Genomic DNA, 940,917 nt, shown 5'->3' with positions numbered 1-940,917 from the left:
TTACGTAACGTTTCATTCAAATCCCGCAGCATCTTAAACGCAATTTGTCCCAAAAGTCGGCAAATATATCAAAACATAATAAGAAGAAGATAACTCGAAGAAGCATCTGTAGCGCATAGAGCAATGATTTATGGCGAAATAACTGTGCTGCGAGGCAACGATGTTTTATTAATGCTCCATGTAAGATTAATAAGGGCAAACGAGGTGGTACATTAAGTGTGGGCATTAGTGTAGAAAAAGGCAGCGATCGCCTCGTAACGTGTCCCGTCAGAGTGTTCTTTTGTGGCCGCATACATACACATCGGGGACCGAGTCTCTCCTCAATGATCCGCGCATGAGATTACTTTGATATACGACAGTTTAGCCGTCGAACACGTTGGGTTGTCGCAGGTCAGGTCAATTCAGGTCAACGTACTCCTTATCCTGTCTGCGTACGTCCTCACTTCCCGTCTTCGAAACTTTCCTCTTCCCACTTTTCTCCTCATTTTTCTTGCTTCTCTCTACTGTTTTTGTTTCTCAAGTTCCCTTGATTTTTTTTTCTTTCATCGTACGTACTATACTTTGTCACTTGTAGATTCCCACCTTCTGAGATAGGAAATTTATAAGGTCTGTAAGTTTATGGTATATATTGTTTTCGATGGTTAGAATCGGTTATACCTTTCGATTTATTGTAAATGAATAGCATACTTTGTATTAATTAATGTAATCGACTTTGATAGATTTGACACAAGTGCTGGAGGTTTTGCTGCGAACTGGCTTTAAAGAACTGGGTTCTGTGCTGGGAAATTAGGAACGTTTGCTGATTTGCATATTGAGGAATTTGGACTTGTTCTTGTCTCTGGATATTGCGAAAATTCTTAGTTACAGATTTGTAGAGTAATTACAGGAAGAAGAATGATAAAGAACAACGAAATGTTTGTATCGTTTTTGTATCAGAATCTTACAGGAAATTTAAAAGTTGAAAAAAATTCATTCTTCATTTTATTTCATTCTACGCCATTTAAATCATACATAGTCACGTTTGTATAGGAAATTTGGAAATTGAAAAGATTCAGTTCTCATTTTTTATCATTTCGTATCGCATTTAATCACGATATTGCAGGAAATGTAAAAGTTGAAAAAATTCGTTCTATATCATTTTATATCACCTCTAACCACAATTTTGTAGGAAATGTAAAAGTTGCAGAAATTCATTCTTTACTAGAAAAGATAGACAACGTTGTTTACGTAATGGTAGGTTGCTGAAACATTTTTTTTTCACATATGTATGTGATTTATGGTTTTACAAAAAGAGAAAGGAGATGGACGGTGGATGCACGCCTTGGTATGCCGTTTCCATGTAAGCGACTGGAAAGTAAATAACAAAACGCCGCTCGTTTCAGTGATATTTACGAAGAATAAACAATCCGACATACGTACAATGTATAGCGAAAAGAGATTACGATCAGCACCACTGACTTGCGACCTACGCGTAATTGCCGCTATGACGCACTAAATTGATACGTGGCACAATAATTTGCATCAGCCGTGCGAAGCTGCGTGAGAAACCTTCGGACGAGTCTCGTTTCGACTGTTTCAGAAATTTTCTAGACTCCAAAAACGCGGGAAACATTTCAACGTTTTATATTGATTGGCCCAGCATGATCGAGCTAGATTTAGAAAGCAGACTGACACGTTTGCTAATTTATTTGTTAATATTGAAATATATAAAATTTAACGCGAGATCATTACGAAGCGTCGTTTCCTTCCTACAAAATTATAAATATCGATTGTTTTAAAAAGAGACAACTCGAGGGGTGAGAAATTAAAGTAATTATAATATGACACTACGAATCTTTGGTTTATATTCGGAGTTACAGCGCAGATTGTTTTACACTACTTTTGCTAATTATTGATAATTCTCTGTTTGCATTAACGTGGACAGACGTGACATTCGGAAGACAACATGCCATCACAAGTAACGTAATTAACATTCTCAGTGCTCAACCTCACTTGACCCAATCCTATCCAAAATCTACGATCCTTCTCCATCTCTTTAAACACCACTCTCCATCAACCCCTCGGACAACCAATCGTCTATTTCCTTTCGTTTTCTTCCATTTTCTCCCAAATTGGGTTTGATCGTGCAAGTCACAAGTATCCGCCATCTGCTCTACAACAATCGGATCGAACCCCATTACGAACGTATCGTCGTTACCTCCTCCACCTGTAGTATCAATTAGTCGATGATTACTATCCCGAATCGCATTATTCATCCGCCGAGAGTTCTCCGCGTGACCCGCTAATTAAATCCCCAGAAACCCGAATCAACTCATGTATCCTTAACAAGCAACCAAAAATATTGACTTCCAAATTTCCTTTTCCCCTCGTTGATACAGCCACCGTAATAGAAAACGAGCTTTCCATCCGATCTTCCTTTTAATCGCTCTACAGTTTCGCGTTTGCCTCCGCGAGGAATAGTCGAATAACGCGGTGATTCGACACATTGATCAACCAAACTGTGCGGTTTGTTTCCTCGAAATTCCTACGTGTTCTCCATTCTATAGAAATTCTATTTCGTTCGTTACGTAACCTTTCGGAAGCTAAACCGTTCGACTTGCCTTTTGAAAAACAATGTTTGTGACGCGATCGCCTTTCCTGTGCTTTCCCATGTATGTGTTTTTGTCGGAGTTGATCGATATGACTTTTGCATGGCTCGTGTGTCGTTATTGCGTCTTTGTATGGAAATAGAATAGAGGGAAGAAGCTGAGGAAATTCGTTTCGTACGCGTGTTTCTTTGAGAATGCGAATCCGATTTTTAGTGTCGCAACTACGAAATGAGTTTGCGTACGAAACGATAGTTGCGGACACGTTAACACTGTGGTGAACGGTGACGCTAGCTTAACGCCACGTAAGTGTTAATTATTAGCGCACAATCTACAGTATTTCTTTGTACACAAAAAGAGAACGTCACTATGACGAGTAAAAATATCTGCGAAATAATCTCAAGAATTTCAAAAATTCGTTTAATATTTTTTTGGTCGCCGTTTCTTGCCAGATTCTCTGATTTGTGTTTTAATTTAATGTACATTCCAATTTTATAACGTAAAGTGATCGTTTCAAACGTATAAATTACTTTTCCCAGAGAAACGATTCGAATTTACTATGGAAAACCTTGAAAAAGCTATTGTTATTTATTGCAACTGAAATTGCGATAACTAAATGTAGGTACGTGGAAACGTGATTCATATTTCGCAAACATAAATATAATTGTGTATTTTATATCTTACGTTAGTTTTATATTTATATTTATACATATACATCATATTTATATCGCATACTGTATATTTTACATTATTTGACACGTACATCTTACATAATATGACGTGTTCCCTACGTAGAACTTGAATATTCCGACACGATCTAGCCACATTTGAAAAATCCGCAGTCTAATTATCACTGCTCATCTGGTCTTACGTTAACAAACTCGTTGTCCGTTTAATCTTCGAGTATCATCGTTCCGTACGTTCGAATTTCATACGGTGGCAGAAATAATAAATAAGTGGAACACAGAGACACTGGTAACTCCGGCTAGGAGGGACGAAGTGGGGTGGTGCGTAAAGCATACACGTGACCGTGGAACGTGCCTCCTGGTGCACGTGGACCGGAGTACATCCCCCTGGCGTCGAGCTCCGCTCACTCGCCGTGCCTCGTGCTTTCAACCCTCTTTTGCTCGAGGCGGAGGAGAGGAACCTGTTCCTCTCAGTCATCCTCGAGCCTCTTCGGGCTCTACGCGCGCGTCCATCCTTCCTCGTCGATTATTATTCGCGTCAATTTTTGGTGAAACTTCTATCAACACGAAAGCTAGTCCTACATTGCCGTTCTTTCTTTTAGTTCTTTCTTCTCGTTTTCGTTTTCGTACGTTCGTTGCTATAAGGAACGTAAGAAAGGGGACGTTGAATATAATATATATATATATGTATATATATATATATATGTGTGTGTGTGTATATATGTATACATATATATATATACATATATATACACATATATATATATACACACGTGAATGTATACATATATATATACATATATATATATATACACACTATTGTCCGTGTGTATTACATGGTTATATATACGTTACATTCGAGTGTATTACTGTTGGTTATAATTATTTGAACTACGCTATATAACTTTTATGCTATTTTTAATTCGTTTCTGCTATAAGAGTATAGTAAGGATCTTTCTTGATTAATAACGCTATTATTACTGTAACATTTGTCATTGTACAGTTGTAATAATCGTAATTATACGATTCTTTATTCTTTGTTCTCTGTATTTAACACTACAATTTGATATTAAATATAAATTTTAGTTTCGATTGTATTGACCGTCCTAGAAACGTACTTCTCAAATCTCAAATCGTTCAAGAAATAGTTCTATTGATGTTTGAATAATTATGAGCAGTGTACGCGTACGTATACTTATAGCCGTATAAATCTACGTTATATACGCGAGGTTATATACTCGATACGTTCGTATACTATACGCATATGTGTACCTCGCAGATATATGTGCGGACGCGTGGTGTGAGACAAGAGCCAATTTGGTTTCTTAAATCGAGCTGGTTTCGTTGTTACCTTGGACTTGCGCGATTTACCTCTGATTCCTCGTTGCTTTTAGACGTTTTCGCGAGATACTGTGATCCGAGATCGGTGTTCGAGGTCCGTTTCTTTTTCTCCAAAAATTTAACGAGATAATCGTCGTTCTGGATCGTGAATTCTAATCATGAAATTTATGCGGACAGAGAATGGAATTTCTTAAATAGAAAAGTGTGTCGACTTCGGACAATCATTCTTTCTTCAGTGACATTTAGTTTGTCGTTGAATAAATAGAGTAATTCCAGTTTAATTCGAGATTAATTTCCTTTTTTTTTTTTGTTTCGTTTGATCGTGGAAGGTTTAACGAGATTTGCGTTGAATTTTGATGAGATCAGGACGCCCGGTCGGCATGAAAAATTTATAGTCTGGTGAAACTGGCGTGGGCAGGGGATATCACGATGTATTAACATTGGCTAAGAGGTATTGTTTCTCGATCCTTTGCCGAAGGTTTATGTGCGGGTCCTTGGCGACTCGCATGCCGTGCTCGTTTCTCGATATTGCGTCTCGTGCGTCGTTCCTTCGATTAAAATCGACGTAATATCCTGCGGTCGAGCTGTGTAATTTTCGTGAAAATTCGTCGTTAGATTCGGCGTCTCCTTCGCGAATTTAACAAACATTTCTAGTAGGGAAAATAGAAGGACTGTGCGGTACCGCTCCGGCAATAAGTTTGTTTTATATTTTTTATTGAATTTTAAACCAAATTTGATTAAATTCAAATGAACAGGAAGAGATTTACAGTGTAAATGGAATAAATGCAACGATGATGAATAGGGAAGTCTTTTTTATAGTAGTATAGTAACACTGGTTGATAATTCGCAAGAATAAAAATATTGTGATTCGTAGCGCAAGGAATATCGTTGCCCGACACATCAGTAAGAAGAGATAGTATATTATTTGAATTAGAGAAACTGAGAAACAACAAGTCAGCTCTGAAAAATAACTGTCTGCGCACTGAACGTCGACGAGCATTAATGTCTCAGAACGTCGGCGAAAATTAAGCAAACAACATGATTTCAAAATATGTTACGCAGAACCGTATTATTCGTTCGTATTAATCACTCGCGTACTAGTAGGAACGAGAACTAGCTTTTGATACTGTGTACCTTTCCCCATACATTGAACCCTTGTGCTCCGTTACACGGTTAATAATTTTCGCATAAAACACAGGAATACCATCGCCTCGGTATCCTCAACAAATTTCAGTGTTCTGCTCAAGCTGCAAATACCGAACGCATAAAAATTTCATAGTGTATCTGCAAGTGTGAACATAAATCAGAGAAGACATTCCCTCGAGGACGAATAGTCTACGAACTATCGATAGACAGTTCTGAAGAATCCAACGAGGAATTGAGAGTTTGTTGAAACGCGTAAACAAAAAAGCAACAGAGGAAAGGGGGAACGCGTGTATTTAGTGAATCGTGCGAGTGGAAAGAGAGATAGATGATCGGAGTGTTTTAAACTGGCATCGAGGAGAGATCGTTGGCCGTGGTCCGAATGGGAAGCGAAGAAGGCGATGGGATGGCGAGCGTGGATGCCGCCGCTTCCTGGCAGCAATATTATACCTGGTGTGGCCCGTACTCTCACCCGCATTCTCATTCACACCCTCACAGTCCAGCTACGGGTCAGCCACACACTCATTCCCATCCTCACTATCATCATCCGAATCATCTTAATCAGTATCAGACGCCAGGCCAGTATCAACAACAATCGTTGGCGGCATCCACGGCGAACGCATCCGCCCACTATTCCACTTCTCAGCAGTATCATATGCAGTTACAACCCGCCCAGACGCCACCCTTACACCAACAGCACCAGTTCCACCCTGTTAAGGGACAAACCGCGCCGAGGAGAGCCGCTCCTTACGACCGAACAGGTATCCAATACTAATTTCTTTATGGCTTCTCGTTACGGACCGTGCATTGTTAGGTATTTGCGTAGTTACTTGCGTATGACAAGGGATATTTCTAGAGGTACAGGTACTCATGAAAGTATTTCAACACCTGTTACGTCGCCTGAAGTATTTTCGTGAGCCGGTGAGTACAGGTATGAGTGTGAAGGTGTGGGTTGCTGGAAAGAAGACTAGCGTGTTATTACGCGTAGTTTAAACGTGCACTCGTTCCTCAATTTACGCGGACTAACTGTTCCACGTGGACTCGTTTTGGATGAAAATTTGAATAAAAACCTCGAGAATAAAGGCTGTCAGTAGGAAAGAGAAAAATATGTACACATACGATGACTGCCGCAACGTAATGTGCTCTTATCTTTATCTCATACAGCACTGACGCGTTCTAACATCGCCGAATAGCTATTGTATGCACTTGTTACTTTGAAAACTTCTAGCAAAATGTATTTTCTGGCCGCGTGAACTAAAAACCGCGCGTAAAGACCATCGCGTAAATTGTGTTATTTTATATGATTGGTTATTTCGTATAGACTCGACACAGTCGTAAACGTAAGGAGGCGTATTGGTCGAACGAAACGCGCAAAGAAACGATACCGAAAGAAAGTCTGCTTTCCAGCAACGCGCGGTAGGTAGATTTGAGTAATTTTCGAATAATTGTTTCAACGAAGGTAATAGACGTGTGTATTTGGAAATAAGGGCGTGTACGAACAGGCGATTCTCAATGCACGGTCGTAAGGTTGTACGCAGAGTAGCGGACACACGACGTGGTCCGTGAAATGGCTGCGTAATGCGCTGATTTTTACCCGGGAAGCATCTGATTATTTAAATAGAGGTGCATACGTGCAAATAATTTTCATAACGTTATTTTTCCACAAAGATTCTATTTTTCGCAAAAATTTCACGTCGTTGATTTGCCAAGCGTGTGATTGTTTTAAATAATAATGGGAAGCCAGGAATAAGTATGTGAGAAATATACGTTGTATCGATGTAAACCATACGCTTGCAGAAACTTGCATGTAGAATTGTTTTTTGTGTAACGTATTATCTTAATGCTAATACCTTTTCAGTTTCTTATATTAATTTACATTTTTATTTCTAGCCGAAAGATTTGAACATCGAAATCTTTTAATCGTGTGGTTTTATCGCAAATTTTCTTTACGTTTCCCGATCGATATCCTTGATTCAAACGGTAAATGAGCCTCTGCGACTGATATTTTCCATGAAAATTTACCGATTGTTAAGAATTATTATTGAAAGATTTATTTTATCCTTATTATCAAGAAATATTCGAAAGAAAAATTCGGCGAATTCTTTTCGCGATTGTTCGGATTCTACCGAATCTTGTCCTTGGCTTCCGTATAGTTATTATCCTGCTCGCAACCCTGGAGGATTCGCCGCAAAATTACATAAGCGACGGCGTGGTTGAACGTCACGCGACGTCAATCACCAAATGGCTCGATCTTTCTCAAGGAATTAATAACGTCGGGCAGTTTACCATCTCTTTCGTGTATATCGTCCTGATTAAAATCCCATTCTCTGTTCTTGTACATTTTGGCCTGGTTATACCCTGGAGGATCGCGTTTCTTGCAGGCTAAATCTCTTGGTAGCGTCGAATGAATGCGGTTGAAAAACCGAACAGATCATCGATTACAATAATCGATATCTAATATGTTCCTAATAAACATGGAGTGAATTATATCGCATAATTGGCGAGTCGTCTTGTTATACAGATTAAATCGAATTTTCTTTCTTTTTTCTATTTTCATTCTTCCAAAGGTCGAAACGTTACTATCACATTAAATTTAAACGTTATATCTACATTGGTAAATTTATAACGAAATGTCTTTTTGAGTTCTCATTATTGAACTCTTCTTTGCTCATAATAAAAGGCTGTAATTTTTCTTGTTAACGTTACGTCGAATTTAGCTACTTTTAGCGACGCATATTTCAGGATAAAATGTACAAATAAAGAATAATATCATTAAATACTAACATCAGTTATTCTTACATATAATAAATATTATATTTTGTCTATTGATATATTAAAAGTAATTTTTCGAGTTCTCCAAACTTCCCCAAGAAGCTCTCGACAAATCTTCCCTTTAAAACATTCCAATCGTTTATCAAATTTTATTACTTATCATTTACTTGTAATATTAATAGGTCGAAGCTTAAAGTTCGCGTCAAAGAAATTCTCAACAGAATATTTTCCTAAAAGCTGCTTATCAAAATATACTATTATTTATTTTTAACAACAACGATAGTCCCTCGAGTTCTGCAAAGTTCAAAATCTACCGCACGAATCTTTCAAAATTTCCCCCTAATAACTCCAGTGAAACTTATCAAATTTTTTAGTCGACTCTGCATAATAGTGTCTACGTATGTGTAATAAAATTCCATCGCCAACCCTCTAATCAACGTTACACGCACGATTTTCATCGATGCAAACCGTTTCTATCGGTTTTTCCTAAATAAATTCAAAGTACAAACGACAACGCAGGGGTGTCGAATAAAAGCAACAGATTCCCTATGAATAATTCAGCGTTCGTTTTCAGCGACGGTTGGGTCGAAACTTCTTCTTCTTCTTCTTCGTTCCTCGTGTTCATCCCTTCGTGACAGTCTACCAGACAGGGTGGATTTACTCGAGTCGATCGAGTCGTTTTCGTCGACATTTTTGTTTCTCGGCCCGTTGGATACGTAAGAGCCTGTAACTTCCATAGATTATGTGTATGTGCGTCGGTGGCTCTCGGTTACGCAAACGTTCCTCTCAGAAAACCCGCGTCTTTCGTGTCGCATCTCCGTCATGCTGACGCCCCCAAGTGTCTAGCTCTGTCAAAATTGTTCCTTCGCTTCCTTTTCTTTCTTTCTTTTCTTTTCTCTTCTCTCTTTTTTTCTTGGTTTTGAATGTCGGTGTTCTTTAGAATAAATTGTTATTTAGAGTCGCATCAACTGCAAGATTATTACCGACTACTTTAGGTTAGATAACGCACATGTGTTATTGGATGCTGCTCTAAGGGTGTCCATAGATTATCGATATATGTATATCGTCAATGTTTCAAGCTTATTAACTAAAAGGATCGATGTATATTATAGATGCAATATTATCGATAGAATCTGTTATAAATATTTATTGCAAATACTTGTTGATGATATTGACAAAATTTGGTATAAATATTTATTATAAGTATTTATTGACAATATTGTATTGATAATACACATTGATCCTTCTAGTTTAGAACTTTGAAATATCGACAATATACGATATATTGATAATTTGAGGATATTCTAAAAAGTGTAGGAAATACAAAGATCGAAATAATCACGCTTATCGCTCTAAATCGCATTTATTCTGTTAATAAGTACATATACACAGTTAGGAACGTAAGTATTGGCGCGCTTTTTAAAGCAGAATGACTTCTTTAATATTGGGCCAATCAATGTGAATTCTTTCGACAAGTTAGAAGAATTAATTTACTAGATGATGTGTAAAATAATGTTGGAAAAATTGCAGTTGATCGTAATCGCCAAGTAATCGTCATTAAACGTCACAAAACATACGCGACCGAAGGGTTAAAGAGTATCTTCAGGTTGGACAAAAGGTGAAAAAAGCCTTATGGATATGCATAATTTCGCATTTTAATCCTTCAAAATTAAACATCTTTCTAAAATGTTAGAAATCTTTTCTATTTGCTAAAATAAGAAGAACAAGGTTGAACTATAAAAATTGGAGGATCGTGGTAGGGTTAAGCTGTGTAACCCGCTTGCTTAACTTGGCTACTATGACCGAAGGAAGTGGCTCATTACAGGTTACGATGGTCATTTTCTGCAAGATTGCCTTCGATCATAATGATTATCGCGTGGCCGCCGGTGGGCTCGATTCTTTGATCTTATATCGATTTAATGCAATAGAGCTGCTAATTCGTTGTCGATTCTTTGCTAGATTTTATTGTTTCCATTGGGGATTGCAAATATCAAAGGTGATTTATTTATTATTATTTACTATAATACTGTTAAATTTTTCGTTTGTTTGTTTAATAAATTTATTTAACCCTCGTGTGTCAAATTGAAGCCATGATAAAACATCGATGAAATGTGAAGATAAACAATTAATTTTGCTCTTTGTCGTTCCTGTGCATTCACGTTAATTCTTCTTCAGAAGTATCGAATCTGCTTGGCACGTCAAACTCGACAAGTTGCAGAGAAATTGTTCTACAAAAGGCCGATTAATATAATCTTTTATCGAAAAATAGTGTGAAATTGAAACACAAAGAGGAACGAAGGTTCAGATGTTGGTGTAATAAGAAATGCAGACATTGAGAAGGTTATATGGTGATGCTTTCGCTTCGCGAGACACAAAGGATGAAGTTAAATGAACAATCACTAGCTACGTTTTAACGTTTTTAATTAATAATTCCAGCAACCTGGTAACTTCCAAATCTTACCTTTTGCTCGTTCTTCCACTATCATCGTACGAACTTTTTTACATTTAAATGAACAACCATATGCGTAATAAGTGTAACGAGACACCTCTATCACGGTTATATTGGTAAAATTCGAAACCAATTAAAAAGTGCATATAGAAGTGACAAGACGCTTAAACGTTAGGTGCTTTATAAAATGTTAGTATAAAAATACGAATACTCATTGTAAACATATTTATGCTTACATAAGCGACATATAAAAATATGTCGAAGGTCCAACTAAGTATCAAGATAATTAATGTGATGTAAAAATTTCATTATACTAATACTATCTATGGTTAAAGCATGAATCTTGAAGAAAAATGAAACTTGGAAAAAAAAGAAATGTACATACAAAATTATATAACGCAAAGAGAGAGAGAGAGAGAGAGAGGAGGTCCTGCCTTCATATGTAGTTTACAAAAAGTTAATCAAGTTTCCAAGAAATGGGTCGTTGTAAAGCCGGATAGACTCGTCTGCCAGTCCACACATAAAGCTATCCCTATTTTTCTGCATCTTCTCGTTCCACATTCTGGAATTATTCAGATCTGTGTACATTTTTCGACAGCGTCGTCGAAATAAACCGAAAGAACGAGTGTTTTCATAGCAGGAGACCGTTACGAATAACGTGGCAATGCATGCACGCGGTTATTTTTCTCCCATGGAAATTCACGATAATCCCGTCGGTGAAATAAACAGCAACGTCCATCATCCGGAGTGGCGGTACATGAAAACCGTATCTAATCGTTCGCCATTTCCATCAGCTGTACTGTCTTCTACTGGCCTGTCCTGTACTTTTATGTTATTCTTTTATTCAAATCGTGTGGCCAGTATCCGCTAAGTGTGCGCGAAAGTCCATCGATCTTTTTCTTTTACCTCTTTCCACGATCCAGGAATTTTTCTTGGAACTTTTCTTGGACTTTTCTCGTTTCTTAATTATATAATAGCATCTTGGATCTGATATCTATTTTCTTGTGTTCGATAATAAACACGGTAGAATCTCGATTATTCGATCGTAATGTGGACACGAACCTAGGAATAATACGGAAGGGTGCATGGTTGTTACTAAATCGTGCAATAAGGTTATAAAAAGAACGATATTGTACATGTATTTAAGTTCCATTATTTATTATTCATATTATATATATTACTCATTGGTCGAATTGGTTATATTTAATTGATTGGAAATTTGATCAAGTGTTTTAAGGCTACATTGACTGTTTACATATTTGTATTCTTTTATCGTATTCGTTTTAAATTTGCGATAGAAGTGAAATGTATCATGGTAAAGTTCAAAGTGCTTCGAATAATACGGAATTTTGGTTAAACCGGACTCGAATAATCAAAGACTTCACTATATATCCTTTTTTAGTTTTCGTGATGATATATACTACATTTCTTATATAATACAATAGAAAATGCAAAATAAGTAGTAAACGAAAACAATTTGTTTCGCTAAATATCAGAAATATAATTCTCAATTAGTATAGAATAATTAATACGATACATAATTAAAAAGTTATAATGAAAATATGAAATCTGAAAGATGTGATAATGATAATAATAATTGTAGCGATTATAATAAGTAACAGTAATAATACAGTAATCAACAATAATTAATCTCCTGTGGGTTCGGGGGTGGAATAGGTCCAACGTAATTCCTGCGTGTCGTAAAATTACCATTTACTTAATCGTTATTTAATTATTCACTTTGCGCTGGAATAAATATCAATATAAATCTCATAAGAATTGACGAGTTACAGATTGTAAGTTGCTATTCACTTGATTGTTAATTTATTCATTTTGTACTGCGATAAATATCAGCAGAGCTCTGTTGCATAATAATTCATCAACTAATGATATTAAAGAATTAACGAGTTACAGATTGTAGGTTATAGAATACATTTTAATAATTGTCGAAGACTGAATAGAATAATAAGACAATTTGTAATTTGTATTATTTAATGCCGTGGAACAACATTTATTATCACTGGTAATTTGGTTTCGTGACTCGTAAAATTGTTATCAATAACATTAATTCAATTGCGTAAGAGTGTCTAAATATCCTAACATTTATGACCGATATATGTCTATATATCAATATGTATATACCGATATATTATTATCACTAAAGCCAGCAATGACTAAAGCATAATACTCGAAAGAGAATAAAATAGTGAAAGGATCAAAATTACAAAAATCAAAGAGAAAAACAAGACTCTACTCTTATTATATTAGGTTGTCCCAAAAGTTTCTGTCACTTCACAAGAAAACAATAGATGCACAATATTTTTTGTTTTATATTATTTACTTATATTATTATAATATAATTACACATTATTACATTAATATTATTCGTTCCAATAGAACAGAATGGACTATACATAATTCAATAAAATAATATAAAACAAAAAATATCGTGCTTCTATTATTTCCTTACAAAACGAAAGGAACTTTGGGACAACCTAATACTTCACAGAAGAATTAATCAAGTTTCCAATTCGCGATATACGTATCGATAGATACGTGCATTTGCACAAAAGTATTTCTGACTGGAAGGGTTAGACAGGGCTAAGATCAATCAAGATATCCGAGTGTAAATATCAAACTGGATACCGTCCCTGCTTGCAACCGTTCGAAAGTGAATACGAAGCTCGCTTTCCAGCGAATCCTTGATCGCCAAGTAGGCGTTACATGAGGGGGAAAAAAATCGCGTCGTAGCTTAGAAAAGAGGTGGAAACGAATCGCGGAACGAATCGAATCGGGACAGAAAGATACTCACTCGGTTTACCTCGTGTTAATCCGACGGCGGGAGAGATTCACGATTGACAAAGTGGGAGAAACAGGAGGTGGAAATCGATTATTCGCGTATCCTGCGATTTCCCGCTTAGAAATCAACATCATCGAGACCGCGGAGTTATCCTGGAACGTTGCATTATCCTCGGCAACGAGACGGAACGCGCGCGTCCTTGAGATACGTTGCGAACACAGACCAGGATCCATTCGATTACACACGATGCACACCGAAGTAAAAGATCTGCAAAGGATCTACGAAAGATCTACGAAAGATTGTTCACTGGATCTTCTTGTCCATTGAATAACCAAGGTGGAACTAATTGTCGCGACGTTCTCTGTAATCGTGTTGACATTCGGTAATTTCTACATACCTACACGTGCGGATTTGTCCTGTTGCTTGCAAAGTCCCCGAGGAGCAAATGACTTCCGCTGTTCATGGGGATTTTCCATGTTTTTTCCCTTCCTTCGGGTTGCTCAAGGCTTCGATACTTACGCGACGCACGGCTCTTCTGTCTTCTTCTTTGGGTTTCAGACTTTTGTCTCTTCGCATCGAACACGATTGAACGTTAATCGCGCTTATGTAACAGGCACATTAATTGTACAGTAGAACTCGGTTTATACGAACTTGTTGGGGGATAAGCTGATTCATGTAACCAGGTCGTTCATATAATAGAAGTCCATCTGTTTCTCCCCGCCATCTGTGATTCTTGGTTCAATTAATAGAAGTTCGTGTTCCGATGAGAGGATTTCACGAAACATTTGCTATTAAATTATATATATATATAATAATGTTGCAAATTTGTATCGGCCGCGAAGCACAAGAATGTGTCACATAATGTCTACTGCGTACATTGTCAGATGTTCATATATGAATGGACCGCTAAAGTTCAGTTAATTAGCCACTGCTAAAATTTCACTCATATAAACCAAGTTCCACTGTACTTGTATAGTGAAATTGAGAAATTGAGAAGTCGACAAAAAGTGGAGTTGATCAGTTTGGCTTCATAGAACCTCACAGGATGGCGGATGTTTTATAGCAAACATTTCTTACTATACCGGCAACAGTCGTTTATCCTGTGGTACATATTATATTCATTCGTTGCTCCTATTAAATATAAATGCACTCTTTGAAATTATGCTGCCTTCTTCAACCTCTTATTTTACAAACTTCCTCCTGTTCCAGTTGTTCACCGTGTGTCAGGATCAATTGAGATCTTTCTATGTAGGTAATTTCTTGAAGTATTATCAATAACAAATATAAAAAGTAAAATGATGTGAATAATATTAATACAAACTTGGATATAACGGAACTGACTTAGTTAGCCACACTAGAAGTTATAGTTAACAAGTATTTCGTCGGTTTCTAGAAAAATACAAGTTCTGGAGGAATGATCGCAACTAGAGAAGATAGATTTTTAGGACACTAGATTCGAATCATGGGTCGTCGTTCGTGGAAAATCGTGGCTGTGATCCCCTGGCCAGGCTGTGGCCCATGAAGCTGCATCAGTGCGTGCATCTGCTTGCACATGCGAGCCATGAGCAGCGCGTGTGGGCCGATCTGATCTTCCGGTGGATTTCGCGCGATGACTCAGCCCGCGACTCGTTCCTTGAATCGTGCGACACTCTACGAAATATCGAGAAAGTCAAAGGAAACCTTCGATCGATCACAATCGTAAATCACAAATTATGTCATATTGTAGGGATGTTGGGTCGAATCCAAATTTTCGCATATTAGTAATATATTTAACAACAAAATAGAAATAAAAGAATTTTTAACTTGAGCGTAAAGTGAATTTGATTGAATATGAGCTGATTTTCGTGTCTTTGAGGAATCACGCAGGAACCTCAATCACATTGTAGCAACAATTCAATTGATTTCACGTTCTCACTCATTAATATAAAATATTAACTATTTACAAAAGGATAATAATTTAATTTTGAAACGAATCTTATTGGATACGATTTTATTCCCTGAACTTTGATCCTTTCCCAAATCTTCAAGGATTCACTCAGGAATTTCAATCATATTGTAGAAACTTTCGGTTGAGTTCAGGTTTCCGCTCATTAATATAAAGCGTTAATTATCCACAAATGTATAGTAATTGAACTTTAAACTGGATTTCATCGGATACGATGCTATTCTCCAAACTGCGACTCTTTCTCGACTCTTCGCTCAGGAATCTCTTGTTTATTTATGTTTTGTGTTTTGTTACGTTGAGAGTGATATATTTACTCATCGTACGGAGTAAATTTAGTTGGTCGGATAATTTACTCAATTATATCACCTTCTCAAAGATATCATGCGCGTAGCACACGTTTTTGCCACGTGCGGCCAAGCTCGCACGTGGCATCGTGCATCCTGAAATGTGTTTCATTTACCAAATTACAACGGCGAGTAGACAGCGCGAAAGATTTTATTTCACAATTCGTTATTTTATTTCCAATGGAAACGCGCCGATTATTCTCGAAAACGAAGGAACAAGAAGTAGATAATTGTTAAGGTAATTGTGAAATCTCGTGCGTTGACTACATTTACTGTATATTTCTCGCGTATCCAAGCATTGAAAGGAACAAGCACGGTCGTTTATTGGAACCTGGGTTCCAAGGGGGAAAACATACGATAACTCATATTCGCGATTAAAGCGAAACCTCGGCTAGTTAGCGTTGCTAGGCACCGGTGTAATTGCATCCTGACAGTGAATAGATTTACACTTCTACTCGCGGCTTCCAGCTTCTGCCAATATCATTCTCTCTAATCAAGCGTTTGCATACGTTATTCATTCATGGTGGCTGATGTCTGCTCACCGGTAGCTGTTTTCTTCTCGTTTATTATTCTTATTGTGGCTAATACGCCGACTTTCCCGATAAATAATAATTTTCTTAGTTAGAAGATGAGAGGTTTTTAACGCGCTGAATATTTAACATTATTTTCAGGCAAATTGAGGCTTTCGGTTGGAACGAGAGGAAGGTATAATTTGCACCTGGTAATGATCGGTTGGCGAGAGTGATGACAAGCGCACGTTTTTGGAGGTTTATTTAACTCGGTTTATAACAGGCGTCAGGATCGCTGCAGATTATTTTCCATTATGAATCATTACTTACGGTCCGTGCGGGCTCTTATTCATAGAGCGAATTGTATTTTTAATTTGCGAATCTTTCAAACTTTTCAATTTCTCCAAACGTTTGAATCTTCGAGTCCAAACGCTCCTCCTAACAATTTACTTTACCAATACCCTTGTCGCAATCCTGATCGATCTCACCTAGCCTTCCACACACTACGTTATCTTCGAATTTGCAAATTACCAAAATTCCTTTCTCTCCGAAATTTCCCCTAACTTTGGCCAACTTTCTCTTAACCTCGGGAATTCTAAAACTAATCTAAAAGAAATCTGCGTGCAACTGCTACGATACTCCGAATGAAAAAACCATCAACTGCAGCAGCGAAAGGGACACGTCGTCATTTCCTTCTCGTGTCACGATACGTCGCAACGAATGACGATATTTTTTTCCGGCGAAAGGGGACGAGACGAGACAAAGCCTAATAAAGGGAATGAGGACGTACGTAGAGAGTGAAACGCGAAGAATGAGGCTGAACAAAGAGAGAGAAGAAGAAGAGGGGTCTGCTTTGCGAAGGTTGCCGTCGCGAAGACAGTTTGCTAAGCGCGTCCGTATACGAATACTCCCACTTGCGTATTATGCGAGAACAGAGATAGGGTATCTCTCGCGAAAGGAACATTTTCCCGTTCTTTTCTGCGGCGAACGCTGATCTCTGACCCCGAGTCCTCCGAGATCTCGGCCCAGAGACCCTCCCTGCTTCGTTGTGCTGGGCCCACGCGTCTCACGACACGATCCTGTGCGACTACTCTCGCTCTCTTTCATCTTTTCGCCAGCTGAAATGATATTCCGTCACGAACGATAGACGTAAATGCAAGATACGGAGATGTTCAACAGATACGGAAAGATCATCTTCGCTGCTTCTTTAGTTTCAGGTATATACAGCCGAGACATTTCATTTAGCGCGCGTACAGTGGTGCTACTGGAGAGTATTTGCATGCAACCGTATTCTCTAACGAAGCTTTTGGTCCAAGCGTTGCACACATTTCACCCTTAGACTATCAGATATTTCTGGTCGTATGAAGATCGAATAATGAAAGTCTATTACTGTATATATATATATTACCACATTATCAATATGTTATGACATTATTATATTACTATATATTGAATACTATTGAACGATACGAAATTTAATATACTTTGGTTCTACATAGCCAACTTTGTATGTAAATAAATGCAATATCTAAATACAATAGTGTGCATATACTATTTTGTAGTCTCTATACGATACAAGTATTTGTTCGCGGTTTTTATATTCTATATATGTGGCACCGATCGTTAGATACATTGGTACAAGGTGCGACACGTGTATTTTACAAAATTATCTTTTTCAGCAAACCATAATAAAAACATGGATCTCGCCGCAATCGCGATCACCGTAGACGCGAGAAATTTCAACGTTCTGTTAACGATTAGATGTATATAGTAAGCTAAACAAGAAACAGATTAGCCAAAAAACACGTCTTCATCTTCTCTATTTCTTTGATCTTTCATTGTCTCTGTTCTCGATATAACTTGTATCGAAATTTATATCAAAGATCTCTTTTCTCCTCTTTTTTTCATCCTGTCGCTCTTTTTATAATCTGTCTATTTATCTTTCTCATTATCATACATTGACGTTCACGCAAATACTGTACTTGTATCATTTTCAGGTGACCCCATGATAACATCCTCTCTGAAGGGTAAGTGACAAACGACAGCTCATACATTTCTTCTTTTTTTTCTCTTTCTTTCTTTCTTTTCTTTATATTCTTTTTATTTTCTTACGCGTTTTTGCATCCACAACCCCGGACGAACGATCCACGCAATGATCGTCGTTTACCACCATAAATCTTCTCTCCTAACTTTTCTGGAACGAGGACAATAGTGGGACGTGTTCTCTCATTTGCATGAGTTTTCTTTCTTTCCTCAGTTTTCCATTCACGCTTTTACTCTCTTTCACACACGTAGGCATTAGAAACGTGCATCGAAGGGTATCGAGAACTTGACGCGACGTTAATGAGATGTCCAGGATCTTTCGTTCCTTGGACGCTGTTTCGAAATTCTGATATTTGAAAATCTCCAAGTTTGAAAATCTGCAACTACGAAATTTTTCATATTTAATCTGATGCTAGAAGAATTTAAAAGTTTGGAAATTCGGAGCTTCGGAACATTGGATATTCAAAAACGTGGAGCGTTAAAAGTTTCTAAGTGAAAAATTTGAAACGTTAAAAATTTGCAATTTGATCTATTTATAATTTTATTTATATGATTTGAGATATTGAAGAATCTGTGACTGAAAACATTTGGAACATTGAGAAACGTGTAATTCGGGACAAAACATTCGAGACATGGAATGTTTCAGAATTTCTAATTGAAATATTCGCCACATTGAAAGATCTGCGATTTAAATATTTGAAAGATTTTGAGCTTTGATACCGCGAATATTTGAAAATTTGGAGCCTCTGAATATCACAAAATTTGAAAGTTTTCAAGTGTAATGATAGTTGTCCTACGAGTCCAAACTTTTAATTTCTGAAATACGGTTCTCAGAACGATATCGATGCACTTGCAAGCGATTAGGAAATGTAGGTAGAAGCAGCTTAAGCATCCGTTTATTTTACGATAGTGAACCGATTAGCTGTAGAGAAGAGACAAATGTAGTGTAGTGAACACGACGAGTAATTTCTCTAAACACGAAACACGAAACATTCTACTCTACTACAAATTCAGAAAATGACAAGACAAGAAATCATTTTATTTTACTTAACACCTTTTTACTAAAAATTTTTTGCTATAAGGATTTCTCCAATAAAAAATTGAAAAAATGATCTCTTGACGATTAATTCATAGAAAAACTATAATTATAAAAAGTAACAGCTGTTTGAATGAATTAACCTGCGTGTTGTAAGAGGTGTGACAAATCACGAAAAAATCTAGAACTTGAGAAACGATACAGCCATGAACTAAAAAAGGAAATAAATAAATAAGGAAAAAGCAAGAGGAAAATTAGTAAGAAAATATAATAACTAAATTAGTAAGAAAATAATTTTCAGTTTGAATAAGACTAAAGTTTCAAGTTGTACAGTCGGATATAAATGGGATTGGCTCGTGGACAAAAGCTGTTTAATATGTACATTAATTCAACGTGTATCATCGTCAATAATTTATAAGTCGCGAAGCTATTAATTACGCATCTCAAACGTACGCACAAGTATGCGGAGAAGCCGTGGCGATTGGTTGCGTGCCATTATAACAACAGGGATCTGCATGGACCTCTTTTCTCTTTTCTTCATACATATTAGCTATCGGCGATTTTCAATTATTTTCATTATGTAAATCACGATAACTATACTTGTCGTTGTTTATCTTATTAACGCATTATTAATACATTGATCGCCGCGGTGGTCGTCAGTGACCCACATTTACCCCATTTTTCAGAATGATTAAGACGATACTAAAGACTGAAAGATTTTCGACGACACGAATGGCTTGGATAAACATTGGTTAAGAGCGGGCTAATATAATATTTTGCAAGAATATCACGTTGCAGTGTGTTCGAATCTATCGCGGGGAAAATTTGTAAAATTTACGTGGCAATCGACGTGTTGATCCGGCGATTTTCAATCGGCGTGCCGCAGGAATTTTTAAATTGTGCAATACCTGACTATCTATTCAGGAATATTGAGTCTTTTTCACTGGTTTTAGTTTGTCAAATGAAAATAATATTATCCATCCGCCTATGAATATCCTGTCGTTTAATAATTTTGTATAATTTTCAATTTTAATTTTAGTAACTAACTTACGCATGCCATAAGACGAAAAAGATCAAACAAATCGCCGTGTTAATCTATCGAAAAGCAAATCCGATATATCGTACGTAGCGAAGGATTTGAAGAGCATCCGAAAATTATATGCTGAAATTAAGTAGCATAAACATATTATGAGAATGAGGCAACTAATGCTCGTCGGAGTTAGCTCGGCTCGAATAGCGTGGATTACGCGTTAAAAACGTCCTCGCAGATCGTCACGTGGAACGATCGTTTTACGTGTTTCTCGGCTGTCGATCTATGCAGCATGTCTGTCGACATTCGACGAACAGATATTCTTGTTTCACCGACAGCACAACATCGCCGTACTCTTACATTTTATCTCGCAAGATGTGGCAATGCCGTGTTATGGCCTAGCCACGGCTGACGTTATGGAAGGATAATCCCATGCGGTCGACGCTTGGGTCTCAGATTTCGCGCTGAGACCATAATCTGGTGTGCAGGGGAAACGGGAGGAAACCTGGACGCCAACCGGCTCACCCCGTGTAAACTTGGTTGCTTCCACAAAAAAAATCGTATAACACGTCAGAAATTAAGCCGACCCCGCGTTAACGTATCTTATTATAGCGAGAGATGTTCCCCGTTTTGCTTTGGCTTAGCCGTAGATTAGGTTTAACGTGGTTAATAGGTTGGTCATTGTTACTGTATCGAGTAAAATACGGCGCGCAAAATAACCCGCCGTGTTCTCGTAAGATTTGCCCTTCGATCTACCTACAATGATGAAATCGCGGCCAGCGAGAACCTACGTATTCTGCTAGGCAGATCTCGCTATAAAAGGGTTCGAAGAGGGAATTGTAGCGCGAAGTGAGACAGAGAATCAATCTTTCGAAGGAGATTTATTATGGCGATAGTGCGGAGATAGTGCAAGAAGAGTAACACGGAGAGTTCTAATAATAAAGAGGAGCGAGTAAAGGAAAAGAAAACGAATCGCAGCAATAAATCAGAGAACTTACGGTATATACTTGCACGTTATTGTATTTATTATGGCATTTATACTAATTAATTAGATACGGAATCTGGCCGAATAGGACGCGTAAAAGCGGGCACGACTAGATTTCTTCTAATAAAATATGAATATGTAATACCATTTTTGTCATTCTCAGCCTAATTTTCGAGAATTATCGAGTTTGAAAATTTATCAAGTACGCTTGAACATGGATAATTCCGGACTAGATAGGACTGAATAATAAACAGAAGGTTATCCTACGTGTAAAAACAAAACGAGAGTGTAGAATCAAATTTTTCCGTCTAGGGCTTCATTTTCCTAGAGTTTAGCCGCTAGTGTACACGTGTGGCAAATGTTCAAATTTATTTCCCTCGGAAGCAAAGCGTCTTTTGAAAAAATTTTATTCCGCAACTTTGACTCATTTTCACGCGTAGACCTGCTGCCGATTATCTAGCCCTATCCAGTCTCCAAGCCGCGAATGATAACGTGTTATTCTATATTTGTTTTCTTACTTTTCCACAAGGAATCACACCGCGACCGCTCTTACACGTTTTATTCGGCCGGACACTGTATGAAACTTCATAGGCTCGTTTAATTTTAGTGATTTAGTAATCACGTTTCACATGACTACAAAAATTTAATGGTGTGCGAATGAAACGCAGAAGCTGATAAAAACGGCAAATGCTTTTTTCTAGCCATTGGACATAATTTTCACTTTGGAAGAACAGCAGCTTTTAAACGAAGACGCATATGTATTCTACATACATATGTAAGAAATAGACGATACGATGCGTTTATTGGAATTTAACGAGCAGTTTAGTCGCTGAAAACACGTCTCTTCACGCTGACATCGCTTTATTCATCTCGCTTCACCCTGTTATTCAAATAGTTTTCCATCATTACCATAGGGCGGCTCGTTATGGACATGTATAATTACATTCGGTAATAATAACAGCGTATTGATACGTCGTGCGTATTCTCGTTTCGTATTGCGCCTGATCGTTTCATCAATCCTGTTTATCGTTACGTTAATACGCGCCCAAGGATACAAGCGTGTCAAGCTGGTTGGTTTTTCCCATTACTTATTATACTGTTAAATCTTCTTTCCCCGCGTGATCGACGCATTGACTTCTAGACATTTCGATGGAAAATCTTTGATAATAGTTGCGTGAAGTTTCCATTAAAAATTTGTCTTTCTTCGATCTTCTTATTTCTTTCTTCGATCTTAAAATTAGAATCGAAAATCAGGACTAAGCTCGATATCGTCAAGGTAGAATTACGATGGACATTAAAAGAGAATCAGAAAGTCTGTGGTAAAATATTAGGTCATCCTATGAGTGACGCAGTCGTTGATTTTCATATACTTTCATATACAGATGGAAATAAAAAGTTACTCGTTGACAATCGATTTTTGTAATTCATTACTTTTCCTATTAAGTTTTGGAAGTTCCTCCAATTTTCTGTCACTCCGATAGTAACAACTCTTGTTGTTTTAAATTGGCCCCTTAAAAAAAGCGCATTGTGGGATGACTCGATGCATGTGGTTACAGGAAGATAACGAGAAAATCGCAACTTTGATCTACTTTTTTCTCGGTTTGTTGAAAGAAAATTTTTCTAATTTCGAAAGAATTTTCTAATTTCGAGGAAAATTATTTCCATCGTATCGCTTAGAGATTTTTAAATATTCGTTAACGTCCATAGAAAATTTTCCAATTTTCCTCTTCTATTATCTTCGATAAGAGTTTGTTTCGTAAGAGTAAGTTTCGTATTTAATAAGAGTCTAATAAACGAGAACTAGAAGAATTGCTCGAGAGTAAAGACGTGGCGTATCGATGTTGGAAATATGATTTCGAAGATAGAGGAATCAGACAAAAAGGGAAAAGCAGAGTGCTTCGGAAAGCGAGAGGCACAAGAACTGACAGAATCCTCTATACAGCTATATACACGAGTTTAAATCTCCTTTGTCAGCCAGAAGTCAAAGGTTGATCTCCGGAGAAATTCAAGAAAGAGCTGACTTCGAATTTACACCGACCCTCGGTATTCCAAGATAATAGAAATTTATCGACGTACAGAATATATAGGAAAAAGTTCAGCAACATAGTCTTTCATGGTTCTTCAGCTTTTGTATCGTACGACATCTACGAGCTTGAAACCGTTTCACGTACTAGAAATATGATTATTCGGCTTAAGGATACGACAAGCGTATTGTGCATAGTTTACGAAAAACTAGACTGTGAGGATGATTAAAGTTAACATTAATTAGTTTGACTTCTGGGTATATTAGATAAGAATAACGAATCGAATTTTATGGCATATTTGTTGAATTTTCTATATTAATATCCTTCTATTTTAAATTCAGATTTATGGTCGTGTTGACTATTAAAGTCATGGACGACTTGGCACAATTATATTTATCTTCGTTGTAGTACATGCAGATTGGAAAATTTGTTTACCTGTCTGATTTTGCGTGATACTTATAATGAAATTACACATAATAAATACATATAATATAATACATACATATATACAGTCACACACTGAAAGTCATAAGTTTCAAAAAAGTTATTCTCTTTTGAAGATCGTTCGAACACTTTTCTTCTATCTCGCTTCTGTAGTTCAGCATAAATTTTGATTTTTCTGAAGGATGCAATTACATTGTGACCTTAATATTTTCACATGAGTTCGTGATTTCTTTTATATCGTCACGTTAATGTTCGATTTAGTGCAAAGTTCTTATTGGAAAGCTCGTCGTATAAATCTTACAACGCACCTAAAACATCATACTTTTGTAGGAGGTGCGAATGTGAATAGAATAGTAGGATTAACGAAACATTTGGTTTGGCTTTAATTCAAACGGGCGACTGGTACTATCTTAATTTCATTCATTAAACGAAAGACGTCACATCGGTTGCCAAGTGTTCGTCCCTGAGAAATGAATTTATTTCTCTTTCTAACAGCCAATTCGGATAATGTGATTTACTCTTGGCAGTGTTTGGACAAGATATCGAAATTAATCTTGATCTTGAATAGTTTGGTAAAGCGAAGAGGCACGTTAAGGACAAAATTTCTTTCCGACTATTGAAGATCCTTTCATGAACTCTATTAGATTTGGAAAGTTTAAGGTTTGTACAAACTACGAACCGCTATTACAAACCTTGATGATCAATTTTTAGGTCAATTCTCAAGCATTCGTTTTATAATAACAATTTTTCAGGATCCGCGACTCTTGAAAATCCATTAATAAAATTAATGGGAGCATCTGTTAACCTCGACATAGATATCGCCACGTTACAAAATTCGAAGGGTTGGATTTTCAAATTATCTCACAAGCGCCCCAATTTTTATTCTTAACTTTCCCGAATTTTCCCCTTACAACATTCCAACCCGAAGCATTTATTAGGTCATCCCATAAGTTCGTGCCGTTTTTCGAGCGGTTATATATGTTAAGATTGTTCACATACCTTTCAGTTTCATGAAAAAATGTAATGCCCCTCTCGTTGTACAACTTCTTCCCATGTTTCATTATTCCGTCTCGATAAAAGTTCTCTTGTTTTTCTTTAAAATATGAAATGTATACACAAAGGTCGGCACGAACTTATGGGATGACCTAATAAATTTCTTAGCACGACAAACCGTGGAATTTCAAAGATTTCTCAGCAAACTTCATCAAAGTGATCAACGAAAAACAACGCCAATTACCGAAATCTAAGTTTTCCAAGCTTTTCGCTTCCAATAAGTATGCATTCCAATTAAAAAAAAAAAAAAAAAAAAAAATGAAAAAAGCGAAACGAGCAGAAAGGGTTGGAACGCACAACTTTACGTAACATCGGAGATTACGACGCGTCGCAATGGACACGACCGACTTTCGATAATTGATCCCCTCGATCCATCTGAATAATCACGATCGTACAAAGGAAAACCGCGTTATCATCTGCTCGAATCGCGTTCCCTTCTAACAAATCCCTCCCCCACTTTTCTCGATATCTCTAGCAATTACCATTTCTCGCTACTCTAACCGATTATATAATCGATCGAGGAGAACAAAACTATTTTCACGACAACCGGGGTTGAAACGCTTATATAATAAAATTACTATTCATCTTTGTCGTTCACACGATTTTTCCATTCTTTGCATTTGTTTCTCCTTTTCTTTTTTTCCCCCATTCGTTGAACGGTGATTGATTATAATTATAAGCCTCTGTCTATGTACTCGAACGAGCTAACGAGCTTACCTCGGGAGTGCATAACGAGCCAGTCCCATCGCCATTATCGCGATTTACTCGGAAAAATTCATCGATTGTCCCGAACGTGTGTGTTTCGTCTAACGAACCGTTCTCGTTTTCTCGACCTTTGACCAGAACAGAAAAATCACGTTTCTCGCCTTCAACGGCTCTCCTTCTTCTGTCTTTCCGTTCGTTAGCTCTGATTAGGTTAAATATATAGGACGACAAGTATGCCAATTATACCACTAATGGACGATTCTTCCTTGTGGCTCTTCGTTATGCAGATGAATCGGAGAGAATTCGATGGACGGGTGGATAGATGGAAATTTTAAGAATGGATAAAGGACGAGGGATGCTGGACGACGAAGATCTGATCGAGGATTGACAAGAAGATGGAATTAATCGGGTCCTGGTGTGTGACATAGTTTCGATTTTCCAAATTGATTGCTTGGAAGATTTAAGTCAGGCGAGGTATTACTAACTATAATTTATTTTCATAGGAATAGATTTTTAATCACGGTATAGTTGAGATTTTCCGTAGTTGTAGAATCTATATGGGATAATAGCATAGAAGAAAACTCATGGAGATTATTAACGCGCTGCACGAGGATCTTTTTTCGCTAATTACTCGCACGAGCCTCGTCAATTTGATGTAACACCTGAGGGTGTTCACGCTATTACTTATTATTATAGCGTTCTTCCCGTAAACTATAATTATAAGGAGAAAATTAAAGAGGAAAAAGGCGAATGATTCAGAGTGATTTTTTTTTTAATGGAAACCTTCCTTTCTTTTTTTGCATACATCGAATTCTCTCGTTGTTCTACGAGAAAGAACGTATTAGGATAACAGGGTCGAAAACTGATTACTAATTTCAAAGATATTGTTACTTGAATTTTGCAAAATAATAAATTAATGTTAAACTAATCACTTTTCGACCATGTTACTTTAATACTCTGGTATCCATTTTGTAGAATGACGAGAGGATTCATGGGAAAGAAAAGGAAGGTTTCCATAAAAAAAAAAAGTGTAACTGCAAGAGATGATGTCATTCTGTCATTTGTAGAAAGATCGATCCGGGACTTTGTGACTTTTATCTTTTCTGGTATGGAACATATACATTTAGTATAGTTTAATGGCAAAACATGCGACAGAAAGGTGTGACAATGTTTGTTACATAAAGGACCCTGTTTATCAATTTAACATTATTCTTATCGAGTCTATTGATAGCTAGTATATCGCTTTGTAATTACGCCTGCACGATAATTATACATTCATTGTACAACTTCTTGAGAATGCAGCTAGACGTGTATAGCTTCGAGTATCAACATTTGGTGTGAATATGAAGAAGGGAGGAAGAGACGTTTGTGCCTTCTCTTCGTGCTTCTTCTCGCTGCAAGACAAAGCTGAGATCATCAAGATGGAAGCAATGCGAGGTCGAAAACGTGTGAATGAAATCCGTGAAGGAGAACTAACGCGAATGCGTGTGAACGACGAAGAGGAAAATGAATTATTTATCTCTTCATTTTTCATATCGATCTTCTCATTGTGTCAATTCGATGCGCGAGAGACACAGTTGCGAAAATGAGCGACAGAGAATTAAAATACCTACACACGCGGACCAAATAAACATTCTGCGTTGTCATCCAATTTCGACTCACAACTGCCTTCCTTGTCAGTTCGCTTCTCTTGCGAATATTCGTAAGCTGTCTCTGTCTTTGATCAAGTATCGTTGAATTGATCGAAGTTGAATTAATCGAAGAACAATTTATTGATGATAATGGACGATAATAGAATTAGTCGATAATGCTAAGACTCCAAACTAATAAAGAAACTGACCGAATAATTTACTTTTAATGTCACGCAAACCTTCTTTGTAAATGAATATAAAAAGTCACGGCGAGAAAAGAACATGCTTAACGGCACATTACTGAAACGATCGTATTCACGTAAATGATAATTGCTCGCGGACGACGTTGTAATTAATAGTTTTAAACTTCACCGCAGCATTACGGCACTTCTTTGCAAACATACGATCACGTTCCATACTAAGCACATGTTTCATATACTACCTTCATTCCTCCATCTCAAATGCAAGATATTAAACTTTGTTATCCGCTAGACCATAGTCTTTGAGAGAAAAATGCCCGAGACAACGTATGGTCCCATTTATTATATATTATTCAAAGTGATTTCCCTATAAAGACAGTGTATTTTCGAAATCTTTTTCCTACCTCTAGCACATTTTTTGTAAATTTCATACGATTAAAATACGGTTATTCGAAACGTTCTTTGTCACATGACTGCAAACGGCAGAGAACTAGCGAGTCGCGTTACGTGGGACACCCTGTATAGGCGATATGACCTTATTTTCGAGTTATAGCTTATTTTGTGTTGCAGCAATCTTTCGTGTAGATAAGACCAAGAATTGGAATGTTGATGTATACTGCTTTTGCTACGTGGTTTGAGTGTCGTGCAAGCGCCGCGTTATGAATGGAGCAGTCAGTGTAAGGCTGCGTGCACACAGGCGACCGTCTTTCTTTCTTTCTTTTCCTATCAAGAAGAAACAAAAACAGACATACATATCACAGCGATATCGCACGGTAAAACATCGCCTGTCGAGTTCCCGCGTAAAAGACTCGCACGTCCGGTGCAGCAAGATTATTCCGAATTTATGGTAGTGGCGTCGTGAAAATGAGTTATTCACAGAAATTGCGAAACGACTGACACGCGTCTTACGTATGGATTTGCTGAGCGTATTGCCGTAAGAACTAGGTATTTGTATAATATACAGTGAACGGTTTCTGAAATGCCATTTGCCCGAGTGGGAAATGTTTCGAAGAAACAACGCGAAAGAAGCTGCAACTCGAAAACCAAGTCGTATTTGCTGTACGCTTATGCAAGTTTTTCTTCTTCGCTTACCCCGTACCTTCGATCCGTATAGACTGAAACAGCCTGTATAATTTATATCAGAAATTCTATAGATTTCAACAAAACTCGTAGCAAATGGAAAAAGCTTGCTCTGGCTGGTCATTTAAATGGAAGAAAAATTTATTTGAAAGATCGTGCGTACAAGTAGATGATTCGTTTTCAAGGATACAAAGTAATTCCGAAGCTCCGCGATTTCTACCGCTTTTTACATCAGAAACGTGTGTAATTATCGGAGACGAGGAAAGAGTAATTACGCTCAACGTTCGCATTTAATTGGTTGACTTTGCGTTGGCGAAATAAGAGGCACGAACTTTGCCAACAAAAAGAAAAACGTGTCACTTTTAGAAACTAATTGGACCGAGGAAAGAAGTTTGCTGCTTTCTGAGAAAACTTGCGATATCTTTCAATATTAACTTGTAATTATCGCCAAGCTTCTGACTAGTAAGAGGCTAAACAAGGGGAGATCATCTGTTCTTCTTCCATGTTATATTTAAAACAGTAGCATAATTTGTGTCTTTACCGACCGTTTTTAAGGCTAGATTTAAATAGACCATCCTTAATAGAGATAATAAAGAAAAGGAACTCTGGTATTTCTAATGTTACGTAATTGATTAACATAGATAATTAATATATAAAGCAATGACGCAAATTGAAATCATTTCAAGTTTCTCGCCTTGAGATGTGTATAATAATATTGAAATTTCGTAATTTTCTTCGAAATTTGTTTTCTCAATCCTCGAAAACCGATGCTTCACGCACAGTGAAATACATTTTCATCCTGGTTCGATCCTTGGACGCGATCTCAGCTCGCTGCCTCGTTAACGTGCATTCCGTGATCACAACATATGCTCTGTACACGTCGTTTCTTTAATTGTCAGGTGTCGGTAAAACATACAGGCTCCTCCGCGCAATTTATAACATAAACGCTTTATGACGGTAGCAACATCTGCTCGTCAGCTGTGAAGTTATCAATTCTCGAGTCTCTATGGTGAAGAAAAGTCGTAACCCCTTTGTCCATAGGATATAACGACTATAAGGAAGGAACACGATAAGTCACATTTGCTGTCTTTTTTCCGCAGAAACACCTTTGACATTCAGTTTGCTGTCAGTTGGTAATAAAAATGTTACCAAAATTGTCCTTTAATTTTAGACATAAATATGTATGTATTTTTTAAACTTTCAATGTGTTCAAAATTTTGCTGTTTAGTTTTTACGTTGCTTGCCTTAAATTATACATTTGACTTTTACAGCAGTATACGTATTTTTACACTGTATGTATTTTTCTATTCCATTCTAAATTGTCAGCATATCCTAACAATTTATACGTTTTATTTAATTTGAATTTTAATTTAATACTGATAATTATGTAAAATAGCTTTCTATTGCTCTGTATTAATAGCTATACACATAATTTCCATAAAACTGATAATATTTTCTCATTGCTTTAAAATATTGCTTAATAATTATATTTTTGGTTTCTACAAAACTTGTTCAATTTATCAGCATCACGCGTTCTTAGAAAATCTACGTTTCCGAACCCAACAGCTCGTTTTCATTTTCAGTTATTTCTATTCGATCACAGAGTGGTATTAGAATAAACAATTCGATAAGAATGTGCTCGTCATGTTCTTCTTATGCGATCTTCATATACGAAGCGTCGTTCTTAATAGATTTCGTTGATCAGCAGGTTTAGACAAGGTCAGTAAAGTGGCGTTAATGTATTTTAGAAGAAGAATAGAAACAAACAAGGGGAAATATCGTTGGACGTTACGAATATCGTTTGGTCATGAGCATTGTGATACTATTTTTAAGCGTATATCGAATGTTCCACTTTCGGACGAGCACATAATAAATTGCTTTCTCTTTTGTCCGCCACGATATTTTTGGATATCGTCAATGTAATCGTGGGTTTTGTCGATTAAATAAGTCGCGAAACGTCACTTTTCAAAACGAAATATAATTGCTCGATTCTATTCTTCGTTCTTTCCCTTACTTCCTGTGTATGGCTCGATTATAAAAATTATTTATGATCGATCATTGTTCGTATAAAAATTGCAGGTGATAAGGATTTTACGAGTTGATAATTTCTTTTCTTATTAAGTCATTAGCGTTTGGATTTTATATTTCTACGTTATCAGGACTTTACTATTTATCATTACGTTACGTTAATATAATTATTGTAATAGCAATTGTCCGTATCTAAGACACGAATATTTAACGTTCTTGTTTCTACATGACTCGTATTATAATTCTCTGCTTCTAACGTACAATTTCGAGTATTTTAATTCTCTATACGCAGTCCCATATTTGTAAGCTACCAAAGTTTCCACTTTTAATTCTTAAATCCCTGGTATATAACAAATGAACAAAAGAAACATTCGTATCTTTGAAATATTAGTTAGATCAACTTTCATTATATAAATAATTTTTTAATATTAATAGCGACAAATGTTATTCAATATTAGTAGCAACGTTAGATCCATAATTAATCCAAATGTTACAAACGAATAAAAAAAAGACATTCACAACTTTGGAAAGTTAGTTAAATCAACTTCAGTTGTATGAATCATTTTTTAATATCAATAGTAATAAACGTTATTTAATAACACATTTAATAAACGCCAAAATTAAATCCATAGACTGTTATAAACGAATAGAGAATGCATGAACAACTTTCAACAAAAATTATATAGATCAATTTCAGCTATATGAATCATTTTTTAATATTAACAGCAATAAACAGTGATTCGTATGAAACCTAAAGCTATTTTTACCATTGATTCGATTATATTCAACATATTTCACTAAAACAAAACAAAAAACAAAAAAAAAAAAAAAGAAAAAAGAGAAGAAACAAAAAAAGGAATCAGAATCAAAGATCTTTACCATAAGTGTCCACGATTTCACGGGAGTAGAATTTCACATTTGTCAGAGTAGAGTTAGCCTTGGAAGATCCAGGGGCCAGACATGTGAAAACGAGAACTTTCGGCAATGGACTTTCTCCTCCTAGTGAAATGTGCCTTGGCCGTTTCTCCTACCGCGGCTCCGGAATCGGTTCGCCACCTCCATTCGCCCTCTTTCTTGTTTTTCTCGCTTGGGAAGGGCCGTTCCCAAAATTTTGTCAGTAACTCGGCCACGAAAAGCAGCACGCTTGGCCGAAATGGGACCGCTTTCTTCCGAACACCCGTTAGACGAGTTCCACATTCTTATTTTTTTTTTTTTTTCGCGCTCACGTTAGCCACTCCCGGTGAGCAAATCTCGATTGAATAAATCTGCTCGCATACTTTCTTCCCTATTATTTTAATCCTCTTTTTCGGATTCTTTCTCCTCTTTGATTTCTGTAAGAAACTTTTAAGGCGTTGCTTGTTTGAAAAACATGTGTCGATCAGATTTCGAATTTTGGAATTGTAGAGGATTGGACAAGACGTTGGGAGCTTTTAATTAATAAAGGATTTTTCGTAGGATGTAGTAACATAGTTTTAAAAAATTTTGTTTTAGAATTTTTTTTAGAAATTTATCGATGATCGAGGTGATTAGCTGGAAAATTTTTAGAAATTGCTTGGTTTATTATTAAAAGATAATTTTTAGAAATCGATTGTAAAATATTTACTCCGATTAATCTGATTTTTATGTAGCTTATTATATTAATTTCAACACTTTGCTACAAAAGATTTAAATTACATAATCTACAAATTAAATATAATATCTAATACACACTAACATAAAACATCTCCATTTGCTTTAAATATACTCTGAACTCTCCAACAAAGATCGAGCAAAGTGTTTAATACGTAGTTTCAAAGAATTATAGTAAGTAAAGATCATAACAACGAAATTCCATCGGAAACCGAGAAATATCTCTAAAATCACAAAGCGTAACCAAAAATTCTAACAACATGATTTCTCTATCCATGATTTACAATCGCAACAAGTGTTTGATCCATCGGTATAAATCGTTCTATTATCGTGGAATTGAAAAAAAGCTGGCCTAATTCACAAAGCATCCCTGATTCCCGGGTTGCTTACGAAATATGAAGAACGTGTTGCGGTAAATCAGTCGGAACGTCTCGCCTCTTTTCTCCTTCGTTCGTGATACACCAGGAGTGAAAGGAAGCGGCAGGATCAACAGGTTGTCTCGATTCCCATTTCGTGTAGCATCGTTAGACTGTAGCAACAGTTTAACCTTTAGCCGGGAAACGAAAGCGTCTTTGCCCGCATCGAGATCTCCGGCCCCGTTCGAAAAAACCAGACATCTTGTTATACTAGTTTTCATCGTTTCGGACGTTGTAGTATTGGCACAAAGTAGAGTACGAATTGATACAATAATACTTAAAACATTCATGTAGATACGTTTATATATTTCTTTTGATAAGAATAGAATCATAATTGAGTTCATGATTGACGGGAGAAATATAGAGAGATGTTTTGAGTGAACTGTTGTGAGCCAATATAACTTGATACAGATTTAACATAGTAATAGTAAAAATGTATTAAGATTCAATATATTTGATATAAATTCAATGTACTTAGTATCAGATAGAGATAGAGATCATAGTTGATTTTTATAATTAATAAAAAAATGTAGGGAAATTTCTGGCTAAAGTGTTAAGATTCAATGTGCTTGATTAAATTTGATATTGATTTGATTTGAATATATGTACTTTGATAGGGATAGAATTTTAAAATAAAGTATGGCAGTGATATTAATTTATGCGATGCAATTTTATAATTTAATATTTTATAATATAATCTAAACAAAATACAGATAGAGATAGAGATCATAGTTGATTTTTATAATTAATAAAAAAATGTAGGGAAATTTCTGGCTAAAGTGTTAAGATTCAATGTGCTTGATTAAATTTGATATTGATTTGATTTGAATATATGTACTTTGATAGGGATAGAATTTTAAAATAAAGTATGGCAGTGATATTAATTTATGCGATGCAATTTTATAATTTAATATTTTATAATATAATCTAAACAAAATACCAAAACTGTGATATACAGTTCGTCAATCCTAAATTAATGATTAGATTGCGGATTCTTATGCAAATTTATATTTTTATAAATATAATCAACATACTGGAATCTAAGTAGAAAATTGTTTTACCTACTAAATATTATAGAAAATACTATGCTTTCGGTATTTTATATATTTTTGCATGTTACTTGCATTTTTTGCAACTTTAAATTTCTGACGAATGCATAAAAATCTGCAGTTTACACAAATAATATTTAGACTTGACCTACACTGCATTTTTCTTTCTCTCTCTTTTAAAGCTCTTCGCTATCAATTCTCTATTGAGAATTCTAAGTAGGCTTGTTAACGTTAATTAGCGACGCAAAGGCAACTTAGATGTCTATTAGACTAGACTATTATCATAGTATATAGCTATTGTAGTATACATACATACACATGTACATATAATGTATGTATATAATAGGCAAAATGTAAGTAGTTAGATCTGGTAGACAGATTTCGGCCTGGGGCTAGTACTTTAAACTTGATAATTTCCACTAAAAATTTCCACAAACAATATTGAAAAATATTTGCGAATATCCTCGCAAATTTCCCTACTTATCTTCGACCTCCACGAGTAAACAAGGAAAGAAGACTAATATTTTCTGGATCCATTCATTGTGAAACACGTTACCTCACCTCGACACGTTCTCCCATTATCGTAATCCAATTAGGTCGATGACACAGCAGAAGTTGATTCATCGTGGCAAAACAAGCAATCCAACCAAAAAAGGTATATCATCTGTTGGCTGACAAAAGGGAGGATGTACTTTTGTTGGTCGGAGAACACGAAGGCGACGGCGATGAAAATAAAAAAGGGGGAAGGAGAAGGATGAGTAGAGAGGATGAAAGAAGGAAGAATGGGCGAATATAAGGAGGAAAAGACGACAACGAAACGGAGGAGGAGAAAGGAATCCTTCCGTGACCCGCGCGAGGACTGCTGGCTCCTCGTGGTTTCCGCGTTCGCACAACAGGCATCGCGTTTTACGGGTACGGGACCGGTTCACCGGTGATTCAGAGCTTTATGCCGGTTCCAGCAGAATTAACGTCGGCATCTTCCCTCCACCGTTGCTTTTTTTCCCTTTCTCCAGCGAGGGAGCGACGAAGAGAAAGGTCGTCGATGCGAACGAAAACGAAATGGGAACTCTTCCAAGTTGTCCGGTGAAGTAAGAGCCATCGTTTTCTTCCAGCCGTATTCGACAACACCAAGATATTGCTCGTTTTCTTTGATTTTCTCGTTTTTCTATCGCGATGATGAATCGTTTAATGGAGTGTAGGTGTGGTAACAGCTTGCTTTAGGAATAGTTTACGATTTAGTCGGTATCTACGTTCTGTTTTTCAAACTTGGATATACCGAAAAGGGTTATTTAGGTAGGTAAAATATCGTTTCAAAAAGTATTGCGAAAAATTCGAAGTATTTTTAATATCTACGGTAAAACTAAATTTGAGGCTAATCCACAGCTAATGAAGCGACAGAAAGTAAATGGTAAACAGTTGAAAAAGAAGTTTAATTCAATGTCTATTAATAAGATATTCAAATAAGGAAATTGGTAACGTTAAAAAAGTTCAACTTGTGGTTTGGCTTTGAGTTATATTAAACTGTAGTAGACGAATCAGGAAATAAAAGTGACGAAATTTAATACGGTTAATGCCAGATTGAGGTACGGGTAATTTCTAAATTGAAATGAAAGTATTTATTATTGTTTGAAAAAAGTCGAAGATACCGACTAAATTGTAAAGTATTGCAGGTGTTGAATAATTGAAAGATCTTTTAGTCATTCATGCTCTATATTTGTTTTAAATACTTGAAGATTACTTAATACTTAAATACTTCGAGAACACCCGCCGTTGAGGTGGTAAATGGTGTATTCATTAGGAATGACAGAACACAGGAGTAAAACGTGTGTTGCGCATAAATATTTTGTATAATCAGTGCAGCATAATTGCACGTACAAAAGGTAAGAAGGGGTAGTAATACTTAGTAATATTAAAACACTGAGCACCATCGGAATTACGAGGACTTTTAAATATACCTGATTCGTGATTCTAATTCGTGATTCTGATTCGTGATCGTATCACTTGGACGGAAGTGATATTTTAAAGAATTCTCACATGTTCGTGGAAGATGCATTTGTAGATACATGTAAATTCTTCTAATCAATGTGAGGGAATTCTACATTACGAGGATGAATGAAAAGATGCGATTTGCTAAGATAAGGGGAAATTCCCAAGTGACGTGATAAATTACAGAATTAGTTTCACATTAAATACGTTAATTGCATTGAATTATAATATATATATATATATTATTATAATGTTCAGTTGGAAAATTCATAGACAGGAAAACGCAATTTTGAAAGTTTCCGAATCGGATATAAATCTTTTTTATCGATCATAAATTAAGAATTGAAATTGGAAATCGAAATTAGGAATCGAAACTAAATATCGGAATTAGAAATTGAGACTAGAAATTGAAATTAAAAATTGAAATTAGAAATCGAAAATAGTCGCCGATACTTGAGACGATCTAAAGAACAAGCGAATAGAAGGAGGCGACAGTGTGGTGCGTGGCCATTAGAATCTTTCTTCGGCGAGGAAACTCTCTCTGTTCCCCACCTTGGAACCACCATGAAACGGGCCTGTCCCCTCTCGAACGCCACGGCGTCGCGGTATTTCGCCACTTTCGATTTTACACGGCAAGTACAGCCGCTCCGTTACTGTTAATTTCATGGATCGGTCACGATCGAAACCACGCACCAGGAAGTGGGTCGGGCCCGACATAGAAAACGGGGACAGCATCAACTATCCTCTTCGTCCGAAACGTCGTTTGTTCTAGTTTTCCCTTTTTTCTAACTCGTCACGCCATCGAAACGGAAAGTCATCTGTAGTGGCCTTTCGATAATTCTATGAGCCACGAATTTTGAAAAAAGTATTTACAATAGCTGAAGGAGGTATTTGAACGTTTATTAAAAAATTCTTTGATGCATATATCGTGTATGTATTATATTTAAAATATTCTGAAATTTCATTAGCGCGGTGTCATGATTATATTGGTGAAATTTGAAAGCGTCTTAAAAATGTAAAAAAATGTATACACAAAAGTGTATTTGGTAAAGAATTAAAGACTTAAGAATTATTAAACATATAATCAGCGCTAAATACGATATTTGGCCTAAATATCGAGGCTTATCAATTGCAGCTTCTATGTACATTTTTAGATTTGTTTCAAACTTCACCAATGTAACGATGGCAAATGAATTTCAAAATCTGGAGCTATAATACGCGTATAATAGGTTCATGAAAGGTTTGTACAGGTGCTCGAATACTTTCTTGACTTATTACGTGTTGTAATCCTGATTTTCGAGCACGGATCTTGTTTGATCCTACCGCCGCGAGTTCTTACCAGTAGAAAGTTCCGAACTGTGGTCAGACACCTTCGGTAAGAAGCTAGAGGAATCAATCTGCCATTTTTCTTCGATTGTAATGGTTTTTGCGCTAGAATTAGCAGAACGACGAGTCTGAGATTTCTCATCGTTGCTATTTTTGTTTTATAAATTTAACTTTATCCACTTTTACAATTATTTATATACTTTGATTTCAACGTTGAAGATTTCTAGGTTTAGTAATATCCACGACTGCCCAGCGACATTGCTTGATAATATAATGAAATGTACACGATTTAATCGAATAATTTTCGCGAAGAAATATCCGAAAATAATCGGACCTCGAAAAATAAACAAACCCATCTTTAACCTACCATTCTCGCAACGTCAGGAACAGAAAAGTAGGAAATACAAAAGACTTCATCAACGTCATAACGGAACTCTGCTGGAAGACTTAGAAACTCCGAACCAACTCAACGTCGCTGTGCTTGCCATTCTAAAACACCCAGAGAGACCACCGCGGCCCGGGGTTTCGCCTCGGAACACGGAAGCCCCGTTTGCTTGGAAGCCCATTGGCTGTCGTTATTCTGCGAGGAAAACTGAGAAAACCACTGGCGGAGAACGCGCAAAGAAACAACCAGTCGTAGAACCTCCCTCGAAAGACCGCGACCTAACCTACACTGTGCGAGAAACTACCCTTGCCGACTTTCTTATTCGCTTCACAAAACAATTCTCCTATAACCTAGCAAACTCTGCACGTATAAGAAAGAACAACAACAAAGAGGGACAAAGATGGATAGAGTAGGAAGTGGCAGAACCTTGCGCGTAACACTCGAGTAGGGAGAGAGAGAGAGAGAGAGAGAGGGAGAGAGAGAGAGAGCGTGGAGAGGGTGTATGGTGGGAGGTGAGGGCGGGTAAAAGCGGATGTTTGGTGAACGCGAAGAAGACGACGGGTACGGACGGGTTGTGGAGGAGGGTACGGACGTACGCGCGTGTGTGCTCGCGAGAGAGAAACGTCGCGTGGTCTCTTGGTAGGGAAGCTTGGATGTATCGAGAGAGGGAGTGACACGGAGAGAAGGGAGAGAAAGAGAGAGATAGAGAGAGAAAGGAATACAGATAGCGCGGTGGAACATAGGAACGTTGGCGAGTGGCAGTGTCTTTCCGGACGCCGCAGCTTCGAGTCACGCACGCACGGTTTCTCCCTCTCTTTCTCCCTCTCTTTTTCTCTTTTTCTCTCTCTCTCTTTTTTTTATTCGTTCCTGTCTACCTGTCCGTCTATCTATCCACCTATCTGTCCCTCCCTGCCCCGTTCAACATTTTACCCCCTCTCCATCCCCTTTTGTATACATACATGCGCGTATCCTCTTTCTCCCTCTTGGTTAACGTTACCCTCTCCCTTCTTCCTAAGAAACTCTGTCCATCCCTCTTCACGGTCTCAGTTAGTCTGTCTTGCTCTCTCTGATTTCCCTTGGCGGCACCACTCTGCCCTTCCTCGTGCTGTCTCTCCCGGTCGGAACTTCGCTTCTCAGGACGACGTCGAGGCGCGTGATCGTCTCTCCCCCACCGTTAGGAACGCGGCCAGCGAGCCAATCGGAGCTACGCTTCCGGCTACGGTGACGGCCCAATGGGCGAACACCGGCCACGGATAGACGCTGACGATCGCTGATTTTGACAGTCGACACACGACGACGATAGTAGTACACCGTGCCCGTGGCTGGCCGCTGCCTTCTCTCCTTCCCGGCCGAGAACCGAATCTGCTCTTCCTCCGGGAGGTCCTTCCGCGGCCCAACGGATCAGCGGTACGTTTCAGTTCTCCGACGAGGTTCAGTGTGTTCGAGGCGCGTACCTCGGGACTCGCGCGCTCTGCGTCTCGAATACCGGTTCATCGGCGAGCGACAGAAATCCTTCCATCGGTGTGTTGATTTTGAACCAACGAACTGTTGATGTTGATTTTGGACGATGATCTTCCGCATATGAATTCGGTGAACGGTCGAGGACACCGTTGCAAGAGGGGAGAGATAGGAAGAAGGAAAAGTGTGGTCGAATAGAGATCACGTGGCCGAAGTTGAGATACAAAGATCCCTGGGAAGTTGCAAGATTTTTGATAGCGAAAGACCGTTCTGGCCCTTTGACATCATCGGAGTTGCGATTTTCCTCGTAGTTCTCCTCGGTTCGTCCTCTCTCCAATTCTCTCCCTCTCTTGTAGACGATTCTCGGCCTGGTGACAAGTGTCCGTCCAGTGGCAGCGCAAAAAGACTGCGCGGATGGCAGCGAGCGGATAAAATTACGCGCAGATGCTGAGACAAACAGAGACAGTGGCGACCGCGAAGCCTCGGTAGTGTATCCCTAAGACGATCCTTGTCAGATCTGATAAGTGCTCTCTGCTTATTTTAAACGAATATCACTCTAAATCGAATATAGCTAGTCGATAGAGGCGAGAAAATCAAATTGTCAAACTTTCTGCTTCGATCGTCAGATCGACCGAGGGAATCAAACTCCGTGAGTGAATTCGGTTGTCGTATAGTAAGAGGAAAAGACTAACTGAGTGACAAGGGAGACAAAGTAAGGGGTGATTTAAATGCTCGCGTGAAAGCAACCGAATGAGCTGCGTTATGGAGTACCAGCAATTGCCGCCACCGCCGGTACCAGGCGTGCTGCACCAAGCGCATCATCAACAGCATCAGCAACAACCGGTGCAACCGCCCCATCCTCACATCGTGGTCGCGCCTGCGCACCAACAGCAACCCCAACAACCACCACCGCCACCGTTACCGCCCACTTCGCACGGCCATCAGGTGCACGCGCCACTTCCGCCCATCCACGAGGACAGCACCAGCTCGCGTTGGAGCCAGTACCAGCATTTATGGAGGCAGCATCATGTATACGTAAATGGTACGAGGATTCTGTGTTTCGAGGGATTTGAACAGCTTTTGTCAGGTTTCAGGTTTGGTAGAAGGACGTTTGCTACGATTGTTAGGATTACGAGGTTTCCAGTTTCAGCATTTGAATGGCACTTTTATGGTTACATGACGCGAATTTCTTGGTTTATGGACTTTCCGGATTTGTAAATTTTGATTTCCAGGATTGTAGAATCTTAGGATACAGGTTTCTAGATTACATGATGTTAGTATCGTTAGCTTTCAGATTAGATATCCTCGAAAGTTGATCTTTAAAATTGTTGAGTCTTACGAGGAGACAACGAGAACTGCGTAACATCGAACGAGTCGGCCGTTTCTGCACATTCGATGCTCTATATTGAAGTTGATAGAACAACCTGAAATGAATTTGAGCGCGTGACTTTTGTTCTCCAGAAATTAATCGACGAATTGTGTCTCCGGTACGGCAATTTCGTATATTTTAAATGCTCTTATTGCGATTGCCAGACACAAAATTGAAAAATATACGAAATATAAATATATATAATAAATAAAAATAATCGAGAATTTTTCAAAATAAATTACAAAAATTTCAAAAAATATATAGTAACAAGATAACAAAGTGTATAAGAAGATACAAGAAAATTTTATTAGTTTCTCAAAGTCATGCACTTAAATCATTTTAGGGCTGTTTTGCCATTAATCTAAACCATCGAATGCATCTGCAGTCAACACATTCGAGAGTAGTTCCTGCTAATTCCTTCTGGTTAGCTTCTCTTACTACATCGGAATTACAAGATTGTTAACAAGGTGATGCAATTTCGAAATTTGTGTATTTAAGCTTTCAAATTGTAAATATTTTTAGCGTTCGATTTTTAATATCGTGCAATCTTAGTTTGTTAGTTGTAGGAATTGTAAAACCATCGATCTCTTAAATGTTTTTAGTGTTCCAGAATCTTAAATTTTGACTTATAGGGTTGTAGGTCTTTCAATTCTCGGTATTTTAGTAATCTTGGTTAATTAATCTTAGCAGAATCATAGATTCGCGATCTTTTCATTTATAGAATCGCCAGTGTAGCGGTTCTTAGAGTCGCAAAATCTCAATTTTCCACCTCGTGCATTTATCTATCTTCCCGCGCAGTAGTTCCTAGTTAAAATCCCGTTAAGCAGTATATAAGATCAGGAATCTTCATAAATCTCTCTATAAACTCCTGTAACAAGTCGTAAATCCATATCTTAAAAAATACTCCGCTGCAACGTGCTGATTCTGCTGCTTTCCAACCAGTTGTATTTTCTATCGTTAAGAGTATCACACCATCGATATATCGAATCAGTCTGATTTCCAATTCAGAAGAAACTTCGAAATACGAAATTATTCGGCAACGAGAACAATCTTTCTGTTCTTACGTTTTAACTGATAGTTTTTGGATCCTCTCGTAAAATATCGTTCATACGTTTAATATTAAAAACGGGGTTAAAGTAGTCCTTTTTAAACCGTGAAATTATTCCACGAAACGATAGCACGATTTTAGGCAATTTCCGTGATGCATCGCATTTTTAACAAACCCACGATATCGATTCTTATTCTCGATTAAAGGCACATTCCTTTGTTTTTCGTTCTGGTGCACGTTTACGATGGAAATAACTTTATTTATATCGATAATAGCAAGTTGATTAGATGTAGACTGTCTGGCACTGACATGTGCGGCTGCAGATCGCATTGTCGCTGTACGTGTGCGCTGAAAATGGCGATGCTCTGAACACCAGCCTAAAGAAAAGCAATAAAAAAGAAAAGGAAAAAAAACAGACTCAAAGATGTAGAGATAGAGAGGGTCACGTAGGTTTCGACACGTGACAAACGTGGAACAGGTTTTCGTCGTTTTTCTCGGCCAACTCTGTTGCAGGAAGAGTCGAGCATCGCCTGTCGATTTACCTTTTGTAGCAAAAATTACTGCATCGTGTGTCTGTATTCGCGTTATCTCGCCATTAAACATGTAACTTAATAAGGTATGAATATTAAAAAGTCACGGTCGCCTTGTTCACGTACAACAGTTGGCAACTTGTCTAAAAAAAAAAAAGAAGAAAAAAGAAAAACTGCTATAAATCACAGACAAGGATTGACGACGTTCTATAAAAAAAGGAAAAAAAGGCAAGGTTTTTTGAAACTAGAAAGGACTTGATTTCTCAACCTTTTATTCACATCACAGTTTCTTCCTGCTTTTTTTAGAATCTTTCGTTAAATTAGAACGTGTAAGATCACAGAGTATTTTCAGAGTATCTTCAATTCACAAGCCATTGATCATTTAATGTGATCAAAGATAATGGTGAATCCAAAATAAAGTTTAATTTTGTTAATATCCCTAAAACATTATCATTAAAAGACTACCTGCCTACCTTCTTATTTTAGTAGACAAAACAAATCCATATTCATTCTCCATTCCTTGATTCACCAGGAGTACGCGTAAACGTATAATCGATTCGTACACGTGTTAAAATTGTTCAGCTTGTTTTACAACTGGTTTCGATATCGTAATAAAAGTTGGAAGGAAAGATCGATACACAACGATAGATTCGCCTAGAGGAGGCAGAGTGGACCATTTGGTTAATTCGAAAACATGAAGTTGATTAGAAAGTCGGAGAAGGATAACGCGAGTCCGTGATAAAAGGAGAGAGTAATCGCGGAATAGAAACGCCCACCTGTTGCTTACACCAGGTTGCCTACATTTTATCCACAATTATCACGACGTGATCTATCAGCTTATTTAGCTTAGATCATTCCTGCAGAAACTTTCTCCTTTACTCTTTTTCCTCAACTTCTTCATATCGCGAATCACGATCTCGTAATATAGATAATTCCGATGTTTTCTCCTCGGCTGATATTTTTATCGACTTATCGTCCGAAAAACTGCGTTTCGTACCGATCGAGATTGATAGCGTGATATGCGATGTTTAAAATCTTGGAATTTATTTCATTTTGAGTTTCGAAATTCGGTTGAGTTATATCGGCGCTTGGCATTGATAGCGGCGCAACTCATAAAACTTCAAATTTGCTTTTATCGAATAGAGGGTCTTACATTATGTTTCTATATTTATCATGTGAAACGGTATATTCATAATTCCATCAGTTTTGCGTCAGAAGGCAAAATTATTACTTGTGCCGCAATCAACCTGGCCTTAGCTTTGCAACAACACTGGCTCGTTTTCAGTTGTTTTGTGACGCTGCAAGTGGCGTATCTCGTGTCAACTCAGCCTTATTATGTCGTTCAAATGACTCACGAAGATTTCTTCGTACATTTTAAAAAGCCTCTCCTATAAAACGGACGTTTTTTTTTAAATTGTGTCACGAACGTTTTTTTAGCGTTGAAAGGCTGGAAGGAAACGCGATCACAAGGCTCATTTTCATAATTCCATAAAAATTGAGGAAATCAGAAGATTCTTTATTTTATCACACAGATATTTATAAAATTATATCAAAATGTATTTCCGGGCGAGAGCTATTTCTGTATTCGAGATTAAAAACACAAAGTCAAGTCACGTACGTAAAGAACTCGAGAAGGCGATAAAGAGCGTAATTTCGGACAACTTGTTGAATCTAGAATTGAAGGATCTAGAAATATAGGAGAAGAATACATATTTATTTCTACAAAGGATTAAAAGAACAATCTCGATATTGACTATTGGAATTTTAATTGCTTGCTGTGTGTTTGTCCGTGATCTTCATACGTAATTCATTGCATAAATGAATCTTTGTTGGATTCATTTTAAAAAGAGAAGATGCACTCGTAGCATTCTCTTTCAAAACTTTTTGCTTCATGAAATTCTCGCGACAATAATAATGATTTGTCATGTTGCAGGTAGGAGTTTGATCTCGGCCTTTTATTTTTTTCTCATACATGGTATTCTCGTATTTGTAGTTTGCACTTTGAGTTTGCGATGAATCTATTAGTACTGCGAAAGTTAGTTATTAACCAAGCGGAGGTCCGAGTTAACGGGTTCGAAGATGGAGCGTGAATGAATCATACGTGTCCACATGCGAACGTGTGAATTCACCTATGCACCTATCCTACTTGCGACGGAATCGACTCAAGGCTATTAACATTTGCATCCTCCCACGTTTCCCACTTGAGCCTCTCTGTTTTCTGCGCTCGTCTGTTTCCTCTTGGCGTTCGCTTGCTCGTACAAGCATGTAGAAACACGCTGGGAATTAAAGATCCTTTCATGTACCTTGGAAACTTAAAAGCTTCTGAAGCTTGCTTTTAAAAGCGGTAAAAATATCGAATATATCGGAATATTAAAAACTGTTCCTTCGTAAAAATTAGAGAATTATTCTTAAAAACAAAACTATTCGCTAAAAAGGATTTATTTAAATTTACGTTTTAAATATCAGATAAGTTTTATGAATAATTTTATAAACAATCTTATAACCATATTGGATTATTCGGGAAGAATTATAGATTATAGGACATAGAAAAATCTGGAGGAATTAGCATTTCGTTCGAAACGACGTGTGTTTCTTTTCACAATTTTTTCTTATTTCCCGAATACCACCGTGACAACTTTGAAATTTTATCCGACCGTCTATAAAGAAAATTGCAATTATGACGAGCAACTGGCTGTTTTTCTTGGATTCGAAGTAGATTCAGCGACTAAGGTTGGAAGCTTCGCGAGAATCCGGGAAATGAGTCGGAAAATCCAACCGCGTGAAAGGCGATGGACGCTGTGAAATGGCAATCGTGCAATTGGCAGCAACAGGCTGGAAGAACTTTTAGACCTCTGTTATTTTTAACACGTTAACTGCTTCAAGAAGCTAACGTGCGCATCTCGCTTGGCCGCGTTTAATAGGCCTCGAAATATGTCGTATTATCGCATGCTGGCAAGTTCAATACGATCTTCCTTTTGCTATTTTCCTCTATCGAAAAATATTACACAAATGATCATAATTTTTCTTTTTGCTCGTAATAACTTATTATTGCGATGCAACATATGTTTATATACTTCGTTTAATAATCAACGTAAGAACAGAAGGAATTTATATTACAACGTGATACATCTTTTTGAACTTTGTATTACAATTTTCAAAATACATTGAAATTTTTTAATCATATTATTATGACTTAATAAAACATTACAATTTATATGAAACAGCTCATAGATCGAAAATTCCGAATCACCGAATACAAAGTCATAAAGAAACTATTTGCTGACATTATAAGTAAAATGTAAAATAAAATATGGATGTTACTTGGAAATCATATGTGGTGTTGTAAATGATAGTAATTTTGATATCTTTTATCAGACATACCTAATCATAGGGAATCCATCGTTTGAGTAGCAAAATATTCATGCCTCCATCTAAAAACAGACAGAAATTATAATTGTAATTGCAATTCTCTTCGCAAGCACCACCTCTTCGAAATAACTTCAAATCGCTTTATTAGCTTACTTGACTTAAAACTCTAAAACTTTCGGGGAGAATTAACGGCATAATCCATAATTAATAACCTGTTAATTTACCAATCTCGATAATTTCTAAATTAATATATTTCCCACTAATTTCCCTAATTAATATTAATCTCCATCGCTGGAATGGTAAATATCCTTATCTCCATCTAAAAGCAGATAAAGATTACAAACTGCAATTCTTTTCACCTCTAGTTCTTAAAGATCACAAATCATTGCATTACCTTATCCGATAAAAAATTCTGAAACTCTCACGATGAAAATCAAACGCACGATCTCTAACCAATAACTCGTTGATTCGCTAGTCTTAATAATCAATAAATTAACATCCAAAAGCAACAAGAGATAACAATCGTAACCGCGATACTCTTGGCAAATAAAAATCTCAAATTCCTTATTAAAGATTACGAATCACCGCGTTACCCTGTTAAACTTCAAATTAAAAAGGCTCTCAGAGCTATGATCAAACACACGATCTGTGGCATTTGACTTCATCGATCTTAATAATCTTCAATCTTGATCCATCGTCCGAGATAAAGTATAAAAACAAAGAAAGATTACAATTAGACCTGCGATCCTCTTAAAAATCAAAAATCACCCCCGTTACCCTGTCTGACTTAAAATTTTAAATCTCTGAGACAGAATCAATCTAGACATGATCTATATCTAATAACTTGTTGGTAAATCGATCGAAAGTAAAGGAAAGAGAAAGGAAAGCAATCTGGATTTGAATGTGAAGCGGCAGAAAAAGGAAACTTTGGTAGACGAACGCGTTGATCGATCGTCATTCGACGTCGTTTAACCGCTCATTTAGACAGTACATAGTTGCGTCCATGGCGTGTGTGCAACACGCTCTTCTAAACATTAAACGACCTCGTGAGCTCATTGCAACGGCAGTGTGCCGGCGTTGTTGTCGGGTGTGTGCGCGTCGAATTGTCGCCGGACACAATGGATCCCGAATGGGACTGCTTTCAGGGGCACAATGCCTAGGGATGGGCGGACCAGCCCGTCCTGCACTTTGACGTTCGTTCCAACATGACAATGACGAATCCGGGGATCGTGTCATTCCTCGAAATACGCACTTTTTAATCTATTACAACATTAAACTGTCCTTACGTAATGCTTGTTCTACGTTACGTTTAATTAGAAATGGTTTTGTGGTCTAACGACCAATAGATGAGAAACGTCCATAAGAGAAAGTAAGGGAATATATTGGTTTATGTGAAAATTTGCCAGTTAGCAGCGAGTTATCGTTGTGTATCATCTTTGTATATTTTGTGTCTTTACGATACTATTTCGGCAGAGGAATTTAGATGAACTCCATAGCATAAACTAGGATTTCTAAATACGAATTTCTGTTCGTCTTTTTCTTTTGTTTAATCCATTGAAAAACTGATTAGAAGCAACCCGAAAGTATAGATTTAAACTAATGCTAAAAATTAATTGAAGTAACTGTCACTTATTTGTGAAAAATTTAAAGATGCGGATTAATTATACAACAATATATAAAATATGCAAACTATAGTATCTGTTACAATATATAGTAGGTAAAATAATTTTTTACCCATGTCCCAGTCTTTCTAATTATATTCGAAAAAATACAAATTCGTTTAAATACCCACTGTTTGACTATTATCAACGTGCGAGAACTTCATCAACATCAAAATCCATAGAATTACTTATATACAAATTTTCCAGGCTGAGGGGCAATTTAAGAAAAAGGAGATTTCATTTCTGAGAAATACGTTCCTTTTTTTAAACATTAGCACTATCTCTACGAAGAACCAATTGATATTAAATAGAGAGACTTGGTATTCCAGTCTGGTATGACTATTACAAATTCGATTGCATCATATTGCAAGTAAAGTAACGCTCAAGAAGCATAGCATACTAACAATAAGTTTCGCAGCGATGAGTTTTTAAGGAAACGTTCGCTCTGGCTTCTTTACCGATGGAATAGTATAGCGGTCTCACTTGTTTACTTAGATTTCCTTGTCTGCTCATATGCTGGCATTGAACCATCTTTTCTTTCCGTAGTAAAGTGGAATTCTGTACTGCGTTTCAATTTTTTTCCAACGTGTTTTTTGAAATTCAGGATCACGAACTCTATTTTATTTATAATAAATTAGAATTTCATATTTCTCTTTAGTTTCTGCTGTGATCATCGTAGAATTCAGAATAACAAAACTTCGCTTCGTTTACGATATTATCGGCTTGCTTGGGAAAAAACGATCTAAGTATAAGAGTACAACGTAATATAAGTGTCTCCGCGTCATAATCCTTGACTAATTAAAACGACTATAAAATTCTGCCGGCAAATGAAACGGTCAGTAAACACACGAGACAAGGCTCTAATATAATCGATAGTGCAAGTCGATAGAAATTAATATCGGGAACGTAGGCAGTTTCTCTGACGCAAAGTGTAGGCCGACCTGCGACCTCGATTTATGTAGCCGTTTACGTCGCTGATTCGACGACGAGTTTTCCTAAAATCGTGTCTTAAATTAAAGCCTCGTTGACGAGTCTTTGCGAAACGAAAATTATGCTTTACAGACGTTCTAAAGTTCAATTCTGTTCTCGTACGATTGATACGATTCCTAAGAAACCGCGTAAAAGGTGCATAATGTATATGAAAAATATTGGTGATTGGTTTTAAATATGAAAACTCGGTACAAGTCGCATAAAAGTATTTAATTAAATCTCCATTTGATTTTTCATATTATTCGTTCGAACATATTTCATGTTCTGTAAACTTAAAAGCAAAAATAATTATATATTTATTTATAAAATGAATTATCCCTTGTGAAGAAAATAAATAATATGTAACTGATTGAAGAATACGAAGAAAAAACAGATATGTGTGCTTATTAATTACGTTTTATTCCTTACTACTTTCCGACAGTAGATTCGGTCGTTCGCGCCAGACACTACAACTACTCTATGACTCGAAGCATAAAATAGAAATGTCAAAAGTAGCTTCTGAATGTAATAGAGGATATTCCATACATTCTAAAAAAAAATCGTTCAAATATCAAAAATGCTTCCATATGAAAAATTATTCAAATACCAAAAGTGTGTTTGTGAGAAATGACGAAATGGTGATTTTGACTATTATCGTAGGTGTATAGCATTAAACGAGCGCGATCGATCGGCGAAGGGCCTGCTTTTCTAGAGCAAGTGTGTCCCGCAACGAGTATGTCACAACGAGTTAGCTTTTTCCTGAAGACCGTGGCACATTGGCCGTCACCTGACCTTCCCGAAGGCCGCGCTTTAATCCTCGGCCTAAACGAAGCCGTAAGAATTCGCTTCGTATCTCTCTCGAGCACGTCCACTCGCGTTACGTGCGTTCATTTTCATGCACGTGTTACTCGTGTGCACGCGTTGCTTTAAACTTTACACACTGAGTGTCTCAATTTCATGTTTTAGGATCTTCACAATTTTTAATTAAAATTAGCATATTTTATACAATTTTTATTCTTTATGTATGAATTTTTTTACTATAACTTACTAATTTGATGTGGAAAGAAGGAAGGATTTGAAAATGCTATTTTTTGATAAATTGGTATAGTTTTGGTAAAATTTGTTATTTGGCAATCTATGTATTGATAAATTTTGATGTTAATAATTGATTGTATTTGATATTGCTTTCGGTATTTGATAATTGGCTGGAAAATATTGTTTGGTATAATTTTGATAATTGTTAAATTAATAAGTATTGGTGTTCGATAATTTGGTTATACAATATTCAAAAAGCCATCCTTTAGGATAACGATCGATACAACATATTGAATTTGAGATTATTAAATTCCTTCTTTTCGATAAAATTGGCTTTGAAATATCTAGTTACTTCAGAAAAATGCAACGCTTAAGGAGACACCCGAGAAGTGCGATTAGAATTTACGTCGTCGCGCTGACTTTGCTGTTTATTGAATAGTCTATTAAATTTCTGAAACCAGCAAACATTTTCAAAAGCTGTTCAATTTTCCGCCTAATACCAATGAATGTTCTTCGAGACAAATTTGGAGATTGTGAGAACATATTGATAATAATAATCAAGCAAAGATCTTAATTGAGTCTGATAGTACTATAATACTACATATATATTACTTCAAAGTTTACGAAAGATAACAGAAGCTATGACGACTAGAGATTTGGACGCGTCTTGTGATACGGACTCAAGATCCATTTTATGCATAGCATGCAACTCGTGATGATAAGAGTAGGAGATTATGACGCTAGCATATGTTTGGAAAAGTTTATAAATCGAAATCGTAGCAAAAATTGCTTTGAAAAAGCTTTCTCGTATGTAACTTCGCACAGTGTCTTTTTCTTCTAAATAAAAGTGTAGATAATTTTATTTCATAGTCAGAGTGTATGGAATTTTACTTCAATCAACGATGAAATTTAATTCAAGTCCATTGTCTAATAAATCATTCAATTAAAATTATTATTGAGACATTTCGATACAAAATAAGAGTATTATATTGAAAGAAAAAAAAAATATATATATTTATAAATTGCATTTTCTAATGAAATGTTCTTTATAATGATTTTCCTTTATAATAATTTCTAGTATCTGTATATACCATATATAAATATATATTATTGTATATATACGTAAAAATATATTATATACATGTAGATACTGAAAATTCTTATAAAAGGAAATCATTATAAAGAATGGCATTCCTTTAAAGTGTAATTGAAATTCCCATACGTCTTAATAAATATTAATTTTCGTGAAATCATTATCGTTGAAATGTCTCGTTAAGTACGAATTACTGAGTATTAAGTACGAATCGTTTGATCTACGATTAACAATGCTACATACATATTAACACGATTAGATCCATAAAAGGCGGTGGAACGAGAACTGTTCGCAGTCCGTGCATTTCGATTATTATCTGTGTTTCCTCTTACGTTCATTACGTCGGATTATCGAGTTTTGCTGCATAACAAAGTCATGAACGTACGAGTAGAACCAATGACAATCATATAGCTGTGCGTATGTGTCTGGACACGTGTAACATAAACCAACAATTATTGTAGAAAGGCAGGGGAAGGAGAGAGGATCAGGAAACAAACACACAGCGATTTATTCTCCCGGTTTCATATAAACATCCGTACGCGGTTTTTTAGAAGCTCGGATGCGATGAACTTCATTAACGACCTGCTATTTGCAGTCTAATATATTCGTTACTTTTTTTTAAAAAAATATATATAGATTCAACATCGCATCAACTGCAAGGTTATTAGCGAACGAGAGGGATTTCATATAGTTTCCTTTTCTATGTTGCAATATTTTAAGATCTTATGCAAGTTGATTATTCTCGTTTAGTTTAGGTGGTTGGTAACGGAATTGTTAAAATTGTTATGGTTCTTCTTTCTTATTTGCATTTGAGTAGGAGAAATGGAATTTTCATGGAGAATATAACAGGAAACAGAATTGTTGGATATTATTAGAAATTTGTCTTCTTTCAGTGCAATTTTTAATTTTTCCAAAGCTCGAACGGTTCTAAGAGAAAATACAAAACATTGGTCTTTCCGTGTTTTGGAACTTTATTGCCTTTAACGTCTCCAAACGAGGAAAAGTGAAAGATTTTGCACTGCTACGTTTACAAAATTAAAAATTCTGCGAAAGAATGTATTGATTCAAAAATTAAGACCAGGAGAAATCTTTAAACATCTCCATAAACACTTGCACCTCTATTGTATCTACTAAATTTCTAAACGTATAAATGGCAAACTTCTCAAACCAATCGCGCTCTTAGTTTATAAAAAAAATAAGAGCAGGAAGAAAAGAATGTATAACTACGAGAAAATTTCTAAAATCCTCTGAAAAATTCGGATTTTCTCAAGCAAAGAAGGAATTACAGGATTACTTGCAAAACTCAGAAATGGCTTATGGCTAGGATTACGAAGAATCACGAATCTTCCTTTCATATCTATTCATAGAAAAGTCGTTAGGCACGGTATTAGCAGAACTTTTGATTAACAATGTGTTATTCCTCGAGTTGACGTTCGAAGAAAGAGAGATAGAAAGAGAGAGGCGAAGAAAGAGACAAGTATATACTCTGTATATACATATAAACAACGTGCAGCACGCGTGCATCCACGTGCTCGCCCGTCCACGGAATCTGATCCGCGAAATTGGATTTTGCTTGAGAGCATCGATCGCTAGAAAATGATTACTCAGGAGATTTTGCGCTTTTTTTCGCGCTTCTCGCTTCTTTCATGGACGCTGTCCTAATCCCGCCATCCGATCGTTTTCAAACTAGTGGATAATTACATTCTATCGAAATTAAAACGGAATTGAGCGTTATACGAATAGGATGTTGTTAAACGATTTAGCGTTAGATCTTATTTTTAGGAAATTCTCGATATTATCTTCTTAAAATTATTATGCTTTTCGATACGGAAATTTATTCGTCGGAATATTTCGATTTATTTAGAAATTAATGAAATGATTTTCCTTTCGAGATTTTATCTCTCTGGGCGTTATATCTCTTTCCTTTTTCATGGATATTTTTTGCTACTTAATATCGTTCGCTGTATTTTGATTTGCTTAACAGCGATTTAGTTAAATTTATATTTTCCCTGAGATATTATATTTTTACTTGGTAGATTTTTCTAATAATCAGAGCATAGTTCATGCTCTCAAGACATCACGATACGCGCGCGATATTAGTTTTTATAATAATACTTTATAATGTTTACACAGCAATGAACTTTACGTACATAAAGTTCTACAACATACGGATAGATTCTGCGGTAATACGTACAGTAGAAATTAGGTCAGCAGTGGATGTCTTAATAATCTCGTATAGCTTGTTTAAATATCTGCAATATACAATAGATAGATGAATATGAATGATCAAAGGATACAGGAAACATCAAATGGCAGAGTTATTTAGGTCAAAATTTTATCAATCATCTGCGTGGTATTGTAATTAACAAATCTTCTACGTAAAAGTGATTCTAATATCAAACCGTAATTATCATTGTCCATTTCTGTCTTACAACCAGTCGGTTTTCTGCGATATTAATGAAGCAACGTACGATTTTTAATTCGATAAGGTACCTTAGAAAGAATAAAATAAACTGTACACGAGCACGATCGACGTAGAAGAAAAGCTTCTGTCGGTTAACATCATACGATGGAATTACTGTTAACAAGCTGTTATTAACTGCTTGAGCAGGAGGAAAATAAGAAAAAAGAGAATGCGTATTGATCGAATGTAAAAACAACGGAAAATAACGTTTCGCGAAGATAGACGGATAAATAAAAGTTAAACAATCGTTCTGATGCATACACAGGATGAGCCAATAGGCGGTACTATTTAAAATAACTAGCTACATATTGGTTTTACCGAAAAACGTCTTAAATTATTTACGTTGCATTTCAAGGCATTCGACAACTGGATGCAATTTTATTTTCTGATATTTTATATTTTCCTATATATCGAGGTGATCTTGAATTTCTTAAATGGCATCGTATATTTATTATAACATTAGTCGATCCAGTTGGGCATTCTCTACAAAAAAGTATTATCTTATTTTTACCGAAGAATCATTCGTCTGGCGGATATTTTAACTTATATTTGTTAAATTTAACGTACAAAAGATAAAGACAACGTAATCATAAGAACTCCGCCTGGCGTCTTTCTTTGACAAAAATAATGTTAAAATATCTGCCAAACTATTGGTTTTTCGGTACAAATAGAATATTCAGAATATTCAGTTGTATCGATTAATGTTATAAAAAATATACGGTGCCATTTAAAAATCTCAGGGTTACCTTGATATCTCAGAAAAAGCAAGATATTAGGAAATAAAATTGCGCTTGACGAGTAGCTTGAAGCGCAATTTTATTCATTCTAAGGCGTGTTTTGATAGAACCAATAGGTAACGTGTTATTTTAGATAGTATTTCTTATTGACTTACACTGTGTCGCATATGTTAATTAATCGATAAAAAAAATTCATTTCACTTGTGAATTCTCAGCTATGCATTTTCAATAACCCCATTATAGGAACGTATTTCTTCCACTAATAAATCTTTTTCTTCTTCGTACACCTTTCCTCTCCATGAATTATTCACGTGCTATTTTTTTATCTGTTTCTTTTTCAGGTAAGCTGCACACATAATGAAATAACCCCAGTCTTACTTACATGTAGAATCCTTCTGGTGTGCGTATGTAAGTAGATCTTTGCATTCTTTTCGGTCACGGATTATCCAACATTCTATTCTCTTCCATGTCTTATTCTCTATTTTGCGTTGAATTTTTATCCAGACTTTCTTCGAATTTACCTTTTTTATTCGCTTCGATATTTGTTGTTGTCCTGTGACGTTTATAATTCTGCCTTAAGAGAGCCGAAAATAGTTGTGCAAATTTTAGAGTCTAAGAATGGTAAAACTTCATTTTGAATCTTACTCGGTGTTTTTGCGTTTCCTATGAGAAGTCTGTAACCTTTGTTAATTGATACTTTACTCTTGTGGAAATTTGGGTCCATGTCTCTCCACACCGCCAATATTCGTTTCTTAAGATTAATTATTTTATTTATTTTAGAAGAACTATGGATAGATAGATAGATCCACATAATCTAGATGTGAAACAATAATCGAATCTCACTCGAATTTTCGAACATTTTTAATCATGTTATTCATATAAAAATCAAGGAATTTATAGTAATAGCCTTTGCGTAATTGTTCGATTCAACTTGACGCGAGACACCTTCAATGCTAATAATTTGATCATCAGCATTAATGAAATGTGTAACGATGAAAAGATATGATCGCTACATCCTCAAATAAAAGAGCTAGAGGGAGAGTATACCTTAGCGATTCGAGCGATATAAAGTCTATTAAGAACTCGTAAAAGTATTGCGAATTTATCCGGTAGAATTTATCGTGTCAACTATCTCGTACAATATAAAACAAATATCCTCCCGATATCGTAAATCTAAGCAAACTTTTTAAATTTTCTAAAGCAAGCTTAGTAAAGTAACTAACTTACTAAACTTACTTACTAAAATAAAGTTACTTAAGTAGACTTAGTAAAGTAACTAACTTACCAAACTTACTTACTAAAGTGAAGTTACTTAGGCAGACTTACTAAAGTAACTAACTTACTAAAGTAACTGACTTACTAAAATAAAGGTAGACTTACTAAAGTAACTAACTTACTAAACTTACTTACTAAAGCGAAGTTAATTAAGCAAACTTAGTAAAGTAACTAATTAAATTTACTTACTGAGGCAAAGTTACTTAAGTAAACCAAAAATTTCGATTCTTTCGTATTCGCAACCTACGATACTTAAAATTGTTTGACACACGCACACATACACATATTTGGCGTTGCAAAGAAAATGAGCGACGATGCACGCGGAATTGAACGTGTTGGAGGGTTAGTGCTGATAGACATACCGCGACCACATAAATAGGCAGTCAATGTTATCGAACGAGACCCGGCTTGCACGATAACGTCGGCCTTCTCGTGAACCTCGACGATAAACTTTTCATTCGTTCACCAGTGATGGATGCGATCACTTTTACTCGAAGCTAATTAAAGTTACACGTTGGAAACAGACGGTTTCGTGGTCGTGTCCAACTTTCATTATTCCTACGTCCCTCGTTCGTTCTTTCAATGAAATTCGATGAATGAAAACGTACATCACTATCGTCAAATCAGAAAAGATTTTCGAGTCGAGGATTCGTGTTGGGGATCGTGTCGAGAAACCATCTCGTTTCGTTTCATTGACTTATCGATCGTCGAACGAGATTATGGCTTTCATTATTGAGGATGGTTTTTGCGTTCTTTGTTATTTTTCTCCAGGGAGGGATATCAAGGAAAAGACTCTCTTAAATATCTTTGGTTTTTATCTATTGTTCATGATAAAATTCATCTGATAGAGGTTAATTATCTACCAAAAAAAGTAAAATACTGATGGAGAATCTGTTAAATCTCGTTTGAGTTAAATCGGTATGAAGAAGGAACCGGTTAATTAATATTAAGTCGTTATGTCTTTCTTTGATAGACTATATTTAGTGGAGAAATTTTGTGAAAATATTTATCTGAAGAATTTCAAAAATTTTATCAATAGAGATTTCAATGAAAATTTATTATAATATAATTTCTTTATAATTATATATTTATATGTATGTTATTTTTATATAACAAGTAATATATTTATATTAATACGTCCAGATATTTTTGGTTTAATCTACTATATACTTCTCGTCATGGGAAAGTTCTTTGGATTATTCAAAAATCTTCTCTATTTATTAATAAAATTGGGAATAATCATTTCTTTGAGGTTGGTCTAACGGTGATTACTCTATGTCGTGACCTTGTCACGAAAGTTTAGATTAAATTAATGTCAAGGTCCCGCTTATTACATAATCGTGTAACCCCTTGAACCCTGTAACGTCGATGATAAGGGCGTTCTTTTTCCGGGATTATCTCTAATAACTTCTAATCTCATATTTCTTCAAATGATTAAGTCGATCATTAAAGCTAATATATAAATATTTCATTTTTTTATATCTATTAGAATTGGAAACAAAATTTGTCAGTTGATCGAACGTTTGGACAAAATTCGAGGAAAGAAGCAGCGTAGCGCAAGCGTTTTTGCAACGTTTAAGCTTATCAAAGCAAAAAGGAAAGTTTATCGAAGACAATTGGCTTATTTCAACAACGAACCCATTTCAATAACATTATTAAAAAAATAGCCTGACTGACCATGAACGAAACATTATATACGTCACGAAAATATTTCAACATTTGCTGAGAAAACTTTTTACAAATATATTAAATGTATTACACAGAATATTTTAAATTATAGAGTTTCACTAACACTGCAGTGACTTGTAAGAAATGTGACACCAGTACAAGTCGTGTAAAAACTAGTAGATTGATGCTAGATTAAACTTCGATAGTTAGATGCTTAGATAGTTTAAAATAAATTGGATTACGAGATAAATAATTTAGAAAAATTATCCACAGAAACTCTACGATCGAAAATCCACTCTTCTAAGTTGTCTTGTTTTGCGACAATTTATTCGTTTGAAAAATAGTTGTGCTCGATCTTAATGATTGTTATTTACTTATTTCATTGTCTCAAATTTATGAAAATCATGGACCTTAGAATTAGAGAATTCTTCGAACGATATTTTTACAGTCTTTCTATTTCTCGATAGACGATCTTAACGATTATTATTTACTTATTTCATTGTCTCAAATTTATGAAAATCATGGATCTTAGAATTAGAGAATTTCTTCGAACGATATTTGTATAGTTTTCCTATTTCTCGGTACTCGTTAGTTTCCATGTTCGTTAAGAGGATTGTATAAATCGTTTAACACACACGGAACTCATTTGCTCATTTTCTTTACTTTTCCTGTTAGCAAATAGAATAACTTACTTTCATTCGAAACGCTGTTTCTCCAGCTGTTTGTCATGGATTGGCTTCAGTAATATTTCTTAAAACATTATTATCGATGGCATTTCCAGGTCTTTCTTTTGATTTCTTTTCTAATGTAAAATTACCAGAACCGACCAATGTATTTCACAAACCGATAATACACGTTTACGTAAGCTGCTTCACGACGCTAAATTGCAATTTTCAGCAACTTTTTGTCACACTTTTCCCGAGTTTACATTTACGTAAGAGATTGAAATATTTTATATTTTGAAAAACTTGTTACGTATGTATGTTACACGCCGTTCTTTTTCTTCTATAATATTATAATATGATGAATAGAACGAAGGTCAAATGCCCTGGAATTATCATAAAAAATATTGAAACGCCGAATGTCAAAATGTTCATCTGACAAATTCCCATATTATGCATATAATATCATCTTTATAAGAATAATTAGACTACAGATGTTTATGCACATGTGAATTTTAAACATGCAAAAATGCACACAACGCATGTAATAGCGAAAACATATAAAATCTTGAAACATACATGTTATAAATTAAAAAAACATACTCGTGACGTTTTGTTTGTTCGCTAAACGTAATTTTCATACGTTTCTATACAACCAAACATACTCACATACACCCGTATGTGATCAAACAAACCTTCATCGAGGTTTTAAAAATTCTTTAAAAGCAATAAATAAAAGAATATGAGATTTTCGAAATATAATGCTATAATATACTTATCCCTTATTCTTTGCAATTGTTTCTTAAAAACGTTCTAAAAATATCTCTTCAGTGATCGTTATTAGATATTATTGCAAATGTTAATATTTGCGTAAATTGCTATTTTTGCGAACACGTGTAAAGAAATTAAAACCAATATGATATTTACTTCATTATTTCATTATTTAATTAATAAACATGATACTTATTTCAATTTCTTTAGCGGAGTTCATAAAGATAGAAATTTGCAGAGATACAAACATCTGCGATAATATCTAATAATAATCATTATAAAAAAATTATTAGGACGTTTTTTTTAGAAATAATTCATAAAGAATGGGCAAATGAATGAATGGCAGAAATGTTCACGAACGAGGCTAGCTTTCGATAGCGGTTTTCCCGGGGATACCGTAACGCGAGTTACGTGTAAAAGTAAATTCCGAGTGCAATGTCCTCGGACAATTTCACTTTCCACGGGACGAAAGGAAAGAAACTGTACTTCTCATGCGCTCTCTCGCACGAACCGCAGTCCCAGTTGGCTGATCGTAAAAAACCTGAGCGCAACTAATGCGTGCGCCGTTCTGCATTCGCAATAGACGCTATTATTTTGCATTTTTAACGTTGCACCGTGATTTACATACGTTACTCGACGATATTTCATCGGCATTACGACCAACCACGTACGTGTAAGGAAATTTTTATCCACTGGAAGAAAGTTCGATCTTATCTTCTTCTCGCTGAAGAATGATTCTCAATTTTTTCACAATATATTTGCCTCTTTCCTGTTTCTTATTTGAGATATTTCACGAAGCGATTATAGGAAGTTTGTGTGAAGTTCATTTTGGATTGTTTTAACTATCGTAAACATTGCTTCAATGAAAATATTGCTTCATATTTAGTTCAGGAAACTGTTCATTTCGAATGAACATATTTCATAAAGTGGAAGCTCGATCATATCTTTTCTTGTTAAAAAGAATGATCCTCAATTTTTTCATAATTTCTGCTTCCTTTCTTTTTTCTTTGCTAGTAATATTTCTACGGAGAGATCGCAGTAAACAAAGCATAAATTAAGTTTGAATTGGATTAGGTTTAGGTCAGGTTCTTCTTTCATTAATAATATTTTATAGCAAGATCATAGCGAATATGGTTATCACGATTTGTATATTTTTTGTCACTTTTTATCTGACCTCGTTAACTTTAATTAGTTTACTTTGCGGAAAATTTCTTCATGTAGGAAAATTCCCCTATTGGTCAATTTCCTTGGCATACCTTCAGAAACTTTCTCTCGACAATTACTCATCTCTGGCAACGTAATTTCCAGAGCTGTCCAGTAACGTTTCCTTATCTTTGTTATTATACAATAATTGATGCTCGATTCACTTATCGATTCCCTTATGTTTAACCACTCGTATACACCTACAACCACCTTTTATCTATAATATAAGCAAATTGATTGCTTATAAGTGCTAATACATTCTGACGACAAGTTAAGTGGCCGTTTTAGTATATATAAATTTCTCATCTATTAACGCAGAAACTCGGCTTCTGTTCACTTTTAATTATTTTCAATGACTCCTTTTTGGGGGGGGGGGGGAGAAAGCTATCTTGTTTTTGCTTGTTTAGATTTATCGTTATAATGCCGTGAAAGACGCGAATATAAATCATGTCCTGAACTTATAATGTTATGTAATTTCTAACATATTCGCACGACATTCCATGATATTTTCTTCGTATTTCAATGTTCTATGAAAACTGGAAATTAGCGAAATATCTCGGATCGTATCGTAATATGAGTAGTTCAAGAGCTAACTTCGGTTCACTTGAATTGAATCTATAATCGTAACGTTCGATTATTATAGGTACGCGAAAGAGATCGGGAAATCGTTTCATGATTCATCGGTATAAAAGCTGCGCACTACGCGACTTTCATATAAAACCACACGCGTCTCTCGATGGCGTTTCGATACGCAGGAGGATATTACGAACGTTGTTATTAAGGAACAAAGATACCTCATTAACGTGGCATCGACGTAAGGAAAAATACGATCGTTTTCGAGGAATATCTAATTACCGGTTCGACCGCGACATTACATGACGTTTTCATCCTTTTTGTATACGTATACAGGGTGTTACATACGTGTTACTTATTACACTGTCTTTTTAAGAGTGTTGAGAGGTGGCAAACGTTTCTCGATTAATAATTATCAAAGACCCCGAAATCAAATTTTTTACGAAAGCAGTCAGATATCTGTCTTTTCTTTTAGAAATACGTTAAACGTTCCAGCGTTAAGAAGAGCAAAGAATGTCTTGTTTTTGCCAATTAATGATCAACCAAGTTGCTAAAAATTCAATGAAAAATAACGGATAAGAAATTTGTTTCCATCCTGAACCTAAAGCAAGATTGCGTGTCACGTTAGCTTATGTTTTCCTCGAGCTTTGTAAGTGTGCGACCGTTTACGAGAATCTTAGCGTAATATCTTGGAATTTTTCTTGCATCGGATTCTTTTTCTTTTAACACCCTGTATAAAGAATTCACGTTGCCGATCGCGACAATAAGTAGAAGTTCTCTCATCGCAATGCCACGCATTCACGTTTCATGATCTAAATCCTAGCATTATTATGATCGTTAGCAGCAGATTGTTCGATAATTAAAGATTCCTTTTGCGATAATTGCGTGTATCCGTCGCGTGCATTTTTACTTCTGGACAATTAGCCTACATCGGCTGCTTTTGTTTTATCTCACGGTGACTATCGAAATTTCGCGTTCATATTTTTCAACGAATACATATTTTTCAGCGTCAGGTCAGAAGAATAATGAAATTTCTTCCTTCATAGATATTTTTTTATCTCTATGTTTTGTACTAAGATGACGAGATCTTCTTCAATTTGAATTAATTTTCTCCAACACGGATTATTAATCAGAATGAAGAATCTACAAGTGAGAAGAATTTCTTTTTGTTAGGTTTCTGAATGTAAAGTTTCTTTTGTTAAGACGTGGATTTTTGAAGAGTAATTCTAAACCTATGTTTGAATGAATGTAATGATTGATAATAATGTTAATCGTAGTGTTAATATTAACTTAGGTATTAATAATAAATATATTTAGTCTGTTGAAATCTAATGAAAGGATTAAGACGCGTATTAGAGTAATAAGTACACAAACTGCGTTGTCTATATTAATATCGTATTTGGATTAAAATATGGATAGGATGTAATTAACGTAAATAACGGTAATTATTGCTGTATCAAGGTTGCATATTGCACGCTAGTTGGGTCAACAAGGCCATCGCTTGGAAGACCGTCCTCCACTGACCCAATTTATATTTATTTTAAACGTTAGAGCAACTGGTTCAAACTTCAAATCAATCGATTTCAAATTCCAAACTAAAATCATAAATTTTAGACTTAGAATCAAACTCGTTCACACCATTCAAAACTATAGTAGATTTTGAATTCAGAAACAATCGATTCCAAACTCAAAATCAGTAATCTTAACCTTACAATCAAAAGCAAACACACACGTTCAAACTTAATAAATCTCAGGTTCAGATGTGATTAATTAAAAAATGAAAACTGATGAAATTTCAAGCTTTAAATCGAACAATATCAAACTGAGAAGCAATCGATGCTTTCTGAGTTTCTTCTCGATTGCAACGTGTACCAGTTCGATCGCGATCTCCGATTCCAGGAGGCTTCAGCTTCTGTACAATCTTTTTTCTCCTCTTCGTCGTCGTTATAATCACTTACGTATACACACACGCCTCAACGTGTCTGCCACGGTAAAACCGGTTACTGTTTCTTACGTTACAGGAAGTTTTGCCTGGCGCAATTTTTCCGATGCCCTGTTTCTTCTCCTTTTTTTCTCCCTCTCTCGCTGCCTCCCTCCACTTCTTCCTTCATTCTTTCTTTTTTGTCCGATTTCTTTTTTGCCCGATCTATTTCGCCCCGCGCTTTGCCGTTATTCGTTCCGCCAGGATCTGCGTCGTTTTCTGGAAAGCGAAGCGCACGATCGTGCGGCAAAAATGCCCGCCAATCCGAACTTTCTCGCGACACTCTCTTACATAAGCGATGCACAAGCCATCGAACATCGTAATTTGTAACGTTACACGGTTCGTATGGCGATAAAAAAGTAGTTCTCTCGATAGAGATTATTCATTGGATAATTTAATGTTGCATGGGAAATATCTGACCAATTGCCCAGATTACATATTTTATTATTATATGCTTTAAATGTTTAGAAATATTCATTTATGATGGCCGATCGTTTTATCAAGAATTATTCGTCGAATAATCTCATGGTAAATGTAAAGCAAAGAATCTTATGAATTGTCCAGATTCGAGATTTCACGATTACATGTTTCAAATGTTAGAAATGTTTAGATATTCATTTTATGATGATCGATTGTTTTAATAGAAATTATTGATTGAATTATTCATATTTAAATGTAAAGTGAAGCAGCTTATGAATTTTCCAGATTCGAGACTTATGATTATATATTTTAAATGCTTAAAAATATTCATTTATGATGGTCGGTCGATTTGATAGAACTTATTTATTGAATTATTCATATTTAAATGTAATGCGAACTATCTTATGATATGTCTACATTCGAGATTTCATAATTATACGTATATACCTACATATTAAACGCTTGGAAATATTCATGCGAAGAAAAGAAATGACAAAAACTGTTTTAGAAAATTGTAGAAATTACGCTATATTTTCTTGCGATATGTACGATAATTCTTAGACCTGCAGTCTATAAATGTTTATAAATTTGCTATTCTAAAAATCGTTTAAAAATAACGCTTTCATATTGCGTATTCCTTTAACAATGCTTTTATTATACTCTAACAAAAATCTGCTATTATTTTAGACAATACACCCAGCTCGTTATTTCGCCCTTCAAAAGTTAAGAAGAAAACTTGCGAGTAATTATACTTCCTAGAGGGAATAATAACTTTGTTAATTTTTGGATTAAAATATTAATTTCCTGACTGGAAGAAAGATTCATCCAGATTATTACGAGACTTTTTGTCAGGAAAACTCGTTAGTTATTAAAGCAATAACGTTACTTTTAATGGCAATGACGAACCTGTATCATGACATTTAATCATGCAAGAGCCATGTCTCATCTCGATCGGTATCGCTATCGTAAATAAAAATCCAGGTATTCGAGTCGCCTAATCAGAAACTAGTTTCCACGAGTCGGGCCATAAATCAACGATACATATTCTCGACGCAGCTAGTAATATTCGCACGCCAGGTTTAATGAGACGCACATACGTCGTTCATCATCGAAACCAACAATTTTCATTGTCATTGTCGTCGAAAACTGCCATCTTGTGCATTTACATTCGGAACTTAATATTTTATCCGTGATATAGGAAACAAAAAAATTTTTTGGAACAAGAAGAGAATGAAAATTATTCGGTGTTATTCATGTTGATTCTTATTGCAAATCATTAGTCTGCCGCCGACGATATGGTTTTACATTAACGTGGTCAGCGGTACGAGTATTTCAGTCCTTGACCTGATTTTGTTATTGTTTTGGGCTTAAAAAATGTCTGAAAAATTCCGAGCTACTAATTAGAGTCCCTAATTTATAACACAAGCGATACTTTAGCCGAATGTTTAAACCTCTTTGCAATAAAAATAGAAATTTGACGGAAAGTTACGAAAAGATTTGTTTGAAGGTACACACTTTTGTATGAAACAAATATTCAAAAGAATTATTATGGGGTTTGATCCATAAGACTATGATTTTTCGAAAAAATACAAGGTGGAGTGGTAATCGTAGTACAATCGGGCAGGGGATGATCCTATGTGACAAAATAAGAAAAAATTGTAGTAGGACATTTTTTTCATCGTTTTCGAGAAAATCGACTTTGAAGATTTGACAAGTACAGTTAAATTTGGCGAATCCCTGACTGAACAAGACGAATTAATCAACAGTGATATAAACTACATTTGAAAACAAGTCGAAAATGTAGAATAAATATTTTTCCTAAGATACTTCATTTTCGAGAAAAATAAATTTAAAAATGTATCGTGCGCACATCCGTAAGCAACACGTTTTTAATTAAACACGCTGAAGCGTTACTTGTCTGAAAATGCGGCCTTACGCGGAAAGATTTTATTTTACATTTTTTATTTATTTTTTTCAAATGAAAGTAATTATGTATGTAACATAAATATAATTATGTAAAAAAACTCATTTACTTAGCAAAAGACAAACGTAGACGGCAATATGAGTCGTTGAAAGCACAGTGCTCGTTTCACTCTCGTGGTATTCGGAACTTAATTCAACGAAGTAAATAGTATTTGCACAGTCAAAGTTTTGTAGGTTTCTAAGATTTCTAAGTTCTTTTAGATGCGAGAACCATGGTCCGATACCTTAGTTTCGAAGAAATGAAACAATGAGAAATTTCGTCTGGATCTCAATGACTCATATCGTCTGTAAAGCGTCAGATCGTTTTTGTCGACTCCTTGAGTTTTTTCTTTTCTACATCAGATTGATTGACTTTTCGAAAACTTAACGTGATTGTACTATGTTCATACGTTAGATATCTTTTTTGTGATTGTATTATCTCGTTGTACTATATTGTACTACTTCATTCACGGTAGATATTGTGTATGCTTTAAATTACATTTTTATTACGAAGGATACGATGCTGATAATAATCATCGTAATAAATAATAATAATCTCCTGTGGTCTCGGAGGTAGAATAGGCTCAACGTAATCCCCGCGTGTCGTAAAAGACGACTAAGAAGGAAAACTCATGAAAATGGTGAAAAATGTCTAATGATTATCATGATGCTAAAAGATTCATATATATGTATTTATATGTTATATGTATATAATATATAAATATATAAGTATAATAATATGTATGTATGTATACGTATTTGTTTAATATTCATGAAATACGAGTGCGGCAGGGTCTCCCTTATCCCAACAAATAGGGAAATGGTTTCATTGCAATAAAGTACATGCGCGTTCGGATAATGAAATCACTTTTCTCATATGAAATTTCATTTGTTCAAATACAGATTAAGATTAGTAGTATCTTCAAATATTTAAGGGTGCTATACATTTCTGGCTGGCAAGTAACAGAATTTTTTCGACGTAAGTGACTGCATAGAGTTACATTGTTTTCGTGCTTCGAGCCATCGAAGCCCTTTTTCGAATGCTACGAATACTTTGGCATGAGAAGCCACCTCATCACCACTTCCTTTTGTTGTTTTCATTTGTACAAAATCGTCACTTGTACTTGTACTATCGTCTTCATCGCAATGAAACATTATCACACTTCGTTGCATCAGTATATTTAAGGCTCACCTGCCGTTGCCAGCATCCTAGCAATCTACGTGCTTTAGATTATCTAAATTTATTGAAAATTATTTCGATATCATGTTTTTATCTTTTAATATCTGCAGTTCCCGACTTTTCCAACACTTACTTTTGCTAATTCTGTTGCACGTACGTCATTTCCGAATTTTTTCAACATATCATATTTTCTCTCGACAGTTGGAACGTCATTGGTTTCATACTAAATTCCTATAATCGAACGAAATAAAGAATGTTATATAAAAGTATAAAAAATTATATTATACAAAATTACAAATATTATATTATACAATTATGCAAAAATTTCAAAATGAGCATAAGCTCTGTTATCTTTTCATTATATCGGCTGTCGTATATTTTACTGTATATTATATGCTATTTTATATTAACATTCTGCAAAAGTCACAGACAAATTTTAGAGAGCGTAGCGCTGTAAATTCGGCTAATTTTCAAACCTTGTATTTTATCTGCGTACCCATAAAGAATTTATTAATGAATGAATATCACGCCATTCTTATGTACATCCAGAGTGTTTTAAGGTTTCGTGAGCTGCTCGAATAATTCGGGTCGCAGACGAATTTCTCTCGCCGAAAAAAAGTAAGAAAAAAGAAAAGGAAGAATGGCGAGAGGAGAAGAAAGAAAAAGGGCCCCGAAAAAAGAAAGGGGGTCCAAGGGAAACGTGTTCGCGCACACCGACGAACATATACAAGCTTGGGAAGGATCATTTTTATATTTATCCCCGTGTAAAGGCGTATAAACGAACACGTACCTAAGGAATCGTCGTATGTGCGTCCTCGTTATTTCGGTGAAAGTGAAAGTTGCGTGGCGTGCAACTTCCCAGTATGATCGTGTATCTTTGTCGAAAGGGAAACGTACACATGTATAAAGTCCACGAATAATTCCGTTAAAAGCTTCTTCGAATTTATTTTCCGGCCCTCCAGATGAATTCACAATTTTTTCAATTTTATTATTTTTATTGCTATAAATATGATAACACACAGTAATAATTACGATCGAATCTCGCAATTAACGTAAGTGAAAATGGTTCGTTCGGACATTGTTTATATTGCAAATTGTTATGAACAAAATGATACGCAGCGATTCCATTACAATGTCACATTTTTTCCTAGATATTTTTATTATCGTATTGTAAGAAAGTTTCATAATATTTAAAATAATATTTAAAATAATAAAAAATAACGTGAACAAGTCGATGATGAGCTTAAAAGTCTATTTCGGAAATGAACCTTTGATTTCGTTTGTCCAAAAATTTAAAAAGAACAGTATTTTATGTAGTCTACTGTCCAAGTAGATAAATAACGAATCAAATATTTCATAACGTTTAATAAAGTAGATAATTAAAGCGTTTACTGACACAGTGGTCATCGGTGACTCACGTAATCTCCTTGGAACGATTAGAATGAAATAAAAAGCTTCATAAATATGATATAATATTTTGCAAAAATTAAATATTCTAGCGTAGTATATTTTAATTTATTTCGCTATTCACGGCGAAATACACAAAATTCGTGTGGCAGTGTGTACGTTAAAAATAAAAAGGAGTCGTTCCAGAAAAAATTCTTCGAAACTGTTTTATCCAAATATTTAGAAAGAACAAAATTCTTAAAGGAAACAATAGAAATGTTTATCGAAGCTTAAAAATTTGTTTGTCTAAAAAGTAGCCAAGGTTTTATCTATTCTGCGGATAGAAGAACGCTCGTCTTATGTAGCTTAATTCTACGTTTCGACCAGAAAACGATTCATTGTAGTCATTTGTCGAGCGCTATATTTAACGAGGATTTAACGCTCGTGCTATCTCGATTAAATGCACTCAATCACCGGACATGATAGCTCGTAAAAAGTCGATCAACAGGGCGCAGGAAAGCAGAGTCCTCGAATAAAGGTGACGAAAAGAGAAGAAACGAAAACCCGGTCTCGCGTTCCGCGAAACAAAACCAGGTTTGATTTATTACCTGGCAGCGGCGGAATAAAACGAACACCGACTTCCTTAACGCAATTGGACTTCCTGCATAATATCAAGATCGAGTTTCTATTTTTTTATTACGATTCTTTTTCATTTCTTTTTCTTTTTCTTTTGGTTTTCGTACACTTGCTGTCTCTCGATACTTTCTTGACGTCGATTTATATACATATGTAGCTATAAACAGTTTTCGAGGTATTTAATTCTGCTTTATTTCATTTCTGATTATCTCGTTTCGAGTTTCGAGTGTGAATTGCTTCAGAATTTTTCTTACGATGTTTAATTATAAAATATAAAATATGCTATTTCTTTCTATGAAAGAGTATATCCGATTATTTTTGGAACTGTCAGTTTTTAAACTTTCGTTCTCAATTTCTATTTGTAAAATCTTCTTAATTCTATAAAAATAAATCTCGTGAAAGAATATTTAACACTTATAGCTTTTGTAAACTTATAGCTTTTGTATGAATTATTCAATAAACGAGTATTATTTTTCCAGGATAAATTCATACAGCTACGAATTCATCAAGAATTAAAAAATTGCTCTCTTTATTTCAGAATACTCTTCTACTCTCGTTATTTTTAATTAATTTTCAAATATTCTATTTACAATATTTCTTTCTCAGTTTTTATTCATAAAACCTTGTTAACCTAACGTAAAGAGATTTTTCCTGAAAAGATTCCCTTTTTCCTCTTAAAGTTTATACGCTCTATTTAGCGTAAATTTTCGCCCTCTTTTCTCTTAAATAATTGATAAAGTATGCAGATTGTAAACGTTACTGAACGATATCGAAGTATTTTCGTGAATGGCCGACGGCGTATCGTGCGAGAAGCAGCTACCGATAATTATCTTTCAGCGACGATTCGACTCTTATCTGGCCTCGAGTTCAATCGGGTATATAATTTACTTGGACGATAATTGACAATTACCGACGCTTCCTTTCTACGTTCGCCGGACCAGCTTCCGAACAGCAAGCGATTTTAATTGATACGCTTCACTCTTCACGGGACACTTTTAATTGGACACGTCTTAGGAACGATAACGAAGATATGCCTATTATTTCTCAGTGTAGTCACGTCATTCGACTTGCCTCTCTTTTCTTTTCCTTCAACAATATTTTTTTCTTCAGCTCGATGTTTTTCCAATTTTTTTTTTTTTAGATCGAATTACAAGCGAAATAATTTCTTTTATCCACTTGGCCGCGTTTCGATTGTTAATCATTTTTTCGTGAAGATTCTTAACAAAAAATTAAACAGGTGAATTTATAAGTTAGAATTAGAACGCTCCTATTAATTAAAAATTACTTATTAATTAAAAATTAAAAATTAATACTCGCTCTGTTGGTCAAAAATTAGAAATTCGGTATGCGTCTTCTGGGAGCCAGAAATGCAAAATAAATAAACTTAAAAATCTGTGATTTCAGAAAGTCCTTTGGCAATCTTAAATTTATTGCGATCCGAAATTTTCGAGAACCACTCAGAGTTCATCACTAGGGAAATTACAGAACCGTAAATAACCACTAGAAAACTCTAATAACTCTAAAAATTGGCTACAAAATTTACTTTCTATCGTCTTACATAAACTACACAGAAGCTGGGCAGATTCTTGTGATTGTTGACTCTCATTATCCTAACTTATTACTTTGACTCATATTACTCCAATACTTGTTTTTCAAGTCCATAAAATATCAAGCTTATCGTGGCTATTAATCGTTTTAATATCCTCGAAACTGCCTGGTATTTAATGTACCGATAAACAGCGAATTCTGCGCATTATACAGTACGGTCTCTGTTTACGTATATCAATTTCGCTTATTTTGACAACATTATAATTAGTGGTGAATTAAATGAACTTTGAATCTACACGTGTATCTGAACGCGAAGATTTATTGGACATGATCGAAGGCTTTTATTATATGAATTTTAATTATACAAATGATTTGTCCTCTTACAAGTTCATATAAATGGAGTTCTACTCCTGTAGCTGGAGCGTACATGTGGTTAGGCGAGATGTGTCAGAACATCGCCATGCAGAACTGACATTTGGATGGCCTCCTTTCTCCGCGTGGCACGTGGGCACAGACTTTTCGGCGTGCAACGAGAAAGTTGTTAGATATACAGGGTGATCCTGAAGCAGCGAAACCGCTTGCACCATTTAAACGCTGGCCAGACTTTATTTAAGTTAAGTGAAACGGGTTTCTCCCACTCAAGCGTCGTCGTCGTCTTGCTTTGAAATTTGTTTTGAAATCGAGATAAAAAGGAAAAGCGGGAAGCGATGTTAGATCTGTCGTAGACCTCCTTCTGAGCTCTGCTTTTCCTTTTTAATACCGATGCCTTGGGTTAGAATGTTTCGCAATTTCATATCTTCATAGAGAAATAGAACCTAAGTAAATAGATATACAGTGACGTGAGTAATTGTAAATTCAACCCCGTTTTCTTATTTTTCATGTGAATGTTAAAAAGCTGAAATTGACAAAATCTTTTATATAATTAAAGTAATATAGAACAAAATGGGAGACACAACAAACAGAGGTTTTCTTCTTCTGAAGCGTGAAGAAGTTAAATTTTATCTTAAAATTGTGTTTTTGACTGGGAAAAAATTGTTATCTTTCCATTCAATATTTAGTAGATTTTCATGTATTTTTGATTACTTCTGTTAATCCGTTAGCCACACTACCCACTAATTTATTTAAAGTTTCGTTTGGAATATTCGCCCACGCAGATTTTGTTGCTTCTTTCTTTTTTCTTTTTTTTTTTTTTTTTGTAATTTAATAATATTTTCCTCTGATTTCTCCTGATCGTAAACCTTTTTTGCTACGATTCCCCGTAGATTCTCGATCAAGTTCAAATCAGGAATGAATGCTAATAATGGTAATACATGGTAGCGTAATAATCCATGGCAATAATTCTATTCCGAAATCTTGGAACCTTTGTAATGTCGGCTGCATGAATAGGAGCATTGTCTTGTTGAAAAATTGTTTTCTCGTCTCCTCTTTCAGTTGTGAAAGGCAATAATTTGCCATGTAACATCTTCTGATATCCTGTAGCGTTCAATTTAATCTTTACGAAAACAATTTCACCTAATGTTCCATAATCTCCAGACATGATCAGTGATTTCATGAAAATATTCAGCAAATAATGCAAAAAATATGCTTGAATCTGTAATTAGTTACACCACTGTAATATAGTTTCACTCATTTTTTCACAAATTTATAATTAAGATATATATATTTATACAAATTCATATCTTCTTGTAAATAATTAAAAAGAGTAAAATCTCGGTAAAGATTTGTTTCAGTTGTTAAATATTGCAACAAATACTATCTACTTTTGATGTTTTATATATTTTCGTCTATTACGATGCGTTTCATTAATTTTTCTATATTTCAATCTTTCATAAACAATCCCAGTCTAATTATCACGAATATCATACTTTGAAACGCAGTCTAACTATATATAATGAATACTATACTTTGGTCTAACTACATACTATACCACGGTCTAACTACATACAGTGAATATTATACTTTGAACCGTATTTTAATTATAATGTATAATATTATATACATTATCTATTCATGTATAATGTATATAATGTATAATTTAGCATATTATTTGCATTATGTGCGCTTCTATATATTCCACTTTCCTACGAGTGCATAAACATTATTCAACAAATTACACGTATAAACTTCTCCTAATTTACACGATTGCTAAAAAATTTGAAGGACCTTTGGTAGTTGATAAGAGAAGTAAAATTTAAAAAGAATCCAAGAAATAAGAATCCAAAACAAATGAAATTTAATCTACAAGTTTATCTGTTAGATCAGCATTACGGATCGCTGAAATTTAAAATTTTCCAACTTTTTGTCCAATTACATGGTCAAAGGGTAGTTCTAATGGAAACATTTAATTCTATACTTGCGATTTATTTTCACGCGTAGAGCAATCTTCAATCGATTATTAGTCCAGTCCGGAATTAGCCACGTTCAAATATACTTAATAAATTTTCAAACTCGATTTTCTCGAAAACTCAACCGAAAACGAAACAATTTCTTTGCATACCTTTTTCTTATTTTTAAGCAATCAATCACATCTCTCTTTTATATGTCTTACTCGTTTGGACCCTGTATATGATTGCCTGAAATAATATCAGTGGCGAAAATTAGATTCAAGGACTTTGTTTCAAGTATATTTCACACATTTGCCATAATTTGCAAATATCCAAACATTTATAAACGCTAGTGTACGTCTAAGATGGATGAAAGGGCGAGAAGAAAAACGAACCGGTCCCTAATCGTCGGAACTGGCAGAAAATGACGGCGGCCATCGCGGCGCTCATTGACTCGAATGAAGTTGACCTAGTGAGGCACCCACTGGTTGTTTAATCTAAAATTAATTCCTAACAGCTGCAGCCCGTTAGGCGACACGCTCGCCGCCGCTTCGTCCACACGCTTCTTCTTCTCCCTGTCTTTTATTATTCTTATGTCGTGTCAAGGCCGCATTCCAGTTTCATTTGAACTTTCAGAGGAATCGTATTGTCGTGATGCGGCTTGTGGGAGAGACGATGTGTCTCGAAAGGATCGCGAAAGTAAGCGAAAGGAGGAAGCCAGTCTTGGACCAGGTGTTAATCGATGCTATCGACGCTGTGATTATGTTAGTTATCGACGATAGCGTGGTAGTCTTTTTTACATAGATTTTTTTTTATATTTTACCGCAGAGTTCTTAGATCGATCGCAAATGTTTCTTCTCCGAAGGATTTCGAAAAGTAGTATAGAAAGTTTTTGGATTTATGTACTATGTAGAAACTTTGAGATAGCAATACGTACATGGAAATTTACATACTTACACTCCCGTCCATTGATATCTGAACAGTAGATATTTACAGATTTCGTTTATTCGATCATTGTTTCGATAATTATCTTCCTTCAGTTTGTTTTATGAATTTATTATATAATCTGGATATTATTTTTGGACAATATTAGGCGATATTTATTAACAAATGATATTGATAAAATTGTTATAAAGGCCTCTTTTTTTTTAACTGTGCAATCTATTTTATATGTTTATTTCTTGTAAAGTTTAGGCATCAACCATTTCAGATTGATAAACACGAGAGAAGAGCAATGCAGGTGTTCAAATGATTTTTTATGATTTTCTGTCTACGCACGTTTTCACTTACCTATCTTTATGTAATCTATTTATATAACTTTATCAACATTATTTGTTAATAAATATTGGTAACTAATATTGAATTATTTATCTATGTATTATAGTATTGTATTATAAATATTAATTAATAATGTTATTGTTAATTGATATTATTCAAAAGTAACATCAAGATCGGGGAGAATATAATAAATCACTAAAAGAAATTGAAGTGAGGTAATTATGCGAAATTCGCAAATATGTAAGTTTATACTAAAGTTACACTTACAAACTGGGGTGTAGGCGTGGAAAAATTTAAGTCTATAGGTCTTTTGCTATTCTTTCTATTGTCGGAACACATTGAAGATTTTTTCTGCTCGAAGAGAACTTAAAGAGTTGTGTAGACATTAAAGTGTGGAATTTTTTTGATTTAACGCAATTTTTTTTATTTAGCACAATTGAAGATTTGCGATACGTGTACATAGAAATTTAGAGATTAAAAGTGAGATCTCTTTGGATACACTGACGCCATAAGGTATTTACACGCCATTGTATTTATTGTAGCGTTTTACATATTAATTAAATAGCTTCAAGTATATTAAGTAATTTATAATAGTACTTTCATATAACTATAAAAATGTGATACCATGAAAATGGAACGTAGAAGCTGATAAACAGAAGCTTTATTAAAAAAAATAATGGTACTTTTTCTAGTCACTCTATGAAAATTTTGGAATATGAAAGTACTTCTATTGTATCGCCTTCACAGCGTGTCTGATAATGAACTACTCGTTCTACTTAACGCTGTTCCTCGATGTATCTGTACCCAATGAATTAATATAATTCCAAACAATTATTTAGTTTTCTGATAAAAGTAATTTATGTGTAGTATCTTCTTTAATGTTGACGTTATTATTGTTATTACTTATCGGTTGCGCTCTTAATGATGTAACAGCTCAATGACGCGTGCAGTTTTCTCGGGAGCAGATTAGTGTACCATTCAACGTTAACATAATGTAATACTCTGCTACCAATACCACGCCTGTTTACGGCACTCCACCGAATTACACAATAAACAACACAATGAATGACTTGTTGATTACGAAGTTGCAAGCAACATTACAGAAATACCAGATCTTTTTCTAAGACAATTGGACATGAAATAAATTTCGATTTAGTATTCGCTAAGAATGCTAGTATAATATCTTTTTATAATAAACTGTCAATTAGCAATTGAGCAAATAGCAATGAGCAATTAGAAACTGGCCATTCTTTAAAAAATACTAAAATAAGAAGCTGAGTTCCACCGACATGTTAATAATAACGACAGAACAGAAGGCATAGAGAGTACATATTGCATCCACGTTACTCAATAGAAACATGAACATGTTAAAAATAGGACAAATATATTTCACAAATATTTCCTGCAGAACAAACCAATGTTTTTACTGTATTTTTACACGACGATTAAAACGTAAAGAAATACCAATGATAAAACAAAAATATATACGGGTATCTCCTATAGAACGATGCAAATAATTTCACTATCCTAGAACACGAAGAAATATTTGCAAATATTTCTCAAATATTTTCTATATAATAATTCAAAAATTGTATATACGTACTATATTTTTACTAGGATTTCATATATACTTTATCCAATGAAAACGCCCAGAAATATCAAGTATAAGGCAAACATATTTCGCGAATATTTCTCAGAAAACTGTCAAAGAGGCAGTCAGTATATTTTTAAAAGATAATTAAGATTCGAAGGAATGTCAAAGATATTTCTCAGACATTTCCTACCAAACAATCCAAAAGTATTTTACTGCATTTTTACACGGACTTCGCGTGCAGGTTACTGAATAGGAACTAGCAGTAAAGAAGCCACAGGTTGTCGCCGCCACGATAACGGTGACGATTGTACATAGTGAAAAGCGGGAGAGAGAAGAGTATAGGAAGACGATAAAAAGCATGAGAGAGATAGAGAGAAAGGCGAGGAGAAAAGGCCCGGGGAAAAGGCTTGGAATCGTCGTCGACACTTCCGCGATCTATGGCGATCTTAGGCGTTTCCCATTCGCGTGACCGATCTTTTCCACTCGTGTGGCCAACCAACTCGTTCTTCCCGTATCGCGTCTTACGTCATTGGTTCACTTTTGCGTCGCCGTCGATCGGTTTCGCCGAGAAAGTTCCCTGACTGCTTTCGCATCGTTTCCTTTGACATCGCCGCCATCCCGATTTCGTTTTCAAATTGCAAGTGGGTTTTTCGCAAACTTTACCTTCGTGTCATATTTTTTCCTTTCTCTCTTCCCTTTTCATTCCTTTTTCTTTGTTTTCGAAAAGTACTAACCGAAGAGCACTTGTAGAAAACACTGTAAGTGCGAAAATTGAAAAATTTTGACTTTTTATTGGAAAATATTCTACGTACCAATGAGAATACCATAGCACAGAATTGAAGTAGAATTTCCCTTTCTAAACAGTTATTAATAATGCTAAAAGATGACATCACAGCGTCGCCTCTATAGAGAAAAATATAAACATGAATAAATAATAGTTAATTGTTTCTTGGCTTTTGTCTATGCCATATATCTAAATGAATAGAACGTTGAGTTTTATCTACAACCAAGAGCTGCCACACGCAGAGTTTCCTACAGATACATTCCTCTTTTTTATGAATTTGGACTATATAAATGCACAAAGTTTGCTTTCCTCCTGAAAAACTTGCCTCTTGGCATTTACAGTGTTTTCCATAGACATCCATCGGTTGTAATAGAAAGTGGTTTATACGAAACATGTGATCATTGGTTCAGTTACTTAGGCACGCTGTAAACATCACATTCCACTGGAAACAACAAAAGCACGGATAGAGTTTGCTATAACATCGCGATTGGTCGGTAGTAACAGGTTTCGAAAGGCACGTGTGTCCTTCGATATTCCCGTCTCGTCCTTGGCAATGGAACGTAGACGAGCTACGTCGGATCTACGTAATCACGGCAGTCCTTTTAGTTTTAAATTCTTAATCGTTACATTCTATGCGACTTCGATCATTCGCGCAATTATTTCCCGACATTCAGCCCTTTACGTAACAACACCGTGCAACATTTGCATGGTAACCCATCTTCTTCGTTGCTCCGTCTTCGTCCTTGAAATCCTAGATCCAATGGCATACCGATCAAATTGGCCAAATTGCTCACGAACTAGACGCTTCCTTGTTGCAAAACGGAGTATTTATTGTGGTTAGAACAGGCTTTTCTTGAGTCTCAGTCAACTCTTGCATGGTCGCAGGATTTTGATCTCGGTTGCGAAATTTCAGTTTACAGTATTCAGTTCAGTATACAGTTTGCTGGATGATGACGCAACGTTCCTAACTTTTTTTTTTAACTATCAATTCTTCGTAGGAGAAGATTTCTTTCTCACTGCTTTTAGGCAAACTGCGTCGTTTAGGTTTGAGACTTAACTTTTTTAACGCTCTAGATTTTACTGCCTTAAACTTGGCAAGATTCCGAAACAGTTGTTAAAATTTCTTTAGTGTGCGATTGTTCATTAAATCGAAGTTTGAATTGGAAACTTCTTTCCGATAAAAAGAAGAATTCCGTTTAAAGAGATTCGGGAATGAAATGTTGTTTGCAGATGCATTGTAAGATGTTCAGAGTGGTACGAAAGATTAGGAAATTGCAGAATTGATATAAAAATACCAGATTCTCGATGAATACTTCATTGAAACTATCGAAATTAAGGAAAATTCCAAATAAAATTACGTCAAAGGTCATTGTGAAATATGATAAAGACTTGTGGCCAATCGCATATGTGAAAACAGCGGAGCCACTTTAGATTCTATTTTAACGTACACTATTTTTAACTTGTATGTTTAGTATGAAAGTGTTCGTACATCGACCGCACAGCGAGTTAAGGTAATAGCAATTTCCTTTCTGTTTCAGGTAAGTGACCATGAACGACAGTAGAAGCTACACCAGTACTTGTATAACTTCTTGTGGGTAATATTTACGAATTAATTTTTAACTCTCGAAGTCGTACTACTTTCGATAAATATTAATAATCCTGCGAATGCTATTTATAACTATTCTTGGTATTTCTTAGCAACTAGATATTATTGACTTCTTAAATTTTTCGGTTATTATTTTACCTCGCGGGCTATTCTATCGCGAATTTTTAGCCATTCGAGCTATGATTGGCATTTCTTCTTTACGATTATTAAAATTAGCTTTTGAAACGTACCATTTAGGAACAATTTTACAATTTTTCTGAAAACAAACTTAATTCGTGAATTTCAGTAGTACAACAATCAAACGTTCTTTTGAGTTGTTTTGTATCTCTCGAAAATTGAAACAGGAAGAAATATTTTACCCGGAACAACAGGAAATCTTTTAAAATATATCTACAAAATAACTAGGATGCAAGGAAGTATAACAAAGTGAAGTAAAGGTATTTCATAAATATTTCACATAAAACAGTCCAACAATTTTTATCAAATTTTTGCGAAGGTTAGTAGAGTGTAAAGAAATATGAAAATTAGTATGAGAATATTTTAAAAGTATTTCCTGCTAAAATAATTCGTCTACGAGCTTCGTAATAACACGTTAGCAACAACGGAAGTTACCCACGGAACAGTTGTTCCGCCAACGATAATTCGCAGTTTATCGTGTTTGTCGAAGCAATTACGCAAATCGATACGCGAAAGAGAAAGTGCACAGGGAGTCGCGTAAGTCAATCAAAAAGGAATCTAATCGCGACCACCACACGCGGCTCGGTTAACTCTTTCGTACCTAGGATATTGTTATAAGATTATTAATCTCGGGAAAAGATTGTAATTAATTACAATTTTCGATTCTAAATTCTAAAGTTTGAAAAATATAAGAGCAAATTACAAATGGTGTTTAGGTGTGCAAAGAGTTGAAAGGGTAAATAATCCTTCGTGTCGTAGAATTATTTGTATTATATTAGACATAGAATACATGACTTTATAATCAGTGCGAAATATATCGGAAAGAAGTCATTTCTACATTTAATATATGCAGATAAGATGGAATATATGTATTGTTATATTTGATATATGAATAACATAAAGGACACGAATGCATAATTAATTGTGTTATACGTCCAGAAGGAAATTAAAAAGATACTTCCATAGTTATAGTGAATAAATAATATGTGAGAGTGCAACAGTGTTGGTTGGACACACAGAGTGTTGGTTGTATTAGATAAATAATATTCAATCTACACACGCATATTTTTATCTACAATACACCAAGTACACCAAATCAGTTACATTAAATAAATAATATAAAAGAATATATTATAGAAATTACATTAGATAAATCATACGAAAAAGTGCAGTACATCAGTTACATTAAATAAATCACACAAAAGGCTACACCACATCAGTTACACTAAATAACTAATACAAAAAGGTATATCACTTCAGATACATTAAATAAATAATATAAAAGCGTGTGATGTTGGTTACATTAGAAATATGCACGGTATAAGATGCATTAGGATACATCATTAATTTTTAATAAGTTAAAAGGGCGACCCATGGAAAGAGCAACAATGTTCACGATTTACATAGGTCGTTTCATATACGCACGCGCAATTTCCCTGATGATTACAAAGTCTTGGTCGCGTCGAACTTTTCCGGTGGCGCATCGCGTGTACGGACGTTGAAATCCCTTCCGGTTCAGCGGGCCTCCTCTAAGATCACGCTCGAATTCCTCGTCAGAGATTTCTAGTTTTGATTTCCGTGTGCAAATTTCGCGAATGCACATCGTAATTACGGATTATACATTCGGTCAGACTTAATTCGATTCCTTGCTAATTCATAGCTATGATAATTACTCGTAGTTTTAGCAATTAAGTTCTACTTTCCAGGAAGTATTAAACTATCGAGTCCCCGGGTGTCTGAGATCACTTATATTTCCGAGATCATTGTTTTTCTTATTTTTCATGAAAGTTTCCTACGAGGTTACAAACTTGTCAATTTTACTTTATAATCTGGTAGTAATTAGATTAGCGATAGTAAAGTAATTTGATCCATAATCTAATACAATGCTAACAATTCCACTGTCTTTTAATTAAGTTTCATTTCTCCGTAATTTAATAATTTACTTACCAGACAGATTTACTTATCTAGAACTTCATAAATTTTATCATTCATAATTTAATTTCACCATATAAAATTAAAAAAACCTCCTATCCTAATTAAAAATACGTAGCTGACTACCTACAGTAAAATCTGGAATTTCCTGTGTCCGATCGATAATGAAAAGAGTTGGTCGGAAATAAATATTCAGTAATTTTCGAAAGTGAAAGATCCGGTAGCCCGAAAATTTCTAAACATTTTTCCATTAAAAAGGAATTTGGAAAAGGAAGAAGAAAATATACGTATATTGGGACACGCGATGTATGTGTAATGGCTCGAGAAAGTGCGATCTGTCGAGCGAACATGCGCGTAGAATTTATTGGTACGGGGGCAAGGTTTCGCGGAACGAAGATTTTTCGAGTAGATCGATTGATTCGGGGCGGTGGATCTCTGGCATTTGTAGCTGGATCGGAGCCCGGAAGTCGGCGGAGCGTTCGCTCGTTCGCCCGAGGGGAAAGTGGTTTGAGCAACTTTCACTTGCTGCCAGGCCAAGCCACGTCCTCTTCTCCTCGAGTCCTACTCGAGGCCTCGATGGTGTATTGTGCCTTGTTTCTTCGAGGAAACACCGTTATCGTCATTATATCCTCTTAATTTCTTATTTGACACGTGAACAATCTTAGAAGAAAGGATTATTCTTTTTTGCACATAAACTTCGCAATTTTACCATGGTTTGATAATCGTTACTTCTTTGTTTACCAAAAAAAAGTATTATCTTGCATCTTAAAAATATATTATTTTATATCTTGAATGTTATAAGAAGAGAATTGCTCGAAGTTGTGCTCTCACGATTTACAAATTTCTTCCTTTACTTTTCTCGAAGAAAATGTATTATTTTTAGAAACGTTCTAGGAGGTTATAAGAAAGTTCTGGATTTTACAATGGTTTATTAATTTTCGATCATTTTCGAAGAAGAAATTATTTTAGCAACATTAGTATTGGAATAGCGTAAAAGAAACTCGACATCTTTGCTTTTACGTGGAAATTGATAGCTGCACATTAATTTATTGTGTTAGTATCACTTTCTTCGCGTTTTGCAATAAGTATTACAAGAAAGGAGTTATTCATTATTTGTATTTTTCGTACGTGAGATTGCAAATGTTACATTGAGTTGGACAAGCAATTCGAATAATAATTGACCTAGCAGGATTTCTTGTTCGCCAGTAATTAGATTGATTCGTTAATCATCCCGTGTATTAATCAGTCGCTTTCTAATCGCTGTTGGTAATCACTTATTTTAAACGACTATTTTATGACTTTCTAGCTTTACTATATTTATTTAATAGTCATCTTTCTGATTTAATACGCAGTGTCGTTAAACATTATGCTATCATTGTCATTAATCTATCGTCGAAAGGTAAAATTAACTTAAAAAATCGATAAACTATTCGGATTATCTCGAGATTCAACGTAAATCTTCTGTATTGCCTAATCCGTGTCGATCTCTGCTTAATTTATTCGTCTAGAAGTATCTGGATAATATATTAATATTAATTATAATTATTATCCACTCCTTTTTTTCATCCTCTATGAAGTTGTCTTCGAAAATTAGATATGATACCAGATTTATAGCAGAGAGAATTTATATTATCATATTTATAGGAACTTTCAAATGTTCAAGCGATTAAATCATTTTTTATGATGAAAAAATAATTCTACAGTGGTAGAAACAGATCAAGTATTTACATGAGTTATTTCACCTGCTACGCGCGTTTTATGTATTTTTACAGCTTTAAATATCCTACAAGAAACTTAACGTTAGTAATTTTATTCGATAAATAATCGATTTTATAGTTACTAAAAATTTAAATGTGCAGAGATGCACAGAATTAGTATGGGAGTCAAAGAAAATGCGAAAACACGGAATTATTACGCTATATTTCCTTGTCCTTCGTACGATAAATTTTACAATATCAAATTTTATAAATTATATAATAAAATAAATGTTTTAAATGTCTTTCAAACGAATCGCTCTTCGATCTAAATACCTTGAAAAAGAAACGCATCGAATGGTGTACAAAAAAATGCACTGTTCCATTTGAAAAGTAGCAGCGGCCTTGACTTTTCATCAAGATAAAATCTTTTCTCAAGTTCTTAATATTTATCGCAATTTGTAAGCGATTAGAAATCTAGTTAACTCATTAAAGCCCCGTTAACTCATTAAGCAACAACGTTGCGCTAACGTAATAATCCATTTGCATGTTTCGATTAATTCACATCATCGAATTCTGTTATTTAACATCGTGGGAGGAAATCCCAAGAATTCGCTTAATACTATGAAATTTATAGAAACTATCATTATTTATAATATTATGACGAATCATTGTTCTTCAATGGGTTAAAACTGATTGAAACTTTCTATTGTCCGACTACCGGAGGTGCCTGAAAAATCATTAGGACTGATCTTTAAACCATCCTGTATATGACATAAATATCCGCAGCCTAATCGATTAATCAAATCATCCCTTAACCAGTCTACGTGTTCCAACTCCGTCCGTCCAAACCAAATCTAAATTCTACTTACACCAAACATCGCTACCAAAATCCTCCAACGTAATCCAACATTCTCATCATCCTCGTCATCGTGTCGAAGTAACAAACGAGCGCAATTCAAATACAGGAAGAACCGCGACTCGGTCGATCAACCGAGAGTGCAAATTAACTCGACGCAGTTCGCCAAGAAATCAGATTGCGAATGAAAGAGAAATCCGTGTCTGGAACGTGGTGGGGACTCGTGCACATGCTCCGTTATAATCGAAACAGGGGGTAAAAGCGGGGGAAGGGGGAGAAAAAGAAAGAAAGAAGGAAGCGGAGGTCCGTGGCAGGAAGAGAAGAAACGCGGCGGCGACCTTTCTTCTTTCCTCTTTTTCCACTTTCCTCCGCCTTCGTTTCTTCCATCCCCACTCCGTGCAACCCCTTTCCCTCCTTCCTCTTCTCACGGAAATGACTTCGTTATTGCGTGCCTGGAACCTATGCGCGTAACGCGTAAAATGCTTGTTCCAGCTTATCAGGAAGCGTGGAAAGCGACCGCCGACCAGTCGACACCCAATAAAAAGCCCAAAAGAATGAAATTTCTCTGCCGGTATATGTGTATACAGGGTGTGCTACAAATTCCATTTTGTTAATGCCAGCAGTTTTGTCGGCAGTTTAATTCCATTTAAATTCCAATATTTGAAGTAATTTCGTTGAATCAATTTTGATAAGTACTTAGGTTATTTCCATTTCGTTAATATCACCAATTTAATTTCATTAAAATTTCGGAACTTGGAATCCATTTGTTAATTTCATGTTATTAATGTTACCAGTTTAATTCCATTTAAATTTCGAAATTTGAAATACCTTTGGTAATTTCATTTTGTCAATACCACCAGTTTTGTCACCAATTCATTTCCATAGAAGTTGTTATAAGCGTTGAAATGTGATCAAGGGTTTGCGCACAAGGGATTAAAAAAAGACGCGGTTTATCGTTCTACAATGTCTGGACTTTAGAATGGTGAATACTAAATTCTGATTGTAAAAGTACTATGATATATTTGCAACAGATTTACTTCATACTTATTCGAAGAGGAAAGTAAAAATTGATTGATCTCTTCTACGCGTATCTCGACTTGTGAAGAAATGTCGGCACTTTATTATGTATTTTTTTCAACTCTACACCATTCCATACTAACTTTTACTACTTATCTTACTTGCTGTATTTTTAGAAGAATTTCTGTGAAACAGTAAGACAAAAGTGAAACATAATTTTTCGTCGAATCATAGCTACAGAAAGTATTGTACTGTACTACTAAATATACTTCCCATTCTATCCTGTTCTAAATTATTTTATTTTGTCTATTCTGCTTTCTATTTTAAAAGAATCCGAAGTTAGAACAAAATAAAGAAACCAATTTAATTTACTAAAACCTAGTGTAACTTACACATAGCATTTATGAAATGAGAGCAAAGAAAATGAAGAGAGATTGGAAGGTAGTAAACAGTATAACTAATAGTGTTGTTTCAGAAAGCAACGATCTGGTATTTATCGTAGAAACAAATATAAAAGTATCTTCTGAACCGTTTCTTAAAACTCGCTGTGTGTCCAAAGAGAAACGTATCTTGTTTCTTTCGATTATCTTTATCAAAGAGAAATTGTTATCGATAAGGGAGCAGACGGGGAAAGCGAGTATATTGCAGACTAATTATCGAGGAAATTAATCGTGTTTTTATTTCAAGAAAGTCGATTTTTCATCGGCGTTAGAAATTCTGGAAATATCGTTTCGTTCTCGCTTTCGTTATCCCAACTTTTGGCTTGCCGGCAATCGAGTTTTATCGCTTTCTATTTAAATATTCAGCAAAACACGCTTTCTTCTCCTCCTGTCGTTTCAAAATTTATTGAGGAAATTTCGTTTCGTACAGTGGTTAAGAAACTTCGTGCAAAAATAAAAAATCTTGCCTTCGTATGCTTTGGTCGGACCGGTTGATTCCTTCGCTAAATTAACTCCATGTTGACATCCACTACTCGCTTTTATCTGTTAATTGTTTATACTGCCGCCTGGTATTTTGACGTAAATTGAAAAGAAAAAAATGTCTCTAATATGGAATCAAATTAAAATGTAAATAAATATATAATGAAAAGATATGTATCTCCTACGCAGATCTAGTAAAAAAACATATCTTTATTAAACTATTAAGTTAGCATTAGTAATAGATTACATCTAAATTACATTTGAATATTCAAAATACCATGCACATTGTAGATTTAAATGAAGAAGGAATGAAAAAAGATGAAAATGAACACTATATGAGAAAGTATGTAATACAGGATAAACAGGCCTTTATCAACATAACATTCACAAACAATTACACAATAAAATATACACCGCAGTAAAAACATCTTTCTAAATTAAAATTTCTATGAAAAATAAAATGTTAGCAATTCTGATTACACTAATAATAAAATATCAATAATGTGATATTAATATCATTCATAATTTGTAGTTTCCCAGTATTGATACCAGTAATAAGTAACCGATCGATTATGGGAAAGTCACGAACATTTTGCTCGTTCTCAGTCACGAATAATACACGTATTCTCGATCGTACTTGAACAACTCGGTTCTGTTTCATTCGTACCGCTATTTGTTCTCGTTTCCGCGTGGATCGTGAACGTGTACTCTTTCGGTGTATCAGGAAATGCGTGTCCCCTTCTCCGTGCTCGCAAGGGAAAGTTTTCGTTCTTACCAAATTCTTTCTCCTCCTCTGTCCTGTTCCCCTTCTTGTTTTTATCCCTTCCCATATTCGAGACACTGAGAGAAACTCGAATCGCCCGGTTTTATAGCGCGTTTATTATTTCTGTCTAACCGGGTGGTTTTCGAAAAGAAACGGAAATTAAAATTCCGAAGAACCGGAGACGATAATTCAGCGAATCGAGTATGATCATTCTATAGAAGATTGAAAAGATTTTAGAGAGAGAGTTATTTTGATCCGAGATATTGAAGGCTCAAACTGACCTATTCCACTTTTTAAAGAATTCGCAATTTTAGTACTGCGATGGACGATTACTGTTGAGTTTGTGTTAAAAGTCGAGTTGATCAGTTTCGCATGTGTGTAGCTCACGTATTGTACATCCAGTTGCTAGATACGATTTTCAGATAAATTTTGATCTTTAGATCCTTGGAACTTTCTGAATTTTGTAATCTCGTAGTCTTTAACATTTTTAAATTTGCGAGTCTTTGGATCTTTCAATCTTTGAATGTTCTGCTCTTAGAACTTTCAGATTTTTCAATCTCTGAATACTTAAATATTTAAGTATGGAATACGTAATATTATAGAAAATAGATGTTTTATATATTTGAATAAATAATCACCATAAATAACCAAAACGTTCTACGAACATTATCACTTGTCACACGAATATTCCTCGAAAGATCACTAATGCAACGTGACGAGATGCCAAGTATCGAAAAAATGTTCACAAATTACAAAACCACGATGAGAATCCTATCTAATTAACAATTTCGAATCTTATTTCTTTTTTATCATCTTTTATGAAATGTCGAGTATACGATGTATACTATGTGTATACTATATGAGAGTGCATTGGCTGCGGTCGTTTCTTCGCGAATAATTTCTAGTCGACCGCGAGCGAGCGCTGTACAAGATAACGAAAGGGAAAGATAACCGTGGACAGGCGCGACCAGGCGTGAATTATTTCACGTAGACAGGTTTACGGTGCGAGAGACTCAGCTAAAAAAAAACCATCCTCGAGGAACAGGCCGCTTCTCCTTGACAGTCTCCTTCCGCAAGTGATTGACGAGCTACCGAGTCACTTTTCTGCATTCAACCTGTTAGTACCTTTGACGATCTTGAACCGATTTTATTTGTGGTTTAGAAAGCACTCGTGTTCCACTAATCACAAATTATTTAGTATTTATCAGTAATTCCAAATACTTTCTACGTTTCCTTCTAATCAAGTAAGATGTTAAAGGAAAAAGACGGCGGTTCTTGCTGTGTTCAAAACTGGTAATCTTGTTTGAACTTTTAATGGTTTCCGGATGAAGAATATTTGTTTCTTCTGGCGCATTTCCTAGTGAACGACTTGTAGTAAATTTTGCATGGGATTAATTTCTAAAAAGCATAGAAGTATTTCTTCTGGCATTTTTCATTTGTAAAGATCACCATTTTATATTGACACCTTTCTGGCGGTCGGTTCTTTTTAAAAAATATCCATTTCCTTTGGTATATAACGTCTATATGTACTTACCTTACTTCTTGTTATATTTTTTGATAGCGTTTGCAATTACGTTTGTATGAGAAAGATCGTAAAAATGATACAAAGTTGCACTGCTGTCAGTGATCTAAATACTGATTATTTATTCTTAGAGGTGGTATCAAAGTACAGAAGTAATGAAATAAAACTACGTTTGAAATCCTAACATTACATTTATTCTTAACCTGAACCAACCAAAATTTCGACATCAAGCAATCAACATTTATCAACAATCATTCTAGCTTTCAAATTGCACTAATAGGGACTTCAATCAATCATAATGTTAAACGAAACTGCAATTGTTAAACACGGAAAAGGAAACGGTCGTAGTTATGCCTTTCAATTCGTAATTTTCCAAAGTAACTCTATGCTTCCATCGAATAGATTCTCAGGATCAACCAATCTATAGCATTTATCAATCTTAGTTTCCAAATTACATTAAAAGAAGGTACGATCAATCATGGTCTTCGAAAAAATTCCGATTATAGAACTTTAAAGAAAAAAAAACGCTGTTTTTTACTTCTTATCCCTAAATTTTCAATGTAACTGTAGTTCCTGCGCAATAGGATTCTGATATCAATCAATCTATAACAGTTGTCAGTTTCTAGCTTTCGAATTGCACTAGAGGAAACGACAATTAATCACAGTCTTGAACAAAATTCCAATTATAAGATGTTAAAAAGAGAAACCGATGCTCTTCACTTTCTATCCCTGAAGTTTCAAAGTGACTCTATGGTTCCCGCGGGATAGGGTCTCGGAAACGTTTCTATGTGGTTCGCTGCATAGTCGTGTGCATCGAGGCGATAGGAAACGATTCCCAGGAGGTCTGGAGGCTATCAGAGGAGCGGCCAAGGACGTCTTCGTGGCTCGTTGCGTTTCAACCCGTTATGCACGAGCTCGTAACTTACAATCGCTGTATTCCAGACAAGGCAGACACGGATTTCCCTATGTTTATTGTTCTCGCTTTACCCTATTTCTTTTAATGTCGACCCTCACGGTTTCGCTTACTAACATTAGTTTATCGTAAAATTAACGATTCTCGTTCATTAGCGTAGAAAGTAAAAGAAAAACTATTATTAAAAGATTTATAAGAAAGTAATGTTATAGTTTTGTAATATGAAGTATTTATTTATTTTCGTTATAAATAGGGAGTAGATTTCGCTGAGCAGTTTTCATTGAAAGACAAAAAAGGTAGCGATTCTTCTAAACCGGAAACATTGATTGATCAAGAAAAATAGTCTTTCGCGAGGTTTCACCATGGATAGATGCATATCAAAGAATTGTACGGTTTGTTTAATAGAGCATTTGTGGTCCCGTTGTTAAACACTATCTTATTCCCGATTATTAATTATGTTCCGTTCTATGTTATTCGTTATTACTTGTCTAAGAATATTCTGCTTTTCAATGCTCCCTTCTATCAAAAGTAAATTACATCCTAGTTACATTTAGTGTAATTAAAATGAATCCAAGGGAAGTCGACTTGTCTTTTTCTTCTATTATTTTTAAATTATAAATTATAGTGTATATTTCAATTAAAATTAATGGTTAAATAGAACGTAAAATCTAGTATTTCATTTTCGATTTCTATTTGTCTGTTGTTATAGATCGTAGATTTAGAGATGTTTTAAATCTAAATAGAAATAAAAATAGTAGCAATAAGCAGAAATTAGGAAAGAAAAAAGTTTTTATCTTTTCTAGTCACCCAACATTATTGTATTAACTAATACACGTTCGCGATATACCTAAACTAAACTGAACTCAAACCTAGCCTAATCTAAACGATATTAGCAATAAGGTCACTAAAAAGCAGAGATAGCATTCGCGTCGAAAACTCGTTGAAATATATAACATGCTAGAATTGTTTCTTGTTTCTCGCTGACATAGTTTCACGATAAATATGTACGTGTATCTTGCTGAAAATATGCAAGGCGACATTATTACCAATAAAACTTTGACTAATTCTCCTTGTGTAATTTTTTAATTTAGCACAAAAAATATTTGTGAACTATCTTCCTCATTTCAGTTATTCAAGTATTGAATAAGTCGAAGCTTATCAGATTCTTCGTTATTGAGAGACATTCTAATTTAACTTCCAGTAATACAAGAAAGATTAAGAAATTCTATGATCCGGTAATATCTCAAATATCCATTTAAATCGTCAAACTGAACCAACGATAAAAATATAGATTAATAACTATTATTCTCGATAAAATAATTCCATCATTTATTTTCGAAAGTTCTTATTTTATGTCTCCATTAAATTTTTCGTTGAATTTTCACTTAATAAATAATTTCCTCTTAATAGATATTATTTTCGATAAAATCTTGAACATCGAAAATCTCGTTAATAATTCGACAATTTCACGTGCAATCGTGTTTCAGTATTAATTTAACACTTATTATTTCGAAAGTTCTCATTCATTTCTATATACAATTCTACTTTTCGTTTCTTGTAGCTTTCATCGAATTTCCACGTGGTTTCCTCTTAACACACGTAACATCGACGCGTAAATATAACTCCAAACAGACGGTCTCGACTTGGTAATCGGTTTCCTCTTTCCCGTGTGCAATCACTTCGAGCAGTAAGCAGTGTCAGTAATTAGAGAAGACTGCACTAATTAGAGCGTACTCGAAAAGAGAAAGCATTTTAAAGAACACACACGCAGTCGTGCGCCTACTTCCGGCACTTCGAGGATCATGAAAGATCCTTATTTTTCCCTCCGCGTCTTCGCGAGCTTTTTCATCGATATTACGTAAGTCATTGTCGTATACTATATCCCGCGAATTTCCGAATAGTAAAATTTTTTTACGACGATTTTTCTATTTTTCGACCATTAAGCGCACAACCAACCAAAGGATTTTTCATTTTCATCTTTTCTTGATTATAGCTATGGTTTTTCTGTTTTAGTTGCTTTCCTACTTTCCACAAATTTATGTTCAGTAACGTATGCTAATCTTAAATCCTTTTAATTAAGATTAAATTAAACTCTTAATTAAGAGCGTAAGTAATAAAGTTAGCGTGAAATACCGCGCTGTGTTTTAGTGAGTTGTTGAAGGTTTGAGGCAGAATTTGAGTGCTAGCGGAATATAAAAATTTTTCTGACTTTTCCGAATTTTCTGAATTTCAAATATCTGAATTTTTGAATCTTCGAAGCTTTGAAGAACGGAATCTTTGAAGCGCAGAATCTTTAAAACTCTGAGGTTTTGAACCATTGATTTGAAGCACTGAATCTGTGAAGCATTGAATCTTTGAAACATCAAATTTTTAAACCTTTGTATCTCTGATTCTTCGAGTCTCCGCACCTTTGAACCTTTGAATTTCCGAAGTTTGAATCTGTCATGTTTTTGAATCCTTGAATTTTGAGGTTTAGTAGTCACAATTTAAATAAAGAAAAATTTTAAATAAGGAAATCTCAGAGATAAACAACGATACAGGATACAACAAAACGTTGTAGAAAATAAATTTATCCCACAAATGTTTAAATTGAATGGAAGTCCCGTATTTATGGTAATGTATTACGTAAACGTTGAACGGCTGACCGCAAGTGTCTAATATATTTAATGGAAATAGGTATTTGTAGAATTTCGATTGTAAAACTGTATCCACTCGCCGAGCAGTCAGTGCAAATGCAATTATCGAGCGGCGAGGTTAATAGATTTTTAAGATAACGTGGTTTGCAGATAGTTTGTCAAGGAAGAAGACAGCGGCTTACCGCAAACATAAATTATCGGCACACGGACAACTGCGCGAGATTTACAGATCATAAGTCAGAGATTCTTTCTTCGCTCAAATTCAGTCGATTTCCTTCTTGGTCTTCAATTTTACATACAGTTGAACAAAAAAGGTAGTAGTCATCTGACTGTAGATTTTGTATTGATATTGGCACCTGAGAATATTTCCATTATCAACAACATACGATAACATTTTGGAAAAAACATAAATTCATCACAGGATGATTTAGAAAAAATAATTGTATGAAAATTCTGGTCTGTGAGAATTAGAAACTTTCTTATAGTGGAAAATTTGCACAGAATGTTACTGTAAAAATGAATACATTACAATTTGGTCAATATTTCCAGACTTTTTCAAACTTCAATATGAAAAGGGCTATTTAAATAAGTATGATATCACCAAAAAAAGTGTGGAAAATAATTATATATTTAATAATTCTACTTTAAAACTATCTAAATCTAACTTCAATTTGGCATAAAGCGCATTTAAATTCTTGCAATTCCGTCCATTAAAACTAAATCTAACCCTAAACCAAACCACATGTTGAATCTTTTTATTGTTATTTGTTATACATGTTTTATTTTTTTATGATATCTCACCATCTTATTAATGAACATTAAATGATGGTTCTCTTCTAACTGTTTACTTTCTGCCACGTAATTTGCATTTATATAGTTAGTTTTACGTTAGGTTTAACTTTAGTTTTGATATAAAATTAAAAGTACTTTGAATTTTTTGTGACACTTTTTAGAATGATATGTTACTTTTTCAAAAAGCCCTTTTCGATATATTGAAATTAACAAAAAATGGTAGATACCGATCAAGTTATAAGGTATTATCCTATAAGATGTATAGAATGTTGCTATAAATTTAGTCTGTAAATATTCTTTATATCGAAATTATTCTACATTATTATACATACATTCAACAATCATATTTGTTTTTTCGTACCATATTTTAAATCGTTTAGGTCTAATATAGTTTAGATCTTCTAAGCCGATATAAAATCAATCATTTCTGTTGCTCTAGTTGCTTTAGATCTTATACTAAGTTGATAGAATTTAATATACATAGCATATCATAGCCATCTAGAATCGAACTAGGATTCAGTTGTTCTACAAGCGGCTCGGGGTTGAATTTATAAACTTGATCACGAGCTAGGCCTTGATCACGGATTTTAGTTTCACTTCGTATTCGATCTATCGTCCGAAATAGCCGAGTATCGGTGTACCAAGGCCACAGGAAATCATTTCCAAACAAATACGGTTGTTTATTCACTTGCCAACAGTGGCACGCCATCATTGTTGTCAATTATTCCTATTCCATATTTTTTTCAACATATTTTTATGAAAAGTAATATTACGATTAGATTAGCAGAAATACGATTACTGTTATATGCATACATATTTGAATAATTTTACGATATTAATGGATATACAAATTAAATTACTTTTATTAGAAAAATTCCTTAGACGACCCGAACAAAGGAACTTAGTAATAGGATTATGTTAGAATACTTCAGAATATGTCTGACAACATACTGTCCATTTTCCCTTATCCTCTCCATTCTGGTTCTCTATTATATGCACGTCATACATGTATAATATATATAGACAACAAGTTACTATTATTTTGTACGCTGTAAAGATATAAAAACTGTATAAAATACTGTAAATTGTAATTATTATCCTTCTATTTATTCCAATCTTATTTATTCTATAATTTCTAGTATCTTAATTTATATTTTATATAAAATGTAAGATCTTAACTTAACTATATGTACGTAAATTATGTTCTATGGTCTCGTGGCTGAAAAGTGTAATTTTCATTGAAACACGCGAGTGACACGGCAAATTGAATCAAAGTATCAAGATTATGAAAGTGTAACGTTGTTGGGCCGTCTATGCCGTGAATGCAATTAAGTTATAACAAGAAACCGTGGCGGTTAATTGATATGTAACAAAGATAAGCCGCTAAAAGAGCGGAAATCATCGTTGTTCGTTAATAAAAGTGTTTTCAATTCCCTTTCACCGGCGTTTATCTGGAATCTCGCTGGATTTTCCATGGACGGACAATAGTTGGCTATACGCGAACGCAACTGCGTGAGACTTAATGGATATTTTATTCGGTTTCGCGAGTTATTGCCTATCAAGTTAATTTCACCGCCTGCTACCGCGTTCAATTAGAAACGGTGCTCGCGATTTCACGCAAATTTCTGTAAAATGTTATTGCGAAAATAGAAAGAAATGACGCGAGTTGTTTTTGCAGTTTCAAGATTAAAATGACACTGATTAATGTAGAGGGAAAATTTTTAGAATTTTCGGTTACAAGACTAATTTTTTCTTTTTGTGCGCGAGAAGGAATCATTAATCTTGGTGCACAACCCGTTGAGTATTTACGTTTCGAATTTGACGTTTGTATTGTATTTTTATTAAATAAGAGTAAATGTCGCGAAATTCTGAAAAAGAATATTCATAACAATTCACGTAAATTTTACATCCATGTAACGGTAAGTTTTATATACAAAAATTAATATACATACAAAAATTCTTCTACGCTTAACACATTTAGTTTTCTTGTATGTTCTGTCTTCTGTATTAATATTCTATTAATAATCTTTATTATATAAAAAATAGATTTAAAAAATGAAATTAAATATCCTAAAATAAAGTAACCAACCTCTAAATCCATTAATAAATTTTCGATCGTTTATTATTACTATTAATCGATTAATTCATAAAGAAACCTTTCTTTCAACATAGTCAGACTTCATTCTACGTGTCACGACGTTCCTACCGATCTTTATTATCTCAAAGATAACGAAGAATCGTTTCAATTTCCTCTTCTTCTTTTTTTCTTATTTTTTACCGCCTTCCAAGACCTTTAAATCCAATAACAAAATTGTCAGTTATTTATTATTATTACTAACCAACGAATTAATAAAGAAAGCATTCTTTTTTTTAACATGGTCTGACTTTATTCTACGCGTCACCACGTTTCTACCGATCTTTATTACCTCAAAGACAACGGAGAATCGTTTCAATCTCTTCTTCTTCTTTTTTTTTATTTTTTGCCACCTCCCGAGACCTTTAAATCCGATAACAAAAGTGTCAGTCATTTATTATTACTACTAACCAACGAATTAATAAAGAAAGCATTCTTTTTTTAACATGGCCTGACTTCATTCTACGCGTCACCACGTTTCTACCGATCTTTATTACTTCGAAGACAACGACGAATCGTTTCGATCTCCTCTCCTTTTTTTCTTCTTCATTTTTTTACCGCCTCTTGGGGCGTATACACATGACTCATTCCGTACTTGAGTCAGGTAAAACGCTCGCGTGTTGTCGATTACGTAAAGGAGTATCTTGCAGGGGAATCGGGATGACGGAGAACCATGGAGGAGAGGAGACGAGAGGAGAGAAGACAGGGAACATAGTAATTAGAGGCACGCTCTCGGTATAACGAAGGAGTAGAGCAGAGAACTGGTTCTACCGTTAACAGAAATCGTTTCTGGTTAGATTCAGAGCCAGCTTCTTTCTCTGTCTCCGCGACAATTGGCCTTTACGGTATTTCCGCTTTTGTTACGTAGCCGCCCCGAACAGGAACTCGGTCAACTCGATTCGACAAACGCGTTCATTTTGCATTCCCGTTCGCGAATTCCCTTTCAGGATCAGCGTAAACGTCCTCAGTTTCTACATCAATGTTTAGTTCATTCTAAATCTGGATTCAGCTCTGACTGATCAAGCTCTAACGCTATCGTTAATTAATCATTGAATATTTTGCTATCTGGTTATTGGTCTTCGAACTGCCTTCGGAGAGGGTTTTCTGATATCTCGGACTTCTCTACAATCTGTGAATTTGAAATTCGAAATTTCTTATTTTTGACTCGAGATTCGAAGACCATTGGAATTTATTTCTTATAGATCTATAAGAATTATGGTACTTTGTTGTTGAAGAATTTATAGCTATAATCGATTATTGATTTTTAAATTGTGTTCGAAAAAGAATCTCGATACCTTGTACTTTTTCAAAAGTAAACATTTTAATTGTAAATTTCTTATTCTTAATTCTAAATTCGAAAACTTTTACGTATCGTAGGTCAGCAGGAATTATTATGTAGTATTTTATCGTCGAAAGATTTATAGCAATATTTATTTTATTAATTTACTACTTCATTTATTTCGAATCACATCCTTCTCCTAGGATTATTGGCGACTACAGTTGTATACGATTATAATATCTCATTAGCTTATACAATATTAGGCTATCAAGCTATTGTTTGATCATAAGTATGCACGATATTTACATTGGCATTAGTGGAAATATTATGGTAATATTTAATTGCTGTTTCTGTTTGAAGCATTCGATATTCCATACAAAATTTCTTTTTTGATGTTTCCTAAATGAATAATTAATAGCCAAATCCAATACAACTTGTTCTTCTATCTTCTTTAAATGCTTTTAACCTCGTTTTCATCAGGATGATTAGATTCTCCTGGATCTCTCAGCTTTCCTCGTAGCCATCGCTCTCTGCCATTCTTCCATTTGGTTTCTTCTCGTGTTTCGCCGTCTCGTTGCTCTTCTTCACCTTCGTTCGTCACGATTCTCCCTCTCTTCTTCCCGTTTAGCCGGCTGTTGCTCGTGTTCTAGCCGCCACGCAACGCGAGATTAGTTCCGCAGAACTGGCGACGACCGACAGCCTTGAACCAAATTGCGAGCTGTCGTTGTTTAGTTGTTTAGCTCGCGTGCACGGAGAAACTCGGTGCACTTCGTACTGTTATTAGGCGTTTAATGCTGGAGCATTAGAATCATCGAAATGACCAGCTGATCATTTTTCATAGTAACTTTACAGATGTGTAATGCTACAAATTTTGAAAATTTGGTAGACTTTTGGTAAACTATAACGATTATAGTTCACTATCACTATAATCCACTGACTATAGCGACAGTACAAAGAATATCGTAAAATGGAAAATATAAAGTAGATTTTAAAGAAAACATAAGCATAGGCTTAATTTAAATAAAGATATTTTTATGTTAAATATTGAAAATAACTATGGTCGATGTCACCGATGCAAATTTTTATTACAGGTAGCAATAATCTTCTGTCGTTCGTACATATGAGCTTATTTTCCAAGACCGAAACTTATGCTCATACATTGTCTGGTATAAGTTGAGTTTAAAGTTGTAGGAGATCGTCAATGCAAAAAAGAATTGGGAAAAACGAGGCATTATATAAGGTTGCTTATCTGTCTCTATTCTAAGCTTCCTTAGGGATATACAATGATTCTACACTTCTAACCTTAATCTATCTTACGCAAATGATAAACAATATAGAAGTTCGAATTTCCTCCTAACAATTGATCCACTAGAAGCTTTAACCAACTTTGACTTAAACTTAGAAAACTTTGATCTACTCTATCTTTTACAATTTTCCAAAATTCTATAATCAGATCATAGTGTCAGTGGATGATTTCTCATTCGAATATTATTGCATCTAAAAGGATCATTTTAAATCTTAAAAATCTTAAAGCGACACTGACGAAGCAATCTTTCTGTGTTTTCAAAAATCCTTCGATATTTTTCCACTTCGCGAATTCGTTGGAACGCTGCGATTATACTTTATAGATAATCGCCGGATAATTCACAGTCATTGGAATTACAATCTGCGACAATCACGGGCATAATTCAACGATCGTTGATACTGGCGGGAGGGAACGACAGCTGAATATGAATATTAAAATCTTCGTTCGTTGAAATCTATCAGACTGTGGTGGAGGCACGACCTCGTCGACAGTCGGTGTATCATGATAATAATCATTGAATGCGGTTTTGTCGCGTTTGAACCGCACGCTCAGCCATTGGAAAAAAGAGAAGAAAAATAGAAAAACCGTTCTGTTCGTTGGTTTTGCCTGCATGGGGCCTCTAACCATGTCGATACAAATATTAACGATCTACGACGAATCTGGCATTCATTTTTATCGTTACCATGTACATTTCGCCTTTGGAAAAAAAATATGAAAATTGTTTCTATTAGAAAAATTAAGAATTTGATTATTTTATATTTTTTATGTATTTTCATATTTGGAATATCGAAGGAAGAAGTGCAGTATTTGATCTACAAATTTAGATCAGAAATGTAGAATCGAGATAAAATTCTTTATTTTATGCCAGGTTGTTCTCTTCTGAAAGAAACGTTGACTTCTTGTGGAATTTCTGGCATGCCACTGATCGACCATTGTTACTCCAACCTCGCCGATCCAAGGCTACATTCACAATTGCGTAAAAATAATCTTTTAACCCTTTATAAAGCCGTGGAATTTGGAAATCTCCTCTTAAACTTTAATTCATTTGTTTATCACTGTGTGTTTATCGTATTTCATCGACACATTTACACATGGAACTCGCATATTTCGATTTATTTTGTACAAGCTTCTGCGAAACTAATATCATATAAATTAAATTTTCAACCATGCATATGACAAAAATTCCTTAAAGATCAATTTTAAGTTTAATTTGCATCGTGGATAATTTAAAATTAATCTGAAAATTAAACTCGGCGAATAATTGGAAAACAACTGGAAATTCAAATTTTCGAATTCGACGATTTACGTCTTTGATAAAAGATATAAAAATATGACAAAGACGAAAAGAAACGTGAAGAACGTGGCATATGAGAAACAATTAACACAATCTTCGAAGGGGATAAGAAGAAACGCGGAAGAAACACTGCGAACCGAGAAGAAGAAACAGACGAGAGAAGCTGTTAGGCCGGCTCACTATTTTTGGAGGAGCATCTCCAAGGCCGCCGCCTGATTCGCATGCTCCTCTTTTTCTTTTCTTCCACGAAATAATTTCTGATGGCCGCGGCTTCCGACACCGTGCTGTTGCCGGGAAAAAAAGGTGCAAAGAGGACCGGTGGAACGGGGAGGATGTATGCCATCGCTTATTCTAAAAGGCCTAGCTTCTCTATCATACTCGAAAAAACGAAGGTGAAAGAGCTACCTGAATGGACGGAAACGAGAATTCTTTTTTAAGAAATATCAACTGAATAATGGAACTTCTTAATAGCTTGAGAGTTGGACACTTTGTGGATGTCGTGTTTGATAGAGGAATAGAATGATCTATCTTTATCCGATCATTGAGGAAATCCTTTGTCATAAACTCTTCCTTTCTTCGCGTGGACTTTTATTCCATCGTCTTTTTCATCCATTCTACGATGTAGTCTCAGCCATAACATTCACATCTTAGATGTCATCGTATATAATACAATTATTAATGCCTATTTCTTACGAAAAGTTAAATGTATGTATTTTTTTGTATCTGCCGCTAGTAATGCAAGAAATTTTATTAAATGCTAATTATTTCCTAAATCATTCAAAACCTGTCCTTTTCATAGCATCTCTCCTCTGTATGATAATTCAAGAGTTCTTATAAAAAACACTATTAAGTGCCAAAATTAAAAAATTTGTATTTCTTTATTGGAAAATATTCCATATATCAATAAGAATAGATAGAATTTCGATGTAATTTCCCTTTCTAAATAGTTATCAATAATGCAAAAATCTGGCGTCATAACGTTGCCTTTATAGAGAAAAAAAATAACTGGGAATAAACATTAGTTAATTGTTTCTTGGTTTCTGTCTATGCCATCTATGTGAACAAATGGAAAGGAATGGAAGAGAAGCTTATTTCTTACTTTTCAATCTTTTATTGGAGAAAGCAAAAGAAACTAAGTTCAGATGATACAAGATACGAGATATTATGGAAAATACGTATAAGTAAAATTTAATTGTCTTTGATGGAGTGACAGAGTTTGTAGTGAATAACGAAATGAAATTGGTGTCCTGTAGGAAAACAAGGCAAAGATGGACCGGAAGAGAAGAAGGACGCCGATGGAGAACTATGGGGCAACGTGGAAGCGCAGGCCGCCTTCCTCGGCCCAAACCTCTGGGACAAAACTCTGCCCTATGATGCCGACCTGAAGGTATTGAACCATGTATGTACAAAAACGCGATACGGTAAGCTCACAACTCGGCTGAATACGGGTCCTCAATGCTTGGATCTGGAATTATTTTAAACAATCTGGATTTTTGCATTTCTTCTTTTTCCTTTTTTCTTACATCTTCCTTCTTCGTACTAATTGTGAATGGCAATTAATTGGATCTCATTCTTTCCCAGCAGTAGGAAAAATTATCCTTTGTAGTATCGTTTTATGGAGTTCTACACAATTGTTGCTAATATATGTAGCATTACAATAGCGATAGATTAGTGGTAGGAGTTTGGATGAAATTCCATAATGCATGGTTCCTTAAAAAACGTATACGACTTAATTCCTATTTCCCCTTACTGATAATTAAGAACATTATAAATTCGCCTTGTGTTTTATAGGCTACCATTTATGATAAGAAATAACACATCGATATAGAGGCACACCACGATACAAAATCAATCTTGTCTTATTCTTTCTTTAACACAAAAGCCAATTAACTAAAAATATCTTAATTAACCCATTAAGGATTATTGTTCAATTAAACATGTTCATATTCTAACGACAATTTAACAGATCCCAGTAATATGAATTAATCGAAGAACAAGAAATGCAACGTTGGTCCTTAATGGATTAATTTTATTTCACGTAATAATCGACGTGTTAACCAAGGATCTTCGAAAGAATGTAAGGCCAAAGTCAAAAAATCCACCGAGTTAAAGAACTGTTCACTAAAATCTTGCTTCTTAACAATTCAATAAAAAAGGTTTGCAATAGCTCGTTTATTTGTTTTTTCTTTCTTTCTTTTTCGCGATTCATCTTGATACCCATGGAATGCTCGTATTAAGTAAGAACGATTGCTCGTCCCGACAACCGATGTACGGGCACTATTTTTGTAACCGAAACGGAACCAAAATGATGATGGTCTTTACTTCGTGTTACAGTACGTCGATCTTGACGAGTTTCTCTCCGAGAACGGCATTCCTGTGGACGGCGTGGCCGGCGGCGGACAGGGCACGATGCAGAGCGGGCAACTGCATAAGATCAACAACACCGAAACGCCAGGACACCAAGGACCGGCCGGTCTTCACTTAGAACCGGTCACCAAACGCGAGAGATCACCCTCGCCGAGCGAGTGTTGCTCCCCTGACACCATGAACCCACCCTCACCCGCGGACTCCAGTGAGTGAATTTCATCCCCTAATTCCTATCTTTTGCGACACACTTCACACGTCGATCTCGGTGTCGATCCTGAGCAATATTAGGGTTTTATAGATTTTATGCGACTTACGGAGAGCTGTCGTTTGATAGAAGCGGATGAAGTATAACGATCCATTATTTTAGTTTCTGATTTCATTATTTTTAGAAATTTCTTACTTTTTCGTAGAAAGCATTAATGTAGAATTTTGTCAACGTAGAATGCCAGGAACTTGGTCCTTAACATTTAATTCAGTTTTTTTAGCTTCATTATTTCTAGAAATGTCTTTTATGGTATAGAATTATATTCTCAATTATATTTTTTTAACATAGAATTATTTGTATCTGCCTTTTGTATACAATGTTGGAAACTTAATTTAGTTCGTGAGTTTCAATATTTGTTGGAATTTTATACCTTTCAATACAGAAAACTAGCGACTTTGTGGGGGGATATGCATTGCAGGCCACTGTGACGTGATTTTTAACACAGTGTGATATCAAATCACTCGTTACTCGTCCTAAAGTTTCTATATTCCTTTCCCAGAATTAATTGCTCGATGCTTTAAATTATTAATATCATACAACATAGCGTTTGCTATACATAATATTGTCCGTCTCTTTTTATTCGAGTGCTGCTTTTACAAAATCTGATCCTATCAAACGTCTTATAATATACTCTTATATGTTTGATAATACTGTACAATTGTTCGAACCGTATAGATACTTGCAGAATTGGAAATCAATGAAATCACAAGATAGAATGAAACATGTTCATGAGTAATAAAACTCTCTGTCCTGTCCCTAATATTCTGTCGAATTAAGTCAAGATATTAAGGCTCATTTCTAGTTTTCGTTTGAATCAAATCTTTGCTGTCAGGTGGCACCTTAAGTTCTAAAAGTCATTTTTCTCAGAACCACCTTTTGGCCAGATACGCCTATTTGAATTAATACAGCAATATCCAGGATCAATAGAATTTGAGGATTCAGGGAAGTTTGTAAAAGCTGACACGTAATTGTTCTTGTACGATTTATGGAAAGTAAGGCAACGATAAAATTACTACAGGATAATATTTTGACGAAGTCTCAGGATCGACTCTTGCAACAGCGACGATATATCCGAGTTTCCGGACAGCGTATGAAACTAGACTAACGTCGACATTGTCGATTATTCCTTCTCCGCGCGACAGATTCCGAGGACTCATCACGAATACAATATGGCTTGTCTCTTGTAGCGCTCTCGATGGCCTCATCGGGGCGAGACTTCGATCCACGTACCCGGGCCTTCTCCGACGAGGAGCTCAAACCGCAGCCGATGATCAAGAAATCACGGAAGCAGGTCAGTTGTTTGTCATATTCGAAATGAATATTTTTCATTCATCATTCAATAAATCTCCTTGTTCGAAGCATTGAATCAATAGGAATAGCGATCCTTTATAACATCTTTTTGTTTTATTTTTTTTACCACTACTCTTTATCTTTTCATTATATTTTCTATCTCGTTTTCTATACTTTAATTATTATTTTTTTTCCTTTCTTATCAAATATGTCCTTATTCGATGCTGAACTTCTCATATTTAATTGAATTATTATTTGGGACATATAATTATTATTTGAAATATTTCTTACTTTAAAGTCAAAGTAATGGGACTTAGAAAACAGAAAAAGAAAGTATTTGATTAAGTATGGTTATTATAATATTCCTAAAATATAAAATAAACAGAGATTCTACTGTACAACTAATTCTTTTATTTTTATCTCTTAGAGCTATATAAATAATTTATTGAAATTCAATTTGTAAGATTTAACAGTCACTCTATGATCTTTAATAGGATTTTCAATATCCATTAAGAAATCAGAGTGGGTTTTGGTTTTTCTTTACAATTCCTCATTATAGTTTTAAAATACGTCAATTTCTACGTTCGTTCTAATTTCCTGCTCTTTTCCATGCTCCGCTACCGGCTACAGTTCGTTCCGGATGACCTGAAGGATGACAAATACTGGGCGCGTCGTAGGAAGAATAATATGGCAGCGAAACGATCGCGGGATGCACGTCGCATGAAGGAGAACCAGATCGCTCTCAGGGCCGGCTTCCTCGAGAAAGAAGTAAATCTTCCCACGCCTCTAAAATTAAAGAATACACATTTAAACCAGGCTCTAAGTCTTTGCGTCGTATTGATGGAATTGCGCCAATGTAGTGGAAATCATGTCCTATGTAAAACAGAATCGTTTTTGTTATGGGACACATATGGGAACAGCATCATTCCTTTTCAAACATGCAGAAATATGTATCATAGAATGAAAGTCATTTAATTGTTTTACAAATTTATCTTTGTTTCTGTAAAAGAGAGCCCTTTACTTTGCTGTACAAATACACTAAAACCATGTTTTATGTCAAACAAAATCTTTTCTAATATCAAGCATGGAACAGTATGATTCTATCTCAACGAAAAGGAATGTATACAATGCGCAATCACTTACATATTCTACAAAAAATCTTTGCTTCTATAAAAAAAAATCCCTATCAAAAAAATCTTGAAGTATAAGTACATTTTTCAATGATAAATATAGATTAACATTCGCTTATCTTAAAAACCAAGATGAATTTTTCTGTACAAATAAAACTTCTACTATACTGCGTCAGTCTCCAATGGAAGAATCATCCTGTTCTGAGTTAAAACATCATTTACATGAAATGTTTTGTCCCTTGGGATAATATTTGTATTATCACAGTCGATAACTTACGTTCTATTTTTAATTGGAAGAATAATTTCATGAAACAAAAATGCAAAATTTCAGAACATGGGCCTGCGGCAGGAACTGGACCGGTTAAAGAATGAGAACATGCTGCTGCGTGACAAGCTGAGCAAATACACGGACGTCTAACAGTACGCCGGGCAAGCAACAGCTCGTCGTGGTATTAAAAAAGATACAGACACGAGCGTTTGTTGTGCCAGCTCCTCCCACACACTATAGTCGCAGCACTTAGGTTTTTCGCCAGTTCGGATGAAAGAAGAATAATAGAAAAAAAGAAAAAAAAAACGAAAAAAAAGAAGAAGATGAAGAAGGAAAAGGAAGAAGCGCGCCGAATCGCAAGACCATCTTCGATAAATTCGAACCAGCCCACCCATAGTCCCTAGAGGATCCCGAAGATATCCTTCGATGAGAATTTCTGCTAATTCATCTTTCTTCTCCTCTTTCCTTCGCTCTTCACATGCTCATATACATACACAAAATGTGTACACATACACACATACACATGTAATTTCTTTTAACCCATTCCCCTTTGGTCTTTCCTGAACTCCTTTCTCCCTTACCCAGCCCCTGAAAGCCACCCTCTCAAAAAAAAGTGTACATAGTTATATGTATAGTTAGATTATATATGTATACATGCATACATACACGGCCGTGTGTATGTTTGTCTGTAAGCGTGACTCTGTGCGCGCGTGTACACGCGCAACCGCATGCACACGTGTATGTATTTATACGCGTACATGTATATACCATGCAGGTGTATTAACCAGTCGGGTATATCAATTCGCTGTAACGCATTATCGAGCATTATATGTATACACATATATACAAAGAACGCGTACGTATATATCTATATACATAAAGAGACATACGCATACACGTATACACGCGGAACCGCAGGCCGCGGAATCGTTAGTGTGCGTGCCAGATGCGAATGATGCATAAACGGCAGGACACTTTGAAACTTTTCCTTTTACGTCGGGCACGTTGATCAATCAATTAAACGCTTTCTATTGAATGTGTTGTAGGAAGATTCAATAGAATTTAATCTTAATTAATTCGTTAAGTAGAAGGCTCGTAGTATTTTTTGAAGAATCCTTAATTTTTTAAACATAATAATTTGTATACTTGGATATCTCTTCCATTTCAATGCACAGTAATATTTTAATTTTAATCATAATGATTTTACAATTGTTTTTAAATAAGATTTACGTTTATAAAGACTAAAGAAACTGATCCATCTGAAATTAATTCTGATCTAAGATACTTTTTCATTAATTACTTGATTAGAAAGTTCCTATTAATGATATAGTTGGAAAATTTGAATTTACTGGAGTAAAATTAAAGGAAAAGCGATCTATTGGATGAATTATCTTAACTGTATTTACTAAACATCTGACACGCACACGGTAATCGCCACATAAACAGGGCTGGAGCTGATTAGAGTAATAAGTGAAAGATGTACGAATGTGTTAAACACAGATAGGCGCGCGTAGAAATGATCGATAGTTGGAAAATACGGCCGCATGCGGTCCTTAAGCGTCTATTTAATCACGCGCTGACTCTCGAGCTTCTGTTTGGTTCTTATACAATGCAGCCCTCAAATCTGATTATTGCGGATACATTCTTGATCTAACGTTTTTCTCGATAGTCTAATTTCAAACGAGCCATGAAGCAGCGATTTTAAGGTTCTTGAATGACGTCTAAATTGACCAAATACAATAACTAACATTATTGTATTTCGACGTGTTTTTGTAACCTATCTGCATTATATTTTAAAACACTATCCAGTGAATTTTATATTGGTTGTAACATTTTCTAATGGAACTTTTAATATTAGAGAAGAACGAGAAGCGAAAGAATATCCGTAATTGGTGATTTATTAAGAAAAAGGAAAAAATGAGAAACAAAGAAAGGAAAAAGAGTTAATTACGAACGAAGGATACTTGGGAGAACGACGCTTTTCTGCGCACGGACTAGGTCCTAGTTCTCTAAGAAACGTTAATTACAGTAGCGTATCCCACAAGTGGTGATGGTACACACACAAGTGATTCTAGTTGTTTTTATCGTAAGATAGAGATCAAGTGCTTCTTTTTTTCATACATAACGTTTTAATCTCTCTTCTCTCTGTAGCGTTTCGTTTTTTCGGCGCTCGGTTGTATGCCAGTTGGATGAGTCGCTCGAAGAGCAACATACACTTTCTCGAGTGCGGGGAAAGCGTCGCGACGCATCTTTTATTATCGTTTTATCATGCTTCGACGTAGTCGATGGCTGTCCGACAATGGATTCTCATTAGATATTGTCTATGGTGCTCCTCCTTTTTATCTTTTGCTTTTCTACTTCATCCTTCAATTTTATTAATATTCAGTATATATTTCTATATACGCAATATACGCAGTTTAGGGAAGCAGTGGTCTAGGAATTTGGAATTCCTTCCATCTTTCCTTTCTTATGCAATGGATATATTATTGGCAAATAATTTCTTCCTTCTAGTCTTTTTTTTATCAATTCTACTACTCTTTTATTCGTTTGACCTGTTCTGTTATTTCTTCTATTAAATCTAGCTCTTCATTTCTTCATTCCTATTTCTTCTCCTCTCAGTTTCTCATTGACATCGCACTATTTTATTGTTATTCTTTTCTTTCTATACTTATCTGTCTGTTGCTAATAATATATTTCTGTTATCTATCTATTTATCTCTTGATATCCATCTTCTTTATATTTCATTTGCTCATTGTTTCAGTATGTTCCCACACAAGCACCATACGACTTGGATCTTTTTTAAATGTTTATTGTTATGTGTAAATATTTTTTACTAAGTACCACCGTACTATTAGTTCTTTCTTATGGCAAGATATAATTGCATAAATCAAAATTCTAGAGAATCGTATAATGATCATTCTTAAAAAGGAGATGAAGAGTACTTTTTTATTGAAAGAAAAAGCAATTGCATGTTCCATTGTTAATGACGCCACGGCAAGAGTTATACACATGATCATAGGAATAAATCGTGTATTAAAAGGGCTACCCTTCGGACAAGAATAAATAACGTATATCTCTGTTCGTAGTTGCTTCCTCTTGTCTGACAAAGAAAAGCAAAGAAATTCAAATGCGAAAAAGAAGAGTAATCATGAGCTAAGCCCACTCATGCGCCTTTCACAAATAATACACATGTGACTAATATTTTATGTACTGTTGATGCGCTAAATGATAAGGGATTCTGCTCGTTGCAACGCTCAGTGACAATAATCGAGTATAATTATTATATACACATGTTTTTTAGCACCTTCTGCGACGTGAAATCGGCATTAAGAGCATGTTCCCGGTGGAACTTTTTTTATATTGCGCCTGTTATTCATTTGTTACATTATTGATTTGTTATTTTATCATTTTTTATTTGTTCCTTTTGACCCTACACTACACGAATTCTCAAAGAGCTTATAACGTATAATGATATATATATATGATACATCATAGATACTATCATATATATGTGTATATTTGTAGACATATACAAGATGAATTAATTTTATAGAAGGCTTTGCCAATGACAGATTCGCTTCGAAACCGCCAGTCTTTTATACGGCAATTACATTTTCTAGTTAATTAAAGTATACGTACTCTGTACATTTGTTTCTTTACTTTTGCGATCACGCATTAAAACTTCATAGAATCGACTCTATTTTATAATTGTAAATTTTAGTTGCATACAGAGTCCATGTATAATTAATCGTGTCGACGATATGGAAAATTGTTTTACGTCTTGTTATCATATATATATATATATTTTCTTTTTTTCGCCGAGATTTTATGCACGTTGTATAGTATGAAATTTTTGTGTAGTTTATAGTATATACGCGGATAAATCTAGTAACTGCAAAAACGAAATTACACGCGAATTGCTTTTTCAGTTTAGACTCGTGTTTCAGCTCCTAGTAAAATACGATTGAAGAAATTCGTTTAGACGTATCCCCTTACTTGATTGCGAAGAAGAAATGAAAGGCAAAAGTTAGACAACAAAAAAGCGATTTACGAATGTGACATTTAACATTTATAAATGCATTGCGAACTCCATGCGTAAGGAACGTGATAGAATGAGGTAATACAGATACAGATTAGATTAAGAACATACAATGCAAGGAGCATCTCCGCACTCATTGTTCAATCAGATCACACATAAAACACGTCGCTTTTTTGGCATGCAGCCTGATTACCTGAAAGATAAACAGAACTCATTAGATTGTAACATCCGATGCATCGAAAGCTATTTAAATATGAATAATGGAGAAAAATTGTTACACAATGCCTAACAAAACGTACTTTTTGTATCTTGTAACTGCGATTAGTAGCGTCTAGCGACAAATTACAACAATGCCAGGCATTTTTTGTTTCTTTTCCGATTGTTATAAATAGACTGTGGACTCTGTAAATTATATTCATAAAAATATGAATTTCCATGTATATCCGCGGTCTAATTATAAATAATCCCTGCGTCGACAGTCGCCCTGAAGATGTAAAAAAAAAAAGGAAAAAAAAGAAAGCAAAGAAAGTCAAGAATGAAAAAGAGACGCTCGTTCACGTTTCTCGAAGATCGATATTTGTATAAGTACCTTCTAGTACAAGTTGCTAATTAATTAAACTACTTCGTAGCTTTCTAAGTGACCGGTCTTGGATCTCGGCACAGTTTTCAAACAATGACAAAACGATGAAGCGCAATAGTGTTTGTTGGTTATGTAAAATGAAAACAAAGGAAATAGAAAAGGTAAACAATGTGACCACGTGCGTACGCACATGGCGTATGCGCGCGCACTGAATACTGCAGTCTGAGGATAGCGAAGCAAAAAGAAAAAAAATCTATAAAGAGAAAAAATGTCGTAAAGGAGAAATCGTAGAAAAAAAATAATTAGAGAAAAACACGGTAGATGCAACTGACAGCTTTGCTCCAATTAGAATTTAACGACGATGACAGAACGGAAGAAAAAGTGAAAAAGCAAAAAAAAAAAAAAGCAGAAAAGAAAAGAGCAGAAATAAATGCAACACAATGGGAAGAGTTTTAGGTGACGTCGCCGCGTCCATTTAAATGACACGCCATCCGATCCATTTGAAACGAAAAAAGATGAGAAAACAGTACACGCGAGAAATAAAATACGACCACCAACGTCAAAGTGTATCACATTTCGAGAAATATATGTATTTGTTATTGTTTTCATTGAATTATATTGTTATACCTAATCCCGCATTCATTTGTTCGTTTAAACATATTACTACGCTGGTAATATACGCTAAAATGCTTTAAATAGCCTGGAATATTTAATAATTCTGTCACTATTGATATGATCAGATTGTACATAACGATGATCAGTTGCAGAAAGTAGTAGGAATAATCCGTGGTTATTTAAAGGACATTAGTATATTATTTCATGTGTGCTGTATCTATATTTAATTGAAAGAATATATAGCGATATTAATTTTAAAATAGCTGACAAAAGAAACGAACAATGATTCATTACTTGCTTGCGAAACTATAATGGCTATAGAAGATATAGCACAAATATAAAGTGTATTTCATGGTGGGTTTCTGAAAATTAATCACGCTGATATAGTGGACTTCATAACCACGAGGTGGACTGGCTAGTACCAGTTGTACGATGATTCTTGAATGAAAACGGTACGAACGTTTCTTTACATTCAAAATAATGTTTGAGTGAACAAAATAATTGTAAGAAGAGTGCGCGCAAACGCACCGAAAGAATGTTGATTTATTTCTCTTGCGATTCTTTTGACAATATCAGTTCAGCGTAAGGAACGGTTCACTAACAAATGTGCACAGTTTTGTATGTGCATTTCTGTCTCCGTTGAATACCCTGAATTCACTATCGAATCGTCTGTCCTTAGAAACGTGTGTCGCACAATATCGCTTTCTCCTACTGGCATTCGTACACTCTATATCCTTGTCACACACTATCGCCCTCTCTTTTCACTGGCATTCGTATACTCTATCCTTGTCGCACAGTGTCGCCATCTCTTTCGACCATTGCTCATGTCGCTCCTTTATGAACAATATTTATCCTTAATATTTGGATAAGTCATGTGCTTCCATCTGTTGAACATGGAAAGAACAGCAGGTTAAGGCATTTATGAACAGAAGGCAGTACATGACTTATCCATAGACGGAAATTTTATTACTCGGATAAGTCATGTCCTGCCATCTGTCAAACATGGAAGGAACAGCAGGTTAGAATACTTAAGGACAGATGGCAGAACATGATTCGTCCATAGAGTAGAATCGCAATATTGTGCGACAAGGACAGACAATCGCGTGGCAATAGAAAGAGACGGCGATACTGTGCGACAAAGATAGATGATACGAGAAATGGTAGAAAGAGATGGCGTACTATGCGACGAGGACAAACGACACGGACGGTGTCAAACAAAGAAAGCGATACAATCGTGATAAGGACAGATATATATATATTTTGTGCTAGACGAAGAGAGCGATAATATGCGAGAAAAGTAAATGATATGAAGAATGTTAGGGGATAAGTGTCAGTGTGCAAAGCGGCTATTTTTAAATGTATATTTTCAAATTAGTTTTTTTATTTACTTCCCAAGAAGAATAACATAAAATATTAATATTGTTAAGTGGAAAAAAATAATTAAAATTATTACTGAGGCGCCAAAATTATTTATTATACATATACGTAATATAGGCGAAATATATCTAATTCCCATTAGTTAAAGGAATAAATTACAAAAAGTGACAAAACGGTTCGAGAAAATTGGTAAATATTAAAAAAATCGCCGTGGATACGCATGTTCCTTCCACTAATTACTTCAAAGGAAGAAACGTGCGCATAGTTCTGCCGTTAGCCGTTAGAAGCCCTTGTTCATATCGCACATCATTTTGCTGACTTTATTAATATTACATCGATGATCTCCCTATTCACCCTGATATACTTACATACAAATATATGTTGGTCATCTGGTTTTAACTATTTCTGCGGTTATGTTCCAGTGACAAAATAATGAAAACGACGCTATTATTCATCTTTAATAATTACATTCTATTTTCAATGCAAAAAGAATATTTGTAATATTTTGCTATATAACGAAATAATCGTAAAATGTAGTGTTATGTAGGGAGGTGAAACATATGTTACTAGAAAGGGGATTCCTTGGTGTACACAATGTCCTGAGAATATCTGTTTGAATATTAACGTTTATACGAATAGAAATTTGCATACACGCTTAAGATCTATTATGTTATATATTGTGTCATACTTCTACAATAAGCTGTTTCAAAGTGATATTTAACCATCGCTTATACGAGCAATAACTAAAATTAGATTTGTTTGCAGTTAAACACAATTACGATTGTTGGGTAATAGTGGGAAACCATATGTGTTAATCATATTATCTTATATTCAGTTATAAATACTCTTTTTGGTGTAATTATTCGAATTGCTGTATTTTAAGAAAGCTCAAAAAGTATTTTAAAAATTCTTATTATATTTAAAAACCAATATGGCTTGTTTGAACGATGAAAAAGTAAATTTATATGTCATTTATCATATTTATATATCATGAATTTTCAGTTATTTATTTAATGTTATAATTTGATGTATTTTAGACAGAAGCAATAAAACTTGCCAAAGAATATCAGCAACATTATTATGAACTGCTTCCTGATTGGTTTTTATATGATTCTGAAAATTATGAACTTATAAGATATAAGATCGGATATGCCTTGTTTGGTCTTCCTAAAGTTGATAAAGGCATAGAAATATCAGCCACCTGCGAAAGTGAAACATTGGGCAATAATCAGGAGAATGATATATTTAGTAAAATAGTGTACGATAAGAGAATGTGTGAAGTTATAGATACAATATATCAACAGATAATGAAGTTTGGAAGAGATAAAGTGGATAGTACTATTTATATTGGAATTATATTTAACGTAATACTTTTACAAGCAGATATAAAGCAATCCAATAAAAAAAATGATAAATCAAACAATGAATCCAATAACATAAGTAGCGTACCAATATTTAAGCTAAAAACAAAAACATATGGTATATCTTATATTGACCATGAAGCTAGAATGTATAAAACTTGGAATGATTATGTAACAAATAATACATTGCCGCAGTGTACTATGATTTTACCAAAAGGTGGTTTGTATCAGTATGATCCAAATTATAAAGTTACAGAATATATTTCAACTGCATGGATTCAGATATTAGACTCACCTGCTTGTACTGTTAAAACTAAAGTTCTTAAGGGTATTGATATAACTGCAAATACATTGTCTGTAGCTACTACTATAGGATTTGGAGTTGCTAGCATGTTAACACCTATTGCACCAGCTGTTTTTGCTGCAGGTATGATTGTATAATTGTTTTATTTGTAGGGATACAAAAGTGATTCAATTTCTATTTCCCTTTTATCTCAATTAATTGAGCAAAATTATTATCATTAGGTCTTATTCAAAGTGGCATATGTGGAACATGGATTATTGCAAGAAATTCTCATAAATTAGTAGATTTTGCCAAGCACAAACAATCCATTATTCCTACAAATAAGAAAGCATTTCCTGCCTGGCTTGGAATAGGTAGTACAGCCTTATCGTTAGGAGCAAATGGAGGAACTATGCTCCTCTCTAAAGCTTTTGAAAAAGGCAGCTCCGTAGGTGTTGCAGCTAAAGCAGCTTACAATTCTCTGATATTAAGTAATTTATCAATGAATGGCATTGGTATAGTTTATCAAGGATATTGTTTAATTGACAAATACAAAACAGAAAGGGACGTTGATTTTTTGGATATAGTTATATTCACTTCGCATGTTCTGTTCTTTAGTAATGCCCTATTAAACACCAGACTGGCTGGTGAACTCATAGAGTCATCTAAAGGTACCATTTTTGAAAAATTTAAGGCTGCTTTGAGAATCAGTCGTCTAAAGGAAGAGTTTGATAAAATGAATGCATACACTGGTAAAGATACACAAAGTAAATCTGAAGGCATTGTATACAAAATAAAGCAATTTACCAACAAAGAAGATTTCTTATATGGTTTGAATAAATTAAGCTGGAGAGAGAAATTTCCAATAAAATATCAAAATAATAACATTGTGATAAATAATAGAATATTCATAGATCCTGTTCAGTTCACAGGACATTTACTGACAATTGGCACAGTCGCATTTAATTTAATAAATTCAGATTCGCCAATAGCGTCCAAAGAAAAAAACGATGTGATGATTAAGCTAAAACTTTTACTTAGACAATTATTAAAAGATTTTTACGTAGAATCTAACGATGAACAGATGCCTGATATTAATTACTTTAATAATATTTTGCAAGAAATGAAATACTTGGATAATGCGATGGATGTACTGACTAAGTGTTTTAAAATTACTATGGTTATAGTAGAACATTGCAATGATCCCAAACAGTTTTTATGCGAAGCTATTTATTTCTCCTGGACGTATTGTAAAGCAAATTTAAAAGAATATGTTACAAATCTTAGTTCCGCTCCGAAAAATAGGATATTCCATGCATTAGCGAAGATTGTTACATTTTTATACGAATGCATCGAGGCAATAGGGAATGAATTATTCTCAGCTTTTTACGCGTACATGATGAATACAAAACTAGCTGTTGACAATCAGTATTGCTCATCGCTGTAGTGATGCCTTTAGTAAAATATCTTATTTCTGTTTCATTATTTAGAATAACGGAATATTCAATTATTACTTTATATTGCTTTATTGATGGTATTATTTTAAGTTAGAGGGAAGAATCTGATTGATAGAGTTTAATTGTTATTTATTGTGAAGGAATTTAAGTGTTATTTATTATATTGTTAATATTTGTACATTTATAAGAACTCGATGTAACAACTTGAAAGTGGATAAATAAACGAGAAGGATCGTAAGGAAATCTTACTTCTTGCACAGAAGTGAAGGCATTCGTTTATTTCGTTTCTCCCAAATATTTAGATACAACTCACACAAATATATACAGACGATACTGAGCACATTTACAATTGTTTCAACTGATCATTGGTCGCGTTATCGTTTAAGAGACATTTATAAAGCAAATGTTACAATTGTCGTCGATCTCGATCGATCGTGATTATCGTATGGGTGCGCGCATAATAAATTAAAAACCTAAGCTATAATTTATTCGAATAAATTACTTAGGTATAGGACAGACGAGTGAATAGATCACTCGTGGATTAGTATTGACCCATCGTTTATCGATCACTAAACGATGTTAATACTCGTCCACGTATTAAACGAATTTACGGATATAAAATTTTCCAATTTAATCGTATAACTTAACACCGAGCATAAATACAATGAGAAATGCTACGAATAAATATTAATTATTGAAATTTCTTTATCTACAAAATATATCGTCTTGTTACGCAAGCGTAATTAAGAATAATGGATTTTAACGTGCGATTCGATTCGATTCTGGCGGTTCTTTGGAACATGATCCAGAATATCCGACGTTTTCTTCTTTAATATTAATTATTATAAAGCGTGTTATAATAATTAATATCGTATACAGACGACTGTATAAATACATCGTGGACTATATTCGGTACATGCACGCGTTTTCATTTTTTTTTTTTTTTTTTTGTTTAACAGTTATACAATTAATTACATCATAACACGTACTTTTTAAACGATGACCACCATTCGAACTCTGGTGTTTTAAACGTTTCCCTAAATGATATTATTTAATTCGCTTATTTAATCATTTGCAAACATCGTTTACCTTATGTGCGTTGGAAGAAACAAAAAAAGGAAAAAGGATATTTTATTTCTCACATATCTGCACCACTTTTCGACTTCGTATCGTTTTATGTATGTATTTATATACAATTATCACTAACGTAGAAAACGATAACGAAAGTGCAGAAAAAATAGGTTTCCTGAATATCGAGCAAGATTACGCACGATATGCAAAAATGCAGAATATATAATATCGTTCTGTCCATTTCCATCTTTCTTTTTATCTTTCTCCCTTTCTCTTTTCTTTAATTTTAAAACTGACTGTAGTTTTGGTCGTCGATTTCTTCTTTTTCAGCTAACTATTCTACATCCGTTCTTCGATAAATAAAATAGGTTTTTACCTATCCTGTTTTGTGATTTTTGTTGAGAAACAGCCACTGGAATGTGTATATGTGTGTATAGTTTTACTGAACGTTTATTGAATGTGTTCGAATATTTATGTAGAATTCGATGGAAGCCCCTGTACGCTTCTGCTTCTGCTTCTTCGATTCGGTATCTTTAAGTAGATACAGGCAGAAGATAATACATTCTGCTTGTAATTATTCTCAAATTATTATTATCAATATTATCAATATTAAATAATATCAATATAAATATTTTATATTAATTTTATATTAATGTAAATATATTCTATAATTATTTATATTAGTAATATTAATAACATTGATAATATCGATAATAAAATTATTAACTACGATACACTTAGTATCCATTACTTAAAGAACTCTTCATAATATTCTCTTCTCTCCACGCAAGTTTGAAGGATAAAATTCCTTCCTTTTTTTCTCAGAAGATCTTGAGCTTCCAAATTCGAACAGTCTTATAATTAATTCCAGATTTAAACGTCGGCTAAGTAAATTCTTAAAATTACGTGAAACGATGACCGATATTGTGTGCATGAACGCGGCTGCTGATTATACGTACAAATGAAAATTTCGGGCAACGACGAATAACTCGGACTCGAAAAATCGCACGATCGATGTCCAAAATACGTATTCCTTTTCCTAATTGGTCGTATTCTTTCGTTGCGATTCCTGGATACGATAGAGCGAAGATGAGTCGTTTCGAAACCTCGTGTTTGGCAGCGTACTGCGGCTAATTATTGCTAGACTGCTGATATTTATGCACTTATGGGATATTTAAATATGTAAAATATATGTTATATGTAAAGATAGACAAATATCCAAACCAAACAAGTTCCTATTTAGTTGTTTCCAAAAAAAAATATTAATTTGCATAAACATTCGCAGTCTAATTACGACGATTTATATAAATTGGTAACAGGATCCAATTTCTAGTCTGTACATTCGAACGATTAATTATCCACTGCACGGATAATCGCTACAAGTTTCCATCTAGGTAACTTTAAACGCCCATATTTAAATACTGTTCGTCGTTTTCTTTCGTTAACTTGGGCCGATTTGCTTCAATTCAGTAGTATGCTCAGCAAAGTCAATCGCGTTAGTATTAGTCGTAATTTAATTTACGGATAATGCAATTTAACACATCCCATGCCCACACATAATTACACGGTTGACGAAAATAAAATATTCATTATGCGAAGAAAAATGGTATTCAAAATTAATGTACTAAGTATTCGGAGCAAGTACTATTTTCTTTTTTATTAAAATATCTATAAGTATGCCTGGGCTCGATCTGTAAAAAATTAAAATTGCACAGTGATTCGTAAATTATTTTGATAAATTTCATTATCATTTCCTTCTGCTGCTCATACTACTGATGCAAATTGCATCGATGTCTTATTATTATTATATCCATAATGTCCATTAACCTGTTAACTGGGTAGTTCCTTAACCAGAAGCTTTTTTGGCACAGAATTAAAAATTGAAGATCTCGTATTAATTTTAATTTTGATATAAAAATGCAATATTATATTAGAAATAGGAATCTTCGAATAAATAAATTGCTAAATTTATGATATTTGCAAATTGAAGGACGAGTTAACTCGTCTTTCCCGGTTAACAGGTTACGCGCTATAAAACTGGTCCTGGATGTATCCGACTGCGGCATTGTTGCACTTCGGAGATGCATTCGATTACTGTACAGAATGGCTCGTCTTCGTGGGATTAAAACTGATCAATCGTTGTAGTAATCTTTCAAATTCCTCGAGGGTTTCAATACTAATACGACCAGACTAAGTTCAGGACTTGTTGCTAGAGTCTCTTTCGTACGATAGATCAAGCTTCTTTCCGATTATATCACACTTGCGAACGCTGAAATAGGTGTTTTTCATTCTTATGTCCCCATATAGGCACATCAGGTTCTCTCATCCAAGTTTGTCGATCGCTACGGTATTATTTCGACCATATAATCTTCGATACCACTGAAATTTTTTAACCCTTTCACTCTTATTTTTCTTAATTTTGATTATACTAACGGGTTATAGCAGCTGCATATCATTTCATAAGTACTGCCCAATTATGGAAAGAAGTATAAAAACAAGCTTCTTCGTATCTTCCTATTCTGATATCTTTCAATAATAGTGATCATTCTATATCTTCATTTAGTGGAAGATCGTACTAAAGTATAATAGTGTACTAGAAAGATAAATAATAAATTTAATGTCTTCAGACAAAATGTAATAAACGTAGCGAGCTTTAAAAGTTTATGTCAGTTTGCTAGAAACTGGCTATTCAACAGATATTACCTTATTAAATAGTCGTGCAGTATAGCTGAGTATAGATGATCTGGATAAATATTTTAGATAAACGGAATGCTTGGTAAGGTTTTAATATGTTATTAAGTTGCGTGCAGTAACAGTAATTAAATGATAGAGGGAATTTACGGACAATAATGTATATCATATACCCATGAAATAGTTCATAAAGTAAATAAATTAACATACCCTACCAATATCAAATTCCATAAATAAACAATTCTGTAACTTCATAATAATCCTGCGTTCCACAAAACTCTCCCAGATACACCATTTCAAGCATTCCTCCCAGAGGATACTTCAAATCCGACCCAAACCATAATTCCTTATCTCTACTGCAAAGCGCCAATTCATCAGTGAAAGGGTTAATAATCATTAATCCAACTCCGGCAAGCCCAGCTCTTCCACGTTAAATCACAGTTCTGTCCCCTTTGGCATCACTTTGGTTACTAAGCCTAATTAAAATAGCCATAACCAAACGAGGTGATTCGATTCGTCACGAATCGTCACCGTGATATCACCGTTGATATTTTCGAGACCAGCTAAGCTAGGTAAGTCCTGGGGTTCGTTTTGGGATTGCCAGAGTCGTCTTTCGTGGTGCACGACCAGGCCTCCTCCGCTAAGCTTCCGTATCTCTGAACCCCTGGAAATGGCGGCCCGGTGCTCTGTGGTGAGTAATAACCGCCCTTCAGTTGATAATAATTACTAGTCTGTTGGTACTGGTACTGATCGCCGTGCAGAACGTTGCTGTAGCCGGAATACGAGCCATACTGCGAAGAAGAGTACGATGAAGAGTATCCTCGCTCGCTCAAGCTTCGATAAGGCCCCGGATGTTGGGGCCTACCCTCCTGTCAAACGGGCGTGCTTACTGCTGCGCTTGTTATATAGTCGATGTCACCTATACTCTTCACTCGGCGATGTCTCTTGTTGCCTGTGATGGGTCTAGGTGGCAGTTGCGGAGGTGGAGGAGAATTGCTGCGAGCGCTGCTCATATACTGGCTAGCCAGGCTTCCGGTATCCGACGAAGAAGATGGAGAGGCCTTCTCGCTTCTGGGTCGGAGTCCAAAGGCTCTGCTTAACGATCCCTGTTGAAAAAGGTGTAATATTGAATTAATTGGAAATTTGGTTGAGATAGTTTTGAGACCCATTTGTAATATGAGAAATACGGTAGGTCTCGTTTTTAACGTTTCGCGTGTGCCAAATATTGAAATATTTTCCATGGTGTAACATCGCGGAGAAAATATTCGTTTCTCTCGATATTACGGAAAAAATATTGGAATACCTTTTCTAGCTCAATATTGCAGGGATATTGGAATATTTTCCTTTGAAATATCGTAAAATTGACTGCAGTTATGGTGTAACGGCGGTAACAAGTATTTTAAAGAGAAGGGAGGTTCTATTTGCGCGCAAATTTTTCTACGGTTGGCATCGTATAAACGAATTCTGTATGCTTATTCATTTACTATTTTTTAATTTCGTTTGAGAAGTACGAGGTTTTAATTACTGTAAATAAAAAAATTTATTTTTTATTGTTACTATACTATTATTAATATAACGCTACAATGATCTCAGAGCTGAAAAAGTAGCAATTTGCAAAGTAGCAAAAGTTAAATTAGAATATTTAATTAAAACATAGAAAATTTAGCAAAAAATATTTCTGTTTCGCAATTACAATGCACTACCAATGGTTCACACAATATAGAACGTATACCAACCGCAAAAAAATTCGTTTTCATTTCCTTGTATTAAAAGATATATCTGCCCTGTCGTTCTATTAATTAGATATTAATAAAATTTGTTAAACACGTCAATACGGAGACCTACAATATTTCGAAGGATCTGTGGATCTCGACTTCCTCGAGGGGACGATGCTACGAGCAAACGAGCTATCGGGGTGTCTAAGATGACGGGTCTTGTGAAATTGCGTTTCAAAATGTTCGAAGAGAAATGGTTCTCTGTGGCTGAATTGGTTGAGTCTGCAGTATCGAAATGTTTCGAAACCGAGACTTCTTTGATAACGTTTCTCTTCCTTTGAGAAGGCATTCGAATACTTGTTAAACGAATTTCGAAACAGTTTCGTTGAAAGAACATAAAAGGAAGAAGGTGAGGGATAATTGGATACTACAAGCTGGGGATGCACGTGCAGCGACATAAGGGAAAAAAGATTTCTACGATCTAGGTTTCATGAAATTACCCAAGTCGTTTCTGAATAATATGAGATATGATCTTGCAGGATTGGAAGACTAATAATTCATCGCACTAGAGATTCACCTCGACGATTGGTTAGTCATTGGCACAGTCAAGAGAACTGAAGAAATGGTTTATCTTCTAAGAAACAGGGGAAAAGAAAAGAAGAGAATGTTTGAAGCTATAGAAATTAAAATGTTTTACGGTCAAGTTGAAAATCAATCGAAGATTGGCTAATAAGGAAATGTAATTATTTGGAAATTTATATTTATAAACATTTATTAAATTTATTAAATAATATCTCCTAAGACATAAGTATCCTTTTATTTATTCATGCAAATAAAACATTTTTCTATGGTAAATAATCTGAGATTTTTACACATATATATGCATACTGAAAGAAACTGAATGAAACGAGGATTTAACTTCCTTCGTTACAATTAAGTACATCTGATATTCGTTTTACACGGTACTTTTTTTTAACGCGCATTGGTTACAGTTAAGCGATTTTTTAATACGTTTCATTATTCCACTGTAAATGATACCAATCTCGAAAGCTTTACACGATTTAAAAGGGATTTGAGATCTTGTATGGCTTGTAAAGAATTGTTAAAAGAAAAAACAAAACATACGTCATCTCAACTGATACAGAACGGTCAGACAAAGGATATTTCCAGCGACGAAAATGATTTATTCACAATAATAAGAAAATGTTTCGTTATGTAACAAAGAATAACGATGAATAAAATGTCAATTTTTGAAGGAAATATTATTTTGATTTTCGCTAACACAAGTTTTATACCTTGTTGCAGATCAATTATATCACGATTTTTTTAAAGGGTCTTTTTACATGGTAAAATTCATCCACCGTGTAAAAACAACTGTATGTAACTTATATTACAAAAATTCGCATTTAAATTGCTATATCCATAGCACACAGTAAAAAAATTTAACATATATAATTACAGTTATCCATAATAGCGAAAGGGTCAATAGGATTTTGATGACTTGTATCGTATTTGTTAAATCCTGATTAGCCAATTTCGACGTAATTACATTCTTCATCTAATCTATGAAAGGGGCCCAACATAAAATTAGTAATGACAACTACGAGATAGTTCATAAGGTATTGTAAGAAAAATGAATATCAAAAGAAAAATGATTATCTATCATGATATACGCAAGTAAGTTATGGCCGCATACCTGTGAGCTCTTCCACGACAACTAGTAAAGGACGAAACAAGGCGGATTAAGAACCCACATTGTGAATTCCACATTGAAATCATCAGTTTATATTTACACAATGGCTCGTCATTGTTATAATCAGTGTTTTAGATAGCTAAAAATCGAACGTCCGCACTTTCTGCCTTTCGTATCCTGTTTTTTTTTTTTTTTATTCTTTTCTCTCTTTTTTATGCGATTATTCACTACAATTATCGTATTCTTAAAAACAGGACACTCTGGTTAACATACATGAAAAAGGAGAACGTGATAATCGATCGTTGTTTCTTTATGTACAGTGTTTACAAGGTGACGGCGATACAATCAGCCTTTTAAAGGAAATTTTCTAGTATTTGAGAATAATTAGGAATCACGATTTTTTATATCGTAAGTCATCGAGCTCTTTATAAAAAAAAAAGAGGAACAAAAGTTATTACCTCGAAACGAAAAAAGAGATTAGAGATTAAAATTCAGAAAAACATTGTTTTAATTAACACTTTGATATTTTCAATACTTATATCAATAGAAATTGAAGATTTCTATGGGATATTTTCTAAAGTATATTTTAGAATTTTAAATCATAATCATAATCATGATATCGTTGGATCTTAAGTGATAAAAAATGTAGGTTTTTAAGTTAAATTACTTGCAATTTCAAGTTACATGTGATAAATCCCTTCATGTGATAAAATAGAATTCAATAATCATATAAGTAACCTGCGGTCCAATAATACTAATCGAAACTTATGATAAATCACTAAAATTGTACTACTAATTTTCTAAGAAATAAGTGATCTAACACAGAGAAACGAGAAGTCAAAGAGAATTGGAAAAAAACGTTCCACTAATAAAACAGTAAAAACACGCAATATACTCACAGTTCGATGAATTACGATGGTAAAATATATTTGATCGGGCAATCAGCTAAATTTGATTATGTTAAGCTCATCGTTTGCGAAGGTCGCGAATTTTCACGATCCTCATGAAACGTGATAATAAATAATTCGCTGCGATCATACGGAGAGAATCGTCAACGAGGGTTTACAAGTTTTACAAGTAAATAACTAAGTACAGGGAGAGGACTGTTTGCGTAATTCCTACAGTTACAGGCGATACGATTTGCGTTCGTACCCTGAATCTCAGTCTTTTTCTTTCTTTTTTCAGTTTTTTTTTCCCCTAAGACAATGATAAATTCCAGACGAATAATAATATCGTATTGAATCGGAAAGAAGAAACGAATTTCTGTTTCTCGGGCTCGTCGGACCGACGACGAAAATTTTCCATGAATTTCATTTAAAATTAATTTAACGTATGAGAAAATTATTGTACCAATGATTCTCTGATTATCGTATCAATGATCTGTTCGTACTCATTTACCCGTATTTTCGAAGTCCGTGCGGTCGAGGTCGAGATCCATGAGAATCGTCTACATTTTAGCGGAGTATTCGATAGTTGCTAGTGAAATAGATTCTTTAACTTGGCAAATTATAAAAACGTTTGTGAGGCACTTCGCTAAAATCTAGACATTTGAAATAAATAATTCACGAAGAGACATCCCGGGGAAAGTCTGAGTACCGCGAAGGATGCCTCGTCGTTCTGGAGGATGCTTTAAGATAATAATGAAATATCTACTACGTTTTCTAGAAAATTTGGAACCGTGCAAGGTTGCGATTGATTGCGTTGGTTCGTTACCGTTTCCGTGACAAATCTTAGATGGGAATAGTTTCTAATTCTTATCACAGAAGGTCGTTCGATGTGTAAATGCAACGAGATATTAAAAACGAACGAACTATTTGGTTTTGTATGGAAAATTGGAGTTGATCTTTTAAATTAAATTAACAGAGCAATCATCGTTTCCTTTACGCATTCCTTCATAGATCTATTCTTTCGAAGTTTCCTCGAGAATACTTTAGAGTCGCGAACTTGATATCTCCTTCAAAAACAAAAAAGGAGACGAAAAAAGTTAGAATTAGAATTAGAAAAGAATTTGTCTAGAGTTTTCTAGAATTCCTATCTTCCCAATTTATCATAACTCATAAGCGATCTATAGAGGAAACTTGGAAGGAGTTTACTCTGTAATAAACACAACCTCTCGATCAGATTTGAAAGCTCATCATTGGAGATCCCTATGACGATAGATCGATGTATACAGACGTAGCGAAAGAAACGATGAATTTAATACAGATCTAGATACATATACGTATATAATAAATATATACATATATACCGAACCTTTTTCAAGTAAAGAAGACTGCAGGTCTGCGACGATCCACAGGATGCAGGGAGAATGATTAACGTTAGGTTAAGCACATAGCTCACAGCTTTTAACCCTTATCGCGTGAAAAGTTCAGTCACACTTGTAGCTATAGAATAGAAGTCTCTACTTTCTGCTTCCTTCATTTCGAAATCGTTAATCCTTGGTTCACGTGGAAGAACGACTAGAAATTTAACATTATACAACGATGTTTCTTTTCCTTGAAATTTACTGATGTTACGAGTTTCGTGATGTTTCGACAATAGCCGATAAAATGACTAAAGCTTGATGTTTGCGTGATGTTTAGCCGTTAACGATGATGTTCAAACGTTGTTGCGTAGCTTCTTTGATGTAATTAATTTGAGATATTTCTTTGTGTCTATATCTACAAAGTGTACACTACTTTCGATAAGGATTAAACTTATTAAAGAGGGTATATCAAGACTTAAGGTATAAGGGGCTTATTATCTGGTGGAAATACTGCGCGAGCGTCCTTACCTAAGCGATGCCATGCAATCGTGCCAATGAGAAATTAAATGAATAAAGAACTCGATATATATATGTATATACAAATGAAACGATGAGAAATTAACGTGATTTTAGAAATTTGAATGAAAATTTTTAACCAGCAGTGGCTCGAATTATATTCGATAATAAATGAAGAGTAAACTTTTGTTTTAAATGATAGATGTGGTTGATAAAGTTAATTCGAACAACCGCTGCAAATGATCATTAAATGCGTAACTATGTAATACGATGTTAGTCAGTGATGGCTTTCTATATATATACCGTTTTAAAATAATTTATTATTTAGGTATTGTAGTCTTCTTGTTAATAGGATTGAATATAGAGGAAAGTCATCCATGACTAATGTTTGTGATTACGAAATCTTTCAAAGCAGATCGCTGTTAATTAAATTTTGTCATTAATCGCGGTTCTTTGGAGCTTCGAGATAAAGATTTTTGCAATTAGTAGTATCTATTATCTCTGTCAAACATTCATAACAGTTAACAACATCGTCAATAATAATATTACTCTAAAACATAACCAAAAACATTTAGCATTTATCTAAAAACATCTTTAAAAACACTAACGCGTATTGAAATTCCAAAGAATTTGGACGTTAAATACTAAAATTACTTTGCGCTTGTTAAATAAAATCAATAGTGTAAGGAACTAAAAATTTTCGCTTTTAAAATATGAGTACTTTCTGTTTCATTCTGCTTAGGCTTTCTATTTCTGAGATAACGTTGTACGAAGAGAACTGCATTTTTTGTTGGTTCGCTATCGCTATCTCAATCACGCAATCGGATTTCTCTCTTACATATGACATTGAATATCCCAAGTTTCAGTAGAACGTGATGGTCAGTGATAGATAACGCCGAGTCAGTGGTTTCTACTATTATTACTAGACGTAAGTATTTCTAGGAGAAAGTATAGGTCACTGTGCCATTCGTCAGTTTTTATGTTTTCAATCTGTCTTTTAAAATTATTTACCTTGAGAATATATTGAATTATTGACTGGAAACAATATTTGCTACAAAGAGTACATTTCTACCTGTGTTCTAAATGATTTAATAGATCCAATAGATTCATAAAACTTATACTTAGTACAAATTACACTTTAGAAAGCTCTTCTTTATTTATAACATAATCTATCATGAAAATATATTTCTGAAAATACGAAAATCATAAATCATATCTCAAAATTATCTGGAATATCGGCTCTCTTCTAAGATTAGAAATTCTTTCAAAATACAAATTCTATCTTTCGAATTTACCCTGAAGCTCTCCTATGATTATTTATGAAGAGTTAAAATTACGAAAGAGAAAAGTGGATTATCAATGATAAACAGAAGAGAAGTTATTTAATTACATTAGTATAAACTATGAAACTGATGAGTGAAATGAACAAAATGAACTCTATCATAGTTCCATATCGTATGAAAATTTATAAGACAACTTTTTCTGCCACGATGCGTTAAATATTTCTCCTTTGCTCATTCAAGGACATAAACCCGAAGGAATTCACTAACTTTCAATAGTCAAGAGTGATATGTAATAAAATATCGCGACAAGCGATCTGCGAAGAACGAATCGTGTTCTGCACCAGCTCGAGGAAGAATATAAGGGTAAAGAAATTAGAAATACCACCGAGTTCCCGGTGCAGTAGTGAATGGACCAGGTGTGTCTTTTTGAATCTATACGGTACGTTACCCTGAGGCTGGATCTGCGTCTATCGACCGTGCCCGAGTGATTGGTCGTCATGTGCAGGGCGGACAGGGAGCTCTGATGATGCTGAAGATGTAGCGCCCTGCTTCCACGACCGAGGCTACCGCCCGCGCTCACTGTGCTCATCGGACGACCCCCGCTGGTGCTGTTCCTCGGGACCACCTCCAGCTGACTTCTACACACACGCACACCACGCTACATGCACGCCTTTCTGCGTACACGCATCCTGACCGCTTATATGCACACACCTTTGGCGACACCGCGGACACACACACGTTCAGCACGTTTTGCAGCGAACCTCTCTCCTTATTTTTTAACTTTATCTTTATATCTGTATCTCTTTCTTATTCTTTTTCTCTTTTAGTTTGATCATGCGAGAAAAGGGTGTGAAGCAAATTTCAGGTTTTCTATGGGAACGGATGTGTTTATGTGGTGGCTTAACACGTTCCGCGACGTGGATTGTTTGTGATCTTTGATGTTGTAGATGTAAAAAGATACAGAGTTTTGTTAGTAAAGGGTAGAAATATTTTTTTATTAGAAAATCGTCTTTGTAGATAATAGAAATCTATGGTAATTCCAAACAATCTTATTTATTTTTGTGGAATTTAATATTAGATATCTAGTAATGGCGGATTGAGATACGATTATTCATTCAATTTCAAAGTTCTGTTTTGAGGTCATCTTCGAGATGTAAAACGCGTTAGTAGTGAGAAAGCATTATAATATTTCGAAAATAGGAACATTACGCTTTTGAAAAATTTGATAATAGAATTTGATTTATTTAAGGGATTCGGAAGCAATTTTTGCAATTCAAATCCTAAGTTTTTCGCCACGTGGAACGTGTTAATAGTGCTAATCTAGTTATAAAGGTATTACCATCATCTAAAATCTAACAGTAGATATTAATCAATGTGAGTATTTTAAACAACGTGGAGCATCGTTTCGAAGATTCAATGAAGGAAAAATAACAAGTTTTGATACGTGTGAAAAATTCGTAGAAAATGTTTACGTCTGTGAAAATACATCTGATTGTGAAAGGGGAACTTGGTATTGAAGAAAGTTGCGATCGAGTTAAAGTTTACCAGGTCCAAGGTGGTTCCTTTCAAAGTGAGAATTTTACTGTGTGTGAACGGTGCGATGGAATATGAGAAAGGAGTTTTATTCAGGGTACAGATGAAGTTACTGAAAAACTGGTCTTGGCACACAAAATATATCGTGATCAACGTGGTAGATACTTGGCAATTGAACAGTGGCTCGCTGCAAGTGCTCGACAATAGAGAACGAGATATGTATCATAATGAATATCTAGTTACAACATAAATATACATACACAAGCATTTTGTGCACCATCGATATAGAAGAATGTATATATGTTTAAATGGACGCCAGAATACGCAGGGTCGTTCACGTAGGATCGACCGAGGCGCATCGAGCGTTGCTGGTCAGTCAATTGGATTAAAACACCGAACAGTCAAAAATGTAAATATGAAAGTTGGCAAATTAGAAAAAGATGAAAGGAACCATAATGCATACTGATGTAATCCGTGACAATTTCGATCTTTTCACCCTTTTAAATCCCTTCCTAAAAAAGTTACAAATTGAATTGATTCTTTCATGAAAATATATTTATCGGATATACTTCAAGAATTTGTAAAATTAATATTCAATTAAATGTGACAATTAAATAGAGAAAATGTATATATTGATAGAAGATTAAAAAAAGCTCGAGGAAAACTCGATGCCTTTAGAAGGAGTTTTCTAATTTTGTGATAGAATCCTTTGGCCAGGGATTACACCAGAATTACTAATATTAACGTGTGCTGTACATAGCGCAGTGCAGTGCAGGCAGCAGCTGTGGGCTACGGCTCAGCTATGAGAGACATTACCGATGGATCCGCGATCGAGTGGACTGCAGACCCAGCGAATCGCTGCGGTGCCGAGTACAATGTTATATCAATAAGAAGAAATTCCATCGAGTATACTGCATATGTTTGTATATGTACATTATGTCGAGATTGTACTGTACTGTATATACGTGTGTGTATTCCCGATATATCCAAGTATGGCGTGTGTATTACGGATGAGTACTTACATACTAGGCACCAGTCGTAAGCGATCTCGACTCTGTCCATTTCAATGGGACCATTCTGCCGGTGGGTCGAGATTGCCCAGACTAGCATGCACATTTACCTCTTTATATAGCTCTTTTCTTTCTCTCTCTCTCTCTCTCCCTCTCCCTCTCTCTCTCTCTCTCTCTCTCTCTCTCTCTCTCTCTCTCTCTCTCTCTCTCTCTCTTTTATCTTATCGTGTGTTCTTAGCATCGTAATGTCAGTGCATCGTCTCCTATTTGAATTTCCTAAGGTATTTATGATATGTATGGCGTCCAAATATGTCAAGTCTGTCGGAATGAACAATTATCTTATTCTAGGTTGTACAGGGTGATTCTAAAAATTGGAACAAGCCGTGATTTATTTCTAAGAATATAAGATATAATGCTGAATTTTTAACTTCTTTTTAAATTGAAATAGAAATAATTATTATCATCATTGAGTTGTGAAAGCTATATAAGATTTGTAACTTGACCTAATTTTTAGAATATCTCTGTATATTTTTTTTAAGAAATTGAATTTTGCTCTATAAATATTCCAAATTAATAAAGTCCAAATTAATAAAGTCTTATCTTAATCCTAATTTTCTTGTGCACACCGCTGCGTTACTACTACTGATTTGTAAATAATTCTTTGCACAAACACTCGACTATTTACAATATCCCAATAATAGTATTCCGTTCTATTAAAAAATGCTTCGATGGAAGCGGAAACCTTGATACCGATTTTAATAATATCAATGCAAGTTACTCCATTAAGCTCGGCCATTATTATGTACAATCCTCGAGATCGGGAATATCGTATTGGCTAAACTACAATATCCGTCCGAACGTGATCAACAAATAGACTAAATTGGTAGAAACCCTGAAAAATGTGAGGCCTATCCAGTTCGACTTTCGTATATAATAACAACGTTTCTTTAAAGCTAACGTTACTTTGCAAAACACATCTATCGCGCGAATTTCAATGATCAACGAACGTGTTCTCTCAACCATTGTAAAATTTGTCAAGACTAGAGAAATAACATACTCGCGTTTTGATCGTCTCTATGCATATAAATGTGTACGATTTCGTGTAGATAATTGACAATATTTCAGCGATAATTCCTAAAGTACGATATTTTTTGTTCTTTTTTTTTTTTTTTTTTTTAATTAGGTCAGGGTAGAAAACGATCCACAAAATTCTCTACTCTATCGTTCATTTTTACCACAAGCGAAATTTTGTTTAATTGATGCGTTGTAATTATCGCTACGAAGCGACTTTTCTCCTAAAATATACCGACAAGCTTTGATATTAAATTGTCGAAGCTGTCTGCTCGAAACGTTAGCTCGATTTCGAAAGAGAGTATAAAAGAGCACCGCAGCAGCATCTCAAGAATTTCTAAAATCTTACATCTTATTTTTCTTGCTTTTTGAAATTACTTGATTAATATTCATTCACTGGCAAAATCGTCAGATTATTTGAATGGTGTGGGTGACGACATGGTGTAATCTTTTTTTATTGTTAGCGTGATACTAATTCTAGAATACCCCCGTCGAGGAAAGAGTTAGTAAAAATGAAAGCTCGAAGAACGAGAATGAATCGTGTTAGCAATGTCGATCTCGTTTGTCGAACGAGGAACGACGTTTATGTCGATTAGTGAGCGTTGTCCAATGTGGCCTCTGGATGATAGTAGACTGAGTACCTTGCTGGAACGACGAGGGCTTCGAGCTCGGCGGTGAGGTGTCGTCTGATCATCTGTTTAGCTGGTGGTATACCCAAAGCTGTAGCCATGGTGTCGCCGGTGAAGGATGGTTCTAGCACGACCAGAGCGCCATGCACACCTGAATCTGCATTACAAATGATAACATTGTATCTCACTATCGTTTGATTGAGATGAATGATTATTACAAGTACTTAAATTTACATCACAAATTGAATATTACTGTGTTTTTAAGAAGGATTTTTTAGTTTTATAAATGGAGAGTTTGTATGGTTTGGGACAAAAATACAAATTCGAGAAAAATATTGGAAATTGATGATTCTTTTCAATGTTTGCTTAGAGAACTAAATTTTTCAGTTACCTTTTAAATTCTCAGCATATTCAGTCAGATCGATATTCCTCGCCCACCGAATGAACCTCTGGTTTGTCCAAACTAGAGGATCTGTGTCCATTTGTTCGCATTGATGTCTTCTAACTGCGAGTGCCTATTGTAAGGATACAATTAAGGGTACAGTGTCCTCCTTATAGTGTTTATTTAAGTGAACACTTTTAAATTAACAATAACAAATCAATAATCCTAACTTAATACTATTTCTAACTCGATTTTATTTCTAAAATTAATGTAATGGTTTGCTGAGAATCACAGTGGTTTGGACCAGCCTACTACTATTTTTCATAAGATTTTGCTTATTATTATAAATTATTACAGAAAATTGCATTCTATATATTTTTTAATGTCAAATTATAATATAATTAACTATGAAATTAAATAAATGATATTTTCAAAGGTCCAAATTTATTATTAAACTCTTTATCATTAAACTCTATTTATTATTAAACCAAGAATACACCAATTTTTCATAAAATTTAAAAAGGAAAAAACGAGTACCTGAAGTATTTTATAAAGTATACAATTTTTCATAAGCCACCAAGTATAGAACATTTCATAAAATATCATATATTCTTTTTATGTCATTACCTGACGATCGTAGTTCAACATGCGGAGTAGATGAATTCCGTGCACGATACTGGCCTGATGAAACTTCCTGGTTACTCCAAGCAGCTTCTCGAGTTCCTTTTTGCTCAGATGATCGAGCATCCGTGCGTCCACCATGTTGGTTGCGAAACTTTCAGAATACTGAGCGAGTCCAAGGTCAGGCAACCATTCTGAACTGACCCACGTGTGACCTAATTGAGCAATACATGGATATCGAACGAGACTCGGGTGTCGATGCTCTTCGATAGCTAAACGGAGCTTCTTTCTATGAAGAGGATGGGTCACTCCTAACCCTGCTTCCAATTCTGCGTCACTTAGTTCCAGTAAAACCTGGACAAGTATTACGATCAAATAAGATCTCATCATTTGTTATACTTTGGAAGACAAATATAAATAATTAAGAGGCGGTCAACATATAATTAATTTCCAAGTGTCATTATATTAATTTTCAGTTTCAACAAAGAATGTTTCATAGCTGGATTAAGTATCATTTTTAGTACCGAATACAAAATACCATTAATATATTATTTTGCATATTTTTTTACAGAAAGATTAAAAAGAAATTGTATGAACTATAGTCACTAATTTAAAAGATGTACAATGATATCCAAGGAAATAATCCAATGATTTAGAGTTAGTTCCTCCGTATTGAACAATTAATACAAAATTATGCAAAACTATTTTCTGAATTTTATAAAGTGCTGTATAAAATATCCTATTTCAGATGATTCAATAAAAATCTGTATGAAATCATACGACGATTTAATAACAGCAAATATTAATATTTATAATATTACGATTTTATGAATTTTGATATAAATTATCAGCTAATATACCATCATTAAGTAGTTTGAAATGATGTACCTTTCCCGATTTAACGTTTTCAGCGCATCGTGGACCATATTGTGGCATACCAAGAGCAACTTCTAACCACGCTAAGACTGTAGGTGCCCTCCATCTCTCCATAGGTACGGATGCGGCTTCTCTGAGTAAACGAAGCTTTTCAGCATAGCCTTCCTCCGTGAGAGGCGACCATGATCTATAAGGATCGAAACTGTCGGAACCCTCGTTACTTCCGCTTCCACCGCTCGAGTTGTTCGCTGCCTTTCGATGTCGTGTACGGGCAAACACTCTGAAAATCGAGACGAAGAAACTGTTTTTGAGCTAAGAAGATGCTATACACTTCTGTGGAGGTACTAAGATTCCAAATTAACACTTTTTATCGTTCATTTCTTGGCGAATCGAAAATGGCACACAATTAAAGAAAGGAAGAACATAAAGCAATGAAAAACATAAGCGCAACATTAATTTATTTAACTATAAAAATTTGTAAATGTATTTGTAAATTATCAAAATAATTATTTTGTGTATTTTCCAATTATCAAAACAATTATTCTGTGTACTCCTAAATTCGAGAATTACGGAAAATCTTCCTTTATCGTATAATGATTAAAAGCATAGACGATCTGGCACGTATATCTGTGAATGGTAAGCAATTTTTCCCTAATTGCATTGATTAGTAATATTTCTTTGCAGTCGTTATATCGTTATATGCGTCTTATTATATCTTATTATATCTTATTTTACAATAGGAATCTTTGTAATATTCGTTTGTTCTAACACACCTGATTGTATTATATTTGACAGAATAATTTACATATTAAATATAATGGTAGCATTAATCAACAGAAATTGCCATCTTCTGCGAGTTATTATTATTTTATGGAAATGCAGGAGTGACCCAAATAAGGTCAACGTAGCCGTCGTAATGTTAATCCTGTCGAATGGATTACGTATAATAAATTCAGTTCTCACCTAGAAATAGAACCCCAAGTGCCTCCACGAGTCGCAGAGGAGCGTGAATGCGCGGCAGGTGCCGCGACAGGTGTGCTTTGCTTGTTTCTTCTTGGTTCTGATTCTAACGGACTCGACAACTGTTCGACTGATCGCGATAACGAGGAATTGTCCATGGACCTGGAGAACGCGTTCAGAGGCGACAATGTCGGGCTGCAATCTTTCGGTGTGGTCGCTGCTGAAAAGCATAATATCAATGAGAACATAAGACAAACTTAAAAGCTATGATTCATACAAACTTTTTATCCTTTCAATTTTCCTTTCTTAAATTTTTCTGACATACTTAGATAAATATAGAACATATCGTATCTTTCGCTTTGATAAGCAAATTTATCGTTTCCCTTCGACAGATCTCTTTCGATAGAAGCATGTGCTTCACAACAATCGATGCAACATAAAGAACACACAGCTTACAATTTTCTGCACGTAAGCAGAGTCAAAGTTTCGTAGGCACTTGCTTGGTTTCGATTTATATCGTCGAGGTAGAGATGCAGAGTGTTTCAGAGCTTAGATATTCGTCGAAGCAGGACGAAGGTCTGACAAGATTACAACGAACTTCGTGTCACGAGAAATTTATAGAATGAAATTTATAGAACGAAGTTGAGAAATGAGACTAAACTATAATCGAATTAATGAAAAGTAATATTGTACATAAATAAAGAACACGTATACTGTTGATAGTATATTTGGTAATGTAATAATTAAAAATTCTTATTCGTGTACGTAGGGTACTCTAATCTGGATACTATGAAATAGATTCTGACTGCTCCAACATGTGCATGCGCATGCATCGGCCATACAACATACAATTAGCCGATTGTTAGGGCAAAACCACGACATAATGGACCTTTAATATTAATTACCGTTTGTGCTCGGATGAATGGATAAATAAACGAATAAACCGCGACAGAGATGCAATTTCTACGATCAATGACGACCGATTATTCTCAAAAGCAGCCACCTAAATAAGGGATTATGCACACAAATATACATACCACGTACTGCGAAATTATTATGAATAATTGGATAAAAGAATATTGTTGTACATGGGGTTACTTTTGTAGAAGTTTGGTAGTACAAGGTCTATAAAAAGAAATTGAATAATTGCTTTTAATTATAAACGATTTGATTCTGTAGTCTTTGTGAGTGAAACAGTTTTTAACATTTTTACTTATTGTAGAAATTATTCCATTCCGTCCTTTGATACAAAGTTTATTTATTGTCAGAACTTTTCAAAAGGAAAATTTTTTATTATGATATTACAAACTTTAAATTACGAATTAATTAGATTCTCGTGACGTCTTCATTCATCCTGTAAACAATTTAATTTTGTCCCTATTATATATATCCAGAATCATTTACTGCAATATTACTAATATTAATAAAGAAATTAAACCATTTCCCTTAATAACAATACTCATCGTTATATTATCTCATTCTATACCTCGTCACAAGTTTTATTTACTTTAAATTTCCTTACTATGATATTACCAATTTTAGTAAACAAATTCACTAATTTCCATTAATTTCTATTTCCACCTAAATTACGTAGTTCCATCCCCTAACACGAACTTCGCCTATCTCTCACACTCAAGAAAACTTCGCAAACGACAAGCAACGATCGATTTCGAAGGACCAACGAGAAGCAGGCATTCAATCGTAAAACAGAGCCGAATAAATAATCGAAAATAGAAAGAAACACAGTTGGCAGAGTAGTAATAGTAGAAATAGTAGACAGAGAAAGAGAGAAAGTCAAAGAAACACACAGAAGAAGAGAAGCACAGGAATCCTCCAGTCGAAAATAAAATAAATATAAAAAAAAATGAAAAAATAGAAAAAGAGAAGAAAAAAAATAAAACGAAGGATGACGTTGAAGATACGGGAGACGACGATCAACGATTTATGTTTGGACACTTACACTGGTACATGTGGGATGGTGCAATGGAGGAAACCACGGAGATGCTGTCCATGTCGAGACCGCTTCCCTCGACCGTAATTGTCGGTGTGCCTGCGCGGAAATATATAAAGTAAAAAAAAAATTCTTCGTTGCGTTTGATACACCGAAATCGACGTCACTTCTCCGTATGTATTTATTCTCCCGGAATAAAATCAACGAGAAAAATAGACAGGGACGTTGTACGATTGGATTTAGACTTTCAATTTATTTTCATAGTTTCCTTCGTTCTTCTCTCTCTTTTTCTTTCTTTTTTTTTTGGAGTCAGGATGGAGATCGATTTGTCAACCGAAATTGAAATTCCTTCTATAATGAGTTTCGTTAAGGCTCATTGTACTGACAGCGGGAGTCAGAATTTGTATGGCTGGAAATAGTTTAGATAAACAGGGAAGTCTGCTCGTTATTGACACTGGTAAATTCGATTTACCAATTCTATGTTCAGTCTATTGGTTCGGGAAACAGGTTACGAATATTCGTACACGTTTAGAGTTATGTAAGTTTACTATAGGATTTTAGGAATCATAGCAGTCTCTTCGCTGTCTGTTTGTTCTTTATGTTGCACATGTCAACTGCATTCCATACTTACATTGGCCAGGGTGTTGTTTTAGCAGACCTGAAGTTAAAGATTTTGGTAAACGTATTATATTACATGAAAATTGATTGTTCACCCTAGCACGTTCAATTCAATTTCATAAAAAGACCGAAGACATAATTATATAGTTGTATATAATTATATATTTAATTATAATTCAATATATGATAGGAGATTGGTTGACGACATTTTATAGTACAAAATTAAAAATTAAAAATTCTTAGTCATCCTAAGTGGACTTTACTCTTCGTATAATAGAATCATTTTATTCCGACGAATTAGAAAATACTATTTTACTCTAATTTACCTATGAACAGAGATTTGCTAAGGATTGAACGCGCTTGGATATTTCGTGTAACGTTTAATTCAGAATTCGTGCACATGCATCGTGATCACAGCACGTACGTGGTGTTTGTTCTAAACCAAATCGATCAATCGGCTTTAATGCGCAGCCACGAGGATTGGCTGAATAATATACGAAGGAAATTCGCTCGATTAGCCTGCCACCTTCGATTAGCATTCGCGGTTGATGAAGCTTATCGTACGTTTATTCTTCCTTTCATTTTTCTTTATTTTCCTTTTCTTTTTCTTTTCTCACCGACGATCCGACGGATGCACCGTAATGCACCTTAACTAGACGATTAATCTCGCCGCTCGTTGTACCTAAGCGTAAGAATCATCGCGTTCCAACCACTCGACACTCTGATGAATAATAATGGCGATTGTATTATACGCGAGATAGCTTCGCGACTGGAAAGCTACTTCATTACCGAGGAGGTAGATCACAATGCAGAGAGTCTTCCACAATCGCAATGAATAATGCAGAAAGTACCAAAAGTTACTTTTGGTACAAAAATTATATTTCTGGTATTGTCGAGTATGTTACATACTTATGATTTTAACGAAATATTCGAATTAAGAGACACAGATTTTGATGATTAATTTACGAGTATTTTTGTTTTTCGATGGACTTGTTATACTTTGGAATTTAATGAACAAATTCTGCAAAATTTTGAGAAACGTTTCTAAATTGAAACATATTTTTATACACAGAGTGATTTTCTAAATTATCTTCTCCATGTCTTGGTGCTAAATTATCATGAAACTTCAGATGATGTTCTCAAATCAATTTCTTAATCAAAGTTTAAATAGAAAGGAAATGCTGCATAATACTAAAATTGTAACTTTCCAAAGCTATGTAGGATTTCTTGCGTAATCATTTATTTCCTTCCTATATGTTGACGTATAAAACTATGGTGAGGTTGACATATAAAACTAGGAAGTATTTCCAGATCTATTCCTCACTCATAAGCTTTTAACAAGAACAAAACAAGAAGTAATAAATGAGAATGTTCCAAAGTTTCAAAGCTTCTTAATAAATTCACAAAGGATCTCTTTCCATGCCTTAACACAACCATAAAACCTCAAATTTCCTGAATTTCTACATCACAATTAAAATTCAATTCTGAATGAACCCACGCAATTTAAAAGATACTATAACTCTTCCAGTAACCTTCTTCTCTAACTTCCAAGAAAGCAATCATCTAAATATCGCTCATTTGCTGCAACAACAATATAACTAAAAGTTTCTATGCTTTTGAGTTATTGGGGTAGGAAAAAATAGTTGTTTCTTGTACTTTCTACTGGTAAAGTTCTATAAGTGAATTTAAAAAGTTCATCACGTGGAAACAGTTGTGTCGCTACTGCATCATCATCAAACTATTCAGAATATTCGAACTCGTTTCCACTAGAATCATGATTTTTGAGTTATGTCATGGTTGCAGTAAATGAGCAGTATACGGTGTATTCAATTCTGATCTATAAATGCGAAATAGACTACCTGCTGTACAAAAGATATGTTCAGATAGGAATTTAATGGTTTTAAGACTGACATAATATGGTACAATTAGTTTTCCAGTGGACGGATAAATGTTATAATATATAAAGGAAACGTACGTTTTTTCAAATGGGATCATATAACTTTTAATACAAAACCGATCAGTCTTGACATTCTTTATAAAAAATTATTAACCTATTCGCGTTGAAAAGTCATTAGTTTAGCAGATAAAAATATCTATTTAACTTTTATTTCGTATAATCTATCATATGAAACACAAGGAAGACGCAAGTCACAACCTTTGTATATGTTTCTCTTGTCCTTTTATATGATAAGTTTTACAAAGTAAAGATTGAAATATCTACCAAGTAATATCTATCTATCTAGTAATAAATATCTATCAAGTAATAATTTTTCAACGTGAATAAGGATAATAATTTTTTATATAGCATGTCAAGACGAATTGACAATCGTCAATGGATTGAAACTTATATGATTTTATTTAAGAAAACGTATGCTACCTCCATGTGACCTCTACGCATCCATCTGTAGAAAATCTAATTACACCTAGTCCCCCTCGAAACCATTCAATCCCTATCTGAACATCTTTTTCGCACGACACATAGTTTGTCAGTAACTCGCATTTATACATTAAAATCGGACAAAGTGCATACGCCAACAAGCAACAATAATAACAAAATAATGATAAAATAGTAATAATAAAATAACACAACAATAATAATAAGAGATCTAAAATACGCGTATCTCTTACCATCTGTAGTAGAATCTGAAAGATTTCCGCCCACGCTGGTTGCGCCACCGCTTTCCCTGTCGCTAGATCCTCGAACACCGCTGTCCGCGCTGCAACTTCCGCGATCGCCCGCCTGTCCACCGGAAGAGCCAGCACCTGCCGCATTGCCGACGTTCCCAACGGTCACTCCTAGCTCTGTGCTGCCTAATGGCGGTTGAGAATTCATATGAGGGATGATACCACAACCACCACCACCGCTGCTACTTCCGGCGCCCGGTGTCGCGGCTCCATTCACGCTGCCTCTCGGGAACGAGACCAAGGATTCCTGGTCGCTCAAGCAGATACCACCGCTGCCACCTCTTTCCGCCAATTGACGCTGTAGCTGTACATACCAACGTTTCTCATTGTTTTCGAGGAATTTCAATTTGAAATGGGTTCTGCAAATATTATGCGTATAGTGGGAATTTGCATGAAATCTACGGAAAGTTTGGAAAATTTTGAGGAGATGGAAATTTTGAAGAATCTCGAGCAAATAGGAATTTCTATAGAAACATTGTGTTACGTATGATACAAGATTTATTGATTCTTTTAGTGTAATTGTTAAACGGAATGAAGATAGAATTATTTTGTTATAGAAAATGGCAATTAAGGCACATAGAAGCCAAAGAAAATTATAAACTCTTAGAAACTTTACGTTTTAGTGTTGGGATAGTACTTGATATTAGACTATTGGACAATTTTTTATGTAAGGAAACTTCTAATTTCTTCTCTCAGTTTAAAGTGTCTAGTTATTATTTTGTAACAGCCCGTACTTTAATAAAACTTTATAACATTTAATATTTAAAAGATAAAAACCCTGAGAAACTTCATATACTGCGACATATCTTGAGAAATGAGAAAGTGATAAATAAAGCATCTTACGAACGATTTATCTTGATAAAATCGATCGGTTTGGCTTCTGTGGAACACTGGTTGAATTTTCGGAGATCGTTAAACAGAGACTAGAAACGAAAATTTTGGGACGTGCGTGATTCTCGGCTGACATACGTATACCGAGGAAGCCCTCGAGCCATCAGTTTTAAACTCGTTAGCCGCCGGCCCGTTTATGCACAGCGTGGAGGACAATTTTAGGGCTCAAAGCGGAATCACCCTCCGCGTAATTGCATGTGCGCGCAAAGTGCCGCTTCTTACCTAACTGCTCGTAATAATATTACGTCGATCGATCAATTTTTTGCAGAGCTCAGAGTTGACCCTAAAAATCCGTGTTTCTCGCGCATTTTCGGTAAAAGTAGAATCGTTAACTAGAATTTTAGACAAAGAAAATTCTAATTAAGAGCGAAAATTCTACAAGTAGGAAAGAATAAATTATTATAAACACTTATATGTACAGTGAAATTGTCTTACAAGATACAATTATTAAAGTTATAAAATAACGACACAATAAAAGAGACGAATATATAAGAAGAATATCTTTGTCCGGAAAGAAGTCATCGTTGTTTAAATCTATGAAATGTAAAGATTCTGAGGAATCGAGAATTATTATCTAAAAAATATATTTTTTCTACACCACCGATATTTCATTACCTTTAAATGTTAACTTTCCCATAATTAAGGAAACAAATATCGACTTCCAAAAAATCACACAGACACACCACACCATATTATTCTGAAAGCAGCCCAGGAATCAAACTTAAACGACTACAGAGAGTTCTCCCAAAAGCTGAGTCAACGTTTCCAGCAAATAATCCAGAAAGTTAAGCAACAGTCATAGCGTAAACAGGAGAAAAATGTTGCTGCTGACTCGAGGTAACCAGCATTTTTTCGGAGCGTACTCTCTTTGCAAAACACTTCAACCACAGCCTGGCAGAGAGATTAAATTCATCAAGCTGACTCCCCGTCGTGCGTAATAATGCACGCGTTGAGGACAACAGGTCAGAGAAAGAAAGAAAGAACGTAGTGAAAAAAGAAGAGGAAAGAAAAAAAAAGAATGGAGAGAAACGAGAGAGAAGAAAAAAGGGCTTACCTCTTTTATAGTCGCGTGTGCGTGCGAAAGGGCGGCTTCTTTGTCGGCCAAACTAGCCGCAAGGCTGAGACTTCGATCGGCCTCGTCCCTTGCAGCCCTTAGCAGGCTCCAACGTTCCCTTTCCCTTTCGCGTTCGCGTTCCTCCGAAGGCATGCCGACTCCTTGCTGTTGAAGGCGTCCTAAAGTCGCTTCGTTCTCTCGCATCCGCTGTAATCAACGGTCAAAGAGACCCATATCCGGGCAGTAATTCCACCCGAGAACCACCACCGTTTAACAATGCATGCAGCACAAGCACAAAGTGTCAAAGAGCCCCTTTGAACACCCCGTCCATGAAACAACAGTGGGTACGCGATGTATGATTAAAAGTTGAGCCACCGACCGTAATTATACCGAGGCCTCCTACGACGAGGAGAATCGTTCTGCAATGCGTCTCAATTAATTGGCGAAATTTCGAGTGGAGCTTCCGATACGATAGGAGTTCGATTATTTAATTTTGGAGTTTACCCTTTGTACAAAGTTGTTTGCATTGTTGTGATTGATTGGTCTTTTAGTTATTTAATGTCAAAATTAATCCTACGTATAACTCTAAAATTGCTCGCGTTGCTGCGGTTAATTGGAGAAAATTTGCTGGGGATTTTTGGAGCTGAAAAGTTTTGTTGGATTTTTGATTATTTGATCTCAAAACTGTAACTCTAATGTTACTTACATTGGTTACTAGAACTGTATAAGAACTCTAGAACTATGTACTAGAACTCTAAAGTTACAACGTTTCAAGTTGACAAAAATTTATAAAAGATATGTCACAGCCGTTTTTATCGATGGTCAAGTTTTATTAAAAAAGAATCTAATCACGTTCACGAAGAAACTTGAGAAAAATTCGTTAAGGGGTTAATAAAGGATGTGGTATAGGTTGCAACCAGAGATTTTTCCCAGGCGTTTCCATTAGCTCTTATTTTTTACTCTTCTGTTGAAGAACCCCGTGGTCATTCGATCGACAATGTCGTAACTCGATACAGGTGCAACTTATCGCTTATTTACAGGTGTCATGTACCTTCACCTATTAGCCGCTAGGATACCAGCTACGGAGAACTTAATCCACTTATCTCTCCCTCGGGCGTAAGGAACTTCAACGTACGTATAACAGGTGTTGCAGGCTGGTTTATCGGCTAAACTTTGGGACAACGCGATTACTGACACTCCAACGGGTCGGTCAGGTGTTGCCCGTTGGCAGGTCAACATTTTAAAGTTAAAAACTATCGTTATATCGCTGGCCATACGGCTTTGCCGGCTGTCACGCGGAAAATCGGACGCGTGCATGTGTGAAGATATAGAGCGTTTCATCGTGTTTCGTTTCTGTCCAAAATCTGGTATTTTGCCACGTTATACTGATTATGCGATAAATGGAATATCTGTTATTCTCGATAATTAATAATGTAAATATTTAATAAATATATTCTGTATTTCTTAAAAATAAAATAAAATTCCAAGGGGAAGTCTATATTTTAAATAAGAGAGTTATAAATAGATGCGAATTCTTTCTTATGACTACTTTTCGAAGTATTTTAATACATTTGAGAAAACTTTATACTTTACTTTATCGATCTATAATTCGCAAAATTTCCAAAAAGAAATCATCAATTTATATCAAAGCATTCTACATAAAAAGAATTTTCTAACTTTATTACATTTGAGAATTCATAAAACAAAGAAAAATAATTCAGCCAATAATCACACTGAATCATGTGAGTATTATGTTCGCTGAAGAAACCGAGAAGAATTCCTAACTTAAATCAAACCATCATCCTACACCTAAAGAATTTTCTATTCTTATTACATTTGAATGTTCAAAGAACATTGAAGAACAAAGAGCAATCGTTCTGCTCACAGGCACTCGCACTGAATCATGGAAAAATTATTATCTTTGAAGAAACCAAGCGTAATTGAAAAAAGGTTTAACGTTTTAAACTTTTTATTTGGGAACACGAGATTTCATCTAGCTTAATCGTATTTCCTCGCAATCGGGTTAAATATCATCGACGAGAGCCGTAAGACGTTTTCCAATGTGTGTCCGTGCTCCTGCATAATGACAGATGAAAGAAAATGTTCGTTGCCCCGGGGTCTTAGGACAAATTCCCACCTTCGGGTTCTTCAATTTTCTCTTGTTTTACCCTCTTCCGTGTCTTGTCGCATCGCGCATAATCCACTTCATCAGCAACGAGTGTCGACGTAACACGGTTCTCCATGAGAAATCCTCGCGTCTCTCTGTTCTTTTATCCGGCAGTGATTTAACGTCCGCTTGTTCTCTCCCTTGTTTAACCAGAAAGGTGAAACACACAGATTGATATTGCGGGCTCGCAACGGTGATAAGTATCCAGGAATTTGCATAGTAAACAAGATACGTATTTTAAAGTGCTACGAGCTATGGTGATTAACGTCGAACCCTTGTACTTTCATATTAGAATATATTAGAATATATTTACGAGGCGTGAATTAATTTTTGGATGGAATATAAAATTGCGAACCTTAAAAAATTTTGTTTATTTTAATAATGAACGCGATAATATAATATCATACGGTGTTTTAATATAGTTGAATTTCTTAAAAAAAAAAAAAAAAAGAAAAAAAATAGATTCGATTTCATTTTCAAAGTGAGATACGTAGTTTAATTTTGTCGTAAAAATATTGTTAGAAATGTTGTGAGATAGCAAAATAAAAAACTGAGCGCTATAATGAATGCAGCTAGGTGCATCCGCAACAAATAAATAATAATTAAAGAGTGTTAAAGAGTGTTAGACCACAAGTCTACTAGACACCTCAGAAGAACGTGAAAGATCGAAGAAATATCATTTTCTGTAACTACCATTCAGATTTAGCAATACCAGCTAAATGATATGTTACTGTGGTACACCGTTGGGTGTAGGTACTCATATTCAGGTCAACCTAAACCGCCATAATTAATATTCATTATCACTAAATGATAGATTGTACATATGCAAATATTTAAAAGAAGAAGCAGAAATAATGTTATATTTTTATAATATAAGTACTCCGTCTTCTAATTTTCACAGAAATTTACTTCACATTTTATTTACTCCTTCATAGAAATATTGAAATATCTTTCTATAAGAAAATGATTCTTTTAAACGTTTTATAGCCTAGTATAAAAATCGTCTACTGTAGCATTACGTGGAAGTTTACTTCAAAACTTCGATGCATTTTTCTCTAAACTGAACTCGCATAATACAAAAAATAAAGTTACGATTCAAGAAATTAATCATAGAGCTTCACACAAATAAGAAGATTAAGAGCTTTACACTGTGAAAAGTTCCGATCTTCGTAAGAAATTCCTCCGAGGAGATTTATCAAATTCACCGGTGTATCGTTGGCTTTCGCAGTTTGTTTCAGAAACAGCGCTGCTATGTTCTTTCAGCTTAAAGGATATTTACGATCGTTAATATAGAACGTGCTGTTACTGGATATTAAAGTTTGCCTTTCTCTTTGCAAAGGATCCTGCAATGATGCATCGTCATGTCCTTATGAAAATCCTTTTTCTCTCCATCTATCCAGGGCAGACGCGTCGTTTTTCGCTCGAGCGCATTGATACGCTTTCTGGAGCTTTTTCCGGGAAACATTAAAGGTCGACCTCGCGAAACGTGCTGTTATTAATCTTCTCTCTTCCTTTTTGTACATAAGAGCTTGTTCAGAAGAAAAAATGAAGAAGATGCAAGACCCGAGGCTTTCAATTTTCCTACCAAATACTTTAAGCGGTCTTCTGTAGCGTTTTTCATTTTTTTCTTTCACTGCCTCATCGTTCATTCCCTAACTCAGGCACGTCGTATGATATAATATAGTATGAAAGTTAGGCAACTTCTTAAATTTCCGACTGTAGAATCTTGGCTTTGAAAACATCGGTAGGGTTAACGGCTGTTTTGAAGTATGTGTCTGTGCTTTTTGTGCTTCTGTCTTTAAGTAACAAATTTTTAACTAGAAGATTGTAACTATGTGTGTGTGTATGTGAAATAATATGAAATTACAGATAGGGTCGTTGTAAAAACATTTTTCATTGAATGTCATTGAATTTTTAGCGATCCCGAGTTTTTATGAAACAGAGATATAGAAATATTTAATTCCGAACGTTACAAAAAATTCCAAAAAACGTTGGCTGTTTCTTTGTCAAAGGAGGATTGCAGAAATATTCCACTTCAAAACATCACGAAAACAGTGACGTTATTTGTGAAGGAGATTATATATAGAAATGAAATATTCTATTTCAGATTCCATAAAATTTGTAAACGACCTCAAATCTTAAAAAAAAGAAAGAACTATGAAAATATCTAAACTCGGATATTAATGAGTTTCATTGACACTAAATATTTTTTAGAGAATAGACATCGGCGCCAAATATTTTGTAAGAGGTTACAGAAATATCCCACTCTAAATCTCGCAAAACTCGCAATGGCCCCAAACTTTAATCGTGGCGATGATAACCTAGCACGTTCTTCAAATATTGATAAAAACATGAATACCGGAAACGATGGCTCCGTTCCAGGCGATCCGTGTTTATTTACGACGGGAAATCGACGTGGGTTGTTCATTTGCCGGAATTGGAATGACCGATGTTGCGTTGGGTCGTCGCACCGTCGTCGTTGCAGCGATAACGGTGTCGGGGAAAATGAGAAATTCCAGCAAGTTTAATGAAAGTATTTAACAAGCAAAATTGCTGCCCCGCGTACATCGTGTTTCCGGCCTGCGAACCAGAACCGACGTGAGCCACGAGAAAATTGAAATGCGTTTTCTGCGGAGTATTCGTTAAATACATTTTTTACAGTCTTTACAGTTATATTTTTCCTTTTCGACTAATAACGTTACAGCTTGACGTTAGGGCATTTCGACAATTACTTCGACCGTTAAATATCTTATTAGTTATACATTTAATTATACTCTTTCAGCATAATTAAGGCACGGTGGCCGCTTGGTCCCGTTCTTAATTTGGAGAGACGCCATTTTATTCAAAGTGTAAGTGAATGGGTACTGTAGAAAATACATATTTTTTAGCTTGCGTGATTTTGTTGAACTATAAAACTGATATATGATATTGTTGTTACAAACATTTTTAAAAGTATCCTGTTACTAATAGATATTTTAGATTACGAATGTTTGGTATTGATATTTCAGTATGAATAAATATTTGTAAAATTATTCATAAATAAAATGTGAAATAATATGGTACGCAAATATCATTAAAAATCACTCACGTCACAAGAAGAAATAAGAAGAATTCTCTATTATTTCATTGAAATTCTCGATTATTTTTCTAAGCACGAAGGAACAAAAATTTCTATCATACGTGCAACAGCATTGGTATTTAATAAAGAAGAGTATTACCTGTTCGTAGTTCCTGATGAAGTCCCGTAATTCTCGTTCCTTGTCCTCGAGGGTGCCATAAAGTGCCTTCATTTGATTAAGAAGATCGAACTTTTCGGCCTTGAGCCTCTTGCGATCAGCCTTAAGTGCCTGAAGAGCTTCTTTGGCGTGTTGCAGTTCCATTTCAAGAGCAACAAATCGTGCTTCCTCCTCGAGTGCCGCATCCTCGGAGCCAACTTCGCCGCGTGCCGCTCCACTGAATAGCAATCTTCTCAATCTTGCTACCTCAGCCACCAGACGTTCATTCTCCAGTCGAAGTCGCCTCGTGCTGGCTAGTTCCACCGAACCGGTGCTACCACCACCGCCATGAATGTTTGATAACCTCGATGCTACCAATGGATCACCGATTCCTGCAAGAACATCAATTTATATGTAAAAACACACTTTCCTACTCGTGAAAAATCCGAATTTCTCTACTCGCGAACTTTTGAGATAGCTCTCTTGGGAATAGAAATTTAACATGAATTCTTGCGGCGAGTAATTGACTCAAAAATGTGAAAACTAAATGGGAAGATGGAGCATAATAACAAATAATAAACATCCGCCATAAATCATTTTATAATTCAAACACTTCCTACAAGACAACATTTCAAAACAGAACTTCCAACTGGGGAGAAGTGTTTGCGAAGTGAGCGAGGACGAAAGCAAGCAAATACTCAGAAAGCACGGAAACTGCTTAACCTGCAAGAATGTTAAAACTCCCAAAAACTTCCAAGAAGAAGAATCTGCAACACACCCAAGATAAAGCCAACACATGCTTCCAATAAAAGAAGCAGAAGTCTATTTATCTTCAAAGAGAACCAACCCTTTCCATTAAAAACACCTTATCACAATTATTTCAAACAGGTTAAAAATTCCAAACAAACCAAGAATTTTATCAAGCATCCTTGAACGTTCAAAGAACTCCTCGATCAAGCTTCTCAATCAACCAACCACAGCGTATTATTGTCAACAATGCAGCAAGAATCCAACGACTGAAAAGCACCCTCTCTCTCTCTCTCTCTGTTCTCGGTCAGCCGTCACTCGTTTCCGCATTGAAGAAAACTCAGGGTTGAGCATTTATCTCAAGTTCAGCTCCGTTTAATTCCGGGGAATCGTCGGAAACGTAGCGCAGCCGTTGGTGGAACAATCACGAACAGTGAATGTACGGGACGAAGGCTGAAAGGGAAGGGCCTCCATAATTAAATGCTGGGTTACCCACCCAGGGAATTAGCTGGCGACGAGGGTCTGCTGCCTGGGGCTGGTCCAGGTGGTTCATTGTCCTCTTCGGCCCTCACATCACCGTCCACCAGATCCTTGTCTATATCTTTCTCCTGGTCGTTCATCTCCTTCGATGATCGCAAGGAGTCGCGGTTGCTGGCCGATATTCGAAGTTTCTCGGCGCTCGATCGATCGCTAGCGCCACGATGGAAGAAAGTTCTGTTGCTGGATCCTCGGTCCGGACTGGCGCTTCCGGAACGAGAGTCCACACTTCCGCCAGAACCACCAAGTCGCGTCTTCTCCAACGCTGGAGCGTACGGTCGACGTGCTTTTTCGCTTGGACTGCGACTTGGCGAGCCATTTCGTTTTTCTGGAAATTTGTGGTTGTGGTTTCGTTAGTGATTTGTGGCTTGGAATTGAGTGGTTTGGTCGAACGTGGATTTTCCGGGCGATTGGTAGTGGTTTTATTGGAAATATTTGTTTTTTTTTTTTTTTTTGGTATTGAGTACCTGAAGTGCATAAATGAGTATTTGAAATTTTTTGAAAGTGCTTAGAATTTTGAAGATATTTATTTGTTGTTGGAAATAGGTGTTTTTTAGAAGATGTTTTGAACTTACTCAACTTATTTGGAACTGGACGTTTCTAAGTTTTTAGAATTATTATTTGAATTTTCTAGTAACTGATGTATGGAACGATTGATATTGTCATTTCGTGTCTTCAACCAGTTGTCTTATCAATTTATCAAAAGATGATATTCTCCAGAAGCTTATTGAAACATATTATTTAATTAAAAATACAAAATTCTGAACATTATTCTTTTTGATTATATTATAATGAAAGTTTCGATAGTATCTAAAATATACTTTTCATATATTTTTTAAAATTTTACGTTCCATTACTGAAAAATGTGATATAACGAAAAGGTATTCATATGCGATATCGAAGTTCTTTTATAAATGTTGGTAACGTAGGTAATTCTTCGTTGAAAGTTGGAACGTATAAAACAAAAGTAGTGTCCATGCACAGTCTATAGTTAAAAACTTTATCTCGATTTCCGGAACATGTTGTGCTTTGTAGTATATCTCATAGTTACTTGACGTCACTTTTACGACTGTCCATGAGTCACCATTTTCCCTACAGCTTATAAAAGACTCGGAGAGCCTATCTGGACCACTTGTCATTTGTGACTAATGGAAAATCAAACTTTCTCACAACGCACATAATTTTCCCCTTAAACTTTCTATAGAACAAATTATATAGCTTATTTATCATTAGGTGAAGTCTACAAATTTTTTAGAGGGGATAAGACTCTGAAAACATTTATAATAAAATCAAGAATGTTGACACAACTTATGAAGAATTAATTTACTAACGGTTCCAAAATATTTATCATTAAATATTCCAAAATCAATATCTAAAGAATCATAATGATTTCAAAATATTTATCACGAATTGTCCTAGATATTTACACTTCCAGGAAGGGAAAACAATTCCAAAGTATCCATTCATAAATATTTCAAACCTTCCACCTTCCCAGCCACCATAGATTAAAATTAAGTGATTTCAAAATATAATTCAATTTCCAATTATATAAATTGGTACGTTTACGATAACTAAAGAAATAGAACCCAGGTAGAAACTTACCTATGTAGTGGTAAATATTATAACGAATACACTTAACTATACTTAACTATCACCTTATTAACGTTGTTCTTAATAAACTACAACATAAGTCATTCTATCAAACTCTTTCCAGAATGATTAAACAAACCACAATCGCACAAACGCATTCCAAACCTTCAAAGCCTCAAACCAAAATCTATAGAAATCCATAGAAATTCCAAGACGCACCTATAGGACTGGTTCGTCGATCGATAGGACTGGTTCTCTCCTTTCTGTCTACAGGACTGGTTCTCTTATCGATAGGACTAGCTGACTTGTCGCTGGCGGAGCTCCTCTTCTCGACAGGGCTACTCGCGGCGCTGAGCCTTTTCCCGTCCTCTTGCGGCTGTTGCTGCGGCTCGCCGCCCTCTTGTCCAGGGCTACCGCCATTATTCCCTGCACTGGTTGTTCCGTTGTTGTTGCCAGTGTTCCCAGCTACCCCGTTGTTGTTCCCAGCGCCGTTGTTATTGTTCAACACCACCGGCAAAGCGCCACGAACGTCCCTCAGCTCTCCGCGAAGCGTGGCACACTCGCCCCTGGCTCGTTCCAGCTCCCCGTCAAGCCGGGCGCCAGTCGCTGCGTTCTCCTCCACCATCACGCGAAATTTTGCCTGCAAACCAGAGACAATGGATATATGGACGTTAGAGATTTCAAGAGAGAGAGAGAGAGAGAGAGAGAGAGAAAGATCAGGAGGGAGAGAAAGAGGGTGGAAGGGAAGGTGAATGGTTGCTGAAAAGGGAGAATGTTAATCCTGCGGTAATGAGCAACATGCGAGAGGATCTTGTTACCCCGCGAAAGATTATCCACATTCGTGAAATTTAGTTCTATTGTACAGACGAGTGGAAGAGTGTTGTGAATCCCGGCGAATCTGCTTAGCTTGCTTTCGAGTCTGCCGAATGAATTTTGTTTGCAATTAGCGTGACTGAGTGAAAGAAGTTATACTGTAGATAGTATATTGAATGTATCATCTATACTGTCATTAAATGTGTTGCTTGCGTACGTTATTATTGAAAGCTTGCCTATTTTAGTAAAAATAATTGGAATGTAGATAAGATTTTCTGAATTAATTTTATTGTTTATCTATAAGTCGCTGGACACTTATCCAAATTAAGATATGGACAGTTTTATATTATGAAGTATTACAAAATATTGGATTACATTACAAAATATTATATTACAAAATAAAGATAGCATTTACCGATTATACGTAACGTTAAAAATATACTTTTCAAATAATAAATCGATGACAAGGAGAGAACTCTTCACTCCTCAGAAACAAATTCTCACCAGGTTCCGAGAATATTCATCGATCGAGCCCTCGATAAGCATCTTCCAGTCGAGCAGCGCGAAGAATCGGTTCGGAGACCGATCAGCGAAACTACTGCGTAAATTTCGCAGCTCGTTAATCGAAAGTTCCCCGCGAATTTTTATCCCGATGAAATGATATAATGGACGAAATTTCTTATTTGCTTACCTACCGTTTTGTCGCGAGAAAGAGTAGGAGGAAACGGCGAAGACAGGAGAAGAAACGGAGAAGAAAGCGAGAGAATTCGAGAGAGGAGAAAGTATTGAAAGTTCCATGAAGTTCCAACGAGGTCTATAACGCGTCTTGATCCTCGGTAGGAACTACGTTATGCACCGACGTTTCGCCAAGTTACGGACGTTAATGCGGGTCCAAAGTAAAACGAACAAACACCGAGACCGGAGATAAAAGTTTGCTTCGGCGCGAGCCGTGCAATATTAATAAGCCTACCGCGGTGGCCGCGGAACACGAATCTCATTGTAAGCCCCTTCATTGTACCGGTCGTTCCAAAAGCTCTTTACGCTTGGTTATATTGACTATGGCTCGGCAGAAGTTCGTACCTGGTTTCCCTCGACACGAGCGAGCAAGTCATGGAACAAAGGAACGCTCGGATATTTAACATGTGCTGTCTGTAAACCAAGATTAATAGACGCAGATAGAAAATAGAGGGAAACAGGATGTTGAAACATTGGTTTTGTATTTTCTAAACTGTATCTTGTTATGTGAAGATTTTGTAGAGATTTTGGGGGAGTGGTAAACAACATTGTTATTAGCACATTGGTTACAGCTCGCAATACTAGTACTCGTCTGTAACACATTTGCGGAGCTTCCGATTTTCAGTTGCTATATTACTGTATGCTACCAAATAATTTTCATACAGCCACTAACTACCTGTCTCTATATCGTGAAATTTTGGGTACGTAATTCACGTGACACATTCAAATCGATGCCATACATAATTTAAAAGTATATGTTGACTCGAATGCGCGTTGCACGCAGCAAACGTATTCAATGAAACATGGTCGATAAGTGTAATGGAAGATAGAGAAAAACAAAATGTCGAAATATTGATTTTATATTTTCTATAATATATCTCTTTTTGCGGAGATTATGGGGAAATGGCGACTAAAATTGTTGTTAAGATTAAAGTAGACTCATGGTAGTTGCGAAAATTAATCCTTTAGTAGAGGTAGTTTGCCACGCTATTTTGATGAGGCGAACGAGGAAGATTTATATACGTAGATCAGTAAATGTGTTTAGTGATTTAGTGTGTGACAAACTGTCGATTTTAGTCTAAAAAACTTAAGAACTAAAAATTTCGATTATATCTTGATATCTATTCACCTGTTCTCGTACGTGATCGTTAATCGTTAACCTCATATAAATAGAATGATATACCGAGTCGATTTCGATCGGAACAAAAGTTCTAAGAATTATCAGTTGCTTTTCAAAACCACCCACACTTTTTGAAATTCTCGGATTTTTGTAGATTTTCAATTAGCAAACATTTTACGTTTGTAATAAACTCAAAAATTGGCTCTGTTTCACTACTGTTTTCTACAATCTTCCATTTTCTAGATTTGAAAATCCAATTTTAGATTAACTGAAGATTTATTAATCAAACCAACCAAAGGGTGCGCGGTCGTTGATTACTAAAATAATTGGTAAGAACGAAGATTCGATTATAATCAAGGATAGTAGAACGAAGATGGTGGCCCTCTCTAGATGAAGCCAATTCTCAGGAATGATCGTGGAAACCCTCGAATGGAATAATAGATAGGGTTTCTCTTGTTCTGGCTAACTCAGCAACCAGTCCATTGAGATAGGTCAATGACTACGGAATGTAGCTGTTGTGGTTAGATGGGAATATCGAAACGTCTGTAACAGGCCTGTCTAAAAGGCATGCTAACCGAGATCAATAGGCCTAGGTTACCGTTTGACCTTCGAATATCGATTATTTTCTTCTGTGCAACCATTTACATTCTTGTACCATTTTATCAAATATTTAACCTTGCTGATAAATCTAGAACTTCGAAACGAAGCTAATAAATTGGAAATATTAATCAGTAGATTGAAAAAGTACAAAATTTTCAAGTTAAATTTTAATTACTAAAAGAATTACAGTACATCATTACATGATTCGAAAAATCTAAAGTTCTTAAGAATATTGCGTTAAATTTAAAATATTGATAAAAACTTATTATTTTTATAACAGATTCCATTTACATAAAAAAAAAAACAAAGAAAGAAAGAAATTTTCGATGTCAAAAAGGATCAGAATGAAAAAGATAATTAAAATTAATTACCACAATAGATGCAGTTAACATATTTATGAATACAAAGACATTAACTAACATCAAAAAACAAATAAGATTACGAGATGTAGGAAAATTCAGGAAAAAATCACATCAATCCTTGACGAAGAAATAATTAACCCCAAAGAAGGGAAGAAATAACAGATCCAATCTTGTTACACGGTCAACGACGTTTGATCATAGTCATCGTAACAGGCTGATCAGTTAACGAGATGTTTGATTGCATTTTCAGTCAGATAAGAACCTGAAGGGAAGATAGGGGATAAAGAGAAGAGAAGAAGAGAGAAAGAGAAGGAGATATTTGATGGGCAGCGGTGAACCAGCACCGTTGGCCAAGTTCCAGGGACACAAAAGGATAGCCAGGGAGGATAAAGGCATCGCGAACTTGTTGCGTTCCCAGAGGCGCCTTCCGTTTTCCTTTCGTCGCACCGAAGTCACCCCGGCTACCGTATTCACGCCCTTTTCACACCCATGAATCGTAGGATCGCCGATAAATTTCTGTTCAATGGCCCTGGCCTTGTAGAGAAAACGTATTGTGTATCTGCGACAGGTTCTCACCATTACTCTTTTTGTAATTTAGCAATTTAACATATTCAAGACTTACGTATTACAGCAGAATCTCGATTACCCGAACATGGATTATTCCGATAAATATTGTGGATATGTATTCGTCTGTTAGACATTACAGTATATTGCCTGTATTATCAACACATTCATTTTACCACTTTCAGCTGATTTTTATGCTGTAGCATGCCAATATGTTAAAATATAATCGTATCGGTTCATCAGTTTAGGCGAGACGTGAAATCTTGCGCCATATACATAAAAATAAGCAAATACTTGCAAGTGTTGAGTACAACTAAAAGCAAATACTAAATCTCTTGTGCATAATCTTCTAGTACTAGGTGGTAAGTAAGTGGTGGGAAATCTTAAGTCAAAGAAATCTATTTCTAGTAAAATTTGTATGCTGTGGAACCGAGTATTTACTTGAAAAATCACTAGTAAAAGCTTTTACCTTTGTAAAAGCTTTTGCCTTTGTGCATACTGTCCATTGATTTGATTAGGCAATGGTAAAATCATAATCGAAATCACAGTATCTTGCGGGATTGGTAAATCAACGATTTGTGACATTAAACGACGCAAGAATGATATTTTGAAGAAGATGATATCTCCACTAATGATAATCCCACGCATTCTGAAGTATTCACAGTATCAGAGATAGTCACCAGATGATACGAAACACAGCAAGAAAGTACTCGTAACGAATTACTAACTTTACAGAAAATATACAAGTTAACAGTTCAGAAGGATTGGAAGAACAAAGATAGTTATAACATATATATATATATATATATTGTAGTATCGAGAAAATATTAGATATACAATTTCTTTGATACTATTTATTATTTGTAATTTATTTACAATAAATTAGTTATACAGATATTAATGAGACAGAAAACGATGATTGTTTAATATGGAACTAATTGTAACAATCTTACTCTAGTTTGACCACTCGCGCAACTGGACAACGCTAACAACCCAATCTCTCAGCTACGCTAGTAACTCACGCAACTCCACAACGCTAACAACTCTACTCTCAACAACGCTAACACCTCTCGCAACTCGACAACGCTAAACACTCTACTCTTCGACTCCTCGATTAACTCTGACCTCTCGACTCACTCTCACTTCTCGACTAACTGCTCAACGCTCCCGATCAACCGCTCAATGCTTCTCGATCAACAACTCTTTGAATTCAAATCGTCCCCCTCCATTAACGCTATTTTTTCCTCTCTCTAATCCCATCCTGTTAACGCTCCGCAAGAACTAGGTGACTTTAGTCACATAGGCTTTTTTTTGTATGTAAACTAATAACCGAAGGATAGACGACATTGTTTTGGTTAGTTTCTAACCAGGTTTTTCCTCACGATACTACATATACATATATGTAATACATGTAATACGAAAACAATTGTAATTTTCCCCGTAGGATTTAGTTAAATACGAGTCGTCCGATTATCTGAAAAATTCGAATATCCCATCATCCTGAATGCAATTAGTTCGAATAATCGAAGCTCTACTGTATTAGAATGTATCATTACAGAGATTGATTATGTGCTTTTATAATTAGAATAAAAATGGAGGAAATTAATTCATTTCACGTTTAAATGAAGTACCCATTGTTTCCCACTTTGTTCTTGAAATTTCAAGCATTCGTCTAGATTATCTATTTTTCCTTTAATATGAAGTACAATTTTTATGTAAAAATATGGAAGGTCCAATGCACCCTTAGGGTAATAATTATGATCGAAGGGTCTGAGTTACGTCTGGGACGACAACAGAGTTCAATCTGGCTTCTACGAGAGATTTTCATCTTGTGGTGCAACGCGGCATGAAATATGCATTACATCGGGGGCATCAGCGATTTTTCGCTCGTATTGAATTACGTTGGTGTTGACTTTGCTGCATATCCTTATCATGTATGCGAACACGTATTTATACGACGTACGTATCGAGCGTTCAAGTAGATGACTAACTTTTTATCAAGCCTATTTATGAACTTTAATTCAATTTTCCTTCGACTAATTTTATTTTTAATATTGTTTACTGCACAATTGTTTATGCTATTCCTTTACAATATGTGATTTAATAGTATCGTTATTAACTCAGTAGGAGAGGTGCACATAAGTAGTTTATAACCCACTTCACTACTATATTCTAATTTTATCGCATCTTCGTGTATAGTCCTCCATTAGACTTTTTAGCGTTCCGGGATCCCTTTAGCGTAACCTATATCTTCTCTCCTTCTCCTTCTTCGTTTAATAATTTTTTAGTACCTAGTAAACTAGTTTTTAAGATATAATGAAAGCACGCATTAACCATTAAGGGATACCTTTACCCTAAAGAACCACAAAGTAACAAAAGAAAAAAGAAATTGCTTGATACTTCTATCAAGGTTCCTAACAAGCTAACAAAGTTTAAAAACGATTGAAGTTTTCCAATTACCGAAGTTCCTTATACATCGATTTGACACTTTTCAATTCGCACTGTATAAGGAAAAGGAAACAAACGCGTCAAAAAGGTACACTGATTGGGAAACACTCTTGGCCGAGATCTCTGGCAAAGTTTACAAAGTTGACAAATTGCTAAAGTTTCTTACATACCAATTGAACAATTTGCAACAACAACAACAATTTGAACAATACCTAAAAAGCGAATGGAGGAATAAAACATAAATTTTTAAATATCTTACATCAATCTTCAAAACAAAAGGATGCGTCCTCTAAAAAGAAAAAAAAATAAACCAACTAGAGAAGACACTGAAGGAGCGTTTAATAAGTGAGACCACGCATTCACGAGAAAGTCGAAAGTGTAAAATTGCATAGAAAGCACATAATATGAAAAGATACATAAAATATTAAAAATATAGTGCTTCGCGTCAAGTATAATACTTGGCAGGTAAAACAATTTTTCACCAAGTCTGTACTTTTCCAATTATATTCTCAAAAATACGAATTTGCATAGAAATTCGCTGTCTACTAATAACACCAACTAAATAAGCCTTGGGTATCAAGCAATGTCGTATAGATACACGATGAAAACGGCAAGGTAAACGTGGCTATACCGCAGCTCCATCACAATGCCTCAGGATAGTTTACGTGTTGAAAGAACTTGTGTATAGGTTGTAGCATGTCGGAGTAAAGTGCAATAGAGTTGCCAGCTATATTATCAGTAGTCTGCTTCGATATATAGGTCAACGTTTCAGAGATTACATCTTTCATGGGGAATAAAACCTTGGTTGGACTGCTGCAAGGAAACCGATATGCGGTCGATGGTATCGACGTTATCGAGCTTCGCAGAGCCGAACCACGGATATCGTTCCGCTGTTCTTTCCTTCTGTTGATTATCGATAAACCATCCGCCAGATACGCGGACGTAATTATCGTTTCTGGTACGATTGTCGTTGTGACTCGAATGCAGCGAACCGTAAGATGAGTTGATTAATTTCGTTCGATTTTCCCAATTTTTATGTTCGCCATGTTACTCTTGTTCTAATCAACAAATAGGATTTTAACGTCAACAGAAAAATTTTGGTATTGTAAAAAGGTAGAATTGCCTGAGTTAACTAAGCTTCAAAATCAATAGCTTCAAATTCGATCTTCAATTTTGCACGCAATAATCAAGCTTGTCGTATATGAGGATTAGAGATGGCGTTTAACAGTGGTTTGTCACGATGATCACAGAATCACGATCACGGTCGTGATCTAACTTCATTCACGCGCGTGACCGTGACTTTTCTATCTTGAGTGAATTTGCTCACTATGATCGTAATTCTCGATTTTGACTGAATTACTTCTTATAAGATACTCCGATATAGCTTACATAAAAGTATTTGCATGCAATGTAAAATTAAAATTTAAGATATAAAATTTTCTTTGTATAAGATTTACTTCATTTGGTATTAAAGACAAAATAATTCAATTTTCCTTGCTTTCTTTTATATCGGTATTTTAAAGAACAAAATATTGATTCTTCCTTCCTATCTCAAAATCGTGATATCCATTTGATATCGTTAATATTAAATATACAGGTTATGCGATGCACGCGAAGAACAGTTATGTTCTCCACTAATCAGAAACAATCACAAAAAATCACAGGTCACTGTGGAAAAGCGCGGGAGAGAGAGTTATGGAAAATTGTATAGTTTTATTTTCTTTCATGAATTATATAAAGCATTTAAATGTATTCTTATGTGTATTTTTAAAAATTTTTTTAATTCTGCTCACTCAGTATTTTTAAAACATCAAGAGATTTTGCTTCTACATTAAGAAATACAGAAAAATGTTTGGTGTCAAAAGGAACGTTTAAAATTGATGAACTCGATTACTTCCTATTTCAAAGCTTTTTAAGAGGACCTTCCTTCGTAAATCAATTTTTGCATCGAGAAATTAGCTAACGCCAGCTGTTGGCAAAGGGAAAATTCATATTTAAAAAGCATTGGTATAACAACAGTATAATAATAATAATACATCGTAGTAAAAGATGCAGTAATTATCATGTTTGTCATTGCATACACCAGCCACGACGAAAATAAGGGTCGAACGAGCAAAAACGAAGAGGAACTAGAGGTTAACGAAGAAAGAGAAGGGAGAACGCAGAGAATGAACATTACTGGAGCCACTCGAATTTATGAAATTGCAATTTCAGCCACGGCTTTCATCGCACTCGGAGCAATTTATCTCGCTACCAGAGCAAGGAAACTACCTAATCCTTTTCCTTATTCCCTCGGATTTCCTTTCCACCGACAATCTTAAGGGTCCTCTACGAAATTTAATTAGTAAATGTATCTCAAAGAAAAAAAAAAGGAATAAAGAAGAAAGTATAGATGGATATATATAAATATTTTTATTTTTTTTATTTATTCAATATATATATAATGTAAAATATATATTAAACAATCTGGACATCTACAAAAAGAAATTTAACGCTGGGGAAAGGGCGAAGATATGGAAATTTTATAATAATCTACTATTTTTAAATTTTACCCTAATCTTGTTATTTTTAATTCATGAATTGAATCTTCCACGGGAAGAGATATATGAAATAGGAAAAGTTTTAATAATAATTTTCAGATGATTATTTAATAAATGTTACCATATTGAATTTAGAGTTTCTGCAAGAAATTACGAAATTAAGAAATTAACGAAATATAGGGATGAGATCGACCTAAATGCCATTTAGGAATGATTTCAGTTTCACTTACGGTTGTTCGCAATGGACAAACCAACAGTGTTCCACGCACCGGTTATGTAATAAGTATTCATTTCACCGGTCTGGGGGGTTTGGGGCACATTTAATTCCGGAGCAGAATACACGAGGAACACTGTGTACGTATAAAGTACGGAAGAATTATGGCCATTCATAACCGCGAGAGCTTACAGAATTAACAGCAACGAGGCTGCGTGACACGAAACAACAGGAAACGTGGACCGCCATGCTATTTAAATCATACGTCCCTTGTCGAGCCTCTAATGTAGGTCAAACTCAAATTACTCACGACAAAGTATTCCGTGATATGTTTTCTACAAACATTACGCAGCATCTCGGTATACTGTCAGAAAATTTCACAATTTCCAAGAAAACCCGACGTCGTTGGTGAGAATTCTTCAGAGACACGCGTGAAGATTTTATAGAGGCGCTCAGTGAAAACGTAGTACAAGGGTATTCTTGCCAGAAATGAGATGTGTATATATGGAGAACGATATCAAATCTGTTTAATCTAAATCAGGATAGATTAGTGAGATTCATATTTATTTAAGGTAGAAGTTTGAAATTTATTAAATTTTATTTTTATGATAGATTAAAATTATATTATTCTATTAATTATATTTTTCTATTAAATTTTACTTGTTGCGTGATCTTAGAGTTCTCCAGACGTTCACATTCTTTTGTTTCTAAATAATATTTCTAAACACATTTTTATAATACTTCCTTACATTTTTTAAAATTAATTTATATCAATATATTATACCACTCCATTTATTTGTCTAGATTTTTATACTTGGCAGGGCACGAATAGCCTAAATACGTTTTATCGACCTTCGTATAAAGAACTTGCACCGCACATTACTCCCCCAATTTCTCAACCTAATGCAACCTTTCGCAAAAAAGACCACATTGAAACCACAGAAGAGAAGCGAATAATTTAACACAGAGAAGGCAGAAGTAGGATGAAAGCAGCGGGAAAGAGGCACGCGTGAATAGGGGTTGAGAAGTAACCAAAACTGAAGACAACCAAAGCAAAAGTACACCCTTGTTCACAAGTTAGAACTTTTAAGATAATAATAATGAGAACTTTTAAGAATCATTATCTCATCTGAAGCGTTCGGTTATAAAAAATTCATGTACAATATTATAATCTCATAATTTAATATTCAGGTTATCGTTGCATTTATTGGTATTTAGTTCCATACATGCCACGAACTATTTTAGATTTAGATTTTACGCAGACTTTTTGAAGTTTTTTAATCTGATTCACTGATTTTCTCAACAGGATTTATATAGGCAAACATATACTATAACTTATTATATTATTGCAACACTTGCAATTAGTTTCAACAAATTCTTGCTACACTAAATTGCAATATCCCACAAATACAAAATTCTGATTGAACCATAGAGACGAACCAATCTGCCATAGATAGTTTATTTTCTGGTTCTTGATATTTTTTCTCATCGCATCTAAAATACACGAAATTTTCTTATTCTTTCGTTAGTATATCAAAGACTAATAGCGTCTGGTAATATGTCTACGAGTGTAATTATTCTGCGTAACGCTTGAGGCTTAATTCTAAGGTGTTGAATCTTAGCTAACCCAAATAACGAAACCTCACCCTACTTATGAACGAGGGTGTACACAGAACGTCGTTTCGTAATGATTACGACGTTCCGGTAATAAATGCAGCAGAACCAAGCTTCTCTTAAAACTCCAATTAGCAGCAGCCAGTGATTTAATTGTTTTCGAGAAGCGTGAATGTCATCGTACTCTCGCCGTGTCGAGCTTTTCTCTCGATTCAACCTTAAACACGTTCAGCACTAGGCGCGCCAGTTATACACGTTAATTTGGCGACCGTCTTCTAATTGCACCGGTGGCGAATCGCGACGATGCTAGTCAGCCTACATGGAAAACGTAAATCCAACCTGGAGACCAAAGGAGAAGTAATTTCTAGAATTACAAGAAACGCTGAACGTCGAAAAAACCTTTGACGAAGGTCTAAGCGAAGGATTGAGTCGGCACGAATTAATTGGATTGATCACGACGGTTACTTTCCGTCTCTGTATTTCCGGTCCTTTGACTACCTTGAATAGCTACCTTGAATTTTTTGTATTTTCGGGACTTTTTAAATCTCCTACAGTTTTGTTTGAGAAAGAGTAAGTGAAAGAAGAAGGTTGGTATATTTGCTGTTGGATACTCTGTTATAATAATATTGAGGTTCATTGTAAATTGGCTTTAAATGGATCGAGAAAATACTAGACAATTTGAGAAAATTAAATCATTAGCGCGTTGACTGCAAATTTCGTACATTTTGTCCCGAAAGCAATACGTTGAAATATAGTGAATCATAATATTTAATTCTTCATAATATTTTCTGAATCATTTACATCGTTAAGAATGTTTTACTCTATGAAATTTATCTTACTTCCATCATTCTAAAAAATATATTAACGTAAATCGCCGTAGATGACCAGTTTAGAGTTGTTAACAATTTTTAGTCATTACTTCCTAATGATCTGTGTAATGCAATTTTACTTAAAAGTTAAATAACACGCAATTTCATATATTTCAACACATTTTAAAAAATGAATAAATATTAGATGACACGTTCCAACTAAGATGGACACTATACAAATAAAATCTCACACCCTTGCTGACCTCGTTCTCCGAACAATCCTCCGCTTATCTAGCAACTGTACTAATTCGAAGGGCCCACAAGCGGTTCTTGGAAGTTGTGTAAATAGGGACGCGCTACTTTTAAAGGAATGCAACGGATCCGAAACGAAATGTTCGAAGGAGAAACGGACGGTCGTCGTTAGCCAGGAGTTAATTATAGATAGGAGCGCGTAATTTTGGCCGCGTTAAGTTTATATTTATCTGTCACGCTCTGAAAAGGTTCACTGCACCCGGTTACACCGCGGCACCGGCTGATACGACGCGCTTCGCGAATTCGAAATTAAATGTTTCACCCGTTGTAACCTCGCTTCCAGAGAATTATGCTACCACTACGCCTTTGCCCGGAAACCGGCACCCGTTCGCTTTGATCTCGTCTTCCTCGCTTAACCCTTTAGCCAGGCAAGTTATTGCGACAATAACGTGGATAGCTGAAATTTTCCCTATTATTTAATCGTGTACAAGATCAGAAAATGCATTTTACAAACGAAATTTAATAACTTAATGTACTGATGATTTTATACGTTTAGATTTATATCTAATATTTCAGTAGTAGTGTTTCCAATTGGAATGTGAAATTTAATCGAATATGTAGATGGTCCTCATTGGTAGATTGTAATAAGAATTTAAGAAATTTTATAGAAACTTTAAATTTTTCAATTTACGAATGCACTCCTTTCTTTAAATCTTCTTCAAATACCATAATTATAAAATATTAGATACTTACTAATATAATTGCACGAAAAACATTTGATTCAGTAGCAACAACAATAACTACGACTGATATATAGTTACATCTGTAATAAGTAAAGCGACAGTAATTGAAATGCGTAGAACGATCATAACATACAAAAGAATATAAAACAGTATATTTTATTCCAATAACAGTATAATTTATTCCAATTTTGTGGTCGTGTTTACAACAGTATGAATTCACATAATCGTGTAACACGTTTACAGCACCAACATCAACAGAAATAACTGCCTAATCACGCAACTTTCTCCACTATACCATCAAGGAACACCAGGAAAAAAACACAGACAGATATCATGAAAACGTCGAGGAAAACGTTATCATTTAGTAAGACAATCGCCGCTCTAAACCTGGAGACAATGATTTCTCGTGTTCCCTCCACACTCTCACACAACGACCAACGATGCGAGTGCCCGGCGGCTTCACCGAGTGCATGCTGCGCAAGTTCCTCCTGCATTCGATCCTCCTTTCAATGAGGCATCGGTAATGCGGCAGCGTGAAAAGGAGAGAAAGAGAAAAAATTGTCGGGTTCGGTGAAAGATGCACGTACTAACATACATCTAGAACGATGTGTATATGGGCCATATGAAATGCATTATACCCGAACGATCGATTCCGTTGCATATTCAACGGAGCTCGAGAGGGAACAGGAGAAAGCTAAAGGTGCATTGTTAACGCGCACACAAAGTGCCGTGCTCGGTAAACATATCGGGGAAAAGACTACTGGGTCACGATGTCTACTACCTTTTTAATCGGGCTGCAAGTATATTATTCCCATCGTAATTTCAGAGGGCGAAGCGAGTACGTTCTAATGTATTAGTAGCGACGATCTTCTCGCTACCAGAAATCCTCCTGGGAAGTGGCCTCCTCGAATTCAAACACGCGAAAGATGTAAGAAAGAATTTTATAAGCCGGCAAATCGAGAAATTTTCTCCATTTCTACCTCGGGTTATACGAGGCAAGATAAGATAAAGAGGAAATAGAGCATAAATTTTTGGTGGAGTGAAAAGTTGCGTTCGGAGAAGGAGATTTTTGGAGATTATTCTTGTCGTGGTTAGTCTTGATGTGGGAATATTTCATTGGAAATAATTTTAAGAGCTTTGCAATTTGAAGGAATATTAAGGTTAGAAGATAAATGTTATGTATATATATTAATTTTAATAGTACATTAGTAATTCTGTTATCACCATTGTATTATCTATCCATACAGGCTCATGAAAACGTTCCAACACTTATCATAGAAAATTCTTATGTATATACACATGTATAATACGTTCTTACGTTAGTTTCGAACTTTTCCAACGGAATCATCATAGTTGAGTTTCATTAGAGTGCTAATGAAATTTTAACGTGGAAGTATAACACGCGTAATATATTCGTAAAAAGTTTCTACAAGTACTCGAATGTAATGTATGCCCATCTGTGACACTTTAATGATCCCATTGAAACTGTCAAAAGAAAAATAAAGGAAATAAAGTAGAAACAAAAAATAAGGAAGGACGGAGAATTTTCATCAATGCAATTACCCAAGACAATTAGAAAATTCAGGCTTAACCGAAGCTTACGAGACTCGAGGCTAATTCGAAGCTTACAAGTTCGACCGCAATTTCCCGCGAACTTGTAAAGTATGAAATTCGGTTTCACGTATAATTTGTAGCTTGTCTTTCGAGAACCAGGTCCGCATTATATTCCTTTCTGTTTGCGAAACGCCGTTGCGACTCGCCAAATTGCTTTTCCACTCTTTATCGAACGCGAAACTTCTCTCTGAACCTCTGAAAACTGCTCTCACGAGCAAGGCGTGTTTCTATTTGCATTTGAAACGTGGGCCCTCTTTTCTGGGTTCCTCTCGTTCTTCGACCAGAGCGAACCAGAGAATTGCTCATTTAATGGTGTGCATGATCCGCGAGAAAATTGAAGTTTCCAACCTGTTCGTGCGGAACGTTGTTTACCGGCGATGTTTTTTCCTCGATTTCTTTTTCGTTCGCTCTCCTGAGATGATATCTCCACTCATATTGCTCCTCTCGGCGATTCGTTTAATCGTGACTAGCTTCTGCTGTGCTGTTCGCAAGAATCGCAATCGATGCAGTTGCAGTTTCTAACTATATCTTTGACATATTAATCCAAGTTTAACTATCGCAATTCTACTATTTTTATGTGATCCTTATAATTTAATTCGTAAAGTGGGGTTTTATAATTATTATTGGGTAATCTTCATTCTTAAATTGTTAATTTATTAACAAGATCGTCATGGAATAGTAACATCATGTTATGTTAAAAGATTAGTTTTTAAAAGATACTTTTAATATTGAAATTCTATTATTGTTACGTCATTTTTATGATTTAATTCATAAAGTAATTCCATAATTATTATTCGATAATCTTGATTCTTAAATTTTTAATTTATTAACACGATTGTTATGGAATGATGACATCTTCTTATGCTAAAGGATTCATTTTTAAAAGGTATTTTTCATATTGAAATTTCATTATTTTTATGATTTCATGCATGAGGTAATTTTCTATCGTTAATATCGAATGATCCCAGCTCTATAAAATTGCAGATTTATTAGGAACGACTCGTAGCCGACTAATCGAGATACAATTAGCGAGTTGGAGGATATACAGCGCAGGGCTGCTTCGCTTCAGATTCCCCGTAGCGATCCGCGTGAGTCACGGAGAAAGCCAGAGAGAGGAAGAAATATATATGAAGAGAGAAGAGTTTTGAGTGGTCTTTTTCCTCTGTGGCCTGATTCAGCTCGCTTCGCGGTGGTAGAAATAAAGGAATGCAAATTTAATTACCGGAGTACTCGGCACGTCGACGAACCGCGGGGAGCTACATACATTTCGCAAGCACAGACCCATGACATTTCGCAAAAATTTTAGTTCCAATTAATCTTGTCACCATATTTCCCCGCGTTCTCTCTTCTTCTGCAAAATATCTAACGGTTGGCCCGTGTGTAACGTTATTACATGCGATATAACAATCGAACAAAAATGACAATGTCAATCGCGTTAATTGACACGACAGATCCCTACCATAAGTGGATAAATAATCTCCATTTAGTACTATGCAGTTTTTTTTCTACCCCTCTGAACAACGATTTAATTATTCATCCATTCAAAAGCTAATGCTAATATGTAATGCGTAATTGAATGAACTATGTCGTTGTTAAATAAAGTAGCAAGAAATTGTGCGATAATGTTTGACTAATTTTTTACATTATTTAGCTATGTTTCGGTATTCATTAATGTATAAAATATTAGACAATGTTTTAATAATTCCTCTGTGCGATAAATTTTGTAGTACGGCATATAATGATTCATGGCATGTGCTGTCGATACGGTGTCCATCACTGCCTCCATTAAACTGTCATTCTGAATCGTTCATTTTTCAAATGGAATTCGTTTTATTCAATTTTTCGCATAAAATCCATTTTTTTTCGAATTAAATTGTAGTAAAAAGTATTTTTAAAGAATCTGTGCTTTATACATATAGATAATATCTATGTATTCTCTATTTTATATACATATATATTTATAATATATAATAATATAATATATGGAGAATATATATTTATTCTGTATGTCATATATCATAGAAAATATTTTTCATAAAGAGCAAACTAGAATTAAAACTGTACTGACATCAAATGTACCATTTAATAGAACTAAGCACCGATTTTCATATCTTTGATACAGTATCACCTGAAAGATATTACTAAACCATATTTCGATGCATATCGACTGATTAAAGCACACTGCACAATATAAAATAACAATGTGTGATTAAGATAAATCCTATCTTTTATCGCCATAAATCGCTATTATTCACGTTCGAATAATCGCACGAATGGATGAAAAAGAAAAATCAGTCAAATGGGTTGCGAGCTTTCACGCGCGTGAACTCACGCATCACGCGAGCATTATGCGTGCCTTAACACCAACCGTAATGGATTAATCCCCTTTTTACTGTGCCTTCCATACAGAATCGTATTCCCAGCGCGATTCACTGTCACACCGAAGGAAATGTCATCCATCACTCGGGCTGTCTCGAAACTGTATGCTCGAAAAAAGGCTTGACAGACGAACAGACGGATATGTGTTCAACATAAGCCGATTTGATAGGGAAAAGGTGAGTCTGTATCCGTTTTGAGGTATATGTATATACCTATCTACAGTTGCAAGGAATAAAGGTGAGTTGGTATAGCGTAGAATTTACACGTACTCCGTTCGAAGCTAGGGATAAGTAGTATTAGACAGTTACTGAACGGACAAGTCGATTCTACTGAGAACATGCACGAAACACACTGCGCACGTCTGTTATACACGTGCAAATAGCTTCAGTAGCAGCTAATTTTAATGAAATATTTTATCGTATTAACGTTGGACGAAGAATCGTGGGTTTTAAAAATAAGATTTGAATTACGGTGAGTTCTATGTTAGCTTATAATACTGATAAATCTTTTAGTATCTTGAAATTTTATTCCAAAGGGTTCTTTTTATATTGTGGGCATTTGAATTGAAGTCAAGCTGTTGGAAATCAATTAGCCTCTACTTTTTGTAAATCTCAATTTCATTGTATAGATACCGAAATAATGTTCAGCTTCCAGGAAATGGATAATTCGGATTAATTCGGTCTAATAACTCAAAGAATAAAATGTAAATGGTAAATGTAGTCCATTGCTAAAGATCTCTTCGTCTTTTGAAATTTTATTCCAAAGTTCTTGCTCATATTCTGGCTACAGCAATATTAATCGCGGTGGGTGAATAATGGTCAAAAAATTGAAATTCGAGTACAGAATCGGGTCCATTATTAATTTCTTTGATCCTCTGAAATTTTATTCCACAATTTTTGCCAATATTACGGTAACAGGAATGTATTAATTACTGAGAGTGAATAATGGCGCAAAATATAAAATTTAAATAGCGGTCCATTGCTAAGTTCTCTTATTCTTTGAAACCTTATTCCAAAGCTTCTATTTATATTCATATTTCAAGATTATTTTCCCAATCAGAGATCAAATCTTTTGTTTTCTGTAGATTTCTCCTTCCTCTTAAATTATTGCTAATAAAATTCTCGCTGGTAAAAGTCAATTCTCTGGATTTTCCAAGAACTTCCCGATGCGGAAGAGCAACCTTTATACCACGAACTTCATAAAAATCGAGAATATATGTGAACGAAAAGGGGGAAGCCGCGAGGAAAAGAAAGAAAAGAGACGATTCACCGGAAAGCATAGCAGGGTACTATTCAGTAGCTTGATAAACACACCGCACGCAGGAAAGGGCTGGAAAAGAGTGGAACAGGAGTGGAAAAAATGCGGAAGAGCGTCTCCTGATCTGCATTTTTCATTTAGTCCCTGTTCCCTTCGGATAAAATGCATTAGCGAGTGCTCGCGTGAATCATACTGCACCCCACACGGACCACTGGTTACCATGGACGAGTAGCAATTCGGAATAACAGTGCAAACAGCATTGGTGTGGTTGTTCGTTCGTGACATCATCGTATATTTAATTTTGTATACACCATTTGCATATCGAGTCCGCTTTGCATCTTGCTAGGACTTCAAAAACGCTGATTTTCAAATCAGCAAATTTTCAGATCAATCAATCACTTTCTTTGCCTTTTACAAGGTCTCTGAACATCGTAGTGCAAGTAGGAGAGTTTTAATTCGTTGCCCTCTTCTTATGGAATTTATATTCGAATTAATACTTATGTTAGAATAGACCATGGAAATTGTGTTCGTTTATACGATGGAATATAAAATTCTTTTGGAATCTTCTTTAAGCGTATTATTGCTTGTAAAAAGTAAAATAAAGCAAAGTATTCATTTGTGTTTAAATTCCCAAATGGACGAATGGTACTGATGGTCGATTAACACTTTAACGAAAGAATATACCAGTTATCGGTCTACTTAAAAATTTCATTAACCATGGCAGATAATTTTTAAACCTAAAATATAAATATTTGAAATAATACGTAACTTGAAAAACATTGAAGAAATTATATAGGAATATTAATAGAAGCCTCTTTAATATAGATGTAAATTTTCATACTAATATCTCAAGCCAAAATGCAACAATTTGAAGAAAAATTGATGAATTTTTTCTTATTTTCTGAACGTGTTCCGGAAGGATGAAAATAAAACTAAGTACGTCGACGTCGGTGAAGCGTGAACCTTCTAGATATCACAGAAGTTGTACAGTTCTCTGAGGCGGGAATTACTTGAAACGGAGAGGAACCAATTTCTCTAGCTTCCTCGATACTTTCAGCGATAATTTCGTTAGAAATACGTCGAAGGAACGATCGAAATCTGAACATTACTGGCTTCACGCTCGATTTCAACTTCGAGATATGTCTCGTACAGAATTCTCTCGCGTGCACCCTCATCCCTTTTCTCGCCAGGTATTTTTCACCGGTGCTATTGATCATTCTCGTCGACAAGGTGTGAGATTGAAAACGTGTCTGTTCGTACCGGCGCGGCGCCGCGGACAATTTCCGCTGCGTCCTCGTTTTCGGCTGGAGGACCTCTTTCTGTTAATTTTCGAAAGGACTGTCAGTTCTGCTAGGAATCGTGACTAGAAAATGAGAAAAACCTTCATGGCAAGATGCAGATAATCCATTTTGTTTACACTCGTTGTGTTTATACAACTTTTTTACATTATTTTACTGTTTGGTCTTCGTTGGATTAAAGTCCGCGCGTGGCTGGGCGTGTCTGACTACTTACTGACTAATACTACTTCTCGCTTGTTATAATAGGAAATCAGACAATAAATCTTCGTTCCAGGAAAATTTCAACTAATATAAGAAATTATTTCTTGATTTCGCTGCTGTACGTTTACGTAGAGTTTAATTTATCCTTTTGGGAAAACTCCGAAGTGTTTTATGGGCATAAAAGCTTCCCATGATAAATGTTCAAATATTCTCACGAGCCAGTGTATATTTTGATAATGTCTATTGAAAACATATAGCATGCATTTCGAGTTATACAGACCCGAGTGTAGCAGGATTAACCGTTTCCTCGACTCAACAGGAATATTCAATGCCATTAACTCACTCGACGACCGAACGAAGAGGCGAAAGCCGATTCTCAAACAAAGAACGCAACACAGTGGATTATCCTTCCCGATCTAGCAGCAACAGTCACTATCCACAATCGTCGTGCAATTAATTACGTGCTGGCCGTTTAATTACGTTAATTTCAGGAACACCGCAATGATCATCGGCATGAGACTCGTTCGACAAACGTGTTTACGCGGTATGTGATTCCCTATGTTCGATAATTGCACGCTCCTGTTTCCTATATTTCCTTTAAATTTTATCATTTTTTTCCCAGAAAGATAGCTGCAATTCCCGGCGAATGCCTATGAGTAGCGAGATACGTGAGGGGAAAAAACGTATGGAGAAAAGAGTGGAAAAAGAACAACAAAAGAAGATATGGAAATAGAGAAAGAAGGGGTAAGAGAGAGAAAGAGGACGGGAGAGGGAGGAGGAGTAAAAAAAGAAACAGTAAAATGAAAATTCACGAGGGTGTGCGTGAGACGTTGCTTCGTTTCATTTCCGTGGAAAATTTATTGGATATATCGACGGGTAGGGTGAGTGGTAGCAGCCGTTTAATTAAATCAATAATAAAGGGATAAATAAACTGTGCGATTCCGTATGGATGAGTTTTCATCCCGTGATTTTCGTTCGATGAAACTCGTTACACGAGTCGATGATATTTATACGGAAACGGCGTTGCAGTGAACCCGATATAAATTTTTGATGATATAACTTTCAGCTTCGGAATTGTTGATTCGATGATTGCCCGGGTGTTTATTAAGAGCGTGGTAAAAATATCGACCATTTGCACGAGCCTTCGTACATTAATGTTTGTTAATCACAGTTCATACTCGAGGCTCGATTTATTAATATTTGTAATTTATTGGAGAATTGGAAAGATTCGAATTAATATGCACCGTTTAATTAGACGTAAAGGTGTGTTTGCTCCTCTGCCAGGCGGAAGGATATTCATAAATGTAATTATAAAAATTTTACTATCGAGCAAGCCTCACTCGCTGCGTGTAATTTTATGGAATACGAAATGTAATCGGCGGACTCACCTGTGCATCTGCGAGGATGCGCCGCATCAAAGCCAAGGTGGGGTGCGTTGTGAGGTCATCTTCGAGGGCAAGTGCTTCACCTTCTTTGTTTAAGCGGTTTAAGGTATTGAGGGCTGCAACACAATATAAATAACCTTGTAATATGAATCTTGTAACATTAACTAAACCAGCGAAATAATAAGGAGATAGAAGAAATGAGAATAAAGTAGGAAGAAAAAGCAAGCAAGCCAAAGTTCGTTTGCAGATTGTACCATTTTTAGTTTAATTAGTTGGGTTACCCAGAATTTTATAAATCATGAATTCAATTAATTTTATCGTAATAATTACAATAATAAATAAAAACTGTGTCATTAAATCTTACGATGGTCGAACAGTAACTTTCATTCGAAATATTTTTTGGTAAAATAGAAATCCCAAGATTAACTCTTTAAATCATTTTATCATAAAAAAATTCCATAAATTCGAGGAAAATACGAAAAAATCTTTGTTAAAACACTTTGACAACTGGTGTCGCGTAGACGTGACTTCGTTCTGCCATCTGTTGTCGACTGCCGTCGCGTTTACGTGACTTCAGCCTTTCTTTTAATTTATTCGCCACTTGAGCGCGAGACAAACGATTCCCGTGTTTGAAAGTGTTCTACTAAAGTAAAGCGATTTACGAATGCGCTGAAAAGATCGGCAATTTGTGAGTCTAATGATCCAGCGAAAGTGAACGGTCAGAAAAAGATTATAATCCCAATTTCTGTAACTGTATGGGACAATCAGAAAATAAATAAACATAATTCATATAACGCTTATGCGTGTAGAAAATAAATGAAGATAATATGATAAAGATTTGATAATGATGATGGTTTCAAATTTATTTATTTCGCAATTTATTCAAAAGATATATCATAATTATAACAACAGACACAATGCGACCGACAAAACGTTAACGTAGAATTTTAATTCCTTGAAACGAACTTCTTCGACTTGAAAAAAAAGGCCAAGATTATAACGTGAAAATTCAAAGGCAGGGTTAAATACAAAAGACCAGGAACCATGGAATTTGTGCTGACAAGATGGCCGTCGTTTCCTGACTCGTTCATCTCGCATTACCTTCGCCGAAGTCGTTGCTGCGACGGGATAATTGAATTCTCAGAGCTTGGTGCTCGTGGCGCGAAGGTGGAAAGGCCCGAGGGGTGCCAAACTGTTATCGACAAGCTCGTTTCGATCATAGGTCAGAGACGATGAGCCACGCCATCCCTATGTCTCGTCCTTTTCTTCCTCCTCCTGATACATCGCGTTCGACTTTCTCGAGTGCGCTTTGATGTACAACTCGCACGAGAAACTTTCGTTTGAATTGTTTCGACATCAATTCGTTGAATTCGAATCGATGTTCGATGGGTTACCAATCGACTGTTTTCGATTTTCTATCGATGCTTTCTGTCGATTCACAACACGTTCGTGGTCGAAAGTTTTGAAACGATCGATGTATGGAATGGTAAGCGAAATAAATTTGATTTTTTTTCGATTTAGATGATTTTAAGATCTTCAGAGTGCCAGGGTATACGATGTTTGGAATAATTATAGATTCAAACGCGGTTGCTGCATTATTTCTAGAATATTTCCAAGAAACCATTATTCGTGTCTGGATGTGTCAAGTGAAATCGTTTTTGTAAAGGGTAAGTTGAACGCTGGAGAATATCAGGAGATGTTACATGACGAATTATTGCCTTTCATAACTGAAATAGGAGATCAAAAGACTATTTTTCAAGAAGACAATGCTCCCATTCATACAGCCGCCATTATAGAGACGTGGTTTTAGGATTTCGGAATAGAATTTCGGGAGTCACGAAGAGGTTGAGAATTTAGAATTTTGGAAAATAAGGTAAGAAATTTGAAAATATGATCACACTGAAATGAGTTGAAAAATTAGAGTCTTCGAATTTTTTAGATGTATTTACACGTAATTTAAATGTATTCGAAACTTAGACATTGAGATAAGCTGAAGGTTGAGAACTTTGAAAGCAGAAATCGACCGACAATCGACAATTGAAACTGCGATCAATCATTGAACTTTGAAAATTGGGATCAAGTAAGAATTTACAGATTTGGAAATTCGTTTGAAAATTGGTTGATAGTGAAACTGGAACTGTGAAAACTGACCCAAGTAGATCTGTCGAAAAACGAGACTAATTGGAAGTTAGAATTCTGAAAATTGGGAACAATGGTAGATTGGCAAACTTGAACAAGGTTGAAAATATCGTTCTTCAAAAATTGAACTAAATTCAAATTGTCGAACTTTGAAAATTTAAAAATTCCAATGATATCGAATAACATCCAAATTACTTTTTTTCTAAACTTTACATACACTTAACGTTTCTATCTTTGAGTTCTACTAAACTTCATCGATTATATTTTTAAATTTAACAAGTTCTCTTAACTACTGTATATTAAAATATTTTCTTTTAGTCGTGAAAACCCATTAATATTATGTCATGTCTTTTTCTTGCGACTTTCAATTATATTCACAGCCAATATAATATTACAAATATAATATTATTAAAATGAATAACACAAGCAAACGTAATATCATTGATACATGATAAGACATTTTCAGCAAATATTAATGAACATACCCAGAAGTTTCATAATAAAAAAGTTTCCTATCGATTACCTCGATATTACGAATATTTCTGAAAGTTTTATCTTCTAGAGAGGATTCCGAGTCGATGAACATTCTCAGTAATTTCATTTTATTTCTCATCCGGGCGATACAAATAATTCATGGCGTAATTGCGTTAAGTTTATTCTGCTCACACCTTCGACCAAGTGTTACATCCTTTCATCAAGAAGTTGTACGCAGCGAGTAATTAAGCGACGAGATAAGAAATCCGTTTCGTTGCGCCCCACGTAACGAACCTTTAAACATTCTCGCTTAATTAGTTTTCAAATTCGAGCAATTACACCATGGCCGAAAGCGAACACCGGCAATTACCCGACTAACGAAGTTACCAACAATCTTTGCCGTGTAAATAAGTTGCTCCGGCTAGTTAACAGATGAAAATCAACCGTTTATTAATTCCTCGTGAATCTTTTATTTCAGTATTTAATCGTAATTTATTCGATCATTGACTTGATGACAAATGTTACAGTGGACTGAGCGTTGTAATACGATTTGTAGAGAATTCTATAGAGAATTTCCCCGTATAAAGAACCGCAGAGAATTATTCTCTAATTCTAGGATTCGCAGAAAGATTTCTAGAAAATTTCATGTTGTAAATATTATCGTCGCCTGAACGTGAACATATTAAGGGAAAAGCGTTAGGGATGAAAACCTCGCGTGAAAAATTCAGAATTTGCAGCAAGATGTTCGTAGAAAATTCTACATTTCAAACATTAATATTGTCGTCACGTCATCCGGATTTAAGGATATACAGGAACAAATTTCGTACAGAGAATTCAAAATGTGCAATAAGTTGTATATAAAATTTATTACGTTAGAAAATTTTAAGAATAAAATTTCTTATAGAAAATTATTTAAAATCCAACGAAATTTTTTAGAGTTTGTGTTTTAAAAATATCATCATCCGATGGATCTGATATTGGGAAATAAAATGTCATATTGTATGAAATTTTCTTCACATTATTCAACTATTATCAACAATGTTCATTGCGCGTTATACTACGTAATACAGTGGGAGATTATCAGGAACGATTGAGGTAATGTGTAATTGACGGAAAACATCGAAATTCGATGACATTTTCCACAATTCGGAGCACTGTACTGTTTTGGTGGATATCGATGCATTAGTACACCTATCGAACTCTCATAAACGTCAATGTAGCGAGCTCTCGAAACTCCTCTCTCTCTCTCTCTCTCTCTCTGTTTTCCAATCCCTCGTTCAATTCGATACTCGATTTATATCCCATCAAATTCTCATTTATTAGAAAGTATCGAGATAAAATTTGAAGTACGTAGACGGTTCGTTACGGAAGTGAAGTTTTGTAGATAAAGCTAACATATGATCGACGTTATATTATTGAAAATAAAAAAGCGGTCAGTTCAAAAGTTCCAGTATTTTTAAGCATTGCTCTATCGAAGAAAAGTGAAGTTTCTGAGAGTTGAGGTAAAAATGACAGATACAAAATGTCTAAAGTATCTTGAACGTTTAATTGGCCAGTTTAAATAAGATTTTAGTAGACTTTTTAATAAGTAAGAACTTTCATTGGGAGTGATCAAACAGATACGTTGAAGAATACTATGAAAACGAATATTACCGTGATCAAAAATACTACATATAATCATAGAATAGTTAACACAGAATTTATCAATGATTAAGGTATAAAACCTGTATGAAAGAAAAATTGTAAATTTAAGACATTTCTGGAAACGTACCAATTAATCGTTCCGATTTGTTTTAGTAATAAATCGCTCATTTCCCTTCTATTCCGTCGGATATTCACATTAAATCCTGCGCTTTCGTTCGTTAGAGAGTGAAAGATGTTTAAAAATCGTGGTATCCGTTTGATTGTCCGCCTTAATATCTTTTCGTATTCCTTTGGAGGAGATGGTTTTACGTTTGCAGAGAGTTAAGACAGGCAAGTACACGCATCGGGTTACGGTCAGGTATGTGCATTAAGGCACATAAAGGGCTTACGTAGACGTAGGCGACCCTCCCAGCTGGTATATAGGTCTACGTGCAAACACGCAAGCACGTTAAGTGCGCTTCCAGCACGAGGTCGCTATGAGACCAGCAGGGAACCGCGAAGGGGTTAGCCTGATATATGGGATAGCTTGATATTATGCGCCTCCGCACAGACCGGAGGAATATTCTTTACGATCTTTCCTCGAAAATGAAACCTATTCGATACGTCGAGATATACTCGACAAAATAGCCAGCTTTTATTTAACTTCGCGTGCATATTCGTACTATTTTTCCAGACAGAAGATTAACCCTTTTATTGCTATTAGGTTGTCCGGAAAGTGTCTAACTTTTACAAACACGTCTTTTACAACGACGCATCTTTATACAAATATGAAACCTAATCTGTCGAACGTTGTGATCTTTATTTTGATAGAATAAAATGGATCATATATAATTCGATAAAATAATATAAAACGGAAAATGTTGTGCATCCATTATTTCCCTATAAAACGAAAGAGACTTTTCGGACGACCTAATATAAATGGTATCATAAATATTGTTATAATTTCGCTGAGATTTTCACTAATCTTCAATTAGTAATAATTGAGTAGCTTTTAATTAGTAATAATTTTATACTTCTATTTGTATAGAAATCAAGAATGTTTCGAAATATAAAATACCATAGCGCGTATTAAAAAAAAAATAATAATAATAAAGTTAGTCTATTGTAATAAAAATAAACTTGTCTGAGCTAGTATAACGAAAATAAACTTCACTGAAAGAATATGATAAAAAGTTAAAGGTAATTTTATAAATAGCACTTTTATTGGCAATATATAATTACTATCGACTAGATCAGCGTTGTTACATCTCATCAAAAACTTTTTGCCAAGGTTTAAGGAATAAAAAGTGGCACTATCCGTAAAAAACATAGATAAAAAAGCACTAAATATAGATTACATGGAAATACCTATACAACTTTAATTTATTTTCAGAGTTTCAAGATCTCTGAAACTTCGCTGTAATACCTTCAATTACGATTTATAGCTGTGAGATCTACCATTAACCTTGCTGTAGTACTCAAATTTTTATGTTCGACTAAGAATAAGCAAGAGGAATTTTTGTTAAACATTTTAACTAAAATTAGTTAGTTTTAGATAAGGTTAAGGTTTAGCTTTAATACAAGTTAAAAAGTGTTTCTCATTTTCTGCGATACTTCTTAAAATGATATTTTACCTCTTTAAGAAGCACTTTTCAATATATTGAAGTTTGAAAAAGATCGGAGATACCGATCAAGTTGTAAAGTATTATCGTATATTAAAGCATCTTTCTATTAAAAATGCTATTTTCTACGATTTTTCTTAAACCTTTCACCCACTCCAGATACTCTTTTTCTAAAAGCAATTTATTAGAAGATTAGACACTTCTTTCAAAGTCAGTTTCAGCTGCATCCTCTACGATATTGTGCTTTATGAAATAGCAACGACCAATCACCAAGAAAGCCCCATGTGCACCATGGTAATCCATATACCACTTTTTTTTTTCCTGCAAGACTCACCTTCCTCGAAGGGCTGCGCCCGTTTAGCGAATGCCCTCGAGAAAACGCCGCGCGGTTTCGAGGTCTCCACGCCGTTTTCTACGGCTGCGCTCATTTTTCTGAGTGGTCCTTCACGGAGCTTGTGTTCCCAGGATGAATAAAGGGACCATCTGAAATTCACGTGACACTCAACATCTTTGTTTAAAGAATCCGCGGTCATGGTGCGAGAGCTTTGATACGAATCTCCGTTTGACGTTTCTGCAATCACTTCTCACCCCCTAATTAAACGATTGAAACGATTTTCTACCGTAAAATAATTCTCCCTTATTATTAGGTTTCAATTGTATAGACGATCTTCTTTTCTGTTATTAAATTTGGATTTAAGGAAATAGAAGATACTTCATGAACTTGGATTTTGAGATATTAGAAATACTTCTTATGCTTAAAATTGAATTTGCTATACGTTTAGTAATTAAAAATTTATTATACTATAATATTTTTTATATTGAATATTTGCTATATATTTTTTATCTTTGTTTCATTTTATTTTTATCTTTTTATATATTTATCATATATATTTTGCTATATAGTTGCTATAAATTTATACTTAATAGAATATGTATATATAAAAATAATAATAGATACGAATAAATCATCAATTCAATTACTGATGTGTCTAATGTTACACTATTGAAATATTGTACCACAATGGTAAACAAAATTTAATGTACCTATAGATACAGAAGCACGTAAAACCTGCAAGTCCCGTAACATGGTGTTACAGAAAATTAACGGAATTTATGTCACTACTTATTATTACAAAAAATATTACATCATGTACTCCATTTTACCATCTTGATTCGTTTCATAACGAAGAGAATACAATGTTCCCTACGATTTCACCATTTCCACTTATCACCAAGATTCCAACAGATAATAAAAAAGAAAACTCTGGACGATCTACATATCTGGTTTTCACACATTTTCTCCAACGTACACTATTATTTCCGCTGCAGTAATGTTTTGCAATTTTCCTATTGCCCCGGAATATATCACCTTGACTACGTAACAATGCGTCATATTACATCACTATAGATATTCGCACAATGTCCCTAGTTAATTGCTATTCTTCAATCAAGAGTTTCCCTTTAATTAAATGTAGATTATCTGATTACGGAGTAGAGATTACAACGAAGAACTGCCGGTGGTACGTCAAAGATTAAAAGCAACAAAGGGTGAAATCCCGTACAACATTGCATTCAAGGTTCTCTCTTTACGAGGCCTGGATAACATAGCATTAAGTCTACTCTGTTTAATTACTAAATCTTTATAATCTTCGCGAGCATTTTAATGCTGTGTCCAATGGAAGGCTGTTCTGCAAGATCTAACGATGACGTTAACGATTGTTTTAACGATTGTTTAAACATGATCAAATTGCGAGCACCGATTTAAAAAAGGAAAGAGGTAGAACGGTGCTAAAAATCTTGATACTAAATTCTTTTAACGATAAAAATATGAGTGGAGGTTGCAGAAAATGGCAGGCTGAAAATCGTAGTGATGTAGGTTGAGATTTTGAAGTTCTGGATTTATAATTACCCATTTTAATCTTCAAACGTATTACTCCTTTAATTTCATAATTAATTAAGTTATAACTTTACTCTGCGTTTGACACGTGTTCGTGATTTGGAAAAATATAATATAGTAATAATAATATTTATCATATGCTAGACTAAATGTCTATTGTACGTTTATGTTTAAACTTACGGATCTATGTCGATAGTTATTTATCTAAAACTTATTTTACACTTTCAATACTTTTTCCTTAATTCTACTCTAATCCTAAACCATATTATACTAGCAAATTTCCTTAAATATACATCAGTGTAACTTTAACCTTTGTTCTTATTTACACTCTATTAAACTCTATCCTCTTCTTTGCTTCCTGGATAAATGATTTGAAAAATATAATGGATTTTTTGATAAACACAGACCACTATTTCACGAAGAATAGGAGTGGACTTATACCACTATGATTCTCATTCCTGTTATTGAGAATAGTTGATTTTCTCTTTCGAGGTGAATCTGATTCAAGAAAATGAAAGACGATTTATGGAGCGTGAATCTCTGTGATATAAAACATTTCTATGGGAAAATAAACAAGTGAAAACTGTAGTTATATTTCTCGCGGAGAGAACAAAGATTTATAGAATGTCTGCAAGTGGTATATATTCGTGAAATGATCCTAGAAAGCAAAAACTTCTGCAATTACTTTCGCAAAGACTACACGAGTTAAATTATATATAGATTTCATTTAAAATACTTTATAAATGGTACACTCTAATTTGCAAATATTATATCACTCTTTTGGTATTGCATTAATATTGTAATTATTATTCTATTGATATGTAATTATTCATATAAACTTCTCTACTATTATATATTTTGAATCATGCAGAAACCATATAAATTAATAACACGTAAGACTTATTAATATTTAGAGTTACGTTGAAAGGTTGATAAACTCTTGCTTTAAGCTTCACAACTCTAGTTTATCGTTCAGACGTAACCCTTAGAGCGCAAGCTTTGACAACGAATATCTATAGCGATGGCAGGATAAACATCCCCTAAAAATTCGAGGCTTACGGTCCCTCGTATTATTAAGGGTACTGTGTATGTACATACACATTGTTCCCCCTCGATGGAACTCGATATTCGATCGTCATAATTTATCATTACACAGGGAAAAGGACGCGTTCGATAAATCCTCGTTGCGTTCAACCAAGTTTGCTCGTTGATTTACGCGCCTTACTGTTAGCGACTTTAGTCATAAGGGAGGCACGGTATCTATGGGTCTATGGTGGCTTCTTGTCAATACAAAGCAAAATGGAAAATAAATAAATAAATGAATGCTTTTGATCATAAGAGAGGCACGGTAACTATGGGCCTGTGATACAAAGGAGTATGGAAAATAAATAAATAATAAATAAACAAAATAAATGAAGTGGAAAATCGAGGAAGAAATCATGAGCCAATGGTCAAGTGTATTATTAAGATATCTATAATTTCATAACAATAGAAACAATAGATCGTCTTCGATTTTCTATTCGAAGAGAAATGATTTGGTCGATCAAAATATTGATAATCCAAGTGATACGAATATATTTTTGTAATCTTCGAAATAATCTATTCCGTTTGATTTTTTGTTTGGAAATAAACATATCAATAATTTAATCGCTTAAAATATTTATAATCCAGGTGACACAATTAATTGCCAATTAATTCTTTAACTACGGTGGATTTGGCTGGCATTATTACAATGCTAATAGAGCCGCGAATTTACATTTTACTGCAAATAGAATATAAAAAAAGTGAGTATTAATTTTTAATTGAAATTATTTCAAATTTACACACAAGTTATAAAGTATCAAATTTGGAAAATAACTGTTTATTACTACGAACATAATAATTCCTTATTGTTAGATACAAATTAAAACAATTGAATGAGATAATGGTACAAAAAGAAGTTCTAGTACTACGAAACTGCTGCAATCTCATTGCGATTAAAAGAGAATAATTACACACACAGGTTGGAAGATCGAAATGAATCAATTAAACAAATTAAAAGACGTAAATGAGAAGAGTTTAAGAACAATTCTGCGAAGCTAGAGATAAGCCAGAGTTAGAATAAATTAAGGAACAAACATTAGATTAAACAGACTGGATGCAAAATGAGCGAGTAATTTCGTTTATTATAGAGAAACAGCTGGAGTTGTCACGTTTATTCCGAGCCATGGCAATTTCTAATGCACGACCCCCTGGAGTTCAATTCCGAAATGGACATATACTGGTTTGCCGATCCCTTTTGTCAAATGGAGGGAGCGTTCGGCAGATGACAGTTTCATTTACAGGATCGCAACTGAAGCCACGGCAAAATAGCGATTTTCTTTCCTTTGCAAATTGCATACAAACAATAAAATAAAATAAACATTTATTTTCGCCAATAAAAGAAAACAAGCAATTTCATTTTATAAAAGAGTAATTGTGTTTTAGAAAATGCGCTCAAAAAATTTCATTGAAAAATCAGCGAATATTTAAGAGATGCCAGTTTATATATCTCAAAAGCCGAAAACTTCCTAATTAAAATTTTCATTATTAAATACATTTTAAAGATCCAAAATTCCTTAAACGAAACTACATTAGTCTATAAATGTTATGAATTTGAAATGCTACTGTATAGATTGAAAGTTTTCAAGTTAAATTCTTTTTCTTTTAACTCTGTTTCCTTCTTTTTCCTTTTTTTTAAGGCACACAAAGTTCTAAATAACGCAACTAATTTAATTTATATAAATTTCCGGAGTTCGTAAGTTCCCAATTAGATCCACAAAATGAAATCCGTTGAAATCGAATTAAAACCATTTTCACAAATTAATCATAAAATCACTCTGTTTTTCAAATTTGTAGAAGCTTCTCCTAATGATTCATTCCATATTTCACTGTTAAACTGGATTTTCCACGACTGTTTCGACTAATAGAAATTAACGGACGAAATTTTCTGCACTCGTTTAATTCAAAGTTGGAGGTAAATATAGATTCGATTCGCGAGGACGATATAAATGATGCTGAGAACTGGAGGAAGAAAAATCTCATTAGGAAATTCCATTTTTGCGCGAACAGCGGAAAGCTGACGCGTATATTCTGGCAAGCTTGTTCTTCCACCATTTCCTTTTTCACCGTTGGAATGCAAGTTGCTATAGTGGATCCTTCTTCTGTCAGAAGTTTCAGAATGGATGATAATTCTTGAAACAGAGGCGCGTCCTCGCGAAACGTAAATTTCGTGGTTTGGCTTCACCAGTCCGAGTGTACCTCGTTGCCAAGGGATTCCAAGTGTAAACTTGCTACACTGTCAATTTACAGGGATATTCGTGCGGAGAGTAGATTATCCAAGGAAAATTAACGAGGTTTCTGATCTCACATTTGGTTGCCAGTAAAGATGAAAAATTGACGATTAATTATTCTTTGTAAATTATAAATTAGTGTTGCTTAAGAAAGTAAGTTTCAAACGATCAATAGTAAATAAACGTTGAAGGAAAGAATTAAAAGAAATCAACAAATTAAGTAAATAAAGTTAAATTAATATATATAAAAAGCTACGAATCGCGGACAAGTATCGAATTTTATTTCTCTTTCAGTATCTCTTCACTATCTATGATAAAGTTGGCCACGAAATGTTATCTTTCATATATTTTACATGTACCTATACTTCGCATATTGTACACATATTTGCATATTCTATATTTTTACTTATTTTATGTACCCAATATTTTATACGCGTATCTTTTCTTACAAAAATATAGATAAAAAATGTAGAATGAAATTTTTTCCTTTTTTTTCCTAATTTTCCACATTCCTAATTTTCTCAGATAACATTCTACGCTCCACAAACGACACTCTGAACTAACCAAATCCAGCTTTACATCCAAAATTCCTGCAAAACGTAGCTTCACTATATTATCATTTCTGCATACGCAGATTTATCACTGTACTTAAGGGAACGCGAATATTTTCCCGAAGGTTCTGAAGTATTGGGATAAGGACAGATTGCAGATGTTACTGGCACATTAATTCCGAAATCTATGCGGCAATATCTCAGTGCAGATTCCTGCTATCTTAGAATAGGGTGGATAATGCCGATGTAATTTGTATTTACGAGCCTCCGCAGAGCCATTGCACGGCATTGCTCAATGGAGCACACATCCTCTTAGAAAAGAAGCATCGATCGGCGAATAAAGCTAAAGGAAAGAGCGTTCCAGAATTTCTAGTGACACGAAAGATTTCTAGCTAGAAAAATATCTTCTCTAACCGAACCTATCGATACGTTCGGGTTTTTTATACGCGTGAATCTCATTAATGGAAATAGGTTCTTTTTTTCCTAATAGAGATCGACTAGAGCATAATTTACACTAAGGTTTCGCGACGAAGGTGATATCTAGGTCGGTGAAACCTTGAGGAAAGTTAAATTAGAATTAATACGATCAAGGAGTTGTCAACGTTTCTTTATAAGCCATGTAAATTTTATTCTCTTCGAAAATAATTACTCTACTTGAGAAAGTTAAATTGTAATTGATAGATATGGAAGCTAAAAATTATTATTCATGACGCCTCGGAAAAGCTGATCTTTTATGCGTACAGAAGTATCCAGATTTTCCATTTTTCAAATTAGTTTTTTACAGCACTCGAGCAGAGTTGAATTAAAAATTGAAATTAACAGATACGATTCAAAACTTGCAGACTATCGTGTTTCTCTCGTGCATCGTGTAAATTTTCACGTGTTCTCGCTTCTACCAATTCTGATACTTCAGATAAGTTGTTCATTGGTATTAATACACGCAATTAAGGACTTGCAAACTATTTTATCGCGCAAATTTTCCTCTTCCCTTATAAAAACGGCACCATTCGTGGTATCTTCGCAGATAGAAATATTATTAATGAAGGATCATTGATTTAGAGGTCTGAGAATGAAATTTTTCAACTCTTTTGAACATCTAGGTTAATTATTTTCATGTTGTAGAATTGTTGTAGAATTGTAGAATGTTCCACAGAGAAGCTCAGTGCAAAGAAATAAAACTCTTCGGATCTTAGGAAATGCCCGAATTCTCAAATTTAATCCTAGCACACCATTAACAATTAATTAACGACCTATATATTCTCTTCTAAGTTCTTGGAAATAGGTCGTGCTTCTACAAATAAAGCTCTCCGTACAATCTTTTTACTACGCTTTCCGGAGAAGCCCTTTCTATTATTCAACTTATTCCTGTCGCAACCCATGGGTTTGAGTTTGGCCTGAATTACAAGTCCGTATACTCGTAAAGGGTTATTGAAAATTCAATTGCATCGACATTATATCAAATATCAAAGTAAATCCTTCAATTTAAAAGACTTCCAATATCAGGCTTTATAATAAATAACGATAAATCTACAGACGAACTAGTAATGAAATAAAAGTTCCTGTTAAATTTTCCAATTAAAAATAGTAAACTTTAAAAAACTATAGAAAAAAGATACTTCTAATTTAACTGAGAATTTTTTTGCTACAAAAATGATGGCACGTTTCACTATTTGTTTTGCAAATTTTATTCATTCGATTCCGTGACCCTCTTCCGATGTGGTACACAATTTTCATATCTCGTGTTTTAAAAAATGCGGTGAAATGCAATATATACAATATGGAGGGATGCGTGATCGTTACTCTTGGAATATTTTCACAGTTAATTTATGCAAAGGAAAATACGAGTTTTACAGACAGCAGCAAGTTTGGTAAGCAATAACTCGAGATAAAAGTTGGTTAATTGAAAACTTTGCTCCTTGTCTCTGTTCAATGAATATCGTCGCCTATTCCATACATAGTAAGTGCACATGCGTACGCTGTCTCTTTAATATTCATGAGATTCTGCTTAATTATCACAGCTGTAGACCGTTCGTGTAATCTCGCGGGCGTGAAGTTTCATTTAAATAAACAGAAAGAAGCTTCTTACTCCCGTAACGCATTTCTCGTTCTTCGCGGTTTCACGTGTAGTTGCTTACTTTAATAGTTAAACGCCATACTAAGAATCATGGTAATTTTATTAGGCATTTAAGTATCGCAGGTCTTGCAGAGAAAGAAATTGTATTCTGAAATTCCCTTATTATATAAAAAAGGAATTACATAAAAAAAAAGAAAATGTGGTTTCGATAGTACTTTTTGACGATTTGATTACAAAAATAAAATATCTTTGATGAACAAAGCGAAACGTAGTAGCTATTTTAATTAAAAATCATGACAACGCGATACTTTCCTTCCGCAATAAATCGCAAGATTAATGAACTGTTAATAAAAATGGAAAATGAAGAATATTTTTTAAATTTATTGTATGAATACGTAAATCTAATAATAAATGGTAACGCGGACTTTTTGAATGGTTCTTCATCATCGTTGCTAATACATTGTGAAATTTTAATAAATCCATGCAGATAAAATTGAATTTTTTCTCTATTTGAACTTTGATAATCTTTCAAAAATAAATCTTGATAAAAGATTCACCGTAAATCATTTTCTGCAGAGAACGTAATTATTATTTTAATACAACTATTATTAATTTTTATTGCAATTGCAATATTCCACCACTCTCGACCAATATTTTTCTGTCTTTACCGATTATGTTAAATAAGTCCTCAAATCGTTTTTAGCTAATATTTTACGACTTCTTCAATTTTATACTTCAAATTTATATTGTTTAACCCTTTATACCGACGATGTGTCGTAAAAAACAAAAACTACAGCGATCCTTTCAAAGGGTTTTCTTTGCGTTTTGAACAACTTTTCGTCTTTGTGCCTGCGCTTTTATTTCTGTCAAAGCGGAAGTACGACGAAAAAGAGAAGAAAATTTGGTAAAAGAAAGAAGAGGAAGTAAAGGGCGAATTTGGATGAAACGTGAAACGTGTAAGAGAGTCAGGTCGTGGATGCCGCCTAATGCAAACGTAACGTAATAATTAGCGGCTGGGTAGCTCGCTAATTAAGGAGAAAGCAGAAGAAATAAAAGAGCTTCTCGTTTTACCGGCGATGGTTAAAACGGCGCTTTCGTTCTCGCTTATTTTCTCAACTTTTCCTACGTTTGTCCTTTCCACGCCTATTCGGATGCATCCGACACCTGTTTCTTTGACAACTCGACGCTATTGAATCATCATAATTGGTATGCAAAAAAAAAAATATTTGCTTCGAGAAATACCGACGAAACGTTGTTAAGACGACAGTAGGAATACAGATTTTTTATTACAATGGAAGAATACTCATACAATTTTATTGATTATTTAGTTTATTCGCATATAGTAAAACCAGGAAGGACAATTTTAGATCTTCGACTTTGTGATTTCTAGATTTACAAATTTGCAAATATAAGAATATCAGATTTGTGGTATTTTTTATGTCGACATCTCTAAAATTAGGATGTTTAGATCGTCTGACTTTTCGGTTTGAGATTTTTCGGATTATGGTCGTTCAACACAGAATACAAATAATTTTCTAACATCCTTTATAGTTAAAAATCAAACATTGAAAATGTTCAAACGTTTGTATAAATGATTTATGAAAGATCAATCTCTTTAACCGCGCACGGAACAAGCGTTTGATCGCGAATTCCTTTTGCGAGATTGAACGTATTGCTACTGCAACGAATGCCAATTTCCTATGGAACAATTCCATTTCACACTCTATTCGTCACTTGTTTGGCGTTTTGAACTACAGGTAAATTACAGCTTGATAAATGTTGTTCGATTTAATGTTTAATAATACCAATACAATGTAACTTTATCGAAGCGATGATATCTTTGGCTGCAAGGGAAGAAATAATTGGTGAGGAAATTAGGATTGGTATAAAACAGCAAGAGAAAAACAACGATGTCTGTCCAAAGAAGCCAGTGCACTTAAGTTCGAAGAAGGAATTCACGATCAGAAGTAGTGTTCTCGATCAACCTGCTTGATTTATGTCGCACGAGAACAATAAGCGTTGGAACAATCTGTCTCGCTCGAAAGAGCATTCAGGATGAGCCTTAACGGTGAAAGCCGGACCGGAAGGATCGACGATCCGTGACCACCGACACGACAATGCAAACGGTATCTAAACCTTTTCCTTACAGAAAATTCACGACCATCTTCTCTCAATGTAACGCTATCATTCCTAAGAAGGAAGAACTGTCGTTCTAATATTACGACTAATAATAGTTGATATTAGAAAATTCCTGCAATTTCTGGGAATTCAAAGTTTCTCTGCTTGCAGTTATTAACCTCGCAAATTTGAAATGTACGAATTCCAAATATCCAGAAGCAAAGAACGTTTGTTGCTTTCGACCGAATTCCCCTTATCTAGTTCTGCAGAGTTACCCCCAAAAGAAGAAGCTATTACAATATACAGCAAAGCCGAAATAAAATACACGAGTACGATGACTGATTCCGTGAGCCAATTACCACAAACCATTCCTCGGGGAACCCTTGGCAGCTGTGTATAAAGGGTGCTGGCGTGACACGAGATGAGTAGAAAGACGGAAAAAAGGGAGAAAAAGAAAGAAATGGAAAGGCGGAGGGAAACGGGTTCGCGTTTAACGGGTGAGAGGAAAATGACATGGACGTGAAACAGAGATGACTGAGGGGGAGCAGAGCCACGAAATTCATGAATATTTATACCGTGGTTATATCGTAGAAGTAGCATGCGCTGAAAAAAAGAGAAAAAGGGAGAACGCCGGCGCCGTGAACGAATTGAACGAAGCGCAAACGCAGAAACTACTACGTACCGCGAATGAAATAGAAGAAGACGTAACGCAATCGTGTACCATTTTGCTTATGAAGATGGAAAGAGGCAATATTGCAGTTGAATCGATATAACTTAATTTACCACCTGGATATATTAGGCGAATCGTACGATCACCTCTCTCTGTAATTGTACCGATTATTATCTCTCGTTAACGTAGTGTGTTACTAAGAATAGTTATTGGTACTTGTTATCGTTGCTTTGGCGCTTGTTAATCCGTTGCTGCGATTGAATTAGTACCTGATTATAATCACGCCATTAATAGGTCGTTGTCATGCTAACGACGGAAATTTTTTTCTAAGCGAATGATCAACGTGACGATGAAGTCTACGTATATACCTACAGATTATTTTTCGACCGTTTTACTCTAATGTAATACTATTTCGTATAGGATAAGAGGAACTGATATAAAAGAAATATAAGTTTCTAGTTTAAGAGATTATACCAGCTACTTTGTTATAATTATATTCATCGAAAATTCGAATTATATATATAGGCAGTAGACAATTCGATCGTAATATAATTTGTAAAGAATAACGATAAATCGCATCCTGGAAGTCAGAAAGTCATTAATACGCGATAATACGCAGCGGAAGTACGGCTCGTGGCTTCATTAATAAACATATGAGTCTAATTATACGGAACACGAATTAAACGACTGCAATCTATATACTCACGATAAATCCACAGATATAAGAAATCTAAAAATATACTGAAATGGCTTTGATTGTTATTTCTACGTCATTTATTTAATACTATTCGAATCTCCTGAGGTTACTCAAGTGCCATACGTATCCGTTGCAACGTAATTAACTCGCACAAAACGCCCATTCGCGTGCTTCGAATACTGAAACGTCAATTAACATGTCACAGAATAAATAATATCAAACACTGTGAAAGCAAGATTGTTCCTGAAACCTGATTCTCAAACGATCAATCTCCGTATTAACTAAGCGAAATCTAGTCCATAGACCGGGTTTCTAGGATAACGCCAGTTTCATCAGGGAAATGAACAATATAATCAGAACAGCGTATCAGATTGGATCCAGCCCTGACGTCGTAATTGCTTTGTCTCCCACGCCTTTGAAGCGACCAATCACGATCACATAAGCACAATCAAACTTCGTATACGCCGATGCTCGCACGTTGTGCGCCAAAGGATGCAGCAGATTTGCATACGCGTTTCTTCTTTCTCTTTCTAACCTTCTATTCAGTCCTTGTCTCGGATTCTCCTTTTTTCTGTCTCTTATTTTTTCTTTTGTTTCTTTCTCGGTGTCCCTCTTGCTCGTTTATTCACTTATGTAAGTATAGACGCGCACATACGTGGCCTATGCACATAGGAGGAACAAACACGTGTATACACGTTAAAGCAAGTTCGTGGCGCGCAATTAAGAAGCAATTTAGTGCACCTCCTCGTGAACGAGCTTTCGCAACACATCGTGTACCACGATAAAGCCTCATCCGTGTACCCGGAAGCCCAACTATGTTGGTATTAAAACTATCCTTATAGGAGAGAGGATGATAATGTTTATGACGCTTCCGGTGCAAACATGTGTTAGATATCAAACATTTTTGAGAATCGATGGTTCTTGATTAGAGTAGAACGATAGGGTAGAGACAATCGGAGCGATTCTCGATGTGAAAGTTTGACTCCGTAAGATTTAATTATCACTGACAAAAGGTTGTCTTAATTGTTATATGTACGCAATATTATATACTTGAAATTATTTTTATAACAAAAATGGTAATGTACCTACACTGTGCTTCTATCTTAAAGATGAGCCACGTACGTATAAAACATTTTGACCATTGTAGGATTTGAATATTATCTAATATAATGATATATAATATCATCATATATGATCATCAATCATAATATAATAATTTAAAATTTCTACGTACATTTAAATTTAAACGAACATTCAATTCCTTCCATTTTAATAATCGATCGATTTCTATACCAGTGAAAGAAAAAAGGATCTCTATACCCCGATTAATCTTCCGGTCCATTTATAAAATCCCTAATTCCTATCCCAAAGGAGCCATTTCCAAATTCCATAAAAATAGAGAAAAATGATATGTGCCATATCCAACCGACAAATCCTTCCTTTTGTACCACAGAACTATCCCCTTCCGGTTTCATCCCAAATTACAATATTATAATATGGTCATATCGCGAAATATGATATCTATACACGACATTAAATGTTGGCAGTAGTTCGGTGAATGTACAATGTGACACGAACGATTTCCGGTCCCCGTAAACCCAAAACGGAAGATTAGTGTCCATCTGGGGATGTTAAACAGCAGAAACGTGCGGCATGATTGCAGGAAGCAACGCACGTGACGCACTATGCGATATAGTTCACGTTGTACGCCGCTACCTTCGCTGAATGTGAATATGGTATGAATCTGTTGTACGGAGTTCATAATTTTGTTATAACGTTCCGCGTTTCGATCTGTTTTTGCGACTTGGTGGTGTCCTGTCCGCGTCAAAAAGAACTTCTTGACTCCCTCTTATAAAGTTCTTGATGTTTCAGATATACGACCTAATACTTTGTTCATGAAGCTTCGACTTGTTCGGAAACTGTAGAACCTATGCTTCGTGTCTTTTATATAGAAATAAAGTTAGCGTTTGAGGTCGGAGTTTGAAGTCAAGTGTTATTTTAAGTAATATTGTTATAAGCGTTTCTTGTAAGTATTCGCTAATACGGTATAACAATATTCTTTAAACAATTGAAATTAAATAGATTCATATTTGACTCTCTGAAATTTAAATTACGTCGATGATGGTCACCATTTTTCCTAAGAGAAAATAAATTTTGAGCCTAACGATGGTGCCATAGAAAATGATCACTAGACTGTAGATATTTGTACAAATTCATAGTTTTATCCATATATACTAGTTAAAGAAAATGAATCTAGTTAGATAATTATTATTTTACTGAAATTTTCCAACTTTAAGGTAACCTTTCCTTTCACTCCTTAGATGTTTCATATTTATTCCTACGTTGGTAACTATATCGATATAATTAAGCAACTACCTGTTTCGTCTTCTTGTTCCGTACATTTAAGTGGAAGCAGGCAATTTCTGCCTTGTCTTCGTGGTCTTGCTTTTTTATGAAGAAAATATGGAAGAAAAAAGAAAGAATCCGCATTTCGTCGAGTTCCCTGGGAGATCTTAAAATTTAACATGTTCAATCATGTCGCGTACGTTTGTTCACCTGAAGAACCTTCTAGCCGGAATGTTGCGAGAGAGCAACCTTTACGGTAAAACGGGAACGCGACGAGACAAGTACCTTAAATGGCCCGCGGTACTTTTGCTCGTTTTCAATGTCGCGACGAGAATGTGACGCAACCGGCCGTATTATCCATTCCCCTGGCATCCTTCAATTTCCACGGAGCTTGTAACACCATGTGGCTTTTACACTGCTCTCACCAATGTGCCTTACTTCTCTGCATTTGCATATTTTCCATCTAAAACACTCGATTTTCGTTAAATATTTGTGCGATTTTAAAAACGGTGGAACAATGATTCACTTAGAAAACTGATGTGCATAGATAATCGTTATTTCGTTAATGGCTGAATTTAATAATATTAAGGATTCAAATTTTTAGAATTTATATTTCTTCCAAATTATAAAATAATTTTTAGATTATGGATTGTTATACATTTACTGTGAGCCTTATGACCATGTTGGAACCGAGCAACATTTTTTAAATTACAAAGTGAATAGAGAAATACACGTTCAATATGAAAATCAGATAAAGGGAGAATTTTGATAACGTAGGACTAATTGGCAACGTATGGAATTTTAAAACCAATTGTCCTATAAAAAGTGGATAATACGACTTATCGTGTTCTTCGCATAAAATATAGTATTTCGAATCAACGGCATATCAAAATTACACTTTATCTATGCTGCCATATACAACCGTTACCTTAGCCGTATCATCCAAAGTTGCTGACTTCCTGGCAAGAGTCGCGGGGCGTCTCAGCTCTAATTTATACCGATGACAAAATTCAGACAGCTCTATTTCTCGAAAGATCGCGAGACACATCGTCGAATAAGTAATGGATGTAAATATACATTGGGAAATCCCTACGGGTAGCAACCGAATGTCCCGAGGGATCGATATGCAGATAGCCGATTCTCATAAATATTAATCAGTCGCGATAGCTTCTGCAACAGCCGCGTAGCTTCGGTCATTTCTTTATTATTATTACCGTTATTGTTATAGTCCCTCTTCCAGTAATATCGAGATACGAATAAATGGGACGAAAAGGAAGTGAAAAAAGAAGAAGAAAAATCGAGCAATGAGTGAATCTTACTGCGCAGGAAATGTCGACTGAGATTCCACTTTGGAACATATCGATTTTTCCGTGACACGTTCCAGGGAATACGTATTCCAGGCAGCGTAAATTCTAATAAATATTTATTGCCCCTGTAAAGCGACATGCAAATACGTGGACACGCGGTGGAATCTCGATTATCGAAATGCGTGTTAACTTCCGGTTATCTGAACATTCGACAACGTGTCTCGCTGGACCTGCCAACGCTTTTCTCGTTTCGATTAGGTCGTGTTCCAGGAAGTGTTTATTAAGGTATGTATTAAGTGATGATTAATAAGTTAAATAAAGTTATTTGTTTGGAATAAATCGGATTGAAATCATAAATAACCAAAATGCAAATCTCTTTCAGGTAATACACACGAGTACAATTCATGCATACAAACAACAGAGAAGATAAAAAGAAAAGATGGTGAACTGTAGTTTTTGTTCTGATATATTTGAAATCAAGAAAAGATTATCTTGAAATGACGAAGATGTTGAGATTAACTTAATCAAAAACTACTGATATTAAATTTGAGCTTAATGTACCATCGGTAGCTTTCTTGATAAATGACACAAATTTAAAATTTACTGATTTTATAAGAGGGTACTAAGCGTTACTCTAATATGATGTCATTACTCCATCATTCACTACTAGTAATATCGCTTTTAACATTGATTTAATGCAAAATTGACGTACCAGATTATCGATAAACGCTATTAACCGCCGTTATTTCATTAATACTGACGTATCCCACCACAAATCGACCAGAATGTTCAAAGTACTTAACCTGCGATCCCACAAAATCGCGAAAAAACCTGATCCAACACCAACGATATTTCGCTAACTAAATTTAAACTAAAATATCTAAACTAAAATAGAAGGAACATCGAGAAGATCGAAACCACAGATAAGAATGTACCTGGAAGATAACAAGTAAAAAGTGACATGAAAATTGACGCAAAGGGTTGCGCTACAGAGCAAGAAAGATGTCAAGAGAACATTGAACGAGACAAACGCACGACAAGAGGACGTTTCGCGACGTTTATCAGTTGAAACTCGACGACGAGATAAAACCAGGAGGCCCATTGGTACGAAAGAAGGAGGAGCGACAGAGAGAGAGAGAGAAAGAGGAAGAGAGGGTGAAGAAGGAAGAAGTTGCCGGTGAACATTCCACGGCTCCCGGAGTCAACGAAGGCTCGGCTCATCCAGAGCGGAATCGTTCCCACGCTGCGCGAATCCGCTTGAAACACACCGAGCTATCGCGCCGCTCCTCCAATCGCGTTTCCACTTCCGTTCGTTCGTTCCTTAGTAATTATTCATTGAAACAGGACTGCCGATGCGGAAACACAATTTAAAAGCGCGACACTTTCCTCCCTGGGATTCGGTACCAAGGGAGAATGGATTAGGTTGTAAATCGTTTAGTCGATGAATGGAGACACTGTGTCTGCTACGTGATTGCTGTTTATTAATTCACGTGTCACTATTTCTGTTAATGGTAACTACGGGATTAGCCGTGATTGGCGTATTCTTTCGTGGATTATTTTGTGAATCATAATTGGCAGACGGCTGAGATTTCTATTGCAAATTATACATATATATATGTATGCAAATTCATATTTTCGACAGCATGACTGAAAGAAGTAATTGTTTTACCTACCAAGTATTATAGAAAGCTTTATACTTTGGATGTTTTATGTATTTTAAAATATGTTTTCACACTGTGTATTCTGTGCAATTTTGCATCTCTATAAATGCATACAAATCTGCAATCTATTGATCAGTAAAATGTTTATGCAAAGGTGTTCATGCTTTGTAGTATAGTTTCATAAGCACATATAGACAATCTACGTATAGAAGTTTGTTTTACGTATTAAATAGCATAGTATATATTGTGATTTGTGCTATATTTTATATATATTTTTATTTATATACATTCTATACATTTTTACGATTGCAAATTTTAATTATTGCGAATGATGGTGTAATTAACCAGATGAATTAGGATGAAAAGGTGAGGATAAAACTTCAGTATAGGGGTTAATTTTGGAAGAAATAAGAATAGGAAGTACAGAATTTAAAAGTTAAGTAAAATAAGGCAACTGTATACTATAAATCGAGTAAATAAAATCTAGAAAATCTAGGTCGGAAATGTATAATAAAATGTCTTCGTGGCAGGTTACTTCCGGAGAATACAAGAATAGAAAATCAGAGAATCAGCATATCCAATTATAAAAAATCATCTGTCATAACTGATCCCACATTTCTAATTCAGTTTACTCAAATAATGAAAATTCGTACGTTTCGTTGCATAATGAAAATCTCGCTAATGGCACCTAAGATTATCTCACAACTTGATAACATTTTCTACAAAAAAAAAGAAAGAAGAAGAAAAAAGAAAAAATGTTTAGTCCATAAAAATGAACTGCAGTGAAGATGATCTCACAGTATCCCATGATAGAACTAAATCTTGTATCAACAAGTTCCATTAATCTGTAGTTAAGCTTTTACCATTATTCACTCATCTTCATCAGAGAATGCGTCTTCTAGAAAACATCCTACAAATTACACTACTTTTTCTTCGGTGAAATGAACCAACACAGAATAAATTATGATTATAAATGAAACAATCGAGATATAAAGTTGTTCTGCCTAGTATCTCAATTAGGCGAACACGAATCGCGTTGTTTCGCGAATATGTGCTTGATATGGCCAGAGATCTGAATTACACGTTCCATATTGTAGATTCTCGTATGATGTAGCAAAAATTAATAATTCCTACGTGAAGCGACCTTTAATCTGAAAATCTATTAGATTTCACATTTTTAATTATCTTCGTATTTCCATTCCATTCCCATCCATTTCCATTTCCACAAATGGAATAGAATATTAGAGTATAATGAAATCAGAATATACTGTGTATACATTCCACTTTTAATCTTCCCACGCAATTATTTCCCAAAGTACCCATTGTTGTAAAAGATGTTTTAAGTAAAATTTCTTCTGTTTCAGGATAGGCGTCTTATGATGACTATCAAATTTGTTCAGGTGCAGGCGTCTTCGAGATTTCAAGATGACTTCTTTTTAGATAGAACTATACATTTTTTTATAGACCATTTGATAGAGTTTTTAATTCTTTACAAAAAAGTATTAAGGTATTTGTATCTGAAAATGCTTAGATTCAAAGATATTTCAATGTTAATTTCATCAAACTGAGTGTATGAAAGACCAGGAAAACATGAACATAGAAGCACGTTATCTTTCCGAATCTTTCATACGGCGGGTTTTACAAGAATGAAGTTAACATATTTTCTAAACTAGTTATTTTTCGACTCAATTGACTATACACCCTTTTATAGATAATTGAAAAATGAATCTGATGGTGCATAAGAAACGTATAATTCCATTTAAAAAACAATGGTCACCTTAATATTTCGAAGACACGTGTATCTAGATAAGGTTTGTAGCTATCACAAGACGCCTTCTTCGAAGCAAAAGAAGTTTTATTCGAAACACTTTTTCGATTAATGTATAGTTTAAAAGTTATTTGCCGATTAAAATGTGACAACCTGAATAGTAGAATATTACAATACATCGTTACTCTTGGAATAATTTTTATACAGTTTTTATATTCAACACCATTATATTGCAATGGCAAAGAGTTGTCGATAATCCCATTGTTTTCGATTGCAGTTACGAGTTCCATCGAGGAGAATGCAATTTAAGGGCACACTTTCTCGTAATCCACGGACAAAGATGCACTATGCCGGACAAATAGAAAGTGAAAAAAGTAGGCGAACGAATCGTAATACATTTATCAGTCGAGTCGCATTTACGATGCCCAAGAGTCTGTGGCTGATACTCGATCGACGAGAAATAAAGTGCAGCCGATTCTTATATCTGTCCTTTTCTCTTTTCACACGTTTCGTTTCCCCCTACACGCGTTTTCTCCTGTCTTCACCTTTTCCTTTTTATTGATCCTCTCACAATTTCATTCCATTCCATTCTCAGCTCACTTTTTGTACATTTTTAATACTTTCTTTTAGCTTCCTTCATATTCTTCCATTTTTAGTTTTCTAGTTCTTTCTATATTCGACGTAATCTTTCTACAAACTTTATATTTATGTCGTTTTCCTTAAGCTTCTCCTCTACGAAAACGAGATCTCTCGTATCTTCGTCTGTTTCTTCTCATCGTCCCGTTTTGTAATTTCTTATGTCTGTATATTTCATAATTTCTTGCAATATCTCTTGAAGAGATTTGTCTCTTATAATCTTGTTTCTTAGTCGGCTTTGTCTTGCTATTTTCTCGTGTTTCCTCTTTACTTTTCATCTTTTCACTACAAATAGATTCCTATCCTAATATTGTTATTTAATTTTTTCTCCCTTCTTGTTATTCTTTCCTTCCTCGATAATTGGTGTCTACAGATTTTCTTCACTATTGAATCAGCATATAATTTGCTTCCTTTGAACTTTCATTTTCTCGTTGTTTCTAATTCTTTTACACCATCTTCCATTCCCCTTTAATTTCATCTTATTCTTCCAGTAGATTCTTTATCTATGATCATTTAGATCTTTCCTTGATCTATAGGATCAGTAGGATTTCCCATTTCTTCACTTTCTCTCTTCGAGGTTTTTAAATACTTTTATCGCTCCGTTAATTTACTTTCGTTATTCACTTCCATTTCTATCCTTCTTCTATTTCATCTCTCCAATCAATTTCCTGTATTCAACTTCTATATCAGCTTCTTCCTTTACGAATTACATTCTTGAGCAATTCCACATTCACACGTTGTACAATGTCATAAATACTTTTCTCAGTTCTCTTCTTTTTTACATTAATTCTGCTTTTATTTTTGCGCAGAATATTCTCCGAACCCTTTTGCTTTAATTTCATTCTCTTTTTTTCCTTGACTCCCTCAATTCGATTCGACGCTGTAATATTGTTTGTTCGCTTCCGTTCCCCGAACCCACTTGTAACCCATTGAAACAACCACGATACAACGCCGATAGAGCGGAGTAGCATGTAGTGACACAAGTTAAACCAAATCTTTCCCTACGGATATGCCGCATAGATAGGTACATAGTATCGATTGCGAGTAGAAAACGATAGCATCGAGACAAATAACACACAGGGAAATACGTGTATTAAAATTCTGTTCGCCCCCGATCGAACGTCGATATTGTTGGAACAAGGTGTACCATCTGATAAAGGAAGCTGTAATATTATTAAGAGAATGAAGACAGAAAAATTTAAACAGACATAACATTTTTTAAATTCCAAGTTTCTTTTTCACTTTCTCTTTGCCTTTCTGCTGCTGTTACTGTTTTTCCGTCTTTTTGGTTTTAGAATTCGACGTACCTATATAAATTTTACTACTATTAAAACAGAGTTAATAGAGCACAACATTGATAACGTATGACGTATGTGTATACTTAATCCAACGATGAATATTTCCCCTAAAACTCGCGCTAGAAGAAACATCGCTAATCCTCCGAGGATTATCTGACCTAACCTACAGTCACTGGTAATCCCACCTCCCTCTCAGGAAGTAAAAATACAGCTAAAATAAAACGAAGTTTACTTTGTCGCAGTCATACGAGGAATATAATCCAATAATCTCGCGGCGTGTAATTTTCAACTAGTTAAAAATTACGGAGAAGATCTGCATGGAAAATGAAGGGATTTCGCTACGGATATATCGTTGCGCACAGGGAATATTAAATGAAAAAAATGTCCCACTACCATTAACTCGCTTCCGTTTCGTGAATCCACTTGTGTGCCCCCATTGGAGCGAATTACATACATCGCAGAAAGAGAGAGAGAGGATCGAGTAGGTTACGGTGTTGCAGCGAATTTCTCGTCAAACGAATCGAGGGAGACGCGAATCCTGTCACGAAGCCATAGCCGTAAACGACAACTAGACTACGAATATTTATGCAAATTTATATTTTTACGACTATAATCTACAAAATGGAACATTACGAATAAAATTCTCTGATTATCACGCAAACAGAATTAACATAGTTGATCTTTCCATAAATATAAGGGGTACATGATAGATCGGGTGATGATTCTACATGCAAAAATAAATCAGAAAGAAGGAATGACATTTTTTCGTTCAAGGTTTCGTTTTTGAAAAAAAAATGAGTTTAAAAACTCATCAGGTACATGTGCATTAACTGGAAGTTCCAAATTACCAAACTTCTGTTCATAATCGCGTATACTTCTTAATATTGCGCTACTGGAAGAATAACACTTCCATTACTCTTCTCTTTTTTATTAAATAATTATTAAATTAATTAGAATATCTTAATATAAAAATTGTATATTGTTGTATATCTAATATTCTAGATTAATTTCAATTTTGCCATCTTCATATCTCCAGTACAATAAGAATATCTTCACTAGAAAAGATTTCTCAATATTGTGCAATATTTCAGAATAAATTTCTTTCTTTTATTATGTGGAATAATAAAAACATTTTAACCTGAAGATCCCTTTATATCATTTCAAACGATTCTGTCATCTTAATGTTTCCATTATCCGCGATAATTGGAATATGCCGACTGAGAGTTTCCTTACTATTGCACAATACCGCCAGTTAACCTAAAAATTCCGGTATCTCTTCCTTTGTCATCGCAGGGACTCAGCTGTTCCGAAAAGAAGATTTCTAGGTTGAAGTGGACCGTAAATAATAACGTTTCACAAGCGGGCACGATTCATGTCATGGTGTTAAAACGTATCGGGGCGTAACCAAATCCTCGAGAGCCAGTTTCGACGAGATTGCAGTGGTACCGTTTGGTTTTCATTGATTAAAAAAAATCTCATTGTTAATCCTGGTAACAAGATTGAAATCGATCGAAATAAAGTAAACATTCGAGTAACTCTATCCCGTGCATCTACTCGAAAAGAAGAAAATATCAATATGTATTTATCGGTAAATAAATTCACTTATTAAGTAATTCCATAAATATTTATATATTTAAGTTTAAAAGGTAGAAATTTTGAAAAATTGATAAATATTATATTATTATATTATATTCATCGATGAATAGTTTATTATTTGAAGTTGTTTGATTTCCCTCTTGAAAAATTCATATAATTATGGCGCAAAATATTTGGTCACTGCTTGGAAATTTTCTGTTTGTTTCTCTTTTTATAGAATTTTAGCGTAACGATCGAAGTAAATGCAAATTTATTCAATTATCAATTTATTCTTTCATTCTAATTTAGCAATTTATTGGTATCGATCATTTCTCTATCAATGCTATTCGTTATTTCTTTAAATTTGCTACCTGTGAGCCTCGTTATCGTTTGATTTTATCTCAGAGATTCAAAATGCAATATAAGAGACGAAATTGTTTACGGAATGAGCTTACTATAGCTTCGAGATTCCGCAATTTCTACATCAATTTGTACTTGTTTCCGTGCAGTAAATTTCCTCAAACTAGCATCGGATGGAACGATCGCAAATATTCGAGCTGAGATTTGTTTCGACGTATCACGATAAATATTATGAAATTAAACAGGAATTACATGACATCTCGTAAAACGCGTCCAACTCTCAAACAAATCCGCCTGAGTTTGTCCCAATGCATGAGACTGCAAACATTCTCATATTCGACTAATATTTGCCCGGGGCAAATATAAAACTCAGCATTTCCGATACGTCTTCTGTGTAACTAGAGTGGATAAGCAAGGTTGTGTATTTGGTGCATCGATTTATCGTACAACAGCAAAACGATAGAAAAATGTATCTTGTGCTATAAACTCATAGTTAGAAAATTTGAATGGATAGTTAGAAATTTGATTTAAAAATTCAGAGAAAAATCGTACGAGTACATTTTTTTCTAAAAACGATAGTATGTAACTGGATACATGTTAGATATTGATGGATATTTTAAAACTTTTATGAATATTATTATTGAAAGAGTTAACTATAAGTAATTAAAATAGGTTTAATTTTATACAGCGATTTCTCAAATTAAACTCTTGAATAATACTGGGACGGTGTGTGTACATTTAAGTTTTGTTTAGTTGAAATATGATTCCAAATGATACAGAGATACCAATGATTACATATGTGCACACTATTGTCGCTAGGTATTTCAAAATATTTATTAATATCTGTGTCATTTAATGGACACAGTATATGAATATTTAGGTTCCGTTTAATTCAAACATTACACCAAAAGATGCAATTCCCAATGCGTTGCAAAATATTTTTTGGTATTTTGTTAATATTTGTAAATTTTGTTCTGTCTTCCTTTCTTAAAAAATTCGTCCCTGGACAAGTTAAAGATTTCGTCACTTTTTCACCGAATCCATCAATTATTTATACTTCGAAACTCACAAAATTACTTCGCTTGCAACAAATTACTAATAAAACATCCCATATTTTACAAACACAGAATGATTACACATCATTATCTTTAAAGGCTCTCGATTAAGGTTATTCCAGAGGCTGACTTTAAAGAACCATTTCGCCGAAGATTCTCGTTCACGATATACAATTCGAAACGAGTTTAAGACATACGAGTAGAACGCCTACGTTTGCACTTGGATTACACGTATACACAGAGAAGGGAAACTCAACGACACAGCTTATTCACGAAATTTTCACCTTCCTGAAATACCACTGTGCCATTTGTAAAAACAAAGATAAGCAGAACATTTCTACGTCAAATATTTCACTTAACTTGAGAAGAGAAAAAAAACTTTTATCCTCGCAAATAGATTTACTTTCCCTGAAACATTCTTTAAGATAAATCCCTCTCACAAAAAATGATTCCAAAAATTCCTTCACATGCAAACACTCATCACTTTACCCTATTAAATTTACTGATGACACGAATATTCCAATGAAATTAACTTTAATTGCTACTGTTTGCTAATAGAAAACACATAAAAAGCTTTCTGCAATATTGACTGAGCTCAATCAAGCATAAACCACGTTTATCAATATTGCCAATAATGCGTTTTGCGCGTGAATAACGTTGAAAGTTCGATTCTCAAAAACTCGCTTCAAAAATTGTGTATTTTCTACTACCATCTATTATTTACTTCTAACAAAAGAGAGAAAAATGATGACACTGCTCGTAATTCTAATACGACAGCTTTTTATATGGAGCTTCAAATAGGGAGAGATTACATCTTAGGAAGGAGTATCTGATGTTTATATGAAAATTCCTAGGAAAAATCGAATACGATATCAATGAAATATGAAATCGTGTCAATAAATCTACTAAAATTAAACACGTCACATAAATCTTACGCGCAATGTTATGATCACCTATAATCCAGTTCGATACCAGTTACCGATTAACAGAGAGAGAGAGAGAGAGAGAGAGAGAACAAAAACAGAGAGGACACAAATCGAAACTTTATCAAAACTCTCACTCAATCACTTCAATTCGAGCAATATTTTATTACACGCCGATACACTCAACGTACGCGTGCTATGATCACCCATAATCCAATGACACCAATTGAAGATAGCCGAAAAAAAGAAGAAAAGAGCGAAGAAAGGAAATAAAATCAGAGAACGAAAATGTAAACTCTATGAAAGCTCTCACGCATCGTGAGAGATTCACTCGCTTGGGTTTGAGCAATATTTTATTATCCGGTAACGCGCGCAGCGTACGCGTAGGACGGTAATTTCAGGCGAAGAATTCGAGCAAACGAACCATGGAAAAATCCTGTCCGGGCAACGATACAACGCCGTTGCTCCGAGCCAAATTCCGTTAGGAAGATTAATTGGAATCCCCTCTATATGCCCCTCTCTTTCTCTCTGTTAAAATACGCGCTTTACATCACGCCACGGAGACCTTTTTCAAAGCTCTCGAACCTTCATCGCTTCCTATACGTATATGTATTATTTCTATTTTCGCAGAGCGTACATACATACCTTTTTCATACGAAAAACGATCGAATCGGGAAAAGTAAATCGATTCCACTAGCAAACAGCGTGCAGACACACCAATAAATCGTCCAACTCACTGATAAAAGAAAAAAAATCTTCGAGAAGATAACAAAATATATCGAAACAACAGATACACATTCGCACGCGTGTGAAACGTTTCGACGTGTGGAACACACGATAACGCGGTTCGAACACCGGTTCGTCGAGAACTGAGGATAGCGGAGGCGAGACTCGAACGGTGTCGGTCGACCTGGCTGGGCCCTGCGTCGGGCCTTCACGTGGTGGGGGGAAGTCCCCTCGTTTCACGAGCCCCCGAGCTACGACTCGATCGTGCCGGGGTTACCACCGCCTGCTGTCAGATAGTAAGCAACGACTTCGCCGCACCGAGCTATTATTACAGCCGTTATTATCGTTATTATTCGCCCCGGTTTTTATTCCAGTCGTGTACGAGAGAAGGGTATAGGGATTTCAATGAATGTATTTCGGTGAATGATACGAGTGCATATATTATCAGAAGATTACTATAGAGTAACTACGACTAATATGCAACACTTGATTTTAAAAGCTTGCCAAATAGAGAAACAGCCTTTTTTCCAGTGAAACTGACCTTAAAACACGACAAAAATAATAGATATTTGTGTGTTAGTAGTTAGCTATACAGAAGGTTTAAATGTCTTAAAGTCATGGTAGACAAATATAAAAAAGAATTAAATAAAGCGATGAACAGAAACACCTAGGAATATGTATATAGAAATATTTATTTAAATAAAAATGACAAATAGGGAAATATCTTCCATTTTTCTAACTGATATTATATTATGTTAAGTTTCTGTCTTTTGCATGCTGAACGCGCAAATAACGCACCTGACACACATTCTTCGTGATCCCAATGAAAACAGCAAATACATTGCACTCATTTCTCACAATTATTGTCTCTTTCGTAATTGCCGCCATAAAATAAGCGTAGTTCCGTATCATCAACATCAGTAACAGTATCACCGACATGTCCCATATTATGTTACTCAACATGTTACGTATTCGGTACATAGGTATTTTGTCAGAAAAATAATGATTATACTAAGATGAAATAAATGTAACGATAAATTTTCTTTTGGATATTCAAACACGAACATGTTTGATGATGAATCATATAAGAGTAATATTTTTTAACTTGTCCACTGGAAATTTTTATTATTTAACTCGCCTCTCAGAAACTTTTATACGCTTTCAAACACAATAATCGACTGCACTTGACGACAGATTTCCAAGTGAAGCTAAAATGTGAATACGCTTGTCTTCTGCTTTTAATGAAATATTAATTCAAATATATTCAAATATAAAAAATGATAGAACGAAGTATAATATGACTACAATACACATAAATAATCAATACCATGTCAATGAATGAACGGGTTGTCAAAAGGTTTTAGCGGCCTGATGGAGACATTAATGAATGCATTTGGTTTTAGAAAGATTTCAATGAATATTTGTTGAGGGTAGCATTTATGGTAATCGGGGAATTATTAGGGAATTGAAGTTAGGATTTATGGTAATTGGGAATTATTGTTGCAGCAGAAATGAAAGCCTGGGGATGATGAGGTGGTAGAAGTTGGGATTAATTGCATCGTGGGATTAATGTTAGGATGACAATAAAATATTGGGGATCAGCATCAAAGTAAAAGTGAAAGGATGATACACAGATTACTTAATATGCAAGTTGAGAATGTAACTTCACTGCGACTGTCACTCATATGGTACTGCATTTTCATTTTCCACTAAGAAGTACGAAGAAAAGACTTGGTAAATACAGAAAAAGTCTCTATTAACCCGCTATTTTCCTAAGAACGTACCAATTATCCAAAATCGTCGCTCTACATATAATGACTCTGGGAAGCACATATTTTCGCAGCTCCAAGTAACTTTTCCATCGTAACTAAAAAAATACACAACAAGAAACTATTCACATAGAACACAGTAGCTGCCGCGTTAACGACCGTACCAGCGAGCACAGTATTTGATTAACGACGTTGGCGTGCAATTAGGGAAGCTAGAAAGTATCTTTAATATAAAAGCCACGATGAATCCTCGCGGATTTTAATTAAACTGAGTCGTACTCGTTTCCCTCTTTGAGGCGCAGATGTTCCGGTTTTAAAAACCGACCGAAGGTGAATATCTCGTAACAAAACAGAAAAGTAGAGGAAAAGGAGAAGGGAAAAGTAAAGTATGTGCGTATCTATGTGTGAGCGAAAGAGAAAGAAATTGATAGAAAAGAGAAGAGGAGCGGAATAACATTGCAGAACACCAAACACCTGAGCCGAGACCGGTTCACGATATCCACTACCTGACGCCAAACAATACATTATTGTGGGTGCACACCCGTGTCAGCTTGCATTCACGAATGTACATACGGAACATTTCATTCGCGCCTCTGGTATACATTTTTTTTTTTTCTCTCTCTCTAGTGTTAATGTAACGACGATACCGCGGATCGAATGGCGGCCATTGTTTCCCCTGATCATTCTCTTCATACGACATGCATTATGTTTCTACGCGTTGCAACTTGCGTGTTATGCCATCGCGAGAATTCACGTACAAGTATGTAGGTACATATGTATACATACGATTCTTTTATTTCATTTTCCTTTGCTTCCTTCAATCTGCTAACTGGGTCATTCCTTGGCCGAGAACACTTTTAAACATTGGAGTCATGAAAGATGTATTCAGATAAAAAATTTGTAAAAACGTATTCACGTCGCGTAGGTCAATTCTAATTTTAGCGAGCGTATAAGCTTAACATTTTATAAAAACGTATTCATTTCGGATATGCTGGTTTTAATTTTAATAAATGCGGATATCATGTGGCGTGTTTTTAACGAAGGCGAACGATTTTGGAGAAAATAAATTATTTTATCGAAAATATAGATGTTACGTGCTTTTATGAGTTACCTTGTTTTTTTAATTACTAAATAGGTTAATCTGCTTAACTAGACTATTTTTTCTTCTAAAAGAGAGTTTGCTGTGATTTAGTACAATTCGTTCTACGTATATTATACTTTTGGATCTCGTATGTTGAAGGATGGGAGGAAAAACTGAATTTTTTTTTTCATTGAAATGAAACTTCGTGAATAGATCACACTCACCGTGTGCGTATTTAGAGCGTGCTGTCAGCTTCTTGGAACTTGAACTCTGTACATATAGCTTTCTTTAAAGAGATACTGTAAATACGTACCTGAAACAAAAAGAAAGAATGAAGTTAGCTTTGTGTTACTTTATTTTCAAACGTTTAGTAATCTGTTTATCCTAAATTGCTTGACACATACCATTTCAACGCGACACTTTTTTTTATCAGAGAACAAATATTTTCATCGAAATAAGAGTCGGAACTCGAGAAAAACGTAAAATATGAGGCATGATAAGATGAATAAAAAATAGCATCCGCTCATGTTTCACCGTTATCAAAAATTGATGCTGTTGTTTCTCTGTGGCATACTTCCCTCCCAATTTGTCAATTTTTCCCATTAATCTCTGTTTTGAGAAGAGACTTTTTTTTACAACGCTTGTGAAGAGAATTTCAAAGATTTGCTTACAAACTCGATAACTCGTATATGAGTTTCTCTGGAGCCAAACTTAATTTCATTATACAATTACACAATTAATCTTCTTCTTCTTTCTTGTTATTTATAGTCGCATCAACTATGAGGTTATTAGCGAGTACCACGCAATTAACATTCACCTCTCGAGACACAAATGAGTTACTTTCATAAATTCATTTATCTTAAGAGGATGACATAAATGATAGTAAATTTTGAAGTAAATTTAAAAAACGGCATTTCTAACATCATCACTTTCCTGCATCCTTTAATTTATATAGTTGAGCTTAATTTATAGCTCCTAAAAACAACTCATTACGACTCGTAAATCCAATAATGTTAATATAATATTAATATAGGAATAAAAAAAGGCCCTCTGATATTAATGTAAGGTTAAAAAATATTTGAAGAAAAACGTAAGGTCACTTGAAAATATAACAATTCGTAGCAAACAGATTGGTAGGCATCAAACGTTCCATGGTGCAACTAATTCCTTCGTCAATACGATTTGCGTTATCAGTACCGCAAGACCCTCCGCTAATTCTCAAGCTGCTCGAGCCCTCTCGACCTCCATGGCCTTCTCTCCAACCCTTATCTCGAGTGCAAAGTAGCAAGGAGGCGCGATGCCAGCTCGGAGCCAATGCTTTTCCAATAAGCTGCTGAAATTCTGTACGAAAGAGAGCTTCAAAAACGGAGAATTCGCCAAGAGAAGGATCGGACCAAGACTTTAACGGGTGGTAGGAGAAAAAAAAAATAGAAGAGAAAGAAAAGGGTGGCTCGGACTTGAATAATGCACTGCGCGTATATCCTTCGCCCGACTGTTCGTGTCTTTGGACTTTCGACAACAGCGGGAATCAGCTTTCGCGAATTTCTTATCCCCTTTGTGTCTGCTCTAACTCCCGTGGCTGTCGACTGCTGTCAGACGATCGATCCGCCATGGTCTTTAATGAAATTTCTTGCGTGTTGTACCTGCATTTCTTTTTATTATTTGCGTACATACTGTATAAATGTATTTCTACTTTTTGTTTAGCTTCGGTATAACGCTATAAATGTGTTGGAATCAGACTGTGAATTTTTGTGCACGATGTAGTTTCATGAATATAAATATGCAGTCAGCGTAAAAAATATTCGTATAGTAATTAATTTCCATTTTGTTAACAACATTTTAACAAATAAAAATGCATTGTATGCAAAAAAGATGCAGAATAATTTTCATAAAAAAGAAAGATGAGCTACATGTATCCTTTGCGAAAGTATTAACAAATATCTAAAAAATGACAAACATATATACGTAATACGTATTCACACAATTACAATTTAATAAAGAAAGCTAATAAGACCTATCTAATATCTTATTTTAATTTTATTTTGATTTTATTATCGCTTGAAGCCGTCGTGGCATGGAATTTATCAACTTGATGAATATTCTACTTGCGATATTTGTCCATTCTTTTAAAAGAGCGCTCTTTAAATCATTGTTTGATGAAATATGGTGACTCCGTTTATTTTGTTTCGGATTGGTGCTCCCATATATTTTCAATAATGTTTATATCTGGAGACTGTGGAAGTGTTCTTAAGTGTTTCCGAACATTTTACAGGATCCACGGTCGCGTATTAATAGCATAATGCTTTCGATCGTTATCTTACATCAGCATGAAATTGTCTTTCAAACCATTTTTTTCTGCTCTTTGATACAGATTATTTTTTAAAATATTTATGTACATTTTATTTCATGAAGCAATAGCTGTAGAATATATTTTATGCAATATATTATTACATCTATAATTTTACCACGTGCTAGATATTCATTAATATTTTCACAACAAAAACAGGTATCGCATAGATATCGCACTTTGCTTGAAAATTATTCTGGAGATTTGTTAGAATGTGTATATATCTTTCATCTGTTAAAACTTTGTTATTGAACGTTATTCCACAGTAATTTTGTTAAAGTACTGTACGCATATTTTTTATACTGATTGTATAGATGGACAAAAGACAATGTACAGTATAAGAAGTATAAAAATACACTATGATTTAAAAAATTGTCTTCATAGTTAATGAAATTAATAAATAAACATGATACATGCCATATGTAGATTAGATGAATGCTACCAATATGGTAAAATATATCTGGTACGAAAGTTGCTAAAATTCATATGTCATTTTGAAACTTCATAACTTTAAGAACAATTTAACACCAAGTAGTCCTTCTGAATGCTTCATCTCGCGTTAATCGGAATAAATGATTCAGAAATGATAAAGTTAACAAATTAAAAGGATAATAATATAGGAATGTCTGTTCTGACATTTATCGAGGAATTTTCGTGCATCTTTAACCAGTAATAGCGGGCCGACACGAAACAAAAGGCAATAAAGTTTATGAGAAACATTTAGTGGGACAGTAAATATCGGCATAGGAGAAGAGAACACGGTATCGATGGCTTTGTAAATTTAAGTGCTTTCGTATTTATGTACCTACAAATTATACAGAACACTGTGAAATGTTCGAAACCACCCATACATAAATCGATATGCTCGTTCTCCCGAGAGAAGCTGTAAATTCAAAATACATTATCTACTGATCTTACCACTAGAATCATAGTTAACCCATCTCATTATGCTAATAGAACATTAATTTCACTGAAATTCAGTTTTCTAGGATATTCGGAGGATGTATATTGCTTAAATAAAAAAAATTGCTACTAAAGGTCTTTTCCTAACCATACCTAATCATAAATCCTATTTTCCTAATCTTGCTCTCGTTTCAATAAACAAAAAGGGCTTTGAATATTTTGAGGGAAATCTTTGGTATAAGATCAAAACGAATACATTGATTATTTTCCGAAAAAAAAAAACTGGGAGGACAGACGCGTCTGCTTATGGATTATAAGTAGTTTAGTTTAATGACATCCAGAGAAAAACTAAATTTGAAAAGTAAATCCAAGGCTGAAAAAACTAGCTTACCGAAACCGAAACAGGAACTTCCAAGATTCTTTTCTCCAAAAAGGAGAAATCAGGAATCGATATGAGACACTAAAACGGTACTTCTGAATTTAGAAACTAAGTAACCTCAACCGAACACAGCGATGAATTTTCATTTATCAGCTGTAAAATAGAAGCTTTTAAGACTCTACTCCAAAAAGGAAAAGACCAGGAATCGATAAACCGATATACCGTACATAGGAATGTATATCCTAAAAAGCCATCAATATTTTAAAATGATATTTTAAAATTTCAGAATTATATTATTAATTATAATTTATTGACACTAAAACAGAAGCTTCCAAGATCCTGGCATGCCTCTTTCTCCAAGATGAAGGAAACTAGGAATCGATGCGTATCCTTAAAGGCTATCAGTACCGTGGAACGTGGCTGCCTCCCTCTCTGTTTCTCTTTAAACTAGGAGGAGACTACGATCTCCAGATGGGCTTGTTAAGCGTTGCCCACAGAAAACAAGCCCAGGACCCTTCGCCTCCCGTAGCAAATGGTACAAGGCTTCGAGGAGCAGCTGTCGTTTCACAGTAAAAACCAGGAGGCAGCCAAGACGAGAAAGTCCGTGTGCTCGCGAGCATCTGCATAGTCCCGAGATACAGCTTGTATCCGGAGGACGATATGCACGCGTCGTATTGCCATGATGGTAGGTATATGAAAGCAACTTTGCCACCTATGAATAACATCAAGGTGTACTACGAGGCCTGACACGTTTCACGCACTTGCGAACCACCCACGCTCGATTTCCTCGTCACCACCAGAGATAACAGTCTGTAGTCTGTATGCATGGAACGTCTTAGAAATACTGGTTGGTTGATCGTGAATCGTGCCTAAGTACGAGGAAATGTATTATGGAGAGTTTCCAAATCGGTGCTATATGTACGTACAGTAAGATGGAATGAAATATGGGGACAACATTTTGCTGCATTACTCGTGATACTTTGTTCTAACAGCGAACAAAGGTGATATTTTATATTGATGATATTTAACCTGTTAAAATCGAAATTTGATCAATAAATTTGACGAGCTGCAGCAATTAATATTTGAATATACTATAACAAAAATCTATTAGTAATATTAATACTACCGTTCAAATTTGTACTCAAATGTACAAAAATTATATGTTATACTGTTCATTTTTTACTACAGACATAATGTACTGATAAAAGTCCGATGTAACAAATCTGAACAGCGATACACGTACGTACACTTTGTATTGATATCTGTTAGACCAACTGTCATGTCATTGTACGTATACATTCGAGTTATTTCTTCGCGTAAGTTTCTTTTGTTTTAGTATCAGTTTAGAAACACTCTGTATATTAAGTGGAAGTTAAATAAATGGTTTCTCCTCCGCACGCGGTAATGTGCAATAATTCTAAATTGAAACCAAGCAACACATCAAACGGAAAAGAAATCCTCGTTGACGATCGAAAGAAAGTTTCGTGAAGAAAGTGCATACCTACGCATAATCTAAAAAGCAACATTTTCACCATGATTAAGACACTTTGGAAAGCGAAAGACAAGTAAACGAAAGTCTCCGCGGATCCTACACGTAAATGGAAATCGTTAGAGAAGTAAAAAAAAAAGAAATTTCTCTTTCCCGGTAATTGGCTATTTGTCCAGAAGATTGTCCCATATTGCGAACAAAACACCGAGAAATAAGAAACGTTCGATTCCTATTTCGTTAAATCCTCCTAGAACGGATTAAACGAAGAACCATGAGATTCAATTTGAAACGAGGGAAAAAAAAGCGGTGCTGGTTTCCCGTGGGAAACAAACGGAAAAGTAAAAATATCCTAGCACGGTCGAAAGTAACTTCGCGTGTCGTTAATTCACATTGCGCTCATTTCGGGGATTAACTAGTTCGATAAATTCCAGGACGGAGCTATGGCAAATGGATTAATACCGATACGTTTCACATGGGGAATCTCGTGGAAATGGTTGTTCGTATAGAAGTGAGCCATTGAGGGGAGGGGAGGGGAGAGATTGGTTATTTATGAACTCGGAAACGCCTAAAATCTGAAAGGTCCAGGTGAACCTACGAGGCACCACCTGCTGCCTTCAGGGCCACCATGATCCCGATACGTAAGCCACGTGGGTCTCTCTTGTCCAAGATTCGTGAAAAACTGCCCTGAACCCTCGTTTCGGGCGTCGAACACCTGCACGTCGAAAATTACTTGGCAAATATCGCAACTGTCCTCGAAAGGGAACGTTTCGTTCCTTGTGAGGGATACCTTCTATAAGAATTTTATCTTTTATGAGGAAATATGCGATCAATCATTCTATGGTTCGGTACCTGAACGATTCTACCGTGGATTGTATGATCGCTGATTATATTGAATTAGTGGAAATGTCAAGTTCTTCAGAAAGTTTTCAGGATTTTTGTCGTTGATTGTTATAATTTTTTAGTCGACTTTAGTGCTATATAGATTTTTATATATTTAAGGTGTAATATCAACCGATATATAAAATATATATCGCATGTTATATATCATATATGTATAAGAAATTGATACATGCGATTTCTCCTTTCTACGCCTAAGTGATATCTAAAACATTTTTCTTCTGGGTACCTCTATTTGAAATTTAAATTTTCTGTAAAATTAACGTGTTATAGCGAACATTATGGAAATTATTTTCAATTAAAATGTTCAACTTCGAAGAAGTTGTAATGGCATTACCGATTCGGAATTTTTTCAATAAGGATTACAGTCTTTATAAGAGCATACTTTCTATAGAGAAGTATTTTATTTGCATTTTGTACTTTTCTCATATTCTGTAAAGATAATGCGTTCCGCAGGAAGAAGATAGGATAAAGGACATAAGGCAGAATCAAGTGGATCTGCGATTGTTCTCGATTTCTATAAGAATCGTAAATAATTACTCGAGAAAAAATAATAAAAAAAGAAAGATACAATAAAACGAAATAAAACTTTTTAATTGTGCAAAAGCTCAGATTGCCGAGACTGAACAGCTTCGAATGCTTCGACGGCTTAACGACAAATTTAATCGTTCGATAGTGAATTAATTTATCGCGAGACAGAAACAAAATAAAGCCCTTGCAGCGAGCTAAGCTCGATCGTAATGAAGATATCGATCGTTCGGTGATCGTCTTTTCTCTCTTATCGTCAATTCGAATCCCTGCGCTTTAATTGTCTATGCGCGATTTATTCCTGCAATTACGAGCTTCTGTTCCTGCGAAAATATCGATGCAGTAAACACCTTTCAGATCATATCCTTGATTTCCACTCTGAGAAGACTATTGTTCTACTGTAATTTAAGTTACTAGATATTATAGAGATAACATTTTAGATATTGCATGATTGCAACGGTGTTATATCATACTACATCCTACATATTATTTTGTTCAATTTTTCTCAGTTCTAGTCTATAAACCATATTTTAAGTTTTTAGAAACATAGCAACATACAGTGGTTATAAAAATTACTTTAGTTTTCTTTATTCAGGTTCTACATTTCGCTTGTATGGCATGAAATTTTTGTAGTCATACGAGATTTAATATATCTGAATAATTTCAATTAATTAGTACGTAAATGTTACGATAAATACTACAAAGCGATGTAACGATAGCTTTTTGAAACCACTGTAGATTGAGTTAACAATCAGAAAAATCTAAAAATTCGTTCAAATAATGCATTTTCAAATTTTGAAACGAGTTTATATCGAACATAAATCAATTACGTTAAAATGTCAAATGCTCCTCGAACTGTAAAGGGGCAATAGTAACCGATTCGTTTCCAAAGGAAGAAATTCCAAGCTCATTTACAAAACCCCATCAATCGTGGAATAATTAAAACTACTCAACAGTCGATGCCAATTAGATCGTCCATCGATCACCGATTAATTCGAAGCGAAAGCAATAAACGTACGACATTTGTACAACAACGAAAGCATTTGAGTTCGTACGTTCGTCACGTTTATTACTTTTCTCGTCAGACGCAATATCCTCTGTTCTATCACTTTGCGTAACTCCAGCGAGACGCTGGCGAAAGCCTGACGTAACTCTTGAACAAAATGAAACGAAGGAAAAGCAGCCCCAGGAAGAAAGGAAAATGGAAGAGAAAGAGAGAAAACACCGGGGAATCCACCGGATATCGTATTTTCTCGCAATGCATTACACCAGACACCGACTCTCCTCTACTTTCTCTCCTTTCTCTCTGGTCCCTCTCTGTTTCACCAGGATAGCCGCCCTTTCGTTTGGTCCTATACCTTTGGAGTAGAAACGAGGTTAGGGGAGAATGACTAAGTGCGCCGAGGGTGGGTCATGCGAGGGGTGAGATCAGTGCTTTCCTGAAATTTCCCTAAGACTCGTTTAACCTCCTTCTAAGGCGGTCTCCGAACGACGAGTTTTCTGAATAAAAAAAGGAAAGACAGAAATTTGCCCCAGAAAGAAAGAGTGACGATTCTAGGGGTGTATCAGGTTTCTAGAATTTCTTTTGGGGGAAAAATAAAAACTTCGCTCGAGCATTCGGTGAAGAGGATTTTACGTCTTATTTTGGGAAACATGATATGCTAATTCTATACAGACACCATATCCTGAAATCTTTTCTGAATTTCGATACGTTTCAAGCAATCCAACGGAGATATCAGCTTTTATCAAAACGATCGCCCTGAATTTATCGTGCGTTAAAAGAGCGTTGACGATTGATTTGTGAATTACGAGCAGGCAGAATCGTTTTTCGCGATTTTTTTCGTCTCATTTCCAATCGTGCTGCAATCACCATCGAATTTCCGGCGGAGCCAGTTTACTTTTCCGACTTGACATTCGTTTCGTTCGTGTTTTCGAGTCACCCTATATTCGATGGCGAGGGTGGTTGGAAAATCGAGGGTGGAACAGGGTGACTAACTGCACGAGCATGAGGAGGGTGGCTAAGAGTACTTGCTGCGAATACCAAGTATCTCTAATACAGGGTGTCCCCACGAAATATTTGCGGCATACAGCTCCACTATTGGCCAAACCTTCCCCTTTTCGCTTATGTTTTTAATGAGCCTGTGTTTCGGCTTTCCTTACAACCTCGATGAAATGAACTGTCATATAAATTATACTTGACACAGTCAACATTTCTGGAAATTCGTCTTCAAATTTATAGAGCCTAATTTCTAGACATAACATTGCTTTATTGCAATAAGAGATAAACTGTGATCTCCTTTTTTCATTTAGTCGAGCCTCTGTAATAGCAAATGACTTGATAATTACTGAGTAGTCTGTATTTTTCATGTTATTTTAACATTACTTTCTCATCGGGCAACTCATTAATAATAGTCATTAGAATCTGTTTCTAATATCAGATTAATAAACTGTAATCAATCATAATTTCCGATCTTATGAACAGAGAAAAATCAGGTTATGGAAAATTAATATATATTAATTTTTGTATTAGTTAATGTTATTCAACTTTCGAATACTTTCCAATTGTAAGAAAATTACTTCTCACAAGGAAATAAAATTCTCTTATAAATAGTTAATCATAGACACAGTAGTAACGTTGAAATGTTAAAAAGGCAACAATACATTTATTTCTTGTTTAAGAATCTAGATCCGACAATATGGTTGTCAGACACGATCCGTCAGGGACGTATGTATCAGAGGCGTTGAATGGAGCCATGCAACACTCAACACGTGACAAACACACGACCCTTACACCACCATTCTTTCCCTCTATCGATGATTCTCTACTCGTTCGTCCCTTTGCTTAGGAACTTATCAGTTTCCTCTCAAGTTCCGGGGATCTTTCTGTTATTCTATTAGCGTTATAAAGCTATGTTTGCGTTAACATGGACGATGCGATGCTTTAATAACGCTAATGAAAGTATGTGACACGTCATAAGCTGCGTGTCGAGACTATCTCTCAAAATTCCTTTTGTTAACATTTCGTTTTACACAGCTAATGAAAAACGGTGAAACATAATATCTTCATTCGAGAAACTATTGCTTTATTGAAAGATCGATCGATTTTCAATCGGAAGAATTGAAGCTGAAGGTCGAATCGACAATAATATTCTTTGTCAAGTCGCAATCTATTTTTGTTGAATCGAATAAATACAATTTATGTCACGAGTATGGCATGATATTTAAATAGCCGAAGGTTTGATAATCGGAACGTTAAATATCATAATATTTGTAATATTATGTTTTTCAATTTAGTAAAAGATTCGATAATTTTCAATTTCCGAGTAAATTTAATATCAACGAAAGGAAGAGAAATTACCAATCAACACAACGAATAATTCATAATTCCACATTATGGAATATATTCGATTAACGTGTTAATGTGTTCCTCTCTCATTAAAAAGTAATAAAGGTATTTAGAGTTGTCGGCTATCAATTAATATCCAGGAAGATTCATCATCTGCCACGCGTCATTTGCATTCGTTCTTTGTGAATAAACGCGTAATATAAACGAGCAAAATTGATTTATTAGATAGAACTGATGAACGAAATTCATTCTTCGCATTACTTTGCAGAAACTAGTCCACGTGTCGTTAACAATGAGACGAGAGGGACAATTTCGTGACTCACCCTATCCTCCCCCTTTTTCCCATAGAAATGTGACTTTCGAAAACACTGGCAGTGTCAAAGTTATTAGATGTACCAATACAAATGTATACACACGGTAACGAATTAAAATTTGAATTCATATTCCAAATCATACTATAGGTATACCGAATGGCTCTGGCTCATTTTATTATTAATCCTCTACATGTATCATATGCATGTATTGTATATCGAAAATATTTTCAAAGATTCATTAATATCTTGCTTTACAATTTTCCTAATATATATAATTTATGTAAGTTGATTGTTGATTTTTGATTAAATATTAATCATGCACTTTGACACCATATGCCGGCATTTAGCAGACAAGTTACATATTTTTAGGTTTATTTCCGTCTAATTTTATTTTATTTTTCTATTGTTTTATTATTTCATTTATTATTTATAAACCATTTTTACACTACGTAGCCCTTTATTTTTCGCATTACGATTATCCATAAAGAACTTTTTGCACAATAAACAAAAGAAATAATACATCGATGCGCTCAATATTTAATACATCTTGCCCTTTAATAATATTTCTTCCGATTTTTAGTTATGTACATATGTTTATGTTATTACACCAAGTATTTTTGCTCTTTGATTTTTTGTTCGTAATAGAACGTTGTCAATTGTTCGATACGTGACACGTCGCTTGCTTTCGAAACACCCTATAGACCAAGCTACCCCACCGCCAGATATTGATTTAGTATTACGAGAGAGAGAAAGAGAGTCCTCCAGTGTACAACAGAGCCATTCTGTCGGTTCCGTTTCTCCCATTCAACCGTGCGCGTTCTCTGCTTTTTCGAAAACGAATTCGACAGAACGTGAACCGATCACAATGCCACGTGTTTGTAGGCTTACTTCCGGGTAACCACTTTCCTCTGCTCTACTCTCTTTATCTCTTTCACCTTCTCTATCCACCGTGCATACGATTTGTCTGCGTTTACTTTGTCCCCGGTTTTCACTTTACCTCCATCTTCGCTTAATATTCCTCTAGAATCTCTAATGGTAACGTTTCGAACGATTTCTGTTTAGTCTCCCTAAAAGGTTTCAAACCCTTAGAAATATTACCACGTCGTTGCATACACGAACAATTTTTAATGAAATATTTATTTTAACTCTCGATTGTTAAGGGAATGGATTTACTATTTTTTACCTTAGTGGAATTTTTATGAGAACTGTTACCATATCAAAAAGTGGATTTTTCAAATACCGAAATGTGTAATTAGACTTTTATAAAATTTTTGTAAATAATTGTAAGTAATTTTTGTAAAATCTGTGATTGCCATCTCTTTGGCGAAAATTGAAATAAATTTTGTTTACAAAAGTCCTCGAATAAAATTGTGGCGTCTATAATGCTAGGCTATATTGTAAAAATTGGGCAATTTTATTACCAATTTATTAGTTCATTGCTATTGTTTAAAAAATTTCATAGACAATATTTTGTTATTTATTTATCTAAAATTAAATTCTCTCTGTATTTTACAGCCACACACACAACTGGAGGCTCTCAATATACTGCAAATTTAATTCGATTCTAGTATAAAACCGTGAGCTTTGCCAAATGGAATAAATTTTAGTGCAATCTAGCAGAATCACAATAAAGTTTCAATAAGCATATCCCTCGATTACTAGATAAATTGCAAAAAATTGACTAGCACCACATCTTCGTCTACCATAGAACTACGATAACACTATAGTCTCTTGGAGGAAGAGATCCTCAATGCACCGTAAAATTTAATTCAATTTCTATTCGGCTACACAGCAGAATCAGGGTTATACGTGTAATCCAAAGGAAGAACGTGGCAATAACGATAAAAATAATCGACAATGTGCGGCCAACGCGAAGCTTGCTGGCAATGGTCACGTATCTGTTCGGTCACGAAAACGACAGCTCGCACCATATCGTGAACGGATTCCACCTTTTTCAAACGATGGACTTTTACCACGAAGCAACGAAAAGCAAACCAAGAAGAGAGTTCACGGCGGAAACCGTGGAAAAGATAACTTTCCCAATCATGCTGCAGATTCAATTTATCAAAGAACCATCAAGATCAATTTTTCATTCAATTACGCTTAAGATTTTAATGACATTCTCTGTTCTTTATAATGTAACGCATTTACTTTCTCAAATATCTGTCACATTAATAGGTAGAAAGAAAAATCAGAAAGCGAAGAGACCTTTTAATTTCCTAATTAACCAAATGAAAGAGCTAATTATACTGCCATTAATTAGAGCCTCCAAAAAACAGCTGTTGCTTGCTCGAAGATTTTCCGCATTTTTTTATTTAACCTACGTTCTTTATAATTTACTATTTGGCCCAAAAGACTGCTTCCCTGTTTTCATTGTTACTTTAACACTAATTTACTGCTAAAAACATACAATTTGTGCCAAAGAAACCAAAATAAGGAGTATATGAAAATGTACGTAACGCAAGAAGGGGAAAAACTTTTACAACATTGAAATTCCTAAAAATTCACCCTTTTAAAGAAAAATTATAAATTAATTATTTCAACAATTCTGTTAATCTCCATTGTGAGGGTTGCGGAACAAAAGAAAACCGAATATTGAAAGAATAGTAGATATTTCAAAAAAAGAATTATATTTCAAAGAATCGATTTTATTTTCTCGTCTGCATACCTCGGACTAAATGCAGGGATGTTTGTCGTGAAAGAACAACGTTTCGTCTTTTTCTGAATCGGTCGTGGAATATCAGGATAATCCACGTAGCAGAAAGGCATGCGAAATTGGAAAGATTCTCTCCGTTTTTTCTCGGTTACATTCCGTGTGTGCAGGACACGGGGAATTTGAGGATTTTCAATCCTCTTCGGGATGCACGGTTTCACCTGACGAAGCGGAACGATTACCCTTACTCCAGAGAAAATGTATGTCGAGGGAAAGGAGAGGAGAGTCAAACTTATCCTTGTATCCGAATCAGTGGCAGAACAATTTTCTCTGCAACTAACTTTCTTCTGACATTTTTAATTCTTTTTTTTGTTCTTTTTTTAGGATAAGTGTACCTAGTTAAAACATTGAATAAAAAAGTATTGTACGAAAGTGCAACAATTTTAATATAATAATTTCTTTCCAACTGAATCTTTTCTTACTACCTTAAATAGAACGAATATTAAAATATTGTAAATCACGTATTTAAATATATTATGCCGTCGGCTTTTTCACGAAACTTCATGAATTTGTTATCTATAGTTGAAAGACTGTTTAAAATAATTATATATATTATAATAATGCATATATTATAATAGTTGTATTAAAATAATATATTAAAAAAGATATAATAAAAAACCCTTTAGCCACTAAATGACATCAAAGTCAAAAAATCAACAAAATTATCAATATTTTCGATGGTCACAAAGATAATTAATAATTGAATATTAAAAGCCCGGAATTATTCGTCTTCGTGAATTTTCATTGATATCTGTAAAAATGTGATCATTAAACGGTTACGCGATGTTACTTATTTTCTATCACGAAATCACTTAAAATTTTAATCGCGATATTGGACCAGGACACTGAAGTGAAACGTCGGAACGACGTTCTGTCACGGCGAGATGCTATTTCAGAAACCCAATTTGTATTCGAGGCCGTATTTTGCCGGTTTATCGCAAAAATATCTCGTTTTCTGTTTGGTTTTTCAACGCGGAGAGCTTTACGACATGGATTTCCGCGCACGGACGCATTTTCATTTCAGCTAGTAATAGTGTCCGCGAATTTCATCATACCACTGTTTACTCAACACTGTTATTTCCCTGGGCGATCTTTGCCTCGTATCCGATGATTCTCATCGACTAGAAAAAAAAAATAGATCTATGACTTCGTAAATGTAGTTTTTCATTTTTATTTTCTATCAGGAAAAGCAATTAAATTGTTTTCAGATATATAGCTATATGTATAGTGTCTGACATTCGGTAAATCTGAATTTTTGAAATTTAAAATTCTCATGGCTGCAAAGCGCATTGTTTTGAGAACAAGGAGATTTAATATTTAGATGTGAAAGCTGGTATGAAATTAATCGCAGGCGTTGTTTTTGGACCATTTAGAGCTGCTAATAATTTTAAGAGCTCGTACCAATTTAATTTTCGTTGCCATTAAAAGCTTTCCGTAGTTAATTTAAGAGATGAGTATGAAAAAAATCTGAATTTATATGTGTCTAAAAAGATATTAACATTTCATAGTATTAATACTAATATAGAAAATTTTGGGATCCTGACATTATAAATATTGAATAAAATCAAATAAAATATGTATTTGTTTTCGTGCACATTTTATCAGGGAAAGTAATTGGACTGTTTGTTCAACACGAAAGAAGAGTTATATTCGAAATATCTGATTTTCGCAGTACGAACTATTCCAAGAAAAAAGACATAAAAAATTGAAGTTTATATATTTAGAAGCTATTTTAAAATTAGTATCAGTTACTGTCTTCGTTCAAAGCTAGTTAACAATTTTGAAAGCCCTTACTAATTCAATTCCCATAGCTACCATATAATAATTTCAAACAAATCCGAAGAAATCTAAATTTGTATCCAAAGGTTGTTAATATGTTAAACAAATCACAGTGACAGGATTTAAAACGTCATTAGACAATAAAATCCAGAAACAAGGTACAAACAAATATCCAGATTTATTTCTCCGCTTTTCTATCGTATTTCCCGAAATACAGAAAGTACATTTTCACAGAAGCGTCATATGGAACTAATTTAGATGTAAAGGAAGAGATGGTGTTGCATAGGCAAGTCAATTTCCTTGCTGCAACCTCACGCAAAGAAGAATGAGGAAGAAAAGGAAAAGGACGAAGAAAATAGGAGAAAGAGAAGAAAATACGTAACGGATTCGCATAAGGATGAAAATCCTCGTGAATTTACGAGCTCTGTGGAACAACGGAATTTACAGTCGTGAAGTGGAAGAAGACGAAACGATTCGAATAGCAATCGCGTTTATTCTTTGAGAAGAAAGAACAGGAACAGATGGGGAAAGGAAGGTAATCCTTGGATAATCCTAATCGACGGATTACCACCTCTCCGGCGCGAATCCTTCATTCAACTTTCCATAACGTTTTAATGACAGTCTGCTTCGATCGTTTATGTTTCTTTAAATATTTTCCAAAGTGCATTTAATTAATCGATTCTCCAGACGTTCCAAATTTTTATTCCCTTTCCCCTTTCTGCAAATTTCAATCTTACTATCTGAAGTTTAATTCTAATGTTTAAATGGTAATATTCTCTCGTGATTTGGTAATCGTAGGAAATTGAGAATTAAACTATCGATTCGGATGAAAGACGACGCAATTGGATTAAAATTCGAAGAAAACCTTGACTTCGTGCTTAGAATCCACGTATTTACATTGAACTCATTTATTCATAAATACATAGAATATATAGAATATGATTCTCAATAATGTAATATATATATTCTATATCGTGTATATAATAAATATATATAATAAAATTATGTACAGAGTACATATTCGTACTTTATAAGACTTTGAATATAGTTCTTAATTATTATTATAAAATTCTCTAATGTAAGATTACGAGGGCCGGCTGATAAGTAATGCGCATATCTCGAGAATGAGAAGAGTTAAACATTTCTGCGTGAGAAGTCGTTTTATAGCTACATCCCTTCTTTATAAACATACCAAGTTTTAATACATTTGGTTGACGCAATCACGAACAGTGTCGTTTAAAGCGAGTTTGAATATGAATGCGACGTCAACGAGGTTCAAACAACAGTGATCGGGTTTTTAACCCTGGAAAACATTATGCCTATGGAAATTCATCGCCATTTACTGGTAATGTATGCCATGACATTAAGAAGCATTTGCGGAGACGTGAATGTCGGGTTTAGAATTCAACCGAGACGATAATGTTACAGCATGATAACATTCGGCCACGCACCGCATGCACGGCACATGATGTTGTTGCAAGTTTGAAATTTGAAATTGTTTCGAGACCGCCTTAAATAGTCCAGATCTGACTCCATCCTATTTCTTGCCAGGATTGAGGAGAACCTTGAAGGCTATTCATTTCAAGTCAGACGATGAAGTGAAGACAACAATGAAATCCTCCATCGAAAGTAAATGGGGAGAATTCTTCATTTGCAGAATAAAAAAACTCGATACGCGTCGGCGAAACTGTATTTAACTTTCTGTTAACGGCGATTATATTAAAAAATACTTATATTAAATACGATATTCTTCACCTAATGAATTAGACTTTTATTTTCTTTACGTTTCATTTCGATAATTGCTCTCGTTTTCAAAATACATGCAGGCAAACACTGTGCATATTTTATAAGACAAGAAAATCCAAAGAATTACGCTTTTATCTTCGTTCACTATCTTCGACTTCGCCTGTTTTATCTCTTCAGATTACTTGTCTCCCCAAATTATGCGATTCTACGTTTATCACGTGCCCAATGTACTTTCAGTATCAGATTAGATACTCGTCAGGGCGCATTTAAGGAACCCTCTTTTAATCGCTCACGGTGAGAAAACAGGCGAGGCTTCAACCAAGTGGAAATCCAATAAGAGATCCTGCGACAGCAATAAATGCTAGCAATATAGTTCCTTGCTAAGATATCTCATCCAAAAAAAATTATAGCAACCACCTAGAATATTCAATATTCTTTCTCATGATTAAAGTATTATAAAAATTTAAGGAATGAATATTCAGTAAGTCTGTACGTAATTATCTTACGATTATTTAAAATTCCATTCATACCGAACTAATATCGAATTACGAAGACTTAATATCAATCGATACGGTCAAAAAATTTTGTATGGACAGTATTTGGACAATTATTATAAACACTTATCGAGTAGGAAATCCTGCTTGTGAAAAACTGATTTTGAAATCGCAAAAATTCACGAATCCCATGAGAATAAAAATGGAATCCAATTTCCAATATTCGTTATCAATGGCCTCATATCAGTCTTTTCAATAAATACGTGTATAAACATGAAACTCATACATAATTCTCTACACACCTACGCTCATCGATATCTACAAGAAACTAATTCAGAAATACCAAAACTTCGAAAGCAGAAAAAATTCTTGAAAATAAGGAAGACATTCTGCTTATGATTGACATCTATATCGTAAGGGAGACCATAGAGTCCACAATAAACATATACAGAGACATGAAACTTCTAATACACCCATCAATCGATATACGAGCAAATACATCAATGCATCGCGTTATAGGTTAAGTCAGCGAGCTTTATTATTCGAAACTAATCGCGTACACGATTGCTCGTCACGAAGGTAATCGACGTCGCGTCGTCTAGTTGAACCAGTTCCGCCAGTATGTCGGTGGATCGAAGGAAAAGCTAAGTGTTTAGCCGGAGATAAAACGAATCCGCCGTGGTGATCGAACTGTAGTCCGGTTTCGATCGATAGCTTCTGAGAGTAAAATCGGAACGACGGATAACGGACGTTCGGCCTGATTTCACCGCAGACAGGGAATAACGGATGTACTGTCGCTAATAAATCGTTTTCTCGTCTTCGACGCTTCTCACGTTGCCAACTACCCCTCCATGTACATACGAGCCGTTTATTTGTCAAATCGATCGAGTCCACAAAAGAAAAAGGAGGGAACATCGGCGATATTATTATACGATAAGCATCAATCAAATAACACTAAAATTTCAAAAAGTATAGTTGACCACTTTGGTCTGTGAACGACGCGTATAAAGGAAAATTCTCCAAGTCGGTTCCGCAATGTTTCAGCAAAAATGATGCGTCTCAATTTCATATATTTTACGCTCAGAGCATAGTGCATCGTAACATGGAATTTTTGCAAAATATAGGTGGCCAATATTAAGCTGACTGTATTTCAAAGTCCCGCCATTCTGGGACGATGCATCGTCTTTTGTTCCGCTGCAGCAATTGTTTTATGAACACATAACGAGATAATCATGAAGCGTTATACAGTCCAGAAGTAAATACGTTACGTTTCCGATATCATCTGGCCATCTAGATCGTTTGATCTGTTTGCATCGAATCTCTTGTTATGGGGTTTTCGCAAAGGTAAAATGTACGTCAATAAATCAAAAACAATTGGACAGCTAAAAGCAGCGATAACAAATATACTTCTCGAAACGTGTGAAAATGTAATGAAAAATACAATCGAGGGGTCTAAAAACTGTGGTCTCTTATTTTGTTTAAAAGTTATTGACAATGGAGATCATATTGTTCAAAACTTTCTAGCGTTTTTCTTATCTTATTTTAATCATTCTAAAAGATTTAACAACGTGCATCGCCAATGGTCACTTTGGTAATCTAGGTGTTAAACTAATATTACCCTGCCGTATTCTTTCGCTAAAAAATGCAAGAGGATCTCTTTCCTGTCGCGAGTATTTTCGTGTTCTACTGTCACGCGCGACCTGGAAATATTTTCGTACACGTGCCGTAGCTAAGACTGTTAGAATAATTTAAAGAGTCTTGCGTACACATATAACAGATTAAAAATCACGATGGTGTAAATTCAGAATAATACGTGGTCATTGGTAATGAATATTAAAAGCTGGATATCTTCTTATACCGACCACGAAAAGGAAAAAAAAAGTATCTCCACGTGTATATTTTCTGTTTTTCTACTTTTAGGTAAAATGTGAATTTTTAGAATTTCCCAATTGGTTTTTCATGAAATTGATAATGAGCGTTGAATGTAATTGGAAGTTGGATATCCCTCCTACTTTAGTTTTATCGAATTGATGGAATTACAGAATTGGTTTTTCATTGGTTAGTAGCGAGTATCGAATATTGAACGGGATACGTAGATATGTATGTAGATATGTATAACCAAGTGCTTGGAAATCTTTTATTTTTGGAATTCAAAATATTTGGGGGTTTTTAAAATATCATACACCAAGTTAAACGGAAGAACTCCAAGTAATTGTATAATATTAAACAATTATAAATGGTGAAAATATTAAAGGAGAATGTGTTGCTCAAAATATTTTACTGTTAATGAGACTCATTAACTGGTAATAAACAATAAGAGCGATTTTGCGTGACGTAATAAAGAGATGAAAAGACAGTAATAAAATAAAGGAGAAACGATAAAGAACAGATAAAGTGACAAAAAGCGGATAATAAAGGAAAAGAAATAAAATGAAGAAGAGTAAAAAGATAAAGAACAGAAAATGATAAAGAAGATAAAGAAGAAGAAGAGGTTGACAAGTTTTCAACTGTTCTTACGTACAAACTCTAGCCACCAGGACGTCTAGAAGCTCTAGCTGGTGCTTTCTAGGATGGCTAAACGGTTGCCCTTAGTGCCTGATAAAAATTACCACCTAAGCTGTCACGCGAAAGAAATAACCGCGATACCTTGGGAACGAACAACGAACAACAAACGTGTTCCATTTCTCGAGACCACTTTTCAGTAAACCACGTCTCCAAGCTCTGTATCAGAACATCGAGAAGATAATTGGTTTCACAGCTACAGCAACGCGTTCGTTGCAACCTACTCACATAATTCCAACACGTAGGTAGCACACGTTGTCATTATCGGTCCAATGGCGTCTCCTAGGGTAAGGTAAAGTTATTTAAATCGGAACACTATTTATTAGATATTCAAGTCAAGCTAAGCAACTTGTACCTCGCCAATTTGCCAAATTTGGTTACAGGCAATTTTTAAACTATCTAAATTTGGAAACAGATTATTTAATTCGTTATTGGTCATGTGATAAACAGCGAAATATATCGTGTGCATTGGCAGCCCAATCGTTACGATTCTCTACGAGAATATAATAAAAAACGAAAGTTCAAATATTGTTAATATTCTCAATAGCGTGTCATGATGTAGACCTAATAGGTTATCTTCATTCTCGATTATGTACGTCATATCAAAATACTCATGTTTGATCATAAAATGACATTAAGATCAAACATTCAACAAAAATATATTTATCGTGTTGTTCCTCTACATATACGTAAAACAAGTTTGATTACTCATCTTATTCGATGCTGAAGCTTAGGCGACTCAAATAACCCTACGTTACTACGATGTATCCTACATGAGTACTATGTCACATCGTTGTTCATCGAGAAGAGCGAAAAAATGAGGGACGATGAGAAAAATCGAGAGGAAGAAAACGTTGGAAAAGAGGATGGAAAGGGCTCGAGTATCCTTTGGTATGCGTTTAACCTCCGAAAAAAAGGAAGAAATTCATCGTGAATCCACTTTTAGAGGAACGCGCGGCACTCCGCTCGAGGAAAAAGGGAGGAAAGGGACGTACAAAAGGCTTGAGTATTGTTTACTCTGACGTGGGGTGGTGCCGAAGAGAGGAACAGAGAAGAAGAGTCGCGGAGAATTCGACCGTACGATAAAGGGATGACAAGGAAGCCCTGCTCGAGTGCCACCGACTGACTTCTACCCCCATCTCGTTCCATTCCGCGAATGAAAGGCGTATAAACGAATGAAAATGAGAGAAGAAGTTGATAGAATCGGTATTGGACTGTTTCTCGCGTTTCTTAGCCGTTTCACCCGTAGGCGACACGGTCAGAATCTAAGCGGAAGATCGATTGCTATTCGATCTATCGATGCAATATCCTCTTTCGCTCTTTGTATATTGGTAACGTAAAAGTGTTGGATCCGAACAGTTCAATCTATTTTTTATGGTAACTTTGTTTCCTGAACACGAAAAAATCTTCAGTTGTCTTTCTTTGGGTTCATATAATTACGCAAACTCAAATAAATGTAGGACAATCTCGGTAATTTTTCAAATTTGTTATTTAAGTTTCATTTTGACGATAAGTCATAAAAAGAACAGAGATATTTTCCGAGATATCAGCGATATTTCAAAATATACTCCTAGCCACAACGAATAATAGAATACTATGAAAATAATATAAATGGCAATATACATAAAATGTAAAAATTTCCAGTCCAAGAATTTTCCCCCTGGGAGACACAAATCGAAAATTACGCAGTCAGACAGCGCATCAAATCGAAAATGCCAATCCTACGTCACCTTACGTTACAAATTTGCAATCCATCGATGATCAGAAGCTACAGGTACAGCTACAAGCGACCAAGCCAAATGCTCGAGTTAAACCACCAAGCAAAGTTAAAAGCGGAGTTGAAGCAACCATAAGGACCTGTCTGGCGAACTATCGAAACCTCCCTAGCATTCCTGACCGAAAGAACCCAACATCCTAAACAACATCGTTTGCTAACGAAATTTACAAACTAGTTTCGTGAAATACGTAATAGAGGCAAGCCTGACCCAAACTATAATAATCTATGTAGTGAACTATCGACACACCTCTGCATCGTGTTTTATCAAATCTGCAAACTAGCTGCGTCAAATACGTAACACGTTAAACTACTAACCAAAGGTAGAGGCAAATTCAAAGCAACCATAAGCATCCAAGTGTACTTGGAAAACTATCAAAACTACTCTATTCAAAGGAACCAAGCATTCCAAACAATATCATACTATATCAAACTCGCGAATAGACTTAGCTCAAGCACATGGTATATCAAATCACCACCCAAAATTATCAGAGCAACCATAAGTAGTTGGAAGTACTTGAAATATTATAAAAACCTTCCTAGATCACATGTTGTGTGATCACATATCAAATCATCAAATACATAATACATTACGCCGCCAACCAAAGCTGGAAGGATTTAAATTCAAAGTGAGTAAGGGATCTATCCAAAAACCGATTAAAACCTCCCTGTCCTATCTAAAAGAACCAACCACCCGAAACAACGCCATACTTTATCAAACTCACAAACAATCCTCCTCAAACACGTACTGCGTATCAATTACCAAGCTCCTCGAAACATCCAATTCCCCGTTTATCATTCCAAACACAATTTCACCCTTCAACGAACTACATACAGTCGAAAGTTAGGGACAGTGTAGCAAAGAGGACTCTAATGCTTTCAGATAGCGCGTGGACACACGCAGAAAGCACATACAGAACTATTCACATCTACCCAGTGACCAGAACCACTACAACCACGTACTACCTCCGCGTACCTACTTCTGCATATTACATACAAGCAAACACGGAACGGCCACGCATCGTTCACATCGAGCAGAAACGCGTGTCCATAAAGCGGCTCCCACGTAAACGTTTTTCTACGTCTGTACGCGTGGGTGTGCACGGATGAACGGTGGAGGAGAACAGCGGCGGGAGGAATGAGGCGAAACGGTGGTGGTTGAATACAGAGACGAAGGGGACTGGTAGGCCGGTTCACGAGAAACCTGGGTAGGGGTAGTTCGGTTTAGTTTGGGGAGGCTCTCTCCGCGTTTGGGTTCGAGTCCCTCCAGCTGCACCACCACCGTATCAACCGGCACACCACCGTTCCTACCATCGCCACAATCCTACTCCCGCAGGGGCGGAACTCGATAGACCTAAGGGGATGGGGGCTGCCTCCGCTCGTGGATCAATACCATGGCGGGTTGCAGGGCATACAGGGGGTTGCTACGTGGTGTGGCACGCGCATACGCTGCTATCCCCCCGGAGGAAGAAGGACACCGATCAACCCCGTTGCCACGTTCTATAGAAAGAGACGAGAAGATATGACTGAAGAGTAGAGAAGAGGATGGAAGATACGAACCAGAGTGGAACTGTTGATTCGCGTTTGAAATACTGTTCGGTTTTAAAGCGATTTCGCTAGTTTATTAAGGATCGAACAAACCCACCGAGGGATGATATCCTCGCGTGTCGAAGCAACTTCGAAAATCGCCAGTGCCTGGCACTGCCATAATGCTATCGAGAGCAGATTAGAAGGGCTTTGCTCCGATCGTGCTGACGTATGCTCGTTTTCGTGACACTTTGTCTGTGCTGGATTTCTTCCGTTTTTTTAGAAGAAGGATCTTGGTTCTCGAATGCATTGTGTTCCTCGTTTGGAAATATATCTATCTTTATTTGCAGAAATCTGAGGCACGCTTTCACGACGCTTTGGCTATGGCGAGAGATTACACACCATTGTATTTATTATAGAATTTATATACTAATTAATTAGGTAAGTATATTAAATTCTGTACCCTTTAGTAGCATTTTCCTATTACTACAAAAATTTGATATTACGAAAATAAAATATAGAATCTGATAGAAAAGTGCTTCGTAGAGAACTAAGGATATGTGCAAATATTTTTATTAATCGCTATATGTATTATAAGCATTTATTTATGTATTTTTATCAACTGAGAATGCTGGAGAATTATTAAAATTATTTTCGAACTTCCTATATACAATTATTGTGAGGGAATTTCCTTAAGTCCATGGAAATTTCTGCCTGTTTCAGAATCAGAATCGATTTTGAGGATTAAAGTGACTATTTCCAGGACGAGCTGCAGTACAATTACGTATTACGTATTACGTACAATTACGACTCGATAAGCATCAGGCGAATAGTTGTTATTACGATTTGTTTAATGTACTTCGGAGTTGAAATGAAGTTAAGCTAGACTATACACAGGTTTGTTATTACGTCTGCATCGCTATGCCTATTGTCCTCGGGACATTGTACTACGTAGAGTTGCACTTGTAACAAGTTCATTCACGCTAGATTTAAATCTAATAACGGGGAGATACTACGCTATATTCTATGTATATAATATGTTATTCCTTGCTAACCAACGAATTGCGTCTGCGAAATTTTATTCCGAACTTTGTCTGGAGAGGTGCTAATAAGAAAATAAAATTTAAAGTTTATAACCTTAACATTATTATACTATTCCTTATCAAGCAACGAATGTCGTGTAAGAGACTTCGTTATAAACTCTGTTTGAAGAATGGATAATAGAAAAATAGAATTTTTAAGTTTATGACCTTTCAAGTTTGTATAAAAATTCTATAAAGGGCAATATAGTGAGCAGAGGAAAACTGAGGTAAAAGGAGGAACACTGTGTCTCTGTTAAAGGGAAAACGTGTATATTGATACTGACGGGGTGTGCTGCACTTCTATACACTGCACGGCTAAAGGGCACATGTCTCATTACACACGAACGTTCTTTTGAATATATAGCCTAACAAGGATACACCTCGCTGTTTTAGAAATCAATGTCGATAGAAATTGCTTACCAACTATCATATATTATTATCATTAGAAGCAAACTAAGCATTATTGACTAAGTAACAGACCATCTTTTAATCAATCGATAATTCGATCACGAAAAAGCCCCCGTTAAACAAACGAAATAAGTGAAGGAAAAAATGGCGGAGACAAAATATAAATACATTTTTCAAAATTGTCGATCTTCCAAAATCAAGTAGAGTTCTTCCTAAACTTTCATATTTTCCACGTTTCCTAAAATTTTTACGCAAGACTTGAAATAACAGATCACCCCTCGACTAATCGACAATTCGTCGCCTAAAAGGCAAACAACGGTTGAATAAACGAGAGCAGAGAAGACAATAGTATAAGGATAAAATATAAATATATTTTTAATAAATACTACACATCCTTAGAATCAAATACGAAGGCGGAGATATTAAAGCGGGCGTCCGGTCAGGCAGACCACGAGCACAGTTCAGGTGACCATAAAATCGTAGCCATACGATTACGGCTGCAGCTTCTTTCTACCTCGTCGGCTGATCCACGGGGTATTAGCCCTAAGCCGCTTTACGGGCCGCACGGCGAAGAAAGAACAGGAACGGAAGGAGTCAGCGTGCATGGAACAAGGAACGAGCACGTTTCGACACTAACGGCGGAAGCAAAAAAGGGGAACACGACGAACAGAAGAGAACAGAAAGAAGCGGAGGGTGAGCTCTGAAACGACCTGTAGGGTGATGGCAGAATGGGGATCGCGCGGTCCTCGGATACCTGTGGCTCCACGCGACTATCGCAACGATGCCTTTTTTTCTTCTCTCCCCTTTGTCCGCCCTTTTTCCTTTCTCTCTCTTTTTTGCTTTCTCCTATTTCACCCTTTCTATCGCAGCATTCTTTTTACCTTTTCCACCGCGTCATACCAGTCAACGCGAGCATTATCGCGAATATCGACCACAGATTCGGCTACTGATAACGAGTTTTCGTCGGTGTACTACGCATACATGCGTCCAAATTCTTTTGTGACAGCTTTTTGGGGTCTTTTGACTGTGCGTGATTTCATTCTTTTTCCTGGAGCAGGTGGAGTGAGAAGTTTTTTTGACGAAGACACAGAGTATCTCGAAATATCAATATGACAAAAAGATGAATCAGTATGCAGAAATTTGCTTTTTTCTTACGAATTTCGACGCTGTCAAAAACATCTTGAATTAGCTAATAGAATGAACATTCTGCTGCATTTTTTACCCTCACTTTCTAAGACAATATAAAAATACTTTTCCTGGTTTCTTTTTTGAATAAATTATTAAAGAGATTAAAAATTGTACAAATTGTGCAGGAAATTTTCTTGCTTTTAAGTTCTTACTTAAATTTCAAAATATTTCATATAACAGGTATATTATATTTAAGACGACTGCAAGCGTTCGAGTACTTTTGTAACCCACTGTATATGAAATTAATATAAGATTTAAGTATCTAATAGGAAGTCATTACTTCCTTGTGAAGGGTCGACATAATAGACAGTGTACGCTATAGAATTTGTACAAAGCCCGCGTGATTCGTACATTCACCTACGAATAACACAAAAATAGAGCTGCGTTCTCTTTTGTAATGGAACCTAATTTTTTTTCTTGGTATTGACCGTTTCAAAAGGAAGGCTTCTCAAAGCATCGCTTGCAAAACACCGTTTTGTAACGCAATCAAAGGCTAGTAGTTGGTCAATCGCACTTAACGAGCGATAAAATGGACAGTGATCGAATTTCTGGCGCGACCACGAAATTCCAGTCGCGTTTCGCAAATATGTACTTCAATTTCCATTAACAGATCGACTTCGATGTACCTGGTTTTTCGTGTTTGGAATTTTCAGAATTTTAATCAAAGAGAAAAAGAAGATATTTCATCATTTTCTCTTGATTATCTCAATATTCTCTTCATTCTCCAAAATATGAATATTACGAATTTTCTGTGATTTTTTATCTTTGAACTGAAGTTATATTATACGAGCTATTACAAAATGATGATTGGATACTTTAAATTGAATGAACGGAAACAAAGATAGCACGAAAAAACTGATAAAGCTTGATAAAACTGATGGAATGGATGTTTTAATGAAGGACAGCTTTAATATGGACCAGCTATTGGAAACTTAAAATATTTCAGACGGAATTTTTACAAGGTCCTGCTTTCTCTAGCGTATAATTTATTTTGTGAAATAAAAGAAGAGTAGATTAGTTTTTTAGATTAGTTTTAAAATAATGATACGGAAGGAAAGTATGAAAGATGAGTTTCGTACATAGAGAAGCAATAGGAGCGAAATCGAACTCAATATTTCAGAAGAACAAAAGCGTATCGAGTGCAACGACGACCCCGATATCGCCATAAATGGAGGCAGTTTCCAATCAGGTCGTCTTACGTCGAATGTCCAAGTTTTAATCAGGCTAGATTCTGTTTTTTGCCAATCTGGCGATTCTTCATGAGGGAATCGTTACGAAAAGTTGTATAAAAATTTCATTAAGATCGTGTTTCGTCGAGGAACGAAGCATTATAATTAACGATTGTTTTATCAAATATCCGTGGAGGTAAAAATTATTTAAGCTTCTACTACTCCACAACAAAATTGAAATTTTGTTGTTAAATGTACTGCTAAAAATATAATAAATAAATTAGATGTTATTACAATATTACAATTTCGTTCGTTAAATCAAATTCACCATTAACTGTAAAATATAACAACACAAAAAGAAAAAATAAAATAAAATTAAAATTCATTTATTTTATTATTTTATTACATCTTAATTTATTTTATTACCTTCGGTTTATAAAAAATAAAAATCTACGCTTTTTCGAAAGTAAGTTTATCATATAAATTATTATATTTATCTACCTTTTGTTCGTTTAAAAATACTCTGAAAGTAAACGTTAAAAATGAAATGACAATTTCATAAAATTTCTTTACACTTTGTATGTTTCAACGTCTCCATAGGAAACTTTTACGTAGAAAAACAACTACGATATATAACAAGATAGTCGAAGTTAATGGGAAGCCAAGTCATTAATATGTTTTTTTATTAAGAATCTTAGAGCAACGGGGAAAACGAAAATTCCCAACATGGTCGAATTATTAATATTAATAAATTTCTGTAACAAGAACGAAAGAAGTTTCACCGCGTTATGTGTTCGTTATTCTTCTTCCCCGACTTATGAAGTTTTAACGATGTCATAGTTGCATTCTTCATGCAAATCCGACATCTCGCTATGGACAAGTTCGATCGAAGACTTAATATTAGACCGACAATAAGACGAAATATTTTACGACATGGGAAGAAACACGTTGCATGTAGTTTGTAATATTGATAGCATGATTTTATTATTATATTATGAGAGATGAAAAATCAAATTATAGCAGGATATCAATTACTTCAACTTTCATGATAAGGAGCATGTTTTTTAATATCGTTGGATTTCTATGCATTTGCACATTGCGCAAAAATTACATGAGAATTTAACTGTTTATTTATAATTTATAGACATGTAAGAAATTTTCATCTTTTGTGATAGAGGATACATTTACCAATATTTCCAGCTTTTTTACGTCTTTTCATTTCACGATACGAAAACCAAATTTATCACCCCGAATTCTTCGACGTACGTATAGCAAAAAACAATTGCATCAGTATTACTATTTTCTCTCTTCCGGAATTGAATTTCCCATCTCCGATTCTTTGACATTTACACGCAAAAATGTTAATCCTTTAGAATAAAAAATACAACATCATATTGTATGACCAATGATATTTCTCACGTTTTCTCGCTGTACACGAAAATTTGACTTCTCGTCTGTGATTTCTAGGCATTTAAACCAAAAAAAATTGTTGTTTCTCTGCAATAAAAAATTCACTTGTCAATATTACCACTGTTTCGCGTACATATACATCGCGACGCGAAAACTGAACTTGCCACTTCCAATTTTTGAATGCAGACAACATAGAGATAGCAGTAAAAGTTTTCATTTGTTATTACAGAAAATATACACATCAGTATTGCTTCTTTTGTCACGTTTCAATCCACGAACTGTATTTTTCGTGCTCAATTTTCTACACGTAACAATCCTCGGTTTTAATTTAGTTGCCTATCTGTATTTAAATGGAAATACATGTGTATCCTTTTAAGAATTATTTTTCACATAAATTCCGTAATGACTGACGTCTATTAATTCAACCTGTGCCCTATAGAAATTCGAAGTTTTCTGATTACGATCATAATATAAAATATCTGTATTCGATATCTTAGAACCGACAGGGTCAATTATCGTGCAATTTATAATATCCTTTGAGAGCCAGCATCAATGCATAGCACTGTGAGTCGAAGCTTATGCTTGCGGAAAGCCTTCGAATAACATCACGGATATGCATATGTGCATAGAGAAAGAAAGAGAGGGAGAGAGAGAGATCGCGAGTGAATGCGCTGTTGAGTACATCTTTCGGTTCCTCGCCCCGAATGAACCAACGCCCGCAGCTAGAGACACGTTTTCCCGATCAAGATTTCCGCAAGTTATCCACGGTCTTAAATATTTGCACACCTTCGAATATGAACGTTTCGAGAGCTCCTTTCGTTCCTCGGTCGCTCAAAAATATTCTTGTTCTTGTATCTATTTCGTTTGCTGCGGCTTTTTTACGTTACGGAAAAGACTAGGTTCCTTTTATGTAGAATTATAGGAACGTTGTTATTTTTATATATTTTTCAAAGATGTATCTTATATTAAATTTTTAATCAATTCTTTAAAACCATTCTCTAGTCTATTTTTATGTACCATTCTATGAGAAGAATTTTTCTATTTATTATATAAATATTCAATTCCTACATTTTTACGAAGATCATCTTCCCTACGTCTATTACGTACAGCCAATATCTTTCTTCTCAAAGAAGGTTATTGGTATAGTCTCTAATAATCGAATATTAAAATCTATAAAGTGCACATGTCAAATTCAAACTGTAAGAAAACATCTCGACGCTAAGAAATATAAATATCGAAGGTATTGGAGAAAGAATATAAATCCATAGCAAATTTCAAAAAGAGCAGCTATTATAAAATTAGGTTAAGGAGCCATTACGACAAAGACAGAAACCTTCAATAAATTAATATCGAATAATTAGTTTGAAACTTGTAATTAATAACTTAAACCACGGCTGATCGGAACTGGGTCGCCCCGTTGATCCAATTACATTTAATTTCGTTACAACTTCACCGAAACATTAACGCTTCAGCAACTGTGCACTCGAGAGAGAGAGAGAGACAGAGATATATAGAGAGAGGAAGAGAGACAGAGAGAGAGCAACGAGCAACATTCGTAATCGTTGTCGACTGAAAATAACTGGCAACCTTTGAGTATTTTCTGCGTAAAATCTTGCTCGTACTTAATCATTAATCGATGCTCTGATATGCAAAACCGTTTGTTTGCAATTGTTTCATAAACTCGATATCGTTGCAGGTCACGAATGACCAGAGGAACTATTAATAAGAAGAACAAATTAAAACATACTATTCATACAAATTGTTACGCCACGAGGCTTAGTATAGGTAGTATTTCTAACCGTCGCTAGCGGTCCTACAATGTCGCATGCAGATCGCCTTATCTGTCCGACGGAAAATATACAATGTATCGACAAGCGCATAGTTGTCACCAAGCAGCGAGTTCCAGAAACGTCGATTTCGGTCCGTTATTTCATCCACACAAAGAAGGTGGCATACGTGATCGTAGGCGCGAACGGTGGCGTGACCCGAGCGTAGTGGGGGTCGTCTCCCCGAGAAGACAAAGAAATGATCGAAGGGCAATCAGTCTCATTTGAAGATTCTAACAGTATACGTCGAGAGGTCTGATGAATAAAGTCGCTAAGTGTAATGAACATATCGGTAGATATCACAAAGTCGAGTCGAACTTCTGTAACACATTAACTGTATTTATCACTAAATAATTTGTGACGCTTTGTTATTATATTCATTGTTATTAAATATACAAGTTATATTAACCTGTTAATACAGTGTTAAATTCATTGAATTTACCTCTGTTATCTTAACCGAAACAGGGGAACGACTAATTCGCGGCGTCGATTATACGAATCGTAGCGAGAATTTACGCCTCTCGCTGACGCGTTTTCCTCGCGACCGCGTCTCTCCGCGAATGGTCGTAACACAAATTCATCATAAATATAAGTCTTATGTACCTTTGTCTATATCAATCCAATTTTTGGAAAAATACTTGTACTACTTTTCAATTATTAGCTTTCAGTTCTCAGAAAATAAATCTTGGATTATAAACTTTTTCTCACCGCGCAAAAGAAACTTAGAAAGTGAAACACATCTCTGTATGACCATTTGACCTCAACTATGTAATCATCATATGCGTTGATAATTATTCTAATTATTAGCTTCTATTTTTCAGATCATAGACCTCTCCCTTTCATAACTAAACAACTCTAAACAATGTACACACATAAAGGAAAATCAAAGTGTTAGACACAGCATGATTATTTTACTATAACCACATATTTCTCATACGTGTATTTCAATACTGCTTTTTAAATTTTTATTTTCAGAAAGATATTACTAAAATTCTCGTTCCTGCAGAAAATATTTCTCTCAGTTTCCCACTTTTTCGAATAATCAGAATTCCCTTTCGCCAGTTATTCGTGTACCAAATACCATGAATAAATAAAGCAAATGCTGAAATTTCGTTGCGTTTCGACGAGAAATTATCCATACGCAAATGTGCACCCACACATCTTGCATGCACCGTCCGAGAACGGATGAACGGGCAAGAAATTAATTACTTTTTGCTGGCGAGCATAGATCCGCTCGCGTGTCATTTTACAGTCGACGATCAAAAACCAGCGAAAGAAAACACGTATAACGTCCGTCTCTTTGGACGCTCGAAATTACACTGTACCATTCTATCCACGCACAAAAATTCAACGTATCTATCTTTTACCGCGATTAAGTCAGCCTCTAGGTTGATGTATTTTGACGGTCGAACACACTGCCAATAAACTTTATCCCCCGTCAATACACTGCCCGTTTTACAGCCATTTTACGATTTTTCTCGGGACAATATTCCGAAACTTTTGCCAGGATTAATCAATACGGTCGATCCGTGTAATTTTCTAGAATCGATTTTGTGTCAACGTTTTACGTCAATTTTCTATTGGCTTTGTGTAAAACACTTTTCTCTTTTTTTATACGTGGGTATTAGCGTCACGTCAGTTACATATAAAATATACAATCATGGATAAAAGGAAGTTTAAAATTATATTCGTGAACACACACCAATATTAGTAACTTCCGTAATAAAAATTTTTTACCGCGTTAGTAAAAAACGAACAATTATCTCTTTCGGTATATGTATTTTATTTATTTATTGCTCTTGTCGATCGTAATTTCGTTTTGTAAAATTCTTTTCTGCGACGCTGTAATTAAAGTTCCTTTAATTTGGAATTTAGAATGGCATTGATTTATACGTGAAATACAAACCTACTCTACGAAAATTAACTTAAAGTATGACGAAGGTATAATATTAAATTCTTGGATTAAAATTTGTACAAAATTTACAATAGTAAAATCGCGATAGTCCAACCTCCATTAATTGGACATATCCGATAGCGACTCGAATTCAAATCATTCTCCTAGTCTACTAATTACGTTTCCATTTCGTAACAAAAGAAAGCCGGAAAGGCAGTTTTTCATGAAAAAGCAATAATTGTTCGTTTCGTACAAAATTACCTCTGCTTGGTGAAAGATTTACGTAAAAGTAAAACGTTTCTTAGGTAAAAACAGCTGCCGTGATGCCCGGTAGTATCCTGCGAACCAATTTATCCAACTCTAAGGTCGGTGATCATCTTGGCTCGCGTGCATCACCGGTTCATGGTGCACATATACATAGGGAAAGCGAATAACGGAGCCAAGAGGGTGCAGGATGACTGCGTCCCGCACGGAACGTAAACGAAACTTAAATGAATACCTAAATTCCACCAGTCACGCGAACACTAAGCCGTTTGCTACTGAACATCGACTTTTACCTAGGTTTCCCACCTTAGAAATAACTTAGCACTTCGTTAACGGCGATTTCGGCTAATTGCTAGAATGCGGGAGAATTTTGTAATTTAAATGACGGTAATACTGTTAAAAATATTCTTGGAAATTTTGTAATTGGGAGATTTACGAAATAATTTTTAGATTGTTCAGTTCTTATCGATTAAGGAAAATTTGCTCTGTTTTGGTCACTTCTGAGGAATTTTTATAGAAATTTTATTTATGAGGTATATTGGAAATGTTTTTGATTTGTAATTGGAAGACTTGTATTTTGGATTGTTGGCTTTCTGTCTATTAAAAAAAGTTTTGTTATTTTTGAAGAGATTATGGTAGAAATTTTATTCGTGGGATACATTAAAAGTATTTCTGAAAGCTTTACAATTAAGGGGTTTCAGATCGTTGACTAGATCTGGGTCATTGAAAGAAATTTTAGACGAAGAAAATGGATCAAAGGCAGTACAAAAGATATGGCATGTACTAAACGTGATATATACAAATATAATTTGAAAAATTTGAAATTTACTTAATAAGAAGTATTCTTAAAACACGAAAACTGTTAAAAAATTTCCATACGAATCGAAATAAGGAAACGTCGAATATAAAAAACTACCGATTTGAATATAGCTGTCATCAAGCAATGCCCTTTGATCAAAGGCTGTCATTTAGATATTAATTTATCAGCTGCATCGAGGCTAATTGCCGATTCACGCTACCGTATCTCATAATTTAGATACAAAATGCCATTGTCTCGCGTATGACGTAATCGTTATCTTTTAAGAACGGAAGGGTTAAGGGCGGTGATTACGCCTGGCAGGAACAACGCTGATAGATCGTATGTCCCAAGGGTGTAAAACACTCCCTTCTCAAGAGGAGTGCAAGTACCTTCAACGGGTGAACAAGCATGATGCTGCAGCAAGTCTAAAGCGCTATCTAGATTCACCATCCCTTTAATTACACCCTTCACGAAAGCCGGTTCAAGGTAGCCTTTTTATTCTTCCTTCGAAAAAAAAGGGGAAATATTATAGCCTAAAGTCCTAAATCATATTCACACGATTCTATAATTATTTTACGGTTTCGATACTTAAATTGAAGTTGAATGTGTGAAATAAAGCGAAATTGAAAGATACAACGAAGCGTCGAAGGAACACATAAATCTTTCAACTTTTGTCCTTTTCTTCTGAATTAAACTTTGTACGAAATGTACTATGGTAAACAAATCAGAAAAAGCAGTTTGATAACTCTAATACTAATAAATTAGGAGAGTCTGGAGTATGCCGGATTATTTAAATTCCACTGTATTTCAATACTTTTTTAAATCTTCATAAACGTGGTTTATTCATCATCTCAGTCAATTTACTTATCATAATATCCATCCTGAAGATGTTCCATGAAATATCGACAATATCTTGAAACGTTCTTCTACGAAGGAGTTTTTCGCCGTATTTATATCTCATTTCCCATTGTAAACCCCTATAATGGAGACGATGATATAATACAAGGATTAATATACAAATTGCAAAGCAGGCAGGAATGCTCCTGTCACCGACAGGACCAGAGTGGATGCAATTGAGAAAATTGCCGGGATATCGGTTTCACCCTCGCATCACCAGGGGGATGCTGGGTACGAAATGCGGGGTTAACGTGGAGGAATCTTCCGGTCTAACGCTGGCTGACGCAGCTGCATGCCGCCAAAATAAATTTTCACGATATCTGCCAGACAGCGACGATATCGGAAATTTTAAAAGAAACACGTACTTTATTGAAATCGTGCTGTGCAACAATCCTTCTCTTTCCTACTTCTTTTATTTCTTTGCGTTCTTTAATCACTTTACAGTTTACTTTGGAATATTTTATTTGGAAGTAGCTGTTCACTTTTGAGGTACGTCGGTACATTTTAAATAAGAGTAAATTCATATTATATTCGTAACATGACGTTGGTAATCATGTAGAGTGGTAAAAAAATATTTAATCACCAAATGTGCCAGCCGATAAACAAAGGATGTAAAAACGCTTTTAGACTTTCCAACATTTCATAAAAAGAGTAGAAGGATGTTTAATGGCTATAGAATCTAAAATCAATAATTACTTGATAAAATTTAATGTAGTATATAAATAAAAAAAAACATTTGAAAATACTAAACGTAATTTTTCTGCAAATTAAGGCACGATATTCTTCAAATTTGGTATTAAAATATGTCTTTGAATTTCCTTCGTGAATTATGTTTTACGTAGATACCCAGTTCAGAACTATGTATCAGTGATGCAATATGTTAAAAGCAACCGAGCATCGTTCAGATTCCCTCGAAACTTTCTTCCACTCCGTTATCAGAGCAATTCTATCGGAAAACTTTAGCAATTCGCTGGATTTATCATTGAATCCCTGCTTAGTCTTACTCCGAGTGACTTTAAAATTTACTATTATGACCGTTTGCCTTAAAATGGTCCGCCAAGCTGTTTCGTCTCGATTTCGTCCGAAGATCGATTTTTCTTTCGTCAGATTTATCAACCAACTAAAACTTGATAAGAAGATAATGCTCCTCCGTCACTGTCAATTATTTTGTAAACTGTTAACTCCCTGACAACTCCTATCGATAATTCAAGCCTTGACACCTCCTTAACGAATCTTCTTAAACATCTGCAACTCCATATATCACAGTCATCCCTTTTACCTTACCTTCTTCAAAGTATTTTCCAATTTTTCGATGCTTTATCTTAATAAAATACTTTATATACCGTTCGCCATTTCACGAACAATTTCACAAATAAAAGATAACTAACACGTTCGTTCCAACGAACATCGTGTTCGAACTTGTTTATTGTGATTAAGAAAACACGTGTATTGTGTAAAGAAAAATTCATGAAACAAGTAGGATATTCTATCTGAAAGAAATCCAAAATAATATTCCACTGATCTAAATTTATAAAATCACATCCATTGCAATTAATACCCAACATATTGTACTTAGGAATACAGGAGTCAATCAATCGAACAATTTTAAACTTTCTCTTAAATTTTCTTCTGCTGCATACTCCAAACGATATCCAAATTTACAATAAAATATTCGACATTGTAATTGATACAAAGTAAAAGAAGTTCAAGTAGAAAATCCAGAAACGACGAACACAGAGTTTAAGTTTGTAAAAATTCATCGCATCAACTAACGCTTGACATAAGTATTTTTCTTTTTCTGTATAAGTTTAGTATCGCGACAACTGCCTAAAGAAAAATTCACGAAGCAACCCCAATAATAAGACTATCGAACACACCGTGTCCTAATTTGTAACAAATCACTCGACACCGTAATTACCCCACTCCCGAAACTCGGCATTACAAATGAGCAGGATATTCAAGGAACAAATGGGACCAGCACGGTCCGATGCGCTTCTGATTTACAGTGGCGCTTAACGCACGATTAGCGGCTAGCATGAAACACCGAGAGAATACTCGTTAACAATGATAGGAAAACAATTGGGCACAATTCGAAGACTACTCGAGCGGGTGGAATCGAGATCATTCGTCAATAGAAGCCGCGAAAATCCCTTAGTCAAGAGCATCGGGGGTTCAACAGCGTGTTGCCCGATCGACCGAGGTCACCGACAGCGTAGGGTGGTTATTTTGGACGCACAGTGGTGTAGACTCGATTTCAGGGGTTCATTGGCGAAATGAACGCGATCCGTGTAAACGCGGCTTAAGGGGCGAGGAAACTGTTCAATCTGTCGGCAACCCTGTAATTATCGCAACGTCTAACCGTCTAAGGGTTCTCTCTGTTGCGTTTAAGAGTGAGATAGTATCGATATACTGCAATAAAGGGAGCAAAAAAGCTGATATTAAAGTCGAGGAGCAAATTTTTCTGTGAATTTTAATCAATACGTATCATGGCGTGAGATGGTTGAGAATATCGATGAAAGTTTAAAAGAAAAGAATTTGAAATACTTAGTCGTAGGAAGTTATTAAAATTAATTATAAATATCTTTCTTTATGCAGTAAAAATTTGTTTCGTGGCATTATAAGACAGCGTTCTATTTTTGTAAGAAACTAATTAATTTTTGCTTGGTTGCGACTGTCGATGAAAAGATTCCTACTTTACAGAGAAGGACACTAGTGATTGCAAATTTACTGGAAATATGTGTGCAAATTCTTTTCTTATACAGTGCACACGTCGAGACTGTGTAACAGACTTTTTATACATTTGATATAAAAGACTTTCTCCTCGTGACTTGAACTGATTGCGAGTTTGCTTGCAATTGCATCGACTACGTTTGATTACTCTGTTCAATTTCTCTTCGACACACATTCGGCTTAGGTTCATAGCAGCCTATAGCTTTACTTTACTCTCACGTGTCACCAACCTTTATACCATTTTGCTCTCTATACTTTTTCCTTTCGTAGTGAAAATGTCATGACGATGTATAGTTCGTCGATAATTTGTTAACTTATCATCTGAATTATCAATATATTAGAGTTGAAGATCTATATATTTTGCCATCCTATATTTTTCTTATTCGTTGCTATATTTTTCATACATTATTACATTTTTATTAAAAGCACATCGTTGTATTTCCATGTATAAAAATTATAGCAAACTAATTCTTTTTTATTCGTATTTTAATTCACAGTGTTTCGGATCGCGATGACTTTGGACTTTTACCGTGAACGAAAAATCTGGGAAATCACAAAGATTACCTAAAATTAATGAAACAATAAAATCTAACGATAGAAACAAATAAAAATACCATTACAACTCTTCTGAAGATATGCAATCACAAGAATTAACTCAGATGCAGGAAACAAACTTAGAATTAGCTTCTGAATACAAGCACGCTAATGAATCTCCCAATCGATGGCCAAGAAACCAGCTCACTTTTCCACGACATCGAGCCAATTCAGTAACAATCTCGTAAATTTACCTCTGGCCAGGTTTAAAAGGGATTCTGCGCCACTGGCGCGACGCTCAATGAGAAAAGCTGCGTTTCCCGGAATGATCGGTCCGCGAATCGTTAATTGGATAGACCGGAATGGCTCGAGAGGACTCTCAATCCGACTTTCGAGAGGTCGTTCGACAGGAAAAAGCAGCCTGGCTTTACGATCCGATATCGAGCAAGGAACAAGGCCGAAGACTGTCCAAAGAACATTATCAAACATTTGTCTACGATAAATATCTAACGCGATAAAATAGGATCGATCAATTCACTTTCTCTCGGAAAATTTCTAAAGAATTGTGAAAAAAAACTATAGATTTTTATTTGCAATTAGCAAAGTCGATAAGAATTATTATTATAATTATATATTATAATTATAATAATTTCGACTATTGTCGAAATTGTGGAATTTTTATACTGAAAGTCAATATGGTAAGATTCTGAATCAGATATTAATTGAAAAATGATGAATAGATTTATAACAAGTGCCAGAAGCGAAGATTTTCAAATAGAAGAAAAAATTCATGTGTTTGTTAATTTTTATCCTTCGTCTGGTACGAGTTAGTTCTATTCTACAGTGTTCGTTAATATGTCCAACAGAGAATTTACATATCTTTCACTATATTACTTTAGATACTATGATACAATACTAATTTCCTATTTTTTCTAATATTCACGTTTATTAAACTCTCCTTTCCCCGAAACTAAAAAATTCCAACCCTCGTTATCGTCTTATTTTTCTACGATGCGAAACTAATTTCCCATCCTTTTTAACGTTCGCGTCATTAACCATTTGCATCCCCCTCTCCACGAAACTAAAAAATTCCAGACCTCGTTATCATTTTATTTTTCTACGATGCAAAATTAATTTCCTATCTTTTTCAACATTCGCGTCATTAACCATTTGCACCCCCCCCCTTCCGCGAGACTAAAAAATTCCAGCCCTCGTTATCATTTTATTTTTCTACTTTCCTCCTCAATCTCTTATTACGCAATCCTGTTCCTCATTAAGGGGTTGAAGAAGGGAAAAATTCCAACTTTCTGAACCCGTGAAACGGAGAGCACCCCCGAGCCTCCGACTGAAACCCCTGTGACGAGAAAATATTTTCTCTGGCCGGTCTGTAAACACGGCGCTTCGTACCGACCAAGATTATACCCCTTTCTAGTTTGAGGGTAACTTTCGGAGGATTGTTGGCACGGTTGAGAGAGACTACGGGACGAAAGTGAATCAATGGAGGTTGATTGGCCTGGCCGGCCTTCGACGAGAGTTCGGGGGGTTGGTCGATTACATGGTCCATCGTATAACTACAAACCACAATGACACCCGTGATTTTCGACTTGAACACGACGGGGTGCACGTGCGTGGGCATGTCCGTTGGTTTTCAGGGGCCGTGTACCTCTTTGTAGCTCGCGAATCTCTGCGTGTGTGACGGTATCGCGATAAAATCGCTCGATAACCCCTCGTTCAAGGGAATGCCTAATTCGTTTTGCAACAAGAATTCGGTTCAGGTGTACGAGCAGCTCATTCGATTACAGTTCGTTGCTATCATGGGATTTGTGGGGATTCAATCTTCGAGTCTTCGCGCTACGTACGGATTCCTGATTCACCTGTTTCCAATTCCGCTCGTTTTCTCCATAGATTCGAAATGTGATCATTTATTTTTACTGTAATTATGGAATTAGTATCATTATGGAACCTTCATTATAGTTTTATCGTACAATTATTGTAGTATTAGTGGAGTTATTATAATCCGATTAATCTTCGAGTGACTCATGTTAAATGAAGAATTCATCGAACAAGTTGTCGTATGTAAAGTTTTCATGACAAAATTTTATTGGAATATTCAGAGAATTTTACTAAAAATGTTATCTCTCTTATGGTATAAGACCAATGCCCTATTTTCTGATCTAGTTACATGAACATGCACGATGTTTTCGCTGAAACTACCTTAACGCTCGTTACCACATGCTTCGTGGTAATAGATGACCGCTCGTTTTGTGGTAACCCATTAAACTCTGCACGATAACGAAATCACTTACCAGCGCTTTGTATCGTAGCAAACGAAAGGACATGAATTTCGTATCTTAAACAGATAATCTATTCACAGAAATTCAAAATAAAATCTATTTATTATATATTCTTGAAAACCAGTGTATTCCCTTCATATAAACACGTATTGCAATATAATAATTCATGATAGCGATCTAATTTTGATACGATATATCGATTTTCAATATAGGTCCACTCTTCGAGCTATAAGTAACTTTTGTAATTCAATAATGTCTCGCTCGTAATACTTTATTAGAAATTTTATATTTGTCTCGAATTGACATCGTACGACTCGGCTTGGTTACAGGAGAATATTAACTAATATATTACAGAACTCCATAGGAAAGAGACCGCAGTTTACAGCAGTGAATGATTTAATATTTTCATTGAAACATTGTAACAGAAAGTACTCGGAACAAACTACACGGATCTATAAAATTTTATAGCAGAAAATTTCACGTTTAGAATTACAGAATACTACCATTCTTGCCGGTGGAATTACGCGGAAGAGTGAAAGCGGTGTTAGATGGTAGATTTCAAGACGTGTAACGTAAAACCGTGAAAAATTCGTCTGAGTGGCCAGTGGCCAGTGCCGGAAACCTTTCATTGCTGACAATTCAGACAATTCGTCGCTGACAGGTCGGATTTGCAGCGAGCGCCTGTAATTCCTGGTGTTAACGTATCTACACTTTGGTGACGTAATTGAATTTTCATATTATCATGCGTCACATAACGCTCGCCTTCCGATTTAGATGACCCAAAAATTTACGCTACGCGATCTACTGTACCGCTCTACAACGAAACTTCGCTATAACATACTGTAACCTACATTTTAAATAAATTATGCCGCAATGCAATTGCGTTGCAATTTCAAGAATCTTACAAAATTGCTTCCAGAATATTTTAAATGCTTCAAATGAAGGGGTGAAATCAAAAATATATACTATGAATTTGAGTCACCGAGTCTTTCAAGAAATTTGTCCTGTCTCTTTAACACTTTTCTAAAATAAACAAAGTTACAACAAATATGATATACGTCTAAACACGTATCATCAGCATCAAGATTCCTCTTGTGTGTGCAACAGGACAGCTGCAATAAAGAGACCGTTCCACTTCTCAAATCATTTGACTCAAAGATTAAACGACTCAAGATCAATCAGAACCAAATCACTTTCTGAAACGTGCTATGAATACATAGTCACTAATATTCATAATTGTAATATTCACCTTTGCGCTTTCGTATATACGAGCGCTATACTTTTCTTTCTCCTTGAATAAATATAATTTCAATATTACAACGATGTTAAATGTAATTGAAACGTCAGGCATTGAAGCTTTTCAATTACTAGCCGTCATTCGCCTTAACGATTTTCGACCTCCATTCTCCATCAAACAAAAACCTGAGTACACGCGGAAATAACCCATAAAGTAGCAAGTACTCGGGATGGTCGTAAAAGACGGAACAAACGAATGTTCACTCACCGAAGCCGAGCAGATTGTAGCAAAGGTAATACAATAGCCATCGACACCAGAGAAAAACCCTTGGCCGTGCGCGTTTCAACGCGACCAACATCGCCACCATTTCGCGCACGCGGAACTTTTGTATTCGACAACTCGGGCTCCACCTTAAAGAATCGACGTGTGATCCATGCATAGAGGAACCACGCACTGAAATGGCCCACATATTAAACAGCGGCATATCGGCCTGACCGCTGCATAATGTGAACCACTGGGAGAGAGCGGCAAAGAGAAAAAGAGGAAGAGTGTGTAATGATCGGAATGGAGGAACAGGGATGGAAGATCGAAAGAACGAGCCCGTATGATTCCCCTACTTGTGGACGAATGAATGACGCCATTCGTTAAATTGCGACCAAGATCCGGATGTGTCGAATCTCAAGTGTTTGTCGTGACTTAGGGAAATACTGGAATGCTTAACGTCTTTTGGGTTATTCTTATGCACAGGGAAGAGGAGGATGATATTTCGCGTAAAAGAGTGGGACAGTTTTTCATACTTGCAATAGGGGAAAACTATGATAAGTCGTATTTTTTATCTTTTACGGGAAGGCGATGTTGAAATTTAAGATACAAACAAAATGAAGTTTAAGATAAGAGAAGGAAATGTTCGTTTTAATGATCTTATATTACAAGTGTATAAATAGATGTGTCCATTTAATACATTACCAAGCAATATATTTTGACTATTGTGATTATTACCGTGCAAAATTAATTGTCTACTGTTGTTTTGGTCAATTACTGCTGATTACATCTATATTGTGATTAGTATATTTGAACTACTGTGTGAAGAGAATCGATCGACACTATATTAAGTGATTCAATCATTTCAAATACGCGAATTGTCTGTCTAACGGTTTCATATTTCCAGATAAATTCTTCTCTGCACCTTTTTAATTAACATTATGTTACGTGTGAAACTAAACCAAACTATAAATTAATTCACTAGATGGTCAATTAATTGTACAAAGGAATAATAACATTGTCATAGAGTGAAATTGTTACAAAGTGACAACCAGATTTGAAACGTTACTTAATTACAAAGAATAATAAATCTATGTAAAACGATTTCGATGGGAAAAGTACGTGAAGCGAATGAAAATGTTACGAACAGACTCTACGAATTTTCTTTCGTCTCAAATTTTCCAAAAATTATAACGGGCAAGTTTTGACGTAAAACTAGTAGCGCAGGTAAAAAGTTCCACGCCGACAGGAAGTGGCATAAGAAACACGCGAATGGAAAAAACGAGGAGAACAGAGAGCAAACATCGCGTGACTTGTCATTGTAAGTTCATGTCGCAGTTACCATTTCGCTCTAGATGCACGCACTTTATAGAGCGTACCTATTATCGTTTTAATACCTCCGCAGAGCTGTCTTGCAAAAAATGCTCATAGACTCATCGAGAATCCTCTCCACGTTCAGAAGAACCAGCAAAAATTCGTTCGAAGAAACAAAAAGCAACCCTATCCCGCTTACGATCGTTTTTATTTGCTCCAGATAGACAAAGATCCTCATGCTGTAGAAATATTCTCAGCTTTATGGGTCGCTCTCCTTATTTCCTTCGGGATTAACATTGTTCGGAGAAAAAATGTTTATTATACAATAACAAGAATCGTCATTTTTATCTTCACGGTTGATGGTGCGCGTGCCTGTTTACGATAATTGAAAGTGCACCATTCGAACCGCAGGGGAAAAGTATAATAAGTTATTGTTAAAAAGGGGAACGTACCATAGGATGTCGTTCAAAAGGGGAATAACCTGTTAGGTTAAAAAAAAAATTGCATATTAAATAGCGGATAAATTTCTAAAGCTTTCCAAAACTTTTCCGAAAGGGTTTTAAAATTTTCAAACTGTTATTGAGGATTTCTTGCAAAAATAAATGTTATGGCGTGTATAAAATTACAAATATCGTCTATAAAAATAGAAAAAGATTTCTTCCACGAATCATATTTGATACAATTTTATAATTAAAAGAAATTTAAATTGTCATTTAGTAAACTCTTAAGAGATTATCAATTATTATGTTTACCATGAGAGACAGGAAATCTGACTTACGATATTTTTCACCCGCTATTTGAAAGGGATATTTGGTTGAAACGACGTCTAGTAAATTTCATTTAAACTTGCGCGAGAAAATCAATACCGAGACTGTTTTTTAATAATAGTTTCAATGTTATTGCGGACACTAACAGATTATAACTAGATGGCAATGGGTGTTTGAAACGCGATATTGCCGGAAGGAATTTTATGCCAGATCGAACAGGTAACACTAGCCTTGTGGTCTCACCGCGAATCTTTGGAAAAATTCTAAGCCAAAGATTAATTAATCCTTTGGTTTTCACCAATCTAGAGCCGCCTATCGTCAAGCGAAAAATTCAAACAGCTCCTTTGACGATCCTTTTCATTAAAACATATTTCCTCTTTTAATAAAAGTTTCTTATAATTAATCTCTCTTGTACAATTAAATTAATATTATCAATGAAATGAGATATTTCCTACATCTAATTTTTATTCCATTTCTAGAAATTATCTCGCTCTGTTTTTCTATAAAAAGGAATTTTCCGACAAATTAATATTAGTGAAATTTCCTTCTGATAAATTTTATGTATACTAACTAAACGATACGTAAGTTATTATTTACACTTTCCAATAATAAGAGTTTAATTGTAAAATTGATACTTTTGTGATTCTGATTTTCATAACAAACATTTTGAAATTATTTGAAAATACCGGGCATTATTATAACATCTTTCCGGTTCCAGTTGCTATCATAATATCACAGTGAAATATCAAGATATTCGGACATCGTTAAAATGATGTCGGAGATATAGTATCGTTAAGATGCTTACCTAGTTACGGTTTTGCAGAGTATAAAACGAGGTGATTACTTCGGATGATTTCTGCACGTTGCGATGAGTTCACGACCGCGAAACAAGACACTGCGATACACAACTACACGACCCATCGACTTCAGAAGTGGTTTCTTCCTTCCTGGAAACAGATGCATCGTTAGTATAAAGTATATCAGAATTCATCTTCAATAGCTATTCTACAGAGAAATGTTAGACCACCCAACTAATGGAAATGTTTTGCCTTTACGAATAAATATAACAATATCTAATAACAGTCACTTTGCAATTTTTTCTTTTTCGTTCTATACAACTACTTGTCACAAGATCCAGCGTATAGAAATAATAGTTATTACCGGTAGCAAAAATAATAATGATTTGACATTGTCTGCGGTCTACTAATGACCACATAGTGATCATATTTAAAAAGAATCCATCATGCAGTGAATCCATTAAAGAAACCGAGAAAACAGGAAGACCGCCGGAAAAACAGTCGAGTGTTTTTTTCCAGGTAAAACGATTTTAGTCGCACACATTGCCGGTCAGACCGGGTAGGGTCGTTGCACTATTAACTCAGTACGTCTTAGTTTTGTCTAGATACTCGGCTCCTTGACCCTACTTTGCATCACGTGCTACGACGTGTGGGATCAGGTACCATTTATCCACTCGAACCGGTTGGCGATGCTGTAATTCAAACCGCTTCGAGGGTTGCCATTGTTAACGAACAGAGATATCAGTGTTGGCCCCAACTTAATGTAAATAATAAGCGTTACCGCGCTGCCAGAGAACTAGCAAAAATACCCTCGGGGTTGGGAACCTGACCGTTTGGCTTATTACTGGATCCTCTATGACTTATTCTCTATACGGATGCTTCCAAAGATTGAAAATTATCGTGCAACTTATACGCCTTGAGGTAATTATACAGTCATCTGTTTATGGTTTGCGGAAGAAATATAGCCAGGTCTTGGATTCAAATGTCAATTAGCAGCAATGATTGATTTACTGATACCTACGTAGGGGTCGTATGAGATGGTTTAAGTATGTTTCTTGTTAGCCATTGGAGTCTGATTCAGGTTTTGAATCTTCTGTAAATTGCTATATATTGTTTCATTCGTTAGTATATTCTTTTCTTCTTCTGAGAATAGTTTGTATTTTTGTATGTATGTTTTATTATTAGAATTCCCTTTCTGGTTCCCTTATATTCTTTCCTATTAATAGAATTTTTTCTAGCTCAGTTTAGCCTTTTTTAGTTAGTCTCTGTATTGTTTCATTTTATTGCTAGAGCTCTTTTTCTTCTATTGTGATGCAAAACTAAATCCGCACATTTATCAATATATATTATTCTTACTTTCCTAAGTTTAATCGTTGTTTCCTCTTCCTTCCACGATCATTACACGCAGCATCCACAGTATAGATTCCACTCGGCTCTCGGTTCATAGTTACCGAGTAACTTTCATCAACATTTTTTTTTCGCTTTAATGCTTCACGTACTCCACAGAATTTATCAGAAAATATGTTCCATCCAACACGCGATGATACACATAACGGTCTAATGCACCTGAAGATGGGTATCACCTTACACATTTTCCCGCATTCGCGACCTTTTTCAGTAAGGCACGCGAGAAAAGGGGGTCGAAAGATCGGGTGGCATTTATTCGGTCTATCCATTCGCAACATCGTAATTCAGGCTGAAGAGCGGAGGGTACCTATTGTCAGTGGAGAAAGATATCAGTGACAGTGAGTTTAGGTACTTAGTCGCGAGGTTGATATCAAAAGGGCGAAGCTATCCCGTGCCACAGCGATGCGTATTGTTCGTAAACGTGCCTTTTGTATTCCAATTGAAGCACGAATGGATCATCTGCGTCACGGGAAAGGTACGACGCATTCCGAGCCTTCCTTTTGTTTACGACGATAAGGACAAATAGGAAGAACCGAGGATACGCCAATGGAAGCAAATTCTCAACTTTTACGTTATGCCTTTGCCCCGTCCTCTTTCTACCACGTTGTAGACATACAGATAAAGAACAACGATGCTGGCCTTTGTTCTTAAATTTCTCTTTTCCTCTTTTTTCCACTTCCTTCGGTTAAATATGCAAACCTCCGTTTCGAATAGCGTGGGATGAATTGTAGAAAAATTGAAAATATTCCGTTTGTTATGATTTTCTTCGCTTTAATATGCAACTTGAAAGCACGTTACTCTTGTTTCTTTTATTTCAACGATGAAACGAGTCAGTGATATTTTACAAATTACTGGAAATATAAGAAATATTCTTCATAGCTGTTTTAATATGCTACATGATAGGACAATTTTTTCTGCTTTCTTTCTTCCAATAATGATGAATGAATAAATGATGCTGTCGAAATTGCAACACGGTTGAAAATATTCTTTGTAGCAGATTAAATCTTGAAATTTGAGATTTCGAATCCAAATTTTTAGAATATTTGAATAACATTCTTTTTGTTGCTCTCATATAAATAATATAAGACGAATGATTGACATCTTTCAACTATTGAAAAATTAAAAACTTTTCTCATATTGATATAACATTATGTGAAAAATACATTAGAGAAGAATTAAATGTTAATATTACTGACACATTTATTTCGACTTTATGCTCAACGCAACGAAAGCGTAAAGGAATCTGCTGGCCAAGTGGTTTGGAAAAAAATTGCTCTCAATTTCTGATTTCTCAAAAAGATGAGAGGATAGCTGTATCGATGAAAGTTATATTCCTGAGTGGAACTTAATGCTCAGCCGTAGTAGACACGAGTCTACTCTGGTAGAACGTATAAAAATACACATGATACGAAATCGTGCGTTTTCAGGCCGCACGTTCTGACCTCTCTAAATATAATTCTCATCGATAAAACTGAATTTCAAGTCGGTCGAAATTAATCCCGACCAATAATATAATCCAACCGTATAAAGCTTGGAGTCGAATAAAATACAGAAGCACTTCGCGATTCTCAAGAGAATATCAAAAAATGCATGAACCTTCCAAAGTATCACGAACCAATCCAATCATAAGATATCAACCGAAAGTGTCGATGATATTTTCTCAAATAACAAATCGAAATGAAACGAGATGGAAAATAAACTGAAAAATCAGAAGAGTTTTCGAAACAGCTTAATCAAAGAAGATACAAAATATGAATAAACTATTCCTTTTTTATCTCGTTGAGTTCAGTTTTCAGTGAGTATTAAAACTATATATAGTCCTATAACTTTGTAATAAAAATGTAACTGTATAAAGGAAAATTAGACAGAGGATTGAGAAAATGGACAAAAAATTGGAAGCCTAGTCGTTGGAGGCTACAATGTTGCAGAAAATAAAAATCTATCGAACCCATCGGTCCGCGATAACGAAATTAGTCAATTACCAGCCGTTTGGAGGCCTGTTATCGTTAACTCTTTACCTTTATTTCTTCGCCGTGTACAAGGGTATGGCATAGACTCACGTAACGCGAGCCTTACAGTCGTAATGCATGTTTTTTGTCACGGCACATAGACGGAGATTAGATTTAGCCTCTGTCTTTGCTCGAAACAAGGTCCATGCATGAACAAAAGTCGTGGTCGGAACATAATGACGGAATGATTTCATCAAATATTCTGCGTATTGGATGTTTCAGAATAAAATTTCAAGGATTCTACATATTTTCTATTGTATATCTTCTTTCTATTTTCACTATTCTACGTTTTATATTTTGTTTTCTACATTCTGTGGTCTATGACGTATGCATGTTGTATGTTCTGTATTCTATATTTCGTATTCTACAAAATTGATTGTGTTGTATTGCGACTTTAGAGTAAAAAGAAAATTTGGAATTTATTTAAAATTTATTTGGAATTAGGAAAACAAGAATTTTTATTATTTAGACCCTCTTACACAATAATTTACTAATTTACCTACGAATATTAAAAATTGAAAATTGATGAATATATCGATGACTTCAATTCTAATAGTTCTAACATATAATATTATAAAAACATTGTACAACAAAATTCTATTGTATACAACTTGTGACCTACCGACTCATTAATATTGCAAACGTGCTCAAATGATTAGGACTTTGATCCTCTCCTTTTCTCTAATTAAACTCTTTTTGTTTTAATTTATAATACAACATTTCCTGTTCTACAGAATATAAAATATAAGTAAGATACGTAAAATACACGAAATATAGAATAATATATCAAAGAATGGCCCAGAAAAGAAATTAAAGGAAAATAGACTTAAATTTTTATGAAGTATCAAGAAACCAGCATCTCTGGAAAAGTAACACATGATTTTTCTCATACATCAAAGGAAACTTCTCAAACGATCGGTATAGAACAGAGGACTATGATCGTAGACACGGCGATGCATGAGCAGGCGAGATGAGGACGCAGATTCTTGGGAAAGTTTATAGTGATCATGGTTAAAGATATTAAGGTCGAGCGTAAGGCAACGATGTAACTTTCCCTCGAAACCTTATATTCTCATATGGCATGAAAGCCGATCAATATCCTCAAAATAGAACGAATGAGTACACGCTTCATGTCGCACAAACGGAAAGAGAGAGAGAGAGAGAGAGAGAGAAAGAAAGAGAGAATGAGAAAAGGAGTGGAAAAGCAAAATTTTCCGAACCTCTGTTCACCCTAATATTGACGGAGTCCCATTATGAACAACGACAGTCACGAATATATGAATGGAAACAAGGGGCGCATGGGAAATTATCGACACATCGCTCGAAGATGTTCTAACTTACAGTGAAATGTGCCAACCTTTTTCAGGAAGCAATGATACATCCTTTGATGATTCCATTTTATTCTATCTACTCTATCTATTACTTCCCTATAAAACGAAAGAAACCCTTGGGACAACCTAATACATTTAATTCATTTGTGAAGATAAATTTCATTTGTACCAGTTTGTACTGTAACTCTCATATGAGCTCAAAAATTTCATATATTTAACCTTTGTGTATGAAAGATTCTTAAAATCGAAATTAGTTCAAGCAATTAATTTATACACTGTATTCCAATACATCTTTCTTGAATGATAAATGCGATAAGACATTTCATGTACTACATATATGTATAATATAAGTATACTAATGTAGTCATTGGTATACTAATAACAAATATTAATAAAATTCAAATATGTAGTTGTTATCAAAATGAATAGAAAAGGTATGATCTTAGTTAAGAAAGCAATACATATAAATTAAAAAACAAATAACTTTGATAAGAAACTTATCCGTGCCCACCTATGTGAATTGTATTTTAATTAATTTCGCCAAATATATCGTTTATACGGTCATTAATATCCCACATACTATTCATTTCGTTCATTAGCATTAACAACCTTATCTGCTTATCCTAATACTCGGCGCCTCTGTATCAGAAATATCGCAGTAAAACTAATTATTCCATGGAATAAATTCGGAAAATTGTAACGCGAAACTTGTATTTCAGAATTATCTATTATTCATGCATCATTCGGTACATTTGAATTAAATAAAGATAAAAGACAGAAACAAAATCGAAATGAAATTTATATAATGCTAGAATAAATCATTGTTTATCAAAATCCTGATTATTCAATCGTTGTATTAAATTAATCAAATGAAATAATTATTGTTCCATTTCACCATTGTTTGGTGTTGCTTTTATGTATCAATTTTATTTTTCAGCGCTAGATGAATTGATAATTAAATTGAATTTGTATCAAAGAAATCAAAATAACAACTACGTGAAAAGATATAGAATCGAATCTTTTTTGAGATATTCTACAAAAAATTATTTATATCTCCAAAAAGATGCATGTAAATTTATACACAGCACATATTGTATAATGATTGATAAATGATGATAAAATTGATGTATAATTGATAAATGAATATACATTGCGAATTTATAATATATATATGAAAGCGTTTATTTCAAGCATTCTGGTATTTCTAGTATTAATAAGTATTATAAACAAATTCAACGAAATATAAATATAGATAGAAATATAGATACAAATTTCCATATAAATATAAGTAAATAATTATTGAATATAAATGAACAATGTTATTTAGTTTGTCCACCATTAATCTTTAATACATTATATGAAAACCTTAATACCAGAAATTTATGGATTGAATTATCATAAAATTCAAAACTTTTGATTTTCCATACGTTATTTTATTAGCCATAACTTGTGAAAATTACTATATATGTAACATTCATCTGAGAATTACCACCTTTTTTTACAAATTTGCAAATTACGTATTAAAATGGCTATTTTCACTTTTTTCAGTTATCGCAATCCAAACTATTCAAAGCAACGCCATCCAACAATAGTTACATATATGTATATTAATCCATTAAGGACCTACGTTGCATCAACGTAACATTTCATTCATAATTTTTCTCAGATTTATAGCACTACAATGAATCATTTTCTTTTTAAACCATGGAAACCTTTCTTAATAGGCTTCTATAAGATATCTACTATTCTACTGCGACTTTCGGAAATCTCAATCAAACGATATGTAAGTCACTTTATTTACTTACTTTCAATGATATTGCGTTAGAGCTTTTACGAATTATTTCATTATTCGGACCGAATCAAAACAACTAAATTACTTTGTTTATTCACAAAATATCTACCTTTGTGTTTTACACGTTTGATTCAAGTAGCCTTGCCCTGGCACACACCTGTTTAAATTCCCAATCGTCCGTGTTCTGCGTAACAGAAACGCGCCTACACTACTTCGCGAGAATTGCAATAATTTCGAGATCTCGATCTTCGACACTAACGACACAGCGATACCGCTTTTATCTTCAAACTACGACACTGCCGATCGCGGCGCGAATTCGACCGCGATTTAAATCGCGCCACTTCGACATCGTTCAACACCAGTCGAATAATCAGCTGAAAGGGAACAAGAATAAAAGGGATAGTAGTAGTAGTAAACGAAAGAAAACGAAAATGAACGAGATGAACCGATTTCCCACGAAAAACCACGACTCGCGACACTGTCGGTTCGAGGTCGTCACGACGACTGGTGGAATTGTCGACAGAGAGCGACACGACAGCCCTCGGCCGGGTCAACGCATGCGCCCTTTACACCCTGTGCCCAACCCTGTTTTTATAAGGACCACCCTTACGCTACGAATCTCCTTTCGAATACCTGCTTTCCTATTTTTTCATTCCTTTAATCCTTCCGGATTCAAGAATAAGATTTATATTAAACCTCATATAAAATATATTTCAATATAAAATGGAATGTATATTCTATATTATATTCCAATGACAATCCTCATGATACGAATTTTCTTTCGAATACTCACCACCCTATGTTTTCATCCCTTTAATCCTCCCGTGTACGCAACAGAAGTCTTTGTTAATTATATAAAATATATTTCAACATAAAATGAAATGTGTATTCCATATACATATATACATTGCAGTGACGACCCTTACTCTACAACTCTTCTTTCGAATACCGGCCTTCCTTTTTTCTCACTGCCTTAGTCCTTCCCTAAAGACTACAATTATTATACAAATGCAAAATTTCGATACACATTATATTAAATAGGATGCATATTTATTTTAGCAAAATGGACTTATTTGACATTTTAATTATATTTTACAACTATTCACATCGACCATAGCCATTCCCATTACCCATGTTGAGCATATTTTATTAAATTAACATTAAATAATATTTAATCTTTTGTTTTGTACTCACGTGTGTATGTATGTATACGGTAATATTGTCTGCGAATGAGAATATTTGCTTTTGTGTAATTGGTGATTTTAATTAATGGAAAAAATAATTCCCATTGTTTGTTATAGTATCGTGGAATATTATGTAACAGAAAAATAATTTCTCCGATAGTTTTATTTCTAGTGACGTTGTTGCTTCGCTCGAAGACACATATCGTCCGTGGATAGCGTCACGATCGATTTAATTCGTGAGAAGCAATATCGAGTAATGAGAACTCGATTCTTTATTTCGAGATTCCGTAAACCTAATTAAATAATTTATGCATTCAAATTATTCTATATGTCCCTGAAACGTTTTAAAATCCATTTAATTCTTGAAAACTATCGTGAAAGGAAATCATTTTACATTAACCATTAATAAAATCAACCAAATGCAATTAAATATTTTATTGTTATAATGTTAGATGAAAAGTAAAGAAGTTACTATTTGTAATGATTATAAATAATATTGCGATGGTATAAAATTTTCTTGATAACTTTTAGGAATGAAATATTCATAGGAAATATTGTTAAGTAATAATTTAAACCACATAACATGAAGATTAAAGAATCGAATTAAATCATCTATATTTCTAAGCACTTTTAGAAATTAATTCTAATATAGATTGCGAGTCTGCATGCAAATCCATATTTTTAGAAGTACAGATATAAAATTTTAACTTGAATGAAAATTTTCTAATGGTAATACATATATATAAAAAAAATATATATATATATATAAAGTAATACATATTCCTTATTTTGTATATTTTATATAATTTTGTATTTGTGAACATTTCTGTATATTTTTGCATACTCACATCTGTCATAAATGCGCAAATATCCGCAGTTTACTAATAAATCATTAATAAAGTAATAAAAAAGAGAAAGAATTACTGTTGTTCATAATATAACATATATTAAAATCACAAACAAGGATATACATAGTCAATGATAAAATTTAATTCATAATTCAAATACAGTTTGTATAAATATTTTTCCAACCGCCGCATATACCTATGTCGACACGATACTCTGCCGTACCGACGGTCGACCTTACCGCAGTTTAACTTTAACGTATAACGCCTAGCATTCGTTTCTAAAGCACGGTACATTGCAATGCAATAACAGAAAGGTCCTCCGACGTAGGAATTAAATACGACATGATTACCCAAGAATGAAATTTCAAATATGGTCAATACCTTTTAAGTATACCTTTAAGAGTATAATAAATTGTATCTTATGCCACAATAATTTTTCGAGAATATATTATATGTCGGAGTGCCAGTAGGATTGGAGGTATGGGCAGGCAACGAATCTTCACCAATAGTAGCCATTGTCAAGGTATGATCCAGAGTTTATTGACACAAGTATGGAGATGTGAGGTTTGACAAATAAACTGCGGCGGTTAGGTACTCGCGATGTGAATGACAATAGTCTTAGGTCCGATAACGAATCCGCGGTCAACGGGACTCTTTTACTCTTTACTCGTCGGCAACGCCTAGGTGGTACTCTCAGTTAGCACGCGAAGTAAGCACTCTATCGAAATGATACCTTAGTCGATGAAATCGTACTCGAAGCTCTCACGGTGACGCTGTTTAGGAAAACTGCTCCACTCTCTAGCGGCACCAGGTCTTTTATATTCGTGGAGACAAGTCTTCGTTCGGAGAGTGAGGGAAATTGCCGTTATTGTTAATTGGTCAGTCTTCGGAAGTGTCATTCGCTGAAAAGACTGTTTGCCTATTTTCGTTAACTAAGATTTAAGGTTTATGACGGGTCATTAGGCTGGCTGCAGATGTTTTGCGAATATGTCTCGACAACCGGCAATCGACCTACCCATAGAATAGGGTCTGCTTATGACGAGCAACGAGACAGAAACCGTTAGTATGCTTACTGTCGAGTGCCGTTACAACTATTTCTTTTTATGGAGGGCTATAGACATTTTCATGACTTTGTTGGAAAAATGTTCGTCCCTTGACCGCAGCTACGTTCGGCGACTGGTTGTCACCTCGAACCCAAACTCATTCTCATAGATTGCAGGCAATTACAATCGGGCTGAAGGACGGTGATTGTTTAACTACGGCTATGGTGGAATCCAAACTACAATATTAGGGGTTTTTCCCCGGTTTCGAGGGAAGGCTCCGGTGTCTCTCCATCTCCGACATATATTTGTTTAAAAGACCAGTCAACCATAATTAAAAATATTATATAAAATATAAATACCTTCATTTAGATATGAAATATATAAAATATTGTGCATTTTAAATTTTGATATGCTTGATTTTAATGCTGTTAATAACTTACAGTCAATTAGAAGTAGTAAGAAGGAGAAGAGATGTAGGAAATGAAACAAGATCCGTACAGAAACACTTTATTGTAACAGAGATAGATCCTTCAATTCAAGTTTAGGAAACTGCACTCTCTGTTCAATCCATTTTGCTACAGTAAGAAGTTCTTTCTCTTTCAAAGGAGGTCCCATAAGTTGTAGAGATAATGGTAAACCACTCTTAGATAGTTTAATTGGCACATTAAGTGCTGGTATACCTGCCATATTAGCAGGTTGAGTACAATAATCTTGAATTAAACACTGTGCCTGGTTATCCATTGAAATAAAATCATTATAGGTGGGAGCTTCTGTTAAAGTGGTAGGAGTGAGTAAGAGATCAATATTGTTATTCCATACTGCATCAAAATCTTCTGAGATTAATCTTCTTATTTTCATTGCTTTTACATAATATTCTTCGTAATTTTCATTTAATAAAAAATAATTCCCGACTAAAATACGTTCTTTAACTATTTTACCAAACCCTTCAGATCTTGTCTTTTTATACATATTATGCACAGAACTCCATTCATCTGATCTGTAACCATACTCCATACCATCATAACAAGCAAGATTACTAGCAACATCACAACGATTTAAAATTGTGTAACACATTATAGAATAGTTAGTATGTGGCAATGATACTGTGGAAAGCGATGCTCCACCTTCACTTAAGTATTGAGAAATTTCATCCCAACATTCTTGTACCTCTGGGCTTAGATTTTTCTCTTTATATTCTTTTGGTATTCCAATTCTAATATTATTAATATTTATTGTGTCTGGTATGTCAAATGGTACATATTCTTTTCGTAAACAAGTAGAATCAAACTCATCTGGACCAGCTATAGTATTTAAAACTAACACAGCATCATCAACATTTCTTGTAAGAATACCAGGTACATCCATTGAATTTACAAGAGGAATAAGTCCATAGCGTGACACCAAGCCATAAGTAGGTTTTAATCCAATTAAACCACAGTAAGATGCTGGGTTTCGAGTTGAACCTCCAGTATCTGAACCAATAGCAGCATAACAACTTCCAGTTATAACAGCCACTGCAGAACCACCACTGCTACCACCTAAAATAAAATTCTTATAAAATATTTGATGAAAGACTTTAACCATATATACCTGCTATATGCCAGGAATCTGCATTTTTATTCTGTTCTGTATGTTCCTTCATTTGATTATTGCAAGAATAAAATTTTGGAAGTAAATCTGAGTTCCATAAGTTTTTTGTTGCTCCATAATATGAGTCAATAGTTCCAGAACCCATAGCAAATTCATCGAGATTAGTTTTACCAATTAACACTGCTCCAGCATCTTTTAAACGTTGATACACAGTGGCATCGTAGGTGGGAATAAAATTTGACAGCATCTTTGATGCGCAAGTTGTTAGATGACCTTTTGTACAATAATTATCTTTAATCGCAATGGGAATTCCATCGAGTTTTCCCAATAAGCTACGATCTTTTTGCCGTAAATCTGAGTTTTCGGCATGTTTCTTTGCTATTTTATCGGTAATAGTAATATAAGCATTTAAAGGTTTAATAGCCGATGCAACTTTAATAGCTGCTTTTATAACATCAGAAGGTCCCACATCACCAGCATTTATCTTTTGACTTACTTCACTTATTGATGTAGTCAGTAATTTATTCATATTTTCCTAATAATGTAACCAAACAATGATATATATATATACACACATATATATATATATATACATATGACATAACCTTAATTCATTTACCGGTAAGAAATAATTTTAAATAAATTGCTATAGAAAAGACGATATTGATGCTTAAGAAATTAGTTAAAATAGTATCAAATTTTGAATTACCTCAAAAATTCATCGGAATTAGGCTAATAATGCAATAATATTAATTAAAAGTCACAAGGTAAACATATGAACTGTTTAGAACGTGTGTTACGTGACATGTATATATATATATATATATATATATATATATATATATATATATATTCAATACAATAAATAATTTATAACATAACTTTGAACTTAAATTTATTGTTATGTTTATATTAATTCTTAGTAGCTTTTTTAATAATTGCGCAATAATAATTACAATTTTCTTGCAATAATGAGAAAAAAAGTCAACAACTAAAACAAGATGGTTTATTATTACACTATTTTCTCATTTGAAAATACTGCACATAATTCAAATATGTAAATCAAATTGTGAAATCAAGTGAAATAGATTCATTTATATTCTGGTATTATTTTATGAATTGTATTTACTACATTCGAAAATACAGAAATTATAGGACGTTTTTAAATATCTTCAAAAAGTAAAAGAATATGACTTTTTTATTGATAAATTTATTTATTGATTTGATATACTAAATCCCTTTATGTATATGATTATGGCTTATGAAGATAGTTATAATCATAATCATGTCAGAATGGACAACATATAGCATCAAAACTTGTAGTTATGAAACCTTATGATATTCCTAACTTCCACTTTCAAAATATCTATATACGTATCTCTAAATATTTTATTTTTTAAATTAAATTAAAATATCTTATTTCCTTTTATTATAAATTTTTTGCATTATTCAATGATTTATCCAATTGTCTAATCAACATATTTCTGCTAATACGTATGTAAAGCAATTTGTGTAAATAAAATTAATACTTCGAATAAGTGAAATAGATATAAAAATAAAAAAAGATTGGTCAATTTTATCCACTAAGAAATGGGTGCACATGTTTGACCACTTCCATCATTCAAATGTTGCGTCGAACTCGCTGCCATTTCCACTTGATTCTCTGTACGTTCAGAGGTTTCCAAGATGGCGAAGAAAACGTTAGCAGATAAAACACTTCAAAACGAAGATAATGTTAAAAATAATGATGATATATTTAACGACGATGAAGAGCCAAATTTCAGCGATCCTGAAGGATTTGTGGACGATATTACCGACGAAGGTAAACAAAACTTATCCTCAATGAATTTTCATCAATAGAAGCTATGCCAGGACGTCTGAAAGCATGGCTACGTATAATCGCAAATGTGGCATGCATACCTAACCTAAAACGCCACGAGTGTTTCATACTTTGTATTAAATATTACTTCATAACTTATATTGAATATAATTTTGTTCAACTTCTTTTCTGTTTAATATTTTTATTTGCAGAACTCCTTGGTGATATCTTGAAGCAAAAACCATCAGAGACAGATGGAGTGGAATCCGTAATCGTCGTTGATGGAGTTCCCCAGGTTGAACCAGAAAGATTAGAAAAACTTCAATCCGTCATTAGCAAAGTCTTAGGAAAATTTGGCACAATAGTGAATCAATATTATCCCAAAAATGAAAATGGATATACAAAAGGGTGTGTACTAATGACCTATATATTATCCTTATGCTTAAGAAATTATTTAAATGTTATTGTATTAACTATATATTTTTCATTTCAGGTACATATTTCTAGAATATAATAATCCTCTTAATGCTTTAGCAGCTGCCCAATCTGTAAATAATTACAAAATTGACAAGCAACATACGTTCAAAGTAAATTTGTTTACCGATTTTAAGAAATTTGAAGAAATTGCAGATGAATGGGAACCTCCAAAACCACAAGAATTTAAAGCTGCAGCAGATTTACATTATTATCTTTTAGAACCAGATGCTTATGATCAATTTTGTGTACTTTGTGGTAATGGTCCTTCTGTTACTGTTCAAGTCTGGCAGAATTCTGCTCCTGAACCAACATTGCTTGAAGAACGTTCTGTAAGTTATTGTATTTTATTCATTTTAATTGATCACTTATTGAGTACTAAATTTTTATATTTTCTGTAGCGCTGGACTGAGACGTATGTTAAATGGTCTCCATTGGGCACATATTTAGCAACATTTCACAAATTGGGTGTTGCATTATGGGGTGGTCCTCAATTTTTACAACAAGCCAGATTCAGTCAGAAGGGTGTTGAATGTATTGACTTCTCTCCTTGCGAACGTTACTTAGTAACATACACTCCGCGAACTGATCTTGGTTCAGATCAGAAACGACTAGTAATTTGGGACATTCTTACTGGACAAGAAAAACGTGCGTTTTTCGCAGATGGTTCTTCAGTATGGCCTATTTTCCGCTGGTCGCATGATGATAAATATCTTGCTCGTATGGGGGAAGATGTTTTGAGTGTATATGAAACACCAGTATGTTCCTTTCTTTAATGTTATAAATAGCATTATGTTTCAGCATGTTTGGGTTTTAGTAACCTCATTATAAATGTTGCAGTCATTTGGATTATTGGATAAGAAGAGTATAAAAATTCCCGGTATCAGAGATTTTAGTTGGTCTCCCACAGATAACGTTCTTGCTTACTGGGTACCAGAAGATAAAGATGTTCCAGCTAGAGTCACTCTTCTCGAAATTCCAAAGTAATACATTTTTAATATTTTTTACTATATTTCATATTTCATAAATTATTTAAATTATAAGTTGTAATACATATTTTTAGCCGAAATGAAATTCGTAACAAGAACTTGTTTAATGTAGCTGATTGTAAAATTTTTTGGCAAAAGTCAGGAGATTATCTCTGTGTGAAAGTCGACCGTTTTGCCAAACGCAAAGAGAAAACAGAACAGAAATATACGGTATTTGTTAAATTAGTTATTGAATCCATTAAAATGTATGTAGCATGCATATAACTTTATGTTTATTGACAGGGTATGTCTTATAACTTTGAAATCTTTCATATGAGGGAAAAGCAAATTCCAGTCGATAGTGTAGAAATAAAAGAACCAATCCATGCATTTGCTTGGGAACCTGTTGGAAGCAAATTTGCTATTATTCACGGAGAGATTCCAAGCGTAAACGTTAGCTTTTATGAAGTACGATACGGTCATCAACCAGCCCTTCTTAGTAAGTTTGTAACAATTATCCCATAAATTTCAATATTACCATGGTATTATGTACATAAATATTCATTGTACTCAACAGAAAAATTAGAGAAGAAGGCTTGTAATCATCTATTTTGGTCGCCATCTGGACAATTTATTGTTCTTGCTGGATTGACAACCATGGCAGGGGCTTTGGAATTCATTGATACTAATGATTTTACTATCATGAATTCAACTGATCATTATCAAACTTCAGATGTCGAATGGGATCCTACTGGACGGTAAGAATTTATTCTTATATATTTATATATAAAATATTTCATAAATATATATTTTTTAATATAACAATTATATAAATATATATTTCATTATAGGTATGTAGTAACAGCAGTTTCGAGTTGGAAAACTAGCGTAGATAATGGATACTGGATATGGACATTCCAAGGACGTATCTTAAAAAGAGTTAATCTTAATCAGTTCAATCAACTATTATGGAGACCGAGGCCACCAACGTTATTAACACCAGAACAAATTAAGGAAATTAAGAAAAATTTAAAGAAATATTCTGCACAATTTGAAAGCAAAGATCGTATGCGACTGACGCGCGCCTCAAAGGTACTTATATCATATTGCATCGATATATGTTTAATATAAACTATGCATTTACTAACAAAATTATTTTTTAGGAATTAATCGAAAAACGCTGCGCAGCGATGAAAGCATTTGAAGAATATCGTTCAAAACGTATACAAGAATGGAATAACCAGAAGAAACGACGTTTAGAATTACGTAATGGTTTGTATTGTAATAAATTTCTTTTTTGGAATTTAAAAGTGAGGTATCTTATACAATGCTAAACTCTTTTTCAGCTATCGACACCGACGAATTAGATTCTGATTCAAAGAATGTAGAAGAAGAAGTAATAGAATTTTTCGTCAAAGAAGAAACATTCATCATCGACGAGAAATAAAACTGTGTGGAAGAAGTTTTCATCTCTGCCATTTTTGGAAATCTCTAGTGCAAAACCAATTCAGTCATTTGTGAAAAGTGTCATCGAAGTAATTATCTTCCAGAGCCACATAAATTGTGGCTCACAATAGTAGACTGAAATGACTATTTTAAGTGGTTATGAACAGTTTTTCTTATACTATTTCTGCACCTTAATTGGAATTTCTTCCACTTTCCCGACGTTACGTATGAAACGTCGTAAACGTAGTACCATAAAGTTTTATCATGTTCCATACAGGATAGTATGTCATTCAACAAATAATTATTATCAATACAAACATATATGACGTACTTTTTTATTTATCAAACCCATATAGCTCGATTTATTCAGTTTCATATATTTATAAATAGAAAGAGATCTATTAATTTATATATTTTTCATAATTTAGACACGATGTAAATGATAAATGAAGAAAATTTTGTAAATTAATAACATAAATTTTAATATTCTGTTTTATAGTTTTAATTCATATGATTATTTGTATTAGAAAACGATCGTCACCGGTCTACGAATTATGACTTAGATCATAAATAGTAAACATTAAACAGACATAATACTAAAAATAATATCGAAACAGAACAACGACAGCACATACCCAACTCGGAGGAATTCTATCCCGTTCAAAAAATGTTTTATTTGTTACACGTTTTGCGCATGAAAACAAACGTTCATGCTCTCTTTGTAATTCATTTTGTAAGTTTCTATTCTTGGTTACAATAGTAATTTGAGTTTCCAAGTCTTTGTTGACAGATCTGTAACCTGGGATTAATTTTTTCTATTATTTTAAAATTAATTTCTTTTTAAATTTTAGATCTTACCAAAATTAGGGGATCCAATAAGCGTGAGACAAGGCTTTTCTTGTTCTGGTAAAGAATACCAAAGTCCTTTAGCATGATACGTCCATCCTGGCCTAATAAATTCCCACAAAATTACTCTATTCTGTTGTCCTAACTTGTTACAGTATTTAACAAATGCTTCCTCTATTTTTGTGTATGCTGCTGGAATGCAACCAGCAATGCCTTTTGCAGCTAAATATGATATGTGACATTAGTTTAAAAAGTAAATAATTTTCACTCAGTTGTGTTTACAACATAAACTTACTAAAGAAACCATTAGCAGTCGGATGTGCTGTCAACAAATGACATGTTCCTTGACAGTGTTTAAGCAATGCTTCACTGTACTCTGAAGTTAAGTTAAAGTAACCAGTTGCTAATTTGAGTGTTGTACCTGGCGGAGCTGTTTGTAAAAGTTTCAATGTTATCTGGCTATCATGATAAATGTTTAATTGACCCATCTGTACCGAAGGAAAAATCCAAGTATCTACATCTAAATCTTTCGCTATAAAAACAACCGTACTTATGCTTCAATCTTGTTGAGTTATGTTTTTATAAATATATATTGATAAAGAGTACATATGTACCTATTTTTTCAGGATTAGAATATTCTTCTAATTCTCTCTGGAACAAAGCTTTCACACTATGTGCAGCTTTTTCAATGAATGTAATAGGATCCTTAAGAGGATTGACTTTCATAGCAGGATTTAATACTGTATTTCCATCAGGTTTAAGTACAAAACTAAATTCTCCCACTCTTTGGACTAGCTCATCATAAAAATCACAAAGCTCTTCACAATCTTCAATCACAAAATAACGATCTTGTCTATTTGTAAAATAGTCATTGCTAAGGTTAGCACTAAAAAATATATTTATTTATAACTATTTGCTTAAATAACCACATAAAATTAGATATTTAACTATTTACCCACTAATTATTATGTCATTGTCTATCATGTACAATTTCATATGTTGTAATCCTATCAATTCATTAAAACGATCTGGTGTAATCATTTTTAAGAACCCACGAAGTTTTGGAGTATGATACAAGAAAATCTGACAACAATGACCATGTTTTCCATTAAGTAATGGTTCCAACATTTTACGAGAATTTAATTTACCTCTAGATCCTCTCATAAAATCTATCAAAATTTTAACTTCAACATTACCATTACTTGTAATTAAAGCTTCATTTACAGCATTTACCTAATAATAAAAATATTATTATTTATCATGTTAAAGCTTTAAATGCTTAGATCTTAGAATATGCTTACTAAATTAGATTCTAATTTTCCTGTGCCTAAATATAATGATGCAAATGTTATCCTCTTCCTTGCATTTTTACACTTTTGTACAAGAGTGGAATAAAATACACTTGGTTCATGAATTATTTTAATCTGAAAATACAAAACTATGGTTAAGTGCATTCTGAATTCTTTCTGAACTAAATATTTTTTACATCTACCTTAGATCCATTTATGGCAAAGCAAGGAGCATTTTTATATAACCATGTTAATGTATAAAATTCAGATTGAATTGTTTCAAATTCTATATCTTTCTCTTCAGCAGTCATAGTAATTGATGTAATATCATTTACTACAGGTGAAGAAGAAAATTTTAATTCTGATTGACCAGAAATAAATAGTTTCCTTGTATGAAACCTGAAATTTTATATTAAAAGATATCATGTATAAATACATGTTAATAATCATAAATGTAGAAATAAATATAACAATAAAATATTGGTAGGAAAATTATGAAAACTGCGTTAGTTTCATTCATTAAAATTCAAGTCCAAAGTCAAATAACCCACATGATATTTCTTCATTATACGTACATATAACACGATTTACGTATCGAAAAATGAATATCATTAAATTAATTTCCCAATGCAACTTTTATTTCGAATTTTTATTTTTTGAAAACATGTAAATATCAAATTCATCGTATGTCAAATTACATGTGACGAATATCCTTGTGTCAAATCAGCAAACATAGGTTAATCTACCTTTATTTGCTTTGAAAAGAATGAAATTTGATAGGACATCGATATTGGTTGGATTTTTTATATTCTACTCACCGCTTTACAGCTTTCAAGATTACGTTATGCATAGGTAAATTCTTAAATAACAAGGCATTAACAATAACAGACTTCAAATTATAAATAACTCTTCCCTCCAGGGTACAAATTGCAGCGCACGCAATCTTTTGGCCTCTTTATACATTATATAAACATATTTACATATATATATATATACTACATATATATCTATGTTGTATTCAAATACAAACAATTTTAAGATAGATTAAAATAAAAATACTCAGTTTATCTTTTACTCTAGTTTTATTAATATATTAAATATTTATAAAAAGATGTCATCACGTTTGGGTTAATAAATTCTTAGAGAAATATACGAAAGATTTTAAAGCAATGTATTTGTAAAACTAAACTAACATTCTATTAAATAATATACATATGTACCATTTCTTTAGATAACTTGTTGAAATTTATTGGATTTATGATCATTTCCTCGAAAACATTGCTTTTTTTGTCAATGAATCTTTTGTAGTTTTCTCAGACCTTTGAAATATTCGGTTTTTTATTAGAAGAAACATTTTGTAATAATCAGAATAAATAATAATCGAAGAATAAGGAAAATTTTTCGTTAAAGGTGATATTTTTTCTATTGACTAGTATTAAATTTTTCGCTTTAATTAATATATTTGATCTCCAAATGAAAACAACATTTATTTGAACAGTGTTCTGGAAAAGTTCATAATAATTTTGTTTAAATCTCATAAAATGTAGAATATATGTACGGAGAATAGGCATAAAAATCTAATACTTATATAAATTGCAAACGAAGCGCCTCTTCGCGGGGTCACTTGGAATCAATGGTCGATGGAAAATACATGTAAAGAGTAGCAAAGGATTGATGTAGGTAGAGGATTCATATCAGAACAGGCGCAAAAATGGATTTAAACGTTAAGAAATTAGTGAAAGACGCTGGTGCTGCGCTTAGTAGAGTCGTACAGGTAAGAAGTGTTTAATATAATAATTCAACAAATTCATGTTAATAAGAAAATGTACAGTTAAGATACTTGTGGCTGAACGCTGTCACTTCTGACATTTTGTACCTTTTTTCAGTGAAGAAACATTTCGATGAAATAATCATTACTTGGCAATTACTATTTCACTTAATCTCTATGAAATTATATATTTTGTAATAATTTTTATATGTGGTACGTTATGTGTATGCTTTTATTTGTAATTTTTTTTCTAGAGATTACATTTAATTATTATTGAAATGTAAGGTTAGTAAATATATAGCACATTTGAATGATTGTTTCAATACTGTGCTATTTGTTAATTTTCTTGTTTGTAACAATATCATTCTAGAGTGATATTGCTTATCTTTATAAAATTCCTTAATGTATAAGACTCCAGAATTGTTTAAGAGTTGTTAAAGAGTTTAAGTAATTAATCATTTGATGACTCAGAATATATCAAGTAAATTGAGATGACTAACACTTGTCATTTTTAATATTTATACTAATGTCATAAAAATTTAGAAAAAAGATATATTTTATTGTTAAGAAAAATAGAAAAAATGATAAAGAATTAAAAATTTAGTTGCCTTAATTTACTATAATGTTTAAAATTTGGCTGTAGTTGACAGAAGAAACATTGGGAACATCAGAGAAAACTGAATTAGATGCTCATTTAGAGCACCTTGCAGATAGAGCAAATGCAACTAAAACATGGACTGAAAAGATTCTTAGGAATATGGAGGCAGTACTTACTCCAAATCCAGGTATTATAAGAATATTATATGATACATTTAAATTATAAAGCTTTACACATATTTATGCAATGTATTTTTTTACAGGCAATAGAATTGAAGATTTTTTTTATGAGAAGATTGATAAAAAGAAACCTAACAGATTGAGCAATCTAGAATATGTAGGCATGGATATGATAGAGGCAGGAAATGATTTTGGTCCAGGAATTGCTTATGGTATACAAAATTAATTTACTTATTACCATTGCTCTATAATTTTATATAAGTTTTAAAACTTCTGCTTTAGGCAGTGCATTAAACAAGGTTGGACAATGCCAGCAAAAGTTAGGACAAATTCAGAGAAATTTCATTAAAGATTCTGCTAATTGTTATATACAACCTTTAAGAAAGTTTTTAGAAGGTGAAATGAAAACTGTTACCAAAGAAATGTCAATATTGGAAAATAAACGGTATGTATTTCATTTTTTCTGTACATTTAAATGTATATTGTTAATATTACTAATTTTTATTTTCAGATTGGACTTAGATTCATGTAAAAACCGAGTAAGGAAAGCGAGAAGTATGCTGGGTCAGCAGAGTGTAAGTTTTACTATTTATCATTTTATTTAATTATATACGGTATATATTTACTACGTGTTTTGTCCTATACATTGCTGCATCTCATAGGAGACTGGGGTATCACCCGAAGTATTACTTGATCAGGTATTAATGGAGTTGACACCTTCAATGATTCAAAATTTGCGACTAGCTGTGTACTTTTCTAAATACACGTTTAATTTTTTTATAATTTTATATTTTTTATTTAAAGTTTTTGTAAAAAATGGTAAAATTTGTAATTACAAATGGATAAATTTAAAAGTTTCATAAAAAAACATTTTATGAAACTTTCATTTGTAATTGCAAATTTTACCATTTTTGTTATAATGATGTTTATGCTAACCATACATAACTTTTATTGTAAAGTTATGCTATAAATTATTTCCATTATCTGTCACTTTATGTTGCACAAACAATTTTTTATGCTAATCAGATGCAAGGAATAAAACTCTTTATTACTCTACTCAGGCAGAGAGGGAGTTGAGAATAGCACAATCGGAGTTCGATCGTCAAGCAGAGATAGTGAAATTATTGCTGGAAGGTGTTCAAAGCTCACAGGCTGGGCACTTACGTTGTTTGCATGAATTTGTCGAGGCACAAGCACGTTATTATGCTCAATGTCATGCAACAATGCAAGATCTGCAACGTGAACTTGCTGGGTAAGATGACAAATTTTTCTTTAAAAGTTTTTTCTTCAAACATTGTTTAATTATCCTGCACTGACCTTGTACAGCTATCCCACTCTTTGGTGATCCGAGTGAGTAATGTCTAATACTTATTGGATGCTGTGTCATATATGACACGTAAAAGTATTTAGGATAAGCTTATAGAATCATTACTCATTCGCAAAGATCATCATGTAGAATATTCTACTGCTTAAAATTCTGCTCATTTTTATAAGCGCGATATATGTAATGTTTTTTTTGTTTGTTCTAAATAGTAATTGTAATTTATTTTATTTATATGCTTCACAATAAAAATGGTATCTTTGTTTTTGCTCTAGTCCTATGCTTCTTATACTTATTCATTCCTCTGATGCATTCTTTCTATTCTTTATCTTTGCCTGCATGATTGGGATTGCAGGACGCGTCAGCCGAGTCCTTTGCTGCGAGTCAACAGCGAAGATGTGATCGAGCTAACACCCTCACCTTCACAATCCCAAAATTCCTCTATAAATCCACCCCTTTCTGATTCTACTTACGTTACTGCTACCTTTGAGACGGATACTTCGAATGTTTAGCTTTACAAATTTATAATCGCGTTTAAAAAAAGGGCAATAACTACTTCGTAATAATTGTGATCTAAAATAATAAACAGAAGCTTACTGCATTTTTTCTTTGATATATATATAAGTATATACATACATGTTAACAAATACAATTTTAGAAGTATGTTAAATGATTGTTAGTCTATTATGCTGCTTTAAAACTTGTAACTATCAGAAATGAGTGAATAAATTATCTCTATGAAATGTTTATTTACCGCTAATGAATTTTGTATAGTGAAATAATAGCAATTTAGCTATGAAAATAATGGAATTAGGAGAAGAATTTTATTATGTACATTTTTTTCTTTTTTTAAATATTTTCATACTTGAGTCAATATCCAAATATGCACTGTACAGCTGATTAATGTTTGTTCCTAATGCATGTTGCTAAATTTTCTTTAGTACTAACAATGTATCTGTTAAAAGGTATTGGGATATTCTTTCTCAAAATTTCGTTATCTTTCGTTTACTATTATCTATGTTTTCCTATTTGTCAAACCGCTTATGCTTCCATATGTGTATCAATATAATTTATCAATAATTTTAATTATTTTTATTCATATGTATGTAGCATGTAGATTATATAAAATCCTAATGGTAATCAAAATTCCTGCATATTTCTTACAAAATAAAGAAAATTTTAGTATTTGTAGTATTATCAAGTTTTTTATGTTGAATTATATAGTCTACAAATACAGTCCAAATTTTAAATGTTAAAAAAAAGTTTCTCATGTTTGCACAAATAGCTGATTCACTATAAAATGCATGTTCACCAAACTCAACCAAGTTGTAATTTATCCTACCCAGCTTATCTGGGGGTCCTTATCATCCGACTACCCAATCAACATCCAATGTATCAGGAAATGACGATGAGCAACTAGCAAGGGTATTATGTGATTTTTCTGCGACAAATTCTGAAGAATTAAGCGTCGTGCAAAATGAGGTAACAAAATTTGTGATTTAATTAAGAAGAAGCATGTTTGCAGCATAGCCGTATAAATGGCATGAAACGTTATTAAAAGTGAGTTGCATTTATATTAGTTCAATTATATTTATAAAAATTTCGTGATATCAATTGGAAATATTTTATAATTTACTTATATTAATTGTACGAACTTTTTATTCCCTTAAACTCAAACGTATAATAACATATGATAAAAGTTAGCGCATTTCTTAGAATTATATTGTATGTATATGAATACAGATAAAAAATTGTGCATTTTAAAATCGTCAAATTTAGTGCAATATAAATGCGTTTTTTGTTTATTATATTATATAATAGGAAAGATATAGTAGATAACACATAATGTTACTTATATAAGAATTTTCCATGATATATTGTCATATAGTTTAAAATTATTTTATATAGTTTTTATAGTTTAGATCTTTTTGTTTCTATAATGTATAAAATAAAAGTAGAACGTTTGAAGTAGTGTAAATAAATTTTTATAGTTTTATGTATCATAAAAATGATACAAGGTGTTACAAAATAAGAAGATATATACTTATATACATTGGGATTGCATATGATACTCAGTTATCTTAAGTCTCTCTGTTTAAAAATTAGCACTTTTATATACCTGACATTAAATCTCTAAGAAAAATTATGCATGATATATATATCTATATTTTTTAGTTATAAGTTTCATAAATGTATAATTTTCTTACTTTTGTTAAATTTGTTTTTGGTGTTTAATATATCTGTTTGTTCTGATTTCATTTGTATATTTGTTTACGTATAAAGTATTGTTACGTGTACGCATATAGTAAAGCACATATAAAAAAACACACATGTACATTTATTCAAATTTTGCATGTATAAAAAATAAATTCATTCATTCTGTTAAATGTATTTTATTTTTCATAACCTTAAACATGCATCAGCAGATTTTGACCTTTCAAGTCTAGCTTTTTAGAAGTTTGGTAGATTATTTTAAAGAGAATTGTAGAATTTATTATGTTATAAAATTTTATAAAATTTAACTATCTTGTAGGTAATTACGGTTATCGAGATACCCGGTAATGAGGAGTACGTAATTGGTATAAGTGGAATAAGACGAGGAAAAATACCCACAGCATATCTAGAATTAATTGATGTTGGTCAACGAAAATTCAGTCAATAACTTTAATGCACATTCCTTGCATTAAAATGCTTCATTCTACTTTCAATTTTAACTGCAATTGCATTATGCACTATAAAATATTTCTTCCACTTCGTGCAATTAATGTAAAAAAAAATTATCAAAGTGTGATCAATTGAGAAACTACATTTCTCGGATTATATATTTCTTGCTCCTAAAATCTACATAAATAATGCATATCAAACAAGAGCAGTCAATTTTTAAAATACGAGAACACGATTATATAATACGATTAGTTAGAAAATGTTTTCATAATTGTAAATCAGTCGTTGTTCAAAGTGAAAACTGTATTCTATAAATATTAAAATCGTGATATATGCTAATAAACGTTAATATTGTCTTTAATAAATATATTCTTTAAAATAGGCGCCACTTATTCTTAAAATGAAACCCTTAATATTGTTTTATCAATTTATTAATAATCAAGAAAATATAAAATTACTTCTTTTTTGATACACCCACTGTACGACCGCGACGACCCGTAGTCTTTGTGTGCTGACCACGTACACGCAAGCCCCAATAGTGACGTAAACCTCGGTGGGCACGAATCTTCTTCATTCGTTCCAAGTCCTCACGAAGTTTTGAATCCAAATATGAACTGGTAAGCTATAAAATATAATACAATTTGTAACTTCTATTTTGTAACATCCTTAAAAATTGAAATGAAAAGAGCAATGTAAGGAATGTAACAGTATTGAACTTTATATGTTGCACGTTAATTAATTATTCGACAGACCATTTAACTTCAATGTTAAATAGCAACCTATCATGCAGTTTCTCTGGCACAAGCTACCATCTAATCCATACATAAAGTTCATATGGTTAGTCGTGAAACTGTGCATTATATAGTTAGGGATCTCTTTTTCTTTTGTTATACACACCTGTGAATATTTGCCATCAACGATATCTTTTTGTCTATTCAAGAACCAATCTGGGATTTTGTACTGCCTAGGATTAGCCATAATTGTTACAATTTTTTCAACCTAATAACAAAAAATCAAATAAATATTATAAAAATACGATAAATCTTGTTTGTATGACATTATTGTTAAATTAATTCTTACTTCTTCCTCTGAACATTCTCCAGCACGCTTATCTAGATCAATATCAGCCTTTTTTAAAACGATGTTGGCGTAACGACGACCAACACCTTTAATTGCTGTCATAGCAAACATAACTTTTCTATTACCATCAATGTTCGTGCCCATGACACGAAGAATATGTTGGAACTTCTCTGGAATTACAAGCGACTAAAACATAAATTTGAAGTAATTAGAATAAAATTTCATATGTAACTCGCACGCATTAAGATTACAATGCGAGATAACCTATAAACGTATACTGTCATCAATTAATTGTTCCGAAATTTATTTTGATATATGATAGAAAATAATATGAGAACATGAAAAATATAATAAAAGAAAAAACAATTAATTAAAGAATCTTATATTATAATTCTTGGAAACAGAAGTCATAACCGAAACATTCAACAGATAACAGAATATTATTTAACTATCTTTGAAAGGATAAAAAATATTTTCTTAACCGGTTACACGAATAATCGTTTTGTAATTTTTTATTAAAAATTTGTGTATTTTGTATAGGATTTTCTCTACAATTAAAGATTTAAACTTCTCTTGCACGAAACTCACCATCTTGCTGCAGTGCCTGTCACAGAAAGAACTAAAACGGGAACCGCATTCAAATCCTTCCTAAAGAGGGCATTGATAATCCATTATTAGCATTGAAAAATATAATTAAATAAAAAATATAATTAAATGAAAATATATTTTAAAATATTGTAAATTAATATACTTAGTATTTTAAATAATTAAATTAAATAAGGACTTTTTATGTAACGAGTATAGAATGTACTTTTATTAGAATGTTATTTTATAAAATTGACAGTTCTGCATTAATATTGTTAAAAATTTATAATTTTCAAAATTTATAATTTTTGTTATTTAATACATAGTTATACATAATATTAACAAATTCTTTTAAATTAAAATTATGAACCTGTTAATTTAATACGATTAGACTATACGTTGACATTATGTGGCAACAGATGGCGTTCTTAGTACTATATTTGTAAAGGATATATATTAGGTCATCCCATAAGTTCGTGCCAACTTTTGTGTATCAATTTATGTGTCGATTTATAAACATACGGCGATAAGGGACCAATGTACTTGAAAAATGGGAAGATGTTGTACAACGAGAGGGGGATTACATTTTTTCATGAAACTGAAAGATATGTAAACAATCTTAACATATATAACCGCTCGAAAAACGGAACGAACTTATGGGATGGCCTAATACATGTAATATAAGATGGAGTCATTATTGCAAATAAGTGCATGTATTCTCCAATTTTATAACATTTTAGTTTCTGTTATACTAGATTATAAAACGTACTAATGAGAGGATAAGTAATAAAGTGGGGAGTAAAAGTTATACAAAACATTAGACTATGCAGTGAGTTTTTGAGTCACAAAAAGTTATTAAAATCCATTAGAAATATAGTACATACTTACTTAGAATACTATCCACATTGCGTCTGCGCGAACTTCGATTGGATTTAAATGAATATACTGAAAATGAATATTGTTAGGAAAGTTTTCGAGCATAGTGCAATAAAATCGACCTCGCGGGTATAATTTCGATAACTCAATAAAAAACGAAGGACTGAAAAGTAATCGTGTATGTAGGAGGATTGCCGTTTTCCACGGGATACGATTTCCTGCTTGGTTTTCCAACGTTTGCCTCCTTTCATCCCCGGATCCAGGAGGGTGGAACAAAAACGAGCGTCCAGAGGGTAATAGGGAGAAGAAATTCCGAGGTATGATACTCCTCTGATTCGTTTTACGACGGTCGTTTCCTCGAATTAGGACGGAATAAGAAAGAATTCGTGAATCCGCTGATTTCGACCAACCCCTCTTTTATCCTGTTCTCTCGGATATACACGTACATCATATAAATATGCAAAAGTTCATGTATGTAAATGCACGACTATTTGCTGAAACGGAAGAGAGATTTTACAAGAGAAGTTGGTATACTGTTTGTTATCAAAATACAAATGGATGATACCAAATTAAATTAAGGTTATGTAATTTTTTATTTATAAGGTATATTTGCTTCCTAGTAATTTATTCTTCTTTGTTATTCTTTTATTTTCAGATTATGTAATAATTATAAACATCTATCTATAACTTTTTTATCTGTAAGATGATAAATACACGTTAGTAATTCATGTGAACAATCTAATAATTCGCAATTGTTAAAACAGAATTATCTGTAATTTTATGGTTAACTGGTGAGAACAATTCATTTTAAATGATATGACTATTATATGGGTCAGAGCATAAGGTAGATTATGCTTTCTTTTACTATACATACGTGCAGAATGTGTATATGTATGTATAGAAATGTTATTTAGAAAAGATTATTTCATATTAAACACTTAATTGGCTGTAATATTTTCGAATATCTCCGAACTGATTTCTTTTTGATCCAAGAAACAACATAATTTTAATCCCAGCACGAGAATGAAAGTCAAGACCACAAAGGTCCGAAAGTGTTAAGCGTTAATTTTCCCGTGAAACGTGAGATCGTGACGTTTGTGACGAATAAACGGGAAACTAACCGTTCACTATTCCAATAGGATGAACATTGAATGATACAGACCAGCTATAGTTATCGCCACGTGCTGACATATGGGCTTTAGGGCTTTGTCGGTATCCAGTGGTCTCTTTGCGGGGGTGGTAAATGGTATGTCATCGTGTTAAATGGCCCTGATGCCCACGAATCCATTCAAGGGCGTATCTTTACTAAGACTCAAAACCAATTCTTGCGGCTAATTTCCACCGTTTATACGTTTAATTGCCTTTTCGAGCCACCTGGACTACTAGCGCTCCATGAACCGATCTCGTTCAATGGAGTTTCAAATTGTAACGTTTACAATTTCCTAGAATCTATTGATTTCTATTGTCACTCGGAAATACGATATTATATGTCACACCATCATCCGTATTGTATCTTCTCGACTAATCTGTCCATTATTTTATTAATTTTATTATTTTATTAATTCATTATATTCATTAATATGTCCATTAATACTCCATCTGTCTTTTATCTTTACACCAAAGTTAGAATTATAATTTAATATAATTATTAAAATTTAAGGAGTGAAATATCTAATATACTAAATTGCTATATTTTTACTTTGTCTCATATCTAGGGGATGAAACATCTAGTATCCTAAATCGGTATAATTATTATTTTATTTCATTACAATCCGAAGTAGCCACTTGATTAATATCTGAAAATGATTACTAGAGATTTGAGTTAACTATTATCATTTTATGAACACGGTTCGCAATTACACAAAGTGAAACCGAAGTTATATTTTTATCGGTAAGGACCGTAAAAATAGGATTGCTTCCGCGGTAAGAAAAAGGGAAATCTACGAAACTTTGTTAAATGCGTTATAACGCTGTCTTATGACGGCGAATGGAATAAGTCATTTTTCCTGATGAGGGTTAGGTGTATATATCATCTTTATCCTGATGGTTTATCTACATTCTGTGACCAAGGTTACTTCCTTTTCCTAAAAATCCTCTTTCCGATGGACTACTGAACGCTCCTTTACCTAGCGTTATTTTATAAATCATGCTCATCTTGACGATTATTTATCATAGAATTTATCATAGGAACATCTTTGTCTCTTTCTACTTAAAAATTTTACTATTTTTGTGCATTCTAGTATCCTATTTATTTTCTATGCAAAAATGAATATAATTTGCAGTCATATGAAATATGATTTTTAGAATTTCTTCACATTAATAATTATATAGAATTTTCGAAAATTTATTGTATGAAATTTATGTTCTTCCGAATTTTCAAAAATTATTTTATTTCTTGAAATGTTTTTTTTCTTTTGGTTCTTAGAAAATTATTTTCCTTCGACAAAGCGTCTTGTAATTAACATTCTTGATTTTATAATATCTATTTTTATAATAAAATATATTATTATTATAATTAATTATTATATAATATATTATAATATATAATATATTAATATATATAATATATATAATATATAATATATAATATATAATATATAATATATAATATATAATATATTATATAATAATTAATTATAATATAATAATAATATTTTTATAATAAAAATTAATTATACATCTTATTAATGTGTTTTCGTAAAGGTACTTTTATTTTCTAGGGGCAATGATAAATTACCAAATAAATTGGTTGAGAGAAAGCAACTATAAATTTACGATGCTCCGCCCATCGAGCAACTTTCTACTCTTCATGGGGGTATAATCGACAATAATGCATAGTACAGTAGATTATCGTATCTAAATGGTGACCGTGACGAAAGTCAATTACCTGATACGGTACCATTTTCAGCCTTACCTGGTTTGCAAGAGCCACCCGCAATCTTTGTCGGCAAACAGGCACTCGTAAATAACGATAGGAACGTCTCAATGTTAGCAGGACCCTCGTTTCGCATTGTCTACGAGATACCGACGTGTTAGGCACGCACCCTGAATTTCAGTTAGTTTAAACAGTTCTTTCAGACTGAAAGAATAGGGAGACCGACATAAGAGCTACTTTCCCTTATCGAATCTTCATCAAAAATATTAGAATATTATAATGTTCAAATTTCAATTCAAGAATTAAAATCAATGTTCCACTTATTTAACTGGAAATAATTTTATATTTCCGATAATTTCAACCTTCAAATTCTAAAACACAGATCTTGTTTGATTTATATCAAAATCCAAAATCATATAATTCTAGCAATTTCTTCTTTCAATCTTCGAGCTCTAAAACACAGATGCTGTTTAATCTAAATCAAAGTATAAAATCATAGAGTTTTATATAGCAAATATTTTCGCTTTCTTTATTTAGTTTTTAAAGCGACTGTCTGAGAGAACCACGTCTGTCTACACGTGATTTCATTCGGTTCCTTCATCCTTTCTTCTCGGATAGATACGTTTCCGCACACACAGTGATAACACTGATGCGTATACCCTGAACATAGAAGCACGTAAGGCTGTGGCGTCGGGACGCAGGTGGCGGCGTTCAAAGCCAATTATGCGAACGCGCCCCGACGTCGGCGTCGTTCTCGCAAATCCCTATCCTCGCGTTTAAACCCGCGGGAGGAGAGCTCCAAAGCTGGGAGCGACAGGGAGAGTGGGAGAGAAGTTTAACTTGTCTACGCTATAACGGATTAACGGCCGCGATTTATTCGCAAGTAATTGCTTCCGCCCTTTAATTAACTCGCATTTATTTCACGTAATGGCGACCGCTTGCCAGCCGAACACGAACTTTTCAACGGAAGTGCTTCGTGAAAGAAGTCTACGCCCATGGAAACGCGTTTCGAGATTCTACATCTTTTACGGATCAGTCGATATCTGTAATATCTTATGTTTAAAATTTTTTCAAAGAAACTTTGAGAAAAGTGAATCGAGTTTAATATAGAACGGGATTTTCTAGTAGGATAAGGTTGATTTCTTGTTTTGGTCTTTAAGAAGGAATTTTATTATAATTTTCGTAGATATAATTTTTGTGTACAATAAAATATTCATGATCCATTCGATTTCTTGTAGTTGTAATAGATTGCACAGTTTAGAATAGAATTTTTTAAATTGTCCGTTTCTTTCTGATTGATTCTCAGTCTTTCGTTGTCCAGCGTCTTTTAAAACTAGAGCTATCAAATGTTACAGATAATTTTACAGTTATAATAAAAAACATACAGGTACTTTTAGCAAGATTAACGTTGACTTTTCCATTATCAATATATTATGAGCATAATGGTAACACTATAAAGTCGAAAAAAGAATCTCTTTGTAACCTGTCCTATAGTTACAGATTACGAACCATTTGTTCTCTCTATTCCAAACGAAATGTCTACCAATTCAGGAAACGTGTTTCATACATGATTCTATCAAACTGCTTGCATATCATGTTACAAAGATAAATTGCAGAAACGAAATTATCAATGAATGAGAAGTAGAATTCGATTGTGAATATGGTACCATTAGAATGCCAAAAAAAAGGAAAAAAAATAGGAACGAGATGGAATCTTGGGCGAACTGGGGATGGCCAGAGACTCACGGTCGCCATTTCTAGAGCCATAAAATTTCCTGGGGTTGACTCTTATCTTTCCTATTATCGATAGTTGGCGAAGGACCAATATGGCCACAACACTGTTGTCATGGTTACATCGGGTGTAGTTGCCTCAGGAAAGGGGATCCCATCATTCGTGCCATTATCATGCTTTGCTATAAATAAGAACAAGCTACTCTCTCATCTCGCTACGAAGACTTCTCTTTCATCTCTAACCAGTTCCTGCGAAGAATTGTTTCACCGTGATCACCAGAGAATGAATTATGCCCTCGATTCAAAACTTCAGCAAATTTGTATAAATTAAGGGAAAGTTATTATGCGTTTGATTCTGTAGAAAATGTCCTATGTATGTATATGTCATAAATCCGAAATTATAGGAAATAGAAGAACATTTCGTTAGATAAAATTGAAAGGATTTCTCAAATGTCGCAGTTAAAGTTACTTGGCAAAGTACAGGCAATTTTGCGACACTAGAATTTAAATATTCATTAAACTAATTTCCCTCAGACCTAAGTAAACACTTACCCCTTTATAGAGGTATATATTATAAGCCTTAATTGGCACAGAAAAAGATTAGTTGAAGATTATATTATTTGTAAATATCACCTGTGAAGAACAAACAGGGATGGTCATCTTTTAATCCTTTAAGATACCCTTCGCTCTTTCATCTTTTGTTTTCTATTCGTTCTTTAAAATCTAGTCTATTTTACTTATATCTCTAAAATTATATTTTAGAGATAAAAATTAAAAAAATATTTTATTCGAAGTATTGCCCATCGCTAGCTATATATTTTTTCCACCTGTCTGGCAATTGGTGGATGCCACGCCAAAGAAACTGTCGCTCTTTTGAGGCAAACCAGTCATCGAGTTATTTTCGTACATTTTCGTAAGAAGCGAAGTGCTGGTCAGAAAGTGCGTGTCCCATTGATGCAAATAAATAGTAGTCGGACGGAGTCAAGCCTGTGAGTAAGCCGCGTGCGGAAGTATTTCCCAACTGAACGCTTCAATCGTTTTCTTGACCGGTTTTGCTGTGATACTGTGTGTTTTGTGTGTGATGGTGCATTATCATGAAGCAAAATTACTTTGTGTTGCCTTTTGTGATATTCTGGTCGTTTTTCACGCAAAGCTTGATTCAAATCGATCATTTGTTGTCGGTAGCGCTCATTATTAACGGTTTCGCCAGGTTTTGACAGCTCATAATAGATCACGTTCCACGTTCCACGTTCTTCGTTCCTTACGTCAAAATTGCCACTTCTAAATTTCTTAAACTACTCAAAGCACTGTGATTTACCAAGAGCATGCTCGCCGTAAGCTTCGACAATTATTCGATGCGATTATGCAGCGGTTTTCTTCAAATGATAACAGGAAATCAATGCTGTCCGCGAATCGTAGTTTCCAGGCACAACATTCGACATGTTCAACGCTATTACAAACTATGCTGTTGTATGAAACTTGTATTGTTCTGAATCGAAAATTTTTGTGAGATGTCAACAAAGACTTTTGATATCAATGACGCAGTTTAGTGATAACTACATTATCAGCTAGGGCCATCCATAGGCAAATTCCGGTTTCACATTTACAGACCTGATATAGGAAACTTTTACATATATTTTTCTTCAATTCAATTTTCCCATCTTCCATTAAGCGTGTCGTATTTAAATAAAAAGAACGATATATTCCCAAGATAACACGCGTGTTAAACGAATACAGTTTCTTCATGGTCCCTATCTAAGATAGTCGGTGATTAGAAATTGTGACCAAATGCCTGATGAAACGAAGTAAATAAAGTTCGAGCGATGTTCACGCGCCTGGTAGACGATTCAGCCATCGCTGTAGTAGATCGATTGCGAGATTCTTTTCCGGGGGTGCCCTTTTAGAAAATGAAAAGGCCGAAGGGCGATGATATCGCTGACGAGAGCCGCCGTATTGGCTGCCACCCAATCCAATTGGGTTGGCATACTCCCTCTGAACGAGTGATAACAGTGCGTGCCGCCATGTTGGCTATTATGTGCCCCAACATACAAACCTTCGTTTCACCCTCTACGAGGGGTTCACCAGATAGATAAGGAAGCTGCAGTGCCGTAATCGACTGCCCCTGTAGCCCAGACCTTCTCCTACGAATCGCTTCACACGTTCAACATCTTCGTTCGGTTTAGTCAATTATTTCCTCTCTGATAGTTATTTTCAATGGAAATTCTTAGCTGCTGATATTTTTGTAAATCTCGGATACCTCGGAATTAAATCTGTCAATGAATGCTTGATTAATGAATTTATTTTTCATCTCTATAACTATTCGCTTCTATGTGTCTAAGAAACTGTAAAATTTGAATCGTCGAATCGATTCATCTCGTTAACGCATGAATTTTCGAAGAAAGTTTCTTTCAATTTTGAAACACTTTAAAGGTCCGAGCAATTCTACGTCACGGTGAAATGTGGAAGGTCCAGATAAACGAAGACACATAGCAATTGCGGCTCGATAAAGCCGATCCTAGTGGAATCGTGAATCACGAGGAGCAGGGTGGACGGTAGACGGTAAATTTATCGTTTTCTACGTTTTCTTTTCTTCCCCGGACCAAACACTTGATATCTGGCAATTGCTCTGTCCTCTGTCGTTCCTTTCAACGCGAAAAATAATCTTGTCATTCAGCGGTTTGGACGACTACGATTAAGTCAGTCCATCCCCTCCCAGCCCCTCCCTAATAGGCTAGCGAACTGTCCTGTTTTTGCGTCCAGGCTTTCAGGACATAAATTAAAATATCGTACATAAGCACAGCGCAACAGCGGCTTAATTTTATCTTATTTAACAATAATAATCTTAAAAAAAAAAAAAAAAGAGAAAAGAATGTAATAATGCATGGCTACGTCGTACCGGTATCGCGTATCGGTACTTTTGCCTGTACCACCCTACAATTAGAATTCAGCGTTTATTCTGGAAAAAAAATCAGGTAAAAAAAATATGTAAAAAACCTGGAATTAATAAACAAAGTTAAAAAAAAAAAAAAAAAAAAACGACTACGATTAAGCACGATGTTTTAAGACAAGTTCCTTCGGATCTTGCTCTTATTCAATTTGTGCTTCATTTTGTTTTTCTATTTCGTGCGCAAAATATTTTTTACGTGTTTGTTTTCTGCGGAATTTATTCAATTGAAATTATTGTAGAGCATCGTTAGTAACAAAATTTTAACAAATAAAAGATATATATATATATGTCGGAGATGTAGAGACATCGGGCCTTTCTTTTGGAAGATTTCCCAATACTTGGGCTCGGGGTGACATAACTGGTCGCCGAACGTAGCCACGGTCACGGGATGAACGAAATGTTTTACAAAGGAGGTTCCAGTGTTAAGGGATACGCTGTATAAACAATCAAGTCTTGATCAGGAGCAATGCTGGTTTATGTGGAACTGCCTAGTTACGGCGCTTGGGAATTTGTTGATATTCCCGATCGATATGTATTTGATATATGTAACTATATCTGTCTTTTATTTTGCAATCTCCTTGGAGAGTTTACTGTCATCGTCTTGGAGTCAGTCTTAGAGAAACCCTGTGCCTGAGCGAACGTGTCAGTGTGCTATGAAAAATATATTAAAACGTATAGAAAGTTTCCCGTTGACCGTGGATTCGTTAAGAACCCAAGAATAATATTAAAAGCATTTGTTTACTTATTGTTTGTTATCTTAGTTAACCGTTAAACTAAATATTTATCAAACTTTGTAAAGAAATATAAATTTATGTAAATACAATCTTTATTGAACATCATGATAGCAAATGCTAACGAAGAATCGTCTCGCGCTCGAAATCCAAACGACAATTCGACATATGTATATATTCTTTCAAGTGTCCAGAATAATTTTCAACAAAAAAGAATTCAATAACAAAATACATTCCTGTTATGAAAATATTAATAAATATCTAACAACAGGTAGTAATATAAATATAAATAAATTCTTCATAGAAGATCGTCAGATGAGAATAATTCCAGCACTGTGAAAGCTTGTAATCGAAATTCTTTGTCAGAGGATAATATTCGTGCATAATGTGTTTGAGTTAAAACACAGTATGAGTACAAAACGTTCAGTGGATAATGGTGCATGTAACCTTGACACAATATTTTGACGCTTCGTCCTTACAAGGATAACGAGTACCCCCGGCCCGAAGGTGGGTCCATAGATAATTCTCGAAAGGAGAAACTGCGTGACAATCGGATCTGTGAAAACTCTCCTAGGAATTCATCTTCGACTTCTTTCCGATGTTGCAGATTATTCCGCGTCTCCTGGGGAGGTTGTTGTGACTCTTTGAGACACTGTTTTGTCAACGAATATCCACCCACGTTTAGAATAATCTGTTGGAGAAACTTTTCACTAATTTCATAGAAATTATTCCCATTAAGCAAATAATTAACAAACGAATAATTATAGGACTATGGTATTGTATCATACCCTTTTACCTCGTCGATATTTGGAGTTGTTGGTGTTTAAAACTCGTATTGTTAACATTATTTCGTCCATTTATTAATCGCTAAGTGGGATTAACAAAATTATTAAATGAGCATTTTGATGGAATATTTATTTTTATCGTAACTATAATCATAATATACAATATAATATAATAATTTAACTATAATTATAATATACAATAATGAACTATAATTATAATAATTATAATATAACTATAATAGTTATATTATATAGTAATATTATATATTATTATATAGTAATATAACTATAATAATTATAATATAACTATAATTATAATAATTTAACTATAATTATAATATACAATAATGAACGTACAAGGAGCTTTAAAAAAAAGGGGATACAGCTGACAAAATTTCAAATGTTCGAAGAGGGTGGGTAATGTTATTCTATTATAATTAGTTGGTATTTAAACTCCGCTTGCCTAGTAGCACTTTAATTTACTTTAGATTAAATCCTCCGAACTTGTTGACTTTCATCCTCTTCCTCATTTTCTATTTTCACGCTTCTTTAGCGAAATTGCTTCCTCAAACAAAGCTGTGAAATAGAATAATCAACATATTTTCGATCTTGATTGCATATCTCTTCTAAAATTTTCAGAGAATCTTTCAACGAATTTTGAATTCAAAGCTAACTTTCGAACCGGGATGGTCATTGCAAAAAGAGAAAGAGAGTTGGCTCATAGGGTACGTCCTTGGAATGATCTGAGTTTTCGAATGCTGAAAAAGTCAAATAGAGAAAGAAACTGGGTTGGTGTGTCAAGAGCATAAATCTTCTTTCCGATCTAGAAGACTCGGTCAATATTTTCAAAATATTTAACAGCCTCCCTGTGGTGTTGGCACGCGCCACTTTTCGATTCAGCATGTACCCTTCTTTTTCTTTTCTCGTTTTCCAATGTTCCAGAGAACATTTTTTGACTTAAAAGGTTTCTTTTGCGATGACAGCGAATACTGGTCCTTAACCTAAAGATCGTGAAATCCTTGACGAAAGAAGAAAGTTTTATTAGGGTATAAATTGACCAGTCCAAAAAGCATTTATGACCTTTATGTCGTTCTTTTATCTTGTAACTGCTTCCTATTTAACGTGCCCCCGAATTTTTAATAGTCTTACAGCTTCTGGTTGTTAGTCATAATTTTTACGACTTTTCTTATTAATATTTAGATTTTATAGAATGTACATTTTTTTATAGTGATTGATAATCGTCAATTATAGCAACGTTAATTATATATATATTATATATATTATAGCATAGTTAATTAACTAACTAAAATTGCATTGATTCATGTCGTAAAAATTAAGAAGGTGAATCACCTTGAGGCGATTAAATGTAGGTAAAGTTTGGAATTTTTCCTCGTAAGTAATTACATAACAAATAGCTTAAATTTATTTGTATGGTATTAAATGGCATTCGTGATGATAACTAGCGCATTTAAAATAAAAAATTCTCCTTTACTTTTTCTGTCAAAAAAATCATTCCTCGCTGTCCTAAGATTTTTGCTATTCTAAGTTATCAAAGAAAGTTCTGGAATACTCATCAAGGTCTCTACTATATCATAATCATTCGCTAATCGAATGTTAAAAATTTTCTTCGATATAGACATTTTTCTCAGACAGATTCAAATACGAAATTTATTTGGATACTTTTATGATTCATTGTACTATTTCGTACTGTGAAGTTTTAGTAAATCTGCATTTTTCTCATACATTGACATTTTATTTCAGTAAGAAAGTTTAATCAAACGAGAAAGAGGGATCGACTTAATTCTGGATAGAATTATCAATTCGACTGTAACGAGAAAGGCAGCGAGTTTTAAAAAATTGGAATTTCGGAGATTAATTCGCAAAAGTAAGGGATAACTTTCACAGGACGGATGCTATAAAGCATGTTCAGATTTCGGGAGTATCAGCTCGTAAATCTTCCAGTTGCACTTTTGCCAGTTCATTTACTTACTATTTCTACTACTTTCATTTCTCACTGTTGACCAATGTCGATAAATTTTTGGAAACAGATATTGACGTTATAATACGAATTATATTATATGTTTCTTTTATGGAAGATTAGGGCTTTCACATTTTCATGAAATATTTTCAATATAAAAAGAAGTTTCTATGCTGATATTGAATTTTCGTTATTCTATTTTATTCTCTTTATTAATAAAAAATTACTGTTAGAAATTTTGTCAAGAAATAAAACTACATATTTTCATAATTCATAATAGTAATTGCTAATTAAGGGCAGCTCTTTTCTTGAGCTGTTCACTGAATTTTCTTCAAAAATTAGTATATCCTTATTGAAAATGTTGGAAATAGGTCATTCGGATTCCAAATCATACAATTTTACCATATAGCTTGTAAAATGCCTCAATATTGTCGACATATAAATACTTTCCTATATCGTTTCTGTTCTTACTAATCAGTTCACCAAATTTGTTTTCTGTATTAATTACCCAAAAAATAAATTGTTCTTGGTAGATAGCAATTATCTGCTGCGATCATTTAAACTTTAACTGTTATGTTAAAATAGAAATACGTTAACTTCTTAATGGTACCCTAAGGTGTATGTTTAGTACCTCAATTTGAACTTATAGGTTCTAATTATAAGGTTCAATTTAATTAAAGATTAGTGAGACACAGCTCCTATGTTACTTGAAAGCAAAATAACGGCGACCACCATTCAAGACCACACAGTAGTAAGACCACATAGTAGAAGGCTAAGGTTATTTTAAAATTTACAAATGGCAACACGTCTCAAATTAACTTTTTAAACTATCGGATTAACAAATTAATAGATATCAAATCGGGTTAGTTTTTTAAATCAATAAATATCATTGTGATAAACATCAACAATCCTCAAATATTTCTCACAAACCAAAAACTTTGAAAGATCTTGTCGGTGCTACTAAATTATACTGAAAATTTCTCGAAGATCTTTCCTAATTTTCCAAACAATAAACGTCATACTAACCCTCGGTCGTTTAAATTAGTAATCACAATACGAATACTAATATAGGTGATATTATCTCCCCTCCCCTCCCCTCACCCCTCCCCTCCCCTCCCCTCCCCTCAACCCTCTCCCACCCCTTCCCTTCCCTTCCCTTCCCTCTCCTCCCCTCCCCTCACCCCTCTCCCCTCTCCCCTCCCCTTCCCTTCCCTTCCCTCTCCGCCCAGTCCATCCCTAATAGGCTAGTGAACTGTCCTGTTTTTGCATCCAGGCTTTTAGGACATAAATTAAAATATCGTACATAAGCACAGCGCAACAGCGGCTTAAATTTAAGGTACAACAATAATCTTAAAAAAAAAAAAAATGTAATAAAGCATGGCTATGTCGTACCGTCGCGTATCGGTACTTTTGCCTGTACCACCCTACAATTAGAATTCAGCGTTTATTCTGAAAAAAAATCATGTAAAAAAAAAATATGTAAAAAACCTGGAATTAATAAACAAAGATAAAAAAAAAAAATATAGGTGATATTACAAATTTTCAATCTCAGATATTTCTTACTAGCCAAAACCCTCAAACTACACAGAATATTTCTCAAAATTTCTTCTGACTTTCAGATAAATGAATAGTGGAAGAGTCCACCTAAGCTGTAGCTTATTTTGTTGCATAATATTGCACTTCCGATCGACCCCGAGTGCCCGTATCTTTTCGTGTTAACTTTCGGAAATTTCTTCAAGGTTGACTTGCAGAATACTGAAAGAGTCGGACAAGGCGCAGGATGAAAGGTAAAAGCTAAGGAAGGACGGTATCCCAAAGACTTGGTTTGCGAGAGCTACCGTGCATCTAACTTTTCGATGATTTACGGAAGCTTTGACACAAAGCAGAAGGTAGTCTCATAAAATAATAAACCATCTATTAGGCCGGTTGCCTTTCGGAAACAATTGAAAGCAGTATACTCTTACGGCTATGTGCATCGTACATTCAGCTTGGATAAGACCAATATGACAGCTTCACGACTTCTTTTTATTTATAACGGTTGGAACTAATTCCTTGACAAGTCGAAAGCTTCGTGGTTATTACCGAACCTTCCATTTTTCTATAATATATAATATTTTGCATTCTAATCGACAAACCCTCTCCTATCATTAACTTAATGTCCCAATTTGTTTCTACTTATGGTTATTAATATCTACAATGACAATATTCAATCACTATCTCAATGTTGATTTATGATTGGTTCATGGTAAATGAGGGTAGATGATATACGTTTGTTTTAAAATCTATTGTTGTCTATGAAATTTGAATAAAATTTTATGTCTATCTACAATGTACATACTAGGTTGGTGTGAAATTTTGCTTTTACGAAATTTGAATTAAAATATATGTCGGATTATCGTTAGGATTTCGGGCGTGAAATTATTAATAAGTATAACAAAAGCTATTGACAATGTTCCTGGGCTCAATTATGAATCCACGGTCAACGGGTAAACTCTTTGTACAATGGAATAAATTTTGTAGCACGCAGACACGTTAACTCAGACGCTGGGTTACTTTCAGACTGACTCCAGGTCGATGACAGAAAATTCTCCAAGGAGATTGCAAAATAAAAGACAGATACAGTCACATATGTCAAATACATATCGATCGGGAATATCAACAAATTCCCAAGCGCCGTAACTAGGCAGTCCCGCGTAAACCAACATTGCTCCTGATCGAGACTCGATTGTTTATACAGCGTGTCCCTCAACATCGGTACTTCCTCTGTAAGACATTTCGTTCATCCCATGACCGTGGCTACGTTCGGCGACCAGTTATGTCACCTCGAGCCCAAGTATTAGGGAACTTCCTAAAGAAAGGCCTGATGTCCCTACATCTCCGACATATATATTAAATAGTATATTATCTTTAATTATCAACTATATTATTTTCTCTGAACTCTTTAAAATATAGACGACAGATGAGCTATACGATGAATCACATTTGTTGTCTTTTATATAGAAGAGCGATTTGAAAATTTGATATGTTGTTAACTAATTCCACCTCTAAACTATACTCCCGTATGATTCTCGGGATAAATATGGGTTTTGTCATATTATTCCTTTGTTTTTTTTACAAGATATCATGAATTTATTCGTCTATTTTTAAAAGGCTTTAAAAGGCTATATGCGCCCACAGCACTCAAAGGGTTAAAGAAAATTACAGAAAAACGAAGACTAAGAGTATGGCAAACCCATAGAACACCGGACGACAAACGCAAGCTAAACAACGCAACCAGGAAGTTAACTAAAATCATTAAAAAATTCAAAAACGACTGTTTCCAAAAGTACCTTGTCAATTTGTCCTCCTCTGCCGACTCCAACTACTCACTATGGAAGGCTTCCAGGAAACTCACGCGCCCCCCCCCCCAAATAATCCCACCAATTCGCTGTCCGCAAGGCGGATGGGCACGAAGCCCTATAGAAAAAGCCAACCTCTTCGCCAACTACCTATCCAACATTTTCAAACCACATTCCTCCAATACCGCTCCGAAAATAACAAAATACCTGCATTCTCCCTTCCAAATGTCTCTCCCCATTAAACCTTTCACTTCTCTAGAGGTTACTGAATTGATCCATCGTCTGAACCCCAGGAAAGCACCGGGACATGATCAAATAAGTAATAAAGCAATTAAGGAACTACCTGTAAAAGGGATTGCACTCATTTCTTTAATCTTCAACGCAATTCTTCGCCTTGAATACTATCCCAAAACCTGGAAAACGTCACAAATTACGCTCATCCCTAAACCCGGAAAACCAATACACGAAACTAGCTCCTATCGCCCAATTAGTCTTCTACCCACTTTGTCAAAACTATTCGAAAAGTTGTTAACGAATCGACTCCTTCCACTAATAGAGGATCTGAAAACTCTGCCAGATCATCAATTCGGCTTTCGGAAGCAGCATTCCACAATAGAGCAAATCCACCGAATAACACACAATATCAGCTAAACCCTCGAAAAGAAAAAATACTGCTCAGCGGTATTCCTTGATATTCAACAGGCATTCGACAAAGTATGGCACGAAGGGCTTCTTTACAAACTTAAAAGTCCTACCACACACTTACTACTCCACCCTAAAGTCCTACCTAACCAATAGGCAATTCATGGTTAAATACGCAGACGCCATTACCACAACTTTCCCAATAGAAGCGGGCATACCCCAAGGCAGTGTCCTCGGACCCCTTCTGTTCTCCATCTACACTGCCGACCTACCAATATCAACAGGAATAACCAGAGCAACATTTGCCGACGACACAGCACTATTAGCGTCCCACGTCAACCCGACAACAGCCTCATCCACTCTCCAGCGAGGTCTCGACTCAATAGAAAAGTGGTTCCACAAATGGGGCTTCAAAATTAATGAAAAAAAATCCACACATGTAACCTTCGCGCTGCGAAAACAAACCTGCCCACAGGTCTCCATTAACAATATAACAGTTCCTAACAAGGACACAGTCAGATACCTGGGCATGACTCTGGACAGGAGATTAACCTGGAAGCAACATATCCTAGACAAATCTAAACAACTCAGGGACAAACTCAAAAAATTTTATTGGCTCATTGGCCGTCGCTCCAATCTAAGCACGCAGAACAAAATTACGCTCTATAAGGCCGTAATAAAACCAGTCTGGACTTACGGAATCCAACTATGGGGAACAGCAAGTAATTCCAACATTGAAATATTCCAACGCTTCCAATCGAAAACCCTAAGATCCCTAATTGATGCACCTTGGTACGTTACCAACGAAACAATACACCGCGACCTCAAGATACCCACAGTCAAAGAGGAAATAGCAAAATATAGCTGCAGATATAGCAAAAGAGTCAACAAACACCGAAACCCCCTAATCACTGGACTACTTGAAACGACGGACCACATTCGCAGGCTGAAAAGATACTACCCGCTAGACCTAAACGACAGATTCAATTAGTTATTTAATATTTACTTATTTATAATACTTACTCACAAATCATACTTATCTATAATATGTATCAACTATTATAAATACTAGCCATGTTACTGAGCCATGCCAGAAAAATTGCTGAAAATTCTCAACGCGAGAATTGATTGTAATTTAAATAAAATAAAAAAAAAAAAAACCACCACAACCCATTAGTCGGCCCAACTACTGGACACGACGGACCAGATCCGCAGACTAAAAAGAAAACCCTCTAGATTAAATCCTTAGTTTCTACTAGAACCAACAATATAAAACTATTATAATCCATGTCATTGTATCACGCCAAATTAAGTTACTGAAAATTCTCAACGAGAATTGATTGTAAATATTCTAATAAATAAAAAAAAAAAATTCGTTCGTGTTCCTTCCAAGTGTGTGCAATAAAGGTTTTTCTGCTCCGAGAAGTGTGGATTTATTATCCAGATAATATAATAATAACTAACACGATCCTACCTCTCAAATATAAAATAATAACATTCTTGCCATGAAATCTTCAAATAGTCCTTTCAAATTTTGTGCCTGTATTTTATATCATTATCTATCTCAATCTGTCCCCTTTTGAACTGACTTAATTACTTTCTGTGCATGATCAGTAGGTGTGCTAATAGTCATTAACTAGCCATGAATGACCTTCGACAATCGTTAAAAACATATGTATATATATCTTTCTTTTCTGTTAATTATGGAGATCCAACGGAGACAGGGCTTTGAAAGTATATCCACAGATGTCTATCGTGGAAATCCAGGAAAGTGAGGGAGGTCAGCACGACGGTTTCAGGGCGATAATTTATTTGGCCTAGCCAGGATTTACGAAGTCCGATATTGGATAATGAATCAGGTCTCCCTTGATGGAATTAACTCACCTATAGCCCTGGGCGTTGCTCTCTCTCTCTTCTAACCTTTATTAGTTACCACGGGATGAACGTGCGACAAGCCCTTCGCCTCCTTTTACGATCGACCTATGTATGTCCTGATGAGATCTGCGGCTTTATGTAACTTTACCTCTTTATACACCTCTGGAACGACGTACACATTCGTTCATAAAGTATTAGGACGCTTACCAGTCTTATTTGTTACGTGATAATTGACATAGATTATCAATACGATTAATCGTTGAATATTTTCTATTTACGTCAGGTAACGATTGAAAATAGTTAGAAAACGTTTATAACTGTTACTTGCAGGGGTACAAGAAAATAACGAATTAACTAAACTAATTAATTAAATAATGAATAATGAATTATTAAAATAATTAATGAGTGTAATATTGAAAATCACAGGGGTAGCTATGTATATGGCAAGATTTTGAGAATTTGTATTTAATCAATTATTTCAATTCTTACAAGTATTGTTGTTCCAATTTTATAGTGAAGTTATAATCTTATTCTCTAATTAACGCCTGCAATCCTTTAGAAGAAATTCTATTTTTCATCAATTTCTTCTGTTAATGAATTTCTTATTCGTAAAATTTAGAAATATTACTTTTGAATTTTTATTACTTGAAAAAATATGGAGTGGACATATTATGTGATAGAAATTGATTCAAATGGGTGGAAAGTAAACAAAATTCGACGGCTTGGTCTACCACACTGACCAGGATGGTAGACCCCTGTTTGACCTTACGTTTCTGCGGATTCTGACCAGAAATTAAGAGAAAATGTAGTCCCTCTACGTGAGGTCACAGAAGTTGCAAGCTAAAGGTACAATCGAGGTCGTAAATGTTTTGAAAGAATGTTATTTGTATGAGGGGTTTATGCCTTTATGAACTTATCTTTGTTGTTGTATACAAAAAGAACTGTAATCAATTCTTCTTAATTTTATATCACCTAATCGGCCTTCATAAGCGTATTCACTTATTTTTTCTTTTTTCGATTTTCCAAAATTTTCTAAGACTTTCAACCATTTTTGCTCTTTCATTTTTACTGCATTTCCAACAAAGTTTTTAGCAGGCTATTGATGAATTCTTATCTTTCATCGTCTTCGTTCTCAATGCAAAATCAATCTGAAAATTATCATTATCATACTTAATTCTTTTTTTAATCTTTCGAATTAATTTTTTTCACTTGTTTAGAGTGAATCGGCGTAAAACATTACTTTTGGAAATAAATATTTTCGTCGAAGAATTCGAAAAAATCTCTGTGTACGACAATGGACTTCGGAAAGGCAGATTTTGGTAGAACTACCTTTGCAGTTGACTAAGGATGGATGATGGATGCCGATGATGGTAGAGTAACGAAAAGTCCTTGCCGTAGTAAAGCTTTCGATAATTTTATTTTTGTTTATTATCTATCGTACCTTTTCTGCTTTTTTCATTCTCTTCTTCTTATATTACAACTTCCCTGATTCCCTGAGAATAGTAACACCGTAATATTCCCTCATAAGAGGTAAGTGAAAATAAGGGAGGAAAAATCACAGCTGTACCCTTAACTCCATTCTTCCCCTTTATGTGTTTATATCGGTGCCCCATCTCTTCACATTCAAGCCATTTTCAATATTTCGGTACAATTTCATTGTTTTGTGATGTATGATTTGATGACCCCCTTTGTATGATTCTTTTTCATAAATCTTTTTGAAAGTAAGATTTGTCCTTTAAGATTTCTTCTTGAAAGTGTAGCATTTCGAATACGAAGTAATTGAAAATCTGAAAGAAAAAGCGGTACATGTAGCATGTAGATATTGTTATTATAAATATGTAGCAATAAAGACTCAGAAATTTATTGTACAAGTAAATTTATTATATTTAAGAAGATTAATTTATATTAATTAATTATTAATTTATATTAATTTATTTAATTATTAATTTTATTTGTGTATTGTATTTAATTATTAATTATTAATTTATATTAATTTATTATATTTAAGAAGATTTAATTTATATTAAATATTATATATAAAACATACTTAATTAATAAAGAAGTTCAAATTTACTTAAAAGAGAAATAATCCTTGTGTAAAAATACTGATGATATTTATAAGAAATGCTTGAATCGTTTTTTCAGTGAATTCTCTAAATTATAACATTTGCCTGTTTTAACTTGGTTGAAAACTTGTATCAGAAAAATTTATTCGCAGTCTAATATAATTTGAAAAGGAGATGAAAATATATTATTTATTTTTTATTTATTATTTCTTAGTCCGTGCCTTTCGGCTTTGGACGAACATTCGGTTTTACATCACTTATTATTTTTTTTTTTATTTATTATTTGAATTCACAATTTGTCCAATTTGGACATTTTGTAAAATTTTTTAACAGTTATATTAACACTAGGTTTACGGGACCCGCCAATTTGACGGATTTTGAACTTCGAAATGAAATATCTCAAAAACCATAGCATTAATTTTAACCGTTTTGCATCGTAAATTAATCATTTCATCTAAAGAATTTATGCACAAAATTATTTTTTCCTAGGCTTTCTAATTTTTGAAATCTGTTTGTACTATATCTATCTCTACGAGACCCATCAAATTGACGGCTTAGCTGATTTCATAAACAATCCGTTTTTCAAAGATAGTGTGCAAAAGTTTCAGTTATCGTAGACATTTCTCATTATTGTCTCCACTTATTGTAAGTACTTACAATAGGATAATTGAATTTGGGCACAGTATTTTCTTATTTTGAACTATCCCCCTTTTCTAGCAATTATGAATAAATTCAAGAGATAACTTCAGTTTCCCACAGTACACCAAGTATACATGAATTAGTTTCTCGAATTAATTCCCACAGTCGTGTGTACCAGCGTCGATAATCGATCGACAAAAGTTGATCGAAAAGTCGTAACCGAATCGGCAGAGAGGAACTTGAAAAGATTGGTCACGGTTCGTATCGAAGATCAGCTAGAAAATAATATGGCGTAGTTATTTATTGGCACCCGCCAACCATTAGGATTCGATATGCTTGCCGTTTATGAGGGAAATATTATGCTGTGAGATATCGAACTGCCGATTAGAATCCAGATCTTCCGCGTGAAATTGATTGGGGGAATCGGGTCCTATCATTATTTGTCGCTTTCTACCAATTCGATACAGATTCCGTAATTTTCATAGCGATGATACGATCTAGAACTCTTTGAATTTTGGAAACAGCTTGATCCATTTTCTGATATCGGAGAAACATGTGTTTTACATCACACGCAATATCTAATACAAAATATTTGAATTCTTCGTGAATTTTTCACAAATTTCCCGTCAGTAAAATATACTAATTAAATGTACATTACTAATTATTACCTGCAATTCATCGATAATAAAATAATTGAAAGGTTTTCCCATTCGTTGTAGATTTTGTAAACGTAAAATCGAACAATAAGAATCGGCGAAATTTTCTACGAAATTAGTTGCAAAAATTGATAAAGTCCTTTTAATTGTCATTATTCATCAGTTTCTCCGAATTCGATTCTTATACGAATTATTCAGAATATTTGAACATACTAAAATGTGTTCGATAAATGCAATCCTTTTCTCAACATCGATTATATAGAAACGTTTCTAAAGAGTCCTCCGTTTTTGTAAAATATTTCACATTTTTACGAATTTTTCCGCTAAACCATAGTAACCCATGTTTCTCCCTCTCTATAATTGTTTGCTACAATATTTACTCGAAACGACAGTCGCAAAAACTAGACCATTTTCACAAGAAGCGAATTTTTTGCAAGGAGAAAGCTTAACCCGAACGAAACACACCGTGAAAATGAGCGAGTATTTTTCTAATCTTGCGAAAACGGTGTGAACGGTAGAATAAGTTGCTTCGTTCTTCAAAATTCTCGCGACCAGCAGCAATGCTACCTATTTTTTCTAGGTCAAGATACTGTTAGACAAAAAACGGTACAAAAACCAGGGCAAAAACTGAGCCTTACAAAGTTGAAGCTTCCGTGACTGGGCTACGCGAAAAAAAATTCACGATGGAAAGGGTTAACTTCTTCGAATGAACGCTAACTGGATGCTTCATGGTCCTCGTAAAAGCGGCCCATTTTTTCTTCGTTCGTTGCAGAAAAAGCCGACGGTGCAGCTAAATCGCTCGGTTTGTACCATTTATGGCTATAACCAGCTATAAATGGCTCCTGTTGCCTAACAGACTTCTATATGGGTATTGAATCTTCATTTAGACCACTCTGCCAATTTTTATGCTTTTTCTTTGGTACATAGCATGAATTTTGTATTTTTATATATAGCTTTTATTTTATAAAATTGAGAAAATGTTTACAGCGAAATATTAAAATTCGAACTTCTCATAAATTAAAGTGACAAATGCCAATTTGTATTTATTTAGAAGATAAAGTATTTCATAAATTTTGGTGCTAAATCTTACAAATAGATTTAGGAAAAGCTAAGCTACTAGTCATGGTTCGATCACAGTAGGAAGCGCAAACGCTTCCCCTTTTTGTTCAAAACTCCACGGGATGTCCTGTAGAACGTTATGTCTCCACGCTTTCACGATTAACCGGGAACTTCTTCCAGCAGTTTTGACTTTTCAATTAGCCACAGGTTCGCCTTCACCTAAATATTGTGCCTAATGTCCCTTCGTCACGGCACCTCCCCATGAATTTCTGAAAACTCTCCGCCCAAGTCGAACGAGTTTTAAAGTTTGGAATCCATAACGCTCGTTCGTAACAGTAAAAGCGTAAGAGATGTTGCGAATTTCATGGAATCTACAAAAGAAAGAATATCATAAATATTCAGCCGAAGGTTAGGTTGAGGTTAGGTTGCGGTTAGATTTATTTAGGTCAGTCATTGTTCGTTATTTATTATCTTATTTCATATTCGTTATTTCATCTTATATTTATGAACTTTTATTAATCTTTAAATGAACTCAGAAATAAAGCAATACTTAGTTTCCTTGGCTTGTCAACAAAAGCATCTCTGATCTTGTTCCCAGAAAAATTCGATTTCTCATGGACATATTTTGCCAACACGCTCTGCTTGTTAAGCAGATCTCAGTACAACATTTCATCCAAACTTTGTTCGACATTTTTTGGTATGTTCGACTGTGTCTAGGTGGTGTAAAATTCGAGATTCGATTTGCAAGGGATACGTTTAGCTGAGGGGTTTCCATGTTTCGGTTATAGTTCGTGCCGACATGTAACTTCGTAGATCGGATCCATGGGTGGTCTATGGAGACGTGACCAGAAGCTGTCAACATTTCTTTACGCCGACAAGATAAACTCGATCACGGTTTAAAATCGCTTCAGAAATCTCGCCTTTTTCTTTTCTTTCCACGGAACAGAAAAGATCTGGTCTGTGACGCGCATTCTGCGGTCGAAACAAGACCCATCCAACCCACTTACAATACGGAAAAAGTGTAGATTTTTTCTTCAACATTTACGTTTGATGATCTTTTAAATCTGTAAGAAACTATAACTCGGGAAGATTTATTCTCTGAAAGTATGACCGTTCTTTAATAAGATTGAAAAAATTGAAAAAATTGACAAGATATAGGCTTGGAAAATGAGAAAAAAGATGAAAATAATTAGAAAATGGGGAAAAGTAGGAAAATTTGTAATTCACTTACCACCAATTAAATTGGGAAGAACTCTAAAAATTATAAAATTTATAGAAACCTATTTTATCAATAAATTTTTTCACGTAAAATACAAAGTCCCAACTAAAATAAAACGATTTAACCCAAACTCTTGCAAATCATCTATAATCCAACAGTTGCAACGAGGTGTTACGATTAATGTTTTTAATATCCTTTATATATATATATAAAATACTTTTGTATAAATTATATTAAATATCCAGAAGCTAAATAAACGTACATTCTCATAAATAACGTGTTATTATCGCTATGTGAATCTCACAGCAATCGTATGTTCATTATCTTGACGCAAGAATACTATTCGCAATCTTCCCCTCGACAATACTGCAAATAGATTGTTAAGAAACAGTCGTCTAAATGTCACCTAATGGGTCGTCAGATAAGATAATACAATTTCGCCATTGACCGTGATTCCTTGAAGAGATGGCCACTATCTAAGTTAGGGAGTGACGACCTACTGAATCGAGGGTTCCCGACGTAATTTCGAAGGGACGAGCTTGTACATTGGGGGATGATCCCTGTATCGAAGGTATAAATTGGATATTAATATTTGATGAACTCTCTTTCCCTCTCTTTTCCTCGCTTGGATCCTGAGAGAGGCAGAAAATAATCGATCCTACGCTAGGGGTTGATTTCTACTCACCAATCTTCCTTTTTTTTAGATATCGTTTCTGAAAATTATGAGATTGAATGATATATAGACTGCGAATATTTATTTATACACTTATTATACACCTATTTATACATTTATTTATACACTTTAAATTGAATTTTATTTGAACAAAATAATATTTGATATAAATTATTTGATTTTCATTTTTATTCGATATTTTGCGTAATAAATGATGCATTTTACTATGTAAGATATACAATATGAATTAATATTGGGTGACATAAATCTATTTTTTTTTGCATTGATACAAAACGTACATAGTGACACAAAAATCTATGAAATACTCAATGTGACGTACTTGTTATATTGTATTATTTTAATGAATTTGCTTCATATTATATGTATCGTATGATGTCATAATTTATAAAATGATTCTCGAGCAAAAAACAAAACAAATATTTTGAAAGTAAAAAAATTATCGTTCTTACGAAGGGAGAAGTTAGGTGAGAAAATTTAACGCGTTAATAGTTATACCTCTCATTATTTGACCGTCGAAAATGGTTAAACGCTTTAGGACCATAAGTTTTTTGGGGCGGATAGATAATATAACGCTCAAATATTTTATATTTTCTGAACGAACCTCTATATTTCGGCTCGACTGATAGCTTTTTTCTTGAATTTTTTCAATGATCTTTTTATGGGCTACCAACAAAACGGCTTGTTTTATATTTATGACGCTAGATCAGCGTGGCGAGTTTTTTTACCCTCCATCCTCCACGGTATATAGAATTTTATGATTTTACGAGTACAGGTATCTCGTCTTCTCGTTGCAGCTGGCAATGCAGTATTCGATCTTGCATCCTTGCAATTACGAACTCGGAACATTGCCTGTTAAAAAGATTTTTAAAAGCATTTTTATTATACTTCCTACAAACATTCTTATGACCGTTCTAATCCTAATAAATTTCATAATTGCGCAGTTAATTTAATTTAATCCACTGAGCTGCAATACTAAACCGAGAAATATTTTTTTTATTACTAGCTATTGAATCGGAATTGGACATTTTTAAAATCGATAAAATTATAGTCTTTTGTAAGACACTTACTAATTATATATTTTTAAAAAACAGTAAATATACATAATGAGGTTTACAGAATAAGATATACGAAGCTGAAAAAATGTAGAGGAACGTCGTTAAAACATTATTTTTTAAAATGTACCTTGTAACCGCTACTTTTTTAAAAATAAAGTACTATAGGATCTATATGGTATGTGTATATAATTAATGTAATTTTTGTATTATAATGGTTTTTTTTTAAATCATAAAAGTAATACATTTTTCTTTTTATTTGTTAGAATATTTACAATCAATTCTCGTTGAGAATTTTCAGTAACATCATTTGGCGTGATACAATGACATGGTTTATAATAGTTTACATTGTTGATTCTAGTTGGATCTAAAGATTTAATCTAAAGGGTATTTTCTTTTTAGTCTGCGGATCTGGTCCGTCGTGTTAAGTAGTTGGGTGACTAATGGATTGTTTCGTTGGTAACATACCAGACCGCATTTATTAGGGATCTTAGCGTTTTTGACTGAAAGCGTTGGAGTATTTCAATGTTGGAATTACTCGCTGTTCCCCATAGTTGGATTTCGTAAGTCCAGACAGGCTTTATTACGGTCTTATAGAGAGTAAAAGTAATAAATTACGCCGACAATTCGTTCTTAAGGACACGATACCTTGGTTTAATTTGTAATTTAGTTTATTTAAATTTATTCAATACGCATATTACTACAAGGTTTCATGTAAGCGATGATACAAGCAGAAAAGCAATGAAATGATCCTAAGGAGTGAAAAGGAAAAAGAGAACTTTCCATACGAATCTTTAATTTCAAAGGAATTAATCTAAAATACTTATCTTTGCGTTTATTTTATTAGGCAATGTAGAATATGATAATCATATATAAGAACTTTAATTTTTCCGAAATTTGGCAATATCTAACTTATCTAGTCATTAAGATCTGTTTCTTATGAATATCAACCATTACATTAATCACTTAAGTAATTAATCTATAGTACGATTCATTGAAACAATATATATGTTCACTTGTCGAGGAAATTCACATATTATTCAATTATCACTCGTGTATCGTTTTAGATCACTTCTTTTTACAATGACTTACAATAGTTATAATGCAATTGAATGGAGTAATAATATAGTTTATCCATAGATATTGTCTATAGAACATTCTCAAATATGGAATTCTGTAAAATAGGAATATATTAGATTAGAATTAGAAATATGTGTAGAACATATTCTTCATAAAATTCTTTGGTAAATAGAGATTGTAGTCGTACAAGTTGATAAGAAGATACAAATAAATAGAATGATTACCTTATCTAATTGATAAATGTAATGTTATAGAAATTAACGTTATTATATAAATTTGTCGAGGTTCTATAGGCTATATTTTCAGATAGTTTTGTTCCTTAATAAATAAGGTACGCTATATGTATAATAATAAAATAATAGACTACTCGTCGGTTATCATTTAACCTACTATTAACTTGTGTAAATTAGTTTAGTAACAATTTTTGGAAACATACAAATATATATACATATCTTTGATATCATTAGAAATTAGAAATATATATTAAATAAAAGAAAAATCATTAAATTACTATTCGTGTATTGGTGAAAGTTGAAGCCAGAGTTATTGAGTTATTTTAGCATTGACACATTCACAATATTTACTCATTTCTTCTTTCACAACATCAATAATATAAAGGAGTATTTTATATGTAAAAGTAATTTGAAAATATTGAATAAATTTTATTCATTTAATTGCTAAGTTGTTACGAAATCATTATTGGTATGAATGAATCGATACCGACTAGATAGAAATAAACAATCAGCAAGAGGTTGTTATTTTACACGCGAAATTGAGTGAAAAATTCAGATAATTATTCCATTTAAGTGAATTAAAAATTAGCTCAACTTATGTTTCTGTAAAAGAAACTACCTATGAAAAAATTATCTACATTTTCTAAATCATACAGTGAATTATATAATTATATTATATATTGTTTCTAACGCGTGTAGAATAATCTTCTGCCGACTAAAACTTACGAATCTTCAAATTCAAAATTCGTAAGCATTATATAAGAGACCTTTGACCATGTGAGGATGAACAGCCCTATAAAATATTTCTATCTAGACTTTCTTCTAATATACAATTAATTACATAAATTCTGACATGTGTAGGATAATTCCTATCGATTATGTTGAAGTGGTCACTACTTCTAGGAAAACTCCACATCTGGTCTTTTTAGCTTTCTCAAGCACTGAAGCCATCCACAGCATATAGACAAAAGAATAGCAGGGAGGCAGACCATAAACAGTAGACAGCCGACGTTGGCCTCGATGCTTTCAGTTATAATGTAACTCTGCTAGCGTGCGGATCTGGCCAGCTCAAATTGTATTTCTGTATTTCACTATTAAATCAAATATATTTTGTACCTTACACTTTATCCACGCGTTTTTCTCTCTTTATATACCGAATAACCTCAACAGATTATAACTTGCAAACACTTCTTCAAACTCAATTTTTTCCTAAGCATTATTTGAACAAATATATGTATAAATATATATATATATATTTATATATTTATATATATATTTATATATTTATATATATATTTATATATATATATATATGTATATAAATATACATATATATATATATATATATATATATATATGTATATAAATATACATATATGTCGGAGATGTAGGGACATCGGGCCTTTCTTTAGAAAGATCCCCAATACTTGCGCTCGAGGAGACATAACTGGTCGCCGAACGTAGCCACGGTCACGGGAAGAATGATATGTCCAACAGAGAAAGTACGGATGTTGAGGAACACGCTGTATTAAACAATCAAGCCTCGGTCAGGAGCAATGTTGATTTTAGCGGGACTGCCTAGTAACGGCGCTTGGGAATTTATTAATATTCCCGATCAATATATAATTGACAAATGTGATCGTATCTGTCTTTTATTTTGCAATCACCTTGGAGAGTTAACTATTATCGTCTTGTCAGTCAGTCAGTCTGAAAGTAACCCAGCGTCTGAGTTAACGTGTCTGCGTGCTACAAAATGTATTCCATTGTACAAAGAGTTTACCCGTTGACCGTGGATTCGTTATTGAGCCCAGGAACACCGTTAATAGTTTTTGTTATACTTATTAATTATTACGAGCCTAAAATTTCTAACGAAAACCCGACATCAGAAGTGGGATCAGTGCCGGATATAACAGTGCTAGAGCTCACGACCATCGTGTGCGAATTAAATCAGTCGATAGTGCTAAAATCGAGTGTGGAATCTAGCAATTTTTCGTTACCACGTTTCAACCCCTAAAGTGGCGTGCTCTGATCCCGCTGCATGGTGCGCAGCTGTTAATCAGATTATGAAGGGAAATCCTTTACAAAGCAGTGCCCTGAAAAGAAACTATAATTTCAATAACGAGCAGCGAGTCGACTTCTACCTAGTGGAAGCGTCAACGGGTAGATCAAGTCATCTCGATGAGTCGTTTCGATTTTACTTCGATTCTGGAGCCGACTATACACTAATTAAAGAAAACGTAGCCTCGAAATTTTCTGGCAAAAGAACGACTGACATAGTAGTAATGCGAGAAATAGGAAATACCTCTAATAAACGTACACCTCCAATTTTGTCCATTGTGTTTTTAATGATTTTACATAAAAGATAATTTTTCATGTCTATGCAGATAGTTATTTAAAATATGATATCGTGATTAGTCGTGAAATTTTAATTAAGGGTTTTGATGTAACATTATATAAAATAGCCTCGCTATGTGTAAAACAAAAATAATTAATGACTGTAATAAAACCGCTGAAAACGAGATTGACGTTAATGAAATTGACACTGATGAATATAGTAATGATAAAAGTCGATGAATCTTTCTTCTTGACAAATTCAAAGATTCATTCATTAGGGGTTTCCTATGTAATCGCATAAATACATGCCAATTAGAAATACGATTAATTGATTCTAACATCACCGTACGAGCAAGTCCTTTGGAATTATTAATCGGGAAAACAGCAAGGCCCTATGGTTTGTTGCTTCCCGACGACTTTGTAGAAAGGGAAGTAGATATCTCCAATGTAAGACAGCAGGCTATTCAAAACATAGAGTCAAACGCTAAATATGATAAAGGTTTGACAGAACTAAGGCTAAAGTAGTTGGATTTAATCTTGGAGATTTTGTATTACGCAAAAGTGAGGAGAGAAATCAAACAAAATTAGATCCTAAGTACAGGGGTCCATCTGTAATGGCAGAGATTTTGGAAGGAGATGGATATATTTTAAAAACAATGGAAGGTAAACGGTCGTACAATTATAGCCATGACAAGTTGAGGAAAATGCCAGATGGTTGCATTCCTGCTGAGTTGGATGTGTGTAGTGATGATAATGGCAACGACAGTGACGGTTGAGGTACAGCGATTGTGGAGGAACGTTAACACTACGACCATAACATCTAGAATAGTGGTTCCTCAGGTGTAATGTACTATGACTATAACATCTAGCATAGTGTTTCAGATAAGTAATGTACTATGACTACAACATCTAGCATAGTGTTTCCACATTCGCCCAGAGTGGTAATGTGATGAGATTCAGTGTTTCCACATACGCCCAGGGTGGTGTTGTGTTGTAATTTGGTGTATCCACATATAAGTGTAGTACTATGATATGTTCTGGTGAGAGGCTGAGTAGTCTAATGATTGGAGGATCAGAGGATGCAACTAACGTTTTGGAAAAACATCGTAATATGACAGGTTGTTGTTTGGGTTTTGTTAACGAACATTTAATAAGAATCTTTGTTGTTGTGGTGGACCCTTGGTTTATTAGAATGCTTTGTTAAATTGTAAAAGATGTCAAAATTGAGTCTAATGTTAAGAAAACCGAATATTTCAGATGCACCCGAGGACGGGTGACTGTCAGGATGGCCGTATCGGAGATGTAGGGATATCGGGCCTTTCTTTAGGAAGATCCCCAAAACTTGGGCTCGAGGTGACATAACTGGTCGCTGAACATAGCCACGTCACGTGATGAACGAAATGTCTTACAGAGGAAGTACCGAAGTTGAGGAACACGCTGTATAAACAATCAAGTCTCGATCAGGAGCAATGTTGGTTTAAGTGGGACTGCCTAGTTACGGCGCTTGGGAATTTGTTGATATTCCCGATCAATATGTAATTGACAAATGTCACTGTATCTGTCTTTTATTTTGCTATCATCTTAGAGAGTTTACTGTCATCGTCTTGGCAGTCAGTCTGAAAGTAAATCTGCGTCTGAGTTAACGTGTCCGCGTGCTACCAAATATATTCTAACCTACAAAGAGTTTTTCCGTTAACCGTGGATTCGTTATTGAGCCCAGGAACATTGTCATTAGCTTTTGTTATACTTATTAATTATAACCTAAAATTTCTAACGAAAACCCGAATCAGAAGTGGGCTCAGTGCTGGATATAACAGTGCTAGAGCTCACGACCATCGTGTGCGAGTTAAATCAGTCGATAGTGCTAAAATTGAGTGTGGTACCTAACAATTTTTCATTACCACGTTTCAACCTCTAAAGTGGCGTGCTCTGATCCCGCTGCATGGTACGCTGCTGTTAATCAGATCATGAAGGGAAATCCTTTACAAAGCAGTGCCCTGAAAGGAAACAATAGTTTCAATAACGAGCAGCGAGTCGACTTCTACGTAGTGGAAGCGTCAACGGGTAGATCAAGTCATCTGGGTGAGTCGTTTCGATTTTACTTCGATTCCGGAGCCGAGTATATACTAATTAACCCTTTGAGTGCTGTGGGCGCATATAGGTGTCTGGCGAAAGCTATCGGTGTGGACTAAGGACATATATATGCGTTTTCTATAAGTGCTCGGCATGAACTAAGGACGCATGTATGGGTTTTTCAATTTTTCCGAACACCTACACAGAAGTAATACTATTACGTTTGTGTGAAATAAACATAAATGCATTCCTTACAGCAGTAAACAAATGCCAATAGTGCCTCGTTATTGTTGAAGTGGTCACCATTTGTAAGAAAACTCTACATCTGATTTTTTTAATTTTCTCAAGCACTGAATTTTTCACACACAACTAAATTATTAACTTGTGTTATATTTACTAAATTTAGGTTTCTAGTTTATTGTTTTCTAGTTTATTACCCAAATTCTAGTTAACTGTAAATTTCAATGTTCATAATAAATAATTAAAAATAACTAAAAAATAACGCCCTTGAATCATTTAATTTCGTGCAAAAGAATTACTATAACTTATTACGATTTGGGCTTTGAATAGTCAATCAACAGAGTTCAGTCTAACGAAAAAGTATTCCGTCCACAGCGACCGTCAGCGCTAGACGCGCGCCGTCCGTACGGACGGCATAGACCGCGAGTATTCAGCACTCAAAGGGTTAAAGAATCCGTAGCCTCGAGATTTTCTGGCAAAAGAACGATTGACATAGTAGTAATACGAGAAGTAGAAAATACCATTACTAAACGTACACCTCCCATTTTGTCTATTGTGTTTTTAATGATTTTACGTAGAAACGAAACCCGACGAAAACCCGACATATAAATATATATATATATATATATATATATATTAGGTCATCTCATAAGTTCGTGCCGACTTTGTGTATACATTTCATGTGTCGATATATAAACATACGGCGATAAGGGACCAATGCACTTGAAAAATGGGGAAGCCTCAAACGAAAAATTTTTATTCTATATTTTTGACTTCTTTTTTCGCGTAGAATCACCCCCTTTCCGCTTGTACCACCAGTTACTAACCACCCTGTATATATATATATATATAAATATATATTTATATATAAATATTCTATTCTATTCTATATATAAATAAATATATATATATATATAAATATATATATATATATTTATTTATATATAGAATAAAATATAGAATAAAAATTTTTAGTTTGAGCCTTTATTTTCTATTCATATATATATTTTTTTATATATTTTATATATATATATAAATATATATAAATTTTTTCGTTTGAGGCTTTATTTTCTATTTATATATATATATTTTTTATTATATATATATATATATATATATATATATATATATGTATATATATATAATAGAAAATAAAGCCTCAAACGAAAAATATCTATTCTATATTTTCGACTTCAGATACGAGGCAAGAATAGCACCCAAACCGACTAGCAGCGGAAACGTTCAAAGCCACAAACATGGATAGAAGGCTAAAAAGGAAGCACCCAACAGACTTCACAAAGGATATGACCTAGCAAACGCGAGGATGGTAGCCCGCTAGCCACCCCGGGTAGCCACCTACATGTTAATATAACTGTTAAAAAATTCTACGAAATGTCCAAATTGGATAAATTGTGAATACAAATAATAAATAAAAAAAGATATATATATATATTTTCGACTTTTTTCGCGTAGAATCACTCCTTTTCCGCTTGTACCACCACCAGTTACTATGCACCCTGTATATATATAAATATCTATATATAAAGTGAATATATATGTAGTATCGTGAGGAAAAAACCTGGTTAGAAACTAACCAAAACAATGTCGTCTGTCCTTCAGTTGTTAGTTTACATAGGAAAATAGCCTATGTGACTAAGGTCACCTAGTTCTTGCGGAGTGTTGGCATAATGAGATTAAAGAAAGGAAAAAATAACGCTAATGGAGGGGGACGATTTGGGTTCAAAGAGTGTTGACGGAGAGGTCAGAGTGTGTGAATGAGAAGTGTGAGAAGTGAGAGTGAGTCGAGAGGTCAGAGTTAGTCGAGAAGCCGAAGAATAGAGTTGACAGAGTCAGTGGAATTGCCTGAGTTGCTAGCGTTGTTGAGAGATTGAGTTGTTAGAGTTATAGAGTTGCGTGAGTGATTTGAGTAGAATAAGATTTTTGCGTTTAGTTCAAGTTGAACGTTCGTCGTTCTCTGTCCAATTAATCTCTGTTATTCTCATTTTTCTTAAATAAATAGTATTAGGAGAATTTTACAAATCTAAATTATCCCAATCCTATCCTTTCTGATACTACATATATAAAGTGAATAGATATATATATATATATATATATATAAGCATATATATATGATGATGTGAATAGATATATATATATAATAATGTGAATAGATATATATAAAGTGAATAAATACATATATATATATATAAAGTTAATAAATATATATATAAATATATATATCTATAAATATATATATGTATTTAATTTATAAATATATATATATAATTATATAATTTATAAATATATATATAATTATATAATTAAATATATTTAATTATATAAATATATATATATATATATATATATATTCCATATTTTCGATTTCACCTCCCAATTTATCGATTGTACATTCATAAAATTACAGTTTGTTAGAGGGCAAGTATACTAGATTCCTAAGTGTAGTGTAATGCTGAATTCGTAATTATTCTTCAACGCCTTCAAAAATATTTCTGTAATAAAAGCGGTCATAACCAAATCGAACGAATGATGTCTTAAATTAACTTAAAAGTCTCTAATCAACACTTAAACACTTATCTACGTATGTACAAAGATTATTTTACATATATTCACACAATGAACCGTGCTCAGCAGGTACCATTACATCGTTTCAAGCGATGTTTATATATATTGTAGGTTCTGTTAATTTCAGTCGATTGATTCCTTAAACGGAGTCTAATCTATTTCACTCTTTCCAGTGTTTTCAACTCACATTGTATATGGTTGAAATAATGGCGGCTTGGGAGGTAGTTGAATACTGGTAGATAAACTGATACCTGTGGGTAGTTTGATCTGCTGTTGAGTGGTATGGTTGCTATTGGATGACGAGCTTTTCTCGAGTATTTGTTGTTGGTTGTTGTTGTGATGAGGATGGTGATTTTGAGCCCCGACGCAGTCGCAGTCACTGGAGGCGTCCGAGTGAACTGGACTCAAGGACTCGGGTAATAGCGTCGGCATGTAAGTGGTCGACGCGCTAGTGGGTGGGTTGCTCACCTGAAAGGCGGTATTTCCCACTGTAGAAACGCCCAAGTTCGGTAGATGTATGGGTTGTAGAGGAGGGTGAGGCTGCAGGAGATGTGGATACGCAGCCGCGTTGCGAGGATGTGGCCGATGAAGTGAAGATGCGCCCGTAGATGCTGTAGGGTACGGCGTATATCTTGTGGCGTAATAAGCTGCCGCTGTTGGGTAGCTGTGGCCCAGATGAGTAGGTGGTAGACCCGGAGCTGTATGGTAGGGAGATGGCAGACTTGCTGTTGCTGCTGCCAAGAGGGTTGCCGCTAACGTTGGATCCGTGTACATCGCGTATGGCCACGCCATGGCCATCCTTTGCCGCTTGTCTTTCATCCGACGGTTTTGGAACCAAACCTACATTTAGATATCATCTGAACATTAGATGTATATGTTTCGATGACTGTATATGATATAAGGCTAAAATTAGAATTATGAAATATAAATCGAATAATAAGATTAAAGTTAGTCTTACGTGTTGCAAGTTTTCAGAGGTTGGAAGGTAGAAGGGAACAACTTTAAGGGAACAAGTTTTAGAGTATTTTTGAGATATCTGCTGTATCAAATGTATTTCGATGGTTGATTTTACAAATTAGATAATAAAGATTGAATTTGGATGTTGAATTTTTACAGAGATGAAAGGTAGAAGGAGGATATATGTGATGTAAGAATGTTAGTGTTTGTGCGTAACGTTGTTTTATTATAGTATTTTCGAGATTTGGTAAAAATCGCGCTCATTTCAATGTTATATCCTACGAATTGTAAAGCTTAGATTTAGATGCTGAATGATTAAAGGAAAAGTAGAGGCGGAAGATGTTTCTTAGGTTTAATACATTGAAGATTTCAAAGTAAAGATGCAGGATCGGAGATACACGAAGGCTGTCCGGTGCCTAACGTTTCTACCATTTAACACCTCGATCATTTCCATCGGTAGACGGTTTTATAGCTATTGTACGGTCCAGGCAGCGCGAGATGAGAAATTAAGGGATCCATTAAAGTCAAAGGTAACACGGAAAAACCGCTAATTAAAGTGTTTAACACCTCGAACCGGATCGACCGGTCGTGGTCGAAAGAAATTAAGAAGTCACGGAAAAAGGATCAAGGGAGATTCAGAAGCAAACCAAAGACCAAGAAGCTTTTGTTTGCTCTCCGTGATTGACTGTTTGCTTGGCCGTCGGAGTGAAATAAAAAAAAAAAAAGGAGGAGGAAAAAGAATCGGCAGCGGACTCTGGCGAGTCTCCCTCTCCTCTTTTCGAGCTATAATCGCCAATCAAACATGGCAGTCTATGTAAAAACAGTCAGACGTTCTTATTCATACTGTTCCAGCAAAACTCTTAATTACTATTTAATGTACTTTTTATTATTCGATTATTATGTAATTATTATTCGATTATTACAAAATACTTTTGGTCTCCGATTCATAAACAATATAATAATCTTTCCCTCTATTTTATTGATATTTTATTTAATAAGTAACAGAGGTTTTAACGTCTTGAAGCAAAAGGTTCGCTCGACGAAATTGCGCAGGACGAAACGAAACGATATTCAAGGTTTCTTCCTGAATATATACTATCGTCATTGTCGATTACCGACATCAATTAAACACAGCGAGGTGTTAATAGAACGCTTTTCTACGCATAGTCCGAAAGGTGAGCTCATTGTTTACTAAAATTTATTGCAATATGTTTGCTAACCTTCGATAAATATTCTGTCGTAATGGCGTTCAGAGACGATTTGTATAATTGGTCGTTTGATAATTACTAGCTTTATTACCTTGATTGTTGATTCCGGCAAATGTAATTCTGCCGCCAATTCGCATCTTCTAGGCCTGCTAACGTAATTCTCTCTGTGAAATTCTTTCTCTAGTCTCGATAGTTGTTCCCGAGTAAATGCTGTCCTATATCTTCTAATATTCGGGTCCATCGACGATAACGGTTGCTGTTGCGATACCGTAGCATCTGAAGATCGATAATAAATTCGAAAATGTTTTAATACTTTCGCAAGATTACGTCGCATTTAGAGAAGTATCTCAAAAACCATAAATTCGGACAAAATCGAAAAATCATTCGAAACGATACAAAACACTCGCGTTACATCAACGAAAACGCTGCAATTTGTCCCGAAAAAAAAAAATGGTAGTAGATGATCGTTTTTAGAGTCACATAAAAAGGGAGAGAATGAATGAGAGAAAGACAAAAACAATGTTGGAGGATAGCTAGGACGGAAAGAAAACGATAGCTAGTCTTCATTTGAACTGCTTTATTTGAACACTACATTCTGCTGTTTTCTTTTCTTTTGCGCAAGATTGGTTTCAGAGTTAAAATCTTTTTCATTTAATACTGCACAGATATTTAATGCGGATTACTGTATTTTTGTTATTATATATTATATGTACATACTATATATATATATATATATATTATATGTAATACTTATATTTCTATAATGGGATTATTTTATAATCCGAAAATTCCTAGAATTAACGATTCAAAGATTCGTCATATACCCCTATTTGGGTAATAATAATAAATAATAATCGTAATTGTAAAATATATAAATGAGGTAATTAAGTAATTTGTACCCTTGAAGTGCAAACAAGGGACGACGAATACTAAAATTTTCTTTAGGAAACCCCAAATCCTTGGCAATAAATTGATCTTTTATGATGACGAAATAATCTTTCCCTAAACGATAACCATAAAATAATTTCTATAATAAAGAAAACGGTCAACAAGGAAGGCCTTGAAAAATTCTCTAGAATTTATATTTTCAAAACCGAACCACGCCAAATGGATATCCATTAGTAAGAATTTCATATTTAATCGCGAACGGCATTCGAACACAACAACAATGATCAATTACGTCAACTTTGTGTACAGTTAGTTCTCCAAACACAGTATTATCCGTTCATTATTACTTGTAAACGTTAAAGAATGTATTGATCTGTCCCATCGGTGAATACCAACTTACACATTTTCTATCGATGTAAACATACAGTGTTTGATATTAATAATAATCTAACAATTTTAATAACGTTCAAATCTATTCCAAGCAATCGACAAATAGCCTACAGTCTATAAGGACTAATGCCTTTGTTATTCTTAAAACTGACAGTTTTTAGTAAAACCAATGGAACCAATGGATTTTCAAAATTCAAATCGTTCACACAAACTATTTACTAAAAAATGTCTGACGGACGTTTTATCACAAACCTTTCTCAGGAGTCTTTGATATATTCGGCGACGGGCTGCGTGGAGGACTCATCTGATACTGTGGAGGTACAAGATCCACGACGATAGTTTCATCTTCTCTTTGATCCTATTGTTGATCATCGAAATTCCTTTGAAATCCTTACATTTTGGTTTTATTCATAAAATATGAATTCACTTACTTGTATCATGTTACACAACACACTGTTATATCTTAAAATTTGTCTTGTTACAAACTTCGTTGATTTTCACTAACATTCATCGACGATTTATACCACGTTCCACACGAATGAGACCTCGGCTGTTTACTGCGGACTAAATCTAGTCCGTCCAGCGGAACTCCAACGAACGATATAAGGCTTTGCCGCGAAGGAAGGACTGAAGTAGCGATTTATACAGCTCGCCTTACCCCGAGAAACCATTGTTCCGCTGCGTGTGGTGATTGGTAGATTCTCAGTGCATTGGCGTTTCATTGGCCAATGGTGCCGTTGGTCCTGCCCATTCTCTCCCATTCAAACCTACTCTTCCTCTCTCTCTTTTTTCACTGAAAACGCATTTTTTTTCCGCCAGATGAGGCAACACCATTAGCTTATGCATGCAAGCTTGTGGAAATTATCTGTCGTTATTTCCCTAAGCAAATTCGGTCGAATAGAACAATTGTGAACTTCCGCACGCTATTGAATCTCAATTGGTTATGATTAGTTGGCTAATATACTGACTTATAGTAAATTAATTATGTTTGAATGAAACAAAGAAGCTTCGATTGGTTGTAAAATTTTAATGAAAGTTTAATGAAAGGTAATACAGTAATCCTGTAATAAAAACGATCATTGCATATATAAGCAACAAAATAATTCTACAAAAGAAAGTATATATATATATATATGCATATACACAATGATCCCTTTTGTTACAGAACTATTTTATTATTTCGTCATCATATTATATCGATCTATAATATGTACGATATTTTCAAATAAAACATACGTATCGTGTTAAGAATACTATTAATAGACATACTGTTGTATGAATGGTTTTTCATTTATTTCTTTTTCATAATAAATCATAATATCATATATATATAATTAATGATAATATATATATATATATATATATATATATATTATGATTCATAATCCTATATATATATATATATATGTGAATATAATATTAATAAATTATAACAATGAATGGGAAATGACTGTGGCATTTCCAAGTATACATACATCAAATAAGTCCATACCTAAAAATGAATCATTTTATGAGAGAGGAAATAGCGTTTTCTGTTTTTCTACAATTTTTTGATATTACCGACAATCATTGGTCGCGGTGCAATATTTTCTCTCGTTTTCTACATTATTTCCTACATTTATATTTTGATATATCGGCTACAGATTTATCATACAAAATGAAATTTTGCTCTGAAATAGTTAATTTTCCATTCTATGATAATTTGAAAATTATTGTTTCACTTTTTCATTTTATTTCATTTACGGGAACTTTAAGTGCGCAAAAATGTGAAGAATAATTCTATTCCGATTCTTTTTCACCAATTGTGCGGAGATACAAATTTGCATATCCATAGTTCGTTAGTAACATTCGACAAAAATTTGACCAATTTTGATGTACAGGAAACCGAAACTGTTCGAAAAAACATCCAGCGACTGTAACCATTGTAGTAGGAAACATGCCTGAAGACGGAAGATTTTTGTGAAAGAGACCCAGCGCGCAATAATGTCATAAAAAGCAAAGAACTCTGACTTCCTACCACTATTACGGAGTTTTCCTCAAGCGCAACTGTCCTCGTAAAAACTTTGCTCTATTTTAAATGACCGGACAATTGTAAAAGTTGCATCGTCCTCTTCTCCTGTTGCCTTTCTCCCCTCCATGCCGAGCAGCAACATTTCGCGAAGCGTTTATTTTGTCCGCCAAAACTTCCCTAAAAATATCAACAACGTTAAATGAAACGAAATAAAAAAGTTGTTTCTTGTACTATATATAACAATTTCACAGTATAAATTACTATTTAAAGAAAAATTGCTGCTTATTCGGTTGTTCGTAATTAAATGCCCTTTTTAATAAAATCGTTATAATAATTAATAATTTTGTTACGTAACGTATGAAGAGAAATTATTGTTTGTTTATTTGTAATTCGAATCAGGTTGATCGATAGGGACGCACAAATGAAATTAAGCGTTCTAGTATGAGTCAATATTAGGCAAAAAATAGAAAATTATTTTTTGCAATAATTACAAATAACATAAAAGTGAAATGTCACCTTCGATAGCATTTAAATGTTGAGAAATATAGTAGAAGGCAAATGTGAATGTGCTATGAAATTATTATTGACTTAAAAGCAGAATATACAGTAATCCGTGATTCATAAAAATCGTTAAGCGAATGATGTGTTTTATGCTTTTTAATTACCTGCTAGTTATTATACTGCATAAATCCCATTGTTTTAACCTCTATGAAATGGACCCTGCCAAATCTTTTAGTATCCCTCAATGCTTTTACGATGTGAAAACAGAAATATAGTTCTAAAGGCAAATACTGCGTTAATGACGGTAAGTTGAACTAAAATTGACTATAAAAGATTATATTGATATATACTTCTTACACAGGTATATATCTTACTGTATAGTCCAGGTATTAATAGACGGCTATATATATATATATATACATATATATATACATATAGCATATATACATATATATATACATATAGCATATATATATATATATATATATATATATATATATATATATATGCATAGGTATTTCCTAGTAAATCAGGCAGAGTAAATCAAATTTTATTAGCTATTCTTAGCTTAATTCGTTCAATAACTCTGTTTACCTTCGGTCTGCGTAGACAATACTAATGACATATCGTTCAAAATTACATCGAGTTTACATAACATGGCTATACCTAGAACAACGAGCACAATGTTGAAAATTGGACCAGAGATTGCTAATAATTTTTGCACGACCGGCGCTGTTCGACGTTTACGACGACACCAAACTCTCTAGTTCTTGTTAATCTTTAATCAGTCTCTCTCACCGACGAACAAACTGCGATGCACGCTTTGATTCGGCTTTAATTTATCTGCAATAGTAGAAAAAAGCAAAATGATATATTATGACACGTGAAAATAAATTGAATATTTCGTGAACTTACTTCTCGAAACCTTGATGACGATTTACATCCATTAAAAACCATAAAGCTTGATAACTATGTGCATTGATAGATCGAAGAAATATTTTTCCAACAAAAAGTTATAGAGTATTTAAGTTACAATGTATTTTGGCATTAGCACAAACTTATGTAATTTTACAAATTGCTTGATGATTTTTTTTATTAAATTACTTATTAAACGTTTTAAGACTTAATTTGTTTCGTGTAATGATAGGCGATATTTATCTGTTAAGATTATTTAAATGTTATTAAGTTATTTAACTTAAAGGACAAATCACTTCAGCACATTAGCAACTGTGTTTTTGTTATTAAGTTATTGCAAATGTTAATGTAAGCAAAATGTTATCAAGTTATTTAACTTAAAGGACAAATCACTTCAGCACATTAGCAACTGTGTTTACTTAGACCACATGTTTGCTTCTACCAGGAATGTAAATATAAAACCGGATTTTTTCTATAGAAAATACACGTTTATTGTATGAAAATAATTAAAAATATTTTATTCGAAATATTGCCCATCGCTAGCTACACATTTTCCCCACCTGTCTGGCAATTGGTGGATGCCACGCCAAAGAAACTGTCGCTCTTTTGAGGCAAACCAGTCATCGAGTTATTTTCGTACATTTTCGTAAGAAGCAAAGTGCTGGTCAGAAAGTGCGTGTCCCATCGATGCAAATAAATAGTAGTCGGACGGAGTCAAGCCTGTGAGTAAGCCGCGTGCGGAAGTATTTCCCAACTGAACGCTTCAATCGTTTTCTTGACCGGTTTTGCTGTGATGCTGTGTGTTTTGTATGTGATGGTGCATTATCATGAAGCAAAATTACTTTGTGTTGCCTTTTGTGATATTCTAGTCGATTTTCACGCAAAGCTTGATTCAAATCGATCATTTGTTGTCGGTAGCGCTCATTATTAACGGTTTCGCCAGGTTTTGACAGCTCATAATAGATCACGTTCCACGTTCCACGTTCTTCGTTGCTCACGTCAAAATTGCCACTTCTAAATTTCTTAAACCACTCAAAACACTGTGATTTACCAAGAGCATGCTCGCCGTAAGCTTCGACAATTATTCGATGCGATTCTGCAGCAGTTTTCTTCAAATGATAACAGAAAATCAATGCTGTCCGCGAATCGTAGTTTCCAGGCACAAAATTTGACATGTTCAACGCTATTACAAACTATGCTGTTGTATGAAACTTGTATTGTTCTGAATCGAAAATGTTTGTGAGATGTCAACAAAGACTTTTGGCATCAATGACGCCGTTTAATGATAACTACATTATCAGTTAGGGCCATCTATAGGCAAATTTCGGTTTCATATTTACAGACCTGATATAGCTTCCATGGTACCATCCATCATCATAAGAATTCTATACTTAACAATAGTCGCTCTTGACTTATTCTTGATTCCAAGTTCTTTTTAGCTATTCGCTAATAGCTAAAATAGCTAAATTGTGATAGCTTCCATTCTCCATAATTTACTCATGTTCTCCTTCAAATATTGTAAAATAATTACCATCCACGTGTTATGTTTCTATCTTATTCTACGAAAAATTTGACACCTAAGAACATTCACTTATTGTCCGTTCGTTATTCGAATTCATTTGTGTTTCACTCATGATCGGTTTCCATTTTTTAACGGCGCGTACTCGCTTATCGTTTATCATTTATTCAAATTTTTTGAATTTTTTACTTGAAAATATTTATTGTACGTGTTATGTCTACATCTGTATATCTACATTTCTGTTCCATCTTACCATTCAACATTACGTAAGTCAGAATATTCATTCTGTAATTGTCCATAAAATTATGAAAAATTCCAAATAAGTACCTGTTGAAAATTTGGATACCTGATAATGTATTTAGGTAGTAAGGTTTACTTTACGTAGGTCATGGCTTAAACCGGAACATCTCTAATAGTGAAATTTGTTTCCGTAATTTATGCTTTGGGTATGTAAACTTATCGGTTCTTATTAGGAACAATCGAGAGGGAAAATAGCGTCGATCTTTTTACGGGTACGGTAACTAGGATTTTTCATTGAAATACAACTAGCAATTAAATCTGGAGCATCTTTTTGTTTGTTTTGTTTTGTTGTTTAGGGGTGGGGGTTGGGGCCCTGTAAACATCCGAAAGAAACGAACTTAAAAAGGACAGAAACGACGCTCGTTACAATACGACCGTGAAGCCCAATATAGAATGACTTTTCAGGTCATTGTAAATTAAAGAGACGAGTACTTAATAAAATCTTCAACATCTGTGACCTTATTAAAAATGTTCATATATAATATCAACAAAGTATTAAAATGGACAATCATAATTTTAATGTACATAATTTGGCTATTATAAAATTCATTTTTTATTTACATAAAAAATGTGAATATAAATGTAATTAATGCATTTAATTTAATAACGATTAATGTATTTAATCAATAGTCATTGTTATAATTTTTGGTTTTATTTTATAATGTGTATTCGCATAAGCTCTCGTAGCTTCCCCAATTAAACTTTGCATATTTATATTCAGTTAAATATTCATATTTATATTTTCATTCCTTTTTCTAAAAAAAAAATTTCAAAACACCTTTTCTGCGAGTCTAGAAATTAAAGACGAAATTAAATTAGGGTATTTATTAAAGGATAATGGTATAGCAACAATTTTTAGAACGTAATAATGCAATTAATTGCGACAATATCCTTGAGATGCAAAAAGTACAAGTCTAGGTTCGCAGATAGTACTGAGGCAGATTGTTAATTAAAACAAAGAGTTTCTCAGTTCCTAAAAAAGCACTAAACTCCTTAATCTGGCAAATTGCTCACCTGCAGAACAAATTAGGTGTTTTTTTCTCGGCGAAAGGTGCTCAAGGGGTTAATTCGAAAACTTTAAAGCTAAACGCTAGCGGAAACCTATGCAAATAGATTTCCAACGATGTAAAAATTGATTACACCGTAAAAATTCGATTCTTTCGCCGAAGCCCTTTCTGATTTTTTCCAATTCTTAATTCGCTTACCAGAGAACTTATACAAATAGCTAGCTTGGAAAATTTCTTTATAGCTAGGAAGAAAACTGCGTAAACTTTCATCATCGTTGCAGGATTTGTTTTCGTCTTTTTCTTTGTAATTAAGATTGTTTTTGAAAAGAAAAGACGCTTAAAAATTTATTTCCCTTTCCACGTGGAAATACGATACTACTTTTTTTAAAAATAACAACGCTGGAATAAAAAAACTAAATAAAATTGGAATAAAATTCTAAAATATTATTTAGAAGGAAAATTGACAAGATTATGCCACAGTGATTGGTAAAGTAAACGATCGCAATGTAGACAATTTTTACAAAATACGATACTGATTTTGGTTGTTGTCTTTCTCCCAATTTTTTGGAAAACATTTAGTTCGCAACAGGTGAATATGTGGAACGGTCGATTTGGGAAATTTGTGAAGCCAATAGTACGGATTTCAGTAGGTTTTATGTGATAGGCAGTTCGTAAATGAAGCTCTTTTATAAATGTCACAGTCTTCTGAAATCGATGATAAATCGTGCATTTTAGGGAGAAGATTAACAGAGTGCAACGTGTGGCAAGTCAGAACTGTTTTCATGTTTTTATTAGAGATATCATCGAGTGTAAATTATTATCTCATTCGTCAAAAATTCAACTGGTATTTTTGATTTCCTAGTCAGAAAATCTACTACGTAACCCTTTGCTGATTAATTTATAATTACATCTTAACACGTTATCTACTGAGCGGAACTCGTTGAAAATTTTCCTTTTCAAAACTTGTCAACCTTTCAAATACCATTTGAAAATCATTTGCGCGTGGCACCTATATAACCATCAGTGGTCAACTTGTTAAATGAAATACCCTTCTCCCTTCCTTTTCCGTCCTTAATTTCCTTCTTTCTCTCCTTCAATTACACAATACCACAATGTTAAATAATATCTGGGGGAAAAAATAAACGCCCGTATCACGAAAAACTAAAATAGTATTCACGCTTTCCTAATTAAAAAAGTTATTTCTCCATAGAAAACGTTTCTCTTTCTAAATGCTATCCAGTCAAGAATAAAAACGTTTCACAGGATTTTTCGGGTCGAATCACGAGCATCGAGTCCTCTATTATCTAAAAGTTTCATCCTCGCAAATACCCCATTTATACCAGTTTGCGCTGGATACGCAAATTCAGAAAATCGACTCATAAAATGATACCGTGTACACGGAATATTTGTTTTTATGAGAAAATATAACGTCTTTTACCGACACTATATAGAGAAGTTATAGAGAACGTATGGTGATCAGGATAGATCGTGGAACAAGGTAGATAACATTATTCGGTAGAACGTAAAACACGTGGAACGAGCTCATCACATCGGTCGATAGCCGCTGGTCTCTCTCTCGCGGACGTAATTTTCACGCACACGAGAGGGTGGACCTAGGCAGTTTATAGATTTCGCATAAACCAACGTTACACCGTACACGCAAGTAAATTAGGCGCTTAATCAAACCGTTTAATCAGCGGCATGATTGCGACCGCATCTGCACCGGCTGTTCGCGCCAATTATCTCCTCTCGATTCGCGAACCTACAGTCGCTTCCAAATTTCAAGGATTTCCATCGATTCGACTATATGTTATTAGGTGTAGAAAAAAATATTGCACTTTTAGTTTTATATTTTGGTATGGCTTTATAGGTACTATAGGAACTAACAATTTTTAAGCCATATCATTTTAAGAAACTATACATTTTATCGATAACAATGGTTAATCTTTTATAATGTTATGTAATTTAAAAGCTCCTAAATAAGTATAAAAAAGTATATATATAAGATACAAAATATTTAAAATATTCTATACTTTTAGTTTTATGCACTAGTATGGCGTAAGTACTGCACTCCTTTCTTATTTGTTGTTAGGAGTAACGAGAGAATTTGGTCTGTCAAACTCTTTAGTTATAGACATTGTGCCATGTCGTCATCATGAAAATAATATTTTGTGGGTGATATTATTTATTACTATATAGAAATTATATACTAATAAGGTGGGCGGAGTAGCACATCCCAACCAAGCTGCGGCAGCTCTTGTCGAGTAGTTAAAGCCACAGGAGGCCGAGCATTGTCCTGATGAAACACAATGTCCTTCCCATTTGCTAATTTCCCATTTCTGAATGGTTTTGTTCAGTTGTTATCTTTAATTCATCTAATTGTGAATAATACTTTTCGAATTTATTGTTTGGTTGTTTAGTAAAAGCTCAGAATACAGGATTTCTTTCCAGTTCCACTAGACTCAGAGTATAATTTTGTTAGGGTAAAGGTTGGCTTTTGAGGTGGCAAAATAATTCATTCCGCCTTCCCCAAGATCTTTTCCGCTCAACATTATAGTAATAATCTATCTTATCAAATCCATCGTTTTTGTTTCCGTTAAATCGTGGGGATTTAATCCATCAAAACGATATATACGTACAGCGTGGATTATACTTAATTAGTGTTTTGATCTGTTTGTTATCAGTGGTATAGGGTAATCTTCAAGGCTGGAATCACCAGCTTTAAACCTAGCAAATCGCTTTCACACAGTTCTTTCAGCTATAGGACCGTCATCATAAACAGCGCATATCTTGTTTGCTACTTATGTGGAATTTTGTCTTTTTGGTAAAAGAAAACTCTTTTCTAAAGATGTCTGAAATATCACCTTTTACAGTATATATATATAATGTTCAATACTTGGATAATTCAGGGATCGATTCTTAAGTCTGAAAATCGAGTTTATTGTAACAATACTTCGATAAAATACAGAGTTAAACAACAATTAATGATAATTAATGATAATAAATAAGAATAAATAACAAAGCTTTGTACAAAGTCTACCTGAAAATCGAGAATCGATTTTCCACGTCCTAAACTACCACTCTTCTTGGGTCAATCTTCAAAATTCTAAATAATCCTTTCTTATAATCGTGTATATTTCTGATGCTCGAAATCATTCTTCTTCTCTCACTGTCCTTTTGTGAATTGACTGTTTGGCAAATCGGTTATTCATAACGACAAATAAGGTCGCATTGTCCGTTAAACAGAGAAAGTCCCTTTGTTTATCCGCGTTTAAACTCTTAAGCAGTTTACATATATATGTATCACTTCTTCTCAATCATTCTGATATATACAGATCCATATCTACCAAGAATTGGCACGTGTATATATTTATATATATATCCCGTAAACTAAGTTTACGGTCAGAAATATACTAATTATAATAGACCAATAGGTCCAATAAAATAGCTTTTAATTACCTTTATCCCGCAATTCGAATCATCTAGTTTTCGATGTATAAACATTACATCGGAGTTGAGGTAGGTGAAAAAGTATACACTACTTTAAGAATCTTTTAATATTTAAGAAGATTAACTTGGCGATGATTACTGATCAAAATTATTCTTTTTCTTGGACACATTCGCATATAGTAGCAGGAGCTACATATGCATTATACACATACATGAACAAATATTGCATATATGATATCAAAGCCTCGCTTGACTAAAACACACCACACGAAACAAATGAGATTTAAATAGAACGAGAGGCTATTAGAAATGTTTAAATTTTAGAATCGAATGTCTTTTTAGGTTCTAAGAAAAAATTCCTTTCTTTTTATCAATTACTGGTAACAGATACATATCTTTTTATTCATAAGAAACAAATGAAGATTATAGAAAAACATAAGTGCGATAAATTGCACTGTCATATTTGAATACATGAAGATCTTTAGTAAGTTGTTCCTATTTTGCCCACAATTTTTTATCTTCTGAGACTTTAATATATCTTGTTTAATGAATAAATTTAGTCGCATTGTTCTTTAATTCCAAGTTTAATAGTATAGTAGTTACAAGCGGAGATATATTTATCATTTAGTTAATGAATAACTTATTAAAGGTGAATATTATTTATACACATTTATCGTGGAAGAGTTACACAATCGCGTAAATACACAGATAAGCCATTAGATACGCGGAAAGAAATTTTTGGCCAAATGTGTGAAGCTTGTTAATTCGAGCGTTTACCATGGAAACAGCTGACCCGAATCCAATGTATTCCGCGTATTCGACAGTTACAAAGCTATTAGCACGCTCATAAAGCCGCATTTTGTTGGTCCAATAAACATTTCCCTGCTACGTGATACACTAATTTCTGGATATTCGCCGATAATTGGCTTAATTCAACTCTACACCGCGTACCCCGCCAATAATCTGGAACAACTGATGCACTGTGCAACGCTTCACTCGATATCTGTATATCAAGCGTCGTTCTCTGGCTAATTCGAAAACTGTTCCCTGTGAATGTTATCGACCTTTTTTCATTCTGTTCAAATTGTTCCGTCCTTTTCCCAATGTCCGCGTATATTTTCCCTTTTTTTTCGTTTCAAGAATAACGGACACGGAGTTTTAATCAAACGTTGATTAAAACGTTTCACGTTTTAGTTGGGTACACGTTTGGGTTTACAAAATATTTCGTTTTACGAATTAAAAAGTGCATACTATCTTTTCTCAAGCCTCGCCTCCATCGAAGCAACAACGATCAATCTTTTTTATTGCTATTTGATGTTTCTTGAAAAAGTCGCCGTATTCAGTATGAACAAAATGTTTCTATAGGTTGTTAATTGCATATTTTACAACAACCAGTTCCAAAGGCGCCAAACATTAACCAATATCATTATGTTGTGCAGATAGACCCATGTTGTATTTTTTCCAATCTTCTTAACGGAGATAATCCCTTGCACAGAGTTCCAAGAGTTTGCGAAATGTAAACTGACCAATTAGGTTATTATGGCGGTCCTAATGTCCCAAAGAATCTTTGTTTGTAACGAACACTATGAATTGCTTAATTTAAAAAATATTTGTTTATCTCTCTAACCAGAATATTATATGATACGATACGACACAACTGATATTTAATGGTTTTATGCGTATACTGCAACATTCCATTTCCAGTTGTAAATTACTATTTTTGTTGTATTCGAAATTAGTTAAATATAATTTCTTCATCATTCGCAAACGGTAATATTCTTCCTTTTCTTGAACGCAGAGTATTCGAATAAACTATCGTTTCTTCGATTCCCTCAATTGTTACGTCGTAACAAAGAGGTTTTCCCGTATTTATCGCTAGTTTGGATTATTCATCAACGCATTTAACGGATGGTTGGACATATTATGTACTTGGTCCTGATATCCATTTCTGCTTGAACTGCTCTAAATACAAAGAGAAATCGAAATGCTAGAAATTTGATGCAAGCGCTGCCGTTTTTTGATGAAATATTCTAATATAATTGTTTCTCACAGCACAAGAAGACACTTCACTGACTTTGGTTCGAGAAATTAAAAAAGGAAGGGGCCATTTTAACCTTTGGGTAGACACTTATCGGACTATCGTGTCGATAAAAGGAAAAAATCGAAGGAAATACTCGCATATGGATATACTTGAAAGGAGTCGTGGGTTCTTCGTATTCTCGTTTCATCTTTTGTGCTTGTCTCTCACGGTTCACGACTACTCGAAACTCTCGAGTCAATCGTTGGGAAAAAAGCTAGAAGAAAGGGTGAAATGAAACGAAAACTTCTGTTTTATATGTGGTACTGTAGAAAAACGCCATGATATATCCAATTACGCGATTCTTTTCGAAATTACAAATTTTTTAACTTTACCAACTCTATACTGATACGCTATATCCTATACTGAGTACAAGCTGTATGCTATACAATTCTCGACTGTAATTTATTTATTTATTTAGTCGGGAAATAAAATAAACTCTCTGGTATATAAGATAATAAGGTGAAGATCGCAAGTAACGTATATATATATTTATTTATATAAAATATATAAAAATATATCTATATATATATATATATATTTTATATCTATATCTTTAACATATAAAACTTTAAAAATATAGATATAAAAATGAATTAACGTATATGTTTCATATACGAGTGTTTTAAGGAGACTAAGATTTGCTCAAATAGATCTATTTTCGTACGAAAGGAGTTGGTATGATCTAGCACACGATTAAAATCATTAATAATAATTGTATGACATCTTGAAGAAACATTAAGAGAGAACTTCCGCATGATATTACAACTGAGAATAATAGATTTGACTATTTTACTTACTAAGTATACCGCGGATTTTTACGCATTTATAAGAAATTCGAAAGCGCAAAGTTTCACAAAAATATATGAAGAGATATATAAAATATCCAAAATATCATGCTTTCTATAATACCTTTATCTAGTTCAAGAAATTCTACTTTTTTATGTGTATTTAGAAAGACGTTCAAATTCTCTAAAGAGCATGGTTTTTGCGATATATTCTGATAACTTGATTCTATAGAAATCATAAATCTTTGACTTCACTAATACTTTTAGTATACAATTAACGATTACAACAACTTAATAACAACGTTATTCACACTTTCATAATCTATTTTCATGATAATATACTTTACATTTCTCAATATCAAAAATCCTCTCATCAAAGATTCGTACCGTCATAAACCAAAAGTGCATTGTAAAAGCTTTAAATTTAGTAAATCTGGGAGAAAAAAGTTGTTAGAAAGATACAAAAAAAGCGAGCAACCTCTCATGAACGCAAGATATACTTATTCCTGAGGAAATATTGGGGAAGGTGGCAGAGAGTAAGCGGCAAGATGAAAGGAACCACTCGTTCTGCGTTTTTCAGCCGCACGCTTACGAGATCTCATCTGTGACGTATTCGTTTACTACCACATATTCATACATATACATATGTTACGTCCACGCGAAGGTTGAACGTATTTAGTGCATCGGCGCTAATTGGAAGACGCCACAAGAGCCTGAAATTGGAGAACACCCGGTAGCAAGTAGTAGACGTTCGAATCTCTCTTTGTCGAAGTCGAGAATCCGGATGTCCGTTTTTCACTTCACGCTATACCTGAACTCCTTTATACATTGATCTTTCTAGAAATCTTTTGAACCAACTAAATGAATTAATCTAATTGGAGGAAAGAAAGATAGCACATGTTTGTTATTATTAGATTTTCTTGATGTTAAGACTAATATCCTAAAACTTTAACGAATGATATTCTAAATAATACCTTGCAGTGGTATACTAATAATATATTGAATAATACATTATTTAATTGCAAAATTATCGAATAATTTTCTGAAAAATAATTAACACGACTATTGAATTTTGCTTTTAAATTCTTTTTATTTTCTTTAAATTCTTTATATTTTTAAACAGAAAAAAGCTGTACGATATAGTAACTAATATAACTACACATCCCCTTTTTCTGCAAGCACATGAGACATCTTTTTATCAAAGAGTATCCAAACTGCAAATTTAAATTCTATAACCATGGAATTACACTTACATTTTTTATTATAATCAGAGATTTTTCAATAAACCGAATGGGAGCAATTTGGTGAGATGATACAGGAAGAGAGAGGAGACAAAATTAGAACGAAATTAGGCAAAGCACTTAAGCCACTTAATCGGAAAGCACTTCTAGATCAAGGTGTTCCTCTTCTTAAGGACCGAATATCCTGCTTCCCTACTTCCTGCTCTTCCTTTTTTTTTCCTCGAGTGTGTCAACTCGAAAAAAAAATTTGTTCTCATCTAGCCTTCGATGCGCTAGTCGAGTTGTTGTCGTGGTGTGAGCAATCTCTGTCTCGCTTATCGTGGCAGGCAGATGCATCAAAGTGCATCCGCGATGTCCATCATGAAGAAAACGATCTTCTAAGCTTACACGAAATCTCACTTTCGGGACACGAACTGCGTTTAATTTCTCCTTATGAGAAAAACATCTTCGTCTATTTCCTATATCATACAATTGTCAAAGTCCACTAATTACATTACATCAATGTCTTTCATTTGCTCTGTTAAATCTATCAACATTTTTTAAGCTCGTTAAGTAAATAGCTTGTAAGGTTTTCTTGAAATTTATTTTTTTTAATTTCCTTAGACTTCAATGATTTTTCGCATGTGTTCTAAATATTTGTATAGAATTTATTTGATAGTTGATTCTTCTGAAATACATTTTTGAAATGTTATTACGTTTCTTCGATTCTGTTAAGTACCAACTTTTAGATGTAATATCTATCTGTCGATATTCATAACACCATTCTCAAGTATGTCTGTAATTAATTTTTTAAACAATTTCCAGTGTACACTTACAAACTTTTTATAAACATCTTAGAGCTTTGACATAATAGTCAACAGTCCTCTCGAACCGTTAAGCGAAAAGTACTCCGTGTGTATAGTAGCAGTGTATAGTAGTTAAAAATCCTTTTAATTTTATTAAGTAAGTCCTAATGCGCTTTTTGAGTAAATCTTATATTCCTACCTGTTTGTCCTCCAGATTTATAGGAAAACCATATCCCATCCCAACCTCTCCATATTTTAAAATTATCGTTACTTATGCATAGGTTTACTAGAACCTTGGTAATTTCGTTCACATATTTTTCGACCGTAAATGTTATATATCTCAATCTAATTAAAGGCTGTATCAGGCTAATTTGGCTACTCGCAAATTTTACAATATACTAGATTTTCTTTTCTCCAAATTTTTAAACGAAATCTACCGTAACTATATCTGCAACTGTAATTACTCCGTTATCCAAGGATTATATCAGAAATTATTCACCCAACCTCAGACTATAAAATCCTTACCACAAAGATCACTCAGCCTTCCTAAAATTGTTAAAGTTTCAAACTTTTAAATCTTCAATGCTGAATTTTCCAAATCTTGGCTAGAATTAAACTTCAGATATCGGGATTCCTTCCTTTCACAGAATTTCGGCAACTATATAACTTTCCTGGCTAACGGAATATCTCCTCATGGCAGCCATCATAACCAGAGCTATGGAGAGGCGCGATCGTGGGCGGAGGCACTGGAAAAGGGGGAATTTATTCTCGGGTATAATACCGAGTTTATAACCGAGTTAGCGAAATCGGTTTTGCGCCCCGCTTATTCCACAGCCGGAAATAACGACGGTACAAGGACCGTGGGTTGGGAAGGCAAGCAGTGAACGGTACCTTGATTAAATTAGGGGATGATCGCGCGAAATTAGAGACATTAAATTCTATACCGGGCACGGTCGCGAACGAACATTGCTTCTGTAGACTTTCCCTGGATTTTCCACTAGTGTGAGATGTACGTGTTGTCCGTGATAATTGTAGGCTGCTGGGCTGTAGATGTCGCTGCTGGGGTACTGCTGTATTTTCTTCTTATTTAGAATGTAGTGGAAGAAAAATCGGAACTACGGGGCGCCGGGATTTGAACCGGTTCCCGAACGTTTGTAACCTAAGGCGCTAACCACTGCGCTACCGTTGTTCGGTGTTAGTAGTGTCTAGTAATGGTATTTGTGCTGTCGAATGCCGCCACAAGTATATAACTAATATTCGACTCGCTGATAAAATCTTCGTTTCCAAAGGTGTTAGCTATGCGAATTTTAATTGAATTAGGTTCAAAAAATTGCCTTAAAAATCTCGAAATAACGATTCTTTTCTGTCTGTTTCGTTGAGTTTGATCGAATTAGTTGAAAGGAAATAAGTGGAAACACAACTAAAAAAGAAATGTCTTTCGAATCTAAAAGGAGACAAAGCAACGAAAGGTTTTACATAGCGCACACGACGGATATATAAATAAATCCCACTCTAAAAATCTCAACTAAGAAGCTCGTGGTTTAAAGTAGATTTTGGAATCAATAGATATAGAATAGAATTACTTCAAAAGAAAATCGATAGAAAGATGATTAAAGAAGAGATGTCTTCCGAATTTTAAGAGAGGCTAAACGATGAGAGGTTTCACACAGTTGACGCGACGATTATGGAAATAAATCGTATCGAAGTAAAAAACTGGGAGCTGCATCTGGTCGAGTGGGATAATGCGAATCTCGAGGCTTGAGATACTCGTCAAATTGTCGACGTATAAAACGGGTGAAGAGGTTACGATTGGCTACTGAAATTGTGAAAGCTTTACGACCTACCAACAGGGAGATTGACAGACTGTTTACTGTCAGCCGGACCTATGACATCGCCATATAGGCTCGTTAATGGTACTTCGTCGCTTATTGCGCGTTTGCCTTTCCACTCGTATGCCTCGGCTCGCTGATAATGTTATCCGATCGCTCTGGGAACTATACTCCACCATGTGACCATTTTCCAATGGGAAATATTTACGTCTTCAGCTAAATTAATTTATATTCTATCGATGATATATCAATCAATAACGTATTAGTACACTAATAAATTATTGTCTTAGATTAAACAAAAAATTTGATAAAGTAAAATTGAAAATGGAGATAATAACAGTACTATACAAATTGCTATACAATTCAAACTTTGTATTTCTTTGTATTTCATGAAACTTTAGAAACGTTAAAAAGGAACCTATTAAATCTATTAAACCAAGATCGGCTAAAAATATCTATAAAACTAAAAACATATTAGCCACAGATAAGATCGAAAACGACGAAGAATCTACAATTAGGCTAGTTCTGTTCGATCTTAAAGCTCTTTTGATTCTTACGAGTCTTGGAATATTTTTATACAATTGGAAAAGAGAAAGAAATGAAAAAAGGGATCAGAACGAACAAAGGGAAGGAAAGCTATAAAGATTGCGGGAATCCGCAGTAGAAAGTTGGGCTGTGGATTAAGTTACCCTCGCAGCTTTGGGAATATAGGTAACAGATCGTTAAAGCGAAAGATCGAGGAGGACTAGCGGTGAAATTACATTTTTTAATTATGCCCGGAGCAAGTTCATAATTGGTGCTCACTACGCGGGGGATGAAACTTATTAGTCGGCAAGGCCTTACCATCCTAAGGGATGTAACACGACTCGGCTTGCGGAAGGATAACACCTTGCCACTTCCAGGGACGCATCAGGATACTCCAAGAACTAAAAATATGCACCAAGTTAATTAATTTCTTTCTTTACCTTCTTACTTTCCTCTTCTTCATAAAATTTCTAACATATGAAAATCTTTTCTACTATTTCTTCATAATATCAGTTAAGATAATATATCTATAATTTCATATTTTTATTTTTATAATTATATTTATTTATATAATTTTAAACTCATTCTATAATTCTATATGTACTATTCTACTGATAACAATTATTATCAATTATTATGTTTCAAATTAGGACAAGAGACTATTACCAAGTAAGATCTTCTTTTTCTTCAATAAAAACAATTTTTATAGACTACAAGGTATCAAACACTCTAACTAATATCAATTAAAGTTATATGATAATAAATGCATGATTCTCTCAATAATAAAATACGAATTAAAACATTCAATAAATATGAAACATCACGAACTTCCTAAATTTCCAAGTCATCTTCCTGTAGCTAACAAAGATTTCCAGGATACTTTGAAAAATGATAACAGGCAGATGGAAGGAGGAAAAGGGTAGCAGCCAGCCCTGACACTAATCTAGAGTTAGGTGGTAGCATTTGCTCGTAGACGAAGAATATACGGAGCTTGCATGTCTTCGTATAGTATATCTACATACGCGCATGAATGCCTTTATATACATTCTTGAACATATAAAAGTGATAAACACACATTAGGTAAGACGTAAGATAAGCTTTCTGAAAACACATTTCATTTCTACATTTTCGTTTTCACTCCTTTCCAAACAAACCGAGGTTATGCCTATCTATACGAAGAATAGAATGAACGAGAAACGAAGATGAAATTCTCGAATCAGCGACAAAGTATCCGCGAGCGACGCGTATTTGTTCAGTGGAAGAAACTGGTTTTCAAATTAAATCGTTACTTTCCATTTTAAATATTAAACGCAGCAAAGGTGTTAATTTCGCTCATTAACGCTAGCTGACTTATTGTTAGTAGCATAGAAAAGTTCTTTGTGCGCTTCGGGAAGCCACGAGGCTCGTGCAGATGATCATTCCTACGTTAATGCCGTAAAATATTTCGACGAAGTACGAGAATTTGTTATTAATTGAAAAATATTTTATAGCTTTTGAAGACAGAAGGTGGATCAAAAATTTGATCGTCCTATTCATTTCTGTGTTAAATCTTGTTCAGATTATTCAAGTCTCTTCAATTCGAGTGTCATAATTAAACCGTGCGTATATAAGAAATTTAAAGGTGCAAATATACACGAAATCTACATAATGTGCGAAAATATATAAAATATTCAAAATAAATATTTGGTGGATGAAACGAATCTATATTTAAGCTTCATTTCTTCGGTTATGATGATAAAAGCATTAATTTGCAAAATTCTCGCGGTTTGCTCATAATATATTAACGTGTATGAATTTGACGCATTGCTTTTCTCGTCAAATTAAGCGAAATTCGAAAGAAAATCGTAGGCTATGTTTTACTTGATGCGGTTATCTCATTTAACAACCAAATATATAATAGATAATACGTAAGAATAGAAGACAATTACGTTACTAAAAGATACTTTATAGAAGCTCACTACACGAATCAAAGCATTCAAAAATATTTTAAAGGAAAAATAATTTGCGATAGTCACATGAATTTTTGGAAACTTCGTAAAACTAAAAAAATTAAATTATATTAAATTCCAATCATCTATCTATCTCTGTAAATTGTATAAACTTGGGTGAACTAGAATCTCTAAATCGTTATCTATTAAATTGCAATATCTAAGTTATCTACGAGAAAAAATGTAAAAGAAACGTTGCAACAATTAACGCAACTTACCCTTTCACGACTAAAATATGTAAAAAGAAAAACGTGACATTTCATCTTGATTCCATCGTTATTTCCTTTCTCTATAGTATTTCCTTTTCCTCCGTTTCTTTCTCAATCTCCCTTTCCCTCGCACGTTCACGACCACCAGGGGGGTAAGATGGGGTTGAGTCTCGTTACTGCAGCGTCTCGCTTGTGTTAGTGGAAGTTTACATGAAGAAGTAAATAGACAGGTGTGCACACAGTACGTACACAGGGGTATCGTTGGTGAAAGGTCGATGGCGCAGTGAGAGATTCAACGGGGTTGAGGGGGATGAGAGGGTAGCAAGGTGGTAGGTAGCAATAAGGTGCTGGGCACCGCGCTGTTACGACCCCTGATCTAGTGATGTCATGTATGAGGGAACAGCTTCGTGTACTTCCACCTTGAAAATTATACGAAACACTTGCCACGCGTTTCATCCAACTCACTCACTCTCTATCTTAATACTTTAACACTTTGATGAAATACGCTATGTACACATATATACCATCTTTCTTCCTCTTCTCTTCTTCTTCTTCTTCTTGTATTATCTTGAAAGTTAAATGAAAGCAAATGTCGATATTATTAATTTATTCTCGGAAATATAGTCCTTTATTTATTTACTCGAACCTTAAGATGGTCCGAAATTCTCTAAAATTTTCTATGTATTATTTGTATATATAAATTATTTATATATTGTACTTTGAAATAATACGTTTAAAATAGTAATAATAGAACTTTGATAAATAATTAAGTTAAATTTGTAATTTAAAAGTTTAGGGAGTAATACTTAAGGGTAATACTTAAGTGAATGTCAGAATGATTAATTTACTAGTTTCGAACATAACTTTCTATTTATTTTCTTGAAGTTGAAATATAAAAATAACAAGTTGAAATAGAATAAAAAAATATATTAGGATAATAAGTACGCAATAGAAAAAGTTTAGAAGGTACATGGTTAAATTATATTTGTAATTTATAAATTTCTGACCGAAATATTAATTTTCTGTTCGAACAAATTGAAGTAATATTTTTGCTACGAGGTCATTTCAAATTTGTAATTTGCAAATTTATGGCAGGAAATTTAATATTCTATTTAAGCATCGAATGGACAAAAATAAAAATGAAATAGAAGTGATACTTTTCGAAAGAAATTACTTTTAGTTCGTGCATATTCCATACGAATTAAAAAGTTTCGGCGTGGATAGTTTTTGGAATGGAATAAGCGCTAAGAGATGCATAAGATATTGTTATAGTGTTTGAAATGGAAACACGGTTTATGTAAACTGCGTTTATGCAGATTCTGAATTTAATTATATACGCGGCGGACGAAACTATCGCGCAACCCTGGTCCTAATTGCCAAAATGCTTACTAATTAACTAGCTCGCACAACCCAGATCATTATATCGGTTACTAAGCTCTAAATACCATGCTTCTCCGTCTACGGAATATACTGTACCCACCTAATCTTTATCTTACATCTTCATTTTAAAATGATAAAATATAGCATGATATAATAGAAAATTATACCTTTTAGTGCTATGGACGCATATATGCGTCCAGCGAAAGCTATCTGTGTGGATTAAGGACGCATACATACGTTTATTAATTTTGTCGACCTTTCTCGCGCTTCAGATTCTTTCATTAGTATATGAGATGATACATGTGCATTTCTTAACAACGATAATAAACACAAAAATGAAAGTCCGTTTATCTTCCGTATGCTTCGCGGAGAGTTGTAATTCTTATTACACCGCAAGAATTATACGAATAATATCCTTTTGTACTGCGTTGTCGCCGTTTGGCGACATTTTAAGTGGATCTAACAGTCCCATTGTAGCCGCTGTGGCGACATTCTTAGTGAAACTAACAGCTCCATTATCACCACTATGACGGCATTATAAATACAATTGTAAATAATCTCGGAGTAACTAGTAGTCCATGTAAAAATAATTAGGAGTTCCTGGTAGACTATCGGGGTGCTCGGAATGCAAAAGGATATTATAGTATATAAATCATTATATACTATAATATATAAATCATTATATTACTTTTTATTAAAACAAGTATTCTGTCCCTAACGATCGCAACCGATAGGCGCGTACCGTCCACGCAGATTGCTTCCGCCGAGAATATTCAGCAGTCAAAAGGATAATATTGATACTAAAATATATAAAAAATAACAAGAAGAAGACTTTAATATTTAGACTAACTTTAGAAACATAAAGAAAGTATATAGATAATTCTAGAAGTATACTTTTAAAAGCTTTCTAAATACTTTAAAGCATAATGGTAGTCAATCAAAGTTGAAAAGATGTAAACGAATGACTAATCGGCAAAATACACGGAATACTTTAAACGATCACAGAGACGGAAGATATAAAAATTCTAAGTACGTGAAATTATTATAGAAACGGAGAAAATGTTGAAAGATTCGCGATATCGCAACTAACAGAATTGCATACATTCAAAAGAGAAACAGACTCAAGATGTCAACAAAGATATGAAAAATTCGCAAGAAGATACAGAAAAATTGGAATGAAAGATCGTACAACTCCCAAATAAATATTTGAAACGTATTAAGCATAGAAATTTGTAAGAAAATTTGTAAATCAATAATTAATAAGCTTTGATAGGAGCGAAGAGGATAGTCGACGAAGACAAGTTATTTTCGCAGAATGATTTCCAAGGCGTAAAATCTTGAAAGGAGCGTCAAGTAAAAAGGAAGAGCCGCCGGGAGCCATGATGGCTCTGACCTTTCTCGCTTATCTGCGGGGCCAGAGAGAGAGAGATATCCCGGGTCAATACTTCTCGGGAGGGTTTCCACGAGCAAAGAGGGGATCGCTTGGCCACCCCTCGTTTCTCTGCTCGCCGACGATTGGCGCTGGCAGGAGGCGGGATGCTAGTTCTACAGGGGTGGAAACAACAGATAGATATTTGATTGTACGAAACAACTTTACCGAACCATCCACACTGCCACGCTTACGTTTACATTCGATAAACTGCTAAATAATACAAGAATATATCATTCGCCGAACATCAACGTTTTCAACATAGTCGTTTCTTTAACATTATCCTGTTCTTGAATGAAATTATGTAGAATCTTGAATAGACGTTAATAGCAGTTAATTGGTGCTTCATAATTAAAATCATTGTGTGATGTATAGATCTACAATGGAAGCGAGATTCACCTCTAGTCCCAATTCGATCAACCCTTATTCGATTTATTTCTCTATTAAAGTTGGAATCTTGGTTTAGACTATCTAACAAAGGATTATTCTATTAAGAATATGAAAGATAGGTGTTATTAACTTGCAGTGTGTTTATTGTAAGGTAAAATGTCTGGATCGAGTCGACCAATCCTTGATTGGTTGAGATTTTTGCTGAATGTAAAATATCTTGGTTCAGGCAATCTAACGAAGGGTTGCTTTATTAACAATCTAAATAATACATATATATTATCAATTTACAGTTCGTTTATAGCATGAAAACGTTCAAATTTTATTACCTTGAATCTCGATTCGGTCAATTCCGTCAATCCTTAACTGCTTCGGAGAAAAGGAAGCTTCTCACAGATCGATTACAAATTCTGAAAAATAGCAATACACAGTTTAATAACAATCTGAAAGAGCTCAATATAAATACGTCGACCGACGGCTTGACTTTGGTGAAACATCTCACGGAAAATTTAGTGAATTACTTTCATTTGATATGCTTTCTCTATAGAAGACCTGTCGTATAACTTGTTCTGTTTAAATAATGAAAAATAATTAAAATTAACAAAGGAAACAATACTATTCTATGTCGGAGGATATTAAATTTAATTTCGATAATCGTGATTTATCTTTTCTCGGTTAAGCTTGGCAAAGCGAAGGGAGAGGAGAACGACTTACCACACCTCGTTTCAGTCCTCGACGACGATTGGTTCTGGCAGATCCCGGAGGATGGAGATAGAGAAGGTAGCATAGAAACGAAGGCGGTAGAAAATGTTGCGGGGTGCCTTCAAAGAAGAGAAGAGGCGACGACGAAGGAGTGACAAAGACAATCATTCGCCCTTGAGATGCAAGGGGCTGAGACGACTCGTGAAACACCATCATCAAGCATTCATAAGGTGTAGTAGCCTGTTTATCAGAAAAATGCTTCCCAGTCTCCCGTGAATTCCTGACGGAATAACTGACGCGTGTCAACTTTAACAATTTTTGGAAAAGTAACCCTTTTCTAAGTTCTTTGTGGAATCGTTAACTATTCCGTTTTTTTTTTTTTTTTTTATTATTATCAAATTGAAAGATTTATAGCAATCAAGATGTAGCTGCGATATTTAAATTGTATTTATTGAAAGAGAAGAAGAGATATCAGTCAATCAAGATTGCATCTTGAATTACCTTGTTTTTTTACGCATTTGAATTACTGATCGTAAGGTATATTGTTTTATATTACATTCCCAATATAAATTAGATTTTTTTATAGGGAGCCCCATTCAACTGTTCCTGTCTATAAAATTGATGGTTCTACGAGATGACTCTTTTATCCTCTCCTTCAGAAACTAATGATGTGGGCTGAACGGTGCTCCATCCTGCAGACACGAGAAAATAATCGTCATCCATCAACATGGAATCGATATCGTGACACCTTTCGATTTTTCTTATCCAGAAAATAATCCCCACTCGATTAAGAAAAGATGCTCGAGTAGGTACTCTTCAATTATTCTATTATGTTCGACAATAACTAAATACAAAAATTTGCTCCTTAACACTTACTTGAACGATGAAAGAAACATGATTATTTTTAAGTCAAATCTATTTACTCGGTGATATTATTATTCGTTAGTACTTACAAAGAATATCGGAAAAGTTTAACTTTAATTACAAATCTTTGCTCATAGCCAGTTACGAATCTCCAAAATTAGAAGATATAAGAAATACGACTATTTTTAAATCAAATCTCTTACTCGACGATTGCTTCATTAACATTTACAAAAACTATCAAAAAAATTCACCCTTCTGCTCGTAGCCAATTCCAGACTACCCTCGCCTCTAAAAATCATGCAGTGTACCAAAATTATACCAACGGGAGCTCCAATATCGTGACGATCACCGAAACCGAGCAACGAGAACATATCGAAGCATTCGCGAAATGATTAAATCCCATGGACGAACGATGATTTCGATCGGATTTAATCGCGTTTCACTTACAGCCACGCCGTTTCTACTTGTCACCTACGGGCTACGGCAATTTGGGATCCCTGGCACGCATAAAGCTCACGAATGGTGTAACATATGTGGATATAACCCCCCACGATGCTTCGTAGGGGTTGTTGTCACCATCGGTGGCTATGTCCGTTTTGTCATTGGAATTTGATGATCCACCACCCCGTTGGGGCTAGCTACATAAATATTTGCCTGGTAATCCCTTCATGGATCCACTTGCCTCCTCGACAGTGTAATTCCCTCCGTTCGATCTTCTATATCACACCCTTTCATTTTATCGCCAGCCTCGTCAACGATGCTTTACGATTTGCGTTTTCGAATAAAAGTCCCCATCCTGGTGGCTTCACTGTAATAAAGACACGATTCCAGGATTACGATTTTGGTCTGTATACAGCCTTTATCTGTATTTTCTATATTTGCTCCTTAACACTTGTGCCATACGAGCGTTAACTACCAGTGTGCTGTATACATATATATTTATTTATCTATTTATAATTTTCAGATATTTGGAGGATATTTGATTTTGCTATAGCCTACAATTATTGCTGTTACAAATTGATCCAATGGTTCGTTCAACTTGGGAAATCAAACATCTATCTTGAAGAATTAGTTACTTTTATTGGATGAACGTCATCCTCATTTTTTTCTAACTTGGTGTAAGTATTAACTGCAACATGGTGATTTTATAAGTAATCTTACATTCAGGTACTTGGAATACTTTAATTTAATATTTTACAATTTAATATTTAATATTTAATACTTTTTTAATATTTAATAAATAAATAATTATTTAGTTTTTAATATTTGGTACCTAATACTCGACATTACAGATAGCACAGGCTTCCTGTAAAATTTGTTTCATTGGAACGATTTTCTACAAAGAACAAAAATTTCTATAAACACGGTAGACAATAAATCAAGAGAATAATTCTCTTATGGGAGTATGTAGTGACAGTGGAGAGAAACATGAAAGCTATTAATCATGTCTCGATGACTCTGTGTCACAACAGACGAAGTCACTGCATTATACATGATTATCGTTTTAAATGGGATTAGATGGGGATTTATGGAATTTACTGACATATGCTATCCTCTAATAACATATTATACTATACTACTAGTGCCGATAAATGTCTATACACTGTTATAAAGTATCCAAATAAAACTATGAAATAAAATAGAGAAATATTAGTTCATTTTACATCATAGTAAAATAATATTTTCCTGTTTTATTTAATATTTTTATTTATTTCTTCTTTTAAATATCTGAGCGGTAGATGCTAACAGATAGACATCAAATCAATCGACATAAGTTACTACTAGGGGAACGTTCTTCTTTATATATGCTAACGATCCTGTTTATTTTGCAGAGGTTCACTGCACTTGTCGAAAGGGTAATCCGTACCTGCTGTCGTCTGAAAGACAAGGGTATAGATAGGGTTCAGCATTGTTAATGAAATTAATGTACCATGAAATCGTTGAATGGGTGATCCGAGTTTATTACCTATGACGACTTTTGTTCACGCACTAGAAGAATTACTACTATTGTTAATTTCAACGTATAGAAACTTCACCTATGATGTTTTAAAAAGGAAATAATCGTATAGTTATTCATTTTATTGGATCCCCGAGACATACGATACTCACTTGAAAATTGCATTAATTGAATGCAGGTATTTTTTAAATGATTACTACGATAGCTAATAGTAATTAATTATATTCAGATACTTAATAATAATTATACTTTTATATACATTTCTAGGTGTTATATAGACGATGTAACAAAATAATAATTAAACTGTGTTTATACAAGTTGATATTTTTATAACACGATTAGAAAAGTGGAACCTATTATGCTATTTTGTATATTTTATATACTTTTATATGTAATATGCATTCTGTACATTTCTGTACCTTTAAATTTCCCATGAACGCATCCATAATCTACTAATTATGACATCTAAAAATAATAATAATATGTCTAAAAATTCTTATAAGCGAGATTCAAACGTATTATTGTAAATCCACTGGTCCCGTTATGGCTTCAACCAAAGAAGACTACCGCTATCATCGAATCAAAGAGGCAACGTCAGTCACCAGAGGCCTGGATGAATATTTTCTTGCTCGAGAACAAATCCAAAAGTTGTGGAATTAATTTAGCCGCGAGACCATCCTCCATGCACGACGATCCTCCACGTCAAAGTGTCGTCGTTATCAACGTCCTGCTCACTTCTCAGCTGACATATCGTAAATCGTGGATCGACGTGTTGCCGCAAAAAAATCGTTCCAGTGCAAGAGAGATCGTAGCTGTTTTCTCCTGCAATCTCCAGGAAAATGAACGCCATAAATAAGCACGGTCGGCCAATAATTCCGTCGCGATCGAGCAACAAGAGTTTTTCATCGGTGCAGGCAGAACGGGGTGGCGGACGCAGCTAGCGATAGGACCGACTCTGTTCGTTCTTTGTTCGATTTTATTACATTTTTTTTAGCTACTAGTCAACTAATAGTATTAGTAAATTGACAAATTACAAATTATACATTATACAAGAATATGTAGGATTATTATTATATATAGCAGTCCTATATATAATCCTGTAACTTGACTTGTACAATTTCATGAATAATGATAGTATAATTCTGCAAACGAGGAATAAAGTTAATGAAATGATCTTCCTATCCTAGCTCGATGCTATTTTCTACTTACATCGAGTAATTGTAATTGTAATTGTCACTCAAAAAAGTGTATAATCTTAGTACAAGTTAATGTAAACACCAGTACTAGGCCTGGTCCATTTCGAATCTAAAAGAACCTGTAATAATTCCTCACAATAAGCTCCGTTTGCAAATCTGTAACAATTTTCCTTTACGATTAATATTCTTTAAATACTTACAATATATATATTGTAAGTATTATATTATTAGTATTATATTATAAGTTATATTATACTTATATTATATACCTTATATAACATAATATAAATATATATAACATTATATAATAACAATATATAATATAATACAAATATTATATAACATAATATAAATATATATAATATAATAACTTATATTATACTTATATTATAAGTATTATATTATATTATATATATATAAAGACCATTATTATCTAATACTATATCATATAACAACATACTATAATATATAATGTTATTATATAATATTAACATCAATAGAGTAATCGTTGATAGAACAATCAAACCATTGGGTCAGCCGGAAAGTTCATTGCGATTTCTAAGGAATTTGGTCGACATGAAAGATTATATCGAAAAGTTTCTCGCCGAAAGACCTGAGAGGTTCTGGAAGGATGAAATTTTCAAGTTGCGTGAAAAGTGGAGGGAGGTTGTGGAACAAAATAGCATCAGAGTAATTCAATGAACGTATATCGAATCGAAATGTAAATCACTCGATATTAAATCGAATGGTTAAAGGAACGATCGTGTAATCTTAATTGAATTTAATTACTAAAATCAAGAGACGTATGTAACTACTATCTTATCTTATATAAATACTATCCGATTACATGGTCCTTTTATAAAGCGACGTAATACTTTCATTTCATAAAATATAGCAAGGTGGAGGAAGGAGTAAAAAGTAAAAAGTAAAAGCTCAACACGCGGACGTGTTGATCCCATCGCTAGTGGCAAGGGTAAAAGCACGATTGTAGGGGAGGTGGAGGAGACGATGTCGATGGTAGGAGGATAGTACGACGCGTTTTGTAATCAAATCTAAAATTCCCAACGCGGAGGAACCCGATGAAAGAGTAACCAACGAACACAATCGAATCGGGCTACGAGCTTGTCACTCGACTTCGAATAAGCGACCACTGTCCTACGCTCTCTACGTGTAGTTATCTGCACACCTTTAGCCTTCCTCCCGCTATGGCTCAACCTCAGATTTCCCTAGGGGTTGGAGAAAGACAAAAAAAAAAAGAAAGAAAGAAAGAACTATCGCACCCCTTTTACCCTTCAAATGAGTTAAAACAACGTGCAAACGCCTAAACTTTGGAATTATCAGAAAAATTGATTTTCCTAATTATAAGAAGAATTATATTTCTTTTAAATTGACTGGACATTTGTTTCGTTCGATTTCTACTTTTTTGTATTTCTGATTGTTTGCACGCTATACGAAAGATTCATAGGAATTGACACGTTTGTGTAACTGGCATAGGTATACGGATAATAAGATCCGCTGTCACTCATTTCTTTTAACTTAAATCACGATTTCCTATTAGGATCGTAAAATTAACAAGGAGGTTAACGTCTAGTAACTATATGTACGTACCTATATGTACTGTGTATATATATGTCGGAGATGAAAGAACGCCGGAGCTCCTCCTTGGATTCGCGGGAATACCGCAACTCTGTAACTTGGATTAAACGAATGCCGCTCCGATTGTTCGAGATTTATGATCATGAGCTTGGGCTCGAGGCGACAATCAGTCGCCGAACGTAGCCGCGGTCAAAGGGATGAACGTTTTATCTAACAAAGGCACAGAGTAACTCTATACCTCTCCTTAAAAGAAATAGTCGTAGCGATACGTGGCAGTAAATACTTCAATAGTTTCTATCCCGCGGCCCGCCACACGCAGATTTTGTCCTTCGGGTAAGATGATCGCCGGGTGTCGGCATGCCTTTGTGGCGTATGTTTAGCTAACGTAAGGACCCGCTATAGATCTTAAGATTTAGTCAAGCGAAGTCCGTCAAATAGACTTTGTTGCAACTACGGGAAGATAGGAGAAACCTATCGTCCACGAGCGTTGCCCCCCGTCAACAACCTCCCCTCAAGGGCGGCCAGCATCTCTTTCAAAACGCCGATATGGAGATCGACCAATTAGCAACAGCGCTAATTTCCCTCTCCTTTGGAAAGAAAGCTTTCTTTGACGAATCCGAGGATCTCATATCCTTAGACCCACCCAATATAGTTTTCCTCGACGACATCGTCGAGACGGAGATTCATTCTTTCGTACGATCTCATCGACGAATGATAGTGCCACCTTACAACCAGCGAATACATCACATCTAGTTAATAAAGAGTTAGACTTGAACTGTGCGAGAACATACGTTTACCATCCCGTGACCGCGGATTCGTTTCGAACCTAAGGTCATCATCACTAGTGCGTAATCTTGTTAATAAGCCCGTGCTAATAAACTCTCCATTGTATCACGGCAATGGCTAATTCCAACGAAAATTCATTAAACGCCCATCCCCATAATCCTGACTTTAATCCGACATATATATATACACATATGCGAACATACATATTACATGTACGCATTGATTTTAACTCTAACGTATAAATTATTTTCGCCACTGTGAAAGTTAAGGTTTGGAAAGAATTATAACTCAAGCGATCTCAAGATGGCGGTAATAAAAAAAGAAAGAAGAGGAGTCTGGTAATAGTCATCTTGATAACTTCTTCAAGGACGTCGAAATTGCGTTGCATACCAACGCATGTATTTCCTAATTATTATATCTTAGACGCAGGCCCAAGCACGACCTAGACTCTAGTTTCAGGCTTGGTTTACGACGAATTAGATATTGTTTCGGTTAATGCTTCCCTCTATTGAATAGAACTTGTAAATATATATTTCATAAGTTAAAGGAAACGTAGAAAGAAACTTTAGAATCAAATTTGAAAAATGCAAGCATGAAACTTCGCAAACTAATCCTCTTCATTAGCTTCATTTGTTAATGACAATTTGTTCGATTTGTAGGCAATGAAACACTATCACCACGTAGCTATGAAAAATTGAACTAATCGCTATTGGTATCTTTGTCACAAACTATTGCTCCCCTTGTTTAACGCTAGACATATGTCTTCGTCGTACACTATCGCCCCTCTTTGATTACGGATAAGTATGCTGCCATCTATCTATACATACTCTAAATTGCAGTTTCTTTGATCTTAGATAGATAACAGCACATGTCTCATCCAAAGACAAAAATCGCATTCCTTGCCCTGAAACGAATATCGGACGAGCCATGTACTGCAATTTAGAGTACGTACAGATAGATGACAGCATATGACTTGTCCGTAGACGAAGAGGGGTGATAGTGTGCGAAAAAGACAAAAGTATTAAAGAAAGAGAGCAATAGCGTGTTAGGAAAATAGCAATAGCTATTCCACTTTTCACCGCTGCATTTTGATAGTGTTTCACTATTCGCAAATTGAACAAATTTTCATTAGTAAAAAACACTAATTAAAAGGATTAATTTGCGAACTTTAATGATTGCGTATTTTGAATTAGTTCCTTAGCTTTCTTTTTACATTCCTTTTAACGTACGAAATGTGTGTATGAAGATTTACAAATTTTAGTTAATCGGCGGAAACACTTATAACCAATTATGTATGACTAATGCCAGGAAAAATTGTTATACAAATTATTCTAATTGCATATTATATTAATCTCGAATTATTCCTTAGGTTCTAGGTTTTTGCTTTAAGCTCTTAAATGTTAAAAAAACTTCGCTTATGAGCTGAGAGATTTAGATCTTTAATCTTCGCTATCTGCTAATTGAACATTATTAAAAATTACTTACATGATTTACAAAAGTAATTATTTTATATATGTCGTAACTCGTTTCTATTACAACTACTAATGAAACTATATGTCGATATTCGTTTATTCCAGAACAAAGTTAAACGAGTGTATTGGAAGTGTAGAATGAAGAAGAAAGCTTCTAATATTACACTCATGTGCGATGTGTGTAATACGTAACATTTCAAAGGAATGCATGCTTTTAAAAAACAGTAATTTAAAAACTATTTTTTTCTTTAATATGCATCAGGATGCAACATACAAAATAAGTACTAAATGAAGAATATAATGATAATGCTGAACATACTGATATTAATACATAGTTTCCATTATAAACCTTATAAATAAATACTATAATTTATGAATTTAGTATAGAACATTTAATTGTTTCTCTAATCAAATGGTAATATAACTTAAATACGGAATTTACAAAATATCTAATAAAGAATTTTTTGTTCTTTAATATTTAAACATTACAGGTTCATACAATTTTTATATTTTAAAGTAATAACTTTAGGTATTCAATATAATTTTCTGTATATAAATCTTATTTTAGTAAAGACCACTTGAGTTGTTCTTTCGCAGATTGTAAAACCTAGAACAAAAACAAAATATTTAATGACACAAATGAAAATCCTATGAAAGATTGTTGATAATTCTGCATTTCAGAATCACAAAAACTTACAATCAGAGACTATGCGAAGAATGTTGAATGATGCATGAACACAAGATAAAAAAATCGAAAATGTTTCTATGTGGTAAATGGTCATAAACTTTGTTATGCCATTAAATCAATTAAATATTTTATACTTAATATTAAATATTACCTGTGCGACTGTTTGTTCCCCAAGTGGGATATCATCTGTTCTTAATGCCACCCTTTGAACCACACTCGAGGCATCAGCATCAAGAATAATTCTGAAAAGTTTCAAATTTTTATTTCTCTTTTTATTAATGTTAGCATATTGTTTAAACACTTTTATTTACCCTCCATCACAAATTTCGTCCATTGCTAACATGACTATGTCTAAGCTATCTAAAACAGCTTTTCTTTCAACATTTTTTCTTAAAATTTGACTCACTGAATCATATAAACAATTTAATACACTCATTAAGATCAGCTAAAATAAAATTCAAGAATTAAAATATAACAATATCTTCTATTACTAATATAACTGAATGTTTAGGGTTTGCGCATACCTCATTTTCATGAGAACTTCCCATAACATAAAAGAATAAATCTACGTTACTTCTATAAACACATGTTAAACCATCCAGCATTATAATTTCTGCATTTGCTCTGTGCGTTTTGTTGAAAAGATTTTTTTCAAATGTTTTCTGTTCTTTCGATGTAGGAAATATATTTTTGTCATAATATTTAGCTAATATTCTGTTGCCATCATTGTCCAGAATGGCCATACCCTTGACGGTATAAAGTGTTGGTTCCTATAAATATACAATATATATATGTGTAAAAATATCTTGCTAAATCATTACTTATTAAAAAATCTTTCTCATGTATGCACCCATATAGGACTCAAGTACAATTTCGTTTAATAATTACACATGTTACGCAGTGTTACGCTGAATTGAAAGAGGTTAGAAAACACTCTCATTTAGTCATCTTTAATAAATGGGGACAGATACGGAAAGCAAACTTAAAATCAGTAGAAATCATACGCGTTGCTGAAATTCGCGATCCTGGTCACTCCGAAGCATTGGAGAGAGGTTATGCTGTACAACTTTCGATGATCCAGCACGATTCATGATTACGATTGCACGAGACGATACTTATATCAAGAATATATTAACAAGAAGTGCACTTTGCTACCAAATCTATATAAAAAAATGTAGAATACTCATTAATAAACCTACCGCTAGCTGACCATCCATGTTTACGTCAAGCTTGACGTGTCACTGCCTACACTACTACTACCACTACGTAAATCGTGCTGTTTTCCAGCCAATTAATTCAATCGTCGAATAGGTTAAACTAATTGTAAAATTTTTCATTTCTAAAGAAGTATCCTTACTACATGTTGCAACTCTTTAATTTTAGTTCCTATACTTACATCGCATTTGCCTATAATATGGTTGCAAACTAATAAAGGAATTGGTTGTAAATAACTTAATAGATATAAAAAAAAATTTCATTTATATGAAAATCAAAAATAACCAAAATTAATATACAGAAACCAATTAAATTGCACATATATGCAAATTCATTATTTATAACTTTACATAATTTTATAAAATGATTATGTTACAAAAATATATGATATATCTTCATTATATATATTATAATTTATTATTATGTATAGATATTTTCAAATATTATACATTAAGATTTAAATATTTAGTCGAAATACTATTTAAATTTTAGCTACTTCCTTCTTTTTTATCACATTTGAATATTTCCTGAAAAATTCAGGTCCATCCCATTTTCCGCTGTAAATTATAATAATTTATGAAGGTCTGTACTTTTTTCATGCAGAAATCGCAAACTTATTCCTAATTTACAACAAATTTACCGAATCATTAAGGTCCAATATAAAAGCGGGAATACGTAGGCTTTTAGTATAAACGTGAAATAATATTCTCGACCTTGATTTACAGGGAATGTTTCCAATGGTTGCAAATTATAATCAAATTCTGCCAAAATACACTTGTTATAACCAGTAACTAAAGGGCAGGATGAATAACCATTGTAGGCCATAATCATTGGTTTACCAGCCAAATCATCCATAATGTTTTTATACAATACTTTTCCCTGAGCAGCTGTGAAAAGAAAAATCTGAAATAAACTATAGTTCAACAATTATTAAAGAATGATACAGTACCTATTGCTGCCATAGTTTTAGAATTTGGTGCGCTAATACAATCTCCGATTCCGTATATGTTCGAGTACTTTGTGTGACGTAGAGTTTTAGGATCAACTGACAAAAATCCTACTTCGTTTGTTAATGAAGGATGTTTTTTCAAAACATCAGGTGGGCCCATTGGTGGACATACATGAAGTAATGAATACTAAACGGAAAGATATTGTAAATTGTAATTATATATTACACACATATATAAGCTCACTTTATATAAAAAATAAAGGTATACTTTTTCAACAAACGTTTCATTTGATCCATCTAATTTTTGAAATACAGCTTCTTCTGTAGCTGGATCTATTTTTATCAGATTAGTTTGAACATTTACAGTAATATTCCTTCTTTTGCAAACATCCCAAAGAGCATCAGCATATTTTTTAACTCCAAATATAACTGGCAAAGCAGTGTTATACACAACCTTTACATTATCGCGTACTTTTTGCTTTGGAAAAAAAATAAATATGAACATATGCACACTGAGATTTAAAAGATATTATAATTATTTACATTTCGAAAATACTCTTCTGCAATATATGCAATCTTTTGAGGTGCTCCAGGACACTTAACAGGACTGTTTGGAAAAGTAAATATTGCAGTACCACCCTTGGTTCTTGTAATTTTTGGGAACACATTTATAACAGTCTCAGGTCCATAAATCGAGCAAACACCTGACATATTATCTTTAAGACTTTCTATTAAACCTGGTATCTATATATATAAAACAAAAAATTAACTTTTTTATTTATTAATTAAAAGGTATAAAATATTTTGTCCAACCTCACTTTTTCCCAATGTAATTGCAAACCCATTGCAATGATCATGATTTCATATTGAACAATATCTCCATTGCTCATAGTCACTTGATTATGTGATGGTTCAAAACTCATTACATTTTCTTGAAACCACTTTGCATTCTTTGGTAGAGTATCTTTCATTAACTTTTTTGAATGTTCAAAAGATCTTATGCCACCGCCGATCAAGGTAAACATTGGTTGATAATAATGTATCTAGAAAATATTACTCTGTGTTATTTATATACCATAAAATACTTTATTTAATTATAAAAATATTCAATATTTTTATTATTGAAATAAAAATTTGACAAAATATGTTTTACTTCATTTGGTTCTATTATAACAACTTGGTTTTTAAATGTATCAGCGAATTTTGCAGCCATGCTGCAACCTCCAGTACCACCACCCACTACTAATACTTTACACCTAAAGCATTTTTTATTAACATTAATATTGATATGGTTGTGAGATTTTTAACATATCTAAGCTAGATCCTGCTTTTATAAATAACAATACTTACGAATGATGAATATCTCTATATCCATTCTTGATTAATATTTGTCTTTTCAATTTCCAAATATTTAAACAAGACATAGTATGACGTAGGCTCCTAATATGACTCATTTCTAAAATCAACAGAGATGGTTTGATTAAATTATGAAAACATTTATAAAATGAATATACTTAACTATGAAATAGATGTAAACTTGTAAATAAATCACTGTATCATCTTAATTAATTGATCAGATTAATAATGCAGTTAATAATACAAAAGACTTTTATAGTAAATCATAAAGAATGATCATAATCTCTATTACGTTGAAGAACGTAAAAGATATATTTTTGAATATTGAGGCAACATACCTGTATCTTTATAACAGAAATGTCAATTAAAGGTAATGTATTCTTGTTGAAATTTGTAGAGTAACTGTAGTTTGAATTATATATACTTTTTCAACCTTTTCAATTTTTTTTATAAATGAATAATACACAGATAAAATCTACTTTTTAAAGTCAGAGAATTATAGAGTGAAAGTACATAGCAGTAATCAGACTGATACTGATATTGCATTGATACGACATCGATACTTATTAATACCACTGTACGAGTTTTAATCGCATATCGAATTGTATCGAAATGTCAGAAATCGATCTCTTCGTATCGATATGGATCTCGTACTAAAAAGAATCGATTTCTTCGTACGAATATAGATCTCATTTCAAAAAGAAATACTTTTACGGAAATTTGAGTACCGATTTGAAACTTATTATTTAATATTACTAAAGAATTAATATACAATTGAAAAGCTTCATTTAATATTGAACAAAAATACTTTAATTTTTTTTGGTCCTTTAGGATATATACTATATATATTAATACATACTTTTTATGAACTGTACACATATGGAAATTGATTCTGAATGAAATAACAAAGTTCCAATTTTCATTAGCCACACATAAAAAGGAGAAATAATAAAAACAACGAAGATTTTTTTAATCATTCTTTTGCTTCTCTCTTTATTAAGGATAATTTTTTAACGCCGCCTGAAACTAGGCAAGCTTAACTCGGGTCGCGAAAATCATCAGTCATGAGAGAGAAAATAATGATTTTTCTTATTTTTCTTTGAAAGCATTGTTCTTAAAAAAGAAAAATAAAGAAATATTTACACATGTATGTATATATATGTGTATATTTATATATACATATATATATACATATATATATGTGCGTGTGCGTGTGTGTATATATATATACACACACACACATATATATATATATGTATATATGTAATATATACACACATATATATATTTGTCCAACATATATGAGTTAGTTCTTAGTATGAAATAATAATTGCACTCGTAATTTGAAAAAATATAAACACCCACCATAATCAAAGGGTGAATTTATTTGAAAAAGAAGGTATATCAAATAATGTCAGTATGTATCTTATTATGAAATCAGCTTTTTATAATTCTCTAATTCGGTTTTCTTTTTTTGACTTCTTTTTTAAATGTGAAATTATTTTTAATTTTAAGAAGGAACTTTCTCACGACTAAAGACTTCCGGATCGAGCGTGTATCCACGATACGCAAGCTCCTCGGCATGCGCGTGAAATACAAATGCACGACTTGCAAACGATGATAATAATAATAATAATAAGTATATACTCTCCACGAATCGTCGCTTCTGTTCAAATCCTTAAGAATAAATTTATTTACATCGCGGACACGGTATTTTATTCTTCGGTTATCTCCCGTTCGTCCTTTTAAAAAAATTCTTCACCTTTTACATCGATCGAACTCGTATAATATGTTTTTTTCCATTTTATTTATTCTTCTTCTTCGAAGAAAGAAACGGAAGCAACCTGTTCTCTAAATAAACGTAGTATTTTTCTTCCTAATCGAGGATTTATAGCTAAATTTAGTCTAACAATTTTCAAACGAGCCCGTTTCGCTCTTCGAAAAGATTCGATCGATAAACAAATTATTTAGTTGATAAAACAATGCCGTGCGTTCCGACGTTATTTCATTCGAAATTCTACATGATCAATTGTTTTCTTTTTCTCTCTCACTCATTCTCTGTTTCGCTCTGTAATTCAATCTTGGTAAATAGCGAAACAGTTGCGTTACAATTATTGCGCGTTATTCGCTGAACTGGAAACAATTAGCAATAAACGTCGTTTTTGTACCACACAGCCAAGAGAATACTAAAAATTTCATCTATTCTTCTCTTAAGGATTAGAAGGAGAAACATGCTACAAATGAGAAGAAAATGTTCTCGGTGCGAACGCTCTCTTTGAGAGGCAATAACGTATACATAAACTGTGTATAATTGTAATACTCTATAAGTAGAACTTTGAATTACTCTCGGCTATGGATTAAAGTCGACACGATAAAATAGGCTCGTCATTCTTACCTATCGTGTAATAAGAATGAAAAATATTCTTACAATATTATTCGACGAATGACGAAGCGGGTGATATTTTATCGCGCCGAAAATCGTTTTGGAACATTTATTGCTAACATACAATTTTGTTTTTTTCTCTCTCTTTTTTGTTTCGTTGAACAAACGTGTCAAAGGCAAATTTGACAATAGTTGAAATATAATTCACGAATCTAAATTTACACCTGATCGGCTTATCATTTATAATCAATAAATACATGTTTTTCTCCGTACACGTTTTCGAACTCGGAGTGCAATCTTCGATATGCACAATAAAAGAAGAACGACGAAGAAATGGCTATGCGTGAATTGTTTCAAAAATTCACAAACGACAGAGGTGGATCACCGTTTTGCGTTCTTATTGTTTACAATTATCAATGTGTCGTGTTATTATAATTACCATTATTTAAATGTTAATTGATATTAATATTATTATTACTATAGCTGCTCGTTTTTAAGATAACGCAACAAATGCTCGGGTATGAAATACGCGTGAAAATTAGTAATAACATTTTTCTTTTTTTTTAAATCGATACAGTACGCACGGCCGTTCGCAAATATATTTGATAATATAATTCTATTATCGGTTTCTCTTAAAAAATAATACCTACAGAGAATAGAGTCGAGTATTAACTGTGTGTTCGCTAAATATACGCATGGTTCTTTTATCTTTTGAACGAGTGAAGATAATTAATGGAATCTTTCGTGTATTACCATTGCGCGTACTGCAACTTGTACCATTACTCTGTATCTTTTTTCATTTTAATATTTCTTACATTGTGTGGTGTAACGCGATTGTATAACCGTAGTATGTCGAGTCATTCATTTGGTTTATTTTGGCATACAAAATAATTTTATTTACAGTCTGACAATAATATTAATCGTTTATCTATAGTCCTTTATGCTAAGTGGCGATAGTATAATTCGAATTACTTACTATATTATGCGGTTTTTTCGGCTATGTACACAACAAAACGGCACGAATAAATATCATTGGACATGGACCAAGTTTTTCTTTCAGTGTGCATGCTCACCGCTTCGCACAAACGATTCGTTTCTTAGGGACATTCGAACCTGTAGAAAATTCATCTTTAAAGAACAATCGATGGAGGTGGGATACTAAAAATATGTACAATTTGTACCATTAATATCTATGGAGCTACGGCGTTCTACGTTTTGATCATTGAAACGGAACATTTACTCTAAGATCTTGATTGATTCAAGGAAAAGAAAGAAAAAATAGTATGAAGATGCGGTAAGAAACGAAACTTTGTTAAATGCATCGTGAACGTAACAAAACTGAAATGATCAACTGAAACAATGACAATGAAAGTGTACTATTGAATAATAAGGTCCTTTTGCTACATCGATAAGAACGTCGCACAAAGCATTCGTGATCCGGAATTCACTGAACAGTAAAGAAAAACTTGTTACCTAAAATGTAAAACGTACAAATATTATTCTATATCCGGCTCATTCGAGCTTCAAATCTATTTAATCATGTCCCTCCCTGTCTAACGAATCGATCGACGATTAATTTGATAATTGTGAAATTTACGATGCATTGTCTCGCGTTCTTCGATGCAAATGAAAACATGGCAGTTGGATGGAATAACAAATGGAAAGTTGGAAAAAGATATTATTTAGCCCTCGAAACGAAATCACAAGTTCGACTTACATTGTATAGGCTCATGATTCAAAATGTCGTATCATTCATTAGTTCTAATGAACGATATATGTTCCTATGAAAAAATGAAGACGATCGTAGCAACTAACGATTAAATTTAAATATCGTGAACGATATATTACTCGTTTTCGTACGATAGATGCAAAATATTGGTACGATATTTGTTATAAAAAATCGGGAATCTGAGATCGATCCTGAGGGCTATGTTACCATAAGACGTATTCTTTCGATTATTTGCACATCGAGAATTAAAAGAATTCGTCTTATACTTCTACAAGACAGTATAAAAAAGAAGGGGAAAAAGGAAAGAATAAAAGGCGATATTATACAGATCGCAAGTAAAATGAAAATCGCGTAATCCAATGATCAAGGACGAAGTGAAATTCCCTTTCTCCTTAACTTACTGCGTATTTAATTTGACCTGAGTAAGATTAATTATTTTCTTTTCTTTTTCATTTTTCGTTCTTTTCTCTAGTCGAAAGCATAAATTGCTGATCGATTTACGTTAAACTTTGGCTAAGGTTAAGGCGTCAAGCTTGCGTCTTTTTGTGAATTCTCATCTTCGATGCAGCCATGTATGAAGAATTGTTATAAGAATTATTCCCTTCTTATCGTAAACTTTGGATAGAATGCTGCAACAGATGAAGCAGACAGCTAACGAAGATCTATTCTCCTCTTGATCATCTGGGACGACTGTGAGAAACGAGGACGACGTTGAAAGCTGCATTTCTTTGGAATCTCAATGCAGTTTCAAGGACGAAGAAGCAAAACGAGGTGAATTTTTCCCTTTCAGGATGGATATCAATCAGATCACTTCGGAGCACTTCCTGAAGAGACTTTTACCAACATCCTCTTCTACTGATGTCCGGATACTACGACGTGTGAGACTGCTGAGACTGTGACAGCTTGCTGGAACTTTTGTGATGGCTAGACGTGTGTTTCTCCTGAAAATACAAAGAGAACTGTGGTACTCCAATCCTTTTATAATACCTCAAAAGAAATTGTTTAAAAAACTAATAATAAATTGATCGATATTTATCCAGTTTCGTCGAAATAAAATCAAGTAAATTCTCTATTTCCTTGGTAGAATGTTTCAGAATTATTTGATGTTGTTGGTTTACTCCTTATTTGATCATTAAACGCTGAAATTCCTTTCCGTTATCTTTTCTTCTTTTCTTGTTGATCATAAAAGAAACAGATGAGGAATACGCTAATTTGCGTCAGCCTATTATAGAAATTGAATTAAAAGAAATTAATATTAATAAGATATGCTGATTAAACGTTATCGACTGCAATTCCATTTTTCGTGGCGACGCATAATTTAGGAATTAATGAATAAACACGTATTCCTCGATGCATGTTTCAGACACGTGATAAGTGTTCGTATAGCTATATGAATGAGTTACAGGTATTCAGTTAAAATAATTATGAATCCTAATTACTGTTTTTAAAAAAAAGACTCAAATGAATTCCAATTTTATGGACGCGACTAACTGAGAATTAAATCGAGAAACATCAACTTCATGAACGAATGATATTAAAGCTTCTATACGGAATGCGGATGAATATTATGTATATTCAAAAAGATCAAATAAAAAAGTGTAATAAAGTCAAGTAAACGTCATAGTATTGCTAATAGATCGCATCAAATTTTATCATCCCGCCCCCCCCAAATTTAACTTGGTATCTGTGAGAATTAAATGAAATGCAAATTAAAGCATAATTCTCGAAAGAAAAAAAAAAGAACTGAATACATGCATACAACACAAAAAGCTTGCTACCGCGTGCATGCTCATGCAAAATTACACGCACACACAATACACTTAAATATAAACAATAACGATAACAATAGCATCGACGTTTCGACGATAATGTGTAGGCAAACATTACAAGTATCCTCCACCAAGCGAGATAAAAATCAAATAACATGTTTTGTGTATCGAGATATTTTTGCCATGTCTCTTATATACTAGAAATACTATTAATTTCCACGTATGATAGCGTACAAAAATGAACTTTTACGCATGATAATAATCGTATTACATACTGATAGCTGTGATATAATGTTAGTACACAAAGAAGATGCGGCGATATATGGTGTGCGATTATTATATCTAAGATATATTCATATATGCACGTATATACATGCACAGCATTATGTATCATAGTATATGTGTACATATATTAATATGTTTTTTTATATGGTGTGTTAAGAAAGAGACAAAATAATCACTAAGGTACTTTTCGTTTCCATAGAACGTTTATTTCCGATGATTATTTCTTTTCTTGGTCGAACACATGACGCGTACGATTCCTGTCGTAATAATACGTAATTATCCGCGACGTGTGGGCTTGAACAGTCTAATTTTATAAAATTATATATAATATTATCCTTCTTTTTCTATAAAATTAAAATGTTATATATACGCGTGTATAAGCACCTGCGTGTTTTTTTCTTTTTGACAAATCGATAGCTGTGGACGATCCAAATACGGAAATTTCAATTCTATTCGTGAATATGCACAGTATGTATATATATATGTAGACAGGTAACTTGGAATGAATGGTATATTTTACAAAAATAATAACGTGGTATGTGTAATTTTTAATGAATGAAATCCCCAAAATTTTTAAGTGTATAATTAGAAATGTAGTATCACAAGATTCTATATTAAAATACACATCCATGAACGCCTAGAGTCTATTATAATAAGAATATGGCAGGAAACATACGCGACAAGTGATAGAGATATACATTGTGTACAGTATCGATGCAGTGTTCGCGAAATTTTACACATCTGGTGTTCCTCTTCTATAAATTGAACAGTTCATAAATTTTATATCACTCGTGTCGATCGCTGGTCACATGCGTGGGCTCATATATCATTATTACTATTATATTTATATATATATATATATAGATAACTCTCTTTCAACTTCTTACTATCGGAGAGTACAAAATCTATATAATTTACCTTAGCAATTATTTTGTCTTTATACGACTTGTACAACTGCACAATTTTTTAGGTAGGCCGATCCTGTTGATTTTCTCGCAGTTTCTCACTAGTGATATCTTTTTTATTCTTTGATTCTTTCAGTTCTTTTGTTTAGACATCACATATAGATCCTGCGAATTCTGCGCCACACTCTTTCTTCATTTTTTTTCCTTTTTTCGTTTACAGTGTTGTTTTGGGTTACATTTATTATCGTTGGATTAAAGGCTAGGTCTAAGAGGTTCTTGTTCTTTCCATTTGATGCTCTAAAACATATTCAGGAAGAACAAAGCATCGATGTGATTGTTCAAATAAGACACTAATTTTTTATAATCAAAGTAGAAATATATTTAATATTCGTACAATCATAGTCGTTACCGATAAAGCACTAAATTGCACGGTGAAATTCATGCGTTGATTACGATTAATAATAATTGAAGGAGAAAATTTTGGAAAATAAAACATTTATATATAATATCAGTATTTAAAGTATAATAAAATCGAAAACTCTGCGCACATTCTTCCTGAATGTTTCTTGTCTTCTTTTTTCCTTTTCTTCTTTTTTGTTATTTTTTTTTCCCTAAATTAAATTATATATATATATATCGTATTACAATACGACCTAACAAAATTCAGTATTTCGTACTGACTCGATCAATTCATTCGCGATATTTGTTCGTAACATATTCTACGAAAGGCCCACGACAAAGTTTAAAAGTATACACGTGCCTTTGAAAAATAATTTCTTCTCCTGTGCAAATTTCTATACAATGTATTCATCTCTTTACACAAAAGTCATTCGATTTACAGGCGGAATATTTACTCTCTAAGAAAAAAACTTCACAGTTCCTTTTTTTTTTAATTCTTTCCCTCTCTTTTAAACTACAACTAAACATTCTTTTTCTTTCATTCTTTAAATACAAGACATTCTGGTCTCGCTAAAAAGGTAAGATGTAAAACAAACTACAGAATTTTGCACTGAGAAGTCCAGAAAGTGGCAACGATCATAGCAATCACACAGTACACATGTAATGATCTATATTCAAAATACTAGGTCCTAATTGTGACAATAATTATAACAATAACAACAAGAACATGAATTGGTGCCACAGCGCTTAGCGGTCCAATAAATTTTTGTTTGTCACAATGGCTGCACAACACACGTGTGTACGCGTGTGTATATTTTATGTAAATACAAACGCATTCTTAATAGATAATATATATCTTTTTTAAATATATTAATCACACTATCTCTCGTTCGTTCACGTTCCTGAGATAATATCCATTCTATATTTAATCTTTTGCTTACATATATACATATATAATATATATATATTATTTATACTATACATATATGTAATATACATATATGATATATATTATACACATATATAATATACATATATAATATATATATTATACATACATATAATATACATATATATTGTCCAACATGCGACTCATACATTGTTAAGAATTGAGTGAGAGAGAAAAAATGAGAAAAAAGGTCTACGCGCGTCCACGATTATTACAAATAAATATAAAAACAATCTACATATACACTTAAAGACGCTCAGTGATCAAAGCTGAAATCATTGTACAAGAGAACGTAAAAAATAAAATCTTAGGTAAGAAAGTTCTTAAGTAGTCGCATAAATAGATGGACCATTTTGTTTCGGTAATGCTTAAACTCTGAAGAAAGAATTCTCTCTTCAGATTCAGAGAACTTAATATGAACAAATCTGATCGTCTCTTCATCGATATCTAAAAAACTGAAAAGCTAAATAATATCTTTATCCCGTCGCATGTTTCCATCTCGTTAATCCTCATAAGCATGCCATCCTCTCAACTCTATAAACGTTAGTAAAAAGACTCTCTTTATACATTCGTGAATATCTGATTGGAAATACCATTGATGTGTAAGAAACGAGCAAACAACGTGAGGATGTGCTCATCGGTTTTTAATAGGAAACTACACACGGTTAAAGAATCATCGTTACATCGTTGTTCTGATTTTTTAAGGTTCGATATAGACGAATTGTGATTTTACGTCAGTAACGCTGAGTAATTCGACAGAATAGGTAACATGTAACATGATCAAATTAAGAAGTCGTTCTACATGCAAAAATGAGTTAAAGATATAGAAATTGTAAAATTCCTCAAGCAAAAAAATAATAAGAAAAAAAAATAGCAGAATTTAATTTTCTATAATTTACAAAAAAATGATTCTACAATCTGCATCAAAGTTAAATATAAATTAAGAAATGATTCTAAAGAACACAGACAATATAGCGTCCGAATTTCCTTAAAAATTGTGAGAAAACTTTCTAGCCTTAGAAATAACATTTCAAATAGCGATATTACGATTTAATCAACACTCCATCATCAAAAATATAAAAGTTGTCGAATAGCAGCTCTTCTCAGCAAATATCAATAATAATGCACAACTCGTCTAAATCAGACCTTAACCAAATTATCAATCGCGATTTTCTGACCAGACTTCAATGATGGCCGCGTATTCTAATTCGTATACGAGAGATAAATGAAAAAAGAAATCGCGATATTAACAAATCTATAATTATCCTGTATTAACAATGAGAGCAAATTCTACGAAGTCCATTACTTCATATCGCATCTATTATAATCATAATTATATTTCACAATTCTTGCTTAACACTCTATGCCGCACATTAACAAACGACAGTCATATATAGAAGTCGCATCTTTTTTGAGCTATTGTTCCAACTTTCGTAATTATAGAATTATTTTTCTTTTCATACTATCAGAATTAATGCAACTTCCTATTGCACGCAGAACAACGCAATAATAACCCTTTGCGTTCCTTTCGAATCCTACGATAATCGAACAATAAATGTGCTATAATAATTATAATATCGTGGTGCATTGTATTCGTTCTTCTGGATATGTTTTAAATCATATACATATAAAATGTTCGGTGGAGAGTTCAATGCTAGAATAAGAAAAGGATAGTATTGAAAGTATCGCACAGAAAGCTTAGCAAATATTAGCTTCGGCTGACACGAAACGACAAAAAGATAAGTCGGACTGCAAAGGGTTAGTCGGAAAGAATCTTTGTTAATATTATTTTATCCGCGTATAAAAACAACGACGATGTAATACACATGTTAGTTTCAACAAAATTATATGTACCTTTACAAATACATACACTTTTAAATTCGTATTAATAATACATTTATTTTTTTCTAATCACTCTCAATCACTTCACTGCATACAATTATACATTAATTCTTTTTTCCTTTTCGTATTTCTTCTTTGTAATTTTTTTTATTTTTATTTGTAATTTATTAAATTTTTTATAGTTTTTAAGTAACTTCGTAAGTTGTTCTAGCCATATTACCCGTTTATGCAAAGATTTGATTTCATATGAACGCAACACTCTGCACACCACCCTTTCTCCGAAATCCTTTGCTAGAAAGGAATTGTTTTTTTTTTCAACTACCTTGAACTTTATTCGATCGAGTACCATCGCAAAAAATTTACTAATTGGTTACAGCTAATATGATACATACACAATAAGAAAAAGAAATAAGGCTGAAAGAGTTTACTCTCCTTTTTTCTAGATTTTTTTTTTAGCATTCTCTATCTATCGACATTTGACCATTAGCGCAAAACATAGTTACTTTCCGAATTCTCATCTGGCAGTGTTTCGTACATTAATATTCACGACAACCTTTTCGACAATATTGAACTACTCTATTCGTAAGCTCTCCAACTATGTGTATCATACTAGCCTGTGATTGCTGTCCTAAATACTATATTTCTTTTTCCCCTTGCCTCTATCTTCCTTTTTCAACAAAAAAAAAGAAATTTTAACGCGAAACAAAAGATTACTATTACTTCTGAGAATTGTATCTTCCATAATATATAATTACTATATATAATTTAGAATATATACAATAAAGAAAATGATCGTCGTGAAATATTCTCCTTTTTTCTTAGATTCGAGGATCTACCTTGAAAATATCTCATAATCAAATAATTCTTAATTGATTTGACAAAAAAGTAATTGAAGAACTTCTTCAGTGTTCTTGAGTAAAATGATCTGATATTTTCATTTCCTTTCTACATATAGCACATCAATTCGCGACATCGTCGTCTTCGTGATGCAGTTACTTCATCCTCCCTAGGTCGCGTGGACCTCACAAGACTTTTGACTGTTCGTTTTTACTCCTCAATGAAGGCTCATACTCATTTAACTACTCTAAGGAGCTGCGCTACAGGTACAAAGGTGGAAAGATCGAAATGATAAATTTTAACACTAGGGGAATAGAGATCGTTTGACATGCTGCTACTTCTACCATTCACAAACTGGAAGGGAACAGAGAGGATAGAGGCAAGGTGAAAGTGTATTCCTTCAAGATCGAAAATTCATTCTACGGGAATCTCCAGCCACTTCTTTTCCTCGTTTTCCATCCTATTATTTAGCCCCTAAAACTCCAAACTGCCTTCTCTTATAAAATAAATAACATTCATTATTTTTTCTTTCAAAACCTTTTTATGACACGATATTATTGTATCTTTTATACAAAGATACTTCAATTGATATTGTATATCATTTACACAAAGATATTCAATGATGATACGCAATCAATGGAATATTCAATGAATGTTGAGTATAGCAAAATGAATTCTAAAATATCTCATGAGAAAATTGAACGTATTTAAAAAATCAAGTAACATAATGAATAGAAAGAAGACAATTGGAGGGCTGAGAATCGTAGTGATATAAATCAGTCCACTAGTATTTTTCATAAAATATCGTTCTGTGTTTATTAATATAAAAAGACAATGAATTATGAAATTTTTATGATGCGTGATAGGATAATGCTTTTCGGAGTTGAAGCGCCTATGACTAAATCTAAATTTTCAAAATTTGAACATATACTACCATGATTCCCAGTCCGTCAATCATTTAATATAAAAGAAAATGGAGCAAGAAGTGGCTGCAGTTACTACCGCTACTTTGGAAGCTACCTTTAAAGTCCACTACAAGACAGGATTTCCGTACGAATGTTATTCCGGTGGTGGAGGTGGTGGTGGTGAGGAACTAGGAGGTGGTCCGCTCGGTAACGGTGGTGGTGTCTTGGGTTCCTGCCGAGCAGACGGAACTGGCATCATGCTTTGATTTTGTCGCATATTCGGTGGTAAGGATGGTGGCGGTACAGACGTATCAATAGCACCGTCTGGTGTCATAATGACGTTACCCGCCGGATACATCGGGTACTGCTGCTGATATTGCGAATAGTACATGACAGGATCGTAAATGTATCCGGCAGGGTTGAACATCGAGGGTGGCGGGTAATTAGCAAAAAAATAAGAATCTTGTTGGGTCTGATTTACGTGGCCAGCCCTCGAGTAGCCTGGATCACCACGAGCTGAGGATGGATGAGGATGATGTGGATTACGGGCATTGTTACTATTGTAGGTGTCTTGCTGATAGTAGCCGTCGCGCTGGCCGGGAGCACTGTAATGGCCCGCCGATCCTGCTGGTGGTGGACCACGCCCGATATACTGGCGGCCGCCTCTACCGCCTCCACGTACCTTGTTATTGCTGCCTGAACTATAGTGTCTGCCGTTCTGCCGTTCGCCTAGTCGGTGTTGCCCGTAACCCGCTGAGGAGACCTGCGATTGCTTCTTCGTTGGCGGAACACTAGTCGTCGGACTCTCCTTCATTTCAGAACGATCGCGCTTTCGACTTTCGTTCGTGAACTCTGGAACGATGCTGCTCGAACTACCCGTCGTCGAGGGCGCGCCGGAACTCCTCGAGATTCCATCCGTTCGGATTTTAATCTTTAACGGAGCCTGAACTACGGACTGACCCGGTGAACTAGATACACTGTCCGTACCCTTCAGCCGTTCCTTAGGAATAATGATTTTGATACTAGTGTTTTGAGGCGACTTGTTCTTGTCAGTTGGCACTGTACTCGCACCGGTGCTTCCTGTCGATTCTGTGCTCAGATTTAATTTGTCTTTAGGAATTGTGATTTTGATAGGTACCGCAGGCACAGTCTCTTCTCCTTTTTCTTTTTCCTTCTCTCGATGCTTTTCTTTGTCCTTGTCTTTATGCTTGTGTTTATGCTTCTCTTTACTCTTCTCCTTGTCTTTATGCTTATGCTTCTCTTTCTTCTTCTTTTTTTCGCTCTTGTGATGCTCCGATCTCTTCTCTTCTACAGGGGGTGCGACGGTTATGGTAGTCGATATTGGTATAGAGAGAATGGATTCTGTATTTGTTTGTACAGGGCCAGAGAGAGCACTTATATCTACGGTCGAAGCTATCATTGGTTCGGTAACCGATGATAGAGGCAGACACTGACTTTGAACGGGTTCCTGCTGTGCGAGCAACATCGAATGAGATATCGATGGTTGATGTTGAGGTTGTAGTGGTTGTTCATGTTGAAGTTGCTGCTGTTGCAACTGCTGTTGTTGAAATTGTTCCTGATGAACTTGCTGTTGAGGTGGTATTTGACTAAATTGTTGCATATTTTGTAATAACGATGGCATAGGTGCTAAAGGTTCCTGAAGCAGAGCACTTATACTTTGAGCAGATTTCATTGGAGATAAATATTCTCCTTTAATCTGATGTTCAGCCTTTATTGGTATATCTGTTTTATAGGTTTCCTTTTTAATTTGGAATTCTTGAGGCTCTTGCTTCACTAGGTTAGTATCCAGTCCATTCGTCAAACCCTGCTGATTTGATGATATCTGTTGCTGTGTAGGTATTGTGCTAAAACGTGATATCGTTGGTTCAGAATCGAAAGGTTTAATGAGTTCCGGTGGTTTCATATCATTCGCGATTTGAGTGGCTCTACCATTCGCCGATGGATTGTCTCTAATAGGTTGTATCAGTTCTGGTACTCTACCGAGCATCTTAACCGCCTCGAAACTGGACGTCGTATCATCCATTTTTATTTTCACTTGCTGTCCACTTTCACTAGTGCTACACGTACGATGCCTTTTATGGGACGTTGCAGAAACATCGTTAGCCGATCGTTTAACCGACTGCGTTTCTTGCTGTTGCAAACCTGCTGGGCTTGCAAAAGGTGATACTAAATTAAAGCCTATTGATGTGTCTGGTACGCGTTCTTGTTTAGGAACTTTTACAGCCGAAGGCGGCGTCTTTTGTTTAGTCTTAAGCCTCTGTGAATGAGATTCCCGAGGCGTTGGTACTTTCTCTGGACTGAATATCGATTTTGGCTTGCCAGGGGGGGTTTGTAACACACTTTGTTGGATATCGGACGAACTTTTGTCTGTGTCATCATGCCGTGGTCGTTTTTCAGTTTTTGGGTCATCAAGATTATTCAACGATGATAAACTCGACGACTGAGAATTACTATTTTTAATCGTGTCCTTTAATATCTGTGATACACCATGAGCTGTATGTTGACTGGATATTGTCTTCGAAGATAATGATTTTTGACTAAGCAATGAAACGGAGCTACTCGGAGACTTTTCTTGCGGAAATGAACTCTGGCTAGTACTAAGCTTCACATCAGTCGGCACTGCACCAGTACTAACTTGTAACTTTTCTGACTGATTGTATTTTATATGATGTGACGACGGTTTCTGTGTATTTGAACTATATGGTACGTCAAGCGTCGGTTTAGGTGGAAGTATTGACTTCTCAATGAGCTTCCTAACCTCTTCACACCTTTGCTCCAATGTATCAGACTTTCTTTGTCGATCAATTCTAGTTGGATCTGGATATTTATATGGCTTTTGTTCACTATCTTTCCTATGTTCTACTGGTTTATGCCTTGGATCATACATTCTTTTATCATGACCCTGATGTTTACTTTCTACTCCACTTAATCTGTGCAGACTATGATTATTATTACTAAGTTTCTCCTGTATATTCCCATGAGATGTTGGTTCTTGTAATGATCCAACATCCGATCTGTGAGTAACGGAATCGGTTATAGAATTATCCAAAGTTGGTTCTTTTGATACAACGTGACTGTGAGAATGGAGAGCATTACCACTACTACAACTACTGCTACTTATACCAGTGTTCGAATTGTACTCTCTTTGTAACCTCTGCCTATTGGGATCGCGGTTTGGTTCCCTAGCTTGAGTACTACTCGAGTGCCTCTGAGGTACCGGTTGTCCAACTTTTATATCTGGTCTATGATGATGATTGTGATGAAGTGCCTTCTGTCCAAGAGGCAACGGATGTTTGTTCAGCACGTTTGTACTAGATACAGGTTTATGGTGATGAGAATGATGCTTATTAATATCCGATACATGACTTTGCGCAACTGATGTTGGAACTGATGCCTTCTCTCTTTCCAAACGCTCGCGTTCTTTCTTTTCTCGATATTCCCGATAATCTACAGGAGGTCTCGCAGGTGCGGGAGCATTCTGTTTCTTTTCTTCTTGTTTCTCCACCTGATGAGGTCGATTTGTGTGGAATGTAGGTCCACCATCGGCCGTCGTCGCAGGAGATTGTACCTTGCGAGGTTCCGCATCCTACACAAAACATTGAGTAAAATTATCTAATAAATTGAACTTATTATATTAACTTTAATGTAGGATAACAATTCGTCTGTAGTATTTAATATGATATTATGATATGATATATTTAATAAAAATACTTACAAAGGGTGAGTTCGGTAAACTAGGATGATTAATGCTTGGACTTTGATTAGCAGATATGCTCATTATTTTTCTTTTCAATCTTGACGGGCACTTATCAAATATATGGAGGAATTCTGCTGTAAGCTCTTGTAATAGTTCGGATGTCACACTTCTGTCGACGTACCAAAACCAGTGCTTCCCTTCCGTACTTTGTGGTATCTATAAGCAAATAATTATCATGTTATAATTAGCCAAATACTTTTCCTAAATCATATTAATAATACTTACCTCCCAATTAGACCATTTACATGCAAGATGAATGCAAAAGCAGGCAACTACCGTTGGCTTGTACTGCAGACACATGGTTGTTAAATGTAAACTGGAAAGAAAAAATTATCTTATAAATTTCTCTTATGAACAGTGAACAGTGAGGACGAATTCTTCGTCAACGGTTTTTTTTTCTTTTTGACGAAATATAACCCAGGGCATAAAAAGAACTGTACTATAAAATCAGAGTACTAGTTCCATTAAACATGGGTAATATCGGGATAAAACCAGGACGAATTTCTTACGATTCGTTGAAAACAATTAACAATATTTCCAATTATATCTTCCGTAAACGGAATTTAATTCCAAAGAGTACGTTTCCAAAACAGTTAAAAAAATAGCATGTGTGAATGTGATACTTTTTCGCGATGAGCTACACAAAAATTTACGCATAAATGTTATTAGCTAAAGCAATATGCGATGTTTTTCCACATAATAATTATAAATGTAAGCCCTACAACACTCTGTTGTATCGTAACAAATTTACCGAAGTTTGGCCCAACATAATCCCATGATAAAGAGAAGTTTAATTTAGTTATGTTAAGCTATATATAGACTTGAAATTGAACACTAAAGTTATCAGAATTTCTGAAATTTTTTTGTTTGAGAACGCATTATTTCAGGAAATAAAATATCTTATAAATTTGCGCTAAAAATTATTTCTTAGTAAAGAAAAATATATAAATCTTCAAAAATGATTTCTTTGTAACAACAGAGATATATTAAGGCTTAATCTACATTGATTATTTAGTCGTAATTACAATCTGTTCAAATATTATTGATTAAATAATATTTGAATGGATTATAGTAAGACTATAATGGATTATAGTAAGACTAGACCGTACCATAATTTTACTATTTGATTACTATTGTAAAATACAGGTTGGTTGGTAATTGGCGGTACAAGCGGAAAGGGGGTGATTCTACGCGAAAAAAGAAGTCGAAAATATAAGCTTTGTTTTCGATAAAATCGACTTTGAATTTTCGCTCCGTACGCGTGCACTTTATCACGTCTCGTTATAACGGATCTCACTGTAGATCGTTGTCTCGATGCATATTATCGCAGTTTAAGTTTGTTTTTGCCTTAACGGAAAATTAGGAATACATAATGAAATAATATGAAGTAATCATAAAGTTTATTATTACAAAAACTGCTGAAAATGTTGCCCATTCTGCCGAACACATATTTCTGCTCTTCCAATTAAATTTCTATGAACACTTTCTAACGTATTCGATTGTTTTAAAGTATGAAAGGCTACAATAATCTTTTCTTTCAATTACTCGCAACTTGCGATTTCTTCAGAATAGACAATTGATTTAATATGGCTCCATAAATAAAAGTCGTGCGGATTTTGTTTTCCAGCTTTGTTCTCGAAAACAAAACCTCAAACAAAAATTTTTTATTCTATATTTTCGACTTCTTTTTTCGCATAGAATCACCTACTTTCTGCTTGTACAACCAGTTACCAACCACCCTGTATAATTTAATGGTATAGTTAATTATCCTTCTTTTATCATTAAATGTTTTTGGACATTCACTCGTCATTACATTAATTCCACATTCATTTCACTCACGCTTAATTTATTTTGTGCATTTACTGCTTAGAAATGTATATGTAAATATAAAAATAAAACCTGGACAATATACCGCGATGTAAGAGAAAACGATCAGTCCTTAAGAATAGTTCATTTACCTTCAATTAAGAAATCCTCATCGTGAACTTAGTTTACGAAATAAACTTCGTTTCGCTTTGGCATACGTTCTCTTTAGAATCAGACATTACCGCGACTGCAACGCAACATTCCTCCCCAAAAGTTACTGTTGACATTTAAACATTCACATGAAGAAAAAAGTAAATGAAGTCAAAGTAAACTTTTCTATACTAAATTTCTGTTTCATTTTCATGCTTTGATGTAATATTTCAAATTCATTCATTCAAAAACGATCCCTTTGAAGCAAAAAATTGTATTATTTATCAAAGATATTTGCACAATTTTATTCTACGTTTACTTTGCTTTCTAAGAAAGATATAGGTCAGAATGTTGCGCCAGTGGCTATTGCCTGACAGTCTTAGCTTGGAAATATACTTCAGCTGGCATCTATTTGACCAGAAGACTGCTAAGAGTAAGTGATACTAGGAAATAATGTGTAGCCACCTGTTAGATGCCATGAAGTATGAAGTCTGGGCTAAGTCCTTGCTCGCTGCAAAAAAAATGCAAACATTTAACTGAAATATTTTATAAACAATATCTAAAGTTGTAATATTTTATAGTTTACTATGTCATCTAAGCTTATCGTTACAGAATCAATATCTTCACAAAAAATATAGGAAAAATGTAAATGTAGTAAATTAATATTATACAATCTTTTTTAAACATAACTTATGTACCTTTAACCAGTTGACAACATCTAACAACATGTGTGTGGGGATGATCAATGGCGACATCAAACCCCAATGTTTGTAGTAGAACATTTTCATTGAACACCAGATCTTGAGCTTGCTCAAGGTATTGCTATAAATCAAAATACATTGCAATGATTAAATTTATCATAAACTACATACGTGTTAGTATTGATATTAATCTCATTTATTTTACCTCAGACCTGACATCAGGTGGGGGCTGATCTCTGTGGAGACACATGTGTGCCATTTTGATAACATGTTCCAACTTGCGTGGTTGTTCTTCTACTTTTGCTGCTAAAAATAGTGCTGCTGCTGCAATTGCATTCCTGTGGAAATGTGACAGCGAATGGAATACATAAAATCTGTGCATATACACTATTGCTGTGTTGATACATAATTGTGACCTATATTTATCTAATTAAGGACAATATTAAATAAATAATGTATTATTAACATATATAATAATATTTATAGTCAATTATTTATTAAATTTATTAAAATTATATTAAAATTATATATATTGTACAAATTTCAGGAATATTTATGCTATTAAATATAAATCATGGACAACAACCTTTCTTATTACAGTCCATTATAAAAAAAATATTTTCTATACTAGATCTTTGTATCTTATTATAAAAATATTGTTATATAATTATTTCAAATAACTACAAAAATAATATTTCAATTATTTAGGAATTAATATGTAAACAAATAAAATAATAAATTACATTAAATATTTTTCATTGGAATATTAGTCACATATTTATATAATCTTTTAATATCTAAAAAATATCTCAACTTCCCATAATAATAAATATAAATAAAAATTACTAAAATAATAAACATAATTGAAACAGTTCTTAATGATTATTTTTAAATTATTAAATTATATGGTAAGATTAAAAAATGGAGGGCACAACAGATTATACGTAAAAAATTTTATTTAATCTCTATATTACATTAATATGAAAAATTTGGTCAAATAAATCACATAATTTTGATGCATATTCTTGATTTTCATCTGTATTTTACTTATGTTAAAATCTTCTTCATTTATGCTTTCTATCATATTATTAATTTTCATATCTTAATTATTTGTTATTTTACTAAAAGGAAAATATACAAATGAAGAATTCAGAGCAAGTTACAATACAAAAAATATAGAATAATACGAAAAACAAGTATTACACTATATATTAGACATCATTAATGTATTTTGCCTACAATAAATATTATTATACATGCACTACAGAAAAGTAAAACTACAATTTATTAATATGACTATCTTTAAAAGAGTTCCACATTTGTAAACTTTTAATTTCAAATAATATGAAGACTATGTTGAAGTTCTCACAATTGGAAAGATAATTAATATGTTTATGATCTTTATAAATATATATCTGAAACATAAAAATATTATAGGAAATAGAAATAGAATTTCTACATACTACATTGGGAAAATATAGCTAAAATATTTCTTAAATAGAAGGTATTATCAAATATCTAGTATTATTAGTACAAGTTTAATGCAAAACTAGTGTAAATTTCATAGCTAGTTAATAAGTTAGTATATGTTAAATTTACTATATTACTTTTTATGCGAGCAAAATAACATCTGATCTGTTTGCAATGTTCACAGTTAATTGTTTTGGTACAGCGTGATTTTGAGAATGAAGAATACTACTCGTACAAAATTTTTATTGTGCCCTCTTTGTAACCTTTGTCAATTACTTCTATTACTTCTTGTACTGATATAATAAAACATCGACAATGCATTATAGTGTAGCATTGATGAACCACCTTCGGTCCTAATCTGATCTTAAGCACACACACATATATATATGTGCATTTATATACATATATGTACATACATATATGAATGGAAAATATAATAAATAATATACTTGCGTAAAAAATATAAGTAGAAATTGTAGCTCTGGTTGGTACTACTGTCAAACATAGCTTGGCAAACAATGCTACTTTTCCATGACCCTATTCTCTGCCCTCCTTTTGAATACTAAAATTCTAATAAGTACATTTATTGACTAGCATTATTCTACTATCAATATGAATATACCGAATAGCACAAAAATTCCAAAATTCAACGTATACTAAAGGTAACGTGGTAAAGTTCAATATGGAGAATCGTAATCATGACGCGTGACCTCTTCTTTCGCACGTCACTCATGTTTACAACAAGATAGGAATTTCACGTGAATACCGAAATTTCAAGTATTAAAAGATAAATGTGTAAAGAGAATCCACTCACGTAATCGTATATGATAGTTTGGGGGTGATTTTGAATTGATAGAAAGAATAAAGGAAACGTAAAACGACAATGGGGATAGGGGGAAAGGGAAATTGAGAAACACGCAACTAAACATGCATTCGTTAAAAGGATACACCACAAGCCGCTGTCCCATATCCTGAATGAAATTCGCTGCCTGCTGCCTGTAGCTCAGTTCCTTATCCGCGTCGATGCCGCATCTTCTGCTCGGTGTATTTATTAGCTGTTCTTTCGTAAAGTACCATTTTTCGTCAGCCGCCATTTATATGTACATACAACTCGGTACTAACGATGCGCACTTCACGGTAGTCAACACGGCTAGCGGCGAGCACAGAATGCACTAACAGCAACACGTTGAAAACTTCACGTCACTACGCTAATCGAAAACCACTCCAAGTTCATACTTGTTCAACTTTGTCACAGTAAAACATAACCGCACATTGAATAAATGTCTCTCTTTGTAATATGAAGCTACTTTTTCATAAATACTTCAAATTAACTTCTCTGTTATTTTTCTCATTTATTTTATACAATATGCACTTTATATTGGAAAAGTTCCATTTTGAATTCCGGAAATGGCGTCTTCTTCTTTTTTGTCCTTTGATGCGCATGCAACTTCACGGCACTGCTTTGGAATCATACAACAAATGAAAAATCAACTTGAGAAATTCTTTTGTAGGCGTTTGTTATATTTTATTCATTTTATGACATGAAACTGCCGTAGTTTAAAGGTTAATACGAAACTTGGAAATATTGTTAAAATTAGTTTATGGACGTTTTATTTGTTTAATAGTTTACAAAATTAGCCTCTTTTCCGTATAATAGTTGTAATAAATTAATAGAATCAATGTTTCGATAATGCATCACAGTAACGAGATTTATTTTTTAAGGTTTGTCATGAAAACTGCTGCATTTTTACGTAAAGTTCCATAGATTTGTTATTTATAATTAAGATAAAGTTTAGAGCTCGATATACGTTAAACATTCAGGATAATCAATTATATACGACATTATTTACTGTACGGAAATATCTCTCGAATTTTCTATTTTTATATTATCGTACACCACATTAAAAAACTTGATTTATTAATTTTTGGCAGGCCATGAGGTTGGTTATGGAAATAATACTATTACTCTTTCGAATAGTTATAATTGCAATAACAAAAATAAAAATTCTGTAATATCTTATCTTGCTTGAGGTACTAAGGTTATTTAACCTTATCACAACATTTGTGCACTTATAAAATTTATCCCATTTCATTAAAAATAAAAATTGTAAAACGTTAACCTTGTCGATGTATTGCACAACAAGTTGTAATATCTTCTGGACACCAACGAATGTAATAGATGTATACTTGAATTATTTTAAACTAAATATCAGTATAATTCTGCACAGCAAGCACGTTGTATTGGTTAACTGTAAACACACGTGTGTATCGTAAATTCAACTTGGCTAATATTTTATGACTAACGTCATAACCTACCTGGACTTTTTCTCAGTCTATGATAGGTATGAATCACGTAGTTTATCAATTAGAAGTTTTAGAGCTTTAAACTCCCGGAAGTGACGCAGTGGTCGTTGAGCTAGTAGTATGTGTTCGCAGCCAATGTTACCCCTGTAGTAGCGTCCCGTTATCTTGGTCCTATTGAAGGATCCAGTGAGTCATTCGAGTTATTTATCATTTATTTGTATATAACTTCAGACTAGCTGCACAATCGCCAATAATTTATATTTCACGATATCTTAATCTTTTTTTGATTCTCTTGATATATCCAGAAATACGCTGACGGTGACAAGCGTGATTCAATTGGCACTGTCTTTCCTTCACGGAAGAATTGATGTAAGAGATCACAGTAAGTTTCTAATAGAATAATGCTTCGCGGCTTTTTTAAGTCCCGCTCAGTTTCGTTTTATTCGAATTTTCACAAAAACCAATCACATGTCCGTCTCATTCTTTCGAAATCCGTACATACATTAATGAGACTTCATTCAACATCTCACGTATAAAATGGTGACGACTACCACTTGTTACAAATACGTTTTATATTACAATTTTATTTTATAAAATGGATGTAAATTCGAACATTTGTAATAAGTTATGTATACTATAATTTTTTATATTTAAAATATCGTTTGTTATCGAAATTATTTTCAACGAATGAAATTAATAAAATTGTTTTGTTTTCCGCTGTAAATTCTCGCGCCAAATTTGAAATTAGAATATGAGAAAATCACACTATTTTGAATCTTATTTTCAGAAATAATTCATAAAATGCAGTTATCTTGCGATTTTTTCTTATGCGTTATGAGGAGCTTATAATAAAATTTTATAATTTTTATTTATTTTATAGGTAAGTTATGTTCCGTATCCCAAAAACAACAATGCCTGTGACTATTGTAGCCACAAAAAAGCCCAAACAAATGCAAACATGCTTATATTCATCTTATGAATGCTCACAACCTTGTCTTGATGGATATACTTACTGCGCCAAGCATATTCTTGAGGATCCAAATGCACCTTTCAAGCAATGTGGCTTTGTATATAATAGTAATGGCAGAAAATGTCAAAACCCTGCACCAAAATTGGATAGAAGAGATATTTTGTATGTATCAAATGTAAATTTATTGAATATTTTGTTTATTATATATTTTAAATTACATATGAAAAATCTATCTAATATATATATACAGATATTGTACTGAGCATGCTAGAAAAGCCCAAATAGCACGTATAAAATCTACAGCAAGACATTCTTTACCACAGACACCTGAAATGCTCTTACTTAATTTAAGTCACTATGTTAAGAAAACAGATTCAAGTACTGAAGATACCGAAGATGAAGAAGGAAAAATCAAAGCATTAGACCCTTTTAGTAAGCTTTGATCTGTAGTCTGTTAATAAAGGAAAAATTAAAGCTAATTTTAAATTAAATGGGAATATCATATTAAAATCGTTTTTTAGCTGAAGTTGATGCATACAGAGTAAATGCAAGTGGAAGTGATATTTTGGATTATGCAAGTTCCTCTGATAGCGATATTGAACCTACAGCAGTAACTGATACTTTAAGAGGAAGTTATCTTGATGATAGTGATAATGAAAGTTTATATAGTGCACAAGAAGATCCTTTAAAGTAAGAATATACTTATATATAATTACTTAGACTAATTTATTATTTTATTCTGTTCCGTAGAATAACAGCTAGCTTGCTTTGGCTTGAGCAAATCTTAAAAATGAGATTATATCAATTGTCTTTATCTTTACTTACTTTCCTTTCGTAGTTGCTTTTTGCAAAAATTAAACAGTAATTTCTATGGAATCATTAGTATTAATTTTTTAAGGCATGCTGGAATTTTTACTGCTGAGGAGGTGATCTACATTGCACGAGAAAAACTAATTAGACTGCAATCACTTTACATAGATCAGTATAGAAGACTGCAGTACATATTAAGAGAGAAAAGACGAAAGTATTTACATGCCCTTAAAAAGGAAAAGGAAACGTTATGTAGTATACATGATCAACCAAAAGAAACTGCAAAAGAAAAGAAAATTTATGAAAAACTAAAAGCCTTAAATCGTTATCATAGACGAAGTGGAGCTGAAGCTATATTATATAGAAAATCTTTAGAACGTAGAGCACAGGTTAAATGCAATTTTATTATTTTGTATAATATATAATGTTAATACAATATACGATGATAATAAAAATTATAATTATGTATTCTTTATAGGCAACTGAAGGACCCACACAAAAAATACCAAGTATATCAAAATGTATCTTTACAGAAGGTGGAGTAAAATGTGGAGAGAGAACTCTTCCTGCTGCAAAACATTGTCGCAAACATATCCTTAAAGTAAAATAATTTTATTTAATTACATAATCATGATATAAAAAATGTATAAAATATTTAACAAAATTTATTATATCAATAGGATCAACATCAAGTTTTATTCAAAGCATGTGGAGCAATTCGAGCAGATATAGAGTGTCATGAACCAGTACCTGTAATTTTTGATACAAATTGTGTGTTTCACATGAATTTACCATCTGAATGTAAATTGGAAACTATGAAGGTAAATATTTAAACAGATATTTTCATTGATAAATGTGAATAAAAATATTAATTTTATTTACTATTACACAATATTCAGTTTAAAGAATCAAAACCTGAAACACAGGAAATATCAGCAACAGATAATCAATCTGTAGAAATTGATGTAGTAGGAGAAATTCAAGAAATTGATCCAGACGATGATATGGCAGGATTAATGAGAGAGATGAGTGATGCTGCACATATGAAACCAGTATTTAATGAAAGTTTAAATAGTGAAGCTAGTACAGATACAGCTTTTAGTTTATCAGCACAGATGAGTGATAGAGATGACCTTGTTTCTGTGTGACAAGGTTTTTTTCTATGACTCCAAATCATAAAATATTAATGTTTGTTGTTACATAATTATGCAAATTTTATTTGTGAATTTTATTCAACTTAATTATATTCTTACCTGTATATTAAGTGCCTAAAATTAAAAGTGATATGAAGTCAAACATGATTATTGTGTGACAACAAAGTATATGTGTGTCATTCAGAATAATCGTAGCGTATCTCCAATTTTATTAAAAACAAAACTATACCACAGACATGTTCAAGACGATTTTGAAGTATTAGTATAATAATGAAGTTTCTCCATATGTACTACATTTACCGTATTAAAATATTGATAACATTTCGTTACTTGTATTTGATTGATCCAAGAACATTTCATAAAAGCTTGTTTTTCTTGAAAAATCAATAATGGAAGTTACACTATTATTATTCTAAACTACTCATATGTATTAATATAATTTATATGTTCATGTATCTGTGTACATGTGCAGTTACCAACAATCACTTTCATTTGTAAATATTGTGACAGCCACTGTCACCTTTTCATTGTACAACTTTAAAATAAAATACAAATGCACCTTCTTAAATGATTATTTTATTTCCTCTATTATGATATTTTTCCAATAAATTATTATTTCAATATTATTTATTTTTTGATGTTGTGTTTCGTTTAATACTAAAGTTAACTGAGGAGAATATAATGTTCACTACAAATAAAGGATTAAGTATAACATCTTAGAATAACTATTAATAAAGTAGTTATTAAAATGTATTACAGCAAATAAGAACAAATTTGCTTAAAAAAAACAATGAGCTCAAAACAATGAAATATTCCTTTTCTAATATAAAGCAACAAATTTACTATTTCCACTTATATGTAAAAGAAATTAAAATCTTCCATAGGATAGAGTAATATATGAACATTTTTCCAAAAACTAACGTTTATGCTTTCCATTTAAATTTTTACAAAAAGCGCAAATCATTTAGTTAAATACACTAGTATTAATATAAGATATAATGTAAGAAAGTATTTTGTTTACAAGAATATAACGCTTTTTTTCAATTTTTACATTTTCTGTAAAAAAATACATAGTTATTGATCATGGTATTAATCATTAACATACAAACAAAATAAATGTAACTTACAATAAATAGATGAGGTTTTACCATAATTTGGTTGTTTAAATAGTAAATTTTTTAAGTAATAAAAAAGTGCACAATATATGTTTTGAAAATGAATGTTCCACTTCATTACAACAATAAATGCACTGTATAGAAATAATTGCAAACAAATTTTGTTTAAAACGCAGTTTTAGAAAATTGAAGATATTTCAGTTTTTTTTACAATCGCAAATAATGGTTGTATTTTCTTATGTAAGTACAGCTAAAAATATTTAGCTCAGAAATTTTAATTGTGTATTATCTTAAGACATGCAGATATGTACATATAATTGTAATTACCAATTCAACAATTGATAATTATTGTGGCAGTATGAGTATTTAAAATTTTTAATATACTCAATTATGAATAGTGATTTACCGCCTCAGTTTATCTGTGTCCATACTTGATGAATTTACTTTGTGCACAAGTGTATCTATAGTTACATATAACTAGAACATGTACTCTGTGACATTATCAGTAATCATTTTATTTGGTAGTTAGTTACTGAAACACAAACTTATATATATGCACTTTCTTGATAGTATTGTATAATATTTAGAACTTTATGCAAATGCAAAATAATTACAACAAAACAATTTGAAAGAAATAAGCACCAAAGATTCAAAAAATAAACATTTTCATACTAGTTTAAAATGCATTTATGATCAAGGTGTCTAATTTTCCATAATTTAATAATAAATGACTTGATAACACCGCTTTTTCTTTCTGATCTTATAATTCAACTAATATATATCTATTTCAGCTTAAAATTATCATAAAGCATATAGAGCACTTTGTTAACTTTTATAATAATACATTCATGATAGAATTACGTATAACATTGATTCAATTACAAAGTATTTATATAAAGTTGTATTTATCTAAATTATTATATCAAAATAAAGAATGTAATTATTAAATATATCACAATTAAACTTGGGTTCTGATACAATGATAATTGTAAAACACATACATATCATGTAAATGCTAGGTGTCTGATAACTAAGAAGATAACATAGATTTTAATTATAATCGTTACAACAGTCAATACATATTCATACTGACATGTATCTCACCTAACTACAGAATGAAAATGTTCATATTGTTTATAGAGAATCGGGTACATTAAACTAAAAATATTTTAACTAAAATAAATGTCAATGAAGTAATAGCTATTCAAATTTTGTACATAATTTTTCTTATATTAACTAGAACATTACATCTCTCATTTTTTACGATGTAAGCCAATCATCATTTACAATTAATAGACCTAAAATAAAGAACTGCATGGCATTTTCACAAATTTATGTGGTTTTAGTAATAAAATATAAAAAATTATCTGGTAAAAAGTGATTACAATTACCTATCTTTATAATAATTTATCAAATAAATTGCAAAATTTTCAACTTTTAGCTTGAATCCTCACTGTTTTTATTGTTTTCAAAGAACGCAATATCTCAAATATAATTTTTAATAAGCATACTTCAAATATTGTCGTTGCATTTGAATTACCTAACTTTCTTAAAGTTGTTTAGCTCATTTGTTCTTGTGCACTGAATACTCTTAATATCGTAAAACATTTATTCCATTATAGTACCTTCTTAAGTTTTTAATAACAAACTATGTTGCTATCAATAAGAAATCTTATGTTAAATGTGAGAAGGAGAAAAAGTAAATTATTTATATTATAGTAACAGTAAATATTGTTTCGGTAAGAATGGGCAGTCAAAGCTTTATTGACTTAATTGTTGACTGTAAATATAATTCTAGGAAGTACTGCAAGCTTACCATTGTTCAAAAAACTTGTCAGTCTTTGTAGATTTAATCACTGAATATATTTTTAAGATCGTGTTCATAGAGCGCTATAATTAACATTATTCCAAGGCCACACGATAGCCCTAACGCTTGTAAAATACATTGCCATTGAGAACTACGCTCCACAGAGTGACTTGAAGATAATTCTGGAATCTATATAAAACATTTGACGCTTAATTATAATTACGATTAATTAAATGAATTAAAATTATACTCACCATATCTACTAATGCTATATATATAAACATTCCTGCAGCAGCTGCAAATATCCAACTACTTATAGCAGGAGTGCTCCCTAATAATACTCCAAATATCATACCAAACAAACAAAGTATGGAAGATAACACATTATAAAAAACAGCCTGTTTAGCACTCATACCAGCTTTTAACAAAACTGCAAAATCTCCTGTTATAAAGGAATAAAGGATAAAAATTTTGAATATTTTATAAGATTTAATAAGTTATTTATTTACTATAAGTTATGTTTTTATAATATACCTATTTCATGAGGTAATTCGTGACAAAATACAGCTATTGCTGTGGAGAAGCCACCCGCTATATTTGCTGAAAAAGCAGCGCCTATAGCCATACCATCTGTGAAGTTATGCAAACCATCACCCATTACTACCATCCAAGCAACACTAGACATAGATTCAGGTGCAGAATGAACATGGCCTAAACAAATTTTTCAATTATATCGTTTAACAAATATTATATCAGAGATAAGATAATATATTTAATAGTACCATGTGAATGAGTATGACCATGATGTTTCATTTCATGTTCGCGTATAATAACAGTATAACTTTCTGATTCATTTAAAGGTATATCTGCACCATCCGTATTTTTCTTAGTATTTACAATTGAATCGTCTAATCTCCAATCTTCGGTTGGTTTCTTCTCTACATCATTCGTCATAATTTTTGAAACTGAATTGCAGTTAGACGTCAATGGTTTTTCCTCCTCAATCACAGGAGGTCTCTCATGGTTATTATGTTGACGGTTATGATGATTATCTGAATAATAAATATCCTCTTTACCATAAATAACATTCTTTAAAACATAGAATAAAAGCATTAAATATTTCATTAAAACCTTGACTAAATCGTGGCATTATACCTTGATCCGTGCTAATTTCACCATAACAATATGGATACGACGAATATTTGTGTTTGCAAAGTTTCTCTCCAACAACATTGCTGTTTGGTCCATCAGTTTCTCTCATTACTCGAACACGTGATGGAAGCTAAAATTACAAACAGTTTTTATTTAAAAGTTTATGTATTTTATAAACACATTAGAAAAATTTATATATTTTTATTTGTCCTAATATCTTTTTAGACCTAATATTTACTTTATTGCGACGTTGTCGAAGTTTCCTCCATTCTGCTAACATAGTTAAAGCTTTCTCCGTAAAAAAGAATAGTGCAAGACCCATCATTGCAACTAGCCCTTTCCACATATTCATGTTGTCTTCCTCTTTAGAATCTAATTCAACATGGTCATTATGAATATGTTCGTGATTATGATGTGACATCATCGCCTAAGAGAAGAATAATTCTTTCTTATGTAGTAATATAATTTATTTTCTTTATGTTAAAAAATTATACTTATATTATATAACATCTTACATGTGGCAAAAGATGAATAAGAGCATCACCACACAATGTTCCTACAGCAAGTGCAACTAAAAATTGCAATAATTGATGATAATAAATTTTACCCATGAAAGGTATAACAGCTACACCAAGTAAACCACAGAGACTGATTATTAGAATACTGATTGTTGAATAGGCCCACACTAAATAGGAGAGTCATGTATTTAGAATTCTATAATACTTAAAAATATCAAATTCTAATTGATATTATATTGATTATATACCTTGCATCATATTTCGAGCAACGTCTTCTCCATGATATTTATTAATTATTGGTTTATAATTCTCTGGTACACGAATACATCCATTTCTCTCTGAGCTTGATTCACCTGCTAGTTGGTAAACAAGAGCTGGACACACGCGTTCAAAAAGCCAACTTGGTAATGTTGAATTATTATTAGTGATCAAATTGTATGGCATATCTCTTGCAACAGTACTTAATAATTCTTTACTACTTAAGCACTGAAATAGCGAGATTGTCATTTATGAGAAATATTTAATTACTTAAGAAAAAAATTAATTTATTTGATTTCTGTATGATAGATTGTAATCTTAATTGTTACAATTTATCTCACCCGTTCCTTTTTAGCTCCATTTTCATATTCTGGTAGGCCATTATTTTGTAAATTCTTTGACTTGTCTACACAAAGAAAAAATTATATATTTATTCATAGTACTGAAAAAAGACTTATACTGCAAAGTTTTGCATAATATTTATTTAATCTAAAAACACAAATAATTCATATAATAAATGTGTTTAAAAAGGACAAATTGGAAAAATATTATAATACAATATAATATAATACAAAATATAATACAAATATTATAATATGTATCTTCATAATAATAACATTTTTATAATAGGATGTGACTGATAATAGAAAAATGTCAGTTATCTACATAGAGGATAACATTACACATGATATGATTATTTAACCACTGATATCTTGTACAGACAATAGAAGTTTTATCAAATTTTGTTTATTCATTCATAACTGCAGAATGAATGTTACAGATTCTTTTTAATTATGTTTTTCTAGCTTTATTTTATGCATTAAATACATTTATTTCATAAGATATCATGAATACATTTTAATATAATTGTAAATAAGCGTTCAATGAAATCAATAAATAACTCTATGAATTAATGAATCAAGGTCAATTGAAAAGGAGTTTGAACTCTTAAGTTAAGCTAAATTATTATGATCAAGATGATTCTCATATTGAATAAAGATAAAATATTATCAGCTTATATATACATAAGAGCAGATGTAGCTTTATTTCTTATTATGATTGATAGGTTGGTAATTGGTAATTAAAAGTAGTATACCATATATGTATAATATAGACTGATCTTCAAATAAATTCTTAAATATAAATTTTTTTTTAATTATTATTAAATTAATTCAAGTTCTTCAATTCATTAAAGAGATATGTTTCTAATAATGATTTAATCAATAAATTAAAAAACTTACCCAGTGAATTTTCATTTTGACCAGTAACAGTATTATGATTTTCTAAGCTTGATATATCTGTTAATAATCTCAACAGTCCTAACTTTTTTAATAATTTTTCAAAGCCTTCCATTGTTATGCTTGTACCATCTCCATAAGTTTCAAAAATCTTTTTAATGAAATATTTTTCATCTATAATATCTACATTTCTTTTTGTCCTAATCCTGTTAAGAGGATTTTGATCTCCGTTAAATTGTGCTGCATTTAATTCATCATTGTGCATAATTTCAATTTGGCCTAGCCTTTCTAATATTTCTATATCTTCTAAGCTTTTTGGATCTTCCCCTATTATTGGGATTTCAACATTTTCGTTAACTTTTACAATTTCTGTGTTTTTGTTTTTAGTATAGATTTCATTTGTGGCAATTGGTACCAATAATATAGTTTTGCTTCTGCTATTGTTATCTAACACATTCGAAAATTCAACAGCACCATTGTTATAAACACCTAGATTATTTAAATTTAATTTTCTCACATTCCTCTGCTGTGTATCTTTGGATTTTATTAATAACCAAGATGGTTGTAATTGTTCATTAGGTCCTAGCTGCTTCTCAGAGTTAACAAAATTATGAGTTGTTTGTCCCGCTGTTGAGAATTCAGTATGTGCTGAACATGGAGTGTGTGCAGCACATAAAACACAAACTACACAAACTGTGACAAAATGATGTGACATGTTGTATATTCTGTAAAATGAAATAAAAGATTTTGATTTAAATATAGTTAATTTATATGTATATGTACATATGTGTAACCTTATATTTACCAACCTTTATTACCAAATAATGTTAAAGTATATTCAAACTATTATACAGCATTATGGTCTATTCAAAAAATCATTACATCAGAGTATAGGCAATAAGATATTACATCAAATAGGAAGTAGCTATCTATGCAACAATCACAGTGATAATGAATCCAATTACAGCTAACAATGTTACTGATTATATATCATATATTTGTTTAAAGAAGAAAATCATACATTACATTTATAAATTCAGAATATATTATAAAATGTAACTAGTTGATTAGTTAAGTTAATAGATTTTATTATGAAAAATAAATAACAACATTGTGAATAACAATAAAAATAAATATTTAATATTTAATTTTTCTTATGCAAATGATAAATATAATTTACAATTTTTTATAGTATTAATATTTAATAAAACAAATTCATCATTGCCTTATGAAATCATAGATATAAATTATATATTTTTTACACTGAAATGTAATTTGCAAATGTTACAATGATAATTTAGTGCTTTTTCAATGTTCCTTGCATTATAACTTCTAAAAGTGTATACTACAAATATATTATTATTTCTATTTATAAAAATACAGATTAAATTTTGATCAGCACATTATTCTGTATATTACAGATATCAATACTGTAGATAAGATTAACAAAATGAATATGCTCTACAATAATAGCAATTGATCTAAGCTTAAGTAGTGATTAATTTCATTCTAAAGAATGAATATATTTTCATAACAATAGATATAACAAAGACTAAAATTAGGCTTTAATATCATCTCCTCAATGAAATTTTAATAATTATTACAATATATCAAATAAAAAACGAGTATTTTACTTAATTATTGTTATACATCTACTTTTTTGCTACACATGAAAATTACAAATACATAATTATAATTTTTATCACATAAATTAAAATTGTAAATAAAAAAGAAAAAGATTTTAATCGCGCACAAAACACATAATTTAGCTATCTTGTCAACTGATTCTATCGACGGCGGTATGTAATGAATGACAAATTCAAAGCACACAATTTTCATTTATAAGTCGTGTATTAATCCATCGTAAATTACACACTTTCATTTAAATGTTAAGTAAAAAAATTACGAATGCACAACAACTCGATAGCTCCCACTCGATATGGAAATGTTAATCAACTAATACAAATATAACTAATCGCAGTTTATAGAGTAGAAAAACACATAATAAAGTAAAAGATGAAAAAGCGCGCATTTTATGAAACAAAACTATGTAAACGAGCCAGGATGCATGCGCGACGTATCGTATCCGAAATAGTCAAGGTGTTCGATGTTGCGGTCGCTCCTTCAAAAAACCGTATTTTTAGCTGTCAAAAAGAGAAGGAGATTCATGGTTATCGCCCTCCTTACCCTACCCCGCATTCTGTCCATGACAGAATTTAGAATTTAGGTTAGAAAGGCGGTCTCCCGCTTTAATACAAAAAAAAGAAGTGTCAAGTTTTGGCTCGAGACCCGACTGTTTTTTGTCAGTATACGATATCAGATGAACGGTCGCCGGATTACACTATAATAGCACACTGTCATCTAATTACCTTTATTCAATCAATGAAACAAAATTCCCGCTAGGAAGTGGCATATGCTAATTGATCGAGACGCGCTCACCAGCTTGCGGAAAGCTCGCGAAGTCCCACGTTAACGTAAGAAGAATCTTCTACTTCTACTCTTGTCTCTGTCCCCTTTCTTCCCTCCTCGACCAACCGCCGATCCAACTCCACCGCGTGCAACAAGTATACTCTGAACATAGTAGACTGACGAACTTCGAGCCAGGACCGACAAACTTCGAAAAATTCTTCGATATTACGCGATCATTGGTTTAAGGTGGTACTGTCGCGAGTCCGTACGTTTCAACTGGCTTCAAATTTCAACGGGTCATATTGCCAGCACTGTTCCTATGCGGCGCTATCTTCCAACCTATTGTAATAAAAATTCTTGATCAAGGACTTGTCTTATTTCAGATTCAACTTATTTTTTCTCACGACATACATTGAAAACTAACATTTTTGGCAGGATTGTTTTATTTCAATATATTTAAAAATAAATTTAAATTAAAATAAATGAAATACTTTTCCTTCAATTAAACTTGATATAAAATTATTCATTTCTGTAGTCATAGGATAAAAATTAAACATGTACATGGTTCAGTTCATTAATAAAATTATAGAAATATACTAATTGTAAATTATTAACAAAATATGAATATTTAGCTGATTTTCATTGTTGAAACGATATATTAGACGATATTAATACATAAAGTTATTTATTTCTTCATCCATATTATGTAGGAATTTAATAATTTCCCCACTAATTCTGCATTTTCCTATTAATATCTTAAAATTTTCAGCCGATAATGTTCTTTTAAACATTAAGCTTATATTATTCAAAGAAGTAGGAATTTAAAAATCAGAACTCAAGAAATTATTGAACATTTAAGGTATACTTTTATTTAAAGTATTACAAAACAAATGATTTAATCTTCTTCTTCCTCTGGAGCAGCTCCTCCGCTTCCCTTACGCAAGTTCTTCCTCTTGACACGACCAGGTCTACCACCACCAAATGGAGATTTTAGAGAGAAGTCAATGTGCTTTTGTGAATCCAATCTCACAATGAAAGATGGAATGTTCACCACTTGTTTGCGCACTCTGAAATAGGAATATATGTTATGTTTCGTATTTCTACTTTCCAATAATTTGTATCTTTAACGTTTTAAGATATTAATTTATGACTCTACTTAACATATAAAGAATATACCAATTATATATTTTTAACGCGAATACGTATCCGTAAGTACACGACAGACGTTAAGTGCTAGTTTCCTAACACTCAAGTGGCCTGCCTGAAAGAAAATATTAATACACAGTGCTGCATATTCTTGAGTATCATAGCTACCCAGCCAATATTTAAAATCACATTTTTTCTACTGTTTTCATTGGACAATCAGGAATGTTTGAATACCTGCAGTAGCCAAAAGACTATTACTCTCACATTTCATTATTAGAAGAAACTAAAAATTGTCTCCAGCTATGAAACCAAACAAGTATTTACTCCTTATTTGGTGATTAATCTGGAATTTACTATTGCCTTAAAGATTAGAAAGAATCTGTGTATAATCAGATATTTCTTGCCCATTTTTTAAGGCATATGAAGTATTCTATTTAATGAAATTTACCTAATATGACGTTGACGAATAAGCACACGGGCATGATGAATAGATTTAGCAAGTCCCAATTTGAATACTTGAGTTTGAAGTCGTCTTTCTAAGAAATCCTCAATTTTCAAGCCAAGAACATAATCAAGTTTCATACGGCTTTCATCTAACACTCCAATTCTTACCAAGCGACGCAAAAGAGCATTTCCTGATAATTACATACTTTAATAAATAAAAATTAAAGTATACAAAGAAAACATTAAATGCATGATTTCATCAGTAGAAATAAAGAAATAACATCAAAATGATCAGACAAGAGGTGTCAGAAAGTAATTCATCATATAAATCTAGTAAAAAGTTTATTGAATGAAAGATATTAGTAAGAATTTATGTAATACCTTCGAACAAACGTTTAGGATCCTTTTCTTCCAAAGTAAGAAGCTCACGAGCAGCTTTTCGAATATTTGCTAGTGTGTATTTAACTCTCCATACTTCACGCTTGTTACGAAGACCATATTCACCAATAATTCGCAACTCTTGATCTAAACGAGCCTTCTCATAAGGTCTCCTTGGAGTAACATAAGTTTTTGAAAAAACTGAGGGTATCCGTCCGTTAACCATTTTGTATAGTCGTTACCTAATATATATTTAATAAAAAATATTTTCTTTTATTTCATAAATATATGTAATATTTAAATGAATAAATTTATTGTAATATTGTAAAATTATGCTTCTATATAAGATAACGAAAATAAGATTTATTCGAACCACGTGTGTTAAGAACGTTAAGAAACAATCAATTCGAAGAGATATTTAAACTAAACCTAATATAGTTTAAAATACATTAAATATTGATAATATTAGAAATTGTTATTGTTACTGAAATAAATTAAATTTTAAATGACTTCTAAGTAAATAACATACCTTACTCGACTGCGTAAGAATAACGACCACACCACGCTGTATACGAAGTAGAAATGGCCGACATCCTACTGTAAATTATAATTCTCAAGCGAACACAGCGCATAAACAGGAAATCCGGTTCGTTTCAAGTAGCGGGCTTTCTAAGAAATATTTTATTACACAATACATAATAATATTATATGTACTATTAAGATTTAATATAAATTAAAAGAATTTATAATTCTAATAATAATACACCAGCCTATATTATTCATACTGTTTAGAAAAATTAATTTTTATTTAAATAAAAGTATTAATAAAAAATGCGCTTTAATGCTGAATATTTTTAAATATTTTTTAATTATAATTTGATAGTTTTTTTTATATAATAAATTTGATTTATTATATTATATTATTCATATTTGTATAACTTGTCTTAATGTTTAACATGATAAACATGTATCCCATGCATTTTTTGTACGCTATTATATCGAGAAATATATCTCGTAAATCTGAAACATACATCTTACAAAATATTTATCAATCAACTGTTTCCATTATTTTTTAGTTGTGAAATGTAAATTTAAAACAAACAATACATACGTCATTGACCACATGCAATTACGAACAAATCCACGACAATATCGCAAACAAATTTATTTCAAAATATTAAGTCCTTTGATAAGGATGAATTTTTTATCAATTTCGCGATAATTTTATAGAACTTTACATTCTACATTACTGCTGACCTATTTGTTTCCAAATGTGCAGTTATTACGAAATACATTGAGTAGTAATGATATAATTATATTTACAGTATATAGTAATGATAAATGTACGGGATATTTTTAAAATGAATAAAATTAAGTGCTCTATTTAATTTTATAAAATATCAGTGTTTCATCTTCAAATTTTTTAATTCTAACCTAAACAAATTCTTTTTTTATGCCTAAATCTTTACTTTATACTTATAAATTCTTTAGTCAGCTACAAATACATACATATGTCACTATTTTTATCATGAAATATTATGGTACACGAACGATAAATTATTTAAAACAGATAGTCTTAATTTTGTAAAGTCATTGTACCAGAGTATATATTTTTAAATAATTCATTTTATCTTTTTATCATTATTTTTTTTAAATTATTTTGAAATTTCATAATAATAATTAAATAGTTTTTCTTATATAAAGAGTGTGAAATTATATGATACTAAGATCAATGTATATAACAAATAATATCTTTGGTAATTCCTATATCTTAGATTACATACATATTGAAATAAGTCACGTTTCATATTAAGTCACGTTTAAATCACGTTTTAGTTTGATATTCTTGGATTTTTTTGCTGGAGTATGCATCGATATGCAGGGTTATTCTATTGACCCAGAACATGGTGAGACAAAGATAAAAGAAAATGTAAGTATGAGTCACATTTTCAACATGCTCAGTATCTTTGTAACAGTAAAGGAAGCATTAAGAAAACATTTTTGTTCAGTTTTGTCTTATATCAAGAATTAGTTCACTTTATTGCATTTTAAAATCTTTTCATTTTTAAACTTCTAATAGATTTTATATCATGGAAGCTTTTGGAACTGTAAGTATTGGAATCTTATCATTTTACAATAACTTCTTTTTTAAATAATTTCTAAGAAATTTATTTAATAAAATTTTTATTGACTGTAGTGATAAAAATCCCAAAAATTGATAAGGGAAAGTATCGTTATACTTAAAGCTACTGTTGGGTTTAAAAAATTTTATTTAGTATTTTCTTTGTTTGTATATATATATGAACAGTTATCTTTTAATAAAATTAGGTATAATATTTTATGCTTAATATTATGTAAATAGAAAAGAATATTGGAATGATTAGTGTTTAAATGTATTAAATAAAATTTATTTATTTAATTATTAAATATATTATATTATATATTATGCCTTTTTTGATAAAGATTATTGTATACATTGAATAAAAAAAGAAAGTACTAATATATTTGAATAAAAAATACCTCTAATTAGAAAAAGAGGTGTACTGGATGGGAGATGATTTATGTGGAGCAGTATCCACCATTTAGTATCTCATGTGTTCATTTGCATTATGAATTTGCGAGTTTGATGTCCCAAATTTACAAGTATAAGCTGAAAAAGAAAATAAAAAATTATCTATTCTACGACTATCATAAAAATGTAACTGTTATACAATTATAAAAAGTAGATTTATAATTTTGGTAATATTCAAAGATATTCAAAATAAAATTTTAATATTTAGTAAGACATAAAAGCAGGCCATGTATTAATCATCATTTAGAAATGTTATATCTGTACCAAACATTGTGTGAATTGAATATTATAAATTCTTTTTATAGGATGTATCTTTTCATAGACTACAGATCTAGACTGCAGCATATTATTTTTAAATATAGTTTACAATTAAAACAAATAATTAAGAAATATTAAAAAAAAGAGTGAAAAAAGATCATCTTGTAATGTATGCATAGATAATAATTATATTGACCTTTTAAAAGAAATTTATAACTCACGTGAGGAAACTCATGCAAGATAACAGGGCATATGTGTATTACAATCACAATTATCATATAAGATGTATTAATATCTACTACTCTATTGTATCGCATCTCCAATATAATTTTTCTAAATTATATAAATAAAGATAAATTTGCACAGTATCTCAAATATTTAAAATATTTCATTTATTTCAATATCAAATATATCATTTATTCCAATGCATTTCCAAAATTAAAATTTTTATATCTATCTTTTTTAGTATCCTGTTTTGAAGTCTTTTCTTGTGGGTTCACTATCTGGTACATTTTCAACTATTTTATTTCAACCATTGGATCTTATTAAAACCAGACTCCAAAGCAAAGTAAATATGCATCTTGAGTAAGTGTAAAATAATACAATGTTTAATTTTTTAAATTAATTTATACAAAATTACTTAATTTGCTTATTCTTGTACTAGTACTCCAAAAAGTGGTACTTTAGGCATAGTAATTCATATAATCAAAAATGAAAATGTGTTTGGACTCTGGAAGGGTATGACTCCAGTAAGAATTTTTGCAATTATTAGATTTAACAAATTTAAGAAATGTTACTGATTAAATAAAATTTTCAGACCATTACTAGAGTTGTACCTGGTGTTGGATTGTATTTTTCAACATTACATTGGTTAAAGCACACATTGCATCTAAAAGATCCACTCACATCTACAGAAGCTTTGTTATTAGGTATTACTGCAAGGTCTATGTCTGGAGTTTTATTAATTCCAATAACAGTAGTAAAAACACGTTTTGAAGTAGGTGTAATCATTATAAATATATTTATATTTTAATATATACACTATAGAAAGAAAAATATGCAGAAAGTAAAATTTAATGATTAGACATAAAAATATTGATATTAATAATCTAGAATATTCCAGTTAATACCGGTTACATGAAATCATAAAATTTAATATTGATATTGTTTTCATAGAGTGAAGTTTATAAATATAATAGCATAGCAGAAGCATTAAGATTAATTTACGAGCAGGAAGGAGTAAGAGGTCTTTCAAGAGGGTTAATACCAACGTTATTAAGAGATGCTCCTTATAGTGGCATTTATCTCACGTTTTATACTCAGTTAAAAAGTATTTTTACGGAAGCAGGTAAATTTTTATCAAAATAAAATTAGAAACTAATTTATTCACGATATGATTATATCTTTTTAATATTTCTTTTTAGATTTGCCCTACGCCAAATCGTCAGCTCCGATTCATTTTAGTTGTGGAATATTAGCAGGAATATTTGCTTCCACTGTAACACAACCTGCCGATGTAATCAAGACAAAAATGCAATTATATCCTAACGAATTTAAAGACGTTCGTAATTCAGCTTTTAGGATTTATAAAAAATATGGTGTATTAGGATATTTTAAAGGCATTGTTCCACGAATGTTGAGAAGGACATTAGTGACTGCAATGGCTTGGACCGTATACGAAGAGGTAGCAAAATTTTTAAATCTTTCACTTTTTTATTATCAAGACAAATCATACGAATTAAATAATATATTATTTTTAGGTTACAAAATTTATAGGGCTTAAATAAAATTGTTTCTATTTAATAATATAATTTTTTGGTGTTTGTTGACATCAAATTTAAAGAAAGTCAATAATTTACGCATGATGGAACCAAAGTCATTCAGCCAATACAAATATTTACACTTGATACACAGTATTTTAATTTTGTACAAAGATAATTTGATTCTAGCGGACAATTGTATTATAGCAAATATCACTACTATGTACAGTATTCAGGTAGAATATCCTATCGCTCAATAATGTGTTATTCCTGCATATATTCTTATTTAATAAATTTTATAATTTAATGTTAAAAATTGTACAGTGTCTGTTACTTTGCTTATATTCCTGCCTATTTTAATGTTTGCATGTTTTCCAAAATAACCTGATACTTTCATTGTAGTACTGTTTTATTAAATTTAATTAACAATCTTAAAAGTATTACAATGTAAATTATAGACAATTTACCTTCATATCTTTTTTTATATGTAGTCTAAAGTAACATTTGCATCAGATACGAATAAATTACTAATAAATCTGTTTTTAATTTTTAAATTATAATGTTGACAATATTAATTAGATACTAAATTTTTAGAATTTTGATTTTTCGTAATTAGCTTGAAGAGTACGCGATGCGACAAATATCAACTTATTAATTGATATTATATACAATTAATTTTTAGATTATGCAAAATCTTTACCTTAATATTATATTAAGCAGTGTGCAAGTGAGCCTGTTGTAATGGTTATATCCCCATAGCATGTCTCCTGTCTGAAAATAGACAACACAGCTTTTAGAAATTATGATCCTATTATCTTTTTCTCTCATATTAATTTTGGTCGTTACCAAATAGCACAGGATAACGTATTTATATATTATTTGTTAACCTTGTCCTAATACATGACATTTAAAAAATTATCATACTTCTGTCGGCTACATGTGTGAGGAAGTAGATTACATAATTAAAATTGATCATCTTTGCTTGTGACATTGGAAATAAATAGAATAAGTTTTTAAATACATTATACAGAATTTAAATAAAAATAATTGATGTATTAATAAACTTATAGACGAAAAAGGGACATTAATTATCATTACAAAAGTTACATAACAAATGTTATTAACCTTTTTAGAAGATACTTATTAATATAAAAATTTAATATTATTTAATAAATTTACTCCTTTTTCATGTGAGTAGGTCTGTGCTGAAATAATGTTTTAATAAATTTATTTAAATAAATTTATTTATTTTAATTCTCCTTCAATATAAAATTATTTATCAGACATATGACAATATAAAAATGAAATGAGAGTGGAATGAAAACCTATCATGATGGATAACAAATTTTAATTAGAAACAATTGGAATCTCTTATCATGTAAGAATCCTTTCATCCCAATGTAACAATACAAGACGATCCTTTATTTAGAACCATTATTTTGATACTTTGCTTCTTCCATTTCTCTTTCTTTCTTTCTACTTCTTTTATAAAGTCTATGTGGTCCAGGATGTATATTATTAAATGTGTGAATGATGTATGAATTACATATGAATTACACAAATGTAGTACGCGCACAAAGTATGAGTTTTCTATAAGCCGAAATGAAGGACGCGGTAAAAGAATAAGACAAGATATGATTAAAGGGGATGTCCTCGGAGCACCATAAGATACATTCCACATGACCTGTCATCAACCTTCAAATCGCTGTACCGTGATACTATAAGAATTACGACTTTCTGCTAAGAAAATTTGACTGAGCTTCGCCATGTCCTGTCTCTCAGAACTAAAAATAATGGAGAAAAAAATGCATGCAAAGGGAAGAATATGCATCATATATGATACATGTTTCTCGAACTTTTACAAGTAAAGTTCAAAAGACGACAATACAACTATATACCAAGTTATAATCTGGACTTATTTATCGATTAATCAATTATAGCCACATGGCTGTTAAATATGCATACTTTATATTTTTGGACTATACATATGAATCTTTTATTATTTCAAAAAATTATGGCTTTATTATCTTAAATGTAATGATTAAACTTGTTCCTTTGGTTACATAGCAGAAATTTTCCCTGACTAATTAATAATTGTTTGATTTCAAATTGAATATGCTCCAATAAATTACAATCAGGGAATAAGGAAAGTAAGAGCAGGATTTTGTTATCATAACTTTAAGCACTCAAATATTGCTCCAAAATAAAGATCACCATTTTGAAAACGTCTAATTTTCCTAATAAAAGGACATGTTTGGTATTATCATTCCGATATAAATACCTCAGAAATGCGTAGTAGAAGCTAGGATTGTATAGTCACAGTCACACAGGGCACTGTTGTGGCAGGTCTACGGAAGTAGGCACTGTTTCCTCCACTAAACCACTAATTTCTTTTCGACAAAAAAGCTATGCAGTCGTTGAAGTTATATAATTGATTTACCCTATGAAGACATTATACCGATCAAAGCAAGCATAGGTATACCTTCTCCTATCTTGCTCTGTAGACAATATCTATAGTACTACATGATAAAAATACCTTTCATATGGGAACAACTTTTACTATTCCTTGCTCGACATTACCTCGATGCACCGTTTTTTCAGTAATACGTTACATAGAGCGAGCTCGTCACTTTGAAAATTAAACGCTGTACAAACAGGTCCATATGAAATTTAGTACAAGTGTTTCTCCGATTAATAGGCAGGACCAGAGACTGGCTCGCTGTGACTATGCCATTCTTCAAAATTACAGATAATTATCATGTATATATTATGTGCATCTAATGAAACTCACCTGGTAAAGAACCTGTACAGTAATTGAGACGAATATGATATATTGTTTAGTGCATACCTGGCTTACTTCTCACTCACTAACCAATCAAGAGTAGTTACTTGTGACTTCGACTTCTAGATCGATGGCGACGTCGGTTGTGATGACTCGAGCTTCGATGATCACGACTTCCTGAAAGTTAAATGGTTTTTTGAATAGTTCAAATTTTGCAATGGTGCATTCTTTATTTACCTTTATCTCGAGCATGACGTCGGTGATCATCATCTCGATGTCTGTCATGTTTGTCTCTTGATCTGCTTCTACTTCTGTGTCCTGAATTTCTGCACATAATTAGCAATATGAAATTATCATACCTTAATAATTTAATGTAATAAATTAATACGTGAGTAGCTATGATACCTGTGACTGGTTGAGTCATGTCTGCCTTTATCATCATCACGCCTACGACGTTTATCTCTTTCTCTATCCCTATCCCTATCATCTCTTCTTCGCCTATCAAGTTCTTCATTTGCACGTGCTCTTTGTTTTCTATCCTCTTCCCTCCTTTGCTCCTTTTCATCTCTGGCTTTTTCACGTTTACTCTACAAAGTTATTTTTATAGTAATTATCATTTCAAGCTATGAAAGAATGTATACAAAATATATTTCTTAAAAATTATGAGTTACCATAATTTCTTGAAGAGCGCTCTTTAACCTAGCATAGCCAACATGTTGTTTACCCATTAGGTGATCATCAATTCGTTGTTGAGCATCACCAACAATAAGAAATGCACCACATACATCACATACCTCCATTTGTTTTTCTTGTGCAGCAGCTAATTCAGCAGTCTAAGATAAACGAAATTTTTAGCTTTTACTGTTCTTTATTATGATATCTTATACAATGTATTATAATATTTACCTGATTGTAATGACTATTATCATTAGACTTCCGTAACGTTTCTCGTTCTTCTTTTAATTGATCGCATAGTCTCATTAGGCCTTGAGCCTGTTCCACATTGCCTTGTATTCCGCTTTGTTCTGCTTCTTCTACTAGTTTATTGATTTTTTCAGTTAAAAGTGCAATTTGTTCTTCATTTCTTTGAGTTTGTGCTGGTGTCAAGGTAGGCTAAATAAATAACAATTTATAGATTTTTATCATTACAAACACAGGGCACTCTACAAAATGAATCTTTAAAATTAATTTACCGCTTCTGTTCTTCCAATAAGGGCTAATCGTTGTTTTCCCTTTATTATTTTTCTTTCAACTTCATTCAACATGCTTTGACAAAATCTAATAAATTCATCCTCGTATTGTTGTTTTCGATACGAGTAGGGAGCTTTTTCGAATAATTCTCTAGCTTCGTCATCATGCACTCGAGAACACGCACCCAAATCAGCTCTCGTATTAACGAATAAATCATGAGGGCAAAATTTAACTAAATACAATTTACAAAACTGTAATGAAAAATAAGAATGAAAATTATGACGAAATATCAATACTTCAAAACTCCAACTTTTAAAATGACTATGTCGGAATATCAACATTTTCGAGTACTTACCTCAGGATCTTCCCAATTAAGTTCTTTGGGTTTTTCATTGGGAAGAACATTTCTATTCCTTCCCATAAGCTCGTCGAGCAGAGCAGCAGCAGCAGCAGCAGCCATGTTCCAAAATTCTTGATTGAATGTCGGTTATTAATGGTATACGAAAATGCACCGATAATTTTTATGTAAACACTATGAAACTTACGTAGTTTGTTCTGCGTAGTTGTTTATGAGTAAGATTTAATAAATGATGGAACTGTGTAAAGTTACTCGAACAAGAAAAACACACAGGGACATTAAGTGAATCAAACGAAATGTTAATACTTTGATTCTAACCCCGAACTCCTTTTTACTTTAGAAGGCGGTAGTGTAGCAAACAATATGGCGAAACTTATAGAAAGTATATACATATGTGAAAGCGAACAAGAGAAAATCCAAATTTTCACTCGTTCAATTCAATAAACAATGTATATTAAACAAATCCTAACTTGTTTTATATTTCTTTCAGCTGTTTCTTCTTTATTTATTTATTGCAAGTATCCTGAAAAATTAAAAAAGAAACTCTATACAATAAAACGCAACATAAGCCGCGCTATGACGTTCTGACAATATTCGTTACTACGTGATATAATATAAAACATCAATGTCTCTTTTTAACAGTATATATATATATATGTACACCTAAGTTTATTATCATTTTCTTTATAAGAATAAAAAATAATTTCATTATTCAATTATATCTGATACATATGCATGACTTAATTTTTTTATATATTTTATATCATACATAACTCGTTTAAACAGATAGTTGACTATTTCTCCGCGTACATAACCTTAAGCGCGTCTTATATAAATTTTGCTTACTTGTTTTTGGGATTTTCAGCACGCATTTAAAAAATATTCATAATAACAACATTCTAAAGTAACAAGCGTTATTAAAGATAACGTAATAACAATTTATTGGTTATCACTGTTAAACTAATGTTGATTACACATATATTGCATGTTTGCAATATCCATAAATATAATTTCATATCTAATTCAGCATACCAATTATAAATTCGGATATCAATCGTTCTCAATCTAAAAATAATTGTCAGATTTCTACAGAATAAGAGTATGAAATGCTAGAAACGATTTATATATTATACAATTAATTCATAGAACTATAACTATACTTTATTCGTATAAATATAATAATTACTCCAAAGTGTGCTTTTGTCTTTTCTTTGTAATTTCAACGAAAGATGTATGATGACACCAGATGTGATATAATTAACGACAGAAATGTGACGATGATTGCGACGATGGATGATAATTATCAAAGGAATGCCGATTGAATTTATTCGTACTCTTCGTCATCGGGTCGTACTTGAGGGAATCTTCTCACAGGTTGGTGTTGAGGTTGCGGGCGTCTATGTTGAAGAGGAATGTTCACTTCCTCAGGACTGCGGAAAACTTGATTCACAGGTAAACGAAATTGAGGAAGACCCGTTGGTTGTGGACGTGCTGACGGTGGAATACTATTCAACGTAGGTTGGGGACTCGCATACACCTATAGATATATATCTCACATTTTTATCTCCTTTTACTTTATATTTCAAGGTGGTAGCATGTAAATAAAATCTTACAGGTGGAGTAGGACGGCGAATAGGTGCAGAAGGAGTAATCTGATAGTCACCAGCCTCGCGCTCGTCCGGGTGAATGTCTGTCGGGAAGTATCTTTCGCTGTATCTCAAGGTTACGTTGGGTTTGTTCTCAGCTTCAGCCAAGTTCAATGGTTTGTAAAGGTACTCGTTGACGAAATGGTACTGCGAACTCTTTTTGCAATTGATGTCTCCACTCGGAGGCATGCAAATTAGATGAACCTGTAACAGAGATCTGTAACTGTCTCGAGGTTTAAGCAGAGAAAGGAGTTTCGTAGGATAGTTAACGCCGCGTACATTTTTATTTGCATCTCTGCTACCGAAAAAAGGAACGCGAGTAGATTATCCCGGAAACGCATAACGACTCACTGGTATCGGGCGATTGAACGTGCGATTTATGATTGGCCTTACCCACCTGCTTGTCCGGGTACAGAAAACCGGAAGAGGTATGGTGAAAACGCGCGCCAAAGCATGAGAGAAGTGAAATTTGCTTATCAGTGATATTCAAACCTGGCTGTTTGCACGATCACGGGAATTTTATATTCGTCAACGTTTTCACTTGCAGCAGCTCAGATTACGCATAAAAGGTCACTATTCGTGTAATTACGGAATAAAACAGGTATAGAAAGTGTCTCGCATTCTTGCGTTGAATATGGAGAGTAGATTTATTTAAAGATTGTGTCTGCTGAAAATTACCTGATGGAATGTAAATCCTTCGGGGCAGATCCAAGAATGTTTCGCGTTGTCTTGACAATAATGGAAGACTTCGCAATTAAGATCTTCATCGGCATAATAGCCCGTTTGCTTGTTCACACAATCGAATTTACTTTGTGGTAAAAGAAGAGTCAACCGATCGGGCTCTTCCTTCTCTTCCAATTCTTCAGCTTCCTTTAAGTTTAGAATACAATTTGAAGCATTATACATGTTTTAATGCGAACAAAGTAGGTACTAAACCGTTTATGTAAGACATTTCATTTCTCTGTTTTATTTTTTGAAAGATAGTAGCTAAGATCTTTCTTAAAATTAGCTCAACGATTTACTACAAAATTATTACTTAATTTCAATAGTCGTTCTGGGATGGCAACGAAATACGTAATTATTGGAAATCACAGACAAAACAAAAATGCTTTACTTCTTCAAGAACATTTCTTTCTTTTCATCGTAATGACTGACTATTACATAAGCTTATTGAGTGGAACTGCAAACAATGAATGCAAGAATTTCTTAGACTACTTTCACTTATTGTGAGATACAAAAGCGTAACAGTTTCACCTGTACATCGATATTCCTTAAAATTTTTTAAATGACAACTGTATAATTTGCTTTGAATGGATATTAAAGAAATATAATTACCCGAGCATTTTGTGGTTGTCCACCACGAAGAATACCACCACGTGGTGGTCCATTCACTCTAATAGCTGCCTGGTCGAGAGGTGGGCCCGATGGTTTACGGTATAGCTATAAAAGAATAATGCTTGCAAATGAAAAGTACCTGTATTTATATTCATGAATGAAGAGCAATCAAATTCATCTTGTGCTTCTTGGATCATTCATGAAAGTATGCGGTTATGCATGGTAATATATAAAGGTACGCGAGTCGATACGTTAAAGCAATTGAAAGTAACTTATTTTTACGTAAGTTGTTACGCAACATGTAGCGACAGGCGCAATTATATGACGTAACTGTTTTCGTTGCAAGTAATAATTTTAATTTTATATATGTTTATAATTAGATAAAAGTAACAATCGTTGTCATAACATCAGAAATATCTAGTTTCTCCCCTAACAAAAAAAAAAAAAGTTATTTCGGTATAGTCATTGCAGTTCTTTATCTTCAGGATTGGTATCTTTAAAAGTTTGACAATTCATAACAAAATTCTCAAATTTCTACATGTCCTTGTTTCATATGAAGATTCATTATGAAGATTATAGAAGATATGAAGGGGAAAGATACGAAAAGTCATATTTCTTGTAAGAGCTAATTTGTACTTATAATATTTTTCTCCTGTAATTTTCATATGTACAAAACCTAATGTATCGTGAATAAATTATAATTTTATTGCTTACAGGTGGTTGACTGCTGGGATTTCTGAAGGCAGGCGTCGGAGAAGGAGTAGGTGTTACAATGTTATCCTCATAGCTGTTATCGCGGAAACCTTGACCAGCGTTAAGGCCAGTCGAATAGAGTGGCCCTAAACTGGATGATTTGCCGGGATAAGGCACTCTTGGTTCTAGGTCGTAAGATCCCTGCGCTGCTGCAGTTGCAGCTAATGCCGCTAGACACAGCCAATACATTCTATAAATGGAAATCGTGAGAGTTCCGTTAAGTGATCCACGTCAATTTTTCACTCTTCAGGATGACGCGTGTGATATATTTTTCGATATGTAGTACAGAGAGAAAATTTATCCCATTTGCTGCGGACATATGCAAGGGAAAGCGACCTTGGTTCTTGATGCCCTCCATAAAGCGCCATAGCCGAGTCGAAGTGAAAAGCAGCGATATTTCATTAGATTTACGTAAAGTTGATGTTCATCTCGCGCGAAATTATTATCATTATTTATAAATTAATCGATCTCATTTATTACCTTGTAATCGCATCGCGTGCGACTGATTATTTTTCAACATCTTTTACGTAATTCTTTTCACGTTTGAATTGATTAATAACGACATTAGTAGCGGTGATCTTCCAGTGTTTAATAATCAAATATATCATTACAATTTCACCCGCAGATATGGATGTATTAGAAATGAGAAATGGTTGAAGGAGAGATAGGAGCATAAATCATTGGTTAGAAAAGTGGTACATATCTGTTAACTTTTTAGCAGATTCATTCGCAGCTGACCGTCTGTAAATGTACTGAAATCATGCATGTCGATGACCTAAAATATTCGCGAGAAATGTAGTAAAATAACCTAATCGATAAATACACTTACTTACATATATGTAAACGTATAAGTATATTTATTCAAAGGAAACGAAACTAGTTACTTTCTACATAAATATACTTTAACGAAATTATCAATATTTATCGTATTTATCAAACGCAGGAAGAGTTCATTAAACTTATCGATTTTTTGGTGACAGCCTATTGTTTGTCTTGAAAGAAGTACATCCGTTTACACTTCTACCGATAATGGTCGTGGAAAGCACCTTACTTTCTAAGTGCGTAAAACACGGATAGTGGTTTCACGATTCGTTGGAAACATCTCATTCGTAACGGTGATGACGATGTATCGCGAGAGATCCGGGGCTTTCGATAAATTTGAAAGGCTCGATTTACGAAAGTGAATCTTCCGACATCTCAGTGGTAATAATCTGTCAGTTGTTAAGAGAAATCTCTTGTACAGATGTGATAGATGCGAAAAGATATCACGGAGATTAATACATTGAAAAATTAAAGCGATCTTTATATTTAACATATCAAATAAATTGTAATTGAGAAGGAAAAATTGTAATAAATATCCCTCTATTTTTACTTTTTACAAATACCCTATTTCTTATAAAACAGGCTATGTCACAGGAAAGCATTTACAATACCAAAAGTTTCGAACCGCTATGTGTTTCATAATCATTACTCTTGAATTAAAAACCAAATCCAGTACAGATACAACCGGATAAGTGATTTCAAATTTTATAATATCAGTGAAATAGTTACTTGCATAGATCACTGGTGAAAACTTTTTATTTTTTTTGAGAAGGTAAACCCGAATAAAACGAGTATTGGAAAAGGTTTCCTGAGCCTGTTACAAAGATCAAATGTAACCTGCTTTTTCCTCGTTTAATACAACTTTTACGCAACTCGTTTCTCGTATGGGATCCCGGGTCATCGCGTAATTCCGTTGCGGTGATTTACTTGATTGACCAGTCCATTTAAAGAAACAAAGTGGTCAATAAGTAGCAACTACAGGGAACGGAAAAAATGTCGCTCTTAATGAGAATCTTGTCTTTACTAGGCGTAAGTCCGCGAACCGGCCGATCGTTAAAGAGTCAGTTGCAAACTTGGTTCGATCGGTAGCTCCGAGTGAAAGTGAGAGGGTCTGCGTGTAAAAATGGTACTATCCGGAGAAAAATGGGAACGTATCTGTCTAGAGCGTTGCAAATTATGTTATGGTGTAAGAGTATGTATGCAGATCGCGAAACAATATCGTTCAACGTACGCAACTGGAAAGGATACCGATCAAGGATTCGATAGAACTTGATGTCAGGAATTCGATCACCACCACTAATTTTTCATGTTTCGTTTCTATTTCAGTTTCTCCGATATCGTCGATCAAAAAAAATCGTAGAAACTTTCTCCGCATGCTGGTACATGATCAAACGTAATTAACATATCTTAATAATTAGAGCAATTTTCAGAGATTACTTGGAATGTAATTGTGCGAATTTAGTTTCTTTTTTACTTGGATGTATTTATGGCAACGATTAGTTTCATTCAATGAAATCTCCTGTAATAAATCGCTAAACTTTCTCAAGGTTGACTGCTTTGAATTAAAAATGTAGATTCAGCATGATGGATCATATGATTTTTAATACATATTAATTGAGATTGATTTACTTTTATAAGTGTGACTAATTTGCAATAAATGTGAGAAAATGGGAATGATCCAAGTTATTGTCGAAATTAATTTGAGGATTTTTTAAAAGAAATATTTCTTGTTTTCAACGAAGTTATGTTTGAGATTGGAAGCTGATCCACGGGGGGTTCTCGAATCATATCAAAGAAAGCAATTACATAATGAAAAAAGAGATAGTTGTCGGACAACTACAAACGAGAGAAACGCGACGGTATAATATAATCAGTAGAGGGCATACGTAACTGGTCGGCCAATTGTCAGACTTGGACGTGTTCTCACGGAAATCTGGAGCAGACTTTATTTTTGTGACGACATTTTTTTTTTTGATTCAAAGTAGATAAAAGCTACGGTCTTCAGAGTGCCAACTTTTTATTCTCGTATTCTATGCTCCAGAATTTTAAGATTATAAGAAGTCTTGAAAGAATAATTTTATTTTTAATCAATATTATATAATATAATAAAATGATATTATATAAGCTTAAAAATGTTTAAAATGAACTACCCTACTATAGATTCTACGAATTAAGAATAATTGATAAAATAGTTCGATGTAATAACACATCGATCAACTAATGCGACTAAAATCTTTCATAAATTCCTAACTTGCAGTTCCTGATCGCCCTCGCACAACCGGTTTCCTTTCCCGTTTCCAGGGCACGTGCCATAATCTTTGCTCCGCCATGCATAACAACGATAATTTCGCAAAATTTTTCATAATATTTCCATAGACCTACCTACTGCAATACACATTGGTATTCGAATCTACTACGTTGAATATTGTTAAATATCATCCGGATTATTTATTCATCGTTAATCGTTCCAAATAATTATTCGCACGTTAAAAAAAGAACATTAATGATACACAGATAAAAAGCCGAGAAATGATCATTGGATTTCCAATGGAAAACACTTGCACTGTTCTATTATTATTTGTCACTAATCCCACATTTTTGACTTCTTCCCCTTCTCAAATTTTTCGAAACGTACTTTTTACCCCACTTACCTGTCAACGACGGAGGTAGAGGAGTAACAGCACGATTGACAACACACGAGCTTTATCTTGGCCGGCCGGTTCTTCATTCTCTTATATAGCGTGTCTCGCTGAAAGTTACCTCCACCAAGTAATATCTGGGTTCGCTTTGGGGTAGTGGGAGACATTGGTCGATGTACATTGTAAATCGATGTGTTCTCCAAAATTTTTGGTCCACAAACGGTGATCTTAAACAGCGAAAAATGATCAATGCCGTATCAATCCAATGAGCAAGATGAATTTGATGTAATGGTATAAAAGTATAACTGTGAATTACTCTAACTTTATTTATCGGATTATATTGGATGATGCAGTGAAGCAGTCCTAATGATTTAATTAAGTATAATGTTTAGTATGGGACATTTATGGATAAATGCAATTTACCTTAGATTTAGATGATTTGGAACTAAATTAAACGTAATCTTTTGAAATTGTGATTAGTAGAAGAAGCCGTGGATGTTTACAATGAAAAAGTTTTCATGTGCCGCGAACGGTAAAATAATTTCTTTGGCTTACTTTGAAGCTGAAATCTTTTCTCTCTGACTTTCCATTTTCATTTCAAGCATTAATAAGTTGTTTCGCGTGGCTTTATTCGCGGAACGCTAAATAGTTTCTTTTATCCATTCGTTCCTTTCGTCCACGCATTCCCAAAATGAATCTTGTAAAATGAATGAGACGTATAGAGATCTTAATTAATGAAGTAGAATACGAAGTAGAATTTTGGATCATGTTTTATCATCGAAAGGCTTTACATACGTACTCTACTATGTCAAATTGTATTACATGATATATAGGATATAGATCGTAAAAATCGAATCAGAAATAATAGAAAGCTAATTACGTTAAACGTGGAATTTATATGTATATACGTAACGAAGCAGGTATTGTACTATGATATGTAATCGATTGCAGTTAAAGCACGATACCTATCTGGCAATTCAAGAAAGTGAAACAGAGCTGCGTCAAATCAGAAATTCTTAAGTGAAATTCCTTACGTTTTTTCCACCTGAATGTCGAAAGCTATCAGTGGAATTAAGAAAGAATAGATAAAGGTGAACATAATTATTGGCAATATTTGTATACCAATGGATGTGTTTTCATGGTTAATGAGATTTTAACGAAGCACCTGAAGAAAAAGCGGTTGATTGCACGGTTGGATGCAATTCTTACGTCACCGATAGCTACGGCCTTTGATACTTCTTATTTTTGTAGACACGAGAATTCACATCCGGTCGTTTCCGCAAAGTATTTTCAATTGCAATGGGGTCCCAACGAAATCAGGTGAAATGGCTTTCTACCACGCACCACATGAAAATTTTCTTCCGATAGTAGGTCGCTGTATTTTGACGACTCAAATTTTACGCCGTTGCTAAAACTTTATTTGCATTCAATAAACGTGAGTTTAATCTTTATGTGCATCAATGAACTGCCTATTTTGATTTTATAAACTGTTGGAGTACATCGACAGGATATTCTATATTCATTTATTAAGTTTCTATTGTCATTAAAAAATCTTAAAGTAGCAAATGGTATAAGAATTTGAGACAAGAACTTGCGATAAATAATGATAAGCTAAAGTTGCTTTTCTGCGTATCACTGGCCTATTTGCGTGCATCTTTGTATCTCTTCGTATGCACGACGTACAAATATACACTTTAATTGCTTTTCACCTAAATCGTAAGCTGCACACTGTGTTACTGAAATGTCGAAAGTAGGTTGGTTTATCCGTACTTAATTTAATTGCCTTTCACGCAGAATCCATATCTTGATTACATCCATAAAAAGTTCTTGTATTCTTTCCTTTCTTCTTATGCACTTATTCGCTTTTCAATTATTTTCTCAGTTTAATTTCTCGAGTACATTACATTCTAAGATACCAATTTTTAACTTAACGGTTCTAAAACGTTAACGTTATATAAGGATTTTGTAAATGGAGCCAGTGATTTTGACATGATCGTTCGATTGTACGTCAATCAATCGGTAAGCGCCTGGGTGAACCGAAGAGGAGGGAGAACAATGTCAAAATTCACGCCCACTGAGAAACTTTCGATCTCTTTTCTTCGATTTCTTGACTCTTCGGCAGCGTGAATCGCCTCTCCCCCTTGAATTCAACGCGCTGCTTAGCATGTAATTTATTGAAATCGTATGGAAACGGATCGCGTGGACTTTCTTTCTTGCAGAGACGCCTATCGAAGGTCATTGTTTTCACTTGACGGAAATCGAGGAGTGATTCCTTTCGATTGATGCGATCGACGAGATCCCTCCAAGATTCGGCCGTCATTCACTTTCTTTGCCTCTCTTTGTTCTTCATACTGTAACTTTTCCTTTTCTTGTCAACGAAGTGTATAGTTTTCGGTATAGCTATACTTGTATACTTGCATGTGTATACTTGGCACATTTCGCGTTCATAGACTTGATCCGAACATTATTTTTGTCACAATTCATCAAAATATACATGTTAACGAAGGTTTTGATATTTTTCTTGCTTAAATTCTAGTTCAAATGTGTCGCAATAATTCGTTCTATCGAGCAATTAGTATAGTGTTTGAAACTGCTCTTCGGCTGAAACAAGTTTCACCCACACGTTTCGTACCTACTTTGTTCTTCATGGATAACATATCGAACAGTGAATTCTGTTCATTTCCAGTTACATATATGTATACTTCAAACCCTGGTGCGTTCGTTCCTTAGAGAATTGACCTCGTCAAAGAGAATTGACTTTTTTCAGATATCAAACCGGTTTCTACTAACTGCAACTGAATTTAGATCGCCAAGTTAAAGAATAAAATATTTTCCGTATATGAATGTACCACACACCGTTATAGTTAAACAATGTATTAACTCCTCATTGTTCTTGATGAATCGCTCCTTTAGCCTTTTCATTGTACATCATCGAACATTTGATCTCAAATCTTCAACTTTCACGTTGCTGTCAGTTTAACTACACTTTTTCATGACAGAACTGTCAAAAGAGTATCGACATAAATACCATTAATTAATAATTAAACAATTAAAACGTAATGTAAAAATTTCTTATTAAATCTTGATTGAAATATTCTGATTCATGAGGTTTCAATGAGTAAATATAATATCGTTTATGACGATTGTATTATATCATAATCTTTCAATGAATAGCGAAAACGAATTTATCATTTATAGGGAGGCGTGGTACTGATAGAGTAACAGATATTTGGGTGTTCCGGCCGTATAAAAGCGTAAGAAATACTTTCACCAGCTGTCAGACCTGCAGGAGAAAGTGTGCGCCCTCCGTTCCGCCCCTGTAGTACGCAAATGGACCATTAAAGGGGAAAATGAGGAAAACGAGGAGAACGAGATGAAAATCATAATTAGGCGCAAGGTGAACTTTAGTCTGCCAACTGCAGACATTTATTCGTTCTGTTTGGTTCTGTCAATTTCTTCTTTAGATATCTTACATTGCAATAATTGCTAGTAGTTCGGGTGAATGACCGTCACCTTTATACATTCTTTCCATTCACGAGAATAACTTACGTTAACGTTCTGCGATATGCAAATACGAGAAATCAAAGTCCATAGCGCGCTACCTTGTTAATTTTGAAATTTATTCTTGAAGAGATATGTCTAAATTTCTTTTTTTTTTTTTTGTCGTTGATTTCGAAAAGCATAATCTTTGTAAAGACTCCAGAAGTGAGTAAAACTTGAAATATAGGTAAGACACCTGAAATCAAAACTGAATATGTAAATAAATTAAAAACTCTTTTAAATATAATTTTCTATATGAAATAATGTTTTATGATAAATATACTACATAGAAAAAAGGATACAAAAAGAGATAAAGATAGAAAGATTACATAATGTTTATGTGCTGTAATTAAATGTTTACATCTAATGGATTTGATATGCTTGCAGATTAATTAGATGTTTACATAGCTGCATTAACTTTTATTAGTGTTTCCTGTTTTTACATAAGTACTACTTTTTACGTAATTGAGGAATAACTTTTAAAATATAATAGCAATATAAAATCATATAACACTGTTTTTCTTCAGTATCTATTGGTTATTTGTACAAATATTTAAATATAGAAATTGAAACAAAGTAAAAATTAGTAGTTCATACAATACCGTCTAAACAATAAACTAGAATAGATGGAAGACGCAAGGAATTCATAATAATGTTTTTTCAACTACAAGTATGTACTCATCGAACAGTACAGTAATAAATAACGTACATATTTTATTTTATATTTTAATATTTTATACAAAGGTTCCTACTTAATATTATTTATGATTTCATATTATACTATTTTCATTCGTAAAAAATATTTTTAATAAAATAAAAAACATCAGTCATTTTTCAGTCAATGCTTTCAATGCCTCATCGATCAACGATGTGCTGGAACTATTGGAAACAATAAGTGAATATTTTCTACAATTTTGTTATATTACGCTATTCATTCATTGTCGATAGTGTAACATTTGCCAACAAATTTTCCATGATCACCATGCAAATATTTGTTGTTTGTCCATATCTTTCAATAAACAGTTAAATTGAACTAAATGTTATATTATGCACGACATACAGAAACCAAAGACATACATTTTAAATAAACAGATACAGCAATAAGGTGTAAAATTTCTTTACATACATGATTAATTTTTGGACTCTGTATTATCGTTTGTTAGACCAGTCAACTGAGACTAGAAAATATTTTTCTTAAATAATTTACAAATACAAATATATTGTAAAATTTTGGCAGTGAATCTAAACAAATATGATGTAATAACATAATCCAGATGAATTTTTCACAATTTTCAATATATCAACAATTTATAGGAATATGTTAGTTAATGTTAATCACGCATCTACTTTGGTCACGTGGTTTCAGATGCTTTGCGGGATCGAATAGTTTTTTTATGTTTTACTGGTTCCATTACACTATCATTATCGGATATTGAAGAATCTCTTAACGTTTTCCGTCCGCGTCCCACGTTTCTTTCTTCATTTTCAGATCCAATAGATTCTCTGTTTGATTTCCGTCTTTGACGTTGTGGAATTTGATTGTGAACTTCCATAGCTTCACGGAGATGTTTTCGTTTTGCTTCCCAAAACATTTCTTGTCTTTGTGCAATTTCAGGATACCTATCGAATAAATTAGATTCAGCATATAAAGTAAAAAAATTTGATATTTCTTACTTCTAAGATAAAAATTATCTTAATACCTTTCAGTAAATTCTTTAGTAGGTGGAATGACTAAATGCCATCCTTTCTTAGGTTCATGTACTGCTAAATTTGTAAATATTTCTTTAATTTCATCAGGAGGCAATTTAATAACAGATGAAATTGTTTTTCGATCTAGGAATTCGTGTTCCGTAAATGACAATAACTGAAATTGCGTAGTCGCTAGTATAATATTCTATATAATCCGTTTTCATAAATTATTTAATAAACATAACACTTACGACGTAATCCCTAGCTCTACACATAAGTTCAGCAGGAATACCATTGTGTGATGATATACTATCCTTTGGATACAGAAGTTCACTACTTACGACCCAATTTCCCTGTACTAAAACTGCTACTTGTTGCAAATATTTTAAAACAGCTATTGTTTCCTGATCTGGTGATAAAATTAACCTTAACTGTGCAAAGGATATTACTTTGGCTGTAAGACAAATTTTTATCATTACTACATAGTAACCTAAAATAAATACAGATAGATCTTGAAGATACTAACCATCTTTCATGAGTATTTTAACTTGATCAAGAAGAGGTAAAGTTCTAATATAATTGAGAGATGTAGTTGGATTAGCAATATCTGATTTCGATTCATCTTTTATTCGTGGTGCTAACAGATCTAAATATTGTTCAGTTGTTATATTCAATGTATTTACAGTTTCATCAGTAGCAGAACAAAACATTTCTAAACGTGTAAGCTGAAAATATATATCTTTAATAAATGTCTAATATAATATTTCAGTAATAAATTCAACTAAAGATAAAATATTAACCTCTGCTTGAGCGCCATCTACTGGAACATAATTTGTATGAATCCATCTTTCTTCTAAACTTTTTTTGGTATGATGTTGAAAAGATTGCTCCTGCATCTTTTTCATAAACTCAGGCTTTTGTCTAGCAAAGGTTACATTGATTTGTTTTGGACCTTCTTCTTCCTCTTCATACTCTATATATATTAAAGGTTACCATTATTAAGAAGATATTTCAATCAAATTAAATTAAACCAATAGAATCTTAATCAGATGTCACCTTCACCCATATTTTTGGCATCATCTTTTACACGTTTATCACTTTTATCTAGATAGTTAAACTCTGGGCGCAACTGAATAATTCCTTTTAATGGTGTTATATGTAATTCTCCATCTTGGAAAATACCAATTCCATAATTAGAACAGTTTGGTAATGCACGAGAAGACTGTAATACTGTTTTATCCATAAGATTACTGTAATATAAAATTTATAATATATAATACATCTAAGGTAGATAAATTATTTATTTATATATCTGGATTCTTTAAAATACCTGTCAAATGCCTTTTCATCATCTTCTTGATCAATGTTTGTATCCCCATCAGCATTTATTGCAATTTGTTCGCCTTTACTTTGATCATAATTGACACTATGTGTATCCATTGCTACTTCTATGAGCACTTCCTGATTCTCTGGCTTTATTGAAGTTTTTAAGAAAGTGGTATTGTCATAACCTTTCCCAGAAGGACGGACGGGATATTGAAAAATAAATAATTTATCTGCGAGTGTTTTTGAAAGAAAAACTGGAATCTGGAAGGAATCCAAAAATGTTGTATTTCATCTTCAATTTTTCTTTTACCTCGTATTATTATTTAATTAAAAAAATGTAATTATTGTTATTCATGCATTATTTTTAAGGATTTATTTAACATAAAAGTTTAAAAATAAAATATTTACGAGTGTGTAACACAAATTTACTTCAGTATAATTAAAATATATACATTATCGTTGTAAAATCACATTATGAAGTTATAAAATTAGTTTACATAAAATAAATATCATAACAACTTAAGCAAGGAACATAACCTAAACATAACCTAAAAATTAAATAACTGGAAAGAAAGTAAAAATTCGCTTACAAACCTCTTTAACCACTGGGTCACTCTCATTTTCCATCTTACTAGTACTACACATTTAAACAACGATTATTTGGAACTTATTCCTTAATACTACCAGAAAGAAAATACTTTGATATCACCTAAACGACCTCTAATACAAACACTTGATTTCTGTTATTTTGTTACGTCTTTAAAGTAGATAATCGAGATAAAATAAATGTAGATGAGATGTATATTTGGTAAAAAAGATATAATGAAGTTGCGTCGTACACAATGCGTTAGAAGCACGTCGACTCTTAGAATGCAAGAAAATAATTTATGAATTAATATGACAAATTCTTTTAAACCAATATATGTAAGAATGTACACTGTGTGAAAAATAGCGAAGTGTATTTCTGAAATTTGTTTTCTAGATTATATGCTTAATAGATGTTTGCAAATTACTTATTTACCACTTACTACTCACTATGTCCTTCCAACCTACCTACCTACCAACAGTACTTGTTAGATACTAACCCTGATACTAGAAAACGATATAATAAAATGTGAAATTTACATGAATTTTCTGCCATAGCTTTCTATTGCATAAAATTATATTACGATATTTATGCATAGTAAATAATATATAATATCAAATTACTTAAGCTTTATATATATTTTTATCTAAGTTTTCTATCTATACAGGTTTGTATTTTATCATTGTTACCAATGCAGCTGAATTTGTCAAGTTGATGTCAGATACTAGTCTCTTTTGAAAAACATTGTAAATTTAATATTTGTAAATTTAAGTTTAATTTTATTTGTAACGATATATTTATTTAATTTAAAAATGAATTATAACCAAATATGCAGTAAATTATAAAACGACTAATTTAAAGTTGAATGAAACTTTTGTTGAAGCTATCATTGGTACATTAGAGATTCACATCAATACAAACATTTTATAACAAACATAATTAAAGTACTTATATTTTAATATGTAACATAATATGTAACATTATGTTTTATTATATTATGTATTAGGCTTCAAATTGTGAAGCATAATTATAATGTGTATTTAATTGTAGTAAAGTGAACAGTTTTACATAGACTGATAAAAATGACATCAATGTTTGATCAGTATGAACAAGCATCTCAAAGATCAAAACAAGTATATACACCACCAATTCGTCCAGATATTGTAAGTTTATATGTAATATAAACTTTTTAAAAATATATATAACATATATATTATATATATATACAAATACTTTATAAATTTTCATTTAATATTTCTTTCTTTATGCTTTTAGAGTACTGCTGGATTTATCCAAATGAAATTTCTAGATGATGGCCCAATTTTTATTAAACAAAAAGTTAATTTTTTACCACCGGACAAAATTTTACATCTTGTTGTTAACAATAATATCATTGTTATTGCTATGGCTAATAATCTCCTCTTACGTATTGACATGAAACATCCAGATTCACCTGAAGGTATTTCTTCCTTAATGAATCATAATATAAAACATAAGATATACGTAATATGTTTTTTTCCAGAGATTGATATATCTAAATATGCAATGAATATGGAAATGTCAAGAATGTTTCTTGATCCTTTAGGTAATCACTTGTTGATATCTCTAGTTCCAAAATCTCAAGATCCTCCTAACCCTCCCCCTGAATTATTTTATCTACACAGAAAAACAACAAAATTAAAGCAGGTAAATATGATGAATAAATATAACTAATATAATGAATTAAATATATGTAATATAACTTATATTAATTTATAGAAATATAAATATTGTTATAAAAGAAATATAGTTTTCAAGATTTGTTTATTTAAGGCAGGTAAATTCAAAGGACATGAGATTACTGCCATTGGATGGAACTTCTCAAATTCTTCCGAAACTACTACAGGTCCAATTCTCTTAGGAACTTCAAAAGGCCTCATTTTTGAAACAGAAATTGGTTTAGATGGTGATAAAATATTTAATACAAGCCTGGAACAATATTGGCGTCAGGTATAAATAAAATACGTAAATGAAATTTTAATATCATTGCCAATAAACATTATCATTTCATAATAATAAAAGTGTTACCCTTATATCATTATTCATTGTGTCCAAAGCTTCCTAACTATTTACCTCTTTATGGTGCTAAAGAGGTAGAAGGATTGGTGAGTTAGAAATTATATTTTTTGCATGTGCAAAACAACTGTATGCTAGAAACACAAAGATATTTTTGAGCTCCTGAAAATAATGTAATGGAGCATTATATTTATACAAAATTACGGTCTCAATCATTTTAATCTGTGCTTATTATTTCTGCTATTTTCATGTCATAATCATACTTTATCATGGTATACCATATTGCATTATATTGATATATAATCAATATTTAATTACTTATTTTAGGTATTTGATATAGGGAAAGATAGTAAACCACCAATTACTGGTTTGGAGTTTCATAAAATACCGAATACTGACAAATATGTGATTATTGTTACTACTCTTATGCGAATTTATCAATATATTGGAGCAGTACAAAATCCAGAAGAAAAACCTTTATTACAACAAATTTTTAACAAATATTTAAATGTACAAGGTAAATTTCTACTATATATACTTCATTAAATTATTTTACGATTACAATCAAACCAATATTTTTACAGAGAGCTTCAACGAAGTAATAAATAATTTGCCTTATTCTAAAATTCAATTTTATTATCCTTCACTTGGTATTTTACCAAAATCGTTTGGTTGGTTAACTGAACCTGGTATATTTTATGCTCAGGTAATAATTTCATTATTATTTACTTTTAATATATATCTTCCTGTAAAACTCCTTTTATAACTTCCATTTATTTAGATTGATCCAAAAATAGATCCAAAAAGTGTGTTAACAAATCAACAAATGTTAATTTGTCCTGAGGCAAGTCTAATGGGGATCAATACCTCACAAACAAGTACTCCACCATTATCTTTTGTTTTAACAGAATTTCATGCCTTATTACTTTATACAGACCGTGTAAAAGGCATGTCGCTTTTGAATCAGGATTTGATATTCGAAGACATTTATAATGATGTATGTGAAGAATGAATTACGATTATATCAAGATCTATAATTATGTTTGAATAGTATCATTAGAAAGAAAATTTCAATTTCTAGGCAGTGGGAGGATTACTTAATATTACTAAAGATTATGCAACACGTTCCATATGGGCTTATAGTGAAAGAGCAGTATTTAAATATAAAGTTAATAAAGAAGATAGAAATGTTTGGCAGGTAAAACTACTGTATTTAGTACCAATTAATGGTATACATCAATAGATACATATATTATTTTTAAATAGATCTACGTTGATAAAGGTGAATTTGAACTTGCAAAACAATATTGTAAAGATAATCCAGCACATATAGATCAAGTGCTTGTAAAGCAAGCAGAAATGCTTTTTAAGAATAAGGAATATGAAAAAAGTGCTCTCATTTATGCAGATACTCATTCGTCATTTGAAGTAATTTCCTTAAAATTTCTACAAGAATGGCAAATAGACGCTTTAAAGACATTTCTTAAAAAGGTATTATATTTGTTACTTTAAGTTTTCTAAATTTAAGTGCTTGAAATAATTTAATCTTATATGTACCTAGAAACTTGAAGGATTAAAAACACAAGATAAAACGCAAATAACCATGATTGTTGTATGGGTAATTGAACTATTTATGAATCAAATGGGTGTATTACGGAGTAACAATACATCATATTTACATGATCCACAATATCTAGAATTACAAAAACAATTTGATAGCTTTCTTGCAATACCAAAAGTTGAGGTATTAATAATATCATTAACAAGTATGGTATTATCCAAAAAAGTATGGCATAGAAAAGTTTATTTTAATTTCAGGAATGTATAAAAAGAAATCGTAGCACTATATATGATTTAATGGCAAGTCATGGTGATAAAGACAATCTTATTCGTTTAACTATAATGCACTGCAACTATGAAGAAGTGATACGTCAGCATTTATATAAAAATAATTATTTAGATGCTCTTGAAGTTCTGAAAAGCCAAAATAATAAAGAGCTATTTTATCAGTTTGCTGGTATTCTTTTACAAGAATTACCACGCCCTGCAATGACTGCTCTAATATCACAAGGATCTTTATTAAAGCCATCTAAGCTTCTACCAGCTTTAGTATCTTGTAATAGTGATGAAAAACATGTAAGATATTTACTCTTTTATTACATCTGGATTTTAGTGTTTATAACAATTAATTAATGTTTGTTACTATAGGCAAAAGAAGTAATCAGATATTTGGAATTTTGCGTTTATAAACAAAGTTGTCAAGAACAGGCAATTCATAATTTTCTATTATCTTTATATGCTCGTTATAAACGAGACGAAGTAATGCGTTATATTAGCTCTCAAGGTAATTTTTCAGACTATACTTTCATTAAAATTATAATTTAATAATATATTTAATGGGATGTTTATAAATTTACTTTAGGTCAAGATATAAATATGGTACATTATGATGTGCATTATGCATTACGATTGTGCCAAGAGGTTGGCTTAACAGAAGCTTGTGTACAGTTGTCTGCTTTGCTTGGGTTGTGGACAACAGCAGTTGATTTAGCTTTAACAATTAATGTTGATCTTGCTAAACAAATAGCTGCTATGCCCTCTGATCATGATGATGAATTAAGGAAAAAGTTATGGTTGAAAATTGGTAATCAGAAATATAAATTTTTAATTTTATACTTTGTTCCAATTCTAACATACTGTGATTCTAGCTGAACACGTAGTTCGAGAAAAGGATGACATACAACAAGCAATGGAATTTTTGCAGCATTGCGATATAGTCAGAATAGAAGATATATTACCTTTCTTTTCAGATTTTGTTACTATAGATCACTTCAAGGATGCTATTTGCAATTCATTGCAGGTAAAATAATTTTTCAGATAGCATGTACAATAGCGTCATGTTAGTTGATGTTAGATGACTAATAATAAGTATATTTAACAAGTTAAGAGTAGTAGAGTAGTAGAGTTTTATAAAATTTTGAGTGTCTTTCTTTCCCACTGAATGTCAATGAATTACGTGAGACGAAATACGTAACTTGTCGTCGAAGATTTAACATGGCTAAGACGACATTACAAATATCGATCAAATAATGTTTATTTTAATTGTATTTGACAGGAATATAATCAACATATTCAAGATTTAAAGGAAGAAATGCAAGAAGCAACAAAAGCAGCAGAACTTATTAGGAAAGATATACAAGAGTTTAGAACGAGGTAAATCGATAAATAATAATAGATTATTTAATGATATGATATCATTATATCATTATGACATCATTACATTTTTTTAGGTGCACATTTATAAATACAAAAGATACATGCAATACTTGTGGTGTTCAATTACTACTACGACCTTTTTATGTATTTCCATGTGGACACAGATTTCATAGTGATTGCCTTGTAGCTGCATTAACACCTATGTTGTCAATGGATCAGAGAACAAAGCTAGCTGATCTTCAAAGACAACTCACTGCTCTTTCAAATAAACCTGAAGATACTAGATCAGTCAGATCTGTATCTTTATCTACAAAAGATCAAATCAAGGCTGACATTGATGACTTAATAGCATCTGAATGTTTATATTGTGGAGAACTAATGATAGAGTTAGTTATATTTTTCTAGTTTATGTCGATATATATGTAACTATTTTAAAACATGGTAAACTAAAATAATGAAACTTATGTTACAGGTCTATAGATAAACCATTTATTGAAGAAGAGGACTATGAGAGAGTGATGAAAGAATGGATATGAGTTATATAAAATATTGCTGATTTTAAAAATATTTTTAAATGCATACATATGTTATATATTACATTTATATATCAAGATGATCATTTGTAATAAATAGATTATGTATTATACTTTATTAATTGTTAAAATTATTTATTTTATAAATGTATTAAAAATTGTAATCTAAAACATTACAAGCTCGAATATAATCTTAAAATAATATAGATTATGTATTTCACGATTTTGTATACATCAGCTTATATGTATACAGAAATATAAATATCTGTAATGTATTAAACTATATTGAAAAATACTAATTTTAAATATATTCGATACATTATATTAGCTGTAATTTAATTCAGTTCCAAATACTTTTCTGCTTCCTTATTCCGTTTACTCACGGCTCTATTCCCGTAAATATAATACCGTAATGGTTTATTTGTCCATTCTTCTCCATAGTTATCTATTCCTATTCTACGACATTTAACAATATTGAATTTCTCTATTTCAGCATTTTCGATCCATAAACCTTTCCAAGAGCACAAGGAATATTTACTATGATTTTTATGCAGCTGGAAAGCCATGCATAACTTTGATGGGCCATTACATAATTCATGTTCCTTCAAATCTTTTAATAACTTTTTAGATGCACTCGACGATCTCTTTGAAGTTCGTTGATTAGTCATATACCCAATACCTTCTAAGGGTTCAACTGCCCTTATTAAAACAGCACATCCTTCACCTAAAATCTTACCAGGATATTTCTTTATTCAAGAAAATGAAATACAAAAAATGGAAAGTGTTAAATAGTATATGCATGTTCTTCAGATTTAATATCTCTATGACTAACACTAGAACTTCCTAACACATAATATCTCCACACTTTCTTTTTATTATTGTTTGAATCATCAGAATTTGCTGCTACAATAGTAGTTGACTTTATATAAGGATCATATTCTATCCACAAATCACTACATTCATAAATCTTTTTCTGGTTGAAGATATCTTCATCAATAACAAAAGCTGTACAAATCTTGGCTGGATTGTTACAAAGTTCATACTTTTTAAAATTTTGAACATTTTTTACAATTTCCTTTTCTTTTTTATTTTCTTTTGTCTGCATATTTCTTAATAATTCCATATAATCAAGGCCAAGCATAGGTTCTACTGCTTTTATTAATACATGCGCTCCTGACTCTAAATATTTTTTTGTAAAATACTACATTCTGTATTTAATTCTTTTACTTCTACTACTTTTCCATTTTTCACTCACCTTGACTAGATATGTTGAAACAATGATACATTCCATATGTCATATATATATATATAGTACCAGGTGGCATATACATTGGTATATTACGAGGAGTAACTTTATTTTGATAAGTATGTGATGCTTTATCAATTACTCCTAAATATCCTTCTGTTTCAACAATTCTACCTTTTAAAATAGTACCATTTTCTAGGCAGCGAACTAGTACTTTTCCTGAATATATAAACATACATTAATACTGTATACTTGTAATGTATATTGTATAAGCTGAATAGTTAAGAGAACTAGATAATTTGCAATATTACCTAATAAATTTTGTGCTAATTCTTCACAAGGACAATCGAAAAATGAATATGGCAATCTATTTGAACATATTTCTTTTTCCCACGCAGTCAATGGTGGATCTTCCAATTGTTTTAATTCTTCTTTCATCATTTTAAGGTCTACCACTGCTCTAGGTTTACTTTTTGGAGGAGCTATATTTGGTCGAAATTCTTTGTCAACCTCTTTACTCCCTAGATGTATACATCATGTAAAAGTATGCATTAAATAAAATATATAGCTATTATTTTAAAGAGACCTACTATCTCTCAAACTTTTAAAGTTGAGTTTATTTGTTTGTTTCTGTTCCAGATTCTGAATATTTTCTACTGGTGGTTTCAATGTTTCTGCTGTGTTAGATAGTTCTTTATCTTTAAAATTGTTATTTTGCACCATTGAATCCTCTTCCATACCCTAATAAAAATGTTCATTTTACGTATGAGAATGTTACAAAAGAAAGTTACATTATTGTTATAGAATTTATATTGTTCTTAATAAAAGCAGTTATAAATGGATACAGAAGAAAAAAATCAGCAATTTATTTAAAAAAAGTAATTATAATATTTTTTAAAAATCAGATATTAGTAGTAAACCTTTGATTTGGTTTTCATTTCATCTGTGTCGATATCATCAATGTTTCTTTCTTCGGCAGAATGTGTCTTTAAAGTTGATCGTGTTCTCTTCATTAGTGAAATACAAGTTGTGAAACGAACAGCTATGAAACTGTTAAACGTTTGTCGACTAATAGTCTCTACGAAAAATAACATAAATTACAACATGTTTCTTAACATTACCGGATTAGGTTAGACCGGCTGATAAAAACTGTTACAATTCAAAATTCAAATGCAATGAAGTTTTCCCGCAAAATACAAACGTCAAATATCAATGTTACCACTATAAAAATATAGTGAGATCATTTTTAATCGTGCTATGTATTGGGTTTATTCTTTGAAACGTGTTAAAAAAGAAGCACTACTTTTTCCTTTTGAAAAGAGGTACGATGAATTCTTTTACATTTCTGCATAAAAATATGTGCTCTTTATAACGAATTAATTAATACATACGATTGTTTAGTATTCCACGATTGACGAGGGTTTTTAGATTGGATATTACAGGCAACATCTACATTCGATTGAAGAATAATGTCAGGTACGATAAGAAATTAAAATTTACTCTTTTAATTAATTACAGGCTAATTGTACGAAGATGCTACGGATATTATTATGGATACACATTCGATTGTTTTTGATAGGAATTGTTTTTAATTCGAGTGAAATCATAGATTGCCTCTCTTATTTCTTTGAAGCTCATTTTTCTTGTATTTGTCGTAATAAAGTAAAATACGAGGCAGCAGTGTTGAATACCTAAAATCAAACTTTTTGAATTTTCACTTCTTTATTTTCTAATCTTGTAAGAATTGATGTTTCCTCCCGCGTAAAAATATTACTTTTTGTATACAACACAGTTCGATATTTCAATTAAATTACTCACAGTCGTTAATGTATGGATAGACAACGTTCGGAAAGTTAATGCTGAAATACTGCAATATTGTTGTGCCCTAACAATCATAAGGCACAGGTGTTGCTGATACATTGACGGTAAATTGTACCACGGTATGTTGAAATAAGCAACCTGTCCAACTTCTTGATTTTCTTGGATAAGAATTTCACCGGGCCAGCACCATAAAAGTAGTTGTACCGTCACGGAAATAAAATAAGATGTGCATTTCAGTATATCAGTAATTTCTGCTTCGTTATCGAGCATTGCATATCCACTCAAGCAAATTTCTATACCGCTCGTAAGAATTTGCATGAAAATGATGGGTGTGAACAAATTATTCACATCATTTACCACACTGTGTAAAAGTAGCAGTATTGTCAAAGACACAAATTGGACAGGAAGCGGTATGATTTAACGGTAATAAAAAATATTAACAGAAAAAAATTGATTAATAAAATTGCAAATACAATGGGATTAGAAGTGGAAAAATATTTACTGTATCATTCGTTGATGATGGCGAATGCATCTCATTAGTTCTATCTTTATCTTTCGCGTGTAATTTGGGTTACAATTTATTTCAGTTCCTATATTACTAATCCAGGTATTGATTAGTTTAAATTGAGCAGATACGTGCAAAATCGTGGTCATAAATGAGGTATCCAAACCACAGATTGTAGTAGCGCAAACCATGGATGATAGAATTTGACAAATGAAAGCGATTTCGAATTTGGGAGATGCTGAAATATCTGTGCCATACCTAATAACGTGTTTAGGTATGATAAATTAGTAATACTGAATTTTATGTCTGAATAAAGCAAATAATCCTTATCGATAACAAATATTTTACGATTTAAATATTGCAGCAGATATATTTCTATTCATTTTACTTTGTGTGGAAATATAAGTAGAAAAGGATGATGTTTACCAGACTACAAAGGGTAAATGTCGGTTGTTATCTGTACTGCTTGCGTTGTATTCGAATCTAAAATAATCAACAACTCCAGCTATGGAGAAAGTGATCACGTTGCACATGCACGATAAATAAAAAGCTATCGTACAAATTCGTGCCCAATAAGCGAGCCGTATATAAGGCTGCATTTCTTTCGAATCGTTAGCAGTGTCCCATAAACTTCGTATTTCATAGTAAAGTTTGTATGATCTTTCTCTTCTCACTATTAGGTAGATCATTTTGAACAATAATTGTCCGATCGTGGTTAAAACGCATCCTACTCCTAATTCGACAAGGAATTTAATTTAATACACTGCCAGAAGACAGTAGTTTGTTCGAAGAAATGTGAGATGTAAGTCAATTTTACTGAGGCTTACCTGCTAGGATCGTTATGTCGCCCCAACTCGATACTATCATCATAATTTCGGGCACAAAAACACTATTGATTGCTATTAGTGCCAATATCAAGCGGATATATGTGAATATTTTGCTACACGTCGAACTTTTCTCTTCGATAGGCCACATTCCAACCATACTACAGAAGATCCTATTCGGTAGTATGTAATAATCGATCGATGTGTTAGGTAGTTCTTTCATGTTTTCCCTTGATACGAAATTGGATGCGTGTCTACGAATGAAACCGTGTCTCGTATGTCCTGACAAAGTTTTCCGGTTGAGAATTTTTTATGACAATATTATAGACCAGATGTTAAAATATAAGGATTTATTTCCGTTTTCCCTTCACTCGACGCATATTCAATATTAATGTTATTCTGCAATATGTCCGCCTTTATTTTGCCCCCCTTATTTCTAATTTGTAGTTTGATGAATAGTCTATATTGTAAGTAGAGGGGACATTACTTAAATGGATATAATGGTTTCTTATGTAACATAGTTGAATCTTCAATTATGTTTAGTATATACAAAGTCAAAGTACAGTATAGAAGATTGCTGAAAGAAACAGTTTAGAAGAATTTGTCTTCGTCTCTACTTCTTTTTGATATTATCTCCAAAGAAACAATAAGGAACAGTTCTTAGCAATAATAACATATTTAAATTATTTTAGTCTATTTTTAATTAAATTTCGCTAATAAAATGAGATATAACGTAATAAAAATAATACAAGTGTTGTTAGAATTCTCGAGCAGAAGGATTATGTTCATGAGATTTTTGAAATTAGTGAAAATTTTACCAAAAAGTGTGCTTGGAATCGCCAACGTCCAGAAGAAGAATATGAATAAATTAAAAGTTTATAATTATTCCAATGAAAGAAGATGGAAATGCATCTATAAAATTCCAAAGGATAACAATCTATGAGCAATATCTACATTCGATTATAGAATATCAGATACAATATGACTTAGAAATTTACACTTTCTTTTACAGACTAGTTTTTGAACTGTCGTACGAGAGTACTACGCTATAGATGAAGATTTGACTGTTTTCGTTGGAATTTAGTTTTGTTGCATTTGTTGTAACACAATAAAATACGAAGTAGCTGTGTTGAATACCTGAAATCAAATTTATATTTTAATCTTCATATTTTTATTCTGGTTTTGCAGAAATTGATTTTTCTTGATATTAACATAGAGTTTTATATTTTGGCCATTTCTAGTCTGTTACATATCTCATTCTTAAAGCAAGTAAATGATTACTCACTGCCGTTAATGTTTGAATAGATAACACTTTAAAAGGTAGTGCTGTGATACTATAATATTGTTGTGCCCTGAGCGGGCCATAATATTGAAAGCAACAGGAGGTATGTCAGTCAAAGCCTATGCAAATGTTATTGTCAATATAATAGGATCCAAAACGCAGTTAGGTTCATCTTACGCATCTCAAATGCAAGGACATGTCTCTACTTAGATTCTGCAAAGATAGCCACTGAATTAGCGACCAAATATAAAAGTACGAATATAAACAGCACCAACATCGAACTAAAATCACTTATCTCTTTATCTCAACGAATCATCTTTTTAGATATATCTCCGACAATCCCCAATTAGAATAGTCTAGTGCAAGCCTCTAAAAGAAATAATATTTGAATCACTGCCAAAATATTCTTCTTGCGAGCCGAACTGCACGAATCGGATTTCTCACACATTTTGAGCATCAGAAGACAATTATACGTCAACCTAGGAGACATCACAAAGATTCTATCACATACTATGGAATCCCTATAGAATATTCGCATTTACAGACAAACTGATCTCTTTCAGCTGTAACGAAGGACATATAGCCAAGCGATTCCCGAAGGGAGAGTACGCAATTGATAACATTCCAGGGTCTACCAGGACTGAAGAAAAAAATAAGACTAACATTCCGTCACAGAATAGTAGTGTTCCCCAGCCATCCCAGACAATAGAGGAATTTTCCTTACCTCAAGTGACGACAAATCATACCAAACAAGAGCACACTTTACAACTACGGAATCTTCAATCAAAATATAAGTTCTTACGGATAACAGTGATACCGGAATCAATAACGCTTCCGTAGACAACAATGATTCAGCCATACAGAATCTGGTCATTTTCAAGGAACCTAAATCGTTTCAAAAGAAAAGAAAACATGGAAGTAACAACAGGAGAAAAATCAGTATCCTGAAGACAGCTAAAATCACAAAAATGTTGGAACTAGTTAAAGCCCCATTTGACAATAATCGGCACAGATATCCGCTAAATTTCACCCAACTCCTGGGTAATTGTGTCGTACTATAAGACCCAACAGCAGCAGCAATTGTCCTAACACACGGCATGCCACCCTTAACCCTGATGTTAAGCGAAATGTATCTTCATTTTGAACATCGAAATATAGAAGATAGAATCCGTAGTATCTTGGAAAGCTGTAATCTAGATCGATTTAAATCAATAAAATGAATATTATGTCGAAGTTTTACGTAAACTTCATGTAATGTAAATAACTTAAATAATCTCGACAGAGACTGAATTGCTTGAATAAAAGAAAATCTACATTCGATTGAAAAATAATATCAGGTACGCTAAGAAATGAAAATTTACTCTTTTCGTTAATTACAAGCTAATTGTACGAAGATGCTACGCGTTTGTGGATGTACATCCAACTGTTTTATAAGGGAATTGTTTTTAATACGAGCGAAATCATAGATTGCCTTCCTCATCTCTTTGAAGTTTACTTTTCTTGTATTTGTCGTAATAAAGTAAAATACGAGGCAGCTGTATTGAATACCTGAAATCAAATTTTTTAAATCTTCACTTCTCTGTTTGTTAAACTTGTAAGAATTAATTTTTGTCGACGTAAAAATATTATTCTTTAAATTCAACACAGTTCAATATTTCGATTAAATTACTCACAGCTGTCAATGTATGGATAGACAATGTTTGGAAAGTTAATGCTGAAATACTGCAATATTGTTGCGCCCTAACAATCATAAGGCAAAGATGTTGCTGATAAATTGGCGGTAAATCGTACCACGGTACATTGAGATAAACAACATGCCCTATGTCTTGGCTTTCTCGAACGAGAATTTCACCAGGCCAACACCACAATAAGAGCTGTATCCCCATGGAAATGAAATAAGATATAAATTTCACTAGATCGGCTTTTGCTGTCCCGCTATCTAGCATTGCATATCCACTCAAACAAATTTCTATCCCGCTCGTAAGAATTTGCATGAAAATGATGGGTGTTAACAAATTATTCACTTCCTCCACCACACTGTATAAAAGTAGTACTATTGTCAAAGATACAAATTGGACAGGAATTGGTATGATTTAACGGTAATAAAAAATATTAATAGAAAAAAATTGATTAACAAAATTGCAAATATAACGGTATTAGAAATAGGAAAATATTTACTGTATCATTCGTTGATGATGGCGAATGCATCTCATTAGTTCTATCTTTATCTTTCGCGTGTAATTTGGGTTGCAATTTATTTCAATTCCCATATTACTGATCCAGGTATTGATTAATCTAAATTGAGCAGACACGTGCAAAATCGTGGTCATAAATGAAGCATCCAAGCCAGAGATTGTAGTAGCGCAAACCATGGATGATAGAATTTGACAAATGAAAGCAATTTCGAATTTAGGAGATGCTGAAATATCTGTACCATACCTAATAATGAGATTAAGTATAATAAAAAGTAGAAATAACAAATTTTATACTAAAATGAAATAAGATAATCGTTATCGATAATAAATATTTTACGATTTATATATTGCAGCAGATATATTTCTATTCATTTTACTTTGTGATCAACGAAAAAGGAAACATAAGTAGAAAAGGATGATGTTTACCAGACTACAAAGGGTAAATGTCGGTTGTTATCTGTACTGCTTGCGTTGTATTCGAATCTAAAATAATCAACAACTCCAGCAACGGAGAAAGTGATTACATTGCACATGCAGGACGAATAAAAAACTATCGTACAAATTCGTGCCCAATAAACAAGTTCTACGTAAGACTGCATTTCCTTTGAATCGTTAGCAGTGTTCCATAAACTTCGTATTTCATAGTAAAGTCTATATGATCTTTCTCTTCTCACTATTAGGTAAATCATTTTGAATAACAGCTGTCCGACTGTGGTTAAAACACATCCTACTCCTAATTCGAGAAGGAATTTAATTTAATACGCTGCCAGAAGATAGAAGTTTGTTCGAAGAAATGTGAGATGTAAGTCAATTTTACTGAGGCTTACCTGCTAGGATCGTTATGTCGCCCCAACTCGATACTATCATCATAATTTCGGGCACAAAAACACTATTGATTGCTGTTAGTGCCAATATCAAGCGGATATATGCGAATATTTTGCTACACGTCGAACTTTTCTCTTCGATAGGCCACATTCCAACCATACTACAGAAGATTCTATTCGGTAGTATGTAATAATCGATCGATGTGTTAGGTAGTTCTTTCATGTTTTCCCTTGGTACGAAATTGGATGCGTGTCTACGAATGAAACCGTGTCTCGTATGTCCTGACAAAGTTTTCCGGTAGAGAATTCTTTATGACAATATTATAGACCAGATGTTAAAATATAAGGATTTATTTCCGTTTTCCCTTCACTCGACGCATATTCAATATTAATGTTATTCTGCAATATGTCCCCCTTTATTTTGCCCCCCTTATTTCTAATTTGTAGTTTGATGAATAGTCTATATTGTAAGTAGAGGGGACATTACTTAAATGGATATAATGTTTTCTTATGTAACATAGTTGAATCTTCAATTATGTTTAGTATATACAAAGTCAAAGTACAGTATAGAAGATTGCTGAAAGAAACAGTATAGAAGAATTTGTCTTCGTCTCTACTTCTTTTTGATAGTATCTCCAAAGAAACAATAAGGAACAGTTCTTAGCAATAATAACATATTTAAATTATTTTAGTCTATTTTTAATTCAATTTCGCTAATAAAATGAGATATAACGTAATATAATAAACGTATAAAAATAATGCAAGTGTTGTTAGAATTCTCGAGCAGAAGGATTATGTTCGTGAGATTTTTGAAATTAGTGAAAATTTTACCAAAAAGTGTGCTTGGAATCGCTAACGTTCAGAAGAAGGATATGAATAAATTAAAAGTTTATAATTATTTCAATGAAAGAAGATGGAAATGCATCTGTAAAATTCCAAATTATATCAATCTATGAGCAATATCTACATTCGATTATAGAATATCAGATACAATATGACTTAGAAATTTACACTTTCTTTTACAGACTAGTTTTTGAACTGTCGTACGAGAGTACTACGCTATAGATGAAGATTTGACTATCTTCGTTGGAATTTAGTTTTGTTGCATTTGTTGTAACACAGTAAAATACGAGATAGCTGTGTTGAATACCTGAAATCAAATTTATATTTTAATCTTCATATTTTTATTTTGGTTTTGCAGAAATTGATTTTTCTTGATATTAACATAGAGTTTTATATTTTGGCCATTTCTGGTCTGTTGCATATCTCATTCTTAAAGTAAGTAAATGGTTACTTACAGCGGTCAATGTTTGAATAGATAACACTTTGAAAGTTAATGCTGTGATGCTGCAATATTGTTGTGCCCTAATTATCATAAGGCAAACGTGGTTTCGATAAATTGGAGGTAAATTGTACCATGGTACGCTGAAATAAACTATCTGGCCAACTTCTTGACTTTCTTGGACAAGAATTTCACCGGGCCAGCACCATAAAAGTAGTTGTACCGTCACGGAAATAAAATAAGATGTAAATTTCAGTATGTCGGTAATTTTTGTCCCATTATCGAGCATTGCGTATCCACTTAAACAAATTTCTAGTCCGCTCGTAAGAAGTTGCATGAAAATGATGGGTGTTAACAAATTATTCACATCATTTACCACGCTGTATAAAAGTAGTAACATCGTCAGAAGCACAAATGAAAAGAATTTAAAGAAATATATTAATCGGCGAGGAGAAAAGTTGATTAATGCAATTACGAGAAGAAAGAGATTGGAAGTAGAAAAATGTTTACTGTATCATTCGTTGGTGATGACGAATGCATTTAAATAGGTCCTCCTCAAACTTATCCATGTCAATAGATTTATGATTCATTTCAAGTCCAATTTTATTAATCCAAGTCTTGATAAGTATAAATTGTCCAGACACGTGTAGGATCATAGTCATAAACGTGCAGTCTATGGCAGTGATTGCTGAAAGTCCAATCATGGCTGTCATGATTTGACCAGCAAAAGCGATTTCGAATTTGGGAGATGCCGAGATGTCTGTGCCGTACCTAACAGTGACATTAGGTATAAGTTAAAAAGAATAATTGTAATTAAGTCCTTTTTTATAACTAGATTAACGATAATATTTTATTTAAATATTGTAATATCTTTTTCCGTCTTTTTTGTGATTAACGATGAAAGAAGTTTAAGTGGAGAAGGATGATCTTTACCAGACAAGAAAAGGTAAATGTCGATTGTCGTTAGTGTCGTTGCCGTTGTATGCAAATCTAAAATAATCGGCAATCGTAGCAATCGAGAAGGTGGTTAGATTGCATAGGAAGCACGAAGAAAAAGTGATCGTAACAATCCGTGCCCGATAAGCGATTTGCTCGTAAGATTTTCTTTCGTTAGGATCATCGGTAGAATCCCATAGAATTCGTATCTCGTTGTAAAGTCTGTATACCCTTTCTCTTCTCGCTACTAAATAGATCATTTTAAAGAATAACTGTGTGGCTGACATTAAATTGCTTCCTATCCCTAATTCAAGAAGATATATAGATTGGTTATGCTGCCAGAAAATAAAATGACAAATTTGAGTCAATTCTATTAAAACTTACCTATTACGGTTTCCATATCGCCCCAATAGAACGCTACGGCCATAATTTCGGGCACGAAGAAATTACTGATTGCAATTAATGATACTATTAAGCGGAAATACGCAAATATTTTGCTATATGTCGAACTTCTTTTTTCGATAGGCCATATTCCAACTATGCTGCAGAAGATCTTATTCGGTAGTATGTAGTAATCGAATGTAGTAGATAGCTCTTTCATCTTCTCCCCTCATGTGAAATTGGGTGCGTGTCCGCGAGTAAAACCCTTCCTCGTATATGTCTTAACAAAGTTTTGCTGCAGGGAATTCTTTATAACGATATTATAGAGTAGATACTTAATGTACGGTTTTATTCGTTTTGCCTCTTCAATCGAAGTATTTTCAATATTGATGTCATCATTTTGTACGTATTCTTTTTTATTTCGTTTATTTTCGATTTATCATCTGATTAATAATTGATGCTGTAAGTAGTAGGAACGACATGTAAACTGCTACAATATTCTTCTAACGTTGAAACTCTAACCATGAGTAGCATACGTCGTATAGTAATAGATTGTTAGGAGAGTCTGTATGAAGAAGTTAGTCTGCATTTGCGCGTCCCCTTGGTATCGTTATCGTAAAAAATAAAGTTTTGTTTTATGGAAGTATGAAAAATACAATAGTTAATACTTAATAATACATAACATATTTGAACAAATTTACTTCATTTATGGGTATTGTTTATATATATATATATTGTCGAAATATATGATGAAATAATAGAATGAAAAATTACAAAGGATGAATGTGTCTTAAAATAATTATACAATAGCTTACAATTAACTTGCATTTTATAAATAGTACAAGTTATAGTCTTATGATTTTTGTTCATCTTACAATGATCTATCTTTTTTTAGGCAAGGTAAAGCTGTTGTGAAATTGAAAGAAGAGTTTAATGCGCTATCACTTTTTTATCGATCGTTGGATTTCTATGAGACTCTTTCCCGACGTTTCCGGGATTAAAAAATAGACATATGGCGCCGAAAATAACACACAAATACTGTAAGTCCAATACACAAATTTGTCACCGACTAAATCTAGAAAAGGTTGATAAGATTTTGCACTCGCGAAAGAAAGCAAAGCGTTACTGGAGCTCACGAATAAGGAGGCCATGTTTTTCATATTTGCAGTGAACATTTCACCTAAAAGTGTGCTTGGAATCGGTTGTAATCCACAAGTCATGGAGAGATTAAATGTTAATAACGCGACTATTGGTAACCACGTCAAGCTGTTAGGATCGTATTCTAACGAAAGGAGATGAAAATGCAACCCTAAAAGTGCCAAAGATATCGATGTTCCTATACCAGACATTATCAAGAAACATTTTCTACCAAATTTGTCAACTAGAAACATAGATGCCAAGCCAGCTACGATTGTAGAGAATCCAAGGATCGTCACTACTAAGCTTGGTTTTACGGCAATTCTGCTTTTTATCAGGATTATTTCTGCGTAAGAACTCAGTGCACTGTGTCCACTCACGTAGGAGAACACGTAGACACCAATTATGACGAGAGGTTTCTTTAAATTACCTGAAATAAAATAGAGAAAAATTCGGGATTGATCGTTTCGTTCGTTATTAGTTCCTTAAGTTGGGTACTTAAAATTTTCATTACGAAGAGAACAGAAAGGGGCACGAAGCTTACTAAAGTTGTTCGAGATTAGTTTGGAGAAAATCGTAAGAGGAAACTAAACTATCAGAAATACCATGTTTAATAGGTTTGACGAACGTATAACTTGACGATATTAATTTTCACGGAAACAATCTCAAATATTTAATAACTATATCGGGATGAAGTGTTAGTAACGAAACACGGAATTTCTGGAACAAATTAAACTTGTTCTCTTGTAAACGATGAATTCTTCCGTCGTTAACTTTTCTGGGAATATTTGAAGTAAAAAAGAAAATCGTCGAGTACTTGGCATGAGGAACTCCTTCAACTTTAGGAAAATATTAGTTTCAGCTCCATCGACGAATTCTTGAAGATCTCGCATCTCCGCTTTGACGTCAGATTCTCGCCTAAACCACTTCAAGGATGCCTCAGCCTTGTCGATATTTCCGTGTAGGAGGTAATGGTAGGGTGATTCGGGTATCAAACTGAAGAGGATCATGAAGAGGATACTCGGAACGAGGCTCACGTACCCGAACATCTCCATGGACAGATAAGGGCCCATTGCATTACCCAAGAACATACCAACGGAAGATGCATTCACGTTCATGGATATCTGAAGACGTGACCACAGTTATAGCTTTATCGGATAAGAAATCTTATTCAAAATATTCATATAGATAAAAAGAAGGTTATTTTAAGATATTACTTTAGACCGCTTTAATTAATTTAATTGATATACGATATAGGAGTTTAGACAATATTCCTTGATAAAAATTATGAACAGTTGTCTCAATAACATAAAGTATTTCTCATTCATTTCGCTTATGTATTGCAAGATATAAGAGTTAATAAGAATTTACCAGTGACCCGCGAATTTTCGGATTGGCGATTTCGCCTAGATACAAGGACAATGCAGCCCACATCATTCCTGATCCGATTCCCGAGCAGAATCTAGAGATGTAGAGCCACATGACTGATGTAGCACAAATGCTGAATATCCAGCTTGCGGTCAATGGTACCCCACCAAGCAGAAGTACCTTTTTTCGTCCAATATACTCTGAAGATGATGTTGTGATATGTTAAAGCTACATTTACCTGAGAACAAGATCACCACAACTCAGTCACATATCACTCAGTCATATATACAGTGGAGATTTTCAATCGAGTTGTTTTATATCTCCTCTAAATCTTTGATTAAAGATCGGAAATTCATTTCTCAATGATTCTCTATCAACGATTCTCTATCGATATTATAATTATTCTCCTGCGTTTACTTTTTTACGTACCACAATTTCGTATCATGTTTTTCTACGAGTGCTGAGTCGTGGCTGCCTTGTTCTTATTCAATTCTCGATTAACAATGTTGATCACCATTGTTTGCCTTGCTTGGCCACTTGGACGTGTGCTGCAAGAGAGTATCGATCGGGTCAACTACTAACTACATATGTGTTTATCAAAGTTATCGGACATTTCTGGTATACCGAACAATCTAAATGAAACAAGTATTTAGTATTAAATTCGCAGGAATATATTAGACACAATTTTCAAAGTCATTTATGTCCTTGTGATGTGACTGGAGAGGATAAATTAGTAGATTTGGCTAGACGAATCTTCTTTCTGATAATGAAGAAACGGTCTTACCTTGACACAGTGCACTGAGCAAAGCCCCAGCCAGGCGACCAAGATTTAAAAGGGAGGCTACCCAGGACGCTTCGGTATCTGTCAGTTTCAAAGGTATGTTCGCCTCCGTTGATGTCAGTTGAGCCAAGTACGGCGATGCCCAACCATTCGCGAGACCACTTCCGATAACAGCTAAGCTGACTGTCACAAACGGCCATGAAACAGTTGTGTTAACGGATGCGAGAGTAATTTCATTAGTTCATTCATAGACATAGCTTATATAGGCACCTTGATGTACGGTATACGGCGTATTTTGATGTACACCAGAGATTGTATTAAATCGTCTTGATCAAATTTAATGCAAACATCGCGTTCGTGAACTTTCAGACAACGATTTTCGCTTTCTAAATGCTAGGTTCTTCTCAAGTTTAAGCATCGACTAGAAATTTATTTTAGTAATACTTACGTGTACACGTGGCTAGCCACTGTGGCCAGATCGTGATTTTTTTATCCGTATCTTTCTTTGGATTCTCAATAGACATCTTGATTTTTGGTATCAGACGAGATGTGCAGGATGTAATGGTTGCGTTGCTAGGTTGGATGAAATTATCCGAACTGACTCATATAATTCATGGAACTTATAGCAAGAAGACACCAGTCGAGATCGTAAGATTTGCATCCCGATAAGATCCTTGATATATTTATGCCCCGTGTGTAAAAGTTTGATTCTTATGTATGCCACATGTGTTTGTCTTTTCAGCGTGGGCGCATGAAAAAGCTCTTATCTTGGAAATTTCTGTGGTTACATTTTTCTTATCTTTGATTATACTCATCTGGTTAGAATCGGAATATGGTATGAAATTTCTGAAAAACATCAGATCACGTAAACATTCATTAGGAGTGATTGGCAGTTCTGCACCGTTATCGCAACATCACGTCACAAATAGCTAATAACAACATTAAGAACTACTGTTTCGAAATTTATTGCAGACGCATGGAAGACTGATGTGTGAAGCTGGTATCGTCGTGGATACAGTGTATAATTTGAGAACACTGTAGTACGATTACAATCATTTGATATGCAAAAATTGACGTACGGGTGCGTTTCAAGTCAGTTTATCAATTGTAGACATTATGCAAGATGTTATAAGATGTATTCTTAAGAATCAGAGAAGATAACAGTGGAAGTAACAAGAGTCTCTCCACTTCTAATTAATTTCTTTATAAAATGGGTAGAATTCTCTTATAAAAAGAATATTTATGGTAATTCTTGAGAAAACTAATTATAATACTTTTATATTAAGTTCACCTTATATATTTGTTAAATGAGATTGGTATTAAATTGGTTAAGCGAAAATTGCGATTCAACCTTGTTTCACTGCAAATTCAATGTATATACATGTAAATAACGTTCATAGTCCTAATTAAATTCGATAATTAATTATATTAAATCTTTTCTTATTTGATTGATTTTTAAAATATTTTATACATTTCAGAATAAAGATTAGCCAAAATGAAAAAAGGCCAGTCTCTGTTAAGCGATATAAGTATTCCAGATCCTTTAAACTCTTTTGCGAAGAAAATTGAACAGAAAGTTTACATTCATGGGAACAAAAGGTAAAATGAACTCAATTTGGATAATTTTAGCGTGGACAGATAGTGATTTAATTGCTTACAATTAATTATATTAACGTACACCGGAGGAAATGGCATATTTTATTTTTATTTTATTATAAAAAGTACAATTTAGCTGTGTATTATACTGTCACCAGTAGAGTAACGGCAAAAGAGATGTTGACAATACTGCATTCAACTCGTAGTCAATTAGGTTGTTTACGTCTAATTACAATCTCAGGAAGATGTGACGAAATGAATAATGAAATTAAGAAAACTTCTAAAGATTACGACGATAATGATAAAAAAGTTGATGAAACTCTTATAAAAGTCTGTAATAAGTTAAATATCATACGTTCAGGTACATTTACGATGATTAATTTCACTGTTAGTATACCATGAAGTATTGGAAAAGTAGATAACACTTAATATTATGATAAAATAATTACATTATATGATTACATTATATTATAAGATGATACTGAAGAAAAAATGCTAGAAGAAGAAAGTGAAACACTATGTTCTATGAGTTTAACAGATGAAGTAGAACTATCTTTTGATGGTAAATGGTTAAGAAAGTATTTTAAGTTGCCACTGAAGATGGGAATCAAGGAAATTGTAGCAAGAAAACCTTGCGACCCTGTCACTTATCTTGGATTTTGGTTATTGAATTATAAAAGATGTCAAGAGTGTAAGCAGTGGCAATTGGAAAAGGATAATGAGTTAAATTATCTCCGGTCTATGATCGAAGAACCAGTATGTGTTATTAGTAGAGTTTTATGCCTCATCGGATTTAATTTTTTTTATTTTTTTCTTCATATGTCATATTTAAATGTTAACAAAATTCTGATGTGTAATAAATTGAACAAATATTACATTTATTGAATTACAGATTTTTATACATTTGTGGTTCAAAAATATACAGAACGCATATATTTAATTATAAATATCTGTTCTCTAATTACTATTTTTCTCTTTTCAATAATAATAAACAAAAATATTTTTCGTTTTTGAGCAAGGAAAAGATCTTAAACGAATGTTTTAGGTATATAAAGAAGAGGAATTTTCGGTATCCATCAGAGAAGAAGAAGAAGAAGAAGAAGAAGAAGGAATGCGTGACTGGAATTTTAAACGTTACGAGACTATGCATGCATAGTAATAGATTCGCTAAACAGGTCTTTTTCTCTATTTATTATTTATAAACTATACATATACATTTATTTACTTAATCGAATTATGGACATAAAAGTAAATTCTCATTACGGGTACCGAACTTAATAATGCAGTTACTAAATAAATACTAAGATATTAATTGCAATTAAACGAAAAACTGCTGGGAAATTAAGATACTCGTTGAAAATTAAATTTTTATTTACTCTAATATTTATTTTATGATAGGAAATAAATGTTCATTTATTTCATTCTATACTAACAGATCACTGTCTGACCATATGATAGTGTCCACCCCTTCGATCGACAGTAGAGTCTGTTTGAATTTCGCAATATCACCCGCAGGTGTCTCGACGTTCGATAAGACTATTCAGGAAGTCGCGCTTCGTACGGTCTCGTGTATTTCCGCCGTGGGGTCGCGGTTCCCATACGAAGTTGCGCTCAGTCCAAATCGCGCAGCTGCCCCCTACAGTTTGGTGCGCGGTTAATCGAAAACGCACGAAAATACGCGGAGTTTCAGATGCGGCGAAAACATTTCGATCTTGTTGGTTCGTTGTCGTTCTAGATATGATAAGAGCCAGCAGAAAAAAGGATCGCATTGATATGTCACGATGCGAACGGTGGCACGAAAACACGCGTCATGTTCAATTGGATTGTTATTGACGCAAGGGTTGGTTGCGCGGCCATGCCAGTCGTCGGGTGAACGTCTTAGTCGGCAGATGGCGCGGCGTTCGTTTCGGTCCACCCTGCCTGCGCTGGAATGCCCTCAGCGAGGAGCCTGTCGACGCTGTCGTCTTTCGTGGAGCTTTTTTCCACGCCACGATCAGGTGACTGGGCCAAGGCCCTTTTTGGACCTTACGACTCGTTTCCTAACCACTAACGGACATTCGTGAGCGGACGTGTAATCGCGGAAACGGATACGAGAAGGCGCCAGCCGGGTGGTCCACTTTACATGTACGGAGGTGCTGTGTTGTGTTGTGCACCAGAAGGCGGTTCCAGTGCACTCTATACTTTGATCATATCTCATCGTTCCATCTCGCTGTTCGATAGTGTGATTCTATCCGATATCCTGTGTTACTAAGTTCTACCTAAGAGCTGTGTTTAAACGATCGACGATTATTAGCCGCAAGAAGAGGACGCGGCAGGCGACCGAGTTAAAGCAGAACACGGGAGTGTCGTCCACCATTTTGGCTGCGCGAGGTTATTCGATGTGTGCACCATTCTCATTACACGTTCCCTGTTTTCGTATTTCGCATCCAATTGTATCATTCATGATGTTAATCGAATTGTCGTTCGAATCGAGAGACGATCGTAAACAGTGTACGAAGAGATAATTCCTGGAGGATGATCTCTTAAAAGTTGACGTTAAATGGAGCAAGGCGAGGGCTGTTTTTTTGTTAATCCTCGATGCTGTCAGCTGGTCGTCTCGAAGTGTGACGGTGATAAAAATTGAGAAAATTCGTGGACGTGGAATTCGACTTCTGTGTCATCTTATACGTGTTACGAATGATCGTACGGGAAGTAAGAAATGTTTCGAAGAATATCGTGAATCTCTGAAGTAAATCATAGTGGAATAGAACGATGTCGCTGGAAAGTGGGTTACTATAAGTGCCGTCCCTGCTGTTGGTGAAAATTGACGTTCACAGGGATATCCTGTGCCTCGTAATCGTTCATCCTACACACTCGTTTACCCTCTGCTGCTTATCACGTGAATACTGACGAATTCGCGTAGATAATTTTAGTGCAGCTGATCAGGAACGACGTGTTTGAGGGAGTCAGCCTGTGTGAAGGATCTCGAGTGCTATTAACCTCGTTTCGTGGCCACCTCGCGGCGGAACGATTCTCGTTTCGCGATTTTTCTTTGGACTTACGTTCTGGAGGTGCGCGTTTTAACGTGATGGGAGATGGGCGGCGCGATTAACGACCAGGAACCTGCGGTGGGGCGAGTACAGGAATCGTGGCGTTCGGACACGATCTACATAGTAAGTCCCTTGTGTTGATACGCGGGAAACATTCTCCATCTTCGAATATATTATAAACGAAGGACGCGTGTGTTGTCGTCAGTTATTGTATTTTTGTTGATGAATTTTCCTAATATCTTTCATTCCAATGTTCGCTTGTAATGATTTAACGCATAGATATATCTCGCGTAGTAAGTGCTTTGTTTTGAAATATATTATTATGTTATTGTTATGTTTTCATGCGTATTATTATTGTAGACGATAAGTGATACGTGTCGTTGCTGTCGTATCGTTGTTGACAAATTTTTTTACTTGTATTCAAACGAATGTATGAATGGTTCACGAAAGTATATCAACATCCACAGAAACTTTTCATGAACGTATTATACAAAACATTTTGAAACTTTGATAATACTGTAATGAGAAAATGTATGGTTCTCTGTATTATATGCGGGAAACGATGAGGACATTGGCGTTGATCGTTCTTTCGCGCGTATAATTATTGCAGACGCTATAAAAAAGACGTATGCGTCGCGACGGCGGATTATACTCTCTTTTCACGATTTTTCTTTCCCTTTCTTTTTAATGCTTATAATATTAATATACCTATAATGAACATATGTGATTGCTATGTTGACTACTATACATGAAATATTGTTTTGTAGGCAGAGATAAACAGTGGCGGAGGGAATGGTGAAGAGAAAAGAAGGAGAGGATGAACTTGTTATAAAGCTGCCGCGGACGAGACGAAACGACACGATGGAGACCAAGTGACTGTAATATTCTCTCGATCTCCTGGATGGGATCGTAGGGCGTAGTTTCTAGATGTATCGTGCGATTATTCGACTGAAGTGAACTGGTTTTTGGTGTGCTCTGCGATCAGTGCTCCGAGTGTGTGCAGGTTTTTGTCAACGTTTTGACGAGGATTACGTGTGCTACGCACGTTACATCGGCCCATCAGAGACATGTGAGTAACCTTATCAGAATTTTTTTTGTCTCCATCTATTGATAACACGCTTTATTAACGTAAACATATTGCTAAATATAATCAGAGAATTTGTTATTTAAATACTTTTACCACTTGACAAAGATGTAACATGTGTCATATGGGAATCAAACATCACGCAAAAATAAGTAAGAACGCAAATACGACTAAGACACGTTTATATTTTGCTTTTTCTTGGTATTGGTTAATACTCTGCATTTGTTTGGGAATGTGATCCTCTGATTGTTTCGAGCAATGTATTTTTATATCGGATTGCTTCGTATCAGGCGTTTCTTTCAATTTATATCTATCTATTACATTTTTCAATCTTCAGTTTGTATTATCGGATTATACGCGACGCTACAACAATTGAGGTTAGATTTGAGTTAGGTTACTTTGTTTTATTCGTATCCTGCGCTTTTAGTGACAAATTTTACCGATGATCTTTATTAACGTGAAAGTACCATAAAGTAATTCATATTAATATAAAGTTTAATGAAAATGTAATATTATAATACTACAAATACTATAATGGGAACTATAATAAAGCATTGCTGGATGTGATTGACTTATCCAAGTTGAAGTATACGAGAGAAAGGAGATATAAGATCTCAAGGGGAAACGCTCTGTCTAGATCAGACAAACCGTGAAGTATTAGGTCCTGCGGAAAGTTCTGTCGTTTTCTCTGGATATCTTCTTTCGTAATACTATGTCTCTATTTTCTACGCCCTTATAACTATATTTCTCTTATGGATGAAAATAAGACGAAAATAACAATTTTTACATTATCCTTCGTAAAAGATGTACAAGCTGTTAATTAAAATAGTAAACATTTAACAATCGTTTCATCGGTGTTCGTGTTTTCAAATATTCAGTAGGATAAAAAGGTTGTTCGTAAGGCTTTTTCGCCATTATCTTCAATCCTTGATCGCCAAACATTGAAATATGCACAACAAAAAAGTTCATAGGAGATTGTCCGTGTGGAAACAGCGCCTGTTGGAGCTCTTCATAAAATGTTTCTCTGTGGCGGGAGTTGAGGCAGTTGTTACTTCTTTATAAACGCGAATAGCTTTTATTGAACAACTTCCGCGTAGTGTCTTCTTCATAATGTAACGATGGAAATGTTCTCGTAGAATGGGTGTTTAATAAAATGCGCCGTTTATCGCTGCTTTGCTAAACCTTCGTTTGTCGTTACCCGCGACATCCGGCGACGCGGTTGTACATTGAAAGTTTAATGTGAAATCATCGAACATGGAAAGTTGGCGGTATTCCAGTTTCTCCTGCCGTCTCTCAAATCCGTTCTCCTACAACCCTTTATACAGTACCAGTTCACGTAACACGTGTTCAGCTGTGTACGTGACATACGTTGCGGGCATAGGTTGCTGCACAACTGCACATGGAACTGAATTATTGGAAATGTAAATTGAAAGTCAATATTATTTAGGGGCTGAGAATCTGCGAGTTACAGCGCACGGTATTGGTCAGGCGAAAAGATTGGTGTGGAAAGTTTCTTACATTAGTTATAATACTGAAGTTATTTTCTACGATATTGAAATATGAAGCATGTTTTCAGATAGTCACAGGAATTCTTCGTTATTTGTTCAGGAAAAGACTAGCGTGAGAACTTTTTTAATCTAATTATATCAATATAAAAAATTATTCTGTGTAATATTGGTATCGTTATTAGTATTAGTAGTATTATTATTATTAGTGAAGAATACTTCGACGTAGGCGTAGAAATTCTCTATTACTTAGTCAGGGGAAGATTTATGCAAAACATGTTTAGACTAATTATATTAACGGAAAGTTTTATTTAAGTTTAAGAAATTATTTTATACAACATTGATATTTGGAGAGAGATACGATCGACAATATGCTGTAGATATACAACCAATATACAGATAAAACAATAATCAAGTACATGTTGGAGGAAATAGAAGGAAAAGTAAAATTTTCCATTAGAATGTAAGAGAAGTTGGAAAGTTATTTCCTCTTTTAGAAGTCCATTGAATCATTGTAGGTAGCTTTACCTAGTTACTTGAGTTTGTTACTATTCACAATGAAAAATTCAGGATCGTTGCTTTCAAAGAGTAATTATCAGAGGAAAGAGCAGCGTATAACGAAATTTACATCTATGCTAAAAGATCTTTTGACAAAGCAAAAGTCTTTTGAGAAATTCGCTTAAGATTGTTAAATTGCTATTATTCAAAAAGTATTAAGCTTAAGAAGTATCGTGTATAGAAGTTTGCAACAGATTTGCATTATTTTTTAGCGATAGAAGTTTTAAAACAAATTATTGATGTTTCTGGTTCATACATAAGATATGGATAGATGTACATTGTACGTAAATTTGCTAGAAAAATACATTAAAAGTTCGTAGGCTCTGTAAACTCGTAGATAATTTCATTTGTTATATCTATTTCTCTATTGTATTTGTTTAAAGGAATTTATTCACATGACTGCACCTTTTGCTAGTGTCTTACATCCTTTCTTCTCGTCCGAGTATTTTTCTAGGACGAACGTTTCTTTGATTAACAATAGAGTTAATCTCAGGAAATAATTACGTCCAATTTACAAAGTCTATAGATTTCAATAATTTCAGCGTGATATATATATTAGCACCATTTCGTTGGATTCATCGCGTCTTTGTGAATCTTTTTCACGAGTAGTCTTTGTAGAAAGAGGGTAATTCATGTCTACATTCAGATATAATTACGTTCCATAACATTGTTTAACTTCCTTTTTGAAGTATTTATTAGCAGAAAAATCTTTTAACCCGATTGGCTGACCCATTTTAGTGTAAGCTACTTTATCATTTACAGCGCTGCTCGTTCGTAGTTGTCGGATTTTCGATTCGATTATTAATGACCGCAGATTGAATGATTAAAAAGCCCTGTACATAGTGATAAATTTTTATCAGAGCTTTTGTTCGTGTTTTTTTTCCACGTGATTCACACGTGTACGTACCAGAACGAGACTAATTCGAGATCGTTGATTTATTAGTTTTTCGATGATATTTTGATTGATTAATCCCTTATTCGTATCAAAACACGTTCATCATTTTATATTTATTCTTCATGTTTTGTATGTTTTTTCTTTAAACCCTGTAGCGTGTAATCCAACATTGATGGTATTTTCTATGACTTTTTGATAGTATTTTAATTTATTTAGTGATTTCATTGTTGAGCTACGTAGCTCTTTATTAAAAAATTGAGAAATATCTGCATTGTGAGAGCGATGAGACCTGACATCTTCGTGATCGTACCTTTGAGACTTGACATCTTTCTCGCAGTTGCCTTATCTTTATTGCCAGGAAAATGCATACTAAAATTTCACTCGAAATATCAAACGTTCCCTCTCTGTTTTCACAATCCCACGGAAACAAATCACGTTAGAGAAGAAAAATATAACATCGAAGGAAATAATAGTGCTTTTTACATACACCTTATATTATACTTTACATTTTCTTCTTCAGTAGCACGTTTTATTAACCGGTGCAGTTTATTATGATCTGGAACGACAGGGAAATTAGCGGTTGTCAATGTACTTCGCTACATATAGTAACAATTTAAAAATCAATGAGAACACAGCAGCGTTACGTTACTCGCGTGTATATTGAGCGTTCACCATACTGAATAACTTAACATTACTATATCGCGGATAATAATAATTCTTCGGTATCTAAATTCTTTACTGTATAGTTGCATTTTGCAGTTAACTTTCACGTGCATCAAGAATGTAAACAAGGAAAGTAATAAAATTACTTTTAATATATTTCCTGGATCGACATCCAGGTTCAGGGGGCTATCAACCGATAAAGAAACGTAGAGACCATTTTTCGTGATTAATATGGCAGTGATAAGGTTTTTTAAATAAATTAAAACGGCGGCAAATAATTAGTATTTGCTTTAGGATGCCGAAAAACCAGTATTTGAAACGAGTATTTGAAACTATGCCAATGAATGATAGATGCATGGTCATCCAAGGTTTGGTCTGTATATATCTGGTCATCTTCTACTTAAGTATAACCGAGAATAAGAATACCTATAAGCAAATAAATTATTATAATTTAGCTATATTAATAAGTAAAAAATTTTGGTGATGGAAAAAATAATGGTATATGGCTACAGCTATACAGGAAAATTTTCACTTCTCATAAAAATAATAGTACCTAATTTTCCGGTACCCAGTTTTAGCTAGATTTGCCTTATTTTTCTTTCAGAAAATCTTCCATTCCGTTTAGTTTTATAACTCAGATAATATAGTTCTCTCTCTGAGAGTAGTTTCTCCTTTTTTTCAATCGTGAAACAAGAGGTCGAATATTCCAATTTCGTTAACAATTTGTCTTTTCGTTACGCGTTTCTCATCGATACCACCGTCGATCAACTGACGACGAATCGTCCACCCACGTGTGGCCCTTCTCCACTATCGAATATTATGGTCGACCACGATTTATCAATGATGAAAGACAGATCAGGATAAATAGCGAGGGAAGAAGGTATTTTTCAAGAACAATTGCTCGTGAGTTCTCGCGTGACATGAAAAAGCCAGTCGATAAAGTTATCGCGCCTTTTTACCGGTTGTTGAGCATTTAGTTTAATAGCGTTAGCATTCACTAAGAACAGCATAAACATCCGATGCTTTTCTGTGTCTCACGTTTTGGGTGTCACCTGACCCCCTTATAATTTTTATGTCACATGCGACATTATCGATTCGATATAGTAGCTGTTTAAATAAAAATTAAGGTTTTTAATGAAATTACAAATAAAATATGGAACAAAATATTCTGCAACCGTAAACGAAGCATAGAAGTTTAGTTTTCCACATACTTTTGCCTTGGAAACCCACAACGCAATTTACAAATAACACAAGAAGCCAAATTTACGCTCAAATTATTAAATAATTAAATAAAAGGATAAATGATCTAAAAACTTGCTTCTACAGATAAATATATCGATCTACTACATTGATTTTCACAGCTATAGTAAAACTAATGCACAAGACTAAGGACGTGGTATAAAATTAAGGCTTAAGCTTCGGGTTTAAAAGCGGGACTTAAAACAAAGAATAAGTCCCTCGTTCGTTGGCTCTCGCCGTCCAACAATGAGGCTTAAAATTAACTTAATCTAGATCTAGGAACTAAAAGCTACTTAAAGGTGAAGTTAAACTAAACGTAGATACTACATAGATCGCAGCCCCATTTTCTGTCTCTCGTATCAGAAATTTTAAATTCGAGCGAAATTAAAAAAAGAGCTAAAATTATAAACACTTTGTTAAATGAACTGTTTTATATAATAATTTAATATTTAAAGGCATAATAAGATAAAAGAAGGATTCAACTTTTCGCCCTAAGTTAAACGATGTATCTTTGTACAAAAGACGTGTACAATAGATTTAGCCTGGATATATGTACTTTAAAATTAATTAAAACTAAAATCCCACGATGTCTCCGCGATATCTCATGGCATTGCCACGACGAGTGCTTATCTATCTTCTGATTAATTAAAACTAACAATAACACACATGCATCCCAAGTTGGCTGCCTAGCTGAGAGTTAAAACTAAGACCTGAAATTTGAAATTTAAAAGTAAGCATGCATTATGCAATATCTATTTTCTACGGGACGATTACATAGATCTTTACAAAGATTATACAATAAATTCTTAGTTATGGCATACATTTATCTACTTTATAATTAATTAAAAGTAAAATTTACGCCTTCCACGGCGTTCTACGATGAGGTATTGGTCTAATCTAGATCACCAAAAGACTCCAAAAAGAACTTTTGATGATCTGGACCGTACTGTAGATTGCGTAGTTCCTGGTGTGGTATCGTTTTCCAAAAACTGATCGATTGATATAAAAATAATGTAAAGATTGGAACTTTGGAAAACGATGCCAATTACCGGACTTCATTACGAGGAGGTAACTACACTTGAGCTCCGCCCACGAGCCACTCAGCATTATACATAAATCTCGGCATTCAAGCTGTTAACAAGAATGTCCAGTTCTGACTCTACTCTATGGACCTGTATAAAGAGAGATAGATATTTCGTAGAACATGCTGCGAAGCATTCATCTCCCACCTAGCGCATACACGGATCTTTATAAGCTTCAAGTAAAGCATACAGCACGCACTATCACAAGCTTACTAGAAAGTACTCAGTACGTAACGTATATATATCTTCCATACAATGTTTATATGAATCTTTACAAAGTTGAGAAAAGAAGCACGTCACACATCTACCTCCCACACAACAATTACATAGATCTTTACAAACATCTTTACAATAATTGGTCCTATAGTTCTGCTGGCAGCATTCTGTATCAAAGATACGTTTGTTTAACTTGGAAGGAAAGAAAGAAAACGAAGCTACTTGGTAATTTATTCGTTATTTCGTGTCTCGTAAAGGAAGATTTCGATATTCTACATTCGTGATACTAATATCCTATGAGACATTGGCAATTTTCTGATCACTCAAGACTTTTATTTAAACTACCCTTGAAAATAGCAAAGCAAAAAGAAACGCGATCGATCAGGATAAAATAAAAATCGCGGCACTCCGGAAACCCAACGAGTTTGCGAACTTTCGAAAGATCCAACGAACTTACGCGACGCATTTCCGTGCACGTGATAACCGCAGGCTTGTAGTAGCTCCAGGTAGTAGTCCAGGTAGTAGCTCCAAGGATTGTTCATCTCTCGATTCCTGTTTCGCCGTTCGAAACTTACACGAGCTACGGTCGGAGCTATCGACCGATGATCTCGCGGCGGCCCAGCCAAGGATCGAGCACGCGGATCTGTAATCTGACACACTTCAACTGAGCAAGTGGGGCTTCCGGTGGGAGGGACTACTGATCAGGATTACAAAGGCATGTCTCAAGGGAACTAGCGGGGTCCATTCCCGATGAGAGGAACCCACTGAACAGGATTACGAAGGACATCGAATTACAGATCTTAATTCAGTCCGAGCACCGAAGTGCCAATCGGGCAGGGCCTCAGATCTCCGGCTGGACTCCGCAAGCATCATTGGCGCGATGACAACTCTCGCGACTCGATACAAACGGCGAGCAGTCATCAAGACAAAGGTATTCTTGGAGCTACTTACGAATAACAGAAGTCGTCGAATTCGAAATACGCGCGAACGTAGTACATTATGCCATAGTTGGAAAGAATTGAGCGAACACGAGCCAATGAGCCACGAGAAGAATTTGTTTTAATATGGTAAAGAGGGGAAAGAGAGAAGAGATTTTGTTTCAAGTTAGATAAGCGTATCATTGTACGGAACGCGTTTGTAATATTTATGTTTGTATGTTATGATGAAATAAGATAAATTGCATGCATCCTGCGATGTCCCACGGTGTCCCATGGTATCCCATGGTGTCTCATGGTGCCAACGGAGTTGCCCACGAGGGCGAGGGACAGCGTTAGTCCAATCTAGATTATCGAGATTTCGAAAAGAATTTTGGATGATTTAGACTCGATTTTATAGAAGTAATTCTTGGTTTCATATCATTTTTCAAATAGTAGTACTTGGAAATATTAATATGCGTATCGTACGCACACAAATAGCAATATATTTCTCGTATTAAAATTAATATTACTTATATTAGTTCTCTATTATTTACAATAGTGTTCAGAGATATTAATATTTGGAAAACGATACTAATTACCGGTATGCACCGTAGGGAAGTAACTACGGCTCCATCATATATCATAAATTAGTAATTCTGTTTATCGATAAAATATCTATCCTACGTTATAGTAAATTTTGTTTTATTTGATTTAATGCTAATAATAATATAACTAATTTAAAATAATGTTAAAATTGTGGACAGGGAATTGGATAGATCGCGTAAAAGATTCTTATACGTGCTTGTATCATATTTGGTTCGTGAGTAATTGTTATTTACGTTATCGGCAGCAGAAGACTATTTGATAATGAAGAAGCAATGAACACTGAAACTTCTTAATTACCATCTGCAGGTATTGAGAAGATTTGAAATACATACGATTTTAATATGATTTTATCTATATTGATGCGAGAGTAAAGATTACTATCAAAATATAATGTGTAAATTAATATTATCGTATATGATCGTTAGTATGTTCGTTGGTATTATTTGTATATGTATCCTTCATACGTAATAATATATTTCATTATTAATCATAATTAAATATCTAATTTGTTAAAGAGAACAGGGTATACTATTTGGAAAACTATCAAACACACTTACCCGCGTTATATTTAATTGTCAAATAATGTTATTAATTATGTTTTCAAAAGGACAGAATACTATAGGTCATGACAATAAATTGAAACTCATTAAGACAAAAATGCAATTTTTAAATGACTACCACGTTTACACGCGAGGGTAGGGATCTTTCAAATATCCAATAAAAATATTAAAAATTGTTATTTATTGAAGTATGCACGAGTGTGATAAAACTTGTAAGAGTTAAGCTCGCATGTGAACTTAAATAATCATGTTTGAACATTGGATTCATTACCAAAGGAACCAAATCATGCAACTTACCAATAGTAACACACATGATTGGATGACGAGCTCTCGTTGCCTTTGATTTGAGTCCATTTGTTCTTTGAATGTAAGAACATGCTGCAATTTCTTGACTTTGAAGGAACATGAGGAATTAAAATTCATTCATAGTCACCTAATAGCTCCACTTTGCATTGACACCGATTTTATTTTATCTAGTGAAATGAAAATTTAAGTACTATATTTAAAATTAAAATATGAAATTAAATAGAAATAACACTTCGCTTGAAAGATTTCAAAGATTTAGTTAATATATAATATATTAAACATATATTAAATTAGTAGTAGAATTGTTTTCAATTAACGGGATAATTGTTATAGATTAAGCGCATAATTATTTTAAAATAATGGTATAATTATTATAAATTAATGGTAGAATTGTTTAAAATTAATAGTGTAATCATTTTAGAATAATGGAGTACTGTTATAAATTAATGGTATAATTGTATGTAATTAGTGATATGGATTTATAAATTAACAAAAGAATTCTTTTAAATTAGTAGTATAAGTGTTTTATATTAACGGTATATTTGAACTGTGTTAATTTATATTAAATGCCAGTTTATGATAAAAATAATAGCCAAATATGAAGTTCACCAGTTATCAAGAATTATCGCCCATACCAAGCGAACTTTCTCTTCTTAAACTTCTGAATTTTCTTTTGAACCGTGTCGAATTCTTTTGAATATATTCGTGGTATATTTGGAAAAACATATCATTTCTCTATTGAAGCCTCTCAATCGTTCTGATTGGTAAATTCTGTTCAGGGGATGTGACAACAGATTATTAAACGTCATGCCGATACAGCCAGAGGCGTTTGACCCCGGCTTTTGAGGTGACGAACTTTGGAGAGAGTTATAGATGAGTCAATTCAGTCAGTCGATGAATGAGAAGCACTTCGGTTCCCGAAGGCATGGATCTCAAAGTAACTCAAAGTTGAATCGGTTGGCTCCATATTTTATTTGAGGTATTGTATTCCTTATAATTGTATCGATTGCCTAGTATGTACCAAACTTTGTTGCGCTTCTGATTCTGAGAGTATTGGTTCGTTCGAAACATTCGTACTGAAATTTAAGTAGATTTTGAGGCAATTTTTTTAGAATTATTACCATCAAATAACGTAACGAAAATAATTTCTTTTCAATCACACCATATTCTTCCTTCCAATCGAACTTAATATCCATCTGAGTGAAAGACTATAAATACTAAAGCCTTCATAATCTTGTAACTTCATAAATCTAAATTATAATAAACATGTTTCAACGTCGAACATAAAATCTCTCAATTTCCTGACGAATAATGTTCACATTCTGTTCAATTATGAAAAAAGAAAGAGGAAAAACGGTAGTTGGATTTCAATTTCATATAATCTCAGTGAATTTAATTAACAAATAGCCGGCCCTTTTTCATGTCTTTTTCGGTAGCCTTCGTTTTTGTTCGTTTCCACATTCGCGTAGAAGTACGAATACGATTGCAGCAAATTGAATGCTCTCCTCTACTCTTTCTCTTTCCTCCCCTGTTCTTCTTCATTTCCTTTCTTTTCTTCCTGGTCTTTCGTAACGCAAGCACTTCTCGTCTTTTCGTTCTTTCATTTTCTACGAAGCCCCGGCCCTTTCTTTTTAATTGAGGCTGCAAATCTGAACAACCGTCTCATGGACTTTACGTGTTCCTTTAATAATTCTATTTCTGTTTAAATACAATTTCAAGCTCTTTGTTTATAACTTTCAAACTGCTTTATTTTTTGCTGTAGATAGGCGACGTTATAATGTATAGTCGTCAATCTATTCCCGAGAATTTAATATTAAAGTTGGAAACTGTCAGTAGCAGCTTGGATATACAACACTAGCTCGCAAGTATTAGGAAATTTGCTATAGCTTTGTATAAAATGCGATAGTGGTGACCCAGATTGGCTAGAATTTTTCGTACTCATAACCACTTTAAGTTGACGATACAGAATTTGGTTATTACAATTTGATGATGGAAATATGTATATACTTAGTTACATTTGGTTGGTTGAAAACCATAATAGCGTAACTACTATTTTTCATGAAATAGTATTCTGCATTTATTAGTATAAGAAATCTTGTCGAATCATAAATGTATCAGATTTATTTTTATTTCGAATATTTTTGTATCCGATGTTTAGTATAGTTTTATATAGATTTTGATAAACTTTATCTATACAATTAGTGAATTTCTATTATTGTAATGATCCCATAATAAAATCCTAGAAACTGGTATGATTGTCCAAGAATGGGTTTGGAGGAAAAGGTGAAACGACAATAGGAATAACGAAGAGAACATAGCAGAAAGCTTTCTCCAATTTTAAAACGACAATTCCATTTGCTTGGAACTTAATTCTCTATGCTTGAAAATAGCATCACTCTGTTCCGTATTAAAATTAAATACGACAAAGATACTCGGCCTTTCTTTGTGTTCCTCTTACCGCGTCATGAGATTTCATAAAAGTGGTCTAGAACGAAACAAACGAAACCTGTCTGAAGAGCAACCATGTTTCACTTAAGTAAATCTTATTTACTATATTTATGTATTTTCTTGATTCTTCTCGATTTTCCTCGAAATCTTTGCATAATCTTGATTCAAGCTGGTCGACTTCACAACCTATGATAACGTGTTTCTTTTGTGGTAATGGAATGAACTTGCCCTTCCAATTTGAATTTGAAAGATCTACGTTCTTATTTATAAATATTAGGATATTCTAGCAAGCGCGATAAACTTGAAAACTAGAGAGAACAAGCGAATTTATTTCTCTATTATACCTCATTTACATGTTTCATTTATTCGAGAATCAGAATCGATGCCATGAAATTTCTACAAATTCCTCTTTGTATTTTCTAAATATATTAGGTCATCCCATAAGTTCGTGTCGACTTTTGTGTATACATTTCATGTGTCGATTTATAAACATACGGCGATAAGGGGCCAATGCGCTTGAAAAATGGGAAGAAGTTGTACAACGAGAGGGGATTACATTTTTTTATGAAACTGAAAGGTATGTAAATAATCTTAATATACATAACCGCTCAAAAAACGGAACGAATTTATGGGATGACCTAATATATGTCGTAGCAATTGAAGGCTTAATTTTAGAACTTTTCGTGTTAAAAACGTCTAGAAACAATTCACGATCAGTTTGATTTGAACTATAACAGCGCATTACTATGAAGTAATTATTATCTTAGATTGCTAGAAATGTTGTATATTTCAAAAATAGTGTGATAACACGCGTCAATTCTACAATATCGATTATTTAACGAGACTGTCCCGACTTCACTTATTTCGTACATTTATGTACATAACCCGGCTCGTCTTTCGTTAGTAACGTTTGTCCAGAGATTAATAATCCCCGTTTCCTGGTGGAGTCTTTGTTGGAGTTGCATTAAAATGTTTACCGATTGTAAATATACCGATATGCAGCGGGCGAAATGGATTGTCCCTCTGTACTTCCTGCTATTCCAATGAATATTTCATACCATTTCGTTTTTTCACTCCACCTATTGTTTTCGATACATTTATCTTATTCAGGATACAAAAAAGACAATACTGAAAAGCTTTGGAGATTTCATTGATAGCTGGATGTATAGTACCGAAATCCTGCTTCTGCTTCGAAAGCAGAGAATCGCTTCAATGGAAATACTGTATGTATAGCAGTGTGTTTGGTTGAATGCAAATCTCGTTTTTAATTCACGAGGGATATTGATCGCGAATCAGGAATGAAATTAGTGAGACAAGGGAGAAGCAAAATGTTTTATGCTTCGTTCTGGTTCTTAAATATTAATGTTTGCTTTGTTGGAATGGATGATTTGCTTCGTTTCATAGCGAATATGTTATACATGTTTGAATCGATCGGTTCACCTTAAGGCACTGTTCAAATTTTCATTTCAGGAAATAAGTATTCGTTATATGAGAATACGTATGGTAACTCACCTTTCGTTATCTTGATTCTTTTATAGAGACAGAAAGATCATCTCGAAAGAGTAGGTATAGATATGTATCGTTTTCAAGTATTCTACGTATCTGTAAGATTTCTGCATATTGTTGAAGATTCAAAAAGAAGCTACTTTACTTACAAACTGGTCCAAACCGCAGAATGAAATATTACATATCTATCTGAAAGTAATTTATTCTAATAGACGAAAATTATACTTTTCCATCTAGAAAAAGAACGCAACTACACTCTGCAATATGGATAAAGATAAAATACATGTAGTATGTTTTTATCTCTAGCAACTTCAAAAGTATATTTCTAGTCGCTCGAAACGTTCTTTCCATACTTTTTAGATCTTCCAGAAAATCATGTCTGGTAACATTCAGCAGAGAACGAGGATCCAGACTTCCTGAATGGAAAATATCAGGATTGCCATATTATCCTAGAATTCTGTCGTAAGTCGGCATAATGGTAAATTGAGTGGGGCAGAAACGCGTTATCCAATTTCGAAAATAATCTCTCGTCGTAAAGAGGAGTAATGAAACAAGTTCGTCGGTAGTTGGCCAAGGAAGTTGGCTAGCGTCGTAAAACACGCGGAATTTTAATGAACAAGTTGGGAAATTTCAGTGAGGAATAAAGTACGCCCGAAAGAAAGTCTCTCGAGCGTTCGTAGATGCTCTCAAATTATAGTGGAAGTCCCGACGAATGGAACTTAGGAAAGTGATGCCAAATGGAAAGGGCCGTATTTTACTTTATTACAGAATACACGTAGAGGACTACCTCTAGAGTTCTAAACAACGCTCTCTTTTGCTTACAACTCTATTCTTTTCCTAATATTTCATCCAAACTGGTTATTTCCAACTAAATCTTTCTCTTCCTTCGACTTTCTTCGACTTTGTGTTATTTGAGAAATTCCTATTGCAAAGTTGCTTTCATAGGAAATTTCCTTGTCTTGTTTCGTGAACATTTTATGTTGCCGCGTTAAGATTGCAAGTACTATTATATTAAGTACTATTTCTATGATCATTTTGCATATATATTTGGCTATGTTTTAGTGGTATTTACAATTTTATCTTAAAGAGAAACCATCAAAAGAGGCTGCTGTATAAATACTTATTAAAATAATTTTTTCTCGTATGGCGAGTATTAATCAACTTACAATCCTGGTTCATTCGATTATTCTTTTCATCATTTTGTATAGTACTTGCTAAATCTATAAATTTCATAATATACCGGCTGTGACAGAATATGTGGGATTCACTTTGGAAGCTTATTGTGTACCTAGAAACAGTGAAAGCAGTTCATATAAACATATGTTCTATCTGTCTTCGTTTATCAAATATATCTATTATGCACACAACACCACTTAAAAATATTGATATACTAAAGTTCTGAATACAACGAGCTTATCAACAAATTGGGTAAACACCAGGAAACATTCAGAGTGTAAGGGGATGTATGCCAGGACAGTCTTGTCTTGAAGTACAAGGTAGCCATTTCGAGCATCTGCGAAAATAATTAGGTAACAGAAAATTCTTTATATATACATATCTTCTAAACGAAGACATTAGAACATAGGTTTATCTGAGTTTTTTTTCGTTGTTTTTGGATGTACAAAATTAGCTCACGAGAACTCTTTATTACTTTCGTATGAGAATTATAGAAATGAAACATTAATGAAAATATGCTTGGTTGGAAGATAAGAGTATGTAAAGATACTTTTAGTAACTAGCGTAAGTTAGAGCATTGGAACGATTATCGCCAGAAAGAAAATGTAAGTTTTACAGGACGAATAGTTGACAAAATCGTTAAGAGACTCTGGTCCAAATATGTATCTCGAATAGCACCGTTATTAGATTCTTGAAGCGTTTCCTTGACCTGCTTGTACCACCGGCAGTTTAACAGTGGTACGAAGAATGCTCGTGGCGTTGTAGCTAGCTGCATGAAACTATTTTGCACAGTTATCGCGGACTCGAGTGGTTTCTTCAACATCGTGGTACGAGTATACCGTGTCTCGTATCATCTTGCGCTTTTAAATTCGTTTCTAACTCGAGCCGAACTTTCTTTTCAAGCACCAATTGAATATCTTTTCTTTCTTTTTTCCAAACTGAAAACAGACTCGCGATACACCAGGATCATCCAATTCAACTGGAAAGCGTTGTTTACGCGAAATCCAGTTTCAAATAAAAATATGGAAAGTTTTCGGATGAAATGTAATTTTCAAGTCGATCTCTTCTTGTTTTTATCTCGTAATATTGGAAACGTTTCACAGATTTTGTTTCAGAATTTTTCTTTTACAGAATGCTTTCACATCGTTGTACTGTATTTTATCACGGTATTTTGGCTCGGCTCTTGGCGGATTTTGATGGTTTTAATATTTAGATTTATCGAACGTGTTTTGTAAAACAAAGATTGAAAGACTGGTTACACAAAGTGGTTTTCAAAGGCAAATTAATCGAAATATAACAGAGAACAGAGTATTCCTTGATTTATCGCGGTATGAAATTTTATCGCTTGTTTGGTCTGCGAATTTTAGTTTCTGTCGAATCGTTATCGAAGAATCTCGATATTTTATTTACAATTTCCTAAAAAATATTGCTAAAAGATAATAGTCGTAGTAAGAAACTACAAATGTTTGAAAGGGTTGAAGCAACAATTATTATGTGAGATTTCGAATAATAAAAGTTGTGGTAAAATTTAGCAACAGAATTTTCGAAAGGGTTAATAACCCCAATGACTACGTCTACTTGGATCATTTCCAATTCAAACATTTGCCTGCGCCTGATCCACGAGTTGATTGACACACGTCGAGTACGGAATATTGTACGGTTCGAATAGTATTATCGACCGAACCTAACGCATCGTTGCATCGGCGATATTCCGCATTGAGTGTCGTTTCTCCCTCGAGCGTGTCTCGGTCTCGTTAGCTTTATGTAATCATGTTCGTCCAGATTGCAGACCGACTGTAACCCACAGTTAGTCTGGCATTAGCGTATGCATCATTATCGCCAGATAATTGATAATTTGACAACAAAACCGGATTATCACGATGCATTCAGAAGAACTTTCCTGTAAACGATTATTTCTGTGTTGCTGCTAAATTAATAGGAGCTTTAGCCTTTGATATTATTCTGTTAATATTATCTGCTTTTAATGTTATCGTTGGATTATTAGTATCATTAATAGTTTGAGTCAGGATTGAATTGGATTGTTTTGTTTAATTTTATACGTATTCTCTGTTTCACGTGATCGACATCATTAACCTCTTCGTATCTTCTTCGAGATTGTATCATTTCAAATATCTCTTTATCCCTTTATTCATAAAAAGCGTGAAATACACAAAAGATAAGAATATTCTATCGAGTACTAAAACCATTTCGAGTCAACAGGTTTAATGATCTTCATTGCGTTAATATATTTCACATAAAATAAGATATTTAGATTTAAAATGAAATGAATACGATCATGCTATTTTTCATATTTTGAAGAAGAATAAATTATTCGTTTCGTTCATCATTGAAATCAAGGAAGAACAGTAATTAAGAAAAATATAGATTTAAAAGATAGACTGGCCCTCGAGCACACAAATATTCGTTTCCTTACCACCTGAGAGTAACACGACTCACTGTTTCAATAAATCGTTCGCGGTAAACGCTCGATTTACGTTCTTAGGTACATATATATGTATTTGAGGATTTGGAACGAGTTACTTCAATGATCCAGGTCAAAAGTTCATGTTTGCTCCAATGAATATCGAAACTCCCCCAAAAACCACGATGAAACTAATAATTTGACAAATTCTTCTTGACGAATCACTTTCCTTTCACTTCAGCCTGCATTCTCCCAAATATCGCGGTGAATTTGTATAATTAGCGTAATTAATCGAGACACGTTTCTTAAACTATTTGTCGTCGGCCGCAGTTTTAAACAGCTTCTTAACTGCATCTGCAAATATACATAGAAATCGCGTCAGATAGCACGGGGGTGGAATGAAGTTTCGTTCGCAGTTAACTTGAAAATTTGGTTATAACTCGGTGAAAGCCTCGTTGCAAACTAAGCCGATTCTGGTTGGCTGCAAGATTTAACCATAATTAGAAAACTTTCTCGTAAGGGACTGTTTCCTCTGTTTATTACCAATTTCTGAGAATCTCGCGATCTCTCTTCTTTTTTCCCTCCCTTTTTTTTCGCAACTTTGAGCGTTGGCGAATTATGAAGCTCGCCTTCGAACATGAGCGAAGAAACCGAAGCTTCTTGATCTCGAAACTCGCGTAACGGTTCCTTCCTTTAGTCAACACCGCTTTTCTTGCAACTTTTATGTTTCAGCAGGCTAGTCAGATGGTGTAACTGCGAGAAGATAAACTTTGATCACCGCTTTCGTCTGGCAAATTAGTGCGCCCCGTTTTCCATTGGCTATGGTTATTTCTTAGCTATCTCTTCCCCTGTAATTACACGTTAGTATACCTTTTTTTCTTTAGACCTGCACCGTGATATTTTAATTACGCGCCGTACCTGCAGTGCAATATCTTGTTCCGTAACGTGAGATAATTTGTTCCCTTCTTCGCGGATGACTACCGTCGAAATATTTCAGTATATATAGAAGTATATCTTGTTTCAACCTGACGCTTTTTTAGAATGTTGGAATATTGTTAATAATAAATACTTCTTTTGGAATATTAAAAGTCTCTGTAGCAAAATGAGAGCAAGATTCAACTATAAGAATCCGTGAATTGAAGGTAAAATATTCATTGCCTTTTAATTAATAGATCGTAGAGCCGAGATATCTTTAGCATGATCTCTTTCTGACACGGTTGTCACGAAAATTACCTGGCAATGCCGGTATCACGCCTTAAAATAACGTCATTCATAGGCATTCATACATGGAAGCAGCAAACAGATGTAGGACGCATAGTTCGGTGAGGGCAGAGTTAGCATTCACACGATCCATGGATCCTGTTGGCCAGTAGATTTTATCGAAGGGCTGGTAGAACTCTATAGGACATTAGGATATTGCGAACGAACGAGCTGCACACCCGTTATTCAACGGCAAATCGAACAACGTGGCCGTTCCATCTATGCGACCTTCCCTCATAGCGGTCGTTCCAATAATTCATCTCGCTAGCACGTAATAGCTGCATGTTGCCGAGATACCGTGAGCAAACCGACCAACACTGTCTTCAATAGAACGACCATGTTCGGTGGTTCTTGGATACAGATGCTGGGCGTTTCGTGAACTGTTAATAATTTGCGAGTGCAAGCCGGTAGTATCTCCCAAGTTTCTCGAAATTCGTTTATTTCATTCTTCGTAATACTATAAAGGATATTGTAGAAAGTCGGTGGTAAATTTTAGAAGCATGAGAGATTTCAAGATGCAGGAAATGCACATGATGTATAATAGTACGTAAAATATGCAAAGTAGAGTATCTACGATCGTTACAGTGTGCAATAGGCGTATTCGTTACAATTTTCAATAAGTGAAACAAATCTCTATTTTCTAGATATATATTTATTTTTTGAGTTCTATCTCTTTACCTGTATTTTAACGACATTTGTATTAACGACATTTAGATCCCCGTTTATTCAGAAATTTGTTCTGGTGAGTATATTAACTTTCGCAAACACATTATACGTTAGGGGGGCTTTGTTAAGGTTCGAACATCGCGTGAGAGTCGGTGATTTAGGATCGAAAAAACTGGTGGTTGGAAAAAAAGAGTCTGATATTGATCTTCTGATATTTAGCCTTTGGGAAGATATCTTTGTTGCTGTGATTAATCGAGGCCTGTTATGTAGGCGTTATTAATTTCGGGGAATATTGTGTTGTGGAGAATTGAGCGTTTCTTTGATAATCTTAATAAAAGGTGTAATCGTGCAAGGAACGAGAATGAATTTTTATAAATTTGCATTTGAATACTGCGTTAGAGAAACTTATTGCTAGATTTTGTCGATTGTAAATGATTAAGTGTTCCTTTAATAATTTGTCGTGTAACTAGGGGAAGTTGATATTTTTTGTAAATTCACGATTTAATATCATGCGCGAATACTATACATTTTTGTTGACTTCTTGATCGTGGAAGCTTGAATGTTTCTTTCACATGGGTTTAAATATATTGTATAGGTGTGGTTGAAAAATTTTCCAAGCTTTTAGATATACTAAGAAGATAGCAAATGCACATGCTCTACTCCGAATTTAAGTAAAAAAAGGTGGTATTGGTAGATTAAAATTCTTAAAATTGTTCTTCAATGGTCACCTCTCTATTTAAGACGTAAGGACGAGCTTCCTACGTGAAAGCACAGACGAGCTAGTCCATGGTGAAAGCTCGAGGGCAAGTGAGATATTTGTCGGTTGATGAGATAGGCCGTTTTAATGGTTACCAGGAAACTTTTTCGCAGATGCTGAGTACTTGACAAACAGACGGTCTTTATTTTGGCTGATTTAGTGGCGACCACGAATTTATGCTATTTCCTTATGAAAATACTTTTTCACTCTGTGGTTCGCGCGAATAAATCTGAAAAATAAGGAATTGCACGGCAAAGCGAAACTTTTCGATGCTCTATTTCTCGACGTACGAGAAAGCTTTTCTTTCCTGGTTTCTCCGCCGGGCATGGCAAAGTATCGTGCTTTTCTTCCCCGTTACTTTTCCCCTTTGCCAAAGATCGATAATCGACAGAAGAATTTCATATATTTTCGCACATTATGTGCATTCCGAACATTTTTATACTTTCAAATCTCGCATATAATTCGCATTGGAATTATGAAATATCTCGCGGAATTTCTTTTTTTATTCGCGTATATATTATAGCGTGTATTATTGCGCTTATTATGCATGTATTAATTAAAAATTCACTTGATCAAGCACCTTTCTTTGAAGCGTGAAATTGATCGAAAAATTCTAAAGCATTTCTTTTACGTTTTGCTGTTTATATTGTCTGCTATTCCAACTTGTCAGTTCGAAATACTTTCACTTGCACGAAGGATCTTCGACGAAGGTAGAATTCCAGCTTCTACCGAATCGGTTAATTAAAGCAAAGAAAAGATTTTAACCACGGTCGAGCAAGTTGTGGTAGGTTAGTTCGTAACAATGCAGCAACGGTGGTTTTCATGACACGAGCATTGCCATTGTTTGTCGCGTTTACGTTTCCCAGGGGGATTTAATTGAATATTCCGACGGAAATTACGACTCTTCTCCTTTTTTTTTTATAAAAAAAGTGGGCTCGTCGCTAATGAATTTCCTTATGGCTTTCGTCTAAACAATTTTTACGTGTAATTACAGGTTACATTCGGCTGGTAATAATGCGAGTGTAAGCTCGACGATAAATTCCTTTAATATAAACCAGTATTTTGGAAGTTTAAAGCGTGAAATTTTACGCCGTCGAATGCGCTAAACAAAGCAGATTTAATTAAATTTTAGCAAACTTTATGTTACTCGTACGGTAATCGAGGAAGATGTTCACCTCGTAATTATATGCACGTTAGTTATTTTCATACTAAACGGAAATAATATTAATTATCAAAATTACAAAATTAGACCATATTAAGTGTACAGAGAAATACGGATATAAGAAGCCAGCAAACAAAATAAAGATAGAAAATACCTCGCATTAGGCGATAAATCCACAACGTTTTGTAAGAAATTAAGGGCTTGACTGATGTTACGACAATCGATATTTTAAAAATATTCAGCAGTATAGGAGACGCTTATATTTCAGTTTCAGAACAAATAAAAACGTTTCCTTGCGCGTCTTCCCAATGTCGATAGTAGCTTCGTTTAAAAATATATTTTTTTAATCTTGAAGTTTGAGAGATCGGACGAGAATCGATCTCGTTTCGGTTTTCGTCTAGTCTTTCGGTATAGTGGTTTCTTCCCACGTATGCACGTTTCATCAATGTTATGTAAGTATGTATGAGAATGCTCGAAGGGAGAATGGATTTGATGCGCGCTGCAAAGTGGTATCACTGCCCCCTTTCTCACGAAATTGATACACGTACCGCGGCACACGTGTATTTTACACAGGTGCTCTATGGGGCCTGTATGCTAAGAAAGATGGAGGGGATGCTTTACCTTTTCAACGGTGGCGTGCCATTTCGCTTTACCGCCTCCTATCATTTCTCTTCTCAACTTTCGAATTTTTCTCCTGACAATATTACCAACCTTCAACTTCTGTATTTTTTTTTCTTCCAGTGAAATTGTTCCTCAGCGTCAAACTTTTAATTATTCGAAATTGCCTGCTTCGCAAGAACATTCCCTCGAACAGTTTAGTTTCGTTCCCTTTCTTCTTCGAGCTGAGGAAAAGCTATGCATACGAAGATTATAACAACGAGTTTATACTTTCTACATATTATATCGAAGAATATTTTAAAAGATATTCGATGTTCGTTTCGCGAACAACATCGGAAGGGATTCTGTTAAGCTCCTGAATTTTGTATTAAAATAATCGTTCAAATTATTACGCAATTGTATCGATAGAGCATCGGCGCTGTTGCGACAAATGGAAGCAGTAACTTGATAACTCGCGTCGCAAATTTCCGATACGCTCCGGACTACTTAATGGCGCGAGGGTGCGTTATATTGGAAGATGTGTAACGAGTGTTCTTTCTTGTTTTAATTGTAATATACGAGGACAACTGAGGAAGAATATGATAAGCCATTACAGCTGTCATTTATACGAAAGCGATTTAAAGATTCCATGCATTGCTATCTATGTAACTCCATATTGCTAAAACCTTTTTAGTCGATTTACAGATTAAATATGTATCCTTAATAGCGGTGCTTAAAACAACGATAATCACCGTTTCCAAATTCCATCGATATTTCCTTACTTTAGTCATATATCACACGAAACCCATTCACCACCAGCATCAAATATATTAGATTTATATCTCAATCTGTCTACTTCCGAATGTTCTATGGCTAGCGTAATCAATATTACTTTAACGATTCCTTAGATGAACACGAAAATTTCATCGAACGGTATCTCTCCATCTATACTTCTCAATCCCAGCGAAACATAGGAAGGCTCGTCTACCAATTAGCACATGGGAACAAATGGGGCAAATACCTGTCACGGTGTAGCCGTAATCCGAATAAAAGCCAGGAGAAAAGGGATGATGAATTATTAGCAGGCAGAACGGAAGCTTTGTAACGGCTGCGTCGACTATGCTTTACAGTCCGTCAGCCGTGGCTTCTCCCCTTCATCTAACATTCCAACCTCGTTGGTATCTGCTCATCCTCGTATTCGGGATGGGAATGACAAACTTCCCGTTTCCATCGATTGGAAATACCGAATCCACGGTATCAAACTTTTTAATGGAAAAGACGCCACAGCCGTGTGGAACGCACGGTTTGGGAATTATTTTCGAAAAATGACATCCGGAGTTTTCCATCCACTTTACTTGCCTTACTGGTTTAAAGAGGAGAAGAGGGATCGGGGGAGGAGGGGCGAGGTGGAAAGAGGGGAGTGATTTACATCGTGGAAGGTGTCACGGGAAAACCAGGAATATTACCGGTTCTGCAGGATGTGGTCATGAATTATCCTGGCCTGCGTGAAATATCTCTAGACAGGTCTAGGACGTGCCTGTAAGACCTTAATGCCATTAGGAATTTCACTCCGCGAACACAGTCAGTTGAATTAAGCCGAAGAAATATTTTCGTCATCCGGCTACGTTTCTGGCACACCGTTTCGTGCTAAGTTTCAAATCAGGCTTAATAATTTCCTAAAGGTTTGTCAAGTTTTATCTTATTCTTTATAAAAGTCCTTTGCAGGTTGAATAACGATCGAATAATCTATTTGATGCTTTAGTCCTGATAATTATCGTATACCGTGAAATATCGGCCTGGAAAATCGTAAAGACGTTCTAGAAATGCTGTTGTTAATAACTGAACGATCGCGCGAGATATTTGATAATCCAGGGCAATGAAATTTCATAGCGAAGCCGGCCATTGTTCCGTCGTTTTCCAACCGAAACTCGTAGAAAACTTGCACGGGTCGAGAGTAACGATATGAGTTTTTAAGAGGAAACTGCGTACGTGATCGCGATCTACGCGTCCATGAATTTTCCCTAGAAAATTGAATCGACCAATATTGAAATATCCAGCGAAATTTGATTGAATCGCATTGTAACATCGGCCATATGGATTCGTTGATTAAACCCAGATAACTCGTTGCGCTCGATATCGATCACCATATCAATCCTATGGGTATTGGTTACTATCTTTTCACGTACTAGAGAAGAACGATTAGTAGCGACAAATTGCATATTAATGGCAATGTAGAACGTGAGGCTTACGGCCAACCTGATCCTATTCCCAATTCGAATCACGGATGTGCTCGATCACTGGAAGTGCGCGACTTTACGATCCACCGCTTCCCATTGATATTTCCGTCAGCTGAATTTTATCATAGAAAAAGATAGATTCGAGCGTGCATTCGTGCTGATATTTCACTAGCATCTCGTTATTCTCCGTATCGCATTAGCAATTATCAAATTAAGAACTGTCGGATGTGTGTCGTCGAATATCTTGAATAAAAATAGAAGAATAAAATAAATTGGAGCCTGATTAAAACAATAGAAATTCGGTATTTCTATATTAGGTTAATGTATCGGATAGTTTCATAAATTTGTCGCTTTTTTGCCAAAACTTTGATATAGAATCAGTCATTGGAATCTTCAAGTAGATTAAGTATGCATTAATAACCTTGTCAGACAAGCCCTTTAGAGCCAAGATGGATATCTTTGACTTTGTGCTGGACTAAATATGTGACTTTGCATTTATGTGTAGTGAAGTCTATTAATCTTTGGTTAAGTAGAACTAGTTTCTCAATCCTTTTATACGTCAAACTTTTGCAATTTTAGTCGCTCAATTCAATCAATAGCTTTTTTAAACGTTCAGGTTTAATAGAGCTTGAGATATATAATCCTAATTGACGAATTAGCAATCATGGTTTCTTTAAATATTCAGGTCTAACAGGGCTTCAACTACTGGATTCTAATTGATCAATTTACATAATCGTCGCTCATCATCATTTACATATTCATAGTCTGTAATCATTAATCATTATTTCTTCGAATCCCCACACCTTTTAAATCCACCTTGTGTGCTTTAAACACACTGTGCCAAGATCCACTATGACACCTTCAGTTATCCTTAAAAGGGCAATTGCAGCGAGGGATGGCCGAGACATTTGTCTCGGATTATACCCGCCCCTATTTGCTTTGGCGCTTGAAGGTGTGTAAACGTGGCGCTGATGCGATGAATGTATCCCAAACCCTCCTAGCGATGTCGCTTTATTTTTGCCGGCGACGGTGCTTCGGGCAATTGGGGCGTAAGTGTTGCCCGGGCGTCAAACCCTCGTTGAAGTTTAAACGACTTCGAACCTCTTCCAACCTCTCGCGCCCATCAGGCGACGCGCCTGTCCTCGTCGTAACAACTCAGTTTGCAAAGTCGAGATGCTCGCCGATAAAAGTTACATCGTTTAACGAACACGTTCTTAGCTTTCTGCGAGAGGCTCGTGTGCCTGTGGATGAGGTAGTTGGGTTCGTTTTCAGCCAAACAACAATTTGGCTCTGCTTCGCCCCATCAGCGTGCAGGAATTGAGACAGATAGGGTTTTCTTTCATTCTGTTCTTTTCTCCTTTTTACACTTTGGAAATCTGCTGCCAACCAGATAAATTTTTATATCGTACCCTGCGGTTTTGTACCAACTTAGGGGGCGCAAGGGGATTTAAACGTAATGGGAAGTTATGTTGGGACGTTGGTCGATAAGACCGCCAACCGGCGTGTTAAGATTTCTGATAGAGGTTCTTGACGAGCATTCGTTATTTAGATACGCTTCGGACGTTCCCTGAAATGTTTGCTTATGTTAGGTTAATTTTGGTTGGCGCAAAGATATCGTAAGTTAAGTTTTAATTGGTGTTGTTGGCTCATAGGTAGGATATTTAGTAGTTTGGGTCAAATTTCGATAAGATTTAGTTTAGATTATTTAATGTTAATGTATTTGATCGTATCTTGTATTTTGTATTTTACGTGATAAAAGCTTTTTTAAATAATTTATTCGATATTTTATTCTAGTTATCGTAATTCTTCCATACGATAACTCTTGCAAATGTAATTATGAATTTCCTGTGAATCCTAAAAAAACTAATCTAGGTCCAGTTTGGATTAGATTTAGGTTAATATCGCAGATTCAGCAATTTATGTTAGGTTTGGATTGATTTATAATAGGATACCATTTGGATTAAATGAACTCTAATGGATTTCTGCGCCGATGCACGGTACGCTTGAAATCCCCTATTCCCGGTAAAATAACTTAAGGTGTCATAATTGCTCTTGAAAGAAGGAAATCATAGAACAAGGACAGTCTTTACATACAACCGTAATGATACAGTTATTAATTTTTTGCCAGATTAGATTACACGCTTTTTGGAAAGGTAGAGAATCGTTGCTTGTGATTCGTGTGAGGAACATAGTGGAAGCTAATAAGAAACATGGTATCGCGTGATACCTGAGCAACATGCGAGGCCAGGTTTTTTACGTGAATTTATGTTAATTCCGATTCCCCGTCCCTGATACTTAAGACCAACGGTGAACCATGATTTTACCGAAATATTAATCTACCCGTGTATCAACCCCTTTCTAAAATGTAGCTTTAACGGGGTGTGTGGTTAGGCAACATGGCTGCTAGACTAATGAAACTGCTTGTACGATGATAAAATCGATTAAACATTCGGCTTTTCCCATGATTTACATTTGTGGCTATGGTGTAAAGAAGGTTGTATACACGCATATTTTAGCATCGTGAAATATCATAATGGTTCGTATATTCTCGTGCGAAGTGTAATACTTTGCGAGAAGATAAAAATATTTCAAATATTGCATTGTTGGAACAGTCAGGAATTTTTATTTTAGCAGAATACGTTTTTCCTTTTAGTATATGATCGTATTATTTGCCACTATTCGCGCGATAGTTAAAGTAGGTAGATGATTTCAGAATGAAAGGATTCATACAATCGAATAATTTTCTTTTATTCGATGAAAGTAGTTAATAGTTAAGAAGTCGTATCTACTTTGTGATTTTTGATACTGGTGTATGTTAATATTTCCAAAGGGTCTTTTTCTTGCCTCTTAGACAAATAAATTAGAAAAATGATCTACGCCTCCAGCTTCCGTTACGTTCATCGAATAACTGCTTCGTTCGTCCCAATAAAAGCAGAATAAGTAAGGAGACTTCTTACGCTTTGACATTTAAAGTTCCGTGGGCGTTGGTACAAAGAAGCTTTCACCCCCATGCAAACAAATTAGAAAATAATTCAACGCTTTAACTTTCATTGCAATCATCAAATAAATCTTTCCTGTTTACTTCTCTCGTCCGAATAAAAGTAGAATAATAAGTTAGTCATTCTTGTGCTTTGATATTTGAAACGCTATGGGCGTCAGTGTCCAATAGTTTCCACTCTCTAAAAAAGGAAGTATTGGAGAAATAATTCAAATCTTCTGCTTCCATCGGAATCGCCAAATACACGTTTCGTTTATTTGTTTTGTTACGATGGAAGTATAGTTCCACGTTACGATATTTGAAATTCTGCGGCCGTTTCCGGGCGTTTCAAGATTCCGTATGGTGTTCCAGCACACGGAATCCTCGCCGTTTCAGGCGTCACGATTCCCGACGCGGTGACAAAACAAATCTTCCTCTCGAAACTGGCGACCGGTGTTGCTTTCACAGGCTGCTGGTAATTACGTTCCCGCACCTGACAGTTATTACGGCCCTGTGCCGATGCTTCGTATGGTAGAGCCACGTGGAATTTGTGGATATTAACGAGAAGGACATTAACGGGATGATGAAATGGGCCACAAAGGAGGGGTTAATAATTGTTATTATGTGACAAGTTTCTTGTGGACGTATCATAGATAAGAGCAATAACGATGACGGTCTTACAAATACGTTGATACTTTTGATACGATTAATTCATCGAACGTCGACTGTTCAATCGTCTCGTGCAATATTAAGCTTCTTTGATATATCAAGAAAATGAGAATCGAGGAAATTGAATTTTAATACGAGGGCCACAGGTGAAAATAAGTCACGTCTCCTCCCTTTTTATAGAGGAGCGATTTTTAAATTTTATATATCATTAAACAATTCCATGTTAAAATTATCATTCCATCTGAGTTTCGAATTATTATTGATACTATAAAACCTACTTTTATATTATCGCGTGTATCACGTATTAATTTGAGATTACACCACTGCAATATTGCGAAGCTGGATTTTATACGTTTAATCTTTTATCATAAATAGAAAAGCATAAATTTTCCACGCCCTGCAAACTTAATGCAATTAAACAAACATTTACGTATTACAAGTATTGAAGGAATTGATAATTGGAAAAAAAGATAAGTGAACAAAATCTACGGAAACAAAATTTTAACAGGAAATATTAAATAATAATTAATAATTCCTCATACCTTAGTCCAAGGAACAAACGGAATTTAGAGCTTCATTTTGACATATTTTCGTAAAATATAGCCAGCTCTTAAGGGATTAATTGACAATGTAACGTCTATGGAATCAGAAGGTCAAATAATCTGAGAAAAACAGAATTCTAGTCCAAAGAATTTATTTTCACTTAAAAGAACGCTATTCATGTTATCTAAGATTCGCCTATAACAAATTTGTCGCATTTTCGGAGAAATTCATTGGTTTCAGGTATTTAGGTATGTCTGTGTTGGTTTCAGAATTCTTGGCATGCGTAGGCCGAAGGAGGAAGCAGGGGGAGAATTGAACAGGACCGAGGAGCATGGCGTAGTGCTCGTTTTGGGGGTTGCTGGGAGATCAAAGGACGCGAAAGAGGGTCTGGCCGCTCTCGAGCGGTTCGAGAGCCGGTGAGCATCGCGACGGGGCGAGCAACCCCGTTGCCTCGGCCAACGTCTAACAACCCTCCCGTCTGTCACTGTCGACGAACAACAGAACAGGTAGGGATGTAGTTTCCTATTCGCTCAAAAGAATTTCCTCCCTCGACCGTCGTATCGGTCTTTCGTAGACAAACGAAATCCGATGAAACGCCCGATCCGCGTGTCTGGACGATGAGCTTTTAAACTTTTAGTTCAATTTTGTCTATCCTTTTTTTTTACATTGTTCATTTGACGAGTTACCACATAGTATGAAATTAAATCGTACTATTTTTCAAGAGCGATGAAGTAAATAGTAGCTTGTGTTGTGTTTGAATAATTCTTTGATATAATTTAATAAAGTTGTAAACGAAACAATAATTCTTATAGATTTCTATAACTTCTTACTGATTTGCGTTTCGTACATAATTCAATACTAAGTCTGGCACTGTTAATTTTTACTATTTATATCATTTCACCTGCAAGTTTTAAGAATTCTTTTGCGCAATATGAGACATGTAATTAAACATTTGTTTGGGTTAAAAAATTATGGCGAGTCGAGAACATCATAGCGATGGTAAATCGTCAAGTACGGGGATCGCGGTTTAGAGAGTGAACTTCGTGGTTTAGTATGTCGACCTGACATACCGCCATGGAACGTTTGGCGACGTGGCAACCGCAATTGCGGCTCTGTCGCCCTAACACCTTTGGTAAAAGCCACGTTATCTACGCGGTAATAAGGAATCCCGGAGTCGAGGGAAGGAAAAACACGCGGCTGCTTAACGAGTTTTCGCAAATCGAAGGATAATACCGAGGGAAAGCACAAGAGAACGAATGCTTTGGTTAAAGTCCGCGAATAGGGATAATGTAAAATGAAATTTCAGAGAATAGACGTCTCTCTCGGTTTCTTTGTTACGTTTTCTTTTTATAGCCAAGATGAGGCTATAGCGAACAGAGAATCTTTTTCAGAAATCGCACGAATTTGCGATGGTACGCATAACAAATTCTTTTTCACATATTATAGGGTTTTTCCGTTTATCCTTTTTCCCAAATTAGAAAATTTCTCGTAATCGAAGAATATTTTAATTCAATCCTTTCATCCTATATGTCGCAACACGAACAACGAACAACTTTGAGGTGACTGAAAAGATTTACGTGTTCGTCACGGCCACGTGCAGCAAAAACAGAAGTTTTCGTGGAAAGTGCGACCGAACTGGGGCTGTCCATACAAGGGTAATCGCGGTTCAAGGCTAATCTAAAGTTCGTTCGTTTGCCAGGGCGCGTTCTCATGTTGTTTTGATTCCTCGTTAAATCACGATTGCGAAATACTTTGGCAAAGTTTTGGATTTAAAGAATGCTAAATTATTAGCGAACACGCGAGTGTGTCTCAGTAGTGTATATCGATCGATAACGCGACTATGATGGCGTTCCATTTGTAATGTAGTAGTGGAACCAAAGAATGTGAATGAAAGCAAATTAAATTTTCTTTCTTGTTAAACTACCGATGCAGCTGTATAGGACAACTAAAAATGAGTCGTTATTTGAAACAGGAAAACTTCTCCTTTTTAAGAATTTTTAGTGGATAGAGATTGGACAGAAGCGCGAGGAATTAATTGAACAATTTTACGATGATTTTATGGTCTTCAAAAAACTTTAAAGATATTATTCTCTGCTTATTCTGAAACATTTATTCAATAACGAAAAATTTGCGATAGTAGTGAAAATCTAATGATATAATTTTTATTATATGTAGAATAATATTATTCCGTATTAGTTTTTGTATTTTAATGATAATTTTTCATTAATAGCGTAGGTCTCGAAGCAGATTATTTTAAAAGGTTGTGTTTTATGAATATAGTTAAACATGAATCTAAAATTTTTTTTAGAGTTGTAATATACTATTATAACAAAATTCGATCTTATTGTATGTGTACGATATTATACGTATATTCGGGGAACAATGTAGGCGATTCATTTGCATTTATAATGTGCACGGTACGGATTGTGCTCTGGAGAGCGATAAACATTACATAATAAATAGAGCAACATAATGGGTAGTCGTAATTGGTCGTTACATATGAGTAATTTGCTCCATAGTTATAAGATCAGCCCTTATATGAATATACAATTTTTTTCTAATTTGCAACGAGACGGAACTATTTGAGAAACCTATAATTTTCTATAATTCTACAATATTCAACGATTAGACTTGGAATTTTCCTTACGTAACATAATTCACGTATTTATATACCTCTTTGCATTAAATTTGATATCTTGTTAAAATTCGGGAAAGAATATTAGCCATCTGAAAGGCAAATCTCTTTTGATACAATTTTGCAACTTTTGTTAAAAATAATCTTCGAATAATTTCAAACCATCGATTTAGGGGTGTGTCTCGTAAATTTTCGAAAAGTCACGTGAGATTGTCATAAATCTATTTCATCGAAATAAATTCTTTCTTATATCGTAGCTCTGTAGATAAAGACGTTAAAAGTAAAGTTGCAATAAGCGAAACACCGCAGCGTTTCTTATCTCACTGCGATGCAAGCGAAAATATCCTTTGAGAAATATTCAGTATATTATACTTAATATCTGAAACTTCTCAGTAGATGCTTTTTTTATGCAACTGGAAACCCTTCACATCGCGGTTTACGTTTCAAATGAGTTAACCACTCGAGTTTATCGCCTAAGGAAGTTAAAATATGATAGATGAACAGTAACCTGGAGATGAAAGAGAGGGTCGAGTTTGTTGCTTTAGAGCTGAGGCTTTTTCTTTTCACGTGACATAGGATTAATCTCGGAGGATTAAATATTCATCATATTAAGGTTCGTCAACTTTTTGAATTGAGCTAATGAATAAAAGAGCTTACGAATAATGTCATTCATAATTAGCGTAATTTGCTCACGAATGTCGTAGCATCTTTCTCTCACAGTTTATGAGAGAACGTAATAGAAGATTAACTGCCGGAATCTATTACGAAGACTTCATTATTTATTTTCAAATATTACGCACGTTGTTTCCTCTTTCCTAATGAAGTAATCGACGAATTTTATGGCGGCGAGAATATTACAAATTTATTCATCAATTTTTACGACGAGTTTTACTTACATAAAAATTGGTCGTAGGAATAGGTTGATAACAACGAAATGCCAATCAGGTAACGTAATCGATTCTTTAATATAGCACGAAAATAAACGAACTGGCAACCTTCGGCCTTAGTAAAATTCCATCGATAATTTATTCAACCGTGGTATTTAGTACACGCTTCTTGGATTATCGTCGTCGATTACCTGGAAACTTTTAAGCCGAATTAAAAGGTTCGACAGAAGAGAAGTATGTATTTAGGTTCGCCCCTGTTCTCAACCCCAGTTTTCTTTCGTTCGAGCCGACAATAGGTCCCACAGGTCTGGTTTAAGCTAGGATTTTATTAAAACCATCTACCCATGATCCTTTGTTGCCCGACAACGAATAGGAGGGGGATGGAGAAATAAATCTCTTTTGATTGCATGGTCGTCGCATTAATGTCCGCCGGCTTCCTGCAGCCACTCGAAGAATACCAGGGGCTGGTGAGGGTGTTAGGCGAATGGATGACAATAAGCACACTCATTCAAATTACATCGCCGAGTTTTTGTTGCTGGAAAATGCATCGGTTCTTATAATTTCCCTTAAATGAAATTAGTGCATTCAACGTGCGTGTGATTTCATCAAAAACCGCAATTATATACAATTTAAAATTTAAAATTGCGCGTTGCAATTCTTTCACGTTTCATCGAGGTTCCGTGCTTTTAATTGGAAATTTTTTGACGTAATTTTTAGGGAATAATTTAGGGGCTTCTTGAAAAACGGGCGTGTCAGGGACAATGTAACTTGCTTCGAGAAGTTTATTTCTAATTTCGTAATCTGTCAATCGGATTATTCCTTAAGTAAAAGTCTCTGTGAAGAGAAGTTTCTCATTTATTGTAATAATTGACTCAAGAACTTCGCGAGAATCGAAAAGTTTGTAGATCGAGTGGAAGGAAAAAATAAATGAAGAGGCGTTTGTTTCATTTCCGCTTCGAATAATAGTGAAAATGAAAGTACTTCCGGCTTAGTCGTTTCTTCGATCGAAGGGTCGAAACTACATGGGATGTCAGTCAGGAGAAGAAAATTCGCTGGGGTTCTCGTGACTTGCAAGTCGTTCCATTAATCAATACGGAAAATGAGCCGCGCCCAGTGAGCCAAAATGATTCGAATTCAAAGTCAGAGCGGATTCATCCTTCCACTCTGTTCTTCTGATGTCTTCTCAACATTCCAACGAAATTAGTTTGCACCTTGATGTTCTCAACTCTGAAATAGTAATTCGTAAAAGAATTTATCTAGACTTAGAAAATGTTTCTTATATCTCATGCTATAGTTATTTGAATATTTAAAATCAAAGTTGAATATTACAGAAATATCTGTAGGAACGATGGGATCATTTGAGAAGTATCGGAATCATTTCTTTAGGCTTTCGTGAAATTTTACCAGATAATTCGAAACGAGAATGTATCTTTTCTCAAATTGCCCAGTGCCAGGTCTTTTTATTTCTGCTACTACTAAAAGCGAGCAACCTTTTTCTTAATATTCATGTTGACTTTTATTGCGATCATATCACTTCATTGACTTTAAACATATTTACATCTATATATATTAACCATTTATAGTTCTGGCGTTGAAAACAATTCTCAACTTCGCCTACACGCTACTAAAATTCTTCTATGAGAGAGTAGAGGGTATCATAAGACACAGATTCTGGAATACTTGTAACTCTCATGCAGTAAACTTCCGTTGCCAAAGTTCCTTTTCTCAAAAACATAATAAAACTACCCTTATACGAAAACTTTTCGTAAAGTACCGTGTTTTACGAACAATTCGCAAGGAATAAAATAATCTTACAGCCAGGTTTTACAGCAACTCTATCGTCGAAAGAACATAGATCTCGAGGGATGGAGGTTTCAAAGAGGTTCGGTAGCTGAGTAATTTAGAGAAGCGAGCTTTGTCAGACAGACGTGTCCAGGGGTTGGAAGCCATTGGTTGCAGGTTCGCTCATCAATCAGTGCGCTTAAAATGAACTGCGCTTCGGCAAGCGCATTTTACCCTCTCTCTCACCCTCTTTTTTTCTCTTTTTATGTTTTCTTCTTCCTCCTCCTCCTCCTCTCTCTCTCTCTCTCTCTCCGCGCTTTTCTATCGTCGTTCGATATTGTAGCTCGGTTGGAATACCAGCAATGGAAAAAAAATCTCGATTTCTGCTAGTTGCTAGTCCACGAACGAGCCGTAAAATTCGCATTCGATGGTTAATTGCGCAGACTTGCAGCTCTCGTGGAAATTGATTCCTTCAGCTCCTCTCTCTCTTTTATCCTCCCGTCTCGTTGCTAAAGAACTTTGGAAAAACGAACCGCGCGCGTTTTCGAGGACATTTATTTCTTCCTGTTTTTCTCTTTAGAGATCCCCTCGTCAGGATTTACGGTGAATTTTTGCACATTAGGCGAGATGGTAACGCTACCTCGCTATTGAGCACCGGTATAATACTGCTGGCTAAATGAGTTTCGTTCGTACACGAGTTTTCTACTTCCTCATTGTAATTAGAGGGTTTCGCGTGTAAATAGGGAGTTTTGTTTCTGTTAGTCGGTTTACATCGCTGGGTTTCAAGTGGTTTGATAACGAACACTGGTATAATAAATTACAATATACAGATGGTAATGTTATTTGTTTTCAGGATGAGATTTCTGTTATTTTTCATTTTAGTTCAAATTTCACAATTAAGCCTCAGTTTCCAATTTCTGTTCGGTGAAATGAGAAATAACGTTCCTGTGTTTGTAATAAATTATAATACGTTGACGATAATGTTGTTTGTTCTCGTAGTGAAAATTTTGTTATTCTAATCGAGATAATTTTTTATCGTAATTCGAAGTCCTGAATGAATGTTCAGTTCCGAATTCTTGCGAGATGAAATGAGGAATTACGGGTTCAGAGGATGGAATGTCTAAACACGATTAGGGACACTCGCCCTGGATAGAATAACAGAGTATAGATCGGAGCCTTTCAAAATATCGTGAATATTATTTTTTAGAAATAAGCTCTTATAGAATTTCACCGTGGCGTCAATTGCATTTTAAAGGATAAAATATTCCTATTTCCTCTTCTCTGAGGAAACCATGCCTGGGGTCAAAGAAAGGGAAAGACAAAGGGTTTTCCTTTTTCCTCTGAGATTAGTTTCTAGAACGTTTTATACAAAATAAAGAGAAATCCGGGCCAGTGAAAATCAGAAAAAAAGAAAATATACTTTAAGAGGAATATTTTCAAAACAATTACTGTTCGAATCCACAATTAAAGTTTCGAAGCTTCGTTATTTCCACTCGCGCTACCTCCATTTGCGTTCATCAATTGTCAAAAAACAACGAGTAACAATACCAAATAATTATCACGGCTACACAATATTCTACTTTTAAACCTGATGACGACAGCGATGAACACTCGACGAAAACAAAAACGTGATATTATTGAATTGCATCACAATCACATTACAATTAATGGGACGCAACGCATGCATCGGTAGCACCGAAAATGTCAAGCAAAATTAGAATGGTACACATTCTGTGTTGGACTTCGTATCAATATTATTTGCTATCACTAGATAGCAGCTTTTTAATGCAAATTTTTATTTTTGTGAACTAAAAAAAAAAAAAGAAGAAAAAAAAAAGAAAAATAGAACCTAGAGAAAAATGTATTTTACACAACAAACATCGTATTTAGCACAATTCTCTAGATATTATATATGATATTTTAGCGTATTTTAACTTATTTTGAATATCTTTGCACATTTGAATTTTCTATAAAAGCACATCTTCTATAAAAGTTCTAATTACCATATAATAGCGCTTTAGGCAATGAGAATGAGATATTAGGTATTTACGAGTTATAAATGGTGGATTTAAACTCTCCGCTTTTTAAAATTCGAAGTAGTATACACGAATGTTTGAAGAAAGCGCTTGATATCGTCCGCGATTAATAGATAACAAGTAGGGAGACTTAATTCGTTGAAAGCTAAAACGAGGTTAAACGTCGACTATCGTGTGCATTTAAACTCCCTCGCAGGCAGGAGATTTTACATAATTTGTAAAGGGATCAACCCTCGCCGGAAAGTATGAAAGGAGAGGCTTGAAAGAGGATAAAGAACACGGGGAGCTGATACGAAGGAGGATTTTATTATCTGTTAAAATGCGTGCTTACGCTTCGGCTCTCGTTTTTAGTTTACACACCTATAAATATATCGAGCGAGCAGGACGCCGATATAATTTTAATCGAAAATCAGCTCCTTTCATTATTGCGCATCCGATATAAAAATAAAATACTCCATTTTATTAGGGCAAGGATATTTCTATTTTGTAAAATAAATTTAAACGAAAAACAGGCGTTCCTTAGTGGATCTTAAAATATTGGAATTTTTCATTTTAATGCAAGCTATGGAAATGAAATAATTATCATAGAATCGTAGAGAAAGTTATGTGTATATTACGAAAGGGAAAGGGAATACAATTTTTTGATGGATACGAGTACGAGTTGAGACAATTCGATGTGGGAATGGGAAGTATTTGAAATGTTAGCCTTGAAATTCTTTCAGTCGGTGCGTGAATGTTTAACCCTCGGTGAAAAAGAGGACTCGGATGGAAGGTTTCAGGCAGAATGAATGCCCGAGAAAGTTGGAATACTTTCTAGAGGCAAAGTTTCGATGGTTAGCTTCTGTCGATGGATAAAAGGGGTTGCTTCAGCAACGGGAAAGTTCATTTTAATTGTCGGAATTTCTGGTCAATTATGCAGTCTTCTTCGAACATTTATCAACTTGTACGTGTCTCGATATGATTACTAAAATATTTAAATTAGCTCTTCCAGTAATTGAAACTGGCAGCGGTGTTCCCGTAAATTTGTTCAGGATAATTTAATAACTAATAAAAACTGACGAGATATTAAATCATTATGAAAGTTTGCACAGTTTTAAGCCATACATTCTAAAACGATACAGTTTCATTGAAATATTTAAAATAATGTTCACAATATTCTATAAGAGGATTAATCCAACCATCTAATGGAAAGAAACTGCTGAAAAGTTTTTCGATATTCTCCCGTTTCCTAAATCCTTTTTGCGTAAAGAAATTGTCAAGTGAGCAGATACAGTGAAAAATGGATGGATATAAATCAGGAAGATAGGGAGGGGGATGAGGTGGAACTTCAATATCTACGGTAGAGCTTCGATAGATGCAATCTCAATAAATTGCAAGAAAACCTTTATTTCATTCTGCCAACGCGTAGCACAAGAGATTACTTTGTTACGAATAAACAAATGAGAAGCGATAGTTAAATAACTATACACGTTAGATATCATACGATTGATTTGTTTTCGAAGTTTGCTCATTAGTTGCACAAATCGTGATTCGTTTCCAGTTCTGGTTTCACGCAGTTGTCGAATTTCTGCTTTCGTTTGTATAATATTTGTGCTTTTGTTTCCTATTCCTTTTTCATTCTTTTACGATCGGATCTTGAAAAGTGCTAAATAATAATTAACAATATTTGTTAGATCGAAGCGTTTTAATCTCAAATGTAGAAAAAAACGACAAATTAAATCTTAACGGTTTAAAAAATGTATAATCTCAAATTTTGTAAATTCTCGTTTAGAAGGATTTTAAATTGAAGGGACTTTTTTTTACATAAAAAGACTTGTTTTTAGAATACAGATTATAACGAACACGATGTGTTAAACGATATTTGTATAATATTTCAAATAATTTATTAGGATTAAAGAGAGATATATAAACCGTAGAAAGAATCAGAATGACTGAATATCGAGAGCTATATCCTAAACTACATTTTATAAGGGCCAAGTTCATTGATTAAATGCGATCGGTCTTGTGTAGATGAAATGATCGATCAGAGAAATTTAATAGCAACTCGTGTTGTCGGAATCGGTTCGATTGAATCGTATTTTTCGGGTCAAAGCGCATTATAGATACGTCGATACTCGATACGGAGTCGCCTTATAACTCTGGTAAATTGCATAGTGAAAGCCCCGTGAGTGAAGCGGCCCGATCCTACGTTAGAAATTACATTACGCCGCTGAAGAAAGGGGAGTTGTACGATTCCGTTTCTCAACTTCGACCGACTTATTCGTCGCGGCACCGTTTATCGCCGTTGATACGAGAATTTACATTTTTATTTCACGTTAGCTGGGATTTCACGGTCTTAAGTGGGATATCCTTCGTGACATAGAATTTATTTCTGTGAATTTCCTTCCAGATAAACGGTATATAATTTTCTTTATCGAGAAGAGAACACAAATTACGAAATGTAAAGCGAATTAATCAATCGAATTAGTCCTCCATTGGTTTCGTTTGATCATTGGTGAGCACGACAGTTTAGGTTGAGTTATTTGTAATTTTATTTTGTAATTTAATAATTCATATTCTATATTATATGTTTCACACTTAATAAAACTTATTATCTTTACGAAAAGCATACGCATGAAAAGCAAATAATCTTTATGAAGGTCGCTCGTTAATGTTTAATTTATCGACACGTTTAACACATGTGTAAGTAATGAATCAAAACTTACGAAGTTCTGCAAAAAATTTTTTCACGATACTAATATAATTGTAACCGATTAAAATTTGTTTCTCGTTATGAATTGCTAGTTATGATGATCATGTAGCTCGTTAAAGTAATTTTTATTACGAGGAAGGAAGAATCACCGAGATAGAACGATCGTACAAAGCAACATCGTTGTCGCAGCTTGAGACAAGTAAGATAGAACGTTATCGAATCATCATTGAGAACTTTTAAACCGAGCGAGGACAATCGTTTTGCCATCAGGTTCTCATACTTTAGCTAAATATCTGAAAGTAAATCGAACTGTTGATCGAACGAGTGCACAGAAAGGGTGTTAAAGCGGTCCATACAGTTCGAGATTCGAGATGGATCGAATGGTATTCCTTCAGGATGGTGGAGCGTTACACGTCGATACCCACGAAGACTTATATTCCTGTTAAATTGCATCCTAAAGGTGGAGTCCGCGATTCACGATAGTAATTTACTGAGAAAGTAGGTCTCTGCGTCTCGACTTGGCCATAATGTTCTTTCATTCGCAGAAGACAATTTAAATTGTCTGAAATCCGTGGTGGAATTACAACGCCGGTGGTAAATTGCACGAACATTCTGCATGGGCCATTCGATCTTCCTCGAACCTACAATTCGTGACATTTTCACGTTTCAGCAGATCCTGGCTGGGTTTCGAGCAACGAACTCGTCACACGCGTTTTGAATAGCTAACTTGAACCACGCGTGTTCGTTTAGCTTTAGCTTCGTTAGCTTTTGGAAGCAAGAATCTGCATTGTTATTTCAGTGATTTAAAAATCTTCTTCGCGCATCTTAATCTTTTGATCTACCTACAAAGAAGATACGGTACATACTAGGTAGGAAGGTATATATCTATTTCAGATATCAAATAATAATTCCTTAGGAATTTATTGTTATTTATTGTCAATTTTAATAAGAATCAGCGTTCCATATAGCAAATAAAAAATATAGCTATCTATCTAAAAATATTCATAATTTCATTACTGCATAACAAGCATAATCAAAAGCATATCAATAACCATAACAAACTAACAGGACTTTTTCAGTCCACTGTAACGAATATAAAAAATACTTTACTCTTCTATCTCATCTCATAAACTTCGCATTCACAAGAAACACGCTGAGGACTAATAGCCTAACCACATTACATGGCCACAAGATGAAATCTCAAGACACAGAGTTAATTACCTATAAAACACCAGTGGCCCAAGAATTCCAACCTCCCATCACACTCTCACCTACTAGTCACTTTCACCATTAGCCAACCGCATTACATTAGCAAGCTTGACACCATCAAGCTAGCAACGAAACGACTGTTTTCCCAGTACCCATCTTGTTAAATGGAAAAAGCACTGGCATCTCAGCCTTTACAATCGCGAAATGTGTATATCGACGGTTATAGCCGGACAAACATTGGCCCTCGATGTAGATATGCGCATACACGAGTATGCTTATGACCGGATAGATACGCGAAGAGAGGAAAAGTTTTTCCCGTGGCGTGTGGATAGCCTCTCGAGATTTCCTCGTGGAGGGCTGCCGGATGTTTGCGCCTGGCATAGGGCGGAAACGGGATGTCGTTTTCGAATATCGAAGACGTCGGTACCGAAGGCCAGTGAGCCTTATCTTCGGTCGAAGGGGATTTTCTTCCATTATGTACGTTTCTAACCGTGGCTGCACAATCGCTGATGCTCGCAGCTCGGTTAAACCCATTGTAAACAGAGCCATTTGTCAGCCGGTGGCTAGCCGCACGCGCTACACGATCAACCCTTGCCTGATCTCACCCTTTTCGGACCAACGAAGTTCCGCTTATCGGGCAGGAGTTGGGACGAATCTCTCGAACAATACTCTGGATAGAATGTGTCTATTGTCGAGACGCCACGTGTGAGCCTTGGCTTAACGAGCAGTCTATTGTCGTTGCTTTGTGCCGGCCGTTTTAATAAATTTCCACGTCGTCGATGCCTCTGCCCTTTTTACGCCTAGAAATATTGCGAGAAGGGATCGATTGCTGGGACACGCGAAGGAAAGGAGGTTCTTGCCGACCTATAGGCGAAAGTTTCTCGGAAAACTTCCGGAGAATAGGACGGCAGAGGGTGATTATTTAGTGGATTATTTCGGTTACGAGAAAAATTCTGATCGAGTTATAATTTATCGTAGCTGTTATTTAGGGCGTTTTTAAGAAGAGGAGGAAGCTGCGTGATTATGGTTAGTAGGACTGGAATAAGGAGGTGTATTGCGTCGTTCGTGATTTGACATATTGTTACGAGATGGTTATTAAAACGTGACTATGTTCTTGTGGCATTACAGCCACAAAAATTACGAGAGTTAGAAGACTTTCTGACTTTCTAAATAATATTGGCGACATATATTATATTTTTACGTATCTTATTTTATAATTGATTCTCGTAGTATGATTTCTGCTAATTGCTATTTGATAATTGATTAATAATACAAATATTTAATCGATTGACCAATATGACTTATGAAAAATGCGGATAGGATGTTAAGGGATTAACTTTCTTTGCTAGAACAAAAGACAAGGAGAGCAAAATCTGTGGAATAATTTCAACACATAAACCATAGATAAAACTTTTTCAGTTCACAATTGCAGTTTCTGGCCTGTGAGCTCGTAAATTCTTAACGTCTGACCGATTTTATAGCCTCAATACTTTCATCGAGTATACATACGTTGTAAGTACACGTACAAAATGCAAGGATTTTTCTAGCTTTTCTCTGACGTACGTCGATTAAAATTCATGATATGCATCGCCTCGTGATTATCAAACATAACGATATTCTTCACGAAGGACGAATATTTCTGCACGTCCTCTAAAACCCAAAATCACCGCGTCATTAAAGAAAAATATAATGCATTTGCGATGAGAAGCGTAGTATGCTAGTACTCGTCGTTTTCTGGACCATTATCAATAGCAGTAGATGCTTTTACCGAATCATTTATTTTATGCTCAATACCGTTTCTTCTCAATCGGTGAGATTAGGACACGATCAATAGTGTTGCCAATATTTTTCGATATTGTTTGAAAAATTTCTATTTAGATGAAAGATTTACGAATATTTTGAGGAGTAAACGACTTTTTTCATAAAATGTTCATCTTTTGAGCTGTGTTTATCCCTTTCCTTCATTTACTAAGTTCTACCTGCCCTTAAAACTCCGAATCTTCTTTTTTACCATATAAAAGAATCTATTCTAACTTAATCTATTGTATATCAAGAATATTGATTGTAAAATGATTCACTCAGAAGACAACAGTGATCAACCTCATCAAGATAGTTTCAATCGTATAATTTCTGAGAAATTATCTAAATAGTAATCATGTAAAGCATAATGTAAATCATGTAATATTAATCAAATAATAATCATGCGCTTTGAAATAAAAATTTAGAAGTTTGTAAAATGTGGATTTTTGATTTCTGTGTGACTCTAATATTATAAATATCATTAAATAATATTATCAAAGTAAAATCACTGATATTAAGAATCATGCACAGATTTCTACGTATAAGCGAAATATATAACCGTTCAAGATTCTCTTGAAAAGTTTTCGCCGTTAGGGTATCTGGGATACAAGCCATTTCGCGGAAGAGTGCCTCCAAATTTTACCTTCGTTCTTATTTATTATCCTCCATCTTGCCCTCCTACAATACAGATCAAGTGAATGCGAATTGTCGGTGCTAAGCTTCCTGTTATCTGGAGCCAGTCGATTTAACAGCGATTCTTATCGATTCAGTTCGCTCTTTCAAATGAACAAAACGAAACTTTTCTTGTTTCTCCTTTTTCTTTACTCTTTCGTCGTCTTCGTTTCCTCGTTGCGAGGTACGAGGAATTTTTCGCGATCCGATACCCAGTTCACTTATCTTTCCAACCCTTAATTGCTATTGAAGTTTCGTATCGGATATCGATCGAGAAAGTACGCGATTCTTTCGTTCGACCGTATTCACGATCTCATTGCTATATTTAACCAATAATTTCTTAAATAACATCTGTCGCAAATGATAGAAACCAAGGATAGGAATAGAAAGTTTTATATTGGGAACGTGGTTCGAAGTATTTTTATCTCTGCTGTTCTCGTTTCTTTCTCACTTCTGTGTCTTCTCAGACCATAAGTAGATAGCGTATTTTTATACAAATTTATATCTTTTATATTTTAAACACAATTATAGAAACAGATTCCAAATAGAGATTCATTTTACCTATTAAAAATGATAACGAATAATTTACTGTGCATATTTTAGACAGTTTTGTTTATTGCACGAGTTCTGTGCATTTCGCATAAATGCATAAAAATTTGCGGTCTAATCATAAGTCGTATTAAACATTACGTTCCCCATATTTCTCTATAAAGCTCTCATTTTATTGACGAGAAGCATCTATAGGCATTTGTTCGAAGTTGGTTTGTTCCACTGTATAGGAATTAACTTTAAATGTGTAGCGGCACACGAGTCAACGGAAGATTTGAATGGGGAGAGACTCATATTATTGTGCCTTGGAATACTAACGTTGTTTTGGTTTGCTAGGTTCAAAGGTAAACGAACTCCAGACAAAATATTATCGCCGTTGTTTGTAATCGTTAACAGGAGTTACATTTGAACTTTTTGTAATATCACCGGTCGATATAAATAGATGAACGTGCTCTCTAGGACAGTCACTGTAGCGAGTCATACAGTCGAACAGCGAGCGTAGAGTTGAATAGTATCATTGAGCGAGCGACGATTATGATCGGCGTATACTTTCTCTGTACTTGTAAAGTGATTTTAATATAATGGACTATTACAATTTTATCACTCGTTTTTTTAATAAACCAACCGATACGTATAATAAATCGTCTCAAATGAATCTGAATGAAAACGATATCTTTGCTCTCGATAAATAGAAGCATCGCCAATCAAAGGCACCAGAAAATTTCGATGCTCGAGGTTCTCGTTGAGACAACAGCCGGCGAAACTTTTTCATCTTCCGGTGCTTCAAACCGATTAGACGCAACGAAACATTTTTGTTCCTCTTCCTCGAAGAACTACTCTCTTCTTTAGGAACGAAAATCGAAAAGTTTCTGGAAACTGGATCAGCTGGTTGTTCACCAACGACTTGAAAAACTCGTCGAAGTGTTGAGGTCGAGCAAGCCGCCATTCCCGAGGACTGTTTCGTCGGGGTCACGAGCTGTTTTCATCGAATTTGACGGTACTGACCATATCGATCCTTATACGGTTTATCCATACTTGTGGAAATTTTTTTAAACAATTGTCCTTCGTTCGTACAAGCAGAGTTCTAATTTCATGGACTCAACCGATTTTAACGAAACTTTTACGTTATACGCTACTGTTCATAAGAATCTGAATATTTTGAACTTGTCATAATAGCGTGTGAATCTTACGAAATTTTACAAATTAACAACAGATTAATATTTGGAAAATCATTGTAATTCGATTTATTCGTAATTTTGTGATTGAACGATATATTGTTAAATGTAAGCAAGGTGTTTAAATATTTATGACTAATGGTTCTTCGGTTCCTATGAAGTAGAAGTAAACTGGAAATGGACTAGACACGTTTATAATAGGATTATATAAGGATCTGGTCTCTTTAATATTCTAATATCATTTATTTTATTCCCTTCTTCGACATTTCTTCCTTTTCCTTCTGCCTTGGTTCTTTAACTACCAATCCACTCTATCATTCTGTCTATCTTCACTAGGTGTTTTAACATGTCCAAACCCTGATGAAGTAAACTTCTTTGTCTTTACATATCACTCGCATATAAGAAAAGGTACACGAAAGTTTTTGAGTTATTTCACTTCGAAACTTTTCATATGGCGACCTTTCGTGTTGTAGTGTCGGAGAAACTTCCATGGTTTCTACCATGAAACTCAGAGTTCAAATATGTCCCTTTCAACGATATTTTTGTTTCATTGTCTCGTGTCCAGAATATGAAAGAATTTCTTATAAGCAATAAACGCAGGAAAGTAAAAAGGGCAAGGAAACAGAAATTGAAAAATAGCCGAGTGAAATTAATATTCAAGCAGAGATTCAAAAGCGAAATACTTCAAAAACAAATAATTTAAAGCTTTACTCTTGGCCTATATTTGGTTGATTTATATTGCAGATCCTAAAAGTTTTATTAAAATTGAAGTTTGAGCTGTTTCTTTGTTGGCAAAACAATCGAATATCAGAAAAATAAAAAGGGGGACAAAACATCAAAGCTTCCACTCGTTTTTCTTTTACGAATTTATTTTGTTTATATTTTGATACTTGCAACGTACAGCGGCCACGGAAAATATCTGCATATCACTATATTTATTAGATACCAATTAATTAAGTGCAAATATATATGTCAAAAAAAATTTGATAATATGAAAATGAATATGCATGAATCTGATAAACAATTCTTCGTTGAAAAATGAGGATATATGTTAATTCTTGTTATATCAAAATTCACGGGCCATGTTCTCACGTTCGTCGTATAAAGATAAATCAGTGGCGCTTATTTAGCAATTATTTTGACTTTTATTAACTTTGATTAACCTCGCTGATTCCATCTCGAAAAGAATGATTCATGTAGCCTAAAAGAGATGAAATGATTAATCTATACCAATAGCAACCGCATGGTAAAACCCTGAGCGATTTCTTCTTCAGAGATAACTGCTTTTCACCGTTTCATATTTTCCACCCTTACGACGATACGGCTCCGCCGTTCAGTTTCATTCTGCAGGAAATGGTGGTCATCCGCACATCCGACGTAATACTTTGGCTGCATTGTTCTGAATCGCGTTTTCCAACCTTTTATTATTCTCTCCTTTTGTTTACGAATATTTCGTTAAAACACGGAAAGATAAAATGCCTTTTACATTCGCGTTTATACAAGCAGAATGACCATTCAATGACATTGCTTTAAATATTCACAAAATACTCGTTACTCGTACACTGTAGCTACCAGAATGGTCGACATTCGTGTTGCTATTCCGTAGCTTTTCATAGAAATTTTATAGGTTTGCTAATTTCGACGATTCCCTCTTTCCAATTTTACAAAACATTTATGTCAATATTTTCTTGATTAAGTTTCAACATCTTAATGTGAACGCGTTGAATACGTTTCAAACAGTCGATTCAGACACCTCCGTTAACCATCTTGACTTTTCAGTCGTGATTTTAATTTATCAAGAAACAGACGCGCTTCTCCCGCTACTTCCCCGACGAGTTGAACGTCCTCACTCCTGAAACTCCTTCCACCAGCTTGTCAGAAACATTTTCGAATATTTACGACGTTCATTAAGATTCAAGAATATTCGCGACTTCCAACGTTAACCCCTTCGAATCACCCTTTCGCTCGTTATCAGTTATGCTCGACGGTTTTCAACAAATTCTCAAGCATGCTGGAAATTGCCTGCCTAAAAGTCGATCTCCAACGTGCAGAGGGGTAGAAAACGTGGGTAGGCGGGTCCTTCGGAGGGTGGACGAGGGTTGTTTAGTCGCCGTCGTTGTTAGACGCGATATTCCTTCCTCCATTAGGGAAATGAATTTCTCTCCCATCTCATCCGATCATCTCCCCGTGACAGACTTAAGAAAAACTCGCTTCCTGGACGCTTCTCATCCCTTCGAGCCGCCCACGGATGGAACTTCTCCCTTCTACCTCTTTGCCAATTGTCTCGAATCCTTATCTTGCTACCAGACAACCCTCTACCGTCTAATTTAGTCCGTTGGCCAATTATTTTCTGTAATTAACGAGCTTCCGCGAAACGGAGCGCTATCGTATCGAGATTGTCTTCCTCGTGTTTGAGAATTCGATGCGAAGGTCCGATCGATAAGTTTCCGCCAACCCATCTGCTTACCTTTTAATAGTTTGAGTAAACTGAGAAAAATTAGCTGACAGTCAGGTACTTTTTTCAAGCATGCTATGATTAGTTAACCAATTATAATAGTAGATAACGATATACTAATACTAATTTACCAACACTAATATTAATAGTAATAGTCAACTAAAAATAATGGAATTTCATATTTCAATATTATTTCAATAAATTTTTCCATTTTTCAGAGTGAAATCTGTACCTTTCTTTCTCTTCCAATAAATGCGATTTAAATATTGGAGCTATCCACTTATTGTTGCAATCTCTTCAATTGTTTACCATCCTTATTCGAGTGAATTTGAAGGGTTTGACGTATGAATATATGTAGATGAGAATATAGACGTGTAGAAGGATTGGAGAAGGCATGTGAGGAGGGTGGGTGAGTGTATTAGTAGGCCAGGGTAATTGTACGATGGGGTGAAGGTAAAAATCGGGCGAGAGAGTCGGTGGAAAGTGTACGTGACCGGACTGGGATATTCTGGATGGATAGATGGAAGGTTGGGGGAAGGAGGGTGGAATTAATTTTGATCTCTCGTGGATGCATTAGTCGCCGAGGGATTTTTATTCGGGGAATGTAGTCTGAAAGATTGGAGATCTTATAAAGACCTTGTTTGGCTGGATGTTCGATATGAGAGTTGATGTATAAAATATAAAGTTACAATTGTTAGTTTCAAAGGGCTTTCGCTCGTAGAATGTGGCTTGAAATATTGAATATATTTTTTGAAATTTTATTTAGATAAATGACAAGTTTGAGACGTAGATAGAATTGATCTGCCTGATGTTAAATAGGAAGATATTAATTATAAAGATTTTCGGATGGAAATAGAAACACATGGAAGTTATAATATACTAAATTAATATATCAACATTTACGAAAATTTAATTAAATTTCCATCGGGAATTATTCTAAATATATGGGACACCTTGTACACGAACTATATTTCATTGACGCGTCTATTGTCCTGATCCAAACACTTTCAACTAAGCCAAGAAAGAAAAGGATCGAATCACCTCCAAAGTAGATTAGTGGGTTCGAAGAAGCGTGGTTTCAGCGAAGCGATGCTTTTTGATACCGAGAATGTGCTTTTAATTGTAATAAAAAGCGCATGAAGAAGGTAGAGTGCCTTTTCTTGCTTTTGGTAACGAATTCTAGCGGAACACGAAATGGGACTTAGTGTCCTAATTTGCTTAGGATTAAGATTTATAACCACTCGTTCGGTTTATTTATTAAGTGTCACTATAAATTATTTGATATCGCTTGTGATTCAATCTCGCGATATAGCTCACACATGGTATATTGAATTTTTATAAAATAATTTACGGGTCGCCAACAGCAGACCTTCTAACTGTACATTATAAATACACAGTTATAAAAGTTGAAGTTCAACATACGAACCATTGATTTTCGAAATTAATATCCGATATTCTATTTCGATTTTAACAGGCTATTTTATGACGAATATTGTCTTTCATTCATATTTTTTCTAGCAATTAAATATTCTATTTCTAGCAATTAAAAATATTAAAAATGACATTAACACTAATGAATACGCAACTGGAAATTATTTCAGCGGATTTCTCTTCGCTTCAATTATTAAAATGCCGTGGAAGATGAATATTTAACACGGTAAAAGTCTTAAAAATAGTCGAATCTCTTGCATCAAAATCTCAGTAATCTTTCAAGACAAAAATTTGAAAATTCCTAAATTATTGAAACATATAGTGTTTAATTCATCAAAGCGTACAATTTGAAACTATAATTCGGGAAATTATTTCGCAAAATGGAAATTATAAAAGTAAATAAAAAGTTCAGATTCTTATCTTCAATCTTTAAAAAAGCGGATTTATATTAGTTATAAAATGATGTAATAGAACTTGAAAGGTAATGATCGTGGCTTACGAATTACACTCTCACTTTGCATGTAGGAAACGAGGCGTCATTTTCGAAGTGCAAACCGGAAGATCGATACGGAAGTTACAGCGAGACTAATTGGATGTCGTAAAGTTAGAATATCCAGATATCGAGAGGCTCGATACATTATAGGCCCTGACGTGCAGCCATTTTTTCTTCTGAAGTTTCTCCCAAGCTGGTTGTTCTATTAGTTTCGAAGAAAGTTTTTATGGGTCGCAATTCCGGAACGCCTACTTCTTTCTTTTTTCCCTTCTTTTTATTTTCTTTTTTGCTGTAATCATGAGGGGATCCTGCAGATTGTTTAGTACGTTTATACAGGCTCGACTTCCAGGTCAGTTTTCTTTTTTTACTTTCATTAAAAGTCGGCGAACGTAACTTTCATTTCTTCCATTATGAGACTGTAACGACTAAAATGAAATCAAAATTAAGTCTCGGTAGTTTTAAATGAAATTGTGTCGCTTTAACATTGAATAGAAATTATTTGTTTTAATATTTAGTACATATAATGATTAATTGTTTAATCCTGCGTAGACAAACAGGATTGTTGAAAATTCAAGTGAAATTTCATCTTCAAATTTTTATCCTTAATGAGGAAGATTTAAATTTTTGGCTTTTAATAAAAACAACTCTAATTTCGAGAATTTTAATAAAATGCTAAAATTACATTTCTTCCTATATCGTTCAGACCCTAATATAATTAACACATCGATGATTCCTGCTTTCTGCCCTTACCAATCCTTACTCGTCCTCGTATAATCCCCTTTCTATAATAATCTCTTGAAACCACATAAATAATAAAACGCTTTTACGATACTACGGATATTTTTATTTTATCGAATACGAGTATCGAGTACTACGTATACTTCAGTTAAGCTTTCAGACCAGCCACTAAATTATCGTTAAATCAATTATCAACAATGCGGTGTTGCAGGAAATTGGAACGCGTATACTTGCACAAAATTCAAGCCAAAAGCGATGTAAAATATATCCATAAGTTGCAATAATGCTTAAAATTGTTTCGCGAATTCCATTGGCGGTTCTATATTTTTGATCGGATGATACAAACAATCGCAACAAACGTTAATCAACGTATGAAATCCTCGCCCATAGGGCGTGTTTCTATACGAGAGTGTCGTTCATTCATTAAAAATTTCATCAACGAATAATTTTACTGGAAATAACGTTTTAATATTTGCCAGAATAAAAGCGTGGCATTTTGCATCTCACGAAGAGCTTCTTCCTTGGAATTCTTCATTAATATATGAGGATAAGTTACAACTTCTATCTTTCACAGGGAAACAGTTTTAAAAATCAGTACATTGTCAATCTGTTTTATATTATCAAAATTGTTTTTAGGTTTAGAACTGTTTATTCGAACATTCGCGGAAAAACGCGATCGCAAGAAATCACGTCAACGGGAATCGTAAATTCCCGTTAGGACTAGATAATCGACGCCACGAAATGATTAATCCTCTTATTTTTGTTAGGATAATAGGGGGTGGTTCAATCGAGTTTACACTGAATTAACAGGTATAAATTAATGTTTATTCCAACAACTTTGCAGAAGAAGATATAAAGAAGATATAAAGAAGATATAAATTGATAAGGTATAATTAAGTTTCGATTGATAACCAAAATTACAGTGTGTAGTAAGCTTAGATGATGACGGTTTCAAAGATGCATAAAGACTCACTTTCTGTGAAGATGATGCTGCGGAGGAAAGCTTGCGATGGGTGAGTCTAATGACACGAAAAGAGCTGATTTGTTAAGGACAAGTTTTCGTTGGGAGAATGAGGGAAAGACTTCGCTGTCAATTGGCTAATTTTCTAGGTTGGTGGTTGAGGAAGGGTGCTAACCGCCCACGAGAGAGAGTTACTAGTGGGAGGCATCATACGTGAGAAAACTAACTTTCCCATGGTAAACAATAAACTTTTAGAAAACGATTTAGTAAAGAGATGTTTGTTCGATCTAAAGGACCTTAGCTAGAAAATTCCTGAGATTTATGGTAGGTCCTTAAGACTATTAAGGGTACGCAGTAAAGATGTGCCATTTTGCCCGCGATGTGTGGCCTGGTCTAGGTAGAGTGTCGTCAGACGTAAACCCGTGATTTTTCACCCCTTCGAAAATTTTCAAAGTATTCCTCGTCGTAATATTATACGATATCGAAAATATTAAACTATTTTTTGCCTTAATACAGTAATTATATTTCTGGCTCTCACAGAAGATTTCGTCGATTTATCAGTTATTTTTCGAAAGCTTTATCAGAAGAAGAAAATCAACATAAATGCGATTTTCTCCTGCGATTTTCATATATTCTATCTGTCTGCATTGCTTGGTCTCTTTCCCTTTTTGTCTCTGTCTGTCTATTTGTCTGTCTCTCTTTCTCCCTCTCTTTCACTCACTAGAAGATCTTCCTGTTTCGAATCGTTTCCGTTCCATTATTTCCAGTTCGTCAAGTTGCCGAGTTTTGAGGTCAGCTCATATCGAAGTTTCAAGTCTCGCTACTTCGGCAGGTTATCAGTTCCTCTGTGCTGGACTTTCGAATCCACCGTATTTTAGAATTTGTGCTGCGATCAAACTTGTATACGCGTAAACTCTGAGCTTATTGTTAGTCAAATTAGTTCAGGCACATATTATAAGACATTTAGGAGATTATCATTCAGAAACGTGGCTTTCTGTTGCACGATATTGTTACGATTTCTTCTGCAATCGTATTAACAATTATATACAATAAACACAAATGATAAACATAATAAATCACATTTCTTATCTCCTATTAGAGCAATTTCAAACTTCAACGTGTTGTCAGCCAATTCCACATTGAAAGCATATTTTCGTTTAATTTTATCTATCAGCTAATTCCAGTGAGAAAATAAGGATTGTAGGAATGATAGTAGAAACGTAAAGAAAATATAACTTAATACTACCACGATCTGTCCATCATGTTCAACCCAATTATATTTTTTCTAACTGTAACTAATTATTTTAATTAATTATAATTAATTATAATTAATTCTAACTAATTCAAAAATGTTCTCCAGTTTGAACAAGATATGCAAAGAACCTTACTGATATGCATAATCCCTCGTTACAAACCTACATTAAATACCTTCGTTAAAGTATTCGTAACGACGTTAAAATATTCCTGTTTTAGCCGACATGGCTGATTAGGGTGGTATATCCAAATAACAAACGCATTACCACGAATATACCGACCCTTCGTCTATATTCTGTCTCTTAGCAGAAAGAAATGTTTTCGGTTTTATTAGGGAAAGAATTTCTTAACAGCCGCGACAGGATGTTCAAATTGATTATCCCGATCGTTCTATTATATCGTCGGTAGCCGCAACGTCGGCTGCGATAGCATTAATGAGTGCAATTAATCCATGAGAATTAATGCGAGCGACAGCCGTCACGTATTCGCGTTCAATGCACGAGCGAGAAACATCGCCCGCCACCGTTCACCATCCGCCCACCCTTTTCCGCGATATTATTTATTACTGCGAACGGGTCGCGTTATATTTCGCGGGAGCCACCCGTTATATCGTGCCAACCAGCAGGAAGTGCCTTTTGCATTTCCCGGTTTGGACGTTGCATTTAATTGCATTCTCTCGTCAGGTATGTCGCCTATGAGGATCCTTATTTTACGGCGTTATTACGAGCGTCGGGTCTTCGTCCTCCCTCGACAACCAACAGGAATTTCTCGTTTTGACAACATAATAGTCGCCCGTCTCCTCTCTCTTTTTTCCATCCATCTCTCTCTCTCTCTCTCTCTCTCTCTCTCTTTCTCTTTTCTCCCTCTCGTCCTTTCCTTTCTTTTTTCTTTTTTTTTCTTTTCGACACGGAGGATTTCGCAGCGATTTATCGCCAAAATCGGTCGTTCTGTGTCGGAAATTGCGACGAAAATATTGTTGATTCGTAGCACGAACTGCGACGAGGACCAGGTCGTTGATATTGCTTGAAAAATTCAGAAAAGAGAGTGAGGAGGAACGAATGGTCCAGTCGACTCGTGTCGAGTTCAAGCGTTCAATTATCGGGTTTTAATTCGTGCGGAGCGCGACGTTACGAGACGCGGAAATTATTGTTAAACTGCAATGACTCTTTTCGTTCCTTTTTTTAGTCTATCCCCTTTCCTTTTTCCCACTTTTTAAATTCTGCTTTTGTTACTCGCGGCGATGATTTTTTATCGTGCCTTTGGGGCCGATCGATCGATAGAGCGAGCAAATTCGGCAAACGCGACGATTTTACAGCCGTGATCGTGTTTATAGTCGAGAATGGAAATATCTATAAATTTGTGTGTGTATGTGTATGCGCACGTGCGTGTGTACGTAAGGTTCGTTTCGATGTTGCGTTAAAAGCATTTCTCTTTTTCTGCGTCCGTGTGACACGTGACTATGGCGCATCAAATGCAACCAGACGCAACGTCCGTGTTCTTGGTCGGCCTGCCAGGGCGTGGTTTACGCTCGCGATGAAACATCGAATCGAACCTGGCTTTTAAATAGTGGTTTGTCGCGGCAGATACACGAATGGTTAGGGAAAATCGAGGCACAGCAGTGATTTGCCGTGGATTACTCCTATCCATCAAAATGTCAAATTCCCTGTCTGTCGCTATGTGCTGCGCGTATCTCTAACTTTCTGCCTCATATTTTTTATTTTTTTGTTAAAATATGTCCAGCAAAATCGATATATACACGTTGTTTTGTGAGCTTTGATCTAAATATTTGTAGTTTTATTATTCAGACCATTAGAAAGGGACATACTATATCGAAGAGAGTCGTTCAAAGTCTAAGATCTAAAAGAGGAAGAAAAAAGATATACTAGCAATAAAATTTGCATTTTTCTTTGCCATTCGATATATCTTTAGTGCTTCTGCAACATCGAGAATTTTATTAATCTCTTCGTCATGGTTTCGCATAACTTTATAATTGTAGAGTTTTCTAGAGTTTAGTAACTTTTGTTCGATGATAAATGAACAAAAGTTGTAACTATTATACAACTTCCTATTCTTATTTAATAGCAGAGTTATTCTGCGGAATAAAATAACGTGTAAAATCCAATAACAAATAATGACGTAAATACGTAACCCGGAAGGCGAGTGGGTCATAAATGGCACGGGAATCGACTGAATTACTTTGTAACCTGTTTTTATTAGCCGAATTAACTGGTCCTTTTGTCTTTACCAAGAAACGAGAAAATAATTATACGGAAGGGATGGAATAACCATGACCATTTGTTATGAAATATTGCGTTATTATGCCAGGGAAGGTTGCTTTAAATTGAACAGGAATTTGACAGAGACAGCGACAACCCCATTGTGTTGCGCACGCGTTACGCTTCCGGTCCCAACCAGAATAATACCGGAAACAAATGCAAGACAAAAGGCCAGCCAGAAGGTCTTGGATGAAAGTGTTTCATAAATGTGCATTGCGTCGTGGCCTTCTGGCGGAAGTAGCGCAAGCTGAGAATGCTTGTACCGTTGCGAGGTTATATCAATTACATTTCTCTTTACGTTTTTCTACAATTCTGAATTTTTTAATGCCTATTTTAAACGTTTCTCTTCCCTAGCTGAAAAATTGTTCGTCTCATAAATAAAACTTTTACCATTCTTTTGAAACGATGTGAATTCTATAAGATTCTCGATGACGCGAATTGACGACAAATAAATTAATAATGAAAATTACAAATCTAAATATTGAATTAACGCAACGCACTTCCCAATGGCGTGAAGTTTATTAAGCGTAAGTTGAAAAAAGGAAAAGTTCTAAATACAGAGGAAAGGAGAATCGTATCGAGTGGAGAATAAGATATTATTAACAATACTTCGAAATGTCTGCCGCTTTCCTCTCACGTTCATGTTGAAAGCAAAGCTTTTAAGGGCAAGGTTCTCGCAGTAGATGTAAGACGTCATTACGTTACCTTGACTAAAACTTCACCTTTTGTCCAGAAGTAGAACTTCGTCTGAGTACGCTGGTTAACTTTGCTATGTGAGCTTTTGTAAATGTAAGCGAGCTCTTGTATTGGAAGATTTTACACGAAATGCGTCACGTTTCAGATATATGTAAGTAATGATGCGCTATGGACGAAGAATACCGTTACAAACAGATGTAATTTTGCAAAATCCAAATTGCGACTATGGAACACCAGGAACACGAAGTGCAGTTTCTTTTTCTATTAAACTCTTGTCGATGATAGCTTGGAGACTTTTATAGCTGGTTCCAAGTTCAAGCCATTGATGTAGCGACACCGAAAGTTAAATGCAGCCAGTTTGTTCTTTCTAAACGTAACTGAAACAATGTATAAGGAACACTTTGTGTCACCTTAATCGAAGACCCTCGTTTCTTTAGGTTTCTGTCGATTTGCTGATCGACAGATTTGAAGATGTAGACTTTGACGTTTCAATGTTATATTAATTATTGTGGTTTATTTTTATCTCTGTATGCTAAAATCAATTTGTGAAAAATATGACGTATTATTTTGGATAATTTTTCAAATCTGATTCGTCTTATGTGTAGGTTTTATATATTAACGTTAGGAAATTAGTACGCGAATCGAGCCCTGACATCGATAAAAATTCTATTAATAGGTATTCGTCTTGAAATATTTTATTAAAAACAGTCGAATACTTGAAGCGTAAGAACTTCATAAAAGAAGATCCAATACTAAAAAAGAAGGAAATGCAAGAAAATAAAATGAGGAATTCCAGCAATAGCAGGCAGTAGATGCCAAGAATATTAATAATAAAAAAGAGGAAACGCAGTAAAAAAAAAGTAGCATAACGATATAAAAGAAACTGTGGCAATGCAAGCACGCTTATTTTAGTACACTTTAAACAACTATCTGGCATAGACATCCACATTATGGTCCTTATATATCCATTTGTTTTCTCCGAAATGGTTCCGACCATCTGACCACTGCGATGATTTCTGGTAGGTTCATTCCGGTTCCAACTATCCTTCGTGGACAGTGTCCATCCAAGATTAACGTTAGGAAATAATCCATCACTTCACAGGCGCTTCCTTCTGTAATATTTTCTATTGAGAAAGTTTATTTTCTATTGAGAGTTATTTTCTATTGAGAAAAATGAGGAAAATGGGTTCATAATAATTTCAAATAGAGATTTTACATAAGAAATAAAAATAATGATTTTTATTATAATAATGGAGAAATTGGATCTGGATGGATATATGTAAATTTACACAACTATCTTTACATAAAAAATTATAGTAATTGCAACAATTTTGCATCGAATATTAAACTGAACTTAGAAACTGAACATAAATCCATATTAATTCGAATTAGAACTAAACTTTGTATATAAAATCACAATAACGATAATCTTGATCGTAATAATAAAATTAGATATAGTGTCATACTAAGTGAAATCAAAGTAAAGTCTTGCTTCATAGAAAATCAAACAGGACTATAGCAATAGTAACAAGATTTAATTGAAAAAAGTATATTCACGAAATTCTTGACATAATGTTACGTACACTATGTTTGTAACAAGACGCTCTATCTTACAAGATGAACTAATAAGGTTGCTTTGTATTTTCTGAAACGCAACCATAATCGTGGTTCATTCAATCATACTGGTGGATGTTGTACAGCGATGCTGGAAATTGGACGCTTCTCCGCTTCTCGTTCTCTTGATGCGTTACCTGATCCCTCGGTTGCCACGCTAAAAGCAAGTTATACCTTTCTGCGACACAATCCTCGGCCATATAGGGTGGCTGCAGCCTTTCGACAAGAAATAACGGTGTACATAATTTCAACGGTGGAGACCTCCGCATTTTCACCAGAGTTAGTCCTAAATTACTTCACCTTACGCAACACTCGTGTAAATTTCAGTTTATTTTCAACTTTATTTTCTTCCTATCTTCTCATTTTCAGAGATACTTCTTAACGCCAGAAAAATACAATTGTGTCGAAAATGTCCGTAGCAGGTTATTCGTCGGTACACTGCGAGTCCTAATGCATTTATGAGAAATCTGAGGGTGGAAAAATTCACAGAATGCGCGTAACACGCAGAACTACATGAAATATTCAAAGTATAGTACCTGTTATGATATTCAGCAAATGTAGCAAATCCTCGACTAGGTCCTACTTTTTTAGTCGTGTTCGTAAAATTATGCAATAATTTAGCAACTATAGCAACTGTATTAAAATCATGTTTTTTGCAAACACACATATTTTAAAGAAAAAAAAGAACCACTTCACAATATCTCCGTCGAAAGGAACAGCTAAAATTCCCAATTCGAAAAATTTCTTAGGCAAGCCAAAGCCAATGAATTCAAGAACAAAAGGAAAAAGAGTTGAACGCAAGTCGGAGATTTGTCGATGAAATAGAAATGGAAATAAATAATGATAAACGAGTATGAAAGAGAGGAGGCTGGACGTAGACTGGGAAGGAACAAAGACGTTGGTCGTTTAAAAGAGGGGTTGCATCGATGGCAGGGATCGAAGGGTGGCTCGGACAAAGAGCTGGCATCGACGAATGCTTCCATTCCCTCCCTTTCCAACCTCGTTTCTCTGTCTACGAAAACGCGTTTCACCAATCACCGACGAAATACATACACGGTGACCCGAAAATATCTACGAGCTGGTTCTGCCCTTCCGAAAGTTCCCTCTCAGCAGGATGGCCGTGGGGCTTTTCCATGAAATCGGGCATGGTTCTGGAAGACGAACGGTGCCAACTGTATGTCTCCGACACGAAGGAAACCCCCGCCAGCTTTTTCGATCGTAAATTTTCCTATCCGTATCTTATCCACGACGATATAGCTGCCATTTAACTATTGCCAGACTCCATAAGGAAATCTGCTTTCTTTAGTCAGTGCTTGCCCCCTCCAAACGCCTATATGTAATGGTATAATGGTATATTTGGAGGATTTTGCTTTTTCCTAACTTTCCCCGCTTCTATCTATTTCACCCCTTATCTGTCGGTTTCTCGACCCGTTTTATCAACGATAAAACGGAGGTCTTTGGAGATCGAAGACCTTCGTGCCAGAGTTCGCTCGTGTTAACACGCTGTGGATCTTATATTTTATTGTTAATCGTGACTAGTGGCCAGATATCCTTTTGGCTGGAATTACTTGTGGTAGTTGGTGCTATTTGAAATCGTTGGCGCGTTCGATATTTACAGCTACATACATTTCTGATTTCAGTTTCAACCATTGAAGATACATATTAATTCCTATGGCTTTTTATCTTCGAGGTTTCGCAAATTTGACCGGATACCTGGTATCGGTTTTGTCATGAAGTTATCATCAATGCCACTTGAAAAATCGTCCATTTAAAGCTCCTGTTATTTTTTACATTTATCTGAATTTCGAGCGTTACAATTGTTCTCATCGATATCCATATTTCCATCGTTACTTCCGAGCATAAAATTTGCGACGAGTTGCCGACGAATATATCGTTGATTTACCATATAACAAGTCGATCTGAAATTGCCATTTGTTACTGACCTATGATCGTTAAGAGTAGACTTGGCAAAAGTAAGATGTTTTGTCATTCGACTGCAATGTGTTAATAGGTAATATTTGTTTCATGGCTTCGATAGTTGAAGTTTGAATATCCGACTAATAGGATGCGTAAATATCCAGAACCATGGGTCGGACTATTTCGGTATCCAGATATCGCACCGTTTGGATTACGTTTCAAAGGAAATGTTATCTCTGGATATATTCGACTACCCTGACAGTATATTACTTTGGAAGTAAAATAGGAATTATATTTCTGATTATAATGGACACATTTGTAGAATCGAATTTTACTTATATCTAGCGGGCATTTTGAAATCGATTTTATGTAAATTCAGAATTCATCGTAACAGTATTATCATTGGCAATATGGTGTTTTATTTTACTAATTAATTACGTTAAATGAATACGAATTTTTCAATTACTTGGAGGACAGTGACGCCAGAACTACGAAGTCGTACAGACTCTCTCATTATAATTGTCGATCGCGGACGTCATTATGTTATCGATAATGCCTGTCATTCCATTGGAAAACCATTATCGACAGAAATTTTTACGTGGCGGCCACCGTATTTCACTGATCTTATTTTTGTCTTTCTCTTTCACCGATGAAACCGAGGAAGGACGAATACCGTGAGTTGGCTGCCGTTAAAAATTTTATCGGCCGATAAAAAATAGAATACACGAACTGGAATGTGATATGCTTCGATGGTGGCGGTTTATACTTTGCCAGGAATATGTGTTATGGTTAGCGAGAAAATTAACAATTCGCGGGAAGAATGCGCCAGGGAGAAATGGTGAAAAAATATTGTGTCAACCTTTCATAGCCATCATCCATAGTAGTAATGATTTGCGATATCGCGATATGTATTGAAAAATTTTATGGGAAGGATAAGCGTGTCGTGAAAGAAAAGCGAAAGAGGAATACAACAACGTGTCGGGCTATTTTATTTGGGTGCGCACGAAGCTCGCGATTTTAAATAAACTTTCTAGTATTTGGCAGTCAGTTTTCTCCTCAAGATCAATACAGGATGCTTTGCTATTGGAAAGCCATCTTCCAGCGTCTCTTTGCTCTCAGTTTTTCGTTCCCAGTCGTTCGTACATATTCCAACTAGATTGTGCATAGTTGCTGGTTTGCATATGCCGTTCACATGCCATTTCTGTGATGTCATGGTGTTTACATTCTATTATACTTGACGCGATGTCTGTTCCTATTCTCAACACCGATACACGTTCGGTGAAACTTCCCATTAAGATACGTTTTTCCACGGACACAGAAAGAAGTTTAAACTCGGTATATTTTCTCTGGCCGTCTGCTGCTGTTTTATTTTCAATGTTTTCATCGCGATATAGCCTTCTTTGTACGATGAAACGCGATATGAAAGCGTACAACACGTTCTTTTCCATTAAAAGCAAAAATCAGCTAGAGAAAGTCGAATCAATTTTGTATTTTGTTTTTGTTCCAGGTACGTGTTGATGTTCCACTGAGACGTCGTCCGTTCAAATATCATCCGGATGTGAGTAGAAAGAATCGATTTTATTGAATATAGATACTAGAACTACCAAACCTTATATCGTACTAAGACAGAATTTATTTATTATTATCGTATAATTATTTATTAATAATTACTAATATATTTTATATATTATTAACATATATGTTAAAAATCGGTAGTTCTAGTGTTAAAAAGAACTTGAATTAAAATTAATTTCGTTCTATGATAAACAGAGCCTCTCTACAGTTAAAAAATTCGATTTTTATCTTCATTTGTGTAGTTTAGAATACTTTAATTTTTATTCAATGTTTCAAAACTGAAAGGATTATTAAAAAGGGAATGCTATAAGATGGTTTATATCTCACATTTAAGCTTATTACAAATTTCTCTAAATTTTTCCTAATTCTAAAAATATCAATTAAATCCATTAGAAGCTACATTGATCAACTGCATAAGTTGAAAGTAACAGAAATGCGATGATGTTAGACATTACAAACACTACTCTCTAAATGTAAGAATTATCTGTATATCTCTTCGTTATATAATAATCTCTTGTAATTTATTATTATTTGTGATGTCATCTGACTATGAAGGAACTTATAAAAGTACGTCATTTGTTTCTACAGAATTGAATATTAATCACGTACTTATGCGATGTAATTAGGAAATTAATAAAAAGCGGAATTGATCAATTTAGTGATTTGGGTTCGTGTATTTTGTGGCGTATAAAATCTTTTCATAAAAATTTTTAAACGATCTAGGAGAATGAACTTGAGTTAGTCCGGCCTCAAGAACAGAACTCCACTCAAGCATTGACGTTTCAACAACGTCTGACCTGTACATCATTTTCTCTTTACCTTTATATTCGTCTTTATTATGTCTTCAATCGACGCTTATCAGCCTTTTAACTACGTAGGAATTTTTGGTTGAATGGCTACTTCATCCTACTGTTGTATTGTTATCCTCAAATTTATTTGAATTGACATCGTTACGATGAAAATGGCGAATGCAAACTACTCTGTTGACCAGAATCAGAAGGATAATTAATGTCGCCGAACGAATGCACGCGATTAATTAGGATAGGTACCGCGACGGTTTCAGACAAATTGTTCCTGGTTCGTGTTCCAGTCACCATTGAACCACGTTTCTTTCGTCGTTCGATTTATGCGCAACGATTCGATTTCGTCGCTAATTGATTTCATTCGCGCGATAGCGACTTGATTAGCGGTTGCTGCGTGTTTCGCATCTTGCGACTCGATCTAGCGTGTAAACGTAGGTACTGTTCGTAGTTTCATTAATTTTGGTCTACCTGTTAATATTATTTATCTTTTAGAAATTTCATTTTTTCGCCACGTATATTCTTCTTGTTTCTTCAATCCTTCGGATTAATAGTATTTTACGTTCATTGTTCATGGGATGTTTTATACAAATCCAATTTTGCAATGTTTCCATTTCACTGGACGATATGAATATACAATACGTACACTGAATATACAATACAATTGTGAAAAGAATATAATTATAAAAAAGCATCAAACGAGGTTCTTCGTATCGCTGATTAGTCTTGAATATTTTGTTTTTTGATTTAATGCAAAAACGTAGTAAAATATAATAATCCGTTAAAATGCCAATAATAAAACGCAGTGAACGTAGTAGCTTGGAAAAATTGATTCCACAAACTGGTAATTTAACAGATACCGCATTTTCTCGATAGTTGTATGATTTACACTATGCAAGTGTCCGATTATACGCGTAATTATTCTACTTGCTGGACCGTGTGCGGATTTCTTTGTTGTCTAACCATATACGCTCCTATTATACTTACCGCGTCTCCTGCATAATATACACTTTACTTTTTATCCTGTATATTTGCTGTTTCCATTTATGTGACATTTTATCAGCTTTTTATACACGTCCGTTTTCATTTGGAAATTTAATTCTTTCAATTTTAAATATTTTTGTTACAGTAGAAATCCATTTATCGGCCTTCCATTTACTGCAATGAAATATTAGTTACTGCACGATTAAACGATTATCCTTTCACGATTGAATCCAGTTATTTCAATGTTAACTCTCATTATTTGAACAAGAATCATACGTAGTATGATGATTTATTCTTGTATAAAGGGTCATTATCTATACTTTCAGTTGCGCACTTATGAACAGTAAACATACGTAAAAGATTGCACGATTGAAGCTTTCGTTTAATCTAATTGACGACGTAACTTTTCACTTTCCTTATTTATTTTTGTAAAATCAGTTTTCAATCACTTGGCGAGTTGTCAAATAAACATCAGGCTGTGAAAGTTAAGTTGCCTCTCGTCCATTGTACGACTGGAAGCACCCTCGGCCGAATTAGCTCACTTCGAAATGGCAGATGCTTTTAGTGCACTTCACGTCAAAGACACGATTTACATCGAGCCGATGACGTTCGATATTTCAACCTTGGCTCACCAATCGGCGGTCTATTGACCATAATCTTTGTGCTATCCTAGTGACGCTCGGTTATTAAAAATTGTTGTCTCTTCTGAAAACTGTTTCGCCAAATGTTTTTATATTCACTCGTAGCATATAAACTTCTCACCGGTGTCGATGAGTTTTCAAAATTTCAAACGTAGCAGGGTTTGTTCGACGTATGCTTTTTTTCATTTACTCGCGTAATTCAGCTACGCAGCCAATATTTGTCGTGCTAATAGATTTCAACGGAAAATTTTCCGTGCGTTTCCAGCAGACGCTTTGAGAGATTTACGAATCATTTACCTTACGGTATAACCAATTTGTGGCTTTTGTTCCGTAATTACACCTTAACCAAAGACCACTGTAATTCAATATTATACTCTCCGTTCCTACAATTTCATGGCATAAATATCCCTATTCATTAGGAAACGAAGTAATGACAAGGAATACAACTTTTCGGATGTATGGTCTTTGAATAAGTTGATATTTGAAGCGTAGTTTCAGGCTGAGAAATATGCGAAGGTCAACGTACTCGTACAATTATTAGATATAATTTATTATATGCCCTAACTCTTGAAAACAGTTTTAACACATTCTTCCTACGAATATCAGATCGTAATCTTATATGAATACAACGTTCTGAATGACTAATCGTTTGCTTGATAATCTAGATTAATCGACACGTTATGAGATGGGCGGAAGTTCTAATGTTTATGAATGTTAGCACATGTCTTCATATAATAATAATAGCTGTGTAATCTGCACATTATTGCACATTTAAAATTCCTACAAATCCATAAATACCTATCACGATTAGTCCGGATAATCAATGTTGCATTACATCTCGAAGCTAATTAAACGCACGGTGGAACATGGCCGTTGATTAAATGGAACGACAGGAGTAAGTGGCGTGAAAAACGGGCGGTTTAAAGGGACGCGTCGTGAAACTAATTCCGTTCGAAGGGGGCGAACCGCAATATCAACGCGGGACCGCAATAATCAGCGTAATTGCCAGTTCGCAGGCAACAGAAGCGAAACGGTCCTCGAATATTCATAAACGGGGTAAGAAGGTCGGGAAGTTTGGTGAAAAGCGTTCACAACGACAAGTACACGAACGGCATCATCGGGAAAGTAATCCTCTGTTGGACGCAAAAAACCGCGTCCCTACGTCCACCAGGGAGACCATAATAGTCATTACGTCCTCGAGAATTCTCTTTCTCTCTCTTCCGCTGTACCGAGCATGACACGGTGAAATTTCCCGCATCTCCTCTATCCGTATGAACGCACAAAGATAAAGACGATTGGGAGACCGGAGAAGTCGACGCGAGTTTTCATCAAACTTTTCTAACTTGCGTTTCCCTTGAAACGTTCCTCTACCGGCAACTTTTCTTGATTACACGAAATTAGAGGGAACCTCTTATCCGCGGTACTTCTTCTGTTGGAATCCATTCGTCTAAGATGTGTCGTTTTGACCGAGACGATATAGAAAGAGAGAGGGAAAGAGATCGAGAGAGAGAAAGAGAGAGAGGAGATAGGGGGTGGGAGAGGTGTGTAGGTGGAGAACGCTTAGCTTGATATTGATCGACCTTCTCCCTCCAGTTTCGCCTCACCCTTTTCCACCAGTTTCCTCGCTCTTTCTCTCTCCCGCTTTCCAGGCTGCACCTACAGGCTGCTCCGTTTCCGTCGATCAACGTGACTGTTTCTTTTCACGCCTATCCTCTCTGAAAACACCGACTTTTCCGGCGTTGTCCCGTAGATTGATAGCGTTCGTACTATATCTTTCCTTTTACGGCCGAGAACATTGTTTATGGGTAATTTTTTTGATTTTAATTTTAGTATGATTTAAGCGCAGGCTATCATTCTCCGAGGTCCAAGATTTTGGAATATTTCTGGTAGGTTAACTTTATCGTTTAAAATTAATCATAAGACGTACAGTTATTTCTGAGAAATATGACAAGAAAATAGAAAAGGTGGTATGCAGATGTGAAGAGAAAAGAACCAGCGACAAACTGGAATTTGTTGACTTACAATCATGCTAAGTTTGATGATACATGGAGGAATTATACGCACATATATATGAATCATGTATATATAGCATATAAAGAAGCTAGAAAATTCTCGGATCGAACAAAATCGTAAATAAATATATCGCTGTTGACTTATACATTTTCAAATAATTCCAAATAAATAAATCCATTTATCTGTAGTGAATGGTATTTGTTTCTGTGATAAGTAGAGTATAGATCGTGAACCGACGATTTCCCGAGTAATTCTCGCGCGCTGCTCCTGTTTAAACTCGTCACAGTTGAAATTTCCTTATCCAGAGAATATAGCATTACGATGATACGGTTTTACGACGTGGCATTGTCTGGAGTTTTTCATGGAGGTGTATCGCTCTCGTCTACCCCTTCCAGCCTTTTCTCTTTATTCATGAAGTCACGGGACCCACCTTTATTCGACAGATAGCACGAATCGCTTCAATTTCCTTCCGCATGGTATGACGTACACCGCTCGCCTTTATCGGATTCCAACAAAGGAATCGACGGTAATAATTTAATGTCACCGTGTCCCTGGGACCGATATTGTGTTTTCCCGTTGGTTAGGGACGATTCCATATTTTATAGTATTTCACGTATCATCAGATAGATTATTATGCACCATTGACACGGAGAGGAATAATGAAGACGAAGTTTGATAAGATTGTTAACGCTTGAATAACGTTGGATCGTAAGTAATTGCTAGAAAGGATTTCTTTGTGCAAATTTATATTCTTGTTGATGTAATTAAGGAAATAAAAATGGAGATTTGTTCCAGCTACCAAATATTATAACAAACTGTACTTCGTCTTAGATATTTTATATATTTTTGCAATAATATATATATTCGCAGACTAATAACGATAACTACGCTTTTTAAAATAGAATATACTAATAGGAATTGCATCCGAGGCCAATCGCTATTACGGTCTGTCCATAAACAGACGTCTTTTTATAAAAATATGTAGTTGCAGGTGTATTCCGTGGAAGCTAATCTCTGAAATTTCATATCGCAGTTCCGAGCATTTGGTTCTGGGAGGGTCGATTAATTCCGCGTATGCAACGGCAAATTCAATGCGATCGAACTAATTCCATTTCATTAATCTACTTACGTATCTATAACTTCGACGAATAAACCAACGTGTAAATTAGTAAATTATACACAGTGAAGCGAAAACAGTTCTTCTTATTATTTTGTTATGGGCTACATTTTTGTTCATCCTTATTTCGGTCACTGAAATTTATTGCTTCGAGAAATTATCGTTACAAAATGATACGCCTGTTTCCCTAATCACGATTCCTAAACGAAGCTAACGATAACAAAACCGTCTGACAAAATACGTCTCAAGATATCTCCCATTTCAACTCTTTTCGCGATATTGATAAATACACACGCTGATTATGTAAAATTTCTCAAAGCAACGAAGGAGATGACACAGTGTAGCCTTAATTCCATCACTCGGTCAATGCATGCCCTCGGGTGGCCATGCATAAGGAACTTAATCAAGAGACTTTCATCCCTGTTTTAACGCGAATGCAAGTTTCCAAGGCCGGGAGTGGAAAGTTTCGATTCTCCTGGCAAGACTTTTAACGCGCTTCACGCCGAATCTACAATTACAGACCGAACTAAGAAGCGAGGATCGCGACAGAAACCATTTTCAGACGATTCTCCGTCTTTTACCTTCATTTACTACAACCTTTAAGTCTCGCACTTGTCATTTTTTCTTAACGAATATATGATACACGTAGGGATCTTCTCATTCCTTTGTTACTGTATCAAAGATTAATGGTATTTCGTAAAATACGACAAGTTTCAATATTCTGTGCAAAATTCAAGATTGACTTTTGAGGTATTGGAGCTTAGATGACTCAAATAACTATACTTCTCTGTTCTCGCCGAGCTAATTGAGGAGTATTAAGTATTCTCGCCAGTCTTAGAGAATTTCAATTTTCACATTGGTCATGTCGATTACTCCCAAAATCACGTTTCAAGGGTTCGTCGAGTCGTAATGACCTTCGCAATAAATGAAAAACAAAGTTCCTTGGTCGTGGTTGAATTTAGAAATTACGCGATTCGTCATCGTTCGTGCTGTATGTAGGAAAAGTTTGAAACAGAAACGATTTCCTGGTTACATTCGTGTTTAAGAATCGTGACTGTGGACGTACAATTTATTTTCCGCTTGCGTTTCCGCCGTTTTTCAAGCCTGTCCTTAATGTCCTATGAGAAATCGGCGGGGAATGTCCTGAAACGTGGCTCCTGGCGGATGAAAGGATCGTTTAACGACCATTTTTTCGCGGTCCATTAAATACATTGTTCGTGTCGCTACAGTCTGTCTTTGGGGAGCTTTTAAAGCGTGTTTACAACGCCGAATCAATCAAATCGTGGCTATTGCTACCATCATGTGCCACTCGCGTCGCTAGAAAGCCAGTTTATTTTGGAAAAATTGTAAAGAGAAGAGACATTTACTTATTAACATATTGGTCGTACTCGCTTGATATTCGAGTCGACGCATATTTTTGTAAATTAGAAATTACAAAATTTTTAAGTTAAAGATCTGTCTAATGTAAAATCAATATGCAAGTGAATTTTATATGAAGATTATTATTCGTACGTAGCAGACTATTATTAGCATAAAATCGTGTACATTAAAAATTACGAAATTTTTAAGTTGGAAATCTGCATAATGTAAAATCAATATGGAAATTGATTTTATATGAGAATTATTATTAGTATGTACTAGATTATTATTATCATAAAATCGTGTATATTAAAAATTACAAAATTTTTAACTTGAAGATCTGCATAATGTAAAATCAATATGAAAGTAGGTTTCATATGAAAATTGCTATTAGTATGTAGTAAATTATTATTGGTATATAGTAGAAGCAACGAATGAAAATCTGATTAGCAGAGACTGTATTAAACATTAAAGGGTGTTTGTTATCTTCTGGGAAGATCTAGAACAGAGAAGGGTCAGCTTCAAGATTCTTAATGGTAAATGGAGATTAGGTTTCGGAATTCCAGACCATGATGATCAAGTTAACCCTTATGAAAGATAAAGCTATTGAATTGCTATCAGTTGAAAGTCATTTTGTGAAAGTTTATAAAAGTATCTGAAGTATATTCGATGCAAGATATCTTTTACTTGCAATCAAAGCAGCTTAATATCAAAATATTATTTCTTTTAAAACAACATTTTATTTTTTAGGAAATACTTTCTTGCATCTGCTGTCCCGAGTTAAATTTATTTATCGTTCTAGTTCCATCTGCGAATATACTTCGTTAATTGTTTTCAATAATGTTAAAATTTTTTATTGCTTCATCGTTAATTGAGTCATAAAATCGATGGCCTTTTTGGATTAACGCGTCGCAAGCTTCACGAGGGCTATGAATTCATAGAAGCTGCAAGTTAAGTGCATTGCAAAGTGCACACAGCTTCCGTTTTATAGCAGACGGGTAAATTTAGCGTATGCGAAATTCAGGACACCTCAGTTGTAGACTGGGTGATACTCATGGTCTCGAAACTTTGGCATACGTTGGATCTAGATTGCGTTGGATGTGGACTGTGTTAGATTCGGACTATGATAGTTCAGCATATCCTGAATTTAAACTGTACCGAATAATGGCCATTATACATTATTGGATGGTGTTTGCTAGGTACAGTGTTCTCTATATATAATCATACTAATCTTGGACTTTAGTAAAAACACACAGAATCTTCTAATTGGATTATATCGCAAATTTATGGAAAGTTGTTGTTCTATAATTAGTGGAAACTATTTGATTATTGTTATTCGTGACGGAAAATAAATCTTTATTAATGATAGTAATTATTTATTAAAATTTTGCGTAGTAAAGATTGTAATAACTATGACTAACCTATTTCGAAATGAAAATTTTAAACCAAACATCGACTAAAAGATCCCTCCTTTTAGTTTATCATATTACTAAACTTAAAGATTTAGAATCACAAATTATTCGCTTAGACCAAGTCTTAGACGTAGTCCCCAATTTTTGTCAAAAAAAGAAAAGAAGAAAAGAAAGGAGAAAGATTAAATTATAAATCGAATGATTTTACCAATAGTAAAAAATATATTCTAACGAAAAATAGTAATTATTTAATAGTTACAAATTGGGTGATAGGATCGATTACCCGTTAATTTATCTATTAATTTATCTATGTCCCTGGACGAATGGAAAACACAGTGGAGTAACTACAAATCCAATCGAATTTAACTTTCCTTGTACTCGAAACTTTCCACCCTCTATTTGCACGCGATGTTGTGCACAATTATATGCGATGCAACTTTACCGAAACGATTCATAGACACGAACGAACTTCACTGAAAGGGAGAACCCAAAGGCAGAATCAATTGAACGAAGTTGAATCTCCTTGGTCATCGGAAGAACCAAAGTTTCGTAGATCTCGTATTCGCCTCTGTTTGTAGGACAATATATTAATTATTAACCATTATACAGTTATAATTACAATATTCTAGTCTATATTCTATAATGTTCTTGCTCCACTATTTCCTATAGTTTTTCCTGTATTTTCGTATATTTACTACATATATATAGACTTCGTAATGCAGTAATGATAGTTCGAATTAATCTAAATAAAATTTCTTTCTTCTATTCAGGTACTTGTAGAAAATCCTTGGAATACCAATATCGTGCTTTTAATGAATTTCTTTGTTATTCATCTCTTTTTTCCGTCGTTTCACAGTATCTTTATGTTTTCAAAAATGTCAAATCCGATTCAATAATAAATTTTTGACATGAATTTTTAATAATTGATATTAATCGAGACAACAAATCTTTTCGCAACTGCTATCTAATTCATCGCGAGATGTTTTTAGAATATTGTTAGGAAATCGGTTGTGAAAGCTCGGAAGACTCTTGTGAAAGATCGGAAGATATTTCTCTTGGCATATTCGTTGAAGTATTCCTCCGGAGGGCGGATGCTAGGAAAGCAAGAGAAAATATTTAAGGATTTCCTCCATGCAGAGAGGATAAAAGTACCGTTCAGCTCGATAAATTTTAAATCATTTTATCTCCGCAATACAAAGCTGACATAGTCATTGTATTTATCTCTGGAGGTTGCTACTGGTTCCTAGGAAACTCCCCTGCATATTTAACGTTAGCCTCCAGACTGCTTAATAAAGCTGTATGAAAGACTAACACTATTCTGCTTGACGAACAGACTGACACTATCGTCTATAATTAAAGCAAATGGTACTGAGTTTATTTATGTAAGTTGATATTATTGAGTTGAATAAAAAATTTGCACTTTTTTATTTTATTAGATACGATAAACAACGATGTAATTCTCGTTACTTTCTTTCAATGTATCATGAGTTTTTTAATTCTGTCTTTCTAGAATCTTTCTAATTTCGCTGATAAATAATCCTAACTTTTTCAGGCACGTTGTTACAATTTTCTTATTTTGAAATTATCTAAATTAAATTTGTTTCAAATTAAAAATTACCCGAAGATTGTACCACTGGCATAAATACATATTCTTAAATATGAGTATTTTTAACTCAAATTTAAAAGATTCAAAGGATATTTCTAATCTTATCGCTTCCCATGAAAATAATCAAAGATTAAAGATTTTAATAGCTAAACTATTTGTTTCTGCTTATCTCGTAACAGATGGGAAATAAATTTCGTAGGGAAAATGATAGATTTAAGTTGGGAACGTGGCAAATGAACGTGTTAATGACTGATATGAAAATTTTGATACGTTCCCCTTTTGAACGTTTGCTCACATTTATTTACGATCTACGTGCGTGGTCACACACGCAATGCGTTCTATAAACACGCAATGTTTGCCAACGATAGGGTTCACAATTAGGTGCTGACAAATTATTGACTAATCAATTATGCCTACAAAATTGTTTGCAACATTAACCATACCGCATCACGCAATTTAGCGAATGTATTGCGAGCCGTATGACCATGTATTTATGAATTATGCCAGATATTTCAAGCCTGATATACGGCGTAGCCCAATAATCATAGTACGATCAGGGAAAGAGTATCAAAAATAGAAAATAACATTTTTTCCTATTTGAAACTTTGTTTTCAAGGGTTTCAAGATTTAAAGATACAAAATAAGTTAGAAAGTGCGTAACTATTTAACTTAAAGAGCTGGACAAAGTTTTGAACAATTTTTTTATTACTAAAATGAATGTTAGAAATAATTTCAAATTATTGTTTTATTTTATTTCTCCGATTTGTGTTAGAATGTATTGCGATGAAGCTGCTAGGTGTCTTGGTAGTCTAAAATTTCTTTCGCATTTGAGATAGTCAAGGATCAAGGAACGGGAAGTCGGAAGTCTAGTTCCTCTATGAATATTTAGCATTCTTTATAATCTAATTCGGATTCGGAACTATACGCTTCTTATTTAAGGAACGTCTATTCGAGCTACTAGCGGAGCGCATTGAAAAATCATAGTTCTTACAATTTTGAAGAAAGCGTCATTGAAATTTTTAACGGAGCACAAGACTGCTAATTTAGTTTAAGGGTGAAATAGGTTTTCTCTTTTTTTGATACACAGTAGCATGTGAAAGTATCGGGATATTGATTTTTTGTACTGTTATATTTTAAATATAAAATTACGATAGTAATCTCGTAGCGTTGTATTAAATTAAACGGAATTTTACATACGAATGATATTTTCCATTCAATTTCAATCTACATGTATACCAGAATAAAAGAGAAAAATTGATATCATTTTAAAATTAAATTGTATATTTCATTAATGGCAAAAGTTACTTAATTCTCTGATATCCAATGGCGTAATTGCATATTTTGGTCATAGGAAATGCATGATGTGCTAGATACGTCATTGGAAACGTCAAAGGGTAAACTATTTATGCAATGAGAACAATAAATTCCTGATCACATTGTAATAATTATTATCGATTGATTATTGCTGTTATTGAATATCATCGACATGTGTTGGTTAACTCGATGCTTAGAAACTATATTGACTATTTGAAATAACTAACGGGCGTAGTAAAAAAATGTACAAATTTTATCCAAACACGAATTGAGTACAGAAAACAAATAAAAAATTTCGCTAAAAGTTTCTAAATTTCCATTACAGGCATGTATAATACCAACAGAGACCTAATAGGAAAAGATCGAAGATTTTGTCATTTACTATGGTTTTGTCCTCTATACCACATTAAAATCTTATATTCTATTATGCAAGCTCCATTTCAAAATCTGTGCTACATTTCGTTTTTCTGTAGCTCGAATTTTATTTACACGTTAGAGAAGAACGCTACAATCCGCTTTGTACTCTTTTAAATACAGAAATTTAGAAGACAGTAATCGTTGTAAATGTTATACTAATGAGGCAATAAAATAAAATAAAAGAAATGTATGTAACATATACCGATATGTATCACGCTAAAAATGTTCACACAAATCAAATATCCAAATTAAAGCATTTATTATAACATCTAGCGAGCGAAACGAGTCCCTGTTTAGATTTCATTTTTCTAATTATGTTCGTGAAAATGTGAGATTGCGTGAAGTTCTTCAGTCTACTCATACCGAGCTCTGCGTATACCCACGAAATGTTACGTTACAGTTTAAAAGGTAAAAATATTCGGAAGTATATCCGTGGTAATGTATTATCCGTACGTTGCATTAGCCGGTTGCATTAGTCAGGTTTCGTCTGAACGTCCCTGGAGTGAACCAGATACTTTCCGCGATTGTCTCGTAGTGGATTTGCATAGTAGTCTGAATAGTGGTCGCGATACGGGCGCATTCTCGTAGGAATATGCATTCTCCTAGGTATACAGGAACATTATAGCTCAGAGGGAAACTAATGGCTGGCACGCCGATTAATTGACAACTGTCCCGTGCACGTCAGTAGGAGATTTCGGGACTGGTGATTCCGATACACATAGCGCGCGAGAGAGTAACTCGGTGTGTCGAGTATCGAAATCAATTCGATCGCCAGCAAATTAATTGGCAACGGAGCGTGTCGCGGCTGCGTATCGAGCAGAGAGATTGCCTTGCCGGAGAATTGACGTATCGCTCTCGGCGGAGCTGCAATTTCCGGATTACTCGGGATCGACTCCCGGATCCGCGAAAATTTCGTTCCGTAACGGCGAACGTTGTAATCGAAGTTCCGTCACGTCCAAGAAATCCCATGCAAATCAGAGCTTCTGTTGCCCCGTTATGCAATTTTCAACTCCTCATTACCAAATGAATATTAAAATATCTGTAATGTATTAAATTTCGAACATTGGATAGTCGAATATATTAGCCATTGTTTACGACCACGTGTAACTCTAACTTGCCAGCGAATGCAAACTGGGGCAATATATTGTTTATGCAACATAAGTATTTATTATTTTATAGTAGTTTATCTCGCTCTGTTACTAGTTTATCATCGGTTATTTATTATTTGTAATAATCTATTTCATGGTCAGTGTAATTTTAAACAAAATCGTGTTGATGTGAGTTAAGGATAACAAAGAAAATAAGAAGAAGCACACTGCTAAGAAGTACGACAGACAAATTATAATAGTAATCGAGAATATGTAATTTAGTAAACTAAAATGTAATCTAAAGTACGATAAAGAATACACATACATAGTTGAGTTTATTATCGGACATTATGCGTTCGAACAGAATAACGTAAGAAGGGCAAAGTTTTCCTGGAAGGAATATTTCTAATATTCGTGAATATTACAATTTTTGTATATTAAGCTTTGGATAGTCGAGTATATTATTGGATAGTTTGAATAGAGTACGATAAGGAGAGAGTAGAAAGTTCTCCTGGAAGAAATATTCCTATATTTGCAAATATTTATGCATCTCTACATCTCTTTGCAGCGACATTTCAATATTTTTGCGGAACGACGGCGTGAAATTTATTTCCACGCTGAGTTCCATCGTGAATTCTCAGCCGTGTGTGCCACACATTTCATTTCTACGGGATGGCGATCCGCGGTAACAAACCATCGTTCGAGACACGTTTTGCGGAGAAGTTGCTTCGTTAACTTGCTCGAATGTCTCTCGTTGTTGCTGATTTTCCCGTGGCTGCCCGGTTCCAACCTATTTCGCCTGTATATCGTCGAAATCATGCAAACAGCGAGATATTTCGAGGTGCAGCATCAGCACGAATTTTGTTTAAATCGTTTCGATGATTTCGTTCATCTCTCCGCGCAATTCATACTGTGCTTGAATCGATACTGCGAATTTCAACCGCATGCCTTTATATTTATGAAACTTATACTTATGAAACATTATGATTACTCCAAGAAAAAAGAAATGCGATGAATCAAATCATGGGTAATAAATACAATGGAATTCTAAACATATTGGGTATACGTAAAAAACAGAAAAAAGAAAAGAAAAGAAAGAAAGGGAAAAGAGAGGAACAAAATGAAAGAATCGTATCATCAGCAATATTCTGCGATATAATGGAATTAAAATATTTCGTAAAGATTGGACGAAATTGGAACTCGCCGCAATTACGGCCGCGACAGGGGAATTTATAGTGTCGTAATCTGTGTAATTCCAGAGGGGCAACTAGAACATCGCGATGCAAGCTGCCATCGCCGGGCGAATACAGAAAGGTAAATGGGATACTTTCTTCTTCGTACGCTGAAAAATTCTATGCATCCGTGAGTGCATTCACGTTCGCGATGCTGCTTCACCAGGCACAGAGGAAGGGGAAACTTGCCTGGTATAAAATTGTCTTTTTCTTCCTTACAGGTAAAAGAGCAGTCATCGTAAAATTTGTCTGCGTAAGAAAGGGAAATTTTCTCCGTTTCTTTTGCTGGGCCCAGCTTTTATGCCGCCTTACGTTACGCACGATGTGGCCATGGCTATCCATTTATCAGCAGCATTAAAAATTGATGGAAATGTGGGAAACGTTTTGGAATGATTCTGACAGGGAAATATCAGGGCTGTTACAAACATACTTCTTGCAAACACAATAGCTCCGAGCGCTAAGAAGCGACAGCAGAATGTATATGTTGCATTTTATGGAAAGCTTTCTTTCGTCGTGCACGTAGTGTGAGAAAGATATTTTCTTACAGACTGATTGCTACTAAGATTGATAACTAATATTTGACTCTGGTGTCAAACGAATAGAAATGGTGTTAAATTGAGGAGTTTAAATAGCAAGCGATGTAGGCGGCAGAAAAAGAAATAAAGAAATAATTATAATAATTCCATGCTGATTTCAGTGAAAAATGATAAATTCTAAGATAAGAAAAAATAAGATAAAATAAGATAGAACGAATATTTGCAATAGAACGTTTACAGGTTCAATTCCTCGAATATCTTCGTACAAATTCCAGTTATTTTTCATTCTATTCGGAGAGTTGTTAGGTTATTCATGTTCGTATGAATAATCGATTTGAGATTATAATTTACTCGGAAGCCAATTGAAATAATTGGAACGGGTTCTCGAAGAGTTTGAAATATTTTAAGACATTCGACACACATTCGTGCTTTCAATTTAAACGCGCCAGCTATTCTCGCCTACTTTTCCACTTGATCATATATCTTGGATGCATCTACGTACGTTTGGCAAATACAAAGTTCCTAGAAAGTACCCCGGAGGGCTCCCGAAAGAAAGAGATACAACTACGGGACAAGGTCGAAATGAAACATTCTGTTGACTTGTCTCTTTCCAAGGCGGTGCTTAATGAACTATTTCTTCAAACCTTCGTTCATGTTTTATTGTGTCTCTCTGAGAACGCACGACAGAAACGTTCCTCGATTCGTTTTTCCACCTAACAAAGTATATAAAGAATACTTGCAAAGGTATCTCGAAATGAATTCGTTTTCAAGTCTCGTTTGGACAGTTTCTCGTTCTAATTAATTGCTACGACACTTGGTTCAACCAGACCGTGCAGATCTCCAAAAACATTCTAAACCTTGGACACTGGCTTCTATCAGGTTTCTGTAACGTCTTTCATTCGTGTTCAAATATTCGCAAGAATATTTCTTCCTTTATGAAATCAAATGTGATCTTGATGTCCTTCGAACGTAATTTGGTTCGACGTGTTAAAAAAAAAAAAAAAAAAAAAAAAAAAAAACATTCAACCACATCCACCTAACACCTCAGCCTCTAAAGATCTCAAGCTCAAGATGTTATCTTGCACATCTGTGTAACGTCCAGACAAGTTTTCATTCACATTCAAACGTTCACAGGAATAACATTTCCGCTGTCACAAATTCAAACGAAATTCTGACGTCGACCAAACGTGATTTGGTTCAACCTATCCCTAAAAGACATTCAATCAGGTGCACGAAAAATCTCAAATTTCAAACAGTCATCTTCCGTAGCTCTGTAACGCAGAAAGGTAACATTTTCGTTGACATTCAAACATTCGAATGAAATTTGTCGTATGGTAAAATCAAACGAAATTCTGACGTCAGCCGAGCGTGATTTGGCTCAACCTTTCTTTAAAAAACATTCGATAACATCCACGGAAAAATATCAAATCTCAAACAGCCGTCTTCCACCTCTCTGTAACAGTTAAATCTCTGCTCGTTCGCGATGAAACACTCGCTGGGACGAATTTTCGCTGTGACAAAGGGAAGCATAGCAGCGGTGTCCGAAACAAGAGACGGTTCGTCAATTAACGGGCACGTCCGCCAGCAGCGATGCATCAAAAGCGCATTGCGAGTGCGCGTCAAAATCCGAATCCATACTTTCGCAGTTTCCAAGGCGTACAGCCTGGAAAACTGGGTCGCTTATCCGCGGCCGCGGTCGTAGATTAAACGCAGGGATCGCGGCCGGCTAACATTCGTCGTTTCCACGACATTAATAATTATTAATACCCGGCAATTATTACGCCGCTGTTAGCATGTTACCGGAGATAAAGCAGAAACATCGCTTCCATATTCCGGCGTCAGGATGCGTCGGATCCCCGACGACACATACACCGCGCATGCGTGCAAAACTGTTCCTCTCGTAATTTATATCCGGCTTTGTGTTTTTACTGGCTGGGAAAACAACGTGTCTTTATCATTTCTGCCTACCCACCTAGAGTTCGCCTCAAAGAGATACGATGGGGTTATAAAATTGCTCGGACTATAGTTGATGCGTTCCTAGGGGTTGAAACGAGTTCGACGTTAATTTCAGCGATGTAAAGTCTTCAGAGTGTCGTTTAAAGCTTGCAACTCCGTTTTTATTGCCTCATTCGAAGATATGTGTTTTAATTTCTCACGATCGTCATTATCTTCTTCTATTACGAGAATTGTTATCAAGTAAGAGACGAAGGGACTTAATGGTGTTCATTTTTAACGATACACTGCAACGTATACGAGGAGTTAGTTATGTGTGAGCAATAAATATTTTTAAATAATTTATAATTTTGTACATCATTTTTTAGATTTTAATTAGAATATTGAAAGCGTTCTGCGATTGAAATAAATTTAGAAGCATCGTACAATACGATATGCAGAAAAATAGAAATTTCGTTACGCAAATAAAACTACCTATTCTATATTATATAGATAAAATATCTTTTCTATTCTATCCAAGGAAACTCAGAAATCACAGAATCCTCCACCTACCGTCCTAAACATCCTAATACAATATTTCTACTCATACTCAAACTTTTACCAAAAACTAACATTTCCTTAATCGCAAAAAAGACTGTTAAATCGTATCTTTGTACCAAAAATTTGACAATAACATACAAATTCTGTAATTTACGTGGTGAGAATCTCTTTGGAAGCTATTAACACGATTCGTTTCAACAAAGCCGAACGATATACGACGATGATGATCAAGCGTGTCAGGTTGATGTATTGTTATCCAGAATTGCCAGGCAGGAGGGACTTATTTTCCTAGGTAAAACGGACGCCATTGTGTTCGATGGTCCGAAATTTCCCGAGTGATTCTAGTTGGGTTCTTGAGAGGGCACGGATTTCTCTGTGTAGCTTGTTTTCGGATTGGCGTGTGCGGACCTCTCTGTTTGCACGCTTAATTTCGCGCCGCTTTGTTCGTTCGGACTAGAACAACGACATCTCTTCTATTCGCCCTGGGCGTAGAAAATTCATTTTCCTCGTAGCTCGCCAGGACAGACCAGGTAGATTCTTCTGGTTTCAGATGTCCCTCTTCCGTCTAGAGAAAATTTCAGGCAGACTCTGCTTGAACCCCTTCGTTTCTCTTGGAATGGAAGTAATCGAAATTCGATCTCGGCCTGGATCAGAAATGAAGGGGCCGGTTATCAGGCTCTTTGGTTGAAACGCAAGGGTGTAGAATGATTGGGAACCGAAGGCAAAAGTAATTCGATTCTGTTGCTTCGAACATATTGGATGATTGGAGGGAAATTTATGTGATTCGACTCCAACCCCAAGTTTCGACTCTCTGTTCGATGGGAAAGTTTAGAAACGCGCCAGGGACTGAGGGGTGGAGCCGTCGATTGGGATATTGTAGTTCCTGATACCGTGTCCTATACTGTCCTCCAGGTTGTCCATTCAATCCAACGGAATTTCCAAGATTTTTCTGTCTTTCCAGGTTCATAGGTTGATTCTATATTCCGTCAGTCTTCGGTTTGTTCGTCTGTTGAGTTTATACCAGTTTTTCTTTCTTGCTCTGAAATGTCAAAACGTACCTGTGGTACATGAGCCTTTCGGAAACCAAGCTGATCAACTCCGTTTTTTTTTTTGCCAGTTTTTCAATACGTGATTACATGTTCAGTCCTCAGAAAGATATAGAAAATAACAAATTACCAGGTGAACCTCAGTCACCCGCGAAAGACAGAACGCGTAAAAGGCAGGGAAAGAACCCGTCCAAAGGAAAGCTCGACGAGTAGATACTTTAAGCTGTTTCAAGAAGTGAAAGGAAACAAAAACTTTTGTTGGAAAGACGTACTTGGAGGATAAAGGCGAATCTAATTCCTTCGCAACGATTGAACAGCAGGCGATATTAGCTGGAGGAGACTGAGATGCTGTGCCAATTGGGGAGTCGGAAGCAACCCGTTTGCGCGTACAAACATCTCGGAATTCTCTGCTACGAGCATACATATACGAAGCTGGCACACGTATGGACGCACGAACAAGAGAAAGATGGCCGTGACAAGGGAAGCCGGACGTGGATTCGGGGAAACTGTGCACTGTTGTCCCTTGAGAATTCTAAACAGCACGAAAGAGAGAGACGAGGGTGTGATAGTGGCCAAGGGAGATAGGAAGAGAGACGGGAACAACGGTGCAGCATCGCGGCACTCGAGCACGTTTGTTAATTAACGTTAATTAATTAAGGAGCCTCGGTGTCCGACTGCAGGCACTTCCTCTCGCAATGTATAACCACCAACGGGATTACAACGTCCTTGCATAACCAGTAAATCGTTTCTGAAGTTTCTCCAAGCTATGCCGAAGTATCGGGGACGCACGCGTGCAAAATAAGTTCGAATTCCGCCTGACAACAGCGGATCCTAACTTTTATTTTATCTGCTCGAGATTTGGGTTTTCTATGGTGCACGTACATTCAGAGAGAAATATCGAAAAATATTGTGAATTATTCGTGTGCAAAATTGAGAATATCGACAGATTATGATTGTCGTTAGATTACGTTATAAATATTTATGCGTTGAAAAATGCGCAGAATATTATTAAGAGAACAAATTTCTATTTTACTGTATCGATTAAGAGTGAATATCGTTCTCTTGGAAGCATAGTTACATTTTAAAACTATCGCCGAATATTTAAGAAAAACATTGTAGATTTAATTAAAATTCTCCACTCTTCGTTTGATTCCAAATTCTGCAGAAAATTGGAGCTCGCGTAGAAACGGCCGAGAACGTAAAACTTTATCGCGTTTTCTTTATGTCGTCACGTACACGTTATCCGAGAAATTCGACAATTATCAGGGAGACGTTGCCGACGAAGATGTCGTAAAGATGTACGCACGCACGTGAAAACGCTGCTTTAGATCCTTGCCGGATAAGAATCTTGACTTGAGCAGAATATCGAGCGAGCCGCACGATTCGAGATGGATGTAAAGCCCTTAAACCTGCCAGAAAAGACTGCATTTGCCAAGAGGATCGCAGTACGTCTGTGAAATTAGTTCGGAGCTAACAACCTTCCGACGAGCTAGAACAGATCTCTTAATTAAAGAGTCACGCGGATGAATTGGCCACTCGAGCGGTGTACCTGCTGCAAATTCACCGTTGGAATCGAGTTTTCTTGCAGCACTGGTATTTTCGAAATTGGTGAAAAATTTCGCAAATATTAACAACACGCGAAATTATTTTTTCCCTCCTTGTCACATGTATTTTACGAATTATCGAGGGCTCAGATACGCTACACACACACACACACATATATATATATACGCACTGTGTTTAGATCTTACGTAGTGAATTTATTTTTCTGAATTTTTTGCAGTAATCAAATTTTTCAGGAATACTGATATTTTCGGAATTAACAGGAGATTGTAAAATTGCAGAGAGGCGTGCAGCAATTTTTTCTCGTTTCTGGCGTATATTAAATTTTCTGCTGCACCACGGCCAATTGAGAATCAGCAGTAGCTTCATATTGTAGGTTAGTTTTACGTGGTAAGTTCACTTCTGCGAATTCTTCTCTGTAATTGAATTTTCCTGATATTTTAGGAATTGATAAAAGTTTATGAAATTTTGGAAATAATTTTTTTCTCGTTGCTCGCGTAATCTATTGAGTGGTATATTACACGAGTGTTTTGTGTAGGTTACTTTTTATACAGTGTGTATACCATAGCGAATTTTTCGCTATAATCGAGTTCTCGCGGAGAATTGGTATCTTAACAATTTTATAGAAGCAGGCATTCGTTCTTTTTCTATTTTTAGAAAAATACAATTTATCGAGCGATCGATAAAGTGTTTAGGTTTTATATTTGGTGGCTTCGTTTAATGTCTCGCAGCTCCTGTTTAAAACGAATTCTTATGAAAGCAATTGTGTTCAGCATGCCGTTGAAAATAACACCTAGCCGTACAAATGCAACAGGACATTTTTCGACTTGCGTCGTATCTAATTATCATTCCGTAGAAACTCCATTCCGTGGAAAGTCGACTCCATTGCGAGTAGAAACGTGTCAAACGGTTTTGCTTTATTCTACGATTGTTTCCGTATAACACGCATATACTCGAACTGACGAATATTCTTTACCATTTCTATTTCTTATATTTCTATAAAAATATTATAGATGCTACTAATAATATAATTTACTATGAGCATGAAAATTACGATAAACTAAAACACGACCAGATATGAGTAACAATTCTAACAGTTCTCTTGACTCGCCCTAACAACTCTCGATTCACTCCAATAGCTCTCAATATTCAATACAACTACCTGTGGTTCGTAACACACCCTTTATATTCATGACAAACGCCCTTCTTTGCCTTTTTCACCCCATCACCCTATTTTCCAAACGACGAATGCACCCTGTCCCTTTCTCACGTTCCAGTACGGTCAGCCGATGGATATTCCCAATGGGATTGGCTTTCCTTCATTTGTCGATTCGTACGCTCGTTTTCACAAGCTTCCCTTAAGTTGCTGTACTATAAGCTGCCGCACTATACTTTCATTATGCTTTCCAATCCCTTTCATTCTTTGTCGTCATAATTTCTCTATCTATAGATCCACTAAGAGATTACTTCATTTGGTGATAGATGAATTTGAAAAGCACAAAGAAAGCTAGTGATACATTTTTTTTTAGCTTACATTTAGACTGCGAATAGAAAGTACTATACTTTGGATATTTTGTATATATTTCTCACATTGGATTCTCAAGTGCAACTTTGCATTTTCGAGTTTCCTATAAAAATCTATTTGTGATGAATATATCGTCATCGAAAGCGTAAAACAATTACAGCTACTTAGCATTCGTCCTGGAGATCCATTTATCTTACTCGTTGTCGAGAAATCATTGTAATTGAGGTTTGAACCTGAGGCTATCGTGGATGCCGGTGGAAAATTCGTAATGGAAGAGGTTTAAGCGTACGATTATACGAGCTGATATCTAAGGTTGCGCGGTTGAGATCGTAGACAGACGTGGGATAAGACGAGAAACGGTGGAAGAAAAATGGTCGAAATTGGGGGTTGCCAGCTCGGTCACGCGAATCACCCTTTAACCTGCGAGAAGACAAAACTCTGGTCGCTGGACTTTTAACGAACTCCATTGCCTTCTCTCTTTCTCTTATTCTTGTGCACACGTTTCGAGTTACTTTGCAGCTGGAATTAATCTCGGGAAACGCGTTAAGGTTAATGGAAAGTTGGAGACTTTAGACTATGATCAAGAAATGGGGTAATTTTTTCGATCATTGCGAGAATCGAAAAACAGCGAAATTACTTTTTCTCTTTCCACGTTCTTCTGGCAATTATTGGTACAATTTTTGTTAAAATATTTTATTAGCAGCGGAAAATATTTTTCAATATTTTTCATTAGTGTTTTTTAATTTTATCGATTGAGTTCGATTTCGAGATAATTTATTAATTGATAATATTAACGAATCGACAAGGTTGGATTGTCAATTCAACAAAGTTATAGAAAGACATTCAATATTTGATGAATAAAAAATATGTCATTTGTTCGTGAAGCTCGTGAACTTTGGAAAAATATTAAAGCTACAAATAGCAATCATTTGCAACATTGATTTATTGATGCATTCACAGAGATTTTCTGTGTAATCTATGTATGTAATCTGTGAAATCCATTTGTAAAATTTGTTACTGTCATGCAAGAGAATTTATTAATAATAATAGCAATGTGCAACGTGTGAATCCCCTGTGCATATATGAAATTTCCAATGTGTACGATTACACGTGTAAAAAGAGTTTGAAGGAATATGCAGAGAATGAACCGTCGGAATGATTTGTATTAAGATTTTATCAAAGTACGTGCTGCAAATGATCGCGTTGCTTAAATAAGCGCACATAAGGTTACGGTAGGATTAAAATTTTCAGTTCTGGGAAAAGTAACGTAAGACGCGTTTCATCGTATCTAAGTGGTCAGATTACGCCGGTGAAAAGGAAATGCAAATGTACTACATGTACGTTTCGCCATTTTAAAACTTGACGAGATTTTTTCTACAGTATCTGATTATATCTTAGGAAGAGTATAACTTACTATTATATGAGAAATGAAAAATGGTACAAGTGCACGAATGCAGAAAACGTATTTGCATTTTCTACGAGGAAACATGATAACGTGTTTCGATGTTGCAAATACATGCAGTTTTCTAATATAATCTAACTTCTCACACTCTATTAAATATACTGTAAATGTCGTTTCATTTCAAATTATTTATCTTTATTTTTACTGATGAGAAATAAGAAACAGGGGCAAGATTATTATACTTATAAATAAATTCGCAGACATCTCTAATCTCTTCAAAACTTTCTTGCAACGAAACTTTCGGTCTTAAAAACGTCCGCTACAAAAGTGTGCCGAAGTTGCTAGAACTTGATCGTATCAAAAAATTCTGAAACTGCAAAGTATTAACTAGTGGTATTAACTTTCTCAAATTAAACATTTCCTTGCTCGTGTCGCATTTTCTCCGAGCCTTTAATTCACGAGGAAAAGAAACGCGATCTCTGGTTGAACGACCCTTCAATATCCATGTCTCTGTTAAAAATTTCTTCTGAATACAACGTTATTAGGTATAACAATATCGTCAGGTAACGCCTCGACCCATACATTATTTTGATAAAATCGTCGCATTAGTAACAGTTGATAGTATAGGAAGGGCAGTGGGGAACAGAGGGTGGCGGAGGATGGACTCGTGCGAGAGTTGTTATCGCGACTTTTCGCGATTTATAGTACAGCCGTGAGGTATACGCAAAAAGCACGTGCTCGTAAATTTTGCGGTCCTAGAAACGAAGTAAAAAAGAAAAATAGAAGGAACATCAAGGGGGTATGTATTGTGATACCACCGGTATGTACGGTCTCGCGCCTAACCCTGGTACAGCAATAAATATAGATATAACGTATCTGCGTATAATCTATAACGTATATATTCTAGAATGGATAACTATTATCATCGTATGGTAAAAAATATCTATTTCAAAAGTTAGTACATTAATACTCGTACGCACACTATATCATTTTTATTGTAACCCATCAACACTAACACCGCGCTATATCAATTTCAACCCTCATTCATCCTTTACTTTCTCATCTTTTAAATCTTTCTTCGTATCAAATGCGAACACGATGAAGTCACGGTTATCCGAGTCCCGTTTAATCGAAGTTCCGTATTATCCGAGGTGCTTCGAACTTTACCGTAACTTTATCTTTTTCAAATAAAAACATGGATAGTACGAAAGCGTAAATAATCAGGTATTATGAAAGCATTTAATCAAACTTTCAACCGATTAAGTAATTAATTAAACTCAAATAAATGTACATTACATTATCAAAATGTTTTCTATGATTTATTATACGACTTATGGACGCCCATCAATTTTTCCGTATTATCCGAATTTCCGACTATCGGAGATAAGCGCCGTCCACATCACCTCGGATAATCGATGTTTTATCGTATTTCTATTGAAAATAAAAACAACAAAGTTCCTGTTCTGACATACGATTCTTTGCACTATTCGCAGTTAGTATTTTTCTACATTTTCCCCGTAACATGTCGAATTGACACAAGGAACGAATAAGAGTCAAATGTTCTTTTTCTAGCGCCGCGTCTCGTCCACAGGGCGAACAAAATTGCCTGGCGAGATAGCTTGTGCACAGATGCGAAGAGGTTAATGTCTTTTTAAATCGTTGGTTGCATTGTTAGCTCGCGTAAGTGAACGTAATTAACGCGGAGTAATTAGTGGCAATCGGTGAATGCAATTAGTTCGACAGTTTTATATTTGTTCGCCGGTGTAGCCCGGTCGATGCGAACAGCGTCGCTCTTAATGAACCGAGACACGGGGGTGAATTTCACGTGGAGAAAAACTCGCTACCGCCGTGCAAATTGGCTGTTATGGTTATTTCATAAGTTCGTAGTATCGTGGCATAGGGAAATCTGCAGTGGAATTCTTCGTCGGTAGTTTTGGTGTTTTTGATTTTCACGGGTTTGTTTCGTGCACACGGCGAATAAATTGCGTTACGAAAACGCGCGTTGCGGCTGCGCGGTAATTCTTGGTAAATACGTCAATTAGTATAGGGTAATTTCGTGACGTTAACGAGAGAGGATAATCGTGAATTATATCTGTCAGCGACAGAGGAAAAGGTAATAATGCTCTATCAAACGAAATTGTAAAGTATCTCCGTTATTCCTATGTGAATTTGAATAGCCGTGACTTGCGGTCGCAACTTTGAAACTTTATTGCCCTGTTAATTAATTTTTGTTATTTATATCGTGCCATTGTTGCGAAGGTATTACAGCGTAACTTGGCAAACGCGTTTCCCGAGTTTCGTATTTTTTAGGTTTCTTCGGGGTTTGTAAACTGAGGAAATGAACCACGTTTCAATTTTACGAATATTACTCCACTTGCTGGTAAATTTGATGAACAAAGTGTATTATTATTATGTTTAAAGATAAATTTAACATTTTTGAAAAATTATATTACATTTCGACGACGCAATGTTGATAAAATGTTTGCATTGGTATTTATTATTTCTAAAGGAAAGAATAACGTGAAATACGCTGGTAAATCCTGTAAAATAAAATTACCTTGTAATTATCCTTTTATAAAAGTGGCAAGCATATCTGAATTAATATCTGGTACGTTGTAATATCTACTAGTTCGAATACAGAAAGTGTAAGCGTTGGTTATCTCATTTGAACGTGAATTACGCAGGGGAATAATTGGAACATTATGTAGAATACAGTTGGTATCTCCGTGGTAAATTGCTGTGTAAATTACCGAACGTCTATGAGTCATCAAGATTGATGATTCCGTAGCTGGAAATGAAAACGCTTCGTTTGCACGAAACACGTTCCGGGGAGCGATTGATAAAAGTAGATATCGTGGAAATGGTTACTGAGAAATTTGTTGTCCACGTATGCGTGACTGGCGTTTTCATTCCCGATAGCAAAGGGTGGCCCCGTCAACCAGGAAGCCGGTGTCACTCTTTGTCATCGCTTTTAACGATCAGTTGATGCATGCACTTGCTGACAGTCGGCCGCGATGCTTAAAGATTACACACCCTGCTTCTCATAAATCACCTGTCCTTTTGTGTCGACGGTGCAATTGGCACCTAAGTAGAAGGCCTACGGTCTTTCGATAAATCAAAGCTTTAAACGGACGTTTAAAGTCGCGTCGAATAAAAATACATTGTAATCTTGAAATAATTTTACGTCATTGGAAAGAATATTTTCAAACTTTTGGGGAGGATGTGAAAGCCAAGTAGGGAAAGAATTTTATTAATACGAGATTGCTTGAACACGAACGGAGTTTAAAAATTGCTCTTTTATACAAAGTAGAAAACGTGATTTCTCATGTTCTTTCCCGGTATTCTCAATAAAATTCGAAAATCTGATTTGTACGAAATTTAATACAAAAAGCTACTATTAATATTCATTTAGATGATGGATAATGCATTTAGAGTAAAACATCCGAATAACCAGCCATTGGATAAATCTTGCATGATTTTTTTGTAAATGAAGGCATATAGAATATGCAAAAGTCAACGTCACTGTCTTTTACGCGATACATGCATAATTCCATTAAATCGTAATGTTTTATCTGGTATAAAAGTCATGTTTCATGAAAAATATTTTTTGCTTCAAAAGCTGGTTAGATGTTCTCCAAAATATCTGATCCACGTATTTGCGGATAACGATGATAAAAAATTTAATTAACATCATACATAGATAATGATAAAATTGATACTAAAAATTAAACTTTGACCCGGGATCTGGATATGTAAAAGGCTTCGGAAAAATCATCCAGCTCTCATTGTACTTTTTCCAATATATGTATATGTATATACGTCATCAGCTGAAACATTATTCTTCGAATTTCATTACTCACGTGTAGACTTTTAGAATTTAATGAAGGCAGTAAACACTGTATATTCGGTTTCATTTATTAAACCATGTTTTAAATTCGATGGGAATCATATTTTACAAGTATCCTTTTCTCCTCATTTTTTTCACGACTAGTTGATAACGTGGATCCTTGGATCGCAATCGTTGAAATTCCAGTCGAATGGCGGATGTTAGTTTAATAGAGAAACGAAATTGAGGGAATTTCAGCCGCCAAGAACTACGATACAACGAAGTTCAGGTTGTAATCCGCTGAAACATAATAGTTGTAGCTGTTATTGTAGTAATGTCGATGGTCGCCATCAGGCTCGATACGACGAGAAGGTTTTCGGTTCAACAACGAATAAACAATCAAATACGGAATCAGTATCGAAATTGTATTTACTGTAATTTCGAAACGATGACTGCCCTGCTCGTATAAATTCCCGTCACGATGCTTTTTACGAGAATAAATATTTCATTTTTGCCATTAAATTATTCTGTAAAAACGAAACGTAGAAATTTCATTCCCCGAGATTTATCATATTTTATTGTAAATCGTATCTCTGCTTTTATTATATGTCGCTGTTTGAAGTTTTCGAAATTATATCCAGATAAAAGTTTGCCTTTACCTTCGTATTAAATATTTCTAGCTGTTTCGAGGTCTAAAAATTTTCCAGAATTTACCGCGCGCAATTAAATCATGCGAAGGCTGGAGTTTAACAAAATAAAACACTTAGTCTTTTGATTTGACGCTTTGCAAAGAGAAAGAATGGACGATATTTCGATGAATAAAGAAGACAATTGATAGGGGCAGATCGATTAATTTCTGGAGAGAATCAATTTTCGGTTCAATTTTGGCAAGATGATATTGGATCGCGTGCATTGGGCATATCAATTTGATCGTGATCGCCTGCTGTCACGAACCGTGATGCGCGTCAGCATCCTTCCGCATATTTTTTCGTTTCCTGGACGGCTTTATCATCTTTGTGCAAGAAATGCAGCGAATCGTTGCAACTTCCTGAAGATCGATTTTCCTCTTTAGCAGAAAATTTTGATTTTATGACAGAAGGAATTTAACGAGCGAAATGTCACGTGTTTCGAACATTTTCCGCCTATACATATAGTAAGAATTATTTTAACGGCTTACATAAATTTAAGTGAATATTTTTATATCGTTATACTTTATGAATGTGATTGGCGCGATATGTTGAATCGTTTAAGATTTACAAAGATTATCTAAGATTTATTCAGTAGTTAACTACAAAGGTAGATGTGAACGTTGCTTGAATAATTTAGATTTGAGATACGTACGGTTGCAATTAATTACGCGATAAAAACAGTGTTAATTGTTCTAATAAACAATCGTGTGTGCTAGGAGTAGCAAGAGACCTTTATTTAGCTTCTATAAGAAACGTGAAGTACAAAGTACAAAGTATTGCGTTCAGATAATTATCTCTGATATTATATGTACATATATCCTTTTATAAATTAAATTTATGTTATAAAGCTGCTATACATTGGCTCATTCAAAGTCTAGATAAACTGTTTGAGATACGTTAAATAATACCGATATCCCTATACTTTGTCGAAATTATGAGTCTTCGTATACACGTTCATATTTCCTGAATGTAATGATTACGATATATTTGATTATTCTCGAAATTCTGCGTGATTAATCAACATTTTTTAGAAGTAGTAATGACATATATCTTTTGATAATTACGTTCACATTGTATCAATATCGTTTTATCGAATCATTTAAAGTTTAGAATCATCCAAGATCTCTTTAACGATAAGTGTAATATTACGTTTAATGTTCATAAGAAGCACCCAAGATATCTTTGGTAACAACTACACACACATAAATTTTTTCAAATAGTATTTCATTAATAAAGCATAAAATTCGAGAGAATATAACGTGTTCCATATAAAAGAACGAATGAAAGAAATCCAGTTTGTCTTTGTTAAATTTTCCTCTCTGTTTTTATTGTGTTCTCCATCCTCTGCCCAAACCACCACAAGCGCGGTGCTGTCCTACAAATGGAAACGCAATCACTTCGAGCATCCAGTTAATTACCGATCGAACAATATATCATTCCAAAATAATTCTAAACCACAGCGACATCGGAAGGTTATTCATTGCCGCCGCACTCGTCCATTTTCAACCAACATTAATTAGCGTTCTCGATGTATGCGAAACGCTTGCGTAAAAAACAGCTATCGCCTATCAACCCTTGCACGTTATTCCATGCACCATTCGCATTGCGACATTTGAATTCTTAAAAACCCCCAAAATAACTGATACGAGTTTCACCGCTATAAAGATCAAAATCATAAAAAATCGGGCGTAACTTGGTCGCGGAGAAGGGGAAGCTCGTCATGTTCGTAACTTGCCGTAAATTTACAATTTTACGGATTTCCATTCCGCGAGATGCTGCCCTAACGACGAGCCCAATAAACCGAGAAAGGAGGGGAGAAGGAAGAAAAGCAGATAGAAGGAACCGTCAAACGTGAAAAAAGGAGAAAAAGGAAAACGAGTTTCCAGCCAATGCACGACAACACAGCATGCCAGCTAATGAAGCGTTAATAAACCCTTTTCATCGAGCTGAACAGCCTGTTTCTTTTTTTTCCGAAGAATAAAATCCAAACGGGCCGCTAAAAATCCACCTTTAAAATCCCTGCGTTTCCATCCATGGAAATACGCTGGATGCCCGATGAATGATCCATCCACCTCGTGGCAGCATTGATACGTGTGGCGTGCAGGTGATGCAAATGCGAGGAATGTGGGCCGTGCACGGCTCCCAACTTTCGTGATAACGTGCTCGTAACGGTAAGGTGTAACTTTGAACGTAGTTGCTGCCGAACTATATACCCCCGCTGATTACCCTGCAACGTGTACAACGTGTATACGTATGGGACCGGGTATATAAGAGGGTTGGTCGGCCGTCTGACGAAGCGTAGACGCGCGCTCGTGAACGTATACACAACGTTGGGCCACGTCTTTTCCATGCGTGCATGCACGAGGCCGATTGCGCCAGTATGGGAAACAATATCACGTGGCAAACGGCTAACGAGGCTGCTGCGGCTACAGGAAGCACGATCTTACCGTCAGAATACAGCTTCCGTTTTGTAATTAGAGGGAGCACTAGGTATTCCAACAGAGAGATACGTTTGCGTGTGCTTCTCCAGCCGAGCGTGTACAGTTCGGGAGAGTGTGCGCCGATTAATTCCCAAGATAATTAAAACGGAAGCAGCTTACGCGATTATTTTTTCCACCTTTTCTTTTTTATCGTTCGTTTGATTTACGAAGATACCACCGCAACGTGTACGGCTTGCTCCTCCTAGGTACCGCCCAGGCTTATGGCGGCTGTATAAATTTTACGTCGTTTTTAGTTTCGCACAGGCCACCGTTCAAACCTGTTCTCGTGGTCGTTCTGGAAATTTAGGATACCCGGCGTGTTTCAACCGCTCTTTTTCTCCTTTTTATTCGATGAGTTTTCTCTTCCTCCTTGCTTTCATTCCGCTTTTCAGGAACGCGTCGAGAGTTTCATGGTTATCGCGAACCATCGGAAGCGACAGTCTAGCGCGAGATATAGTTTCTGGTGGTGCTTTCGAGAGGCACGTGTTTAATTTGGTTAAAGGTATTCTTGATGTTGTTTTCACGGCTTGGATTATCACGTATAATATATTTACACTATGCAATGTTATATTTAAGTATTATATTTAACACTGTCAACCTTTAACATCGTTTGAGTAGCGTCTTTCGTTTCTCTGATGAAGCTAACTGCAGTGTTGGCGAACTGTCGGAAATCTTGTTTGACACACAGTTCTGTTGCACTGCGTAACACCGCGTGATGTGAAAATGTTACGTGTAATTTGCTGAATGTTCTTAATAGAGAAAGGATTCTTAATAGGATTCTCTACTTTGCCTTGTACTTTAGTCGGAATGATACAGTCATTCATAGCTGGAAAAGAAGAAAAAGGAGGGGAATCGAGGAAACCACGATAGAAATATCTCGATATCGGAATTATCGAGCGAAATTCCGCCGGGAATTGATAGTTCGTGGGAACAGGATTTTATTCCCACGTTAAAATCTCGAATTTCTCAATGCGCAGCCGCTAATTCCTCGATAAACACTCTCTATTTAGGACGACTATTAATATCGTTTCTCAGCGTTGCCTCGAAACTAAACGTGGCATTGATAGATCGACCAGGATCTTTATCGTCGAAAGAAAGACGACCAAACGTGCAATTCTCGGGGGCCAACGTGTGACCCAGTATTTAAGCACACCCATTCACTCGCGTTTTTCCTTCTTCTTTCCCTGCTTTTCTTCCCCTCCTTTTGCCTTTTAATATCCAGGATGCTGAAGGACGAAAGAAAATTACGTGAGCAGACTGCAAATTGCGTAACTTATATTCGAGTCGTACAAAGAGAAACTGACGCCTGATGTACGAGTAACATTTCGCTGTCGAGCTCAGAAAATCATATATCTGGACCGCGGAGCCAGAGTATATCGAGTCATTGCACACACTTTTCAAATTCTGGAGAGCAAATCAAAGTTGCAAAAACCTGGTAACAAAATATACAGGTCTAATATCATTTTTGCGCTATTACATCAAAAGCTAAACGACTCTGAACGAACAAATTTTTGCCGTTTGAAAAGCTAAAAAATGTAATACGAGAAACGTATTAAATATCATGTTTAAAAAAAAGTGGATTTTATAACTCTGTCTCTGGCACTCGGATACGTAATATTCCCTTATTAAAATCACGAAACGCTCGGGATAAACAAAATTGCAAGCATCTCACCGACTATAACAATGCAAAGTTCATTTCAATATTATGCAACATACAACCGTGGCATAAACTATCAAAAAAATTTCCCCTGGCTATTTACACGTGTAGATCTTTTCACGCGAAGAAAACCTCCACGCCCTCCCTAAGGGTTTGCATTTTCACGACCTTAGGGGATCTCTTTAGTTACTTATTCACTTTAAACTCCATAATGAAATCTTACGAGACACTAAGAAGGAACGTTCATCAGCATCAAGGAGGTCTTGCCGGTTTTCTAAAATCACTTTTCCCTGCATACAATTGTTAATGTCCGGAGTTAACAGCGCGCGAGGAAACTGTATACCGCAGGGGGTAGTAAAAAGCGTTCGCGGATAGAAGAAAAATGATATATTTATGAGATACGGGGGTGGTCGTTTCCGCTTCATGCAAACGAGAAGGAAGGCGGGAAGTGTGTTTTTGAGAACACACTCGGCCCACCGCCACTGTTCGAGGAGTAATAACTGCCACGGTGAAAAGTAGGTCGTTCAGAGACGCGAAAGGGTCATAACATTTTATTTTTTGGCCGTGTAACGGCTATACTAAGGCGTTCGTCCGGTATTGCGTATTCCCCAGTCCTGGTCTCGCCCCATCCGATAAACTGGGTCGTTCGCCATTGTTCGATATTATTTATCGCGTCCATTAATTCTTCTCTTCTCGACCGACCTTCTAATTCTTTTCGACTGACCCCTACCTTTTCATGAAATCTCGATCTATTAAGTTTAAGAGAAGGTAGCCTAAACTGGCGACCTCCAATTATACGGGTTCTCTCCATTGGGAACTGCTTCTTGTCCCTACTGATTTTTGCGATAAACTTTGTCTTTGGACTTTTAGCGTAATTTTTACTGAGACAGCTTATTTTGCACTCCGATCGTCGAGTTAATTTTGGTTTTTATTCGTATTCTTTCATTTGACTGCCGGTTTAATTTTCCAATTAAGCGATATGCGATTATATTCTATGCTATAAGTATTTTAATTGTCTGTTTTAGTTATTTGAATGCTCTGACTGTTGATTAATTTTGGAAATGAATGACACGAGAGGAAAACATTACATTGTAAAAAATATACGTTGACTTCCAAAAGATATTAATAATCTTGGAATCGTTTTACATGAAGTTTCTTTTTACGTATTTTTCTTTCTTTCGTTGATAAATGCTATTTTTGGATTCATATAAATGAGAATAGTGTTTTTATTATTAGTCAACTTTACTTAGCTAAAATTTACATGCTCAATTTATCAGTATGATAAAAAGAATCCCATAAAATATAGCATTCGCGGCTCACACTAAATCTAAAAGAACCCCATTTCGCAAACTCGAAGTCGTTCGTCACGTTCATTACCTTTGAAAAGAATCCCACGTCCCTCCAATCAATTTAGAATCCCCAACAACCCTCGCGAGCGATCTCACCCCTAGCTTCCTTAAAGAAGAAACTTCATTCCTGTTGAAGCAATGCCCCATCGATATTTTTATTCGACCCCATATTACCTCATCTACGCATCTATAGGTATGTTCTGATCGTTCGTATGAAAAATTCCTGGTCAAGGATGTACAGTTCTGTGCAAATGTTTTGGACCATCCACCGACTCGTCAAATATAAGACGAAGGAATATAAAGCGATAAAATATAAAACGAAGGAATAAAATTATATCTAACAGTAAAATAGAAACAAAAGATAATGGTAACACATTTGCGGTCTTCCAGGTTCCAATCGTATTTTTATCAATAGATCTGCGTTACGTTTTATTCCAATATTTCGTGAACATTCTCGTTCGCCTCTTCGTAGCAGACCTGAAAAGTTTGTCAGATTATATCATCCGATTATATCATCCGATTATATCATCCGATCATCGTGAAAGTTCAAAATTCGAAACGACAATGATAATTAATAGACACTCATTTATAAGAAATTTGAACTTTTCGTGTAAAATTGCACAGAATGTACATAATACGAAAAAGTGTAAAGTACAGTGTTCTTTATGATGTTTAAATAGATAAACTATAATACTCAAGTAATTAACAATTTTTTATCGTGGTTCTACTCCTTCGATTATATTCTCAAAAATATGAAAATGGATTTATATGTGTTTACGGAAAGCCTGAATAAATGGCATATATTACTAAAATGATCGCTAAAAGTGAATAAAATTCAAAGTATCGAAATCGGCCGATGCTCCAATCGATTCGATGTCGTCCGTCCCCCTGCGTGTAGAAGCGACGTGAATTTATCGCGGTCCGTGCAGAGGAGACGAGAATCGGGAAAGCAATCGGCTAGCAAAGGCGAATGTTCGCCATGGGCGTGTCGCTTATTATACTTTCTTATTATTTATCGACTCTCATAAATACGGACTCCGATGGTGGCTGCTACCGGGATGAGATTTATGGCGGTCTTGAATTAGCGTCACCTAGCTTGGTATTTTTCATCGGCATATTAATTCGGACACGCTTATCCCCGACGCGACGCGTCCTACGGGATGAAGCCAGGAATCCATTAGCGTTGATCGTCTCTCTTGAACCCGATTTTACCCGCGCTCCCGACCAAAGCGTCGAGATAACACGAAAGGAAGTCGGGTCGATGATTACCCTGTGCTTTCAGCCAGCTCTTTCGCCCGTGATAACTGCTTCACGATTATAATGATGTTATTTGCAGGGCATCGAAGGACGCGATGGGTCGATGATATCGTTAGGATCCTCCTGATTTTAGTATTTTTCAGACAATAGGGTTGTAGTTGTAGTTTTCGATGTTGGGCTTTCTCGAAGTTGCGAACTAGTGGAGTTGTGCGATCTTCCTAATTTATCTGTCTGAGAAATGTCTGCAGGATTCGTAACTGCTCTAGGAGCTTTTAATTTTTACAATCGCTTATTTTTTTTTAGTAGACGGAAAGATTTTTGATATTATAAGGGAAGATTCAGCATAAATTTGGTACGCGAAATGGCAAGCATTTAAGCAATTTAAGAAGATTTGGGACGAGACTTGACGTTAATCGAAATCCGCTGATGCTTTTTAGACACTCGGTCGTCTAAATGAAGTGTCAATTTGTGTGAATCTGCAGCGAAAGGTTTTCTATTTTTAGAAAGATGCATAAAGTAACGAATTACTTCCATTTTAAAAGACATATGGTAGAAATAATTCGTCTAGATAAATGTTAAACACCTCCTAATCGATTCATCTTCGATGATCATTCATTTCGGATCTTTTGAAAATACATCCTGACAATAAAGAGCAGTCACTTTTGTGTCGTTATTAACCGTAAAAACACGCCCGATAAAACATACATAGAAATCTTCAGTCCAGCCTGTGTATCGATGTATTGAGCGTTTATTCGTGAAACAACGTTAAAATTCACGCGCGAAGTTCCGATCGAACGCCGAATGAAATATCCTTCGTTGAACGTTCGGTATTCGCCGAATCCCGAGCCAGTTTCGCGCGACTTCCCAAGCTAGAGAGAAAGAGAGAGAGAGAAGAGCTATTATTTCATTGTTTTTAGCGTGGAAAATCGATTATCGAGGTCTGAAAATTCGATCGTTCCATCGGGAATCCCATTCATCGTCGCTTCAAAATGATGACCGTAGAAACAAGTCTTCGCGCCACTCGTACACTCGTCGTTCCAATCTTTTGCAATTTGCTTCTTGAAGATTCGACTGTTCTTCTCGAATTGATCGACCGATTCTTATTCGAAACTCGGCACATCGCTAATGACGGCTATTTAACCGGCAGCCGGTACCTTCCATCGGTTATTCCGCAACTTGGGTCATTTCGCGATGCTGGCGAATAAAATGGTTCCTAGAGCATTGATTTAATACGAGCCAGCTATTATGTGCACATCGGCCACGGAGGAAGCGCGGAATAAATTTATCAGCCGGGAATTATCCTCGTCCGAATTTGTATTCGCTGGTATTTTCCTGCGCGGTGAAATACGACGGTCGACGATGTCTTATGTCATCGCTCGAACGTGGCCTTTGATATTAGGTTGATGCATGCGGTGTGTCGTTTCCTCGGATGAAACTTTAGTAGCACGTACGAAATATCATAAATAGACTGTGAACTCTTATGCATTTATGGGGAATATGAAAGCGCAAATTTGCTGAGAACCGCACGCAATATGAGAAAATATATAGTTGGGTGATACAAGTGGATGAATGGTAGAAATCGGTATCAGTAAAATTTAATCCAAGTCGTATCAGTGTCATACACTTAAGTTTCATTTATTACATATCCTTATAGCACGTTGATTATTTATCAAATAATTGAAAGTAATAATTACATTTTTGCGCAAATAAGCTATATCTAACGAAATCTCATCGATTTCATCTCTTTCCACTGCCTGTTCATTTATATTCGACGACCGTATAAAATATACAAAGTATAGTGAGTATTTAGTATTTTCTACCGAGTCTGCGCTTTCTTAATCATATTGTAAAGAATATGAATTTGCATAAAGATCTAATCATAAAAATTCTGCAGAATGCAAAGAGTTGGAAAAAGAAAGGCTAGTAAGTCAATATTTCTGCGATAGTTTCAAAGAACTCGGTTTGTTACACTCAGCGTGTTCCGTTCTGCATATATAATGCAGCAGCAGATAGAACGGGCAAGTGAAAAGTAGCTGACAAAAGGCCAGAAAGGGGGCGATCGGTGAAAATCCATTTTCTCGATAATTCCCTTTCGATCTCTTGCTGCAATTTAATCCCGCAACAAAAAGTTTCTTCGAGTCACGCGACGAGAAAAAGAGTTGGCATCTCTTTTGTTCTGTACGTAAACGTCTCGCTAGCTCAAAGAACGCTTCATCGAAGAGAATACAATTAAGAGGAGCAACGAAACAATACAACGAACTACTGCTTCTCAATGGGGAAAAAGAAGGACGACGGAAGGAAGAGGATTTATAAGTAGAGGAGAGAACTGTGGAAATGTCTTTTCATTACTCGACTGATTGCACGAGCAAATAGAGCAAATAAAGCAAATGTGGACGAGACGAGGGTAAGATAGAGGAGAGTAGTTTCCACGCTAACAGTACGTCGTAAATGCACTGCATGCATTCTGCATATCGGTTTGCTTCGAAGAGCAACCGCAGTTAATGGCGACAACCTCCGTATAGCGATATCTTGGAAGACGAGAACAGTCGCGTTTTATGGAACTGTCTTTGGCGTACGCATTCGCAATCGCGAACTAAGTTGGAACGATTCGCCGTTACACACGCTTCGACTCTCTTCGAGGAAGTTCCTTTTCTCCCTGCAAGTGGAACTTTAGACACGTTGCAACTTTCCCGGTGTGTAACTTTGAGATGGTTTTGTCTGTGGATGAAAAATTTTGGTACCATCTAATCCGTATTGTGCGAGTTGGGAAAAGTTTGTTAGTTTAAGTTTTGTTCCTCGGTGATCTTCTCGGCTAGATTGCAGTGAGATTTTGATTTGTGAGAAGATAGAAGTGATAGATTGGTAGATTGGTAAATATTACTTATTGTTAGGTAGTAGATTCGTGGATGGCTAAATGATACTTATAGTTAGATAGTAGATTGGTATCATTTTTTAAAAGCGGTAAACAGAAATTTAGATCTCTTGTGAATTGGGTGAAAGTGTTTTTTACTCTGAGTAAATGAGTGAGATATTTATTTGGCAAAATTGGTAGACTGGTGTTATATTCTTTAAATAAGTGGAAAAGTAGAAGTTTAGATTTCTCGTGGATTGGAAGTCAGAGTCTTTTATTGGGTTGCCCGGAAACTTTGTTGCGATTTTTAAGGAATTTGGTCGACATGAAGGATCATATTGAAAAGTTTTTCATCGAAAAACCTGTCAGATCCTTCAAGGATGGAATATTCAAGTTGCGTGAAAGATGGAGGAAGGTTGTGGAACAAAATGGCATCTATGTAATTCTGTAAATGTACATCGAATCGAAATGTAAATCGGAATGAACTTTCCAGGCGACCCAATAATTTGGAGATTTTTATTTGATAGAATTGGTAGACTGATGCTATCCTTTAAACAAGGAGGAAAGTAGAAATTTAGTTTTGTTGTGAACTGGAAAAGAAAGTCGTTTACTTTGCAGATTGTTATTTCGTGAAGTTGGTAAATTGATACTATTCTTTAAGCAGGGAGGAAAACACAAATTTAGATTTCTTGTGAATTAGATAAGAAAGTCTCCCAGTTTGGAGATTACTATTTGGCAAAATTGGTAGATTGATACTATTCTTTAAATAGGGAAGAAAGTAGAAATTTACACTTTCTGCGAATTAGAAAAGAAAGTCTTTTAGTTCGCAGATTATTATTTCGCAAAATTGCCACATCAGCATTATTCTTTAAATAGGGAGGAAAGTAAAAATTAAAATTCCTTGCGAATCGAAAAAGAACCTTATGGTTTAAGCATATGCTTTAATTCAATGTTTGAGAGGTCAATCTCCAATTCCTCGTCGAATTCGTCGATCTAACAGAACCACGACATTCATATTCCCTTACACAAAAAAGAAACCACAGGAGAAAAGAATATCGTCGTGGAAGCAGGGCTAAGGTTACCCCATGGATAGTCGATAGCCAGATACGACTCGGAATTTATAGCGTGTCGACGTTTGTTCTTGCAAAAACTGTCCCCGCACTCTTTTACCTATCGTTTCTATCCCTGGGATTCGTCGTTACTTCTGCTTCACCCTGCTTGCACGACCGGCGTTCCGCAATTTTACGAGGGAATTTACGCGATTTCCAATACAAAACTCGTTCCGGTTTTATCGTGCCCCCGTTCCAACAGTGTGCGGCCGTAGTGTCCCTGTCGTGAAGGAAATCTGTTCGTTCATCCCCCTTTTCACCCCTTTTCACCAGGTGTTCGCTCGTGGTAGATCAGTTGACGATGGCAAAATTACATTCCGTGATTTTGAAATTTCTCTTAGGCCATCCACACGCCAGTGGTATGGATATTTGCAATGCAAAATCACTGGAAAATGAAGACATGTGCTACGTTCGGCCGATTCTGGATATATTACGAAAGTTCCAAGCTGAAATTCATCCTCGATCATCTGGCCTGTTGAATCCTGTCATTTTGACAATTTTATTTAACGTTCTATTCGTTCGGAAAAATAAAAATTCTTTTATGTTTCATTTTTCTCTTTATCATGAATATAATATTAAAATATATGTGTCTCTGCGAAAGCTTCTTTGGTACTTGCAACGAGTAGAAGCACTTTCTTATCAGGTTCTGTACGTATCATCTTTGTACTATCAAATTTTTGTATTCACGTGAAAATAATGACGTCGTCTATAGACTACGGAAGATGTGAAAATCCACAGAATGTACATAATATGATATACAAAGATATACAAATAAAGCAAGAGTTTTGTTTTATATTATATAATTTATTTATTTATTTATTTATTATATTCTTTAGTAGAAAACACTTCTTTTACTTAGATTCCATCTTTCTAATTACATTTATAAAAATATGAATTTGCGTACAGAAATATCCGCAGCCTAGTCACGTATCAATCGTTTGAATGTACACATTGGTGAGATGTTTCAATCGTAGACGGTTGTCGATTTGTCGATAGTTAGTTGCGACGTAGCTTTTCCCTGTGTGAGAACCATTCAACGGTTTTTGAATGTTGCCGATACAAAGTTCATTCTATTGGCATCCTTTCGTTCGTCGTTTTCGTGGTCTCATAGGATTGCCGTCGGGACTTCAAGGCCACGACTAGTAGAAAATCCATTTGACACGACTTTCCGGCAATAAATCCGGCGAACGTGTTTCCGATCGCGCGAGAGACGCGCGGAAACACTTGGCCACCATCGAATCGCACGCTGCACACTCTGAAAACGATCCTCCGTCAACGTTCGAAATCCGATTTCTCATTTTATTTGCGCGCCGTTAAAGTTTGATACGCTCGCTAGGCCATCGGCAGCACCCAGAATGATTCAGCCTGTTGACTTTTTAATTTTCACCGAGGAGTTTCAGTTTCTCGCTTGTCGCTCGTCCAAGATTAATCGATCCGCGACGTGGTTAATTGATCGAGGGCGAAAAAGAGAGAGGTTTATTTATGATGATAAATAGTCCTCGGTTTATTGTTATTATGTATTTTCATTGTGTTTACGGTGGTATTGTTGCGTCGTAAATTATTGGGTCATATCGTGAATTATAGCAGAGAATTGTATTATAGTGTCGAAAGGTATTTGTTTAGTCTTACAATGTACAGTTCATAATATTTTATGGAAGTTTTATAGATTTATAACTAGACTGTGTATATACATTATTATATCTATATATTATACATCGTATGCAGAATGTATAAAATATTCAAAGCGTGATATTGTCTATAATAGGTTTCACCCCTTGCATTCAATATTTCCACGTGTATCTTTAATCTCGGTTTCTCTGGTATAAGTTGTACACTTGAGTCATCGATGCTTCTATTATAGTTCTGCTTCCAGTACATTGACTTTCGACATTAAAGTTTCCAAGTTGTCCTATTAAAATTCGAAACGATATCGAATACGAGTGTCTACCTATCTACGATAAATCTCAACGTGAGATGCACACGGAAAATCGAGGTTTCGCCGAAGAAAGAATCGACAAGTCAGAAGCTGACAGGGCCATGTCATCGGAAATAAAATTATCTATTCGGAAGGTTCCTTGACCCGAGGATAGGAAAAACAGAATGGATGAAACATTGTTCGAGCAATTACAGCGATTTAACCCAGAACGAAGTAAATCTGGCAGCTCATGACTGCTATTAACCTGCTTCCAAAAGGAGCACCGCGATGAAGAATTCAAACTTATTCGAAGGAGAAAGCAAGTTTTAAAAGATCAGCCGCGTATTCATCACTCTCTCCTCACTGAAACGTATGCGTCTTTTATCGCTGCAGCTCTCTCTCTTTCTCTCTCTCTCTCTCTCTTTCTTCTAGTGGAAAACTGGAGGAATGCGGAAATAGTGACTCGAGAATATAGGGCGAAGGGAAAAGATCTCTTGGAAGTAGGAAGAAGGCAACCTTACGGATGAAATACAGGAAGGGGAGGCGATTGCCAAGAAATAGGGCCGTTTTAGCGTCGTCCACCGGGCGGCCTCGTTCCATGCATAACAAAGGAACATCGTACGGCACAGGGATAATCTTTCCACGAGGACTACGAGGACGCTTCAACTCTCTGTCGTTGCAAACCTACGGGGTATCCGGGAGTATCTCGTAAATTTCACCGATAGAACAACCCTGCCCTGAATTGACGACGACGCTCGCGACGACGCGACGGCGCGACGCTCTAACTTTCAACGAAGTAGTCTCGTATTCGTTATTCAACAGTTTATTATCACGACAAATTTTTGGGTGAACCTTTAAACTTTCCGTTTATAAGACTTTTGCAAAGTTGTGAATAATACCAATGATCAGATAGAGGATTTTCGTAAATCTATTTAATGAAAGAGGTAGAATCTGTCAGAAATAGAAATTTATTTCATCTTTTAGATATTTAAGAAGTAGATTACTTTGACCGCGTTTGCTTACTGTAGCACGTTTAAATCCCTTCACAAGCAAAGATTAAACCTATCAACTGCACTTTTGTATTTCTGCTTTATCCCTGTGCTGTCTCTCAAAGAAACAAACGACTCGCTTCCGTAAAACAGCGGGTTTTATTTATAGCAACTTTAACAGAGTTCATTATATAATATTAGAAAGTTCACGTAAAACACAAACGACGACACCAGACGATTAAAACCAAACCATGCAGCCACAACACAAAATTCTTAAATTCTTAGTGACAGAAAAATAAAAGGCAAAAAAAAGGGGGATTGACGAAAGTCCCCTGTTGGTATCTCGTTACACGGGGATTACGGGCGTTCGTTGTGAAAGGGTTAGAGCTACGTCTACTTTTTATCTTCCCATCGAGCTCGTTACCCACAGAGCGTGGGAACCCCGTGAACCGTGCAACAAAACCAGGGAAAAGGAAGCGACCTCGGACGTATCGGCCGCACAATCGATACGTGCCAATAACCACAACGACGACGCCCCCTCTCTCTCCGTAATTTGCCGTCTCTTATTTCCGGCCTCATTAACTCGCCTCTCACCGAGGCGAAACGGATATATATTGTCGGCGGAGATTTTCAGAAAATTGGACCGATGTTTTCTCTCCGGTGTTCCGTGCGCTGGATACGTTACAATGGCGCGACGCTTCCTACGCCAGGGAGTAGTATAACGCGATGAATAGAGCCGACACCCTTGCATACGGTTATACACAATGCCTCGTCTGCCCGTACAACGTCCCCTTGCAACGCTCTAAACTGATGTTTGCCGATGAAATTAGTTGGCGAACAGTTAGTTAATTTCTCGCGATCGAAATTCGCCCCGGAAAAGTAATTTAAGCGAGAGCCTCTGGAGGAAATTAACCGGCTGCCGGAAACTGATCCTATCGTCAGGAGAAGTTGCGCGGAAGGGTCACGATCGCTGCTTTATGTTGTGGATGTTTCATAAGTAGCCTGTGGATTTCTATACGCGGGATTTTTATATGGAAAACTTGAAGAGACAAGAATGCAGAGAACGCACGTGACACGTGGAAACTGTAGAAAGTATTCGAAACATAGTGTTTGTTATTAGGTTGCGAATATTTATGAATTTGTAGGAAATGTAAAAGAGCAAAGGTGTGCATAACATGCAAAAGAATAGGAAATATGCAGAGTTCAGTACCTATTGTAATATCTAATAATTAAAACAGATTTCTGCTTGGGTTCTATTGCTTTAGTTGCAATTATGAATAGAGATAAATACCACGCAGTTTTACCTTTTTCGTAAAATTCATATTCTTAACCACTTTTCCACAAATTCTCATTTACAGGATATTAAATGTCGTTCCGTGTCCTGTACCCAATGCATCTATTCACGCTAGAAATGTTGTTTTCCATAAATATGATGACAAGCATAATTTTGTTAAGAATTGTTGTCGATTGAATCCATTTCTCTTCCTTCAAATTATCCTTCTTCGATAATGTTCAATTCTTATGGGTCAACGTATAAAACGAGAAATAATTTCCTTTATAGTCGGTAAGATAGAATACTTGTCAGCCATCGATGGCGATAATAATAAATCGCGACGATCGATTGAACGATGTCCATTCAGCTGACTGGTGAAGGTTCAAAAGCTGTTGGAGGATCAGAGAAACGTCATGGTCTAGCAGGATCTCGCGATCAATCAAGGAAATCGTATTCGAGCAGTCTAATAGCCGGTCGATTCCTTCGAGATTGCTATTAATTCGTTCAACGAACCGAGTTGCATCCTTTACGAGCGTCTATCCTCTTGGTCGGTTGGCACGGGCGCGCCAGTTGAGTGCTGGCTTGATTCCAAATCGAATCCATTTAAATACTTGACCTTCTTGCCCTCTGCCGCCTTTTAATTCCCGATTTTATGAGCTCCTTCGGCCGTTAAAAGCCCTTGGTGAAAAGCTATTAATGCACGACGTGCGTATTTTACGAAAAGAGATTGTTTCTTGAGCTCTTAATAGACATCTTCGTCTACTTTACAGCTCGTTTCCGCTGACTTTTATGGTGTAATTTGCCAGATTGTGGATTTATATGCATTTATGCGAAATTTAAATGTGTAAAGTTGCACGTGATGTGCAGAAATATATGAAACATCCAAAGGGGAACACTATCTAAAATTTGCACGATGCAAAGTTGTAACTTTTTCGCTGCAAAATCGTCGATCTTTGAATCGTAACTTCGTGAAAAAAGATCGTACAATGATTTATGTAAGCTCGTTTTAAAGGACGAAGTCTCTACTTTCTCATCCTCGAATTGAATTTCCTCGAACATTCTTTCACGCTCAGAGACGAGACTAGAAACTAAAGATGATCTTTTTATCCCTCTACTTCTCAAAAGTAACAACAGCTCAGAGATCGACAATTTTTCAGTCAATAATTAATTATTCTTTAATTCTGTTGCGGAATATTTAGAGAACTAAACAAACGTATATTTAGGTTTCTACCTTTTTTGTTATTTGCATATATAATTTACAAGCCTGATCGAGACTAAATGACCAATAAATTACGAGATTTATAAATCTGACTTATGGAATCGCTCACATACTGCTTGAAATTATAGAAAAAATAGTAACACGAGTATCATAAACGAGAAAACTAAATTTGGTTTTAGTGCACATAATTCACGAGATTTTCATGATACAGGCGAATATATATTCCTTGTAGTATGTACAAGTTCCTAAATGAAACGATAATTCTTAAAGATTTTCACGTTTTAAGGATTATACGTTTTAACGATTTATGATTACAGATTTACATTCTTCACGAGTGCTTTGAGATTTTATTCCCTGCGTAACAATAACGGGAAAATCCGTAATGCAACGTTAAAGTCAACAATTGATAGGTTGAAAATCTGAAACGGGACAGCCGTATTTTTGAATATAATGTAGAATTTCAGCTTCATGAGGTATCAAAATGCTGTATTAAACGCATTAATAACTGATCACAAAGAGAGTGAGAGAAAGAGAGAGCGTCCCATCGATCTGTACGATTTATTTATAACACTAATATTTGAACTTGCTTCGCTCGTGTATTCCACATTATTTCTGTGTCTTTTGGCGAGTATCTGATCGCGTTATTTCGAAACCATTCCCACTGATTGTCGAGGTGAACGATCGTTTTATTACGAGGTAAATCCTCGCATTATATCCAATCACCGGGTATCCAGTGAAATTCTATTTTCAAACGACATCGCGACATAGAGAATCGCTTCTTTTCGTTCCTCTGACAAGCCAATTGAATCGTAAGTCGGCTCTTAAATTCTTTCTAAACGTGACACACACGCTAATCTCCCGCTATTTAAGGGATCATTCTATCGTACAATAATTTACCAAATCATCGTAGACTGTAGATTTTTCATCCTCTCAGTTCCTGCAACGCAGACTTTGATATGGGAAATTTTGTTAATTTCTATCTTTACCGAAGCACCATTTTTCTCCTTATATATTTCTACTAAATCAAATTTTGACCCGGAGGAATCCGTTGACAATTATAAAAATGGAAACACCAGCTCGATTCATGTTGTTATTCAACGGTTCGATTTACTCCTAATAATTAGACCGTGGATTTTTCTGCATTCATGAGAAATTTACAGCTACTGAAACATACGGATTGCACGTAATATGCAAAAGTATATAAAACAGTCGCAATATAGTTCCCATTCTAACGTTTAATAGATGAAAGAATTTTTTATCCGAGTTCCAATTTTCCAGTCATATTTGTACAAATATGAATTTTCATAAATGTCCTCATTTGCATAAATATTAATAACATCCCGCTAAAATGTCAAACGCCCTATTTATCCAAAACTGTCGTGAAAGAATGCTGGCCAGGTGTCTAAACCGAACCCTGTCGACCCTCATTTCTGGTAACGAGTCGTTGACAGCTTATTGTTAGTTGAAACCATTTACTTTCGTCACGTCAACGTGTAAGCTCGCTTCTTTCGTTGCTCGTGACACGGAGCCTGGCGTTATTTTCGAATCCACCTGCTGGTGGTCCTGTTTCATCCTAAAAACCTGATATAGCCATGGAAAATAAGGGTACCCGACTCCACTCCATTTTTCCTGTCCTCTAAAGATTCCTTGGTCCTTGGTGGATAGGTTCTTCGTTCATTGTTACCCGGTTTCTTTATTCTAGCAGATAGGTTTTTGCGTTGTTTGCGAGAGTTAAGTTCCAGCGGGACGGGTGTCTTTTGATGGAACTTTGATCGTGATGGAAAATCGAAGGAAGTTTTTGCGAACCTCGTGAGAGAGTGTTCGCCGCCGCAAAGTACGGGAAGATTGATTTTTCTCAGGAAAATTGGCACCTCTGTTGCGAAATTTGTAGCAGCAGTTTACTCATTTTTACTATGAGAAATATTTAAGCAGAACGATCAAAGAGTTACAGTTTCTGGTATTTTTGTACTTAAAAGTACCTGGTTTCGTGTGTTATATAAACTGTCGAAGATGAAGGTTTCAAGACTTTAAGAATTTATCGGTCACAAAAATTTACATATACTAGTCCAAAGTAATATATATTATTTGTATCGATATAATTATTGTTATAAGTATCGATATAATTGTATCAAGTGACAGTGATAGAAAAATAAAGAGAGAAAAAATGTTTGTCTACAAACTGAAATGATTAGAATGAATTTATGTATGGATCGGAGTAAAGAATTAGTCGGTCGAAAATTAGTTAGGAATCAGGAGTCGGCGATGAGAAGATAGCGATTTTTGTTTCTTTCTTAAATATCGTATCGCTCTATTGGTCAACAAAAGTGGTATATTCGTGGAAGAAAATAGTTAAACGTACAACAAATTACAGTCACGTAGACTCTGCTTCGACTCACCCGCTTATAGCAAACAGATAATCTGCTGTTGCTAAAACAGGTCAATGGAGAGACAATAGAGAGTAGGAAAGATCACGTGAAGAGGAGAAATAAGTAGATGCTCGAAAATCGATTGGAAAATTGTTTGAGTACTTCTCAGATTACGTTTCGATATGGTTAATTAAAATTGTCGTTCATCTTTAAACGCTCGAAACGATCGTTTCGAGTCACTTACGCTCGATTACGAATTAATTAAAAACACGTGTAACTCAAGTATTATCCAATAACGGAAGCTGTAGTTACTCGGAAAACGTTTGTCAGGACAAATCTGTCGTCAATTGTTGCTCGACGATCGAACACGAATTTCGCGCGATCTGTCCATCGTCACGTCGTTGAAGCATTTAATGGTTTTACATTCTAAAACCTTCGCGTTGAAAAGTGGACGTAATCACTATTGTTCTATTACAAACGTGATTTGTACCATTAGAAACAGCGGCTGATTTCGAATCGCTGCTAAATCCTTTAATCGACCGCACAAGGTTTCACGACTAGGTTCGTGATAATGCACGTGAACACGCTCGTGGCGTGATCCTCCGTAATACGAAATTCGTGTATTTTCCACAGCTATTTCTCTGAACATATTGATCAGCAGCTGTTTACTTATCTTTTAACGCGGTAATTACTCTTTTAGTTATTGGACCAAATTTCGTATTTAGGACGCAATCTACTTGCGACTTACCGTTTTTCTGCGTCCTCGTTCTTTGTTCTTTTCTAAAAATGCGTTCACGAGTTGGAAGAAATATAATCAAAAACTAACGGAATTAGTTTTAGCAAATGAAATATTTCTAGTTGCGGAGGTATTTAATTAAGTAAGTAATTAAGTACTTAAGTAAGTAGTAAAAGAATTAACAAATTTCCAAACACGCTTTACAGTTCGTATCCTACTGTAGCGACTTATCCTTAGAAGCGAATTCTCTAAGCGCTTAATAGATCCATAAACCTGGTTCTTAAACAAACATCAAGACAGACGATGCAGAATCGTAAAAATGATCGGAGTGGAAAGTTACAATGCATCGTTGGCAAGCGTCGTCGTGTTCCTTGGTCGGCGGGGAGCGATGATTTCACGAGACTAAAACACGAAATGAAACCGAGCTCCGCTCGTTTGCGCGTTATTTTCGTCGACGCAGTTACCCAGAAAATTTGCATCTTTTTCTGCTCGTCCTTCTTCGGGCCGCGGTTCTTTTCATCGCCGAAGGAACGACTTGGCCGGGGAAAGTAGCGAAGAGATAGCACGGTGGCAAATTTCCTGGCCACTCTTATCGCGAACAGTACTCTATGTTCGTTCGTTCGTTCGTCGTTTGCAACGGACCAACCGAGATGACGTCGTTTTCTTTCGCGGACGAAGCTTAAATTCGCCTGTCATCTCTTTTTACCGAAGACAAATGCTTTTTGTTACTTGCTTCTACCTTTTCCATGTATTTCCAGAGCAATCTTGGGATCCTAATTCTTCTGTTCTCCTGTAATTACGGATTCGCTGATCTACCTAATCTGAAGCAATCCTTTAAGAAGAGATCGTTGTCGATCGCGACAAGACGTAGTTATTTTGAGAAATATGGTGTACGAGGCATTAATGGAATCTTCGTTATTCGGTTAATTACACGTTGTAAACAATGTAGATAAGTTCGTATTTGTTTAATTCTCTTCCTCAATATTCTCTTCTATTTGTAGCTTTAATTCTTGCATCGTGTTCGCGGATTTCCATTTGTTTGATTTCTAAGAAATATCTGTCTATACAATAAAATAAATAGATAAAAGTATTTATTTATTTGAATCATATCAGTTACTTATATCGATTTATCCCAGTCAGACTTCGTACGTTTCACACGACACGCTATAAGTCTGCAAACCTATCCGAAGCAATTCACCACCAAAATAGACGAACGAATTTTTCAACACAGGACTCGTGAAATTGTATCTAGCTAAAAGACTAACTACGATTAAATATTTCTTAATTCTCGCTGTTAATAAAACTTTCGCTGACAACCTCTGATAAAATTTTCCTTTCAAAATACATAAATCATCGTGAGTCGATCGTAGAAGGAACCGATACCGGCAGTTTCGAACGCTTGACAAACGTATGTACAAAACGTACGGATCCATGGAGAATGTTTTCCCTTGGCTGTCGACAGATAACGTCGCAGGCATTACGAAGAAATTCTTGGAAATCGTGAGGCCGATCGTGGAATACCCAGGGCCGATTCTCCGTGGAAGGAGATTTGACAAATGGTTTTATCCGGTAGTTGACGCCTCAGTTGACGCGCGTACGTGCACGTGACATGTGTCGCGTGTGTCGCCTCGTGTGACCCCGGCCCCCAATGGGAACCTGAGAATATGTCATTCCTCGACGTTGGTGAAATGGATGGTGCGGCTTGACGCACCCTCCATGCTGAAATTTCGGACGGCGAACGAGGAGAGACGGTTGATCGCGTTGCCGATTTGACAGTCTTTCGTGCACGTTTCTCGTCCGGCGAAATAATGCGTCGACAACCCGATTACGGGTTGAATGAACATCGATCTAGATTCAATCCGAAGGCAATTTCTTCTCGAATAACGTTGCAGCAAATAGTCGGCTGAACGATAACTTTGCCACCCTGCCAATCGGCTTTGAATCCGCGTGCAATTTTTAGTAATTCGATTTTCGCCCCTTTGTTATTAACTTGGACACAATTTTACGAGCTAAAGTCAATTCTGTGACTTTTGTTTCGAGCCTAGCGGGTAAGTTTGGCAGTTGAGCTTTGAATAGGCCTGGAACTTTCGATTTTCGTACTTTTCTATTTGTTTAGTGGCAATTCTTGCCTGAGATTTATTCACCTTCGATAATTAGCGAGTTCAACGATAAGAAGATAACTCTGAATGGTAGCATATTTAATGAGCGATTAACGAATATTATATTTCATAATGAGAAAAGATGGATTTTTGTTGATACATACATTTACATATGTTTTTGTTTGTATGCATATATTTCTCGCAATATCTTCTTTTAAGTATAATAATAAGATTGCATAATTTTATATATCTTCTTCATTTCTTGAACATTTGAGAAATATTGATTATTACAACTGTATCATTGGTTTGCTCTAAAACTTCGTAGCTTTATCAACTGTTTTTAAAAGGTTCCTCACTCTCGATTATATTAATCCTCTCGGCGATTTTACACGTCAATATTGCCTCAACAGATTTTTATGCTTACAAATGGTAAACCTAAACCATTTATTGAAATTAGAAATAAATACGGATCGGATATGTAATTGTGAGTCGCGCTCACTTCCTTCTTGTATGTAATATTATTACCAGCTAATTATCGTGTTGAGGTATTCGACAATTTGATTGTTCAACAAAATACAATTCTTTCGTTCTAAAAGCTATTTAAGTGTCTGTCTAGTACGCGGAAGTTGAGAAGCATACCGATAGAATCAAGTACAGTAATGCCATAAATAATCACTCTTATAATAACTCTATATAAGCATTATAAGCCACAATTAAGAAGATGAATTCGTGGACGTCGAATATATGTGACGCTAACCGCTAAAGAGTTGAAATACTGCCTTCTAGTTGTCAATTAGCACCAAAATTAGATAATCAACGTGATGTACCTGTAACCTTCATATATCAAATTTTCATCAAACTCAGATATCTTTCTCCGTGAAAATTACCAATTTTCAAACGAACCAACAAAACCTGCCTATCAGCGCGTTTTCCATCGTCGCACGATTAAAGTAACGCTCGGTAAAACTGCACAAAGCGGAATAGAGTTAATAACCGTCTCGTGCAATCTCGAACCTAAATTCCAGGATAATCTGACTGAACAGAGAACGAGAGGACTATACCTACGCTGTACACCTAGCAGTTGCATCGAAACACGGGCCAGCTCCTTGTTCGTTGGATTGTTTCGTAAGCGACTGCTTAATTTACCGGTCGTGTCAGCTGCAACGGATGGAAAAAATCGCTCGGCTATGCAAGTTGCTCTCGGTGCGATGTTTTCACGTAGCTGCGTAGTAACAAGATGGAAACACCGAGCGCGAGAACCATCTGGTAATAATGTTCGGTTCGAGAACACGGCCGCTACGAGTGTTTTCAACCGTGTGCCTGTTGCCGGAGCAGAGGGAGAATCGGCCTGGAAACCGATCGGGAACGGGCCGTTGGTCGGAAACGAGGATAGGAACACGGTGAACGTCGCTAATTGCAAAAACTGCCTCGAGGCATCGTCGTCCACCGCGTTCTACTCGATGGTTCAGCTCTCCGCGGGAAAAAGGAAACCGACGGACGCGTAAAACACGGCTATTCGGTCAACTTTCTGGAAACTTTCCACATTCTTACGCGCGAGCGTGTCAGCAGATTCATTCTGCTTTAATTCATCATTCAATGGTCCGAGTTCGTGTTTTGCGGGATTATTCAGAAATGTTATTTTTCTGTGGAAAATTGAGTTTCAGTGTTTTCGATGGGACGCAACAGAATCTTTTTAGTGGAAAATCGACTTTCGATATTTTTCAATGTTGAAATCATGGAGGAAATGTTTCGATCTACAGAAAATTTGGCTATTACGGTAACAACCAACTCTTTTGGAATATTCGAGAATATACGTTCAATCTGGAATAAAAAAACTCAGTATTGAATTTTTAAATGCCTCTTCTATAAAAGATCGAAGATATGACCTATGACGGTAGTTATGATTTTTCTTTTATATATTTTTTGCCGTACGAAGAAAATTAAAGAGAACGTAAATTGGTTCAGTTGGCTAGTATATTATACGATCCATGGAAAATGTAAAAAAGGATATATATATATATATATATATTAGGTGGTTGGTGAATTGTTCGCTCTTTTGTGGAACGCCAGCTGCGTTTTATCTTGACGACACCGGTAACGTCGTGCCATTTCTACGTTCCGCAAAGTTTTTCTATACTTCTACTGCTGATAGACGCACTGCAGAACGCTGAAACGTCTCTGTTTCGTGTATTAGCGATATCGTGCCGCGATAAATGGCACATGCACCTTCTGCGCTCGCTTTTTCCACTGTGTTTCGCAACAGACATTTGATGTCAGGAGAATTCTTAATGGCTCGTGGTTAGTACAATTCGTGAATTTATTGTTTCGTTCGTTATAAATGAAAATTAAATGGAGAGATGCGATAAGTCCATCATCGTTGAGTTTTTGGTAACTCTAATATATCATTGGGGAAAGTAATGTAGTTTGAAAGTTGCTGAATAGGAACGAAACTTAGATTTTTATATATTGTATATTTTATATGATATATTATATGTTATATATCTAATAAAAGTAGAAATATACAGAATACAGTTAAGATTTTATTCAATGGGAGGATGAAGGAAGGATAAAAGAAGGAAAGTGTAACGAGATCTTGCAATTGCCCTATGATTCCCATATAAGGAAGTGAAACTATAAATAATGTAGCATTGTTATATTACGACATTTTATTTTATTTCTCTATAAATATACGACTTTCATAATTGCGTGTACTTTTACATTCTTTCAACAATTTTTATATTCTTTAAAATATTATTCGAGATTTCAACATTAAATATTTTCTGTTACAATCTTTCATCTTAATACCAGAATAAACAACGACAGCAAACACGTAGGTAGAAAATTTACAGATTGTTAGGGAAAAGGTGGCATTGTATGTAAAGCAAAGGAACGATTAGATAGTGACGATACATAAGAGATATGTGTAAACGCGAGATCTGTTTCGCGATTAAACGACACGTTTGCAAATAACAGGACGAGGTGGTCGATAATTCAAGCAAGCCATCATCTTCTTCCATAGAAACGTCCGATCAATTACAAGGTTCATTCTACTCGCGAGTGATTGTAGGTTCTACCTTTTCCTTTAATATACGGCCAATTACACTTTATCTTTTCTTACAACCTCCTATGAACTGAAACATGATCGAAGTAATGATCGTGTAATATGACATTTCCAACATGACAGTTACAATTCTGTATAGTCTAAAAGAAAATTGTTGTTCTACAAAGAAGGAAAATGTCGATAAATTCATAATTACCAAGTTGTGTAATCATCTTTTAATTAAGCCTCGTTTCGAAAGAGTGCTTAGCTAAATGGAAGAGTAATTAAGTGGCTTAAATAGTCCGTTACAAAGGAGACAGCTTCGAATAATTATGACACCGGGAAGTTTGAACATCGTTCAACCAATCTGTTCGCTTCTAATTTATTCAATGGAAGGCGCGCTGCTACAGAAGCTGTATTACATAAATTTCGTTATGTAATACATTATAGTATGTGCTTCATGCGTAAGGATGCTCTCATTAGATCGGTAGAAACGTTCCGGTTTAGTGTTGGAATTGTCACTTTACGCGTAAATAAGCTATTGGGCCAAGCATGCGCTCCAAGAATTCAAGCACCGGATGTCTGTCTAGACACTGGTATTTTCTACTTACAGTGAAACTAGCGATCGCGCTCATAATATTCTTTTTTTGTTATTTCTACTTGGTATTTCGAAACTTCCTTATTGGAGATGTTTAATGTAATATCAAGGAAAAGTCTAACTTTCTTATTTATTTACCTCGAAAATTCGAAATAATTCAATACGTGGTAAATAGATGATTTGGGGTTACTTATTTCTTAAAGTACTAATTTGGAATCTATCTAAAACGACTTATTTTGTTCCATTTTATTTTCAAACATTTTCAAATCTCTAGAATGCCAATCTTATACTGTAAAAATACCTGGTCTCTAAATTTTTAAAATTTTAAACGACACCGTATCATGTAAATCTTGGGCTATCCTGTTAAATTACTATAAACGAGCATTGTACGGTCCAAGCTAGTAAAATGGAGAAGCAAAGTCGTGAATTTTGGTGTCATTCACGTTCACACAACGCGTAGTAAAAGTTTGATGGGCCAGACACGGAATAGTATTCAGTACTCTTTGGGGGATTTAAGCAGTAATCGATGAAATCGTCGTATTTCGCAGCGATACGCTGCAGGCTTGCCAGTGGTTACGAACGACCGCACGCGTCACTCGTTCGAACACGCGTGGACCAGGGTGAAGCGCGAGCGAGCGTGGCCCCAATTAATTTGTAATCGATTATATGACTAGCGTTTTAACGTCACGTAGCAAGCAATTCGTACGTGCCTCCCAGCTGTATTTGTGCATTATATTTCACCATCTAAATATTAAAGAAGAATATGGATATTTAAAACATTGAACACAAAGAAAGTTGAATTTAATAAATCAGAGTACGAGTCGGAAAAATGATGTATTTCATGAAGCTTATTAAACAATTACTTTTTTTTAATCGACGATGAAATTAAATAGTATGGACTGCAGAAGTTTTTGAAATTTCGCTAAAATTAATGTATAAAATTAGTGTACGATCAAAATCATATGAAAAAGCGAAGTTAATAAGGATCCGTTAAGGGACGAACGGTGAAATGAAACGATTAAAGTACAAAGAATGCATTAGAATAATAGATACTTTAGAAGTCCACTCCACGTATCATATAGACAGAAAAATTTCTATTAAAAAAGAATTTTTTTAATTCCACAAATCCATTATTTTGATCTATTCATCTACATTATACGTTATATCGAAGATTTCGTTTACCTACATTAAAATTTTTCGAAACAACCACCTTTATTAACAACGAACTATTAACGATTTCAGATGTCCTGACAGCGGGCCCCGGGCCACCAGGATGCCGACAGACGACGACTATGGCCGAAGAGAACGTCTCCTACTGCACCAACATCCGATCCCTCAATACGGGTCCTCGTCATCTCCGGTTCCAGGATCGAACGCCGGAACGTCCGGAAGTGTCGGTTCCCAGATCGGTTCCACCAGCTCCTCGGATTGTTATAAGCCAACGGCGCAACAGCAGCAAACTGATCTGCGAACGAATGGATCGAACGTCACCGTTGGTCAAGATCGTTACCAGTCCGATCAGTCCTCTCAAGGGAACGAGCACGTCGATTATGGAGGCCGTGAACGAATGTCAGGCATCGAGAGGCATGACAAATCAACGGACAAGCCAACGATCGACGATTTCCCAAAGTCCTGCGCGGAAACGCGTTCGATACAGTCAAGTTGCGAGCGATTCAGCCATTATCAGAATCAAGAGAGATTCGGTCAGCCCTCTTTGCAAGTCCACCACCAGTTTACCCCAGGGAGATCAACCGCGTCTGGACAATCGTTGTCCGGAAACGTGGTTCTGGCCGACCGTTTTCCACGATTCAACGAGCTCACCGGTCTCCACGGTGAGCAGAGATTGTCCTTGGCCCCAAGCGAACGCTTTCAACCGGCCACCAGCACCGAGCTTCGATTCCATCATCCCCCTAACGAGCTGGTGTCAACCGGAAACGAATACGCGAATACCAATATCTTGGTATCGGGCTGCGCGACCAGTCCATTTTCATCAGAGACGTTCCCCTCACCGCCATCACCGGCACCAGCGAACGACCGTTTCGTTCCACCGCCGCCTCTGTCACCTAGCCCAAGCGAGAAATATGCCTCGACCCAGAGTCTGGCTGGTTATCCTGCTGCTGATAGGATTCTGCCCCCAGGTTCTCCAAGCACCAGATATGGCAGCGGCACGGCACCAGCTTCACCGATGCCAACTAAAGAACGATTCTCTTCGGCGGAACGATTACTGGCCAATCAACAGTCGTCGAGTTCCATGCACGAGCCCAAGGATCAGCAACGATACGCTGGAACCAGTGATCGCCTGCTGTCCGGATCGTCGCCGGTGCTTGGAAGTCTACAAGCCAGTCTACAAGGGGACAGGGGTGGTATATATACCACGAGCAAGGATTCGTCCGGATCGAGATACGGTGCCATTTCGACGGACCGATTACTCTCATCGTCACCTATACATGCCCCAGTGCCAGAGAGGTTCGCCAGCAAGTCGACCGATCGGTATCTCGGCGAGTCGCCTGTACACGAACGATACCATCGACAGGAATCGACATCAGCCATTCACCACGATCGTTACTCGACGATATCGTCCAGTGCCGAAAGATTCCTCTCCAATTCACCCAATCCCGAGGCCTCTCATCAGCGTTACACGTCGACGGAGAGGTCACTGCAGGTATCGTCTAGCAGCAACGAACAGAGGCGTCTGTATACCGATCGAGGCGTCGAAACGGTTTGTCAGAAGTATACAGACAGGTCCAGCGGATCCCCCGCGCCCACCGACTTCAACAGATACTCCACATTCCAGGAAGTTGGAAACACCCAGTCCAGATATGTCAGCACCAACGATCGTTTCAACGATCTCGCGATACAGCGCTGCGGTCAGTCGCGAGCAAACGATCGATTCTGTGTATCAAACGATCGTTATCTCGCCAATTCGTCACCAGGACACGACGGAAGACTGGCTAACAGCGACGCAACCAGGTACGTCGTCTCGGGATCATCGACGGAACGTCTGCTCTCCGGGACATCCTCTTCGTCCTCTTCTTCAACCGACACGGTCGCCCGGTATCACTCTTCCTACACGAACACAGCAGCCACCCAGTCCACCACTTCCAATGATCGTTTCACCTCCGTCTCTCCCACTCCTGAAACAGCCAATACCAATCTGCGGTCAGCAACAGGAACTGGAACAACCGGTGGCACAGGGAGTTCCGGATATCAGGGTACGACAAAAAGCAGCGTCGACAAATATCTTCAGGTGTCAAAGTCTGTGCAGAGCTACGGGAACGATCGCTATACCAATCCAGGCGATCAGTTCGACAGGCTCAGCCAGGATCGTTACGACAGATTCGCCAATCCTGTCAGCACCACGGATCGCTTCACACCTTCGTCCGGGACTCCTGATCGCTTTCATTCTGCCACTGATCGATACTCTCCTGTACGCGCCGCGGACAAGTATCTATCCTTGCCGAAACCCAAGGATCGATACACTGGTCGCATAACACCGATCTCGTCTTGTGGTACTTCGGTGGTTGCCACGTCGACCGATCGAACTTATGGCTCGACTAGCGCAACAGGAAGCTATGTTCCGCCAACCGCGCACACGCCTGTCGAACGATACGTGCCTCAACCACCTCCGGAGGTTCTCTACCCGGACAGATATGTCGACAGATACGTACCACCCTCTGCACACACGCCTACCGATCGTTATGTGCCCACCAACGATCCAGGTGATCCATACATGAGACGAGATCTTGGATTCCATCATCATTATCGGCTACCACCGCCTGCCGGCTACCCATACCATCAGTCTCATTTCCGACTTCGCGGTTTCGCGTACGCATCACCAGGTCGTCTTGGTGGTAGCCCGGGTTCCAGTAGTTCGAGTAGCTCGGCATCTAATCAGAGAGATGGCTTCTCAATGTCCCCGCTGCTCAGACCCAAGGTCCGTGCCTCTGCGGTCGAGTTCCCGACATCGTCTACTGGAGTTGTTGGTCGTCACGTGTGTACTAACCCACCATCTTGTTGCAACGAGGTATCTGCAAATGGAAGAGCCTGTTGTCAGGCGATTAGAAGGTCTCTGCCGCCGGGGGCGTTGCCGTCGATACCCACGCAATCTTCCTGGTGAGTCTTTTCGAAATTTTTGGAATTTACGTTTGGCCACTAGGCATTTATCCGTAGCTGTAGGAATTTTGTAATAAGTTTTTATTTTTAACGCAAAGATATCACTCCGTGAAGAGAAATATGGATGAGCGCGGTGGAAAAAAATCATTGGACTGTAGGATCCAATATGATGCTGAAGCTTTACAAAAGAGACAATACAGGCCAATACAAAGTAATTTAATAGAAGAATTGTATGCCGTGAAATTTTTGTTCTCTCGTGTAGAAAGTTTTTGCTAAATTCCTTCGTTGTTATATTTCACTGATATTGGATATTAGTTTACTGTGTAATATACCTACGAATATACCCAAAATCTATCATTTGCGAGAAGAATATTAAAAGCTAATAAGATGAATGTCCTGAGGGTGTTTAATTCTTTCTCAAACGTTTTTTACCAAATTTCCATTGCCACGGTTCACATTGAAACATCATTGAGAAAAAAGAGGAGAGTGAACGAGAGACCGTGAAAGAGATAGATCTTCGTTAACGACGGAAGTTTTTGTATTAAATTTGAATAGATTTTTCCAACGAAGTCAGAGTTACGAAGAGATTCACGTTTAATTCTCGTGGGCGAAGTTTACCGGTGGAAAAAATTAATTGCCGCACAAATGGAAGTCAGCGTGCGGATAAAAGGAATTGCATGCGGCGTGGAGGTCGAGCTGTGTAGCCAGGGGATTAAGGAATACGGGGATCCGGATAATATAGGTGTCCCCTTCGTAATCATACATCTTTATAATAAAGCTCACGAATTAGAATAGGAGAACTTTAATTGCGAGATGAATGTTATTTATAGAGAAAGGAAAGTAGAAGCCCTTTTACGTGATGTGTAACGTTTCCATGAGTGTACATTGTTGTACGCCATATACTTACATATTTATATTTATGTGAAAACTTTGGTCGATTTGTAGTGGCAGTATATGAATTCTACCAAAGTAACAAATCTTGTAGAATTAATGATTAATTTTTATTAATTTTCTAATTTTGAACTACTGATTGGAAGAAAAACTTATTATGAAATTTTTATGGGATCATCAGACTCTAGTGTTAATAATGTTGTAGTTTAATGTTTATCATGTATTCTACTAGATACATTTACTATTATTGATAACTTGTTATATCAAATTCGAAAGTCTCTCTTATCAGTACAGTACAAAGTAGAATTTAAAGATTTAATTTTTAATTATAAAATATTTTTTTATTTGTAAGAATTTTACAATCAGTTCCCATTGAGAATTATAAGTAAATTATTCTGGTGTGGTTCTATGTTGTGTTTAATAAGTGTTTATCGTTTGTTTGATTCTAGTCGAATCTAGTGTTTAATTATAAAATGAAAAAATTTGAAGAGTTTGTCGAGTAATAGAATATTTCTATAAGTTTCGAACATAACAAGCGCCAATTTCGCTGTTACATATGGTTTTCAAAAGTCAATTTGATCGGGTTATAACATACTAATTATACGTAGCTATGACGATTATAAAGGATAAAATTACTGCGGTTTTCCTGTCGTTTTACAGTTTCAGTACGTCTTGTTAATAATAAACACGTAGGAAACTATATTTCGAGTCAACTGTGGTGCAAGCTCGTGTAGTCTGACTCAATTTCTAGTTCCCTTCGATATTAAATCTTTTGGCGAGATTACGTTCGGTAACACGTGGTTTAACTTTCGGTTAGAATGGCCAAGTATGCTGTGCGTGAATTTATAGTGCACCTAATATTTCGATACTGACCACGTGCTAAATGTTTGATCGTTAGAGTGGAAGTTTGCGCCGTATTGGAGCCTAGATAGAATTGATTAAATTCGCAGCGGGGCTCTAAATTGAAACATATTAGCCTCTGGAAAGGAGCGCAGCTTTCGAGACAATATTTTTTCATCAATTGCCCATTTTAGTGCCATATGGAATTTTTAGGTAGAAAGGAATTTATTATTTTTGATGTAGAGCGTCGTTTTTTTTGAAGAACAAGAGAATATCTGAGTTATTTTGGTTTTCATTTGGTAGCTTTGGGCGGTAGTTTCATTTTTGAATGGTAGTTTCTCATCAATTGCTTGTTGTACTACGATAGATATTGAACTTTATGGATGGGAAGAGTTTGATATGCAATTTTTGGTAGATAGCATGTTTTTTTTCAAGGGTAAACGAATATTCAGCTAGTTAATCTTGGAAACTATTGATATTGGAATATCAGAAAATGATATATAATTCGTCGTTATCGGTCTTCGATCTAAAGACTCGAAACCAAGCTTGAAATTCAACTCGGTTAGAAATAGAACCTATCTTTATTAAACCGAGACCATAGTTGCAAACGACGAGCGTAATTAGTTACTACAGGGCAAGGAGTAGTTAATATCGTAGAAATAGATAACGATCGATATCGTTAGCAGAGTTAAGGATCGCGTATGTAGATTAGATCAGGCGCTTAGCAACAGAGCAGAGAAATTCGCGAGGCGTCTGATGAGACTTTGTTTCACGGTTGATAATCCCTGCTTAAAACGTTATCTAAAAATGAACTGAAATGTAGGCCGTGTCCACGTTTAGCAGTCGCGCGGAAGCCGCGAGCACAGAAAGGGTCGTTACTTTCGTGGCAGTAATCAGGTTAATGGAGTATCGTGGCCCACTTTATTTTTTCATCTTCATCGGCTCCGCGCGTCTCTCTAACTTCCCTGCTTCCCTTTTTTCCGCGTTTCAAAGTCAATGATGCATTACCATCCGAAGATCTCGTCCCGTCTCCGCCAACCCCCGGAATCTTGGAGATTTTTTGCTTCTCTTTTCTCTCTCCTTTTTTATCCCTTTTTTTAGGAGCACATATTGTCTCCTACCATGCACGCCCGCATTTTAACAAAGAAATATATTCAACCTAAAAAAGGAACAGAGGATTTCACGTGTAAGCGTATTCTGAATCAGGCTACTTTCACAGCTTATACGGTAGGATTTAACAGTGGATGTACCGAAATTTTGTGTGTTTCCTGAACTTTCTGATATTCCTATGATCGCTGGAGAATTATATAGTTATTTTATAAATAAAGTACAGAAAAACACTTGTCTTCGTTTCAATGTAAAAAATTTGCGAATGGTTATACTTGTAATAGAAGCAGCTAGTAGATGGCGGATTTTTATGCATTTATAGACAAAAATGCAAACATACATAGAAAGCACTATACGTATTTTATCCTCAAACAAACGTAGAATAACACTTCGTTATCAATTCACTGCGGATTTTTATGCGTTTATAGAAAATTTGGGGATACAAACATGCACAGAATGCATATAATACGCAAAGATATATAAAACAGCCAAAGAGTAATGTTGCAGTAAAAAAGATTATCTCAAAGTACAACTCAATGCAATCGAGTTTCTTTGAAGCAGTAAGAAAGGTTCGGTATGACGGTAGAAAAAATGCATGAAGCTAGGCAAGTTGTGAGGATGGATACTCGAATTTCCTGACTCAACATTTTTTGTTGAATGCGTGTACTGAAGAAGGAGAAACTCCAACCCTTACATACCGGTCACGTAAGGTAGCGACGTTCGAGCGTCCGACTAATGGTCCGCAGGCAATAAAATAACAAAGCGTACTGAGTTTAAGAAAAGGAAAAGAAGTATGCTAATTTTTAAAAAATTTCGCCTTGTGCCGCAACGAATAGTACTTTAAAACATATAATGGCTAAAACAAGTTGCTATCCAAGTTTAATTTTCATTTTTAAATTGCATTCATAGAAGCACAAATTTACATAAATATTCACAATCTAGTTATCAATGACCGAATTACTTAAACGATAGCGTATCTTATCCTCGAGGAAACGATAGAGTAATTCTGCTTTGTCAACGACCGAGACACTTGAACAAGATACAATTAGAATGGCGGCTCGTTAACGACAATTTCCTATTAAGTCGGTGGTGTTTAATTAGACCTGGTGAGACGTCAGCGAATTTTCGCGTCGGGAAACACAGGATGCCGGGGGTGGCCTCTGGCAGTATACCGAAAGTCGAGAGGGTACAATGGTCGGACAGGCAGTTTCCTGAAAACTGAGCCAGAGGAGGGCGATTCCTTTCGGTCTGAAAGGGTAGGAAGAGATTACGTCGGCAGGCTCGTTCCGCTGAGTGTTCAGTTTGCTTTGGGATATCGGCTTTACCCTCGCGGATTCTCTGCGCGAGTTTGCCGAAAGCTTTGTGCTGGTCAAGCCGATTGTGACGTGCCTCCGCCCATCGCATCACCCAAACCCCCGAAAGGGAAGAGCTCGTCAGTTCGAATGGAAGTAGAGAGAAGTCTGGCGACTGCCTCTATTCGTGAAAGAATTCGCGTTCACCCTTTTCCCCGACGCTTACGGTATCGTCCTACATGTGTACTTAAAGAGACATCCAGTTATACAGCCGCTTCGGGGACTTGGAATCTTTTTTCCTGTTTTTCTTTCACTTTCCTTCGAGCAAATTGTATTGACTGCGGTAGGTGTTGGATCTATGCGATTTCAATGCTTTCAAGGAAGTTTCGACGATCACAGAAGTTGCAAGAAAGTATTCTATCGGCGAATTCCTTTGATAACCATTCATCTTATGATTTATATATTTATGTGAATAGTAGTGAAAGTAGTTTTAAAAGTATTACGTGTATATCCATTTCTTCGCCGGGAAATTTTTAGGAACGATTAATTGCTCTATTAGAATAGCCCTACCAGCAGGACTATCAAAATCTTTAAAATATTAACGAAGAAAATGATTAACAAAGGAAAAGCCAATTGGTTAATTATTATTAAATTATTCTTCAGATTATTTCACGGATTTTTTTCTCATTTCCACTGACTGTTTAATCGTATATATATACCAAATCGAAAATTTTCGAGGATCCATTTTTATAACAAACTAAAAAATATACTTATTACAATAGCTATGTTCAAGGAATTGAAAGTACAGAAGATTTTCAGAAATATAATATAGTAACTTTTATCCAGGACAGTCGTGATACTTAGTAATTTGATTTAGTGCTATGATTCTACCAAATATTCTGAAAAATATTCTACTTTAAAATACCAAAGCACTGGAAGAATTTGTATTTCAAACTTTCTTAAAGAATTCTCGATTTCGATACCTCGAGATTTCGAGTTTCGTTGTATCATAAACTTTGTTTCAAAGAAAGATATTCGCGACTTGTGTGCACTGCTTAGTATGCTGCTTCCACGGGAAACATGTCAGCTTATCCGCGGCGACGTTTTCGTGAATTATTTCTTGTTTACTTCGACATCTGGTCGCGTTTCCTTGGCGCTGCACAGTACGGCATCTGAACGAGAATTTGGAACGAAAACCAAAATTTTTAGGCGATGTGCGTGCGTTTGCAGGCCAGGCTCGCGCGTTTCACAGTGCGGCATTTGAGTTAGGATTCGGAGCGAAGATAAAAAAATGCATGTAATGTGTACATTTTCCTGAAACTCGATATAGGTGATCCCGACGTGAGTAAAAGTTTGTTTGCCAAATATTTGTTAGTATTTTTCCTATTCCCTGGCCCGGTTGAAATATCTTGAATATTCATTTTTTGTTCGACCACAGTCGGTGACATGACAAGTGTACAGTATATAGTGCAGATGCCGAAAATAATCTTTCTATTTTTTCGTGACTGCCGTATAGAGATCATTTATCCTTCCATTTCGTCAGATATTGTGACGTTTGATAAAAAACAGAGTTTTCGCGTAACTTTAAAAATTTTCCCGGAATGAACGTGGTCAGAAATCCACTCTCCAACCAAGTCGGGATTACGAATGGATTTGACTAAAACATATAAGAACGTCCGATGTAGCAGATTGCTGGACATAGAGCAATCAAAATTAGAAGACGATTTGAACTATTCTTTAAAGAGAGGAAGAAGCTTTTAAATTGGAAATTAAAATTATACATATCGAATTCTTCATATTTAAGGTGTAATAAACGCCATTTAATAAGAATTGACGAACAAAAAGGTGTAATGAATGACTGAGCTAATTTTCAAGTGATTAGATTTCAATGTACAAACAATTTTTGCAGATGCTATATCGATTTTTTTGGGAAGTATTGTTTACATTTATATTATCTGCAGGTTGATAATGTCATCGAATGATAAGATCAAACTCGAACAAGGATTATTTCGATTTTTGTCCACTACATACCGCGCTGTGCGCTGAGCTGAAGTGTTTCGCGAAATGAAAGCTATTTCTTCACTACTACCGGTAGTTTCCGCTTCCGTGAATTGTAAATTTTGCGAACAGATTCCCGCCCCCTTCAAACATAACCGTAGCACACAGTGGATTCTTGACTAACCGCTGGATCTTACGGTTCCTCGACTTTCTGAGTATACGAAATAAAATAAATTCGTTCGTGTTTCCAACGTTATCATGTCTACCAAGTATCGTTTTAACCTTTTAAGTTAGTAAAAAAATCAATGTAAGTATTCATTTAACATCTAATTAATATTCCATCCTCTTTAGTAAAAGTCGCTATTTAATATCACCATATACAATATAACTTAGAAGATAAAAAACATGATAGTTTCAAATATTCCCACGTATTTTGAAAAATAAAAACAAAATATTACATAGAACATTTTAACTGAGCAATATTAAGAAGTCAGTATTACATCAATTTAAAGTTGACATTCTTGAATATTTTACAAATCAGCCGTTCAATTGAGCCAAACACTGGTAAATCTCTGAACTTTACTTTCAAGTAATCTGGTGAAAAAAATTCACCGTGTTCCGCATATTTTTTAATAGAAGTATAGAAGATGTGATTGTAGCGATAATCGTGGCAAATTGCACCTGGTCTATAAGAACCAATCGCATCTAAAATATTTATTACTGTAAGAACGAATAATGTTCGCACCATACTATCAACCAATCGATTCGGGCTTCTACACACCACAGTTTCGGTAAATAGGATTTCTTACGAGAAACAAGCTGAGAAAACGAAGTTTCAGGATCATATTTCACGTCTCGGATTTTCCCAGCGACGTCTAAAAAAAACGGACGTTAAGGCCGGCATGCTTTAACCGGGCGATCGATTATGCAATAGGCTTGAACAAACTCCAAGGGACTTCATTATTATGTTTCATCTTTCATGCATGAGAATTTTCGTTCGCTTCAGCCTAGTTTCGTGGCAAATTCCGCCCTCTCTGTTAACAACGTGAAAGACTAACACGTTGAAAGTTCGATCCGTGGCCGCGATACACCGGAATTAACGAGGCGATTAAAACGATCCAGGTATTTCTGAAATTAGCGGAGTTAGGATTACGTCCACGTAATCGTGAGTTCAACGACGCGTACCTCAGAAAATTGCTGCTTACTACCAAACTTTTGTTATCCTTTCCTCTTTCCAGACGAATCTTTAACGATAATTTCTTGTTGCGTACATTTCTATTCAAAGAGTCGAATCGTTATATCCTTTATGTATGCTTCACTTAAAAGTATTAGGACCGTTACTATATTTGTTTCATAACTGAAAAAAGCTTAAAGATTATTTAATTTGATACTTTATCGACCCAAGTTTATAATAGCTGCGGTTTTTAACGTGCATTGCAATGTTGATGAAAAACCAGATGAAAGACGAAACTTTCTGTCACGTGTCGTTTGACTTTCTCTTTCTTTTTGAAGTTGAATGATATAATCTCGCCCGTTGTGTACCGACAAGTTTCTATTTGGAACGACGAAAATGTATAAAACGGACGAGCGCGTGTGAAATTAAAAGTAGATCAAGAATCCGCGAATTAGAGCGAGCATTGTTTACGCAGAGTGTTTCGCACGAAAAAAGGAAGCCAAAGGGGTAATTTTCCAATGGGAGCCGCTTCGCAACTTTCATCCAGACGAGAACTTTTTTCATTCGAGGATTATTGAGTTGTTCAAACGCTGGAATTCCAGATCAAATATTTATACGTTTCTTTCGCCTCTGTTCGACGTGTAACCGTGATTTCATCATTTTAATCGTACATCATTGTTCGCCGCGCTTTGTAACTTTGTTGGTTTACGTTTTCCTCCTCTGCTCAACGATAAACAGGTTTTACAAATTCTCAGGTATTCTTGAGGGGATTTTGTAAATATGTCAAACATTTCAATAGCAATCATTCCCTTTGTCATTTACAAACGTCTTTCTTTTATTTTCATTGGAATAAAATCGATCGGTGATGGCTTGTTCGCGAGAGAAATAGCAAGGAGAGATAACTTGTCAATTTTTCGTAGCGAAACTCGTTGCGTTTACATCACGCATAAAATGAAACACTTGGCATGCGTAACGAAACTTTTGACGGAACAAGCGAATTGAAAATTACGCATGCGTACGCGACTACGGAGCCGAGGTCTGAAACTCTTTGAATATTACAAGGTGCGGATGATTTATCAACGTCTAAAGTGCTGTACAGTTTAGTATCTCTGCTCGCGTAATTGCCCGGTGTAATCTCAGGATGCAACTGCGAATTTATTATTCGACGCTATTGTTGGAATTTAAGAAGAGGTTCATTGAACCGTCGATCGTATCTACGTAAAAAGTTTCATTTCTATATCGGTGCTATTCGATGATACCTTAATTCTTATTCCAAGCTATTAATTTATTTATGACGATCGTTAATTTACGTGGTTCCAATTAGTTTAATTATCGACCAGAAACAATTAATTAATACCAAATGAGAATTCAATTCGGAGCCTACATATTTCATCGGAATTACATGAAATACGCTAGACAATGCGTTGCATTTTGTATATTCGAGTGGAAATCATTTCATTAACAAATCAATTTTCCACAAGGCTTCCGTGAAAGAAGACCAATCGATCCGTCCAAGATGCAACGAGCACGGCAAACACAACTCCGTTTAATTAAACACCTCGTTGCCTTGCCGCACGTTCAAAGCACCCGCACAACCATGCGAGCGCAAACATTCTCGAAATACACACACAGAGCAAGAGAGGGAGAGATAGAGAGAGAAAGAGAGAGAGGGAGAGAGTGAAGTCGTAACGTTTCCGCATCGATTAGTGGTAACCACATACAACATTCTTTTTTCCAAATTATTCGACAAAATTCTACCAATGTTTAATCGCTAGGTTAATAGATTTCGATTTAGCGAACGTACAAATAGAATAATAGTAATCAATACAGTCATTAGTATAACAATTGGTATAAGAAATAATATTAATCAATTAGTATTCTTAAAAAAAGTCACACCTGTTGGCTTTGATTTTTTTTAATCTTTTTACAATTCTCTCATGATCCTTCGGCAAGAACTCTCGTATGATTCTCGATCACATGCATGCCATGTATTCTGGGCACGTGCCATCGTGCAACTAAATCTCCACATGACCACCATGCATCTCAATTTCCATACGCATTCTCAGAACCGCTATATCATAGTATAAACATTTTATCTGTTTCGCTAGGTCTTCAGTTATTGCTCCTCCATTCGAATTCTATTGTCACAGTGAATGCGTTAATTAGATGTATTAACTCAACGTATATAAAAATGTATTAATTCAATGTACGTATGTACCTATTACCCAATATATACATATATGAAATACTCATACTTGTATGAAGTTTGTGAAATACTTTCAGAAAGTATAAAATAAAATCTATGTTAGAGGAAAGCTAAAAATGAATTAAAATTTTGAATTATGACTCGGTAAAAGCATACGTGTATTATTTTGTACATGCATTTTTTATTACAGTAAATGTATTTAATATATATAACCTAGTCGATGTATGCAGAATACACGTATCAAGTAAAGTCATTCATTTATGAAATTCAGCTACTTTTATTTATAAAAAGCACGAGACAGAGTCTACGTAATACCTGAATTTTTAATCAAGTTTAATAGAAGCATACATCCATTGTTAAGCATGCAGTATAGCGAATTAAGAACTAATATTCCTGTATTTACAGTCGATAAATTTACTAAATCTTCTGATTACTATCAACTCTGTAATAGATCCAGTAAAGATTAACTTTTACCGTAATACGCTATCGCTCCTAAAAGGTCAGGAAACTCCGCCTCCCTCGAAATAAATTCTAAATTAATCCGGACGACTGTAACAGTCCCTATGATACGAGGGGTAGTTTAAGCGTAGGGAGTGAAAGCTGGTGGTTGAAACGAGGCGGAAGTCATAAGGGAAACCAAGGGCTGGCATTGTCTTCCGGAGGCAAGTAGGTTCCACGTGCTGTTGGCAACTTGGGTAATTATGTCGTGTCCGTGTCTCTAACCAGCCCCGTCACACGAAATTGCAACCTGACACCGGTCGTTCTCTCGCTTCATCCTTGAAAATCACGGCACCAACCAACCCATATATATGTACGCATTGTTTTCAATTAATCCTTTTATTCTGCACCCTCTAAAATTGCTTGCTCGTGAACCGCCTACGAATGGTCGGTGTTTTCAAAACAGGACGATTATGGTTATTAAATGGCCGTCCTCCCTTCACTCTTCTTCACACGCCTGCACCTTCACGAACGTTATTAAAATCGTGAACCAACCCTTTCCATCGACCAGAAGGGGCAAGTTTTTCTGCCCGGTACGAAACTCGATTAACGAAATTGGACGACGACGCCACAGATGTTGTTAATGATGAGTTACTTCAATTGGTTGTAGAGAATATTGCCACTTTCGCTCGAGTTCCAACGAAGAACGTTGCCAACGTCAGACTATTTCTACCTAAATAGAAGAAAAATAGAAATTACAGTGTTACTTGGATCGTGAAGATTGTTTTTCGATAGAGGTTTGTTAAATGATTTACCTTCTATCAATTTCAGTTCAAGCAATTACAAGAGTCTCTTTGCATAATGGAACTTGGGTATATCGTTAGTGGACGTTTACAATACACAAGATGCAAATTGTTAGTATTAGTAAACTCCTTTGCATACCACTGACAAGTTTATTAATGAAGCAAATGAAATTCTAGAAATAAAGTTTTGGAAATAAGGGTCTTTTAGATATATTTTAGAAACAAATCCAAACTACAATGGTTATACATTATTAATACGTATTATTGATATGTATTAATATACATTATTAATATGTATGAATCTGTAACTGTATTAGACACTTTTATAACAGTCCATGTTAATAACAGTCATCTATGTTTCTTAGATTCGTTGCTCTACTCAAATATAATTCTGTTTTGCCAAATTATACCGTCTTCCCCTTTAAAGTCCTTTAGTTTCCCTTTGTACCATACGAACCTTTAACTCGGTATCTTCAAACAGTTTCTCAGCCTCACTGCAACAATCATTGAGTTCCGTGGTTTATTCTTTCTAATCTGCGAGGATTAACATTGACGAATCGGCTGAGAAGGGAATTATACTCGGGAAGAGCAGAGAGATTCGAAAAGAGCAAGAACTGGGTCGAGAGACGTTTTTAAACGGAACAGCGACATTCTAAAAACTCGTCAGCAAGCAAAAGTCGATATCTAGGTCTGATGCCAAAGAGTGAATCAGGTTTTACGCTTCTCATTTTCTTCTTTATTCCTTGGATAGGTCTAGAAATTCCATCGTTCGAAAGGAGCAATCGAGTTAATCGTCACTCGAATTCCGAGGTCCTAATTATGCGTTCTGGATAGCAATCCGGGCGGTGAGTTTAATTACTCCCGATAATCGAGTAGATCCTTCCTAACCTCCTTCTCAAAGGACCTACGGAACAGATTGCAGTGACTCGAGGTGCTATTCCTGACATCGAGCCGGAAATCAGGGAATATAAATGAGAGACACCTTCGACGTAAGGGGATTGCTTGGTGGCTCCATGATTCCCGTTTGAGTAGATAGAACTTCACCATTGAAGTGTCAGGAACGTGATTGCTTGTATTATTTAGAATTCTCTGGAACTTCAGCAGCCGGACGTATTTTTAACGTTCTTGTCAAATATCGACGATCTTCGAACTTTCAAGACGTTATTTTCTTTTGAAATTTCGTTATACTCAACAATACTTTCAGAACCTGGGGACTAAATATAAAGAATCCATCGATCCTTGTTTCTTGAATAACAAAAGCAATGTGGTTGAACGTACAGAAACTTCACTTTTATTTTCTCCTATTTGCAATTAGAAAGTTTTCTTATTTCCTAGAGAATTTAAAAGTTTAACTGAGGATCGCGCGAGAAAAATATGATAACTTCAATTTTTTCTTGATTTTCTGAATCTTTTTGTCATTTGGTGTCTAGAGAGAAATACTTCAATACGAGACAATTGATGGAGTTAAATCCACGATGGTTCATAAGAAACGAATGATATTAGTTCAGTTGTCATGTATTAAGTCGTCCGGAAAGTGTCTTTTTTTTACAGACATGTCTTTTACAACGATGCATCTTTATACAAACATGAAACCTAATCTGTCGAACGTTATAATCTTTATCTTGATAGAATAAAATGGATCATACGTAATTCGATAAAATAATATAAAACGGAAAATGTTGTGCATCCATTATTTCCTTATAAAACGAAAGAAACTTTTCGGACGACCTAATATATTAAGAGAATAATGATTGAAGAGTAAGAGTTAAGCAAAGATCGAGGTAACCAATAATTTATTTAAAATGATAGAAGGGATTTGTAATAATGCAATCATTCTTATAACGAAGCCATTATGGCAGCCATAATGCAACGTCAGAAATTACATGCAACATCAAGCCATTGTCATGGCAACGGTGTTAGCTTCTCTGTAGTCACTACATAAACTAAAGCGGGTGGTTTCTGGGAGTACAAACTCTGACCAGGGGGTGGCTTTACTACTCCATAAATCGCAAGACATTGGGTTGGTCGTGTTCCTGACATTACTGAATTCAGTGTGTACAACCAGATATTTATTACATGTGTAATAATTCATGAGCCGTGTTCTGTAAATTTCTTATTAGGAGATTTCTTTGTCCCGTGGTATCCACGTGGTGCAAGTTGTGCACCTTGCGTTCATAGAAATACAGAAATTTTCCTTCCTCTCCGGAAATTGGAAATTGCAAAATTTATCAAGGTAGGAGAAACACAGTGTAATTTATATATTACAGACGAAGAGAGATTGAATATTTATAGATTTAAATGATCTTTGCGGAGTTCTTGATTGACATATGAAACGCGAATATTATTCAGAATAATTGAATATACTTTGTAATACAGAGGAGGATATTTGTTATCTCTGGGCTCTGAATATTTTAATTTAGTGAAATATTCCACTAATTAAGCGTTTAGTCTCTTCTTCTGAATACCAATGAACAATCCTATTTTCAGAATTAATTCATTGTCATTATTTATTCACAGATTTTTTCACAAAACTACCGAATTAAGGTAATTTTTCTGGTATCATCGAGATCTACTGGCACCTAAAAACTTCATATGAACTTTCCATTTTAATCATCGTGCTTGACCTGCAGTTCTTTTCAGATTTAAATATTTCTTTTCATTTCAGAAAAATATAAAATGTCAAAAGATTAAAATATATCGATGAAATTAACACGTGGTATAGGAAACGATCTATGTCGAACAAACTGTATCATAAATTCCAATTAGCAAACGATCGAGTTAAATATTCTTGGAATGATCCCTTATTGAATAACAACGGGAGAGGATTGTTTAGAAATTCAAGACATTCCCAAGGGATTTCGTGTGTCCTGTTACAGTTCAGAGTCAACCATTCGCTCGTATAATGAATACTAATACGTCTCTTGCATCGAGCTAAGTCTAGATAAAGGAGACTGACATCCCTTGTTAGTTTGTCGTTGATTGAGCAGGGTATGCCGGAAGAGGTGAAACTTTTAATTAGTTACTGATCCCTCGGACAATATAATTCCTTCCTGCGGGACGGTAGCATGACAGGAATAAATTGAAATTGCTCCACTCGCTGGTTTAACATCCTTTCGGTTAACTCCTTGGCTTAACGATTGAGAAAAATCGCCCTAATCGAACATCTGAATCGTCCTACTGAATGGATTACCCAATTAAATCGATCTCGCGATCGATGAACACAAGCTGACGCTTTATTTATCTTCCTCTATAGGATAATCTTGTAGAGATGAGAATTATAGAATCTGTTTTGACCTTCTATAAAGTCTTATTCGAATGTTTGTCCATTTATGGCAAATTCAAAGGCGATACTTAGCGAATTAGTAATAGTTAGTAGGTACAAGAAATCCCAACTCAAGATTTCATTTCATTAATTATTATGTTTGCAAAACTAATGAAACTATTCAGAAAGAGAATTCTAATTTGTTATAATTTCTCATTATGACTTAAGAGTCACGAGCTATTAATTGCTATGAATAAACTCTTTGATGTCAAAGGAATGGTATAACAGGACAGTAAAACAATTTGAGTATTAAGATGTATAAATAAATGTAATTTTTAACTCACATGAAGTTATAGAGTCAAAGAAGAATAAATCGAACCAACCATTGAATATTAAATATTTATTTAAGCATAAGTTATCAGAAACGGTTCCTTTTAAAAACAGTACCTTTGTTCACATATTCCTCCATGGTCTTCTGCATATTTATTATTTATCTCGAAGGTATCTCGACTTTTGCGTAGCGCAGATAACTGCACAAACGTTCTTTATGACATTTGACAGATTCTATTAAGGAACTCGTATGGTCTCGTTTCGCGTCTGTCTTTGAACATGGCCTCTCCCATTTGCGTTTCCAATCGTACGATGCCAAGTCTTCTACACGTAACTTGTATAAACTTAAAACAACGATTGTTCTAGCTTCAAGGTAATTGTAATTGGTTCGAGTCCACGTTGGCTCCGTGTGCGAGAGATAGTTTAGTATTTAGCATTCGATGGTGTCTTTTGGCGAGCGGAAGAGGAGAAAGCGGGAACCTGGAATTCGTGCAATGTCGCTCAAATTAATCCGCTTGAAGAATCAAATCCTTTGGTGGCGATGCGTTTAGAAGCCTCCATGGAGCACAGGAACGCCGAGACATTTTTCGTAGAAAACCAAGCGTGTCATACCCCTTTCCTATGAAATTTATTAAATTTCTAGCTGCCTCTTTTTACCTTCAATCTGTACCTTTTCGAGACTCCGTTTAAGCCATTACCTTAATCATTTCGGTTTTGAGATAATTACATTTCTGCGGTTTATATTCTGACTCAGAATTTGCCTAATGATCTCCTCTCTGTATAATTATTTAGGAATTGGAGGAGCGTGAAAATTTGTTTATTGCTTGAAACTTTGTATGCAAATTACCAAATATTTCTATCGATTGATTTGGAATGAAAGAGATGAAAAGTTGCGTTATGACAATTATTATCTATAGAAGTTTCGGAAAAAGAGTTAAGAATAAGTAGAATATGGTTGAGCTCCGTTTATGCGAACTTGTTTGGGGACAAGTAGCTTAATAATTGGAGTTCATATAATAGGAATCTACTGATCCTTCTCATTTTCGTTCATACAATAGGAGTTCGCGTTCAGACAAGTAGATTCAATCAGCAGGTTCCTCTCTTGTTTAATATCTTATTAACAAATAATATAATACTAGTAAATTGGTAACAAGTTGTAGGTTATAAACTCCTCTTTCACAGTTTCATAACTTTTTGTCGAATAGGATAGTCAGATAATTTAATTCACTAATAATATTATATCAGTTGCGCAAGAGAATCCTCGAGTTATTTTAATCAGGAATCAATTAAAATTTCACTCAGACGAATTAAGTTGATGGGAAGGAAGAAAGCGACAGGGCTCCATGACGTTCCAGCAATAAAAAGAAGAAGAATAAAATCTATAGGATCATCATTATCTTTTCGCGCTGGAGATCACATGAAATTATACACATACAGAGGAATACAGAGACAGGTAGAGAAGTGTTAGAGGATTGTTAGGGATCTTGTTGAAAAGTTATTAACCATCAGTGATTATAGCTAGGTGACAACGTGGATATGCGGTCATTAGAGTTTCTACGAACGGAAGTAACTATATCGCCGTTTCTCGGTGAATCCTAAACCCGCAACGATCGACCTGGACACGTTTATGGACAGTATAATGGCAGGATCGTCAAGGGGAAATGCCACGGAATAGGATTGCGTCTCGGTGAACGCGAATATTCTGTTATAACTATGAGGAAACCCGCAGGATCCGGCTGCGGTGATCCTTGTATTATCCTCCATGCATCTCAACGTGCAAGGATAGAGACAGCAGTTCAAGGATCGTTGCGAATCCCGTAATCGCGTAACTGCATATCAGATAGGCGTCATGAACGGGTGATTTGCTATTTCGCGAATCGTCTGGACATAAAGCTCTTGATTTGGCAACCATTTTCGAAACGATTACCTTAGCGAGTGTGATTTCGCGTATCGGATCTTGCATCTCTTGTTTGGATCTAGTTTGCAAGATTCGGTGATAGAAAATGTATTCCGACGAAGGATTTTACTGTGAACAATATTGTAATTTTCAAGCTTGCATTATATCTTAAATCTGAATTCCAAATTTCCTCAATTGTGGTTTTTGAAAAAGGGGTGAGAAGTTTGTCAGGTAAAGTTATTCGATAAGAAGTTTATTAGAATACAAGATCTGTACGCTGTATTGGAAGTCAAGAGAAAATTATTTTATGAGGGCATCTTTCGATCTTTGAAGCTTTCAATGAAATACGCATAACATTTTTTTTTAAATATGCATATTGAAAATCGATAGAAATTTAGTGCTAAATTAAAGACAATTTAAATAGATGTTTCGTTTTATACAAACATATAACTTGTGAGATTCGAGAGCTGCTTCATTTCGCGTTTATTATTTCACGTTATAACAAACCTGAAAACTTCCGTGATTACTCTTTAAATTTTGTTTACGATCACAAGTGAAGCTGGTCTATCTTTCCTCTGATTTCTTTATTTTCCCCAGGCTGATTAATTTTCCTTTTCGATTTCGTGTCTCGCTATCTGTGAGACTAGAATGCTGGATTTGCTCTTGGGATTTCCACAAACTATAAATCCTTGCGTATAAAACGATCCGCTCGTAAAACGAACAGATGTAACGCAAAAAAAAAAAAAAAGGAAGAAAGACTGAGGAGATTATTCAAATAGCGGAGAATCAATATTTCGAACCATCTAGGTATCTAGGAACGTTTTAATTTTGCTTTCGATGTTGCGGAAAAATTCTGGATATATTATAAATATTTGTTAAAAACATTTTTTTTAATTCAGTGTGATGTCTTTATCTGACTGCATAATAGTGTATATAACTATTATGATATTTTATATCGTGAAAATTTAGCGAGAAATTGTCAGAAAAGATATAAAAATTGGATATATTGAAATAAAAATGGAGAACAAAATTTCTACTATTTGTTTCCAGTGGAGATAATTATTTTACAAAGTTTGGTCATTGTCGTGTGATTACACCGGAAACAAATTACTCGTCCTATCTAATTTATGTCGATATCCCGTAATCTCGTTGGCTTCGACGTATTCGGTAATAAAGTTTGATAAGCCATCCATCCATCACGATGAACTGCACATAAATCATATTTCGTTCGCTTCCATGCATCGATTGAAGTCTTCTTATGTTTAAATACTCGGATGCTAGGACATATGAAAGAATTCCTATAAATTCTCTCAAACCAAATTGATTTGGTTTGCATATCATTGGATAATCTTCTCGAAGAAAACTTCTTTCTGCCAAGTATCGACCCGCTAAGCCCTATTATTATCAGGATAGTTACAACTCAAACTTTCCTTCGTTTCTTCTTTTCAATGAAAATTTATGAAAAAAAATCAGGAATATTTTACCTAGTGGCGTACACGTCTGTGAATTTTTCAGAATTTTCGACTGGAAAATCGATAAAAAAAAAAAAAATTCAAATTCACATTGCTTGTCAAGAATTATTCTCCAATCCTAAAATTATTCTACAAATTCCAATTCTGAAATTCTACATTCTAAAATTAATTTTTTAATTGAGAAAGGAAAGGAAGCAAAATGCTTTAAGACATTGTTTTGTAGGTTGGTGGACTTTTCAATCTTACAGTTTTTATCGTTTATCGTCAATTAATTGGGATTATCGTTAGATCGTGAGCAATACTTTGTGATCGATATTCCGCGATTGTCAAGGTATTTGCGCGGTGCTCATAATTGTCCAGGATTTTGAACGGCCGATTAAACCGGACCGTTCGCAAGAGAACGCATCGAACGCCAATCACCGGCGTCAGGCATGTGTACATACCCCCGTTGCACGATGTACACATATCAATTTGCATTCAGTATAAATAAGTCGTGCGTGTGGGCGTTGTTGCCCTAAATGCGCCCATATGGATAGCTCGAATTTACCATTGCAGCGTAACGTGCAAATCAGCCGTCCGATAACAGCGGCAGCTTCCACGTGAACAATAATATTGTCCACAAAACAACTGTACCTATGATTTACGTTTATCATGCTCGGTTAATGGCACTATCATACGGAAACGATATACTCCATCTTCGTTCAATTATCACGATTCTAACGTTCGTTTCTGTTACGTAAATACCACGCTATGAGGATTTACTCGCCTTGTCATGTAGAATATTCCTGAAGAATCGGATTCAAAGATCAAGAAATTCGCTTTTATTTCTTATCCCCTTTGTAGATTGTGGATTTTATAGCGATATTCGACAGAGAATTCAGGTAACAAGATGTATGCGCGTGTATCATTTCATACTATCTATGAAGGAATTCTTGAAGAAGCCGAAACCTTGCGTTTTATGCATATACGACGTTTCGAGAGTTGCTGTGTGAATTTCCTTCCGGGGTGTGCGCTATTTCGAATGCACACAATGGAAATACTCAAGCGACGAGTAGCTAAAGACAGTTTTAAAATTTAAATTTTCATCGAGACTGCGCCAGACACGATCACTTTTTTCACGTTGCTTCTTTCTTTGAAAATTTTTAACAAATGCACCTTTTACGACAAAGAACGCTACAAGAAATAATTTAATCAGGTAATTCAATTTCTGACATCATCATATTAAATTTCTCCGTACTATATTCGCGCATAAGTTCATATCCATGGAAAAGCATATAGTTCATAGTTAATGCAATATGACGACAGAGTCGGAAGCGTGGATAGATTTTCGTGACTTTTTTATAAGGGAACGAGGACAAATTTCGACCACCTGTCGCGTTCAGGAGGCCTAATCAGTAATCAGAACTTAGCAGATGGTCGTGTCCACCTGTCGGATTTCCTCGCGAAATGTCCGGCACATCGCTAATTAATTGTCCGCAGCTTCGATCAGCTAGGCACAATTAAATTAGGTTGCGTGCGTCGCCTCTGAAATTCGACGTTAATGCGTTTAACAATTTCGCATTCCCTTCTCCACCTAATTATGCTGTGGATTTACAAGTGCAGATTTCCCATTCCCAAAGCGCTTTTTCTAATTTTTACTTATAATGCTTTAACAACTCTTTATGTCAACTTTTTAATATTTACATTCAATATTTTCTTCCTTTTATAATTAATAAATATGATATAAGGAACGAAAATATTCTATCTCTTTTAAATACACATTTTTCATTTTCCACCTTTTACAAAACTTAAATAAAGAAATTGAGAAAATGTTACAGTAAAATGACGGCCTTTGTAAGTAAATTCCCATGCATACGTTGGAACCTTTCACCTGGAAATTGATTGCGTAAGGTTCGCCTCTCTTCTTCTGACCAACGTTCCTCCTCGTTGCGATCGTTGAATTTAGATGCGAACTATCCTTGTTGCGCCAGCAATCGTGGCTGCTGTCATTGTCCTCGATACTTTTCTTTTTCTGGATTCTTTTATGCCGTCAATGCCACTACTATAGCAAAGTTACAGTACAATGTTCTTCTTTGAAAGAGTTAAAATTGTAAAACGTATTTACCTTCATAACTCCATTATGATCTTATACAGTTCTATTTCTTTGCTTTTACTGTAATTATTGCGTACATTGAATACATTGAAAAGAAAATTAATATGTAACAAAATATTTCTTTCATGATAATTAATTAAGATGAGTGTAATTAAGATAATGTATTGAATTATTCAGAAAGATCGTTGCGTTTCCAAAACTGTAAACATTTAAGAAATAACGAAATGTTTAATTCGAATAAATGTTACTAATTGGACATTGTATACGAAAAAGACTTAAAATTCTTCACAAACGAAATCATGAAATTATCATAAAGTTACAAATATTACCATATAAAAACACAAGTTATTTAATAAAGTTCTAATTTTATAAAATGTAAATCAAACTTAAAAAATTTCACTTCAAACTTTTTTACAGATTTCTTTATAAATTTATCCAACATCCCGATAATATAAAATTGAAACAATTGTATCGCGAAACATTTTTGTTAAAAATTCGATAAGAAAGGCGAAGATTTTAACAGGCTGGAAAGACAAGGTCAAGAATTTAACCGCGTAATTTAGATTGACGGGAGCATTGACCCTATTTCGCCAATGATAGTACGTATTGTTGGAAAAGGTTATGTCTTGAAAGGCTGGTCCACAGCTGTCGCCAGTATCAAGCATAATGCCGCAAAGAACACGTGTGCTGGCTTACTGCGCATCCTACTCGCGCAGTTTACCAGAGACCATGGACAGTGGCACAGCTTGTCGATCGCAAAGTAAATTTTTCTAATTACTTCACTTAATATTGCGTGTAATCAGTGTGCCGTGTTACGTAGTTTCACAGACAAAGTGCAAAGGACACGTTATTTCCTTGGTATATGTAATTTCTATTAATAGTAGCACCTTAGACAAGAAAATAAAGAGTCACGACGAGCGTTTAAGGTGTCAAGCGAAAGAAGAGCCTAACAACTTGAGTCAAAACAGTGCAGGTAAGCACGTAAAGTGTCTCTATATTTAAAAAATTTTGATTTAGAACGTTATTTATTCGATATACGGAAATAATTGTAATAATTACATACATCGTTTTGAAACTCTTATATTTGTTATTACGTATTTTAATTTTATTCTGAATACATATTAATTTTGATGAATAAAATTGAATGTAGTGTTTGGTAAAAAAAGAAAGGGAACAATGGCTGACTGGTAGACCGGTATTTTGTGAATGAATGAAAAGAAACAAACATTTCCTTTATTCATTTCGAGTTTTTCTATATTTTAGTGTCTATAAATATTCATATATGTGCATTTTATAAAATGTAGCTTTAATAAATGAATTTATTTACTCCTTGGTATTTGTATTATGGACTGAAATAAAAATTAGAGTATTATGTTACAATATAATAAACAGCATAATATAATAAAGTCTTGTGGACATTTTTCGCTTTCTTATCTTGCAAAAATGTACTTGTGAGTTATATCAGAAGATAAGACGATAAAAGAGATACTGTGTTCATATGATTAGTACGTGTGATTCCTTATTTGAGATAATCGTGACTCAGATTTAAATCCGCCCTATGCAGTCACCCGATATGATGAGTTTATTTCTATATTTGGGTAATACTAAAATTATTTTGCAAAAATTTATTTAGTATTAAACACAATTCTATATTTTAAAAAATAATATTTGAAACATTTTAAATTACAAACATGTTTTCAATTATTTAAAATTATAATTCCACATAGAAGTTCCATTGATATAGGGGAGGTCTCAAATTATTGTTTTAAGGCGCAGAATATATTTATCTGCTCCGAGTCTTTCGTAAAAGCAATAATAACAGAACCGTAGATACATGCATGTATTGTATATTATCGTCAATATCAATGAATAGTTTACAGTTGTACGTCGTACGATTCACATCTCAGAATATCAATATATCACAGGTACAGAAATATTTCATTTTTATATCATTTTCTGTAACTCAAAATTAGGATTAAATTATTGCAAAGAACGGTGTATGTGTGTATTACGATCAATTTAATTGCTATTAATCATTGCAAAAATATATGTTTGAAATATTGAACTAGTTTTTTCAAGAAAAGTAAAATTAAAGGAACATTTATAACGTAGATCTCAAGGAACGCAATTCGTTACGAGAACATGGTGAAATGGAAGTGAAATTGTGGCGAGTATTCCACGAAACGAGTTCTCGACGATTACCTTCACTCCGCTCGATGATGTGTTTCTAATTTCCTCTTGCTCGCTTCGTCAACAAAATGTGAGTAGAACACGTCAGATAATATCATTGCAACTTTATTATGTCGTACTAGATTGCGTAACTATTGAAAAGTATTGCATTTTATGTGAAATATCTGCGATATAATTCTTAATTCTTATCACATTATATCCCCTTTGCTTTTAAAGTGGAAGTTATAGATCTCTCTAATAATTATTTCTAATCTTACAATAATCCTTCAAATATTACAAAAAATCCTTACAATAATCCTTCGAAGATTAAAACGTAGAATATCTTAAGTTAAACGCGCTGTAGTTATCTTAAAGCCGAAACAGAACGGATATGTACACAAAACGAAGAATCTTTAAATATTTAATATATAAATACATTCTGAGCAAAAGTAACAAAAGACACTGAAGTCATCCTTTTGTTAGAAGTTATTCGTCATTAGAAAGATATATTCACCACATTAAGAATTCACCATCGTTGCTCAAATCAATTAGGGGATTTCTCTATGTCACCTTAATTTTTATATCCAATTCTTATACCTGTACAGCTTGTTGTGCAATTATCTTAAAATCAATCTCTATCTAGTATCATGGAAATACCATACTCAATTCATTAAACCTATAGAATTTCTTCGATTCTATATATTTGGTTAATATAATAGAATCGTTCACAGCAACTATCCTCTAATAATATCGAGCAGTATGTGCATTTTACCGAATCGCATAACGTTATCGGTGCTAAATCGCGACGACGTCATGTCACCATGCCTTAAGCAATCGGAACCACCATATGTCGTCATCCTCGGCAAGCATGTTAATCGTGAAACTCTCAGTATGTACAGTAAATCTTGCCACTCGATACTTCGTCTCTAAAAGCTTGACAAACCCATTCAGTGGCCGAGTCCCGGATGCTTATACAACATCGAGCAACTGTCGTACGAAGCGAGCATCGTGCGAGCATCTGCGATCGTCCAGTACATCTGACGGCAATACACACCGTCGACGACGATGATACATGCAGGTGTTGATCCCATATCCGCTTGTGAGAGCGGTTAACGCCGCCGCGAGTCACGTGTGCTTGATTTACTCTCGTCCTCGCGCACGTTCTCTCGTCGAATCGCTCTGCCTCTGTCCCTCTCTCTCTCTCTCTCTCTCTCTCTCTCTGTCTGTGTGTTTCTCGTGGTTCCATAGGTGCTCCGTAGAATTCTGTTAAATCATGTCAGGTCGTGTTGGGCCGCTTCCTTGCATCGCCTCGTGCTCGTCGTGTCGCGTTCCTCTCCGGCTATCCAGACTCCACTCACGCTGTTGCACGATTTGTGGCACGTCACGCCTCTGTTAAATCACGTTATTTGCCATATACAATCGGATCGCTTCATCCACAGATTTACCTGATCATCGAAGAGTTTGTTAGGTATAACACATTTGTTTCTTAATCTATATATCTTGAATTTTTCCGTCATAATTTCAGAACAGACAGTACATATGTATCTTCTCTTTATTCGAGGTTTAAATTGAACGTGTCAATCAAAGTATGTTTCGCTGTTAACTTGTTTCCGAGAAATGACCATTCGTTTTAATAGATAATTAAGTTGCATGAATAAAAAATGATAAAGTTATTGTCCAATCATCCTTTCGATAGGATGATAGATATAACTTATTGTTGTCAAGCAATTTTCAAAAAATGGCTGTTTATGTCGGAGGATATTGGCTATAAAATTACCTTTCAATCATTCTTTTCATAGGGTAGCAGGTAATTTTCGCTTCAAAAACTTCCATTGTAAAAATGTGCCAAAGTTGTTGGTCAACTATTGTATATAAAATATTGTCAAAGGGATAAAATATTGTGCAGAGAGATAGAGTTATTTTGCTAAAAACCAAAGCTTCATATGAAAAAATTCTATTACATGCTACTGGTTTCCTTTTTTCTTTAAATATCTATAATATCTATAATAATTTCTATATATATTTTTAGATTAGTTTAAAAATTCACCAATATAATAGGATAGTTAGTTGTCGTTACAGCGTTAATGAAGTTTCAGAATGTTTCATATAACACAAATAATATATTCATAGAACGTGTTTACAAATGTTGCTATTCGTAAACTGTTTAGTTATTCATAAAGATGTAGATAGGATGTGTGGAAAGTCAGTTTTCTTAAGATTGGTTAACTGAAGCTGGAACGCTCTTGATATTCGCCAATTGCATACGGTGAAAAGTGAACTGAGACAAGTAATTTGCCGAGTAATTTTTAGGCGCTTGAAATTGGTGGTACGTTTAATAGCCTTCTTATGTCAGTTCGAGGGTTAATTGGTGGTAGATTAAAGCAGTGTGTCGTAGCGTTCGGTGCAATTACACTATGGCTCGTGCAATCTTCGTGGGACTTATTAAGAAAAGGAAATAGCTTAGTTCTGAGTATATTCTTACACCCAGTATTAATTTTACTCAAACTGTATTGCGTGTCAAGAAAAGTTGCTGCTTTATATATTTTATAACTGATATAAATAACGTGAAATAACTAATTCGAAATTGATACATTACAAGCGACGGACAAATTTGATTTATAAATCATACGCTGTAATCATAACGACTAAAACAGATTCCATTATTTTCTCTAATTTTCTTCTATTTTTCAATCAAATGTTGCATCCCATTATCCAAACAGATGGTAATTTTGATTAGACGAATTCATCTGTGCAACTAAAGTTTCACTCAATAAAACGAAACTAATCAAAATCTTTTTGTACGATTCAACTAATATTACTAATGAAATTTTGCAAGTCGCAACTTACTACATAGTTATCAACACTAATAAATTCCCTTGCTGTTTTTGACGAAAGTGTACATAACGTTTCGTTAATTTTAAGCACGCCAGTTTGTCATGCTTACCTCTTTCTCCTTCTGGCAGTTTTCTCCGTCTCATGACTATCGTCAGGAGACAGAAAGAGAGAGAGAGAGAGAGAGAGAGAGAGAGGGAGAGAGAGAGAGAGAGAGAAAGAGAGAGAAAGAAATAGTAGCCTGAGCTCAGGAAGCTGAGATATTCTCTGGCGGCGAACTCCGGGCAAGTTATTTCAACTGCACGGCGAAACTGATTTCGGAATTAAACGTACGGCAGGAAAGGTCGTTGGTAAAGTTGCGTTTCGCGAACGCAAAGCGGAAAAGCGACTGCGGTGTGAACGACTGGCCTGGGAATTAGGCGTATAGCTGCAGCTGCATCCTTTCAAAGTGGCTGTTGTTAACTTCGACGAGAGTATTTGTAGTTGCCGTCACTGGTAACTTGAAGCGTTCATTGTTTTTTAATACGCCGCGCTCTGAACGCGGGATTTTCATCGTCTCACTTCGAGGACTCCCGTTTCTTGGCAATCGTGGGAAATTGTTGGAATAATAATATTATTTCAAACTACGCTCTTGGGCATTTAACGGTGTATTACTTTGTATTAAAGTAGATTATTCAGTAGAGATTATTTTAGCTTGTAACTTCTGACGGCGACTACTTAGGTCTATTCGAGATTGAATCGTATTGTTCCTTATATTGCATTGTTATATCATTATTTCTGTTTCGTTGTTCGATGGAGTCTCTTCGTATGTCAAATCGAAGATCGTTAAATTTCTGACCCTAAGCAGTGACCATAGGGGCAATACATATAACTAAACTTATAAATATAACGACTTAACTTTTGAAATAACCTAGGTAAGACACACTGTGATTTGATAATCGCGTATTCACAGTGGTTATAAAAAAATACCTCCACGTATCGTACCAGTGAAGTTAAAATATCGAATTCTCGTTTCTTCTTCTCAACATTGCAAATGAGTTCGGAACGTATCGAAATACTCTTGGGCTTGAATTTTTCTTGTCGCGGCACATCTAGATGGCTTTTTCCTCTGGCTGATGACTCCTTAACGAGGCAAGTTTTAGCAAACGATCGATGCTGACGTATTGACACGGTCGCCTCTTCGTTATTTATTCTTCTGATTTGAATGAAGCTACCGGAAATGTTTCCATGCCGCCCTCGCAAACGCTTGGTATAACTTTAGCGTCGACTGTATAATGTCGCGGTCGGACTTGCTCGACCTGTACGCTGATACTTTCACGTAATACTCGTTGTAGAATTCGAAACTTTGTCGTTATCGATTCCACGATTTGTCTGTACATACCGCGAGCTCGACGGAGTCGTTGGAGGTCGCCGATGGAATTCTGAATTAAAATCGCATGCATCGATAGCGGGTTTCTTGTAATTTCTAAATATAGATGGGATCTGAAGCAACTTGAGGAAAATAAAAATAAGGCTTAGCGATAAAGTTTCGAAGGATATACATAAAATTCCGGTATGATGGAAATTAAAACGTTTTACTTCTTCGCTCCAACTTTAGCTTTACGAGCGAAACTTTTAAGGAAGTTTCATTTCTTGGCCAATTATGTCTTATTTTATTAAAAGCAGTTAGGATTAAGAAGAGAAATAAAACGGGACAAAAGATCGGTCTATTAAAGAGAATAGTGTTCATTAAGTCTCCATCAATCTCCATAAAGATTGAGATTTAATGGACATCCATAAAACATATTTTTATACACTACCACTCGAAAGTATTTAGATACTTGTTTATTTTTGGCGAGATATAACTTGATCATAGAAAGATGACAGATAAGAGTAGTCGTTACTGTTTTATTCTTTGTTATTAAAGATAACGATATGGTTTTTCATACATGTTCATTAAGTCTCCATCAATCTCCATAAAGATTGAGATTTAATGGAGATCCGTAAAACATATTTCTATACACCACTACTTCAAGGTATTTAGATATTTGTTTATTTTTCGCGAGATATAATTTGACCATAAAGTTATAGAAAAAAAATAGTTATCATTTTATTCTCTATTATCAGAGATAACAATTAACTATTCGTGCGGCATATTAACTTCTACTAAATATATATTCGAAATAAATATTCTATAATTTATATATATATATATTCCCAGATTGGTTTCTTTGGTTAATATAATTACGTTTCATCGCTAATGAAATTTGAAAATGTTTCACATAACACGCGCAATATTCACATAAAATATTCTATGGCCGATGTTCAAATACTTTCGCGAGCCAGTGTGTTAACGATTCCTGCATATCCTTTTTGCAAACTTAGGCAACCTTTTGACGATAGAAAAACACGATTGACAAAAAATCAACTTAGCTAGGAGATAGAGATAAGCGTGATTCTGAAAGGACAACCATGACGTTGGGAGTCGAGAAACCGTGGAAAATTTCGTTTTCCCCGAGTCCTCTCTCCTCGTAGCAGCAACGAAACACCGACTCGTCTCGATTTTCCACGCTACACCATCCACTCGTTTTAAAACAGAATTATTCAAGAAAAATTCCCGACATCGCGTCGTTCGCCACGGAAGATTGTTATCGCTGAAAGCCCGGCTACGTTTTATACATATTTACCACGCTAATTACACAGTACGCCGCGGAGACGAGATCCGCATTACGACGCATAAAGGATACACGAAAGGGGTTGGGGGTGGGAGGTTGAAAGAGGATTTACATTATACCCCGTTAATTTCCATCGTAAAAAAGGACGATGAGTATTCACGGGAGGCCAGAGAACGTTGTGGCTCTGTCGGCTCTGATTACGATGGTGGGGTGAAAATGCGAGGGAAAACGAAACACAGTGAAAAGAAAAGGAATACAAAAAAAGGAGAAGAAAAGGAAATAAAGAACGAAAGAAAGGAAACGTAGCTACCGGTTTAAAGAACCATTCCTGTGCCGCTTCTAAGGAGAACGTTAAGGGATATTGCGAGGGTTGTCGCGTCGAGAATCAACCTCGAAATTATACGACGCACACGCAGCAAGCTTTTTCATTCGCGCCAGCCTGTTTTACAAAGCGTGAGCTCGAACAGAAAAAAGATGATAGAGGAAGGGAGAAAGAGAGAGAGAGAATTGGGGGTGGGAAGAGTTGCCGATACACCGCGAGATACGTATGAAATATTCATGGAACTCTGTACGAGTTCACCCCTTTCGTTAGAGTGAATCGAAGGTGGGACGGACCGGTTCCACGTTTCAACCCATAGACAGTCTTGTTTTCGAGAGGGCATGCAAATCACGACTCGATGTCGATGCGTCGCGTCGCGCACTAAATCGAATTTCAGATAAATTCTTGGAAACTGGGCTCTCGCGACGCTTTGAGAAATACGTCATGAGAACACGCTGATGGAAATAAAATCTCGATACTTTGCTGCCGTTTTTTCACGATACACATGTATGCGCGTGTACAGGTTGTTTGTTGCGTTTGTAGCCCAACTCGGTTGTGATCGTTACCTCGCGTAATTGAAGAGTTCGATTCCTGGCGGATAACGTAGCCAAGGTTTTATTTCGGTTGAAACGACGCTGTGCTGGCTGGATGGTGATGAAGTATGGTGCAGCGATGTTTTGCGCGTGCTACGGTGTCGTTTGTAAAGAAAAAAGCCCGATATGATAGAAGGGTCAGAAAATTGGGATGGGAAAAGAGATAATCTTGGTATAGTGGATTAATATTTCGTCTAGTAGCAATGCTGATGAAATTCTCTATCGAACGAGTGACTGTAGACCGAGTTGCAAGATCTTTCTATTTGGAAATTTCGTGAGTTTGAAGAAAATTCGAATGTGTTGCAATTATTGAGATTTTTTTGAAGAAGTTAACTCTGAGGTAGGAATATTTATCTCAAGAAATAGAAAAATATCGGTCGTCGCTAATTTTTTACAAGATTCTATAAACAATTAAACCGAAGAATTGTATCATTTACGAAATAATGTGTAAATTATTATATTCTATTATAAAATATAATAAAATTATAAAACGAAAATTTGCAAATTCAAAGAAAAGCTTTGCTATTTTTCAATTATCTTCAGTTTTCCATCTTCTGTATGGTATGATACATCGTCTATGGTGAAATCTTGATTGAAGCCTACAACTATTCTGTGCTATTCGCTTATTCTACACGGAATATGGCTTCTTTTCGAAGAACCTCTCATTGAAACGTTGGAAATATTGATGCCATGGGCAGAGAAGCCTCTGTGCATGGAAATTAAGACATGTTTGCATGTTCACGACAGACCGCACAAACATTCCTCGAGCAAACACGCTTGATACACGGCTTCTAAAGCCACCTGTGGGAGTCGGGGAACGTTTTCCCCGGATGATGAGTAAACTTCGTGTTTCATGACGGGAAGAAATGCACAGACGGGTAAAAAAAAAGACAGCCTGTCAACGGTAACATCGCATAATTCTTTGGCTATATTCGTTCCGCGAGGAAATTAAAAGTTTACATAAAACATTGCTCCTTTGAAGTTTCCTTTTGCCGTCAGAATGTTAAAAAAACGGAAGTCAATTATGTAAATTGACTGAGAAAAGTCAAATGTTGCGTTAACGCAACGTTAATCCTTTGTTTTAACCCTTTACAGCTTGATCAGCTTCTGACAAATTATAAGCGCAGTCGTGTTTCACATTTTAAATGTCCGTTTCAGCTATCGGCGACGACTATATCTGAAGGGTTAATCCAAAAAAATCAGCTTTGTACGCCACGACGCACACGGCAGAACAAATTGCACGGTCATCCGGGAAGTGGAGCTTTTCCACGTTTCGTAGCGTTAATTAATTATCGCTTCACGTGGCAGTGGGGCCTGATGTCCCTTCGTTGCGCGGCTGAAAAATACGATTCGCGGGTAAACGTGGTAAACCCCCATAAGCAACGGAGGAGCCGGAGTAGCGGGATAAATGGCGGAATTGCGACGGTGACCCCAGTGGATAAATGTGAACTGGCACGAGACAATGAACGTGTCTGACGGTAATCTCGGATGGAATGAGTCTGGGATTTCTTGGCGAACGAAAAAATCCGGCTGCTTTTGTTGTGTGCGGCACTGCAGAGACCAGCTGACGCATGTAATTACTCGTGCACCGCGATCGAAGCCCACATACAGAGTTAGAGAAAGAAATAGGGCGGTTCTGTACCTAAACGTTTTCTACTGTTCGGTGAAAAGGGAATCGCCATCGGATGAAATGGAAATTCGACACGAGTATTTCGTCTGACTGTCGTCTGCGTGTTGGAGAACCTTCTTCGTATCGAGCAATCTTCTTCCGTATCTGACTGATTCCGCGTTCGTTTCTTTTTAAAGGGTAGAATTTCAAGTCGAGCTTCAACTCTTTGTAACTTGGCGAACTTTTGAAAAGAGCGATTTTGCCAATCTGATACTCAGAAAAGGTTTCTATACTTATTAGGAGAAAGGCATAGGGGATTTAAAGAAGCTTTTCGAGCCCTGTCAAAAAGTTTACTCTAAGGTTAAGTTCTTTGGTTGACGCCCTATAACCAGATTTCTCTTTATATATAATTCCTTGTGTTTCTTTAAGATGAAAAATTATTAGAAATTTTTATTCCTTTCCGTTTTAAACGCTTTTGACTTTCCGTGCAATATTTCTTAATCTTTTTTGAAACTACAAATTCTCCGAATTTTCTCTTCCAAACACTTCACACAAATTTCCCTGTTGCAATAATTTACAGCTACGAATCACCTTATCGAGGCTAAGTTCTTCATCATTTCCCCTGTAAACCTAAATCCACCGAATTTTCTGTTGTTCCAGTGACCTATTATTCCCACAATTTGCAACCAAGGAATCACCTTATCGCGTTCGAGTTCTTTGTGTTACTTTCATCGTTCCCGAATACCACGAATCCCGGGAATTTTCTCCATCCATTCGATTTCTGATTCTATTCCACGTGCCTGGCATCAGAGAGCTTCCACCGGTGATTCGTAAGAAGCGCGGTCTTTCGTTAAATCGCGTCGAATCCATCACATTTTCGAATTCCTCCGCGTAGGCAAACGTGGATAGACCAGGCAAGGAGAGAGCCGAGGAGCGTTCTGTCGCGTAGGAAATGTCGCGGTGACGGTGCACGGGGTGGTTGTAGTAAATCGATAATGCAGCGTCGACGTGTGCCCGGCTCTTCGCATACCTGCATCCATTCTCCCAGTTTCTCAGTCACTTTCCACCATGCTGCCGTTGCTCCTGGCTTTTCGAAAGGCACCGTAAGCACCGTATCCTGGGATTCCATAGACGTTGGAAACATTCTTTGCGGAGAATGGTTGCTGAAGTATTAAAACGAAAAAAAAGGAAGGGGAAGAGGGTTGGAACAGGCGGGCGAACAAGGCGGCCAACCTTTTCATAGGCTTCTTTGACTTCTCTTCGTTGCGTCTCAAAGGATTCGAGCGATGGAAGAAGACAGATAAAGCGAGGAAGTATGAAAGGGAAAGAGACTGAGAGGTTTTTGTCAATGTCTAATCTGTTATTTTTGAAATTGGCTATTTTCCGCTTCACTCTACTTATTTATTACTTTTTTCACAGCTTCTTTTTTTATTCTTGCTTCCTTAATTTCCCTCGTTTAATTGATCAATTGAAAATTCTAAACGAATTTTTCTTCTCTTTTTCTTGCTATTAATTGACGACTTGTAATGGTAAATGTTGTAAGTGCCAGATATGAGAATTTTTTAATAAAAAGTGTACGTTTGTTAATTTTGAACTTCGTGCATCATTTATTACTTGAATGGATGGGTTTCTTTTAGCAACTATTTGAATAACAAATGTTAATATGTTGTTTCATTAAGGAAATTCAAGGTTGCACTTTTTCTACTGCCTGCAGACCCATCCTCTCAAATTTGTTGTACTCCAAGTCCCTTTGAACCATTTAGTTTATAAAAAAATTTAAGCCGATATCTAAGATGATTTCAGAGAAAACTGCTTGTAGTAATTTTTTGTGAGACATCCTGTATACATCCTGATAAGTTACAGACACCGCGTTTTTATCTTTTTCAATCGCAGCGATATCGAGGATTATAATTTTACTTCTATCTCTTGCAATAATTCTAGTAACTAAAACATTGTTTTATCGCTACATTCTACATAAAATTTACATCTTTTCTTACTAAAAAAAAAAAGAAAACTCTTTTTACTCGCATCGTTGCATCACTTGAACTGCTCAATTCTTTTTCGTTCGACTCAATGGAAGATTCCATTTCAAACGAAACAACGAAACAACGAAACACGGATGCTGAATGCATCGTCACACGTCCAACGAAGAGTTTCGTGATTGTGGCTCGATCGATACGCTGTATTGTGTCGCTGCTGAATTATTTACTGCGAAGCTTTCCGGTGGCCAGGCAACCTGCACGTTCGAGATTCTTCGGCCACTTTGTTTTAGAATATCGACAGAAAATTGGGCGATGAGGATTGGCGAATGACACACGCTGGTTGGTTTTCGTATTTTTGATCAACTGGAATACGCGGAAACTTCAATTTTTAATCGTATCGGTCCATTAATGACACGCGATATATCAGAAACGCCATTTGCCACGACAGCCGTGTGTTATTTGTTTAGTCTGGCCGTGGTGTTATTAATCATTTAGAAAATGTATTTGTCATTGAGCATCTCGAAAGAGAGGTCTCCTCTATCTTTTTTTTTTTTTTTTTTTTGAAAAACTGATATGTGGTATTTGTTACTTTTGATTATATATTTGTTACTGTCCTATTGTGTAGATTGTGTGAGATATTTGTAAACCATATGCGATGTGATACTGGATAAATCTTCCAAATTTTGATTTTTATAATTCATCTGTGTCGATTTGTGTTTAAATGCACCGGTGACTATGAAACTATTGTAAGTTATATATATTGTTTCCAGATATTTAAACTTTCGCGTTCGAGGATATTAAAAAATAGTAGAATTTCCATTGTAGAATAAAATGTTTCGTAAAATATGCGATCCTCTAAGAGAAAGAGAGAGAGAGAGAGAGAGAGAGTGGTAGATTTGTATATCATTGTACCGATTTATGGGCAACTTATTGGAAAATGTTTTTTAGATACTTAAATGACTTACACCATTTTCAAAATTCATAGTATATCCTAGTTAGAGACTTATGATAATAGATAATAATGAATTTTATTAAGAAAGCAACCTAAAAACAAACGGATTTATTTATTTATATATTATACATATATTGTAATTTTGCATAAATAATTATTAATCGTCTTTTACTTCGACAACAAAATTTTCGGACACATTAAGGGCTTTAAAATATTCATGATGTTTCGGTGGAATGTAAGCTAATAAATACATTATATATTTATTTGCTTTTTTTGTCATTAGTCTCTCACTTGCATATAATGGTGGTACCTGTAAATTATAATATAATATTGGTGCTCCTCTTTTCGACGATGATTCTAAAATATAAAATTCCGTTTCAGGATCTATTGATGTTTCATAAAATATTTTATACGTTGTATTATCATACGACGAAAATATGTAATTATATTTTTCTCATAAATATCTTACAGCTTACGCAGAAAAAACATCTGATTTACACTACTGCCGAAACAAATATGAATCTCCATAGATAAATATGAAAGTGACATCTTCACACCGTTGCTCATTTCACAGCTATTTAGCAAAAAGTCTTCCATGATAAGTCGATGGAACATAAGACAAATGAAAATCTCGATATTTTCAATTTCTCGAATTACGCCACTTTCATAATCATCGGCACAAATGTAACCAAAATTTCTGGAAAATTGTCTATTGACAAAGACGGAACTTTCAGTAGATTATACGTACAGTAGAACTTCCATTATTCCAACATACCTATTAAAAACGTCACTTTTCTAAAAACCATTTTAGTCCGTTCTGTCACTTGCTAGAATACAAAATTTTTCATTGAATCGAAAGCGCAGTGAAAAATTCTAAGATATCAAATGATACTATTTTAAAAATCATAGTTTCAAATAATTTTACCCTATCCAGTAGGTGTATAATATAAAAATAGTCAAAGTAACGTAAGCAATCTAAAACACACGGAACTGAGTTTTATCGAGAGAAACCACTCGTTACAGCATCGTTGCTTTCAGCAGCTTCTCGTATTTTAATTTAAAACCATTCCCAACTTCGTTCCTTATTTCCCAACTTCTCTTCAGGTGTGCAAATATATTCGAGGCACTCGTTGCTTTCTAACCTAACCAACAAGACGACGAAACTGTAAGAGAAAAAGCGTGGAGAGAGGACGATGGTGTTCGCGTATCGATTAGCCTCTGCGCGATTTTGCCTCGCAAATTCGGCGGAGTTAAAAGAAGCGCCGCCTCTATTATTCATGCGGCGGTGCGTCATTATCTTGGGGCTATCTTAAGTGCTCGTTCTCGTAGTCAACGCTTATTGATTTTAGCTTTTAGAGTGCACCCACATTACCAAGGCCAGAGAGACGAGGAGACCTGAAAAGAAGGAGACGGAGGGACCTGAAATGAAAGAGACGGAGAGGAAAGGTTGAAGAAGAGAGGCGCGGGGACTGGCGATAGCTCGAGAGGAGGAACGAGAGCGGAAAACGACGATGAGCTCTAATTGGATTAAAATTTCATCGACGACGGGAGACACTCGCGCACAGTTTTGCCAGCACTCGAACTTTTCGTGGGTTCCACGGAGGTTCGGCTCTCGACTTTCACGTTGGATTACGAAATAATAGCCGGTGCGGATGGTGGTTGGACTAGCAAGTGTGTCACGCGAGTAACATCCAACCGCTTATATATATATATATATATATATATATATATATATATACACGTATATATTCCCTGGGAATCCGCGAGACCAGAGAAAAAGTTAATGGCTTCGAAACGAGAGCATATCGCCTGCACGCCGAACCTCTAATTTTTCGCTGAATTGGACAATCTGTTTAGGACTTCTCTTTCCCGACGCGACGGTCGATCGACCGCGTAACGTAATGAGGTTGTACTCGAATATCCGTGAAAATGCCACCCTCGTTCGCGTATGCCCGTTTCGCGAAAGTGAACGTGCAAGCCGTTCGACGAAATTACCAGCCACGCGAAGGGCTTGAAAAGTTGTGTTTGACAAATGATGTAGTAGGTATGATATAAGTACAGGTTATCGTAGGCAACTGATTATCGATTTTTAAATCCTTTCAACGACTTTCTTCCCGTTCGGACATATAATTTAGGAAATATTCGCGTGTTGATGGTTGCTGGTTTTTTGTAATCGAATGTGTATTTGATACGTGGTACTGAGCGGGATTTTGCGTCTACTAGTGAAACTATACAGTAGGTGAAATATATGTGAGTAATGAATAGAATTGGAGGAATATAAAGATTGGATAAGAAAAGGTTCTTGATGTACACTATTTTTATTTTAATTATAAGACACTAAATAATCTCTTCATATAAATGTATTTCCTGTGTTGTAGAATTTTCTATACATATTCTCTTTACATGAATCAGTACAAGAATTATCTTCAAAATTTTATGATTTTTAATTTGGACCAAGCACCTGAATCTACATCACACTTCAAAATTTCTGTTTTTGATCTCCTTACAATTTATCACTTAAAACCTCGCATCTGGAATCAATTCATTAAGTGAATAATTCCACGCGTAGAATTTCCGAATTATTAACGCTTAAAATGTTACTATACAACACGATCATAATCGTACTTCCATAAAGACGACCCTTAAGTCAGTGCATTAAAATTCCCAAGCGATCATAAAAAGGAAATTCCTGGCAGAACGTTCACTAGCATTCTTAAATTGCATTTGGACCACGTAGCCGTAGTCTTTCTACGGATCATGGTCGGACTTTTATCAGCCGTGGCACGTTTCGTGCCAAGCTATAGGCATTCTTTAAAGACATTTCGACTAACTTCACGCGGCTTTTTACCACGATCCACAGCTCGAGTCGGTGTTTTAGCCGCGTTTTACGAGCGAAATAGAACGAGGGTGTCGAGCACCATTACGCTTTCATTGGTACCCTTCATGGCTGTCGAACGCTTTTTTCCCACCTAAAAGACATATGGACTCGTAAAAATGATGTTCTTTTCTTTTTTCTTTTTTTGTTTTTTTCTTCTTACTTGGTTTCCTCAGAATCGTCGAGACGAGATTTTATTACGGTGATTTCGACCAACATCACGCGTCTACGAATGGTTTGGTGCTTTGACGATCGAGAATGGGAAACGTCTCGTCTGGTCCGATTCTCGATTTGTAGTTTTACTTTTTTCCCCCCCCTTTTCCAAGATTTTCCCAGCGACCTTTCTCCTTGTGGCGTTATTTCCTTTTGTCGTGAACTTTCGTGGAACGTTAGCGGATTCGTATGAAAATATCACCGGCGATCTCCTTATTTCCGAAGTACTCTTAGAATTTTTATGAACTGTTAGACCGACCTTCGCAACCAAGAAGAATTATTGCTCGCGACCGAAGGTTTGAAATTTTGGTCGTACGATGTTCAAGTGGCTGAGTTTAATCGCGAAACCGTTGTTTGAGAAATTCTTCGTCTGAAAACGTAATATCCATATGATATTGTAAAACTTGTATTTTATTTATTCAGGGAACAGAGACAATTTAAAGAAAATTTATGGTAATGTTACGCGCAAAGTTTCAGTTTCTTCAAACTTTGGCAAACTACACCATCTATGCGTACCATGAAACAGTAACGGCAAATTAGACAAATCTTTGAAATTTCGTTCCGTAGTTATAATATTAAAAAAATAGTGTTCAATAGCGTAAATTTATTGAAAAAGAATTGTGTGGAAAATATTGTATTAACATAGCACTGGCTTTTAGTAGATTAATTATATCCCAGAGTAAAATAGTTACAAGTGTATTACTGGGCTTTTTAAATAAATTACATCCACTCGCGACGAAAAGAAACGAAATTTCGCAGTGCATAAATTACGATTGCGTTTCCACGTTCGTTGGCACTGCTGGAAGCAATTTCCTTTCGGCACAAAAGAGAAATGGATGATTTCAATTTCGTAGTCGATAATGTATAGACAGGAGAACGGTATTACAGACCATTACTCTCTGTTCCTTCGAAAATCTCGGTACTATACTTGCAAGCTATACCGATCAGCAGAATCTTGGCTAAGAATGTTCCTTTCATGCTCTTTCTTCTGTCCCTTTTTCTCTGGCCCTCCTTTCTTTCTTTCTTTCTTTCTTTCCTTCTTTTTGTTCGTACTCGCGCTTTCCTCCCTTCGAAATCCATCCCAATGAATTGTCTGGAAGGGAGGGAAACTATAGTTGGTCCAACGATGATAAACTTTTTCTGCGTAGCTACATGGAAAATCGAACCAGTGAAATTCATACGGAAAAACGAGACATTGAATTCTGAAATGGAACAATCGTTTCCGTTTACATTCGGTACGCCATGGAGAACAGAACTGTCAGTTGCGAAATTTCATACATGAGTTTGTAGGCAAACAATGCTAGTTTAATACGTTAATCCTGGAAAATGGAAAATACAAAAAGAAAATTTTGTCGGTAGTTAGTAGTCAATAGGCATGGAAAAATTTCAATACGAAAGCGTGAAAATTTGATAACAAAAAGGTTCGAAGAGCTTAAGTTTGAAAATTTGAGCCATTGAAACATGGAAATGCTTCGAAATTTGGAAATGAAAATTTGGCAAGTTTAGGAAACTGGATATAATACTTTGAAAATTTATTTTTCTGAATTCGCGAAATCTTAAAGTTTAGTACTTTGAAAAATTGAATGTTGGAAAATTTGAGAGCTTGGTGCTTTGGAAGTTCAGGAACTTGGCGCTTCGAAAATTCATAGATTTGAGAGTCTGAAACCTGAAAAATTAAAAGATTTGGAAGTGTAGAGCCTCGGAAATTTCAAAAATTCCAGGGATTTAAGAGCTTAAAGCATAGAAGATTTTGAAATACGAAACATAAGAAATTTCACAACTCAGTTATCAAATTCTCAATTTGTAAATATTCAAAACCGCAAGAAATTTCTGTATCTTAGTAAATTTATCTTTGTACCTCAATCTATGTATCTTCGCAATTATACGCGCGATTTCAATTAATTCTGGAGAATGTGAACTCTGCGCGAAACAGCGGTAGAAAAAGAGAATGTGCCCGGCAGGGGCACTTTCTCGAACGAAAGGTCGAATGGAATTGTCTGGGGATTCCGGTAGCGAGTTAATGGATGCATTTTCCGCGACTTCGCTATTTTTTTTATAGATTTTACCGAATTTGCATAAGCGTTGAAAGGGCCGCCCAGTTCTTGTTTGCTCAGTGACCGGACCTTAATTGAACAATCCGATCAATTAGGCCGAGCGACGTGATCTTTGCATCGCGAATACACCTGGAACTTTCCCCGTGGATTAATTAACGGGGTACACCCCGTGAGCGAGGAGGATTGGCACCAATTTATAAAGAGAACTAATTAATACATCCTGCTCATTAACGGTACACGGGAAAATTAATGTCCTCACGCCCATTGAAAGTACAAATAAACGACGCTAAAGCTCTCGTTCAACTTCCTGTAATTTCACATCCCTCGAAACTTTCGATTTGGAATCGCGTCGACCTTTTTATCATAAAAACTACTCGATTTCACGCTTAATTGATCCTTTTTAGAACACGAGAACGCGTCTCGAAAAACCAAATCTTGCTGTTCTTTTTGTAAAGTAACTCGAATTTTTTACATTGACAACGAAATTGATTTTTGTTTGATGATTGGACAGAATGTAATTATTTTCGATTGCTTAAAAAGAGAAACAATTATTAAATAAATTAAATTTATATAAAATTGCGCAGGAGCAGGGAACTTTTCAAATATTCGTGACAGCTAGTAGCTGTGAACTGAGTTTCGCGGTGTCCAAAGTTTGTGTCGCTTGTAACACGACCGAGAGTCATCCTGGATGTGTCGTTGTAAATTACATCAAACACTTCCTTCGGGGAATCGCTGCCATGCACGCAGCTGCCTTCGAATTCGAAAACCACGAGCTTCACATTGTGCGAGTGGAAAATTCCTTGGAGACGATTCTCAAAATTGTTAAAGTTTAATGTATATATAGCACCTTAAAAAGAGAAGATTCTAGATAGAGACGTCTAAGCATTGATCTTCAATTCGAAATTCGATCAGTATAAATACCATAATCTATATTTTACTTTTACATCACAAATGTACGATTATTTGAAAATTCGCAAAGTACAAAAATTTTATGAATTGACAATCGCCGAATATTCGAAACACAGTTCATCATCATGAATGCAATATTTTTATTCCACAAATGCATAATAATTTATAAGTTTGTAAGTTACAATAATTTTACAAATTTTCAAAATTCAATAATTTTATAAATTTGCAATCCTTGATTCGAAACTTAGTCAATCAGCATAACGCTTTACTTTTATTTCAGAAATGCGCAATAATTTGTACATTCGCAAGATACAATAATTTTATAACTTTGCAATCCCTGATTCGAAATTTACTCGATCACCGTAATTCTTTAGTTTCGTTTCACCAATGCATAAAAATTTGTAAATTTGCAAGTTAAAGTAATGTTATTTTGCGATAGCAGCTTCTATTTTGTAATTTATTATTTGCTCCCATTACGAGGGAGGAAAGAAACGTAAAGGATGAATGAAAGAAACAGAAGATGCGATAGAGAAAAGAAACAGAAGATGTGATAGAGGATCGCAAAGATCCTCACGGGAGAAGGTTAATCCTTCCCTACGAGCAATCTTTTGTATCTTGCCCTATCTTGCAGACCTTAATGGATCGGCGTGGCTGGTTTTACGTTGCGCCAAAGGGGTTGTTTTCCGTCGAGTTCTCTCTATTTCCGGCCTTCTTCGACTCTCATTCTTTCCAGCGAGCCACAAATTCCGGAGTTTTATGTGTCTGTCGGCTGCATTCGCCGAATCGTCGAAATGCACCGCGACCTATCTCGATGATAAAACTTTCGATGATCGAGATATACTCGATATACCATTCAACTTTTTACGTATATATATGTCGATCGTCCTATAAAATCCACGGAAATAATGAAACCGTGAGCATAATTCAATGTTCAATATTTAATTTTGTAGCAAAAAGTCCTTCTAGAAATGTTGGTGGCGCGTGTTGATAACGAACGAATATTAAGTTTCTCAAGGAGGTAATTCTTATTAGGTATAATTCTTATTGACATTTTGTACGAACATGATGCAAGGATTAAAATTGTTGGATAATAAATATTGTTTTTGGCGACCAGTTTGTTGCTAATTTATAAATTCCGCTAAAATTTACGTGCCAACCAAAAAATCGGCTAACTGATTAATTTCTATACTTCTTCGTGAATTGGTTAACAAATAATAATAATAATTTGTTCAACACTCTAACCATTGTCTTTCTTGTCTTTCTAAATGATTTTGTCGATGATTTTCATAAATCTAAAAACGGAATTGCATTTGACTTAGCTACAAGCAGATTATTCAAGAGACGCAACGTGTGCGTCAGTAGAATGAGTTAAACAGGTCAGACGTTGCGCTGTAAGAATTCGTTGAAAGAAATTGATTCTTCCGTGCTTCCATATGAATCCTTTCATGAGAATCTCGATCAGCTATGACTGGTGAAATGATGTCGGATCATTTGCCCTGTCACTCGATATTGATGACGTGTTCTGGATTCGATGCGTGACCTATTTTCTAAGCACTGCGGTCCCTTCACTGTTGAAATTTAAATGTCGCCGGAACATATGCGTTTAAAATAGAAATCGATTCGCAGTTCTACCTCTTTACTTCAGGAAACCATTCTCTTGAAAGAAAACCAATTTTCTCTTGAATTTGGTGATATCTATCGTTGCTCTTTCTAACCCTTATCAAACAAATCTTAGACGATAAAATTCAATCCACGAATTACACGAATCTCAGTTGTCAGACAACTGACATTGACATTTTCAGTCTGTCTGCACATCTTAGGTTCGGCGCGGTTCGAAATTCGAAACATTTAATAAGATGCAAGAATGTATATCTAATTTCTGGTAAAATGGACAATTCTGCTAAAATGAAATTGATTGTTTAATTTTAAAATTGTTCATCATGATTTTTATCTGTGGTCTTCGTATCTGAGAAGAAGATTCTGTGTAATACCTCGTGTATGTGGTATCTATTTTTACAGGCATTATATCTTTGGACTTAACAAATCCCTCGTCCAATTGTATCATAATTAATTTATTTCTTTTTAACAATCAAACAGGATAAAAATTAAGAAAGAATAACCAAAGTGGACTTATACACTATGTATATTGTCTATTGTTACAATGATTATATTTTTGAACTTAACAAATTCTTTGTTCAATTCCACCACAATTAACTGATTTCTTTTTAACAACCACGTAATATAAACACAGAGAAATAATGTTATTAGGTTTTTTTTACATAATCTTCACATATTTTCCAATAATCCTCAAATTTTCCATAAATACCCATAAAAACCTAATTATTACCTCTCAGTTCCAAAGTCATGGTCATTTCTTATCCGTAATGGATGTGACATAAATCCTATGGAATTTACCTGCAAATAAAAAGGTTCGTATTGAATACTGCAAAGTAACTAAACGCAAGTTCTAAATTGAAGAAGATTGCGTGTTACGGTTGGAAGAAGAACGAATGGCGGAGGATCTGCATGCAGGGTGCAGCAGGGTACAGATCGTGTGGGTTCGATTCGATGGAAGGCCGGATCAGCAGGTATCGGGTTTTCAGAGCGAACGTCCGGTAGGGATTGTATCGGGAGAGATGGTCGTGGACAGGCTGTCGATACCATCGATCCTCCCGACTTGGTGGTTCCTTCCGTGCCGAAATGGGTGTACGGACTCTGTCGCGGAAATCCGGTTCGAGGATCCATTTTCTTCCGGGATAAACGTCACCGGCCGGTGTTCCTGACGCTGGAAATTTCGGCCCGTTGCCTCGTGAACGTTTGTTTATTTTAAACGGGGGATTACGTGACCATGGCGATCAGGCTTGCACCACGCCGTTCGTTCGTTTGCGTTACGGATATGGGCGAAATGTATTGGCTGGAAACGCCAACGAATCCTCAACCTGCCACAAGATAAAATCCACCACTTCGATGCCTGTAAACCTGCTATTTATTTTCATTTTATCGTAAAAATAAATCGAGCGAATATTTTGGTTTGTATTTTGAAATCATGGAATATGCCACGGGTTTTTGCATTTTGAATGTTTACAGAAAGTATGCTTGGAGAAAAAAAGTTTGGAAAAAGATCGATCGTTTTGACGAGAAGGGAAGATTGACCTTTTTCCCTGGAAATAGTACTTTATGATTGATATTTTCGTTTAGTGTTTTTCTAAAAAGAAAAATAAGAAGATAGCTTTAATTTCTTCTTTAAATAGAGATATATCGGGTGTTTCGAGCTTTTATATGTTTTATATAAATATACTTTAAACGCTTGATACTTCAGGAGCAAGTATGTTTCAAATTCCTTTTCACGAAAGTATTTTATTACTGAAATATGTACAAGGATCTGCAAGCACTGTGGCGATTAATTTCTTTTTGTTCCACAGCGTACGATATTAGAAGCAAGATTTATGCTATCTCTCGAACACAAGTAGGACATCAACTTAGAAAATCGTGTGTGCAAAGCTACTTTGTGTTCATGCAAATAACGTGCGCATACGTCACGCGGTCGTACGTAAACAGAAAAGGAGAGATAGGATTTTGCGTGCATCCCCTTTGGGAATAGTTGGAATACATTACGTTTAATCTCTGCTGTGTCATCGATTAAAGTTTCCAAACCCCGTTACTCGTATTTTCTTCTCGCACGCTAAATGGATAATTGTTGAAGGAATTCCGAAACTTTGTTGCTTTGGGAAATTTATCTTCGTTCGTGAATGGGAATTTGTCGACCATGTTGCAGCGATGAGAATAAATCCACGGTTGATGTTTAAACGTCTACGTGTAAACGTTCGAATAAGGGATATTTCGGGATGAAAATGCCACGGATTTCGAGTATCCAAGCCGAAATGCAGAGCCGGTATAATAATTCTGAATTTCGGCCAGTAGCAAGTTTCTTTGCATGCAGGCGAGTGTTGTTAAGCTCTGTCCGTGTTTAAAGCACACTGCACCGTGTAACGATGCCATTTCGAGTGCAATCTTCTTCTGTTTATTGCGCCCGTATTTTATCTTGGAATTTCCTTAAGCACGTTTGTTGCTGAATTGCCTGCGCAATCATTGAGTGTATAAATTGGGGAAAATTGTGCCGTGAAAATTAACGGAGCTTTAAGAGGGACGGATACAATTTCCCTGGAACAATGAGTCGCAAAATTCATCGTATTCTGGCATATAATATCGCGAAAGAACGTCATGAAAAGAAACCAAATTCATTTGCATTTATTGCTAAAGATCTTCTCGCTCGGTTATAATGATTCAATGTCCAATCTTTGTTCCCAAATCCGAGTGACGGTAAAGAGGACGGAAGAGGAGAATCAATGAAAATCAGGATTCTCTTTAACTAACATTAATTAGTTAGTCAAATTTTACAAGTTGTAAGTTGCAGGTTAGTTAGCTTCAATGAACTCTCTTGTATTTCAAGATAACAAGTTTCAAAGCGACAAATTTGACAAAAAAACAAATGAAATTGTAATTATAAATTTTATGAGTGATACATTAATCATTTAATTATCCAGTTTGCTTCAACATAATGAAATTGTAAAGGCAGATTCGTCATCTATAGTGCGTAACTTATTAATTTACTAATGTTATTATTGATAAATTATTAATACTATTATTAGATTAAACAACACAGGATTTACAGGAAACAGGATTTTAAGCAAAAATAAAAGTTGTTTATTACTTTGAAAATATCAATTTCTCGCATTCTCCTATATTTCAAGTAACCTCGTTTTCTCGTTTATTAAACATTATTTTACCAAAATCTAGAAGCTTCCCTTCAAAGTCCTATTTTAAATGTCGGTGCTTAAGATACAAACCAATTTACCATCTTTTCCATCAAATTATCTTTCAAAGCTTGGAAGAGACTAGCAATTTCGCCAAAATAGTCCACATATAGAAACACATTCTGCGGTATCAGGCTTCCAGCTTCAAAAACACGTTTGTTTCCAGTGGAAATGTCCACGAGTAGTATGGCTTCAGCCAGAAATACCGGCACGCGAAAACACGGTCGACAACACGAGCAAAGAAGCCGCACCGCACGAAAGCATCTGCGTTTCGTTTCCGTGTTTCCGTTTATGTCCTTTCCGGATGCTAGGCGTCGCTGCTTCCAAAAATGTCTCTGTCTTGATCACGTAAAAGGCGAATGTAAAACTCCCGTGAAACCACGGGAAGAAGCATCATGGGGGGATATTTGCGGCGTTCCAGCTGCACCTGACGACACTCCGACGAGTCGTATATTCGACCGATCAAATGGCAGCCATCCCTTTTTCCGTGTCGCTATGAATACGAATTAATGCTTTGTGCCGAGATACAATCGGACCTTGTGCGGGTCGAATCGATCAAAATTTGTGGAACAAATCAGCGAGACGTTTTGCGCGTCCAGAAGCCATCCGCGTAAGAAGCACTTTTTGGTAGAAAAACTCTGAGATAAAAATAGAATTTTGAGATAAGATGATAAGCTTTGCGAGGCTAAAGGTTTGGGTAAGATGCGATGGTATATAATTTTTCAAGAATCTTACGCGAAAGGAAAGGATTGATAAGAAATTTTGTACGAAATTGAATGAAACGTTTTATGTGAGAAATGTTTCACGTAAGAATACAGAAGGTTGCTTGATAAGTAAATTTTGAAACAGAAATAGAATTTCGAGAAGAGATAAACTTCTGATAGCAAGGTTTGGATAAGACAGAATGGTGTAAAATTCTTTAATAGCGTGTAAAATGAATCGTAACAGAAGTTGGTTGCAAATTGGCTTCCGAAACAGTGATAAAAAGGAAATGGATGTTGATGCGGTTTGGAAGGTAGTAAAAAGATATCTGTATAATAAAGTTGAAAGTGCGGTAAAGCGATGGAGAACAAAGAACTTTCGAGAACCGAGGAAGCTATAGAATATAACTGCTTCAAGATATTTCCCTGCCATATATTCTTTATGCTATTGCATCCTTGAAATTTGCTATCCTTTTGCCAACTTATTCAATTTCAAATGTTCGATAGTAAATTAATCTGTGGCGCTCGTTCATAAATAACCATCAAGCGTTAAAATGATCTATTTCTGAAAGAATTTTACTCCGGTGTGCTTTAGAGTCATGCATAAATTAAAGAAACTCCGAAGAATCCCTCAAGGGCCCAGACAACTCTGCGGCAAAGCCATCGAAACTCAATCTACCACCTTCCGTATTCCGCAACTTTCACATCGAAGATGCTAGCTAAGACACGGTCGGTTTCATCGAGGGACATCCAAGCGGCGAGAGTAGACTTAATCGCGACGGAAAAAGAGGAGTTTCCCTCCTCTATTTCTCTTTATACGTCCCAGCCGAAATCTGGAAAGCGATTTCAATAATATGGGAGCAAGGTGTACAGTGGAGAGGGTCTTGCGGTGAGACTGGATGGAAAGGAGTCGAGGAAGGCAGACGGTTCTTAAAGATTCATCGTTCCTGCTATATTTAAGCTCGATCCAAGCCAGAGAAGACCCTCGAGACAGCCTTACCGGGTAGAAACCATCTTAGCAAATCCCTCTTTGGGACCCCATAGGACTCTGCCTCACAAAGCTCTTCCTTTGTCCGTCGTTGGAGTTCTGAACTTCATAATTCACACTCACCAACGCCATCGTTACGCTTCTCTCTCTCTCTCTTCCTTATTCTTCCTTCTGTGTCCCCTTTCCTCTCCAGTTCGCATCCTCGCCGGATTCTCGGGCCAACCTACGCGAAATGGAAAGCTTTCGCCTCGGCTTGAAAGAGAGTTTGAATAACGCGCGTGTGAGGGCTCGTCGCGCGCGCTGCATAAAGGTTAAGTGCGGTTTCAGATGAGACGGCCAAACCGCGTTTTCTGCCCTTTACAGAGCTCCATGTTCTTCAGGAGTATCGTTTTGGTGGAAGAACCGTGAAAAGGACCGAGTATGGGAATATTAGCATTTAGGATGTTAGATACTTGTCTTTCACCGTCCTTTCGGTCTATTGCTTCGTGAAATGGGATTTGGCGCTGTCCGGAATCTTCGTGGTATCTCTTGATTTCCTTGAATTCAAGAGAGAAAGAGGAGAATCTTGAGCTTCTGTGATTCTATCTTGTAGGAAATATAAATAGGTACTTTAAATTTTAGGGAGCGAAGGATTGAAGTAAGTCGAGACCAACTCCACCTTCTCCTCGAGCATCGTTTTTCAGCGAGAAACCGTGAAAAGGATCGAATACGGTTGTATTAGCATTTAAGGTATTAGCCACTTTTCTTTTTACCATCCTTTTGCTCTGTTGCTTCGTCAAATGAAATGGGATTTGATAGCCCGCAGAATCTTTGTGGTATTTCTGAGAGCTGGTTTTCTTGGATCGAGAAAAGAATTCGGAGAATCTCTAGCTTCCGCGTTTCTGCCTTGAGGGAAATATAGGTAAGTAGCTCAACTTTTAGGAGGTGAAAGATTGTATTGACTACTGCAATCGAAAGTATAGTACACTTCTTAATACTGATGCGTGAAATTCGACACGAGGGGAGATTAAAAACTTCCCATTTAAAAAGGAGCTCTGATATAAAGTTCTATATTCGAAATCTACGGGCCCAAAGATTCTTAAATTAAATGGGAAATCTGGTGAATCGTTAATCTCTTCCACTCAAAGGCTGCATCGGTTACATTGGAGAATTATTTCTTACTTGCTCCCGAGACATGACGTATCCTTTCCAGAATAGGACGTTAATCTATAACGACATTACTCATCGGACTCGATAAGTTTAACCAGCACGCAAATGACTATTCCTGACTTATCGACGATGCTAATGTCCCCATGGTGTGGGGTCGAAAAGAAGCAAATAAATGGGGAACGGGTGCACATGGGATCGTGGCGAATGTCATCCATTTCCAAGGGAATATTAACCATGCTACGCCTTCGGTGGTGCGACAAAATGCTCGCTCGGCCATATAAAAGAAGGTATAGCTGAACGAAAAACGAAAGAAAAAAAGAAAACGAGGGGGAAAAAGGCAGATAAAACACGACTTCGAGGCCATTTCTCAAACGTGTCAAACGAAATGAGCGAATCGCCATCCGCGACGATACCTTCTTTTTCTAAAACGGTTCTTGGTAATTATTTGTTGGTTTGTCATTTTTCTCGAACCAAGATTCACAGCCCTGGAAATATCTCGGAATCGATCGAAAACGTTCGTTCCCTTTTCAGCTGAATTGTATTACTTACTTTAATGCAGTTTGTACAATGGTCCTTGGAAAATGTTTGATTTATGCGCGAAAACGCCGGAGGCACGATATTTATGGCCACGGTATCCTCAGCGCGTGTTAGTTTCCTCTTCTTGGAAGTATCGATGAAGCTTCCTCCCGAGGATTACTTGAACAGTTTCAGTGGTACTTCGGGTCACTGCTAGTCTAATATATTTTCATTCAGAAACCATTTCATTTATCGAACTTTGAATGTATTTTTTTTCTCTGTAAAGACGGCAGAGAGAAAAATTGAGATCTAGTCTCCTTGATGGAATTTGAAATTTACGATATTTAAACGCGGATTCGCACTCACCGATATAAGTTAATATTTCTTTGTCGGTACGCGATTGTCCAGAGTCAAAGAAAACGCGACTGCGTTCCAGTTGGGAAGTCCACCAAACATTGTCTATAGACAAAGTTGATACAGCTCGCGGATAATGTATGTCGTATGTTATATTATACATAGCGTAACACATACATACATTATGTGTATCATACATCTCGCAGAACTTTGGATGGTCCATGAACATCCGTAGACCTTGTACGTGAATATATCCGCCGACAGCGTGTAAGTCAGTACACTCAACATTAGTATTGGTTTAACCCTCCTGTTCCATTTGTTCTATGTAGATAGCACGGCTGTATACGTAATTGGTTTACATATATATAGCCTTACAAATATTGTTATTAGTCTGTGAACATCTATGCATTTATGGAAAATGTAAATGTACAAAAATGTACAGGATACACATAATATGGAAGAATATACGAAATATCCAAAGTAAAGTACTCCTCATAATTAGACTGCGGATTTTTATGCAATTTCATACTTCTACGAACAGAACCAGAGAATTGCAAGCTACATAAAAATTCGTTTCACCTACTAGAAATTATAGAGCAGCCGCCTCAGAATATTTTATATATTTTTGTGTATTATATGCGTTCTATGGATGTTTCCACTTTTAAATTTATTGCAAATACATAAAAATCTAGTTAAAATATTTGCAGGAAACTTGCTGAAAGGTTTACATAAAGGTCTACATATAGGTTTCATTTCTTCAATAATATTCATACGAATTAAAATTTGTAAAATCCGCAATTTAGACACAGCCTAATTGCTTATCTAACATTTATTTGGACCGATAGGATTCTGCTGTCTTCAAATTCTAAAAGTCAGCAGATACTTTATTCTTAATAAACCCGTATTCTATCATTGGATGAGACCGAGGCTCAGCCTCTCTCGAAGTAAAAGTCATTTAAAAATAGCGACGAGACTATCCGAGGCGTATAGAGCGGAATGGACAATAATTCATTGGCTGGTTGACCGAGAATCGATGCGCTTTCAGCTTTCTATTCGCCTCGAGACACTCATAGGGCCGACTTCTTACCGGCGAAGAAATTACAGGAATAGAAGAGGAGGGAATTTGCTGTAACACGGCACAACGCCCTGGAAAAACCGACCTATGGTGGTCGTAGTTTATAACCGGAAGTGGTCGTGGTCGGTAATAACCAGACAGCGCGCTTTTAGAGGGAACATTTACGAGCGTACATAGATACGGTGCATCTACTGGGTCGCGTCCTGCCCCTCTCCGCCTCGCTTGCACGCCTATATTTTACTTACCATATCGTGCATCAACAACGCGGAGACCACTTTTGCTTTTTGCCACGGAGATACACTGGTTAAGATAGACTTCATCCACCGATCGTAAATCTAGACGGAGAATTTTCGGCCTTCACTGACTTTCCCGCTTGCAACACGCGTCATTCTGATTCTTTATTTAAAGAAAAATTACTCGTTTGATAATGACAGTCATTTTTTACAAGGATCATACGTGATTGAACATTCTTTTTTATAAGTTTTAGTTTTTTTATGTGATATTCATTGCCTTGTGTAATTATTGTGGATATTATTATAATTATACATACACTTCCTGACAAAGATTAAAAAACAATGATCATTTGAAAATTATCGTATATTCCTTAACTTTTGAGGTACATTGGTTAGAATTAAAAATACTATGGAGAGATAACAGTTCGTACATGGACATACACTAAGCGTATATACTCACAAGTTGCCAGTTGAAAAAGAGAAGGTACCAACTGAGTGGTCATTTCAGCACGACAATAACCTGAAACACTTTTCTAAATTAATCAGGACATCTTTCTGGAAGAAAAAGTTAATACAATTAAGTGACCAAGTCAGTTTCCTGGCTTGAACCTCATTGAACATTTGTCGAATTACGTTAGACATCAATTGAGAAGTCAATCTAGAGTAGCAATTTTAAACTTTGTTTTGTCCATCATATACACCCATACTGCTATAGGTATAACTTCCATAGATTAGTTCATTATAAGGACTAAATTATACTCTTCACACCATAAGATTTCTCCTTTTAGTAACAGATAAAAGTAACAATTTTCGAAGTAACTCGTTATCCTGAATTCCTAGGATACCATTACGTATGACGCATGATATAAGCTTTCTTTACATCTCTGACTTCCAACCTGTTCTTTTTCTTTCTTCTCCCATTTTCATTTTATTTTCCAAGAGGGAGCTTTCTTTCTTTTTGGGGATATTTTTTCCCCAAAAAGTTTGCAACGACCGCGCACGGTGAAAACATTTTTGCAGAAGGATGGTGTTACGCAATTAGGAAAGGTGAATTTCCATGTTTCTGGTTGGCCACGGTTTTTACGTGACTCTGCTTTTTTTGTCCGAGACGATACGTTTGTCACGTTTTGGTAGTTTGGATGTTGGCTAGCTTCCGTCGTTTTTGTCGAAAATTTGGCGAATCGTAAAGTTTCAGTATCGCGGGCAGTCTTCGTTCGCGTGAAAGTTTGATGCCGGGCTCGCCTCCTGCCGGACCCCTTGATTAAATCTTCTTCACCCTCGTTTATTCGCGAAAGCTTGCTGCGTTATTTACGCACGCGTCCGTATTACACCGCCATACGTTACGGCGATATACGCTCTCCCATCTGGGGAAATACGAAACGTTTGCCCCGCAACCGCTGTTTATGCGTCCACTTACGAAAATTGTTTATCGGGTCAAGACGCACAGTTTTCTATTTAACCATCGCCGACAGCGAGAAAGAGAACGTTGGCAGCAAATGCAGGTGGACACAGTCTAATTAACTTTCGGTTGGCGGCAGCAAAATTCTTATAGTTTCAGTTTCTCTTGGTTTACTTCTTTATTTCCAGCATTTTTAGAATAATTACATTCCTTCTTCGCCCGGTTCTTCGTTTGGAAAATCTGGATTAATTTTACTTTGCGGATGCCGGAACTTTCGTTTGAAAAACGACATATGTATGTGTTTTTGATCTTTACAAACCTGACGTATTAGAAACCTAATTTTTTCTCAACTTTCATGTGCTATCATTATTAAATTGTCGTTTGTAACCATATTTCCATAACGTTTTCCCGGGAGATCGATAAGCAAACCCCCGTGCGAACGTTTTTGCCAAAGCGCCTTGAATGTTATTATAAAAATCTCCTTGATTTCGTGTTTTTTGCCGCAGAAATATGGAACTCTGGTGATCCTCTTTTCCAGCGAACCAGGCGAACAGCGGACTATCTCGCTGGAAAATGTTTTATTCGGGAACATGCTTTCATACCGAGAAAGGAAAGCACGCTATCGAGAGTTTACACGGGAATATTTTCTGTGTTATTTCGAGTACGTGCACGAACAGGGTTGTTTCGTGAACCATTAGGCAAAGGGCTGAACCGGTAACCCAATTAATTCTCGGCTTCCGGCGTTGGCCAGAGTCTTGCCGTTTCGCGCTAATTGGATCACTACGATGACGCAATGAATATTAACGTTCTAGTCATTTACCCGGCTTTGTGGGGCCCATTGAAGTTCATCAAAAGGTGTATCAGTAACGCGGAAACACGAATTGCTTGCGTAATGGCGTTTATGCGGGTGAATTTTAAGACAGCAGTCGTGGCACTTGTTAAGATATCAGATTCTACTGCTCGAGACAAAATTTTTGTGTTCGCGGCCGATGAACTCGAGACGACTGATCCTGAACGATGACTGGAGGATAATATGTTTCCAAGTGGCGGAATATTCTACCTTTAGTTCTTGTAAATCGAGTCAAGCGTTGGAGATGTTAGTTTCGTAGATTCAACGAGCAACGACAAACGAGTACAAAACCTAATTCACTCTTCAGTCTTCTACGTAATTTGTAACCAGCTCTTTGATCTTAATTCTATTTTTTAAATAAATTTTCTCTCGCTGTTATTATCGCATTCATCAAAATGAATTTTTCTTGAAATTAATAATAATCTGCAGAATCTTTAGAATTTTAAATCGGTATTTAGACTTTTAAAAAATTTGGATTCTAATATTACTTGTGATGAACTTGGTAACCAGGTTTTTATAAAATATTACTATTCTTTGAATGATCCATCGTCTTAACTTTCCGGTTGATTTAATATCAAGAAGATCTAGTTACATCAATGATAGATCCTATTTGGATTGCCATAATCTCCAGTCAAAGTACCTGTAGAAACCAATTTGAAAAATTGCCAACCCTTCCGTAATAAGTAACGAAGATATTAAACCAACATGATTTTTCAAAATATCATTCACATTCTTTAAAATTTCGAAGTTAAAAAATCTACACGATAAAAATTTCGTCGCTATTGATTAACTTTAATATTAATTCCGAATCTAATTAAAATTTGATAAGGGCGCCATAAGAAATTCATCGTTTTTGATTTAGTACTAACAAATATTTAGCAATCTAACCAGCACACTCGTAGAATTTTCCTGTGGTTGTCGTAATTCCGAACCTAAGTATCATTGGAAAATTTTAACTTCTCCCGTTTCGAAGTTCGCGATAAGTACAGAGAAGATTAAACGGACGCGACTTTTAAAGGTATCATTCAAGTTCCTTAAACATTTGAATTATCCTCGATATCAACCTGAAACTTAGTATTTAACAAACATAAAGATATCTTAAAACATCCAGCATCTTTGATTTATTACCGACAGAAACCTAGTCACATACTCATAGAATTCTCCTCGAATTACCATGATCCCGAATCAGAGTACCCGTAGGAACGTTCAACCCCTGCCAAAAGGCGGCGATAAGTAAAGAGAAAGAGATAAAGGGGGACGTGATTTTTAAAAATGTCCGCGAAAAGTGGAAGGATTCGAAGGGTAGGTCGGTTCGATAATGTAGCCCGGGACACGATAAGATACTCATGACAAATGGGAGAAAGAAAAATCGGCCGACAGCCGTGCGCAAAGAGGAGAGCGCGGAAAAAGTTGGGTCGCAGGATGAAAGTCAGCGACACGGGGATAGGGTGGCGCGCCGTGTGCAAGGGTTAAAAGGAGGACAAGAATAAGGGAAGAACAAGTGAACAAGCTGCTGGAACGAGGAATACGACCTGGCAAGAGTGGTTGGCGTGACGTCGGGTAATTACACGACGAAATCTGCAAATGGATAGACACACGTCTGACAAATTAGTTGGCTAGAGCGAACTTGCCTTCGTACTCGGCAACGCTCCTACGGTCGGATTAGATATTTTTGCCTGCCTCGCAGAAAATGTACGCCGTCCCAATCTCGTTTCACCCGAAATACGAAACAGAAATTTGAGAAATATCGCGATTCCGATTGGGATCGAATGAAATTGATGGACGAGACGAAATCAAACCAGATTTATCGTAGGGGTTGCTTTTTGTTGTCTATTGCTGAAATTGGATGCGAATAACAAGCTTCGAATCTGCTAGGTCTTCACATATGAGACGTTCATTTGAACAGTACAAATTCTGTCCTTATTTTTTAAATTATATCGAAAATATTGTCTAGATTGGAACTCATATGATTTTATTCATTCTTTGTCTGAAGTTGTATTGCAGGTTCCTCAAGATGCAAAAAAACGGATTGGAATAGTAGATATTTTACAGAACGTGTCTACAGGAATTTATGACATGAAAAATTGAACGAAACACGAAATTAGAAATTACATATGAAACACTTTTTGAAAGAATCTGCGAGAAAGAACCAAAGATGCGAGAACAATGAGTCTGACTTATACAATACGATCCTAATGAAATTTCGCCAGAGAGCAGAGTTGATAAAATATCAAAAAGAAAAAAAGAAGAGACATTAGTTTTATTCGTTCGAATGAATTCACGTGGCTTATACCCCTGTTCTCTATGTTGAATTACCAGTAACAATTGAAGCAAGGAGAACAACTTTTTTGAAACTTTATTCTTCTTCCCCATTAGCAGCGCAAGGAAATTTATTCGACTGAATGCGAAGCAAGTCATTCTTTTTTACCAGCTATACGTTATATATCAAAGTTTTGCCTGTGATCAATTAAATCAGGCCATCGTTCTCTCTAATAAGAGAAATGCGACTCTCTCCGTCAGATTTTCCATTTCGCGATATTCTCTCTCTTTGCTCTTTCTTTCTCTCGTTAGCCGCAACGTGTTGTTTCAGAATAGCTTCTTAACAAAAGCGCAAGCAACAAAAATTGCTCGCCATATTTTTCTAACCAAGATAAGTCCGTGAAACCGGGCAGTGAATACTATTGCGTTCTTTGGCTAATAAACTGTATTCGCCGTGAATAAATAGCGCAGATAACAAGAATATTTCGTGGTTTGTTTATTGTGAATTTTACCAACATTCTTCCAAACAGTACTCCCGCATCTCGTTTCCTTTTCCGCGTTGGTAACACGCCCGCGGTTTCGTGGTTACACGGGAAAATGCATGCAACTCGGTTATTTCATGTGGATGGATAAATTCGATGTTTCGGAATATTTGAAATTCTCTTAAATTTCCAAATATCCCAGTGATTTTCGATAATTACATATGCGTGTTTTTACGTTTCGAGGAGCGCAGGTGCGATTAACAAATTGCAATTCTATACTTTTATATTAACATCACAAAGTCTATATTTTTAGATTAAAGTATTGGAACATTTTTAATATTGCAGTATTTCTCTTTAATCATTAAGTAGCCTAAAAATGAGAAAATTAACAAAAATGGACTTATCAATGTAACTGTTAATAGCCTACAAGGAATAAAGTATGTGATCGTGATGACAAAAATTAATTATTACCTGAATCGTTCATCCCAAATTCTTCTAATCCATTTTTAAGGTGTTGAAGATCTTTCTTTTCCTTTTTTGTTAAAAAAAAGAACAAGATCATAACATTTCACACATTTTAACAAAATTAAAAGAGATCCTACTAGCATTAAATTTTAAAGTATCATCCTGTATACTACTCGCTGTGGAGAAGCAAAAATTTCTATGGATGTTACGAACCAAGGAAATTTGCCACATTCATAACGGAAATTGCGTTTATATCCATGAATTACTCGTTAGTAGATTAAAGTTCGCTCTTTTGACACCGATAAATTCATCTTTCGTGTTAGAAACGCTTATTATTCTAGCATGGTTCTACCAGCTAGAAGGGGGAAGGGTTAGTAATGAAGTCACGTAAGTTTTCTCAATGCAAATGCGCTCGACGAATATCTGGGGAAGATAAATTCTTCGGGATCCTGGTCTCCTTTTGATGGTAATACACGTCAACAGGGAAATATCGATATCACGATAATTCGTTCATGAAACGTACCATGAAATTATTCCGGTCTCCCCCTTCGACCAATCGTCATCCGTTTCAAAAAGATCGTTCGTTCCTCCACGTAGTTTATTTTACGATAAATCCCCCACTTCGAATCCTTTTACGTCGCTTGCAATTGACACGGTCAGCGTCCAAAGGAAGGAGGTGTATAAGGAGAAAGGTAAACGGGGTGGAAAGAGTCTCAACTTGCTGACCGTACAATAGATCAAAGGAATCTTTACATACCATGACGATATCGATGTTAAATGCGAGGAAAAACGTGGATTTTTACGTTGCTTATTGTATGCAGTTTAGACGTTCACAAGAAGAGAATTTTCTATAAGAAGGGAATAAGCTTGAGAATGCTGTGATCGAAAGGTTGAAGCGAGGAACTTACAATATCGACGACAAGACAGTTTTTAATTTAATTTCAATGAAACGGTAGAAACCCACTGGATCGTAATGTATTGCAAAGTATGCGTTACAAAAGTTTAAACAAAGAATTTTTAGACGCGCCAAAAGAGATAGGGAAAGGTTTCGGTACAGAAAAAAAATCGTTTACAATTGGACACATTTTATGGACGGAGACAGAGTTACTAAATTTAGAACTGAAGCTACATGGTAAAAATGTATCAACTTTTCTGAATGTCCTCGCAGCGGCGTAGAAATTTAACAATTTAAGCAATGATAGACAGTGAACGTGTTGCGAATACAGATAGGAAAATTTTAATATTAAATGGGAGGAAAATGTGATATAACTATGAAGAGAAGGAAATTTGTTAATAGAAAATATTCATTTCTAAAGCATTCGAAACAAGAAAATTGTGATTTTGAAGTATAGCCACTGGAATATTAGTAATCATTGAATTCCTTTCTGAAAAAACTAAAAATTATTCGTTATTAAAAATATTGAATTAATAAATATCGAGTAAAAACAAATGTATAAATTTACAAAAAGGAACAATACGTATAGCTTTGTTTTATTTCAATAATAGAAATTCAGAGAAACTAATTTGTGACTTTATTTCTCCAAGAGCAATTTGAAAATACAGATACAGAATATTGCTTACAAATAAGTTTATTTGTTTCGGAGGTAGGTACACGAGTGTAAAACGTGGGAGTAATTTACGAAATTCTCCAAGTTTTTCCTTTTTATCGTCGTATATTTGAAACCAGCTTTTATCGAGTTTTTGTTTTGCCCCACTGTTCTCTAGTAGATTCTACGATGCTTGTTTCCAACACGCAGCAGTAAACGTGATCTGAGATCGAGTAGAAGCCCGTTGAATTAGAGATGGCTGATAAATTTTTTAATCTATAGTCTCCGCGGCGAGTAAGGTATATGTTACGATTTTTATGTTCTCTTTTACTACTCCATCCTGATTATTTCGTTCTACTATAAAATTTTCAATCGGGTCTTCTTTTTTCTTTATCGTTCTTTATCTTTCGCCTTGAAAAACATGAAAGTTCGAACCTGTTTAATCGTCTATATATCTGTATCTTTTTAAAAATTCATCTTATATTCCGCTGCACAAACAATTTTTCTTCTTAAGATTATTTTCTCCGTGTCTTTTTTATTTTCACTTTTGTTTCGAATTCTTTTTATTTATTTATTTTTATTTTTACGCTTCCTATTTTTAATTTCAGACATTTGTATTTTTACCATTGTTACAGAGTACTAATCTCTAGTAAGTAATTTTTAGTAATAACCGGATTACTCGAGGGAATTTTATTTATTAAAAATTAATCTAACATCACAGTATATTTCACAATTGAAGATACTGAATACTAAATATGAATTTGCTGTTTACTAATAATAAACGATACCAAGAAAATGGTACTTTATAAGAAAAATATCGCTTTATATATTCGATTTATTCTCTCGTATAGATTAAATCTATTTCGATTTATGCCAACATTTTGGAAGCATCCTGTACAATAACTGTCCCAAGACGTTCGTGCAGGGTTGCATGTTCGTACGAAAGATTCGAAGTAGAACGTTGCAATAGAATTCCATTTCTATCCTGAAGAATAGCCAAAATAAGCCAGGTTAAATTCCAAATTCCGTCGGATCAACTTTCCTAGATGTTCCGAATAAACGTCACTCGGTTCCTCTTTGCTAGATTGAATCTCATCTCTCGACGATTTCTCCGCGTTTCCGTGCCGCGATAAATCTGCAAACGTGATTCCGTCTTCTAAGCTGCGAATCAAAAAACTTCTCCTGCTTATCTTCCACACACATACACACACACACACACACACACACACACACACACACACACACACACACACACATCCTTGCCTTTTGTATTCTCTTAATTTTCTCTTATAACGGCAAACTTACCTTAATCGAGATTACGAAAGTAATATAAAATGGAAGATTAACTTTGTAACAAAAGGAGATGCAGAATTTTTCCCACGTATAGGAATAATAAAGTAAGAAAAATGAAAGATGAAAGGAGAAGAGAGATAGAAGTTAAATTAAGATATTTCAAAGATTTATATATCCATGTATATCGTGGAGATTTCATTAATTTTTTTTTTCTTTTATTATTATTATTGGCTATTGCGAGATGAATACTTCATGTAGAGTCAAGTTTCGTGGCAGTCATTTTTACGGTTGGCAGAAAATTGAAAAATTATTTCTATACTGGTATAAATGAAACAATATCTCACATTGTTTTTTCCTTCTCTTTTTCTTTATCGAAGTAACTTGGATATCAACGAAGAGATTATTTTACAGTATACCGCACATTCGAAATACCGTTTCATTTATAACATAGTTTATTTCTTTTTTTCATCCCTCGTACTGAAATTGATCGAAACGAATAAAATGAGATAATTTTATTTACTCTCCTCTGTACTTCGCAAAGCTTCTTTAAGGAAACAACGACGATTTCATAGTTCAACAAATTAATGACCGATGTGATTCTTCATAAACGTAAAATGATTACAGGATACGAAGCGAACCGAGCTTTGAATAACGATCCGACCGTACAGCTTTATCCCTATTCTATGTGACGTATGCGCGAAACGATTCAAATAGCCAATAACGTCTAACCGATGGTCGTCGATAGTCAAATAATAGCTGACGAAGCAGGGAAACCAAATCGATCGGTTCTAATCTCTAATCCAAGCCACAATCTCGCGAGAATATGGTTTTGGTGGCGAGACTGCGGCCCTATCCCAGGATTCCACGAATGGCTGGCATAGTTTTCGACGATGGTATTTAGTAATTAGCCTACTGCCATCGGAGCGTCGTGCTTCTCGTGCCTGCACGCTCCAGAAACCTGGCCTTTCTTCCCAAATGTAGAAACCACGATTTTTACGACGTCTACCGAAATTATCTTCTTCCACGCTGCTTCACTTCGAGATTCTTTTATCATTTGCCGATTCTATCTGTTCTTTCTCGTATAAAGAAAAGGATAAGTCTGATTCGCAGCATGAAGAAATTCATAATTCCAGCTTCTCCTTCGTTTCTTCTTTACCTTTTTCCTCGTTTTATCTTGTCCTTTGTTCAAAACAGATTGTTCGAAATCGAGATGTTTAATCCCTCGTTGTTCTTCCTCGCACAGCGAAAAGAACAAATCCAATTTGGAGCATAGAAATTCACGTTTTCGAGTTCCTTCTTTCCTTCTTTTCTTTCTTAATCTCTTTCATTTTCTCTGCTATTTGGCGCGAATCGGACGAAATGGAAACGCTCGATTGTTAATGTTTCTTTCTTTTCTCGTATAGAGAGAAGAATAAATTTGATTGAAAGCATAGAAATTCATGGCTTCCGAGTCCTTCTTGCGTATTTCTCTGTTTTCTCATTTTTTTAACTTGCTTTTTATGTGCAACGAATCGACCGAAATCGAGACGCTTAGTTATTGCGGAGCTATGTTTTATCGAGCTGATTTTTTTTAGGTTTGAATTGTTCTTGTTTAATTGAATTTGCAGCCTTTCGACATCGACCACCTGGTTTTGGCGTGTTAGAAACAATGAAACAACCACAGGGCGAAGCGATCTCTTGCGCAAAGGCAAATGATGGACGAGTGAGGTGAAATGTTTGTTTTTTACGCCAACCTTTGGTTTACGTGAAATCAATTTTCTATGTATTTTACTTTGGCAGTGCAACTATAGTTTTATAACGAATAATAGAAGCGGTATTCCTGGTAGTTCTTCGTCGAATGAAATATAGGGCAAGCTTTAGTACAGAAGAAGCCAGTAACTATTAAATAAATAAATTCTAATAAATTTCGAAAGTAAGTACAATTCCCTACATTCGTTAAATATTGTTTAACAACGGATAGTTTATCACTAGCTTTTTTAACAGAATATTATATTTTCACGATCAAACTTTCACAGACCTTTAAATCATAAATCAAATCAAACTATTAAGAAAGCTATAGTATATACAATATACTTATCACCTCATCATCTAGAAAGTTAAATATTTTTGCAAGATAGAATAATATCGAATAATGTTTTTCGTGATTATTATTGAAACATACGTGATATCAACGAATATCAACGATATCGCCTGTATTATTCTACGAGTTTATTAAATGGATTCTTCATTTGTGTATAAAGAATGTAATAAATTCGCGTCTGAAGAGAATAAGTCGAAAGGAAGAAAAATAAGAAATGAAAAAGGAAGGAAAATAACGAAAGAGAGAACGAAGCAGAAGCTGATAAAACTGTAAGGACGAAGGGGTGGGGTTGAGAATGGAGATCGTAAAGAAGAAGAAATGAGCGATTCTCGACCACAGGTACAGAAACTACGGAACTTGAAACAGTCAAGAGAAATTCTGTTGAGTTGATCGATATTTTTTGGTTACTCGCCAAATACTTGGCCGCTTTGTGGATATCCAGTCAACAGGAATGATATTCCGCAGGAATTCTCGCTAGAGTTTGGCACAGTTCGAAATATCCGCGGAGTTGTTCTCTCCTTAGCTATGTAGTTGCAAATTTTCTAGCGAAAATTTTTCTTTCGGGATTAAGACGAATCTCGGCGGAACGTTACATTTACAACTCACCGTGGGGAAATTCTTGGCCTAGATTCAACCTCTTCGCTTTTTTTTCTTTTTTTTTTTTTTTTTGCTGGCTGCTGTACGAAATTTTATTGCGTTACTCAATATCCGTCAGTGGCACTTTATTCCATTGGATTTCCCGGAAAAGTACACGGCAATTCGATTTCAGTGAAAACACTACTGTTTCAACTGTAGTTAACTTCGGAGAAAGTTGTAACAAATTATAGCTTATCGAATTCTCGCCGCGATATTGCGATATAATTTTCGAAGTGCCATGTCATTCTAAATGAAAAATGACCGATACCGAGCAGTAACAAATTCTTCCTCGTGCCAAATTTATGGAAATTATCGGCAACTAAGGGATACAAAATCTTTGCTGAAACTAAGTACATAAAAATGTTCAGAATAATACTAAATCTTGTTGGGGATATTCGGTATATGAAAATTATTGATTCGAAGATGTAACGCTCTTCTTTATGAAGCTAAATATATGGAAACTGCCGATATGAAACGATAAAACATTATTTAAAGGTATTAAAAATTATTCATACGAAGCTGTAGCAAATTTTTTTCTGGGGCTAAATTCATAAAAATCATCTATATGATGCAATAAAAAGTTTTTTTTACGAAGGGGTGGATTAGGTATGTAAAAATTATTGATGTGGCTATAGCGAATTTTTTTCTCCAGTTAAATATATAAAATTTATCGATACGAAGCGATAAAGAAGCTTTTTTATTGGAGCTGAGTATATACAAATTATAGATATGGAGTAATAAAAGTAATTTTTATGGCAGTAAACGTGCTGCGATTCGAGTGAATATTTTTATTTTGATAAAGGACGGAGAGTATTTAGTAATACGAAGGGACTCCGAGAATCTAATTGCATGGAAGAAATATCGAATCGCTTGTGAATTATTCATGACGGTTGATATTCTTTGATTTAACCATCGTTTAGTGGTTTGGGATAGGTCAGGACGGGCGATTGAAGAATTAATGGTTAGAAATGGATTCACTGACAATTGCTGTTTGACTACACTTGGCAAATCTATTCTCGCTCGTTCCCTTTGAATGATCTATTTATTCTTTAACTAACGACTACGTTACTCACTCTATGACAGATAAAATGGTATTACGTTTGATCAGCTGGTGTTGATTCTCGAAATGAAATAAATTTTGCGAAATACCCTTGAAAAATCACGATATGAACTAAGCACAGATTTTCATTATGGCATCAATTTTAAACTCTTCGATCGTAACTATAAATTATTAGATAGAATTAATTGAGAAAATTTGAATCACGAAGTATTTAACAAATGCCATTGATTTCTATCGTCACTATTTTTTGAAATTTGTAATTAACAGAGTTTCTAAAAATCAATAGAAAATAAATACACCGCTTTTCATTACCACGACGCTCAAGTTTACAGAATTCGTGAAACCATTACGTCTAAACGTTAACACGTATTTCTCGAGATCTGGAATCAACAGGATTTCTCCAAAAATAAATAGGAACTAGGTGAAATAAACGGTCTGGGGAATCGGTCTAGAAATTTCATTTCCAACATCTCATATTTTCTTCGTTTTATCCTGTAGTTTCATTTAGACGTTTCAATTATTCAGTCTCATAACATCTGCTCGCCTTATATGATGAAGTTTAATCGCAAGGTCCGTCGACGTGCATTCTCCTTTCAAATAGGAAAACGGAAGTCGATGTCGAGAGGCGGGAAACGTCGGTTATTTAATTTCTTTTGGATATAAGAACAATTGAACGATGGAAAAGGAACGATCGCGTGAAAAACACACGAATGAGTGACGTGGTTGGATGGGTGCGACGATGTGCGGTGGGAAACGCGATCGTCTGGATTTTCACGGCGGGACGAACGTTTTTGAATTCGCCTGTTTCCTCGCGTCACGTCCGGTCGAATTGGAAATAAGCTCCAGCGAACGCGCATCGACGATGATTGTACCGATAAAGCCTCCTTTCTTCCGCAAGGCAGCAAGAAAATTGCTTTCGCCCCCCACCTGATTACCTTTTCAATTATTTCTATCGTTCGAGCATATATACTTCCCTTAACCTTTCTCCTTGTTAATTTATTTGCAGGTTTCTCGGGTTAAGCTTAGGATAGTTTCTCTTTCGTTTTATTCGTGTTTAGAAGTTTAGAAGAGAATAACGACGATGGAAGTTGTAATAATTTTATATTAAATTATATTTAACGATAATATTCGACTTAGTGTCAATATTAAATAATTTTATACCGGCGAGAAATTCGAATAATTTCATAAGTACTAAGATACATAAGTAGACTGTGGATTTTTATGCATCTACAGGAAATTCGAAAATGCAGAATTCCACAGAATGCACATAATATGAGAAAACGTGTAAAATATCTAAAGTACTATACTTTCTATAATACATGATAGGTAAAATAATTTTTTACCGCGGTTCTATTTTTTCAACCATATATTTCCAAAAATATGAATTTGCATAAAAATCCTCAGTCTATTGATTATCAATATATACAATTTTATGTTGCCTAGAAGTTGGGATAATTTTACAACGAATAGAATACAATCTATTCTGTTTTCACACCAATACACATTTTATTCATACTTATAATTGTGAAAAATTGACGCCCTCCTTGGAAATTGCATCAACAAGTTTGTTGTTTTGTTGTCCTGTAGAAAAAATTCTGCAACTTCGTATTGGTTTTATTAAAAAGAATTTATCCGTGAGAAAGTTATGTTATCAATTTAAGTAGACCTGGGAACGGTGTCGCGAAGTTGCTTTATTATCCGCAGGAAAAATGTTCGAAAGTATTTCGCGATTTCGTATTGATTTGATTAAAAGAAATGCAGTCGTGGATAATTTATGTATCGATTCACGTAGAGATGAGAATTATGTCGCGAAGTTTATTATGCATCGAACGAACACGTTCCTGCAAAATATTATAAATATTCATATTAGAGTTAATTAAAAAGTTTGTAAATACCGAAATCTTTTATCATTTTAGTAATCTGTTTAATAAATTGCAATTAAAAATATGATTAAAGGTAAGAAGAAATAAGTAAGCATTATACGATACAATTTTTCGCTTATAGCTTCCGAGGAAATTGGATTTGACCAATTAATTCGATATACACGAGCTTGATGAATTTACAAATTAAACAGTTTCGAAAACACGACCTGAAATGAACAAACTTTATTTGAAATTTTCGTTGCACCATAACCGGCTTGTTCCAAAAATTATTCACATCCTGTGTAATCTTCGTAACTCAAACTCGTACGTTTGAATAGTTGTACAAACGTTGAAAGACACATAATATATCGAACCGGCGACATTTGTTCAGTTTCTCTGCGAGAAATTAGAAACGATGATTTGTTTGCTCTTCGATTTCTAGTGTTACCCACCCTATAACGCACACATATATATATGTACATAATATATAACGCGATGTGTTTTGTGTTTCAGGTGAGTATCGCAGCCGGACGAGCTTCGGTTTTAATTAAAATACGCGAGTGAGTACGGATAAATCTTAATTTATAACTGCGAATAAAATAAATTGCGCGAGATCATCATGCACTTTGCAATAACACTCAACCCGCGCGAATATGTATCATGAAAATTTCAGAACGCCAATAGCGTTCGGATTCGAATTGCGCTCGTTCCGAATTTATGCATTTGACAATTCCTACAGAAACGTATTTTTCACGGTGGATGAGCGATATTTTATAATATTCATGTTCATCAAAAAAATATCACTTTGTCCGAGCGTAATTTAACGCAATTATATTGTTCGACAGCGTCGACAAACGATGCCTGCTTTATTCGTTACAATATTTTATTTATCGTAACGTTAGCACGGCTTTAATGAATTTTAATAATTTTAATCTGTCAATATACTCCATCGTCAACTGCACGTCGAGATTATTTTTATCTGCGATACATTATTCGGAATAATTCGTCTTGCATTCGCTTATACGTATATATTTTTAAATGTTAATCTAATTGCTTGTGATTCCAACGAATATCGTATTAAGAGGTTTTATCGTTGCCCAATGTTGATTTCATTATGACTTTAGACTGGCGTTACACATCGGTATACACCTTTTGTAAGCATCGATAATTGACTGTTTGCAGTGGCCAAGCACGGGACAAACCACGTGTTGAATTTCCCTGTAGAGTTGCTTCAACAACCCCCTACAAATCTATCGGGCACACGTTAACCGAGCTTTCGAATCGAGAACACGCGTGCATGTGTTGCATTCTTGCGTCTAAAATCACCGTTAAACAAATAGGGATACGCGCGAATCGGAAAACGAATTATTTAGGCTCGCAGCCTCGACAATTGATTCTATTCCGTGAGTAAATTACAAGGAAATTAGATTTTAATGCTCGCGGTGCAAAATATCGCAATAATATTGTTAAGGGTAGTTTTCTGTATTTTTTAGTGTGTAAATTAATATCTTTTTTCAAGATCCAGTGTCTTCCTTCTGCAACGGGATATTCAAGAAAAATTATGGAAATTTCAAGTTTTATAAAAGTTTGAGAGAGAGATCGTCCTGTGAAAGGAAGAATGGTCTTCGAGATTTAATAATTTAATTCTTCAATTTGATATTTTTGATTTATATATAAAATTATATTATATAAAATTTAGACACGTGTACCTGTAACAAGGATATTAAAGATTGTTTTAATGCACCAAGGGACTGATCAAATAAATCAATTCTTGAATCTACAGTTAGTATAGATAACTGTGTGAATTAGGCTATTAAAATGGCTACATGTCGTAAGTTGTTGTTCAGAATGAAGCGAATTGAAATTCAAGGAATTTCTGGAAGAAGCGTTTAGAGAGAATATCTGAATAATGTCAGCACAAGGTACATATAACACTATTGGATATCTTACAATAAAAAATGATGTCAAACAGCATCCTTCTGTCGTTCAATGACTGAAGGATCAAAATTTGATCTACATAAAATTATTGAAATTCCACATTCTGTTAAAATTTGAGCAGAATGAAAGGATGATTTTCAAGATTCGATAGGTTGATTCTCCAATAAGATATTTTATTTAAGAGAAACTACTGAAATTTTAAATTTTCTTAGAATATGAAGGTCAGAAAAATCGATCTTCGAAATTCAGCATTTCAATCTTCCAATAATCTATTTTGTATGGAACAAAATTATTAATAATTTGAAATCTCATTATTTGAAGCTGCGGATATTTTAATCACTTTGCTATTTAAATAAAACTTCGCTCGGAGATCTAGTGCCAGAAGATCCTTAATATTCAGAATTTCTCTTTCAATGGTACGAACTTTTCTTCTAGTTCCATATAAATGGTCTTTTGCTAAGAGATATTTCACGAACATAATTATAGAGGATTGTGGAAGTTAGCTCGGTCCATTGGATTCGGTGAAGTTGTGAAGTGATCATACGTCTCCCTAGAGAGGAAGCACATGTTCGTCCCCATAACAATAGAACACACGGTTTAGGTTAGACAGCGTGATCAGATAATGGAGCACCAAGAGTGCATTACACTGTATAGTCGAATTATGCATTTCTGAGGGTCTGCCCTATTTGCTTGTCTCGTACACGCGTGTACACTCGTGTTGATCTCATGCACAGATGTTGTATGACGAAGATCAACTAACCGCGATATTGCATAATTAAAATATCGAAGAAAACTCGCGAACATACGAAGACCATATGAGAATAGTAGAATATTCCCACTTTTATTTGAATTTTCTTTTATTTTCCAATTTTGCTGCTATTTGTTAATATCCAAAAGGCATACATTTAATCGCAAAATCAAATAAAAAACAATTTCGTCAGTATAAAATTGATTGTCTCTACAGAAAATACAAAAACTGCAAATTATCATGTTATCTCTTTATAAAGTTATTTTTATTAATTTTTAACCTACCCATTTTTTAGTTATTTTGATTATTCTAGTTTAAAATTATAATGTGAAATTTTTACAAATGTTTGGAAACGTTTGTTATTCAAAATAATGGATAATTAATATAAAGTGATCATGAACAGTAGCTTATCGAAAGTGAATAAATATTAATCGTGGCAACAGATACGACGATTCGCTGGAAACGCGTAATCGTTGCTCGAACTGGCGTCATTTTAATCTGATCCGATTTCCAGAAAATGTTTCGCCCGTGACAATTTCATTCAATACAGATACAAAGACCTCGGCCAGGTTAATTGCGTCAAGTAGAATGAAAAAGGGAAAAGGTTCGAGCCGCGAGTGCTTCTTTATTTATTTTTTCCCCTCTTCTTTTTTAATACAGTTATTTTCATCAGCGAAATTTGATATTCGCGGAAAGACTCGTAAACGAATTACGAAAAAATTACATGTGCATTAATCGACTCTACCAGCAACAGGGATTGAAAGGGCAGCCAGTTAAATCGAATTTCGATATTTGTTTGTTGTGGCAGTGTACGCAGAGTGAACATCGAACGCTTGCCACGGGATTTTTTGAATGAATATATTATGAGTATTATACGAAATTTTTTGAAATTTCGTTAGCAATTTCGAAATGTCTGTAATGAAACACGATTATCGTGACTGTAATAGTAAAGTTTGAAAGCAGTCCGAAAATGCATATAAAAGAGACATTTATTACGAACATATACTTAATGAAAAATTAGTATACAACATGAATAGTTGTCTGAAATGTACAATTAGTGATAACGTTGATAAAAATATGGGCCACTACATATTATTATTATTGTTACTTGTTTTATTTTTATGTGTTTTATTTTTGTTATAGTCTACCACGGTCATCGGTAGACTGCGGATTTTTATGATTTATAGAAAATCTGAAGGTGCAAAATTGCACAGTATGCACGTGATATAAAAAAAATATGTTAAAATATCGAAGATTTAGCGCTTCCTATAATAATTTGTAGATAAAACCGTTTTCTATCGAGTTTCTATTCTTTCAATTATATTCTCAAAAATACGAATTTGCATAAAAATCCGCAGTCTAGCTATTAGCGATTATTTTTATATTCGGTGATTTATTCAATTTCGTACAATATCTTAATTTCTTTATAGAATGTGATAAACATTTGTTGGAACTGGATCGATGTGAGGATATCCCTGAGATTATTGTCGATGTTAAGCTTTTTCCTTTCTTCATTGTATATAGGACACTGTACGACGTACTGTATGATAATCATGTGACAACGTAATTACGCGATGATTGATAGTCTCAAATTACAGGTGTCACATTTAACGGAAGGACTATTTTCCACTATATCCATATATGTCAGTTAAATATGTCTTGATCTTATCGTGGTTGTCGTGGTTTGTTCTTTTACAGTTTAGCTCTTGATTTTCCTTCAAATCGTAAAAGCTAGGGATTAATTTATGAAGGCTCACTACATATTGTGATGGATTAATACAGTCAACAATTGGCTGTACAGATACTTTTGATGATTTCTACAAAGTGTATGCTTCGAATAAATACCTTGTAACTTCCACATACATTGTCAAATCTATTTTAAATTTTACTAATATAATCGCAATAGTCGTGTCTCGATACACTGCTAACCAAACTTCAAAATGTTTCGTGTAATGCACGAAAAATTTCTAGAAGTGTCCGAATACTTTCCCGAGCCACTGTATACATACATTGTGTGACAGAGACACTTTTAATGAAATATTACCAATTGGTCGTTTTAATGATAGTCCCAGTGTTAAGGAACACAAATACAAAGCGAGGAATTGAAACGGACAGTAAAACCAGCGCGAAAATTGATAACTTCGAAACCACTGAAGACCAGTAGTCCTCTCGGCGAGGAAGAATCGTAGTAATTAGAAACGATGGATGGTTTCGGGTAATAACGAAAATGAAACTTCCCTCGGTGTGGAAACCCCTTTCTTCAATTGACAGTTTATTAACGACGCCCGCAATGTGGGCGGGGAAAGTTGTGTGAGAAAAATGGTCAAATGAGTTTTCAAGTCCTCCCTTTGTTCCGTCGAAACTTTCCAAGGAAAACAACAATATATTTCACACGTCCTCTCCTCGCTGTTCTTCTCGCCGAACCCTGCGAGAAAAAGAATAATCCCTCCCTTCGGTAGGATTCCTTTTTTCATGGATACAGGAAAGCTTGGCATATCATCATCCTTAATCCTTCTTTTTCTTTCTCCGTCCGTTATTTCAGAAGGAGTGGCAACAGGCCTCGCACAAAACACGCATCTTTTACCAAAAGTATGCGCATATTTCTCGCGTAAAATACCGCGGTGAAATCGCGGAGTTGTTCATTGAAAGTCACGACAACTTTCCCAGCCTCTTTGTTCTTCCAGACGCGAACTCGCGACCAGCTAAATTAGAAGTCTGCCTTAATGTCTTCTTAATGTCTTCTCAGTGTTTTATAGTCTTGTATTTTCTATGGACCCTTCCATTTTTCGGCAGAACGGCATAAAACGTTCGCATTGAGTCACTGGGGGTGGTGGAAGCTCCTCGTGTTCCGATAGTTCTACGGTTTTCGTCTATTTTTCTTTACGTGAAATAATATTGGTAGATTAATACACGGTAGGGGAAAAATATGTTTTCATTGACATATTTTCGTTGGTATAGAGTTTTCATTGGTTATTGGGAAACGCTTCGTTCCTATTTGAAAAATCCTGAAAATATCGAAGGATTGGTAAATCACAGACAGTTTGGCTACCTGAAATCTCAAGCACAACAGTAATACGTCGTATATCTTCATTGCTTATCGGAGAACATTCCTTCGTTGTCCTCATTTAAAAATTCTTGAAACGTTCAAGGAATATTATACCCTAGATAGAGGAAATCTAAATTCTAAAGCAAATAAAAAGATAATTTTCCTGGTATATATGTAGTATCTAAAATGGGTCTTAGAGTAAGGACAAGTAATGATGTTTTATTTGGAGTTAAGTTTAGTTTAACAAGCGATACTCAATACAACAAACTGATTACAATATCGTCGTACGTCTTATTATCATACTCGGCTCTCAACTTCCCGATTCATACTTTTCGGCTTCTCCACTCACACTCGCCGGCATCTGCGCTCACTCTCTCTGACTTCTCAAGTAATACTCCGTACGACTTCCCCACTAACTCTGTCTCTAGCATCCCTTTGTCTTTTTTCCGTCCCACCGCGCATGTGTTCCGCAAACACCCGTGACCAGGGTCACGTAGGCCTTTTCTACGAAACTTGAAGGACCGACGACACATTGATGGACCCGACGACGCCTAGGCTCTCGCGACATAGTTTATGATTCGACCGATATCTTAGGCCTTTTAGTCCACGATACTATAATACATATATAACTATTACCGTATCAAATTTTAAGGTCGCTTTTTTTATAAAAGGCTGCACGTGCGGCTCGTAATTTTTCTTCCCCGTAACTTTCGATTATCTTTACTCACAGCCCTCGACGATTTTTCATAATTCATTCCCTGCTCTTCGCAAAGTGTCATCATGTGTCTAAAAAGATGAAATCTGTTTCTGGATCGGAAAGACGTGATTGGAAAGCGCGGCGCATCGCCGTCGTGTTTAAATTTAATTACGGAAACATCGGTTGGCCGTAGCGAGCCGGTTGTTTAAGAATCTAGCGAGAAGATACCGTGAAACTTTCGAGAAACTGGAAGTGCTCTGGCTGGTAGAATGGCCGAAGTTTAAATTTCTCTTCGTAAATCCGATACAAACGCGGGGATCCTATCCTTCTTGCAAATCCTCGATCGATATCGCTTCGTTGCTCGATATTCTTCATCGTAAATTTAAATCCGATTTCCTTTCCCTGTCTCTCTGCCAGAACCTGCAACCTGGGCTGCTTCTTGTCTCTTCGTTAATGCGTACTCATTATGACCGGCGTGAAAACTTCCCTCGTAACGCGCCACCGTACCGTACTTCTCGAAAACGAAACTTGCAGATTAGCGTTTGGCCGGATGAAACACGGGATTAACGACAACGATCACGGACACGATGTTCTCCGCGTAATTGTGCGAGTCCTGACGTTGTTTCACGCGAAATTTCGCTGAGTTTCGCGTATCGAAGATGATGAACTGTCGGATAAGTTGATCTCTATAAATGGAATGCTATTACCGCAGAAATAGTAGTTTAAATATATATGTGTGTGTATATGATATTAATATAGAATTCGGTCTTTGACAGCAGGAGAATTTAATAGAAACGTTCAATTATACAACGATGAACGTTCGATCAGATTTGCTTCGCTCGCGCCTTTTCGTACTCGACTTCGTTCCACGCATTAGCTTGTAATACGTGAAAGCATATGAAGCATCCAAAATAGAGTATTTATTGTACTGTTTGGTGAACGAACAGAATTCCTATTCAAAGTCCATTTCTTTCGTTATGTTAACAAAAATATAAAAATGTACAAATATTCGCATTTCATTTATAAGTTTTCCGGAGCATTCCCCGTTTTCTTGGCAACAATATCGCTCAGGATAAGGCGGATTTGACGTACGGTACTGTAACATCTTCTTATTTGTTTATTTATTTCGTTTCTCCCTCGTTCCTCCATGCATCATCTATACGACATTGTTTTAATTTTTGGCTTACGAATTATGTATACATATTTACTACATCACTGTCTATGTTATAAATTACAGACCACGGGGCAAAGATATGATAGGTTTCACTTTTTGTCTTTCGAAGATCTTGCGAACATCACAGAAGAAGATACGTAATATCCTTCAGTAAAGCCTTAAAAGCCAAGCTGATCAACTATTGAAATAAAGTGCAAAATGATGGATGAAAGGCGCAATAAATATGCTAGTTTATCGATTAAGAGAGGGCCGATACATCGCCGTGGGCCAACTTATCGCCGATACGGAAATTGATGAAGTACGCCGTGCCGCGTTAATTGCATCGCAAACTCGTTAATTATGCACGCGAGTCGCTTCACGGAAATTTGTAATAATTTAGCCGAAGCGCTATGGCTTTCTGATGGATTCAATCGCTGATGGAAATTCGGTTCTGAGTTTCGTTGATGCAGCAATTTGTTATTTAAATATCATTAAACACGTTTGCTCATAGAATATTCGATCTTGATCGCTTTAAGATGACCGTGAGCCTTTTATTTTCTGGCATTGATTAATTATGCTTCAGATTAGGGTATTGTAATGCGAGCAAAGATCCAAAGCAACTTGGAGCCGCAAAAAATTAGGGGACGTAGTGCCTTATCTTCTCTCAACACGTACCTTTTTCTTTAGATTTATCTAGTCATTAATCTCTTATTATTGATCTGATCGAATTGGGTACACAGACATGGTTGACATTTCGGACGAATGAAACTTCACTCGTTAGTTATATTCTTTTGTGGAACCTGCTGGTCTGGATTTATCGATTTCTTCGTCTAGAAACTAGTTGATGTTTTACTTACGTGACAGTCACATTTCAAGAAAATGGAACAATGGAAGCGTAAGAAGAGAAAATTGTGATTCTTGCTCTAAAATTCGAATACAATATTCATAAGTGTAATCTTAGGTATTTTTGACAGTCTTATTCTTTGTATCCTAGCAACGGAAATGTAAGAATAATAAGAAAGAAATTCTAATAATAAAAAGGGAAACAACGAAAGAACACAAAGTTACAATGGAAAGAAAGAGCAACACTAAAGCAAAAACACACGCACTAAAAAGGAATTTCAGCGATAGAAAGATGATATGAAACAAATCTTAACAATAGGAAAAGTAGAAAGATACTAAAGGCAGAAATTTTGGCAATAGGGAGAAGTCAATTCAAGAAATTTCAGCAATTTACAGAAACGAATAGTACAAGAAAAATAAAAAGAGAATTCCAGCATATATATAAAAATACAATACAACGCTGCTAAAAAGGAATTTCAGCAACAGAAAGATAATGTGAAACAAATTATAGCAATAGAAATAGGAGGTTAATAAAGAAATGAATTTCTGTAATGGAAAAGTCAATTCAGAGAATTTCAGCAATTGACGGAAACAAATAATACAAGAACAATAAAAGAGGAATTCTAGCATACATATATAGAAATACAATACAACTACATTAAAAAGAAATTTAACAATGAAATGATGTACATGTATATGTGTATGCGTGCATATGTACTAAAAAAGGAATTTCAGCAATATGCAGAAAAAGTATCGCAAAAATACTAAAAATGGAATTCCAGTGATAAAGAATCAGTACAATCGACACTAAGAAAAGAATTAAAATCGTAAAGGGAAGAGCTAATCCACTAAAAAGGTAAGTTAAATTACAACCACGCGGCCACTCCCTGTCAGTCGAACAGTTACGTAAGACAGTGGAAAACGTCAGGGTTTCTGAATTAATTTTCCTTCCTCTTATCGAAGTTCCACGCGATGCCGTGCTCGCAAGACCGTGAAGTCAGTCCCGTCGAACAATCCCTAAAAGCGACTTCCGCTCGATACAGCGTGTATAATCTGTTGGCCGTCGGCCAGAGGCCAGTCATTCGACAGATTCTGTTTTCCTGCGTTTCGTCGATTGCACAAACTGCCATGGAGATTACAACCACTGTCTGATGGATCTCGTGTTTCCGAGTTTCTCTTAGCTCGTTAAAAGTTCCCGCACCCCGTGCCTCTGCGGGTAAAAATTCGATAGGGATGCGGCACAAAACTGTAACCGTAGCCTTTGTTAATCGAGCAGAAATCCATTCTGCGCGATGTGTATACACATATTCGCCGATGTCGGGCAAATTTTTCTACAACCACCAGTTTCTAGATGTTCCTGGAGGAAATCGAGATTAATTTTGTAGCGTGAACGTGTGGACAAAACGAATGCTGAGGGTTGCACAAGGAAATATCCAAAGATGTCCAAATATCCAAATATACAAATATGAAATATCCAAAATGTTCAAAATAATATTGAGAAATTCATTGAAATTTGATAATGCAGAAATGCATAGAATGTACATCATATGCAAAAGTACATAAAATATTCAAAGTATTCTTTGCATTGTTCAATGGAAGAGACAGTCTTGTTTTCTAAGTTTTATGTTTTTAATTATATTTATAAAAATACGGGTTTTTAAATAAATGTTCTCGACCTATTGATCATTTTGTTACAAAATTTTTCGCTGACTAGAGAATTGCATAGTTGAAAACGCATTTGAATGAACGAGGCTACTAAGTTGGTTAATCATTCTTTCGACCACTAATTAACACCATTTGGATCGATTGGTCACGAAACATTTACAAGTTCGAACAGATTCGTTGACTTGTCCTAATCAATCTCATTCATTGTCGCGATGAGCACGTTCGTTCATCTATTGAAAAATCGAAAACGTCGGTGGTAGCGAGAGACGCTTTGTTTCGCGGAAAATAAAGGGTGGCACAATAAACGCGTTTTAATTACGAAGAGCACCACTCGCGGTTTCTTTTATACGACATCTCCTTTTTTACCAGCGGCAACTTTGTGCACACCGAGACAAAAATGTGTGTTTCAGGTCAAAGGAAGGCTCGCGTTCAAGTGCATCATGATAAAATAGTGAAATTGATTCCGCTAGCTGTGGAAAAGATAGCACCGATGACTGTCCTTTGAAGTGTTCGAAAAAAACCAATCGAATCGAACAAAGTAAAGAGGTTTATCTATATAATTCTTCGTCTTTTTGAGAATTGAAAATCTCTGAAAGGTTTCGTCAATCTTTAGAACACGATTTTAATTCGTCGTAAAGCTTTCGATAACATCGATGTCTTTGAAAGTTGTCTCAAAGTCCTCGACGAGTTTTTACTCCATGTTTTGACAGTCAAAGATACTCTCAATACTAAAAATCGATGATTTGACCTGCTTTGAATACTGGTTAAAATGTCAAGATAATTAAAATTGCTCGAAGTAAATGTAATTCTATCGGCATGTTAATGGAACTGATATGTAGACTCTCTGATTCAGGAAATGTATCTTTTTTCGATATTCTTTTTGTGCCAATACACGAGGATTTTATAAGATGCATAAACATATAAAATACAAATTTTAATTAAATAACCTAATAAATAAAGCCTAGCAAATTTTTATCCCTTTAAAAATTACATTTGTTTTTAAACAAATTGGAGGGCAAAATGGTTCGGATCATCGTTCCTGCTGTAGACGTTCATGCGTTTATTCGTTACAAGAATAAGTGTTTGTACGTACAATAGAACTTCGTTTATCCGAACCAGTCGGGAGACAAAATATTTCTGATAATCGATAAGTTCGGATAATAGGAGTTCACTCGCTACCCTCACCAGCCGTTGCTGTGAGTTTCCATAATAGATGTTGACGTTTGGATAACTGAGGTTGGACAACAATTTCGACATAAATTATGTTAAATTATGTTAAATTATATGTCAACTTAGACATAACACATAGACGCATACGACTTCGGAATACGCGTTCGTATAACTGAAAGTACGTTCGAGCGTGATTCGAATAATGAGAGGCTCAGTTACGAGTTTGTATAGTTATACGACAATAAACAAAGACTGGTTTGTATAAACGAACTTCTACTGTATTACGAAATTACGCTCGATCGTAGTTCGGATAATAGAGGCTCAGCATTAACTTGTTGGGATGAACGAGGTGCGGATAAACGAAGCTCTAGTGTACTATCTTTTGCCCTATATGCTCAATGCCAAACATTTTCCTCGTTATAACCTTCTAAATCTAAGGAGATTTACCTTACCCACAAGAAAAAAAAAACGAATATCTAATACCACATACTGTATAACCCGTCACTGGTAATTTTCTGTACGTCGATCAGACGCTCCCGGATCAACGATATCGGGAACGATCTCCGATCGGACCTGTCGAGAGATCGGAAGCTCTTCCAAAGTGAAATCCTCGACAGAAATTGTTCCCGATGGAACCATTCAGAGACTGAAGATACAAGGTAGCGATTAATTACGCGACGCGTTATCAGATCCCGTTGCACATTATCGGCCGCCCACGCACAAATCTGTCATGCTGTCGGATACGTGCGCCTTCCATTGAATCGACGTCGTTTGGATCTCGTCGGATCTACAGCTTTTGTCAAAGGTTGAACAGAGAAGCGAACGTGTAGAGGTCGGCGAGAGAGTTTGTTATGTACAAAAGCGTGGCTCGTGAATCTCCGGAAAATCTTAATCTCGGGTGTTTGAACGACGAAATCGATATTATGCAAACCGAGGCCAATAAATTGCTAGCTAGCTGACCGAGAGGGCTAAGGCTCTCTCTTTACGGTTCCCAGATACGTCGATTCCCATATACCAGTTGCACTGGCTGCTGCACGGCGATTGCTGTTAATCGTTATGGCACGGCAAATCCGCCGTTAAATTCGCTTTATCGCCGGTTTGAGTGATATCTGCCCGATTGGATTTTAAGTTATGACGCGATCTTTCCGGGGAAGAAATTGAAGATGTTTCTCTGGTTGAAGTGGCGGATATTTCGACGACAGTTCCCGGTGATGCGAAGAGGTTTTAGAGCGGAGTATTCTAATTTTTGTATTTTAATTTTATGAATAGTGCAGGTTACACGACTAACAAATATAGTATATTTTTATTTTTCCTGCCAGAATCCTGATATTTTCCATTAGTTATCTTTGAGATCCTTGTAATGTTAGATTCTTCTAGAGTTTTCTTGCATAGTTGAAATAATATTAATGCTACTATTGATGCTAGAAAATACGTTGTCAGTGAAATATTACAAGTCACAAATTTCTACAAATAAATATTGTAATTTGCAGATCCTCCGGTGATCTTATGTATAATATGAAACTATAAAATTCATGAAAGGAAAGACTAATCTGCAATTTGTGACTTACCAATTTTCTGATATTAATGGCTAGTAAATTATTGTGCAAGAAGGAGGAACACTTTTTAGCCCAGCTGTTTACTAATCAATTTGAAACTGACTAGATAATTTGATGATCCAATTCTTCTGCAAATGCATCTAATGCTTTTCACAAAAGGAAAAGGAGAAAAACAGAAGGCTTTATCTGTGTGTTAAAGTGTCGATTAGTTTTGTGGAACAAAGACACTAGTTTTGAAATTCCGTTGTTTCCAAGATTAGTGATTGTTCATTTTTGGCCGTCGAGAAAGTTTTCCAATACCAGACCAGATCGTTGATTCTTTTTCTATACTTCGATTAAATTATCTCAAGGTAGTTTCGAAATCGTCTCATGCTTCCTACGATGGTACGGTCAAGAATAAAGTTGTTTTTCGTTTGAAAACCTTGGAAAACTACACTGGTCCGAACTTTGCGTGCAGGCCAATTTACATAATTAAATTGCATCCACTTTCTACTTTACGAAGACTTGCTCCCTTGACGCAACAGTTAACCTAATAATCACATTGCTTTTTTAAATTTCCATTTTCATTAAGTTCATTTCTTTATTCGCAATGTATATATAGACTAAGAATCGTAATGGAATAAGTTTGTCCGTTGTTATTCTTTATAAAATGTTGGTTTGTGCTTCATGTTGAATATCGAATTACCTATTACTCATAAACATGGTAAGAAACATTGAATCATTTCTCATTAACACGAATACGCGGAGTGAACGTTCAAAAGTATTATTAATCCTTCCAATCCTGAAATTGTAATAGTACCTTCTGTAAAATATATGTATATCCACCATGCTGAATCTCTAAATTTACTGTTTCCGCGTAACGTATAATCAATCGATCTTTTCTTATCATTTAACGCCTGTTCTAATTGATCTTGTGCGAAAAAATGTGATGTCCAAAACACTTGGATATTGTTCGATCTTCGCATGTCATCTAAGATAAGAATTATATTAAATTAAATATAACTAATGATTGACAAATTAATTCGGTGCAGAATGACTTGTCACAGGAAGGTACAGTATCGGATAGAAGAAAGTTTAAGATTGAAGTACCCTAAATTTTAGTGACTCTTGTACCAACAATGTTTTACCATATTCGTGACACTTATATATTTTGTGGTATATATTATATTTATTCATTGCTCTTATTAAATATAAATTCTTTCTTATAAAATCTTTCTTTCGTCTACAACGGTACGTGCATATTCAACAGCGAAATGGTTATTCAAATTTGTCAGATCACGAATCACATGGGTGCAATTCTCAGTCCCTTAATTATCAGACAATCCTTAAAATTCAACTATCACTTTCTTAAAATCTCGAGTGCTAGAATTCACCTGAAATTCACCAAAACCGATCTGCTTAAAATTTGTCGAAATTTGAACTTTTCAAACCAGCACCGTAGCAATTAATTATCTAATGGACCCTTGAAATTCGGTTATCGCGCTCTCAAAATCTCAAACCATAAAATTCACCCGCAACTTTCTCAAAATTGCAACGATCCGCTTAAAATTCGTCGAAATTCTAAGTTTTTCAGCAATCGTCGTAACGCTGCCGCGGTCGCGACACTAAATCCTTCGATTGGTTCTCGGGTATCATAAACTTGTGCCGGTTGTTTGCTCGTTGCTTTCCGCAAAGTTTACGTGTTCGTGTCTCTTCTCGCCACTTTGCACGATTCGTCCTGGTGGCGAGCCATTCGACGTTCGATTTTCTCCGGGGACATAAATATTCCATTGGAAGTCGGAAGCATCCTTAATCCAACAGTTTTGTCGCTAAATTTATCCCTGGGTATAAAGAGCTTATCCTACCGGCTATCTATCTCGCCTATCGACGTTGCTACGAGCTTTTTCTTCCCTGTGTAACCATCCCTCTCTTTACTTCTCGCTCCCTCTCTATCTGTCTCTCTTACTCTCTTTCATAGCTCTGCGTCCCTTGCTTCGATTCTTTCATCCCCCGCGGTACCGAAGGATGAAACGAGCGGGACGATGTCCCAAACCTCGTCCATTCTCCTTGACTCGATCATCCGACGATCGATTTATCCCCTAGGTGGTTAACCAGCCTTCTGGAAACGCGATAATCAGCGCCTCGACACGTCTTACCGCGTAATGCACAAAGAAATTCTCAAAGTGCATTCCATTTTATCCGACACCCTACTACCCCTTTTCGATCCAACCTCTGGTATAAACACCCTTCTCCATTCTGTTCCAATCTCACGCCAGTCAGGGATTACTCCTTGAAGCTGACCGAACGTTCATTAGAGTTGATGGAGGATCTTCGCTGAATGATACGTGCTTTGTTTCGAACTTTTATTTTTTCTTTCTTTTTTTCTAGTTTGTTTGAAGTGATTCTGTTATGCTGGATTAGTTTATGTGACGGAGAATAATATTCTAGGGCTGAGTTTATATTTTATTTCGGTTTTAGGGATGTTTAGGGATAGCAAGAGAGAACTTTTGGAGCTGATAATTGGAACTCGATTATTTGAAAATGGATACGAGTCCTGCGATTGGAGTACCCCTGCAGAAGATCAAAGTGTCTGTATAAAATCAGGATTAACGAATGATTTTCACTTCTGACGAGAAGCTGCACTTTTAATCACGGAAAATTTACAGCCATTAGTTTTGCCACTTTTATCCTTTGGAAACGAGTTTTTCCTAGCGTAATTTTGTTACAATAGTAGCTTTTTAAAAAATCTGAAAGGATGTAAAAATACCTACCAATCTCTATTATATCGTGCAACCCGTCGATAAGTCAAATATTTAACACTTTTTTCAATCAAAATACTAGTACGACGAAAATAAATTTAAAGGGAAAATTTCGCTTAAATCAATTCATCGCTTTTAATAATATTTTATTATCAGACTATTTTTGCATTTGAGAAAAATTTAAACGTATAAAAATATATAAAATAGACAAAAATATACTAAAAATTACTTTAGACTAAAAAGGATTAAAAAATACTCTACTACTTGCAATGCGTAAATTTGCATAAACACCTGCAGTTTATCTCTGATGCTATATCAGTCTATTATTTGCTAACGTTTAATTATTCACTTAAATCTCTATGGCCACTCGAGTAGCTAGTAATTAATTTTAACGAGATCTCATAAAGAAAGCATCGCACCTGGAATTCCAGCTGCTTCCGCTTATTTTTCTTCCAGCTCGCAGTTATGTCGGAGGCGCGTTTTCTCGCGTTGATTGGACATAGAATAATCACATTTCGTGCGAATGGGGTTGGATTTCGTTTACCAGCCAATTAGAGGTAACTCGACGGAAAGAGAAGGAGTAGAAGTCCCGATAACCGGATAGTCGGATATCCAGATAAGCATGCTTTCAGGGCCGACGGTGTCGTGTTGGATTTATGGAGTGAAGGTATTCTCGAGTCGTAAATTCAGGTGTACAGGTTGATAGGCATAGTCACGAGGAAGCAACCCTTCCAGTTCCGGTTACAATCGTTCAACAGCGGGATAGGTACACTCGCGTGTGTCGTTATCTCGGTTTGTTGTTTTAGTCGCGCCGCTTTCTTCCGGAAAACGCTCGATTATCTAAACGAATTGCTTTTCCATTGCGATTCGTAATCGACTATTTGATTGAAGAGCGGAAATGTAAGAGAAATTAGGGCCAGAATTTTACGTATATATGCTGTGGATAACATACGAAATAAAATATATTAAGGTAGTATTTTTTGAATCAGCTAGGCTATAACATCTTGAGATTCGATCTGGAACTTTGCATAAAGGAATCATAAAGTGTCGTATACCATGGAACATCATTAGATGTCTCTAATGTCATATATCATGTATATTACGAGACAGCTGTCATATACATTATGAGACTATAATATATTAACGAAAGAATGAGGAGATATTGTTTTGTGAAACAAATGGTTCATTGGAAAATAGGAAAATATCGATAATATTTAATAATATATATAATTTATATAATATATAAATTATATATATATATATATAAATATATATAAATATATATAATATAATATAATATAATATAATATAATATAATATATATATATAAATTAAAATAATTTTTGTTTGATAAATATTATATTAACGGCTTACTCAATTTCAAAATACTCGTTCCGCTCAATATTGCTCTGATACAATGTGTTTTATCTACACGTAATCCAGAACCTAATAAAAATTAATACGAAGTAGATATTTTCTAAAAGTATTTAGAAACTTCAGTTTGAATTGGCAAAAACACAACTTGATTAAATTCATCGTTTTGTCCGCAACACATACTCGATAAAAAATTGATTAAAGTAATCTTTCTTCTTGCAATCATGAAATTTGTTATACAATGACAGAGTATTTTTTGTGAACGTTTACCGATATTGTTTATTTAGTGACAATTCATTTGAATCGTCTATTTGATTCTATTAAAACGTATCAAATATCGAGAAGATGAATGGGAAGGATGATTGATCGAATCTAACGCTGCTAGTTTAGCGACACATTGTACGATTTATGTTTCGCCAAGCAAAATGACATTTCCGACGTGTACCTGAGGGAAATCATAGAAGCTAAACCATGTTCTCGACAACAGCCTGTACTACATTCTCCTCTAAATCTCTTGGTTTTACTTCTCGTCGATATTAACCCTTTTTTCATCTGTATATCATCCTCGAATTTCTTTTCTGTAGTTTTATGAAAAGTCAAATTTAATGGAACAAAGAACATTTCGAAAGACATCAAATTTAGACGATTCACGTACGTTCTAAGTTTACGACTTAAAATATTTTTTATTACTTTTTACTATTTTTTAAGTATACTGTAATAAATCCTATGAAAACTCAATGACGCAACTAATAATTAAAATTAATAACAATCAATTGCTATTTATCTCGATAAGATCCAATCTTCACATTTAATCAAATTTCCTATAAAAAATAATTGCAACTAAAAATAACTTTCTATAAAGCACATTGCAACGTTCCTGAGGCTTGCATCCTTCAAATTAGAAAGCCAGCTTTCAAGCGATATTGCCCCGTAATTTGGAGAATTAGGATACGTGAAAACCCATTCGATGTTTGGAGGAACACTTTTTGTTACCTTATTTCTTTCACGCAAACCGCGTTATTTCACGATGGGGCGAATTCATGGACAGCGCTCGTAAACATCGTATCGAGAAACAACGAACGGCGCTTTAAATCAAGCGTAATTCCCAAGACGACGACGAGTGAGGTAAAGGAAAAAGAGATCGGAGGGAAGAGAAGGAAGAAAGGGAAAGAAAATGGTTGGTCCGCCTCTTGGTCCACTCGGCGGAACAAAAGGAAGAAGAAAAATTCAGCGGAATCGAGTCTGGCAAACATGTAACCCGGGGAAATTGCGTTAACTTCCAAGTCAATAAAAGCTTTCCGTCCTCGGATTACGTGGTTGGCGTGAGCGGAGTTTAATTGACGGGTTTCTACTACGAAATCGCGCGAAACGCGAATAAAACGACGCGGAAAGCTTATAAATTTTATCGAATTCTCCTATTTCATTTCTTCCTCTCTTTTGTATTTTCTCTATGGTTCTTTTCCCTCTCTTTATTACAGCGGGATTAGCCGGCTTGTGTATCCAAGAGCCAATATAAAGTTTCGTAACGAAAGGCGCTGTGTGCTCGTGCAAGTCGAGGTTCGTTTCCATCGAGGTCGCTTTTAAAGGAGTGCGAGATTTTTAGTTCGTAAACAAGGGTCTCTCGGGAAGTTTCTGCATTCAGTTATCTTCGGTTAGTCGTGGAGCGTAACCTAACGCGATCCACGTCAACCAACTTCCTCCATCCGGCGTCTTAACCCATTAGACGGCACGGTTTCGCGAATACGGTGTGTCTTTGCGAACTACCCTGACTTGGAGTTTTAGCGCTCGAATCGAGAGGGGGAACCGTTTCTGCTTGATGGAAAATTGATATTGTCTGGGAACCGTGGAATTGACTGAGAAAATTTGTTACGTAGTTTGAAACGTATGAAAGGTAACTCTAGAACGCGTTGCGATCGCATTGAATTCTGTGAAAAGAATGGCATCAATTATTTGGATTTTAATATAATAATTTTTGTCTCAAATTTCCTTTTCTATTCTCTCTTTTGTCGTTTTCTGTGATTATTTTTCTAACTCACTGGAAGTGTTTAATGTGATTATTATTGTTATCGACAAAGGAGCCAGGTGGCCCATTTTGTACATCAAATTGCACAAAACAGAGTGCAGGAAGAATAGCGAATATAATAATATAATAAAAGAACGGAATGATGAATGCAAGAATGATCGAATATAAGTATAAAATGAACAAGATACTTACCCAAGGATCTCTTAATTTTGATGCATCGCTGCTTTTGTACTCGGAACGCATCGTATCCAGAGATCTAAAATTAAAATCACTTCAAAACATTTTTGTTCAAAAATATCATTTAGCAGAAATTCATTTTTATTTAAATGGAAAAAGTTTTTAATAAATCCAAAGGAAATTTCATACAAAATAAAATGATTAAAAAATATTAATTTCTAATTGTGCTGATTACGAATAACCGTTATGAACGACTAAAATTTTCTTTGATTACTTAAGTAACTATTACCGATGACAAAAATTTAATTTTGGCTACCAGTAATTAATATTGATGATGGGAATTGTTTTCGGTTGCCATTTTTTGGTTGCCAAGAATTACCGATGGCCCGAATTTTATTTTCGCTACCGATACCCATTATCGATGGCGAAAAATTTGTTTAATTACCGCTAACCAATATCGACGACAAATTTTTCTGATTACATTCGACTATTGTCAATTATTATTAACATTTCTGTTAATTAATATATTACAAGTGTTAATAAAAATACTTTACTATAATACCTTTTATCCTATTCCTTGTTTTATGTATTTTCATACCGTTTCTTTTCGCTAATAAGATGTATATAAATTTCATAATTTATATTTGTTATGCTGTCAATACATATGTACTAATTATAAATAACGATAGTAATAATTGACAATAGCTGAATATAACCAGAAAATATTGTTCTCGTGGATAATGGTCATCGGTAACTAAAATAAAATTCAGGTCGCCGATAATGGTTACTGGTAACCAAAATTAAATTTCCGTCATCTATAATGGTTATTCGTAACCGAACTAAAATCCGCGTCATAGATAATGATTATCGATAATCAAGCAATTTTTAATTACTTGTAATAGCTATCCGTAACAAAAACAATTTAATTAAAGATATTAGCTTTTATACCATAACTTTAAAAATTTGTCTCATAACGGTTATGATGTCTGATGGTATCATATTTATATTCGGAGAGTTAAAATCAACCTAAATAAAACTAATTCGCAGTGATCAATCTTTAATTCCGTGACTAAAGAAGTTTCGTAGTGAGGGATGACCCAGTTAACAGGTTGAATAGATAAGATAAACTTCATTTCCATTCTCACGTTATTTATTCTTACAAGGTAGGGCTTTTAGTAGACTATTTCCAGAGCTTCTTTTAAAAGCATTCATTTAAATGCAACCTGTACAGTTGCTGATATACACAGCACCCTGCATAACGTGATATCACCGTCTGTAGGTTGATTCCACGTGTAAAGATAAGTCGAATATGTAGAATAGGATTTTTTCCTTCAAGGCTCAGTTTCCGGAAGAATCAGCTTCGAAGCTTTGCTCGATATGTCGAATAGATATCCGTGTTGCTTCAGCACGTGCTTCTTCACATATCTCAGTATGTGGCATTTAATTCAATGTATATGGCACTTAAAAGGAAGAATTCTTTTCATACTCGGGTCCTTTGAAATCTGGAATATCGACATATGTGAAATCAACAGGCGATTCTGTGCACACATGTCGTACGAATTTTCAATCTCGATTTTCTCAAGAACCAAGCCTCGCGCGAAATTTTATCCCACATTCTCGGCTTATTTTTAAACGCAAAATCACCTCCTAGTCGATCGTGCTGTGTTATCAAGAACACTATGTATCATTCTCTGCTGTGTTCCTTCGCAGCTGTGCAACAGCTTGTCGACCCTCGGTCAGAATTACTTCCTCGAACGACGACAGTTTAAGATAGGATGGACCCTTCGTTCTGAAAGGATTTATTACAAACGAAACATTTGTTCATTCATTTAATAATAGATCTAGGATATTCTGTTCCACTGTTTAAATATATAGAGCTACCAATTTCAGAGAGGAACGAGCGGTTCATTGATAAGAAGAGGGTTATTTCGCGGGTTTATAGGAGTTTGGCAGAGGAAAGATTTTAATCTGGGACGCGCATTCTACGGTCCTTTAATATCAGCCATTACGTTGCGGGAATAAATCGTGAAATAAGAGGGCTGCGTTCTATTATGCTGGCCCTACCCCTCGATAGCGCGTGATTTATGCAAAATTGCACGAATAACCCACGCAGTCGAGGAGCTACTGCAATAGACTTGTGCAATAAAGTGCAGTTGCGAGTGATCACGAACAAAAGCGTCCACCTTCAGCTGCACAATGGTTTTGGTGCTGTTCGACCAGCTATAATTGATACTCATGATGCTATCATATGTATTATAGTAGAATAACGTTTGAAATGAAAAAGAAATGGTCGATTAAACGGTAAAGAATTATTCATCGGCTAATTAACTTTATAAATTATTGTGTTGATGTGAAGTAAAATTTTGAAGAGAAAGTGGAGCGTGTAATTAGTCAAAGATAAAGTCAGAATAGATATAAAATTTTGAAATGCATTAGATTAATTGAACGAAAGAAGTAATTAGTGGATTAATACTCTACTATCAGTCCATCTAGCTAAATTACAATTCAGTAGTTCCGTGTCGACTGTTAACACAGCTATTATTTTTCTCGTGGTATAAATAGTGCTGACAATATTTAATAGGACATAACGCTGTGAAATAAAACTGTGCACACGCTATTAATTCCTAAATACATGGAAATCCGCGTATATATCTTTTTAGATTACTTTGTCGCCTGCAGGCTACCAGCGAAAAGGATTGATAGTACTTTTGTCACGAATATTGCTCGTTAAACGTATATATATTTTTATCGGGTGCAATGACAAAAAATAAACGAGACATTGCTCACACAATGATGGTATCTTATCTTGCAAAAATTTGTCATTGAACGGGTCCTGATATCTGTTAGGAAATCTTGGTTAACTTTTTAAGTAGCGTTTTTCAGCGTGAGAGATGGCGTCGGTGATCGGTGTTCGAACTTAATACTAAACGACTAGGTCGCGTGTTGAAAGTAATTGCAAATTTCTACACCACTTTGATCACCAGCCAGCTATTTAAATCGGATTTTCGCATTTTTTCGGTATCAGAAATTTTGACTCGTAAATGATTTCCTCTCTCCCTTTTAATAATCTAAAATTAGGGCGTGCGAATACATTTTTTTCTCCTCGATAATCTCGAATCTTTCGTGCAATCTAATAGCAGGTCAAAGTACATTGTACAGCGATGTAATGTAATAAATCTTTTGAATATACCTTTGTCGAAGCTTCGATAATTTTTACGCTTAATCATACGTCCAGAATTTATTTAAAAATTCCTCTTTGTAAACCCTACATCGAATCATACACTTTCAACGTTAGTTTTAATTGGATATAAAGGGGTGCAAACAACAAAGATTTTTATCCTTTCATTCCTGTAAATTGTTATCAATTGAATGTTCACAAGTTAAAATCATCCCATTCTACAAAAGTGTGTCGATTCCGATACTTTCGAAATCAATTTATTTCGACAATAATATTTTTGACAAATCTGATAACGAACAACTAAATTTCGGACTTTTATGCATTTGTGGAGAAGTCGTAAAAATTCACAGAATGAATATGATATCTAGAAATATAGAATATATCCAAATTTTGAATAATATTTAATAAACAAAATCATTTCCTATCTAGGTTATATCTTCTCGATTATATTCTTAAAAATATAAATTTTTATAAACATCTGCGGTTTACTAATATCACAGTGCATGGTGCATTTTCTATTAGAAGAAATACAAAAACTAGAAACTGTCATAACGTCCTCGAGTTTTCTTATGGAATATCTTTAGCGTGTCCGCTTCGAGTGCTAACTTCTGATACAAACACTGCATTATTCATGGAGCATGGTTTGTCCGCGATTTTGAGTTCTGGACCAGTCTCGTGCCTGTCGTAGTTGAATAATTAACACGGATAAGTTACCCTGGCCCGCTGCATCTTACCGTCACCTTCTCCAAACTTTCCATCGACGTGCGTCGCACTTGTTTCTCTTTCCTCTCTTTGGCTAAATAAAAGCACAAAAATTCAGCTATAACGCGGAAAAGTAGACACAGCAAAGCGGAGAAGGGGGAAAGCGAATATATATCCTTTGCTTCGATGGAAATTCTTTGTGGCATCTCGCGAAAGAATTTTCATACTCAAAACTACTGTAGTTTGGTTGTTTTGAGGAAAGGCGACGGTGGAATATTAGAAAATAATTTGTCTCAATAATGGTAGATTAATTTCAAAGTTAAATATTAAAAATTCTTACTTCCATTTTTTATTTGCCTATCGTTATACAATTTGGCCTAAATAAATTGTTACAAGCTATTTTTTGTCAGAAATGCAATCAAGATATCAATGTAATATCTGTTTTAAATTAAATCGTTCAAGAGAGTTAATCTTCTAGCGTGGAATTTTTCTGCAGCAACTGCTAGGAAATAAAAGGTCCTTTTGTCTTTTGTTTTTTTTATTGCAAGAAGCGTTTGAAAGGTTTTTTGATCTAATATTCTTCAGGATATTATTATCAATATTAAGCATTGAAACTTCGAGTGGAATCATATATACATAGAATGTATGAACACACTTGAATTACAGACCGATAACCCAATTCCTATAGTAAATTTGTATTTGCGATTGTTCGTGATTATGTCGAGAGACGCTTGAATTCAGAATACCGATATGTAGAACTCTCTTTGAATAAATCAGAAATATTAAATCTTGGAAATATTTCATTCCGCATATATCTTCGAAATGTTTCGATATTATGCGACTTAAGCAATTACGTATTTTAATAAAATATACGACATATAAAATAACCGAGAACGAGAGAACAGGCTTTATTTGAGATTTTTCAAGGATTGCCTTCAACTACTCCCAATCTTTGAAAGTGACATGTTACTGGTTAACTCTAAGTTGGAGCGAAGTAACAGATCTTGAAAGTAATTTGTGGCAAAAAAGGAGAATATCGTAGAAAGATGAAAGTTCGTAAATATTAGCCTTTTAATGAGATTTAAAAATATTTATCAAAAGATTAGGATATACGTGTATAACGATATTTCCTAGAATACAGAGTAAACATTTTCTAAAATGTAGAATAAATATTTTCTAAAGAATAATAAATAAATATAACTACAAAGGTGATAAATAAAGAATTACAGAGTAAAATTTTCGTAAAATGCAGAGTAAATATTTTCTAACAGATAATAAATATGTCGCCCACAATCTATAGATCTAAAAATACCCCGAAACGATCATCCAGGTTATTATTTTATCAACTGGTGTGCGAACGTTAACTCGATTCCTTTTTTCTCTCGTCACTGAAATAGAAATCACTTCTCATCCTGCCAGAAAAATTTCAGATTTCACGTGATACTTACATTTCGCGATAAGTAAAGCGTCCAGGGAAGTAAACTGGAAGAGAACCGGGTCTTGCCGCCACTTTACCCCGTCGACGTTTCAAAATTATCAAATAAAATCTGTCTTCTCGCGGTCGAGCTGAAAGCTTCTTTTCATGATAAACACATTCCCGGCCGTGTTCCCGCAGAAACTCGGTTTCTCATGAAAACTCTGGTTGATTGTAATAAAAGTGCGTTATGTACACCTTTTTTTCTCTTCTCCCGGAAAATTAATAACGCGGATTCAGATAACAGGACTAAGAGCACGCGTTTTTATCGGTAAATGGAAACTTCTGTTTAAAACAAAAATGACCGAGGGATTTTTCTTTCGCGATCTCACGCCTGGACGTTGCATGCAACTTTCTGACGATACTAACGATCACTCGTTATTCTTCCCCTCGAGGAAACTTCGATTTTCCGGGATGCTTTTTCCACCGAGAAATTTCCATGGAGAGGAATTCGTTCGCGTTCGAGATTTTCTCATACTTGTGTTAACCGCGTCGTGCCTGTCGATGACGTTTCCGTTTTCTTTGATTTATTATGTTCCCTTATTATAGTTCCCCTGATCTCTGCTTGTTTTTAGAACTTTTACTTCCACGATGCTCGATGCTTTTGAAGGTGTTTTATATTATCCTTCATATTCGGTATATTTAATTTCGATGTATTTGCCACATCACAATTACACATTTATTGCATGTATATATTATATTATATTATATTATACATATATATCCTTAAAAAACGACAGATAAATCAATATCATTGTATAACATGAGAGGATTGGTCTAATCACTTTTGAATTATCTAGCGAAGTGTTTTGTTGGGCTACCGCCGAATCATTGATTCCCCTAGAACACGCAGTAATTATAGACCCGATAGTGATCGATAACAATGCTAATTAATCACAAAATCTGAACCGATTCCAGGACGCCAATAAATTATGAATCACGTTTCACACAATGACTATACGTAGTTAACCCATTCCTAAGCTATCCAGACTTATTCAACGTTTAAAGTCTTCCAAAATACATGAGATACCCGTTACATTAATACAACCATACTCAAATCAAAAATTAATTTCTATTATAGATTCCAAATACTATTTAACTATCTCAAAGTAAAATAAGATTCCATAGAACTATGAAATATCTTTTAAATAAATCTATAAATTTCAGATAGTTAAATGTTCAGTATTCACAAATATTAATATTTATTATAAATCGAAGAAGTATTTAATTGTCTGAAAATAAAATTGTTTAAAGAACTACTAAATATCTACTGAAAAATGTATAAATTTGAAATCGCCAAATATTTAACATCCGTTGAAAATTAATTGAAATTAAATTAATCCAAGTTCAAAATTCAAATATTTCGTATGTTCTTTCGACGCGATATCGTTGTCGCAAATGTTTCTATTTCTTGATACGTGTTTCGGTGGATGGATAGTAGTAAAAAGATACGATAAATCGCGGTCAAAGCAATATGAAAAGAGAAACCGACAGTAATAATGGCAACCGGGCAGAAACTCGCGGAAAATATGACAAACTGACGTAGTCGCGAGGAGAACGGTTGTAACAGTAACGCGGCATGAAATATACAAAGTTAGAAAATTGGGTTGTGAGCGAAGTTAATCCCTCGGCGTGGTTAACTTTTGTACGTGCATAGAATATGAAATTTTCGAACTCGCGGGAATTCAGCTTTAATGCCACGTTAATGGTACATCGTTTTCGATGATAATACGAAACAGAGACTCTTGCGAATTAGTTTTCTATCCCGAAATCTTTTTGCGTCGCAGATTCTCTTTTTCAGAAATACAAAACGAAAGCTTTCGTTTGAAATATCGTGGTAGATATTTTTTATCCAATTTCGTTTATTCTCTTTCTTTGATAAATTTAGAAATTTACGGGATTTCACGAATTAGTTCGCCACTTTGAAATCTCTACGCGTCATTCCCTTTTTGAAAATTATTTTCTTCTCGTAAAATTAAATATTCCCTTCAGAATATTATAATACCCTTTCTGGAAAATTTCATAAATTCTCTGCCACCTGTGATTTTAAATATTTTCATGGAATAAAAACGTAAGAGTTTGACTTTGAAAATCGCGGTGCATCTTTTATAAAATTTCATGGCTTTTCTTTTATCTCTCATAAATTTCGAAGTTATCCTGGATCAACTTGGAGGATTTTACGAATTAGTTCTCTGCCTCGAAACTTTTGCAAGTTATATTCCCTTTTTGGGAAGCATGGTAAAGCAAAAGTTTCTTTCGGAAATTTGTGCCCTGTCTTTTGCCAAATTTCGTCGATTCTCTTTTGTCTCTGATGAAGTTGGAACTTATTTTCAACGAATTTGAGATTCGCGAATTAGTTTCTATCCCCGAACTTTTGCAAATTATCCTCTCTTTTTTTAGAGCTATGACGAAGTAAAAGTTTTTATTCAGAAAATTTCCGTGTACTTCCTGCAGAATCTCGACGATTGCTTTTCATTCCTGGGAAACCTCTACGATTTAATTTTCTATCTCAAAGTATTCACTTTCGTTTATTTCTTTGGCAATGCCAAATTTTTTATCTTCTTTGTGATGTTCAATAATAAATAGGCTGTGCATGTTCTTACAAACTTATATTTTTATAAACGCAACTGAAAAGAATGAAATTTAAATAGAGATTTGTTTCACCCGTCAGACATCATGAGTGTTAAACTCTCAATGTTTCATAAAATTATATATTCGTGTAAGATTACGATTCAGAAATGTTAATCACTAATATATGTACGTAGATTCTTTGTATCGTAAAATTCTAAACGAATTAATAATTACAGGTACCTCAATTTCTTTAGTTATTTTACGTTTTTGCTTATTTTATTTATTATTTATGATATATACCAAACCAATACTTACATACGAATATAACTAATATTTATTTATTTATTAACTTTGGGCTAACAAGCGCATTATGTACATTTTTCCATTTTCAAATTTCCCATAAATGCATAAATATCTGCACTCTAATAAGTAGACTATTCATATTTTTGAGGATATAATTTAAAAATGTAAACCTCTCGATAGAAAATCACATTTATATAACACATGCATTCCGCATAAGTTTACATTTTCCAATTTTCTATAAATGCAAATGCCATCTGAAAATACGCAGTCTGTTCATAAGTGAAGGCCGTAAAATAACACGAGTATTAGATTTAATTTAATTCCTAGAGATTTAATTCCTCGGGTTAGGATAGGTTTGTGGATTTGATCTCCGATAATGTATAATAAGCAGGATAGCTTAGTCTCTTCTGCAGACGTTAAACGACTGTCTCCAAGGGCCCAGGCTGCGACAGACTCGTTCCTTGTGCAACCACGTCTAAAACGATTGAAGGGACCAGAGTCGAGGTCTCTTGCGACACGAACAGCCGGGGCGATTGACCTGGCTGACCTGACCCAGAGTTGCCTCGGTCGGAGTTAGCTGAGATCGGGTAAAATCGGCCAGGTTCGAGCACGTCCGCGGTTGTTCGACCCCTTCCTCGTTCTCGTGCAAGTAGAGTCGCTCGATATTTCAGCGGACGCGCTAGTAAACGCTTATTCCACTGTCGACCGACGCGGATCCAACATGGGTTCGCCCAATCGTGTATTCGACAATATTTCCAAATCTAATACATGTTCTACTTTTTGTCTAGAGTTGTCTTTTGTAAATGTACACACTGCTTAAAACAATTAACTTTTTTTTAACCAAAAACGTGTACTTTTTCTTACTTCTTTCTTTTCTGGATAATCGTGTCTCGTAATGATCGAAAGTAACTCACAAAAATATTCGAATGGTTGTAGAAGCACTTTACGAATTTTACATATGCGTTATACGAAACATTTTGAAATTTCATTAACACTAATATTATGCTTTCATACGTAATGCTTGAAACAAATCTGGAAATGTACGTACGAGCTACGAAATATTTCGTGCAACTGTCATCGATATTCAGTGAGACCATCTTTAACACTTATTATAGTTTTATATTATTATATTTCTCACCTTATTCAATACATAAATATCTTGTAACTTGTACACATAGTTTCAGATTGCTTTCAAACTTTACTGATATAATCACGACAGTCAGACATCAGAGTACCAATAAAACTTCAAAATGTTTCAAACTTTTATAACACGTACAGCATATTCGTAAAGGCTTTTTATGGTAAATATTCAAGTACTCTCTTGAGCCACTGTAGTTTCAGACATAGAAATCAAAATGTATTTGTCAATACGAAATGGAACATACGTTAAATACGTTGAAATTGATTCAGGTGTATTGCAGGATTAGACTGAAAATGAATATTACGTTTGAAATACGGATTTCGAAGGATCAAGAAGATCCTTTGGATTTATTCAACGTGGCGCTAATGGTAGTTGATATCTAAAGGAATGTAAATCACTGGATTAATAAAGATTTCAATTCTCGTTATTGTTGCGGTAATAAAAGGAGAAATTTTATTTAAATATTCTCGCAGGAAAGACCGTCAGCATTTGTTTGCCGTTTCCTGTTTCTCGATTCCTCGTCAAGAATATAAATCAGAATTCATGTAACACGTGTTTTATTATTTATCGTATCACATTTAAGCGTATAAATAATTCGATTCATATCCTATTCTCCCCGTGTGCAGCTGGTTATTTTCACGATGTTTTAATCGTGCTGCAAAAAAAAGGATGAAAAATCCAATGACCGCAAAACTTATTCATAAGCATATTTGGACAATCAACTATTAACTATATAATATAGAATAGTATATATTATTATATTATTTATTTATTTAATTATTATATTATTATATAATATATATTATATTTATATTATATACAATATATTATTATTAATACATTACATATTATAATTTTATTTATAGAATATATAATATAAATTATATAAGCCATATTTAGTGAAACCGTCTAAAGATGGATTAACTAATTACGTATACAAAACCACTATTCTCACATATTTTATACCAATATTTTACTAGAAGTATGTATTCTAGCAATAAGTGTCTCGTAACTCCAACGTACATTTTCGGATTGTTTTTAAATCTGGCGTATATAATCACAATAGTCTTGTTTCATTATAGTGCTAATGAAATCTGAAAACGCTAACACACGTAAATATATTCATGAAAATCTGCTGTTGCAAATGCTCGAATACTTTCGTGAACCACTGTACGTTACATTTCATTACAGGAATACTGTACTTTCATTACAAGAATAGCACGAAGAAACATTGAAATTCCGAACATTTTTGGAAAATAGCTGGAACCCGTTACAGCCAAATATCGACAACTGTCGGGATGCGAGAGGTTAATTGCTGTTTTCGAAATACCTACATGCATCGAAAGTCAGTGAAACGATTCGAAGCTAAACCGTGCAGGACTTCGTTCTCTCTTGAACGAAATACGTTTTCACGTACGTATCGCCGGGTGTTACAATTTTCCCAGCAACGTAACACGTATGCGAGGCACAGTTTATCACGATCGTATTTTATAACGGTATGATAGCGGATAAGGATCGGTAGACGCAGGCTAGCAAACTATTCCACCGGTCGGGATAACCTGGCGTTTGTTCGATCGGACGACAAAGATGCGCATCGCATGGAAACTGATAATAATGACGAATGAACATGCCCAGATAGTCTGTAATTGTAACTCGATACAGCGATGCCAGCTTTGAAACGATATCCAGGTATCGATCTGCGCGAAAGGCGGCACCAACTGTTTCTGCTGAACTATCGCTGTGAGCGGATTTCATTTTTTCCCCTCCTTTCGACACCAGGAAAAATCGTAACGTCAGAGAGAAAGAGGGAATGCAGAATCGTAACTAACGCAGCGGGAAATTACTTATATCGATAGCGAAATTTTTGTTAACGATGGGAAATGGCAAGGAAGAATAATCCCTTGTACTCTGTTGCAACATACAGATAATATTATTAGCGAAATTTGATGTCACATATTATTTTTTTTTTCTTTGATTATCTGTTAACTACTTTGGTTATGAACAACTATCGTAACTATTATATCATTTTTGTCAATAGACGTGTTTCTTTTAGGAATCTGATGAGTTTCTCTATTTTGTATTTGTTGAAGTTGTCCTTTAAACGGTGAGCGGGTTTCGAGATGAGTACGATGGTTTCTGTATCTCAAGCAGTATGAGTAAATGTTCCACTGTTACAATCGTCTGGCCACATTCGTTGTGAATAGGTTCTGAATTTTTGGGTGGTATGTACAAAGGAGTGATTTTAATGCAGCCAATTTAGAGCCTAGATGTAACCACCTGTTCTATCCTTCATAGTTTCCACGAGCCTTTGAGTGCTTGGAAGAAACTGCTAGAGAGATGCTTCATGTTATCCCACTCTAATTCCCAGTTTATCTTCGATCCTTTTTGTCGTGTAATTAATTAAGTCCTCAAGGTGTAATCTTGTGTATGCATCTAGACCTGCACCGTAGTTTGCCTCTGTTGCTCCTTGCTCGGGCTTTTTCATTTCCGGTAATTTCAATATACGACAAAGTTAAATTATACAGATTGTTACTACGAAAGTACTGGTATATAAAACTTTTTGTTCGGCGTAAAACACATTTTTTATGGATGGGAGATTTTTGGTATTGATAAATACGGAAATAAGACCGATGAATAATATTTGAGCTTTTTAGCAAGCGATATTGTTTGTGAAATTTGATAGATTACAGATTGGTATTTAGCATATATAAAATTTATTATATGCATTTGTATTATATATATATATTTCTTTTTATTTATTATACTCTTAAATCCAATATTATTTGAAATTCTTTTGGATATCGCTCTTCGTATCTAAACATTTATTCTGACCGAAAATTTTTGTACGACTGTATATTTAATAGAATGCGATTCTTTACTATTATCGTCTCAATTATTCACTTTGTTTTCCCAACGTGAAATAATTGTTTGATCGACAAAAAAATTGCTAGTGATGGAGAATATAAAGAGAAAGCAGTATATGAATTTTCCTGAACGATTGAAGTTGTATAAATTCCACTACTACGCGGCTAATCTAGCCTAGCACACAGAATTATACATATCTCAATAGTTACAAGTTGCTAATGTGAATATATTTTCTCGTGCGATATTGAGAAGTTTGGCGAGCTAAAGAAAGTTCGGTAAGTATATAGTCCAAGTTACAAGTCGGTTGAATATTCCCCAACGATAAAAATAAATATCTATTAAAAAACTAGCGTTTAATTGCGTGATATCGCGGATTTAAGCGGAAACTGTAACAATTGAAATCTCCTTAAAGCGATTCCTGAAGTAATAAATTAAACCAGGGGTTACGAAAATGTGTGATCCAGCTAGTTTCCTTGGATTTGAGAAACTCATGAGATGCTAAGATCAGCAAGTGGTGATAATGATAAGTTTCCAGTAATTCGACGAATATGGTCATTGTCCTTATAAAGAGAACATCTTTGTAGTGGTGAAAATCGATATTCATATCTGACAGAAACTTTTTGGAACAACCAGAGAACTTCCTAAACTTTCATCGCAGCCTCTGCGGACTGAAATTCTTGTTTCAAGATTAAGTTAAAATAAGTACAGTTTCAATATTATATTATGTTACGCATCTCAAACGTTGTATCCTATCCCATCTTGTGTGTCCTACATCTCACATTCCACATCACGTATCGTACGATTAATACTCCGTTTTCCACATCTAATGCCGCAAAAGTTGCATATTAAACCCCACGATCTCTATCCTATTTATTATTCACATTATGGATGTTCTGTGCCCAACACTATTCATATATTGTATATCCTATATCCAACATCTAATGTCCACTATGCTATATCTATTATCCTAAGCTCACGTTTACATTCCACATTCCATATTTCGTATAAACATATTCTATATCCCCTAACTAGTATTCCTAACCCATATCTTTCACTTTACTTATTTCATGTACCATATCTCAGATTACCTTTATCATATTCGATATACCGCATTCGCTATCTTAGAAAATATCTTTTGTCCTTGTTATTGTAGCACACGCATGTATATATCCCACATATAATATTTCACATTCCCCATCTCCTCTCTCATATCCCATATCTAGTATCTCTAGCCCATATCTTTCATCCTAATTCCCACAGCACACTTATTTTCAAATAAATTATATAAAATATAGCCCAGAAAAATGCGAGAAGAAAATATTTTTCCCACCAAACGTAAAATGCGGCCCACAAATTTCCCACAAAACCTACAAATGATCGTAACTTCCCATAAACGAAATTCATTATTCCATAAAATGAGATTTATTTCACACAAAACAAGATTCGTTTTCGTGTGGGAAATTTCAATATATATTATATTATATATATTATAATATATATTATATTATAGGGCTAAGTTAGATATAAAATAATGTACATTTTTCTAAATTTATTCAATAATTAAATGTTTTTTAAAGAGAATACAACAGTTTCATCAATCATCCTTCACTTTACGCTCGTCCAATTCCTCTTCTGTGACGATATCAGGAATTGCGCTAAGTGAACTATAGAAAATTCAGACAATTTTCGAGTAGCGACGTTTGTTTACATCTCAGATGTAAATGAACAAACGGAAATGTAAATAAACAAAGCGGAAATATAAATAAACAAAGCGAAAATGTAAATAAACACACTAAGGTGTAAATAAATAAAGCGAAAATGTAAATAAACACACGAAAATATAAATAAACAAGGCGGAAATGTAAATAAACACACTAAGATGTAAATAAATAAAGCGAAAATGTAAATAAACACACTAAGATGTAAATAAACAAAGCGGAAATGTAAATAAACACACTAAGATGTAAATAAATAAAGCGAAAATGTAAATAAACATACTAAGATGTAAATAAACAAAGCGAAAATGTAAATAAACACACTAAGATGTAAATAAATAAAGCGAAAATATAAATAAACACACTAAGGTGTAAATAAACAAAGCGAAAATGTAAATAAACACACTAAGGTGTAAATAAACAAAGCGAAAATGTAAATAAACACACTAAGGTGTAAATAAACAAAGCGAAAATGTAAATAAACACACTAAGGTGTAAATAAACAAAGCGAAAATGTAAATAAACACACGAAAATATAAATAAACAAGGCGGAAATGTAAATAAACACACTAAGGTGTAAATAAATAAAGCGAAAATGTAAATAAACATACTAAGATGTAAATAAACAAGGCGGAAATGTAAATAAACACACTAAGGTGTAAATAAATAAAGCGAAAATGTAAATAAACATACTAAAATGTAAATAAACAAAGCGGAAATGTAAATAAACACACTAAGGTGTAAATAAACAAAGCGAAAATGTAAATAAACACACTAAGGTGCAAATAAACAAAGCGAAAATGTAAATAAACACACTAAGATGTAAATAAATAAAGCGAAAATGTAAATAAACACACTAAGGTGTAAATAAACAAAGCGAAAATGTAAATAAACACACTAAGGTGCAAATAAACAAAGCGAAAATGTAAATAAACATACTAAGATGTAAATAAACAAGGCGGAAATGTAAATAAACACACTAAGATGTAAATAAATAAAGCGAAAATGTAAATAAACATACTAAGATGTAAATAAACAAAGCGAAAATGTAAATAAACACACTAAGGTGTAAATAAATAAAGCGAAAATGTAAATAAACACACTAAGATGTAAATAAATAAAGCGAAAATGTAAATAAACACACTAAGGTGTAAATAAACAAAGCGGAAATGTAAATACACAGCAAGTAAACAAACGGAAATGTAAATAAACATTGTATATCATCAAAAACAAACGATAATTTGTAAACAGAGCGAAGAATCATCTGAGCTCTCAGAAATCTTTAAAAAACTTTTGTTTGTTTACATTCCACATGTAAATATACTATTTTATATTTTAGAGGTAGGATCGCGTTAGTTATTATTATATTATCTGGATAATAAAGCCACACTGCTGGGAGCAGAAAAACATTTATTGCACACACTTGAAAGGAACACGAACGAAAATGAAAGAAAAAACAAGAGAAGTCTTAAAACTATCGATCAGGTCTATCGACCGTGTCTAGTAATAATTGCTAGTTACTCCTTCTGTAACTAGTCGTCAGCATATAGATGGCGAGCGAGAACTCACGTTGTCATTTTCAACACCCCCTCTCAGCGGAATTCGAGTGCTCGTCAAACCAATAGTCTCTAGGTGAGCATTATGACTTGGCCTTTCCAAACTTTTCATTAATAAGTCTGCTGGCATCTCATTTGTGGGCATGTAGCAAATTCCAATGATCCCCTGTTGGAAAATCTCACGAATATAGTGATGTCGGACATCTATGTGTTTCGTACGACCGTGGAACACTGGGTTTTTGAGCAAAACCTCTCGCTACTAACCTAGCCTTTCTGCGCTCAACCTCTCCATTTTCCTTGTATTTGGTCTTTAAGACCCATTTTGATCCAATCGGAGATCTATTCACTGGGCATTTTACCAATTCCCAAACGTTATTCTTAATCAAGCCGTCATATTCCATTATCATGGCTTCCTTCCATTTTTCGGCATGAGGTCCAGATAACAATTCATCTACTGACTCGGTCAAATTATCATTGACCAATTGTACTGTTTCTTGATCAATTGGGACAGTTTCGTAAATTTTCCTTAGTCTGCCAACATTTCCTGTTCGCATTATCTTTGGTCTTCCTTGCCCCCTCTTGATCATAAATCTATCTTGAACATAATTTTCATTTTGATATACCATACCAGTATATTTGGATTTTGCATCTACGATATATAAATCCCTTCTACGATTAGCAGTAATAACGACCTCATCGTTCTTTCCAAATATTGTGGCCATCTTATTTGTGAATAAGATTCTTTTTCCTTTCGCTGTAACTTTGATACCGAAATCAAATTTGCCTTTAATTCTGGTACGTACAATGTGTTTTCCAATCGGAATTTCTCAAGTTTATTTTTTTTTAAACTAAATAGTATTGCAGTACCTTTACCTTTGATTTGTGCTAATTTGTCATTCGCTAATCTTACCCTTTGATCTTTTACTGGCTCTATGGATTCAAAACAGTTTATGTCACAGCACATGTGTGACATCGCACCGTTGTCAATGCACCATTCCTTCAGTAATTCCATGTTTGTATTCAACGAAATATAGTAATAATACTATTACCCTGATTATGTTCATCCTGAATATCGAAAGTATGTAGGCATTGTTAAGTGTTGGGTATTTCAGGGACTTATGCTAATTGAGCTTTATGGTCATCGTTTTTCTTCTTCAAACATTGATTTGCCTTATGTCCACGTTTGTGACAATAAAAACATTCAATGTGTTTTACCTTATTAGCTTTAGTAAGTCCATTCTTATTTAAAGAATTTCTATTTTTATCATACCTTTTGTATTTGTTTGAATCTCCTACTTGTAGAGCTTCTTGGTAATCACTCGCAGCATTCGAATTGCGACGAAAATTAGCTTCTTCTAATAATTTTGTCCTAAGTGCATGTGGGGTAGGCAATTGGTCCAGCGATTCGATCGCACATCTAAAGTTTTCGTACGTATTCGGGACGCTGTATAATAATAGGATTGACAGCAGATCGTCAGCGATTCCAATATCCATTTCCTTTAGATCATCCACGTGGCTGAAAAAATTGTTTAAGTGATCGGACATATTTTCGTTACCGGACATTTTCGTGAATAATAATTGCTTCAGGAGCGTAGCCTTTCTTGCAGATCCTTTGGGTTCGTAAACCTCCTTTAATTTATTCCATATTTCATGTGAAGTTTTGCAATGCTTCACATGACATAGCTCACTCGAACTCATGGCAAGAATAATATCGTCTTGGGCTTTACCATCCCTTTTATTCCATAAAGAGGCTTCATCCGCTGCTTGGGGTTTACTTATTGTACCATCCGCATATTCCCATAAGTCATCTTTAACGAGTATTGCCTTCATTTGCATTTTCCACGTGTCGTAATTTTCTCTGTTTAGTTTTTCAATACTTGAACTCACTCCGCTCGACATTTTTATGTTCTTCTAATAACTATATTATAACGCAAGCAATTATTTTATATTTGATAAAGTGCCCTTACGATATTCAACACTGAATCATCGACCACGTGCCTTTTTTTGTTTTTTAGGTTATCTTCTGCGCTCCCTAATATTCTTACTATTTATAATATTTTCAATAAAAATAATAATTAATTATTGAACCTGGGCCCATAACCCGGCCCATAATCTGGATAATAAATCCACACTTCTCGGAGCAGAACCTTTATTGCAAACACTTGAAAGGAACACGAACGAAAACAAAAGAAAAAAACAAGAGAAGTCTTAAAACTATCGATCAGGTCTACCGACCGTGTCTAGTAATAACTTCTAGTTACTTCTTTTGTAACTAGCCGTCAGCATATAGATGGCGAGCGAGAAGTCACGTTGTCATTTTCAACATATACAAAGCAAAATGTAAATATACATCAGAAGTGTCAATATACATATCGATGTTTGTAAACAAAACGGAAAGCTCAAGAACTAGACGTCACTTCTGGTAATTTTAGCGATTCTTACCATATGACATCGATTTCCAAAAATCGTGAAAATCGTGCCACCTTCTATGTTATTCTGATACAAAGCCACAAAACCTATCCCGATTTTTGGATAAAATCTCGAAAATTTCGATTACCACCTACTATACTATATGTTCTCTTTCAACTTGGAGTAATTTCTAGAACGTGACGTCATTCCCAAGATTTTGGGGAAATTGTGCCAGCTCTTAAGCTACGATATTCTCCTGATACAAAAACTTGTTGTTCTTGACAGAATTGCCAAAATTCTGGCAAACAAAGCGAGCGATTTTCCTTCAATTCTTCAAACTTAGGACTAATTTAATCGTAAACAGGGTCTATTTTTCGAGATTCTCACTTCAGAACTCTGTAAAAAGTGCAAAGTTCATTAGCGATCATTCTCGTTAAAAAAAAAGGGCTTGGTCATCTTAAGAGCCTGGGTCAGGTCGGTAAATGATTAAACGATTAAATTAAAGTTTAACTGCGCGTTTATTGAATTCTTTTAATAAGTACAAGTTACGAAAGTATGCAAGTTTTATAATTCTTCCGCAATTGCTGATACAATGACAATATAATAGTGCAGTGCTAACGATATAACTTGGTCAATTAAACTTACAATGATATAACTATAGTAAATAATAATCACTAAAAATATATTACTAAAAGCGCCGTGAAATAAAAATATCAATTGCAACTTCTATAAGTACAATAAATAATAATGATAATTAATTTGTGAGAATATCGTGAAATAAATTTGTCAGTCGCAGTTACTTTATTCTTCTGTCCTTTCCTTTCCTCTTCTTTCTTTTTTTATAGATGTCACCAACGATAAAGATGTACATACATGGGTTCCGAGCTGGAATTCATACGGCTCCGCGATAAGCCCGGCCCTGTAATTAACAGGCAACCGAAATGTTTTGCGGATCGTTTAACGATTTGCCACGGGCGAAATATTAAAGTTCATGAACATTTAAATTCCTCGCAGCTGCCCTTTAATTTTATTACTTCTGGATCAGTCCGAAAATCTGTCGACCGGTTGGACATTACCGAGCAAATATTGGAAAACTTATTAACGAGATTGATACGCTGCGATGAACAACAGCCAGAGGATACTTGATCGATTAAACTTTTATTGATTTGCAAATTATTTCTGCCCGCGAACCGATCGCCTCACGCGAAATTCCATTTTATTTAAACCAATGATACCAACCAGCGAATTGTTCGCGTTATTTATTTTCCGTTTTGTAGTTGTCGCTCGTGCACTGCTGAGACAGAATTCAAATCTACACGATCACGTTGAAACAATCGTATTATACGATTCTGGGATTCGTCACTGTCGATTTCATCCAAAAGGATCATTAAAAGATATTTTTGGAACTACTTCATGATTGTCGCATTTAACATCATTCTCGTGTATAGTTAGTTGAGATTCATTAGTTAAAATGAAATGTCAATAGGAAACGGTAAACAGGAGACAATGAAAAATTTTAATTCTACGTGTAAAAGGAATACTATCTCTAAAAAAACATTATGACAAAGATATTTGAGCACTACGTATCTACGTTAATTGGCATACTAACTATTAATTCGATTAAATTTACTAGTTATATCCTTCCAATATATTGGTTTCAATCAATAATGTTCCTCGAGTTTGTGACTTGTCACACATTTGTGACAACAAGAAACATTACTAAGTTCCCGTGTTTTGTTTTTAAGGTAACAGAAGAGTATACTTAAAAGAGGTGCCAAGATATAAAAAAGAGACTCGTGTTTCTAATTTCAATTCATCCTATCAATTAATTTATGAATAATTTTATTATTCTCTTATTTTTCCAATCTTAGTCGCCAATGAAAATTTCAACTGATTCGATCCGATAATTCGGACAAGTATGTCCGCCTAACTCAAAATGGAAGTCCTCTCGTTCAAAATAAGATCATATTTTCATCCGCGAACGACAGGTAACGATATCTATCAGACAAATCGAAATTCCAGCCGGAGGTGCATATCGTGATTAATATCTCGGCGGAAATGAACTATCGCGACAGAATGGAACGGCCGCTTCCTTGACAATGTCTTATGGGCTGATCCACTTCCTCAAATGATACCGTCAATGATTTATGAACCACTAAGCTCCATCTTGCATGATCTCTTCCATCTGGTGCCACTTTATCAGAGTAGCATCCGTGTAAACATGCTTGCTACGCGCTGATTCGATATATAACGAACAGATAGGGCTAGCAGAGCTCTATCTATCTTTCTGATAACGTTTCGACCCTCCTCGTGCTGCTCTTGATGAATTTTCTTCGCCGTAGGGAAGTCCGTTTCGAGATCACGCGACAGATTCGATTAGAGAATGTAATTTAAAAGTTTAATTGCTAAATCGCGGATTTTTATGCGTTTACTTTGACTCTGACGATGCAAAAATGCACAAAATGTACATGACGTACAGAAATATATAATATTCCTAAAGTGGAATACTCTAACTATAATTTCACAATTATATCATAATTTTATTAGGAATATATTTTTAATGTTTAATATGAAAAACGAATCAAATCGAATTTTAACTGCGTTTATAAAAATACAAATTTGCACGAAGACTTACTAATTATTTTTGTCGTTATACTAGGGCTAGATGTTTATGCTGATTATGTTTATGAAGATTTTTATGTATTATGTGTGTTTAAAGTAATTTAAGTTTAAGTTTAAAGTAATTTGAGTTGCAAGTGTTACAAAGTTACAGTATACACAGCAATGTATACATTGTTTGTTTAAAATTTTTACATAATAAGTGCAGAAACATAGTAATGTTTCTCACCATCTTTGTAGTCCATGCATAAAACTAGGAACAAGGAACCGATGTTCAATCCGTTTTTATTTAGTGAAAAAGCGACAACTTGGCACAAAAGGAACGAATTATGTGCTATCGTATATGTATTACATATGTAGCGCTATTCTCTACTTTTATACGCCAAGACTTGGCCAGCATGGCTTTTGACCAACCGAGGCGTAACAAACTAAATTTCCAAGGAACACGATCCTTCTTGCTCGCTTAAAATATAAAACAACGGATTTTCCGTGGCCGGTGGGTGAAATTTTCACGAGGAAGTTCGCGCAGTTTTCCCCTGTTCCGAACAGTTTGCCGATGATGGTACGGCAGATGAGAAAAGGGGGTTGGGTGAATCGAATCACGACACGTATCGCGTCGCAGCGACCGTGTCGAATCCTAGTCGGTTTGCTAGCCAGGAAGAGGTCCCCTGACTTTCCATCAGCCTGATAATAAAGACAGATCACGGCTCACGAAAAGGACTCACGCGTGACAGAAATTTCTAATGCCGTTTGACGAGCTTCAACTCCTTTTCACCGACGTTGGCCGATGCATTCCAAATTCCTCTTGATACCTGCGTCTGCCTTTTTGTCAATCCGTAACTTGTACAGGCTACGAACCCCAAAGGGAGGATCCTCAAATATCGGCCCAAGGAAATTTCACTCTATTTTTACTGGATACATATTGAATGTAAAGGATATGCAGTGAAAAGAAGTTCTCTCGAAGGGATGAAATTGAAAAGAATCTTTTTGTGGGAGAATGAGGAGCTCCGTGTTAAATGAAGGAATTCTGATAATGAAGTTCGATTGGTATTGAATATTTATGAGTTTCTTTCATGCAAGTATAAAGAGATATTCTATAATGAAGTTGGGAAATGACGGAGTTCTACTTTGATTAAGTGGAGAAAATATAAAATGGTTTGCTTATAGAATGGTATATTAAATAAATTTACTATCATAATATAGACAGAGATTGGAGTATTTTTTTGATAAGCAAATGTATGTTTCAATTGTTGTATATAATAAGATCTGTTGGGCAATGGTATACAGATTGTACAGACTTATCAAAAAACCAGATATACTTATTTGAAGAAAGGACATTTCTACGTTTCTATTTATTTAACCGAGTATTCGTCCTTCATTTTTAATTTGAAGTCTTTGCTTCGCAATTTCATACAACTTGTGTGCAAGCAATATTAAAAATCAATACATCTCATCCAATTCTCTGTTGTTTTCATTTTCTCAATATTTTCATTACACCGAGTATACTGATCTTTGCTTCTCTCACACTTAAAGCTATTCTCCTTCATCAAAAATAAATTCATCAAGTATTCTCTTCTTATTCCTTGTCTGTTTCTCATTTTTTCCATCTTTCCTTTCTTTTTTCTCGTTCATGCTTCGATATTCTCATTACTTTATTTACCCTAACTAAAACAAGATATTTATTCTACCAAGGAAACTTTTACTTCCAGTGATTGCCAACTACTCAGTGTCTATCTACCTACGTCTGACTGCTTCCAAACGTACGACACTTTTTCCACATCCCTTTTATCATAGTTACCCGCCTGACAACCGGAGGCAGGATTCAAATTATAATTTCCCGGCGATCGTTTTCGTGAAACGAGTTTTCCCTTCTAGACATGGTTCTCTCCTTCCTCCGCTGTCAGTCTTACTAATTCTTCCAACGGAAGTTTCCCCGATTCAGCAAGAATTCCCCGCTGGTCGAACGTCTTTTTTTTCCTTTCACTTCTTTCTTTCCCTCGTATCCAAGGAAGCAGATTAAACGAGATTAGATCAGAAAACGAGGGTGGAACTTTCTCCTAGGGTGCCGCGGCACCGTTAATTTTCGGTTTCAATTTTCAAGCCAGACCAATGCATTATGTTGCTTTCTTGCAACCCCAGCCTCCGGGCCCCGATGACAAAGTAGCGCTCGTAATTCATCCGGAATTGCATTTCTTTCGTGTTTGCGGGACCCTGTTCCCATCCCCCATAACATTGTCGTTTTACTTAACGGCCGCCACCCTGGCGAAAGTATCGGTCCGCTGATATTATCTGAATTAAACTTGGAATTATGATGTACGATGGTCCAAGTGTCGCCTGCTCGAAGGATTTCTCCTTAGACTGTCCAGAACGATTTCTCTCTGCCACGATGAAAATGTCTTTTGTTGAGATATCTTCCGCTGTAATTAGAGAAATGTGAGAATGAGAATTTTCTGCGCATATATAGTACAGGCTATATTATCATATAGAAGATGGTAGAAAGAGAAGATTCGAGACATTAAGGGTAGATAACATTCGTTAAACACAGGGAAATGGATTTAGTAAACAGGGATGGAAAAGTTAATATTTCCAAAGTTGTACGGAATTTTTCTTTTTGGTTAAAAGTTTTTTTGGTCAATAAATTCCTTAGATTCCTTTGGGAATTCCGTGAGAGCACGATGGGGATTTTTTTACAAATATAATATAATATATTATATACATATAATATTAATAAATGGACAAGCTACGAATTATAAAGTATTCGCTCAGTTCTTTTATCATTTTATAATTTTTCATTGAACTATTATATCAAATAGTTTCTGATCTGAAAATTTTGTTCCGTTGATGGTCGGTTTTAGATAGTCGCTGAGCAAACGTCAAAAGATCCAGATCCGAGACTTCGGTCGTGTTCGTCATAATAAATTAAAGTCAATGAGCGTGACTGGTTTTTTTTTTAAACTTGTAACTTGTAAACTGTAAAATTTTACCAATAATACTGTTTCAATTGTACAATCTTTCTGTCGAAAAAGGAGACTGTAGCAGAATGAAGTTTCTGCAGCATCTTTTATTTCAAAAGTACAGAGAATCCAATTTCGGTTCTGGTAATTTTTCACGAAGATTCGATTGTTTGGATTTTTGTAGCTTTAACTCGACAAAAGTTGCAGTTTATTTTCGAACAGCTTTTCAGGGAGAGATTTGATTGGATCGTTCGTTCGTTTAAATTTACGTAACGAACTTATGATTTGTGTGCTAGACGGTTAAAACGAACTTCTCTTTCTTTTTTTTTTCCTTTAAATCGAGAATTCTGTTGTGGAATATTAATGAACCTTGTCATCGTGAATATTAATGGTCGAGTTAATGAAAAATGGTCGTGAGACCGACAAGATCTCCCCTTATATCTTGTTTTCAAGTCTTTTCTACGAACCATTAAGTTTTTCCTCTTATTACACTCGAAACAATAGATTCGTGATTCTAAAAAGAAAAGTTTTACTTGCCTTCTTTTATGAACGATTATCTCATATTACAAATCACAAAATGGAGATTCGTATTTTATGTGATATTACAGAAGAGATTTTGTACCAATTTTTCAACGTTCCAATGAAATTCGTCAAACGGAAGCTTCAGTTAATAAACGGATATGGGTTAAGTTAACAGAGAAACAATTTATGGGCTCGAAAACACTCGAGCTGACTGTTTCTCTCTCTCTCTCTCTCTCTCTCTCTCTCTCTCTCTTTCTCGCTCTCTCTCTTGACGAATCGAAATGTTTTCGAGATTAACGAAGCGATTAAATTTCCTATATTTCTTCATATTTGTAAAACTGCCAGTCGCCGTATTAATTACTATTAACGCGTTAAAAAATCGAAAATGCAACTCGTTCGTTAAACTTCGCCCGTATTTCCATGAAAATCCGTCTCTAGATAAACTTTGTTCCTTAAATATCAAACGGAAAATGAAACAAAAAGGAGATCGCGTTGATAATAACAACGATTCTCTTTTTCTCATTGCATATTCATGCGAGAAATTTATATGAAAGCCTTTTGAATTTCATTTTATAATATTCCTACGATATTTCGTGGAATACAGAGTAAAAAGTGAGTGAAACGACGTATAAGAAACTCGAACGAAGAGATGAAAGCGGGATAGCATTCGGTTCCACTCGTATTTTCTATTTCGAAGACATCAGCAATATTGTATCGTATCCGATACAAGCTCTAAGATATTATCCTTTGTTCTCTCTGCAACACTTATCGGGTATTCGATATTTTCGGGAAGCGAGCTGCATCGTCCAACATATTGAGTTTAACTGAGTTCCTGGTTGCTGGACACTTTGACAATGTTATCGCGTTTAATCTTCTATCTCTTTCCTCGGTGTTTGTCATTTTTCCATGATGAAGTTAAAACATCGATCGTCTGTAACGATCAAACGCTATATTCCTTGTTCCATCGATTAAGATTTTAAATAGCCATTCTTTATCATCGCTTCATTTTTCGACGCGTTGACGATATTGTATAATATAATCTGCATAACATAATTTTATTTAAAGGCTAAGAAACACGAACTGCTTCCAAAATATTTCAATGTATTAGGTTGAATAATAAGTTTGGAGTATTTTAAGAGATTACATTAAGTGTAAACTTTGTCTGATCAAGAATTATTTTATTTATCCTACTTCTTTATTTTACATCTTTCCAAGCTCAAACATTCAGGCACGTGTATCTTTACGTCCTTTAAACGATGCAAAGAATTTTTATAACATTACTACTTAACTTATTTATCATGAACTTTATTATCAACTTATTATTCAATTGTATATTGTATCTAGAAAAATGTAAAAATGTTAGATAAGATATTTCTAACCAAGAAAGATGAGTACATTAGATGTTTCACATAAAATCTGCCTAATCAAAAATTTCCTTATTCATCCTATTTCTTTATTTTCTATCTTTCATCCAAAAATTCAAGTACATGTAAACAAACAATTTAAACAATTGTTATAATATTGTAAAGGGCAATTAAATTTATTACTAATCTCTATATTGTATCTTGAAAAATGAAAAAATATCAAATAAGACATTTTTAATTCGTTAATGCTTTCTATATTGCTATATGCTTGCTATATTATCAACAAAATTTGCCATAAATATAAAACTATTTAAACTTGCCATAACTACGAGGATATTCCTAGTATTTCGAATATGCTCACTGTTGAACAGCGTAGAACCATAATGAACCTCATTTTAGTTTTTAAAATCCTCAACCAGTTCGTCAATCGTCCAGAAATTTTTGAACCTTTTAAATTATATGCTGCTAGGATACCAAATTAGGAGGAGGAAACTTCTTCGTATCACTTTGTATCGAACTAGCTTAGGTAGCTTGAATTGCATCAAAATACTTTGCTCATTTGCAAACAGCGTTAACGAAATCGTCGACTTTTTTCGCGGATTCGCAATCTTTAATTTAAAGCATCCATATTAACTCTCATGCAATTATAAAAATCGCAACCTCAAATTCGTGCTCACACTTTTATACTTTAGTTCATGTCCTCGTGTAACCGATGCCAAAGGGCAGATATCCGTTTAATAAATAGATAAATAGAAATGTCTTTTTTATTTTAGTTATTTCTTTAGACTTTCGGTAAATTGTAAATTACTATGTGGATGACTATCCTCAGTAGGATGTCATCTTGCTTTATCCCGCGAGAGATAAATTGTTCAACAAGTCAGCAGGATACTTTCTAACTTTCGTTTCATCTAGACTTCGTATATTTACATGGCTAGTCGATTAGCGTGTTGTGTAACTCTGTTCTTGTCGTTCCATTACATTTCTCTTAGTTTCCGTAGATCTTCGTTCCTGATATAACACGGTGCATTGACAACTGTTCTGAGTATAATTAATTGCAGTGATTTAAGATTGTCGATACGGCTCATTGATGATGTTTTTAGGTATATTTTCTATACTGAGCTTTTTTACTCCTCTGCTTGTTAACCACTACATCTGCCTTCCTCTTGTCTTCATATAGTAAATAAACAAATAACGAAGAAAAATGTTACTACCATACTCGTGAATCCTATGGAAGAATTCTTCAATCCTCTTATTCATACTACAACTCAAAAATACAGAACCTATTGAAGCTCTATGATATTTAACGATTCTAAAATACACAGAAACTTTTTCTGCCTTTCTAAAAAAAAAAAAAAAAAGGAAAACGTTGGAACGCTTTCATAACGATGCAAACGGAGCAATCGATTAAACAGAATAGGGCGATTGGAGCCGTGGTTGGCTGAGCAGCACAGGTCGAGCAACCAAACGAATTTTTCGAGACATAGTCGCGTTTCGATGGTCGTTTACCTATCGTTTCCTCGTTATCACCGACGCGATTGATAGCACGGCTGCCTGCGGCGAACCTTAACACGGTCGTCCAGAAGCCGCAAATAATAATTACGATCGCGTGTGAGCCGGTTATTAGCACGAGTACCGGAAACTGCTTCCGTTACTAATGATTATGTTCGTTATTCAAGTACCACCCACTAACGGTGCCACTTAATCAGCACCACTTTGCGAACCCGTTTAACCCGTCGCGGTTAAATCGCCACGGGAAACCGTGTAAAATACCGAACGAAAGGCACGTCGGCTAAAACAAGCATTGCTTTTAGCCAAACGACTGGTTTACGCTTGCTGTGCAAATTATTCGACACAATATTCGCTGAAAATGTTAGGGTGCAAGAGGAATTGTGATAGAAATTGAATTTTGGTATTTTGTTAACGGATGATTTTATTTCGGGAAAGTTTACTTTGAAATGAAAGATTATTTTTTAAATATTTTAATAACCTATTAAAATAACTAAATATATTGTGATATACTAATATGTTAACATACTAGTATAGTAATATATGCTATTATGCACATAATATATTGAACGTCTTGATCGTTTTGAAATCCTTGATTGTCGTGAAATACGTGTTCGTTTTGAAAGTCGTGATGTTCTCGAAACTTTCGATGTCTATTCTTTACTATGTTATATACTGCGCGGCGGCACGGCCCATATGTATCCTCTAAGTGTCTAAATACTTTCCCGTCACATTGTATAAAATTTGTCCGATTAGCTGCAAGCGTAAGACGTAGGATTTCACGGTGGCGAAAGATAGCCAAATTTCGCGTCTACGTGTACAGGCATTAAAATAATACGGGGAGTATCTGCAGTAATAGCCGCATTGCGTACAACGTTACTGCAATCGCATGATGTAAATGCGCCGTTACATCGAACCAGTGAAGGAGAAAAAAACGTCTCACACGCGTTAAATCCATTGTAATTGTACTCGACTTTTAATATCGTCATTAATGCTGGAAACGTTGTCAAGAGACGTGAACGACGTCGAGCATGGAACTTTGAACGAACCGACTTTTCGAATAATGCATGATTCGCGCGAAAGAATCGTTCGTTGCAATAAGTCAAGGGAAAATGAATGAATGAAAATTGTACATGTTTCGTGTTACATGAGAGTTGGAACTTTCTTTCAGAATGTATTACGAAGAAACCTATTTTTGAAAACATTTAATTTCTAGAAAAATGTCGATTTCTTTGTACAGTTTACACTTTGATGATTTACCCTATTGGTTTTTATTAATAAAAGCGAAGGTTGAATGAATATCTTGTCCCTCCTGCAATTGAATCACTCGATTGATTAAAGTGACTCCAAGATGTTCAACGCGTTAATTATCACGGTGGTAATCGATAACTCACGTTACTAAAGCTTTTGCGAATGATTAACAAAATAAGATTTCGTGAACTAAAAAATTGTTAATAATGTGACTGACTTAGATAAGTTTCTTTCTTATTTATTGATTATCTCCACATCTGATTGAATACTGCAATCACATTATTCTATAAATATATAAATATTTAAATAGTATTTATACGCTTAATTTCATACAGTTACCTTAGTTGGTGCTGTTAATTCGTAAATAATTAATCAGTAAAATAATACAGTTTTGTATATTTCCCTTAGGAATCTCTAAGAAATAGGTATATTTCCCTTACAAAACTTGGAGCTTTTTTACATTGTATTCTATTAGTTAAAAACGATTGTATATTGTTGAATATTTTTAATTTTCATCTTGTATCTTCAAATTTAGTGTAGTAGAAAAGTAGATGCTCGATGGTGTTGTTGGTGTCGTAATATTCATAGGATTCAGCAGTCTGTTTTTTGATAAAGTACGAATGTATAATGTTGGAGTAGCCTATCCAGAGTCTGGTTATTTGTATCTGTTCTTTTCTTATCAATGTCATAGCCGGTCTTTCTTCGTGCATGTTTCCTCCTGATTTATGTACGAAGGTGTTGTGGTTTGGCAAAAGTTATTCCATTCTTCTCCTACCATTGTTCTTGTTAGGTGTTTGTCTTTTAAGACTTTATTACTAGTTAGCTGTTCTAGTGTAGTATTCCTTTCCTTAAGGTACTTTTCAACTTCTACGTGAAATAGCCTGGCTTCATGTTGGATCAGATTGCCAGAAGAAAATGCACAAATACGATATAATATTTTGCAAAAATTAAATATTACATAATTTAGTACGCATTTAAATTTTTTAAAACATCATTTAAAACGTAAGTTCATTGGTAGAAAATACATTTAGTAATCTTTAATAATAAGTATGCTGTAAATCCCTCGATAACAACAGAGAATAATGAAATTTTAGATTTCTAAATACATAAAAAATGTCTCTCTCACGACTAGGCGGTTTTGAGTGGGACATTATACGTCGTGAAAGAAACTCGTTAATAAAAATAATTCAGTATAGGAATGTCTACGAGTGGTAAATATAAGTACGTATATAGGAAATATACAAAACATTTAAAAATAGTCAAAAAATAAAAAACATTATAAAATAGTTTCCTATAATTGCATCTAACACTTGTAACGTTGTCTCATTCGAAACTATAAGTGAGGATATTGTAAAGTAACATGAAAATAAAGAAAATAATCAACCAAGCCTACCTGTTAAATATTCTCGCTTCAGTTGAATATAGACAACCTTAATATTATACTTCAACTTGTAGTACATAACTATATCTTGTAAAACGACATAGAAAACTAAAGAAAATTTTTCTTTTACATCCGAAAAGCATCAATCAAGGATTAACATCTTGTTGCGAAAGAGAATACAGTAAAGTTACACAAAATGAGGCATTAATGTTGCCATAAACAGGACAACATCTCGCACGTATAACGCGCTTAGAATTTTGCTAATATGATTTATCCCATTCAAAACCTGTCCTGTCATAGCACCATTCCCCTATGTATAATGTATGCCAGTTCCCAAGGCAAATTACTATATAGAATTCGCGAGTCGATGTGTTAAACTTTTAACTGGAGAGTTCACTTACCAGAAGCGCATCTGCGCTCGCTTCCTGTGTGTAGTCCTTAAAGTTCCTTGACGAGTTAACTCGTCGTGCGCGCTGCAAAAGAATTCCCCAATGACGAGTTAACTCGTCATCCTTGATCAAACGATTACAGCGAACGAGGTTCGTTGGTTTATCGCCGGCTAGAAAAACGATACACTCGTTGTAACTGCATGTTACATCCGGGCAGGATGGCCGCATAGAAATTCATTTTTACTCACCTTTAGCACGGCGTTGATACGTGAAAATATATTTCCGCAGGCCGCGGAAAATCTCGTCTCTCAAACGGTTTCTCGTAATAAAAACAGATACGTGGCGCGTCTTCGTGAAAAAACGAGTCGCGAACGTCCTAGTTTGATATTCCTTTTTTTTTCTAACGCACTTTCGCTGTGCATACGCGCGCGCCCTATAAAATTTTACAGATGGAATTAAGTGGAACGAGAAATCGGACAGCCTCGCGAGTTTTCGTTACTCGTACGTGAAACGATAAAAACTAGAATTCGGGGTTATGGTTGAATCATGTCGTATTTCGTTTCTCGTCACGTTTGGAAAGTTTAGTTGGTTTACTTTTTGAGAAATGTTCCATTCGAAACGAGACCAAGTATTCCGTATTTAACACGTTTTACGTTAACGACCTTATCTTTATCCGATTTTTATGCCGGGAAAAATATGATTGGTTATGATTTTTCACTTTTATATAGAAACTAAAAAGTCATAAGACCAGTGGAATAGCGTAGAGATAAAACACAATGGCACTGCGATAAGTTAACAAGAATGGAATTTAAAAGTTATACAAAGATGCTTTCCCGGAGGACCATTAGGTATTTTCAATAATTTTTCCAGGTGTTTCTTCTCTTGTAAAACGATATAGTTTGTCATAATGTATTTCCGAAGTATTGTTCGTTCAATCGCGTTGATAAAGATACAAATTTGCACAAATATCAGCAGTCTATTCATCACATCGTAACATCAAGTGATAAAAAAGGAATTAAAAAGCGTACGTGTATAGTTATTTACAATAAGAGTTGGAATATGTTGGAAATACAAGATAGAATATGGAAATTAAAAAAGCATTGTTTTAGGAAACAGTTATTGAATGTATTCCAGACATTAATAAATATACATAAATGAAAGAAAGTCGATTATATTACTGTGAATATCTATCAACTATATATACTCTTACATATATTTCAATACACTTAACAACATACAAAAAATATTTCTCTTTTTATTTCTACATTGCCAAACTGTATACGAACACTTTTGTCTCTGTATATTCTTGCTAATCGAATTTCCAAGTGGAGTATCTTCACAAACAGGTTAGATGGTTTCGAGGTCAAAATTGGGTGGCCACAACGCATTTCCAGCTTATTAGTCGTGGCAGTTTTCGCCAGCAGGTTGCAGCGTTTATCCAGCGTAATGTGACGGGCGAAAGTATGAGCATGAAATTTCTAATTAGCAAACGAAAGAACGAGAGAGAGAGAGAGAGAGAGAGAGAGAGAGAGAGAGAGAGAGAGAGAGAGAGAGAGAGAGAGAGAGAGAAAGGGAGAGAAGGGGTGGCTTCGAAACAGGTCGGGCCGAGTTCATCGAACCGGTTACAATAATTAGAAGGATTTTCGTAAGTGGCTGTGCGCGCGAGCGGACTCCAGATTTACCACTTACCGCATCGATAACGGACCGAAGGGTGGTTTGAAGGGTCATCCGCTGAAAAATGCCGGTTTCACGAGCAAATGCTCGCTGAAAAAGTGGGGTAATAATGGCCAGTCTTACTCTGCACAGAGCTCTCCCTGTCGTGACTAGATCCCCCGCGAGCCTCGAATAATATTTCTCATTTTCGCTTTACCGTCGCGGAACCGGGAAAAAACTGTAACCATATTATTCCGCATCCCTGGGCTGTTGGCTATTTATATGTCGACTATATTAGGGCAGAGAGGGGGTAGACTGCAAAATTTCGGCGATTTCGATGATTTATCGTAAGCACTTTCGAGCTTGCCTTACGCAGAATGCAAATTTTATGGGTGCTTTTTGGGACGAGGGGCGGCTGTTTGTTTTAACGTCGGCGATTTATGGAAAATACATGACAAATGGTGAAAGGAAGATACCATCGAGTTTGTAACTTTATTATTATTAGGGGAAGATAGGCAAAAGTGGCACGTCATTGGTTCATTAATTCTTTTCAACCAAGTTGATCCTCTATTCTCTACGGATTTTAATTTATAACGATTACTACCGTGGTGGGCTACATCGTAATACAATGCAAGAAATAATTTTCCTACGGACGATGATTCAAAGCGAAACTGAGCATAAAAGGCAATTTGCAAGACAAGAAAACAAAACAGTAGTTTTCAAATTACTTAGAGTATATCAAATTATGGGACAATTTGTGAGCTTATGTAATTTCTTTCTTCATTCTCTTGTGCCGGTAGTAATTGCCGCGAATTGTAAACGCGAATATAAATAATGAAGTATAGGAGAAAAATGTTGAATGTTAATTCAAATGTTTCTGATGAAATAATTTTCATTTACATTTCAATTTCAGTGTAGTCGCATTCGTTTATATGTATCCCAGATAAAAGTATAGTTAAATATAGTTCTTGCAATTTAACTCGGGAAATATCATCTATTGTTGGCCCTTCGCGTGTTTCATCGTCGAGATTAAAATCCTTTGGTCGAAATTTGTGATAGCAATTTTCCACTCTGTGCCACTGCTTTGAGTTTGAAAACACGACAACAAATTTTCATCCACCTTTGTTGCAGATCTTTCCATCAGATACTCGCGGTAGTTCGTTACCAGCCATATTTGCTGACCAAATTTCTTTCTCAAATTCTTTTTCAAGATTATACTATCTTATTGTAATTCATATCTCCGCGGTGGAAAGCTGCATACATTTCTGGCTACGTAGGATTTATGGAAGTTTCTAAATAAAGTCATGTATATGCAGGGGTAAACTAGTGACAGGATTTTCCTATTAATCCGAGAATAAATAGATGAATCGTTTCTAGATTTATTAATAATATCTTCCAAAGTGGAATATTTTATATTCTATCAAGTAGAGAAAAGAATCGATGTTGCCAGTCTGTACGTTTTTATTGTTTTTAAAGAGATTGCCAAATTACACAAACAGTTGGGCTATTAATATTTTTAAGATCATTCATCTTTAAATCCACTTAGATTCTCAAACAATTTGTAGCAATTTACAAGTTGAATTTAGTCTATTCTTATACCCTTATAAATGTCCAAAAATTCTACTTTCACTATAAAATAACGCATCCTAAGTTATTCAGAAGAGAAAGAACCAAACTCCGTTATTTGTCAGAGTCCAAGATACTCTCTATCGTTCGAAAAAAATCAGGGTTGAACGTCAACCACGATCGTTAACCCAATAAGAAATTCCTCAAAATAGGACAAAAGTCGCGAATCATTTCCAAGCATTCGAAGACGTGGTTTCTAAGATTACGTAAGTTGCCCTGCAAAGACACCCGTCCCTGTGGAACCCGGTGCTAACTGGCATTCAAGAGCCGTGAGCTTTTCTTAATTGGCCTTAATGATCGCACCCTCGAAAATGGGAAACGCTTGGCGCGTAATTCCCCGAATGTTTCCCCACCCTTTTGCCTGTAACCCTCTGCTAGTTTCAGTTCCAGTTCGGTTTTTTTCCACGGTTCCGACTGGCAGAAATTCTAAAGACACTTATTTCGTGAGCTTTGGGCCGCCTCTTCGTGTAACAATGACTGTACTTTGCGCCAAGGCCCGCGCGCCAACTTGACCCACTTGTCGCATATTTTTTTTCTTCCTATTTATTTTTTTACCGGCAGCAAGCGTGCGCTCGCGCTCGCGATTGACACACGCACAGAGGAAGAACCCGGGAGTCGTTTGGCCATGCACGCGGAAAAATTTCCACCGGCTTTTCATTCGACCGTGGAACACTAACGACTCGCACGGTGCAAAGTCGCTTTGGGACAAGTTTTCCACGCTATACGCGGAATCGCGCATTAAATCGCGACGAGAGATGGTTACGAGCCTGTTTCTCATTCTCTTGTACTGCGATTCCATGGGACTCTTCAAGCAATTCAGATGGCGGAATGATAAATGATGTTTTGAGTGACAACAGCGGTATTGAGAATACTGGATTAAAGATGATACTTCCAGTTTATACATCTACTTTTACAATTTAATAATTAATAATTGAAGTACAGATTTTTACGCATTTAGAGAGGGAATTCGAATGTGCAAAATTGCACAGAATGCATAGAATACGAATGTAAAGTATCTAGAGCTTAGTGCTTTTTGTAATATTTGGTAGATAGAAAAATTTTCTACCTAAGTTCTGTTTTCTTAACTATGTTGTCAAAAACATGAATTTGCGTAACAATTCGCAGTTTACTAACTGCATTCGGAAATTGACAAGTTACAAATTCCAGACTTCTTTCTTAATTTTTTAATTTTCATAATTATTGTTTTATAGTATAATCGGATAACGCGTGATGTATAAAATTAACTCGTAAAATTGGACACATCTTACTGGAGTATTTATTGATATTAGTAGATAACCTGCAACTTGTAGAATTTTAATTCTATTTCTTGTAGAATTTTTCATGAGGACCGTGAAATAAATAAAATAAATTATTCTAGCAAGTAAAGTATTCAACCTGTTTCTTTTCTATGGTACTATTTCAGCACTTACAGAAATTTAAACTTGGAAACTTCTTTTATTGGAAATGATTTATTGTTTTAATTAATTTGCTCGGATGACAGCAATTACGAATTGCTGCGGTTTGCAATGTTTAATCATTTATATTTCATGTAACAGAAAATGCTTCATCTTGCATTTGTAAATTTTCATTTCATTGTTGTTTAATCTTTAAATAAGCGATTATAATAGTTTGATCAGCGACTGTGAATGTAGAGTGCTCAATTATAAATATCAGGAGTAAGATATACAAGTTTTATTTGATTAAAATTTTTGAAAAGTTGGTAGAATATTTTCTGCTCGTTTCTATTTAACTTCAACTGTAGATGGTGTAATTATACAAGGAAAAGTAGACTGTGAGAGTAGTAGAGGAACGAAGTTAATTCACGTTGTAAGTAATATGAAATATGTTTAAGCTGCTGTAATTTAAACGGCATGATTATACGAGCTGAAATAATCATAAAAATGTAGACCTAAAAGGGGGCCAGTTTGCCAGTTTCTGAGAAACCCTGAGAAACTGCGAGTTTCGTTCGCGGTTTAAAAAAGTTTGCTGTGTATTTGACGAAACATAACCTTTCCACTCTCATAGGGAATTTTTGATGAAAATGTAGACAGTTTAAAATCGATCCAAATACTTCTCTTTTTCCCATATTTCTGATACTTTAAATAAAAGTCAAATAATCTGATAAGTTTATTTTTTCTGATTTTCTGACTTTGATGTCAGTTAACGGCTTAAAAAAAAACACTGTAATACGAGATAATTTTGAAATGAGAAGAAATTTGATAGGATCGAAAATATAAGCCTTCTGAAGGCTTGTAACACGTCTATAATGTTTTGTAGGTGTTGAGGTTATTCGGTGTATAAAGAGAGAAAAACGTGTGGATAAAGTGTAAGGTACAAAATATATATTTGATTTGATAGTGAAGTGTAATAATAAGTAGGAATACAATTTGAGCTGGTCCAGATCCGCACGCTAGCAGTGTTACCTTATAACTGAAAACCCCGAAGCCAACGTCGCCTGTCTACTGTTTATGGTCTGCCTCCCTGCTATTCTTTTGTCTATATGCTGTCGATGGCTTCAGCGCTTGAGAAAACTAAAAAGACCAGATGTGGAGTTTTCCTAGAAGTGGTGCCCACTTCAACAGTAAGAAACGGATAATATTAATTTAATTGTTACGTTAGTTGAACTTAATTAACTGATATCTATCTGTACAATTAATAGTCTTAACATTTTTTACATGTTCAAGAAAATGGCAAAAACTTACGTATTATGTTTCTCATTTATGATCTTCGAATGTTTAACGCTCTAATCATCATTCACACATTTATAGCTTTGCATATAAATAATTTTCTCTCGCTGGACAAGTTTCCATTAATCGCGCGATTTTTCACCTTTTTCATTATCGAAATAAGCATTCGATGATTATCCGGAATAACTTTTACTTAATAACACCGACTAATCTATAAATCATCCCCCCTTAATAAATCCCCTCTTAACAAACAAGAAACTTAATAGCTACAGACGACGCAATTTTTGTTCTTTCATTCGTTTCCGTCACACGAACCAGTGAAAAATCTTAGCAGCAGACACAAGCTGGTCCACTGTCCGCCAAAAACCAGGACAGTGTAAGAAACACGGGCTGACACAAAACTCTGGCCAATAAAACACTGGCATCAAGAGCACCGGGCAAAAATACCAAAGTTGCCGCAGTTTTTCGCGTTAATTCGCGCTTCAACGCTTTTTGCTTAGGCGCGAACCTTCAAGAACTTTTATCAGGATAAGAACTTGCGATCCTAGCTTGGGTAAGCTTCTCTAGAACCTAATGTTAGTTAAGATATTTTGAATTAAACGCGTAGTTTTGTTATTTTCCGTTTGTCAGTCTTCCTTACAACACGAGCACTAGCAACAGCCACTTAATTGTAAGATACGTACCCAATTAATGGATATAAAATATGCTTATAAAAAAGGTTGTAAAATATCAGATTGAGTCTCTCAGAGGACGAACAGATGTACTTAGAACTTGACATCTTAAATGACAATTGATTTATTTTCATGAATTTATTTGTTGCAAAGAGATGATATAAAAAATTCCAAGGTGAATTTTTTGGTGAAGGTATTTTTGGTGAATAATATTTGTAATTATCATTTTCTGCTATGTCTCAATGTAATGGATTTAATCAGCATAGTTTCTGAGAGACTCAATTGTAAATCGTGGTCGAAAATTCAATTTTTTGGTATATTGTAAAAGAATATAAAACTGCTTGGGATTTAAACACCTGATATATTTGTTTTAAACCTTCACCGTGTTCCTCTATCCAATTTTTAGAGACATGTTGAATAATTACGCAATTATATACAATCCCGATACAATAGTACACAAATGGAACAAAACTTGTTACAATTTCTATCTTAGAATTCAGAATTGATTCTGATTGATCGAAGTAACAGTAAGAATGACTTAAACTCGTTGCCACGTATTTAACTAATCGAATAACTAACTGTAGCAAAAATTGGATTTTCCTGATTTACCATGATACTGTACGTAACAGCATTTTCAATCGCGTGGTCGAGCCACGACTATCCGTTTAAGTTTCAACATAAATACGTGGAGGTGTCGCAACGCACTCTGGAAGCGGCGTGTCTCGTTTCGTTACGGTGGTGGTACGAGCCGGAAATTAAATGCAGATACCTCGATGCTCATTTCCAGTTTCGCAGTTAACAGCTAGTTTATCAACCGGCTCCCACTGCTCGCGACGAAACTATTTCAAACGTCGAATTGCTCGCGCGGTTCTGTCGATTATTATTGCCGGGGTGGCTGTGTAGAATCTATGGCTTGTTTTCAGGTTAATTCGAAGCACGTGATTCTTTCGTCGGTGATCGATCATGAGGAAGATGATTGGATATTTGATATGAACCTATATTAATGAGGAGAAAATGATAAAATGAAAATTCCTCGGATATAGTCAAATGATTAAAATTCATCAAAAGTTCATTCATCATGAATTTCATTGTTCGCCTTTCCTTCATAATGGATATAATTTCAATCATTGTGGTATAGCGAATCTTCTTTTAAATCTCTGACGTTTCGAATTAAGTATAAATATTTCTTATTCACAAATTCATCTATACATTAATAAATTTTCACTCTTGGTTTGTTTGACAAATATTCGATCACCGCTACAATAGTTTTCCTGGTATATGCAAAAACCGGTACAATTTTGCAATGCACACGCCTGATCAAATGAGTTTGTACGGTTACTATATTTACTGTTTAAATTGGACAAAATTTACCTGCGTAATAAAAATACATTGTTAGGAAGAAATAAGTAAGTAAATATTTAACTTGATACTTTCTACGGTAAAAATACGCTACTAATATAATAAGATATTCTATAAAAAATATTCTGTGCGATTTAAAATTCTCACAACATCAAATAATCTGCACCAAAGCAAATAATTTACATCGAATCTATAGTTCTATTAAATATAGAGAATATCCTAAGATCTTTTAGAAGGAAATCTACAATTAATTTTACGCTCAATATTTGCAATGATTCAAACTAACCGTCATATTGATCGCCTCTAATTAAACCTGAAATTTAGACCAAAATTATACTCCGATCTTAACCTCATCTCAGAAATCGTACATTAATCTCAAAACCAACATGTAGTATCTTGAAAAATCATCTCTCTGTCTGTCCTCTTAAATAAACCTTGAATTTCCCAGCGAGTGGAAATTTCGAGAGATTAGCATATTCAAATTCTCCAATAATTTGACTCCGGTGCTGCGATGACCTTGTCAGAAATTGCACTCCGTGATTACACATATACACGCCGCTGGCAATCAGAGACGACTAATTATGTATGTTGCATCGAGCCAAAGTTCGTCGTTGTGCCTTTCCACGGTTAAACCGGATGCTTCTCATATATCCCTGTAATCGATCTTCCGTCTTCATGCCTACGTAATTAACACGGATAATTCCGTGTGTCAATAATGCATTGGTCGGTTTACTTATAATGAACGACTAATCGAGGCTAATATTATGTGGGGACGTAATTAGGTGCACAGTACGAAACGGTACGTTGCGTACCGATTATCGATATTGATACACGGACGTAGTGGCCTCGTGGTCTTGAGGCGGACTGCAAATATAATTTGACAATATAATAATAATAATATAATGATAATTTTGACAAATGTTTACCATTGATCAAACAGTATAATTATCGTCCATGACTATATCGAAGAATATAAAAGAGCCCGATTTTTTCAGAAATTTGTTCGGTGTTACAATTCATTCGTTGACCTACTCTGTCACTGAGGACAAAAATAAGAGGCCAGATAGTGGAAATAGGTTTCAGTACAATTTCGATAAATATGGTTTGTTTACAGAAACGTAAATAATAATTTCAATTATTTATTAAGTAATCTTTATGTATCATAAGGTATACCGAGTGTACAAAAAGATCAAGACAAAACTTTTACACATGTTTATGACGTCAAGCAGGTAAAAGAAGTTCGTATAAACTTATGTTCGAAGATGCTTGATCGAAGTGTTATAAGCGTTCAAAGATTTTCGGGAAAGTTGTTCTTGGTTTCTGAAAATATGATAGAAACAGGAGATGAGCTTGAGAATATATCCAAAATTCATGGGAAAGTATTCATGCATTTACTATTATTTTTACAACGTCAGGAATATTCGAAATAATTAGACAATTATTATTCGACGAATGGAAATCTGCATTCTCGCAGAAGGCAGAAATTTCGAACATTTATTATAACTGGCGAAACAGTTAATACAAATCTTTGGACGCTTGTAACTCTTCAATGAAACACTTTCGGACACAAGTTTGTATGAACTACTTTGACTTCGTTACTCCACTTGACTTCCTTAACACGTAGCATAAGTTTTGTCCCGATCTTATCGGCAACCTGTATAATAATAAATGAAATATAAATACATAATACTAGTAATAATTCGATTAAATTTCATTCAGACCTATTTCCACTATTTGTCTGTTTATTTTTTTCCCCAACTATGTGTCTTGGACTCTGTCGAGTTGCAAATATACACTGTTGTTGTTAATTCGTGGTACAAGTGCAGTCAGACAGATTGCATGGCTGAAAGTAGAATTAAAATGAAGAATAAATTAAGAATTACGTTGAAATAACGAAGAATAACGAGAATAGCAACTACGTTGGAGGCTTAATTTTTCAGAAGGTCAAATTTGAAAATGTATAAAGTACGTGTACACTAAGCACTATTTTTTCTATTTTTTCCAAAACGAAAAAGCGAAAAGTCCTTACTCTACATTTTCGACTTATTTTCGCGTGTAGAATAATCTGGTGTCAATTTTCTACTACTGTGTAGCCGGGATTAGACAAATTAAAACCGGAGGGGGAAATGCAAGGAACACTAAAAATTATAACATTCTCGCAATAAATTCTCAGTATACGAACATCCAACGCCAATATGTATGCAAATTTGAAAGGGAACTCCGTGGCTGCTGTTTTAATATAAAATTCCCCCAGAAAAAAAGCTCGTACCGTGTGGAATAGTACACGCAGAGAGTTTCCACTATCATGGATTCACTGGATTTTTAAAACTTGAACAATCTATGTAAATATAATTGATACGAGCTGAAATTCCCAAGCTACTGCGAACGACTGTAAAATCTTTTTTCGTGATGATCGTTCTTTTCAACGCGTTTTCGTGGTTCGTCGAACCTTCTATTTCAAACTCTGTGATGTTTCCAAATATTAGGAAGGAACAATATCGCGAAATATTTGTTAAGTCGCTTCGCAAACAACGAATTATTTGATTGTTCTATTCAATGTAAAATAGTAAAATTAAAGAAAAGGAAACCTACACTAACCTGTAACTTATATATTCGTTGATATCGTTAGCTGACAAATTATTATAGAAAGGTGTTCCGATAATTTTATCAAATTTACAAGTGATACGAGGTGAGTTATGAATTTTTATCGCACGATCAACTTTTACAATTTTATCGTATACTATAGTTATTAAACACATAATTGACAAGAAGGCAACGACGAGAAAAAAGCAGGAGATGCCTAAGTAAAAAAGAATTGTTAAGGAAATTGGCAATCAGTCTAACTACATCACGAGGAATAAAGTCGGTGTTTCTCTAGTTAAAAGTAATGCTGTATCGGTTTAATCCGCTTGGAAAGCATCGATCGAATGTTTTCGAGGTCGATGCACGACTCTCGAACGAAGAGAACCCGTGAAATATAGCCAAGGCAACGTTCCGTTGCTTTCTCATAAACCACAGCTCTTCTTTCCGATTAATGGACGATTAAATTAAAATCGAGAATTTATCGAAACCCGCACGGGTTACGTTTCGATAGGGTAATTTATATTTCGCGTGTACAGAGAAAAGCCATGAAAATCGCGCGATTATTCTCTCTGTTGAAAGAAGTGGTACGAGAGAAACAAAAATCCACACGTAGTTTCTCTTTATTCCCTCGAATATTTTGCATTTTAATGCACGAAAATAGAGAAAGGAAATGATGGTTAGAGAAATGGAAAATATTTTGCTACGTTGGTATGAATCGGTCGCCGAGTGAAAATATTCTCACTTATCCGATAATAATTTCCCTTGATTTTCCGTGCATTCGGTTTTGTAATTAATTACCACATGTCGTTATTAATTTATCGGCTATTTACTCGGAGTGTTAATGAATTTCGTCTAAAATTGCATCCAGATAAAATCGTAATGGATCGTAGAATGGAGTAATTAACAAAAAGAACTTGCATCAAATTTGTAATATTCATACTAAATGAAATGTTTCATGAAAATTATCATTAGTCTACAGTTTGATGCATGAAAATATTTGACCAGTCGATTATCGCTTATATTAATTATATTATGCCATTATAGAAAAACACGCATAATACATTGACAGCTATTCAAATACTTTCGTTAGCACCTGTACGTCATTTTATTTTTATTAGCCATTTTTAACTATATAATCTGTATGTATTATTCGCAAAACAATTTTTTAACACTTTGTAACACTGTCGGTGAATCGAAAAACTGACTGAAATATCATGGATTATCGAAAAACTTCGTGATGGCGTGATCTTCCTGAAAAAAATGGACGGTGGACATAATTCTAAGTGCAAAGGAATTGTGTAACGCGTTTTTCGACTACAAAGCAGAGAATTTACCGGGAAACTCGATGACTGACCGCCAATTTCCTTCCGCTTTCTGCTCCCTGTTCCCAATTCTCCCACATTCTCGCTGGGAAAAGTCAGCTCCGCATTGCTCACACCTCGTTTCCACGGCCGGATATTAGAGTTTTATTGTCACGGGACACAATTATGTCTCCTCTGTCTATCATTCTCTTTTCTCTTCTTTACGAGCGGAATTCATCCTTGTCAGTCGCTAAAATCACAAATTGTCAGTGACGTTAACTTCAAAGGTTTGATGATTTTTCAGATAAATTCAGCTTCTTTCTTAATAAGAATTATTTTCTGGTATAATTTTTGTGACATATTCGTACCACTATTTTACAAGAAGAAAGAAAAATAATAATTCCTTTTTTTGTAGATTTTGAAAATGGCTTCTTGTAATCACGAAGCGCAGAATGAGGGAGGAAATTGTTGAAAATGAACTTACACCACTTTCAAAATAAGCGATTCATCTATTAATATATTTACTGTAAAGACATACTGACTAATTATTCCAACGCTCATCATAGATTTTATGTAACAGCAGGAATAGAATTTTCTCGAAGTTGTTCAAAATTATTGAACTTACTTCAAAATTATTGTACAAGAAATGCAGGAATATTCGTATAGAAAAATTCAAAACATTAAACCTTCCGAGAATTAAAGTCGACTAAATGAGAGTCCTTTTAATTAACTTAACAGGAACAGAAACATAACGATATGGTTCTCATTAGCGCTTAGTTTATTCAAGAAATTTCATCTCTCTATCTTCATTGCACCGATATAAATATTAAAATTCCACGAATTTATAATATCCTATATATAATTAAAATGAAAACGATTAAAATTAAAATCATCCTTGTGTTTCTTTCCAAATCTTGAAACAAAGTTAGTGAAATTCAGATGGAATAAGTGCTCAGGTGGAGAGATGTATCTTTCCTAATTTATTAATAGAACCCTTTGTTCATCGAAACGAGGTGAATATTCAAAGAAAAGTGCACGTACGAAGACGACAGGCCATTTCTCTGGGTCTTCGAGGTAGCAGGTGCTGGCTCGCGTCTCCCTTTTTCTTTTCCCTCGACATGCTTTCCAGCAGTTTATCCTGAGGCTCAACCATTGCACGCGTTCCTCTTCGTGCCGCACGTTAGAGGGTCAATCTTATGCAATCTGTGGCCGTGGTAATTAAACATCATGATTTTTTAATGAAACTGTAGCGAACGCGAGGCCGCGATTTTAAATCTTCCTCTGTGAGTTATCATACTAAAAAAGTTCTGCCGCTGAATCATACACTTTTTCTAACGCAGTTTTCTTCTCTGCTATATTACCTTTCGCTTTTTATCCTGGCTAAATATAAAAGCGTAAGATCTAATTTAGAAGATATGTTATTGTTGGAATTTTATTTGTTAATAGGAATTTTAATAATACATTTTAACTAAAACAAAATTTTATCATCTTGAAACTTTATGGCCATAAAATCTTAAAATTTAATAAAAAAAAAATACCTCGATAAAAGGTTTTCCATGTTTCCCTCGTGAAGTAATGTACCTTCGTGTCCTTTCTTTTTTGTTGTGCCTTTAAAATATTGTAATTTTGTACTGAATATTTGAACGCGGAAAGTACTTGTAACAATTGATACAATTCGCCCATTGTTCGAAAATGGTTCGAAACGATTCAAAGGTATTAAATGATTCTCGTGTCTGATAGAGCTCGGTAGTCTAACGTAATTGCGTTGTAAAGCTTTCAGTGTTTGATACCTAGCTTAAGTCGCATGCATAGATTGTGGCGTATGTATGGTATAGGCGCGAGACAGAAGTCGCACAGAAGTCCCTACAAATTGTGAACAAATGTTGGACGTGTTAACGAGCGGAATTGAAGGAGCGTAATTTTGTTGGATACATATCTGAAGGAAGTCAAAGTAATTCGATCGCGTAAAACCGATGATTAACGTCGTTAAATTTTAGTTCAAGTAAAGTTCCGTTAATTACAACAAGGGTTTAAAGACACGAACGTGCACGATATGTTACAACTCAAAATTAAAATGCACACGATACAGCAAAACCTTTGATCGTGACGGATATAACAAAAGGTATGAGAAAAATATTGTTAGAATTATTCTCTGCGGAATATCGTTAGAATTATAGTCTGCAAAATATTGTGAAAATTATTCTTTATTATATTTTTCTCTCTGTATATACATAGTCATATAGAATTCTTCATTGACATTATAAAACAAATTCATCGCGGTACCTCTTGTATTGAGATCTTCACAAACTTCAGTACAGCATCTTTCAAAGATATTAATTAGAACCTTCAATGACAATAGACACAATTCTTCAATCCATATTAAAAAAGATTAATATCATTCGAAAGCAAAAACAAAAATCTGATAATTCTTTCGAAACTAGGTCATTCGTAATATTACACATTTATGCTTCAAAAAATGTAAAGGAGGAGATAGAAAGAAGAGAAAAATAAAAAATGTCTTGTTAACAATTCTCAAAATGTAGATTTGTATTACAAAACGTAAATGTCCTTCAGAAACAAAAAGTAAATCTCAAAATCCCTTACTAAGAACCCACGCTACTAAAACAAAAAAAGAAAAGAAACAAGATATAAGATTTAGGTTTAGAAAATAAATAAATACCTTCAATAATTCTCAAGAAGAATCGCCTAAAAGATGGTCAGCCTCTCCAGTGACTTGTAATTGATTCCAAGCTACTTTCGAAGTATCCTGTCACTTTCTAAACTTACTCAGCGCACAGTCCCGGTTATTGGACTGTCGTAGCCGGCGTGGTCGATTGTTGTGGAAGCTGGCCAGCGCCCACGTAACCAGGGAATCCCGTAAAAGAATGCCGGGACACGAAACCGACGAGTCATGAATAGATGAGAAGAAGATAAAATTGAAAAGTTTGCCACGTTTCCATAGGGATCCTGTACACAAGCTTGTGGCCAGGAGTCGCCACTTTCGGCTACTTGTAGCCGGCTGGACAGGGCTTATAGTTTCTCTTCTTTGCCGCTGCGGGATTACGTCGCCGAGTTCATAACCGGTGCACATTCAACCACGGAAACGTTTCACCGTCCTCACCGCGATTTCCGATCTGCACCCGTGGAGAAAGAGGCTCTTTAGCCGCTCTCGCAGCCGCCTCACCCCATCCAATTTTAATCATTTCCACGCGATCCTTCCTGAAAGAAACGAGATACTGCTACCACCGGGAATCTGGCTGCGCTAAAATTCGGTCTTCACCTGTGGGTCGATTTTAAAGCGGCAGTCTTCCAAGGCATCGTGTTTTATGGAAAGAGACTCTGTTTGAATTTGATTAGCGAGAGCGTTGAATATGTTAGAATTGAAATTTTATTATGAGGAAGATATTCAGTGGCCTTTCTTGTATTCTCAATGATTTCTTTTTATCGTTTTCTAGCGTTCTTAACAAATTTTTCATGAATTTCTCCTTTATAGGGTGTGACGAATAGATTTGAATAGCTATGATGTACTTTGCTGAACAATTTTAATCTGTAGTTGTCATCTAAAGTCTCGTTCATTTAATATTCATAAATAATAATGTCCATAATAATGTAATATAATGATATAAAGATTAACTCGCTCGATGATCTCGTACGATTTTTCTCTAATGTTCTTAAAAAGATTTTTATAAGTTTCTGTTTTATAGTGTGATGATTAAATTTGAATGGTCATGATGTATTTTTCTGAACAATTTTAATCTACAGCAATAATCTACAAACATTTAATGAAACACAAAATATGTTTTTCCAGTGTTCTTAGAAAGTTGTTAATAAATTTCATCTGTACGGCGAGATATTGAAAAAAATTCGAATGGCCATGACGTACCTCTTTGAACAATTTTGATCTACAATCGTAAGCTACAATCATTTGATGAAATACAAAAGTTATTTCTTCTTCTGCCTATATCAAAGGCTTTTCATTATTATACAAAGTCACATATCCATGCTAAGCTTTTTATTTATCTATACTCACTCGAAAAATTCTCTGTTTTAATAATACTATGAATTAAAATGCTTCTTAACTTAGCAACGTTCTAAATTAATGTCTACAGGCAACCATCGCCAGGGTCCGGCACAACCGGCACATCCACGGTTTCTTCGAGTGCCCCCGATGGAGAAAATGGCCAGAGCATCAGCTTGTACCCGGTGGGAAGCGTGGGTCCAACATCAACGAACCCAACAACTGCTGCACCAATCACAACCACAGCAACGATATCCTTGGCCACCCCTGGACCCAGAACCCAAGAATCTGGGCCAAGCATCACAAGAAGCGTATCAGCACCCACAGCACCTAGGCCAGTCGTTCAGCTGGCCAGCACTTCCAGCAATCCTGGCACACAGAAACACAGATTGAGGAGGACTATGAGTCGCACCGAGGCTATCAGGAAGTCAGTTTAATTTATTTAACATATTTCTCAATATATTCGCTATCAGCTTCACACGTGTGAGCGGCGTTTTCAAATTAATTTAGATTTAATTTTATACCGATCTGATTAATCGTGCTTTCTATTAATTTCTTAATTTCATTACATAAGTACACAATTAATATTCAATTTCCTGGAACTTGGCAAGTGGAACATGGAAGTTCGTTTATTGCATGAAGATAGTATAAGATGATTATAATCGTTTGCTTTTTGAAAATTGAATACTAATTGTGTACTTATGTAATGAAATTAAGAACTAATGAAATCGAAACCTTGCGTAAGTTCGTTTAGTGCAAGAGGATGATAAAAAGAAGACATCTAAGGGTTTAACATAACACTGTTCTGTTCAATTTATGGAGTTGATCAACGTGCCTCATATTCAATTCATTTTGATTAATGTAATATAAATCGCAAACAATTACTATCTTTTTCTCAATATTTCGCCTATAATCGCTTTAACCATTATAATACTATACGCATTATAATCAACAGCTGAAGTTATAAATTGAGCTTTATAATTTTCAAAAAAGATTGCTTTCTTTTGCAAAGATTCTGTATCAGTTATATACATTTCTAATATATTATAACAATATATATTATATTACGAAATATATTCTATCAAATTCGCTATGGTAGCAAACATACCAATTATTTAAGATTGAATTCAATTCTCGATCGACCATTACTTCAACGTAAATTCTATCAGAATTCCAAGTGATTTAATACATCCAATGTACCATCCACGTAGTAGTTCACAGACATTCTTACTACATTAATCGAATTCGTGTGTAACGTTCGTTGTTCTCCTTTTTATTACGTGGTAGAAGAACGTGGATGGAACGCGCGGTGTAAATAGATTTTGTTGAACGAATAACTCGAACGGTGCTTTATTTTCTGTTTCAGCTACATCAGACGCGAAACAGCACAATTCTTCGGCGTGGACGAGGAATCCGAGGCTGTAGAGAGACAAAGATGGTTGGATCGAAGACGAAGAATGGCATCGAGGAAATACGGTGCCCTTGTTCCGGAACACAGACCGCCGGATCCTGATATTACCAGGGACGTGCCAGATACTACCGAGGTGCCAGAAGTAAGTCAGCAGGTTATTAATACGTGAAAGTTGAAAAAACTTTACAGAAGTTACGTCAGACATGTACAAAGAAAAATAGTAGAAAAATAGTATACCTTGAATGAAAATGAAAAGCTCCCAATATCGATTAAGTATTTTTATTCTACTCCTTGTTATTTAACGAGAAGAAGTAATACGATGTGAGTGAGAAACGAATGTACACCTTGAAGACACGAGGTTTGTTCAAAACCTCTTACACATACAGTAACTAAGAAAGGTATTTGTACATCGTTAATATATCACAGCATTTGTATAATTATATTGATTAAGTTTAAGTATATCAAGCTTAATATCATTTTGTAACACTTTCGTACGACTACGAAAATTCAATACTATAAAAATTGAATGTGGAACCTGATAAAAAAGTTCTCCATTGGAAAACAAGAATATGTACAGATTACTTTTCATAGCCGCTACTGTATATCGCAATAATAATCGAAAAGTGATTGAAAAGATATAAAGTACGTAGTAAGTCAATATTATCCAAACTTCACTTTTTTCAATACGTGTGCTCATTTTTGTCTATATTTCGTTTATATTCGACCCATATACGTATTTCGCACAACGCGTCTCACTTGTGTATCGCTTGGCTGTCAAAAGAAGAAGAACGAAAGCCATTCCGGTGCCCGGCGGTTATGGCGCAATACATAATAACACGCCAGTAACGACGACAGGTGTCGCGATTAATCAATTTTCACGTTTACTCTATGTGACATTTTTCGATAAATGCCACGAACTCTTAAAATTCTAGTCTCCTTTTTCTAACATGCTGTATCTATTTGATTTACAGTATTTATCTTTTTGTGATTTTTGTTGTCATATACAACGGTTTATAAATTTGCAGCCCAAATGAACATAACAAATCCGAAGATACAGGTTTTAATAAAATTACTATTCATATTCTTTGCTTTTCTTGTAATTCCTTTTTCGTACGTTCCTTAATCCTTCTTGAAATTATGCTTCGTTTGTATTAAAGAAAAGAAATCCCAATCTTTAGAACTACGTTAATGCATAATATCTTTAATGCAATTGAAATTTATCAAAGCGCATATTCAAGGAAAATTGATCAAAGGACAAAGAACTATTTTAATTTATATTATTTCTACTGCAACTGTCGATAAAATTCATCAAAGGACCTATAAGCGTTTCGTGGTATATCCGATACTCATATACATAGAACTCAACGAAACATCGTCAAACCGATGGTTAATTCGTCGTAGGTGCGTTTATCGGTATAAAATTATTTCCATTAAAAGTTTTTCGCGACGAGGGCACGACGTACTTGGTCAAGTCGTGTAATCTAAAAGGAAACTCTGTTCACTTTTTGCGACATACAATTTCTGGTGTTCTGCGAAGATAAGAAAGTTTCGTTCACGGTCCTCGCGAAACTGTGTCAACCGAAATATATCGAGCATATTTTTTTCTCGACACCAGATAAAAATACAGAGCGTCGCGAATTCTCTTTATCGAACGTACGAAGGGATATGGTATCGATCGCATTCCCTCAAAGGAACCACTTTGCTCTTCCGTTTCGCCGATTTTCATTAATGAATTCGTTTAATTGTATTTAATTTCCTTAATGAAAGGCGGAGTTTCTCTTTACTTGCTCGCAGAATTTTAATTAACACGCTTCCTCAAACCTTTATCCTTGGTTGGTCCTGTTAAAACCATTCGCGTAACTCTTTAACGGATAACATTTCCTGTGGAAATAACAAGGGCTCTTTTATTTAGGGTGTTACATTGAGGAGATGGCAGCAACCAGTCAGACGAAAAGATTCTGTGGCCAGAATGACACTTTCGGGGCTTCATTACGTCGTCGAGGTGAGTTCTTTTTCATTTTCTTCATTACATTTTCCATCAGCAATGACAGACACACGCGAGAATATTCCAGTTCGAAACGGATAAAATTTTGCAACTCCCTCCATCCTTGCAAGTTTTATTCGTAATAAGTGGAATTTCTAAATGGCAATACACAAATGTTTTTCAACGAGGACTTCGAATTTCTGCTTTGCTATGATATCTTTTAAGAACGACTATAAATATGCTGCCTTAATTTAAAAAACTATATTTTAGCTTAAATTATGCATCAACGAAATTCTTGCAAGAAAATTAATAACGCGGGTGATTCGTGTGGTCATCGTGTAATATTGACAACTAATCAACCTTGTCTAAATAGAACAAAAAAAAAAAAAAAAAAAAAAAAAAAATGCCGAAGGAAATGAAGCGAGTTTTTAAAACTATCTTCTGTGCCTTCGTATATTCTTATATATTTTTGCTTATAAATCTTTTATAAATCTTTGAAAAAAACCATGCATATAAATCATGGTTACGCGTTAATAGGAAAAGAGGAGCCTCCGTCGAGAAAAGAGAAACGTCGCGACGCACAGCGTCGGGAGAGCTTCCTTCAAGAGGAAACGACATATCGAATCGTTCGCGTGTTTCATTTCCTGTTATTACCGATGGGATTCATGGCAAACGAGTAAACAAGTTAATTCAGCGTTTCGTTATCATCAACCGACGCACTGTTCGGTCGCGAAACAGGACTAAGTTTCCTTCGAGGCAGGTTGTGTGTTTCGACGGAAGTCTGCGCGATCATTAAGCTAACGAGCTAACGGTAACCCTCTTCCGATTATCCCGGTTCTCGAACATCTTCTAACGCGTTGGATCGACTTTGATATCTGGCAAATTTGCACCAGTCAGTTGCTAATTTCGAAGGTGCGTTAATTACCGATCGTCGATCTACTTTTCATTCAAGAAATCTCGCTTACTTCCGCCTGAAATTTCATTTAACGCGATGTTTCACATTTTTACTATTCATGTTAGTCTTCTTCTCTCCCTCTCTCTTTTCTCTCTCTAACTCGCAGAGCAGTGAAATTTTTGATATGGATGGAAGCATTGCAGAATTTTCCCGTGGAATCTCGTTGAAAAGAGATTGCGAGTTTTCCAATTCAAAAAAGGATTTTTATCGATGGAATTCGATCGGAAGCGTTTGTATTGAAATTTTTGTATTCTTGAAAGTTGGACGAGATTGCGATAGAGCGGAAGTTCAGCCGGCCTGATTAAATTATAAAGTTGAATGTTTGATAAGCGTTCGTTACAACCAAGTTTTTTAATTAGTAAAAAATTGGACCACGATGATTTTCCTACCTCCGTTGATCGGTCGACGCGAAATTAAGGCCAAAAAAGTCAACGATCACAAGGTTTTACTTTCAGGAGATAACGTTTAATTTCGCCGAGACTTTTCGTTCGGCTGGAACGATCATCTTTTCATCAGGAGTTTCGCTAAAAGTACACAACAAGTTTCTATTGAGTAGAACAATCTCGTTTTCCATAAGTTGCCGCTTGAATTCTCATCGTCGGGTACCGGCTGCCAACTTATTCCATATCTTCTTGCTTAATTAGTTTTTTGACTTTGTTTCGAATCCCACTTGTGATGCTTTCGCGAAGATATGAAAAGGCGTGCTTTCCTTCGAGTCGAATAAAAAATGCAACTGTGCGACTTTTTAAATTAACAGCAGTGCCTAGTGTCGCAAATGTATTAGGAAAATGGAATTGCAAAACAATCTGCCTAACCCCAATCTAAGAAATAGTAAAATGTCAAGGTTAATAACATTATTGTAACTTTAATTCGAGTTTCTATAATAATTCTATCGCTTTGATACAATCGTAACTTGATAAAGTTCTATAAAACGAAAATTTGGAGAGATATGTTCAACTTCTAGTCGAGTGTTTCGTATGAAAATCACCGATGAAGCGAGCAGTTTGTAAATCATTTTCGAATAATTACTTTAACCTGTGATATTTTCGTGAAAGTTCCCTTAGGAAATCTAATATCAATTATTACCACTTTTAACTTTAATTATTAGAAATTCTAATATTAATCATCAACAACTGCAATATCTGTTTTTATCGAGATTAACGTTAATCGCCAGAAGTTCGAAAGTTAATCATTAGCAATACTAACGCTAATCGTCAGCAATATCAATTAATCTCCTTAATAGTTCTTATCATAATAAATTTAATCCTTAACGATTCCAGAAGGAATCTTCAGCGATTTTCCCGTTTCTCGTTCGCAATTTTAACGTTAATCGGAAGAAAACAGGGTACGGTGTCTTTGAAACTCGGAGATAGCTACCTCCGCTATTCTTTTCCTCTCTCATCGGCTTTTAAATTTGCTGTTTAGCAAGCAGATCTCATGTCTGACTTGCAAGGGAGAATGGCACTTACGTCGCTTTACACCGTGCTGTGAGCATAAGCTTCTGTGTACAAGCCCCACGGAGAAGTTTGTCAAGAATGAGCGGCCAAAGAAAGTAGATTTAAACTAGAGGCAACGACAGCATGTAAAATCCTCTTTGACACTTTACTTTCTCGGTACCATCCACGTTTTTCCTCTTTCGTATCTTCTCGAAACTTACGATTGAAACGCTATGTAATCGTCTGTATAGACGATACAAACGAATAGATATTTCTCGTTACCTACAAAATGGATGTTCTCCGTGTTTGAACAAAGAAAGAAAACTACACTTTTGCCCACTAAGAATTTCACAGAATTGTTCAGGAATAATCGAGAAATGTTATCACTAAAAACTGTTGCAAAGAAAGAAGCTTCGCAAAGTTTCGTTTGTCTTGGCGATAATCCGGGCAGCAAGTTCCTTGCAGCGTTTTAATTAATGAAAAATTACCTTCCTTTTGTGTGAGCAAGGCTGTGCGAAGCTTTCGAACGATATACGTCGCTGGTCTTTTAATCATTAAGTAAATATATCTTTAGGAAATGTTTAATTATGAGACACACTTGAACTTTCGACTTTTTATTTATAAAGGACCATTGTGTTTTAGGATTTTATTTAAAATTCTCGAGTTCTATCGTCATTCACTTCGTTTATAGTTTGGAAATGCAAATGTTTTGGAAATGCAACGACGAACAGAACCCTGACCTAAATATTATGGAGCATGTATAGAATCGTTGAGAATGAACGAGAAAAGGGTGTCGAATATATAAATCAGCTTTCTGAAATACTTAGAAACTGTATGATAGGAAACGTGAAATTAGTTTATTTAAAAATTATCCGACAGCCGGCGAAAATATTATTATTGGCTATCGAGGAAAACCATATTCGTACAAAGTGTCCCATTACTTTAAGTCAGTTAATAATTCTTGTGATAATTTTATGTATATAATTCTTGGATTAAATTACTATAGAGTTATTAATGAAAATAATATAAAAGCCGAATTGACCGAAAGTAAAATATTTTTTTTCGTTTGCAATACAAATCTTGTAGCTTTTACGTACGTGATTCGCTACGACGTTTTCAAATCGGTACAGTTTACTCGTACAATTATGATCTCGTATCTCATTGCAATACTAACGAAACTTCAAAAGTTTTCCGTAAAAGGTCTCTTCATGTATACATGAAGTTGTTATAAAAAAATTAATTATCTTTTCGCAATCCTAACAAGATTTAATTCCATCTTTATCTTCATCCTCTTTCAACTTCACGATCAAACTGTTCGAACGCTACCACCTTATTATGTAGTACATCATCGATTCTTAGGTTTCTATTGTCGTTTCAATTTCTGAATTATAATTGAAATAAAACAGAATACCTAGGTCTGGACTGAGGTATTAATTTGTCCACACTCCTACACCGGTCGATAATGATAATTACTCGGCCAGCTATCGTTCTACGAAGGCACATGTTCCACAAACATACGTAATTTATATGAACATGGACCAGCGACTCGTACGACCGAGAACGAGAAATCGAACGAATAAATGGCGGCACGAACTGAAATTATTGCTCCGTCCTATCCAATTATAATTCCAATTTTCGCGAGATTTGCGGTTAAACATGAGGGATCCACGTTATAGTTGCCTCGAGCTGTCGTCTATGTTGTTCTATCAGAGTAAAAATAAAAAAGAAAAAAAAGACGTGAAAATTGGGGTGGTAGGATAACGAAAACGTTTTCTATGGAAACGAATATTACTATATCACTAACAAAAAGATTCTCCAATAAAGTTCGTATACTTTGTACATTTTAGTGAAAATACAATTGAATAAAATAATTCAATGGAAACATAATTTCTACGATCTTGTAACATTTCAGTGTCAACGTAAAATAAAATAAGTATTTCTAATAAACGTTATTGTAGAGAAATAATGCTATTCCACAAAGATATTTATGAGGAGAATTCAATGGCGTTAAGTTTGCTTGATCAATTCTTCAACAAATTATTTCTCTTTTCTTTCGAAACTTTTAATTACAATTAATTATAAGTTTGTAATAGCATTTTAGAAAATATATTTCTTCCAAAATTCCTTTTTATATCCTTTTCTACGATTTTTCTAAGTATATATAGTATTATTTTGGGAAAATATGGTTACACGAAAGATTTGAAAATCTTCACAATTACAAGATATTACAAGATATTAATCTCCCACGTATATTATTAATAAAATTTAACGATGTAAAAAACATCTGAACGAAGTTTTAGAGAATTTTAATATCGAAAATGTTAATGGTCCAAAGAAAAGAATTTTTTATTCTGAATCTCGAATAGAATTATAGATGCATGGAAAGTCTAATGAACTTATAATACATTTTTCCTAAGCAAAATCATTGAGGGTCGGCTATTAATTTGCCGTACAAAAGAAAAATCCTATTAAACGGGAACAAATCCGAATTTCTGGCTATAAAACAGCGCCGCTGCGCCGTGACTTGAACCGTTGACATAAAACAAACGAGTATATCATTAAAAGAAAAGTTTATTAAAAATAGAATTTCATCGGATGTGCTCCGATTCCGAACGTATTCAGAGGATCCTTTTCAACAGACTCGTGTCTCTTCTTTCTTCAATCGACTCTTTCCAATACTTCTTCCCTAGTTTCTCTCGCGATTTTTGGTAGTTTTAGTATTATTTTGCAAATATATCTTCAAAGAATAGGAAACATTTCAGCGGAATTAAAATGATATAAATTATAACAAGGTTCGTACAGACGTCATAGAGAGCATTTGTTATAAAACTCTTTTGAACAAATATTTGCAAAGAAAATCGAACGTAATTAAGTTTTACTTGATCAATTCTTTAACTAATTTGTATTTTCTTCTTTCGGAAATTTTTGTAAGTTTATCGTAGTGTTTTAAAAAATATATTCCTTTCAAAATTTCCTTCCATTTTCACTTGCATGATTTTTATATGTTTATAGAATTATTCTGAATGAATACCTACAAAAAAGAGCAATTATTTCGTTACAGTTAGAATATCACGAACTATAATCCGGATTGTATAAATGTCACAAAGGTTATGTGTAATCGACGATGTTTTCAATCCATCCTGGGAAAGAAAAAAGTGCATTTTACGCTGGGCAGAATCTTTTTTTTTCTGCCTTCGTTAAAAGTGAGATTCGTTCGATGTGACACCCTTCTTTTCGTCTTTCGAACCAGACGCGAGAGCGACGATTTAATGGAAGATATAATAGCTCGTCGACGACTCATAGAAGTTACAGACGACTTTATTACACGCTGATGGCTTAATTGTTGTCGTATGAACTTTCATCTCGTAATACATTACGAGCTTACTTCACAAAGAAATATCATATTGCTGTTGTCACTTTTCAACAAGCACTGAAAATGTCTATTGAAAGAAGCAATGGGACTCAAATTAAAAAGGTACGAACAGATAAAAACTAAAATAAAATGCTGGGCGCGCCCCATTTCTGCTAATTGGGAAGAGTGCAAACGGGGAAATTGCGCGATACAATCGAGTCCACGTATGTAGAAATCTTGCATAATTACGAGATTATTGTTTGTCCGGGGCCATCCTGTTGCAGCGGCCTAAATAAATGTAGATTCGCCGTTGTAATTTCGACTAGAGAGGAAATTGATTCCAGACAGAATTCAGCTATTGTTCCTGCATTTGAATGCGCCCATTGTAGCGACGTTCTGTCTGTTCCCTTCGATCACGTACCTCCCAATGTCGCTCTTTATTACCTGTTCTTTGTTCTTGACGCTTCCCCCCTCATAATGCTCGAACGCCGAACCCTAACGCAAATGTTTTATGAAAACAAAACAAAACAAACAAATGGAGGATTTTAGCTCGGGGCGTAATAAATGCTGGAACTTTGCGTACGATCCCTAATTTCATCGGAATTCCGATTTTCCGATAGCGAAAGTGGTTTTCTCGAGGAAAGTATTTCTACTATGCTTGATGAAAAGATTTTTATGGGAAGAATGTAGGACTACAAATAGAATTATAGGAATGTACATTTCAGTTTCATTTCAAGCATTTCGTGAATTTTGTCCTCTTCTTAACCATTGAGGTAATTTTAACGCAAGATTAACTGAGAATTCTACTAATGCCAAGTAAATTGAGTACCTGTTTTTTTAGATAAAAATTAAAACCTCCGGGAGAAAGGTTACGCGATGAGTTAAAAATTTTGCAGGATTTTTGCCTCTAAAAGTAGATACAATTTCTTGAATTCGTCTACTCGATATGTTCAGTAACTTATTAGGAGTCACTGAATTTGCTGCTGTAGATGTCTAAGTAGAGAAAATGAGTCAAAGGGGATAACAGGACAAAAAGTGCGGTTTTACAGAGCCATTTTGTCGAGAAACAGTACTTCGTTTGTCGATCAGTCTGAACAATAATTCATCTGAACAAGCAATTCCGAGAGAATGGCGGTAAATATTTATCAAGAGTCAGGAAAGAGAAAGTCAGAGGTAAAAGAAAATAGGGAAATTGTTCCAAGATAAAGGAGAGAATGATCTCGCTTATGAAGCTGAAATTCATTAACATTTGCTTCTTCTGGTAATGGGACGCTGTGCATTAAAAACATTCGTTTCAAATTGTTGTTGAAAAAGAACTATTATTTCCATTTAGTATTGAATATAGAAATCTGTATTTTCTTTTTCTTTCAGTCGGTAAAAAGGAGAGTATAATCTTCTTTGATCTTTTTCAATTATAAATACCTTTGCGAATGCAAAATAAACGAACGAAGCAGCTTAAAAGTAACAGAAGGTTTTAAAAATTGTAGAAACGAAATGAGGCGAAAGCTGCAAAATAAAAATCCATGGAAACGAAACTAATCTTTCCAGTTCCTGGCTAACAATCAAAATCGAAAACGAATATACGACCAGTGTGTTTTATTTTTACCAATGATTTTCAAACGCAAAAAATCATGCAACCTCCAAAAGAAGAAAACTTCAAACGAATAACCAGTGGAAAAAGCAAAGTTTGACGATCGGAAATAATTCGCGTGTACAAAAATCGATTCATGTTTCACAGATTGAAAAAAATGCGGAAGCGGGATGGAGGCGATTCTTGAGACAACAGGGAATAAGCAGTTTGGAGCGTTACTCTTTTCTAGGTCACGCGTAAAATATTCTAATGGGCCTTTGCGTATACAAACGGCACACTTTTCTCGGCTTGAACAACCCCGGCAAGAGAGAGAGAGAGAGAGAGAGAGAGAGGCGCGGCAGTCGTTGTCCGGCCTGTTCCAGGCAGTAGTCTAGAGCTAAGTGGCAAGTTTTGAAATACGATTGACGGCAGTTTCTGTATAACTTTAGTAGACCAAACTTCCGGTGGACAATGTTTCCCCGCGCGGAAACGAGCTCGTATGCGCAACGCGTTTTCTCTGTTTGCCACGAAGAAACCTAAGTCGCCTATCCTGTTGTTCTCACGCTAATATTTGAATTTTCTGCTAAACACCAAAGACAAGTTAGAAAGGCGAAAGTTAGAATCAGTAGGAAGCGGGGAAGTGGTGGTCAGTTAATGAATATGTCATAAAAAAGGGTGTAACGTGAAGTTTCGAAAGGATCGAATGGTCGCCAATTCGTGCAACTGAAAATTCATGAAATTTTTTGTAGTAGTTACCATGTACGGTTACTACAAGTTAGTAGAATTGAATTTTTATGAGTTTTTTAAATAGCAGTTAGAATGTAGTTAATAGAAATTAATAAAATTGAAATTTCATGGAGTGTTTTTATAGTAAGTTGAATGTATAGTTAAGAGAATTGAAATTTCATGGGGTATTTCTATAGTAGTTACAATGTATAGTTAACCGGATTGAAATTTCATGGGGTGTTTCTATAGTAGATTGTACGTATAGTTAATAGAATTGAAATGTAATGGGATTTTCTTATAATAGTAACAGTGTACGGTCAACAAAATTGAAATTTCTTATGGTGCTTTATAGTAAGTAGTATGTGCATTTGAGAGAAGTAGAATTTGACTATATTAGAGTGTTTTTTTATGTATAGAACAATATAAGAATACAAGTCGACAACAGAAAACCATTACGTTTCATGCCTAACTCCAATTAAAATTACTCTATCGTGCACATCTATAGCGGCTCACGAAATTATTCGAAATTACCACAGAATTTTTTATGGATAAACTTACGTACATTATACGAAACAGTTTAAAGTTTCGTTAGCGTTGTAATGAGACGCAGCTACCGTAATTATAATGATAAAATTTGAAACAAATTCGAAAATGTATATAAAAGTTACAAGACATTATGCCTTAAATTAGTCTTTCATTGGTATCACATTAAGTATCGTAGCTTATTAATATAACGAATAATTGACTGTTCAAATACTATGATGATCTTTTCGAAGTGTATGCTTCCAATAAATATTTCACAATCTTTATATACATCTTCAGATCCGTTTCAATTTTGTCTGATACATTCACGACTACCGTATCGTTACAGTGCTAATGAAACTTCATTATGTTTCGTATAACATACGTATACATAAAAAGTGCCTGAAAGTGTTCTAATTATAAGCAATTACAACATCCAAATAATTCGTCGACCTTAGCTGCAGATAAATCACACGGTTTAGAAGAAAATTTATAGTGGAGAAGAAAATGGCTTGGAATCGATCCAGAAAAAAAAACGGCTAGTTGGAAGCAGGGCACACAAATATCCTATTCAATTTTCCGTGATACGATTACCAGCCACGTCACGCTGACGTTTCCCGATGTATCGCGAGAGAATATAATACACGCGGGTCAGACAGCGAGCGCAACAAAGAGAGATAACTGCGATCAAATCGATCCGGTCAGACAGTTCGATTTCCCTGGTTGAGCGTCGCCGACGCGTGCACTCGTTATGAACGCTCGGCCAATTCTCCGTGTGTTTCGCAATAATGAAAGTATAAATATTCAGACAGAGGCGGAATGCTGTGGTGTAGCCCCAACGTCGAATCGATACAATTCATTACGATATCTCACGTTGATCCCGGTTACGCTCGATGCCACGCACGTAAATGCGTAGACGCGGAGCCGGAGATATCGGGCCGTGTCTATCGAGTCGCATGCACATGCATTTAAATTGCCGAAATTATAGTATCGGGGCGGGAAGCGGAATACGAGAGCGGATCGTTCGGATCTTACCCACGTTTCGGCAGGGAGAAACTGCCTGGCAAAATATTGAAATATTTTACACCGCGTGAAACATCCGACGGAACAACGCTTCCGCTTCGATTTTTCCGTGTAATTTGCGCTATGTCGATGAATATTGGTTTTAATAATTGGATTGGATGCGGATTCTACCTTTTGGGGGCAGTTTCGGAAAGGAAATGCGCAGATTAGTTATCGGATTGTGTGATTAAGCGTTAAGCGATGAAATAACATGTGCAAGATTTGTGAAAATCCGGGCTTACTGATGAATAGTGGATCAGAATGACTTGTGGCTCTCTCAGAAATGAATCATCACACAGAATTGAACTCAGAAATGAATCAGAACTGATCGTCTTGGCTCTTTGTGAACTTTTTAATTTCATCGCATAGGTACACGATTAACGTTTAACATTCGAGAAACAGGTGACTTACTTCTATAAGTTTTCTTATCCCAGGAAGATGATATAAGTAATAGTAGACTAGATATAGAATAAGATTTATAAAAACGATATTTCTTTTGTAATATAATAATTATGATTATATTTTTGAATTTATACAATTGATCAATGTAACTTGTGTGTTGTTTTATCAAAGTAGAAACAATTTACTATATTAGAAGATATATATATCTATCTTTGATAGAAAAAGATCTCTAGTATCAGAAGAAAATAAAAATATATATATTATCATAGTGCTGTGAATACTACAATTTTTCAACGTATTTTTAAGAATAAAAATCATGTTGGTTTGTCGAGTAACCAAAGGTTTTTCATTAAGCTGAACCCGAAATCTTCACGACTTTTGCTCTCTATCCGCGCCTATGATTTTTGAAAAATCTGGAAATATTCCGTATGCGTTTTCAAACTTTTCGAAATCGATGAATTTATTTTAGTTGCTGCATATAAAACATCCCGTTTTTTTGCAGTAAATGTTTAAAAAAAAAACATTCGAAAACAAAAAACAACGTATGTTTCTGATTCAAATAATTCCTACATGATTTTATTCTACTCTCGTCGATGATTTTCGTCGCTGATTTATACAAAAACTGATTATCATCAATTCCGATGGAATACAGACGTTCTTCGAAAAATTTTACAATATGCTGTTCGCTATATCTTTTTTAAATAACGCACAATTGTAAAATAACCAATGCAATAGCATTCACCTGTCTATTATACAAACTACCATAATGAACGAAATTTTATAAGACACGTTGTTACAAATTATCTATTTAATAGTGATTTAATATTGAAACCACTTGCGATTAAAGTTTAACATTCGACCAAAATAATTTGAGAATGCAAATTATGAAAAAATACATAATAAAACATTTCGTAGTTTCCAGCAATATTCGTTCGTACATCTACAGCATTTCTAAAAAAAATTATATACGGTATTTTCCTTGTTAACGTATTCACGTGCAAATCTAAAATTTTGAAAACAAAAAACATACGCACATTTTGATATGCATCGACGAACATTTCCTACAAAAATCCCATCGATCCTAAACGGAAGTGACACGAGCTTCCGAGCGTTTTTTCCTGAACTCCGATCACGAGCAACAGAATTACAAATATCCTGGAACCACCATGGATCCCTCGATCGAACGTCGATCCGAGTGAAACTTAGAAGAATTGTTGCCTCTCGATAAGGGCGACGATAAATCAACATTATCCATGCAAAATCATGATACATTTATCCCGGAAATTTCCAAGAAAATCGCATTCAAAGCAAGTAGGGAGACCAAGCAGCGCTCATAACGCTGGCTTGTGATTAAGGTAACGCCGATGTTAGTTAATAACGGGTTTATTAGGTTCTCGCTAATAAATGGTCCCGTGGTCTCCTTATTACATCGCTGCGAACCCGGGTGCGCGATATAAATTTTAATAAAAACTCGCGTTATATCCAGCTACTATATCCTTCTTTGTGACCGTATGTTTGCATACCAGTGCATGCAATACACACAAATTCTCGCGCATGTACACGCATAAGCCGTGCAACATGAGCTGGCGCACATTGCGATGTGTAGAGTGCAATTAATTCGTTTGCCTTCAGGAAACGCGTAAAGAGCAGGTCAGCGTTTTGGTTACCTGGATAATCCGCTTGCAGATTTAAGACTCTTAATTGAACCGTTCCTGTCAGATGCAGGGAAAACGGTCAACCTTCATTATGAAAACGTGTTTTTGTTGCACCACTGATTGGAATTGAGCGCAGAGATGACATTTATGAGATGTTGCGTAACAGAGTTTCACGTGTTTCCTGCGAATGAGGTTGTGATTATTGGAGAATCATAGGCAGACAATTTACCGAACAAACCGACAAACACCTTACCGAAAGTTTTATTTTGTCGATAAAAGTGAACGATGGAAGTTAATTCTGAGTTCTTTTAGGTTAATTCTTAGAGTTATTAAAGTGTTATTAATAGCTGTCAGAGAAGATGGTAGAAAACGAAAAAGATGGTTGATCGTCTTTCGTGCATTCCTATGTGTTTTATATTAATTGATATTTTGATACAGGTATTAAGAAGGATATAATAAATGTGCATTTAAGTGTACATTTGTGATAAGTGTACATTTATCTGGTTATCAAAAATACAAACATTGTATGATTTGGTTGATCAATATCAACACAATCTTATTACAATTTCTATTTGAAAGATATCTTTTGGGCATTAGACTATCAAAAATCTCTATCAATGGCTGTACAAATATCAAAATTAATCTGTTACAATAAAAAAAATTAATATATGTAGTATCGTGGACAAAAGGCCTAAGATATCTGCCGAATCGTAAACAATGTCGCGAGAGCCGCGGCATCGTCGGGTACATCAATGTGTCGTCGGTCTTCTTTTTAAGTGGATAGTTTCGTGGAAAGGGCCCGCGTGACCCTGGCCACGGGCGTTTCGGGACACGTGTCTCGAACGGCGGGAAAAGACAAAGAGACGTTAAAGTCAGTATTAGTTGAGAAGCCGGAGAGGACGGATGCAAAAGGTGTGCAGGGTGTGAGTTGAGAAGCGAGAGCGAGCGAGTGTAGAAGCCGAAGAGTGTGAATCGGGAAGTCGGAAGCCGTCTGTGAGAATAGGACGTACTACAGCATTGTAATCATTTCGTTGCTTCGAATATTATTAATTAAATCAAAACATCATTACTTGTCCTTTCCTCTAAGACCCATTAAGATACTACATATATAGGCTTGATGAATTGTTTCTACAATACTTATCCTGAACTGTTAAACGTGTGAAGAAAGAGTATTTGAACTTGTACAAACATTAATTTATCAAAGATCTTTAACAAATATCGAAATTAATGTAATATAACACAGAAAAATTTATTCCTAATAAGTGGATGCTGAAATATTTATTCTAAACGGTCAAAGACGGGTGAGGAGAATATTTAAACTTGTATAGCGTACAGTGCAAAGAGAATATAAATCGAATACACCCAATTAACAAGCAAATTCATTGCATTGATAATGTCGCGTGAAAAGGTGCATTTTCAAAGCAACAAATCGTCGAACTGGGGAAAGGTCGTGTCTCGAAGGAGCGAACAAACGAAACTAAAAGCCGTGTCCCGTCATAAATTTCTCGCGGCGCAGTTATATTTGGGCCACGCTAATTTTTCGTCCTATTCCCCATTGGTTGAATGCCGCGGATTTATTCCCGCGGAAGTTGTGAAGGATGTCGGCTTAAGAAATAAATTTAAGGCACCACTGGGTGCAGTAGGGCGCGCCCTGCTTCGGCTGAACTTTATTCCAAACTTCTCAAAAAGAGCAGGGAAAAAGGAAGGACATCGTTTTCCTTTTTTTTCCTCCTCTATCTTTTGCCTCGCGACTGGTTTTGTTTTATATCTAACAGTTCATTTAACTCGAAATTCGTCGTTACGAACTCTGCTCGTTGATTTCCAGCAATTTCATAGTACGTCCTGTGAGTTATAGCAACGCTTTGAAATCGCTAATCTCCTTTATAATAGCCAAATTATGCATCGATCTTTTAAAGTGGATAATCTGCCGTAAAATCTTTATTGCAAGTCGTTTTTACGAAGAATCTATAGAACTTTTCATCATTGATATTTCCTATACGTATTCGTCTGTGCTTTAACAATGTTGACGAACTTCTTTAAAGAGAATTTATTCGAAATAGGCTGCGGTGTAAAGCGTCGAATGTAAAGTCAATTTTGGCCGATCTACCAAAACAAAAAGCGTTCGAAGATTTCTAACTGGAATACATTTGGCTATCAAAGATAAGAGAATCACAGAGAAAGATTACTAATCGGAAAAGGGCGTCTCTTTGAAATTGCACCATCACGTTTTTCGTCTTTCTCGAACCTTTCACGGATTAAAAGGATAAAAGAAGATAAAGGTTTTGAATTAATTCTGGTAGAAGTACGTGAGTCTGGTATCGACACATGCACTGAAGATGTGTTCAAAATTTGCGCACCGTAGAATTTTTAGAAAACACTCTGGTTCACCCTGACCTGGTGAATTTGAATTTATAAATTATTGGTTTCGGCGAAACTGCATATTTCTTCGCCATGAAACGATCAGTATCAGGGGCTCGAGATAGATCAGGCCATTAGACTCGGCAAATATCCAAGGAGAGGTGCTCTAAAATGTCAATAATCGCGAGGGTATACCGTAGTTTCACGAAAACTCCATTGTTTTCCCAAATTCTCGATCGTTCGAGTTTCGTCGCGAAACTTATACCGTCGTTAAATCGTCGCGAAGCGATACTGGAAAGGAACGTGTTCCGGAAATAAAATTATATTGGTGCACTGGCGTTCTATACCTTTATTCCCTCGAGGTGAAAATGGGAAGATACATAGTGCAATATCGAACGATATCAATTATTATCAGCACTATTATTATTCCGTTATTAATCAGTCGGCGGTAACTTGAAGCAATTTGTCTGGGAATTTCGATGATAACGCATTTAATTTCACCTGTTGTGAAAATACACAGAGTGAAAATAGAGATGTATGGCAAACTTTTGGCACGTTAAAGGTATAATTAATTTAAAAAGAGCAAACAGTATATCGCTTTGTTATCCGACATGTCATTTTATTCAAATACAATTTTTCGGATATTATGGTGTTTCGTGCTACACTTCCGTTTACACTGGAAAGGTATGGTCAAACAAAGTTCCAATCTAACGAGTTTTTGGGAGACACGAGCAAAGTATAACCTCGTAGAACGCATATAGTTATAAAACAAACGTTTCCTGATGTAGATATACAGAACACGTAGATTATACAGAGTTTAACAATAGACCTAGCTAGCCTGCAGAACGCTTTCCGAAGCGGTATTGTATAATTGAAAGCAAACACGGCCAAACGATCAATAGAGTAATTAAACTGCGAAATGAATAATTAGCTGTGTGCTGTATTACGGCTAGCTTACACAACATTTTGGAATTTCTAAAACGCTTGCTTGTTACTCGAGCGTTTATAAAAATCATGTTAATGACCGTGATTTTCGATAATCTTATTTATTTTTTAAAATTCGAATTTTGTAAATAGGAATTCTCTGTCGTAAGTCGTTTTAGTCTTGTTACTAACTTAGTTTGTATTTAGAATTTCGTTAAAAGTATTTTAGTAGAAATTTCCTTTTCTCAAACTCGAAAGCCATTTTCTTGAAATTCTCAACTGTCAGAAATAGAATATTAATTAAGAAGATAGACAGATCAATAAAATGCCAATGTAATTTTTACAATTAGGGAACAATACTTAATTAAAAATATATAACGAAAAAACAACCGGATATTTGTGATCTTTAAAGTTCATAGCTCTCATCTGTGCATTTTTTCCTCTTTTTCTCTAATGGCAAAAAAAATAAGCTATTCTTAAACAAATATGACACGTTTGTACAGCGAAAGGCACGAAGGATGCGCCGTTATGAAAATTTTATGATGCTCGAGCGTTTTGCCCAGAGAAAACACTAAAGTAGGTGGAATTTTTAAAAAGTTGCTGATTCAACAGAACGATGTTCCCTATTAACTTTTCACAGGCCGTGGAAGTTAATATGAACGCGTTCGTACAACAATCGACGAGTACTGGCGAGTATATATAGGTGTGTTACAGCTTAGAGGCTTGTTTAACCATTTATTAAAAAGTCTGCTGGCTGCGTGTTTCAGTGGACGTCGTCCGGCCTTTTCATTCCACCAGTAAGCAATTTATTATCTGGCCGCTCATTTAAATTCGAACTTTTTAAAATTCGTGTTTTTGTCCGGAGTAATACCATTTCCTGTGTTAGATTGTGCTAGATTGCACAATGTTGTTGCTTTAATTGTTGTTTCAAACCGGATAACATTAATTAATTTGACAAATTTGTGAGTAAAATTGGTCTCTTACAGAAATATCCGTGTGCTTTTAAACATCAAAACAGAATGTACAATATTAGCATACGCCATGCAATCTTTGAAAACTGGTCACAAAATTCTTTAAATACAAACGTACGCAGCGTTTTCTCTATTTATTCTATTGTGTCTACAATTTTCCATTGAACTCAGATTGTCAAATGTTTTATGATTGGAAATTAGGAATTAGATTGGAAATTATACAATAATTTATTATTTGCATATTTCTAGTATAATGTGATATCAGCATATATATATATTATTAAATAGCGAGTGAACTATTCTATAATAGTAATTTAATATTAATTTAACATTAATCTAATATTAATTTAATATTAGCTTTAAACCTGTTTCTGTTCTACTATATTAAATATAATTGTAATTTGACAGCCTCTGAGAAATAAATTAGACACCGAAGAAGCAGATTTATAATTAAAATTAAAGAAAGGTATTTTCGATAATTTTCTGATTGAAAAACCAGACATTTCGCATTCTATTCGTTAATTTGATAAAATAAAGCAACAAGATAAATGATATTTGTCGTTCTTTGATGAGTTAGGATAGTATTCAAGACAACACTTTTTTATTATCCGATAACAAATGAAGAATAGACAGTTAAAAATAATGAAATGAAGAAAACACAAGGTTCACTATTTGTGAGGTCACGCTGAAGCTTCGAATTTACAACTGAAGCGATGCAATAATACGTCTCCATAAACAAGGATTTGCATCGCAATACAATCGTTTCATCCACGACAAATTCCAGAGAACTTACTGCAGCTGAAATTTATTCGACAACGTTACAAATACAAAACGTCATACTGACTCCGGTTTACTTTTTAGATTATAAATTCCATAGCTATTGTAGATTTTAACGAGAAAAAGTACAGTCTCGTTTCAGCTGTCAAATCTTTTTGATGTGAAATTCTACGAATCTTTTGAAACAGCATATTCCAAAATAATTTTTACGCACGCTACTGGTTATGCTTGAAAAGCGTCTCTTTTCTATTATATCGTTAACAAAATAGGTTCACTGTTAAATTTTTCAGAAGTTAAAAAATCAATGAAAAGCGGATCAATTCGACGTCTGAGGGGTTCAATTGAAACCCACGTAAATTTTATAACGACCAGAATCTACATTCATCAAATCGAAACTACGATCTCTGCCACTCGTTATTTCGCTTTAGAGTAAAAAGTTAATAAAACAAAACCAAATAAAGGAGAGAGCAGAAATGAAATACACACCGATCGGATATTTATTTCAGCCAACGAAACGGACTAATAAACGAAAGCTCTGGTTTTTTTCGTGGGGGGTGCGTGTCCTTTGGATATACGGCATCTGCTTAATTGCGAGCAAGAACCGACCGATAGGGCAATTAACGGTCCGGGGACAGCCGCGATCACGACAATATAAAATCCCATCAGATGGGCTCGATACGGTGCAATAAACATGGAGAATGTTAATTCCGGCATGTCGGGCACGAAATTAAATTCCATTCGATTTTACAGCCTTTTCCATTCGATCAGATTCCACCGTTCCCCCATGTTTGTCGATGTTACGTAAATTCTGGCTTCTTTCGTTCGTCACTCTGTCCCTTGTATTTTTCCTCCCCGTCCATCCACCCACTCACTCGTATTAGCTTGTTCGCGTTGCAGTGTTTGTTTGTCGTTTAAGTTTGTTGATTACTCTGCCGATGTGTTCGGTCTTCTCCTCATCCCAACTAGAATTTCACGACCAGGACGAATTCCTGATTACGAAGTTGAACTCCAGTTGTCTGTTAATGTTAAATTCTAATTCACTCGTGAACGACGCTTTTGCGTTTTCTTTTTTGTTCTTTTTATTATCCGTTTTATTTAAAGAGCAACAAGGATCTCGAAGTGGAACTGCAGGAGGTTAAAAAGTTGCAGGTTTCGTGGAAATCTAGTTAGTAATTAATGGATTTGTTGGTAAATTACTTATTTTAATAGCTTTTTTCTACTGTGTGTTTAAAATCCCATAAACGTTTTAAGGTAATTAGTGATCACTATGAGAATGATTGGCGAGATAGAACGTATCTATAATAGGTTGTGTAACCGACTATCTGTTAGAAAATCTTTTGCCGGAGTCTTCTTTCTGTTGCATTGATTAGTTGAGCGGATTAATGTTAAATCGTGCCTTTTAATATTGCATTTAGGTAATATTACATTCAGGTGATTAAGATATGTTCGATAGAGCATAGTATGCCGCAAGTATCGCAGACATTGTCTTTCACCTTGTACTAGTTTTTATGTCTTTGTATATTTTTAATATAATATCATATAATATAGTATTTGTATATTTTTAATATAATGCCAGCATATTAGTATTATTATACACAACCATTCTACAACATTAATTTAATACTAACTCCAAAACTTTTTCTATTCAGTGATATTAAATATATATCAATTACAATTTCATAACTACTGAGAAATAAATTAAATATTAACAGCTTTCGTCTGACAGTATTGAATTTCTTTGTATTTTCTATTCGAGCTGTTGGTCGCTAAGTGTCCAATGAGAATAAAGACTTAGTTGTTAATGAGCCATGGGAAACAACGGTCGCTGTATAACTAATTATCAAAGTTTGCTCTAGATTCCTCTAAATGTGGGACAAAAACTGCGCGTACATAAAAAGTAGATGATAACCTGGTATCCTGTATCTCATCTGCGAGTGTAACTATGCAGGTAATCGAGCAGCAACTAGAAAAATAAAATTGGAGAAAGAGAAAATAAACGGATGGGGTGAAAGGAACAAAGGACTATCAATTATACCGAGTGTGTTTCGTGCTGTGGGGAATTTCATTTTTGAGGTCGTGGCAGGCTGGATTTTAATTGGAATAACGCCGCTCGCTCGGCAGTAATTCATATTAATTCCTGGACCTTAATAACCAGAGGTCCGTTGGTCGGCCTGCCGAACTGATGATATTGGATTACACCATTGATTCGTCATTAATATCGATCACCCTTGTTCCGCACGCGACACGCTTAATGAGTATTCACTAGAAGCGTCCGTTGTTCCACGATCACGTAATTAAACACAGATCTACATAATGCTATAGAAATGCCCGGAAATGCTTGTTTTACTAGGAGAATGCGGGATAGAAAAACGGCTAACCATTTGCACGGTATACCCGATGTTCTTTTTGAAAATATCATTTGTTTTGGCGATTCGTTAAACCCTCGAATCTCTAAATGATGAGAGAATGCGCTTTTTAGACAGATGTGAGATTGATTCAATCTGAAGCTTGGAATTATCGTTAATTGCGATTTTGACTCTGGAAATATTATACGATCTGACTTGATGATTTACTGTATTTTATAAATGTTATAACCGATACTTTAAAAAGTCCAAAATGCTGGTAAAATATGGAATACCATAATCCAGCGACGACTAGAGCGTAACTCGTATGAAACAAATTAAGGTACAAGGAATAAGACGAAGTTTTATAACGCAGTAAATAATACAAGCTTTTATTCGTGTATTTTTGGAACTTCTAAAAAGCTACCCTCGTAAATCTATAAAATCTCTATGGAAAGCTACAAGAATTGGTTATCTTGGCCACTCTGGTAGTTCTACTGTTAAATTAATAACTGAATGAATGTAAAGTTACCAAATTCATTTTGTACGTTGTTACCTGACCAAACATTCGACATGAAATTCCGCGAAACCAAACACTCCGACTTCCGCCGTTTCATAAGAACATCCATCATCAGAAAAATCAACGTGGAGTGGTCCAGAAGGTGTAACTAGGGAGAGCGAAAGCACGTGCAGATAGCTAAAGTGTTAGCCGAAAGTAGCGCGAGGGGGTTGAAATCGCCACGGTCGATCGAACCGAACGCGTCAAAGAAACGACACAGCGTCACGACAGATTCTTAACTTTGATAAAACATCGCGAGATGCTCCGTGAGAAGCAATTAAAATCCTGGATGCTAGGAGTGGAGAGATACAGTGGCAGCGAGAAGAAAGAAATAGAAAACGCGCGAACCAAAGAGATTTCACGAGGAAACGTAATCAACGTGTGGTAGCTATTAGGCATTGCGGTTCGTAGGATTAACGTACGAGGTGCGACGTGTTTTCTGATATGAATAATTGCACGATTAATTACATAAAATAATTCCCTGGATCGTTATCGGTCGCCGTAAAATAGCATTAAACCGACCCCAATCAATTGGAACGGTATTGTAGCATTGTTAACGGACGCGCCACAGCCTCCAGTTTAATATTAATGAATGACGTTACGCTCCTCGAAATTAGCAGACCGCCTCTATCCCCGTAACGGTATCATAGATACACAGAGTAGGTTTCTAACGGATGGCTGGGAAAACTCGGTGTTCGTATCTCGTGGTCTGCTCACTGCGAAATCGTGAGTTTCTACCTGGTTACAGAACACTAAGTAAAGGCGATAGTGTAATGTGTGGTGAAACGTTATCTACGATAGTCTATCGACGGTAATTACATATTTGCGTATTACTACATCGCTTTTCGAAGGATTGGTATTTCGAAGATGGATAATTTAATGTATGTAAACTCATTCATAAGAATTAGAACACCTGATGGGATCGTATTAAAGGCGATAATTGACCCAAATTAGCAGGCAAACGATTAATTGGTTGGAGTATTGTGTTTATGCGAGATAACGTTTCTATATTAAACAGGCAGGAAAGATTTATGAAAGGCATTTTCGTGTCTACGCAATTAGGACAATTAGGTGTTGTTTTTCATACTTAAATCTTGTTAAACAAATTTGCAAGTTCGTGAAAAATTTGAATTTTGGTTTATTAATTCCCCGATGATTGCGGAGAAGGAAATTCCATGCTAAATACATTTATCATATATTTCCTTTCTTTCATACAGATAGCAAATATTAAAAGCTCAAGTGTTAAACGAAGCAACATCATTTCCCATTTTAAATTCCCAATTATAAAAATTGAATTCTAGATATAAAAATATCGTTTGAGATACACTTAATGGAGGCGGGAAGTTAAACAGAAATATCGAAAGATCGGCGTTTTGTTGTAGTCGTTGAGAAGACAACGGCGAGAAGGATCGCAAGTCAGACCCGAGTCACGAAGCTTCCCACCGAGCGTAATTGACTACATGTCGAGGTCAGAGGCGGCGACGTCCCCGGAAAGCGGTCAGGATGAAGAGGAGTCCTTCTTCGACAGGCCACCGCCACCCCCGCCGCCGCCTCCGCCACCGCCTTCGCAACAATCGCAGTCTCAAATCGAACAGGGGCTCGGTGGTTTAGTGAAAGATGACGAGGACAGTGCAAAAGTCGCCGATCTACTTGAATCTGCGGGCGACAGAGAAACATCCGAGGAATTGGTTAGGTGAGCATACCTTTTAGAATATTTTTAACGTTACAACTATGAAAGCTATGAGTTGCTTCTTCTGATATTTCTCTCAAGTATGCTTTCTATACGTGACCACAATATGGATTAGATCAGATTAAAGTTAAGTTACTTAATTTTAAGAAAGTTAGGCTTTTTACTGTTCTAATACATGATATTTGAATTAATAATAAGGATCAAGTTACTTAATTTTACTTTTACTGTTTTACTGTTTTAAATACATAGTGATTACAAGTGGGAATTGTTGATAAAAATTAAGTTACTTCATTTTGGGAAATTTAGGCTCTTAAGGTATTTTAAACACACGATGATTGCCAGTGGGAATTGATAATAAAAATGAAATTACTCAATTTTAAAAGATTTAAACTATTTCGCGATTTTAAATAAATGATGGATACAAATGGAAATTGATAAAAATTTTATGACGATTTCGTAGGTTTGCCTCGCAGAAGGATGACAGGACGACGGTGGATGGACAGGTCAGAAGAGCTCGCCACATTTCGAGGGACCATTACATTTCAAGGTAAGGAAAATCTTCGTTTTACGGTACATTAGAAAAACTGAAAGATCTTTGACATTCTCATACATTCTTCGACGTGTATCATGACGAATGAAATTTATATAAAATTTGTAACAAAAAGAAAGATCGATCGGGAAGTTCGTGTTTGATCCTCGACTTTGGATAAGGGATAAAAATATCCAACGTCGAGTGTAAACTGTCATGATCTACAACAAGAAAGAGATTACAGAAAAACGAGTTGGGGCAGGTCGAGGTTGGGTTTGAGTTCGATGATGCCGCCGGACGAGGGGGTGACGCTTAGAAGGGATTTGACCGGTGCTACGAGAATTTCACCGAGTACCATCGACCGAATATTCGACAACAGTAACAGACGACAGTATGGCATGGGTATCGTTGGAAGATTTTTGGGGTAAGTTTCCAAATATCCATTGTCCTATAAATTTAACACCTTGGAAACAAATATACCTGTATTTGGTAAAACACGAGTTCTGTTTGTATTATTAAATAATTATTTTAATTCCCGTACGAAAATGCAACAGGATAACATGGAAATTAATCAAATGTAACGAAACTCCTCTTCATATTTGCAAACGTAGCATGAAATTACTTGAAGCAAAATAAATTTACAAGCTTTTTATTACACGATTGTTTCGTTATCCGTGCAAAAATGCCGATGGCATTTTATTTAAAATAGCATGAAATTCGTCGAGACTGATAAAACACAGCTTTTATAAGATCAGCGATTAATAAATAAAAGTTCTATTTTTACAATTTCTTATTTTTCGGGACAAAATTACTATCTCCATTTATCCTCTAAAATATAGGAGACAGACTCAATTTGAATTCTGTTTAGAAGAATAGAAAAATACAAAACTTATTTTTAATGTAAAGATAAATTGGAAACCGGGCATAATAACTAGACGATCTATATTTCCAGAGATTAAACAATACTGCTCTCTAGTGTTCATAAGTCACTATTTATAGAAAAATATTCATCCTATTTCATGACATATCAATATACGTTACTAACTTTGAAATAAAATAAAATTCAAATAAAACACCGGAATAAGGCTAGGAAAAATCCCAAATTTATATAAAATGCACAGAAAGCGTGCATTTGATAACGCACTTCGTTTCAAATTGATATCTCATTCCATTCCTAAGATATGAGACTTCAAAGTGCAACCATTTAGACTTTAGCGTATATAGGTGCGGCGGTTAGGTATGAATGGGGCTAGTGTCGCCGTGACCTACATTTTTCCCTGGAAAATGCGTAGTAATAGTAAGAAGACGATGAGTCAGCGTCTGTCACTGACCACCACAAGTGTTGCGAGCTTGCAGCAGGTTAACGCATATATGCGAAGAAGAGTTCCGAGTGTGCGAGTGAGGCGATTGAGTAAATTGTCAAAAAATTACGATCGTCTTTGTACGACGATATCTCAGCAAAGACACGTCCGATACTAATGAGACAAGAAGTACTTTCAAAGGAAAGATTCGCCCTCTTTAACGACTTCAAATTGATTAAATAGATATCATTAATTTTGTAGTAATAATAAGATAAACTTGTGGTAATTTTAGTACAACCTTTATATATGGTTAAGGAGAAAACTTGATTAATGCGAAGGTATTGATTATAATAATTAATTAAATGTATGTGTAATTTGTTAAATCCGTAATTTTATTAAAACAACGCGGTGCTATTAATAATTTATGATTAATAAATAATTATAATTCTGCTGGACAAGCTTTGCCAATTTTTAAATTAAAATTTACACAAAGAAACATGTCTATTCGAAATATTTTGTAGTTTATAAATAAAACGTCGCGTAATTACTTGGAAAATATTTCGTTGAACATTAAACCTGTGTAAGTTTATGAAAATATTTCATCATATAGATTACGTAACGATATTTTCTCGTTAAATTTGATAATTTGGTGCGTGGTAGTGTTTTATTGTATTTATTCGCAATATGGGCGGCGTATTAGCATCACTCAACTAAAAACAGAGTTAGCAAAAAATACAGTGAATAGCAAACCACGCGTTTCGTATTAGTTTGCTGTTTTGTGTCTACACGTTTATCAGATATCGGCTTGCCGTTGTATGTTGATGCGGTTGTTATTCCACATCGACGAAGAGATTGATTTCGAAACGGTCAATAAATGAATTTCCATGCGAATAATTTCATTGGCCGATATTTTCGACAAACCTGGTAAAAATTCACGTCCGATGACAATTTATCACGACTATAATGTCGAATGCGGAAACGAAAGGAATTGTATGAGATGCAGAAAGTAAACTAAAATTAAACAGAATATAAATTAGGAAAATTTAATTGCTATATATGTATATTATATAAATTATATGTTCCTATACGTTATATATGTATATATAAGAATATTTTTTAAAATATAAAATACAGAAAAAGAAACTTTCGATTCTACGTGATATTTTTAATTAACTTTTCAAATGTTGTACAATTCGCATTTCAAAATTTCCTGCGTCTTCGAACTGTGAAAAACACGTCTGCCAAATGGAGTAACCGGTAGGGGAAGATTAAAAATTCTACATATATTGCCTATATTCGGCTTTTCGAGTATAAAACTTCAAAATTTTCAATTTTAGAAGATATATCTGCTGACTGAAATAATCCGGACATTTTTTAATTATTTCCGATAAACATCAAAATTATGACTTTTCGGTTCTTAAAAATGTTTCAAAGGAATAAAAGAAACGAAGGAGAGGAAAGACAGCAGAAACTGGAAATGCAGAATGGAAATTTATCTTTCCTGCGTTTATTTTATTCCGTAAGTTAGCATTGCCCCGCAGATGAGATGATAACCCAGCTTTATTGAAACAACTTTCTCAGCGGCTCTCCTTCATTCCGCTTTAACGATCGCGCGAAGGTTTTATCATGTAGGTACGACCCAGTTTAAGATATACGCGAAACACAAATAACAAACGCGGATAAGCGGCAAACGTCAGAAATGAGAGGGAAAAAAGCGTGACGCAAAGCGTCTTGCCAGGACGGCGTGATATTTAAAAAATGCCAAGGGGGATATAGTTATCGATCATACGATACAACCTTTGCGGCTACGAAACCTCTTTCTTTCTCCATTTTCCATGAGGTATTCATTATTTATTGATAGCAGCACACATGCAAATATATGCAAATGTAGAAGCGGTTTCACGATATAATGCCAATGAAAACTATATACTGAATGAAAACTATTTGATAACGTATAACATACGCAGTGAGCATGTTAAAAGAAAATAATAATAATTTAAGTATATAAATTCTTACTGATAATGTTAAGCTTTGAAATTATTTGCATTTAGAGTGAAAAGTGAGAAGAATAGAAGAGTATAAAAGAAAGATATGAAAAATATTGTTTTATGCTTGCAGGAGATCTTTCCGAAAGAGCGTGTCTCAGAAACCAGACGTCAGAAGGCAGCTGGACGACTTCGAAGATCATCGTCCGTATTTTACGTATTGGATCACCACCGTTCAAGTTCTTATTTTGATAATCTCGTTAGCGTGTTATGGTTTTGGACCTGTGGGCATGGATCTTAGTCACAGATCGGGCTTGGTGAGTCCAAAACTTCCAATTATCGATTTTCTTACGATCTTCAGTCTTTTCCAATCCTTAGTCATTCATTAGATCTACTTTTCTGTAATATTCTTAACAAAATCGCATTGTATAGTTTATAGAAAAGATAATGAGAAAATTCAAACTCCTCGCAGTTACTATAAATTACTCTAAAAATTCCTATCCCATGTTGTTGTAATTATTGGGAAAATTCCTACAATCACAGAAAGTAAAGCAATTCGGCGTAGAAAAAATATCGTGAAAATTGTGCGGTAGGTTCTTGTGACCAGTCTGTCGTTGCAACAAGTGGACTACCAGGAACCAGCGAATTTCTGGTTTGGTCCGAGGGCCGCGGATTTGATTCATCTGGGCGCGAAGTTTGCACCGTGTATGCGTCGCGATATTAAAATTTTGAAGGAGATCGACGTCTGGCGGGAAAGAGAACGGGACACCGCATGCTGCATCAGAAACGACGACTCTGGCTGCGTGCAATCCAGCAAAGCGGATTGCTCTGTGAGTTGTTATTTCGTTTCCGGCTGGAAAATATTAAATATAAAGGAAATTAGATATTCCTTTGCAGAATATCCACTCGTATCGTGTTTATAATATAATTTCCTCTTTTACGAACCAACTGGTCCGGGGATTGAGATCGACTGCCACGGTAAATTTCTGTGGAATTTCTATCTTGTTGTCGATTATTTATATAGATATTTATTTTATATGTTACATGAATTACGAACACATTGGTAGTTCTTGCTTCTAAAAATTTATATTGGAATTAGTTTTGCATGCGTGTATATAGAAGAATCCTTAATTACTTGTATTTGAACAATTTTTTATACTGTATTTTATACGTTGTCTACATTTCTTGTAAAACTGTTAATTTCCAGAACCTGATATTCCAATTAATTTTGCGCGCTATAAAAATCCTGAAGTACTTTTAATTTTAATTATTTGCATCATTTATCGATTATATCTTTTGGAGGTAGATTGATTAAAATGCTTAATGATGCTTTCAAAAACTATAGAACACGATATCCACATGGAAAAAATGGGGACCTGGGGACAGTGGACCGGGAGGACGCATAAGCGGATCGGTTTGCGGGTTGGATCCAAAGTTCTGCGACGCTCCAGCTAGTATAGCACCTTACGAATGGCCTGATGACATCACCAAGTGGCCCATCTGTCGAAAAACTAATCCGTTTAATCAACGGTTTAGGTAAATTCGTCATCCAAAAATCCAATCTCTTCTATATTTTTTATGTACCATTTATCCACGTATCTAGCAATGACGAAAACTTTAAAATTCTATCATGTTACCAAAAATCTTCAAGCACCGAAGGTGATCAAACTTCAAAAATATTTTCCTGAATTTTCCAATATTTTTCCTGAATAATATCGAGGAACCCGTTTTGTCTTGCTCAACAGTAGAAACGGGAGTCAACGGAGCAATGGAAATTTCCCAGTAAGCCGATACAAGGACAAGATGGCAGAGCATATGGTTTGTGAGGTGATCGGTCATCCCTGTTGCATCGGTATCCACGGGATGTGTCGCATTACCACCAAGGAATACTGTGATTTCGTACACGGCTACTTCCACGAGGAGGCGTCGCTCTGTTCCCAGGTCGAGTGTTTGCACGATGTCTGCGGTATGATACCATTTCTTCATCCCGAGTGGCCAGATCAGTTCTATAGACTCTTCACCACCATGTTTCTTCATGCTGGGTACGTTTTTGAACAGAATTTATTTTGAAATAATTACGCAGAATATTTTTTCTGTAGGGAATTATATTAAATTATCATGTGGTATTATCTTTGACTTATAGAGTTCTTCATCTGTCGATCACGCTAATGGTTCAGTATTTCTTGATGCGGGACTTGGAGAAGTTAACTGGCTCGCTGCGTATCGCTTTGATTTATTTTATCGGCGCATTAGCTGGAAACTTGGCCAGTGCGATATTCGTTCCTTACAGAGCAGAGGTACGCATATTTTAATTTCTCAAAGAAACGTCGAGACGAAACAAACGTACCCTGGATTACGATCATATAGCCCAGAAAAATAGGTGAGATTACTGTCACGCGAGAGTATATGTTCTTTAAGGGTTTTCGAAATATTCAAAGAGCACATAAAGATGAGGAGCAATAAATAAAACTAATTGGATACTCCCTTACAAATTCTTTAATGCAAACATTGTTATGCAGCAGATATTGTTGGAATAAAGATAATATTTAACACCACAACATATCTGATTGTCCTTAAAATATAGAAAGACTACGTTGAAGAGGAATACCACAAAAACGAAATTATTTCTTAACCGACACACACAAACGTTTTAATACAACTCAAATTTTTATTAAAGAGGAAATTAAAACTTATGCTTTTGTTTAGAAAATCAACAGACCAAGGCACAACGCCACTCAATCGCGTTTCAACGCAACACAACTTAACAATATCTTCACGAAAGAACTTCCTTCTTTCTGCAGAAATTGCCAGGCAAGCGAGAGGCTAATTATCGAGCTGCGATGGTTTTATTAGATGCCACGTAGCAGTTTTAATTGAATAACCTCACGGGACGTTTAACAGGCGCATTTCATTGTGTATCGTCGATTTAATCGACGCTTTGGCCCCGGTCGGGCGAAGTAATTGCTCAGAGACCAGGTTTGCACCGTGACTCATACCCATGAAAAGGGTTAACAGCATTACGATCGTTTCCTTTACGGTGTTTCTCACCCTCGGCCGTCTTATCGCTCGACAGTTTACCCCCTTAACACGTCGGTGAACTTGGAGTTATACGTCAATTCTATTCCCTCTAGTCTCTCTATTCCGACTGTTTTCCTCTATCAGAGAGCGTACACTCGTGAATTAAGGCAGCCACCAGTTCTCAGAGAAGACGGGAGAATAAAGGGGCGGACAGAAAGCACCGTTCCTCGAGAACTAATACCGTCCAATTTGTTCTAATTAGTTTGGTTAAACGTACCTTCCGCCCTGAGAAACTTTGTCTCTATCTCTCTGTTTCTCTCTCCCTCACTCTTTCTCTCTCTCTCTCTCTCTTTCTCTCTCTTCCACCCTTTCTCTTTATGCGGCATAGTGTTAATTATTGTTTCAACCTGACTGCTTGGAGAAAGCTGGTCGAGTACGTTAACGCGATTTCTCCTGCGTGGGTTATCGATAATTCGTATCGTTCAGCGATAGTTTGTTGTAAGAGGTTTCTGTGTAATAGAAATGGTGTAAAGTGGAACGATATTATTTTCTGTTCATGGAAATTTATGTACGATTCTTTTCGATTAACATTGCGTACTTTGAATGGATACGAATGGAATTGCAGAAACACGGCGATACGATTGGAAATGAGTCCTACAATGGAACGTTTCATACGAGTATTCCGAATTAATAAGCGTTTGAAAGAATTGACCATAATAAAGGAAGATTTCATACCAATATCTCCAATTAATAAACATGCTGAATAGTCGATTTTTTGGAAGAGAAACACAAAATTAACATCGAAATAGCGATCCATTGTCACAAGCAAAATAACGACCAAATTCCCATATAACTAATGCGAATACTTCGAAATATCAACGATAGCCTAGCAAATTAATTAGGAAAGAAATTCAAAAATTAGCATGTAAATAAAGATACAAATCATCCCATAACCAACGCGAGTATTTCAAGAAATCAAGGATCGCCCAGGGAACTAAATTAAAATAGAAATTAGCATTGAAGTAAATCAAGTATTTCGCTTCAAACACGATTTAAAATCATTCAACTCTCATTGTTTACAGGTGGGGCCAGCAGGGGCGCACTTCGCCCTTCTCGCCACGTTGATCGTCGAGGTGCTGCACTGTTGGCCGATGCTAAAGCATCCTCGCCGAGTCCTGTCGAAGTTGATCTTCGTCCTTCTAGGCCTGCTAATTCTCGGCATGCTTCCATGGGTGGACAACTACGCTCATCTGTTCGGTTTCATCTTCGGTTTCCTGGCGGCATACGCGTTGATGCCGTTCATCTCATTCGGCCACTACGACCGTCGCCGCAAGATTTGGCTAATTTGGATCTGCCTGATCCTCATCGTCGTCCTGTTCACCCTTCTTCTAGCCCTGTTCTATAACGTGCCAGTGTACGAGTGCGAGGTGTGCAAGCTGTTCAACTGCATCCCGTTCACACGTGACTTTTGCGCCTCGCAGAACATCAACTTCAAACGGGAGGAACCCGTATGACACACGGGGCCGTGTTTCGAAGTTGAGTTCGAACCATCATTCCACATAATCCGGAATCAAACGACGATGCCCTGCGCTCGTTTGATCGCGCTGGCTCTAGTGTGGAGTTTAAACCGGTGCAAAAACGATCATCACGATTGAAGAAGTACGCGAGACCACAAGATCAACACGAGCCTTGGATGACTTGATGCGTGTTACTGTATCAAGGAATCCAGAGATACTCATCCCAGACGAACGACACTGCCTTAAAGTAAAATAACTCCACCTGGGATCCTCGAGGCCTCTTTTAGCCAATGGACCCTGTACGCTCCTTGGTGGGATGTAAATATTAGAGAAGAGAGAAAAAAAAATAAAACAACGCGCCTTTAACGTAACGCGACCATCGTTCTCGACGATCGTGCTTTGAGGGTGGATGCATTGATCCAAAGCGAAGATGAAAGTGAAACGTTCGTGATAGAACAAGACAGAATATTTGTGGACGATTTGCAAGAGTGTTTTACGACGAAGCGACGACGAGATCGTTGGAGAGCGGGAAAGTCTTCTCACCCTCTCTTCGAACGTTTAACAAAAAAAGAAAGGAAATGAACACGTGTACATAGAACGAAGACTCTTGTTACATATACATATACATACAAGCGTAAGAACGACCTTAATAAATTTAATTTTAGAGAAAGAAAAAGAGGGGTAGAGATGAAAGGGGCAAGGGAACGTTGAAAGTGTTTAGCAGCCCGTACCTCTGACGTTGGAACTATATCTGTGATGGGCGAACACGATTGTCTTTGAGAATATTTTTCATAATACGTTAAGCGGTGCAACATCTTGGAAGGAGATTTTACGCTGGTTACGAACGTAAATTGAATGAGCTTAACTCTCTGAAAGGTCAGGTTGGTGAAGGTGGTACGATTAATGAAAACGGATTGGAGCGACGTTTGAGAAGAAAGTGTTAACGATAAGTATATATCCGGTGAAGATTCTAATCTTCAAAAAAAAGAAAAGGGGGAGAAAAGAGTAAAAACGAATCAATTTTTTATAAATGGCGTGTGAGAGCGGGAGAAAGTGAGCAAGGGAGCGCTTATCAGTGAACACTTAATCAATTTCCACCTTGTACATAATTATAGATGCGAGAAGAATCGGTTGGAGATAGAAACGAGGTAGGGGTTGAGGAATGAAGGAGAGAAGGATGGACGAGATATGCAGAAGAGCGATTAAATTGCGTTAAGGTAAAACAAGCAGAGAGAAAGAAAGAGAGAGAGAGAGAGAGAGAGAGAGAGAGGGAGCGGGAGAAAGAGAGAGAATAAAGATGAAACAAAGCAGCACTGTGACATTCGCGAATGTGTATTTTATTATAACGGGTATGTAAATGTAAGAAACGAAGAAAGATTGTCTGAGAGAAGTGGAAGAATGAATCTGTTCTTGTCTGCGTCTTGTCGCGTGTAAACGATGATTGAGTATGTACACACGAGGAAAAAATAGCAATAGCGAACGTGATGTGCCACAACGTGGAGATCGTCGCAAAAATAAATGTGAAAGTGATTCAAGGTAGAGAAGATAAAAAGAGGAGTAAGAGGAAAAGAAACGCGTTTCTTCTATAATGTCGTGTCGCGCGTTCAACCATTCGTGATCTCTCATTCATTCTAACGTAGCATGCTCGACGAGGAAGTAGATTAGGTTTCGTCGACGCAGCTACGTCGATTGGTTTTCACGGGAATCATAGAAACATGCCGTAGAAGGAAAGTGTGCTTTCTGCTTCGTATTTGCACATGTGTTCAGAGGAAGTTGAATTTGACAATTTCAAATGTCCAGGTTCTGAAACACAGCTATATCTCCTATTATTCCTTCGTCTTCTGAACTTAATCTGAAATTATCGTTTGTACGTTATAAAATTGATAGAAATTACTTCATTTAACGATAAATGTGATATTGCTTTTTTTCATAATACATATCAAAATGTCTCATTGATTCATTTTTTTATATACACTCAGTGAATACCAGTCAATTAGTTTTGGATTAAGAATAATCGTCGCGAAACCTTGAAGCACTTGTTTCTATTTATTAAAGAAAGTAGAGTACAATATGGTTTAAATATTTTAACGAAACAGAGGAGTGAATCAGAAGCATCGTTTCCTTCTCTCAACAACAATTCCTTCGTACAATATTTAAGAACGTAATAAGTTATACCATGTTGATTATGGATTCTTAGCGTTCCTTTTTTCGAATTTCGCAAAGGCATGGTTTTCTATCCTCGTATATATTGAGCATGCCACGAGAAAATCAGTGATCCGTACACGATAATTGTAATCGTCGGAATGAGTAAATATATTCGTAATCGCTCGTGAATAAGTGTAATGTTAATTGGAGTAACGCGAACATTATCCCGAGATATAAAACGCACTTTTTTAAAAGAAAAAGAATGAGAAAAACGAAAAAAAAAAGAAACGAACGCGACTCTACGATGATATATTAAACAGCATGTAACGATTTAATTATTCTTCATATAACCGACAAACGATTTTTATACATTTCCCTGCGTATAATGTATCGCTAGCGCTTGAAGAGTCTCAAAATTTATAGCGAAAATAAACATTTTCTTTAATTTTTTATCGGCAATGCTTAGGAAGAGATGAAGGGGAATCAACGTTAGTTTAAAGACACTTTACCTTCTGGCTTGGATATACTCGGATAAAAGGTATACACGTAAAGGAACCCTTAAGCAAGAAGAATGTTTGAAAGTACAATAAAAGCCGCAGTATCGGTGATTCATTTTTACTTTAATTTACTCAATTTCTTTGAATATAATAAAGTCAGAGTGCAACCTCCTCTGTGAATTATGGCAAATGCGACAATTACGATAATCGAAAACCATGCTCGATGAAGAGGAAAGGGAAGTTTATTCGTCGTGATATCTCGACCAAATCTCGACTTGTGTATTTTCAATTGAAAATTTCGCGTATACCTTCATGCTTCCTTGTCGACTGTTTTTTTACCGTTTGTCCGACCAGGCTACGCACAAGTTTTCGCCACACAAAGCCACATTAACGACCGGTCGGCACGAATTCACCTGTTTCTATGTGAAGGAATCAACATTATAAAACGATTAAGCGAGAATTAATGAAAGGCCAGCCCGCTTGTTCTCGCGGCGGTGGTAAGAACATTGGTTTTTCTCTTTCGTAAAAATTATCGTTATCTTGAAACGAGCTCCTAAAGCTCGATTACGTTCGGCAAGAAATATCCGAAAGTCGATCAAGCGAACTTGTCCCTAACGCGTGTAATACGTTCAGTTCTATTAGAGATTCTTTTCGGAATATCTGAGTTTGAGTGGCCGTAGCGAGTGGCCACACGTGAGGTAATTAGTTGGAGGAATTTTTTCAGCTTGTAGAAATTTCTTTTTACCAGGAATTCTTTTTTAATTCACTTTCAAAGAGAATACCTTTGTGCAGAAAATTCTTTGTTCTCAGAGGAGTACCTTTTTTAAGAGAAATTCTCTTTTCAAGCGATCGCCTTTTTAGGATGAATTCCGCTTTAAAGGAATACCCTTGGTAAAGGGAATCCTTTTTAAAGAAATTTTTACGAAGAATCTGTGAAATACGAAAAATATCGAGGTACATGGAATCGAAAGAATGCAACAAAATTTGAATAGAATCCGCTTAAATCGTAATATACAAGCATAAATTATTTCTTGCCAAATTTTTACGAGAGGGAGATTTTTAACTGCCTGCAAATGTAATAAAAAATAATACAAATTTCTACGAGTAACGATGGGGATAGAGACAATTTATTCGACCACGCACACGATATTTGTAATTTGCATCGATCACGCGTGAATCGCATCCAACGAGACAGTTGTCCGTATACGCATCAATGACACGTACACGCATGATACTACGTGCAAAAAAGCTCTAATCATTTTCTACTCCGCCGTTAATTTTCCATAGACAAACGCAAAATGAAACTTTTGCTAACCGAACCCTGCACTGGATTGATTTTTCTCATCGTACCGAGGGAAGGTTGGAAAATCGTGTCCAGGCTTTCGTGTAGATTCATTTCATTCGCGTGACGAACATACGCCGGCAAATGTAAAATAGAATCATTAAAACGGGACGGATCATTAAAACGAATTAGATTGAAATATCTCATTTCCAATGGACGCAGGCAATTAAACGATTCGAATTACGCAACAGCGAGTCCTGGCTCGGAATTTTAACCTCCCCGATTCGTACACTAAACACGCATTAACAAATTACACTGAGTCGAAACGATACATTGACGTTGTGTTGTGTGAAAGGAAAGAAAAATGATACGTCGTTCTATGGTGGAAAATATTACTGTATTCCTTGGTTTTCGTGCGGTGACATTTATATCGCATATCTTCTCTCTTTGGAAGAAGCACAATATCAAATTTTTTAATCAATAGGAAATCACAGCGAAGATTTCAATGCACGTTTCCAATATTCCATTCCTCCAAGGAAGATGATACAATTTTCTAAAGCCGAGATCTCAAATTTTTAACTCATCAGTTATTAGATTCTAAGCTCGAGTAAAAAGCTGTAATAATTATAAACGTCGTATAAATCATACGTAATTACGGAAATAATCAAAGCAAAGAACGATGCATTTCAACTTTATTTAAACTTCCACTAAAGGAAGAGAGACCGCTTGAAGCTCAACACGTTCGTCGTTATATTTTAACAAATTAAATCCGGATGGAATACAGCGATAATTTCATCAGTGTATCGTTTTATTTTCCCATGTGTAACGCGAAAGAAGTTAAAGTCGATCTGCATCGCGCGAGGCCATTGTCACGAACGAAACAGCCATTAATCGGATCGCAACGAATCGTAATTGTTACTCGACGAGAGCAAGAGAATTTGATTGACGATTTTGTGAGAGAATTATAAACAGCAAGGATGCAAAAAGCGTGATAATTCGGATGTTTGATGACGCATTCGAGAAACTTTGTGATAAACAATCGAGAAAAAGGCGAGAAAAAGACGAAAGGGATAGAAAGATGGGGACGATGATGAATGAAATGATGGAGGGGGTCCAGGACCTTTAAACACTCAGAAATACATACACGGAAAATACATACACATAGACACTACCGATACATACACACACACTGAACTTTTTCGGATTATATAAATATATAAATATATAAATATGAGTATATGAATATAACACGTATACATAAAGAAGAAAAAAAAAGTACGAATTAAGGACCGAGGTGGACCGAGGTGGCGATTGTCGACGAGTAACATATTGTTATTATTGTAAATGTGTCATATACAGGTAATAGCATGTCATACAAAAGAGAGTATGTGTGAGTGGGTGAATGAGAGTGAGGGAGGGAAAGAAGTACATGAAGCAGTGAAATTGAGACGGGGGGAAAGAAAATCGAGTGAAAGAAATCTGAGAAATACCTTCGATATTTCCATATCGATCACGGCGAGGTGGAATATCGTCTTTCGCCTGTGGGGACGATCGGAGTCGACTGTGTTACGTTTCCCTAACTTACGGAGAGAAATAAAACGTTACGAGAGCGATGGACGAAGCAAAGAACGGTTGCATAAAAATAATGAAGTAATCTTTTCGATCATCGTGCAATTTATTAAATGACTTTTAATTGCTTATGAAAAATGAAGCTGTATATAACAGTAAGGAAAAATACGATACCTGCATTTCGCTAGAATTGCGATGATTTAAAAAATAATAGTTCCACTGTCTCTGACAATTCTTCTATCCTCACGCGATGAAACGGTACTTTCTTAGACTACGAGATGTTCAGCTTCTTTTCAAAATTTCACTAAATACAAGTTCTTTGCCAGAGCGATTCGATTAATAAAAATCAAGACTCTCGTAGCCCGAACCTATCTGTCTCCGTAGGCGTGGCATCGTCTCAAAAAGTGCTTGACAACGTTTAATTCGACGAAGAACCATCCGACGTAGAGATTGTATTCGTTTGAACTACTTCGACTAATATGTCCCTCGATGAAAAACAAAAAAAAAATATATAAATAATAATAACATTAATAAAAAGAAAGATGGACAAAAAGATACGCGAGTTTCCCGATCTACTTGTCGACGTGTGAAAACGATTTATATACACGGAGGTCCTCTCGACGATTCGCTCTCGATCCGCCATGAAGAGAATTAATTTATGCATACAAACCAAATAAAGTAAAATAAATGAAAAAAATGGGGAGAAAGAGAGGGAGAGAAAGAGAGTAAGAGAGTAACGTGGTAAGGCACGCACCAAAGAGAAATAAAAGAGAAAAAAAAGAGTAATAATGTCTTGTAAATAAAACGTATGCGTCGAAAATGGACCAAGGACCTAAATAGTGCAGCTCGTGTAAAATTGATATCCCGATCTCGCTAATCACGTAGACGAGCTCGGCTGGTAGGATCGTTAAGTAAAGCTACAATTTATCCTAACGTTGTTTAAAAAGCGATGTGGAAAGCATCGCGACATTACGGTCTGGAATTTCCTGTGCATCGATCCTGTCGCGGATATTTCGTGTTTCTTACTCCTTGGAAAAAACAGATAATTTCGTGCAAACTTGATTTTCGTTTAGTTAACAAGGCAAAAGATTTGAGTTTCGATGAATTGCAAACTTCATTGTGTGTATGTGCGTGGTGTGTACTGTGTGCGCGCGTGTGTCGTTTAGAATTTTGATATATAATTATAAGCAGTATCACTGTAAATTGTACATTGTAAATTCCATCGTCTTTTAAAGTTCTAATTCGATTATTATAGATTTGTTATCTTGTGGATTTACATTGCTGTCTAGGAATTTTCAGCTATTTTAACTTTCTTATTCTCGACATAAAAGGTCTGTGTATCGTTAAAAACATTGCAAGGAGAGTTAGGAGGATGCAAAGGTTTGTTAAAAGGTTTTTACGATACTTCAGATATTCAAATGAAATTCTTGCAATAGCTAGCTCGTTGCCTCAATATTAGAAATATATATTTCCAAACGATAGATACATTTCGATTCGAAAGCTTCGATATGTTGTTGTATCTTTCGTCAAAGTGGCAATAGTAGAAATATGTAATGGAATAATTGAAGTCCTCCCTGATTTGTCGATCGATGAAATTACAAAATTATAAAACTTTATGAATATTTCAGAACGAATCCGAAGAAAACCGATATCCTACAATGACAATTAGATTTAATTAATTTTTCAAACGGAAGATAATGTTTCAAGTGTTCAACCATTCTCGAGACGAATATGAAGATATTTTACAACAAAGAGGGAGGACACTTTTCACGAAGAAAAAGAATATTAGATATTTTATCCAAATGGAAAGTCGTTTGTTCGCGATTGGATCGTTGCACGCTAGATCCTGGATCGTGACTGAAAACTCGATACCGGAGACAGAGCGAATCCGTGCGAGAGCAAATTTATTCTAATGACAGTCCTCGATCCCCTTTTATATATATACATAAATATAAATATATATATACATAATATACTTTAAGAAGATTCCACCACAGCCGCGCGGTATTATTTTTCTGTATCCCTGTATCTATAACGAGTGATATAAGCGTTAAAAACAAAAGAAAAAAAAGAAGATAATGAAACCACGATGGACTAAGGGTTACGAGTAATAACGACTGTACTAATTAAACGATTAATTACTTATGAATTACTTCGCCAGGTATTTTTTCGGTTTCATCTATTAATCGGTAAGGTTTTCGATTACGATTATTATTACTGATCATAAACGATGCATTGTAATTGTCGCTGTTATATACAATACATACATACGTGCGTATATAGACGTATACGATATGTGCACGCGTGCGCACACGCGCGCGTCATTTACACGCCTGTGCACATATGTATATGTGTATAAGTCCTTGAACAACACATTAATTTAATAACAATAAAGAAAAACGTGAAACTCATCTCCTGGATGCGTTTTATGTCTACCTCTTACGTTCTTAACGTTTGAAATACTCATTTGCTATTATGAAGACACGCGTTTGTTTTTTTCTTTTTTAATACTTTTTAATTTACTGTCTTGAATTTACTGTCTGAAAAGACGCAATAATTGTATATACTTCAATTTATTTTTTATTATCGAGGAGTAAGTGAAAGCAGGACTGTAAAGTACGCATTGGAGGTAAGGAAATGTGAGGTTAAGAAAGAAAAAGAGCGATCGAGTGAATTGGCGGGACAAGTGGGTTCGTACATCAGAACTTCACATAAGTAAGAGTTTACACAGAGTCTTAGTACTTACGATTTCTCGTTCATATAATTAGTAGTTCGCGTTCCAATAAATGAATTCAATCACCAGAAATCTATTTAATCGAGTATCAACTAAAATTTTATTTAAATAAACGATGCACTTTCAAATGGGCTAATTACGGACGACGTGGTGTTATAAATTGTAGAGGGCGTGATCAAATTGTTGAAGAGTCGGTATTGCAGAACATGTAACGCGATGTCCCGTAAGATCCCGTAAGATAATAAGGTTTCTGTCGCTTCCACAATAATTGAGTTGAATGTAATTCCTATATTCACCGTAACAAATAACCGGTGGCGTATGAAACGCTGCTTTTTCCGAAATCGGTATCTTAAAACGTAAGACACAAACTGTAGCAAGATTAACAATCGGTACAGTAGATGGACATAAGCTGAGTACATTTTATCAATGATTTATTACCATTTATTGTTCTAAAAGTACTTAAATATACAGATACATGAAAGTATCACTATTGATAATTTCGTTTCTTAATTTTATTTCTATCTTATGTGCATTCAGAATGTGTGAATACAATGGAAATTTCGGAAATAAAATTTGAAACGATATAAGCATGGTAAACGTTATTTAAATCTATAATCTTTTATGATAATTTACATTTTTAAGTTCAGATCTAAATTTTCATAGTCGAGACAGATATTTTCTAGCTGCATTTATAATTAAAGTATTTACTACGTACGTATACATGGATTAATACCAAGACTTTCGCGTAAAATACAAATGTAAGTAATCGCAATATCGTTTCATTTAATCCATCATCGTATTTCTCTCCCCTTGGTTATAATAAATCTTCGTTTATGCTGTTCCTCAATATCGTTTCATCTACATCACAACGAGATGCAATTGCACCTAGTATATTGAAAATATTAATGGAGCAATGCAGAGTATTATATTACAGGAAGACAAGAAAAGAAAAATTAAGATATAGTGTCTTTTTATGCTTTGGAAAACGAGAGACACGATCTTCATTCTACTAAAATGCTTCCGCATAATATATCATTTGACGTCAGCCGTGTATCTGGATATTTTTATTGAAACCTTTTAGTCTTCATTAAAATATATGAACATGATGTTGAAGTCGAAAGATTTTATGCTCTGTCCTTCAAGTTGATTCATAGATTATTATCAAATACATTAACTTACTGTTCGTGCTTTTATTAAATTAGAAAACAAGCGTGAGCGCAAACGAGAGATACTTTTTCATGCGTAGAATAATTCAACCACCTCGTTCTTCTTTTGCAAATGGAGCATGCTTGTTGACACGGTTTTAATTACAAGAATCATGTATTAAAGATGAGCGAACGAAAATGCTCAACCAATTTCTCGCCAAGAAAACAACTGCAACGCAGAAGCTAACAAAACATTCTTCAAGTTGAAATATTTCGTACAAAACAAATATCAAATATTATTTTGAATAGTTAAAAAAATATAATATAATTACAAATCACGTCTTACAAATAAAGACAAAAGTGTATGAACAGACGAGAAATATTAAAGAAGATGTAGCTAAGGATGATAATACTTTTGAACCAATTAACTGTGTAATGATTGTGAATAATATTAAAATATACATGTAACGGCACTAGCATTTGCTAATTTATCGTCTGTCAAGCTATAGTCATAATTTCACTGACCTACCGCGAAAATTTATGGTTACTTGCTCTTTCTTTTTTTTACTCCGAAAGCTCGTAGAGCCGGCATGAGAATTTACTTCGTTTTATTCCAGACTCATTTTGTTGTCGGTCAATTTACGAACAACAAGCCGAATAACAAGCGTGATAATTTGTCTTTTCTTTTCTTTCTTTTTCCTTTAATCGTACAATCATCTACAATGCAGACTAATTTAAATACCGAACAAAGGAGCGTTAATGAATATATGAATGGCAAAACTGACCTATCTCTACGAAAGGTAACATTCATCTGCACGTGTAACATTTTATTTTTCGACAATGTACCGTAATTTGTTAATTTATTGAGTGATAAATATTCATTTGGCCACGTCTTATATCGATTTAACACTGAAGATTTTGGACAAAGTTCATTTAAATATGTGAAAATTATTGTTGAATCTATAGCCTTATCGTTGAAAGATTTCATAATACAGATAAAAAGTAATAGAAAAAAACAGAATGGAAAGTATGATAATTTTCTAAATCCTTTGCATAAATTAAATATACGAACCTGTTCGTAAGTAGTGATTTAAAAAATAAAGATCACTAGCAGTATTATTATCTGAAATCTACATAAAATATAAAACGACATTATTTATTAGTTTTCCTTTAATAGAACTCTTAAGCGTGTCTTTCAAGTCCACCGCAAAATTATGTAACTTCTCCTTAAAATCTTCGAAAAACTCTTCGGCTCTTTGCCCAACGAAAATTCCATTAGCTTTGGACCACTTTTACAACCTTTTTCGTCGTTCGACTCGTTCAAATCTTCATCTTGCCACAAAGTATCTACATGCATATACATAGGAAGTAGATTAAAAGGACAAAACTCCAATACAGCCAGGGGAAAGCAATATTCTAAAAAATTTGTTCATGCACTTACAAAAACGAAAAGAACCTACAAAATATTTTCTTTTAATAATGAATTCACAAACCCTACCACTTTTCTGATCCTCTTCTTTTTCTCCTCATAAATTGCACATATAAGAGAAAGGGGACGCAAAAATTCAATTAGACAAATTCATGAAACAGTAATATTTTAAAAATATTTTCACAATTTTCCAACAAAAAAGAAGATATACTTTTCCGAGAATTTTTGACAAACTCTCAAAAAGATCTATATTTCCCAATAACAAATACATCAACTCTAAACCGATTTTATAATCCTCTTCATCCCTTCACGAATTTTATGTTCCAAAAAAAATATATAAAAAATAAAAAAAATGAAAAATAAAAATAAAGCCTAGATAAAGGGCAATCAATATCAATAAAAGTTTTATTGCAAAACTGTAACCAAGAAAAACGTAACTTTTCTTGAAAATTTTTCTAAAAAGCTTTGAGCCTTTAAGCTTGCAGAGATTATATCAATTGTAGGAAGCCTTTCTATAATCCTTCACAAATTACGTTATTAGTACTTCCTACAATTAACTATCATCCATTATTATTTTTATATTGCCATGTTGAATTTTAGCGAGTGTTCTTTTCTCAGCTGAGTTATCTTTTCCCCTTTTAGTCGCTTTGTACGACACGTTGGGTCTATTCTGCCCCGAACTCACAGGAAGCCAGTTACTATTATTATTATTACTACTATCGTTTTTAATATCGTAACTTTTATTCTATATCTATATATAATTACTTGTCAGTTTCACAAACATCAATCCACACGTCTACAGAATTTACACGATTGTGTCAATTCTACAAACGCGTTTTATTCAAACTAAAAGTGCCGATGAACTGTACTCGTGCCAAAATGAGTAAAAATCGCAAGTACAACCGTTACATATCCACATGCCGGTCGAGTTCGATATCAGCTTATCGAGTTCTTCTCTTTGAGTTTTCATCGTCATGCACTCGAAAGAGAGCATGACAATTTGTTCAGCTAGTTACAAGTGTATACTATACACGCTCGTACAGAGTCGTATTTTATTATCGTCGGTTACGATACGCGGATTTGTAAGGATCGAGCGTTCCACTTGACATTTCTATTTTTTCCCCGGTACGAGTTGCGGAGGCGGTAATTGTTTGCTGGGCACGCTTAATGTGGAACATCGTTGCGAAAGTTATACCACTAGAAAAAAATTTATCTCGATTTACAATCTGATAGTACGATAAATGAGGTCGATATCCATTTGTGAAAGTTGAATGGATTTTGTTGAAAAAAGAAACTTTTCATCACGTGTATTGCGTGTATCTTGTATGAAAATTTGTTTACTTTGTTTTTTTATAGAACACAATGTATGTCGTTTGTAATGAAGACAAACGAAACCAGTTCATTGAGTGGAACATTTGGAAGAATCTGCACGCGACAAGGTTTATCTTCCACAATTTCACGAAATTCCAACGTGAGCGACGTGTGTAATTATAGAAGTCAAGTACAAGTTCCAAAGTTTGGGATCAAGCTAATTCGGTAAATTGCGATGTATAATTTATCTCAGGGTATAAACTGTACTTAGGAAGAAGTTTAACCCTTTAAGTTACATAGACGCATGTATATACGGACCTCCATCGCTTTGGCAAAATTCCATCATAGACTATGTACCAATTTGTTACCAAAAAATATACTTGCATCTACTGTATGCAATTTCACACAGTATTTAAAACAATGTATTCAGCGCGAAACATATTTTGGATTATGAAATTTAAAGTATTCGATATTTCTGGATGGATTTGCAATTTTTATAAAAATTACACAACTGGTTACGATGATACAACTAACTTTTGTAAAATATATGGATAAAATCTTCTTTTCATTTGCCATACATTTCTCACGTGTTTCTCATTTTTACCTTATTTCTTACAAGTTCCATTTTCTCTGGTCATTGGCAGTGTTAGTGTTAAAGAAAGGAAAATTCTACTTGAGGTATCATAAAATTCTTTAGCAGTACAATACAAAACAAAAGCGCGAAGCTTTCGTGCGTTGCTGTCCCATTTCCATTGTATTTGATAATTTAGCCCGGTGAATTCGCAGGAACATGTTTCATAGAGATAGGTCAAATTGCAAAGGGCGAAGAGAAAGGTGTGGACGCTTGTTAAGAGACGTTGTATCCTGTGCTACCTGTGATTCAACATACTGCGATGTAACCAAGAAACACGAGGGCACTTAAGACCCCAGACGTACCATGAACTAACTCAAACAATAAGACACACAGCTTGAGTTCACATCCCCGTGGTCGTGCTAAATACTTCGCGGCCGAATTGTCAGTTCTAGACAACATGGTCTTGATATTTTACGCGGCAATAAAGTCTCTATTACTCGGGGGAATCACATTGCACCTACCTCGTGATCGTTTCTCTCTCAACAGCCTGATAAATAGACGTCTTTAAACGTTCGAGATTTCATCATCGGCGTGTACAGTCACTGACACATCGCATGATATTATTTATCGAAGGAAGGGAGGAATTATACACGCCGAGCTAGGGGAATTGTATTTCTTAATTAAAACGAGCATGTTGATAAGAGCGGCTGCGATGTCTTATGTATATTTTTCAACATAGTAATGTATTAATCGGGAAGAGTCAAGGGAATGAATTTTCAGCCAGGGGAAGAATTTTAATTTATGGCCGCGAGTGCCGGCGTAATTAAATTTACAAAACGAGAAACTCGCGTGCACGTTACCTGTATTAATTAAAGAATACTCCGGCATAACGGAACGGTTTTACGTATTCGAGTTATTAGCTATTTATTAATAAACTAAATAATATCGCGAGTTGAATTTCAGTTAGCAGAGGCGCCGGCATATACAGCAATTTAATGAAATATTATTTTTCAAGGAAATCTCGTTTTTGCGAGTGTTGGATACGTTTTAATAAATTCATCTGCTCTTTTTCTCTTTATCCCTTGTTTTCGTTATTTATAGAAAGAACATAAAGTATCTCCCTGTACAATTAAACAAGATTGATGCTTTCAAATATTTTCCATTTATAGAAAAACTTCACGTATAACGGCCCCATCGGGAAATCCCGGCGTTATATCAAATATTCCATTATCAAAGGTTTATTGTATAAGGATTAAACAAACAATATAAAAAAGCATACTCGTACACCACTTTAACTTTCAGATTGGTATCCAGCGAAACGTGTGATGCATACAAAATGCAAATGGGACCTCGATATATTATATGCGTTTACAGTCCGTGAGATATATCCGTTATCGATCGCAAATAATATAGTTTCTATCTTATCGCCGCGCTATATCGCGTGTATCTTATCGCCTCTCTTTACTTTATCATTGAAACAATGGTTTTTCCTAAGATATCGATCTACCATATCGTGCGCAAGTCTTAAATTAATAAGAAACGAAGTTTGTTGCTTAAAACATGTAATTTCCTTAACCTTAGAATACAAATGTTGTTTGATATTCATTTATCACAAATCGCACATTTCATTTTTGGCTAATAGCTTAACACGTTTCTAATTAGTCATTCATATTCAAACATAAAGCTTTTATTACTTGGAATTAAATTAGCAACATTCATCATTTACTACTAACACATTCATCAATGATCATTCATTACAAATTCCCTGCGTTAATCATCCGTTACAGAGGCTACATCAAAATTCAATCTTAATCGAAAAATTCCGACATAGAAGGTTAAATGAAGAATGGAAACATAAATTTAAAATTTAAGAAAGAATCAAAAGCTTACGACATTAAACCACCACACGATGTAGCCAAAAATTTAATCGGAATGTCTGCAAAATCAAGTTCGAAGGATCGAAATTCAAATATAAAATTTAAAAAAGAATTGGAAGCTAGGACACTCAAACGCTACACGATATATACCTATACGTAGTGGTAAAAATTTCCGAGCAGGTAGATTTCTCACTTTATATTCCAAATATCGATATTATACAACTATATAATGCTCGTATATTACATTATTTTCTTCCGCTTATTACACTCCTATACCCAGCGTTATTTAAAGTGCCGTTAGATATATCGCTTCTCGAATATAAGGTTAGAAATTTCTTCTGGTCGTAAATTTTTGTACGATGCTATAAAACGTCTTTAAAATCAAATTTCTCCTCTGAAAAATTATACTCACACGTCGTTAGCACGACTCGTGAGAACAGTATCGTAGTGTTAGCACTCCCAGCAGGCATCAAGACGCTCGAGTCTTACGATCTACATTTATTCCACGTGGGTTTGACAGGTTGCGTGATAGATACCGTGAAAATCGCCTCGTCGAAAGCGAAAGCTCGACCCTCACGAAGGAAATCCAGCCAGATGCCATCCCTTTCCACGCGCTGTATACCTCCACTCCGGTGTACAGTTCCAAAGGTAGTTTCTAGGCGATGCAAGCTCCGCTCCGCGATATTTTACGGCTTATTTACTTTTCGGCGACGTCAGAGGCCCATGTGAACGGTCACGTGCCGTGCTCTTTCACGACGCGAAGAAACCCACGTCGATAAGAGGAAAGTAATGGATACAGTAGTTGGCCGATGAAATTTATTCGCGTCTGAACGGAGACGGGCCCCTAGGCTAACGTTATTGAAACCTTCCTCTCGATCTCATGAACAAAAGGCGCACCCGTGTTTCCCGCCGTGTTCCTCGAAACGTACAGAAACGCATAAGAATGTGTTTCATCGTCTTTGTTACGACCAATTGGACGGAGAATCATTCGGTGAAACAAGGGTTACTAGTTATCCAAGGTATATTTCTGTGATTTTCGAAGCGCTACTATTGCGAACAGTGATACCGTTATGATAATATAGTTTATAGTTTATTTTGTCTTTTGCTGCTTTGAATTTTTATACGAATTTTGACTACACTGTTCTACGATAATTTAAGAATTGAACCCGTTTATTTTGAAAGCGATAAAAGTGCATTTTTTGTAAAAGTTGAGAAAACGCTAAATTTACGTATACCTTAATGCGATCGACTTATTTATAAATAATTCATAATTTAAATGTTGAAATATTTGTCTGCATTAATCAATTGATATTTCATTATTAAATAGAATTGCGTGGAGATTTATTTTGGAAACGGTGTAATTTCATTTACTGTAATCTGTAGCTTGTCCAAATGGTTGAAACACCAATAATGAAAAACAAATGATAGCGAATGTAATTCTATCCCACATAACATTGCATGCGCGGATGTAAACAAGTTGTTTAAACGCAATTCAGTAATAAACTAGTAAATTATTACGTTTAAAGTATCATTAAATTAATAGTAGTTTTACGTTTATGTCGGGTTGTTATCCAAGTGCAAAGCTAAGATTAATGAAAGTGTTATATTGACATTTATTTCGAATAACTCAATAACACTTCAAATACGATAAAAACTTCATTTCATATCGAGAAACTTAACTTAGTTACTTAACACTCTAACGAGGATCTAAACTTTACCAATTGATTATTTAGAGAAACAATTACGTTGATAATAAATTATAATAATTGAAATATATGTGTACAGTGTGATGAAACGTAAGAATATGATGCAGTTATCGTCTTACCCACTTTCCGTACATTATGAACATTTCAATACACTTCCACTTTCAAGATATGTACCTAATATTAATCTTACGAGCATGCTGTTCCAGTAAATACGTAAATTATATTAAAATGAAATAACAGTACTTTGTTTTCCCTCTTCTTATTTATAAACAAACCTGGATTACAGCATAAAGAATAAATTTTGCATAATTAAAATTTAATTAATTATACGATTTTGAAAGTTGTGTAGATCTTGTGTAGATTGTGTAGATGACCTTGAAGAAAGATATTAATTTACTTAGTTCTTAAAAAACCTATTTGCATAGTAAATTTACGTTTACTTAAACACAGAGAAACATGGACGAACCAAACACTTTAATATTTCAAAACAAAGGAAAGTGGAGTCACACCACTTTCACAATAAACCGTTCTTAATAATATTATTATGGAGTTTTTAGAGAAATAATTTTTATGATCTGACAATTTTACGCGAAGAAAAAAATCAGCTGAATTGTAATTAAATTACAGAAAAATATTGTTAATTCAATTTTCTTTCTTTTTTCTTTCCTCCACCCACCGTCCATATCAAAAACCTCGGTTTTCCAGTCGCCCTATCAATCTTCCCAAATTAAAAACGTCTTTCCACAAATATTGAAAATACCCCTGCTAATGGAGCGAGCAGAAGTTTAAAGATAAAGAAACACAAGACATGCGAATGTGTTGAATCGATCTTACACCTCGTCGTTGTGTCGAAAAATCCAAGTAGCACGTATACATACATATGTTTATATATGCGTTTACATAACTGTCTCCTCGAAGGGAGAACATAAGCTTCCATGCGATGCGAGAAGAGAAACGCGAGACAAGAGACGGTCGAGGTAGTCGGATAGAAAGCTTTTTCACGTTGATGCACATCCTGTGGTAACAGTCGCAATTAAATGGACAGATTGCGGATGGAAGATTAAAATTTCTCCATCGAACGTTCTTCCGAATTATTTAAATAAACAATTTCTCATATCAGTGATAGATAAAGCAAACTGGGGATCCATGACAATTTACAACGTAAAGGAGATTAAACCTCGAAGAGATTTTTTTAGATTCGTTTAGGAAATTGTGATAATCGCTATCATTTCGTCTTCTTCTCATTATCATGTTCTAATTTTTTACGAGTTTAGGTAGTAAAAATTGTGATTTTTCCAACGATTGGATTTTTTATTAGTGTTCGTCATGTTGGAAATTGGAACAATAGGATAGCTGAAATAATACTTGGAATGTAATGATATTAAAATTTGAAGAATTGTTTCACATAGATACTCATTATTATTTTATTAATTTGATCTCCCTGCGTACTTTTTCGAAACGTCAGGAAATTCGGGACAATAAAAATACCCGTCGGAAATTCTAATATCTCGTCCGCTGAAATCTCTATACGAGATTTTCGTTTCTACCCCCTTCCATTTTTCCTTGCTCCATTAAATATCTCTGCTTTACGGTCTCCATTAGAAACATCGCAATCTCTCAGTTGTGGGTGTCTCGTTTTACAGGGACAATAAAACGCATCGCGACAGCGATTTGAATACTCGAGACTCGACTCTAAACCTGAAGATTCCTCGTGACGAAAATGTTTCGGGAGATAGTCGATTGATAAAATCCAAATATCTTCCACGAAGAAAAATAAAAAAATGATATACACATATACAGGAAAAAAATCTACAAGATTTCTTCAAAATTTACACAAATGACAAAGATGGCAGAATTCACGCTGTTTCCGAGAAATCACTGTATATTCTACGATACCTTATAATGTATTACGCATAAAACATTGAGACGCCAGAAGAACGTCTTGCTCGATTAGCATATGCTTTAAAATCCGCTCGGAAACTGTGTGTTATTAATACGTTATTTTACATAATGCATGATGGAGGGATGGTACCTTTCTGGTTTGCTCCTTGATCTAGCTCGTTCATCTTTGTCTTGCCAGGGGATCGTGAACGGAATTTGGAGGTACCGTCTTGATGTGTCGCGGCCGTTTAGAAGGTAAATCGACACGTTGGAACGTGATTGAGCAAGAATCGTAGAATTAGAAGGACAACCGGATTCCACAAGTTGTTCAACGATGATCGAATCTTTTGTTCTGTTCGTTGGCGGATTCACGATTATCGATTCAGGTATTTCTCTTCGATATCTTCATATGCCTCGCCTTTCCCTTTTCCTTTTTCTTTTTTGTTTTTTTTTTTGTATTATTTGAATTTTGTGTCTTTTTAATATTTTTCTAGCTTGTCGTTTACTCTAGAATTAATAGAATTTGGTTCGCGAAGAAATTTTAATTGACAGTTAATTTACCGTTAAGAAATTTTTATTCCTGAGGAATGTAATTTGTAATTGACATAAGGATCAGTAGAAACTTTAATTATGAAAATTAATTATAAATTGAAAAACTTTAGTTTGAAATCGCTACGTTATAATTTCCAAAGAAATTTTAACTGACGATTAATTTTAAGTTAATGAAATTTTCAATTCTAATAAAAATTTAACGTTCTTAAATAAAATTTTCAAAACTGTGTATCACATTTTATTCTCTCGGATTCATACTCGATAAATGGTAATATTTGCAAATTTAATGACCCATACGAATTTACGATGCAAATACATATGATAAACTTGCGTGTTATCATAACGAACAAGAGGCCTTCTTAACGAATATTTATTTACCACATAAAATTCCAATATTAACCGAAAATGGAGTGAACACGAGGGAATTACGCTCTTTGCGCTGTGTAAACACAACACTACGGAGACTTACGAAGGGAATAAACGTGAATGTTAAAACGCGGAAGTGACAATGGCGACATTTCGCGTGTAATAGCCTGATTCAGGTGTCTCTAATGTGCATTTCAACGAATACTTGTTTCGGTTATGGATGCACTAGACAACCGACCAACTTTCTTCATTATCCACATTGAATATTACTGACACATTATTTTTCAGTGGTTTTTTTACGACAGTATTCGATTCATTGATATTATAATCTCACTTTCAGAGCATTAATTGCTTTCAATCATTAAGAGTAGCAATTTTCATACATACATATTCGTTCCAAACATAGAAAATATTAATATAAAAAGACCATTGTTATCCAGATACAATACTAAACAATTTTATTGCACAGTTATTAATACTTTATATCATATTATATTCACACCTATAACAATCTCATTTCCTTATATACAAAGAAATAATTATGATGTACATGTATGTATGAAGACTTCTTGCACAAATGGATGTAAACAAATAATGTTTGAAACAGAAATTTTAACTACAAAGGAATAATATAGGATTCAGTTCAACTAAAAAGATTAGAAAATAATGGAACCGTAACTAATGGAACCACGGAAGTACGATGGTAATTAACGACGTACAGTCGTATTTCTAAGACGTCAGATCCCCTTTATGGGATTATCATACGTTAGGGTGAATACGTTAGAGTTCGAAGAGACAAATATCAGACAGAGAAACCTTAGTAACAGCACATAGGAAGTCTAGTGCTTCGAATGCGTGCATTCAAGTGTCTTTAGCGTAGCGTGCACGTATTGCACATTGCTGTCACTTTATCCGCCACCTACTTTGCTTTAAGCACAGGGATATCCCCGCGAGGTAATGGGGAAAGTTCGCGGAATATCTGGCACACTGTGTCTTCCTTTTCATTAGTCTCGTGCTCTTTGCAAAACCACCGTTCCTTGAAAATGTCCTTTCCTTTTCCCTTTGGTTTCGTTCGAACGTAGTTTGCCCAGTTAAATGAATTTTCTTCGAAACTTCATTTCTGTTGTTAACGTACAAAAAGGACCGTCACTTCGGACTCTGGCAGAAGTTCCTTTCCTTTATTTGTCGTAATAATAACCAAGCTTGAATCGTCCAAACGTTAAATTCTAATTTCTGCTTGATTTTTTTATACATTCAAAGAGCATCGATATTCTCGATGTTCGATAATTACCAAAAATTGTTTAGAAAACTTAGGATGCTTTTATGATTTATCCGTTTCAAGTCTATTTCGTTTCCATTAAAAATGTCGACTTCTGACGCTAACAAAATTTACAAATAAACTATATAAATATTTGTTGCAAATAGCTGCAAATAGCGAACCATATCGACCTGTCAATTGCTCTATACGTACAACCGGAGACAAAAATAAGTGGGTAGGTAATGGAAATAAGCATCAATGGAGATTCATTAAATATACCTCGTTTATAAAGAAATTGTAAATATCAATATCAATATAATATAATATAAATATCAATTTCAATTATTTACTAAATTATCTATATATCATACAGATATATAATATGTATATGTATAGTGGCAGCAAATAATATTTATCCACCATTATATTTATCCTAGCACTTATATACCAATAAATTAGGTTCAAATATATTAAATTTTGTCTCACCTAGTAGTACTTTTATATGATTACAAAAAAATTGATACTATGAAAATGAAATGTAGAAGCTGCTAAAAAAATCGCTTCGTTGGAAAATAAGGACACGTACAAATATTTTTCCTACGCACGGCAATAAATGAAACTTCAATATATAACACTGATACTAGTTCGATTACACTGCATCGACATCTACTTTCGCTATCTGTCCTATTTCCTATTTTTGTTCCTTACTGTACATTCGAGAATACTACAAGGACTAGGAGATCAAAAACGTATCTGATAGATTTTACGCATAGCATTTTGACATACTACATCATAGAATATATATGTTGTTCGTAATTTTACAATGATTATATGATTAATAAAAGGAATTTTGATTTGCGTAAGGGATACGAGGGCGTGTTTTTTCCCTCTTCTGATAGAACAAATTCTCTTGAAATTTGGGGATTACCAGGATTCAGAAAGATGATATGTTCCGCAAAAGTGGAAGAAGATCATAAAGGTTTGTCTGCCTACGTTCCGACAGTTCAAATCCTGGTGAACTATTGAAATCGCCTAAGTTAAACTATGTTTGGTATAATAAATCCTCGTGAAATGTCGGAAACGGTGGGCTGGTTTCGCTGTAGGATAGCACGGTAAATTGGTTTGAAAATTTAAGGGCTCTCGTGCTTAGCTCCTGGGCAAGCCTGTTCCAATCCTACATTTTAATGAATTCTATCAATTCTCATTGTGAACGCTATTTCACGAATGTATGTTGCTGTTACGAATTCAATTTCGGCCGGTGTTTCTTGCAATCGTTGTATAAAAAAAAAAAAAAAAAAAAAAATTACCAAATGAAGAGGTCGAAAATTTACCACAGGCGTGATTATCGTAATATTCCGTTCCGTCTTCTCCACCAATTTAATTTTAATATGAAAAAATATAACATCGAACAGGGATGAGAAATTTTTGTAACATATGTTGTAGATATGCAAGCTAGTTTTTATAATGAATAAATTACTACATTTCATTATAAACGAATCAAGATAAATGCATCTAATAACAATAATAACATTAAATCATCCCCAAATTACGTTACAAATCCGAACTGCAACAATATTAAAAAATCGTAACCAATGTTTCTTTTAAACCACACACTCTGCTTGTCGTAATTCAGTTTCATAATTCAATTATTCCACACGTAACGTTAACTAAACATCCAGTACTCCAGTTTGCGATCTGCACTACAGTAAATCATCCCCATATCATTCGGCAAACGCGCCTTCAAAAAGTCGTAACCAATATCCATTTCAAATTTCGCTCTTCCTCCGGCACGTTCACCTCTACAATTCCCATCGCAGCCATTCCATAATCCGGCCATTCTACGTCGAATGTACATCGATTAATTTATCCGCACGTATAGCTGGCGATACGCGAGGGGAGGAAAAGCTCGCGTAACACCGTGCGAGAGCTTAACTTCCGTTCTCCACGCGCACATGCGTAAACACAGATAGAGACAAGGAGATCGCGTTACGTAAGGTTTAGCAGACGTATTGTCGGCTCAATGTTCCATCTACAGGATCTCAGTTGGCACAAAGGCCGGTTGCAAGCTGTGTGTGCGTGCGCCCCTTCTCACTTATCCTCCCCCACACCCTTCGCAACCCTCTCCACACTGCTTCCGCAACCCGTGGATCCGTATTGTTCCTCCATGGGGATGCACCTAAGCGTTATCTGGCCACGCACCTGATGGTTCCTCATACGTGCGTAAACATATTAGGATTTGCGTTGTTATCACTACTGTTCTCCTTCGAACAAATTTTCGTCAATGATCCCAATACTCTCTGGCCGCGGATATGATTGGGAAATGTTTGGGAAAATAACCCGAGACCTTTTAGAGTTTCGTCGAAGGAGCGATGTTAATGAGGGGGTAAAATTTTGTGTGTTCAGTTCTTTTACTTTATGATACCATGACGGTGATGTGTATAAAATTTAAAGAATTGTTAATTTTATGGAAATTGTAGCGAGAATAATCCCATAATTTTCAGAAAAAGAAGGACTTTTGTGAGTTTACTTAGTTTGCTTTATAACACCACGACGATGGCGCGTAAAAATTTCCTAAAATTGATAGTTTTATGGAAATAGTAAAGGAGAAGATCCCGAGATTGTGAGAAAAGGATAAGTTTCATAGGTTTACCTCTTACGCTTCATAACGCCATCATAGTGCCATGTAAAAAAGCCACGGTTTTCGGAAAATTCCAACAGGAACGAGGTATAATCGTTAGTGAAACGTAATCGTCGAATACAATGTCTTCTATTTTGTAAGGGTTTTCTTTCACTTTTATGTTCATCTTGAAGCAATTAAAAATTATTTTTCTAACAAACCATTAAGTTTTGAACATGTTACGATAATATCGTCATGTATGTCTACCTTAACGCGAGTTAATAACGATGACGAAGTTACGACAACTTGAACAGACGCTCGCGGCCATAGCTTTCCGTGTGACGAGAAGCGTCGCATGCTTCTCAAGATGCTGCAAATTACTGGTGTCAATTACAGCGTGTTTGATTAACAACTATGCCAACATTTCGCTTCGGTTAGGATATTTGCGACAAATTTATCTCAAACTTGAATACCACGCGTCTTTGATTTTTTCGTCAAACTCATATCTAATTATATGTAAGGATGGCCCAAAGGTGACTTTGTGACCAAACGGGGAGAGACTTTAATCTTCCATAACCAGAATTTAAAGCCCAAATTTTGGAAAGTAATTAATATAGGTAAAATAATTTGCCATCTTTACAAATCCACGAAATTTTGTAAAAAAAAGCGGTGCATATTATTCCATGACGATCGATATGTGGATAACAAAAACATATATTTCATCCTAATATCAAATAAAGGAATAGCTCTTGTTGTATAAAATTGGTTGACATATCGAATTTTTAAATTGTTCCTCTGTAAAAAATAAAAAATGTGATTTATCGTATTTTTACCCTGTGATCTTCATTTATATTTACTAAACTCATTTATCTCGCGGTTTAAAAATTAGAAAGCTTGATTTTTAGTGTCTGGCAAATAGAAGGAGAGCAAACGGCTTTGCACATTCATGCTGAAGCGAAGGAAACTCAAGTTCGCGAATAGTAATCAAATTGCGGTGGAATTAGGCAACAGACAAACATTTGCAGCATAATGAATCATACCGTATAGAGTTGTTTTGCCTGCATGCATGGATATAACGTCAACCACCAGACCTTAATGAATGTTTTACGTGATATAGATCATTCATGCTTGCATATTGCCACGTTTGTTCTTGTAATTTGTTTGAAAAGTAGCTTATGCTATCTTGAAACATTCAAATACCGACGTGGCTAATGTTGCTGTTGCAGAATTTAATGCTTTAGCGCTGCAGTTTCGATATTTGCCGAAATTGAAATAATTATTTAAAAACTCAAGTAATTGCTAATTTAATTTAATTTTAATTAAAAATTTTTAATTATTTAAATTTATATTTAATATCGAAAATATAATTAGTTCAGGTCATATGTTATCCAACTCTAGAAAAGTAGATCTTAATTTAAATTGCACTTAAATTTCGTTAGGAGCTTTTTGGACAGCTCAATAGAAGGTGAATGGCGAATATGAAACTGGTTGCTGCGATTAAACGGTTGATTAAGCGACGCACATGGAAATAGGTGAACACCGATGAAAGAGAAAATTTCGCAGCCTCTGAAAGCCGTATATAGACTAACGTAATTTGCCTTCGAGCAGCGATTGCTAAATTTAATGAAGCATAAGCAAGCCTAATCAGAGCGAGCCACGAGAAGCTCGAGTCGTCGCCTGCAGCGTTAACTCGTTCAAGCACAAGAAACGACTTCGTAATTGCAATCTTAGTACAGCTTGAGCAGATATTTTTATAATTAACGAGTACATAATAGCTAGGTATACATACGGTAAGTCAAATATATAATTAATTTTTCATACATCGCAGTCTTCTTTGCGCTTGAAAAAAAAAGCTTACTGAAATCAAATCAGAATTCCTTACGTTCATTTGAAAATTAAAAAATCATGATTAACATAAGTGAGCTACTTGATCGGTACAATCATATAGAAATGAAATAAGATACTGTACGGACAGCAAATAAATAAAGTAAATTTTCAAGTTATATATGTATGGATAATATTAAGTGTTAAAAATTGATGGCGTAAAATTGTACAAGTTTTTAGTATTCTTCGTGACAAATATAAAGAGGTTAATCGATATAAAAATCGTAAAAAATGTTCAATCAAAATCAATACCTACTTTTAATGTAAAATATAGTATCTTCGAGAAGAAAATTATGTTTAATAAACATTTAATTATGTTTAATAAACAATTTTCTCGACCATCACGACAATTCCAAATACTATGTTGATTAAACAAAATTTTCTATTCCACTCAGTGACCACCACGAGGCTTCGAAGTCTCGGATATTTCTTAATAACTTATACAGGCGGAAACCAATCGTTCAACGTTGCGATAAATTACGATCAATGCTCCTCGGAAGCGTGTAAAGTTTAGACGGTACGCGGCCAATTTATCATGAACAAGCATCGTTAAGCAGAAGCAAATATAAGCAAGTTTATCCAAGCCTGATTAGATGAAATCACGATCAACTCACTGCTCCAAACATCAATTCGATCCATCGCATTGAATGACTGTGCAAATTCCCCTAATTTAATGTGACACGCAATTGCCCAAAATGTCTCGTAAACCAACCATGTTCAGCCAAACGTGTGAACTTCGAAACACTACAGGAATCATTTATACGCGGTAGTAGACATTTCTGTTAACAACTTCTAATAATCACGCGAGGTAAGCACATCTTCCCGGTGTTCGAGTTATTACATCGACCGACGCGATGCTCAAAGGCGTGACACTCAAATTAAACAGAAGAAAGTGGTCACGGTGAAAAGAACAACAGGCGATACACTGGATATCACGCTTATGCGTAACAAACTTTCTTTTATCCGATCTCACTTTCCTCTGGTTAAATATACGTACAGCGAACTGATTCTTAATTGGAATCTACGTCATCGAAAAATTATACGAAAAATCAGTCACTGAACTGATGCATCCGGAATGCTTCTTCATGATTTTAAATTGGTAGGTTGATATCGTGAATGGAAAGTAAATGTTAGAAATACCACATTGTCTGTGTCTAAAGTAGCGATTAAAATAACAAAGGAATTATAATAAATTAGGGATTTATATCTCGTGCAAATATTAGTACAAATTAATATTGACTTTGAAAATTGAAATCTAACGAGAAGACTACAGAATCACTAAAGAAGCACGCCAAACAAGAACTAGGGATAACGATGTTTACAAATTCGAAAGAATGAATTTACATAACCGTTGGAAAATGTATATAGATTTAATTGGAAATTTAATACGATCATTGAAAATAAATCTTAATTCCGCAATTAATTTCTACGTATTATATTTTAGCTTCGAATTTGATTTTTGATTTCTCTTTTTCGATGGAATGGCGGTAAAAGAATAGATCGAAACGAAACAGATTTGCAGCGTTGACACGAGGACAATTGAAGAATTGGAATAAGTCACGATTAACGCGTACATGCGTGCTGGGACATGGTAAACGACTACGTAAATTGTAGCTCGATCCGGTGCGTAACGAACCGATGTACCAGAGCCTCGGACTTGTTCGAAATGGCGTATGCACGCGTCCCGTGCGTGTAATTAGGGGACATACGTGCTTCGCTTGACAGTTCGTTCTGTTCGAGCAAGTGTTTTCAGACTGATTCGCAAGGGAGCTTCCAATACGAGCCGACTATACAAAACCCCTGCTCGTTTGCATAACAAATCGACTGAAACAAGTTTTTTAAGAAATGCTCAGTAAAAATTCCTCTCTAATTTATGTAATTTGTTATCGCTAAGAATATTAATTTTTTATCTTTCTTAATTTCTACGTAAAATGTGATCTATATCTAATATCCTAACAATGTGTAACTGGATTATCATCTGATATTTTTAGATTGGTAATTTGTTTTCTTTTTACTTTAAAAATATTAGTCTGGTAAATATTATTGCTGTATTTTCCTCATATTTATCAGTATATGTTCGTTATCGCAACAAGTAAAATAAAGTTATTTTAATTTAATAAATGTGGTACAGCTTTCTTCTCTTACCCTGAAAGCGACAGTTTTTCAAAGAGTGCAAAGAATTGTTTCGACTGAGGAGGCTATATATTTGCTGAATTTAAGATATTATACGTATTAATCGTTGCGGTATTGTTACTGCGCCGACAAAGTGTAACCGTAGTGTTGAGATAAATAAGATTGTCAGACACAAAATGCTGACGTAGCCGGTACAGACGGAGATAAGGATCGCAAGAAAGAAGAAAAGCTATTTCACAGATCGAGGATGATAGGGTTCAGATGCGAGTAATAAATTTTAGGTGCAAGTGGGTCGACGCCGGCGTAGATTGCCCCCGATTTCTGCATTTCGACAGGAGTCACGGTGAAACTTTCGTTTAAAACTTATAATCGCGTATTCTCGACGTCGTCTCAATAAAATAAGGAAGTTTTAACGTTAAAGACACTGACAAGTTCCCGAAGGGAAATCGATAATTGTTCGAAGGAATCTCCTTTGAGGAGTTTTAAAACAGGAAAAAACGATCTGCTTAGTATCACCAATTAATAATTTTATAATAAGTAAACTAAGAACTCCTCGAGAAAATAAGAAGTTTCCCGAGTTTTATCATTAAAATTTCATCAAACATTCATTCTCGTCAATTTAAAAAGATATGGCTACTTAAATAGTATATTGAAGTTTAGCTTCATCTACAATTTTCTCAAACTCGAAATTTTGTCGCTATCTCTGCACTTCTAATTTAACAAGTAAATTTTCAAATTTTGAAATCAGAAGGTTTGTATAATACTCCCTGATGAATAGAATAATTTACTTTGCGATTAGTGCGATTGTTTCTGTTTCAAAGTAAGAAAAGACAGCATTTAGACGTTCCATCCAGGTAATCCATTTTCTAAGGTATTTGTCACGCGATTTTATTCAAATTTGTCGTCACTTTAAAACACAGTTCGAAGATTTGCATGTACTTACTAACTCCATTAGACTGGAAACATGACCAGCTGGAGATTGCGACAACCGGTTGAGAGACTTATTCGACCTTCATTCCGGCCTTTACCACATTCCAATGAGAGCCGATGAATTCCATCGAGTCCTCCTTTCGACATGACCCCATAAACTTGAAGACATCTGTGGTCATTGAGGGCTGGCTGTGTAATTAGAAAAGTGGCTGGTAAACCTTCGCCGAAGAACCAGTACAGTCGTGACAGACTTTAAAACTTCCAGTGATTTCCCATGAAAACTTTCTTTTCAACGGACGAGACCTGTATAAATAATAATGTATTCATTTCCACGGTTGTGTATGCTGATGACACTTGTGAATCGCCAGGGAAAATATTCATGTGAGAATAATCGATATTTAGCGCACGTGTGTTGGCACGAGCACGGAAAAGGCAATTTTTAAAATATAAATTCAAGGCAAATTGAAAAACGAGTGCTAGTTACCGTTATCGAGGCGATACGTATGTTGAAACAGATATTTCATTCTGAAACTGTTATCTCTTGCGAACGTGTTTGTTTATTGCATTAATTTCTACTTGTCGTTATAAATTAATAATCGTAACTTCGTCCACAAAATACGGTGCAATTAATTGTACAAACATATTTTAATCAAATAACAGTAATTTAACAAAGTCCAGCTTTATTTGCATTATCATACCTACATGCATACCCAAAAGTAGCTTAAATTTGTCATATCGACAACATTTCGTGTATGGTTACTTCCTAATTTATACACCTCGTTATAATCACGACACGATTTTTCGAAAGCAAACTTTATCAAAGTAATATTTAACATTACTATCACATCGATCTTATCTATATAAATACATACGAATCTTAACAGCACGGATTAGAATTATTAGTTGTCTCACTTATTTCAGATCTCCGTGTATAAATGTCTCAAATCCTCTTATCAAATTAATTACCTCGTTGTTATATCTTTGGATACTTTATTTCCTACGATTTCAGACAAAGCTTTATTCAGGATTTTTAAATATCATCTTCGATACAAAAATCGGAAGATTGATAAATTGTCGCTGATAAAGCGTGCTGTTAAGATTTATGGTATAATAATATGGTACAATATAACAATATATAATAGTATATAATAATATACTGCCTAAAATCTCAAATTATTAGAATCTCAAATAGCAAATTAGCGCGTTTTACTAGTCATAGCTTATCAATTGGTTCGAGTTCTTTCTGTCAGTAGCTTTTTACGTATAGATACTCTAAATCCTTTTATCAAGTTGTCTTATTGTATCAACTTAATGTTTAAAACACGAACTTTTCCAATATCCTACTCAAAACCCTAGATTTATCTAAAATTCAACACCTTACTCAGACACTTTGACAATACCAATTTTGAAGAGAATCTCGAATTTTCTCGCCGGAAACTTCAACTCGTAATCAGTCCCATAGAAACAAATGTTATCAAGCTTCTCAACACTTTTCGAAATTTCAACATCCCTAAATATCCATCCGCCCTTAAAAATTAGCCAGAAGCTCGCGAACCTTTTAACTCAATCCTATGAAATCAGATTTTTCCATCAGCCAAAATATTCTGCTGCTCAGCATTTCTAAATATCCTTTCCATCTTACGAATCACCGAAAACGTCAAAAATCGTTCAACTAAATCCTGCGATTTTACCAAATTTTACCAAGCTTCTACTCAGCATTCCTAATTATCCTTTTCGTGCTATTAGAGAATCGCCTAAAATTTATTAAATACTCTCGCGATACGTAGATTTAATCCAGCGACTTATCAGCGACACCGGACGTGCCAAGGCTTGGCTCGCCTCGGTATCTGATCTTTCTTGGTGCACGGTGATACTTACGTCGCACGTCGCTAACAATACTCACGCCGAGCAACCGCATCGTTTGACAGAAGTCGCGCGTGGACGCGTGGAACCATGTTGACTAGTCAACGTCGGTGGCACGATTATTTTGCGGGCGCGTAAAGTAGCATGGTTTTGCAACGTGGACGCGCTGAATCCTTACGATCTCGCACGAACGATACCCATTCGTCCGATTCGGCAGAGGTCGGCTGGTCTGCAGCGACTCCGCCGCTCGGAAGAGGCTCAGTCGCTTCGCGCGCCTCGTGCCGTATGTGTTGTATCTGTTCACTGCTCCAACTAGTTGAATCGTGAGAAGCTCCCGCCTTAGTTTCGTGTGTCGATCCTAGATCAAACTCGATTTTTTTTGCGTGACAATCGTCGCGACAGTTGAAAACGAACGTGTTTCTTTTTTCTCCAATCACTGGTGCTTGTTTCGTCAAATTTTCCCAGTTCCGTTTGAAAGTTCCCGGCTCGGCCCATCGGCTGAGGTGAGTACCAGTAGTGCGTGTTCTTATCTTTCTCCCTCTGATATAAGCTTCTCTTTTTACTTTAATATAGTTGAAGTGTTTTGAGACAAATCGTTGTTTTCTGAACTTCTTAAACATCAATCGTATCTGTGACACCACATTTGTGATTAAGTTTAGAAATCGTCGTATCTGATTGGGAAGAGTGATCGCTGATTAAATGGTATCTTTGGAAATGATGATACTAGGTGATTCACGAGTTCATAACACACTGTATATTTTTAGCGATGGATTTATCTGGTGACGGATCAAGAAATAAAATTCTGGGTTCTTGTTATCGGTTTGACTAATTTTGAATTCCGGATTTGCGAAACGTTGTTGTTTTGCAACGATGAAAACACTTTATCGTAATTAATATGAATGTAGAGTAATAAATAGAAAATTTCATTATTGAAATATGATTGAAATATTTTGTAAGATAGGTAAGACTGTCTTGAGCGTGATACTTGATGTCGTTTAATACGAACAGGTGTCTCTATGTGAGTTTCGAATCTCCATAAGAACGTGAAAGAAATCCTAATTTCGTTCTAAGTGACAGTACAATTTCCCATTCCACTGGAACGAAAAATAGCATCATTCTCGATCGCAATGCACCGTTTTACAAACAGATATATTTCTCTTTCACATTAAACCCTATATTATGGTCTCAATATGAGCCAGGTTTTTCACGATGTGACCGGACTGGCCGTGAATTATTTGTCATTTTGTAGGAACATAAATTCTGTTTTGGAGCTGACGTTTGGTAGCGTTCAATATGCGTTCGGTCAGTTAGTTTTCTCGTCGCTCCAATAATTTGGGGCTATGCAACGTGTTTTCGGGGGAAAAAAATGGAACAGACCTTTTTGTGAGTTCACCGACAGCCGCAGGTTTCCAGTGTGACACGAAGTTGTTGCTTACGATTTAAAAAAAAAAAATTGATGTTGAATTTCGAAATAAAGAGAAGTGGAAAATTTATTAAATCACTCGGACATTCTCTCTCCGTTTAAAACAAAGAATTCCAATTAATAGCTTCGTAAGTGAATAAAAATATATGATGATCAAAAGTCCTAAGAGATTATTCTTCTATATCTCCTTAAATTAAAGTTAAAAATTCTCCATATGTTTGTATATCACCCTCCTTTTATAATTACTTTTATCTTGGTATCGTGATTAAAAATTTTTATCGATACTGGGCAAGCGAGATTATCTCGAATCCGAGTAATGAATGAAGATTTTTTACGAATACAAACTGGCAACGATAAGTTCATAAATCTCGCGTTTAGATGTTGGAGAAGTTGGATCTACCTTTCGTGTTCCGAAAGTAAATGTTTAGTTTTCATCTTTCTTCGTGTCCAAAGAGGAAACACACGACATACGTAAGTTTAGCGGGAATGATCGATAACAGGGGATAAAATGAAACAACCGAGTGGATTTCCGCGCGAACTTTTCGTGTTTCCTACTAATCGAAAAGTAGCTCTTATCGAAAGGCGCAGTAGTCGAAACTCGATTTCTCTTGAATCAAAGTGTTGAACTCGGGACACGATTATTTTCTTGCAATAATCATCGTATCTGGTTTAATAGTACTGCTTTTATCAGATAGAAAATAGGATAAAATAGGATTATGAGGTTAGAAAAATTTCGAAAAATTCATGGAGAATTATTTAAAGAATTAGACGTTCAGATGCAAGAAAATAAAGAAAGCGAATATTGGTAGAGCAAAGGTAGAATTAATTACGAATATTAAATAATTAATAGTCGATAAATAGTTATAGCTTACTGCAGGATGTCGCTTAAAATATTAGCTACTCATTTTCATCGATTCGATATGAAACCCAAATTTGTGGACCTTAATGATCCGTTAGCGCGCGTGAGAAGCTCTCATCGATTTCTGGCGAAATTTATTGCGACAATATTGTACAGGGTATAAATTAAAGAAAAAAAAAAAAATAAAAATAAAAATAAAGTCTAAACTACAAACAAATTAAATTCAGCTGAAATGCTTCTGCACGAAAATAAAAATAGAAAAAACGAAATGAAATGTAAAAAAGTTATTTAACATCGTCGATATCCTCGTTCAGCTTAAACAGTGACCATACGAACACGATCTTTTCTTAATAAACAGAGGGCAAGCTTCTAATTTCGCGCAGAAAGGGAGAAACGCGATTTAATTAAAGCTTATTCCACGAATGATCTTGAATTGTAAGTAGAAATTCGAAGTGCAGCTACAAAGGTAGGACGCCTGGTATTTTCTCAATCTTAAGAATGTGTTGTAGCCAGCCATAAGATGGCGCATTAATAACGTAGCATTCGAAGCAACCGACAGGAGATTGCGTTCCCTATTTAGAAGCGTCTTTTGAAGGCTTCTCCTCGTTGCTTTCTTTTTTCGATTATGCAAATAAACCGTTACGCGAATATTACGTTCTACTATAAGTAGAGTCGTTTTAACTCACGACGTCCTAACGGGAAAATTATCACATAGACGGTGGAAGATTCCCTTTGAAGCGATCACTTTCAACTTAAAACCGTACACCTGCACCTCTTGTCGGCCTTAGTTAAACTTCCGTTTCGGGATTTCACGTGTAACCTACCGCTTACACTTTTTATTTCGGTCAAAGGTTCCACAGTAATTTATGAATCTCGCCGCCAAACGAGTCACCGGAAACCAAATTTTTCCTAGTTTATTCCCGACGAGGCTACCAGATGTTTCAAAAGTATTGGACAAAAGTTTTAGTGCAAATTTTATGTGTTAAAAAAGAAGATTGCGATACAAACAGTGAGGCTATTAAAACAAAGAAATCATTTTTAGCTAGATAGTTTTAGTGCAGAATATTGAATATGTTCGTATAAATCTTTTTTATTTTTACATAAGAAGTTGTATCCACATTTTTTAAATGCCTTATACGTTATGTGTTTAATGATTATACGCAGTTCACTCGCGTTTGCAAAAATTAACGCGACAGAGTAGCCTTATTCCGCGTTCGAGCATAAGGAAGTTGGCAAATAAATTTTCATCCCTGTGAAACTTAAAAAAAAGCCGACGATTCGCGCACCGCTACATGGAATGAAAACTTATGGTCGAGTGAAGTTTCGCTAAAACCGGAAACTTGTTCTCGGTTCCATCAGCGAATGAAGTACGTCAAAATTAAATTATTCACGTATTCCTTCTCTCTTTAACCGCGGAAAATATCGTGTTTAACTTGACTCCTATTATAAATTTAAACTTCGTCCAAGCCGTCTTTCGAACTCGAATTTATCTTAGAGAAATTTTTCGTTGAAAGGAGCGTTTTTGTAGCGAAGATCGCGGACGATCGCCAACAAAGGTCAATTCCTTTTCGATAGATAACAAACGCGACCGAGAAGATCGAACGAACGATACTTCCACGGAATCTCGCTGACAATTAGGGAAGTTTCAATTAGTGGAAAAAAAGTAAAGAGGCCGATAATACGATAGCAAACGGGTGGCTTTTGTTTAAAGTACCATGCTTACGTCGCTGAAGCGAGCGTTCGCGTCTCGAATGACCGATCAAGGAACGATAATCGGCACTATTTTATCCCTTGTCTTATAATTAGCATTCTGTTTGCGATTCACGGTTAATATATCCGGAAAAGGAGAAGAAGAATACACAGTGTACATCTACACTTCCATTCGAGAGACAGAGAAAAAAGGAAAGAGAGTAATTTACGTACTTAACTATACCTGAGGAAATTTATGTAGATCCGAGATAAGATTATTCCGCTGGAAAAGTTGTTGAATGTGAACGAGAAAACTGTGTTACGTTACGCTCACCGCCATTTCGACAATGGCAATAATATTCTTCGTTTAAATCTGCTTTCGTAATTATCTATGAAACGGCCTTATCTGTGAAATATATTTAAAAGAGAGTAGGGGAAACTTGTTATTCTTGTTATTCCGTGTTAATTTGATCGATAGTATATTGAAAGTAAATGATCGAACGCAATTTTTTTGCCAGATGAACAAGGCTATCGGTAGTTTTCATATCAGACCCGCGTCGAGCTTTGTATCTCAAAGAGCTAAAGAACAATTTCCTCCCATTCCAAGTCGCATTCGTTCTCATCTCGACCCATTTTATCTTCCCGCGATCGTAATTTCCTTTCTTAATCAGAGCGAATATTCGTTTTCATTGCGCGGCCTGTTTTATCGCTTTGCGATCGTAATTTCTTCGCCTTAATACCGCTTTCTTTCTAATCGGCGAATAATAAGGAGGCAAATTGATCGATTTCGCGTTTTTCTACTTGCGTCTCGTTTTCCTTCTGATCGTCTCCGTTTTATTATCTCACAATTTCATCGGTTAGAAGAAAAGTTTGACGCATAATTTTAGAAATATTTGCAATTCGAAATAGGCCAATAGAACCTATAAAATTTTGATGATATTCCAAGAAGACAGACAAAAATTAATTTACACGTTCGAGTTTTAATCATCTTTCTTTTTTTGTAAAACTTGATGAAAAATTACGTTCAATGAAGAATTCATTAACGTTCCAAGCGACAGGTGTATTGTTATGTATATCGAATGAATTTAAAGTAGAACGTAGTCAAATTTGTTCGATTCTTCGGTTGGATGGTCCTCGATGACGTTTATTTTGGCATGTGACTCGTTTCAATGAGTTCAAATGAGCATCGACAGGGACGAGACCCGGGCAGAGTAAAAGAATTCAAAGGAGCAGTAATCGAAAATATTTTCCTTTTTTAAGCCGATATTGACTGGACGAGTCGCACTCGGGCACGGATCAGTTGTGAATTTATGTCATACGTTGGCGGACATAAATCATACTGCGTTTACTGTTATGCTCGCGTTAAAATCGCCGTTTTTACCTAGAAACGATATCGCGTCGTTGGAAAATTTTGCATTCGTACTGAAAATAAAAATTTATACAGATGGTAAGCCGATGAAAAATTCTCATCGATCGAGTGTCACAGATATGGGTTTCAAGTTTCAGCAATGTCTCAATTTTAGTCGAAAAAATTACTCGAATTTTATAAAAAGCGAATGCGTTCCCGAAACTTGTTCCATCATTTTCCAAATGAAACGAGTATAGAGAGTGAAAGAACGTCACGTGTAATGTTCGAACGAACAATACGAACAATTCTGATCGTAATTGCGTTCGTATCTGAAATTAACTCGAAAGAGTTCCATTTCCACGGAGTTGTTCGGTGGTGTAATTGAAATAGCTGCTTGGTACGAGTACGTGCGCGCAACGCGAGTTTGAGATAATGTGTAATCCTAATTAAAAGCTTTCGCGGAACTTTACAGCGCTCGCCACTTACTGTTAGTTTCTTCATTTCATTACGGCACGATGCCAGAGAAATGCATACAGTTTGCGGCTGGTGCAAAGCGTGTTGGACCTGATGGTGTACAAAAAAGGAATTCGCGCCCAAGCAAATTGCACGTGGTTTCCTACGAAAACTTCGCCTCTGAATAACATCCACGATTGTTCTATGAATTTCAAACACTGTGAAAATTTACACAGCCCAAGTTTTGCGTCTTCTTTCGAAATAGTTTCTTTCCTTTTATAAGAAAATAATTATATTGAGATATAATTTGATAAAATAATATGAAACAAAAAATATTGTGCGTCTATTAATTTCTTATAAAACGAAAGAAACTTTCGGGACAACCTAATAGATACTCACGTTGGATTAAAAAATTGAACGCTTCTAGATAAGACAAATATATATGAAGAGAGTAGTATATTTCGCTAAAATAAATTTCCTTTTCAACTACTCCAACTCATTATTTCTTCATAGTATTTCTTTATAGTATAATATTACCTCATAATGAATGAAACTGACGATAAAGATTGTAATAAATCTATCTAAGGGAAAGAGTATTTAATAGAAATGCTTATAAAAAACATGATGGCCAATGAAACAGCGTCAAGGTATCGACAATCGTAAAATATATCGTTACGGAAAACAGTTTACTTCGATTAGAAATTTTCGGGCGCTATCCTATCCGATTTCATTTTGTATGTAGACGATAATTCGTAGTCACACGTAATTGTCACGTATCATATATTTTTGCGTATTATGTACGTGCGTGTGAATCGCGATTGCAAACGTTTCACGATCGTGTTTCTCTACGAATATTGCTACAATACCTTGTTCGCCCCTTCTCATTCTTTCCCTTTCTTTTTGTTGAAATATAACAAGCAAGCAATAAACGACGAAGCCCTAGCAAGAATCGCGTAACTTTATTGTTTTAACAGAAACTCTCTATTGCAGTTTACTTTTTCCCTCCCCGTCGCCATTTCCACCCACGCGACTTTATTTTCCATCGATTCTCCGTTTTCTCTCTCATTTCTTCTGATCTTTCCTCCGCGACAATATTCGTGACGCTTTCGCGTCCTCTAGAGCGAATGATAATGTACCCTTTAAATGAAACCACGTTATCGATTCCTCTTTCGAGTACGGAGACATGGCACTGATTGCGGTCGACAACATTCTTTTGTGCCGCGTATCACTCAACTTTTCTCCCGTGAAACCGTTTCCTTCCTTTCTCGCGCATCGACGTTCCCAAACTTTGTAATTTATTACACGCGGCGAGTTAGGCTCTTTTTTTATTCTTTTCTTTTGTCTACGGCATAGTTGACAAGGGAAACTTTCACTTGAACTTTCAGATTGCACTGTGTAGATACTTTTTTCAAACTTGTAATCTTTAAACGTTTCGAATAAATCTCGCGTTTATTTTTAAACGGTGTTTTTAATAGTCTATGATTTCAAACGAAATGAAAATTCTTGGATGTTTGAATAATTTTCTAATAGTTTTTGAAGCACGATTTATCTCTCCAAGACTGTTATTGTTAATGAAAAACTTTACTACTGTAAAGCTACTGCCTACGATTACGAGAAATTTCACGATGAAAAAATGCATATAATGCAAATAACATACAAAGACATATAAAATATACTCATTATAATACTTGACAAATAAATCAAACTTCTGTCTATTCTTCCAATCGTATCCATGAAAATATGAATTCGCATAAAAATCTGCGGTCTATCGATCTTTTACTATAAATATTTACAAATGTTCGAATACTTTCACGAGCCATTGTACATGTAATTCCGTTAGGTTTCTTTTCATGGCTCCCATATATTCGTATAATTAATATCCACACAGTATTGAACAACATATATACAGCAGACATTACACAAAACTTGAAAAGTGCACTACTTTCAAATCTCGAACTACAGTATAATCGACAATCGATGTTATCGGAAGGTTCCACGTGAACTCGTTGAACTTCGAACGGTACGCCCACACGCGACCGGTCGCAGGTGCATACTCGTCGGTGAAACCGTATACACGCAACGTGCGTTACTGCCTGCAGGATATCAGGACCGTTTTATAACTGTTACGACAGAAGAGGCAGGACGACATTCCAACGTCGGCTCGATTTGAATGCGACCTCACGAACAAATCTCGATAATTCTCCGACGGGCGCACCTTTCGCATTTTTTCACCTCCGCCCTCGATATTTTCTTTTTCCTCCCTTTTTCTGCAGTGGCTAAAGTCCGATAAAAAGTCAGCCGGTCATCGCGTCTTTCTCTAATTTTATTTTATTTCGTCCCATACTTCTGCCTCGACCATCTATCCATTTTCTATATCGCGAAAGAAGCAGCAGCCTGGCAAAAGCACCAGCCAGGCCAGGAATTTGTCCCGAATTCCAGCAGCTATGCCTTTCTCACGGAAAAAGAAGTGTGTTTTATCTGGCTTCTCGCACAAAGTATCACCTAGCAGCGCGCCACTACTGATACGGAAATCGGTTTTCCCTGCTACGAAATTTATTGGACGTTCCTCTTCTTGCGCTCCCCGATTCTCTTCTCTGCCTTAGGCAAATTGGTATTGGTATTTATTAATGGCGACCATTCCTCTTGCGGACAGAGCCGAAAATTCCTGGGAATTCCTATGCGGGAATATTTAATTCGGGAACGCTCGGCTTTTTCACAGTATCCCAGTTTTTCTTGTTTCACGCGTGGGCAAATTCAACGGTGAACTTTCGCGTTCGCGGCAGATTTTCGTCGAATTCGCGCTTCGCTATAATTAATTTCGAGCGTAACTGGATTCCTCGTGGCTCGACTTCCCTTCGGTGTTTAGCCCGGTCGCTGGATTTTACAGGTTTTATTTGTATCTTTCAATCAACGGGAAACATTTTCTCTTCCGTCCGTTAATTTGCTGCGTTTATAACGCTCCGCGTGGAACTGTCGAAAAATTCATGCGAACAATCCCGCCAGTTTCCGAGAACGTTTCCCGACCGATTCCGCTAATTTCCGCTCAAGTTTTTTTCGTCGCGCCATTTAATTCGTTTTACACACCCTGTACGATCCTTTTCTTCGTTTAACTCGCGGGCGGAAATCTCAACCTTTTTAATATCCTGATTCTTTTTTCAACTTATAATTAGTTCTCCACGATGTATGTGGAAGATAAATAATACCCTGGGTCATTTTTCACCGAATTGTAAGTGTTTCTCTGTTGTTAGAAAATTTCTCGTACTTGTGGCAAATACGAAAGAATTCTTATTAATGATTCTTCGTTTCAATCGAGCAACAATGATTTCTCTAAAACATTAAAAATCTTTCTCTCGGTTGAAGCTTAAATGAGACAGGAAATAAAAAGAATTTTGAGGACAGCAAAGTTAGTTGCAATTAATATTAGTTTACCCAATTTATCGACGTTCTTGTATTCTTACTGCATATCGGTCAAAAGCGTACGAACACTTTTAAACGGTAGCGTGTTGGAAAACGTGTAGGGGCACACAGGTGCACGCCGCCTGACCAACAGGTTTTACATTCTATAAATGCCGCAGGAATTACAAGCCCATGGAATGTAAAGGATACAGATGCGGTTGATGTCATTTGGACCCCGCGACGCGTAGAAATTCTCTGTCACATTGTCTCTACGATCCCTGGAGCTGTTTGCCTACGGAAACCATTGCCATTGCATAATTCCTTTCACTCGTCGCAATTAAGTCATAAAACTCGTGAATTCCCTGTATTTCAGCTAGAAACCAAGCTACAAAGATTTCTTTCCGTCATGATACAGGCAATAGATTTTCTATTCCATTGTAACCGTCATTCTGTTAATTAGATCATTGTAGCGTCTTGCAATTAGAATTCATTAATATGTAATGTAATTCCATCTAAACACCGACGTACGCTACCGTAAATCAATTCGTGGAAATTTCAATAATTACAGGTTGTCGAGCGTACAAGTTGCAAAGTCAATGCAACGTGGAATAATTCTCAACGACCACTAAGCCGTGAAAGTATGCATTTCCGTCACGGCCAGCTTATTTAGATAGGCAAAGAAAAATGACAGAAACGAGCCAGTAAAAGGACAGACGTTTGATTCATTCATTTCCATAAAATCATACATGGCCGGAGCACGTTGTTTGTTGCGCGTACAGTTAAATTGTATCGAGCAGCTGTTTGGAACGATCGGCTAGAGACAGAAGGCTGCGTTAGCCGAGGTATATTGCGTTCGAACGCGCTTTCCTCTCGCGACTGCATTCTTGCGACCGCCTATGCGCGAGTAGGCACTGGCGAGGAGAAAGATATTGGTTATTTAACATTACGAAACGAGAAGCGAGAAGAGAAATTCATGCAGCCGGGGAACGCTTCTAGAAAAGTGAGAGCAGGCCGTTGATTTGAGAAGATATGGGTTGTCGACCGCTCTAATAAATATATCGTATATTCATTCGTGTATTTCTGATTCGTGACGTAACGACGTGATGTAGTTCGTAACGAAGAAAGTGCGCGATGATATTCTGTCTGAATGATTTCGCGTGAGTTGAATGCTCGAGGGTCATTATTTTTAGGCAATTCGTTGTACGGGTGATAAATATCGAACGAGAGGAATTTAACAGTTAGATTTATTCAGTATCGTAGTGTAACAAATTAATGAGAGTGATTCAACTAATGGGTATACAGAAACAAATATGCACGGTGTTTCAGTTTTAAACGATCAAAGTTCGTCTGTTTATTCTGCGAGTAGAAACAAGGAAATAACGTTATGTAAACGTAGATCTGTAAACGCTTTATAAAAGAGTTATGAAAGTATCAAAATATGAAACCTAAAGGCAATAAACGAATATTATCACGAGTGATGAATTGGTTGGGCATTGTTTGATTTGCGAGATCACCAGATCTTACATTGTTAGACTTTTATCTATAGGGAACAATTAAAGCGATAGTGTATCGCACAAGAATTGATACAAAGGATGATTCATGATGCATTGGGTGATCTCAAGCAACAGAAACGAGCAGCAAATTCGGAAAGTGTCAAACTCAATCTCCTAAAGATATCAAGCGCGTATTCGAAACGGTGAACAACGTTTTGAAACGGAACATAAAGACCTAACTAAAATTGATTGCTTTTCATATTTCTTGTGTAAGTTTTTTGTACAGCGTTTGCACACCTATGCTTATAGAACATGTTTTTCTTGTTTCTATTCGCAGAATAAACTGGAGAAGTTTGATCGTTTAAAACCCCGACACACGTGTATTCGCTAGTGAACTTTTGTAGCGAAGTAAATATGTAAATGAGCATTCGATGCGTTCGTTTAGATCGAATGCTCGGAAAATATATATTTTTTTAAGGATTCACTGTGGCAAAAATTTCGTATTTAAAATATTCTAGTTTTAAATTTAAAGTATTATAGTGTAATGGATTACCAAAGATTCGTGCAATAATTTTACAGCACGAAGAAGCTCCAAAATGTTAAAGGTCATCTGTTAAATTTACTTGAATACTATCAATACACTAAATCTTCTAGTCTTACCTTTTTTTAGGATCTCTACTAATTCTGCTCCACTGTAAATTTTTCCATTAGAAATTCCCAAAAAAACAAATTTGAAAAATCTGGAACAGAAACGTAAAAATATACAATAAAAAGATAGACAACTTGCAAATACAAGAGTGACTTATAGACACATACAAGCGACCCTCGAATAATTGGATTAATTAGTTCCGTGTTATACAAAACCATGCTATGCGAGCTAAAATTCGTACAATTCATGTGCCCCATGTAACTAATATTAATTTCATGTGAATCTTAGTACAATTCATGCGCTATATTATTCGACAGTTAGGTTTGGAAAAGATACACTTATCTATAACACAGTATAGCGAGCACGTGCATCTGAGTAAAAAAAGTTGCGGTAAAGTTTGACTGAAAATCTTTGACTGTTAGAGTGGTTTCCAAGAGGATATCTACTCGTTCGATTTTCTTCCTGTGGCGCGTGACTTTCTTGTATCTTGGTTAATCGATAAGCAAACTCGTCTCCCTCGCTTGAAAACTTCTTCAATTTCTTCGATTCTATTCTGTATCCGCTTATATCTTCAATTTCCGTTCCGTACGGATCTACATTTAAATGTAGAGAACAATGCTGGTGGATTTATGGCACGGGCTGACTATAAAACAGGAGAGATTCATTGCTGGATAGTAAATCTTTACAGTTTGTCTTTCTTTCCTTCCTTGATAGCAACGAAATCTAGAGAGCTGTCTTATATAACTGCCAAATTATGTTGTATTATTTTATCAGTCTTATTACTCTGTTTAATATACGAACAGTAAATATAATTATTATAATGAGTTATTACGATGAAGTTGTAAAGGCATATTTTGCTTTTTTGATAGTAATACAAAAGTTACAACAGAGAAGGGAGTTTCCCTTTTGGAGGAACAAGCGTGTTGAATGAAATATATCAAGTTTACCGAGTGTCTGGTATGAGAAAAACACCAGAGCAACGAGTGTATCGAATGAAATTCCCAAAGTTTTGTAGCATGCGTGGAACCAGCCTAGCACATGTGATTAGAGAGATTAAAGGGAAACATTTTATCGTAAACGTTTCGAGAGAATTTAATTCACTTGAAAGCTTTTAGAGGGTATCGCTACGTTTGGAAAGTTACTGCAAAATTCACTTTGCGACCATGGCAGTCGTGCAATTGCGATATTTTCAAATAGGACGATTGGGTTTGCCTGTTGCGATCGTAATCAGGTAGTAACAGTGATCCTTCGTTCCTCTTTTTTGAAGAACAATGAGATTTTACAGAAACACATGTACAAGCATTAATATCGATGCCTCCTTCCATTTTGTTTTGTAGTATAAGCTCTTTTATAGAACAAAACCAAGCAGAGTGATCAAAACGACCAATTTATAATTTGTCACAGAAATTTTATAGATTTCCTATGGTAGATTTTTGGGAATTTATTTTACAAAGAAAAATGGACAAAGTCTTGTTTTTCAATATCGTGTGGGATTTCATATAACTTTCATTTTGGATTGTTTAATATAATTTGTATGCTTCAGCCGTCGATTCAAGTTAATTACATTAAGTAAATTAACTTGATTATGTTTCGTGATAAAGAACAATTATATAAAGGGGTTAATGCGATATAACGAAGAAATAACGTCGAGAAAAGAAGTACTAAGAAGGATTGGCTTTTAATATCTTAATCCCAGGAGAGATTAATTTAACAACCTCAAATCTATAAAGCTGCGTCTAGGAACAGCTGACTACGATATGTTTCCTTCAGACTTTCGTGTCCTACTAAACCGAGCTTTTTAACTAATCGATCCGTTCCTTATCAGTATCGCAACGTTGACGTGAAAAATTGACCGTGGCATAGTTGCTTTCGGAGAATACTTCTCCGATATATTGCAATAGGGCGGTTAACTTTTTTACTGCGGCGTAAAATGTCGAAAGATTATTATAGAATAGAAGAGAAAGGAGGTCTCTTGTCTTAGAATCGAAATAGTTACGAAAGATCCAAAATCGAGCTATTTTCGTACATATTTTTAACGCTTCGATCTAGATCATCACGATCATCGATCTTATACTGAAATTGTTCTTTAATTATATTTATAAAGATACAAAGTTGCAGTCTATTCCTTAGAATTTTTGGTGCAGTCAAAATATAAGAAGACAATCTTATTCAACCTCACTTGCTGGAGAAAAGCAAACACACGATTGGCGAAAGAAAGGAGAAGAGAAGATAAAGAAAAATGGGAAAGAGATCGATAAATTTTCATCATCATTGCCGTACAATTGGGGCCGTGTGCTTTCACGATTTCTCGATGTGGAACTGCTCTCGAATCAGGTTGAAAACCAAGCGAGAAAACTCTCGATCGTCGATCCGTGACACCTTAAGCGTGGCTATGTGGACACACACTAAGCACACGTTCGAGAAATAAAACGGCCAAGTTATGCCGCTTTTTCCGGCCTGCTCTCCCTCTACGCGTTTACGGCAAATACACATGTATATACTGGGTGTCCTTGCGGAATGAAAGTACCCTGGAAAACGTGACCTCTCCTTCCACCTATGAGTAATGCGAACCGCTGATGGATCGAGGAGCCCATGTACAACTGTGCATGCGCACCCATGTTCCCTTCCCTGCTATCTTGAATGGAAAAGTTTCCAGATTTCTGCGGCCACTGGCTCGCGCGATTCAAGTGCAAGTGTCACTCCTTAGTTACGCGGAACGATTATTAGCAGACTGTGGATATTTACGCAAATTCAAACTTTTATGGACATTACTGAAGAAATAAAATCAAAATGAAAATTTATTTCATCTACTAAATATTATAACAAGTACTCTACTTTAGACATCTTATGCATTTAGGCATGTTACGTACATTCTATTGACTTTTGAACTTTAATTTCCAAAGAAACGAATAAACGTTCGTAGTCTAGTTCTTGAGGTTATCTGATAGCGAAACGCATGGATGAATTTGTAATAGAAATATATATTGAACCAAATATAAGTATAAGTACAGGTATGGCTGATCCAGATCCTCACTCTAGCAGTGTTACATTACAATAGAATATGATAGATTTATAGTAAAGTACATTACCAAAAAATTAACCTTGGTGTGTAACTCTGACTGAAAGTTACAGGAAACATCAATAAAAATCTACTTGTAGCTCTTTTGTTTGTAGACCTTGTTACCCAAAACAGCATTTATATTCGAGGATACAATAATATGGACCTCTTCTTTTCTTAATTTTTTTGCTTCACTAAATTCTATTTTCTTCGTAACGGCGGTGTTCAGATCACGGCTATACAAAAGAAAAAGACGTAGAGTTTTCCTAGAAGTAATTACTTCAACAGGTAAACTGTCAGTCTGTATGTAAATTCATATCTTTATGAGTGCAATGATAGAAATAGAATCTAAATAAAAATTTGTTTCATCTGCTAAATGTTATAACAAGTATTATAATTTTGATATCTTATATATTTCTGCATATTGCGTGCATTCTGCGCATTTTTGCATCTTTAAATATCCCATAAATGTCTGAATATTCGCAATCTAGTTACTAGAACCGCGTAGTCTTTTTTCCATGAGAATCGCGTTAATGTGTAGCAGTTCGCATGGAGAAATTTGCTCGCGACGTCTTGGTAGTTAATTGCTCGTTAGAGGTGTTCCATTCGAGAATTGAGTGCAAAGAGATAGTTTTATTTCAACTTTGAGATATGAATTCTTGCACCCTATCGCGTAATTGAATTAATGTTATTGCCGAAGTTTTAGAAGTCACGAGTTTCAGGTTACGATATGCGATACAAGATGAGTCACAAATTAGTAGTAATAAATACATTGATAAAGTAAATTGGTAAAATTTCCAATATAATTTGAAAATCACATTTCAAAATTTATTATCCCGCAAAATTTATTACAGCAACCAGTCACGATTGTAAGATACATTAATGATATTACTCACTTGACTTGTAACTTATAAAATTATACAAGAACTATTTCTGTATCACGAGTCTACGATTAGTTGATAAATTACCTTTGTAAGGAAACCCTGTTACCAAGTATTGAAAAATAATTATAGACGAATATTTTTTCTTCTAACATTAAAAAAACCAAAGCAACATGTGAAAACATCGAGCCACGACGTTAATTACCTACCTAAACATTTTACGGTAAACACAATCGTTAAAGGAAAGAAAGGAGTTTTCTATTAAGAAGCGAAGTTGAGCGTAGTTTGTTTCGACGAGAAAAAGGGAATTTACCAGAAAATAAGCGTTCTTGGCATTCTGTTTCATTAAGCACGCAGGACGAGATGCTGGAAGTCCTTCGGATCGCGCGATAGGAATTTTAATGCGTGAACATTAACATAAAAGTATCGTTGAATTTGCCACTCAAGATTTTGTAAATTGTTATTCTAAATGCGCCGGTTACTTGTGAATTATTACACCAGGCCTGACTGTACTGTTCTAGAGATAATTCGTGCAATTTCGTTGCCCGTACGAACCTCCCCCGACGAATAGCAGTTAAATTCACTTAGCGCTGTATCAGCATGATACATTAGCATGCTTGGCAACTGTTTCGACTTTGTTAAGCCTCTTTATATTAATTTGAATACAAAGTATTTCCTCGAATCGCCACCGTCTCCTCTTTCTACGTTATAATTTACAGATTTCACAAATTTGCATAATGAACGGACCTGTACGGAGTTATTCAAATTTTACAACGCTCGGTCGCATTGTTTCGGCTATCATAATGACACCACGTAATCGCGGAAATAACTGTTTAACATCTCGTCTTACAAAATTAGAAGACACCAGCCTCTCGGAAATGAAAACGAATAGTTCCAATTTTTGTCAATCTATCAATTTCGTTCTATTAGTATACGATCATTATTCGATTCTTAAGAAACAAATAATTTACTTCCATACGTTCGTTTATCGGAGAGAACATTGTGCAGCTTCTCTAATATAACTGGCTTAAACCCGTTACACACGTAATTTCAAATTCATTCCAGGCTAAGGAAGTAAATATACTCTTCTAACAATAGAACGTTTACATAGCAGGACATTGTATGAATACTAAATCGTTTGGCTAGTGTCCGTGTAACGAAGGTTCCACTATATTAGAATTCAATATGGAAACTAGCGCGAAACTATCGCTCTTATCGATTACAAAAGCGTAACTCGAGTAACAACGAATTAAAAGCTCTTATCGTTCGAGCAAAGTGCGTCGTTGTCGAGTTTCAACTAGGTGGGATAGCCAATAAACGCCCAAGGCAGTATGCATCGTTAAACGAACCTCACCCTCTCTTTTTTTCTTTTTTTTGGTTGCAGGTCCGGCCAACGAACAGAGACGAATTAGGAGGAAATTTATCGATTTCCGATCCCGAACGATCGACTGCGCGAAAGTGGAGCGGCTACGTGAGATCCGGTTTCGGAAGGACGGAAAAATATGAGCATCTCGTGAAGTCGGTTTAAAGTGCAGCTTTCAGACATCGAAGGGGTATAACATGGAAACCGAAGAACTCACTAGACTCGTAGATGAGATCTACAAGGTAAGCGTCCAATCGAGTATCGATCTGGAGATCGTGCACTGGTCTCGCCAGGTTGGCTCACAACACCCAGCTTGGTTTCTCCTCGTTGTAACGTACGATAGAAACCAGCCGTAGGAAAACGGGAAAGTTCTGTTACACTTTCGATAAAATTGATCGAGTGGAGTCGTGTTTGATTAATTGCGCAATTAGGCGACAGCGTCGCGTCGATTAACGCTTTTCACTCGAAAGAAATGGTAACGTTCAGTAGCGTAAGGTGAGTTTTATCAATGACAAGATAATTCCAATTACTATATAGAGTTGTTGCACGTGAAACAGCCAATTTCTAATTTATTTAATTTAATCTAATTCAATTTATTGCCAAAAATATCCATTTTTTGTATATACGAAAGTATAAGCAGTCGCATATATTCTGCTTTTTAATAGATTTTACAGTTACCCTAAAATCTTGCGCAATTTAATGGTTAAATGCGCTACACGGAGATATGAAACTCGCAGATACACGTTTTCTGTTTTTAGACTCCAATCTATACCGTAAGAGAACTGTAAATTGCCGTCATACAGGCTTTACCCCGTTTATAGATATTATCACGATTTTCTCGCTTACAACGAATTTTCCAACGAGTCTCGTCACATGGCGTGTGAACGCCAAGGACCTTGATCATGTGTCACACGATACACATGGGGTAATGAAAAATGGATTTCCACGTGTGAGTGTGCTCTCGGGTAGACACAAGTACGCTCTCGAATACACGGGAATCTGGCCGTATATAAAATTTGCGCCACAATCTTCCTCTTCTTAACGGTTTATCAAGTTCTTCTTCAGTGTATACGTCATGCTACGTGATAAGCTGCTCTTTCTCTCTTTCTCTCTCTCTCTCACTCTCTCTCTCTCTCTCGTTGACCAGCGAACGATTTAATAAAATTCGCGTTTGATAAAACTGTCAAAGATGAAAGTTGACCGTGGATATCGAATTTAGAAATTCTACTCTGCCGTCTGGAACTTTTTTCGGGGATATTACTTATCGTTATCCTAACGGCCTGCTATTTCTCTGCTTCTCTTCCATCGTGTCTTTGCTTCCTGACTAAGATGCTGCTTTTTTATGTCCTTCTACTTTATCTCTCCTTCTCCTCTGCCAAAGGAAATGGATATCGACCTATGCTCCTGGAAATCACTTTCATCAATTTCCCAAAGGCTTCTTCCTGAATATCTCAACTTTGAAGAATGTTACGAACGTAGAGTATATTTTTCTTGCTTCAAACAAAAACGGGATTGCCGTTCCTTATTGTTCAATTAATTCAAAATTTCATTATATAGAAGCTTGAAGTTCTGATACTGGAAACATAATTTTTCTATTATATAAAAACTACCGAATATACTTTTCCACTATATTTCGTGCAAAACTAAACTTACCGCTTCCTGCGTTCAATTAATTCAAAGTTTCGTAATATAGGGTAGATATAGCTTTAAAATTTCATAACACAGCGTACAAAGAGTTTGCGCATAGCCGTACTATAAATTCTGTTCCTCGCCAAAAAATGAATTCTGTTATATAAAAATTCTTACAAATTTTAAAAGTCAAGCAATCCTATGTTAATTAAGAAAATTGACAGTCTACTCGGCATATTTATTAGCCGAAATTCTTTATAGAGACAAAGTATTCTTCGTTCAAATCCAATCATCGTAATACTTAACGTGGAATACAGTGTGTGTTGACGGAGATTTTCGATCTTTTGAAACTTTCCAAGATGACGAACAGATTTATCTATTGTACTATCAATAGGTGTAGAAAACTATCATCTATAGATAAGATACCGTAAAACTCGTCTCAATGTCGGAATTTAATAAGAATAGTTATAGCGAACGCAGCAACGTGAATGTCTGTGGAATTTGTGTGTGTAACGATGGATGAATAGCCAGGTCGTATAACCCTTTCGCCACTAACGGTACATATGCATGTATCCTATACAGTTTTTAAGAATTGCTAACGGTCAAATATCCTCCACATAGACTACTAATGAGGTACATATATATGTGCTGTGAGTAGAGCTCGAAATCTGAAAGTAGGAAATTCTTCTCTTCTAATAGTAAGTTACGGATCATTTGAGTAACTGTATGCATATATGTCTGTAATCGTTTTGAACAGTTTTCAAGACTTTTCTAATTTTCTTTATGGTGGTATAACAGTACAATATAGGCGTAATACTTAATTTTAACTATAGACTTCATCATAAATTGAATACAAATAATAATCGAATTTTCTTTGATACGTCCTTAAATTTTTATACCAAGTTCGAAAAATACCGCGAACGTAGAATACATTCGCTTCGAGCAAAAAGGAAATTGCCATTTTGGTGGAATTAATTCAAAACTTCAAAAGCCTGAACCTTTTCTTCGAACAAAACTTTTCCACTAGGTATAACTATTTATATGTAATATTTCTAATAGGCATAACTAATAGGAAAGCCAGCTACAGACAAACACTAATAAAATCTTGATTATTTTTAAAGGTGCAGTTTGAACAAACTGTTGATTTACCTGCTACACAAAGTTGTTCTAATTGGAATCAAAATTTCGCCTGTAACACGTATCTGCTAAATAAACGAAAGCAAAGAAATAATAAGATCGTGATCGAAAGATAAGGTATTTTGAAACGTCGAAATTTCCAGTGTAAACGATTCGCTTCCAAGGAAAAGGAATTTCACGGAAAATTGATCCCCGACGCAACACCGTCTACTTTCTCTACCCGTGAACCATAACCATCATCCTCGTACGTTGCCGCGGAACTTGTGTTCGCGGTGGAAAGCTCCATCTACTTAGCTGACTGTACAAAAGTTTCCATCGTGGCACGAGCTTGCAGTTAATCCATCCGTTTATCCTTCCACTTATCCGTCTGTCTGTCTCCAAAACGTGCGTTTACGCGGAAGCCTGTAGACACGGTTGCCACAGAATTCCCCGATAATTAGGTGTCGCCTCGGAAAATTATCCGTCGTGAATACAAGCATGGCGGCGGAGGTGGAGGAATAGGAAGATACAGAGAGAGAAAGAGAGAGAGAGTGAGAACGTTGGATGGCGTTCACGGTAGCGAGAATGATTAGGCGGAAGGTAATCTTATTAGTCGTTCGGCAGTCAAGCTTTCCTTTAAACCCCAACGCCCTTCATCTTTGTCGCGATCCTTCGCACCGTGGAACTTCGCTTCCCCCATTATCCTCATAGACGAGCCACCGTTCTGCGTACTAACGATGGATGTTTCGTGGAAAATACCAAAATCGCGATAGTCAACGACTTACCATGGCTTAGATACATCTCTCGTTTCTTGCCATCCGCTGCTGTTATATTCATCAGCAAAGATATAGGCTTACTCCGGGAATATCGTATCTCCACTTTTTGAGAAATTTGAGTTCCTACGTGCAACAGACAGTTCTCCACTGTGTCTTTATGTCGTAGAAAAATCACATTTAAATACGTATATACTTCACAAATTTGTCAAAGATATATAATATTTTTGTTTGTTTTATTTAGCGTACGTAGAGACATTTTCGAGAACTATGATTCTTCATTCTATGTAAACACCGGTATTAATTATGTTTTTATTGTATTTAACAGTTAACAGGCTTTACGTTTTATTTTCGTATTATCCGTGTCTAGAAGCCTTGAAATAAAAACGTATTTAATTCGAGAGTTTGAGAGACATTTTTATCCCACACATAGATCAGTAATCATGAACTCTGAATGGAATCTTTTTCGAACGAAATATCGATTACTAAGGGAGTCGAGTATCGCGATTAAAACCAGGCATTTAAATATTGGAACACACTTAAAGATGAGCGATATTTCGGTCCAGTTACGCTGTTGGAAACTGTTAACAACATATCGGTGGATCGATGGAAAAATATCGAGAATAGAAACGAAAGTGCTCGTTCATACTTTATGCAGAAGTTACATGCACAAATTACGTAATAAAATTACGTGAATACTCTAACAGTCTGCGAAGTTTCTCAACAAAAAATTATCCTTCATTTAATATCTCGCCCAATCATTGGTTTATTTCCCTCTTTGACAACTTCTTTGGCACCTTACGTTCGTAAATGTACAATGAGTTTTCCGCTTCTACGTATCTTATTTGTCACCGTATTACTTTTCATGGGAACTTGCCCAGGGCGTTTTTATTATTCAATGATATCGGACATAGCAACTTTACTCAGAGTTATTCAACTCGTAGACACAATCGTTTTTTTTCGTAAGAAAGAATATTCCGGGATAAACCAGGGAACAAATAACACGGTCGATTGCTCTTTTTCTTTATAAAATCACAATCAAACGGCAGAATGTAATCAGCATAAAATAAAATAATCCCGCCTTCGAAGGCAATATAAACCTTAACTGTCTTGGTCCAGCGTCGCGTAGAGGAACGAAAAGACAGAGAAAGAGAGAGGATCGAGTAAAATAACATTGAAATCTTTCAAAGTCTTGCCAGAAACGAGATTTGTATGCAGCTTATTATATTCTCTAACATAATTAGCAGTTGCGGTTTGTCAGACGACAACAGATACAAACTCAGATCCGAAGAAAGCCTTTTCCTCTGCTTCTAAATAATTCTCCCAAGGTATTTAATACGAGAGGAATATAATTGTTTACAGTAATTATCGTCCACCTTAGCAAAGTTTCTTGGCTAAGGTTTCAGAGTGGTGTGTCTATCATTAATATTCCGTAGAACGAGAGTTAGGCTAAAGGATTGTAAACCGGGGATCTATTAAAACGTTCGAAAGGAACGAGAGCGGAAACAACAATTACAACATCCGAGTAACTCAGACGAGCTCTGAACTGGAATCGTTTTATTTTCCCCGGGCGAATTGGAAAATCGTTAATAAATCGTGACAAATTGGAGGAATTTGCGCAGACCGTCCAATTAAATATGACCGAACGAATTAATATCACCGCGAATGGCTTCGTTAAGACACCGTCCTGCTCGAATTAGTACCACCCACCCTCGATCTTTTCACTTTCTCGCGAGGAACAGTGAAACGCGAAGGAGAGAGAGAGAGAGAGAGAGAGAGAGAGAGAGAGAGAGAGAGAGAGAGAGAGAGAGAGATCTATCCTTCGACCGCGTCCATAAATTTTGCGGCCGTTGAAGTTATTAACGTAATTACCAGTGAAAAGCTTAAGAGGATAGCTCGTGACGCGGCGTGGTGGTACTTCCCTTTTCGCACCCCCTGGTAATCGATCTAACGTTCGTTCGTGGCTCAGCAGAAAATAAAGGACACAAATCGGTTTTCCGGAGCTTGGGACGCGTTGAAATTAAACTGCACCGGGCCAATGATCGGCGGGGACCGGTGTGGTTGCGACGCTGTTGCCGCGCGTAATCCCGGATAATCCTTTAATTTTTGCGGATTCCATTTTACATTCTCCTGCATACAAGCCACGCGGTGCTTGTACGGCTTCAAACTTGCACACGGTAGCACGTAAAGACTGCTATTTGTACCTGCTGACGCATATATTAATCATACGCGAACCTGTTTGGATGGTTGGCACGCGTATATGGCGTTCACGTATCGATACATAGAGATCGCTATAGATCGTGTATCGAGAAGCGCGAGCGGTGCATGTTGAGTATCGATTCGTTGAACGTAGTAGAGTTTGTCTCTTCTTTTACACGTATCCGCTTCTCACGCACGCTGAAATTTACGGTACTACTTGCGATCCGTTTTTCCGCGCATTGATTGGTTTGGATATCGTTTATGCGGCTCGACAAGAATGCCGTTACACGACCATAATAAATAAGTTTCGTTAATAAACATCGGGATATCGGGGATTACGAGGCACGTCATAGGATTTGCGTTAACGCGACCGATAATCGGCTCCCGATTTTTCTACCGCTTTTCGTATTTCACCCAGTGCCCGCTCGTTGATCGTTTCATTGTGTTGCTTTTAATTCCATCATGTTTAATCATTGTTCGATCTGTCACGATTAAACGTGTGACGTACATGAATATTAATGTGCGAGTATTTGCGAGTGTCACATTTTGTACGGTTTTGAGCTTTTTTGTTAACAACTTTTATAAATATTATATGGTACACACTGCTATCACGTTGTAATGTTTTACCATTACGTCCGTAGAAAATGTCATTTTGTAAATCGAACATGTGGATTTGTAGTCACTACAAATCCCTGTAATTTAAAAACATTTAAAACATTTAAAAACAACATTCTATATTACGCATAAAGTTCGATTACATGCTGCCAAAAACAATCAAGAAACACCCGAGTGTATTACAAAGAAAATTACAAGTTCCGCTAACCGAAGAGGGTGATCGAAAATCGGTACCTATCGATAGCGGATATATCGACGCGCCGATTGTCTCGAAGATTCTTGATTAATCGATGCCCGAAGGGAGTTTGTTCGCTCGTACTCGATCGGATTATTACGTTTCCGCGATAAATTGCTGGCGTACTTGGCCAGACCGAGAGACTCACCTAAACTCACACTAATGTATGCATCGCGTGGGTTGTGACGCCTCGCGGGCACCTGTTTCGAGGGGTGCCTCTCGATGGTGGTCTCGATGTAGATCGGAAGCCAATTAATATCCACTGGCATCCTCCACTCTGTCCCTCCCTATGGCGAGCCACCGGAATATACCCCCGTTGAAACATAACTGCACGGACCGTGATATACTCGCGCCATGGGGCTCTCTTGTCGGCGATGGGACCCCATAAACCTCGTCATGCGATAACACCGTTAACCTGTAGTTACCTCGTTATTTTCTAACGGCCACCGTCTCGAGAAAATCGAGATTGTAACGAGACGAGAGAGCGCCTCTTCTTCCTACCGTGCTTTCTTTCCTTCTGGAATCTTTCGTGTGATTTACTCCGGCTTGATTTATCACGGCGATTCCCGCGGAAATTTACTAGCGCTCGAAGAGAGAGAGAAAGACTGGCTACTAGTTAGCTACGCTTATTCTGTCTTATCGCTTCGATACCAGCGCATAGACGATGTTGCGTTGTATGGTTTATGGAATTTATTAAGCGAATTCCTTTATTTCGCAGATACGTCGAAGATTATGGAGCGAGAATGCGGTCCTCCGTTGGTTGCTGTTATTAATTCTGATTGGTCGATTATTCGTTATACGGTAGTTCTAAACGTAGAATAAAGATCGGGCTCGCGATAAGAGTAAATTGCGGCGCGTCCAGTGCAACATATTTACTACCAAGACGTTAGAACTGTGTTTGTATTCTATAATAAGTATTTGTATATCTCCATCAGCCTGTGTACGTAGTTAATCGTCGTCTTATTGAATATTATAATTTCTTCCAATTTCTATTGTTTCCCGGTTTATCTTACAGGGGACCACCTTCAAGTTGTCCATTAATCGATATTCAGATAATCAATCATTCTATCGACCGATGTCCTGGCGATCGAAGTTCCATTGTACCATCGAAGCTTTAGGATCGTATTCGTATTCCATCATTTTTCATTCAAAGTTCCGCACACGCGGTTAACTCGCGGATCACTTTATCATCGTAACAATATCAAACGACACTCGTCAGGGGCAAAGTTAACATTCAGTAGCGCGTTAGTCGCTCCAGGGTGCACCACACCCTCTCAATTAAAAAGCCGCTGTGATTAGCCAGACTCCAGTGTAAAGGTTCCCAAAGCCTGCTGCTACAACACCATTAATAATCTTTAAAAAGGTGAACAGACCGTAGCGGGTCTGGCAAAAGCCACAACTAACGCGCTTTAGTTGGCCAAGTAAGTACTGCACGTGTCCTAACGAGGGTCTGTTCATTGTGCATATTCATTAGGACGTTCATTATGACCATTTGTCGTACGGCACATCATCCCTAAACTTCCAGTTTTTCCAGCAGCGGCTTCCAGTTTTTAATACACCACGTGACAAGAAATCTTGCTGCGACGTTGCATGCCTGTCAATGTTTCAATCTCCAGATCAATTAACTCTTTGATTTATAATTACTTTTTCAATTTATTCTACGTCAACTGCGATCTTTACTTTTCCCTTAGTACAAAAAACTATAGAATTTGGCATTCTATATAGAAATGTGATATTCGCACGTTTTTATATGCAATTCTTCGAGAGATCTTCCACGGAAGAAAAAAAATTAATTATCATGGCCGCAACATGGCAGCACGTTCAGGAAAGAACGTTTCGGGATACAATAAAAGGGAATGATGTAATTCCCTGAGGATGGCTTCGTATCGAGTCACCCTTCTTCCCTTTTTAATAAAGCAACTCCTGGATTTAACTGTTCCCTGGTCCTGTCAGTGATAAGAAATCTTCTGATTAGGGTGTTTGTCTTTCTGGACTAAGCTGCAGAGACTTCGCAAGTTATAAATCTCTCAGGGGGTACATTGATTAAAACACGATTTTTTACGCAAGAGATCATGGGAGAATTCCTTTCGCATTAATATTTTGGTTTGTAACACAATTTTTTATGACAAATATGAAATCTCAGAAATCAGAAAGCAAGAATTTTCATCTGCTGTGTGATTATTATATTTAATTAGCTGATACACACGGTGTTTGCCCGGAATCTTTTACAATCTTTTTTAACTCTTTGTATACCGTGGGGTCGAGTTGCGACAGATACGCGTATATACGATATCAGATACGACTCATACGCACATATGAGCCTTTCTGCTTTATCAGTTGTTTTCGCCGAACGCATATATGAGTTCATCGGCCAGATTGATGGTTAACGCAGAACGAGTATATGCGGCAATAATCTATAAAGGGTTTTAATAATACGATTTTGTGAACTTCTACTGGTTCGGTAAATGTTCTGTAGTTCGTGACACAACACCGATCGTCAGACAGCGATGTCACGAAGTTTCTGACATAACGGGGGACTCATATTGCCTCACTATATCGTGGCAACGATTCTAAACAAAACACGATCATAGCAAAGAAGATCGCTGTTGCGTTACAAATATCTGTAAACTGTCTCTACTTCATACTTTCTTCCCTCCTCTTGTCACAGGTTAATCTTTCACACGCGTACTAAACCCCGCTCGGGAAACGCCCTTTAAAAATGGGGAAAATCGCGTCAAAATCCGAACAGCGATTCTCGACATTAGCTCGAACATACAGACGCTTACCGGGAATTTTATTTTACGCTATGTATAGATACAATTTTCTTTGTTCTACTATGAATATTTCGCGATTTAAATTTGGTTTGACGAATAGGAAGAACAGAACAGGAAGAGAAACGTAAGAGTACGGCGATTGAACTCATACGAGGTGGACGAATAAAAATGGTGGCTTACGGTGGGTGAAAAATGAATATCACGATCTATCGAAAAAACAAAGCACGTATCGTAAAATCTTGATAGAAGAGTATGGGGGCTCGCTCGTTTCCAACTGGGAAACGGTTAATGATCACATCTAGATGCAATTGCGATAAAATATCGTTCTTGCGCCGGCAGGCAGGTCGGCTTTGGAGGAAATTGCGCCATTTTTTAACCGATAGTTAATAACGTGGATCAATTTTTTCGTTATCTGGCCACGAGCGGTTGTTAGCTGGTGCAATTAATGAGTCGCGTATTTTCGAAAGGAGTAGACACTGAGACGCGCCTCCCTGTCTCGATAGCTTGCGTCGTTAATGAGACAGAAATAGTAATGAACCGGCTTGGTTCTGTCGAGAGTATCGCGTGAATAAGTGAGGAATGAACAACTTTCTTTTTTCTTCACTTTCTTTTTCATTCCCTCTCCTTTTTCCCGTGGCACTTATCCAGATTTCCTGGCGCCCTTCGTTTCTCTGCGTCTCGTCATCTGTTAGGATTCTCCGAGCATGTTGAATGTGCGAAAACGTGTTGAGGATATATTTGTGGACGGAACATTCGAATAAGTATCGATCGATTAATTCCAAATTAAACACATTGGTAAAATCACGTGAATATTATTTATTCTCCATGATTTATATTTTGAATATAACTACGAAAATTATAGTTTTCTACTTTTTAACAATTAGCTTTGAAACTTCTGTTCTACTTCAGTTGGAAAAATATCATTTTTATACAGATATTATCCCCTTCCGAATCGTCATTGGTTGAAAAAGTGTTCTCCTATTACGGACATAGATTTTAACTCCAAGTTCCTCAGCTGATAAAATCAATCAATACAACACCGTTGTTTCAGTAGCGTGCAATTAATTATATTATTAACGTCTATGAACGTTTCGTATCCGAATTATTAAATCGAAATTATAATTTCACCCCGGTCGAAATAAATGCAGGCGGCATCATGAAAATTCATTCACGTTGCTAGACAGCGACGTTCATTGAATAATGGCTTTAATAATGTACCAATAACGAAACCTGTATAAATTCTTTGTGGACCAACGTATATGCTACTGAAAATGCAAAACGTCCCTGGACAATCAGGTTAATTTCCAATTGAATCTTCCGATGACAAAATTCCTTCATCCTGGGAAAAGTCGTTACATATTCCACGAACACGTTACACCGAAAAAACGTACGCAACACGCGAATGTAAAAGTCTCATTTTTACGATACGATTTCTAGAAAAATTTCTTTCTTCGTTGTGTCTTCGTCCCATGTACGCCGAGGAGAAATATTCGCGCGGAAGATCCTTGAACATAAGTTGGAAATTCTTCTGTAAAATCTGCGAATTGCGCGAATCTCTGGCGCGACTCGACTGGATCGCAATCCGAAACGTGATATTCCACAGGTAATGCTTGTTTCATGGGTGACAGAGAAGGAGCCGCTGGAAATCGATGCGCATGCCACGCGTTATCGTACCGAGGCACATTGTCGTCATTCGAGAAGGATATAGATAGAGAAAGGAACTAGAAACGGCCAATTAAGGGCGAGGATACCAGGTTCTGTGACTGCATGTTTCGTCGATTAGATACAGCTGGCCTACCGACGAATTCTTCGACGATGGTATAGTTTCGACTATTTTTATTGTCAATTATACCGAGAATGCTTGTAAATAAGCCTTCGAGGAATTGCCAGTGGCTATTTGGCAACGGATTATTTGGAAGCTTCGAATTCTGTTAATCGACAGATCCATCTGGTGGTAGTAGCGTATTGGAATTTTTAGAAAGCGGTACCGATATTCTATACAAGTTTCTGTTCCACATCGTCGTCGTTTTTAACGAGGATTACAAGGAAACAGTGTCACATTTTTTGTCCTATTAAAATAGAACACGTGAAGATCTTTAATAAGTAATTCGTATTTATTCACAAATTTTGGATTACGATCTGTTCTTTAATTTTCTCGTATAATACTCGTCACTAGCTTTTTACGAGAGATGATAAATACATCCCGTCCTTTTCGAAGTCTGAGCAGATGTGAAACTAAGTTATTCCCCGTACAGCATCGTTATATTAAAATAATTCCTCTTATCTACCAAGTGACACAAAAACCGGAGAATTAACAAAATTTCTGAACTTAGCGCGGTATTTTCTCCATGGTCCTCAAATAATGTTAATCAACTGGCGTGGAAATTTCTTTTGTTTTATTAAAGTCATACTTGGTAACTCCGTTGTTACGACACGAACTTCGCCGTGTTTCCACGCGACAGTATAAACTTGTTGAAATAACGCGGTCGGCGAAAACATTCCCACAACGCGTGATATACAGAAAGCTTGCTTCTGAGTTGGCAACATTTATGATACTTATATACCAGCACGATCCAGGTGTTTCGGGTTTCCCTGGCTATTAATTGTCAAAGCAGTCGACCTCTCCAAGTCATGTGTTTGCGTTGAGAGCAGACTTGTAACTGACGTATAACCGTGCGGGATTCGCGTTTCTCCACCGAGAGGTAAACATCCAGCGAAAAAGTGCAAGAAAGCCTCGTTCCTGTTCAGTGTGAAAAATTTCCCGCAAACACGGTACAACTAGCGAATTCTCCTTTTTTTTTTTTTTTTTAACATCTATAGTACTCAGTTGTTTTACGTGAAATTAATATAATATCTGACAATTAGACATGATTGTTTAGCTTTATATATAGGATCCAGCCGAATAACATGTCAAACGGGTAGGAGGTGATTTCCTGTGAAAGAACAAGAAATATAGGATAACATTTTTTCACCAGAGGCTTAGTTTTCGAGAAAATCGAGTTTGAAAGTTTATCGCGTATATGTACCTAAACACGGCTAATTCCATGAGAAAATAATCAATAGAATGTTATTTTACATGTGAAAGTAAATCGGAAATGAAGTTTTTTCATAAGGCGCTTTATTTCTGTGAAAAGTAAATTTGAGTTAGTTTATAGTTCATTTTGAACCATTCGTCTTTTTCCTGTTTCACTTTTTCTCCATACTTATCGTTTACAAGAAAAACGCTAGCTACTAATAGCGTGTATATCATGCATACCAAACAAATTTCCAAACATAGTTTTCTCGAAATCTAAGTGTCGGACGAAAAGATGTTACTCTACATTTCTTTCTTATTCTTTCACAAGCGATCATCTCCCACCCGCTTGACATGTTATTCGGCCATGCCTTGCATACTATGATTTACGTGTGTCTTTGCTTATCCTATGTAAACGCGACGTTTCTTAATCATAGTTATGAACCTACGTTTGTACATGATCATGTTAGACATCACAAGTCACAGCAGCTAAATTACCTGAATTGAAATATGAATTCTCATTAGATCCATCATGCTAAGCCTTTCGGAACGAAATATCGTATCTTCCGTCATTTGTAACTGTTTCTGAAGAACTGTATTCAACGTGTTATAACCGAACTTCCATAAAAATGAGATATATCACTTGATATCCTGTTAGAAAGCACATACTTTGATAATATCGAGCAACGTCGAAGGTAAATATCTCAATGTACGAATATAGCAATTTCATATTGCTTCGCTAAAATTCGGAGATTCTTATCGACGTTAACCTGACACGTTTCTCTCATTAAACTCTTAGTAAGTCGGCTTAAATCCGTATCTTATCATAATCCAGTCACATCGGCGAGTTTATCTTGAACCTCACTCTCTATAACGAGTAGACTGGTTCGAGGTTGAATTCGGTTTCATAGACGGTAAACGTAGAATCGTTAACGAGAGAGGCGCGAAATTTTCCGCACGATCGCACGGTTACGGTTTTTCGAATCGGTGGAATCCTCCTGCGAATGGAGCAGTCGCGTTGGGATACGTCGATTGAAATAAAAATTCGGAACGGCGTTATGCGATCGAACGAAGCGTCGCAGACGTTGGCCCGCAGCCAATTATAAATTTCCCTTTATGCAAAAGGTAGCCTGGCGTGCGCGTCTCTTCATGCAAATTTCTCAACGCAATGCCAAGCTAAAATTCCCACCGGTGGAGAAATTGTTGTCCGTGGTACACTTGGGGAAAAATCGAAGCGAGTCGCGATAGCGGCGAAATGAGCGAGAAGAGGATGACTCGTTACGCGAAACTTATTGAATATATATGTATCTCGGAGATTTGTTTCGACCAACCAATTTGAATATCGTTTTTACTGCTTTTTCTTCGCCTTCTCGTGATTTCCTTTTCCAGGCTAAATCGTGAATTTCTTCTCGATCGATCCTCGTTCGGGATTGGATATACAGCGCGAAAAAAATACAAGAGTTCAAGGGTTTCTAATTTCCACAGATAATAGGAGAGATGTTTAATGGAGGAAAAGTATATCTTTCACGTTGTTATAGCGACGATCAAATAGCATTGCCCCCGTTGTGACAAATTTGATATAGATAATATACAAAAATATGTAAAATCTCCATAGTGAACTTTTTATCATAGTATTGTATTTGGGGAGTAAAACAAATGTACTAGGTGCCGTAGTTGTATTCATAGAAATATGAATTTACATAGAAATTCCCAGCCTTACTAAGAACACAAAATGTAGAGTAACTCTGAAAATGTAAATTATATAGTTGGTAAGAACTTTCAGAAAGTATAAATTGAAGAGAAATCTGAACAAGAATATCCTCGATATGTGAAGACAATCGTCGAGTCAAATACGATTTGTGTTTTCACTCATCTAAAAAGATGCTTTACACGTAAACACTTAATAAGATAAGAGACAGACTGGAAGTGTCAGACCGATCTTTTTCCACCACCTTGTATGATTCGCGATATAGGGAAGTTCTTCTGGAAATATCGAATCGAAATTCTCGCGCACTGCAAACAAAAGAACGCGACATACTTCGCGTTAGTGTGCAAATACGACAGATATAATGTTTAGTTTACTTTCTGCACCGCTATACTCGATTTTCCCTGTCGCGATTCCGCGTACGTCAGCGGATGGCGATCGAAACGCAGAGATTGATAGCGGTTTGGACGAAAGAAGAGAAAAAAGGAGGTAAAGATTCCGCGAAATGAAATGTCGGAGAATGTATTTGGAATCGAAACTTTCATATCGGATCGCTGAAAATGATGCTTTTGAAAAAAGATAAATTTTCCTCGATATCGATTTTCTACTTTTTGCAAATAGTTGCACAGAGTTCCAGTCTATACGGCGGGGAAAAAGAAGAGTGGCAAGAAGAGCGGAATCAAACACGGGAGAACACGGTATATTTTTACAGGTCACCGAGCGCGCGAATTTTTCTTTCGTGGAAATACAGTTGGAAAAGAACGGTATATGCGCGATTTGTCACGGGCCTCCCCGAACGGGGGCTTCCTTCGGCATTAAAATGGCAAGATAAATTTTACGACACGTCATTGCGCGTGTTGTTTGCCAAATAAAAAGAATGCCGCTCGATTGTCGTAACTTGAATCTCTTTATAGCCTTGCACACGGGTTTCGCTTCTCGGAAGCTTAATGCTAGACAGCGTTATCGCCGCTGCGAATAAAAATATCCTGAATAATTCTTGACAGAGCGTCAATAAGATTGATATATGTACATTTTCCAGTAATAAATGTGTGAAACAGTTATGATTGAACGGTGATTATTGCGTAGGTATATTCTTTAATGCTATCTTTCGAAGCGTTGCATGTGGCTTACATTCTGCTCCCTATGCATTTGCGCGAATAGTTAAAGTGAAAAGGGAAGATCGATTATGATTGACGCAATTCGTTCGATAGTTCCGCTTGATCTGTTCTATTGAGTGCAAGGCTCACACAAGGAAACGTTATAAAATGATTCTATTGTCTGGTTCGAGTTGAAACGTTCCTGGAGGTGGATGAAACTTTCAGCGGGGAAACTTAGTTTTAGTAATTTCGATATCGTACGTTTGGTTGACGCCTAAATCTGTTGATCGTCAGTTCTTATTTTTGATAAGATGGAAATAAAAAATAATTAAAGAAATTCATCACCTGTCATAATGTCAACGTCGACAAAACGTACGTCGAAGGAATTTTCAAAATGTAGAATTTTCCAGTTTATTGTACCGAACACCTCAATCGTGAGATTCGAGACTTTCGTCTCATATCATATAACGTTAATAAAGTTCGGATAATAAAGTTGAGACTCATAGATATGACCACGATAATTCATCTAAGACGCAAACTAAAGATTAACGGATTTTATTATCAGTCTTCAATACGAACACGAATCAACAACATGTCTATCAATTAATCCTAACTTGGGAATTACGCTAGAAACCGTTATTGATGGAAACCGACATGATTTCGTCACCTTTGAATCGTTAACTCTTATCTTCGTGGCAGTATCGGTCGTTTGCGTGGCGCGTTTCCCCTTAAATCTCAGTTAAACGTAACGCGGCAGGCACATTTTCGGTCCGGCGACGTAGCAACCGATCAGAAATTGGCCTATGGTAATTTCCCTCGTTTCTCTTCACCGGTTGGAATCATGCCGGCGCAGATCTCCGGTGCTCTTTTTTCATTTGTCGTTCACGAAATTGCCGAATGCACAGGGGCACACGTGCGCTCCTACAGGAATGGATGTTTTCCTGGCTTCAGGAATTCCGTATGAATATTTATGAGCGACCATCTCGACCTGGGCGCGGTGGATGGAATCTCTGTTTCCCTCCTTCTCTTTCTCGTTTCCATCTTTTTCTCGTATTCTTTCCTACTCGATACATTCCCTCTTCTTTCCGCCTTGTCGTTTTGAATCCCATCCTCGGCTTTCGTCTAGCCATTCGTCTATCCATTTCCCTTCTTATAACATCGCTGCCTCGCTGTATCTTCATGCTACTCCATAATCGTTATAAAATCATAGTTTCGCTTCTATAAACATCGTTAAAGCCGAGATCGTGGCGGTCGTTCTGGGGAGATGGAATTAACGGTAGAATGGTTCGAGAGCTTCGAATCCGCTTCATCTAAAACTTTTTCCTTTTGCCTTGCAGCGGCTTATGAGCCTTTTTTGTCAACCTCGCTTCATCTCCTCCCCGGTAAATTAAAAAACTGAACCAATCGATCCTTCAGGTGTTTTTCCATGCCATTGGACCTCCGGTAATTATCGTTACCGTGTTTGCGTGGCGATACCAAGTATTTGTAATTCCCGATTAATATTCCGTTTAGAAGATTATTAAAAAAAGAAGAAGAAAAAACATAAAGAAGAAAAAAGAATGGAATAGTTCGAGAATTAATAGTCTTGATGCAGTTTACGATATTGATAGTTTAAAACAAAATACACAAGTTTACCGCGCGTGTATGAGAAGTCACTGTTCTGTAAGGTTATCCAATTAGCGATGAAACGTTAAGTGAGCTTACGTATCCTGTGGCCATCGCATTGATAATGACCGTGCAAATATGCAAATCAGCGAATTTGCATTGAATTTTAATCTTCAAAGCGTGGCAAAGTTTTGGCAAATTTTGTGCAAAAATTGCATCGCCCAGGCCCGTCAGTTCTTCTGCAGTTTGAAAAATTTTCGCAGCTACCTTTTTTCAAAGTTAAAATGACCGTCACACTGAATCGTTTACACAATTAATTTCATCGATTTTTACGCTCAGAGGTAACGGATACGACTGTAATTAAGTAGAACGAAGCTAGTGGTGTCACGATTTCTTCGAACAATTTTATCTTTTCTTTATCGTCGCGGCACTCCGTTTACGATTTTACGAGATACCTAATTCGTTCCTCTTTCGTTCGGGTTTAACCGAACGCGTTCGTTCTCTCTTCTAACATGCCGTTTTCTTTCTTTTATTCTGCTCGTTTGATTTCCCCGTGTGCAAACGTAGAAACATTCTTTCTATTCTACACGTGAATACTACTTCGACTACTCGAATTTCTTCAAAGTCAATAAATGCACTTTTACGTAGCAAAACAATTGTGATACGTGAGTCCAATGCTGTAGTTCGCAAATGTGCAACCGAGAAATTTAAGTGTTTTCAAACGCTTTACCCTGTCCTTCGACTTGCACTTTTTATGTCTCGCCTGGGATCCCTTGAAACAAGGTTTAGCGAAAGAGATGAAATCTTCTCTTTATACACTTTCCAGTAGACTACAACTGTTCTACACCACATTCTTGTTTATACGGTAGACCAATGGAACAGTGAATTTTCAATCTGTTGTTTCCGCAAATTTAGGAAGTGACGCGCGAATATCATTATCATCCCTTGCAAAGATAAAACTAAAAAAAAAATTTTTATAATAAAAAGTTTAATACAGGCGGGTTTCATTTTGGTAGAAATTTTGTAGATTCACTACAACCGAATTAACGATTTCGTGTCAAGTAAAACAGTCAGGTGGTTTGTAATATGTAAATCAGGAATTTTATCCGTTTTATTATCAAATTTGTTTCTATTATGCAAGAGCGTTTAGTGACTCGTGACTTGTAAATATTCGTTAACGATATTAATTGAATTACGCAAAAAAGCTGAGATATTAATATCGAATGTAACATTAATGCGGCGTAATTACTGCGAGTTCATTATGCAAGTACTCTGTTTAAATACTCCACTTCAACAATATGAACTGTTCCATCTCTGCTGACCTGTTACGCAATGATAAATTATTACAACAGAAGATGTGTACGATAGAGTGCTTCACAAATTTCGAGATAAAATAATCAGTTTTATTAGTTAGCACAGCAAATAATGCAATTTCCTTTCCCGGATACGACATCTGTTTGAGTCATATCTCGGACTGATATGAACCGCTCGAGGTGCAGTTCGGAACTGAAGCATTAGGGCCTTGTTTCCGGCGTGGAAAAACTTTCCTGCACTCCTCCTTTTGTCACAGCCTGCTTTCTGAAACTTATTTCCAGATATCGATCCAATTTTTTTAGTCGTGTCTTTTTGCCGTGCCTCTTCACGATTCGGTTCGATTTCAACGGAAATGGTAGCATGGATGCAGTTTTTAGACCGCGAGAAGTTCGATGAAAAATACCTGTCTCATCCGTCTTTCTCTTAAAGAATCGTTCTCATATTTTCAACGAACATACCGAAGGGTTTCCTCCCACCAACGTACCAGAGATCTTTTCTTCGCCTTTCTCTCTATTATTTTTCGCCATTTTCTACACATTTTTACGACAGAAGACAAACTCGAAGAAAGGACACCGTGAGAAATTTATTTCTATTTCTGTTAACATCGAAACTACCGACTAAGGTGTAAAATGAAGAAGTGATCTTTTAACTATTTATGTATATTTTAGAAACAATCGTTTAAACCTCCGAAAATGTGCTCTATCGAATCTACGACGATTCGAGAAAATTCTCACGTCGCAAGGTACACTCGGTTTTCGTAGAACCAGTATTTTGGCCTAGTTCACCATGCTTTGAGAAGTCTACTTCTTATTCAACCCAAAACTAGATGTTCGTTCTGCCGGAAAATGTTCGTTCCATCTCATTTCCTTCGAGGAAAGGCGAATTCCGAAAATTTTGGAACACCAGATTCTCTCTCAGGTCGTGGCTTGAAACCTGATTGCCCTAATTCCATTCTCACAGACGGAAACCTTCCAAAATTCTCGGTAATTCACGTCAGTGTAAATTCGCTTCAACTAACAACTGTTTTCCAAGTTCGATCTGACCGGTCGAACTCAGCCATCGCTTGTCGCAATGCAATATAGATTTTACGCTTTTCCTGACGATAGTAACTCTCGAATCTATGCCCAATATTTAAAGAAACTGATTTATTTGTTGAAACTATCGAGGAGCTTCAGGCGTTATTGAACAATGAATCTTGAATTTTGTGGGATTGTAAGAATTATTCTAAACATGTCCGCTTTTATATTTTCTCAAATTTCGCTATGGGATTTTTCAAACAACCCAATAACATCGAACGAAATTTCCTAGATATGTAAAAATAATTTTCAAACGAGATCATAGAGTATAAAGGCACCAGTAGTAAAATATTAATAACACCAACAAATATTTTATTATCGTGGTATTTATTCAACTTCCTTTATTTCTATTTTCGCAACGAAATTTTCCTTCAGACAATTATAAATTCGCACAATAGCGGAGAGTGTAACTGGCAGTAAAAATTTATCGCGAAAGCATATTCAGGATGGTCATAAAAATATTCCAACGTGAAAGTAAATTTTACGTACACTAGATACGTACATTTAATTACATACTTTCTAGGCTTTCGAAAATTTTTACGTAACCGTCCGCCTAAACAAGAGAAATATGCAACGACGAAGCAACAGAACGTTCTTGTCCACAAATTAGCGACACATTTACGTACGTTCTTATAACGTTCTTCGGAAAATTTCTTTGCGCATTATCTCCGCATCAACCCCACGAAGCTCCGCAACCATCTACAGTTGTTCAAACTGCAAATGAGGCGAACTTTCTTCCAATATGCTTATCGCGACTAGCTTCTGGATACCAAATAAAACGCATTTGAAGTTTACATGCCGACGCGGTTGTTACTTGTTCTGCCGTTTCGAGTTTCCCGTTTTGTAACAGTACCTACCGCTTGGTAAAAGTTGCGAGCTGATTCTCGCTCCTGAACGAATACCATCGATAGCTTGTTTATCGAAACTTTCCTGCCCTGAATTTGTTCTGAATTTTCCACCGTGTAGCTGGTATGCCGTTTCGGATGAGCTCGTTGTAGTTTTCGAAAGTCGAAGGAATAAAACTTTAGTGGAAAGTGATGCCGCACGACGTAATCGAATTTTTAATTTGAGGAAACTGTCGTGTATAATCGATTTTAGTAGACTGTGGATTTTTATACAAATTCATATTTTTAGGAAATATGATTGAAAAGATAGAAGCTAGCTAGAGAATTTGTTTTACCTACCAACTATTACAGGAATACTGTACCTCGAATATTTCACATATCTTTTCATATCGTGTATCGAGCAATTTTGCGCTCTGAAATTTCTTATGAATGCGTAAAAACCTGCGACCTATTGATTAACGAATTACAGAAAATTTTTATTGAGAAAGCTTTTGAAACCAAAACTTTCCAGAAGCGATACATGAACTGTGAAAAAGCTTCAAAAGAGGTAGAAAGAGGTACTTGATTAGTATAAAACGTTTTTCGCACAAAAGTGTTTCTATTCATCCTATTTCGTTGCAGTAACTAACAAAGGAAACCGGTGTGCAAAGAACAGGATAGGAATAAAAGAGAAGAGTAATACACGGATTCCAGAAAAATTGTGGCGTTAATGGCCCCGTAATATCGGGCAAATCGCGGTATAATTCAGCATTGGGGCGATAAAAGTTACGTAAATTCGGGGATAAAAGGAGGTTAGGCGAGCGTTTTTCCAGGTTGGTTATCCAGGAATGAGACGACTCGTTTCCTGGCCGTTCGTTTGCAATTCTTTCGTTCTCGGTTGGATCGTGCACAGAGAGAAAGACAGAGAGAGAGAGAGAGAGAGAGAGAGAGAGAGAGAGAGAGAGAGAGAGAGAGAGAGAGAGAGAGAGAGAGAACACAGAGGGAAAGGCGAATTGTTAGAACTTATCACGAGTTGTCCCGAATCCCGTGAAATTTTCTACCAAGCGTCTGCTTTTAAATGCTTGTTGGTCTCGAGGACGAGGAACTCTTTCGAGGGCAAGAGGAACACCCAGCCTTAATGGGAAATAATAAGGAACATGGTCGTGCGGAGCACTTCCAGCCATCTGCACTTCGAGCAGAGATACGAGTACCAGGGCCGTACACATCGATGATCTTTACACACCTATGTTGCGTATATCGACGTTAAAGTCCAACGAGATGTTTTACGACCTCGAACAACACGATTTCGAGCCTCCACGTGTACAACGACCGAGTGTTTCGAAGTTAATCACTGTCTCGATAAGATTTAGTGGCGTTTTGCGAGATTTATGAGGGACAATCGGAAACCGAATGAAAAGAATTTTTAGCACGTTGACGACGCGTGTCGCGTCGGGGTTAGTTTTCGAACAATGGCTCGACCGACTTAATAGATGGATTTTTACCAATTTAATTTATGGTGATTATTAATAATTTGTGTGTACAAATATATAAAGTTGAATAAAATTGTATGTACAATGATGTTTGTTATTAAATTAGAAGCGCGTTGCACAAATCCGTCGAACGTATAATAAGTTTTAAGGTATATTCATTCACATAGCCTGTCAAAAGAATCTTCGTAACAATATCTAGCTTTTCTCTTGCTTTGTATAATTTGTACATTACACGTTGACTTCTGCCTCTTTAGAAGAAAATACCAATTGACAGGAATCAACGATAATTTATTCATAGATGAAACTTCGATAAATCAGAGATTTCATAATAAAAAGTTACTCTACTAGTTACCGGGACGATACAGCTCGTCATTGATTGATGTTACGTTTATTATTACGAAATTGTAAAATTAGCTGTTTCATAAAACAAAATCGATTAATATTTTCTTCTATATTACACTCACGAATAATCATACTATTTATTCTTGTAAATACATTCGTTTGCATAATTTCATATATCATTTCTGTCGCTTTCTTCGTTTTATTAAACGTGCTTACTGGAAATAAAACGTTCATTTGCATGAACGACGCGATAGAGTAAGATAGCTGTTACGTAGCTCCTGTTACGAATATCAGCGTGCGAAAAACGCATCGTCCAATCGAGATACGAAGCCTGTTGTCAAAGGGTTACAAGTTTTTCAACCAAGAGATTCACTCTGTCGTCGAACTCAAAATTTCTTTGTAAAATTGTTTGACACATTCCAATCGCTTCCCTTTGATGTTTGTTTGTCTAATACTTTATAGTTCGATGCACTCAATTTTCAATAAACTCCACTTTGTACCACCTAATCCTCATAAAAGCTACTTCATGGAAATTGCAATGCGATAGGAATCCGATTGATTTAAACTTAGTAATAATCAACGATAGTTGAAATTTAAATAACAGAAATATTCATTTTCGAACGAGAGAATAGGAGTTTCAGAAAGAAATCGGAATTTTAGAAAATTGTACCGTTGTTCGAATGGAAGAAACTTTGTGAATGAGGTCAGTTTGTAGAGATGCAAAGAAGATATGGAAAATTATACGAATAAATCTTGGTTTGATTACGGCCCTGGACAGTATGCATTTGTGTGTGTGCCTTTAATGCCTTCGAGAAGTGGCCGATCTCCTCTCGAAGAGCCGAGCGAAAGCAACTTTCTCGCCGTACCGCGTGATCTTTCGTTTCACGAGTTCCTCCGCGAACGACAATCCTACGCGATTTTCCATTCGACGAACACGTACGTACAGTATATGCTACCATCTACAAGTACCTGGAAACATCGATCGACTTGTCGCGACGATAAATAAACATTATGAAAATGGAGAATTTAACGGGAGATTAAAGGCAATGCCTGTCATTTCCTTATGGAATAAAGTACGATTATAAATTTCTATTATTTACTTGAATACTTATCAACACATTGGAATACGAGAATCGTCGATGAATTCATCAAGATTTTAAATGTCATTGCTTCGATTAATCTCATGTCCATTACGTATATTACGTTTCTTTTAGACAAGGATAGTAAATGAATAAAAAAAATATACTTTCGCAATAATTGGTACAAAGATTACACGCGAAATTTTATAACTTAGCATGAAATTGAATGGATACTTCATTATCTGATCTATAGGTCGGATGAATTTTTTAATGAAAGTTGGATTCGATGAAAATTGGATCCGATGAAAATTCTGATGAATTTTTTAAACGACAATACTGTTTCATAACATGGAACGTTTATGGATGCCAATTCCGTTAATTTATTTATATGAAAAATCAATTTTAACTTTAATACATCACATTTTTTTACGATATCGTGTAAGCGCGATAATACTAAAGAATAAAATTATTCAGTTCGTCATTTTATTTATCATTTAACGGTTAAATGACATCCTATCGAAGATAAGCAAGTGTCCTGTTACTTTTGTACGGTAATGTATTTCCAGCGAACAAACTTAGTAAGGTTCTTACTATTCGCTTGACTTCGTCGTTTTCTATCGCAGTTCTCATCGTGCAAACTGCATTAATCGACCCGTTACGTTAATTTGATGTCTGAAATAAATCCACGACGATAAGGAGCGCCAAGTAATATCTGAAGTAAATTGAAAACGAAGGATGATTTCCCAATAAAATTAAAAGTATAAAATCCTACATGAACAAGCGTAATTTTTCTTTCTACACTGTAGAAATCTTTTTTTTCCTCTAAGGTAGCGATTTTCAACTTTTTCCATCTCACGGCACACATAAACTGACATAACTCACACAAAAAATGTAGTATTTTTGATTGAAGACGGGACAATCACGTCTATCGTGTTGTTTTGCACGTAGCGATTTTTTAATTTGATAATCTAACGGAAGCATAGGTCAGTGCCACTGAACAAATACTAAATACACTTGTATTTATTTCGTATCGTATTGTATTTTAACGACTACTTAGTTGACAAACAGTTGGTGGTGCATGTTCGAAAAATTTTTGCTGCGCATTCGTTGGAAATCGTTGTTCTAAAGAATTGCCGCTACTTGTAATTGCAAATTGTCCTGCATACATTTCGATAGCCTTACAATCGACTCGATGCTGTTAGAACTTTCGAGTTCGGTGATGCTGATACAACGTAATAAATAGAACGGGTTGGTCCGTTCGATCGTAACTCTTTACATACGTCGCGGCGATGCGGTTGTGCAACCGGAGGTGCACCACTGCGTTGCTAGAAGGTCGTAGGTGCTCTCAGGTAGGTTAGTCGCCCAACAGGTTTCCATCGTGACCAATGATCTCCAGAAAGTAACGTGGAAAGTCCTCCGTTTGCCATTGGACGATACGCAAGAATGTCTTCCGAAAAAGACGCCCTTGCATACAATTTGCATTCGTTTCTTACTTGAGTGGTTAACGCGTGTGTGTAGCCCTTTGTAAAGGTTTACGATGAATTTTAATCAGCGTTCGTCCAGGGATTTCTCTGCCCTTTACGACATGCTAATTCTGACTAACGCGATTAAAAGTTGCTTAAGCTGTGCATCATTTATAATATCAAAATGGAGGTTTATCATGCAAGAATAATCTAGAGAAACATATGGTGGCGGACAAAAGATATTTAGAAAATAAGGAGTATAAAGACAGGAATTTGTATTTAATAAAAGCAATAAATAAGTAAAATATATACCGTAGAATAGATAATTGTTACCAACATGGTAACAAAGTTTTAATCACGAAACTTACTAAAATTCATAATACATCAATTTTTAATTTCCTTTTATCGGCCACTGTATTCCACTAAAAAGTTTCCTGTGTTGAACGGTGTTCTTTTGCACTTTCACTGAGCGCGCCTGTGTATGTGTGAATGTATGCTTTGCCGATAGAAGTGGAACAGACAATGATAGTTTTCCGGATCACGGTTGTCGATTAAGGTTGTGCAATTGCAAACTGCCGCAGAAAGGTCGAAGGTGCTTTAGGCTGTATAGTCGACTGACGAGTTTCTAGCACGGTGATTTCCACCAGAGTAATGTTACTGCGTTTTCACCGTGACAAAACGATAGTTGCTTCTTTCAATGTGCGAACAATTCGAAATTAAAATACCGCTGGGAATTTTAATGTACGCATACGCAACATCATATTTCTAAATATTAAAAATACGAACGACGAATTCAAGAAGTGAACTTAGTAGAATATTAAAACTTTGTTTTAATAATAGATATTGCTAGTTCCGATATAGCTAAGAGCCACTGCCTGGTTATTCACTGCATCGGAATAGATCAAATCCAATAGGTTAGAATTCAAGTAGATTGATGTATTAGTATTCGAGAGAAGCCAAGCGCGAAGTAAGATCTATACCTGTGTCTCGCACAATTCCACCTTACGTGTATAGGTGTACACAGGCTGTTAGACGGATCTATAATACCTCAAAGATTTCTAAGCTTATCACGAAGCATGAAAAAGAACCATTTAATCTCTATGTTACTCAATAAATCAGTGATATACGTAGTTATAAATTGTAACAATGAATATACAAGACAATATGGAACGAAGCAAGAATATGCAAAATAGACACGTCGAATAAATTGTTGCGCGCATAGGATGTAAAATGTTGCATACAGCTGAACCTCCTATAATTTAAATTTTGTTTGTCGCCCGTTTTTCTAAAATTGAACGACCTCTCAACTAACTAAGCGAGTTCTTTACCCTTCTCAGTAAGCACCACAAGCTCTTAAAGTCTTAGAACCTTATTTTCCAACACTTCGAACGCATTTCCACGGCAATGTTTCTTGAAAGTTAGATACACATCGAGTATCGACCGACAGAAATTTCAAAACGATTCGCTCGGCACGAGGCACGATCTTATGAGATCAAGCGACGTCTCGTCGATGTGGAAACCGGTTCGCGTAGATCGCATCGCCTCGCGGTAAGCTTCTTTTATAAATGACTAGACATAAAGCAGACGCGAAAGGGCTATACTGTCCAATTAAGTGCGTCGATACTTGCTCCGTTAACCAATTACGTTAAGTTACGAGAAACTGGCGAGTCTGAATATGTATTAGGAGGTTTATTTATCGACGACCATTCGTTTCGTCACTTCGCTTTGTATTAATAGCAGCTTCTAAGCTCGTCCTGAATTCATAAACCCGGAATGAACACGTCAAGTAAATAACGACGATAATAATTCTCGTTTTGATGAAGGAATTTCGTGGTAAAGACGGTTGCAAGATTGTATTTAATTAACCGAAATGTGTACAGGAATCTTCTCTTTAAATTTTCCTTCGATACGCTATCAATTGAGGTTCATGAATAATTGATCTATAGATTGACTACTATCGGGGCTCGTGTTGCAATACATTGACTTATATAGCGGTGGTTTTAATTCCAACGAATTTACGCTATGGAACATTTAACGAAACAGCGAACTTCGTTCCGTGAAACAAGACTTACACGAAGATATTCGTAATTTATACAAATAAACAAGTTTATGCGGATGGAAATTAATTCAATAAAATATTCTAAGGAGATACAGTCACATGCCATATCCGTACAGAAAAATGTAGCGAAGTGGTAGAAATATCTCAGTAGCAGCAAAATTAATTATAAATTTAAACGTAGCTTTACGTTACTAGAAAGCAAGAGTCTCAAATGTAATTTACTCGGTTTACAATTTTTCTACCATGGATCCTTTTGCCAGAGAGCTCACTGTGAACGAGTATAAAATTCCAATAGAGCGTAGAAGGTGTTATTTGCGTTTACGGCGTGGACAATGTTGGACCAGAGGTTGCATAGAATCGCGAATGTATCTACGGCGTGACAGACTCTCGGACAATGTCGTAGTTCGGCCAGGGAACACGGTGAATCCAAAGGATCGTATAGATTGTAGCCCACACTGAGGGCGGGCGAATGCAATTAAGGATTACGCGGCCGGGCGTAATCGTTCGAACAATGCCGGACTTTTACTCCTGATATTATCACGCCATTGTACCATTGTATCCTGCGCGATACTATATCGAGAGATAAAGGTAAAGGTTGAATGAAATCGGAGGAGAGGAGTAGGGACGATGGTTAGAGCAGTTGTATAAAGCGATCCATGGCTTACCCATTAATTTATCAAAAACTGATTTGCATTAAAGATGGATCACCTCTACGTTTACGTAAACGTATATCGGGTGTACGTTACATAAACGACATACATATATCGTAGAGATTTTAAAAAGTATAATTGTTACGAAACTTTCCATATAATCGCTCCTCGTTATTTATGATTTCTCAATAAAATAATATTCAAATCGACGTGTCATAGGAATTTAGTTTAGCAGCGATACAAAGTTAATTTCACCAAATGAGATTCTTGCGAACCACTGCGCTTCATGCGACGATATTCGGAGCGCTTAGAAAATAGAAGTTCGATCAAAGCTGCATTGGAGCAGTCGTTGAACAATTTCTCTTTTCACTTGCCAGTGTCGCGTCGATAGAACACGACCTCTTTAAGCAAAAACTGCCAGCAGACGCTAATAGATCAGCTTTCCATGCCGCGTCATTTGTAACTGGAGTCTTACAGAACAACGATTACTGCGCGAATTCTAGGCCATTCGATGGTTCTTCAAGATGCATCCTGCCTCGCTGATGTTTCTCTCACGGCGAATCAAACTCCTACAGCATCTTTTACATATAAAAAGATCTTCGATTTATCGCACGATGATTCTTCTGACATCGACACTTTACACGACGCCTGTTACGTCACCATAAATTAATGTCGAGGAATATTTTCAGAGATATATTAGAATGAATCAAAACTATTGTAACCGGCTGGCAACGACTGTTATACAAACTGTTATCGAGTCGAGAGAGCGAGAGGTGGAAGATAGAGAAGTGACTGTGTACGGTACGAGAGAAGGAGACAAACTGACAAGAAGAGAAAGAAAGAGAGAGAGAGAGAGAGAGAGAGAGAGAGAGAGAGGACTCGAAAGAGAAGGGTATATCCCTTTCTCGAGTGATAGTAAAATCTAGTGCTAAAGTGCTGCAGGGCACTTAGTTGGTTGCGTAATTCTGCCAGAGCATTCCACTGGTCCAGTGTTAGCAATCTGTCTGACTATCCGGATCACGACTGACCGATTGGCAAACACGATAGACACCGGTTATTCGCTTTGTCCCCCGGGCCTTTTGAAGATTCCGCTGTTTAAAGTACCTGGCTCAGCCGGAGTCAATAAAAGTGGATAGGGAACGTGAACAACTTTTCTGCTGCAAATACTCTGCTTATAAAAAATTTGGGTACATCTGTTACATCTTTGTTTCCTCTACTTAAAAGCAAATTCTAAAGTCCGATATTTCACGTCTGAATGTCCGCATACTTTTGCATTACACACACACACACATAGTTTTACTCGTTATGCTATGCAAATATTTGTGCAACTTTCTTTCGGCTGCATTTAAGCAATTTTGGTAGACATTATTAATTTATGAGAACGTGGAAATTTTAGGATTATTGATGTTATGTTGTAATATTATCATAATTGATTACCTGCAGCCGAGTAGCTGTATTTTTACTGGAAAGGATTATACAACTACTTTTATGATGTAACTATTTCGACAAGTTAGCTGAAGCAACTTCATAAAAAGACGAAACTTTTATTTCTTACTTGTGTATAGGTAAACACGTGGACATTGTGGCCCTGAATGTATTCGACGGTCTGTTTCCAATAAACGTAAATAGCGAAACGAAATAATTAATTTATCCATAGTACAGGGGTTTAAAAAAAAACCGTGAATTCTTTCAAACGGAAAAAAAATCTGTAAAATTTGAAAATCGAGCTGCACAGAAACCATGGTACTCTCTTTTGAATTACACACGGTGTAGTACGCTCCAAATGCGAATGAACACGGGAATCCAAAGCGATATTTATTTTTCCAACCGGAATCCATATCAATGTACAGAGGTTTGTACAAAAAAAAAGAGTAACCCTTGTCCGATTGAATAGTCCCATGTTACCATTTAATACCTTTTATTCTCGTGTTTTTCATTGGATCGAATATTGTATTTTTCGTATCCGCTATGTGTGACAATATAGTTAACCATTACGCCAAGAATTCCAAAAATTCCACGTATTCCCGATCGCAAGAAATTCGAGAAACTTCTCAGGATCATCAGAAATATTTCAAGTTTGAGATTACTAGAAGATCAAAACTAGACTGGGCCCAAGGAAGACTTGAGACCAAGGAAAGTCTTGGATCTCACCAAATTTGGGGACCGACAAAACTTGAGGACTAAGAGACGTCTAGAGCTAAAGGAAACCTTGAATCAAGAGAAGCCAGGTCGTAAGGGGATTTTGGGACTAAGAACGCGTCTAGAATTGTGACAATCCTAGGAGTGAGACTCCAAGATATAGGACGTTGTGAAATCAAGTCGACTCTAAGCCTGAGGGATTTTCTTGTACGGTTAGATTCCTACGTAGACTATCGCTAAAACGTATCTGGGATTTGAACACTTACTGGTTTTTGCTGGAATACAAATTAAAACGTAATTTGATTACAAAACGGTAGGTGAAGAAGTTTAGCAAGATCAACATTTAAAATACTACCACGTCTTAAAATTTATTTCTGATATGGCGGTGGAAATCAACTTGGAATTATTAACTTGAAGGTCCCATGTGTTGTCAAATTTACAAATTTACCAACTACTCTAAAAATCCTTAAACTCTTTTATACGTAAGTATACGTAAGAAAATATCCGAAAGAAATAATCAAATTGCAAGGGATTAACTACCCCTGTTATCGGATATTAATTATATCTTAGAAGTCACGTAAGCACAAGGTTCTTTACGCGAGCCTGGGCGCATTTTCTTGCCAAATTTCTCACTCGACGGCGTTCCCACGTCAATTCCTGCGCCTGTTCACGCGCCACTGATAATTACACCAGCACGATTCCTCCTTCTTGTTTCCTTCCGCGGATCGACCCTTCCGCAGAGACCGTGAACGAGGGTGAAAGTTAGGGCGGAGGAACACGAGGCCGCCGAAGGATCCCACCACCTGATTTCGTGCTCGTTTTGATACCCACTCGCACTAATTAACCGACCAGCTCCGGGTCCCGAAAGAACTCCGCGATAATTAGCGGGCAGTTTGAAATTTGCGCGGTCAGCGAGCGAATTCAAGTGCGAAACTCTGCGTACAGCTCGGCCTCGCGATGTTTCCCACTCGAGCATTCATTAATCTGCTTATTGCAACGTTGTGCCTCATATTAAACGTCTGCTGGATGACAGGGTTCATCGATACGACGAGGGAGCGCGAAATCGAGTTTCAGGAGCTGATGGTTACTGTGAAAGTTTGTGGACTGTTTCAAAATTCGAGGAAATACAAATGAAGCTTTAATTGCGCTTTAATCAAGAGTTAGAATAGAGAATACATAAAATTCAATGAAATGGTTCTTTCTACAAGCTCGGGCTATCAGCTTTACAATCATTTAACTCTTAATAAGTTACTACAGCGCAGTTTCTTTCTTCTTTCTCTATTTTTGCGCGCATGTACATTGTAGCTTCATTTCTCTTTGTTTATGTCGTAAATACATAAAATTACGAGAAAAGTAAATAAATGTCTGAATACGTATCTTTCCTGTTTTTAGTGATATTTATATTTATATTTTAGTAATATTTTTCTTCCACTGAGTCTTGTAATGGATGTTGAAATGCATTCAACTATGCTGAAATTACGCTCTTGGAATAAACGTAAGTTACGGAATGGCAACACTTATTCTCCGGTACTAATGGAATCGTTTCTCTTGGATTCCCATTTCATTTTTCGAAATATAAACTCTCCAGCTTCTCTGCCATTAATGGAATCGTATTTCTTGAATGGCAATCTCATTTTTGGGACTATTAACTCTTCCATTTGTGAGAAGAGATTCTAGTACGTGGAGACACCTTATTTTACTTCATGAAATGTTCCAAGGATCTTACGTGGAAGTTCTTACACGGAAACAAAGTAACTGGCTGAAGCTTGGAGCAACGTTTCTCAAGAACCGTGGTCTCGCCGCAATTTATCTCAACGACTTAAAACTGTCATGTATTTTGCATTTGTTCTTCGTGTGGAAATGTAATTCCTCGAAGGCCATGCAACGAAACATCTGCCTTTTCGTATAACCCCTCACTCTGTTAGCGAGAATTTATATCACCTGACCAACTGGAAGCGCTTCTTTGCCCGTAGTAGCGTCTTATTTAACGCCATTCCATCCCTTTTGCTCGAAATTTTCACCAGAGAACGCCATTAAACAGAGGAAAATTGTGAAAAACGTAGCATATTTTTCGCTGGCAATAAAAGCTCGCGAGCTTAAAAGTATGGTTTCCTCAGGGCATAAAATGCGGGCAAGCTGGAATCTTTTTTCCTTTGGCAGATGAAAAATATCCTGTTTCATGCTATATCCAGTATTATCCCCTGCGTTACATTCTCAAGAAAATATCTTGAAATTATTTCGACACTGGATGTACTTAGATACAATTTCATTTAATACTTTTCTCTTTTAATAACCGGTGGGATTTTCTCTAGTAACGAACAAAACGTGGTTGTTAAAGGACATTCATATTCGAGTAAACATAATAACTAAAGAAATGGAACTAAAACCTGTTGTTGCTAGAATCTTACTGACGTATCTCTCTAATAGAATTTCGAGTGTTCAGATATTCTAATCCCATAGATCTCAAATTAGATTGCATTTTGCTATTACTGTCAACCACTAGTCATTCTGAAACTTGTATAACAGCTGTTATCCGTTTATCGCAAGATTTTTCTCGTGTCACGTAACGTCTGTTCATGTAAACGCAGCCTAACTCAATGTTAAGGGGTGTAGCAACCCCTCTGACGTTCCTTCATTCGTTTATGATATTAATTACCAAGTTGCTACTCTGTTAACGAACTTTCGCAACGTCACCAACTTCCGAAAGCATAAAGCCAACGCCTGCCACGTACTTTCGACACGAATCAACGAATTAAGAAAAGTGAATAAGCACTGATTCGATTAATCATGCTCCCTTCCTCCAATTCCCCTCGTATGTTTATCGTAGAAAGCAATTTTTTATTTCAACAATTTAAATAAATGAGTCAGCTAAAAGTTCAGATTTAATAATGGTAAATTGAGGAAGAAAAAAGGCAAGATCTAGTTCTATCGTTACTGTAAAAGAATATCTTAATGTTACATACACTTGTGACTGTAGTATTTAGTATTTCGCGAGTGAAATCTTGGCTTCGACACAATATTTCTATAGTTTCGTAAAGGAAGAATGTGAAGGAAAAAAAGAAACTAAAGACATACTTTTAAGCGGTTGATCTGCACGCGCAGAAAATTTAATGCAAATGTCTGTCGTTACCATTGCATGCAGGAATTTGTTACCGCGATTGTAATGTTCATGGCTGTGCACGGTGCATACATGGAAAACATATGTACGGCTTTCTCTGGCATTCTGGCGATTTGCCAGATTAATATTGAGTGGTCGAGCGAAATACAGGACTCTGAAACATTAGATTTCACGTGCGATGCGTGATAAAGCGCACGTGATCTTACACGTGTCCCTATATATTTCCTAGCAAAAATAATAGCGTCCTACATTTCTCTGCGACAAAGAGAAGATTCTTTAGAACGTCGTAATCATTCCCTTTATTCACCATCGTACAACATCTAAAAAACGAAATTGATTTTCCAAAAAGATAATTCTTTTCCAAGCAACAGTAGTAGGCAACGTTCTAGTTTCCCTATGAGGAGAAGAACATCAAAGCCTTGGAACCTCTCTTTGAACCATCATAATTATTTCCTTTATCCAGCACATCCATGTTACAGTCTTTGAAAAAAATTGCAGCGATCCTTAACAATCGATCGAATTTAAAAAGGAAGAATAAAGAGGATTTCTTCGAGCAAGGTTATACGATATATGAGACATACGGTCTCATCAATGTTGGAAAGCAAGGATGATGGTACATTACGGTTTTCCTTTGAATAAAGAGTAACGAAAGGGATATCGCAAAAAGTTCAGCTGGCCGGGACACATGGTGCTTTCAGAGCTTTTTCCCGCGTCTTTGTAGAGAGCGGTACGGGCGAAACGAACGACTGGACGAAGAAGGATGCAACAGATAGACACGTAGAAATAACAATCCCTTCTCTCTCCAAGGATGTGAGACTACGGCGAGATTTCTTCCATTTGCGAGTCGTTTTTTCGTATTTCCCTTCTACTCTTCTATAAGCGCATATATCCCCTTTCGTAGCTTTCAATAGCTCTCAATCCCTCGTTCGAGACACGAGATAAAACAGAAGAAACCGCGTGGAAAGGACCGCGTACAACGTACACACGTACTGTACATTTTGTATTTTCTCCTTTTACTTTGTTGTCCTTCTTCGTTTTTCCACGCTGGGTCCGGAAAACGGGCGTTTACGTAAAATATTTTCAACAACAGTTTTGCTATTTTTCTCCGTTTCCTGTCGGTCTTCCCGTCACGCGAATCACATTTTATGCAAACCTGCAGGATTGTTTGAAATACGCTTGTTTTACAGTTCGAGGCGAAGACCAGAGAGAAGCAGATGTAGCGGGGACTTTCTCGCAAAGCCCTTCCTTTCCAACGTATTATTCTTCCTTTTATAACGTATTATTTCGGAAAAGCGAGATATTTCTTTAATATCTGCATGATATTTCTTTAATCTTTTTAATAAGATTCATCGAATCGTAGATTTGAATGCTTTCCGATTTTGAAAGATATCTGTTTGACATATCTTCTATTACATGAACGAGAAATTTTATAAAGCTGGAAGCACAAAGCTTTTTGCACGAATAAATTCACAGAATTCCTAGCTACTTCCATCAAAGAAGTTCTACTGTACAATCAGATAGAGGAATCGCGAGTCATACTTCTTTTGCTTAGCAGTACAGTAAAATATATTAATCCACGAGTTCGATGCAACCTTTTCTTTATTCCAACTTACTTTTATTAATTTTACAAACCGTCCCTTCCGTCTCCCTTCAAATAATTTCAAATCAAGCAGCTTTCGTTTTACGAAGTTCTTTGAAATTCTTCATTAATTCGTCATTAACTTGCGTACACCCAAGAAAATTCTCAGGCAACAATTAATCGCACGTTCCGCGAACGAACTTTTCCATCCTTTGTTCCCCTAATTTCGATCGGTCACGCGTTATTAAATCAAATGCACGCGGCAAGAGAGGTTTCGCGGGGAGTTAAGATCGCAGTCACGCAACCTGCAGCACACGAACAGAGTCTAAAGTAAACTTCATAAATATGAACGATCTTCGGTGTGACGCGGCTCGTCACGTCGGCTGAAATAGAAATGGAGCGGCATCTTCTTCCTGTTAACTGAATCTAATTAAAAGTTGGGACTGGGTTCGCGAATCCGCCGTGGAGCCGTCTAATCCGATAGAAATGTCTCGGTTGTTCGGCGGTTAGCCATTAACCGACATGGGACAATCACTTGTCGTCGAGACGTGAGGTCCGACAAATAATTCCACGCAGCTTGTGTATATATTCATGTCATGTAAATTGGGGAAGCGATCGTTGGGTGGCTACGAACCGTCTGAACTTAGGGTTCCTTCGTTTCTCGATTGCATAATTAGTTTTCGGTTCAGAGATCCCACAAACAATTGGTTTTCCGCCTTTTTGGCATCCATTACCAATAGCCTTTCCATTTATTACGTTGCTTTAGAATTTTCAAGATATATTGTAGTGCCCGAAATTCCCGTCAAGCAATTATATTTGTTTGTGTATAACAAGTTTGTGTATTATACCATTTTAGGAAAACATGGAAAAGAAACGTAGATGTACAAATGGTTTTAACACCATTCGGAAAAATAATTAGGAAGATGATAATTTTATTTATCAACACAACAACACTCATTTGTGGTTCGCACATCGAGACAAACAAAACAGTGGATACATCAAAAAAAACATCAAGGTTTTAATGTAGCCAGCTTGTTGTTCAGATTTAAATGGAGTGGGATGTTTTTGGGGAATAATTGCAGGAAAAGCTTCCAATCGTTTTTCGACTGCATAATTATTTTCAGCCGAAGAACCGTAGAAACAGTTCATTTTGCAGCCCCTTAATATCTATTGCGATCTCTTTTATGTTATATTTCCATTTATTACAATGTACATAAATTTTCATACCTCTAGCTCGTGATTTCGTCGGATTTGATAAGGATGATTAATTGAAATACGTATTGTAGGCTATAGCGTTAAAAAATTATGCTTCGGGATAAGGATTAAAATGTCAGCTGCCGGAACAATAGATAGGCGCTGTTTGATTATTGGATATTAAAGGTGTAATCCATCGTTTATGGCTTTATCAATAATTAATGGGCAAATTTGTCGGCCCAGTACCTCTATCTAATTAAGCCGGGTGCTGGAGTTGCTCAACTAGAAATTTCATGCTCGTTCTTCGAATTCAATCCGTTTCCCACGAATATCAGTAGCTTATCAGTTATTAATGAATATTTCTCAATACGACGACCAAGCTTTTTTACGAACAATCGATCATAGTAAAGCAACATCTTATCAGATACATTACAAATTTATCTCATTCATAGGAAATTTTTATATTGGCTTTGGCCTTTGGTGATTAAATGTATTAAAAATTCTCAAAAAGATGAAACGATCTTTTACTCGATGCTAAATTTACTATTGTATAATTATTCGTAAGCCACATCGTAGAACAATAACCACACAGGCTAAAAATAGTTTTGCTTCGAGAAGCCTGTAATACTAATTAGATAACGGTGTATAATGCAGACGTTGTTGGTATTTATGGCAAAATCTTCGTAGCAATGCATGCTAAGCGCATTTACGAATTAATATGCGTGAAAAGCCAGCAGTTAGTTTTTTTTCTGTGGCGTTAACAAGAAATTTCTTCTGGTTTATATAATTTTAATTAACTATTATCTCAGATCGTATTAGTAACCTATAATTTCCTTTTCGTTTAAGTGTCAGAATCAATATGGAGCTGTTCAAAGGAATGTAGACGCGACAAAAAATTATAAACCACACCTGTCGTCCCGTTGCTACTACATATTATACACGTACTAATTTATTGATGAGTTCAATCGCTGCAGCCTGTTCTCCCAAAAATTCCACCGGTTTAACTCGCAGCCTTTCCTCCATACTAACGGTATATCGGCTGCTATCACTTCTTTTTTCTTCCTCTTCCCTCTACCAATCGTTCCAACCGAGTACACGGGAAAATGTAGCATGTATGTACTTCCTTCTACTCGATGCAATCGACTTCTTTCATCACCGTTCCTCTTTTTAACACTTATTTGAAAACAATAATTGCCAACGTACTTAGGAAATATCTGCTTAATTCCTGCCCTCAATCATCGGAACAGTTCATTACTCTAATGCCAAAACTGCCAGAATTTCTTTGATAAATTGTGCAGATTTACAACATTGCATTTCTGGCAAACTAAATTTTTCATAGAAATTGTACAGACACTGGTGAAACGATATCTCATAAAATATATGGACAAAAGCTCGCCTTTCACGTTGCGGTAGGTACATACACGTATATTTTCCCACATACCTTCTATTTTGATTTCTTTTCTCGTATAAATTGTATCTGTACTATTTATAAAACACGACGAAATTTAAAGATAATAGTCGAGAAAGAAAAGGAAGCATGCAACAATATGTTTCGAATAGTTGTCGTAGTAGAACGTTATTTTAAACGAATATCCAAGCAATGCCAAAATCGAGTACTAGTGTATGCATTGGCCATCGTGGAATGTGCTTGCATTAAACAGTTGATGTAATAACTAATTTTATGGAAGAGCAGTGGGAAGTTTATTTAAGTTCGCGTGGATTCCAGGCAGATGTTTCAAGATCTAAACAGGATCGGGGTGTATGATTGTGTATGTTTCCCCAAGAACTAAGTCCTACAGCTTAGTTCGAGCGTTAGACAGACTTTAGCCGTGAAGTCCTCGGCGTTGAACGAAGTTTAACCGACGAAGCAACCGAAACCGATTGGCTGAGCTGTCAGTTAAACTCCATTTTACTGGAACCAAAGCACGAGGAACGGTATTGAGACGAGTTAAATGTTAACATATAATTGACTCGAATCTAACGCCGAAATTTGTTGGTCCTTGGGGAATTATTTCCGTAACAGGAATGGTTGTATCTCCATGGAATACCAAATCAATTCTTCCAAATAATTACTGAAAACGATCGATATCCCCTAATGAGTAACATGATCGTTTCTCGATCCTTGCTTCGTCATTTCTACTTTGTAAAATAAAATAATTTGCCTTCGTTTTGAATAAATATCTTTTCAGTCTATGACTTACGAGTACATGTATTTCTTTTAAAAAGAACTTTTAATTTTGCAAATTAATCTGACGTCCCCCTTAAAATCCGTTGCTTCACAAATACATTTATTTGCCTTAAAACTCGTTTAACAGGTTTGAAAACGAAGTATCTCTGACGTTTTTACCGAGAAAAATGATCCTTCCTCTAATTTTATTCCGGTTAATTAAAAAAAAATTATTCAATTTACGTCTGGATCCTTTGGTTCAGCAATTTCACGTTGTGTCTGGTGACTGATGACTTCCGGCTATTGAGATTAAATAAAACGAAGGGTCGAAATGAAAGTATAGGAGATGAAGCGGAGATGCAAGAATGCGGCGGATTCTCTCTGCGAATGGTGATCAGTCTTGAACGAAGTGTTAATCCCCGTTTTATTACGACGCCTTCTTCAACCGTCTGCAAACGTGCCATCATTCATCAAGTAATCCTTGCCCGTCTATCAATTAATAGTAATTATACTTTATTACTCGAGATCGAAAGCCTGGTTAAAGGATTATTTCGTCCGCTGTTGCTCGCTTATTATTCAATTTTCACACGGACTGTTCGTCTAACTTTACGTATCGACATTGGCGAATGGCCCCGTTAATTACGAACAAAACTCATTAAAGCTGCGACTAATTTGTCGGGCTCTCTGGCTCGAGGTAAAGAAGCTGCATTGATTTTCTCAATTGCACCTGGCGGAACAAGTGCCAAACTCATCCTAAAATACGTCCATCAAACTGCCATGTTTTCGGTGGACATACAGCCTGAAGGCTTTTTGAATACACTAATCTTTCATCAGATTGAAAGAAAGAATTATTTAACGAGAAATGTTACTTTCTTCGCTCTGCTTTGATAATCCAACTTCTCGCATCGTTTGACATGGTTGCTAAGTAGAAACTCCATAAATTTCCGGGAATGATGGCTCGCATTATTTTAAGACGCCGCCGGTTCACTAGCCTTTGTGACCCGAAGCTATTAAATTATTGGCCAACAGAGCCTTGGAGGATTTATTCCTTGTAGAAGATGAGCATGACAATCGCGTCTTAACTCGCATGGGTCAGGAGGTCGTGCCCAAGAGACCCACATTTCTCTCTTCGCCTCTTTACCGGTTTTCTTGCCTCCTTCTTTCGCTGTCTCCTTGCATTTCACTTTACCTTATCCTCTGGCTCGTTCGATTTCCAGTTCTTCGGTGCTTTCAGAGATCTATCTGGATTATCTCGTCCCTCACGGACGGCTGTAAGATGTTGCGCCGGAAGCTTATCAAATATTCGATGCGATCGAGTGCAAAATTTGACGACAATGGCTCTTAAGTGGAATGTTATGTTCCCAACGGTGGACTATGCGATTCGAGGAATTGGAGTGAAAGAGGGAGATGCGATGTAAAAAATTTAGATGGCTGATAATGCAAATTGTAAGCTTGTACAGGAACGAATCATCGAGAAATTTATCATAATATTTAACGAAATTAATTGAGCAAAATTTGTTAGCACCTTCGTTCGCATCACACTTCCGAATTATTTTTAACCATAGAATTTGTGTAAAGAACTTAAATTCATTAGCTTAGAATTTTAATTTACTAGTAAAGAATTTGAAATTGATTTAGATAAAATTTGCATAGAGAAACGTGGAGAAACTACGATCGTAAGATTTTATCACATTTGTTCTACACTCGTCATCTGTCCGTATTCGTAATGTTACTTCCATCTTATTTCGAAAATAAATGATAAATTTGTTCGTTAATCAAAGTCAAGCCTCCCATAATAAGAAAGAAGAGGTGCATATAATCTCGTATTTCATCCAGTTTAAAAATGCCTTTGAATCGTTTCATCTAACGGTGGATTCGCTAATTTCTCTTCATCGGTGTCCTTTTTCCAAGCAAAATTACACGTGGCTAGGGTCGATGTGTCATTTAAAATCCCGTCGTATCCTGTCCTTTTTGGCGATTCGTTCAAAGTAGCATATACGTCGGGGGCCCGCACAGTCGCGTCCTTGTCATTATTTAATTTAATCCTCGATTGGAGTTTGCCGGGCAGAGTTGAGCTTCTGGCTGGACGATGAGAAATTTCATGAACACTCGTTCACCGAAAACCGGCGCTGTTTCATGTCGTACCAGCCGCGGATCGATGAAATTGAAGAGGATAATTAGACGCTTAAAGCTCTTTCGTTTGATCCCGCTGAATTGCAGCCAGTTTCGCTGGAATTTGTTTTCCACTCGGCAATCGAAATCGTCGTGGAAAAATCCAGGAAAAACGTTGCCACCTGCTTACATTTACATAGAAACATCGAATTAACAATGCCGTCCGACAAGTTTAATAGTTTTCCATGAAAAAATAAATTGGCAATATACGATACACATTTTTCACGCGAAGTTTCGTTTTAACGAATTTGATATTGGAAATTTATTAAATATAGTTACAGAGATAGCTTTCAATACTCTTTAAATTAATAGAAAATAATTTTTCGCGTATTCAGTGCGAATGACTTAATTTGCTCGCTTAATTTGCGTAATCACGCGACAAATATGTCAATTTCCCGTTTTCTCTTTGATTAAAACTTTGTTATACGCTCAAAAAGCTTCAACGTAGATAATATATATCAATATTATGCAATAAATTATTCTATTGAACAAGTTGATTAAATACTTTTTATTTGCCTTCAATAAGTTCTACGAACGCTTAAAGCGAGCTCAATATATTTATAAATGCAATTTCCATTTCGGAAAATGCAAATCCTCCGCTGAAATTGCCACTACGAAGTTGTAACGCCGTTTATTGCAACTTTGTGCAAGCCGAGCTGATTTAAATGTGCATAATTCAGACGGTTCGCGCCAGTTGGATATGGATTACATCTTTCTCTCTATTTTTCTCTTGCTTCTCCCTTTCTTTCGACTTATCTGTAGCGCAAATAGAAATCACAGCGACATGCATTTTTTCTTATGAGTTTCCTTATTCTGATATTTATGAACGTAGCAAGGTTTCTTCTCCCTCTTCTTTTTTTCTCGCATTGTAGCTGTAAATGAGGGGCGTCTTGTAAGATTTTTCCTTTCGCTGCTGTCTATTCTTTGGTGCTTCACTACGGTTGAAAGCTTTCGCGCGTTTCACAGAAATAAAATTGTTGTAACGTGAAACTTTATTATCTGGCCGCTGGAAGTAGAAGAAAGCCAAGAAATTGAACCTGCATGCACGTGTTTGTTCGCTTTCAAATTTCGCTCTTCATCGGCTTTCATTATTCGAATCGCTTTTAATCAGAAAATAATTTACACTCGGCGGAGCTTAAAATCGCATCGTACTCGTCGGAAACTAACCTGCTCCTTATCATAATTAATAATTCATTTTTTTGAAGTCGTGAAAATGGTCGGTTAGGCAATGGTGCCTAGTATCTCGACGCAATTAATTAAAACAACAACTGTGCCTATCGCAATTTTACGACAGTTTCCAATTTTTTAAAACTACTCTACAACGAAAAATAGGAGGAAAGTTGGATACGCGCTTACGTAGTTCACGCGAAAATACATATATCGACACCTAGTATCATAAAATTCATGAAAATAATCTGTAGCACGAGCATTTCTCTGCTTAGGAGACTGCAGGTTGATATTTGCCGCAAGCAAATGTATTTCACCCAAGTTTCTAGCACGCATGCGATTACGACCTGTATGTAGACGAGCGAAATCCCCCTGTTAAACGGAGTTTACGACGGAAGAATAAAGTTATATCGAGAAATTTATTCGACGCGGCGTCGCGGCAAATCGAGCATCGAACATCGAGCCTCGATAGATTTCTCCTGCACATCTCTGATTTAAAACGTAATTGAAATTCGTTCGTCTCGGCTCTAATCCGTATTTCTCCTTTCTTCCAACTCGACTTATATTCTTGTAAATGACTCTTGTCGATTTAGATTCGAACGAAATAGTTGACATAACACGTTTTCGGTAGTTGCGTTTCACTTTCTTCAGTAACGCAAAAAAGAAATCAAAATTATTTAAAAGCTTTGCTATATGGAATTGATGTTACGGTAAAATCGTTTATCAGAGTTCTACCTTCTTTCCTTTCGATAATATAAATATATATGTTAGAAACATCTTCTTATTACTGTTCTGTTTAATTGGAAAGTTTCCTAATAAGTCGTAGAAATACGAAGTTACGTAACAAATCGAAGCGAATGTTTCAACGTAAATACACTTTATACCACGTTGTAAATCACGCTCAACTTGTTAACTGCGTAAAAGCGATAATATTCGATAAGGTAAGTAGCTTTCAATTTGCATTACCTTCCAAACTGGTTAGTCACTTCCGAGGCGTTCTATTAATAAACGAAACATGAGACAGATCATTCTTTGATCATTTTTAAACATGTACAAAATTAGATTGACGTGAAAAATCGGAAGAACTGTGACCATCTAAAAAGTTACGCACAAAACGAGATAAAGAGTTGTGGAATCAGTTAAGAGACGTTATACAAAAAGCTGAGCTAACTTTTACCGCGAATAAGGCAAACGTTTGTAATGCTTTGCAGGTAGCCGTTGAATGGAACGATATTAATGGCTGAGCGGTCACAGGATTAAATCCGCGATCCTGTCGATCACAGGCGGAGTTAATCCCGAAAAGTCCCTTTAACAGGATGTAACTCATTCCCGGTTTATTGAGAAATCCTGAAGTTACAAAGGTGTGCGGCCAGCTCGCATCTATCATCGCTATTATACCAGTGGAGCCGGTGGCGGACGCACACACGCCAAAAATTACATTCGTTACAACTCCTGCGCTGACAGATCATACGTTCCGAGCTCGAGCATTACTTACCAGAGCACGGCACGGGAAATCTGAAATTCAGATCAGTCGATGGCGTTCCCAGATAGTCAGGATGAATTCACGGATAGACAAACAGAGAATCGAAGAGCTGGCGGGGAAACAGAGAAAGAGAGAGAGAGAGAGAGAGAAAGAGAGGGGGGAGGGAAGGTTGAATACGTTGAGAGGGAGACGAGTAGATGTATCAGCGATTCGTATGCTCAGGGTCGGTTTAACGATATTTTGCTTCCCTTGAAGCTGAAAAGTTGTAAAGGGAAAGCACAGAATTTGAACAAACGTAAATGGGAAAAAGATAAATAAAATGAAATGTATATGTTACATGGATTTGTAAAATTGATACGTATCTTCTTGCGAAGGAAGCCTGAACGATTCTGTAGAAATTTCTGTTCCAGGAATGTTTCAACTTTCTCCGTTGAAATGTATACACGATTACTGCAAATTTCACAAATCTTAAATTCCATTTTAACGTAGCGTCTCGCAGTTGTAGTAAAATTGGATTTTGTAGAGAATGGTTGCCACGCTATCTCGCGTGAAAGCAAAGCACCCTTTTAATACCGTGAAACCATCGACTGCTCATTGAAACGTTACCAAGTTTCGAAACTGTCGTTCCGATCGACCTGGTGATTCACTGTTCGTGTAACATCGTTGAAAATCTTTCACGTGCTACTCAAATCAAGCCATATCGAATGTAACAAGCTTGCAAGAATAGCCACGAAAGAAACAACAACAAATAAAAATCGAAATTATTAAAATATTCAAAATACGTACTTAACGTCGAAACCAAATGAAAAATATAATCCAGTTGTTACAAAACCTTTCTCAAACTTTTTAACAAAAGAACACAAAAATTCTTCGAGTTGTTCTACGACACATTGCCATTCACTGTAGATTCTCGTGCCCGTGATAACGGGATCGGGTCGTGAAAAGCTCGCTACTCGACTTGAAAAGTATCGTGGGGTTTCGGGTGTCGTTGGCCCGGCCCTGGATATACTTTTACACGTGTCGAATGGCATTTACAAGAGCGCACACCGATACATCGGTGCACACGAAATTCATGCATCGCGTACCGTTAGTCGACATTCATTGGCTTCTTCTTCATCTCCGCCTTTCAACCTGGTTCTCTGTTTCGTTTTCTCTCTTCCCTACCTTCTTCGAAACGTCTCCTTTTCCTTCTTGCTTCACACGCGTCTTCGTCCTCTAACTGGCTTCTTCTCGCTCCCTCTTCGGCCGCTCTTTTTATTCCTGCAGAGACCAACTGGTTGCCAATAAGAGAAACCTTCTTGATACTCGTGGTGCTTCCATTTTCTTGTCGAGCGCCGGTTAGCCAGCGTGGCCAGTTATGTGGACTATAACGGAATCGGTACCGGGTTAAATTTAACCTTGCTGCGCCCGGTATTGACCTTGTTTCCCGTTCTGCACCCTTTCTGCCATCCTTGAACGGTCGTGGGATTTTTAACCGGACAGAATTCAGGAGACTGAACGTCGTCTTTAGCCTTGTCAATCGACATTCCTTTACACCTTCGATTTCTTGCGCGATAGCTCATGATAAATATATGATATAGGTCAGATGATCAAATGGTATTTTTACGTCGCTGTAATTTATCCCCATTTCGATATGTATTTATTCTTTAATCAAGAATTTACCGTAATCTGATAATTTTTAATAGGATACAAGGAAGAACATTATCTCATTCGATGCATAAATTATTGGTCTAATTTGTTTTATAAAATTTCTGTACCTCGCATGTATTCCGCGTTATATTTATTTTTCAATAAAAAAGAATTTATCGTAGCATATAATTATATCTTTCATAAAATATCAGCTTATCCGTTCCATTGACACAAGATTCCTGTACAATTAATAATTTATTCCAAAGCTTTAATCGTATTAGTGTTTGAAGTTCTTCAGCCTTCCATAGAATTGTCAAAGCATTTAGAAATTTAATACTCCACTACCGTGTAATTTCGTATTTTAATCAAATTAATTTATATACGGTACATGTACAAAGCCGAGTACACTTTGCACGCAAAATTTATCGCACTGATCCCTAACACTCTTTCGATAGTAAATCCAATCGAAATATAAAACCGTAGATTGTCGATCGTCGCGATCGGATTAATTCAAATTAAACATGGATCGGATCGGCTGAATCAGCTTAAGCGAATAAGGCTTATTTAATATTGTCGTGTACGATACTGCTTCCTTCGACATGCTAATTCGATGCAAAATGATCGGCTGACTATATTCAATCATCGACTGCCGCCGGTTGATGCTTGAAGCATGCGAAATCGCGACAGTGATCGAGGATGTCGAATACCTTGATAGGCACATTTCGTCTTAAAATATTCATGAGACGGAACGTGTTATTTCATCACCCAAGATAAGTATAAAATTTTGCAGGAGTAAGATGTAAACTACATCGTAATGTTAAATGTGGAAATGTTTAATGAATTCCATTCATCTATCTTCTAACTGTCGCCTCTGTACCCTAGCTCGACGCTTTAATGGCGTCGATACGACCATGATACATTTTTATAAAATGTTCTTTTGTCTTTTAGGCTGAATTTCTACGCGGTTATACGTGATCTGTTTACCGCGAATCGAAAAAGACGGAGGACAAAAGGAACAGGCACTTCTATCGCGAATAAAACGTTCTCAATGGAGAGACCATTGTGGCTGCGATATAACAGTCGTACTTGTAACGGTATTGCTTGAAATCGAAGTATACTGTTCGCTTCTATTCCGCTTCGTTTCACGATGATCCATCTTTTATTCGGACGTTGCAAGTTGAAACGACGATTGACGACTCTGCTCTCGAAATTCGACGAATTGTCACGCTGAATTTTTCTCGACTGAAAACACGACTACTACAATGTTTTATATGATGTTTTATTGAAATCCTATCTTGTAAGAATCTTACTTGAAGAAGTACAGAGTATAGGTAATATATTTTATAATGCACGATGGATCTAATATTTGGTTAAATGAAAATCTTCCAGCGCGTCAGCTGCGCGCAACGTGCAATTTGTCGCTCCCTCTATTGTACCAACAATTTTTGTCTAATGTCCGTCCCGCGGAAAAATAACTCGACGTTCCGACTAGCCAGTGAGATATTGCGTCATTACTACGCTCTGGCGTTTATTACGGGAATGCGATGTAATATGACATAAAATAAGTTTACCCATGCACCCCTATGAAATGACAGTATTCATAGTATATTCGAAAATAAAATTTATACGTTCACGTGGAATATGAAAAGCTGGAAGACCGAAGTATCACGCTTAAAATGTATTTTTGTCATAGGACATATATTAGCCTTCAAATGCTTTTATTTACGTCCATTTGAGATAAAATTTCCAAACAAAAAACAAAGCTAACGCTTGGAGAATATTCTCTAAATACAATTGGTGAAAAAAGTATGAATATCTCATAGTTGTTTCGTAAAATATAATTCTCCATTTTATACCTTATATTTCATGATCGAACGATTAGTCCGGCATTTTTGAATAAAATAAGAAATATTTCTTAGAAATGGATATTAAAGATGTATGAAATATTTCATATGGTTGAATACTCTTTAGGTCAACTGTAAACAACAAGTTTCCGATTCACGTGGAATTTATTATACACCATCCACTTACTTGTATTCTGTTAAATCGAACGATAAAAGATTTCAGATTTTCAATTTCTAAACATCATAGATAACCATATATATATATATATTTTTTTTTTTGTAGATGTCCGCCAAGGACAGAACGGCGCTGTAAATTAGTGTTTCCAAACGTATTATGGTGGTTAACGTTGACGTACGGTACTTCGAGATATTTTTTTCACGACGCGGCCAGGTCAAGGATGATGTGCTTTGCAAGGAAACCGGTTCTCTGAAAGGATTACGGATAAATTTGCCGACTCGCGTGGCAATTGGTACTTCACCGACTAACGTAGTCTAAAACCGTTCGCAAGTCATCGAGTCGGTGATTCCATTAGATTGTCCGATAATTCCATTAAGCGTATTCGTTTGCTTCGATCCGCCGCGAGCGGAACGTTTGCTTTAAATCTCTTTTCAACTGTGCCAATCGTATCGACGCGAGTAGTGTTACGTGTAAATACCTACAGTGCAAGTACGTTCGAACACCGATCGAGTAGATTCAAACTACGTGTAAGGATTTACTAAAAAAAAAAGGAGAAACATTAATTTTGGGGCAGATTTGAACATGGATAGATTCGAATCGTGAATTTCTCGTAAATATTTTTTGCAGATAGATGTTAAACGTTTGTTGAACAGTTCCGAAAGTTTATAAGTACGTCAATGAAAAGTCTTTACTCTTGTATTTTTGATAGCAAGTATAATTTTCATGTATAATCTAGATCGCGAATGTTTATGAACACTCATAATCTAAGTAAAATTAAGATTTATTTTTCAAAGCATATAATAAGTGTTAATGATGATCCAATCGAATACTGAGACCTACTAATATCGTGGATGATGCCGGTTTAAATACTTTTGTGAGCTCTGCAAAATATATACCTACTTCTATTAAATATCTTGGAACTCCTGTATATATTTTCAGAAATGTTCCAAATTCTACCAATATAACCATGATAGAGAGATGTTATTACTCACAATGTATACATTTTACACGTTACGCGTAACATTACTCATATGTAAAACAGATATAATATGTTCATAAGAGATGTCGACAAGTCTAAGAATATTTTCAGTGTGTATGCAATATAAATCGATATTGAACATACGCGACTCTTCAAACTAACTACGCTTACTGAATTGTAAGAGTTACGTCGCAAAGTCGAGAATACGTGTATAGTGCACACAGCAAGGACGATGTTCTCGGTGAAAAATTGGGCCGCTGGACGTTTGCGAAATGTCGCGTCTCGTCTGCGGAATATTGCCTAATGGGGCGCAATATCGGGCGAGCAAACAAGTCGTTTCTTGAATAGCGGAAGACCACTTGAATTTCCATCGTTCGTTCACCTCGTGTACGTTCCAAGCTGACACCGCTTGGCCTCGGGCCGATTCGGCCGTCCGAACGAACCGTTTCACAGTCGTGCAGGTCACTGCGAAACGATTGTCTCGTGACACCGTCGATCCCCTCGAATGGCAATCGCTCGGATTAAACGCTCGCCCCGACGCGACGTTCAACGAAATTCTCCAAGCTTTAACGACCGTGTGCCCGCGAAATCGCGCCCAGCGTTCCAATGATTTAGCCAAGCCCCATGATTCAAACGAGTTCCCATGTGTTGTAGAAAACGTTTCGTTCGATGTTTCTTTCGATTAAATTTCCATGGGGAATTAGATTTTGTAATTGCAGAAAGAGTTAAAGCTACGTTACGAAACACTGATCGCACGAGGATGAAAATATTGTAAATACTTTTATACAAATTCGTTCTTCCACGCAAGTATTGCTTCAGACCATTTCACCCAGACTTGTCTCGAATTTTAGAGAAAAACGCGTTGAACAAAAGTTGAATCACAGCTAGATTATCGCAAAAAATATCTTCTTGTGCAAAAGAAACGTTGTAAATATCGGTACTTTAAAATAAACTAACAATATAAATAAATACAAATTTCAATTGTATCGCTAAACTTATTTAACTATACACTTAATTTGAAAGTAGCATATATCTCTCAATTTAGCAACGTACGAACGCTTCAACATAATACACGCTGTATCTTATGATAATATGTGTGGCTTTTACTAAATGCAGCTAATTACCAAAACCCTGTTCGAATCTAAGAAGCGGAATCCTCCACGGATTATGGCGGCATAATGCGGTGGGCAGTATGTATATCCGCTGTGATCATCTCTGTAGGACAGGAATTTCGAATTCGAGTCAGCAACGATTCACCAGTGGGACTAACCTTGGGAGAATAGTTAGCCCTTTGACCGCTCTACCGGTCGCGTTACCACGTTTCCAGTCAAATTACATAATGGTGATAAGCAAAGACATTTCCTGTCCTACACTTCAATTCGTTATTCAGCCGGAGGACACGCGGTATTATCTAACTGACGAGCGAGTCACATTCGTGTCATTCTTCGAAGTCTGTCCCGCAACTCCTTCAATTTCGAGATCTGATTTCAACTTTCTACCATCTCCAATTCCTGTTGCTTGTCTTTACGATAACTGTCAGTTTCGCCATTTCGTTCATGGTTCAACCATACGCTTTCATTCAAAATTTTCCGTTTGATATTCGGATAAATGTCTGGTTGAAACGTGGCTCAATTTATCGAGTCACTATGGTGACGGTTGATGATTATTCGATCGTGGAATAGAGCTGTTCCATGCAGAATAGCGTGGAATTACTATTTCTATACAGGATGTTCCACAGGTTTTTGTAGCACGCTCTGTGATCAAAAAATGTAATCAAAAATCTACGTAATTCCGTTACATAGATATAATTTGCAGAACTGCGTCAATTTCTTCGAATGTATTGTATCGAACCAAATTCAAGCGTCTTCGCAGAGATGTCGGGTATCATTGAATAAATTTTTATTTAAATAATTATTTCAACAGAGAATCATTTGTTATTTATAAATGAAAATAAAAACAGAAATAAATTATTTGTTATTTCGACAAGTCTAAATACATTATTTAAAATAATGAGACTAATTGTTATTTACAAATATAATTTCATTTTTTATTTATCATCTTTACTTATTTTCATTTATTATTTATCGATTATTAAACAAATTAATTTTTACGCAAATATAACATTTCTGTAAAAGTTGAATTGATTTTCAGACAGCTTGTTCGAGAAGCGAGTAATTTTAAAAGCAAACGTGGACTGTGATGTATTTATTGAAAAATAACCGTATCGATTCCACGGTGTTTTCATTGTACAGAATGAAACGGATAAGACAAAACCAAAAACTACTTATCCATATATTACCATTTGTTTTTCAGTTAAAACTGCAGATGAAATTTCATTTGCAAATAATAAGTAAGAAATAAATCATTTGTGGCATCGTTTAAATAACTTTAACCTAAATAAGATAATTAATTCCTATTCACAAGTGAAATATCATTTTAATTTGTTATTTACTATTTATAATATTTATATTATTATATATATGTATATATTTATTACATGTTATATATTACTAGGTAAGTAAAATTTTGCCCAGCACTGTTTCCCAGCCACTGCGAAACTTACGTAAGATTCTAACACCAGTTTGGAACACTGTTTGTTCCTAATCGTATTTCTACCCGCGGCGTATGAAAATTTATTCGACCGTAATTCTGTTTATCTTCAACGCGTATTCACTCCTCCGCTTATGCACAATTTACACGCGAAATCGGATAACCAACAACAATATACAAACCGCGTGACATCTTCTGAACTTCCAAATTCTATTTTATCTCTTTCCCAACTGCAAAACACTGTAACAACTCGATCGGCGTCTCCAAGTATGAAACCGCAAAATTATTAGCAATCATTCTCCAATGCAGCTCGTGTTCCCACGAAACTCCAAAATTCTGCGAATCTGCTTGCTCCGCAAGCTCATGAATTGCTCTACTTTTCAAAGTACACGGATCATTACACTTGGGACAGAGGTAGGCCGTTATTATCACCCCCCCCCCCGCGAAGCAATTTATTCCATTCTTGCAGGTTATAGCGCAGGGAAAGAGCGTTACAAAGGATCAACGTCACCGTGGCGAATTGTGCAGGCCCTTATTAGCCGGTATCGCTAGAGTTTTTGGCGTTAATCGCGCTCCCTGCTGCCTCTCAACCCTTGGCAAAACACTCCGGTTCCGTTGTTCCGTAAGTCGGCGAGACAGTAGGCTGTGAGTCTGTAGGAGAGACATAAAGCAAAGCCTGCGAGTGTGCTAGTAAAAGGCGCCGCCTTGAATGCCGTCGAGTGAAAGGAGCTCTAGGAAGAAAGAGAGGGAGATGAGAGAAGGTTGCAGGAAGAGATAGACGCAGGAAGACGGCGGACGCTCGTCCTCAAAGCTGGAATGCCGCAGGCGTTCGTATACGTTCACCCTGATAGCATGCAACCACGCCAGTGGCTCTCGTTATTCGTCCACAGACGCGGCATGGCGTGTCCTCGAGGATCTTGTTTGTTCGAGCATCTGCTAGCCCCATCAACTGACCGCCAAGTTTCCGTCGATATTGTTTCGGTTTACTTTTCTGCTCCGTTTGCTTGCATCGAGCTTTGTCCACCGGGAACGTGATCGTTTCGTGATCTTGCCAACGAGGCAATGATGAGGCAACGAGTAAACTTTTTTTTATTTCCCAGCTTGGTACAAGGTGGATCTAATGTCGAAGATGGTGGTCGTGGATGGTACAAAATAGAAATTTTGATTTTGAAGAATATCCTTCATGGAGGTTGATGGAGTTTGATGAAACTTGAGTAACGTAAAATTGCGAACGTGTCACTTCGATGACAGTAATTTGCTATTTTTTTTGAAAAGGAACGGCGGAATATAGTTATTCTCAAAGAATATGTTCGTTAAAACTTCAGCAAAAATCGTAGTTTCGATGATAATAGCAGAATTATCTCTTTCGCAAAATTATCGATTTACTACGGATTATCATTAAATACAGTCGGACACAGAGCACTGAGAACATTTTAAAGTAGTAGCCTCGGAGAATGTAAATTCCTCACCTAAGGAGTGCAATCATGGCGAAGTAGACCGCATTCCAAGACCCTGAAGCGTGACTTTTGCTCGAGAAACTAATTCGTCATAGTGACGTAATCCGATTAACTCACACTCATTAACACTCCCCAATATGGTCAGCTATCGATCAAGGTCTGATGAAGACGTGTGCCTGATGGTTCTGCATTTAAATGCAGTTATCATTGCGTAGATATCTATTTATACTAGGAAAAACCGTCGCAATGAAATCAAACGTTGTTGAATGCATTCTTTATTGCATCCCGCGATCTATCATTTTATCCAATTAAGAATTTCGACGATAACGCAGACGCAAAATGCAGGCTAAAATAAATTGATTGAATCCGGATTAAAAGTGACCATTGATCTGTAATTTGACAGCCATTGTAACGCCGTTGAATAATAAATCAATTAACGACTGCATTTCTACGCTAAATTACATCTTCCAATCTTTTCATAACCAATTTTTAATAACCAATTCATTTCGCATTTGTTTCATTTGTTTCTCTATCCGCATCTATACAATACATTCATACAGGAAATTGTTAAAACACGTTTCCATGATAACTGCCAGTCGGCGATAATCATTTTTAATTATTACCCTAAAGAGATCGCGTCGATTTAACGTTCGTCGAAAACAATCCGCTCTGCCAATTTATTCTCGATTCTCAATAAATTATTTTTTTTAACCACGTCGAGACTTCCAATAAAATGTAACTGGAAATTACCAAACACCTTTTACATTTCTGATTGTAGAACATCCTGGACAAGTTCAACCCGGGGGCGAGGCAGCTGATCAATGCCGGCAAGGCATATTTGAAGGCTCTTCATGGTGAGTGAATTAAATTGAATCTTTAAGGGGAAGAGATCGAGATGTCGGAACAAAAAGGCGGAGAAGTTCGCGAGACAAATAGTGACAGACGGACGATCGCAAAGTGTCCGGGATAGAGAGGATGGGTAAGGTTAAAATGAAGAAAGAAAGGACAAACGAGCGTAGAGCGAGCTTTATGCTGTCTCCTGAGTCCTGTTTCAGGATCGAATCGCCAACTCGTCAGAATTGCACACTGGAGGGGTGTCAAGCTTCTATTTCATTCTTTCTCCCTTGTCCCACCGCGTTTCTGTCATTCGATGTGCCTTATTTTTTCCCCCTTTGACTTCCCTATCGGCGATCGATCGATCCTTTTTCTTCCTCTGTCAAACTCTGGTTCTCATCGTGGGATGTGTAAACAGGATTCATCTGGACCCTCCCCTGGCAATTCATTCAATTAATAGCCTGGCTCCGTTTGAATTGTCTTTGGCATTGATCGTTTCAGAGAAAAGTATTTTTATCAAAAATCCTCTCGCGATTGGTTAACTTGAAAATTAGAAAAATTAAGGATTTTGTTTCAAAGGAAAGGATTAAGTTTCAAAGGAAAATCGATTACATGGAAAGTATTTCTCTCGATCAGATTAAAATATTTGTAAATAATTTAAAATTTAGTACATTTATGAATCAGGTCGCGATTTAAATGTCAAGATTTATTACGTGTGAACGCTTTTCGTATCTGTTTTTGATTCCTTAACACTCGTTAATGATCACTCGAATCGTATTTCCTGTAGTATTATACACGCAATCGATTTTCATCGCATGAATTTACATGTTATTTATTCGAATTCCTGAGGAGAAACTGCCCTTCTTTATACCCAAGGATTAATGACTGTTTGCGATCAACGTTGCCTCCAATAACGTGGATTACGACGAAATTATTTTTGTATGTTTTATCGTATGGTGTGTATTATATGATATGATCGATCGTTTTCAGGAGTTAACCTACTGGCCTTGAAAGAAATCCCCCTTCTAGGTGACAAAGAGGGAGAAAAATGTGTGTCGCCCATCGTGTAAACTCGATTTTCGCATTATCGCGGATAAGATTAATTCTGGCCGCAGATGTAGTCGGAATATACACGAAAACATAACGGGACTTGTTGCCTTTTGAGAGCGGCACACGGCGCAAAGTGTTCACTCTCGCTCGTTAATTCAGTCTGATAACAGTACCGCGTTTTTCACTCTATTTCTGTCGTTTACCAGCAACGTAAACCTACAATCTCCTCTTTCATTGCGACGTCGATTTAATCGTCAAAGCCTTTGTACAAAGTACTTGTACTTCATTTCTCTTACTAAGAAACAAACATCGTTGTATCTCTGGGATTGTATAAAATTCTTACTATTAACGAATTTCGCGTTGTAATATAATAGTCGATTTTTATGGGAGAAAAAATATTTTAGAATTTTATTCGACATTCCTCGATGCACGAGTGCGTTATTCAAGTCGACATGAATCTTTTCAACGAATAAATTTTCATAGTTCCTAAAACTATTAACAAGAATTGTGGTAGATTTTTAAGAATTATTTCGATTCAAGATTCGAACGTACAATATGGACAAGATTTCCTTAAGCAGACTGAACGGTTTCGAGTGTGTTCAAGAAGCGCTTCAAACAGATTTGAAGGTCAACTGTATTTTTTTTCAAATAGAACTATTCCACGCGAAACCATAAAAGCGATACATCACCTGTTAAAAACGTAGTGCTGTTACATTGGAAGACAAAATGTCTTCAAAGACCGCAGTCACGGGAGACGGATACTGGGCGAACGCGAGCGATCCAACAGGGAAATATTTGGCAAGCAGGCGATACAGTCCCGGGCACATTACGCGACACAAAGGGCGGCCATTGTGTTCCCGTGGTTTTTCCCTCGTTTCTATCCTTTCTCGTTTTTCTCTCTCTTTTTATCCATTTTTTTTTTGTCATTCGATGTTCGCGGGGACATCCCGAGAGCGTCTCTCTAAATCTCGGCGTGTTCGCTCTGCTTCCGCGGAACGCAGTCTATTATGGCTGATAACGAAATGTCAGGGGGAGGGAGGAGGAGGAAGAGGAGGAAAATCGTTATACAGCGGCAGCGTGTAGCAGTATAGAACACCCGGCGAGGTTCGAGCCAGCTGGAAAGCTCCGACTCGTAAGCGGAGCTTAAATCTGGCTTTGTCACGGGGAAGCGCACACGTGGAATCACGCGCCCGTCGGAGGTGATGCTTGCACTCTGGCCTGCGAAGGGGTGGACGATCCTCCGGGGAAAGGGAGGTCAAAGAGGGAGAAAGCGAAAGGTTGAACGAAGGACGGGATGAAAAGGAGGGTGTGGGCATGCAAGTAGCAAAGGGAAACGCAGACAGACGGGGTGCGAGGAAGATTGGCGGAGAATGATGGGATGGGAATGGATTTGAATAGAGATAGGGGCAACGTTGGAGAAACGTCGGAGCAAGACGCGTGGAACAGGTCAACGCGGACACGTGGATGAAGAGATACGAGTCTGGAAGGAATCGACGATAGGTGGAAAACGGTCGATTGACGATAGATGGAGGGTGGCGAAGGAAAAAATAAAGACAGCGGTGAGTCATTGTCGTACGAGAACGGCAGGCGACCAGAGGCGAGAAAAATGGTCTGTAATGAAGGTCAAAACGAAGACAATTAGATGAGGGGAGAAGGGAAGACAAAGAGGAATTGAAGGGGGTCCGGGGAAATAGCGTTGAAAGAATGAACGAAGAAGAGTATATACGGCGCTATTGAACGGTGGCAAAAGAAATACGTTGGTAGAGTAAACGAGGAAGCGGTGTAGAAAATTAGAACCGATGACGGTATGGGAAAGGGAAATCTGAACGTGGGTGGAGGAAGTGCTTGAAAAATGGCAGGAAATTAAAAGTAAGGAGATAATATGGGAGGAAAACAGGAAACGATAAAGGAACATTTATGTGGTGTTTATGGTGCTCTCGGGTACTTTTCAAAGGAAAAACTGGAGAATCGTCGGGAAGCTAAATAAAATGCGAAATATGCGCTATGAAAATGTCAACGGAGGATAAGCGGCGTCGTTGGAACGAGAGAAACACGAAAGTTAGGAAAATGGAAGCTACCGGGAAGAAAAAGATCGGAACAAGGGCGAAAAATAGTCGCAGTGAATTCTACCGGATCTATGAGATTAAAGGAAAGAGAAATACGACACGATGAATGGAATACGAAGGAAAAAGGAAACGAACGAATAACCAAAGGGAAAGAGTTTAAAGCGTGGTGTTGATGAGACAAAAGAGAGAAAATGAATGAAAGGGGAGACGCTAATGCCGGAATATGGATTAGACAGGAACAGGAAGAGTGGAGAGTGTGCGAAAGAAGAATAAAAAGAAATAGGTAGGAGGGTGCAATGAGAGGAAAGATAGAAAGGAAAGATTGGAATTCAAGATTCAGCTGGCATCAGCTAGAAATATCGGCGTATTTATTCCTGTAAATTTATGGTGACCATCGAAAGGTAGATTGTGAAATTTTTGTCGAGCGAGGGTCGCATGTGGATCTGAATAAAACATATACGTGTATTTCTACGATTCGTAATACTAACGCGCTATAGTAATACATGAACTGCAAGGTTGCGTCATCATTTTGACGAATTAAATTTTTTAGGGAGCTGAGGATTTTAAAAAATTGTGTGGCTCGAAAGCAAGGTTTTTGATAGACGAGACACACACGTTTTAAAAAGGTTTTCTAAAGCTACATTTTAATTCGCAAATGTATATTCATAACAATAAAGTGCAGACTCCCGTATTTCTGGGTTCTAGAACTAATCCGCGACACCTTCTATCTTTCTTAGTACGCTCGTAAATATCTTCCTCAAATGCTTCCTTTCCTCGCGTATTTGCTCTGTAAACATACCTAATAAATTCTCGTTGCAGTCGTCATGCTTCTGCAAATACACATTCTACCGTGGAATTTCTCTTTTTCTAAAATTTATGCCACCTACATCTAGGATATATGTATAATATTGTACCAATGAAAAAGAGATAAGTCAAATTTTCGTCTATAATTTTTCTATTGTCGGGGATACCAAAATAAAAATAAAAAAGAAAAATTGAGTTTTGTCAAGATTATCCCACGATAAAATTCAGGAATTTAACGAGTGAAGTTTAATTCATGGAAACTCCGGAATACAAACGACTGTTAAGAATGTAGAAGCGAATGAAAACGCGATTCTGACATAAATTACGTCTCCGGTTAATCGGCCTCGTGAACACGACATTGCGAAAACGCAATGAATTATGCAAAGCGTACGTTAGGTAGTTGGCAGCTCGTAACCTTGTTTCGCAAACTATTAATCGCAATTCACGAAATTCTCTCGAACCGCGTAATTCGTGAGGAATAAGAAAACCCAAGAAACTTTCAGCTGGCATTTTCGAAACTTTTCATTTGATATTTCAACCAGACAAATATCATCGAATTAGAAAAAAGAAATCAAATCCTTTCTCTTCGTTTCAATAAAATTTTTATCAGAAATTCGAAGGAACTCCGAAATTTATTATTACGTAAGTCGTAAAAGGGAAACATTTTGTCGTCTATAAGTGGTAGAAATATTAAGAATTTTCTATCTTAAATTTAAAAAGATAGTTTTCTTAATTGTGTCGCTCATATACGTAACAGTGCTAATGCAGTTCAAAAATGTGGAAATCTGACATACATGACATATTCATAAAATGTGTATACGAACATTTAAATATTTTCGCGGGCGAGTGTAAATATATTACAAAAATAATCAGGTACGTAAGTATACAACATTGATGCAGGAAGAGTTTGTTGCAACTCGCTAGAAGAATTTTCGTCGCTTCTCCCTTTCACAGTTTCCTAACTCGGTTCTTTATTTGAAACGCACTACGCGAGATTGCGATAAATTATGCGAAATATGGAGCAACCGCTTCGCAGTTTCCAACCTCGTTTCGCAAATTCTTAATAGCGATTCCCGAAATTCTCCAGACGCGCGAAATACCGCGCGGACGTACGCTCATCGCGAGCGAACGCTTTGAGAAGCGGGATTCATTTCATTCGTTCAAACATAGTCGATTCCTCGCAAATCCAATTAAGTTCTTTGATCTGTGGCGATTTTTTTTTTTTTTTTTTTTTTTTTGTTCCCTCGCAGTGAATTCGATCTGCCCTCCTTTCCTGTGGCCTTGCAGTCGTGGAAATCATTAGGTACTTCTTGCGATCGGCGATATTTCAGCGGAGAACAGTAATTAGAGAGCACTTTGTCGAAAGCGGTCTACGCAGGCCTCGTTCCTCGCAGACTCGCAAGAAACGATTGACAAATTGTTTGCCTTCCTGCTATTTAAACAGCGCAAGAAAAGCCTTTCGATAAATTTTAAACAGTTCGCCGTGAATCATCGTATTGTACGATGCACCGGAAACATTGTATAATAATGATTCAGGAATTTGCAAGTTTATATTGGATTGGATGGAAAAGTTGTGTATTCTCTATGGGATGTTGCTACGAAATGCTGTTACATTAATTCGATAGTAATTGTTCGGAAAGTCAGTTCATTAACACGAAGGGTTTCTTTTACTCGCTTGACGTAGATCATTCTAATCGTACGAATAATGAAAAATCGAAAGGCTATAAAAAAGTCACTGACGCTGATCTTGATCGAAATCTATCGCGTTAAAACAAGCCAGTTTCTTTAAAGAAAAGAGCGAAAACCTATTACGTCGATTTTATAAATATACAGGATGCGGCCGAGTAACGTGTACAGATGGGTATGAGGTGATTTTTTATGAAAAATAAAAACAAAATATGGAATAAAATTAGAATAATATATAATAATTAGAAAAAAATAACCTCCTGCCGATTATTTATTCCTGTCTAGTCCGTACTTTTAACCATGTTCAAGTATGTTGGATAAATTCTCAAATTCGATTTTCTCGAAAATTAAACCTTAAATGAACAAATTTTATTCCATGTCTTGTTCATATTTTTTCACAAGGAATTACCTCGTGTCCGCTTGTACATGTTATTCAGGCGCACCGTATAACGTAGCAGTCAAAGTTTTTTCACTCGGTTCAATCAATTCCTAAAATGCGTGAATTCACAGACAAATTTGCCACGCAAGAAAATCACTTGCACGTGCAGAAAAAGCTTATCGATTTCGCCAGCTTTCGCTGCAATTTTCGCACACTCTCGCGGCTGTCCCGGGCAGAAGCAAGTAACAAAAAAAGGATGGCGGCGTAGGATAGGACAAGTTGGCCACTGTATCAGCAGTGTAGTAAAGAGATAGCCCTGTGTAAGCGCGTCCCTTGCTCGCATCGGGCTTTCGAATCCAATTGCGTCCTTTGAATCCTGCATCTCGTCTTTGTTCTCGAGTTTTCGTCCTTACGGAATTAATTCGTTCCATTCCTTCCTTTACCAGTCGGAAGGAACTTCCCGATAGAGGTATCCCCATTCTCCCGACGATCTCCTCCACGCCATTACGTCGTCGTTTCTGTAGAATTCAAGGTGGAGCAATCGACGACAATTTATAACGAGTCGTTGAGCTACTTTGAGGGCCCTCCTGCTATTGGCCCTCGAATCCACTCACCCAACTTGGATCATCCTCTGATCCTGCTAGTCAGTCTATTCGCAACGACGCCACTTATTGCGAAATTTTTTCCGCCTGCAGTTACACGTCGCTATAATTCGGTCATGGGTATACGCGCGGATGATATGCGTTTAACGAGGTAATTAAATTCTTTGAATGATCCGTCTGCGAATGGAACGTTTTTCGAAGATCCGTCTCGTGCTCGACAAATTTCACAAATTTTTTTAACGTTACGGGGAACACGTTGACGACGAGGGTCGTTAGTTAGTTGCAAGCAGAGTTACAAATTAATTCGCTACATATTTTTATCCTCCTTCTTTTTTTATTTTTCTCGCCTTATTATTCTTAAATTTGCAGGTGAGACGAGAACTCGTAGCTTTCGCGCCGGTTGAAATTGAATATGTCTGAAAGTTTTTACCGGGCTAATGTATAAAAAGAATGGCATGTTTCATTAGTCAAGGTGATAAAAGAATTTCGTTGAATGTAAGTTACAGCGTATCGTACTGTTTTAACTCCGACTTCTACGCGAAGGCAAATGGCACCGTGAATTTCCACAAAAACACTCTAAACCTGTACCCTTCTTCTTACTTACACCGCCATTATCGTAACGAGAAAGAACGCTGTTAAAAGTCTGAAACACCGTCGCACAATACCGGTGTGCACGCCGAATGGCAATTAACGTTCTAACGATGTACTCGTGCGACCCTTAACACTCTTGCATCGAAAGCGTGAAAGACTTTCCTCGCGGAGGGTGAAACGCTCTCTTCGCCGTGGATGTTTGAGTCGAGATATTTTATCGTTCGATACGCGATATTCTCGCGTAGTCCACACAAAATTGAAAACCTACCATGAAGACCATATCATCGCAATAATAACGTCGTCCGAATATAAACGATATCATCCACTACATACTTGGCGTATTTAAGTATGACGCGCACAGAATAATAAATTGATAATCGAAACTAGTATCACTGATATTCGGTATCAGTACATCGTTCAATCTCTGATAAAGCTAGGTACGATGCTTTGGATGTTCCTTTAAAAAAAGGAACTGGCCTGAGCATCAGCGATGTATACCAATGTGTAACAACGTGTAACAATGAGTACCACAGTGTCATTCGATCCCTGACGAAGGTAGCTGCGATGCCTGCGAAACGATGGGATACTTTGAAAAGCACGTATCAGAGTGATATTTGACCCTTGATGAAGCTCGCTAAAACCCTTGCAAAGTATTGGGGTATTTTCTTTAAAACTGCGAGATACTGGGCCCTGAAAGTCTCAAGTTTCTAATCTACACTCGCACTACCTTCTCTTCAGACTTTCGTCTTTAAATTTACAAAACCGAACTTTCTCCAGTCATTTGAATTCCCCATCTGTTATTATCATCGTTATCTCATTGCCTGACTCAACTTTCAACATTACGTATTCTCGCAAATAGTAACCAACGTGTGAGAACGAAGCAACGTTTCCCGATGGACTTAGAGATATTATGCGTACGCATCATCGAGAGCGAAATTCCAGTCCTGGAATTTGGAACGCAAGTTCGCGGTTGGGACGTATTTATCCGGTGAAAAACTGGCGGACACGAGGGTAGAGAAAAACGAAGACAATAAGCAGGGAGGACCCGGCTGGTGAGGGTTATTCCCGAATTGGAAAATTGCGTCGGCTGCGAGGCCAGTCGCAAGGAGGGTGGAAAATGGAGGGACCAGGTAGATGTCAGGGCCAGATACAACTGTTAACACCGGAAAACACCGAAACCGTAATTACTACGGCCCGTAAAACAGCGAAACCGACCTTTCTATCTTTCTTGCTGCCCTAGGCGCGGTCTCTTTCTTTGCCCGTTCACCTTTGTCCAGCACGGACGTTTCCTCTTCTCTACGCGGTATACCGTTTCTCCCCTGCGTTCCGATTTTCCGGCTGGCCGTTTTACGCGTTGCACGTGCTTTTTTGTCGTTGGCCTCCGCCGTGCATAGGAAGGGAGAAAACGTAGGCTAGCAATTTGGGATGGCGGTTACTTTGGATTCATTCGCCAAACTAAATGGTTTCACACTTACACTGGTAGACCAATTGCGGCGATAAGTGTATTCTTTCGTTCTTTTCACCCCACTGAAAGAAGATCGGCTCGTGCTTCTGATAATTGGAGGACGATGGTCTGTTTTCTCTCGCCTTTTAGCGAAAGGCTCCCAGAAATTGTTTGGTTAGACGGATAATTAACGGTGGACGAGGCAGGAACAAAGGGAAACAGAGTATGGTAGGTTCTTTTTTTAGAAAAATTTACTGCACCAGCAAGGAAGTTCTTTCGAAGGACAACATGCAGTTTCGCAGGTTTTAATGTACATTTATTGCTTTTTTTCGATTTTTATCCATCGTTCAGTCAATTTTCGAATCTCCTTCCTGTGCGTGCCTCGAATGAAAATCGAAAAACTCTGCTGACAATGCGTTCGGCTTGAAAATTGCATTTCTCACTCGTCGAAACACGTATAATGCAATAATAATATAATTTCAACGGTGATATTGAAGGACATAATACCGATCATGCCGACATCTCGACAATCATTGGCCATTTTTACCCTCCTGCTGTTACGTTACGGAAGATCGGAAAAAAGTACACGGGCGTTTTATTTGTTATTCGACGAACACGGACGAATCGTAATTCGACATTCGTCGATATTTTCCTGGAGTCGAGTGGAAATCGATCGCGCAGGGTGAAAGAGACAGAGATAGAACGAGGAGGGAGGGTGGCGACTGCAGCAGGGTGGCAGAGGGACGCGAGCTGGTGTGAGTGGGTTCGATTGAAATTGCAGGACCAGGTGGAACCGAAAAAGAGGGCCAAAGGCAGCGGAATGATGGGAAAATTGAGCGTTTTACCTACGCGGATTCCATAATTAAAATCAGTTGGCGCGCTCGTCATTGTCCCCGACGCTGGTCGTCCACTTTGTCCCTGTTCCTGGACGACCCGCTGTCCCGTGGCCGCGTACCGCGTGCGTTTTGCGCAATTTAACGAGAAAACTTTTCAAATTACATTCTACGGTTGCCATACCCATCCAACTGTCTTTCTCTGGTCGACTTTTTCCCCCTTTCGCCCATCTTCCTCGTTGTTATACCTTGTACTTTCTTTATACCCACCCTTTCTATCTTTATTCTTCTCTTCCGCTTCACAGGGGGTTGGCTAGGATTTATCCACGAGGTCGGCTGCTTATGATAAATCTCATTTGTTCTGCGGTACGAGGGCGTAATAAGGGAAATCCCACAGACGCCGAGTCTGATAAGTGTTTTTGAGAGTTTCATTGAAAAGAATCGGTGGAAAAAATTCGTCGAGAGTAGAACGAGAGAATGAGTCGGAAGAAAAGATGATCGCTGGTAATCACTTATCGAGATACCTTGTTCGAGGTCATCATCATCTACGTTCGAATGCTTTTCACGTTCTGTGGTTCGCGGTTCAATGGCGTTCATTTTCTAGAAATCGGTGGAAATACAAGTATACGTTATTCCACGAACGTGCCCCAGTTTTGATGATGGAATGGTTTTATCGTTCGGTTTTACTTTTTTTCTCTTAAATGGGACAGACGCTTTAAAAATAGCACAGCGAAATTACATGTAACGAGAAATTTGAAAAGCTCGACAACTCTTTATCAAAAAGATATTTCAATAATTATGTAACCGAAACGATAATTTTATATATATCGCAAACCGTGTAGAAACGCTTTGTGGAAGAATATTTTCATTCAAACAAATTACAAAATTCGCATATTCTTGACATTGTTCTTCAAAGTCGTGCTTCTTCGTCGATCGGTACATCAGCTTACCAAATACGTTATTTGCATAGAAAACACCGCTCGATAGAACTTGACCATTAGAATACTGTTGATTTTTAAAATGCGCACGTCTTGAGATAATATTATTGCAGAAAACCTGGACGAAACGTGAGTTTCTAAAAGCTATTAGCTAACTTTCGTACACTTGAATGAAACTGCATTCGTATCTACCTTTACGCCGGAAAAAATGTAGTTCTGAATGTTCCGAATTGTCGAAAACGAACGGAACAAAATCTTGGAAATATCGAAGATATTCGATAACTGGTATAAAGCGCAACGTTTCAGAGGTCTACAGCTTTCACAGAGTTAATTAGAATCGTCACCAGGCCGAGATATCGTGATTAGTTGGATGTGATCGATGTACGGACGTGCGTGGAATCGGTTTCCGTAATAGTTCCATTAGCACACCCGGTATGCGCGATGGGGATGATGATATATGTGGATACGAATATGTAAGGTATTCGCGATTAACTGAAATTGAGGCAGATTCCTAAACTGTTGTGCTACATTGACTCTTTGATGGTGTTGCATGAAAGGTACATTTGCCAATCGTAACTGCCCAATGATAGAAATTGACCCTTCCTGGCGATAAATGGGCAACTCTAGTGGGAATTGGTACAACTTTTTACCCCGAAATCTATTACTTTCACTGCTAGTAGTTGCTCTATGTTGAGGTGGATTACAGGTTCGTGACCTCGTTTATTCATTTTTGACAAATTGTAACCTAACGACTTAAGAAAACGATGTATCTATAATTTTTACTTTGTCTCGTTACGGAAAATAATCTTTCACGAAGATTCAAAGTGGTTTGATATACAACGGATATCGTTTTTATCTATGTATAAACTAAGCTAGTGTTGCAACTTTGAACAAAATTTCTTGTAAAATTGAATTAATAGCAAAGAATTCTTAACGAGAGAAACCTTACAAAACAGTTTGAAAGCGTTCTAAACTGTGCTCATCTTATTACTCTCAATTGGCTTTTAAATGGTTGCTCGTGTGAATAGGTTAATACCCTTTCTTGTCATTCCTCCGAAGTAGTAATTTAACGCTGATAAATCGAGCAAGGAAAGTAGAGATCGGTGAAAGTTCCTGTGCATATTATCCTGACGATTATTCGGAATTTTTAGATGTTTTACTTTAAGATAAAAATAACGGGTATGTAGCCTGGTAAAAGTTCAGAAAATTACCGTAAGATGATAAATTAAAAGAATATTTGAACTCTCTCCTCATCGTTCTTGTTTGCAATTCACATTAAGAACTCCTTAAGGCTCGAAGGAAGATTATTCGATCGGATTTTAATTAGACCTCCTAAGAAGCAACATTCTTCAACGAAGCGCAGCGTAGACTTAAATCAAACAGTGTTTCATAAAATTGAATTATATTTTTCATGGCGTAGGAAAAGCGAAGTGTACGTTTGTATGAATAAATTTACTATCTTCCGATCTAGCCTCTTATCATGTATATTTAACCAAAGAAATTTCAAACAAGTTATTAAATTGGATGCTAATTGGCGATAACGTGGTAAGAAAAATAAAGACGGTAAAAATTATCGTTGCAAGATACAGAACGCAAGAAACAAAGCGTCAACCTGTTGCATTATTTCCTTCAAGGAAATGAAAAGATCGTTTCACTTGCATTCTGTTATTTAAAGTCATCATAAATACGATACATTACAGTTAGCTTGAAAAAGATTTAACATATACGAAATAAACATTACGTGTGAGGCGTGTAATTACTCACGTTACACAATATTTATTATTATTAAATTTAACTAACTCAAATGAAACTAATTATTATTAAATTTCTTTCTATTGAACGATGCAGCATAATTAAAACGACTAGAACAGAGTCTGTTACTATATCTCCTTTTAAAATTGGCATTTTAAGATACATAATAAGCCCAATGCCCATTGTTACTACATTTAACGCATCTAATCGTCTTATTTGATTTTATTTTATTCCAAAACTGAGCGAATGAATTAATGCCGTTTTCCTTTCATCTGGCACGTTTACTCGCCGCACCCGAGGAAATGGCTAGGTAGAGTAAATATAATTAGGAGCGATTTTCTTCTGGTAACGAACTACCTTCTCGTGTCACTTTACATCCCAGAAGAGAATGAGATATCGACTATTGTCCCTGCAGAAGTATTTGCCCAAGGCTTGTAGAAACTGCGGAATGGTGAACAGAAACAAGAGAGCAGCGCGTCTAAAGTAAAAGGAATAGTGGTTCAATTAGGAATTCAGAAATTATGAGCTTGATAAAATCATTTAAATATCTGATATTCATTAGTGATATCAGTAATTTACAGGATTCCCTGTTCAATATTTTTGGCAAAATATTCTTCAAGCAAGAAGAAAGCGAGAACTTGAAGCTGGTTCGTTTGGATTTTTTATTTCTTATATTTATCGTATACCAGTGATTTCCTTTTTTCTTAAGATGGAATAAAGAGCATAAAATATCGGAAAGCTGGCAAAATCTCGACAGTGAGCGAAGGATTTCCTAAAAACACTTTTATCCTTTTCCGAATCCCGTCGAAGGTCTGAATTTTCTCCGATTTCCTCATGACATCTCCCCGCCCTCTATGAGTAAAAAAAGAGAGAGAAAGGGAAGTGTCAGCTACCGCTTTCGACGAAGTATTTATCCGAATGGTAGGGTGAACGTACGAGGGTGAAATGTAAAAGCAATCAGTCGCTTTAAAAGATTCAAAAACGTCCAAAGGGATGCCGAGATGCGCCATTATAGATTCTATTATGCACGGTTCTGAAGAGAGTTAAAGAGCCTGAATAATTCCACCTTTTCGGTCATGTAGGTGAGGAAAATGTTTAGTACCTTCTTCCATTATCCCTTTTTCCCTCCCATTTTTCTTTCTTTTTTTTCTTTTTTTTTTCTCAACCCCAATCGTACTTTCCGTTTTCAACAGCTTCGTTCTAAAACCTAATGCGTGTGAAAGCTTTTATTTTTATCGTTTCCTTTTTTCTTTCTCTTTTCTACCAATAACCCGGAGTAAATATATTACGAATCGAATTCGCTATAAACTTAGTTCTTTCAACGAAGAACCCGGCTTATTGAACGACTGGTGTTCGGTAAAAGAATAATTTTGGTTCGTTTAACAGTGAAGATTCCCTTTCTGTCGCTTTCATGCGGCAATACTCAACGCTTATCCGTTCTACTCGTTCGAGTGTTTGTCCGCTGTCTGACGGAATCGAATACACGGCGGTAGAAATGGAGAGACGGAAGCACGTCCCCACAAAAGGTTTCCGAGTAACCAATAAGTAGCGAAGATTCAATTATTTTCGGTTGGTGAACACTTCGAAGTAGCCTTTTTCATCGCTGGGATAGGAGAGAGATTCGTATGATATCAGGGTTTCATCCACGGTCACCGAAGAAAGGACTTCCACCTTTTCATCCCGTTTGACAGTTCTCTCTCGATATAAAGAGCTATTTTAGCCGTGGGTGTATTATTTCTTACCGGTGCAGCGCAGCGGTGTTCCATTGTTACGAAGAATGACCAGGGATGTTCTCAATTTCCTCTCGAGATCAAATTGCACCAGTTAATTAAAATTATCGATTAAAATTATCTATGAGCTGCATACGAAATTACATGCGATTTAATTGTATCTCGAGGCTTCTGGATATCGACAGCTTTTAATTAAAAATTTTTTTCAAAGATGCTGGCCCTTGCCGATAAAAAATCTGTCAGATTTCGTGCTCCTTTTTCCTGGCAATAGATGGTTAATTATTGGAACAATTTTAAGTTTCACTTTGAAATTGCTTCCTTTGTGAACTGGATCGTTAAACGAGCACCACGTTGCTTCCCTATTCGGATTGCAGAGGCAAGAAGAAAGAAATGCTATTTTCATTTGCGCAGCCTCTGTCAATGTAGATCGATTTCGTTTGCGTCTATTTGCAGTACGTCGTCGGGCCCCCTGTTCCTGTTAATTGATACATTGAGGATACCGGGTACGTTTAATTGAACGAAGGAGCAACGAACGCCCGGCAAATTAACATTTAATTACAGGATTCAGGTATTTCACTGCTCTTTCCCTTGAAACTTTTTCTACATCTTGACCGAGAAAAAGGTGTGACGCGCAATTAGATGTTAATTAGTTATTCATTTAAGCGCTTGCTGGCGAATAACGGAAGCAATTAAACTGGTTTCTCGTTTCATTCTTTCCGTCATTATGCCGCGCTTCCATCACATTATCATGTTCATGAAAATACATAGCTTACTATGTGATTGAATAACAATCGACGAACGCTACAGTCTCCTTTTATGTCTTGAAATTAAACCGAGCGTGGCTTCAACGCGGCGCAATGCCACTCTCATTTTTATTATTCCGATTTATCAGAAACACGGAGGAAACAAGCCGCCCCGCGACAATGGCTCGCTCGAACGACGCGGAAACTTGCGACAAGATCCTTTGTTCATTTATCGCGAGCAACAATTTCTTCTACCCGCATATTTATTAAACGCGTCGGTTCTTTTTAGCGACGCTTTACGTTGTTTTTCTGTGAGCGGAGGGGTAGAGGCCTCGAGTGCTCGACTGCATTATGATAAAGCGACGGAAGGTATCTCCGGTCCTTTGTTCATTCAATGACATGAAAATTTGTTTAACTCGAGTAATTGTCGTTCTCCTCCCGTCACCCGTGTCTCTCTTATTAAGTCTGTTCTGTCGCCGTGATGCCCTTTGTCACGTACTGGCTAAATGATGTTAAGTAAATTGAACGTTGCGCTTGAGGGTCGCTTAGCAGGCTGCAATTATATTTTCATGCAAACATTCATCGGTGTTTCGTAGGTTACAAAGAAATGCAATCTCCACTGGATGAAAATTATCCTTCGATTAATTATCGCATGAAAAATAATAATTAAAACGTACTCCCGTTATTTAACATTTCTTCCACCTTTCCCTCCCTTTGTTCGAGTATTACTTCACTCTTTACAAGATTGAGTATTAAAGTCTTCTTTGAGTCACTGCTAGTATCATGAACCGTGTCTTTTCACAAAGAAGTTATTAACCTGTCAGACGCGTATCCTTCCGTGTCCCTTCCTCGTCAACTTTCATCGTAATTTACCCTTTTGACAAAGTGCCAGGGCACGAAATTAAAATCTCGAAAATATTTTTATCGGTAAATCATAAGAATTCGATGCAAAAAATCGGAAAGATTACATATTATTGTATTGTAAACGTTCTTAATCAATAATATCGAATAATGAATATTCTCTCAACGATCGTTTATCATGAAAATTCCTTAGTATTCCGTGGGTGTCCATCGAAAGCATGAAAAATATCGCGACAGAGGGTGGTGCGACGTCCCTTTAAAGGGATCTCCTATAATCCAATTTGCTGGTCGAATGATATTAATGGATCGGAACAATACCAGCTCGTTCCTCGAGAATTATTCGAGACGGAATAATCCTTAAATATTATGCCTGACGATTTCGAGATCTTAGCCGTTTCTCTTTCGATTTTCCCGTTAGTTCTAGACGCGTCGATCTTTTTTTTCTTTTTACCCCTGTTTTTATTCCTCTGCCACGCAGACCCTTGAGCGATTAAGAAACGCTCGCCGAAGGAATCGAGTGGTTTAACGTCGAATATCGCGAGGGAATTTGACGGGAAAACGATTTTGATTCTTCGTCCTCTTAGTGAATTTAAAGCGACTTTCAATGGCAGTCAGCTTCACGGGCTGCTTCCCTTCGCAGACACGATTATGCGAGCCGATGAATTTGCAGCAGCAAAGTCGAATCCGAGCAAATTGAAGACGTTCGAGTTCCACCAGGTATTTTTCAACGTCCTCGTGATATTTCCTGACTAATTCACAGACTCCAGAATATTCTCCTCGTGCTTTCTATACGTTTTTCCGATTATTCTTTAAAATGCATTAGGTTTAACGAACTTGACGCTTCCAATTTACTAATTAGGTTACAAAAATAACGCGAAGTTCGTGAAGCGTATTTATAATGGCAAGTCAACTTTCGCAATCTCCGGGCAGCAGTTAGCATCTTGGAATATTTTAGGATTCTTTAAATGCCTAGAACAAGTTTCTGCCCCTACGGTTAGCTCTCGACCGATCTTTCGCAAAATGTTTGCTTTCGCTCGTTTTACTCAAGCACATCTACTCCTGTCTCCCTCCTTTCTTCTCATAAAAGCCCTTTGACTTAACACGAGGTTAAACAAAAGTGTGCTACATACGAGACACACATTTCGGACCTAAAAATATCCATCAGAAGGAACACTTTCGATTCTTTTCACTTCATCCATTACGCTTTTTTCACACGTGACAATATGTCAACTGAATTTTGGTGAAAAAACAAGTATCAGTGCCAGCCTAACCACCTAATTTCACTCATTAATTACTTCTTATTTCCAAGATTCAAAATTCCAGTGAAAATCGCTTGCTATGGAGAGATTCCAATCGTACAAGCAGGCGTGGCGAGCGTACTCAAGGCAATTCCGATAGCAGATCTCCAGGAATCTATCCACATATTGGCTGATCGTATCCGCGGCGTTGTATTAACGTAGACTTTGCGTAAGATTACCTTTAACATTATCGATTAAACCTCGAATAAAACGAACGATTTTTAATCATCTTACTTCAATCTTTTTCTTCTTTGCCTTTGAAGATTCTTAAAAAATCACGGATTCCCAATTCCAACGACAAAGAAATCCCTTGCAAGGAAGGAGATTCCATCCGGGCCTTGACGCGTACACCAAGAAGGCGGCGCGTAATTTGTCGAATCGATTAAACTGATTTGTCGATCGCGATTGCCTTCGAGACGTGTCGGGACAGCCGGCGTCGAGCCGCAAAACGAACAAATTGCGACCCCGACAAAAAGACGAAGGCCTCGGCGAGGGAATAACGAAATTAAAAGCGTCTGCCGTGTCACAGTTAGGTGAGGGTCGCCCGTGGCTACAAGCAAGCTTCAAGCCTGACAGCCTCACCGAGCGAGCGAAAATAATAGAATAGCACACGGGAACGGTCCGCATTGTCCAGGATAGAGTTTACGATTCGCCCTCTTCTGGCCCACCCTTTCGTCACACTTCTTCCCCTTCTTCTGTGTCAACTCCCTCGAAACGGTCTGTTTCAGACTACGACGACTCTCGAAACTCTTTTCCCTTCTCATATTTCCATTTTCCACGGCGATGTTACCGACCTCCCTCGCTCTCCACTCCGTCTTTCTGTCTTCGTTTTCTTCTCATCGCGGCCGGTTCCCTTTCTTTTCGCCGAGTAGCGGCGCGAACCCGCGATACTCTCGTGGGAATGTCGTTTCGCGGGAATAATAAAGGAATGACACGACTTTAAAGCAGATGAGAGGCAAGTCACGAGCAGCGAAATTCCTCGGCGAACCGACAAGATGCCGCACGCGCGCCTCCTCGATGACGGCGCGTCGCTTTCAAACAACGACCTGTGTTTTTCCTGGTGTGGTTTTAGCCCCGTGAAATCCGACGGGCCGTGTCTTTGCACGCGGAAATGCAGCTTTGCCGGCGAACTATTGGATTTGCACGGTGAATTATGAAATCCCGCGGTTGCCGCGCAAATCTGCCACGATTGGCTAGGAATTTCCAGGCTTCGCTAAATGAGCAAACTGTTTTTCTTGTTTCTGGCATATCTTGGGCTTTTTCGGATACACTTGGTGGAGTAATTTGTGACATTTGATACACGCAAGAGTTCTATGCTTACTGTTTCATATCTTACCACACTCGCCTTTACGCGTGTAATATTTACTATAATAAATTCTAAGTTATTCGGTTTTAACTATTTAATAATAACTTTTCTACAATAATATTCATAACATTTCCGTGGTATAATCGTTCCTAAATTATGCGAAATTCATCCCTATTTCTTCTCAATTCTAAATTCTTATGTAACCAATATCTTCCTCTTTCTTCCCCGAAATTTTATTGTATCTGTATTTTTGATTCCACTCTATCACTACGCAATTCTGTTCTATTATATTTCTCTGTGTTTCGTTATCAAAGCTTGAATTGGAATCTCAGCCGACAGCAGTGACTACATATATATCGTCAAACAAGCTGAAGCTACGGTCGAATTCCGAGCTCGTTAGGACAGACAAGATAAAAAGAAGGAAACGAGCGCACTGAGGATGACTCATCGAAATTACGCGACAGTCTGCACGCAAGCAAATGCGAATGTAACGATATTACTACGAGCTGCACAATTGCGGTATTGTCAAGCTCTTGGGGTCCAATGAGTAGACGCGCAAATAATAGGGGAAAATGTTCGTCTGGCGGCGCGTGTGCTCACAGGGGCCTATAGAAAGCAAGCACGAGGGTGGAAAAGTACGATTTCGTCGTATATCTTCGACGCTAGACACTCGACGCTGTGACGGAAGGTCAGGGGGCGCAAAGTGATTCGAAATGGAGAAAGAATGGCAGACATTTCGGGGTTAGCGTGATGTAAGCGTGATACTGATGGCGTTAGACAAGGCTTTTTCCTACGGCTTTGGCAACTGCGATATGAGCAGAGGGGTTTGCATGAATCAAAAGAAAGAATTGATCTCGTACTTGACATCGTGTATCTTCTATTTCGCTCGGATGGATGGAGATTGCTTAATGGTACTCTCAATGTGATCGTTTTCTTTGCTTTCGCTTTCTTCGTTTAACGTTACTTCAACGAAATGTAGTTGAATAATTATAGAATTAATTAAATTAAAAATATTATTGGAACTACCTAGTTCAGTGATAGCCGTGATGTAACTAACTGAAAAATCCATCTCCTGTTTTTATTTTTTACCTTCGTGTTTCACGATAGTAAAATAGAAATTGAAGCAATATCGATTTTTAGTTGGATTCAATACTTTTCTATTAAAACTCGAGATGCACTAGAACGAACCGCTATCAGAATGGAGAACTTGTCAATTTGCACGAAACACGCATAGAACGCTACTCCTATCGTTGAATGGCACTTCAGGCTACGAATTCAATTCTGACGAAGCTGCCAATGGAAAATTTTCAATTTCTTATGCAACGACTATCTCTATTTTCCATCGGAGCACACGAGTTCCCGTTATTTTCTTGCACATCTGGCGGGAGTCAATTTACCTTTCCATTCATTTTCCAAGCTTCTGTGAAATCCAGCTGAAACGTCTTCCTTCGATGCTTAATATGGAATATTTGTCCCGCGGGATCAAATGCGCGGGACAAATTGCTCCTGGTGGCATTGGATAACGCGGCCAACACGATAAGACAAAGTGGATAGTCGAGTTCGGATAGAACGAAACAAGTTTACCTTTGAAATATCAGAAATATTTCGGAGAAGATGAGTCGGGAAACTGGTTTCTTGTAAACGATATAATATCGTCCTATCGCTGGCTAAACGTACCACCACGATATCGTCGAACAGACAAATAAGAATCAGAAAGGGAGATACGAAGGGAAACTGGATCGAAATAGGGGATGATTTAGGATTTTCCGATACTACGCTTCGGATTTTGTCTCGTGAGAATCCAGACATCCTGTGATGCCTCTTGTCCCTTTTTTAAAAGAATTAAATTCGCGTATTCAGTTTAAAGCGACGATAACCAAATCTGCTCGATCGTTATTAAAACGTAATTCCATTCGATAGAAGCGAATGGTTTAACAAAAGACGAGGACGTTATTAAACTGATCCCTGGCGTTTTCCTCGTCTCCTTTGTTGTAAAAGTTCCGAATCGAAAGAATGCTTGCCGTCGGTCGTACTTAGCGTAATTTATTCATATCCGATTTCGAGTCATTGCGGCATCGACGAAGAGTACAAGTAACGTTCTCTGCCGGCATGCAACTCCCGGAAGTGGCGACAGGGCGGAGAGAGCACGAGAGCCGAATATTAATTGGTCTTAATTATGCGCGGCGGAGGGCTCGTTTTAACACGACCAAAGTTTTTCGCGACGCCCCAACCACCTCTTTCTTTCACCCCTTTCTCCTTCTTTTATGGACCCTCGGTTGATGCAAGAGTACACGGCAGGCTTTAAAGGAAGTTACGTGGCGCGGAACGAAAATGGTCCCTTGACGAGTTTTGCCATTGTGGTTTATCGAATTTTCTCTTCTTCCGTGAAAAGTTTCGAGTGCCGGATCGCGGCTCTGCTCGCGTCAGACACGTTTCAATTAACGTTCGGTTTCCCTTCGAAATTCCTGATTAACTTCGCATACCATTGACCAACGAACGATTTTCTTCCTTGCAATCCATTGATTACGAAAGGCGAGAGAAGTTCCTTTCCCGTAACAGCTTTGATCTTGACTTTCTCTCAGCGTCGCATCGAATTTTCCAACGGTCGGCTAATCTTCATTTTTGAAATCCAAATTGCGATTTCTCTCGCGCAGAGTGATTTAATGGTATGTAAAATCGATCGTTGCTTTTCATGGTTTGCTTCACCACTCAGCGAGCTTTTATCCGAGCCTCTCAGTGGCGAGATTTTTATAGCGCAGCGGCAGGCTTTTTTCCATAGAAAAGCCTATTTAGCTTGTACGTGGATACGATGTAAATGCAGCAAGTTACGAGAGTGGCTCTCCCCGAAAGTTCCAATCTCCCGAGGCGAGAAGGAATGCGATTAAGCGTTGATGGCTTCCTAAATGCAAACAACCCCCGAAACCGTAATCACCGGAGACAATCACGCCGCGACAAAGGGTAGACGATGTTTTACCGAAGAAGAATAAATGACAGAGGCACTCGGCGAGGATGTCAATTAACCGACACCTCTTGAGATTCGTCAGCCTCCTAGGAAAACAGTTTCCCTACGACTAATCTACTTTATATTCGGCGTCGAAATTTACTCCCCGGTTCAAGAATAATTTTCTACGTCTGCGTTCCATGTATTTATCTCAACAGATTCATTCGTATAACAAACGAAAACCACGATGGAAGAATTCAACAGTTATAATTATATCTTTGGCTCCCATAAAACTTCGTCTATTGCCAGCTACTTTCACAATAGATTTGCATCTTTGGATCTACCAGGTTGTTCTCATTTTCGATTATTTCTTCCCGCTTATCCGTGAAGCGACATTAATATCAGAAAATCAACGAGGATATACCCCCATCGTATACTTCTCCTTGCGATAGTCTAATAATATAGCGTGAGAATGTTAAAGAACAAAATTTTCAACTTCGTCTCGTATTCGACATGCGCGTTTCGGGGATTCAAATGGAGAGCAACCCTCCGAGCATCCGAGCCATTAAACCAATTGCAGCAAAAATGGACGCTGATTTTACGGTAATATCGGGTTCCAAGAAACGGAAACGAAGAAAAGGTGCTGTCGTGTGTGTTATTGCACATGATACGCTTAAGCGAGTGGCGTGGCTTATCGTCAGCCGGAAGGAGGGTAGCTGGAATTCGTAGGTTACTCGGCCTCTCCCCTCAATGCCTCGTAGCATTTCCCGACGTAGCGGCATCCATCCCCTACCATCGACATCGAGGTCTTCGTCCTCGTCGTCGTTGCCTTCGTCGTTGTTGCCCTCGCGCCGTGGCATCGCGACCCTTATATTAAAGGCAGCCGCCCCATCCAAGCGAGTTGCACCATCCGGCGTGTTCGAGTCACGACTACGCGCGAATAACTGACTCATGCATCCTCGTAAGGGTTCCGATATTTTCTCTCCGTCTCTCGCGGACAGAAAGCTTCCAGCGTTTTCTTCGCACAAGCTCGTTCATTTTTACTGCTGTTATTTGAGGTATCTTCCTTTGGGGCGGTGCACGAGACTGTAAATATTGTAGAATATTCGGGCCGGCGAGAGAAATCGGTTTAAATTTAATGTCAGTCAGAGGATGCAATGTTTCATGGCTCCTCCTCTGTCTGGTTTCGTCGAACCGATGGAAATTACTTAAGATCGTACACGTTTCTGAAAGACGTAGCATATCGGTCGAAACTTTCTACGTAGACTCTTGGAAAAGTAATAGACTCGGAGAAGAGTTGTGTATAGGGCTGAAATTGTGACAGGAGGTTGGTAAAGTTAGACCTGCCTAGCTGGGAAAAATTGGTGCTCTTTTAATTAACCTGATGGAATAGCGGTGGAAAAAACATTCAACGGTAGTGTAACTAACCTTATCATTAACAGAACGAATTTGATTAAATTCCCTCGTATCTTGATATAGAATTACAGTTGAAATGTAATTAGTTTAGTTCAGCTCGTTACCATTTAGCAAATTGCGTTCCACTGTTAAACGAGACTCGTTACAAGTTGCATAGAACACGAAATATTTGAAATATGTAGAAAGTATGATATTGTGAATTTTATCGTTTCCTTCTACGATAAGTAAATTAAGGGGGTATGCAACCATGTCGTCTGATAGTACGGTGCAGCTATAAAACTGAACACTAGTGGATTCTTTTATCTTACAGACAGATTAACTTAAAACTTTAAACGCGTTTTTCTTGAAACTATGTTTTTCGACCTTGCATCCGGTAGATCTCCGAAACCCTTCATCCGATTAACTTGAAATTATTGCACATTATTCTCCATAAGACTGTCTACAACATCGCGTATGATTTTTTCTTATATCTCAGCCCGTTGAATTTTTCTAAGTGTTTAAAGTTGATTCTTCTCAGTGAAAAATAAAATTTTGCCCTTACCAAATCGCCATTCTCTTATGTTTCAAAATTATGTAAAAATCTTACCTTGCGTTGAAGATGATCTATTTTTGTATAAGTTCCTTAAATATAAACATGTTTTATTTTTTACAATCCAGCCACGTTTGCCGCTGGTTGCAAGCAAACAAAGTTGCATCGGATATGAAATTAGATAATATCTTATCACTCAGCTACTTTGTAATTTTATGTAATAAAAACATATCAATACAGAGCTAAGATGTTGTTTAAAGTCACCTGTAAAAATTTTGATTCTTTGTCAAATACTTGCAGGTGACAAAAAAAATGTTAGATTTATCTTATTTCGTAGGTTTTCGGAGTTGCATATTCTTTTCATAATTAATACGAGACACGATATTCTCGGCAATACTAGTGCATCTCACGATAACTAAGCGTAAACTAACGTTAGCTAAAAAGCAGAAAAAGCTTTCCCCTTCTTGTTTACTCTTCCTGTTTGATATCTTGTTCATACGCTAGTGCTCTTCATGTTTTTTCTTGAAACGGAAGCTCTTTGTCTAGGCAGAAAAACTGTAAATATTGCAAAATAACCGGAACATGGTAGGGCCTCTGGTATGAGTGAAAAGCATTTGTTTGATGGATGGATTTTAAGTGCAAGAATACATCTCCACCTTTCATGTACTAAATTGTAATATTTAAAACCCACCATAATATGACTCTATTTATAAATATACCACGACTAAAACGCTATCGATCACTTTTTATTGCGGAAGTAGATAGACTTAATGATCCAAGAGATACTCGGGACACGAGAAGTTGGATGTTACCAGGAGAAACTAGAGACAATTAGCCAAGTAATAGGAAAACTTTTCAGTATCGAAGATTTCCATTAATCTGCATTAATCTTGCGAACACCACTAACCAATGTTTCGTCCATTCTATGAACGACTCCTGGTAGGCTACGATAAACACACTAACAAGTAATTTAGAAGATCCTGAGGGATGTTATAGCTCGTTCGTTATTCTCGCTTTCTAATCAACACGGTACAAACATCGCGTGATGATAAACGATGCCCGCTGGAAAAGCTACGTATTTCAGCTTTCCGCGTCGAAAATCGTGAAACCTCGATGATAGCTATACGAAGTTGAAAAATTTATTTTAGGATGGCGCGAGTCATAAAAGCACTGCCGTACCAATCATGACGTCACTTTGCAATAGAAGCATTCGCGCATCGATAGTTTTTATGTTTCCATCGAATTCAAAATTCTTTCGATATCATTCACTCTCGCGCGATGTCGATTTGCATGTATATTCGCCACCCTCGATCTGTGACGAGTTTCTACGTAGGCATAGATTTTTTTATAAGCATTCAATTTTATGTTTTAACTTTGTTACAAATTCTTCTACGGAATCGAATCTCGGTAATTAACTCGTTCAAGATATTACATTGAAAAGAAGTCACTTGGACGTTCGGTGATGAATGCTTGCCCAAGAATATAAGAACGATTATTGCAAAGTTCCCAAGTACCAAGAATCATCGTTCGCGATGTCCATGTAAAAAATTGAACGTGTAATAGCGAGAAATGAAGTTTTAATTGGCCGATAGAAAAAGCATCGTATCATTTAGTTACGATAATTTTTTATTCCACCGGGACCACGGTTCAGAAGCAGAACTAACTTGAGTCTCTGGCTCACCGATATTCCACGGACTTCCGGGAACAGAAGACCGAGCGTTCCAACTTTTTTAACTAGCTCAGGTATTTTCATTATTATTAGAATTTCCGTAGGACCAAGTGGGAAAACTTCCTTTGCTGGGGCGTTCGTATTAAAATTTTTACGAGCTGCCAAGCGGAAAACTAAGTTTCCCCCATTCTCCGAGTGTTTTCGAAGCGAAGTGCGAAATACCACACAAATCCGTTTCCCTCCTTTTAAGAAACTTCTCGCTAAAAGAACAATCCCTTTTTCTTTTTTCTCCGTTTGAGCTTTATTTCGCGCCTGAAGCCGGCATGGCCGCGTGCTTTACGGGCTTCTTTCCCGTCGTTTATTATTTTTCAACGCCAAGTAAATTTTATGGGGTTCCGTTACCGCGTGACTCGCACCACCAGCTCGTCACCACCTATCCAAGAAGCTTCCCATGAGATTCTTCTCAAATAATGTATACAGGGCGTCCCACAATGAGTGCTACGCCCAATCAGAAATTTACTCCACAGACAAAAATAAATTTAAGATTAGAAATCGAAAATCAGGAAGAACGAAGCTTCTTCATTTGCATCCGCGTTTTGTGAGAAAATGTAATTTGAAAATTTGTCGGATACAGGTACATGTAGCTATATAATTACCTATGAAACGCGTTAAACACGACTTATTTTGGACTCAACTTTCTAAGAGAAAACGAGATCCAAAAGAAAAAATCTTATGCTTCTTTTCCTATTTATATTTGTTTACAGGATAACATCCTATGCAAGTTTATCTCCTATCTTGGAGCAGTGTGTATACACGTATCGCGCACAGTTTTCATATCCGAATTTTACGATTCTAGGATGCCAGAACGGCGTAGAGACTTGCCGTTGGCAGCTGTTACCTGCCTCCTGTGGGTCGACGTGCGCCCCAAGATTCTTGTATTAAATCGTGAAAAATGGATTTTTTGATCCAAGCATATCGACAGCACGCTCTCGAGCGACTTACTCGTTCTTCTGTTCACGGAGGCCCATGGTGATTTATGGGAAACGCACATCGAGTGTATTACGCGAAAAACAATATCGCCTTGCCGCGTGACTTGCGTACTGTGCTTGCAAACAGGGGCTGCAAAATTCGAGGGGCTGCCGCGTTTAAAGCGTCGTTAATCTGTAGTCTCTATGGTAGCGGAAAGATTTATGAGAATCGCGCTATAACGATCGATGATTCGGCTACGATATAAAATTCGGTTTGGACAATTGTGCAGAAGATCGGTGATGGATTACAAAATCGCGTGAAAAGGGAAATTTCTTTCTCTTCGATATTTTTACAATCGGGCGAAATTGTACATCTGATAATTATTGTTATGTGGTTGAAAGTATAATAACACGTATTTTCCGCTCTGGACAATATTTATTGTACAAGTTACAGAAGGAATTGGAATTGTTATATTTTTTTGAATTCTTTATGTGATTCAATTTTTTATTTAAATACACAAACGGTATACGGTAAGAGAATTATTAATAATTTTTCTATTTTCGGCTACTTATTTAAAAATTTTCTCTTTCTTTGAAAAATCAATGCTGCGGTAGCATTAGTTCTAGCAATTTAAAAAAGGAATAGTAGAAACTGTTCATCGATCCGATTAATTCCATACCAATTTCCAAAAATAGTGAAAGAGATACAGTAATACGCTGGATATAAAAAGTCGCAGTGAATGCCAAAAAAATACTCCGAATTTCCAGTAAGTCATCCGCAATTGGAGTGTATCATTGTACCGGAAATTAAACCGAGGCCTTTACAGTTGTGTTTCGACAATAAAATGAAAATTTTCTGATTAAGCGCTCGCCATCCGTGTCGTATAGCGTAATTCGTCGCTACGTTAGATTTATTTAGAATTGTTAAGAAGTTTAACAATGCAGCTACATATATTGCATTTCTAATATTAAAAACAACAAAAATACTTTAGTTTTTGGAGAGTATACGAATACCTAATAATCGATCAATTACGAACGAAATACTTGGATTTTAGTAAAATTCACAAAATCGAATGAGAAACAAAGACCGAAATATATTGCCAGAGGCATTTTTCTCCTCTGAATTCCCCGTGCAAGTTCGTACCATTGTTTGTCGTCGAGCAATGGCGTTCGAGATCGTTGCTTGAAATCGATATCTCGATCGGCGAAACGATAGAGTTTTCGACGAACTCGAGAATGGAAAACGGGCGCTGGCGAATCGCGAGGAGACGGATTCAAATAAAAAGGTGAAAAAACATCGACGCCATTTATTCCTGCGAAAGTTTCGTGCTTGAGGAATGACTCTCGTTATGCAGCCACCGAACACGTCAACGTTTTCAATTGTACCCTTCATCGGTCCTCGCGGCTTTTTATTTCGCGGCCGAGCGTTCAGCCGTGAAATTGCGCCGCTATAACTGCGTGTCTCGATCGGAACGACAGAAAAATCTGTTGCCAGTGTACGTATCGGCTTTCCCTTACCTTTCGTACAATCGATTGCTTAAGACGCGTGTCAGGGTATCGTTCGCGAACCGACAGCAGCTGATTTTCGGGCGAAAAGAAATCTTTCTGCATCGAGGTAATTACTCGATTGGTAGTTAAGATTCTTCGTAAAATTATACAAACTTAATGCCTTTCCAATGTAAAAATTGTTTTAAAGAAATTGGTAAATATTGTCCACCGTCTCTTGTTCTTGGACGTTAAAATCAAAGAATTGATACTTATACGTTAAACAAAATTCGAAAATAGTATGGAATGTCCTATTGAAATATGAAAGGTGTAAAATTGTTACCAAGAGTTTTCAAGAGCATAACTTGAACATATTGCATATAAATATATGAACATATAATTGAAGTTAAAGCACATTGATGAGTGTAGGATGTAATTGTGAGAAAAGGGCGCTAATCAAGGGAAACGGTGGACGTCTGTGAGGTAACAGATACCTCAGACTTATAAATACATCGTATCAAATTGATCCGTCAATGGGGGACAACCCTGTGGCAGTGACAAATTGGTGTGAACAGAGGAGAATACCAAAGTGAGCGAAGGATATTGCGTGCATGAGATATCGCAGGGGTGTGACGGAATTGTTCACGTAACGGCCATATCCTTTTCAATATGTTGCAACTTCCGTGTATTGGAATTGCAGAAAGAACGATGGGACGTCGAGAAGCTGAGGACTTTCTCATAAGAATTATTTCTAGAATCTCTACTTTCGTAGCTTATACACGAGAAACAAATAATTTTCTTCCAAACGATAAATTTTTGGTTTTTAAAGATTTGTAATAAATGAATACCTGTCATCCCTATACGAAAATCAATTAAAATTTCAGTATCGAACACTTGTAATACAATTTTTCTAAGAAAACGATAGTCTCCAAATTGAAAAGAAAAGAAATGCTTTTCGATCGTTCTGCGGCACCTTAACGGTGTTTCTATATACGAAACAACTTTCCTCTTGGAACCATCAAGAATTATCTCAACCGCTGCTCGACCAGAAAGACCTAGACCTTTTCGACAAACTCGTCGCATACCGTTTACGAGTGGCGCGAATGACCGCCACAGATTCCACGTCTCAATATCGAAATGTCTCTTGTAGTTGATCGCGATTGGAGGTTGATCCATCAGGCTAAGACACGTTCATTCCAACGGGCGAAAGTTTGCCGATAGTTGAGAAGACAGATGAACGAAGACGAAGGATGATTGGTGGTTGGCTTCGGGAGTAACTTGGAGACAGCACGAAGACACTGTCCATGGACACATATACAGATCCCTTAGCGCAGAAAAGGGGCAAGGGAGGAATCGCTCACATTCGGACCGATTCCAATTCCTGATGCCTTTGCTTGGTCAACGACGCGACGAGACGCAACCATCAGGCCTGATTCTCTCTCTCCACGCTTGGTGGAACCAACCCTTCGCTAGGCTGCCCGCAAACAAGGAGGTGGGCAATTTCGGGGTTGCTCAGCGTTTCTACCCCGCTGGACCATTTCAGTTCACCACTCTCCCCTCGCTCGTTCTCCGTACTCTTCTTTAACCATCCCTCTCTCGTCCCTGTATCTGTGTATCTCACTCTCTCGCGATCAGCCGCAACGCTGGAAACCAGATGCTTCCACATTCCTCGAGGTCGAGAACTTCATTGCCGTTCGTCGAGCACCGGGGATCTTGCTGATCCTGGAATTCGATCGAAGCCACGATTCGTTGGATTCTTTATGACATCATAGGTATCGAGCGTTTTCGCAATTGCCAAGGGGATGTACGAACCTGATGAGTTTGTAAGCGAGGGTGTTTCTTTATTGTCACTTCGCGGGGGAGTATACATCGGTCTACGAGGTGCCGAAAAGTGGAACGATTTTTTTACATTTTAATTCTTGTACTCTCTTCCCCTTTCTTCTTTTCCTTGTTTTCTATATTTTAAGTAGCAACGGTGTTCTTGAGAGTTAATACGAAGATAAAATACGTACTCTTTTATCGATTATTCCCTTTATTCGGTAGTCCATTAAATCCACCTTATTTTCGCCGTGTCATGCAGTTTCTCTATCGCCCCAGATACGAAGAACAGATTTTTCGACATCGTGTCAGGTAATTAATAACGAAACTCATACATGTAACTTTCCCTGTAAGTGCTCTTCGTGCTTCGTCACCATTCAGTTTATAAGCGAATATACGGAAGAAAAATAGTCTTCCATCTTTTCTATCGGAACACCGATTGAAATTCATTCGATTGTCCCATTGTTCGAAGCGATGCTCCTGTTATTCAAAACGCGATAGAAACGCGCCCCCCTTTACAGGGAAAAGAACGAAATTATAAAGACACAGCGGGACGATTCGGGTCGCAAACAATTTGAAACAGTTGTGGCGCGCTCCAAGCTATTTTCGCGTTAGATTAGTGCGTTTTAGCGTACGTCTGCGGATTATTCCGCTGGTGTAAGTGTAGCGGAAACGCAGCCACCGTCCCTGGCAGCGGACCTTAACGTTTATTGTTATCCAGGTTAATACCTAGGCTCCGTGTTGTGGAAACTCACGAAATCCAAGCGTGACACAGGACAGCTTTGTTTCTTCCGTTCTACCAGCCTCCTCTTTACTCGATTTTATATTTCTGCTCTCTGCTTCTCTTTCGGTTATCTGGCTCGTCTAACGTTTTCCGCAACACTAGTCCGGCTTGTGCTCCAAAGAAAGTCGAACGAACGCAACCAGCTTACGATGTTATCGAAGTTGTGTTAGTTTTGTAGATTCGTAAATTTGTAGGATTTTATAGCTTGCCTCGAAATTCTACTTCTATCGAATGTCCGAATAGATGTTTCGTTAATCTATCCTGGGGAAATTTCGCCTCTAAATTTCTTCGAAATAAATTTTCATTTTTACTGAAAAAAGTTTCAAACGTTTTGAGTTGACTTGAACAATTATACGACTCAAGGGAGTTAAGATAAGCATTGTAGAATATTTTCAAACTTTTCGGAAAGCTAGAACCTAGTAATCAGATTAAACGTGGACGCCAACGACTCAGTTCGCCTGCGAAGTGCGAAAAAGCATGTTCTCTCACGGAGAATTTAGCGTACAACATTTTTCTGAAAGAGCAACATTTTACCCAAGCTTGACCCTTGGACAAAGAGGACCAACAAGTCCTCGTTCGAGGGCTTTGTACGCTTGATACTTTAAATTTTGGAGTATTATAAGCGAGTTTAATAAAATGAAGCAAGGTAATCTGTATTCATGGTGGTTGCGATGTTACGTGCCTTTTTTCTCCTTGCCTTGATTTCCATATGAACAAAGGGAAGATAAACTCTTGAGAAATAGCAAGGGCTGTGGCCAGCTTAAAGCGCAGATAAATTTCAAAAAAAGATTCAACGCCAGAGATTCGGTACCGATATATCAGACTATTCTCGTGAAATTTTAAGACGTTCTCGCGTTTATTTGGAGAATACGATTGTCCAAAATAAAATGGCGGCTCGAGTATAATATAAGGTACCCGAGTTTTGTTCTCTCATACCTCGATGATTATCCACGCTAACCTCATGAAAAATATAATGGTCGCATTTCTTACGTTCTTTATTTTCACCGTACTCCGCGTCTCGTTCTCTTCCAGCCGATAAATAACATATCCTAGAGTGCGCTAGAAAACTGTACTAACAGTAGTTTCAGCTTCAGGTGCTGAAAACGACCAAAAGAAAACTCGTAAATAACGATAAACTTTCTATACTTCAGTCCTAATAAAATAAAAAAGAAGACAAGTTAACCCATGACTTTTTATTATATATTTCACGTCTGTACCTTCATTTCTCTGACAAATAAATAGGAGAAATAAATTACACTGATCACAATTTCACGCCAGAATTCATACATCCATCGTAATCCAGCGCAAGTCACCATTCACGCACAGTTGTAACTTGTCTGCAAACAAACCGTGAAAATACCGAACCGACAACGACGAGCAACACAGCCGCGTTTCCTTCATTTCATTTCTCTATTCATCGTCCCTATTCCACCCTGCAACCGCTTAACTCTTCTTTCACCCTCGTTCACCTCGGTTTCTCCTTCTCTTGTTTCTCATCCATGGCTTTCGCGCTGCTAAACGTTAAGTTTCCTGTTCAGGCTGTGAGAACCCGTGGGAGAGGGGGTAGTAGCTCGGGGTGGGCAAAGAAAAAGAGACAGAAAAGAGAGAAGGCGCGGCTGAATTTATGCTTCATTCGTACACGTTAGGTATACACGAGGAGAAAACGAGTGGAGCGTAAATTATGGTACTCTTGAACGCGAGCTCACCCGCACTCCGACCTCCTATACTTCAACCTCAACCAGTCGTTTCTCGTTGCGAGAGCCTGTTGTCGGTACGGGTTGGAGAGGTGTCTTTTATTTATTGTTTCAGGTCAGGCTATGCCGCAAGAAATTTCATTTTAAAAAACCTGCGTGTTCCCCTTGGACCCGGCGAGCGCGCGTCCCTGTCATCTTCGTTCATCTGTCCTTCGTCATTTTTTCGTTCTCGCCGATGAACTCTCATTCTCATACATCCGGTTCTCTAGTTTGACGCGAAAGAGAGAAGAGCGGAGCTCGCGGCAATTTTCGCGAATGAGACCTCTTTCCTTTCTGGCTCGTCTCTCTCCTCCTTCTCGTCGGTGTCTACTTTAAGTCTATCTCAAACACTCGCTTCAAAGCATCCTGTTAGACTGTTTAATAGACAAACGAGCCGGCTGTGAATTGGTAACGCTTGTGAAAGGCGTTCGCGCGAATGGCCCACCGTTCCTGTCCTCCGGCGTATTTCACGCTTTGTATTGAATTAACACGCGTGTAGTACAAAAGCTACTACATGTGGATTTCCTCTCTCGGAATATGTCGCCGGGACGTGTAACTGTTCGCTGCAATCGTTTTTCGTGGCTTATTTCGCGACCTACGATTCCGTGTTTCGAGGTGTTAAGAGTAACCATTGAGATCAAGATGAAAGGAAAGCGCTTCCGAAGATTGCATTTCAACGACGCTGATCGCGCTGAAAGAAATCTTTAACGGGACGTTTGTCTATTTTGGTTCATAGATACTGCTGGATTTACGTTCGAAATCGATCGCGTACGTACACCTATGGATAAACTCTCAGTGGAAATTATTTCCGGTAATTTTAAATAGCGGGGGAACGTTCGTTTTCTCAATGAAATGCCTCGATCAAGAACGTTTTCACAAGCTTCCATGGCATTCGCGATTCCACGGTTGGAATCCAAGCAGGTAATCAACGATAGTCGTCGTCATCGCTCTTAAATAGCTCGGATGGAAAATCCCATATTTCCGAGGCAGGTTTCCCCAGGATACACAAGAGGAACGAACGAGTTCCTGTTCGCGTCGCTCCGACAGAATAGCGAGCGGAAGGCACTAATTGACTGGCTCCGTCGCCTCCGGTTTTTGAAACGAATTAGTTGACGACGAATCCGATTCAGTCGCATCCTTTCAGACCCTTTCTCGTCCTGTTTACCCCTCCAACACCACCATCCCCTGTTCCGTCCTTATGGCAACGACGAAGCTTGCGTTTTTCAGACCCACATCTCGTTACGGTGTTCGCGGACACAGACGAATGGGGGTGGTAACGATGGGCTGGGAACAAGGTGGAAACAGGGTGGAAACGATGAGAATGGGTGGAGAGTTTTTGTTAAGCCATCGAGAGTTTGAGTTAATTCGCTTGGCGCCGAGACGAACGCATTACACGCTACGGGACTATGCTTAATTAGCCTGCCATCGAGCGCGTGATTTAATGCTGCGTCCCTATCAGGAAACGTTTCGATTGCGCGCCGTGTTCTTTGAACCATTGAAGGCCTGTTTCTCTAATTACCGGAGCCGACACCGCTGCGAAATAAATTCTTTGTGCTACGCGGTGAAGCAGCCTCAATGTTTGTTCTTCCTTCGTTTGATGGATAGAAAATCATGATAGGTCGATATATCGAATGTACACCGTCGTTTAAAATTATTCGAACACTTGTTTATGTCGAACAAGACGCATTTTAATCATAAACGTACGAATAAATGGCAAAGCATTGATTTTATTATTTATAATCATCAACTAGATAGCATAGAATTTTATAATACGATTAAACTGATTTTTGAAAAGCAATATATACTAATAAAACTGGCGTTTAATAATTGTCAAACTTGACAGAATGTTTATGAATGTGTTATTCCAAGTTTTGAACTCGGTCGCGTAAATTTATGCTAACTTTCAAATTCTGTATAAATTTGGATACGTATTAACATTAATGACAGTAAATATCTCATTATTAATATTAATATTTGCATTATTAATATTAATATTTACATTATTAATATTAATACTATTGATAATATTATTCCATATGACTGAGTTAAATTACGCGTGAAATATTTAGCAACCACTTCATTATAACAGAGAAGGAAAATTAAATCGGGTCTCGATTTAAGGAAACAATTTGCGCGATGTTTCAATGTAAATGGTCTGATCGATCCTCTCAAGAGGAAAGAGCAAAGTTTAATGCAGAAATATCGTATTTGCGTTCGCTGAAATGAATTTCGAAGGCTGATCAATCAACTTTATTCTCCCAAAAGTTTGTCTCGAGGCTCAATCTTCAATTATCCGCCGATTTCAGAACGAGGGGGTGAAATTATGATATTCCGAACGAATCAGATTTTACATCCATCGATAATCTAATTTTCACCAACGAAATCCCTTATCAATCTCGTCAATTTCATCTTCTGTCCACTCTCGAGCTCCAGTTCCACAAAAATATCATCTCTTATCATATTTGTCGAATAAAAAGGAGCTATATGACAAGTAAATTGTCCAACTCACGACACCTATGCTATCTGAAAATCCTTTATCAATCTCATCAATTTCTTCTCCGAAATATTATACCTTCCCACTTTCGATCTTCGGTTTGACAGAAAAAGAATTCTGACGATTTCCTAATGAAAAATCATATAACAAGCAATTTTCCAAATCACGAAACCTATTCTACTCGGAACAGATTGATAAAGCGCTCAATTATCACGGAATCTGATTATCGCGGTAGCCAGACTCGTTTTCACGGTGGAAAAGCGCGAGAAGGGAAACCAAACTGAAAGGAGGAGGCCAAAGGGGGAAAGTATAGAAAGAAAAAAGGTCGTGGAACTCCCTAGTCTGAAGTATTCACGCGACTGCGTCGTCGTGAGGTCAGAACCCACGCTCCGTGATAAAAGACGCATGTGGAGCTGTCGGTGGTTACCGGAGGGGTTGCTAATACTCTGGAAATCTGCACCCTCGCGTCATATTCGAAATCTCCTGGTATCGGGGGGGGGGGGGGAGACCTCTTCGAAATTCCGTGTCGACATCCGCTTGATTACATGCGTCTCTCTTCCGATTCATTTCCGAGTAGGGACCGCGTCGTCGCTTGAGAATTTCTTTCCTCGTACCGTTCGGGATCTTCGCCTTTCCGAATGGGATTCCCAATGATTTCGCTTAAACGATCCCTCTTCACGGAGATCGATCTCTGGCCGTGCAAATTGCCGGTGAATTTCATCTGGAGAAGAACACTCATCAGACGTTCTTTATATTTTCTTGATAATTACAGTGGCCCACGAAAATACTTTAACACTCCTAGAAACTTTCTATGAATATAAAAAGTTTCGTAGCATTGGTAGATCAGACGAGGTAGAGACAATTCTACGGAAAAAGAATCAGTCGAATTTTAAAAATTTATTTAGCATATGTAACTTACTAATTAGTTATCAACTGGAGGGGGACAATCAACAAGAGATTATTTTACGAGCGGAGAAAATAAAAAATGTGAGAAATGTATTGTCTACACCAGCAAATAACACAGTTGGTAATTTCATTAAAAATTTTCTAAGTAGGTGTTCAAATACTTTCGCGAGCTACTGTACGTAAATTTCTGGCCTCCATCTTCGAGAACGAAATCAACCCCTCGAGATAAAAATTTTTCTTTCAAATGGTTACAGTGGAATGGATGATGAAAGATTGAGAAATAGCTCTTCGAAATAAGTTTCCTGGAATAATTGGTAGCAAACAGAAAAGAAGCAAACAGGGTAATCTCGATCTTCCAAAGTAAGGATTTTAATCTGCTTCTGATTTCAAAGGAGAACGGTTTGAAATAAAATTACCTGCCGTGCAAAGTGCTCGGTAGGGAGTTGGGTAAAAATAGTCGATAATTAATTTCATACCGCTGAATTCTTATTCCAATTGCAACGAGAGATGTTAGCGTGGCAGGGAAACCTTGGAGTTATATACTCGATGTCGAGTGGGGCCTTTGCTTGTGAATCGCTGTGTAATTACGGAGAACGACCGAGAATAACAATTAACACCGTAACGAGTGAGGGTAGCCTCCCCCCGTCAAGCAAAGCTATTCGGACAAGGACCAGGAAACAGAATGGAACTCCAGTTTCTGATGGAGGTTATAAGCTCCAAGGTCGTTTGAATTTCCATACGGTACACAGGCTGGGCTGCGAGTTCCGAAAGGAAATTAATTAGTTTCACCTATTTCTACTAGCGCGAGAGGTGCTTCTATAAGATATTTCCATAATTTTCCAATAAAGTAGGTCGATGATATACGAGAGATATCGAAGTAAAATGTTTCGTTTCTAAAATAAAATAAAACTGAGATTACCGTGCAGTTTATTTGCCACAGGAATATTATAAATTTACAAAAAGGACATTGTACAAATGTCTATCTTGCATTCATCTAAAATAAAACTTTCGCGTCTTAAGATGGAAGAGTAAACCGATAAAAGCGAAAACGGTCCAAGATTTTTGGGCAACTTTAACAAGTTTAAATCGGATTCGCGGCGCGTTCACAATTATTACGATTCCTGGAGCAAAGCGGAAAGGATTAAAGTGGAGGGTGCGACTTAAGACTGGAGCTTTCTCGGTTGCTTAACGCATTGGTATTCGGCTGCAGTGCCCGTCTAATACCTCGCTTTTGTCTCAACAGGGGTGAATGGAGAGGGCAAGCCATTTTCCTCAAGGAGGACGTAACGTGAGGCCGGATCAGTCTTTTCTCCTTCTTTTTTCTTTTTTTCTACTCTCTATTTTAGCGGAAAGAGTTTCACGAGTACGGAAAGATAAAACGAGATGGAGGATGATTGCCCATTGCATCGCATTCCGAAATCTGGGCCAAACGGATTTAAGTGAAAGTTACAAAGATTTCATCCACAATTTTTATAGTAGAAATCTTTCCGAAAGCAATTTGTTAATGTCAGTAAGAGAGATATTTTTTCTGAAGATTTAAAAAGTCGTCTTGAAGACTTTACATGCTATCGATAAAAAATTTAGGATAGTAGTACGACAAAGAAGGCGAAGGTATAAAGCTAAATACTCGTTATTCCCTATGTTTCGTAACGAAACGATTCAACGATTTCCCAAAAGAATATAAAGAGTATATCGTTCTCGATCGATAAAATTTGAAAGAACTTACGTTTGATAGGGTACATGGATCCTGATCCATTTTCCTGTTGAAGCAAAGCGTTGAAAATATTTTATTCCAGCACTTCGGACGTTCACGTCATTACAATTAAATCCGGAGTGTCCACTTTTGTGTCGCAGAGACACAGCCTGATTTTGAGAGAACAAAAGAAGACGATCCTCTCTACAGTAGCCATAAAACAACCGCAACACTGTTATACACCGCGTTCCTATCCTTGCTGCCTCTTGTCCAAGCTTTTCTTCCCTCTTTCTTGTCCTTTTTCCGCGCCGCGGCAGTCAGTTACGAACCAAACAACCCTCGTATTTATGAGGGATCCTCCAACGGAGAAAACAGGGTACACACCGGCCAATTTCCACCGATCTACTCTCCAACTACTCATACCGGCCCTGCCGTGCTGTGTTCTTCGCAGTACAGCCCAAATTTTTCTGCTCCATAGGTTTTAACGAGGAGTTTTCGTGGGAAATGATCGTACTTTATTGATAACCCGAGTACCTCTAACAGGGTTTTTATTCGTCCACCCTTTTGACCGGCTCCTCTACGAGCTGGACTTCCATTCGGCCTTTTTGTTACTGGCTTGAAAGGATACTGACATATATCACGGAGGGGAACGTTAACGAAGTTTTTACGATCTCTTAATATTGTAACCCCAGTCGATGCATTATTTTTTGCTTGAATGGAAAGCGGTAATAACACTCGTAGGATTATCAAACAATGCTTCACAGGTATAATTATTATAAACTTTAATAATTAAAGGAAGCAAACCTGTTATCGATCGATTAGAGCAAATAAAACGTAGAAGGTTAAACAGTGATCTATTTTAATTTCATATATGTATTTGTCTAGAGAACATTGATATTAATGCACGCGCAAAGAGAAAGAAATTAAAATATAATTGAAAGTCGACGGAAGGAAAAACATGCGGCGATTGTTAAATAATTCACAGGAGAAATTAAAACGTTGCCTTCCCGAGCGAATCGATAAAACTTCCATACGATTAAGACTCGATATATCTCGCCACGCGGACCCTTTTAATTAAAGAGAAAGTAGCGAGCCGTTGAGTTATCGCGGTGAGGGGAACAAAGAAAAGATAGGAAATCGCGATACACCTGCTGTTCAGCCGGCTATATTTACCCTGTGTGTTTCGTTATTTTCCAGGAGCCGCAGCCGCATCCCGTGTCTACGTGGACGCATTGTCTCGATTAGCACGCCAAGCGCAACTGGGTACATGGGGCGGTTCCAAGGATGTCGGTAAGTTTCGCAATCTTCTTATTATCGTCGTGCCGAAACTTGTTCTCGCCGGTTTCTCGCCGGTTTTTCGTCGGCGACGTGTCCCAATGGAGATAGGAAAACGTGAGATTCGCGAAAAACGACAATCACGTATATAAGGCGCGCGTGTGTGTGTACACGCGTGTCCACGAAACACACGGAGGTTCGTCGTTCGCCGTAATTACGGTGAATTAATTAAAATTTGTCACGTAATTATCGACGAATGAACGGGAGCTCTGGTCGATCCTTAAACAACAGCTGCGTCGACGAAGGTTAATTAATTAGCGTTCCACGCATCATTAGACGGGCAAATAAATCGTTGTATCGCGGCGCAGCTGTTGGCGGAAAATTTGTTTGTCTCGATCGTTACGTTTTGTTCCAACGCTTTACCAGATACGTTGAATTTAAAACCGGAGTTTTATTTGTCCCAGCGATCCGATCCTCACACCATCGACTTTGTCTTCGTTTCGATGCGCCTCTTAATTACCAGATTGCCCGCGTTCCATGATAATTATTTCAATTACGCCGACGCAGCCAGGGATATTTATAGCAAACTAATAGAGGGTCGGTCGCAATTAAAATCGGCCGTTCGCCGATTGATATACATCCGCCGCGTTTTTAATTGTTTTTCAGTGATTTTAATGGCCAGCAAACACTCCCGCCTGACTCACGCGCACGATTCCCAGTTAATAAGAATTTTAATTCGAATCGATTTGTTTCGTTCGTTGTCGTTACAAACTTCTCCACTCGGGAGTTAATTATTAAGGGCAAACCAAAAAATCCTTCCCTACGGAACATATATACATATTGCGGAATGCACGTGGACGCACAAAGGCATTGAGTCCTTACGGTATAGAAACGCGAAATGTATTCCCCGACAACGTATTAATACTTCCAATGCGATAATTCTACCGCGATTGATGGGCTAATCTACACTATGTAGCCGCTTTAAAATTAACGTGTAGTAATACAACAAGGAATATATTGTAACATAGTTGCAAAATAATCGCATAATAATAGAATAATTATTCCCGCGGATGTTCCGATATCGTTACACGGATCCGGCTAATAATTTTACAAACACCTGTATTAAAATTCACGAGCAATAATATCCGTGAAACTATCGCTAATCCTCCAAAAGCGCTTCGAGGGAGGCATCAAATTTCCTGCAACTGTCAATACTGTGCGTCGAATTTCCCTCCAAAATATGTATAATTTTACGATAACCAAATATTATACACTGACCATCTGTTTAAACGTGTTTTCTGGTAACTACGCTCTACCACTGTCAGATGCAGAATGTTGTAACATAATACCTAATTCGTGTTTAAAATTAATAAATTTTCACTCCAAAAGTTTGTAATTAAATCTAAAGATTGAAACTACACGCCATTGCAGATAAAATGGTACTTTGTTAAATTATAATCAGAATGTTTTGTTATGGGTGTCGCTCGATATTATAAGCCAAAGGGTTGATTTAGAAAATTTATAGGCACGTAGATGACGAGACTTCCTTGTTCCTATGTTTCTAACATAAATTAACACTAGCGACGAGTTGGTCTATTTCAAAGGGCGACCCTTTCGCGGAATGAACGCGACTCGCGCTTTTTCTCGTCCGCTTTCAACAAAGTTTGGCCTGTCGCGTCGGCGCGAGATACGCCGGACCAGCACTCCCGTGGTTTCCAAAGCCAATAAAGTTTCACCCGTTTAACCGTCTGTCTCGCCCTGTCTGTCTTATAGACAGGGAGGCGAAGGGAGAACGGTGGAAGAGGGTGGAAAAAAGTTGCTAACAGGATCATTGCAGCGTGATAAGTGTACGTATTAAGGGCTGGGTCGATAACCTTCGTGGTCGAACTGGCGAGATTCGAAATAAGAAACGAACGCGCGAGACCGAGGCAACAGCCTTAAGAAGCTGTCCAAGTGCGACCCAAGTTTTATTTGTTTTTCAACTGGAAAGAGAAATCCCATTCGATTCGAAACGAATTGCCCGTTTGGTGTCCGTTTGGTATTTTCCCCGCACCGATCGCGTTTTCGCCGTTGGAATCTTTAGTAAGAGATACTTCTGTGGATGCAGTATAATTTTTTCTTTGGAATACGTTGATGGAAATTTGAAATTTACATTTCTATTATTAACGTTACTTTAGGAAACAACCAATTTAAAGATTGGTTACGGATCTTAGATGCTTGTATCATACTTCTATCAGACTAATTAACGATACGAATATAAGTGTATCGTGTAATAATTATAGAGCGCGTATCAATTAACTATCGATACTAACTAACTTCTAACGAGGCAAACTTTGGCATCAGGATGATAGACTTCGTGTTCGAGTAATATTGCTTATATCCCCCCGAGTCTTAAACGACATCGCTAGAGAATCATCAGATATTCATATCGACAACGAAGAAAAACCAATTCTAAACATTTGCATTTTCTATTAACAAGGTTGAATCCACAGATGTATTATTTTTATTCATATTTTTGAATAAAATAAGGAATAATATATTTCTTATATTTGTGTTTACTAGAAATTCTCTGCATTATATGGTCATTTATATCCAAATATAATGCGGTAATTAAACTAGTAAGGATTTCACGGACGCAATACTGTTTTGAAAGATAATACAAAACGAGTTCCAGAACACGCCTACATTGTATCATCCTAGTGGATACTGGCTAAAGTTAACTGCAATCAGTGGTTGGCTAGAATATCCGAGCCTTGGATAACCCCTGTTAACTGCATACGCGACGCCCTCGGGCACCTTCCAATTTAAACTCTGCCTTGTATGTGCTACCACGAAATAGGGTTACCGTATTATTATTTGTCGTTCCAACTGCTCACGAATAAGACTAAAACAGATGAATTGTCGTTCTATCAGGTTCCATTCCAACTTTACACGGCGAAAATACTCTTCTTCTAATTCAACGTCGTTTAATTTAAATTCTACTCGTATCTTTCCTTTTTTCCATTATTTCTTCCCAATAGCATTTTCGGATCGTAACTTTAATCTCCGATAACTAATTCTAAGAACAATCTATACGATTCGATTAAACTACGTAATGAAGATGAAATATTCGAAAGTAAAGGATAAGGAGTCGTGGGAAATTCCTGGAAAATTGACCGTTATCAGAGAAGTGTCGCGTTCGGAAGACACTTGAAGTTTCTTACAACAATCGATGGGTAGCGGACTGGAATATCTTATTACCTCCATTTGGCTGTCTGGCAGTTTTCCAGTATTACGCCAATTTGCACTCGTTAAAGAGATGCCTTTGAAACTTTCCGCACAGGCAATGTTGACTAAACGTTCTCTCCTTTGCAGAACTCAATTTTCATTAGACGCGCCTAACTTTATGACAGGATACTGCATGCTTTATTCCCGGCCTAGCGTTTCTTATTAAATTCTGCTGTGACGAATGATATAGCATTCGTCTTGCTTCGCCAACGTTCCCATTTCATTTCGACGCAAAATAAGAAACGCGTTTGCATTTACTAATAAATCATTGTCCAATGTATCAACCTGTGTTTAATTTGTGTCACGATTCTTCGATTGTTATACGGACATTTTTTGATGGTCTAATCGGCCTGTTTCTTATTCGAAATAAAAAATGTATTGGAATACCAACGACCCGCGGATGCACTCGTTTCGATCGAAAACAAAGTTTCGAATCGTCGTAACATACTTCACTAGGAGCGGATTGAGAAACAATAACATACCTTATTGTCTCTGTAAGCACTTTTCGATATTCAATTTCAGAAACGTTCGCGTGGTCGCCACCCCTAAGTTGTTAGAATAGTCGGCGACAATTTTTTGCTAGAATTTGTATCTATTACTAGTGGGACACACAAATTCTAAAAATCAATTCCGATAGAACGTACACGAATCTTTTTCTGAATTTTCCATACCGATGCGAAAATATTTCTTTTCCAGTATTTTTGGCATCCGCTGGTTATTAAAACCGTGTACAATATTTTTTCGAATTTTCTGTACCAACGCAAAAATAGTTCTTCTCCAACATTTTTTTGCATCCACTAGTTTGACTTCCAAACTACATTATACTAAAAATTTGCTTGGGACATCGTGAAAATAATCGAGAAGCGAAAGTGTGAAACAACAGATAAAGTACGATTTTCGTAGCGATAGGAAAGATTTGGACGCGCGTGTTTCAATTTCAACCGCAGTAGGCGAGATTTCAATAGACGCGGTAATTAAGAATTTACTTAAAGGAATTGCGAAACTTCTATAGAGTTTTAAACAGCGAGGAAGAAATCGCTCGAAATAATAGATAGTTTATCGACAGGCTTGGAAAATTGATTAGTCGAATGTTGGGAGTTGGCTTTCGCTGTTATTGCGAAACATTCTCAAAGAGATCGTTTCTGGTTGCATCGACAGTTTACCCGTCGAGAAACGTTTCCTGAATAGGGCAGGGATTTCCTTTGCCGCTGCGACGAACCTTTCCAACTTGCTCACTGAGGAATCCGGCGACTCAAGTTTAAATCGACGGACTTTTGTCAACTGCGAAACGACACACGCCGGTAGAGAGACAAACTCGTTCAATTTAGACATGCGATTCTCTCGTTTCCAGCATCGTCCAAACTAAATTAAACTTTTAATTATTCGAATAGAATCGAGAAAAGAACAAACTGTTACTCTTTCCATTTTCATTACGCGACACGTAAATTCTCGTTGCTTTCGTTTTCTTTTCTTCAAATTGTTCCCCGTAAATGGGACGGGGGTGTGTATGAATAGAACATCGATGCGATGTCAAGGTACTTACGATCAGTAAGCGGATCTTAGGTTAGACGTATTTACTAGTGCAAAAGGAATTGGATATTGAAAGCTTATATTGACTTGTTGGGAAAGTTCGTAGAGTTTCTGGAAATCGATAATTAAATGTTGCTATGTATCTGACGAAACCGAAGGAGAATTATTTACTATGAACTCGTGCGATAAGGTGAAACGCTGAATTTGGATAAATATCGTTTTCAGTTGAATATCAAATCATAAAGAGATGTTCGAGGTTTGCTCGAAGTGTTTCTCTCCAAACAAGTCTTTTAAAGAAACATTTTGACCATTTTGTAAACAAGTAGAATTTCAAAAGTATTCGCATTGCGTTTACACGATTTTACGCTGTCATTGCATTGGCGGTTGAATTATAATATTTTCGAAAACCGTTTGCACCGGAGGCCGCAATTTCCATAAGTAAATCGACGAATCCAAATACCACGGAATTCAGGTGCCGTTTCCTGACTTCGTTCGCCAAGAGCCTAGTAATAAAACGTTAAATACGGAGCGGAAGCTAGAACCGAGGTTTTCGACAATTCAAGTTGGTATAATAGGTAGAATTCGATTTCGAGAGACTTGGAACTCGAGCATCCGAGCCTCCACTGTGGCTTGTAGTTAGTATCGATCACTTGAATCGGTAATTTAGCTGACAATGCTTGTTAAGAAGGAAGTTCCTGAACTAGGCATATTTTGATCACGCAATATCCTTATCTTCACTTACACTGCAGCTAATACATTTGCGTAATGATGCAAGATGATATCTAATGTAATTTGTCTCTTCCTCCATTTAGAGTATCTAACAATTTTCTAATATCTGTAAATCGTGAAATGCCCTCTTCTATCGACACCGATGATATCGATAGAATTTAATGATAATACGTACAATTTTGCCCGTTTTCACTGTGAAATACGCTTATCGAGAGCGTTTCATACGGCAAAGGGAATTGGAAATGATAATGACATTCACATGTCAATTAATGCAGAAAACGCCGACCTGATGAAAACAATTTTGTTGGCGAATTAATGTTTTTCCTTAGTTGGTCATTCGATTTAATCAGCGCGTCACTATCGAACGATCTTCATCAGCGTGATTTCTTGATACGGGCTGCAGTCAGCATCCATCGTTTGATCTGATAATCCTCTCTAATTCTAACCCGGAGTCAGCGCTTGAATTTCCTGGCAGCGGTCTCTTTAGAGGTTTCACTCAACCTCTATGGGTGGCCCGCAACCTCTGTGCGTCAAGGAAATTGGAAAGTCGTGTTCGACAGATTGATCGAAGAGTCGTCGATCGATAGCTTACCCCATGTTTGAATACCCCACTGTTGACCTCGATTATCGCGGTCGCCTCGTCGACGCGGTTTTATTCCTTTAAAGATTAGCTACCACGGTTAAGTGATATTTAAAGTAAAGCGAAAGTAGATCGAACGACTTTGAATTTAAATGAAAAAATTAGTAAATTTGAATACTTGAAAATTTGGAGACTAAGATATATAAAAGATGAATAGTTGGAAAATGAAAAATTTATTTAATCCTATTCGCGTTCTAAACTGTGTTAAAAGCAAAGATTGTCGTGGAACGATTTGGATTTTAATTTGTATTCTTATCGTGCTCAAAACAAACGTAGTTATATGAGGAAATTGTCGGCCGCGTTTATTTACGATATAACATTAAGATTTACACAAATGCACCTCCAATTTCCGAATTTACATTCACGTATTTATGTTATAAATTATGCATCTGCGTTTATTTGGGATATTCCTGTTTGTTCATTTGCTTGCAAAATATACTGTTTGTTGCATTTGTCCCAATTTTACTTAATTATAGTCAGTCTGCCACGAATTATTTGTTGCGTAAATATTTATTATACCGCTCATTATTTGCATACAACGTACTACACTGTTCGGCCGAGGTTGCGATGCTTTATTCTCAACCGTAATTTTATCGCAATGAAATCGTATTCATCAATTAATTCTTTGTGATAAATCATTTCGTGAAATAAACATATAGATATCCATATTATCCGTTATTATTATTAGTATCGTTATATTCTCATTATTATCGACTTTTAATTATTACCGAAATAATGATAGAAACAAACTCGGTTTATCTTATTTGCACCAACATTCTTTCATGCATTTTGCTAACTCCATCGTCCATTTGTTATCAAAAGACAAACTCGTTTCCAGAGCTATCGCCGTTTTCTTAGACACGGCGAGACCTCTTTGTCAAACAGGTCAGGATTTTTCTATAATTCTCGTGAACATCGAACATACGTCGGCGCAATAAATCCAGGCGGAAACGTCTTACACGCGATTACCATAACATAACACATTTGGGAACGCGTATAGCAAGCAGAACCGGCGATAGTGAAGAAAATTCGTTTTCCCTTCCCTTACGGCTTGGCGCGAGGCGTGAAGCGAAAATTCGATGCTCACGATGTTAGTGCAGGGTGGTGCCGAAATGAAAGCGTGATAGCGAAATTGGCAATATCGCGACTTTTCCCTCCCATTTCTCTCTCTTCCTTAAAATCGATCGCGTTTCCCGCCCCTTTATCAACGGTAGCGAATTTCCTTTTCGTTGAAATACGTCCGCCATCCTAGCACGCCATAACGAGATTCTTCGGATTGTATCAGAGATTCGATATTAATTCGTAGCACTATGGAAATTCACTGTCATCGGATGGCGAGTTGTTATTTAATCGTATTTCTTCAAAGTGAAACTTCGAAATTTGAGACGTCATAATTTCATATCATTTGCGAATGTTTCATTGCATCATTCAGAGACCGTTACGAAAAAGATCGTTGTCGAAATACACAACCGATACGTTGTATTTAGAATATTTTGGATATTCGTGTCACTTTTTAATAAATGACGAATGTTATTTCGAACAAAACAGAGTTCTTATTCATTTTGAACAACGATGTTCTTTTATGGATTTATCGATAATGTTTATTCGCAACAAACAGAATGCTCATGCGGCAAACGTTCGACGGTCATTTGAAAGTTCGCGTTGGTCTCGTTTGCTTGCTTTTCTGTACAATTAGTGGAAACGCGGATTGCTGCGTAACAAGGGGACAAACAATCGAAGCACGCTGAGTAATTTCATTAATAGCAAATTATTGTAAATTCGTCCACTGCGATACGCTTAACGAGCTTCTGGAATTTCGCTAAAATCTACCATCCGTTGCAACATACGTGTTGAAGATATCACCAATGATATTAAAATTGAATGCTAATTAATATCGAATAATATTTCAGCAATTTAAGATATGCGATAATATTTGATAGAACCAATTTCAAATCTTAAATATTTACTTAGACAAGTTGCCAGAAAATGATCGTCAAAATGAAAAACAACTATCACCAATTTAAAACTTTCACTGTTATCCTTTTTGAAATATAACACAATGATTTATAATTTATACGTTATATTTATATATTATATAACACAGTGAACCTTCTAATATATTTCACGATGCTAATTATACACTGAGAAATTAATTCTTATTTGGGACAACTATTTAAATACCTGTCAGTGTATAATAAGATAGCGGAGGATAATACTATTAAATCAGCTTTAAAACAAATTCGCTACGAATGCAGACAACCTTAATCATATTGGAAGGAATCAGCAAACATTGTGTATCGATACCCTGACAGAATCAACAGCATACACGGATGGTCTTAATAGGGTAAATTGAAGCATAGTCGCGACAATCCGATCGAACCCCTTTCTGTACGGAGAAATAGGATTTGAGACGTGCATTTGAGATTGCTACAATACAGGTTTGCACGGTCTGGCGTTACGTAGACAAATAATTGATGTCGACTTCCTACTTCGTTAATAAGCTTACCACCCAATCGAACGTCTCTCTCCTTTATGAAGCATTGAACCGAATCAAATCGTGTTAAAACTATATTAAATAAGCACTCTAGTCTAGTAATTCGCTCGTTATATTTTCTCAGTGTTAATGAATTATTCAAATATCGCGATACAACCACGTAGCACAAATGAATATAGCAAGATCATAAAAGAACATTTTTAACAGCGACACTGATGACTATAGCTGCACCTAGAATTACTTAGAATCGCCTAGAAGCAGCCAAAGTCAATAAAAGGCAATAAAAAATAACTGAGAAAATTTGTACAAGCTAAACCACTCCAATGAAAATCCGGCGTCCCTCCACGTGCCAAAAACTTCCATCAACTGTTTCGGATAGCGGAAGAAATTCGTGACAGGAGATACGTGCCCGGCAAACAAGAAAACCCGGGACACGTTTGCAGGACGTACGACTGAGAATTATTCGTAGAGAGTCGCAGCGAGGTGAGGAAGGTTGCGGCGTAATCGGTGCTCGTTTAAAGCACCGGCCGATAATTTGGCCCCCGTAATTTTATGCAATTATGCGTATTACCACGGGTACGCAGGTTTGTACGTTTGTACGCGGGCAGACACGGAAAGGGTCGAAGCGCAGCTGGAATTCAGGGGGCGGATTTCGGTGTCCACGTGTCCTCGCGACCCTCTGTGGCTCACAATCCACACTCACGCTCACAGTTACCCCCGTGTCCCGTGCCCCGCGTCCCTGACGGCCAACAACGTCGCCCTCGACGCTGGAAATGCCGCGTCGCCTCGTTTCACGGTAAAGTGACCGCGCGTTAACTCCCATTCGTTACGCGTTTACATTATTATTAAAGCGCATTTACACGGCCGTTGGCGCGAGCGCCTCGTGGAATTTTAATATCCCGACAAGCGCGGGAACCGACGGGTTTCCTATCCTCCTGTTATCTTCGACCCTGCGCCCCAAAAGGGAGATTAAAAGTCGCCGAGAGTGAAATTTCCGTTTCGGACCTGTGTCTGCAGTTTCGCCCACCCCTTCGCTACTTCGCGAATTTGTTTGTTCTCTTCTTCCGATCGAGGAACATCGATGACATCTGCTGAGACCACCTCCTACTGGATATCTTTTCGGCGAGCAAGATTTCTGTCCGACCAAGTCCGGAGGAAGTTTTTGCGGGAAATTTATTATTGAAGTAGTCGCGTAGAATCCTTCCAACTGACTCGAACTTCGAAATTTGTATTTATATTCGAGTCGATATTTGTCACTCGCTTCGATGTGTTGCTTACGATGTAGCCATACAGATTTTTACAAATTCGTATTACTGTTCGATTCGATCCAGCGTCGATAACAGGGTACGTACAAAGAGTTGGTATGTTGGAAATTTTATCAAACGACAGACGGAACAAAGTTTCAGCTTCTGTTCATCGCCGTGTATTTTCTAATCACGTAAACTGTTCCGATTTATCAAATCGAACCTTGAATTTAGCAAACGTATGCATGTCGATTAGAAAATACCAAGATTAACCGAAAACGTTTTCAGTTTCGTATCGAATGGGCGGTATATCGTTTATTCTGCTGTTTCGTTCGCCGTTGAGCTCTGTTTACGAGAACGTGGAATTTCATTTGTTAGTTGGGCGCATTCTATGAAGTCCTTCGTTCGCACGTACAAACGCCGAATTCTATTTGAACAGTTAAGCACGTAAATATACTACCAACTCGGAAATATCGAGATATTTGCATGTCTTCGACACGATGTAATTTAGCGACGTAATGTAATTGCGAAATTGCGTCGTATGAAAGAACCCGTGCTAACTTTACCGTTATCTCAGTCGTGCGTGAATTTTCAATTTTTGTAAATTATTCTTCGTTCAATTTTTGAACTATGAATCACACTCCAATAGCTGTATTTTCTACAATTGTTTCACTTTACTAGATGCAAGAAAAAAATACAAGAAACAGCAAATAATCTTTCCAACTCATATCCAATTTTTATAACTTTCGTAGCCCGTTGGTGATTAAACTAAATATAAATATAGCTGAAAGTCTTTAAATATTGAAAACACTCGAGTGAACTTTTGCGAGAGAACAAACTTAATAATAATTTCAATTGGCACAAAGAAAGCGAAGGGTCGCCGCAAAATCCACATTAGTCTGTCAACGCGTACGAATCGGACGAAACCAGAGCCGGCTTTTCATTTGGTGGAAATCATTATCCGCGATCAATGGATCGCCACGCACGTTCGCCGCGACCACGTACACCGTGCATTGCATCCCTTATCGCGAGTCTGATCGATCGAGCAACAGCACCGAACTAATGCCCAGCATTTAAAATCAAAGCTGAACGCAGACCGACCACGTGGCCGAACGGAATAAAGTTCCCCGCCGATTCGATGGAGGACATCGGTTGTATTCTCAGTGATATTGCTTAGCTTTCACGCAGAGCTGAATAGTCACGCCGCAATTAACTCGTATTCACCACTTTGATGTTGCAACCCCCGCATTATACGCGTCGTCTCAATTGTAGCGGTGATCTGAGCCGATGAAAGGATCGCTGACTGTAGCGTAGGCTGCAGACACGGCAATGTTTATCGAACGCGGCAGGATACCTGCACTTCGGCTGAATATTGGCTTCCAGGCAGCGAAATCGATGTGCAGTTGCACGTTGCACCGGATCTGCCGTTGTTAGTCCGCCAATTCCGTTCTTCCCATTTCATAGTCAATACGACTGCCGCATAGATGATGCGTTGTTTACCAATAGGAATTTCCCAAAATCGATTTTCCTTTTTCTCCTATTTATCCAACGTGTATTCTGCCGCGTGAGCAAATCTTACAAACTTTAATATTAAAGGATGTCTTTAAACATTTTTCGAGTATCAGTGATACTTTCAAATACCTGTTCTCGATTTTTCTGTACAAACAACAATTAAATTTCCATTTATAAACAGCCAACTAAATTGCACTCAAATATGCAGCCGCATGAGTTATTCTGAAACGTTTCTCCTATTATCACATGCAATCGAACGATTTTTATAAACCGCGTAGAATACTTTGCTATGCTCTTATATAAAGGAGAATCGATGGCTCTTCTTTCGCGTGATATTATAAAACAGACACTCATCGTCACAAGGTAAACATCAATTTATACATTTGTTTAGAACGTTGATAATGAGAGACGATTCTAACAATTCCATTGCTGTCTGTCGAAGCGTGTGAAATTACTGTCGAGTTGAATAGCCCGGCGCGACAACCTGAAGTACGAGTGCACTCTATGTACGATATATTCATGCATCGGTTACATTAAAAAACACGCAACAGTGGAATAAGTTTTATGATCGTTAACGATTTTATCATTTTGGAATTTTTTTTTCTATTTCTCAGATCCAAATCTCTCTCGTAGTTATATAAAGCAAGCTGAACTTGATACAAGGAAAGTATCAGAGAATTATTAGTTTGCTTGTTCGTATCGGATTTTAAATATCATTATTTGTATTTTTCATAAACGAGCAAATATTACAGAGTGCAATACGAGCAAAAGTTGAAGAAACATACTTGTGTGCTGCAAAATTAATCTCCGCTGCATTTATTTGCATCGTTTCTCGAAGCTGGTGGAACTTCTTAATAATAACAGCATTTCAAAGGAATCGACTACGAAGCCTCTTATGAGGAAAATGATTTAAAGTCCTTTAAAGGCAGACTTTTTATACAGTTTATGATCTTTAATATAAATTATCGTGAATATGGTTCGTGAAATGACTACTTGATACGGTTAAGCATCAAACATTCAAATAGCAAAACGGTTTACTAATCTAAGCCTATTAATACGCCTCAGCTATGTATTTGTAGGAATATTATTGTACCGTAATCCGCCATAGCTGCAAATTTAATATGTACGGCGTTACGATATTAGCAGTAATAGCCAACGCAATCTATCTGCATGTAGGAATATTATATTAACCTTGGTCGTTATACTTGATAACCGATAATTGATATTTCACATGATAATCCAGCTTTAGTTTTCGAGGTATTTCGTTACCGAGAGCGTTGAATTTCCGTAAAATGTCTGAACCTGCCCCTGTGGTCAGTGAAAATATTTTTGAGCGTTGAATCAATTTCTATAAAGTTTCTACCACTGCCGGTCTCCCAAAGTTTTCCCTTTTCGCAGCGAGAAATGGAAATTTAAATTGAACCTTGTGTTCGTTCGTGAAAAAAATCCTGAAAGCGGTTGATTTCATATAACAAAGCCAGACAATTTTTCGTTCAAAAATTGAGATCTTAACCATCTCGAAATCCCTGAACAGGAAACAATTACTATGTCCTAGAACGACCACTTGGAATAGTTTAGTGTTTTGGCTGAGGACTTAAGTAGTATAGACCTATACGTAGCCAGCCAACAAGGCAGCGTATACCAAACGCGTTAAACAATGGCAATCAAGGCTTTTTCCAACGATTCGTGCTACGAAACTCGGTAACAAGCTATATAATTCCTCCTTTTACATACGAAATTATGTAATTTAAATATCTAAAAGATTAGCTCCCTGTTAGAAAAAAATTCGAATGATTTAACGAAAGGAATGCGTTCGTTACCCATAGAAACAGATATCGTCGAGTTCTATGTTAGTATGGGAGTCTTCACGATAACGAGACTCAATTAAGCTTAAATTGACCGAAAACTCTGAATAATAGCAAACATCGAGGAGAAACAAATACCAATTTGTAAGAAGTACAAACTTTTCAAATCCAAAGATACATCGATGGGTCTCACGTTTATAGTGCATTAAGCCACACTATTATTACTTTCGAAGAGAGCAGATCAAAGTTGCAAAAATCTCGGAACAACATATGTAATATTGTATATTACACATATACTATAGTTTTACAGTATTATATTAAAAACTAAACGACCTGCATCAAAATTTTTACCATCGCCAAGGATAAAGAATTTAATACGGGGAACATGCGAAATATAATTTTTTTTTTTAAAGATGTATGTTCTGTAAATGTATACGAAATATGTACGACGATGCTAAGATTCGATTCTTTTACCCCATCGTTTTTCAAATGAAATTGCCACGTAGGCTAGGTGTATCGACGAGTCACCCTTCACGAGTCACCCCATTTGTCAATCTCCTCGAGTCTGAAACTCTGTGGCAACATCTTATTCCGAACACCGTATTCATTGCTTGTACGGAGTAAACAAGACGGCCGATGCAGAGCTTGTACAAACTAATCAAGGAATTTACAGTGGCACTGGATTGGCCAAGCCGTTGACCAGCCAGGGGTAAACGACGGTCCTAGTAGCCGCATTCGGCAAGACAGCAGGATTCTCTTCACACGTCAGGAACAGAGAAGCTTGGCCTCCGCGCGCGCAGTAGAGGCAGGAGGAACGTAGACAGACCGTAAAGGATATCGGTCGTGTCCTTGCGCCTGGCACGTTCCTCCAGCAGAGCAGCAGCGGATCCTTTCGTGGAATACGATGAGAATGTTATCTGGTGGTAGTGCGAGGCCCACTTAATTGCGTCTGGCCGGTATTGCACGTATAATGGGGCAAGCATGCGGGGGATGGTCGACTGCCTTGGTAGATAAGGCTGCCAGAATGGCCAGCCGTCCAGAAGGGATGAGAGTCGGTTCGTTCCTTCGTTACTTAGTTCGTTTGTTCCAAAGTTGTCCACTTCGCCGCCGTTGTTGCAAATCGTCCGAGGTGATCTAGTATTCTAGATCTGGAGCTTCCATATCAATCCAAATTTTACACTGCATAATAATTCGCTTCAAAGTTTTACTTTAATCCACCCTTCGTCAAAACTTATTTTCTGTCGCTACGAGAGTTGACGCAAAAATGTGCCAGGAACTGAAGATTAAGGAATCTTCTCTCTCGCAAAAATAACGTCATTGTGTGTCGAACGAAGCTTTTAAATATCCATAGTCTGCGCTGTTCCCAATAATCTTCGTTTAACATGTTTTCACGAATACCAAGATCTTGTGATATTTTTTATATCGATTGGAGAAAAGAAATAACAAGATATGTTCGAATATCGGAAGAAAGAAACGCTACCGCTCCGATGTTTTACATATTGTCTGACTCGTGCTCGACAGATTACACAGCGGTTTAAAGGAATGAACAATGGGTATGGTTTAACACTCTAGTTTTCTGCGAACAACACGTTGATGGGAGGAGAGGGCGTAGGAATTGGTCAGGCGTGTGACCGGATTGTGGCCAAAGCCCCAAAACCATCTCTCTCCAGCATCCCTCGGGGTACTGGACGCCTCCCTCACGACCGCTTTTAATCCACGTAAATGACTGGCCTATCCCACTGCCGTGAATGTTGTTTAAAGCCTCGATTTAGCGCTTCTGTGTTCATTCATGTGCATTCCATGAAAAAAGAACGTTCTTGTTCATACGCCGCGACAAACATACACCCAACATTCCTTCAATTGATAGCTAAATTGATTTGACAATTTTTCCTTCGCCTGTCTTTCTTCTTACGAGCCAATTGGATAGATACGAAAACAACAAATTATGAAACGTTTAATAACTTTATACTATAAAAAATTATGTGTAAGCGCTTGATTTTAATTTTATACCCATAAAGCATGGAGTACTAGAGAAAATCGTAATTTCATGCCGATATAAAAGGAAAATTCAAAGAAACACGATCTCGAAACACTCGACGCGCGAAACGCAACTTCCCTTGATTCGACTAGGATCTTAGACATCCTTTCCACGAATCAAGAAGGCAAACAGGGTGTTGTGAACGTTACCCGAATGTTGAGACCGAACGTTAGAAGATCAGAGAGGGTGGCAAATATCTGGAGGCAAGATCGCGGGATCTTTATTTCCGATTCTTTGGGTAGCTTCGAAAGTTAGGGTTACCTAGGGGCCATGTCGACGTGGCTTTAACAAAAGCACTCGTTAAGGTGATTAACGAGCGAGAGAACACCGGTACAACGATACCGCCGCGGACGCTATTACGAGCTTTATTAATTGCTATCCTCGAGTAATTTGCCTGCCGTGCGTTGCGAACGAATGGAGGAACCGTGAGATGGTTTACTGCCAAGTCAGCTTGACAGATTCAGGTGTTTGTCTTCGCGGTAAGACCGCTCCAAAATTTCAAACATCTTGTATACACATTTCTGGACACGCGTAATAAATATTTGCTTTGCAATTCCATCGCGACGTATAGATCATGGTAACATATTTCAACGATTCCGAAACCATCCCTCTTTGTTATCTTCGTGATTAAACTAAAGATATCTGTGCAAATTTATATCTTCAGAGAAACTGACACAGAAGTGAAATTTGAATAAAAGTACAAATAAAAAGTATAACTTTTACTTGAAATATTGTAAATTTTAAAGGGTAATATTTTATGTTTAATATTGCAGATATTTTTGCACTCATTCTTCCCTGTTCTGCGTATTTATATCTGAAACATCTGCAGAGCCTATTCATGATATATATGAATTTTGTCAGAACTTAAAATACCGTATTATCTGTTTAACATGGATTTTATTCTATAAAATACGACACTGGTGAAATATTTAATACGAAGAATTTTGTGAAACGCTGCGCCGAGATAATAGAATGTCGATATGAAATAATAAAGACAGAGAATTTTCCATTTTTACCCCGTATTTATTTATACAAAATCAATTGGATAGTAAGCTTTTATTACTTTCGGGTTTAATCTCTCGTTGAAACGTCCATGCTTCGATTTCTAAATTCGCAGTCGACAAAGGATTATTTTGTCGCAATTGATGGACGCTTCGAAAAGTTGGTGGTCCTGTATTGTAATCCCCTCAGTTCTCATTCACGTTGCAAATGTCCCTCGCAGCAGCAATCGTCGTCCCTTTGATCAAATGTCGCAAAAATTTGTTGGTGTTTGTATTTGTTATATACGCCACTGCTCGTTTACGCGAGTCCCATCGGTCGATAATAATAGGATTTTTATGACATTTGATCAAAGGGACGCTTTGAAATGCGTATCGAAACATGATTCCCGAACAATTTTTCATAAAATTACGTAAATATCAAAATATTAAAAATAGAGTTTTATTCAGGTATGAAAGGTATAAAATTCCAACGGAATTATCAAGCTTTACAATTTGTATTATTCTATCTTCTACTGCAACTTATATCTAGGTTCCATTAATTTAATCTCAATTATAAATTTGAAAAGTTTACAAATAAATTACAAAATCTGTTTACAGCAAAAGTTATTTTCAGAAGATCATCTGCAATTTTTTTATTTTTATTTCGCTAGTGTGCCACTCATCTTCGTTATCATAAATTAGGTGTTTGTGTGCAAACCGCTGCATCGCAGGAAGCATGAAACGCGGGTTAGCAAGCGTTTAATGGTGAGGCTAATAGAATATGACTATGTTATAAACGACATACACCTACGAGGTACTTCGCTAAAGTGGAATTATTGAAATCGTCAGAGACGGAGATTATATTATTCGAACGTATTGCTCTAAAAATATGTGCGGTATTCGTCAAATTCGAATAGCCGAAGCTCGAGACGACCTTTTCCACCCAAAGCATTTCTCTAAAAGACAGTGTTTTAATCGCAAACCAGACAGGAAAAATTAAATCGTTTCATTCGCTTTGAAGTTCGAGATTCGATCTTCATTATTTCATAAAATTTTCTTTTTTATTTTCATTGAACGGCTGATACGACGCGATATTTGTCGTTGAATAAGAAAGAGAGAGAAAACAAACGCGCTATGCTCTGTCCCCGATACTATTGCCATGGAATGCACGTGGAATGTCATTCAGTACACAACTCGTCGCTGGGCGCGGCGGAACCGTTCAGCCAGAAGCGTAATTGATTCGGAATTATTGCACACGACATTTGTCCGCGCGCCGATACAATCGAGTTATGACGTAAAACTGTATATCGGAGTTATTCAGAGGGAAGAAAGAAGCATAACGCTCGCGAGCCGGGCAACCCGTGTATTGTTACGTTCAGTTTATTTAATTATAAAATCGAAGCAGGCACGGCTCGCTGTCTCGGAAATTGTTTTAACCTTGTTTCAGAGGCGCGTTGATTAGCATCGAAGTGGTCCCGAGAACCAATTCAGCGATACGTATTAACGTTTGTCCTTATTATCAACGAACAACTCTGTTACTTCTATACGAATGCTTCTACACGTGGTAAACGTAAATTTGTTCCTATCGGTTTTATGATCTTTACTTTGAGTGGAGTATTACGACTTTCTTCGTAAAGAAGATTCGAGGGAGATAAATCTACAGAATTTTGTAAAAGTTTGAAGACATAAAACGATAAAACTGCTATTAAAATGGCCATAATATTCACACGGTATCCCCAGACAAATATCTAACGATTACACCCCAATTTCACACGAAACAAGGACCCTCGCAAAGCACTTTTATCAAGATGCATCTTCACGACGGTCCTCACTTCCTCCATATTTCTCTGAGGGTATAAATTTTTCGCGAGATACGACGACGATAAAAATCACAGTGCGGTAACAATGGCGTAGACTCCGTCGAAGGAAGCGAATAAGAGAGCCTAGACACGAGTACCTTTTCACCCTGAGGATTTATGCGGTCGCGATAAACGTCCTGGCGTTTCCAACTACGTACGCGTAGACGAAAACTTGAAATGGAATCTTTACGCACCGACGGCAGGCATGAATGCGGTATCCAGGCCTGTTCCATGGAATTTCGTAGCGTTGTTCTCGGCAACAACCCCTCGAACAAACCAAAACGACGGTGCCCATCCAGCGTGGCGGGATCAAAGGCGCGGCCGCGATGGAAAAGGGAAGCGCAGCACAGAAAGAAATTATTCCGAATTAATTATGCGCGACTCGGGACACTGTAAACGTACTTCCAAGCACACGGAAGTTTCCTCTCTTTGAGACGAGGTGGCTCGTCTTCGCGTGTGACCCCTTTGTCCTTTCGTTTTCCGTGTACGCGGCCGAATATAACGAGAGAGGCGAGTTAATTTGTCTGGAAATCGAAAATGGACATGGTAGATGCGGCAAAGTTGGCGGTGGGCTGCTAGCGTTCAAACGGTCTTCGCTTCTCTTTTTATTTTCCAAGCGAATAAATGACTGAGCTGTCGAAGAGATACACTTCTTTCGCGAATTTTCGATGTGCTCGCGACAACCCTCAGCGATCGAAATGAAAAATTTGTAGTTTTTCATAGAAACAGTACACTCGTAGCGAACTGAATAATTTTTTATTTTTAACAGAATAATAATAAAAGGTTGATACGTTACTGCGTTGGATGCCGATTAACAGCGGATGAAAAAGCAAAGAGACGATATATGTTCATCGATGATTCAAATGTATGGTTGGATAGTGAAAGAAAAGAGATTTTTGCGAGTGTTAGATGTATAGAACAAAGTTCTACGCGATATTCATTTTGAAAGATTGCAACCATCCTGATATCCTCCATTCGTATCAATAGATCTGTTGCTGATTAAAATCTTTTTCTAAAATGAATATCTCCCATAGAAAACTTCTGTAGGTAAGCTCTGTTACCTATTTTTATACGTATGTATTGTGACTCTGTCATTAACAGTTGAACAAATCAACAGCTTCAGCGATGTTTCTATCGATCTACGTGGTGAATATGTATTGTTACAATTGTATAGAAAATACTGCAAATTCGGGCACACTCTCATATTTCATCACGTTAAATGGGAATTATCACGAATGGTATTTGTATCTTCTTCTATGTATTTTTGACTACTCGAGACAATGAAACCATTCGAGACAGTGAAACATCGTGAATCGCGTATACCCGTGGTGGCAGACACTTAATAGAACTTCGCTTGGCCAAATATATGTATATTTCATTTAATCATGGTTCGCTGGAACATCTGGCTCTGTGACGCGCAACAGTGTATACCAATCCGTGCGTGAGGTGTACGTTTTAATTTGCTTAATGACACTGTTATATCGAGAAATTAATCATCGTCGGCCGGACTCCCCGGTAATTTCATTTAGTCAAAAATCTGTGTAGTACGGTCTGAGTTGAACCGTGATAAAAATTTGTGGATTAATCCACGCGTGATTCGATTCGCCCGTGTATTTTAACGTGTTGCGACTGATTCGTGCAAACTGATGCTGCTCAACGAGCGGGACCAATTTAAATAGGCGGTATTGTTTTACGACCAATTTGGTTGCGTTCCGTGAAATGAAGTTATTCCGCGATATAAAATTTATAAGACTGCAATGCCTTCTCTGGCAAATAAAAAGTATTAGGTTGTCGGAAAAGTGTCTTTCTTTCACAGACACGTCTTTTACAACGACGCATCCTTATACAAACATGAAACCTAATCTGTCGAACGTTGTGATCTTTATCTTGAAAACACAAAATGGATCATACGTAATTCGATAAAATAATATAAAGCAGAAAATGTTGTGCATCCATTATTTCCTTATAAAACAAAAGAAACTTTTCGGACGACCTAATATAAAGCAGAGCAAAGATAGAACGTGAAGATATTACATAAAATTTCCGATTCTCTGTTATAAATCGTACAATTATTATTATTACGTACAGAGAAGAATTCTATGCTTTTACTTTTGCTGCATAAGAATACTATGAATTGAAATTGGCTTAAACTCATTAACCATTTTTCCCTCTTGCATACATTCGTTTCGTAATTGGCGAATATCTCGTACTAAACGATCAGTTCGATTAATGATGATCCTCTACTCTAATGCCCGTTACTTTATCGGCGGGTCTCTCGAGGACACTCTCCAAGCGAGACGCTATCGCAGAAAAATCTTGGTCAGCCGAAAAGCAGACGATTCGGCTGGTGCACCGATAATTGCAGCAAAACCGTGTGCTCCACGGACAAGAACGTTGCTCGTGCCGGAAAATCGTCCAGGAAGCGAGAAAACCTTACTTTCCGAAACGAGATAGGGGCCAGTGGAGGATATACAGGAAGGGGTGGCTGGAGGTTGCTTCGGAATTTAATCTAAAGTAGAATCGCACTCCCCCCGGGAAAAGCTCGCTTACACTTTATCTTATTTCGCTTTATACCTTTTTGCGTGCTCGGAATGGTACTTTCTCTGTATAATATCCAGCCAGTACGAGCGCGGATATCCGTCCGCTGGTATTTGCGACTGTACACCGATGCAACTTACAAGGGATGCACTTAAGCGAATGTTGTCACGCTCGTTTCGCGTGATGGCGCAACTTCCAAGAAAATTTCACGCAGTGAAATAAGCTGATTTCGAAGAAGCGCTGAAAACTCGAGCTTTCCACGGTTGCCGATACCACGATACTCGCAAACATTCCCCTCGTTATTAAAATGAAATTGTATATTACGAACATCCCCACGAATTTCATAATAATCGGCAAAATTTCAACGCCAACGATACTTGTTCCGTAATCATGAGCTTCATACATACAAATTATGCTCGTTCTTGCCCGCGTACAAACACACGGATGGATAACAGAACGGCCGGGCAATTCGTTTAACAGCGCGAAAAATCAAATCTGTAAATTGCACGGAAACGCGATACGAATCAATATGTTTTTAAATTAAACAAACCTACCCTCACGACGTGACGAGGAAACGCGGCCTCTGGTTACCCTCATCTGGTCGACGCACTCGTTTATCGTTCCTGCATATTTTTCCTTCTTTTTTTTTGTAATACTAGCAAACTAGTAATACTAGCAAACGAAAAACAAAAATATGAACGTCCGAAATATTCGTATAAAAAAGAGGAGAGAGGAAATCAACGAGAAATGTGTAGTCATACGAAAAACGGCGTATGCGTCGACACGCACGTGTAAGTAGTGGAAATATGCGTCGCGAAGACGCAAGCGTAGCCACTCGCAAATTTTAGGATGAATGTACGGACAAAGAGAGGACCGGTGAACGCGTTACACAGCGCTGAATAACGAAACACGCGAGGGAAGAGGCACGTGCGTGCTCCATCCCTCTTCCTGACAGCTCTATCTCGCGTTTATCCGGCGAATCTACCTTCCACGGGGACGCATCCTCCGACCTTCTACTCTTATGAACCATTGCTTCCACGGAATACCGAAATCTTTCGCGGGGCCGAGAATTTCGAAGTAGTTTGCTCGAGGATCGTGCCAGTACCGCGTCTATATCACGAAGAAGAATCGAGCCTCGTCGAATCTTTGAGCCTGCACATACGCGAGGGGAGATGAAAGTGTAATGAGCCGTAACCTTGATGTTCCGCGGATTTATTCCGCCGGGTTCGGTGGATCGTGCGTGCGGAGAATTTGCGCTTGAAATATGAACCACAGAGATTTATATCATGAACGATATTGCCGAAACACCGGATGATAGTTGACGTTGTTCGATTTTCCATAGCCGCGCAATTCTGGTCAGAGATAATTTGCGGAATGTTATTCGATGTTTTCGTTTATACTGGTGAAGCAGGACGATCTTTATCGAATGGATTAGAGCAAAAGACGCGTGAATGATGAGTATTTATGTTAGTTTACGGTGCTAAAGGCGCAAAGAAAGATATTTGAATCGGATAACTAAAATACAAGGCGCATGATCGTCTAAGGCTTTGGACATATCTGAATCGGGTAAAGTCGATAAGCTGCGTGAAAAAGGATAAAAGATAAATAGTGGCGGAGAAGCAAAGTTCAGAGTGATGAAATATAAGAAATGTTTCAGTTTCGAAGTCAGGGAATATTTTTAAATTTAACCTTGTTTGCTTGGTCTGTTTGGATTCGCGCTCGAAGAATCGAGGAGAGGGAATTTCAATTTTCCACGAAACACAGACAAGTCCACAGCGTTATCTTCCACGACTCGAGCTTATCAAAAACCGACTTGGAAGAGAGAATGGAACGCAGCTTGACTCTAGGTGTAATCGTCAGGTTATTTTATCCTCGGAACGTCTTCGCTCGGAGGCATTCGCCAATTAGGAAAGGTAACCTTCCCAGCGACGCTCGTTTATCGTTGGAATCTTATCTGCACGCAATAAAATGGCGAGGTACGGTCGTTTTGAATCGAGGCCCCTTTCCACTGATCCGTTAATAAGATAAGAAATTCAGCGTAACTGTGTTCTGTAAAATTGCTTTTCCTAAGATCGCGGTGTAGTTTATCGCAGTATCTTTCCGTCTTCACAGAATAAACCTGTACAACAAGATGCTTCTTAATCCTCGATCGACGTTGCAAATGAACACAAAATGAGCAAAATTAAAATGTATACTATAGAACCCAAAATTTTTAATTGTTAACCATAAAATTTACCGACTGTTCATGCTATTTATATCCGCATATTTTCAGGTACTAGTGTATAGTGTAACATATGCGTACAACGCATTCTAGATACACCAAGACGCACATTTCGCAAGCTATAATATTTCCAAAGTTATCAGTAAATAATCCATAAACAATCTAAGAGGTTCACTATCCGAGGACGAAAACCACCGCCTCACCCCTTTCATCGAAACAATTCGAGTTTCAGTTTCAAGCAGCACTTCGGATGTAGTTCAAGTAACCCTCGACGAAATCCACTCTGTGGACACTCGATGAGGTATCGACCCCCTGACAGGCTTTCGGGTCAATTATTCGCGGTAATGGGACCCTATCCGGCTACCTGCATCCTCGCTAGTTTCTTCCCTCCACTATGATTTCTTCCCTTTTTCCATTTTCGTTTTCCTTGACATTCTGCCAGAGGTAATGCGATGCTTTCGGCGTCCGAGAAGTCGGCTCCTTCACGGGGATTCCGTAACAAAGGAGAGCCGAGAGGACGTGTACGTGTTCCACAGGCTGGCACGAAGAGAACGGGGTAAGGAGGAGAGAACGTGAAACCCAAGATGGCGCCATCGAGACGTGTCGCAGCGAGTTATGAAACAAAAGGGTGGCGCGAGTCGCGCTGGTAGGAGCAGGCCTGCCGCGCCGCCGAGATACAGAAGGCGACGTCGCTCGAATCTTAGGGTGCATTTCCATTTCAAATGCGCTGATACGAGGAACAGCGACGGAACACCCACTCGTGTTACTATTTACTTGTGCGAGCCGAGGGAGAGTAAGCGAAGCAGTAACATCTCGGTTCTCCCGATAGGCACCCTTTTCTCTGTGTCGCTCTTTCCCATTCGTTCGTTCGTTCTCCATGGTTGCAACAGAGGAAATGCAATTCAATGTAATGAAACGCTTTACCATCCGGGGGACGGGCCAACTCGGACGCGTTCAGGAGACGAGACAGTTTTCTAGGGAGCCCTTGATGGTTGCGTAGGTGATTAGAGCGATGCCACCGAGAGGTTTCGCTGAAAATACACCAAGAGTTGGGGTGAAACATTCGTCCATGCTTTCCAAGTCTTGCGACGCTGTTCGCAATTGAATGGCGTATTAAATCCAAAGCGAACCAGAGGGGCTCTGTTGCTAGTTTTGATAGAACCGCGGACAGAAAAATCTGTCGATGCTTTCTTCTACTTACGAAGTTGATGCTTTCTTTTACTTACGAAGTTGGTGCTTCTTTAAAACATCTCACAATGCGGTGGCTTCTTTAAAAGAAGCACAGAGCAAAGCAGGAGTTGTGACAATAAACTCGACGTATAAGTTCGGGATCAACTTTCTATCACAGGTTCGCGAACGTAAACCTTCCGAAGTTTGTCAATCTGCCAAAGTGCAGACTGTCAAAACTTTGTCACCGAACATACCTACATATATTCATATTCCAAGCATAATAGCAAGTATCAAGGAATCGTGTAGGATACAGCGCGAACGCTCTTATCAGCCAATTCCATTATCGAGATTACATCATCCACTCGTTCGATTCCATGGGTTTGGTTTCCCCCAGACGATTGGAGAAAGTCTGTTCACCAGGGAGCGGTGATCCCTCAGTTTTCGCGGCGCAGCTTTTATTCGAGCACGTGCGACTGGGTGCCGGTGTCCCACGTTAATTAGTTCGAGATGGTCGAGCTGGCTGAAAACTGTTTGCCTTACCCCTCTTCCTGCGCGTACAACTAGTTAGCCTACGGGGATAACTCGCACCGTGATTGTTGTTTCATCCTCTTTCCATCTGGCCAGCCTTTCCGCTTTTCCTCCCCTTTCTTTTTCTTTTTCCTTTTTTTCCTTTTTTTTCACGTTCCGACTTTTTGGACAGAGAGTCGGTTAACGTCGATGGGACGTCACCGTAGCCAACGTAGATCGTCGCCACAGATGCGTAAAACTACCCACGTCCTCCCGGAAAGGCAACTTTTGGGTTCTCGTACCCAAGTACCGGTCATTTTCCCTCGTTTCTACTCGACAGCAAGGGTTGCGTCTATCCCTTTCTAATCGAGGGATGAACAGGGATATCACGGTGATTTGAGCAGGAATCAAATAGCTGCAGGGTAGATTGATGTCGCTTCTTGGTTAGACCAGATGATTGATGCTTGGACGTGTTTGATAATCGGATTTGGAGGGTAGTTTCTTCAACGGTGTACTTGGATAAATTGTTTTCGGAAATTGGATAAATATTCCAAGCCTGATTGGTTGATTGAGTTTTAATCTCGATGATCAGTTACGTTCGACTGCTAGAGAAGTGGCCATTCCATTCCTTAATGGCGTTACAGTAGAAACTGGAAATTCCTGCGATTTTCATAGATCAGTCGATACGACAATCTGATTTCAGCACAAATCAATTAGGGGTGAAGCGTTTCGAATAGACCTTTCAACGATCGAATTTATCTTGTTTTAATTACGCTACCTCTGTCAACTGATCGATATGGATTAAAGAAAGGACTACATCTATCATTGAATGATAATACGTATTCATCGAATTTTACTTGCGTTTGTATTGGGAATAAACTAGAAATAAAAACCTCTGACTTAAGAGCAAAGTGATTTTGTGGTAATAAATGTTACTTTCCTTCGATCAACTTTTTGATAGGTAATTTAAAGACGATGTTCCGCTTGTTATTCCTGTCAAGCATAGAAGTTATGATAGTAATAACTTCTGCAACAAGCTTACCGAATTACGTTGCTTCGGTAACCGGTACTAAATTTCACTCATCTAAGTTTATCACTGAATCCTCTCCTCTATAGACTGTGAACACCCGTCTTCCAAGCTCAAATACCCTTGTTCAATGCATCGTTCTGATAAGCGTAGTTTTGGTTGTTAAATAGACTTTAAAACTTACCTCGGATCGCTGTTACAAGTAATAATGATCGTGTTTATTCGACGGATAATTGTTACGAATTAAAATATCTCTTCTGTACGCGCTGTTCATTATTTATTGTTCGAAAAAGTTTTTATACCGAGCGGATTTGTTTCGAAGGCCTTGTTAAAAACTACCTCAAATTCTATTCATTTTCATGCCAGCCGGTAAGTTGAACGCTAATTGTGCCGAATCAGTTCTAACTTTTAGAGGCACATTTTCAAATGATTGTCACATTCTACCATGAAATTATAAAATTTTTCCTTCTAATATTTTTTTCCGGGAATTGAACATGTCAAATATGGTGCGAGTGTACTTTTTTCTAAAAACGAAATGTGTATTTATTTAAAAAATTCTTGTTATGTTCAACCTTTTGTGAATGACTTCCAATCTGCTATAGCTTAACTCTATTCAATTTTCTTAAATTAATTGCCACTTATACCATCCTTTTTCTGAAAAATACATCATATGACAAATACTATCTCTGACTCGCGTTCTTCGGTGGCACGTAGCGTACGTCAGCGGAAGTCTCAAGTTTCGCTTCGACTCCTTCCATCTTCTTTGGAGTCAATTAAAACTATCGCCACTTTGCAGGCGCGCGCTATAGCGAAGGTATACATTCTGCTTGATTCATTAATTAAGTGTTCCCGGGACGTTTCGTGTTTACGTCGCTGCTTGGGACCCCTTGCGTATCGTTCCTGTATTTCGCTTGCCCCATCTTCACCAGTCATCAGACAGCCGCGTAATTTTGTTTGTCTTCGTCTTCAGTTTTTGCGGAGGCCCCCCACGAATTCGATCTTAATTAGTAGCATTAGAGATCACATCAAAAGGAAGGGAAATGAAATTACCCTATCGGGGGAAAAACTGTTTGACTTGCAGTTCGAGAGACACTTTTTTCGATTGCTTGCCTCTCGTGGGACGTGCGCGAATCACCGCAAGATACAACAATTCTCTTTCTCCCTCGAGCAATTCGTTAACGGTACAAGTGGACAGTCTTGAGAGATTTAATACTTTGTCTGGAGTTGTGTCGTATAGTTTTCCAGGCACCGACGACTCGCAGCATTTTTGATAGGCTTTAAAGTCGAACGATAGTTCCGTTCCACTTATCCACGATCTAATTTACTTAGGATTATATTAATTAAATTCGAAGATGCTAAGAGGATACCAAAGGAAGTCTCCTTTCAAGATTAATGACTAATCCTCTTAAATAATTCCTGCATTGTGCGCAGTCAACCATTGAATACTGTTACTGGACGTAACATAAATAGCCGTGCCAGGTATTACACTGTTGTATAATACACAATTCCTATTTCTATGAGATTTCTACGTCAGAAATTTTTATCCGGATGTCGGATATTGAAGAAATAATTTTTAGCGAACAAAGACTTTTCTAATTGGATCATAAACATGAAACAGAAAGAGATTATATTTTTGGACTTGTTCCTTCGTACATAAGGGAAACCAATTTTAACGAATAGAAAGAAAAAGAATGTATGTATTGCCACCGTATACAAATTGAACGAAACAAGTGCACATGTAGATATAAACAGGTCCCTCCGCATAATACCAAGGAGATCCAATTTTGAATGCATCCCAAGACCTTTTCCACGAGAGAACACACAGACGTTCGATTTGCAACAAAATGACAAATAAGGTAGAAATGGCGGAATGGAAGAGACTCGAACTCAAACGGAATGGGCGATTTTCGGATCAAGGAGAACAGCAGAAAGGGGACAAAGCCGAAGGTGGTTGCAATCGACCAATATTGAACCACTGTGGATAAACGAAATTTGTTTCCGATTCTTTCGTTTCCGATTCGTGGATTCCTAAAAATTCCATGACAAAGTCACATGCGATATCTCCCTAAAATATTCGATCTTACATTTATTCTTCGAAAAACAGAAATTTCACTTTTTTATTCTGCACAAAAATATTTGCAAATCTATGACGCTAAATCAAGCGAATTAAATTGGTAAAAAGCGAACGAGTTAAGATATCTGAATCGATGAAGCTCGTAAAATTGTCAGCCATCATTGCTTATAAAATATACCGCACTGTTCCACGGTTCTGTATAAATAATGCAAGCCGCCATAAGCACACATAAAAGTTCTCGCGAGACCGAGATAAGAAAGGTTGAACCGCGGAAAGTAGAAAGCTTGGCGCGTCTTGTAAACTTTCTTTGGGAATTCTTCATGACGGAAGTTCGAACAAGCTAGCCGAAAACGTTCGACTGTCCAAGATCGACGCGGATGCTCTTGGGACATCAAATATTCAGCTTCGCTCCTCCCTTTTATAGGCCGGTGCCCGTTCCACCATTTACGACGTCTTAAATTCCTCTTGCACATTTTTTACGAAACGCCAAGTCACGTGCAACGCTATTTTTTACGTGGTCGTTCCATGAGTCGCAACGAATGGTCATGAGGGCTTAAACGTTGGCTTCTGAATGAATATGTTTATGATCTTGGCTCGCGGAGAGCACCGAAAGCCCAACAGAGGAGGGAGCGTCCCTCGAACAAGGGACCAACGAAACGCGAAGCTGCTTACCCTTCGCTCTCTCGTTGTTCTTTCATATTTATTCTCCCGAGTTGGACACGGACTTTTGTGGAGGGGGTGTCATTCGGAAAACAGGATGGAACGGTTGGCTAGCGATGGCGAATTTTTCAGACGGTTTGTCGCTCGGTGCTTGAATTCGAAAATTCACTGGAGTAATTAAGCGTTAGAACGGTTTTCACTGGCTGCGTTCGAGACTGAAATGTGTATCCTGCATTGGAGGTAAAATTACAGTTTAAAACGCTTCGCAGAAAAAAAAGAAACAGTAACAACAGCTGGTTGGTGTGTTTCACTTTTAATTATCGTTATGAATTACCCTTCCAGTGAAAATCATACCACGGTCGTTTACCGAACAACCGGACCATGTTTTTGACCATTGATTAACCAAAGCGGTAACATAAACCTAAATAAAAGTATATTTCACTCTTCGCATTCGATATTTCGTATTTTTCCACATATTTCCGATATATAAATCCATAAATGCGCAAATATACAAAGTCTACCGATAATTCTCAACTCTGACGGAAAGAAATCGTGAACCGTGTAATGCTACAATATTACGCAACTTTAGCGATGCGAGCACACATGGGAGGCGATGTCACAAAGTACGCCGAACACACCGACGTAACGTGACGGTTGGAATAACAACTACGCGTTCCGCCTACTCCAATAAATCGTGTTCCAACGAAAACGACGTCGTATTTTGGGGCAAGTGTCTCAAAGCGATACGCGAATCTTCTTTGGACCGATGGTACGAGATCGGAAGTGCGGTCTACCGGCAACTTTTCGCAAGCACAGTCGGCTATCTGATCGGCTTCCATAGATCCGCCGTTGGTGTTTACGTTACGAGTTAAGCCCCTTGCGCCTAGCATTAAACCAGCCCCATCGAAGCCGCACATCGGGATTCAAAGCCCCATAAGCATCGTTACGCCGCGTTACATTCCCCTCCCTCCCTCTTGACTGTCGAAATTACTGACACCTATGTGCGTTTGAGCCTCCCCTGGAAATTAATCCGTATCGTATTCGTGCTAGGCACTCATTTCCCGTCGAAAGTAGCGACATAAATTGACCCTTTGGGGACCACACTGAATGACCGGACTTTTTACTCTACGACTCTTGATCGGACGCCCCATTAATCCTAATCCTTCATGTCGCTCTTGCTGAATTGTATTTCATCGTGTCTATCGTGTTGGTGAATCCATCGAGGATCAACGTTGCGTTAAAGCAACATTTCATTTGCGATTTTTCGCACCATCCAATCGATCAATTTACATCGTCGAACTCTATTTCTCAACGTTTGTGGCTATGAAACGGAATTTCAAGGATTCGCTTAATATTTCCTTCGTTACTATCTCCGCCACTTTGATTAAAGAAATTAATTTATTTATAACTATCGTGGTAATTATGTTGCCTGGTCTTTAATGGGTAAATCGTACAGTAAACTTGGAAAAATGTGATATTTACGAACGTCGATTATTAGTAACAAGCACTCAGTAGGCTGATAGATATTTTGAACAGAATATAAATTCATGATATGGTATTTCTTTCATACATACTAAAAATTTTCCCAAGAAATAGTATCCCCTAAACCGCATATTCTAAAGGGATTTCAAAACATGCGCATCGAAAGTAGCTTCTTGAATGAAACCTTGGTATGTCAAGTAATGGTACGATACACATGCATCGTCTCACAAATTTACGTGCACAGCCGGATACGCGTACTTGTCCACGTGAATATACATACAGATGTACATGTAAACGAGACCCAACATGTGCGCGGCTTTACATATGCCAAGGGATCACGATATTGTACGGCTGAGATACGATGGTGGGGTGCTTAGATAGTTTGCCTTCCCTTTATCCACGTGATTCCTCCCCGCTTTGTGCCATTACCAACCCTCCTAGACCCGCTATCCTTTCTTCCAACCCTCTCGATTTCGGTACACCTTTCCGCACGACGGCACATCCGCCGCTTAACTCTTCTTCTCACCTTCGACTTAGCAAGCCGCAACTCCGTATCCATCCTCCAACGTTCCCTTGACTCGATTTTCGGGCTGGGAGTTAATACGCGACGCGTAATTCAGTAGAAGGAGGCGGGGGAGAGGCGGGTAGAGGCTCGACGAAAACAGAAATGGTAAGTAGCTGTCATCGAGTCGACGCGTATGTTAATACGAAAGCGTAAAGATCTTGCGGCTTTGCAACATGCTCGTCATTTCCAAACTTCGAGACACGGCAATTCTCGAGTCTAGCTACCACTGATATGCTAAATTGCTTTGCCGATTTACATAGTTCACGGAAAACAATTAATTAAACGAACTAGGTTTAATTCTGGGGACTGTGAACGAACAAATTCTTATATCACTGATCGTATTTATACAAATGTTTATTTCCCAAGGAATAGCATTACTTATATTCTCTAATTTAATTAAAGTAAGAACGTAAACGATGTGGTACAATGGTCGTCGATTATTAGGGGGAAACCTCTTGGCTGAAAGGTTTCGGAAACGTTAACCGTGCACGTTCGTTACACGTAGGAAGCCCTTTGCAATTCGTGCGGGGTTAAGTGTGACGAGGAAAGGAAATCCCATATGTCGAGAAGTCCCAGCACGTTACCCTCGATCCACATATATTAACTCAAGAATTGAAGGGGACCGACCAGACAAGTTCTCGACAAGATTTTGATCTTCGTAATCCTTTCCACTTGACTTTCATGACTCCGGCCTGCTCAATTCATTTCTGTCGCTTTCTATCCTGTTTACGATTTACAAAGATCCAAATGAGAAATATTATTTTATCTTTCCTTACTGTGTACTTTAATATTACCTTATCGGATTACGTATAAACGATAACACGGAGAATACTGAAAAATTAAATCAATAGTTTTTATTCGCGTCGACCTTATTTCCTCGAGGAAGAAACTCTGCTTTTACTCTGGGGCGTAGAAAACGTGTAACAATATCGAGTCGTAAAAGAATACGAGGCCCTTTATCGGAGAATTTTTTAACGTCATCGCGCGGTTATCTCGCGGATATCTGTCGTCAAATTTATATAAACCTAAACAACGATTTTATGATGATGAGGGTATATTTAATGTAGATACGGTGCACTAAAAAACGACGGGACCACGTTTCAATGAAGCATCTAAAACATTAGCCTCTTTATGGATTTAGTCGAGTCACGGTAAAGTATTTATACGGAAGAAAAAAAATGTAGAGAATGTATATCTCGACTGTACATTAAAGTTGACGTTGATGTACGGGCAAAAGGAATGAATGGTTATAAAAGGATTCGGTGGACGTGACATTAGCGCGAGGGTGCATTCTCCGAAACGAGACGCAGGGGAAACATGGAAATTTAACGCTGGCCGCGTTAATTAAACGCTTAGACTCGACGATGAATAACAAAGTTAATATTTTCACGTAGATTTAGATCTTACGGTAACCGGCGAGTCTCTATGGAAATTCTATTCTGTGATATTTTTAAGAAAAACGTAATACGCCTCGATTATGCCGTTTATCTCCCTATTGTCTGGCGAAAATTCGCGAACAAATTTTCGTGTACACGTTTAACAGCTTCGATTACGATAAGTTTGCACACGGTGGAAGTTTCGACGAACCAAAGGCTAGTTCATAGCTGGACAGAAAACTTCGGCTGGGCCAATTTTATTACAGATACCTTAATAATCTAATTTAAACTTAGAGTTGATTGACGTTCATACAACTTAATTAAAACTTTAATTAGTCAATCAAACTTAAGAATATCCCATTACTTTCCATTTCTTTCCTTCTTCTTTTAACACAAGAGCAATTTTTCGGTTAAACATTATCAGAGAAAATAGAAAAATTCTATCGACGCGTATATACGCGCAGGGATTTTTTAACGGGATTCCCTTGTTCGGTTAAACTACCAAAAAACTTTCTTAATTTCGAGCATAAAGCACAACTCTAAAATAAATTGATTATGTCTTTTACTATCCACTCGACTGACTCGAATTCGCTCGGCTAAGCTACTTCCGGCTCTGTAACATCCTCTCGTTTCTTTACTCGCTGAAAAGCTTTTCTAAAATTTATTCCCACTCCGAAACTCCTAATCGTGTTCCCCCAACGCAACGCATGCATACGTAACACACCAAACACCGTATGGCGTCGGAATATTTCTTCCAGAGGGACTTCCGGGAGCAACTATTGCAGAAAGGAATGGACAGGAAATGAGAAAGATAGAGAGAAGGGGGAAAGAGAAAAGGAAGAAAGAGGGAGAAAGACGAAGGGAAACTTTCCACAGTGCGGTTCGATGAAGCTGGTCCAGTCGAAAGTTTTCGTTCAAACATCAACGCAGTGACTTACTCAAAGCGTCGCGATCGCGGTCTCCTCCTTTCCTATTCCTCCTTTTTTCCTTTCACTTTTGTCACAAGCTTTTTCGAAGCTTTCAGGTGCTTTCCAAGCAAAGTCACTCGAAAATCAGCGGCAACCGCCGGAACGTGTCTCTAGGAACTCTGGCGGTCGTTCCGGTTTCTCGCTCCCTTCTTTCTCCCGACGGCGGCCTCGCTCACCCTTAGCCACGGATTAAAGTATCGACGACACCAACCGCGCGTGAATAATTCAGGATCAAAAGTTTTAACCGCAGGCGAGGCGAAAGCTCTTCATGGTTCGACGCGAGACCCGCCACCGATCTGTCGTTCGGAGACAGCCTTTCAAAAACGATCGAAATTCGCTTTCTGTTGCAGGATTCGCGCTGATGAGGATCGTCGAAGTCTACAAGGAGATCCAGGAACAGGAAATGAATATCGTGAGTAATTCCGTTTCTCTTTATCGTACAAAGTTGATCGCATTTTTTTCCGAAAACGGATGTAATTTTCACTGGAATCGAGAATACAGTAAAAATGTTGAGTTCTTAATTTCTTATCGACGATCTAACGCTAAAGTAATATTCGTTCTCTATGTATCTTTGAGTAATTTGAGACGTTTAAAAGCACGATATAACAATGCTATCAATTATTCAAGACAACGTGCACAATCTGCAGGGAGTGCGATAAATCTTCGACCCTGTAAAGAGTGTTTTCACACCCCTGTGCACATCTACCCCGATAAATTGCATAGAGTATCCCGAGCCACCGTCTAAAATCAAACCTTGAATACTTCATAAGAACGATCCACAGTAGGGTAGGCATTCGTAACGAGCTTAGTATCCCGGCTCCCAAGGAAGATACGAAGAAAAGGCAGCGAATAAATGATGTCTGGCAGTCGGCGCGGGCACGGCCTGTTCGCGTTCGAATTATTTAAATAAACGACCACGGCTGACGCAATTAAAAGTAGAGAAGATTTATGCGGGACGCGCGAGAAACCGAAATGCACGGGGACGAACTTCCAACCCCGTTGGAATATTAATTGGAAAGTTAAAAGAGAGTTTTGGTCATTTAGCCCATCTCTGGCTCTCGCCCCTTCCCCCTAATCACCAACTTTGTCCACCCTTTATCTCCATTCCGTTTCGTTGCTATATTTCTTTCTCGTTTCGACGAAGACCACGCTCATCCACCACCCCTTTCTATTTTTCGTCTCTTTTTCTATCCGCCCATTCAGAAACACATGGAAATCTCTTTGATCCTTGCGCGACCCTAGGCTGCCTCCGGGGTGAGATTACACACCTGCAGACGTCTCTTTTGAGGGTGAAAATTCGTTCCGGCCGTAACGACATGTTATTACGATTTCGCCCCGCGGACAGTGATACGGGCCGCTGTGTTTTCAAAATGGCATCCCACGAGGAAACATCTGCCGAGGAGTTCCCGGGATTAGATCGTAGTGATATTTAAAAGGATAGAACGTGTGACCACGATCGACCGAGAGATCTTAGGCTATTTATTTGCGCAGATTGTCAAGACGACAAATAGTTTTTGGACGCTTCCTGGTTTTGTGTAAAACGTGACAATTCATTTAAACTCTCTTCCAGATAGAGTTTTGCATCAAATAGACGAAAACATCTTAGGATAATTTGCCTAACATTTTGAAGTACGAAAAGTCTAATCATTCTTGCGATTTACCTCACTTTCTGTGAGTGTTTCAATGCTTACGAACAAGGATGAACGTTGATTCGACGTCTCTTGCTTCTCTTGATGAATACTATGCATCAAACTCAGTAATAAGTCTTCAATACATTTCTCTTATCCTGTATTTTTATATTTCGCATTCCCCCTCCAGAAGCACCATTGTCGAGGTATCAGAAAGTCCCATTTTCATTTCAATGACAATACGCCATAAAGATTGTCGCCTTCTAAACTGCTCGCTTCGTCGCGGTGTTTAAAATCCGTGCAACCCCTTTCCTCGTTTCTGGCGAAATATATTCCCGTCGCACGATACTGTTCTCCTTTATGGAGAATATTCCCAACAATGATCCCTGGCCATTATAAACGATCCTCCGTAGCAACCGGTGCTGGAATCGTTTTCCAGCGAACGTTAAAGTCTCCGAAGATTGAGCCCCTTTGATCCCTCGCAGCTCCCAGTTTGCAGCAGCGCGTCTTTCGAAGCGAACGAAGAACAATGTTTCCGGCAATAACGAAAAGCCGTTATTGCGCGAGAGATTTCCGCGGAATTGCGACCGCCGTCATCCCACCCAACTCGTTCGGACCATCCGCAGATGTGAAAACCGCACAACTCCTTGCACAGACAGTCACCACGTTCCAGAATTCATCGTAACTAATTGTTTCTTACGTGACCGTAGTCCATAACTTGCGGCTACCGCCGGCCAGAAAGTAATTGTTTCCTTTACTAGTTTCCAGACGCGGTTCTTTATAGCTCCCAAGAGCCAGCGTTATCGAGACCCACCGATATTGAATGATTTAGTGCTTGTTTCTTCTCGCGAGAAAAAGAGATTCGTGGAATAATCGTCGACTCTCAGCGGATAAGGATTGCGAAGATATTGCGCGTTTTCAAAGAAACTTCCCGACTCCGTCTCTTTCGATATAGGGATGAGTATGTACTTGAGCTTGTACGCTTCGAACTATAAATCCGACCAGCAACTTAAAATAGACTTCGCGTCTCGGGTTCTACGTTGAGTTCGATTTAGTACTTTCGGTGGAACAGTCACGTTTTGTCGATATGGTCTTGTTAGCTTTGGTCGTTCAACTAATTTTGATTGGATGCGCGAAAGTAAAAATTGCACAAGAATCTCGCGAGACTATATTAGATTGCCTTATTATTAGAGAACGTAACGAGGGCTTTAAAAATTGTTACAGTACACTTTCCTCTTTTTTACACGATCCTTTTTTTGGAGGGATGGAAGGAATTTTCAAAATTACCTTCGATTTCATTATTTTTCCGACGCAACATCCGACGAACTTGTCTACTGCAGCAATACACGCGCAATGGATCAAAGTGTTAAATCTCTTTGCAATTTCAAAAAACACAGATCGCCGATAGCTAATCTTTTTTTCGTAGACAAAGTTCGATTTTTCTATGTTCGTGCACATTTCACGCGTACTTTGCCACGCTTAATATTTTCATCCCGCGTTCCGTACATATGTCTCGTCTGCCTATATTTCGTTTTCCCTGAATTCTCAGCGGGCCCTCGACCCCGGGACCGTTTCTACCACGCCACTGCACTACAATATTATAGGAAACGCATATCCGAAGCCATTCACGCACGAAAGGTCGTTGTCTCAGGCCAACGCGCACACAGCATTTCTCCATCCTCGTTTTCATGCTTTCTTCGCAGCGGCATTTCTCCCTCGACTTCCATTCCCGCAGATTACGTCAGACCTCAGCCTCGTCTGGCAACATTCGCGAGGATGTCCTTTCGCGCTGCTTCCACCCTGGTGTCTCGCACCTCTTTCGAGCTCCGTTGCCAAGCCTAATCGCGCGGAAATATACAGTGGAAGAACAATTTGGTCCGGCCGTTGAATCAGTTTTATGGGTTTAAAGACGAACGTCGAGAAACCGTTTAAAGTAACGAGATTAGAGTTGCGGTCGACGCGGAGTTATCTCAGTACCGATGCGACCCATAAAATTCGCAACCTTCCGTTTCGCGGAATCAAATAAAATACAAGATACATGTGTTTTATGGATTGGAACCAGTCTCATCGAGTTATCTTCGAATTTATTTATCTCGAAATAGCTCGCCGTTGCAGCGTTCCTCAGATTGAATAACCGAAACGATTTTTAATAGAAATTTCTTTCCATATTTTTTTCTCCCCCAATGAGACTGCGCGGATATTATTGAATTTTTTTACCCAAAATTTTATCGAACCGTGAATATATCTTTTTTATTGCATTTTTCTCGGTCAAATAGCTTTGAATCAGCAAATTGTTGCAGTATAATCTGTCGAAGGAAAAAACATTCGAAAAATGCAATCGGAGCAAAAAACGTTTTAAATATACTGTTATTTCAATATTCACGAACAAATCCATTCGTAATACGTATCACGCCCTTTCTTCCACCGATTCGGACAGTATTATGCTAATTTAACTACTCCAAAATCTCGCGAGAAAAGTTTCGAATATGAAAGTTTGATTCCGTGCAACATCTCCGATGTGAAATATATGGATTGCATAGAATTTTGTTCGGTTGGCTGTAAACCTTCGACATTTATGGTTTCTCTTATCATCAATATCATTCCTCGGTGCACTCAGGCATCCTCTTAACAAGATAAACGACGCCGATTCCTTCCTCTTGGTCGAAGAGACTAATTCAATTTGGAAGGGTAATACCTGGGAAGCGTCAGAGGCATTATCGCATTTTTCTCCGAGACTGAAAATCGACTACGATGTTCGACGACCGAATGAACGAAGACCAAAATGAGGACAGGGATGACAGAAAATGGAAGGAGGTCAAATTGCCTTTCAATCTTCAAGGCCGTGAATGGATAGATATTCTAGCTATTACTAAGATAGATTCTTCTATATATTTTACGGCGAAATATCCTTTTGTGTACTCTCTCGATAACTTTTCGCTCGAGTGTCTTTGGCAAAATTTAAAGATCATTCCCTCGACCCTGCAACTTCACCTTTTTCTCTTATCATTCGACGAACGCTCGGAATAATTCACAATATATATTTATTCACGATTGGTTAACCAATCATTGATAAATCGGAAGAAAATAATTTCTTTGGTTACATACACGCGTCGGAATTTCGTTATTACAAACATATCACAAAATCTTTCGTATATTGTAGAAGGAAAATTGTATAGTGGATATTTAATATTCGTTTTGGTATCCGAGTCAAATTGAATTAATTTTCGACGTAATTATGTCAGACTTTAATTAAATCTACAGTAAAACTTTTCCATGGATGACATATTTCGAATACCTGACGGCGCAAAAGCATAAAAGTGACGAAGAAATGAGGAAGAACAAATGAAGTTTCGAATTTAAAAGTTTCATTTGCATTTTTATTATTTTCACCAATTAATACCTAGAACGTTCTTGGTTTATAGAAAAATAATTGACAGAAACCCGATACTGTCGAATAGACCGTATTATCAGAACAAATGAGAAGTTTATTGTTCCAAAGAACCTAATTAAAAATGTAACAAAGCAATGTCAACATTCGATTGTAAACCAGATCCGGAACGAATCAAAAATTTTCCTACGTATAAATTTCAGCTTTATCGCTATCTCTAACAGAAAAAAAAATGAATTAACAAACAAAAGACTCTTGGATTTCACGAATTTCTATTATGATCCCTATTCAGAATTGATTCCGATTCTCTGGCTAAAAAGGGACAAAAAATGGATGAAAATTCTCTGTCCTTTTCTCCTCGTCTGGTGTGCCTTCATTGTTACAAAAGAGTACACGTCATCGATTGATCGCGTGTTGCTGGCTCGAATGGCTCCGTTTGTTTCTCCGGGGAGCGAAAGAGAAACTTTTGAGATATGGTTCTCGTGACGTGTAATTCGTAGCTGCGATCGCTGGTGAAGCATCGTGGGGAAAAAAAGAAAAAAGAAGAAAAAACGCGGAAACCTGACTCGATATGTAGTTACTGTCAGGACGGACAAGCGACTTCCCTAGGGAAAAGTCGCCTCGTGATGAAAACTCTCACCCGTCTACGTTAAAGGTTTTTTCAGCTTCGCTTGTCGATATAGTTTTCTCATGAAACGGGCAGAAATGATAGTGGATTATTCCAAGGATTCTGTTACGGCTAAATGCAACGTGAATGGCATAATTTTTCCATTGTCTTCTTATGAACGTGGAAAGCGGAAGATATAAATGAGAGAAACAAACGAAAGATCCAAGAGTGCATCGAAAGATTAATGACCTAGCCTAAAAATTTCCATCCATCAAACGCGAAAACTTTTCAGGCTGCTGTTTCCGATTCTAGAAGGCAGGATAGCGAGAAAGAAAACATCATCCAGCCTTACGTTCTTAAGTGGATTGGCAAAGGGGTGAGAGAAAGAGTTTCGTGGAATGGTGAAAGAGGGAGCAAGCGAAGATGAATCCTTCGAGTGGTCTGGCTCAAATTCGAGCAGCTTGCATTACCTTTTGAACCTTTTGAAGCTATTGCGTGCCGGTGAAACGATCGTCTGCAAAAGAGGGAGAAGGGCCGATGGACCCTTTCGCGCAGATTAGCGGAGAATCCAATGGGCTATGGTGAAAGGTCACAACTCAGAGGGTCTTCTATGGTGTTCAACGATGGTTATTCAATGCGACCCCTTGCAAATTTTTCAATCGAACCATTATCGAAGTTGAAAATACTCCTCAATGCCTGTTTGCTGAATATTAAAAATATATCTTCGCGACTGGACTGGTGAAAGAGTCGCTACGTCATGTCAGGGGAGCAAACTTTCTGAAAGTACACGAAATACACACGGGGTAACAATAAGTTCCACGTTCTAACGTTTGTAGAATTTCCTGTCACGGAATAAACGTGCGATGACTTCAAGAACTGTGAAAAGTTTTAATACAACTTTCGCCTAATTATAATTTCATAGCTTTTATAACGCCCCGGATTATATAATTTTATCACATTCTTATACAATATACATACTGATGACAAAGTTGATAATAAAAGATGTACAGTTTCGGTTCGATAAATAGCGCAATTGAAACACGAAATGAAAAGCGCATCGCGCGCGACCGGTCCATTCAACAGCAACAAGTTACGAATTTAATGATCACGATTCTAAAAGGTCTCAAAGACTCTTCAAGGCTGGAAAGTTTCGCGAGTCTGTGAACGTTGAAAAGTAAAAGTTCTCGAGCTGAGACTTCATTATAAACATCGCACCTTTGTCGAGAGTCTGCTACCACGATTGTTGTTACAGGATTTTCCTTGAACACGAATAGTCGAGTAACTTGAACGAATTTTCATGGGATCTCGTTAATCGTTTTTCCAACGAAAGGATCTTCTCGAAGCGATGAATCAGCAACAAAGACCGCGCCGATATATTAACGGGTCTCGAGTTTTTGCCAAGTAAAAGGTACGATACGGCAAGCTTTTTGTTCGCTCTGGTTGCCGAAGAATGTCCCTAGCTGGAAAGAAGCCAATCGACAAGCCTTGTTTTCCTTTTTTGTCGCGAATGGTAAGAGCGTTCTAAGATATGGCAATCGAGTCGAAAGTGTTGACGGAGACGTCGTTCTTGAAAACTTTCCTCCACATACATGGAAACGGCATAAAATAAATTGAATATCGCGCACGAGTATCGAGTGACGGATACATTTCCGTAAAGATTCTGTCGTAGAGACGCAACCAACTCTTAATTTCAACTACTTTTTCAACTCTTACCTGTTTTAAGTTCCCCATTGAGTCTTCCGAAGCAATGCTATCTTTCATTCGGATTTTCTACGGTAAAATCATCGAAGTAAAATCCAACTTCCTAATAACTTGAGCTATTAATTTTAGTTTCCATAGACGTTTCAGTATGAAAATTGTAACAAAAAGCACGATGAATCTTCCGTTATGTTGAATATCTCGTTGAATAGTTATACATTTGTGAATACGGAGGCGTATGAAATTTCTCATTACACGGTTAGCCGTTTCGTTCGTATAATACAAGCTGCATTATGTTAGATTTGCTACAGGAATTAAAGCGGAAGATTTATCCTATAATTCTTGTTAATTCTACTTCCCTTGTTCTTCTAGTTTTCTATTACAATTCCAACCATAATTTTAGTTCTCTAATTCGCAGATTCTCCCAGCCATGATAGAAATAAATTGCATAGCAAAATTTTATATAGCTCATGACAAAAGGGTGCGTTACCTTTGAATAAAATTTGAATTTTTCTCGATAAAGCACCGAATTATTCTCTGTATCTAACACACCTAAAACTCAGACGTTCCGTTTTCTTTAAGATAAACTAAAAACCGATCACATTCCGTAATCCGTTTTCCCGATTGCGAGTCGAGAATTAAACGGTGCTTGCAAGCGACTGCTATAAGGTATCATCTTGTCTGCTCTAACGAAAAAGAAGCGGTGGTGAAAACGCGGGGTAAAATTCCGCTGGAACCCTCTAATGAATATTGAAACGCCCACGTAAAACTCGCACTCCGGCAACGTTAGACGTTCCATTGACGCATAGCACCCGGAAGTGCCCAGGATTCGGCTCGATGAAAGCGAACCATCCGGTTCAACCAGCTAGACGTCGAGTGGGAGGTTGGGATGAGACCGCGCTGCAGAGGGCGCTGACGCGAGTTCCCAGCCGTTCAAATTTGCACACAGAGGGTGAGGATCAGAGAATGAGAAAGAGACAGGGATGTTTGCGCCAGCTTCTCCGTCGACTCGGAAGGTCCGTGACTTCGCCGGCTTTTTATACTGGATTCCCACATCCGTCTTGAAAAGCCCGCTTCCCCGGTTCCATCCTCTGGCCCGCGTTTCGAGAGAAAGAAGAAGAAAGAAGGATGAGAGAGAAATCGAGACTCGGGCCTTCTTTACTTAAAAAATCTTCGTATGAAATAGTGGAAAAAGTAAAGAGTCGAGCGTTTGATGCAAAAGCTGTTTTTCTTTGTTAAAGAGCGGCCTTCTAGAAATCTGGGTGTTGTAAATTTATTAGTTGAAACGCAATTTCATTTCATGGGTGCTTCTGTTTTACGCAACCGAATTTGTTATTTATTATTTTGGAGAAAATTTGTATCGTTTCTAACAGATTTGTTTCTAACAAAATATCTTGTTTTTTTGAAAGTACGCTTCATCTGCACGATATTGTAAATTTTATTCGCCGTACATAACTGCAGGTATCGTGTATTTTTATATAGAAATATATTTTACGTATTTTTCAAAGCCGTAAAATCTAGTGGCAGGAATCTTTTTCGTAGCGTGTTCCATCGAAAATAATTGAAAATCCACGCAACGGTCTTCTGATTTTTACCTTTGTTCCGTACGAGGTACGTGCTGACACACGATCGCAAAGAACAAAAGAGAAATACTACGCAATAGTGGAAAGGGAGGCGAAACAATGAAATAAGCAACCCAACACGCAATCCGGAAATGTATCGTAAAGTCAACTGTAAAAGTTTCGTACGCGGCATTAAAAATGCACTGTACTGTTTCGCAGCTGAGTCTCGTTTCCAAACGGCTTAATTAAATCCGAGACTTTGTAAATCAAAACATGTTCGCGGGAACAATATTTCGCTTGGAGCATATTGCCCGAAAAACTCGTATCTCAGTGTAAAAATTTTCCGAGAAATTTGCTTGTGATCGGATAGTTAAAAATACACGGGGATGAAGCGAGGAAAAAAGAAAAGCTCGGACAAATAAATAACTCTACGTACTTCTACGTGGCGACGAGAAAGCCGAACGTAAAACTGTCAAACGCTTAAATAAAATCAACTGTGCGTGTGTTACGTCGCTTCAAGAAGAGTTGCATCGGATTCGAGAGTCACGAAACACGTGAAAAAAGTCCGTGTGATTTGTTTGACAAGCAATGCAAAAATAACGTTGCTTTACAATATTTTATACGCCGCGTCGGCGATACTCCCTTGATCTTTCTACTAGTTTTTCCCTCTATTCTTTTCCTGTTAAACCTTTCGCTCGAATCTGAATTTTACAAATTTATTTGGGCGTCGATCCTGCATGAAAGGGAGCAGATATATTTCTTTTAGAAAAATAAATTCCAATTCGATATAAATTTTGTTTCAAATCGATACTCTTACTTACTACGTGGCTAGAATTATATTTTCTATTTTTATAGATTTCGTTGTAATCCTCAAATAATATTATCGATGCACAGATGAGCGCAATAGTTGGAACTCGATTTGATCCTAGGTTGCTCTTAATTTTGGAAGAATGTTTTTAATTTTATCAAACGTAAATTTGAAAAAATGTTCTCGACCTTTCCCAAGTAGAATATAAGAGCGTGCAAAATTTAAAAAAAAAATCCCGTTACTCAAAGCCAATAGGTCCTTGGTGGGAAATGATCGTAAAGTACGTCGGGGTTGCATCGAGATCTTTTCAACACATCACAGCGCCACTTCAGTCCGCATTTCTCGTCCCTTTCGACGATCGCTTTTCACGGACAGCGATCGACCACCGATAGGAGGTTGCTTATTCGTGGAAATGTATTTCTGATCGAAATGCTGTCTCTAATCAGTGTCCATTAAGCCGCGGAAAAAATGAAAAAAAAATTCCAACCGATCCGTGTCCACGTTGCTCGTCTATGACTATTGCCACCTCCGCAGTTTTCGTTTCGGCGTGGGTACCAACGAATGGATTTTCTGATTTTTATTTCGTCGTGCCCGACAGATTGCCTTGTCCACCGCACAGGAACGTATATGTGCAATTTTGGTTTTTGCTCCGGGCAACTTACATTCTTCTATATTTGCTGAAGTTTGCTATACTAGTTACAGACGAGTAAATTCTTTACCGACACTATTAAATATTGGCTGAAATTTAGATAATACGACCCTTGTTACTAATAACCAATAAAAACTAAACAACTCCTGTTACTTCATTATCATCATATTAACTTTCAGTATATATATAGTATTGTTAGTATTGTGATATTATATTATTAGTACCATATTATAATATGATTATTAGTATCATAGTATATATATGATATTTTTAAGTATGTATAATTTCAGTTTAAAAACTTGTTTCATTTCCATTGCACGCTCTCCGTAAACGTGTTCATAATCTCTAAATATTCCATAACATTTTACTTAAAACTGTATAAAACGTAGGACGGTAAATCACGTGTAAGGGTCTCTAAAACGTTCCTAAACCATAAAGATAGAACCGCAAAAGTGACAATGCATCAAGGGTATCTACAATTTTACGAGATCGTATTCAACTGCTAATAGCGTTCGTCGTAACGTCGAAATCGGCTGAAAAACGGGTCAAGCAGCCGCTCGTAAACTTGTCGGCAACATCGCTGACGAAAGAAACGGGTAGCTCCTTTGCACTTGTACGGAAACGTTAAAAGTCCCTCATTACCTAAGCTCGTTTCGAATTCACTTCTGCTGGCTTCCGTGCTTTAACATTTTCCACTTTCTTGAACTCTACTAGCTCGGCCGTTTGCTTGCTTTCAGCTGAAAGCGTTCTACGTCGACCTACTGGTTCCCCTCGAGACGAACCTGGAGAAAGACACCAAGGTCGTCCAGGTGAGTGTTCTCCACCGGCGTCAGGATATCAAGCGACCGCCGGATTTCTGAATAATGCAATAATACTTTTTACTCAGAGCGAACAGAAGAAGTTTCTGCAGCAGCACAAGACCAGGTCCGAAACTTACAGCAAAGCGGCGGCAACGATGAAGAAGCAGAGGAAGAAGTCAAGGGGCGCGAGCAAGAGTGGACTGGCCATGGACAAAGAGCTCAAGAATATGCAGATTCTCGAGGAGGAGAAGTCTAAGCTAGACGCCTTTTGTGAACAGAGTTTGAAGAATGTGAGTATGCAATGGCCGAGCTCTTAAAACAAAAAACCGGGATACACAGCATCTAGACACTTTTTTAGAATTCTCGTTCGCTGATATTGACAGACGATAATTAATTGAAGGGAATGAATTTGTGTCAGTGTTGACGTTGATATAAATAGATCAATTGGATCAGACACGAAGAAAAAAGGATGATGGACTGACATGAGAAAGTATCGAGTGCTCTCCTTTTTTTCAGGCTATGACTCAGGAACGAAGAAGGTACGGCTTTGTTCTCGAGCGACAATGCTCCTTGGCGAAACATTATGCGAGTTTTCACGAGGTCGCGTTAGCTGCTCTTCATCCCTCGGTGGATAAGTGGCGCGAGGTAGCTGCTACTAGGGAATATTTACCACAATCCGTGGAAGACATGTTCGCTTCCAGGCTTAGAGTAAGTGATACTTGGAATATTCCTCTGCTATCATATTCTTTTCTCGAAATTTATTGTATAAAATGCATCTTTAGAAGATACGAGAGATTTGTAACGATCGTACAACGACCGCTATATTTGTTTTAACGCATTTTTAATTTTTAGTAATTATTAGCAAGTTTTCCTCTTCATCGATTAATAATAGTAACATCTTTTTTAACTGTAGCAAGTTTCATTTTGGCCCGAGGACGAGGAAAACGGCGGCTCAGAGTTAACCATGAGCTCGCAATTGAGAAAGACCAGAAGCATGGATAGCTCTTGCTTGGAACTTCGACCTGGACCGCCGTCCGGAAATGTGCCAAGTACCACTTATCAAGGTCCAACTTCTCATCTTTCATCTGTACTGTCTAGAGCAAGGTCAGAGGCCAATCTGCACGCTTCGACATTATCTCTGGATCCAGGTTAGTCTCTCGTTTTTTACAGAATTTTTCATCCGAGATTTTCAAGAGAAAACAAGATGAAAAGTTTCAACAGCGAAATTTAAATACTCATGAATATAAAAAATGCTGACATAGATGTAGACGCTAAAGAAAAATCGAAATTTTTTTTCGGATCACGTATTCGGAGTGATGCTAACGCGTAGATGTTACGTAGTGATGGAGAATGCGAAAACACGGCACCACAGTCCGTTTTATTTTAGCCAAAGCCAATGGTCGAGTGCGTTTCGAACGAGTCGGGGTTGAACACATAACAAACGAGTGCAACACGATCGGGTGGAGAAGTGCTCGCAAAACAGTTGGAGAGAGTCGAGACAGTTCGCTGTATCGAATATCGAATTCCATTTGTCCACCGTTCCGTACGCTGGCGAATTTTCCGACTTTCCCCATTATCCTTCTCGAGGAAAAAATCCTGTTACTCAATATCTATATATGTATCATTGAACGAGAAAAAATCTTGAGACTCGAGAGGCAAAATATCTTCGAATAAAATCCATCGAATATTTTCTACATTAATTTAACAATTTAATCGATTCGTTAATTTCTTGAACACATCTGAAGATATAGTTCGATCCCCTTGAACTGAACAAGTTCTTAAATAAAGTAAAACTTTTCGTTTTCTGTGTCGCAAAAGTTTTCCAAAGCAAGGCTCTTGCGCGCAAGCCAACCGCATAAATTCGTTGGCAATGATGCGAGAGCAAAATTGATTGTGTTATAGAAAGAAAGAGAGAGAGAGAGAGAGAGAGAGAGAGAGGAAAAAAGGACAAGAATATCATAAGAATGTTCAAATAAGCATTTCATTTCGAACGTAATGGTTTTTGGCCAACCGCCATTCTTCTATCCAGAAGAGAACACGGTAAAATAAAATCATGGCGAACTCGTGAAACGCGTCTCTCGATATGAAATTTTATCGATTTCGTGTATCCTGTTCCAAGTGGACCAGTAGCGAATTCGTATTCGCGGTTAGCCTCGATAATTTTTCCTGATGGTAGTGAACTGCATGCTCGTAAACAGAAGCAAAGAAGTTCGAAACACTAATTGACCAAAATCCTTCCACTCGAAAGCGTGCAAAGCGGGTCTAATCCCTTCCCTTCACGGTATGTGCAAGTTACGACAGAAATGAACCGGGTTAATCGTTCCCCTCCTCAAAATTTCGCAGAGGTTCCAGAAACTCCACCAAGGCCGAGGTCCATGGCGCCTCCGGCATCACGCAACAGCGGCAGTGGAGGTGGGGGTGGTAGTGGCACAGGGGTGAGTTCCGGTGGCTGGGGAGATGCACCCCTCGCGAGGGCTCTCTTCGCCTATTTGAGCTCCGGGGAAAATCAGCTGAGTTTCCTGGAGGGCGATCTCATTGCGTTGATGGGTGAGTGCTGGATGTCTGAACGCTTACATTGCCACTTTTCAGATATGCGTCTGTTTCCTCGTGAAATTATATCCCCCGTCTGACCACAACGCAGTTTCCCGTCAGATTAGTCGGATGTGTTTGGAATTCGTTTACACAATAAATCCTAATAACGATGCTCTCGCCATTATCAAACGCCGTTTGAATACGAACCACGAGATTCAGAAAATAGAGAAACACGCGAAATACTCTAATCTCATCTGAATAAATAATCTTTCCCGTCTATGCCTGAGAAATTTCCGAGCAAATAAGAAGCAGTCTTGATAAAAATTGCTTGATAACAAGGATTTCCGTTTTACGAAAATGATATTGTTTCTTTGCGTAACTTCTCGACTGTATAAGAGATAACAAAGATAAATCAGTGCTTTGAAATCCTGACCCCTTATCGGCCACGATATTCCCTCCTTTCTCTAGCAAATAAGCAGCATAAATGGTTATTTCTATTTCACGAAACTACCTTATTAGGAGATCGTCAGAAAGGCTGGCAATTTGGGGAGAATCTCCGCACACAGAGCTCCGGATGGTTCCCACTGGCATACACAGAAATTATTATCGACGATAGTTTAGGGTAAGTTAACAGAGGCAGGAAAGTCTGTGCTTTTGGTAGCCCGAACGATATCTGAACAGATCTTGTTACGATGTTCGTTGCTAACAATTGCACGGGTCGAATGCAATTACGCTAATCTAGAACGATAACGGGCAACGGCTGATATCGATGCAGCTATTGCCATTAAACGTACTCGTCTTGGTGTTATTGTTGCATCTACTCTCCTAAATCCCATTATTCCGATGCTCGATTTACGATATGGCGGTGGAAATTTTGTCAAAGACTTTTATGTGTGATTTATCGCCCCTATCGTTTGCCAAAAATTTCTACAATATAAAAATGTTAATTTCCTCCTTAATCTTTTAAACGATTCTCTTAAACAGCCAATCATATTACAAGATGAATTTTTCCTCGATCTTCTTTCTCTTCTTTTACACTCCGTTCGTTGAAGCTTTGAATTTTTCATTTCAGTGGAAAGTTCATAAAGAAACATCTAGGGAAATATTTGCAGTAAAATACACACAGTAGATTCTTCATACATTTTAATGGAAATCGTTAATAACTTCAAAACAAGTTCCATCAAAATAACAAGCACAATTTATAAAAGTAAAATAAACACAATTTAACGACAATTACCGAGCAATGTGTTACGGTTTTGTTGAAGCTAGAACCGTGAAAATTTAATGAATAACATTTTATGCATTGGCGTTTCATATTTAGAATCATGTATACACGTTACATGTATACACATACGATTGTAAAATATGGAGCAATGGAAGACTAAATGTAATTTTTGACTGACAGAGAGTTACACAAACTTTTCACGGCAAACAAACATTAGAAAATTGTTACGAGTCGTGCAATCGGAGATAATTGGAATGATGTAACAATTTTAAACAGTAATAATAAACAAATAATAAACAAAATAATGATCGCGTAACGACAAAACGTATGATTTGTCCTGCACGTTGTCCTAGTTCGTTAAAAAATACATCTTATTATGATTAATATTTCATAGTATATAGAATATGCTCTCCAACAAACCATGCTTTTCCTCTTGATATTTTCAATTATTCCGATTTAGCCGGAATCGTTAGCATTATCACTAAAATCAAACGTACGATAATATGTGAAGATCGCCGAGTCACGGAACAAACAATGGTCGCGTGTTGGAGCCGCAAGCAGTTCCACCCTGTAAGCCACCACCCTCTCGACCGCCAGTGACACCGAGCATCGATGAAGTGTCGAGTGGATTCCATGGAGTAGGAAACAACAACGTCAACAACAGTAACAACAATAACAGCAGTACCGGCACTCCTACAAATGTACCGAATAGCAACAGTTCTCACAATTTAGCGACACCTACTGCACGTCAAACAAAACCGGTGAGGATTTCATTCCACTATATATTTTATTACATTATTATTATATTATTATTATATTATTATCATATTATACGTTTTATTGCTAATTCGATTTGTAATTCGATATTTAATATCAGAATCTTTGGATTTACGAAAGAGAGCTGTATACATATTTTTTAACGCTCATCCGTCTCTTGAAGAAATGTAAGTCACTTATAAAGAAAAGTGAATGATAATGCAGAATTTTGATTGTACAAAAATTTGATTCTTTCGTTGTAAATAAAGAAGTTTATAAGCACCAGTCATTTATCTTTTCATTATATTGACTTCTTACTTTCTTGTATCAATTTGACACGAAAGAAACAATTAAATTAGGGAAATGAAGGACGGATGAGGTGAAGTTGAAAGGAATTTTCAAATTCATTCCCGCTTTGTTCCATAAAATTTGCAAACTCCAAGAACTTGTAAAATAGTAACGAATTTAAAGATTCTCAAACAGAAAGATCGTAAAGTTCGCGAACAAAGTATACGAACCGAGATGGAATAAGCCGAAATGCATTCTGAGATGTGGGTTCCTTTCGAGGGAACGAATGTTTCCTTGTTTAACCGAAAAGGCGAAATGTAAATCTCATAAACTTTCATGCCGGATCTTCTTTAGATCCGTCCATCGGGCACTTTGCCCACTGTTTTGGCTGGTGGCCGTAGGATACAGCCACCTGCTCCGCCCGTGCCACCTCCTCAAGTCGTCACGTCTCTTCACAGCAGCAACGACAGCGGTTTCTCAAACGAGCCACCGGCTCAGCCTGATATCGACTACAGCGACGACGAGGCCATGAGGTAAGCGATCACCACGAAATCTCATCGAAGATACTTTGGAAACTCTAATCGAATCTCGTTGAAAGTAGTTGATGATTGTTTGGCAAACCTGTAGAAACGCTTCTGCCTGTGATTCGTCAACTTCGGAGCTTTGTATTTTATTCCTGCTCTCATTTTAATATCAATTTTATTATTCCCGGTATCTTTTCTCTAACGAAATGTACAAAGATAGAATTACATCGTAGAACCGTAGCTTTTGTTTACGAAATCTAACGTCCCCCCTTCCATTAAATATTTCTTATTCATCTCTCGACATTTCCATAAAAATTCGATAATACATGTATATTATATTACGTGCATGCGTATATAGTTCATAGACTTTCCCAGTTTTACATATTCCTCATCTAAAGATATGCCTAGTCCTTCGCTCCTGAATTACGTTCACGATCTTTATAAATAAATTCTCATTTTTTCGTCATTAGTTATTCCTACTATTTTCATTATATCCTGCGTAGATACGAATGCATACCATTGCGAAAGGAATGAACGATTTAAAAGCAGATTTGTACTTCGAGTTCAAAGGATTCGCGTAACATTGGAAAAAAGATGACTAAAATTTGAAAAATCGATAAGAAAGGAGACGTAGATTTCTTATCAACAAGTGTATCGTTCATCATTTTATACCTCTTCTCCTGAAAAGAAAAAGAAAGAAAATAATAAAAAGACGTGATCGCACCCAATATCCATTCGATACCGAACCTGTAGGCTTGTTTTCAGAGTCACGATGTTGTTTTCTCTCCTGATTTGTAGATTCCGCATGCGTTATCGTGGTCGATGGAAATAAAATACGGCGTGGTGGTGGCTCATTCACCTCTCCGGGCTCCTACGATGCCAGCAGCCATATTCCCCATCCTCGCATATCGCAATATCCGCGACCACACAGCTCAACAGCCGCATAACTAATCCTACCCACGTACTTGGCTCTTGGTTCTTTCTCCATATGCTGCACTATTCCGCTCTCTTTTCTTTCTTCTTCGTCTTTCTTTTCTATTCTCTGTATCATCTCTTCTTTTTTCTTTCTATCTTTCTCTCTCTCTTTCTCTCTTTCTCTCTTCCCTTCTCTTCTTTTTTTTTTACTCACCCCGAGCCCGCACGAAAACGCAGACAACGACGAAGAAAGCCGCGTGCTGATAGAATAACCGAAGCGGTGAAGCAACACCAGAAGGACGACAAGCCCAACAACAAGGACTGGGAAAACGATTCCTGGAAGACGATACCCAGGGACGAGAAGAGTTGGCATCTTTACAGAACCGCGATGGACATTTGGGCGGAGGCGAACGCGAATCAAGGCAACGAGAACGGCGAGACAAGGTACCAGAATCGTCATTACGACACTCAGGAGCGTAAAAATGGAAGGGACTTCTCTGACCGTGGTGCGATGGAGAATGGGCCGACAAGAAAATCAGGAAAGAAGAGTCAAGAAAGATCGCAGAAAAACGAGTACGATAATCGCGGTCGCGGCAATTCCAATCACAAAAGCAAGGTTATGAGCAACGAAGAACCATCGAGAAAGTCCACAAGAAGGAATAACGAGCAAATGGAACAGGATCGTCGAGAATCGAAAAGAGTGAAGGAACACGATGAGACAGAGGAGGACGAGATCGAACTGGAGGAGGAGGACGATACCTACGTTGGCAGGATCGATTACCAGAAGTACGACGGTAAGAAGTATTACGAGGACCGAGTTGATGGTCAGGAGCGTAGCTCTCGTCGCGGATATCATCCGGTTGCTCAGGAAGAATCAAAATACGAGAACGAGAAAACATCGTCGGCCTCGTCCTCGGGCACCGACGACGAGAGTACTATCACGATCCCGGAGACTGGCAGGAAGGTGGAACATATCGCGCAGAAACTAGAGCAAACCGCGCAGAAGTATGCTCGGGAGCATAGCCCACCAAAGTTTATAGAGCGAAGGAACGATTATAGAAGTTTAGAGCGTAGAGAGGAGAAGCAACCTCCACCGCCGTACGAGAGGTATAACGACTGCGATAGGAGTCGCGGGCCGCAGAGGTTCGAGCGAGAAAGGGAACGATACTTGGATAAGTCGCCCAGTGCGGCCCAGAAGACCTCTACTTACGAAAGAGAAAGGACTTTCGAGAAGAATCCCGATAGAAATAGGAATATCGAGCGGGCGTCGAGTCGCCGTTTCGAGAGACCGAGACCGCCTTCCGAAGAAGCTCCTGAGAGGCCAACGGATCCCCGTAACCTTTATCGAGAGCGTAGATTTTCCGACAAAGAGGAGGCGATCTATGGCGAGACCAGATACGTCAGAGAAAACGTGTCAGTAGATAAAGAGCGCGGATACGAGTCGAACTTTGAGACGAAGCTGGAAAGGACGAAGGTGATCGAGAGGCACGGCTATCAGAATCTCGGTCAGAGTAATCTTCAGAAGTTCCAAAGGAACGGACAGCAAATCTTAGAGAAGAACGATACGAATAATAACACATTGAAGGACGATAACCGCAAACCACTGCTCCCAAGACAGACGACCGCTGTTGGACACTTGATACAGACAGGTAGAGCTTTCGATGTCGACTCCAAGAGTCCGAAACTCGTGAAGAGAACAAAGTCCTTCTGGAGGTTCAGGAGAGATTCCGACGTTCTTGAGGGTATGGCACTCTGGCAGCACAGATCTTTGGTTGATATTCCGAAAATGATTAAGAAGGAAGCGAAAGATGACGCGAATTCAGACGACACCAGCAAGCAGAATCCAAGTGACAGCCCCAACTCTCGGCAAAGTTTGGAAAAAAGGAACAGCGACGTGACCATTACCAACGACTCGCAGCACGAAGAACCAAAACCTGCGGAAAGAATTCACGTGCCCGAAAAATCCGATTACTTCGAGGATTTTCCTACGCCGGCGGAAAGACCAAAGACTGTCGAGAGGTCCGAGTATCGAATGCATCAAGAGGAGAGGTCTTACTTTATGGGGAATGTCTCGCGGAAAGCCATAATCGAGAAGGAGCGAAAACGTAGCCTGGAAGCTAAGCGTAACATGATCGTGGCCGAATTGAAGGAAAATAACGAGGCCAAGAGGAACGAGAGGAGGAAAAAGTACACGGACGACGAAGATGGATTGACGCAGAACTTCAGCGAAACAGAGGCGTCCGACGAAGAGTCCACGTACAGTTGCATCGTAGTAAAGGATCAAACAGTGGCGGAGAAGACTCTTCTTCCTAGGACTAAACTCCGTAGGGATTCCGATCGAGAAAGAGATAAAAATACTTGTGGACCGTGGTACGATCTTTGGGGAGTGGACGCCTCCGTCAACAAGAAGAAGAAGAAGAAACAGCAATAAATCTATTAAACTCTCTTCTTCGTTGGGATCCTCCGGATCGGTATCATTGTTTGAGTCCCTAGCGGTCTCCATGAAAGAGTTCATCACGTTTGAAAATTTATTAACGTTATACCGTTCAACAAAGTTCTGAAAACAAATCAAGACCCGAGAGAAACGAAATCGATTTTGAATTGGACGAGCCAGTTGTGGAAGAGATAGTTAAGATACGATTCGTTTAATAATTTCGTCCTTAAAAAATTGCTCGTTTTTAAGTTTGTCATCGCATTCCAATTTTATTATCATCACCACCCTCGTATACCCGATTAGCACCACGAATGACCGTTCGCAAGTCTTCCACGTAGCGCTATTCCCATTGCTTCTTGAAACGTTGAAGCCTGTTTTTATGTTTGCAAGCATAGTTATACTGTTTTATTCTGCTTTCGTCGACGCTTGTTTACGATGAAATCAACGTGTTGACGTTAAGCGAGCGCATAAAGTAAATCGAAATGCGACCAACGATTTTACACGCGTTTGACAAGCAGTCTGTGACCGCGATGGAGAAAACAATGTTACGGATGATGTTTCAATCGTAATTCTTGTTGGATCCGTCGTTACAGAACACTGCAATGATTCGATGATATTTTAGTCTTGTAAATTCCTATAGAATCTCATAAATTATTAAAGTCTCTAAATAATCTGATATACATGTCGGATAAGTTTCACGCCGAGTTCACAGGAAATATAAATAACAAATCTAGAATCAAAGAATTTTTAAAAGAATCTATATGTTCATTCACGCTCTGATAATTCTTTAGCTGAAACACGAGTAAAGAAGTTTTAAAAATGTATAATACGTTCGAACGATCGGAATTAATCTGTCAGTTTCCATAAATCGTTCCTGTCAATGGCCAACGAACGCATAAATAATTGTCCGTTGCCACGCTGCGCTTAAAAATGACTGTGTAAACTAGTTTCTACATTAATAACATGACGATTCGAGTTTGAAACTTTATGTCCACGTATTCGTTCATTACCCGTGTAAATTAGTTTCTGGTTCTCGTTGAAACGATTTGATATGCGGTACGCTGTTGCAACATTCAATTGAATTCAATTTCATTCCCACGGTGTTTCATTTTGATATGTCGTGAAAGATGTTTACTACGTCCGCTATTTTACGTATTTTTAGCAAAAGTTATGTCACAGTCTGGTGTGGTCGTGTATCAACGCATCCAAACTTTTTCTCGCAACTTTAAGAATCTTCGTAAAAATATTTCAACGTGTGTGTTTCGTTCATTTTTTTGTAGCTCGAAGAATTCGTTTGTGCACCTCGTATCTTCTTTCATCGCACCTCGCCGTTACCAATTGATGAAATTTGTATGCTAAAAGGTGTGTTGTTCGTGCGATACACCAAAGAATGTTCACTTTTATTTATATGTTTGCGCTTCGCATGAAATATCGTGTCAATGTTTGGACAATATCGCTGTACGTTGCTCTTTGTTTTTCCATAATACCGTGATACAAGTTTATAGCCAGCAATCTGCAGATTTTTCGAATGTTTTCTACAGTTTCTCCTTCTGATTGCCGTATAAAATAACGAAAATAGTACTATTAAATTTGTGAAGAAATGGTTTGGAAGCGCGTTGTGAAAGTGATTTCACAGTACGCTTCCAAAGTCCCAGACAGTTCGATCTTTCTATCTTAAAAAAGAATTTATTTAACTTCCTACTCCTGCTAGAAAATCTTAAATTTTCATTCAAGAACTGTTTGGATTATATATTGTACCATTTTATCAATCAAACTTTTAACGATCGAACAACAGCGCGAACATAAAAATGCGACTGATAAAATTTCCTTTGATTATTCGATTCTTCCAGGACAAACATATTCGCAACGGTAAAACTACGCAAAACGAAGACGAACGATCGCTCGGCGCCAGCGTTGTCATGAGATAAACTCTTCATCTAGATTACTTTCCTCGTATGATGTTAGATGTACCGACAAAGGCGGTGCCCCTCTGTTCGAGGGACAACAGTTCCTTTCATGAAAAAACTTCTGAAGCGACTGCTTCGTAGATTCTTTTTTTTTTCGCGGCGTGGATGTCCGTCCAACGAACACGTCTGGCTTTAATCCTCTATGACTATCCTTTCGAAGAGCGAAGAGATAGATTCACGAAGCGATTCCTTCGCTTCGTACGATTGAAATTCGTTCAGTCAGCTTTTTTCTGAAAATTCTTCAACTCGTGATATACGTTCAGAGATTTTTCACTGCGATTCGATCTGTCAATTTATCGAGTGCTTATAACACGGACTGATGATCATAGGATGATTAGGGACCATTATGCGATCAATAACGATACATTTTTTATATATCAAGCTTTAAGTGCATTCTCTCATAAATATGAGCATTTTTTACGCATCATAGAGGATTGAAGAATAGTCCTCCGACTAAAAAGGACCATAAAAATGTCAACTTCGTCCAGGTAAGACGATCGTCAAGCATTTCTCTTCCGTATTTTATCTTCATCGAATATTTCCACCATTGATTTCGAGAAATGTTAATTACTCTTGTAAGGTAGTTGCGTTTTAAAAGTTATTTACATTCCTTATGTATATTTTTTCTGTCCTACATTCTTTACCTACGACCCGTATTTCGCGTATCCCGGCTTGTTACCACTCCTTTCCCAACCTCGGTCGAAAATCGATTCGTACGCAACTATTCGTTATTTTTATCGGGCCCTCGATACACTCGCGCCAGTAACGGCAGTTTGTTTCCGGGCAAGTTAATCCCCGATGCCGCTTCCTCTACTTCGACGACTCCGTCGCGCCGTCACGGAATGAAACTTTCATTCTAGACGTCGTAAAGCTGCTTTACGTTCATGCCCGCACGGGTTAAGGCTCGTAAAATTTCACTCCTCATTTTTTTTTCCTTCATCCCCTTTTCCTTCTCACGCCCTCGACTCTTGTCCACCGCGGCTCGCGCGCTTCCGCGTCGCGAAGCTTTTTCTCCTGCGGCGACTGTCGCCGCTTCTTCAACCTTGCTTGCCTGTGAAAATAAACCTCGACAAAAGAGAACCGAGCACAAGCTCTGGTTCTTCCTATTGCCGTTGCGTGCGTGAGATCGTGTGTCGTCGAGAAGAGGAAGCGTGCTTTCGAATTTCGTGACTTTTGTTAGCTCATCGTCCGCTTCCACGTCCCGAGCCCCGTTCTGTACCCTTCCTTTCTTATTTCCGTTCTCTCGGCTCTCGTGTTTGTTCCACGAGTCCCAACCATCGAGAACAACAATGCTTACCGTCGTATACATTCGTTCAATTCTGATACAAACATTTATCCGACAGATATTATGACGTATGATTACTTCGATTAATATAGTACGATAGATTTGTCCGAGGAAATATACTTTGCGACGTGAGGTACGAATTTTTAAGCTGGAAGGTTCAAGAGACACTTGGAGTTTCGTAGTTGTAGAATTTTGCAAGCAGCTCTGTTATTTAGCCATTATTGCAGTCGCAAATATTATTATTCGTTCATTTTGAGCAGAGTGTATATGAAATTGTTTCTTCAAAGGATATATCGTCGTTCGTTTGTACTTACGTAAAACAGCTATTCTAACTGCCTATATTAAACTATACAAGTATTTCTACTTAGATATATACGCATGATTTCGATTCTTAAAGTTCTGGAAATTTTATTCTGATAGATTTCCCATGATATTTTCTGCCTTCGAGTCGTTAAACTTTAAGTATTGGCCTTTATTCACCGATATATGATAATCTGTAAATATATTCGTTTTTGAATTAGCAAGTTAAACTTGTGATAAGTGTAGTTGCGTTCGAGCTGATACGTTTTATATTATTGCAACGGAGTAGATCGCGCGATAATTTTGGACCGTTTTGAAACGAGAAAAGAGGGAAAAGACACAAAAATATCTAGCAAATAGAGATACGCAAAAGACACCATTGTCGTGGAGAGCAGAAATCGAAAGATCGTCCCGTATCGATAGAAAACTTTTACTGCGAATTTTATCGCCGTACACTGCCAGGCATTCTGATGTTTTCCCATTTCCGAAGAGTTTCCAGGGAGTCGAAAAGCTTTCGAGTTCATCAAACAAGATACGACAGTCGTAAAGCATCGATCAACCCCTATAAGAACACTTTGAATCTTTCTACATTCCAGCAATGGGAAACTTAAGTGATAACGAATAGAACACGGTCATTCCTAGGTGCCCTGATTTTCGCCACACGTAATTGTACATACTATATCACACATCCACGGACATGCATACGTATTATCGTTCTTCCACTTTGACAAAATATTGTTACTCTCTGTCGCATGGACAGAGAGAAGAAGAGACGTAATAATCTTAGAACAGGGATCTCGAGATTGGTCCTTCGAAACGCAGCCCGTTTTATCTAAATGTTTGCACCGTCTCTCTCTCCACCATCATCAATTAATCGAACCTGGTGAATTGCACTTTGAACGATAATAATCAAATTCTAAGGCTATAACTATTCCCTGAATCGTAGAAAACGTTGTTAGAAGAACCTTTCGCGATTCCACTAGGATGGGATGCGCGTGTCCTACGTCGATTTCGGGATCTCTGATGTAAATTATATAGTTTCCGATGGAGATACGAATATAAGAAGGAATAAAAGGTTTAGGGAAACTTTTTTTTGTAATTGCGTTAGATAAGCGATGCGATAAACGTGCGAGTCCAAGAAGAAAAAGAAAATGTTAATATATTATAAATACGCATATACCGGCGAAAGTGCCGGATGGTTAGGGGAATTTCACGAAGCCGGCTCGTTTCGCAAAAAAAAATTACGAGTTCGAGGGATGATTTCCAACGGAGGAACGAGACGGGTTCGACTGGCCACCTCCGGTGACATTTTTGGGTAGTCTAGGGAAAACAAAATGATGAAATTGTTAATAAGAACCATGTATACATGCATATACGTTATATATATATATTATTGTTATTATATTAACGTTTTTTGTGCAACCATGGTGTACGATTATTTATTTCAATGCAACCCTGCCACTATTTTACATTATTTTTGGAGCGTCACGACAAAATATTCCTAGTATTCAATAAACTATGGTATTTGATTTATTTTTAAACGTCAACGAGTAACTCATGGCGATTGCAAACGACTCGTTTGGGAAACGACTAATATGTGCATATTTTTTATCAGTGTTTCGCACGGTAGGTATCTTTAAATTACTATTTTATTTTAACAATAAAAATTTGATTCGACGCTATGAATTCGCGATCTATTTTCCTTATCGGGGTGCACATTCTTTTTCATTTAACGATTTTACGTGATTAGTTTGCGACACGTCAGCAATATTGTTCAACAAAACGTATCCTGCTTTCCAATCACGAAGAAGGAAGCTTATCGTTTCGACGCAATAATCTCATAGGTGAGATCAGCAGGTAGGTATCTTTGTACCGCAATATTGTACAGTTAAGACTGTTAAACGTAATTTATTTTCACGAAAGTAAAAAGAAAAATGTATATCTAAAAATCAGAAAGAAAATCTCCTACACAAATATGATGGCTTACGAAAGTATATGAATACTTGTAGACAAAACACCAACTTCACGAAAGTATTTGGTCACCTGTACATCGACACAGACTCAATAGGCAACGATTTATTGTTATCAACTTTTAATTCCGTGATCATAAAAGTACCTAATTAAAAGATGATATATTTTACAGGTTAATATTCAGTTAATATTCAGTCAATATTCTCTTGGATCCTAATCTGAAATAATTAGTCCAACCTAGCATCTCTAACATACGATCATTCGCTACTAACATTCATATCAAATTCCCCATTCCCGCACGATTGTTTCTAGATAAGGGTTATCGATTTTCCGTCACTCGCTGGCAAACAATTCTCCATAGAGCGAAAGGGTTAAACACGTGTGTACCGTTTCACGAACTATTCACAAACATTGCATTCAGTCTGGTGAATCAGGCGCAAATCTGGCTACAAAAGTAGCCTAATTTACTTTTTTTTTTTCGATCTCCGGGGAATTGTAACGATTAAGCCGGTAACTCAATGGGTGCTGACGTCGGGAAGAGGGAGACAACAGGCCAGATGATTAAACACGGGGAATACATTTGTTTCACTTTCGCCTGGAGGAATAGGCAAATACGCGAAATTGTACTCCGCCAACCGACCGGCTGATTGATTCCAGGTACCACGGGAAAAATTTTCTCCATCGTACTAGACTACAAACCACGTTGTAAAATGGAATACACCTGAGTTTCTAAAAACAGGTGTCAACCTGAGAAACTTTTTTGTTCGTCGATCCATCAAAACTTTCGTGTATTTTCCATGGTATTCCTGAAAGGTGAAACGAATCGATTATTCGAATGAACGAACGGGAGATTAATTATCCGGACGTAACAAATTATCGACGAACTGAATGATCATATTATACGGATTATATTTTATTATGAGACGGAAATTTTTATTAAAATCACCTGCTACGAGCCCTTCGAATTTTTAATTAAAACTACCCGAAACAGGAAAGGTCCAGCGTACTCGCGACATTTTAACATTTTCCTCAGACATAAACTTTTTGACAATGGACTAACACGATACGAGCGAAAATGAGCAAAAATTCGCAGCGTGATTAAATCCCTCGAGTTTTGCACGCTGTAAACGACAGGTACGCTCGTGTAACGACGTTTGATCCCGTTCGCTGTGAAGAGTGACTAAAAACAAAAGACCCAAACGACAAGAATGAACCAACAAAATCACGGATATTAACGGATCAGTGAAAATTGGTGACTAGCGCTGTCGTATTAATCGACGCAGTTTCGTAACCGTGATATCCAGCAGGCCTATAACGCGTTCATTACGTGTGGTACACGTCGAATTGCCTTACCGCTGTTGCACGCCACTATTTGCTTTACTTTGAACCATCAAATTCTGTATTCAGGTTTTTGGCGTATGGAATGCACCAAAGCCGAGCGTATTTGTCAAGTAGTTAATTATCATTCGCATAGCGCTGTCCCTTTTATTTACGGCCACCGGTGGATGTGTTCCAAATCGACGTGGCTACCGATGTATTCGATGAGGCGTCCCTATCATTATTACGGAGCACTTAATTAGCTCGCCGATTTTTCAAACCAAGACTCGTTCCGGAGGAAGCATCGTTAGAGAAAATAGAGTCGCGGATCTGCGAATCGATCGATGAAAATTGTGTTATACCGTGAGAGATTTGATTTTCGTAGAAATCGGAGGCGGGGACTCGCCTGGCAATTACCAGAGGTATTGAAATTTGATTAACGTCGGCTCCATTGTTTATTGCGATTCGGACGAATGGAAATTTTGAGAAAGGTAAGCTTCACAGCAATTTTTTCAATTCTGGGCACTTGAATAATCTTTGTAAAGTAAACGGATCATTGAAAGAGTATCTTTCTCCATCCCTTCGGTACAAGTTTCCTACTTTGATTGTAAGTGGTCTTAGTGTCAAATTCATTTTTAAAGATATAATGATTGAAAGCGAAACGAAACTTCCGAAGAATTGAAAGAGCAAAGTGTCATTCGTAGGGAACTTTGGGATCAATCGAAAGAATATAATAGTCTTATCGGTATATCATTACAGATGTATTAATAACACAGATTGATACAAATGCCTAAATGGTGCTCGCGTTCGGAAAGTGTTTCGACAGCAACGCAAACTTTTGATATATAGCGTGTTTAATGGCAATGTACCTGGCAGAGTCAGTTATGAATATGCTAACCCGAAAGGCTGGATATGTCGAAGCCAAAATCAATTTCGCTGTTCGTCCTCTTTTTTTTTGCAACTAAAATTCTGGAACACGTCCTGTCGTTCAAAAAATGACTGAGACGGAATGGATTAAAAAAGAATCCGGGCTTCTTCTAACATTCATACCTACTTACCATCCATACGCTATCCAAGTACATTTTCCCAATATTCTTGCACCACGAAGCGAATGAAACGAGAAAATAACACTATACGAAGAAGACGAGGAATAAATTTTTACACGCAATAATCTACTATTAATGACATAAAAACGGAACTGCTGTTAAAAAAAAAAAGAAGAAGGGCGCCGAAATTCGCACTAAAATTCCGAGTAAAAGCCAATATAAAATGGCCCTTGCGAAGAGCGTAAAAAAAAGGGGGGAAAAAATATAAAATTGCATCATAGACGGTATTCTCGCTAACATATTCGATATTGCGATTTATCGCGATACCCTTAAAAAGGTGGATACGAATAGGAGGATGGGCAGGCGAAGGGGAAGAAAAATCTCGTTGCTCGACGCATGTGTCGCCCTCCAAAGCCTCGTAAAAAAGCTACCCTAGATGCGTTTTATTGGTCTAGGCAGGTAGGTGGTATACACAAGCGTGAGGAACAGGGAGTTTCGCTTTTTTCGCCGCAAGTGGAGTTGCAAAATGTACACGTGGCATCCTGAGATAACGCACGCTTAAACAAACAGCGCTACGGAAAGTTGTCCCGGAATCTGTAAACAAAAAAGGTTCACAGAGTTTCCGCTTGTAATACAGAAAACGTCAAAGTGATACGTGCAACAAGGAAGCAACCGACGGAGTAGAAGGAAATCCTACATGTTTTTTTATATTCAATCGCGAAAAGGATTACCTGTAACTTTATCCTTTTTTACGACACGCTACCGGTAAAATGAAAATACCATGACACGTGTTCCGGAGTATCGACTCTAGATATATCGTGCCGTAAAACTTGTTCCCTTTCATGTTACCGTGAAGATACGAAGGCAATGAAACTTCTTACAATTTACTACTATTTTTTGAATGCACAGCTTTACCACCGTTCATTGTATGCTAGGATCCGAATCGATACGTAGTTTTACGATGTACATGCAATGCTGATACAAGTGTGAAAAATAAACATGCATGAGAGTTTGAAATAAACATTTGCATAGAAATAGATCTTGTACAAAAATTACCTTTTACATTGAAATCTTCTATTCTAATTGAATTAAAAGATACTTCAAAATACCTATGCCCTTATAATTTGAATCTTTTTTGACATTGGAGAAATATACAGGAGAATATGTTTTCTGAAATTCCAAATTACTCGATTAATAACAAAATAGATACGGAGATGCTCATTAATCAATGTATTCTAAATTTAACTATCATCTTTATTTTAAGATTTAATTTACGACTGATTTGCGAGCACAATACAAAACACGGGACATAAAATATGTACCTTAAATTACATTGAATCGTGAAAATCAGGAACGAACGTGTTAACGTAACGAGATCACACTATGCAATAAATGTAAAACCCTTCCTGTAACTCGCATAATCTTCGTGTAAGCACACTTTTTAGCCCACCCGACACTTTTTTTTATGTCTTTGCACTTGTTAATGGATGAACATTAATCACGTGCGCGAAGACTGGCTCGTTTACAGATTTCCTTCGTTTCCTTTCGCGCGATCTGCTTCGGAGAGTCTCTACTTCCTCGAAATGAAATCACTTTACGCGACTGTAACTAATGCAAACAGAACGTGTAACGTTAGTTGAAAATGTACGTGAATCGCACAGCCGTTGTTGAGGTAAATGTGAAAAACTTCCTTCAAATGAAATAGAACGTTGCAATCTCCGTGTGTGGCAGTACTAAATTTGCATCGCGGAAGTTGCTCTACATTGAATAAAAGGAGTGTTAACTCTGGCCACGGTCTATAAAATTAAATTTATGTTTTCTGCAGTCTGATTTACACGGCGATGAATTCTGGCTGGATAATTCCATGTTAATGTTAGCGCAGACATCGCAAACAAAATAAATTTGATAAATGTACGAATTTTCCAAAATGAAGGAGAAGAAATATAAAAGAACGTTTCTTTGCATTCCATATTTTACAGTGAATGCTTTAGCGCTCGGTCGAAAAATTTCGTAACCTCGATAAATTCACGACATGATTAAACACGCGAACGAGTAAGGACTTTTAGTAAAAGTTTGTCTATCTCGCCACCTGATGCTAACAGGATTGTGTCCGCTAAATTTCGCGTACAATATTCACATGGAACAAAGTATAGCGTTACGTGCTTATAAATTATATTTCGACGTTGGCGAAATTTGAATCGTGTTTATCATGCCATCACAACTAATTACGCCACTGCTCATCGAACTGTTTTATAAATTATCTACACTTCGGCAGAAACTGGAGACCTGTTCGGCCATCGAATACTATTTACGAGTTATTCAATGTGTGAAATAATTGTCGCGCAGTTATAACGTCCACCAGTATTTTTCCGGAATGGAGAAAAATGACAAATTTTGCGCAGCATTTTTCCGTCCTAATAAACTTTCGAAAATTACAAAGCGCGCGGTAATTCGTCGAAAAGCAGAGAGGTAGTTGTAAAAACAATTTGCCAGCTGTCGTTTCGTACTCACTTGTAAACAAGGGAACATCATTTGGCCGGATCAACGCTGTCTGTTCCAAAAAGCGCCGGTCATTCAAAACAATCAAAAACGATCCATAGCCACCCTATCGCGACTCGTCTCTCTCCGGTTAGTCCCTCGAAGAAAATTTATGCACGCATACTGTCGATGCCGTGTAACGTCGCGTAATGGACGTTTTCGAAAAAGCGAATTGCACCGGGCGTCGATACGCGGCCGATTTAAATATGCAGATACAGCCAGCGATCAGGGAAAACGGTCACTTCTCCGCCGCGGCCAGAAAACTGACAAACGGGGGTATCCAGCTTTCGTACACCGCGGCAACTTCATTATTTTGCCTGTCAACCGTCGGCTGATAAATCCCTGAAACGTGACGGCGGCGGCAGATATTGCGCGTTTCGCGGTCACGAGGACCGCGACATCCGCGCGCACACCCTATCATTGAAAATAAAAATTTCACACTGGCTCGTTAAAGCTTATCGCGGCCGTGGCAATAATTCCTCGACACGAACGAAACGCTCTGGCACGATAATACGCCGCCATTTTTATGATAATCCCCAGCACGGGCCGGAACCCATCCCCGATAATTACCGAGTAATGGTTCTCTTTCAAGTTTTTGCGAGGCCAAGTTCCTTGGCGAAATGGCCTCGGAGTTGGGAAACTAAACTCGGCGACGATTTCGTGCATTCCGCGTACCCACTGGATGCTATTTCTTTTTCAATTGAGCGGCTTTATCACGTCCTATTGTTCAATTTACGCGTTGATGGATCGTTCTCTTAGGAAATGTGTGTGTAAAACGATAAGTTATCTTTGTGACATTCGAGGCTAATCGTGTTAAAGTTTCACCGGTTTCAATATTTCTCGTAGTATCAGTGCTTCGTTTTTGTAAATGTATGTGGATATATAGTTCGTGAGAATACGTTCGTTATTTTCTCGCGAGGTTTTAAGAGGTATATTTTAAGGAAAAAAACATGCGCGAAGAAGAATGGAAGGATTAACAGGAACGAAACCTAGAGAAGAATTAGCAAAAACATATCCACTGATAATTTAATCATATAGTATTGTGGCGCGTGTCATATCCATATTTGATGAATTTCTGGAACAACTTACGTGTATGGAGGAAAGGCAAAAAGGTAAGTTTAACTTAGGATTTCTAAATCGTTGCACGGCTACATTTTAAAAAGATACAACTTGAGGCATTACGGTAATACGCGGATATTAAAAAAAAAAAAAAAATATACAAGTGAACCTACTACGCAACAATAGTTGTTTAATTACGGAGGAACTTCTTAGCCGATTAGTTTTGAGATCAAACAGACAAAACGAAATTGTCACCGAGAAGTTTTGCAGAGGATTTAAAGTGGCATCGTTTCGTGTATAATTTACGAGCGCGCGTAGTTGGACAACCGGTAGCGTCCCGCGAGTAAACGTACGGGTTTGTCTCGATTATTAACGCCGGTAATTCCGTTTTATCGACGATTGCCACTCTCGAGGCGAGACCTGGCATTCTCCGTACACTGCCATGAAAGGCCCCATGAGTAATTTGCGGATGCCGGCTAATACAGTGAAATATTAAGTGGGCTACTAGCCAGTAGTTTTTCTAGGGATGCTCTGTAACTAATTATGGTCGCAAAAGAGAGGCAACACCCTTCGTTAAATCTCGTTTTGCTCCTTTATCCGCGTAATAGCGAAATCTTACATGAAATATTCGAGAACGCGAGGAAGAACCAAAGACCTGTTAATATTCCTCCACTGCTAGTGACAGGCTCATCATTAACTATTGTTGTCAAGTTAAAACGCGGCGTTTATGATTTATTTTATTTTCGTCGCAAGTTTCATTTAAAACTCTGCTGGCTTATTCTATAGGGGATCGTAAGAGCAAACATAGTACAACAAAAAGTTCATAGACGTTTTATTAAAAAGTTGTAATTAAAATGTGAAACCTGATGTAAACGCTGCAGGTGTAATTTCATTTCGAAACGTCGATTATCGATACAAATTTGATATCGATGCAGTATTGAATTCATCGCAAACCAAAAAGTTCGTCGCGATTTTGTATCATTTCGTAACGCGTAATATTGGCTCGTCGAGTATGCGTGCCGTTCATAATAATTCTGGCAATATTCGAATGAAAATGTGCGGATCACGAAGAAAAAAGCATAAAATCACAAAAATACTAGTGCATTAGGATTAAAAAATTGTATATTGGTATGGGAGCTGTTTTTCATAACAGGAGGATATAAATTCGGAGACCGAGATGATAATGAAATTCCAACCAGACCACGGGACGAGAAATTTTCACAACTGCGTTTTCCTCGAAATTTAATTAAAATTTTTGTCTGCTCGGTTCCCTCGTGCGTTTTTCATTCCGCGCTCAAGATTTCCCTCGCTTTGTGAGGGAAATTACCAGGTTAATGGGAGGTTTCAGTGACGAAAGTGTTGCGAATGTTAGCTGTTTCGGATTACTATTCAAGAAACCTAACTTATCCTTTCGTTCCTCGAACAAGAGCAGACAGAAACTTGAGGAAATTCATCTGTCGCCTTCTGGCGTTAAAGAAGGACAGTGTAAGAAGAACCAAATTTCTCGTGTGGCTTAAAATAATTCAATGGTCGCTTAACAGTGTGCTCGTTAGGAAGCGTAAAACAGAATTAAAACCGTTCCAAGCCGACAGGTTTCGCGCGAAAATCTTGTTTCTCTCGACTTATGACAGGGATGCTCGTTGCAACTTAAGGAGCTCAGACGCGTAATGCCTGCCTCTATTCGTGAAGCACGGCCTACGTGAACGCACTAAAACGAAACATTCTATCTTCGCGCGAGATAATTAGGCAAAGCGTGAGCAAGCAAGCTATCAGTTGAAAAGAGAAACTCACTCTGTTTCTAGAGTTCTCTACAGAGAATACTCGCTCTACCTCGAGAGTTTCTCTTTTCAACCGACAGCTTGCTTGCTGAAGAAAAATCGCGAGAACTAATAGCGTCTAATGCGTAACGTAGTTCGTGACTAAGTGGCACAACGACGCTAAAAACGTGAATCGCTCCAAAAGATGTACTTACAATTTATAATGTCCAAACATTTACCAGCGTGTTTAACAAATGTTCGCGCTTAAACATGAAACAAAAGAAATCAAGATACTGACTTTCTCTGGTCATTCTATTTACCACCATTAAAGATAATACGATCTTACCTGAAACTCTGAATATAAATTCGGATTTAAAGACACATCGATTCGCAAAAATGCCCTTGAATCATCGTCAAAGCACGAGAATTTTGGAATCAAGTTTGATATCAATGAAGTTTCCAAGTGCCGATTACATTTTTCAATTTCATTTGAATTTATCCCTGAACGAGCGCTATAGGATACGTTCAAATTTTCATTCGGTCGCGAATACGAAAATCCGGATAATCAGAAAATCCTGGAGTCGAATCGCGACAGGCAAGATTCGCGTCGTCAGCATCCATTTGCACAATTCGTATCCCATTTGTAGAATAGAGGCAGATAGTAGACTCCTCTTCATTAGTTCAATTAATTCAATCTGTGCGGAAATACTTTTCGCGGATACATACTTCGTACCCCCGCAATCGCCCTCGACGATACCTGACCCTTCCATTAAGGGTATTGAATTTCGACTGTGCGTTTTGGCTCACCCCCCGTGGTCCGAATTCCAGTAGCGATCGGACTATCTGGACCATCCGATTCCAGCTAACCAGATCCGCTGAGACACGATTGTACCAGCGTGCCAGAGGTGAACGTCACCGCGAGGGCTATTTTCCATTCGGTGTCGAATAGGAAATTCGATCGGTGGGGCTGAATTCGCTCGAACTGGGAGCATGTTTAATCAATTGTTACTAGCAGCACAATCGGTCCCTTTTCCTTCATCCGTGGAATCCCACCGATACCTCAGTTCCTTCGAATTCTACCTTGCATGCTTGCCTCTTTTTGCCCTCCACTCCTTTGTATATGCTTGGACTGCTTCGACTCTTAAGCGTATAAGAGCAACGTTCATTTCCATTTATTTGTTTCAAATGCAAAAAGAACAATTAGAAATCTCTATATGGGAAAAGAAAAAATAAGTCTGAGTGACTAGCGCGAAGAAAATTCAGAGAACTTTAAGCGCTAAACTACACAGAGTAACTCTACGAAATATTGGAAGTATTTTTTTTGAAATGTTACGTACGGGAACGTATTGGAAATATCACAGTTGCGTACGCGAAACTAACGTGTTGATAGGAAATCAAAGTGTCTAACTAGGATTCCTATTACCCTGAGCATTTTGACTGCCAGGGTTACCCTCTTGTCCCAGAGAAGGGGCTGAAAGCTTGTACACGCGTGAAACACGCAGGATCGCGGAAGAGACAGGTGAGTGGCGTGGCAGACTAAAGGCGAGATTTGAGGAAAGCGATTAGCCGACATCCTGTCAAATGCATGCATCTCGTCCCGGTTGTCGCCTTTGTAACAATCGACGCCGATAGCGCCAGAAAATTAATTGAAAACCGATGTAGTCGCGAATAGTTCGATTAATTTTCCATAGGTAAGTGGCAACTTGTGTTACTCGAGGACGCGTAATTTGCATTCAGTGCACTGATAGTAAACAACTAAACGCGAATGAGAAATAACGATATAAATATCAAATAATTCTTAAACGCCCAGAGTTTTTATTTCTTCCTACTACCTTTGATCATAGCCATAGAAGTGGAATCTTCTTAGAAGTAGAGAATAAGAAAAGAAAAATTGCAGAAGGATGAAACTTTCCCGAAGATCGTTCGTTGAGATGTCCATTTACTAAACATTCTTTGGACATCGAGGAAATTAACGTTACCAGTTATTGTAAAAGCTTGAAACTGTAGCGGCACTCGACAGTAAAGAACAACTTTCTTTCCAACGGTTCGTCAGTACATACCACAGTTGACAGGCTGTATACGAAAAACCGACGAAATATAAGCAAGGCCGTTATAAAGAGTAAGTGCCGACAGGCCTAATGAGCCATCGATATCCCTACGGTCCCTTCGCCAAATACTCGGAAGAAGTATACCGAAATCGTGCGTAGTGGGGATATCGAGAGATGACAAAAAGTGAAGAAAAGGATTAAGAGATCAGTCGTGATAGAGAGTCGTAAACGAGCGTCGTAAGTGAAGAATCGAATAAATTGTCGTCCGCACGAGTCGCGAATCGAGACTTGTAACGAAGTCATTGGTCGAGTTAATAAACACACTATTAAATAAAACGTCGAGTATTTCTTTGGTACCTTGCACGTCCTACCACCTCAAAACTTTACTTATTTATTCAATTTATAATTTGAATTCTATAAGAAAGGGATATTAAAATTTCCAAGGTCTTGCTGTTGGTTATATTTTTGTTGCAGCTGAAAATCGGTTAAATAAAGATCGAATTATGATTGAAATATAAAAATTAATTCTGAAATTGAATATTGAATGGTCCTGGAATAATTTCGTATTAAACGACACAATGGCAATTGTGAAATAATCATTGTTTGATGAAGAGTGGATTTGTAAAGTTACCGCGATATGAATGCAGATTAATATGCTGTTGAACGTTCCTTCCTTATTTATTTATGTGTAGGCTATTTGACAGACTAATACATCAAACAGAAACTAATTATCTCTTGACTAACAAATGTAATCGAGTTAACTCCGTTTAGTTATAATTTAGAGATTGAATTGCTATTCACTTCTGCTAATTTGCTACTACACTAGCTACTGCACCGCTATCTGGAAGTTTCGAACTACGAATAATTAATTGCACTAATTGACGTATTCTATACTCCACAGTTTATAGTTAACATCTACTTTAATATATGTATATATATAATATTCGACCTTGCGAGCTCGTTATCCTATTTTCGTAATGAAACATCCTGTATTTTACCTGATATAATATTTTAGAGAAAGACGTATTAAAGTATTGCAAATTTATTTAATAACAGCTTTCTTTATACGCTCAAATTATTCTGTTTTTACTGTCCGATTAATATGTTGCGAAAATTGCACATCAATACGCCGAATTTCGCATCTCTCGATTACGGAATTTAATTACTTTAATCAATTATACATATAAGTAAATTAATAACAGATAACGACATATAGATGTTCCTATATAAATCGGAATTAAAACAAATATCAAATTAATATTTGTCGGTACGTAGAATTTTTCGATTTCTATATCAATTTTGAAGCAGATATTTTTAATATTATTATCTACTCCAAAAGTCACGTGAAACCGCGATTTTGACACCGCATTCAAAAATTTTATACACTTTAGATACTATTGGTAAACGATGTATTCCACTAAAGGATAAGGTAGACTCTACAATTTAAAAGATGATTTACGACCCTAGCCAAGCTTACCGCACGCTGACGGGAATTTTATCAGCATTGAGGACGCAACACCTGTTTCAAACTCTTTTAGAAAAAAATCTAGCGAGAAGCTTCACAAACCTAATGTACAAGAATTAAAAGTGCCCTTAAGATTCGAGCTTAAAGAGCATCCATCGATCATCGTGATGTCACACCTCGAAACGAAGGCGAAACTCGTCATTTAAAGCAACTGCGTTAATTAATCACGCGCACGTGCCGTACGTCAAAAACGGCACAGGCATTCCAGCACGTCCGGTGTTATAAACACGGTTCGGTTAATGTAAGTATCGTTAAACGAGGGGGGTAACTGACGGCATTTAGATGAGCGTTCGGGGGTGGTTAATGGCCGCGCAGATCCGCGTGACGAAAACATACGCTGTAACTACCAAATATATAGGTATTCCCGAATCGCGACGAACCGATGCCAAACCAGTGAAATATTTTCACTGGAATAAATGTAATGCCGACAATTAAGCCGGGGCAATGGTGAAAACGATCACGGATCTGTGACGGTGTGTTTATTCGACGGCAGCAAATAAACGCGGGGCATGTTATTATGCCACGGCGATATTTCGGCATCTGTTCGATCGTAAAACGTTTTCGAGCCCGAAATCGGCAACCGGTGATGATTTATCGCGCACGGTGTCAGCAGTCTTTGAAGTCACGCATCGAGGGTTGTTTAGCCGCCGCAGATTGATTAATTGTAAATTGAGGCGTGCATTGACGCGATCGTAAGGGACAGCAGTTTTTGCCATTGATGGGCGATTAATAGAGGGATCCAACAGTGTTTGCATCATTCGCGTTTATTTTAAAAGGAACGAATGGTGCTGTGCGATCGGGGCGTGCATGTTCTATTCCATTTGAAACGAATAAGTTCGCTTTTACGATGGTGCTTTACCCATACTTTGCCAAATGATTTCGGAAATCGACATCTAGATCATTGTACGAATCGTAAAATTTATATGGAATGAATCAGAGGTATTATATACTGCTTGAAATAACGTACTCGTAAAATCAACTAGGAGCAAAAGTTTATAACTTTCGAGGATTGATGTATTTCAAGAAGAATTACCAATTACAATTTTTAAATGCACAAACAAACAAAGGAACGAATAAATTGTACAGATATGTTAAATGAATTATCTTTAATCCCAACATTCTCTGTTTAAAATACTAACAGCCTAACTCTATCTTCCTTTACGATGGATTTAAAATTTTATAGAACCTATCTCGATATAACGCCATAATCAGCAGGCTTCGCATGGAGTCACGCGTGAGGTTGCATCTAAATCGCGACTTTCACTTTTTATTCCCATTCCTTGAAAATTTCAACCCTTCACCTGATTGCGGAACGTGATTCTTCAAGCCATGTGCTCCACGTCTTGGGCCCTCCGTGGACGTGCACACTAGCAAAAAATATATACACACACGTGTGCTCGAAGACAAGGATAATCGAATGAAAGCTAGAAGACGAAAGAGACACTCGACGAAGAATTGCTTGGCATCCGAATCGTGGATTATTCCGGAAACGTTCGAATTCTCCAGCAGCCGGTGGTTGGTTAAAATAGGACATTACAATGCTATCTGTGTTACCGACCAACGTACGTGAAGGGAACGTGCACGCAAGTGTAGTTCATCGATAGAAAAACAAGGGTTAAAATTCACGGTAAAATGCCGGACTCGCTGGAGAATCTACTAGTTTCGAGACACTTGTTTAAATATTTATTAGGATTTTCAGAAACTAGTTAGTATATATAGCATACTTTATATAGACTTATATTTTTTTCAATTCCTGTTCTTTACCTTTTCTTACTTGTAATTCGACTAACAACGATGTTTGAAAGAACCTTCAATCTTTGTTAGTTCGCTTCATAGCTATTACCAATGTGGGTACAAATAAAAATTATACAATATAAAGGAAATAAGTAAAAATGAAGAAAGATGAAGTGAAATTTATGATAGGAAAATGTATGTAGATATAGAAGTTTTGGGTAGTTCTAGAAATTCTTCAGAATAGGTTCACGGAGCATAAAAGTTTTCTGGAGGAAAGAAAATTGGGTACGAATTGGAAATTGTTGCGAAGATTGAGAAATACGAATAAAACGTAATATTTCATAGTTTCCTTATTTATTATAAAATAATAATTAGCTTTATACTTGCTTTATACTATTATCATAAACATGTAGATAAAATACAATAGCAGTGAACCAAGGAAATTTTTTATGGTACATTCAAACACGTCTTACCGATAAGGAAATTTATTGATTTACATTGTAAGCATGGAACTTAGTGATATTTCCATAGGAGGGTAATTTGTTAATGGTCAAACAAATTGCCTAAATAAATGAAACATAACTATAAGAAAAATTAATAATTGTAATAATTGTTCCTTTTTGAAAAAAGATAGAATTTGAATGAAATGCTTAAATGCAACGAAACAAGACATGAGTCATGTAGAAAGTATCATTACCAATAGTAGGTTAGAAGAATCTTACCTATTTATACTTCACAAGAATAATTTAATCAATTCCTTAGATATCTACAGAAGATATTTGGTATACATGATATTTAGTGAACACATCTATCATCCAATACAATTTTTACCCAACAGATTCCAACAGATTCCAGCGCTAACCAATATCATTTTAGTATCATTTCTAACATTATCGATTTATGGTAGAAAAACAATGTCCTTTCCTAACCACGTTCCATCTAGATGGCCTCTGTCTCTTCAGGCAAAAATTAATTCATTTTCAAATAAATTGTCTTTGTAGTAATTCTTTGCAAAACTTCAAGTTTCGATCATTGTACAAAAAAGAAACAAACAACGAACAACAAAAAGAACTCAAAGAAAAAGACCAACACTGAGAACTAAATTTAACAATACAATTAGTAAATCTATACTTCGTAATTCTAAATGAAGCTATTTGGTACATGTGTTAATAATATATACTTTCATTGCCATGAAAGAGTAAAATAATTGATAATGTAAAAAATAAAAGTGAAAAGCATTCCACAAAGAATCACACCTACTTTATTTATATAAATATTATCTATATACGTATGTGTATATATATATGTATATATATATATATATATATATATATATATATATATATCCTTCATTATGTATACATTTAAGTAAAATATATTGACCATTATATCTCATTATCTTTCTTAAATACTAATATATATATATACATATTTAAACACTATTGTGTTTTCCTATTAACCTAATCACAAATCTAATTTACCTCAAGAGCATATGTCTAACTGTAAATTAAATTTGAGTTTAAAAAATTCCGCCTAAATGTATAAATGTAATTTAACCTACCTATTAAAGATTGAATGATTTTCCAAACTTACTTATATAAATTCGTAATCACAACAAAATAATAGGATATTGTATAGAATATTATACAAAATTCGAATACTCTTTCACTCATCTTACTATGGTTTCTGAAACACATAATTGGACTGAATTAATTACGTATGTCCTTTGCTTTTCCTTTATTTCCCTTCTGACTCCTTCCTTTCTTACTTCCTCTAACGTTTTCCTCCCCTTCCTTCCCCTTTCTTTCCAACTTTTCATCTTCCTAACCTTCTCTTTGACATTCTAATGGCATAGAATCTTCTTTATGCACCTCTTTTATCTATCTCAAATGATCTGAAAAAGGGCAACATACTTCCACAATCCTAGTGGAAGAATACCTAGTATATGGTGACATTAACTGACAAAATAATTTTAGAAACCATGATAGAATATCGCAAAAAAATTATTAATGTATTTATATATCTTGTATCAAACAGACTAAATTTTCTTATTTTGAAGCTTTTTCATTTTACACTTACAGATTTTATTTCAAGAAATGGCTCGATACTCTAATAACTTCATAAATTACCGAGAAAGAACACGCTTATTGAAAGACAGACTAAAACTTAGCGTATGTAATAATTGACTGTTTTAATAGTCCTAGATGATTTCTTTATCAAAACAAAGCTGTGAAAACAACAGTATCGAAAATTTGTGATGATTCTGAAACCTACTGATGGCGACATATCTTTTTACATATGAAATTTGATATATTTCCTTCTGGCGAATAACATTCAGTTTTAATACCTTCATATTTCAAATTTTAAATTCTACTGAGATTATACCAGATATGAAAATGCTAAATATGAATTTCATAAAGCAGAAAGTAGGATGAAAAGTTAATTATTATTACAGCATTACGGTAATTACTATTGCTCTGTAATAATTACAATTTTCACAACAATAAAGTCGAAATATTCAAATAAACGCATTCTAACATTCCTTAATTATTTGAATATGTATATGTTATTTATTCATACTTGTTTATTCATACGAATATTTAATTTGAACAAATAACTGTATCTGATTCTATAAATAACTGTAGTGAACACATTCTCAATCATAGTTACTTAAATTATTTACCAATGCTAATTAGTAATATTATGATCAATATTATACTGATAGTAATTATTGATATCATATTGCAAATGAAAAAGAAAGCGACGTGCAAGAAGAACTATCCTAAATTGACAATTAAAACACAGAAAAAGGAATGTTACCACTCGCGAGTATGATAAATACTTGTGGTCATTATGCTCGCCAACAATTCTACGTAACACAACCAGTCATCCGTGTCGATTTGGACCTTTCATCCTATGACATGATTGAGTGATCGGAGGAACAGAAACGACGTGGCTCACCATTATATGCGCAGAACGTTGTCATCGATACTGGAGTAGGCCAGAAGAAATCATTGAAGACGATGCCACGAAGACTGTTATCGTGAACAATCAATCCGACTCCGTGTAGGAAGAGAGAATAGGAGTTGTGAACAATTTTGAAGAAAACATAGAATATTACAAATAACGCAAAAATAACGCAATTACAAAATCTTTAAGAACGTTACATATATACTGCATACAGCAATATATATGTACGTATATTATTATCGACTATATATCAATGGTATAATAACTAAATATTATCAATTATTCAACAAAAAGACGATACAAACGTATACATACCACTGCCTTCATTGAAAATAAATCGAAAATCTATGGAAGGCCATCGTAGAATTCGTTAACCAACATGGCGTCGGCGTGGAGTTCTTTTAGAAAATTCGCGCAATTAACCAACCAAAGGATATCAAAACTACGAGATAGATATATATGCGGAACCAATTATGTTAAAACGAAGCAATAACCCAGCTCAAATTTTGTTTTGTAACCTCGTTATACGCGCAAACTACCGGTAATTAACCAAATGAACGAGTCGAGAGATACGAATAAATTAAATTGTTCACAAAACATCACAGATTATAACAATTACTAAATTATGAAATACGAAACGTATATTAAACAAACGAAGAGAACAATGTACGAACGGTAACAGAATAATAGCAAAAGTGAATATTTAAGAATTAGATATAAATTACGTACGTATAATATATAGGTTACACATGTCGAGTAAAGTGACACGTCTCACGGTAAGACTTCCGACAATAAATCTGCTTCGCAAATCGGTCACGAAATAAGCAAGGTAGTGGGGGAAACCGCGGGAAGCAAATCGAACGAATACGAATACTATTGCCCTCGCCCTTTGCAATTAGTTTGTTTTCGTTTTCATTAATTATATTATTATAATTAATGTATTTCATTAATATTTATTCTTATATAATATATAATTATATGTTATTTAATATGTATTCTTATTCACTATAATTAATTTTTAATATATGTACGCTGTGTTAAAAATTATTGGCACGCATTACTTTTCTTATTAACTTTATTGTTAAATATGATTATTAGAGTGTATCCAGTCATTCGCATTGTATAATTTAATTTAGAATAACTGTCGATAAGAATGTTAGACACTAAAAAGAATGTTATGGAGACAAAATTAATTTCTATTTCATTAAGTATGTTATATGAATTTATATGAAAAATAATAAAATATTCATTCATATATATATATATGTCGGAGATGGAAAAACACCGGAACCTCTCCTTGGATTCTCGGGAATACCGTAATGTCGTAATTTAGATTAAACAAATGTCGCTCCGATTGTTCGAGGTTTATGATAGTGAGCTTGGGCTCGAGGCGACAACCAGTCGCCGAACGTAGCCGCGGTCAAGGGATGAACGTTTTATCTAACAAAGGCACAGAGTAACTCTATACCTCTCCTTTAAAGAAATAGCCGTAGCGACACGTGGCAGTAAATATTTCAAAGGTTTCTGTTCCGTGGCTCGCCACACGCAGATCCTATCCTTCGGGTAAGATGATCTCCAGATGTCAATATACCTCCGCAGTATGTTTAGCTAACTTGAGGACCCGCAATAAATCTTAAGATTTAGTCAAGCAAAGTTCTTCATTTAGACAAACAGTCCTTGTTGCAACTACGGGACGATAGGAGAAGCCTATCTTCCACGAACGATGCCCCCGTCAACAACCTCCCCTCAAGGGCGGCCAGCATCTCTTTCAAAACGCCGATATGGAGATCGACCAATTAGCAACAGCGCTAATTTCCCTCACCTTTGGAACGAAAGCTTTCTTTGACGAATCCGAGGATCTCATGTCCTTAGACCCACCCATTATAGTTTTCCTCGACGGCATCGTCGAGACGGAGAGTCACTATCCGGTACGATCTCGACGACGATTCAAGTAACTCTCGGATACGTAGTGATGGCCCCATGCATTAACACTGAGTACAACTTAGACGCTAAAGAAGAGTAGAGTTCGTCATCCCGTTGACCGTGGATTCGTTATTGAGCCTAAGATCATTGTCATTAGCTTCTCGAGTATCAAATTATCGCGATTACTTGTCCAATTCCAACATGGTCATGTTTGCACTAGTAAATATCTCCTCTATTGCATAGTGATCACGTCTAGTGTCAATAGGGATTCGTTTACGCCCTTAACCCTAACTCTAATCGTAACGCCAACCCGACATCAGAAGTGGGATCAGTGCCGATTATAACAGTGCTAGAACTTACGACCATCGTGCGCGAGTAACCCAGTCGCTAGTGCAAAATCGAGTGTGAAACCTAACAAGTTTTCGCTACCACGTTTTAACCCTTAAAATCGCACGTTCCGACCCCGCTGCACGGGGCGTAACTGTTAACCTGATTATGAAAGAAAACCATAATTTCAATAACGAGTGGCGAGTCGACTTCTACGTACTGGAAGCATCATCGGGTAGATCAAGTCATCTGGGTGAGTCGTTTCCATTTTTACTCCGATTCGGGAGCCGAGCGTTCACTAATTAAAGAGTCCGTGACCTCGAGATTTCTGGCAAAAGAATGACTGACATATTAGTAATGCGAGGAGCAGGAAATACTTGTATTAAACATACGCCTCCCATTTGTTCATCGTGTGTATTAATGATTTTTACATCGAAGATAATTTCTCATGTCCTTGCTGATAGTTATCTAAAATATGATATCGCGATTAGTTGTGGAACTCTAAGTCTGGGTTTTGACGTAACATTACACAAAATAGCCTCGCTATGTGTAAAACAAAAATAATTAATGTCTGTAAGGAAACCACTGCAAACGAGATCGTCGTTAATGAAGCTGACATTGATGTACATTGTAATAATAAAAGTCGATCAATTTCTCTTCTCGACAAATTCAAAGATTCATTCGTTACGGATTCCCTACGTATTCGCGTAAATACAGGCCGGTTAGAAATACGATTAATTGATCCTAACATCACCGTACGAGGAAGTCCTTATAGATTTAGCGAGGAGGACCGAAGAGCGGTACGTGAGAAAATAAGCGTTTTAATTAAAGCAAAGATCATAAGGCCTAGTAATTCGCCATTCGCGAGCCCTACGTAACTCGTGAAGAAGAACACGGCTCAGATAGATTATGAGTGGATCCCCGAGAACTAAATCAAAGTACCGTCGCGGATCGGTACCCTTTACTCCTTATTGCGGATCAAGTCGCGAGATTGCAAGAGGCGAGATATTTTATTAGCCTGGATATGGCCAGCGGGTTTCACCAAATTCCTACTTATCCTAATTCAGCGGAGTATACAGCGTTCGTTACTCCCGACAGACAATATGAGTAGATAACGATGCCGTTTGAACTGAAAAATTGCGCCGTCCGTCTTTCGGAGGGCCATTCGCAAGGCCCTAGGCGACCTCGCTCATTCGTACGTTGTTATTTATTTCGATAACGTTCTAATTATTGCCGACTCGATAGATCAAGCTTTAGGAAGATTGAACACCGTATTAGATACCCTCGTAAAAGCAGGATTCTCTGTTAACATTGCGAACTGTTCTTTTGTAAAGACATCGGTGCTCTGTTTGAGATATGTAATTCATAACGAAGAAGTTCGTCCGAACCCGGGTAAAATACACACCTTAAGCTTTTTCCTGTGCCAACAGCCGTCACACAGTTCAGGCAGTTCATAGGGTTAGCTTCGTACTTCCGAAAGTTCATCCCTAAATTCTCACAGGTAATGAAACCCCTGTATGCGCTCATCTCGAATAACAGAAATATAACCTGGACAGATAGGCACGAGAAAATAAGACAACAGGCAGTTTCCGCCCTGACCGACGCGCCGGTGTTAATGATATTCGACCCCAATTACCCGATAGAACTACATACTGACGCTAGCTCGGAGAGAGTTACGGGGCGATTTTGACGCATCAAGTCGAAGGTAAAGGCAAAGTAATAGAGTATTACAGTGAAAGAACTACCCTCGCAGAATCTAGGTATAATTCCTACGAACTAGAGACGTTAGCAGTCGTAAACGCAGTCGAGCGTTTCCGTCACTATCTACATGGACGGGAATTTCTTGTCGTCACGGATTGCGACTCGTCGAAAGCGTCGAGTAACAAAGTACATTTAAATGACAGGGACCATCGGTGATGGGCCTACTTGCAGACTTTTGTTTTTTTGACATTATGTATCTGGAAAGTAAACGGACAGCCCACGTAGATTTCTTCTCGCGAAACCCCGTAGATTTAGACCACCGTAAAATTGATAAAATTGCGGAGAAAGAAATCAATCTGGCCGAAATATCGGAATACTGGCGATTAGCCGAACAACGTCGTGATTCTCAAACCTTGGGAATCGTCAAGAAATTGCAAAACGATGAGCTCGCGGAAGACATCGCGAATACATACGAATTACGGTCCGGTACTCTTTACCGTAGGATACAAAGAAAAGGCAGGACTCTCTGTTTACCTATAGTCCTAAGAGGTTTTAGATAGTCTGTTATTAACTATGTGCACCAGTCAATTATGCACTTAGGTTGGGAGAAAACGCTCGAGAGACTGTACGAGTATTACTGGTTCGAAGGGATGGCGAAGTACGTTCGCCGATTCATTGAGAACTGTCATGCTTGTCAAGTTTCGAAAGCTAGTTCAGGTAAGATACAAGCCGAACTACATCCTATACCTAAGACCAGCATACCCTGGCATACGGTCCACATGGACATAACAGGCAAGTTGAGTGGTAAAAGCGATTCAAAGGAGTACGTCATTGTTTTGATCGATGTGTTCACTAAATTCGTATACCTGCATCGTACTCGTAAGATAGATTTCCGTAACACCATTAAAGCGCTTAAACCCGCTATATTTTATTCGGAAGTCCCTGCCGGATAATAGCAGATCAGGAAAGATGTTCTAAAGGTAATGAATTTCGAGAATTCTGCGAAAGCAAACGAATTAAAGTTCACCCGACAGCGACCGATGATAGAGCCAATAGACAGGTAGAGCGTGTTATGCGTACATTGAAAATACGTTCACGACAGTAGAAACGACCGGGCGGCCGTGGCAAGACGCGATTGGGGAAATACAGCTAGCGTTGAACTGCACCACCAACCGCGTGACTAATTCGAGCCCTTTACAACTACTAATCGGTAGAACAGCGAGACCGTACGACCTATTACTACCCGACAATATCGAAGAAAAGGAAGTCGATATCCCTGATGTAAGACAGCAGGCTGTATAGAACATAGAGAGTAAAGCCCAGTACAACAAAGAAAGTTTTGATAGAAACAAAGCTAAAGTGGTTAGGTTTAACCTCGGCGATTTCGTACTACGCAAAAATGAGAAAAGAAACCAAACCAAGCTAGAGCCAAAATTCAAGGGTCCATTCGTAATAACCGAGATTTTGGAAGGAGATAGATATATTTTAAAAACGCTAGACGGCAAACGATCGTATAAAAACAGTCACGACAGATTAAGAAAAATGCCGGACAGTCGCGTTCCCGCTGAGTTGGACGTCGGTAGTGACGGCAATAACAGTGACCACGACGACATGAGCACCTCGATCTCGGAAGATCCTTAGCACAAAGACCGTAGCACCTTACGGAGTACGTTATGAAGCTTGGTAAATGGGCAAGTGATGTGTTCACGCGCACCATGAGCTATAGAGTTATGAAGCTTGGTAAATGGGCAAGTGATGTGTTCACGCGCACCATGAGTTGTAGAGTTATGAAGCTTGGTAAAGGGGCAAGTGATGTGTTCACGCGCACCATGAGCTATAGTGTTATGAAGCTCGACTAAGGGGCAAGTGATGTGTTCACGCGCACCATGAGCTATAGTGTTACGAAGTTTGGTGCGGTCGTGCGATCTAGAAAAACGAGATCCATTGGGGTGCGAAATCGAGACTGGTCCATTTCGCCGTTATGACCCGACTGATAACCCACAGGATGCAACTAGCACTTCCAATACTAATTACAACGTTACTAATTCATGTGCTCTTCTATTCCTTTTGTTGTCAAACCTCCGAACAAAATTTTGTTGTTACACCGGACCCTCAGCTTATTTAGACATTAAGTTAAATTGTAGACATGCTAATTGTACCGAACCTAATGTTAGAAAGACTCAATCTTGTAGTTGCACCCGAGGACGTGTGATAGTCAGAATGGCCGTGTCGGAGATGGAAAAACACCGGAACCTCTCCTTGGATTCTCGGGAATACCGTAATGTCGTAATTTAGATTAAACAAATGTCGCTCCGATTGTTCGAGGTTTATGATAGTGAGCTTGGGCTCGAGGCGACAACCAGTCGCCGAACGTAGCCGCGGTCAAGGGATGAACGTTTTATCTAACAAAGGCACAGAGTAACTCTATACCTCTCCTTTAAAGAAATAGCCGTAGCGACACGTGGCAGTAAATATTTCAAAGGTTTCTGTTCCGTGGCTCGCCACACGCAGATCCTATCCTTCGGGTAAGATGATCTCCAGATGTCAATATACCTCCGCAGTATGTTTAGCTAACTTGAGGACCCGCAATAAATCTTAAGATTTAGTCAAGCAAAGTTCTTCATTTAGACAAACAGTCCTTGTTGCAACTACGGGACGATAGGAGAAGCCTATCTTCCACGAACGATGCCCCCGTCAACAACCTCCCCTCAAGGGCGGCCAGCATCTCTTTCAAAACGCCGATATGGAGATCGACCAATTAGCAACAGCGCTAATTTCCCTCACCTTTGGAACGAAAGCTTTCTTTGACGAATCCGAGGATCTCATGTCCTTAGACCCACCCATTATAGTTTTCCTCGACGGCATCGTCGAGACGGAGAGTCACTATCCGGTACGATCTCGACGACGATTCAAGTAACTCTCGGATACGTAGTGATGGCCCCATGCATTAACACTGAGTACAACTTAGACGCTAAAGAAGAGTAGAGTTCGTCATCCCGTTGACCGTGGATTCGTTATTGAGCCTAAGATCATTGTCATTAGCTTCTCGAGTATCAAATTATCGCGATTACTTGTCCAATTCCAACATGGTCATGTTTGCACTAGTAAATATCTCCTCTATTGCATAGTGATCACGTCTAGTGTCAATAGGGATTCGTTTACGCCCTTAACCCTAACTCTAATCGTAACGCCAACCCGACATATATTTATATAAAAATAATAATATGAAAATACATAAAATATTCAAAATATTGTGCTTTCCATAATATTGACAGGTAAAACGATTCTCTACCGGGACTTTACTTTTTTTAATTATATTATCAAAAATATGAATTTGCATAAAAATACACATTCTAATCACGATTCTTATTTCTAACAACAATATAAATGAATTTGTTTGGAAGTAAAAATCCTCGTGTGAATATCCTCCATATAATCCACGAAGATTATCACTACATTCTAACGGTAAGTGAAAATCCTAGTTGCAACACGTATGATTTATTGCATGCATTCCTCTGTACCAGATGCAGGATATGTTTCAACACGCATCTGTCGTGCATCGCGATAATTTCCTCGCCAAGAATGCGTCGCGATGCCTCTATTACATGCTTCTACATCGAGTAATCTTCGACAGAACATTCCTGTACATTCCCTTCATTTCATCGACAGAATAATTTTTATATTCTCTGAAAATTGAATTATCTCTCTGTCAGAGATTCATATTTGCCTGGTCTACGAGTTTTTCATTACATAAATTATATTTTATCCTTCGAGACGGATTTATTTTGTTATCATTGAATTTTCACTGTGATTTTTATATCTCGATTTTTAAGCGATTTATACATATAATTATAAATAATTATATAAATATATAATAAAAATATATATTACAACACATACGATAGTATATGATAAATCTTAACATTGAACAAAAGGAACTACATTACCAAACAACGCCATCGATACCATAACGATATAACGTATAACATTATATACTATAACGATATAACGAATAACGTTGTATACTATTACGATATAACGTATAACGTTATGTAGTACACCGTTACAACGTATAACGTTATGTAGTACACCGTTACAACGTATAACGTTATGTAGTACACCGTTACAACGTATAACGTTATATACTATAAAGATATAACGTATAACGTTATATACTATAACGATATAACGTATAACGTTATATACCATTACGATATAACGTATAACGTTGTATAGTATTACGATATATCGTATAACGTTATGTAGTACACCGTTACAACGTATAACGTTATGTAGAACAACGTTACAACGTATAACGTTATATACTATAACGATATAACGTATAACGTTATATACCATTACGATATAACGTATAACGTTATATACTATTACAAAATAACGTATAACGTTATAAAGTATTACAAAATAACGTATAACGTTATATACTATTACAAAATAACGGATAACGTTATATACCTTAACGATATAACGTATAACGTTATATACTATTACAAAATAACGTATAACGTTCTATAGCATTACGATATAAGGTATAACGTTGTATAGTATTACGATATAACGTATAACGTTATGTACTATTACGAGGTATCGTATAACGTTATATACTATTACAAAATAACGTATAACGTTATATAGCATTACGATATAACGTTTAACGTTGTATAGTATTACGATATAACGTATAACGTTGTATAGCATTACGATATAACGTATAAAGTTTTATACTATTACCATATAACGTATAACGTTATGTAGTATACCGTTACAACGTATAACGTTAGATACTATTACGATATAACGTATAACGTTATATACTATAACGATATAACGTATAACGTTATATACTATTACAAAATAACGTATAACGTTATATAGCATTATGATATAACGTATAAGGTTGGATAGTATTACGATATAACGTATAACGTTATATACTATTACAAAATAACGTATAACGTTATATACTGATACAAAATAACGTATAACGTTATATAGCATTACGATATAACGTATAACGTTGTATACTATTATCATGTAACGTATAACGCTATGTAGTATACCGTTACAACGTATAAAGTTATATACTACTACGATATAACGTATAACGTTATGTAGTACACCGTTACAGCGTATAACGTTATATACTATTACAAAATAACGTATAACGTTATATACTGATACAAAATAACGTATAACGTTATATAGCATTACGATATAACGTATAACGTTGTATACTATTATCATGTAACGTATAACGCTATGTAGTATACCGTTACAACGTATAAAGTTATATACTACTACGATATAACGTATAACGTTATATGCTATATCGACATAACGTATAACGTTATGTAGTACACCGTTACAGCGTATAACGTTATGTAGCACAACGTTACAACGTATAACGTTATATACTATAACGATATAACGTATAACGTTATATACCACTGCGATATAACATATAACGTTATATACTATAACGATATAACGTATAACGTTATATACTATTATAAAATAACGTATAACGTTCTATAGCATTATGATATAACGTATAACGTTGTATAGTATTACGATATAACGTATAACGTTATATACTATTACGAGGTAACGTATAACGTTATACACTATTACAAAATAACGTATAACGTTGTATATCATTACGATATAACGTATAACGTTGTATACTATTACCATATTACGTATAGCGTTATGTAGTATTCCGTGACAACGTATAACGTTGTATAGTATTACGATATAACGTATAACGTTATATACTATTACGAGGTAACTTATAACGTTATACACTATTACAAAATAAGGTATAACGTTGTATATCATTACGATATAACGTATAACGCTGTATACTATTACCATATTACGTATAGCGTTATGTAGTATACCGTGACAACGTATAACGTTATATACTATTACGATATAACGTATAACGTTAGCACCTATTGCTATATAACGTACAACGTTGTCTATTATTACGATATAACGAATAACGTTATATACTATTACAAAATAACGTATAACGTTAGATACTATTGCTATATAACGTATAACGTTGTATACTATTACGATATAACGTATAACGTTATATACTATAACGATATAACGTATAACGTTACGTAGTATACCGCTAAACCGTATAAAGTTGTATCCTTTTACCATATAACGTATAACGTTATGTTGTATACCGTTACAACGTATAACGTTATATACTATTACGATATAACTTATAACGTTATATAGCATTACGATATAACGTATAACGTTGTATACTGTTATCATATAACGTATAACGCTATGTAACATACCGTTACAACGTATAACGCTATATACTACTACGATATAACGTATAACGTTATATACTATATCTACATAACGTATAACGTTATATACTATTACAAAACAACGTATAACGTTATATAGCATTATGATATATCCTATAACGTTGTATAGTATTACGATATAACGTATAACGTTGTATAGCATTACGATATAACGTATAACGTTGTATACTATTATCATATAACGTATAACGCTATGAAGTATACCGTTACAACGTATAACGTTATATACTATTACATAATAACGTATAACTTTGTATAATACTACGATATAACGTATAACGTTATATACTATTACAAAATAACGTATAACGTTATATAGTATTACAAAATAACGTATAACGTTATATAGCATTACGATATAACGTATAACGTTGTATACTGTTATCATATAACGTATAACGCTATGTAACATACCGTTACAACGTATAACGTTATATACTATTACGATATAACGTATAACGTTATATACTATATCTACATAACGTATAACGTTATATACTATTACAAAATAACGTATAACGTTATATAGCATTATGATATAACGTATAACGTTATGTAGTATACCGTTACAACGTATAGCGTTATATACTATAACGATATAACGTATAACGTTATATACCACTAGGATATAACGTTTAACGTTGTATAGTATTACGATATAACGTATAACGTTATGTAGTACACCGTTACAAAGTATAACGTTATGTAGTACAACGTTACAACGTATAACGAAATATACTATAACGATATAACGTATAACGTTAGATCCTATTGCAATATAACGTATAACGTTGTATACTATTACGATATAACGTATATCGTTATATACCGTAACGATATAACGTATAACGTTATATACTATAACGATATAACGTATAACGTTATATACTATAACGATATAACGTATAACGTTATATACCATTACCATATAACGTATAACGTTATATACCATTACCATATAACGTATAACGTTATATACTATTACAAAATAACGCATAACGTTATATAATATTACAAAATAACGTATAACAATATATACTATTACAAAATAACGTATAACGTTATATACTATTACAAGATAACGTATAACGTTATATAGCATTGCGATATAACGTATAACGTTGTATACTATTATCATATAACGTATAACGCTATGTAGTATACCGTTACAACGTATAACGTTGTATACTATTACGATATAACGTATAACGTTACATACTATAACAATATAACGTATAACGTTACGTAGTATAACGTTACAGCGTATAACGTTATATACTATAACGATATAACGTATAACGTTATATACTATAACGATATGACGTATAACGTTACGTAGTATACCGTTACAACGTATAACGTTATATACTATTACGATATAACGGATAACGTTAGGTACTATTGCTACATAACGTATAACGTTGTATGCTATAACCATATAACGTATAACGTTATATACTATAACGATATAACGTATAACGTTACGTAGTATACCGTTACAACGTATAACGTTATGTAGTATACCGTTACAACGTATAGCGTTATATACTAATACGATATAACGTATAACGTTATATACTATTACGATATAACGAATAACGTTGTATGCTATTACGATATAACGTATAAAGTTATGTAGTACACCGTTACAACGTATAACGTTATATACTATAACGATATAACGTATAACGTTATATATCATTAGGATATAACGTTTAACGTTGTATAGTATTACGATATAACGTATAACGTTATGTAGTACACCGTTACAACGTATAACGTTATGTAGTACAACGTTACAACGTATAACGCAATATACTATAACGATATATCGTATAACGTTAGATCCTATTGCAATATAACGTATAACGTTGCATACTATTACGATATAACGTATAACGTTATATACCATAACGATATAACGTATAACGTTATATACCATTACCATATAACGTATAACGTTTTATACTATTACAAAATAACGTATAACGTTATATAATATTACAAAATAACGTATAACGTTATATAGCATTACGATATAACGTATAACGTTATGTAGTATTCCGTTACAACGTATACCGTTGTATACTATTACGATATAACGTATAACGTTATATACTATTACAAAATAACGTATAACGGTATACACTATTACAAAATAACGTATAACGTTATATAGCATTACGATATAACGTATAACGTTGTATACTATTATCATATAACGTATAACGCTATGTAGTATACCGTTACAACGTATAACGTTGTATACTATTACGATATAACGTGTAACGTTATATACTATAACGATATAACGTATAATGTTACGTAGTATAACGTTACAACGTATAACGTTATATACTATTACGATATAACGTATAACGTTATGTAGTATACCGTTACAACGTATAACGTTATATACTATTACGATATAACGTATAACGTTATATACTATAACGATATAACGTATAACGTTATATACTATAACGATATAACGTATAACGTTATATACCATTACCATATAACGTATAACGTTATATACCATTACCATATAACGTATAACGTTATATACTATTACAAAATAACGTATAACGTTATATGCTATAACGATATAACTTATATCGTTATATACTATAACGATATAACGTATAACGTTATATACCATTAGGATATAACGTTTAACGTTGTATAGTATTACGATATAACGTATAACGTTATGTAGTACACCGTTACAAAGTATAACGTTATGTAGTACAACGTTACAACGTATAACGCAATATACTATAACGATATAACGTATAATGTTAGATCCTATTGCAATATAACGTATAACGTTGTATACTATTACGATATAACGTATATCGTTATATACCATAACGATATAACGTATAACGTTATATACTATAACGATATAACGTATAACGTTATATACTATAACGATATAACGTATAACGTTATATACTATAACGATATAACGTATAACGTTATATACCATTACCATATAACGTATAACGTTATATACTATTACAAAATAACGCATAACGTTATATAATATTACAAAATAACGTATAACGATATATACTATTACAAAATAACGTATAACGTTATATGCTATTACAAAATAACGTATAACGTTATATAGCATTACGATATAACGTATAACGTTGTATACTATTATCATATAACGTATAACGCTATGTAGTATACCGTTACAACGTATAACGTTGTATACTATTACGATATAACGTATAACGTTACATACTATAACAATATAACGTATAACGTTACGTAGTATAACGTTACAGCGTATAACGTTATATACTATAACGATATAACGTATAACGTTATATACCATAACGATATAACGTATAACGTTATATACTATAACGATATAACGTATAACGTTATATACCATTACCATATAACGTATAACGTTATATACTATTACAAAATAACGCATAACGTTATATAATATTACAAAATAACGTATAACGTTATATAGCATTACGATATAACGTATAACGTTATGTAGTATTCCGTTACAACGTATAGCGTTGTATACTATTACGATATAACGTATAACGTTATATACTATTACGATACAACGAATAACGTTGTATGCTATTACGATATAACGTATAACGTTATGTAGTACACCGTTACAACGTATAACGTTATGTAGTACACCGTTACAACGTATAACGTTATGTAGTACACCGTTACAACGTATAACGTTATATACTATAACGATATAACGTATAACGTTATATACTATTGTTACGTTTCGCTATCCAAATTTTGAAATTTTAAACAATGTAGTAGTCGCTGCCACCAGAAACAGTCTAAGGACTGTTTCAATTAGATATTTCTTGTTAGATTATGTAGCGTTGACCGGAGTTTAGGCCACTGGTCAACAATCTCCACGTTTCGGCTAACCTGCTATGCGCAGGAATACTAGCACGGGAGAGGATTGTTTGGAATAAACAATTATATTATAAATAATTATTACAGGCGGAATTAATGACGAATTATACTAATCATTGATATTATTTATTATTTTAATTATTAATTATTAATAATAATTAAAGTTGACTCACCTGACGTTGGTCTCCGCTGATGAACGGGCAGGCCGCTGGGGTGATTCCGGTTTTACAAAGATTGACACTTCTATAATTTTTCGTTTTAATCTTTATTTAATTTGAACAGTGTAAACAACAGTGTGTCCGGACGTGTTTAACAATTCGAAATTCTAACACAAAAACTTGAGCCAACTATTGTTTTAATTCTAACTGACTAATAACAATTATTTTATAATTCGAACTGACTAATAACATTTATATCTCGTAATTCTTAAACTCGAACTGGAACGAACAATTATTCTCTAATCCTAACTTAAATTCTAATTAAATCAACTGAACGAACTGATATCAGACTCACTCAAATTCAATTGAACGACTAACAATTACTCTCCTTATTTTCGCTAAATTCTCCTGAACCAACTAATCACAATTGCTCTATCCTATTTCTTTATTCTAACTGAATTACTCTTCTTTAATTTCGTTAAATTCTCCCGAACGCTAACAATTTCTCTGACTATATTCTAACTGAACCAACTAATGGCAGTTACTCTCTTTTCACAATTACTCTGATTGTTCTAACTGAACCACTAACAATTAATCGCTAACGCTAACGCTAACAATTAATCTGACTCTTCTTTATTTTTCGCTAAATTCTCCCGAACGCTAACAATTACTCTCTTCTATTCCTTTATTCAACTGACCCGCTAACAATTACTCCCTTACTCTTTTATTCAACTGGTAACGATTACTCCGATTTGAATTGTGTCGCTACGCTCTTTATAATGACATCCCCAATGGGATGACAGTCACGTGACAGTTCGTTCCGGTGGGAATCGCAATGCTGCAGGTTTTTAGAGTTTCCATGAGAGAACGTGGATTTTGATGATTACAGGTTATGTTGAGTGATGGACACAAAAGCGTCCGCGCCTGTGCGAACTGTGTGAGTATGTGTTTTTAGTATTCTATCTCGTTTCGCATGTTGTTTGTTCCCTTAAACTTGTGAATTTGTTTTAGCGCAAGAGGAAGAAGATATGTGAATGGTACGAGATGACGTGATCGACGTGCGTGTGTGAATATGTGCGAAGGATGATGCTGAAGTGGCGGTTTTCCATCCAAATAGGCACAGTGGCACCTTCGTTGGCGTCGTGTCCTGATGATCTTTTCACAATTTGGTTTTATTTGACAATATGGGATATATTTTGCTCCTTGTAGATTTATATGTCCATATTTGCTATATATTAAATCGTGTATATTTTATATTACTTCCTTGTTATTAGGTTATTAGTTGTGTAACTCCAGTTTCTGATCTATGGAAAGTGGTGAAACGTCTTCACGAAATACAATTTCATTCGTTTTCCTCCCTTGCATTGGCACGCTGTGAGTGGTGTCGACTTCCAGATGAGGTTTGTGCATCTTGATTATTATGCATTTAATGATAGATACTTTGTCAGAGGTTCCCATGCGGATTGTCTCGGTGTGTATCTTGTTATGATTTCTTTTATTTAGTTCATCCTGCTTCTTTCGTGTTTTATTCACTGCATATGATATTTCAGTGCAAGAAGAAGAAGAATTGTAAAGAATCCGTAAGTGGTCCTAGAAGACGCAGTCATCGTGTGAGGTGTTGTCGGCAGGAACGAAGAGTCGAAGTTGTTGAAGAAGTCGTGTGACATTTGTATTGTTTCCGGTTATATACAACGCTATTTCACATATCTATGTATATATATATATTATTATATTATTATATATTATTATACTAAATCTTCAGTTGGTTTAGTTGAATGTTCAGTAATGCAATTTTTACAAGGTGGTTTTGTATATTAGATGAGTAGTTGTTCGTGTATATATATATATACATTTCACAATGTAATTTTCCATTATGTAAAATATATATATGCATATGTATATGTGCGCGTATTGTTATTCTCATTGTTTCTCGGATCGCTAATTGGTTGAATATTCCATAATGTGGATTTCGTATATAATTCACTAGGTTCGTAGAAATGTAAATCTATATATTTATTTCTTTGCGTTTTAATGGTTTAATAACGTATACATACATATATATATATATATATATATATATATATATATATATATATATATATTATGGATTTTTCCCAAAGTTACGCGTACGCATGTGTATATCTATATATGTGTGTGTCGCAGAGTAATCTTGTATACAATTTTCACTTTTATTAGAATGCTGATGTAGTGTAGTATATTTTATTTCTTTTATATTTTATTAGATTACCAATTATTCAGATTCACGAAGTAGGTAACACACACAGATATGCATACACGTGTGTGTATATACATGTGTTTTCGCAGAGAAATCTCATACATTTGAATCGCGGCTTGTTTTATTTATTGGTTCATTTAATTATTTCATTTTATTTGTATTTTATATGTCATTCCTGATTGGTTGTAGTGTTTCTTCTTATTGATTCATTTATTTCATTTTGATTGTCTGTCGTATAATTCTTTTTATTTTGATTGGTTAGTTATTAGTTAATTTATTATTATTGGTCGTGTTTAATTATTCATAAGTTATTGGTTCGTGGCGTCACGTGCGGAACGCGGGACGTGACACTATAACGATATAACGTATAACGTTGTACACCATTAGGATATAACGTATAACGTTGTATAGTATTACGATATAACGTATAACGTTATGTAGTACACTGTTACAACGTATAACGTTATGTAGTACAACGTTACAACGTATAACGTTATATACTATAACGATATAACGTATAACGTTATATACAATTACGATATAACGTGTAACGTTATATACTATTACAAAATAACGTATAACGTTATATACTATTACAAAATAACGTATAACGTTATATACTATTACAAAATAACGTATAACGTTATATAGCATTACGATATAACGTATAACGTTGTATACTATTATCATATAACGTGTAACGCTATGTAGTATACCGTTACAACGAATAACGTTGTATACTATTACGATATAACGTATAACGTTATATACTATAACGATATAACGTCTAACGTTACGTAGTATAACGTTACAACGTATAACGTTATATAGTATTGCGATATAACGTATAACGTTATGTAGTATACCGTTACAACGTATAACGTTAGATACTATTACGATATAACGTATAACGTTATATACTATAACGATATAACGTATAACGTTATATACTATTACAAAATAACGTATAACGTTATATAGCATTATGATATAACGTATAAGGTTGGATAGTATTACGATATAACGTATAACGTTGTATACTAATATCATATAACGTATAACGCTATGTAGTATACCGTTACAACGTATAACGTTGTAAACCATTACGATATAACGTATAACGTTACATACTATAACAATATAACGTATAACGTTACGTAGTATAACGTTACAGCGTATAACGTTATATACTATAACGACATAACGTATAACGTTATATACTAAAACGATATAACGTATAACGTTATATACTATTACGATATAACGTATAACGTTAGATCCTATTGCTATATAACGTATAACGTTGTATATTATTACGATATAAGGTATAACGTTACATACCATAACGATATAACGTATAACGTTATATACTATAAAGATACAACGTATAACGTTATATACTATAACGATATAACGTATAACGTTGTATACTATTACAAAATAACGTATAACGTTATATAGCATTATGATATAACGTATAAGGTTGGATAGTATTACGATATAACGTATAACGTTATATACTATTACAAAATAACGTATAACGTTATATACTGATACAAAATAACGTATAACGTTATATAGCATTACGATATAACGTATAACGTTGTATACTATTAACATGTAACGTATAACGCTATGTAGTATACCGTTACAACGTATAAAGTTATATACTACTACGATATAACGTATAACGTTATGTAGTACACCGTTACAGCGTATAACGTTATATACTATTACAAAATAACGTATAACGTTATATACTGATACAAAATAACGTATAACGTTATATAGCATTACGATATAACGTATAACGTTGTATACTATTATCATGTAACGTATAACGCTATGTAGTATACCGTTACAACGTATAAAGTTATATACTACTACGATATAACGTATAACGTTATATGCTATATCGACATAACGTATAACGTTATGTAGTACACCGTTACAGCGTATAACGTTATGTAGCACAACGTTACAACGTATAACGTTATATACTATAACGATATAACGTATAACGTTATATACCATTACGATATAACGTATAACGTTATATACTATTACAAAATAACGTATAACGTTATATAATATTACAAAATAACGTATAACGCTATATAGCATTACGATATAACGTATAACATTATGTAGTATATCGTTACAACGTATAGCGTTATATACTATTACGATATAACGTATAACGTTATATACTATTACGATATAACGAATAACGTTGTATACTATTACGATGTAACGTATAACGTTATGTAGTACACCGTTACAACGTATAACGTTATGTAGTACACCGTTACAACGTATAACGTTATGTAGTACACCGTTGCAACGTATAACGTTATATACAACAGCGATATAACGTATAACGTTATATACTATAACGATATAACGTATAACGTTATATACCATTACGATATAACGTATAACGTTATATACTATTACAAAATAACGTATAACGTTATATAATATTACAAAATAACGTATAACGCTATATAGCATTACGATATAACGTATAACATTATGTAGTATATCGTTACAACGTATAGCGTTATATACTATTACGATATAACGTATAACGTTATATACTATTACGATATAACGAATAACGTTGTATACTATTACGATGTAACGTATAACGTTATGTAGTACACCGTTACAACGTATAACGTTATGTAGTACACCGTTACAACGTATAACGTTATGTAGTACACCGTTGCAACGTATAACGTTATATACAACAGCGATATAACGTATAACGTTATATACTATAACGATATAACGTATAACGGTATATACCATTAAGATATAACGTATAACGTTGTATACTATTACGATATAACGTATAACGTTATATACTATAACGATATAACGTATAACGTCACGTAGTATAACGCTACAACGTATAACGTTATATACTATTACGATATAACGTATAACGTTATGTAGTATACCGTTACAACGTATAACGTTATATAATATTACGATATAACGTATAACGTTACATCCTATTGCTATATAACGTATAACGTTGTATACTATTACGATATAACGTATAAAGTTATATACCATATCGATATAACGTATAACGTTATATACTATTACAAAATAACGTATAACGTTGTATAGCATTACAATATAACGTATAACGATGTATAGTATTACGATTTAACGTATAACGTTATGTAGTACGCCATTACAACGTATAACGTTATGTAGTACAACGTTACAACGTATAACGTTATATACTATAACGATATAACGTATAACGTTATATACCAATACGATATAACGTATAACGTTATATACTATTGCAAAATAACGTATAACGTTATATAATATTACAAAATAACGTATAACGTTATACAGCATTACGATATGACGTATAACGTTATGTAGTATACCGTTACAACTTATAGCGTTATATACTATTACGATATAACGTATAACGTTATATACTATTACGATATAACGAATAACCTTGTATACTATTACGATATAACGTATAACGTTATGTACTACACCGTTACAACGTATAACGTTATGTCGTACACCGTTACAACGTATAATGTTATATAATATAACGATATAACTTATAACGTTATATACTATAACGATATAACGTATAACGTTATATACCATTAGGATATAACGTATAACGTTGTATAGTATTACGATATAACGTATAACGTTATGTAGTACACCGTTACAACGTATAACGTTATGTAGTACACCGTTACAACGTATAACGTTATGTAGTACACCGTTACAACGTATAACGTTATGTAGTACACCGTTACAACGTATAACGTTATGTAGTACACCGTTACAACGTATAACGTTATATAGTATAACGATATAACTTATAACGTTATATACTATAACGATATAACGTATAACGTTATATACCATTAGGATATAACGTATAACGTTATATACTATTACGATATAACGAATAACGTTGTATACTATTACGATATAACGTATAACGTTATGTAGTACACCGTTACAACGTATAACGTTATGTAGTGCACCGTTACAACGTATAACGTTATATACTATAACGATATAACGTATAACGATAGATCCTATTGCAATATAACGTATAACGTTGTATACTATTACGATATAACGTATAACGTTATATACCATAACGATATAACGTATAACGTTATATACTATAACGATATAACGTATAACGTTATATACCATTACGATATAACGTATAACGTTGCATAGTATTACGATATAACGTATAGCGTTATGTAGTACACCGTTACAACGTATAACGTTATGTAGTACAACGTTACAACGTATAACGTTATATACTATAACGATATAACGTATAACGTTATATACCATTACGATATTACGTATAACGTTATATGCTATTACAAAATAACGTATAACGTTATATACTATTACAAAATAACGTATAACGTTATATACTATTATAAAATATCGTATAACGTTATATAGCATTACGATATAACGTATAACGTTGTATACTATTATCATATAAGTTATAACGCTATGTAGTATACCGTTACAACGTATAACGTTGTATACTATTACGATATAACGTATAACGTTGTATAGTATTACGATATAACGCATAACATTGTATAACATTACGATATAACGTACAAAGTTGTATACCATTACCATATAACGTATATCGTTATGTTGTATACCGTTACAACGTATAACGTTATATACTATTACGATATAACGTACAACGTTGTATAGTATTACGATATAACGTATAACGTTATATACTATTACGATATAACGTACAACGTTGTATAGTATTACGATATAACGTATAACGTTATATACTATTACGATATAACGTACAACGTTGTATAGTATTACGATATAACGTATAACGTTATGTAGTACACCGTTACAGCGTGTAACGTTATGTAGTACAACGTTACAACGTATAACGTTATATACTATAACGATATAACGTATAACGTTATATACCATTACGATATAACGTATAACATTATATACTATAACGATATAACGTATAACGTTATATAAAATTACCATATAACGTATAACGTTATATACTATTACAAAATAAGGTATAACGTTATATAATATTACAAAATAACGTATAACGCTATATAGCATTACGATATAACCTATAACGTTATGTAGTATATCGTTACAACGTATAGCGTTATATACTATTACGATATAACGTATAACGTTATATACTATTACGATATAACGAATAACGTTGTATACTATTACGATGTAACGTATAACGTTATGTAGTACACCGTTACAACGTATAACGTTATGAAGTACACCGTTACAACGTATAACGTTATGTAGTACACCGTTAAAACGTATAACGTTATATACTACAGCGATATAACGAATAACGTTGTATAGTATTACGATATAACGCATAACATTGTATAACATTACGATATAACGTATAACGTTGTATACTATTATCATATAACTTATAACGCTATGAAGTATACCGTTACAACGTATAACGTATTATACTATTACGATATAACGTATAACGTTGTATAGTACTACGATATAACGCATAACGTTGTATAGCATTACGATATAACGTACAAAGTTGTATGCCATTACCATATAACGTATAACGTTATGTTGTATACCGTTACAACGTATAACGTTATATACTATTACGATATAACGTACAACGTTGTATAGTATTACGATATAACGTATAACGTTATGTAGTACACCGTTACAGCGTATAACGTTATGTAGTACAACGTTACAACGTATAACGTTATATACTATAACGATATAACGTATAACGCTATGTAGTATACCGTTACAACGTATAACGTTGTATACTATTACGATATAACGTATAACGTTATATACTATAACGATATAACGTATAATGTTACGTAGTATAACGTTACAACGTATAACGTTATATAATATTACAAAATAACGTATAACGTTATATAGCATTACGATATAACGTATAACGTTATGTAGTATTCCGTTACAACCTATAACGTTAGATACTATTGCTATATAACGTATAACGTTGTATATTATTACGATATAACGTATAACGTTATATACCATAACCACATAGCGTATAACGTTATCTACTATAACGATATAACGTATAACGTTATATAATATTACAAAATAACGTATAACGTTATATAGCATTACGATATAACGTATAACGTTATGTAGTATTCCGTTACAACGTATAGCGTTGTATACTATTACGATATAACATATAACGTTATATACTATTACGATATAACGAATAACGCTGTATACTATTAGGATATATCGTATAACGTTATGTAGTACACCGTTACAACGTATAACGTTATGTAGTACACCGTTACAACGTATAACGTTATATACTATAACGATATAACTTATGACATTATATACTATAACGATATAACGTATAACGTTATATACCATTAGGATATAACGTATAACGTTGTATAGTATTACGATATAACGTATAACGTTATGTAGTAAACCGTTACAACGTATAACGTTATGTAGTACAACGTTACAACGTATAACGCAATATACTATAACGATATAACGTATAACGTTAGATCCTATTGCAATATAACGTATAACGTTGTATACTATTACGATATAACGTATAACGTTATATACTATTACAAAATAAGGTATAACGTTATATAATATTACAAAATAACGTATAACGTTATATAGCATTACGATATAACGTATAACGTTATGTAGTATTCCGTTACAGCCTATAACGTTAGATACTATTGCTATATAACGTATAACGTTGTATACTATTACGATATAACGTATAACGTTATATACCATAACCACATAACGTATAACGTTATATACTATAACGATGTAACGTATAACTTTATATACTATTACGATATAACGTATAACGTTATATACTATAACGATATAACGTATAATGTTACGTAGTATAACGTTACAACGTATAACGTTATATACTATTACGATATAACGTATAACGTTATGTAGTATACCGTTACAACGAATAACCTTATATACTATTACGATATAACGTATAACGTTAGATACTATTACAAAATAACGTATAACGTTATATACCATTACGATATAACGTATAACGTTATAAACTATTACAAAATAACGTATAACGTTATATACTATTACAAAGCAACGTACAACGTTATATACTATTACAAAATAACGTATAACGTTATATAGCATTACGATATAACGTATAACGTTGTATACTATTATCATATAACTTATAACGCTATGTAGTATACCGTTACAACGTATAACGTTGTATACTATTACGATACAACGTATAACGTTATATACTATAACGATATAACGTATAATGTTACGTAGTATAACGTTACAACGTATAACGTTATATACTATTACGATATAACGTATAACGTTATGTAGTATACCGTTACAACGTATAACGTTATATACTATTACGATATAACGTATAACGTTAGATACTATTACAAAATAACGTATAACGTTATATACCATTACGATATAACGTATAACGTTATATACCATTACCATATAACGTAAAACGTTATATACTATTACATAATAACGTATAACGTTATATAATATTACAAAATAACGTATAACGTTATATAGCATTACGATATAACGTATAACGTTATGTAGTATTCCGTTACAACGTATAGCGTTGTATACTATTACGATATAACGTATAACGTTAGATACTATTACAAAATAACGTATAACGTTATATACCATTACGATATAACGTATAACGTTATATACCATTACCATATAACGTAAAACGTTATATACTATTACAAAATAACGTATAACGTTATATAGCATTACGATATAACGCATAACGTTATGTAGTATACCGTTAAAACGTATAGAGTTATATACCATTACGATATAACGTATAACGTTATATACTATAACGATATAACGTATAACGTTATGTTGTATACCGTTACAACGTATAGAGTTATATACTATTACGATATAACGTATAACGTTATATACTATTACGATATAACGAATAACGTTGTACACTATTACGATATAACGTATAACGTTATGTAGTAAACCGTTACATCGTATAACGTTATGTAGTACAACGTTACAACGTATAACGCAATATGCTATAACGATATAACGTATAACGTTAGATCCTATTGCAATATAACGTATAACGTTGTATACTATTACGATATAACGTATAACGTTATATACCATAACGATATAACGTATAACGTTATATACTATAACGATATAACGTATAACGTTATATACCATAACGATATAACGTATAACGTTGTATAGTATTGCGATATAACGTATAACGTTATGTAGTACACCGTTACAACGTATAACGTTATGTAGTACAACGTTACAAGGTATAACGTTATATACTATAACGATATAACGTATAACGTTATATACCATTACCATATAACGTATAACGTTATATACTATTACAAAATAAGGTATAACGTTATATAATATTACAAAATAACGTATAACGTTATATAGCATTACGATATAACGTATAACGTTATGTAGTATTCCGTTACAACCTATAACGTTAGATACTATTGCTATATAACGTATAACGTTGTATACTATTACGATATAACGTATAACGTTATATACCATAACCACATAACGTATAACGTTATATACTATAACGATATAACGTATAACGTTATATACTATTAGGATATAACGTAGACCGTTGTATAGTATTACGAAATAACGTATAACGTTATGTAGTACACCGTTACAACGTATAACGTTATGTAGTACAACGTTACAACGTATAACGTTATATAGTATACCGTTACAACGTATAACGTTATATACTATAACGATATAACGTATAACGTTATATACCATTAGGATATAACGTATAACCTTGTATAGTATTACGATATAACGTATAACGTTATGTAGTACACCGTTACAACGTATAACGTTATGTAGTACAACGTTACAACGTATAACGTTTTATACTATATCGATATAACGTATAACGTTATATACTATTACGATATAACGTATAACGTTAGATACTATTGCTATATAACGTATAACGTTGTATACTATTACGATATAACGTATAACGTTATATACTATATCGATATAACGTATAAGGTTATATACTATTACGATATAACGTATAACGTTAGATACTATTGCTATATAACGTATAACGTTGTATACTATTACGATATAACGTATAACGTTATATACCATAACGACATAACGTATAACGATATATACTATAACGATATAACGTATAACGTTATATACTATTACGATATAACGTATAACGTTAGATCCTATTGCTATATAACGTATAACGTTGTATATTATTACGATATAAGGTATAACGTTACATACCATAACGATATAACTTATAACGTTATATACTATAAAGATATAACGTATATCGTTACATACTATAGCGATATAACGTATAACGTTATATACTATTACAAAATAACGTATAACGTTATATAGCATTACGATATAACGTATAACGTTGGTTTCTATTACGATATAACGTGTAACGTTATGTAGTATACCGTTACAACGTATAACGTTATATACTATTACGATATAACGTATAACGTTAGATCCTACAGCTATATAACGTATAACGTTGTATATTATTACGATATAACGTATAACGTCATATACTATTACAAAATAACGTATAACGTTATATACTATTACAAAATAACGTATAACGTTATATACTATTACAAAATAACGTATAACGTTATATAGTATTACAAAATAACGTATAGCGTTATATACTATTACAAAATAACGTATAACGTTATATACTATTACAAAATAACGTATAACGTTATGTACCATTACGATATAACGTATAACGTTGTATAGTATTACGATATAACGTATAACGTTACGTAGTACACCGTTACAACGTATAACGTTATGTAGTACACCGTTACAACGTATAACGTTATATACTATAACGATATAACGTATAACGTTATATACCATTACGATATAACGTATAACGTTGTATAGTATTACGATATAACGTATAAAGTTATGTAGTACACCGTTACTACGTATAACGTTATGTAGAACAACGGTACAACGTATAACGTTATATACTATAACGATATAACGTATAACGTTATATACCATTACGATATAACGTATAACGTTATATACTATTACAAAATAACGTATAACGTTATATAGTATTACAAAATAACGTATAACGTTATATACTATTACAAAATAACGTATAACCTTCTATAGCATTACGATATAACGTATAACGTTGTATAGTATTACGATATAACGTATAACGTTGTATAGCATTACGATATAACGTATAACGTTGTATACTATTATCATATAACGTATAACGTTATATACTATTACGATATAACGTATAACGTTGTATAGTATTACGATATAACATATAACGTTGCATAGTATTACGATATAACGTATAACGTTATATACTATTACAAAATAACGTATAACGTTATATAGCATTACGATATAACGTATAACGTTGTTTTCTATTACGATATAACGTATAACGTTATGTAGTATACCGTTACAACGTATAACGTTATATACTATTACGATATAACGTATAACGTTATGTAGTATACCGTTACATCGTATAACGTTATATACTATTACGATATAACGTATAACGTTGTCTGGTATTACGATATAACGTATAACGTTATATACTATTACGATGTAACGTATAACGTTATATACTATTACAGAATAACGTATAACGTTGTATAGCATTACGATATAACGTATAACGTCATATACTATTTCGATGAAACATATAACGTTATATACTATTACAAAATAACGTATAACGTTGTATAGCATTACGATATAACGTATAACGTTGTATACTATTACAGAATAACGTATAACGTTATATACCTTAACGATATAACGTTTAACGATATATACTGTAACGATATAACGTATAACGTTATATACTATAACGATATAACGTATAACGTTATGTAGTACACCGTTACAACGTATAACGTTATGTAGTACAACGTTACAACGTATAACGTTATATACTATTACGATATAACGTATAACGTTAGATCCTACAGCTATATAACGTATAACGTTGTATATTATTACGATATAACGTATAACGTCATATACTATTACAAAATAACGTATAACGTTATATACTATTACAAAATAACGTATAACGTTATATAGTATTACAAAATAACGTTTAGCGTTATATACTATTACAGAATAACGTATAACGTTATATACCTTAACGATATAACGTATAACGTTATGTAGTATACCGTTACAACGTATAGCGTTATATACTATTACGATATAACGTATAACGCTATATACTATTACGATGTAACGTATAACGTTATATACTATTACAAAATAACGTATAACGTTATATACCATTACGATATAACGTATAACGTTGTATAGAATTACGATATAACGTATAACGTTATGTAGTACACCGTTACCACGTATAACTTTATGTAGAACAACGTTACAACGTATAACGTTATATACTATAACGATATAACGTATAACGTTATGTACCATTACGATATAACGTATAACGTTATATACTATTACAAAATAACGTATAACGTTATATAGTATTACAAAATAACGTGTAACGTTATATACTATTACAAAATAATGTATAACGTTATATAACTTAACGATATAACGTATAACGTTATATACTATTACAAAATAACGTATAACGTTATATAGTATTACAAAATAACGTATAGCGTTATATACTATTACAGAATAACGTATAACGTTATATACCGTAACGATATAACGTATAACGTTCTGTAGTATACCCTGACAACGTATAACGTTATATACTGTTACGATATAACGTATAACGTTAGATCCTATTGCTATATAACGTATAACGTTGTATATTATTACGATATAACGTATAACGTTATATACTATTACAAAATAACGTATAACGTTAGATACTATTGCTATATAACGTATAACGTTGTATACTATTACGATATAACGTATAACGTTATATACTATAACGATATAACGTATAACGTTGTCTGGTGTTACGATATAACGTATAACGTTATATACTATTACGATGTAACGTATAACGTTATACACTATTACAAAATAACGTATAACGTTGTATAGCATTACGATATAACGTATAACGTCATATACTATTACGATGAAACGTATAACGTTATATAATATTACAAAATAACGTATAACGTTGTATTGGATTACGATATAACGTATAACGTTGTATACTATTACCATATAACGTATAGCGATATGCAGTATACCGTTACAACGTATAACGTTATATACTATTACGATATAACGTATAACGTTAGATGCTATTGCTATATAACGTATAACATTGTATATTATTACGATATAACTTATAACGTTACATACTATTACAAAATAACGTATAACGTTAGATACTATTGCTATATAACGTATAACGTTGTATACTCTTACGATATAACGTATAACGTTATATACTATAACGATATAACGTATAACGTTACGTAGCATACCGCTAAAACGTATAACGTTATATACTATTACGATATAACGTATAACGTTATGTAGTATACCGTTACATCGTATAACGTTATATACTATTACGATATAACGTATAACGTTGTCTGGTATTACGATATAACGTATAACGTTATATACTATTACGATATAACGTATAACGTTGTCTGGTATTACGATATAACGTATAACGTTGTATACTATTACGATATAACGTATAACGTTATATACTATTACAAAATAACGTATAACGTTGTATAGCATTACGATATAACGTATAACGTTCTATACTATTACAAAATAACGTATAACGTTATATACCTTAACGATATAACGTTTAACGATATATACTGTAACGATATAACGTATAACGTTATATACTATAACGATATAACGTATAACGTTATGTAGTACACCGTGACAACGTATAACGTTATGTAGTACAACGTTACAACGTATAACGTTATATACTATTACGATATAACGTATAACGTTAGATCCTACAGCTATATAACGTATAACGTTGTATATTATTACGATATAACGTATAACGTCATATACTATTACAAAATAACGTATAACGATATACTATTACAAAATAACGTATAACGTTATATAGTATTACAAAATAACGTATAGCGTTATATACTATTACAGAATAACGTATAACGTTATATACCTTAACGATATAACGTATAACGTTATGTAGTATACCGTTACAACGTATAGCGTTATATACTATTACGATATAACGTATAACGCTATATACTATTACGATGTAACGTATAACGTTATATACTATTACAAAATAACGAATAACGTTATATAGTATTACAAAATAACGTGTAACGTTATATACTATTACAAAATAATGTATAACGTTATATAGCATTACGATATAACGTATAACGTTGTTTTCTATTACGATATAACGTATAACGTTATGTAGTATACCGTTACAACGTATAACGTTATGTAGAACAACGTTACAACGTATAACGTTATATACTATAACGATATAACGTATAACGTTATGTACCATTACGATATAACGTATAACGTTATATACTATTACAAAATAACGAATAACGTTATATAGTATTACAAAATAACGTGTAACGTTATATACTATTACAAAATAATGTATAACGTTATATAACTTAAAGATATAACGTATAACGTTATATACTATTACAAAATAACGTATAACGTTATATAGTATTACAAAATAACGTATAGCGTTATATACTATTACAGAATAA

The 940,917-nt window shown here is 35.6% G+C and overlaps 28 protein-coding genes and 14 long non-coding RNA genes across 121 annotated transcripts; 18 read left to right on the top strand and 24 right to left on the bottom strand.

Moving 5' to 3' along the window:
- The first annotated feature begins 5,629 nt into the window (after window positions 1-5,629).
- LOC126923318 (thyrotroph embryonic factor) lies at window positions 5,630-105,998 on the top strand. 9 transcript variants are annotated; one of them, XM_050736672.1, is made up of 7 exons: window positions 5,630-6,516; window positions 18,572-18,601; window positions 96,700-96,833; window positions 97,781-98,018; window positions 99,221-99,369; window positions 99,999-100,136; window positions 100,830-105,998. In XM_050736672.1, the coding sequence occupies exons 1-7, from the start codon at window positions 6,138-6,140 to the stop codon at window positions 100,914-100,916; spliced, it is 1,155 nt and encodes a 384-aa protein (XP_050592629.1). In that variant the 5' UTR covers window positions 5,630-6,137; the 3' UTR covers window positions 100,917-105,998. The 9 variants fall into 9 exon arrangements, with proteins under 9 accessions (XP_050592629.1, XP_050592628.1, XP_050592630.1 ...); XM_050736671.1 differs by having other exon boundaries at window positions 5,687-6,516; window positions 96,700-96,845; XM_050736675.1 differs by having other exon boundaries at window positions 5,820-6,516; window positions 99,266-99,369.
- LOC126923330 (uncharacterized) lies at window positions 99,757-106,723 on the bottom strand. The gene is made up of 2 exons (XR_007713117.1): window positions 106,529-106,723; window positions 99,757-100,154 (listed from the first exon to the last, which is right to left on the bottom strand). It is a non-coding gene; the product is annotated as an uncharacterized LOC126923330 (long non-coding RNA).
- A 4-nt stretch (window positions 106,724-106,727) lies between these two features.
- LOC126923314 (uncharacterized) lies at window positions 106,728-110,740 on the top strand. Of its 2 annotated transcripts, XM_050736652.1 has the most exons (4): window positions 106,728-107,566; window positions 108,143-108,332; window positions 108,415-109,165; window positions 109,264-110,740. In XM_050736652.1, the coding sequence occupies exons 2-4, from the start codon at window positions 108,309-108,311 to the stop codon at window positions 110,466-110,468; spliced, it is 1,980 nt and encodes a 659-aa protein (XP_050592609.1). In that variant the 5' UTR covers window positions 106,728-107,566; window positions 108,143-108,308; the 3' UTR covers window positions 110,469-110,740. The 2 variants fall into 2 exon arrangements, with proteins under 2 accessions (XP_050592609.1, XP_050592610.1); XM_050736653.1 differs by lacking the exon at window positions 108,143-108,332.
- On the bottom strand, window positions 110,738-249,588 carry LOC126923312 (kazrin). 20 transcript variants are annotated; one of them, XM_050736644.1, is made up of 20 exons: window positions 249,176-249,588; window positions 242,536-242,677; window positions 199,083-199,171; window positions 165,181-165,293; window positions 144,449-144,869; window positions 142,599-142,967; window positions 141,359-141,747; window positions 135,974-136,180; window positions 133,972-134,332; window positions 130,735-130,824; window positions 128,778-128,994; window positions 127,827-128,094; window positions 126,945-127,292; window positions 126,327-126,450; window positions 125,948-126,092; window positions 122,141-122,330; window positions 119,902-119,928; window positions 117,652-117,672; window positions 115,131-115,346; window positions 110,738-115,031 (listed from the first exon to the last, which is right to left on the bottom strand). In XM_050736644.1, the coding sequence occupies exons 4-20, from the start codon at window positions 165,205-165,207 to the stop codon at window positions 114,804-114,806; spliced, it is 3,648 nt and encodes a 1,215-aa protein (XP_050592601.1). In that variant the 5' UTR covers window positions 165,208-165,293; window positions 199,083-199,171; window positions 242,536-242,677; window positions 249,176-249,588; the 3' UTR covers window positions 110,738-114,803. The 20 variants fall into 20 exon arrangements, with proteins under 20 accessions (XP_050592601.1, XP_050592597.1, XP_050592600.1 ...); XM_050736640.1 differs by lacking the exon at window positions 199,083-199,171 and adding an exon at window positions 171,370-171,518; XM_050736643.1 differs by lacking the exon at window positions 199,083-199,171.
- On the top strand, window positions 221,700-222,486 carry LOC126923329 (uncharacterized). The gene is made up of 3 exons (XR_007713116.1): window positions 221,700-221,885; window positions 222,007-222,097; window positions 222,380-222,486. It is a non-coding gene; the product is annotated as an uncharacterized LOC126923329 (long non-coding RNA).
- Window positions 249,589-251,170: 1,582 nt separating the features above from the next.
- LOC126923735 (glutamyl-tRNA(Gln) amidotransferase subunit A, mitochondrial) lies at window positions 251,171-254,547 on the bottom strand. 2 transcript variants are annotated; one of them, XM_050737446.1, is made up of 4 exons: window positions 254,441-254,547; window positions 253,732-254,266; window positions 252,584-253,679; window positions 251,171-252,461 (listed from the first exon to the last, which is right to left on the bottom strand). In XM_050737446.1, the coding sequence occupies exons 2-3, from the start codon at window positions 254,258-254,260 to the stop codon at window positions 252,649-252,651; spliced, it is 1,560 nt and encodes a 519-aa protein (XP_050593403.1). In that variant the 5' UTR covers window positions 254,261-254,266; window positions 254,441-254,547; the 3' UTR covers window positions 251,171-252,461; window positions 252,584-252,648. The 2 variants fall into 2 exon arrangements, with proteins under 2 accessions (XP_050593403.1, XP_050593404.1); XM_050737447.1 differs by having other exon boundaries at window positions 254,351-254,546.
- An 818-nt stretch (window positions 254,548-255,365) lies between these two features.
- On the top strand, window positions 255,366-258,759 carry LOC126923734 (eukaryotic translation initiation factor 3 subunit B). Its single transcript, XM_050737445.1, has 11 exons — window positions 255,366-255,553; window positions 255,763-255,958; window positions 256,044-256,356; window positions 256,426-256,782; window positions 256,865-257,007; window positions 257,088-257,223; window positions 257,296-257,491; window positions 257,570-257,750; window positions 257,844-258,084; window positions 258,156-258,264; window positions 258,339-258,759. Exons 1-11 carry the CDS (start codon window positions 255,418-255,420, stop codon window positions 258,437-258,439), a joined length of 2,109 nt encoding a protein of 702 aa, XP_050593402.1. The 5' UTR covers window positions 255,366-255,417; the 3' UTR covers window positions 258,440-258,759.
- Window positions 258,753-261,547, bottom strand: LOC126923736 (CDP-diacylglycerol--glycerol-3-phosphate 3-phosphatidyltransferase, mitochondrial). Its single transcript, XM_050737448.1, has 8 exons — window positions 261,392-261,547; window positions 260,777-260,972; window positions 260,586-260,708; window positions 260,240-260,517; window positions 259,899-260,170; window positions 259,580-259,816; window positions 259,297-259,506; window positions 258,753-259,237 (listed from the first exon to the last, which is right to left on the bottom strand). The coding sequence occupies exons 1-8, from the start codon at window positions 261,421-261,423 to the stop codon at window positions 259,035-259,037; spliced, it is 1,551 nt and encodes a 516-aa protein (XP_050593405.1). The 5' UTR covers window positions 261,424-261,547; the 3' UTR covers window positions 258,753-259,034.
- A 633-nt stretch (window positions 261,548-262,180) lies between these two features.
- Window positions 262,181-267,484, top strand: LOC126923737 (endophilin-B1). Of its 7 annotated transcripts, none has more exons than XM_050737450.1 (9): window positions 262,181-262,347; window positions 262,985-263,126; window positions 263,202-263,330; window positions 263,401-263,563; window positions 263,630-263,693; window positions 263,781-263,816; window positions 264,180-264,370; window positions 265,786-265,921; window positions 266,973-267,484. In XM_050737450.1, the coding sequence occupies exons 1-9, from the start codon at window positions 262,285-262,287 to the stop codon at window positions 267,099-267,101; spliced, it is 1,053 nt and encodes a 350-aa protein (XP_050593407.1). In that variant the 5' UTR covers window positions 262,181-262,284; the 3' UTR covers window positions 267,102-267,484. The 7 variants fall into 7 exon arrangements, with proteins under 7 accessions (XP_050593407.1, XP_050593411.1, XP_050593412.1 ...); XM_050737454.1 differs by lacking the exon at window positions 266,973-267,484 and adding an exon at window positions 264,445-264,468 and having other exon boundaries at window positions 265,786-265,988; XM_050737455.1 differs by lacking the exons at window positions 265,786-265,921; window positions 266,973-267,484 and adding exons at window positions 264,445-264,468; window positions 264,795-264,967.
- Window positions 267,485-267,516: 32 nt separating this feature from the next.
- Window positions 267,517-268,923, bottom strand: LOC126923738 (40S ribosomal protein S18). The gene is made up of 4 exons (XM_050737457.1): window positions 268,772-268,923; window positions 268,184-268,369; window positions 268,001-268,102; window positions 267,517-267,725 (listed from the first exon to the last, which is right to left on the bottom strand). The coding sequence occupies exons 1-4, from the start codon at window positions 268,772-268,774 to the stop codon at window positions 267,558-267,560; spliced, it is 459 nt and encodes a 152-aa protein (XP_050593414.1). The 5' UTR covers window positions 268,775-268,923; the 3' UTR covers window positions 267,517-267,557.
- Window positions 268,924-302,267: 33,344 nt separating this feature from the next.
- LOC126923775 (segmentation protein even-skipped) lies at window positions 302,268-306,702 on the bottom strand. The gene is made up of 4 exons (XM_050737562.1): window positions 306,349-306,702; window positions 306,170-306,275; window positions 304,731-304,915; window positions 302,268-303,314 (listed from the first exon to the last, which is right to left on the bottom strand). Exons 1-4 carry the CDS (start codon window positions 306,355-306,357, stop codon window positions 302,658-302,660), a joined length of 957 nt encoding a protein of 318 aa, XP_050593519.1. The 5' UTR covers window positions 306,358-306,702; the 3' UTR covers window positions 302,268-302,657.
- A 643-nt stretch (window positions 306,703-307,345) lies between these two features.
- Window positions 307,346-309,658, bottom strand: LOC126923776 (uncharacterized). The gene is made up of 4 exons (XR_007713312.1): window positions 309,345-309,658; window positions 309,096-309,272; window positions 307,935-308,105; window positions 307,346-307,857 (listed from the first exon to the last, which is right to left on the bottom strand). It is a non-coding gene; the product is annotated as an uncharacterized LOC126923776 (long non-coding RNA).
- Window positions 309,659-335,549: 25,891 nt separating this feature from the next.
- LOC126923501 (uncharacterized) lies at window positions 335,550-337,235 on the top strand. Its single transcript, XR_007713201.1, has 3 exons — window positions 335,550-335,880; window positions 336,729-336,857; window positions 336,937-337,235. It is a non-coding gene; the product is annotated as an uncharacterized LOC126923501 (long non-coding RNA).
- A 46-nt stretch (window positions 337,236-337,281) lies between these two features.
- On the bottom strand, window positions 337,282-338,872 carry LOC126923499 (coatomer subunit zeta-1). Of its 3 annotated transcripts, none has more exons than XM_050737004.1 (5): window positions 338,719-338,872; window positions 338,044-338,289; window positions 337,831-337,964; window positions 337,671-337,761; window positions 337,282-337,438 (listed from the first exon to the last, which is right to left on the bottom strand). In XM_050737004.1, exons 1-5 carry the CDS (start codon window positions 338,734-338,736, stop codon window positions 337,391-337,393), a joined length of 537 nt encoding a protein of 178 aa, XP_050592961.1. In that variant the 5' UTR covers window positions 338,737-338,872; the 3' UTR covers window positions 337,282-337,390. The 3 variants fall into 3 exon arrangements, with proteins under 3 accessions (XP_050592961.1, XP_050592960.1, XP_050592962.1); XM_050737003.1 differs by lacking the exon at window positions 338,719-338,872 and adding an exon at window positions 338,524-338,702; XM_050737005.1 differs by lacking the exon at window positions 338,719-338,872 and adding an exon at window positions 338,408-338,535.
- A 256-nt stretch (window positions 338,873-339,128) lies between these two features.
- Window positions 339,129-341,617, bottom strand: LOC126923495 (sulfide:quinone oxidoreductase, mitochondrial). Its single transcript, XM_050736995.1, has 9 exons — window positions 341,378-341,617; window positions 341,034-341,139; window positions 340,837-340,939; window positions 340,502-340,726; window positions 340,227-340,427; window positions 339,952-340,161; window positions 339,684-339,870; window positions 339,375-339,621; window positions 339,129-339,291 (listed from the first exon to the last, which is right to left on the bottom strand). The coding sequence occupies exons 2-9, from the start codon at window positions 341,135-341,137 to the stop codon at window positions 339,216-339,218; spliced, it is 1,353 nt and encodes a 450-aa protein (XP_050592952.1). The 5' UTR covers window positions 341,138-341,139; window positions 341,378-341,617; the 3' UTR covers window positions 339,129-339,215.
- A 205-nt stretch (window positions 341,618-341,822) lies between these two features.
- On the bottom strand, window positions 341,823-363,404 carry LOC126923492 (cyclin-T). 6 transcript variants are annotated; one of them, XM_050736985.1, is made up of 8 exons: window positions 361,896-363,285; window positions 359,683-359,893; window positions 359,475-359,598; window positions 359,242-359,287; window positions 357,046-357,136; window positions 356,779-356,976; window positions 353,725-356,649; window positions 341,823-346,092 (listed from the first exon to the last, which is right to left on the bottom strand). In XM_050736985.1, the coding sequence occupies exons 1-8, from the start codon at window positions 362,039-362,041 to the stop codon at window positions 346,021-346,023; spliced, it is 3,813 nt and encodes a 1,270-aa protein (XP_050592942.1). In that variant the 5' UTR covers window positions 362,042-363,285; the 3' UTR covers window positions 341,823-346,020. The 6 variants fall into 6 exon arrangements, with proteins under 6 accessions (XP_050592942.1, XP_050592937.1, XP_050592940.1 ...); XM_050736980.1 differs by lacking the exon at window positions 341,823-346,092 and having other exon boundaries at window positions 347,390-356,649; window positions 361,896-363,196; window positions 363,264-363,404; XM_050736983.1 differs by lacking the exon at window positions 341,823-346,092 and having other exon boundaries at window positions 347,390-356,649; window positions 361,896-362,407; window positions 363,264-363,369.
- A 71-nt stretch (window positions 363,405-363,475) lies between these two features.
- Window positions 363,476-366,753, top strand: LOC126923494 (KAT8 regulatory NSL complex subunit 2). Of its 3 annotated transcripts, none has more exons than XM_050736993.1 (8): window positions 363,476-363,620; window positions 364,132-364,383; window positions 364,472-364,653; window positions 364,743-364,911; window positions 365,105-365,420; window positions 365,510-365,632; window positions 365,712-365,852; window positions 365,931-366,753. In XM_050736993.1, exons 2-8 carry the CDS (start codon window positions 364,139-364,141, stop codon window positions 366,177-366,179), a joined length of 1,425 nt encoding a protein of 474 aa, XP_050592950.1. In that variant the 5' UTR covers window positions 363,476-363,620; window positions 364,132-364,138; the 3' UTR covers window positions 366,180-366,753. The 3 variants fall into 3 exon arrangements, with proteins under 3 accessions (XP_050592950.1, XP_050592951.1, XP_050592949.1); XM_050736994.1 differs by having other exon boundaries at window positions 363,485-363,633; window positions 365,120-365,420; XM_050736992.1 differs by having other exon boundaries at window positions 363,485-363,633.
- A 2,276-nt stretch (window positions 366,754-369,029) lies between these two features.
- On the bottom strand, window positions 369,030-374,833 carry LOC126923493 (zinc transporter foi-like). Of its 4 annotated transcripts, none has more exons than XM_050736988.1 (12): window positions 374,150-374,833; window positions 373,083-373,202; window positions 372,277-372,998; window positions 371,377-371,441; window positions 371,026-371,263; window positions 370,775-370,944; window positions 370,498-370,686; window positions 370,239-370,389; window positions 369,890-370,159; window positions 369,642-369,818; window positions 369,362-369,549; window positions 369,030-369,296 (listed from the first exon to the last, which is right to left on the bottom strand). In XM_050736988.1, the coding sequence occupies exons 3-12, from the start codon at window positions 372,986-372,988 to the stop codon at window positions 369,150-369,152; spliced, it is 2,307 nt and encodes a 768-aa protein (XP_050592945.1). In that variant the 5' UTR covers window positions 372,989-372,998; window positions 373,083-373,202; window positions 374,150-374,833; the 3' UTR covers window positions 369,030-369,149. The 4 variants fall into 4 exon arrangements, with proteins under 4 accessions (XP_050592945.1, XP_050592946.1, XP_050592944.1 ...); XM_050736989.1 differs by having other exon boundaries at window positions 374,643-374,833; XM_050736987.1 differs by lacking the exon at window positions 373,083-373,202 and having other exon boundaries at window positions 374,643-374,833.
- A 692-nt stretch (window positions 374,834-375,525) lies between these two features.
- LOC126923500 (40S ribosomal protein S9) lies at window positions 375,526-377,319 on the bottom strand. Of its 3 annotated transcripts, XR_007713200.1 has the most exons (5): window positions 377,180-377,319; window positions 376,654-376,892; window positions 376,277-376,463; window positions 375,859-375,943; window positions 375,526-375,749 (listed from the first exon to the last, which is right to left on the bottom strand). XR_007713200.1 is itself a non-coding variant. In XM_050737007.1 (4 exons), the coding sequence occupies exons 2-4, from the start codon at window positions 376,874-376,876 to the stop codon at window positions 375,578-375,580; spliced, it is 582 nt and encodes a 193-aa protein (XP_050592964.1). In that variant the 5' UTR covers window positions 376,877-376,892; window positions 377,180-377,319; the 3' UTR covers window positions 375,526-375,577. The 3 variants fall into 3 exon arrangements, 2 of the variants coding, with proteins under 2 accessions (XP_050592964.1, XP_050592965.1); XM_050737007.1 differs by lacking the exon at window positions 375,859-375,943; XM_050737008.1 differs by lacking the exon at window positions 375,526-375,749 and having other exon boundaries at window positions 375,908-376,062.
- A 1,167-nt stretch (window positions 377,320-378,486) lies between these two features.
- LOC126923498 (mitochondrial glycine transporter-like) lies at window positions 378,487-381,556 on the top strand. Of its 2 annotated transcripts, XM_050737002.1 has the most exons (8): window positions 378,487-378,580; window positions 378,731-378,758; window positions 379,947-380,065; window positions 380,145-380,229; window positions 380,298-380,477; window positions 380,657-380,828; window positions 380,905-381,164; window positions 381,241-381,556. In XM_050737002.1, the coding sequence occupies exons 2-8, from the start codon at window positions 378,741-378,743 to the stop codon at window positions 381,265-381,267; spliced, it is 861 nt and encodes a 286-aa protein (XP_050592959.1). In that variant the 5' UTR covers window positions 378,487-378,580; window positions 378,731-378,740; the 3' UTR covers window positions 381,268-381,556. The 2 variants fall into 2 exon arrangements, with proteins under 2 accessions (XP_050592959.1, XP_050592958.1); XM_050737001.1 differs by lacking the exon at window positions 378,731-378,758 and having other exon boundaries at window positions 378,493-378,580.
- Window positions 379,037-385,906, bottom strand: LOC126923497 (luc7-like protein 3). Of its 10 annotated transcripts, none has more exons than XR_007713196.1 (9): window positions 385,759-385,906; window positions 385,569-385,684; window positions 385,216-385,464; window positions 384,929-385,135; window positions 384,694-384,855; window positions 384,428-384,609; window positions 384,260-384,348; window positions 381,941-384,199; window positions 379,037-379,300 (listed from the first exon to the last, which is right to left on the bottom strand). XR_007713196.1 is itself a non-coding variant. In XM_050736999.1 (8 exons), the coding sequence occupies exons 1-7, from the start codon at window positions 385,671-385,673 to the stop codon at window positions 384,126-384,128; spliced, it is 1,068 nt and encodes a 355-aa protein (XP_050592956.1). In that variant the 5' UTR covers window positions 385,674-385,678; the 3' UTR covers window positions 381,632-382,011; window positions 384,089-384,125. The 10 variants fall into 10 exon arrangements, 3 of the variants coding, with proteins under 3 accessions (XP_050592956.1, XP_050592957.1, XP_050592954.1); XR_007713193.1 differs by lacking the exon at window positions 385,759-385,906 and having other exon boundaries at window positions 381,941-382,011; window positions 383,522-384,199; window positions 385,569-385,678; XR_007713195.1 differs by lacking the exon at window positions 385,759-385,906 and having other exon boundaries at window positions 381,941-383,681; window positions 383,777-384,199; window positions 385,569-385,678.
- LOC126923496 (uncharacterized) lies at window positions 385,615-392,884 on the bottom strand. Its single transcript, XM_050736996.1, has 6 exons — window positions 392,779-392,884; window positions 389,267-389,495; window positions 388,553-388,657; window positions 387,896-388,087; window positions 387,185-387,421; window positions 385,615-387,108 (listed from the first exon to the last, which is right to left on the bottom strand). The coding sequence occupies exons 1-6, from the start codon at window positions 392,853-392,855 to the stop codon at window positions 386,896-386,898; spliced, it is 1,053 nt and encodes a 350-aa protein (XP_050592953.1). The 5' UTR covers window positions 392,856-392,884; the 3' UTR covers window positions 385,615-386,895.
- Window positions 392,885-396,711: 3,827 nt separating this feature from the next.
- Window positions 396,712-400,153, bottom strand: LOC126923702 (DNA-directed RNA polymerase III subunit RPC5). Its single transcript, XM_050737417.1, has 8 exons — window positions 399,916-400,153; window positions 399,326-399,582; window positions 399,052-399,245; window positions 398,796-398,968; window positions 398,522-398,720; window positions 398,247-398,449; window positions 398,007-398,170; window positions 396,712-397,926 (listed from the first exon to the last, which is right to left on the bottom strand). The coding sequence occupies exons 1-8, from the start codon at window positions 399,964-399,966 to the stop codon at window positions 397,659-397,661; spliced, it is 1,509 nt and encodes a 502-aa protein (XP_050593374.1). The 5' UTR covers window positions 399,967-400,153; the 3' UTR covers window positions 396,712-397,658.
- LOC126923698 (vacuolar protein sorting-associated protein 18 homolog) lies at window positions 400,114-405,829 on the top strand. Of its 4 annotated transcripts, none has more exons than XM_050737404.1 (19): window positions 400,114-400,245; window positions 400,958-401,070; window positions 401,183-401,366; window positions 401,430-401,593; window positions 401,720-401,896; window positions 402,004-402,051; window positions 402,290-402,479; window positions 402,547-402,668; window positions 402,744-402,959; window positions 403,044-403,160; window positions 403,229-403,453; window positions 403,524-403,706; window positions 403,781-404,098; window positions 404,171-404,306; window positions 404,385-404,606; window positions 404,671-404,822; window positions 405,078-405,175; window positions 405,253-405,564; window positions 405,651-405,829. In XM_050737404.1, exons 2-19 carry the CDS (start codon window positions 400,990-400,992, stop codon window positions 405,712-405,714), a joined length of 3,009 nt encoding a protein of 1,002 aa, XP_050593361.1. In that variant the 5' UTR covers window positions 400,114-400,245; window positions 400,958-400,989; the 3' UTR covers window positions 405,715-405,829. The 4 variants fall into 4 exon arrangements, with proteins under 4 accessions (XP_050593361.1, XP_050593359.1, XP_050593363.1 ...); XM_050737402.1 differs by lacking the exon at window positions 400,114-400,245 and adding an exon at window positions 400,431-400,574; XM_050737406.1 differs by lacking the exons at window positions 400,114-400,245; window positions 402,004-402,051 and adding an exon at window positions 400,431-400,574.
- Window positions 405,830-405,897: 68 nt separating this feature from the next.
- Window positions 405,898-410,610, bottom strand: LOC126923708 (putative 3-methyladenine DNA glycosylase). Of its 3 annotated transcripts, none has more exons than XM_050737426.1 (5): window positions 407,878-408,253; window positions 407,548-407,698; window positions 407,269-407,478; window positions 406,967-407,176; window positions 405,898-406,435 (listed from the first exon to the last, which is right to left on the bottom strand). In XM_050737426.1, the coding sequence occupies exons 1-5, from the start codon at window positions 408,049-408,051 to the stop codon at window positions 406,047-406,049; spliced, it is 1,134 nt and encodes a 377-aa protein (XP_050593383.1). In that variant the 5' UTR covers window positions 408,052-408,253; the 3' UTR covers window positions 405,898-406,046. The 3 variants fall into 3 exon arrangements, 2 of the variants coding, with proteins under 2 accessions (XP_050593383.1, XP_050593382.1); XM_050737425.1 differs by lacking the exon at window positions 405,898-406,435 and adding an exon at window positions 406,449-406,890 and having other exon boundaries at window positions 407,878-408,262; XR_007713270.1 differs by lacking the exons at window positions 405,898-406,435; window positions 406,967-407,176; window positions 407,269-407,478 and adding exons at window positions 409,281-409,541; window positions 409,710-410,016; window positions 410,111-410,610 and having other exon boundaries at window positions 407,561-407,698; window positions 407,878-409,139.
- LOC126923722 (uncharacterized) lies at window positions 408,175-418,301 on the top strand. 4 transcript variants are annotated; one of them, XR_007713284.1, is made up of 4 exons: window positions 408,175-408,279; window positions 408,359-408,433; window positions 417,903-418,047; window positions 418,176-418,301. It is a non-coding gene; the product is annotated as an uncharacterized LOC126923722 (long non-coding RNA). The 4 variants fall into 4 exon arrangements; XR_007713286.1 differs by lacking the exons at window positions 408,175-408,279; window positions 408,359-408,433 and adding exons at window positions 411,291-411,641; window positions 411,714-412,726; XR_007713287.1 differs by lacking the exons at window positions 408,175-408,279; window positions 408,359-408,433 and adding an exon at window positions 411,342-412,726.
- On the bottom strand, window positions 412,715-415,046 carry LOC126923707 (putative odorant receptor 92a). The gene is made up of 5 exons (XM_050737424.1): window positions 414,412-415,046; window positions 414,011-414,317; window positions 413,568-413,828; window positions 413,063-413,426; window positions 412,715-412,937 (listed from the first exon to the last, which is right to left on the bottom strand). Exons 1-5 carry the CDS (start codon window positions 414,629-414,631, stop codon window positions 412,881-412,883), a joined length of 1,209 nt encoding a protein of 402 aa, XP_050593381.1. The 5' UTR covers window positions 414,632-415,046; the 3' UTR covers window positions 412,715-412,880.
- Window positions 415,360-417,575, bottom strand: LOC126923706 (odorant receptor 67c-like). 2 transcript variants are annotated; one of them, XM_050737423.1, is made up of 5 exons: window positions 417,011-417,574; window positions 416,624-416,930; window positions 416,201-416,461; window positions 415,707-416,070; window positions 415,360-415,558 (listed from the first exon to the last, which is right to left on the bottom strand). In XM_050737423.1, the coding sequence occupies exons 1-5, from the start codon at window positions 417,225-417,227 to the stop codon at window positions 415,502-415,504; spliced, it is 1,206 nt and encodes a 401-aa protein (XP_050593380.1). In that variant the 5' UTR covers window positions 417,228-417,574; the 3' UTR covers window positions 415,360-415,501. The 2 variants fall into 2 exon arrangements, with proteins under 2 accessions (XP_050593380.1, XP_050593379.1); XM_050737422.1 differs by lacking the exon at window positions 415,360-415,558 and having other exon boundaries at window positions 415,565-416,070; window positions 417,011-417,575.
- Window positions 417,691-420,876, bottom strand: LOC126923703 (facilitated trehalose transporter Tret1-like). The gene is made up of 5 exons (XM_050737418.1): window positions 420,742-420,876; window positions 420,297-420,476; window positions 419,516-419,712; window positions 418,962-419,268; window positions 417,691-418,574 (listed from the first exon to the last, which is right to left on the bottom strand). Exons 1-5 carry the CDS (start codon window positions 420,815-420,817, stop codon window positions 417,949-417,951), a joined length of 1,386 nt encoding a protein of 461 aa, XP_050593375.1. The 5' UTR covers window positions 420,818-420,876; the 3' UTR covers window positions 417,691-417,948.
- Window positions 420,465-424,906, top strand: LOC126923710 (DPY30 domain-containing protein 1-like). Its single transcript, XM_050737432.1, has 4 exons — window positions 420,465-421,374; window positions 421,772-422,250; window positions 422,365-422,645; window positions 422,935-424,906. Exons 2-4 carry the CDS (start codon window positions 422,067-422,069, stop codon window positions 423,043-423,045), a joined length of 576 nt encoding a protein of 191 aa, XP_050593389.1. The 5' UTR covers window positions 420,465-421,374; window positions 421,772-422,066; the 3' UTR covers window positions 423,046-424,906.
- On the top strand, window positions 423,548-708,532 carry LOC126923694 (inactive rhomboid protein 1). 4 transcript variants are annotated; one of them, XM_050737392.1, is made up of 16 exons: window positions 423,548-425,041; window positions 425,686-425,987; window positions 453,239-453,475; window positions 537,060-539,930; window positions 667,674-668,009; window positions 668,949-669,135; window positions 670,906-670,995; window positions 691,971-692,281; window positions 692,739-692,825; window positions 693,052-693,231; window positions 696,227-696,410; window positions 696,687-696,923; window positions 697,439-697,629; window positions 697,842-698,135; window positions 698,237-698,390; window positions 700,194-708,532. In XM_050737392.1, the coding sequence occupies exons 4-16, from the start codon at window positions 537,091-537,093 to the stop codon at window positions 700,623-700,625; spliced, it is 5,523 nt and encodes a 1,840-aa protein (XP_050593349.1). In that variant the 5' UTR covers window positions 423,548-425,041; window positions 425,686-425,987; window positions 453,239-453,475; window positions 537,060-537,090; the 3' UTR covers window positions 700,626-708,532. The 4 variants fall into 4 exon arrangements, with proteins under 4 accessions (XP_050593349.1, XP_050593347.1, XP_050593350.1 ...); XM_050737390.1 differs by having other exon boundaries at window positions 697,839-698,135; XM_050737393.1 differs by having other exon boundaries at window positions 423,549-425,041; window positions 693,070-693,231; window positions 697,839-698,135.
- Window positions 560,230-575,139, top strand: LOC126923713 (uncharacterized). Its single transcript, XR_007713273.1, has 3 exons — window positions 560,230-560,705; window positions 561,845-561,992; window positions 574,192-575,139. It is a non-coding gene; the product is annotated as an uncharacterized LOC126923713 (long non-coding RNA).
- On the bottom strand, window positions 633,110-636,375 carry LOC126923719 (uncharacterized). The gene is made up of 2 exons (XR_007713281.1): window positions 636,261-636,375; window positions 633,110-635,974 (listed from the first exon to the last, which is right to left on the bottom strand). It is a non-coding gene; the product is annotated as an uncharacterized LOC126923719 (long non-coding RNA).
- On the top strand, window positions 635,734-636,915 carry LOC126923715 (uncharacterized). Of its 3 annotated transcripts, none has more exons than XR_007713275.1 (3): window positions 635,734-635,815; window positions 636,103-636,307; window positions 636,759-636,915. It is a non-coding gene; the product is annotated as an uncharacterized LOC126923715 (long non-coding RNA). The 3 variants fall into 3 exon arrangements; XR_007713276.1 differs by lacking the exon at window positions 636,759-636,915 and adding an exon at window positions 636,677-636,710; XR_007713277.1 differs by lacking the exon at window positions 636,759-636,915 and adding an exon at window positions 636,349-636,382.
- Window positions 637,129-639,343, bottom strand: LOC126923709 (uncharacterized). Of its 6 annotated transcripts, none has more exons than XM_050737431.1 (3): window positions 638,163-639,343; window positions 637,554-638,049; window positions 637,129-637,455 (listed from the first exon to the last, which is right to left on the bottom strand). In XM_050737431.1, exons 1-3 carry the CDS (start codon window positions 638,299-638,301, stop codon window positions 637,401-637,403), a joined length of 690 nt encoding a protein of 229 aa, XP_050593388.1. In that variant the 5' UTR covers window positions 638,302-639,343; the 3' UTR covers window positions 637,129-637,400. The 6 variants fall into 5 exon arrangements, 4 of the variants coding, with proteins under 4 accessions (XP_050593388.1, XP_050593386.1, XP_050593387.1 ...); XM_050737429.1 differs by having other exon boundaries at window positions 637,129-638,049; window positions 638,163-638,459; window positions 638,560-639,343; XM_050737430.1 differs by having other exon boundaries at window positions 637,129-638,049; window positions 638,163-638,805; window positions 639,017-639,343.
- LOC126923723 (uncharacterized) lies at window positions 663,360-664,757 on the bottom strand. Its single transcript, XR_007713288.1, has 3 exons — window positions 664,606-664,757; window positions 663,598-663,814; window positions 663,360-663,514 (listed from the first exon to the last, which is right to left on the bottom strand). It is a non-coding gene; the product is annotated as an uncharacterized LOC126923723 (long non-coding RNA).
- On the bottom strand, window positions 667,805-899,517 carry LOC126923718 (uncharacterized). Its single transcript, XR_007713280.1, has 3 exons — window positions 899,233-899,517; window positions 741,703-741,782; window positions 667,805-667,951 (listed from the first exon to the last, which is right to left on the bottom strand). It is a non-coding gene; the product is annotated as an uncharacterized LOC126923718 (long non-coding RNA).
- LOC126923721 (uncharacterized) lies at window positions 716,785-734,710 on the bottom strand. Its single transcript, XR_007713283.1, has 3 exons — window positions 734,587-734,710; window positions 728,532-728,821; window positions 716,785-727,279 (listed from the first exon to the last, which is right to left on the bottom strand). It is a non-coding gene; the product is annotated as an uncharacterized LOC126923721 (long non-coding RNA).
- On the top strand, window positions 730,604-893,809 carry LOC126923697 (trichohyalin). 2 transcript variants are annotated; one of them, XM_050737400.1, is made up of 14 exons: window positions 730,604-730,884; window positions 747,015-747,235; window positions 798,486-798,561; window positions 836,258-836,350; window positions 869,372-869,433; window positions 880,099-880,170; window positions 880,248-880,451; window positions 880,678-880,869; window positions 881,075-881,309; window positions 882,505-882,708; window positions 883,213-883,315; window positions 884,430-884,679; window positions 885,317-885,495; window positions 886,639-893,809. In XM_050737400.1, the coding sequence occupies exons 2-14, from the start codon at window positions 747,191-747,193 to the stop codon at window positions 888,830-888,832; spliced, it is 3,909 nt and encodes a 1,302-aa protein (XP_050593357.1). In that variant the 5' UTR covers window positions 730,604-730,884; window positions 747,015-747,190; the 3' UTR covers window positions 888,833-893,809. The 2 variants fall into 2 exon arrangements, with proteins under 2 accessions (XP_050593357.1, XP_050593358.1); XM_050737401.1 differs by lacking the exons at window positions 730,604-730,884; window positions 747,015-747,235 and adding an exon at window positions 792,848-793,390.
- LOC126923724 (uncharacterized) lies at window positions 747,253-768,546 on the top strand. The gene is made up of 2 exons (XR_007713289.1): window positions 747,253-767,873; window positions 767,922-768,546. It is a non-coding gene; the product is annotated as an uncharacterized LOC126923724 (long non-coding RNA).
- A 234-nt stretch (window positions 899,518-899,751) lies between the features above and the next one.
- LOC126923725 (uncharacterized) lies at window positions 899,752-904,459 on the top strand. Its single transcript, XR_007713290.1, has 2 exons — window positions 899,752-900,371; window positions 903,973-904,459. It is a non-coding gene; the product is annotated as an uncharacterized LOC126923725 (long non-coding RNA).
- A 21,068-nt stretch (window positions 904,460-925,527) lies between these two features.
- LOC126923716 (uncharacterized) lies at window positions 925,528-926,658 on the top strand. The gene is made up of 2 exons (XR_007713278.1): window positions 925,528-925,696; window positions 925,771-926,658. It is a non-coding gene; the product is annotated as an uncharacterized LOC126923716 (long non-coding RNA).
- The last annotated feature ends 14,259 nt before the right edge of the window (window positions 926,659-940,917 follow it).

Source organism: Bombus affinis, chromosome 13, assembly GCF_024516045.1.
Source record: "Bombus affinis isolate iyBomAffi1 chromosome 13, iyBomAffi1.2, whole genome shotgun sequence".
In the NCBI taxonomy this organism is placed as follows: Eukaryota; Metazoa; Arthropoda; class Insecta; order Hymenoptera; family Apidae; genus Bombus; species Bombus affinis.
The sequence above is the reverse complement of the archived record's forward strand: the minus strand, read 5'-3'. Positions and strand labels throughout refer to the sequence as shown.

Coding starts and splice junctions, on each gene's coding strand:
- LOC126923318 (XM_050736671.1), top strand. CDS start 6,138: ATGGGAAGCGAAGAAGGCGATGGGATGGCGAGCGTGGATGCCGCCGCT. Junction 18,602..96,699: donor GATAACATCCTCTCTGAAGG/GTAAGTGACAAA, acceptor GGTGTCCTGTAG/GAAAACAAGGCAAAGATGGA. Junction 98,019..99,220: donor ACCCTCACCCGCGGACTCCA/GTGAGTGAATTT, acceptor TCCGCGCGACAG/ATTCCGAGGACTCATCACGA.
- LOC126923314 (XM_050736652.1), top strand. CDS start 108,309: ATGGCTTGTTTGAACGATGAAAAA. Junction 108,333..108,414: donor CTTGTTTGAACGATGAAAAA/GTAAATTTATAT, acceptor GATGTATTTTAG/ACAGAAGCAATAAAACTTGC. Junction 109,166..109,263: donor ACCAGCTGTTTTTGCTGCAG/GTATGATTGTAT, acceptor TATTATCATTAG/GTCTTATTCAAAGTGGCATA.
- LOC126923312 (XM_050736629.1), bottom strand. CDS start 239,872: ATGCCGCTGTTTAATATGTGGGCCATTTCAGTGCGTGGTTCCTCTATG. Junction 128,095..128,777: donor ACTTGGGGTTCTATTTCTAG/GTGAGAACTGAA, acceptor CTCGATTTTCAG/AGTGTTTGCCCGTACACGAC. Junction 115,032..115,130: donor ACTATATAACAAGCGCAGCA/GTAAGCACGCCC, acceptor TCTTCTTCGCAG/TATGGCTCGTATTCCGGCTA.
- LOC126923735 (XM_050737446.1), bottom strand. CDS start 254,260: ATGAATAAATTACTGACTACATCAATAAGTGAAGTAAGTCAAAAGATA. Junction 253,680..253,731: donor AGATTCCTGGCATATAGCAG/GTATATATGGTT, acceptor ATTTTATTTTAG/GTGGTAGCAGTGGTGGTTCT.
- LOC126923734 (XM_050737445.1), top strand. CDS start 255,418: ATGGCGAAGAAAACGTTAGCAGATAAAACACTTCAAAACGAAGATAAT. Junction 255,959..256,043: donor GAAAATGGATATACAAAAGG/GTGTGTACTAAT, acceptor TTTTCATTTCAG/GTACATATTTCTAGAATATA. Junction 256,783..256,864: donor TGAGTGTATATGAAACACCA/GTATGTTCCTTT, acceptor TAAATGTTGCAG/TCATTTGGATTATTGGATAA.
- LOC126923736 (XM_050737448.1), bottom strand. CDS start 261,423: ATGCATAACGTAATCTTGAAAGCTGTAAAGCG. Junction 259,817..259,898: donor TTCTAATCCTGAAAAAATAG/GTACATATGTAC, acceptor TTGTTTTTATAG/CGAAAGATTTAGATGTAGAT. Junction 259,238..259,296: donor TATTGGATCCCCTAATTTTG/GTAAGATCTAAA, acceptor AATTAATCCCAG/GTTACAGATCTGTCAACAAA.
- LOC126923737 (XM_050737450.1), top strand. CDS start 262,285: ATGGATTTAAACGTTAAGAAATTAGTGAAAGACGCTGGTGCTGCGCTT. Junction 263,127..263,201: donor AGTACTTACTCCAAATCCAG/GTATTATAAGAA, acceptor ATTTTTTTACAG/GCAATAGAATTGAAGATTTT. Junction 264,371..265,785: donor CTGCAACGTGAACTTGCTGG/GTAAGATGACAA, acceptor TATCCTACCCAG/CTTATCTGGGGGTCCTTATC.
- LOC126923738 (XM_050737457.1), bottom strand. Junction 268,103..268,183: donor GAGAATGTTCAGAGGAAGAA/GTAAGAATTAAT, acceptor TTTTGTTATTAG/GTTGAAAAAATTGTAACAAT. Junction 267,726..268,000: donor TTGATGGCAAATATTCACAG/GTGTGTATAACA, acceptor TATATTTTATAG/CTTACCAGTTCATATTTGGA.
- LOC126923775 (XM_050737562.1), bottom strand. Junction 304,916..306,169: donor ATCAAAGACTCCTGAGAAAG/GTTTGTGATAAA, acceptor ATCGATCTTCAG/ATGCTACGGTATCGCAACAG. Junction 303,315..304,730: donor TGCCGGAATCAACAATCAAG/GTAATAAAGCTA, acceptor ATCTAAATGTAG/GTTTGGTTCCAAAACCGTCG.
- LOC126923499 (XM_050737003.1), bottom strand. CDS start 338,610: ATGAATCGTGCTGGATCATCGAAAGTTGTACAGCATAACCTCTCTCCA. Junction 338,290..338,523: donor ATCGCGAATTTCAGCAACGC/GTATGATTTCTA, acceptor GTATATTTATAG/GAACCAACACTTTATACCGT. Junction 337,439..337,670: donor GGGAACAAACAGTCGCACAG/GTAATATTTAAT, acceptor TTTTTGTTCTAG/GTTTTACAATCTGCGAAAGA.
- LOC126923495 (XM_050736995.1), bottom strand. CDS start 341,137: ATGAGTCATATTAGGAGCCTACGTCATACTATGTCTTGTTTAAATATT. Junction 340,727..340,836: donor TTATAATAGAACCAAATGAA/GTAAAACATATT, acceptor AATATTTTCTAG/ATACATTATTATCAACCAAT. Junction 339,622..339,683: donor TAAAACTATGGCAGCAATAG/GTACTGTATCAT, acceptor TTCTTTTCACAG/CTGCTCAGGGAAAAGTATTG.
- LOC126923492 (XM_050736980.1), bottom strand. CDS start 362,041: ATGGCGGCTGACGAAAAATGGTACTTTACGAAAGAACAGCTAATAAAT. Junction 359,288..359,474: donor ATGTTGTCAACTGGTTAAAG/GTACATAAGTTA, acceptor TTTTTTTTGCAG/CGAGCAAGGACTTAGCCCAG. Junction 356,977..357,045: donor GTAAATGGTCTAATTGGGAG/GTAAGTATTATT, acceptor ATTTGCTTATAG/ATACCACAAAGTACGGAAGG.
- LOC126923494 (XM_050736993.1), top strand. CDS start 364,139: ATGTTCCGTATCCCAAAAACAACAATGCCTGTGACTATTGTAGCCACA. Junction 364,384..364,471: donor TTGGATAGAAGAGATATTTT/GTATGTATCAAA, acceptor ATATATATACAG/ATATTGTACTGAGCATGCTA. Junction 364,912..365,104: donor GCACAAGAAGATCCTTTAAA/GTAAGAATATAC, acceptor TGGAATCATTAG/TATTAATTTTTTAAGGCATG.
- LOC126923493 (XM_050736988.1), bottom strand. CDS start 372,988: ATGTCACATCATTTTGTCACAGTTTGTGTAGTTTGTGTTTTATGTGCT. Junction 371,442..372,276: donor TCAAAATGAAAATTCACTGG/GTAAGTTTTTTA, acceptor TTCTTTGTGTAG/ACAAGTCAAAGAATTTACAA. Junction 369,819..369,889: donor TGGTCATACTCATTCACATG/GTACTATTAAAT, acceptor AAATTTGTTTAG/GCCATGTTCATTCTGCACCT.
- LOC126923500 (XM_050737007.1), bottom strand. CDS start 376,876: ATGGTTAACGGACGGATACCCTCAGTTTTTTCAAAAACTTATGTTACT. Junction 376,464..376,653: donor TCCTAAACGTTTGTTCGAAG/GTATTACATAAA, acceptor TGTAATTATCAG/GAAATGCTCTTTTGCGTCGC. Junction 375,750..376,276: donor ATTCGTCAACGTCATATTAG/GTAAATTTCATT, acceptor TTCCTATTTCAG/AGTGCGCAAACAAGTGGTGA.
- LOC126923498 (XM_050737001.1), top strand. CDS start 378,527: ATGCAGGGTTATTCTATTGACCCAGAACATGGTGAGACAAAGATAAAA. Junction 378,581..379,946: donor AGACAAAGATAAAAGAAAAT/GTAAGTATGAGT, acceptor TATCTTTTTTAG/TATCCTGTTTTGAAGTCTTT. Junction 380,066..380,144: donor AAAGTAAATATGCATCTTGA/GTAAGTGTAAAA, acceptor TTCTTGTACTAG/TACTCCAAAAAGTGGTACTT.
- LOC126923497 (XM_050736997.1), bottom strand. CDS start 385,673: ATGGCTGCTGCTGCTGCTGCTGCTCTGCTCGACGAGCTTATGGGAAGG. Junction 385,465..385,568: donor TTAATTGGGAAGATCCTGAG/GTAAGTACTCGA, acceptor TTTTCATTACAG/TTTTGTAAATTGTATTTAGT. Junction 384,610..384,693: donor GCGCTCTTCAAGAAATTATG/GTAACTCATAAT, acceptor ATAACTTTGTAG/AGTAAACGTGAAAAAGCCAG.
- LOC126923496 (XM_050736996.1), bottom strand. CDS start 392,855: ATGAAGAACCGGCCGGCCAAGATAAAGCTCGTGTGTTGTCAATCGTGC. Junction 389,496..392,778: donor TCTACCTCCGTCGTTGACAG/GTAAGTGGGGTA, acceptor TTCCATTTATAG/AATGTATTGGCTGTGTCTAG. Junction 388,088..388,552: donor GACAACCACAAAATGCTCGG/GTAATTATATTT, acceptor CTAAACTTAAAG/GAAGCTGAAGAATTGGAAGA.
- LOC126923702 (XM_050737417.1), bottom strand. CDS start 399,966: ATGTGTAGTACTAGTAAGATGGAAAATGAGAGTGACCCAGTGGTTAAA. Junction 399,583..399,915: donor GTGACCCAGTGGTTAAAGAG/GTTTGTAAGCGA, acceptor GATTCCTTCCAG/ATTCCAGTTTTTCTTTCAAA. Junction 398,450..398,521: donor TAAAATACTCATGAAAGATG/GTTAGTATCTTC, acceptor TTTGTCTTACAG/CCAAAGTAATATCCTTTGCA.
- LOC126923698 (XM_050737404.1), top strand. CDS start 400,990: ATGACATCAATGTTTGATCAGTATGAACAAGCATCTCAAAGATCAAAA. Junction 402,480..402,546: donor CAAATATTTAAATGTACAAG/GTAAATTTCTAC, acceptor ATATTTTTACAG/AGAGCTTCAACGAAGTAATA. Junction 405,176..405,252: donor ATACAAGAGTTTAGAACGAG/GTAAATCGATAA, acceptor ACATTTTTTTAG/GTGCACATTTATAAATACAA.
- LOC126923708 (XM_050737425.1), bottom strand. CDS start 408,051: ATGTTATTTTTCGTAGAGACTATTAGTCGACAAACGTTTAACAGTTTC. Junction 407,699..407,877: donor AAATGAAAACCAAATCAAAG/GTTTACTACTAA, acceptor CATTTTTATTAG/GGTATGGAAGAGGATTCAAT. Junction 407,177..407,268: donor ATTAGCACAAAATTTATTAG/GTAATATTGCAA, acceptor TTATATATTCAG/GAAAAGTACTAGTTCGCTGC.
- LOC126923707 (XM_050737424.1), bottom strand. CDS start 414,631: ATGAAAGAACTACCTAACACATCGATCGATTATTACATACTACCGAAT. Junction 413,427..413,567: donor CATCATCAACGAATGATACA/GTAAATATTTTC, acceptor ACTTTTATACAG/TGTGGTGGAGGAAGTGAATA. Junction 412,938..413,062: donor CTATCCATACATTGACAGCT/GTGAGTAATTTA, acceptor ATTTGATTTCAG/GTATTCAATACAGCTGCCTC.
- LOC126923706 (XM_050737422.1), bottom strand. CDS start 417,227: ATGAAAGAGCTATCTACTACATTCGATTACTACATACTACCGAATAAG. Junction 416,462..416,623: donor CATTTACCTTTTCTTGTCTG/GTAAAGATCATC, acceptor TGTCACTGTTAG/GTACGGCACAGACATCTCGG. Junction 416,071..416,200: donor CATCACCAACGAATGATACA/GTAAACATTTTT, acceptor ACTTTTATACAG/CGTGGTAAATGATGTGAATA.
- LOC126923703 (XM_050737418.1), bottom strand. CDS start 420,817: ATGTCTATTGAGAATCCAAAGAAAGATACGGATAAAAAAATCACGATC. Junction 419,269..419,515: donor CGAAAATTCGCGGGTCACTG/GTAAATTCTTAT, acceptor TCACGTCTTCAG/ATATCCATGAACGTGAATGC. Junction 418,575..418,961: donor GAAGGAGTTCCTCATGCCAA/GTACTCGACGAT, acceptor ATTTTATTTCAG/GTAATTTAAAGAAACCTCTC.
- LOC126923710 (XM_050737432.1), top strand. CDS start 422,067: ATGTTGACAATACTGCATTCAACTCGTAGTCAATTAGGTTGTTTACGT. Junction 422,251..422,364: donor GTTAAATATCATACGTTCAG/GTACATTTACGA, acceptor TTATATTATAAG/ATGATACTGAAGAAAAAATG. Junction 422,646..422,934: donor GGTCTATGATCGAAGAACCA/GTATGTGTTATT, acceptor CGAATGTTTTAG/GTATATAAAGAAGAGGAATT.
- LOC126923694 (XM_050737390.1), top strand. CDS start 537,091: ATGCCGACAGACGACGACTATGGCCGAAGAGAACGTCTCCTACTGCAC. Junction 670,996..691,970: donor GGCTTCATTACGTCGTCGAG/GTGAGTTCTTTT, acceptor GTTTTGTTGTAG/TCGTTGAGAAGACAACGGCG. Junction 697,630..697,838: donor CCGTTTAATCAACGGTTTAG/GTAAATTCGTCA, acceptor CTTGCTCAACAG/TAGAAACGGGAGTCAACGGA.
- LOC126923709 (XM_050737428.1), bottom strand. CDS start 638,301: ATGGAATTACTGAAGGAATGGTGCATTGACAACGGTGCGATGTCACAC. Junction 638,050..638,162: donor CAAATTAGCACAAATCAAAG/GTAAAGGTACTG, acceptor TCGGTATCAAAG/TTACAGCGAAAGGAAAAAGA.
- LOC126923697 (XM_050737400.1), top strand. CDS start 747,191: ATGGAAACCGAAGAACTCACTAGACTCGTAGATGAGATCTACAAG. Junction 747,236..798,485: donor TCGTAGATGAGATCTACAAG/GTAAGCGTCCAA, acceptor TTCTGATTGTAG/AACATCCTGGACAAGTTCAA. Junction 880,452..880,677: donor GTGAACAGAGTTTGAAGAAT/GTGAGTATGCAA, acceptor CCTTTTTTTCAG/GCTATGACTCAGGAACGAAG.